This window comes from Podarcis raffonei, chromosome 5, assembly GCF_027172205.1.
Source record: "Podarcis raffonei isolate rPodRaf1 chromosome 5, rPodRaf1.pri, whole genome shotgun sequence".
Taxonomy (NCBI): domain Eukaryota; kingdom Metazoa; phylum Chordata; class Lepidosauria; order Squamata; family Lacertidae; genus Podarcis; species Podarcis raffonei.
The window spans coordinates 27,213,052-28,366,484 of record NC_070606.1 but is presented as its reverse complement, the minus strand read 5'-3'; the positions used below and the strand labels follow the sequence as shown (position 1 = coordinate 28,366,484).

At 42.9% G+C, this 1,153,433-nt stretch overlaps 11 protein-coding genes, 5 long non-coding RNA genes and 1 pseudogene across 54 annotated transcripts; 9 read left to right on the top strand and 8 right to left on the bottom strand.

Moving 5' to 3' along the window:
* Positions 1-36,450: 36,450 nt before the first annotated feature.
* TMEM26 (transmembrane protein 26) lies at positions 36,451-58,756 on the top strand. The gene is made up of 6 exons (XM_053388355.1): positions 36,451-36,841; positions 42,754-42,832; positions 50,274-50,366; positions 53,341-53,561; positions 55,869-55,945; positions 57,215-58,756. Exons 1-6 carry the CDS (start codon positions 36,651-36,653, stop codon positions 57,631-57,633), a joined length of 1,080 nt encoding a protein of 359 aa, XP_053244330.1. The 5' UTR covers positions 36,451-36,650; the 3' UTR covers positions 57,634-58,756.
* A 102,890-nt stretch (positions 58,757-161,646) lies between these two features.
* On the top strand, positions 161,647-229,271 carry RHOBTB1 (Rho related BTB domain containing 1). 6 transcript variants are annotated; one of them, XM_053388349.1, is made up of 11 exons: positions 161,647-161,862; positions 170,613-170,708; positions 187,153-187,354; positions 188,986-189,089; positions 208,446-208,631; positions 211,402-212,378; positions 214,328-214,446; positions 223,497-223,647; positions 224,359-224,447; positions 225,553-225,658; positions 227,828-229,271. In XM_053388349.1, the coding sequence occupies exons 3-11, from the start codon at positions 187,163-187,165 to the stop codon at positions 227,995-227,997; spliced, it is 2,094 nt and encodes a 697-aa protein (XP_053244324.1). In that variant the 5' UTR covers positions 161,647-161,862; positions 170,613-170,708; positions 187,153-187,162; the 3' UTR covers positions 227,998-229,271. The 6 variants fall into 6 exon arrangements, with proteins under 6 accessions (XP_053244324.1, XP_053244327.1, XP_053244328.1 ...); XM_053388352.1 differs by lacking the exons at positions 161,647-161,862; positions 170,613-170,708 and adding an exon at positions 175,364-175,384; XM_053388348.1 differs by lacking the exons at positions 161,647-161,862; positions 170,613-170,708 and adding an exon at positions 175,552-175,864.
* Positions 229,272-235,171: 5,900 nt separating this feature from the next.
* LOC128413876 (uncharacterized) lies at positions 235,172-237,711 on the bottom strand. The gene is made up of 2 exons (XR_008330503.1): positions 237,181-237,711; positions 235,172-237,131 (listed from the first exon to the last, which is right to left on the bottom strand). It is a non-coding gene; the product is annotated as an uncharacterized LOC128413876 (long non-coding RNA).
* An 870-nt stretch (positions 237,712-238,581) lies between these two features.
* On the bottom strand, positions 238,582-251,243 carry CDK1 (cyclin dependent kinase 1). 2 transcript variants are annotated; one of them, XM_053388347.1, is made up of 8 exons: positions 251,125-251,243; positions 248,586-248,643; positions 246,719-246,875; positions 244,302-244,425; positions 242,599-242,769; positions 240,997-241,160; positions 240,160-240,301; positions 238,582-238,922 (listed from the first exon to the last, which is right to left on the bottom strand). In XM_053388347.1, the coding sequence occupies exons 2-8, from the start codon at positions 248,620-248,622 to the stop codon at positions 238,806-238,808; spliced, it is 912 nt and encodes a 303-aa protein (XP_053244322.1). In that variant the 5' UTR covers positions 248,623-248,643; positions 251,125-251,243; the 3' UTR covers positions 238,582-238,805. The 2 variants fall into 2 exon arrangements, with proteins under 2 accessions (XP_053244322.1, XP_053244321.1); XM_053388346.1 differs by having other exon boundaries at positions 251,055-251,227.
* Positions 251,244-265,878: 14,635 nt separating this feature from the next.
* On the top strand, positions 265,879-649,430 carry ANK3 (ankyrin 3). 14 transcript variants are annotated; one of them, XM_053388308.1, is made up of 50 exons: positions 437,397-438,062; positions 510,200-510,301; positions 511,043-511,141; positions 512,178-512,276; positions 517,061-517,117; positions 517,317-517,415; positions 518,199-518,384; positions 519,703-519,726; positions 521,108-521,206; positions 524,867-524,965; positions 532,932-533,030; positions 535,911-536,108; positions 537,637-537,735; positions 538,706-538,804; positions 540,613-540,711; positions 542,043-542,240; positions 542,447-542,545; positions 543,445-543,543; positions 548,735-548,932; positions 554,256-554,354; positions 562,145-562,243; positions 562,370-562,468; positions 564,212-564,307; positions 566,116-566,188; positions 566,382-566,444; positions 578,012-578,135; positions 582,513-582,615; positions 588,512-588,618; positions 597,190-597,222; positions 599,834-600,058; positions 605,760-605,914; positions 610,815-611,026; positions 612,118-612,325; positions 613,004-613,100; positions 613,881-614,109; positions 615,005-615,130; positions 616,598-616,720; positions 617,168-617,194; positions 619,885-619,966; positions 623,524-631,236; positions 631,891-631,965; positions 634,415-634,546; positions 635,406-635,549; positions 638,397-638,487; positions 639,613-639,991; positions 641,472-641,582; positions 644,571-644,654; positions 644,804-644,863; positions 647,105-647,190; positions 647,837-649,430. In XM_053388308.1, the coding sequence occupies exons 1-49, from the start codon at positions 437,949-437,951 to the stop codon at positions 647,171-647,173; spliced, it is 13,404 nt and encodes a 4,467-aa protein (XP_053244283.1). In that variant the 5' UTR covers positions 437,397-437,948; the 3' UTR covers positions 647,174-647,190; positions 647,837-649,430. The 14 variants fall into 14 exon arrangements, with proteins under 14 accessions (XP_053244285.1, XP_053244286.1, XP_053244293.1 ...); XM_053388310.1 differs by lacking the exons at positions 437,397-438,062; positions 517,061-517,117; positions 566,382-566,444 and adding exons at positions 265,879-266,127; positions 289,661-289,699; XM_053388311.1 differs by lacking the exons at positions 437,397-438,062; positions 517,061-517,117; positions 519,703-519,726; positions 566,382-566,444 and adding exons at positions 265,879-266,127; positions 289,661-289,699.
* Positions 389,787-392,990, bottom strand: LOC128413873 (uncharacterized). The gene is made up of 2 exons (XR_008330502.1): positions 392,650-392,990; positions 389,787-390,538 (listed from the first exon to the last, which is right to left on the bottom strand). It is a non-coding gene; the product is annotated as an uncharacterized LOC128413873 (long non-coding RNA).
* Positions 411,573-413,051, top strand: LOC128414938 (heterochromatin protein 1-binding protein 3-like; annotated as a pseudogene).
* LOC128413868 (CD2 antigen cytoplasmic tail-binding protein 2-like) lies at positions 432,094-433,491 on the top strand. The gene has a single exon (XM_053388341.1). It carries the CDS (start codon positions 432,219-432,221, stop codon positions 433,266-433,268), a length of 1,050 nt encoding a protein of 349 aa, XP_053244316.1. The 5' UTR covers positions 432,094-432,218; the 3' UTR covers positions 433,269-433,491.
* Positions 595,415-657,108, bottom strand: LOC128413871 (uncharacterized). 2 transcript variants are annotated; one of them, XR_008330500.1, is made up of 3 exons: positions 657,003-657,108; positions 652,598-652,668; positions 595,415-595,698 (listed from the first exon to the last, which is right to left on the bottom strand). It is a non-coding gene; the product is annotated as an uncharacterized LOC128413871 (long non-coding RNA). The 2 variants fall into 2 exon arrangements; XR_008330499.1 differs by lacking the exon at positions 595,415-595,698 and adding an exon at positions 633,192-633,226.
* On the bottom strand, positions 614,520-619,232 carry LOC128413872 (uncharacterized). The gene is made up of 2 exons (XR_008330501.1): positions 617,083-619,232; positions 614,520-614,689 (listed from the first exon to the last, which is right to left on the bottom strand). It is a non-coding gene; the product is annotated as an uncharacterized LOC128413872 (long non-coding RNA).
* Positions 647,973-650,789, bottom strand: LOC128413870 (uncharacterized). The gene is made up of 2 exons (XR_008330498.1): positions 649,559-650,789; positions 647,973-648,138 (listed from the first exon to the last, which is right to left on the bottom strand). It is a non-coding gene; the product is annotated as an uncharacterized LOC128413870 (long non-coding RNA).
* A 3,926-nt stretch (positions 657,109-661,034) lies between the features above and the next one.
* CCDC6 (coiled-coil domain containing 6) lies at positions 661,035-696,250 on the top strand. Its single transcript, XM_053388337.1, has 9 exons — positions 661,035-661,351; positions 678,647-678,796; positions 681,389-681,517; positions 685,586-685,689; positions 687,868-688,028; positions 692,162-692,318; positions 693,458-693,558; positions 694,113-694,237; positions 695,858-696,250. Exons 1-9 carry the CDS (start codon positions 661,070-661,072, stop codon positions 696,035-696,037), a joined length of 1,389 nt encoding a protein of 462 aa, XP_053244312.1. The 5' UTR covers positions 661,035-661,069; the 3' UTR covers positions 696,038-696,250.
* Positions 680,409-734,721, top strand: SLC16A9 (solute carrier family 16 member 9). Of its 8 annotated transcripts, none has more exons than XM_053388328.1 (10): positions 716,930-717,403; positions 717,900-717,974; positions 718,694-718,775; positions 719,262-719,366; positions 723,042-723,104; positions 724,061-724,289; positions 730,522-730,665; positions 731,102-731,197; positions 732,144-733,055; positions 733,543-734,721. In XM_053388328.1, the coding sequence occupies exons 6-10, from the start codon at positions 724,094-724,096 to the stop codon at positions 733,725-733,727; spliced, it is 1,533 nt and encodes a 510-aa protein (XP_053244303.1). In that variant the 5' UTR covers positions 716,930-717,403; positions 717,900-717,974; positions 718,694-718,775; positions 719,262-719,366; positions 723,042-723,104; positions 724,061-724,093; the 3' UTR covers positions 733,728-734,721. The 8 variants fall into 8 exon arrangements, with proteins under 8 accessions (XP_053244309.1, XP_053244303.1, XP_053244305.1 ...); XM_053388330.1 differs by having other exon boundaries at positions 719,207-719,366; XM_053388332.1 differs by lacking the exon at positions 718,694-718,775.
* A 160-nt stretch (positions 734,722-734,881) lies between these two features.
* On the top strand, positions 734,882-752,819 carry LOC128413869 (protein FAM13A-like). 5 transcript variants are annotated; one of them, XR_008330497.1, is made up of 8 exons: positions 734,882-735,079; positions 739,706-739,820; positions 742,189-742,348; positions 744,066-744,275; positions 746,501-746,687; positions 748,522-748,660; positions 749,440-749,555; positions 751,777-752,819. XR_008330497.1 is itself a non-coding variant. In XM_053388342.1 (7 exons), exons 2-7 carry the CDS (start codon positions 739,791-739,793, stop codon positions 749,503-749,505), a joined length of 792 nt encoding a protein of 263 aa, XP_053244317.1. In that variant the 5' UTR covers positions 734,882-735,079; positions 739,706-739,790; the 3' UTR covers positions 749,506-749,788. The 5 variants fall into 5 exon arrangements, 3 of the variants coding, with proteins under 3 accessions (XP_053244317.1, XP_053244318.1, XP_053244319.1); XR_008330496.1 differs by having other exon boundaries at positions 749,440-749,629; XM_053388342.1 differs by lacking the exon at positions 751,777-752,819 and having other exon boundaries at positions 749,440-749,788.
* Positions 752,820-780,768: 27,949 nt separating this feature from the next.
* Positions 780,769-855,687, top strand: FAM13C (family with sequence similarity 13 member C). Of its 5 annotated transcripts, none has more exons than XM_053388327.1 (15): positions 780,769-781,180; positions 807,404-807,460; positions 809,977-810,157; positions 815,800-815,921; positions 817,208-817,271; positions 828,842-828,995; positions 833,495-833,705; positions 836,185-836,323; positions 836,953-837,034; positions 838,708-838,910; positions 845,076-845,171; positions 846,683-846,882; positions 847,423-847,524; positions 848,481-849,933; positions 852,543-855,687. In XM_053388327.1, the coding sequence occupies exons 3-14, from the start codon at positions 810,083-810,085 to the stop codon at positions 848,602-848,604; spliced, it is 1,572 nt and encodes a 523-aa protein (XP_053244302.1). In that variant the 5' UTR covers positions 780,769-781,180; positions 807,404-807,460; positions 809,977-810,082; the 3' UTR covers positions 848,605-849,933; positions 852,543-855,687. The 5 variants fall into 5 exon arrangements, with proteins under 5 accessions (XP_053244302.1, XP_053244299.1, XP_053244298.1 ...); XM_053388324.1 differs by lacking the exon at positions 780,769-781,180 and adding an exon at positions 795,028-795,405; XM_053388323.1 differs by lacking the exon at positions 780,769-781,180 and adding an exon at positions 799,298-799,391 and having other exon boundaries at positions 853,690-855,687.
* A 484-nt stretch (positions 855,688-856,171) lies between these two features.
* On the bottom strand, positions 856,172-937,378 carry PHYHIPL (phytanoyl-CoA 2-hydroxylase interacting protein like). Of its 3 annotated transcripts, none has more exons than XM_053388338.1 (6): positions 937,313-937,378; positions 936,104-936,185; positions 868,530-868,726; positions 860,419-860,593; positions 858,856-858,973; positions 856,172-856,815 (listed from the first exon to the last, which is right to left on the bottom strand). In XM_053388338.1, the coding sequence occupies exons 1-6, from the start codon at positions 937,361-937,363 to the stop codon at positions 856,281-856,283; spliced, it is 1,158 nt and encodes a 385-aa protein (XP_053244313.1). In that variant the 5' UTR covers positions 937,364-937,378; the 3' UTR covers positions 856,172-856,280. The 3 variants fall into 3 exon arrangements, with proteins under 3 accessions (XP_053244313.1, XP_053244315.1, XP_053244314.1); XM_053388340.1 differs by lacking the exon at positions 937,313-937,378 and adding an exon at positions 936,750-936,870; XM_053388339.1 differs by lacking the exons at positions 936,104-936,185; positions 937,313-937,378 and adding an exon at positions 904,447-904,911.
* A 104,500-nt stretch (positions 937,379-1,041,878) lies between these two features.
* BICC1 (BicC family RNA binding protein 1) lies at positions 1,041,879-1,153,031 on the bottom strand. 2 transcript variants are annotated; one of them, XM_053388305.1, is made up of 21 exons: positions 1,152,446-1,153,031; positions 1,117,561-1,117,607; positions 1,107,320-1,107,389; positions 1,073,468-1,073,547; positions 1,070,147-1,070,305; positions 1,069,485-1,069,538; positions 1,068,745-1,068,939; positions 1,067,358-1,067,609; positions 1,064,677-1,064,808; positions 1,061,224-1,061,410; positions 1,060,533-1,060,691; positions 1,059,709-1,059,905; positions 1,057,455-1,057,596; positions 1,056,273-1,056,429; positions 1,055,095-1,055,260; positions 1,054,279-1,054,318; positions 1,052,796-1,052,950; positions 1,049,770-1,049,926; positions 1,048,932-1,049,092; positions 1,045,569-1,045,668; positions 1,041,879-1,045,343 (listed from the first exon to the last, which is right to left on the bottom strand). In XM_053388305.1, exons 1-21 carry the CDS (start codon positions 1,153,014-1,153,016, stop codon positions 1,045,213-1,045,215), a joined length of 3,312 nt encoding a protein of 1,103 aa, XP_053244280.1. In that variant the 5' UTR covers positions 1,153,017-1,153,031; the 3' UTR covers positions 1,041,879-1,045,212. The 2 variants fall into 2 exon arrangements, with proteins under 2 accessions (XP_053244280.1, XP_053244281.1); XM_053388306.1 differs by lacking the exons at positions 1,041,879-1,045,343; positions 1,048,932-1,049,092 and having other exon boundaries at positions 1,045,581-1,045,668.
* Positions 1,153,032-1,153,433: the final 402 nt, after the last annotated feature.

Sequence of the window (1,153,433 nt, the reverse complement as noted above, 5' to 3'; positions counted from 1 at the left end):
CACCTTTGACTGGACTTAACTGTCCAGGAATCCTTTACCTTACCTATACCAGCTTCCCATGTTCCTAATTTTATTGTAATACATAGTTTGGTGATGCTGAACACTTTTGTGGAACATGACTTGTCATCCTTCCAATCTTACAGCAACCCATTCAAAGCTTCAGCCTTTCAACAACAGCCCTGTTGGCTACGCTTTATTCTGTTTTTAACTAGCTATTAAGAGAACTTGCTTGCCTTGTGCGATTAAAATGTAGTTTAAACAATGCTGTGATAGCCAATTGTTTTCAGCATGGTTACTATTATTGTGTGTCAAGCAAATGCTTCTCCAACAATAACTCACAATTATGTGGCCAGAAGCAAAAATCGTATGCCATTGTAATCTTTCCAGGCCATTAAGCAGTGTGATACGGATCTGCCTATCTCTTGATAGGATAAGTAAATAAATTTCTCTAAAAGTGTGAGTATGAGACACCCTCCTTCGTTTTTCATAGGTATGTGTGTAAGATCAGCAGAGAATGATTTACCCCAAACGTAAATAGGAAACTGTTCAGTCATGACGAGATATTTCCTAAAGGAATATTTTTTCTATCTCATCTTCTATTTGTGAGTATAATTCAGGAACGGAATTTCACAGCCTATCTTCTATAATGGATTATATCATTAGTTTTACAGCGAGACCTGTTGATTCTGATGGGATATATGTGGCATCATTCCAATGATTTTTAATAACAATATTGAAAAGGATGTCACTTCTCAACGTGCAAATATAATTTAGCTATATAGGTACAGGAGTCATATTAAGTTTTACATTATTCAGATATTTTTAGTAGCTGCTTCTGAACATAGCAGGTCGATATTCTCTCTCTCTCTCTCTCTCTCTCTCTCTCTCTCTCTCTCTCACACACACACACACACACACACACACACACACACTTTTGCATTTTAGACAGGAGCAACAACCCAGTACTTCATGCATTTAGTTAACTGAGGTACATAACATACATTTAAAGCTCCACCTCCCGCAGAGTATCCTGGGAATTGTATTTGAAAAACTGGGAATTGTAGCTCTGTGACACGCACAGTTCCAAGGATACTGGGGCAGGGAGCAATGTGCTTTAAATGCACATTGTGTACACAGCCTTAGTTTCTCACTTTTCCGGTTTTCAGAACACCTTGCTAAATGAAACCTGAGTTGATGTCCCAGCCCCTGTTGATGCATGCAGACAAGTTCCAGCTATAAATAGACAAAGGATGGTGGCTGTTTTGTTTTGTTAACTTTGTCAGTGGTGAAGTTTAGTGGTTTATGTTATGATTTATTTATTTTTTGTTCTTATCATTTGTTCTTGTTTTAATTGTGATATTTTTGTAACCCACCCTGCAACCATTTGGTGAAATGACGGCTTTCGTTTTTGCGGAACGTGAACCTAATTCAAGCTGGATATTTCAAAGGCAGCAAAGAACAGCTCCTAATCCTACAATGCACCTGTTTGTTGTAATAATAATAATATTTTTTTTATTTATATCCCGCCGTCCCCAGCCAAAGCCAGGCTCAGATTATGATTATTGTATAGATTATGAATGCTTCACAAGAATCCCAAATGATCAAACACTACTTTGCATGTGAATCCGGATCAAGTGGGATGTTGAAGCTGCTGTTATAAGAGGTAGCCTTTGCATCCATGCAATGAGATAAGGCAGTGCAGATCACACAGTCTTCATACACATGTCTGTGTACTTGCTGCAAAGCAGAGGCGCCAGGTTCTTTAAAAAATTGGGGCTGGCCTAATGCAACGTCACACGGTGTCGTGTCTTCTGAATATTGAGGAGGCCCGGCTCCTTCAAAAAATATATTTCGGGCACCTGAAACTGCCTCAGTCCCTAGGAATCGGTGCCTATACAGTGGTACGTCGGGTTACATATGCTTCAGGTTACATACGCTTCAGGTTACATACGCTTCAGGTTACAGACTTCGCTAACCCAGAAATAGTACCTCGGGTTAAGAACTTTGCTTCAGGATGAGAACAGAAATTGTGCTCCGGCGGCGCAGCAGCAGCAGGAGGCCCCATTAGCTAAAGTGGTGCTTCAGGTTAAGAACGGACCTCCGGAACGAATTAAGTACTTAACCCAAGGTACCACTGTACTGCAAACAGGTTTTACCAATTCTAATAAGTCCTTTGCATTCATGCAATTATGGGCATTGATTTCACTGATCTCATTCCAAATGAGTGTCATATGAAAATAAATTTGTACAAAGTGAGACTGCAGCATCCCTAACTTGGGTGTCACTTGACGACATTGCTTCTCAAATTCAGGAATAAGCATGCCATGCATCTCCTTTAATGTTGCCACTGTGGCACTGTCTGTTTTATACAAGAGACAGATACTCTTCTACAGCAAGAAAGATGGCATCAGGCATGTTTCCTGAAATTCCAATTAAACTGAGTACATGAAGTATTTCATCTGCTGATGAAACTGGTGTAGCATAGCAGCTAAGAGACTATGAAGTCAGGAAGTCTTTGATTTGAATCTCACCTCTGCCAGGAACTCATTACCCAGTCTTAAACAAACCTTTCTAGCGCTGTTCAGAACCACACAGTACTAATTATGTGAGGGAGGAAAGCAGGAGCACTCAAGCCCACATCTTCCCTAACATTGTCTATGCTGCTCGTTCCCAAATGTTCCTCTCCACAGATGACCTGAAAATGGCGGACCACATGGTGATTTCTCTGCCTGTTAGCGGTGCTAGATGCTGTATGATTTCAAATTGTATTTCCATTGCTGCTTTCATTTCTTATATATTGTGTTTTATTCTAGGCCGCACAATCTAATGCCATAACAGACTCTTCAAGTGTTCCTATTTTCCACAGACAGTTCCGGATTTACAGAAGCCATCCTGGTTTCTGATTCGATCCCAGAATATCCTGCTTTTCCTTAGGACGTCCCTATTTAGATCAGAGAAATGTTTGAGGGGATGAAGTTCTGTGACACCCCCCCCCAAGCCAAGGAAGTAAGTAACTATACAGTGGTACCTTGGATTAAGTACTTAATTTGTTCCGGAGGTCCGTTCTTAACCTGAAACTGTTCTTAACCTGAGGTACCACTTTAGCTAATGGGGCCTCCCACTGCCGCCACGCTGCTGCCACCAGGTTTGTATTCTCATCCTGAAGCAAAGTTCTTAACCCGAGGTACTATTTCTGGGTTAGCGGAGTCTGTAACCTGAAGCGTCTGTAACCTGAGGTACCACTGTACAACCTTTAGAAGACATCTGAAGGCAGCCCTGTATAGGGAATGAGACACTTGGAGGGTCTAAGGTGATGGGCAGTTAAAGAGCTGGTTTCTAATTGAATAACAAATACTGGAGATTTGTAATTATTATTTATTATTATTTATTGAATTTATATACGGCCCTATACCCTGAGGTCTCAGGGTGGTTCACATAAAAGATCAACATAAAAACCACAATGTGTCAGTGAGGGAACTTCTCTGACATCATTGTGTGATTATATACACACAATGTATATAATCAAAATAAAAACAACCCAATAACACAAAAAGAGCCACGTTTTAAAAGGGCAGAGGATGTCAAACAGATCAACCAAAGGCCTGGTTAAAAAGGAACATTTTTGCCTAGTGCCTAAAGGTGTACAATGAAGGCACCAGGCAAACTTCCCTGGGGAGAGCATTCCACAGACGTGGAGCCACTGCAGAAAAGGCCGGACTTCTCAAGGAGGTTTTTGTGGGAACTGTGCTGGTAGGACAAATTGGAAGAAGGCAGGTAGATAGGACAGGTCCTAATAATAATAATTAATAATAATAATAATAATAATAATTACTTATACTCCGCCCATCTGACCGGGCCTTCCCTGCCACTCTGGGCGGCTCCCAACAGAATATTAAAAACACGACAAAATATCAAACATTAAAAACAGGGTTGCCTTCAGATGTTTTCTAAAAGTCAGGGTATTGGTTAAGAACGGTAGTCTCATAATCTGGGGAACCAGGTTCGCATCTCCGCTCCTCCACATGCAGCTGCTGGGTGACCTTGGGCCAGTCACACTTCTCTCAGCCCCACTCACCTCACAGAGTGTATGTTGTGGGGGAGGAAGGGAAAGGAGAATGTTAGCCGCTTTGAGACTCCTGAAGGGGAGTGAAAGGCGGGATATGAAATCCAAACTCTTCTTCTAGTTGTTTATTCCCTTGATATCTAGTGTGAAGGCATTCCACATGGCGGGCGCCACTACCAAGAAGGCCCTCTGCCTGGTTTTGCCCTAAGCAGCATCAGACCTCCCCCATCCAAGCAACAACACATGCCTGACAGCTCTATGGGAATACTATGGGGATGGACGATAGCTCAATGGTAGAGGTTCAGTCCCTGGTATCTCCAGGTAGGGCTTGGATAAACCCGTGTGGAACCTTGGAGAGCCATTGCCAGTCTGAGTGAACCAGACACAGGAAAGCTTTGGAATCCCAGATGTTGCTGAACTACAGCTCCCATCAGCCTCTGCAAGCATGGCCAATGGCCAGGGATGATGGAAGTCATAGTTCAGGATTCACTGTTAGTTGCCAAAGCTTATGGGTAAATTTGAACAGCAGAGCAGGATTCCCACGATCTCTCAGCTTATTTCCCCATTTGTAAGATACAGTACCGGCATGGGTACGGATAAAAGGCAGAAAGTGTTTCATGTGTTGAAAACTGCTTCCCAAGCATGAAACTTCATAAATTTCCACGGAATCAGGAGTATCTGAGTCATTACAGAATGAATCAGAACTACTTACCAAGATCGTGTGACCAAATCTGCTTAAAAATCAGAACTGCTAGCACAGTGTGCTTTTTGAAACAAAAAGAGAAAGGAGACTGTGGAAATGCAGATGGAAGAGAATTTAATCATGGCGAGTTGTTCCTACAAATGAGGCAGCGTACTAAAACTATTATTTAATGACCTCTCTCCTTAAGAAACATGTCGTATTAAATTTTTTACAGGAACTTAATAAACCTAATTGCAATTGATTTCAGTGGTCTTTGTATGCTCGACTATGCAGGATTGCAGCCATCGTGGTTAAGAAATACAACGCCAGCTAGGAAGAAAACATCAGTCACGTTGAATTGTAAATGCTATTCAAAAGTCAATGAATTCTGAAACATTAAAGTGAAATATTTATGCCCATATAAACTTCTGAAGGGGAACAATACACTTGCTGTGAGAAGAGCAACCAAAGGCTGATGGGGGATTAATTTTTCCTCCCAATTACCTGCTTCCTATAGATTTTTAATGTATTCTGCGTCAGACACCAGGTTCAATACAATATAATTCTCGACAGACTATGTAATAGGCTCTCATTTGTGTGCCAGAACCTTCTCATCAGGATTAACTGCCACAGAAGGAAAGAAACAGCACCCAACACCAGAATCACCTAGGGGGGCATAAATCTATTTAAAAATGTTGCATAGGCTTAGCAACAAGTATATGGTGTGCATTTTTTTTTTAAAAAAGAGAGCTTTGCTCAAATATATCTTATTTATTTATTTATTTATTTAGAAATGTTTAAATCACCTTTCCAGAAGAATAGACAACATTATAATCAAAATCTTTAAAAACCTCCTTTGGTAAGATCAGACTAAAACCAAAGCTCGGTGCCGTGTAAAACACAGCCAGCTAATTAGAGCCTGGCAAAATCTTGGGCTGAAAATTAGGAAAGGAGAGAACCAGTTTGATTTCCTAGGGTTAGGAGTTCTGCAGGATGGGGGCTACAACAAAGAAGACTCTGCTGTATATTTTATTGATTCCAACCAAGGGACAAGACTTTAATATGAGGTGGCAAATACAGAAGGAAGTACAGCCATCGTGTCTGATATGGGGACAACCACACATACATGCATCACGCCGTACCTGGAAGTGACCCGAAAATGTCACAAAAATATCACAAAGGAGTGGGATGGGGGATGGGGCAGGAGATGGAATGGGGTGTTTGCAGGCTTTTTCAATAGTTGTTCCAATTACAGTGATACCTCGGGTTAAGTACTTAATTTGTTCCGGAGGTCCGTTCTTAACCTGAAACTGTTCTTAACCTAAAGCACCACTTTAGCTAATGGGGCCTCCTGCTGCTGCTGTCCCACTGCCGCACGATTTCTGTTCTCATCCTGAAGCAAAGTTCTTAACCCGAGGTACTGTTTCTGGGTTAGCGGAGTCTGTAACCTGAAGTGTATGTAACCTGAAGCGTATGTAACCTGAGGTACCACTGTATACGCGATTTCACGCAGGTGCACAACGGCCCAGAATGCAACCCCGGACATATGGGGAGTTGCCTTTATTCACAAAGGCACCTTACCCATTCTGCTTGCAGCATCTCCTCTGCACTCTGCCCCTGATCAGGTGCTGAATGGATCTGTCCCTTAAGGGAGTGTTGATCTGATGGGATCAGCCTCTCTTACAGCTAGGTTCTTGTTCTGAAAAAGCATAAGAAAGAACTTCCACCTGTCAGGCTTACAGTCGCTATGTGTCTACCTTATGGAAAACCATTCTCTATTTGAAGGACTGCCTGGTCCAAGTTTAGTTTAAAGATAAAGACTCATAAGCAGAGAGGTTAAGAGCCTTAAAGTTTTTATCAACATTTAGCAGCTGGATTGCAGATTGAGCAAGCGCACAGGTCACCTGGTCACAGTCTTCCCCACTATGATGAGATGTGTTGTTTTTCTCTCTAAATTGCGGCAGATATTTCTAAACTTGCATCTATACACTTGGAAATTTTGAGCAAATGTGTCCTCTTTTGGGGCCAGGAACCTGGGACTCAGCTACATTAGTCAAAATGCAGTGTTATAAATGCGTTATAACACTGTGGCACCAGATGGCGCTATAGAGCTGAAATGGCAACCCAATGATATTTTCAATTGTGAGCTTCACAGCGTTTTTTTTGCAGGGCGTTTTCAGAGCATTTTTAATAGCTGTGTAGCTCTAGCCCTGGAGTCCTCATTTCTGTATGTAGCTACCATGTGTGATGAGTCCCACACTTGCCATCTGGCATATTTTCCAGGGTAGTGAAGCATTCCTCAGCTATGCACTGGATTCAACCACCTAGGCTGGTCAACTGGAGCTTCCAAGTCTTCCTGTCTGGCTTGGGGGTCTGCCTGAACAACAAAGTTTTTCTTGCTTCTGCTGTGTTTTGGTGTCAAGGCTTTGCTCCTCAGCCCTGACACCCTGGTACTACTCCTGACTGCCAGCCCCCTGCTCCTCCCTTGACACCAGAGACAGCGTTGTTTGTTTATTTGCATACTGCAAATGGCAAAATAGGCTTCCGGGCAGTTTACAAAGTATAAAAACCAGTTACGCAGACATATAAGCATTAATGCGACATATTTCCCATTAAAACGCAAGCACCCATAATTACAACACACAATAAAGTAATCCCATTAAAACGGCACAGCAATTAAAACTGGAGACTCAAGTCAAGAGATAAAAGGAATGTCCCTTTGGTAGTAGTAAAATAATAATGTGTATTAATTGCCGTATTTTTCGCTCTATAAGACGCACCAGACCACGAAGACGCACCTAGTTTTCGGAGGAGGAAAACAAGAAAAAAAAGTATTCTGAATCTCAGAAGCCAGAACAGCAAGAGGGATCGCTGCGCAGTGAAAGCAGCAATCCCTCTTGTTGTTCTGGCTTCTGGGATAGCTGCACAGCCTACATTCACTCCATAAGATGCACACACATTTCCCCTTACTTTTTAGGAGGGAAAAAGTGAGTCTTATAGAGCAAAAAATACGGTAATTTATATAAAGCTTAACACAAAACAGGCTTCTAAGTGGTTTACAAAGTATAAAAACCTCTTACATAGACATTGGAATATAAACATCCATAACTAAAACACAAACACACAAACAATCCAATTAAAAAATTAAACTATAAACACCCATAATTAAAATGCACAATAAAAGAATCCTATAAAACTAAACGCCTGCCAACCTAGCAGTTCGAAAGCACCCCCGGGTGCAAGTAGATAAATAGGGACCGCTTACTGGCGGGAAGGTAAACGGCGTTTCCGTGTGCTGTGCTGGCTCGCCAGATGCAGCTTTGTCACGCTGGCCACGTGACCCGGAAGTGTCTTCGGACAGCGCTGGCCCCTGGCCTCTTAAGTGAGATGGGCGCACAACCCCAGAGTCTGTCAAGACTGGCCCGTACGGGCAGGGGTACCTTTACCTTTACCTTTATAAAACTAAAAGAGCAATTAAAAGAGGCGAGTCGGGTTGAGAATTTAAGGGAATGCCTGTGCAAACAGGTGCATCTTCAAAAGCCAGTAGGCACCTTGCTTCGCTTTGCTCTTGGCAAATGGACCCCCCGCGCTGCATGGAAATGTATTTCAAATATGAGGGAAGCTTCAAAAGCAGTTTGCGATATGGCATCAGGGATCTGCCATTCAAAAGGGTCAGAGGAAGATTGCAAGCCTTTGAATAGCTCTTTGGATCCATTGAAGGCATCCGAAGGCAGCCCTGTATAGGGAAGCTTTTTAAGGTTTGTTGTTTTATTATGTTTTTATATATGTTGGAAGCTGCCCAGAGTGGCTGGGGCAACCCAGTCAGATGGGTGGGATACAAATTATTATTATTATTATTATTATTATTATTATTACTGAGCTACAAGCCTAATTTTTGCAAGTTTATTAAAACTTTCAAAATGGAAAGCCCAGCTTATGAATCAGACATGCAATTATACACTCCAGATCTTATGGAGATCGTTTGTATTCTCTTTGTTTAAATTTGGACAAGAAACATTACACCACTAAAACAATTTTATATACAGTACTCAGAAGAGGCTGGTTTCCTGAGTGATTCACCAGCACATGATATCTTAGTGAATCATGGCCCACTGTGATAGAAGAATAGAAACTGCTGAGGGATACTTTCACCCTGTTTAGCTTTTGAATTTTCCAAAAAAAGAGAGCCATTCTCCTCTCTTCTCCTGAAATGTTCCAGAGCAAGTTATCTTTGGGATCAAAAGAAGTTGGCCGACGGAATTACAAGAGAATTTTGTATTAAACAGAACTACCAGACCTCATTTCTCTTGCAATAAACTGAGCAAGAGACAGCGTTCATAATTGAACTGCATTTTTGGATACTTTACTTTTCCTATAAAAGGCAAAATAGTATAGTGTCCAAGGCAAGGATTTTGAAAACTATTTAGTACCTGCTGTTCTGGCTTGGAATATTATGTGGGAGGGGGGACCAGATAAATTAACATGAAGATCCCAGAATAGCCAGTTCTTAATAGGCAAGTGCATATTTTGAAAAATGTGTCGTAGATATTTTTCAAAAGATTCAGTTTGGACATGCAGAACTTCAGTGCCATAGGGAGCTCTAGGCAAATACAGGCTGCATTGTGCTATTCAAACCTGGGGAAAGCTCTTAAGATACAATGGTGGTACACTCATAGGACATTGCATCACACATCACTGAAGAGAGTTCCATGCGCACATTGGGACCCCGCAGAACTTTGGAATGGGCAGACCATTTCTGGATCTGAAAATGTCCAGTATTGCACCAACAAATTAATGTTTTCTCGTTTTCATTGGTGGCACCCTAATGCTCTTTCAGAGTCTGAGTCAGGATTCAATGCCACAGTCAAACTAATGAAACTGCCCAAGTTTGAAAACCAGCAGAGTGATAAAGAAATACAGTGGTACCTCGGGTTAAGTACTTAATTCGTTCCGGAGGTCCTTTCTTAACCTGAAACACCATTTTAGCTAATGGGGCCTCCCGCTGCCGCCACACCGCCGAACCATGATTTCTGTTCTTATCCTGAAGCAAAGTTCTTAACCTGAAGCACTATTTCTGGGTTAGTGGAGTCTGTAACCTGAAGCGTATGTACCCTGAAGCGTATGTAACCCGAGGTACCACTGTATTCAGTAACAACAAAGCCAGCTCAGGTGATACAAATGGGCAACTCAAATGGTCCTTGCCCAGTGCTGAAAAGAGATCAGGCTTGGCAACAGCTGAGCTGCCCGAAAAATTCTACACATGTAAATTTCAACATGTGGGAGTAACTTCTGAGTTTGCTGTTGGTTTATAGTATTAGAACAGAAGAAGAGCCTTGTGGATCAGGCCAATGGCCCATCTAGTCCACCATCCTCTTCTCATAGTGACCAACCAGATGCCTGTAGGAGCCAAGTGCAAGAGAATGCTCCTCACCTGTGGTTTTCAGTTGCCCCAACTGTCCAGGCTGAGCATCACAGGGGTTGCTAACCTGTTGGCCTCCATATGCCGCCAGCTACAACTCCCACCAGGCCAAGCCAGCGTGGACAATGGTCAGGTAAAGGTAAAGGTAAAGGTACCCCTGCCCGTTCGGGCCAGTCTTGCCAGACTCTAGGGTTGTGCGCTCATCTCACTCTATAGGCCGGGAGCCAGCGCTGTCCACAGACACTTCCGGGTCACATGGCCAGCGTGACAAGCTGCATCTGGCGAGCCAGCGCAGCACACGGAACGCCGTTTACCTTCCCGCTGGTAAGCGGTCCCTATTTATCTACTTGCACCTGGAGGTGCTTTCGAACTGCTAGGTTGGCAGTCACTGGGACCGAACGACGGGAGCTCACCCAGTCGTGGGGATTCGAACTGCCGACCTTTTGATCGGCAAGTCCTAGGTGCTGAGGCTTTTACCCGCAGTGCCACCCGCGTCCCTAGGACAATGGTCAGAGGTTATGGAAATTGTAGTTCAGCAACAGCTAGAGAACCACAGGTTAGCCACCCTGGTAAATAGGTTCCGTTGAAGATGCTGTAACTATCAAGCAGGGTTGTTTTTTAATCTCACTTGGTGAGATGTATTCATGTTTATTGGACTCAAGTTGTAGGGCTAATGTTTCGAAAAGCAGATATAAGGCTAAGCTCCGGTGTGGCGATGTTCCTTCTGAATTATTTGGAAGAGGACTTTCAAGGGGCTATTATTGTTGCCAAATCTTTTAGCTGCTGTGAAAAACTGCATTATCTCATCATGGGGAAGATGGTTCAGTTCAGTTCTAGATATCGCTGAGATGGATAAAGCGACAGATGAAGTGCGATGAAGGAATGGCTTAGGAGGAACCATGAAACTTGCTGGAAAATGCCTTCTATTTATTCTGTAGTGGAATATTCAATGTAATAACGCAAGACCAGAATGCGTTTGGTGGGGGCAAATGCATTATGATAATAAAATACTTTTTCTCATTTTTTAAAAAAGTGGTTGTCTGAGCACAAATCACAGCCATAAAATTTAGCAAACCACCACCCTCAAGTGAAAAAGAGATTTAATAGTAATTGCAGAGGATTTAAAAGATGCTGAAGCTAATAGTTAATTTATATTACACATGGTTTCTTTGCTGTTTGATTGTATCCTGAAGTGAGGAATAAAACACATAGCTCAGAATCTATAATTAAGAACTACATCTGACAAGATTATTTCTCCTACTGACAAATAAATGTCATTTTTTAAAAAGAGTGTTAGAGGGGAAAATGATAAAAACAGGCACAGGGGCAAAAAAAAATTGGTTCTCTGAAGAACACAGAGAGGTCTTTATAAGTACTTACAATAAGCATTTACACTGTTGAGCTGGCATGCAGATCAAAAGACTGACAGTTTTAATTCATGTTTCCATGCTGCACACACAATGGCATGTACAAGCCAATCTGGATGGCTTTCAGCAAATAATTGATGGTAGGGAAAACTGAGATGTTAAAAATCATTAGCACACAACTCAACTCTTAGGAGAACGCACAGCACGACAAATATTCCGATTCGGCTGACATTCTTTCACTCCATGTCTTTTCACATCCACATATTGGTTTACTAAAAAAGAGAATAATGTCACGAATATTTAACTGTATCATAAGATTAGGCACTTCAATTTGTATGTGAAATAGCAAACGGTGTTCAAAGAATGGGAAAGGACAACACGAAAGAAGCCAGATGCTGGGATATGCTTCTGCTCCTGGCAATGTACATGTTGATGGAGAATTGTTGGCATTGTAAACACAGCATTTGAGTCTAGAATCATTGGAGACGACTTGTTTTTTCCTGTGTAGTCCACATCCATTCTAGATCAAGTGCCTTTGGGGAGGGGCAAATTTTCAAGGGTTGCATTTTCAGCTGGTTGAATTTTTGAAATAGCCTGCATTACCCTGCCATGCGTCCATTTGAGAACAGATAGAAACAGCGGCAGGCCATCCTGGCAATGGTGTGTGTGTGGCAAGTGTGTGTGTGTGTGTGTGTGTGTGTGTGTAATATCCACACCAGACCCATGAAGTTGTGGGTGGGTGAATACTGAGATCGGAATCACCACTTCCTTCTTCTTTCACCTGGGGCACGTGCAGGCCCAAGACATTTTCCTGACTGAGATACAGGACAAGAAGGCATCATCACCCCCATATACAGAAGCCGACTGGACCGGCAGCTGAAGCTTACCTCACTGCTGGTGGCAGGCAGTGTTATGTACTGAAGTTCTCACCCTGGGCCAGCAGGGGGCTACTGTAGGTAGTTCAGGTCCACATATGCAAATAAGGGATCGAAAGTGACGTTCAGTGATTGGATAGTTACAGAAAATGGTTGCTGTTGCATTCTAGTGGAGCTCTATATAAGCAGGCTGGCTGAACCCTTCAGTTCAGTTCTGTTCTGGCCTGTGAATAAACCAGAGCTGTTTGAAGAATCGCTGTGTCGTCTGATATGTTCACCCACAACTTAACAGGCAGAATCTCCCACCAGGCCCAAGTGGCGCGATGGGTCAGTGTGCCTAGCTGTTAACCAGAAGATTGGTGGTTCGAACCCACTCAGGGACAACTGTGGGCAGGATTCCTGCATTGCAGGGCATTGGACTAGATGACCCCCAGAGTCCCTCCCAAATCCCACAATTCTATGAAAGGCAGCAGGGGAACGTAGGGGAGGCAGGGCTGACCACATGGACATACGCAGCTCTGTTCTCCTTGCCACTACTTCCAAGCCCGCCCCTCAGCATCAGATGCCTGGGGCAAATCCCTCACTGCTTTGACTAGGAATTAAGTGCAAAGCCGGTCCTAATTACGGGACCTGATGGGTGCCGTGCAGAGATTTAGCCTGTGTGCCTCAGCCTAGCTTTATATTATATTATTAATATATCCGTTATACTGTTTTATCACCCTTCTTCCCAAAGAAAACCAAGGGAGCAAACAGCAAAACTGTGAGAACAGTAGAAGGACTTTGAAAACATTTAAAGAAAATCAAATATACCCACAGCTTAGTAATTTCAAGGTTTCCAGGAGAAATATATTTTAGCCATCATCAAATGCCCAGGTGAACAGGAAGGCTTTCAAATTCTCACTCAGCGTGAACAATGAAAGGAACAGATGCATTCTACCATAGTTCTACTCTACACCAACACAATCAGATTAGGATAATGTTATGTGGCAATCCCACCCCTGAGAAATTTTACTAGTCTTCTTGATATTCTTCTTGATCCATGTGAAAGTTCTCAGGGGTTTTGCCTGATGGGAACCTCCACATTCACTTTCAACAATTATTTTTAGATACATTTTGGCGACAGGGTTTTGGAGGAGGCCATGAGGAGCCATGCTTACAATAATTATTTGGGGTATCATCTGCACTCTCCACATCTGCGGGGGGAGACTTTGGTCCATAGTGGCTCTCTATCCCTACATACACACAAGTGATGGAGATGACAGTCAACGTAGCCAGATAGTTACCTACCTGATGCTGATGTGCTGGTATTATTAAAGAAAAAGGAAAAACTTTGCCAGGAATGCATCCTACAGTTCTGAACTGGGACCACTATGTGTGGTTTTGTCTTTAAAAGTACTGGAAATCTTCCTGAATTTCTGTCCTGGCTTGAAAGTTGCAAGTTCCAACTGAAGCACCCATGTTCTTGTCATTCTTCCTCTCAGCTTCCCAACTTTCTTTCTTTACTTTCTTTGCTTTTCTTCCTTTGCTGCAGTAAACCCATTCCCTCCTCTGCTGCTGGATCTCGCTGGAGGAATTCCCCCGCCGTGACTGTGGCTTGGGAGTCCTCTGCTGGCCATGATATGCCTCTGTGCTCTGCTGCAGATTGCCGTTTTGGGTGTGCACGAAAACACTCTAGAATGAGGGGATCTGCTTTCCCCTCTTTTTAAAAATCATTTTATTCTGTTCAGTGTAGCCATCTTAGGTTGCCAAAGAAGAATAAAACACAGGAAGTCCTTTTCTGGTGTGTTAAGGACCACATTTCTGTTCAGAGGCACACACAAATGCACCCAGACAAATCAGGGCATTCATCTTTCCTTAAAGAGATATGCATCTCCCTCTCTATACCTCACTTTAAGGTAAAGGGACCCCTGACCATTAGGTCCAGTCATGACCTTCTCTGGGGTTGCGGCACTCATCTCGCTTTATTGGCCGAAGGAGCCGGCGTACAGCTTCCGGGTCACGTGGCCAGCATGACTAAGCCGCTTCTGGCGAACCAGAGCAGCGCACAGAAACGCCGTTTACCTTCCCGCCAGAGCGGGACCTATTTATCTACTTGCACTTTGACGTGCTTTTGAACTGCTAGGTTGGCAGGAGCAGGGACCGAGCAACTGGAGCTCACCCAGTCACGGGGATTCGAACCGCCGACCTTCTGATCGGCAAGTCCTAGGCTCTGTGGTTTAACCCACAGCGCCACCCGCATCCCTATACCTCACTTTAGTCTTTACTTATTTTCACTATTTTAATTTCTGGCCAGTTTTGATTTCTCCCCACAAGGGACTGAAGGTTGTGTACAATAAACACATTTCATTTTGGCAACAACTTTTGTGGTGAAGAGTTGCTGCTCTCTTGAGCCGAGCCAAGCCAAAATTTGAATCTGAACCTTCTACATCTCAACCTCAGCATACTAGGCTGTTGTCAGACTCCAAGTCCCATCAGCCCCAGGCAGTGTGGCCAATGGTCAGGGATGATGGGAGATGTAGTGGAGCAACATCTGGAGAGTCACAGGTTCCCCATCATGAACATAACATTTGAATGAAAGCAAAGCTCCACTGAGCTACTGCAGGGCTTTGTCCTGGGCCCATTGCTGTTCAGCGTCTTCACACGGGTGAAGGAATGACCCGTGAATACAGATGACACCAAACTTGGAGGAGTGGCTAATGCCGCTGGAGGAGGGGGCAGAGCATGAGGTGGGCAGCCTGTTTTATGCCACAGAGAGGGTCAGAAACAATGTTTGGAGTCGCTTGGAATCTGAGGCTGCAGCAGTAGAAGGAACAGGATCTTTGGGGCTGTGAATGCTCTGCACTCTCTCGCTTTAAGCACAGATTGTATCTATGCATAAATAAACCATATATCATAAAAACACAACAGTCTCCACAATGCCTCATTGTTCCAAAAGGAAACACAGACCATGGTAAACACACCTGGTAACCCTGGAATCTCACACCCTCGGAGACTGGGATGTCATGTAACAGAGGCGACTTCTGGCCACAATATGTAATTGTACAATTGTACAACATTACCTTCATAACAACCTGGGTTGTATCCAGTGCTAGCCCTACTCAGAGCAGACGGATTGAAAATAATGTACCGTATTTTTCGTCCCATAGGACGCTCCGTCCCATAGGACGCACCTAGTTTTTTGGGGGGGAAATAAAGGAAATTTCCCCCCCTTTATTTCCTCCCCAAAACCAGGTCGGGGAACAGCCGGATGGCGGCGCTGTGCCTCCCCGCTGTCCCCCGAGCTTGTGGGGCTGGCCGATGTCTGCCCAAAGCACAGGGCGCTCTGCTTCAGCGCGCCCTGCGCTCCGTGCAGCAGGCTGTGGATGTCTGCCCCATGCGCGGGGCACTCCGCTTCAGGGCTTCTTGCGCGCCGGGCAGCAGGCTGCTATCCGCAGCCTGGGGAGCCCTGCGGGAACTCCCGCCGGCTCCCCAGGCTTGCTGATAGCTTCCTGAAGCCTGGAGAGCGAGAGGGGTCGGTGCGCACCGACCCCTCTCACTCTCCAAACTTCAGCGAAAGCCTGTATTCACCCCATAGGACACACACAGATTTCCCCTTCATTTTTGGAGGGGGAAAAGTGCGTCTTATAGGGCGAAAAATACGGTACATGACTAATTTGAATCCATTAATTTTAAAATTGTGAGTGAATCATCGTTGGATACAACCCCGTTTCCTCTGCACCTCCACCTCCCCTTCTTTCTTTAATGGTTTTATGTAAACTTCCGGAAGACTCTGTCAGCTGAGATTATGATTCACTACTACATAGCTCAAAAGTTCATTCTTTAATCCTGAGATGCCACACTGAATCTATTCCGTCATGTCTGCTCTTCGCTCGCTCTGTCTCAGTCAGAATCATCCCATTGTTCTCCACAGCTCTCATCTGGTAGCCAGTGAGAAATGGACAGAATAATTTCCTCTTTTGGCTTGTCTAAACAGTGCTCAGAGCCCACAGTCTGGCCTGAAAGGAAGTTTACAGAGGGAAGTGTTGGTGACGCATTTGAGTGATGGCAAAAGGGAAAGGGCTGCAGCATCCTGTTCTTCTGTGACCCTCACTCATAGTGATAGAAACATTTCAATTCCAGCTTCTGTTTTTATTGATCCAATGTGAAATTACAATGCCGCTGTAATTGGATTGGCCCAAAGTGAATATTTGTATTTGGGTTTCCCTACTCAGACTCTAGGATTTTACCCAATGCATCTCACTGGATCTCCTGACAAATCTAGACAGATTCCAAATCTATTTCACCCTAATGGTACTATCTCACAAGCACAATGTCACCTTGGAATTTCTCATTATTGTGTTCTTGTCACTTTCTTTTCCTGTTTCTATACACTGTTTCTTTTAGAACCAATCAGCCCAGCCCAGTGTACTCTGTGCTATTTAGATAATGTTGGGCATATGAAGTAGAGAAATTATAATGATTATTGGGCTTAGTAGGTTGATGAAAATGTATCAGTTTCAGCATCTCAACTTTAAAAGGATTGCTTGATCCAATTCCTTCAGACGTTTGTCATAGATGCAGAAATACTTCAGTCAGGGTAAGTGTTTCATTGCGTTCTCTACATCTTTTGCAGACATTCCTTTCTTTCTGAAGGAACTTGATGTATCATTTTTTAAAATGCGATACAATACAGACAATTCTGCATCTGAGGGAATGTTTCTACAGGGGACGTGAACTGAAATTGTGCAAAAATCAACAGCAAAGATTTTTCTTGCTCAGGGACACATATTCTAGCTCTACAGTTATGTTGGTGGGTGATAAATTAATCATATTCACAAAGAAAAAAGAGGTCAGACCTTTTCCTGTTAGAAAGAGTCCCAAGCTAGTTCACTGTAAAAAGGAAAGATAAAAAATGTACCTATGTGATGCTGCAGGCTGTGTGATATTCTTTCTTTTTAAAAAGTGGTCCATGTTTTTTAATTTTACCCTATGAAATGAGAAATGGTGACCAGACACAGCTGGTTTTGTTATTACTGTTATTAATGGTTTATTGTGCAAAAACAATTCTTTCCCTGCACCCTTTCTCTGGCTCACATAACTGACACTTAGCTTAACACAATAAATATCAACTTAAGAAAAGGGGTTTCAAAGCAAATCCACTAGCGATGAGTTTGGTGGTCTGAAACACCCATGTATTAATTAATTTGGGACAGGGGGAAGGGGACCAGATTAGCCAAGGCCAATGGAATCATAACTGATTTAATGAGCCATTTGGAGTTTCGCTGTAATGCTTGTGTATATTTAGATACGCATGACTAAATATTTGAGACAAACATATGCTGCTGGCAGTATCAACCAGGTAGGAGGTACTAAGAGATTACCTAAGATGATGGCTGCAAGATGTTCAAAATACCATCTCTTTGCAGATAAGCTAAACATTTGTAGCAGCACCTAGGCTTGCCAATGATGACCTAAGAAAAGCCTCCTGGACCAGGCCAGCATCCAGTTCAGCATCCTGTTCTCACAGTGGCCAACCAGATGCCTATAGGGAGCCTGAAGGCAGGATCTGGGGGGAAGAGCTCTCTTCCTGACCTGCAATTCCCAGCATTGGACGTTCAGAGACATACAGCTTCTGACAGTGGAAGCAGAACCTAGACATATGGTGGCTAGTAGCCACTGATAGCATCTACCCCAATTAATTTCCCTAATCCTCTTTAAAGGCATCCGAGCTGGTGGCAAACACTTCCTCTTGCATGAGCGAACATCATAGCTTACCTGTGTACTGTGTGAAGACATACTCCCCCCCTTTTTTCTTTTTGGCAAAAAGTACATAACTATAGGAAGTGAGAGATTTTACTTTCTTGGACTCCATGATCACTGCAGATGGTGACAGCAGTCACGAAATTAAAAGACGCCTGCTCCTTGGGAGAAAAGGGATGACATCAAGCAGAGACATCACCTTGCCAACAAAGGTCTGTATAGTTAAAGCTATGGTTTTCCCAGTAGTGATGTATGGAAGTGAGAGCTGGACCATAAAGAAGGCTGATCACCGAAGAATTGATGCTTTTGGATTATGGTGGTGGAGGAGACTCTTGAGAGTCCCATGGACTGCAAGAAGATCAAACCTATCCATTCTTATGGAAATCAGCCCTGAGTGCTCACTGGAAGGACAGATCCTGAATACTTTGGCCACCTCATGAGAAGAGAAGACTCCCTGGAAAAGACCCTGATCATTTACACTTGTTGTTTTCTGAACCTTCTCCAGCTCTAAAATAACCTTGCTGAAGTGAGGTGACAAAGAACTGTACACATGCAGTTGTATCATAGATTTGTGTCCTGGCCTTATGAAATCTGTAGTTTTATTTTCCAATTCCTTACCACAGGGTGGAATGCAGGCCAATGGAGGTGGCAAGGAGAGAGAGAAAATTGATTCTAGGTCTGTTTAGAATTATTTTATATTTCTAAGAAGAAGATGCTGAGCCTATGCTTTGACAAGCATATGTCTTATGGAACTATTTGGATGTATCAAGTTTTTGTTTTTGTACCTGTTTTGAAGAAGTTCTAATTAGTAAACTTCAGATAATATTTATGGGTCTGGACAATGTTTTATTCCAAGACGAGTAAGTTTTTATGCATCCAACTGCTTCAAACTGCACAATACCTGCAATATAACTACCCTAAGCTATTTTGTATGATCAGCAAACTTGATAAGAACGTACTTAGGGTGAACTCTGAGGCCTTCTCCACTACCATTCCTACTTGTGGTAGGGGAGGCACAGGACACAGTCTCTTCAATGCTGCAAAGATGGGTGCAGGAGGTGTCTAGGACTCAAGTGCCAAGGAAGAGCAAGGGCTGCTGGGTCAGCTGTAGTAGCTCATCCAAGCAAGGAAGCAAGCAAAAGAAAATCAACCAAGAACAGAAGAACAGCCTGGACCTGAATGGATATGCACACCTCCTGACTCACCCCATTGTTGTGGCATTGTCAAACTGACCTCTTTCCCCCTCTCTTTCCTCTGCACTCCCTTTCCTCCTTGTAAGTCTGGTCTTTGTATCTTGTAAGCCTAAGGGCAGGACCCCTCTCTTAAAAAGAGAGAAAAGAAGAAAAAAAGCCTCTGATGGGAGATTTTGGAAACAACATTTGTCGGAAAGGATGGATTAAAACCCTTAAAAAAAACCACCCACCACCCTCATATATCTTCTTTATATAAAAGGTTTTGATCGTATTGAATTCATCGCTCCCAGGTCTTTGCTACCGTGCAATACTTCACAGAAAATGGAGAGTTCCATTCTGTGAGGGAAGGCCTTGGGCACTGTGATAAAGTGGATCGAAGATGACAGGTAAACAATTTCCTTTATATATATATATAAAACTTTTGTTAATGAAGGGCCTGCTTCATTCCCTATTTCAGTTAACAGGATGGTGGTTGTATTCAGCAGAGAATTATATCAGACATTTAATGAAAGGCTCAAATACAGCAGGGCTGTTTTGCACTAAAGAAAGCAATATGATAAAGTTCTGTGGGAACACCTGGGGGGTGACTCGGTTTGAAACTCTCCTTTGTGTTCAGGGAATTGGTCCCAGGGCACATATGCGAGTGTTCTTGACACAGCAGTGAGCCTTGACCAATTGCCAGAACTGCTTGTGCCAAAGTTAGAAATTTGGACACTTGGTGCATCTTTCGAAACGAGATGTTGTTGGATTCCAACTTCCATCAACCCAAGCCAGCAAGGACAATTGCCAAGGATGAGGGAAGAGGGAGTTTAGCAATATTTGGAGGACCACAGGGTTTCCCACCCTTATTAGAAAGTATGAGCAGATGTTGGTGTAGGAGAGAGACTGTGTGTGTGAGAGAGAAACCACCAGTTTGAGGCCAGGTACAAAGGAATGAGGGAGTGCAGAGCATCTCTCATTATACCATTTCACATTCTGAGTGCAGCACCTAAGTGTGTAGTTCCTCTGTAGTTTGGCCACACAGGCTCTGTAGAGTTTGTAGCTAAGCTCCAGAAGGAAAAGGGAAATGGTGGGAGCAGAGCAAGCTGCTTTCCTGCACAGCTCCTTCATTCTGATCCGGAGCTTCAGCCCTACTGGGCTCTGTCCAGGTAGCAGAATGTTCAGAATCAAAAGCTGGTAACTCTTCGTTTTCTGGTAATTGTTAAATGCACAGCCAAGCACTGTTTTGTATCGGAGAGTGCCTGGAAGCCCCACCTAGAGCACTCTGCTCTTGCCAGACCTCCAGGACTGACCTGAAGTACATGCTCCTTGGACTGATTTGTAAATAGGGAAAAAATAGTAGAACAATCCATTTTCTATTATTTCAGCCTTATAACCTCCTGAACCTGCCAAATATAGGCCATGCTTGCATTCCAGAGTGATATGACATTATTGTTGTTGTTGTTGTTGTTGTTGTTGTTGTTGTTGTTGTTGTTGCTGCTGCTGCTGCTGCTGCTGCTGCTGCTATGTACTGAAGTTCTCACCCTGGGCCAGCAGGGGGATACTGTAGATAGTTTTCACTCAGGTCCGCTTTTTCAAATAAGGAATTGAAAGTGACGTTCAGTGATTGGATAATTACAGAAAGTTGTTACTGTTGCTTTGTAGTTGAGCTCTATATAAGTAGGTTGGCTGAACCCATCAGCCCAGTTCTGTTCTGGCCTGTGAATAAACAAGAGCTGTTTGAAGAATCGCTGTGTCGTCTCATATGTTCACCCACAACTTAACACTATTTATTTTTAACAGCAGTTAAGGGATACAGGCAGGATGTGTTTGCACACCTGAAAAACACCAACAGCCCAATCCTGTGCACGCTTACATGCACCTACCACCATTGTTTTCTGTAGTCCTAGACCTGCATAACTTTGCAGGCTGTTGGCGAGTGTCTGAAGTTATTCCAGCTAGGCTTGGTGGCCGTGTATACTTAAATACAGTGGCTTTTGTCCTGGCAAAGTATAGCCAGCGTTGGTTAAACTGTGCTCATTGGAAACTAACCATAAAAAAAATATACAATCTGCAGGCTACCTTTTTAGGCTACTGTTCATAGACTGTCTTTTGTTGTTGTTGTTATATTTTGATAATGAAGTGAGGCAAAGTCTCAAAGTCTAAAACTGCCACATTATTCAATGGCTACCCTCTCATGAAATGTTCAAGGCGGTTTAGAAACATGAAACTGACCAGCTTTCCTCATGAACAGTCTCTCACAGACGATTGCACCATACTGGAGAACACCATTTTCCAGGGCCCCTCTTTTTGAGCCTTCAGAACAGTCCAAACTTTTTACAATAGGATCTCAAGCGCCAGTTCACTCCCTAAATGCCATTCCCATGTCCACAAAGACCTTATCAAGATGAACTCTGCATATACCTGGCCCCCAGCCAAGCATTTCAGTGGTTAGCTGCTTACAGAATGCAGCAGTTCATTAGCCTGGTCAGGAGCCAGTGATATGCATTAGTCATCCAGAAACATCTGCTCAGCTTTGCAGATGCATCATAATCCCTCTCTGTCTCTAAAACATGTTGCAAGGAGCATCGCAACCTCAGTTCTGAGCTCTTGCTTAGCCTAAGGCTCAGGACCGAAGCAAGCAAATTTGTCCAGTGCATCAGACCATATTTTAGTGAGCCTTCTGGATTTCTCAATGTCTGTGTCTGCCACCACTATGAATGAAAGGATGCCCTTTCTCTTGTTTCCGACGTTTCTGAGCACAATTCAAAGTGTTGGTGCTGACCTTTAAAGCCCTAAACGGCCTCAGTCCAGTATATCTGAAGGAGCATCTCCACCCCCATTGTTCAGCCTGGACACTGACATCCAGCACCGAGGGCCTTCTGGAGGTTCCCTCACTGCGAGAAGCCAAGTTACAGGGAACCAGGCAGAGGGCCTTCTCGGTAGTGTCACCCGCCCTGTGGTCCCACCAGATGTCAAAGAGAAGAACAACTACCAGACTTTTAGAAGACATCTGAAGGCAGCCCTGTTTAGGGAAGCTTTTAATATTTGATGCATTACTGTACAGAGGTACCTCGGGTTACATATGCTTCAGGTTACATACGCTTCAGGTTAAAGACTCCGTTAACCCAGAAATAGTACCTCGGGTTAAGAACTTTGCTTCAGGATGAGAACAGAAATCGTGCGGCGGTGGCGCGGCAGCAGTGGGAGGCCCCACTAGCTAAAGTGGTGCTTCAGGTTAAGAATAGTTTCAGGTTAAGAACGGACCTCCAGAACGAATTAAGTACGTAACCAGAGGTACCACTGCATTTTAATATTTTGTTGGAAGCCGCCCAGAGTGGCTGGGGAAGCCCAGCCAGATGGGTGGGGTATAAATAATAAATTGTCGTTGTTGTTTGGATGAAAATGGCCCTCAACACATCAAGCTCCACCCTTCCCTAGCTCTATACCCAGCTCCATCAAGTGGACCTTACAAAAAACCTGAGGGAAAAAGACCCACATGCCCCTCCCCACCCACTGTAAAACATGCATTAAATAAGCAGAAACTTGCTGCCGTTTCATAACCCCCCCCCAAACCAGCTGCCTGCTGTGGCTGCCTCACTTTGCCTAATGTTATGGCCCGGCCGTAAGGAGATGGAGCATTAGACTATTCCAAGAAACAAAGCAGCTAAGAGAACAGTCCCAAGTTTCAATTGTACTAATGCTTAGCATTTATATATACTACACTTAACAGTGTTCAGAGCACTTTGGGGGGGGGGGACTCAAAACTTGGCTTTACAGAGTTGTTGAGCTTGTATTACTCTCATGTTTGAATCAGGGATTGAATTTTTAGGCCTCTTTGTGAAGTGCAAATGTGAAAGTCATAAAATAATTTCTGTCGCGGTTTGCTGAAAGCACACATTTCTTCACTTTATCAAATCCTCTGATTCCATTTCATTAAGCAGACATTCTGTACTTGATGTGTTACTTGAGGAAGCTATTAATGGCTCTCTCACTGCTCGGTGTTACACAAGCTACCTCTTCTTTAAAGATTGCTGAGCATCTCCCGGTCCTAAGCATTAACTGGTCCATGCATCATTCGTATGAGGTTCACCTGCCTCCAGTCTAAGCTTCTGATGAAATAATATAATTTCAATGAAACGTCTTGTAATTGTCTTATGTGCTGTAATTTGAAGGCATGTGTACTGTAATGGAAAAAGCCATGTGTTGTATGCTAGTATTACATAAGCACTCAATGAATCATTTGAAGAATCAAATTTGTGTGTGTGTGTGTGTGTGTGTAGGAAGAAACTCTTTAGCACGGTGGCTACCTCTGAGGTATTATCATACACTGAAGTGCATCACGGATGGCAATAACGTGTCTGTTTTTATATCACACCATAATAGAAGAACAGAACTGAGGAAGTAGGTTAGGCAGAAATAATGTTATCCGTGGGAACAGGTTTAGTTCAAGCTTTCGTTTGGCTCACATGGGGTTAAGTTAAAAGCTGGGATTCTTGTGCAAATGAGATTAAATAAAAATAGCAGCAGTTTGTGAAAATTATCCCCTTCCTTTGTGGGTGTGAGTAAGTTTGAAACGGGGGTGAAAATGTCCACACATTCTGGAAATGAAATAAATTGACACAGTTTAGCCAGGGTGAAATGGGAACACCCTCAAACTTAGTGTGGGGACAGGGTTAAGCAGGAGGGGAATTTGATATAGGTAGGCCAACGACAAAGTGAAAGGCAAAGCATGTGAGTTTGGTTGGAATTCGCTGTTGACACTGCTTTCAGTCCCCTAATGAAACATAATTGATTATTCCCTCCATATTTGCATTATGGTTTCTTTGCCCCGGAATGAATGGAGTGGAATACTGTGGCGACAACCTAACTGACATAAATAATTACATAAATTGCATAAGAGACATAATTTCACCACAAGATGAATAACACAGTTTTTGGTCTAAGATGAACTGTAGTGGAATAGAAGTGGTGCTGCGTGCAAAGAGAAAAGGGCAGAACAGAAAACGATGCCTTCCTACATTCCTCCTCAGAAGTATCATTCATTGTATATATGTTGCATACAAAATATTCAGCGCTTCCCTTGGTTCGAAAAGAAATTGCAAATTTTAAAGTTCTTACGGTAACGCACTGAGGATATTAGTTTCGATATAATAACTTTTCCAAACAATGACATCATTGGTAACTTTTCTAGAAAGTACGGAGACACCTGGCCTCCTGTTTCTGCCTTTCATGGCAGTTTTCAAGCTTCCCCCCCTTTCGTTATGTTGCCTCATAAACATTCGTTTTTCTTGGGTAAATTGCTGTCATTCCATATGTGTTTGTTTTTGGAGTGAATAGCTGAGAGAGAGAGAGAGAGAGAGAGAGAGAGAGAGAGAGAGAGAGAGAGAAAGACTTTGGGCAATTTAAGTTCTGAAGAAATTTGACTTCCTGATGGAGTCCACGTTTTGAAGGACCACTGCTATTCCGATGAATCCTTTGGGGGAAGCCTGAGGCTGTGAAGCTGCACTCAGAGGCACACTTATTTGAGAGCTGAGCATTCAGTTCAGGTGGGGCTTGCTCGCAAGTAAATGAGGCAGAGGTTGGTGCTGTGGGGGTGGGGGCTTCAGATCATAGCTGTCAACTTTTCCCTTTTCTTGCAAGGAATCCTATTCAAAATAAGGGAAATTCCCTTTAAACAAAGGGAAACATTGACAGCTATGCTCCAGATAGGCTGCTCTGAGATTGCTGCAGAAATGTGGAGAACCACATTTGAGATTGGAAGAATGAGAAACTGAGAAAAAGGAAACAGACTGATCCTTCCATCTGCATTGCTTGACAATACGAACTGCTTTGCAGTGGGATAGATTGCCAAAACCACTGGTGGTTGGTTTTTAAGCTGGTTCAAAGCGCTCACACTGCACATCACTGCCAGCTTGGCTGCACTGCTGCAAAGACCAAAAGCAAATAAGCAGATTTTTTTTTGGGGGGGGTGTTTTTTAACATTTTCGTAAAATAATATTCACTTCCGACTAGTTCATACATTGTCTGGATTCCTATATAACTGAAGTCTGAAGAAAGGAATCCTTGAATAGGGAATAATAGCCATTGACAGCCAGTGCATTAGTATAATTTATGCATTCATAAAAACTTATAATAGACACTTATTTCTAAAAAGTAATGGTAATAATGGAGCAAGTCAGCTCTTTGTCACTCCTAATAAATCACTTTTCTCAGATTCACAACATTCAATTTTTGTTCTGGCTATTTGAGGCATAGCGATTCTTTGGCAGAAGTTTCACAAGTCCACTAATCATGGGCATCTCCTAATTGCAAAGTCCTAGAAATCATTCTATCTCCACTACTTTATGGTAATTTGTAAAGCATTAGTCATAATGCTTCGATTTTATTTCTAAAAGCTACTTTCCCCTGCAGTGACCACGATCTAATTAAGAATTTTAACTAGAGATGAAGAATGCCAGGAAGCTGCTAATTTGGTACTCTAAGGTTGAGAATCATATTACCACTTCCCAGGAAGTTCTGTTGGACTCAATTACTTGCTTCTGAGTAGACATGTATAAGACTGCACTGTGACAGTGCAATCCTACTTAGAAGCCTCTTTCTTCTAATGGGCTAAGGCTGCAATCCTAGACACACATACCTAAAGAATGAGCGCATTTGGACTCAATGGGACTTACTTCTGAGTAGATGTGCACTGAGGTATAATATTATTTTCTAATATTTGTGTTTAGGATTGCATAATCCTTTGCAATCCTTCTTTGCATAGAAGTTTCCCCCCTCCCCTTAATGGCATTAAAAGCACATTTGAGCTCATTAAAAGTATCCATCTCATATGGATGGCTTGTTAACTGATTCCGGGTAGATCACTACGACAGATGCAGATTATTGCCTTGAAGAATTATAAAAGCTTCATTGGTTCTTAGGCCCATTCCACTAATACTGTATCTCCTTCAGCTATTTCTTGTAACTATTAAGCTTTCATTTACAATTAAACAGTAAGCTCATGCCTAATTTTAGGACGTTCTCCAAATAGTACAGAGATGAGGATCAACATTGTAGGCCGAATCAATGAGAACACATTATTTCCATGCTCTTTTCCTCAGTTTGTGGTCTCTGGAGCCTCCACACTCCATGCATCCTTTGCAGCGCATGAAATTAGCTGAAGCTGAGTCCCTGTCGTGAAAGAAGGCTAATGGAGAAATCTTGTCTGCCAATTAGAACTGGCAAAGAAGATGCATATTATGGAATCTGAACCATTTAAAAGGAAGCGCTACCAAATGTCATTGGTTTAATTTGTTCAATTAATCAATTTAAGCTTAGTTTAGTTCTGTTGCAAGGGGAGGCAATTTTAATTAGTGAGGATGAGAGCTAAAGGCATGCTTATTTATTTTGGGGGACACTTTTGTCCTGGTGGGTGGGTGTCACAGGGACAAACTACACACGGCACTTTTATTTTGGAGATGAATCAGCCATGGGCCCCTGATTCAGAACATCCTGGTTGGGACTCTGTGCTGATTTTCAGCTGAAGATTGCCCCTTGCTGGCTCCTGTTTGGCCCACAGTGTGTGTTTCTACGTTTAGGGGCCAAATGGAAGACAGGAGGTGGGCTATTTTCAGCAGAAAGCAGGCACAAGCTCCTGCTAGAGAAGGGAAGTATATTTCTGATCAGGGCTCCAAGACTGTTTTTTTCATGAGAATAAAAGCAGCCAAGCTAAGCATGCTTTTTAAGAAGCACGAATAATGCGACATATAGTTGGACATGCTAAAAAATAAAAATTGGTATTTCATTTGAGCAGTTGAAACTGGCAAAGCCCTCTGCAGGTATGCTCAGAAGACCAATGTGTTCAGTGGGGCCTCTAATACGTATTGCGGTCCAACAGAGCACCCCTAAGGGAGGCCGCAGAGGAGCTGAGTGGTGAATCTACTGCAGCATCTAAGCCCTGTTGGCTCTGGTTGGCCAGGGCAGAAAAGGAGGTGGGTTATGAGCCCCTTCCACTATGCCAGCTATAAGCTGGTATAGCAGAGGACTCTGAGGATCAAGATCCATGGAGAATCTGCTGGGCTTTGGAACCAGTGGGTCTGAACCTTCCAGCACCCCATCTCAACAACACCTTCTTTGGGTTTCCCCCCATCTGCTACTGCCTAGGAGGAGCTGGGGTCTCTCTGGTGTGGTGGAGCCCCCTTAACAGCAGTGCTTCCCTCTGCCACTGGGGACACCAAAACACCATCAGAACCTTCACCAGTCATCAACATTCGGTGGGTTGCATTCCACGTTACCTCATTTTTAAACATTTTTAGCAAAAAGGCACAGCGAGGTTTTCGTAATACATATATAAAATCAGTAGCATAGTGGGCCACAGGTTTGAGGCAGGACACCTCTGGTTTAAATGTCACCAGAAGCCTCTATCTCTAACATGACAATAAAAATGTTGAGCTACCCTTACTAATTTCAGAGATAATATGATCCCAGCACTTGGAACATTAAAAAACGTGCTATATTCTAAGTCCTAAGCATTGTTCTTGTTATAAGAATAGTAATGGCTCAGGGGAGGAATTGCGGGGAGGAGAGACACCTAAACTGAGTCTCTGGCTGAAGACGTTTGCCAATGCTGCAGCTATTTTCTCCCTGTCCTAGAGGATGGAGATAAGGGCTATTGTGTATACAATTGCAGGAAGAAGGCTCAAACATTAAGCACGTCGTGTTTGGATTATTTACCATGACCTTTCTGGCTATGAATCCTGACTAGCCTCATTCCAGCCTCTTTGATTTGTACCCCTTTCACTGACATTTAGAAAGTGGTGTCAGATAAGACCCAAAACACTGTGTACCCCCAAACACTTCCCTGAGCAGGGAGATATAACAGGGGAAGTGTGAGCTGGGTTTGGTTTCCTTTTCAGGAGGGAGAGCACTGGAGCACTTGTCATGTTTTTTGGAACATGTGCTCTGTGTACACATATATAAGTCAAATCTAAGATGTGTGCCTCTCAGGCAGTAGATCTGCTACCCAACATCCTCAGCCCCACTGCCACAAGGTCCTCCAGCCTCATCCGGCTTTCAGACTCAGCATTTCTTACACCCCCTTGCCCATAAAGTTCCAGGGTGGGTTGCAACAATTTCAAAATTTGCTTCTGTTGACATCTGTCTGTCTCAAGAGACAATGGAGTATGCCTCTGGGGGTGAAGTCAAAGCGCCCCCACCCCACGTTGTTTTTTCTGCATTAGCAGCTCTGAAGTGACATCTTTGGGGAGCAAGCCAGGGCAGTGGGTAAAACAAATCACAAAACCTCCTCAGAGTTCCAGCAGCTAAGTAAGCCATATTTCAGATTCTGTTAGAGGACAAAGTGGGCTCCACAAGAAACAGGGCCTTCTTAGTTGCTGCCCCAGATCTGTGCAATGCCTGTTTCTTTGGCCGGTCATACTTCTTCGCAATAGAGGAAGGCCATTTAATAAGGATTTTACTAGCCTGTAACCACAGTGCTTCTGTAATTTTTTTTTACAAATAGCTCTGTCGCTAATGAAACGTCCCCATAATGCAGTATTAATGTATAATTTTACAGACAGAAAGGCATTTGTGAAATGTGCTAATACGTTGCTCCAAAATCTGTGCTCATTTATTGTATCTATCCACTAGCAAAGCAGAAAGCCCATCAACTGTGGAAATGCCAGCATAATCTTTAACTCTGACATATAAATGGAGCAACATAAACAAATGATAAATAATAGATAAATGTTATAATCGCTTATAATACAGTTTCTTTCAGTTCCCTCACTCTAATCATTGCCGTTCTGGGAAGCTGGCAGGTTTTATACTCTGCCCTTTCATTTTGTACATGACATCTACCGAATTACTATTTTATCTCAGGCAAAATACGTAGAAGACAAATAAAGGCAGGAGGAAAGGTTACAGGGAATCAAGGCAAGATTGAAATACATGGGCAAACAAGCTACAGAGATACAGATCAGATTCAAAAACTGTTTCCCTGACACCGTCCACCAACACAGCAATAGCAATATGTCAAAGTTTTTTGGTTTGTTTTTTTTTGGTACCCGATATTTCTCACAGTATCAAATTTGTTTTGTATGGTAAGTTAGATGCCGGTTTCATTTCTCTTTCTTTCACACCTAGTCCTTTCTATGGCATTGATTTATATCTCCAGTTCCTTAAAGTGTTCATTCTGCACTCAAAAATAGGCAACTAATACTTCCAGCATCATGCATATGCAGGACTGATATTGGAGGAAGAACTCTTGCCCACTGGGACATAGCATTTAGTTTTATTGATATGCACGCTGTGTCTCCCTATCATATTATTTTTAAAGGGACACACCTCTCTCAAGGAATTTGAAGTTCTAAATTGGAAATTATGCAGCAAAATGAATTTATTTCTCTCTTCCTCCTCTCTTTTCCCATAACTGATTTATCTCCTTGGTAACAAAGCAAATATTCTTATAGTAAACGTTTTTTGGGTTGTTGGGGTTTTTTTTTTTTGTAAAAAACAACAACCCATGGAAGTAATTTTGATGTTATCATTCCATCAAATTCTAGTATTCGTCTGTCTCAGAGGAAATTGGATGCTTCCTGAAATGACACATAATTCAATAATGGTAATTAGGCACCTCTTTCCTTACCTCAGAATTAGCAATCGCTTTAGATAATTAATTGTTTCATGATTTGCTTTACCTTATGCCTCTTTTTATGCCTCCCTCCCTTCCCTCCCCCTCCCCTTTTTATGAAGATTACCCGCTCTGGGATCCCACAGCTAATTCTCCCCTGGTCTCCTCGCTGGCCCAAATAGGACTAATTTAGCCAGCTAGCCCTGGTGATCATCTAATGTTTATTGGATGGATTTCCCTCCTAAATTGATTTTTGAATTCTGAATTTATTTTTATTCACATTTTATACTGTATTTTATGCTGATTTTTGTTGCATCAATTAAGTGTTTTAAATTTGTTGTTAGCCGCCCTGAGCCTGGTTTTCTGAACTGAAAAGGGCGGGGTATAAATAAAAAATTATTTAAACTTATTATTATTATTATTATTATTCCATCGAGGAAGCACAATTTATTTGCTCATCACAAGAACATTTGGATCCCACTCTTCCCTCAAGGAGCTTAGGGATTGTTGAAGGACAAAGGAAGGTCCCATCAGTCTTCACTTGGCGTCCCCTCAAAAGGAAAAGCTGAACGTGAGACTGAAACAATATGTAAACTGGAACACAGAAAACATTCAAAATTTGCACTTGTCTCGAGTTTTGCAATGCAAAAACTGAAATTGACTGATTCACCCATCCCTATGCTACCAATAGTGGGAGGCGGTGATGTCATATGCTCCGGCATTTATTTATTTAAACAAACTTTCCCCACATATAAAGAGCAAGCATGTTATCGGAAAGGCTAAACTGGAATCCTTCTCCCCAATATGGTAGTTTTCTACACTGAGGGAAAATTGCTTGTATGGGCGAGCTTTCACCTATAATATTCCCACCTGGTGCAGTCCAGAAACAGGTTTATCACCGTATCTTTGTGTGTATGAATGAGGCCATAATCATGACTAACCTTGTCTGGTTTGCTCCCATGATATTTAAGAGTACAGTGGTACCTCGGGTTAAGTACTTAATTCATTCCGGAGGTCCGTTCTTAACCTGAAACTGTTCTTAACCTGAAGCACCACTTTAGCTAATGGGGCCTCCTGCTGCCGCCGCGCTGCCAAAGCACGATTTCTGTTCTCATCCTGAAGCAAAGTTCTTAACCTGAAGCACTATTTCTGGTTTAGCGGAGTCTGTAACCTGAAGCGTATGTAACCCGAGGTAACACCGTACAGCATCCAAAGGTGTTTTTCTCCTTAATGTGCTATATAACTGCCAGTAACTGGGGGAAACTAGTGTGCCACATTAATACATTTGTTGAAATATTTTCAATATGCTGGTTGTTGGGGCTGTCTTTTTTTTAAAAAAATGCACACAGTTATTTCCATTGTATTCAGTCACTGGAAGCAAAGTGAACCAAAGGTCAGTTCCAAGCAGTATCCTGTATCCCAGATGTCCTGTGTGAGGAAGTGCATAGGATACAGGATTTGTGGGCTGTCGGTGTTGCAACTGATTATTTACAGGCTCACAATAGAGATTTCAAAAGTAATCGGCATATATAACGGTCTTGGATGGACTCATAGCAATTGTAGCATCTGCGATCAGCATGGATAAGAGACATGGCCTTATCAGTACTGATCACACTGAGCTCATAGTGAACCAATTCAACATTGCATCTCAACGTGAGCAGCAATAAGCTGCAGAATCATGCGGTTGTCTTTTGCCGCAACTACATTTGCTTGTCCTTGACTCTTAGAATCACAGGACCCTGAGGAGCATCGAGTCCAACCCCCTGAAATGCAGGAATATGCAGCTGTCCCATAAGAGGATTGAACCTGCAGACTTGCCATTGCATGTCGAGATCCCCCAAGCCACCCCTAAATAATTCACAATTCACACATAATTTTTGTTTAAGGTTTTTGGCATAATTTTGGCCACAACTTTATTAAAATACATAAATGTGAGTGGTTACTTAGGCATTGGTTATGACTATCTGTCCCCCACGCCCAGGGACAGAACTGACTTCCGGATTCCAGCGAAAGCCAGTAAGGGAAAACAATATTGGGGAGAGCATGGAGCCGGGCACCAGACCCTCATCCCCCCCCCCTGCATGCTCCTGGGGACTTGTGCGGCCCTAAGCCCCATTCAGGGGTATGGACGAAAGAATGGCAAGCCCCTGGATTCCTTTAACGGAATTCCCTTTCCGCAGCAGCATTGGAGGGGCAGGCACCGCCAATCCTTACCCCTCCACCAACCAATTTTTTAACCAGTGCCTAACCACAACCTTACAAGTTGTGACGATTTGCTACGCAGTAGGCAAAAACCAAATGGCACCAGCCAATCAGCCAAATTGACAAAATTCCTACCAGGCCCCTGCCCCAAAAGCAAATGACCTGATGGCAGGCATATCAAGGTCAACGCAATAGCCATAGATTGATCCGATGCATGCAGCAAAAGAGCCCAGTCAGTGCTGCGTGGCTTGATTTTATAACCTTTGGTCCGTCCCCCTAAATGGCAACACCAAAATTTGCCCAGAAACCCAACTGCCCATACTAACCCGCCCAGCAACAGAGGGGTGTCCTGTCAGACCCCACCGCAACACGTGCTCTCTATGAAAGAGAACACGCTTTATCAGCACCACACTCTAACCAACTGAGCTATCCGGGCTGTCATGCTCACTGTTGGTTTTCATGTAAGACCGCAAGAAGAAGAAGAAGAAGAGAGTTTGTATTTGATATCCCGCTTTATCAAAGCAGCTAACGTTCTCCTTTCCCTTCCTAAAGGTAAAGGTACCCCTGCCCGTACGGGCCAGTCTTGACAGACTCTGGGGTTGTGCGCCCATCTCACTTAAGAGGCCAGGGGCCAGCGCTGTCCGGAGACACCCCACAACAAACACTCTGTGAGGTGAATGAGGCTGAGAGACTTCAGAGAAGTGTGACTGGCCCAAGGTCACCCAGCAGCTGCATGTGGAGGAGCGGGGACGCGAACCCAGTTCACCAGATTACAAGACTACCGCTCTTAACCACTACACCACACTGGCTCTCACCACACTGGCCTGCAAGGGGCAGGCTGGTGGCTGCAGGTGCCACTGAGAGGCCTAAGTGGCAGTGTGTGCTGTGGATGAGGCTGTGTCACGATTTGCGTCCTGCTGTCTATCTGACCCATTTCTACATGGCCTGGGAGAGAAGGACTGCCACTGTCATTGACTTCAGCTACTCCTGCTGCTTCAAGCTTTCAGAATCTATTTCCTATGTAGCGTTGGTACAAATGCTTTTGTTTCTCTAAAATACAAGGGGTGGGATTCAACTGAGTTGCTGCACGTGCAGAATGAGGTTTGCTCATGCAGCAAGATTCTCTCCCCCCCCCCGCCGCTGCCACTTCCACCACCCTCAAGAGATGTCTCTCCAGATTTCATGGGAAGCCTGTTTAAAGGCTCCTCATCAAATTGTATTTGCAACCATGTGTGTTGTAGGTTTATGAATTCAATCACATTCTGATGTGAGTTGCACTTTGAGAGAAAGCATCTTAGCACCGTCAGGTTACATGCTGTGCATCCCTCCCCCCTCTCTGCATCCATTTCTTCCCCTTCTATTTGCCAGGAGGTGATGGGACCAGTGGCCATGATCTTCGTTTTTTTGATGTTGAGCTTCAAACCATATTTTGCGCTCTCCTCTTTCACCCTCATTAAAAGGTTCTTTAATTCCTCCTCAGTTTCTACCATCAAGGTTGTGTCATCTGCATATCTGAGGTTGTTGATATTTCTTCCGGCAATCTTAATTCCGGCTAGGGATTCATTCAGCCCAGCCTTTCGCATGATGAATTCTTAACCACTTATAATTTATTTTATCCTAAATAAACATCCATATATGCATTTTGGTACTTTGTATTGCTTTGTTTCGAGCAAACCACATTGCGCGAAACCCAAAGGACAGCTGCATTCTTATCTGTACATTAGCCGAGGATCTGTGGATTAGGTCAGCTCAAAAATCAGCAAAGATCTGGTGCCTCAAGCATCCCCGCTCTTGGCACTTTCTGATTCTGGTGAGCATCCGCTGGAAAAAGGGCCAGCCAGCTGGAAGCTCAGCGGTGACCCTTGCTGTTCCTGAGTAACTCACCTGAGGACTGTTGAAATGCCCAGAACAAGCCAAACAAATATATATTAATGTTTGTTCCACTTGCATTCTATGGGGAAGAAATCTGAGAGTGAAAAAGAAAAAGAAGTTAGCAGACTGACAAACGAACAGCGTGTTCTAGCGGTCATGGAAAACGAGGCCACAATTAAAGGAGATTAGAGGCGAAGGAAACAGAGCAGCAGCGTCTTATTGCAATAAGTGTTTGCTGCAAAATTCCTCTCAAGTGGCTTATGACATATTGAGCATCGGGAATGGGAACAGCCCCCCGACCTATAATGCTGAGGCTCCTTCATCAGATAGTTCATGTTGAGCCAATCGAGTTGATGAACGTGCCTCTCAAACTAGCAAATATAAATGACTTATGGGGATAATATTTCAATATGTAATGACACAATTACTGTGAGGATTCTTTGAAGAACCAGCTTATTAAATATTAAATATCAAAGCTGTAAATTATTGTAGCAGCTTTATATAACTAAATTAAATTCAAACAAAACCTAATTTTCTTAATCATTGACTGTAATCCTCCAGGAACATATGTTATTAACTCGGCTGCAAATGGCAGAGAAACGGTAGGACTTCAAACAAGTTATTTGATATTAAAATTTAATCCTCAGGAAAAAAACTTCCAACACTGATGTCCCCCTCCACCACCTGCAGTGGGTACTTAAGCCAGCGTTTCCCAGACTTTACACAGCCATGGTACACACCCCAAAATTTAATCTAGAGGCACATGGGAGAGGCTTGTTGTGGAGTCTGAAAGAGGAAGAATTCTCTGTCCTCAGAGGAGCCCACATCCTGTGTTTCTGTATGAATCCCTCCCAAGGATGGCCCCAAATAATTTGTGGCAAGGGCACTCCCTTTCCATGCACAGACCATTTCACACACAAAAGCTTATCAGTCTGGCAGATGAATCTGACTGGAGCTGCGGCAACAAAACAGTACCCATGGATGGGAAGGTGGGAAGTCGAAGGATTCGGAGAAATCTCTACATGTGGTTATGTATTTGGTAATGTGATAACTTGTAAAATCAAATAAAATTTATTTCAAAAAAGAAAAAGAAAAAAGATTAAGCTATCAAGGATAGATCCAAGCTTAAAGCACAGTAGTGGTAAAGAAAAAACCACTCCAGTTGCCCAAGAGATAAAATTGCTCATCTTAGGTTCAAAGGTTCTAATGCTCCAGAATTGTCAGCAACCAGCTCTAATCACTTGCCATTGCCATGCTTTTGATCGTGCTGGCCCTATACTATCGTCTGGTTTCCACAGATATGCACAGATCACATGGTTTCTCCTGAGAACCCATAGATTAATCTGTGAAGTGACTCCACTGGAAAGCAGTGTATTTGAGGCAATTGGAAAGATTCATGGGATCCATTATACACCTACAGTAAGTCCCACAAACTGATGCAGTGGCTATAAAGTAATGGGCAGGCATGTGTGAATTGGCCCAAAGTAGTGTACTGCCTAGAATGGTAGCCTTGGCTATGTGAAAAATTGCTTAAAAGTTACACGGCACCTTGAAGACTAACACATTTGTTATGGCAGCAGCTTTCATGGACCGGAATCCATCTGAGATGTGTAGAATGCTCTCCTAAGATGCCGCAAGAGTCTTTGTTGCACACCCATACGTACTGGCAAACATATGATAATATTCCATGCAGGTGATGAATTGGACTCTAGTTCACAAAAGTTTATGCCCTAATCATTTGTTAGTCTGTAAGGAGCCCCAATACTTTGTTCTCTTTGCTGACACAGAGTAATACAGTTATCCTTCTGGAAATTGTTAGCCGTAGAGGTGACTGCATTGCGCAAGGCAACACCCTACCTCTTATCCCAAAATCTATCTCATAGGCTTGTTGTGAGAATAAAATTCATCTCTGAGGATTGCGTTTAGCTAAATCTTACTCAGAGAAGACCCACTGAAATTAATGGACCGAAGTTAGTTGTGCCCATTAACTTCAGTGGTCTTACTCTGAAGTGGGATATGACCCTGAGATACTTGGGGGAAAGGGAGAATGCAAATATAACAGATACATTTGTTATCAATAAATGAATGAAATCCTGCATCTACAAGTAGGGCTGGCAGGTAGGCTCCTCCATTAAGATCTATTAAGATCCATTAAGAGGACCAGTCTTTTAAAATAAGACCTCCTGGGTAACGGATAGGCAATTTTTCTCGCTTCTTCTCTCTGTTGAACTCAAGAGCAATTGGCAAAATGTGGTGCTGCTATAAAGGCAGCAGAAAAGATAGCCCATTTATAAATAATAAAATGCACATTTGTGGCCAGGTTCCTGGTGAAGTTAGCCAGCCACAGTTCCTGAGAGGTCCGTCTCTCCGGGTCCTGCATTAACACTGCAAATCTTGCCGTCTGGTTTTGATTCCCTCCCCCCCCCTTCTCTCAGAGAGTTTTCAGGAAGTCTGGGGGAGGGACAAGGCTGTTTCTTTTTGTTATAATGGGCCCCTTTGTGGAGATGGAACAAGAGGAAAGTTCTGCCCGTCACATAGAGCATCCAGTGTGACTCTCCCCCTTTTGCTACTCCCAGGCACCAAGGTCCCTTTTGGTGCTGGAGGAGAGGAGGAGGAGGCGGGGAAAGAGAGGGAAGCTCAACTCAGGATGGAACTGCTGGTGCTGCTCAATGCCCTGGCGACTCGACTGCTTTTTGCCTTGCACTCTCTGCTTGGAGTCTGGAGAGTGACCAAAGTTATGGAGGAGCCCAAGTACTGGCTGCTGGCATTGCTCAATCTCCCGCTCTGCATAGAAACAGTGCTCACACTCAAGTTTAAGCAAGGCAGAGGCTACAAATGGTAAGCAATTCTCTCCTGGTCTCTCTCTGCCTGCCTGCCTGTTTCTTTACATCTGCTTCCTATCAGCATCTATGAACCGGGCTCTTATTAGAGCTTACAGCCTTTGTCTTTTGCAACAGTTTATCGTCCCCTCCCCCAAACTCCATCCCCAGCCCTCCAGCTTGTCCCATTCTAGTTCAGTAGAGTTTCCTTCCTTCTTTCCTTCTGTTCTCTTTCTCTCTTTCTCTTCTTTTGAATAAGGTTTTTCTGAATCAAACTTTCTCCTGGAAATGCAACGGAAATGCTGCAGCACTTTCTGACTCAGGTTCAGAAGCACTTGCTTGTCTTTATTGCTGGTTGGGAAGGCTAAGCAACTAAGGGGACACCGCAGCTATTTGCATTTCGCCACAGAGAGCAAGAAGGGTGGCAGATCAGGATGACACAAAGCGTGAGGCAGAGGAGAAGCACCAATGCCTGTGCTGCAGGGGGACGGGGGGGGGGGGGGCTTGCAGAAGAAGCAACAAGTCCAGCAAAAAAAAAGTGTGTGCAGACAGAAGGCTTGAGTTCATTTGAGCAATAGCTTATCAGGTGGCAAGTTTATATGGGGGGTCAAAATTTTAGCAACACAGTGGATTTGTAGAATTCAGTATAAATCAGACTGTGGCTAAAATGATCCCCTCCTCCTGCTATGACATATGACTGGTATTGATCCACAGTTCCCATAGGAGTTGATTTCTTTATGTATTATAAGACACTGTGCCCCGTTGCAACAAAGGCAAGTGAGAGCCAATGGGGAAATGTAGAGTCAGCAAAATCAAGAAACGTACGGATTGCCTCCCCAGCGTTCTGTGCAACTCCAGACTTTTTCAACCAAGACACTTCCCTTGCTTTGGAAATCGTGAAGTGATTAAACTGAAGAGTCGCCTTAGTGTACACTTTGCTTGGAGCACTGTGGAGGATCCAGTGCAATTGCACCGAGCATCCTCTGTTCATTTCACAACTCAGAAAATGCAAGGAAGGCAGTCTTTCCAAAGAAGCAATTATTTGGCAATGCTGCGTAGTCTAGAGAAACGGTTACATGCATTACGACATGTATGGAATGGAACTTCCAGCAGCAGATCCTTTCAGGCAGTTTAACGAACGATGGCATGGTTAAAAGAGAAAAAGGCAGTAAGATTTGTTAACAAATCTGGGCTCAGCCAAACCACACACCTAAAGCTAGCTTGTTGCAAACTGCTAACACTGTAGCAGCCTACCTTTGTGAAGGCTGGTTCTTCTTTCTTACCATGGTGAAAGGTATGGCAACTTTGCCCTCCTCTAACTTTACTGGATTTCATCTAGCAGGTCATAAGCCACAACAAGCTCCAATCTGACCTAATGGGAAATCACACAATCACCAGTTGCTTTGTTTATGGAAATACACGTATAAATAAGCAAAAGACGGAGAGGGGCCCATTTCACACAAGCTTCCCCATCTCTTGATTTCTCAACCACAAACTATGGCTTATTTAAACATCTCCATGATTTCTTGAGGCAAGCCAATATGAGAATACTACCTTTGGGTAAGGTTGCAAGAGAAATCTGGTTCACATTTAGAGCCAAATCTATCGAATTTCTACTTTCTGAAAGAAGATGAGAACTGAAACATAGCCATCCTTTAAAATTCACAATCATCTGTATTTTGTGATGCAGCTCTACAATGTTTCACAAAATGTGCCTATTCGTGGGAAATGTACATTAAAATGAACATATTAATGAACACAATATACAAAAATGAATTATTATTATTAAAATTCACTTGTAAAAATGTGCATGTTAGTTAAAACAGCTCACAAAATGTTTTTATTAGTAGAAATTCACAATATAGTACTGAAGAACTTTCGTAAGGATTTCATGCAGAAATACAGTGGTACCTCGGGTTAAGTACTTAATTCGTTCCGGAGGTCCGTTCTTAACCTGAAACTGTTCTTAACCCAAAGCACTACTTTAGCTAATGGGGCCTCCTGCTGCTGCCGCGCCACCGGAGCCTGATTTCTGTTCTCATCCTGAAGCAAAGTTGTTAACCTGAAGCACTTTTTCTGGGTTAGCGGAGTCTGTAACCTGAAGCGTATGTAACCTGAAGCGTATGTAACCTGAGGTACCACTGTATGGAGAACTGAATTTCAGATTGGAAAAAAATGAGAAATGGATAGAACTACAATGGACAGATTCTTCCATCCCTACTTGGAGGTTTTCTTTTTTGACTATGTGATTCCTAGTCCAGTTTGCTTTTTTCCTAAGCAAAGTTTTTTGTTTTCTCATTCACGCCAAAGGGGAAAACCTAGGGGTTGTGAGCCCATTAAACTGTCCTTTTTCAAGCCACAGTGAAATGTGTACAGAAGTACTTGCCAGTGATGCACATGTCATGTCATCAGCTGATGCTTTGGCTCTCTGACTTCATTCCCCAAAAGAGTTTCCTATTACTTGGGTGTATCTTTGGAAACTAGCCCTGTGTTGGTTTATCAAATCCGCATGACAGACAATTGTTTGTCTGATAGAACATGCAGATCTCTCTGTCTGCTTCTGTGCACCCACAATATGGTCCTGTGATGAATTTAAGCAGAGGTGAGGAGCTGGATTGCTACTTGTGATGAGGCAGTCCCAGCCCTGAAGGCTTCACCTTCAAACTTTATGGGTCTTCTGCAGACCCTTTGCAGGGTCCAAGGAGGAAACTCCTATGGGGAAGGGGAAGTTTCTGCACGGTTTTTATTATGCCAAGTTACCATTCCTATGAGCTGGGTATGCATATCGAAGGCACAAATCTCTTTGCTCACAAAAGAAAAAAGGAGACTTTCCAGTGCTGTAATTTATGCTCATTAGTGTACAGATTTTCTGCAGTTTAATCTTGAAAATATTCAGGGGTGGCCTTGAGAATCTCGGCCTACCACCCAACTCAGAAAAATCTGGAATGGCACTGCAGGACGATATCAAGGAGCTGCCTGAGCTCCTGGCAATCGTAGGCAGGATTTGGCAAGAGAACATGACTCCCAAACAGAGAAAGAGAGCAGAGTCCGTCTTGGGGATAAGGGTACGTGAGCTTCATTACCTAAGAACCCCAAAATCTGGGATCCCCTTGAAACTGGTGCCAAAGTTTTGTAATTGTTTTGTAGCAAAAACACCGCTATTTGTAGCACCCCACATGTGTTTTACCTTTACCTTTACCATACCATAGACATGCAGGCCAACTGGAGCCCATGAAACTGTCCTTCTTCAAGCCAGTTGGCCTGCATGTCTATGGTATGGTAAAAGTAAAGGTAAAGGTAAAGGTAAGGCCAACTGGCCTAGGCCAACAAGAGGCTTGTGACCCTCACCTCTTCCCTAGTGAGCCCCACCTGGGAAGTTAGTTCTTGCCTGCCTTAGCTTCCTAGAGCATACCTCCCACTGCTCCCTCTGCCTCAGAGCCCAACTTGTTCTGGCCTGAAACCAGTGGCTGTCAGTCCTGGCAGACCACAACTACAACGTCCTGAAAAAGAAAGGTTTGAGGAAAACCCTGCTGTCTCTAAGAAACTGGAGAACAAGAGACAGCAGATGGGTGTAACCCCCAATCCAACAGTCTTTCTGAGAATGCCTTTTAAAGAATCTGCCATATAAATGAATGGGTACCATTCACTCATATGGGGGAAAAATAACATGCTGCACCTCAGGTACTATTTTGCTCGCAACAAAACCAGCCTGTTACAACTGAAAAGGATGCAGTATCCCTCTTTACTCTGGGTCTTCCCTCTGACATACGGGCCCCCCTCCGCATGCAGCATCACGACTGACCTTTCGCTAATTGCAAATAAAGATATATGCCTTTCTTATTACTTAACGAAAAGGCTGGAGAGATGGTGATGAATTAGTTCTTAATGACAGACACTGCGAGGAAAGAATATAGTGCGGCTGGCCAAGAATGTTTTCTCAAGATGTCTTCTTTTGAAGAGATAGCTTGAGCCAAAGTCAGTTGGCTGAAGACAACTTCATTAGATCAGCATCAGTCCCTGGCCAGCTGGAAGAATTTTTCATACACTGAAATCCTAGTGGGGAAGCCGTCATCCAGTGCAGAGTGAGTTCCCCGCCACAATTGCTTCTCAGCTTGGACACCTGCTTTATATTGCAGCAATCAGATGGAAACAAGTTGCATGGCTTCCTTATTGAAAGGCTGGAGAGAAAATCCATTCGTAGGAACAATGATATAGTAAGTGATCAAAAAGAAAGAAGAAGAAGAAGAGGAGGAGGAGGAGTTTGGATTTGATATCCTGCTTTATCACTACCCGAAGGAGTCTCAAAGCGGCTAACATTCTCCTTTCCTTTCCTCCCCCATAACAAACACTCTGTGAGGTGAGTGAGGCTGAGAGACTTCAAAGAAGTGTGACTAGCCCAAGGTCACCCAGCAGCTGCATGTGGAGGAGTAGAGACGCGAACCCGGTTCCCCAGATTACGAGTCTACCGCTCTTAACCACTACACCAATTTGGAAGTTTAGAAAAAGAGCAGTAGCCTTGATCATGATAGCAAACATAGTACAGCGGTACCTAGATTTACAACCATAATCCATTCCGGAGGTCTGTTTGTAAACCAAAACAGGTTGTAACCCAAGGCGCGCTTCCACCAATGGGGCCTCCGGAAAAAAATTTGTTCGTTAAAATAAATAAAAATAATGGGTTGTAATAAAAAAAAAAGGTTGTAAACCGGGACACGCACTTCCACGTTTGACATGTTTGTAATCCAAAACGTATGCAAACCAAGATGTATGCAAACCAAGGTACCACTGTATTTTATTATTTAAGCTACCTATATACTGCTGAATTACTGTAGTTTCTAAGCAGTGGTAGAGAAGTAGCATAAAGAACTTACAGTGTTGGCAGTTCAGTTTGACTGGGACTTTTCCTTCATGTATGCTAAATTGAAGATATTTTGCATATGCTGATTCAAGGCTATTTATTATGCTTCCAAAATTTGGCTGAAAAGGTTTAGTAAGGGCTGGGGTGGTGGCAGAGGGCATGGACAATGGAGGTATTATACCACAGAGAGCGGGTCTGGCTGACTTGTGGGAGCAAGGGCTAGTTCATTCATTCATAAACTTTTTCTAAAAGACTGCGTACATCCAAACATTCAAATTGCATGGCTTCCCCAGAGAATCTTGGGAACTGTAATTTACCCATCACAATTTCCAGCACCCTTAACAAACTACAGTTCCCATATGTCCGGGGGACAGGACGCGAGGGGAGAGTCGTGTGCTTTAAATGTACAGTCAGTACATAGCCTAAGGCCAGGGCAGCTCATATAGTAAATGTAAATCGAACTTGGAAAAGCATTGGGTAAACCATCAGTGCTAAAGATTATATCAGAGCAGTTAAACCCAAAATAAAACCACATCCCAAGAAAAGATTGAACCAGAAGTGCATACCAGAATTATTGTCACAGGTTTCCTGTCATATTTCTGTGTGTCAGATGATCAGTGTGGGTTGCTCTGTGGCAATACCAGTGATCCCTTTCCAATGAAAAAGAAACTCAAGTTGGTTCTGTATTCCTGGAACTCCTCACTGCTCAGAAAAGTGGGGGTAAGCAGAGCAATAATGTGTTATTGTTGTTGTTGTTGTTTTATGAGCCTCAGAATTGCTGCTGTTGTTGTTGTCTGAAGATGCAGCCCCAGCCACCACTTCAAAAAGTAGGGGAGTATTCGGCATACAAAACCCTCCTGAAAATCAGAGTTTCAACAAATATTTATGGGGGGGGGTTAATATCATTGAGTATCGTTCAAAACAGAATGGAATCCCCCTGTTTCTTTTTCTTCCACATGGCGTCACATAATATTTATCCAACCCATCACTTCATTGTTTTGACAGAAGAAAATGATAGACTGTGCAATTCTGGCTAAGCTTGGTAAATCCAGTTTCTTTTTATTCCTTCCCAGGTTTTCCCCAGCAATATTCATCTACCTGATTAGCATAGTGCCTTCACTGTGGCTTCTGGAGCTTCATTTTGGGAGTCAGGTATTGTTCTTTCCTACAGCATATGATGACGATGGGTGGGTGTACAGGCTGGGCTGGTGAGCCAAGCTGCTTCAGGCAGCTAAATTTGGGCACCATTAAAGGGTGTGATTTGGATTTTCTACCTGAGGTATTGAAACGTCAGCCCCCCAACACAGAACACTTGTATTTATATATTTATATACCCAACAAATAGCTGCGCTCGGCAAGAGGGGGCGTCATGCAGATACCATCTTACCGGGAAGTCCATTTTGGGATCAGGCCTTTACTGTGGTGGCCCCTGTTGTTTCAAATTGCCTCCCATGATGACACATCAGACTCAGGCCATCTCTGTTGTCCTTTTTGGCATCTCTTGAAGACTTTCCTCATTCAACAAGCCTTGTAGGAAGCAATTAATAAGTGAAGCGAATAAATAAATAATTTATTGATACACCGTTAAGAAACCCCATAATAAATCATGCAAATAATTAAGCTTGGATTCAGTAATACAGCCAAATAGGACTCAACAATCCTATATGCCAGTGATGGGGATCCCATAATCCAGAAGTTCACATCTGCAGGGCAATAGGTTCCCCACTTACCTGGAAGTTAAGTCCCATTGATCTGCATAGGGGTTACTTTGACTGAGCAGACATTCACAGGATTGCACTGTAAGTGATGCAAAGTAAGAGAAATTGTGCAACTGGCTCATGTTGCATTTCTTACACAGGCAACAAAAGCCAGCTTTTATTAGTTTTATTACAGAATCTGGATTACAGAATTTTTCATTTTTCATCTATTATACGCAATCATAGTTATAAGATGAAGCTATACGTGTAGCAAAGGGGAAATTTTAAATATTCTAATAGCTTGCTAGTCTTATAGGCAGTGCATGAGAAGAAACAACTTCAGTCCCTGGTTGCAGGAGTTAACCTCCTGCTGCATGTGGAATCAATTAAGAGGGTTACCAACCCAGAAAGACATCTGTGCATAAGTGTTATGATGTCACTGAAATCACAGTCCGTCTCTTGGTAGTATGTTAGACATCACTGAGAGATTTTCATGCACTATCACTACTTAGAATCCCATTAAACATTGCAATTTGTGCTCCATTTACATTTCTCCTTTTCTTGCTTTATTACACATGACCGACTACGATTATATTAATGTCATTTTCCTTGCTCATTGCCACGGCTCATTTACACTTGACATTCAGTACTTCAGTAAATCGCAGTATACACAGTTGCGTGGCATTATATCAATGTTCGGACCAGTACATCAAGGTCACACAAACAGGAAAATTCAAGCACAACCTAATGACTGTTGATTCAGAAATAAGCTCCACAGTGTGGAATGAGGCTTATTCCTAGGCAAGTGTGCACAGAATTGCAGTCTAACAGAACAAACGTATGTACACTTACTGGGGAGTAAGTTCTATAGAACTCAATGGGACTTATGTCCAGCTTGTGTACACACAATGCCTTTAAAACACATTTCAAGCCCATGGCTTCTTCCAAAGACTCCCTACAACAGTAGTTTACTCTTTGCAAAGCTACAATTCTGAGCAGTCTAAACAAACTGCAGATCCCAGGATTCTTTGGAGGACGTTGCATGCTTTAAATGTATGGTGTGTACACAGCCATGCTTCTGTATAAATATCCATCGGGTTATGCTGTAAGTCATGCATGACTGAATGATATATTATAAAGCACTATTTTAGCATATACAGTGGTACCTCGGGTTACATACGCTTCAGGTTACATACGCTTCAGGTTACAGACTCCGCAAACCCAGAAAAAGTGCTTCAGGTTAAGAACTTTGCTTCAGGATGAGAACAGAAATCGTGCTCTGGCGGCGCGGCAGCAGCAGGAGGCCCCATTAGCTAAAGTGGTGCTTCAGGTTAAGAACAGTTTCAGGTTAAGTACGGACCTCCAGAACAAATTAAGTACTTAACCTGAGGTACCACTGTATTATATATTACAGTTTGTCCAGAGACCCGAAGAACACATGTAGAGAGTTGTTCAACTCTGTCCACAGGAGATCTACAGCAGAGGCAGATTTAGGGAAGTGCGGCCTAGGGGGTGCTGCAGGGCGTTGCAACTATGACGTAATAAATTGAGCGGAAAGGAAGGCAAGAGGTGGGAGAGGGAGCCACCGACTTTTGGCCTCGCACAGGGAGCTGCTGAAATTTGAAATACCGAAGTCGGACCCTGTCTACAGTCATATCACAGGCATGGTTCCTTTGAAACCTGTCCTGATGCATTCAACAGCATTTAGTTCCAAATAGGTGTGCTTAGAATCGCAGACCTAGCGATATAATATATTTCTTTATGGAATGTTTTCAAGTTCAGCTGGTCTTCTCTTTTGTAAATTGTTCAGGAACCTAACATGATTAAGAAACTTGAGGAATTAAGAAATATGTTAATTCAGCAAACCTGAAGTGCATGCATCAACTGACTTCTATGAATATGTGATGTAATGAATAGCTGCCTATAGGTTGAACAGAAGAAAACAGCCAGCTATCAAAGGCATCTGAGCAAGCATCTTGTGGTCCAAGGATGGGGACAGGCCAGATGTGCCTGCAGCTAGATTTCATCCAGCCCTTTGGTGACCTCCATCGATCAGCTGTTCAGTGGGGAGCGCCAAGGTCCAGCGATCTACTCCCAAACTCCTCTTCTTCTTCTTCTTCTTCTTCTTCTTCTTCTTCTTCTTCTTCTTCTTCTTCTGATGCATGGTTAATTTACCCAAGCCTGTTCTGAATGAAATTCTGAATTATTGTCCAGTATCTCTTATACTTAATTTTAATTTCCTGTACACCCCTCTGATATGTTATAAAGACATAGGATGCTGCAGATTTTAAAAAAAGTTTTTTACAAACTTGGTTTTTTCTGGAGAAAATGGAAGGTGAAACTTGAGTGGAGGTACTAAGAATTAAACTTATGCCTCTGTTTCCATGGGAAATAGCTTTGTTTGTGTGATTTTATATGGGTATGTGATTGTGTATGAGTCTGTGTGCATCTTAAGGATGTATGATTGTGCATAGGTCTGCTGACCCCTGAAAGTTGTCCCACCATGACAATGCAGTTGTTGACCTGAAAAGAGTTACCCACCACTGTTCTAGACATTAGTGCCCAGCCTTCACGAATGTGTAACCTTCAAGATCCCACTGATCAAAATCAGGATGCTTGTTTTTTGATCCTGAGGTCTCACAGGAGGTAACTGACTCGTGCAAGAGCACAAGCCCAAAAGATGAGCATCTTCTGGTCAGTTGTCACGAGCCAGCTGTCTTATGCCAGAACACTGGACTACAAAATGGGACATTCCAGGATCCAATCAGAAGCTGGGATGGCTTCTTTAATTCCAGGATGTGCTGCTCAATTTAGGACAGTTGAGGGGTATGCAACTGGGCTGCTTTTGGTACATATGGGCCACCAGTTATCAAAGTCAATAGAGCAAGCATCTTCTAAGACATCAGGCACCTATTGAGTAACATCTTTGGAAATCAAGGCAAAAATACAGTATTGTAATAGCATGCAATATTGCATGGTTGTTATTCTTGGACACTTTTCATGCTACTTTCCCCTACAAAGCCTTCTGGAAATGTATGCAGTAAAGGGGCCAAAATTGGCCAGAAAATGCTACACCTGTTGGAAAGGAAAAACAGAATTCTGTACAACACATATTAGTGGAAGCTTATATATATATATATATATATATATATATATATATATATATATATATATCCAGATTCTGAAAGTCTCCAGTGATGCCAGATGTTAGAAACAGGCTAAACAGAGTGTTGGGTATGGCAGTTATAGAAAAATTTACAGCTTATTGATTTCAGAAAAGTTGGAAGAATTGCTGAATCTTTCCCAGGTAAAATGGTCTTCATTTGTTTTTGATAAGGGCTTGGTTTTTCATGCATTACTGCAGGTGAGGGGGGAGTTTGGTTTATTGTAAAAATTGTGGTTTGGGATATTTCCATTGTGCATGCAAAGTCCATTTATTGCACGTTTAAAAATTCATCTGTCATATTATTAATAATAAAAAAGAAAAGGCCACGTTTTTATAACCTCATGAATGAATCAAGTCGACTGCATAACTGGGAGAGAGCAAGAGAGATGAATAATAAGCATCTCATTTCAATAAAATAAAGCAGTTACTTTAAGTTCTCTTCAAGTATAGAAGGCTCTCCCATGTTGGAGTGGGTCTGTGCTGGCGAGGCTGCAGGTTTGAGCTAGCCCCATGCCACACACAACTATTCTTGTACATAGAGGTTTCTCTTCAGATGTTCCCACTCAGCACAGGAACTTCCTGGGGCAGGCTAACTTGGCAGCACAACCTCACTCCTTCTATCTACGAGAATTCTCCTCCCTGAGTAACATCTGAAGAGGGCCAAACAGTTCAGTATTATCTTGCAGTGCACTTTGTTAATGGTAGCCAGGCTTGCACACCACACTAACCCAAACCATGGTTTAACATCAACATGTGAGTGTGCGGACTCCGAAAGATGAATCTGCAACCTCTTTGGTCCTTTTTTTGCTGCCACGTTGCGCTGAGCAAAGCCATGGTTTTGCAGGCTATCCAAATGGGACTTGTGGTTAAGCTCTCTCCTCAGCAGCAGTTGGCAGGGCTGAGCAGGATGGTTAGTAAGGCGAGAGTTAACCATATCTTCAGATGACACAGTGAGGCAAAAATTGGCTCAGCTCAGTGTGACACAGCAGTCAAAAGGCCAGAGAGGAGCAAAGTGGTTGCAAACCTCTCCCAGAGCCCACATGCTTACACATTCTCTATAAGCTGAGATTCACTTAGGGTGATGTGCAAACCAGGCCATTATGTACACAGCTGCGATTATATATATATATATAATCTCACATTGTAAAACATGTTCCAAGCAGTAACTAGAAATTATAGGACTGCTTTGTTTCTGGTAAAGCAATTGCAGTCTTGACATCATTCCAAGTGTTTCGTTGCATAGCCATGGGAGAACTGCATGGCATTAAATGTGTGTGTATGTGTGCAAGTAAGATGCAGGTTTTTTTAAACAGCCAGATTGCATCAATAGGTTTTTAAGAATGCAAATCCGCACCAATGGGGAATTTTCTTCCAAGGCGAACACTAGCTTTAGAGGAGGAATTTTCCTCACGACTGTAACAGGAGATGAATTGGTTAATTTCTTTCTTCATGTTTGTTCTGATGCTGTTAATTGTCAGGTTTTTTTTCCTTTTTAAAAATGTACTTTAAATGCAAAGACACATTTAATGCCATAACTAGTTTGAGGTCCACAATGACTACAACTTTCCTACAAAAGGCAGTTCCAGAGAACCGGAGACTCCTTCCAACAACACAATTGACACTCGTTATCTCTGGAGTTTACAAGCAAAGCAAATATAAAAGATGTATTGTAATTCCCTCTTGACATGAGAATCTGCACTGAAATTGCAGCTTACCTTTGACCCTGTCGTAGCAGAAAATCTCAGTCTGCTGGCAGCAGTTCTAAATATATACGGAAATAAAGGGGATATTAAATTAAATGTTGCTTTGTTAAAAACATAACCATGGCACATTTTTGAGGATACAAGGAGAGACCTTCATGCCTCAAAATGCCTGTTTTGACTTGAAAACGAAGTCTGAGTGCAGAGAGAGAGAGAGAGAAATCAAATAATCTTCTTCCTGAAACAAGATCAAAATGTCTACATGGTCAGGTGTACTTTCACAAACCTGTTTGAAGCTGATCAGCAGATGCAGGTCTCAAAGTATTTGAGAATCACAGAATCACATTCAATCAGAGATTAGATAGATAGATAGATAGATAGATAGATAGATAGATAGATATAGATAGATAGAGGCAGGCAGGCAGGCAGGCAGAGAGACAGAGAGACAGACAGGCAGATGGGAGAGTACATTTGCTCAACCCAAGGTGGTATAGCAGGTTTCATGCCTGCCCAATCCTAGTCCCTGGCTCTCCTTAAAGCCTTGGCTGTTATCATGGGTGCCAATTTGAATAAAATATTGTGGGGGGTGGGGGAGGTAAGCCCTGCCCCGCATAATCAATCACAAGACATGGCACATGCACACCATTTGAATGGCAATGTCCATCAACTTTGGGGGAGGGACCCCTCAAATATTTTATGGGGGTGGGGCTGAAGGGACCTCAGCCCCTAGGAGTTGGCTCCTATGTCTGAGAGGATTCACAGTCTTTTAATATACAAAATATGGGGCCCCCAGTGCCCTAACTTCACTCATCCATTGCGTTCAGTTTACAATCTAATCTGTGTTTAGTAAAGTGGTGTGAGGTACACCTGTGAGTAGCTGAATGAAATTTCAGTTTCCAGCTGAAAGCCAATGGATACTTTGGTCAAATAAAACAACTCAGTATGCAGCATTCAGAGGGTTCATAATGCTGTACATATATTACTTCATTAATCTTTACAACCACCTTGTAAATTTGATCAGTGTTTATTATCCCGTTATTGCAGATGAGGAGTTGAGACTGAGGCTTGCTTAAGGTTATCCTAATGAATCTATGGCAGAAGGGAGATCTGAACCGGAAACTTCTTGGTCACAACTTAACAGCCCAAAGTTCTGCACATTTATTCAGAAGCAAAGGCCTCCAATACTCAATGGGTCTTGCTTCTAGAAAAGTGTGCAGAGGGTTGCAGCCTAAGTCTCTCAGCTTTTGACATCTGCCTTACTTCCGAAGCATACTGCATGCAAATGTGAAAGGGTGAGAGAGATAAGAGACATACTTCTGCTCTTCCTTGGAAGAAATGTGAGAGGAACAAAATATTCTGTTGCTTGCAACTCAGTCAAAAATTCCAGAATGAGCTTCTTATTGGCCTGAAATGAGAGATTGTTAGGAAGATAGGTTATAATAATAATAATTTATTATTTCTACCCCGCCCATCTGGCTCGGTTTCTCCAGCCACTCTTTAAAAAACCTCATCCAGTTTTCCACTTTAGATGTTTTTAATGGTCTCCCCCAGTTAAATAATGAACAAGTCAATGAGAGTCAAATTCAGTTTTCAACCACACATCCTTTTTCTGGTACAGAAGGATTGCTGCCCTACATTCAAATGATTTTCACTGTTTACCTCTGTTGCCTTCCCTCACAATCTTTATGCAATAAAAATATTGTTTGTCAGTTGCTGTTCTGAAGATATTCACAGGGGCCCTTCTTACATCATGTGTGTGCCAAATGAGCTCCTTCCTGCCTGCAATCTGAGAAGCCTGGAGGGAGGAGAAGCTTATGCTGTGGCTCCTCCCACCCCAGTGTGGATCATTTCAAAACTGGGACAATGCTGGCACATGGACTCTTTACACATGTTCTGGAGTTTCTCGTGTTACCTGAACAGTGTAGGAGGGTCCACACATTACAGCAGTGTTAAGCAATATGGGTTATTTTAATTAATGTCTATACAGAATTAGAGACTGATTTATCCCCTGAACTGAATTTTTATTGCAGGCTTGCCATAATGAATCGGATATGCGGCCATTCACTCCAAAATATGAACCCGCTTATCAAAGCAAGGTCATAGATGGTCCCATAATAGGAACGGTAAGCAGGGTCTCATGAAATGACAGCATCTACTTAATTCTTGAAATGTTGGCGTCTGAACTAACTTGAATTCTACTACTGCAAATTGTGTTGTATTATCAGTTGTGAGGTCTTCTAAGACACCTACTTTTAAAAGAGTGTCCTTAAGTTGTGCAATGACGCTGTGGCAGATAATGTCACACAAATGCAATATCTCAAGGGTTTAGTATTACAAGAATGAGCCAAACCTGCCCTTGAAGTCACATGCTCACCCTCTGGTACGGTCCTAAAGAGACCAAGCTTCCACTTCTTTTTAGATTAATCACAGTCTATAGTGATTCAACTGTGGTTAATCTGAACTCCGCTTAGTGAAAACAAACCAGCTTCATAAACAATGGTTTGAAGTATGCTTATTTCCACTAATTATTGTTATAGTACTGTTGTTGTTGTTGTTGTTGTTGATGATGATGATAATAATAATAATAATAATAATAATAATAATAATAATAATAATATACTGCCTTATATGCAGGTCTCAGGGTAAAAATCAGAATATAATTACAGAACAAGAATTTTGTCCTCTATGCCATTATAATACCAAATGCCTGCACAGTTTGTTATGCTCATGGCATTTGGTGCCTTGGGTGGAAATGGTCTAGGGCAGGCATGGCCAAACTTGGCCCTCCAGATGTTTTGGACTACAATTCCCACCATCCCTGACCACTGGTCCTGTTAGCTAGGGATGATGGGAGTTGTAGTCCCAAAACAGCTGGAGGGCCAAGTTTGGCCATGCCTGGTCTAGGGTTTCCCCCCTTCAACATTTGTGGCAATAACAATACAGCTTCCTCTCATTATTAATCCATTTCTAGGTTTAGCAAATTACTTCCTTGGCATTATCAAGGCACTATCTATAATATGTATTATAAAATGGAATAAAGTGTGTATCAAAGGTGGCTAGGCTGGGTCTTATATCTGTCCTTATATCCCTCTTTAGCCAAGATGATTGTAATTAGAAATGGCTTCTTTGCCCCCCTCCCTTCCCCCAGCATAAAGAAGTAAATTCTTTACTTTGTGGTGAGGTGAAAGCAATCAAATATCTCTTTCCATTCAAGTCATATTACAGAATGAGTAATGCCGAAAGCATTTGGTCCAGAAAACTGGGTCATTTCAAGGATCTGTGAACCACAAACCTCTGGCACCAAGTCAAGAAGTGCTGCCAGGATGCATATACCTTTATAACCCTCAAATGTCCACAAATGCAGTGAATGAGCCAAAAGTGGCTAGGAGCAGATTCTGCCCCTGCACACTAAAAAGCATGTTTCCTATGTGTATCTTCCTATGTGTATCTTCCTATGTGGGAGTGGCCAATGAACTGGAAGCGGCTGCCAAGAACACATAACACCGGTCTTGAAAGACCTACATTGGCTCCCAGTACGTTTCCGAGCACAATTCAAAGTGTTGGTGCTGACCTTTAAAGCCCTAAACAGCCTCAGTCCAGTATACCTGAAGGAGCGTCTCCACCCCCATCGTTCTGCCCGGACACTGAGGTCCAGCACCGAGGGCCTTCTGGTGGTTCCCTCGCTGCGAGAAGCCAAGTTACAGGGAACCAGGCAGAGGGCCTTCTCAGTAGTGGCACCCACCCTGTGGAACGCCCTCCCACCAGATGTCAAAGAGAAAAACAACTACCAGACTTTTAGAAGACATCTGAAGGCAGCCCTGTTTAGGGAAGCTTTTAATGTTTAACAGATTATTGTATTTTAATATTTTGTTGGAAGCTGCCCAGAGTGGCTGAGGAAACCCAGCCAGATGGGCAGGGTCTAAATAATAATAATAATAATAATAATAATAATAATAATTATTATTATTATTATTATTATTTAGGCAGAGCTCCACACGATCAGGAACCCTGAAAAAGCAGGATTAGGAATATAGGAAGCTGCTTTGTACTAAGGCAGGTCACTGGTCCTTGGGAAGATAGGAGCTGTAGTCCTAAAATTTCTGGAGGGCTACTCTTAGTGATGGAGCAAATGTCAAGTTCTATTCCTGGGATTTCAGCATCACTGAGAAAGACCCCCAAACTGAGACCTTAAGCAGCCATTCTTGGTCAGAGCAGATGATACTGGGGTAGCTGGGCCTATGGACTCAGTACAAGGCACCTTCGTGCACTGTCAGACTTCATGAAACCAATCCATTCAGATTGTCATGAGGCCAGGGCGACATGAACTGACCTCATCTTCCACACCTGCCATGCACTGAACAGTCATGTGAATTGGCCTCTAGTGGCAGAACACCGCCAAGCTTCCTTTGGGTAGCTTTTGCTGAGTGTTCAGATGAGTCCAACATATTGGGTTTTTTAGAAGTACTGAAAACCATCGGTCCTGCTTCAGGTATAGGGATGAGGAAGAAATCTGATCCAGTTCACATTTAAAGGCAAACCTGCCTAATTGGCACAATATTGGAAATGAAACACAGCCGTCCTTCAAAATTTGCACTTCATCGAATTTTGCAAGTTCCTGAGCCAAGTAATTTGTACATACTCCCCAAGGAACCCAGGGTGGCAAAAAGACTCACAATTTACAAACAGAAATATTCTAAATGAGTTAAAACTTTCTAAAAGCAATTACGGTTGAAAACATTCTTAAAGCAGTTACAACCAAAAACCTTGTTCCATCCAGTGATATCAGGGTTAGTTGTGCATCTAAATGCATCTATTAATAAAAATAGCATATTAAAGGCATCATTATTTGGGGAAATTTCTTTACAAAAATGTATATTTTAGGCAAAATTGCATACAAAAGTATGTATTCACACTAAAATACTGGTATTTGGGGGGAGGATTTAAAATGTGGAGATGTGGAGAATTGTAATTAAGATTGGACTAATGAGAAATGGAGAGAGACGGGAATTGACCGAATCACGCATCCCTACTCCTGTATCTGTTCATATTTCCCACAGTTCCTGTGTTGATTCTTGTTTTTATGGCTCTTTGCAACAGGCCATAGAATTTGTCAACACAATCTCCGCTGTGTGTGAGTCAGTTTGGATGCTTGGTCTCCACCAGACCTTTCTACTGCTGCTTATCATTGGGAGATGGCTTCTTCCCATTGGGGGTGAAATCACCCGGGACCAGTTGTCGCAGCTCCTTCTTATGTTTGTGGGTACTGCAGCAGACATACTTGAATTCACAAGTGAGACCATGGAAATTGAGAACGTGAGGTAGGTAATTTGCTAGAACACCCATTATTTTGGAGGCCTTGGTCGTGTCAGTCCCTGAAGAACTTCACCAGAAAAGTCTAGATGTTCTTCAGATAAATAGGAAGATGCAATTTTTGTCCAAGTAGGATTGTGAATTTAAGAACTGCAGTGTTCTGTATCACTTTGCAAATGAAAGGCATCCAGCTAAATAACAATAAAAGAAAGTTAGGCATTCCTGAGTTCTACTGAACAGCAGTGCTACAAAAGCTAATCTCAACTGACTTGTTCCTTTGCTTTCAATGGGATTTAGCTGTAGCTCATTTACTGCGGTGTGAGATTTCAGAGGCAATGCCTACATTACTAGGTGAATGGAGTGATAGCACAGATAGTGTATTTCTCTATCTCGCTGCCCATTTACCTATGTTAGACTAATGCAACATCTGCATTACATAGAGATTCAGTCATTAGCTTCTGATCGGTACCTGCAGACAGCAGAAGTGGGAATGAGGGAATACTGTAGCACACAACAATGACATCTGCAAAGGGTAATGGAACAAACTTGTTTCCTGTTGATTAAATATGAATGGCTCTTAGACACGGCGTCTTTCTGCCTTTTTCAGCAGTACTGCTTCTAAGCAAAATGTCTCATTCCAGAATTGCTGAATTACAATGGTTTACAGCATTCCGGATTCAGCAAATATCTGAAATTAGGCAAATGGAAACGTTCACATGTGAATGCTGTCAATCCCAGAGAAATGTTACAAAGATAAGGAATCTCAGGGGTGCACCCATCTTAGACAGTGAATGTTGATAGCCACCTACTGTCAGCACTCACTCACGGATTTCCCAAAGCAGGAATCAATTTTTAGGCATACACAAAATATATTTGGGTTTGGCAATATTTGCATGCAGTAATTCTCCTGATTTTGAACATTCACTGTAACATGCATAATAGTACTTCCAAGCAGTAATCAGCTGCTACATCATTGTCTAATGCGTAGGCTGGCTCAAGGACACATTCAAGACAAGGAGAGTTTGGGGTACTAGTTAAAAACATTATTTCACAGTTGGGTATTTGATACTATGTATTTGAAACTGCTGCTAGTATCTAAGATAGCTACAGAACTAATTTAATTGCTGTTATATCATTGTTTCATTTGTTATTTGATTGTTGTCTCTATTGTCCTTTTGGTTTTGCACTTCATTGCATTTTTGTTGCTTGATAAAAGGGGAGGGGTGCAAATATTTTAATAAATTGCAACAGACACTACATGTGCCTCTAGGACTGAGATGTCCCAGTGTAAGGGGAAATGCAAAACAGAGCAGCTCCCAAGAGTTGCTGATAGCTCAATCCTATGCAAGTCTATTCAGAAGCAAGCCCTGTTTAATTCAACGAAACTTACTTCTGAGCAGACATGCATAGGAGTCTGCTATAAGAGACCATTAGGGGAATTATACCTTTGTTCAGGAATCCCAGGCCATGACCTATATAGAACATGCTTTGTCCCCTGCACATACCACTGACTGCCTTATCACCACCTCACAAGTTCCCCATATCCAATTAGTTTCTGAGCTATATTTTCGCTTTGCACTAGGCAGGAGGATACAGGCCAGAAGCTGGATGCTGCACATAGGATATTATTTGGTCATTCCTCATCCTGAGATTCTGAGTACAAGTGTCTGGGAGACATTACTGTAACCATGCCAGAATGCCATAATAAATTCACAAATGCCAATCAAACTCTTGGGCTGCAGTTTTGCTAATGGGTCCTGCCAACACACACGGAAGCTTGGATTTATTTATTTTTTAAAAAACCTTAATTGGATGTCTTGTTTTCAGGCTGGATTGTTTTATAGTATGTTTTGGTTAATAACTGGGAAAATTGGGTCTTTGGTCTTGTAAAATGTCCTTAACATTATTTCTATACCTGGATTGGATTCCATGAATTTTCACACTACAGTGGTACCTCGGGTTACAGACCCTTCAGGTTACAGACGCTTCAGGTTACAGACTCTGCTAACCCAGAAATAGTACCTCAGGTTAAGAACTTTGCTTCAGGGTGAGAACAGAAATTGTGCGGCGGTGGCGCAGCGGCAGCAGGAGGCCCCATTAGTTAAAGTGGTGCTTCAGGTTAAGAACAGTTTCAGGTTAAGAATGGACCTCCAGAATGAATTAAGTTCTTAACCTGAGGTACCACTGTATTGAGGGGTCCTAAGAAGTTCCCAGCCCCCTGAGCTGGACTTGGTTGCATTTTAATATGATGGCATTCCATATACTTTGGAGGGATTGCTTTTTAAGTATATGTCGTTCATTTTTGTTAATTTTAGGACCAACCGCGCTGTCGTGTATGCAATCCTAGCCGTATGGACTTGGAGCATGCTGCAGTTCCCCCTGGATCTTGCGGGTGAGGGACAGTAACAAATTCCAAGGATTTAACTCAAGAGTTTATGGAGGGGGTTATCCTACATGCCACTAAATAAAGAAAAAACCCTCTCCATTGAAACCTTGATTAGCAAGGACTAACTTCCCCCACCAGAAGCTTATGCCACTCTGACTTCCTTAAACGTAACATAAGCCAATGGGAACAACTGCCTTCTTGTCTCGTGAAAAGTTCTGGGTTGCTGGCATCTGTCTAAAGCCCTTTACAAGAAGCAGTCACTTAGCTGAGATGGCAAAGTTCACATGTGGCACTAAAGTGGATTTCTGCAGATCCCAGAAGTAGTCTCTACACTGGCATTCACATGTGAAATGTAACATGGGAGTGAAAGCATACCTGCAGTTCTACACTGTAGATAGCAAATCACAGAAATTGCCACACCTGAGATCATAAACTGCTGGCTCCTGTAAATAAATAAAATAAAATAAATAAATTTTATTTATATCCCGCACTCCCCAGCCAAAGCCGGGCTCAGGGCGGCTAACAACAATAAAATAATACAACATTCTAAAATCATTTCATTATAAAATTAATTCAAATCAAATTGATGGCAACCATTGGGCTAGAGTTCTGTGAAGATTGCCAAAGGAGGGAGTCAGGCTGTGCCCTGGCCAAAGGCCTGGTGGAACAGCTCTGTCTTCCAGGCCCTGTGGAAAGATGTCAAGTCCCGCAGGGCCCTAGTCTCTTGTAAAAGAGTGCTCCACCAGATCGAAGCCACAGTCGAAAAAGCCCTGGCTCTAGTTGAGACCAGCCTAACCTCTCTGTGGCCTGGGACCTTCAAGATGTTTTTGTTTGAAGACCGCAAGTTCCTCTGTGGGACATACCAGGAGAGGCAGTCCCGTAGGTCCCGTATGTAATCTTACTTCTATGAATGAAAGCTTTGGATGCAGGAGAAATTCAATTCAGCTCTCATTTAAAGGTGAACCAACCTAATTCACACTTCCAAAACAATACACTAGTTGAAACTCTGCCACCCTTAAAAATTCACACTTCTCTGAATTTTCCAATCAGTTCTCCAGTTTTGAAAAATAATAATAATATATTAGTGAAAACAAAACACAAAAAATCATTTTATTAGGTAACCTAGCTTTGCAAAAAATGTGTATATTAAGCAAAATTGCATACAAGCTTAGTCAGAAAATTTGCATGAAAATGCCAGTGAACGATCATGAGGACTTCATATGATGCTTCACTTGATGTTACTATAATAATAACAATGGTCTTCCTTGTTTGTAGTGCAACATGTTGGCTGCGGTCGCCCAGGCTCCTCAAAGAGGGTCTTCAGTTTGCTTCTTTGCAGATACAGTGCAGACCTATGGAACATTGGCATCAGCTTGTTCATTCAAGATGGCCCTTTCCTCGTGGTGCGCTTGATACTGATGGGCTATTTCCAAGTCATTAACCAGATGCTGGTCTTTTTCACAGCTAAGAATATCTTAATTGTGATGCTGCAACTATACCGTCTAATAGTGTTATCGTTAGACTTCCACGCCTCCCTTCGGAATCGGCCAAACAGCCGGAAAGGAGGAGTTGGCTGTTGCCCATGTGAGCCCAACACTATCAGCCTTCCACCCAGCAACTGTGATACCGATGAAAGGGAGCGTCCTTCAGTTGCTCTGGAGGATTCTTCATCAGTCACCGTTGACGGCCTGTGAGCTCAGATCTCCTTTTCATGATGTTCAGTCATTTCCTCCCTTGGCTACATAGAAAGGGGACTGGCATATCAGAGGCAGTCTGATATATTTCCTGTCCGCTTCAAGATGAATATTTGATTCTCGGAAGCAAGAGGAAGTGTTGGAGCAGCAAACTTGCTTGAATGGAAATGTTGCAATCCTACTGATTTAAGTAGGCAGGCACTAAATCCACAGTATATTTATTTAATGGGATTTAAATAGAGGTAGTTTTTCAGAACTTAAAGAAAATGTGATGCGTTGGAGTACTTAGCTATTGACTCTTAAAGACACTGAGCTATCAGAATATTTGCCTATAGTATGGTAGAGAAACTATTTACCTCTCTGGGGAACCACTTCAACTGTGACAACGGCATGCAAGTGTTTATGAATGAAATAATACATCCCTTCCGCTCATCTGATGTAAAAACATTATACAGTCAATGAATGCAAGAACTGTTTTAGTATTATGCCTCTCATGACTAGATCGATAATAATGGTGGTGTTTACCCCATGTAGGAATGTGAAAAGAGCATGCAGTTCTTTCTTTCAGATACAGCCAAGCAAGACATTTTCCCCAAAATCTTGCTCAGCATTTCATCAACATTATGCCTGGCTTAACCCCACAGCAAATTCACTTCCTTGAAGGATTTTATAGCAGTTGTTTTATACAAAGGTACCGGTACTTGTCCTTTTCGCAATATCAGGTCATTTTAGGAGACCACCAATCTGTGATAGCTTTTACCTTCTCAATATGGTTCCAACTGCTGGGCAATCAATAAGAGTCAATTATTTTTTATGGACAGTCTGCATGAAAACTGATGATAGAAACGCCAAATGTTGAAGTTATCTAGTGCATATCTGGTTCTCTGTGAGCATTGTGTGAATTTCCCTCAGGATCTGATCAACAAATGAAATTGTGAAAAGTTGTTTTCACATATCCTCAGACTCTGAAAAGAAATGCTGAATTAGCAAATGGATTATATGAATGAAGTGGGGTGGAATATTCAGTACTGTAATCACTGTTGTAAAGGTTGCATGCTTACATATTTTTATTTTTTGATAAATGTTTGCAAAGAAAAAAATAAATAAATGTCCAGATAACACAGACATTTCCCCCTGCTCAAGGTACTCCCAAATCCACATTTGTCTAGATATTGTGAAGTGGGGGAGGGGGGCTTGCAAAGGGCCATCGGCCGATAGAAGAGAGTGATGTTTCGCTTCACCCATGCTGGGTTATTGTTTTTTGCAAAGCCCCTTCCACAGCTGAGTTTGCTTCTGGTTTGGTGCCACAGGTTCCCCATCTCTGCTATACAGGATGGTTGTAAAAAATGACATTTTGTGCTGAGTCATGTTAGGCTTATTTGAGTGAGATTCTGGAATTGCTTCCTTCCAGTCAGCCGCCTCAGAGGGAAGGTAGCTCTGTGGTGTATCTGGAATTATTAACAACAGCAATTTTGAGGGTTGCATTTCCTCTAGATAATGCTATCCCACTTGGCTTGAATTGACTTCTTTACCTAGTACACGACCTAAAATTATATCTCCAGCTTTGCTCATATAAAAACGGCAGTGTTTGTCATTACTTCTGCTCTTTACCTAACAAGGAACCTGTGTTTTTCACTTAAGGAAAGGCTGGAGACAGAGTAACTGCTGGATTTTTACATTTACAAAAATGGTGTGTGTGTGTGTCAGCCACTGAGTGCTTCTTGGAGCCTAAAAGTAAATCCTTTGTGGTTTAAAAGCAGACCAGCTTCCATGTTAAGTTAGAAAAATAAAGAACAACACTATTGCAAAGGTTTGCTGAGATGATTGTTTAAAACACTTTGAACATTCAAACAGAAAAGGTGTATTAAAACACATTTATCCTGATTCTCACCATGTTGGTATCAGTGGCTTACAACAATAAAGTAGACAATATGCAAAATTTAAAACATAAATTAAACCCCCATAATTTAAAACCTCAAGACTTTTTAACTTTTTTTTTTATAAAGTGAAACATCTGAGAAGCATTTGGAGTGCAATGGCCTCCTGAAATAAACAAGTTTTGACCAGGTGTTTGAAACTCTGTGGGGACTAAGTATATAGGTATGCTGCTAAGATTCCTACATGCACAGGAAAAAACCATGCTGCTGTTTCTTCCCAGTCATGAAGGCAATGGTCATGAGATGGTTAATGCTTGGGCATTCTCATTTTCAATATACTTTGGAGCCAAGGGGAACCTGGGGGACTTTAAAGGGCTAGCATGCAACGAACACAATGAAGTGGCTGCTTCTGATATTTTATCCTCTGGCTCAAAAAAGACAGCGCTCTTAAGCCTTTAAATTTTTTGACTATGGTATAATGTCTGCTTTTTAGCTCTTTTTTGTTTGTTAAGAATTCCATAGAGCTAGTATGCAGAAGAGATTTGGCAATAATTTTTAACACTTTCCCACAGATCTTTTGTGAATAAAGCACAGATACTTCTGTTTACTACCCTACAAACCACATTATTAGCCCATTTCATACACAGGTCCACACAATAAGTAGCACATGGCCAGAACTGGACTTGGGGCATTCTAGTGCAAATATAAAATTGCCTTTAAGTCAATGTTTTTGTTTAAACACAGGACAAATTTGGACTGTAAATTTGCTCTACAGAAATGAATGTGGAAAGATTTCATGTTCATGAAATACTGAGGACTCAAGAGAAACTGCATAAAATGGTCTGGAATGCAAAAAATGAACTCTGGGACCTGGGGCTAACTGGCCTAGGCCAACTGGTAAGGTAAAGGTACCCCTGACCATTGCGGCCGACTCTGGGGTTGTGAGCTCATCTCGCTCTATAGGCCGAGGGAGCCGGCATTTGTCCACAGACAGCTTCCCGGTCATGTGGCCAGCAGGACTAAGCCACTTCTGGTGAACCAGAGCAGTGCACAGAAACGCCGTTTACCTTCCCGCTGGAGAAGTATCTATTTATCTACTTGCAGTTTGACGTGCTTTCGAACTGCTAGGTTGGCAGGAGCAGGGACCAAGCAATGGGAGCTCACCCCGTTGCGGGGATTTGAACCACCGCCTTCTGATTGGCAAGCCCTAGGCTCTGTGGTTTAGACCACAGCGCCACCCGTGTCCCTTAGGCCAACTGGTAGGACGTCCCTATTTCCATCGGATAAATGTTGGAGGGTTTGGAATTATGTGACCCCCAAGCCAAGAAGTTAAGTAACTATACAGCCTTTAGAAGATATCTGAAGGCAGCCCTGTATAGGGAAGTTTTAAAATGTTCAGTGTTTTATTATATTTTTATCTATGTTAAAAGCCACCCAGTGCAGCTGGGGCAACCCATTGGGATGGGTGGGGTATAATAATAATAATAATAATAATAATAATAATAATAATAATAATAAATAATAATAGAATAGTATGTCCCTATTTTCATTGGAGAAATGTCGGAGGATATGGGAGTGTACTGACATCTCAGAGCCCTCTATAGTCACATAAAGCACCACATGTGAGTAATGCTAGGCCCTTGCATTTCACAGGCTGGTATCCTAAAACCTTTTACTCCTTACATAACCAACTTCTGCCAAAAGTAACACTTTGAAAACTGAGGGGATTGAGGTGGGATTAAGCTGTCCTTTTCCTTGAACATGCACACTTGGTATTCCTGCATGCACACACCCAACATGACCTTTCCTTTGGGACGATTTCATAACACTCTGCCGAGGGCTTAAAGTAATATTTCAATGGAAAGCACAAGAATCAATAAAGCCTTTGGTTTTGCCTCACTTAAAAATAGTCTTGATGGAGGAAGCATGTATGAAAGGTTGCAGTTAAGGGGGTGATTGTCTTCCAAGCTGCCTTTTTCTGACACGGCTGTAAGATTAGCTGCTGCGTCTCTGCAGATCTGCTCAGAGATAGCTTGTGTTTTTACAGCATAGTTTGTACAAAAGAGGACCTAATGCATGCTGCAAGCTGCAGCTTCAGAAAGGACAGACAGAACCACAGGCGCAAGTAAATATGCTGTGACTCAATGGAAAATCCTAAACATCTCATATTTAATTGAGAAAAGTTACTGGAAGGGACAAGGTGGTAGGGAGGTTGGCGTGGAGCAAATGCACCAGTGGACCCAATCCCGCACTCCTGTTAGTGCATTTGCACCACACCTGCCTGCCCACCACCTTGCCCCTCCTAGTAAGCAGCACTCAATGGACAGAAAGGCAAGATTTATTAATAAATACACCGAGCAGCTTGAAGACTTCCTTTTCTGTTTCATCAGCCATTCAAGTGCAAAATTAGGAGGCAATACACTTGACAAGCCCACACACATATTGGAAGAGGGAGAGGGGGAGGCTGCCCTGAGTAAAAGGTGCCATGGGCTAGCCTGTAGCTATATGCCAGAAAGTTACTGTGTATGTATGTTGTGTGAATTTTTATCCCCCTAGTCAACATGAAATGAGCCGTTACTATGGCAATTTTTGACATTATAAGGTGGTTGTGTTACAGTGCAGTACATCCATAAAAGAAAGCTACGCTCCCAGTCCTGTCAAGTTATCCTCTGCAGCTAAGGTGCTACATGGTCTTAGAAAAAAGCAAGGTGTTGGTATAGGAATTTGTGCGGTCATAAAGGCAGGCTGGGTAAAGCAAAGGTGCTGTGGCTTCCACAGGTCACAATTTAATCAAAGAGCTGTTTCAATGTCACACTGTTAATATGTCAACTTGTGATTTTGGAAAGCATATTTACATTTCGCCAGTTGCTCCAGACAGGCCCCCTTCAGCTATTGCAGCTTCCCCAGTGTTTGATGTGGGGTGGATACCACCGCAGAATTAGCTTCATTTCACATTTTCTCGGGGGAACTGAATAGCTCACTATCCAGTCAAACCAGAGTAGTTGGGTTCAAGTCACTTTAATTGGGATTGTTTTTGATGAATCAATAAGCAAGTTGCAACTTGACACTGGCCCTGGATCTCACAACATTGTGTGGCTACTGTGGCATCTATACTATACATATCAACTGGTTCAACAGCATTTCCTCTTTCTAGGGAACTCTGGGAATTGTAGTTCCACTATGAGAATTCTCTGTTATCTTTGCCAGACCATGATTCTTTCAGAGGAGGCCTGAAGGCAAATGAGCTTCCATATGAAACCAAATAATTTCATCAAGTAGATAAACTGCAGGTGCAGAATATATTGCTTTCCAATAGTTATTTATTGGATTACAACTCCCATTGTCACTGACCATTGGCCATACTGGCTGTTGGCTAATAAGAGCTGGAATCCAACAACATTTGAAGGCCACAGGTTCCTCATCTCTGAAATAAACACTTTCAGTAACTAAATCAAACTACGTTTTGACAGAAGAGTCCATTTCTTTCTTTGTTGAATGTTGGTGTGTGTGTTTCCACTTTCCACTGTAGGCTTGCCAGTTTCCATCAGATGCTGTGGCAGTAGCATTTTCATTTGCAGGTAGTAATTTTTTGCCTCTATGCTGTAAAAAGCTTTACCTTCTGATTTTTGTAGATCAATCTGCAGTTAAAGGCACAAGAACAGGCTCAACTGTGGTGTTTTTTTCTGGTCAGTTGGCAATCCTGGTTATCTGTGAGATATATTCTTCCTAAAAACACGCTGTGAAGAAAATGTTTTTCGGAGAGGAAAGCTCTGTGAAGTAGCAAGTCCAGACAGTAATAAAATTATATTTCCTAAAACTCAGGGGGAAGGTGGATCCTTTGAAATGATAACAAAGAAAATAACTACGCTCGAGTTCAAAAGGATTCTTTGAAATAGACCCAATGGCTTTGAAATACTCACAGAACTAGAGGTTAAAAAGGGTAGAAATAGGTATCAAAAGGAAATTGATGTAGTCAAATATTTTGGTGGACTGGGAAATAAAGCAGTAATTGTGCAGCTTGGTTAAAAAGAACAAGCATACAATAACTAAACATGCAACATCTAAAGCTGTGGAAAGCAAGGATTTCGAAAGCATGCAGTTACATTGACAAAGGTTACTGACATACCGTACTAAGTTAACAAAACAGCTACAAAGAAAGAGTTTTGGATGATCAGGGAATTCTGGGAACTCAAACTGTGAGAATTTATACCTGAGATTTTATTTTATTTTTTAAAAAAAGTTTCATAAATTAATTTAGTAGTTTTAGTCCTTTCTATCTTTGATGTGCTAGACTGAGGGAAGTCATTTTTATTGTAGTTTAGTGTATATTTTAGCTTTAATATGGTGTTCACCACTTGGGGGGCCTTTGAGCCAAACGGGGATATCACCACCACCAGGAACAACGAAGCACTTTCTACAGAAGTCCTTGTTCAAGGGCTTGCAGTCATGAAAATGTAGAGGACGCACCTGCCAGGGAACTAGACCATAACTTTAGTTCTCTTAGGTAAGAACAGAAGACGCTCAGGAAACTCCTGACTCTGCCCAGGTACAACTAAGCCCACTGCCATCTAGTGGCTAATCTATATAGTTACACTATCCACATACTAAGTAAGCAGAAGACACAAGAGATGGGGAGCCTGTGGCCCTCCCAATATTGGGGACAACCACTTCCTGACCACCTGCTGTGCTGGCTGGGAGGGCCACAGGTCCCTCTTGAATCTCTTAGCTAATTTGTCCCAAATAGAAATAGTTAAAATTACTTTATTTACTGCTCGTTAGTCGCTTGTTACCCAAACGTCTTCAAGTTACATACAACACTTTTAAAAACATAAACACAAATACATCATACCATTTTAAAAATGTACAAAACACCTATCATTTATATATAAATATACTAGGGGCTGCCACCTATCAACTCCACCAACCCCTTTGCCAACCTCCCTTTCTTCACATCCATTCCCTCACAGATCCCCTCACAGCTCACCCAAACCTGCTGCCTCTCCTCACAGCTTACCCCAGACACCTCCCCTCACAGCTCAGCTGAAGCCCCACCTGCATTTCAAGGAGGGGTATACATGTCAGAGAGCAGTTTGGCAAACCGTTCTCTGAAGTGCCCCCCATTAAGCAGCTTACTTGGGCTACCTGCCCCCCCCACTGTTTGCTTGCTTGCCCGCATTTCTGTCATCACACTGTCGTTGGTGAGGCCTCCTATTGGCAGCCACATGAACTACAGCATGATGATAGCCTTACATTTTTCGTAATATAGGAAGATATTATTCAGGTTGCATAATTAAAGCTGATGTGGAAGTGTTGAACAACAAACACACTTCCCCCTAAGAGTGGACTATTTGAAGAACAGCTTTTTGAAGAAGTGACGGGGAAATTGTAAGTGCAATTTATCACACAACTGCTCGATGCAGCAGCATCTAACATCTCCATTAACAAATCAGATAGATTGCTCAATAGATGGCATTGTCTAATCTCCCTGCAAAAAAGTCAGGATGAGTGCTCAATAAACAGGTCATTTGGAAGCAACATTTGGCTACAATCCTGTAAGTACTGACCTAGAAGTACGTGTCATTAAACTGAACAGGACTTATTTCTGAGTGGACAAGTGTAGAGTTACATTGCTGTGGTGCAATTCTATGCATTTTTACTCAGAAGTGGAGCCGACTTCGTTCAACAGTGTTTACTCCCAGGTTATTGTGCACAGGCTTGCAGCTTTACAATGCATATGCAATAAAATAATAACAAAAAAAAATTATTTAACAGATGAAAGGCAATAATCCATCAGCAAAGGCAACACATTTACCATGCCATGCACAGAGTAATCTGAGCCTATTACTTTTGAAATGGAAAAATATGGTTTGCTGTACCAAAAATTGGTTTGCTTTACACCAGGGGTGGGGAGGAATACACAGCTGGCTGTCAATCATGCTTCCATCCATAGTGCCTCCTCTATTTAGATGTAATAGCCTAAAATGATCCCTGTGTCTTATATAAGTCCTTTTTATTAAGCTATGCTTTCCCACATCAACCTCTCATTGTGGAGTTTGGATGAATTGTCCATCTGCGTAGAGCCTTCAGGCTCCTTGCCAAGCCTCATCATCACTGCCAATAGCTTGGAAAACATTTTGTCTTCTTTTGGATTTTAAAAATCATCTTCACAGTAGGCTGAAGAATCAAGAGAAATAGATATTGCAAGTAGCTTTTCTGACCTCTGTGGCTCTAGGGAAACAGCAGCCGGGGTACTGACTAGATGGATTATTAATGGAGGGACTCTCCATTTCATAATGGACTGCTGTGGATTGCAACCAGGTTTTTGGGTCATACTTTCCTTCACCTCAAAAAATTACAGCAATGCTAGTCTAAATTACCTGAATTAAGGAGTGATATTAACTTGGGATTATGTTCTCACTGTGCACCAGCACACTTGCTGGTTCATACTAAGCCACAGTTTGGCCTAACATTCCATGTGAATGAGGCCACTCTAGCCATAGTATGTTATTTATCAATTCACAGTAGAGTGTTTCTTGCAAGTCACTATAGCCATAGTACTGAAATATGAGTGGTACTCATACTCAGCTGATCTTCCATCATTGTCCCCCACACTTAGTCTAAGAATACTTGCAGCTCATTTGGAGATGGTAGCTACAAACCCAGAAGTGATACAGGAAACACCTCATTGATGAGGGTGGTATGAATGTCCTCTACCTCCCCACTCCAGTCCACCCTTGGAGTAATAGTTAACACACCTATTTGATGTTAGCCGCTCTGAGCCCAGCTTCGGCTGGGGAGGGTGGGATATAAATAAAATTTTTTATTATTATTATTATTATTATTATTATTATTACTACTACTACTACTAGCTGAGGAGGTGGGATATTAAAGAAGAGAGTGAGCGCTGCTGGTTGAAAAGGTTGGAAGCAGAGGCAAAATAACAGCATGCAAAGAAAATTTAAAAATTCCTTCCAGTAGCACCTTAGAGACCAACTAAGTTTGTTATTAGGGATGCGGGTGGCACTGTGGGTTAAACCACAGAGCCTAGGACTTGCCAATCAGATGGTCGGTGGTTCGAATCCCTGCTACGGGGTGAGCTCCCGTTGCTCGGTCCCTGCTCCTGCCAACCTAGCAGTTCGAAAGCAAGTCAAAGTGCAAGTAGATAAATAGGTACCGCTCCGGTGGGAAGGTCAATGACGTTTCCATGTGTTGCTCTGGTTCACCAGAAGCGGCTTAGTCATGGTGGCCACATGACCCGGAAGCTGTACGCTGGCTCCCTCAGCCAATAAAGCGAGATGAGCGCCGCAATCCCACAGTCGGCCATGACTGGACCTAATGGTCAGGGGTCCCTTTACCTTTTTAAGTTTGTTATTGGTATGAGCTTTTGTGTGCATGCACACTTCTTCAGATACTTCTGAATAAGTGTGCATGCACACGAAAGCTCATACCAGTAACAAAGTTAGTTGGTCTCTAAGGTGCTACTGGAAGGAATTTTTTTATTTTGTTTCGACTACGGCAGACCAACACGGCTACCTACCTGTAACTAGCATGCAAAGAGTGAGGAAGAATGATGAAATTGAGTGAACAAGGGAAGAGAAGTAATGACAGCAGGTGGGTGTAATTCACATCTAGGAAAGGTAAGTGCGTAGGGATGTGGAATTGAGAAATTGCCTTCTACCAACCTCCTCTGAACAGAGAACTTCAGAGCATTCCTCTGCTGGACTAGGGGGGATGAAGGCATTCCTACCAGATTTCCCGTGTCACCACTGAGTCAGTTCTGTCACATTGCTCCCGTTTTCTCTCTGTGCTTGAGAGCTTTTATTCATTTATTGTTCCTTTGACTCCTCCCCTTTCACAAATAAATACCTTGCCATTACAAAGGGCTGAAACAACATTGCAGGTGGTTTCGTAAAACGGCTGGTGTCTCCATTCCACCTCCGTTCACACACATAGACTGATCCTGCCTGTATGGCTTTCACTTAGCAGTAGTCATGACGGGGACTCACCCAGCTGATGTCTGGTGCTTCCAGATAGTCACCCACCAAAGCCAAAGCAGTTTGTTCCAGTAAACCAAGACCTGGAAGCACCATAATTCTTAAAGATATGGCACTTAATCATACACTTCAGGGATTGGAAATACCAACTCAAGATGGGATATTAGGTGGAATTTCTGCATGAGGGAGCCATGCATGTTTAACTTGAGTCATCTAGTCGGCATTAGTATTGTGACCCTATTTAATTAATTCATGTACACAGACTTTCTTCAGAGAATCTCAGAGCTATTATTTTTTTAAAATGGCAAAGTTATTTCACCTCTATCACTGATACAATCTGAGCAGAGACATTTCCACAAAGAAAATGGGAAAAAGAAAGATGCAGGAAACCTCAAAAAACACATTTTGTGACCAGCTGCTGCAACATCAGGTCATGCTATTTAACTGAACAGTATTTTACTCTCCTAAAAAAGACATTGCTGGACACTGGGAATATGAATTAATAGCTAGTGTGACTCCATTTACTTCATTGTGATAGAATTCATTTTACTTTGCAACATAGCAAGGAGGGGGTGGAATTCTACAGAACGGTTTAGTACATTCTTATTCTCAGATATTATTTTATTTTGGATCACATTGTGTTAAATGATGAAAGAGTACAGCAGGTACAAATGTCAATTAAGGAATCTAAGCAGGGCCAGATTAACTATTATGCTGAACCTCAAAGAGCATTGCGCCAGCCCTGTTGGGATTCTGAATTTTTATATTTACAGTTCTATTAGAAAGTGGGCCTCTTTTGCTCTCTGCGCTCTGCAGCTCAGAACCTGTGGATGTTGCCATAGCTACCTGACAGTGGAACAGTGGCCAGTGCAAGCCTTGGATATTTTTGTACTTGTAAGAAAAAGTCATGTGTGTTGCACACACTTAGATACTAGTCCAAAACGTGGAAATGGAGGTAGGAAAATGGCAAACTTTCTGGAACAAATGTGTTAATCAAACTGCGCTGCTTGAATTCCCTCCCCCTTAATTTTGATGAGCTTCTTGTCAGACCACAGCTATATGTGCTGAAAAATAATTTTCTGAAACCGTTTAACAAAATTTTATTTAAAGGGGGAGGCTGACATTACACCTGAATGGCCACCCTTATGGGATTTTGTAACCAATAGCAATATCTGGGCAACGGAGGTACTTTTTGTATCTGCGTAAGATTTTGCAACTCCAATGTTTAATCCATGAGTTGCACCTAACCTAGGCTTGCAAAATCGTGGCCCAGTAAACTGAGCACAGAGCAATGCAAGGCACTGATAAACCTATAGATTTTGCTTCACAAACCAGAGGTCATCAAGCACATGACATGCCCATTGAATGCATTAAACCTTGCTTAATTGAAGCAGACCCTCCAAGTGTTCCTGTTTTCCAGGGACAGTCCTGGACTTACAGAAGCCACTCTAGTTTCTGATTTGATCCCAGAATGACCCACTTTTCTTTAGGACATCCCTATTTTATCGAAGAAATGTTGGAGGGTATGGAGGTATGCAACACCTGAGCCAAGGAGATAAGTATACAGCCTGTAGAAGGCATCCCTGTATAAGGAAGTTTTTGTTAATGCTTAATGTCTTGTTATGCTTTTATATATGTTGGAAGCTGCCTACAGTGGCTGGGGAAAACTCAGTCAGGTGGGTGGGATATTATTATTATTATTATTATTATTATTATTATTATTCATCGGAAAAATGTTGGAGGGGATGTGAGGCCCTTTTAAAGGTTTTGTTTGCTTAATGTAATATGAAGAAGCTTACTGAGCAAACGTGTAATTTTAAAGGCCCTTTTCTTATGTAAGTAATTAAGTTTATACAATTTATTGGGGGGGGGAGAAGAGCCAAACTCCGACCCACCCTGAGGCTGTGCCTGTGCGAACACTTCCACCTCTGCTCTCCACAGGAGCTGGCCTGTACAGATTCCTGCTCTCGCTCTCCATGACCCACCCTGTGCCCCCACAAAAACTCTCTCTCAAATGCCTCCTCCTAGACCCACACCACCCTCTGCCCATGTCATGTGATAGCTTGCTCCTGCTCTACTCCTCCAATGGACTACAAACTTCTACTCATCCTCTCTCACTCTCCTCCTCCACCCGGTCACTGGAGCTCCCCTCCAGACCCTATTTTCAAGAGATAATTCCGGATTTACAGAAGCTGTCCCAGTTTCTGATTCAATCCCGGAACATCGTGCTTTTCATCGGAGAAATGTTGGAGGATCTGTTGAAGGGTGGCATAACATGGTGATGAGCTGAGACACAGGTCTTCCTGTCTTCAGAGTCTTCAGATGCAGGAGGTTTCTGGTTTCTGATGGAAGCAGATGTCTGGACAGCAGGTAAAATCTAATGTTATGGCTCCACTGATTTTGGAGGTGTCCATTAATGTAAGAGAGGGTGTGTGAGAGAGATATTTGTTGAGTCACCAATTCAGCAGCAGCTACTCCTGTACACCCCCCAAATGTGTTTCAAGGTTGGCGGGGGGAACCATACAGAATGGCATGGAAAGTCTCCCCATTTCTTACATTAGCAGAGGCCTTCGCTAGATCAAAAGCTGTTCTGCAAATGGGACGTCAGCATTAGATTTGCAAATTGCACTATATGCATGTTTTAATTGTTCCTGTTGTTATAAAATTGAGATAGATGACACTGCAAAGCATTATGAACTTCAGCAGCGCTTTTAGATTTTAGAAAGTGTGTTAATTAAGCAGACGTTAAGTATTGCACATATGAATATTATTCTCAGCCAAATTTAGCTATATATATATATATATATATATATATATATATATATATATATATATATATAAAATTACACAGCATGCTGAGTGGGCCCTTCTGCTCAGTGCCAGATTTATGTATAGGCTAAGTAGGCTGAAGCCTAGGGCCTCTAAATCTAGGGGGCCTCCCCAGCAGGCAACGTCCCCTCTCCCAAAATTGCAAACCCAAGACTTCATGCGAGGGCAGGGCAATTTGGGCCTCTAAATCTAGGGGGCTTTAAGACCATAAGAAGGGAGAGCAGGGGCCTTGAAGTTCCCAACAGCTGTTAATCAAGCAAGCAAGCCCACAGGTCACCTTTGTCACAGTCAGGACGCCTATGTCCTGGCCAGGCCTGCACCCAATCTTGTTTTTGTACAATCTTCTTTGTTCTCAGTAACCAAAATTATATTATCAACATATACAAGCAGAAAAGTTGTTTTCCTTCATTTGCAAGGAATCGTACAAAACAAAGTGGCACTAATAAAGAAAAGTTACAGGGTGGCAACAGAAAGCAAACTAAGAATGCTTTTGCAGCTCATCAGAACTATCCAGCAATATCAAGTTATAGGAAAACTGGTGCTATTAACAGTAATCCTTCTAGTTGCTTAAATGATTTGGCAACTTCCATGAGCATGACGTCTTATGCTAATTCCCCCACAAAGAGTTAAATGATAACTCATCAGAGGCAGCTACAGTTGCAAATGGAAATAAAATATCTGTGAAAGGAAAGGAAGAGGAGCAGGTTTGCTCAACTGTGTTGCAGGTAGAAATACCAGTACTGTTTGTAATGAAGTGAGAGCAGTCGTTGCTAGAATTAAAATTAAGAAAGTTTTGAGAATTTACATGCTAGATTAAAATTGATTAATTCATTGAGAAGGGGACTGCAATCTCCTCCTTTATTTCCACACTGTGGCTGCAGACCAAATCACATGAGAGGAGATCTATGAGATTCAGGGGAGGGTCATATGACTTGTCAATCCCAGCAGGTATATAAGAGGACGACCTGGCCTACCCAGGCCTATATTTTCCTACTACTTCTAAGCATTATTTTTTTTAATGTCTCAGGTTTCAATCTTTGGCAGAGGATAATGACCTACAACAGCTGCAACCCACCTGGGGACAGGTTCTCCTGGTGTTTCTTGTGGAAAAATGTCTCTCCGGGTGTCCCTATTTTCCAGGGACAGCCCTGGATTTACAGACGCCGTGATTTGATCCCAGAATGTCCCACTTTTCCTTAACACGTCCCTATTTTAATCAGGGAAATGTTGGACAGTATGGTAGGATAGTCCTACTTTCATCAAATAAATGTTGGAGGATAATTGATTGTGTTTGTGAGTGTGTGTTTTTTTAATGCTGTTTACAAAAGCAGGCTTTTATCTTCAAGGAGTGTGGGACACTTCTAACAGCTCAGTGTAGGCCTGGGATCAGATCTGCAGAGGACAGGGTGGCCAAGGAGGTTTTGGGGCACAGAAAATCCAGTTGATGGATATGGGCACTTCTAATGGCTCCCCACCCACCCCCTCTTCGCAGGGGTGCTTTCGTAGGGCCATTCCCAGGCAAAGGGAGCCCACCACCTGGAAAAGAACATTAGCAGCCCATATGTAATTTGTCGTGAAACTGAAGCCTTGCTCAGCCATAGAAATTTTGGTCAATATTTGTTAAAGTTTATTACTTGATAAAGAAGGAGGGGTGTTGAGGAAGAGATGGCCATCTGCCATTGTTATAGGATATCATTGCAAGAAAGCACCCAGTTTTATATCATAAACATATGGTACTGACAGCATTTCTGTTTCTCTGGAACTCTCTTCCCGGTTTTTAATAGACCCCCTGCTGGATTAGACTAATACACTTTCTTACCATTCTGTCACATGAGCTGTTGCACATATCTGTTAGTTGGCTTAACAACGGCAAAACTTTGCTTAAACAATAAATGGAGAGTCTCACGAGGCAGCCGCAGGAATGCAGTTTCTGCAGTTTATTTGTGTCCTGGGTTTTTAAAAAATCTCCACAGGCTTTATCTACATTTTCTGTGCAGAAAATAAGCATGGCATCCAAATGTGATATGACTAGAAAGTCGAATTATCAAATAAAGCCAAAATGAATTTGTTCAGTGGTTCAGTATGTCCGTCACTTCCAGATGCCAGCATCAAATGGTGATTTGCAGGTTATGAGATATCATGTTCATATGACCTTACATCTCTTCAAACACAATAGTCACAAAATTCAGCTGCAAGTCATCATAAGAGCGTTCAGTTGAGCCCCCAACCCAGGAAATGCATTTTTGTTAAAAAAAAAATATTGATAAGTTCTCAGTTATACACTCATATCATTTTCCATCCTTATACAGTAGTTCTTTTGGACTTCCCATCTAGCATTCCATGACAGTTCTTTGTATATCTTAATTAGCTGCATATACAATAATACCTTCACCATATTTTCCACCTTCCAATACCATTTGTATTGTCAACTGCTGGCCAAGAAGTAACCCCTACCTGGAATTTATATTTAAGATCATTAATTTTTTTTGGGGGGGGTAAATATTCCCCTAAATACTCCCACTCACTCCTTGTCCATTTACCGTCTACATTTCTTATTTTAGAAGTCATACTTGCAAGCTCAGCATATTCGATTAGTTTATTTAACCATTGTTCTTTCCCTGGGATCTCTTTTTGTTTCCAGTACCTTGCGTACACTATCCTTGCAGCTGTTGTTGCATAGAAGAATAAATTATGGGCTTTTTTTGGTAACTTATTTCCAATTATGCCAAGAAGGAATGCTTCTGGTCTCTTGAGAAATGTAAATTTAAAGATTTATTTTTTTAACTCCTTGTACACCATTTCTCAAAATTCCTTTCTTCAATTACATCTCCACCATAAGTGAATAAATGTACCCTCAGCTTCTAGACCAGGCATAGGCAAACTCCGGCCCTCCAGATGTTTGGGACTACAATTCCCATCATCCCTAGCTAACAGGACCAGTGGTCAGGGATGATGGGAATTGTAGTCCCAAACATCTGGAGGGCCGGAGTTTGCCTATGCCAGTTCTAGACATTTCCAAAAGATTTTTGAGTCTTTTCTATACATTTTGGCCAATTTGACTGGTGTCAAATAAATACCATAGGTATTGCATTTTTAGAGCATTTTCTCTTATTTGATATCCAGCAGAGAAACTCGTTGTTTGGTTCCATAGTTTTTCCCACTTGTCAATTTCAATATTATATCCAGTGTTGATGGCCCACTTAATCATTGCTTCCTTTGTAAGTTCAATAGCTTTTTTATTGGTTCCCCAAATCCCCTTTTCAAATTCTGAACCTTCTTGAATCAATCCCAATGCAATGCATTTTTATGGTTGCACCTTCCACATGACTCCCCAGTATTGCACACTGCCGTAGATTCACCCCAAACACTGAAGTGCATGCCAGGCTTTCCCAGTCATTTGGAGGAGCCCCTAAAGCGTGTGCATGTATATAGGCGCCTTCATACTGATGCCACATGTGCAGACTTCACGGTGTGCTGCTGGCATGCATGAGGCATAGCTAGCAGGCATGATCCTGCTGCCCCTCAATTCTCCATGAATGCATAAGGATGTTTGGGTGGACAGTCCTCAAGGGACTCCACTCTGGATTTGTGTAGGGTTTACTCCTTAACCTTTTCTTTTCCTGAAGATATCCCACAAGGCATCAGAGGTTTAGGATCGGAGTTTACCTTCTCCTAGACAGGCTACTTTCCCAAGTTGACAAGTCCAATCTGCCCCTCACTTCCCTCTACAGCATGTTCAGAAACCGCCTTCTTGACTGCTGGACCCACTATTGCTCTCGTCTGCTCAACCTACTGGAGCCTGTCTTCTCATGCAGGGGAAGTCCCTAACTCACCAAGGGTTTGAGACCCATCAACTACTCTCACCTGGCTTAGCCAGCCAGTCAAAGCCATTCTGGGAGTGTAGCCATTGTTGCATGCTGGCAACTTCTAGGGGTCACAGGTGAGAGCTGAGTGCAGGGGGCAGGGACCAAAGGTGGACAAACTACCCCAGAGGGAGCAAGCTGTGTCCCCCACCAGAGGTACTACCCTTCCCCTAACACCACATACACACCAAAATAAAATACAATATATAAAAGAAGCAATACAAATAAACTTTAAAATCAGTATGAACATAGGCTGCAATAATACATGGGCTGTATTTGAACTTAGGTCCCATTAAAATCAATCACTTAAGTTAAAAATAATTAATCAACGGAAGCTAAGTGCAACTATTCTAGTCTTGATCCAACCTAACATACAGGTGTACGATGTGGCTACATTTGCAACATTGTTATGTTTTCCTATGACTTACTCAGTGAATGACTGCACATAATTGTCCAGAATAAAAGGTGACAGCTAGATTTGGCATTACAAGATTGGGCCAAAACAAAACCATTTCGCAATCAGTCTTGCCAATGAATATTTTACGTTTCCACACAACTGGTGTTTGTTTTTTGTTCAAGCTGAATTTCACCTCAAAATGCTGGAGCACAGTACAAATGTTATTGATGGATGTGGCTCTCTTAGGTCATGTTCTCCCGAATGCATGAAATAGTTATGTACCTTTTCTCTCAAGCACTGAAATGTAATCCGTGGCACGGGCATAACTGTGCTCTTACAGAGGGAGTAGTGGAGACAACCGAGGCAATGCACACACTCTCTTTTCTGATGCAGCCAATAATCAAGATGTAACCATGGAAAAGCCAAATAAGGGACATTTCAGTGGCTCAGGGAGTTTGGCTACATTGTGGAATTAATTCCCAATGGATCTCTTTAAAGCTATGTAACTTGTTAACAGGAGGATTCAATGATGTGATTCAATAAAGCTTGCAATAGGTCACATTTGCACTTCTTAGAACAGAACTTTTATTGAATTACCCAGATCCATATTCCAGTCAGGCAAAAGCACTGGAGAGGAAGAAGAAGAGTTTGGATTTGATATCCCACTTTATCACTACCCGAAGGAGTCTCAAAGTAGCTAACATTCTCCTTCCCTTCCTCCCCCACAATAAACACTCTGTGAGGTGAGTGGGGCTGAGAGACTTCAAAGAAGTGTGATTAGCCCAAGGTCACCCAGCAGCTGCATGTGGAGGAGCAGAGACGCGAACCCAGTTCACCAGATTACGAGTCCACTGCTCTTAACCACTGCAATGCAGAGCTGACTCAGTAGGGTATGTGGCCTAGGAAAGGGAGGGGGTCGTCTGGGTAGAGTTCCAAGGGCCAGAGAGAGAGAGAGCACCCAGGATACAAACCATACCTTCCAACATGCTGAGATGAAGAACTGAGATGCATGTTTTCTGGGGCCCTGTGCGAATCACATAACCAGTGTAAGAGCGTGGTCTCCCCCAAAAGCAGGATCCCAGGAGATCCCAGTGCCCCAAAACATGAGTTTTAGGGTGCTCTGCTCTCACATGAAAAAAGGGATGTCCCAGAACAGTTGAATATCACACACACACATTATATTGCTATAGCTATATGAAGCCTTAGCCCCCTTCTAATTCCTTGAATAGCCAAACTAGCTTCCTGGTGAGGTGACTGGCCATTAAGGGGAACAAAGGAAGTGGCTCTGAGCGAGTTGGCAAATGGGTGGGGACCTTCCCTCAGCTCGTGGGTAGTTAGAAGGACAAAGGCAGAGTTTAGAGGAGAGAGTTGGGAGTGATGTAAGAAGCTGGAAGAAAAGTTGAGGGCTGGGAAGCAGGCAGAGAGAGGCATGATTGACCTCTGTTTGAAGCCAAGGCTGCAGATAGGAGAAGCAAAGTCCTCTTGGGGGGTTAATGCTGTGAAACCCTTCATTGTAGGCTCAGGTTGTATATATGTGCAGATAAACCATATATCATAAAGACACCACAGTCTCCAATGTGCCTCATTTCGAAGTATAGCTGAAACCTGGGTAAGTGCCTGGAGCCCCTGGCTTCTCGCACCGCTCAGACATTGGCATGGCGTGCAACAATATGAGTAGACTATGCTTCCTGGAACTATTCTGAATGCAAGCTGATTTTCCCTGTGTATTTATTTCGTTCACAGTCCTATTTGCTCCAAAGAAAACTACGTTTTGGACTTTAAGAGAATATTCAGTTAGAGTCTTCCGTGTGTCACAGCATTTAGTCCTTTCAACACTTCTTAAAAGCAAGGAATAAAAATGATCCCCAAAGGACCTATTGAAATTTCTCAACTCTCTGGGCATGCATTATGCATTCACCAAATTTGCTGCCGGTGTTGTAAGTTTGAAACTCTCCCGCTGGTTTTCATTACAGCTGCATAGCCTCCGATTTGAACAGCAGTAGACAATTGCTCTGCAGAGCCTCCATATGTGTGTGTGTGTGTGTGTGTGTCTGTGTGTGTGTGTGTCTGTGTGTGTGTGCGTGTGTGCATGTATCCTTGTTTCTTATCACATCAACTTTCAGCTGGGGTTACTTCAAAGTAAATTCCTGGTTCCTTCAGATTTCCTCCACTTATCATTTTAACAATTAGCCAAATGCATTTCCTCCCACAAAGAGGAGCCATTTGCATATTAAAAGGTCGGTGCGCAGGTTAAAGTTATTTAACTATGAAAGAGATGATAATTTTGCAATCTTCCTGGCATCCAGATAAAGCACAAAAATTACCTCTGGGTTTTTAATTTACACATTTGCCAGTGCACAATGAAAAGCATTCTAGGAGAATGGATAAAGCATTATAATGAACTTTCAATTAGAATGAGGCATGTATTTACTGAGAATCGTTGTGTTTATCACATCCATTTATGACAAATTGGGAAAACTTCATTCTGAATTTCCAGCAATTTCTAAACATGGAATAACCACTCTGGACCCTCGCTCCTCCACAGAGCTACCCTCCTGGCACTGCCATCACTTACCTGGGTGTGGATGGGCAGCTGCAAGGTCAGGATTGCACAGGTGGATCAACAGGACCACCAGCCACATTCCAGTCCTCCCACCTGTGCAACTGGACCTCTTCCAGCTCTACCAAACCCTTTGGGAGGTGGGGTGACCAAAAGTGGACACAGTATTCCAACTGTGGCCTCACCATAGATTTGTATAATGGCATTATGATACTGGCAGTCTTATTTTCAACCCGCTTCCCGATAATCCCTAACATGTAATTTGCCTTTTCCGCATCTGCCACACACAGAGTCAACATTGTTACAGAGCTGTCCATCATGCCTACAAAATCTCATTCATGGTCAGCCATTGCCTGCTCATACCCACCCCCATTAGAGTATATGTGAAACTGGGGTTGTTTTGTCAACACCGTGAACTGCATTTGCCATGTTAGTGCCCAGCATAGGAGCCAACTCCTAGGGGTGAGGTAGGCTTATGTGTGCTCTGCCATTGCACACGATGACCCGGAATGTAACCCCTACACAAATTGGTTGTTGCCTGTACTGAAACAAATTCCTGGTGGTTTGAATTCCAAGTGCGAGTCTTTTGCACCAATATCAAGTTGGTGGATCTCAGGATTCCATTGCAGACACTTATGGGCAGCAGCACCGATCTTGAAGTGATACAGTGCCTTTGCCATGTGTTTATTTTCATTCCCCAACCCCCACCGTCATCGCCATTATTCACTTGTAGAGCTTTGTGTTAATGTGATTGGAAAATCACGGCTGCATTCAGAAGCTTTGCTTGTAATTTTCCATTCCATTTCGGTCTCTCCATGTACAAGCAATTTTATAACCTGGCTGTGCATTAATTCCTGCCAAGGTTTTTATATAGTTCCAGGGGGGGAAATGGAAGCTGGCAATCTTCCTTTGCAGTATCTTTCATTATTTATATTCATAGACAGCAATTGTTATGATCAGAGATGTACTCAGCGAGACCTTCGGTGTTCTAGCTACTTTCCTGCTTTTGCAAAGGGGAGAAGTTTCTGGGAAGCCACAGGGAATATGCTGTTTTATGTGCTTAAATTTTGTCACATGCACCCCGGTGCATCTCCGCACAAACCTATTTTGCTTTCAGGGGAGAACAGTACAAGATAAATAACCTCAGGCCATAATAAATTGCATTGCCTTGTCTTCCAGGTGGTGGGACAACCACCTTTGGGCAGTAGTTGGGAGAACTGTAAAACAATTGACACTGAGGTGCATCCTGCCCATGTATTCCTTCTACCGTCATTAAGTTCCTAGAGAGACAGGAATCAATTTAAGTCAACAGAATGACAGTTGAATGGTGTGATGCATATTTGTGGATCCAGTTGAAGGCAGGTTTTCTGTAGCAAAGGTAGAACAACTCACCCCCCCTTTCTCCCAACACTGGGGAAATTCCTGAGAGACGCTGCAAATTAAAACTCATGGGACTCCCTCTTCCTGGCTTGTGAAATCAGAATGTTGTGATCTGTGTAATTTGAGTTCCATGCCCTCATCTCTTAGCTGCCTCTTTAAAATGGCAACATAGTAAACTTTCTATTCCTTTTTTAAAATTCCCATTCCCTGCTGAAGTTTTCTTTATAGGCACAAGACAGGATGTCTTGCACACCAAATTCTGGAAGGCAGGATAGAACTCTAACGATAAAAAAATGTTGGATTTGTCCACAATGAGGGCTGTTTCAGAATGCCCTCCCTGGAGAGTAACAGTTGTAGTCTGAGAACTATAATCAAACATGAACAAAATATTCACAACCATCTGAAATTCACCAACGCACCCAGTTTTGCATTTGGAGTTCTGAATTTGAAATGCTGAATTTGCATTTTGAATGTAAAGCTTTCCCTCAAGACGCCAAAGTGCTGAAGTAGGGCTTGACAGCATGTGAAACCATATGTGAAATTTCATGTGTGGTCAAAGAGTTAATGCAGTTGCACGTTGATCAAATTCCATCAGATATTAAAGGACATTGCATGCAAACTCTCAGATTTTGATGAATACTAAATAACAAATTTAAAATTATCAGCTGCTAAATATGCAGTACCAGACTTGAATAGCATGGGGTATCAAGTATTGTGGCAATCTGGAGAACATTAGACAACAAAGTTTTCAGAGACCTTTTGGGAGCAAATTTGTTCCAGTTGTAGAAAGCAACATGTATAACGAAATGAGTGACAACATGAAGAAAAGTCACCCTTTGAAATATACCCAAAGTATGAAGGTGTTGATATCTTGGTGGATTTATCCTTTTCGGGGGGAGCATTCCCTGTTGGCCAACTTTCTGAAGGCTCCAGGTGTGTGCCAAAGTAAAAGCAGGCATGAGCATCCTTCTCTCTCTCCCTCTCTCTCTGTCTTTCTCTCTCTCACACACATACCTGATTGGGAAACAAATGGTTCAACAGTAGGGAAGAGGGGTCTGTAGAAGTAGTGCATGCACCCAAATTGTAGTTGGTTTCCCTCACCATTCCAGTCCTTGATCAATGTGCTCCTAGATGTGGACCTTTCCAGCTAGGGAGCTGCTCAGAGTCTTCTGGAAGATCTGGGTTCTTGTTTCCCCCACCCACCTACTTTCACTATAACTTCATATCTACTTTCCCCAGCTGAATAGATCCACTAAAACAATAGCCATGAAGCATGAGAAATGTATGTATGTATGTATGTATGTATGAACAGAGAAGTACTGACATGCTGAAACATTGGATGTCTTGAGGCAGGTTTTCTATTTGATTTATGAAACCATTTGAATAACTGAAATAGAATCACTTTCAGTACAGGGATGAAGATCTCTTAGTCTGTGGGATGGGGTGGATAGGCTAAAGGAATCTATCACTTATCACATTCCTATTACATAACAGGTCGCAACATTTAGGATGAATTAGCAATTTTCCAGTCTCCACGTTTAAGTCAACAATTTTATATTGTAAAAAACCCAACAACCACTTTTCTGCTTTCTGGATTTCTCCATATCCAGTCCAATACTAACAACCACAAGATGGCACTGATGTCTGTTGACTTCAGCAATTGTAGCTCTCTCGCTTAAGTTGTTTGGCTCTACTCCTGCTATCACAAAATGAAAAGAAATATATTACTTCAGTAACTTGCTACACTGATTTGAACTCTCTTTTATTTGCTTGCATCTTTTACTTTGTGACAATATTATCTCCAATTTTTAATAAGGTAATTATGGTAAGGAAACATTGATTCTCTTGTTTTTGGTATGTGCCTGTACATTTTTGGGTGTCCGCGCACAGCACATTAATAACTTAACGATAGACCTATGGAATGATGTTGAAACCTGAAGAATAGCAATGCTAGCAACTCATAATAACTGAGTTTTCCTATCCCCAGAATCCCTACTATCCCCACAAATCTTCCAAAAAGGCAAAACAGGGACATTGTTTTAACAGGAATCACTATCAGAAAATTGAATCTGCCCTGGTCAATAAGGACAGTTTGTACAGACTGTGGGATAACCAGTCTCATATAACCAACATGCTTAAGTCTAATTGATGCATGAAGGAGTTAATACCATAGAGTAAGCTGCCCTGCTATGCTTAGCTATGTCACTTCCCCTTACACTGGGAGGAAATAGGTATTGAAGCCTATTGCTTTCTCTAGTCTACATGAGACGCCCAGAGTGTGAAAAGGTTTGAGCTGGTTGCTTTAGCTCAACCACTCTTGAGTTCCTATAAGTAATAAACCAGGAATTTTACCACATTACTGCCTGTGCAACTTTTCTGAAGCACATGTAGCTGACCTTCAAAGAGTTTGGTAAATAAACCAATTTTTAACTTACCAAACATGTCTTTTCCTATGCTGGGGGAAGAGGGAAATTTTGGTACTCGTTTAGGTTGGCATATTTTAAAGGTCTAACAACCTATATTTCCACACATTACTATGCTGCACATTTTGTGACTTTAAATCTCTGTTGGGGTTCTCTCACCAAAGAGTACTTGCCCCAAATTTGCCCCAATACTGACCACTCAGTGTGAGACACAGGTAGAGAATCTAGCTGGGGGAGAGAGAGAGAGAGAGAGAGAGAGAGAGAGAGAGAGAGAGAGAGAGAGAGAGAGAGAGAGATTGAGAGAGAGAGGAGATGCTTAGGTTGCAGTTTATATGACATTATATTCCCGAGGATGGAGGTGGGAGAATGAGCTGCTTGTAAATTATGCTTAATACTGCTGAGTATTTTTGCAGAATAAACATTTACTGTGTAATAACTGGTTGGCTGGGGATTTGTTGAGTTATCTGCACGGTTGGTGGAAAGGAATGGAAGAAGCTTGACTGATTGGGACAGGAGCAATTGTCTTTTCAGTATCCACATCTAAATTGCGCCCACTCCTAAGCTGAGGCTCAGCTGGCCCCCACTTTTGCTATCTTTCACCAGATGGTAAAGGCATTTGTATTCTGGCAGACCTGTGTTTTACTGGGGAGTTAATGTTTTTGATATGATGATTCTGGCTCTGTTTTATTCTGTATTGTTTTAATGGAATGTTATTGTATTCTGTAGCTAGCTTTAATTGTTCCAAACTACCCTGACTGATGTGCATGCATTAGTCGGACATGATATAAATCCGACAAGATCAACTATAAATTTCCATCGCCTTCCAGCTTCCAAGAGTAAAAGCAATTGGTAGTATAGCAACAAAATGCATTATTATTAAGGGATTGTTTGAAATCTCTTTTGCAACACAAAACTCTGTGTAAAGAAAAGAACTGAAAGAATTAATTTTTTTCCTATAATGCAACCTCTCCTGCTTTGATTGCAATATTAATCCTTTGAAAATGATTCTCTTTTTACATGCACTTCAGCAGCTGGGGCAATAATAAAAAAGGCCAGTGAAAAAGAGAGAAGAAGATCTATTTCCACTCCACACAAGCAAGCAAGCAAAAAATTGTCACAAAAATTGTTCTACCCCCATATTGTACAGCTACAAGCCTACCTTTATTCACTTGGGAAATAGCATGTTTTATACTAGTTAATGGATTATGAATTCTTTCAACCACATTCTTCAAATGATTATTCAATGGCTCGCATGAAATGGGTTGCAAAATAAGCATCATTCCTTTTGTCACAGTGGGGGAAACATCCATTTAGTGAGCAGACTGGGGGAAGCTACTATTAATGTACAAATATATACAAACAAAGGGGAAAGAACCATAGCTGAGTGGCAGAGCACTTCTTTTCTATTCAAAGAATCCCAAGTTTGATCACTGACGCCTCCAGTTAAAACAGTCAGGTAGCCAGTGATGTGAAATAGCCTTTGCACAAAAACCAGGAAGGCTGCTGCCAGCCAGAACAAGTAGTACAGGGCTAAATGGGCTTGCTTTCCATTTTTTTTTTTGCCCCTTTAAACCTGTCACTGGGTGCTAATGATTGCTCATTCCTCCTGCTGACCGTGGTCCACTGCCTATTCCAGCTGATGACCCTCCCGCTGTATACATCACCATTAGTATCAGTTTCCTTTGTAGGGTGGTAAAAGCAAACCCATGGATAAAAACATGTGTTTCCTCTTTCTCTCTGGCAGGGAATGAGCTGAGAAAGGAAACAGTGGTGGCGGCAGCACCGGAAATCTCTGAACTTATCTGGCCAAAGAATTCTTGACATAGAGAGCGTTCTCTCTCTCTCTCTGCAAAAATATAGATACACCGCTTTAATTTTCACTGATAAGTTGGAAAGCAACTTACAGAACCCACTGACCAAACAGGCAGATTTAAGTACTGGACAGTTTTATTGTTCTTTAAAAGAGAATAGTTGGCTTTTCCATAGATTACTGAAACATGGCAGCCAATTTTTCTTACAGTTTAGGTACAGATGGTTTTAATATCAAGGCATTAACACTCTGCTTCTCTAATTGAAACGACATAGACTCTTACATCATGTAGAAAATGCCATAAACCCCAAGCAGTAAATCTAAGCCAAAGCATTTAATTCAAAATAGCTGGAATACTACTTTTGGAAATTACTCTTCAAAAATCCACAGGCATTAGCGAGGCTCATAATTTCCCAGAAGGTCTCCCGATTATGGATTTGTTGCTTTCAGAAACTGTTAAAACTACAAGGTAGAACAGTCCACCGCACTGCAAACTTTCAACACTCTGAGTAGTCAGAGTATTCTTGGGGTATTGAGATGAACATACAGAGTCTACTCGCGGAGAGCTGGCAATGTCAGCCTTGCTTTTACACTGTAAGTGTGTGTGTGGGGGGTAGGTTTCACCGAGGAATGTCAATGGAGGCAGAGAACTATATCCAGTGTTCTCTGTCCACTAGCTCAAGGGCTATTGTGTTGGTTAGTTAGTTTTGATGTTGAACTGCAGGATCCAATGCAACAGTCAATGCAACAGTTGCACTCGTGGAAACTTGTGCAACACATGTGGGTTTTGTGTTTTTTTGCCCCAGAGCTTTCATCACGAAAACTTGTTCTTTAGTGCTCAATTGAAGCAAATGTCAATCTGGGTTTTTCAAGTGTTGCCACTTGCTCCAATTGAGCTTTTAAGAGTGAGTTTTCTCAGGGAAGCTACCAGAACAAAATAAAAAGGAAATAACACAGAAAAGGTAAATGTGAATAAGCCCTTTGTGCTACCCTGATACAACCCAGAGTCTTGAGCCCACCCCACTTTTCATACAGCTTTCCGCTGAAGCACCTGAGTCTCTGGTTCTCTGGTAACCACAACAAAAACTCTTACATCTGAAGGGCTGTCACACAGAAGGAGGTTTGTGCCCTGTTGCTTCATGGAACAGGACTAGAACCCCTGGGTGGAAGTTGCAAGGAATCTGGTATCATTGAAACATTTGGATAAATTTCCAAATAGTAAGAACTGTTTAGCAGTGGAAGAGATTGCCTAGGTCTTCTTCACTGGAGTTATTTAAGCAGAGGGTGGATGGCCATGTCAGGAATGCTGGAGCTGCAAGATTCCTTGAAGAGGCCACTGAGATAAACACAGCCTTCATCCATGCCTTCTTTCAGGTCAGCAATTAGAAATCACAGGAGTGGCTTGATCAGTGCATTCACAAGAAAACTTCACGATCCCTGCTGGATCAGAATCAGAATCCATCCCAGTGTCCAGTTTCTAACATTGGCTGGCCAGATGCTTCTGGAAAGCTCACAAGCAGGGCACAAGGGCAACATTGCTGTCTTCCCTCTTTTGCTGTCACACAGCAATTTCAGAACTGTTGACTTCAAAAGAAGGGGACTGGACAAGAAAGAGGAGGTTGAAAAGGAAAAGAGGAAGGGAACAATTATGTGAAGCAGAATTAATAAGAACTTGTCTCCTCTCATATGACCGTGATGACATCTGACCTTCACTTGCTCAGAGAAGGCTTTCACACCATTGGCTTACTAAGCTGGAATTCTCCAGAAAACTCTGATTCTCTCATCTTAGCTGTCTTAATACTATTTTGCACTGCACAACCTTTGGTCCACCAAGCTAAGCACAGGCAACCAGTCGCATCCCATTGCCCTTTTTACCTTTTGCTGACTGTCTGGGTCACAGGGGTTGTCAACGTCTTTCAGTCCAGAGTGAAAACTTACTCCCACTCTTCAACATCAAAATCACACTCTTTAGAGTAGGGGTGAGGAACCTGTGGCTCTTCCAGATGTTGCTCGACTCTGTCCCTACCTTAGGTATGTGTGTTCTTTAATGCACAGTGATGGGAGCTTGGTGGCCCACTTCCAAGAGTTCCATCACTTACTGCCTTCTATGACTTGGTCTTCTTTGATTATTCCAAATCATCCAAGACATTTTGAAACCATCCATGACATCCCTAGACTTCAAAGGAGAGGAAATATTTTGTTGGTGATTGGTAGGTATTCCTACTACATCTGCTAACATCTTGTGACCCTCCTCCCATTTTAAAGCAATTTTCTTAACTTCTGTGTCTTCGGACACAGTCTCTACAGAAAAACAGGATTATTCAAGTCATTTTGACACCTGTCAGTATCTAATGATCAGTGGGTGCTGTCATGGACTGATTGGACACAGAGGAATGGTAGGATGAACTAGCTGGGGAATCACCAGGGGGAAAAGACCCAGAGCCCAGAGATTGGTGGTGGGATGACAACGCATGGGCAAAGAAAGAAGACTGGGAAGAGGCGTTGTCGGAAGCTGAAGGGGTATTAGGGCTTAGTGCGTTGGGGGAGTCTGCGGCAGAGAGAAGTCCAGAATCAGAAGCTGAAGCTGGCGAGTGGGAGGTCAAGAGGCTGAGATGAGTCAAGCTGGTGAAGAGTCACATGTGGCTCCCCCTCCTGCTGAGACAAGCTCCCCTCCCCCTCTGTCTCCCAGAACCAGAAGCGGGCTGAAATGGGTGGAGCAGTGACAGGCTGCATGTAGGTAGCAGTCTCCAATTGCTTGGGGAAAGCACTGGAGAGGAGGGGACTTAGACAGCTATGGGGAGGCAGGAACTTTCAGTCTCAGCAACTGATTTCATGGAGGAAGACCCATTGGGAACAAGCTGCTGTGCTCTTTAGGTCTGACACTACGGAGACTGTGTTTTTGCTTTGGACTGTGTGTTTCCTGACCGGCATGCTCTGTGACAGATACAGCCTGTCAGTGGTGTATCCAGCCTTTTGGGAACCAGTCCTCCTTAGCATTTCCTTACCTTCGAAAGCAGGCTCATCCACTTAAGCTTTCTTGGGTCTACGCTCCCAGCATTCCTTGTAACAGGAAGCAGGAAGAGATAGCTGATAGCTTAGACAGAAGCTTGTTTCCAACCTATCTGCTTGTGCTTCAAGCACGGTTAAAAAAAATGTCACCCCTTGTCTTGTCCTGCTTTGACCTTCCCTGACCCTCTAATAACTCCTGTCATTTGCTCTGACTCTTACGCAATTACACCTGCTATAAACTTATTTGCTTTTAATGGTCTTTGTTGCCATTTTAGGTTTTCCTTATGGTGTTCTCTGATTCAGCATCCTCTCTGCCATTATTTGGTTTGTGATGCCTGATCCCTGAAGTAAGTCAATTCTTGAAGAGATAAATGGCTTAAGTCTTTGTGATCTGTCCCCCTGCCCTCTGCCGTCTTTCATCACCATCCTTATCACTGTCACATTGACATGCTGTAGTTTTATATTTGGCATGTGACAAATGATTTTCTCGGGAAAATAACAACCTGTCATATCCTCTAAGATACCAGCAGTAAATCTTTGTGTGGACACCTGCAGATTGAAAGACTGTCATTTAGCCATTCATTCTTCCACCTTTGCACCACACTTATGGATTCTTTCAAGACAATGCTGGAAATTTATATTGAAGTTGACTGACGAGCAAACCTGATGACACCAAAGATGTAATTTCCCAGCTGTCTCCACCCACACCCCACCCCGAATTTTTGAGATTAAGTCGATTTTTGATACTGAGAATGAATGAACTCGAATTGATTGGCTGGGGGGCAGAGAGGAAAGGGGTGGGAAACAGTGGTGGGTTTTATGGCACAAGGAAGAATTTGGCTATTGTCCCAAAATGCACTGAAAGTTCCACTGGTTGTCATGACCAGTTCCAGATACGAAGGGGGGGGGGAGCTTTCAGTGACTTAGTTTATGGGGAAGGGTCCATAGGAGGGGCATAGTGCTTGCAAACTAAGAGGTTGCCCTTAGGATGGACTGATCTTTCTATTTCTGATTTGTGTCCATTCATATGTCTAGTCCATTCCTGTATCATCTCCCTTTTTTAAAAAAAGGGGGGGACAACCACACATGCACACCTGAAAATTTACATTTAAAAAACTCCACAAAATCTGCATTTTTACATGGACTTCTTTTACCCTTCCTCCTTGCCACGCCCTCACTCTGGACACTTTGAGTCATGTAAAATGTAGTCATTTCTAATGTGGCTATTGCAGTAAAGTGGGGGGGGGGTTGGGCGGGGGGGGCGCTACTGCCACTGATAGAGATCCTTGCCAAGGGCACAAGAACCTAGGTACACCTCTACATACCATAGTTCCTTTTCTGACTGCAAGGGTTTCTAAGGTAGGATCTCACATGCCCAACATGGCATCCATCTAGGTCTAAGCTGGCTAGGCCCCATGCCAAATGAGGACCAAGTATTCTTAGACCTTGGCATTTGCCTGACCCTGCTGGCCTCTGGCACCAGCCATACTGGTTGTGGTGAAATGTGGAGCCGAAAGGATGGACCAAAAGGCACAGAGGATTTTATTCAGGCCACTTTTCCCCACTTGCAGATGTGCTGGGTAGAAAATGGCTCCTCTGGAGTCACTTTCTGGAAACTAAGTTAAAATTAACTTTGGAAAGAATAATGTATGCTTTGAGTCGTCTTAAATGTGTAGTTAACATGTAGCTCTCTGGCTATAGTGGGTTTGTTTCTTTTTTCCTTTTTTCCAATACATATCTTTCAGCTATATTGAAGTTGCAAATGCAAATTCCAGCACTCGGAGACATTATGTGGATTTGTCACACTCCCTGGAGGGCTGAAGGCCTATAAAGCAATGAGTGAAGAAAAGAATGTGAAATTAGAGTCTCTCTTTATGACATTTTACATGTAGCCGCATAAAATAAACTTCCATTCTGCCTTCTGATAGTCATTCTCACGGGGCCTGACTACAGAAGCGTTTTATACATGTGCCCTGGAAAATGCTTTCTCTGTACTACGTTAATAGATATTCATCTCTCCATGATAGGCTTTAAAATTTAATTTTATGGCCCAGCATATCCCTAAAGCTCTGTTGGTAATGCTTCCTTCTTCATGTCATTCATACTCACAACAAACCTCTGAGTCTGTGAGTCTTTTTGCAGATGGCTATCCAGTGAGACCAAAACAGTTTAAAAAATAATAGTAGCAGTTAATACTTGGACTATACTGTGGTCCAATCTAGCTTTTGCCAGAATGCTTGAATATACCAATATGCCTGATACAGTTTTCAAAGAGTTTAATTTCATACACACATATGCTTATTCAAACATTAGGGAGAAATTTGATTGCTAAGTGCCCATTTTGTTTGGTTTTTCAGACTAAGGATGCAGTTCCAACCCCATTTACCTAGGGTCCAATGGCTAGCACCCTTGACATCACTAATGCACCTCACCTAACTCTGTTATGGTAATGTTCCTAAAATACTGGTTTGGTTAATGGTAAGAAAATGGATGAAAGTGAGTTGAATCATGTTGTTTATAGTAGGGCTTTAGATCCAGTGGAGGGGAAATTGGCTGCCCTTAGTTCATAGACACTTCTGTGAATGGAATGACTCTTTCCACTCACAGAAGGGTACAGCAGGATACAAGGCTATATGCACAAAATAATAAATTCTATTTCAGATGAATTTGTTTAAAAGGAGGAGCATCTGCCTGATATGCTCAAGGAGTAAGGTAAGACTGTGTGTTGGGACACCTCCATGGCACAGAAACTTATTTGTTGGTCTGTACACGAGTTGCAGACCAGAATTATGCTGTGGGTGAAGGCCGTCCTGTGAATTCCCTCAGCATCTGACATTGCCCTGAGTCATAGTGACTCTGACTGTATGTCTAGAATTCCATGTGTAGAGGCTTACTGCGTCTCAAGGTCAACAGTTCATGCATGCAATGGGAAATCCCACGAATGTGTGGAACATCTCCTTTCTAATACAAGAGAAGTAGAAGCCCCTGCATGCTCAGGGCTCCATCAGCAACCATCTGTCTAACTGCTGAGGCACATGCTCCACTGAATTCAAAGGGACCTGTTCATTGCCCACACATAAGCAAAGCTGATATTACATTTCCTTGAAAGCCGTTCTACTGGTCCTGATCTATACCAAAGGAAATGAAGCAGTTGGCTGCTTCTGCTCATGCATATACCGTATTTTTCCGTGTATAAGACTAGGTTTTTTCCTTTAAAAATAATGTCCAAAATTTGGGGGCATCTTATACCCGGATAGTTCTCTCTCCATTTTCTTAATTCGGAGTCCCCAAAAATAGGGGGCGTCTTATACATGGGGGCGTCTTATAGATGAAAAAATATGGTGTATCGTACACGTGCCTAGCCACCCAATAAATAGCTGGCATTCTCAGTTCTGACAGCATTGATCACTTGTTGGGAAGAGATGGGGAGCCCTGAATCCAACCTTTTCCCTTTCCTGTGAAGGATGGAGAGGAAAGAGGGCTAGAATGGTTTGTCCTGGGCAGGGACTGAAGCCACCGAAGTTGGAAGCTCTAACCACATTCAATTCCTAATGCAATGGGTTCAGAGCGGCATCACAGGGAGTGGAGTGCACAGCCCATTCCAACCCCCCAGCCCCATGCATTGTGCAATTCAGCAGGGAATGTGTGCTTACAAGCCGACTTCTGCATGCACATCATCCCTGCTGGGTTGAGCTGACTGTCTTGAGTAGGATGCCTGCAGAGTAAATTACCTGAGGATTACATGAAAGAATTTGGGCAAACTGGCTGGCTAGGCAGAAATCAGTGCAGCATGCTGAATGTCTGCATAGAATTAATAGTTTCCTCTCTCTTTTTTCCTAATGGATCATTCATTTCTCTGACATATCCAATGCGAAAACCCTTTATATTTTTACATCAGGAGAGTATTCTGAGTTAGCTGCATTTTGTTTGTGTCAAACTAATCTCATTCTAGGAACAGTTTTCAGAGCTTGCTATCTGAAAGGGCATCCTTAGAAAGAAATCACAGTAAGTCCTGGTTAATTCTTAATTTATATAATCATTTTTTAAAGTATAAAATGGCATGATGTTACATAATGCACTTGATCACCTGGTAGTAATCTCAGCTCCAGGTGTTCCTGGATGAGGCAGATTATCTAGATCAGAGGTAATCAACCTTTTTATACCTACCACCCACTAATGCATCTTTCTTGATGGTAAAATTTCCTTACCGCCCACCAGTGCTCGATGGAAGGAGGATTCAGCTTGTGTTGTAGAACCCCCTACCGCCCACCTAGAATCCTGAAATGCCCACTAGTGGCTGGTAGGGACCAGGTTGTCAACCCCTGATCTAGATTCATTATGTAGAAACATTTCAATCCAGCTTCAGGTCTAGTTATGGTTTGGTTACCTTCCCACTTGGAGAGGGAAATTGAGGCAGGCAAGGTGGAGATATTGTGGTTCTTTGGAGAGGAAGTCTGTAGGAGGGAAAGACTGATGCAGAAAGAAGGATGTTGGAAAAGGAAGCGAGCAGGAGTAGATGACTACCTAACAAATGCACATTTGCATGAGTGCACAAAGTGAATCCCTTAGAAAATGGCCCAGAATCCTTTGTAAGGTGCAGGGATTCCATAGCAGGCACTCAAATGTTCACTGGCACAGGTGCCATTCCTTGAAGGTCAAAAACTTGCATATAACAGGTTTAAGGCACCTGATGTCATTCTGTCTCTGAACCTAAATCTGCAACTATTGCCTTAGAAAATATGCATTTCTAAATGCATTTGGTCCTAACACAGTCATTTTACTACTTTTTGAAACAGTGCAAAGCCTGGAGGACAACTGCCTTCTGATTCACACAGATCGGGCCAGTTTGCATTAGTATTTGCAAATAATGAATCCGTTAAGCATCCCAAATCACAGTTAGAGAACTGAGGACATGCCTGAAAATGCACCATTCTGCAGTTGCGCATAGCAAGGGAAAATCAGTAGCGGACAGAGAATCTGCTTTTCAAGGACATTTGTCCTGCATTTCTGATCTTCTCATTGCGACAAGCTTCCAAGGAAGCTCAATCTATCCTGGAACACATTCTCTACTTCAGAGTGTTCTCTGAATACTGTTGTAGCTGTTCATTGGTGTCTTTGTAGCAAGATTGCACCTGCTTACAGATAACATATTTTTCTTCTCTTATTTTGCTCTTTAATCTCTTCCTTTCAAACTACACTGGAGCTTTTCTTAAATTGCAAGCACAACAGTGCCCCCAGACTGTGGAAAAACATTTCAGCAAGTGCATACAACAACAATAACAACAAAATGTTCTGATTTTTTTTTTAAAAAAAAATCTGTCTGCCTAGATGGTGAGTAATATTGTGCAAAACTGTGTCTTGTGCCAATTCGAAGGAAATCCATTCAAAATGCCACTCCTGTAGCTATGTCCTTTTCAGCAGTCTAAATTTATCATAAACATAATCTGCTTCTTTTGACAATAATGTTCCCAGCTGGAATATTGTTGTTAGGTGGAACACTGAAACGTTTCTGAGAAACTAACAGTTTGACATGCCTAATAAAATTATCTCTTCCTAACCAGAGAGTTAAAAAAGTGTAGGGACAGAAACTCTCAGTTTAGGAACCGACAGTAGGTGATTCCTTTTCCTAAAGAATTACTAAGGGCCAGCTGAGGTGGCTCAATTGGTACAGCATGAGACTCTTAATCTCAGGCTCCTGAGACCCACATTGGGCAAAAGACTCCTGTATTGGAGGGGTTGGACTAGATGACCCTCGAGGACCCTTCCATTTCTACAAGTCTATGGTTTTATTATTCTAAGACATAGCTGTGTTCACACTCTCGTTTCCCATGCTCTTCCTGCTTTTCTGGTGTGGGGTATTTAATCCATGTTCACATGACGTTATAAAAAATGCACATGTATCCTGAACATTGTTTCTCAAACTGGCTTCACACTGATCGGAGTCCTTCAGCCTTTCCTAACTCATCTCTAGCCAAAATGTGAATACTATTGCACAGGGTAAAATAATATCTGCTCCATTGACCTCCCTGCCCCCACCTGATGTGCACACAAACAGAAAAGAATTTGACACTAATGAAGCCATGCTGATGTGAAAAGCTGGGGGAGGGCAGGGAACCACAAGACTGCTCTCTAAGTCCAGAGTGTAAGATCTGCAAAGTAGTGGGGTATTTTTACAGTGGTGAAGGGTTCCTGATTGCATGGAGAGCTGCCTATGCGTATACATTTGGAAATGCATTGGTTTGTTTCAGAAAGTGACACGAATTCCTGAGGGTTGAGGGGGCAAAGACTGTCAGCACAATGTTGTTTGTCTTCTACTTACATGCACTGAGGCTGCATAAATCAAATGCCTGGAAAGGATTCCAGGAGTGATAGAAATGTATTTTTTCCAGCATACAGCTAGAGGTGGGTTGGGGGTGGGAATGATTCTACAACTTTGCAGCAAATGCCAGCTGCGAAAAGTGCTACTTGGCTATCCTGCTCGTGACATCTCTAATATTATGTCTGCCTGCATCCCAAGACCGAGTGTCCTCTCAGGCTGGTGCAGGGCTGCTCTTTGGGTACTTAATTGCTAGAGTCAAGCGTACATAGGTGCATTTTGAGAAATGTCCACATTGGGACACCACCAGCACTTTAAACTGTGTCTGGAAATGAACTGGAAGTCACAGGAGTTATTTCAGCATGTCACCTACTCTGAGTAGGCTGACCCTGGTCACCAAACTCTAGGCCATAGATGTCACATGCAACAATCCAGTTGTGATGTCTCTTCTCTCTCTCTTGGCGATCACTTGTGGACGAGTAAGATAGTCTTCTGTGAACGCAGTTTTAGCGGTGTGTCCATAAATGACTGTGGAGGCCCATTCTGGATCCGCACATCCTTCCACAGTGAGGACATAGGTTTTGTGGTGTAGTGGTTAAGATCGGTAGTCTCGTAATCTGGGGAACCGGGTTCATGCAGCTGCTGGGTGACCTTGGGCCAGTCACACTTCTCTCAGCCCCACTCACCTCACAGAGTGTATGTTGTGGGGGAGGAAGGGAAAGGAGAATGTTAGCCGCTTTGAGACTCCTGAAGGGGAGTGGAAGGCGGAATATCAAATCCAAACTCTTCTTCTTCTTCTTCTTCTTCTTCCAGGTGGGAGTTGATCACAATGAGGATTTGCCAAATGTGCCTTCCTCTTAACTCGTTTCTCCCTTTCGTCCTGAATTCATGCTTCTTTAAAATCCATGACGCCTTTAGTAGAAGCTATTCTCCAGTTGTAGAACTCGCAAGCCAGTGTTTCCCAATTATTGGTATTTTATGCTACATTTTTTTTAGAGTGTCTTTAAACCTCTTTTGTTGTCCAACGGTATTTCACTTTCCATTCTTAAGTTGGGAACAGAGTAGTTGCTTTGGAAGACAATAATCAGGCATCCGAACAATATGACCAGGCCAACAAAGTTGATGTTGAAGAATCATTGCTTTGACACTGGTGATCTTTGCTGCTTCCAGTACACTGACATTTGTTCTCCTGTCTTCCCAAGAGATATGTCAAGGTTTTTGGAGACACTGTGATGTAGCTATGTCACATGTGTCAAATACCAGAAATTGCATGATTACAGTGTGCACTCTTCACTCTCCTCATTCCATGCAGCTGGGGCAGGTCCACACTGAAAAGTGTTTTTGCCACCATCATGTCTAGCCTAGTATATGATTTGTAAAAATGTCTGATTCTGTTTAGAGGAAACAAGAGGCTTTAAAAGTATTTCCTTGTCGGGATCATAAAATAAGTGTGTCAGTGGTTCACCTCTACTTAGCACATAGAACAAAAACTGCCTTTTGAGGATCAGAAAAGTAGCCCAGATGGGTTGCCATTTTAATCTGACTGGTTGAAAGTGGCTTTGTCCCATTTAGCTATTACGGTGGTGCTATTCTCCTACTGCTAGGCAGTGCTTTTTTCCCTAGGAAAATAGGTGTCAGTACTCAACATGAAGTTTTTACAGTAAGTGCCACGTTTTTTAACAACAGCAAAAAGAGGTGTCGTACTGGGTACCAGTGAGTGCCCCCTGAAGAAAAAGCACAGCTGCTACGCCAGCTGACACATCAAATCATGTTACAATCTGTCTTTGGGATAGAAAGTGTATACCTTAAACTTGTCTTAGAGGAATGAATCTCACACTAAAAGGTAATGATATTCTTCATCATAAGAGGCACAAGGATTTCAGAGTTTGAAAAGGAGGTGCACTCATTGGCTAGGGCAGATGCTTGTTTGAAGCCGAGTAAAATGCTTCCCGTTTAAGGATGAATGCGCCTTTAACACTGACAAACAGAAATTGACAAATGTTTCCTGGGGTCTTGTGTCCAGTTCCAAAAGCACCATTATTACTGAGTCACAAGACATATGCACTTGACTATGACCATATAAACAGTCAAGAGATTATTGCAACTCATTCATCTCGGGGCAAATGTTTTCTTGTGGCTGTCACATTTTTTGTCTCCTTTCTTGTACTCCCTGGCTATGAATTGAATTTGCAAGAAATATATGTGTGTATCTATTTCATGCTCCTAAAATATAGTCAATTACATGGTCTTTTCACAGGAGTAAATAATAAACTTGATCAGCCAGGAATATTCATTCTCCCATTTATGAAACATTTCATCTGTTTCTATTCAAGAGCAGACAAAATAGTAGAAAAGCCTTCGCAAATTGGTAACAATTAAGTTGTGGCCTCCAACACAGCTTTAGAAGAAGAAATCTGCTTTCCCTACCACCTCTTCATTTGAAGTTTGATCGTTTCAGGAATGAGAAACAATTTCAATAAATTCTTTCCAGCATGAGAATTATCTGCATTGAAAAGATTACTTGTTTGACTTTCAGCTGAATTACAGCTCTTAAAACAAGACCCCCTGGGGATAACGGACAGCTGATTTAATTTTTAATCAGCATTTAAAAGCCTTTTTATTCTTGTAAGTTGAGCCCATTTTCATTAATTTGAATAACAAGCACCTCCAAACTGCAAAAGGTCTTTAAACATTTGGAAGCACACACAAGCCTCAGGATTGGGGAGGCACAGACGTCCTTTTCACTGTTTGTCACTATAATGTCACACAGAAAGATCAGCTGTCTCATCAGTGCTTAGTAATTTACACACACGGCTTCCATCAAGAATATTTTTTTGAAGAAAAACCTTTTTATTGAAAGCCCAATAAGGAATACAAATATACAAATATAGCACTGTCAACATAAATACATGTAATGGCATTTGTAGCAATATCATTGCAAGCCCAGCTACAGTGGTACCTCTGGTTAAGAACTTAATTCGTTCCGGAGATCCGTTCTTAACCTGAAACCGTTCTTAACCTGAGGTACCACTTTAGCTAATGGGGCCTCCCGCTGCGGCCACGCTGCTGCCACACGATTTCTGTTCTCATCCTGCGGTAAAGTTCTTAACACGAGGTACTACTTCTGGGTTAGCAGAGTCTGTAACCCAAGATGTTTGTAACCCGAGGTACCACTGTAGGCTACCTAACCTAGAAGAGAGACGTTTATATAGAAATAATGTGGTAAAATCTCAAACTGGAATTTCAACGTCATGAAAATTTCAAGAGCCAAAAGTAAGAATATGGTGGAAGGTGTCCATAGTCTACAATGTTTGTAAATATAATAAAGAAAGATTGCAAAGAAAGATTCAGAAACCCTACACCTTTATGAACTGTATTTGGTGTGGTGTGTTAGCATTAGGGTGTAGTTAAGTTGATACAAGGTCGTTTCTAGAAACATCTATGCCACTATATCTGAATAATTTGGGACAAATTACTATGCGGACGCGAATGGTGCTGTGGGTTAAACCACAGAGCCTAGGGCTTGCCGATCAGAAGGTCGGCAGTTCGAATCCCCGCGACAGAGTGAGCTCCCATTGCTCAGTCCCAGCTCCAGCCAACCTAGCAGTTTGAAAGCACATCAAAGTGCAAGTAGATAAATAGGTACCGCTCTGGCGGGAAGGTAAACGGTGTTTCCGTGAACTGCTCTGGTTCGCCGGAAGCAGCTTAGTCATGCTGGCCACATGGCTGTATGCCAGCTCCTTCGGCCAGTAAAGCGAGATGAGCGCCGCAACCCCAGAGTCGGCCATGACTGGACCTAATGGTCCCTTTACTTTTACCTTACTATGCCTCATGGCATGCAGCTTATTTTGCACATCTGGTTTTATATTAATATACCTAGATTCTGACTTCTCATAGTTTATGTGGATTCCCACTGAAGCTCCATAACTATATAACAACTTCTTCTTCTTCTTCTCCTCCTCCTCCTCCTCCTCCTCTAATTCCCCTATAAGATCTTGCATTATAGGTGCATTATTGTCTGCATGCAGTTTTTAAAGGTGCTCACTGCCCTCCACCATAAAACACTGGTTTTCATGTTATTTCTTAGCACCATAGACAAGGGCTCTAGAGCAGGCATAGGCAAACTCGGCCCTCCAGATGTTTTTGGCCTACAATTCTCATGATCCCTAGCTAGCAGGACCAGTGGTCAGGGATGATGGGAATTGTAGTCTCAAAACACCTGGAGGGCTGAGTTTGCCTATGCCTGCTCTAGAGAGAAGGGGTAGAGCAACCAGGAAAGCAGTTCTGCCTTGTCCCATGAAGTTGCATCCAAGGAATTTGTTCAGCCCCATTGCCTTTGAAGACTGCCATAGTTGAGATATTCCCCTACAAAACTTACTTCCCATTTGAGAAAACCCAATAATTTATGCAAGAACTGCCATTCCAAACAATCAACTGCTTTCTGGCAATCTACTGTGACCAGTGTTAGAGTTTGATTGTTTGTTTTTTCCTATGATGATAAATAACATGAAGAAAATGATCAACCTGGGGTGAAGCCTACCTGATCTGTGTCTACAATGGATGGAACAATTTGATTTAGCCTGGGAATCAAAATGAATATAGATAACTTTTGATCTTGACTGAGAAGAGAAATTTGGTGATATGATCCCAATTTCTATGATTTCCAACCAAGCTTCAGAGGGTCTTAATAATTAGCTATTAACTTCAATGGGTCTACTCTGAGTATCTTAGATACAACTAGAAGTACTGTGATGTGAAACCAGCAGCATATTGCATGGATTAGTCCACTTTCCCAGTAAATGAGGAAATAACTTTAAAACTTTTATATATATATATATATATATATATATATATATATATCTCACTGAAGCCACATGGGCCTGGTATTTTATTGTCAGTCAGCTTAGTGATTGCCTGCTTGATTTCATCTCCAGGGATTCCTGATTAAGAAACTCTTTGTTCATCAGTTAGAAATAGCTAAGGCACTGAGATATTCCTGTGTTTCCCCCTCTGTTGGATTTTTAGATTGATAATAACGATCAACAAGCATTTTAAAAATGATTTTCAAGCTTTTTTGTTATAGTGCCATTCATCTTATGCTTAGTATATTTTATTTATGTTTTAAAGCATTTACTAGTAACTTGAATTTTTATGTCCATACTCATAGAATTTTCACTTCAAAGATAAACTGAATTTAGCAATCCTTTTGGTTCCCATAGCTTCCAGTTCATTCCCCTTAATATTCAGCTTTTTACATATTTTCCATCAGGGGTCACCAACCTGCGGCCCACAGAGGTTGTTTGACCAGCTCACGAACCACCCCTGAACCGAGCTGCCAACTTGCGCGCTGCGATAAACCGGCGCAGTGCGGTACGGGGACTCGCTTCTGTGGCGCCGGAAATCACAGGTGCATATTTCAGCGGTTGAACGTACAAGTTTATGGCCATGCTGTAGTGTAGTGCTTATGCGACTGTGAATAAAAGGTGGTTGGGCTCACTGTTTTGGGGTTTGGGGGGGGAAGAAGTGGCAAAACTGATTTCCAATAAGTGCCCCCCCTTTATTTCTATAACAAGTCCTTGAGTCTATACTCTGAATGGTGACACCAGGGACCTAGAAGGTGCAGGGCTTGTCAGTCCAGCACCTGCACAGTCTCATCAGGGCTGACCTTAAAGCAATTGGAGTAATTGGGCCTAATTGGGCCAAATTGGGCCCAGCGGGCCACTCCTAAGGGGGCCCCTGCACCAGGGCAATCTAGATGGATTTTGTTTATATCTATAAGATTTTGCAGACTTTGGCTGTGAACTGGGGCCCTACCAAAAAAAAAAAATTCAAGTTGCACCCCACTGCTTCAAATTGGGCCCCACTGGCTAGCCCTGAGTCTCATAATTGCTGGGCCTGAGTTGCCCTGCCCTTGCATCAAGTCTTGGGTTTACAATTTTGGGAGAGGGGAGACTGCGGCACTGGGGAGCGGGCAGGCTGGTGAGGCCCCCTAGATTTAGAAGCCTGAGTTGCCCTACTCTCACATGAAGTCTTGGGTTTGCAATTTTGGAAGCTGGGGAGCAGGACAGCTGGCGAGGCCCCCTAGATTTAGAGGCCCTAGGGTTCAGCCGACTTAGCCCATACATAAATCCAGCACTGCTCTTGAGTATGACTGAGTTGGACATTACCCTATATCGGTATCAGTGAATGTCCAAAATTTGGCAAATGTTGATATTCATGTGTCACTGAGGACCATCTCAGAAAATTAACATGAAAGTCTATCTCTATCCTCAGTTCTAGTGGGTGAATATAAAGTTCAACACACACACACACACACACACACACACACACACACACACTTCAGTGGATGTGTGTGAGAGGGAAGGGATTGTGTGCCTAGGCTGTAAATGTATAGCCCCCCACTACTAATGCAGAATGTGCAGCTACCAGGCTTGGCCTGGGGGCAAATCAGCATTGAGACTGTAAGCACCAGATATGATCCACTGTCCCTCACATATTCAGTAAATGATGGTTCATGGATGGGATGTGTTTCATGTGCACATAGCTATGGCGGTCTGCTGACTGCAATTCTCATCATTCACTGGGATCCCAAGTGGGAACGCTTATGTTTCAGGACATTTATGTAGTTCGCCAAGGAGTGTTCACATTCACTGAATTTTTGAAATTCACTGTAATATATATTCAATATTATGATAACGCATGTTTATGTAAAATCATTAAAGGTAAAGGTATAGGTACCCCTGCCCGTACGGGCCAGTCTTGCCAGACTCTAGGGTTGTGAGCTCATCTCACTCTATAGGCCGGGAGCCAGCGCTGTCCGCAGACACTTCCGGGTCACGTGGCCAGTGTGACAAGCTGCATCTGGCGAGCCAGCGCAGCACACGGAACACCGTTTACCTTCCCGCTGGTAAGCGGTCCCTATTTATCTACTTGCACCTGGAGGTGCTTTCGAACTGCTAGGTTGGCAGGCGCTGGGACCGAACAACGGGAGCGCACCCCACCACGGGGATTCGAACCTCCGACCATGCAATCGGCAAGTCCTAGGCGCTGAGGTTTTACCCACAGCACCACCCGCATCCACAATGTAAAATCATTATAAGACCATAAAGGGAAAGACGCAATTTGAGATTCATGCTTTTCAGTCCAGGATATGGATGCAATTAAGTCAAAGTTACACTAATGATTTATATTCGGGTAGGTAGCCATGTTGGTCTGACGCAGTTGAAATATCTATAAAAATAAAAAAAAATGTCCAGTAGCACCTTAGAGACCAACTATTTGTTCTTGATATAAGCTTTCGTGTGCATTCACACTTCTTCAGATACACTGAAACAGAAATCACCAGACTGTTTATATGTCACTCATCTGACTGGGTTGCGGCAGACAGTCTGGGTGGTTTCCAACAAATTAAAACATCAAACACAGTAAAGCACCAAACATTTAAAACTTCCCTATAGCCTGTCCCATTAAGGATAGTGGAAGATATCTAATCACATGTTTGCAACTCCTTTTGAAATCAAGAAGACTTACATTGTCACCCTATACCTTCCAGCTTGGAAGGAAGTCCCACTGAATTCACTCCCAGGTATGTGGATCAAGGACTTTGTTGACTCTCGCCCAATTGTGTTACTTAGTATAATGCTTGACAGAGTCTTCTCAACTATTAACTTATTCAGCACATTGCAATGAAATGATTAAATGCATTCTACACATCAATTTTCAGGAATCTTTGATCTTTTCTCAAATTAAAGTCAGGAACTGAACTGACAATATACTGTGAGCTGTTTTGAAATGAAGAGTAAACTCTATCCCCTAACACCCCCACACACAACAACCCACCAACAGCCTGTTTTAAATTAAAACAAGAACTAGTTTTCCCAGGACATGTGATCTTTAATTTATAAAGGTCGTGACTTTCTTATCAGGTGACATTAATGGGATCATTGACCTGTATCAAAAGGGGTAGGAAAAAATCCTGCACATGCTTGTATTTGGTGAAGCCAATAGACTTCTACCGTATCTTACCCCAGAGACGACACTAGCTTGGTTTAGCCTTAATATCTATAGGCAGCCTGATAAAAGGAAATGTTTGATGTTGCTCCCAGAATGGAATGATGTTTCAATTACTGTAATAATAGCTTTAAGCAATTTAAGCTAGTTCTGAAGCTCTACATATTTTTAAACATCTTATAAGCTCCAGCCAAGAGGCTCTGACCATGCCAAGCGGTGAGACCAGTTTCCCAGGCTCTTTAGAAATCGTCTGGATGACTTATAATTTTGCGGCATATATAAATATATGAGTATTTACATAATTGTTTTGTTCTTTTTCTGGCCTCCCTGGGAATATGATGGAAGGGCAGTATAAAAATACTTACAATACATAATAAACAATTACAACCCAGTGGCAAACTCTGGTTGTGATGGCTGCAAGTCGTCTGCTGTCTTTGCGATCTACAAATCACGATAACTGCAGCAGGAGAGGGCTGTTGCCCCGTGCCCTCTTTGTGGGTTTCCCGGTGGTATCTAGTTGGCCACTATGGGGAAAGGACCCTGGACAGGGGCGGAGAACTTCCAACCCATGGGCCAAACTTAGCCCAGCAGGCCTCCCCATTTGGGCTTGGAGTATAGGCCAAGCCACAGCCGCCTGCCCTACACCTGACACCAAACATGACATCAGGTGTGCAGCAGGTAAGGGCAGGGCCTCAAAAGAACAACTGGGAGCTCAACGTGAGCTCCCAATTGTTCCTTTGCTAGTGCAAAGCACTCCCCTATGCCCCATCAGCTGCTGAGCAGTGGGAGCACAGCTTGCTCTAGGAGGGGGAAGTGCTCCTCCCTCCCAGTGCAGTGTGAGGCTATTTCAAAGCCCTTTTGCAAGATCTCCCATGCTGCCCTTTGAGCCTTCAGGTTTTAGGGGTTTAAAGAGCAGCATGGGCTTGTTTGCAAATGGGCCTTCAAACAGCCCACACTTCACTCTGAAATCTCTGCACTTTCTCCCTATGTCCAATCTAGGTTCTGATCTACTGCTGGCAAATAATTCCCCCAGGGTTAGGCTTTCTGCTGAACCCAAACCTAGGATTTTCAGTTATTATTATTTTTAATGTGTGGGATGGGAGAAAGTCAAAAATAAGAGTCAAAGATAGTAGGGGCATACAATAGCCTATCTGGGTTGAGCACAACTCCTGTTTTCCCCCTTTGCCTTTGATTTGTTTTGTCCCTACAGAAGGAAGTTATAAAAGTCAGATGCTTAGTAAATGATTTAGCTATATGGGGTTGTCAGTGCAATTCTGGATGTTCCGTTCGCTAAGGTAATTTCAGTAATAGTCAGCTGAATTCCAAGCTATGAAGCACAGAAAGAAGTGATTCAGATAACCCAAAATCTGGTAACAGATTAAACAGAACTTTTTTTTTATGAGGGCAGCACTTTTGTTTCAGTAACAAACTAATTGCCTCCCAGCACCGCTTTGGCACATTGTCAAGAACAGGAGAGGGTAATGGTTAGATGGAGAACTGGATGCTTAAGCGAGGCAAGCAAAGTCCAGGCAATAGAGCAAAGATCCTGGTGAAAGCGGAAAAGAAGATCCAGGGCCTGTTTGTGCATAGAAAGTCTGATGTCTGTGAAGCCTTTTAAAGAGTCTTTACGCCAGAAGATTAGCAGGTAGGCCAAAGTGGATGTCTGACTAATGGCTCCAGGATAACTGCTGGTACTAAATATACCCTAAAACATCTCAAAGAATTAATAGCTGCTGCCACCTACTGCCACCTACATAGATCAGCAGGATGAGAGAGAGAGGACTGGGGTGCTGGGTAATAACTGTAAAAGCCTCCAATCTTTGCCCACCCATCTCCCCAAGAGAGTTAACCATACACTTTTGTCATAGTTGTGCGTTGAGATACGCTTAGTCAGAATCTACCCAGATTGGAACGCACTGGCTTAATGAACCAAAAGTTAGGGTTTTCGACAAATAACAAAGAAAAAAGTTCATAGCAAAGGTCTATCAAATCCAACATCTTGTTTCCCACAGTGGACAACTAGAAGCCTGTGGGAAGTCCGCTTATAATAAATAGCCTTCTCCTGCTGTTGTTCCCCAGCACCTGGGGCATGGAGGTAGTACAGTGGTACCTCGGGTTACAGATGCTTCAGGTTACAGATGCTTCAGGTTACAGACTCCGCTAACCCAGAAACAGTAACTTGGGTTAAGAACTTTGCTTCAGGATGAGAACAGAAATCGCGTGGCAGCAGCAGGAGGCCCCATTAGCTAAAGTGGTACCTCAGGTTAAGAACAGTTTCAGGTTAAGAACGGACCTCCAGAACGAATTAAGTTCTTAACCCGAGGGACCACTGTATATGGCCATTATACTATACAATGTATTGATTTTGGTTTCTCATTTTCCCAATGTTATGTTTGGTTCTCCACTTCTCCACATCAGATTGTGATTTTTTTTATTATTATTATAAAAAGTCCTTATGAAAACTCTTCAGTGTTTGAGTGCAAATTTCTCCTAATAAACACATTGTTGCAAAGCAATTTCTTTGCATATAATAAAATTGCAAGGCTGTCATCATGCTGCAGTTTGTGATGACAAAAGAGCAAGCGGCTAGCCCAGGCAAGTAGGCAGGCAGAGAAGTAGGCAGGTTGGCAGTGCGGGCAGGTAGGCGAGGGGGCAGAGCGAGCTGACAGGGTTGGTAAGCAGGACCAAGAGTGAGTAGGTGCAGTGAGAGACCTGCAAAGGACAGACTGGGACAGTTCCTCAGCAAATCAGCAGCTGCCCTTCCCCTGCTGATGGAGGCGGGGGACAAAGGGAAGAGAGTCTCCCCTTTCTCCCATAATGCTGCTGCTGCAATCATTACATCTGCTTTGGGAAGGAGAGGTGGTAGGGTGGCCTCTGAGGAGCGGTGGTGGTGGACTTGGAACCCTTGGAACTGAACTCTCATATAAGATGTGATTGCACCATACCAGAAAAAGAAGAACTCCAGGTATTATGACAGAGGATAGCTCAGTTGGTAGAGCATGAAACTCTTAATCTCAGGGTTATAGGTTTGAGCCCCATTTTGAGCAAAAGATTTCTGCATTGCAGGGGGTTAGACCAGATGATTCCCCTGATCCCTTATAACTCCATAACTCTATGATTCTGTGTTGGGATATGATATTGCACTTTAAAGAGCAGTCACTCTGCGTTGGGCAAGGGGCACTGCAATCTCCAGGGCACGCCTGGAAAATCACCCTACATAAAGGAACATTCAGAACATAGGAGCTCATCAGAAATAATGTTCACCACATCGGTGGTTTCCTCCCACATATTTCCCACCCTTCCTTGGAAGTGCTTCAAAACCCTGTGAATAAAGATCAAGCTATGCATATGCATTGTGCTCTTCAATGTTTTTTGGAAGCAAAATGCAGTTAAGTACACCATTTGATGATTTGCAAAGAGTTAGTTCACTTTTGCAGTGAAATCTAAAACTCCAAAGAGTGGTTTTTGCTGTTGTTGAGAAAGACAAATTCATTGTTCCGTAATGCAAAATGGGGTTGTGGGTTGGGAGAGATTGTATTCCCACCCACCCTGCAAAGAGCAACAGTACAGATGGCCCCTGTTCTGTTATTTTTGTCCCAGCAGGAAGGCCGTGGTGTTCTTCAGAGTTCAGGCAGTTATTTTTGGCAGTGTGGTGTTATGAAAATGAATGAATGACATCATTGTTTCACCTGCATTCTGCAGCCAGTTTCTTCTGTCATTATACACTTAAAATCGGCAGCAGGGAGGGGGAAAAAAACTAATTTCCAATTAGACTCCTCTTTCCTATGAATAGCTTTTGGGTTAAGATTTCAAAGGGCATCACTGTCTCCTTCCTTTGTTTCTGGCAGACAATGGTAATAATAAGGTGGTTTCTTAGATACCATCTTGCAATATATATCACTCTGTATTTAAACTGGTAAGAAACAAGTCACAGATGTGTCAAATGGAAAACGTGACGCCTTGCCCTTTGAATCACAGCCAGTCCACACACCAGAGGCAGGTTTAGGGAAGCACAAACCGGTTCCCCCACACTGGGTGCCGAGCCTAGGGGGCGCTGCAGGGCGCCACAACTATGATGTAGTGAATTTAGCAGAACAGCGGGCGAGAGGTGTGGGGGGATTTGTGGCCTCGCACAGGGCACCACTGAAATGTTAAAGACCAAACTTTGCCCCTGCGCATAGGCAGGAGAATGGTGAGGTAACAGCTGCTCCTGGATCATATGATATCAGGCTATATGCAGGAGATCATGTGTTTGAATATTTGACAACCTCCCTGCACATTGAAAAGTTGGCACATTCTGGAGAACACTAACCTGGGATCCTTTTTCATGTTGGGAGCTATCTATTTATTTGTTCAATTTATATGTTGCCCTTTATCAAAAGATCCGAGGGCAGCATTAAAAACACATTACATTATCAATGATTTAGAAATATAACAAAAATATAGTAAAAAAGCATACTGACAGACAGCCTAATAATAAAATAATCATTGTGATAACAGACTTCTCCCCAAACTTACAGTCCATAGATTATTTAACAGCCAAAGGCCTGGGAAAAGAGGAATGTTTTTGCCAGGCACCTAAAGACGTGTAATGAAGGTGCCAGGTGAGCGTCTCTGTGGACAGCATCCTATGCACAGCCAAGAAGCCAAAGAAATATTTGCAGGCTTGTTATGAAGTTTATGAAGGGCTTAGCAACGAGTAGTTCTCTGCCTGTTTGAGAAAGATCAAAACAGTGTCAGAAAGTGGAAAGCACTTTTAAAGCATATTTTAAAATTTACCCTGCCTTTTTCACCTTAGCAAAAAGCACTTAATACTGCTCCCAAATTATTATAATTATTTTTTTAAAAAAAAACAACATACCTGCACATGATGGTTGGACAGTGTTCTGATGGTTGGACAGTGTTCTCGAAGCTACAAACATGAGTCTGTCCAAACTGCGGGAGGCAGTGAAAGACAGAGGTGCCTGGCGTGCTCTGGTCCATGCGGTCACGAAGAGTCGGACACGACTAAACGACTAAACAACAACAACAACACCTGCACATAGAAAAGCAAACCCCCCTCCATCTCAATAAAACAATAGCTAAAACAGCAGCAAGTTTTTAAATACAGAAAAACAAAGAGGAGGCGGGGGGGGGGACATAAGTGGGTTTCAGAACAGGAATCAGCCATATATCTGCTGGGGCCCTGGCAGCTGCCTAAGAATGCCACGTTCCGAAGCCACTCCTTGTTGCAAATTCACCTTTATAACAATGGTGCTCATTCTTCTTCAATAGTTAAATGTGATTACTCTTTAAAAACCCCTCAAGTACTTTACAACAACCTGTAAACATCCACTGAGGAAATCATATATTATGTTTTGCTTTCAGGCAAATGGGGTTGTCCTGTTCATAAACATCATAGGAACATGTTGAATACACCCTTCCTGAACTTCTGAATAGAGCTATGAGCTTTAATTGTTAACCAGCTTATGCTTGAGCTGATTAATAAGCAGAGACCAATTCTAATCACTAAGGGCAAATTTTGACTCATGGCATGGGGCCGTGTGATAGCAGCATATGTGTTGAGGCTACCTGCTGGGCTACTGCAATAGAGAATGTGGGAGGGGGGAACATCAATACTGAGGTTACGGTAATATGCAAATTTATGCAGATTTAATAGATTAACATAATCAGCTAATTTTTAATAAGTCAGTCATGAATCCTATTGAATGGGATCATTAAGTCACCTGTAAAAGGTTTCAACTTTTTTTTAAAAAAAGAAATCCTTTCTTTTATTTACCTCCCTCCCTCCCCACAAACAAACAAGCAAGCAAACCTCGAAGCATTACCACTCTCCTCTTTCTCTGCCTACATTTCCTCACTGTGACAAAATATGCTTTGGCACTTAAATATCTCTGGAAACACCTTTACCTGTAATTATCTCTGGATGCTCGCCTTTGATACAAAGAGCATATTCTAGGAGAGAGAGTGTTGCCTGATCTTCTGGAAACAAGGTACAGATCAGACTTCAAGCTATTCCATTAAGTGTGGAGCTGCAGCTTCTGCATCACCTAACACAGATCTGATGGGTGGCTGGTACCCCTGTCTGGCCAAGGCTCCTTTCATACAGAAGTTGGCAGACTTTGGACGTGATGCCTACTTTGTCTTTTACTACAACCTCAAGGTCCACTGCTCAGAGTCAAGTGCAAAATAGTGGAGTCAATGGGGGACTACGACCATTAGCCATACACATTATATGGAGAGCCAGTATGATGAGGCCATTAGTGTCAGACTATAACCACTTAATCTATTTTGGAAATACTACGGCCTTGGCCCCATTTTGTAATTGTGGGCCTTGTATATATGTTCGCCCTTGTCGGATTTCATTTTCATTTTACTAGCCCTGCCTTCCAGTCCTGAGATAATGTTGAAGGTATTCTTTGCTTACATTTGGAGAAAAAAGAACCCTTTTCGTAATATCCCTTAATAGCCTGTATATGAGATGCTCTTAAAACCATTTAAAGCAGGAACAGATGTTTACAGAAAACGTCTGATTACAGCCCAAAGGAAACAAAGACCCATATCATTAAAGGATTGGCTGAGAGGGGAGGAGGGGAAAAAATAAACAATAGCTGCCAGGAATAAACAAGGTGCAGATGGAAGGAAAGCATAACTCTTGGGGATTCTCATCACTTCTATTTTTGCTTTCCTTCTATATGTACTGTGAAGTGTATTTGCACACTGAAATGCAGATACACCCCACAGCAGGTTCACACCATGGCTTGGAGTGCTATTGGGGTTCTCTGAGGCTTGAATGAGCAACCTTCTGGGCCAAGGCTCAAAAATCATCTAGTGAGGCATTTGGAGCTGTGCTCATCAGGCCTGGAAGGCGAGAGGGATGTGAAGCATCAATCCCTGTGATTGGCAAGCAGCTTGGCTAAGCCTGGAAAACCAGAAGAATGACTGATCTTCTGCTCTTTCTGCTCTGACATCTGCCTACTTGCACTTTGGTTTCTCTCTCAAGCCTTGCATTCAAGTATCAGGCAGGGGCCCTGGCTTGGGACACCCCAACCCAGATTCAAATATACACCCCCTATCCTGGTTCCTGACACATGTGCCCAGTAGAGTGTTGTAAAAAAGTGAGCTGGCATTAAATCACACCGTCCAAAGTTGGAGTTAATGCTTTATTAGCAAAAACATGGTCTCCATAGACTTGGCTGAGTGTCAGGCCTAATGGGCACAGCAACTCATCCCTGGTAGGTCTTGCCCCATGGATCAGTTGCTGATACTGAAAGTCTCCACCTCCCCACAGCTGTCTAAATCCCCTCCTTTCCAGGGCTTTCCACTCACTGTTGTCCAACCACCACTCTGAGCTTTCTTCTCCTGGTGGTTCCCCAGCTAGTTCCTCTGTGTCCAACCAGCCCATGGCAGGTGTGGGGGTGAGTCTTGAGCTCACAGTCTTCCCTCAGAGACACACATACCCTCTGCTACAGGGTATGTAAAGGAATACCCTGTGGGACATGCCAGGACCGCCTCTCCTGGTATGTCCCACAGAGGAACTTACGGTCTTCAAACAAAAACATCCTGAAGGTCCCAGGCCACAGAGAGGTTAGGCTGGCCTCAACCAGAGCCAGGGCTTTTTTGGCTGTGGCTCCGATCTGGTGGAACACTCTGTCACAAGAGACTAGGGCCCTGCGGGACTTGACATCTTTCCGCAGGGCCTGCAAGACAGAGCTGTTCCACCAGGCCTTTGGCCAGGGCACAGCCTGACTCCCTCCTTTGGCAATCCTCACAGAACTCTAGCCCAATGGTTGCCATTAATCTGATTTGAATTAATATTATAATGAAATGATTTTAGAATGTTGTATCATTTTATTATTGTTAGCCGCTCTGAGCCCGGCTTTGGCTGGGGAGTGCGGGATATAAATAAAATTATTATTATTATTATTATTATTATTATTATTATTATTATTATTATTATTATGAGATTGAGTGCAGCCACTGCTCCTCTTATGACTGGGTGAGTGGGATTTGTGTTGAGTGTTTTACAGCCCTCTATCAGTTCAGTTCTGTGTAAGCTGTCCTCGGAGCTGATCGTGCTTATCATTTGTCCAATAAAGCAACCATTTTGCTGTTCACCAGGCATCTGCTGTGGTGCCTAGTTAAGGGGAAGGTGTGCAACTGCATGAGGGACCCACTTAAGAATAGTACAGACCCTACATGTAGATCATGGAGTGTGTATGGTGGCATCAGACTTGAGCACAGTCAATGTGATATTGGATTCAAGTTGCAGTGGGATCTGCAAAACCAAGTACTATTCAGCTGTGTCTATTTGCTTTCATTAACAAAAGGGGGAAATAGCGTCTGCATTGTAGCCTGCATTATCATTTCCTTGCTGCAAGGTTGTAATTTTTCTGCCAGCGAGGTCATTTGAAATTTAGCAGATGCAAATGTAGACCTCATAAAAGGAAGCACATATTTGCACACTGTTTACCTCTTGGTTACTTACAGGGTTCATAAGCTCATGTGAAAGAGCACTGCAAGGGAAATCAAACTCATTTTCCCCCCTCTCTGTGACTTCAATAGGGATCAGAGCAATCCATTTCATGCCAATTTTGTTTGCAGGGGAGAAGAAACGATTGCTCAGATTAAATATGACAGTAACTATTAATACATTAGGGTTTTAATTAGAGGTTTGCAATTCCATATTTTTCCTTGTTTGGAAACAAAGAACGTAAGTGGTTTTCAGACAGAGGCAGATAACACCTGTTTTGATGTATTGGACTGCAATCCTATACCCACTTACCTGGGAATAACCCATTCAACTCAAGACTTAGATCCAACAGCACTTTATGTTAAGTGCATGGCTTGTGTTTACATTTTTTTAAAAGGGGGAGGGCTGAGGGGGTGGTCCAGATTGAGGTGTGTTTGGGGTGGAGAAAAGGTTAATCTTTTCTAAAAGACAAGGGTCCTAATGCATTTCAGGAAACTATCAAAGGAAATGTTTCAAGCTCCTTTATTTTTTAAACTGCTTGGGATGAGTTTTCTACTACAGCTCACCTAAGCAGAAGCATTATTATTATTATTATTATTATTATTATTATTATTATTATTATTATTATTATTTAAAAAACCATTTCTCTTGTCAAGATTTTTTTTCAAAATGCATTGGGAATCATCTCTATTTGTGCAACTGTCTTTTTAGTTCTTGTAGTTTTTTGACAGCTGCCATTGATCCTCTCCTTTTGTGCTTAATCCTCTCCTCGCCAGGCCAAGTCCTGATGGAAATCCTCTGCTCTCAAGCTGCTATTTGCACAGGGAGAAATGCAACTAGTGACACCAATAAGAGCTCCCCACCTGGGCAAATAGCAGCTGTCGGGAGGAGGGGGATTTCATCTAGAGTATGGTATAAGGGAAAGGGCTAATCTCCCATCCACTCCCAGCACAGTCCTGACTGGATTGCCCCCTCTCAATCCATTGTTTGTTAGTTTGTTTGAAATTAAAGATGCAAGTGCAAACCATGCATTTAATTTAATATGTAGTTTGCTCTCATTCATATCCAGCTACAGGTAGGTAGATGTGTTGGTCTGCTGTAGTCAAAACAAAGTACAAAAAATTCCTTCTAGTAGCACCTTAGAGACCAGATATCTGAAGAAGTGTGCATGCACACAAAAGCACATACCAAGAACAAACTTAGTTGGTCTCTAAGGTGCTACTGGAAGGAATTTTTTACTTTGTTTCATTTCCAGCATCTAAGTCCTTTGAGACCGAATCTAGAAGAAGGCCAGCCATCAATACACCTGGAACTATCCTCATTGCATGGAATAGCAAGAACTAGCTAGACTAACTACTACTACCTAGCTGGGTCCCACTCTATCTGTTGGTTTGTGGGTGTGCAGATGAGTTATCTTGCCTTTGTTGTTGCTGTTTAGTCGTGTCCGACTCTTCGTGACCCCATGGACCAGAGCACGCCAGGCACTCCTGTCTTCCACTGCCTCCCGCAGCTTGGTCAAACTCATGTTCGTAGCTTCGAGAACACTGTCCAACCATCTCTCTTTTTTTTATAAATTATTTTTATTCAATTTTTCCAATACAAAATTTATACAAATCATACATCTTTTTTATATCCATTCTCTTTTTGAGTTCTCTTAACTTGCCTGATACTCCTTCCCTTCTTAATTTCTTACACATTTCTAAAGCCTTTCTTCAATTATTTTTATAAATTAATTCTTAGTTTTACTCATATTCTAACATTTCTTGTTACAGAGCTTCATTAAAGCTTACAAACATTATTTGATTATCACTTAATTTATGCATATATTCTGTAAACTTTCCCCAATCTTCTATAAATCTCTGATCTCGTCGATTTCGGATCCTTCCAGTCAGTCTATCGAGTTCTGCATAGTCCATCATCTTCATTCTCCATTCGTCTAGTGTAGGCAACTCCTCTTGCTTCCATTTCTGAGCCATCAGTATTCTTGCTGCAGTCACTGCATATAAAAATAACTTCTTTTCTTTCTTATTAATCTCATTCCCTGTAATACCAAGTAAAAACGCTTCTGGTTTCTTAACAAAGGTGTACTTAAACATTTTCTTCAATTCATTATATATCATTTCCCAAAAGCTTTTTACTTTCTTACACTCCCACCACATATGATAGAATGTACCCTCTTTTTCTTTACATTTCCAACATTTGTTACATCCTTTATACATCCTTGCTAACTTCACTGGTGTTACATACCATCGATACATCATTTTCATCACATTTTCTTTTATTGCTGTACATGCAGTGAATCTTAAACCTTCTTTCCATAATTTTTCCCAATCCTCCATTTGTATATTATATCCAAAATCTTTGGCCCAGTCAATCATAACCGATTTTATCTCTTCGTCCTTTGTGTGCCACTCTAGTAATATCTTGTACATTTTAGCCAACACTTTAAAATCACAATTTATTATTTCTTTCTGAAATTTCGACTCTTTATCCTCAAAGCCTCTTAATCTTAAATCTTTTTTGAACATTTCATTGATTTGAAAATAATGCAGCCAATCATTAACATATTCCTTAACTACCTCAAACGGCTTCAAATTCCATTTGCCTTCCATTTTTGTTATTAGATTCTGATAAGTTGTCCATCCCCCTTTCATATTGATTTTTTTCACACTCAACGACTCTAATGGTGATAACCAATACGGAGTTTTGGCTTCCAACAAGTTTTTATACTTTCCCCAAACCTCTATCAGAGACTTTCTTATGATGTGGTTTTCAAAACTTTTATGTACTCACTTTTTGTCATACCATAAATAAGCATGCCACCCAAATCTGTTATCAAATCCTTCTAAGTCTAATAAATCAGTATTTTCTAATTTCATCCATTCCTTCAACCAGCAGAGGCAAGATGCTTCATAATATAATTTCAGGTCTGGCAGGGCGAAGCCTCCTCTCTCTTTCGCATCTGTCAATAGCTTAAACTTTATTCTCGGCTTCTTACCCTGCCATATAAACCTTGAAATTTCTCTTTGCCAATTTTTAAAAATAGCTGCCCCCCTGATTACTGGAACGGTTTGGAATAAAAATAGCATCTTAGGTAGCACATTCATTTTTATTATTGCAATTCTTCCCCAGAATGAGAATTTCATTCTTCCCCACACCTCTAAATCTTTTTTAATCTTACTCCAGGTTGGTATGTAGTTGTTCTGATACAAATCAATACTTCTGGGGGTTAACCAAACTCCTAAATATTTAACCTTCTTAACCACTTCTATTTCTAGTTGTTGCTGCATATTTTTACTAATCATTTTTGTCTTTTTCTTATTCAAAATAAATCCCGCTAATTGGCCAAACTGCTCTATTTCATTCAGAACTTCTGTTACAGTGTTTGTCGAATTTTCCAGAGTTAGTACCAAGTCATCAGCAAAGGCCTTAACCTTATATTGTTTACTTCCTACTGTTATCCCTTTTATCTGTTCATTACCTCTTATTGCTCTTAAAAAGACTTCCAGGACCGTGATAAATAACAATGGTGAAAGCGGACACCCCTGTCTTGTACCTTTGGTTATTTTTATATTTTCTGTTACCACATTGTTCACTATTAATTTTGCTCTTTGGTCTCTATATATTGCACTAATACCATTCATAAATCCTTGTCCAATATCCATCATCTCAAAGTTTTTTAACATAAATTCCCAAGAAATATTATCAAAGGCCTTTTCCGCATCCACAAATATCAACATAGCTTGCTTGTCATTCCTGGCATTCAAATACTCCAAAATATTAATTACATTCCTAATATTATCTTTCATTTGTCTGCCAGGAAGAAAACCTGCTTGATCTTCATGTATCAAACCCTTCAACACCTTTTTCATCCTATTTGCTAATATGTTAGCAAACAGTTTATAATCATTATTTAGAAGCGAGATCGGCCTATAATTCTTAACTTGAGATAAATCTGAGTCTTGTTTGGGTATTAAAGTAATATATGCTTCTTTCCAAGTGTCTGGTATTTCTTTTTTTGTTAATATTTCATTCATTACTTCTCTCAGTGGTACAACTAGGATGTCCTTCATTTCTTTATAATATCTTGCACTAAATCCATCCGGCCCTGGAGTCTTTCCACTTTTCAATTCTCTGATTGCATTTCTTATTTCTTCTATTTCTATCCTCTCATTTAGTTTACTTTTCTCTTTCGTCGGAATCTTCTGCACCCCTTCTCTTTTAAATATTTTTCTGTTTTCTTTAAATTATCTTTCTTCTTCTTCTTATATAGTTGTCTATAAAAGTCCACAAATCCTTTCCTTATTCCTTTCGGATCTTCAATCTCTTTATCTTCAACCACAATCCTATGTACTGTATTTTGTTCTTTCCTTTTTTTAATCTGCCACGCTAATAATTTCCCTGATTTATTTGCATATTCAAAGTTCTTTTGTCTCATCCTTTTGATGTTCCATTCCGCTTCCTTGTTTATTATCATAGAGAATTGCGCTTGTAATGTCTTTATATTAAGTTTCAATTTTTTATCGTTAGGTCTGTCAATAAGTTTCTTCTCGTTTTCCATAATTTGTTTTAGGATTTCTTTTTTCCCTTTTTCTCTGTAATTGTTTTTGATTGCATTCCGTTGTATGAAAAAGCCTCTCATAACTGCTTTGCCAGCGTCCCAAACTATACTTGTTTTTGTTCCTTGATTCATGTTGTTTATAAAATAGTCCCTCAAATGTTTTTGCGCATTCCCTACTATTTTTTGATCATCAAAAAGATTTTCATTTATTCTCCACCGAAAAGATTTTTCTTCAAATCCTTTTAAGGTACATTTTATTGGGTTGTGGTCCGAAAGCACCTTAGGTTGTATTTCGATCTTTAAAATTCTTGTCGTAAGATCATTTGTTATCCAAATTTGAACGATTCTTGACATTGATTGATTTGCTTCTGATTGATAGGTAAACTGCTTTTCCAATGGGTGTTTCAATCTCCAAATATCAATTAAATTGCAGTTTTCTACCATCGAGAAGAAAGTCTTTGGTAATTTCCCTTCTTCACTGTCCAACCATCTCATTCTCTGTCATCCCCTTCTCCTTGTGCCCTCAATCTTTCCCAACATCAGGGTCTTTTCCAGGGAGTCTTCTCTTCTCATGATGTGGCCAAAGTATTGGAGCCTCAGCTTCAGGACTTGTCCTTCCAGTGAGCACTCAGGGCTGATTTCCTTCAGAATGGAGAGGTTTGATCTTCTTGCAGTCCATGGGACTCTCAAGAGTCTCCTCCAGCACTCTCCTCCCTTCCTGCACAACACGACCCACCAAGACTAGTATCAGCCAATGGCTGTGTATTGCCACACACAAGAACTTCATAAACTTCCTGTGCGTACTTCCTGGAATTGCAGGAATAAGGGATTATCAATTCACTCAGCAGGCCGTGACACATGCTGCCTTCGATTTAGTGGGTTTCGAATGGGTACATGCCTGCCTTGTTGGTTGATTGGTTTTCTACAATTTACATGCCACTTAATTGCAATAGTTTCTAAGCAGAGTACAAGGAACTAAAGGCAATGAAGATGAAATTTGGCTAAAGCCATAAAATCAGAATTCAGTTGAAATACCTGATGATTTTTTAAAAAGCTATTGAGTAGGTGCCAGAAGCTCAACAGGCAGCAGAGACCTGTCTGACTTCAACTGAATTTGGGCAGGATTCCCCCATCCAGGGAAAATCGGCTCATAACTGCGGTGAGGAAGAAGTTTCTATGTAACATGGCATAATTTAACCTTGCTGTTTCTGTTTGGCCTATCAATAGTTTAATGGTTTCTCACATATAGACATATGTGGACAGTATCTATCTAACTATTGCTGGTGTTATCTCCATATGTTTCCTGATCGTTTCCATTCACAAATTAATGAGCCAGCTAACTGCCTGTCAAGTAGCCATCTGCCTCCAGGGCTATTGTCTGTCTGGAGCATCAAAGATGACCGAAATTATTTTAAAGTATTTTGCAATGGTGAAACTGAATATACTAACCCACCTCATAGCTTTGTTGTGTGACACTGACAAGCGAATACGTAAGTGGAAAATGTTCTCCAGCTTATTATCCACAGCAGTGGCATGGTAAACTGCTGCTGTGGCTTTATGATTTTCCTAAATAGATTGCTAAACGTTGGATTGCAATCCATACACTGTGGTTCAATCTAAACCCCGCTTCTTGTAATTTGAATTGGTTGGTTCGGATCCTACCCTCTGGCGCAACGATGAAACCATTCAGTCAGAAGCCATTAATGTACTCTACAACATCCCACTGATCAAAACTGGGGTTCTTGAGGAAGCCAGCTGATTCGCATGAGAGCACAGGACCAAAAAAAAAACACCAAAAAAAGCAAGTGTGTTTTGGTCTGGCACTCTGGCATGAGCCAGTTGACTTGCACCAGAGCGCTGGGCAAAAATGGCTTCCTCTAATGTCCTACTCAAATCAGGGCACTTGAGCAGTATGCATTAAAAGCTCATTGAGTCCAATCCAATTCCTGCCACAAAATTTGACTTGGATCCTGAGAAGTTAACTTAAGGAAGTTCATAGAAGGTGAGTTTCCCATCTCTGCACCCCATCCCACATTGTGCAGGAGGCTCCCCAACTGTTCTATAAGATGTTTTTCAAGGGCTGCAGGTATCTGTAGGTACTAGGAAAGTAGGGAAAACTTCCCTTCAGTGAACCGCCTTGTTAATCTATTTTAGGATCCAAACCCTATTTTAGGATTCCATGGAGGGAAAAGTGCAGTGCCAGTGTGTAGGGCATTGCATGTGACAATTCCAAAGGCATGGATTTCCCCATCTGAACCGCCTCTCCTCATATGAACCAGCCTGGCCCCTGCAATCATCACTTGAGGCCCTTCTTCGTGTGCCTCCTCTGTGAGAGGTCCATAGGGCGGTAACATGAGAACAGGCCTTTTCTGTGGTGGCTCCCCAGTTTGTGGAATGCTTTCCCAGGGAGGCTTCCCTGGCACCTTTGTTACATATCTTTAGGTGCCAGGCAAAAACATTCCTTTTCTCCTAAGCCTTTGGCTAATTAAACAATCTATGAACTTTTAAAGATGGGACGCGGGTGGCGCTGTGGGTAAAACCTCAGTGTCTAGGACTTGCCGATCGCATGGTCGGTGGTTCGAATCCCTGCGGCGGGGTGAGCTCCCGTCGTTCGGTCCCAGCTCCTGCCCACCTAGCAGTTTGAAAGCACAATTAAGTGCAAGTAGATAAATAGGTACCGCTTTCTAGCGGGAAGGTAAACGGCGTTCCGTGTGCTGCTCTGGTGCCGGTTCGCCGGAGCAGCTTCGTCACGCTGGCCACGTGACCCGGAAGTGTCTGCGGACAGCGCTGGCTCCCTGCCTCTAGAGTGAGATGAGCGCACAACCCTAGAGTCTGTCAAGACTGGCTCGTACGGGCAGGGGTACCTTTACCTTTACCTTTATGGCCTTTTAAACTGGGGTGGCTGTGTATTGTTTTTGTTTGTTATTATGGTATACATTTTGGTGTTTTTATATTGTACACTGCCCTGTGATTCTCAGATGAAGGGTGGTCCAGAACTTTAATAAAATAAACAAACAATTTGGGGGGGTGCATGTACGCAAGGGGTGCATTTGCAAGGAAGCATGAACACCTAACAAAATTCAGACAGGTTTCCACATATTATCCTGCATGATATTTAGAAGGGTCCCCCCCCCCCTTCCCGGCTGAAATAACCATTTTGCTGACCATTTCACAGGCTCATCTTTACAAAGGTGTTAAATCAATGGGCATTCTTCTTAAACTGGGGAAAATATAGCAGGCATTGAGCAAGTGTAAAACTCAGCCCAGCTTGTATTCTCTCACAGAGGGCTTTTATGGATGTTTAGAAAATCAGCCACTCGCCAAAATAAATGGGGCCATCAGATTTAATAGCTGTTGTTTGTCTACCTATGATCCATTAAAAAGCAGAGCAACTTTCAAACTCCAGGGACTCCATAAGGATTCTAGTTTTTCTAAAACCCATTTCCAGAGTTTACACTGAGTGCTTTTGCTTATTGTGTTGCTCTTTCGTGTCCACTGCCAAGCAACTGTATGGAACAAATTAGTCCTTAGAAGACAGTTTATGGAGAAGCCACAAATGGCCGTGATTTCCCCGGGGGTGAAAATATTTTGTGTTGAATGAAATACAAAATCAATGTAAATATTGGACTGAATTCTCTGGGGGAAGTTAGCAATTGTGATGTATTCCTCCCGCTTCCCCCCATTCTATTGCTCCAAAGATAATAGGAAGATTTTCCATTAAAATGCTGCTCTATGAATATGCCTTACCCACGGGACTGTGGCAAATATAGCTTTTATACTCAGGAGAACCTGACACCTATACAGAGGTGTGAACTGGCAGTACCGATAAGGCTGCTGGAGTTCATTGGAAAATGCACACACACACACATGCATGCACACACACAAAATTTGGAGCTACAATTGGGCCTGGGTGAGTACCCAGGTGGTAATTTATATGGCTTTCACAAACATAGAACTGGAGTATTTGGGGGGGGGCAGCAGCTTCAGGCAAAATAGCAAGCAGAGGAGGGGGCCAAAGCTTCTTTGCAGCAAGGAAGTGTTAGGCAATGCAGAGGTAGCACCATGCCATTTTGTACATACAACAGAACTGCTAAAACTTTTTCTGCCCTATATCTCTTCATGCTGCAGGTGAGGTGTTGTATGTGAGAAGGCACATAAAATGCTCTGTCATGGGGGGAAGGTAAGGCTGAATTTATAACTGGGACTCAAAACACAATTGAAAAGGTTCTCATCTGGTGGTGGTGGGGAAGACAATAGAGAAGGTGCCCGGCAAACCTCTATGGGAAGGCTATTCCTCCAAGGCTGATGAGCCACCACCAAAAAGCCATTGCTGTTTGCTTCACATCTGTTAATAGGTGATGATCACGGGGTCCTGGTTGGTTCATATGGGGAGAGGTGGTTCATATGGGGAAATCCATGCCTTTGTCACATACACACTGGCACTGCACTTTTTCCTCTAGGGAAAGTGCTCATATTTGAAACGGCTGTCAGAATCATGGGTTTGGATCCTTATAGTAGCCGTGTACTTTCACATGCCCATTATCAGTTCATCTCATTCTGGAGAATGATGAAAAGCAGGGGAGTAAAGATGCTCACACACCAATTCTCTCAGCTGGTTCGTGGCAGTGCTTTGTCCATTTTTAATCTGGCCTTTCTTTTTATCTTGAAAGGGTTGACGGTCTCCTTTTGAACATTTCTCCCAATAAAAGTCTAAATGTCACAGAGGAAAGGAAGGTTTTTGATGGGCTTAACGATGGCAGGCTACCTACTGTCCAGAAAAGAAATGGGGGTGTGGGGGATGAGGAACCTGGTTCAAGTCCAAGGCACAAAGAACTCTGCACAAATGCATGGCTTTTCATGACTTGGGGAGCCGAACATTATCATAATTGCTTGCTAATTGTGTTTAGTTTTTTGTTTTAACTCGCCACCACATCTGTCATGGCCTGGTTGGACACAGCTTTGGGAACCACTGAGGGAAGAAGGCTAAGAGCCCCGGATTGGTGGTAAGACAACATTCAGTGGTCAGAAGGAAGAAGAATGGGAAGAAGAGGTGTCGGAAGCTGAAGATGGAACAGGGCTTAGTGAGCTGGGAGAGCCTGTGGCAGAGAGAAATCCGGAATCAGAGGCAGAAGCTGAAGCAGGCAAGTGGGAGCATGGGGGGGGGGGGCCAAGAGGCAGAGATGGGTCAGGCTGGTGAAGACTCACGGGTCTCCCCCACCTGCTGTGATAAGCTCCCCTCTCCCCTCCCCGTCTCCCAGAAACAGAAGAGGCATGAAAAGAGCAGAGGAAAGGTTGGTTGTTTGCAGGTGTAGTCTCCAATTGCTTGGAAAAGCCCTGAGGATGTATACGGCTTTGGGGAGGCAGGGACTTTCAGTCCCGGCAACAGATTCATGGAGCAAGACCTACCAGGTATGAGCTGTTGTGCTCATTAGGCCTGACACTTAGTCTGATCTGTAGCGATTGTGTTTTTGCTCATAAAGAGTTAACTCCAACTTTGAACTGTGTGATTACTGGCTGGCTCCTGTGACAGCCAAACACATGTACAGTGGTACCTCAGGTTACATACGCTTCAGGTTACAGACTCTGCTAACCCAGAAATAGTGCTTCAGGTTAAGAACTTTGCTTCAGGATGAGAATAGAAATCATGCTCTGGCAGTGCGGCGGCAGCAGGAGGCCCCATTAGCTAAAGTGGTGCTTCAGGTTAAGAACAGTTTCAGGTTAAGTACAGACCTCCAGAACGAATTAAGTACTTAACCTGAGGTACTACTGTATAGCCCTCTTTTGCACACTCCTGCTCAATTTGAAAAGTTTGGGGGGGTGTAATTGGCAGGGACAGTGCATGCAGAGACTTTGGGGGTCAGGTTGACATGTGTGACCTTGTGCATGGTGTGCGATGTATCCTGTTTGGGAACAGTGCCTGAGCAAGGCTATTTTAAAGGGAAAATACTTCACCTGCTGATTTCTGCCTGTAATGCAGCAGTTCACAGTGCCTCTATTCATAAACATGGTGGCAACCTTGATTTATTTAACTCATCATCTCAGTGTGTTCTTTCTTTCTTTCTCTCTCTTTTTCTAAAAAGGGAAATGTACGCGTTCCCCACCCCCCAAGCAAAATCCTTGAAATTTATTAACTGCTATTTAGAACTCTAATGCAAATGGTTCGCACCGGATGCAAAGATGTCGTATTTACATTTAACATCTTGAATAAATAACTTGAATAAAACTGCTGATCTCTTCAAATTAAAACTGCTGTGAACACACACCAAAAACGGATAAATAATTCATTAGGGCTGCTCTAGCGAAAGATATTTTCAAAGAACTTAACAAAGACAAGGATGGTTATTTCCTTTTCCTTGCACATAAATATTTGTGGATGGGGTGGGATGAAGGATGCTTCCTCAAATCAGCTGATTTGCAAACCTGCTCCTGGGACCACACTAGATGTGGCAGCCAATCAGTATGTAAGAGCCAGTGCAGTGCAGTGCAGTGCAGTGGTTAGAGTGTTGGGCTAGTAGTCCCTTGGAGACACGGGTTCGAATCCCTGTTTAGCCATGAAGGTCACTGGGTGCCCTTGAGCCAGTCACAGTCCCTCAACCTGGTCTACCTCACCTGGGATAGAATTACAGCATTGTTTAGAACACGAGGAAACAGTAGCACTTTTTTGTGCCCGGCTTGGAGGCATAATTCAGCAATAAAAAGGGGGGCAACAATACCACTTTTGTATATATTGAACAGGACAGGAACCAAGACTGGGTAGACGCTTAATTAATTAAATCTCTGATTGGGGCAATCACACAGAATGCAGGTGTGGCACTGAGGTTTGAGAGTGAAAAAGAACAGGAAGATGAGGAATCCAGAACTCTCTCTCACATACCTGCCCCCAGCTTAGCTCCTCATTCCATCCCGCAAGGCTGATTTCCCTTCAACCATGTTCTGATACCATGTGCCCATCTGAGAGAAAAGTCTTTTGGGGGAGGAGCTGAAGGAAGTTAGGTGGTAAGAAGAGAATTGGACTCTTCATTCATGTGCCCATTTTGCTCTTCAAACTGGACCCTCATCCACTGCTTTCAGTGCGGCTGCAGCAGATCCTAGGTTTAAGCGCATGGATCTGTTGCTGTTATATCTACAGTACTTTGGCCTTTTGTAGGAGGGAGGAAAGTGACGACCTGTTGATTTTTTAAAAAAGACAGAATTGGCTCTAAGCCCCACTGAATGCAAAGGCCTAACATTGGAGTTCATAAAATGTGGTTCAGTAACCAGCCATGGGCACCTGAGCATGCACAGAGCATGATTCTCTTCTGACAGGAACCTGAATTTTAAGAAAGGATGAATTACCTTTAAGCGATGTACTCAGATAAAGTTCTTCTCCCTCTCTCTCCCTTTTAAAAAACCTTACAGAAAATAGAAAAGTAGGATGTCAAATTTCCTTATCCTCCTGTTCTAGTAATTGATCAGGGCAGGTGAAATTCTATCATGGCCAGTAAAATTCCTGCCTTTCTGGTAAGGGGTGGCAGAGGCTAGAGGAGATAATGTGATGTTCCCACAGCTGACTACTCAGTCATCTTTCCAGCATCCACTGTTGGACCTGCAGGATATTCCCTGAGTTATACCACCTTTACCATTGGGGGTCAGTAGGTCTGCAATATGTCAGCTGATCTACCAGTTTTCATGGTTTTCTGGGAGGCTGGCATGCAGAAGTGGTCATATGACTGTTTTTCCACATGTGCTGTTTCCAGTTGAACCTGTGCTCTACACTGGGTTCCCACATTTTCATCTGAATTTGAGCTGAGCCATAATGTGCTAAATGTTGGTTGAATGGCAAGCTGGGTTCCAGGGTCTGAAGGCATTCAAGTCCAGTGCCCCCACCTTGCTAAAGGTAAGCAGACTGGGCCTGGGGTGTGCTTGGATGATATACTGCTCAAGACCCACATGCATGGAAGAAAGGCAGGATATGCATGCAAAAAAGTTAAAATAAATATGTATAGTGAACATAGGAAGGTGCCTAATACAGAGCCAGACCATTGGTCCATCTATTCTAGCTGAATATTGTCTACACTGACTGGCAGAGTAGCTCTCCAGGGTTTCAGACATGGGTCTCTCCCAATCTTACCTGGGGATGCTGAGGAGTGAACCTGGGACCTTCTGCCTGCTCAGCAGATGCTTTAACCACTGAGTTTACGACATCCAAACATTGACTGATTCACTCAACCCATATTCCCCACAACATACCAGTTTGCTCAGTTCCTTTCCACTAAAAGAGTGCCGGCCCTATTGTTAGGCAGAATGGGGGCACATGACTTGGGCAACTGATCCGAGGATATCATGAAAGGGCAGCAAATGGTTAGTTCTTAAATGAACTGTTGCTGCATTTTTGCTTCCAGAGATAAATAGTTGAGGGATTTTTAGCCTAGGGAGCCCAAACATATTGACCAGCCTTGGGTACATTCCACGTTGACCAGCAGGGATGGGAGCGGCACAATTTGATGTTCTGCCTTGGGCAGCAAAATGTCTTGAACCAGCCCTGCTGCTGAATCTGCAAGTGTGTGTGTGTGGTGACACAGTATTGAGGAGGCAAACATTCTGCATGTACTCAAATGCAGGCAATCCTTTATTATTTCACATTTTTCCAACCACTAAAAATGTGCTAAGCCCCGGAGAATCCTTAATGCAGGTAATGCATGGAAGCAATAAGTGTCTGAACACTAATAGGCTCAGATTAAGTCTTGTTGATTGGGCTTCAGCCCCTCAAGGAATCAATTCAAGAAACAGGATAAGAACAGAGTAGCGGAAACGAAGGCTATGGCTGATGCTGTGACTTTCTCCTTAATCAGCACCTTACAAAATGATTCCCCCACCCCACTCTGATCTACAGTGTTCTTTGCAGGAACCTGTATGGCAGCATCTGAAACTACAGCATTTTGCTGGCTCTATTTGCTGTTCAAGTCACCCAAGGGAGCTAAGTAAACACGCACATCAATTACAGTGGAAATTGACCTTAGTAGCAAAAGAAAACATGCAAGAAACTCCAAGCTACCTTGAAAGCAATAAGGAGAGCGTTGCTTGCGGAAGACACAAAGCAGCAGCCAGAAATATATTAATCTTTGCAAAGATTAAATGACACTGGCTGGTGCCAGGAATTTTTAACTGGCAACCTGGCAACCCTTTTACTGCAAGTGCTCTTAGCGTAGTCACTTGGATGTTTGTGTGTGCATTTCAGGGAAACTGCTCAGGATTCTGTAGCTTGGGGAGTGCAGTTTAGGTTCCCATACAAGTATCACAGCACACAACAACCAAACCTGGTGTCAGCATGCAGCGTCCTTGAGCAACAGCCAGGGCTTTAGCACAGTACTCCAGAAAGACACACTGCTGATGCCTGTCATAACCCCCTTTTTAAAAAAAAGTGGTCAGGAAGCAACTGCTTAGATTTCCCACAATCCCCTGGGGGAAATGCTACATCAGCATACCACTCAACCACCCTATGTTAAGTGAGACATCCTGGAATTACAAAAGCCAATCTTGGCTTCTGATTGGATCCTGGAATGTCCTGTTTTTTGGTCTGGTGCGAGTCAGCCAGGTCATTCCAGAGCGCATGAAAGCTACTCATTTTTGGTCTTGTGTTCTCACACATAGGTGTGAGAGCTCAGGACCAACAAAGGATTGTCCCGATTTTGGTCCCCAGTATGATGGAGGGTATGCGTCTCCACCCCCATCGTTCTGCCTGGACACTGAGGTCCAGTGCAGAGGGCCTTCTGGCGGTTCCCTCGCTGCAAGAAGTCAAGTTACAGGGAACCAGGCAGAGGGCCTTCTCGGTAGTGTCACCCGCCCTGAGGAACGCCCTCCCACCAGATATCAAATCTGAAGGCACCCCTGTTTAGGGAAGTTTTTAATGTTTAATAGACTATTATATTTTAATATTTTGTTGGAAGCTGCCCAGAATGGCTGGGGAAACCCAGCCAGATGGGCGGGGTATAAATAATAAATTATAACTATAATTAATTATAATTATAATTATGCATTAGAGGCGTTATTTGAAATTATGGCCACTCCTGAGCCTAGCTGACTGCCACTGCCACCTTGGAAGCTGACTGTCACTGCTAGAGAAGGCAGAGGGAGCCCATTAGAGAAGCACCACGCCATACATGTAGTCCAAGGCAGGAGATGGGTATATAGATGGAAACGAGCACAGCCATTTGTAGTGCAAATGAGGGGCCACAAATGAGGGCTGCAATGTTTCCTTTCTGAACGTGAACTGCATGCAGATATGCAAACACATCTAGTCTGTGTGCATGTCTCCTGGTCCAGCAAGGGAACCTCAGTGCAGATTGAGGGCACAGAAAACTCATATCTTTAGGAACCCTCCGTGTTGATAAATGAGTTGTTAGGATGGATTTAAAATGCAAAATTTGCCTAGAGCTCCTAGAACATAAAATGACAACAGTACATTAAAGGCAGGCATTAATATTACTATAATATCTGCATATATGACAATTCAATTTCACCAAATAAATTATTCAGTACTTTTTCTTTTTGCTTAAGTATCATATACTACCAGAGGCATCCAGTCCATAGGAAATGTTTTTGTGGCCATTTAGATTCTTTTTACAAGACAATGTATTTTTTTTTCAACAAAAGTTTTTTTTTAAAAAAAAAAGTGTGATGGGGTTGGGGCAGAGAGGAGAGACCGGGACAATGCAGAGGACTACAGTGTGTCTGCTGAGCTTCTTTAAAAATGATATACCGTACTCAGGGCTGACAGCTATCACTGCCACTGCTTCTGTGCTTCTAATATCAACCCATCTGTCTTGGAAGAAAAAAAATAGTGACTGAAACTTTTCCCGATTCATTAATCACAGTGCCGACAAACAGCTTTGCCTGTTTGATTTCTGTCTGCCAGGCCAGTGTTTAAGGCACTAGAGCACAGCTACTAAAATAATGAGCAAACATTACTTAATTCAGAGCTAAGCTACATGTGCCCTGGGAGGACTCTGATCTTTCAGTGCTGGTGTTTTGTTTTAAAGGGAAATTGAGGCTACAGAGGCTGCAGATCTGATCACAGCAATGACACTTTGGGAGTGCTTTGCATTATTATTATTATTATTATTATTATTATTATTATTATTATTACTGCTGCAGGTTGTTTTTATGATCCCCTCCTGCCGCTAATGATGGGACAAGGGGGTTGCTGTGGGTTAAACAACAGAACCTAGGGTTGCCAATCAGAAGGTCGGCAGTTCGAATCCCCGCGACAGGGCGATCTCCCGTTGCTCGGTCCCTGCTCCTGCCAACCTAGCAGTTCAAAAACATGTCAAAGTGCAAGTAGATAAATAGGTACCGCTCCAGCGGGAAGGTAAATGGCGTTTGCGTGCACTGCTCTGCTTCGACAGAAGCTGCTTTGTCATGCTGGCCACATGACCCAGAAAAACTGTCTGCAGACAAAACGCTAGCTCCCTCGGCCTGTAAAGTGAGATGAGCACCACAACCCCAGAGTCGTTCGCGACTGGACTTAACTGTCAGGGGTCCCTTTACCTTTACCTGCCGCTAATATCCATTTCTTTTCCACCTGTGGCAGGGGAAGTATGGAAACTGGGATCCATCTTTGATCTCCTGGTGCACAGTTTACCCTTCCCTTACAGTACAACCCTATGCATACCTACTCAGAAGTAAGCAGGATTCAGAATAAGGACAGCAATGTCAGAACTGGCAACTCAGGATTTTGAAAGGAAGATGAGCAAGTGAGTCAGTAGGTGGCACTCTCCCATCTAGCTTGATATTTATCGACCTAAAGTTATGAGAAAGGACTTATTTCACAGAATGGCATCTTGCAACTGGTTGTCCTTTATATAAGATAAAGTGGCTGCACTTTATTTCTCAGTGTCTCACTTCTGTGGAGTGTAATAGATGTTCCTTACTTCAAGCATCCAAATTCCATAGCTCCTTATTTTTCAAATGTTGACCTGTGTCGGTCCAGATATAGTAATATAATATTGGGGAGGATTTCAGTGGGAAAGGCAAGGGAACATTTTCAAAAGTACTTCCTCGTGGTGCGTGATAAATGCATGCACCATGTAGCATGAACCAATGCTCACATTTATTGAGAGGTAAGTTCCATTGTGTTTGCTGTTGTCTACTTTCTAGGCCCTGCATCATGATGGCTCTATGTGGCTGATAGGTGGGCAGTCTTGCCAACCTGTCAAAGCTGCCCTGTGGGATTGGGGGGGAGGGAGAATCAGTATTCCCTACAGGGAATGCACTGGCAAAGCAGCACCCTGCAGGACTGAACTCTCTGCTCACCAGCTGACAAGAGGAGAGTTCAATCCTACTCTCTTCAGAGGCCTGCTTTACCCCACATGGATGAAGCGTGAATAAAAATACTGAAAATAACATACAGAAATGTACCATATTAGGGAAAATTTGCATTGTAAAAAATGTGTATATTAAGCAAAAATTGTGGGTGTGTGTATGTAAAGCATGAGACTCTTAAATCTCAGGTTTCTGGGTTCAAACCCCACATTGGGCAAAAGGTTCCTGCATTGTAGAGTTAGAAGGGACATCATGGTGAAATTTGCACTAAAACACTGGTGGATTTTTCACGAGGACACTCTTTTTTTAAAAAATGCAAACTGAAGTGGAAATGCGGAGAACGAAACTTAAGATGGGGAAAAATGAGAAAATCAGGGTAACTGAAACTGACAGATTCCTCCATCCCTACCTTAGAGCAACCTCCCTCTCAGAATCACAGAATCGTAATGTTGGAAGGGACCCTGAGGGTCATCTAGTCCAACCCCCTGCAATGCAATGAATCTCAGTTAGATCATACATGACGGATGGCCATCCAACCTCTGCTTAAAAACCTCCAAGAAGAAATGGACCTCTGATGGCAAACCTGGACCCCCTTCTTTGAGGAATTTACAATCTGAATGTTGGTGGCAGGGAAGGCCACAGAGGAATGAATGGGAAGGGAGAGACACATCTAGCATAGACTATGAGAGAACCCAATGAATAGTCTGGGAACGACAGACAATTTGGTAGTGCTGAAGCTAAGTGAGTGTGGCTCTGATACACGGCACCTTTTGGCACTGTGCTTGTCTGTCTCAATCTGAAAATGCTATATGATCATTTTTTAAAAAAAGAAAAATCTATCCAAAAATCTATTCTTCCCCTTCCATGGCCTACTTACAAACTACCAGTTCTTTAAAGAGACCAGCTACTGCTTCCAAAGCCAGCAATTCATTTGTGCACATTTACTTGACAGACTATAATCTGCGGCAGGAAAAGGAAACCCCACGCTTACTTGCTAATCTTTAAAAGCATTGTATTATATCTAAAACTGAGGGCTGGGTGGGGTGGGGAGACTCACATCGTTTGGAAGCAAAATGCAAAGAATGCCAGGATTTTCTCTAACTACACTAGCACAGGCTAAGGAGCATCTAATCTGGGGGGAGGGGGAGAGAGAGAAATTGCTTGCTTAAGGGCCAGCTACGTGTTCAGAAACATGTTCCTTCTACATTGGTAAATATCAAAGCTAAAGCAATGCTTCCACACTATCCTTTAAGTTGGAAAGCAGCTTTGCCATTTATAACACCACATGGCATTCCCCTGCGGCCCCTGATTGGGTGATATTTTAGACTCTGAAGGAAAGATTTCTAGGTTAATAACTGCAGTGCTGCTGTATTATGCTGGCTGGCAGAAAGCCATTCACTACGTAAACTGCACTGAACCCTGTTTGAATGAGCTGGTGCTTTCTCATCCTTCCTTTGGGGTACGATTACCAGCTGATTCATTAACACCCAAAGCCTCCAGACTAATACAATATAGCCACTGAAAGTATAAAGGGTGATAGTTAAGAGAGCAAAGAGTTCAACAGTGGGATTAATCAGGATAATGTCTGGGTGTGTACGTCGGGGCGCTTGCGTATGGGCATCATTCTGGTGGGCAACTTGTTCTGCAAAAAGAAGGGGTCAGGGAATCTTTTTCCTAGGAAGGGCTGTTGAGCCATGGGGAAAGTCATGGGGTGCACCAGTGATGGTGGGTGGACCATGGGGGGGGGAATCCTGATGAAAATGGAAACAGGAATGGAAATTGTCCATGCTTGCTTATCCATCCCATGCCCAGAACGGAAATCAATCCAGCGGATGCAATCAATATTGGCTGCTTCTGTTGCTTTTAGTCCGCAAATGATATGTAATTGATTGTGTTTACCTGTGCCCCCCCCACACACATCGGCATTGCTTAGAAATGAACGGAGTGCAATAATGACGACATAATTATGTAAGTTACATAGGTTATGCGATTTCACCACAGTGGATGATAAGGCAAGCAATGTAGTGTTTGGCGGAAGGTGTACTGTAGCAGAATGGAGACAGCGCTGTATGCGAGAAAAACAGAGCAGAACAGAAAACAATACCTTTTCACATCCCTAGTTGAGCAAGAATTGATGGGTCTAGAGCCAAAAGTGGGCAGAGTTCCTGGCACTGCAGGATTAAATAGCTCCTTCTTTCTCTGTACCACCCCATCACTTCTTTATCTGTCTAGCGCTCTCTCACACAAACACACAAAAATCTGGGAATTTGGGAATTTCTGGGAGAGGTGCATAGTTGCTTGCAAAAGGGCATTACTAAGCACATTACTTGATGTTGTGTTGTATGTGTAGCTTTTGACTTACCCTAATTAGAGAAGCAGGAACAGGACCATCATAGCACACTTGTGAAGAGATTCACTTTAAAGTCTTTCCCTCCCACAATATGGTCTCAACAATAACAACAAAGCCCTCCCTAAAGCTACTATTTCGCTCAGAAGGGCTGCTCTCATTCTTGCCATCACAACTTCCCCCCAGAACCAAATAGCAGCTCTGAAGAGGGGGGATTTTTTTTACCAGGAGTGTATCATAGGAAGAAAGGGTTAAGCATCCACTCCTTGCATGCCATGGTCCTGACCCTGATTACACACACACAATGATTATTTAGAGCAGGCATCCCCAAACTCGGTCCTCCAGATGTTTTGGGACTACCATCATCCCTAGATAACAGGATCAGTGGTCAGGGATGATGGGAACTGTAGTCCCGAAACATCTGGAAGGCTGAGTTTGGGGGTGCCTGATTTAGAGTAAAGCTTCAAGGATCTGAAAAAATGATCCCATTACCATTAGCATTACCAGGTTTTTCGGATGCCACTTTTCCATGGTACACCCTGCTCAAAGCAGCTCATGGCATCTGAAAAATGTACAAAACAAAATGTAACATTTCATCATAAATGCACCAATGAAGACTTGACAAAATGTAAATGGTTGTTCAAGCATTGACCAAAACACCTCTTATTAGTAAATATATACTAAGACTTAAAAATCCACCAAATGTACATATATTATGGTCTAATAGAAATTCAAAGGACACAATGCATTTGATAATTCTGCCCTTTAATGTAGAATTTATTACCATTTGAGATAAAGCATGCTCCAACCACCTATTCTTTCAGGTGCATGCTTAAGACCTTTGTATTCACCCAAGGCTTTCTGATTGGCATTTTTAAACTACCGCCTATTGATTGACTTCTAGTGTACTCCTATTTTAACTGTTTTTTTCTTGGTGTAGATTTTATACTTATTTTTTGGTTTGTGTACATGGCTCTCTTATAAGGTGAATGGTTTATGCATCTTTTTTAAATCAAGCAATAAATGATCAATAAAATAAACACAAGAGTTTGCTCCTACTGAATGCTTCTGTTTTCCACACAATTCTCCAGGTGCTCTGCTTCATGCCGTTCCCCCTTTTGATTGCTGACATGAATGTTAAAATGAGTATTTAAGCGGTTTATTTTTCCTTGGATGAAGAGAGGTGTTTCCTCCATCACCACTGCCTCCCTCCTGGCCAGCAAAGATGTATCTATTTCCTGGAATAAATGCGAAAATGCATGCAACCGAAACCTGCATACATTGAATTCTTTTGTACACAATAGCTAAGTAAGTGATCATAAAGTGCCCTCAAGGAGGAAATAAAATGATATCAGGGCTGTAAGATGATGATGAAAATATTGTTGCTTTGCTAAAAAAAACAAAAACAAAAAACCCCACACCTGATTCGTCAGTGAGGCATTTAATTTAATGTGTCACATTCTTTTTCCTTTTCTATTCCAAGGCTGTGCTTATTTCATACGACTATAATCTTATTGCTTTGGTGCGGATGCTGGCTTCTCGCAAATAGTTTGGCAATTTGAAAATGGGGGCATTTAATTTTTAAAAGAAGTGTTTCTATTTCTTTATTACATTAAAAATATCTTATTCACCTTTCAGCTAAAGCAGCTTACAGTTAAAGGTATGATTATGATAATAGTACAATTGTAAAAGGGAAAATGATAAGTATGACAACCGCTTCTGATCCCTGGTGGTTAACAACACAGACTGTGTTCCAGGCATTTCCCTACACAAGGAAGATACTGAAGGAACTCAGGGGCCCATCTGTCTGTCTGTCTGTCTGTCTGTCTGTCTGTCTGTCTCTCTCTCTCTCTCTCTCTCTCTCTCTCTCTCTCTCTCACACACACACACACACACACACACACCAGCACATAGCATTATACCAAGTGTCTTTTTTCTAGGAAAAAATGTGCCTGTACACACCAGGTTCATGACGATCTGCCGCCCTTTTCACAGGATGCGCATCGTGGGACCACTCAAAATGTCTGCTGCCCAGCAAGCCAGGCAGACAGGCACCCACTCTGTCCTGTCCTCTCACATTTGCCTGGCCACACTGTGCCTGCACTGCCACCCGGCCACACACACGCAGGCTCGTGAAGGTCGCACCCACCTCTCCCTGTGCCCCAGGCTCCTTCTTTCCCCCTCCTTCCCCGCCCACTGACTAAAGGATGGGAAGGCAGTGAACACGCGCAACACCAAGGCACCTGCACAGTGGAGGCCTCCGAAGCCTTGCCTTGTTGCTGGCATCACAAGATTTGGGGTGAGGAGAGGAAAGGTGCTGGTATTGTGTATCACCAGGAAAAAGCACTGGTTATGCTCAATATATCAGGATCAGATGACAGTCATAGCAGAGTAAGATGGCTGCATTCTTGACTTCCTGTGTGCATATATGTCATAAACCGTAGCAAAACTTGAAAGCCTCATTATCACCTCTTTCACTTGCCAGGATGATCTGCCCATTAATTTGGTGCTCCAGCCGATGACATTGTAGCTTCTGCTCTGGAAAAAAAAGTCCCAGAGATGCACTCCTCCAAATGCCCCCCTCCACTAGACTACTGCTGATGAGAAGCATTTTTCTCAAAGAATTGTCTTGCCCCCCCCCACACACACACAAGAGGGAGAGAGAGAGAGCGCTGTTGCTGCCTCATCTCTTCCCAAGTGACTGTCACTTATAACAAGTTCATTACTTAATTTCCCTCCTGGAAAGGAACCAAAATGCAAGCAGCTCCCTCAGTGGTGAAAAGGCTGTTCATGCACTAGGAATATTATTGGTACTCTTTCCCGCTCCTTTCCCCATCCCTGAATCCCCTGCATTAATAGCTACATGGTGGACAGAGGGCTTACGCTGGATGCAGCACTTTTGTCCCCCACAAGATGCTAGCATACATCAAGCTTCTAGGGTTAGTGGGAAGAATGAATGCCTGTTTAGAATACACAGTTTCTTGAAAAGCAACCAACTGGAAATAAGTTGCAAATATGTTTCTGGTGCAGTAAAGCTAGCCAAAAAAATTAAAATAAATACATTACATACATAATATGAGGGGAGGGAATATATACCTAAAGGAATGTTGAAGAGTCAGTTACAAAAGAAAGAATAATTTGATATAAGAGGTTTCCTCCGCCTAATAATTAGGCTCGCCACTGAACAAGAATCAATCCACATTACCAGGGCTACTCCTTTTCAGATTTAACAAAACTACATTGGGACTGGTTTTTAAACCCGTTTTGCCATTCATAGTCTTTTAATATTTCGGAATAACCTATTTCCTCCTTGACTACTCCTTTCAGACCAATTTTACCATCTCAAAAACTAGAAAAAATTATTCAGTAGCTAAATTCTCTCTCTCTCTCTCTCTCTCTCTCTCTGTGTGTGTGTGTGTGTGTGTGTGTAACTATGTAAAAGCAAAGTTGAAGCCTCAAAAGAGACCATTTTGATGCCCGGAGAATTTACTAATATGTGGTTGTATGCAGCCTGTTCCTAAGGATGGTATTCAACAAACACGTCCCATCAGTGCAAGGATTTCTGCTTGCACAATGGGGCTTTCCCCTCTCCTCTCCTCTCCTCTCCTCCCCCTCCCCAAATTTCCATTGTACAAGTAGTACCCCTTTCGTTGATGGAACATTTACATGGCACTACATTGGATACAACCCAAAGCCAATCCCATTCAGTAGACTCCTTCCCACCAAGTATGCAGCTGTAAAGGCTTGGTGCAGACATAACATTGTCAATCTCCTATCCACGTTTCAGGGATAAGAATATGTTACAAGTTCTTGCAGCCCTCTCTCATGTTTGTGGGATCTACTTTACTAGAACCTAGGATCCACCAAATGCAAAAGTATGCCTCTAGGGCAGTGTTTCTCAACCTTGGGTCCTCAGATGTTGTTGGACTACAACTCCCATCATCCCTGAGCTCTGGCCTTGCTAGCTAGGGATGATGGGAGTTGTAGGCCAAAAACATCTGGGGACCCAAGGTTGAGAAAGGCTGCTCTAGGGGATGGGCACAGAATTAAATAGCAGGTTGCCTCTGAGCATATGCTCGCCCAGGATTTTGCTTTCAGTACCATTACGGATCTCACAGTCCTTTCGCAAACATATGATCCCGCTCCCATGTTTCCCTCATTCCAGCTGCCTAATTTAATTGGGAAAGGGGGGACATTCCTCTTGCTGTTTTTTAAATGGTTAAATTAGAAACAGTTGCCCGCTGAATGCAAATCAGCCAGAGATTTCCCTATAGATCCTGTTCTGGCTTCTGCCCACACCTGGTCAAGTGACTAGAATGTCAACAAACCACCTATATTCTACGTTAGCCCCACTGAAATCCATGGCATTCTCTCCCCATGGAAGTTCTTTGAGGTCTTCTGATTAACTTTAGGATTAAAGCACTAAACCTTTGGAATTTTAGCCTATATTCTTAGACCATTCTCTTGCTTCAGATTGAAATAATGCATTGCTTCGTCAATAAAAAAGGAAGTGAATCTAACCACCTATAAACGTGCGCTGTAGAATTTAGCAACAAAAGGAGCTTGAAGTCTCTGCTGGGTATGTTTCTCTCCTCATTGTAGGCTTCCTTCTAGCCCCCCACTGAGTTAGGCAGTGTTTCGGAGGCAAATGGTCCTCTGAAGTTTTATTTTCACTTTACAAAGCTAAATTGGGACTTGTTCCCAGTTTGGTGGTTTCAAGTGTAGGAAATAAAACATGAAAGCAGCCTTTCTCCTTCTGAAGTAGTGAAGCAGGCAGTTAACTGTGTTGGAGCAGCATCATAGCTCTTTTTTCTTTGAAGTTTATTCTTCAGCTAAATGATGCTCTTTGTGGGTGGCTGAATCTAAGAGGAAAATGCCAACCTGAGCCTCCCCTACCAGAATGTTTCATGCTGTAAAATGATTGGGGTTCCAGTACTCATAACACTGTGGCTGTGCTACCACCAGCCCTATTCTCGGGACTTTGAGACTCCCAAGAGCTTAATGTATTGATTTATCCATCACATTGAGAATCCTGTCTTTATTTAGGGCAACGTGCTTTGTATTGTCCCATCCTATGATGGATTGCTCCTGCTGAAGGTGAGTCTCTTCCCTACAGACCCATGGCCTTGATGAAACAGGTCTACGGCCTCCGCTCAACAGTGGATTTAGCATAATGGATAACCCAACCCTACATCTCCCTTGATATATGAAACCCAAGAGGTAATAGATTATGTCAACGATGTGAAATCCTCTTTGAAATTGTAACTCAGCATTTCTGGAGCTGGGGGGTGGGGAGGATACAGTAGGATAACCTTCTGCAGTTATTTATTTATTTATTTATTTATTTATTTATTTATTTGATCATATCAACTTGTTTTGAAAAACATGCTTTATCTACAAATGATAGAAATTATTATACAGGGCTGTCCTAGACTTGGTACTATTCTCATATCTCCACTGAGAAAATGCATACAGTCCAACATTTCTCCAATGGAAATAGGGAGGTCCTATTCAATAATAATAATGAAATAATAATAATAATAGCCCCAGGCACTCTGGGTGGCTTCCAACATATATAACGACATAATAAAACATTTTAAAACTTCCCTATACAGGGCTGCCTTTAGATGTGTTTTAAAGGTTGTATAGTTACTTATCTCCTTGGCTCGGGGGTTGCATAACTCCATCCCCTCCAACATTTCTCTGATGAAAATAGGGACGTCCTAAGGAAAAGCAGGACATTCTGGGATCAAATCAGAAACCGGGAATCAGAAACTGTAAATCAGGGACTGTCCCTGGAAAATAGGGACACTTGGAGGGCCTAGTAAATGGATTTATCTTTCTTTTCTCTCTCTCTCTTTTTTAAGGGCGAGGGGAGTTACTGTTTGTATATCTGGGGTTTCTATGCGGTTTCATATTACATGTGGTTATTCTTCAGGAGCACCTGCTTTTTGCACATATGCATTTGTTCTGCATCAGTTTGTTGTTATAAACAAATGGCCTTATATACTAGGTATGCAGGAACTGCCAAAAGCACAAATTCATTGCTTTGGTCATGGCGGGAGGTGGACTTTTCATCTTGTGCTGATGTCATTTGGTTGTATCCATCTAAGCCACACTAGGAGAAGACCCACTAAAATCAATGGGCCTACTATGGCTTATAGTTGAATACAACTCAACATCATAGTTATTGAGAGATATGTCAAGTCAGATGAGATTCACGTACCTCTTTTCATCAATTACGGTATCCAATATGGATCCACAGCAGATATAAATGCAATGTTCCAAATTCTGTCATCTATTAAACAGTATTATGATAATACTCAGTTCCTGACAATGAATTATAACAATTCATTATACTAGAATAACAAATGCCAGGACATAAAAAGTAGCTACAATAAATGCTGTCGGGTTTTGTGGCTGTTTACAGTTTAATCTTGACTATATCCAGGGGGTGAGAGTTGGGACTTTAAACCATACTGAATCTCTTGCCTTCTGACCAGATCAATTACATTAATTGCATGTGTGTATTTTCCTTCTTGGAAGGGGGAAGAACTGTACAGCGGTTGAAGCTGGCAAACTTACAGAAATAATAATAAAAAAGCCTAGATGAAGAATCTAGGGACATTAAAGCCTTGTTTATGTCAAAGCTTGTGGTTTATGTCATTTTAACTGCTGCAGCTACATTCAAAGAATTCTGGGAGCTGTAGTCTGGTGAGGAACTGAGAATTACTGTAGAATTATAGAACTGCAGAGTTGCAAGGGACTGCGACGGTCATCTACATCCTTTTTCTTCCTTAAAGGTAAAGGTACCCCTGCCCGTACGGGCCAGTCTTGACAGACTCTGGGGTTGTGCGCCCATCTCACTCAAGAGGCCGGGGGCCAGCGCTGTCCGGAGACACTTCCAGGTCACGTGGCCAGCGTGACATCGCTGCTCTGGCGAGCCAGAGCCGCACACGGAAACGCTGTTTACCTTCCCGCTGGTAAGCGGTCCCTATTTATCTACTTGCACCCGGGGGTGCTTTCGAACTGCTAGGTTGGCAGGCGCTGGGACCGAATGACGGGAGCGCACCCCACCGCAGGGATTCGAACCGCCGACCTTTCGATCAGCAAGCCCTAGGCGCTGAGGCTTTTACTCACAGCGCCACCCGCGTCCCTTTTTCTTCCTTACTGACCTACAATTACAGGAGCTTCCACGGAAGAGGGAACAGCTGTTTAGTGAGTTTAAATGTTGTATGCAGTATGATATGCTGATGAGGTAATGTTGGAAATGGTTGGAGAGATATTTTTTTTAAGAACCCTTTTGTTCAAGGTGGGAAAATTCCTTAGAAGAACAATTATAAAGCTATACCTTTTTGGCAGTGGGAGGTGTATTTTTTAATTTTATGTTGTTTTTGTTTGGGAAAGTAAACCCTCATTAAGAAACTAAGCAACAAACAAAAATTAATAACAGAAACTTGATTCCACACATCCCTCTTGGATTATGACATAAAGCAATGTACATAGTTCTATTGATTGTCGCAATATTTCAATCTCTTGTTGACCTGTTTCGCTGAGATACATCTTTCCACCTTTCTCCCTGTGCATAAGGTGACTAGCTATATCAGTCCTATGGAGCCGCCTCCTCCCTTGTCCTGAAACACCGCAAGGAGGTGGTACTTGATAGCCTTCTCTTTAAAATACAGTACAACCCTTAATTATCCTCTTTCTAACGCTGCTAATGTCTCCCCACAACAGAGCGCCATGTAGTAGTCCTCTATAACAAGCGCTTCCAGTCAATGCAATGCATTTGCCAACCAAAAATAAAGCAGTCACTGTGAGAGGGCTGTCTGTGAAAGAGGCAAAAATATATATCTAAATATAGCAAAATAAATCAATTACACAGACTGGTCCCCTGCACTTAGAATGCAGAATTTCCGTGATATCACGAAGACTCCTAACCTATTTATTTTATCTCGTCTGGGCAGTCCATGACCTCCATACACACTGCCCAGACTTGCGCCCCAGGGAGGCCACTTGGGTGCTGCTACTTTATCCCCGGAGCCACGCTCAATTGTCTCTTGAGACAGATGGATGCCAACCAACCAACGTTTATATTCCACCTTTCCTCCAAAGACCTCGAGGTAACATGTATGAAGGAGGCTACCCATCTCCCACTAGTATTCACATCTGTTTGTTCCTTCAGTGTGCAGCTGGGTCTCTAGCCTCTTTATATTTGGGCTACTTTTTCTTCTCTTCTGAGCAGACTCATCTCCAGGGTTATCCTACATCAGTGGTGGGATATTTCTGGCCTAAGGGCTGAATTGGCCCACCAGGTCATTTTTGAGCTAACCAAATGCACCTTTCCTGGACCTGATTTTATATAGGACGTTGGGCATGGATACTGTTATGTACTGAGCTGAATCCTAGAACCATAGGATCCAGATTGCAGCAGTCTGATTGGTCCACAGGAACCACCCAATCCAGCTCCAGGTGGAAGTGAATCAGTGACCTGATTGGCCTGCAAGAGCAGCCAATCAGACTGCTGAATGAAGTGAATCAGCAACCTGATTGGCCTGCAGGAGCAGCCAATCAGGCTTCTAGAGGAAGTGAATCCGCAACCTGATTGGCCTACAGGAGCAGCCCGGAATTAGCCAATCACGCAGGGCCCATTGTGTAAATAATGTATCGTATTTTTCGTTCTATAGGACACACCCGACTAAACGGAGCCCCTTCCTTTTCTCCTGCCACTTCGCTGAAGGGGCACTGCGCAGAGAGGGGGAGAATTTTTTTTCTTGTTCTCCCCCTCTAAAACAAGGTGCTTTCAGTGTGTTCAAGGTGCGTTCAGTCGCCTTCAGTGAAGGCAACCCGAAGCCTCGGGAGCGCAGTGGGAGTTCCCGCTGAGCTCTGGAGGCTTCGGGTTCCTTTCAACCTGCTCTTTGGGGCTGGCGGGGGGAAGCGCTGCTTTCCCCCACAGCCAGCCTCAAAGACCAGGTCAGGGAGCAGCGCAAAGGCTGTTGCTTTATTTAGACTGTTGCTGTATGTAGGTTTTATTTGTTTTTTATCTTATATTTGGGAAATGTACATCCATGTTTTTTCCCTTTAATTTTTTTTGAGGGGCCCAAGAGAGTAGGGCCCTAAGCTATAGCTTGTTTAGCTTATACGTAAATCCAGCACTGCCTATCACTAAAAGTGTTCATATATACTAGGGAGAGAGAGCTAGAGAAAGAGAAAAACCCAGATGATTATCAATGGGCTATAGGTAAAGGTAAAGGGACCCCTGACCATTAGGTCCAGTCGTGGCCGACTCTGGGGTTGCGGCGCTCATTTCGCTTTATTGGCCTCCCAGAAATCCTGGGAGAAATGCTTTTCTGAGTTTGTGCCCCGGGAGATGCTTAACTTCCTGCCCTCAATAATTGCACGAAGACATGCAGGCTTTCATGTACCTTAGCAGCAAATCCCTTTTCAAGGCTGTGCTATTTCTCTGCATTGTTTTTTTTTTTGGGGGGGGGGTTATAAAAAAAAACCCTGGTGCCTTATGTCCAAACAGTACTGTTTGTCTTGCATGTGCTCTATGGTTGCCCCCTTTATCTTGCTTTCCTTATCACCTGATAAAAGTCCATTGATGCGGTATGTGCTTTTTGCATACCTAAGTGCTGAGATTCTATCAAAGCATCACATTTCTAGAAAAGAAGGTTTATTGCCCAGTACAAGTTGCCATTGAAAAGAGCATCTCATGATCTTGTTCCCTCTCCTGTCCCCCACGATATTGACCTACCATGTGTTCCCCCACCCCATTTTGCAGCAGCCAATGGCATGGAGGGAGGGTAGTCTGGAAATACACTATGTGATGATGTCATGTCAGGTGGTTTATTAGTACAAGAGCGGATTAGGGGCTTTAAGCATCCACTCCATTTCTGTGGGTTGGGTAACATCCTGTTCTGCTCTAACTTCTTGGCACAAAGTTTATGAGATTTATAAATGCACGTAAGCCGTTCTTAAATCACCCATCTCTAGCTCAGCAAAGGCATTTTGTTACAAAGAGAGCCTCTACATATAGATTTCATAATTGATCAATTGATTGTAGGGCGGATCAATCAGGACCTATGTTGTATTAAGCAACGACAATGGAGGTTAAAACACTGCTATCAGTGAAAGATGTAAAAGATGGCTTGCAAAGGATATGCCAGCAAGATGCTCTCCATTGCCAGAGATGAGAGTGGAGGCAGTGATGCATGTTGCGAGGACCAGATCTCCCCACTGTCACCTACAGCTTACCCTTGGATAGTGCAATGTAGACCAATCAGTTTCAGGGCACGTTTTACCTTTACTGTAACAGTGTCCCATGAAAGAAAGTAAATATGGGGAAAAACCATCAGAGGGAAAACTTAATCTATGCCTGACAGGGATATAAAAAGGCAGCAATTTCCTTTCTAGCCTGTCTTCGTAACAATCAGTGCTGTTCCCATTCTGCTGTAGTTTGGTTTCCACCAAATACAACATTATTCATCTTGCTGTTCGCTATCCAACGTCATTTACATAATTATTTACCTAGGTTGCATAAATTATGAATTTAACATGATTAATTGCATAATTATTTCCACGCCACCATTCATTTCAGTGCAAAGACCATCCATTTCAGTAAAAAGGAAATGCATTTTTAATTGGCCTTTGGAGTAATCAGTTACATATCATTCATAGATTAGCGGTGGTGGGGAACAGCTGGATTGATTTGTTTCAGACACGGGATTGGCAACTTCTGCTTTTGTTTTCATTGGAATTCTGTGACATCATTAGACATCATTCCCTGGTGACCCCCATCACTCAAAATCAAGCCTCCTCTTACCTGCAAAGACCCATCCTGGGTTCCCTTTTTTGGTCACAGAGTGCCATGGAATGTTGGGAAACAGCATTTTGATAGGTTTGCAACAGCTCATTTTCTGTTCTGTTACATGCTGGAGTAGCTTGTGCAGTCTGAATGAATTACTAATTACTGCTCCATTTCCTTCTCATTATCTGCTCTACTGTTCTTCAGATCAAGTGAAGATCAAGGCCTCCCTTGCTTCCTGTTATTGGAAAACATTTGCACCAAATCAGGCCTTATTTTTTGCCTGCTCACCTACTGCTCCTTCAGAAGGATGGCTCTTTGTATTTGTTGTGATTCTTTTCAGATGTTTGTATTGTATAACTATATTTGTTTTATTAGGTTGGTTAGCTTTTAAACTAAAAAAAAATAGTGCTTTTAGTGGAAAGATGATTAGTCTTCAAAAGAAACAAAAATTAGAGGGTGAAAACAGCAAGAATTGCCTCTGCATTTGCCAGTTATACTGTTATCACAGCAGAACTTAGAATAGTATGTCTATGGCTTAATGTACACTAGGGTTGATCATGCTATTAAAAGAAGAAAAACTGGCAGCAATGTTATTTTATTTGGCACTGAGAATATATTGTTAGATTTGTATAGAGATCTTTCCCCTTGTACACTGAGTGTGAATTCCTGTTATTTTTCTCATTGTTGCTAAAAGGTGAATGCCATTGCATGCATGTCCACATACTCATCTATTTCAAAGGACTTCATCCCCCACCCTGCCATCTATGCTCAATTCCACCCAGGAACTTTGCAGTCCTACTGAGATGTCAAATGCTTCCTGTCTTTTGGGTTGAAGAGACAGATTGATAGTTCAATAGGAAGAGAGGCTTAAGCCAGTATAAAAGAAATTAGATGCCGAAGGGCTTAGTTTTCTTCATCTTCAGAAAAGGCATTGAATCACTCGCGTTATCTCGATAAAAGCTTCAGGAGTGACACCAAGTCAGTGATGTGGGACTTGCAAGCCGAAGATCAGCAAGTGATTCCCAGCTTCTGTTGTCATTGTGACAGATCCCCTTACTGCAATGGAAGCCAATGGGGGTTCCTCCAAATGTGGCCAACCCCCCATCAGCCCCAGATAGCATGGTGGCTGCTGGGGATGTTGGGAGCCCCAGTCCAACAGCCCCTAGAAAGCACCATGTTGGCTACCTCTGCAAATGATCTTCTGGATCCAAACGGAGGTTACCAAGACTGGCAGGAGCCTCAAGACAACTATGTGCTGTGAAATCTTTCTTCGTGTTTTAATCCATGCCATAGGTGAATGAGAACCCGTTGCAGGGCTATGAACCTGAATTATTTTGATGAGGACTCTGGACTTCAGGGTTACCTTCCTTTGCAGTTCATCTCAGAAACCCTCCAGGTTAATGCCATGCTTCCATGCTGTGATAAAGCATTGCTTTGGCTACTGCAATACACCTTGCATGGAGATGCTTCTGAAGGCATCCAGCATTTCAGCTGCTGCAGAAGGCTGACACTCACCTCCCAACCGATTGGGTCCAAACAGAACATTGCTCTGGCATTGCTCCATTTCTCCTGGCTCCCACTTTTTGCTCTCAGGCCCAACTGCCAAGTTGCTCTTTAAACCCTGCGCCAGCCCAGGTCCTCCTCACCTTTGTGGCATGTACCTTGCTTGTGTGAGCACCCTCCTCTCCACAAGTACAGAAAGCTTGGCACAAACTGTTGTTTCATTTTGGCACCAAGCAAAAACTTCCTTTGTTTGCTCAAGCCTTCTTAACCTGGTATTGCTGAAAGTATGTAGCCCACTTTGAAGCTTTTAAGGATTTGTGGTTTTAATTACGGTTATTTTTTACTGGCTCTCGTGGGTAATGGATATCTGCTGTGCGATTGTTATAACATTAATCATGGTTTTGTGGGGATTTGTAATAGTATTTTACCCTGCCCCGAGATGAGCTCTGATGAAGGGTTCTTTAGATTTAGTCAGTAACTGTGTAAATAAATAAATATATATATTTATGCAGAGTGTCTACCATCATATGAAAGAAGCCCTTCTCCGGGTCTGGTCAATAACTCAGCTAAAATAGCTAATAGCTTTTTGTTTTGTTTTGTTTTGTTTTGCTTTGCTTTGTTTTGTTTGCATGCCATATTTCTACCCTCTGGAAATTCTCCGGAGAGTTTACAAAATTAAGATCTAGAACCATTAAAATGAAGGTATGCAAATAAAACAAACATGTAATCTAAAATAGATTAAAATCAGTAACAGAGGATGAAATGAATACAGAAATCTATTTACATTATTACATATATTTCCCACAGTTGTGGTTCCCAGGTCACCCGTGCTGGCACAGACCAGACCCAGACTTCCTTCGCTTGCTTATTTATTTATTTATTTGGGTATTTATAAACTGCCAACTCGTGTGTAAAAAGATTAGACTTAAAGAGACACAGCTCAGTTGCAGCTCCCCAAGGTTTCTAAGCCCTATCTGGCAATGCCAGGAGCTAACCTTGGGACTTCCTACATGCCAAATGTGCTCTTCCACTGAGTCTTAGCCGCTATTATTATTATTATTATTATTATTATTATTATTATTAAAATTTGTATACTGCCCTTCATCAAAAGACTATAGGGCAGGTCACACAAAAAAGAACACAAAATGTGTAACAGAAACAAATAACACCCTTCCCACAAACACATTTGAAAGGCCATAGATTAATTGATCAATCCAAGGCCTGGTTATAGAGAGACGCTTTTGCCTGATACCTAAAGATATGTAACTAAGGCGCCTGGCGAGCCTCCCTGAGGAGAGCATTCCATGAAAGGAGTCACCACAGACATATAGAAGATTGCTTATAGTGAGTGATTATTAGCTGGAAAGCAGCTCGTGTATTAAATCTTCCCAAACTTCCCCAAAACAAGAAAGCAGCTATATGCTGAAACCATGCCTGAGGAGTATTCTTTAGTAAAACATGATTAAATATACAGAGGTACCTCGGGTTAAGAACTTAATTCGTTCTGGAGGTCCATTCTTAACCTGAAACTGTTCTTAACCTGAGGTACCACTTTAGCTAATGCTGCCGCCGCACGATTTCTCATTCTGAAGCAAAGTTCTTAACCCGAGGTACTATTTCTGGGTTAGCGGAGTCTGTAACCTGAAGTGTCTGTAACCTGAAGCGTCTGTAACCCGAGGTACCACTGTACTGAAGATGAAAAGGTCAAACTAAATGTTTGGGTCACACCACCATGCAATGCTGGCAACAATAACACATTTATTTTTGCTACTATTTAAATTGCTCATTTTTCACCTCTGGATCTGGTGCCATTCCTATACCAATGGAGTTTTGCTTTCCCCACCCATAATAGAGCACCAAGCTCTTTATTTACAGCATGTATAATATTTGAAATGCTTTAAGGCTACTTTAGCATTTCAAATGCTGCTGGGGTTTATATCGTAATGCTCCATTTATGCATACAAAATACAAGGAGGATTTCTGGATGATTAACAAAGAACATATACTTAATGGCATTACTGCTGCAAGGAAGTCCAGGCTTTCAGGAATTAACTATGAATTTACGGAGCTGGATATCACAAGAAGGAATACCTCAGTAAGCAGTGACAGTGTGGTATGCATATTAAGAGACCGGCATGATTCTTTGCTAACATTGTGGAAAGACATTTATGAAGGCACTAAAGGAAAAAAACAGTTTTCCCAGCCACTCACTCTAAGAATAATGAAGCAGGGCAAAATTAATGTTACAATTCCTGAAAGTCAATTTCAAACTGTGGGTTAATATAATGCTGAATCCCACAGAGGGAATAACTCTCTCAAGTGTGCTCAGCAATGTTCTTAAGAAATCCTGCATTTCCATAAACCAATAAAATTAAGCTACCTTGCTCAGCTACCATTCAGAGTAGGAAACCACGGAAATATTGTTAATGCAGGAGGAGATCTGCCTCAGGGGCTCCAAGATTAATGCTCCCCCTTGACAGACTGCCACAGGATTTGTTTAACCATAAACTCAGTCAATTAGAGGTAAGGTGGCTATAATTTAAGGGAAACCTTATCTTCTTTCAGTGTTCTTCAACTGCCAGTTAATTAAGCCAGAAATTCCTAAATTGTGTGACAATTTTGTCGGAGAGAAAGGTTTGGGAGAGAGAGTCCTACTCTCCATAGCAGAGTTAGCACAGTGCTAAACACCTTAGTCCAGAATTCCGAGACTTTAGCACTGTTCCACCACATGTCCCTTTAGGTGCCTACAACTGGCAGCCCCTCCAGCATATGGGTGAACTGCATGGCTGTTTAAGTGAAAGCTGTCATCGTGTTCAGCCATGGACCACTTTCAATGAGAGCTATTTTCTCTGGGCTGACTGTGATCTATAATGTGTCTGGGGCCATATCCCCTTCCATTCCTCTTCTGCAAGGGGAGTGCAATTGAATTCCCACCAGTGTCTCTATAGATGGAGCCAAATGAGATATTGATTAAAACTTTGTGTAGCAGAGAAACTGAGCCCATTGTATGTGTTATTGTCCCTTGATTATTTCCTCCAACAAAGTCAGCTGTCTAGTAGCAGCTTTTTTTTTTACTGTGTTCCAAATAGAAGGGACCTCAATTGGCATCCTAAAAACCATGGAAGTTGTTCAGTATCTAAACATATCTCAATGTCATCTATACACAAGGGTTTACCAACTTTCAAACAGTCCATCAAAGAATATTATTGGCAAGATCTCCACGTGGCTATTTTGTAGGACTTATTTCTGAATAGCAGGTTGTACTGCAGTGGTATAAAGGACATCTCTGATGCTAAGTGCACCACCCACTTTATCTAAATTCTAAACGTTCTCAGGGAAAATGTGTTCTCCAACCAATGCAAGGAATGGAACTTGTGCTTCCAAAAAGGAAGAACACTTAATGGGGTGCCCTCTATGTCTACATTCTCCATTTGTACCCATTGTTCACACTTATTCCATTTTTATGAAAGATATACAGTGGTACAAACACTTCGGGTTACAGACTCTGCTAACCTGGAAGTAGTACTTCGGGTTAAGAACTTTACCTCAGGATGAGAACAGTAATCATGCAGTGGCGGCAGAAGGAGGCCCCATTAGCTAAAGTGGTACCTCAGGTTAAGAACGGTTTCAGATTAAGAATAGACCTCTGGAACAAATTAAGTCCATAACCAGAGGTACCACTGTAATATGATACAGCTGGCAAGCATTGTAATAGTAAGATTTGGGGGTGGGGGACACCCCCCCCAGCCACCACCCAATGAACTTGTATATATCAAATACTTTTGATTCTTAGTCTGGCAGATTTAAAAATAAACCTGTTTAATTTTTTTTCTGCCAGAGGGTAAGATGGCCTATAAATAAATATTTTAAAGCAACATGTTTGCAAAATATTTATGCTGGCTTTTCAGAATTCTAATCACTGCTGCCAGAATGCATTTATTCAAATGAGTCACTGCATATACCACAGAGATGGAACTATGATTCAGGCATTATGTGAAATCAGAATTTAAGCAGGGCCAGGTGTGGTTAGTCCTATACATGGCATTCAGTGGGGCTTACCCCCAAGGAAGTGAGTACAGGATTGCAGCCTAACAATGCAGCCTAACCACCAAGGGTGGCCCAGGACGTTTTGCCACTGTAGGCAAAATGCCCCCAGACTCCACCCCCTAGTTATAAGCCCCTCCCTTCCCCTGCTATTCTGCCCATGCTGCCACCTTGTCTGTGGCTGCGCTCACACTATCCCCACAATGCAACAGCAAGGGCGCAGTGTGAGCAGTGAGGGCAAGGGCTCTGCAGTGTGGTTGCACAGACAAAGCCAGGGTGGGACTGCCAGTGGTGCAGCGGTGGGGAAGGGATCTGCCGCCTGAGGCAAATTGCTTCACCTCACCTCATGGAAGTGCTGGCCTTGCTAACCACATCTATTCAGGAAAAAAGTCCTTCTCTAAAAAAAAAAAAGGTAGCAGGTGGGCGGGTATTGATGACTCGCAGGCTCTCCTAGCCATTTTGTGTTTTTGTTTGCCATGGCTGTGAGAGGATGGGGTTCTTTTCTTCTTTCATTATGAGGCTTTGTTATTCTTCCACATCTCATTTGTATTGTGTGTAGCAGTAGCATCTGCGACAACAGAATGGAACACCCACAACTTCAGTGAATGAGGACAGCATGCTCTTTCAGGCTGCTGACAATGTCTGCATTTCTATTTTGGGTGCTGCTTTAAAAAGTCCTGCGCAAGTCTGATACAGATATTTTGCCTTCCTCCTCCTACCTGCAACTGACCTGAAACAATTATCATAGCGTTGGCGTTTCTGTGAAGCTGAAAATGGGTGGTGTATAGCATCATAACGTTCAGCACCTTGCAGTTTGGATGGTATGATGACATAAAAAGATACCACCCACTCCATGCATTAACTCTAGTTGGCTGAGAAACTGTTGATGGAAAATAACGCTGTCACTGCCCAGCAGTAGAAGCAAGAAAGATAGAAGTTAACTGATCCAGGTGGCATCATGGAACAAGGGTGGAATATCTGGATGCAGGAACTGGCATCTGAAAGATGCAGCAAGACTTTTTGAAAGTGTTGGTACCAAGAGAGTGTGAGGTACCAGCTGGGCTATACTTCAAACATAAACATTTCTTAGGTTGATAATGTAGGTAAGTGATTCTACACATGACCGGGGGGTGGGGACAGGAGAGAGAGAGAAGGAGAAAGAAGCATTGGAATAGTGTTGTGTTTACATCTAAAGCCTGCCCACTCCTTTTTGACTCAGACCACAAAATAGATGGGCTATGTAGCACACATCACTGTCATGGATGCAAAGGAATACTGGGAAGAACCAGCTGGGGAACCACCAAGAGAAGAAGGCTCAGAGCCCGGGGAGTGGTGGTGGGACAACGATGAGTGGTCAGAGGGAAAAGATTGGAATGAAGAGGTGTCAGAATCTGAGGAGGTAAGGGCTTAGTGAGCTGGGGAGCCTGTGTCAGAGGGAAGTCCAGGATCAGAGGCAGAAGCTGAAGCAGGAGGGTGGGAGAAGAGAGACCAAGATGAGTCCGGCTGGTGAAGAGTCACAGGTGTCTTCCCCTCCTACTGTTACAAGCTCCTCTCCCCACTTGTCTCCCAGAACCAGAAGAGGCATGAAAAGGGTGGAGAGATTGGTGATACACAGACACAGTCCCCAATTGCCTGGAGGGGTAGGGAACCCCTGGAGAAGTGGAAATTTAGACAACTGTGGGGAGGTGGGGACATTCAGTCTCAGCCACTGCTTCATGGGGGCAAGACCTATCGGAGATGAGTTGCTGTGCTCATTAGGCCTGACACTCCTGTGTTGATTTTGTTTTTGCTAATAAAGAGTTGACTCCAACTTGCACAGTGTGATTTACTGCTGGCTCGCTCTTGACAATCGCTCACAGAACCTGGATCACACATTAAGCCTAAGGGCAGCAGCTTGATATTAAAAGTAGTTTAGGTTGTAAGCAATGTAAAGCTAGACTATTGCAATGCATTCTAGGTAATGTAGGGATGGAGGTCATGAAGCTAAACCAAAAAGGGGGGAGCTGAACTAGTGGACAAAAGGAAGCTAGGATATTAAATTCAGTTTAGAGAGGTGTCTTGAATTCTTGGCATATTGTAACCCCCCACCCAATAAGAGCACAGAGTATTCAGCATGGTTATGAATGCAGCCGGTGCCTTCAATGCAGTAAAACAAGAAATCCATGTGACTGAAACAAAGCAGATTAAGAATGGCATACTAAACAGGCCTCTCAAAAGGAAACAAGCAAAGTTGTTCAACGGCCTTAAATAATTAAAAAGCAAAAGTAGAAGCAGGGCAGTGGTGCTGGGAAACATGTGCTGTGCAATGAACCAGAGGACTGGCTTCATGGTTTTAAAACTCAGCTCACTGATCCTGTAGAGATGAGTATCAGGCAGCACTCCCTGTGCAAAAGGAAGATGCTGATTGAGAAGGCAGGGTAATGCCTGAGTGCCAGTCTCTGGAGAGCCATGTAAAATTTAGACAGAATTAATAAAAGGGAAAGGAAGGATTGGAAAAATCATGAGAACAAACAATTAACTGTGTCTTTGCAATCCCCTCCGCAACATGCACATTAATTGAAAGAAAAGGAAAAAAATCCTGATAGTTACATCTCCCCTCTTTTGAGGGTGTGTGTGTATTTCTAGAACTTTTTATTTAGGGCTATCCATCAATTAAAGGTAGATAATGGATTGTTACAGATTCTTTAACTAACGAGTTTTTTTAAAACAAACAAACTAGAGTTAAGTGTTGAATGTCTAGGAGGCATCAAATATTAAATCTCAAAAGCATTCAAATGCTACATTCTACTGCATGTCTGCTATTACAGTCAAATAAAGAATGCCATTGCATGTCAACTATAAATTGTCAAGACTGGAAATGTTGGAATCAAATAACATTGACATGTGTGTGTATGTGTGTGTTATTCAATGACTATTTGGCAAATATTTAAGAACATCATCACAACATTTGATGTCCAGGTTTGCAGATAATAATTTTGGAGAACAAATTAATGTCAGCTGTAACTTGGAACAGGGGTTTGGTTTTTTTAATTGTAAACTTCTGTTTTAATAGCACAACTTATTTTCTTTTGAACTCCCCGAGATATCTGAAGCTTTGTGGGAGGTTTCATTTAAATGCTTCTCTCTTGGCTCAGTATTCAATTACATGCTGAGAAGGACTGTGTTCGTGATTAACAATTTAATGTAAACTATATCACAGGAGAGGTGCATTGGGCAATCTTCATAAATAATTTACTACACATGGCAATTGTGCATCTGAGAGTCACCACCAGCTACTTATGAATGGAAAAGGACATAGAACTGGCCAAACCACAAGCAGTGGTATCGTGGGTTTAGCTCTTAAAGCAGTGATCAGTTTGCAAAGGCTTTAACTCTGAGGTATCTGCAGCCTAAATGAATATCATTTTATTCATTCATTTTAGAGAGGTATATTCTGTCGTTCAATGCATTCCCAACGTGGATTAAAAAAATAATCAAAATTACAATAATAAAAGCAAATTAAATCTAAACAAGGAAAAGTTATCAGCAATAAAACCGAAAGAAAGCAAAAGAAAATCAATGAGCAGAGATAAAGCAGAACAGATTTTAAAGCCTGAGAAGGCAAAAGGACCTGGTGCTGAAATAACCCCAAAGCAGATGCAAGATGAATGCTCCTTAGGGAGAGCACATCATAGTTGAGGCACCACCACTGAGAAGGCTATAAAAGCTATCCCATCATGCCTTAGGTCAAGCACATGGCATGGGAACAGTCTCCTCAATACATGTCTACTCTTCTCTTTCATTCTGCAAAAACAGCATGTTCTCTATGGTGGGTAGCCCTCATTGTTCTCAGGGTTATTGATGCTACTATGCCATGTGGTGCCATCACAGATGCTCATAATTAAGTCACAATTTGCCATGGCCAATAAGATTAAGTAGCAGCAGGGCTTTTTTTTTCCAGCCGGAACTCAGTTCTGGCACCTCTCAGTTGGGTTTTGGCACCTCTCAGGTGGGCACCATTGCCATTCTAAGAGAACACGGGAGCTGTTCCTGGTGAGTTCTGGCACCTCTTTTTCTAGAAAAGTAGCGCTGAGTAGCAGTGTGCAGAAATGTGGCTGGGGACAGGAAGGACGAAGAGGAAAATGTTACTTGGAGAAGATACTTGAAAAACAACGGCCAAGTGAATAGTTGGTGGCTTAGTGAGTATTTGTCTCAGACACATCACATGCACAACTTTTGTCTAAAATTGAAAGTCCTAGTGATATCACTGATTCATAACCAGAAACAGAAAGATCATGAGCATTGCTACTAAGGAGGTCCTTTTCTTCTTCAGCCACACCTGAATTGTCCTACGTGATACTATCTGCCACTTATCTACTTCATCTCCCATGATGCAGCAACTGGTTTTAGACTCCGCCACACAATCCCAGTTCTCTTTTCCAAGAATCTGACTCCCGGCTGATAACATGGCATTTAAGGACACACCCTTATTTCTATATCAGGGCTGTGACAATGAACGAAGGGCAGGGAAAGGGAGGCTGGCTAGTGAGTGAGAAGCCCTATTAATGTGTTTTTACGATAAGTTTTGTTTACATGGGTCAGGTGTGTCAAGTGTTATCTCCTTGGAACCGGTCTGTTCTGCTAGTAAGCCTTTGCTGTCTCAGGTTTGCAAAAGTCACAAGCACAGATTGATTGTTGGCTTTTAGCTGCAGTGATTTATCACCTTGAACAATAGCGCTATGCTATTTGAGCTGAGCTGACACCCCTTTCCCCCTCAAATGTCATAAGAAGTCTATTCCCAGCTATAGGGAAATGTACACAGGGGATAAGATTGCCATTTCCCCCTCACCTTGGACCAATTTTTATACCCTTAGAAGTTAATCAGAGATACTGCATCTCCAGGCCAGAAAGAACTTCACCAGCTTAATGTTTGCTCCATTAAAAGGCACAGGAAAGAAAGCAGTGAAAGGCGGTAACTCCAGTAAGAGAGCACAGAGGTAAAAAAATAAATAAATTCAATTATCATCAATTTACTTTCTCATGCTTCTTCCTTTTCTTCGCTAGGTGAAGACAAAAACTGAATGTAGTATGGTTTGTTTGTGATATGAAAACAATATGGGGAAGCGAATAGTAAGATTGCCAAAGGACTGGGCAGGGCAGGGGGTGCCTGGCTTGACCCTGCTATTATTCCTTTAATAGCAGTTTGATCAGCAGGTGAAGCTTTTCACAGCATGGAGATAAGCATTATCCCCTGCTAATAGCTGTAGATCAAGTAGCTTTTAAAGGCACAAGAGCCAAGGCAAGTAGCTTTGCCCCACTCTTCCAACTTAGAAAACAACCTAGCATTGCACGAGAACTTCAGTGCTATGCTTGCGGCTGGAGAAGGTACCCCACAGTGACTGTGATCTCCCCCCCTTTTTTTATTAAAAATTGAAGTTTACAAAATGATACAGGAATGGGAGCTACATCACTCATCACTAATAACGTATTAAAGGTAAAGGGACCCCGACCATTAGGTCCAGTCGCGGATGACTCTGGGGTTGCGACGTTCATCTCGCTTTACTGGCCGAGGGAGCCAGCGTACAGCTTCCAGGTCATGTGGCCAGCATGATTAAGCCGCTTCTGGCGAACCAGAGCAGTGCACAGAAACACCGTTTACCTTCCTGCTGGAGCGGTACCTATTTATCTACTTGCACTTTGTGCTTTTGAACTGCTAGGTTGGCAGGAACTGGGACCGAGTGACAGGAGCTCACCCCATTGTGGGGATCTAACTGCCGACCTTCTGATCAGCAAGTCCTAGGCTCTGTGGTTTAACCCACAGCGCCACCCACGTATATTAGGTAATAACAAAAGGTGCTTGTGGTACTCATAAAAAGACCTTCCTGGACCCAGAAGTCATAAAATTGTAGAGTTGGAAGGGACACCGAGAGACATCTAGTCCAACCCCCTGCAATGTATGCAGGAATCTCAACTAAAGCACCCATGACAGATTGACCATCCAACCTCTGCTTAAAAACCTCCAAGGAAGGAGAGTCTACCACCTTCCGAGGGAGTCTATTCCACTGTTAAACAGCTCTTACTGTCAGAAAGTTTCTCCCGAATGTTTAGTTGGAATCTCCTTTCTTGTAACTTTGAACCATTGGTTCAAGTCCTACCCTCTGGAGTAGGAGAAAACAAGCCTGCTCCAGCTTCCCTGTGACAGCCCTTTAGATATTTGGAGATGGCTATCATATCTCCTCTCAGTATCCTCTTATCCTGGATAAATATACCTAACTCCCACAACTGCTCCTCATAAGGCTTGGTTTCCAGACCCTTGTTCATTTTGGTTGCCCTCCTCTGCATACATTCAAGGCTTCTTTAACTGTGGCACCCAGAATTGGACACAGTATTCCAGATGTGGTCTGACCAAGGCAGAACAGAGTGTTACTTCCCTTAATCAGGACACTATAGTGTTGTATCACAAGAGCAACAACAGTTCCCTTCCCCAAGCTCTGGGAGGAAGACCTCTCATTGCCTATAGACAGCCACCTAATCTTAAACAACTCCTCACCCACAATAATGCAGCAAGCAGACTTAACAGGGACACTGGTACCAGAGCCTGCAATAAACCCAGATGCCAACTTTGCTGCCACATACACCCAGACAACACCATCACTGGTCTCAACAACATCAAACATACCATCTCAGGCCTATTTAATTGCTCATCTTCTAACATTGTGTAAGCCAGTCCATGACTTGCCTTTTGAAAAACAGGGTGTCTGGTGTACTTTGCTGATTGGAAACTACTGCTGCGGTCTATTAAGGCAACCCCCGCTGCCCAGCTGTAGGCGCAGGAGGGGAAATACTCAGCTCCAGCCCTAGCCAGCTCCACTCCTGGCCAGAAGAGGGATGGCAGTGGCAGAGGGTTTCCTTCCCCTTGAAGAGGCTGAGCTGTTTGCAGCTGCACCTACGTCCTCATAAGGAGCAATATCTGTGAAGCGCAATAAAACGAGGTATGACTGCACTGAGGTAGTTGGACCAATGGTCTGACTCAGAATAAGGCAGCTTCCTATATTTCTACACTGAAACTCTTATGTGAGTGTGCTCTGGCAGTCAGACCATGCCAAATAAGTTCCAGAGTTGCACATATGATGTGTCACACCGTGTGGTTATTTCTTCCTTCATTTCTTCATTTTTGAGCATTGAAAGAAGATGCCAGTATGAAATGCTATTACATACTATTCCCATCCCCACCTAATTCCCAGCTGAATCAATTAACAGAATAACTTTCAGCAGAGCGCTTGATAGTGCAGGCACATAACTTCAAAAAGAAAATGTCCGCAAGCAGAACTCTTGCAATGGGTGTCAGCAACATTATTATATTCTCTACCCATAAACAACTTTCAGAAAATCTCTCTTAAAATGACCCGATTTCAATACAGAAGCAGCGTGAGACTGGGAGAGGAAATTACCCTCAGTGTTGACCCTAGACATCCCCACTGCCCTAGAAGCTCTGCTCCCAAAGTAAATCATTTTGCCAGCAGTTCTTTGCCTAAGCACTCACGGTGCCCTCTTCTCGCTGACAACTCCAGCCCAGAAGGCCTGTTGGAGCTGAGGTCTTCCTTGTCCCCTTGGAATTGACAGTTGTATAAGCAAACTAGACTCCTTTAACTGAAGAGGAATATCTCACTGATACTGCAACTCCATTTAAGGCTCTGTTTGCAGTTGACTGTTGCTGAAACAACAATTAAACCTTGCTCCCCTAAATTTCTAGCTTGAGCTCCCTACAGATGCTAGCTACATCCTGAATTTCAGCCTTGCACTGCTTTACCAGGATCTGGACCTTGACTCTCTGTAGAAACCTGTATTTCCTTCTTCTTTTCTCACCTAACTCTGCTCTGCTAGACCCTGAAATCTGGCCATGAAATCCTCCCCGCTCAGAACCCTCTCAGTGTTGTGACCATTATTAGAACAAGAACAGTGGGAAACTGTGGCATGCCTAAGTAGTGGAAGGCAGAAGAGAACTCAGAAAAGGTTCCCACAGTCATGATGTGAACCCAGTTTCTTCCCAGGCTCACAACCTCAATGCCAGGTATACATACGTCAGTGAATTGATTTCTAGTTCAGCAATCAGTCTTGCCCTCTGTGTTTCCATACATTTTTTTAAAAGAACTGCTTCACCCTTCACCTTACTAAGAAAAAAAAGGAAGTTTTTTTAAAAAATAATAATGCAGAAGTACTCTGAGGGTGGAGAGAGACTTCTTGGTAACATTTCCAATGCCAGTCAATACCAGATGACTCAAAACTGGGGAAGAAATTCACACCTCCTGAAACAAGACTCAAAGTAAAACACAGCTATCCTTGATAGTCACACTTATCCCAATTTTGTGATATGGTTCTCCTAACCAAAAAAAAAAAGTGTAAAGAAGTGTGCGTATTAGATGGTAGTTTGCATAAAAATGCATATACTGATGAAATTTAACACAGAGAAGTGCATTATATTGGGGAAAATAGCTTGCAAAACTGTATATATTCGGTGAAATGCAAGTTGATAATGTTGACAAATAGTTGCATGCCCTTTTTAACAGCTGGGGGGAATCAAAAAATTGATGTGGAAAGATGGTGAACTGTACAGTGGTACCTCGGGTTACATACGCTTCAGGTTACATACGCTTCAGGTTGCAGACTCCACTAACCCAGAAATAGTACCTTGGGTTAAGAACTTTGCCTCAGGATGAGAACAGAAATCGTGCTCCAGCAGTGCGGCAGCAGCAGGAGGCCCCATCAGCTAAAGTGGTACCTCAGGTTAAGAACAGTTTCAGGTTAAGAACGGATCTCCGGAACGAATTAAGTACTTAACCCGAGGTACTACTGTACTTAAGACTGGATCAATGAGAAACTGAAAGTGAAATTGGCGGCTGATGCATCCATCCCTAACCAAGGCCAGATGCCTAAGTTGAAGGACAGGGTGCTCCCCACCCCCACTCCCAATTCCATGTGCAGAAGCTAACCAAGCTGGCAGCTGGCTCTTTTAACACTAGCAATTCACAATGTCCTCCACTGCACCTGAACGCAGCAGGCTAGCTTAAGGGATGGAGGTCAAACGTCACCCTTCTAACACTTCACTGTTACTCTTTACTCTGCCCATCCCCCAATATTTGCTGCTTGAAGCAGCTGCCCACTCTGCCTAATGGTAGGGCCATCATTAAGTTACCCAGCTTCTGCTCCAAATATATATATGAGCTTAACCCCTCACAAGTGGCTCTCTGCGTGTGCCACTTTTCTAAATAAGTTAGCATCTGTCTTCCCGCTAAGGCAGACTTCTGAGGTCAAGGATGAAATTGCATTTGAACTTGAGTCTTACAGGCTCATAGCTCGTCCAGTCAGCTACTACAGCAGTGTCCAATTCGGGGGCATCTGCATACTTCATGATCGTGATTCCCAGACAGCACCAATCCGCCAACAAATGTTTATTTCCTTCTTAGCTAGTTTCCTTGAAAATCTAATTTTACTCCACCCAGTGAACAAAGACAGAATGAATGAACAAGTGAAAACCGCCTGTAAGAAGATTAGACAGCATCAAGGAATCCTATTTATAGTCAGTTTCCTTCAAGGAGACTTACCTATTATCAAATCTGGGAAGGTATGTTCACAAGACATGGCAGAAGACAAGAAAGCAGTCTCTACCAACTGAATAACATTTCCCCATTTCTGAGCGAGGGTGGTAAGAAAGACAGATGCCTTAATAGTGGTTAAGCATGCTGTGTGAGAAGAAAGAAGAGATGGCAAAAGACTTGTTTCATCCATAATTACACAGACTGGCTTGTTCTGGCCAGCTGCCTTAGGCATGGTGAGCTCAGCTTGCCAGGCTAAGAACAGTGTCACATTCAATATCCTTTAGTATTTGTTCTAAGTCATGAATGGGCTGAGTGCCTAGATATACAACAGGGCTGAAGCAATTTAAAGAAGTTTGCAGCAGCATATAGTGTGTGCTTGAAATAAGAGAACGTAAAAGGGTTTGAGCATTTTCATTTCTTTGTAATGGAGACACACTCATTTTAAATCATATATATATATATATATATATATATATATATATATATATATATATATAGTGCTCCCTACTTCAGGGACATTGTTATAGTGTTATGGCTCGATACCTCCCCAAGAGTAACTCACGCAGAGCATAGTGGGATTTACTTCTGAATAAACATGCATAGGATTGCACTGTGAATTTTCCTTTTTGGTCTTCACTGGAGATTTAACAGTACCTTTTCCGATATCCATTTATTTACGAAAACACAATTCACAATCCTGTTGCAGGAGACAGCACTCATGCAGACAACATTAATCTGTGAAGCAGTGTCAGTTATCCCACAGCTAATAACATGCCCCAAATTTCATGACTGCCTGCATGTCAACTGCAAAAATCAGACCTGTCTCTCTAGATACATTACATGTTGCTATACTGCTTTCTTTTTCTCCCACACTCAAAGACACACATAAAAACTGATACACCACTCATTTAAGCTCCCGCACTGCAGGTAGGTGGGTCTTGGCTGACAGTACCTGCCAAAACATCAGGGCCTATTGAGAAACATGCTCAAGCTGTGAGCTAAACAAAAGACTACTGAAACAGGTTACTTCCTCAGTTGACACTGCAAGGTAGCATTCTTATTACAATATATTAGCAGAGTGATACTGAAGCCACTTCTCCCTCGTTTCCTCCCACACTTCTCTTCCGCTGATAGCAAACTCAGTTCTCTGATCCTTCCACATCTATAATGGTACCACTCATGCACAAGAGGCAGACACCAGCCCCTAAGCCGTGAAGACCCCTAAACAGCCAATAACAACTGAGCATGCTCAGTGGGAATGGAATGATTATAAACAGCTGGAGAGGGGAAACAGACACGGGATGGGGGGATGGGGGGATGGGGAACTTGCAGCCCTGCCGATGCTACAACTCCCATCATCCTTGACAGCTGGCTATGCTGGCTGGGGCTGATGTAAGCTGGACTGCCAACATCTGGACTGCCACAGGCTCCCATCTATGTCCAATACTAGTATTGGAGCTGATGCAGTTAGCTGATGCAGGACTTTTTCTAGTCCTAGGCTAGATACTTGCTTTTTAAATATAGTCATATCTCGTGTTACATTTGCTTCGCGTTGCGGCTTTTCAGGTTACGAACGCGGTTTTCAGGTTTACTTCTGGGTTCGCTGCACGCGCAGAAACAATCTGCACACTTTGCGCATGTGCAGAAGTGCTCTGTTGCACATGCGCAGTGGCGGCGCTCTACTTACGGGCTTTTCAGGGTGCAAACAGCAGCCCGAAACAGATTGCGTTCGTAAGTAGAGGCACCACTGTAGATGATACCCAGAAAGCTGAGTATCCATAGGATGGATCATATTCACTCCACATATTTAAAGAACTTGGTTTCTCCCAAAGAATCCTGAGAACTGTAGTCTACCCCTTACAGAGCTAGAATTTCCAGCACCCTTAACACACTACCATTCCTAGGATTTGTGTGTGCTTTAAATGTGTTGTGTGGATGTGACCTTAGAGACTCTGTTGAAGCAGGTGGCTCACTTGGAGCTCTCCATGGTGCTGCTTTGCCACATTGTTTTCTGTGGAGTTCTTGTCAAGGTCACAGCTGAACAATTTGCTGATTGAACAGGCCTGGCCACAGCAGTCTATGTGAACTGAGTGTGCAGGCTTAAACACTATCCTGAATCCTCTGCAACACACAAGAGCCCTTAGCAGAATGGCAGGTGTTCCTTGGCAAACAAGCTCATGTAGAATAGGTATCCTGAACATCTGAAAGCTTCCTTTCTGCATAGTTCATTGCATCTGGGCTACCATCTTGGAGGGGTTCTGGCTCAAATATTTGGCGCTTGTTATGCTGAAGGGCCATCTACAGCTAGTGTTTTAAAACAACAATACATTCTTGTGGCTGAAACAAAGTGTGCCTCTGGTTCTCTGGGGAGATAGAAAGTATGAACTAATATAGAAGCAGGCATCAAATTAAGGGGGAGAGCTTCAGCTCTTGGCCGGTCAAGTAAATAAATCATTTTCAGTGGCAGTCCTACTTTATAGTCAGCATTTAATCTTCTTTTCTCTTCTCGGTTGGTTGGAATATTTGGTGGTGTGTTTGTAAAAAAAGGAACCTTGATGCAACATTTCTAGAAAATGAAACTGCTTCAACTTTAAAAGGGGATTACTCATATTTACAGAAGGTAAAGCTAGCAATGGCTACTAGTCCCAATGGCTGTATACAATCAGAGGGAGCAACACCAGTTGCTGGAGGTGGATGGTGGGAGGAGAGCCATAATCTGACACTCCAACCACTACATCATGCTGACTTTGCACTGTTTTCCAAGACCAATAAATATTGTCTGGGCTTTGGAGTTAGCAATTATATCTGGTCACCACCAATTCGTCCTCACCTACAAGTCCTCTGGCATATGTAGAGAATTTAGGGGTGGAACTATGTCACTTTGTGCTGGGCTCTGGAGACATATAGAAGAAGTGTGAGGGATTCCTGCTGCTTCTCAGTGCCTCTAGTGAAGGGTTTTCCAAACTTGGGTCCAGCTGTTTTTGGACTACAGCTCCCATCGTCCCTATCCAGCAGGACCACTGGTCAGGGATGAAGGGAACTGTAGTCCAAAAACAGCTGGAGACCCAGATTTGGGAAACCCTGCTTTAGTGCCTGGTACGAAGTAAAACTAATCCCTTCCATGACTTATTCCTTCAGACACCTGCTTATCTTCCTGTTGTGGCCTGTCCAGGTGCATTAGGTAGGACAGGCGTGTAGAATCAGTGTTCCTTCAGATGTTGCTGGGCTGCATTCCCAGCAGCCCCAGTCTGTGTGGCCAAAACTCAGAGGATATGATAATCAAACAACTTCAGGAGATAAGAGATAGTTACCCTAGGACGGCTTCCTCCCTCTTGGAGGAAACAATAATTGTGGTGTTTCAGATACAGTGCTGAACAGAAATCTGGGTTCAAATCCCATGAAGCAATTTGGGAGGCCTTATAACAATCAGTGCTTCTCAATCTAACACACAATATTGTGAACATAATGGAATGCTATTCCTAAGACCCTGCTGTCCTGCGTTCACTGGGATAAAAGGAAATGAGAATATAGCTCTTAATTATGTCAGTCATGTATGTCACATAAAGTACACTGTTGTTGGGGATTTTTTAAACCAATGGTAGATGTGGAGACTCATTAAACATTAATATAGGCCTGTGGTTTAAAGTGCAGAGTGCAAGCTAATTAGCTGGTTGTTATCTCTTGCTGTTTACAATGAAATCCAGCAATCTTAAAAAATCTAGGACCATGACAAGGTCTTGTTTTTGCCATCTAAGTTGACACAAAGATAACCCTGCATTGTTACCTGTCTGCCTGGAATTGCCCAATGTATTATGATAATTAGGGACATGTTTTTAGCAAACACATGAGACTTTCAACTTAGTGTCATCAGTTGGGCAAATATATTACTGGGATCACAATCAAGTTAATAGGACTACTTAGGTAAATGTTTGCGAAGTGCTCAAGTATGCCTTTTCATACAGACTTTGCCAAACTGAAACTCAGACAGCAATTAACTAGTTACCTGGGAATATGACCGACTAAACTCAGTGGGACTTACCTCTGGGTAGACATATATATTAAGGTTACCAGACACCCCCGTTTCCTGGGGACAGTCCCTGGATTTACAAATCAGTCCCCATACAAAATCCATTGAAGTTGAAAAGTGTTCCCGGATTCATTGAAAAAAAATCTGGTAACCTTAATATATTTGATTGCACTGCTGACCTGCCATTCATGGTATCTTTATTTACATGGGTGTAGTTTTTTGTTAGGGGGGCAGAGCTTTTGTTGGGGGGGGGCAGAACCACAGTTAGCTATGTATTGTTATTGATTTTTGTTGATTTAGTGGGGGCATGATTATTTGCTTGCTGACAGACCATAAAGTGTAACAGGCCACAAGTAATGTAGTAGGGTGCCTGGAGATGTAAGAAGCCCAAGTTACAACCCATATTCACTTTATGAAGCTTGTGGATTATCTTGAGCCAGTCACTCTATATTAGCCTGACCTAGTTCGCAGGGTTCTTATGAGGCTAAAAGCGCAATTCTAAACACTTTTGAGAAAGGATGTAACATACATGTAACTAGTGAGTGCCAGGGTTTGTTTCTTTGTCCTACACTACCATGTCTATGATAAAGAACCCAGGGTCTCAACTATAGTGCTATGCGAATAAGGGTGGATTCTGTTCTCAGCCCTGTGAAGTACGTCAGGCTGAGAGTCAGTGACTAGTCCAAAGTCACATGCTGAGTTTCATGGCTGAATGGGGATTTGAACCCTGCTCCCCCACGTCCTATCCCAGCACAATAAGTACTATACCACATTGACTCTTAGGATTCGACTATAAATTGGCTTTTCCTGGAAGTCCCCACTGCAGCCCAGATCTCAGAAATCATGTTTTTACATTTGAAATATTAGATTCTTCCGATTTTATCACAAGTTTTGGCATATATTGTGCTTAGACTGCCCCAAAACAATTACTCTCATGATGACTCTCTGAGCAAATAACCTTGTTGCATTCCCCTCCATAAAAGTGAATTACTGGCCTTCTTTGTTTGCTCTAGGCTTACCTTTAAGCTGCTTTTAAATGGGCAAGATGGCCTTTCTCGTGACAGCCTTGTGATGTCAGAGGTCTAGGAAGTTCCGTAAAGGTGGCACATTGCACGTTCAATAACCTTGCATTCCTGTTGGTTTTAATGGGTATTAGACACAGCAATAAAGCATGTCCCAGTCTTTGCAAGGGCACCAGACACCTAAATAATGTGTATCTGAGTCCCACTTGGAAGTAGGGAAGGGAGAGTAGTTCAAATCAATTAAAGACAAACTTATCAAATTTGTACCTTCCAAAACAATATGAGAAATGGAACACAGCCATCCTTTGAAATTAGCATTTTTCTGAATTTACCAATGCAGTTCCCCAGGCAAGTAATGTGTACAAAAATGCACATACTAAGGAGAAAATGTCTACAAAAATGCGCCTATTAGTAAAAATAGCATACAAAAATGTGTTATACTATTAAAAAATGCCTTGCAAAAATGTGTATATTGGACAAATTTACATGCAAAAACATGTATATTAGAAGAAATTCACACTAAAATGCTGACAAATTTTCGCAAGCACTTAAAAATAATAACAATAACAAACTGATGTGGAAATATGGTTGGTACAATGTGAAACCAAAATTGATAGATTTGCCCAGCCTTACTTGGAAGTAAGTTGGAGATACTTCCAGTTAATCTGGTTTAGGGTGGCTAAATGTGTCCCCCACCAGAGGTACTACCCCTCGCCCTAACATCCCAAAGAATTTGCCATTTACTTCATTCTGTCTAACGATAGGGCTGCCCCTGCCTGAAGACTGTTCTGGAGAGAACAGCCTCTGTTGCATGTCTGTTAAGTGGTTGCTAAAGGAAAGGCAACTTGCCAAGAAAAAGACGATAACAATGCATGATGCTGCAATTGTTTGGCACACATACTCTCTGAGCTGATGGATTATTTAGCCTACAAGATCCCTTTCAACTCTCTATCACTGAACTCAGTAGGGTAGTGGTTTTCAACCAGTGTGTCATGGCACCCTGGGGTGCCTTGAATAGTGGTCAGGGGTGCCATGGGCAACACTGGCCTCTGTCCCTGTTTCCTTTCCTCCTCTGATGCCCTCTTGCATCTCTGCCTCCCAAAGGCTTGCACAGCTGTTTGTTGCAGCAGCCCTGGCTACAAGCTCCTCAAGCAAATGGTGCTTCTGGGGCTGACCAGGGGGTGATGGTTGCCAGGAGCTGAAATGGCCTTGGAGTAAGCAAGCAAACAGGCAGGCGAGGGAGCCCAGCCAGCCAGTCTGCCAGCCCTTGCTGTTGGGAATGGACAGACAAGTCCCAGGCCCCTGTGGGGCAGTGTGAGGAGACACCTCTCTTTGGGGGTGGGGGACAGCTTAGAGACCAGGCCAGGAGAACTCCCAAGGTGAGGAGAGAGGAGAGGAGGCTGAGGGAACACTCCACAAGGGAGGGTGTTTGAAAAAGAGTGAGAGGCTGCCAGCTCTGCAGGCAAGGGGTGACATAACTGGGCTCTGAGCCCCACAGGGGTGCCGCAGAAAGAAGGTCAAGGGAGCCGTGGACACAAAAAGGTTGAAAACCTCTGCAGTAGGGTTTTCACATATATAATACAAACACACAGGAATGAGTTACATATCCCCTGCCACAGCTAACTCAGCGTGTTCCTTTTATAGTAAAAGAACTATAGGGTTACTGGCCCTTCTCCATGCATTTATGGCTCATAGAACTATAGCTGCCACCAAGCAGGGGAAATCCTCCTCAATTTATGAATGGTAAAGTTGCCAGCTTTGTTGTGGCTGTTTTGGCCTTGCTCCGTTACTTTTAAATACTGGCTGGCTTTGCAGACATTCGGGAGGCGGCGCTTTCCTCCTCACCTTGATCTCCATCCTAAAAGGACACTGTCACCTGCTAAACTCTCACACTGATGTGACAAGTGAGAAACCCAAAGCAAAGGCTGGCACCTTGTCTGGGATGGAGAAAGGAAAGTCAGGAGGAAAGCTCATAGCTCTCTGCAGTCCAACCTTGTGCTCAGTTACAACGAAGAAAGTCTGTCTGAATTCACCTGGGCTTACCTGCAAGTAACTGTGTCTAGGAGGGGCGGGGCCTTAATTTGGACAATTGATTGCTCTTCACGCCTGCGAATAACTCCGGCATGTCCTTATGCATGTTGATATATAGGTATTGATATAAAGGTCCGTATAGTTAAAGCCAAGGTTTTTCCAGTAGTGATGTACGGAAGAAAGAGCTGGACCATAAAGAAGGCTGATCGCCGAAGAATTGATGCTTTAGAATTCTGGTGCTGGAGGAGACTCCCATGGACTGCAAGAAGATCAGCATCCATTCTTAAGGAAATCAGCCCTGAGTGCTCACTGGAAGGACAGATACTGAAGCTGAGGCTCCAATACTTTGGCCACCTCATGAGAAGAGAAGACTCCCTGGAAAAGACCCTGATGTTGGGAAAGATGGAGGGCACAAGGAGAAGGGGACGACAGAGGACGAGATGGTTGGACAGTGTTCTGGAAGCTGCGAACATAAGTTCGACCAAACTGCGGGAGGCAGTGGAAGACAGGAGTGCCTGGCGTGCTCTGGTCCAGGGGGTCACGAAGAGTCGGACACGACTAAACGACTAAACAACAACAATTATAGGTATAGTTGGGGGCGGGGGAGAGATAGACAAAAGTGGCCTTATGACATTATTAAAACCCAAGAAGAAGAAGAAGAGAGGAGGAAATTCATTCACTTCGGGCCCTGCGCAGGATACAGCCCATAATCCTCCTCCTCCTCCTCCTCAAGAAGAGCATCCTCTCCTCCTCTCTCCTTCCCCCGCCCGCCTCACGGCCTCGGTCACGTGACCTGTGGCGGCTCCTGTGCGGCTTGTCCCAGCCAGGGGAAGGACAGGCTGGGCGGGGTGTGGCGCTCTGGAGCAGCCAGCCGGGAGGGCGCGAGCCGGAGAGGAGGCGAGGGAGAAGAAGGAGGGAAGAAGCTCGGCGCTCGCGAGAGGCGGACTAGGTTGAGCCAGCGCTGCCCGCGCGCAGGTTCGAAAGGCGCCGCGGGGGGCGAGTCGCGGCGCCCCCCCCTCTGGAGCGCGCGGCTTGCGCCCCTCTCGGAGAAGTCTCTCCTCCTGTCAGGTGAGGCGCGCGCGGGTCACCCGGAGAAGGCGGCGAGGAGCGAAGGGGGAAGCGGGGAGCTGCGAGGGAGGGGCCAGGGAGGCTGGTGGGTCTCTGGAGGGAAAAAGAGATTTAATTCGGAACCGTGGCAACCTTCTTCAAGCCAGTCCGTTTCCCCTTTCTTGACTTGGAGAAATATCGTACAGTGTCTAAGCACGCTGAAGCACTTGCATGGTATTAAGCACAGAACAGCATTGATGTTTATACACAGTGTATATAAGCTGTGCAGTTAGTATGCATTACTCAAACTACTGCCTCGGCAGATATACAGCAACTAAAGGAGACTGTGCAACTTGCCACAAGAAAGTTTTCGCCATTAGTTTTATACCCACTTCTCCCATTGGTGAGAAATCTACCAATTTACAGTGCAACGCTGCACGTGTCTGCTCTGAGGTAAGTGTGCATGGTTACAGGCAGGGCTTTTTATCAGTCTGAGCTCAGTTTCTGCACCTCTCAGGTGGGCACCATTGCCATTAGAAGAGAACAAGGGAAGCGTTCATGGTGAGTTCTGGCACCTTTTTTCTAGAAGAATAGCACTGGTTACAGTAGTTTACCTGTAGTTTATCCCCTCACAGTTGCACTTTCCGAGCAACCCTTAACAAACTACAATGCCTAGGGACTGAGGTAAAGAATGTGATTCACGTGTGCTTTAATGGTATAATGTGGACACAGCTTTGGTTTCCTTTGGGAGCAAGAGCACTCTGCAGACCTTGCATCACTTCTATTTTATTTAGCATATTTACATTCCAACAACGGGCAACAAAACCACAAAGCCTGCATCCCAGAGAGTAACAGTGTGGATCCCTGCACCCCGTTCCAGATTCTAAGCTGGTTAACTTGGAAGTCCTTTTGCCCCTCTCAAAATTCAGAACTGCCAACTACTTCCTTTTCTTACACCTGTTTGCAGAGCAATGGTCTTAGACTCGATGCTGCAGGTATATTGGCCATTCAGAAGACCAAACAAACATCTAGTGTCCTAAATGCCAGCTCCCACTGAGGAAAATAGCCTCTCATCTGTGGCTATTAATAAGCAGTCAGCAGAAGGAAGGAAGGAAGAATGGTCACCAAGTAGCTGTAACAATGTTCTTTGATAGCAACAAAGTACAGTAACATTACTCATTAATTTTTGGTCTTTCCCACAGCAATGCTTACGGTATATGGCTAGTTAGGGAAGATGTTAAAGCTGCTTCCCACTTAACAGATTAATTTCTAAAGAACTACATCTGCATATTTGCCCCTGAAAGTCCTCCATGAGTGATGTCAGCTGTGATGAACAAGCACTCTGCACGTGTCCTGAGACATATTTTAAATGACTTCTGTGTCTATTCCAGGAGCCATCCCTGATGTTGTATAGTGATTCCAGAACTATGGCCTTGTGAGCACCACACAAATCACACATTGTTCTGCTCTTTTGTTTTTCTTTTCAAGGCTGGTAACTCGTATTCTGCAAAACCAGCTTCAGCACTCCCACACCAGTAAGATTTTGCTTTCCTTTATGTAGTATCTTGTAAAGTGGGCACAAATCTAGCCAAAGTAAAACACACTTAAGCTCCATTGATTTGCTTAGGCTCAATTCTCTTCCATTGTATTAACTCTGGCTGGATGGTGCCCAGTATTTCCAAAGTGTCTTGGAAGCTGCTAAGGGAAAACAAGTATAATGAATTACGTGTTATGCATTATGTGAATTATGTTTTATGTGACCTCTCCAATAGCTAACTCATGGGATGCTTACAATACAGAATAAAACCACAGCTGCAAGTGAATACATACTGATAGGACATTTATGTCCTGACTCAATCCGTATTTATTTGCAAGTAAGGGCTCATCCACACGTCTGTTTGCACTGCAGTTTCTAGGCACGGGTCCAAGTGTTCTTTTGTCCCACTGCTTTCCCTTGGGAAAAGAAACACCAATCAGGTTTTCTGCTCGAACCAGTGCCTGGAAGTTACGAACATGTGCCTAGAAATTGCAACACAGACAGAAGTGCGGTTGAACCCTACAACACACAGGGTTTTTACTCCCATGTAAGATTGCAACCTTAAATCATACATGAAATTAAATCCCATTGAATTTAGTGGGCATTTCTTCTCAGTAAGTGTACATAAGAAGATAACGTTGCAAGTGTGCATAGGCAACCTTTTTTAAATAAGCAACAAAAACACACCCACACACCTTGCAATCCAACCCTATACATTTCCACTCAGAAGTAAATCCAGCAGAGTTCAGTGAGGCTTGCTACTACTAGCTGTGCAAACGTGTATAGGATTGCAACTTGATGGTCTAAAACTGGATACAGAGAAGTAAACAACGAACAAACTGGAAAGAACAAAGGTATGAGTAAATTGATAAGTGTAAGAAGTGAAGTTGATCTGAAAACTAAGACTAAAAACTTCCCCAAACCTCATTCCTTAAGCAGACCATGATCCAGGAGTCCTTATTAATTACTTCATTGCAATGGTGTTTAAAAAGGAAAAAAGAATGGCACACTGAGCCTACCAGTAAATGTAATAATCTAAGCATACCTATCTAGGTTCATTGAGTCAAGGGGTTGCATTTAACAAACTTTATTCACAGTAGACCCATTGCAATTCATCACCATGACTAAGTTGGATCCATTCATATAATGAGTCTGTTCTGAATAAAAGTTGAATACAACCCAGTGAAATGTTCTCCTATATTTGGGCAGTTGAGCATTTATTTTTTATTTTTTAAAATCCTATTTATTCCCATTGGAATATGCTTAATTTTGGCTGGAATGTGCCGTAAGGGTTTTTTTGTTTTGTTTTGTTTTGATATTACATTCTTGCATTGTATTTGCAAGCATTTCTGATGAAATGTTTGAAGTATGGTCAGGGTTGCAGTTTTAAACTGGTGTGCTTACTGGAAAGTGAAGAAGAAACAGGTTCAGTGAATTGTAGGTTTCATCGTTAGGCTGACTGTAGACCTTTGACAAAGACAGCAAACTTCTATACATAAATGGCATGATACATAATGTATAGAATTGCCTTTGCTATGAGATGATTGGTTACTATCAAGTTGTATGTTACACCCAGCACTGCTGCTTTCTAGAACATTGCACACTGAATCCAAGTTTTGTTACTGATTGTGAATCATTTATGCATTTTTAATAATTTAGATAAAAGTTCTTTATGTCCATTTTATGACGTAGCTGCAACGAAAAGATGGGATGCTTGCAACATGGCCATTTTTGTCTGATAAAAATTGAAATGGAAGAAGCAAGATACAACCTTGCACTTTTTTCTACTTTCATTAATCATTTAGAGCTCTCATAATGGAAATTTGATACACCACTTCCATGGAACACCAGGGACTTATATGCTTATATTATAGGAGAGAATGAATCCATAGACACTGGAAAGGGCCTTAAATTTTTTCAACCTGCCAGAGTCTTCTTGAGAGAGCTGGCCTCTCTTTGAATAATGCTCAGAGAAAGCAATTTTCACAGCTTTACTCAGGCAGTTGCTTTCCTTGTTTAAGCAGAAGCTTAATGACTTTGGGATCCATTAAGCATGTTTCATAACATATTTTCTAAATGTTTCCTGCTACAAACTTATTGCCTTGACCACGTTTTGAATACTTGGATAATAGTAAGGGTGAATTTTGAATTTGTTTTGGGTAGGCTGATTTTACATTTCTTTTAAAAAAATGTAAAAAAAAGTGAGATATCTTTGGAAACATTGTAATTCTGAATAAATTAGGGGATTTTCAAAATGTCATTTTCATCAAGTTATTGATTGTGCTTTCCTCTCTCATTAAATGAGCTTTGACTCCTGCTGTGAACTAGCATATATGTACCTTTGCAGTTTTTTAGAGTGGCTGCAGTTCATGCCATTCCGGTTGATGACCATGCATGTTGTGCCATTGGAAAGCAGCAAGAATAGAAAGTAGCAGCTCTCCCTGCTAGTCCATTTCCCAAGCCACTCTGCTGTAATAAGCACAGTTATTGATTGAGAAGCTAGGATGGAGGAGCAGAGGCAGCATATCCTCCATTGTTTCATTGGACTTTCCTTCCCTCCTGTGCTCTTCTATCAGTCTCCTCCATGTATTTCTGCACTGATCTCCTTCAGCTTCTCAGACAGAGCTTCTCCATGGGGCAGTGGGTGCTACAGTCTCCGTGGGTGGAAGTTATGATGCTTCTCTGCAACCATTACTTGTTAAAATTGTTTTCTTTCTAACAGGAATGATGGGCTGCAATTACTTCAGTAGAAGCCAAGCTTAGGAGCTGAGATGTGGCTTCAAACCCAATGCTCAGGAAATAAGAAAAGATAGCAGTTTGGCATTTGAGTTTGGAGATAGCTGAGAGATTTGAGATGGGAGTATGTTGGACTGGGAGCAGCCTGCAGGGTGCCCTTCCTGTTGCTTTGTGGAAACTGAAGCAGGGTTGGCAATTATATTGCTTGCTTTCAATAGTTTGTTCGCTTCTAATAGGGTTGATTGTTGGCATCCGTCTGTCTTGAGTCAATGGAGTGCGCCCTTGGTGGTGAAGACAAACTTCTGAGTTAACAGCACCAAAGTGACCTCCATGGGGAGGAAGCCTGAGCAGTGTATATGGAGATGTTGGGCTGTCCAGACAACAGGACCACCCTCTCAGCCTCACTGATGTGATCCAATGGAAAGCTGAGCAATACGTTTGGCACCAGCTTGGCTGCAGGAGTTGCTGGAAGGAAGTGTAAAAGGTGCCATCCAACCATCTTAGGGACTCCACTCTGGATATGTGTGTAGGGTATACTCCATAGCCTTTTCTTCTCCCAAAGATATCCTGCAAGGCAGTGGAGGTGCAGGGTGGGGGACCAAAGGTAGACAAACTACCCCAGAAGGAGCAGGTCAGAAAGGAGGAACTCTCTTGTCCAAAATCCTCCAGAAGTGAGAACATTTTTTTAGTCAGAGGTTCGGAAGCTCAACTACAGAGATTCTAGTTGAGGCTGGCTGTGGAGGTCCACCAGGTGAATGAGCAGCTAACAAGCTTGGACTGTGGGTTATTCTAGTCAGTAGCTGCTAATCTGCTTTATGTGTCCTGGAGCTTGCCAGCAGAGATGGGAATAAAAGGCTAAAGGAGTCGCTTCAGTGCTGGAAAACTGCAAAGGAGAGAGTGCAGCAGGAAATGCAACAGTGGCAGCATGCACTGGAAGTGAGTGGGCCAGAATAAGACTAGTTGAAACCTATTTATTAGATGCCTTACAGTATGCCATAAATAAAGTAACCTGCAAACCTATTAAGGCCTTACTAGGTAGGATTTAGGGACGCGGGTGGCGCTGTGGGTTAAACCACAGAGCCTAGGGCTTGCCGATCAGAAGGTCGGTGGTTCGAATCGCCGCGATGGGGTGAGCTCCCATTGCTCGGTCCCTGCTCCTGCCAACCTAGTAGTTCAAAAGCACGTCAAAATGCAAGTAGATAAATAGGTACCGCTCCAGCGGGAAGGTAAACGGCGTTTCCATGCGCTGCTCTGGTTCGCCAGAAGCGGCTTAGTCATGCTGGCCCCATGACCCGGAAGCTGTACGCCAGCTCCCTCAGCCAATAAAGCGAGATGAGCGCTGCAACCCCAGAGTCAGCCATGACTGGACCTAATGGTCAGGGATCCCTTTACCTTTACCTTTAGGTAGGATTTGGTCCCTATAGCTGGAGTACCCCTGAGATAGGACCCTATGGTTGGAGTAGTTGAGGAGCCTACATGTAATGGAACCAAAGGGTTACGAAGGATAGCTGTCCTGAGTATAAGCAGCCGTGATGATGAAGAGAATGAGAAGCTACTGAGAGCTATCTTGAGTGGATGAGGCTTGGTGGTCTGGCAGAATATACCCCACCCCCCGCCCATTGATGCAGCAATGAAACTGCTAGCACATTTGCAAAGCTAGGCAGGGTCCTGCATGGTTTCAAACTCAATGGGGGGACAGCATGTTGATATTCCTGCATTGCAGAGGATTGGACTAGATAACTCTTGGAGTCTCTTCCAGCTCTGCAGTTCTGTGGTTCTATGACCTCTGGATAAAGACTGTTCAAGGCCTTATATCAGCACTCTAGTCCAGAGCATGAGTCAGAGAGGGCCAATGATGTGGGCTTTCTGTAAAATTCTGAAAAGGATTTTATTCATATGCAAATAAAGGTAGTAATTTGCATGTTTATTTCACTTGAATTCAGTAAACAGAGCTAAAAGCTTTGAAATTGCCAAGCTTGGTATTGTATTCACAATTGGCTGTCATTCGTAGTTACCGAAGAACTTAGGAAATGGACAAATTTCCGCTGGGGTGCAGGGAAAAAAACCTTGGAAAAAGTTCTGCTCCACATCACTGGAGTGGGTCAGTTTAAAGTGCATAGCCTACAGTAGCGCACCAGTCAAACTTATGCTGGTATACGGTTCTTGAGTGTGCCCATTCACTGTTTCCACTGTGCAGAGTCCCCTCCACAGTGTGATGCACTTATGAAGGGAGGCACAACTGTGCAGATGAAAGGGAAACGAAACATAAAGAAACAGGGACTAATGGGGTTAAATAAAGGGAAATGCTCTGGACACAGCCTTAGGAAAACAAGTCATTTAGTTAATGACTGATTACTGGAGAGCAGCTGAGTGGTTGTGGGGGTGGGTGGGTTTGTGTTAGGCTTCCTGAGAAGAAGGTATCTTAAAACATGTGATTTGATCTCTTGAAAGCAAATGGAGAGAAGCTGAGAGCCGAACTGCTAATATATAGATTAAGAGCAAGGCAAAGCATAGTTTATGGGGCATGGTGGCCACATGGGCATTGACTTGGTATTAGGGGTCAGATCAGGATAAGCGATAGCAATTTGTGGGGAAATCCTTTGCATAATGGAGGTATGCTTATTAAAGCTCTGCAACTACATTCCCGACCACTTTGAAAAAGGGAAGCAAAGGGAACAATTCGCAGGATGAGATTCCCACACTGTGTGTTCTACGGATAGTGCAGAGATAAGGGAGCTGCACAGTCAATAATACTTGACATTTATATAGTGGCTTTAGAGTGTTTAGAGAACTTCGTACACTATATTAGTGATGTTACTGTCAGTTTCCTTCCTAGTATGTCTATTATTTTTGCATATTTATACTATCATCTTCCCAAGCAGCTCAGGGCAGCCTACACAGTTCCCTTCCCCTTTCTATCTTCACAACAATTCTGTTGCATGGATAAGGCTGAGAGAGTGGCAGGTGGGAAGGTCACCCAGTAAGAATTGTAGCTGAGGATGGATCAGGCCCCAGATTTTCCAATTGCCAAAGAAGCAAAATTTGAAATACAATCATTTGTTGTTGTTTAGTCGTTTAGTCGTGTCCGACTCTTCGTGACCCCATGGACCAGAGAACGCCAGGCACCTCTGTCCTCCACTGCCTCCCGCAGTTTGGTCAAACTCATGCTGGTAACCTCGAAAACACTATCCAACCATCTCGTCCTCTGTCGCCCCCTTCTCCTTGTGCCCTCCATCTTTCCCAACATCAGGGTCTTCTCCAGGGAGTCTTCTCTTCTCATGAGGTGGCCAAAGTACTGGAGCCTCAGCTTCACAATCTGTCCTTCCAGTGAGCACTCAGGGCTGATTTCCTTCAGAATGGAGAGGTTTGATCTTCTTGCAGCCCATGGGACTCTCAAGAGTCTCCTCCAGCACCATACCTCAGGTTAAATGTGCTTCAGGTTGAGCGTTTTCAGGTTATGCTTCGCGGCGACCCAGAAGTAACGGAGCACGTTACTTCTGGGTTTCGCCACTCGTGCATGCGCAGATGCTCAAAATGACGCCACACACATTCACAGAAGCGGCAAGTTGCGACACGTCCAGACACGCAGTCATGGGTTGCGTTTGCTTCAGGATGCTAACGGGGCTCCGGAACGGATCCCGTTCGCATCCTGAGGTACCACTGTGTGTTGCATTATATAATATGGAATGCCCTATTAATATGGGGCAGCAGGGCTAAGCAACTTTACAATGTGCATGTAAACTATATAAATGCAAAATGTTATTTTTGTTCTTGTCTGTTGGAATGCATATCCCACTCTTCAGCTGTAAAAAGCTTCCAGAACAACCTACAAATATTGATGAGGAGATGGTCATTGAAAACCTAAGTTGATGGTCCAGCTTCAAACTAATTTTCTGGAAAACCCAAATGCATTCACAAGTAGTATTCCCAGGCTGAGGTGTTTGCCTCTCATTGCTAGCTCCACTATGTGTCCTCCAGATTGTTTTGCTCAACAGCAAGAAATATTGATGTTGGTCAGCTTTGCAATTACACCCAATCATTATGTTTGGGTTGTTTCCAGTGATACTATACAGACACAATAGGGAGGTAGATTTGTGAGAAGTGCAAGGAAGCAATGGATCAAGTGTGTGAAGTCCATCTATCTATTGGGTTAACTTGCCACACATTTTGATACACACTTACTTCTAACGGGAATAGCCAGACTTCAAAGGAAATAAACCCCAGAGATACAAACTTGACCAGTTAAGAAAGCACGAGGTTGAGACAGAGCAGATATTGACTCCTACCAAAGAGCATGTGATGGTGGCAGGTTGGAGGTTAGTAAATGATTGGTGAGTCATTCTAGATAATTGTAGACAGCAGGTGGTAAGAACTTTCAGAGTTCTTTCTATCCCAAATAGCTGATTCCTAAATGGTGGTTTGGGGCAATGTAGCATAGTCCTAAATAAAAACAAATCCGCTCACATTGTGTAAAACACCATGTTTTTTCCCCCCACAGGGAAGATAAGGAAACGTGTGAACAGTTGTCTCTAAGAAAGGATTTCTTTCTGACTGAGCTCTTACAATGGCTATGAACACCCTTTTTCTCTCGGTGGTGAGTAGAAATTCATTCCTGGAAAATGTTTGCCACAGAAGCGGTGATAGATGAAAGTGCTTCACTAAAGCCATCCTTCATCTAACTATTTCTAGAACATGCCATCTGCAATATAAAATAACCTTTTTCTTGAAAAAGGCTCATTCACACGTGGACCACATTGTGGGACTAGACAGCACTTGTTTCCCTCTTATGGAAAACCACACACAGAGAGAGTCATAAAGGCACACATTAAATTTTATGAATAAAGTTGGTTTTATTTATCCTGGAGAATATTTTAAATTACCTCTTCTATGCATTTTCCTGAAAGGGAAATTGTATGTGTATATGCATATATAGCAATGTTGATCACAAGCTAAAATGCAGGTACTGAATGTATTTTGTGCAAACTCTTCACTCTGTATCAAGGTGTAGCTCATACATTTTGTTTGCTGAACTATAGTTACTGAAGTTATGTAGGCTTGCATATCTTATCAAAATTGGTTTCCTCTTTTGCAGCAATAAAGGAGGAGGATGCCAGTTGGGGAAAGGGGAATGTAGTGCTGTGGGGGTGAATTGAAAGATCACTCAAGGATTCCTTACTCCCAACTATTTGATTCTAGTGTAAGGCAGGGGCTGGGGAAGAAGAGGACTGCTAAACTACCCAAACTATAGTTTAGCTCAGTGTAGCGCAGTACCAAAACAGCCAGGAAGAGCAAATCAGCCACAATATCCTCTCTCAGAGTCTGCAAATTCATGCATGCATGCCAAGGGGATAGTCACATGCCACAGCTAATTGTCCTGATCCAAATGCAGACCAAAATCTGAATTAATTTTACAGACATCCAGAGGACATCTAGAAAATTAAGCTGGTTATTTCCAGAGAGGGCAGAGTGAAGTAGAGTACTAATTTCTAGCAGTGATGGTTATTTCATCCACCTTTAACTCTCTGCAGTCAACTTCTGTCTTTCATGTAAGTGATACAGATGTGACCAGCAATCTTTTTAACCTTTCTTCATGATATTTGTTCTCCTAATTTGGGGGCTACCATTGCAACTCTCTTGCAAAACCATCCTTTTTCTTTTCAAAGATGTGTACCATTCACACAGAAGGCACCCTTTGGGGAGAGCTGTTGATTGTGGATTAAAAGTTTTTAATGTTTGATGTTTTACTGTGGTTTTATAATTTGTTGGAAGTGTCCCAGAGTGAGTGGGCCAACCCAACCAGGCAAATGAATGAATGAATCACCAGCCTCTATTTTTCTGCCTTTCCCAAGTAGGCTCACCAAAGCACTGGAATGGCTCTGTCTGAAGTTAGCCACAGTTTCCAGTATTCACAAGAGGAGTCATGAAAATATGCTTGTGTGTATGCCTTTAACTAAACATGATGGGGGAAACCCTGAGCCTAGGGGTGTTGCTAGCTGCTTAATGAACTTAGGACACAGGTCTATGTCTATGAGATAAACTGACATGTGTGAATTTCTATGCATAAATGATCTATTGGGGAAAGCATAGCGGATGGCTAAGGTTTCACTAACACTGACCTTTGTCGTATACCCAGCTGGCTTGGGGGTCAAAGTTCAAACCATGCTTTTTAAGTTTAAAAAATGGGGAGGGGCAAGGTATTCTGGCCCATCATAAAATCGCTGGGCTACCCAGGAATAATGTCTCTGGACAGACCTCTAATGAATGTCAGGGATTCAACACATGTTTCAAAACTGCTTTACTATTCTTTGTAACCTGTTTTTCAGCTACAACTGTATTCATGTGTGTGTGTTGCTTAAAAAAGCAATTATAGATCCCCATAAATATATTTTAATTATCAAAGCAATAAACACAATTATAAATATTAAATAATGAGCTGGGGGGGACCTAGTGGATCAGGACTGCTGATTGTTAAATACACTCTAGCTGCATCATTCAGTGTCAGTGAAGACTAGATAAATGTTTTCTTTTCTTTTTGGTAATGTTCAAGTCACCGTTTCAAGTTTAAAAATTGTGGATCTAAATGTTATGGCAGCCATTGTCTGAGGTGCTGAACTGACTAAAATGCAAATGGCCTTTGCGTGAGGCACTGAAAATACAACTGGGGGACTTTTACTTCACTGCCTCTATCGTTGCTCTCAAAGTAAATTGCATTTGACAAGGCTCTTTCTCAAAGATTAGCAGTGGTTAGATTAAGCTGTCCTTGATTTTACCATTTAATCCGGCACTGTTGTTTTGGTATCGTGAAGAGAACAAGACAACGGACAGCTCTTTTCCTGTTCTCTGAACTACATTAGCAGTCCTAAGACCATATCAGCTACTCAGACAGGATCCTGCAGTGAGACTCCATCACTTAAGGCTTTTGGATAAAAGTGGCACTCCAGTGATGCATTCTGGACACTGATTCATGCCCAAGAGCAGAGCTGTTCACATGTCCTACCAGAAGCCTACAATTCTTTGCCCAGGATGAGTTGAATTCTGCAACCTGTGTAAATTAGGCAAGTTGTGTAAATGCACGTAGTAGTTCTACAGTGACTGTTTTGTGTGACATACTTGGCTTTTGCTAGTTATAAGGAAGGACAAGGAGTTAGGATGGGTGCACCCCAGCTATTCAGCTGCTCCTCTGGCTTTATGAGAATTTCACAAGGCATGGTTTACTTTCAAGGGTGTGTTTACAGCTGCAAGGGCTCAAAATATATGGCATATCCAGGAGGCTGCCCATGAAGTTGTCTATCAAAGTGACAAAGGAAAAGCAGTAGCTCAAGGCAGCATTCTCCTGTCCTTAGCAGTGTTATGAAGCTTATACAAGTTTAACAGAAATGGAAGCATTGGATATAATCTGGAAAATGCTCCAAGCAACATAAACACTACTCAGTACTCCAACCTCTTATTTAATCCTTTTAGGAATTTCAGGGTCCCCTTTCCTTGACATCCAGGATTTCTATGTATTGCTCAGATTAGTTGCACTCACTCTGCAGCTTGTCTAATACTTAAATGTTCGGTCTCTTTATAGCAAATCAACAAATTTCAAATGAAATTTAAGAGCACAGTAGTACCTCAGGTTATATACGCTTCACGTTCCAGACTTCGCTAACCCAGAAATATTACCTTGGGTTAAGAACTTTGCTTCAGGATGAGAACAGAAATCGTGCTCCTGCGGCGTGGCGGCAGCGGGAGGCCCCATTAGCTAAAGTGGTGCTTCAGGTTAAGAGCAGTTTCAGGTTAAGAACGGACCTCCGGAACGAATTAAGAACTTAACCTGAGGTACCACTGTACAGTCTGTACTAAATGGGTTACCAAACATGAAGGGCTGGAGAGATACCAACCCCCTTATTTCTTTCACTATATTAACAAGCAGGTATGAATATACAATCGCAAGGATTAGGAGGTTTGACTGTGCGCACATCCTGCATCTCATTCATTCAGCCCTCTCTTTCTTGGCCAAGTGTAAGTTCAGTGCCCTGAACTTTATTGCCTTACTCATTATTAACCCTACTGGTTTTGAAGTGACTACTCATGCACATGTGTTTACCTGATATATACCAAGATTTATCTTGGCATAGAGATGGAGTGATGGGGTGAAGTTTCCCCTGCTGCATTTCTTCCTGTTTGGTTTGTGCGAAAACAGGCATGATATGTGGACCTCCAGCTGTTGTTTGAAGTAGAAGTTCCATGGTTGGGGGGTGATGGAAGTTGGAGTAGTTAATCTGGTCTGTGACCGTTTAATAAAATTTGATTTGATTTGAAGTTGGAGTCAACAACAAGAGATGGGCAGTGGTTCATCATTCATGTGTTAACAGCACAAGAGTCTAGATAGAAAAAGTGATGTACTCTTATAATTTCAGCTAACATTTGGGGAAGTTGCATATATGTCATAAATTATAGTTGTGTTGTTAATATGTTCAATCTCTGTTGCCCACGCTTTGTTTTTAAGTGTAAAGAGACTTCTTCCTTTAGCATGCATGTCTCTTGCACAGATCAACTGTGAGCTAACACCACAAGCCTAGTTTGTGAAATCCACCGTCTGATGTGGAATGAAAGAGGTGATTCTGCAAGGGCAAATTACTACCTCTCAGCCAAACTACAGTATACTTTTTAAGGCACATGCAAGAGATACAGACACAAGTCTCCTGTTTTGTTTTAAGGAATGGCATGGGATGCTTACCCCCTTACTCCTCTAGCTACTTTCCTGCTCAAAATCGCCCTATAAGCTGCTTTTGTCTCAATAAAAAACTTATATAGTGTTGGGCAGTCTAGCTGTGAGTAGCTTCCAGTCCCCTTTCGTTTAATTTTAAAAAGGCTTTTCATTGGTGGTCTTGATTCACTACATTTTATCTTAGAACATTGTGCATATTTATGTACTTAAACAATGTATATGCCGCTTAGCTACACTTGTCTCTAAGCAGATGTAAAGGCAGTATGTGACAAATGTGTTTGCAAGCATGGGCATAATGCAGGCATGCCCACCAGGGAGCCAGGTGTGACTGCAGCTCCTCCCTGAGTGTACAGATGGTGATAAATGCAGGTTTTCCTGTGTACTGTGTGCTGCCTCTCCACACGACGGTGACTGAGGTGAGTTTCTTCTTCGTTCGGGGTTGGGATGCTACAAGGGAGCCGAATGCCTTTGAGGTGGGTCCTGAGATGGCGACTCCGTGAGATCTGCTCGCGCGGTGCAGATCTAAGGCTCTCTTGCAATTTCTGCCGATGGGGGCGGTGAGTAAACAGAGCGACCCGGACTGTGCATACACAGTGTTGGCGCTGGCTCGCTGTGTCTGTGTTGGGCGCTGGCAGGCGCCTCAGTCCCCGCCTCCTTACGCAGAGCCACCCGGCCCCGTTTTCATGAATGAAATCCAATCGGCCGAGTATAAATAGACCCGAAGGCTGCCGACGTCACCATGAGAGCGGCTCCTACCGCTGCTCCGGAGCTCGGCTCTTTTGCATTGCACTCCAGATTCACCCTGAATCCCGAGGGAGGGAGGGAGGGAGGGAGGAGCGGGTCTAGCCGGAGAGAGCGCATCGGCTGCAGCTGCAGGAACGGGGCGAAGGACAGCTCCAGCGCCATGCTGCCTTTGTGCAAAGTTGGCGGGCGGCTCTCTGGCATTGCGCGCCCCGCGTAAGGAGCGGCTGCTGCTGCCGCCGGGGGCCGCCGCCGTTGCTCAGCCGCGGAGGCTGCAAGGCACCAGTCCCTGCCGGGTAAGGCGCCGTGTTCCGCCGCCGCCGCGCGTGATCGTGCCCAAGTTTTGCGCGCGCTGCATCCCAGCATCACACCCCCTTCCTCCCGCGTCTGTCCGCTCGCTCGCGTGTTTGCCGACCACACGTGCAAGGTACCCTCTCCCAAAGTGTTATATGGCAGAAAGTTAGCGTGGTAGGACATTAAGTCTGACGGGGGCAGTAACAGCGGGGTTGCCCCAAGGGATCTCAGGCCTTTGACCCAGAGAGCTGGTGTCAGTCCATAACAGGCGGATCGCTCCCACACCGGTGGTCTCCCGTGATTTGCTGACCGGACACTATTCCCAGGTTGGCACGGTTGACCGGCGGGAGGGAGGGGATGCTCATCTCGGAAGTATTGGCCGCAGAACCTAAAGACATCATAACTTGCCCCCTTTTGTCCGTGCAAATGCTCACTGGCCTGCCCTAGCCTTTGCTGTGTCTGTGGCGTCTGTTGTGGGTTGCTGTGACAACAGCCAGGGGGCTACCATGAGAGGGCTTGCAATGGACACATTAGGGGGCGTACAAGTTCAAGCCAGCAACCAATGGTTGCTTCTTGTTGTCTGAAGAAGAAGCCCACCATATATATTATTATATGTCCAGTGTGTGTGTGTGTCATGGGGAAAGCAAGTCTGCTGAATGTTTGAATGAGCGGGAGAAACACAGGTTGCAACCCAGCCAAGCCATTTATTTCAGTTGCAAGACAGCAGGTGTGCCACTAATAGGAATAGTCTTAAGAAGTCCTGAACTTTGGCTGCATCATGCTTATGATATTTATACTGTAATAAACATTTTAATAGAACGATTGGGTTCCTCCTCCTCCTTTCTCTGCCCCTATTCCTTTTTGCTTGGAGCTCGTGGTTTCCAGCAGCCCCAGCATCCCTGTCAAAGCAGAAAAGGCAAGGCAAGCAGTTCGAGCCAGTCCTTTTGACCGACTTGGCTGCTGCTGGCCATAACGCAAACCATGCGGCTGAAAAGCTGGCTTTGCACATCTGTTCGCACGGAACCGTGAAGTTCTGCATATGGTCACAGCGAGAGCTGGCAGGCGATGCCAGAATATTCTCAGCAACTGACAGTAGCTCACCCGCCGTTTGTTTTCTGTTCCTGGACGTTCTCTTGAACAGCAGCCAAGCATGTAGTGCCTAGCAAACTGGCGGCATTAAATAAATGCTAAGTTGTGCTGGAGCTATTTTTTAAAAATAAGAGAAGATGGAAAACACGTATGTGGCTCATTCAACCTGTCATATGTATTTTTGGAACCCGGCCAGTGGGCTTTACAATGGTTCACTTAATTAATCATTGCTAAGTCAGAAGTTTGCGAAAGACGGTTCTCCATACCTATCATGCTTCCTTTGCCCTCTTCAAGAAAATATGTTTTGCTTACACCTGAAATTACCTTTTAAATTATCGTTTTGTTTTAATGAGCAAAGCTCTTCTAAATGTTTTGTGAGCAAGAAAGCAAACAAATAAGACTTCTTTAAAACATTATTTCCTTTTTAGTGTTGTTTTGCATGCATTAGTGGTATCTATACAGTGACTAATCTGCAGTTCTCCAAAGGCCTGAGGAGTTTGTGCTTCTGGACTACTTTTGGATAGTTGATAGCTGGGATCAGTTGAAGCACATTGTTATCTAGGAGACATTTTTTTCAGTGGATTGGGAAGAAAATCAATCATTAATAAAAGCTAGATACTGAAATCCACACTCAGGAGAATAGTTTTCATCATCTCTCAGGAAACTTTGAACACACTGTTGCTACAGTTTGATTAAAATCCATATATGAATTTGGCTTAAGTTTACAATGTTTGCACTAATATCCCACTGCCTGCTCTTAGGCCTTTATCACATGGAAGCTTTATTTGACAATGAATAGTTTGGCATCATTCTAACAAGAAGAAGGATTAGTAAGGCAATAATTAAGTCCCATCATCCCTACATCTATTAATATATAGAATAAAGCAACATATTAATATACAAATGGAAGGAATGTGGGGTTTGGAAACATCCAACAAGGCTGTTTATTTAATTACTTGGTAAAGTCCTTTTGCGTTAAAATATGGCAGCCATAAAAGTTGATTCAAATACCAGTAAGTAATATTTTCTTGTTGTGAAGGAGAGAGATAACGCATCTATAAAGAATTATATCTGATATCATTTTCGCAGAGTGATGGGAACAACTTCCCTCCTAATGATACAGTGGCACTTGCTGCAGTCCAGCAACAGTAATGTAAGTGATGTACAAATGTAAAGGAGAGGAGGGCTTAGGAACATAGTTTCACTTACCTCAGTATTGTCTACACTAGCCTCCTCCAACCTGGTACCCTCCAGATGTTGGTCTGCAACTTCCATCATCACTGGCCATGCTGGCTGGGGCTGATGGAGGTCAACATCTGGAGGGTGTCTGGGTGGGGAAGGCTGGTCTGTACCGATGAAATGTGGCTCTCCAAGGTTTCAGGCAGAGAAACTTTTCTAGCCCGGACTGCAGTTGTCAGGAATTGAATCTAGCATCTTCTTCATGCAACGCAGATAAACCAGCATTGAGCTAAAGCCTTCCTCTTGTTGTAATGGTGGAAGAGGTGCAATGATACACTGACATTGTTGCTGTCATTTGCGTTTATTATAGCGTACGGTGCTTTCAGCAGAAGTGCTCCCATGGTGGTAAGCACTTTTTTAAAAAATAAAGAAAAGTGTATTCCAGTGCTAGGGAGCACTAGGGAGCTCACATCTTCAAACAAAAAGCAGCGAGTCTAGAAATTGTGAGCTGCAGTGTAGAAAGGAAAGGAAAACCTTGCCCTGCTTTTTGTTTAAGAGGCTACTGAAGCATTCTTGAGCTGAATGCTTAAACAAATTTCCTGCCATATACTAATGTAAAAACCATGAAAACATGCTCTTAGTCTGTATAGACACTGAGAGATCATGTTTTGTCATCAGTGATGACACAAAACTGACATTGATGTCATAGGCACTATTCAATAGATGGCTGTTGCAGGCATAAACCTCGGCCAGGGGATGTTAGAATCTTAGTAGGTATATTTCAAAATATGAAAATGCCACCAGAAAACTGGTTCGACAGTGATGAAAGTACAACAGGGGAAAAAGCCATACATGTGTATATTGTGCACACAACAAGAAGAGGACAATAGCGTATCCACAGCTCAGAAAATGCATCAGCTGTATGAGCCTAAGAAGAAGAATATTGGTGTATGCTTTCATATCTTTAATTTATACTGTATGCCAGAGTGTTTGTACAAGCAAGCTGTCAGTGACCTCAATGGCAGTGAGGGCTGTTTAAGAATGTTTACATTGGACAGTTGAGTTGATTCATATGGGAAAAGAATTCTTTACAACGGGGGCCATCCTGCAGGGGGACTAAGAAACAGATTGGGGTGGGATTCATAGTGAAGAGACAAGCACAAAAAACACCATTTCAGTATGACTTTTTCTCCTTTGTTGTGCTTTATAGTGCTGTTGCTTCAAGCTTTGTTAAAGTTACCATTTATACATGAAGCACCATTAATATGCATGGCACATTGCAGAGTAACATATTTTACTATGTACGATCCTTCTCTCTCTCCCCTACCCCACCCCCAGGAGCTTATATTATATATTTTGTCAACATCAGAGTCAAGGGAAAAGAGGAGAAGAGGAAAACAAGGGCAATCGGGGATAAATGTGAGCAAATGAAATTTCATTTGATTATGCTTCATTTTGATTGGGGTTTGGTCCAAGGCATCACAAAAAAGGTGCTTTTGTTTCTTTCCTAATCTGCTGGTGTGGCATTTGGCCACACAAATGGACCACCGAGCTTTATCCTATCCTACATCCATTGCAGTGCAACTAGAGGCAATGCTTTGAGAGAGTTGCTGCAGCATACAGTGCAAGGCAACTAGAGCTGGGCACTCTGCTGGCCTCCAAAAGCAAGGAGAAAACCATGCTGCCAGAGCTGCCAGCCAACTAGCATCAGGGCCTTAGAATGAGGTGCAAGAGGCCATTGGAAGCCTCAATTAAACACTTTCCCTTTTGCCATGCAGGGCTTAATGGCTTCATGCACCAGTACCAAAGAACAACATTAATTGCTTCAGCAAAGCAGAAAGTATCATTACCCAAGAAGAAAATAAAGGTCCGTTGATGATGGTGCTGGGAACCTGATTCTATGCTGAGCACAGAATGCTGCAAGTATTACACTGTTGCATCTGCATTAGCAAATGGTAGTGCATAAGTCTCACAAAACAGCTGGTGGAAAGTGAGCTTGCCAGTGTCTCTTGTGCCAACTGCCAAGCCCAGGAGGAGCACAGGCAGAAAGACAGGCTCGCTCAGACATGGCATAATGTGGGTTTTCTGCACACAGTTTTGTATTGTGAAATGTTTTGATTTGGAAAACTAGAAGCATTACAGTGTGAAATGTGATTTCCTACAACAATTTTCAGATGTTTTCAGTGTAAACACTGCACATCAGCTGCATGCTAAATAAACCAACTCAGCATTGACTGTTGATTGTTGTGTCAACATGCTTTGGTTCTAATCTTACTTGCACTGCAGAAACTGGTAATTTCAAGGCAAGATCCAGGATTTGTACTAGGGAAGGAATTCCCCTTTTATTTTCACATTGCTTTATGATACAATGGGAACCTAATAATTGTATTGTTTAGATCAGATTGAAGTGTATGTAGTCCAGCATTCTGTTTCTAGCAGAAGGCAGCCAGGTATTTTTGAAAGTTCAAAAGCAGGACATGAAGATCATAGAATTGTAGAGTTGGATGGGACACCAAGGGTCATATAGTTCAGCCCCTGCCATGCAGGGATCACAGTTAAAGAATCCATGAAAAGGGGCACTTAACCTCTGTTTAAAAACCTCTAATAAAGGAGAGTCCACCTCCTTCCAGTGTAGTTCATTCCACTGTCAAACAGCTCTTACTGTCAGAAAGATCTTCCTAACATTCACATGGAATCTCCTATCTTATAATTTGAATCAGTTGGGTTTTGATTGTAGCTATTGCCTCTGAAAGGCTGTCTGCTATGGATAATATTGTTGTGGACCATATTTATGCACCTTTTTGTTGAGGTGATACCCTAAAACATTTCTTTCCAAGCACTAAATAGTATGATTTTGTAGATGATACAGGCTGCTAGCCCATGTAACACAAGAGGTAATATTTCAGCTAGAGCAACTCTATCAGTAAAGCAGCATGTGTTTGTATATTAACTTCTGCTTCTAAAGTTGAATTTAAAGGGGTAATGATCTCATAGGATTCTTAAACAAAATGTGCATCAGCTCAGATACTGCCCTGGTTTAGACAACTGTGAACAAGGTCTGGCATGCTCATTCCTGCTATCCTCTGCATGTGGAGGCTAAGGGTGAAAGCTTCCACTTTTGATTAAACTATGCCTTCCTGTTACATATAAGATCAAGGAACTGTGGTGTGTTCTTCTTGATTAACAAAGTACAATTTCGGAGTTAAAATATGCCAAAGTTTGTACATGACTGTAGCTTAGAAGAAGGGAAAAGAACAGAACAAATGATTGCACTCCCTGCCCTCCTATTCTTCCAAGATTTGAGTTTTTCAAGGCCAGCACCATATCAAGGTGACAAGAGCAGACATTCAGGGATCCAGAATGTGTGAGTATATTGCTTTTGAATTTTAGTGATCATGCCCTCTACCTCTTGGGCCTTAACGGCAAAGGCACCAGCAAATGCTACAGATCAAAAAGAAACAACTCTGCTATCACAAGACGGAAGGAGCATGTAAAACTGGTCTTTGGAAGGGGATGAAGTCCAGAATTACCAAGAACAACCTATTCTGCCATTCTTATTTAGCTGCTCTCAAATAAGTAGCATTTTTTGTCCCAGCAACAGAATAGGACCTTTGGGTCGGACCTTTGGTCAAGTAGCTGAACTTGTCCTTTGCCTCCTGAAATCCAATTTGTTTGATGTAACAGCAGCAGCAGCACAGTTTCTCTGTCAAGCAAATAATTTTAACATGAGTGTGGTTGTCATCTTTTTTGACTTCAATTTTTAGTAGTTATCTTGAAATGGAACTCTAGCATACCTGAAGAAAAGAAAAGGGGGGAGAGGAAAGGCAATAACAGATCCTAGTGTGATACAGTCAGTTTTAGAAAACAAAGTGCTATGCATCGAAGGAAATGAATAACTGCAAGTTATTCTGTTGCAGCTCATGGACAGCCAGTGCTTTTGACTTCTAGAAGTTTTATCTCTATGTCCTTGACCATCTGCATTCTTTCTACCATTCTCCTTTTATCTGCCCCAGCAGATGCCGCCTTCTTCTCGGAAACTAACCAGTTGTACTTTGTATTGCCTTTCTTCACCAGAGTAACCTTATAGGTTCTGACTATGACACCGTATCTTTCTACCTGGTGAATTTTTTAAAAGCTCAGTTGTTTGACCACATCTGCACTGCTTTTTCAGCATAGTCTTCGGCTATAGTTACGAATCCCAGTTTCAATGATTTATTTTCCTTTCTTGTCATTCTCTTGCTCCTACAAGCTGCGTAGTATTGTATGCTTCTGTGGTGGGTACAGAGGTCAGGGGCAGGTGTGTAAGGGTGTGGGTGTCCAGGAGTTATTTTTCATACTTGGGATGCGTCTAGATGGGTGGGGGATTTTTTACACCTACTTTTATTCACCTGAGTTGCCACTCTTCTACCCATTCAACCCTCTCCAGTCCAAAAAGAAATGTTAGCAATTATCTTTTTGATTTCAACAACTTGTAAAAAATAAAAGGAAAAGAACTTGTGTTGTTATTCATATGCCACTGTCCCCTATAATGACTCATCCATTATTTTGCCCCAGGACTGGAGGGAACACAACCCTGTTGCTGTTCTTAGATCTTTCATTAGCGTTTGACACTATCAACCATGGTATCCTCTTCTGCAGTCTACAGGATATGGCCACCAGGGACACTGTTCTCCATTGGTCCCAATCTTATCTCTGGGGGCAGTTCTAGAAGGTAGCATTGGATGAGTGTTTCTTGACCCCCTAGCTCTTGAGCTATGGAGTGCCACCAGTGTTTGAAATTTGCCAAGCACAACTTGTACTTGGCTATCGGCCACTTGCTACCAAGAGAAGATGCCTGGGCTCCAGGATGGCACCTGACATCTCCACCATCTGGAGGTTACATGCCTGGGGATCCTTGGATCTTGCCTGTTTTCAGTATCTGTGGTATTTTATCTGCATAATCAGAACACATTTCAGGAACCAAAAGGTTGTATTGAAAAATATGACTTTATAGCTGTCTGTCCCCAAAATGGCAACTAGACATTCCATAATCCTAGTTTAAGGAGCCATTTGGTGCCTAGCTTCTATATCTGAGTTTCTAACACTTGTATGTCACAGAGCCTGTGGTTTAAACCACCGAGCCTTTTGGGCTTGCAGATCGGAAGGTCAGCAGTTCAAATTCGTGTGATGGGGTGAGCCCCCTTTGCTCTGTCCCAGCTTCTACCAACCTAGCAGTCTGAAAGCATACCAGTGCAAGTAGATAAATAGGTATAGCTGTGTCAGGAAGGTAAACTGTGTTTCCGTGTGCTCTGGCTTCCGTGTCCTGTTGCCCCAGAAGTGGTTTATTCATGGTGGCCACATGACCTGGAAAGCTGTCCAGAGACAAATGCCGGCTCCCTCGGCCTGAAACGAGATGAGTGCCGCAACCCCATAGTCACCTTTGACTGGACTTAACTGTCCAGGGGCCCTTTACCTTACCTTTGTATTTACTGTCTTCAGCATATGTTTGTTCTTCAGATACCAAACACTTGTACATTTAGTACATACATTTTAATTTTATCTGATTACAAAATAGTTTTATCTGAGGCTTAAATTAGAAACAGTCATGGTTGTTGATGTATTGTAGCTGTCTGTGACACTACAAGTCGAAGTCCCTTAACTTGTTTAGTCTTCCCCCAGCTTCCCTCCTCTAGTCTACTTCTAGTCATTCTGTTGACTATGCTTTTATGCTCCCTGTGGCCATAAAGTTGTCTATGAATTGCTCCCGTTGTGGTTTTCCTAATGCTCTAGCTTCCTACATGCATAGAGCAGCATGACCAGTTAATGTAATGATGTTTCTCCACTCTAGACTGGTAATAAATATACTGTAAGTCAGATCCCCCTGTAATTAGCCTTCACATTTCAATGCGTGAACTTTTGCTTAGGTAATATTTAGTTTTTACATTACCTATGTCTCAAGAGCTGTGTCAACTGAAACAAAAGTAAAATTAACACTAGTTACAGTCCATTCATTATTAAAACATCTCTTATTGCACTTTACAAAGTATAATTGATTGGACAGAACAAATATTGAACAGCAGAACAGCACTTAAAACTACTGGAAGAATGCTTTTAATGCTCATTCTATAGCTATGAAAGGGGGGGGGGACTGTAGTTATGCAGCACGCATAAAGGCGAAATTGCTCGCCGCTGTAATTATACCTGTTCCTTAATTCTGAAATTGCTTTTCTGTGTAGAAAAATACAGTGCAACGATAAAAGATTTAATTAAGTTTTGACAGCTATTGAACATTTCCAGGAAGGCTTCTGTTTAAACAGAAAAATCTTAGGGTTCCCTCACCTGCAAACTGTGGTGGTTGTTTGGCTCTGTCCTTCATATATACTAGGCGAAATTGTCAGGTTAGGGGGTCCTCATTTGTTTCTGGTGAGTCTTTATTCTCCCTGCCACTTCCGGACACTAGAGTTGGATCCCTTCAGCATGTCATTTGCAGACTGGTGAACAAACATGTTCATAAAGGCCCAGGAAACTCATGTCTTGGACCCTGGTACATTTTTATGCCAACACATGTGGCTGGGGGGAGGAGGGAGGAGGAGTATTGCTGAATTACCCCTCCCCACACCAAAGAAAAATAGATGAAGAGATTTGGTGGAGAAAACAAGGGGCGTTTCAAGACTTGACTGTCAGATTATTCAGTGCTACCCTCCCCACCCAAATGAATACAATAGAAAATGTAGGGTGACTGGAAAGCAAAAGTGAATTAATTCCCTTACAAGCCATTCACACTGAAATGTATTCGTATGCTAGACAATGTGGGCTTGCAGGTTCACTGATATCTTCAATTGAATGATTATCCATTTTTCTTATGGGAAACTCAATAATGCTTTGCCCAAGAGGATGCAGAAGCAGGGTAATGTTTGTGGACTTAGTTCCAGTTTTCTTGTGCTGTTCTGTGGAAGGTCTGGTGTTGTTTGCATTCATAAGGGAACCTTTGGACCCAGCACCCAAGTGATGATCTGCAAAACACAGTTCTTCACTTTTGTGTGGAACTTCATCACCAATTTTCTCCTCCAAACTTGGGGCGGTGGGAAGGAAATGCAAAACCAGTACGTTTCCGAGCACAATTCAAAGTGTTGGTGCTGACCTTTAAAGCCCTAAACGGCCTCGGTCCAGTATATCTGAAGGAGCGTCTCCACCCCCATCGTTCTACCCGGACACTGAGGTCCAGCACCGAGGGCCTTCTGGCAGTTCCCTCACTGCGAGAAGCCAAGTTACAGGGAACCAGGCAGAGGGCCTTCTCGGTAGTGGCGCCCTCCCTGTGGAACGCCCTCCCACCAGATGTCAAAGAGAACAACTACCAGACTTTTAGAAGACATCTGAAGGCAGCCCTGTTTAGGGAAGCTTTTAATGTTTGATGTATCACAGTATTTTAATATTATTTTGGAAGCTGCCCAGAGTGGCTGGAGAAGCCCAGCCAGATGGGCGGGGTATAAATAATAAATTATTATTATTATTATTATTATAAAACATGAACTTGTGCTTTCTGTAGCAAATTGTTAAAACAAAACAACCCCAAAATTTTATCAACACTGCTTGGAAATGAGATAACAAGTTTTACACATCCTTGTGAGAGTACACTCTTAATTTAGACATTAATCTGGTTGATCTTGAAACTTTTGCCTCTAAATCGTTCGCATTGTTGTTGAGGTTGGTTTTCATTCAGAATTAAAAAGATAGAGCAGGGCAAAGATTTATGGAATCCTCTGTGCACAGTATAATAGGATAATAAAGTTGACACGAGTCAGAATAAAATATGGGTTCCTCTAGCTTTGCTTGTAAAGCAGTGCATTCCTATTTTACTTGTTAACAGGTATTATTTTTTCAGCCAGGTTTTATGCTCCCAAAAGCACAAGTGGATCTTTTAAGAACAAGCTTACAATTTGTATCCAAATGTTGATGGGTCAAGATGCTGCCAAAATGCTTTATGCAACAGTAATTTGTGCCATTTTTAATGCTGGTAGTCTTCGCAGCATAACATTGAGGAACCTTTTCTTAAGCACATGAATATGCACGCTGGTGACCAATGATTAGATGCAGGTGAATGGCCTGCCCAGTGAATGGCCAATGTATGTTCAAGGGTGAGCATTTAAGATCAAAAGTGGTGCTCTTATTATAATGGGCCAAGTTTGTTCATTACTTGTGTCAGTTTGTAGGACACTCAAGAAATCTGTTCGGCTAATTTCCTTAGAATTAACCTGGGTATGACTCCAGAATGTAAAGTATTGTTTCTTAACTGTTCAGGGGTCCTTTACTTTTTCCTTATGATTTGTAATAGTTTCGCTTCTGTAAACTATTTATTTTGGAAAGGATTTTTTTTGTCTGCTCTTTATGTGTTTGGGCACCTCTTAAGATACCGTAAAAAATTAATTGTATGATGATTCCTGAGATCAAGGGGCAGGTTTTTGTCTGTTTGAATACAGTTGGATGCCATTTTGAATCAAGATGGCAGACTGAACCTTTCAAAATGCCAGTGATTTTAACCACTGGTTTCTAAACTGCACTGATGCTTTTGTTTATTAGAATTCCAAGGCAATGGCAGGTTCGAGGCTACTGGTTTTTCAGAAAGTAATACAAGCTGGTTGTTGTTGTTGTTTTAAATGTATTTCCCTTTCATGTTTGCTGTGAGGGAATAGCAGTGAGCACTCATGCTAATGTGATGGAGCTGTGTCACACTTTGTGGGCAAAGGCTAAAGCAACTGCTGTCTGGTCCTGTTGGCAATCCTAGCTGCACCATGCTTTATCTCCTTTAAGCAAGTTTATGTTTATAGAAAACCAAGCAGAAAATAAGGAAGGCAGGCATTCAAGGTCAAAAGAACTGCCTGGATTTTATGAACTGTGTGGAGTTTATAAATCAGCCTTGGCAGCAGTATAGTTTAGTCTGAACTTCAATCCTTGCCTTTGAGCAAGTAAAGGGGAAAAAAGTAGAACTCTCTTTAAATAATAGGGTTTCCTACTGTTAGAAACTGGCTTTATTGTCTTTTTACAGTCTCCGGTACATGGATGCTGACATGGACTACGAAAGACCTAACGTTGAAACCATCAAGTGTGTGGTTGTTGGTGACAATGCAGTGGGGAAGACTCGCTTAATTTGTGCAAGAGCATGTAACACCACCCTAACGCAGTATCAGCTGCTAGCAACTCACGTTCCTACAGTCTGGGCAATTGATCAGTATCGAGTCTGCCAAGAGGTATGTACTGTCCACTTTATCAAGTTGTGCAATCATGTACAAGGAAGTTTGCCTTGGCATCAACCAGTTATTGGCTTTAAGTGTTGCTGCTTTGTAACAGTCAGTGGAGTTGTGTGTTTTGAATGCATGGTGTTCAGGAGAGAGAAATGGACCAAGTAGACTGGTCTTCCGTCAGTGCTGACAGAACCTTTTTTGAAATCATTGGACCATTCTGTTCAAAAGCGACAGCTCTATATGGTTGTTGTCTGAAATATCTGTGTTGTGTTTGAATACATACATCCTTTTAGAGATTATTTATCCTGTCTCCTTTGTTTTAAAGGTATAATTTTTTGTAAATATCTTAGCCTCTCCTGAACAGACAACTAAGCTTTCCTGTGATGTTTAAACAGAGGAAAACCTATGTCTTACACACATTGTGGATAATACATGGAATCTTTCCTGTAGTTCATTTTTAAAAGGGTTGATGTCCATTCAGTTTCAGGACCCTGTTGAATTGGGAATATCTCAGCACCCTGTTTTGATTCACAGACACCCAAACCCCTCTCTTTCTGGCTTCTGGTCTTGGTGACTGAGCAAGGCTGATATACCCTCCACATAGCAGTGTGACAGAAGAAATTTCAGCAGGTGCAGCAGGTCCTGTAATAGACCTTTGAGAATGAGAAAGGCTATGCTTGTTGGATTTCATTTTCAGTGCAACTTTAATAAAAAAAGTTCAGGAACTTTGCTGCATCTGGTGGCTCTAGCTGACAGTGTTCTTAATAAAACCTGTGCCAAAGTTGAAAGCTGCTCACCTTTCAGCTCACCATGTGCATTCACAATTGACCCCCAAATCAGGTTTCAGTGCTGCAGAGCTTCACAGTGACTTGTTTCTCATATCACAAACTGTAGTTTGATGTGGGCTGGTGCATGTTGCTTAAAATATCATGCATTGTTCCTCCTCTGCTCCTTTCTTCAGTGTGCCAGGGAGGAAACAGAATTAGAATCTGGTTTGCCATTCAATGCAAATCAGTACTTGTGGTTTGTTTGTTTCATTACAAATACTCACAGTTTGTTAGGAGAAGAAAAAAGAGAGAGAGAGAGAGATGAACAACGCCGGTGCGTAAGAATCCAAATTAATTAAAGTTAAGTCCCAGTGATATATCTATTTAAAAGTTTTCTAAACTGCCCTTCACCTAAAGGTTCCAGGGCAGGTTACAACAATCATTACCTTATATTATATGGGACCTTATGACAGGTAAAATTTTTAAAAAAATAATTAATTAAGAGAGAACATAAATGGCTATATTTAGACATTATGCCAAACAATGTATTGTATGAACCATAGTTTATAATCCAGGCCACGTTTTGAATTTTATGAATGTGTAACACTGTGGTTTAGCACCTTCTGTCTTTCCATCCTCTCAGTAGTCACCTTCATAAATTCACTCTGGGCCTTCAAAACTTAACTTCTGGTTCTGGTTCAGAAATCAGAAATCATGCCAGAACATAATCAAGCCTCTGTAACCATGATTTGGCACAATTTCTGAAGTAAGCCTTTGACCATGTCCCAGAGCATACTGATATATTAGGACTTTCTTTAGGGAATTGTATCTGCAGCAAGCTTTTAACTGATGGAAATGTACCTATTTCAGGTTCTTGAACGTTCCCGGGATGTTGTTGATGAAGTGAGTGTTTCTCTCAGGCTCTGGGACACATTTGGCGATCATCACAAAGATAGGCGCTTTGCTTATGGAAGGTAAGTGGGAGTTAGCCCAAATTTTCATTTGCAAGTCAAGTAAAACCTAGTGGGAAAAGAATTGCAGCTTTGAAGTGTGAAATGTGAGGTATTAAATTTATCAAGAGTGTTCACATTCCTCTTTCTTTCAAAGAACAGCATCTATCAGAAGGGTTATGAATATATACATCTTTGAAGGCAATATAGCTTATCTATGTAGTTTATCAGTGCCATAAAGTTTTGAGCAAAAGTCTTGAAACATTTTGCATTTCAAAGACCATTTGCAAAAATGTAAAAAAACCACACCCCTGAAGTGTTCTCAATTGCTTGACTGGCCATGATGAAAGGTAATCAATTCACTTATTGCTAAAATAGCTGCCAGGTGTGTTAAAGAATACAATACAAATGCTTATGATTCTGCACAGGGAGAAATCTTCCACAACTACAACTGCTGTACAAGCATATGATGTGAAATTTGACTAACACAGATTCTCCTTCATATTTGAGTGTAGCGTGACTCTGTTTTCTCCAGGCTATTCATGAGTGTCCAGTTCTGATAGGCATGTTGGTGTGAATGAAGGAAATGCTTTTTGTCCTCGAGTCCTAAATTTATTGGCCTAAGCACAGTTTGACCAGGGTTAGAGTAATAATTGCTTAAAATGCATGTAGAATTGTAACCTGATTGAAGTCCATTAAAGACTTACTTCCTATTTTGTTGATTTAAATGTAACTAGAGGAAACAGGTTGTGTTACCTGAATATCAAATATCCTTTCATCAGCATTACAGACCACTGGCCGGGATCCAGAAAGCTACTTTAAGCATAACCCTAAAGCTTTGGGTATCAGAAGTAGTTTTGTATGCCTACCTGTAGCACCGGTGGGGGTGGGGTGCTGATGAAGAGCTACAAGCCCAAACCCCATTGGCTATGCAGAACCAGTTGTGTGGTTCTTGCAATTCTGGGATTTTTCATCTAAGCTCACCTTTCAGTTGCTGATAATAAGTTTGCATTGGCCTTTTTTGTTTAGTACTGGTGGCTTAGTACATTGCAACTTGGGTGATGTCTGCATGGGCAGTATTTTAGTAGTTTAATACAGTCTATAGTGGTGGTAGTATTTTACTCTGTTAGTCCAGTCATATGGGAGGAGACAGATGTAACATTTTTACAGTTCTTCATCCACAGTAGGAATTTGATTTCACAGTTTCCTTGATACAGGTTTTTAGACTTGCCCTTTCCCTTATGCCTAAGGCAAGGTATCCCCCTTAGATATGAAATATATAGGACATTTCATGCATGTATACTCATATATGTTCATCCTTCAATTTACACATTCTGTCAGCAGTTTATAAACACTGTGAAGGATTGAGAGAAGGGAAGATATGTTAGCAACACCATAAGCATTAGCCAAAAGACATCTGGCTTTCTCTCAGCAGGCTTACAGAACTAAGAATAAACCGTGTCACAAAAATGCACATGCATTTTCAAGGCATGGGCAGTTATTTCAGACTACTTCCATCACACTTAAAATGTAATAGCTTCAGTGTCTCTCGCCCAGCAATTGTATACTGGGTAGGAGAGAAAAAGAACCAGGAATGAAGGCAGCCTCGTATATTATGGCTCTCCCACGTGGAAGCTGCAGAAATGGCTTTTATGAGTCAGTCATAATATTTGCAAGCCTCTTAACTGTGTGCACATCTCTGGTTGTATGGCAAATCCCCATGCACAAAACTGCATGTTTCTGATAGAAGCTGGTATCAAAACCTATCACACCATCAGGCAGAAGCATGTGATCAAAAGTTCACAAACATTAGAGCCCCTAAATGGGGGCTGTAATGTATGGGTGACCCTCAGAAGTTATCACAGAAAGCAGGGCTGTAGGACAATGAAAAGCAACAGGAACAAGTAGCAAAAGCAATGGGAGGGATAAGGAGATGTGTTGCATCAGGCTGGGAGGGAAGCTTATGCAAACATAGAAGAGGTTTGCTGTGCCATTCCTTGATTTGGACGCTTTGGCCATCCCTGCTGCTTTATATCATTCTTCTTTGAATTCACTCTCCTGATGCAGAGAGCTTTGTGAGAGGTGACTAGTGCCTTAACTGCTTGTTTTTGAAAGGCAATCAAAGCCCTAATTAAAGCATACAATTTAAATTCTTTCTATATTTCAGTATTGCACTTGAATACACTGTTCAAAGATTGCAAAATATATAATGCATTTTTCAAAGTCACAAAATACTAATTTACTTAGGTGCTAGCAAGTTTAAAATTAAGTGGTTCCTGTGTTTACTCTTCGTCTCCCTGCTTGCTGTGTCCTTAGGTCAACATACACTCTGTCACTGAGCAGATTAGTATAGATTAAGAGGGTAAAATCAGGCATGTTCCAGTTTTGGGGGAGAGAAGGTGTAGGATGACATATTTTATGCCCACTCCTACAAAGGTTATGCATATTTTATTCAGGAATAGTTATGTGAGGGTCAGAGCAATCCAAACAAGGGACTGGGGATGTAATCTCATGGACTGGAACCGGCTGGGGAACCCAAAAGGGAAGAAGGCTCAGAGACCAGGGACTGGGGATGGGACAACGGAGAGGGAGAAGACTAGGAGGGGAAGGTGTTGGAAGCTGAAGATTTAACAGGGCTTAGTGAGCTGAGAGAGTCTGTGGCAGAGACAAGGCTAGGATCAGATGCAGGAGCTGAAGCAAAAGAGTGGGGTGAGAGGGGCCAAGAGGCAGAGATGAGTCAAGTTGGTGAAGGGTGACAGGTGTTTCCAGTTCCTGCTGTGAACAAGCTCTGCTCCCCTCTTGTCTCCCAGAACCAGAAAAGGCTTGAAAAGAGTAGAGTAGAGATCAGTGACGCAGAAGTGCAGTCTACTGGGGAAAAACCATGGAGAGGAGGGGACTTAGCCAGCTGTGGGGAGATGGGCGCTGTGGCGATCACACAGGGTCCCCGGACATTTGACGGTCTATTGATCCCTGTGCCACCACTATGATTGCTTCTCCGCTGCCACCAACCCGTTTCTCTCGGGTACACACAGAGTCCAGACAGTTGTTAACATTAAATCAAATAAGCAAGTTTATTTTATAAGCATTAACAAGGTTATGGTTTCAGATAATTTTTTTGTCAGTTTCTTAATCTTAGTTTCTTTACTGACCTATACCTTCCTAATAACTTCTAACTGATTATCCCAACTGTCTATCTGACTCCTCCTAACAGTTTCTCTCACTCTCTCACATCAAAACTAGACCAACCCACAGACTTATCCTCCCTCTTCCATCTCCATCTCCCAAATGACTTCCCAACAACTCCAACTCTAACTCTAACTCCTCCCCTTGGGTTCCCACTGGCCAATCACTTAACACTCATTTAACCCTTTCCTTATGACCCACCTAGGAGGGCAAACGCCACAGGGACCTTCAGTCTCTGCAACTGCTTCATGAGGGCAAGACCTACCGGAGATGAGTTGCTGTGCTCATTAGGCCTGACACTACTGTGTTGATCGTGTTTTTCCTAATAGTTAACTCCAGCTTGCACAGTGTGATTTACTGCTGGCTAACCCACGACAGCTGCATCCAAAACACTGCTGAATCCAAAAATCTGCTGGCCTGGCCAGAAGGTGGGCAAGCGGGGAGTTTTTGTGTTTTTTCTGTACCAGCTCCTGGCTGCTACAACAGAAGGTTAGAACAGTTTTGGATCTGTTAGATTCATGGCTGACTCAGCTACCCACCTCCCAACTATTTTGGGGTGCAATGTCTGTGGCTGCTCACAGCTGTACTTGTCCACTGTCCATGATTTGGGTGCAGAATTGCCCACCTAATCTTCCCGCCACCATCCCCAGCAGCACTGACTGAGGCTTAGAATTGTGCTGTAAAAGTTATTTCCTTATGGAAAATGTTGGTAAAATTGACTTACCTCAATGTTGAAAAGCAATAATGAACTTTTCTTAATCTTAATCAAGGGTTTTTCATAGCTGCCAAGCTGTGACATTCAAAATCAAACATGCCTGCATCTTTTTTCCAGTGGGGATAAAAGTAGCTGGGTAGAGATTTTCAGCAATAAAACAGCACAAGGATAAAGGGTTAAGAAGCTCCCCCCCCCCCTTTCTTGTTTTGCTGGTCTTCTGCTTCATCATGTAGCCTCAGTGTATGTAAGAGGGAAAATGGTCTGGAAAAAGAGTTGCATAACAGCACATAACATGTGCTTTCATCCTTGAGATCACTTAACGTGGAATGGCTAGTGCAAAGCACTCCCTAACAATGATGTTAAACTACCAGAGGAATAGTAAAATCGTGGATTTTCCCACACTTTATAATGGTATTTATGGGTGAAATGGGGGTTTTGGTCTGCATCTGTGATTATGAGTTTGTAATGTTGACTCTTCCCACCCCCCCACCCCCCACTGGCTGCTGAGTTAAATAGCATGGAGGACAGATTTTGGACTTTATGGTACTTCCTCTTCCATTTGTGCAAAACACCTCTCTCTGATACACGTATATGCACATACATACATACTCTTCTCTCCCTGCAACCTATTACTTTGTGTTTTCTCCTCTTCTGTTTTAATTTTGTGCCGTGCAGAACTGATCTGGTGTCTTGGTACTATTTGAGGGTTATATTTTCCATTCGGTTTCTGATCAAACCATGTTCTAGCATGCTCATCATCATGAATTCACGTTCAATTTATTTCCATTCTGCTTGACTGAGGCTTTGTTACAGTAGACATGCATGAGGTATGGGAAAGGTTCCTGGCCTCACTAATTGTCAGGCATAATATAAGAAGGTTATAAAAATTGTTCAAACTATAGATCATAACACAAATATAAGAAGTCATGCTCATCTTTTTAGGACTGCCTCTCTCCATAAGAACCTATCCAGACCCTTATATCATACTCTGAGTCGTTCTTCTTGTGCCTCCTCCATGAGAGGTCAGGAGGGTGGCAAAATGAGAATGGGCCTTTTCTGCAGTGGTACCCTTCATTCTATCTACACCTTTAAAAGGTAAAGGTAAAGGTACCCCTGCCCGTACGGGCCAGTCTTGACAGACTCTGGGGTTGTGCGCCCATCTCACTTAAGAGGCCAGGGGCCAGCGCTGTCCGGAGACACTTCCGGGTCACGTGGCCAGCGTGACAAAGCTGCATCTGGCGAGCCAGCGCAGCACACGGAAACGCCGTTTACCTTCCCGCCAGTAAGCGGTCCCTATTTATCTACTTGCACCTGGGGGTGCTTTCGAACTGCTAGGTTGGCAGGCGCTGGGACCGAGCAACGGGAGCGCACCCCGCCGCGGGGATTCGAACCGCTGACCTTTCGATCGGCAAGCCCTAGGCGCTGAGGCTTTTACCCACAGCGCCACCCGCATCCCACCTTTAGGTGCCAGGCAAAAACATTCCTCTCCAACCAGGCCTTTGGGTAATTAATATCCAATACGCCTTTAAACGCATTGTGGGAGAAGGGGTGGTGGTTATTAAGTATTATGTGTTTTTAATCTTACATTTTTGTGTAGTGAACTACCCGGAGATCTACAGATCTTTAATTAATTAAAAATAAAAATAAAAGATGCTAATCTGCCACTGCAGCCTCTAAGTTCGATATCACATGACATTTAGCAGAGGCATGCTGGTAAAACATGGTATATTATGTGCATTTATTCATCACAACAAAATAGAGAGGAATAAATTATGGAATTTCAGTTTATATATCATCATAATACTTAATAGTATGGGGAGGGGGAGGACAAGTGTAGGCTGTCACTTGAGTATGAAAGTAGAGGGATATTCTTGTATTTTAATCTGTAAGGGTTGGGACACGTGTTTTGTGTGTAACTTCCCTTCTAAATAATATGCATTATTTGTGTGAACAAGCTGGGCATAAGGCTTTGACCTCCCCCTTCCCTTTTTCATTTCTTTAAGGCTTTTGGCTCAGAACAATAAAGAATTACATCAAATTGTCAAAAATAATTAGACTAGTAAGATTTATTGGCAGGTGCCACAGAATAGTCTGTGTGCCTGGTATTGTTTTAATATTTGCTTGTTTGTTTTAGTTTTTAGTATTTTAGATGTGTACAGTGGTACCTCGGGTTAAGAACTTAATTTGTTCTGGAGGTCTGTTCTTAATCTGAAACTGTTCTTAACCTGAAGCACCACTTTAGCTAATGGGGCCTCCTGCTGCCGCTGCGCCAGCGCTGCACAATTTCTGTCCTCATCCTGAAGCAAAGTTCTTAACCTGAGGTAATATTTCTGGGTTAGCGGAGTCTGTGACCTGAAGCGTATGTAACACGAGGTACCACTGCACATGTTTATATAACATATACTAATAATATAATATAATAATATGTTATATACCAGTAACGTTAGTTTATATACTGATAATCATGATTATAAATAAATGCATACTTAGAGGGAGTTTAGTTTTGTTAAACTACTTTTACTTGATTAGTGGATTCAATTTCATTCTATTTTAAAGGACTGTTTCAATGCTTTGCTGCATATCTGTTCCATTTTGTTAATGGAGCATATAGAGTAGTCTTTAGAATGTGACGTGCTCTTTGTAGTGATATGAAGCTCTTGAAATTCAGAGAGGCTGGGTGTGCTCTCATCTGGCATCTTGCCTGTTCTGAACCTGGAATCAGGCATATAGAAGATAGGCTTTATCTCTGTGTAGTGAAGTCATGTACCTAGGTCACATCTACCACACTATCCATTGAAAGTACTTTTAAAAGGCATGGCTCCCCCCCCAAATAATAATAAGAATAATAATGGGAACTATAGTTTGTTAAGGGTGCTGGCCTCCGGGCTATAATTCTCAACACCCTTAAGAATCCTAAGATTTTGCGGGGGAAGCCATAAGTGTTAAAGTGATACATGAATGTGGCTTATTGGGTTTTTAGCTATTTAGACTTCAGCTTCAAGAGCCTATCACAATCACTGGCATAAGAAAAGTTCCTCCTTTTCTCTGGTGCACTGCCTGCTTCAAAGACTCAGCTGTGGGAGTTTCCTCTCTTGGCACTGCAAGGGTTTCTCGACAAGTGATTTGTTGATGCAGTTGCCCATTTACGGAATTGTGTAGCAGAACTCAAAGAAGGACCACCGTTGACTCAATTTTAATTCATGCCTTTCTAGGAAAGTATATACAGATTAAAGCATTTATTGCTTCTAAGTATCATATATATTTTTTTATGGAAAGTTCGGATTTGGAGAAGGCTGCTTAGGTGTCATTATGCTAGGCTTAATGCATGCATCCCTTTTTATGCTTTACCTAGTATTCTTGCTAATATTATTCTGAAATGTGCAGTGCTAATTTTTTTTATATCAGGAAAGCTCTTTTCAATCTCCAAGGAAGTATTATAGCAAAACCTTGTGCAGATGAACTTCAAAATAAAAATAAAAATGTATTGAGCTGCATTCTGTACCTCTGAGTTAGTCGTCCAGTTTTCAGTGGGTACCTCTTGAACAGTAGAATGACAAGCAACCACAGCGTGTGACTTACAGAAGGAAGATGGAAACACATTGCAGGCAACAGCAGCATGTGAGAATGAACTGGAGCAACGGTCAGCTTTGAGTTTTTATTCAAAATCAGGGATAGGGGAGGGAAATGGTAAGTTTTACTTACGTGAAGATTACTAATGTTTTCTGTGGGTGCAACTTGATGGTGTGTTCATTTCCTTTGTTGCATTTAAAGACAAATGGGAAGAGTATATTTTCTGATGAAAATTTCTAGTTAGGACTGCTTCACACATCACTTTTTTCCTATATGGAGATAACCATAAAGAAAAGAGCAGATCATATCACTTGAGAGTTTTTGTAGCAAATACGCTGATGGAGTAAGACAAATGGTGTGGTTTTGGTGAAAATAACAGTACTCTGCAGCTCAATACTAGTTAATATGCTCTTCAGTATACAGGGCTACCTCAGAAAAAAATGTTAGTTGTGAAGCAGCCCATGGTTAGTACAGAAATTAAGTATTCTCATCTTCTAGAGCTGTCATTGAACAATATAAGTTGAAAATGACCTGTTTCCCTCAAGAGCTGCTGCTGTTTTTCGTACTGACTTCAACTGAAATCTCATGTTACGCAAGTTCTTTGGGGGGAAAACCAAACACCTCTGCATGCTCCTCACTATCAAAATCTGAATATATATTTCAGGGTGTTTTGACAGTTTCGCACATAACACCTCTACTTAAGAAGCCTCACTGCTCTCGGTAAAGTATAGAATTGATTTTTCTTTCCTGCTCCCATCCAGGCTGGTGCATGGTCTTGCCATGCCTTTGTTGGATGTCTTTTTGGCCCCTCATATTGTAGTCTACTCCTTGCATTGCAGTCCCATTTGTTGTGAGAGTGCACTCATAGGCTGTAACTGTGGGCACCATGATAAACCATTGTTTATCATGATGGGGAAAAACCTGCAGCAAACCTTGGGGTCAAATGTTTCCCCTTTCCCACTCCTCCTTGGAGTGCAGCCATGAGGAGGAGTTTGGAAGCTTTCACTTCTGTTTTTGATTAACCACAGTTTTAGCATTACATTTACCCCCTAAACTGTGGTTAGCCTTAACTGTGGTTTGAAACAAGCTTCATAACCCATTATTTGACATTTACTTCTTTCATAGAAACCACAATTAAGATTAATCACAGTTTGTCAGATTCTGGTGAGATAACAAGCTACGGTTAATTTTTAAAAAATGGAAATGACAGCTTCCAAGCTACTCCTTATGAACACACCAGAGAGTAACAGGGATCACATAACCCCAAGGCTAGCTGTGGCACATTCCTGTCACAGTAAACAATGGCCTGAACGCAGCCATAGTCATTCATTTTCAGATCATTTGGTTATGCCTCCCAGTCACTTATGAACTTCATCTTCATATGGTGGCTGCTGCTACATTTTACTGAAACTTTTAATATTGTGAAGACACTGCCTTGCTTACAAGCTATCTGTGCAAGCCTTTTTGGTTCTCTCTTCCCCAGCACTGAAATGTGTGCATGAATGCTGTTTGCATTTATTAATGGGGAAAATTGTGCCTCGGTTAACTCATTTGTAAAAGCAGATTTTCTCCATCATAAACAATATAATGGAGTTGACAGATAGTTGGTCCGGCTTTTTTTCAGAGCTATGCTGATCAAATACTTAAGCTTCATTAGGCATATCCATACTACAGCTTCCCCCAAAGCATGCTGGGAACGGTATCTTGGCAAGGGTGCTAAGAATTCTCTGCTGGAGATCCTTAGTCATTTCCTCGCCCCAAAGAACTGTATTTCCCTGGTGAGAGAGAACGACTGTTAAATATTAGATATTGTAATGGTGGTTTTGGCCTAGGCTAAATTATGCAGGAGAGCGGCCATAGATCAGTGGTATAAAACATCATTTGCATGTCGAAAGTCAAGCCCCGGCATTCCCACCAAAGGGAACCCAGGCAACCAGCCCTTGCGGTCTGTAACATTTGTACTGTTTATAATGGTGTTATATGTTTTATTGTATACATACATTGCTGTCTACCACCCCAACATATTGCAGTATATAAATACTTTTATGAATATAGAAACATAGGAAGCTGCCACATACCAGGCCAGGTCATTTGTGGATGTAGCTCTGTGCTATCATCACTGACTGTTTGCAGCTTCCCAGGGTTTCAAGTAGGAGTCTTTTCCAGCCCTACCTGGTGACACCAGGGATTATCTGGGGACCTTTTGAGTATGAAGCATGTGTTCTGCCACTGATCTATGGATGTTCCCTGGGACAAATCCTTACTTCTGTAAGGTAGAGCAGGCAGCGCTGGACATGACTGACCAACATTAACTTTATCCCTGGGCCACTGAGGAATTTACATGTTTACTGCAGCAGGCAACCAAAGTGTGAGGGGGAGATGTACACCTCCAGAAATGCAGGGTGCTGCAGCTAATCTGATTGGACAAGTTTTTAGGGGTGGCATACCTCCACATATTGCATGTTTTACTGCAACGGACACCTACCAGAAGCTGCTGCACCCCCTGTGTTGTTTGTTGTGCCTCTGAGTCAGAGAAGCTTCAGCTGGGATTTCCACCTTCCCACCCCAAGTATTTGGTCATAATAATAGGCTATACATGGGGAAAGGAGAAATGCAGCAGTAATGTGCAGAGTTGCACTAAGCCTTTCTCTTTAGCAGTTGCACAATGAGATAAATATTAACAGCGAAGAGGGTGTTTGCTCCAGAATAGGTAATAGGATGAGTTCCAGAGTAGGCGATACAGCCTCTATGACCCCTCCCCTTCTTTCTCTAGTACTCTCTTTCCTACCAAAGGGAAAAAATGCACTCCATGATGTAACAAGACAAGTTGTGCTATCAAAATTGTTTAAAAGCAAGCAGTCTGATGCACCATTGCACAGTACAACCTGGTTGCATAATTGAGGCTTCTGGTTATGGATTTGGTTGTCCTTGTTACAAAATTTGGATTTGAAATCCGTTGGGGTTGGCAATAATTAATCTCTATCAGTACTGAAAGTGCAGTGTACCTTGCCTTACTAGAAATACAAATACTGAAGGTCAGGTGATACTATACGCAGCATAAAATAACATTAGAGTGCTGTAGTCAGCTGGGTCAAGTGTCCCTGCAATCTTAAGGTTATGTATGGAATAGGTTTTGCTGTGTTAAACTATTGTGCAGCCTGATTCTATGTGTGTTTACTGGAAATGCCATTGAGTTCCATGAGACTTCAAGTGAATGTGCAAAGGACTGGGGCTTTAGTACCATTTTGACAGCACAAAACAACCCCTGAAATTTCAGTCTTGTGTGGTTTTGACCTGATAAATTTATAGTCCAGATTTCCTCAGCTGAAATGCTTGGCCCTTTGAGGAGAGTGGTTCATGCAGGGGGGCGGGGAATGAGAAGTTAGCTGATACCAACACCATTTAAATGACATTTATACCACTTTAACAGTCATATAGCTTCCTTCAAAGAATTGTGGGGACTGTAGTTGACCACTCAAAGAACTACAATTCTCAGCAACCTTAGCAGGCTACAGTTCCCAGGATTCTTTGGGGAAAACAATGTGTTTTAAATACAGTTGTACCTCAGGTTAAGTACTTAATTCGTTCCGGAGGTCTGTACTTAACCTGAAACTGTTCTTAACCTGAAGCACCACTTTAGCTAATAGGGCCTCCCGCTGCTGCTGTGCCGCCGGAGCCTGATTTCTGTTCTCATCCTGAAGCAAAGTTCTTAACCTGAAGCACTATTTCTGGGTTAGCAGAGTATATAACCTGAAGCGTATGTAACCTGAGGTACCACTGTATATTTTGTGGATGTGGTTTGTGTCTCCTTAACCCTTCTACAGCAGCACAATTTTATTTATAATTATGAGGATGGAAACATATCTGTATTGCAGGGATAACTTAAGATTTCAGGCCTAAGTAGGCAGCGCATTACAAATGTCTGGTGAATTTCTACCTCCTGTAAGGGGTCTTGGTGGAGAGAAGACACCAAGCAGGTGAGAATTCGAAACTTAAAAGGTTTGAGATTCAGTTAGGTAGCCGTGTTGGTCTGACGCAATCAAAACATATAAGAAAATTCAGATACCTGAAGAAGTGTGCATGCACATGAAAGCTTATACCAAGAACAAATTTAGTTGGTCTCTAAGGTACTACTGGACAATTGTTTTTAATTTTTTATGTGTTTTAAAAGGTTTGAGTTACACTCATATGAATTAAGCTGTCATATAGTCCTGGCGAATATAAAATGCTTGAAATGCAAGCAACTGATAGCAAATGTTAGCATAGGTTAAGCCCCAAGTAAGTGGTGCAGTTTCTTCCAACTGTGTTTCTACAAACTGTGGGATAGTTTTAGTGAGGTGCCCAGAGAAGAAGATCTGACTCTGAAGTAGCCTCCCAAAAGCATAAGGGAAATGAATGTGTTTGCCACAAACTCTTGAAGCCTTAGATTAGCAGTACCCGGAGGTCCAGCGGTCCGCCAACCCCGTGGCCAGAGGGGAAAAACAATTCCAGAGACTTCTTGGTCAGAGAAAAGAGATTTATTGAGATCTGCGCAGAGGCAGCCAGTGGAGTCCTCTCCAAAGACTGGCTACGCCCAATTTCACATTTGCAAACTTTCTTATACCTTGAAAACACCCTTCCCTCCCCCAAGCTTCCCCAAAACCTTCTCCAATCAGCTGGCAAGTTTTAGCTTACTCCCTAATATGGCATATGGCTAGCTAAGCCCCCTCCCTCCCTTGTTTGTGTGCTCCTTGTCTCTTGCGTTTCTGCAGCTCCCTGCTAGCCGGCAGAAAGAGGAAGTAGCTCCCAGCTTGCAATTGCGGTTTTTTGCTAGCTGCTTAACCACAACTGCAGAAGTTAGCTTAGGTGCAGATAGTATTGAGATTAACCCTTTCAATTCCCTCCTCTTCTTTTGGACAACCTATCTCCTAGGTTCGTCCTGGTCTCTTGGGTTTATAATCCTGGGGGAGAACAATAAGGGCCATGATATTTTTATTTTTTTTGCATCACACCTTGTAAGCATTGCACCAAGCAGGGTATACAGAGGCAAAGAAGCAGAAGGATTAACAGCGGCCCTGCTAATAATACCACAATATGCCTGAGCCAACTGCCATGAGGCAGCCAGGAATATAACCAACGCCATAGATCACCTCCTGTAGTTTTCAGCGGGTTCCTGGCTATCATTGTTTCCATGTGATCAATGGTGGCTGAAATGCTGACATTATTATCTGGGACATATCTATTTTATTGCTGAAGGGCCCACTGATACTCGTGCTCTATCAGCTGCCTTGCTTCTTGGGAGGTTGTGTCCCACCTCTCCAAGGAGGAGCCTATTATCTTAACCAATTTTCCCACCTGTCCTTGTGGATGCTCAATACTCTCATGATTTCTTCCCAACACACTGTATCCGAAAGGGGCTTCTCCCTCTACATATATTAACATACACCCACAGGAATATATATCCACCCTTGCAGAGGCCTGACACACGGAGTGACCATATCAAAGAGTTCTGGCCCCAATATCAAAAGTCCTGGCGGTGCCTTAAAATTTGCTGGGGAAAAAAGTCTCTACGTTGGGGACGCTGCCCGCGGGCGTCCCTCCCATCCACTTGTCCAGTCGTCTGGCGCTCTTCTGGAGATGGTTAGCTTCAGAGGATCATCAGGATTTGGTGTAACTGTCCAGTCTAAAATAGCCTTCTTCACTTAAGTGTGGTGGACCCAAGGGGTGAGGTCAGCAACTTCAACAGCAGTGGGCCTGGGTCCACCTGTTAGAAAAAGAGAAAATCTCGGGAGAATGACTGCACATAATTATCAAACTGCACATTTTGACTAGCATGGGGGGTTATTGCAAAACTGAGTGGACAAAGGCTGGTCCATTGTCAGATCCTATTGACCTAGGTAGCCCATAGCGGGGAATGATCTCCCTAAGCAGGCACCTGGTTACTTCAAATGCCTTTTCAGTTCTGGTAGGCCAGGCTTCAACCCATCCTGTATACGTGCAGATCGCCACGAACAGGTAGCGGTATGGTCCACAGCGGGGCAATTCAGTGAAACCCACAACAAGGTCTTCCATGGGTGCAGTTCCCCTATGCTGAATCCCCGGGGGAGCTAAGGGTCCGGTTCTGGGATTATTCTTTTGACACAGCAGGCATTTCCTGGAGATCTGGGCTGCCAGTTGATAAAGGTGGGCTATGTAGAAGCACTGCTTCAGCTGTCTGGTTGTGGCATCTGGTCCCATGTGGGTGGACTCATGGTATCTCTGAGTAATCTGCCGAGAAAGGGACTCTGGAATCCATATTCTGTCATCATGAATAAGGTACCATCCTTCTTTGGACATGGTCAGCCCCTGGGCATCTGCAGTGTCCCTCTCCTTTTGGTGTATATTGGCTTATCAGCGGTGTTCAAGATCCTTCCAGGGACCAGTGCTCCAATAACTGACGCGGGAGCTGGTTCCCGGGCTGCTTCCTTGGCCACTCTGTCTGCTAGTCGGTTTCCTCTGGCCACTTCTCCTAGTCCAGTTTTGTGTCCATAACAATGGATAACTGCCACTGCCTTGGGCTCCCATACAGCATCCAGAAGGTTCAATAAGGCTTGTGGGTGGGCCACCTGGTTTCCTCTGGAGGTAAGCAAACCTCTTTCCTTCCATAAGGCTCCATGGGCATGTAAAGTCAGAAAGGCATACTTAGAGTATAAATGTTTATCTTCTGTCCCTTTGCTAGGGTCAGGGCTCTGGTGAGCGCTGTTATTTATGCCAGCCGGGCCGACGTTCCAGGCGGGAGTGGCTGCACTTCGATCACTTGGTCTTCCAAGGCTACCACTGCATAGCCTGCCTTCCGCTGTCCAGCCTTAACAAAGCTGCTTCCATCCACAAACCATGAAGGCCAATGGGGGTTTGCCTCCTCTTTGAGGTCAGGCCTGCTAAAATATTCTTCATCCATTACTTCAATGCAATCGTGCATCTGCTCCTCACCTTCTCCTACTGTCAACAGGGTAGCTGGGTTGAGGGCGGTGGTGACCTGAAACTTCAAACGCGGATGCAGCAGTAACATCTGGCACTTTCTCATCTTCGCTTAGGAGAGAAAATAGGTACCCTTCATGTCAAGCAGAGCTGGGGCTGCATGCGGGGTCACACAAATGGTGTCTTGGCCAAAAGTAAATTTGTCTGCTTTGTTCAGTAGGGTGGCTACTGCCACAACTGCTCTCATGCACGGCGGTAAGCCTTGTTCTGTAGGCGTCAGGCGCTCAGATAGGTATGCCACTGGCTGTTGCCAGCTTCCCAATTTTTGGCACAAAACCCCTTTCGCTGTCCCTTGGTCCTCATCCACAAATAGAGTAAAGGGTTTCTCAGGGTTTGGGATGCCAAGCGCTGGGGCTTGCTGTAGTGCCCTCTTCAAATCCACGAAGGCTTGCTGTTGTTCTGTGCCTCAAACAAAGGGGTCTCTCTCAGTTCCTCTGGTTGACTCATGTAGAGGCTTGGCAATGATGCTGTAATTAAATATCCATATCCTACAAAATCCTGCAGACCCCAGAAAGCCACGGAGTTCTTTGGTTCTGGTATCAGGATAATAGCCTGCTTCCTTTCTTCACTGGTAACAAAGGGGTCTTCCACTGTGATTGGCATTGCCTCAAGATCCTATGTTGGAGCAGTCGCTCTAGATGCACCCACACTCCTTCAGTCGCCCTTCGTGGGATGGGATACTTATTTACTGCAACAGGATTGGCAAATGGCTTGGGCTTCACAATTATTGGTGGGATATTCTTTGCCATTCCTGGGGGGTTGCCTTCAGCCCATACCGTGGGGTTCACTTGTTCCAGAATACTGGCGGGGATGGGTCCCTCCTCTTCTTTTACCATCATGAGGCGCCAGTACTCTCTCAAGGGTGCCTCCACAACCAGTTCCCCAAGTGACATAGTGGACAATGTGGCTTCTCCCGATGGCTTAAAAGTAATTTGGGCTTGCAACTTTACCAACAAATCTCTTCCTAATAATAGAATAGGGCATTCTCTCTCTTCCAGTGCCCTTCCTGTCGGCAGATGGCGCACTGATTCCTCCCCAGGCGGCTTCGCCCTCCTCCCCGGGCACTTCCTCTTTCCTGAGGGGTGGGTGTGGTAGCCTGTAATGCCATCAACTTCCTTGTTTGATACTTCTCCTTTTTTCTCTGGGCCTCCTCATCTCTCTGATTGTAAGTGATTTGAGCTATTTCCAACATCTATTCCAGCCCATGGCCGATGCACCCCTCAGGCTTCTGGATTTTTTCTTTTGGCGAATATCGGACGCTGCCTGAGCTACAAAGGCAGCCTTTATAATGGGGCGTTGGCAATATCATCTGGGTTCTCCTCAAAGGTAGGGTTCTAATTTCTCCAATTGCACACATCAGCACTTGAAAAAGGCACATGTTGGACTGTATAAGTGCATGGTGGTGCTTCCCCACCCTGTCCTGGGGGGCTGGTGGGTCATACACTCTGCGTAGAGGCATCATTGCAGTCCCACCCTTTTTCTGTGCCTTATGGGACTTATGGAGGGACGCCCTGGTTGCTGCTTCTATTCATTCCTTCTGCCATTTCTTCCCTTGTGTTGGGGAACATCCTGCTGCTGCCAACAAATGGGAACTAACATCCACTTCTTTCGCATAGGGTTGTACATACTGTTGCAATCTCAATTGTCTGATACTGTGTCCACATTTTTCCTTTCTTTGCTAACTCAATTAGTCCCTTCATAAACTCCTCATCATCCTCTTCCTCTTTGCTCTCTAATTCATCAACCTTGGAGGGTTCAGGCTGAGGGCCGGCTCCTCCCTGGTCCTGGGGCCCTGGGCCTGGGGGATTCGCTAGAGGGGCAGCTGGTGGAGCATAGGGTGGCGGCGGTTTAATGACTTTCCCCTCTTCTCCTTCCTCTCCTTCCGGCTCTGATATCACCGGGGGCTTTTCTGACTTCCCTGCCGGTTGGACTGCACAAATTGTATTTTGTGGGGCGTCGCCTCGGCAGGCTTTCAGCCACGGTGGATTATTTTCTACATTGATTTTCCAGGTAGAAATATAAGGGATCTGGTCTGGGTGGACGTTCAAGATATTTTGATATAGTGGGTTGATTAGTTGCAAATTAAATCTGCCCTCCGAGGGCCAATTAGTTCCTTGGGTGGGCCAATCAACCTCACATAATGTCCTCATCCTCTCTCTTCTCAATTTGAACCCAATCATCATGCTTCGTAGCTGCTTTCCAGTTGGTTAAAAAACATTTCAGAGGACTACGTTAGCTTGCCCCAGACCCCATTTTTTTTCAGATACTCCGCTCCTAACCAGGCTTAAGATCCTTTCACACACCAACCACTACAGACTGTGACTTGGCGAACTCGCGTTGCTAAGAAATGCACAGCCCTGCAATCGCTCGGCCAAGGGGACGCTAAGCCCCGGCCCACACTTGACAATTCAGCCACTGGAGTATCTGACATGCAACATACAAAACACACCCCAATATAATTCCAACATGCAACACACAAAACACACCAAAATAATTTTCCCTCTGTTTCCCCTTTCCCCAACCTTACTGGCGGCACTCTACTGCTCACAGCCAGACCCTTTCCTGGCGGCACTCTACTGCTCACGGCCAGGGGAAGCTGATCAGGCTTCCTACCACGCCCTTTCCCTTGGGCTTACCTGTTCCGCTGCGGACCCCTCCTTCGGCCGTCCTCTTTTCTCTCCCGACTGGGTGTCTCGGCTCAGGCACAGCGTGGCGATCTCCCCCTACGAACTGGCAGGGTGCGCGCTGGAGATTGCGAGCGCTGGTCCTGGTTGCTCACCCGGTCGAGTCTGGCCCCTCGGTCCACCTTTCGTGGGGTGGGGACCCATCCCGGACGAGCCCCCAAAATGAAGCCTTAGATTAGCAGTACCCGGAGGTCCAGCGGTCCGCCAACCCCGTGGCCAGAGGGGAAAAACAATTCCAGAGACTTCTTGGTCAGAGAAAAGAGATTTATTGAGATCTGCGCAGAGGCAGCCAGTGGAGTCCTCTCCAAAGACTGGCTACGCCCAATTTCACATTTGCAAACTTTCTTATACCTTGAAAACACCCTTCCCTCCCCCAAGCTTCCCCAAAACCTTCTCCAATCAGCTGGCAAGTTTTAGCTTACTCCCTAATATGGCATATGGCTAGCTAAGCCCCCTCCCTCCCTTGTTTGTGTGCTCCTTGTCTCTTGCGTTTCTGCAGCTCCCTGCTAGCCGGCAGAAAGAGGAAGTAGCTCCCAGCTTGCAATTGCGGTTTTTTGCTAGCTGCTTAACCACAACTGCAGAAGTTAGCTTAGGTGCAGATAGTATTGAGATTAACCCTTTCACTCTTATATTAAAGCCCTCTGCTCTATGGGTTTGCAGTCATTTATATAACGCACACATGCACCTGTCTACTAATAACATAGACATACAGCACTATCTGCATTGCATTCTATTGCAGATTATTTTTAGGTATTGTTAAGAAGTGCTAGATAGAGCTGCTGTGTCCTCTGTGAAATGAGGAGAGCAGCAGTATGGAACAGGTAGATCATTAATGATTTAGAAGGCAAATGTTGGTATTCATACAGGTCTCGCTCTGTTAATTGCCCAAATGTGGAGGCACAACAAATAGGTGCTAAATTAAAGTTTAATAGAAATTAATTGGAATGGAATGGTTTGCATTTTTTAGTTTTTTTTATTGGTTCACCATTGCTGCTGTTACTCATGTTTGCAGGAATCTTGTAAGAGCATTTCCGCTTTCTAGCACTGTTATACTTGATACTTTACCTATTACGGTTTTGCAGTTACTATCCATGACTGAGAATTATGAACTGATCCCTTAATTTCCTTAATTATTTTGGTACCTGTTTCAGGAAAAGTGTTCAATCATATGTTTTGTATGTGTGTGTGTGTGTGTGTGTGTTTAAAAAAACATGCTTATATTGCCTGGAACACAACCCTAATTATGATATACCTACACACACACACACACACTATAATTACCATATCACTTGCTTCTAAAGATCTATTCCTTCTCTGTCTTATGTAGCACAGCTCTTTTTTGCAATAGCTATTTTTATTTAAAAGCTTCAGTGTGCAAAAATGTTAACAGGGCATCTGCATAATTCCACCTTTCTGTCAGTGTTTATTTCCACACGTTGAAGAAGTGATTGGCCTTGGTGAACTTAGCACTGGGTAAAAACAAGATTAAAAATAAATAAATCTAAAAAAAAAAAATCATAGTCTATAACATTCAGTGCACTGGGGCTGACTGTTGCCAGCTTAAAGAAACTTCATTCTTTTCCCAGCTTGAGGAAGCTAAGGGCACATCTTGTAAATAAAAATGCACATATGCAAGTGTTGTTGTTTTTAAAGTGCACACCTAAATATGTATGAATGAGACAAAAAAAATTGGAAATGCAGGCATCCTACAGGTATCCTCAACAGAGAGCCAGATACCTCCCTGTTGCATTTACACATGGTGGCAAACCTGGTATTTTTACTATATTCTGTGTGAAATGGTCCAGTCTGAGAGGCACTCTTGACTAATCTCTGTGTCGTGTTACCTTACATGTTCCTATTAAGAAATGGCTGGACAGCCACCTAACCTTTCTCTACAAATTAGAGTTTGGCATGTTGTGATGGAAGCAAAATGGCAGCCCATTCCCATCTGTAGTTGCTGTTGTAGAATTTTGGCAATGGCTCTTACTCACTGAAGATGACACCTGTCAGGGGATGAGGAGGGTTCTCTGGTGTCTTGGGGGTTGTGGAAGAAAGTAGGATTTTAACAAATAATTTGAATGAGTATGAAGTGTTCTCTAGGAACCTGGTTTTGAGACACCTAAGAGAAATGCTTTGCATGGAATATAGGGTGTTTTTTTTGTTTTCCTTTTCCTTTTTACACACAGAGGATGCGATATAATTTTCATTTAAGCCAATGCCTGTTTATTCCAGGTCCGATGTTGTTGTCCTGTGTTTTTCCATTGCTAACCCTAACTCCCTGAATCATGTGAAAACCATGTGGTATCAAGAAATCAAGCATTTCTGTCCTCGCACACCTGTTATTCTGGTTGGTTGCCAACTGGATCTTCGATATGCTGATCTGGAAGCTGTAAACCGAGCCAGAAGGCCATTAGCAAGGTAAAGTTGGCTTCAATATTCAGTAGGAGAAATCGATGTTTCCAATTGACAATATTAGTATGCATCTCAGCTTCTGGGGAGTATGTAGTCTTCTGCCTCCTAAATCAGGAGTGGCTCACCTTTTTCTTATAAAGGCCCATTGGCTAATGGCAAAAGGCAGTCAGGAGCCAGAGCTAGTGGTGAGTGGAGCCACAACCAAAAGGGGGCAGTGCTTGCAGGATTGCATAGCTTCAGGTGGGCAGCCTGCCCCCCCCCCCCAGATATTGTTGGACTACATCTCTCTTCAGCCCAGCCAGCAGGGTCCAGTAGTCAAGGATGATGGGAGTTGTAGTCTAACAACATCAGGTTGCCCACTGCTGCTAAAATCCTTTTATCTGTCAGTGCCACCACATCTTTTCTCTTACATGTGTGCAGGCACAAAGAGGAAGCAATTCTCAGAACAGTGGTGTGGACAGTAAGAGCTGGATGATGATGAGGGCTATGCAAGCTTAGGCCTACAGATTCTCTGCCCCTGTCCTAACAGTATATATCAGAGATGGGGAATCTTTGGCTCTCCAGGTGTTCTGGGACTCCAACTCACATCAGTCCCAGCCAGCACGGCCAGTGGTCAGAGGTCATGGAAGTTGTAGTCCAGCAACATCTGGAGGGCCACTGGTTCACCATCCCCATATATGACACGTTGCTTTCTACTGTGTCAGGTTGTTGGTTCATCTAACACTGTACTCTCTGTTCCACCTGACAGTGAATCTCCAAGATCTTAAGGAGAAGTCTTAACCAGTCCTGCAACCTAGTACCCTATAACTGTTTGGATTGAACCAAATGACTCTAAAGCATATTCTCTGCTGCTGAGGTCCAGGTTTCACGCACACAAAAACCTGGCCCAACAATTGCAGCCAATTGCTTGATTTGGTGCCAGATGCGTACTTCTGATTTTCAAGTGCAATTGCTTTCTGTTTCTAAAAAAAGTTTATTTTGTGTCAGATTGACCCAGAAAGCCCATGTTCTTGTTGCGTGGAACAGTGTTCAAAATAATAAGAGCCTTGTTGGATCAGAATGGAGTTCAAGCACCTTGCTTCAAGTAATAGCTAGAAAGATGCTCATTGATAAAGGCAATAGCCCTCTTCCTTTATATCCAGAGCTACGTTGTCCCTGAATGTGGAGGTTCCCTTTGGATATGCCTCATTGGTAAAGCTTGCCATCCTGAACTTGCCTAAACCCTTTTAAAAGCCACTGAAGCTAACAGAAATGGTCATGTGATACAGAAATGAATTCCATAAAGATAAAAACATAAGAGTTGGAAGGGACCCCATGGATCATCTAGTCTAACCCTCTGCAATGCAGGAATATGCACCCATACGGGGATCAAACCCATGACCCTTGGCATTATCAGCACCATGCTCTAACCAACTGAGCTAACTGGCAAGGTTAACCTTGCATTGTGTGCATCTATAATACTTGATGCAAAGGAATCTTGACCCTTAGCTGAGGATGGTAGGTGCTGTTACAGCATATTTTCTATAACCAGTTATTGTTCGAATAATGCTATTGTTACCTGAATAACAACACACAATTCAAATCAATGGAAAAATGAAATACTGATCCATATACCTGCATGTTATTAAGATTGTAATGTTTGTTAACTTAAATATTTTTAAATGTTTTAAACAGAAAAGTTAAATCCAGCTTGCCCTGAGGCTATTATTGTGGATCAGTAATTCAAGAGCACCTTTAGTATCACACAGTGGGCTCAAAATCCACCTAAGGAGGGGGTAGGCAATGATTGTGGAAAGAAAAGAAGTGCAGGCTGAGCTTATAACCATGAAATTCCAGGCACTGCTTTGGAGGGATAGTTAAAGATGCCGGAATAGACTGAAACGGAATCCTGCTAGGACAGAAACATTGTGGGTCAGTGGTTCCCAGGTCCAAGATTCAAATACTTTGTTCTAGATGGGGCTGTTCTTTCTTGGAAGGTACTTAGTTTTGGAGTGCTCTTGGAACCATCTTTGTCCATGGAGGCCTAGGTGCATCCACAGCATCCTTTTCTGAACAAAGATAGCCTCTGTGGCTCACCTCACATTTAGACTACTATAATGCCCTCTATGTGGGGCTTCCCTTATGACTGGTCCAGAGGCTGCATCTGGTGCAGAATATTGTGACCTGGGTGGTAATTGGTGCACTTTACCTGGCACACATCACGTTGTTGGTGAGGGGACCTGCAGTGTATCAGCCACTGAGGCAGTTTTAGTGTCTTGTTACTCACATATAAAGCCCTAAATAACTCTGGACCAGAGTCACCTGACAGGCCGACTTCCCCTTCATTGCCCAGTAAGGGCATTAAGATCACCAAGTCGATAATCTTTACAACACAGCCTGATGATTATCAGCTTAGGGTGACATGAAGATGGTCTTTTCCACTTGTAGGAGCAGTGTTGTGGAATGCACTTCCTGCTGAAATACAAGAGGCCCCATCTGTACTGGAATTCCACCAACCATTCCATTGACCAAAGTCTCCTCTTTTATTTGCTATGGGATTGTTTTATTGTATTTTTTTAATTATGTACTTTAGCAGTGTTGTGCAATTTCATAAAGTGCTTTAAAACCATCAGGGAATTAAGTGATATATTATTATTATTATTATTATTATTATTATTATTATTATTATTACAACTACTATTACCCATGCATAGGTGTATTTCAATGAGATATGGAAGCCATATCCAGCTCTCATGAGCTACTTGTTTGTTTGTTTGTTTGTTTGTTTACTTCACAGGCCTATCAAACGGGGAGACATCTTGCCACCAGAAAGAGGCAGAGAGGTTGCCAAGGAGCTTGGGATACCATATTACGAAACCAGTGTATTTGACCAGTTTGGCGTCAAGGATGTGTTTGATAATGCCATTAGAGCTGCCCTGATCTCCAGGAGACATCTACAGTTCTGGAAATCGCATTTGAAGAAAGTTCAGAAGCCTTTGCTTCAAGCTCCATTTCTACCTCCAAAGGCACCTCCTCCGGTTATCAAAATCCCAGAGTGTCCCATCACCAGTATCAATGAAGCCGGATACTTATTGGACAATCCATTGTGTGCAGATGTCATGTTTATCCTCCAGGAAGATACTCACATTTTTGCTCACAAGATCTACCTAGCTACCTCCTCTTCAAAGTTTTATGACCTTTTTTTAATGGAATGTGAAGAAACCCCAGACTTATCTGAAACTCCTTGCAATAAAGAAAGGGCCAGTAGAAGCTTTATGGCCAGAAAATGCAGCCTTGAAACAGATGACAGTAGTGAGATGGCAACCTTAAAATCTTCGAATGCCAAACTCACGTCATTAGCAGTTGGTGGTAACCCTTTAACAAGGTTAGAGCTTGAAGCAGGGGAAGCCAGTTGCCTGAAGCAAGCGCCAACATTTTTGGGCAAAGGCTTTGTTAGCATGCATAGAGAAACGCAAGTCAACCCTGTTTCAAAGAGGACTTGTGCTGTAACAGTGGTCAAGACAGATGCTTCTATTCAGCCTGGGCCTTTTAAAACTGTTCTGCAGTTTTTGTACACAGGGCAGCTGGATGAAAATGAGAAGGATCTTACCAGAGTAGCTCAGATTGCTGAGATATTGGAAGTGTTTGACCTGCGGATGATGGTGGAAAACATTACGAATAAGGAAGCCTTCATGAACCAGGAAATTACAAAGGCTTTCCATGTCAGAAAAGCTAACAGGATAAAAGAATGCCTCTCTAAAGAAACATTTTCTGGTGAGAATACATGAATACATCCTCATTATCCCTTTGAATTAATCCACAAAAGTCATCCAATCAATAGTTCCATATATAAAGCAATATAAACACTCAAGTAGGAGTCATTGGTCCAGTTCCAACATCATAAAGCCTACCAGGGACAGCAGCTCTATGTAAAGATGGAAGAGAAATTTGATCCAAAATGCAGTTAAAGCCAAATCTTCCAAATCTGCACTTTCTGTAACAATATGCAAACCAAAACAAAGCTATCCTTCAAAATTCAAACTTCTCCAAGTTTTGTGATGCAGTTCTCCAATTAGTGTTTACAAAAACGCATATACTGGGGGAAATGAAGTTATTAGTGAAACTATGGTGCAAAAATGCATTCTATTGGGGATAATTGCTTGCAAAAAATTGCATATTGGTCAAAACTGCATATAAAATTACATTAGGAGAGATTTGTGGTAAAATCCTGGTGAATTTTCATGAGGATTTAAAAGTAAAGTAAAATATCAAATTGCGCTAATATGTGGGGGAAATCATTCTATCCCTAGCTCTATGATACAGGCCCATGCAGGATGCAACATATTAGCTGTTTCCTGGTAGGGGTTTGTGTGAGCATGCCAGCTTAAAAAAAAATAAAATGCTTCTACTGCCTTGATGGAAATCATTGCCAGGAAGTATGCTGGCTGATATATCACCTTCCTCCATATGGTTGGGGCTACAGGTCCATGCTATGTGGAGAATTACAGAGTGTCTGAACCAGAGGCCATTGTGGTACAACAGGAAGTAATTAGAAGTGAATCTTGGATGTCCATACACATGATAGATGGCCTTGTGCAAATGTCTGTCAGCTGCAGTTCTGTGCCTGTTAAATGATAATATTAATGACCTCTCAGATGAGGGAGTGAAGTAAGGGTCGTTGGCGCCACATTCAGCTAGCCCATTCCACTAGCAAAAGGTAGTGCAAGGACTCCCACTAGTTCAGGCAGAGGCAAACTCGGCCCTCCAGTTGTTTTGGGACTACAACTCCCAACATCCCTAGCTAACAGGACCAGTGGTCAGGGATGATGGGAGTTGTAGTCCCAAAGCATCAGGAGGGCCGAGTTTGCCTATGCCTGCACTAGAGCAACAGGGCTCCCCCCCCCCAATCTCAGGGTGTGGCTCTTAAATCAGTTTAATTTAATGTAGTCAAAACCATTAGTCTGCACAAGAAAAAGTAGAAATAACTAAAGTTCCATAGCAAAGATTTGGCTGCCTAGTTCAAATCAATACGAACCTGAGTCTAGGAATTAAAGTTGCTTATGTACATCCTGTTTCATCCTTATGCAGGCAGACTGATTCATTAATATTTTTCTCTATAGCCCATTCCTAAGAACTAACATAACCAGGAATCAAGAACCTAAGAAGCAACCTTACACGGAGTCAAAGCATTACTCTATTTATATCAGAAACTGTGTGCACTGATTGGCAGGAGCTCTCCAGGGTTTCAGACAGAGATCTTTGGTCAGCCCTAAGTGGGAATGTTCAGTATCTTGGAAAGAATGTGCACCACCAACCACTGAGCTTAATTCTGAGACATGCATCCTCTTGGGTGAATTGCATGAAGTGGAATATTGTCAGATGCTGGGTGCTGCCTGTGTTCACACAAGCAAACGACTCGTGTCTGAGTGGACGAGTTTAAACTGCTTCCATTTGTGTATATGAAGCCTTCAGAGGCCAGACTTCCAAAAAGTGAAGAGTGCAAAGCTGTTCCTCCTCTGCAGGCCCAGGTTTTAATGGTCATCTGTGTCTCACTTAGAAATAATTATTATGTGCCCTTTTGGATGCATTTGCAGTAATATCCATGAGAGAGTGAGCTGTGTAACGCCCTCCTCCAGTTTCTGTAACGCCCTCCTCCAGTTGTATTTGGCTCCAAGCACTTTCCACCATAGGTTATGGTTCTGTTTCTCTGATCCCATTGGCAGATGTGACGTTTAAGCTGGAAGATGGAAACATTAATGCTCACAAGCCACTACTGATCTGTAGCTGTGAATGGATGTCTGCAATGTTTGGAGGATCGTTCATTGAAAGCTCAAACACTGAGGTACTTGTTCTCTTTGGTGTGTAGCCTCAATAATGTGCCATAAGCTTTACCCTTTGGGTTGATAAATTGCAGTGGTTTAAACAAAGGGGACATTTTGCTGGAGTTTGTCATCACTAGCCCAGAGAGAATTTTCAAAATGTTTTAGGTTCTAAGTGACTCCTTTATCAATAAATTTCAGTTGTTATGATAATTTCTCTCTCTCTCGTTTCCTAAATTTGAATTTTAAAGTAAATTAAATGTTGGTGTCCCTGTACTGTTGTTGTGTATAAGAAGATCGTTTTAGATGAACTTTGGTGGGAGGAACTAGAAGAACAGGAAAACTCTTCAAGCCACTTTTCTGGGGGGTCACAGATAGAAGTGCCCTGGATGAAATTTGGTCTCCTGGCAGTATTGTCTGGCTTCCTGATTTTTAACCCAAAGAGTGTGATCGGCATTTCTGGCAATAGGATTTTCCAGCAGGCCTTCTCTGGAGAATAGGAGTTTTGCCCCTCCTTCCCTGACTCTGTTATCAAAGCAGACATTCTGAAAGTCTCAATTGCTAGGCAGCACATTATATCTTCAAATGGAATCATTGTGACATCTTGGACAGGTTCTAAATCTAGGCTACAAAATAAATGCATGTTGTATCATTCATGAAAATCACACCTAAACAATAGCTTTTCCTCTGCCAAGTACACACCCGCAGGGGCCTGATCTTATTGGAAACATAATTAAATATCAAGCAAACTGCCTCATTTAGAGGAGGGTCTCTTTCCATCCATATGTTAATCCCATCCCTTCTGGGTTATTTTAGGTATTTGTCTGCAACCCCAGAGTCGTCCGCAACTGGACCTAATGGTCAGGGGTCTCTTTACCTTTATACCACCTTTCAATGTGGTTTGCATCATAAAACAAATTAAAATAATGAAATACAAATTCAACAGTGTAACAATTCAGTCAAAAAACCATCAGTGAAATTATTTTTTAAAAACAGCAGCAGTAATAGAATTACGCATAAAAGCCCAGCGCAGCCTCAAATTAATTACCGTACTTTTCTGTGGGTTTTTTTTTACTAAAAAAAAAGTTAAATGGGGGGGGTAGTCTTATGCACGGGGGCAATCTCCCCCCATTTTCTTAATTTTGAGTTCCCAAAAAATAGGGGGTGTCTTATATATGGGGGCGTGTTATACACAGAAAAATACGGTACTTAAAAGTAGATGTAAACAACCAGAGGCCATTAAAAAAAACAATCAATGAAAGAGCCAAGTTTACTTCCTGTGGGAGGAAGCTCCATAATGGTGGGGCCACCACTGAGAAGCCCTGTCTCTTACACCCAGCCCAGCAACCTAGCAGACCTTACTGGCAGGCTGACAAGCAAGCCCATCTTAAGAATCAGGCAGGCTCAGATCAGTGCAGATGGTCCTTCAAATAACCTAGCCATAAGCTATTTAGGGCTTGAAAGGAAACAAAACTTGAAACTGTGCTCAAAGGAGCACTGACAACCAGTGTTGTTGGCACCTGTCTGTCTCAAGAGACAATGGAGTGTGCCTCGGGAGGTGAAGCCAAGCAGCTGCTTTAGCAGCATTGAAGTGACCTCCTCAAGGTCAGGTCCTGGGCTGCCCATATGATAAGAGACACACACACCCTTGGCATCGCTGATATGGTCCGAAGCAAAGCAAAGCAATACGTAGGGTTTACTCCTTAACCCTCTCTTCTCCCAAAGATATCCCACAAGGCAGCAGAGGTTTAGGGTCAGTTTTTCTTCTCCTAGATGGGCTGCCTTCCCAGAGTGACAAGCCCCATCTGCCCCTTGCTTCCCTCTACAGCATGGGCAGAAACGGCCACCGCAACTGCATGCTGGGATAACTCGGTCAGTGGAGCATAAGAGTCTTAACCTCAGGGTCCCAGGTTCAAGACCCACCCTTGGCAAAAAAAAAATTCCTGCATTGCAGTTGGTTGGACTAGATGACCCTTGTGGTCCCTTCCAGGTCTACAGATTCTATGATTCTGTGCTACAGAGCAAATGCCGCAGAGCAGTTTTGTGATAAAGTTGCCTTCGGTATGGCGCTGGCCAGACCTTAACCAGAATTCTAAATAAAAACCTACTACAGTCTTAAATTATTATTTTTTAAAGAAGATCCTTGAGACACCTCCATTCTTAAAGTGAAGAATACTCATTATCTGCACTGCTATGAAGTATCATCTGGAATGCTAAAGTGCTAGTGGCAACATGGAAAGAGACTATCGTATTTATGCTTTTAAATAAGAAGGGCAGATCAGCTCATCCCAGCCTGATTAGTTTTTGTTAAAACTCAGATGCTTGGGACAGCTTCCTAATTATTTATCACATTTTAACGATAGCAGCTTTGCTTTCTGCTTGAGTATTGAGGGAAGCATCCACATCAAGGGAAAATGATACCCCTTAGCAATGCTGTGGCTTAGCTTTCTTTCTCTTTCTCTTCTTTTTTTTCCCTTTTTTGTATTTAATATTCTGGAAGTCTGTGTTCTACTTTAAATTTTTTCTCATTACTTTTAAAACAGCAGTAAGCATAATTCCCTCCCCAGAGGCACGCTCAGCAGGTGGCTCATTAAAAATACATACCTTGATTTTTTAGTAAGCAGCTCTCCTGCAACAAGAACATATATTCATTTTCTACAATCTGCTTCCTAATTATAAACCCTAATAGCTCGTGTTCTTCTTGGTAACCTTAAAATATTAATTGCAAAGACTTGGATTTCTGAAGCACATAAAGCACCGCAACTGAGATCTTTAAGTTCAAAAGTACAAGCGCAGCCATGGAAATGTACCGGAAAGTAGTTGGTTCCAAGATGTGTATTGCACGTAGAGACTGAGGCAATTTGACATAAATATAATGAGCTGCTTCTAATTTATTTATTGTTTTGAAATTCTGCAGGGAGAACAGGTTATTTGCAGCAATAACTCATGCATTCACACTTAGTCCTTGCAACAGACACCGACGAAAATATCTCCAGTTTTCAAATTTAATCCACCTAAATCTAAGCCTCTGTGAGAGATGGTGGGTCTTTGCCCTCCCCTAGTGGCAGCTAGAAACTGCGCTTGTCTTTTTAGAACAGTGGATTCCAAACGTTACTATTATTATTTTGCAACTGAGCTTGAATGGATTCTGCATTTATTTAACATCATATTAGCTAAATTTTCCTGGAGGAAAACAAAGTGACAGTTGCTGCACTTTTTGCAGTAGTTACTTTCACTAGCCAACCCCCAAGAACAGCTCCTGCTCAAAATGCCTCTGGAACACCTGTGGGTTGCTTTCATAGGTATATTGTGTGGCTTTGGAGATTGGCTAGTATTAGTTTGCCTCCTGTTCAGTGCCTAGCTGTTAGCTCCACTCCCTGTCAAGAAATCCACCAGCTTCCATTTGGCAGCAATGCCTCCAGCGTTTAGTTTAAGGTGGCTCGGGGTTTCCCTAAGGCGTGCTGAATATAGTTGCACTTAACTGAGGATGTCCAAAGTGGGAAGGGGAGCTCCACCCTAACTTTTAATGTTCCTAGGACTGGATCTGGGGCCTCGGCTATACAGCGTCAAATAAAACGTTGAACTGTGCTTTAAGTGCAATATACAATGTGACAGTAGATGGCGATGGTGAGCCTTATGGAAAATTCAATGTATTTTTAAAAAAAGAATTTTCAGAATGGTTTTTCTATGTGTGTAGATTTCACCCAGGTTTGAGGGTGCTCTTGGCAAAGTACCCTATTTGGACCTCCTTCCATCCATGTGGGTTGGCCCGCTTGAGATTCATGGAGAACTTATTTCACACTATGGCACAGTTGTGGGCTTTTCTTGTTTCGTTTTTAGCTGTAGGAGATGGCAAAGCTTCTGAGAGCCATGTTGTTGTTTTCCCTGGCACCCATCATCCCACCTATTCAATCCCCACTCTGATGTAGTACCAGTTCACTGTGGGGAAAACACAATGGTGGCCACTAAAGAGAAATCTTCCAGGGTGAAAGCTTTGAAGAGGCAAGTTTCCGTGAGGTGTACCCTGTTGGTGCCGTGACAGGAACCCAAGGTTGCTTCATGCTGACACTAGATTTGCATGTGCCTGTCAAGGACATGAGGCAAAATGGCAACCCATCCCCTTGCAGTCAGAATAATGCTGAAGACTGTAGCCTATACCTTGATTATTTATAATAATAATAATAATAATTTATTATTTATACCCCGCCCATCTGGCTGGGCCTCCCCAGCCACTCTGGGCGGCTTCCATAGAAACCAAAAATACAGTAAAATATCACACGTTAAAAACTTCCCTGAACAGGGCTGCCTTAAGATGTCTTCTGAATGTCAGGTAGTTGTTTATCGCTTTGACATCTGCTGGAAGGGCGTTCCACAGGGCGGGCGCCACTACCGAGAAGGCCCTCTGCCTGGTTCCCTGTAGCTTTGCTTCTCGCAGTGAGGGAACCGCCAGAAGGCCCTCGGCGCTGGACCTCAGCGTCTGGGCAGAATGATGGGGGTGGAGACGCTCCTTCAGGTATACTGGACCGAGGCCGTTTAGGGCTTTAAAGGTCAGCACCAACACTTTGAATTGTGCTCGGAAACGTACTGGGAGCTTTCAAGACCGGTGTTATATGGTCTCGGCGGCCGCCCCCAGTCACCAGTCTAGCTGCCGCATTCTGGATTAGTTGTAGTTTCCGAGTCACCTTCAAAGGTAGCCCCACGTAGAGCGCATTGCAGTAGTCCAAGCGGGAGATAACCAGAGCATGCACCACTCTGGCGAGACAGTCCGCAGGCAGATAGGGTCTCAGCCTACGTACCAGATGGAGCTGGTAAACAGCTGCCCTGGACACAGATTTGACCTGTGCCTCCATGGACAGCTGTGAGTCCAAAATGACTCCCAGGCTGCGCACCTGGTCCTTCAGGGGCACAGTTACCCCATTCAGGACCAGGGAATCCTCCACACCTGCCCGCCTCCTGTCCCCCCAAAACAGTACTTCTGCCTTGTCAGGATTCAACCTCAATCTGTTAGCCGCCATCCATCCTCCAACCGCCTCCAGACACTCACACAGGACCTTCACCGCCCTCACTGGTTCTGATTTAAAAGAGAGGTAGAGCTGGGTATCATAATACAGTGGAGCTGTATTATATTATTTCTTGGGAGGGTGTTGCTTCTTTATAGCCGCTCACCTATAAAGGAAGCATGTACTTAACTCCTCCCTTTTCTTTTCAATTGAAAAAACAAAACAAAAAACAGTCAAAGCTTGCAAGTATAGATGTGGAAGAAATTTAATTGAGTTCACATTTAAAGGCAAATCTACCAAATTCACACTTTGGAAACACATTTAAAGGCAAATCTACCAAATTCACACTTTGGAAACAATACACAAACCAGGAAACAGCCATCTTTTGAAATTTGCACTTCTCTGAATGTTACAGCGCAGTTGTGCAGCCAACTAATGTTTACAAAAAATGTACTTACTGAGGTAAAGTGTGCATACAAATGCATACATTTATGAAAAAATAACATACAAAAATGCATTATATAAGGCAGCATTGCCTTCCAAAAATGTGTACATTGTACAAAATTGGATATTAAAAATTGTGTATATTAGGAGAGATTTGCACTAAAATGCTGATGAATTATTGGGCAGAGCTTTTTAATTTTTTAAAATCACAATCTGATATGAAGAACTGAACTTAAGTTTGGAAACTGGAAGAAACTGAAACTGACAGATTCCCTACTTGCGAGTCAAGACTTCCTTCTTTGGCAGTATTTGTTTTGGCCATGTAATTCTGGATATGCCTCTCTTCTTGTACAACACTGGAATAGAGAGCAGCAATACATACTGATGAAATGGGAGGACGCTAACGAGAAGTAGTTGGCACAACTCTCACACTGAAATTTGAAGAAGGTTGCTTCCTATTCCTCACTCTTTCTTTCTGAGTCTCACAGAGTTTACAGGGTGGGTGAGGAAGAGACTAGATGACTCTTCCCTGAAAACTGTTTGCATGCACAAAAAAGGCTGAAGTACAGGGAAAGTATTTGAATATTTTTTTTTAAATGTGGCCTTAGGAATTACATTTTTAATTACATTTAGCTGCGAAGGTAAGACAAAATAACCAGAGTTAATCAGGTTTTGCTAGGCCTTTTGGGTTGCAATGAAAGTTTTATCTACTTCCTGAGGATACAATTTGAAATTAATCCTGTGATGAACATAGGGTTTATTCTGATTCTTCAGAAATTTGTGCTCTTTGACATTCAGGGCCATTTAACATGCTATAGAAAAGGTGGAGGCTGGGATTGACCACATCTTGATGATGATGTTTAAAGCCTATTTTTCTGTCAGAAAGTATATAGTAATTGTCCCTCAGCAGTGCAACATCTGTTTAAGGGAGCTGTTGGTCTTGGTCTTTGTAGCTCAGTCCTTTAACCACACATTAGTAGGACCACTCCCTCTCACATTTGATCATGCCCTCTCTTTTTTTTTGAGGAAAACTGTAATAATGAAAAGTACCTCTGTCTGCTATGAGGAACAGTTGAGGGAATGGGGTAGGTTTAGCCTGGTAAAGAGGAGACTGAGAGGAGATATGATAGCCATCTTCAAATATCTAAAGGGCTGTCACGTGGAGGATGGAACAAGCTTGTTTTCTCCTGCTCCAGAGGCTAGGATCCAAACCAAATGATTCGAGTTACAAGGAAGGAGATTCTGACATCAGGAAGAACTTTCTAATGCTCAGAGCTGTTCAACAGTGGAATGCAGTCCCTCATAAGGGGATGGACTCTCCTTCCTTGGGTGTTTTTAAGCAGAGGTTAGATGGCCATCTGTCATGGATGATCTAGTTGAGATTCCTGCATTGCAGGCAGTTGTACTGGATGACCCCCAAGGTCCCTTCTGACTCTACAATTATCCAGCCGGGAGAGCTTTCCCATCACCGTGGGCAAGGGCAACTTGCTTTCCTCACATTTTCACGAAAATGTGTGCATTTGAATCCCAAGTGGCTTAGTTGGTAGGAAGGGGTAGGAGATGGAGAACAGTCCCTTAAGAATGTCACTAAGTCATTCCAAAATACAATTCCAAATGGAACAAACATTTTTAAAAAATCAATAATGGCAGGATATGAGGGAGAAAGGAAGAATGGGAAGGTATGTCAAAGAAAACAGCAACAGTGCTGATGAACCAATGCAAGCGCTTCTCTTAGTGAGTAGGAGGTCTCTGTGAGCTGTGAGGGATACCCAGGTATCTCGTGAATGGTGCCTTTGTGCGGTCAAGGAGGATGACAGATATTCAAGGGTACCATGTTGCCTATTTGTCAAGTTCAGCCACGAGGAGCAGCTGGATAGGCTCGATCAGTTGGGACAGACCCACATATTATCTTTAAACAACAACAACACACCCTTTTTAAAGCCCCAAACATATATTTCAGAGCATGTGCTGCACTACCTTTCTGTAATTTAACGAGACCTGTTGGAGTTCTGTGAGGAATTTAATGAATGAATTAGAGAGTGCTCTGAGGCTTCCTTTCTTTATGTAGGGGCAGGTAATTCCAGTGTGCTTCAGTGTTGTGCTATGGTAGGATGACTCAGTTTGTCCTAGTGCAGAGGGGCATGACAACACTCTGCTTTTTAAAAGAGATCTCCAGATGCACTTATGCACGGCTGGTGTTCTGGCCATTCTTTCTTCCAGACCTGGAGTATGTCTCCAAGTTTAATTCAGAAAAATTGATGTGTCTCAAGTATCGGAAGTTTGGAAAACACTGCTATATTTATACCGTTGGGGGAGCAGGTTGGCCTCTTTCTGCATTACTGCCAAAGGGCTCTCATCCCATAGCCATAATCACTTTTTATTTGGGAAAGAAAGTTGTTGGAAGCGCTAAGGGAGTGTTTGTAGCAGCAAACACGGAGTTACTGAAAGCAATTGTCCTAGGAAAGGTAATACTGTAAGGTGCTGAAAAATAATCAGCAGCCCAGAGAGCACCTCTGAATTATTTTTAGCTGCTCGGTGTTTATATTAAGAACAAGAATGAGCTAATGCAGAGGCAAAGTCCAAAAATGACAATGTGAAGTGCCCTTGACATTGTATATATTGTGCCTATTATTTTTCTTCACCTGATATATGTAGGGTTTTTTCCCCCTTCAGGAGTTCGGCTCATGATGGATGTACATTCATCCTTGCTTGTGCGTGCATGTGTGCATGCACAAACACATGTGCATGATCAAGCTGAAGTTAAGGACTTTTAAGTTCCTTGATTTTGTTGGGGAAGATTTTGTTGTCCATGGCTTAACCTGCAGCTCTCTGTGGAGAGCCTTCATCCTAAGGGGTCAATCTATGCCAACTTGGTCCTTTACAAGACATTAGCAAAACAGCCGCCCAGAATGGAAACAGTGCATCTGTGGTGCACAAATAGTTCACTATCTAATTTGAACTACCCCATCTGCAAGGGCATTCCCACTTGATACGTTGCTGTGCAAAACAGATGGTGATGACCTGCTGAAAATAAAATGTCCGCTGTTCTTTTTTAGTTTAACAACACAGAAGCTGAGCAGTGCTTTTATTTGGCTAACTACGAGGGGGTTCATTTGTTTTACTATAAGGGCCTCTTACAGATCTCCAAGTGTCCCTGTTTTCCAGGGACAGTCCCAGATATAGAAGCCGTCTTGGTTTCTGATTTGACCCCAGGAAGTCACATTTTTCCTTAGGACATCCCTATTTTCATTGGAGAAATGTTGGAGGGTATGGAGTTATGTGACCCCCTTGAGCTAAGGAGATAAGTAACCATACAACCTCTAGAAGACATCTGAAGGCAGCCCTGCACAGGGGTTTTGTTATGTTTAATGTTTTTTTATGTTTTTATATAAGTTGGAAGCTGCCCAGAGTTGCTGGGGCAGCCCAGTCAGATGAGCAGGGTATAAATAATAAAATTATTCTGCAACAAGACGTTCTTATTTTCAACCTCTTTCTCTGGTTTTATAAAAGCATTGCAGAGTTGCATTTGGGGGAAAATAGCAACAGCCATGTGGCCCAAGTGTTTTATCCTTGAGTAGATCATCTCCCAGCTCTGAGTATATTAAAAATACCTTCCCCCCACCCCTCAGGTTGTTCTTCGCAATATAAACAAGACTTCCATGCAAGCAGTTCTGGATTATCTGTACACCAAGCAGCTATCATCCAGTCAGGAGTTGGATATGCTTGAATTAATTGCACTGGCAAACAGATTTTGCCTCCCACACTTGGTTGCGCTTGCAGGTAAGGTTTCTCTCTCTTTACAGGTGTCGCCTTCAGCTTCCTGCCAATGATGTTGAAATTGTCAGCTGTTGTTTTTCCCCACGATCTTTGGGCAAAAACAGACACACAGTGTTTCTTCCTAAAATCAAACTGCAGTACATATTTTCAGTTAGAAAAACATAATTGCTTCCTCCACTCTTTTTCTGTGCTGAGTTAATTTAGCCCACATTCTTGTGTATGCTTAAGCTACTAAACACAAATAAGTGTCTGCAATTCATAATGCCCATTAGGCAACTTGATTACTCTTAATTGAAAGAGCATGAACACTAAAGTTTCCATTGCAAATTCCTGTTTTGAGGGTCTAATAATGGAGCTTGGGCAATTTTAAATTAATCCAGTTCAAGCAAGTATTGCATAAAAGAGCAGTCCAAGTTACTTTTACTGCTCTAATCTGATGGTTAATTATTTTGTTAGTGATATGATGATAGTTAATTCCAATAATTGCTTATTTCCTCCCCCTCCCCCCCGCCCTCCAATTGTTTCAAAGAGAAGTGGCTGGAAGCAAGATTATTCCATGACTTTAAAAAAAGAAATCTATGTCAGCCCAAATAGTAGTATTGTTTTTCCTTGGGCAGTCTTGCAATGGATGAAAGGCAGTTGAAACAGGGGCTGGAGGGAGCTAGATTTATGCTGCACAGTAAACTGGTTTGTGTTTCTCTTCAACCCCAACAGAGCAGCATGCTGTGCAGGAGCTTACCAAAACATCAGTGAGTGGTGTTAGCATAGATGGAGATGTGCTGTACGATTTGGAAATAGCCCAGGTTAGTATAATATCTGTGGTCACATGGGGGGAGGGGAGTAACTTCCTGATGATGAATGTATAATGCTTGGAAGGTTGCTGTTTCCCAAGGATCAAAAGAGTATTTCAATTTTTAGAAAGCCTCTGTGAAGATAACCATGGTTACTGGGAATTGATACCTTCCCACCAACCTGCTATTTCTTTAGAAAAGTCAGTACATCATCTTAGGAAACACATGTTCCCAAACCTGTGTTTGCTGAGATAATGCAGGGGTGGGGCATCCATAGGAGAGAATGAGAGTGGTACTTAACTCTTTCCCTGCCCACTGATTCACCCCTACAAATGCACACTCATGCATTTCCCTCTCTCCCAAAAGTTGGTCTTAATTCTGGTCTTGGGAGACCAGCAAACACTGAATAAATACCACAGGGTTCCTGGCGATCTGCTGCCTCAATACTTTATTTACATTGACAAGCTGGAATCATAAGAATCTGCCTTAACACTGAGTCATGGTATCATAGAATTGTGGAGTTGGAAGGCGCTGCATCACACCGTTTATTCATGTAAAGATTATGGTCTAACTAAGACCCCAGGATCCTTTTCACAGGTGCTGCTGTCAAGCCAGATGTCCCACATTCTATAGTTGTGCATCTGATTGTTCCTACCTAAGTGTGGAACCTTACATTCTACAGTCAGGTCATTGGTACATCTAGCTCAGTAAGGCCTACTCTGTCTGGCACTGATCAGGATTTCAGACCAGGGTCTCTCCCAGTCTTACCTGAAGATGCCTGAGACATTTTGCATGCAAGGCAGATGTTCTGTCACTCAACTTCAGCCCTTCCCCAGCAGCTTTTTCAATTAATTTCTGATTGTGAATCCATCTGCAACCCTGACTCAAAGTAGTCAGCTCTGCTCTGGGTCCCAACTTTTGGGAGGGTGCTGTTGCACTTTTGGTTTTCAGCCCTGCTGGTTCCATAGTACTGTATCTGTGGCTTTGTCAGTTTTTGTCAGGTGCCGCTGTGATGTCTCAATCCCTGAGTAATTCTCCCTTGTCTTTAACTTCAGAATTGTTCCACATACTGACTGTTAACCCTACAGAATATAAATTCGGTTCTCTTCTTTTCCAGTTCCACAATGCTAACCAGCTGGCGGCTTGGTGCTTGCACTATATCTGCACCAACTACAACAGTGTTTGTTCCAAATTCCGAAAGGAAATCAAAACTAAATCTCCTGGTAAGGCCGTTTAGCAAGCTTTCTCCGCCTTTTCTTCCAATCTTTGTACATCTGCCTTCTCTCTATTCTAAAGCTGGGGAGGAGGGGGGGCTACAAATCAAGTAAATTTACATGCTCATACATGCATTTTTGCATTGTTTCATTTGGCTCCCAAGACCCAGGTTTTCATTGAGCTTTTGGCAAGGTTTGGGATGGCAGAGAACAATGGAAAGGGAAGGGAGTCTCCATGGTGTTGCCATCTAACTATCCAGACACAGGACACCTTGAAATCTTCCAGTGCAGTGGGAAGCAGCAGGAGCAACCTCAGCATCTCATGCCCATTCATTTTCATCCTCTTCCCCCACACCTTTAACATGAAATCCTTCTCACCACATTAGGTGAGAGAGGGACCAAGCATAAAGGCCAGGAGGCAACAGGCAGGAGGAGCTGCATCTACCATCTCTCTCCCTGCATCAGGAGCCATGCCCAGAGTTCTGTTTACCTGTATTAGGCATGCTGCTGCCGTGTGTGATCCTTTGGTTTTAAGATAATCTAGGCTGGTTGAATTGACCAAAGTTTGAATTCAAGTCAGAAGGTTGCAAAAGTGAATGACGGCAGGAAGTGAATCGGAGGTGAAGTTTGTCAGAGATGGAACAGAGGTTTAAGAAAGGGCAGACAAGCATATATTAATTTGGGGATGTGTTTACAATTAGTTAAACTGTGGCCTGAAATCCCAAACTTTTGTTACTTGATGGTCTTTGTGGCTTTCACAAAAGACATTATGGATATGGCTTCAGAAGACAACCCTACTTGTCAGGGGTCAGCAAACTTTTTCAGCAGGGGGCCGGTCCACTGTCTCTCAGACCTTGTGGGTTTTTTTGGGGGGGGAATGAATGAATTCCTATGCCCCACAAATAACCCAGAGATGCATTTTAAATAAAAGGACACATTCTACTCATGTAAAAACACAAGGCTGGCCCCACAAATAACCCAGAGGTGCATTTTAAATAAAAGGACACATTTTACTCATGTAAAAACACGCTGATTCCCAGACCGTCCGCGGGCCAGATTTAGAAGGTGATTGGGCCGGATATGGCCCCCGGGCCTTAGTTTGCCTACCCATTTACTAGAGATTGAGATGCATGTGAATTTCATTGATAGCATTGCTCTCCTCCCCATGTAGTAGTAGTTACATGAGAATAATATTGCTTTCTGCTTAGCCTAGCCTATGGATTTGAAAGGAGTTGGTTTTGCTCCATTAGCTTGAGGGGGGGGGGAATATTGATATGCACTGGATTTGTTTTGAACTTCCTCTTTTTTATTTGATCATTAATACTTTGCATTATAAATATTGATAGTACTGTTTAAACATCAGGCAACCTGCCTAGAAGCTTATTCAGTGTGGCAGCAGAATTATACCTGGCCATCATTCCCTGATGGGTGGCTGCCTCTGGAACCATCTCACTTCCACTTACTGGATATAACATCAAAGCAGTATATGCATGCATAGGCTCAATAATCCCTTATATTTATTGCTAATATCTGGGGTTATAGACCACAGGTTGACATTAGATTCTTCCCACGTCACTTGTATCATGGGTTATTTTTTGCTGCACTGCTAAAATTCACCGTTTTCTTTTTTTAAAAATCAGACTTGTCTCACAATTTGTCTGACATCAGAACAGAGCTATTATGTATTGCTGTTGTATGTATACTTCTTTTATTTCTGCAGCATCTCTTATCATTGCAGAGTTCGAATTTATATTTTTAAGCTATTGTATTCTAGCATTTTATGTTGTTTTGTAAATACAGTTTGCAAATACCTATTTTTTCAGTTTCCCTATTATCTGAAAATGCAAAACTAGAGAGAGGAGAGCTTAGTTCTCCATCACAGATTTGGAATTACACATATTACCATATTACCAGAACTAGAAACATGACATATTTATTTGAAAAATGAAGCCTGAGATTCTCCTGGATTTTTGCACAAGATTTCAGGTTCTGGTATGTAGAAGTAACAGTCCTGGATATACTACTGGGTTGTATCCAACATAGCTCTAAGTAACTACTTTTCTTAACTGTCTTGATGCCATAGAAACTAATTTCTAACTATTAGCAGAATTAAAATGTTGTCCTAGTTACAGAATTCATTACTTATTTGGGGACTTCTTTGTTTTTTGTTTAATACAGATAATCAGGAATATTTCGAGAGGCACCGCTGGCCTCCTGTGTGGTACCTTAAGGAAGAAGATCATTTCCAGCGTATTAAAAAGGAAAGAGAAAAGGAAGACATTGCACTGAATAAACATCATTCAAAACGAAAGTGGTGCTTCTGGAATTCCTCCACAGTTGTTGTCTGAGAAAAGGAGAGGCAAACCTATCAATAGAGTGGCTTGGAGAACATTTCTTTAGAGGAAGTCTTATCATGAAGGAGAGCACCTCAGTCCACTGAGAACCATTCTTGTACCAGATGCCATTGAAGTAAATGGGGGTTCATTTCAATGGTGCTTCCACAGACGTTTCTGGTGGGTTGTGCAGAAGATGTTTGGGGCACTTGTTTTTATTCCACCTGTGTGCATTTATCATCTCTAAGGTCAACAAGCACAAGCTCACCTGAAGTGGGTGTGAAACTGCTCCTTAAAATGTCAAACGTTTGTATTTTTGTTTGTTTATAAGCTAAAATACTGTATAAAATCAGTATTGCTTTTCTTTTTCTTTCTTTTTTTATACAAACCGACAACAAACCCCAGCAATTAATATTTCAATCTCCAAAGTGGACAGTATTTTTATACAGTTGTGTATGTATGTGAAGGTCTTTATTTCAGCATTGTTCTTTCACAGACCACAGTTATTGTGGAACTCTTTGATTTAGACTATGTTTCTTTTGTTTCTCCTCTTGCAAGTACAATGAAATATGATGAACATCTCTGACAAACCTCCCTGGCTTAAATTGCCATCCTAGCAACAAACCAACTCTTGCTAGGCAACTGCCCCCCCCCAACTTCTTTCCAAACCCTATGTATTCACAACAATTAGATCCTTATTCTTTCTGAAGTAATGGGATGTAACATGATCCAGTGACAACAAAGTTATACAGAATTTATATCTTTTTTTTCTCCAGCTGAAGAATATGAAGTGTAATTTACCTTTTCAACTGCACCCGATGTATTCCCAGTATTTGCCATTTAAGGACAGAATGCAACAGCCGTGTGAAATTTAATACTTCCTCTTTTATGTGTTCCATGGCTTTCAATGTCTTTATTTTCAAAAGGACCATTTTAAAATAATTAGAAGACCTCATTACACTTATGTCTTTATCCACTGCAGATTTCCTAGGGACCTAAACCTAAAGGCAGTAAGACTTTTAGTTAATTACTTGGTTTGTTTCTTTATAGATGGCTACGCCTTTTAAAGAAATATCTGTATATTTAAAACTGTTTGCTTGCTTGTTGAATATCCACATGTTAAGTAAGGGCTGTGGAGATAAGTTGATCCCTTCTGTTATATTCATATAGGAGCGACCCACCCACCTATTCACTGTCAGTGGTTTTCTGGCCCAAATAATCTCCGAGCACCGAAACAGACATGATGGCAGCATGGGCAAACTGCTTGCCTCTGTAAGATGTTCCAAGTGCATCAATGCGCTTTGAGCTGGACCATCCAGGTGTAGAGTTCGCACCCCAGAGGTCTGTGGTGGATACACCACAACTGTGCCACCTGTAACAAAAGAAGGGTTTTTGCAGGCACCACCAGTCAGGCTTATTACCCATGGCTGCTGTCATGTCAGTAAGGTGTACAAGTATGTCTTGCCTTTTTAAATATGCTGCAAAAGATATCCCAGGAAAAGCTCCCTTTCCCCCCTAGAAATTTTTATTAAAAGTTTTCACAATACAATAAAATTATATCTAGAACTAATGAAGTAAAAAATGAGAGAGAGAAAAGAGAAACGACAAAAGTTTTTTGTTTTAATAATGCATGCACAGCCCCACACCAAGCTTACAACGCTTTTCTGCATCAAGTCTTAATATTTTTGCAGTAAACTAGATAATTCCTTTCCAAAAGAGCCAGTGTAGTATAATGGGTGATGTGCTGGACTTAGGAGGCTTGAGGTCAAATCCCTGTTCAGCTGTGAAGCTTACTTCTATGACCTTGCAGCCATCTCTCTCTCTCTCTTTCTCAGCCTAACCTACCTTACAGAGTTGCTGCGGGGATAAAATGCAACATGCACTCCATCTGGATGCATAGCAACTGGATAGCTCAGTTGGTGAGAGCGTGGTGCTGATAACGCCAAGGTTGCAGGTTTGATCCCCGTACAGGACAGCTGCATGTTCCTGCATTGCAGGGGGCTGGACTACATGATCCTCAGGGTCCCTTTCAACTAAACAATCCTATGATTCTATTATCTCTGTCCTCTGAGCTACTTGGGGGAAGGATAGCATAAGAGCTTTTAAAGACTGCCTTTCAAGCAACTGATTCCTCTTCCCACCTGCCTTGGTTTATGCACCTAAACGATGGACTCCTAAAATTGTTTTCCACTCACACCAGTTTTGGTTTGAAGCCTGGCCCATCACTTTCCTTCCCTTATCTTTGGCAATGGCCCCACTGGCAGTGATGCTAATGTTCAATAGTAAATGCACTACTATATATTATACGGTGGGATTTCATTTTGTGTGTGAAGTGTTTGTGACCTAGCCTAGACGTTACTTTGGTGCCCCAGCTGTTTCCAGCCATGTGGAAGAGCAGCATGCTGGGAGTTTCCTAACCCCCACATTGGCCACCAATTAATATGGAGAATTAGGGAGGGAAATAAATATTTAGGAGGCGAGTATTGCAGACTGGAGGCGAGTGAACACTATGAGCAAGCAGAGTGGATGGAGGTGGCATCTTAGCATTCCCTGAACTTTGCCACAGAAGGTAGGTGTGGTTAGAGCTATGAGCATTGTGCTTAGGTCAGGGGTGGGGTGGGAGCAGTGGCAGAAGCTTTAGAGGAAAAAGAAAGAGTCGCCTATTCCTGCTATACGTATAGTTCTCCAGTCAAGCTTATCAACTGCCTTTTCTTGGTTTCCTTTGTTCTCTCCTGCAGGTGCCTCAACATGCCCTTTGGAAGAGCTATCCCATTTTCTGTTCCTACTAACCCAACCCTGAGTCCAAACCAGGTTGCTAAGGACAGGAAAAGTGGCAAAGCCCACCCAACTTTCCAAAATAATCCAGGTTCTGGGTGATAGATGAAGGTAGAACCTCTGGCGAGGACAGTAAGAAATATGTTTCAGTGTAGAAATTAAAAGACCAGCTCCATTTACCCAAAAGGAATATCGTTGCACTCTGATAAAGGGCTATGAAGCAAAAAATGACTGCAAGCTGGATGGTATAAACTGATGGTCAGCAGTAGTGTTCATCATTAGCAAAACCAATTTTGGCTCGAATTTCATGTGAAAGGAGCAGACCTGTTATTTTAAGCTTGGGTCCGTGAGGGCCTCCTTTGTAAAGCAAAAGGAGTACCCTAACTGCAACCAGTTGTATCCAATATTAGGTAGTGATGGGGGTGGGGGGGAGGTCTTATGGAGAGAGAGAAGGGACAAAGTACACAGGAGGCACAAAGTGAGAGAGCTTAGCTTCCTTTACCTGTGAAGCAGTTGATACTTGCTATATGCATGGGTTGGGGGCAGATCATGATTTAGTCAAATGGGTCTGTGCCATTCTGTGTAGATTGAGCCTGAATTATATTAGGTTATATGTTTTGATAAGTATTACTATTACTAAAGTTTTACAAAACCAAAGCTTCTCTATGATTGTAATCTTGCCAAACTGACATGGACGTGCATAAATGAACCAGGGGTATATGCAATAATAACCAGCTGTATTAGTTATCAGCTACTGTAACCAAGTGGCTGGTTCATTTGGTTTAATTCTGCCTTTGGCCTTTAATCTTGGTGGGGGGTTCTTTGTGTTTTATTTTGCAAAAAACAAACAAAAAAACAACCTCAATAAAAAAAATTGTTTAGCTATAAATGCTTCCTGATTATTTGGTCTGGTTTAAACCCGTTACAATGAATCTTTTACCTTTAAGATGCTTTTTTCCATCCAAAATATATAGCCAGAAAGTATTGCATATTGAATGTTTCAGGTTGGGTTTATTCTTAACAGGTCAGGGAAGAAGAACACCAACAAGCTAGAGTTTGCACATAGTCCTTTTCATTCAGAACCGGTGAAATTAACTGCTCCACTGCTGTTCCCTATATAATTTTTCTCTCCACCAACACCAGTCCCTTTGTGTTCAGGGAACCTCTGAGTCCTTGAAGCTTTATTGAGAGAAGACAGACTCAGCCTGAAGTTTTGCTCTGACTGTAGAGTTCTACAGTCTCCCAGCCTGGCTTTCACAACAGTGTGGGGTGGTTGTTTTTTACCCCTGTACTTTGCTAGAATGGTTATGCCCTCCTCTTCACTGCCATCATTCCAGGACCTAACAATTTCACCCTTACATGGCAATGGTAGGATCCCTCCTGTTCCCTACATATTCTACATTTGGTGAGCAGGCAGAGGAGCAAGACCACACTAGCCTGCTTTAAATCTACTCTTAGGTGAGATGAGGTTCTATCTACTGGTTTCACATTTGACCACGTGCATGGAAACAAGCGGGGACTGGTAGGAGCAATCCTCTTTCTCTTGGGTGTATTTGCTCTGTGCACAAAATGCAGAAAAGCGGTACAAAATTTTGTCCACGTTAACACTTGACACACAAAAACACACACACAAACTCTGCTTGACTGTGATGTGGCAGAATTGCAGCGCAGCATGATGCAGAACATTGCAAGATTATGCATACTGATGGAGAAAAGGAAAAGGCAGCTTTTCTTGGTATAAAAATGCAAACCCATGGCTTTCCATGCTCCCTCGGATTTTAAAACAGCTGCGTGTGGTTTTTATAGACTGTGCGTACACATGCATGGGCAGATACAAAGTGGAAAAAGCAACAAGAACCATCCTCCATTTTGGATAAGCGGACAAATTTCACTCCTAGTAGCAGACAGGTTTGTTGCAGTTTTATAACGTACTATGTATTTGTCTCTAAAGTGTTTGTTTTTTTACTGACATTCTCCAAACATCATGCAGGAACTCCCATTAAAAAATAGCAGCCATATAGCAGCAATTTTTCTATTTTTACAGCTAGGCTTTTAAATTGCCAAAGTTAATCTTCCTTACATTTCAAGCCATAAAGGAAGTCGCCAAAAGATGTGTTTAAAAATGCCTTTTTGGGGAGAAAAAGGTGAATTCGCTCGCTTCTTTCTAACAGCCATTATTTTATGAACACATAGAAACTTGTCCAATACTAATTGAATGGGTTTCTTTTTAAGTGTCTCAGCAACAGAAGTGTTTGCAATTTCCTTCACCATGGAGGACAAGCAAGCTCCCACTCTTCTTCGGAAGTGCTGCCAAGCTCTCAATCACTTTAACAAGTGAATGAACATACAAATGCTGCCTGAGTTAGGTGTTTTATCATGATGATGTGCTTCTGCTTGGTGTCCGCCTAGTGCTGATGGGTTTCTGCAAGTTCTTAACCACTCTTGCCACCACCCAGCACTAGGGCAACATGATGGTTTCTGAGTCTGCTTGGTTGTCTTTGATTATTAAAGCACTGATCTGCTAAGGACCTTGAGCAACGAGAACAATTTATTTTGTTTTCTAAACAGTGAGGTAACCAGTATCAAATTCCTTGGCAAACTTGTCGATGATGCTCCAGTTAAATGTTCCAACATGAAGCACGAAAGAAAAAGGAATGAATTTCACCAAAGCAGATAGGAAACAACGTGAAGGAAGCATATTGCAGTGAGTGCATAAAGGCTTTTATTGTGGGTGCAATAGCATCATAGCTACTAAAAACAAGTATATCTTCTATCTTGTATATCTCACACACACACACACACACACACACACACACACACACACACACACACAAGAAAACCAGTTAGCTATTTTTTTTGCTTTTGCAAAAGTGTGGTTGTGCTGTTGTCACCATGTGACTACACCAGAATGAAGCAGCAGTAAAGATTTGGGTGGGTGGGAATAGCAAAAAGGTGTTGGGAGGCTTGCTTTGCCTTCCCCTAAACTACTGCTCTCATATGTGCTGAATGCTATCTAGTCAGCCACCAGCCTGGTTGGAGTCAGTACATGGAAGGATGGGAAGATGAATTTTGTCCTTCCTCTTGGGGCAGCCCCAACTCTGGTGTCATTTGGCATATTCATTGCATACACAGTACATATACTTCATTTTGGGAACTGACCTACAGCTCCTGCTTATGGCTCTTCCTGCTTTTACCTTGGCTAGGATTCAGTCACTTGCCCCCAAGGTCTTCAAAGCTGCTCTCTCAATAGGGAGCTATGTCACCATACAACCTCCAGCCTTTCCATTGGAGCTGTTCAAGCAATAGGATAAGCTGGTTGTTCAGAACCATATTTATCTAGATTCAGATACTAAAGAATACAGTGGTACCTCGGGTTAAGTACTTAATTCGTTTCGGAGGTCCGTTCCTAACCTGAAACTGTTCTTAACCTGAAGCACCACTTTAGCTAATGGGGCTTCCTGCTGCTGCCGCGCTGCCGGAGCACGATTTCTGTTCTCATCCTGAAGCAAAGTTCTTAACCTGAAGCACTATTTCTGGGTTAGCGGAGTCTGTAACCTGAAGTGTATGTAACCTGAAGCGTATGTAACCTGAGGTACCACTGTACAGTGGACACTTGGGTTGTGAACATGATCCATGTGGGATGCACATTCGCATTCCGCAGCGTTCGCAACCCGCGACTGCGCACACACGGGTTGCTATTCGGCGCTTCTGCGTTTGCGTGACCGCCGAAACCCGGAAGTAACCCGTTACGGTACTTCCGGGTTTTGGCAGTCCGCAACCGGAAAAAAAAACACAACCTGAAGCGGCTGTAACCCGAGGTATGGCTGTACTTTTTACACCTGTCAGATCATTGCTTGCAGTATGGTATATAGCTGCAGCTACAAACATTGTGGCAGTGGGTAGGTACCTAGCGTGTTCTCTGTCAACATTTCACTGACTGGGTGATTTTGTCACTTTTTCTAATCGGTAGAGATGCTTTGTAAAACCTTGCCACACATACATATTATTTGCCACAAGTAAACATTGGGTTCTTGCGGCATGCTCTGTGGCACCAAGCTTTACTAACACACTCTATAAAACTGAGCAACGTAAGACACACTTGAGATACTGAAATGAATAGCTGTAAGAAGGGTTAAAGCCTTTGCATGCACAGTAGAAGTGGCATATCGGTACCAAAGCACTAGCCATGTCCTAATCCAGCCAGGAGTGTGTGTGTGTGTGTGTGTGTGTGTGTGTGTGTGTGTACACAAAAAAAGCAAACAGAGCAACTGACCTAGATTGCGCACCTGTAAACCTGCAGTGAGACAAGCAGCATCTGCTGAGTTTTATGCCTGCTGCATAGATACTGGTGTCCTTGACCTCCTTTGCACCTTATAACCATGTCAAAAGTAAAAAAACACACACCAACCAATGGTTTGGGTTAGGCTTTTTGTTTTATTAGGTTGAGCATTGTTTTGTGAGGATTAACTCTTGCAGCTCCTCTCCTTTTTAGAAGAAAAAAACCACAACTCTGTGTATGTCATATTATGCACAAGCCAGATTTTATTGCATAAGCAAATCTTTCCCCTCTTTCTTTTTTAAAGTGAAATCCTGAATTCCCTCTGAGGATTTCCTTCTCTAAGCTGTAGCAGCTAATGAGGATTATACAGAGCGACACTTATTACTCTTGTTCCTCTGCCTAAGTAGGCCCCTCCAAGCTGGGGGGAAAGGCTTATTGTCTCAAATGTGCTGATCTGGGAATATATGCGCGCGCGCACTATCAGGAAGAAAATGTCAGGCAATATAAAAAGTGTTTGGTCACGACCAGCTACAGATCCCTTCTGAGCTTAAATAAGGCTGTCTGCTCCAACATTTACAGGCCTTAAAATGGTCGCCTCTGTTCACATCACAAAGCTGGTCACTATCCTATCCTTAACCAGGTGCACCAACTCTAGGGGGAAGAGGTGTCTTAGGACCCCTCAATATTTGTTTGAAGGTGGCCCAGCCCCACCAATGTTGAGGGGGCCCATCAGGGAAGGCTGCACTGGCCTTGCATGGTATGGGGAGACATGTGTGACATTGTGTGTGCGATGACACACATGCAAGACATGTACTGCCCCATCTTGGGGGCAAACCGGTGCCTCTGTCCTTACTCAAGTGTCAAGGAAGGAGAAAGTGCACCCACTGCTTTGGCCAGGCCCTGCCAGGTCTGCTTCAGCAATGTAGACCGCCGCCCCCTTACAATTAAACAGATATATTTTAATTACCACACCATGTTTTATGGATTTGGTTTTTAAAAAAGAATCAAACTCTCTCTTTTTCTCTGACCCTCAGGGTCACACAAGATGAGGAACAAGTTGTCTCATTAAAACACGCTTGCGAAGTGACTTTTAAAGGCAATGTACCAGTGCCGATCACCTGATGGTTGCTGAGACACATTGCCTTTGCAATAATTCTGCTCAGAGCCACGAGTTTTGACGTCCCACTGAAAGTGGTTTCCAATGCAAACAGACTTCAAATTCATGGCAACCAAGCATTTGCCTGCATCTGAAGACAGCAAATGGGCTTGGCTTGTGGGAAACAGGTCAAATCAGGACCTTTGCTAGGCCTAACTAGACCTGTTGGAGGTGCCCCACCCTTCTTAAACATAAATGTTACCAGGGTTTGTTACTGCCATATAGCCATGCGTGAAATTAGTAGCACATAAACACTTAGTTCCCAACCAAGTTACTTCAGCAAGCATAGTTTTAACCAGGACTGAGGCAGCAACTCTAAACAAAAGTTTATGTCTTCTTGCTAGCCAAGAGAACACAGCAAACTGCTACTTCCAGTTCCTTGGGGCTGAGCTCCCTACACAGTTCGCCAGATTGGGTCTACTCTGCCTTAGGCACCAAACTCTCCTGGTACAATTCCAAGTAGACGTATAAACTGAGCCAGCAGCCTTACCAAATTACAAGTTCCAGAAATTCAGACATTAAAATAACACCTAATCTGAGACAAAGCCAGCTCATGTTTGCCATTTAGGCATACATGCTATTAAACTACCCGTTTCGTATGGAAAAATTGATCGCCGTTGGACAGATATTCCTCCACCCCCTGCCAGAATCAATGTTTAGATACTGCAGTGGCATCTTGTGGTCAAGGACAATATGACACCCCAACCAAAGATATTAATAGTTATGCTTTACAATTCTAACTCGTTTGTTGACCTGCAACATATAATTCTCCATTTGTAACTGTTTAAATGCAGCAGTTGCATGTAAGGTTACCACCTTCTCTCTTCTGTAGTTAAGCGCAACGTGGCAGGCTGATGTTCAGCAGATGCTGCTTTGCCTAGCAGCAATGCAGAATGCTACTCCTCCAGTGATTAAGAGCAGGCATAGGCAAACTTGGCTCTTTTGATGTTTTGGGACTACAACTCCCACCATCCCTAGCTAACAGGACTAGTGGTTAGGGATGATGGGAGTTGTAGGCCCAAAAACATCTGGAGGAACGAGTTTGCCTATGCCTGATCAAGAGACTGGAGCATCAAATGTACCAACAGTGATCTCAGTTCCCCAAGTCCCAGCGCTTGAATAGCCCAAACACCACTCACACATGAAGGCCATCTGCCAAGACCCATAAGCCTTCAGTTTTGGCATTCTTCGTTCTGCAAGAATCTAAATAGGAACAGCCATACCTGTAACCAGCATCCCTGGTTGCCTCCTGGCGGCAGGAAGAGACGTTCGTTCACCGTTTTAAAAAAAGAAATTGGGAGTTCCTCTGTAGATGATGTGAGAAATTAACTAACCCACATAATAAATGGGAAGTTGCTGGGCGGGCGGGAATCAGAGAAGAGACTGGGAAGAGAAGAAACCCCTGCCATGCTCAAGTCGAACTGACCAATGGCTAAACCAAACCAGGTCTACCAAGAAGTCCCATACATTTCATAATCCTGGGTAAGTAGCTTGGCTGCAATCCTACATCTGTAACAGCAGCACTGTTGTAGCTCTAGATAATTTCATCTCACACAAGAGATGAAAAGCATACATTACTAGCAGGTCTTTCCCCCCCCCCCCAGCCGGAACTCAATTCCGGCACCTCCCAGGTGTGTGTCATTGCCATTACAAGAGAAGGGAGGAATTTGTGGCGAGTTCCAGCACCTTTCTCTAGAAAAACAGCACTAATTACTAGCAAAATGCTCGCCATTATGACAGAGAGGACGTGTGATGGGCTGCATCTATGTGCTCTGTGCATACCGCATTCGCTATGCCTATCATTGAGGGGCAGGCTACACCCACAGGGCGACTGCGCATCCTCCCCCCCATTACACAACGCCTACTTCCAACCCATGTAAGCAAATTGTTGGATTTCACAGCTAGGTGGGGTAGGGGCTGCAACCATTTAAGTTCTCTCCAACCATGCGGGGGGGGGGGGGATCAAGCCTCTCCCTGTCTAGTTAGCAGTTTCTTTTATCCATCGGATTGTATCCAATGGTACCCGCCCCATCTGCTAATCTAGTGAAGGCCCCCATCAGTGTGACAGCAGCCTTATTGCCCCTTCCCCACATCTTCAGAGTATTGAGGAAGCCTTCGGTGTGGGGAGTAGTGCTGGGGGTGGGGGTTGGGAAGGGGGGGGGGGGAGAGAGATGAATCTCTTAAAATAGCCGCAATCCCTTTCACAAAATCCCTATCAAAACTCAGATACGTAATTTCTTTTTTTGGCAACTACCGTGCAAATTTGATGCCTTTAGTTATGTTGGGAGGTTGATGCTGAAGAACTGGGACCTCCTCTGCTCCCATGCAAGATTTAAAGTTTTATTATTATTATTAATTATTATTATTTATATATAATATTGGGCTTCACTGAGCAGTGTACAGCTTTATTGAAAGTGAATAGGTTAATATTTACAATTAAAGGAAGATTCAAACCAAAGCACTCTATAGACAGGGCTACAGTTTTAGAATAGGACAAGACAGACACATATAAAAACAGGGATATCAATAAACTTCGACAGTGGGGGGGGGGGGGGAAATACCACGAGTTTCAGTATTTCTGCTTCAACCACATTCAGGTTGTTTCAGGGGCAGTTAGCATTTCTTGATCCGATTGGCTGGTAGTTTGGATTTGTCCAAGTCATCAAAGTAAGGATGATTCAGAGCCACACGGCCAGAAATCCTTTTTGCTGGATCATAGGTCAACATTTTCTGCAAGTGGAAACAAAGGCAGGTTACACGCTGGCCTCTTGCTATGCAGGGGAGCCTAGAGAGTCCTCAGAACCAGACTTTCCACGATGAATCTCAGACCAAAATGTACAGTATTCCAGTTTCTCTTCTTTTAGAAGTATTAGACACTAGGCCAAGACCTTTAGGGTGGGAAAAGATGTGCTCTCACCTGTCCCTAGCTTAATACCATCACTTCCTTCCCAACGTCAACACTTAGGCTGCTGACCTGAGCCCCAGTTCATATATTATTATTCTATGGCGCACTCTTCACATGCCCCTTCTATCTGCTACACAGGTGACCTAACCTATGAAATAGACACTCAAATGTGCTCATGTCCAACCCACCCAACGCTTCTCCCCTCTTCGTTTTCTGGAGGAGAGATGGCATGAATTGGGCATCCATGCCTTATAAAAGCGACAGAGTGATGCAACATGTAATGTAACCCACCACAGCCTGCTAACTTTGCCCAATAAACCTCCGCAGGTTCTCCAGCGAGAATGGAATCATCCTGTGACAATTTGGTAACTGTTACAAACCAGGAGTGAGGATGGGGTGGAGAGGGGACTTTTATAAAACCCAGTGTGGATATGCAGACAAGAGGGCGAAAGACTCCTCTGTCACTGCGCTAGAATTCAGGGTCACCCCTATGAAACTGATGCGGCAGTTGTTTCAGGACAGATGAACAAAAAAGACCCCCAAGTGCTTCTCCACACAATTATATTTACGGCATTCTCATCCTATACGATTGCAGCCATGGTCACGGTTTCAGATGGCTTTTGGGGGGCAGATTAGATATCTCTATGAGCTTGTTTATCATCAGTAGCGGTCAGCCATGGTAGTCGAGTAGAACCTCCATGTTCAGAGGCAGCACACCTATAAATAGCAGCTGGAGAAGCAACAGCTGGGGAGGGCTTTTGGCTTTGCACCCTGCTTCCAAAGGTGTGCAGATGGGCACCAGTGGCAAGTACAATGCTGGACTGTGTCGGCCTTTGTTCCAAGGCAGTAGACCTCTCTGTCTTGTATTTTTTAGATGCACAAAACCCCAATAACATTAAACAGCTTATCTGCATACATCTGGATACACTGAACTCTATGCAGGCTTATGCACAGGGGAAACAAAATTATTTCAGTAAGGTACAACACTGTCTATGTTGCATCAGAATGATTTTTTTAAAAAAAATGATACACAAGTTTTATGAGAGTGAAACGGTCGCTTACCAAAAGCAGGTCTAGTCCATCCTCATTCAGGTTTTTCACCAGAGAGGCCAGACTGCTCGGTTTCCACTTGGGGAAAGTGTTCTTGTAATCCTGCAAGGATTCTACTTCCGGCCACACGTCATTGTTGGGCGTCCCCAAAGCTCTACAAGGAAAACAGTCAAAAGTGGGTTCATTAAGCAGCCTTGGCAAATCTGCTCGAATGGATTCAGCCAAACACTTCTTGGAGTGTTACCTACTGAAAGATTCCTGCAGTGATGCTTCAGAATCCAACATAACCGAGACACAAGTTATGCAGCTTTGTGTTGGAACTCTCGGCTTTTAAATATATGTGCGTCAATAAGACTGTACTGCCAAAATGGGAGGGAGGGGGAAAGAGAGAGAGAGATCTGCATTGTGTTTTTGAACCACAAAGAAGGCTATGCAAGAGAAAATAACAGCAATTGCCAGAGAAATAGTTGACAAGACTCTGCTGCAATGCCCTCACCTGACAATAATATCCGAACACCTCCCAGTCTTATTTATGATATCCTATACACATTGTTCATAGGATCCGGCTATCAAGGTTGCACTCCCAAGTATACTTACCAATAGTAAGTCAGTCTCTTTGAAGTAAGTGGGACGTGCTTCAAAGCAAATATAGCGAGGACTGTACTTGGTTTCAAATTAGAACAACTGGTTTAGCAGTTTGCCGTTATGACACCGGAAAACCACAGGCCTCAATTGCACCATAATAATTTTTTTAAAAAAATAAATTCACACAATATCAGACCGATGGGATACAACATTTCCGCGGAAGGAAAACAAGACCACAAACTTTTCTCATTTTAAGTTAGATACCTGAAGATCCTGAACAGCTGATCAATTTCTGAATCTCCACGGAAGAGTGCTTGCTTGGTTGCCATTTCAGCAAATATTGTCGCTATGCTCCATATATCGACAGGTGTGGAGTAACGTGCAGAACCTAGCAGCACTTCTGGAGCTCTGTACCACAGAGTTACTACCTAGCACAAGAATAGTGGGCATTAGAAGGGTTTTTTTTTTCATTAAAAAACCCCCGTCAACTGGGGGGGGGGAGGATTTAACGTGTTTTGGAACAATTATGCATGAATTACTGCACTCAGCCACACTGTCCAGCATACGACATTTCTGGAATCAGCACGCCAGTTTCTGAAGTCGTTTTTTAAAGAAAAAGAAAAAAAGCTGCAGTTTTCTAGTTCCTATTTTGTAGGCGAATATACTCAAGGAAAGGGACACGGGTGGCGCTGTGGGTTAAACAACAGAGCCTAGGGCTTGCCGATCAGAAGGTCGGCGGTTCAAATCCTCACGACAAGGTGAGCTCCTGTTGCTCGGTCCCTGCTCCTGCCAACCTAGCAGTTCGAAAGCACGTCAGTGCAAGTAGATAAATAGGTACCGCTCCAGCGGGAAGGTAAACGGCGTTTCCGTGCGCTGCTCTGGTTCGCCAGAAGCGGCTTAGTCATGCTGGCCACATGACCCGAAAGCTGTTGGCCAGCTCCCTCGGCCAATAAAGCGAGATGAGCGCCGCAACACCAGAGTCGGTGACGACTGGACCTAATGGTCAGGGGTCCCTTTACCTTTATACGCAAGGAAGTTCACGTATTAATTGTTTGAGGTGAATTCTTGCCCCGATTGTCTGTCCTTTCTTCCATGCTCAACCTCATTTCATCTGCATAGCTATCATGTAAAAGGAGGTCACACAGACCAACAGCATCCAGTTCAAAGCTCCTCCATGAGCTCCCTGGTTTTTTATTAAGTCCACTACTTCCTTACATCTTAAAAGCCCCAACTGCCATGGGGAAGTGCAGCAAGGCACCCCACGACTGCGGGAAGGTGTGGTGAGTCCTTCCTCTGCTGCGAGGATACCCACAGAGCCCTCCACTTCCACAGGGGGGCGCAGTGGGGTCCTCTGCTGCCGCAGGGAGGCCTGGCGAGGTCATCCACCACCGTGAATAGGTGCAGTGAGGCCCTCTGCCACTGCAGATACATGTCATGATATATTGAGATATCATAATGTTTAGTTGGTGATATATTGTGATATTGAACACCAGACGTCACCCAGCCCTAGACAGACCTGGGCCTGATTCAACAGGGCTCTTCTTAATAGAATGAAGCAACCTCCTTAATAAGCAACATTAAATGGGGAAAAAACTTGCTAGCCTCAGTGTAGGAATTATTTTTTCCATATATTTTTTAAAATTAATTATCCAAAGGTATTTCAAGGCATTTATCATCATATACAGTTTCTTCTTCTTCTTGACATCCCACCCCATCTTTCCTGATGTTGTTATTTTACTGCTTTTTATTAGCTGTCTTATAACACAAATGCTTTTATTGCCTAAACCCCAAATCATTGGTTCTTTCAATCCACAGCTTATACCTTTTAGTGTAGGATTTAGCGCAGAGAGATCCACAGTCCCTTACCTCATGGGTGTAGACCCGCACAGGGATGCCGAAAGCTCGAGCCAGGCCAAAGTCGGCCAGTTTAATTACTCCGTTGTCATCGATCAACAAGTTCTGAGGCTTCAGGTCTCTGTGCAGAATTCTCCTCGAGTGACAGAACACAATACCTTGCAAGATTTGGTACAAGTAACTCTGAAAGAATATTAAAACAGAATTGGCATTGGAAGACAGCATGTTCAGAAGGGCATGCACTTCACCTCTTGTCTGCCCAAAGGAGAAGGGCAAGACGGGACAGGTGTGGTAAAAATAGGTATTACAAAACCTTCCATCCTTTACAGCGGTTCCCACCCTGTGGGTCCCCAGATGTTGTTGGACTACAACTCCCATCATCCCTGAGCTCTGGCCTTCCTAGCTAGGGGTGATGGGAGTTGTAGTTCAACAACATCTGGGGACCCACAGGTTGAGAAAGGCTGCTTTAGAAGAATGGAGCCACTTACACTAGGTTCCTAGCGGTCTGCAATCCAGGCTATGCGAGTCCAATCACATACACCTCCTTTGCGAAATGCATCCCTCGCTCCCCTTGTCCACTATCAAGCTTTAGCTTGCAAGCTTTTCGGGGCTCAGGACCTATCTTCGCTGATGTTACGAGAAAGGAGGACTCCAACAAAACAACAAGTAGACCTTTCCTGACAGTAGGAGCTCTTTGACAGTGGAGGGGCAGTGGGCTCTCCTTCTCCTTGGAGGTTTTTAAGCAGAGGCTGGGGGGCCATCTGTCGTGGATGCTTTAGTTGAGATTCCTGCATTGCAGGGGGTTGGACTAGATGACCCCTGGGGACCCTTCCAACTCTACAGTTCTGTGAAATCAAAACATCATGCACACTGATGGCACTAACTAAAACAAAAGACAAATGAATGGTGACAAGCAGATCCACACGCGCTTAACTTCAATATGATGTTGCAGTGGCACCTCCACATCATTTACTAGGATGATTTTATAGGTCAAATGGCTAGAAAAGCTGCTTCTTACAAAGGGTCGGCTTCAAAATTCAGTAAGCCACCTAAAAGACCATTCCAGTGGTACCTTGGTTCTCGAACTTAATCCATTCCGGGAGTCCGTTCAACTCCCAAAACCATTCGAAAACCGAGGTGCAGCTTCGGATCGGCTGCAGGAGCTTCCTGCACTCAGTCGAAAGCCGTGCCGGACGTTCGGCTTCCAAAAAAAGTTTGCAAACCAAAACACTTACTTCTGGGTTTGCAGCGTTCGGGAGCCGATTTGTTAGGGAGCCAAGCCGTTCGAGAACCAAGGTACTGCCCTGTTTTGCTTCTAGAACAGTGATTTAGCACAAGGGGAATAACCTTTAAGATGTGAACCGGAGAACACAAAAGCCCTGCTATACCTGTGGTCCTCAACACAGGCTTCAGAATTGCCTGTTGGCTACCACGTGGGCCACCAATTCTTACGCCAGGCTGCTGCAGCTGTTTGCTGCAGAACAATTCACAGCAGTCATTTTCAAACTTTGTTCCTAGATATCCTCACGGCGCTTTGGGATCTTACAAAAGGATCCTGGATGGCAAGGACTGTGAAGATGGAGAAGCATTGGCCAAACACAACTTGCCTACTCTTTCCAATTCACCTCAAGAGTCTCTGGCAGACAGATCAACGTGGACGGGGTTTCGTGGGCAGGTAGGGCAAAAGCTACCCGTCTGCAGTATCGTTTCCTTACCTTAACAAGCATACGATCTAGGTACTGCCCAGATGGGATGGAGTCCAAGTATTTCTTGAGATCCATAGAAAGAAATTCAAATATCAGGTAAAGTCTTGAGTCTTGCATAAGCACATCCTGAAGACTGAAAAGAATTTTCCTTTTATTAAGAAAGACAAAACAGCTCAAACCTTTTCACCAAGCATACAATGTGGGTTTGTTATATGCAGCACTAAGGCCCCTTCATCTAACTGGACGAACATCCCATAGTTTATTATACTTCTATCTAATCAGCCATCGTAACATGCCGAGCTAAGGTTTCTGCAGGTTCACAGCATATACATGCCTATGTGAAAGCTGGTAATTACACATGCTGCCGGATCCATTAAGCTTATAGCTATAAATCTCATGAAGATGACGGATGACTGAGAATTATAAATTAATGTGAAACAGACAGGCCTAAATGAAACTAGCTTAATACACTTACTTATTTAAGCATATGTTCACCAGGGTGCATATAGTTGTTTCAAAGGTGGACATTTAGGCACTCAACCCAGTATAGTGTTCTGCTTAGTACTATCAGCCCTTGTTTCTGTAGTGGGGTGGGAGAGCTGAGAAAAATGCCAATATATTTCACATCTGGCAACCAACGTTCTGCTTTGGTTTCAGGTAGTACATGAATAAGGTAAAGGTAAAGGGACCCCTGACCATTAGGTCCAGTCGTGGCAGACTCTGGGGTTGCGGCACTCATCTCGCTTTATTGGCTGAGGGAGCTGGCGTACAGCTTCTGGGTCATGTGGCCAGCATGACTAAGCTGCTTCTGGCGAACCAGAGCAGCGCACGGAAACGCCGTTTACCTTTCCACCAGAGCGGTACCTATTTATCCACTTGCACTTTGATGTGCTTTTGAACTGGCAGGTTGGCAGGAGCTGGGGCCGAGCAATGGGAGTTCACCCCGTTACGGGGATTCGAACTGCCAACCATCTGATCGGAAAGCCCTAGGCTCTGGGGTTTAACCCAGAGCACCACCCACATCTACATGGGTAGATGAGTCTAAAAAGCCCAGGACACAAATTTTCACAGCCCTCTAGCTGCTATTGTGACTCATTTACCAGAAATAATGTATTTAGCATTAACTTTGGAGGTGTATACTTGATTCTGACCAAACTAAGCCTCCAGGAGCAAAATATACATCCATATGAACATGCTCCACCACCCAAAAAAAGATTTGTAGAGTTGGAAGAATTCCTTCACTGCTTAGAAAAGTTAAATTCAGAAGAGCTTTGGATTTAAACTAAGTGTATGATTTTCTGAGCAACAAATTTAATCTTATTCAAGCCAGATACGCATTAAATTTAACCAAAATTTTGGGCAGATCTCCAAGTTAGGCTTTAGGCGTAACACCCACTCAAGTTACCTTCTCATAATTAAACTACCTTAATTCCTGGTGGTGGTTCAACAGAGAAGCTCTACCAAGTTAAGTCAAAATAACTAGGCCCTCTGAAGGAGCCTTCCTTGAGAAAGTCTGAGTCTGTTATTAAAAGTATGATGAAATAACCAAGGATGTAAAAAAAATGAGCATGGTCCAGCCAGACTTAAGCATCTTTCAGTCCCACTGATCTTAAAGGCATTTAAGCATATGCTGAACTCTCCCACTGAAAGACAAGGACTTGGAAACGCTTCACATTCAATTGTTTAGTAAGCGTTTGCTTTTGGTACCACACAGGCCACCTTGCATGCTACAAGAAACCTGCAGAATATATGCAAACTCTCCACATGCATAAGATTGTTTGTAAACTCTAATTACATTTAGTGTCTATAGAGGGCAACTACCGGTAAGTATCCAGCCTACCTAAAGAAACACGAATCATATGTATGTAGAACAGAACAAGCGCAGGACACATCTAAGCACTTTTGCTGGGGAACTTAATTCCAGGTTTGTTCAGTGGGGCTTACCATCAGCCACTTTTGCACAGGACACAACCCTAAACGCAGCACTTGCTTTGTGTCTGTCTGTTGGGCAGGGGACGCGGGGGACATGAGAAAAGCTGGAAAGGACCAGCCCTTATGTGTCTTAAAAACCAATAGTGGACAGCAAGCTGCTCTGCTCAACCCGCCCTCCCTCCAGTGGAGTCACGGCTGTATAGCCAGCACTCCTGCCGGGGTGATTACAACCAGGCTGGCCCATTCTAACATGCAGCAACGCAGCCAGAAAGAGGTCAGGTGAGCATCATAGCCCAATCATGCCGTCAGCTGCTGCTTAACTCATCACCAACCGGACCCCTCAGGGTCCCTTCCAGCTCCAATTCCCTCATCATCACACATGAAAGACACCCTCACATTTATAGGTGTAATTCGGCAGACTCATTGGGTGCCAAAAAAAGGGACGAAAACCCCATTTTATAGCTGAAACCCAGGTTATACAGGTGTAGACATACCAGACTATGTTGGGGTGACGTAGCTCTTTTAATAAGGAAATCTCTCTGATTGCAGTGCTGGGAACACCTTCTTCGTCGTTCTCTAACCGGATTTTCTTCATGGCCACCACTTGGCCTGTAGCTTTGTGTTTGCCTTTATACACAACACCATAAGTGCCTAATGGGGGGAAAGCTCCAGTTTAATCCTCTGGACACAGACACCAGGTTTGCACAATACATTAAACCAGAGCTTGGCAACCTGAGGCCCATGGCCGGTTTCATGGATAGGCGAGGGGAACCTGTGGGATTTTTTTCATGGAGCGGGCGCCATTTTTCCCCACCGACATTTCCCCCCCTCTCCCTCACCGTGCTGGAACTTCCTCCCTCCTCCCAGTGTAGCAAATCACCAGCCAATCACCTGCTAAGGTTTGAGGCCCTGGCCAATGGGCGAACGGCTGCTGCACATGGCCGAGAGGAGGAAGGGGGCTGGGCTGAGTGCATTTCCAGCAGCCCCTCGTCAGAGCAAGCGCGGCTCCTGTGCCTTCCCTTGCAAGCAGCCGAGGCTGTCAGTGGAGGAACGAGTCGCCTGAAAGCAGTCCTTTTGGGCTGCTCGTTCCTCCTCCGACGCTGCTGCCACCAGCCTCTGCCTCTTGGCAGCACCCTAGGTACGCAGGAGGACGGGAGGGGCTGGGGGAGAGAGAAGCCCCCTCCGCCGTGTGCGGATGCGTGCGCACACACACATGCACTACGGCCCACCAGGAGGTTTGTGGTGCGGTGAACCGGCCCACCCCCCAAAAAGCTTGCTGACCCCTGCATTAAGCCAACCCAAATGTGTGAACTCCCACTGAGCTAGCAGTGTCTTCTGCAGTGTTAGAAACTCAGGTATGTAATCTAATTGCCAAATGGCACCTTAAACCTGGGTTATGGTCGCCACAAAGGAATGTATTATTATTTTATTCATTTCCTTTTTATACCACTTTAGATTTTAAAGAACCAATCTCAAAGCGGTTTGCAACACACTAAAACATCAAATAAAACAATCCAGAATAAAATCAATTCAAGCTTCAAGGATCCTTCTCCAAGTGACATTTTGCTTCCCCCAGTCACCAACCTGGCTTCCAGAGGTCTCCACGTGATCGCAATTGGACCCACGCCGGTCAAAAAGCGTGCCTTGCTGATTCTGGTCTTCTGAATCTGGGTAGTGGTTGAGCTCTCTCTTCAACAACCACACTGTAGCCAAGTTTTATTACTAGCTATGACTTGTGGTTTCCAAGGAGAGGTCAAGCACAAGGTTTAGGTGATGCCCTTAGCCTGGCTTAGCTCAGCATGCCATGGGAGTAAAGGAGCATAGCTCCTCGCTGGGAGCCCACACTGCCCCACTAAGATCACCATGTTGTGACAACCAGGGCATAGGCTTAATATGATACAAAGCCTTTTAGCCCAAAGATGGAAGCACGTTGCCCTGAGCAAGCATCTATGTCCTATTTGGGCATTCAGTTTACAAGTGCATGTGCAACAACCGAGGGAAAGTGGTGAGGTGCTCAGTGAGGTGGGGCTGATAATTTTCCAGGGTTTATTTCTCCACACAAAATTTCCCGTTTCATAAATTCACTAGTAGCAATGAATGGGTGCCAACTGCAAATACAATTTGAGGGAAGCAGTTTCGGAATCACAATTCAAGCTTTTCAGTGATTATCCCTAGGCAGGTATGTGGGTTAGCACACCATGCAGTTCTTTGGGGTGCTACATTTTATTAGTGAGTGGGGGACTCTCACGACCCATGTAAGTGCCATCAATGACTCTGACTCAATGAGACTTGCTTCCAAGTATATAGATGCCTTCTTTGCAAGAAAAAGAAATATTATGTAATAGATCAAATGTTACCTACCTTCACCAATCTTTTCTATTTTCGTGTAGTCGTCCATTATTCCTCAATATGAAAAGGCCTGAAACAGAACAAGGAGAGTCAAGCAGCTGTAGTGACAGTTGCATCCCTGCATTTATTTATTTTTTCAAAGAGAAGGGTTTCCAAAGCCACTTTGGTGTGTTTTCAGGGGCACTTAGATCTTTTCCTTCCTGTAGTAATTCAGCCAGCTGTAATTAAGCTAAAGCAAAGGTATTTTGCCGTATTACTGCCATCCTGCAAAAGAAGTCAACGAGAAGGCACCCTTCCCTTTCGTTCCAGTTAATGTGACCTATAGCAGTTCAAGTCTGGGTTGAAAAGGCTAAGAATTTGCAGAGAAAGGGCAAGTAAAGGTTTAACCAAAAGCTGCCCTGGAGACACAAGCAGCCATAGAGAGGGCCCACATAAGTGTCAGAATCAAAGGGGCAAGGCAGAAGTCATTGAAAGCAAGCTCTGGAGTTTTAGTGCCACCATTAAGAAAGCCCTGTCTCTTGTGCATGCCAGCCTAACATATCTTAAAAGCAGGCACTCAAGAAGAGCACTCAGGTAGGATAGAAGATAACTAAGTCCCAAGCAACTTAGTGTTTTAAAGATTAAGACCAGCACATTGATCTGGGTCTAGAAGCAAACGGGTAGCTACTCCAACCAGTGGAAAACTTGAGTTATGTAGATCTTCTGGCTCCCACCAACATTTGGGCTGCAACATTCTGTATCAGCTGTAGCTTCCAGACAATTTTCAGATGCAGTTCCTCATAAAATGCAGCAGTCTAATTTGCAAGTCACCAAGGCCAGGTCTGATCATTGATCTAAACAGGGGCTGCATGAGATACAAGCTGGAGCTTGTGAAAACACTCCTGGCCACTACAGCTACCTGTGTCTGACCGTGACAAATCCAGGAGCACCCCCCCCCCGCAAAGCTGCACATCTGGTTCCTCAGGTGGAGTTCTACCACATCCACCATCATCATCATTATTTTATTTGTATGTCGCCTTTCCATAGTTAAAACCATGCTCAAAGCAGCTTATAACATGAGAAGATTTACATAATTACAAAAGTAGTCCCAAACAAGAAATAAAAATAAAACTTTTAAAAGAGCACAACCAAATATCAGTGAACAGCAACAAGAACCCAAGTGACACCCTGATCCAGGAATCTGATCAGCAGCCTCAGCTTTTGTAGCTGGAGTCAGCCAGGGCACCGCCTTCTCAGGCCAAGTGGAGAAAGGCCTGCAAATCACAGCCAAAATGGTCTGTGGCCTCGGCTTTTGCAGCTGGAGTCAGCCAGGACCCCTTTCTTGGGTGCGAAAGAGATAGAGCTGCATGTCATCTGCCTATGGATGACACATTGGGGATAAGATGGAATCCTCGTAAGCCAAAGGTAGTAAGGCAGAACAGAAATCACCTAGTGCTACCAAAGATACTGACCATCTCAGAAGAAGAGAACCATTGTAGCATTGTGTCCCCACCTCCCTAAACAAAAGCCAATCAAGGATGCCATGATTAATGGTATCAAAGGACACTGAGAAGTCCTAAAGGATTTTTTTTGGGGGGGGGGTTGCACTTCCACTTTCCAGTCCCAGACAAAAGTTATTCACCAGGGCAATCATTGGGAGTATATATAGTTTTAGGTTGGCAAGATACATATAGAAAGAATGAGAGACAGTAGTTTGCACTTTCATTTATTTGCTAGGTGTTCGCCAAGTGGGAGAGACCTATTAAGTTATTGCACAAGCTGTAAAGTGACATCTGCTTAAATTCATTCCAGAAAACTCCTTTCCGTGCCTATGATCCTGAGAATAGTCAAGCCAACAGAAGCTGCAGGCTGAAAAGGCTCACAAGTGCTGCACTCACTGTATGTCTGCTTGCTCATACAGGAGGCCACATGCTAAGGCCAGGAGAGTCAAGTGCAGATTTACAAAGGCCAAGGAGAAAGAGGTCTTGGGCATTAGGTAAGCACATGGGGGAGAGATAAGAACAAACCTCTAGCTGTCTCCCCTCCAACTCACCAGATAGACTAGATTTTTAACCCGCTATACCCAGATCAGAGAGAAAGAAGAGTTCAGAAATACTCTAGCTAGCCTGTCCCCCCACCCGCCCTACCTACAGAGGTTGCTCAAAAGTAATCCCCAGTGGGTGGTAAGTTTGCAGCCTTCAGAATAAAAACTTTTTATTTTTTTAAAAAAGAGGAAGTGAGTTAAGGGATGCAGTTTGGGGAAAACGCAACATTTCTTCTGTGGTTTTTTTAAAAAGCTCTCCCACTCATCCAGGCAAAAGTGTTGAGCAGTGAAGGGAGAATGCACAGGAACACAAGAGTTGCACATTTATTTTAAAAAGTGGGGTTTTATGCGCTCCCCCTACCCCTGCCCTTTATCCTCCCGGCAGCCTCCTGCCCTGGTTTATCCCAGCCACCGGTCTCTATCTCCCGCCCCCCACGTCCCCCTTGCAGCCCCCTTACCCTCTCCGCCCGGGCCAGCCCCACTGCTTCCAGCCGTTCCCCTCGCCTCCCTGCGAAAACAAGGACGCACCTTCCGAAGAACCGGCGGAGGAAGCGGAGGCGGCGGCTTAGCGGCGCCTGCTTAAGAGAGGCCGAGCGCAGACGGATTCAAATCGACCGCGCTGAGCCGACTCCCAACGCGCCAATGGGGCCGCGCCGCTGCTTTCAAAAGGGCCAATCGGAGGGCAGGCGCCAAAGCCGGGCAGAAGAGCGGCCCCGTTGCCACGCAGCGGGCGGGCGCAGCAACCAGAGCGGAAGGGTTCTGCGGAGCGTGCTCTCCTCCACCCGCCGCCGCCTGTTATTGCCAAGGAATTCGAACGTGGGCGGGTTTAATTGGTGTTTGGCGTTTTAGGTTTGCCTTTTCGGCTGGAAGAGCCTTTCTGGAACAAGCTGTGTTTTTGTTTTTGCAGAGGACTTCTTCCGCAATTCGGGAGTTCGCCTGCTCCTCCCGTCTTAAACGGGTCTCCCCGATGCACCTACAACTGCACTCCACGACAGGCGCAAATTCATTAGTGAAGTTCTCCTGTTGCTTGGGAAAGCTTCACCTGCTGAATTTCTGCCTGCGCAACGTTAAAGCCACATGGATTCATAGAATTGTAAAGTTGGAAGGGATTCTGAGGGTCATGTAGTCCAGGCTTCCTCAACCTCGGCCCTCCAGATGTTTTTTTGGCCTACAATTCCCATGATCCCTAGCTAGCCGGACCAGTGGTCAGGGATGATGGGAATTGTAGTCCAAAGAGACAGCTGGAGACCCAAGTTTTGGAAACCCTCTTAGAAGACAAGCCTTGGGTCAGTGAGGCCATATGAAAGTGTGGGCTCCAGGAGAGAAGTTTGCAGCTGCAGGGTGGGCAGATTAACATTCTTCCTCCCTGAAGGGGAAACCTGTTGCAGAATAATTTTGTATATCAAGGAGATAGGCCAATTGGTTTGTAGGATTCTTCCTTTTTAACACATCAGGATTTTTTAAAATAAATAAATATTGATTTACACATTGTGCTTCGGGGGTAAGTATCAGCAGGATGTGGGAAGATCCAGTTGTGGACCAGTTGAAGGCTGAGTGCCTGCCAGCAGTAGTGCACCTGCAGGATTAATTAACAATGGCAGTCCAGGTATATTGACCTAGCTTAGCAGGTGGGAGGAATTTAAATCTCAGGCCAGCCAGCATATAGCCACTATAGGTTCTAAGACAACTAAATCTCCCGAATGGGATCTGCCACAGAATCCAAAAGAGCTATTGCATTGGGCAAAACAGCCCTGCCTGCAAATAACATCCCCAGAGAAGGAAAATACCGTAGTGTGGTTATTCTGCACAAGAAAATTGAACATTTTGGATCCCTATGAGGGACAGGCAGGAAGGTGCATGTTAGCTCACCCCTCTGAGGACAAAACTGGCTTTAAGCACCATAACATGCAGTGATGAGGGTGGCAGAGACTTACCTTCAGCAGATGGGCAGGCTGTTCTTTTTCCTTTACAGTTTTTCTGAGTCTGCAGTTGCAGGGTTAGGCGTGCTGTGACTGAAAATTAACATCTGCCAGTTTTACTCCCCTTTATGGATAACATGAGATACGGAGCTTAGTGGATGCATGTAAAAAAAACCATTCTGTTCTCTGAAATCAAGGTCAAGCCCCATGGCTCATAAACTTTCAAGTCAAATCCTTTTGCTGAATATGGATGTCTTTGTAACACACCGTGCAAATGGTTATAAGAGTGAAGTCCGCTTGGGTCAAATGATGAGTGACTCGACATGAAGCTGATGAGACTTTGCCTTTGATTTTGAGCCTCTGGGGAAGTGTGCAGGTGAAGCTGTTAACCACCTTCTGGGGCCAAAAACAGTATGGCTATGCAACGATGCAATCAGGTCACATGCTGCTTGGCCACATGTCATGGGCATCTGGCTCTCTTCACAGGTAGGTTTGATCTTGGGTCATATGAATTCTCCCCTGTCCACTACTCTAGTAAGTCGCAACTTCTTCTGCAGATGAGCCCCAGTCCTTCTCAGGGCCCATGGTCTAATTTATCACGTTGGCACTGTACGGTTCCTCCAAGAAGCTCGTGGCAGCATAAATGGGGTTAACACATTTTGCCTTCACAACAATCCTTAGACCAAAGTTCTCCAGAAAACTTCATCACCACACCACACTGGCTTTCCAAAAACACTCTGGTCGTTTGCTGCACACTCTCTTACCTACCATATATCTTCACAAACAACAAAGAAAGTTGTCAGCTCTACATACCACTGAGAACTAGTGCTGTTCTGAAAAATGCATTCTTAATTCCTCAGGGTACCCCTCCCACTTGTTCAGAGTGGTTCGGACACTAGAACATGAGACTCTTAATCTCAAGGTCGTGGGTTCAAGCATTGTAGTGGGTTGAATTAGGGTTGGATGGTCTGCCCAGGCCGTGAAGGAGGAGCTATTTTGGCAGCAGAATCTTGCTGCCAATTGGTCTGGAAAAAGTCAATGAGACTGCTTTGCCTGTTCTGGGCAACCTTTGAGATCAGGATTATAGGCAGCATTTGGCGGAATAAGTTCATGACTTCCACTTTTGCAATGGGACTTTCCATCCTCTCTTCCAACCCTGCACTGTCCCCGAATCAGGGTTTGGGGGAACCCGTACAAAGGATTTTGGGGGATCACAGGTGGAAGAGAGGGAGGAAAGTCTCATTGTGGTCCACTCATGCAATTATTTAATTGAATATTACCCTATGTCTGCATGTTGAGCTGCTTTTAAAAGCACAGCTACAATGGCCACTTGAAAACACTACTTGGGCAGAAGGTGGAATCTTTTAAAATCATAGGCCACCCACAACTAGTAGCATTTGGTGGGGGGAGTCACTTAGCATATCTCCCAATCCTGACATCATTGTGGCTTACAAGAAGGTAGAGGAGGAAGGAGGTGAGGTTGATGTGGTGTGAACACACTGGCATGAGCACCAGTGTGTTTGCACTGTGCCAACCTTACTCAACCCTGCCAGCACCAGCCATGTCAGTAGTGGGAGGTCATGTAAGTGCCAGGACCTTACGTGTGCTAGCTGCAACCCAACATGGAAAGCCTATGCATAATCTTACTAAATCTAGTTGGTTTAATAGCAGTATTAGGCTAGCAAGATCTTGTGAGATCTTCCTGAAATCTCACAAGCTCTCATGAGCTCTGTAAGATCTTGCAAGAGCTCAGTGAGATCTCACAAGATCTCCCCCAAATCTGCCATTGTTGCTGCCAGGCACAACTGCACAATCCACCCGGTGCCCCTAGGTTGTCCAGAGTTGTCAACCTTTTTTTGGGGGGGACACCCCAAAGTTGTTGCCTTTTTTTAAGGAAATAGTTGTTTACCTTTAGAACAGGAAGACCCAGCCTGGGCAGGCCAGGGAGGCTTGGACGGTGGTGAAATTCTCAGCATGCTGTACTCTGAAAGAAAATTATATGAAAATGATGTACCGGTGGTATTTGACTCCTAGTAAGCTTGCAAAAATGTATAAGACAACTGCAAATATCTGCTGGAAATGTAAGCAAAAGGAAGGCACCTTCTATCACATGTGGTGGACCTGTAAGGTTCTAAAAGCATTCTGGGAATTTTTTTGCTCCATAAGATGCACTTTTTTCCTCCTAAAAAGTAAGGGGAAATGTCTGTGATAAGGGACTCTAGTGATAAAGGAGGCTGCCTGGGAGCGGGGAGGTAAAGACAGCGAACTTGCAAGCAGAGGAGACAGAAAGATGAAAGCAATGAGGAGAGAAATTAGAAGAAAAGGAGGAGCAAAAAACTGCTCCAGCTAAGGAAAAGACACTGAGGCAAACAAGAGGGAAGGGGTGTTGAAACAAAGCCCCTGAACAGCTGATCGGCAAGGGATCGGGAGGGAGATAAGGGACTCTAGAGATAAAGGAGGTTGCCTGGGACGGGGGAGGCAAAAGCACATGGATCCTCAGGATTCTTGCATTGGGTCACCCCAAATTCACCATCAGATCACATAGCATGTCATTGGCTACAGCCTGCACCAAAAAACCCACAAACCGCATCCACTATTTCGTGGGGCCTCAATGGCTCAAAAACGTGGTTACAAAGCACAGATCCACAAGCCGATGGCCTGCCCAGGCCTTTTTGGACAACAGTTCCCATCATCCCTGACCACTGGTCCTGCTAGATCATAAAGTCCGAAAGCAGCTGGAGACAGAGGTCTGGGAAACACTGTACTAGAAAAAGACATTTTTCAGAAGTCTGTCCTGCTGACTGTCTTTCTAAAACGAACTGCATGGAGTTATTGCCTCTGTGTAGTTTCGCTTTATTTAAGGAACATAGGCTATATATCTGCACATCCATCCATTTGTCAGCTCTGCAATTTTAATAATTAATTTGTTCATTTTATTATTTTCAGTTGCACTGTAAGCAGGGGCTGCACATCCCGTTTCAGCGCTTCAGGCAAAACAGAAAATACTGTCATTCCCTGCCCTGCTGCTGTCATACCTATTGCTGCTGGCACTGCTTCTCTGCCCACCCTGCTGCTTCTGCAATTTTTGGCGAGATCTTGCCCAATTTGGGTGTGATTTCGGATACAATTTTGGCCGATACCGGCAACAAATCTGCACCAGTGGAGGGGCACCTGTAGAGCTGCCATTTGGGGGGCTTCTGCCACCTGAGACAGTTGCCTCAGGTTGCCTAATGACAGAGCCGGCCCTGCCTACAAGTTTGTACATGTTAAAACAGTTTAATCCTGCAATCCTATATATGCCTGTTCAGAGTCCCATTTTGTACAGCAGGTCTTACATTGAGTGAAATGGAGATAAAATTGAAACCTAAAGTACTTAAGCGTATTTTAATAATGCTGGAATCACAGAAATGCTCTTTTAAGGCAGCGAACAGTCGACGAAATCACAGCTTCGTTGGATTTCATCTGTAATAGACTTGAGGAAAGTTGGCGGGGGTGGAATGTTATTGGTGGCTATTCTGACAGTTGCCCATTAGAGGGCAGAGCTGACAAACGGATGGATGTGCAGATATATAGCCTATGTTCCATGCAGTTCGTTTTAGAATGACAGTCAGCAGGACAGACTTCTGAAAAATGTCTTTTTCTAGAACAGTGTTTCCCAAACTTGTGTCTCCAGCTGCTTTTGGACTTTTTGATCTAGCAGGACCAGTGGTCAGGGATGATGGGAACTGTGGTCCAAAAACAGCTGGAGACACAAGTTTGGGAAACACTGGTTAGAGCAAGAATGGGGAATGTGTGGCCTCTCAGAGGTTGTTGGGCCACAACTCCCATTGCTTCTAACCATTGGCTATGTTGGCTATGCAAGTTACATACGCTTCAGGTTACATGCGCTTCAGGTTACAGACTCCGCTAACCCAGAAATAGTGCTTCAGGTTAAGAACTTTGCTTCAGGATGAGAACAGAAATCGTGCTCAGGCGGCACGGCGGCAGCGGGAGGCCCCATTAGCTAAAGTGCTGCTTCAGGTTAAGAACAGTTTCAGGTTAAGTACGGACCTCCGGAACGAATTAAGTCCTTAACCTGAGGTACCACTGTACTAAGCTTGGATCCTAGAACAATAGGCAAGTAGGATCCTAGAATGCAACAACTGATTGGCTTGCAGGAAAAGTCCAATCAGGCTCCAGAAGGAAGTTAATTAGCCTATTAGGCTGGTAGGATCGTAGAATGCAACAACTGATTGGCTTGCAGGAAAAGACCAATCAGGCTCCAGGAGGGAAGCAGAATCAGCCAATCAGACAGGACTCATTGTGTAAATAATGTATATAAAAGCCTGAGGTTTGGGGGGCAATTCAATCACTGTTTTACAAGCTGCAATAAAGAGCATGAAATCACTACAGGAATCCGAGTATATTTCACTTTTGTTTTTCAGATGGACAGCCTGCAGCAAGGTGGAAGAGCACAGACTTGAAATGCATAGAGTTCTAGGCTCAGCCCTCCTTGCAGAGGGTAGTTTGTCTGCCTTTGGTCTCTACCCTGCACTCAGCTCTCACCTGTGGCTCCTAGAAGTTGTTGGCATGCAACAGCGGCCACATCCCCGGGAACAGCTTCTACGTGCCACATAAACCAGCTGAGTGTAGCTGATGAGTCTCAAGCCCTTGGTGAGTTAGGGAGGTCTTTTGCATGTGCAGACAGGCTCCGTCTGACTGAGCAGAGATGGGAAGCACACAGCTACTTTATTAGTTCTGCTGGGATACCAGCTCCATTTGGTTCCTCCTCTCTCCCTGAGCAACTTTCCATTAAAGCTGGTCATTTTAAGAACTTTGCAACTCTAAAAGTGGGTGCCTGTTTTCCTTTTCCCTCCCCATTCTCCCCCCCCCCTTTCGTGCCATGCTTGTTACTGAACTTAAATAAATAATGTAAATTGACACAGGATTATCGTGGCTCCTACCACCCCACCCAAAGAAACCTGGGAATTGTAGATTTGAGAGAACGCTGAGGAATCTTGGCAATTTTTAATGGCTTTGCAAAAGTACGATACTTAGGATTTCATGGTTAGGTAGCCAAATGTGTTTAAAACTTGTTTAAATATTTCATGTAGACATGCTCCTTGGTGGTCTTTTCTCTAGGCCAAACACACCCTGGTGGTACCTCCTTTTCTGGTAGGATTTGCTTTCTAGTCCCCTTCTTACTGCATTCCTCTGAATGGCTACAATGCTGTAGCATGCATGTTTGTTTCTAGTCGGACTGTCCCCCTGCCCCATTATAGTGTAGGCCTTGTATCATGGATAAGAACCCATCAGTGTAGCCGTAACAAGTGTGTTTTATTTTCTGACCAGTAGGCAGCTGCAAGAGTCAATGTAGTCTTGTCTTTAAAATTCATATTATATTCCCCTGCAGCAATGGCATCTCTGTAATAGAACATAGAAAGTATATTCTGTCCTTTACATAATGATGAAGCTAAACCAAAGCTCACTCATCTGAGAATATGAATTAGGTGATTTAAATCAGAACTATGTGTTCATTATAGTTCATACAGCAGAGGACACGGAAACCATTTCTAGTAAGATTGCCAACGGATTGGGGTGTAGCCTGGCTACACGTTTATTTGTTTAGTTCGCTTTCTGGACATCTGCCTGAAAAAAAGTGTGCTGGTTTTTGCACATCGCCTTTAGTTATTTTTAAAAAGTGCCAGACACCCGAGTTAACTATATGAATATATAGCTTTGCTCTGCCCCAGATCTCTCCATTGAACCCACCCCAAACCACTGGGCTCTCCCTCCAAACCAGCCAAAAGCAAAAATCCCCATGGTCTCTGCACTCAGAGGGCTCTCCTCAAGAGGTACTTTTCTTTTTATGGCTTTAAAGAACTGGCAACTCTAATGCTTGGGATCTTCAAAAATTGCATCTTGAAAATTAAAAGTTGAAGGAGTTACTGTGTCATAATGGAAATATATAATTCCATAAACGAGGAAACCCATAATTTTCATTGCTACATAGCTAGGCAGGCCATTTCCTCCTCCTCTGATAGGAGCACTACAAAACACTGAAGAAATAGTACATTACTTAAGCATAGTTCCAGTCTAACATTTTTCATCATGCTCTGTACATAACTCACCCCAGTCAGTGCATTCTTCTAAGTCAGTCATAGGCAAACTCGGCCCTCCAGATGTTTTGGGACTACAACTCCCATCATCCCTAGCTAGCAGGCCCAGTGGTCAGGGATGATGGGAATTATAGTCCCAAAACATCTGGAGGGCCGAGTTTGCCTATGCCTGTTCTAAGTATAACTGGCTACTGATTTTTAACAGGGACCACCATCCTTTGAGCTCAGCGAGGGCTGGGTGGCCAGAAAAATTGGCTCCACACACTAACTTTGTCCAGACCAACGGCCAGGGCCAGGTGTAGCGGCAGGAGATCCAGGTGACCACCTGGAATGTGAGATTTGCGGAGGTGCTTAGCATTCAAGTATCCACTCAGCAAATCGAACAAACCAGAGAGAGAAAGGGGTCGCTTGCCAACCCGATCTATACCACACATTTAAAGCACATTCAATGCACATTTAAAGTGCATAGCACCCCCCCCACACACCCCCAAAAGAATCCTGGGAACTGCGGTTTGTTCAAGGTACTTGGAATTGTAGCTCTGGGAGAGGCAAACTACAGTTTCTGGGATTATTGTGAGAAGTCATGTGGTTTAAATGTTTGTTGGGTGTGTTTTAAATGTGCAATGTGGATCTCTCTATTTCTGTTTTTCAGGAGCTTGAAGTGACCTTACCTTGGAATCCAAGCAAGTGGAGGTGGCGGCTGGTATACATAAAAAGGGGAGCCCCTAGACTTGGAAGCTTTTCCGGGGGGGGGGGATCCCTCTGCATCTGAACAGCCAGTTAAATAGAATGGTTCTTAATTTAACTCCGTTCACTAAATTAGAGATTCTGGTGGAACAGTTCCAGGTGTCACATAACTGCTTTTTGTGTATTGTGTGCTGCATTTTGACAAGTAGCCAAGTAATACCAGGACAAAGAAGCAGGGAGAGAGAGATGGAACAATTTATTGTTAATGGTTGAAAAGTAAATGGAGATAAAAGGATGGAAGCTAGCCAAATGAAGCAACTCTAAATTAGTCACTGATATCATTTGTAGACTGTTATAATTACATAGGGCATTTAGCAGTAATTCTTGAAACAGAGCTGAATGATCTTTGCTACTTTTTTATTTTCTATTTTCTCTTATCTGCGTGTAACTCAGCCCTGCTTGGTGTAGCTGTAACCTGGAAACCTGAACCTGTTTAAACAGATACAATTATGCTGTGCTGCGCTGTATGCCGATATTACCTGACGACGGCAACACCGTGCTTAATCCTGCACACGCGCTGTCTCCATATGGAGATGTTAACTGGGAGGATGCAGTACATGACGAGCTCGTTGTTAGAGCTGCCAGTGCTCTGCGCTAATAAAAACACGGGTTCTCTGATGCATATAAATTATGCAAATTCAAAACATTTATTTATTCAGCTATCCCTTTATATAACACAATCCTACATGAATGGCACTTTGCAAAGAACAAGACTGGCAGATCCCTGCCCCTCGAGGAGCTTGCAATCTAGACATACAGAGGTTGGCTAAATGGGAAGGATATGCAGTTATTTCAATTACACATAATTTAGCTTACAGTATGGTAGTGGGGGGCCAGGGCAATGCTCTAGAGGCAACCTGGAAAAGGTGGGCTTTGAGGGGAGGGGCTTGAAGGAATGGACGGAAGTATTTGGCTGAGGCATTCAGGGATGCAAGAAGAGCTCTGCTGGATCAGGCCATTGGCCCATCTAGTGCAGGTTCTCACAGGAGCCAACCAAACGCCTATAGGAAGCCCACAAGCAGTGGCCCCTTGAGCGCAACAGCTCCCCCCTTCCCCCCCCCAGCATAGGAATGCAGAGACATATTTCCTCCCACACTAGAGGAAGTACATACCTATTGTGGCTCCAGTCATTGACAGCCTTATTAACCATAATTTGTCTAGAAACTATTTTACAGCCAAACAAGTGGATGGCCATGACCATACTTTGAGGGCATGGGTTCCCTCCCTGTAGTTCGTGTGGCCTGTCTTTGTAAGGGACATGCCTAAAATGGTGAAGGACCCCTGACAGTTAAGTCCAGTCACAAACGACTCTGGGGTTGCGGCGCTCATCTTGCTTTACTGGCCAAGGGAGCCGATGTTTGTCCGCAGTTTTTCCGGGTCATGCGGCCAGCATGACTAAGCTGCTTCTGGCAAACCGGAGCAGCACACAGAAACGCCGTTTACCTTCCTGCCAGAGCGGTACCTATTTATCTCCTTGCACTTTGATGTGCTTTCAAACTGCTAGGTTGGCAGGAGCAAGGACTGAGGAACAGGAGCTCACCCTGTTGTGGGGATTTGAACCACTGACCTTCTGATTGGCAAGCCCTAGGCTCAGTGGTTTAGACCACAGTGCCACCCATGTCCCTTTAAGGGACATGCCTAGTCTATAACAAAAGCTCCCTTCCCCTCGCTGAGTGTGACTCCTTCCATATCTCAGTGGGAACCTTCATCTTGCCTGTGTCCTAGCTGCTATCCTGAGTTGATTTTCTACCATTCGCAAATACTACTATTGAAGCTTTCCTGACTTCTGCGGCTTCCTGATGTTAGGGCAGCCCCACTGCAAGGTTTCCTCACATGGTGAAGCTTTTTCCCAAACCTACAGGATGCTACACTTAACTGTTCATAAAATGGTCTCTCTTCAAGGACCAGCATCTCATAATGCTACAGACTGAAGCTATATACCATGTTGCTGTTTTTAGGTTCAGTGAGCATCCAGCTCAGAAGTTTGGCCACACACTTGGCTGTTTTCATCTCCACCCACTTCTCTCTCTCTCTCTCTCTCTCTCTCTCTCTCTCTCTAACACACCCACCCACCCACCCACCCACAGAAGCGAAGAACAGAGATGCCATGCTGCAAATAAGAACGGTATGTAGATTTTGCAGGGAGAGGCCGAATCAACGCAGTCCCTTGGGGTGTGTTTCTTCATTGCGCAAGTAAGGACACAACAAAAGGCACCACAGCAAACTAGGAAACATTCAAGCAGCTCATGTTTTCAGATGCAAAGGTTTTGAGTAAGTTGCCCTGGAAACATGCTCATCTGTGACAGTGGATAGAGAGCTGATGGCATCAGCACAACATCATGGACAATTCCAGTGGACCACATCTGTCCCCCTGTGTTGCTTGAATGGCATAGCATCACTAGGAAAGGCCGTTGCCACACTTCAGGCACATGTCCAGGAGGCACCATCTAAGACAGGGGGAGGCAACCTAAGGCCCATGGGCTGGATGCGGCCCAGTTGCCTTCTAAATCTGGCCTGTGGACGGTCCGGGAATCAGCGTGTTTTTACATGAATAGAATGTGTCCTTTTATTTAAAATGCATCTCTGGGTTGTTTGTGGGGCATAGGAATTTGTTCATCCCCCCCAAAAAAATATAGTTTGGCCCACTACATGGTCTGAGGGACGGTGGACCAGCTGAAAATGGTTGCTGACCTCTGATCTAAGAAGAAGCTCCTAAGTGAACAGAGTTGCCAGCACTTTCATTGGCCCTGCACCTGTGTCTATAACAGCAGTCGACATGCAGAAATTTGGCAGATGATACTTTTATTGTCTAGAGATAAATTGATGCGGAAATAATCAACTGCTACATTTCTGTGTGTCAGGCTGCTGCTAAGAGGACAAGAACAGGACAGAAACAATTAAAAAGTTGGCAACCCTTTGGTCAGGAGTCAAGACCATCTAATTTCACCAGGCTCTGGGATCATTTCATGTTTGTACCATGTTATTAGTGTTGCTCTGATGGTTTTTAAACTCTCAGTTCTTTTGTGCTTCTTGAGATACGACCATATTCTGTTATTACAGTCTTACATTTGGCCCTGATTTTAATGTTGTATTTTTATACTGCTGTGAACCCACACTGGAACTTTCTGATTAAGAGTGGATAAGGGTCCAATGGTAAAATGATTATTAATAATATAATTACTTTATATAGTTTTCTTTATATGCCGGTTAGGGGCTCATGTGGTCAAAAAGTGAGATATCAATAAATATACCCCTCCCTGCCAGCTGCTTTTCTCTGGCAAACATCCTGGCTGTGAGTAGGAGATTGCACAGATAAAGGCAGGTCTGCAGGGGGGATGGGTTAAGTACCCACTCATTTTCCACTGTAAAATTCCCCCTGCACCAAACTTATGTCTGCTGGAAAACATCTAGACCTCTCTCTCTTTTCCTCATTAAGAGGGACTTTCCTGGATCATTGTTTCAGACAGATCTATCTTGGCCTTGTTTTATTAGCCCGTAGAGAACAGTAGGAGGACAGTCTTAAGGAAGTGCTGAGCAGTCACACATAATCGTTTCCTGGATCTCCTTGCCAGGAATAATCAGAATCCTTGGGAAACCTGCGTATTTGCTAAGTTTTGAATTCTATACCTTGCTTTCTGGCTAAGCTATGATATGGGGTGCAACCCACCAAGAGCAGAAAATGCAGCCAGCAAATCCAGTTGATCTGGCACAAGCAAGACAGAGATTGGATCGATTGTATTATGCTGGTCATATCTTTTGCTTCATTAGCTCTGAGGCTGACTCAGAAAATGGCAGAATCAGACAGTGTGGACATATCTTCCTGTTGATCTCCAGGTGTAGAACACTGATAAAGGCTTGGAACAAATGTCTCAGTACAGTGGTACCTTGGGTTACAGACGCTTCAGGTTAGAGACTCACCTAATCCAGAAATAGTACTGCGGGGTAAGAACTGTGCTTCAGGATGAGAACAGAAATTGTGCGGCAGCGGCAGGCCCCATTAGCTAAAGTGGTACCTCAGGTTAACAACAGTTTCAGGTTAACAAGAGACCTCCAGAACGAATTAAGCTCTTAACCCGAGGTACCACTGTATAATAATACTTCATCTCCACTTTCATTCTGTAGATCTACATTATGCCAGCTGCTACATATCACAACAACGGCTTCTGTTTTTTCTTTTAAAAAAACCCCCAACAAGGGTGACTATGGTAACTAGGCAGGTAATCTGACCTTTGTTAGTATTATAAACAAAGAGTGCCTGCACTTGAAAGAAATTCTAGAGTAGTAATAAAATTGAAATCGGATATGCTTCCTTGGGAGCAAGTACCACTTAGCTCAGTGCTAAATGTGTGCTCTAGTGTGGTGTAGTGGTTAGAGTATAGGACTGAGACCTGGGGAATCAGGGTTCAAATCCCCACTCACCGTGAAACTTGCTGGGTGACCTTAACTTACCTCACAGGGTTGTTGTGGGTACTGAGAAGTTGAAGAAGCTTGTACGCCATATTGAGCTCCTTGGAGGAAAAGGTGGGATATAAATACAATTAATAAATAAAATAAATTAGCAATAAAAGGTGCATGTTTGCAATCAGACTGGCTTTCAGCCCCACTGCATCCATTTCATTCAGTCATCGCCTGTGAATTACTATCCTCTCACTTCACACATTTGATGAAGTAGACTATAGTCCACAGAAGCCGATACCATATTAAATCTGTTAAGTATTTAAGGTGCCACAAGACTCTTTGCATTTGCGGCAAGAAAGCAAAAACTACTGGCAATTTTCGCCAGTGAGTTTGCGCAGAATTGCAATTGTATACTCCATGGTGTCAAGAGACTACATTTTATGTAGTAGTAACATGAAAGGTTGGAGAAAATCTGCTGATACAGGTTTGGTCAAACAGCTGCTAACACTGATCTAAAATACTTCTACTTGGAAGAGCAATTTGTTCAAACAAGACATTATTCCAAGTCAGGAAAGTATGCTTGCAGCTTGATTGGCCAATACTTCCTCAGAAACCCAAGTCTAGCTGAGTTGGGGCTTACTCGCAAACACATGTTTTGCGTACAGGATTGTACATGTGACTCTGGAAATAAATCCAAATGTAAACATGTTTAAGGGACATAGGCAGGGTCAGGAAGAATGAGGTTTGGTGAGCACACCCCCCAATTTTCCTTACCCCCCCCTTTGCCCCATTGCTGGACCCCTGAGGAAAATATGCTGTTCACTACTCCCTCCACCCAGCATATAACTAAACCATAACATAAGGTCCGTATAGTTAAAGCTATGGTTTTCCCAGTAGTGATGTATGGAAGTGAGAGCTGGACCATAAAGAAGGCTGATCGCCGAAGAATTAATGCTTTTGAATTATGGTGCTGGAGGAGACTCTTGAGAGTCCCATGGGCTGCAAGAAGATTAAACCTATCCATTCTTAAGGAAATCAGCCCTGAGTGCTCACTGGAAGGACAGATCCTGAAGCTGAGGCTCCAATACTTTGGCCACCTCATGAGAAGAGAAGACTCCCTGGAAAAGGGCACAAGGAGAAGGGGACAACAGAGACGAGATGATTGGACAGTGTTCACGAAGCTACCAGCATGAGTTTGACCAAACTGTGGGAGGCAGTGGAAGACAGGAGTGCCTGGCGTGCTCTGGTCCATGGGGTCACAAAGAGTCGGACACGACTAAACAACTAAACAACAACAAACATAACAAAATTGACCTTTACCATATGGATGGTCAGCTTGAATCATAAACTAGGAATTAAAAGAAAACTGCTGTCTTAGCATGCTGACTTGAAAATTAACTCTACCTCTCCCCCAAGTCAAGAGGGCTGGTGTAAGAAAATATGTTTAGGCTAGACGTGTTAATGTGAACAATTCCTTATTTCTTTTCCCAGAAATCTAACATGTGGGACCAGGGGTGCCAGCATGAATAAAAGATTGGAGGGGCCCAGGTGAGCCTCACCTGGCATAATCAATCACATGATGCGGCTCATGCACACCATTTGAATGGCAATGCCTGTCAACTCAAGTATTTTAGGGGGGGCAAAGGGACCTCGGCCCCTGGGAGTTGGCTCCTAGGCATAGGACAAAAGCCTCCTTCTTTTCTTGAAATTCACTTTATGCCCCTGGATCTCTCTGCCTCTGCCCCCCCCCCCGGACCCGGCGCGGGTACTTTTGAGGTGGACCTTTGACAGGATGAAACTGAACCCAGACCACCTATCCCAGAGAAGGGGTTGGTGGTGCCTTGCATCCACGGGCTCCTCCGCGCTCTTGTGCCAAAGCCAAAGAATCCTCCCCTTCGAGAGCGCTCCGCGCGCCGGCTGCCAGCCCACCTGGGCGAACCCTTCACCTGGGCGCCGCGCGTGGCGTGGCGAGGCCGGGCCCCGCCTCCCGGTCTCTCCGGAGTGGGAGAGGGCGGGGCCAACGAGTTGGGAACTTGCGGCGGGTCTCTCCGCCCGCCCCCCCCCGCCCGCCTTCCCAGGCTCCTGCCTTAACCTGTTGGCGGCCCCTCAGGGGAGAGAGCGAGAGAGCGGCGCGCGCGCTGAGGTAACCCGGCAGCGCGCTTGGAGAACTTCCTCGAGCGAAGTTGCGCGCAGCCCGTGAGGGAGCTCGGCCGAACTGGGCTCCTGCTCGCCTCGCCTTTGCTCCGCGGGATAAAGAGGTGTGTCTGGGCGAGAGAGAGCGCGAGCCTTGCAACATGGCCTCCTCCTCCTTCTCTCCCTCCGCCTCCGCCGCCTTTTCTCCAGGCGGGGATGCCCGAGAACTGGACCAGGTGAGCCACCGGTCGGCCCTTTCCCCCTCTCTCCCCTCCACCCTCCTGTTTCTTCGTGAACTTTCCCTCTTCTGAGTCTCGCTCTCTCTCTGTTTCTTGCACCCTTCCGGGAAGAAAAGCTGAAGCGCAGTGACCTTTCCCTGCTGCGCTCAGAGGAGCCGGGGGTTGACTCGAGGCGTTGGTCACACCTGAGGCGAGCGCGCTTCGGGCTACAAGCCTGTCGGGAGCCGCGCGGAAGCCCACGAGGCTTGCTTCTGAGGAGAGACGGGACTGCCGCGTGTGAGGCGGTTCGCGCCCTCATCCCGGGACCGAGTCCCGCCGTTCGCGGCGGCGGGTCCTGCTTCCCATTGAGGAAGCAGCGTGAGGAGGGAAGCGGGTTCTCAGGTTTCCCCTACATGAAAAAAATCCTGTCCTGCTGCGAGCTTGAAGGGTTTGAAGCAAGGAAACAAGCGAGGACTGGGATAGGATTATTTGTTTATCCCCACCTTTTCCTCTGAGTGACTCCAGGCGGTTTACAGACAAAAAGAAGAACCAGCTAAAAACATAAAAAAGTCATTTTTTAAAAAAGCAGTTCACCATTGATAGAATTAAAGCTATATAAAATCTAGGTTTGGCTTAGCCTTAGCAGGGACTACTTTCTTTTAATTAGTATCCATGTGCTTCACAAATAAAATTAAGAGCAAGAGTTAATGGCTTAACTGACAATAGATCCAAATCTATGAGTGGTATTAAACTAAGTTTTACTCAGAGTAAGCCCATTAATGAACATGGCTAAGTGAAGTCTGTTAATTTCAACAGGTCTATTGTGAGTAATACTCAACTGTGTTAAGTGATCCAAATTCTTAAGAGTGTGTATTCTGGAAGTGTCTTGCTGGGGCATCCTAAAGTCCATTCAATCCAGTGTTTGTTTGTTTTGGAGCAGGTTCTCTTCACTGTTAAGCAGATGCTAGGCTACCTACCAGAAATAGGCTGGAGGTCCACATTGGCGGTCTATATTCTGTCAATCTCTGTGTTAGAAGTTTCGTTCACTTTATAACATAATAGTGGGTGTAGTTCTCTTTGAACCTGCTGGCTCTGTGTCAAATGCAATCACACCTGTAGCTTCAGGTAAGCCTTGTCAACAGCATCTCTTGCCTGGGAGGTAAAGACACTACTAACAGAAGAGAGCTTGGTGGCAAATCCAATAAGAACGTTTTTGAAAGGAAAATACTTTGATCTCAGTTGGACATGCTTGCAAATAAAGTTGCATATGATGGGACTGAGAAACTCTCATTGCAGTCTTGCTTGCGCTTGCAGTGTGCTTGAATGCATAAGGAAGCTGAAATGTTAGTGAAGGGGTTTAGTAAATACAACAGGGATTTAACTTTGAATGTTGTTCCGTAATTTGTGTGGAATGTGGTCCATGTTCTGTGGACCATGGTCATAATATCAGAGGGCCTGTTAATGCTTCTGAGTGTTGTTTGACTGTCCCGACTGAGTTAAAATCTGGAGGCAAACTCTGAAGACTGGGTTAGCACGCCTGTCAAGTGACTTTCCCATGTTGTGCCTCGAACCGAATCAGTTTCAGCTTTCAGGCAAGTCTTTCTGTTTAAGCTGAGAACATCCCTTGCACATTTTAGCACCCACAGTTGAATCTTTGGGACAAGAGCGGGGATATCTTTCCTTTTAGTGAGGTGAACCTCACGCACAAACCGCTTTGTGTGTGGCCTGGATATATTCCCATAGCTTTTGACCTGGACTTGAAGGGACCATCTTGCAAAAATACAGTGTAATAGAGGCATCCTTTGAATTAACGTCAAACAGAATGATAATGACGCCAGTTTTTAATATGTGGCATAGATGTGCACCAAGTGGGAAAATCCACTTCTTGGGAATTAGCAGTGAATAAATTTAAAGCTAAATGGACAAGATTTCTTGCACTGGTATTGGAAGCTCACTAGTTTGAACTGTGTTTTGTATTACTATTCCAAAGAAACCAGTCACCCTGCCGGTGTGCGGACTGCTCTTCTTTTTGTGGGTATTGCTTGTGTATAACAAATTACTTAATACCTGGTGAAAGAATATAACAATGTTTTTGTTTCCAAGATGTACTTCTCCTTCCTCTTCACTTCAGGTTTGCTATCAAACTTTATGGTGCGGGTTGAGTCCATTATTCTACCTGGTATAAACAATGCATTTTTCTGGAATTAATCACAACTTTCCTTGAATTCTGATTAAAGCTGCTCCTCACCTCCATCCTTGGTGCCAAAAGTTGGTTTATATCTACTTTTAATAATTGTGGCGTGTATATTTCAGAAAAGTAATCAATAACAGTATTTAAGATACTGTTAAGGTTTTAAATATCAACAAGCCCATCTTTGTTTTTCTCTTTCTCCACAAGAAATCATTGTTGCCTGAAAGAAATTGGAACAACATCTTTTCACTATGTATCTTGTTTTACTGTTTTTATACTATCTGCTATACAGAAAAGTGTCAACAGTCTTAAAACACATTAATCAATTGCAAGTCTGAGCCTCAATTACAGCGGAACCTCTGGTTACGTACTTAATTCGTTCCGGAGGTCCGTTCTTAACCTGAAACTGTTCTTAACCTGAAGCACCACTTTAGCTAATGGGGCCTCCTGCTGCCGCTGTGCCACAGGAGCACGATTTCTGTTCTTATCCTGAAGCAAAGTTCTTAACCCGAGGTATTATTTCTGGCTTAGCGGAGTCTGAAACCTGAAGCGTATGTAACCCAAGGCACCACTGTACTACAAATGAGAAGCCCTTCCAGAATGGTGGTGAGGCATATGTCAGAAGCGGGGATGACATTTCCTCATACAATTTGACACGAAGCTAATAAATACCCACAAAATACTTCTATTTGTCAAAGGCTGCAATGTTATAGGGTCATAGGAATGAGTTTTCTGTCTGGCTTTAGTTTTTCCATTGGCATGATTTGTCTCATTTTACTGGATCTTTTTGAAGCTATCAGTTCTTCAGGTGTTTAGGGTTGTACCCCAATGCTTCACTCTCTGCTCTGTTCTTAGTGGTGTAAGTTAATTTGTGGGCATTGGCTGTGTGAGTATGCTCCTTTCACTCTTTGGTTGCTGATGGTTTTTCCTACAACGTCCCTCCTGTCATCACGGTACATTTGACAGATATACTGACCAGCAAATCAGATGCTCACATAGCAGTATGCCTTGCCCTGCCCAATGTTTCATGCAGGTGTCTGCCTCATTCTTACAAAGAAGCAAAATCAGTTTTTCCTTTTAATGTTGAACAGCTGCTTCATGGAGAAGTGGGCTAGTGGCTTCATCAAGTTCTAGCCTATCAGTTGAAACAATAGGTTTCAACTGAGCTCTGAGGTAGAAGGTCATACAAATGACCAAAATAGTATGAAAGCACAATGGCTTCAACCCTAACATTGCATACCTCTGGATCTAACTTACTCACTATTCCCCTTCAATGATTTATTGATTTTTTAAAAATGATAATTTGTATAAAAAAAATTCCAAGTGGTATGCAGCATATTAAAAGTAGAACAAAGTATAAAATACCAAAGAAAATGCACAAGTCTGAAGTGCATACAAAATGAGAATGAAAGGCAATGTTGTTACTCCTCAAAGACTTGTCTGAATAAATGTTTTTAACAATAACAAAAAAGGGGGGGAAAACACATCACATGCCACACATGTCAGAAGGGAGTATGCGCCATAATGTGGGTGCCATCACAGTGAATGTGCTGTTCCAAGTAGTTGTCCAATGAACCTTGGAGGTGAGTGGCACCAGCAGGAAGGCCTTTACCAGTGACCTCAGTGACTGAATAGGATGTGTGGAAGAAGGCAGTTTCTTAAACAGGCAGGCTCTAAGTTGTTTAAAACTTTGTATACAAATGACAAAATATTGAGCTTTGTTTGGTAGCAAATTGTCAACCAGTTATGCCTTTAGTGAAACAATGTACCAGTTTGGATGATATTTGTGAAGTTTAATCCCCAAGCCCTACACATGGACTTGGGGGGTTGACCATGCCTCCACCACCTACTTGGGGATGACCCATCCCATCAAGGTGACCTTCACACATAGAATCCTTTGTGTGTAGGTCAAAGTCAGATGTCAGACTCCTGGATTGCATAATGTTGGTCCATGTACATGGAACTGTACATACATAGGCTCCATTTGGATGCGGTACCCTGGTATAGATGGTAGAGGCAGGTGAGCATGCTAGCTTTACATATAAGGTTGGAGCAGAGTTCTGAAGTATTGTGCAAACCCAACTGATGTATGGATATGTTACTATTACAATAGCTGATGGCCCCAGTAATGCAAAGGATCTATCACTGGCCTATAACAATGCAAAAATTTTCACATGAGGCTTAAAATGGCTCGCCATTGTAAAAGAATATATTGTAATGCAGCACATTTTTATTTCTCCTCTGCAGTCTATACCAGGTTGACAAAAATGTTTGTTGCAAATAATGCTTTTTAAGAGTTGCGTGAAGCCATTGTCCAGGAAATTTCTACCTATCCTTTGCCACCTTATGCTTACATAACTCAGTTTTTCTTCAGCTATCATTGATATACCACTGTCTTTTGGTCTAGTGTGCGCTGAAACCCATTCAATATATCTTAAGGTTCATTTTGCATAAGGCCTCATTTTATTAGGTTGTTCTATTGGTAGACAAGCTACTGTTGAATAGTTCCTGCTTTTTGAACTGTTCTGTAATTACACGATTTGGGTCTCAAGGGTAAGACACAAAATATAATGTACTTATACACTGCTTGTGGTGCTAAACAAAACCTTTCCCATTAAGAAGAAGAAAGAAAAGATTTGGATATGTGATAAAGCATATTGTGTTGGCTTGTTGCCCAGAAGCTCTAGGGTGTCTTCCAGTTGAAATTGTAAGATTAGCTTCAAATTCAATCAGCGACAAATGAATTTTACTTTCAGTTTCTTTGCGAAGTTTTTTAATAGCTATAACATCCCATGTGTATGGGGTGGGGTAGTTGCAGCCATTTGCTAATGTATAAATTAATTGCATCAGTCTTACAGGAGCATATCCAAGTACCTCATTGCAGTAGCAGAAGTTAGCATGATTCCCACTAATGCAATGGGGCATTCTCCCTCACTTCTCCTCCTGTGTGTTGCCCATGACCTCCCCAAATCTGCTGGGGGAAAGGGGTTGGGAAAACCCCCAGACACTGGCAGAGGAAGAGGAGTGCGGGGAGAGCTCACCGCCCTCAGCAGTGCAATCCCGGTGGGGTGCCATCTCAGCTGCCCCCCCCCCGCACTGGGTGCCATGCCCCCGCAGGTGGCGTGCCCTGCCCCCAGGACATGCACCATGCCCCTGTGGGTGGCACACCAGCCCCGCTCCCGCCTGCTCTCTGCCCCCCCCCGGTGCCGGAGCATGAAGCTCCGCCATGGCTCCCAGCATAGCATGTCGTGGTGGGGAGGGCAATGGTAGATTATTCTGTCAGGGAAGCAGAAATGCTTGCACTGATGGAACTGTTCTCTTACAGAACACAGTGCAACTCAATGAAAGGAAAATCATAGCATTGGTGTATAAAGCGAAGTGGTCAAGGAGCATTTAATTACGGTAAATAGCAGCTAAGCCAGCAGGTGTGGGAAGAACACAGATTTGGTGCTGTATACATGGAAGGCAAAATCCACCTCTCTAGTATTGAGCATTCTAGTAAAGCTCTATTTTCTCTTACATTATAATAGTTCTCTTTAAACATGTGCATCAGTAAGTAAGTAGTGGTTGCACACACATCCTGGGAGCCTGTGAGTTTAAATGTGGCTATTGATACAATGGACGTCTTAGAAACTTGGCTAAATCCAAATGGCATTGGCAGAATGACAGTGGAGCCCTATAATACCAGTAGTACAGGAACAGCAGTGTGGTTGTGTTTGAAGAACAATTTGTGGTGTAAGGACACAAATAGTATGATGCATTTTGAATAGGATCTATTTGTCTTGTAGAAATTAGTGGGGAAGCTCCTGTCTGTTGGAATACATTGCTGGAGCCACTGAATCAAAGTACCTGCTACTCTTTATTATCTAAATGACATATAAATTGGTAAAGCTTCCAAGATAAGCAACTTAACAAGGGATCAGGATTTTGATCCTCTCACTTCAAAAGTCCCAAGACTACAAGAACCCAGTCATAGCTGTGTAATTTGAAAAATCCATTTAAGACACTGAACAAAATGGTTCCTGGTCGGAGTATATCCAGTTAAATCAATGAGTCTATTCTAAGTGTGAGTTAGTTGTATATTACCCATTTACACATCTGCAATTTTCATCATAGCACCTACTACTCCATTTGAGTGAATTCTTGTGTGTAGCTTGGGCTTATAACTCCACCTTTTAAAATAATTGGTTTTCACTTAAAAAACACCCAGCCACCATACATTCAAAAATACAAGTTACATTTTTGGAACATTTCATAAAAGCAACTCCAGGAAAAGAGCACTTAAACTTTCATGTTCCCTAGATCAGTGTTTCTTCATCATCATAATTTTCTTTGTATGCCACCTTCACACAGTTAAAACAATGCTCAAGGCGGCTTACAATATGAAAATATTTATATAATTACAAACATAGCAGTCATAAAAATAAAACACATCAAAAACTACATAACCAAACTGAACATTTCCCACATAAAAAGATACAAAAAATTAATATCAATAACAGCAGCAAAAACTCCCAACAAAACTTCCCCCAAAATACCCCATTCCCTGCAGTCCTTAGGAAGCCTGTCAGGCCCCACCCTAGACCAGGTGGAGAGAGGCAGGAGCAGGACCATCAGGCTCTCAGCCTTTTTCTGACTGTGACCCCCTTCCAACCTTGTTTCCTTCCTGTGCCCCCCCCCCATGGACATAGCCAAGGGGGGCAGGGGGGCAGCTGCCACTCCATAAGTAAAAACCAATACATAACTGCCCCAAGCCACTCTGGACAGTTTTCCCCAGCCACTCTGAGCGGCTTACAACATATATAAAACCACAACAAAACACCAAACATTAAGAAACAGAATGTCCTATACAGGCAACAAACAAACCAATACAGTGATACCTCGGGTTAAGTACTTAATTCGTTCTGGAGGTCCGTATTTAACCTGAAACTGTTCTTAACCTGAAGCACCACTTTAGCTAATGGGGCCTCCTGCTGCTGCCGCGCCGCCGGAGCCCGATTTCTGTTCTCATCCTGAAGCAAAGTTCTTAACCTGAAGCACTATTTCTGGGTTAGCGGAGTCTGTAACCTGAAGCGTATGTAACCTGAAGCATATGTAACCCGAGGTACCACTGTAAATCAATAGAAACCAATAATAACAATAATAAGAGTTTACACTTATACCCAAATTAAAATAACCACCAACCCCAACTAAACATTTAACCAACCCCAACCCAACAAAAACAAACCAGAGGAACCAAAAGTAGAACCATTTGAAACGTTGTAAAGCATTTTTGGCAGTTGCCCCAACCCAAGAGTTGTTTCAGTAATGTCCCTCTGGCCTCCCAGGAGCCTCTTTTATCTGTTCAAGGTGAGTCTGGGCCCCACCCCCTAGGCCAGGTGGAAATAGGCCTTGCAGCAGTGAGGGGTCTTCCTTTCAGTGCTCACAGCAGCAGCAATATCCCTCCAGCCTCCTAGGAGCCTTTTAGGTGCGGGTAAATTCTGCACCTAGACTAGGATTATTTTCCCTTGCACTTGGTGGGGGCGGTTGCCCATGGAGAAACTTGCAAATATGCAGCCGTCCCCCTTGTAGATGCAAATCATACAGTCCATGGAAAGCTGCACCATATGATTCTGCAACATGTATAAGTTACATAGGTTGGGTTTTGGAACAAATCAATTGAGAGATCAAGGGTGAATGCGTTGGTAGAAACATGAGATGATAAGCGTGGACTGCTTTAGGGTGTAGAGGAGAGTTTTAAAAACAACATTACCAAACTTAGAAAACAAAATCATATAACATAAACAGTCCTTATGTACAGATAACCACTAGTACACACTATTAATTGGTAATACTGGCATTACCAAAGACTTGAAGTTTGCATAGGATGGGGTCCTTTGAATCCTGCTAAATGAGTTAAACTGGGAGCATATCTGAGTGAAACCCCCCCCCCCGGACCATCTAAACCAGAATTCAAGATTTGACCCTCACATTGCTTCTCCAGTGGCAATGGACATGAGTGAAACTCTCCTGTAGGAATAACACCTTGTATGCATTACTGAGCATGGATATGAGGAAACGGAAAGCCATATTCATGTGGTAGGTATGTGTTAGAGTAAGCCAATTCTGGGTTTGGCTGATATGGTCATTGTACACTCCATAAATTCAATTTGTGCCTCAGCTGGAAGTGGTAAGATGCCTCTGGCCGTGAGTTCGCATCAGCGATGGCATGTTTTTGTTGTTTGTTTTCTTAACATTTTGAAAACTTTGATGAAACTTGATTTTATTTTAAAGGAACAAAGTAATGCCAAGAGTCTTGTGTGACCATGATAAAAAGGAGAGTTGGGCAGGGGCAGGGGAGATAAACCATACCTTCCTGTTTTAAAGGCCTGTACAATTCATTGATTAAATAAAGATGATGCACAATCTTTTTTAAAGAAAGCCTGAAAGCATGAGCTAAAATAAGAATTAGGAGGTTATTAAATTATTTTCAACTAAGTAATGTTATGCTTCTGTAATTTTCTTAATTAACAGGAGAATCAAAGCAATTCCCTCTTTCAAGATACACACAGTTTTGCATTTTAAGTGTATGCAGAACATTTTTCCTCCTTAATTTTTGAAAGATATCTTTTGCTCCGGTCTACTGTGTCTTTAGAGTCAAATCTTGAATGACTTTACTAGGGAGATTCAAGAGAGAATATACAACCACTTGTTTTGCTAAGGGAGGGCATATCAATTTTGCATTTTTAGCTAGAGACCCCCTTTAGATTTGGTGAGGCAGGTTGAGTGTTGCAGCTAAGGCTAATTGAAAACAGATGAGGGAGAGGCACAGCACATTTTTTAGGACCCAACAAGTGGCTGCACAACTTTGCTTGCTGTGCCTTGGGAGCTAAGCTTTGCTATGAAGGGAGCTGCTGAACTTAGTGCCAATGTGCATGTAGACAAGAGAGTGAGCAAACTGAGGTAGAGCCTGAAGAGGCTTAAAATGTGCTGTTTAGAGTTTTATTGCTGTTTAGAGTTTTATTATGCTGTTTAGAGTTTTATTATAGTCACAGTTTTGCTTTTTAATCTGGGATGATGCAATAAGAAATAGAGGTGCACACTTGTACAGATCTCCCCATCCATAATTTTGCCCCAAGCGATTCCCAGACTTAAGGCTGATTCATATAGCAAGGTGGTGATGAAATAAGGCAGCCACAAAGCAACTGGTTTGGTAGCCAGCATAAGAATCGTGGAAGTTACTAGCAATATATTCTGGGGAGGTTGGGTAACGTTCACTATAGCTTTCTGTATCTTAACACAAAGGCACATAATGAACTGTGAAAACCACTGTAGCTAACACAATGGCAGCATGTATTACCCCTCCCCTTGCTTATTGCCAAAACTGCCCTGTGTGGTAGAAAGATGATGTATGGCTCAAAGTGAACATGGGTCTTCACAGTTCTAGCTTGGCAGTCAATAACTACTGCACCACGTCAGCTCTAATTCCAGAAGTAGGGTATCCTGTAGTTCAGTCCATATCTCTTAGTATTGTGTATAACTATTGAAGCACCATTAGCAAGGCTCCTCATATCTTAACCTTGGGATATTATCTGGGAATTCCACAAATTACCCTTTGTTTTGCAAATTTAATGAACACATTGCATGCCCTTAGGGCTAGAATATCTTTATACATTAAGCAGACTTATTTAATGTGCATTAAAATTTACGGGCTGCCTTTTTTCTTTTCTTTTTTTGCCACAGAGGCCTTCGAAGTGGCTGACAGTTTCAATAGTAATAAAACAGCTCATTAAAAGCAATTTACAGAAACACGAACGCAACAGCAGTAATTGTATTTCGTTTGCAGAAGAGAAGACCCAGCCTTCTGAAGGTCTCATTGAACAAGAAGGTGGTCTCCTAAAGATCATGTAAAAGCTATTGATGGAACAGTCTACCTTGGGAGGTTGTGGACTCTCCTTCCTTGGAGGTTTTTAAGCAGAGGTTGGATGGCCATCTGTCATGGATGCTTTAGCTGGGATTTCTGCATTGCAGGGAGTTGGAGTAGATGACCCTTAGGGTCTCTTCCAGCTCTGCATTTCTATGGTTCTCTGGAAAAGCCCTGTTTTTCTAGTAGAGGATAACTTTGCCTCAGGCAGTATCTCGTCAGTACGATATTAACTTGCAGAGTATAGCTGTTCCACATTCTCTGCAGCCTGCACAAGGCAGTCTTCAGGAGCAGTCTCCTGTGGAGTGTTACAGTAGTCAAACTGAGAAGTAACCAGAGGAAACATGTTAATGGAAAGTAGTCTCCTCCCTTAAGTATGCATATGGTGCACCATATTTATGCATCTAATGTATATTCATGTGGCCGAGTTTATTCAATAGACATTTTAAGAGTCAGCAGGTCAGGGGTGTGTCCTTTTTAACCTCCATTCGCAGCAGCTCTTTAGAACATTTGACCTTAGTTACTTGAACTAAAGTCAATCGAAGCACTAATAGGAAACGAAGGGAAGTCACATGGCTTCCTGGCAGACAAAGTAAACTTGGGACACCTGCGGCTGTTGTCATCTCATCGCTTGCTCACCACTTCAAGTGCATAGATGAATTTGGCGCTCGAGCATGACAGCCATGAAAAGCTTTCTGTCTGAAAGACATAGATAATGGATTGGAAAAATGTTTAGTATTGGATGACTAGAGGTGTCCCCCCCCCCATTTGCTCTGGTATTATCTAAGATTATGACTTTCCTTTTGTTCTTGCTATGGCACCTGCTGCTGATGTAAGTACAATAATCTCGGCTGCACTGTTCGCTAGGTGCTTTGATCAGAGCATATGTCATGAATTACTGTAAAAGGTACTGGAGGTTTGGATTGAAAAGTATTGAAGGTTTTACACTACTGGAAACCGAAACCTCTTTTTTTGTTTTTTAAACTTGCTGTTTTTATTCATAAAATTTCAAGAACACCTCTACATATTTGGTACAATAGGTCATCAGTATTATAATAATTTCAAAGTAAGTTACCCTGTATTGGATTTTCCTGTGCCAGAATAGGTGTGTGTTTGAGCATGCTTTTGTCTGTTGTTCAGAATGGTTTGCTAGTATATGAGATGCAAATATCCACAGAGCTAACTATGCTTAAAATAAGGTAGGCTCGTACGGTCTGCTGTGTTTTAGTAACGGCTCCATTGTTATCTGGTTAGATTTAGAAATGCAGTAAGCCAAATGGCCCATGAAAACGAAATCCTTTACTGCTAAATGGAGAGGAAACAAATGCATTTTGAAACTTACAATCCTGTGTGTATCTACTCAGATGTAAGTCCCATTGTGTTCAGTGAAACTTATTCCTGGTAAATCTATGGCAGCTCTTGTCAAAAGCAGTGAAGCCAGGCAATTTTAGACCCTGGATTTAATGGTCTTAGATGTCTTGTGTGTGTGTGTTCTGTTGTGAAGCACACAATTAACATTTCTCCCACCCCCCCATCTTCAAACAATTTCATGCTTTACAACTGCTTCTACAGCCTTGATATATTAGAAGAAAAAAAGTGTTTATAAACCCTGAAAAAAGGAGCACTCTGAGCACATGCACTTTTGCATTTTAAACTCTGATCATACCATCATTATAACTACAAGAATAAAATTGAGTGTGTTTGCTGCCCTAATGTTGGTGCCCTGCTGCACATATTCCCTGAGTTGGTGAGGTTTGTTTGATAGCAACAAGAAACTAACCTTTTAATGTAATCAACCCAGTCTTGTGGAATACTGCCATTGTTGTTTATACCCCTCCCATCTGACTGAGTTGCCCCAGCCACTCTGGGCGGCTTCCAACACATATAAAAACACAATAAAACATCAAACATTAAAAGCTTCCCTCTACCAATAGAGATTCGGCATAGACCTTCTGTTTCAACTTCTAAATTCCTGCTGAAGATTTTTCTACTCCATCAGACTCCTGCAGGCAATGAAGACAATATCTTTCCATAATAATTAGCTGATTTCTGGTTTTAAAGTTTTATATGCTTTCATGTAAAACTGTTGTAAACCATTCTGGGTTTTTTTTAATGAATAGTGGTATATAAATACGTGTAATAAATAATAAACAAATACACTTTGAACAAGCACCATTTTGCTGTAAAAACAAGATGATTTAATATTTTAAAGTTTTTTTAAAAAATACAAAGAGCATCTGTAACCATGTACACGCTTGGCTGGCTATAACATCTTTTTAAAATGAGAAGAAAGGATGCTGTGGTGATCAGCATCAGCCGCAGATGTCTCCCTCCATGTCCATAATGGCCCAAGTGTTGGCCAAAAATGGTTCCTCTCTTCCTTCCTTTTTTACAGTTTGCAGAGTGTTTCGGGGAGTACTGAAGCACCCATGAAACTTGGAGGGGAAGGGGAAAGAGAATTTTCTCCAAAATATTTGGAGAATGGATAGGGCGAAGCCTGACATTTACTTTAACCATGCAAGGTTGCAGAGGGATTTTTTTCCTTTTCCTTTCAAAACAAATGCCCGGCGCCACTCAAAAGCAGTACAAAGCCCTCTCTGTCTCCATAGCTGCCACTTCCTAATGGGTATGGAGTGACGCAATGCAATGTGACGTGTTCCTGCCATGCCACCCCAGGAAGTGTCTATCGGCTGCTTCCCACTGGCCCATATTCTAACAGTGGTTTTAGAACAACACAACATGATGTTTTAAAGTTGAATGAAAGAGAATAGAACCCTCTACCACCACATATACTGAAGGTAAGCAGTGTCCCTGTCCAAATATTTAAGAGAAAACTATTTCCTCTGCTCCCTGTGAGAGTTAGCAAGAATGTTGCATCCTGTTTTTGCATGTGTGATACTTTGTGAAAACAGAGGTGGATTTCGGCCTAGCATTGGTAAAAAGGACCTGTCTGGGTGGGTGAACAAAATTTCCTTCAGACCAGTGGCGTAGCGTGGGTTGTCAGCACCCGGGGCAAGGCAAGTAATTTGCGCCCCCTAACCCGTGGATTTTAGCACTCGAGTGCGAGCGCGCCCCCCCAGATGTTGCGGCCGGTGCGGCCGGCCCCCCCTGCACCCCCCCCACTACGCCACTGGGGCTGGGGGCGAGCGAAGGAGCCAAGGATCCCCCCAAAGGCTCAGCAGGAATTTATTAAATTTATTATTTGCAGAGGCCCCGCGGGCCGAGGCAGCCGAAGCCCCCTCCCCTCGGGCGCCTCCCCGCCCCCTCCTCTCCTTGGGCTGTAGGTGGAGCCCGCGCTCCGAGGCGCTCCAGATCCGGGCTCGGTGAGCGCCTCTCCTCCTCCCGGCCGGGTCCGGGGGCTTCCAGCCGCGCTCCGTCCTCGCCCCCCCCCCACCGCAGCTGAGACTTGCGCTGAGAGCTGGAGCCAGCAGCGCCCCCTTTCTCCGGGAGACCCTCGCCCGCCCGCCGGCTTCGTCTCGGAGGGTTTTGGGGAGGGCAGGGCGCATCGAGGCCCCTCGGAGCACTCCTCCCTTCCAGTCAGCAGAAGCAGCCGTCGCCTGTGGCTGGGCCGAGGGGATGGCGGCGGCGGGGTGCGGAGGCTGCCCGTGCCTGGCCAGGCGTCGGTGGCGGCGGTGGCGCTGCTGCAGCCGCTGCTCCTCCTGCGAGCAGTGAGTGGAGCGCAGCCGCAGCGGCAGCGGGGGGCGCGCGCGCTAGGGCGCAAGGCTGGCGGTGGCGGCGGGGAGCCCGGCGGAGGAAGGAACTTGTCCCTTCCCTCTGGACTCGCGCCCCCCCAGATGTTGCGCCCGGTGCGGCCGGCACCCCTGGCACCCCCCACGCTACGCCACTGCTTCAGACTGAATGCAAAGCGAGGAGAAGAAAAGAGGTTGCTGGCTTGGTGGCCTGACCTGACAAGCTAGGCCATCCTAAATAAAACCTGACAACTCCCACTGGCTCCTGCCAAAGGGCATTATAGCCACAGACAGTCCTTACCTTAAAAATGCACTGTGAGGGGAACACGCCAGTGTAGCTAACCACTGTACCTCACAAACCCTGCTTTTTTGTTAACCAATACTTGTCTGTAAGAGCTTTTTGAAAATTAGCTACAGAAGACACCACAGAATTCTATCTTAAATGCATACCCTCCAACATTTCATCAATAATAATAATAATAATAATTTCATTATTTATACCCTGCCTATCTGTTTGGGTTGCCCCAGCCACTCTGGGTGGCTTCCATCACACATAAAAATATACAACAAATTAAACATTAAAAAAACTTCCCTACACAAGGCTGCCTTCAGATGTCTTCTAACGGTTCTGTAGGGAAAATAGGGATGTCCCAGGATCCAGTCAGGGACTGGGACAGCTTCTGTAAACCTTGGACTGTTAATGGAAAATAGGGACACTTGATCTGTAAATGTGAGCTTTCTCTTCTGTGTAAGTTGCTGTAAACTCACTTGCTCTCTGAACACTTCAAGCAGTGTGATATTGGGGTGGACCAGTGAGGAAGTGCAGAAGCAGAGGGCCATCATGAAAGAACGAAGAGGGCAACATGATGAAAGCTCACTGCCAAAAATAATCAGTTCTTCTACCCTTCCTTCCATATGCTGATCAGCTGTTTTGTTCGTAGCCTTCGACCTTCTTTGCTCCTTTCAACTCTGTGGTAGCTGTCATTCAATATGCTATCTCTCACCAAAAGCTGAAGAGAAGCAGAGCTTTGTATTAATTGCTCCACACACATGCAGCTGAAGTGAAGGTGGCTCAACCATTTTCCACTGTAAAGAACAATAAGTCCAATCTCCCAGGGCAGAAACCTAACGTTGCCCAATCCCCTTTGTCCCTGAATTCCTCCCTAAAGTTTTTGGGGAATCTGGGCTAGCTTCTTCTGGATCGGTTTGCACAGGGTGTAGATGATGCACCCCAGAGGATCAGATTTGATGATTTGACTGCTAGTTGCTGATTCCCATTCTACTTAAGCTCCACCCCATCAATATTAATTGAAGTAACCTGTCTGAGAACTATAGTAGTGCAATATGTGTAAAATATCAGTAGATGGTGCTGTAGTCCTTTACATATTTGTACAAAAGCACAACAGAAAAAAAAAATGGGATCCTTGTATTTTTCCACCCTTCTGGCTTCTTGAGCACTGCTGAATATTTGCCATCAGATTCTTCAAATTTAATCTGCATCCTGCTTTCTTTCTGTGTGTGCATGAACCGAGGTGAAAAAAACTGGTGGAGGTGATTAACATTGACAAGCCCCCCCCCCTTTTTTCAAATGGCTTCTGTGTCCCTAATCCTCAGAAATTGTAGAAGATAATATAGGAATAAGCACTATATCATGGGTTTTCAAAGGCTATCAGTGGGTTTTCTGAAGACTAAGTGCACTTCTCTAATTTCTAAATGTATGCATACATGCCAGTTACTTTCAATCTCATACTGGGAAAGGGAAAAAACCCTGAGGTGGAGTACATTTTTGCAAAAACTCTTGAAAGTTTAAAACATCTGAGAGATATTGGCATAAAAACTGCACAATGCATTCAAGACCAGCATATCCAGATTGGGCAAGTATAGGTTAGGGGAGATTTTGTGGCTCATTAGAGAACTCCACCACCAACTTCTTGGATGCGTAGATTTTTAAAACATAGCTTTAATTTAAAATGCAAGTGAGCAGGTAACAAAATGCATAGGCCCAGCAGCAAAAGGTCTTGGCTTAAATGGTCTTGGGTTTAAATGTCAGGTGCACTCCGGCCATTTACACAAGCAACATTAGGCTAAACATGCTTGTTTAATAAGCTCGGATATGAAATAGAAGAAGATGCCTTCACCCCAGTATGGTTCCGTTTATCACATACATAGCCCAACAAGACAACAACAAGAATCTGCTAGCAGCATACGAATCAATATGGCTAACCTGACCCAAAAATTCAACCCCCCTGCCACAAACAAATCTAACTAAAGCCAACCAAAGCCAACCCAACCACCCCTAGGCCACCCCTGCCTCTCTCACCACCAAGGAAATATAACAAGTGAATAGAAAGTACCACAAGTGACACTGACACAAAGCCCCACACATACACGAAGTAGAAGAATAGTGGCATTACCACCCTATCCCACCCCATGCACCCTCTCCACCCTCCCCCTCTTTTCTTCCCAACCTAATACTGCGTGCAACACCAATGTCTCACAACATATGAAACTGATCTGTAGAAAACACAACTTGGAAAAACAGACAATGAACATATTTTTGTAAACTAAGAAATCTTTAATTATTTTTTTTTAAAAGCAGGGATATGCACAAGTATCACGTGGGAACTCCTTCGAAGCCACTTCACTCCTCCCTTCATGTGAGCAGCTGAAGAAGCCAGCTTTGATTTATGGCTTCATATCCTGGCTTGTTCAGCTGCTCATGCTGGCTTCGCATTACGTGCAAGGATGTCCTCAGAGTTGGCTGGACTAAGCAGCTTCAGCCCAACTTGCACTCTTACTAGGCTAGTGATCCTTCTCATGGAAGGAGGGAGTGCAATGCATAGCTTTCATATCCATCATGCACATAATGTTTGTGAGGTGGGCACTCCACGTGAAGGCCCAGTTTGCATACGTACTACTCCCAAAAGGTGGGGTTTGTTTCTTAAAGGGGAATTTGTATGAATTTTGTAAATGCATGGGCCTCCATGTCACATTTATCAGTGTGTGTCTGCTTCTTCACCACACAGAGAGTATTGTGAGCTGGCTTTGGTATGTTCAAACCTATGCTCTGTATGCCTGCTTTGCTCACTCATTAATGTTATTAGTGTATATTTAGTTTTGCACAGTGAAAGCTCCTAAGGGTTTGTGCTTCACTCATGTTTCAAAATATGCGACAGATGCACAGTGAAGTGAACTTCCAGTTGCTCCCCACAGCTTCTGGAAACTCCTTTCCCTGGGCCATGCCATAGGATGTGTGCCTCAGTTTAACATAGTTCTGGTGGTTACAATCTGTCTGTTGCTCCTTTAGCTACATTTTTAAAAAGTTCTCGGTTTATGGAGACATCAGTTGTAAATTTGCATTGGTTCATTCATTCACTCAGCTATCCATTCTTATAGCTAGAGATTATCACTACCCTGCAAAGTAAGTGGCAGGCCTAGATGTGGGTGTGCTTCAGTCTGAAGTTTGTGCCTTGATATCTGAACTTGGAGCAACATGGAGAAATGTGGCTATGGAGTTTGAATGTTCTGATTTAGCTTTACATTTCATACGAATGAGGATAAACCACTAGCAGATTTCTCTTCTCTCTGGCTGCATGGGAAAGTCAGGAGGCAGTTCACTGTGCAGCAGTGTCACAAGACCACATCGTTTGCCTCGTGGATTGAAATTTCACCCTGATAGGTAAAATCATAGGAGGTGACGAGATGCCACAAACTGTATCTCATCCCTCTTGTTTAAGCTCCAGAACAGATGATTTAGATTGAAACTCTTTACCTGTGAATTAAAAGGTGACTTCTGGCAACTCCATAATCTAAACTGAAAGTGTTGCATACACCCTGTAACATCAAAAAGAGAGGGAAGGAGGAAGAGAGGGAGGGAGCCTTCCTGTCATAGGCATTTGAATGCCTCTGGGAAGTGCAGCTGGTACCAGATTTCCTATCCTTGCCCAGAGGAACATATCAAAGTCATACCAATGTGACTACAGTAGATAAACCAACAAGGGGGTTAGGATGAAGAAGACAAATACGTTTTATTTCATTTCCTTTTCGCAGCGAGTCTGCTCTGGAGGTTTCCTCATTGTAGTCAGTTCAGATGGTGCCTGTTCCTTTCCAGGGTTGAGATCTGGCTGGGAAATGGTTCTTCAAGTTTGAAGTGGAAGGTGGTTTTAATCACGGAGCTGATCTACCTGCCCACCTATACTGAGAATAGTTTTGCGCTTTTCAGAAAAGTTTCCTTTTCATAATGGATTGTTAAGTGTGCATGTGGCACTTCTAAAAATGAGAAAGGGAGGGAGCTATCCTAAAGCTTGAGAGAGCGGAAAGGGCAAGAGAGTGACAAGGCCAGCATAAGATTCTCTGTATGTCTGGCGCATGCATAGACCCTGACAACAGTACAGCTTACTTGGTTTAGTCGCCTTGCCACGAAAGAGCTAATTTTCACATTATTTTGTTTTGTTGACATATATATTTCTGTAGGTCACTTTGTTGTTCATCAATGTTATAAATGGCAGGTGATTTTTGCCTCTGACCAGTAATGTGGATGATGCCTTAACACTGTCCACCTCTCTATTTTGCAAAATTGCCTTAAATGCCAATTTTCTTTGCATTTCATTTGCCTTAAGGTTGGCCAAAGGCCTGAAGCATCACACAGCTTTTGAGTTGAGAAACAGAAAACGTTTTGAATTTAGGCATATGAATATTTTCCGGTTGTCTTTCATTTTAGTTTCCCATAGAGCTCAGAATGCAGCACTTCATAGAAATTTTGGGAAATACAGAATTCATTCCACTGTGCTAAGTTGTTATGCCTGTCTGTGTTCAATCAAAACATAAGAACTCTGGTTTAATATAGCAGTAAGATATTTTTTCTGTTTGTTTTTATTTTACATAAAAGTGGTACTTAGCATTCCAGTGACTTTGCTTTTTGTGGTTGTTTACTTCAGAAATTGGGATTTGTATAAAGCAAATGTGTACATTCAGTTGTCAATTTTTTTAATCTTTTATAAATGATACATGAAATATTTTGGTCTCCAGACATCCTCTCTTTAACTTCTTGTTGCCATGGTCACTCATTAGTATTCCATGGAGGCCTGGTTGCCATGGAAAAATGTGTAGTTGTACAGTGTTTCCATGGTTACTCTCCACCATTATGTACCTTTGGTATATCAACTAGCAGATCTGTTTGGGTAAGCCTGAAATATTACAGAAGTATTTAAAGCTACTGGTAATTCAGATCTCATGCCCAATCTGCAGCTTGAATATTTATCTGTAGAAGGGCAATGGAGCCATTTTGGACTGCAAATGCCATATTAAAATGAATGCTTTTGAGAAATTATTTCACAGCTGCGACTCAGCCTGTATTTTTTGTGCAGGTTTGAATTCATATGCTGAAGAATTTTCACACGTTTTGCAGGAATACCACATTTTGGACCCCTTTTGAGTGTATTTAAGCTATTTCATGTGTGGATTGTGTGAAGTGTTCATTCATGAAATCGGATAGAAATCGGAGAAGCCACCTGGTGACTCGTTGCTTTTTGCAGGTTTCACAATAAAAGTGCACAGACCTTCTTTATTCAATCAGCCAGTCCCATAATCCTGAGGGGTGGAGGAGGGTGAGCAGCTTTTACCTGAAGATTCATTCAGAGATGCTGTGGGGAACAGCTCTCCCTACCTCACATGGTTATTTATCAGGAACATCAACAATTCTAGAAGTGGATTTAGAGCAGCATGACTGGTCCTCCCCCACTGGGTGCCAAATTGAATGGGGCACCTCAGGGTGTCACAACTGTGGCGTAGTGCACAGTCAGAATGGAAGGAGAGAGGCGGGGGTCACCAAATTTTCACCTTGCATAGGAGCTACTGAAATTTCAAAGACCAAAGTCTGCCCCTGCGAATTCTCTACTGAAACTTTTTCAGTTTGACACAGATAACCTTCTGAGGGCCACACGCCCATGGGGTGAGGTGGGGGGAAGTGGATGGAACAAGAGATGTGATTCACACCTTTTGCATACTGGGCTACATTCCAAGCATGCAAAAGCCAGCCAGCCCTCTTCGTCCGCCATTCAGGCATGCAAGAGTTTGAGGGCACATTTCAGCCAGGCAGAGCACTAAAGGAGGGTACAGAGCAGGGCTGGTGATGGGTGTGGGATGGGGAGGATGGACATAGCCTGGAGAGTTGGCCTGGCCTGGGAGAGTTCCCTGGGCCAGATAGAGAGGACCGGAGGGCCACATTCAGTCTCCGGGCCTGCAGTTCCTCACCCCTGATATAGGTGGTCAACTGTTGAACCTCTATACACCTTTTCAACCATTATATAAGAAAGCTGTACCTGCCAAAATTCCTTCATCTATAAAACTGTTAAAAGTATAGGAGACCTAATATTGAAACGGTGGGCAGCGTCTTATATAAACAACTCAGTGGGCCTATGTACATGCTCTGCATGGTAGAGGCACCCTTTTTTTAAGTGAAAAGTTTTGTAGCTGTTGATCAGTGCTGCTATCTTTATGATGGGGTGTATACAAGGAAACTCTTCTAACCAAATATTGTTGAGTATATGTTTTTGCAATTGAGCCATGAAAGTATTCAAGGGCAGTTTGGTTAACTTCTTCCTTGATAAAGGGAATAGATGCTCCCTGCTTCCTAAACATAGGGCACCCTTGCAGGTGAGGCCTTCCCACATGACCAACAAGTACAGAATCATAGAATTGGAAGAGACCCTGAGTGTCTTCTAGTTCAACTCCCTACAATACAGGAAACTCAACACATCGTTCCCCATCCAATTTGAAACCATGCTGGACCCTGCTTAGCTCCAGATGTGCTAGCAGTTTTATTGCTGGACCACTCTGCCATAGCTTCAAAGATTGCCAGGTGGGCATGGGAATGGCTGGTACCCATGAGTACCCCCCAAAACAGCAGTGATTAGGGATTTGCTGGTACCACCTGTGAGCTGGTTATCAAACTGTTAGTTATAGACCTGCATATTGCAAAGTAAGAATTGCTTCCAGGTAATTGTAAAGCTGTACAAAAACTGGTACTCCTCCCCTTTCTTTTGAACCACAAATTACTAGTGTGGCTGCAAAGAGTTGCCTCCAGTATGCTCAGGATTGCTTGTACTTGGCCTCTCATCATTTGTGTCATTTGGGAGTAGCGGTGACTAAATAGGCTTGATTAGCATTTATACAGGAATAATCTATTACTTCCTCACAATTAGTTTTTCGTCTTGACTGATGGTTCTCTTTATGAAGAGAGAATGTAAATGACTGTTCTGTTTGAACGTTTGTGAAATTTAAAATACGACATTTCAAGCTTTGTGTTAATTTGGAGGCTGGGGTGTCCATTGAGTAACATTCCTATTAAGAAAAAAAACATATGAAAAGACCAAAGATGACAATTGAGATCTTAGGGAGTCATGCATTACTCCTGCTTTGAGTTAAGGCACAGAACATACAGGCCAGTCTTGCAGCTTGCAACTCTGCAGGGGCAAGTAGCAACTGCTCCCTGTGAGCACATGATTGGGCCAACATGGGGGTGATGGAAATACAAAAACTGCACATGCAGGCTTCATCAAGCTGCTGTATTCCAGTAGCGGTACATGGTGGGTGCATCCTGGAGAGAATCTCTTTCTCTTTCATAGCCTTAAAGAGCTAATAGTCTTTTAAAGTTGGGAGGAAAAGTGGCGCTTCCTTGTACAGCCTCATGGTCTAAGGCTGGAGAAAATAGTGGCACGAGTGAGTCTTTCTTGAACTAGACAACTGATCCTGAATTCATTTGTAGGGCTAAAATTAAGTGGGGAAATTATTGGGGAAAGCATTGCAGAACCATGGCTTGTTCCTGCTGAAAACGGCTTCATAAGCAGCCCACAACCACCACTACCCCTACCAAAGAGTCTCCTACACTGTGGGTCTATGACATCACAAAGGGCCAGTTATTCAAAGCTGAGTTGGCCACAGCTCTTACAGCCAGTCCTTGCCTGTGGCTGAGACTGAGGGGCAGAGGACCAGATCTTTGTTAATTAATTTCTCCTATATGTGGCTGTTGTGACATCCTCAGACCATGATGCTGGCACTTCCCATGGTGAGTGGCATTTTGAGTATATAAAACTACCTTATACTTAGGTCACATGATTGATCTGCCCTGGCAGCAGTAATTCAGGGCTTTCAGTGTGGAAGCTTAGGACCTTATCCATATAACGCATGTATACTCTCCTGCTGACTTGCATTTTCTACCACCCACTTTAACCTCCCTCTCATTATAGTCAACACTTTTCAACTCCCCTTTCCCTATTTTAGTTATCAGGATTGGTAGAAGGATGCTTGTAGACCTGGAATTGCTTCATCAAGTGGATAATTTAACATCTCAGATGGCTTCCAGGAAATACGTTTTCACTGATATGTTTCAACTAGAGCAAAAAAACCTTGTTGCATCTGTAGGAAAGATGGTAGCCGTGGTGGGTTTTGGGAAGGGCAGGGGGAGAGAAAGTAGGGATGTGGCAGAGTGAGGGGGCAGTGAGATCAGGGGAGCCCCAGGGTTGTGGCAGGAGCCCCACAGGTGTGCACACACCTCCAGGACCACTGTCGCCAACCTGGAGTTCCCATCATTGCTGCCACCTAACCCAACCCCACCCCTATCTTGATGAGTGCAGTGTGGTCGCTACTTGGAGGATGCCGTAGCCTCTGCCACAGCCATGACCCACCATTGGAAGTGAATTGTAGTCAGAGACCAAAGCAAGTCTCGTGTGTTAAAGATGTGCAGGCATGGGGTATCCTGTGAACTTGCATGAGCCAATGAAGGAAATGAAAGAGAGCTGCACTGGTTTGAGTAAGACCACTTCCCATTTTCCCAGTGATTCTCCAAAGTCTTGGGAAGAGGTTTTGCCTACATCTTCTGTATATTATTCTTATCTGCACTTTCAATATCAAGACTTCATTTTTCATGTTTCTTGGTAGTTTGGGAGTCTTCCTTCCTTCCTTCCTTCGCTGCAAAAAAAGTTGAATGAGTTCTGAATCCATTTTTGCCTTTCAGTAATATATGCTACAGGTTGCAGTTTTGTGGTGCACTAGCACTTAAAGGAAAAGTTGGCTAGTCATTTGCAGTAACTTGTCTGTACCATACTGAAAGCCTGGGAAAGTAAAAAGGGGGATGAAGGTTCCTATTTTCCAGCAGGTATGTAAGAGGGGAAATCCATCTTAGCCTTTCTACTACTGGATCCTACTGGGTCCATCTTGGGACATGTATTTTACATGTAAGGTATCAATGTAGTTCATACAGAAACTTATAAGTTGACAGGAGCTGAGGAGGATCCAGCTCAAGATGATGATGGCGGTGATGATTAATTTATTACAATTTATTTAATTTATTATGAATTAATTTGCTATCTTCATGCCTTGTACAGTGGTACCTCGGGTTACATACGCTTCAGGTTATATATGCTTCAGGTTACAGACTCTGCTAACCCAGAAATAGTGCTTCAGGTTAAGAACTTTGCTTCAGGATGAGAACAGAAACTGTGCTCCGGCGGCCCGGCAGCAGCAGGAGGCCCCATTAGCTAAAGTGGTGCTTCAGGTTAAGTATAGTTTCAGGTTAAGAACAGACCTCCGGAACGAATTAAGTGCTTAACCTGAGGTACCACTGTATATGTGTTTGCTTAGGGCTTCATTAGATACTTTTTCCTGCTTGTTGCTATTTTCCATGTTAAACTGCATTTTTCTTTAGAAGCAAGATGTCTGTTGACTTAAGTTTGTCTGCATTCTTTAAAAGTTCTATTTGTTTATTTTTAGGTTTATCACAGGCACCATCCTCCTCAAAGCTCTCGAAAGGTAGGCAAAAAATAAAAAGGAAAATATGCTTGTTACTGTTCTCTTTTAAGTGACTGTTTTTTCTCTGCATTCACATCTGAGTAGTATAGGTCGTGTTGTTGTTAAGTTGTTTAGTCATTTAGTCTTTGTGACCCCATGGACCAGAGCACACCAAGCACTCCTGTCGTCCACTGCCTCCCGCAGTTTGGTCAACACCTGCCAGATGACCACAGAGTACGTTGTGTGTAGAGATGATTGGATGGAGTATCAAAACATGTTAAAGCAACTTTTATATTCTTGAAACATTGGAATGATCATATTCTGCTTCTCTATTTGACAACAGTGTAATATGCTCTTTAAGTGTAGAATGAAAAAAAAAATTCCCTTCCTTATATAGGACATGATCCAGGCAAAATAAAGCACGACTTGGGCCACAGATCTCAACTGAATAAAGTTATGAGCAAGTTTTCCATTGAAATTCAGTGGGACTAAAATGTGTTTTTAAAGAACTGTGTCCATTGTGTTGTACTTGTCATTTCCCACAACCCAAGGACATTGCAGTGTTTGTGGGAGGAATAAAAAAAGAACAAGGTTCAGGCTACTTCTTGGTTGAGGGAAGGGGTAGAATGGCCAATAATACTGGTTTCTAACAAATAAATTTGACTCCCAGGCTGATGTGCCTTATTTGGGGCCTCCTGGCTGGAGAATATTGCTGAGCCACTACCCTTTGACTCAGTGGTTCAGTAGGGGACTCATCGTCTTATCTCTCCAGACATGCAGAAATTAAAGACTGCAAAATAAGGCAAGGGGCCTTTAACCAGCCAGCCAGCATCTCCAGGGAGGAGAAGTCTACCACACTCCATGTGTGGTTGGCCTGTGTAAGGTGTCAGTTGGCTTTAGCTCCCTGCAGAGAAAACATTTTCTGTTCCTCACTTAGCAGGGCCCCTTGGGCCTATCTGCTCTCTGCTTTGACAGGACACTCCCTACATCCCATGCAAGGCTTAAGCTGCCATGGAACTGGAAGGTCCTTATATTGAATGACTGCCTTCAATTACGGAATTGTTTCCATGGCTCGGATGGGGTACCTGAGGCCCTTCCAATATTGTTGGCCTGCTAATCCCACCACCCCCAACCATTAGCCATGCTAGGGATTTAGCATCCCAAAAGATCTGGAGGACCACAGGTTCCTCATAACCAATTTAAAAGAATAGGTCTTAAAATGTTGCTTCAGAAGAGAAGTGTTGTAGCTGATCAGAAAGAGTCCAACATGTTGACCTTTCATGGGCACTGCATCAAAATGGCTAATGCCTGAGGAGAATATCAGTGATGCTCTGCTGTGTTTCTGCTTGAGATCCCACAAGTGCAGTTGATGCTCATGATGCTTCCATCCGAGAAGAAAGAAGTATACTTTCATCCATCCTTTCAGTCATCTTGGTCTTTAAACCTGTGGGAATCTTCAGTGTATTGAGTTCTGATTTATTAACATGGTGTGTGTGTGTGTGTGTGTGTGTGTGTGTGTGTGTGTATTAAAAACTGATTGAAAACTATCAGCAGGGATCAGTGTCATGCTTTTTAATAATCTTTTGAAATCCTGGCAAGACAAATTTCCTTGTTTTGCATTCAACAGCATGCAAATGAGACTTCTATAAGAGATAAAAATCATTATTTGAAAAGAGGTGTTTTTTAAAAAAGAAGAAGATAAGGCTTGGTATTGCTTTGCATGTTTTGTAGAACTTAGTAAATACGGTAGATAATTAAAATCACAATGGAAGATGTGCACTGGGATGGAAAATGAATAATGTTAAGGTTGCCAGATTGTCTTTTTCTTCAGACTTTCTCTTCTGCTGCAGATAAACCAATTACAATGATTTAAGAAAAAAGTGATCAACAGGTGGCCTGTGGGCCAGCTCTGCTCCAATGTAATTTTACCTGGTCCTTAGAGGCATTGCCAAATTTTAATCAAGTTGTAGCAAGACATGATGTGGTTTAGCCATAGCATCAGGGCTGAATTTAGATGAAGAGAGGCCCTAGGCTACTCCACTTGTGAGGCCCCTCCCCTTCCCCCACCCTCATGACTAGAAGAAAATGGAAGAGTGTTATAAACAAAATTGAGTGAAGCCAAGGATGATGATGGGTATTTAAAATTCTGCAATTCTCAATTTCTCCTGTAAAGGACATAAGATGTTATTGTTAAATACCATGGTGATTTATAAAAATGCATAAAATTAACACGGAAAAACTTGTGCAATAACAATTTTGTAAACCTTTTGTGGTATAAGCATTAATTTTTAGGAAAATGAAGTTGTAATGTTATTCTTTAAAAAACCACACACCTTGAGTTTACAAATTATATTGCCTGGGAAGTGTAAATAATATGACCATGATTACCTGACAGTGTGGCACTTTTAGAATCTACATTATGTTGTCATTAAAAAGTCAGTTTTAAAATACATATTAAGAAGTAAACTACAACCATCAAATACAGCAAGGCTAAAATGTTTCTTCCCCCCCCCAGCCTGTCTCATAGCAAAATCATCCAAAACTTCATCAAAATTTGTTTGTCTAAGTTTGTCACTTTCAGTGTACAGAATGCTCAGTGCGGACAACCTTTCTTTAGACATTGTGGCCCTTAATTCATTTTTAATTCCTTTGAGTCTTGAAAAACTCCTCTCTCCTGAGTAGTTAGTGACCATAAGGCTAAGAAAATGGCGATCTCCCACACGATCGGACTCCAGCTGTTCCGATAATTCAGGGCTGATATTGGGGTAATTAGCCCTGGCAGCCTCCCCAGGGCAGGGGAGGACTGTCTCGATGACCCACGGTTTGCCCCAGATTGCCGATGTGGCAGATGGCAGGGGCACTGGGTCACGGAGCAAAGGACGGATTGATACTGCTGCGATGCCACCCCATAGCCGGACACATCTTTGGGAAAATATAAAGTTTTGAAAAACAAACAGACACGCTCTGAACTGACAAAGCTGGGGAAAAACCTGCAGTATGTACAGTCTCTGGTGTAAAAGATCAAACTTCAAAGAGATCCTCATCATGATGTTTGGAATCTGGAGGGGCTTGGTATGTTTTTTCTTCTTCTAACATTAACAATTTGTATTGCATGCCAAGCCTCATTAAGAACCTAAATTGCTCTTCAAAAAGTGAGTACAGATGGACTTTTATATATAATTGGGACCTATTCACAGCCGCTTTTAAGATTTGAAATGCCTGTTAAAGACGAAAACAAAACAAAATGGCGTATACCCACTACACACTTATGGAATATCTGAAATACCTCCCTGATTAAGAGAAGCAGGAGCTAACTGTTGGTTGGTCATAAAGACTGGAAACAATATTATATATACAACTGTTTGCAAAAAGAAGTTTTTTATTATGAGCGACAGAAAGGCCTAAATGGATGTCTGGCAGCCCCTCTCTAGGGCCCGGAGGGGGGACTGGTTGGATTCCAGAGGCCAATTGATTGACAACTGTCTGATATATGGCTACATTGCAAACAGTCTGTTTAAGAATAAATCAACAAGGAGTTTTAGAAGGAGGTTTCTCTCTGTTTCTTTGATAACAGCTGGACGGGAAAGATTAACGATTTGGGAGCTGCCAAAATAACAATTCTCAAAGAAATAGCTGCAAGATTGCTTCCACATTAGGAAAGGCCATATGAATTTTGTCCTTGTATATAATTTGATAAAGGTCTGTATGAGACAGAGAATGCTCTGCTGTAGGCCTATGGCTTTGTGTCACGTACAGGTGAAAGTGCAAAAGTTCATCAATAAGTTTCAGGTCAATATCTTTTGGGTATGCTTCCATCAACTGTTGAACACCTTGCTTAATTTCTTGCTTAGATGCTGTCAAATTAGAAAGAATAGCAAACAATTGTGCAACATCACTGTACACAGTACTACTTCTTTTTAAATCGGCTTCAAGTGCATCTAATATAGGAATAAAGGATTTTATCCTAAACCTGACTCTTGAAGAAAGTGCATCTAAGACATCAGGTGCACTTCTGTCATTTCTTTGCCGTTCCCTCCCTCTTTGTCTCCTTGTTTTGTAGTTGACATTTGGCAAGGTGGCTTTTGCTTGTTTCTCAAGCTCATCAAAATCATCTCTAGTTTTCTTTAAAAAATCCAGAAGTGAACTGTACAAACTTGCACAAGAACTCAATAACAGGTCTGATTTATGAAGGGCTTTGCTGACCTTGTGAAAATGACTAGCACACGGGTCCAAAAATGCAGCATAAACACAGATTCCGGTTCTTCCATTTTCTGCAAAAGATTGTTAGCTTGGTGCCTGGTCTCCCCCTTCCCATTAATGTCAGAGTGAGGATGAGGTCCAGTTACCAACCTGCAGCCTGGCCTCCTGCCTTCTACAGGTAGTTCCGAGGATCCCTTCCCACTGCTGCCTTCCCTGATCCCAAAGGCCTCTCTCTGCCTGTGGGAAATCTGCAGTGCATGCTGCAGGCACCAAAAGGCTCTGTTGATGTATGTGAAAGATAGTGTGAAAGATAGAGTTCTCTGCCTGGGAGGGGTGAGGCCAGTGCCAGTCACATGTGCTTGCCTTGCTCTGTTCAAGCCAAGGAGGAGGGAAGGAATGGAAGCGATTTGGGAGAGCTTGCCTGCCTAGTCTATCTGCCCCAGCCGGCCCCCCACTCACACTCTCCCATTGATTAAAGTGCAGCATGTACCACTACTGACCTGACCCTTGAGCTGGGGAAGGCTGTGCAACTGGTTGTTGACTCTGGGCCAGCGGCTCTGGATTATGAGATGGAAAGTTCTGGGGTGTGAGGATACTCAACAGCCCAGCTCGTCAGGGCAAAGGTCCCTGCAGGTCTCTGTGGTTAGAAGAAGAAGGAAGTTCCAGCCAAATACAGGAGCAAAACTGCGGTCAGTAGACTACAATCATTATTGTTCCACAGTAGATCTCCACACAGAGTAAGAACCCCGAACATGGGTTACAAGCTCTTTGAAGACCTTCTGTCCCTACCCAGAATACATTTCCAGAACCATCATTGATACATCACTGATATATCATTATGATGTCACAAGGCAGGAGAAGAGTCGTGAGGTTATCCAAGTTCATCACTTGCCCCAGTTATCAGATCAAGTTCCTAACACCTTAAGTAAAAAATAAAGGTAAAGGGACCCCTGACCATTAGGTCCAGTCATGACCGACTCTGGGGTTGCGGTGCTCATCTCTCACTTTATTGGCCGAGGGAGCCGGCGTACAGCTTCTGGGTCATGTGGCCAGCATGACTAAGCCGCTTCTGGCGAACGAGAGCAGCGCACGGAAACGCCTTTTACCTTCCCGCCGGAGCGGTACCTATTTATCTACTTGCACTTTGACGTGCTTTCGAACTGCTAGGTGGGCAGGAGCAGGGACCAAGCAACAGGAGCTCACCCCGTTGCAGGGATTCGCAGGAGCTGGGATCAAGCAACGGGAGCTCACCCCGTCACGGGGATTCACCTTAAGTACCCACCACCTAAATTACAATAAAACTATCTATGCATATCTTTGCCTTCTGGCCTTCCTGAGGATGGGCTGTGGGAACACCTTGCCTCAGGAAACCCATCAATGGATGTTCATTGTTCCCTCAAGGGAGGGGTTCTCTGTACTTGACTGTATATCCCAAGGATTATGGAGGAGGGTGGTATCCAAGTTGAGTACATGACTTCTCGCTTAGAGGATTATGGAGGAAGGTGATGTCCAAGTCTGCCTTTCCTTTTGAAGCAACATGTCATTGAAATGGAAGAATTGGTTATAGCATCGATTTTATGTGATTTCCAAAGGTTAGTAGTCCATCAGCACGGTCAAGTACAAAGGTATACAATTTTGACACTTTCTTGCAACAATGCAACAAGTTTTGCCAATAGAAACCAGAAGGGATACAATTTGCAAGCCTTCTCCATTAACAGTGCAAAGGCTTATTATCCCGGGGTTTTGAGGGAGGAGAGTTGTTGAGAGGTGACAAAAATGATTTCCAATAAGTGCCCCCCTTTATTTCCCCCCTTTATTTCCATAACAAGTTCTTGAGTCTGTACTTTGAATAGTGACACCAGGGACCTAGAAGTGGCAGTGCTTGTCAGCCCAGCCCCTGCACAGTCTCATCAGGGCTGGCCTTAAGGCAGTTGGAGCAATTGGACCAAATTGGGCCCTGCAGGCTGCTCCTAAGGGGGCCCCTGCACCAGGGCAATCTAGATGGATTGTATTTATCTCTAAGATTCCAAATTGGGCCCCATTGGCTAGCCCTGTATCTCATAGTTGCTGAGCCTGAGTTGCCCTGCCCTCACTTGAAGTCTTGGGTTTGCAATTTTAGGAGAGGGGAGACTGCAGCGCTGGAGTGGGGAGTGGGCAGGCTGGTGAGGCCCCCTAGATTTAGAGGCCCTAGGCTTCAGCCTACTTAGTCTATACATAAATCCGGTCCTGCATAGCATCAAGTTGAAAGGGAAAGAAAAATATTTATAAACTATTAAAAAGGGATATATTGTATACTTTAATGTCACAGCTCTTTTGATTTTGTATTCAGCACTGTATATAAATGTATTTTTATAATAATGCTGTGTTTGAATGCAAGGGGCCAACTCTGCATTCAAGGCACTTGACCACTTGTGGGGGTTCAGTTTGCATGGCAAAATAGACCTTTGGCTTCTTGCAATACTGAATGGAGATCAGCAAATTTAACCATTCCACATTTAGGATTTTTGGGGACTGTATTTTGAAACAACAACAACAAAAGCATAATAGCTTATGGCAAGAGTAGCTAACCTGTGTCATTCCAAATAATGTACCATCATCCTTCAACTCCCATCATCCTGAGAGCTAAAATTCAACAACGTATAGAGGGGCACAGGTTCCCCAACCCTGACTTAAAGTAACCTGTAATTTAAGTTGTAGAAAACACCGTTCACACAGTTCAAGCTGGATGCATGGAGGGGGAAGCCCAAGTATGTCTACTGTTCCTGCTCCTGGATTTCACATGTTGAACGTCTCTGAATTTGGATTGGGTGACATAACAGACAACCATGGTTTGGTGCTATGGGAACAAGCCTGGGCAAGGATCAAACCTAAATGCTCTCTTCCTGTTTCCTTCTCCAAGATCATGGGTTCAAGCTAGCAATGGGAAGCATCTGCTTGCTGGTTTAACTACAGTTTATTGTCATGTCTGGACTGAAGCAACCTGTGGATAGTTTGAGCCCATGGCTTTTTGAAACAAGCCAAGATAATAAACCACCAAATTCAAGCAGTTTCATTAATGTTATGCTAAACTATGGATTAGCACTGTGTCCCATACAGTTCAATTAAATATGCTCCTCAGTGCATGTTCAATAGTGAGTGCAATACTCTAACTGAAATTATGTGCACACTTACTTGGCACATAAATTCAAGTCCACATAAATTCAAGTGGATTTGTTTTCCAGTAAACATGCATAGGACTTGCATTTGACTTGAAGTAGCGCTGATGCTAGAATTGCAGCCTTGCATTGAACTCCTCCATCTGCAAATTGTAGTTGTCTGATTCCTGACAATATTCTGATATGTCTTTCCTCGCTTACACCAGCAGCAGTCATGTGTCCTGACATCACTGGTAAGTTGAACTGCCCATTTGTTGAGGTGGAGAAAGGAATTTGATACAGGGCTGCCATTTTCATCCTAATTTGTTCCATGTATTTTTGTAACCTGCACTTCTCCCCCACAATGAAGGCAATTAGTAACACTGGAAACTTATTTGTATTTTTCACACCATTCTTTCTAATGGTATCATGCTTTTATACTCCTGTTGAATTGCTGGTTTTATTTGTACTGTCATTTTTTGTTTTAATTGTGTGTTGTAATTTTTACTGTCAGCCACCCTGTGGATCTGTGAATGGAAAGTTGGGGTAGGAATCCTCTGAACTACTGCAGCCTTGTTTTCCCTGTATCCGCTTCCACTGTTTATGAAACAGCTGTTTCACAAAACAGCTCCTGAATTCTAAGCATTGTTCCCCACCCCACACACAAATGGCTTCATCTATGCAGCAGAAATGATTAATCCTGTTCTGGAAAGGCCATGCCGGCTGGGCTTTTCTCCAGACATCCATTATGTAATCACTTTCTTATACAGTTTTCTGTTAGTTGCAAGGGGGGTGAAGTAAATGGTTTTCAGCTCAGGCACTGAGACTTAAATGAAACAGTGAGCTGAGGACAAGGAGAGCATTCCCAGTCCTAGGTGTGCCCATTGCAATCAGCACAATCCAGAAGTTGTTCAGCAGAAAATTTTAGAATACCAGACACTTCCAAGATTCTAGTCAATATTACCCTTAGCTATTCAATGGTACAAGGAGTAGTTGTGCCTCTGCTCAAACCTCTTTGCCACACCTTTCTCTGAGCTTGCACAATGGGGAAGTTGATTTACGAAAATATGTGTCATGCAGGCTAGAACAGTGGTTCCCAACCCTTTCCCCCATGGACTACTTGGAAATTGCTGAGGGTCTAGTTCTAGTTAATCCAGAGCACTTTTGTCTCTAGTTCTGGCCATTGATGGCTCTGGCGCCCTCCGCCACCAGGATTGTGACCCTTCAGTAGAAAAAGATTTCCCTCCTTTGCCCTGGAGGAGCAGTCTTTGCAATTTGAATGTGTTCATGCCATGGTTTTCCCTCACCACTGATGCACCATTGTGTTGGTGAGTGTGCTTGCCTAGGAAGTGGTTTAGCATCTTGCATGAGGAAAACTGAAAGTCTCTTTTATCCATCAAAGAGGGAAGCCCAACGCTGGAATCTTTGTTAGGACCTTTTTGGCCTGAAGGACAATATGTGGAAAGCTGTCAGTATATAAAAGTTTTTTCAGAGCCGTGCCTGCATGTTTTCATAGCTGCATGGATTTGGAGGTTAAACTGCCTAGTTCTGCAGCATCACATCCCTTTGTATGCACTTACAATGAATCAGCAGAATTGTCCCCAAATACTAATTCCAAAGACTGTTTTGTTTTATCAAGAACTCATTAACAAATGTAAATATTATATCTCCGTTTCAGCTCATCTGTATGTTCACTGAATAAAGTCATTTGCTAAAGTAAACTCTTTTAAACTTTTAAAGTTCCACATTACACACTCTGGATTATTCTAATTGGTCTCCTGGCCATTTTCATTTTCATTCCTGCCCACCTATTGCAATTTATTATAATCTACTCAAGTCATTTCCCCAGTGCATGTTGAGCTTTCTCTCCAGATGTCGGCAAATGATCTGCACAGGTTGCATATATTAAAAGTTCCTAGTGATCACAGCTTATTCAAAACCATTGTGTGTGTGTGTGTGTGTGTGTGTGTGTGTGTACAATAGCCTTCATGGAGCCCAAAATTTTCATGCTGCCAACTGCTGGATTTCACTTCCACTCATTTTAAACCTGATGGTTTCTTTGTTGGAGAAAAGCAATTGCACACCTCACAGGAAAAATGTGTTCAGTTAATTAAAATCTTAGTATTCCTGCCCGGCATCATGCAGTATAAAATGTCAGAATGGAGACTAGAAAGATCTGCAACAACCCCCAATATGGTCCAGAAGGCAACACCCTGATTGAAGACTTGGATCCAGCTCAACACAGGCATGCTTTCTGAAGAGAGGTTGCAGTCAATCATACATTTCATGTCTGGTAAAATTTTAAACAGTAATTCTACAGGTGCAAACCTGTGATATTGGGTTGATCTTTTGCCCTAACTTTGCAGTGCAAGCTTTAACTATGTAGCCTTGTAAGAGGCATCACTGTTACTGCTAGCATCCAGCATTGATATTTGTAGGATGCCAGTGGACAACTCCCTGCTCTTAGCTGTTATTGCCAAACATTGCTAGTTGGAGGTGCTTCCTGTGTTGTGGAAGGTGGTCTCCCCCCCTCTCCCCATGGGTTCTCTCTACTCTATTCTTCCTCTGCAGAATCTACAACTCTTTCCTAAAATTCTCTTGAGATGCACATCTGCCCTAAATGAACTATAAACCCTGAACGAAGCTCTTCCTACAGGGAAGGTGTTACTCCTTTCTCTCTTCTGACATGCATAGCTTGTGTGGGGAAAATCCTGATGGTTGCCTACTGCTGGTCTCAGTGCTGGAGCTAGCATGACAGTACCCTTCAGAGCTAGCATGACAGTACCCTTTAGAGAGCCACTGAAACCTAATACGACATGGAGGGCAAAAACATGCAATTCTGCTTCTCTGCAGTGTTTTCCTAGAAGGACTGCAGAATTTCCAAAATATAATAATATAATAATAAGCTCTTCTGGATGTGATCAAATGCTTATTTAGTTCAGTATTCAGACTGGTCAAGCATATGCCTACAAGCAAGGCATGATGGTGATAGCGGTCTCTTGTTCATGTTCCCCACAGGATAAGATCTACTGGTAGTTTTATCCTCAGTGAATTTTTCTAATCCCACTTTAAAGCTGTGCAAGCTGATGGCTATTACTGAAAATTGTGGAAGTGAATCCCATAAGACTCACTTGATATCACGCATTATCCTGCTTCTTGCCACTTTTAAGGGACTCTAGTCCTCTATATCAATATTCACATCCATGAACATTTGTATTATGTAGTGGGTGGACATAGCAGACGACACAGAGATTTCTCCAAGTACAGTGGTACCTCGGGTTACATACGCTTCAGGTTAGAGACTCCGCTAACCCAGAAATATTACCTCGGGTTAAGAACTTTGCTTCAGGATGAGAACAGAAATCGTGCTCCGGCAGTGCGGCAGCAGTGGGAGGCCCCATTAGCTAAAGTGGTGCTTCAGGTTAAGAACAGTTTCGGGTTAAGAATGGACCTCTGGAACGAATTAAGTACTTAACCCAAGGTACCACTGTAGTTCTTTATAAGTAAGCTGGAACTGAACGGAACAGCAAACAGCTCAGCCGGCCTGCTTTTATAGGCAGCCCTCTGTCAACACTGTAACAACAACAGCCCAGGGTTTCCTGCCTAAATTAACTTGCGTGGACCTGAGTGAAAACTATATACACAATACCCCCTGGTAGCCAGGGTGAGAACTTCAACACATAACAATTTGTATGACCAACCACAAATTAAAATGTAAGTGAACGCACAGAGAGAATTATATCAAATACATCAAGTGTGTGGCTGCTCCATTCATGATCATAGGTTCATTCTAGAGATGGATAACCAGTATGGGTTAATTAGTACATCCAGAGCCATTAATCTCTGGAATATTCCTTCTTTAAGTGTAATATTTTTTTAACCTAAGAGCCATTCCAGTTTACTTTCATTCTGCAATAATGAATCTTAAATTGTAACTGGATATCATAGCCAAACAAATAGAGGCAGGAAACAGCTAGCAATTTGCAAAATAAAACTGTATACTGTTTCCAGAACATGAACTTTTTAAAGGCATCCCATGGAATACCATTCCTCTAATGTTTTCCATTATCCTCCTAAGCATAGCCATTAGTGTTGAAGGCCACTGATGATCATCTTTCCTTGAAGCAAGCTAAGATGCACTGCCAAATATCTAATGCAGAAATTGCACATTGGATAATGTGCTGGGAATTTCCCTGCAAGAAAACTAGAGGATATGATTGCTGAGTTGGAAAGTTCTTTCTGTATTCATTGAAAGGTTACTCTTCTTTGGTTTTTGGAAATGCGGAGAGAAGCTGCAGTCTAATGGTTTACATTTCTTGATAGTCACTAATGCTGTCCACGGTAATCTAACAAATGAGCTACTGGGTTAAAACCAATGCATTCTAATTACTGCCCTGGTGTTTGTACAAGAGGTTCTTTGGACAAACAGTGCATCCTAATGTTAAAACTGCTGCTATAGGCAGTATTTCCTTTTGCAGGGGAGCATTCAGTCACAGTCCTCTTCCTGTAATCTGACATCCAAACCAGGAGTATTTGTATCAGGTGGTAAACTGTTTCTAAAGAACCAGTCTAGAATACTGAAAATAAGACAGACAAAATTCCCTAAGACTTCAGTAGGAGGACTGAGCATGAATTTTAGAGGGCTTATTGAAATGAATGGGACTGAATTTGACTGGATTAGAGCAATTGTTCACTATTTTTCATATTGCAGTTGATAAATGCATGGCTTTTTTGACCATTCACTTACAGGAGTATATATGGTTTTATGCTGTAGCTCCAAATGATCACAAAAATTGGTGGTAATTGGTGGAATTTAGTAAAAAAAAATATGTTCATGATACTTGCTAACTAGGTTGAAAGTTGTCTTGATTGAATTTGTTTAAAAAGGCAGAGTGATTTGAAAATATAAGTGCTTTCAGGAATTCATTGCTTGCTGTTGCTGTATTAAGTGTCAGTTTCCACATCTGTAACTTTGTGAAGATGTGAAAATCTGGAAATACTCACGCTTGCGATTTTGCAAAACCAACATCACCCTGATGCCTGTCCCCTTTCAAATATTGCCACCGGATGGATGGATAGAAGCATGCAAAGAAACACTAGAGCAGGGGTCACCAATATTTTTGGTCTAGTTGGCCTATTTTTAAATTTCAGAGAATGCTGGGGGCGATAGTCACAAAATGGCTGCCATGGCTGCTGTGGCATAACACAAAATGGCTGCTGTGGGGAGCATGGCATAACACAAATTAGACAATTGCCTCTGACAACCTTATGCTTACCATGGGCACTCATCTATGCCCTTTTGGTCCTGTTTATGGAGATCACACACAAAGGAGGAGGGAGGGAGAGAGGCTGATGTTATTGCTGTCTAATAACAGGGAGCATTCCTCGGCACCAGGAGGAAGAATATACAAGATAACCACACCGTTCTCTTTTCTTGGAAATTGCTCAGAAGGTACCTCCACATATTGCCCCATAACTTTCATTCTAGGAGGGCTAGAGACTTACTGAAAAAAGAAAGTGAAATCTTAGAGTCTGGGGCACCTGCCAGGGGCTTCCCCTGGAAGCCTTCACAGGCGCCATGCAGGCACAAAGGTTGACAAACCCTGCAGGCATCATTGTAGCAATCTGAGCCAGAAGTTGCCTTCTGTTTGATCATATGGATTGAACTAACAGGTATAAAAAGTGAAGTACCAAATTTGGCAGTTGCATGAAAATTGCTGGAAAATAAATGTATAGCATTTGATAATTTCTGTGACGGAGCTGTGCAATTGCAAGAAACCTGGAAAGAATGTTGATGTGGCTAACTTTAAGGGCCCATTAAAAGGCTCACCCCTCACATACCTGAAAATAAAATGAAAATTCATTTTAGATAAAGCACTGCTTAAGGTACTTGCTGTATCATCAGCTGTGGTGAGCTGGACTCTGCCAACACTTGGACCTGGACTATCCTGACAATTTTGATTTGGCACAGAAAAGTTTAAAACTGTTCACAAGCAAGTATTGGTCCAAATACAATATACAACAGAAATAAGTATCCGTTAGTGAAAGGTGGGGTCAAGGTCACCACATCTTAATGTCTGTGCCTGACAATATTAGGGCTACTCTAGGGTTTCCAGCTGGCTTGTTATATAATGAAGTATATATCTTGGCCACTTTCTTAATGCAGTGTTTACTCAAGGATTTTGAGAGGGCACAAGAATTGATAATGGCAAAAATCAGAAAGATCTAAAGGAAAGGGAGAATGAGGGGAGTTTGTTTTTACTTTAAACCATTCTGCAAAGTGGGTGGTAGGCAACTAACTTTTACTCAGAGTAGACCCATTGAAATCAATGAACATGACTAAGTTTGGTCCATTAATTTCGGAGTAAAACGTAAATTGGATACCCCCTCTTGCATTGCGTTATAGGCAATGGTATTTTCCTGTTAATGTGCATAAAAGCCATAGTTTGTTTGGAGTAGATTTAAGCAAACAAGATGAGTGCACCATATTGGAACAGGAATATTGGCCTTATGCACAAAGGGAAAATGTTTAGTTAATCTGTGCTATATAGCTCAGTGACTGACTTGTGTCTAAATTTTTGGCAATGGAACTCATTCCTTCTTTTTAAGTCACTCAAGTGAGGCTATGGGCTATTTCTTAAGTTGCTTGCTTTGCAAACCAAGGAATATGCCTGAGAATCATTTCCATGACTGAATACATGGAAAAACAAAAACAAAATGCCTTGTGTGAATTCCTAATAGAATGACTGAGTGGTGGGCAAGGACCAAGAAGGCCTGGGATGAAATCCCCACTTGGCCATGAAGATAACTGGCAGATCTTAGGCAATTATCTCTGTCTAGCCTGGCTTTCAGGAGTGTAGTGAGGATAAATGAGACAGGTTGTTGTTGTTTTTAAAATCAAGTTCAGATAAATGATTTTGAAGATCTTGTTTTCCCCAAACATCATCTAAATGATGAACATGGGATCAAATGGGACTACACTGCTAGCAGCCAAAGCCCTATGGAATTCTATCTGCCCAACTGTGCAGAGGACAGCCTTATGCTTGAAAGAACCCTCTGCTTGGAAGATTGTTCAATCCAAGTCTAGTTTAAAGATAAGGAATCATAAGTAGAGAGAGAAGGAATATTGAAGTTGCCCAGGGTCAGTCAGTAAGGAGAACAAAGCAGGCACACAGATTAGCTGGTCACAGTCTTCCCCAGTCTGGTGAGATGTATTGCATTTCTATTTAAATAACAGCAAGCACTCCAAAATTTGCATTTATACATGTAAATTAATATATTAAAATTTTATGCAAATTTCTGTCACCTTTCTTTGGTGATAAGTACCTGTGCCAAAATCCTACATCCACTGTGTAAACATAGAAGGAATAGATTTTTTTTTTAGTTCAAGCCATTTCTGCCCCAAATTGTCTGTTTTAGGAACTCCAAGCTGGCTATTATCTTCGGTGGCTGGTATTCATGACACAGTGAGTTAGCCTGGATAGTGAAGTTGGTTAGAGTGTGGTGCTAATAATGCCAAGTTTGCAGGTTTGAACCCTGCATGGGACAGCTGCCTATTCCTGCATTGCAGGGGGTTGGACTAGATGATCCTCAGGGTCCCTTTCAAACTCTACAATTATATGATTCTACATATATACAGTACCGTATATGCTACAAGCCATGATTCCACCAGGAAAGGAGACCAAAGGTTAAAACCCTACCTTACAGCTTGTTGTGTCCACATTTGCTTTCTGACATGTTTTACTGATTAAGAGTTACAATTTAATTTGGGGTGTGTGAGAAAAATAAAAACCTGGAACTTCATAGAATCTGTTGGAAAAGCTAAATAACTGTGCCCAACTCCCTGAAGCCACACATAAGTTTCTAAGTACAACATAACAACAACAACAACAACAACAACAACAACAACAACAACAACAACAACAACTTTATTATTTATATCCCGCCGATCTGGCTGGGTTTCCTCAGCCACGCTGGGTGGTTTACGGCACATATAAAAATATAGTAAAACATCAAATATCAAAAACTTCCCTATACAGAGAAGTTTGAGTGAAACAAACCTGTGCAACATTGCATTAGACCAAGCAGTCTCTTTCAGCTTGCTTAATTGTTATTGGCACCTGCCCATGAATCAATGAGTCAAATATTTTTACACTCTTTTAGCTGAATTTAGTTTCTACTCAATGCCAGCCAGACAGGCATGGAGACTGGATTCTTCTCTCTCCCTGCAAAAACCAATTGCGGTATAAATTGTAGGTGGTGTGAAGGGGCACAGTTTACTAAATTGGGATTGGGTGGCAAGATTCACAGGCTTGTGCTTGAATAGATTCAAAATATAATTTTGAAAAGGCAATGTACACACACACACACACGTTATACTTGCTACTTATGCCTCATGATAATTTTAGCAATGCTGCGAACAAATGACTTTTACTCCATTAATAACTGAGGTTATGCCTACGTAGTCATTCTGTTGAAAAACATGTCAGTTAATTAAAATAAGAAGACTAAAAAGGTTGGCTGATGAAAGCTGAGCAGAAGAAACCTTATCAGACATGTACTTTTGCCAGTCTTTCAGATCTTTTGTTGAATCATCAATTCAATTAAAATGAGTGAGGTTGAATTCCTAAACCCACTTACCTGGAAGGAAGTCCCACTGAACTTCGTGGGATTCTGAGTAAAAATACATATAATGGGGTTGCAGGGTGGAGAAGTATGAGTTATTTTCATATGTTAGCAAATATAAGAATTAAGTTTTGGAATGCCAGTGAAAATTTAGATGTAGAAAAAAATATAGTGTGTGCAATATATCTATACTAGTGGTGAGTGCTTGATGTTGCCCAGGAATATGTAGAAACCCCAAAATGTTGTGTTTTTAAAATGGATAGTGTTTGGGTTTTTTCCCCTTTTTAGTTTGGATCAGTCATGCCAAAAATCAGGCAAAGTTATGCCAAAGTCACATTTTGATCTACCATCTTGATTCAAAATGGTTCCCAGCACCCAAACATTACCAAGGACCCTCACACCCACCTTCATGCCAAACTTGGTGATCAATAGGTGGCCAAGCCTATGCCTGTGTCAAAAAATGGGCAGTCAGAATAGCAGCCCAGTAGCCCAACACTGAAAGAAACTTCTGCCCCACACCTTGGGGACCCTTGTTCCAAATTTGGCAATGATATCTAGGGAGGCAGCTTGTACCTATAAAGAACTTTTCAAAATATATAGTAGATATGAATGAATGAAGTAAATAAGTCAATATTCTTTTGCTGGTGCAAAAAGAAAACTTATTTATTACATGGGTTTCTCTCCCCTTCGTGCCACCTTTTCAGGGAGCTCATTAAAGCAAACGAGAGACCTTGTCCCCAGTCAGGGTTAAATGAATAGCACACAGCAGCAGATTACATATGACACAGGTGCCAGCAGAAACCATTCAAACTGCAAAAAGGAGCCCCCTGTAAGTACAGAGTGTCCTAAGTGTTCTCCAAATCAGCTACTTCCGTGGATTCCAGCGTCTACTACGAAGCTGCTCTTCACCAACTGGGCATGACAGCCTCATTAGCTTTTTGTCACCAAAAGTGACTTGTTGCTGGTTCTTCTTCTTGAAATTCTCCCTTTCCACTCCACATGGGCTCCATGCCTCCTTCCTTTTCCTTGCATGTGTTTATAAATAGAACTGTCCTGGTAGACTTCATTTGGCCTACCCTGTTGTCCTCTTATGCGAGTTATTTTTTGATCTAAAAATAGAACTCTGCTAGTAGATCTGCATCGCCGGGATTCTGAAAGTTCACATATAAACTGGGCAGCAATTAAGCAATGTGTTAGAAAACCGTATGGCTGACATTTCTGCTCGCAGTCTTCACATTTTGATGCTGCACAGCCTCTGATATAATAACTGTTAAAGAGTTGCACGTCAAAACACTTCTTAAAATTTATCAACGAATAACCAAAAATATCTCAGAAGCAAGAAACTTCACATGTAGATCTTAGTAGAGATAGAAGCTTTGAGGAATCCTGAATTAATTTTTTTATTTATTGAATTTATATCCTACCCTTTCTCCCAAAGGAGCCTAGCATGCCAGAACTTAAAGAGAAAATAATAATAATAATAATAATAATAATAATAATAATAATTCATAGCGGAGTTCAGAGTAATTGTAATCAGTTTCCTATAATGATTCCTAATCCAATGAATTGTTTCTTTTATAAAAAGCAATGTAGCATCATTGCTTTCTATTGGGAAAAAGAGAGGAAGGCAGGCAAAAGTCAACTGTACTTTCTTTTTGCACCCCACACTCAACCATCAACTAGCCTGCAGGAAGTGTCCCAAGGACTTTAAAGTATGTTAATATTGTGTTATGGTGGTAAGCTGCCTTGGAAGGGTCTGTATTCTGAATGCAGGATATAAATAATTGTAATAAATGAACAAGGTGTCTGCATATAAAATTCCCACTCCAGAAATCATTGTAAATGTTTATAGGGTTCTTGGAGTCTTAAAACAAGCCCCAATGTGTGATGGAAGATCACTGTGCATTTATTAAGTAATTCTTTTGCAAGGGCTAGGGCCACTTCACACACTTATTGGGTCCTAAAAAGGTAAAGGGACCCCCCCTGACTGTTAAATCCAGTCACAGACGACTCTGGGGTTGTGGCGCTCATCTCGCTTTACTGGCCGAGGGAGCCAATGTTTGTCCATCAGACAGTTTTTCTGGGTCATGCGGGCAGCATGACTAATCCACTTCTGGCAAAACCAGAGCAGTGCACAGAAATGCTGTTTACCTTCCCACCGGAGCAGTACCTATTTATCTGCTTGCACTTTATGTACTTCTGAATTGCTAGGTTGGCAGGAGCAGGGACCGAGCAACGGGAGCTCACCCCGTCGCGGGGATTCGAACCGCCGACCATCTAATCGGCAAGCCCTAGGCTCTGTGGTTTAGACCACAGCGCCACCCGTGTCCCTCTGTTGGATCCTACTTACCTGAAATATATTTAAAGTTACGCTGAGACGCTACCAGAGCCCTCTCACTCCCTTCCCAAAGCAAGGATGGAAGGGGGAAATAAGTAAAGAAATGTAGAGCAGAGAGTGTTGGGTTTCCTTGGCTCTCCATTTATTTATTTATTTATTCATCCCCCCCAACACCACGTAAGGTTGCAATCGCGTAAGTAAAGCAAACACAATTTGTGGGCTTGCTGTACTTGTACACAGCGTGTGTTTGTAAATGTGTTGTGTTCTATCCACACTTTACATTTTTAGATGTACACATCTAAGATCTTTTAAGGCTACACCCAAAGTGTGAAGTGGCCTCCCAGGTTGTTCACAGCAGCGTAATTAGAATATATGCGTTCGATGAGGTCGTAGCTTTATTTATAAGTGTTTTCTCCAAATCAGCCAGCAGAGAGCACTTTCTTTTGCAACATATCATCTAAGCAAGGATGCAAATCTAGGGAAAGTACTAGGGTTTTGTTTTGATTTTTTTTCCAGCCTAAAAAAGGAAAACATAACAACTGGTTTTGCATATTTCTGTACAAGCACCTCTATCATAAAACCCTGCTGTCTAAGGTTTAGTTCTCACCAAGGTAGTCAAACCTTTATTTGGGCTGCACTATTTCAGGCTGCAATTGGGGGCTTATGGAATTGAATGTTTCCACACACACAAAAATATGAATTCAATACACACAGAAAACTAGAGGAAGGATAGGCATGACCCTTTTGTCTGACATCAGGTTCTCTATTTACAGGGACTAATTTTATTTCATTTTTAGAAGTATTCAGTCACTTGAGTCTCCACCTGCAATCTGTTCAGGTTCAGGTTTATTACCTTGATAAAAACTAGATCTAATTGTTCCCTCAATTGTCAGCAGTGTTTCAGATTACAGATCTCTCTTCAATTTGCCCTCCATTTTAGGAAAATATTCACATTACTTGGCTTCCGGTATTTAGCAAAAATAGATGTTTCTGTAACCTACTTAGAGTCAGAAACTGCCCATGTGCCATTTGATTGTGCTTTATTTATTTAAATAAATAAATAAATAAATCATTATTCATAGAGACCCAATGTTTAATAATCTAGTAAGTACTATAGGAGTATGCAAGGAAGAAGATTTCAGAAGCAAGAATGCAATGGTATTATCAATTACCACCTCTGTTTTATTTATTTTTTTACAAATATATATGAGGAAGAAACAGAATGGGAGAAAATGATGGTTCATTACAGAACAACATGTAGGTCTGGTTTGCACATAACAATACAGTGGTACCTCAGGTTAAGTACTTAATTCGTTCCAGAGGTCTGTACTTAACCTGAAACTGTTCTTAACCTGAAGCACCACTTTAGCTAATGGGGCCTCCTGCTGCTGCTGTGCCGCCGGAGCCCGGTTTCTGTTCTCATCCAGAAGCAAAGTTCTTAACCTGAAGCACTATTTCTGGGTTAGCGGAGTCTGTAACCTGAAGCGTCTGTAACCTGAAGCATCTGTAACCTGAGGTACCACTGTAAGCAAATGATGGTTTGGCACAAGTGTGTGTGTGCTCAGGTTCCCGTAAAGCTGATCACAGCTGATTTGCCTCTCCATTGGTCCTGTTGCTATGAGCTAAGCTATGGTTTGACTTAGCATGCCGTCTGAACTTGGGCTTGTGTTTGGACTCGATTCAGTCAAATCATGAGCTGTTAACCAAGAACAAACCTTTGTTACAATTTGTGGTTTCTCTGGAGTGAGGCAAACTACAAGCCTGGGTTTGGATGACATGCCAAGTCAAACCCATGGTTTATCTCACAACAGCATAGCAATAGCTGGATTGGAAGAGGATCAAAGCCGTCATGATCTCCTCTCTGGAGACCTACATATTAAGACAAGGTTTAACTTAGTGTTATGTAGCAAATCTGGATCATACAGAACAACATTACACTGACTCAGTTTGGGTGGAATGATAAACCATAGTTAGTGGTTTACTGCGAACACACTTTTTTGCACTGTTTGTCTCCTCCCCACTAGCACATGCGGAAAACAAGCCATGAGCCATTGCTTAGCAGTATTTCCATATCAAGGATTGTGTTTTTCTTACTCCAACAAGCCAAGTGAGTAAGTAAACCAAGACCAAAGCAAAACAAACCATGGTCATAATGCTCCGATCATAATTCTGAGCCAGGGAATCATGGTTTGTTTCTTCCCTGTGTGAGCAGGGAGGAGACAAACAGACCAGAAAAAATTGATCAGGGTAAAACCATGGACAAACCAGCTCATTAGCATCTTTGCATCCCACCCCAGATGCGTGTTCAAATAGCACTCCCCTATTCCTTACCACATATTATTTTCATGTGGCTGCTCCCCACACCTCAATGGGTGATGCTGTAGATCTCCAAAAGCTTTGGGGGCTTCCAGAAGGTGCTGCTAGAAGGGGGAGCTGAAAAGCCTGTAATTGAGCAGAGCACCTTTAGTATATAAGGGATTTAAAGCTATTTCTGTATATAAGGGATTTAAAGATAATTCTTAAATTTTCATTGCATCAAAAGCCAATGTGCTGGGTAAGTGTATATCTTTTACCCAACCCATTTTGAATGTTTTTATTAAAGATTTCTTTAACAGTGTAGGGGTCTAGAAGTGACAGAATGGTGTCTCCATCTACTCCCCCCCCCCCTGTTTGTGTGAGACCTGTACATATCTAGCCAAAACATTTTGCTGAGTAGGTCAGCAGTGTGTGGAAATTTGATCCAGAAACCCTCCACGGACTTTGGAGATACCACAACTCAAGGCATGTAGCACTTTCTCTGTGAGACCTACATCAGAGAAGGGAGGGGGGAAGGGAAGAGAAGAAATTGTCTATCAATCTTCTGTCATGAGTACATGCTGGCATGGGACTGGCTTAGGAGATACAAATAATTGCAAATCTCTGTTTTATGGAAGTAGTTGGCGCTTTTATGTGATAAATAATTGAAAGGGTAATCAATCTTCATGTTAATATAAGTAATTTGAAGTGTGCCTAAAGGAGCAGGGCTGGATAACTATGAGGAGAATTGAACATTAATTCAGCAGGACTGTCTAGTGCATGTAATCATATATGTGTGTGTGTACACACACACACACACACACACACACACAATGTTTTAAATGTTCCTGGTGGTAGTGATTATTGAGAACCAGCCACCTGATCTCTCTCTCTCTCTCTCTCTCTCTCTCTCTCTCTCTCTCTCTCTCATCTCTTGGAGGCTTCCTTATCTGGTTTGTGCGTTCCCCAGTACATTCAACACATGGGCTGGTGCTGTGCGCTCTCGGGAATCGGAGCAATTTATGCTCAGTTTCTCCGTCTGCAAGGCACAGCAAATCATCTGCTGGTGAAAGCTTCTGAGACCTGTCAGCAATCTGCAGCTGATTTCTGTGCGTTTAGAGGCTGGGGAGGCACCGTGGATGGAACAAGCTACCAAATCTTGCCGAGATCTTACCCCAGGGGTAACAGTCAGTGCAGAACAACAAAAGGAAGGGGAGCGCTGCTTTTTCACTGGAATAGTAGCTTATCTGAACTCCCAGCTCTGTAACTGAAGGGGTGGGGAGAGCTGGGGAAATCGCGAGCAAGGCTCTGAGTAGCAGTTCCAGCTTCTACAGGAGTAGCAGTGGCTGTGTTTAAACAGCACTTATTCTGTTACTTGCCTGAGAAACGTCAGCAGATGGACTTTGGTTTCAATGCTCTGATATTTCCAGGGACTCTGGATGTTGGAATACAAGTAGCGGTCTATAGATTGTGTATTTTACTTGCTGAAAAATGAGTGAAGAAGCAAAGGAGAAGAATGCAAAACATACTCACAGGAAAAAGAAAGGCAAAAAGGTAAACTCCAAGGAAGGTTTCGGCACCTTTTATTCTCGGTTATAAGGTTTTCTTTCCTTTTTTTTCACGTGGGTTCAAAAAGGGGTTTGATTCTGGGGTCTTTTAATTTAGGAAACCAAGAAGATGCTAGAACGAGGATGCTTTTGTTTTTGCTGGGTGCTGATGGGCGTGTTCCCTTCCTGGAAACAGAATGTTGTAACACAATTGCTTTATGTTCTTCAAATATCTGAGCATTCTGAAACAAATTGCTTACTGCATGATTAAACAATGTGGCTTTTTGATATACTACAGCAATCTTTTAAGTCCACACCCAGTGAGTAAACAAACATCCCCATGAAAGCTCAAAAGAAACTCTGCCTGTCAACAGTGTGTGCTTGCTAATAGATGTTGTTGCGAACATTTTAAGTTCTGAATAAATGTGTGTGTGTGTGTTTGTGTAAATCATATAAAACCTTTTCAGGCAACACCTTGGCTAGTATAGTAGCTGTTTTTACATTCTGTAGCTGAATGAATGGTGATGAAATTTAACTTTGGTTCAGAAAACTGCTTTTGTCATGTGTTGTTGTTTCTTTATTATAGAGAACTACACAGGTGGTTCTTAGATGGATTTGCCAGAATGTTTTTTGTTGTGCGGAATAATACGGATCCTTCAAAATTGGCTCTTGTTGTTGCTGTTGTTACTTGCACTGGCTTGCAAAAATAAGATGCTGAGCATTTAAAAAATAGTGATCTTGGTTATTTCTGGTGGGAGTAGCTGAAATTCTCAAGTCTTTGCCAGTTCATGCCATTTAAATATGTGGGATTAGTTAGGAGTAAGCAGCTGTGAAAAATTGCAGTGACTATGTGTTCCCTTCAGTTTGTTGGTCTCTTACTCCCTTCCTAAATACATTTATTTGGAGGTAGGCTCCAGTTCCAGTGAAATCTACTTGTGAATAAAAATGCCTAAGAGTGTGATTATAAACATGCTTGCTCTCTAAATTGAGTTCCACTGAGTTCAGTGGTAATTGCTTCCATGAAAGTATTGCAGCCTTAGACTGTGGTGCATAAATCAGCTGGACTAGGTAACTTGGGATATTGAGGTTTAACTGATCCACAGGTTGGACTGTCTGTGTAGCAAATTGGGGAAGAGAAATATATAAATATTTGAAAGGTGGTTTGTAGCATTTTAGAAGGAAGTCGAGCACATTCCTCTCCCCATAATCTATTTTTGTGTCTGCTCTTTGCAAATATATTCTGGATTTTGCTTATGGGGGGGGGGAATGCTCTAGAGAGCATTGGAACGGGTAATCTCTGTTGCATGTAGCATATGAAATGCTTCTGCCTGGCACTGTTTTCTCACCAGGGTAGGAAATACAACTCACTGTGGAGTTGGTTTTTTGAAAGATAAATGTTTTTAATAAAAGAGAGTATTTGTCCTGTGTTTACAGCTATACAGTTATTGTTGTTGTAAGTCAAGTGGCATAGAATAGTAAGTGTGAAAATCCCTGTATTTAGATGAAAAGTCTTCAAACCCTGAGTAACTAAGTCAGTGATGATCCTATGCACATTTACTTGGGAGTAAGTCCCACTGAGCACAGTGGGATTTACATTCAAGGAAGCATCCTCAGCATTAGGCTGTTTGGATTGGCTTCAACCCATTCTTCCTGCAGTAGATGTGACCTAATTGCTAAAACCCAATTCTCCTAGGAAATATGGGTACAAATCGCCACATTCATGTCCATCTTTCAATATGTTTTGTTTAGTGGGAAACTGATGGTTACTGTTATGTCCTCCTCAAGAGAAGAAGAATTTTGGTGCACACTTGCTGTTTGTGGTTTGGGGAAGTGACTGAAATGTCACATATGGATTTCTGGAGCTTCACAGCACAAAAACCACAAAGCGTTACGGTATACATGTTTTGTGTCATTCGTGACATTATTTTCCTTCCACAGTCTCGTTCGGAGATTGCAATGTCATCATGGTGTCCTATCCCAGCCTTCCCCAAACGGGTGCTTTTCAGATGCTTTGGGCTTTAACTCCTATCAACCCCAGCAAGTATGGCTAATGGTGAGACATCATGGGAGTTGTAGTCCAAAACATTGGAGGGCACCAGGTTGGGGAAGACTGTCCTATACCAATACCAGTACTGAGGCACATAGAATGGTGTCCTTAGCGACTTGTTTCCACCATTGCAATTCTTGCTCCTATCCTATCCCCTCAAAGGTCCACTATGGTTGAAGCCCCTTCAAAGGTGGTTGTGATTTTTTTTTTTTGAGAGGTGGGGGCAAATGTTACATAGCTAGTAATAATTATGATAGGATCTTGTGAGCATATTTATATTTGGGGGTACCTGCTACTGTTACCTGCTAATATATTTGTAATCATGCTACAGTGGATCTAAGCAACAGAGTGGAATGTATAATTATGAATCCATTACTCCTATAGGGAGTCTCCTCTATTTTCAAATGGATTAGAGAGCTTCATAATATTGCATTTTGCTCTCATGCCTCATCTTGTTACATGATAGAGCGGAATGGATCTGTCGCAGAAAGTCATACTCATGATATGTCTGGGCTGCTATCAGAGTGATATTAGAGAACCGGATTAATCCCTTATTTCAAAGACTAACCATTAACCTTCATAGCATGCAAGGAATTACCCCTTCATATTGCAAGACTTCCACCATTATCCCTGTTGACTTTGCTGTTTTTCAGTCTTGGAATACATTGGATGATGAGGGCTGATGACTGACAGTTCGAAGCACTTACTTTAATGAACTGAAAGAATCCTCCAAGAAAATTTTGGAAAGTAAATTAAGGAGCCAACTTTTTATATAAAACGGCACTGTAGATGTGCCCTAACCTGATGCCGTAAATGGAGAATCAAGCAGAACCCAGAACAACTTAATAGCATCTTTTCCTGTGGTTTGTTTACGCATGGAGATATGATACACACATGATATATTTGGCACATCCTGTGTGCTTCCTAATCTTACGCCAGAGTTTCAAAGAAGAGAATGCAAGAGTTAGTCTGTTTTAAATTTACTCAGCAGCTCTCAAGCTAGTTTTAGATTTTACAAAAGGGTAGCGGAAGCAGGAGTCTATTGAGTTCATTTTGTCATGATCTGGCTGTATCAGGATACAAGTCTTACCTGCTCAATACATTTAGGAATGGGCTGTCTTTTTTGGAGACTAGTTAACAAAATTCAAACTCTGGTTAGTACAAGATTAACCCCAGGCTTCAAAGTTCTGGCAAGATGTATGCTTGATTAGGCAGGATTGGAGAAAAAGCCCAGAGTCTTGTCGGAACCAGGAGAAGCCGCTTGGCAGAGATGGGCTCATACATTATGACATGTGTACAATGCCAAGGTTGGTGAGGTGCATGGACAGGTCTGGAGTTGTACTTCATGACAAGAACACTGGAGCAGAAGATCTACTTTCAGAAGATAAGACATGGATTATGGGATGTAGGATGGACATGGTAAGTGCTTGCCAGGCCTCTTGAAGATCCCTGAGATGAGGTTTTAAAACACAAGAATTGCCAGTGAAGAAATGAACATGGCAAGGCACAGTTTCCTTCACAAAGCAGGGCAGGCTGTGGTCAAAGAAACGGAAACACAACCCCAGCAGGGCATGCAGACCAAGAAGCAGCTTGTATTTTCCCAAGCCCCATTTTAAACTATCAAACCAGGCTGTTCTGAAATGGGTATGGACACCTCTGCCCCTGCAGCTTGCCTGAGGGCAAGACCAACCCTTCTGATGCAAATGGGAGTTCATTGCTGGAAAAGCATGAGTTAAAAGTAAAAGGTAAAGGACCCCTGGACGGTTAAGTCCCATCAAAGGCAGCTGTGGGGTGCGGCGTTCATCTCGCTTCAGGCCAAGGGAGCCAGCATTTGTCCGCAGACAGCTTTCTGGGTCATGTGGCCAGCATGACTAAACTGCTTCTGGTGCAACGGGGCACCGTGACAAGAGCACACAGAAGCACCATTTCCTGTTTACCTTCCTGCCACATACTCGTGTTGGTATGCTTTCAGACTGCTAGGTTGTCAGGAGCTGGAACAGAGCAACGGGAGCTAACCCTGTCACATGGATTCGAACCGCCAACCTTCCGACTGGCAACCCCAAGAGGCTCAGTGGTTTAGATCACAGTGCCGTCCGCTCCCTTACAGAAAAGCATGAGCACCTTCCCAAACATTTAAAAGTAAAGCTAAAACAATGAAATCCATTAATATTCAATGTTTTAAATTTTGACTCTGAAAATTAGATCGAAAATGCAAAATCCATAAGGCTTTCTGATCAAAAGATTTGTTTTGTTTTTTTTATTGCTGAGAAAGAAATTAGGCACTATAAGTCTTGGACCAGAAAAATGCTCATCTTGTGGTAAAGCTGTTCCAGGAAATTGCCTCTTCAGGTGGGAAATGCCAGGACTGAATGCTGCATTCCCTTAGAAAACTAGATATGTGTCGCAGTGTTAGAATTCAGGTATAGAAGCCAAGTGCAAAATGGCTCCTTAAACCAGGGTTACATGCGTTGAAATGGAATAATGCCTAGTTGCCATTTTTGGGCCAGTTACCTCAAAAGTCTTATTTTCATTATGACTTTTTGGTTCCTGAGATTCATTCTGATAAAATCTAACAGATAGAATACTACAGGATGTGTTGCTAGTGTGTGAAAACAAGCAAGGATCCCTAGGCATGCACCTCCAGATGGTGGAGACATCAGCCGCCATCCTGGCGCCCAGGCATCATCACTTGGTTGCAAGTGGCCGAGAGCCAGGTGCAAAATATGCTTGGTGCCTGGCAAATTTCAAACGCTCTGTGTGTGTGCGCGCATGGAAAGAGTCTATCCTAGTCTATGTCTAGCTTCAGCCTCAGAATTCTTAGAAGGAAGAATCTGGTTAGTTTGAGTACAAGGTTGTAATCTTCAGGACATTAGGGTTACGGCTATTTACGCATTTGCAAATGTGAACATATGGGATGGAGCAGCAAGACTGAGCAGGCCGCACCCTGTTCTTGCTTCACCTCTGTACTCTTCTGTACTGTGTGAAATTCAGCACATGCACTCATTCCTTAAACACTTCTCAAATACATGATCCTTGTTCCTTAAAATGGTGTATGTGTATGGTGTATGTGCAAGATCTTGCATATTGGCCATGCATACATTGGAATCAACATGTATTTACACACTTATGCCAGTATGTCATGGTGAAGCATAAAGACACAGAGATGATAGAAGCCGACTCTCTCCACCACCCATTTGAGATATGTACAGTGTCAAATATTTCAGTAGTCCACTGCTGTTCCATTGACTTAAGTGGGAACTATGCTGGACTAAATAAAGGGTTGCAGCTTAAACATATATGTAATTTTTCTGCTTGAAAAGGTAAGTGGCCTTTTAATAATTTCAAAAATGCCTACTGAGTAAAACTGTTTGTTCCTGGCATTCATCAAATACAAAATATTCTACTTGGTTCTTTTTGGCTTGCAATCCTGCTGAGTAACTCTTCCTTTGAGCTGAAAGGTAATCAGATACTGTTGGATGAAATTGTATGAGAATTCTTCATATGATTGCACTATATAAAATAATTCCTTGCAAATAACTGTGGTACAGATGTTGGAATCGCATCTGAAAGCTGTGAAATGAGTGGAAAGGGTGGCTGTCTTTGGAGTTCTTTGCATATGCAAATTAATTTCTCTTCTCTCCCTTCTTCTGTGAAATTAGTGTGATGTAAAGAAGTATGAGTTTAAAATGTAGATCTGAGAAGCAGTGTGTTTCAAATATCTCCACTATGTCCGTGCATCACAAATTTGAGCAATACAAAGATAACGATGTGTCAGAAAAATAACATGATGCTTGTAGTGTTGCAGTAACATTGATGTACATGAAAGGGAGGCAGTGGTCTTGAGTATTAAGAACATTAGAGCCTGCTGGATGAGGCCAATGGCCCATCTAGTCCCTCCATTAATTGGAGGATGTGGTGGCAAAGGAGGCAGGTCGCACATAAGGACTAGCGGGTGGTGACTAGGTGTTTTTATTTTGTGGTGGGGAGGGAAGAAAAGCAATGGCTGAGGACCTTGGATCTGTTGAGTTTTACCTGCCAGCTCCTTATGTGGCCTTAGGCAAGCTGCATTCCCTTGAGATAGTTGACACTATCCTTGTGCATACTTTACAATGACTGCATATATAATTGGGGGCAGGGTTGAGGCCATTCCTCTCTCACACACACACCCTGCCCATGTTCCACATAACTTCTGGAAGAGCCTCCACACACAGTTTGTCCCTTACAAAGGGAAATCTGCATGCATACAGGCTCCTCCATAAGTGTCTGGAGACGGTTGATGGATGGATGGCGGCTAACAGATTGAGGTTGAATCCTGATAAGACAGAAGTAATGTTTTGGGGGGACAGGAGGCGCGCAGGTGTGGAGGATTCCCTGGTCCTGAATGGGGTAACTGTGCCCCTGAAGGACCAATTGCGCAACCTGGGAGTCATTTTGGATTCGCAGCTGTCCATGGAGGCTCTATCTGGTACGCAGGCTGAGACCCTATCTGCCCGCAGACTGTCTCACCAGAGTGGTGCATGCTCTAGTTATCTCCTGCTTGGAATACTGCAATGCACTCTAATTGGGGCTACCTTTGAAGGTGACCCGGAAACTACAACTAATCCAGAATGTGGCAGCTAGACTGGTGACTGGGAGCGGCCGCTGAGACCACATAACACCAGTCTTGAAATACCTATATCAGCTCCCAGTATGTTTCCGAGCACAATTCAAAGTGTTGGTGCTTTAAAGCCCTAAACAGCCTCGGTCCTGTATACCTGAAGGAGTGTCTCCACCCCCATCATTCCGCCCGGAAACTGAGGTCCAGCACCAAGGGCCTTCTGGCGGTTCCCTCACTGTGAGAAGTGAAGTTACAGGAAAACAGGCAGAGGGCCTTCTCGGTAGTGGCACCTACCCTGTGGAACGCCCTCCCACCAGATGTCAAAGGCAAAAACAACTACCAGACTTTTAGAAGACATCTGGAGGCAGCCCTGTTTAGGGAAGCTTTTACTATCTGAAGGACCATTGTATTTTAATATTTTGTTGGAAGCCGCCCAGAGTGGCTGGGGAAACCCAGCCAGATGGGCGCGGGATATAGATAATAAATTATATTATTATTATTATTATTATTATTATTATTATTATTATTATTATTATTATTATTATACTGGGTGGGGACGGATTGAGAGTATGGACAGTGGGGTGTGATCTTGCGCTTCTCTTTTATGCATTCATTGACAGGTGGGCAGAGGTCTATGACCTGCTCTTCTCTAGCAGTCTTCATCTCTGTTCTTGGCAACAGCCCCTTCCACCATACTGGGAGTTGGCTTTCTGCAAGGTCTGTTAGTGCCAAGCTAGCATTCTCTAGCTCCTCTGGAGTGATGAGGCATCTTGCTGTTGCACATGAATGTGCAAAAGTGCTTAAACACTTGAATGCCACTGGGTAATGTTTCAAGCCTGAGAGCAGTTAAAATGTTCTTTTCAAGTGGAATTTAGCTGAAAGGTGCGTTATTAAGCTTCCTTAAGTAGAAAGTTGGGGCTCAGTAGCTGGAGATTTTCTGCTTCTAAACTCTTGCCTGGGCTCTTCCTGTTGCCATACCCCACCCCGGTTCCATTCACAAAGCTGCCTGATATACAGGGAATTGGGCACTAGAGATACAGCATCACAAGCCTAACAAAATTTATGAATTAGTTAGCGACCAATGTAAGGATGCAAGGCTTGGAGTGTTCAAATATTACCATTGGTTGCAGGCAATGTGTGTTTTTGTGTAGTTATTCCATAAAATTTATGCATCACTTGATTGTTAAAAGCACACACACCCTCAAAGCGGGTCACAAACAGATAAAACCATAAAATTAAGAAAACCTTATAGCTGTGCTTTAAAACATACAAAAGTTAAAATATTAATACTGATTAAAATTACCTCAACTTTCTAAGCATCTGGTCAGACTTGTCTAACCAAGGATGCTTTTAGCAGGTGCCGAAAAGAGTACAGTGAAAGGCGCCTGCTTTATCTCAACAGGCAGGGAGTTCCAAAGTTTAGGTGCTGCCACACTAAACGATCAAGTTATTACAAATGCAGAATGGGTGTTATGTGGCACCTGCAAGTAGTGCAAGTTCCGCTGATTGTAGTGGTTGCGTGGGCACATATCTGATGTAAGGCGATCTTGTAAGTAAACTGGTCCCAAGTTGTTAAGGACTTTGTATACTAAGAGTAACACCTTGAACTTGCTCCAGTAACAAATCGGCAGCCAATGCAATCTCTGAGCCCATGAGGCAAGGTGTGGCAACTGCCTCAGGCGGCAGGATCCACAGGGGCAGCAGATCCTGTTGTAGATCTTCTTTCCCCCTTGTTCTTGACATAGATCTGCACTCACCCCTTCTTCCCTGGCAGAGAGAGAGGTGCCATTTTGTGGTTCACCTCAGGAGCCAAAATTTCTTGGGCCTGCCCTTCTCTGAACACAGGTGTTATATGCTGGCAAGGCCTCCCTCCTGCCAGCAGCGGTGCTGCAGCTTTAGGATCGAGCACAAGGGAAGCCCCACACAGAGCACATTGCAGTAATCCAGTCTTGAAGGAACCAACACATAAAGTACTGTGGCAGGGCTTTCCCAGATCAAGAATGGCTGTAGCTGTCAAGCCAGTTGCAGTTGGTAAAAGGCACTTCTAGCCACTGAGGCTACCTGAGACTCTAGAGACAGAGTTGGATCCAGAAGCATCCAGAAACTCAAACCTGCTGGCAGTGCAACCCTTATCCAGAGAAGGCAACTGAGCAATTTCTCAGACGTGGGAGCTACTCACCCACAGTGCCTCCTTCTTGCCAGCATTCAAGCTCGGCTTGCTTTACCTCATCAATTTCACCACTGTGTCCGGGCAGTGGTCCAGAGACAGCACAGCCTCTCCTGATTCAGATGTCATCAGGATATAATGATGTTGGTAGATACGGGAAGCAGAAGAGGCTGGCAAAAATGTCGGCTGGAGAAGCCCCTCATTTAAATATGGGGAAGACGGTAAATTTTGAATTAAGTGTGATGCATGTAGTTATTTCAGACCTGAGTGAGCATCCTAGCCAAGCCTAGACACACTAATGAATTCAGTAAGGAAGTCTTGTCACAGAAGTCTTTGCTTTTCATGGTTTCTTAGCTGGCTGTCTATTTCATATGTTTATGATTATTTATGCGTTGTCCTGCTTTAGATAATTCTCTTGTTTGTGTTTGAAAGTGTTGATGAAAATGAAGACAATGAGTGTGGACTAGTAATCCAGGAATGTATTCTGTGCTACAAAAGGCTTACACAGATTTCTTCTACCTGGTCTTACTGCGGGAATGCTTAGAGAAAGGGCATGCAGGGTAATGAGCCAAGACCCCAATCCCTGCACCAGAGATGGGGAATTTGTGGTCCTCCAGAGATTGCTGAACTACAGTTCCCATCATCCTTATCTACTGGCTAGCTGGGGCTGATGGGAACTGGAGTCCAACAACATATTGAGGACGTCAGGTTCCTCATACCGTCCTACACAGCTGTGAGCAAAAGAAGAGATGAAAGATAAGCAGGAGCAATGGAACTGGCAAACATTTGTAAATTGAAAGAAGGAACTTAAGATTGGAATGCTCAGGAGAAAGAAGTGAGTGAAGGGAGAAGCTGAATAGGTAAGCTAAGCAGCAGATTAAAGAGGTTGAATGGGAAACAGGAGGACTGAGAAGGAGGGTATTGCAAGAACTAGGATATGAAAGAATTAAAACATTGCCTAGAATTTTTGTAGCCAAAGAATGCAACTTAGACAAAGCTGAACATGGCAAGAATATGGTGTTTCATTAGGCCTTTTTAAAAATAAGGATGTCAATTTGTATTTATTTGCCCTGTGGCTGTTTTTTATTGCCTTTAAAATAGTTGTTCTGATTCGTTTTGTTTTTTAAAATATGTTCATCCATGGTCTATTGTTCATACACACGCACATTACATATCCACTTTGAGTACATGCTGATATTGAAAAGCCAGGTTTAAATAAGGGTTAGAGCAAAAAAGCAAAATTATGCAGGAAAATCTAACGACAAAGAGAAAATAGCAGAAGGTGGTGCTGGGCAGACAAACAGTTTTAGAAACCTTAATTTAAGAGAATGGCATGAGAGCCAAGAAGACTCAGCATGAAAACATCCTGAAAGGTGAGAGAGAGAATGAAGTGAAAGATCACTGGAAGAAAGTTGCAGATAATCTTTCTATAGGAAACTGCTATAACTGGTTTTTAAAAATAACTTTTTATTGAGTTTTATACACAAGGATCATAGGCATAATAAATGATACAAATAAATAGACCAACCAAGCCTTCTGATGTCATTTGTATATCACAGAAATGGCACAACAAATTTGTAGTAATACCTACAACACATGGTTCATTATTAGTGGTCAGTGTATAAGTTCTTGGTTTAAACAAAAAAGGGAAAACAGGATAGAACACAGTTAATAGATAACATTCAACATTGCATAGCTAAATGCCTAATCAGGAGTTCTTGTGGTAGTGCCTAGTGTTGGTATATTGATGAACGTGGGAGGAGGGTCAAAGTGTAGAAAATAATTTTATGTTTAAATTTAAATTTAGATCAGCCAGATTGAGACAAATGCTGATGGGGGGATTGTTCATTTTCTGGAAGACTGGCATATGTTATTAAATTAAACCACACCGCAGAAAACCATCTTTCTGTCCATGTGTCAACCATAGTTTATTTGTTAATCTCTCAAGGAGGGCTTTCTCCCAAACTGTTTTGTACCAATTGCCTATTGTGCCAAAAAGGTCTTTCCAGTCACAATAAATTGCTTGTTAATTATTTTTTTATGTAAATCCAGATTGTTGTCCTGAAATATATTTAATAAAGCTAATTCTGGTTCAACTTTGAATTGTTTTGTTATTTTATTAATTTCTTGGAATATCAAATTCCAGAAAGGCTGGAGTTTTGTACATTCCCACCACATGTGGAGAAATGTACCAGGTGTAGAACAGCCCCTCCAACAACATGGTGAGTTGACAGGATGGATCATTGCCAGCTTCTTAGGGGTTAGGTACCACCTACATATGAGTTTTAGGGTTAATACTCTACTGCTTGCCAAAATAAAGGGTTTTTGGTCCCTATTCTCTATTGTCCCTATTCCAATGGGGTTTCTATTCCACTGACCTGGGTCAAGTTCACAACCAAAATTGCATTCCCACTGATGTTTAATAGGGTCATCTGAATCCACTGATGCACTAAGTAGAATTTTATAGATTGTGCATGTTATATCTGGACCTTGTCCTTCTGTGGATATTACAAGTCTTTCAAATGGGGCTAATGGTTGTAGGGCTGCCTTACTGGTAATTGGGTTAGCCAAGAAAGTGTGGATTTGCTGAAGTAGCAGCCAAAGAGTTTGTTATTTTCCTAGTTTAGTCCATATTTCTTGGTGTGATAGTGGTGTATTTCTGTTATATAAGTCACATAACCAGTATGGATCTTTTGCCCTCCATCCAGTCACAACAAATTGTTGTGGAGTGTGAAACAAACCCTGGCTTAAGGCTGACTGGAAAAAAACCATGGTAAGTCAGGAACCCTGGTTTATCGTGACATGTGAGTGCACCTGCTCAGATAGTACTGTACAGTCCAATATTTTGGAAGGAAAACTGAGAAGATAGACAGTAGTTACGTCATAGTTGTGTCTAGACAACTTGTGAGTTTTGCGTGTTTTTATTTTTCAAGGACGAGGAGAATGATGTGGCTGGCTTGAATGAAGGAGAAGTAGAGGCAGAAGATAGAGGTTAAAGATATAAAAGAAGATAAAGGGGTAGAATCATGAGAATTCAAAAAAGGAGAGAAAATCAATCTCTTTTTACTGAAATGATAGCAGCTGTAATATATTTCCCAGCATGTTGCGTTTGAAGTAGCATTTGACCGGCCTTCCTCCTCCCAATGAATCAGATGAACGAGCATTTACACTTGGCATAGTTCAATATTAGGTACTCTAAATGAGTCAAACAGCTAGATATGTATTGCTGGCTTAGGATATCCTCAAAAAATCTGCAAAGGAGCAAATCCTAGAAATGATCAATATTTCAATTACTGCAATCCAGTATATGTTGCGTAAATTGTGCATGTGCTCTATTCCGTTTCATCTTTATGACTTCCCCTTTGATTTATGCCTTTAGCCTGGCGTGTATCAATCTACGTAATCAGTTATTAGCAATATATATTTTTTTTAAACGTAATAAACAACAGCAAAAGACACAGTGCTCCAAGCTGTTTGCCAGATATGCTGAACTCCAAAAAGATCATTTTGTTTTTTGTCCTCAATTCACTTCCTAATATGTGTCTGCTCCTCCATTACTAACGCTGATAGCAAAGAGGTTTTGACCCATCAGGTTGTGCGGTGAGTCAGATTCCTTTTCTGTATCGCCCCCTGGTGTTCAATAGAGCTCTCATTCAGCCTTCTCTCTTTCCATCACACCTTTCAAAGTTGTTATCACTATGTCATTACTAGTACATTCCTTGGTGATATATTGTTGAGACAGTAAACATTTTATTGAGACTTTGGGTGAAAGAAGTGGACCTCAACACCAAGTGATGTTTTTTTTGGTAACTGGTGTGTGAGAAGCCTTAAGACCTGCAGATTGAACGGAAAGTTTGAAATGAACAGCAGAGGTTGTTGTTGTTGTTGTTTAGTCGTTTAGTCGTGTCCGACTCTTCGTGACCCCATGGACCAGAGCACGCCAGGCACCTCTGTCCTCCACTATCTCCCGCAGATTGAACGGAAGACCTGCAGATTGAACGGAAAGTTTGAAATGAACAGCAGAGGTTAATGATGCTTAATAATGTTCACAAGCTCTCATTGACAGTCAGCTTTTGAATGAGTGGGTGAAGGGAAAGAAGTTGCTCCCTCTCAACGCTTGTTCCATTCATGTTTGCTGCAAAATGTAGCGCTCTTCTGTACTTGGCCCCAATTCTCAACTATTTTGGGAGAGCCAAGAAAAATAATGGAGGTTAGATAGCCTTGTTAGAGGACCACCTCATATGTTGCACCTACAGCATGCTCCATATGATGTGCGGCAAAAATGTACCACTTAGAACCTGCATGTTTAAAATGGTTGCTTGTTCAAGCACACACTGTAGGAAGCTCCCAGTATGCTGGCAGGAGCTGCATCTGGTACCCATTTTGGGAGACTGGAGTAGCCAGACCCAACTTAACTATGGCTAAGTGATACATCAGCTGACCGTGGCAACAATTTAAAGCTGTTTTTGAATATTGTCAGATATGGTTAGCCTAACCACGGTCAACACTAGTGCAGATAATGTTGAGTGATAAAGGTGTGTGAATTTACTGTGCAGAGGAAAGGAGAGATGAAGGAGCAGACATTGCAATCCATTCCTAGTTAAGAGAGCCTCACATGTTACATATGCACCGGATCCTGTTCTCACCAAAAGAACAAGCCTTCTGCTTGCCTGTATATACAGTCATAGAATTGTAGAGTATGCATATGATTTTAGCAGCTTTTTATAGAATTTCCCTTCGCAGACCTCCCTTTTCCTTCTTTGAAACTAAAATGCTGTAAGCTTCATGAATTCCAGGTTCCAATTGACCGAGGAAATCCACAGATGCCACCATTCACCTATGAATATATAGATCAGTGATTCTCTGTGTTTCTCTCTCTCTCTCTGACCACATAAATTTCTGGGATCTTCAGAAGGCCAGTTCAACTTCGTGTGTGTGTTGAACAAATCAAAGCACATATACAACTCATATTTTAAGAACTTTTTTTCTCTATTTAGCATCATCACAAAACAATGCCATACATTCATACCTTGGAAGTTGAACAGCTTAGTTCGCAAACGTTTTGGCTTCCGAACGTTGCAAACCCAGAAGTGATTGTTCTGGTTTGCAAACGTTTTTTGGAAGCTGAACGTCCGACAGGGCTTCCATGGCTTCTGATTGGCTGCAGGACCTTCCTGCAGCCAATCAGAAGCCACGCTTTGGTTTTTGAACATTTTGGAAGTCAAATGGACTTCTTGAACGGATTCCGTTTGACTTCCAAGGTACGACTGTATTGTGATAACTTTGGGCTCTAACCCAGGAGCTTGTTAGCTTGTTTGAATCTGTTGAAGTACAGGGAATAAAATAAGTTGCCTGGCCTGAATATATTAAATGCCTTAATTATTATCAGTATCATAGTACAGAACTTGTGCAACAAAGCCGATACTGTCTCTCTTCATAATATTTCATCTGTCTCCTTTTTTCTGTTTGAAAGTAAGGCCGCACATAGGAATAATAAAAAAAAATCCATCATACCCAAGGCACCACAATGGATTTTTGTTTTAGTTTACAAGTCAAAACAACACATTTTTCATGGGTTGATACCAGAATCACTGGGAAAGGGAAGGGGGGGGGGGAAGGAAGAAACCTGGTTTTAGTTTTTAATATCCTCTTTAGCTTGTGATAAGAAAGATGCATGAAGAGGAGGGAACACATCTTTCAGACTGAGTATGCTAATCCATCAACTGAGAGATGCAGGATTATCATATTAAAGGACATTGGAAAAGGAGCAAGGTATAAAAATAATGTATTTGCCTAAATTCAGAATTAATCTGTTTTTCCTTCTTGCTGACAGAATCTGTGCGAAGTGTGGCAGAATCTTAGCGGGAGTGAACCAGTAGGAGGATATATAAATTACTATATTCAAGTCTGTACTGTATTCAAGTTACAGACTTGTTGGGTAGCCATTCCCTGTTCCCAAGGAATCCTGGTAAATGTAGTTCTTTAAGCGGGGAAGGTCTGCATCTCTAGCAAAGAATTCTCAGCACCCTCATCAAACTTAAGCTGAGGGTTCTTTGGGGAACACCAAATGACAGCTTTTGTTGTTGTTTAGTCGTTTAGTCGTGTCCGACTCTTCATGACCCCATGGACCAGAGCACGCCAGGCACCTCTGTCCTCCACTACCTCCCGCAGTTTGGTCAAACTCATGCTGGTAACCTCGAAAACACTATCCAACCATCTCGTCGTCTGTCGCCCCCTTCTCCTTGTGCCCTCCATCTTTCCCAGCATCAGTGTCTTCTCCAGGGAGTCTTCTCTTCTCATGAGGTGGCCAAAGTACTGGAGCCTCAGCTTCACGATCTGTCCTTCCAGTGAGCACTCAGGGCTGATTTCCTTAAGAATGGATGCATTTGATCTTCTTGCAGTCCATGGGACTCTCAAGAGTCTTCTCCAGCACCATAATTCAAAAGCATCAATTCTTCGGCGATCAGCCTTCTTTATGGTCCAGCTCTCACTTCCATACATCACTACTGGGAAAACCATGGCTTAACTATACGGACCTTTGTTGGCAAGGTGACGTCTCTACTTCTCAAGATGTTGTCTAGGCCTGTCATTGCCCTTCTCCCAAGAAGCAGGCGTCTTTTAATTTCGTGGCTGCTGTCACCATCTGCAGTGATCATGGAGCCCAAGAAAGTAAAATCTCTCACTGCCTCCATTTCGTCCCCTTCTATTTGCCAGGAGGTGATGGGACCAGTGGCCATGATCTTTGTTTTTTTGATGTTGAGCTTCAGACCATATTTTGCGCTCTCCTCTTTCACCCTCATTAAAAGGTTCTTTAATTCCTCCTCACTTTCTGCCATCAAGGTTGTGTCGTCTGCATATCTGAGGTTGTTGATATTTCTTCCGGCAATCTTAATTCCAGCTTGGGATTCATCCAGCCCAGCCTTTCACATGATGAATTCTGCATATAAATTAAATAAGCAGGGAGACAAAATACAGCCTTGTCGTACTCCTTTCCCAATTTTGAACCAATCAGTTGTTCCATATCCAGTTCTAACTGTAGCTTCTTGTCCCACATAGAGATTTCTCAGGAGACAGATGAGGTGATCAGGCACTCCCATTTCTTTAAGAACTTGCCATAGTTTGCTGTGGTCGACACAGTCAAAGGCTTTTGCATAGTCAATGAAGCAGAAGTAGATGTTTTTCTGGAACTCTCTAGCTTTCTCCATAATCCAGTGCATGTTTGCAATTTGGTCTCTGGTTCCTCTGCCCCTTTGAAATCCAGCTTGCACTTCTGGGAGTTCTCGATCCACATACTGCTTGAGCCTTCCTTGTAGAATTTTAAGCATAACCTTGGTAGCGTGTGAAATGAGTGCAATTGTGCGGTAGTTGGAGCATTCTTTGGCACTGCCCTTATTTGGGATTGGGATGTAGACTGATCTTCTCCAATCTTCTGGCCACTGCTGAGTTTTCCAAATTTGCTGGCATATTGAGTGTAGCACCTTAACAGCATCATCTTTTAAAATTTTAAATAGTTCAGCTGGAATACCATCACTTCCACTGGCCTTGTTATTTGCAGTGCTTTCTAAGGCCCATTTGACTTCACTTTCCAGGATGTCTGGCTCAAGGTCAGCAACCACACTACCTGGGGTGTACGAGACATCCATATCTTTCTGGTATTCCTTTGTGTATTCTTGCCACCTCTTCTTGATGTCTTCTGCTTCTGTTAGGTCCTTACCACTTTTGTCCTTTATTATGGTAATCTTTGTACGAAATGTTCCTTTCATATCTCCAATTTTCTTGAACAGATCTCTGGTTCTTCCCATTCTGTTGTTTTCCTCTATTTGATTGCATTGCTCGTTTAAGAAGGCCTTCTTGTCTCTCCTTGCTATTCTTTGGAAATCTGCATTCAATTTTCTGTATCTTTCACTATCTCCCTCGCATTTTGCTTGCCTTCTCTCCTCCGCTATTTGTAAGGCCTCGTTGGACAGCCACTTTGCTTTCTTGCATTTCCTTTTCATTGGGATGGTTTTCATTGCTGCCTCCTGTACAATGTTACGAGCCTCCATCCATAGTTCTTCAGGCACTCTGTCCAGCAAATCTAAATCCTTAAACCTGTTCCTCACTTCCACTGTGTATTCATAAGGGATTTGACTTAGATTGTATCTTACCGGCCCAGTGGTTTTTCCTACTTTCTTCAGTTTAAGCTTGAATTTTGCTATAAGAAGCTGATGATCTGAGCCACAGTCAGCTCCAGGTCTTGTTTTTGCTGACTGTATAGAGCTTCTCCATCTTTGGCTGCAGAGAATATAATCAATCTGATTTCGATGCTGCCCATTTGGTGATGTCCATGTGTAGAGTCGTCTCTTGTGTTGTTGGAAAAGCGTGTTTGTGATGACCAGCTTGTTCTCTTGACAGAACTCTATTAGCCTTTGCCCTGCTTCGTTTTGATCTCCAAGGCCAAACTTGCCAGTTGTTCCTTTTATCTCTTGACTTCCTACTTTAGCATTCCAATCCCCTATAATGAGAAGAACATCCTTCTTTGGTGTCACTTCTATAAGGTGTTGTAAGTCTTCATAGAATTGGTCAATTTCAGTTTCTTCAGCACCAGTAGTTGGTGCATAAACTTGGATTACTGTGATGTTAAAAGGTCTGCCTTGGATTCGTATCGAGATCATTCTATCATTTTTGAGATTGCATCCCAGTACAGCTTTCGCCACTCTTTTGTTGACTATGAGGGCCACTCCATTTCTTTAACGGGTTTCTTGCCCACAGTAGTAGATGTGATGGTCACCCGAGCTGAATTCGCCCATTCCCGTCCATTTTAGTTTACGGATGCCCAGGACGTCAATATTTATTCTTGCCATCTCATTTTTGACCACCTCCAACTTACCCAGGTTCATGGTTCTTACATTCCAGGTTCCTATGCAATATTTTTCTTTACAGCATTGGACTTTCCTTTCGCTTCCAGGCATATCCGCAACTGAGCATCCTTTCGGCTTTGGCCCAGCCGCTTCATCAGCTCTGGATCTACTTGTACTTGCCCTCCGCTCTTCCCCAGTAGCATGTTGGACGCCTTCCGACCTGAGGGGCTCATCTTCCAGCGTCATAACTTTTATATGCCTGTTGTCTTTGTCCGTGGAGTTTTCTTGGCAAGGATACTGGAGTGGCTTGCCGGTTCCTCCTCCAGGTGGATCACGTTTGGTCAAAACTCTCCACTATGACTTGTTCATCTTGTGTGCCCTACTCGGCGTAGTTCATAGCTTCTCTGAGTTCTTCAAGCCCCTTCGCCACGGCAAGGCAGTGATCCATGAAGGGGAAATGACAGCTAAAATGATATAAAATAGGTATAGGGTCTTAGCAAAAAACAGAACAAAATACCATTGTTTGGTTTCCTTTTTGGGAGTAGACAGTGTTTTTTCCCTCTAAAAATATGTTTAGGGGTGCTCTCATTTTCCTACTCATATTTAAATACTGCCCCTCAGTGAGGCCAAACTTAGATTCACAAAATGTTTAGGGGTATGCGTACCCCCTGCATACCCCCAGGGGAAAAAAGCACTGGAAGTAGGGATTAGCAAATTGAGTGCCCACCCTACTCTACTGACAGCGGTATCACAGAACTCCTCCTGCCTTTGGCTGTATGGGATTTTTCATTTCTGTTTTTCTTTCTTTTTTTTACCATCGCTACCTATGTCCCTCTTTTTTTCATTCAAGCCACATGCTCCTCTTCAGTCCTTGTATACTACACACCCACATACCCACATATACACATCATGTGTCTAAAACCTAGCCACCTGCACATAAAAACAGTTGTCAAACCAAAAAGGTGCAAAGACATTCAAGTGGAAAATGGGCTGTGTTAAGTCAAAATTGCTGATTTTTAGGGCATCTGCTGTTTTAAGTGTTCCCAGTCACAAAGGGGTAAATACCATTAATTAGCATAAATATCCCGCTTATTTAATCCTAGTAAAAGAATTGTGTTTTGAAATGCCGTCTAGGTAAAGTCAGTGGATGACCTAGTTAAAAATGTATATATAAAGCCATCTGCATAAGAGAGGGCTTAGTTTCATGGGTGGGGGGGAATGCGTTATTGCAATGAATACAATCAGTAATGTAAGTTAGGTAAAGGTAAAGGGACCCCTGACTGTTAGGTCCAGTCGTGGACAACTCTGGGGTTGCGGCGCTCATCTCGGGAGTATCAGCGTTAGTAATGGAGGAGCCGGCGTACAGCTTCCAGGTCATGTGGCCAGCATGACTAAGCTGCTTCTGGCGAACCAGAGCAGCGCATGGAAACGCCGTTTACCTTTCCACCAGAGCGGTACCTATTTATCTACTTGCACTTTGACGTGTTTTCGAACTGCTAGGTTGGCAGGAGCAGGGACCGAGCAACGGGAGCTCACCCCATCGTGGGGATTCGAACCGCCAACCTTCTGATCGGCAAGCTCTAGGCTCTGTGGTTTAACCCACAGCACCACCCACATCCCAATATCAAAATCTTACAAGAATCTTCAAAATATTCTGCATTAATTAACTCTGTTTTGGTTAGGGCTTAGAATTCTGCCTTATACCGTCAACAATGATGTATAGTGGTTCTGTAGGGTTTCAGACAGGAGTCTTTTGTTGGCCTACATGGAGATGTTCAGCATCAAATCTTGGGGTCTTTTGCATGTGAAACACATCCTGTACCACTGAGATGTGATTTGTCCCCTTGGAAGGTGTACTATATGCTCTTTCCTTAGCACAGAATTACATGCTATGTTCATCACAGCGCTGCTGCCAAAAACAAACCCTCCCATCTTAAATTCTCCTTCCTCTCTCCTGTAATGTTAGAAATGTTTATGTTGTGACATCACCTTGTTTCTCCAGCCCTGTTCCACATCTTTGGTTGCTCCTGGCAAAGGTGGGGAAATTACCCAGGCAAGCGGGGCTAAGGAATATGGGGCACCAGCACAAATACTGAATGCTGGGCTGCTGTTTTTCACAGCAGCACCATGTCAGCCATAATGTGTAGTTCTTTTAGGGTGGTTCCAGATGTTGAATGTTATTTTGGCTTTTGGTTATCTGTGCTGTATTACAGTTCACCCCAGCTGGTTCCCCACTATGCATGTACACAGCCATTGTGTTGGACTAGCTGTTGCCTGAGTTCTGCAGTTTGCCTTGATCTTACAAGGAACCACCCCACCCTTCAAACTCTCAAGTTGCATTTTCGTTTTAACTTCTAATGAGTTGCTAATCAGCTGCGTGCTGTCATCTTCCTGGCTTTTTCATGGAAGAAAGCCCTTTAGCTCTGAAAATGAGTTGCAGTCACTCAAGATATCAGAGAAATTTTACAAAGGGCTTCAAGAAATATCTAGGGGCTGTGTAGGTTGTTTTGAGGTTTATTGTTTCCTGCTGACATCCAACAAAGCTGTCGTCTTCTAATTGCAATGCGAAGACTTAGGCAATAACAGGAAAGATGCAATATCTCTCCACTTGGCAAAAAATGCCAAATGGGTCCAAGGGGAAAGATAGCCAGTGCCAGATGACTTAGCAGTTTCTACATTTCGTGCTAAGAGCTTTATCAGGGATATGTTGGCTCCAGGCGGGGTGCAGGGCTTGTTCCACATCATTTGCTGCAACCTTAAGAGGTAGAAGACTATAAATGTACAGAAGAAGAGCCTGCTGGACCAGGACCAGGTTCAGGTTCCATCAAGTCCAGCATTATGTTTCCAACAGTGGCTAGCCAGTGGTTTCCAGGAAGCCATAAAAACCTGCTCTTCTCACTTATTCTTCCTGAGCCAGTTGCTTGCTGTGGTCTGGAAGCTAGTTGTGTGGTCTGGAAGCTAGTGTTCATCTGATCTCTCCCAGGGTGATAGAAAGGTTACTGTTGCTCTCCCGGTGCCAAAACAGTATGTACTGTCATGCAGCTGGGGTAACATAATTTATGCAGGGTGCAAATTGCTGCTGCTCTCTTGCTCTTCTGTTATGCAGAATTGCCCCTGCCCCCTAAGTGCTCGGAATGCCTGGCACTTGATAGTGAACCTGACCAGTGGGCTTATGAATCATAGAATCATAGAGTTGGAAGAGACCACAAGGGCCATCGAGTCCAACCCCCTGCCAAGCAGGAAACACCATCAGAGCACTCCTGACATATGGTTGTCAAGCCAAAAATGAAGAGCTCCAAAAATGTGTCACATTAAAACTGACTACTTCAGGGGTTGGTAGGGGTGGGGGTTAGTGGTATTGCAATAGGGGGGTGCGCTCCAGGTGCCATGTCTGTGGGGGTGATAAAACGGCACCCCGCAGGGGCTCGCAGTGGCGTGAGCAGCCATCGCGCCACCGCAGCCGCATGTGGAGGATGCTCCGTTCGTGGCTGCAGCCATGAGCAAAGGATTCCGGCACCGTCCATATGGTGCTGGAGCGGCGCCACTGGCAAACTGCTAAGTACAGCGCATGTGTGGCATTGCTACATACGGTGTATGCATCGTACATAGCAACGCCGCACATGTGCCTTAGGTAGCAACGCCCCGCCCCAGGTGTCACGATGCCTTCATTTGCCCCTGGTGGGGTGGGTGGGGGTGAGAGAGAAAGGGACGCTCTTTTGAATGGAGTTTAAAAATTTGACCAGATAAAATAGCAACCCCAGCTCCAAAATGCAAAGGTGTTTCTTTTTCGCTGTGAAAGGAGCTTTGGAGTACAAGACTGATGATGCTACTTAGGGCTAGCACTTCATGCCTGTCTGCTTCTCACCTGCTCAACCTTTATGTTTAGAAATAGTCAGAAAATCCTCGGGAAATCTTACAGCTCAGTTAAACATGGGGCACAAAACATGACTTTGGAACCACAGCTCAGTTTCACACATTTCGGATTTGCATGTTAACATTTAAACATCCATTTCCCCCCAACTTAAACATTGATGTTTTGAAGCGTAGCTAGTTTTCAGAGCTCAAATTCTTCAAACCTCGGTTCTTTATTTGGGAGTAGAAATTAATCTGTAGGGGTACAGGTTCTCCATCCCTGGTCTAATTGACCGTTTTTCTCCTGGCCATGAGCAGTTGGTTTTCTTCATAATACCTGGAGAAGATGCTTCTTGTATGGGGCCTGCTGATGTGAAGAAAAATATACAATTGGCATTTTGCCCATTCTTGCTTCTCTTCTAAAAGTGCTCAGAGTTGTTATTTATCCATTGTTGCTCTCAGTTGTGCGTTGCATTTTCCTCTACATCTTTAGTAGTCTGATCATTGTTTTCCACTAAGTACGGTCAGGTGCTCTGAGCCTTGTCAAGGAGACATAGATTTGCTATTTGCATACTTGGTTTTGATTGGTGCGCCCCCCTCCCCTCGTTTTCTGGCAAATTAGGATGTAGTCTAGAATAGTCTGCAGTAGACTGGGTAAGCTAGTTGGGTATGGCTGCCAGCAAACCAGAAAAACAAAAACAGTCCAGCTGTTCTTATGTCTCTGGTGCAGCTGCCAGTATTTTTGTTTTGTTTGAAAGGCAGAATTCTTGTTTGAAAGGCAATTGCCAGACATGTTTGAGGAAGAGTCAGCAGCAGCTTTTCAACACAGTGTGTGTGCAACTGTGCATTGCCGTACGCTAAGGATTGCACAGTGCGTGGGTGTGCCCAGGCTTCCTCCATAACTATCACCTGCTCCCTGGCTGCAAATGCTTTCTTGGGCTGAGTGAGGTAATAGGAGTGTCGGCAGAGCAGTGTAGCAGATCTGTGGTTGAGTGGGTTGCTTTTAGATCCGCTTCTCTGTGCCTCCCCTTCACCCTGTGCTAAAATACAAGCACAGGCTCAGTCCACTGTCTCTGCCAGCAATACCCACAAGAGCAGACAACAAACTTTTGCAATGGCTTCACACCTGGTTGAGTCTACCAGGCTCAACCCCCTGACCTTTCTTGGGGTGTTGCTCATCACCCTATTCAGGTATCAGCCTTTTTAAAATCAAAAGTTGGTAGGCCTTATTATTGAGTCTCAGCAGATGGCTGCTTAGCATGTATTACACCTGGCACAAAGCCAAGCAAAATTATTGTGTTCCTCCATCATTTGTTTTCTAGCTCTCTCTCCTTAAAGCTCGACAAAGCATGAATCCCTCTCTTCTTCCTGCACTGGCTTCTGTTGCCAAACAGCAAATGTTTGGAGCTGTGTTCATGGCAGGAAGATTCCAATCTTGTGCAATGTAAGCTGGAAGACTAAACCCTCTTATTACAGAAAACAATAAGAAATTTATTTTTTTAAGTGGGCATGAAATACACTTATTTTTGTTTTGTTTTGTTATTTTAGAAAAACAGGTTCTGGCCTGACGTTTTTCAAACTAAGGCAATTTTTTTACAGAGGATATTATCAAGATGAAATAACAAATGGAGCAAAAAACCTTGGGAAGTGATCCAGGCTGTCATTCACTGGAGATATTGAAGCAGAGGCTGAACAGCCACCTGTTGTGGATGCCATCCTTGCATCCTGTGTTGTTGGACCTCGATTGAGCAGGGACTAGGATTCTTCCAACTCTAAAATACAATGGGTGGAAATTCAGCATAGTGCTAAGTGGAGTGTGGGCAGAGGAAACAAGAACCGCTAGTGCAATGAGACTCTCCCACCCTCTCCTATGCCCCCCTACCCTGTGCAGACCCTAAACTTGTTCTGAGCTTTCATATAACCCTCCAACACATCTGATTCAGATGGAAGGAAGATAAAGTGCTTTGCAGTTCTGCTCTTTCCTGCCTTTATTAGCTTTGGGTGATAGCTATTCTACTCAATGAGCTTTATCCTATGAAATGCCGTGAAATTCCATCTTGGTTTTTCTATACTATAGGCAAATGTGTGTGTCTGTGCATGTGTGTAGAATTAGGTATACCTTGGAAAGCACCTTCGCCAATATGTTTGTTTCCATTTCTCCCAATCAGTCCCATCTCTCTCTCCCCCCTCCCCACTTTGGTATGATTGACAAGTATGTGGAGTGAAGTCTCTTCAACATTAGCACCCATCTTGTGGAATGCTGTTTCTTGGGTGATTCGTTTGGCACCTTCCCTACTATCGTAGGATGCTGAAAATGTTTCTGGTTTTAAAATAATTTCCCCATCAAATAAGCTGTATGGTTGATTGTGTTTTAGCTGTTACTGTGTACGCTGTTTTTAAACCGAGTGACTTTATAGTTTAGAGATTTAGAATGGTTAGTGTCAGGCTTTTTAATACTGTATTTTATAAAGAATTGTATTTTCATTATTGTATAGCTAACCTTATACCTCCTCCATTACAACTTTCCTACCAACCCCCACCCCCCACGCTTGTCTCTTTGCTAACTGGGTTATCCCTTACTGCAATATCTGTAACACATGTTTTGAAGGAAGGCAACCCACAGTGGCATGCTGAAGAAGAAGAAGAAGTGGGAAGTGTTGTAAATAGCTGGAAACTTACTTGGCACAAATCTCCGCGAATAAGAATTCATCAATGCGATGTCTAATGAGAATGCAGAAAATAGTGCATCCTTACATATGACCTGAGAGAGTTCAAAATAATTCAGACTATCTGAAATTCAAATAGACAGGAACACAGCTACAAAATCATAAAGTGGTACGAGCTGAAAGAAGGGCAAAGCAAATTTAGGTAATGATTCAGTATTCAAGGTGGCACAGGAGAGTTTGTTTCCATATATATACACACACACCTTCATCAAGTTTGGAGCCCTGTTTGCAGTGTAGCCAATGAAATGCCCATTGTTTGTCCTGTGGTAACTGATATTAAAAGGCATAGGGACACTCAAATTTCAATAAGCTGCTGTGGTAAACACACTGGCTGCATTCAGATGGCACTTTATTTCCCCCCTGATGTTTCCTTACTTGTTAATTTTCTCATTTAACCTGATGTTTCACACGACGTAAAAGCCAGTTTTGGAAATCTAGTGGAAGTTTAGTGCTCATTTCCGGGGGGGCGATGACTCATTTGCAACCTCCTTAATCTGGAAAATCATAGGAGTTTTGCACCATCATTCCATTGCTGCACAAATGATGAAATTTGGGGCTGTATCATAGCATATTTTTTCTTTATTGTCACTTAACTGTATATCAACCAAAAAAAATCCACAATTCCATAATGCAACAGATGCTGCAGTGTAAAAGGTGTGTTAGAAATTGGGACAAAAGTGCTAGCATTATCACCAGTAAAACTAACACAATAAACCCGACGTCTCAACACAGCCGTTGATAGATCTATCCTTGATGAATTTCTCTAAGCTACTTTAAAAAGCCACCTAAACCAGTGGCTGCCAGTACTTCCCTTAGTTAATTATGAGTTCTGCAAAGAAATAACATTTTTTTGTGCGTGTCCCAAATCTGCCTCACACCATGTTCCTTGGGTGACAGATTTTGGGGGGCATGGGGAGAATTTGACTTTCTCTGCACAGTACTTACTTTTATAAACCTCTGTTACGTCCCTTCCTCTTGGTCACCTTGTAGGAAAACAGCTTCGACCCCTTGATCATTGTGGTTGCTAGTTTCTGGTTCTTCAGAAATGTGGCAGCCAAAGCTGTGTGCAGTTTTTCTAATGTGGCCACACCCTAGCTTTTTATAGAGGCATTGTGATACTGACTCTTAACCTCTGGGATGGAATTTGTCTTCATTCTCAACTGCATGCATATAGAATTGACATTTTTCACTGACCGATCCTGCCTAGTCACAGAAAGTTCAGGCCCCTTCTGTATTTATGTGAAGTTCGGATTTTGATGTTTTAAAAATATACCCAGTGTAAAATAATCGCTCTGTAGTAATCTCTGTGTTAGAGGGAGCTGTGTTGTTCTTGGTTGTTACTGTTGGCAAAGGTTGGTTTGACTTCCTGTATTTCCCACATCAGTTTGTGTGCTGATCATCTGCCCAGGATCACTGTCTTTACAGAAAACTCTGGGACATATTTTATTTAGTGTGTTCAGTTGGCTCCCATGGGGCCCTGGCCAGATCAGTTGGGCTGTTTGCCCTTTCCCTATATGAACTGAGATATGGCCTAGCACACAACCTGTGGCTGACCATTGCTGCCTATAATATCAGCTAAGGTCAGTTGACTGACTGTTGGGAGGTTTCTTCATGACACAAACATTCAAGGAGCCTCAGGGTTACATAGAACACAGTTTGAAAATCACCAATCTGTGGGGTTTGTGGATGCAACGTTGATGAGTGTTAAACTTGCATAGTTCTCTTCCTTTTTGTCTAGAATGATCCACATTGTTGCTGTTCTTTGACCAGCATGCTGATCTAGAATAACTTTCAGAATTTCATCATTAAGTTAAGTCACATTAATTATGTTATCTGGAAGCATGAATCACGAAGTCTGATTCACACTGTGCTGTACATTGCTTTAGTCATTTCACAGAAATGACTACCACATGGTATGAAAAATATGTTGCCTTATTGCTTTCCAGTTTTCTGCAAGTATTCCAATCAGTGTTAAGATGATCCATTTTCTACTGTTTAGTGCTGACTTATGTTGGACCCTGCCCCCCCCCCGCAATGCAAGATGGATTAGTTTTTCAATCAGTTGCAAATGAGGGGTGTGCATCATCACCTCTCAGTTGCATGCTGTGCATCGACCTAATATTATATATGACATCTCAAGAAACCTTTCACTAACTTTTTTTTTATCATGAAGAATATTTGGGACGCCCTCACTGCTCTCATTGTGAAGACTGCTGTAATCACATTTATAGTTGTGTTATAAATGTGCTGTAAGTCGCTGAAAGATGTTCAGGTATTAAGTGGTTAACTAACTAACTAACTAACTAACTAACTAACTAACTAACTAACTAAAAAAAGTGTTGGTGTGGTCCTGTTTTGTGCGTGCAAGATCCATTAAAATATCCTGCCTTTAGTTTGTGCTTAATGTTGTTGCGCAAAGTCCAAAAGATCATTTTCAGATACAGTGGTACCTTGGTTGTTGAACGGCTTAGTTGTCGAACAAATCGGCTCCTGAACACCGCAAACCTGAAAGTGAGTGTTCTGGTTTGCAAACGTTTTTTGCAAACTGACTGTCTGATGTGGCTTCTGCAGCTTCCGATTGAGTGCAGGAAGCTCCTGCAGCCAATCAGAAGCTGCACCTTGGTTTTCGAACCATTCCGGATGTCAAATGGACTCCCGGAATGGATTAAGTTTGAGAACCAAGGTACCACTGTATTGGGGCAGGTAAAATTACACCTCTCTGTGCCTGTGCAGCAATGTTTAATTAGGCATATCTGTTTGGATGAGAAAGCCAATTATTCTAGCAAAGTCAGACACACATTCATGTTGACTTTATTCTAAACTCAGTACTCAAATTACAGGAGCTGGCAAGAGGGTGTGTGGTTTTCACTGCCTCTGCTCCATTGTTCTCCATTCCTACTTACCTCCCCAGGATCTCTCCACAATGTGCCTCTGTGCCATGTAGCAATGATCTGACATTCGTTGGCTGGGGTAAAAAGTGCTCTGAACTCTACTGAATTCAAGGCAAATGCGAGTTCTGCCTTTTGACCAAGCATTGTGTGTGATAAAGCATATCCAAGAGAGCATTTTTCTCTATATGAACCTCTTGCCATCTCACCAGCAGGTCTTATCTTATTTTCCACCTTTGGAAGCTTTAGTGTGATGTGGTGAGTTCTTTCCCCGAGGAAATCTACCTTTGCCTACATTTAGAAAAGTTTCATTGTTGTTTGATTATTTGATGTTTCTATAGGTGTTGGTGTATTGCACTTTTCTTTTGGTACTGCTGCTCACTATTTTGATTTCTGGAGTATAACGAGATAGAAATACTTAAGTAACAGACCTGCGGGTATAAGGCAGTACAGTGGAACCTTGACTTATGTACGGCTCTACTTACTTACGATTCCAGTTACGACCTTCAGTAGGTGCTTCGACTTATGAACTTTCCTCTAGATATGAACAGAAGCCTTGCCAGCAGCCCAGAGCTCACCCAGTCGGCTGTGGGGCAGCGCTGGGGCCTCAGCTGCCAGGGAGAGGCCTCCGGTTTGCCGGAGCTCACCCTGCCTGCTGCGGAGCAGCGCTGAGACCTCTGATGCTGGGGAGAGTGCCTCCATCCCACCCCCCAAGCTGTGGAAGAGGTGCCACCTGCAAGAGGCACAGCAGGGCGCACTGCAGCCCCAAACCCCACCAAGGAACTAACCTGAGGAAGTCCAGAGAAGAACCTGGCCTGACAAGAAAAAAAAGTGACCCTAGCTGAAGTGAATCAGCTCTTTACTGACCCTTGCCCCACCCCCAACTTGTAGCAGGTAAGCCCACCCACCCTCAGTGCACGTAAGAAAAAAAAAATGTTATTTTTTTTCATCTACAATACTATCTTATTTATTTTATAGTACAGTCATACCTCTGGTTACAGACTCTTCAGGTTGTGCTTTTTTGGGTTATGGACCGCCAAAACCTGGAAGTATTGGAACAGGTTACTTCCAGGTTTCGGTGGTCGCACATGTGCAGAAGCGTTAAATTGTGCTTTGCGCATGTGCAGAAGCGCTGAACCACAACCCATGCATGCGCAGACGCGCCGCTGCGGGTTGCGAACGTGCATCCTGCACGGATCGCGTTCGCAACCTGAGCGTCCACTGTACATTGATTATTTCCTTCATTTTATGGATCTTTGGTCTCGTTAGACAGTAAAATCTGTGTTAAATTGCTGTTTTAGGGGCTGTTTTTCATTGTCTAGAATGGATCAATTCACTTTTCCATTACTTTCTATGGAAAAGTGCACCTCTACTTATGTACGTTTCTGGTTATGACCGGACCCTTGGAACAGATAATGATTGTAAGTAGAGGTTCCACTGCATCTAAATTCAATTGATAATAATAAATGAAGTTATTGAGAATAAAATGGCTGCATTGATAACAAAATGAAGTTTTGCTCTCAGGCAAGCAGATGCCTTTCATGTCTCGTGAACATGATATGAAAACTTAGAATATGGAATGAGTTCAGCGGATGGCTCATCCGGAAAAGGATTTAAATATCTGACTTAATTCCAACACTTCCGCCGCTTCAGACAAGTGAGATGTTGCATTGCAGAGAAAGCAAAGTTAGCAAAAGGCAACAGCTGTGCTCCATAACTTTTACTGAACTCGTACATCATTACTTTTTTTGCACACACACTCATACAAAGCCTGGTGCATAGATTCATGTTATTGCATTAAGTGCTGGTTATGGTTTTCATGCCCTGTATTCATTAGATTTATAGCTGTGGTATGTTTACATTGGGACTGAGGGGGGGAAAGATATTTTCTTTCTAGTCTGCCTAGTTGTATTTATAATTCATTTCTGTAGAAGTAAATGCACCTCAGTCATGTATTAAAGAGCAGGATTCATTTATAAGGCACTCGAATGCCTGTCTTCCTTATGATGGTCGTTGTGATCAAGCTTTAGCATAGTTTCTCTACAGGAGTTGTGACTACTCTTAAGTAAATTACTGGAAGTGTTAGGTTCGTCATGAGTGGCACTAATGTTTTTTTGTGTTCTGAGGTGCCATTTAAAGCTAAGCTGAAGCCTCTGCTCCTCCACCGAGCGCTTAGCCTCCATTGTGTTCGGTTTCTCTGCATTATTTATCACAAGATAGGCTACCAGCACAGCCATTTTGTACTGCTGTGAGAGAGCTTGCTGAGAGAATATTCGTCTTAATGCTCATCCTGGCATTGGATCACACAGCTGAATGAACACGGCTTTAATTGTTTGGATTAATTTTAGTGAAGAGGGGTATGAGAGGATACTTTTTTGGGGGTGGGGGGAAAAGGCTTTGAAAGCTGACAGAAACATTGGTCCTGACATTCCTCCTTCTGTAGCTAATTGTGCATAGGCTCTCTCTGCAGGTTCAGGTGAACATGTGGACCAGGCTGATGGGCATAATCATGCTCCCCCCTCAATGTATCCATTTCTATAAGCAAAATGATATAATATACATCGAAAATGACCGATGTGGACAGTTCTCAAACGTCTGTGTGAATAATGACTGTATAAACAAGAGGTGCCATGCAGTTTCTGGGTCTTTCAGAAATTGTATTAAGTACTTAAGTATTGTAGTACTTAAGTGCAACAAAGATGCTCCTTGAATAATTAAATGGCTAACAATTCTAGAATCCCCTGTGTTGAGATGAATGGAAGTAATGTGGCACAGATACCTGATTTTGAATTAACACTTCTGTTGAAAAATAATTGGTATCTGTATTTGGAGATTGCACTGCAAACTTGTTTGTACATTGATGACAACTAGATCAGGAAAACATGGATACGAAACAAAGCAGAAGGTCAAGTGCAGGCAGAAGGAGAAAGGGCCAAAAGTAGAGCAGGGAAGGAGGGGCCTCTTTTCAAGCTACCGTATTTTTCGCTCCATAAGATGCACTTTTTCCCTCCTAAAAAGTAAGGGGAAATGTGTGCACGTCTTATGGAGTGAATGCAGGGGGGAGGCAGGCAGGAAAAGCCCCCAAGAGCCACACACAAGCTCTGTGCGGCTCTTGTGGGCTTTTCCCCAGGAGGGAGAAGGGACTGACGCCGCAGCTCCTGTGGGCGGCTCCTGTGGGCTTTTGCGGGAGGTGGGGGAATTGCCATAGAGGCTGCACGCGGCTATGGCAGAAGCCAAGACAGCGAGCGGGATGGATCCTGCTTGCTGTCTTGGCTTCTTTGCTCTTTGGGGCTGGGGTGACGGGACCCGGGCTTCCCCTGGCAGCCCCGAGAAGCTCTGGGAGAAGCGGACAGGCTGCATGCAGCCTGTCCGCTGCTCTTTGGGGCTGAGGGGGGGAATTATATTTTTTTCTTGATTTCCCCCTCTAAAAACTAGGTACTATGGTCATGTGCACCTTATGGAGCGAAAAATACGGTAATTGGGTGGAAGCAATTTAGATTGGGTTGAAAAGGGAATGGGCCCCTGGAAATGGAAATGCTGTCCTCAAAATCCTCCTTCAAAGGTGACTGCTGCTGGAGAGTTGCCATGTCAAAGCAGATGTGCTGCTTTTCTTCTGCTGGGCTCCTGCTGGGCTCTTCCCCCTTGCAGTGAGTTCCTTCTAGAACAGGGGTGCCCAAACTTTTTTCAAAGAGGGCCAGATTTGATGAAGTGAACATGTGTGAGAGCTGACCAAAGTTGTTTTTAAGGATTTAATTGTTGGACTTTTTTTTTTTTTACAATTTTACCCCAAAGTTATTTAGCTTTTTTTAGGATTGAAATTGCTGAGTTTTTTTTAGGATTTTACCTCAGGACATATACTGCCACGGGGGCTGGATTAAGCCCCCGAAACAGACTTTGGACATGCCTGTTCTAGAACTTGAGCTCCCTTTGCTCCTCCACCGCTTACCTCTATTTCCACTCCACCTCTCCTCACCCAGCATTTCATTATTTCTCCTACAATTCAGTATGTTGGACCCATAAGGAAACAACCCATTTACAATTTACCACGTGGGTTATTTCTGTGGTTAGCGCCGGGTACATTACAAGTTGTATTGCCTGCATCTCATTCTTGGTTTCTCTGAATTTTGTCTTTAGTTGTTGAGGTCTTAATTTGTTTCTTCTGCCTCCCAGGTGAGGGAGTTCAGAATGTGGGGCAGATCCATTTTATAACAGTAAAAAACTAATTTCCTTAAACGATTTTGTATTCAGTATGAGCAACACAGTGGTTATCCATTTGCTAAATATGCATACCATCACAGTTTTTGTGTGTGTGTTTGCTGATAGTTTATTTGAAATTATCACATTTTTACCATGGCATATTTTAGTCTCTCCCTTCTTCCCCTACGTAAGCCCCTTAGCCTCTTTTACAGTTACATTTTCATTTCTGCCAATTATCTCTCTGCTCACATTATAGTTGGGGGTGTCTGCTAGGCACATGAGTAAGGATCAAAATGTAAATACAGCAGCCTTGTGTCATGCTATTGGATTGGTAAGGTTTCTGTTTATGCTTTGTGCCTCCCATATCACATGGCTTTGGAATCTGGTGAAAAGCTCCAGGAATTTCTTCCAAATCAGTTCACAGTTAGTGTTTTTGTGTCGTTTGTTCTCTTCTTATGAGCAGGTTGATCATTAATTTCCCCAGTATTGGTTTATCTAAGTGGAATGATATTTTTAAAAATGCACAGCCTTCATTTCTAATGCCATTGCCCTTCTGAGTTGCTTATTATAGGATAGACGGGGGAAGCCCGGTGTGTCTGACTTCTGCCTGAACAGGAGGCAGGAGGGAAAATGACCCAAGATCTTGTGACCAGGAAGCCAAGTTCATTGAGGCATGCATGATGACAGAATGATTCCAAGATTAGGGCACTGAGAGAGCCTCATCTGATGGAGGCATGATAGGAACTGGGAAGTAGGAAAAGGAATTTAGTGCCTTAGAAAACAACTTCAACAAATAAAGGGGGGGGACTGTTCTTTTGCAAATCAGCAAAGCCAACATCAGTCAGTGGTCAGCAAGGAATTTTAACAGCCTTGTTTTGAGTTGAGCAAGAGTTGAAGGGCCAACTATGTGAACCTGTGCAAATGGCTGATCAGTGTGTAGATCGTGTATACAGGAGTGTGAGTACGTATGTTAGGGTTTGCGCTAGTTGGCCCATTCTCTACACATTTGAGGTGGCACCTACATAGGGGCTTAATGACCTTAAGCTCCACATTTATGATATATATCATCATTTTTTGTGGAGTCTGCAGTGTGCATTTGGAGCCCGTGTGCATCGGGGTATACACATGCAGATCCCTGTGCAGGGATCACCTCAAGAGCATCAGTGGCAAGAGGGTGGAAGAAGCAGGTACAATCTTGATCTGCTGCCTACAGTGTGCCCCAAGATATAGGCAAATGACTGTTTAACCCCTTCAGAGTGCAGCAAAATAACAGGGTTGCAGGCAGAATTCTGCCAACACCTTTTGGGCATTTAATTCACTCACTTTCTTGTTTCAGCCAAGATGGAAACAAATGGGTATGAGCAGATGAGTCAAACAGAGATGGAATTATACCAACACATTTCTTGCTGCTCACACCAGATTTGTGTATGTGAGATGCCTTCTGTCTTTTGTCTCAACTTGCATAGGTGAGGTGACCAAGGTGCATAACTTATTCCTAGCTGAGGTGCTTTAGAAGCTTGGTTTAGCACTCTTAGTTTTGCATGAAGCGTTTGTGAAAATAGGAACTCTGGATGGTCTCCACCAGAGGCACCTACCTGCCATGCTCAAAATGCATTGAAACAAAGTGGGGCTATTATGGTTTATGTGGTGTGGGCATGCAGGTAAAATTCATTGTCCTGCAGTTAGATGCAACTTTGGTCTGTAAGTGTACTGCTTCAAAAGAGCACCGAGCATGCCCATTACTGAGGAGACAATGCTTTGTTATAGTCCTCCAATGAAGAACTATCAGTTTAAAATTGGACATTTGAACATATTGTGTCATGTGTTCCTCTAGTAAACCAAGGTTATTAAAAGAAATTGCACATGAAGTGATGTTATGTACTGATTTTTCATGTTGGTTTGGTCTGGATCTTCTTTTCCTGATAACCATGGTGTCATTTGCATCCTGCATTTTCTGGACTTTTTGGTTTTCCATCTTAATCAATATCAATTATGAAAATTGAACATGCCTTGGCAGAACCCCAGCAACATTATTCTGGTACACTAAGCTCAGTGGTGAAATGTTTTGCCAGTACTTAGCGTATTACATTTCTGTACACTTTCATCCTCTGTGATTGTGTTCCATGCATGCTTCATTAACTTAAGTAGCTTGACTTCTGAGCTGGACTTCCTTCCTTCCTTCCTTCCTTCCTTCCTTCCTTCCTTCCTTCCTTCCTTCCTTGTCTGTCTTTCAGTATGTTTCCACTACTTACCCTGTACAAATGAATCTTGATGCAGTTTACAAAGGTAGAAATGAAAACACATCAAAATCATTTCAATTAAAAACTCCCAAATATTTCAGTTATCAACAATAGTATATGGCAGTAAGATTAATGCTACTGGTTAAGCAAAGCATTTGCATCCACCTTGGGGAAGAAATGTCTTGCCAGTCACACAATCACACGCATTACTGCCATTGACTTCAGCATTGCCCCTTGCAAGGCAAGCAAATAAGCAAAAAAGTGTGATAGGAGGTTAATAAGTTGTGAAAAACTATAAATTGATCAGAGCATGCTCCATAAATGCAGTGGTGGTGGAGGAGGATTTCTGCAATCAGTTACTTGGTACAGTACTTTCAAAGTGGGCTCTTCAAGATTTCTGACACTAATATGCTACACCCAACTCTTCATGTTCAAGGGCTCTTTCAACATAAACTTACCTACCCATGAAAACTGGTACATTGCAGAAACTTCTGGATAGAGAATGGATGCACCAGCTGTTTCTAGTCTGTGACACATTTGTTCAGTCATAAACTGCTTTATGCATACCACTGAGAATTCTTTTTTGTTAGACAGTAAGTAAGTAAAAAAAGTATGTTCTATCTTATGTCTGCATTAGTCTGTAAATCATTTTTTTTTAATCTGCAGGGACATAAATACTCGCATGTATTTAAATGCACATTTTTGAATGTGTTTCTTCCTCTGAATTTACATTTCTAAAGGCATCTCTCTCAAAAGATGTATTTCTAAACACATTTTGATATGTATTTTTAACTGGGAACTACATCACAAAATTCAGAGAAGTGCCGAAATCCAAAAGATAGCTAATTTCTAATCCTTGCATGAGTTGAGGATGTACAGACTAGGGCAGTTTGTAATAGAATCCACAAAGGTCACATTCCTCAAGCATTCCCACTTCTGGGGCATGTTGCATGGGTGGAGCAAGGGCCAGACTTGATGGGCCTCATTGTTGCTATATGTGAGGGAGATTGGAAGCAGTAGGCAACTCTAAGAGAGTCAATAAGCTTATTCTAAGAGTCTGCCAGTTCATTGAAAAGCCCCTGATAAGCATGCAAGGAACCCCAGTATTTCACATTTTGAAAGCCATTCATCTAAATCAACCTTCCCCAACTTGGTGCCCTCCAAATATTTAGACTAACTCCTGTCAGCTCAGTCAGCACTCCCTACTGTCTTTATGAGTGCCTGGCGTGCTCTGGTCCATGGGGTCACGAAGAGTCGGACACGACTAAACGACTAAACAACAACAACAACTGTCTTTATGTAGCCTTTTGAGTATTATTATATATATATTCCACTCCTCTTTGCAAAAGAATTTTGGATCTTGTGGTTAAATACAGTGATACTATATTTGCTGACACAATGTCAATGAAATGTTCCTCCAATATTTATATCCCTATAGTTTACGTAATGACTGATTGCTCTCATTGTCTACAGGAAAAAATAGTTTTTACTATTGTGCTCCTCCTTGTAATTTAACTGTCAGTGCTTAGACAGGTGCATATGATCTTGAAGAGAAAGTGCGAAATCCAGTTTAAGTAGAATGTAGTAAAGTTGAAAAACAATTTTCTTAACCTAAGGTGAAATATGAGAGTTGAGCAAAGAACAGTGCAGACTGCAGATGCTGTCTGTCTGTTTATGGAATTTTACACACAGACAGGACTTAAATAAAGGAAGGAACTCCCATTTAGAGACTGTTTATGAGCACCAAATGCTTACACTAGGAAAGGCATGTTTGTGTACAAAGGGAGAGACCCTGGGAGAGGATCTGTCCCCTTTTCTTTCATATGGAAAGATTCGGAGGAGTTTGGGTGGGGACTGGCTGAGAGAGTACCTCTCTGTTTGTCTCTTCTTTTCTTCTAAAACAAGTGTGGGGAACATTTGGTCCCCCTCAGGCAATCAATCTGCTTAACACTTTACAAGGTAACATATAAACTGTATTAAAAACAGAAGAATTTTCTATCTTTGCATGATTATTGTTGAGCTGATTGCGATGTCAAGCCCAGACTAAAAGGGAAACTGAGCAAGGGGAGGGAGCTGTGTACAAACTTAAATAAAAGTTACCCTGTCTCCTTTTTCTGTTCATAAGCAAAGTACAAAATGTGTCTATGCCCACACCATTGTACTGCAAACCGCAAAGCTGATGAGCACAAAAACACTTGATCTAACACATTTTGAAGTGTTTATACATTTGGCTAACAGCACTCCCACCATCTCGCATTTCTGCTTTGCTTCTCCACTTTCAGAGTCTTCCGAGTCACATCAATTCCACTCTTTCTGTTAACACATCTCAAAAATTGCTCTTTATTCGCTTCATGGGTTGATCACCTGCAATACACTTGGGTGTAGTTCAGCTTAACAATGACCCATATCTAGAAGCATTACAGCATTTATATTTTGAAGGATGCTGCCTTGGTGGTTAAGCAACAACCCAAGCTTTTGCTCTTCACCTGCCAAAGTAAAAATGATGCTTCACTGCAAAGGTAAGATGCCAAGACAGAAAGTTGGTAAGCATCATGTATAGAAGTGTAATGGCAATGGAAAACTGATGATTTGGGTAAGGAGAAGAATTAGTTTTCCTCTACCACTGTTCTTCTCAATTTTGGGTCCTTGTTTACACTGGAACACCCCTTGCAGAACTCTTAGAATCTGTTAATTAAAATTACAGAAACTAAAGAATGGAGATACTGATTTTTTTTCATGTAAAGCCAGGTTCCCTTAAATCATGTGAAAATTATGTGCAAGCAAGATACCCACATTTATAGGCTTTCTTCATAGCTGTAAACATAAGGTTATCCCATGTTCTCCTCAAAACAGCCAAATGAATTTGGTTTGACTGGGAGTGATTGGTTTGCCCAAAGCTAACAACTGAGAGCAGAAGTAGACATTGTAGTCAACATGGAAGTGCCTCTTGAAAAGGAGAGCATTCCTGTTTCAAATTATCACTATAACCTTTAGACATTCTTATTGTATTTCCCTGTTGGTGCCAGCCAGTGATTTGGAGAGTGAACATGGAAAGTCATGGTGTTATGCCATGGCATAGATTAATGTGCGCAAAGGTTATAGTGGAGAACTTGCCATGAAGCTGCCATTTTCAGGCAAGTGTTCAGTATAATATTTACTTGTTCCCCGGATCTCCACAGTTAAAGATGGATTTGAACCCATGTCTCCCTGGTCCACTTCCATCAGTCTGTCTCCTGCTACGACGGACTAACTTTCTATTGTTTACATAGACTTACAAACATTATTTTGGCTGCCAAGTATTGAGGCGTGGTAGTAGACGCCTATGACAGAACTTGGATTATGGGGGTGGGAGATTAATAAAACCTTGATAAAGATAAGGGAACACAACGAGGGCTGATCTGGTACATATTGAAGGTTCCATCTCCTGCCCCCCGAGATCCCTTCCCCCAGTTTCTAAACCATTAGCATCTGTGTGCTGGTAATGATGACATCTAACATATGGACACTTATGGCTCCATTCAGGATTCACACTTTTGATGCAGCAAGGATTAATCCAGGATCGTTAAGTTGATTTCTGCTGATGGGGGTGAAATGGTGAGCTTTTACTGGAACTGGTGTGTGCAGCTCTTTCGGGAAGGGGGAAATTCCACACAAGTTTGATGGAATTAATCTCCTTTCCTCTTTCTGGTTTTGATCCAGGCTGCAGACAGCTGCAGAGATAAAAGAGACCCAGGCAACCAAGTTCATGAGCGAGCAGGCAACAGGAATGGGGTTACTGCACAGTCAAGAGATCAGAGCAGAGGCAGCATGACTTCAGGGCTTAAAATCTGTTTCTTTTCAGTACTGGTTCTCACCGTGGTGCAGCTGCTGGGTGTGTTTGTGTATGAGAGAGAGACAGAGAGAACCAAAACTGGATTGCTGAGTTTCATGTATAGATAGGATTCAACAACAGATGAAGAGTCCTACCCTATTAGTCAAGGTCTGTGGGCTGAATCCCCTCTGGCAGAGAGGTCCATTTTAGGAAGGGATCAGAGATGTCCTCTTCTATTCCTCCTCCAACAGGTTGTTGGATGATGGTTGAGGGTCACAAGATACAGTTACTTACACTTCCCATAGTAAGTGAGGAAGACAAGTTCAAAAGGTTTTTGAAATGATTCTTTAAAATGGGAGGGAAACTGTGGTGATCCATCTTTAATTATTCGTCATGGTGGCTGGGGATGACTGAAGTTTCGCCACCTCTGTTTGAAAAACAACCCCTGAGGGATCCATAAGTTATTTCCCTTATGGTGCAGTTTCTCGCAAATTAAGAGATTGTGGAACATTTCCCTCTTATGTATCCGTTGAGTCCTGATAAAAAATGAAGAGCAGCCTTGCAGGAAGGAGGAGCCGATGACAATCTTTTTTCTTCTTCTTTTAAGATATCAATTCAATTTCACTTTCTTTTTCCCAGCCAGAGCTGAAACAGTTTTAATTTGGAAGACAAAGTTCTGGCTTTATCACCTTAATTGTTTCTGCATTACTTCGGCTGCTTTTAACCCAATTAAAATGGAGATTGTGTCTATTCACTGTGCACGAGCCTTCAATACTTGTTTGAATAAGCAATTAGACTGGAAGAAATAATGGGCTGCACAGTAAAATGTCTTGGGCAGGCTTCTTTCAGTTTCCTGGTCATGAGGTATCTTGTGTTCTCTGTCGGGGTTCGTGGGCGTGAAGAGGACTGCCTCAGATCATTCTGTGTTTCTCAGGGCAAGATAAATGCTTCTTCTGCCTTACAGAATGCTTGTTTGGGTGCTCACAACTCAAATTTCCTTCATCATCATGGCTCATGCTTGTACAACAGGCTTCCTCAAACTCGGCCCTCCAGATGTTTTTGGCCTACAGCTCCCAAAATCCCTAGCTAGCAGGACCAGTGGTCAGGGATGGTGGGAATTGTAGTCTCAAAACATCTGGAGGGCCGAGTTTGAGGAAGCCTGCTGTACAACTTATGACCTATGAAACAGAATTCAGCCCATTGACCATGTTGAATGGCCCACAAGAGGGCTCAATAAACCTCTTATTCTTGCTTTCTGTCTAGGATGCCAAAATTTGGACATTTTAAACAATTTTAAGCCACAATGAGCAGGCCTGTTTTACCCTAAATTTGGAGGCTGCGTGTGAATCACTAGGACAGTTCCTTTACTTCTCCAGCTCTTCCTGGTCACATGTATCTTGTAGAGAATTGGTCAGTTTAGCCCAATGTTGTCTCCTTAAACTGGCAGCACTTTTTAAAGGTGCCAGGCTAGCATCTTTCCCAATATCCTTTTTAAACTGGAAATGCTGGGCACCTCGTGCGTGCTCTGCCGCTGACTTATGAGCCTCACCTTTCACTCCTGTTCAACAGTGTTTGGAGAAACCTACCAATTTTCTTAGGTTGCACTTGTTGCTGAATCCTTAGAGCAGGCCTAACTGGTGGTCAAGCAAGCCAAGGGAAGCGCACGAATCTTCCTGCTTGTCTATGACTACATAAGCAGGTGGGTTGTCCAGTATCTGTCAGGCAGTAATACTGCCTCGTTGCATTCAGCTTAGGAGGTCACATGTTGTGCAGGGCAGCCATAGAATGTCATCCTTTGCTGACTTCATTGCTCTCTGCAGCAATATCCTCCCAGCTTTCACTAGCCTGTTGTTTCTGGTGTGGAAGTAACTGGCATCTAATACCACATTGGGGACTCCTTGAGCATTCCTGACTGGAAATGGCTATGCCTCCGGTCCTCATTTAAGTCCTTCTTCCTAGGATTCCCAGTGCTGCTCCCTATCTGATTGTCCCCAGGTAAAGTACCTCACGGTGCTCTCAGCTTCATTTGTCTTCTGCGGGGGTGGGGTGGGGTGGGTGGGATGATGACACTTGGAAAGGTGAAAGTTACCAGTTTGCTACCCCACACTTTCAAATCCCCTTCTTGTGGAAACTACAACAAAGTATTTAAATAGCTTTGGTGTCAATAGGTTGCACCTCACAGATCAATTTTTAAGGCTGTTGCTGAGAGGCAAATGAGAAGCATCAGTAAGTAAGGAGAATGCTTAATTACATATGGGAAATATAAAGTTCTGCTGTTTTTACAGATACACTTATTCAGGGGGAAAAATGTTTTTATTTGCAAGCATGCTCTTTAGACTCGTTTCCTGCTTGACAGCAGTTGATTAGTGGCCTTTGGCAAGTTTCTACCAAAGTTCTTCAGTTGGGGCTGAAAGAAACAGTTTGGCCTTTAAAATGCAACCACTGAAAGAGGATGAACTCTGAATCTTGCAGCTGACTGGCAGGAACCAGCCCTGGGGGCTGCATGTTCATGCTGTTGTTTTAAAGAACCAATTCTGTTTTACAAACAACTAGCAGTGCCTCTCTGGGTGACTGGATGCTTCCCTCTGCTCATCTCGTATATTTGTGAATAAATGGACATTGCAAGCAACACTGGTTTCCAGTGCTCTCTTCTTAAGAAGGAGACGACTCTGCTGAAAGGGATTCCCCAATTCCTGAATTTTGTGCTGCTTTAGGAAGAGTGAAATGTATATGTGTGGGAGCCTCCACTAGCTGTAGATGAAAGAAGGCATTCCTAGCAGCTTCTTCAACCTGTTTCTTTCTCCTCCTCCTCTCCTCTCCTTTCTTTTCTTGTTACAACAAAAATGGGTCACGGATGTGTGTGTGTAAAATACTGAACACATTATTTTACAATACAACCCATTTCTCAGAGAGCAGTTCTAGGCTCAGGGGTGCTCCCAGATCCTCTGGCTGATCAGATGGGGCCACAGAAACCTCATCAGTCAGAAGCAGGCTCTTCCTCTTCTACTCAAGCTCATGGCCATTCTTACCACCATCACATCCATCATCTCCATCTTGTTTGGATTCAGTTTCAGTTTATTGTCCCTTGGCCATTTGATGTTGAACACAGATGCGGAATCAAGATAGCTGCTTATTTTTGTGTTTGTGTGTGTTTTATTTTAAATGTGTAGGGCTGTGTACCTTCTGCATATTGTTGGCACCCAGCACCAAAGCTATGGATGATTCCTCCCTGTGACTTCATATAGATCAGGGATGGGAAGCTTGTAGCCCTCAAGATGTTCCTGGACTCCCAACTCAGCATCATTCCTGAACTTTGGCCATGCTGGCTGGGGCTGATGGGAGCTGATTGTGCAAGTTGGACATTTCACTTATGTGAAATCTAGATGTGATGAAAAAATTGCTGCAAGGCTGACTCTTTATACTTTCATTGGTCCTTTGTCTTATTTTCAAACCAAAAGTATAACTGACCTGGCAAACTCATCGTTAGAGACACAGAAATGCATTATTCATGGAAGAAGAACTAGAGTCATCCTTAACTTTAACACATATTGGCAGCTCATTACAAATGGCTTGTAAGCTTAAGTTCTCTCTGTTGTTTTCCAGCTGAGCAAATGTTTGTACATTGCATCATCCTCTTCCTGTATCCATTAGAAAGATGCAGTTCTTATAGTTGCACTGTGTGTTCCTGTGGCTGAGTTTGTACATAGTACAGCGTAGCATGCCAAATTGTATCTATCTGATGGCATTCCCCACTTACATTTTATGCATATTTGTGGGTGATATGAAGTTCAAAGAATAGGACTACATGAGTGAGAGGATGGAAGATGCTAAGGTTGCTAGGCACAGTGGTATAACATGGAGGACGGTGTCCGCTGGATCAGTTGCCCTTGGTGCAAAATTGTTAGGGGGTGCAAAATTTCAACACCCAGTGCTGCCTCAATACAGCTGTGTGCTCCCATCGCTGGGCTCCGTTGAAAACGGCTTCTCCATGGGAACCAGGAAGTGACCTCTCCAGGCAATGGAACGACTTATTTTCTTATCTCTGTGATTGCGATCTCCTGGGTGATGTGAACACCATTAGGCAGTTGAATGCACATGTGCACTCCGTCCATTTTCCTCCCACCCACACATCCCTTCACGCAGCCCCAGGTGCTGGCAAACCATGCTATGCCGCTGGCTAGGCAGGTATGCAGGTGACAAGTTATCTAGCTATGGAGGAATTAAATAGTAAAGTCAGGTGGGCCGTGTTGAGAACATATACAACAGTTATGACTCAGGCGATAAATTTGCCAGTTGCTGCTGGACTCTGTTAGATATGTCTTGCCACCTGGCTAGGTTTTTGTTCTTGTTTCAATTTCAGATACACTTTCTAATTGTTTGTTTGGTGATGATTTGAACAAAGCAAATTAACCCTATGCACATGCTTGGTCATTATTATATCTAGCCTCAATAATTTCATAGAATGATGAACGACACCTGAGAACATGAAATAGAATGCTCCAGTAAGGCATCATCTACCAGGCTGTCCCCTGATATATTGCAAGATTTCAGCAAGATTTCTTGCAAGATTGTAGCTGCCACTTCTGTTCCCCCGGTGATGGGGCAGGCAGTGTGCAGGTGGGTGCACTGTTTATTGGAGTTCCATCGCTTGAGACGGTTGCCTCAGCTTGCCTCATGGACAGCCTGGCCCTGGTAGGCTGCGTTTTGCGCTAGCTGCACTTTCTGGACCATCTTCAAGTGTAGCCCTTGAGCACAATTACAGTAGTTGAGATGGGAGGCTGCCAGAGTGTGCATCATTATGGCCAGTCTATCCCAATAGACACAGTGGTAGCACAATCCTTCATCGGTAGAAGATCGTAAGGTTCAGTATTTGGCATTTCCAGCTAAAACGATCCAAGGTAGTAGGTTTGGGTAAGAAGACCTTGCCACCAGTTTGTGTAGTAGTCAGTATATTCAGTTTCCAATGATTAAGTACAAAGTAATCAATTCAGTTGCTGTACCATTGATGAGTGGCAGATGAACACACGAGCTGGCTGTTAAATAATGTGTTGGAGCTGATAGATACATTTTTGCCTGGTGATGTGCTTGTGATGGCTCATCATGCAAGCATTGTGTGAGATGCATGTGTGGGAACCAACTCTGATCAGAATGCAACTATCCAGCCTGGCCTCAGCATTTCAGCTGAGACACTGCTCTTAAGTGAAGCACTGTGGCTGTTTCCTGAATCTTGCAAATTATGCTCCTGTTCGTGCAACCTTAAGTGACATTTGCTGTTAAATTTTAGGGAACTTGAAACATCTGATTGCTCATCAAGCTCATTAAAGTGGTTACATGTATCTGCTCTCATTATTTGCCAAGTACTTGATATTTACACTTAATAGTCTTCCAGCTTTGGAGAAAGGCACGTATTGTCTGATGAACTCATCAGCTGTTTCTCTCCCTTCCCTGATCCCACTACCGTATCAATTTAATTCCAATATTTCCTTCTTTCCTTGGTTTCTTTCTCTTCAAAAGCTATTGCTTCTTGCCTCCCTTCTGTTCCTGAAGGCTTATTTTCCTGAGTCAACCTTTTGTTTAAACGGCAGTGCTGTCAGTTTATAAAATGAAAAAAATATGACTTGGTAGTTCCACTAACTTCTAAAATCTTTAGTAAACTTCTGGGCTCTCTTCCCAAAATGGATACATTTGTTTTAATAGCACCTCTACACTAAGTAGGTGGCATACTTAAGACAATTTGTGCTTTCAAATGATCCAGTTTTAGTAATTTGAATCTTAAAGGATTGGTACCAATATTAGCAAACTGATATATCTATCATGTTGATGATTAGATGATAGTTTATTTGGGGTTTTGGATGAACACTTGCTCTAGCACTTCCTTGTTCAGAATAAGTGACAGGAAATGTATTTGGCAGAGGAAGCAATAAACATTCCATGAGTATTTACAGGCATATATCAGATTGCTCTAAGAAGAGGCAGAGTTGGATGATTTCAGTTACAAGCACACCAAGTTTTCTTTTGTTTTAAAACATGGAAAATCATGCCCGCGGTTACTGAAAATGAATTTCATAGTTCTTTTAAGATCTGAATTCAGTAGCAGGCAGCATTCAGTTGTTTTCTGATACAGAAAATATTAACTACAGAAATTTAAATAAAATCCAGAGTTAGATCATGGGGAGAGAAGGACAATTTATATGATTAATTTTTAAAAATTAGGTCTTAGTGACTGCAGAGCATGTTACTGCTAATAGCTCCAGCTTTAACTTCAGCTCACAGTAGGGCATCATGAAATATTTAAACAGAGATTTCCCTCCTGAATCTGTTGGTGTTTCAGGATGAATATTCTTAAATATTCTTAAAAACGATAAGATATAACATTTACAAAGAACTGGTTTGCAATAAATATTTCATATGTATATATCTATAAAAGGAACCTTTCCACCATTAATAGCCTTATATACACTGTGCATATCAGACACATTCTCTAAGGAGGGAAGGCCCACTGAGCTTGCAAGGCTGTGCCACCAACCCACTGCCCCCCCCCGTGAGTCATAAATCATTTCAGGGAAACTGGAACTTATCCTCTTTCTAATTTGGGGGCTTAGAAACAAATTCTGTATAATATACAGTCCTCTTCAGAGCTAGATTTTTTTATGCTGAAACAGGAGGGCTCCGCCTTGCCCCAGACCCTGTTTCTAGAAAGGACCTACCAGGCATGTCCAACAGGTAGATCGTGATATGCTGGTAGATCACTGGACATCTGCGGTAGATCACTGGCCTCCCCCAAAGAAGCTGAACAACTGTGGCTCCCCTAAAAAAAGCTCGACATTTTACCTCCTCCCTGAAAAAACTCAACAACTTTGACCTGAACCCCCAAAAGGGGGTAGATCACTGCCACTTTTTAACTCTGTGAGTAGATCGCAGTCCCTTGGGAGTTGGCCACCCCTCCTACTCCAATGCATCTGAGAAATGCTCAAGCAAATGCACTCAACCCTCTCATGGGAAAGGGCTAAGCTTCCTGAAGAATGCTGCCTGTGGCCAAGGAGCGCAGCCTGGCCGGGAGGGGTATGAAATGTGAGCAGGCGAAAGAAAGAGGCTCAGGATCCAGGCAGGTGAGGTCCGAGGAGGATGGAGGAGGAAGAAGGCGGCAGGTGGAGGGAGGGGGGAGTGAGAACTCTATCTGGAAGTGGAGCAACCGACGTATAGGGGAGTACTCTAGTCCCCCTATTCTGCTGACTGCATGCCACTGCAACAGGTTAAGTTTAGTGGTGGGTGGGATTACCAAAGACATTTTTTCTGGGAACCCTTTCCCCTTTCCACCTCTTATCAAGTTACCTGTACTTCCTTGCTAGTAAGCTTATCTTAGGTTTAAGCTGTAAATCTCATTTAAAATAGCCAACTTGCTTTCCAGATTATTTGTGGATTCACTAAAAGTTTAGCAGCCACTTAAGGCTCCTTATCGGGTGGCGCTGTGGGTTAAACCACAGAGCCTAGGACTTGCTGATCAGAAGGTCGGCGGTTCAAATTCCCGCGACGGGGTGAGCTCCCGTTGCTCCGTCCCAGCTCCTGCCCACCTAGCAGTTCAAAAGTGCATCAAAGTGCAAGTAGATAAATAGGTACCGCTCCGGTGGGTAGGTAAACGGCGTTTCCGTGCGCTGGTCTGGTTCACAAGAAGTGGCTTAGTCATGCTGGCCCCATGACCCAGAAGCTGTACGCCGGCTTCCTCGGCCAATAAAGCGAGATGAGCGCCTCAACTCCAGAGTCGGCCACAACTGGACCTAATGGTCAGGGGCCCCTTTACCTTTACCTAAGGCTCCTTACGTAACTCCCCATGAGGGATTTCTTCTTGGGTCCCGTCCCACCACCCCACTGTCTGTGATCCTCTGCTCTCACTTGCTGACCTAATTCCCTCCATCCTTAATATAAATTGAATCACAGTGTCATTTTGGAATTATTATTCAAAGGAGACTCTGAAGCGGGAAGACGCTGTACCCAGACCATTTGAATAGCCATCAAATAAAACGTGACTGATGTGAACTTAGCAGAAAATGCTCACTTAATCATTTGCATTACCATACCGCTTAATAAGTGCCCATACTTGATTACATTTTCTATGTCTACTGTAATTTTTTTAAAAAAATAATTTAGCTTAGTACGATAAATATGGCAATGATTATTTTCCAGTTCTAAATGCCAGCATAACAGAAGTTAGCTGGAATGGTAATGGTATAAGAAACGTTACAACTGTTTTAACAAGACCTGTTTAATTGAGCTAAACTGATGGGTCTGAAATATACAACACAGTATGAACATTTGTTACTGTCTCATTTCTGCAAAGTGTAACATGTCATCTGGGTGAAGCAAGGAAAGAGGAAGGGTTTGGATTTGGAAGTGGGGGACTAGACTGCAATCAGTATTAGGCAAGTTGGGCAAGACTTGAGTTCAAATCCCTTTGCTATGAAGCTATCTGGGACACCCACGATTTTTCGATTGACTCACCTAGGATCCAGGACAAACCTCTGCTTTTCAGAAATTACCCCGGATGTCAATTCTGCCTTTGAAATCCCAGTAATGTCTGTGAGAACTTGGATGTATGGCAGCCCTAGCTAAATGAGTGACCATCAGTTTGCTGCTATTAATAAGCCTAATTTAGCTCCTATGTTTTTGCACAGCACAGATAAAATTTTAGCAACTCCACAAGGTGGAGAAATTATGCTATTATTATGGAGATAGTATTGTTTAGTCACTAATTCCATAAATAAAGGTTGCAGTTTGGACTGCTCTGGGAGTTTGCTTTTGCACTACGATTACTGTTCCTCTTTAAGACAATGAAGACTAAATATGTTGTGACAGTTATTCTATAAGACATGCACAGCATGGTGTTAGCTCAAAGACCTTTGAACGAACAAGCTAAAAAGCACTCTTTCCTAAACCAGAATCCCACAGCATAGCCTGAACCGAAAAAGAGATTTGCTTGTTTTGCTAATGCCACCACCCCTTTCTGGATGAAGGAATCAAGTGATGTGTCTAAATATAATATACCTTTTGCTGAAGAGGACTTCAAGGATTGCTATGAATTTATTCCATCCAGATTTGATCCACACTTCATTCCAGAATGTGATGTGCTTTCTGAAAAGGCCTGCTTTTATCAAAGAGTTTAGAAGGCTGGATGAATCGCTGAATCATCTGTAAGAGGCCCCGTGCAATCTGGCTGCACATGCTGTGTCTTTTTAACAAGAGGGACACAGAGAGCATGTGAGGTGTTTGCATTTATAGGCAAAAGACGAAGAGAGGAGTGCACTTCGCAAGGCCGTAGAGATGGGAAGTCAGTCTGAATTGATCAATACTGAGATTAAGGAGCAGAGGCAGTATGAGAGTAACTTGGAAAAGAGAGCCTCTACGTGTAACGCTCAAGCAGCCATTTTGGGGGGGGGGAGAAGTAGGTAAATTCACTTCTCTTCTTATTGCAAAAGCAGCACAAAGCGAAGACCAGGAAACACCAGGCAGGTTATTAAAAGACAATCCAAAACCACACACAAAAAAGGGGTATAGGGATTTCTCCACATATATTAATAGATCCACAATATTAGAGATGTTTGTTTTATTAAAAGATCTCTGAAATGTTCACAATCAGGGCTGTTGGCTGTTACATGACATACACAGATGATACAATAAGTGACCACAGCAGGGAAAATTCTAAACTCCCCCCTTAAAACTGCATGATTTGCAAATACAATATAAACCCCAACAATTTATGGGACAGTGATTAGTTTCAAACCGGATTCAGGAGCAGATGTCACAGCTATCTTAGAGGAGACCTATAGAGAATGCTATTCTTTTAGCTCGGTTGCTAGAACATGAGATTCTTAATCTCAGGGTTGCGGGTTCAAGCCCCACGTTGGGCAAAATGATTCCTGCATTGCAGGGGTTGAACTAGATGACGCCCGTGGTCCCTTCCTCAACCCTATAAGTAAACAGTCTCAACCTGAATAAAGAAGGTTGTTCTCCATAGTCCAGGAGGCAACAGGTAGCATTAGGCACTTGGCAAACCAGAAACCATGTAAAGCCAGTTTGAATTATTGTGAATGTGATAAGTGAATACCTCCTCAGTCATGGAATTTCTTGCTACCAAGTTTTAATTACCGTATTTTTCGCTCTATAGCACGCACCCGACCATAACACGCATGTAGTTTTTAGAGGAGGAAAACAAGAAAAAAATATTCTAAACGAAACAGTGGATGTATGATTTTTGTGGTTCATGCTGTGGCCACAGACATGTGATCTGACAGTGAGTTTGGAGTAGCCCAATGCAAAAATCCTGAGGATCCATGTGGATCCGTGCTTTGTAACCATGCTTTAAGTGGGGAGGGAAGGAAAAGCACTCAAGGGACAAGGAGCATGCGTGGGGTGGGTGGAGAAGGATGCTGCTAATAATGCAGAAGAGGGGTTTAAGGGGAGAAGAAGCACGCGTGGGGTGGGTGGAGAAGGATGCTGCTAATAATGAAGAAGAGGGGTATAAGGGGAGAAGGCTCCTCTCCTCTCCCGCTTTGCTCCTTTAAAGCAAGCAGGCTCTGCTTTTCTCCCTCCTCCCCACTCATCCCTGGCTTAGCGAGCTGAAAAACTTTGCTGCTATTTAGCGAGCTGAGTGGGGAGGAGAGAGGGACAGAGAGCTTGCTTGCTTTAAAGGAACCAACCGGACAGGAGCTGCTTACACTCGTGTAAGCGGCTCCTCTCCTCTCCCGCTTTGCTCCTTTAAAGAAGCAGGCTATCTGTCCCTCTCTCCTCCCCACTCAGCGGCTCTTCTCCCGCTTTGCTGTTTCAAAGCGAGCCACAGAGGAGGGAAGGAAGGGGAACCATGGATCCTCTGCTCACGACTGCAGCAGATCCCCCCCGCCACCTGTAGGCATTCCCTCCATAACACGCACAGACAATTCCCCTTACTTTCTAGGAGGAAAAAAGTGAGTGTTATGGTGCAAAAAATACGGTACATTGGTTTTTATGGATTTATGCTTAATTTAGCCTTGCTTAATTTTGTTTCATTCTCATCACATTTGTTGTACTATCTGCCTTGCTTTCCTAGTGCGATGACTAATGCTATGCAATAAATACAGATTGACCTTGCAATTGATAAGAATAATGAAACTCAAGCAGCTGAACGTATGGAGGGTGAGGTAATCTGCTATTGGGCAATGCAGTTAGACATCTACACCTGAAGATGGATGTCAGAGCTTATGTACAGTGCAAACTTCCACTGTTTGCCCAGAGTCTGACAAGAAGCTTCATTAGGTTTGACTAGTGGCCCAAAAGGATGTGAAACTTGAAGCAGTCTTGCAGTATATATTATGGTTAGATAGGCTTAATAATTCTTAATGTTTACTTTGCTGAATGTGGACAAATTACTGAACTTGATAGAGCAGGCATAAACAAACTCGGCCCTCCAGATGTTTTGGGACTACAATTCCCACAATCCCTGACCACTGGTCCTGTTAACTAGGGATGATGGGAGTTGTAGTCCCAAAACATCTGGAGGGCTGAGTTTGCCTATGCCTGTGATAGAGTAATAGCCAAAGGACACATTATAATTTTAGCATATTGATACTTGTTCTCAAATGAGGACAGAAAGATGCAAGCTGCAATGGAAATCTTGAGGAAGGATGACCTTAATAGCAGCTACAAGGTACAGCCAAATACCAGTCAAAAAGACCTATCCCAGCCTTAGACAGCATGCTTCCTTCAAAGTGGCCTTAATTTACAAAGCTTCTTCAGGTGGTAAATTAGCTAGAAGGGATTATGAGCATTCCCACAGGAGGCAGGAAACACAACATCTAGAGACAGGCTAGGTTTTGGAAACTTGATGGTGAAAAGACATGGCTGTCCCCTGATACCATATAAAGAAGGAATAAAACATTCGGATTATTTTCTGTCAAGATTACAAGCAGAGAGTTTTTAACTAGAATCAGCAATTTCTTCCTGTTCCCGTGAAGGAACAACCAGTAGGTGTGGAAACGGCACCTGAGAACTCATTTAATCAGACCATTCCAGAGTTAGCTGAACTGACATTGATGTCAGTAATCACATCGTTGCCCATTCTGCCTGAGTCATTCAGAAAGTGTTGTGATTTGGAGATGTGACTATTCAGTTAATGTCAAGTTATTAGTGGTATTGAAATAATTGTTTATTTTAAACCAAAAGTGGTGCTTGGAGAGCTGTGAAGGGATAATTAATAGAATGGTTAGTCACCAAGTGACTTGACTATCATGGTTGTTGCTAGTTTGGATTTAGTATGGCACATCCTTTGGCTGCAGTATTCTTGTTTCTTTTTTGGACAGTGAAGAATGTGGCTACCGTCCTGACTGGTGTGCTGTTGGTTTTTTTAAGCCTTGGGTAACTCCCAGTGTATACTGTCATTTGCTCTTTGAATGTGATGGACTACTTGCTCTGGACTCCTTTCTTTCTTTCTTTCTTTCTTTCTTTCTTTCTTTCTTTCTTTCTTTCTTAGAAACCATTGTATTCTCCCCTTTCTCTAAAAGGAGCTAAGAGCAGCACATAAAATCTCCATTTTGCTCTCACAACAGGCTTGTGAAAGAGCTTAGGTTGAAAGGTGGTGAATGACCCAAGGTCGTCCAGTGAGCTTTACGATGTGCACCTCTGAATCTTTTTTTCAAACAAACTAGGATTGCATTGTACTGCCTTATGCCTTCCTATAAACATAGCATTTAGTGCATGCCCAGCATAGCCATTGCATAAGTGAAATGTCCAGTGTTGTTTCCTTAATTTTCTTCCTTTCTATTTAATATGTTCCTTTTTTAGCTACTCTGGTAGATAAGGAAAACCATGCTTCCTTTTCTGTTTAGCACAGCACACAACAACTTTCCAATTATCTTGGTGGCATGGCTCCAGAAAAAAGGAACAGATTTTTCTCTCTAAAAAGGGCTTTCCTAGTCTAAATTGTTGTTTTTGTTGTACTGAACTAGTCATTAGGGAAGAAGTCAGGCTCTATTTTTAGCTTTTTTTAAGCTTTAAACTTGGCTTCCATAGCTTATGAGCGATCTGCCTTCCTTTTTGGAGGAGGAAATGTCATAAGTGAGGCCTTTGGGTTGAAGTCGCATTTCCTGTCTTGCTGTGGATGAATAAGTATTCGTGGATTCACCAAAGGCAGAGTATGGGATGAAATGCATGTTTCATCTGCAGCCTTTCTGGACGTGACACAGAGCAAGTCTGAATGGAGATGCTTTAATACAGCTGTTTCAGATATTTCAGTTTGGCTGTTCCCGTCCAAGTGGAGTACAGCTGTTCTATGACTTCATTCTCATAAGCCGTTTGAAATATGTGACAACTATCAGCAAGAACAGCCTCAAATAACCCTGGAGGTCCTTTTCACGCTGCATAGAGAACTAGCCTCCCCATTCCCTTTGAAGTAGACATTGGGGGGGGATGTATTTCATTTAAATGAATTACTGTTGTCAGGAGTCAGGCCATGCCTGGCATTGCAGAATGACTAATCCTGCTAGAAGTAAACAAGGCTAGGGATGAAGTGATGCAGGACAGCTGGTCCTTGGGTTCTGATGTCCTAATGCAGTTCCTATCCCTACCTATAAATCTGCAAGTGCCATTAAAGGGGCAAATGGCCAGGAGGAAAGGCAGAGGCTAACTGGAATAAGTGGGAGGAGTGGAGGCGATGCGCCTCCAATTTCCTTAGCAGCAACAAGACCTGGAAGTGGTGGCATGGACCACAGTAGGGATTGGGCACTCAGCCAAAGCCTGTTGCAGCATTTCGGACACTCATTCCTCCATCTGGGGTCTGGTGTTGCATCCTGGAGAACACATCTGTGTGAAAAATGTTCATTGTGTAGTTTAGACACTAGGTGTCACTGGACTTAGTTGGATCTGGGAGGAAACAGGATTTTCCCGTTGCTGTTCTGTTCTAATCAGGGAGACATATTAAGAGTTCTCATCCTTATTTCTGACTCATATGTCCTTTAAGCCTTCCATGACAATACCTGCATGCTAGAGGGGATAGAAAAGTAGGAGGTGGGATTTGGGCACAACTGGTGACAGGGACTCAGTACTGTACTTAAGCATCCTTTGATTTTAGTTTCAAACACTTTCTGTGCAGATCGGATAATGAATGGCTTGGAGACAGATTTCTTCCTGTTCAAGCTGGCAGTAAAATTGTCTTCGTTCCAAGGGGTGGGGTGGGGGGGTTCAGAGTAGGTTAACATTACTTGGATCCTTGCAGCCTGCAGGGACTTGAAACCCGGGCTTACCTTCTTCCATCATCTCTTTTTCCAGCTTATTGGCAGAATAGGAGAAAGGCTCTTGGCTTGCCAGCAGCTCCTCCTGCAGATGAAGGGAAGTTATCAGCACTGTCACCAGCTGTGAAACAGGAGACATGGTTTTCAACAAGAGTGCTGCTGATGTGCCTGAAAATAGATCCAGAGCTTTCCCCCAAAGTGTCCAGAACTGCACTTTGAAACACTCAGTTGAGACTGTGGTTGGTACTAATTTCAGCCCCCGGGGAATTGCAGAACATAAAATGTTGAAGAACTCTTAATTCTAGCTGTGGTGTCTAATATGTTGATAACTGAAAACATATTATAATAAAGGGACATTTATGTTTTGTTTTCCTTTAGGAGGAAGCCGAAAGGTTCTCAGTGCCTGATTTACAGCAAAAAACAAACAAACCCCACAACACATGTACAAAAAGCCTTTGTCTTCCCTATGCAGACCAAACTGCTCTGCTTAAATTTAACAGATGAAGGAGGGATGTGTGCTATTATAAAGGGAATGCAAGGCAACCAGCTGCAAGTGGGAAATTATTACAGCCTACATGTAACCACTTGGCAAGCAGGTCGTATGTATTGTCTTGCCAAGAAGCAAGGATAACCTTGCTACGCTTCTGCACCTTAGGGAAAACCCAGGAAGTCATTGGAGCACTAAGACTTTCCCCACCTCTTGGCAAGGCAATTCAGCTGACCAGTTTATGAAGTGGTCACATGCACATCATAGTAAGTTACCATGTGATAAATAGTTGTTGGTATTTATCACTCAGCATACGAAACTCCCATTGTTCTAGGCACGTTTTGCGACGAGGAATTTAATTAGCGTGACCAGTTTATGAGCTCTGGGCACAGTACTGCACCTAAGATTTCAGATTAAAACTGCAGAGTGGAAGGAAAGGAGGACATTTTTCTGCCTCCCCACTTCCAGCCACTCTTTGAAGACTGGAGAAGAGACCCTCATAAGAACATTAGGGGCAGGCAAGGGAAGCATGACTTTGTTTTTTGCACTCTTCAGATGATGACTAGGCTATGTGAAAAATGAATATAAGATTTTAGCTGCAGTTCATTCATTTTCAGCTTTGTATTCTTGTTATTAAAAAAAGTGCACCTAGATATTCTGTTGTTGTGCCCATAACCTAGGTTTAAGGTGCCATTTAGCTCCTAGCTTTCATACCTCAGTTTCTAATACTGTTATCACTCCGTTCATCTTGTGGCTATGGTACTTCGATTCTATATGGTTTTTATCTAGGACAGGGAACCAGATGATGATGATGATGGACTACCACTGTCATAAGCCTTGACTATTGGCCATACTGACTGGGCTGATGGGAGAAGGAGTCTTAACAACATCTGGATTGCTGCAATTTCCCCATCCCTGGTTTACGGGATGCATTTAGGTCATTGCAGAACTGCAAATGCATAACACACGCCAGAGGTGGAGGTCCTCTTCTTCAGTTGATGAGGCTGAGGACTCCAAACCAGGAGGGGAAGGCCATGCAGGGCCAACCCCAGAAATGAGCCTGTGGAGCCAGTGCCTCTCTAGGCAGAGAATGTGGCTCTACCATCCTTGGAATTTCGAGGACTACATTGCAGAAGACCTAGTGAGAGCAGAGGCTCCACCACTTTGTCGCAGTAGGAGACTGACTACAAAATGTTATGGTACTAAGGGTGAGGAGCCCAGAGGGTCTGGGTAGGCCCAAGGATTGAGGGAGCCCCACTGCAAAACCTGTCTCTTCAACTAAGGTGTGCAGTTGAAAAGAATTATGGGGAGGGGGCAGGAGAACAGTCTGATCTTCTGGTTTCTAGCCCAAAAACAAGACACAAACCAAAATCTGAAGAGGTGCTGGCCATTGTACTTTAGATTAATAATTTGCTTGTCAGGAAAATACTTTGGGTGGTTCAGATGGCTAAACATTTTGCAAATATTGTACTCTAAGTGGTTTTGATAGGTGTGCAATTCTGTCTGCCTAAAGAGAGACATAGAACTGCTGTGCCCATGAAGGAGGGATATGCCCTAACATTTCCTAATTGGTTCAGCCTGCATTCTGATTTCCTCCCTACAGCATTTCAGCCTAAGGGTAAGACAGCGATTTTGGATTCCAGCTATGACTGTGCTCCTTGAACAACTACTTTGAAGTAGTTGTAGTGAGCTCCAGATGAATTATGTGAGAATAATAACCCAGAAATAAATGGTTTGAGGCTTGAAACCTAAGCAGATTGCACAGGAGAAAAAGAGTATGGTTTTTTCACATTATCCAAAGCAAGCTACTACCCATTGGAACCATCGTTTGATGGGGGCATATTGTTTAATAGTGCAGTGCTGGGAGTGAAGCCATTCTTTTCCTCATGTCATGTTGGGTATAGCTGTATCATCCTTCCTCAGGACCAGGGTTACAATAACAATTTCCCTTTTATATGTGGAAGTTTCATATTCTATACTGGGATGGGGAACTGGGTCTGCCCCCCCCACCAGAGCCAACTTTGACAGGTGGTTCAGTCCACTGCCCTGTAAATCACCTGCTGTCATAATGACACCAGATGATCAATACTTATTAAAGACCAGCCCCAAGGCAGCATGGAACATGATAGCTGGTGCTGATGGGAGTTCTACTCTGAAACATCTGGATAGCAGCATATTGGGATAGGCTGTAGTATTGGATGCATACTCTGTACATGTTGACTGTACTCTTCTTTCTGGATCATCATCAAGGCAAAAGCAGCTGCATTGCATGAAGTACATGTGTTTGTTCATGAGGCATTCTCTTGGTTTATATAACTGAACAGTCTGCAACAGTTTATAAATAAATGGATTCCCTATACATTGGTTTTGGTTGTGGTTGTTGCTTCCTAATATTTCACTTTGTATATTCTCATGGGAATGATTTCACTTTTGATCTCTTCAGTAATGCTTGTGATGATTTGCCTGTTTCCCAATTCATCATCTGGTTTGCCACTAATACAAGTTTGGTCATGAATGATCCAGCTAAAATTTCTTAAATACCATTGATTTCAGTGGGAGAGAATTAAGAACAAGTTTTATTTGAACGTTTATTCATCCATTCGCTTCTCCATACTGTGAGGAAAGCAGTGGAGAGGTGAGGAAAGAGTGCACAGCCCTTTGACCTTCTTCCAACTCAATTGCAACAAGTATGACTTTGGGTTAGACACTGCATTGCTTAAAGCTGTATCTTGTACGTCCATTGGATCAAATCTCAACATGCTCACTGACAACAGCTCCTGTGATACCAGTAAAAGAGAGGATTGTTTTTGATGGGATGGGTGCTGCTATATAGATTTGCTGCCCATATATGGGTTATTTAAAATGTCTGTGGTCCTAACTAACCATTATTGGAATCAGTGTCTCATTGTTTCTGCAATAATTCTAGTTATTCAGTGAGTGATTTGTTTTGTTTGCAGTGGTTGGTTTATAGCTCTTTAATACAGTATGGAACAAGATAAATTTGTGTAGAACAAGTGGAAGTTCAGTAATGTTTGTGAAAAGCTTTTTCTCATAGTGTACATTTGAGGGCTTGGAGAGAGGAGGAAGGCTGGTCTGAAGCCCTGTATGTTTCTAATAGATAACCAGAAATTAGATTGCCATCTTTGCCATCCCAGGATCTCCAGCAGGATTAGTACCACAATACCCCGTTTTTTCTTTCCTGCAGAAAATAATAAAGGTGTTCACATGTAATGTTCAATGAGTGTACAGTCTGTGTACCTATGTATGTACAATAGTTGAGCTGTCCAAATGAATAAGTGCACACAATTTCACACAAACACTTGTACATGTGTATACAGAGCTTGTACCTGTGTTCGGTGTAACCTATGAATAAGCCTGTTGACTCCTGGATTCCCAGATGCTGGTCAACACATTTTGAGAGGAAAAGGTTCCAGCTTCCTTCTCCCTGCAACATGATTGGTGCTGAGAGGAGCTGAGCAATGTAGACTTTCCAGTGTGACATCACTGAGAGCTGCAGTTGTGCACTCTTGTCTTCCTTGGCTGCTTCACATATTTTCGTTTTCATCAGCCAAATAAAGGTAATCAGTATTTTAATGCATATCTATAAACTGAGCCTTACAGCTGAGATTGCTGCTTGCCTGTCCAGGGCACTGATATCTGCCCTAAGATGGCATCCATATACAGTGGTACCTCAGTTTACGAACTTAATCCGTTCTGGAAGTCCGTTCTTAAACCGAAACCATTCTTAAACTGAGGTGTGCTTTCCCTAATGAGGCCTCCTACCGCTGGTGCCCTTCCACCCTTCAGATTCAGTTCTTAGACCGAGGTAAATTTCGCAAACTACTTCTGGTTTTGTGGAGTTTGTAAAATGAATCGTTCGTAAACAGGACTGTTCTTAAACCGAGGTACCACTGTACTGTACTTTGTGTGAGCTTGAAAATGCTATATAAATTGCATTAGAAACATAAAATTGTGGGCTCTTGGTGTATTGTAAATGATTATGGGTTGCAGTTGACTCCATAATGAATCAAGAGTATTTCTTATGACTGTGGGTGCAACTAGACCAGATAGTAGGGGATCTGTGATTAGGAAGTTGCCTTACACCAAGTCGCAACACTGGTTAGTCTAGGTTTTCAGACTAGGATCTTCCCAGCTTTGCATTGAGATGCCAGGAATTGAACCTAGGGCCTCCTACATGCACGTAGTTCTCTGCCACTGATATATAGAATCAGTTGGAAGAGACACTGCGGGTAATCTAGTTCGACCCCCTGCAATGCAGGAATCTCAGCAAAAGCATCCATGACAGATGGCCATACAACCTCTGCTTACAAACCTTCAAGGAAGGAGAGTCCATCACCTTCCAAGTGAGTCCATTCCACTGTCAAACAGCTCTTGTTGCCAGAAAGTTCTTCCTGATGTTTAGTTGAAATCTCCTTTCTTGTAACTTGAATCCATTAGTTCAGGTCCTAGCATCCAGAGCAGGAGAAAACAAGCTTGCTCCATCTTCCCTGTGACAGCCTTGTAATTTGAAGATGGCTGCCATACCTCCTCTCAGATATGGGCTTTCCCCTAAGTCAGGTGCTGTGGTGCTGCAGAGGGAGGGTTAACCTTTTCCCATTCTGCTGTTCTGTGCTGAACCCCACCCCCACCCCATTGCAATTCATGTCGGGGTTTTCCAACCAGGGCAAATAGCAGGTGGGGGTGTGGAGGTTGGATTTGGATTGGGAAAATGTGACTGTGTTTGCTAAGACACCTCTCTTGTGCCCAAAACTTCCTGTATATACAGTGGTACCTTTGGTTACGAACTTAATTCATTCCAGAAATCCGTTCATAACCTGAAAACATTCTTAACCTGAGGTACCACTTTAGCCAATGGGGCCTCACACTGGCACACGATTTCTGTTCTCACCCTGAGGTAAAGTTCTTAACCCGAGGTACTACTTCTGGGTTAGCGGAGTCTGTAACCCGGAGTGTTTGTAACCTGAGGTGTTTGTAACCCGAGGTACCACTGTATTGGATGTTCACTGTGCGCATTGAGTGCACATAGGTATCCCTCAGTAAAAAAACACACCATCATCCAATATGCCATTTATGCAAGCTCAGTGTGCATTTATGTAGTTCTCTCTGTAATTAATATTATTATTTAACTGTACTCCTGATGGGTTTTTTAAACATCATCATGGGACCCCTGTTTTGTTAACTAATTCAGTGTTCAAAACATAGTAGCTAACCTTGTTTCCACCCTACAACAAGCCGTCTTGTATTTTAATCATAAGTCTTATTTTCAACAACCTTCTATATTTTGGACCATCAGTGCTGAACAAGATTTCAACCAAAGTAATTAAATATGGTAAATATGCATTTTGGCCTGGCCCATAAAATGCCTAGATGTTTATAGAAATCTATGTTGCTGGATTCCAGCCCTCCTTCAGCATGTTCACCAGAAAGTTCCATGCATAAAATGGTTTGTTCAGAAATAAGCCCTTTAATCCATATTTTCTTAGGTTGCTAATTATAACTTACTTAAAATAGCTGTGTACTAGAATGGAAACCAACGTATTTGACACTTTATCTCATAGATGTACAATACAAGTTGCACTTTTAAAATGCTATTTCCATCTTTGCTTAAAACATGAAATGCCTGGGATATGAAAATAGCACTTTTGTGGTAATGTGTACACTGAATAGCTCAGTTACTGCTTCTCGGATGTAGCTAAATAATGTATATTTGTTTAAAATAGCTGGAGTAGATTGTATGATTTTTCTGTTTATTCCTACTGGGTTTTCTGTGTGTGTTTGTGTGTGTGGTTTATAAACAGAAATACTGAGTGATCTGAGATATAAAATAAAATGTAATAATTGACAAAACAGAAACTGCCATTTCGCTGTCCATTTATTTGCTGAGTGCTTAATGGGAAAGATCCAGTTCCTAATTTATTTTCATTCTTTGTAACTGATGTGTCCCGGCGGACCCCTTGCATTTCAGTCAGTGTGAAGAGTGTTGTGATAGCTTCATGACACAGAAGTAATCTCTAATACTCTCCACCCTCTTTTTTTTTTTACAGGTTTCCTTCCACTGTTTTTTCCTTCTTTAATTTATAATAAAACACACCATCTTGCTAGAGCTGATGCTTAGATCTGAGAAAGGGGCTGGAATGGATCTCATTCCCCTTTCCCAGAAATTCCATTGGGGCAGAGTGTGTGCTTGTTTCACGAGTCGAGAGCAGTGGGTGGGGCAGGACTGGGTAGGTGGGGAGCAAGAAGCGAGTAGAAAGCCGAAATGTGTGCGGTGGGGTTTACTGCTGCTATTTGTGGCTTCCTGTGAGCAGGCAGTTGCCTAGGAGATTGCTGGCACAATCCCAGCATCTACTTGCACCATGTTAGACTCTGAAGAGAAGGCTGCAACAGATCTAGTGACAATCATTATAAGCTTCCTGAGAAAACACCCCGAGGGCTTTAAAAAGGTTTATATTTCCGCCACCTGTTTCATTGTAACATCTGCTGTTCAATAAACAGAACCGGATATATATATATATATATATATATATATCCCAATAAATGTGTCTTTCCTTATTTTGTTTTCCTAGGGTTAGGCCAGTCTGGATCCATTAAAAACAGCAAGGTTATTTATTCCCTTCTCAGCAACCTTGCAATCCTCCTTTGAGTCAAAGCTAATTAGCCATGATCGTAAAGAGCTTAGTGAACTGTGGTGATTAACTAGCTCAAACCTTTTTCTCCCCCCTCCCTCCTTCTTTTGTAGGTAAGTGAATGTGGCATTGGCCACCCCTGACTTCACTTAATCGCTTTCTCATTGCTGATGCCCAGTTATGGAATAAAAACAATAAGTCACTAGGGAAAACTTGACATGCAGGTATTGTGGATACACCTGGAGTATATATATTCTGAGGAAGATGGTAAGTGCCTGTTTTCCGTCTTGGCCTTACTTAGCCTATGACCTCTTCTGAGGGTCTGAATTTGTTGTTGACACCTATCAACGCCCTCCTGGTAATGAGCTCTGTTTCTCTCTGCTGAAAGGGAGGTAAAAATGAGAACCGCTTTGCTAGATGGCTAGCTATTGATTTTTCTACAGATCCTTCCCAGATTACAAGGTTTCACTGGCCAGGAACCCACTGATAGGTGTCAGCATTTTGCTTCAAATTTCAGTAATTTATTATAGAAACAAGTTCGAAAAGTCCTAAGCAAAGTCTTATTAAGAAAGTATTTTGAAACTAGGAGTGGGGGGTGCTATGCAAGAAGAGCTCAAAACTAGGCCTTGGTCAAAATGAGATAATTTTCAGTTTAATGATTGGACGTGGCCAGCATTGCTGTTAAATACAAAAGAAAGTGAATTGTGGTACTTTCCTCTTTTTCTGACTACATAGCTCAGTGAAGTTTAACAAAATGGTTTTTTTTAAGCTTTATGTTAAAAATTGCATCATAGAAACTGACTTGTTTTCTGTATTTATCCAGTACATAAATATGAATTAAACACTCTGACTTTATAATACTGCTACCCCTAAGTAATTATAGACACCAGTATCTATACATTCTATGTTTCCTCTTTATAATAACATCACACACCTAATGTACTATGTGTGAACTTTTACCATTTTATTCATCTTGGAGACATCATTAACGTATATGTTTGATACCTATTTAAATTTATCCATATAGGCTGTTCAACTATCTGAATTTGGTCTTGCATGCGCTGTTAATGCATTTTCCTCCAGCGATTTGACGGCATCTTTTCTTTACTTCTCTTCTCCGCGGTAGTTAGAATGTTTTCCCTGAAACCAAAATTAGCATTAAGATTCATGTAAATCTCAGTGGTTTCACCAGAACTTTAAAAGTAACTTTAGAATGGTTTCATGTATGCCAGGATTCATATTAATTTCACTTCCAAGGCAAAAGCTAGTGAACAGTCTTCAGAAGTGAACTTGACCTGAAGCAGATACATAATAAGCATTTAACAGCAAAGCTAACATCAGCCTTAAAATTCATGTCAATCTAAAATAGTGTTTGGAGTAGCCCTTCAGGTTTCTCAGATTGGGGAACTTGACCCTGACGGTCGTGGATGATGATGATGATGAACTGTGCAAAATGAGGGAATAATACAATTTAATCTGACTTGAGTGGAAGTCTTGCAGCCTTGTAGTTTGAGAGTAGAAAGATCTGTGCTTCTAAACTGCGGCTAAAAAGTGAAGAGCTGATTTATAAAGTAGTATTTCTGACTATATCTTATAAAACAAATACTGTTTTTTGGTTCTTGCAGTATAAAGTCACCCGAGGGGTTGTATTGTCAGAAACATTGTGCTAGTTAACGCATCCCAGCACATTTTCTGATGATGCAGTTCTTGGCTTGGAGAGAGCCAAGCTGTCTTGTCTGACCACAATGAAAGGAGAACATGATTTATGTTCACCTGCAATACTTCCATGGCTTGTCTTTCAGCTGAGTGCGAGCCTCAGTGTATCTGGAGAAATGTTTCAGAAATTTTGGTACTAACCTGTTCATAATGTTGCCAATTTGTAGTATAGCTCAAAACTTTTTTTTTTAAAAAAGGTACAATTTAATATGAAAACAATATCGTTTCCCAAGGATGCTCCGTGACAAGTTTGACTCTGAGACTTGATCAAGAGTTAGTTTGTGGAAATTCATGGATATGATACATTTGAAAAAAGAAAATATTGACTAGGGTCCAAGGAGCTCTTAAAATGTGCCCATGGGCTTGGGCATGCCCAGCGAGGGTCCCCCCTCATTTTTCCCTTGCTCAGCTGAGCTCCAAAGGATCTTTGGAAATGATGCTCAGTTTCATAAATAGTTTGCATTGTGACATGTTGAAGGGTCTGCTATTCAAGAAAGCGCCCCACCTTCCCTTGTGTGTATGGAAGTAGTTGTGGTTCATTGTATCCTGGTCATCACTGATATGATGCCCATAGTTAGGAAGAGAGTCATTCAGTTTTCCTCCTCCAATATAGATATATTCATCCATGTCATTTCATGATGAAGAAACCTAGGAATGAAATTAGAGTCTAAGCGGACTGAAACTGTTTGCCACACCATAAACACAGTTTTATCTCTCTAAATAAGGTGTTGGAAAACTTGTAGTCCTCTAGATGTTGTTGGATTAAAGCTCTCTGGATATTGGCCATGCTGGCTAGGACTACTGGGAGATGGGACGCTCCCCAACTCTGCTCTGAACTATGTGGAATTTTAAACTTGCACCCATTTCCTTTCTCATTACAGTGTCAGGAAGTGCTTGCTTGATGGCAGCCTTTGGCTTCATTCTGATTTCTGTTTTCATTTTGCACTTTAGGGCTTAAGCTGTGGCTTTGGTCTGAAATAATGCCATATTTGGAGGGAGGTTGGGAATAATTGTTCTGTCTTCCTGACAGCAGAACTACAGCCATTGTAGCATTTCATTCACAGTGGGGAAACCACCGCTATCAAAGCACGCATGCAAGCATTTCCCTGGAATCAGAAGATAAAATCTTCTCATTCATTCATAGTTATGGCTGGTTTGGAATATCTGCTTAGGTTTTTGCTGAGGGTTTGTCCAGAGTGGATGTGGGCATCGCTGGCTCCCAGGAACTTCATCTGCATCCTTGTGCTAGAGATAGTCCCAGATCATAGAATCATACAGTTGGTAGAGATCCCAGGGGTCAACTAGTCCAACCCCCTGCAGTGCAGGAACCACTGTTGATTGTGGCAAATCCAGTTGCTTAGTCTGGGCTGTTTTTTTATCAGCTTGGTTTTCATTTGGAGGGAGGAAAATATGGCCAATTAGCTATATCAGTTTGAGAAAATTAACACATTATTTCAAATACATCAACAAACTCTGAACGTTATCATGGCTGGTGACTTTAACAAACCTAAGTATATTCAAGGTTTGCGAGGCAATCCTTTTGCATAGGTTTTCAGAATTTGCATAGGTTTTCAGAATTCTTTTCAAACCCATGCTGTGAAATTATTTATCTCCCACTACTCTAATGTAACTTTGCTCTTTTTTTAAAAAATGTAGAGGTACTCTTGTAGTACCTTTGTAGTACCTTTTGAAATCTCCCCCCCCCCCACATACACAAACCAGATGACCCTTTTAATTTTCTAAATTAGTCTGTGGATGATCGAAACAGCCCACACAATGTTCTATCAGGAATTGTGCATAGGAATTCCTTTGTGACAGTCATCCACGCTTCTCCTTTCCATGTACATATTGTCATGAAATGCTCAGTTTGGGGTTGGTTGCCAAAATTAGGCACCCAGTTCTTAACTTGGTGCAGATCTCCCTTTCCTGCCAATAAATATGTTTATTACGCCTTGAATATCTGTGCACATGGTGTATGGCTAATTCTGCACCTAGCTGTTTGTAATTGCGTCAGGAGTTCATTGGGACTAAGGGTGCTTCCATATGGGTGTTTATTGTGGGCAAGCGATCCTCATGCACAAAAGTTTGGGTTGTAGGGTTTTGTTTTTGCAGTGTCCACATGACATCATCCATCAAAACTGTTGCCAGTATCCCCCCCACCTCCCTTAATTTAATCTGGGTTTATCCTTTCTTGGGGAAATCTCCTCCTCTAAAAATAAATAAATCAATAATCAACAACCATTTTGCAGAATCTGGAAGTTGCCTGCAATGAGCATTCAAATGAACTGGGGAGCAAAATTATGAAGGAAGTGTTGACAATGAGTCAATATAAAAGCTATGCATTAAAAAACAATAACGCCTTGGCAGAAAGGCATCACATTTTCAAACTGGAAAATTGTTTTAATGCAAACTCCAGTCTGGAGCTTTGATCCTAGAACTTCCATAACTTAGAAGATAGCAGTGGAGGGGGAAAAATACATTGCCTCAAAAGTGCCAGGGAAGAACATGTAGCTTGTGTGCCCTAGACACTTCTGGCATCCAACTTGAGCACAGGACTGTAGCCACAGTGCCTGCTTTTCTAGAAGGGCACTTTCCTGCTTGCTAGCAGCATCCACCAAAGCAACATCGGGCTGCAGCCAAATATTTGGCTGGTTGTGTAAAATCAATGAAGAGACCAAAGCTTAGCTTGCCTTTGAACTTCATAGCCACTCTCCTGTCTCATTTTTCTCCCAACTTCACATCTTCCTCTGGCCTTCTCTTCACCTCATCTCTTTGGACTTCACCCAATGCTTTGAAGCTTCCAACAATCCTGCTTCCATTAGTTTGCTACCTGCTGAAGCTCTGCCCTGCATAATAGACCCTGCCCTGCTTCTTATTTGCCGTGGTGCCGTCAGGGTAGGACTTGGGGGCAGAAATCTGAGAGTCCACGTGGCAGAATGAGCAGGATGGCCTCCAAATGCAGCTAGGCTGACTTATCCTGCATATCGAGGAAAGAAATATACAGTACATTTCCTTCTAAGGAGATCCTCCCTGCTGCCACAAAAGACCATTAAGTGCAGAGTTCAAAATTACCTAAGTGCACCACTGCTTATTTCCCCTTTGCCTGCTCTCCCTCCTCCAGGATCTTTGCAACTCAGTGATAGCAAGCTTTTACCTGCCCTTCTCCCAATCCCTGCCAGAGTGTTCACAGCTACGAAAACAGAAGGGCTTGGGCGGATGTCAAAGAGAGAGAGAAATGGCATTTTCTTTACTTCACTTCCCTCTCCTTTTGCGCAATTTGCTTTTCTCCGTAGAATGGAAGTTGTAGGGTCAAGCTCTCACAACTTGGCGCACATTCAAAACAGCTTTCCAGTTTGGAAATTCACCGCTCTTTGTGCCTCACCAGGGCTTTTTAATTAGCATGCCTTTCATGCTAATGCATTATAACACTTCTATCATCTTACTTGATTTCCCCCCTTCATTATAGTGCATTTGCAAGGCATTCATTTAATTAGCTTAATTGTAGGCTGCAACAATTTTTCTCCCACTTCCTTCTGCGAGGAGGTTCCCCATTTCATACCCTTAACAACTTCCCCCCTGCAACAAGGATGAAGTCTGGTAACGTGGCTTGTTCGTTTTCTAAAGTTGGCAAAATTAAAGTTGGAGACCTTTACAGTTTAACATGTACACTTATGTGGAAATTTGAGTACATTATCAGCATAGCTTTTAGCAGTGGATCTTATATTGGTGAAAAATATACAAATGGAGAAGGAGCCTGTTAAGGAATGCAGCTAATGGGTTAATTCTCCATGAGTCAGCAGAGATGACTCATCCCCCACAATGCACTTGCAGGCATCTTGTGACACTCTTATCTGGGCAGATTTGAAAAGTAACTTTGTGTATAAAAGGGCTCAGGTTACAGAATATTGTGTGGATCGTGAATTGTTGAAGACTTTCTGTCGGAACAGGGATACATGTGAAGAATTTTGTGAAGAGATTGTCTGAGGAAGAAGTTGGAACTTAAATCAGGACTTGGCTGTGGCCTTTAACCCAGCAAGGACTTTGAAGCAAAGAGCCTTCTCTGGGCTCAGAGAGAGAAGACTATTGTAACATCTGCAAATAGTCTGCATATGTATGTTGCGTTTGGCCTAGTACAGACAACTCCGCTAAATGGCTGTTTTCTGTGGTAAGCGTAATCGCTTCAACGGAGCTTCCGCAGCATATACACCCAACAACCCCAACAAGAGCCCTCCTGGAGCAGGCCAAAAGTCTATCCAACCCAGCATCCTGTTCTCATGGTGGCCAAGCAGATGCCAATTAGAAGCCTCCAGGCAGGACTTGAATGAGTGAAGCAGTGTTCTCCCCACTTACGATTCCCAGAAAGAGCTATTCTCTGACAGTAGAGGTAGCACACACAAATAAGTGTTATGGCTAGTAACCATTGATAGCCTTGTCTCCCATTAATTTGTCTTTTTAAATCATCCAAATCAGGGGCCATTGGTACACCTTATGGGAGCAGGTCCCACAGTTTAACTGTGAGCTGTGTGGAGTACTTCCTTATGTTGTAAGCCAAAAATGGCTTATTTTCTGAGTTTATTCCAATAAAACTCAGAGACGAGGAGTTAGGAGTCCATTATTGTTTATTGCTAGGCAATAGGGTACAGTCAAATTGTTTTGCAAAACTGCAACCCCGCCCAGGGGTCCAGGCAGTGGTATTTATAACATTTCAAACAAAGGATTTCAATTTTCACCGATCATGTACATCATTACCTCATTTCATGTTTAATACACATGTGCAATAAGCATTGGTAACTAAGCTTTGAATTTCACCGTGATGTGTTACATTGTGTTAGTATGCATGTTGGGAACCTGTGTTACGCGTAGCCATTTGCACCATGTATCATCTTATGTTCTAGTTTATGAGCTGTATCTTTGGGATTCACATATTAGCTGTACAGTGGTACCTCAGGTTAAGTACTTAATTCATTCCGGAGGTCCGTTCTTAACCTGAAACTGTTCTTAACCTGAAGCACCACTTTAGCTAATGGGGTCTCCTGCTGCTGCCATGCCGCCGGAGCACAATTTCTGTTCTCATCCTGAAGCAAAGTTCTTAACCTGAAGCACTATTTCTGGGTTAGCGGAGTGTGTAACCTGAAGCGTATGTAACCTGAAGCGTATGTAACCTGAGGTACCTCTGTACTTCTGCCCCAGTGGGGGTGGCAACTTGCAAAATCATCAGTTTCATAAAGCAACATGTTACCATAACTTCTGTATTAGAAGCACGCTTAAGAATTTATAGGGGTTCACATTATCACATTCATTATGGCCCTTTCGGCCACCACCACATTCCCCCCTTTCAAGCTAAAAGGTGCAAGATTACTCGCACCATTCAGCTTGACCCTTAGGTAACTCATTCAGCTAGACCCTCAGGTAACTCACTTTGACCCTCCTGGGGCAGTTGGTGGTATTGCAAAAGTAACTGCTTTGGGGCTATGTTTTGGGGCTATATTGGAAAGGATTTATATACAGATTGTCACCTAAGTTTGGTACAGGGTTGGCACCATTTCATTTAGCCAATAATACCAGTGCCAGTCCCCCTACTAACATCCAAAAATGTATATAATTGCTATTGCCCTATTTGAATGGGGGCACTAATAATAAGGGAGTGTTTTTAGATGTGGAGGTTAAGGTTGAAGAATCCTCAAGCTTCCCCTTCTGCGTAGAGCAAACCAGCTTCCAGAGTGTGGTTGCAGCAGAGGGCCGTTGTCTCATTGCCTGTGGCTAGGCTCTGTTTCTAGGTTGAGCCTGACGCAGGGGTCCTGTTGGTACAAAGTCAATTCTAAGTCAGAGTCTTAGTCACATGTCCTGGTGCCTACAGACCAAACAACCAAACCACATTAATGTATTGCTCCAGTTTGTAAAAATGCTAGGGGACCATGTTCTTGAGCATGTTCACCCCAGTGCCCACCCCCCCCAGCCTCCAATAGCAGATTCTTTTTTCCCTTTTTCTTTTTGTCTCAAATTGAAATGTAACTGTTCATATAAGAAAAGCCCAGCAGCAGCTGCTTGCAAAATATGATGGCTTACAGCATACTTGACATTGTGCCATATTCTGATGAGCCTTGATACATATGCCATAAAAAACAAAAAATATTGCATTATTAAATAGGTAATTGGAGCCATTATCTCTTAGGTGCTGTCAGTCAGTGGCTAGTTGCAAACCATTAGTTCTAGAAATTACAGTGTTTTGATATACGCCCATGGAATTTTCTAGGCAAATATCTTAGAGAAGCCCTTTGTCTTGTTTATTTTTCACTACAGATTACTGTGCTGAGCAGCATAAACAACTGCAGGCACCTCCATCTTTCCCTTCTAGTTATGCAGAATGCATTGCCGCTATGTGCAATCATTAGAACCAGTGGTTGACAAGAATGGAAGAAACAGATAGCTTCATTCTCTGCACAAAAGCAAAGATAAAAAGCCAGTTCAAGCCTGGACTTTTTACTGTCACGAGTCTTTTTCTTTTATTATCACGGTGACCGAGTAAGGCACACTCAGTTCAAGCCTTCAGAGATCTATCTGCTTTACAGCCAGACAGAGAAGCTCTTGACATTTTTTCATCTCTTTCACTGCCAGGAGCAAAACATGGCATTTACCCCAAGAGTTCTCAAACCATTATATTTAGCCCTTCCTATTGCAATAAAAGCATTTGGGGTTCCTGGCAAATTAGACAAAACAAACATGAACAGGTTGTTCGGCCCTAGGGATGTGCATATCACATGCACATGCACATACACAGAAGGATGGATGTTAGGGAGGAACTCATGTGAGGAACTCTGTTTTAGTTAAAGGCTTGCAGAGAAAAACCTTCACCCCAGCACTCTAGCTTGGACACTCCACCCTCTGGCATTGCCATCATTAGGAAGAGCAGTGAGATGTCTGGCCTTTTGTCCCAATTGTAAGGCACTGGGGTTGGGGAGTAAAACACTCCCCGCTCCCAGCAACTGAGGAGGGGCGGGTTACATTGTAGGAGTATTTTATTTGGTCCCTATAATGGGCTGTCATAACCATTGTGCTCTTGCTGAGAGAAGCCTGCATGACCCTTCAAGCCAGGCTAAGGGGGAAGGGATGTCCTGAGGCTGTGTCCTTAATTTAGACTACCATAAATAACTCTTGTGCAAAGCCCTGACCCTTCGAGGCTTGAAAAACACACCTTAATCGTTTGTAGTCAGGCTGTGAATGAGTTGAGTTGCAATGCGATTCTGCATCCATGTTTCTAACGCCTTCCAACTACTCCACTTTTGTGCATGTATAATTTTGGTGCTGTTTCTAATACCCTTTCCCTCTCCACCTCTTCGTGAGCTGGCGGCGGGGAATGAGCCTCTTAACGAAACTTAGCTGTACCTCTGTTGAAACACCTGGTACACATTTGTGTTTGGAGGTTTCATCCATCATACAGGCAGGTCACTGCTCCCTGTTGTGCAGTCTCTTATTCCTCCCCCTCCTCTGTGCACAATGGTGATGCAAATACCCAGAATGCCTGTCATTAAACTTTTAGGGCTCCCTGCCCAGAACAATATATGTGCACGTCTCCATGACTGGCTAAGTCAAGGAAATTCCTCAATGCCGCCAACGTCTTCTCAAAGCCCTTCCTGACCCTTTTCTCCTCCTACATGTCCCTGAGCTACAGGGGTCATTGGCTGGTCTACCTGTCTCTTTCTAGCAGAGTGAGTGGCGTTAAGACACGTTCTGTGTGGTATCACACAGAACGTGGCATGTAGTTCTTTCCTTGGAATGACCAGTTTGGGGAGTTCCATCATATATCTTTATTCTTGTCAACAATCACTGAGACTTGGGCATCTTTTGTGATCCTTTCCCTTCAACCCTCCGCTATTAATATAGTGGCATTTTGTAGGGCTGTTGTGAGAATAAAAGTGGAGGGCAGACAGTGTGTAGGAATAGTAGACAAGAACCTAAGCACTTTTGCAGAGTGGTTTATATGACAGTGCATTATGTACATTCTTATTTGGAATTGCTCCTGTTTTTCACAGTCCATCTACTGTGAAATGCCCGACAAAAAATAGCATGAACTCCAGTCACCTACTCAGTGTACCAATTAATGCGATGGACTCACATCATTACACACCCCTGTATCATTGTTAAAGTTAAGCTAGAAAGGCTCTAACTTTGAATTTGTTCTTCATTCCTCCCCTTTTGTAAACTGACTGAAGTTTTCATTTTGGATTAAAACATCATTTCCTGCAGCATGTGCATTAAGTAATGATTCAGTAGATGCAGATAATTTTGGAGTAAAATCTTGTGGCTTTGCCCAATTTTGGCCAACACTGCTGTGTAGCATAGAAAAATGGTCTGCAAATAGGTAAGATTTAAATAGACTGAGTTCCCCACAATGCTTCACGTTTATGAAATAAGATGCATTTTCTTTTTTTCTTTATTTTACACCCCACCCCTCCTTTTGAGCATCTTGGTTTAATTTGGAGAGTGGTTATGGGGTTTGCAAATGAATTTGACACACATAAAACTTGACAAGCAAAAAAAAGCAGGGGGTGACCCTTTGCTTTCTGTGGTATCTAAATCTATCCGAAGTAACATCCTATCTCACCGCCAAGTGCTGCCATCTCTGATTAACTCTTCTTTGGTTGTGCATTTGGGTAACCTCACTGTGTAGCTGAATCAATAACAGCAATTCAATCTGCTGATGCCATATTTTCCAGACTATAAAAATTTCCCCTAAACCCCTGGGGAGGGGTAAAGTAGCTCCTGAAGGTGACCTAACCCTGATCTTTCCTCATTTAAGTCCATGTATATGTTTACCACATGTGTGTCCCACCCGCCTTTAAAGGGTGGAGTCTATTGGATTTTCCCTCATTTTGCTTAATCGTAGTTCAGTGATGGAGCACGTGTTTTGCATGTAGAAGTTCTCAAGTTCTCGAGTTTCAATCCTTGGCATTTCCAGTTAGCAAATGCTCAGGGAAGAGGGATCTGAGTGATCCTCTGTTTGAACCCTTGGAGAGCCACTGGCACCTGGAGTAGTCAGTTTTTAGTTAGAAGGACTGGTATGAGACTCAACCATGTGGACGCAGGCTTTAGAGTCAAACTTGGGTTTCCCAAACTTCGATCATCAGCTGTTTTGGACTACAACTCCCACCATCCCTGACTGCTGGTCCTTGTAGTTAGGGATGATGGGAGTTGTAGTACAAAAACAGCTGGTGACCCAATTTGGGAAACCCTGCTTTAGACTATGGATTGGCCAAATAGATAAACAAATCACCCAGCACACATCATTCTTGTCCAAGAGTCACAGTTTCTCTTCTACTTTTTTCTAATTTTCAGTGTTTTCAGACTCTGCTGATACTGGTGCATAGGATGATTTGAGGGTATTTCTATACAGCTTGATAAGCATACACATGAATAACCCGGGGTGGGGTGGGAAACACTGCATTTACAGTACTTGGGAGTCCTATGCTATGCAGGCTTACTCAGGATCAAGTCTAATTCGGTTGAACTGGACTTTCATGTAGGCGTGTATTTGGATTACAAGCTTGCTCATAACCAGAAGTCGTCAACAAACTGAATTCGTGCCAGCTGATGTATTGTCACTTGTTGTACTTCTGATAAGCTGGGTTTGGTTGAATGTTGCACATGGTGCTTTAATTTTTTTTTGAAACAGTTGTCTTTAAATGGCTTGGGCTTCTCTTTTTAGGAAAAATAATAATCAATTTATTCTGTGGCAACTATTGCACCTTGTGTTATGTGTTGTTGTCTTTAAAACTAAACATGGACACATATTTTTATTTAGCTATTTTTAAAGCCTCTGTGTGACAAGAGAGTAATAAATGAAAATAAATCCAGAGCAGGAGTGTATGTGTGTGCGCGCGCGCATGCTCATGTGCACAAAGGAAATCAGACATTTCTGAATTCATTCCCATTTCTGACATTGTTAGACAAAAATTACAGCTCTTATCTATGCTGTGTAACCATGGCTACCATGTGATTACTTTCAGCAGAGAATTATGTACGAGTATAGGAGACAGTGGCCTTGTTTCAGCCTAGACCATATGCATTTGGCTGATAACTATGTTAATTGACTGCAATCCTTATCAAGGTTGCACATTGGGGTCTTTTAAATAGGCCGAGATTTAAATCTCTACGTCGTTTCCCATCCTTATATGGAACAAACATTGCTGCTTTTTGCTTAAATTGTACATTGTACATTATACAGTCAAATGAGACGTGTGTATACATGGACATGCGCCTTCCAATCAAGCACACCATTTCCCATATTTATAAGAGCAGAAGTGTTTGTTGTCAGAAACACAGTGTTGCACTGGAAGAAGCAGCTGTGTGTCAATCCCACAACCGTCCATAATGTGCAGCTCAACTTACTAGGTGTCACAGAACCACATATCGCTGCCACCTACTGTAGAACACAGAGCCAATAACTGGCTCATCTTCCATAGCAAGGATCACCACCACTTGCAAACATGTTTGCAGGGAGGAAGGGGTTAAGGTCAGTGCCTGGTAGTGGCAGCAAGGAGCCATTCTGAACAGCACTTCAACTGACTGGGTCCCATGAAATTATGTGCATGTACCAGCTTTGAGGCTCAGTGCTCTTCTTAATTATACCTCCTTTGGAGTGGTCATTGTGATAGCAAGGGCTGGGAGTGCTGGCCGTTCGTTAGAACCAAAAGAGAAACTAAGACCTTTAATTTGTCAATTGGACAACATCCATAGAAGCCATTTTGAGCAAATGGCAAGAAGCCCAAGTATAATGGATGTTGCACTGGGAGAGCTGAGAAGCCACCTTCTGTAAACCTGACTCTGAAAGCCTGCATTTCATGAATCTGGATCATTAAATGCAGCCTAGTTGCATATGAGCATGGCTATTTTGCTTTAGAGTTTTATTTTCACTTGTTTGTTGCGTATGTAATCTATCTATCTATCATCTATCTCCATCTCTGTTCCTCACCCTCAGTCATTTTTTTCCTGGCACTTTAAGACCCCACCAATTTTGGCAGCAGCAAAAGTGGAGGAAAGATAGACCTAATGATTTTTTTTTGGGGGGGTGAACCTCAGCAGCCTGATGGGATGTAAATCCCATCAGCCGCCCCCCCTTATAGTAGACTGAAGCAATATGTAAATAAAACATTACACCTGCCAGCCAATTTGTTATTTCAAAGCAAATACCAATAAAAAGAAAACATAAAGATCATTGGCAATTCTGTTTGATACATGATGTGTTTTGTTTCTCTGACAATGCTCAACTGTAAAAGTGGCCCAAATATTCAAAAATCATTTGTACCTGAGCGTATTGGATTGTGGCAGTGCATAAAAGAAAAACTGTGTCCAATTTAGTGCCTGTTCTGTGTAAAACTAACAAACACTACACCATCAGAATTGTTGAACCTGATGGAAGAAACTAACTAAATAAATAAATAAATAGTTGAACCTGTTGGTCCAACCCCCGCCTCAAGCCCCATATTCTACAGTTGGAGGGGGGATGTGCTAAGCGTGCTTGAGGTGTTCTGCTTCTGTGGATTTCAATACAAACTGACCTGTACCTCCCAGTTTTGGCAAATAAAACACTGGGTTGAAAAAGAAAGAAAGAAACGAGATAAGGTCCGGGGACAGGATGAGAAAGTTGGTTCAGAACAGAAAAGTTAGAGAGATGTTTTAGAATGTGAAAAGGGGAAGTTGGCCATCTTAATGAGATTTAAGAGGAAACGTTTCTGAGCACAATTCAAAGTGTTGGTGCTGACCTTTAAAGCCCTAAACGGCCTCGGCCCAGTATACCTGAACGAGCGTCTCCATCTCCATCGTTTTGCCTGGAGACTGAGGTTCAGCACCGAGGGCCTTCTGGTGGTTCCCTTGCTGCGAGAAGCCAAGTTACAGGGAACCAGGCAGAGGGCCTGCTTGGTAGTGGCACCCACCCTGTGGAACGCCCTCCCACCAGATGTCAAAGAGAAAAATAACTACCAAACTTTTAGAAGACATCTGAAGGCAGCCCTGTTTAGGGAAGCTTTTAATGTTTAATAGGTTATTGTGTTTTGGTGTTCTGTTGGGGGCCGCCCAGAGTGGCTGGGGAGGCCCAACCAGATGGGCAGGGTATAAATAATAAATTATTGTTATTGTTATTATTACTTCAGGAAAGCGAACAATTTGTAGGAGGGCAGAATTAGACTAGATGAAGAGAATGTAAAGAAAATATAGAAAGCTGCAAGTCCAGCTTTATAATTGGAAGAAGTATTTTGTGAATTGCCGAGTCAGAATTGGGGAACTGCATGGTTTGGCAGTGGCCCAGGGCTCAGAAGTGCTTCTTGCCACCCTCACCACCATCACTGCTGCTTGTTGCTATCACTCTGAACAGTCACTCACCTTGTAAAATGTTTATCCAGAGGTAGTGGCACTTCTTATGGAAGCTGAGGTGACACTTAGCTCCATTCTGTGGTGGGTGGCAACATCCCCCCAAGATGCAATTGTCTGATGTCATCACACATGGCATCTTGTGGTCTCTACCCTTGCAGCCATCCACTGTAAAATGAACCAGCTTGGTTCCCCTAGTAACCATATATGTGTCACCACATATTCACAGGAAAGAGAGGGTTCAGGGGAGTGACAGGCAATGGCATGGTGACTCTGATGCAGCACTTGGCACTGGACCAAGTTGGCAGAGGACCTATCAGTGGCACCAGGCCAAGGACCCACTAAAGACTGTCACTGGCCCTAATAGATTTTATTTGTTGAATAGTAATCTCGATTTAAAGGCTGATTCAGCATTCCACACTAATAATAAAAGGGTCCAGAAGGAACAGTAGGCCCTGTGGCACATTAATACAATTTCAGAACGGCCATCAGACAACTCGATGATGAATGTTTGGGAAATGATTACAGAATTGCTCTATATGCAGATAATGTTCCCCACTGCCCAGACAGCCTGAGGCAAGTATATTAATTAAATTAATGGAAATGTTGGAAGAGTACAGTAGTTGGTTATGAAGTTAACACAAGAAAGTTGGGCATAATCCAATATTATCAATAAAGAGAGGAAACAATATACAATGAAAAGTGAAAATACATTAAATACCCATATAACAACATTTCAGGAGATATGAACAATTTGGTTAAATGTAACCATTTGGTTAAATATTTGATTAGATATGCTGCTATGCAGAATAGCAAAAAGTTTCTATGAAAGGTCTACATTAAAGATCTCATGGATGGAAAATTCTTCATGGTGGGAACAAACGTTTTGAACAAATGCTTGCTTTTTACTTCACAATGACAGTTAAGATCCCACAAGAAATCTAGGACATCATTAACTGTTTTTTCCAGAACAATATGATTCCTGGAATTAAATAATGAATTATGCAACAACAACAAAATACTAATGAAGTAAGGCTAGCTAGCAGTTCAAAATCAAATTAAATATTCATGGCGTTATATTGACTTCTGTCTGCATGTGGTGGGTAGCAAAGGCTGTTAAGTCATGCTGGGCTACTGAACAGAAGGCCCTATAGCAAAATAAGAGGGGCAGACAGAGGAGCAATGTCAAACTTAATTTAATACAAAATGCCAGATTAAGTAATATGAGATAAAGATAGCAATAATCAAGGTCCCACCAGAGTCTCCTTTGTCTATGTGGTTTTGTATCATCAAGCCTTTCTGATGGCTCAAACAGTTATTAATGTTGATAGGAAAGAGCAAATGCAATCAGAGTTTGTGATTTGCATTTGTTAACCCCCCGACTTTTAACAAATTAAGCAATAATATACAAACCCTTTCTCTAGCCTCATTGCCGCCTCCCCAAGTAGCACATTTTCAATATTTACTAGTCCGGAATTTTGTAGCAAAAGTGTCAGTAATTTGCCTGTGCTTGGGGGTGGGAGAGATCTTGCCAACATGGAAAATCTGGTGTGTTTTTTTAAATGATCATATCACAGGAACATTGGAAACTGCCTTCCACTGAGTCAGTTCATTGGTCTATCTAGCTCAATATTTATTTACAACAGTGGTATGAAACTTGTGGTCCTTCAAATGCTGCTGCACTCCTTCTTCCACCAACCTCCAGCAGGATGACTGGTGGTCTGGAATGATGTGAGTTAGAATCCAGCAACACCTGGAGAGCCACAGGTTGTCTACCTCTAGTCTACAGTTTGCAGCGACTGGCAGTGGCTCTATGGGGTTTTAGAACAGGGGTCTTTCCCAGCCTACCCAGAGATGTCAGAGATGAACCTGGACCTTGTGCTACACCTCTGAGTGCTACACCTTTCCCATTTCTCTGTGTCTATGCAGCATAGTAATGATAAATCCCAAAGAAAATTAAGCAATTACTTGCAGGTGGCAATATCTATTGGGTAAGGGAATTATGTCGGGCAGATCTATCAATAAACGTTAGGGTTGCAGTTGAAATGTGGCAGGATTGTTTTAACCAAATCTTGTTCAAATTGCATTACATGCCAGCGAGAATTAAGGAAATTATATAGTGCTTCTTTCATGGAGATGTTAAAGATGTGATGCATATTAAATGGGGGTTTTGTGTGTGTGTCATATTTGGTGTTAATGTAAAACCATGCACACTTTTTTTGTTTGAGACATTGTGAATAGTTAAGATATTGTGGGTGATATACTTTGTCCTACACCACAGGCTCTGTTTCTAAATGAGAAGTAGAAATAGAAGTAGGTAATTTATTAGTGCTTGCTGAAATGATACAGCAAAGTACCAGAAGTGTTCTTTTGAAAGAAAAAAAACAGTATCTGTGGAAAAATGGTGTGGGAAGGTGTGGAATGTTATGATTATGTGTAAATTAACTTCCCTGTTTAAGGCAAGATCTGCCAGTGTTATTGCCAGGGCTACATTTTTAAAGGCCTGGGGGAAAACACACTCATGTGAAAATGTGGACATGCAGTTATTGTCAGTATTGTTAAGTAAATAACATTTATGCATTACAGGCACAGTGGGGTTGTTTGTTGTCTATTTGTACATTTAGATTGTTTTTACTACCTAAAGTGGGGTGGGGGTGAAAATGTGATGGCTGCTTGGGTAGTATTGCTTTGTGCTTCCTGTAGAATGCTGCATTCTGGTTCCTGCTTGGAGATGCCTGCAGTTGCTGAACATTGCCAGCAGGAGAAGTTGGTCATGTGATCAACTGGAAGGGTAGGGCAGTGAAGAGATTTACAAAGCAGGAGGAGGTCTCTCACTGTGTGTGTGTATACACATGCAGGGCTTGGGAACAAGGGCTTCTCCCTCCTGCCATTGCTGTCAGACAACCCCATATCTAAAAAGATGGGTTGCCACTTACAGAAGAACATCCTTGACTTAGACTGCAACCCTAGCCACACATTCCTGAGAGTAAGTCCTGTTGAGTACACAGATCATATGGTTGTGCTGTATATCCTTAAGCCTTGAACAGATACATGCTTCCAGTTTCAACTAGCATTCACAGCCTCCAGGGCAATTATTTCCACTTGTTTTAAAAACCATGGAAGTGTAACATCCTAGAGCCCAATTCTATGCCAGATCCTGGTTTTCTTTGCACTGTAAAACTGGGAAAGTTTGCTTGAGATGAATAAGAAAACATAATTGGGAGAGCAATAACAATATTGTCAGGTCTCATTTAGTAGACCAGTGATCACTGAGTCTTCTAAGGGGCTGATAAACCACAGCCCAATTGCTATCAATTGTAATACAGTGACACGTGGACTCGGTTACATAAAATGTGTGATTTTGCATTGTTCAGCTGACATAGTGTCTGTGAACTCTTAAAGACTTGGGTTTCTCATAAACTGCCTAATTAGTATTTAAATTACACCCCAAGAACTCCTCTGCTTTAGCTTGAACCTTGTATTTAAACTTTTTACTGAAATGGGGCCTTTTATGTTTGTTAGTACACAAATAGATTTCTAATTAGCCAGCACTGGAAACAGTGGGAAAGATGGTTTATTACCAGGGATGGTTTGAGGATAACATTCTCTTTTAGATAGGGGGAGGTCGCTTTGATTTTCCATGACTTTGTGCAATATCACTTCTCTTCACTTTTCTTCTTTTTAAAAAATTACTTCATCAGATTCCTGTTTGTACTTGCCAGTTGGCCTTTAATCAAACAGCAGCGGTCACAAGTATGAATGATAGGCAAATCAATATTGTTGTGACCTACAACCTGTGCCATTAAATGTTTCCCATGCTTCAAACTCGGCATTGTCTTTTGATGGGGGAAGTCCAAGGACACAGCATTTCCTCTCAACTAATCCTCAAAAGCCTGGGATTTCCTTCACTGAAATATTGTGGGGTACGAGAACTCTACCTTGCTAGAGTAGGTAGTTATGTACAAGGTAAACAATTCAAATATTTGCTACTGTTCCATACTGGTTCTGGAGAAGCACTTGTAACAGGCCTCAGGATGTCAAATGCAGTGTCTGCAGGACCAAGGAGAGCTCCCAGTCCTGCTTCAACTAGAACCATTGCTCAGCTGAGTGCTTAAGCACCAGAACAGATCTGATGCCTTACCCTTTCTCCTCAGCTGTGTGCTGGAAGGGACCTGTTCACTTAAACTTTCCATAGCCTTTAGGATGTGTTTTCACCACCCCAGAAGGCAGGACTGGACCTACCGTTAGCAGACTAAGCTGCTTCAGGCAAATGCTTTTGGATGTCATGGAATGGTAAGAAGTTATTGTTTGTTCATTATTGTTTTTTGTCAAGGAGAGGGATTTTCTACACAAGGTGACAAAATAACCTAGTCAGCTGTGGACACCATGCTGCTTGACTTGGAATGGGGTGCCGTTTGCTGCTCCACCTTAGGCAGGAAAATGGTTTGGCTTGGGAACATGCAAGTGACATTTATTGAGTTATTTCCACAACGGCTCTGCACCTGATAGGTCTCAGTTCGTGTGTGTGTGTGTGTGTGTGTGTGTGATATCTATCTATCTATCATCTATCATCTATCCACTGCCCCTCTCCTTCAGCATAAAGTGACCTCTGGGTAGCTAACAAATCATTACTGACCTCAACAGCAGAATAATGTTCTGCAGAACATCCTCTTCCTTTGGACAATGTTGCTATTTCTCAGAGTGCACGTGGGGCAGCTTAAGCAATATGGGGTGTCTGAGAAAGCTTCATCAGACTCATTCTGCTGTCTACATTTGGGGAATCTGAAGCCTTCTTCAGAAACAGATAGTAATGGTTTCTTGCAAATATTCCACCTACCTCATATTCAGGGTATAGTTATATTGAGGATAAAATATCTTGTAATAATAGGAATGTTGTGTTCGGAAGATTTCTTTCCAGCAGTGAATAGTTTGAAACCTGTCAGGCCTTGAGCATCTAACACTCCTGTCAGCTCAAGGTAAGTTGAGTGGAAGGAAAATGTGTTAATAACCCCTTTCCGGAATATGATTTAAATATCTTTATGTACGTATATTCCCCACATGAAATATGACAGAACCATTGCACTTGTTCAGTACTAATGTGACAGAGAAGAAAAAGCAATGAAGACATCTTAGCAAATGTTGGCTACTCAGATGCATTCTGATATCATTGTAACATAATAATTGCTTAGTGCACTCTAGTTAAATCATGGTTGAAATGTTTCAGACACAATGTTCTTGCAAAAAGTACATGTTGTTGTCTTTATGTGCCTTAAGTGCCTTTAAAAAATAGGGAGTCATTACAGCAACAGGATACAGACCAGATGCAACAGAAATCCTGGAGAATTCTCTGTAGAGCCATCATTCTCTTTTTGACATACTGGCAGCAGCCGAATGTTATTAACTTATTCACATGGGAGGCCACTGACCTCTCCACACCTGGCTGTAACATCTATTCTTCATGAGAAACGCCAAATAACAGTTTGCAAAGAGATGCTTGGGAGTGCATAGACAATACCTGCTGAAATCCCAGTAGATTTCCAGTAGTTAGGAGAACCTCAGTGCCCAGGCTAAGCTCCCTTATGTCTCCCCTGTAAGTAGAAGAAGTAGATTTGTTTTGAGAAATACAGTGGAACCTCGACTTACATGCACCTTGTCTCGCAGATGTTCCAAGTTGCGTCCGCGGCAAACCCGGAAGTAAACACTGGGTTTGCCGCAATTCGCGCATGCGCAGCAGTGGCTTCTGCCATCTGTGCATGTGCAGAAGCGCGCTGCCACCGAATACGCACGCACACAAGACACCTCTTCTAGCATCCTGTTTTGACCAGCTGACAGACCTCCGGAATGGATTATGTCTGTAAATAGAGGTTCCACTGTAGTACAAGTTGTATAATCTGCAAAATAAGAGAAATTCAAATTTTAGGATGCAGCTATTCTTGTCATGGAACTTGGGTCACCCTGGTAGAAATTGTGTGTGTGTTATAAGAATGATACTTATGAAGGGCAGGGGGGAATGACCCGAGGTGGTGGCAGAAGTGAGGTGAAGAGCAGCAATGCAACTTTACTGGAAACATTTTATTGGGAAAGGAAGGGTGGGACAGAAAGGAAATGAAGCTAATTCCTGAAATATTTTGCAATTTTATTTAAATGAACCTCAAATATTTCACTGTGTTGTGCAATGTATTGATCCATGAAGATGAAAATATACATTGAACAAACTTGCAGATGAGAAAGAGCACCAGACACCATCCTGCTTGTACATTTGTTTTTGTCTTAAAATATGCCTTTAAAACACAATCAAAGAGAAAACACTTAATTCCTCATTTCATCTAGGATCCACAGCTCCCCATTTTTTATTGTGAAATGAACCTGACTTTTTTTTAAAAAAAAGCAGGCTGATAAAGTATGGCTGCACTTAGATGGATTTTAGATGTTGACAACCTTATATATCACTTCAATTTTCACATGTCTCCTCAATGTAGCGCCTTTTCTTCTTGCAATTTTTTCCACCTTGACATCTGGTGTTTTTTAACATTATTTTCATTTTTAATGCTTTCAAACAACTCCGTATGTGAAAATGTTAATAAGCAGGCTTGTGAGAGGGCAGTACCACCTCAACTAGTGAACATGCCAATACTGTAAATTGTTATGGCTGTTCTATGGGGTTACACAAAATTAGCTGGTAGACTGGGGTGGTAGAATTCTATACGACCACCTGAGACCACAAGTGGGGAAATGCCATATTTTGAATTCTCCTTTTCCCAGCTCAAAACAATACCCTATGTGGTAACACATCAGAATGAAACTGCCTCTTTGATGGTCTAGCAAGAGCAGGAAAAGATTTCCATCCCAGATACGTTCTAAATGGTGCTACATTCCAGTATTCTGCATATTCTTTCTTCAATATGCACAATTTACAGAATAGTATTTCTTTAACCTGAATAGCAGAATGGAAGGTGATCCAGTTCTTTAAAACCAGAAGTGCTTTGCCAGATAATTGTGTTTTGTATAGTCAGAGAGGTGCAGCTTCTGAAGGTTTTGTGGTTACCACTTTTGTTTGGCACTTCCTTTTCTCAAAAACAAAAACCTTTTTATATTGAATCCAGTAACGCCATGAGCTACTGTTGCTCTGTAGTGCTTAATTCTTTCCAGGGCCTTATTCTGTCATGCCAGTATTAAACATTTTGAGTCGCTTTGTCTAATGTGCCAGATCTATGCTTTACAGTAAGCCTCTAAAGAGTTTCACTGAGTTTATTATGGCATCTAGGGATGCTATATCTAGGATCCCCAAATCCCCACAATGCAATTTGCATATTATGAATATAAAATGCTATACTAATCAACTGATCTCATCCACCACATTAGCCTAGCTAAATGTATAACAGCCTGAATTATTTTTGCCAGCAATAAAAACAAATGAGTCGAAAATGCCCCCCCTTCTCTGAGTGTATGCTCAACATTCTTTCTAAAAATGAGACTTTTCCAACCAGTTGCCCAAAGGTTGTGGGTTGCCAAGGGCAGCTGTTGAATTTCTACATCCCTCTCCTTCTAGGCCACTGACCTCCTCTCTTCATTGACTCTGGGAATAGATAATTTGCTCCCATCACAGCTGGCTGGGATAGGGGAAGCTTTCCATGTGAGAAAGAGGCCTGAGGACATTGAGGGGGTAAAGCATGGCCCTTTATCCAAATGACTGAATGCCTTGGAGGAAAATGTTAATATTCTGCAGAAGCTGATAAAGTTAAACAAGCAAGAGCAAGTCATTCCAATGCAGGCTTCTGGGAGGAAATGCGCAGATTGGTATCTTTAGATCCTACGGATCCCTGAACTTAGTTCATTATCATTCTTTGTTAGAAAAGAAACCAAAAACTCACCAAGCTACTCCAAGTGTTAATTAGATGTGGTTTACTAGAGCAGATTCCTAATTTTAGGATTACTCCCATGTGTTAACATGATCAAAACAGAACAAGAAGAGGATGCTTAGACTAGCATATGCAATACTTACCAGTTTCAGAAGGATGTACAATTAGCTTCCTCTGGTAGGAGGTCTGGCCTGTCATGGTTATAACCTACAGGTGGCCTCCCAGATAGCCAAATAGTTGAGAACTTAAGTAAAGATGAATTTTCCCCACCTCGAAACTACTTTGCACTCCTGAAAGAAGAAAGAGAACCAATACCTCTGGTGATGGAATGGGCGGGCATATATTATTGGCTGCACTCTCAGCTCACAAAGATGGAGAATACTGTAAGCAAGAGGCGCCTAAGTGTCTCAAAAGCCACTGGTTTCTCTTGACAAGAAACCAGAGCACACTGAACCAGGCTGGGGCAAGCCTTGGGTGCTCTAGGCAACCCTATTATGACTCAAGGCTGCTGTTGTCATCAGTTAATGTGGGAGCAGGAGAGGCTGCTTTCCATTTGTCGTCCCTATTATGACAAAAGCAAGAGAGTGGCTGACCTTGTGCCTCTAGGGATTGCCTCTTGCTTATTGCCTCCTTGTTCTCTTTCAAGGATCCAAGCTCAGGCAAATGGAAAAAGAAATCTTGATCTTTCCTTAATAATTACTGCTCTTCGATTCGTGCTGTGTGAAAGTGTCTCTGTCATGATTCATATTGTTGCCACTCTCTGTAAACCTAATTGATCATTGGTAATTGCCTTAGATCAGGTTAGACCATTTAACTTAATGTTGTCTTCTAGGGGCTGCTGTGCTTGCTTGCACTGCTCACCACCCATGCCTGCCTGCACCCACACCAGCCCTTCAGCCATCTCTCCCCAACCCCCATAGCTCATCCCAAAGATGCTCACATCTCACCCCAGACCCTAGTAACTTGCCCAACTCCCTTCCCCATCCCCTCACAGCTTGCCCCCAACCCCTTCCCTCATCCCCACACAGCTCACCGCAACCCCTCTATAACTTGCCCAACCCCTCTTTCTCCCTTCCCCAAGAAACCTGGTCCAAAATAACACTAGTACACATGTATTGTCTGTGCCACTAGGCAGTCAATAATATTATTCTGAGATGCATCCTTTTAAAATGATAGAGATGCAACTGGACTGGCAAAGTTGTTACAAGGCCTAAGCTCTTCCAAAAGTAGCTCACAGATACAATATTTTGATGAGCCGTTATGTGTTAGATAGTCCTCAGGGGCAGAAAATGACCACATGGCTTATTATAATGTGTATTTATTTTTTAATATGTGCTGTTGCCTTAAGACACACTTTTTGCTAACTTGTGCTGTCGTTGACCAAGATGCAAATTGACTAGATGCTACAATATGCTTTGTAGTTTTGCGAGATGGGGATAAAAATAACACATTAAAAATTGTGAGACCTCAATTAAAATAACACATGGAGAGGATGTTAAAGTAATGTGAAGCACATTATTGCATGCATGTTGAGAATATGCCCTCCTATCAGCATCACTGGTGTCAACAGCCAGCTAGAGTGAGCTCCCTAACGAGAGGTTTCTAATTATTCTCTTCCCACCCCCTTGACTTAGATATCAAATTAAATGTGCTTTATGTTCTATATCGTGCACTATTATGCTTTAAAATGCTTAGATCTGAACAACAAGCTGAATGATGGATCCTAGCAGTGACTTCTACAACTCGCTAATTTGACAGTGAACCACAGGCACTGACGGACAAATGACTGTCAGAAGTGGCAGTAGTGGGATGCGGATGCTCCGCAGCAGGCGGCAGGATAGCATAAGACTGCAGGGATGGCTTCAAAGGTTGTGGGATCAGGCATTTGCCAGTGCCCCAAATCAAGCAAAGGGCCCAGTGCCCCCCACTCTGTGCTGCCATCTTCTTCTTTGGCAATCACTTGTAGCCAAGTAAGATTGTCCTCCATGAATGTGGTCTTAATGGCGTGTCTGTAAGTGACTGTGGAGGCCAATGCTGGATCCACACATCCTTTCACAGTGGGGATATAGGTTTCTGGGTAGGAGTTGATCATGGTGAGGATTTACCAAACGTGCCTTCCTCTTAGCAAGTTTCTCCCTTTCTTCCTGAGTTTGTGCTTCTTCAAAGTCCATGACACCTTTGGTGGAGGCTATTCTCCAATTGAAGCACTTACCTTTGAAAGGGCATCCCACAATGTCAGAGGCAGAATGAGAGAATTCTCAGTTTGTACATCCCACCTCACTGACGGGACCCCACTGAGAACTTTCACGAGGGCCCCCCAAAAATCTGAGTTTCAATATTGACTAAATCACAACTGTGGTGGTGGAAAGGCCTCTCACAGAAAAGGGTTCCAGTGGCAAGCTCTGTTAAATCTGTATGAATATGGTGGGATGTGAAGAATGAGGCTGTTTCACTTAAAGGTTCTGTTCACTATTCACTTAGATGCGGCTTAGGAGCACTTTTGCATTGACATTGGTGATTATCATGATGAGTCACAGAAAAACAGCAATCCTTAAATGAGAGAGAGGTGGCCTTCACATATAATTTGATATATATGTTTCCAGTTTTTCCAGTGATGCCTAATCAGTAGCATTAATCAATAGCTTGATTCATCCCAAATAGCACACATCACGCTAGTGGACATGTGGGCGGCTTTTGGGAAATGAAAGTGTCAGGTGCAAGTTTACTTAGCTGAGTTATTCTGTCTTGTAGGTAAATATCTCGTTCTTACTGGGTTTCATCTAAGCAGACCGAACAGAAGCTAATTTTGAACTCCTGCCACCATCTTAAAGCTTTGACCATGATTTGAGAAATTGATCTCATCATTCCCTTAACACGGGGATGAGAAACGTGTGGCTATTCATATGTTGCTGGTCCCCCAACTACACCTAAGCAAGATGAGAATGCCTTGAAGGAAACAGGGAAGTTCTGAAACCACCGGATAGCTCAGTTGGTTAGAGCATGGTGCTGATAAATACCATGGTCACAGGTTCAATTCCCATGTGGGACAGCTGCATATTCCTGCATTGTAGGGAGTTAAACTAGATGATCCTCAGGGGTCTTCCAACTCTACAATCCTGTGATTCTATTAAACACCATAATGAACTCTGAAGCTTTTGTGACCGATACCATATTTAAAGGTTTTAACAGCCACAATGCTGAACCATAGTTTTCCACTAGCCATAGTCTACATCTGCTAATTGTTTTAAATTAGTATTTTCTTCCAGCTGTCTGTGTCACCAGCATTTTTGGCCAAAAGAGTGAAGTTCAGGCAGGTCCATCAAAGGCAGTCATACCACAGACCATGATCTCAGACCCTCAAAGGTCACATGACACCAATCTGGTGCCTCTGGATGAAATGAGTCTCCTAGAGCCACTGCCCTCTCTCACTTTGAGCAGATTGTCACTCAGGAAAGTTCCTCGCATCTTCCTCTGTGCCCACCAGACTACACCTTTCAACCTGATACTTTACCTTTACCCTGCTTTTCTTTGACTTTCAGCCTTTTCCCTTCAGTCTACTTATCTACCCCTAGCCCAAGGTTTTTGCCGGCCCATGAACCTGGATACCTGAAACCTAAAAAGAGTTCAATGAGAGATTTCATCCACATAGGTTATTTTAATTTGTGAGGGGAGCAGAAGTGGTGTGTGGGATGATCTGTTTCTCCCCTCTCATCTTGCTAATGAAGCTCACAAAAGTGACCTTGGAACTGGCCCCTGAGGGATGCCACTTATTTTGTGTATTTTAACACAATCCATGATTTATGATCCCTTTTCTGGTGTCTCATCAGGGGGGGCTGAATGCTTAAGCTGCTTGAATTTCAGCATAGAGAGTCTGTTCAAATGCTGCTGTCAAGCTTGATTTTCTCAAAGCTTCACCTCATGACCCCTTGGCATTTCAGGGAGACATTTTGTGATAGCATAAATGGGCTCCAATAGGCATGTGTCAGAAGCTTCTGGGTGGGGTCTGTGGGGTTCATTCTAAGGACCGTTAGACCAGAGGGATAAACACACGCTGTTCTCCACCACAGTTTTAATTGCTGAGTTGTTTTGTTGCATTTTTAAATGGATTTAATAATGATGATGCCGACCACCACGACATTTTAATGGGATTGTTTATGGGGCTTCAAATTCTAATGTTTGTGCAGTTGATTTTTGTAAATCACTCTGAAGCCTATTTTGGCATTCAGCAGTGTATACATAATATCTGCTCATATACTCCTTAACTAGGCATTATTTTTATTTATTAAATTTACACATCGCCTAACAGAAGATGCCTTTAGATTGTAAACTGGGTCCCAGGTGAGCTTCCCTGGGGAGAACATTCCAAAGCCTGGGATGACATTGGCCACCACTCAGCACTGGCTATTTCTTGTCTCACTACCCTTAACATTGCACTATAAGCTCCAGGAGACTGGGCAGTATCTCACCTTCAGGGTTCTTGAAGGACACTGGTCATGTTACTTGTTTGCAACTTCCAGAACTGCCAGTGTCTCGGGATTCTTCATCATGGCTCCAGTGTAAGTCAGCAGTTTCCCCTGCCCTAGTTTCCTTCATTTTCAGGGGTATGTTGAGGCACATCCATCAACTGCTGTTGTAGCTGGAGATTAAGCACTGAAACAAGATGTGCTACCTATTGAAATGTGGAGGTTTTGGTTTCCTTGGTAACAGCTACATTAAAAAACAAACCCCAATAACAACAACAACAACAGGTCTGATGGTTACTTGTATTTTTTTTCCCCTCCCCACCCAAAATTAGTAACAGAGCCACACAGTTTGGAAACAGTTGTCATACATAATATCTTTCTGCAAAAAAAAAAACCTATTATACCTTAAGGTTGTCAAAACTGGATGAAAATAAATCTCTTGGTTGTGTAACAGTGCCTAACACCGCAGCTCTGAAATGTGAAAATACACGCACTTTAGGCAATTCTTCCCTCTCACTAGCTTTCCCCTTCCACTTCATTCTCAGTGATGGCTCTTCCCTGTGAAAACAGAAACCGTAGGGCTCTAAGATACACTTTGTGATAGATTCCATTTGTCTGGCGACTATGAGCTAGTGTTAATAAGAGAAGACGGAAAAGCTAAAGCCCCCAGGGCAATCTGCAGAAGAAAAAGTGAATTAAGGTTAAGGGAGAAATGTGTCATCCTCAATATTAGCTGTCCTTCAGCTGATCGTCCATTGAATTTGTGTTGTATATACACGCACACGCACACACAAAAATATGCTTTTAATTTTAGGCCTGCTTTGCTTTTTAAAAGAAATTGAGAGTACTAACTAGAAATACAGAACTCAGATGCTAATATAATTCCTTTACACTGCACAGGAAGAGATATGTTGCATTATTACTGCAATTTCCACTGTCTGGGGAGAAGCAATGCCAGGAGTTAAAGGTGTGAAAAGCTTACTGCTCCTTACAGAAGAGGGAAAATGGTAGAGTTTGAACACTAGCCATTTCCCCATTTTGCTTCTTTAGACTTTATTAATTACACTAGAAAAACGACAGTTTAGAAGCATGCTTAGAAGAAGGACCTTTACACTGCAGGATGTTGGCAGGTGTGCTCTTAAAGATTTCAGGCGCACACCCATAGGACAAAAATTTGCATAAAGCGTGTGCATTCTAATTGATGTGTATATATGCAAATTTAGAAATAATTACTGGAATGGAAAAAACTGGGTGCTAGTTAAGTCTCAGCTGGTGATTTAAATGGAAATAAGGTGAAAAGGCTTCCGTACTATGCCCTGATCCTTCCATTGTGGAGGAAAGTACCACTTCAATGGAGCTTCCTTCTGAGTTAACAGCCTCTCACCAAGGACGCTAAGTGAGTTTTTGTAAGGAGAGGGAGAAACATAGGGCCAGTGGCAAGCATTGGAGCAAAGGGAGACTATGACACTTCAGCCTTTCAGAAGGTAGTTGAACAGGTATATGAACAGGTGGTGCAGGTCTGAGATGGGTAGCTGCGGGGCAAGTAGATGTTGCTGCTCAGCCATTTAGTGCAGATCTTGAACTTGTCTTCCTCATTCTCCCTCTGGGTGATGGCATGCCTCCAGATAACATTCACCCAGCAACACCAAATGTGTATGTTCAGTCTTCACCAGCAAGGCGTCCTCACAGCCAAGGCAATGTTGTTGCTGCCCAAGCACGCCATGATACCACCTGGGAACATTTGCATCCCCCTTGTAAGCAGTTCTGCCCCTGCCGTCCATCTGGGTAAACTCATTCTCTCACCTGCCCACTAGAATTAATTGGCAGAGCTGCTAACTTGCTCCCATAATCAACAGTTTAAAGCCTCAAATGCCATTGGGAAATTACTGTTTCGGGTTCCTGGGTCATTGTAATTGCCTGGAGAGGCAGCCATTTCCCACATACAGTGCCCCTGGGAACAAGGAGTTTCCAAGAGGCATTTGGACCAGGGTGGAGGAACCAGTTCACAGGATGCGGCCCAGTGCCTTTGTAGCCTTCTCCCTTCCCACTTCCACTCTTCCTTCCTCCCACATAGCTGAAGTGTGGGGTGATGGCACTCACACATCCTCACACCTCCTACATCTGCCGGGTGGACTTGGAGCAGAGAAACATTGGGCCAATGGACTAACAATACCCCTGGTGTGTATCTTGTGTCCCCATGGGGCTGCCAGTGGAGTTGAGGCCAGAGCACCCAGCAGCAGAAGTGAAAAGCAGGCACTGTCTTCCTTGCAAACTTTGTGCAGCATTTTACCATTTCCCGTAGGGATGAATGCCAGCTCATTTACTCTTTCCCACACAACTAAGTGCAGGTCTTCTCAAGCAGGTTAATGGTGCCAGAATAGCCCCATTCTTTGCTCCATTTGTTGTCCTTGCCAGAGTGTGATGGGGCATTGGAAACTGGCTGTTGCATAGAAAGAAAGCTGTCACTGACTCTCAATGCTTTTTTATGGGCAAGCAAAAAGTAGTTGTATATGTTAGTTTTAATAGAAGCAAGGCCCAGATGGTAACTGTGAATAGCAATACTGTATGATCAAGAATAGGTGTCCTATTGTGACAGCAGTCACGAAATTAAAAGACACCTGCTCCTTGGGAGAAAGGCGATGGCAAACCTAGACAGCATCTTAAAAAGCAGAGACATCACCTTACCAACAAAGGTCCATATAGTTAAAGCCATGGTTTCCCCAGTAGTGATGTATGGAAGTGAGAGCTGGACCATAAAGAAGGCTGATCGTCGAAGAATTGATGTTTTTGAATTATGGTGCTGGAGGAGACTCTTGAGAGTCCCATGGACTGCAAGAAGATCAAACGTATCCATTCTTAAGGAAATCAGCCCTGAGTGCTCACTGGAAGGACAGATCCTGAAGCTGAGGCTCAAATACTTTGGCCACCTCATGAGAAGAGAAGACTCCCTGGAAAAGACCCTGATGTTGGGAAAGAGAGAAGGGGACGACAGAGGATGAGATGGTTGGACAGTGTTCTCGAAGCTACAAACATGAGTCTGACCAAACTGCGGGAGGCAGTGGAAGACAGGAGTGCCTGGTGTGCTCTGGTCCATGGGGTCACGAAGAATCGGACACGACTAAACAACTAAACAACAACAACATGATCAAGAATATTCATGGCTGAATCTGTCTCATTTGCTCTCTCATTTAAAATCTGCTAATCTTCGAAAAACAATAATATATAAACTGGGATGGTATATCCTTTTCCATTAAAATTGTTAGATGACTAAATGTTCATAGCGTTTCTTAATTATGTCCTACCAGTTTCACTGACATATTTCGGTTGCATTTGTGAATCTTTGGTTCAGGGCATTTTTACTCATGTTGCATGTTCTGCTCCCATTCATATGCCAACAAATCCGGCAGTCATAATAGAACTTCTGGGCTACATTCTACTGCATCTTTTCCCCTTCAACTTTTAGAATGAGGATGTGAATCCCACTCCCCTATGCCACTGTTTGGGAGCTGGGGAGGGGGGAGAAGGTGCTGCTGCTTGTTATTCTCACTTAGGCAACACACAAAAATGGCAGGCATGTTGACCAAAAGGTAACAAGGAAATGGCCTGCACTGCTGCCATTACAATGATGTCACTGTGTGGAAGGCTGTAGGGCAACTGTAGCCTATTAAATCAGCCAGGAGGAAATCCAGTGGAAGAAAAGGGCAAAAGGAAGGGAAAGGGTGTCTGGAGGACAGACATGAATTGTAGTGACAGGGAGGCTGTGCCTTCATACATATGTACCTGCAGCAGTAAGCAAAACCAAACCAAATAAAGAAACGAATGAAAATCCTGCTCTGTTTTTTTTCCTAAGTGAGGTTTAGGACATAGGAAATACAAAATCTTGCCTTGTTGAGGCAATATATTCTCATAGATCTGGCTATTTTCCTCTGTGGATCAAATTGTTTCTTTGCAGCAACTATTGAAATGTGTTGCCCTAAACATTCAAGAACCTTGCTGGTTCAGACCGAAGACCCACCTAGTCTGTTCACATACTAGCCAACAAGATACCTATGGGAAGTCTACACGCAGGGCATCTCTCCCACTCATGTTCCCTGATGGGGTCATGATGCTTATAATACTGGAGGCAATACAGACATCATGACTCATAGCCATTGAAAGACTTGCCCTCCATGAATTAATCCTCTTTTAAAACCACCTGATTTGGTGGCCATCCTATCCAAGAGGATGCTGTGCTAGACAGACCTTTGGGCAAGGCTCTTCTTCTGTTCACTGTAGGTATCTACTTAGGTTTCCTCCCCAGCATTGGACTTTTGCACTCTAACATGTTGCTGGAGTGTTTAGCATTAGAGGTCTGCATGGCCAATGTGGCTGTGCCTTGCAAACCGAAAGCTGTAGTGAGTAACAGAAAAGAAACTGCATGTGGTTCTCTAGTGACAAACTTTTCTTTACCACTTGGAAGTTTTCTTCTCTTACCTCTTCTCTAGGTTCACAGAACCACAGGTACACATGGGGAGCAATAGTAGTATTTCGCTTGTCGGTTCACATGATCACTTGATATGGAGATATTGACTGACCCTACAATCTTTTAGGACTGCTCTCTGTTTGGTACTGCATTCACTTGATACTAATGAGGACACTATCTGTAGCCATCTGTTTCACACATCCTAACCATTGTTTAGTGGATTTAAGGAAAAATAAATCTGATTATTTTAACAGTGCAAATTTTCTCTGTTGGTATGAACAGCTGGGTGTGTGTGCAGGAAATCACAATTCTATGCTGTCAAGCTCTGTGCTACAGCTACAACTCCATTACCACAAAACACAGTAAAAATATATGCCAAAAATGCAATGCAATTTGAATTCTCAAGACTATAGAGTTACCTGCCAGAATTGGTTACATCCGCTTTCCGGTTGTAGATTCTGTGCTGCTAAAGAGACATATTTTAAATAAGTCAGTGGATCTGCGCCAAAATTAATTCTGAAGGTATTCTAGCACCTGCTTGATTGATTTGCTGCAGAAACCATGCTACAGTTTCGCAGATCTCTGTCTCCTCGTCTCATAGCAGGAGTGAATGTGAGAAGAGTGGCACCACAGACGATGACACCATCAATGACGACTGTCTAGCAAACTGAATTTCTTTTAAAATAATTGTCAGATTGAATTCTTTGGGAGCCTACACTTGCTAGACAGAGATTCTGTGGGAGCCGCAATTGTCAGATATATTTTCGGGCAAGCCCACGCTTGACAAATCATGTTGCTAAGGAACATAGGAACAAAGGAAGCAGCCTTGTACCAAATCAGACTATTGGCCCATCCAGCTCAGTATTGTCCATGCTAATTGGTAGGGATACTACCCAACCCTACCTGGAGATCCCAAGGATTGAACCTGGGACCTTTGCTTATAAAGCACATACTCAGGCACTGAGCTCTGTGGTCTTTTTCCTCAGGGAAAAGACCAGCAGTTGGCCGATACTGTGTCAAGGCTAGCTAGCCAACAGGAGCTGCTTGTGCAGTTTCTAGAGCTCTGTTGTTGTTGTTGTTTACTTAAATTTCTATACTGCCCTTCATCTGAGGATCACAGGGCGGTTTACCATATAGCAGATGACAATGATGATTCTCTCTCTCTGCTGCCACATGACAACTCTCTGAGCCCAGTGAGAGTAAAAACAACAACAACAACAACATGGCAAAAGTGGAGCATCATTGCAGGCATTTTCTGTTTTACTCATCTGACTACTGCCTCGCTTCCACAAATCTGTTTGCTTTTAAATGCAGCATATCTGAACAGGTATAATATTTTACAGATATAAATATTAAAGCCTCGTGTACTGAAGATTTCCACCTTTTTATAGACCGTCTCTGTTCCTTTATCGGCTACCTGACAGGCAGTGATCAGCAAGTGAAACCTTCCTTATCATCGCATCTATATTGCAAGGAGGTTTGACAAGGTGTTTTGCAGCTGTTACACAGCTGTAAGAGAGATACAGAGCCTCAGCCCATTTCTCATTTTCTGATGTACTCTATCTAGGGGCTTCCATGTCTGAAATTAAGAAACTTGCGGTGATTTTTACATCCAGAAGCGGGAGGTGAACAGTGACTAGTTTTTCACCATTGCTCTTCATGTTTGTAGGGAGGAATGCAAGCCAGTCTTTCTGAGATCATAGCAGTGCAAGTGAGGGCTCTCATTTTTGTATTGCTCCCTTGTGCGCATTTTTTTAAAAAGCCTCTTTGCATGTGGAAAATTAGCATACCCGGGAAAGGACTAAGCTTAAAAGCTTTCTGATGTACACCATATGGGAGAACAGGGAGCATTAAAAAAACCAACCACAATGCAACCTTCACCTGCAGTCTGGAGTGGTGCATTCTAATAAAGGCCCTACCATGTGATTTTGCTGGATGTGCCACTCAGTTCTTCGAATGTGATTTCCCCCCAGAGGGATTCTTGAATGGAGTGATCTCACAGCTGGGGACTTTAGAAGTGCCACGCATCAGATTGAAAGGAGACAAATTGGAGAGGCACTGGCAATCTAGAAATAAAAGGCAAGTCAGAGGAGCTGGTTCCAGCTTAATTGCAATGTGCCTTCCAGGGTTGTTTTTGTTTTATTTTATCTTGCTGTGAGGACCATTCCCACTACCAGCTGTGTAGGACTTTGCATGGACTTGTAAATCTGAAAGGGGTTGCTTGGCAAAACAAAGAGAAAAACTCTGAAATACATGCACCTGAAAGGGCTTGCAAGATCATAAGAAGCTTCCTTATACTGTCAGAGAATCTGCTCACCTAGTTTAGTTTATCAGCGCTCACTGGCCTTGGCTTCCCCAGGTTTCAGACAAGAAATATTCCCAGTGCTACCTGGAGGTGCTGAGAATTGAATCTGGGACATTCTGTATGTAGAGATTGTGCTCTGCCCCCGAGCTACAGCCCTTGTGCTTGTGTCCAAGAAGAGGCATTAGAATAGCCACTTCAGACACATGCATTTCTTTTTCTTATAAATCTGACGTGATGTCAGACCTAAGAAAGAGAATCTTAATGTTAATCCAAATACTGTAATTGATGGTGTCATTCTTTTCCAGAAAAATCCACCTACGCATGAAAAATGTATCGTTACCCAGGTGTTCACATCTTCGTAGGATTCTCAAGTCTAAATGTATTATTGCTGTCTTCAGTGATTCACAGGCATCCTTTTCTTTAAGGGAAAAAAAACCTCAACAGAGTGACGGAACTGATTAATTTTGCTGAGGAGAGGGGGGAGTGCAGGCAACACAAATAGTTTAATAAAATTGATAGATGTGACATTTGGGCACAATCCTTTTGCTATTGTCACCTAATTTCCTATTAGGATGTACAGGTTAAATGCTTAATTTTGTTTGAGGGAGAAAAATAACCTTAGGTGTTTTCCAAAAACTAGCTATGAGAAGGATTACCAAGGGGGAAACTGTTTTATTAATATTATGTGCTGGGAGAGCATATAGAAAGGGTTTACTGTGGATTTATTGGGGTGACTTCATCCTAATCCATTCTAAAGCTCAAAGGAGAATGGCTTCAGGGAGTGAGAGCAAAGTTTGCTTCATCCTGCCCTCTTAATAGCAACATGGTTTGTTTAGATAGAACCAGTGCTTTTTCTTTCTTTCTAAAAACAGTGTTTAGGAGTACTCTCATTTGGACTCAATAAAATCACCATTTTATAGTTCAAATTGGGAGAAATAAATACAATAAATGGACAAAAGTACAAAGATTCACAAAATGTTTAGGGGTATGTGTACCCCTGCATCCCCCTAGGGGGGAAAAGCACTGGATGGAACACTTTGACTTTCACGTTCTGGAGAGTGCAGTTGAAGCCTGGCAGGGGCTGGCTTTCAGAGGGAGTCATTTAGCAGCAGCACCAGGCTCCAGGTAGTAAGTAATTCTGTTCTTCAGCACCTGGGAGAGCTCCTAGTGTGAGACAAGGTCCATGCTTACTACATCCCCAAGCAAGGCAGAAAGACTGTCGAAGCACCATTACTTAAGCAAAGTTTGAGAGAATTTAAAGGCACAGTACTCTGGCTCTGTGGCACTACTAAATGACTTGATATATGACCTCTGCTGTCCGTAAGATAGCAAGCAGCCTTGGGTAGTTTGGAACCTGAACATTTTCCCCCTCTTCCTCCTCAAATATATCACCCAAATAAGTCACCCAGCTTACTGTAGGTCCTGAGGATTTATGGGCTGAGAATGGTCCTGGGCAAAGCACACTGACTTCACATTATCACTGGGAGGAGCTGTTATCAGAGGATTCTAGGAAATGGGTGACAATAGGCCCTTCTAGGCATTTATATGATGTAGTAGTAGTTATTAAATTTTCTATACCATCCTTCATTTGAAGATCACAGAGCGGTTTACAATATAAAAACCCAAAAATACATCCCACAATAACAACTATTTTACTTTTAAAAGACAACTGAAGGCAGCCCTCTTTAGGGAAGTTTTTAATGTCTAATGCTGTATTGTTTTTAATATTCAGTTGGAAGCCGCCCAGAGTGGCTGGGGAAACCCAGCCAGATGGGCGGGGTATAAATAATGAATTATTATTATTATTATTATTATTATTATTATTATTATTATTACAAACGAAAACAATAACCCTCACACACCATGCTCTCTCTCCACACAGTTGTCCTATGGCTGAAAAAGATTCCATCCCCTGTGTTAGATATTTAATTTGTGCTGATCACATTTAGCCCCCTGTTTTTTGAAAACTTTATAGAAAGTATGTTCACCACGAATAAGTAATCTTGCATTGTGCTTGTGGCAGTGCAGCTTCACCCTGAATCAGTTGGGAAAGAGAAGAAGTATTTGGGTGAAGGGGGGGAGAGAGAAGTGGATCATGCATATATAAAATACATGGGTGCTACATGTACTGTACAGACAGGTGAGACAATGGAGGTGTGTCGGGTGTGCAAAAAATGGGTTCTCAGTTTAGTCTGTGTGAATTTGCTCCTGTGAGCATATGGATGATGACCAAAGTAGTCAGAATCGCCTCAAACAAAAATTGTTAAATGACAAATGGTGAAAAAATGTAAATATTCTTTTAGGACAGTGAAAGCATATGCAAAATAAACACGGCAAAATAAACAACCCCTGCCCAACCGAAGTCAACCATACCATTTAATTTAGGCTGGCTGCCAATCATAAAGGAATTGATTTGTTGGGATTTCCCAAGGAATGCATTGCTGCATATCTATTAGACAGGCTTGTCTTTGTCAGATGTGAGAAGAACGGTTGCCAGTTAACCAGAAGCAAGCTTAAGGGTTATGGAGAGCTCTTTAATTTGTCTGACTGAATTGCTTAAGATACCTAGAGAAAGATTTAGATATTGCATGCCTGAGAGGTGCCTGAGTGGTAACAGAGGTTCCCAAATGTCAGAATACATGCGTGATCTTAAAAACCTTTTCCCATCAAGCCTTCAACTTAACCCTATAGTTCTCATCCACAACTGTAGCTCAGCTTGCACACAAGAAATTGCATTTGCTCACGGCCATCCTTCATTATCTATTTTCTTTCCCTTCTGCCTCTTTCCTTTGATTCCACCACCGTCAGCATTTAGATTGAAAGCTCTTTGGGTTGCCTTTAAAGCGCCGTGTGCAATATGCAAATGATGAATAATTATTTGGCACACAACTTTTGATGCCAAATGTAAATTAAATGTAAGTAAGTAAATGTAAGCCTTCTGAGACTGTTTTAAACACACACACACACAGAGAGAGAGAGAGAGAGAGAGAGAGAGAGAGAGAGAGAGAGAGATGCTTAGTGCACCTTGTTAAATAATGTTGCCGTCACTCATCACTGGTAATCCTTGTGGGACCCTGTCATCATGCAGTGTGAACTAAATGCTATTGGCAAATACTGTGCACCAAATAGTGGTAATAAGATCTGTACGGTATCTATACTGAGGTGCGGGGAGTCATAAGTAGCACTAGAATCCAACTAAAAATTCACAAGCATTTGAAATTCAGTGTATCAGGGTGGGTGTCATGAGCAGGCCAGCAATAAGTCACAAGGTTGGCAGTGAAGTTAACTCTTTAATCAAAGAAACAAAACAGCTCAGGCCTAACGAGCCCAGCAGCTCTTCCCAGTAGACCTTACCCCAGTGAGGCAGTTGCGATGACTGAAGGTCTCCACCTTCCCACAGTTCTCTAAACCTCCTTCTCTCCAAACAATATGAGACTCGGCTGCCTTGTCTGTTTGCTCCACCCTCTTCATACCTCTGTGGGTTCTGGGAGACGAGGGGAGCTGGTTGCAGCAGGAGAGGAGACTCCCTGGATTCTTTTGCAGCCTGCCTCTTCTCTGCTTCCTGGCCCCCTGCCTCCCCTGCTTCTGAGTCTGGACTATTCTCTAATACAGCTTCTTCCTGCTAACTAAGCCCTGTTACCTCTTCAGCTTCTGACACCTCCTCCTCCCAGTCAGCTGCCTCTGATCACGCATCATCGTCTATCTGTCCCCAGTCCCTGGGTTCTGAGCCTTCTTCTCCTGGGAGTTCCCTTGAGAGTTCCCCAGCTGGTTCCTCCCACCACTCCTCTGTATCCAGCCAGTCCATGGCATCGTCTTACCATACAATTTTCAAATATAGCTCTTTGAATCTGAATTCAGACTTTGAATATGATTCTTGCCTCGCCCACTCACTACCATCAGTTAAAATGTGTAGGCTTATTGGCATCTATATTTTGATTTTGGCGAAGGTCAACACGCAGTCTTACAAGTTGTCAAGTGTTGAATATTAAATACCATTAAAGGCCACAGCATGTCATCAGGTACTCTCAAGGGTCAGCTTCTAATTACTGAAGTGATTGATAGATGATTGGATGTCAAATGCAGATAACAAATGTTTTGAGAAACATTTGAATGTTTAGTAAATGCTCGTCTCAAAAATGTACAACACCAAAGCTTGCAGAAAAGCATTTTGAGAAGGGTTCTTGGAAGTGAATTTTTGTTTGTTTGTTCTTGCATATTAAGTAATTGCAATAGTGTGAAAACACTTCCAAAAGGGGTGCTGAAATTTTTGAAAAGCCGAATGAGGATCCAGCAAAAAAACAAATAAAACCATCATGTTTTCAGAAGCCTTAGGTTCAAACTAACAAAATAGCCACACAGCTCTAATTATGTGCAGCTACGTTTCTTTGTGGAGGAAGGAAGGAAATTTAATCCATTTAGAAAGGCTGCAAATACAGCCGTTGTGCCAAAGGCTTGATGCAGTGCACTGAGCCAGCCCTTGTCAATTTTGGCTCTTAGTGCCAGGCATCTAGTTGTCTCTCTAGTGGCTTTCTTTGTGAAGATAACTGGTCCAAGAGGAGAGGATGTAACCAGCAGCAACCACCCCTTGAGGATGCTGCCAGGCAGAGGCTGATGATAGAAGCCATTTTGTACACAGCTGCTTTCATGTGTGTTAATAGTTCCCTATATGCCTTTTGTACTGCTGCTTTTTTTTTTTTGTCTGTGTGTATGTCTGATGCTTCGCCGTCTCTCCAGCATTAATGGAAAGAAGCTAAAGTTGTTAATCGGGATCTCGAGCAGACACTGAAGCACTTAATTGAACTGAATCCCTTTTGCTCATTGTTGTCAAAGCTTTTGGTTTCGAGAACCCCTTTGCTTCATTTCACCCACACAGATTTGATCTGGAAACCCTGCAGAGTGTTTCGAAATCACATCTTGTAAGCTGTGTTTGATAGCAAATCTGCCTTTCTAAATTTGATAGGATTTTAAAAGCATGTGCTTTGCTGAGTGAGGATAGTTTACTGAATAGTTCCCTAAACTCCTAAAGCAGCTCAAATGAATCGTAAACATAGTTGGAGATCTGCAAATGACAGATATGGGGTGCAGATCTTTGATTATTAGATGACAAGAAGGATCACACTAGTTTCTATTATAGGGTAGTTTAATTTCAGGACTGAAATGATTAATGAAACATAAAATACTGAAATATCAAAGCAGTTCTTTTTTGTCAGTCTTTTCCTGCTGAATCTCACATTTTTGAGCTTCAATAACCTTTTTGGAAAAGGAAGTGTTTACTTATAGCATTAGACAACACAAATTTGTTGTAGTTGATGATATAATATGGATATTTCTTTTAATGCATTTGACCATAATGTATACATTTTGTTTATTTTCACAATGCTTCTTAAAAATCTCTTCCTGTCCCTTGCTTTTGCAGTAATAGCTTGCGTCTCACTGGGTTTCTTGCTTTCTTTTTCATGTGATTTTACTTTGTGCGTAAAATAGTGGATTCATTTTGTTTTCTGTCTTACACAAGCTGATAGTTGTATATGTGTGAGCTGTGGCTGTTCACTAAACAAGCATTTTGGTATAAAGCCAGTGCTAAAATACAATCTCAGTGCTTTTAAAATACAACTCTGTTTTTGTAGCTTTAGATGAAGAAATCAGACAGGAAGACCTACAAAAAAATCTCTGTTAGTTCAAGCCCTGGATGTAAGTTGCTGTTTACGGTTTAAATACACCTTAAAACAAAACCATTTTGAGAAGTAAGGCAATTTTGCCACCTAGTGGCTATTTAGACGCATGCCAACAAAGCATGAACCTACTTGGTAGTATGGAAAGTATTTTTTTCTGTAATAAAACCTTAAGGTTCTGTGCTTTTAGAACAGCTAATTCTGTGCATGTCTACTCAGAAGTAGGTCCCATTGAGTTAAATGTGTCTTATTCCCAGGTGAGGGTGAATAGGATTGCAGTTTATAGCACATACTCATATGAGATATTCTATGAAAATATAGATACCATTCAAAATGTAATGTTACCCTGTCACTGCAGAATTGCCCCACAATTCAGTGATATAATTGCAACTCACACCAATAGCGTTATTTAAAAGCTGTTTCATTGCTTGTCGAAGTGTCATGTTTTGCCTATAGAAAAATACATCACATCTAGTTTTTGGAGGAGGAAAACAAGAAAAAAAATATTCTGAATCTCAAAAGCCAGAACAGCAAGAGGGGTCGCTGCGCAGTGAAAGCAGCAATCCCTCTTGCTGTTCTGGCTTCTGGGATAGCTGCACAGCCTGCATTTGCTCCATAAGATGCACACACATTGTCCCTTACTTTTTAGGAGTGAAAAAGTGAGCCTTATAGAGCAAAAAATACGGTACTTCCATATTGTGAGAAGAAGCTGCATCCATTCAGGAGTAAGAAGGGCCTCAGATGATGACCATAGGGTCTGGGTCGGTTCATACAGGAAGAGGCGATTCTTGAGGTATTGTGGTTTGAGCATGTCTGACAAGAAATGAGGAGACCCATATTTACATTTCCACGCAGCCACAGTGCAATCCTGGGCTAATCACTATATTTTAGCCTAACAGTAACCCACCTCACAGGGTGCTTGTGAAGGAGGCTCTTCTCTGTTGCCCTCCTCTCAGAGGTTAGATGGGTGGTGACTTGAGAAAGGGCTTTCTTGGTTGTGAAAACTCATGTATAGGATTCAGTTCTCAGAGGGGCTCACCTACGCACCAAGGGTTTTATCCAGTGGGTTTTACTCAGAATAGACCCATTGAAATTTACAGGCATGGCTAACTTAGGTTACTTAATTCCAGCAGCTCTACTTTGAGTAGAACTTAGTTCTTCAGTGGGAAGCTTTCAATTCCCAATGGAAATGAATGAGAGTTGTGGTCGTGGTCTTCCCCCTTCTTGCTGAATTATGTGCCCCCCAACCCCCAGAGAGGAGACTTATTTTTTAAAAAACACACACAAAAAACACAAAACCATACATGGAAACATTAAAAGAAACTCGGCTTGTCACTTTTTGCTTACTGCTTTAAAGTGGTAAAGAAGCATGTTCATAAAATCCAAGTCTTGATGCCACAATGTGTGGAAGCCGTAGTTAAAAATGGGGAGGGAGCCTGGGAGGTTTTGCAGAATAAAACCCCCGGATGACCTCCTGTATGGGAGTAACTGAAGTAGAGTGGCACTGTAGCAGTGTAAAGTGCGAATACAGAGACCAGTGATAAACATATTTGGTGTTAACCGGGGACTCTCATCGGTTCAGGATGACAGAACGGAGAAAGAGTTCTTAAAGCATTTTCTCACATGATGCTTAAACAGCTGAAATCAGTCCGTATTGTGAGCAGCAGATTTACATTGGCTGCAACGTACATTAAATTTCTTCTCACCCATTTCCCATTCCACATTAACAACTCAGGCATAACACAAGCCAGTATGTGAGAAGCTTAGAGGTGCATTTTAAGCTTCATGTGTGAAAAATGCCTGAAGGGTTTTTCGGGTTGGTTTCCCCCCCCCCCCCTTTCTTGCAGATATGAACTACCAGCATAGAGCAAGTGCCAGAATGACAAATTGAATTCTTGGATGAATTAGCCAGGGTATTTCCAAGAGGGAAGTATTCATACTGTAATGCCTCATTTGTGTGTGTGTGGGGGGGGGAACTGTCTTGAGTTTGGGCAGCAAGAAACACAGGGCCGCTGCTCAAACTGGGCAGGTCTGTGTCACGTTCTCCCCCTCTGTAACTTACCATGCGTCTTTCCCCATCTCTTGACATCATTTCTGTGGTGCAGTTTTGCTGCTCCCATTAGACAGTGATGCGCAATGGGAGCAAAGGTAGCAGAATGATATTATGACACAGGGTAAGTGGTGCTACATGGTATGGAAAGGGAAAATTCCCTACCAGGGTGCTATTTTTGATGACAGCCTCATGCAGTGTCAAGCCCATGTCATGAAAAGTGGGAATTGGTGCAAAGAGGAACTGGGGTTGCTGGAATGGAAAGGAAAACTGCATTGGAGTTGGAGGGAAAACTGCTGATTGTTTGGAAGCAGGTGGCTGCCGACCAAAGTATTGTGTAGACTGTAGAGTATTGTGGGTCCCATGGCGCTGACTAGGGTGGGGCTGATAAGATCTGCTGGAAGAGGATCCGGAGGCTGATGGCGAGGGGAGCATGAATAGAGAGTTGGGGTGGCCTTTGTTCCACTATTGCCAGACACCACAGAAGGGGATGGAGAACCATGTGAGCCAGTTCCTACCCCACCTCTGGAGAGTAAGGTCCCTGGCAATCAGTGGGGTGACAGATGTCGCAGCCAGATCCCTGCCTGGGCTACCCTCTCTGCCAGCCAGCTAGCCAGAGCACAGAAGGAGATGCATATGGCGGCTTCCTCTCATCCCAAGATGGATGCCATTTTGATTGAGGCGATCAATGCATGCTTAGTTAGTTGTGGCCATCCGGAAGTATATCATCTATAAGTACCCTTCACTGGAGCTGGAGAGGAGGAACTACCTCCTCAAGAAGGCCCTTAAGAGTGAGCTAGAGCGAGGGGTCATTCAGCAGGTGAAAGGAAAAGGAGTCCCTCAAAGCTTTGTGGTGGCCCCGAATGGAGGGGAAACGGCCCCCAAATCCAGGGACCAGAAACGGAGCTCTTCTTCAGCATCCAGCCCAGAGCAGCAGGCGAAGCTGAAAGACATCCTCCTGTTGACCTTCACCCACCTCTACGAGCTGAAGGACACATCCTCCAGCTTGATCAAGAAACAGGTTTTTCCAGTATTACCCAAAGCTGAAGGTGGACATCAGACCCCAGTTGCCGAAGAACGCTCTGCAGAGAAGGGTTGGTTGGAGCAGAGGGAAAGGAGCTTCTGGAACTTTCCAGCTGAAGAGTAAGGTCCCCTTGAGAGCCAAAGAAGTGGGCAGCCTAGCGCCAGGGGTAGCTGAGCCAGAGGTGGATGGAGACTTGGAGGGACTGACTCAGTTTGTGCTTCTTGCCTGGGATAAGAACTGTGTGAATTATCTGTCCTTTAAAAGTAGAGTGGGAGAGGTGTGTCAACTGTTGGGACGACGTCTTAGTTATCACCTAGTCATGACATCTGTTGTAGACTTACTGTACAAATCCTGTATCCTGGGGTTGTTGGTTTTTTAGCTAATGCTGTGAGCATGCACTGATTTCTTAAATAAAGTTTTTGGATTTCCTTGAGCTGGGAGTCCAAGTACTGCCTCTGGGGAGGGGGTTGGCAATCCAGAGCAAAGAGATTCTCTGCACCACAGTTCCCACTGTACCTCATTCCCAAAAGGAAACACTGGCTCTGGGGTGAGCACCTGGAACCCGTGGAATCTCACACCGCTCAAATATTGGGGGTGGCATGCAAGAATGTCATAGTTAGAAAGCAAGAAATGTGTGATTACAGATATATCTGCCTGCCTGCCTGTATATTTAGCCACAACATCAACCAAAGGCAATTTATTTAGTAAATAAAGGAAAAATCTTATATTTTGTTGCTCTAATAAATGAGGGCAGTGATTTTTAGCATGGTGTAAATGATACATGCATCACTTTAATCTGATGCTTAATGTTTTAGTTTATTAAATATGCCCAGTGTAAATAACAACTCCCGTGCTTATCGCTTTTCATTTCTGAAAAGCAGTTGAGGCACTTCTGTGTCATTACTGAATTATAGATTGCCTTGAAAAATGTTGTGCCTGAATTAAGTCTAACATAAGTATGCAGTTTTCTCAGGTTAATTTTGAGTTGCCCCAAATTTAAATGGCTCCTATGCATGTCAACAGGGTGATTTGGGGTAGTCGGCTTGCTCCTAACATCATTCTTTGCATGTCAAAGTCAGCTATCTTAGCTGGATGTCAGAGCAGGGCATGTGTGGTCTCCATCTCAGGGTCCTTGAAGACAGACATGGAGACTGTATGAATCATGATCACTGTGTTGGCAAGTTGTACCGCAACAACCATCTGAATTTAGTGGAGCCATGAATGGAAATCAGATTAACTGGTACATTTAAATGATTCTGCGTGAGTCCAATAGACATTAAAGGGCAATCGGTAGGTGTGCAGGAGCAATATGGATAGGGTTTATGCAGCCTGTGTGTGTGTGTGTGTGTGTGTGAGAGAGAGAGAGAGAGAGAGAGAGAGAGAGAGAGAGGAGTTCCACCACCCACAGCATGGTGGTCAGCTTCTGGTATGAGATAAAAGTATTGCAAACTTCTCAGAACCAGGGACTGGGTCACTATCAGGGTCAACGTTTAAGTAAATAGGAAGTCACCCCAGAAGCCAAAACAACAACTGTCAATTTCAAGACAGGAAAGTCATCAAATATGAGGTGATTGGTTAGAAGGGTGTCAGAAGGGAGAATCAGAAGGGATGAAACTCTTCCAAGACACTTGGAGGTTATTTAAAATCACAGTAATGGACAACGGCAGTGCTATTTTTCTAGAAAAAGAGGTGCCGGAACTCACCATGAACGCCTCCCTTGTTTTCTTGTAATGGCAATGGTGCCCACATGAGAGGTGCTGGAACTGAGTTCTGGTGAGTTCTGGCTGAAAAAAGCCCTGGTCAAGGGGGTAAAGTAAGCATGGAGGACAGGCCTATCAATGGCTATTGGTCATGATGATGCAATGGTACTTCCTGGTTCAGAGGAAGCATGCGCTGAATAACTGGGTTTTCAAGCCCTGCTTAGGAACTCCCCAGGAGCATTGGAGAGCCCCTGCTGTATTACACGGACTGTTAGTCTGATCCATTTCAGCTCTTTTTATGTTGTTCATAATAGGCACTCTTAAATCATGGTACACAGAATGGGAGAAGTAGGAACAGAGCGGCTATTACTGTTCTCATGCATGGCTGCCCAACCTATGAAACTGCCATAACGCCAGCAAACCCTGCCTGATTTCCCTGCTGCATTGGTTATATTAATCCTTTTATCTCATAGTTTGCATTTAGGCATACTGGACAATAAAATAAAGGAACCATGGTAGTCTTAAGCTATTTGGGCCAGTTGTCCTTCCATGTTGTCGAGAGAAATGAGAGAATAAAGAGCACCAGTAACTTAGCACACATCTCATTCACTCTGGGCATCAGTCAGAATTGATTGCAATGATTTGCCTTGCATTAAAAAAATGTGATTTGTTAAACTAAGGCAGGTCATTACAGTCCATTGTAAATTAGTTGTATTGTAGACACATGCTATTATATTGCAAACATTAAAGCAAAACCAGACGTCTTCATCTGCCCCACCTGCAATAAAACATATTTCCTGTATCAACCTCTACAGCCACAGCAGGCGCTGTAACTCTCCAGTGGCTTAACCCCAGAAGGCACACTTCCCTTGTCTCCTGAGACAGATGGATGCCAATGACAACAACCAAAAAGAAGTGAAATATACATCTAAAACCTTGGAAGATATACACCTGGAGAGAAGCAGTTTTAAATAAACAAGTGACGTGCTTTTGTTCTAAATACTAGGAGAGCTTGCTCCTATTATAAAAACAAGAAGTTCTTATTCAAACTGGCTTTGTTAGCCACAGGCAATAATAAATTATCAAATAACAGAGCAGTCAAAATCAACGCTCCATCAGGCTGGTTGGGACTTGGGTGGAGCGGAAGTGCTCCTTCACCTGCCCAGCTCCACCAGTCTCAGCTGGCAGCTGGAAGCACATCTGGGAAAGAGTGCTCCAGTGCACCTGCCCAAACAGTGGGTGGGTAGAAGCCAGTGGAACCCCTCACCCCATGAAACAGGGCATTTTGGAAGCAGAAACTCAGGCCCCTGAGAGCTGGTGAGGCAAAGGAACTCCCTCCCCCTGCTCCATCCCCAACCCTGCCCTGGCCAATGTGATGCTGCAATGGGACTCAGCTATACAGCTGCAAATAAAACGTTTTAAATGTGTTGCGAAGTGCAATATACAAATGCAGCACTAGATGGCGAAAGTGAGCTATGCAAAATTCAATGTATTTTCCAAAAGCATTTTCACAGCATTTTTTATATGTGTGTAGATTCCACCTTGGTCACACTGCTTCATCAAGCCTCAATGCTGCTGGCCAGAGGTTAGGATTGCAGCCTAAGTCAGTTAGAAGAGTCATGACTGCTGCAAGTGTTCATCCACGATAGTCAAATAGTAAGGAATATATCATTCCCCGCCTGACCTCAAGATGTACCATGTTCTTATTTCTGTCCCGTGAACTTCCTCCATCTGGAGACAGAGGAGCATCTCTCCCCACTGCATGCCACTGAAACCTCCATATCGTCTCACTTCCCAAACTCCATCTAAATATGTTAATTGGTTGAGTTTCCAATTTATTTCAGGCTGAGGGAAGGGAGTAACATTTGTCAAGGGATGTATGATATTCTTGCCACACTGTGGAAATTCCTGTAAACTAACACAGCATAATAATACTAATAACAGCAGCCCATAGTCCCAGATGCTGCTTCACATGCATCCAGTCTTTAGCTAAGAACCACTTTTGTTGGTGCTTAGTACAGAGACTTGGGCTCTAGAGATTCCTTTTATGTTCCGCATGAAGATTTTGCAGTATTACACATGAAGGAGCTTCTAAGCCAACATCCATATTTAATGCAACACGTCTGTTTTTTTAATTGTGTTTAGCTTTCTTTGTCTAGTCTTAACCACATTGGGAGGTTGTCCCTCGCATGTGCCTGGTAAGCAATTTATTTCACGACTCTCACAGTGCTGCCCGACAGTATTTATAGGTAACAATCAATCACTTTTCAACAGGCAAGTCCCCACTGTGATGATATAATACAGCTCCATGTCACATAGACCAATCAGATCAGAACCTCTGGAGGTTTTGAGGCGCAGAGGAGAAAGTATTGCCAGCAATACTCAGTGGAAGAAGGCCAGAAAAAAACTCAGTTTCTGCATATTTTGCCCTGCAAGATGATGATTATTATTATTTAAAATAACAAAATGCGCTATAGAATTTTATGGCTATGTAACGATTTGACGATGGCTCTGACTGTTGTGTGGAAGCAGTTCGTACCAAGACAATTATTTTATTTTATTTTTATATTTCTTAGACATGGGCACAGTCCATCTTTCTTCAGAAGCTTTATGAACAGAGCAGGAGTAGTCTTTCCTGTGCCCCCGGCTTGGGTTTATTCCAAAATGAGTACCCAGCACTGCATTAGAGCTTGGATATGTGTTATATTTGCCAGAGGGATGTTGCCACAAAGGGAATCTCTATGGACATCCACCATAAGTTTTAGAAGCACCTTTTAAAAAAAATTCTCTTGATTGCCTTACTCAGAAAGGCCACAAGATGGTAGTGCTCCAAATTTTCTTGAGAATACAGAGTGTGAAATTCAGTGAATCATTTCAGAAGTGTCTCTTCAGCTGCTGGATGAGATGAGAAGGAAAGAAAACATAGCTTGGCATCTTGTTCAAAATGCTCCTTTTTTCTTTTTTAATTCTGTGCAGTGGGGTTGCTTTGCCGTCAAGGCTGCTCCTCACACTGATGAGACAGTAGCAACTGACTAGTTTACTTACATGTAAGAGGATACTCACAATTGCTAACGAATGTCTCCTGCATATTGAAGCAAAGAGCAAATATACACAACTACTTGGCATTTCAGAAGGTTATTTTCTAAGTCACAATCATACTGGATTATCGTGCTCAGACCTTAATGAGCCATTTATCTATCTTCTTCTCCAAAGCAACACTTCAAACCCATAACGTCCAAGGAAACCCCTCTTCCCACTTCTACAGTCAGGGGCGTCTTGCCCATAGAGGCAAGTGGCACGGAGCCCCAGGGCGCCAAGTTCTGGAGGGCGCCAGGGAAGAGGCGGAGGCTGGACGTGGCACCTCCCAGCATCAGCTTGCTGCCCTCGCCCGCCTCCGCCATGCCACGCGGAAGCAGTGTGCGCCCGAAGCCTTCACCTGCCGTGGCCTCGGCGGCACAGGTGCCAAGGAAGAGGCAGAGGCTGGGTGCAGCACAGCACCTCCCAGCATCAGCTCCTCGCCCTCACCCGCCTCGCTGAAACAGCGCCGCGCCCAGAGCCTCCACCTCTTCCCTGCCGGAGGAACCTCCCTCCAGCCGCTGCCCGCCTCCTCCAGCCCTGCAAAGCTGCCAGCAGCACCCTAAAATGGTCAGCAACTCTGGGAAATGGGAAGGGGGGGGATGCCGGAGGGATTTTTGCACCACGGCGCTGGATATACTTAAGACAGCCCTGTCTACAGTTCTGTAAGGACCCTTCCAGATGTTTGGAGAGAACATATGGCTTTGTATATGTTCCATAAGATCCTGCTGAAATCCTGCAACTTTATATTGCAACTCTTCTGGGTTTATTACTTTTCCCCCTCTTGGTTCTAGTTGTGCAAGCAAGCCCCTCCAGGTAGCAATAATGTGATAGTAATGGGGAAGCATCGCAGAACAAATGAAGTAGAGTGGTTTGTGGACGGTCCATTATATAGGTCCTAATGTATTGTGTTCTTGTGTTGGTGACATGCTGTAGAATGCACCCTCAAAAAATGAAATGAAAGAAAACCCTCACCAGTCTGCAGAAGCCCTCAGTGTTTTGACTGGTGTTTATATGGCGGCTTTGTACTATGTTACCTCTGGCAGTACACAGTGATTTTAACAGTTCTTTGGTTGTGCTCTTTTTACACCATACAGCCACTGAGGCTACAGTTTGAAGTGGAAGACTGGCACCGAGGGGAGGGGTTCTTTAGTTGTATTTCCCTTCATACTGTTTTTTCCCCTGCTGAATCTCACATAAAAAACCCAGCTGGTTTTACCCCCTCTGTGGCAGACCCTCCAAGTGTCCCTATTTTCCAGGGGCAGTCCTGGATTTACAGAAGCCGTCCCAATTTCTGATTTGATCCCAGAATGTCCCGCTTTTCCTTAGGACATCCCTATTTTCATCAGGGAAATGTTGGAGGGTATGGAGTTATCCAACCCCCGAGCCACGGAGATAAGTAACTATACAACCTTTAGAAGACATCTGAAGGCAGCCCTGTATAGAGAAGATTTTAATGATTACTATTTTATTATAATTTTTTGTATGTTGAAAGCTGGCTGGGGCAACCCAGGCATATGGATGGGGTATTATTATTATTATCATTATTATTAATAATAGGACGTTCCTATTTTCATTGGAGAAATGTTGAAGGGTATGCTGTGGAACTACACACTGTGTGGTTCTGCCCACTGCACTAACTTATGCAGTCGACAAACTTGAAACACACGGCTCCAGAGAAAAAGCTCAGCTGAGATCTTCTCTGTGGCATGGTACATTTTGGGACCAGGTGCCTTGATCATGAGGGATTCCTTCATGCAGTCAACCAACCCTGGTAAAAGAATAAGTGCTTAAAAGTTTGCCCTCCTCCAAAGGGTGTTGGTGAATAGGGACTGATCGTTTTAACAGGCAATCAAAATGAATGGTCAAAATTTGTGTTGTGCATTTGCCATTAAGGATTCAGTTAAAGTGTACTCTGTGCCATGCCTACTGCTTGGAAAGAAGGTTAGAAATACCTTCCAGACCCCAAGAGTGGGGAAAGGCTATATAGCTCAGTGGCAGAGTGTCTGCTTTGCATGCCGAAGGTCGCTGGTTCAATCCCCAGCATCTCTAGGTAGGGCTGCTACGAACCCTGAGGAGCTGCTACCAGTTAGTTTAGACCAGTGTCTCCCAAACTTGGGTCTTCATCTTTTTTGGACTACAATTCCCATCATCCCTGACCACTGGTCTTGCTAGCTATGGGTGATGGGAGTTGTAGTAAAAACAACAACTGGAGACCCAAGTTTGGGAAACACTGGTGTAGACAGTGCTGAGCTAGATTGACCAATGGTCTGACTCTGCACAAGGCAGCTTCCTGTGATCCTAAGTAACTGGATAAATCCTGTGGATTCTGGCAGGGCCTTTTCTCTCACCACCCCATATATGAAAATCTCCCCCTTGCTGAAATACGAGAGCCTTCATTTCATCAGCATTGTTATTCCACTGAAAACACATCTGTTTAGTCAAGCATTCCCCTTAATTTGAACTTCCTAATCTAATTGTTTTAATTTTTCTTGTAACTGTTTTAATTGTTATGCTTTTTAATTGCCCTGTGGGGGATTTTTTTGGTAAATTTTAATTAAGGGTATTTTTATTGTTTCGATGGAAGCGTTGCATTACCAACTTTAATTTTGTGTCGATTTTATAATTGTACATGCCATTTTGGCATGTAAGCATTATATAAATTGATAAATTATGGCAGTGATGCACACATACCTTTGATTCTAGCCTCATACACATACAACATCTATGGAATTTTCCCCAAGAAGTGCCCTGTGTAAATCAAAAACTTGCTTCCAATATTTTGATCAGATACAAAAAGGTATCTTCTTGCTATTCTATGCATTAAATAGCCTAGAATTTAGTTGTCTTCCAGGTGAAGTGTTTGGGTGTAACTGAAACACACATTTCACCATGCAGTGTTGCTACAATAAAAGACAAAAAACGCTGCCAATTTGCCTCCTTTTTTGCTTTTTTCTGCATTTGACTGCCACTCAGGCTGGGAGCTTAAGCTCCCAGAGGCACTGGCAGTGTTGCTAAGAGCAGAATTACATATCGCACAATTGCACCAGGGCCCCAGTGCTGATTCCATCTTCTGAGATCTGATTTGTATGTAAATACTCAGCAATCACCTCCAGGAAGAGAGAGATGGGAGGCTTCTTTTCATCAGAATCTTTTGAAGCATCCTCACTATGGAGTTTAGCTGCACTGGGGTTTCCGGCCAGAAACTGGATTGGATTGGAAATGGTTTGCCTTAAAGATGAAGATTATTTGCACAGCTGGATTCATTCCCCTCTCCCAGTTTTCTTCTGTAACTAATTAAAATTATAATGAGGCTTAGACTCTTTAAAATACCAGTAGCATCATCCTGACCTCTAGATGCTGAATATTGCAGTGTGGCTTGTATGTTTGAGAGGGAATTATGCCCATATAAATCTCAACATGCTCCATTTAAAATTGCAAAAAGATTTCGGCGAAGTCATCTCCCATTTCTGAAGTCTCTGCCGGATGTGATCTTTCTTTCCCAACACCCTGACCAGGCATGCATAACCTGTGACTTTCCAAACCAAATGCAGCCTACCAGCCGTGTAAGGGGACCCTGCAGCAGATCAGTAAGACACCTGGTTTTGCTGCCTGGGACAGCAAACACAAGGTGGGGTTGTCAAGTTTCTGTCAGATTACAATGGATGACTAATAGGTTGTGTTCATCCTGGTAGGGTAACAAGTTGTGCATGGCTATTCAAAGCTCCCTCTTTTGAAAGCATGCTAGTGACCGATACATGCACCATCATAACAGGGCTGTAGCTTGGGGGTGGTGAGGTGGGCTCCCTTCAGGGGCACAGATGGGAGGAGTGGCACAAAATTGGCTAATAAATATGTCTATAAATAAAAATATTGATCATTGCCTCATAAGAAAAGGTTTTAAATAGAGCGTGAATTGAATGGGGGGGGGTTGGAGGAGAGGCGGAAAGAAGAGCTAATTTATCAGTGGCTAGGGGGCGCAATCTGGACAGTTCTGCCGGGGGCACAAGATCACCCAGCTATGGCTCTGCATCATAATGGGTCAAAGAAGCAATGCCATCTCTGTCTCCAGGTGCATTTCATGCACAAAAATGCATTGTATCAGCCTCAGGCGGGAGCTCCTTGTCACCAGAGGCTAAACTGCCAAACATCAAGCGTGAAGACCCCCAGTGCTTGCCCCTTGTTCACAAAGTTTCTTCTCCCCTTGAAGAACATAGGAACCATCTGCTCCCCACACTGCTTGCTAAAACAGGAAGATGGCTTAGTTTTGCTTGTGGTGGTGGTGGTGGAGGAGAATGTGTTGGCACAGTGATCTATCATAGGACAAACCTTTTCCCTCTCTTCTTCTCTCTTTTGCTCATCATGCCTGTTGCAAAGAGGAGAGCTTTGGAGCAAGGAAAGAAAGGTTCTTCCCCAACATCCCTGCCATATATCCACCAACTCAAACCACTTTTAGAAAACCAGCAACAGGAGCTGTCCTTAAACACATAGGTTTTGGGTAGTGCTGGAGTGTGACAAAAATTCTGCCTTTATCCAAGTGGTACCACAGAACTGCTTATTCTTGTATTAAGGGAGAATTTTATATGCCAAATCTAGTTTTAAATAAATATCAAGATTTGGGGTAATTCAGCAGAAAGAAGAGAAAACTAAAGAAAATTGCAACAGACATTTAACTCTCACAGTGCCATTAAACGTCAAAATAATGTGCGCCATCAAATTGAATAGTCACTTCTGCTTAGTGGTATCTATAAATGCGTTTGAAAGATGATAGTGCATCCAGAAATATTTCATTTTCTGTTTGTGTTCCACAATCATCTTTGGAAAGCAAAATGTTCTGCAGTTTTATATTTGAATATTGATGATATGTGGTTTAATAGTTAGCCACTTTGAGTACCCTTGTGTGCGTGCAGGAACATATAAATTCATGCACCACATACATACTGGAGTCACCAACATAGTGCTTGGGGTTGCAGTGGTTCCTCTAGTTCTCTTGACACCCACAAAATATCTGAGACTTCCCCACCTCCCATTGCCCCCTTAGTCATGATGTAGCTCCCTTTTTCTCCCTTGAAAAGTACATAGGGCTGAAGGACAGAAGTGGCCAATGGGGGCAATGATCAAAAGACTCACCTAAAAACTCAAATGTGCCGATGCACCTAGAAAGGGTAGCAAACCTTTTATATGTATACGTTGGCAATAAGGTTAATGTGCATAACAGCTGACCATTGTACACTTTCACCTTGCCTCATGGAGAATGTGCTTGTAATCTGTCCATATAGAGGGAATTGGAGCTTTGTCAGGGTCAAATCCAGAAGTGAGAATTCTGGAGCTGATATTGAATGCAAGGGGGACTGAAGCTGTATACAGAATCATCGAAATACCTTTACATATTTATACACCGAAAAGGGCTGTGTTCATTACTTTCCAGGTGAACATAAATGTGTCTGGCCTAACCATCCCGCTTCGTTTCCTGTCCTACTGGCTGTGTTCCTAGCAAACCCAGGCCTAACCTGGGAAGAGGTGCCTAGTGGGAGGCAAGCTACCCTGGCAGATGATGTCTTGGCAAGCATCCCTTGTGGTATGCAGGGGGATGTAGGAAATGCTCATTATCACAGTCTGTGGGGCAGTGGCAAAGCCTTACAGACACAAGAGCACACCTTTAGGAGTGAGGGACATTTTTCAGCTGTATTCCCTTTGGGGCATAACAGTGGAGGGCACATGCCAGGGGTGGGCAGAGCAGTGATTGTAGATTTCGTGTTTGTTCAGCTAATTTCTACACAGACTCACACACTTCTCTCTCCTCTCCCTCCATTCATGCGAGATGCATTAGCAAAGTTTAAGGACCACATCCCTGCTGAGCAAAAGGGCTAAGAACAGGTCTGAAACAGAACCAGATAAGAGTTGGTTGAGAAGGCTGCATTTGTCCTCCAGACAGGATATTCTTCATCCCTGGCCTAGACAATACACCTGTAACACACACAGGGATTCCTCTGCAGGCAAATCAATTTAGAAAGGGTGTCTTGGTGGTGGGGCTTTACAAACAACTGCTAGAATAACACAGGGAGTAAAATTCCTCACCTCACCTCAAAGCAATTCACCTTGCTTAAGACTGGTAGCCAAGATGATGTTAACTTTTTCTCTATTTGGACTAAATACATGAGAAGAGAAGACTCCCTGGAAAAGACCCTGATGTTGAGAAAGATTGAGGCCACAAGGAGAAGGGGACGACAGAGGATGAGATGGTTGGACAGTGTTCTCGAAGCTACCAACATGAGTTTGACCAAACTGCGGGAGGCAGTGGAAGTCAGGAATGCCTGGCGTGCTCTGGTCCATGGGGTCACAAAGAGTTGGACACGACTAAATGACTAAACAATAAAAAAACATTAATTTGAAATCTGGGTGTTGTTTTTCCCCTGTTAGCTGTTGGGCTGGGTAGAAACAGAGCTTGTCCAAAAAGAAAAAGAAGGAGTGAAAGAAAGACATTTCTAAAGGGTAAGCAATAAACCTTGGCCTTTGTTCAACACTGAGCACACAGAGGTTTTCCGGCAACAAATCTCTCAGTGACTGAGCATCCAATCATTCTGAGTCACCTCTAAAGAGAGACTTACTGTAGATTGCTGTGTTGTGTTAATACTTTTCTGTATGTTGCTTCAGAAGGACAGTAGCAGCATATGATTTCCCCTACCCACCCCTAAAAAAAGTGAGAAAGGAAAGACTAAGTAGACCTTAACAGAAAAGCTCTCTCTCTCCCTCTGTGTGTGTGTGTGTGTTGTGTTGTTGCAGAGCCTTGCCTCTCACAGTGAATGACATAATTTTGTTCTTAGCTGTTCTGTAAACTGCTTCTGGTTTTTCAATAGCTTCCTTGGCCTCAGGAAAATTATTCCACATGGGGTCCAGAGCATTGAGAAAACTGATGGTGTGATTATGGAGTTGTGGGTATGATAATCTCTGTGTTGTATCATTAGTTTTTGTTTAGTTTCACCTGTTCTGTACTCACCTAAAAATAAAATTCTGTTCATGGTCAATCCAAATTCTGCACCAATATCAGCTGAATCCTGTAGCCTCTATGGAGTGTGCCTGTTCATGTAGTTTCTTTTATTTTGTACTGTTTCTTCTCATGTGCCGGAGTGGGGGAGAGAGACACACAGAACTGCATTCACTCTGTGAACTGAAGCAGGATTATTAGCAGGGGTGTCGTAAGAACAAATGGGAAAAAATACCTTGCCAATGACAGTACAAGCCACAGGAAAGCTCTCCTGAACATGCTCAGTCAGTAGAGCATTAGACACTTAATCTCAAGGTCATGGGTTCAAGCCCCACGTTGGGCCAAAGGGGGTTGGACTAGATCACCCTCATGGTCCTGTCAAAATCTACACTTCTATGATTCTCTTAGCCCCTCTGAAATGAATGGGAGCTGCAAAAGAGGCCAAGTTTTAGAACCCTGCCCACCCAGAGCTTTGCCCTGCCATTGCTTATGTGTGCTTCCTTCCCAATGAAGAGCATGGGAGATATTTCCATCAGATTCCCTGTGTATGGTTGAATGTGCAGATCATCTCTGTCAAAATCTAACAGCAGCTCCATATGCATTTAGACTTATGAAAAAGACAAGTAGGCACATAGTCAATCTTTGGAGAGTGTGGAGGTGTTGCATGGGGAGGACCATTGCTTGGCCACATTGCTCCTGCACCAACTTTCAGTGCATGGGGGGGGTCATGTAAAATCCACCCTCCCAATTGCTTATTTCCATTAAAAGTGAAGCTCTACCAGATTTTGATTTGCAATTTTACAGGCTTTGGGGGGGGGGCAGAGGGGCTGTCTAATGTTCTTTTGGGCTGTGGTCTGGTGGTTTGGCATCCCAGGGTCTGAATTATTATACCCACTTATACAGGAATTACCCCATAGGAGAAAAAATGTATATTTGCTTTGGAAATTACCTTTTGTTTTAATTAAACATTGTAAGAGATGGTTTTAAGCTGTGCCTCACTTTAAGTGATCGACTTAACAAGCTCTCCAAGGCACTTTTTGAAAAGTTTACTATTTAAGTGTGAATTCTCAGGTGTCCTGTCTCTCCCCCCCCCCCCCACCTCTGCGCTAGTTGGCAGCTTATCCCTGCACTCCTGTCAAGTTCCAGGTCCCTTGCCAGGAATGTGTGCTGCTTGATTTGAGAGTCCTTGGGAAAGCCAACCTCTCCCTCCACTCCTCTGCCCCCGCTACCTAGGTCAGCCTGACAGCCAGCCAGCAATAGTGGCTTTCCAGGAAATACACAGCATGCCAGAATCTGGGATGCTGTGGACGTATACCTATGACTAGAAGGAGAACATAGGTAGGATGAGGCCACTCAGATCCGCATCCATGCATGTTTCAAAAGGCTCCCTTCCTCCCACACAGTTGCCAACTTTTCAACTGAACTCTGTAGCCTGTCAAACAGTTCTGTCAATTTGTTCCAACCATGGCTCATAACAAGATAAAAGAAGAGAGATGTGCATTTCATTGTCCCAGGAATAATCAGCTGCACACCCATATTTTTTGTTTGACCACGCACTTGAAATCCTTCCATTCTATATACAGTTATTCCTCTCCCATTACTGTGCATCTTGATTTATGCTGCTTTAGATCTAACTTGGATGGGTGATTCCTTTCAATGTGAGTGCTTGAATTCCTCAGAATTTTAAAGGGGTTCCCATCCTGTTAAATAAATCTTAGGCTGTAATCCTATACCTAGGAGTGAGACCCATTGAATGTTGTGGGGCTTACTTCAGAGGAGATATGTGCATCATTGTGTGGTCAGTCATTTAATTATGTAAGCATATTAATGGAAATAGGAGGGTGGATTTTACATGACTGTCTTAAACTTGCATACAAATAAGACAGTTTCCTTCAAGAAGAAGAAAATGCATTATTTATTTGCTTTTTGCCAATGTATGTGCCATCTTTTAAAAAGCATTTTTTCCTATGTCAAAGGAGAGCACGTATCTCGTCTAAGAAGGCACCTGCTCTGATTTAAGAAGTGTTCTGATTTAAAATAATAATTATTTTTAAATCTGTTACCCCAAATTAATCAGAGCTCCCTTTGAATCAATCAAAGTGTTTCATCAATTTCAGCAGGGATTTCACACACACGTTAATCGCATATTTGCAACCATAAAAGGTGGAAAGCTGTTTTTTGAAAACAAAGTTGAAATTCACATAGCATTGAATTCCAAATGGACTTTTTGATCAGAGTTGGTGACAAACTGGATTGCTCTGCTCAAAAATGTTAACTTTTGAAGTTATATATGAAAAGTATTGAATATAAGGCACAGCCTTCAAGGTCAGTAGAGGACTCCAGAAAATTTGAAACTAATTCTTCTTATACAAAACAGCATCTTGCTATAATGGAAGGTAGAGAGAGTAATGCATAAAATTTGTCCTCAGAAAGGAAAACTAGATTGTGATGACAGGATCTAAGATGGAAAAGACCTATTAGGTCATCTTTTCTATTGCTCTGACAAGGGAGGATTGTTCTGTTCAGTGCATTTTTGAGTGTTTTAGCCAGTTCACTTCCAAATGTCTCAAGCAATGAGCTGTTCCTTGCAATACAATGCTTAAATGCAAAGCTACCATGAGAGGAAAAAGCTCTTCAATGTTCTTGAGTGCCATGAGGCAAAACCAAAATTAAAATCTTATTAAACCACATTCATTTTCTGGTCCTTACTCAAACATTCTTCTAACATCCATATACAGTGGTACCTCAGGTTAAGAACTTAATAATAATAATAATAATAATAAATTCGTTCTGGAGGTCTGTTCTTAACCTGAAACTGTTCTTAACCTGAGGTACCACTTTAGCTAATGGGGCCTCCTGCTGCCGCTGCGCCACCACTGCGCAATTTCTGTTCTCATCCTGAAGCAAAGTTCTTAACCCAAGGTACTATTTCTGGGTTAGTGGAGTCTGTAACCTGAAGCGTCTGTAACCTGAAGTGTCTGTGACCTGAGGTACCACTGTATTGCAGTTAAATCTTATAAGAAATCTTATTTTACATTCCTAAGATCTGATATTTTTATATGCAAATCAAATTGCCATAGCCGGATGTGCTTCAAAACCTGAGCGACTACAGCATAAACAGATTGGGTTGCCCTCCTAGATCCATCTTCAAGAGGAACAGCAGGACCTCAGTGTAGGAAAATGATTGCTTTTTTCTGCAAAGTACAGAAGGCAAAAGTGAAGAGGAATATATATGTGTGGCAGAGCTGAAAAGAATACCCACAGCCACAAATATATGCATTATTTTAAAACATCACCTTATCTTCTCATTTCACCATTTAATTTTGAAAGTGATTCCCCCCCCCAAAAAAAAAAAACTTTGAGTTTGGGCTTTGGAACATTTGTCTGTGTTTTGAAGTTCAAGTTCTTAAGGACCTCTTGGCACCCCCCCCCCCCTTTTGGTTACTTGTTGGTTTCTTCTTATGAATATTTTGGCAGGCATTAAATATAAACTCTCATAAGCCATGGGCTGTCAGTGATGAAATAGAATGTCGTCAATAAATGCTTTTGTCGAATGCTATCACCTGCCTACCTCCCAGTGCTGTCAGATCAGATCTCAAATGCCATTGTGTGTCATCTATCCAATAGCAATTATCAAAATATCAAGCACTGGAACTTGATGACTGTAAGATATTGATATAGAACTAACCATGAAACCCTTTGAAGGTGATCCTGGCTGTGTGGCAGCCTCTCTCTAGTTATATAGCCTTTCCATGTGAGAAGAGATGCTGACTGCTGTGTGAAATACTCACCCAAATTCTCAGTATTCAGGTGGACGGACCATGTAGACACTGATCCAGCTATGCAGGAGCTAGTTATGGAAAAGCAGATCCTGAACTTCTAGGTGTGCTTTGTGGCAAATATTTGAATATTGAGATGATACCTTGGTGGGGATATTTCGCATCCATATTTTCAAAGGAGGTTTGGGGAGGGGTGTGTGAAATTGATTTATTTCAGCTCTGAGGCACAGTTCTTCTATCCACATTCATCATGCAGCATTATCAGAGTTCTAACAAAATAGGTAATCTACTTTCATCAGTAGATGGTCCACACTATCGCGCATTGATTATTTAAAATGTTTAGGATCATCAAGTAACATTATAGGTACTCCTTGGGGCATCTCCTTGGAACTGAAATGGTACACGTGGTCTTTAATGGATGCCTTCCGTAAACTAGCTGTACTACTTGGGATGGCCGTAAATCACATTTCGTTGGCATACTGAACATTTAATGGGCAGAAATGACTAGCAGGATCACGGCGTCAGTTTGTACGTGTTTATTGCAGACAGGAGAACAAATCTGTACAAGTTCAGCTGGCATGCAATGAATGAAAAAGTCTAAGCTGGAATGAACTCTTCACATTGAGCTGAATGTAAGCTGAGTGTCCTACTTTAGCATGTCCTCTAAAGATAAGGAATTAGGCACCATTTTCTGCAGTAGCAACAGGATGCTGTTTCTGGCTGGGAGAAGGGGTTGTTAGATGCATCGCAGTTACTTGCATAGGTCTCTCCAAACTGAAATGCTATAGAACCTGATTCCATATGACATGGTGCAAGACCCTGATCTTGTCAAGCAGCTCCTGTTGTAATTAAGTTTTGATGGAAGGTCCTCTTGAGTATTGGGACATCAGCCCTTCTATGCTATAAATTTATGAAAAAGGGGGTGAAAAGGCATCATGCTTCCAGATGTCTTGCCCAAGCAACACACTCCTTAAATGAGCAGCTACATCAAGCCCTTGAATGGGGCGACATGCTAGAATTTGCTGGGCACATTAATATTGTCAATACATTGTATTTCATCTGGTATTTTTAGGCTTTGCCTCCCTTTGCTTTGTGTCTTGCCCAGGCTTTTGTTTGTTTTCTAAATTTGTATCCCATCTTATTTCTGAAGGCAGCTAATTTCTATTTGAGAGGATATGGGGGGGAATCCCTCCAAAATCCACTAAAATAGCAGGTGGAAACAGGAGTAAAAGCAGCCAAGAAAAATTCTAATTTGAGGAGGAAAGAGGCCAAAACTATAAAAGGAACTGGACACTATTAAAAAGCTTTCAAGAACAGATCAGAAGTGGCAATGCCAGGTGACAGACTCCCCCTCCCTCAGGTGCCAGTCTAGCTTGTAAGGTCTCTAAGGAAGAATTTCAGGCTCTTCCTTCTCTCTTCCACACAAGAGGGAATGTCTCATTGAGATCATATTTGTTGTGTCACATGCATGCATCATCTAAAAATAAAAACAATGCTTTTCCTTACAGAATTGTTATTTTCCTTATGCAGATTTGTGTAGCTTGTGCTCTTGCCTTCAGAGATGAGGTGGGTGGCAATTGGAGACTGGGCTTTTTCTGACGTAAAGAGATCTCCTCCATTTTCCTCCTCAACAGCATTCTGCTTCCATGAATGCTGTTTTTCACCAACCATGCTTGATTTTACCTTACTTTTATTTTTATTTTTAGCTGCTTTAGTTTTTATGTTGTTTGATTTTCATATTGATTCTTAAGTGCTTTTATTGTATTTTTCACAGCCTTGGATTCTGACTTAATTTGAGAAGTGGGGTAGCCATTCTAGAAATACAGTGGTACCTCAGGTTAAGTACTTAATTTGTTCCAGAGGTCTGTACTTAACCTGAAACTGTTCTTAACCTGAAGCACCACTTTAGCTAATGGGGCCTCCTGCTGCTGCCGCACCGCCGGAGCATGATTTCTGTTCACATCCTGAAGCAAAGTTCTTAACCTGAAGCACTATTTCTGGGTTAGCGGAGTCTGTAACTTGAAGTGTATGTAACCTGAAGCGTATGTAACCCGAGATACCACTGTAAATGAATTTGCCCCATGTCACAACCTTCATACGCAGAACCACAGCTTTGTGTAAATGATTATTTAATCCAGAATAACTACCTATACTATACCTATACCTATACCTATACTATTCCTACATTGTTGAGGTAGGGTCATCTGTTATACTCTACACTAATCATAAATTACTAGAATTGCCCAGTGTTGTAGCATTTACTCACTGTATCATGATGAGTTTGGTATCTCCACTCCCATAATAAGCATGCACTGAAAAAGCTTTTTTTTTCATTTTAAAAAAGTCTATTCTTACAATCACATCATGAGGGAAACACATCAGTGGAACACACATGCATCCCCATAGTTACAAATTGGGGGATGGGAGTAATCAGGGAGGAAGTAACAGGGAAGTGCCATTGGTACCCAATGAGGTGAGTCATCACTGCTGTGCCAACCTTGTTTCCACATCAGTATACTTACATATTTTAATGCCCTGTGTTTAAAAACAACACTGCTCCCTTTAACTAGAATAGAGAACAGTTTGGACTTGAACCTTTCTCCTTGATGACTTTGCATCATGCTTGCAGGGAAGGGGTGGGTGGTTCAGGTTTTTTTTAAAAAAGTGAGAGCACACTACAAAAAAAAAAATCACCCCTCACTTTTAGCCTGAAATGGTACAGCCTATTATGTCAGCTCAAGATTCTACTCAAATGAGCAGATGAGCTGGTAGAAATGTTTTGTGGGCTCAGCTTACAAGGCTGCACCTAAGAATCCTTTTCTTGGGAAAGATGAATATGTAGTCAGCAAGTGTACTGTGCACAAAATTATTTCAGGAGAGATTGCTAAGTGCTTGGGAGCCTTACCCTAGAACTGCTTTCAGAATGGACTGAGCATCCTTCAGAGGACTCATCACTGTCTCAAAAGCAGCACTCCCTGACCTTGAAGCATGATTGGAGCTTGTATGAAGAACCACTGTGGTAGTGACTTTGTGCCTGATTTACAGCACTGTGATGCAATTGTTTGCATATATCTTCCTTAGCTGCATTTTGTATGCTTCTGTTGTCTGGAGCTTAGACACCATCATCGTAGCTGACGGGGGAGGCTGCTACATTTGATTTTGGGATTTTTTTGGCTGCTGTCCCTGGCTCCTGCGTCATACCCAGATCCATTTGCCTTGGGTAGATTGACTTACTGATACTATTGCAGATAGAAGGATTCTCATACAGTGTTACTGTTTTCTGTTTATTGCTCATGAATAACAAATTGTACATGTTCCTGAATAAGTGACATGAACGTGGGCAAAAGATCGGTTGAGCTGAACCACAAGTAAATAGGAAGCACTGTCATGACTGATGTATACACAAAGGGCAGAAAAGAACTGCCTGGATCAAAGCAAAATTCTGTCTACTCCAGAAGCCTTGTCTTAACTCTGGCCAGACAGCTGCCTCTGGAACCTCACAAGCAGGACATGAAGAGTCCTAGGATCCAGTTTATTTATATAAAAAAAATTGGTATTTTGGGGTATTCTAATGTCACTTTATGTGTGTAAATTTAATGAAATTTCCCTCTACAAATGCATGTATTTGTTTGCCACTATTCCAGCCTGTTTAATAAATAAACTGGGCCTGCAAAACTTGTAGCCCGCCAAGCTGAACGCAGCCCCACAGACACAGGTATCCAGCTGCGAATATAAAAGAACAGGTGGTTCATGAAGCTGAATTTCGCTTAGTGGGTCACAAGCTGAGTGGACCTAGAACGGAACCATGACTTGCATAGACTTAAATGTCACCATTAATTTTGTACTGGAATTTGTAAGAACTCCGAAGTTTTGAATATTTAAAGCAAAATAAAAATAAAGTGCTTTCTATCTAACATCTTACATCCTTACATTCATTCATTCATTCATTCAAACAAACAAACATATACATACATAATTTTATTTGTATGCCGCCTTTCCACAGTTAAAACTGTGCTCAAGGCAGCTTACAACAACACATCAAAAATAGTCATAAACAATAAATAAGGGGACCCGGATGTTGATTGCCTCGCCGCGGTGGTTTGAGAGTTGGGCAGCGGGGGCTGCGTGAGGACTCAGAGCCATAATGTTAAAACCAAGGTGACCTTTGAGGACCAAGGTGATGAGAATGAGGAGGAAATGAACTTGCCAAAAAAGAAACTGGTGGAACCTGCAGTTGGAGGACCAGGCAGCCGCTTTAAGGGCAAGCACTCATTGGACAGTGAAGAGGAGGATGACGAGGAGGAAGGGCGAGGCAGCAAATATGACATCCTTGCATCAGATGATGTAGAAGGGCAGGAATCTGCAACTATTGACTATGAAGATGGGGTCCGGATCACTCCATTCAATTTGCAGGAGGAGATGGAAGAAGGCCATTTTGATTCAGAAGGCAACTACTTCTTGAAGAAAGAGGCGGTGATTCGGGATAACTGGTTGGACAACATAGATTGGGTCAGGATAAAGGAGCAGCGTCCTGGTCAGAAGAAGCCGCTGCTAGATTCTGCCGATGAAGACGAGGAAGAGGATCTTGAAGTGGGACGGGCACCTTTGGACAAGAAGGCGCTGCTGGAAGGGATGGTGGCCTTGGTGCTGCCTGGCGAGACGGTGGCCAGGGCCATCCAGAGGCTGGGAGACAAGGGCAGGCCCAAAAACAGCGGGCGTCAGCGGACGCCCTGGAGCCGCCTCAAGGCAGAGGAAGCAGAGCCAGCCGAGGAAGGAGAGCCCCAGAAGCCCGGGTCGCCAGAATGGAAAGAGCAGCTGGAGCGCCTCTCGGGGCTGGCTGACCAAATGGTGGCGCGAGGCGTGTATGAGATCTACCAGGAGACTCGGGAGAAGCTGGCACTGAGGCTCCGGGCGCTGGAGCAACCTCCTGCAGCAGTATCCGCAGCCGAACCAGAGCTCGATATGTTTGCTGAGGATATTGATGAAGCGAAACTGGGGGAGAAGACACCAGCGGTGGGAAGTGAGGAGCAAAAGCAGGGCGATGACGATGCTCTCTCCGAGGTCATGTGGGAATACAAATGGGAGAACACAAACACGTCCAAACTCTATGGCCCCTTTAGCAGCTCCCAGATGCAGGACTGGGTATCCCAAGGCTATTTCCCTGATGGGGTTTACTGCCGGAAGGTGGAGAATTCCGAGGGCCAGTTCTACAATTCCAAGCGCATTGATTTTGACCTCTACACGTGATTGGAACCCGCCTCCTGCCCCACAGAGCACAAGAGATGCAACTCAACACAGTGGAGGACTGAAAGAACTTGCCGGACTTTAGGGGGTGGGGGCCAGGGGAGGAGAGGCGTGTGTGTGTTTGTGTGCGTGTGTTTGCAGAGGGAAAGAGGGAGAGGTTTGATTTGCCGTCTCATTCTGAGGTTGCTTCGCATTTTGCGAGAAATAAAAAGAGTCAACCTTAAAACAAAAACAAAAATAAACAATAAATAAAACATTCAAAAATACACAACCAAACTGAACAATTTCCACCTAAATCACAACAAGATCTAAAATAAAGATACACAAAAAAACCACACCCCACAGCAACAACCACCCTCAAAACACCCCAGCCCAAGTGTCTGTTCAGCAGCCTCCATTTTTGTCGCTGGAGTTAGCCAAAGCCACACCCTCGCAGTCCTTGCAGGTAGAAAAGGCCTGCAAGGCAGGGAGCAGTCCTTCCAGGACTCACAGCCAGTATGGTCTCTCGAGTGTAATAATTAGGTCAGAGAAGCTGCTTTCCATTCTGTTTTTGTCAGAGTGGGCGTAGAGCTGCATAGCACAAATTCATTATTTACACATCTTACCTGTCTTGGAAGTGATGCAAGAGCAAACTTCAGACATTTCTGGAATGTCGGCTGCAATAATAATATGCAGTTGTTAAAGGGTGTCCCATTTTGATTCTTTACCCCATCCTCACTAATAAATATTAATGATGTGAAGTACAATAAGAACAAAGTTGCGGTAGTTCTTTTCTATAAAAATACATGTCACCCATGAGGTGTACACTTCCTAAGAAGAAGTGCAAGAAATTCATGTTTACAAAGACTTGTATCATACAGGGTTGTTCATTGGGAATCTGCCCTGGAGCCAGAAGCAGTATATTAAGTGTACCTAGAGTGTACATAGTGGTGCCCAGTGCCTTCCATCAGCTTTGGCTGATGGCCCAGCTGTGCCCTTATCTGGACCGGGATAGCCCAACTTCTCTCATCTAAACTCTGGTAGCCTCTAGATTAGATTACTGCAACATGTTATACAGTGGTACCTCGGGTTAAGAACTTAATTCATTCCAGAGGTCTGTTCTTAACCGGAAACTGTTCTTAACCTGAAGCACCACTTTAGCTAATGGGGCCTCCCGCTGCTGCCGCGCCGCCGGGGCATGATTTCTGTTCTCATCCTGAAGCAAAGTTCTTAACCCGAGGTACTATTTCTGGGTTTGCAGAGTCTGCAACCTGAAGCGTCTGTAACTTGGAGCGTCTGTAACCTGAGGTACCACTGTACATGGGGCTGCCTCTGAAGACAGTTCAGAAACTTCAACTGGTACAGAATGCAGCAGCCAGGCTGCCCACTGGGGCAGGATTTTGTTGGCAGCTGTCTGTCTTGAAAGACAATGGGGTGCCCTTATGACGTACCCACCACACAACTGAATAATGTACCACACTCTCTGGTGGGGAGGGGGGCACCCACCACCCATCCATAAATTTTAAGAGGCAAGCCTTTGTTCCTCATTCTGAGGTGAGGAGGCAGACAGGCAGGGATGGGGGATCCTCTTTTAAAACCCTTCTTTCTCCTTCCTGGGTTTTATCCCAGGTCATGAAAAGTTTACAGTGAGCTTGAAGGACGAAGAAGTTGAGGAACTGTTGCTCATCCAGCTGAGGTGGAACTGAGATTTTGACATGGTCCACTGAGCATGAGGAAGGCAAGGTTATGCACCATTAAAGTCACATATAACTTATAGAACAGTACTTCTTAACCGTGTGTGTGTGTGTGTGTGTGTGTCATGGACCCCCTTTTTTTGCAAGATTTTATTGCACTGGGATTTTTTGTGTGTGGTCAGTTCACAGACTCCCTGAAGCCCATGCATGGATCACAGGTTAAGAACCCTCTGTTCTAGAGATTCCTTTTTGGCTTGTTATTTGGGCGAAATGCTATTGCTTTATCAGGATCCATTTATATTACATTTATAAAACTTTATGAGAGTTATATCTTAGAAATAAAATATGATCTCACTGGAATATGATATGTTATAACATGATGCTGTGTGTGATTAGAATACTGTATGTGAAGCACCTTTCTTTTATTTAACAAATACAGTGGTACCTCGGGTTACATACGCTTCAGGTTACATACACTTCAGGTTACAGACTCTGCTAACCCAGAAATAGTACCTCGGGTTAAGAACTTTGCTTCAGGGTGAGAACAGAAATTTTACTCCGGCGGCGCAGCAGCAGCGGGAGGCCCCATTAGCTAAAGTGGTGCTTCAGGTTAAGAACAGTTTCAGGTTAAGAACGGACCTCCGGAATGAATTAAGTTACTTAACCGGAGGTACCACTGTAGAGGGAATTTCCCGAGCCAGATTTCCATCTCCCTCTCATGAATCATTAAACTTGGCAGAAAAAAAATCACCGGCTCCCTCAGCCTGAAAGCGAGATAAGCACTGCACCCCAAAGTCGCCTTTGACTGGACTTAACCGTCCAGAGGTCATTTACCTTACCTTTCTTACAAAGGTATCACATGGTATTTTATTATGTTATTCTACATAATTATGTAGTTTATATATAGCTTAATATTTACTGCTTGTAATGTTCTGTGATCCTTGCTGTTAGGTGTCCTGTCCTAGATCTGATAAGCCAGTAAAGATCAAATTCTGCCAAGCTCTGTTCAACACGCTACACTTGGTTCCAATTCTGTCTCCTCCCATGAAGTGCCATATTTTATCCTGGCTCTCCCAGCCCTTGGTCTGTCTTTGGGACCCATCTTGGAGCAGAGTGGAGCAGGGGACAGACACAGATATGTTTAAAATCAAACGCTGGGTACCCTAACAAGCCCTAAGGAGAAAGGAAGAGTGTGAGAACTCTGTGAGACCATACAGACCTGTGGGGCACTTGTAAGGTTCTGTGAAGGTGATAGGGAGGACCCCAGAGAAGCCAAAAACCTTTGACAAACCAAGGATGGGCACCATTGGCCTTCAGCACCACCAGTCAACACCAGACAGAGAAAGGCATATGGCTTGCCTGCATTGTGCTGGTTAGGGAAGGATAAAGAAGTGGGTCAGCACTCTACTTCTTCTGCCAATCAAGATGTGTAGAGGGAAATAATAATCTGGGAAGAAGGTCAAGGAGGAGTGTAGCTTCTGCCTCTGCGAGGCTTGGGGGTGGGGCAACACACACATAATTCCTCTAGTAACCCCAAGGGAAATCTCTGCTTGAGGCCTTTGTCACAGACCCCGGGATTCCAGAACTGTATTTAGAGCAAGGAGATGTGATCACAGTGCCCCTTAAAAAGGCTGCTACTTCTATTTCTATTTGACAAGTTGGTTCCTTCCTTGTCTGGTTTCTCTATAGCACTGCTATTGTAAACAATAATGCTAGTGTCTGTGTATGTGAGCAAACACAAACGCTCACTCACAGAAACACACACACACACATATAAATACATTCTGTTGATACATACACAGTATGGTCTCCCTCTCTCTATATATATATTTGATATATGCATAATTTTAGATGCCAACAGATACAGAAAGACATGTGGTACAAATTGTCTTGATCTCCTTTGAGCCCATGCTAGTGGAAAATGCCCCCTGCAGGTCTTTTTATACTGATGCTATTTTACCTCCCCTAATGAATATTCAAAAGCTGCAGTCACTGAGGACTCAGGTGGCAAAAATAGCAAGGTGATCGAAGCAAGCCCTTCCATAAAAGCCTACGTCTACATTGCTCAGTGCAAGGAAATAGGGTTTGTTACACAGATTCCTGGCTGTGCAGGGGGGTGGGTTCTATTTTCCCCCTTTCGATCATGTAAAAGAAAATTGCCAGAAAATTTCCTATGAATTAGAGGCCTGTTTCGTGCGCTCGCATGATCACATCTCCCCCCTCCCCCCTCCCAAGATGTGTTGTAATAAGCATGTGTTTAGAAAAGAAAGGAAGAATAAGACAACAGTGCTTTCTGTAATCCTTGCAGCAAGATCGAACATTCAGCATAAAGGGCATGCTGTTAAGATATAGCAATGCATGCATTGTTTTCTACATAATGCAGTCAGGGTCTCTATGGTAAAATGAAGGGGGGAGGAGAAATATATTTTGTATTTTTTTATTTTTGTCACCATCAGCAGTTAATCTAAAGTGGGAGCTGCTCCATTTCATTGTGGGTTAAGTGGCTCACCATGCAGAATTAAGTGAGGGAGTATAAATCATAGCCGCTGTTTTTGAGGGGTGGATTTCTAAAATGCATGTGAGGATTTTTGAAAAAAAACACTGATCCGACAGGAGTTGTTGCTTTGGAGTGTTTGTAAGAGGAAGCCATCATTTCCAGCATACCCCCTTCAGTGGAATCACTTAGACACTTCCAGCTGGTGGTGGGGGATGCAGCCATAATACAGCTTTCTCTGTCCCAGCTGTCTTTCTCGTTACGTTAAATGCATTAGGATGGCTGCACTGTTTTGCCGAGCTTCAGGTACAGAAAGGTACTGGAAGAGATGTTGCAAGCATGAATTTGTGTAGCATCTGCCAGCTTCATCAAGACCTTTGAATTGTGAATGTCTTCCTGGCTCCAGCCACAGCTTTTCTTCCAGGCATTGCTTGTGATGAGAGCTGGTTAAAGGTGCCTGAGGATATCACCTTATATACCAGGAAGGATTGTTGCAAAGGGTGTTCTTAATGCATTATGGCTCACGCAGCATCACAGCTCAAGAAAAACAGAGATTTAGAGCTTAACGCCGAAGAAGAAAATGAGAAAAAGAGGAAACATAGGAAAAGATCCAAGGATCGGAAGAAAAAGGTACATTTATTTGTAACAGCAATTTCTTTACATGGATTCCTTTGTTTTACTTTGACATCTCACACTGCAGTGAGAGCAGAGATGTGGTACGCTTGTAACTTGGTGACTGTGGATAATTGTTAAGGCTGTGAAATGTCATTGCAAGCCAAAACTTGCGGTGGGTGGGGGTGGGGGTCGCTTTGAAAGGCAAATGTTTCTTTTTTAAAGTCAGAGATTCTAGATTTGTTGCAGTGACCAGCGCAGGTGGTGTGCATTCTCTCCACCCCACCCCACCCCCGGCAGATTATCACATTGTCTTGAGATGTGAGCTTGTTTTATTTCAGTGCAATGGAAGTCAGTTTAAGAAATGGCAGTTTTGCAGGTTAAACAATTAGCATCTGCGTAGTTCTCACGTGAGGATAAATAGTTGGTTTGTGATCTGTTGGTAAGAAATCTGTGCAGAAATTCTGCTGGGACTCTCTCACATGTTCGCCTTTGAAATAATCCATTAATTTCAACAGAAGTCACTGAATGTGCTGCTGCAGTATGTGTTTTTTATCTTGACGGCCTATTTTATGGGGAAATAACGCCTAAATCAACTGTTGTTATAAACTTTCTTTTGTTAGGTTGAAATATTGGCGTGAGATTACTGAGCCCTGTTCCAACATCCCCTCCCCCAGTTGTGTTGTAATTACCCTGGATGCAGAGGTACTTGGGGTAAACTGAGTCCTGGGCATGCCAATCTAGTGTGTACTAGCCCTTGCTAAATTTTGACTGAAGTCAGCTGGCTTCCCCCAACATAAGACTTGAAACACAATAGTGGAAAATAAGAGCAGAACCCTAAATGAAGATGCTGTGTGGGCTTGCCCTTTAAGAGGACACCTTACGCACCAGAAAAGGGCCCTGTGGTGGTTTCTTGGTGCTTAATAGCTGTGAATATTCTTTAAGGAAAAGAAACAGAAGCTGCTCAGATGCCTATAGTCTGAACACAGGAATGAGGTTATGTTGCATTTTCATGTCCCTTTGTGATATTCCCTAAGGGACGCATAATCTAATGGGCTCTGAGCACTGATGCATGTGTTTCCTTAAAGGACACATTGTAAATTCCTTCTGTGCATATGCGCCTCTGTGGCTTGGGTGGCAGCTTCTCATTTCCTCAGCTTTCTTCCTCCCCACCCCCTTCTCTTTTCACTGCAAAAAGCAGTGCTGAGTGTAATGAGAGAGAAAAGGCACTAAGGAGCCTTCTGATACAGTAAGACCGTTAGAAGGTTGTATATAGATGGCTGCAGCAAAGTGTGTACTGCAGCATGTAGGTTTATGGGTATTTCTCCCATTTAAAGGGGCATGAGCAGGCTTTCTGTTAAATTACTGCTCTTGTCTCCTTTTCTGCATAGATGAAACTAGGGGAACAAAATGCAGCCCGAAGGGTTGATTTCCTGGCTTTTCCACTTGAAAAGCAAGGATGATTTAGATGTTCATGATCCCCACCCCCAAACTTTATTTTATGCTTTACAAATGAAACCAGGGTCTTTATCCGTCCCGCCCCAAACACTCGCAGGAATGCAGTCTTCAAAAAGGGTCACCCCTCAACATGCGTCTTTCTCTCTGTGTGTGCGTGCGTGCGTTTTTGGAGTCAGAGTTGAAATTCATAGCCTCCCATTAACTTTCTTACAAGGGAGCTGGGTATTTTCTTTCAAGTAGGCTTGGGTTTAACAATAGCAAGTGTGTGGTGCCTTTGTGATTATTCATGTTGTCATATGAGCAGAATATAGAAGTGGAGGAGGCAGGGGGTGACCATGCCAATAAGTGCCTCTTGATTCAGTGGTTTAGACAATTGCTATGTCGACAGAAATGCTTTATTGTTTATACAGCATGATGTCTTAGAAGGGACATCTCCTAGCAACCAGGGTGGGACATGGCCAATTTTTTTTTAAAAAAATGCAGTCATCATAAATGCCATGGATTTTCTTTCAGGATTGTGTTATGGGAGAAAGGTTTCAGAGTAGTGAACCTGCCCTTTGGGCAATATTTATTTTCTCTTGGTGTATGCTACAGACATGCTGAATTTATTTAAGAAGAGAGAGAGAGAGAGAGAGAGAGAGAGAGAGAGAGAGAAGGAAAGAACCTGGGGGTTAACTTTGGTGCATTTGCAGATCCAACCAGGGTGCATTTTGACTGTAGCAACAACCATTCTGACCTTCCTTTGTGTAGCACGGAATCCATGTCTCATCTCTCTGTTCATTAAGGTGGTGGTTTAGTTTCTTTTTAATTAGCAACCCCCCTTTTTTCTCTGTGAATTGTGAGTCACTGCAGATAAGACCCACCAGCAATGCTGATGCTCAAAGGCTAACCCTTTACCTGAACCGTATTAGAAAAAACCCTCTGGGAGGCTTCCAGTCATATTAAAACACTGGTGATGGTTAGAATCCCTGGGCAATTGAGGCAACAGAGATTTAGCCATGTGATGGTTTCAGTTTGCAGAACTGAACACAGCCTGTTAATAACAGCACCAGACAGACATGATTCCCATCTAATATTAGGACTGCAGTCTTAGGAAGCAGTTTCACCCTCTTTGTATTTTAAGTCTTTCTTCTTCAATTCCCACCCAGGTTGGCTATGAAAATGCCACCAGGCCACCTAACTCTTTTCAGATAAACTAGTAAAGTTGAAACCAGTGAGACTTCAGTTAAGTGCTTTAGGAAAGAGTGTTGCTTATTCCCACCTCCCCAGTTCAGGTGTACAAAAGAGTCAGTGAATCAGGCCTGTGTTATGTAATACCCCTGTCTCCATTGCCTGTCTCTGAATGGACCGCACAAGATGTCATCTTCTGCAACATTTGACAGATGAGAACAGGGATGCTGCTGCATACACCCAGGGGGAGGAGCCCAAGGGGCAAGGCCTTGTAGATTGGTGGGTGGAGCCTGGGTGCAGCTAGGTCTCACAAGGGTGATGCAAGTGCCATGTTATCATTAAGATTTATATATGCGAACAGCTGAAGGGGAGAGCATTCTAATCCATTTTAGTAACCAGAGCTTAACCAAAGGTATGGATTTGGGTGAGTGTGGAACTGGGAAGTATCAATAAGGAAGACAATATTAACAGTTCCCTCTCACCACTTTGTAACCCAAAGACGAGTTACAAAGATGGCAGGAGAGACACTGTGAGGTGGCTTCTCATATGACCACAATCCTCATAATCTGCAGCAGAAAATAACCTACAGGGCATGTAACTGGTTGGGGGAGAGGGAGCTTGCAAATCTTCCCTTTCTTTGTAAACAACAAGTGCCATCATTTAAATGGAAGTCTAGCATGTGATAAGGCAAGGGAGAAAGGGGGTGATGGGCAGGAAGGGAAGTCTGAACCCTGATTTGAGTAAAACCCTGTTGAAATGGGGCTGGAACATGCCCAGCCTTTTTGAATGCATTTTAACCTCCTCGCTTTCCTATACTCAACCCATCTCTGTGTACAAGCATAACTGAGACAGCAACTCTCCAGGGATGTGAGTTGACTGAATAGTATGTATGTATGGATGGGTGGGGACAAGGCCAGCACATTCGTGGGGAAAGCCAATACCTGTGAAGTGGCTGTGACAAATTGGTAGCCCTGGTCCCCCTCGTTGCTCACCTCACGGCCCACAGGCTCTGCTGCCACCACCACCAACCCACCCACCTGGCAAGGCTCCTGCAGAGCTCTCCTCCTTCTCACTGGGGAAAGGCCAAGGGGGTCTATCCAAGGCGCTCTCCCAGCTGTCTCACCCAGAATGAGGCAGGCTGGAGGGGAAACTATTGCCACTAGTAACGCGACAAACCAAAAGCAGAGGATGAGGGGCCAGGAGGGGAGGTGGGGATGGCAGTGCTAGCAGCATTTATTGGGAGATGACGGAGGAGAGAGGGAGGGGCGGCAGGAGCAGTGGGGGAGAGGAAGAGGAGGCGGCTTGGGGGTGGTGCCAGCCCTTATGTGGGTGACTGGTAGGAGGAAATTGGGGGCGGGAATAAAATATTATTTGCCATCGGATTAAAGTAATAAGATCCATGTGGGCTTGTCTTTTGGCTGCATTTCAAGGCATTGTGGGCCAGTTCAAGAGACTGGGGTATCCAAATCAGAAAAGCCAAGCGATTTTTTTCTTGTCTGCTAGTTGTCCTAGGATACATTCCTCTAGGAAACTATATCACCCAAGTCTCTGTGAAATGAATGGAAACATCTCCCATTCATCTCAGTGGTTCTGCCATATCAGAGAACTTCCTGGTTGGTTGTGCCCCAGGGATCAGCACTGTCTTGTCTCTAATTCTGCTACACTCCATTGGTGCTCAAAATTTAGGATGCCTTAGGTAGCTGCCATATACTGCCTAATCAAAGGCCCACCTGTGCTAGAAAGAGATTAAAACCATAGAGTCATAGAATGGTAGAGTTGGAAAGGACCCTGAGGATCATCTGGTACAACCCCCCCTGCAACGCAGGAATATGCAATTGCCCCATACAAGGATGGAACTTGCAACCGTGGCGTTAGGAGCACCATGCTCTAACCAACTGAAATAATATTTCATATTTGCACCTCCGGAGAATCCCAAATCTAAGCGCAAGTTTAATATAGCATGTGTGCCTGAACAGGCAGAGAGTCTAATGTGCAGGCTGGACACCTGTTGTGGAAGGTGAGGTGGGGAGACACCAATTCAAACTGGTCAAGTCGTTGGCCATGTTGCGTGTCACACTAAATGATAGCTTAGCCGGATGTGCATGAGCTGGAGTGGGCATGCTCTCCCAGCTCCATCCTCCTGGCCAGAGGGGAGGGAGAAGCACACAGACTCCTTATGTGATGTGCTTCTTGTTCACATCACACTAAAATCATACGTTAGCACGATGTGCAGTTGTGGCCACTTTGCTGCAGCCTCACCTGTATCTCACACGGTTTTAAGGAACAGTAAGCAAAGAGCTGCAAAATGTTATAACAACTCTATGGAAGTGGTGATGGTGATAGCGAGTAATAATTAAAATATGCTGGCAGCTCAGGGGTGGCTAAAGAAATTCTCCTCACTTCCCATCCCAGAATACTGTATACCAATATTTAGGGGCACATCCTGCTCTCAGCTTCATGAGCAGTGTGAAGAGTTCAAATATTAAAAAAGGGTAAGATGATATCCTTGAACATTTTTGTTAAATGGCACCTTAAAGAGGAAGTATTATTTGTATGCCTTTTTTCTGTCTTGCGCTAGTTTATGCACAAGGCTACGGAAACTAGGTTTAATTTCCCATGTGCCTAAGGCGTAGAATAGATTTGTTAATTTCAGTGCAAAAGATTCTATTAAAGATAGAAGGGCTTTTTATGCTGGGTGTGGTCCAGTTGATTATAATTTTTTGGTTAAATTTGGTTAATTTTGGGTATAGGGCAGTATATAAATTCAATGAATAAGAATAAGTCTTGTTTGCAGACAGCTATGTGTGATTTTGAGACATTATTTTTCTGCTGACTGCTTGGAAGCCAAAATTCCAAAGTCAAAAAGTTGTCTTCTTGCTCAGGTTTTTTTTTTTTTAATGTAACCATTTTATAATCTCCTTGAAAGCTATTGCCCCACTTCTGCTGCACTAAAGGGTCATATGTAACCTATTTCAATGACTGAACACACACACACACACACACACACACACACACACTCTTCCATATAGAAAAAATAGAGGTCAGGCTTTCTGTGTGCTAGAAGTGGTACAGACCAGTCCCAGGTTTACCACCAAGATCCATATCTTGGTGGCGCTGTGGTCTAAACCACAGAGCCTAGGGCTTGCCGATCAGATGGTCGGTGGTTCGAATCCCCGCGACGGGTTGAGCTCCAGTTGCTCTCCCTCTGCTCCTGCCAACCTAGCAGTTCGGAAGCACATCAAAGTGCAAGTAGATAACTAGGTACCACTCCAGCGGGAAGGTAAACAGTGTTTCCATGTGCTGCTCTGGTTCGCCAGAAGCAGCTTAGTCATGCTGGCCACATGAAGCTGTACGCCGGCTCCCTCGGCCTATAGAGCGAGATGAGCGCCGCAACCCCAGAGTCGTTCTCAATTGGACCTAATGGTCAGGGGTCCCTTTACCTTTACAGTCCCTTTCCATAACAGTTTTCTATGTGCTGCAGGCTTTCTTTTGTGCTAGAAGTGGTACAGACCAGTCCCGGGTTTACCACCAAGATCCGTATCTCTAACAACTATATGATGAAAATTTGCTCTACATGTAATACGGGCATAAAGCCCTCAGAAGTTTAAATTACAGCTGCGCACTCCTAAACGAAGTCTTTGCTTCATGTTTTTCAACCAAGAACACAAGCTGTTCCATTAGTTATGAATTCTCCCCCCCCATTTATATCATACATAGTAGTAGTAGTAGTAGTAATTTATAATTTATACCCCGCCCATCTGGCTGAGTTTCCTCAGCCACTCTGGGCGGCTTACTTACTCAGCTTTCTGCGAGCTGTTTCCCACACTACAGAATTAGCTAGTTCCCATGCTGCTATATCACGCCCCTCAAAATTCGAAGTACTGTAGTCCAAAGACACAGAATCACAGAATAGTAGAGTTGGAAGGCACCTCAAGTATCATCTAGTCCAACCCCCTGCAATGCAGGAAGCTCAACAAAAGTATCTTTGATAGATGGCCATCCAATCTCTGCTTAAAAACCTACAATGAAGGAGCACCCACTACCTTCTGAGGGAGCCCATTCCACTCTCTCCCAAACTCCAGGTGTTTAGTTGGAATCTCCTTCCTTGTAATTTGAAGCCATTGGTTTGGATCCTGCCCTCTGGAGCAGGAGAAAACAAGCATGCTCCATCTTCCCCTGTGACATCCCTTTAGATATTTGAAGACGGCTACCCTATCAGCCTCCTCTTATTCAGGCTAAACATATTCAACTCCCTCAGCCATTCCTCATAAGGCTTTGTTTCCAGACTCTTGATCATCTTGGTTGCCCTCCTCTGCACATGTTCCAGCTTGTCAAGATATTCTTAAATTGTGGTACCCAGAACTGGACACAGGACTCCAGGTGGGGTCTGATCAAGGCAGAATAGAGCAGGATTATGACATCCTTTGATCTGGACACTATGCTTCTCTGTTGATGCAGCCTAGAAGAGCATTACTTGTTTTCAGAATTTGATGCCTTGGTAATTTTGTACTATTAAAAAAGCTAGTGTTCGATACTCTTGGTGACTGGCCAACATTCTTTGGCTGGACTCTCATCCCCATTCACTAATGTTTATACCGTTAAAAGCATCAAGTTCTAGCTTGATCAGGTGGTTGTTAAATAGAAAAGCTGGTATAAAATTTACAGACTTGATGCTTTACTATGAAGTACTCATGGTTTTGATATTTTTTATGGAAATAATATGAGCAATAACGTTTGGCCGTTTGAAGATGTAAGTGAGGGATTCCTTGGCCGGGGCTGTTGTTTTTAACAGGGCCTTTTAAATAGATACTCTTTGGTCTATTTTGAATGTTGTATGTTATTAGCTATGGACAGTTCCCAATCCAGCAAGGCCAGGTCCTGAAGCACAGATAGTGCTAGATCATTATTTTATTTTATTTAAAAAACAATGGAGTATATATTTTGCTACAATTCTTCTTTTAATGTTGCATATGGTAATCTCCAACTTTCTTCCAGTACTTAAAAAAAACACCCACCCACCCTGAAAGTCACCTTTTGTTTCTCTCATTATTTCTTGATCTTCTTTCCTTCTGTAATTATTGCCCTAATTCTCTTGTACCTTTCAATCTTCAAGTACTTGAATGCAGGTACTTCTTACTTGATATGCCAATTTTATTTTGCTCTCCCTAGCCCATTTTCAATGTGGGTGGGGGTTTTTTTTGTCATTCCGCTGAATCTGCACTTACTCATATTTTCAATTATCTCTCACTAAATTGTGTGGCCAATTTTCTGTACTTCTTTTCCATGATATATCTTCAGCTTCTGACACAACTATTGTTTTGTTCTTTTCTCTGTGTTACATTCACTGGGGTTCTGTGGACAAGTCCTTTCTTGGTTCCTGAGGGCTCCTTTTCTTTTATGCGAGACATACACCATTTTTGATATCTAAAAATAATTATCTCCCCTCCCCCCTTATGCCTCCTTCTATGGCAAAGAGATGGGGCTATATCCTGCCCTTCCAGTCACTGAAGGCCCATTGGTCCAACTGAATGAAAGCAGGATGGAGGCATTTTTCATAAAAATTCCCCCTTTCTTGTCCTGGCTCCCATCCTCAGACAAAAGACTTGGACTCTTGATTTGGGAAATTCCAGCAGTTTTATTGAGGAAGTCAGCATGCATTCCTGCCCCATCTTACTTTGCATCACAGGCATTTTGGGTTACAACCCTCCATGCCACCTTTTATGCAGTTCCAGAGGATACCCTGACTCTCTGGAGCAGATGGAAGTACAAATGGCTGCAGAAGGAATGGAGAACCAGCCACATTGCCCTCTTCCTCCTCCCATTCATGGAAGCTTCTTCTGGGTCAAAGAGTCCTCTGGGAGCAGAAGGGACAATACTGGATACAAGCCATGAGTTTATTCATTTATTCTTTCCCAGCTTGACTATGTAGTCCTCCAACATACTGGAGAGTTTGCACAAAGTTCTGCTCGGTTGAGACAACAGTAAAAGGCACTCAAAAGTACAGTGGTGTGCAAACGTTTGAATACCCAGGGAGGTCTGGGTCCTGTATATGGAATAATCCCATTTTACCTCACCACAAACCTGTGAGGTCGACTAGGCAGACAGAAAGCAACTGGCCCTCTGAGCATCATGGCTGAGTGAGGACGTGAGCCCAGACATGCCTAGTCTAGTAACACCCACTACATTGTATTGGTACAATTATAACTTGGGGGTGACCCAAAGGCAACCGCAGTGGTTATATAAATGTGGAGTAGGTAATTGTTTTGGAGGAGGATGTGAAGAGCAGGCCATTTTGCTGCTCTTACAAGCAAGATGCGACTGAATTAGCACTTTGCTTCCTTGGCACCTTTGGGAAGAAAGACAACGCAGATGACATCTTTCTGCCAAAACTGGAAGATGGCAAAGCCAGGACTGTCTACCACATTAATTAGAAACTGCTCTCATTTCCTTATGGTTCAAGGCAGATCTTTGGTATCTGATCTCTGCTTCCTAAACTCAGTTGCATAGGAGAATTACTCATATGCTGCATGTTAAGATATTTGTGTCTGTTCAGAAATAGATTGGGGGTGGCGAGTTTGGGAGGGAAGGATATATTCATGTTATTATCCTGTATTTCATTTCCTTCTAAAAAAATTTTTTACCACCGTCTTGTTCACAACCCTTGGCATATTTCTTTAAATAGTCATTTGTTTTCAAAATGGTAATAATGGAGACCCACATGTTAAATATTAATTAATTAATTAATTAATTAAATCAATTTATATCCCCCTCCCCCCCCCACACACCCCAGCAAGCATTTTCAGAACTAAGCCAAAAGCTTCCTTTGATAAAATAGAGCCTCAGATAATGATTGCAGGGTCTGGGTTGGTTCATATGGGGAAAACCAATGGTATTGCAGTCCTGAGCTGTTCCAGCACTTTGAATTGGGCCCAGAAACTAATTGGCAACCTGTGCAGTCGGGTCAGGGTTGGTGTTATATGCTCAAACTGCCTTGCCCTAGTGAGCAACCTGTCTGCTGAATTCTGCTCTGGCTTGTTTCTGAACCATTTTCAGGGGCAGCCCACATATAATGTGTCGCAGTAATCTAACCTAGAGGTCACCAGAGCACGGATGGCAGAATTTAGGCAATCCCTGACCAGACAAGGGAGCAGCTGGGCCACCAGCTGAGCTGATGGAAGGCCCTCCATGCTACCAAGGCCAATTGAGCTTCCAGTGACAACAATGGATGCAGGAGTACCCCAAGCCACATACCTGCTTCTTCAGAGGGAGTGTAACCCCATCGAGAGTAGGCAATCTCTCACCCATCCGCTACTATCATTCATTATTTCTGAGATGCTAATGATAGTTAATATTTATACTGTGATTTTTTCTTCTTCTAAATACCCAACTTCCTTAGCATTCTTTATCTAAATAAACTTTGCAACAACACTCCATGGTAGGCTAAATGGTGTAGCTGAGTGGCGCTGGAGAGGAAGGCAGGCTGTCCCCTAACACACATCCAAGCAAGGTGTTTGTGACTCCACCCACACCACCTGGCATTTGAGCGGCAGCAGGATTGCTCCACTGAGATGATGATGATGATTCATTTATTATTATTATTTCTACCCCGCCCATCTGGCTGCGTTTCCCCAGCCACTCTGGGCAGCTTCCAACAAAAGATTAAAAATATATTAAAACATCCGTCATTAAACTTCCCTAAACAGGGCTGCCTTCAGATGTCTTCTAAGTGTCAGATAGTTTATTTCTTTGAGAGTCTTTTTTGCGATTCGGAGCAATCACAGATGCAGTAACACTATTGATGAAGAGCTTCTCTTCATCCTAGTCACAGTGACAAAATCACATGGCCAATCGAGTTTGGTTACGTGACAGAATCACATGAGGTCAAATGCAGCGGCGTAGCTAGCTGCTCAGGTGCCGGGTGCGGCGCGTGTGTCCTGCAGCCGGGTGCGGGGTGAGGCGTGCTGCGTGAAGCCTCTCCACCATCTCCCCTTCAGCTGTAGGGCGGTTGAGAGAGAGGTGGAGGGCAGACTCAAGTCCCACACGGCCATTTCAGGCAGTGCAATGCCTGCAGGCGCCAAAGCCACCATGTCACTCCCAGGAGAGATGTGTTTCAGGCACGCTGCAGGCCCCGTGGTAAGTGCCAGCCCCTGTGGTGTGGCACCCAGTGCCAGCTGCGTTTCGTTACATTTGTTGACTGAACTAAAAAGTTCCGTGAGCCCAATTTTTAAAAAACTCATATTTTTGTAATTTTGTCACACACACCCCTCAGTGATGACACCCGGGGTGGCTCGCACCCCCTTTCCTCCGCCACTGGGCAAATGAAATGACTTCAGAGTGAGTTTAGTGCCTATTCAGCTTATGAGCTTCCCGTAAGCATGTGGTTGGCCACTGTGAGAACAGGACTATGGTCTAGATGTGTCTTTGGCCTGATCCAGAAAAGTTCTTCTTATGTTCTTTGCATTCTTCCAGATCGGGAAGCACTGCCTTTGTTCTGAATCGGATTCTGCTTTGCCTCAGTGGTATCATCACATTGCCAAACCAAATTGGCTTTGGGATTATGCCACTTGGAAGAAGGTGATCTGTTGTTGAAAGGAAGCAGGGAGTTGCGGCTGTGGACAGGAGGAAAACCGTAAGAAATGGATACACTCTGTGGGCCTTTCAGGAAACTTTTCAGGAAGCTGTCCTCTAATCCATTTTCTGTCATTAAAATGTTTGCTGGAGATCATTTAGCCCATCCCTGCAGATAGAGCATGAAAGACAACAACTTGCCCACAGTCACCTAGTGATTTCATAGCTGAGCTGAGATTTGAACCTTGGGATTTGAACTGTTGAGATTTGCGCTCACAGTTTATACTCTTAGCCGCTACAATATGTCAGCTCTTTTTTGAAGCGTCTGCATTGACTTCTTCTTAAGTTCAGCCATGACTAACATTGCAAATGACGTATGGCAGCCCATGTCATCCTGCCACTGTGTTGCATCTGTTGAAAATCACTCCCAGCTCAATGTATGGACTCATTTTGTTAAGGTTCCCATGCTACAATGTAACTTTTCATGTGATTGACCTTCCAGTTCACCAACACTTTTCGATAACCAGACGTTTAGCCCTCTCAACAATATGCTGCATTCATTCCACCCACACAAATTTAACGTTAAGGGTTTTCTTTTCTTTTTTAAAGCCCCTCCAAACCCTCAGGGGGAAAGCCCCATACCCCAAGAGCTGCACTGTGTGATGATGGACCCCTTTCTATGACTGCCACCTACCAAGGTCAAATTGCAAAAGTAGTATGTCAATATGTTGAAAGTTGGCAACTGAGTCTTGATTGTTGTCTGACCTACATGGTGCATTGGCTGTTATAAAGCTCTTTTATAAAAATCAGTAATATTTTATTCGTAGATGCTAACTTATGCTTACGTGTGTGATTATCACTGGGTTGTATTTAACACAGTGTTTCCCAAACTTGGGTCTCCAGCTGTTTTGGACTACAATTCCCATCATCCCTGACCACTGGGATGATGACAGCTGGAGACCCAAGTTTGGGAAACACATGGTAATACTTCCATCAAGAGAGGGAATTCATTTTTTTGTGCTTCCCACTACCCCTGCTGCATTCCAATCCCTAAATTTGCTCTGAAGGGTTCCTTAGCCCTCTTCAAAAAGTTTTGAAGTTTGACATTTCTTGTTTCTACACTAACCTATGAATGCATGTTGTGAATAAACCAATATACATTTAGGCCAATTGCATTCTGGAACTCTTGGCTCATAGTGAATGTATGAAAGTTGAACCATGCTGGGGAGAAGGGTTGTGGCACCTTAAGGACTAGCAATTATGGCATAAGACCAACAATTATGGCAATTATTTATTATGGCCTACATTTTCATACACCAGAGTCCATTTCATCCGTTACAAACTCTTTTGCTGTGCGTACAACAAAAGCTCTGAAAGTTAAGTCGTTCCTTTAGTTCTGAATAAATATACTAAAAATGCAAGTTAAAAGATAAGCTAGAAAATTCTTTCCTTTGTACACTTTTTCAAACTTAGCAAAGAAAACCTCTTCAAGGAGAATTTATGGATGTGCTGAATATGTTACAGTCCAAGGTTTTCCTGCCATGATTTAATCAAAAACAACCAGGACTTTGAAGCTGTGAAAATAAAAATTATGATAACTGAAGATTGCTGTTCCGCTATCGGTAGATGAAAAGATAAAACAGTAGTTGAGAGAAGAGATTTCCTATGACAGTGCGAATGCAATCAAAGCATCTATATAGGACAGTCCTCCATAGGGAGGAACACATTTTTCTATTGAATGCTGAAATATGTTGCTTTCAGCCTTATGAGGAATGGTTGACAGATTTGGGTATGGTAGCCTGGTAAAGTGGAGACTGGGAGGAGATAGGATAGCTATGTTCAAATATGTAAAGGACTGTCACATGAAGGATGGAGCAAGTTTGTTTTCTTCCTGTTCCGGAGACTAGGACCCGCGTTACAAAAAATGTGATTCTGACTAAACATCAGGAAGAACTTTCTGACAGTAAGAGCTGTTTGACAGTGGAACAGACTCCCACAAGGGCTTTACCAGGTATCTTCCTTTGCACTGCTAGACTCTTGGTTTTTGGACTGCCTCCCAAATTACAGATTTTAACTTGTTTGCTGCCTGCTTGACTTAGCCTTGCTGCAGGTTGCAACTCCCTCTCCCAGACTTGAGCACCTGGCAGCACTGAATTCAGGAGTTAAAAAGTTGAAAGCATGAAACTGATAGGCTGGAAAGCCAAATGGCCTGCAGTGAAAGGGAGAGCAAGCAGCGGCAGAGCATATGCCCGTGATGGCCAGGGCGCACTCCCGAGGGGGGCAGGGCACAGAGGGTGCCCTCTCAGGCATGGGATGGCCGCTCAGGTGCACAGAGCGGGGGGCATGGCCTCCAGCCGGGAATGGAGCAAGCTGCCCATGGGGTGGAGGAAGCCGCCGATGGCCAACGTTCAGTGCACTGCCCACCCCCGACTCCCAAGCCTCCCCCAACCTGTCAAAACGAAGGGAAAAGGGGGGAATGCTTCTGGCAAAGTGGCGCAGCTCCCCCCGTCCCCCGATGGCTCAGGGTGGACTTGGGAGTCACTGGCAGGCAGTGTGCCAAATGTCACCCCCTCAACGAAGACACCTGGGGTGGTCCGCCCCCACCGCACCCCCTTCCTCCGCCTCTGAGAGCAAGAAACAGAAGCAGGACCTTGAAGCAAAGACTATGGCAGAATTTCAGAGGGAACCCAGAGGCTCATCCCTGTGACTTGTGATAATGTGTTATACAAATAGCATACACAATAACTTAAAAGCACAATAACTTTCTCAGGAAACAAAATTCAGATTTCTTATAGCAGGAATGCCTTCCTCTCCACAGCATTTTTACAACATTTCCTCATCACTTAAGGAATGTCAAAGGCAGGAGTGCTGTGTGCCTTAGTGCTAATTTTGCAGGGCATGCAGCAGCTTCTGGGCTCCTTGTTAACGCAGAATTCCAGAGGGTAGCCTCAGAAGTAATAACTGCGGGGGAAGATTTCAAAAAGGTCTCAAATTGTTGGCTGTAAGGGGAGCATCTGGCAGGCCCCTTAGTAATAAGGGATGTTTTGTCATATTTTTCATTTGTTCCTTTAATTTCATTGGAGCCTTATGTACCTTGTGAATGGCAAATAAGGATGGAAATCTTAGTCAATCTCAGCTAAAATGAAAGGTTTGTGGAATATGGCAGAAGCCAATAAGTAAAGGATATAAGATATAATATTAGCTAGACCTTGGAAGGAGCTGGAGTGAGTAGAGACTTGCATGCACTTCAGTCAAAGTCCCACTTTCTCTCTCCATCTTTGTAATACCTGCAGACAATAACACAAAACAGAAAGTGGAGCCTTGCCATTGGTCAAAACATCAGATTATACAAGGGCTTAGTTCCTTAACTAATCTTATATAGGGCCTATACCAAGCATCCCCAAACTCTGCCCTCTAGCTGTTTTGGGACTACAACTCCCATCATCCCTAGCTAACAGGACCAGTGGTCAGGGATGATGGGAGTTGTAGTCCCAAACATCTTGAAAGCTGACTTTGCCTATGCCTGATTTAGCATATGCAGATCTGCCATAAAGCAATAAAAATATTGATGCAGGTTTCCACACTTAGATTGGTATACCCTCGTTTTTGATCATGGATATGCAACATAGTACAATAAACAGTTTTACAAGGTTTGGTTTTGTTTGCAATGTTTGTCATGGGCCCCGTGGTGCCATTCAGAATGGGGCAGGAATGGCAGGGTCTGTCAGAGGAAGAGGACCCCAATGTTGGGAGCAAAGAAAGTTCAGGTAGTGATGCGGGGGGGGGAGGCGGGCGGGTCCTGCACTGCTGTTGCCAGAAGTCCCAGCAGGGGAGGGGAATTGGCTGAGCAATCGGCAGAGTTGGCTGAGATGAAGGCAGAGTCAGAGATTAAGACTCAGGTCCTGTTGTCATGGTCTCACTATATTAACCAGTGTGAAGAGACCCAGCAGCACACACTCCCCTTCCCTGCAAGATGTGCTCACTTGCAAGTACAACCTTCTCTCTTCGGATAAGAACTGCATGGCTCACTGATTCCCCCCCCCCCACCATTATTTAAAAACAGAGTGGGAGGGGCATGTCAGGTGTTGGGACATCTTGACTTATGCCTAGAACTATGCTTATGAACTGTTGAACTGTGTCTCCTGTACTTACGAGTTGATGCTCAGACCATGTGCAATAAAAGCTTTGGGATTTTCCAAGCCAAGAGTCTTTCATCTGTGGGTGGGAGCTGTTTTGTTTTTGTTTTTAAACAATTTTTAAACTGTTCTTTGCTGTTTTTTATTGCATGGAAGGTGATTAATTTAATTGTATGGAAGGTGATTGATTGATTGATTAATTAACAACAACAAGAATAGTACTTAATACTGAAGTACCTGGACATATAGTTCCACATGGTTTTTGAGGAGTTGCTTCACTCTCCCTGATGTACACAGACCGTTTGTGAAAATGTTGGATGTGGTTTTCTTTGTTTTTGTTTTTAAATCAGATGTCCAGTTTTGGAATCGTAATGCATTTGACTTGGCAACAGTGAAGTGAACAATATTTCAGAGTAATTTCCTACAATTCAGGTTGATGACCTCTGCCTCCTGTTATTCTACTTGAAGCTAGATTTGAGAGATTCTGGTAATCTCCCCTATTCCGGAGGTCCAATTAGGAATAACCATTGAGCAGATACAATAAATTCAGCTTGAAAGGCCACATGCACAATCTGCCTTGGGTCAAAAACCCAAGAGAGGCTGTGTCTAAACAAGCCTTTCTATAAAAGCTTTTCAGATGGTACATTGTGCTTCAAACAGTTGTCAGACTCCAAAAAGGTACTTGCCTCCCTCCTCCCCATATGCCCCCAGCACTTTTAAGTGCATAAGTGGCTAATCAAAGCAGATGATGCATTTAAAAAAAAAGGATGTGAAAGGATGTGAGGATAAGTATACCTGAAAGCCACTCTCAACAACAACAAAAATGGCCCCACTGATCAAAGAGTAACATTTTCAGTAACACAGGTTTTGGTCGATGAGTTTCAGAAGTTAATTTAGGGTTTTACATCAAAATAAACAACCATGTCAAAATTAGGGCTAGACACAGAGTTACTATTTCAGGTTCTCGTTTTGTTTACCTCGTTGCACAAATTCATATGATATGAACATTACTTATTGCTTGGCCAGAATTTATGCAGAATCACAAGATTCATAAATCTATTCTTGATTTTAAGTTGAATTAAACAAAGAAGAATGTACCTGTACCAAGGGCAATAATGGTGGCACAAGGCAGGTAACAGAATTTATTTTGGTGCAAACAAAAACATCAAAAGCAAGCATTCATAAGCTGTGGAGGTAGGCGAAAATACTAAGGAGAGTGGAGAGTTAAATACTAAGGAGAGTGGAGAGTTGAATCCTGACAAGACAGAAGTACTGTTTTTGGGGGACAGGAGGCGGGCAGGTGTGGAGGATTCCCTGGTCCTGAATGGGGTAACTGTGCCCCTGAAGGACTAGGTGCACAGCCTGGGAGTCATTTTGGACTCACAGCTGTCCATGGAGACACAGGTCAAATCTGTGTCCAGGGCAGCTGTTTACCAGCTCCATCTGGTATGTAGGCTGAGACCCTATCTGCCTACGGACTGCCTCGCCAGAGTGGTGCATGCTCTGGTTATCTCCTGCTTGGGACTACTGCAATGCACTCTAAGTGGGGCTACCTTTGAAGGTGACCCGGAAACTACAACTAATCCAGAATGCGGCAGCTAGACTGGTGACTGGGAGTGGCTGCCGAGACCATATAACACCGGTCTTGAAAGACCTACATTGGCTCCCAGTACGTTTCCAAGCACAATTCCCACCAGATGTCAAAGAGAACAACAACTACCAGACTTTTAGAAGACATCTGAAGGCAGCCCTGTTTAGGGAAGCTTTTAATGTTTGATGTATTAATTAGAGTATTTTAATATTTTTTTTGGAAGCCGCCCAGAGTGGCTGGGGAAGTCCAGCCAGATGGGCGGGGTACAGTGGCGTAGCGTGGGTTGTCAGCACCCGGGGCAAGGCAAGTAATTTGCGCCCCCTAACCCGTGGATTTTAGCACTTGAGTGCGAGCGCCCCCCCCCCGATGTTGCGCCCCGTGCGGCCACCCCCTGCACCCCCCCCACGCTACACCACTGGGGCTGGGGGCAAGCGAAGGAGCCAAGGACCCCCCAAAAGGCTCAGCAGGAATTTATTAAATTTATTATTTGCGGAGCCCCCGCGGGCCGAGGCAGCCGAAGCCCCCTCCCCTCGGGCGCCTCCCCGCCCCCTCCTCTCCTTGGGCTGGAGGTGGAGTCCGCGCTCCGAGGCGCTCCAGATCCGGGCTTGGCAAGCGCCTCTCCTCCTCCTGGCCAGGTCCGGGGGCTTCCAGCCGCGCTCCGTCCTCGCCCGCCCCCCCCCCCTGCAGCTGAGACTTGCGCTGAGAGCCGGAGCCAGCGGCGCCCCCTTCCGCCGGGAGACTCTCGCCCGCCCGCCGGCTTCCTCTCGGAGGGTTTTGGGGAGCGCAGGGCGCGGCGAGGCCCCTCGGAGCTCTCCTCCCTCCCAGTCGGCAGAAGCAGCCGCTGCCTGTGGCTGGGCCGAGGGGATGGTGTCGGCGTTGGGGTGCGGAGGCTGCCCATGCCCGGCCAGGCGTCGGTGGCGGCGTCGGCGCTGCTGCAGCGGCTGCTCCTCCTGCGAGCAGTGAGTGGAGCGCAGCCGCAGCGGCGGCGGGGGGCACGCGTGCGCTAGGGCGCAAGGCTGGCGGTGGCGGCGGGGAGCCCGGCGGAGGAAGGAACTTGTCCCTTCCCTCTCGTGCCCCCCCAGATGTTGCGCCCGGTGCGGCCGGCACCCCTGGCACCCCCCACGCTACGCCACTGGCGGGGTATAAATAATAAATTATTATTATTATTATAACTGTACCTTCTAAATGCGCCATCATCTCAAGCTGAATGAGGGGACCCAACGCAACATACTGACATCACACATGTGATGTCATGCAATGTCACGAGGAGCCAAGGGGCAGAGTCGAATGACCTCTGAACATTGAGGGGGGCTGGCCTCCTAAAAAAACCCCACAAATGGGGGCTCCAAAACTGCCTCGGCCCCTAGGAGCTGGTGCGTATGGTACCTTATAAGACAAAGCTTTCCAGCCACCTTATCCCAGCACGAAATGCATGTGTGTTCCTGCCTGAATGTCTGGTGTGTGTGAATGTATAGATGCTGGTGTCACTGCATGAGTTTCATTATCCCAACTTCAGTGTGTAACAGCATCTTACATTGATGCCCCTGCCATTTCAGATCATGCTACCGTATCTTTGGCTACGCAGTTAACGAATGGGGCCAAAATCTCTGGTTCATCGTATCTAAATACTGTACAGTCATACCTCAGGTTGAATGTGCTTTGGGGTGAGCGCATTCGAGTTATGCTCCACGGCAACCCGGAAGTAATGGAGCGCGTTACTTCCGGGTTTCGCTGCTTGCGCATGCGCAGACGCTCAAAATGGCATCATGCACAGAAGCGGCGAAAAGCGACGCGTGCGTGTGCAGACGTGCCGTCGCTGGTTACGTTTGCTTCTAGATGCGAACGGGGCTCCGGAACGGATCCCGTTCGCATCTAGAGGTACCACTGTACTTTACTTTTGAATGATTAAAATTCTGAAAGACACATGGGGGCTGGACTTACGGAATATTCTGAAAAAAATTAGGATGCAACTTCTTAACGAGATATTGAATGGGAATCATGTAAGGCCTTTGGTGCAGTTTCAGAAATATTTTTAAATATATATATTACATTTATATACTACCTCTATCTTTGAAGGATCCTCACAACAACTCTGTGAGTAGGATGTAAGAGATAGTGACTGGCCCAAGGTCACTCAGTGACCTTCATGGCTGAGTGAGGATTCAAACCCTGCCTTCCCAGGTCATAGTCCAACACTTTAACCATTACACCACACTTCCAGATTACTCCAAAATACATGGGCTGCAGCTCTTTTTGTTTGTTTGTTTGCATTAGGTTCTCCTGCAGCAAAAGGAAATTCTTGTAAAAGTATTAAAATTAAGAATGTCATTAAGCTTTGGAAAGTGCCGATGCCAGATGATATAAGGAATGCACAAACTTTATAAATGGCTATTGCACCTTTGTAAAATAGATGTTCAGGAGCTTAATGAGCTGTGGAATAGGGAATGAGGATGTGCTGTACAGGTGGGCATGTCCAGTGGTATATTCATTTTGGTCTGAAGTTCTTGTCCCTGTAAATTTTGTACTAGCAAAATCTTCGATATTTGCAGATTTTCAGGTACTTTTAAACTGCATTACTATAATGTGGAGATTAGTGGCAGGACAACAAATGTGGGTGTTGCGAGCCATTGAACCTGCCAAGAAACTTTCACTCAGAGCCTGGAAGAATAAATACCTACTTGTCCATTACACAATGCTCTGAGGACTTGACCGGCATTGAACATATTTTGTTATAAATGCCAAGCTAATATGGATACTTATTGGGGCATCTGGAGGGCTTATATCAACTTAGATGTATAATTATACAGAGATGTACTGATTGCTATTGTATTCTCAATGACAGAGCTGACAGAGTAAGAAAAAATTGTCCATTTTTAATCTATTTCCCACCCCACTCCCTTGGTTTAATTTGACCTTTAAGAAAACATATAAGAAGGATGGGCACAGAGCCATTTGTGAATAAGTGAGAATTATTTCTGAACTATTGGAATAATTTATATGGAACCCATCCAGCTTCAAATGTGGCATCCAACAACTTTTCCATGACATCCCCCCCCCCGCCCCGTTAGGCTACAGCTTGCTAGGTGGCATTTTTCTGATTGGGAAGCTTTCTAGCATTTTATTATTATTATTTTAAAAAACCTAATTCAGTTTGCAGCCAGTTCTACTGCACATTTACATTTGTGTTATATTTAGACTGATTTAATAATGGCTAGTTACTTGGCAAGTGCAATATCCATGTCTTACTTTTAAAAGAGAAACATCTGATTCCGTGCCCAATCTTTGTAATTCCCTAGTAACAGTGTGCTATAAAGAAAAGTGAGATTGCGCAACAGAGATGCATTAGTGGAGAATAGCCCTATTCAGCCTCCACTGACACAAGCCAGCTTCCAATGAGAAATAAACCAATTTCAGATGTTTCAAGAAGTACCAGCAAGTGCCCAGTGCTACTGCTTTTTGCACTTCCATTTTGATATGCAACTGCTAGCCTGTAATGGGGGAGGCAAAGCAGGTTTAGATTCTCTATGCATTTCCCATGAGGAGAGCACAAAAAACCCCAGAACTATGAGACCCACTCACCCACCCACATACCTGTCAGCAGTTCTGTTAATGTCTGACATCATCCACATTGAAGACTTCAAAGACTACTGAGATCTGTATCTATATATAGAAAAGCCAGTGCCTTCCCTTTCATCTCCCACACTCCTGGCATTCCATCACATCCTAGCATATTCTGACCAAAACAACAGAGCCTGGGGTCAAAACAATGCAGATATGGGCTCGCTTGCTTTTGATTGGGGTCCAAGGATTGATGTAAATAGGCTGGGACTCAGCTAGCATGGTGATAGTGGGACTCTGCCCCTCCCTCTTCCCTATAAGTGAACAGCTGTTCTTAACTATGCTTTTCAGAAGTGTTTTGTGGAGGGAGCAGAATCTGTCCGTCTTCCTAATTCTGGGTGGTCTGGCCTCCTCTGACAGTGTCCCTGTCAGAGTCCAATGTGTATCTGTAGGCAAAACACAAAGACATTGACATGAAAGCCTACAAGATATAGACCCTCCCTCCACAAACATTCCACTTAGTGTAAGAAACTTTGGGTTGTTGTTGTTTTTTAGTTGCACCATTCTTCTGCATTCTAAATGAACTTCAGGCATTTGTTCAATGGGTACTTTCCCTTCTTGCATTTTTCTTCTGAGATTATGACTCCCACAATAGGTTTAGGTTGCAATTATGGTGGCAGGGGTGTTTCTAGGTGAGGTTCCATGAGGTATCTAATTATCCCAGGTGTTCCTGGGTGGGTTATGAATCTGAGGAAGTTGAATTGGGGGCTGTTCTAGATTAATGAGTTGTACATTAGTTTTGAGAATCAAACAAGTTAAAAAATACTTTATCTAGAAATGGTTGGAGTAACTGAAGGGTTCTTTGGATGGGAAGTTAGTTGAATGGCATTCTGTGACATTTACATCCTAAAATTGCATCTAATACACATAATTTAGCACAGGCATAGGCAAAGTCAGCCCTCCAGATGTTTTTGGACTACAGTTCCCATCATCCCTTGCTAACAGGACCAGTGGTCAGAGATGATGGGAGTTGTAGTCCCAAAACATCTGGAAAGCCGACTTTGCCTATGCCTGATTTAGCATATGCAAATCTGTGGCTCTGGGTTTGTGCCCCAATTTCCACAGAGGAGCATATGAGCTAAGAACCTGACTTCCCAAAAGTCCAGCTGTCAGGTGTACAACTTTGCTCTCTTTGGCTGAACTGGGCTGCTGCATTATTAGGGACTTTAGGATGTAAAAACCTATGTGGAGGGAGACACAAGACATTAATCTATGGTGAAGGTACTAGTCTCGTGTTGCACTGCTGGTCCTGTGCCTCATTTCTGCCTGTCTTTTCCTCTTGTGGGACTTTCTCTCTTTCTATTTTAATTTGAAGTCCTGTGTTTAAGGCTGAATACTGTATGTGTGATATTGACACCTGGGCTACCTGGGGTTGTAAATAAGGATGTGCAAGAAACCACAGTGAGGACCCATGCCTCTGGCATCAAGGATAGTCTCTGGGCCAGAAAATATGTATGCTTCCTAGCTAAAATGAGGCCCCTGTTTTTCTTATTTTAGAAATGCAGCAGTGTTTACTGCTCCTTACAGTATCAAGCGGCAGATTATAGAACTATTCAGTCATGGGCTCTCTTGACCTTCTGTTGTTCCTAATGAACAACCTGTTGTTGATGTTAGCACAGTAAACATTGCATTTATCTTGCTCAATTGCCTTTCGATTGCATGGCTATGGGAGATTATTTTGCACTGGCAGAATGTAGCCTTAATGGATAACCTGCTGGTTGATGGAGAGGAATTAAAAGTTGCCCAGGCTCAATGCTAACATGACTATTCTAGTCAAAAAATTACAACTTTGTTTCTCTTTCCCCCACCCCCACCACACACTTAGAGTAACCAAATATATATTCAAAGAATCATAGAATCTTAGAGCTGGAAGAGACCCAAGGGTCATCTAGTCCAACCCCCCCACAAAGCAGGAATCTCGGCTAAAGCAGCCATGACAGATGGCCATCCAACCTCTGCTTAAAAGCCTCCATGGAAAGAGAGTCCACCACCTCTTGTGGGAGTCTCTGTTCCACTGCCAAACAGCTCTTATTGTCGGAAAGTTTTTCTGAATGTTTAGTTGGAATCTCCTCTCTTGAAACTTGAAGCCTTCGATTCGAGTCCTACCCTCCAGAGCAGGAGAAAACAAGCATGTTCCCTTTAAAAGAATTAGATTCAGCTTCAGTTTTAAACCACACATTTTCTGCCTTGCTATGGACGCATACAAATAATACTCTTTGAAGCAGCCTAACTTCCTTGTGGGTGCCCAAATTAACAGAACCAAGCCACAGGATTCATATCAATCTAATTCTAGTTGCTTGCTTGCAGTCACACTCAATTCAAGGTGCTACAGTGGCCCAGTATATTTTAGGGCAAGGGTAGCCCGTGCAGTAACCACCACATATTTTGGGCTATGATACAACTTATTAGAGCTAAGCCACGCAAAATGTGTGAGGTTTGCAATTGGGACTCCTGTCGTTTACATTTTTTACCTTGACAGTTGCTTTGGGGAGCAAAGAGTGTTTAAGAGCAGCAGTGCTGTTATGTGTATATTTCTACGCCCATAGAATGATATAATTAAGTTGGAAGGGACCCTGAGGATCCTGTAGTCCAACCCTCTGCAATTCAGGAATGTGCAGCTATCCCATATGGGGATCAAACCTGCAACCTTGGTGTTATCAGCACCCCGCTCTAACCAACTGAGCTACCCATAGCATAATAATTTCCCCTGGAGCTACTGTTAACTCTGCAAATGGAAAACATACAGCTGCCTGCATTCTGTTACTCAAAATACTGGTTTTATTATGTTATTTGATTCGTAAGGCGAGTCACAAAAATAACAATAAAGCAGCTTGATGGAAGCATAAGAAATTATTGCCTCTCAGGGTTGTTGTGATAATTAAATGAAAATTAGTATAACCACCTGTGACAACTGGAGTTCATTGGAGGAAAAGGTGGACTATAAGTACAACCAGTCAATCCAGGTGCCCTGGCACCTTCTCATCCAACACAGGCCAACCCTCCTAGCCTGGGAATCTGTAATACATGGTGAGGTCACTGTTTTTGCACCTGACTGAAATCAATCAAGCAGGACTTGAGGATTTAACCAAGCTGTTTATTGCAAACAGTCATGGGAGGGGTTTTAGCCTTAAACGCAAGGTGTACTTTATTTTATTTTTTAAAGATGAATGCTTGCTTTATTGTTGGCTGCTAATTCAATTTAAGAAATTTAGAACATTTTTATATATTATTGTCATATACTTGGAAATTACGTATCTGTTCACATTAAGTCTGCCATACTATGAGCTTGCTTATTAGATAGCTAATCTGACTGAACTCAGCGGAACTTGCATATGAGTAAACCAATCTGACTCCCTGTGACAACTAATTCTGATAAATGTTGCAGGTCTTAGTTCATAATGCATTTGGCAACTCAAACATGCACCCATTTCTATATCCCTGCTCTAGTTTGCCTTGTATACTACTACTATAACCCTGTTTCCTTAAATAAATTCTTGTGCAGAACTACAATCCCTTGTGTTTAAATACCTTTTCCATGTGGAGCAGCAGCAGCATAAATAATTTATCCTTCATTCCTGCCTTCATTCAATTTAGAATTCACTTGTGTGCGTGGCGTGATCATGCTTCCTGAATCTCTGTGTGCAGAACTCGTATTCAAGTGTGTAAGAGAGGAAATCCATGGGTGAAAAATGCAGCACGGCCTATTTAGGTTTCAAAATAATTCTTATAGCTGGGGGGATGGGGATGGGATGGAGGATATAATTATTTCCTGGTGCCACCATTCCCACCCCCCTCCTCCAAACTTAGAAATGAATACGGCAATAGTCTGTTGCAGTAATAATCATATTTATTATTTATACAGCACTTCAGTGCCTAGGCACTGTAAAGTAATTAATGTGCAACACACCAGTCATGGATGATAAAATGTGATTGTGCTTCAGCACCAAAAATGCCCAAAGTCTCATGGCACTAACATTTTCTTTCTCTAATGTTGAATGCACCATGGCTTTAATCTTTTCATAAGATTCTTAAAGTGAGATACGTTAAGAGACTAAGGTAGCTGAAATACCATTTAAAACCAGGGTTATCCCACCCGCCCCCTCCTTGCGTCTCCTTTCTTTTCCTCTCCCCGTCCCCACCACTGAAGAGAGAAACCCAACACAATCATTATGCGCAGGGTGTAATCTATGAACAAATGACATGGTGGAATTAATGAACAATTAACTATGATCATATGTTATAAGCAGCCCTGATTAGAATCAACACCCATGCCTGCATTTACAAAATATCTCTCTTAATTCTCACTTGCACTGCCGTTTGGCTTCAGCACAGTCCTAATTCCTTTTTCGGCCTATAACCATACAGTCATTTCCTCAGAGGTAAGGCTTATATCATTTAGTTTTCATAGCAACCAGACAAAGAACCGTTCTGTCCTATTACCAGTTACATGGATGCCCACGTGAGCACAGGCATAGCTATCAATGCCAAACCGGAAATTATTGTTTTTCGTCCCTCTCGACCATCTTATTAATTTTAAAGCCTTTGTATCTCCTGTTTTGCCAATTGATGTATAAATTAGAGTATCTAAAAGAAACAGATTCGGGAGAATATTCACATGCAATGGTTGCTTGATTTGAGGGGGAGGGAACTGGAGAGGGGAGGGGAGCCTTTGTTACAGCGTACGCTATGCAGCACAAAATAAAATTACTGTGTTCTGTAATTTACTGCTTTATTAAACCAGACAAGCATAAAGTGAACCATAGCAATCCCATCTGGATTCTCAGTGGGTTCCCAGTTTACTACATTTTCAGTCTCTTTCTGTTAATATATGTTAAGTTTAAGTCATGAGTTCTTTTAAAACTGCACATTGAATGTAGTTTTGGAAATGAAAGCAAGGGTGGTGTTTTATTGTGGTTTTTGTTTGTGGAGCAGAAAATTCCTTGCTTTTATTTAAAGGGAGCATCGCCTGACCTATCATAATGTCATTGGGAACACACAAGGAGGGGTCTAAGAAGCTGCAGTGCAGCAGTAGCAGCAGCCAGTGGTAGAAATTTTGCATGATCCACAGCCATTTCCTTCACCCCCCATCCTCTTCAGCACCCTGATCACACTGAAAAGTGAAACAAAAGAAATGTTTCCATGCATGTAGCTAACCAGGAGCATTGTGGCAGAAGCTTCTTAGCATTTTTATCACATTGCTTGGCATCCTGCAGTGGAAAAGATGTGAAGCTATAGGAAATTGCAGTGCAATAGCGATATACACAAAGAGCTTCCATTTTGAAACAGTTTCTGGATCTCCCTTTCCCCGCCCCCCGCCCTGGTTTTAAGTCTAATACACACAAATTCCTTTGTTTTGCATGGGTTGTGAGGTGCAGAGCATTTTAAAAGTCAGATAATCTTTATTTAAGACCAGCGTTCGAAACTCCCATTGTTCTAGGCGCATTTTGCAACAGGGAATTTCATTAGCGTAAGCAGTCTCTCAGCTCAGGGCACAGTACTGCGCCTAAGATTTTAGATTAAAACTGCAGAGTGGAAGGAAAGGAGGACCTTTTTCTACCTCCCCACTTTCAGCCACTATCTTAAGACTGGAGAAGAGACACTCATAAGAATATTAGGGGAGCAGGCAGGTGAAGCGTGGCTTTTTTTTTTTTTTTGCAGTCTTCAGATGAGGACTAGAACCTGTGAAAAATGAATACTGTACAGTATAAGATTTTAGCTGCAGTTCATTCATTTTCAGCTTTGTATTCTTGTTATTTTTTTAAAAAACAAAAAACTGTGCCTGGGCATTCAATTGTTGCGCTTGTAAGCTAGGTTTAAGGTTCCATTTAGCTCCTAGCTTTCATGTCTCCGTTTCTAACACTGTTTAAGACACAGCATTGATATATAAACAATTGGGCTGCAAACCCAGGCACACCTGGGCTACTTAAACCCAGTTGATATTTTGTGGGGATGAGCGGTATATTTCATAATAGCTGGCTGTCTTGAAAGTCCATTTTTGGAGTACAGGATTTTGAAATAAAAATGAATCAAATAATAGTCAAGGGAAGAAAGGACATGAGAAGATGGGGTGGGAGCTAGAATAGGAATTTACGAGAAGGGGGTAATCCCGTGGAATGTGTTGAAGACGGAAAGCTAGAGGGAAAAGAGACTGAGAATGGAGGAGGACTGGGAGGGGAGAGTGGGCAAAGAGAAGAGGTGTTTATTCTCCATATTTGCAGTGGTGCTGCAGTGGTGGGGCTTTGGGGCAGAAATCCAGCACCTAACTTAGCAGAAGGAGCAGGAGAAGCCCTCAAATACAGCCAAGCTGCCTTAAATCACCTTGAAGTAAATGGCATAGTACACATTTCCATCTAAAAAGGGTTGCCCCCCTCCCTTGGCCTTGTAAGACCTTTAAGTCCAGAGTCTAACGTTACATCATTGCACCACCTGAGCGGAGGAAGACTGAAGTTCACATATTGATTGGAAATAGCCAGCCGTATCTTTGGCCACAGGCCTTGCAGCGTCTTGTAAGGCAACTAGTCTGTGTGAAGACAGACAGCTAAATTTAAAGCCAATCTTTTCTAAATTAAGGCTTTAGTTTCAAAGGAGAGGCGCAGAATTCTAAAGGCATTAGTCTAATGCTTTCTGCTGAAAAGCAGAACGGATGTATTGACTTTTGGAATTGTCCCACTTAGTTGCCGGAATGAACCGACGGACGGACTTGGATTGTTGGCGGTCTCCTTTTTGTTAACCGAATATGCATTGGGAGTAGGCAAGGCATTGATGGTGGGGTTAATTGAGTGAACCTAGCAAGAGAACTCATTGACTTCAAACTAATAAAGAGAAGCAGCCAGGAATGCTACTTGAAACGTATCAAAAAGGGGCACAATTCTCTGAATTATTTAGAACACTGTTTTCTAATCATCTGATGCCTAGGACACACCAGTTAATTAGAGCTGGGAGCATGCTTCATGCTTGCACACAAAAGCTTTACTTTTTGAATACTTAAGAGTAAGAATGACCCATCCTCAGAGGAAACAGAGGTGGCTTAGTATTACATGCAAATGGGTCACTAAGCTATACCATGGCCAAAGGTGAACAAAGAGGAGGTAGTGGCTGCTTTACTTCTCCTCCAGTTCTTTTGCTGCTGGCACACTTAGCCATGGTTTGGCTCACCATGTTGCCAGAACTAAGGCTCATGGTTTGTATCGCTACAGGCAACCATGAGCTGTAACTAAGTTCTCTGTGCTATTGGCTTATAGCTTGTTGTTTGTGGATTGCAAACCATGAGCCTGCACTGGGACAACACACTATCCAAACAGAGTCTTCGTTATTGCTTGAGTTACTGTTCTAGATCTGTCTCTGCCAACCAGTGGAATTATCTATCCAAGACATGGTGTCCTCCTCATCTGCACCAATGGAGGCTGATTGGAAGAAGAAGAATAGGGTCACCACAGATAGCAGCCTCCTCTGCAAGTGGTTATTTTATTATTTAATTTATTTCTCACAGCACACTAGGAATTTGAGATTTATTGCTTTTGAGGTTATGGTATATATGGGGATGTGGTGCACTTAATACTAGCACTTGTCTTGCAAGTTCTTATGCTGTTTGACAGGTGCATTGAATCTAGAATCTAGGCCATATAATGGCTAAAGTTACATTCGATATCAATAACACCAAATACAGGAAACGTGCTCCTGAGAATCCCCGCAAGCACGGTGGCATGGTGTGCCTTGTTCCCCCTCCCCCCTTCCTCTCTGCTTGTGGCATATTATGAGAGCGAATATATTGAGGTTTGGGGATCTGCCAACCCTCAAACCTGAAACTTCCTCATCAACTGCAGGGAGCTACCTTGCAGTGAGCCACTCAAGACTCCAGAAGGGAAGGGTCAGTATTGTACTCCCAGATCCTAGTATGGCTCCACCACCCCATGCCAAATGGCAGTAGTCTGTTGGTTCACCTGGCTCCAAAATCAAATTGTGCAGCCTGGTTCTAAATGTGTCCAGTTCACAACAGGTGTGTTTGTTTTTTACCTGGGCAATGATGAACACCTAGTGTGGTCTTTCCTTGGCGGCCAGCCCTCTTATCTAGTGACCTCCCACCCATGTCTTCCAGCTTATTCTTCTGCTAGCTTTCTCCTGTATCCTTGTTACTGACTCCTACTAATGAGCACTTGTGATAGACTCTGGCTCCAGATTGACACCCTTGTGCTCCATCAGTATGCTCTTGTCTTAAGTTCTGCCTACTTCCCTCTGTGGGATATGCACCATTATTCAATTCCAATCTCTGGTCATATTCCTGCTAGGAATTGTATTTTCAGCCCTTGACTGCTTATATCAGGGTTTTCCCCAAACTTGGGTCTCCAGCAGTTTTTGGACTACAACTCCCATCACCCCTACCTAGCAGGACCAGCGCTCAGTGCTCCAAAAACAGCTGGAGACCCAAGTTTGGGGAAACACTGGTTTACATCCTAGTGTTTTCTTGTAGGTTCCTGCCTAGGGAAGGAATGGAGCATGGTGGCTTTGTGATTCTGCAGCTGCCAAAAATCACCACCTGGTTGTGTGAACTGGTCCCCAATGACATGTTTTTTGATCCAGCTACAGAAGATACTGTATCACATCTGTTTGGTCAACATGATTATCACATTTTAAAAGCTGCCTGTATTTTTTAAAAAGCATGTTGCATATTCATCTTTGCAGTGGCTTTGACACTGCTAGTATTATGACTCATTCTTTATCTACAGTAGATTAAGAGTTCTGTCATTTTGTGATCAACCACCCTTCTGCATTTCCCTTTAAAAGGCAATAGTTAATTTATAATGCCATGCCTTTCTCACCGTCGTGATGGTTATGCTGCTGATTGCTACTTTTTAACCATTTTTTTTAAAAAAATCAACTTAAGTGCATCAAATGGCCAAGTTTTGTAAAATGAGACAATTTTATCATTTTCTTTGTTGTCATACAAAGAAGGTTTCAACCTGTGTAATATAGGTGGCTGCATTAGGAGCAGCTCTTGATTTTTGGACATGATAGTTATTCTGAGTGAGAATGTGCATAAACATTATTAATTATTGCACCCAGCTGCACAAAGACTTGGAGAATGTGGACAGTGTGAGTAGGGAATTTTGTAAATTGCCCAGTCAACGTGCTTAGTCTCCAGGTGGAGAATGTGCAGATTGAGACAAGACAGTTGGGTGGTAAGCAAAGGAGTCAGCCAATGCATGCATTCTCCTGTTGAGACCTATGTCTATTTCTTGGGCAGCGTGCAAAACAAAGTTGGTGGATATGGTTCTTTATAAGGGCAACATGCAAAACATCTGCTATCAGATTGCATTGTTGGACATCAGTTGGCAATTATTTATATCAGATGATGGACCTTTTTATCTCAAGGGCTATGGCAACAAGAGAGAAGAAACTATCACATTAGGAGGGACTGGAGTTAGTGGGAGCTGGCTGGCTGGCTGAAGAGAAAGACCCTCATGAGCCTAGGCTGCAGGCTCTTAGCTCCCCATTCCTGAGCTACATTAACCAATCTATATGTAATATTTACCGCTTGTGCTGCCCACATTTCTTTGTGTGAATGTGCATCATCACTAGTGTCCAGTCAATTCATAATAACCCAAACAGATAGTGAAAAGGATGACGACAATTGGTTAAGAAATTTCCTTGGGTGTGTGCAGATTTAACACTCCCAGTTGTTTAAACAAACTATTGTGGTTATGGGATTGTGTACTCCTTTACCCAGCACTCTCATTTCTGGAGAGGGAATTCCTATCATTAGCTAATTAAGCATTATGTTGACTGTTCCTGAATCCTCTTGATTAGGTTACTTGGATTATTTTCAGTTGATGTGTTATTTGGTTTTACTTGAAGCTACTTACATTTGATTCGGCATAGGGCAGCTCCCTATTTTCCTAAATGAGATTTGAAAACAGCCTGAAACCCTAGTTTTGAATCCTGGTTAAGAAAGAGATAGTTAACACTGCAGCCAGTGTATCTCTTAACCATGGTTAAAAGCTTGTTAGTATGATTTCATGTTTCAGAAAGGACTGCAGCACCCACAGTGCTTAGAGCCCCACACCCCTCTTCTTTAAAAGCAAGATGCAGGCATATCTACAATGGTTTAGGCAATGCTAAGCGAAAGAACCAGTGTGAATCAGAGCAGGAAGAGGGATGGAAGAAGCAGCCATCGTCTGTTTTATCACTTTGACAGTTGCTTTCTTCTCAAAGAAGCCAGCAGATTCCTGTATTTGTGCTTGCTGACTGCACTCAACATATGTTTTGGGTTCAGTTGCTGTTCAACCTCTAGCCATCTGTGCAACATGACCTATAAGGATGATTTATGGTCACTTTAACATCCCAGAATCCAAAGTGGCAGATTGACAGCTAGGCTGGAGCCAAGCCTTGCAAGTAGGCCTTTAAGCTTAAAAGATGGAGAGACCTCCCTCTAGTTGATAAATACTTAGCCTTGAAGAAAAACAAGTACATCGGTTTGAAGAATTTCACCAACTGCAATATGTTGTGTTTGAAAGAGAATCAAATCAGATTTTAATGTTGAGATAGTGGTATGTATCCGACAAAGTTGTCTCATAAGGTGTCCCACTTGCCCAATGGTACTTCCTTTCCCCACCCTACATGCCACCTACACTTCCCCAATCTGCTCTAGAGGGTTTAGGGAAAACTCTAAACAAATTGTGGGGTGCATGGGGAGAAAAGAGGGAGGGGAAGTTCCACTGCACAAGCGGAATTCCTTGTAGGAGTGCGCTTGTGGTTATGATACAAATTTGTTGGATACAACCGCTTTATTGATTGATAAAACACATACTGGACAGTGGATTGATTCTCCCTTTTGGAAAAATGCCCAAGTTATCTGAGCCTTGAGTTGAAATTAGAAGTTTCAAGTTAAAATTCAAGCTACCATTTTAACGGATGTACTTTTTTAAAAAGGGATTTGTTTGTTTAATTACTAACATTATATGTGACTCTACCTCTAAGGAGTTCAGCCACATGCATGGGAATTTCAGGGGTCACCAACATCTATATTCTCAAAGGCCACCCCATTTTCTAGACAAATGATCCAAAGGCCAGGAGTGTGTTGTTTAAGTGGGAAATATTTTTCTCCCTTTTCCTTAACTGTAAAATGGGGATAACCGCTGTGTTATCCCACAACAGAAACTCACACATACGTACAAAATATATCATTATTTATTTATTTTCTACAAAATATAGCCATCTACTGTTCAGTGATATTTGGCTTCCCCTGGTGCCAAAGAAGCAGTGCTTTGGTGCACATGATTTGACAGGAGGCTGAACAGGTTTTAAATCTAAGCAAGGTAGGCATGGCTTTACTGGGCAGCTACAAATTGCATTTGCAGCTTTAGCATGGGCAGAGGGCCAGTGGAAGCCATGTGGTCTTCAAAGCAGAAAGCACAGCAAATCATTCTTTCGGTTTCAGGTAAATGTCAACCTTAATTATAGGTGCTCTACAAGTGGAAATTTAAATGCATGGGAAGTGGCTGCGACGTGCCCAAGATTTCACCTCCCATGCCTTGTCTCTTCTTTCAGAAATCAACACCTTGTTGGGGGGAGGGGATATATATTTGTGTTTTGTCTTTTATCGTCTCAGTGTGATTACTTTATTGTTTCAGGGTTTCACCCATAAATCGCGGTCTGTGTGTTTTGGGCTGTGGATAGGGATTTCTCCAATCATTAAACAATACACAATAGATTCAGTATTAGTTTCCAGCTGATGATGAGGTAGTGCGACTGGAGAGATTGTCATCAAGTGGAGGCTCTGGCACTTGGTAGTACACAAAAAGGGCCCAGTTCTGTTCTGCACACCTGTGCTATTCACACTGAAGTTCCTTGGTGTTGTGTGTGTAAGCTGCAGTTGTTTCTTAAGCAAAGGCTATCATTTTTTCATTGAAATGGATGCGGAAATAGGGAGAGGCATAAACCCCCAGTTTTTCCGTCGTGCTGAATCTTCAGGTGGCTGTTCTGTATGGGTTTGATTTGAGCCTTTCACTAAGCATGTGCTTGGAGTTTATGTCATAGCATGCAACATTTTATAGCAATGAATGGTGGCGTATAATTCCATAGTACATTATTGCAATACTGTATTATCTGCATTGCTTTTAATGGTTTTTATACTACTACTACTACTACTACTACTACTACTACTACTACTACTAATCAATTCATTATTAACCACATTCTAAACCACTGTCTCAAGGCAAGTGGACATATCCTGGCTTCAGATTGCGTTTAAGTAGGAGAGACTCTAAGGGCAATCCCAGGTTCAGACAACATGTTAAGTTGAACTTTGGCTTGGCTGCCATGTCATGACGCCCAGGGTGGAGCAAGCTGACTGCAGTCTCCTTCTCAAAACCAGCCAATTTGCACTAAGCCATGGTTTGACATGGTGGGATTTGGGAATGCAGCCACCGAGACCATGCATGAAAACTGCCCTTAAAAGTCTTCCTTCTTTTTCATTCATTTCCAAATTTTACATTATATCAAAGGAAGCTCCACAACAACCTTCCTTGGGCTTGCTCATGCTGAGAGTTAGTGAATTGCCAAAAACCATAAGGGGAATTTAATAAATGCATGGAATTTGAACCCAGGTTTCCCCCAGTCAAGCTTAGTATCCTGTCCACTGTGCCATGCTGAACGAATGTTTAAATTTGAATGAGTGCATTGAACTTCACCTATTGTGCAGCTTGTTTGATAGCACCCAATCACTGTTTGCAGAATGCAGAGTTCCATGTGCATTGACTTCTCAGGAGCAAAGATGAGACAGACCGTTGACATTGCCACATGGGCAAAGAACTGTCAGCATACTTCACAGGGCCTCCAGAGAGCCATTCGTTGCATACATTGAAGTAAAATGAACCATTGGTGCCAAACAATTTTTAAACATGCATATAATGTTATGCGTTAAGAAAATAGCACAGTAGAATTAATTTGTAGCCAGTTTTTCTGTTTGATTTAAAGGACTTGGTGGAGAAGGCTAGAATCTGGGTCAGGGAATCCCATCAATTTGCAAAACTGAAGCAAAGGCTTTGTGCAGAGTATTACGTTACTTATACTATATTTGTATGAGGCTGCCCAGTAACATGGCACAAAATGATAAAATACATTAAAAGTAAAATAACTCAAAATAACAATAGAATAAAATCATAATATATATTCTAAAATGGTGTTATATAAGGGTACTGCATTGAATGTAAATTCTTATTAGTCTTTGTACATAGTTTGTTTGAAACAGAAAATATTATTTTGCATTATATTAAGTACTGATGTGGAATGGTGTTTGCTTCTTTTCTGCTTAAGGTTTTTGAGCAGTGATATTTGGAGGTATCCCTGCTATTTAGCTGATATTCTATAGGTTTGTTTTCCCCTTGTACATTTTGTTCCTTTTCCTCACATCTCTCACCATCCCCTTTCTCTAAATTTATGGCAAATTTCAGAATGCAGGGTCCTTGCGGCAGGGACCTGAACTCTTTCACTTTGCAAGCACCATACATTGATGGCGCTCCCTCTTCCTCTCTGTGCGTACATATACAAGAATGACATTATGGCAATGCATCATATGGCTATGAGTTTGTGAATGGCAGAGAGGCAGAAAAAAGTAATGTTTTGACCCTATCTCAATTTTGACAATTGGGGAGGAAGGTGAAGTGACAAGATGTGGATGTGAACAAAGGCCATATACTTCGGCTTCCCTTTAGCTGGGGATGATATGAGGGCTAACAAGTTGATCCAGAGCCATTGCAGGAAATACGGGTTTTGAGGAGAAGGCAGTATTTTATACACATTTTGCACACTTGCTCCAATATTTCATATTTTAGGCACAAACTTATACTGTTCTTGCATATCTTTTCTTTGGACAGGCACACCAAGTATGACATAATGTATGAGACACAATGAACTAGTGGGATGTTCCTTCTTTTTCTGCAGAACAGCCTGTGATATCACTGAAGTGAATAATTCTATATTTGGCTGAGAGATATGTCAACTGCAAATCTCATAAACACAGCAGATGCCCTTCCTGGCTGACTGCCAGCAGTGCATCTGGGGACTTATTTACTAGTTATTGCCAGATTTGGTGGAGCAAAGGAGAAAATACATCCTTGCTGTCCCTTATTTTGTACATCTTTCTTAAAGTGTTGACCTGCATTTTTAGCCTCTGGGACTTCCCTGCCATTAATGACAGTGGGAGATTCTATACATCAATATAATTCTGGCTTTAGATTTTGTTCCTCATCGTGTGAAAATAATTTGAAACCAGCTTCTGGATGGTCCATGCTTGCTTGCTTGGATATTTAAACATGCTATTTTTAAAAACAACTTAATTCCACTCTTTCTTACACCCACACTGTATGGATTTAAAAAAGAAGACGTAGTAATTAGGGTTCTGCTGAGTTATATGTGGGTTGGTGTCCATAGCGGGTGGGATTTATCTCCTATAAAAAGAGAAGAGTGTTGATTCTGAACCTCTTGTCCTGAATTCATCTCACGCATACCATTTTACACATTACAGTTTTTGGTGAACCGTGTTTTAAACTGTGAATGCAGCAAACATGCATTTCCAAATGCAAGCCTTGTATTAGGATGCTCATGAGAAAGTTAAGGTTGGCTGCAGTTCCAAGTTCAATGTATGCTCAGCTGAAAACCTGGGTTTGTCCCCGTATAATGTGTGCAATTGGCCTTTCATTCCCAGGGAGAGAACTGTCAAGTGGCTCCTGGATGTGCTCTGTGGGGTGAAATACCCCCTAAAAGTCTTGCTTGGGGTCATTGGTCATTCTCTTTTGGCCATGAGAAGGAAAAAGTGCAGATATTGAAACTAGCTGCCCTTGGAGTAATTCCAGGGTCGGGCTAGTTGCTTTACTGTGGGGGTCATGGGAATTTCTGGGCACCCTGTCCAGTGGTCCTTCCTTTGAAACCTTGCTTCAGGAGTGCATCCAACACATGCCTCCAACTCCACAATGCATCTGTATATCTGGGACCCTGGCAGAGAGAGTGAAGGAAAGCAATGCTATCATCACTCTGCTGAGAAGCTAACTCTGTCAGGCTTCTCCTGTACCTTAGCAGAAGCCATTTCATGTGACTACAGCAGAGGGCCGAAAAGATGGGAAGCAGAGCCTCTCCACTGGCTCTGCTGAGAGACCAGCAACATCTGGCTCCTCCTATCCTTGAACTGTTTGCATGCCAACCTGTAGCTAAGAACCAGTACCTGAACTTGCTTTTTTCTTCTTCCTCCCTCACCATTCATTTTCCTTTTCTGTCTTGTCTTTTAGACAGTTAGCCAGAGGGGCAAGGCCTGTCTTATTATTGATCTTTCTAAGCTGCTCTAGGAGCCTTTTCTTTGGGCTGAAGAGCTGAGTAAAAGCCTTCAAATCAATAACATCCTGTCAGTGCTACACCACTTCCCATCTGTAGCACCATGTCAGTATTAGAAGTATGGCTTACTCTGCGTTTTTAGTGGGGCAGAGTGCGGGGCAGAGCCTTATCAGCTTTTCTGGTGATTGGCGAGTATCCCCTGCCATGCTGGTGGCTTCCTCCTCTTTCCACACATCATGTATGGGATATTCTTTCCCCCTCCAAGATGATGCACAGAATCAGCACTTTTTTTTAAAGATGATGAAGTTCCCAAACCTGAACTTTCCATTCTGTGCTTAAGGCAGTGGTACTAATTTGTCCCCTCTTTTCCTCCATTGCATGTTGTGTTGATACTATGTAAAACGTAAGCATTTGGCTTATGAGCCAATTAATTCTTTTGCCATCTGCGCCAGCGATAACTATGATACAAATTCTGTCTTTGTGCCTCCCGAGTGGATGTGTAATATTTTGTTAATGAAATAGAATATTGTTACAACAAACATGGGGTGAATTATAAGAAGTGTGTGTCACCGTTGCCTTTCAGGCCTGTAGACTAGAGGGCCTTTGGACACTGGAGCCAGAGCCTGAGCTCACCGCTTGCCAAGCCTGGGCTGAATCCACCCAGGCTCTCCCTGGCCACCTATTTGTCTTGATGAGACATCTGTCACGACACTGGCAGCTTCCATTGTGATTGCTGTCATTCACTCACAGCATTTGCCCTGTGCATGGGCAGCAGAATGCAAAATGGCGGGCACAATGGGTACTGTGGACAATGCCATTTTTCATTGCACACAGTAGTTCCATTGTACAAAAGCATGGAAGGGGCCACAGTGCTCAGCTGAACTTTCAGGCTTCTCATCGATGAAAGATGAAGGCCAAAGAAGACACGGATGATATCGGTGCTGTAGGTGGCACAGGCAGCAAGGTTTATGATGCTCTTGGCCAGGAATTTGACAGTCCTGGTTGCCTGGCCAGTGGTAAGGCCCACTCTCCCACCTACCTGTTGTGTGCTGCACTCATGTCTGCTCTCCAGCTCAGTAGACCAGAGGTGGAACCTCAACCCGAGGCATGGAGTGATGTGAGTGTACTATTATGTGCACTAAGATGGTGCAGGCTGATAGCTTTGGACTTGGCTTTTGGCACAGTTGCACAGAAGGCTGAAGCAAGAGATCTGAGAAACTGAGCAGGGAAGAATTCTCGCCAAGATCAACCCTGCTGGTGAGATTTCTATGGTAGCTTTAGCCTGTGCCCAACTAGAACACAACAGCGTATCCTCCAAACAGCATTCCCACTAACGTAGCTGACAGTACTTGTTTTACTGTGTTCCAATGACATCTGATGACATAGAAGGACTACGAGTGCTTTGAGGTGACAAGGGGTAGAGCAGGCATAGGCAAACTCCGGCCCTCCAGATGTTTGGGACTACAATTCGCATCATCCCTCGCCACTGGTCCTGTTAGCTAGGGATGATGGGAATTGTAGTCCAAAACATCTGGAGGGCCGGAGTTTGCCTATGCTTGGGGTAGAGTGCAAGGTAGCAAGTTATTCTGCTAAATGTAGTTCATTATGTGGCGTACTTGAAGGAAGCAATAGGGACCAAATTATGGGAGAGCATGTAAATCAGTACTGTCACCATGGAATAATAACAAATAACAAAAAAATAAAGGCAACCACCCTCATTAAGCAAGGGACATATGCAGATGGAAGCAGCTCCTGCACACAGATGACCTTGATGATTTGGGAAATACACATGTAGTCTAGACACAGCAGTCCATGTAGACGTGTGTCTTAATTGCACCACATGTTGTGATATATAGAGTGCACATTTTCATGCCCACTGTGATGCAGATGGAAATGTTCATTCCTATGATGATCCTGTTTGGCTTGACACGAGTACGGCCATTTGTGAGCCAGAAGTGAATTCCTAATGGATATGTGTCTGGACCTTGACTGCCACACAGACAGAGTAAATGTGGGTGTTCTGTCTGTCTGGCCTGCTTTTCACACCTAGGATTCTGAATTTAAATGTGACTTAGGTTTTTTATCTAGGGAAGGTGCAGCTATTCAGCCTCCGTGCAAAGCTTTAACTGGCCTTGGGCCCTAGAGGCAGATCCTGTTACCAGAAGTAGGATGCTTTCGGTTTTAAAAGGGGTGGAACTAGTAGTTCTCCTTTCTGCTTGCTGCACCCGAAGGCTGTTTAAGGGGCTTTGCTGGAGTGCTCCAACTTGGGGTGGTGATGTGGAAGCCATGTGGTCAGCAGGGTCAGCTTGGACTTTATGAAATGGCCTGGACAGAGGAGATATTTGAACTACGTGTGATAGTTCCATCATCTCCACAAAGCACAGAAAGGTATTTATTTAAATATTCTTTTATTTTGCTATTTTCTTGCAGGATCTTACCGCTTCTTTTCTGCAACAAAGCACTTTTACTTCATAAGGATGTTATGGCATGCTTTCAGCTGCCTAAACTGCTTGGTTATGTGCCTTCTTGAAAAGTACACCTGTTTTTAAGATTTTGAAACCAATGTTGCCTATCTTCCTAGGCTGCTGCTGGTGATAATAAAGAAGCAGTTAAGCCCCTGCATGGGCTTGGATTAAGCGTTTTAAGTCAAACACTGCATCTGGCGCTGTTAAGGCAGTAAAAAAAGAATTGGTCCTGAAAATCCATAACCATCTCAAAGAGCTGTAAAGGGCTGCAGGCGTATTGTTGAACATAATTTACTGTATTGGGGTCATTGCTAGTGCAAGTGTGGAAAACTTGTTTGGAAGAGATGGCAAGCTTGGGAACCATATTGCAACTTTTCTTGAGATACCACTTATTCCAAAGTGTTTCTCTTGTGCTGTGATACCCCTCAAACCTGTCAGCTCTTGTTATTTGAGTCTTCAAAATGATGACAGTTGAAAACAATGTTGTGATTCAGTTTACTTCTGGTTTTAATATTTTGCAGTCACACAGTCCAGGGGTTGGTGGAAGGTAAACTAGGGTCTGCTGGTATGTTTCTGGGTGATTTACAACAAAGGGTGTGGTTTTTAAAATCCAAGTTGTTGAACTAGTCAACAACACAAAAAGCAGGCATCTTTCCCCCATACCTGCTGAAGCAAAGATATCTCACGGAGTAACCCGGAATGGACTTCTGTTCATTTCTGGTTCCCAAACCAAATTCCTAGACTCAGAATGTGTTCAGAGTCACCCCAGTCTTTAAATCTTACTGTGTGTATTTGGCTCTGGTTCATAGATCTTGGGGTTCTGCTAAACCATGTGGAACTGATAAGCCTGAATTCTGTCACTTCTGAGGTACCGTATTTTTCGCTCTATAAGACGCACCAGACAACAAGATGCACCTAGTTTTTGGAGGAGGAAAACAAGAAAAAAATATATTCTGAATCTCAGAAGCCAGAACAGCAAGAGGGATCGCCACGCAGTGAAAGCAGCAATCCCTCTTGCTGTTCTGGCTTCTGGGATAGCTGTGCAGCCTGCATTCGCTCCATAAGACGCACACACATTTCCCCTTACTTTTTAGGAGGGAAAAAGTGAGTCATAGAGCAAAAAATACAGTAGTTGGTCATGTCTGTTTGCCACCATGAAGGTTAGAACAGCGTCTTGCTTCATATAGTGGGTTCTGCTTCCAGAGTCCCCAGTGCAAGGCCCTATGGTTCTTTGCAGAGTTTTGTCTTCCTAAACTCAGCCAATTGACAGCTTACTGATAGAAGACTGCACTTTAAAAGTTATAGGGATGATCCCATGAGCTACAAGAACGGAATGTTTTGAGCTATAACCTGGAGAGGTTTGCTGAATTTCCTTCAGTACGTTTCTGTCACAAATGGCTTTGCAGAATGTTAGATACATAGTTCCAGAATGACAGGTCCATGCCAGAGATAGAATTAACTATATAGCAGTGACATAATCAGATCCTTCAGAATGAGATCTCTGAATTCCACAAAGTTGATAGTGCATTGAGATCTAGACTCAGTTGACAATGGTTTAGGTGCCTAGCAATCTATATGGAAACATACAAGAGAGATAAATATATAACTATGAAGCACACTGGCTGTCTTCCCCATTGGTTTCACTCGTGTGTGTGTGTGTGTGTGTGTGTGTGTGTGTTGTCGTTGTTATGGTGATGAATTTCCATGTCTCAGTTGAAAAATGCATCATCCATTTCAGCAGCAAAATAACAAAGCTAAAGCAGTTGAGAGAGCATTAGACTGAAAATCTATTTTGACCCTAAGATTTTTTACATGCTGTGCTCCTGAATTTAGAGGAGCGGCCATAGAGCCAATGCTTTCCACACAGACGTACTGGGTTCAATCCTTGGCATCTCCAGGTAGGACTGGGAAAGACCCTATTTGAAAAGATGGAGAGCTATTGTTCCGTGTAAATTGCACAGAGCTAGATAGACCTGGTATGTTCTGAAGTCTGCCCAGCAGGCTCTCCCCATGCTAATGGGGTATCTGTCCCATCCCCACCAACATTCCAGGCCGTGCTTACAATCCTCATGGCAACCATCAGTTCCTGAGCCCTAACCCCAGTGCTCTTGAATGCTCTTAACTATATGTCTATATTCTCCATGTGTCTATATGCTCCGTTCATTCACATGCAACAGCCTGTTGATTTAAAAGCCAAGGTGGTGACTGACCTTTTGATTAAAGATGCACTCCATAGTGTTCATGCACAGCAGTGCCATCAGGGTGGGACTTATGGATAGATGTCCAGGGCTCCATTCAGCAGAATGGGGAATAGGGCCCCCAAATGCAGCAGAGCTGGCTTACTGCGTTTTGAAGTAAGTGAAGTACAGTAATACATCTAAAGGCTGGGGGTGGGGAAAGACCGTTAAGTGTTGCGTTTAAAGTGACCTAAATGCATCACTGCTCCTATGCATGCAAGATGCATCTACTCTCCTTTTGATGATATAACTTATAGGAAGCATATGAAATCAGAGGTCAAAATTAGGAACAGATTTACTAAGGACAATGCAGCTTTTTACTCTGTAAATAGGAGTATTTGAAGCATTGGTGGTCAACAAAAGAGGTTTAAAGACTGTCTGAAGGCAAATTTTAAAAAATGTAGTGTTGGGAAACACTTGCCTGTGAACGCTCCAACTGGAGAACAACTTTTACCAAAGGTGTCATGGGCTTTGAAGACTCTCGAACTTAGGAAGCAGGGGAGAAACATGTTAAGAGGAAGGCACACTTGGCAAATCCACACCGTGATCAACTCCCACCTGGAAACCAATGTCCCCATTGTGGAAGGACGTGTGGATCCAAAATTAGCCTCCACCGTCACTTATGGACTCACTGTTAAAACCGTGTTTATGTAAGACAATCTTACTTGGCTATGAGTGATCGCCAAAGAAGAAGAAGATTTGAAGCTGAAGATTTCAGGCTGCTGTGCTGGTTGCAGGAGGCTGGGCTAGCACTGGTGCAGCAGATTAATTTATAGGGGTTTCCTCCAGGACTGGGCTGGCATCAGAGATTTCCATGACCCACAATCCAACAGGGGGCCTACTGTCAAACTCCAGGGCCTCCCGACCACTGCTTCCTGTTAACTCACCCTCTCCAGGGAAGCAATAAATGCTTCATGCCTTGTCCTCTCTCTTTCCAAGAGAGGGGGTACCAGTTGGACACACACAGAGAGAGGCAAGTGAATGGGGACAGCAACAATGGCAGGGTGAAGGGGGGCCCCACTGAGAGCATCTTGTCTAAGCACTCCCACTCACCACAAATAAAAATATGCAACTGGCAGTGGCTTCCTCATTGTGTGTGGAGGATGTAGGAGCTTCAAATTATGCGATGGCTTCAGTTTTCTGGCCATAGTTCTGTTTCAGAGTTTGCATGCATCAAAATCCCAGGTTTAACACCAGCACCTCCAGTTAAAAGCATGTGAGGTGGCATTAGTGGAAGAGACTTTAGAAAGTGTAAGAATTTGGCTTCTACACCACCTGTTCTCACCTGTTACCCAGGTGAGGAAACACCTTTCAAATAAAACATGGATCCAGTAGAATTACAGCAAGCACCAGCAAATCCAGTTAGGGACCTGGATTATTAACTGTTGCAATAGGACATCCTTGCCAACCAGTTGCTCAGCAGCTCCAGACTGCCCAGAGACAGATCAGAATGAAGCTTATATAGTAACAGCAAACAAAGAGTCATAAAACATCAAACATTCTTCTACATACATCAGTAAAGGTTACAGTAGGTCAAGGGATATAAAGAGACATGACCCCACATTGGTATCAACTTCCTTGGCGTGTTCTAAAACATGCAGTCTCGGCTTACAACTCACTGGACAGTTGTGGGCTGCTGACATTCCTTTCCCATATCTGTCCCTGGAACCTCTCAAGGAGATGCCGGTGCTAACTCACAACAGACATAAGAAAACATCCTGCCATTTGTGCCATTTTCAGGGTCAGATAGGAGAGATGGAGTGCATCATAGGAGGGAGGCATAGAAGTCACAAAATGTAGGCGCTCGTGAATCATTCATGAATGCATTCTAGCCAAAGGTTAAATGCAATTAATATTGAAACTTTTTATAATTAAAAAACTATACCCTGGGTCTCTAATTCTTACATCAAAGGGCTACTGTTAGAGCATATCCCACTGAACTAGACCATCTTCCCCAACCTGGTGACTCCAGATGTTTTAGACTATAACTCCATTCAGCTCCAGGCGGCACAACTACTAGGAGAAAACTGAACTTAGATGGACCAGTGGTCTGATCTGTATAGGACAGCTTCATTTAAAAAAAACACAACCCCTGTATTTGTGTTACCTGAAAAGGCCCTGCGTCAGAAGAAGGCCGAATCAGAACTTGTTTTAATCATATCACAAAAGTTATGAACAAGGACTTCATGTTATTTAGCATTGGGTGACCAATATATGCTAATAAATGAAAACTGGAAAGGACTTAGGCTTGCTCACATCCATTATCCTAGTAGACTCGTCCTTTTTCTGTGCTTTATCCATTCTTTCGCAGTTCAGTGACTTTTTTTATATACAATTGCTGCTGATGCTTTTTTGAAGCATAGAGCCACATGATGGGCTAAATAAAACACAACCACAAAAGAAGCAGATTCCCCCCACAATATCATTGTTCACACAAAAAATGCAAAACAACAGCACATTTATATGGTTATTAGTTAATGTTCTTCTGCAATGTTATGAAGCTAGTGAGATCAGAGCACCAAAACAATGGTGTGTGTTTTTTAATCCACTTTATTTTTAAATGCTTTATTTCTAGACTTTTCTTTCTTTTCAAAAACCTCCTTTACTCTGCGCACAATCCAACGGGTACCATGAGCCTGAAAGACTGAAATCGCACTCTCCTTTTTGACTTTTGGGGGTGGTGTTGGCAAGGACTACTGGTTCAAAATGCAAATGGGAGTGACGGGGAGGGAGAGGGGGAGAGAAGATAATCATGACTAATCAAAATCTCATCTGCTAACATGCTTTTAATATTTGGATGTTGTAAATAAATAGGCTTTTGGTTATCACTGCAGCTCACTAGGACTCAAGGCCAACCCTATCATTGGGCAAAGTGAAGCCACTGCCTCAGGCAGCAGACTCTGGTGGTGGCAGCAGAAGAGGAAGTGGCAGAAAGCTGTTAGAGGACATAGCTCTATGTTCCACTTCTAGTCTGCTGTTCCCAAGAGCAGATTACAAACCCACCACCAGTCTTGAAGTCAGTTCAACTACCAGTCTCATAAACTTCTAGACATTGAATGAGAGGGGAGCACCATTTTGCCCTTCCATTTAGGCAGGGGGCGGGGGATGACTTGGATTTACAAGGCAATGGAAGAGATGGAAGTGCTCAGCTTCTATGTAGGGGCCAGTCTTCAATATATGACAGGTCTGGATGTTGCAGCCTGGCTGTAGACTCCATGGATAAAATGCATACTCTTTGAGTGCCTTTTGGCATAAGCCAGCTCCAAGGCCCACGAAAGTTGGCCAAAATGAAAAGGGGGAAAGTCTGGTGAATAATCGCAACTGGCACACATCAAGCACTAGATGAGAAGCATTAAATCTCCAGGTCCTCCCAGTGCTCACACAGACGTTGCCAACACGACACAGCTGCACACTGCAAGAGCAGGTGAAAACTAAAATGTGACGAAGTGGCTGATTCCTCATGCATAATACATCCCTCCCAGAGGCATTTGTGCACCTGCTCTTCATTTAGCTTCTTGTTGCTAACATTTTAAAAGCTTACTGAGGCAGGTACCAGAAAGCGGATGGTCCCAGGGCTCGCTCACACCTTTTGTTGCATTGTACCTTTGCGAAACCTGGAGGCGTACCTCATCATTTTTCTTTTTACTTTTCGTTTTTGAATTTATTTATCTTTTGAAGATTACATTTTAATATTGTATTAATATAATACATATTCAGCAATACATATTCAACAGGGCAAACTGCATAATGAACTTACAGAATAAGATAAAGTGTATAATAATACAGAACAAAAATGGGCCGTCGTTTTCATGATGGACTGTGCCTGTGAAATGAAAATCATTATTTAAGACAGTGAAGGGAAACCTGTGGCCCTCCAGATATTATTGGACTCCGGCTCCCATCACCCCCATGTGTTGGCTGTGCTCATCCAAGGTTGATGGAATTTGGAGCCCTTTAACAACAGGTGAGACACTAGTTACCTACCCCTGATTTAAAATGTTGGTAAATGGCAAACCTAGCCTTTTTTTCTTTTCCTTTTTCTTTTTTTTTTTTGAAGCGGGCCACATAATAACAAAAAATATGGATCATTTCAAAACAGGTTGGGGGCTGCAGATGTGTGTGTCTTGCTGTGCACTTGCACTGAAAGTTAAGAATGCTTAATCAACAATATAGAAATGGAACTTTCACCCTTAACAGGACTGTTGCAGTCCTTGAATATCTCTGGTCATATTGCACAGCACATGCCTAGCTGTGCACCAGCCCCTGTTAAAAATTATAAAGGCAAGCCTATTTTTCTTGTTCCTCTTTCAGATGTGCAGGCTGGCCATTTGACCATCTCGAACACATAGACCTAATAAATGGAGTTTCAGATCACTGATGTGCATTGTACATGAAATTGCTTATTTGTGCAGAAGCTTGTGTGACAAGATGCTTCCCTGCCACCCCTTCCATATGTTACTGCCACTCATAGCCCTGCTTTCTGTATGGGATGGCATTGAATACACTCACGTGTGAGCATGCCACTCGCATGTGAGCGTGTGCGCGCACACACACACACACGGAACAGAAAATGGCAGATATTAGCAGTAACCCTTTGCACATGCAACTGTATTCAACTATACTCAAAGAAGCCACTTTAGAGTTAGGGCATGTCCACTGAGATTTTTCTTCTTCTTTGAACAGCAAACCCCCTGTTCAAACTGCTTTTGAACTACTCTTCAGTTTCAAAAGTGGTTTGGCATTGCAATTTGGGAAATGCAGACTCAAAGCCCTTTTGGACATGTAGAATGATCTTCTTGGTACCTGAGACTCGTACCTGAGTACGGCAATTTCTTTTTAAGGTTCTTTGTATTGAATCTCTCACATGTTTTACCATTTTTTTACCACACTCTGTTCCTATTAAGAATGGTAAACCATGGTGTGTTGACAGATACAGAAACTAGGATTTGTATTTCAGTAAATATTGTTTTCATTTACCATTTTGTTTTTAATTGAACATCATGGTTGTTTTGTCTTGCTGTTTGTTTGGCATGCATTCCCAGGAGACCTAGAATGACAAGGTTTGCCAACTCAGATTTGCACCATCTGAGCAGGATAAACATTCAACAGCTATAAGCATCACTCTCATTATCCACCCACCCCTTTTTTGGTGCAACTGTTGTGACCCTAGTCCAAAGTACATATGACATTAAATGTACCTTTGCATCCAAGGGACAGGTTGTTGTTTTTTAATGGCAATTGCATCCACAATTATGCCAATCATGTAAATAAAATGGAGGCTGCAGGGGGCAGGAGAGAGAGACCCAGGTGCGCCGTCTTGAGCCTCCTTGGAAGAAAGGCAGGATATGCATGTAGAAAATAAAAATAAATAACATAAGCTGATGGGAAGTAGAGAAGGACAGGGCTCCTGAAAAGCTTTTCCTGCCCAGCATGTCAATTGACACCTGCCAGAATTCCCTCTTCTGTACGATTGTAAAGGGCAGCGGTGGAGGAAGCCACTTGGGTGACTGGGGCAGCGCGCCTGTTGAGAGGCAGGGCATACCGTGGGGCCTCCGGAGTCTGCCTGCCTCCTCCCACTCAGCCGCCCTACAGCTGAGGGGGGATGCAGCAGGCAGACAGATTCGGCAGTGTGGCGCTTGCACCCGCCCAAGCCACTGTTTCTTTGTTTTTATAAAATTTTTATTAGTTTTTCAACATATAATATAAGACAATACAAACAACAAACACTGACAAACAAACATATAAACATGTATAATTTCATAAAATTTTTTTTATCATATACCCAATTTCAACGACTTCCCCATGCCTCCCTTTTCTGCATCCCTGTTTTAAACTTTTTTCAGCAACCCCTGGTCCGAACACTGTTTGTCTCCCAGGAGAGACGTGTGGCTCAACCACATTGCAGGCCCCGCAGTGAGTGCCACCCGGCATTTTGTCACCCCCCTCAGTGGTGACACCCGGGGTGGTCCGCACCCACCGCATACCCCTTCCTCCACCCCTGGTAAAGGGATAGGAACGCTCCCCTCTCTTGCATCTCTCACCCTCCTAATGATGAATCATACATTTCAGCTGTTGTGGGGAGGACATGAAATCACATGAGTAAGGTCACTCGGTGGCCTATGAGCTTTTTCCTGGCAAGCAGTCCAAGATCACTTTTACTTTATTTAAGCTTGTACAAATACCCTACCCCCACCCCCGCGCTCTGAAATCCCTGCCTTTTGTGCTCTCTGGAACTCGGAGCTACTTCATACAAGGCTAGGCATCCTGCAGCATAATTTGTCACAGCCTGCTGCAGGGATGCAGGCAAAAGTTCTGACCTTGCTCCCTGCCTCTGGCAGTAGCTCTCTATCTTTTTCTCCCTCTCTTTGCTCCTACACAGCCCCAAGAAGGTGGGAGAAGGGGGTGCAATGAGCTCTGTTCCTTCCCTAATTTCTCTCTCCCTTTCTTAGTTGCTCATTTAGCTTGAGAGAGGTTTGCTTTCCCAGATGTGTGGGTGATGCTGCAGAAGCTTGTATGGTACACAGAAGGGAACACTGCAGCGAGTAATAGCTCTTCAGGGTGTGCCTTTGTTTGTACTGAGCCATCAGCCATTGCAGTAGGGGCCGAGGAGGAGGAGGAGGCTGTTTTACTTGTGTGCTGCTGGCAAAACGTGGGCCTTGGCTGGAATGCAAGTCATCCAGCTGTCCTCTGCTCCTGGCAGGATGTCAGAAACACTAGCCATTGATGTGTGGAGGGATCGCCGCCTGCTTTTATGCTGGTTCAAGAAACCACTAGATGGCCCCCAGACAGCGCTTGGCCTTTGCTATAGCACACCTATTGTTCTGTTCATCCAGCAGGCTTTCTGGAGGGGGGGAATGCTTTGGTTATAGAGGTGGGGATGGAGCTGAGAAGGACTGTTGGGGCAGGGCTTCCCCCTGTGGCAGGATCTCCTCTTGGCAACTGATTCCCACACTCCTCTTATGAACTTCTAGCTGCTACTCTGGCAGAGCCCCAGCTGCTCTTCCCACTCAACTGGAGTTAAAGAGCCACATGGTGGTTGCTTGGTTTGCTTGGGAGAAGGTAGCCTTAAATAAGGGTATATAAATACATTAAATAAAGGGTTTCCTTAGGACCCCAGGATATTCTGGAGCTAGATTGCAATCCTTTGGAAACTGTGTTGAAATCCTGGGGTGCCCCCAACTGTGATTCACAAACCTCTAATAGATCCTCCAAGTGTCTCTATTTTCCAAGGACTGTCCTGGATTTACAGACGGAGCCCCTGGTTTCTGATTTGGTCCTGGAATGTCCTGCTTTTCCTTAGGACGTCCCAATTTTCATCAGAGAATTGTTGGCTGGCTGGGCGACCCCCAAGCCAAGGAGACAAGTAACTATACAACCTTTAGAAGACATCTGAAGGCAGTCTGTATAGGCAAGCCAGTCAGATGCTTGTGGTATTATTATTATTATGGAATAGGCCATCCCTATTTTCATCAGAGAAATGTTGGAGTGTATGCTCTTAGGCTCCTCCAAGTTGTCCATGAGACCTTAACGAAAATAGTGAGCACAGGGGGAACGCAGAGTGGCTGGAGATTTCTGTGGCAGACAGGTTCCACCATAGATGGGTGATTTTCAGAGCTCCAGGGTTCTCAGTCAGAGATGTAGTGCTGCAATGAAAAATGATGAAGTTGATAATGTTTGGGCACTAGCAGTGATTTTAATTTTTCTCGCTGAGAGTTAGCATTATGTGACATTATAGTTTTCATAATACCAGTTGCTTCCTTGAACTGCATCAGACAGGCACACAGGCGGTGGCCTTTATTGTGGAGGCTCCAGAATGTCAAAGATATTCCTGTGGAGGCAGGATAAATTTAGGGCTTTTTTTGTATACTGTTGCTTCTGTGGGGATACTTTGAGGTAGACGGTAATTATTGTTAATTCTGTATCTTCTGGCTAAAGGTCTCAGGTACTCAGAGGGATTAATGAATATCCTTACTCTTTTGTCTGTCTGTCTTTCTCTCTTTCTTTTAACATGAGCAAGAACATGTTTGGTGCTGCTCTAAACTATTTCTCTTCCTTCCCTCCCTCATCTCCTTAACCCTACAGGAAATACAGTATTTATCTGACAATAGTCTGTCTAAATCATTTGGCTTCAGCATTCCTCCCTCCTAATTGGCTTTTGTAGCTTTTTCAGGAATTATGGTATCAGATCACTTTTCCAAGATGCTGATCCTGTGATTCTCAGCCAGTGATCCTGGTTATGTAAGAGATTTTCTCAGCTTGCAGTTTTCTTACCACAACATCTCCTGACATCTTCAAAGAGTAGAGGCCTTCAGTAAGCTGAAAATCTGTTTCCTTCTGACCTCTCTTCTCTCTATCCTCCCTCCCACCAGCCTTGTGTGTATATATGTGCCTATCAATTCAGAATGGCATTTCATGCAGCTGACAAAGTGGACTCTGATCCCCACAATAACTTATGCCCTAATAAGTTTGTTAGGTGCCACACTTTTGTTGTTTCTTATTATTTTGGTATCTCCTGCATTCTACGTTGCCTGCTGATCTGAATGAACTTTGGGCTTCTCCACATAGAAGCCTTATTCAACTGTTAATCCACTTTTCACCATTCAGAATAGACTGGAGTAGCCCATTCTCCCACATATATTTAAATATGCATATGAAGGGCACTTTTGGTTTTTCTCATTCATACAAGTAGGTGTTCTCTTTTGTGTTTGTTGCCACATTATTCTGTTATGCTGAATAAGGTGGCTGTGTTTGCACCTTGGGGTAGTTTTCCCCCCCCTCCCCAGCCCAGGAAGTGTGGAAGAACTCAAAGTCAGTTAGTTTCAAACTGTCAGCTCACACTTTTCAGATTGCTGTGCAGTATTTGGTTTGCATGATATCTATCTATCCATCTATGTATCTATCATCATCTATATATAGCACAGGAGTGCACAGGAAATAGTTACATGCATTGAGAGGAAAGGATTGAAAGCATTGAGGAAGTAATGCATGTGGAAAGGGAAGTAGTAGCAGAAAGTGGTGATTGATTCACCCGACTCCCAAACAATGAAAGAAAACATCTGTGCCCCTGATAGGAGTGGTTTGGAGCCCAAATTCCCACAACTTACTTTTGCTTTATATCAGAAATGAGGTGGCTGGGTGTTGAATTGAGGGTTATGATAGAGGGGTGAGCAGGCAAATCATGGATGGGAGCAGAGGCCTGCCACTGTTTGAGGGATCAGGATTAGTCACCATCACCAAATGCATTTCCAAACCAGGCAGTTGTGCTGGACTTAGGGGCAGAAGTCCGGGGCCCCAAATGCATCAGGGTTCACATACTACATGTTGAAATAAGCTATATATATATATAATACAGATTACCATACAGTTCCAGCCCCACCTATAAGAACATGGGATCAAGAGTATTCAACTACCTAACTGTACCACTAAAACCAGGTGTGAAATCAATGCTGAAAGCTTGCACTGCTGCTTCTTAAAGGTAAAGGTAAAGGGACCCCTGACCATTAGGTCCAGTCATGGCCGACTCTGGGGTTGCGGCGCTCATCTCGCTTTATTGGCCGAAGGAGCCAGCATACAGCTTCCGAGTCATGTGGCCAGCATGACTAAGCCACTTCTGGTGAACCAGAGCAGCGCACGGAAACGCCGTTTACCTTCCTGCTGGTATTTATCTACTTGCACTTTGTGCTTTTGAACTGCTAGGTTGGCAGGAGCAGGGACCGAGCAACGGGAGCTCACCCCGTCGCAGGGATTTGAACTGCCGACCTTCCGATTGGCAAACCCTAGGCTCAGTGGTTTAGCCCACAGCACCACCCACGTCCTGCTGCTTCTTACTAAGCTCTAAAAACCACTACGAACTAGCCCTTGAGGGAAATGTAGGATTGAAGTGGTTCAGGAGGGAGCTTGTCTGGATTCTCAGGCATGAATGAGCAAGCAAATGGTGCCAATACCAGAAAAACTTGGCTAGCATGGAAGCAGCCGTGCATTGGGGGAAAGATGTTCCTCTGGTCACCTGGCCATATGGCGGCTTTGGGCATCCTAATGAGAGGCAGCTAAGAATGCATGCATGAGTTACGCTGCAACTTGGCCCTCTTCCAGATGTCAGGTGTGTGAGCTCCACGTGCATTGAGAACTCCCCTATTTCACAATGAGTTGCTAAACAGAGGCTGTGCAGTTGCTCATTTTAAGGCTTTCACTTGGACTGTGTTTTACTGTAAACTGCACTGGTATCTTCTCATGCCTTTTGAAATATGGTATACAAATTGTTGGTAAAGATGGTATAGAAAATTAGCAAGCAATAAATCCCCCGAGGCACCCCTTGATTTTATATTCGGGTAAATCCAATATGAACGCTTTCTGCCCAAGTTGCTGCAAGCCTCTCAAGTAAGTCTTCTTGGTGTTTATTTCCCTTCCGTAATGGATAATGTATGCAGCTTTCCTGATTACCTAGTTCATAAGCCTTGGAGCACTCTTTAATTCCCTCCTCAAGGGTTTGAAGAAATGCAGTCACAGGCACAAATGAGCTAGACTGTTTGAGTAATGGTTGCCATTTGAGTAATGATTCCCCGTTGTTATGACAAAATTGAGCATCGTTTGAGATGTAGAGCTGATTGTGAGGTTTCTAATTATCTCATGACCTTATAGCTCTGCTTCTGCAGAGATCAAAAGAATCCAAGAATACAACTTGGAGGCAAAGTCATAATTAAGGATTGAGGGAGAGTTGGTGACAGCGCCAAAGCAATGGAATTGCAAACCCACGTGATCACATCTAGGATTGCTGATAGGCCCAATGCAAGCCTCCATACGTATATTTTATTTTTTTAAAAAAAACCACATGTGGCAGCTGCTTCACTATCATGTCCAACCACTATTTGTGAGTTTGTTTATGAGTACTTCCAAATTAGTTGGTCTCCACTTTCCTTCCTACTAGGAGAGCATTTCAAGGGAGCCCAGTTTTGAGGTAGAATTTGACTGTCATAACATTGAGGCCACTACCACTCCCTGTCCCCAATATGCACTGAAGGACACCTTGATATTATTAAAAAATAATGCATAGACATGGTGGGCCTTTTGTGATAGCAGCAGGTAAAACCTTCCCAAAATTTGTCAGGAAGAACTGTCAAGCCTCACAGCTTCTCAGGAATTCCCAAAGTACTAAGATTTCACTGTATTTTAGATTGAAATTGTAGGTTTTGATATAAAAGAAGTTTCAGTCAATGCATTTTACCGAAATTCCAAAAGTCTGTCACATCAAATTGGATACCATTTTCCCTGTATCAATATGGTGATATAGCACAAGACCACTTACAGTTAACAGTGCCGCCTAATGACAACTTGACATGCCTTTGACTTCATAATATCTATTTTCCAAAAATGCATCGCATTGTTTCCAGCTGCTGTTGCCTGCCTTGTTTTCCAAACATAGTGAGCAGCCACTGTTCATGTTGTGTCCCTGCAACTCTGCTTTAAAGCAGCAACAGAAATGATGAGTCAACTGTATCGTAGAGACCTTCTGAAACCATGGTCACAGCTTAGGGATGAAGGAGGATCTATATGGGGAATTAGCATACTGCACGTAGGTAAAAGTTTGCATCCATTGCTCTGCCTGCATGTTTTTCTGGCCCTTTCCACCACTGGCATGAAGTTGCCCAGCAAGGAATGAAGCCCACAGCCTGAAAAACAGGTCCCTAACCCCTTGACCAGTGTATTATAAGAACGTTTGCCATGGTCATCTTAAATCAGTCATAATAACCATGCGAATGTCATCAACGGAGGTAAAAAAACAACAGAGTAAGAGCATTTGTGCCTTGAATGCATATCGCAGTGAGCAGCGCATTGCCCCATTTCATCACTTACAGTAGACACCTAGAAGTATAAAAGGTAAAGGTACCCCTGACCATTAGGTCCAGTCATGGCCAACTCTGGGGTTGCGGTGCTCATCTCGCTTTATTGGCCGAGGGAGCCGGCGTACAGCTTCCGGGTCATGTGGCCAGCATGACTAAGCTGCTTCTGGCGAACCAGAGCAGCGCACGGAAATGCCGTTTACCTTCCCACCGGAGTGGTACCTATTTATCTACTTGCACTTTGATGTGCTTTCGAACTGCTAGGTTGGCAGGAGCAGGGACCGAGCCACGGGAGGTCACCCCATCGCAGGGATTCGAACCGCCGACCTTCTGATCGGCAAGTCCTAGGCTCTGTGGTTTAACCCACAGTGCCACCCGCGTCCCTACCTAGAAGTATAGATGCTCCTTAAAAATGAGGGGAAGGTAGCTTCTCCACGCTCTCTATTCCCTCTTCAAATGGCATCTCTGGAAACTACCAGCAGCATAATAAAGAGAACATTTCTTTCCCCACCCTCCTTTTATTGTCTGATTCCCTCTGTGCTCTAATTTATGTATGCACGCTGTCATGTTTCATTCCATCCCGACCTAAAGAAATCATAAATTGTCCCAATTAATGCAAGGTTCAACATAACAGTGGGTGGAACGAGTCAGGTATAGTAAATAAGGAAGAAGAAGTACAATAGTAAATAAGGATGGGAAAGTAGTAGTACAGGCTTTTCTGTGCAGCTTCTCCCCCTGCTAGAATGAAAACGCTCCTGGGAATTATTATCGTAATGCCACCTCAACAGCTGCCAGAGACCATGAGTAAACTTTGGAGCAACTGACAGGGAGGACGAAGCTGTTTTTAAATGCCTTGGCCATGACAGAGGAAGAGGGCTTCCCTGTTAGCAGCTGCCTCCTACTATAATTTCTAATTACATCTCTTATACAATGACAGAGGAAGGCAAAAGGCGCCTGAAGAATTTCCCCAAGAGGCCCTGGTCCATTACATTTGGGGACATAGAGCACTGCTTTCTACTGAGTTAGACCACTGCTGTCTACACTGACTGGCAACAGCTGTCCAGGGTTTCAGGTGGGGCAAATTCCCAGTTCTACCTGAAGATGCTCGGGGTTGAGGCTGGGGCCGTCTGCATACTGGGTGTGCAGGTACGGTCCTTCCCCAAAGGAGAAACTTAGGTGTTAACCCAGCACTTGGTAACAGCTGTGGGTTTTCTTTGCATGGCTCTCCAAAGCAGAAATGCGACTGACTGCTTTAGGCTTGTTGGCATTTTGTGCACGCTTTGGTTTTGATAGACACTGAATCCTTTAGTTTGGCAGCTCCTACTCTGGAACTCCCTGCTCATTGACTTTAGACAGGCGCACACCTTTGCTGTTCTCTTTTTGGCACCTGTTAATTTTTTGTTGTTGTTGAAGCAAGGCTACCCAGAATGTAAAGTTGACAGGCATTTTAATCTGCAATTTTAGTTTGCAGTGCATATTTTTAACACACATACAAGAGATGAACATATATATGAAATTACTTAACCTTGACCTTTATTATCTTTGTGTGTGTTTGTTTGTAAATTGCTTAGAGGTTTTATTTACAATTAAATAGCATGCAAAATATGTTAAATAAGAATAAATAAATAAGCAGCTGGTTAGCGGGTTGTTTGGTTGTTTGTTTAAGCATGCACATAAGAAAAAGAGCAGCCTTCTCTGGTGCTTGAAAAGGGTGAGTGGAAAATCCCTGATTTGTTGCCCCTGAAAAACAGGCCAAACCAGTCTCCTTTTCAGAAGGAAGCAGCTGATAAGCAGAACCACAAATGCTTGTTTCAGGAAGGATTCCAACCTACCAACAGTGTTCTTCGAACCAGCTGATTTGGTGGCTATTTTTGGTATTCTACATATCACAGTTACACATTCAGGGAATGGCTGGAGATTACAACTGTGGCACAGCAGCCAGGAATCCCAGGCTAACTCTCCTTTGCTAGCCTTCCAATCCTCTTGCTTGTCTTTCTGCAGTTTAAAAATAGTTAAGGAAGTCTAACAAGTGACCAAGCTTAGTTGCTTTGTAAAAAAAAATCGGCACTTCCTGCTTGGTGGCTATTTTTAGCTGTAATGCAGTGTCCAAAGTGTTAACTAATTGAGTCATCATATTTCATATTTGGCCACAGAAAATGGCAGTGGAAGAGGGAGAATGCTTCCTGGACCAAGTAAGCCTTTGCGGATGCTGTAACAAGAGTGACTTTTGATTTATACGTACTCGTAAGCTAATAATGTTTTGCTTTGTTTTAGTTAGCAGGAGTAGAACTTTTAACGTTCAGGGCAGTTATCTATTTGCAGATAAATGTTCACATGTCTCTAGTGGCTTAATTTTGTTGACTGTGTTCGGTTTCATCTGTAAGCTGAATGATGCAAGATCGTTTTCCACTGTGATCGAAATGGTGTGTTCAGGATGCTGCATAAAGGGATTCTGGAAGAATTAAAACATGGGATGTTTTGTGTCAAGAGGCCTAGAATAGCTTGGGTGAATATTATTTTATAACGCTTTTGATTTTGTGACATTTTACCAGGTAAATTCTAGCAAGGTCTTAATATATCAAACGGCCATACCTGGCTGAATTGAAACATATGTTATTGGAAAGGGAGCTAAAAGTGCTGATGCTGCAGATACGAAATCAAATCAAAAATCCTGAAAACGTGTGGTGCAATTTATCCTATGACCTCAGAGGTGGTGCTTAGGTGGACAGGATTTCTCGTCGGAACATTAGTTCGCAAGATTAGGTCACAATCCTGTAAACCACATTATGCAGTATTTGAGCAATTAATTGGGGAGGGATCGTGGAGGGATATAATGGATTTTTCTGTAGAACAGCAATAGTTGCAAAAATCAATTGCTCTAGTGAAGGTTGTTATTCCTCAGGTATTGCTGGTAAAAGGAGAATAAATTCCTCCTGAAGGTCAGCAGTATTTACATGATGAATTGTGGTGATGAAAATAATTCGGAAGGAATAATACAACCATATTGTCTTGCACAGCCTTGTTTAAATGCCAATGAACTTGGATGGGTACTCATGCATACATTTGTGTGGGTGGCTATGTGTAGTTAGGTGGTTTTTTGTGCGTGTATATATCTCTGTATGTATATAACATGCACACACACACACACATAAATGCATCAATACACAGATACACACACTGCATTTAAGCTGGGGTGGGGGGACAATATCAGCTCAGATAAATCATGATATGTGATCTTATTGTATCTGAAATAATTTTTGTAAGCATATTTTCAAAAGCAGCTTTAGTTGCTGGATTACCCACAGATTAATTTACGGTGCAGAACAGCTGGCGACAATAACACAAGGGGCAGCAGAGCTTGTGAAAGTCAATGCAGAGTTCCCTGCATCAGTTGCACAAAGAGATATGGGCACCTCCCTGGGGGTGGAGTTTTCACAAACTGTTTCCTCCCCTGTCCTGATCCTTCAACTTCAGGCTACTGTGTTTCAGGTTGTATTATAGCAACATACCCTCCAACACCTGACCAAAGAAAATTAGGATGTGTACGCATTAGTAATGTCTGTTAGTTCCCATGCTAAGGCTTTTCTCTGCCTGCTAGACATTGATTGTGCTCATTTCCTGGGCGCAATAGCCCGACTTCGCAAGCTGCAGCAGGGTGTGCTGAGGACTGCAACCGTTTCCTAAGAATGTGTAACCAAGCGTTCAACCTTACAATAGGTCAGGTTGTACTTTTAATAGAACAGCTTTAATCCAAACCCACTCAGCAACATACACCAGCTAGAGAGGAGGTGTTTTGGGGGGGGGAGGGGAGACAGAATGGAAGCAGTGTGGAGACGTGTGTGCCCTTCCATGTACATTCACAGAGTCAAGATGCACCCCCCCCATCCAGATTTTTAACTTTCAGGAAGACCTGAGGAAGAGGGTACATCTTTCACACATGCACTTTCTAATACAACCCTTTGAGTGTTACCCCAGAAGGCAAAATAGGGGCCATGAGACACCAGGAAGAGACAGAAACCAGAACTGTTCCTAGAGGCAATTGGAGTACAGTGGTACCTCGGGTTACAGAGGCTTCAGGTTGCAGACGCTTCAGGTTCCAGACTCCGCTAACCCAGAAATAGTACCTCAGGTTCAGAACTTTGCTTCAGGATGAGAACAGAAATCGTGCTCTGGCGGCAGTGGGAGGCCCCATTAGCTAAAGTGGTGCTTCAGGTTAAGAACAGTTTCAGGTTAAGAACGGACCTCCGGAACGAATTAAGTTCTTAACCTGAGGTACCACTGTGTGTGTAACTATTGGTGCAGGGCTCCTGGAGGGCAAGCCAGAACACTGAAAGGAGGACCATTGTTCATGATCGAAACCCAGTTTGCAACAATCAGGCTTAGCTGAAGTTCAGAGCTACAGTTGCAACGTCCCAAGTCTTTTCTAGCCAGTTGTGGCTGGTGCCAGCTGCGTTCTTGAATATATTGTTGATTGGGTCCCCGTTGCTTGGAATGCATTGTGGCGAAATCGTTGCATTCACTAGCGTATGTAGCTTTTAAAAAGCGTACACGGACCCATGCAGTTTAGGTCTGTTGATGCTGGCTATTAGCCAGGAGAGCCAAGTGGCATCTCCATTCTTAAGAGGCAGTATGGTTCTTGGTGTTGGGTGCTGAGAATAAGCAGCAGGAGGTGACCTTAACCTTTATGCCCTTCTAGTGAACTTGCAGAGGCACTTGGCAGACTTTTGTTGGAAACACAATGCTTGGCTGATCCAGCAAGGAGAGAAATAATTTCTTTAATCCATGCACTGTCAAGAAGGCAGAGGGAATTTGTTTTAAAGGCTGAAGCAAAGAACATATTTTGAACTTAAAGACATAGGGCTAAAATACAGAGTGGTGCTGTTTCAGCATTGCTTATGTTCGCTATATTTAAGTTTAGGCTGTTGGTTTTCAAGCATACTTCTTAAAAGTATACTTGAAAATATAAAAGTATACTTTTCTTAATACATTAACCTAGTGTACTTCATAAAAGTATACTTTTCTTAAGGCGTTAACCCAGGTTCTCAGTAGCTGTGCAGAACATGAGCCATGCACAAGAAATGTGAAAAAGGTTTGTGTGCATATTTTGACCCCAAAAGAAAAGCTTTTACGCCAGCTTTCATGGGATAGATCATGTTGCATACTCAGAAAGTCTCAGTAGCCGGCATATCTCTCTTTTAAAGCCTGTGTTGTAGATTGTTTGTGCAGCCAAACTACACTTGGTGGAATGTGTACAGATGAACTAGGTTGAAGCTGAAATTGTTCTGCCCTAAAGCAGAGGCTTTGGAAGTGTGCTGACCCACTGCACACTGTTCATGGGCATTAATGCAATTGTGGTGTTTTGTTAGAGGCTGAGCAGGAGCTAGATGGGCTGTCAGTGCGTGTAGAGATGGCTTGAACAGAGGACGCAAATATGCGATGTGAATTACACTATGGCTGGGAGCAATTCCGAAAGGGTATAGTAATTGCTTGCTTCTCTAATACTGATGTTGCTCATTAGACGGACTGTTTCTTGATTTGTTATAAAGCTAAAACTTTCAGAAGGCGTTGAACAGAAACAGCATCTAGTCCACAGACTTTGCTGAACTGCTGTGTGGGTCATTCAGAGACAGCGTTGTTCAGAAGCGTTAACATGATGTAGGCTGGTCTTTGTGTATTTGTAAGGGGATTTGTTAGGAAATGGCTTACTATATGGGTAGGTTTGGGGCAGCTCAGTTATAGAGACTATTTCTTAAATAATTGAGTTTGGAATTAATTGTTTTTATTTAGGTGGTGGTGTTTTAAAATGTGAAGGACATGGTATACTGTATTGCTTGATCAATTGGGGGGGGGATACTTTGACCCCAGTCAAAATTTACTGGAATGAAAAAGAGATTTCTCCCACCTAAAAATTGCAAAGCACTTTATACATTGGGAAAGTTTCACAGCAATTAGAAATAAACTCGCAGAGTTGGCAGCATGACTTTTACCATGATTGTGACATGTCCTGGGTTCAATTCTTAGGCATATTCGTCCTTCGGGGAAGGTTTAGGCATCTTGAGAGTCAGTGTGGGAGTAGTAGTTAGTTACATAGAATGTGGGACTCTGCCTTACACTGAGTCAGATTGTTGTTTGATCCAGCCTGGTAATATCTGCTCTGATTGGCATCAGGTCTCCAAGGTCTTAAGCAGGTCCCCTACACACCAGCCCTCCCGCTATCCTTTGGAGACACTAGGCGTTGATTGCACTAGGACTGTGCGCACCCAAGTCTTGTTCTTTACCACTGAGCTGTGGAATTTTGGACTTGATAAGTGCATCGGATTTGAAGCAGGAAGATTTGCTTCAAACACCCGTGAAGCTGTCTCAGTGACCTTGGGCATGTCACCATCATTCAGTTTGACTTTCCTCATGAAGATAGTTGTCAGGATAAACTGAAACAGCTCCCACATAATTCCCTTGGATCCTTTGGAGGAAAGATAGAATATAAGCACAATTAAGGGTCCCTCCAGACTGTCAGCATTTTGTGGGAGGGGAAATGTTCCTCTTCCACCAGGCCTTTGGCTGATTGACGTACGATGCCCTTTAAATGTGTGTGGGGGGGAGTGTTATTGGTTTGGTTTTGTTCTTCTTTTTATTATGTATTTGTGTTTCTTATATTGTGATTTTATGTTGTGAACTGTCCTGAGATCTACAGATGAAGGGCGGTATATAAATATTATTATTATTATTATTATTATTATTATTATTATTATTATTATTATTATTATTCCAGTGCATGCTAGAGCTTCAGGTTTGCTCAATTAAAGTGGATTGAAGTGCTCTGTTGCCCTAGCGCAACAAATAAACTTAAACTTGAAATAAACTTAAACTTGAAAAGTGAGGGGTGAACAAATGATTAATCAGACACATATAAACACCATGCAAGCAAATCAGGATGAATGCTCATTCCATTATAACTGCCCCGCAAACAAAGTGTGTGTTCTTATACAGCCCAAACAGTATCACCCATGAACTAGAGGTGAGGTATCAGCAAGCATGGTGGAACCCCAAGGTTTGCGGAAGTACAAAAAATTCAGGAGGGGTGAAAATAAGGGGGGGACCCCCAGTGAGAACTGTGCATGCTCAGTGCCTGCAGAATTCTGTTTGTTGCATGGTGTGTGTGGAAGGATGGGTGGAAGAGGCAATGAAACAATATCCTAGCGGAGGGCAGAAACATTCCACATTGCAATTTTTCTTTCTTTCTTCTTTCTTTCTTTCTTTCTTGGCCAGTCCCATTTGTGTCACGTTCCTCCTCTCACCCCAATATATTTTTTACAGAAAGAACACATCCTATTTAACCTTTTGAACTGGTAAAGGACAGGGTACTGTGGAATAACAGAATAAGAATAAAGGAAGAATAATACCCCTCCCCACTGGAGTGTGTAATGGGGTCATGATCAGGCAGTGATCTCCATTACAAGCAAGACCCCTTTTCTATCTGTGAAATGTTAGTGAGTGTGTCTTATGTCCTCACTTGATGGGATGAAGACAGGGATTGTGAACTTCAGTATTGCACCCTGGCATATGCTGGAACTGTCAGGAAAAAGGATCAAAACTATGAGCATTGCTTAACATAGAAACAGACCACTGCTTTTTAAGACTGGGCTGTAGTAGTAAATAATTATTTCCAGGGAAGAAACCTGTCTTCTAGAATTTGTTGAGTTCAGATCTGTGTGACTAGCAACAACTAAAAATGTTGAGGTTAATCCAAAAATGGATCCAGGGTTAAAGAGCATAAAATAGATAAGAAGTAGGAACTCTGATTGGAAATACGTTTTCAGGATGTTGTCTGAATATTCGCTTGTTGCAGCTTTAAATATTCAATGCTTATTGGAGGGAGCAAGAGGTTTGATGTGGTTCAGAAGTTTGCTTGACTAGACTGTAGAACACTTCCTGCTCACACCCCTCCATGCCCCAAGCAGCCTGTGATTTAGTCAAGTAGGACATGAGATGGAGATGTTTAAATCTACACATTATTCAGAAATGTCCCTGTTGATCTGTGCGGAACTGAACTGGCAATAACAGCAATGCAAACAGTGGCTTATAAAATGACAGTAAACATTGGCTTGAAACTATTTCTGGTTTCTCTTAGGACAGCCTTTGAAGAAATGAGGAATCACTCTTGGAAGCAGTTTGTTTCATCCATAGTGCGGAGATTAGACTTTTATATGTAAAGAGTTTTGGGGCTGAGTTTGCTAAAAAGCCTTTGAAGCAGATTATCAGATATATTGATGGACAGAGCAACTTCAGATGGCCAGAGCAGATTAGTCCAGCAGGTTAGTCCAGCAGTGACTAACTGCTCAATAATGCCCAAGTGAACAGGTGGGTCATAGTCTGGCACTGGGATACCAATAAGAGTGCCAGGGGAAGCTGTTTCAGAGTCACAGTGCCACCACAGAGAAGGCCGTATATCATGCACTTACCCCAGTGGTGGGATGAGGCAGACCTCCCCATCCACTGGCCAACGGCAGATCTAATGGCATGGGTGGGCAGATACAGGGGAAGGCATTCCTTGAAAAAACATTATTATTATTTGTTTAATACTGGCAAACATAAAGCACATTTGATTACCAGAACTTAAGTTCCTTATTGCTACTTCTTTCAACGTTTTAGGAAAAATGTCACCGCCTTCTTTACTTTGAGTACATCTGAGGGCATTGTTCAGCCTTCCTAATTCCAATGAGTAACTCTTTTTACTGGTTATCTTATAGAGGGAACAATGGCATTGAAATGAGTTTTATCATTCTGACTTACAGCAATTTGCAGAGAACAGAGTGACATTCCATTTAAAAGTCTATTAATTGATTCAGCTGAAAATCATTGTGTCACATTTTGAAGTTGTGACTTTTGAATATGTCACTATGTCAGTTCCGGCCTGTGCACAATCATTAAAAGTTATGGCAAAAGTCTTCATTTGTTATTTTGATGATTGGTTTCTGTTGATATGACTCATTTATGAGCAAAACCTATAAGCGATAGTTTTGTTAGTTTGTTTTAAAGGTCTATAGAACCTAAAGAGGGAGAGTTTTTGCCTTTGGTTTGAGGATTTGTTCTAAAGATGCATTGTATTTTAGCACTAGCCTGGTAGCAAGTGAACAGGTTGGCGGGAGGAGGAATTGAGTGCAGTGGCGGAGGAAGAGGAGTGCGGGGGGAGTGCATCATCCCTGGCAGCGCAATCCCAATGGGGTGCTATTGCAGCTGCTCCCCTACCCACGCTGGGCGCCATGCCCCCGCAGGCAGCGTGCCACACCCCCAGGGTGCCCGCCACACCCCTGTGGGTGGTGCGCCACGCCCCCAGGACACGCTCCAGCCCTGGCCCCGCCTGCTCACGCCCCCCCCCGGTGCCAGAGCATGAAGCTCCGCCACTGATTGAGAGCTTTTTGTGTTCTCTTGCACCATCATGGAAGTTCAGTAGGCTGTGGCAGAAGAGGCAGAACTCTCCACCCCTTCTCTGGCAGCCCCCAGCAGTCTAGTAAATATTGCACAGGGTGGCCACCTTTTCCTCTTACAAAGCTGTTCTTAAAGCATAAAAAGGTAAAGGTAAAGGCACCCCTGACCATTAGGTCCAGTCGTGGCCGACTCTGGGGTTGCGGCGCTCATCTCACTTTATTGGATGAGGGAGTCTGCGTACAGCTTCCGGGTCATGACTAAGCCGCTTCTGGCGAACCAGAGCAGCGCACGGAAACACCGTTTACCTTCCCGCCGGAGCGGTACCTATTTATCTACTTGCACTTTGACGTGCTTTCGAACTGCTAGGTTGGCAGGAGCAGAGACCGAGCAACGGGAGCTCACCCCGTCACGGGGATTTGAACCGCCAACCTTCTGATCGGCAAGTCCTAGGCTCTGTGATTTAACCCACAGCACCACTCGTGTCCCTTCTTAAAGCATATTAACTTCAAAAATGGATATGAATCAAAACTATATTTGATTTGGTGATTACCCGACAGTTTAGCCCCTTCCCACTGTTAATCTGAAGAAGAAACACATAATTGACTTGGGGTTTCGCAAAGCGACACGACCAAATAAAAGGTCGACCTCCTTTTATCATTCTATATTTGTTTCCCAGCTGAAGATGGGCAAGGGTGGGGAGGCAATAGCTGATCATATTTGAGTTCCTCAAATATTAGATTGTATTGCTACCTACACACAGCTGCCAACTTGGATATGTTGTGTTAATTTATCTTCTCTGCAAAAAATAAAAAAAAATTTAAAAAGTGGAGGAAGGTGTGCTGAGCATCATCTCAACTAAAACTCTGATAGTTAGAGAAACAAAAGCAGTGCACACAGTACCCAAAACGAGATGGTTCTTTGATTCAAAGATTGCTGGTGCGACATGGAAAGCAATGGCATGTACCTGCTAGGTGTGGTTTCTGAGTTAAAATGTTGTTGATGTGGCATGAGACCTGAGAAGGCAGTGTATGGAATAGATTTTAAGTAATTTTGGCACAATTTTTTGAAATTTTATTTGGAAAGAAAAGGATTAAAGTCACATCTATTTTATATGAATGTGTCCCTGCCCAACAAGGTTGGTTTTCAGTTTGTTTGTTTTTTTAAAGGGGAAACAAAAATCTGTTCAAACAGCACAGGGTATATACAAACTGGCAAGAAATTTAAGGAACTCCCAAAAGTAGCAGAAAACAATGCTTTGGTTTTTCTTTCTTTGTGTCATCAGAAAACAGTATTTTAATGTCATTTTATAGTTAACTGTTCCGTGCAAAAAGAATTATCAGGGCCTCTGCTGTAGAAATGAAATCATATAGCAATGGCCAGGTTGAATAACAGACTATGGAGGTAAAATGTTGGTAATAAAATCCTCTGCCTCTGATTTTGGTTTTTGGTTTTTGCTTTTGTACCTCCCAGTGAGTGAATCAGCAGATGGTGAGAATGGTTTTGAATTTGTTTATTAAGCTGGTTTTATTAGCCTCTGTGTTATGGCTGGTTTTATGACTTTTTATATTTTTTAGCACGGTATGATGGCTTTTGTAATTAGCTTGCTATTGTTGTTCCTGCATTTTAATATTGTATGCAAGCTACCTTAGGAGGACAGTTGCAGCTTATAGATCTTTTAAATAAAATAATAAATACAGTATAACAGTTTAAACAAATTCAGGAAAATAAGGATTCCACTTACTGCCTCCCAAGTATAGGACTGCAATGACCCAACTACCTCAAAATGTTAATCTATAACACACACACACACACACACAGAGAGAGAGAGAGAGAGAGAGAGAGAGAGAGAGAGAGAGAGAGATGCAAACACCTGCTCTCAGTTTTAGGTTGCCAACATTTTGATGTTATTGATGCTATTTTTCTTTTTTAGTTCATTTCAGGATAGAAAGGCAATAATCTGGGTTACAAAATTTGTCCAGAAAAAGCAGCATGGTGCCTTCCAGATGTTTGGAACTGCAATTCCCACCAGCCCCTGTGTGCCCACTGAGTGGGTTTCATGGGAACTGTTGTCCAAAACATCTGGAGGAGTTTCAAGGCTTTGCCCCCAGAAGAAGGTAAATTAATTCTGGGCAACTGCTCTGCCTGCCTCCACCCCAATTTGCATGCCTCTAGCAGGGATCAAATACTATGTTTAATTCTGTTCTACACATTCCCCAAGCGTCTTGATAGGTTTCTACTTTTCTTGTTTTCAAGTTGTCGCCTTGGGTTTTGTTCCCAGAAGGAACTAAAGGGGTGTGGATTGTTTTGCTTCTGTCCAGTAGTACATCCCATTCAAGTCTGTTCTAGAACACTCCATTATATACCAGATGGGATGGGAGGCCAGCCCAGCCAGTTCTCTTCAGCATTTGGAAAGCCAAATCCATTTGCTACCAAGAAAGTTTGTCAAGACGTAAAATCTTGGATCAACTGGTAGATGGGAATCCTGTGTTGAGCTTGATTGCCCCTTGTCAAAATAGCTCACTAAAGAAGATAATTTACATTTTTATTTTCGCTGAGTGACAAATTTGGCAAGATCTAAGACCCCCCAAAAAAGAGCATAAATTTGGGGGCATAAATTTGCTGAAGTAGACAGAAGCAATGTGCTCTTCCAAGCAGGGCCGACCCGAGACATTTTGGCACCTGAGGCAAACCACAAAATGGTGCCTCCGCCCTGCTAGGGAGGAAGGGGTGAGTGAATATCTGCATCAGGAACAAGGGAGGGATGTAAAGATCTACGTTGGGAACAAAGCTGAAAAGAGACTAGCAGTACCTACTATCTGCTGCCCCTGTGGATCCCACTACCCAAGGTGGTCATAGAATCAAAGAAGTGTAGAGTTGGAATGGACCACAAGGGTCATCTAGTCCAACCCCCTGCAATGCAACGTGGGGCTCAAACCCGCGACCTGGACTGCACCACTTCAATCTGTGGGAGAAGGATCACATTTTTGAATGCTTCTCTACATTAAGACTCTCAGCTAAACAGAAAATGAGCACCACAAGGAAAGTGTTAGTCCATGCGCTTGTTTATAGAGAGCTGTTTTGTTTGTCTTTCGTTTGTTTTCAAGTGGTATCAGACTCTACAAGTGGAGAAAGTGGTACAGTCCCTTCTACCAGCTCATTCTGCTGTGTGTTTAGCAGACCCTTTCTGCTTTTGGCTCTGCTAGATTTGGGTTAGTTTCTTCTCTGTTGAGAATGTACATAATCTACAGCTTTTGTGTACAAAGATTTCTTCCATGCTGTACATAGCAAGACCAGGAGAGACTTCAAACAGAAGTTCATCACTTCAAAATAGGGTTGCTACCTCCATTCCATGAAAAACGTTAGTATCCTTCTGTTGGGAGACAAGCCAGAATGTGTTCTGTTCAAGAACAATGAGAACCCACTAGAGGTTTCTCTGCACAACAAATGTTTACGGTGGAGTAGGGAAGCCAAACAACAATCTAATGCTCTTTTAATAAACCCATGCTATGACAGTAATGTTAAATACCACAAAAACATTCAAAATAACATGAAAATAGTATAAATACTGTTTTTGTAGTGGTGTAGGGCCATAGTTTTCCAACTGTGTTCCCAGGAATCCTTTGAGGGTGTTTGGTTTTTTTTTTTTAAAGAGGATCAAGCGGTATATAGTTTTTAAAAAAATAAATAAACTCTGGGTGTCCTGCAGAGCTTGGCATGTGGATCTCAGTGAGAAGATCCATAATCTCAGATACGTTTTTCCCAAATACTCTTTAAATGCCACTTTCCAATTCTCCTCTGCTTCTGTGGCATTTTGTGTGTACGTCACATTCAGTTTGCATAAGGCAACAGAGGCCCTACAGACGAAGCACATTCTTTCTCTCAGAGAATTCTGGATGCTGCAGTTTACCCCTCACAGACGTAACGGTTCCCGGCAACCCTTAACAAACCACAGCACTTTGAGAGAATGAATGTACTTTGGATGAGCTTTAACGGTATGGTGAATACTGAGCCCTAGAGTCAACCTTCAGGTGCACCTCTCACACCCCCAAAAGAAGGTTCCCAAGCAGGCAAGCAGCTGTGGAGAGGATTCTCTGAGGAAGTTTGAAAGTTACGTGGTGTATGAGATGAAGCGTATTTGCCTTAGACAGGAAGAGTTGGGCTCAAAGCCCTTGTCAGAGCCTTGAGTCACCTTGGACATTATTCAGCGGCATATAAATATTGTTATATAAAAATGAATCAAGCTTTATTACAATAGCATAAAATACAACTTTTTTTAATTTAAAAGAATCCAGTTAGCTATCTAACATCTCACAGGATAACAGTGTCCCCATGTATGTCACACTAGACACAAGACAACCACACACATATCTCTGTGTGTGTGTGTGTGTGTGAGGGTTAGTCCAAGAAATTTTGCTACCAGAGGCAGGGGGCAACATAGGTTGCCCTCCCTTCCATGGACGGAAGCCAGTTTCTCCATGTGCTTAATCAGAGTTGAACTATTGGCGTTTTACTTTGCATGTTTACACATAGCCGGATCCCACCATTAGGCAGAATGAAGCAGCTACCTCAGGTGGCAAATCCTGAGGTGTGCACAGTAACAATAAGGTGTTGGAGCTGCATCTGCTATGCACTTTGTAAGCTCTCCTGCTCGCCTCAGGGGCACCGTAGGATTCTGTCCAACACTGAACCAAGATTCACTTACCAGTCTGGTGATGGAAAGAAGAAGTGCCAACTTATCTTCTGCCTCAGGCAGCAAAATGTCTTGGGCTGGCCCCTGAAAACACACTATATTAAAAAAAACCACAGCTGGAATGTTTATGCTGTACAGTGGTACCTCAGGTTAAGTACTTAATTTGTTCCGGAGGTCCGTTCTTAACCTGAAACTGTTCTTAACCTGAAGCACCACTTTAGCTAATGGGGCCTGCTGCCGTGCCGCTGGAGCAAGATTTCTGTTCTTATCCTGAAGCAAAGTTCTTAACCTGAAGCACTATTTCTGGGTTAGCGGAATCTGTAACCTGAAGCATATGTAACCCGAGGTACCACTGTATCTGAATTAAGTAAAGATAATTATCTTCAGCTTATACCAATCATTATTAGATGTGAAAAAGGTACAGTGTTAAACCATCAGTCACCTTATGTGTGAGCATACCATACAGACTGTAGCTTCTTCTCTGACCATTTCCAATTTGCCATTATCTGCACTGCAGCTACAGGAACTCCATAATTAATGTAAAAAGGGAATATGAGATCATATTCAATGCATGGCTAAGCAAGGCTAAGCACATTGAAAGCTGCAGTTTCAGGGAAAGGCAACGTTGAACATCTACAGTGCAGCCAGTTTTGATCAGTGTCCCAGCCCCATTATTTGCTCAATATTTGACTGGTCAGAAGACACCCATTTTCCTTTTCTTTGTACAGTGGCAATTAAAAGAACACAATCGACCACTTAGAAATGTTGACACTTGAAAAGAAAGGGTGTTGTGTTTTATTTCCTCTGAAAAACTGCTCTAATAGCAACCTAAAGTGTTCTGTCTGTATGGGACCAACCATTCAAACAATTTGAAAATCGCAGAACGTGCAAAAAGGCTATAACAGCATGCCAAGAATAATTATCCACTTGAGAGAGAGAATCTCTCTCTTTGGGATTTTACACTGCTGACTTCCACCTTCATTTTCTAGGTGAACTTTACTTTCAGTGTATGTTATTCCCCAACCCCCAACTCAAATAATGCAATCTCCAGTTTATAAGAAGTCTTATGAGCCACCTGGGAAGAGCTGTAAAAATCAAAGCATTGATAACTAATCACAAAGGATCAAGTGCTTGGTTTCTGGACCTTTATGGAATCTGGCTCCAAGAAATGGCAGCAGCTCTTGGTTAGTAATGGCAGAGGAAGCAGGCTGTTGTGAAATTCATATTGCAGGCAAAAGATCCAAGATGGAGGTAGAAGTCTGAGAGCAGGAGGTGGGCTACATCAAAACAGAGCAGGACAAGAACAAGCTGCACCAGCAGGCATGGGAAGCAAGCAAGGAAATAGTCCAGCAGCCAGGTAACTGGCAGTGGACAGCCGTTTTTGCCCCCTTCCCACATGTGCTTTACCATTAGGCTGTTAGTAAGGGCAGTTTTTGTCTCTTGATGGTCATGTGCATCTCATGTGCATCCTGGTCCTGGGGCAACAGGGCATGATAGATGAGCATCCTTGGGTACTGTGTTCCCCCTGCTGTCGAAAGCATACCAGTTAATGATGGAAGACTCCAGATCCTCCAAGTGTCCCTTTTTCCAGGGACAGTCCCAGATTTACAGAAGCCGTCCCGGTTCCTGACTTGATCCCAGAATGTCCTGCTTTTCCTTAGGACGTCCCTATTTTCATCAGAGAAATGTTGGAGGGTATGGAGTCATCTGAAGGCAGCCCTGTATAGGGAAGTTTTATTATGTTTTTATATATGTTGGAAGCCACACAGAGTAGCTGAAGTATAAATATAATAACAGTAACTATAATAGTTGTTGTTGTTGTTGTTATTGAATGGGACACCTCTATTTTCATTGGAGAAAGGTTGGAAGATATGAGACTCTTATCAGTAAATAAATGTTTTGATGCTGGCAGGGCCTGAGAGCTTGAACCACAAGTTGCTGCATAATCTTGAATTTATAATTCAGAGGTATGTGTGTATGAATGAATGAACGAATGAATAAATATGGTAGCCCTGTGGGACAACATGGAACAAACAAGTTTTGCCTTGGGTGTTCAGCCTTAAGGGTTTCCAAACATCAGAAGATTGAAAGGCGTTGGCCATAGTCCAGCATGAACTTGTCGTTCAGGAAACCTACTGAAATTTGCAGAAATGAATTATCCAAGAGTACAATAGTTCAATTTCATGTTTCAATTAGGTTTCTGCAAGTGATAACTTGATAACCATGACAAAACTTGTGTGCAGCATAATCCTATGCATGCTTACTCAGAGGTAAGTCCACTAACTTCCGTGAGACTTACTTCACAGAACAGGGCTTAGCCAAAATAGGACCTTCCAGGTGTTGTGGACTACAATTCCAGTAATCCCTGTCCACCGACCATGCTTTCTGGGGCTGATGAGAGTTGTAGTCCAAAACATCTGGAAGGCCCATGTTGCCCACCCCTTTCTTAGAAAGTATGTATGCAACCTTACAAAATCAAAAGCCAAGACTCCCTCTTTTTGTTTTTGTTTCTATTTTAATCATTTGTTCCTAATGAGAAAGAAATGTTAGCAATGCACTCAGTGAAAAAGCCAAGAATCCCCATCGAACTTCCCACACTCCGTGCCACAACCTTTAATTTTAAAACTCCTGCACTTGAAAATGTCATGGCGGCAGTGGTGGCGGTGGCAGGGTGTGTGTATGTGTATGTCTTTTATTCAAAGTAAAAGCAACACACAAGTGGGAAGCTGGTAACCATTACACAAGGGCAAGGCGACCTTTTAAAAAACAGGGAAAATAAATTCAGACTTTAACTAGGGGTAGCCAACTTGTTAGGGATGTTGTGCTCTTATTAGTTACATGGCTGAGGTAATTGTGATGGCTTCTCACATCAGGGTTGTTTGAAAAGTTGGACTTGCCAAAAACTCCACAAGCAGTGGAGGGGTAAAAATGCAATGACTTTGAAAGGCTGCCCATGTTAAGTCTCTGTTTTATAATTAGTTTGGATCCCACTATCTCTGAGGAGTGGGTTTTATCAACAGCATTCCTCTGCCTGAACCATCCCTCCCCTCTCTGGCCAGAAACTGCTGAAAACTGCTGATGGAGATTTTTTTTTTTTGTAACCCACCTGCTGACTATGCCAAACCGGCAACTTGTTAACACTGCGACAGAAAAAGGTCCCTGAGATCCTTGATAATCCTGATAAAATGCTGGCTTTCTATATACGTGCCCATGTGCCTGGTTGTTTGAAAGAGCTTTAGCATTACCTGCCTCCTGTGATAACATGCATTGTTCACAGCAGTTAGCAAGTGTTGGGGGTGATTCAGGTTGCTCGTTTTGCAATTTCAGAAATAAGGGCCACTTTGGGTGGGGACAGCATGTGGTTGAGTGAAGGAGGCAGTGAAGGCTGGTTCATTTGAGTAAATGAGTCATTGCCCTATCAGCCAGCCTCCCTCCTCACATATATCAAGTCCTGGAGGTGTTCCTGGCCACCAGCTTCCTCTTCCTTAGTCTCAGTGTTGCCCTGCTAATATTCAGCAGGATGGGGACAGAACTAGAACTCATTGGCTCTGCCTGTCACTGCCTCTAGCGCCACCTACTGCTGACCTCCCTACCTGCCAATGGGCACCAGCCACCATTGGAAAGAAAGGACATCCAGATTATTCAAGCCAGGGCAGAATCTGGAGGAATATTGCATGACAGAGTCAAAGCTAGGATAATACTTGGAGAGAAAGGTTAGGAGCCAGGGTGGAATTTTTTGGGAGTGGGGGAAGCTGGGGACACCCCTGCACAAAACCTGATAGCTTGTGGACAGAAGCTGCCAGAATGTGGCAGGTGCCTTGGCAGCAGAATCTAGAGCTCACATGCTTTTTAGACCCCTGGTAATGGTTACTTGATAGAATAAAGTCTTATGAGGGAGCAGTTGGCTACTTGAGAAGTCTAGAAGTGAGAGGCCAGCTTCACAATCAGCCAAATTGTTTTTGCTTGTAGTTCTTTCCCAGCAGGGGGAACCTGTGATGTCAAAGTCTCTGCATGAAATCCAGCCCTGAAACCCCAAATAGCTAATAGTCATATGCGGCTTGTGTAGCGATAATAGTGATTGCTGGGTAATTGTGCTGGCACTGGGCAAAAGTCACTGAAAGACATCTCCTTTCTGTCAAGGAACCAAAGGTGATTTATAGCTTAAAAGCAATCACAGAGCTGTATCCAGGTGTTGTGCCTGATCTGAAAATAGCTGGCATAGGGAGCATGGAGGAACACATGCCTATCCTGCCCTCATAGTCCCTAACCTTCCAGTGTTGAGTATGGAAGGTTTGTAGGGGGCTATCTGCATGGGTTCACTTGAACATGAATTGAAGCCGAGCAAACATGGATAGTGCACCCCTGCAGACCTTTCCTGCTCATCATCGGATGGTCAGGAAGAGACCGGTGTACATATGGGGGTGTTGTGGGGTGAGGTTGGCATACAAAGCCCAGTGCCTCCTATATGAGTTTATATCTCCTGTTCAAGCATAATGCCTGAACAGGTCTTAAGAGAAATGATTTTTTTAAAATGGTATTTAATTTTACGGTCTCATTTTACTTTGTGTAAATGTGTGAGTGTTTTGAGGGCTGCTGTTCTGTGGGAAATTGAATTGGGAAAGGAATGAGCCTTTTACAAATCTACAGGGAGCAGAGAGGAGATATAACTAGTAAATATGAATATATATTTTTTAAAGTTATATTGCACTGCGTGTTTACCAAGATGCATAGTTAATTGTACATAATTTATGGACTTTCAAAAAATCCACTAAGAACTCATGCTGATTGCTTTCGCTCCAAGTGCTTCCATTTCTGAGCTAACAAGGGTATGGAGGGAATTTTGCATTATCGTCCATTTGCAGTGGAATCCTTAGACATCCCTTTTCATACCCAGGCTACCTTAATCACACTTGTTCACTCTTTACTTTCTCAGACTAATGCAGATATGCATACCTAACTTTTCCATGTCCACACATTAAGGCATGCTGTGACCTCAAGCCAAACAGACTGTTTTGGTAGATTTCTTCTCTAGAGAAGGAATAGCCAAACTGGTGCCTTTCAGATGTTGGTGGACTGCAATTTCCATCATCTCTAGATGTTGGTTATGCTGTCTGGGACTGATGGGAGATGGAGTCCATCAGAATGCCAGTACTAAGGCTGGAGTGTGTACAATTTATACAGTATGCACAATTCTATATCACAGACTTTTATATAACAAAAGTATTTCACATAGATAGCAAGCTGAGCAGTTAATAATAATAAAACTTGTTATATATATATATATATATATATATATATATATATATATATATATGCAAGCATTACTAATGTGCGTTGGGAATGCCATCATGTGCAACATGCAATTGGGCTGGATCTGATCTATACTGATGCCATCTGACAAGGCGGGATTTTTTAATTATTAAAAAATACTGGCTTAAGAAAAAATATTGTAAATAAAATATATTATTGAATTGGCGAATGCGAATTATCCTCGTGCAGAATGTAGATTATTTTGGTTCAGTGTGTGAATGTTTCCAGTTATAAAGCACAAAGTGCAATTGATATGTCAGCTTCACTTAGTTTGTGCCTTGTGTTCAGGATTTTAAATGTCTTATTTCCTCTTTTTCTTCTCTTGCAGTCTGACACCAATGCAAGTTACCTACGAGCTGCCCGGGCGGGCAACTTAGAAAAGGCTCTTGACTACTTAAAAAGTGGAGTGGACATCAACATCTGCAATCAGGTTGTATAAGTATTTGATTAACAAGTGTTTTGGTTTGAATTCTTACTCGTTTACATTTGCACCTACTTCAGCTGTCATTTGGTATAGTCCTAAAGTTTAAGCAAATGGAACTATGTGGATCATTACATCATCATAATTATTCTTTCAACTTACATAAGCACTGTACAAAGTGTAAATAGGTTCCTGCCAAAATGGCTCACGAACTAATATATGCAGAACAGAAGGGAGAAAGGATGGAAGTAGAAAGGAAAAAACAAAGTGAGATAAGTCAACAATGCTATTCTGTTCATGTCTACTTTAGAAGTAAGACCTACTAAGTCCACTGGGGCTTAACTCTCATGTAAGTGAGGAACTGCACATAGGAGTACAGCTTTGCATTAAGTTCTGATTTCATGAAAGAAAAAGCTCTAACATTCAAGGAAGTAAGTCTAGCTGAAGTCTGGCTCTTGCTTAATACTGCCGCATCAGGGCACATCATACTGTGCAAAAAAGAGGTGGTTGTAATTGTATTGTTAGAATCGATTTGTAGCATGTTCCAACTACAAGGTAGCTTACCACTTTGAAATATGTATTGCTTCATAGAAGCAATTAATTAGAAAATGGGTTTGAGAATAGCTTTCTTTATTTCCTTTCCACAAGCTCTCATCGTGTCGGAATGTGACCTTTTAGGCCTCTTGACATATTGCGTGTTGTTCTGGGCACCCTGCACCAACCTTTCCCATTCCTTTTTGTTTTTATCAGAATGGGTTGAACGCTCTCCATCTCGCCTCCAAAGAAGGCCACGTAGAAGTTGTTTCAGAACTGATACAGAGAGGTGCCAATGTGGATGCAGCAACAAAGGTCTGTTAGCTGATATCTAAGTGTCCTGCTGTTTTCCTACACAGATTCCTCACTCACAAAGTGTTGGCCAATTGAATGCAGACAATAAGGCCTTAAAGGTCAGGAGCTGTAGAGGAAGGTGTGATGTAATTTTTTGTGTGTGAAATCTCCTGTCATACAGATGACAAATATATAGGCAAATTCCCGTCAGGGAATGAGTCGTCCTTCAATTACCGGCCCACTTTCTATATAGTCAGTGATTAGGGTTGGATAGATACATCCTTGGTAGAAAAAACACTTAGCATGCCAAAGGCATTGTTCTCTCAATCTGCAAATTCAAGTGGTGAGTGCTGACTCTGGCCACTGAGGGAGGAAAATGACTTATTGTTCTAATTGACTGATCCCTAAGGTTTGCATAAGTTTTTTTTTTACATCTTTTTTTTTTAAAAAAATCTTTCCACTTTGGTGATGTGGTTCTTGGTCCAAAAAATTATTCACTCCTGGATAATGCTGATCATATGGAAAAGTGAACATATATATTTTACTTTTCATAGCAGCACAAAGGAAGAAGGAATTATGGAAAGTTTGACTTGTTGTACAATGATCTATAATTCTGTCTTTCGCATAATCCAACTTTTGCATCTCAGTATGGGAATTATGTCAATGAAATCCAAATAAAACCATTCAGATTAGCTGCAGTCTCGTAATGCATATTTCAAGTAGCCCTCATAACTCTACAGGTTTTTCCAAGCACCGATGATTTAGCTTGTAATATTTAAATTATTGTATTTATAATATCTTAAGCCATTTTTTCTTGATATGTATTAAAATGATTTAACTCTAAAACAGTTGGGTAGTATGATGAGTTATGAACTGCAGCAGCCTAAATTTCTAATGGGGACACTGCCAAAATAATTTGCAAGACCCCAGTAATATCCCTGGTCATCGAACACAGAGCCTGTTACTCAATTGACAAGTTCAGCCATGTCTTCCTGCTGCATATGCTACTGGACTTCATTAGGCATGTTTCACATTCCGTCCCCTTATCTCATTTCAGAAAGGAAACACAGCTCTGCACATAGCATCTCTGGCTGGGCAAACCGAAGTGGTGAAAGTGCTGGTTACGAGCGGGGCCAATGTCAATGCACAATCACAGGTAAAATTGCTTTGCTTAGGGCTCAAAGGCTGATGTGGGTTTACATGCAGTCTGTCTTTTTTCTCCTTTCCTTCCCTTACCTTCCCTTTCCTTTCCTTCTTTCTTTCCTTCCTTCCTTCCTTCCTTCCTTCCTTTCTTCCTTCCTTCCTTCCTTCCTTCCTTCCTTCCTTCCTTCCTTCCTTCCTTTTTTTCTTTTTTTGGAACCCCCCCCATGATAACATTAATCTTTTATGTCTGATAGCTTTCCAAGAATTAACATTTGGAATAAATTATTGGGCAGAGTGATTTGCACAAACTCAGTCCTTGTAATGAAACTTGTGCCCTTTTCAGACGTTGCCTCCATCCATGTTGTACCTAAGGAGAAGTCAGGAGTGGGTCATGTCCTTGTGCACGACCTCCCCATATCTCCTCACAGAAATGCAACATCTCTCCTGAACTTGAAAGATTAAACCCTGACTTATTTTCATGGCAAGAGGAATAGGAGAAGGCATGGGTGTGGCAGATTGAGCCCAGGCCTGCTCCCAATCACTCTCCAGGAACAATCTGAACCACTTTGTGTTGACTTCCAGGTTGACATATAGTGATAGGCCCAAGATCTCCCAATGAGCTCCTTGGCTGTGGGGAGAGTTGAACCTGGGTCTACCCAGTCCTAGGCTGACATTCTAACTATTAAAGCAACACCAGCTTTCTAGCATAACTGTCCAAACACAGGTGAGAAGTTGTGGGGAAATAATAATTGGAAAACGGAACCCCTGCTCTCTTTCTCTTTGTGCTGCTGAAATGTTGAGAGAAGAGAGTACTTTGGGTTCAGGTCTACTTCAGGCTCTTAAGAAAGCAGTGCTCAACTAATGCTGTCTTTCTCCTCCAAAATTCAGTCTCTGTTGCCTAGGAGGAATAAAGTCCCTTCTCAAAGTGCATTTCCATCAACTTTCTGTACAGTTAACCAATGAGATGAATGCTGGTCACCGTGTGTTTCTGTGTATAAAAGGTCCAGTGACACAGAGCACAGCCATACATTTCACCTTCTTGCTTAAGGTGTGCCCTCCAGCATCATCCAAACTGCATTGCTACATGGCTGGAATGGCTGATGATAAAAGGAGAACAGGGGAGGATCCCTGGGCTTGCATTGTGAAAGGGCTTGTGGTTCACAGTTCCTTTGCAATGTTAGTGAAAATGCCAAACTGAAATCCCCCTTGAAATAAAGCCTGCCATAGTAAATGTGCTTATCCTGCCATAATGAAATAAGAATCCTATCTCCACCCAATGTTTTGATGGCAGGCTTGTGAAAAGGAAGGTTTAAAATAATGTGTTTTGAAATAATGTTTCTTCTGCACTGCTTTAGTACTCTGTAACTTATATGTACACACACACACCTTCCGTTTTATATTCCTTATACGGATAGGATGAAAAGATTCTGAATTGCCCAAGGTCAATTTGACCTTTTTTTGTTTGCAGAGTTTGGAGCATGGGGTGATTCCTGGGATGGGGCTTGCATGTTCCCTCAGAATGGGTCAATCATACTTCGCCATGACTGTTTCCTCCACATGTGGAGAGCAGGGCGTGGAGAGGCTCCACCCATAAGGCAAGATGAGGGAACTGCCTCAGGCAGTGAAGTCCACAGAGTCAGCAGGTCCTGATGTAGATCTTCACTCACCCCTTCTCCTCTGGCAGGGAGGGTGGGGGGGATGCCATTTTGTGGTTCATCTTGGGCCAGCCCTATTCCATGGGAGTGCTGAGTTCCCATGCCACGCTGGCCTGCACGCTGTGTGCTTTTGCTGTAATTAGGTGTACCATGAGGCACCAGGTTTCCAGCGCTACAGCTCACAGTGTCCTGTTCTTTCCCAGGACCCCATTCACCATGCCTCTCTCAACAGTGCTATCTGGACAGAAGTCCTTAGCCTCGCTCAGTAGAACGAGGATGGCCACCAAATGTAGCATGTCACGAAGTTATTAAATACACGTTGCCACCTAAAGAGCATCCCTGCCCCCAATTTGGTCCAGAGGCTTAAACACTTCTTAACCTCCCAACTGGGTACTCCTCTTTGCGCTATGAGTAGCTTTCCTACCATAGACCTGGGTAGGAGCAGGCTGCTGCATATATCAAGCTAAGTAACAGAAGGGCTATCAATGTGAATGGCCTGGTGAAGGGTTAGCCAACATGGTGCCCTCCAGATGTTGGTGGGCTGCAGCTCCCGTCATCCCTGAGCATGGGCCATGCTGGCTGGGGATGATGGGAGTTGGAGTCCAAGAACATCTTGAGGGCCCCACTTTGGCTACCCCTGGTCTGGTTCGTTTCAACATGTCCAACATGGGGCAGTATGGGAAAAGAAGGCAAGGTTTGTAGTGTCAATAATTTCTATTGTGCCTTCTGGCCTGAACCAGGAGCTCTTCCTACATTTGAGTAGGACCCTGGTAGAGACACATGCCCGACTGGCATGTTCTCTCCCTCCTGGTCATTCATTCAACAGCTTCAAAACCTTTCTTCAGCCCGAACACCACAGCGACCGATGCCAACAGACACCGGCACACTTAGGGATCCACAGAGTCAGTTTACATGACAGACCTCAGCAATTTAGCATTTTGGCTAATCTACTTTGTTTACATATCAACACACACCGAGTACTGCATCATGGCTCCCTCTCTCTCTAGCATCACACAGCAGAGAGAAAAAGAACAAAGGACAATAGTCCCACTTCACGGAACACTGTAACACAAACATCCTGCCTCCGTCACTTCCCACTCTGTGGAGTCAAAACATACACCGTCATGTGATAGACAACAATCCTATGACTGCAATCATGGAGCAAGAATTCTAACAGCCCACAAGGTAGTTAATAAAATAAAAATAGACATTAACCCATGAACTAAACCAGACCCTGCACTCATCATCTGAGGCCCCTCTTTGCATGCCTCCTCTGTGAAAGATCTAGAAGGTGGCAACACAAGAAAGGGCCTTTTCTGCAGTGGCTCCCCGCTTGTGGAATGCTCTCCCTAGGGAGGATCATCTGGCGCCTTTGTTACATATTTTTAGGCGCCAGGCAAAAACATTCCTCTTCTCCCAGGCCTTTAGCTAATTAAACAATCTATGGCCTTTGAGGTTGTGGGAGGGGTTATGTTTTTGTTGGTTACTATGGTCTGTATTTTTGTTTTTATTGTAAATTGCCCTGTGATCTTCAGATGGAAGGTGGTATAGAAATGTGATAAATAATGATGATGTGATAATTCCGTGTTCCAAACCACATTAAAACTGCTTGTTACTATGTTATGCATTCTTCCATTGTTATGTTGCAAACTGCCCTGTGTTCCTTGGATGAAGGCTGGTATAGAAATACAATTAATAATAATAGTAATATTTAAACATCTCAACAGCCTAAAAGATATTATAAAATTAACAAGATAGTATTAACACAGAGATAAAGCCTACCAACGCTACAGGTCTTCTGACTGCAAAGTCTTGACCAAACATCTCTCGTTTCTAACATTTTATTTTATTTTTAGCTGAGGGGAAACCTAAATAACCCACTCAAGCAGAGATTATTTTCATTGGTTGTGGGAGATTTTTTCTTTCTTTCTTTTTTAATGGCTGAAGTTACATTGGCAAAGAACGCAATTCTGTGACATTTCTATTTAAAATGCGCCTTTGGATTTGCCCAGTTCTTTTTTCCAGTTGGACACCACGTTCAATTTTGCCAGCTGTCATCCAGCTGACTAGGAACAGCTGAAGACCTCCTGCCCATCTGGCTAACTGGAAACCTATGTTGAGTTTTCAAAATGATCCTGGAGCATGTCAGCTGATAACTGGGCAGCACATTGCCTTATGGAGAGCAGGAGGAGCCTGTTTGTAGGAAACAAACACTCCTTCCTCCACAGAGGAAGAAGTTCCGCTGGGGCTTCCTCTCCTTTAGATGATGAGCCCTTATGACTCACAACACTCTTTTCCACGGGGCCATTTCATACATTTCAAATAATGCAGTTTGCACATGTGATGAACAACTTTGGGGCGTACTCTCAATGGCAATCCCAGGTCTCCCTCTGTGTAATGTGTACAACAGCCCTATAGCTAGGACTAATCTACAGATTAGCAATCTAATCTAATTGCAATGCCAGTTGTTTCACACTCCTTTGGGAAGCATAGTCTGTGGACCATTTACTGAAGTCAGCAGAGAGGGATGAGAAGAATCGTAAGCGTTATTTCCTGAAGCTGACCTTGCATTTCCAAGGCATTGACTCTTTCCCCCAGAACTCAGTAGCTGGGCCAAGGTTGCTGAGTCAGCATTGGCGACATGGAGGAGTATACAGGAAGCCTTCACAAAACAAAATAATGCTTTTAAATATAGATCTGGTTTGGATGTAGCACTAAATAGACGAACAGCTACCTGTTTGGGGTGCTGTAGCTCGGAATGTCCTGCAAGGAGCAGAGGCTTGAACCAGATGACCTAAAAGCCCTCTGTCCAACTCTATGATAAACTGTGTCTTAGTGTTAAATACATAAACCTTAGGTTTGTGCACCTGCCCCACTTCCTCTCCTTCTCTGGAGTAGCCTCAAGAAGGAGATTAGAAGTTTTTACTTCTGTTTTAATTAACCACAGTTTATCACTATGTCCAAACTTAAAACTGTGGTTAATCTTAACTACAGTTTAGGGAAATAAGCTAGCTTTTAAAACTAGGGTTTGAAGTTGACTTGTCTCAGTTCACTATACGTAGGACTAACCATATGTTGTCTGAATGACAACTGTGCTTCTCCTGTTGACCTGCTATTTATTTATAATACCACTTTACCACAGATAACACTCCCTGAAAGTAAAAAAGGCAGCACAACAGGAAAGAAGTTTTTCACACTGGTGAGCATTCAGAAATGTGATCCATCACCTGCAGCCTGAACTGGTACAATCTTTTCTGCCAAATCAGGACTCTGCCATCCCATTCTGTTGCATGTCTAACTATGCCTAGATGATTCTAAGTAAGAGGACTACAATGATCACTTGATCAAAACTTTAGGTTTCCAAGGAAAAGTTATACTATTATGTTTTTCTTTTTCAGAATGGCTTCACACCATTATATATGGCAGCCCAAGAAAATCATCTGGAAGTGGTTAAGTTTCTTCTTGATAATGGGGCAAGCCAGAGCCTTGCCACAGAGGTAAATGTTCATTTTATGCTGTCTTTGCCAAAGCGTTAAATATATTGCAATGTGGAAGTACAACATAGCACCACTCCTTCATATGAAATAAATGAAAACATTAGAGGTGTGCACAAACCCCAGGAGAAATTAGCCACATTGGAAGCTCTTGTCTGGTGCAGTACCAGAGACATCCACAGATAATCCATAATCAAAACATAATTACCAGTATAAAGTCAGCATTGATGTTTAAGAATGCAAAGAACCAGAGCTTAACATATCAGCAAATGAAATTTAGCAATAGCAGGAACTAAAGCTCATTCAAATCAGTTGGAGTCTCCAAGCTATTTTCAAGGGCAGATCCACAGTGCATTACAGTAATCCATCTGAGATGCAACTAATGCAGGGGCAAGTCTGAGCTTTCAGGGAATAGGCCCAGCTGGCACACTTTCTCCATGTGTGCAAAAGTAATCCTGGCTACAGTCACTACCTGAGTACCTAAGAACAAGGTTGGGTCGAGGAGTATTCCCAAGTATTGATTTATTTATTCTTAAAGGGGAATGCAGCCCTGTCCAGAACAGGCTGCCATCTTGTCCCTGGGCTGTTAGGCCTCCTAAGAATCAGCATCTCTTTCTTGTATGAACTTTATTTCAGTTTGTTCCCTCTCAGCCAGCCCATCACTGATGCCAAACACCCATGTTAGTTTACACATAGCTTTGCCTATTAAGTACAAAACAACAACAATGCAGCGTTGAATTGGGTTCCTTAAAGACATGTCTGCTAATTATTGTTGTTGTCCGGTAGGATGGATTCACGCCATTGGCCGTAGCTCTTCAACAGGGCCATGACCAGGTGGTTTCCTTGTTGCTTGAAAATGACACGAAGGGGAAAGTCCGTCTTCCTGCTCTCCACATTGCTGCACGCAAGGACGACACCAAGGCAGCTGCATTGTTGCTGCAGAATGACCACAATGCAGATGTGGAGTCCAAGGTTAGTAACAGTTCTTGTTTTTTCCTGAGGAAAAAGAAGAAGAAGAAGAAGAAACAACAACAGATTGAGTGATGCATATAGTATCTCTGCTTCTCTGTGTTAACAAATTGAGAGTAGCCTAAGTCTTTTCTAGGTTTTACTGCTGCAGTTTCATTTAGCACCGTTGCAAGTTGGACCTGCACCACATGCGATTTACCAAGGCAATGTTAGCCCAGCAGCCATGACTGTTTTATCAACTCTGGGAACGCAACAGAACCAAGAGATTTATCAGAACCAAGAGATTTATCAAGTGTTATAGCAGGCCACCATGATCAAATGACAGGCTTTTTGGCTTGGTGGATCACAAGGGGCAAAGGCCTACTTTTCATTCCATACTTTTTCTTGTGAAGGGGGAAGAAACATGTTGGTCTATATCTGAGCCAAATGCTAGTATCTGCAACTGTGATAGAATAATTAAATGGCAAATTGGTTGTTACTGATGTTCTGGGTTCTGTTTCTTGATCACACTGGAGCTTAGATCAGAGTGTGGCAGAAAGACTGAACTCAGAGAAGGACTTTGATGTATATCATTCACTGCAGTATGGAAGCAATAACTGTGTTTAGTTTTCTTCTTTAAAGGTCGGCAGAGGCTGCATCCGGACAATCAAACCATGCTTTAATAAGCCTTCAGATATGCATTAGCTCTGTGCACCCACCCACAGACTCTTCACTGCTGCTTCGTTTCTCCTGTTGCACAAGTGGAAAGGCGAGTCAGGAAGTCACAATTAATTATAGCTTCCTGTTTTGTGCAAACTGGGAAACTGTGGTTAATGGCTTCTGCAAAAGCTTTCAGGACATGGAGCTACAGTTTACAATTGGCTTAAAAATCCTACCTTGTTTGGATGCTGTTAAATAATTTCCAGGTGTGGAGGGGAATCTATAGAATCTGCAGATTCCCATTTAGTTTCCATGCTCCTGCAGAAGGAGGAGCAAAGTGGAAGTGAAGTTGCTGCATGGGCAGTTGCATGGAGCTCATGCATATCTGAGCTTATTAAGCCAGGATTTGATCATGCAAACCAGGTCATAGACTTGAAGGCTGACATGGAAAAAGCGGGGTTTCTGAATCTCTGTTTTTACCATGGGGGGAAACGACAAAACCTCATTCATGTTTGGGGGGGGGAATAGCCTACCATTCAGCCTCGCTTTCCTTCTGTGCCTATTTGTGCTTTCATTGTCGTGTCCACACAGCAGTCACAAAGCTTTCTGCATCCATTATCACCGGTAGAGAACTAACCGTTCATTTTCTCCCCCTTCTTTGCTTCCAAATGTGTTAACCTAGATGATGGTGAATAGAACAACTGAGGTATATATGAAAATATATTATATATCTATAAATATATAAATATATGTGCATCATCACTTTCCCACAATGTAGAGCTGCTGCTGCTGCGTCATTCCTTCCTTCTCTTCTCTGCATTGCCTTCTTAGAGGAGTAGAGACCTGCTTTAGATTCAACAAAAAGTGGCATGTGCTAGAGCAGAATGTAGTTTTAGTTATTTACCAGGGCTTTCTGCAGCTGAAACGAGCGTTCATAAAGGCGTACAAGCAAGCTTCCTTTGGAACTAATTGTCACAGCCGAAAAGGGTAATTTTGCGCAAGAGGAAAGCGCCCGGGTTTCCAATGCCATATAAAATGTGTGTGGTTGTTTTTTTAATCAGCTGTGTCAAGAGCTGCAGACATCCCTGACACACTTTTGCATCCAGGACTTAGTTCCTTTAGGCTCTTGCATGACACTTTACTGTCAGTGTCAACAAAAAGGGTGGGGGGGTAGGAGGAAGGTGCTGGTTCTTCTGGGCAATTCAGAAATGTGTAAACACTTTTCAAGTTGAGGCAGTGACAGCTAGCATGGCTAAAGAGGCTTGCTGATGGTTTTAGAAATGTGTCAAGTTCCTTCTGAGATTCCACACATTGCGGGGACTGGTTGAATTGCTGCATGTTTTAGCACTGTTTCAAGAAGAGAAAATTTTTATTATTATTATTATTATTATTATTAAAAAATGTCTAAAATATGAAAACAAGTCACTGAAACTATCTGGTTGGCTAGACGCTTTCTAATTAGAGTTGGGGATCTCATAATATTAACCCAGTTTGATTGCTCACAGTGGGGGGGTTGATCTTTTATAGAAGGAGCCCTCTTTTTCTTTTTTTAAGTCACATTAATCTCTTTTTAAAATGGACTTTGATGTTGTTTTAATTTGCATCTGCTTTGAATTTATGAAGTCTATTCAGCAATTATTATCAAGTGACTTCATCTGAATTTCTGCAAGAAAGCTCTGTGATGTTAAAGTTGCAAGAATAAGAAGATACTGATAACAAGTAGATATTTCCCATGAGAAACTGATTTACCAATTAAGTGAAGGATAATATTTACATTTTCATTAACTTACTTCGATAGATTCTTTTTATAATAGCTAGACATCTTATCCTGCTCTTATTCTCCCAGAATAGGCATAGTAATTTCTTTCCCTTCTACTGAGTATATTTTTATTCATTGTCTTCAAACAAGCCATAAAGTAGTACTGAACATTAAAATAGAATGTCTACTGTGTCCCTGGACTACATTCTGCTGATTAGACTCTGCCTGGGCTGCAAGACATCCATTTTAGGAGCTGGTGGAAGACCTATGGGAAAAAAATATTTATATCTTGCTGTGTGTTGTTGTTGTTGTTGTTTGTTTATTTCAGAGCGGCTTCACTCCTCTGCATATTGCTGCCCACTATGGAAATATTAACGTAGCTACGCTGCTTCTAAATCGTGGTGCTGCTGTGGATTTTACTGCAAGGGTATGTATTGATCCGTACGAATTTCACTTAAACGTGACTCCTAAATTTGATTTGATTTGATTTATAGTATTTCTATGGCGCTTTTCATTCAAATGAATTCCAAAGTGGTTTGCAAACAATAAACATAACATAATGAAACATAGTAGAACATCGCAGAAACAGCATAACTCTCATAAAATAATTTCCCTTGTTTTTAATCTTTTATTTCTTATTCACGACTACTTTTGTTATGTTGTAGTTATAAGCCACCTTGAGCATGGTTTGAGCTGTGGAACAGCAACATACAAATAAAATTACGTACGTATGCATACCTTCCAACATTTCCCCAATGAAAATAGGGACATCCTATTCAATAATAATAATAATAATAATAATAATAATAATAATAATAATAATTTACTATTTATGTCTTGCCCATCTCACTGGGTGACCCCAGCCACTCTGGACAGCTTTTAACATATATAAAAACACAATAAAGCATTAAACATAAAAAAAACCCCTTCCCTATATAGGGCTGCCTTCAGACTGCTCAGGGGTTGGGTAACTCCATAACCTCCAATATTTCTCTAGTGAAAATAAGGATGTCCTAAGGAAAAGTGGGACATTCCGGGATCAAATCAGAAACTGGGACTAAGTCTGTAAATCCGGGCTTGTCCCTGGAAAATAGGGACACTTGGAGGGTGTGATGTATGTATGATGGGCAGTTAGGTGGGGTGGGAAATGGTCTCACTCCTCATCCCCCCAATTCAGCTGCAGGTTTAAAGATAAAAAAGGGATCTCAAGATTTGCAGCTTGGCAGCCTCAACAGCCATCAACAACACAGTGGATGGCACTGAAAAGAAACAGTATTTTCCTGCAGAAGTAATTTTTTTGTAGTTTGATTTCAGATGTCTTGTGCAAGCAAGATTTGCACATCCTTCTTTTTCTTTTATGGCCTTTTAATTCTAAGGATCACTTCTTTGTCTCCCACACTCCCAATCCTAAGGAAAGGTAGTTAAGAGAGTCTCCCTGTTACAGGCTGGGTGATCTTGAGAATATAAATTTTCTCCTTTTTTTGCCAGCAGGAGTGTTCACCAGCAGAAACACAAATTAGGTTCCCATTTGATCATTCCGTCTTGCTGACATGGCTACAGCCTGAGGACTAGATTGGGGTTTTTTTGTCTTTTGTCGGTGGGTGGGGTGGGTGGGTTATTGTTTCACATTGGTAACAAGATCATCAAAGTGAGTTGTCAAATAAAAATGAAGTTCAGGTGCTTCTTCTTGGAAGACAAAAGGATTGTGAAAGTGTGGCTCGTTTGACAGCACCGTCCTTAGAAACACGAAGATCAGGCCTGGCTGCAGGAGGCAAACTCCACTTCTGCTGGTCAGCATGATAAATAGGGAAGACTAATAGTATTCCCGTATTGCAGAGATGCAGTTCTGAAGCCAATTAGTGAGTTCATGGCAGAGGCCGGATCTGATCCAGGTACTGCTCTTTGCAACGGTGCCTTACCAGCTCACAAGAAGCTTGCTATTAGCAAAATGTACCTGATACCTTTTATTGATCTCGCGTCTTAGAGTTGTATCTGGCTGGTCAAGGCAATGGATTTGAGGATGATTTATTTATTTATACCACCACCAGTGTACATGTCACTGTACGGAATAAAAGCATCACGCAGAAGATCAGACCTTGCCCCAAGAAGCTTACAGTCTAAATTTCACTTTTGACGGTGCATAGGCAATGATGGGGGAAAGCAAAGTAGTGAGGGAGCATTCCCCCCCCCCATATGTCTTTTCTGGCTCAACGGCTATGATTTCTGAGCAAATGGAGCAATAGGGTTTTCCATCCTTGTCTCTTTTATTACAGCATCATGTGTCTGTGGGAGTATGTATTCGCTTATCCTTTCTGGCATGCCAGAGCTTTGTTGTCACCCTGATATTCACTGCATTTATCTTTTGCTTCTGTTTTTGTTGTGAATCTCCTTGGAAATAATTTGTATCCTGAAGGGCAGCATATAAATGAGACTAATAAATTACTGAGCGAGGCAACTCACAGCATGGCACACTGCTGCAGGCATTGCTGGTGGCCCCAGCACCTGTGACGGCATTTGTTGGCATCTGGTTCATTCCTGGTGCACCAATCACACAACAGATAAAATGATGGTTAACATGTAGATGGCCTCGCTCATTCAGCAAGGTATCATTTTTATCCAGACGGCTTTTGGTCGCTTCCCCATAGCACCACGTAGAAACCATAACTCAAAGCTTATCTTCACTGTAGTATTGTGCCTGTTCTTCCCATTCAGAAAAACTAAATCAGTATGTTTATTTGTTCTATGTGCACATTTGGGCACTCGCATCGGGCATCGAGAAGCACTTTTAGCATAGGAAATTCAGCAGGATGCAAAAAGCATCTAGCTGGATCTTGGATCTTTGTGCATGAGTGAGCCTGTTACGTAATTGTCCTGAATGTGCAGCACATTTGCATATGGTTGTCTTGCTAAACAGAAACTCAAAGCTTGAAGATAAAGGGTTAGATCCAAACTAATGAGGAACGGAATTTCACTCTTGAGGTGCTTCCTTGGGCAGAAGGAGAAGAAAGGCGATTTATTTATTTTCCTCCTTCCCTTGCTAGCCCCCTGAAAAAGCTGCTCTGGAGGTTCTGAACCCTTCAGAACAATGTAGGATCTGGTGCAGGGGGCTGCATTAGGAAGGAGAGTTGGCAAAAATTGCCTCCACCCACCCACCCAAACATCTTCCATCTGAGTCCCTTCTGTGAACGGAAGGACTCTTTCTGCTTATGGAAGTATATGTCTTGATCCAACTCATATATTTTTTAATTATGCACAAACATTTCCAGTCTCTTCTCAGGGGGTTCCTCCCATGAGGCAAGGTAAGAAAGCTGCCTCAAGTGATAGATTTTGCAAGCACATAAAGGTGGCTCAGAGAGAACAGCAGAGGGAGGCAGAGAGATGCTGGCCCATTTTGTATTTGCCGTATTTTTTGCTCTATAAGACTCACTTTCCCCCCCCTAAAAAGTAAGGGGAAATGTGTGTGCATCTTATGGTGCAAATGCAGGCTGTGCAGCTATCCCACATCGCTGTGCAGTGAAAGCAGCGATCCCTCTTGCTGTTCTGGCTTCTGGGATTCAGAATATTTTTTTTCTTGTTTTCCTCCTCCAAAAACTAGGTGCATCTTATGGTCTGGTGCGTCTTATAGAGCGAAAAATATGATATTTATTAGATTTCTATCCTGTCTTTCTTCCTTCATGGGACTCAAGGTGGCATACGTACGTAGAGCATCCAAGCATTCCCGTCCAGCCACCTCCCACTAGTAACCGCCTCTTCCCCCTCAGCCACCCTGTCCATTTGTGACATCACAGGAAGTTTGTAGCCCACGGCAACTGCTTAGGGGTGCATCTGCACAGCCTCCCATCCAGGTACTGGAAAGGGGAATGTCATGAACGTTGCTTTCGTGTAGCCCTGAAAAATTGTGTATGGTGTGTGTGTGTGTGTGAGAGAGAGAGAGAGAGAGAGAGAGAGATTTTCAACCCAGTGCCTGAGTTCTAGTTGTATACAAATAAATACCTTGGGAATCAGAGTGTGTGGAACAGGGTCAGTCAAAAGAAAATATAAATGCTTCTTAAAATCTAACTTGGTTTTCTTCTGTTTCCTTTTACAGAATGATATCACTCCATTACATGTAGCATCAAAGAGAGGGAATACCAACATGGTTAAGCTGCTGCTTGACAGAGGAGCAAAAATTGATGCCAAAACAAGGGTAAGACCGTCTACAAATTACCGTGTTACCCGTTATTACCCTATATGTAAATTGGGCGTGGCTCACTGAAATGGATATTAACTTTTGAGTTCTTTGATAGATTTATATCCCACAATCCAAAACTCTTAGGCACTTACAGCAGATGGCAATGTAAAACTATTATAAAAATTACAATGCAAACTTTTAAAAGGAACAAAATAAATGAGGGATCAGTCAACAGACCTTATCTAATAATGATAGAACCTCAAGCAGACTAAGCCCCTAATAAGAAGGATTTATAATAATAAAAAACCAATGAAGATCAGGAGCAATTCAGCCACTGGAGCTTGCTGGGCAGAAAACTATCTGCAGTGGGGCCACACAAGAGTATGGACTGTGAATCACATGGTAACCAACAGAGATGCAAGTTAAATTTCGCCTGGTTCACATTTTAATTTGAAACTACCTGCTTTGTGCTTCCCAAACTGAAGTGCAGCTATTTTTTTGAAACCCATCTCTCCAAATTTTATGATGCAGTTCTGTAACAAACAAATACACAGAAAAATATATATGTTCGGGGGAAGTGTGCACAAAAATTGGTATATTAGTGAAGCTATCATAGAAAAAAATGCATCTTATTACAGAAAGTTTATTACAGAAAATGCTTTTTTTTTTTTGCTGCATGCTAGCAAAGAAAAAAGCTGTTGAGGAGCTAACTGAGAAACTCCATTAGCTGCTGGAACCAGCACAAGATAATGATATGATCCGCAGTACTGAAAGCATCTCATATTTGACAGGCTAGTAGAATTAGCAAGCAGAGTTGAGAAACATTCCCCCTGTTGATCTTCAGACATAGATCTTCCACCAGGGCCGCTAAAGCTGTCTCCATCCCATACTCATCCCAGAAAAAAAACTGAAAAATGTCAGTGAAAGATATGGTCTCAGATTCTGTCTCCTGTTGAGATCTTGATCCACGGTAACCCCTTCCCTCTTCCTGCAGGGTGTGCTCTGATACCAGAACATGTGGAGACTGGCTGAATAGCTACACCCTTTCCCTTTCCCTGTCTGTTTACACATCCCTGAGCCAAGCATTGTCTAGGTCTGCCTCCCCAAATTGTAAAGCTGATTTTGGATCTCATATGAGGATTGGTCTTTTCTTTATGATACATGAAGGGAACCTTTTGTTTCAATATGCAGCAGCTGGCAAGTGATGTAAGAGCTAAATGCATAACAAATGCAATGGCCAATAAATGGAGTCCATTGCTGTGTCAATTTCCCTGCATTGGCAGCTGTTGGAGAAGTCTGTCGATGACAAATTTCACTGTTTGGTTTGTTCAGAGCGCTCTCGAGTGAAAAACGCTGCTGCCTCTGCTGCTGCTTCATATAACCCATGCCCTCTGAACATCACCTCTCTTATCATGTCTCCCCTTTCTCTGTCTTCCAGAATGGATTTCACCAAATAAAACATACTTAGTGAAGTTGATTAAATTAGCTGGAGTTAGCTTGGCTGCCTTGATACTAGGCTTGCCGACGTGAATTTGTGTTTGTCACAGGCAGCAAGCACATTTTACCCGGGATTAGCAGTAAGCGCTTGTAATCTTCAATCTACTGCGGTACAGCCGAACTGAAAGGCCAGTTCTTGGATCTGCAGAGGGGAAAACATGCTGCATGTACAGTTTCAGGCTGGCTGGTGCTTTTACAGTAACCACAATGGAATATATAAAACTAAACTGTCCCATACCCCAAGGACTGTACATTCTCGTTTGACCTTCCTTCCCCAGCTTCTGTGGTCACATAGGACAGACTCTGCCCTCTATGCTGGTGACCTGGAGAGAGGCAGGTTGCTGAGCATGCATCGTGCAGGAGCCTCCCCAATATTGGTCATCACTTGGCACAGTGGAAACATGCCTGGTTGAGAGCCTGTGAAGTGAGATGGGGAGGGCTCCATAGAATACCATAGCCTGGTGGTAGGGCACATGCAAAAGGTCTCAGGTTCAGCCCTTGGCATCTTCAGTAGGGCTGGAAATAGATTCCTGTCTCAGACACCAGAGAGCCGCTGCCAGTCAATGGTTTGACTCAGTATAAAGGCAGCTCTCCTATGTTTCCATGCCTATGGGTGTCATATATTCAGGGCTGCTTGTGATCACCTCTGTATGAATGGGCGTGAGTAGATCATGCCCACCACCACCACACACACACATGAATGAGAAAGTTTTGTCTCCCACACCTTTGAGGCGTTTAGGTCAGGTCTAAACTTTATGGCCAACACATGTCCATCGCCAAAAGGAGCAGCCCTGTTTCGCCTCCTATTCTTTCTCTCTCTCTCCTGGTAAGTTTCAGCAATGCAAAGCACATGTTCTCATATCATTGCACTGTTGAGTTTCCCCACCCTGCAGCTGTCAGCCAGTGAAGTGGAGCAGCCAAATACTTCACACAATTATATTTGCATTACTTAATATTACAGGGAAGAAAGGAGGAAGAGTTAGCAGGACCACAGGTTTTATTGGCGGAGCGATGATGTGTTGTTCTCGTCTTGTAGTCCAACTAGTAAACTTACATGATGCCTATGTAGAGATGATATAAAAATTTGCTCCAGTTAAATGTTAATATTGGCATCTTTTCAAATTTGGAGAGTTGAATTGCAATATTAAATTCCAACTTTGTCATCCTCTGACCTAACACCGCGTAGTCTATGGTTGGGTTCCATGTTTCTCGGAGAAATTCTCTACTGGCATATGAAAAATGGACATTTTTTGCAGTGAAGTTTAAATGTATTTACTTGTTTCTGAACCTATTTTTAGAAATGTGAAAACCCACATTTTTCACATTTAAATAAGCATTGCCTTCGGAGGAAGTAGGAGCAAATAGGAAACTATTTTAGCCTTAAAAATGCTATAGGTACCACAATAAATCCCCTGGCTATATTATAACTTTGGGGAGAGAGTATATTACCTCACATCCATTGTGGTGAATTTCTCTGAGGACAACTCTCGAGGTTCAGCACCAGTGTAGAAATGTGAACCCCAAGCAGCAGCAGGGTGTGTGTACAAAAGGCTGTTACTCAAATGCTACATTAAAGCATGATTCCTATTCTTTCTCCTACTGGCCTTGCATGTCAGAAGGCCCTGTGGAAGGTTAGATAAAACAGATGATGCAGTTAATCTGCTATTGATGCATGTTTAGGGAGTTCTTAATCTGCCGAATGTCATAATCGTTTGTAAAGGTTTTCCCAGAGCCTTTCCAGGAGCATTGTATCAGAGGATGGATGTATCCTAATGTGTGCAATGTATTTTATGCTTCACGTCCTCTTACAGTTTGTCTGCCCAGAAAATAAACATTCTTGGAAACCCCTTGTTTCAAATACAGAGCAGCTCTGATGAATGTGCAGTGGCTTGCTTTAACCCTTTTTGTCTCCCCACCCAACCCATGGGCATTTAAAACAAGCACTGATCCACACATCATATTTAATCCTGTAGTTAGCTTTGTTTTGTTTTCTTGCTTTGTTATTTGGGTAGGAAGCATTTGTTGGTTAAGCAGAAGCAGTGCTGTTTTTCTAGGTACCAGAGCTCATCGTGAACACCTCCCTTGTTCTGTAATAATGGAAATGGCGCCCACCTAAGAGGTGCTGGAACTGAGTTCCTGTGAGTTCCTACTGAAAAAAAACCTGAGCAGGAGTATAAATTTGCTGAAATCTTTTATTGCCTTTTAGAGGTGGTTGGGTAGCTAGGTGTGGGGAGAGAGGAAGACAGAGAGAATTGCAGGTCAGCTTTTCTCCCTCTGACAGATGTCGGTATTACTTTGGAAAACCCTAACCAACTCAGACAATTGCCTTGTTCAGTGAGGAAGAAGTGTTGCTGTTCTGTCTTTCATGCAGTTTTATGAATGTCAGGATCTTGTTATTTAAAGGCTCTTATTTAATATCATATGCATTTTATGGTGTTTGATGCTGACAGAATCATCCCCAGTAAAAAATTCCTGGCTCTGCCAACAGAGCTTTTCTGTGGACTCTCTTGTTTGTGAATAAAATGTAGTTTTTTGCTGCAATCTATACTTTAAAACTACCTGTAGCTCAACACCTGCTGGCTGTTCCACATGTCAGAAAGGCTGAAGCCAGACTGTGGAAGGGGAAAGTATTTCACTGCTATCTTGATTAGCAAAACAAGAGAAGTGTGCCTGACTCTGAGCTTTTTCAGCTGTTACTTGGGGTAACAGGACTTCAGCATCTTCTTTCACTGTGAGGAAGGTAATGGGTGAATCCTGGCCCTTATCTTTCAGTCCATCTCGTGAAGAATGTTCCTTCCAGAAACTGCTCAAACTCAGGCTTCACCTGGCAAGTGACATATGATGCGTGGAGGCGGAACCTCTCCGCAGTTGTAGAATGTCTGCGTGTGCTTAATAATAATAATAATAATAATAATTTATTTGTACCCCGCCCTACCCGGCCGGAGCCGGGCTCAGGGCGGCTAACATCATAAAACTAACACAGTATACAAAGAACATAAGAACATAAAAAACAGGCAATCAATTAGTTAAAATACATCTTAAAATTAGTTCAGAGCAAATTAAAATCTGGACAGATAGCGGTCCATGGGTAAAATTGAGAGTGGTTAATATTCTCCAGGGTCAGCTGTTATCACTGGTCTTATAAAGGACCTGTGAGGGGGTTAGGAGGCCTCTTTAATGCTTGTTACTTTACAGAAAGCAAAGAATCAGACTGAACTCCGATCAAAGGCTTGGTGGAACAGCTCCAACCTGCAGGCCCTGCAGAAAGATGTCAAATCCCACAGGGCCCTGGTCTCCTATGAGAGAGTGTTCCACCAGGCTGGGGCCACGGCCGAAAAGGCCCTGGTTCTGTTCAAGGCCAGTCTAATCTCCCGGGGGCCTGGGATCTTCAGGGTGTTATTATTTTCAGACCTTAAGATCCTCCGTGGGGCATACTAGGAGAGGCGGTCCCGTAGGTACGAGGGTCCTAGGCCATATAGGGCTTTAAAGGTTAAAACCAGCACCTTAAACTGATCCTGTACTCCACCGGGAGCCAGTGAAGCTGGTATAGCACTGGATGAATGTGCTCCCACGGTGAGGACCCATGAGGAGTCTTGCCGCGGCATTCTGCAGCCGCTGGAGTTTCTGGGTCAGTTTCAAGGGCAGCCCCATGTAGAGTGAGTTACAATAATCAAGCCTGGAGGTGACCGTCGCCTGGATCACAGTGGTGAGATCAGGGTGAGAGAGATAAGGGTCCAACTGCTTAGCTCGGCGGAGATGAAAAAATGCCGCCTTTGTTGTGGCTGGGGAGGTCCTCTTGGCAGTCCTGCCACAGCCTGTGGTTCGAGGGGAAGTAGCATGTGAGAGGTTCTTCTCTGTGGTGGCTCTCAGGTGGTGGAATGATCTCCCTTACAAGAGCAAAAAGAAATAATAGTGTGCTCTGCTTTCTGTCCCCACTAAGGCAAAAATGGGGCTGAGGGCTGGGGATTGTGCCTTCCTTGCAACTTTCTGCTGAAGGAGACCTGCCTCTTAGAACTCAAAGTTCACAAGGAGTTATGTTGGTTTGCAGCACCAGATTAGGGGCAGTGCCGACAGTTCCCCTGCACAGGGAGTTGAGCCAAGGGGGCACAAAATTGAGAAGGTCCATAATTGGGAAGATCCATTTGGGGGCACCAAGTTTTGGCCTTGCACAGAAGACTGTGGTACAAACCTTTACCAAAGTCCACCTTGTTTTGTTTGCTGTCTGCAAATGGCATTTCAACTAAATTATGAAATTCCAAAGATGTGGTCTTGGTTTACCCATGTGCCCCATACCATATTTTCTGATAAAGCCAGCTCAGATCCAGAATTAACTTGTTGTCAAATAATCTGATAATCTAAAGTTTTCACAGAGGCATTTTGGGCATGATTGTGGCTTCAGGTCAGTCCTAAGAATAAGAATTAAAAAAAGTTAATAGAGGATGCAATCTCAGTGAACAAGATGAACAATTAGGAAGGAATGACACTGTGATTTCCAACCTAAAAGATGTTTCCCCAATGTACCACAACAGATTTAATATGAGCACACTATGTGCTCAGAGTGCATCAACGCCTTTTTGAACGCACAACCGTAAAGTGCTTGGAAAGAAGGTGATTGACATTGTGTAAATAAATAAGAGGGATAAAGTGGCACCTAAATTACATGTTACACAGATCTTGTTTATAGCTGCTGGGTTGCTGGCATTCTTGAATATCATTTTCTCCTCATTGTTATAGCAGTGGGGCTTTAATTCTGTTCTGGTGGGTACTTAAATGGTTTTAAAATCTTGCGTCAATCCTTTCACACACAGGATTTGTTTGGATGATCATTTTGTAAACTGCTTTGAGGGTTTTTCCTACATTCAGGCGGTATATAAATTTTTATGAAATAAAAAAATAAATAATCATATTTCAGCTTAGTAGACCGAGATGTAGATGAGCCATTTCCTAGCACTCACATGCCCTTAGCTCCTCCACTTGTAATGTGACCAATCCAAAGGAGGAGGTCTTTAAGAAACCATAGTTTCCTATTTTCTCCGAACTTAGGAAACTATGGTTACCAGCTTTGGAACAAGCCAGGGTATTTTACCAACAGCAAACCACAGCAAGCATATATCTTAGCTTTCACTGAACCTGGTAACCGTAACTTCCCAGTTTTAATGAAATGGGAAGCGATGGTTAATTGGATTTCTCATGCTGCCAAGGGAGGAATAAAGAGGCTGCATGTGAAGGTGAATAAATTTGCTTATTAAGCTGAGATATGGTCATACAGACCGGAGCACTGAATCTCTGGGTGCAATAAGAGACTAGATTTTAAGTTTTGTTTGTTGACTGAACGTATTGCGCAAACATTGAACAATACAATGGGGAAACACGGCATTCAGTTTTATGAGCAAAACCCAGGCAAATAGGTAAAATCTGCCTTAGCCTATATATTTACGAAGTGAAACAGTGTAAGCACGCTAGGTCACAATCTGCCTGAGTCATCCTAACTAAATTGACATTAGCTGACACCCCGGCCTACAGGAACAATGTGAGAAGTGCCAAGGAAGCAAAGATGTGAATAAATGTGAGGTAAATCTGATATGGATAGGTAGCTGCCTTAATGGCACTTGAAATGGCTGCGTACAGCACAGCACATTTATGTGTGCCCCTGCACGTAAGAGACACGGAGAGAAAGACTCTGTTCTGTGAATTCTGTGAACCTCAGAATTACAATTTATCAAGATTTTCAGTGTGATCGCTGTTGTGTTGATTTGGAACATGGTGTTGTTGTTTTTTGGTCAAACTATGTTTATTAATTGGCTCACCAGGACATCTGTTTTCAACTCAACTGTTTGTGAATAACCTCTGCTAATGATGCACTATTTACACCCTATGTACTTTTTTTGGCATTTTTTTTCCTCCTGGTCTTGCTGTTTATTCTACCTGTGTGGCAGCAGCGGGGACAGGGAGGGGGGAAGAATGCGTCTGATGAATTGGACTATGGTCCACAAAACCTTGCAAATCAATGTCACTACTATGTTGGCAGGGGTGGCCAAGTAGGCAGGGTGCCATTGCAGTGCTGGGAAGGAGGTGGTGATGTCAGGGTGCTATGGAGCCCAGCCTCAACCTCACCAGTATTAACCCACCCTGGAAGGTGGCAGTGCCCCCCACCCCCTGCCAAGAGGTGCTACCCCATCAGATCAATTGCTACTGTTTGCTAGTCTTCAAGGTACCACAAGGCTCTCTGCGTTTCTTGCCTGGGACAGACTAACCTGGCTACTTCTCTGGAAATAGTACAGTTGTGTGTGGAATGGAAATAAGCAACAGTGCTTTTCTGTGTCCTTCTCCATTACGGAGGAAATACATTGAAAATGTAACATAAATTGGTGAAGATTTCCTCCAACCCCCTTTGGGGGTATCCCAGAACAGTTTAAATGTGCTGGCTTGCATCCTTCATTCATGCCCCTCCAAAATAATGTGTTGTGACTTCCTTATTCAACAGGACGGGCTGACACCTCTCCACTGCGGGGCACGAAGTGGCCACGAACAGGTTGTGCGGATGCTGCTCGACCGAGGTGCCCCAATCCTTTCGAAAACAAAGGTAATGTGGAGCTTGGGATTTGGAGAATGATAGATGGTCTGACTCAGCAGGAAGGAGTTTCCTAGCTTCCTAACTGTGCAGCTAGTTCCACTTGCTGAAGAGACATTTGTGCTTGAGTCTGGTAAACAGACCCCCTACCCACCTCCCCAATCCAAGTGGCTTGTTGGACTGGCTTTGAAAAGAGCAGCGGTGCTTTCAAAAGCAGCTTGTGCTGTGGAATTGGGTACCAACAGTGCAAAGACAGAGAAAATCTCAAGTCCCCGGGCATGTCTACGGTAGCTCTTTGAATCTCAGCCTCAGGTTGCACCCATTCTCTTTCCTGCTCATCCCTCTCAAGTCTGCATTTTCCCACAGGTACAGGCAGGCCATTTTCATAAGTAATTTTTATTAACGAGGCTTTACATTTCCTGTGCCTGTAAATAATAAATGAACATCTGCATTGACTGGACTATGCATTTGAACTTTTAAAATGGCACTACCCTGTTTTCCGTACTGCACTGACGTTCAGTAGTGGAACCTTCTGATCTTAAATGAATCCATAGCTCACTTCTGAAAGCACCTGTTGGTCTTTAGTCCCCATTGCTTCATATATGCTGTTGGTTCGGGTACCCTTCTGGGGAGTTTAATCTTCACTTTATGGCATGAGTGAATTGCTATGAATTTTTCTTGACAAGTCAATTTCTTGAATCCGAAGGTGCAAGACCTTGTGCCCTTCACCTTTTCCAAAGCCCCCTTAAGGTTGAAAAACAGCTTTTCCTAGTATTCAATCCCCGGTTGAGCTTCCCAACCTAGGGGGGAAAGGGGGCCCAGCATTTCTGAATTTGAAGTTGCATTTTTGTGCGAGGGCTGTGAAAATTAGCTGGCCTATAAAAGAGATTATATAACTCTCCAGCAAAGTGACTCCTCCGCTATAATACAGATGCACCTGCTCTCCTACAGAGGGAAACTCAAGCTTCACATTAAAGATAAATGTAAAAAAACAGAAACAAACCACCAACACGAAGTTCTGCTGTCGGAAGCCCCCTTCATCTCTGTCATTTTCTCTCTCTGATATGTTAATTTTGACTAGGTTTGTGTGGAAAACTGGAAGGCAGAAGATCTTGAGAATGGCATTAATGAGCCATTTCCCATGGCACAGAGCTATGGTGTGTTTTATACAGAGAGAGGGAGAGGGAGACAGAGAGACCCAACCAGCACTGGTTCATTTGTTTTTCTAATAATTTTAAAAATCTTTTTATCTAAAAAAAGGATGAATCTTGCAAAACGAGGTCAGCTTTCTTTCTTGATTTTCAAATAAGCATATGGAAATTATTGAAAATCTAATAGCTGAAACTCAAGTTCTCATACGCACCAGGGGAGGAACCAAACATGTTCTTAGCGTATAGCACTTCACATGGCAGGTGAGGGCTCTCATGACTGAATACTCCCCTATGTCAACCAAAAACTGGATATAAAGGGAGAAGCTTCTGTTCTTGTTTTCTCCCTTGCATGCTCATTTTCTGTGCATAGGAATGTTTTTGTATGGAGTGATGTAAGCCTCCACCTGCAGTCTGAAGTGGTATAGCCCAGACACAGATTTACCTCCTCACCTGCTGTTTGTGAGAGTTGATTGATTAAAACTATATCCATCCATTCTGCTATAGAGCTCAAGGCTGCATAACTGGTTCTCCCCATTTTATTCTCACAAAAATCCTGAGAGGTAAGTTAAACTGGAAGACAGCAACCGAGTCCCATGGCTTTATGGGAATTTGGACCTGAGCCTATCCAGACCTACTCCTGACACTCTGAATGATCACACCACATTGGCTCTCACCCAAGGGTCACCCAACTAGGCTTGAACAGATGTTGTGTTTCACTTATGAGTTATAATAAATGATGCACAGCAGAATAAACTCATGGAAATGAGGAATTTATCTGTGCATTGTTTTGTCTACTCACTTTAACTGCACTAGAGCTTGCACAATTAAGATGCCACTTTTCTGGGGGTCCACCAGCAACACGTGTCAATTCACTGCCTTCACTTCATGGATGAGGGGCAGGTGGGGCTGGTCAACCTGGAAGGGGAGCCCATCTAAGAGAAGGAAAACACTGGTCCTAAACCTCTGCTGCCTTGTGGCTATGCTCGTTTGTGAGAAAGGCTTCAGGAGTAAACCCTGAGGGAAAATCCACACCTGGCTGCTTTGTGAGATATCTTCAGGAGAAGAAAAGGCTATGGAGTAAACACCTCACAAATCCAGAGTGGAGTCCCTCGGGCAGTTGGATGGCACCTTGTGTGCCTCCTGCAGCCAAGCTGGTGCCAAACGTATTGCTCTGTTATCCTTTGGGCCACATCAGCGAGGCCAGGGGGGTGGGGTCTTGGCCTCTGGGTAGGCTAGTCTTGCGCCCCAGAGATGAGGTGCACTTCATTGTCTCTCAAGAGAAGACCGGATGCCAACAACAACCTCGTGGATGCCTTTATCTGCAACTTGAAGGTTTTGCTTTGAGGGGGTATAATTTTCTATGGCAGGGCACTGATTTCCTTACTACAGTTAGTGAATTGGGGGAGGTGTTGCCTGCTCTGCCCTCATGTTGTGAAAAGGGCTTGGATGGAGCGTTAAAGTGGTTCTACCACTCCTTTCCCTCTCCCCTTACTTTTTATTGGCCTTCCCCCGGGTTACTTTTAGATTCCCATGGAATTCTTGCTTGGTTCAGGTGCAGTAGCAGCAGAGTTGAAATGTCTGTCTGCTTCCTCATTTACGTTATCCTTAGAAGTCCCCCTATAAATTCCGAAAGCTTGTAAAGCTAGCTGGTAGCAACACTCCTCTGTCAGAAGTGGCCTCCTTGTTTTAAAGTTGTGCATCTTATTATTCTGCTCTTCTCCACCTGCTTTTCTTTTCCCAGAATGGCTTGTCTCCATTGCACATGGCGACGCAAGGGGACCACCTCAACTGTGTCCAGCTTCTCATTGAGCACAATGTGCCTGTGGATGATGTCACTAACGACTATCTGACAGCGCTGCATGTTGCCGCCCACTGTGGCCACTACAAAGTTGCGAAAGTTTTGTTGGACAAGAAAGCTAATCCTAATGCCAAAGCACTGGTGAGTACGCACAGCAGGCTAACTATTTGTCACTAGCATATATATATGTATCTCAGCATGTTTATGCTTGGTATTTGGGAGTCTCAAATTATTCAGGGGGAACAGCTGCCATTGCTCACAGGGCTCAAGAAAATAGGTTTTAGCAGTGCTTTTTTCTTGGGGTGCGCAGGGGTACGCAAGCCCCTAAACATTTTGTGAATCTTTGTACTTTTGTCCATTTACTGTATTTATTTTTCCCGATTTGAACAATAAAATCGTGGTTTTCTTGATTCAAAATGAGAGTACCCCTAAACATATTTTTTTTAGAAAAAAGCACTGTGTTTTAGTATGAAGTTCTCATGAATGTGTTTCTTGTGCCATTAATGCATATCTTGTGTCTGTATTATGTTAGGCAAAAGAAAATGGAATAAAGTCTTTCTGTATCAATACTACTGAAAATTTAATCAGGGTGCGTGTATGCGCGCACACATTTTTTTACGGCTTGGTATCAGTTGGAAACAAAAGGGTAAATTATGCAGTCTTTAACTGCCATCAGCAATCAGTGTGGGAGAAATTCAGATTATATCTTTGGAAACAGATTCAGATCACTGGCCTTTCAAATGGTGGAAGGGAAGGGGGGGAAGGATGTTTGGGGTTCAAAATGTTTCTGATGTCTGCAAAGCAAGTATTAAACTGGGAAATAAACACAAGACTGCACATGGATTAGAGGGAGATGCGTTGGTTATAATGACTTCCGCAAATGACAAACAATTTCCCCAAAATATATGTCTCTTCTATAAGCATATCCCCCCCCCCCCATTCTTTGGAAACAGCACAGGTCTCCACACAACCCTTCCCCCTTAGCAACTCACATTGAAAGATCTCAGGTTTCAGGAAAAGGGGAAATGCTTGGTTCTGGTTCTGTTCTGTTTTCTCTCTCTTCGTGATATTTACCCTGAATGATAACAGTAATAAAAAAAAAGTGAAAGAATTCAACTCAAGTATGGCAATGAACTGAACTGCCTGTTTTGACTCAACTAGAAGAGGCAGTAGCCCTGACCATATGTTATGAAAGCATATGGTATCTTTTACTCCTGTTGGAAAGGTAGCTGATGCTGATGAGATTGGAGGCCCAATTCTGTCAGCTGTTTTTAAAATAATCCTATGATGCCACTTTGATATGTATACAGGTTGTCATCAACATTCAAGCAGATGCTGTGAATAGGACTGTACCTTTGATGTTCAGGATAGCTTGTTTTCTTGCTTCTTCTCGCTGCTTCACTCACAATGAAATGGCAGCTTAGCTTTGCACTTTACTGTATGTGCAAATACTATTTATCCCCCCAAAGCATACTAGTCATTAGCATTTCATCCAGCAAAATCCTCTCTCTCTCTCTATATATATATATATATGAAACAAAAATTAGCAGCCATGGAATATCACAAGGGGATGGGAAGCATAGTGCAGTGCATATAATTCAGAGAAGAAGTGTTTTGTCAATAACATTTGTCTAGCTGTCTGTGAAAAGTCCTTTTCTCAATTTTACAGAATGGTTTCACACCTCTCCACATTGCCTGCAAAAAGAACAGAATTAAAGTGATGGAACTTTTGCTGAAACATGGAGCATCTATCCAAGCTGTCACTGAGGTAAGGTATCTTTGACTGCACATGCTGTTATGTTTTCCATAAACAAGCAAGTCCATTGACTTAAGAGCTGAGAACAGGAGGAAGATTCGAAATCAAAGCAGGGACCCCTTTCCTACTGTTTCAGTTGAGGTTTCCATATGCTAATTGTTTCTAAACTTCTCTGCTGTAAGGGAATCCTTTCCACACTTCCTTATATGCTGAAAAACCCACATAGTGTGTCTCTGTGGAATCCCACATTGCAGAGGGATTCTGTGTTCTTAGGTGTATAACTAAGTTGAGATGTGGTGATCTTTGGCCTACTGAACTAATAAGTGTCCCTAGATTCAGGCCTAGATCAAGGGGTGTGAGGGGAGGGGCATATGTCTTGAGCAGCAGATATTTTTGGGGTGGCAATAGCCTCCTGCATGGGAGAGAGGTATGCTAGGGCCACAACACATGCTTGGTGACTTCTTCCATTCTGGCCAGGTTCCACTTACTGGAAGACCCATCATTCCTGACCATTGGCTATGCAGGCTGGAACTGGTGGAAGTATCCAACAACATTTGGAGGGCCACAGATTTCCCGCCCTGATTTACATTACAGGCTTTAGATAGCACAATGTTCCTTCAATGCTTCAGTGATTGTCAGAAATGTCAATCTAAAACGTTGCTGTGAGAGCAAGTGTGGTGTAGCAATTAAAGCAGCCTTTCCCAACCTTGGGTTCTCAGATGTCGTTGGACTACCACTCCCACCATCCCTGATTACTGCCCCTACTGGCTATGGATGATGGGAGTTGTAGTCCAAGAACATCTGGGAAGCCAAGGTTGAGAATAGCAAGCTTTGTGCAGAATAGGCATCCTTTTATAGCTGCCATGTACAACTCACAATTCACCTTCACTGCCAAGGTCCAGGCAACTCTTTTTCGTTGTAGCTCATTCTATGCCGCTAACCTCAAACCTCGGTCATTTTTCTTCTTCTTTCCATTTTCTAGTCGGGTCTGACTCCGATCCATGTTGCTGCCTTCATGGGACATGTAAATATTGTTTCACAGCTGATGCATCATGGAGCATCGCCCAACACAACCAATGTGGTGAGCACCAATGTTCATTTGTTTCATTATCAGCCAAGGAGAATATCTGACTTATTCACACCATCCTCATACCTTTTTCTAGTCTAGAGTGTGAGCCGCTGCTTCTGTTCCCCACAGCAGTGCTATTTTTCTAGAAAAAGAGGTGCCAGAACTCACCATGAACACCTCCCTTGTTCTCTTATAATGGCAACGGTGCCCATCTGAGAGGTCCCGGAACTGAGTTCTGTCGAGTTCTGGATGAAAAAAAATCCTGCCCCACAGTATTTGTTTATCCCTGTCAAGCCACATGGGCTGTTCACTCCTCGCATTTCTGTACTGGACATATCAAAGAGTAAAGTGACCAAACTTTCATTGAGATTCTTGTTGTTTTTCGGGATATGCCCTGCAAACTTGGCCCTATCACGTGGGGCCAAACTTCATATGTGCCTATCCCTTGGGCGATGTTTTATTGAACTATTGTATCTCTCATTTACTGCCAATGCTCTGATGAATGTGAACAACAACAACAACAACAACAACAGCTTTGCATTCCCCCTTCTCTGTGTTAGGAGGATAGCTTAAAGGCTTGTTGAAGAGTCACCCCCCTCTCTGTTCTTACTCAAATTTGTTTTCATCTTTATCTCCTTCTTTGCACTGGAAAGAGCAGGAGTTCATTTATTATTGCTCAGTGTTTGATTTCTGAAAAGTGCACTTGACTCCTTGAATGCCATAACCCCAGAAGACCAGGGCCTTTTCCCAATTTGAGGCAGGCGCTGCTGAGATTGCTAGCAGATTGCAGCAGATTGTCAGGACATATTGCCTGTTTCTGGCCACAGCCGCCCTGGAGTACCTCCGTGCACCCAGAGGCTTTGTGGAAGAGTGGGGGTTTTGTGTGTGTGTGTGTTTTATAAATGGAGCTGTTCTAGATGCATTTGTGCCAAAGTGACAGAAGCAGGCTTCAAAAAGCACACGCATACACAATAACACTTTTCTTCTTCTTCTTCTTTTACTACAGTTTGGCACTGGCTGTTCTTTGCAAAGTCTGATGCATGAGAGGCGAGGCTTTGCTGCAGTAGAGCATTGGCGTGGCAGTTTGCTCTATAAAACCATCTTAAATTATAGACGCCCATGCAGCACCATCTGTGCTATAAAAAATGCTTGCTTTTAAAAGAGTCAGTGGATTGCAAAAGGTTTAGAAAGGCGCTTCCTTCCTTCAAATCAAAGTTTTTGCTGTTCTTGTTGTTTCCCTGGCGACACCTCTTTCGGTGAAAGCTCGTGAAGCTCTGCAGCTCTTTATATTATTATTATTGATTTATTTTCAACTGCCCAGCAAAGTGATTCCCTGCTTACAGCAAAATCTAGGGCCACTGGAATATAACAGCAGAAAGTCACACAAAAGAATAAAAATGTTCGTATCTTCTGCATACATGATCAGTCTTGGCATAATTGTACATGTTTCACCAACTGTGAATGGTCATTTAACACAGTGTTGTGTTTACATTGCCGATGTAGCTTTGCATTTTTAAAGGGGCATTATTTCCTTTAACACAGAACAAAACACTCGTGTGCTTTAACAGCTGGAAAATCAATGGCTGGAATAAATTACTTTGGTGGGGCCAGAGCTGGAGGTCAAATATTGATTGGGTTTTGCATTCTGCTCCCAGTCAGCCCCTTGAAAGTATTCATGTGCTGATGGTTTATGAGTAGAATGTAAAGCTTTTTTTTTCATTTGTTGATTAAAATATTTCTGTTTGCTTTTTACCTTATGGGATGGGTTATTATTATTATTACTAGCCTTTGACTCTCTGGCATTAATTTTCCATTCATAGCGGGGAGAGACAGCACTCCATATGGCTGCCAGAGCTGGCCAGTCGGAAGTTGTTCGATATTTAGTCCAGAATGGAGCTCAGGTAGAAGCTAAAGCCAAGGTAAGCGGACTATTTCTCTACTTGATGTGCACTGCAAGAGTCATGTGCTTGATTCTCCAAAGCAAGGCATGGTGTCACCATTGAGCAGAAGGTCAGCTTCAGTAGAATTGGTACAATACATGTTTACCCTAATTTACAACAGTGAGGTCTTGGTGCAGGCTACATGGGCCTGTTCTGGTTGGGGTGCCAGCCTGCAGAGCACTGGGCAAAGTCTGAAGAGGGCAAATCTGGAGCAGGAATGAACCAGCAGCCAAGTTAACAGTAGGAGGTCAAAGTTGGACTCTGCAGCAACTGGGAGAGCTCCCAGGGAAAGCAGATGTTGCGCTGACAACATCAGGAAGGTTGCCTCCAGGTTTGAGGGCCTCAGCAACGTGCCCTCTGATAGGTCTCCTCCTCTCCCGGCCTCTTGAGCGAGATGAGCGCGCAACCCTAGAGTCGGTCACGACTGGCCCGTACGGGCGGGGGTACCTTTACCTTTTATGTATAGCCCATCTGTCTGCCAAAGGTGGTGCATGCTGTTCTCTCCTTCCCCCATTTCAACATCACAGCAACAGTGATTGACCTAAGTGAGATTCATGCCAAAGTGGGGATTTGAACCTTGGTCTCCCACATCCTAGTCCTAACACTCACACCACTACAGTGGCTCTCTAGCACAGTGATCACCTTGGAACCTCCATTTTCATTTCTCACAATGCCCTGGGGTGTCTCTCGAGGTTCCAGGGCAGGCATCATAACAGTGGTGGGTGGGACCTTCTGAGGTGCTGGAATCTTAGCAGTCTTCACATTCTGATCCTCCTGGCTGGCCTTAGGATGGCCTGACTTGGGGAATGTAGCCATCCTGGACAGCTCTGCTGACCTGTGTATCTATAGGCACCTTCTGCCTTAGAATTAGTGTCTCTAAATACTGGGTCATTTCCATATGTTCAACTGCCTTGTGTGCCTCAAATGAGGCAGGAAGGTGGAGTGTTAATAATGTGTGTCTTAATATTGAAAGCATGCCTGCATACGTATATTTTGCAGGTTTCATAACACAGCCTTTTCCAACCTTAGACGGTTCCAGTCCTAAATTCCATGGCCTATGGTCAGGGATGATACACATTGTAGCCCAACAACCTCTAGAAGGCCACCAGTTGGGAAAGACTGGTTTAACATGTTCAAGAACTGTGTCGCGTTTGATATAATGCACATACCACATTCCGCATAGGGTCTCTACAGGATACAAGCTGACTGTACAGATACTGCCACTGGTCACTATGAAAGTCGTTTACTAGTAATACGTATGTGCAAGTGTTGAACTCCCTGTATGTGGCTCCTTTTTCCTTTGTGTTTAGGATGACCAAACACCGCTGCACATCTCTGCGCGACTGGGAAAAGCTGACATAGTGCAGCAGCTGTTACAGCAAGGAGCGTCTCCCAACGCCCCTACAACTTCAGGGTATACACCGTTGCACCTTTCAGCACGGGAAGGACATGAAGATGTAGCATCAGTCCTTATGGATCACGGCGCATCCTTAAGCATAACTACCAAGGTAAGGGAACTTTACGTGTCACCATCTAATAAAATTGGCTATTGTCGAACGTCATGGCCAGTGCCATCTTCTCTTCTGCCCTTGCATAGAACCACAGCCCTGCAAATGTATCTGGTATAGATCAGCCGAGTGTGCAAATGCCCTGTCTGGGAGGGGAAAGGCCCTGAGGTAAAAGGGAATTGCTGATGGAAATGCTTCTCTTACAGAAAGGATTTACTCCTCTACATGTGGCAGCCAAGTACGGCAAAATTGAAGTAGCCAACCTCTTACTTCAGAAGAATGCATCTCCAGATGCTGCTGGAAAGGTGAGGCAGGCAAGAGTTACTCCCTGCTTCTGCAGAATATACCCAGTCCTGATCTTCCCATGGTTAGCCAATACTGACTATCAGTAGCAGGAACAGCAGCAGATATTTCTTGGATATTTGCAACTTTCCTATGCATCTCTGAGTTATTGTAGCATCAGTCTTGGATTCTCCCTGAGCCGGAGTGGTGGTTTCTAGATGGTTTCCCCTCCCCCCCAAAAAAAAAAATCTACCCAGGCCACCATATAATATGGTGGCCTGGGTCCAGTTTCTACTAGGGGTTACATCAGTGGTTGTGCACAGAATGTTTAAAACATTTACATGGAATTAGAATTCTGCAACCCATTCGAGACAAGCTTTCATGGACTGCACAACTTCAGAATACATGCATTGGAGTGGGTTCAATTGCATGGCTGAACACTTTCCCAGCTTAAAAATACTTCCTACACAGAGAAAACCATCAGATCAAAGGGGAGGCCAAACTATAGAAGCATTCTCTTTGATGGGCTAGTCTTAAAGATTTCAGAGCATTCAAATTTACACACACACACCCCAACCCCACTTCTGAAGTGATAAAGTCCATGAAGGCTTGTAACATATAATGGAATGGGTACTTTGATGCTCAAGAAGCATGGGAGTGTACTGTGAATATATATTTCTCATGCCTGGTATGTTTGGGAGGCCAGGAGTGCAGTGAAGAGGGAGAATACCCACCTACAAATCAAGTAGTTTGTGTCGTACTGTCTTCTTTGTTGTCATTTATCATTTCAAAACCTTAGTTTAGTTCCACAGTAGTCTCACCAAACCTAGATTAACCTAATTCTCCAGTTTTCTTTTTCTTTTTCTTTTTTAATGTATGGTGGTTTTCTAACAATGCCTGTTTGTTCTGCACGTATTTTTAGAGTGGTTTAACTCCACTGCATGTCGCGGCACATTACGATAATCAGAAAGTGGCACTGCTTCTCTTGGACCAGGGAGCCTCACCTCACGCCTCTGCAAAGGTACCCGTGCTTGCTCTGTGGGATGAAGGATCAGATAGTTAGCTTTTATGCAGCCATTCCACAGCATCCGTTACACGTTCCTTCCTTTCGACAAATTGCCATGTACCTTACTAACTCTGATCAGGAACAGTCTACACACTTCCAGATGCAGAAGTTGTTAGAAAAATATTTAAATATTTGACAGTGGCATAAGGGACTTTGCTGAAAACATTCTCCTCTGTTGGTCACACTCATAATGAGAAGATCATATGGGTGTTGCCTAAAATCCTCCATTAAGGAGAGGGAAGGATAGATATCCCCATTATGTATCTCCCTAACTTGGGTTTGAAACTTGTAATCTTCCATTCAGTTCAGACTTCAGCTCAAAATACACCCCATAAACTTCTAACCAGTAATAATAATGTCACAAACACAAACTAAATTGAAATCCTCTTTTTTCCACGGCAGCTGTACAAAATGAGACTGCCACATCCACATAAGTACGAAAGCTTTGTGAAATAACTGGGTTGTATTTCACTAACTTTTACACGGTGTAGATCCAATGCAGTTAATCGACCTAGTTTAGTCAAGCTCATTAATTTCAATGGGTCTGTTCTGTGTAAAATATGGTGGCGTACAGCCCACCATGTCCTAGAGATTAGGCCTGATGAGCCTTTCTGAGAATGGCTTCGCACAAATATGGGTGCCATTGCTTGGTGTATCAGGTGTCCCAGGGAACATCTTTATATCTCCATTGTACCTCAGCAAAGAGACCTTCCTCTTCTCTGGTTAAAGCACAGATGAGGAATCTGTACCTTTCCAGATGTTTCAACAGTTCTCATCCACCCCTACTATTGACCATGCTAGCCAGACTTGACAGGAGTTAGAGACCAACATTTGGAAGACTACAAGTTTCCCTTGTTGGTTTAAAGGGACATTAATATATTAACCTAACTGGGAATCCCAGAAGTCTAATGGTGATGGAGAGGAAGAGTACTTGAGGGAGTCTTAGCCCTGATCCTGAGCTGGAGATTATTTTAACTCACAAAGTCAGGGAAGTCCCACTTTATTGTAGACTCTGGTTCTCCCTGAATTATTCCTTCCTGCAAGGAGGAGAACATGAGGGAAGTATGAAAAGAATGTGACAATACCCAAGGCCCCAATTCCTGATCTTTTCTACTTCCTGCCACCCAGTTTCCTAGTTGAGGGCAAAATGTCACCTGAACAGGCTGCTTTTCTGCATATATTTTGTTTATCCTTAATCCTTTTGTCGGGAGAAAGGGACGTTAAGCTGATGAAAAATGAGGTAAGATCCTTGCATGATTGTTGTCTTTTTCACCAGCATCTATGTGGCATCATAAATGTGTGTGGACTGCCTAGAAATTGAAAACAAACAAACAATGCATACCATTTTAGAGCAAACCTGGCAAAATGTTGTTAAGGATTTCTGTGCATGGTATAGTTTGGGAGATCGGTACTTTTTAAAAAATCAGATCACATAAAGTGATAATTGGAGTCAGGAAATCGCCTATGTGACTGCCTCCCAGCATCTCTGTTTTTCATATTTTTCTCATGCTCTCCAATGTGTGTTTACTTGGAAGTGTTTGACTGGGCTTACTCCCCCTAATGGGCACAGGATTGTAGTCTTAGTCTGATCACAACCCAAGAAAAGGCAACACCATTTTGATTAAAGATGTGCCGTATACTTTAGAAACCCCACTGAAATGTTTTGTTTGAGAATTCTCATGGCTCTCTAAGGCAGGTCAGACTGAAAAATGATCAGGTGGTAGCAAAAGGCTTTTCTGAAAGGTGCTGGTTAAGCTTTGGAGAATCTGATAGGGAAGACTAGGGCTGCCTCCAAGCTGGGGGTGCAGACAAAGTGTCCTTAGCATGGTGCCCTCGCATGTCCTTACTAGGTACAAAATCAGGTAAGTGCTACAAAGAACAGGAAGCTGCAAGGGAGGAAGCTGGTGCTTTAATTCCCAGTGTAGTGTTGCTCAGTCTGGGGCACTGGGGAATTGTTAAGATGATGGCTCATTCAGCCACTCACTGCAGCAGCCTCACAGTCCCTGCAGCAATGAGTGGGTGGCAACGGAGAAAAATTATGAAAATGGTCCACTTACCCAAGTGCACTGAACTGGCTGGCTGGGCCCCTTGCAGAATTTTTTTCCCTTGTTGCTCAGCACCAAGAAGTCAACTGGGCAGCTGCAATGAAGGAGGGTGGGAGAGAACTTTCGCTTTAATCCCTCCGGTACTCATCAGAGCAAGGCTGTGTCAGGGACATTGGGGGGGGGTTAAAAATAAAAATGACAGCTCGCTCCTTTGCCGCAGCTGCTCTTGGTGTTGGGTGGGAAGGGGCTATGCTGCTGCTTGTGTTTTTTAAAGGGGCACAACCAGTCCGGTACACGGGCAATGGTGATGGGACTTGCTAGGGTCTCAGTCCCCTGGCGTTTGCCTGGAGATGCCATGTGCTGACATCGGACCTAGGAAAGACAATTGTGATCAGTACTCAAGCAGTCTTCATAGGCTCCAGAGCCATGATTTCTATACATGTGGACCTAGCAAGCCAGCCTTAGAACCTGATAGTGCAGAAAGGCTGGATGGTGCTGTGGTTAGGAATGTTGAACTGGGGCCCATATCCAAATCCCCACCTAAGTATGAAGCTCATACAAGGCCATAGGGGTCTTTCTACACCAGGGATGGGAAACCTGTGTCCCTCTCCCCATGTGCCTTTAGATTTCTGACTGCCGTTAGCCAGTCTGGCCAATAACCAGGGATGATGAGAGTTGGGAGTCCAACATGGGTCAAAGGTTTCCCACTTTGTTCTACAGAGATGCATTCATTTACAATGCATGTGTTTAGGGGTTTTTGACCCTCCTGGACAAATGCCGGCAAGGCTGCTTTGTAAAGTGATGGGTTGCAGGGTAATGCAAAAATGAGTGATTAAGAATGCAGGGTAAAACAGTAACCAAACTGTACTCATTTGCCCATCAGATTTAAAAGGAAATAGGGTGGGTATATAAATTCTTCCATCTCTGGAACGGAGCTCTGCACTTTCCAAGATGTATTTTAAAACGACGAAAAATTGCATTAAAAAACCAAAACCCCTTTGGACTGCCTGCCAGTGGGTGATTAAATGCATAGATGTCAGATCCTCTTGCATGAGCAGAGACGAAAGAGATCATGGAGGGAAATCATAGTATAAGCTGTGGGTCAGTTATTATGCATTGGAAAGGCAGGGCAAGTCAAATTCATGCAGAAAGCCCGAAGCATCAGCGGGGCCTTGTTGTATGGGAAATACGCCTTTGCCGTGCCTTGGGAAATAAATTGGGCTGGCTTCCAAATCTTTAGCATTGCGGTGCAATGATATGAAATAAGCACACTCTTTATATAGGGGACAGGATGCTGACCTAGTTTGATGCTGAAAGCAGCTAAGCAGAGGAAGAAGAGAGTGCCTCCTTCCCTAGGAGCAGGGGCTGCCCTTGCACCCAGTGGCTCTCTGAAACCCAAAATGATAACATTACAGGCTTGAAAGAGAACCAGAAATTATAGATTGGGTCACTGGAGTCACTCGTCTCTTACCAAATGGGTTAGCAGCTGCCACTTTGGCGTTTTAGTGCCTGCCAAGAGGCTTCCTGGAACAAGACATGTTTCAACACGTGAGCCATAGAAGTGAACCAAACCGAGCATCGTCACTTTTGGGATTAATAATTGCCTCCCTGCTCCCCCACTGCCTGAGGCTGCATGTTGTGCAGTCAGATGAGAAATTACATGGGGATGGCAGATGACTTCCTATTAGACATTAAGTCTGATAAGAAAATGTGCAATCGCTGTCATTGAAATGGACTCCCTTAACAGGGCTTTACTCTCTTTGTCACTCTCGCTGGTTTGCCTCTCTCTTTCTCCTCTTTAACCATTTCTTCTCGCTTGATCCATTAAAACAATATTGCCGAAATGCCATTCAGGCAGCCATCAAACTAATAGCCACATGAGTCGCATGCCGGTCTTTTCATCTACCCGAGAACCGCTAAACACACACCTGTCTTATGCTTACACCACATGCATTTGTTTACTTAGAAGGTGCCAGAAGGTGCCATGTTGCTATGAAATGCCCATCAGCTTACCTTGGGTGCCTTTCCTTTCAAACTGTCCCTTATTACTCATACATATACCTTACCGGTACTCTCTTGTTTTTCCTCTTCTTACCTCAACAACCTGTTTCAGAAGCAAAACTTCAAACTAGAAATAGTTTCTGATATTGTTTTCCTGTTGATTAAATTAAGCCTTTCTTGTAGTGTGTGTATGTGTACCCTTGTGAATGTAGTCAAATAAGCTGCAGGATAGAACTGCTTTAAACAATTTTGGGGGAAAAACAGAAAGTGAAGACCCTTCAGGATAAACTGTGGACTTCTGGAAGGCCTGTACTATAGGCCATCCTCACACATCATTCTTTCCCTTACAAGCAACCATAAGCCTGCCCTCAAGCTTGGACATGGGTTCATATCTATCCACTCTCTGATAGACTCCGGCCTTCAGGGACATAATCTAGACAGCATGAGACCCTAGCTCTCCACCTCATTGCACCAGTTGAGCAGCATGAGGAAGTGGGGCTTTCCATTATGTTGCTGAGGTGGTCTTGTGGTAGCGGCCCCCCACTAACCTTCTCAAGGGTTGTGTTTCGGTCTCTCCTAATATTGCCAGTAGTCTGTACCTTCTAGTCCACATCTTTGGGCCTCGTTGATCATACTAGGCCAACTCTTCTGCCTCCATGTAGTTGTGGGATCAGGTTCCTACCTTCAGATTTCATTTTGCAAGGGCGGCTTGGTAGGAAAGAGATGAGAACAAACCTCATGTTATGTACCCTTGAGGATTCCTCATTACCTGAGCTGACTGGAATAATAAGAATATCAGTAAATAGCTGTTTTATGGGATTCTGCAAGTGATATGTTACCATATCAATGAAATAAATATTATTTAATGCTTCATTTACATGAGAGGATTTTTTTTGTAAAAAAGGAAGAAAACCTTTTATCCTAGTCTCTGTGAGCATATTATGCAAGAAATCCTAAAGGTTGGTCATATGAAATAGAGGTGTTTTTTATATAAAAAATTCAAAATACAAGCAGTCATGAGACTTGAGGGAAAGTTAGTATTCCTAGTATTTTATGAATGAGCTGATGACCCAAATATTTTGGTTTTTTTGCACTGGCAGAATGGTTACACACCACTTCACATAGCTTCCAAGAAGAACCAGATGGATATAGCAACCACGTTACTGGAATACGGTGCCGATGCGAATGCTGTGACCAGGCAGGGCATTGCTCCTGTGCATCTTGCCTCCCAGGAGGGCCATGTGGACATGGTGTCATTGCTTCTCACCAGAAATGCTAATGTGAATCTTAGCAACAAGGTATGTTTTCTTCTTTGTGTGCTCTAGTTTCCCAGACTTGGGTCTCCAGCTCTTTTTGGACTTACGATTCCCATCAGCCCTTGCTAGCAGGACCAGTGGTCAGGGATGATGGGAATTGTAGTCTAAAAGCAGCTGGTTGGGGGAACACTGCTGGGTGGGGGGAATGCAGGAGATGTTGCCAGATTCCCAAGTTCCCATTGGTCCCAGCCAGCATAGCCAATGGTTATTATGGGTGATGAGAGCTCCAATCCGGTAACATCTGAGGAGGACATGGACGACTTACAAATATGGAGTGTATGTGACAGGAAACCTCTATTAAATATGATTGTGTGGGGCAAATGGCAACTCACTACTCCTTAGGCAGCTCTATATACAACATATATAGGTGCCTCCTCTTCAAAGAAATCAGGAAGCAATACAGGAACCCTTGGCACAGAGCTTTCCCCTATTCTGCTATCACTACTGTGGATCAACTTGGTTTCTGATTGTGGTGCAAGTCCAGAAAATGAAGCCCAAAAGTGCAGTTGGCATATTTCATTTGCACAAGAAGAGAATTATCTGCAAATTGTCCCCACTTTGTTCCCTTGCTTACTTACCTGTCCATGCAAGCACTGGCTTTGACTTCCTGGAGGCTTGTAAGGAGTATGCGCAAGTGCTGTCTCTGCTGCAGTGTGTTTTAAAGCATTCTGTTTGTGCACCTGCAGAACAGTGCTCAGTTCAACCACCCAGGCAGCGCACTGAATAGAGAAGTCATTTCTGGCTTAGCCAGACCCTGAATGACTTTGAAAATCTATTTGTGTTTCTTCTCTCTGCACTTCTCCCAGTGGTGTTTTAAATACATGATGCGAATCTAACCTCAATTTTCCTGTTGTCTATCCAGAAGATATTGTCTATTGGGCAGTATACATTCTGACAACTTTTGAAGAGGGGAAACCCCTTTTGCTAGGGTTTGTGATTGGAGAGGGATGATGTTGTACGGTACCACCCAAAAAAGTATATTACTGTGTTTGGCATCAATACTATCTCAAGTATTTATTTATTGGCAATATTTATGTATTCATTTATACAGTACTTAATGCAAAAACAGACTTTTACAAACTTTGAACTATAACCATCCATAATTAAAATGCACAATAAAACAATCCAACTAAAACTTTTTTAAAAAACCATCCATAATTCAATTATGCAATAAAATAGCACGGCATTTAAAACAGGAAGCTCAGGTTGAGTGATCAAAGGAATGCCTGTGTAAACAGGTGCAACTTCAAAAGCCAGCATAATGTATCTTGCCCAGTCGACAGTACCCACTGGATAGTTAACAATAAAAGCTGAAAACCATTAAAAAAAACAATCTACAACAGCTCTGAAAATTTAACAGATCAAGGTCAATCACAGTACAAAACTGAATGAATAAAACGAGCAACAGCAAAACTTAAATTGGCACAGGAGAGCTAGAAACATTAGAGATCTTAAAATTATCTCAGAATGCCTGGGAAAGAGAAAATTTATTCACCTGGCACATCTTCCTGGCTACCGTTGGCTTCGGATGTTGCAAAGGAGCATGTGCGGGGTCCAGTGGGCACGGGAACGCCCGGCAGGGTTCTTGTTCGTTTTTTTCATTTTATTTCCCACGGTTTTTGGCGCTCTACAGAAATGCAGGAACCGTTAAAGGGCTGGGGCTCTTGCCAAGCGATCTAGGCGAGACAGGTCCAGGAGCCATGAGAGAACAAAATGTTGGTAATGCAAGTAGACAGAAGGGAGTCAGCCCATATTCAGCTTCTGCATATCCAGCTGGCCCTGCCTACCTACCCCAACTTCCCCTGAACCTTCTACTGGGGTTTCTCTCCTTCTTCCAGCCACCTCCCACTAGTAACTGCCTCTTCCCCCTCAGCCACCCTGTCCATTTGTGACATCACAGGAAGTTTGTAGCCCACGGCAACTGCTTAGGGACGCATCTGCACAGCCTCCCATCCTGGTACTGGAAAGGGGAATGTCATGAACGTTACTTAGATGTATTTAGAAATACCTTGATTCAGAAGTAGAAGATGGCTTGCTTAAGCTCTGCTGTCCCGTTCATTGCTGCTTTCGGGGAAAGCCTCGTCAGCTTGTAACATCCATGAAAGGCAAACACAGATACGGTGAGGGGAATGGCCCTCATTCAACAGTTATCATCCAGCCATCTCCACTGGCCAGCCTGCCAACCTCCGCTGGCTTCCACCCATGAATATCCAGTGGTTCATTCGCCCAGAGCTTGGAGGGCAGCCTACACCGCTATCTGAACATGCAATTCCCAGGCATACCATGTCTGGTGGGTGACCTATGTCCACACTCACCATTCATACTTACCCTGGTATCAACCCACAAATATCCACACAGCTTTTGTCAATGGCCTTCTGAAGGTGAATTTCAACCAGCTTACGTGCACAAACTTCAGCCCCCTTCAGCCCTGCGGCATCCCAGGCTTCCACATGCTAATCACAGCTTCTGCCAGCTCCATTCCCAGCTTCCAACCATGGATATCTGCCACTTTCAACCGCAGTCCTGCTCAGCAGGTACACTTGCCTTCTCGTTGCTCCACAGCATCTCATTGATGGATGATGGCCTCTTTCCATTTGCCACTTCGCCTCCATGTGGAAGGAGACCACCAAATACTGAATAACACAGCTGTTGTCCACCATGTCCTCTTCAAGCTTTTGCCTTGGGCTTTCCCCTTGGGCTGCTTTTGTATATCCACTGAGCTTCCATGTGCTTATGTGACATCACAGGATGTCCTCAGCCAATAACAGCAGCTGGAGAGGCATCATCATCATCACCTCCTCAGGCCTCACAATGGTGGGTGCAGCTCAGCAGCCATTTCCCTTTTGCTTGTTTGCTATGTACAGCTCACTCCGTATCTGTAATGACACCAGAGAAAGGCATGCCATAAATCCACCTTCCTATTTTGATTCTCTGGCGCCCTATCTGCATAACCTAGCAATCCCAAAATATAGATGTGCTTTTACTCTCGCAAGGTTGAATGTACTGCCCTTGGCTGTACTTGAGGGACGATTCCAAGAGATTCCACACGAAAAATGCTTATGTCCCTGTGGAGATGGCAGCACCGAATCGGTAGTGCATGCCCTTCTGGCTTGCACTCTTTATAAAGACTTGAGGAATGAGATTATCACCCCTCTTTTGTTGTCCATTCTGGGTCGCCCAACCACTGCCACAGTGTTCTTTCTCTTGGCAGATCAAGATGAGCAGGTGACAGCAAAGGTTGCAGGGTTTTTAGCTGGGGCAATCAGAATCAGATCCACTATTTGACTGTGTTTTATATAATCTGTGTTTTATATAATCGACTTTTTATTTATGTTCTGTGTATATTGCAATGTTCTTTTGTTGCTATGGCCTATGGCTGACTCAAATAAAGTTTGGTTTCATTCACTTGGCACCGAAAAGGCCATAGGTGTACTTCTTGGGGAGGAGGTACAAACAGGAACAGCGTCAGAGCTTGCTAGACCTGCATTGTCTTTCTTCACTGCCTATTCATGCAATGCTTCAGCCTTAATGTGCTCCCTGTTCCATTATTATTCCAACTAGGTAGCATTCTTGGTCAGATTCTTGGAGCATTTCCACACAGAAGTTTGTCATGTGCTCATATATTGCTAACTACACATTGAAGTTTTCCACTGCATCCATCCTCATACAAACACCTTTCCCATATTATTTTCCTATTTAATCTGGATTTATGGTTTCCATGAAAAATCCAGTGAGTTAAAAAAAAAAGTGTGCAGAAAAGGTAAATCCAAATTAAATTTGGGGGGAATTGTGCAATTTCAATGCCAACAGTGATATGTGGATGCTGTGCAAAATGAGCAGCAGCAAATTCACAATGAAACCGCCTTGTGGAGATTGCCTGCTATTTGATAAAGCTACTGAGTATATTATGTTGCCATGAATATTCATCAAGTTTGGTGGCCTGTGTGTTTATTTCACATTTCTTGGAAAGTTTGCCCTGACTTAATTAAAAGCAAAGAGGAAAGGGTGGGTGTTGTGACACAACTTTTGAAATATCAGGCTGTGTGCATGTATTGTGTTTCTATAGATGTTTGTATATGTTTGCGTAAAAAGCTTAGGTTGAGTACATTTCAAATCAACATGTCAAAACTCGGGGAAGGGAAGGCCTCACTTTCGCCTGAACAAAATTGGGATGTTTTAATTTCTAACCAGCTTGAATTGGCAGCAAGTCTAATTCAGAAAACCATGTTAAGGTGTGAGCTGCCTGGACGCTGTTCAGTTTAACAGGAGGGACTTGGGTCTATGAGAAAAGAACTTTGTCAACAAATTTACTGCTTAAGTCCACATCTTAAATCATCTGTCACTTTCTGCTCTGTCATACACACTTTCAGCAAAGCTCAGCAAGTCCACAGTGGGGTAGCAGAGAGACACAAAGTACCAGATCTTAAAAGTGACCAACACTGCTGAGTTGATGAGGGAACAAATCTAATCCCTGAACATTCAAAAAGCACTTTCCTATATGCTAGGTTGTGGCTAGCTGCAAGACTCTGGACATGAATTGCAATGCTCTTGACTAGCCTCCTACATAACAGGTTAAATGGTGAGAAGAAATAAACTATGAGGTTTTTAATGATGGACTAGCAGTGTGTTATAGTGCATTTTATTCCAATGGTACGCAAAAATAACATTCCATTTATGAAATAACGGTGACTGGTACACTGATGCGAGTCTGCGCATTTGTTACCGTAACCTGTAATGGGGCATGTTTAATACAGTGGAACCTCAGTTTTCAAATGTAATCCATTCCGGAAGACTGTTTGAGTTCTGAAATGTTCAAAAACCAAAAACTCAATACAATAGGGAAACTCAAAACGGAAGCTGCACAGCATGTTTGACTTCCGAAAAGTGTTTGAAAACCAAAGCAGGCAGTTCCGGGTTTCCGGTGTTCCAGTTCTGAAACATTCGTCAACGGAGACGTTTGAAAACCAAGGTTCCATCTACTGTCAAGTGTTGGCAAATCACAGGGACATTTTCTGCTAAGCCAAGCATCCCCAAACTCAGCCCTCCAGATGTTTTGGGACTACAATTCCCATCATCCCTGACCACTGGTCCTGTTAGCTAGAGATGATGGGATCTGGAGGGCCGAGTTTGGGGATGCCTGTGCTAAGCGCAGGGAGAGACCAAAAGTCTTGTTGCACATCAGAATTTGATTGCAGGGGGTTGAACTAGATGATCCTCGTGGTCCCTTGCAACTCTGCAGTCCTATGATTCTGTGATGCCAAGTGTCCCTTCTGTAAGAAACTAATTTGCCGTGTCTGATTTACAGAGTGGCCTGACTCCACTCCACCTGGCTGCACAAGAAGACCGAGTCAACGTGGCCGAGGTCCTCGTTAACCAAGGTGCTGTTGTGGATGCACCCACCAAGGTATGCTTTCTTTGAGATGCCAGGTCTTTAAATACTCCTATAGGAGAAGAAAATGAATGAAAACAAAGTGATTGGCCTGCAACAGATACCTCTCATCTCCCCCCCCCCAAAAAAAATAATCAATTTTGGAGTCTCCCCCCCCATAAAATTTTATTGAAGCTTTTTATTAAAGCTAATAGAAAGAAAACTGAGAAAGAAAGATAAAAAACCTCTCTCAGAGTTAGATCTTTATCCTTGTCTCACACAAAAGGGGTGGAAACAGGAGCATAGTGTGGGCACATGATTTTGAGGGCACCCCTATGGAGGGATCTCCGTCCCACCCCGCATGCTGCTAGGGGTCTCTGGGCCCTGGGGCCCAGTCTTGCCTTGCCACTGCACCCATGGCCCCCTCACTGAATGACCACCAGCTGAATGTTAGGGGGGATGCACCCACCAAGGGCCTGGGCTTCCCCTCTGCACAGGTGGGCAGGCAGCACAGTGTGGCCCCGTGAGCCCTCCATCCTCCACGCCTGTCCTGCAGCATCAGTGAGGGGTGGGTTGGTGCTGCAAATTTTGTCCACCCTCCCCACACACCTGTGAGTGTACTCACATACCCCAGGTGCCGGCAAAGGATGCAACGCCCCTCCCTGCTCTCACATGGGAGCTTCCCTTTCTTCTGCCACCCACTCACCCTGAGAGATCTTCCCTTCCCCGACTCTCACACAGGGCCCTTCATTAACCACCTGTCACCTTCATGTGCATACAATCCCTTCAGTGACCCAGAGTAGAGGACACCAAATGAAATAATAATGAAGTAAAAGAAACAGAAATAGAATTGAAGCAAGGGGGGAAAGGAGGAGAAGGAAACAGGAAGATAAAGTTCAGATGCGCCACCAGCATCATGATCAGTTCTCACGACACATCCCAGGAATAAACCTTGCGTCTCCCTTTTGTTAATTCTCACGCCATCCTGCAAGGGTTTTTCTCTTCCTTTTTCTGTTGAAGAAGCAAAAAATGTGTCTTGCCAGATGCTGAGTAGCTGGCTAGACAGACTGGCCATTTGCGGGGAGCAGCATGTGTGGTCTCACAGCCCTGCTGTTTAGAGAGGGACCAGGGACCTGTCTCCTGGCATTTTAGCAGACAGCAGCACCAGACCTGGCTAGGCTGACATTTTAATGAAAGAGTTGTCAGACTCTTGACTACGGCCGGGGGGGGGGGGGAATGCACGCTACAGTAATAATTACCTGCCCTTGTACTCTTATCAAAGGTTAGGAAGCCAATTATTGACTCATAAAACTCAATGACATTGCTATTAGCCTGCAGTAGCAAAATTCATGGATGCGGGAAGAGAGAGAGAGAGAGAGAACAAAAATAACTTAGCTATGCCAGTTAACTTCATGTTTAGCCACAAGTAAGTTGTCATGGTCCATTTTGGGATGAGAACTATCTTGGGTCAACCCTCCCCCTCTTTTGTGATGTATGTAGGATGAAGCCTGTAATTGGTTTAATAGGTGGGGAAATTGGCTAAGGTAGACATCATACATTCACTTTAATAACAGCAAGCCTGCCTTCTGAATAAGTGGGAGATAGGACTGAGCCATAAAGCCATATTTGGTTGTTGGGTTGTATTTTGGTGGGGATAGATTTCGAGCTTTGAGGCAGCAAACTAAGGTCACATTTGTGGGTTTGTAAAGGTTATTTTCATTCTGGAGTCATAAGTGGCATTTGGAGAGCAATATAAAATATTAAAGGCCACCTTTCCTTCTAGGAATCACCAGCAATTTTTGCTGTAGTGGTCATTTAGCCCGCATTTCCTTCAATATTTCAAAAAGGTTGAGGCATTGGTAATATGAAAATATTTTTTAAATTTATAGATTAATTGATCATACTTCATTTTAAAATCCCCTGAAGGTGGATTAAAAGTTTTAGTCTGGTTTGTAGATTCTTTTTATATTGTTGCATTTTTATTTTTATTTTAGAATTTAGTGATTGTGTTATTCTTTGATATCTATCATTTTACACCACTTTGGGTGTCGTTTTTGCAAGAACCACATGAATAAATAAACAAAGCCCCTTAATGGCATTTCTGTTTTCTGGTAGGTTCTGTGCAGAACCTTGATGGCCAAGGAATTTGTCTGATCAGGCTTCCTGAAACAGGAACTTGGCAAAGCTCCCCTCCCCTCCCCTCCCCTCTCCTCTCCTCTCCTCCCTCCCTCCTTTTCTGCACTCTATGTGTTCAGTAAAACACATAAAGGAAGGGCAGCTATTTCAGGTTTATGGTCTCTGACACCAGAAGCGTCTGTAGCTTAATTAGAGGCTTGGATGACACTGTTTGCTTGTTTAGTGCTCATATTTGGGCCTTAGTATCTGACTGCAGCAGCAAAAACAGCTTGAGGATCAAGCTACAGAGCAAGCAATATCATATCTCAAGTTGTTTGGATTTTTGATTCTTTCTCAAAGTATAGGACACTGCTGAAATACCTTGTGCTATTTTTATGGCATGCTTTTGTGCAACACTGGTGTTTATTTTTCCATAGAATTTTGGAACTGTTTGTTTGGGGTGGAATGAAGCAATGAAGACTTAGAATCTTTTACTGGTGTTGCCTCTGTGCAGCCAGTTTAACAAACTGGAAATGCTGATAAGCGTCTGCCAGAGAATTAGAATAGTCAGAGTTGCTTGGGGACAAGTGATAATTAAATCTATCCTGTGTTTGCAGCCTAGACGTGTTGATAGGCACATGCAATGTTCTGTTGTCTAGGCCAATTTCATTTATGGCTCTTGAACTTAGCTGCAGGTAGATCATGGGACCATGAAAGTAGAAATGGTTTGAATAACTTTTAAAAAGCAAATAGCAGGTATTGGGCCCATATACACATCAGGACTGAAGTGTCTTTAATGGTTTGCACCCATTGGTGGCCCAAATTCAAACTGGGGGTCTGGTACCTGCTATTTGCATTGGAATAAAAAACCTATTGTCCTCCAGATGTTGCAGGACTACAGATCCCCTCATCTCGGCCCATTGCCCATGCTGGCTGGGGCTAATGGGAGTTGGGGTGCAACAACATCTGTAGGGCACTATGTTGTTTCTCCCTGCTTTAAAGAATACTGACTAAGCATACTCAAAACATAATGGGTGGGGTGCGGGGAGAGAATTGCCCAAGCTACTACATACTCTTCTTTGGCTGTGTAAGCGGGGGAAATCTGCCAGCTGGCATCCTCCTCAAGAACTTCACAGGGTGCACATCTGCTTTAAGGAAATCAAGAAATTAGTTTAAACAGAAGTGCCTCTTGAACGTAAAGCAATTTGGCAACAAAGTACATGTAGTCAAAGGCTATCTTCTTTACTTCTCTACCGACCGAGCAGGCAGCCTGGGAATTGGCTGTTTATCTTACTGTTTTGACACAGTATAACAATTGCGGATGCCGGTCTGTTTGGTAGACTTTTGATTACTCTGCATTAACTTCATCCTAGAACATCCATGGAGTATAGACTATATTGTCAGCATTCATTAGCTTATGTTTTCCTGATGGCCATTCTGCATCAGATGGCTTCTGATGCAGGATGACACGGTTGTGGCCACGAGGAAGCTTTGGAATATATCTTCTAAGGTAGCCCTCTGCTGCTTCAGCCTTTAGCAGAAGGGTCAGAGTTCAGAACAGGACTGCATAGCTTTGCTCTTCAGTTAGCAGGTGCCAGTTTTGGTCTCAGGGAGGCAACCTGAACCCCTGAAGGAGAGATGAAGTTGTGCTGCCTCCTTCTGTTCTTCAATGAGCCTACCTCTTTGCCTTTTAATTATGAGTAATACGTAGAGTGTTTTTTATGTTATAATTTAATTTTGTGAACTGCCCTGAGATCTACAGATGAACAGATCTACAAATTTAATAAATGATAACAACAACAACAACAACCATACTTCAGTCTTTAGACCAGTGTTTCCCAAACTTTTGCTTGCTGAAGCGCATTCGAATTAAAATTGAGGTGTGCTTCACTCTTACGCCCCAAAATGTTCCCTTTTATAATGTGCTAAGAGAAAGCACTGCTCACCTTTTCCAAAGTACACACACATGCACACTGAAATATCCATTTCAAAGCAGGGATTTAGGGAGCCACAGGCACAATGCAGAAAACCATGAGGATAAATTGCACAGGGCTTTAGCGAAACGGACTGAAACTACAGCATTACGCTGATATTTATTTTTGATAAATAGCATTTGGTGATCCAGAATTAAGGTGTGATTATGAAGGTTTGTATATTTGATGCACCTCCCTGCTTTGGAAAATAAACAGTTCCACTGACCTTCTTGTGAACTGTCTCAGACATGCATTCTGAGTTCAACTCCACTAAGTAAGCAAGTTTCTTAAGAAAGGAAAGATTAATGTTATCTTGATGCAGGCTGATGAGGCAGGAAGAGATAATGGCTTTTAAGGATAATCTGCTGGTGCCTGTCACCATTAAAGCTCCTGGGGATATCCAAACAGACTCCTTGCCAAAACAGTTAACAATCTTGATTATATCAAGATAAACTTAAGCAGAGAACAAAGAGGTGGAAGCTATAGCATTGGTGAATAACAGCATAAACTCCTTATCTTTTATTGTAAATTTTATCCCTGTTTGTTTGTGGGGAAGAGAAGCTTAAACTCCAATCATAAACATCCCCCTCCTGCCCCTGGTTTCCAATGCATAACTAATTGTGTAATAACTGGAGTACCACAAAGGGGAAGCAAAGGCTCATGTACTGTAGTCCTAGCTAGGTTCAGTGCCAGGTTGGTCTCACTCCTCAGTGCCTCCTTCTCCTCTGCCTTCAACTCTATGTGCACACTGGCTAATCAGACATAGTTCAGCCCTCTTTGTAGGCCTCTGCATGTCCAACAGCCTTGTGCTGGTATGTAGCTTTTAATAGACCCATCCACACTGCAGTGAGATCAGCATTCAAACTGCACTGTCCCTGCCGTCTGGCAACAGTTTTGTTCTGTGCAAAGTCCTTCCCACACAGCCATGACTTACAGTCCCTGGCTGCTACTGCTGCTGCTGCTAGGAAAGCAGGAATCTGCTTACTGTCGGAAGAAAGAGAGTTGAGCTTTGCACATGACAGCAACAGTCCGAAGACTGGTTCACACATAAATCACTTAATGACTGCATCATGACGCAGTGTCCTGGGTATGTATAGGAGCAATGACAGACCTCCGGCCGCCACATGGATCTTTCAGAGAGTGTGTAGGAACTTTCTGTGTTGCACCTGAAAAAGCAACATGAATCTCTCATAAGATCTGTCCATCCTTCTTGGGTGTTCAGCACAAAATGGGAGTTCACATGCCCCAAATACACTGACCAGAAAAATCCAGGGGGTGGAGGAGAACAAGGGCAGAGGAGCTGGGCCCCATGCAACATGAGTACACGGATTCTGCAGTACCCCTTGTTAGCGCAGCCCCCACCCACTCCTGTTGTTGATTAAAGGTGATCAGTAATCACCTTTAAGCTTGTTCTCTTGCCACATCCTAGAGCTACCGTCTACCATTTCTACTCCAGTGCACCCGTTTTCACAGCTGTAAGGGTCAGGCTACCTGCTATATGCAACAACCTTCTTCTAAATGAGAAACAACCTTGGGAGGCTACAGTTTTCAGCAATCAAAGAAGACAATTTTCTCACTGCTCCCCTCTACTTTTCCTCCAAAGGGAACCCTATTTCTGATTCTACAAGTGCATCTGGTGTCTTGTTGGTATAAATAATAAATTATTATTATTATTATTGGAAACTTTTAATGTTTAATAGACTATTGTATTTTAATATTCTGTTAAAAGCCGCCCAGAGTGGCTGGGGAAACCCAGCCAGATGGGCGGGGTATAAATAATAAATTATTTATTTATTTATTTATTTATTTATTTATTTATTTATTTCAGCGGGGCATAGTGGAAGGAAGGCAGTTTCAAGTAGTAATTTTTTGAGTAGTAAAATGGCTGGCAGGGAAAGGTTTCATTACAACACAGACACACCCTGCTGCTATTCCTTCCCTGCCTGCTTTTCATTTTTTTAAAAATGCATAAACAGTTGGGGTTTTGTTACACATACTTGTGTGCAATATTGATGGGATGAATACCTGGACAGAAGACTGTAACCTTGTACCCAGCCATATCACAGAGTAGATCATTCAGATCCTTGTGGTGTGCAGTAATGGTAGTATTGACTGTTCAGAAAAGTAGTAGTCTGTTTTTTACAGTCAGTTAGTGTGATACTACTGTTTTATAGTGTTCAGAAGACCCACACTAAGAATTCAGGGTCGCACTTTGGTGGTTGACATCAGACCTACCCATTATTATATGAAAGCCCTGTCCTTGCTTCTCACATTTGTTCTATCCTTCCTCCAAAGACCTCAGGGTTTTGAGCATGGGCCTCCCTGTATGAAGTCCTGAAGTCTACCTGATACACAACACTGTGAGTGAGCGAGGTGGGATCTGTGAGAGTGCACAGCAAGCCTTTCTTTGTTGTGGCTCCTCACCTATTGAAGGCACAGCTCTGGGAGATCTGCCAAATGTCTTGATTTCACTCATTCCTATGTCCCATTAAAATGGTTAGCTTTCAGGAAACATTCTTTTTGACAGTTTCAGATCTCGATTATTATAATGGATATATTAATCGGTCTTAATGAGTTCTTATGACTCCTGCTGCTTTTTTTGTTTTTTTCTTGTCTTAACGAAATGTTATTTTAACCTCCGTGCTTTATTGATTTGTATGTTGCATTGAATTTTGGTTTCAGTTTTAAATTGGCAGGCATCTCAAAAACGATTATGTGTACATGTCTTGCTGGACAGTTGGCAATGTATGAAGGTGAAAGCAAAAGCAAAATGCTTTAAAAAACAACAACTTCAAAATGAAAAAACAAAACAAGGCAGACTCTGGCTTTTCTTCATGTGCCACTCCTTTTCATTATGAAAGGCAAATGTCTAGCTGTGTAGGAAGAAATGAAAACAAATTAAAGGCATAAGCCCATCAAACATGGGTGTAGCCAGGATTTATGGGGGGGGAGGCAGAACCTCAGTTAAGCATTTTTATTGATTTACTTGATTTGGCTTCCCCTGCCTCCCACCCCCCGCTTGCCTCTGTACATGTCATCAAGAACCCTGTGATGTTCATATTTTCTCTCTCCAGTTAAGGAGGCTTCCATAAGTGTATTACTTGGATCAGGAACTGTGGGCATCAAGTGAATACACACAGGAATCAGTCTTTCTTCATTCCATTGCTTTCAGTGGTATTTGCATTCAAATGTCCATCTATATTCTGGCGCAATTTGTGGGAAAATACCTTTTTAAAGGACCAAAAAAGTTTTAAAATACATTTTGTTTTGTCTTGGGTTTTTTAAAAAAACAATTTTAAGTGTATTTTCCAGTTTCTCAAAAATACTTATAGCAAACAATCCCGATATACCACCCCAATAAACATTCCATGCATATATGATTTAAATGATAGAATCAAACATTAAGCACGTTTTTACAACAGTTTAGTGTTGATTAGAGCAGTTCAGCGTCTTCTATTCTCAGTCTTGTCCCAGAGTGAGCTGTGGGTACTTGGTGGCGAGGGGAGATCATTGTTCTTTCCTGTGTCTTGAATAAGTGTCAACCATAGTTTCAAAATTGTCTTGGGTCTTTGTGTTCCTTAGTGCTCTGTGTTAGTTTCTCCACAAGAGCTGTGTTCTATAGTCTTTCTCACCTTGCCTCTAGAGCTGGATTGGGGATGGGAATCTTTTACATTTTCAAAACACCTATTAATTCCTCTTTCTGCCTCCCTGTTTCTTTTGTGTGTGTTTTTCTTCCAGATGGGGTATACACCATTACATGTTGGCTGCCATTATGGAAACATAAAGATAGTTAATTTTCTTCTGCAGCAGTTTGCAAAAGTTAATGCCAAAACGAAGGTGAGATTCCACTCTTCTCTCATACCCTTCCCTCCCACCCCTTTGTTTCCTTCCTTGGTTGTGTGTGCGAATGGAGTCTCCAGCGCCGTTCTTTGTGGGCTTTTTTCTGCTTTGTCTCCTATTTAGAATGGCTACACCCCTCTGCACCAAGCAGCTCAACAGGGACACACCCATATAATCAACGTCCTGCTCCAGAATGGCGCATCACCCAATGAACTCACTGTGGTAAGAGAGATGTAAAAGAGATTACACTTGGCTTTTCTAGTCTATTCATCGTTTCCCTTTGGCAGCTGCTGCTGCTCTGCTTTTTGAGGAATTATATTGGTTTTATAGAAGCGCAGTGAGGGCGGAAATGGGAATAGAATGGTACGGGGCACAGTAATTCTATATCTCAGCTAGGAGCAGTGGAATAACAGATAAAGCCCTACTGGAGCGTTATCTGGCAGGGACATTCCTTCATGTTTTGCTCCACCAGCTCTACACCAGCATAGCTGAGAGGGTCCATGGTAGACCCTGACCCTCCCTTGTATTCAGAGAAAGCAACCTTTAGCTTTTGAGAACCAGTGTGGTGTAGTGGTTAAGAGCGGTAGACTCGTAATCTGGTGAACCGGGTTCGCTTTTGCGCTCCTCCACTTGCAGCTGCTGGGTGACCTTGGGCTAGTCACACTTCTCTGAAGTCTCTCAGCCTCACTCATCTCACTGAGTGTTTGTTGTGGGGGGGGGAGGGAAAGAAGATCGTAGCCACTTTGAGACTCCTTAAGGTAGTGATAAAGCGGGATATCAAATCCAAACTCTTCCTCTTCTTCTTAGCTGTGCAACCCCACACAAATTCATATATAATGCTCATAAGCACCAAGAGGTTTTCTCTGCAACTTCAGGCCCATGAAGTTTCTGGCCTTCATAAAATAAAGGTGGTCACCAGGGAATCCTGTTGCACATTGCATGATTACAAGCATGCATTGGTTCTTTGCACTTTGCGTTTTCTGCCAGGGACCCAGGAGTGAACTACTGGGGTAGCCAAGGCAAACACAGTCACTACATAAAGTGGCCCTCAGTCATTATGCTCCTTGCCGAATCTCCGTGATGAAAGTGTGGTGTCTGGTGAAACCCGGGCATATGTATGCTACAAGCAGAAACTCATTCAGCAATAATTCATTCTTCCCAGGGAACTCTGGACATTGTAGTTTTGTGTAGGGGCCTGGGAGTTTTCAGTCCTCTCACCAGGCAGCCAGGATTCTTTGGTAGGAAGCTGTGACACTGTAGTGTAGATAGAGCCCCAGGAGACTCCTGAAAAAGAATGTTTTGTTCATAACTGCCTTCTGCGTCACATTAAGGCTGTGTTTGCATTCCTGTTTACTGGGCACTTGCAGCATTTTTAGTGCTGGGTTTTTAATCATTGTTGACACAACATTATCCAAAATGCATATATACCCTGTACTTTGTTATTAAATATTATCGTTTCATGCTTCCCCCCCCCCAAAAAAAACCACACCTTTGCATAGGGTAAATACATCCCTGCCCCTGTCAACGCCCCCTGGTGGGTACACAAACAGTAACAAATCGGACACTAAAAGCTATCCTGATGTGAACAGCTTGGGGAGGGGGAAGAACTGTGAAATGCATGGCTGGGGAGAGAAACATCTTCCCTGTACTCTAAGAATTGCATCCAGAGTGTCCCTTGGCTCTGCAGTTTGAATTTGCCACCTACTTACTGAGTTACTTGTATGTAACAGTTGCAAATTAAGCATTGAGTTTACTTTGAGAACCAAACTGTCTGCAGTTCCAGCTAAATCTGAGCAGTGGACCATTTGCTTTGTGGGAAGCACAAGTTTTTCGTTTGCCTCTTCTTCCAGTGGATTTCACAACTGGTTTTAGACAGTTTGCTGAGCATAAGCTAACTGCACTTCTGGTTATCCCTTAAGCTCCTATTAACATGAATCTTTTTGATGAACATTTCATTTTGTTTAGAATGGGAACACTGCCCTTGCCATTGCCAAACGACTTGGCTACATTTCAGTCGTTGACACGCTAAAGGTGGTAACAGAAGAGACCATGACAATGATTGTGAGTATGGATATGTTTTCAACAGTGAATGTCATGTCAGGTTTTTAATTCTTCTTTTACAGAGATATATTTGACTTAGTGTAGTCAGAGTGTATACAGCTGCTCAACTTAGAACAGGGCTGGGCAACTTGTCTTCAGAGTTATTTGATGCAGTGGCTGTCCTAGCACTGAAACTCCCTCCAGCCATCTCCCTAAGAAGATAAAGTTTCAAGGACTTACTTTTATTGAACTATGTTTGAAATAGGAACAGCAAAACTTTCCAATGGGGTGTTTCCATTGTTGAGCAAGTTGCCTGTCCCTGATTTAGGTATCACTATGTAGGGATGGGATTCTATCACATACTGGCAAATTCAGGTTGCACAATTAAAGCTGGTGGGTGCTCTTGTGCAAGAAACCCCTAAATCAGGATATTTATTTATTTATTTATTTATTTATTTATTTATTTATTTATTTATTTTTCCATATGAAAAGTGATGGGGGAAATGTACTGGAACATGTGGGGTAAAAATTGCTTGATGCAACATTGTGCTACAAATCTCAGCCAAATCAGAATGAGTTCTTAATAACTAGCCAATGTAGTCTAACCTGTCCACAAATGTTAAGGAATCTGTAGTTAAAACTCACTTCAGATTGGTAGATAACATGTAGTGTTGTGTAAATGAATGGAAGCTGAAATTTATCACTGGAGGGTTTTTTGTTTTTGTATTTATTTACTGTATCTAGGTGCCACACCTGTGGATTTTTTTAGCTGAGTAATAATTAGTGAGGGAACAGCTGTGGGAGTGAAAAATCACCCAGACCACCCAGGGAAAGATAAATTAATGTTTGCTGTTGAGTATTTTTAACCAGTTCAAAGTAAGTGTTTGGCAACTGGAAAACTGCTGCTGAGAGAAGCTGGAGCTTTTCTTTTTTAACCCCCACAGTTTATCATGCAAAAAGCAAAAGTGCTGTGTTACAATAAAGGCATTTGAGCCAAAACTCACACTGCAGGCAGCAATTCAATATTTCCCCTGTTATTATTATTGTTTGTTATTTCTATTTACATGTTTCGTATACCACCCAATAACCGATATTGGTTAAGCTGTGCAGTTAACGGTAAGATTAAAACCATAGAAAGTGAATCACCAAACACAAAATAAAGCTAAAGTACAGTAATATTTTCAAACCATTGGGGACAATTTCTCTGTTTTATATTGAAAGTTTGTTTACACATCTCCATGACGCCAATAATTTAAATACGAAAGCCTTATTACAGCTTCTGCGGTTTTATTTGTCCCACCCCTGCAAAGCACTAGTGTAATAACTAAGACAACAGAGCCTCATTTAAAATGCCTCTTCATCCTTCAACTCAGAAAAGCAAACCATATGTCTTGCCCCCAGTACATAGCTGAAATATCTTGGATAAAGATACTAGTCCACCTTACAACATTGTTGTAAGAATTGCTAGCACAGTGAGTGCTGGATGGAATGAGTTCTAGATGGAAGCTGAATATTGCAAGGGGGTTTTTGAGCTATTGCAAATGGGGCATTGGTAACTGGGTTTTTAAAAATCAGACTTATTTTGCAAAGGGAAAATCAGAATTGAAAGAGGGGAATATGGGCTATTATTTCGGTGCCAGTGGTGTTCTATGGATACTGCAAACAAAAACTGGGCACCCATCCCATGTGGAAGTATCCAATATATGCGTAAAGTGCTGAGCTTTTGGGGGTGGGCATTTTAAAAATATTAAATATTATTGAAATTGTCATTTCTTGTGAAGATTACTGGTAGTTTTAGTCTGTAATGATGTTTCTTTGTCTTTCATCAGACTGTCACAGAAAAGCATAAAATGAATGTACCGGAAACAATGAATGAAGTTTTGGACATGTCCGATGATGAGGGTATGTATAATGGAGCTGCTTCTTATTTCTCAGCACAAATGTATGTTAAAACATTGTTGTTATTCAATCATTTTTGCGGGGAGGGGCAGGGGACTTAAAATTATAGCATTCAATTGTTTTGTTGAAATCGGGTATGTTTCCCACCCCAGCCGTTTATAATTGACCTAACGTTTTGTTCGCTTAAATTGTGCAGTTCGTAAAGCGAATGCCCCTGAAATTCTCAGTGATGGTGAATATATTTCAGATGTTGAAGAAGGTATTTCTTACTTTTTTTGTACTGCAGTGGGCTCTGCTCTTCAGCATTTCCATTTTCTATTCTAACTTGACAAATCAAAGCTGCATATACACTATCATTTTGCAGAGCTTTTGCATAGCTGGTGAAAACCCAACAACATAGACTGACCTCTTCCTGTCAGTAGTCTGTTTCTATTTGTGTTGTGTTTACTGTTCGCGTTTGCACAGTAGACTAAGCTACATTTTAGCACAACATGGATCAACAGGAGCATTTAACAGTTGGCCTTCAACCTCCGCTCTTCTCCTCCTCGAAAGCTTTTGCCCCCACTTTTAGTTTACAGTTTGTTGTGTCATCTGGTGCAACAAACTGTGGTTTGGTTTGATTGATTGATTCAACGTATTACATTTCTATACCGCTTTTCATTCAAATGAATCCCAAAGCGGCTTACAAACAATAAATAACAATAACATGACAGAACATAATAAAGCCAGGGCCCTTTTCCAGCTGGAATTCACCAGTTCCAGCACCTCTCAGGTGGGAGTCATTGCCATTATGAGAGAACAAGGGAGGCGTTCATGGTGCGTTTCAGTACCTCTTTTTCTAGAAAAATAGCACTGAATAGAACATCACAAATACAGCGTAAATCATATAAAAGAATGGTTGTGCATCAATACAGCATTTATAATCTATAAAACAATATTGACAACCTTAAAGTAGCAGTCATAAGATAAACTTAAACTATAAAGTTAAACTTATCTTAAACCATAAGATAAACTAAAAAAATTCCTTCCAGTAGCACCTTAGAAACCAACTAAGTTTTTTATTGGTATGAGCTTTCGTGTGCATGCACACTTTGGAAGGAATTTTTTTATTTTGTTTCAACTACGGCAGACCAACACGGCTACCTACCTGTAATAAGATAAACTGTTCAGTTCAGTGTTAGGGTCACATTACCTATGGGTAATTTCAAACAAGCTGATTTCAGATCTTTTCTTTCTTTCTTTCTCTCTGAAGCTGGCTTGTTGAAATGAACTGTAGTTAGTGTTAATTACAGTGCTTGGTTTAGATGATATGGAAACCTGGAGAAAAGTAAAAGCTTCTATGCTCCTTTCAAGTACACAGGAGGAGGAGTTAGGAGTACCTGAACCCAAGGCTCGCTACAGCTTGTGTATGTCACACTAAACCATAATTTAGAGGTGTGTACAAACACAACCACTTCTGAGTGTACGGAGATTATATCTTAAGCTTGAATTTAACACTTTTGTCACATGCTAGATGTGGGTGGGGCCAGTTCCGGGAGAGGGAAGAGTCCCTTTTCTGATATAACAATGGTTGGGAACACATTGACTGTTAGGATGCAAGGAACTGCCTTCAAAGATACAAGGAGCTACCTTCTAATACCATGTCAGAATATTGGTCTGCTTCATCTGTGATGGTTGTCTTTGGCCACAGCCATTCAGCATGTCAAGCAGAATCTTTTCCCCAGACCCTCTTCCCAAGAACCTTTTTCCTGCCTCAGGAGGTGGTGGGTTCTACTTCAGTAGAGAACCTGAGCAGTCATCTGCCAGATTCTGTATGTAGATCCGGTATTGAACAGGGGCCCTCAAAGCCCCTGTTCTTTCCAAATCTGTAATTCCTCCTGATTCTACCTAGAGATGTCAGCATTTGAATCTGGGACCTCCTGCATTCCAAATGTATGCTGTGCCAATGAGCCGTGGCAATTTTCTCCAGACAGATCACACTGTACTTGCTTCAGAGGGTGGATCCGAAAAGACAACTGCACTGTGATTGTAGGCTTCCTTAGTCAAAAGCCCTGATTGTACATGGTCATGTATATGCAGCTGACTTTGCTTTCACTAACTTTCCTTATTAATTCTGTAAGCAACAATTGGCTCCTTCATGCACATTATACTTTTCATGATTACTGCAATTACTGAGGATAACCCTCTGATTTTGTCCGGATTTATTTCTTCACTTTTTAAATCAAATTGTCATTAATAACCTTCTTGGGGTACTCTCTTTTGCTACTGCTGCTTTTTATTTTTTTTAAAAAAAGTTTGCATATTATAATGTGAAACAAACTGATGAGTGTGGTAGATATGAAAGTATTGCAGAAGGAGGAAAAATACAAATGTCTGTCAGCAGGGGCTATATGGGAATATAGATTTGGTGCCTGCTGTCAACAATACGGCAGGTTCTGGAAATACAGGTTTAAAAGGCTGATGATATATGGCCTGAAACAAAAGAGCTTTCATTGCTGCTTTTAAAGGGGGAGGTAGTGTATTGATGTATATTGTTACAAACATATCTCTCTCTTATAAAAAGATGTCCTTCTCTATGTCCTGTTTTGTAATTAGCAATAGACCAGAGGTGCTTGGTAAATTGATAATTTCACTGCTGTTTATTTACATCCTTGTAATGTACTTTGAGTCACATATACTTGCATGGTGGAAGAAGCAGGTTGATTTGGGGTTTTGGAGTGATGGATGGATACTGCTTAGGGACTAGTAATTACCCGCCCATGTTCTTGCTTTCACCCTCCTACATTATCTTCTCAGTCTGAAGATTTTTAAATAAGACTGTTATAAAGATTCGGCTTCTGCTGTTCTCCTCTCCAAAGGAAGCATACCATGCAAAGTCTTGCCTGAGCTTCCAACCGCTTGAGGAAGGTGGAAGGCAAAATAGTGTTTTCATTACATTTTATTAGGTGCCTTGAATGTGATGCTTTGTGAAGCTTAACATTGTTTATATATTCCAATACATTACGTAGCAAATGCCTGAGCTCTGAGTAATTATTGCACTGATGGTGTTTGCTACTGCACAGTGTTGAGGCACACAACTTAAAAGCCCACACATTGCCCACATTCTAAGGAACTAATGTCCTAATTTCAATGTACTAAACAACTGTGGAGCAGTAGCAACCATTGCTGCCTTCCTGCTGCTCTCTCTGGTGGGCAATAAGGATTAGGACCCCTTCAGTGGGGTCCCCTTCAAGAATGCTACACACACACCCCCAACGTAGCAATGCTTACTTATCTGCCTCAAAGAGACCTAGGACTGCAACTAAATCAGGAAAATAACAATCCTTCTTTACAGGTAGCATTTTTAATATCCAGCATGTTTTAGATATGTTGCATTCCTCAGTACAACTCCATGAAAGGATAGATAATGTCAAGAGAAGAGAGAATGGTTGACAGGTGGCTTGCTGAAGTTGTTCTGTGTTGCTGCAGAAATATCAGTCACTGGTTTCTGCTGCTGCATTTCCACAGGTGATGGTGGAGTTGAGTGGTGGGACAGGATGTTATTGTGAGAGTCCCCATAGTTTTCCCTACTGGGGCAGAAACCCAAAACCCTGTGTCTGCAGACATATCATTGTAGATGTGCTGGAGACAAAGGTAGAGAAGATCTTATACATTTGCCATTGGTTCTTATGGGTTGTTAGGAAATCCACTAGGTGTCCTATGGCGACTTTCCTACTTAATAAGTAAGTTGATCCATGAAATTCCACGATCTTAGAAAATGTCCTGTGGAATTTGCTTGTTCAAGGGGATCATATGAGGAACACAGCCGCATGGCCCTAATATATTGCACTGCACACTACACTGTATTTCCACACAAGCCAACTTAAAATCTTAAGCACATGTGTTCAGAGGCAAGAGGCAATGATCTTCTTAAAATGGCTTATCTTTTACCCTTATCCTCTGTCAGAAGTCAACAATCAGGAGTTTGGGCTGAAGGTTCTGCTAAGGAATGGATGTATACATTGCTGTTTTCTGATCTGCAGTTTTTCCTGAGTCCTCTTCCTCATTCCCTTACTTGTCCCATGTCCCATCCCAATACTCCTTTATCAGTACACTGGTACCTTGGTTTAAGAACAGCTTAGTTTATGAACAACTTGGATTAAGAATGCTGCAAACCTGGAAGTAGGTGTTTTGGTTTTTGAACTTTGCCTTGGAATAAGAACATGTTTTGCTTCCTGTTGAGTGTGTTCCATTTGTAAATTGAGTCACCCGTTGCTATGGGAAAGCACACCTTGGTTTAAGAACGCTTTGGTATAAGAACAGACTTCCAGAACGGATTAAGTTTGTGAACCAAGGTACCACTGTACCTGCCTTTCAACAAGCTTTGTGTACTCGTATACGTTGTAAACCACCTAGACAATGGACACCATTAGGTGGTCATATCATATATGATTCTGCCTATGCATCTCAGACCAATTCTCCAGTTCTACATGCTCAGTGATAGTTGTGATATAGAACTAAATGGGCTCATGCAGTGAGTTCACATAGCATCCACAGGCACAAATCCCTTTGCTTAAAAAAATGTGTGGCTGCGTGAGTGTTTCACCCAGTGTTGATTATGAGGTATACAAATAAAGCAGCTACAACAAATGCACTCAAAAATACACAGCTTTTAGACAATGTTATTTGAATATATCCAAAATAGATGACATCACGGGAAACCGCTACCTCAGGAGAGCGGGGAAAATTCTTAGGGACAACTCACACCCTGGCCAGCACTTCTTTAGTCTCCTACCTTCGAGCAGGAGATACAGAAGTATAGTCAGCCACACCAACAGGTTAAAGAACAGTTTTTATCCGTGGGCTGTTGGGCTGCTGAATGGGAAAAAATAGTGGTGTAATTGACTTCCGACAAGCACACGGAGTGTGAACAAGACTGAGTGTATGGGGGGGGGGCTAGTTTAATTTCACTGCACACAGGTGGTGTAGTAACAATAAAGGTTTATTATTATTAGAATCTTGAGAACACAAGAAGAATCTGCTGAATCAGGTCAATGGCCCGTCTAGTCCTTCATGTTATCGCAGCAACAAACCAGGTGCCTGTGGGAAGCACACAAGCAGGACACAATTCCTAGCAACTGTGATTCCTAGCAACTGGTATTCAGAGGCAAACTGCCTTGAGTCTGGCAGTGGAGGTAGGGCATAGCTTTCATGGCTAGTATCTGTGGGTAGCCATGTTCACCATGAACCTTGTCTCCTACTTCTTCCACAGATGAAATGTGAAATGACATCCATGCTCAGGAGTTCATGTAATTCCTTCGGTTTTGGTAGTGTGTTTGTTGACGTTCAGAAGACATAGTCATTCTGGGTTGTAGCCAACCAAGTCTCCCCATTAGCACAATGACTTCTGCTTGTGTAGTGGAATTTGCCTTCCCTCTCTTCCCGCTACATGCACCCCAGATTTGTTGGGGAAGGGGTGTTCCCCTAATCCTTTGGAGCAGATTTGGGGTTGGGGAATAAAAAAAGGGAGGAGCAAGCAGGAGCACTTGTGCTAATGGGACAGTTTCATTGGACACAACCCACTGCTAGTGCATTCACAAACAACACACTACCAAAACAGAAAAGCCCCTGTGGTAAATATTAGGAGATATCCCATCTCCTTCCCCAAGCATTTAACACTTCATCAGGTTCATACTAACAGCTGAACTGCAAACAGGAGGTGAAACTTCTTCACATTTAGGAAACAGGAAACAATTTACAGATTAATCCCTTAAGCAGACTGGTTTGTTTACTTGTTTAATTCCAGTCAATCATCCTTCCTTTCTGCATTCAGATCCAACCATGTTAAGAAAAGACCTTTGTTTTAAATAAGCCTCGGGATCTTTAACAGGTTCTTTTTTCTTTCTTTTTTTTGCCAAGTATTGCAACAGTATTTAGCAAAGCTTTTCATAGCCCAAAATGTCCCACATTTGTTAACTGTCCAGTAGGTTGAAGCAAGAAACACAGTGGGTGTGCACAAGTATACAGGTGTGTACTTAATTTTAGGTTGCAACTTGTCAAGGTGTTATTATTCAAAGTATTTGAATAATTTCAGAGTAGATCTGTTGAAATTAATGAGCCTAACTCGGTCATATTCATTAATTTCATTGGATCTCCCCTGAATTACTTGAATACCACGCAGTGGCTGATTTGTGTTTTTTCTCTGTCCTTCCTCACTTTTGAGTCTCATGCAGAGGGAGGAAATGTGCAAATCTCCACCATGAAAATGCAGCTTCTGTGCCTTGTGTTGGAGAAACCCCAACACACCCACACCCACACTGAAAGTGTGGAGAGAGGAGCATGTGAAGCAGACCTGTGGGATCACAGCCCAATTCTTCCCTTTCTATTTTTAACTCTGCTCTGGGCAGCATAATTTTGTGTTTCCAGGTGGGGTGGGGGGCACACAAATGAGCATTGCCCTAATTGTGTTTTCTTCCCTTCCTTGGCTCCTCCAGTTCTGTTCCACGAGTACTTGCAGAAGAGGAGAAAAGGGATTAGAACACATAATTCCTGCTGCACCCACACAGAAGCACAGAAGCAGAGAGCAGCATCTTGTTCATTTCTCATTATTCTTCTGTGTGGAGCAGTGAGCTGCATGGGCGCAGCCAAGAGGGGCAGGGAGGAGCAGTTGTCCCCCCTAACTCAATAAAAATCAATAAAATACACAGCAAACTGAGGTTCTGCCTCCCCCAACAAAAGGCCTGCCCCCCCAACCCAAAATCCTGGCTATGCCCATGGTGAGCCCATGGGGAGATGTGTTCAGGGAGGACTGAGCTCCCATACCTTGAAAACAGCCCAATGTAATTGCTAATATTGACTTTGCTTTCTACAGATTCTTTAACCTCATTTCTGTGCTCATTTCTTCCCGGCTGAACAAGGGGGTTGGAGGCACTCCAGGTATACAAGGCTGAGGCCATTTAGCGCAAGCAAGACCCCTCCCTTGTCCCCTCCTCACAACAATCCAGTGAAGTAGGTCAGCTAAGAGATAGCAGCTAGTTCCAGCACATCTCTCTTGAGCTCATTGGCTGAGCTTCATGAGAGTTGAAGAGCCAATAAGATGTATTGCATTTTCAAATGAACTTCATTCAGCATCCCATCTAGATTCCAGACGTCCCAGATGTTTCATGTAACACTTCATGGGGAAAGAATTTAAGTATTGCATTTGTTAGCGAGGTGCACTATGCAATTCCTTGGCTGAACCTGCCATGCCACCACGGCACACCTTCCGGAGGCTTCCGTCCCGCTGACAGATTGGTGTTCTCTCCCTTTTTATTGCTGCGTGAAATGGGAAAGGTGCCGGTGTTAATGATTGACGAGGACCAGCCCTAGTAACCGGCCTCCTGTCTCGCCAGAAACGCAACTCTTGTGCGCGCGCAGAGTTGGGGGTGGGTGGGGTGTGTTGCCTCTCTTACAACCTCCGTTGGCAATCAGGGTGTAAACACATAGTCGTCTTTGTTTCTCACGTTGGAGAGTCACCGGACTCCTGGTTTCAGGAGACAAAAGCGACCCTTTCCATTCTCCCTACCTGAAGACAGCTGGAAAGAAATGCTGCTGGGTTCGTTTCCTCCGAGCCTAAAGCTCAGATCCGCCTCCACCTCTTCCTTAAGCTGCTTTCCCTTCTCGTCCCTGTCTAACAGCAAAGTTATTTACTAACACAGTTTTAGCAAAGCACCGTCCTCCTCCTTCCCTTCCACATAATGTGCTTTTGCCTGATTTCTGGCTGCCCCAGTGCCTGCATGTTTAACCGAGACCGGTTAGTATCAAATTACAGGGAGTGGGGGGGGGGGGGAGAACCTGACACCCAAACTGCGCGCTTATTTACATACAAATAACTCAAGCGCTTGTCTGTATGTCACCATTCAGTCATCTTGTTAGACTAGGCTTGCCAGAGGAGTTTTCAATCCTATCAGAAGACACTGTAGATTGCGTGGTGTATGTTTCTTTTTAAGGAGATCTTTACCTCCAACAGCAGCTGTCAATTCCTGCGGCTTTAAACTTTTGTTTCGTTGCACATTTGGAAGAAAATTCGGGTGGTTTTGGGGTTTTTTTGTTTTTTTTGCGAGGTTCGAGAGGACAAAGGCGCACATTTCGTAAAATGCAGGCGCTGGAAGAGATCAAGATGTTAAGAAGAGCCCAGCTGGTGTGTGGAAAGTGAATATGACCCACAGAGATTAGGCTCTTATACTGGTTTGGAGATTAACTATAAATCGCTGCTTAAGGACTAATAGGACTAATAGGAATTCTTGGAAACATCAAGAGGCAGGCAGGAAAAAAAAGTTTTATAGACCAGGCGGGTGAAAATGGCTTTCCAAAACAGTAAGACTTTTCTACCTTAGTATTTACTGCGGTGTTCATTCCCCCCACCCCGATTTTGTGTACTCTTGTGAAAATATCTTGACAAGACTTCTAAGCTTTTACAAAACTGTTTCTTAAAATAATTGCTCTGTTGCCAGGTTGCAGGGAGAAAGTCGATCTGTTATTTGGTCAATTGCAAGGCAGCAGAGAGCTTGAAGGGGGTATTTTTAGAACTGATTTGTGGCTTTAAAGTGGGGCCTCGTTTGTGGTTTGCTTTTTAACATTACCCCCCCCCAGGCCAAGGGAATAGTTAACCTAAACTCCGCATAATCATTGGGGTGGGGGGGGTGCAGATACTGCTTCAGGAATGCTCTGTGAAATGCTTATTTTCAGTTGTGCAACTTTTAGGAAATACAAATATTTATCCAAAGGGAGGACAAGGGATAATTTTTTTGCATTTAGAATTGAGCTGCTGTACTGTAAATTGAAAAGGGAGTTGGAAAGGGAACCCGAAAACCTCAAGGGGCAGTTTTATAATATATTTTCCACTATTGGAATGTAGGTCTGACAGTGACATAATGGGGTGAAGGTGAATGAAGTTGGTGGGAGTGCGTTGCTGTTCCTTAACCCTCCCATTGCTGCACTGCTTTACTTTTGAATTCAAGGGCCAGCTTTTGTTACCTGCAGTATTGTGATAAAAGTTTTATCAAAACAACAAGGAGAGTTGCTGTTAAATACTACTGATGCTTTACTTATACGAGTACAGAGTTGTCAAAGTAGCTCTTATCTAAGCTTGTGTTAATGCAGCACGTGTTTTATTATTGATTCAAGTATTATACAGGTTTTATATTTTCATTTTTTGAGTTAAACTATTGAAGGGATTACTATGCCCCTATACCCATGATAAAACACATGCGGGATGTGAAATGGTTACATCTAAACCTAGAGGACTCAGTTTACAAGGAAGAACTGTGAAATATTAACATATGTTTTCATATTTTCCAGACACTGTCTATTAGGTTTTCCCCTCAAACTTTTAAAAACACACTCAGGCCCACATTTAAGCTTATATTGCCTCCAAAGCCTCCCAATCCATCACCAGCTATCTCTTTGGCAAAAACTCAGAAATGTCACACTCTGCTCTCTGTATGCCACTGGCTTCTTTACATGAATGTTTAATAGACTGGGGGCATTGCACTGGAAGAGGGAACTAGTAGAGTTCATACACACATCCCCTGCACCTGTTGAAGGAAGTTGTGGAGGGAGCTGTGGGTCTGACTGGGCAAATCCTGCTGGTGCACATCACTGCTCCATCGCCTAAAGTCTGCACATTCAGATTTCACTAGAAAGAATTATACTTGCCTTCTGAAACACCATGCACTGCTCCTTCATGTGAGGAGGAACCTTGTATACATTGGTGTGTGAGTAGAATTCCTTCTGATGTAGTTTGAATGCACAGAGTGTAACAGCACCCCCACCACTTTTCTTGGAAGCAGGAAATGCCCATGTATTCCTTATCTCTTTGTAGGCACTATGACCCTCCAGCTGTTGTTGGGCTACAGGTCCCATCGTCCCTGACCATTGGCTATGCTGGCTAGGATTGATGGGTTTCAGCAACATCTAGAGGGCCACAGGTTTCTCAGCCACATTCTGTGGTTAGCACAGCAAAGCAGTGATTGCAAAATTGGACCTCCACAGCTGGAAGGAAAGTGACTTTGGCTCTGCATGTTGCAAGATCATCTCCTTCCCAGAAATTCTGTGGCATGGAGACCATTTGAAATTTATCTTACTGGGAAAGGTGTTCTCTTAATTCATCCTTAATAAGAGATGTGTTTGTAGTCATGTGATGCTTTTATTGCTTGTTATATTTTCATTTTATACATGGATCCCTCTCCCCCACTATTTTAAAATATGAAGTCTTTCTTAAACCCCTTAAGCCTTGACTTACCTGTACCTCCACAGGTTAAATTCAAGTTGAATATTGCATTTCCTAATCCTGAACTGAAAATTCTGTTGGCTGTTCTGAAACAAGTGCCAATTCTCCCAATGTTTTTAAATCATCCATGCTGTTTTTGCAAGAAGGACTTTCATATGCCAAGTAAGACTAGGGCGCAGTACCATTAATCTCTTAAACATGGTTACACAGAGGAGTGGGCTGATGAGAAGGCGCATTAACTCCCTCCACGCACAGGCTTTAGCCGTGTTGGTATTGAGCACAACCAGGATCTGAATCTGGTTTCAGAACCCTGGTTAATGGAGAACTCTGGTTAACCTTAGTTATGCTTAAAGGCAATGCTGATATGCTTTAAAGCTTGTGAGGAGAAGGGGGAGGGCGGGAGGAACAAGCAGGTGGTCTCACACCTTGCTCCCTTAGCCATGGTTAAAGATGGGCTGCACTGTGCTGTGGTCTTTATACAGTCTAGAGACCACAACCCCCATAATATAGTGCTAATGGGAGCACAGCAGGCATGTGTTAAGAGACATATACCCTTTTAAATAAAGAATAATACTGAATGAAACATCACTGGAATTCCCTGAAATTTAGTTGATGGGTCAAATTCAGGAACTGGAACCGCAAAGTGGGAGCATTTGAATAGCCACAGGTTTGGTCTTTGGCTTCTTTCCCATTACATTCCCATCTGTCTAATACAGATTGTGTGTCTACTGGGCGGGCAATATTTCTGTCTTAGTCAGGGCTTTGCAAGCTGCTGACAACAGATAAATGGCCAATTGTCAGAATAGTCAAGTTGTAGCAGCAGACCTGGGCCAGAATCTGCTCCACCCTTATCTTTACAATAATGAAGACCACCCCACCCTACCCTACCCCCACATAATTCAGCTATAAAGCTGATAAAAGTATCAATGTGAGTAGCAAATGAATGTTTTTGAACCAAAAGGGTGAAATGTGCAGCTTTTGTAGGTGGGTAGGGGAGGGATATATGAGAAGTTTTGTTCAAAAAGGCTTTAGATTAGGGATCAGCAACTGGATGTCATTAGGCTGAATCCAGCCCTTTGAGGGACTTCTTGCTTGTTTTGCCTCGGATGCCAACTTAGAAAGGTGAAAGAGTAATATAGAGGGAGTGGAATCTTTAGTAATGGGATGAGCCAGCGGGCCATTTCAGAGGGGTGGGGTTGTCACCTTAGTCCTCCCACGAAATCCGTTTTTTTGAGCACAGGGTGTTAACATGCTAAGGAATGCCTTTCATTCAAGTTACTTCTGTCTGTCTGAGGCTGTTAGAGTGATTGGACTAGCATCACACCTGATATAACCTGCTAAACTACTGGATTTACAGGGATAAATGTCATTCTTTGTGCTTATACATATATTAACACCTTAAAGGGTTTTTCTTTCTCTCCTTTTTTTTAAAAAAAAGTTGTGCAGATAACATATAGTTGGCATTTATAATACAGGGGATGCACTGAGTTCACTTTCTAGCAACCTTACTGAAGGACAGCAGGCATTTCCTTTGGCTGTGTGTAGCTTCTGATTTCAGCCTGCTTTTGTGCTGGCAGGTGAAGATGCAATGACAGGAGACACGGACAAGTATCTTGGGCCGCAGGATCTAAAAGAACTGGGAGATGATTCTCTGCCTGCAGAAGGATACATGGGCTTCAGCCTAGGAGCCCGATCTGCCAGGTATTCAGCATGTTCTTCACATATTCAATATAATATATACACCCATGCAGTGCATTTTATCACTGGAGAAATGAAGCAGAGTTCCATAATTTGGCTGCCTGATTACTCTGTCATTCAAACATGCATCTGTTACTTAGTTTCATGCTTCTCTCTGCCCTCTGTGATGGCTTTGTTATGGCAATAGTTGAAAGCAGATTAATTCTTCATGTTTTCTTCTTCTTCTGGTATCTGCTCATGCTCTAGATATGTCAGAAGTGCTCCTTTGGAAACAGCTGGAAGCCTCTATCTATGAGCCAGACCATTTAGTCCACAACGAACGTGTAGCCAAGAAGAGTAGGGGGGAGGCTTTTGTTCAATAATTTGAGTATAATACTTACTGACACTAATTTTCTTTCAAGAATGAAAATGACATAGATTCATGCCAGAAAAAAATGAAAGATGGTTGTTTGGCTAATCCAATTACTTCACTTTCCCAAAAGGTGCAGATGGAGAATAATAATAAAAAAGTTTAAATCTGTTTGCAATTGTTTGCATTGCTAATTGCTGTCTTAAATCCTTTGCAGTGTTTTGTTACCAAAGGAACAAGCAGTTTTCTTGCAAGGGAGTAAAATAGGTCACAGTTTTTTTCATGAGTGATTGCTATCTTTGCACTTCGAGACATTCAGTCATTCATATTATTGGGAATTTCTGGTTCAGATATCTGGCCTTGCCTAGCATCTAAAACAAACAAGGCACCACAAGCAACTCAAGAGATTATTTTCATGGTTGTGGATTAGCAGCCTGTTTACTGACAGTTGAATTATTTTGAAGCTAATAATTAAACCTCACAAGCCTGAGCCCTGAGGACTTTTTCCTATAGCTTAATGATCTGTTGTAAAAAGTTCTTCCATTGTCTAACAGGGAGTGGCACCTCCCACAAGGTAAAACTTGGATGTTTGCATCTTTCAGTCTTGATTGTTGTGACTGCATTGAGTACAGAAGCATGCACCCTAATTTTGCATTGTATTCTCTTGCTTTGTCTATAAAACCTCTTTGGTCATTTAATCAACTTCTTTTTGAATTATATGTGAAGAATAGCCGTTAAACAGTACTATGTTGACTTTTAGTCATCTGTGTTTAGTTGCCCAAATAACATAGAATTCAGTTGATTAAGCTACTTACGTGTGTACTTATTCTGTGAACTGTATACTGTGGTTTTAACAAATAGACTCTTAGTAGTATTCTACTAAGTAGTACCTAGTGAATCAGTGACAGCTCCGCAGACCCACATATCGGTCAGATATTAATGGGATGTTAGCACATCATAGTAACTGTTTCCTAGAGATCGGAAATCCTGAGTGTACTTTGCTCATCTTTGACTCCTCGATAAAACCTTAAAAAGTCGCATACTTCTGATTTAACAGTACCATTATTTCTCACTATGTAGCTCATGTTTACATCTGCAATATATTACATGTGTGTTACACTCAGATGAAGCGAACTGATATCCAAACGCATCTATGCACTGCAGACCCCAGATTGACTTTACTAGGTTAGATGTGCTTAAGTGTGTTAAAGATTGGATATGTTTTTTTAAAGAAACAAAACCAAAACATTCCATATCAAACAATGGCATTGAAATTCATTACTTTTTAGGGAACTTTCCACATCAGCTTAATCTGCCACAGAACCTCTGTACATCGCAGATGATTCCAGATCATGTTCTAGAATGCACGCTTCCTTGCATACCTGCCACCCCACATGAAGAAGTGTCTTACTCTGGAATAAAAACAAGCAAACCAACCACCCACCCCTGTCGCCATTGTGCATTGCAAAGGAACATACCAGGGTGTGCAATTTGTCCAGCTAGCCCATCTTTCTGCCTGACAGGCAGTGGCTTGCTAGCATCTCATGAAGAGGTCTTTCTTATTGCCAGCTGTTGTCTTTTAACTTAAGATGCCGAAGTTTCAACCTTGTGTCTTCCTGCATGCAAAGCTTGTGCTCTAATGCTGACCTACAGCATCTCCCAATAGTAAGGGGGAGGGTTGGGGAGGGGAATGTGTTCCACCAAAGCCTCTCAGCCATTGCTGATCTTCTTAATGAGGAAAAGAACTGGAGGGGACCTGGGATCCCCTAGAATACAGTTTGAAAGCCACTGCCACCCTTTAACTATAGCCAAACACCCGCGTAGATTTCTGAGTGTAACATAACAGAACAAACCACATTGAATGTCTTAAGTCATCCAGCCATGGCATTGTGCTTTTTCCACTGTCTGATTCTTTGCTTTCTATCTCTCCTTGTTTCCCCCTCCCTGTACATTTCTTTAAAAATAGTCCTAAGGTCAGGTAAGAAAGCATGGCACCCTTGTGACATTTCTCAGCTTTTGCCATTCATCATTTATTTATTTTTACTCAGCACTGTGATGTGATGTGACTTTTTCTGTTGTGTCCCATGTTAGATCATATTTTGGTTACTGCCAACGTAATATATGACCTGATTTCATTGAATACATGTTTTGAAGGGGGAGAAAAGATGATGGGGGAGGGAAAGATGAATGTTTTTAAAGACCCAGGGCCCAGGTTGAAGTTGGTGGAGCTGAGCACCAGGATAAACGTTCTAAATGCAATATATACTGGGGTGGAATCTTGGGGGGAAATTATTAAGAAGTGCAAAGTGCATGTCGTAAGTTGTTAAAGGTATATACTGTTGTTAAAAAAAACCTAGTTTAAAAGCATTTTTGTTTTGCTGGATGCAATTATTTTCTTTGACATTTTTCTTTCTTTTCAGTTGCAATAGTAAGCATGTCTGAATGCTGGCATGTTTTCTAACATATGCTCCATGTAGCTTCCAGGGTTAATGTGCGTGACACATAGACTCAACATTTTCCTGGGTCTCAGTATATTCAAATTGTTTTCCTCTAAACTCCCAGAGAAGGAACGAAGGCAGGAAATGATCTAGATCAGTATTCATTTAGCAGATTTCAAGTGTTCAAAGTTCTTCCCGTACTTTATTTTAGTAATACTCAGAACAGCCTTGTAAATTAATCCAGTACCATTATCTCAATACTGCTGATGGGGACGCCCAAGGCTGAGAGAATGATGCCTTGACTAAAGCCATTTAGATCGTTTGTAACGAAGCATGAGAGACCAGTGCTAAATCCAGTGCATTTCTTCTGTGCTTTTTGTGTAATGTTTTTATGGCCAACCTAACTTACAGTGAGTCAGCCAGAAGAGGCAGCCACAAGCAAACTGTGGGGCTAGGATGAGCTTTCTTCTCTGCCTCAAAATGAACTGTGCAGAATGCCCACCTCTCAAATAATAACCATTCATATAGAGTGTTGATTTCCTTTTTCTAGATCACCGTAATTTGTGCACCATTGGAAACTGCTGTCATTTTTGTGGAGAATCAGTACAGACTGATCTCTGCATCTATAAGAAGTTTCTGTGCCTGTAATATAGCTCCTTGCTGGAGGGAGATTTAACAAGCCCAGCTTTTCTTATTACTGCATCCTTGCAGTGGTAGAACTCACAGGTTCCAGAGATATCCCAGGTGCATGGTGATCAAAAGCAGAGGAACCCCTTCAGGCTAGGGGCTGTCAGTTCCTGAGATGGATTGGTTTTGTTCTAAGCTGTAATACACTTTAAAGGAGGCCAATTTAGGGATAAGATGAGCCTTCTACTCCAGATGTAAATTTTAGAGGGCAAAAGTCGCTGACAACAGTGGCAGCAGCACACTAGTGCAATCAGTACACTGGATTTATCTACCCTTTGATAATGAGGTCTCTTAATTAACAGAGGGGAGGGAAATAATGCATTTGTGTGAAACTGGGCTAGCTAGAAAAGTCAGAGGTCCTAGGCCATACCATCATAAATCCCTCATAGAAACCAGCAGCATTTTAGAAAGTCTCTGTTCATGCTAATCACACTTACTAGGGAGTCACATTGAACTCAGTCACTCTTTGAGTAAACATGCTTTGGATTGCACTCCACATTTCCTGAATATATTTTTACTACATTTATCTAAAATCCAACTATATGTTATCCTGATTTTAAGTGAATCAGTGCAATCCCTTGTCTGTCTACTAATAAGAAAATTCAACTGTGTTCAGTGGGGCTTACTTTCAGGTAATTGTGTTCAGGATTGCAGCCAATGGGTTGGATACCAATATTCCTTTATTATGACAAAAGTAGTGGCTGGAACTTTTTGGATCCAACACATTAGAGGAAAACCTCTTAAAAATCGTGGTACAATTCCTAGCATACTTTAAAATTCTGCTTCATCAATCATATTCTGTTTTATTATCTTTCACTTGTTCCCTGGAAGTTGCATGCATTAATTTTTCTTTTGTTCATCTCATTGTCATCTTCATACTCTGTGGTAAATTGTAAATACAAGCAGCCTCCGCTCCTTCAGTTCGGATAGGTCCTACACTTTGAACAGAAGTTCTTTCGCCCGGGACAGCATGATGATCGAAGAACTCTTGGTGCCCTCAAAGGATCCGGTGAGGTTTTTTAATTGATTCTGTGGTTTAGAGCATTTTATAGAAATAAATGTTTTACCATGCAGCTTAGCCTCTCCTGATAGAACATACATTATTTATGTTACAGTATTGGGGTTCTGAAAGTTTTTTATTTATCAATTCTTTCGGTCAATCAAAGCTGAAATTTTAATCATAGAATCAAGCATCAATCGGTCAATCATACCAAGTAACCCATTGGAATTTACAGCCCTGGTAATGGTACTTTCTCCATCAATACTGATATTATTGCCCTGTGTTTCAGAACAGTAGAAAAGAATGTAGAATTAATGCGAAGTCACAAGAGCTTTTCTGAATTAACACAGAGTATGTGGTTTATTGGCAAAAGAAGATGGTTTCTTTTCAAAATCTGTAAACCATATATTGGGTATAATTGAATATGGTAGGGTTAGAGATAAATTTAACTTGAGAAACAGTGTCTGAACGCTATTTTTATATTGCTGAAATCTACAGGGCAAAATCAGTGTGGCTGCAATAAATTCGAGAATGGTTATTCAAGCTACATATAATTGCAGTTGTTTGCCAGTTTGGGAGAATTTCAATAAATAACAGCGTTTTCTTTCTCTGATAAGTTAGTATTTTTAAAGGAAGTTGGAGTTAGCTTTTGCTTTATATCACAAAAGACCACAAAGCAAGGATGACTGACATATTAGTAAATGTGTTTGATCTATCAGAGTAGGGCAGTATCTGGATTTTGCATGCAATACAATAAGATTATTTTACATTGAATAGCCAATTTCTCTTTGGGAGAAAGGCATGTCCAATAATAGGCAAGGCTTCTTATTTGTGTTAAATTGCTTTACAATGGCCATCCAGGTAATTATCTTCTTCAAGATATACCACTGAGGTTATGTGTTCTTCTTAAACTGGTTTTCTTGGAACATTTTTCTTGTTACAAGAGACAAAAACTTAGGATAGAAGGCAACAACTGTCTCTGTCTGAGATGAGTCTGTAGTAGTGACACCTGCATGTAGCCAAAACCTGATTGTCTAACTAGCATTGTGATATCACCAGATGATCTCCAATTGGCTTGGATTATGTAGTTGCCTTTGTCCAGCCCCTAGTGCCAAGCATTACTGAAAAGCCCAGAGAGCTGTCCAGTCGGTGCATGGGGAGAAGTATGTCAAAGATGCAGGGTGCTGCCCACCCCGAGAGTCACACCAAACTAGGAACTGAGAAGGATGTTGCTGCAGCAGTGGCTGGGATCTGGAGCACACAACAGTTCATGGTTCCTTCTTCTGAGTAGGGTGCAGTGATAGAACGCCACATGCTGTTGGGTAGGCATTTTCCAGCCTGAGCTTTAGTCTGGATCCATGACTGTTTTTGCTGCTGGTGTCTCAGGGGGGTGATTGGAGAGAGGTTTGGCATGAGAGGGGAGGGTGAACAGGCAGAATAGGTCACCCAATTTTGCAGACTCCCCCGGTGGCACATCTTCTAAGATGATCTCTGGGAGTTGTACCTGTTCTCTTGGTCTCCATATGTGTTAGGTCTGGGGTGGGGCTCCTCTTCCTCTGATGGTAATGATTGCAAACATTCTTAACAATAGGGTTTGGGGAAACTATTTCGGTCTCCTACCCAAAGTCCAATTTACTTCCTTTTATAAACCTACCATTTACTGTTCTGCTGCAAATTTTACGACCTCCAGGTTTCTCTCTCCTTCCTTATTGTCTCCCACTATTAAATTGTTAGCAGAGTTTGGTCTTTTTATTTAAAAAACAAAACACCTGTGCATGCTGCTCAGTTTTGAGAGGCTGCAGGTGAAACATTTTTGGAGTGTTCATTCCTTTTCAGGCTATATTCTACGGACAACTGCATGAATATGCCAGTGTATTTCTTTTGATTAAAAGAAGTTTCACCCAGACAGTCAGAATATATAGCAGCTGGATATCCAATTCTCATGCTGTAGAATAGGGTGTGTCTTTACAGATTGCTGTTTTCTGCAGGGAATATGAAAGAGTCCTTAATTCCCTAATGAAAGGGCTTTAAGAGAAGTGGCATTCATTAAAAGTTTAAATGTAGCATTCTTGTGCAGTGACCTGGATAGCAATATTTTGGTATTCCTGTCGTGCTTAGCAGGCTTGTGTGCCCACAGTGGCTTTCAGTATGCTTGAATTGCTATTCCTGACTTCCCTGATTTTGGCAGGAGTGGCAAATCTTAATTTTAACCCTCTTGTGAAGTGTATCATATTACCTGTAATCTGCTGACATGGGGGTCAAGTCAACCACAAATAAGCCTTAGTTTAAAACAACAGCAATAACAACAACAAGAAGAGATGTGTTTGGCAATGGTTCCAGTTTAATGTGAAATAGGAAAACGCATTTAGGATTGTTTACAGCAGAGCTTTCCAAACTTTTCATGTTGGTGGCACACTTTTAAGACATGCATCATTTTACAACACCGCCATTCAGTTTTACTAGCAAACCGGAGGTTAAACTAACCCCTTTCCAGCCCCGGGAGGAGCCCGGGGAGCTTTCACGTGACACAACTGCACACTGCAGCTGACACACTAACATGTTGTGACACGCAGTTTGGAAAGCTCTAGTTTACAGCTAAAGGTATACAGGGAAGGTCTGTAATAGTCCTCCGTGTTGATTTCTCAAAGCTTCCCTCCTTCAGCTAAAAATCTCCAGTATTTATTCATTTTTTGAAATAGAAAATACAGTAGAACCTTGGGTTACATACGCTTCAGGTTACATATGCTTCAGGTTACAGGCTCCACTAACCCAGAAATAGTACCTCGGGTTAAGAACTTTGTTTCAGGATGGGAACAGAAATCGTGTGGCAGTGGCACGGCAGCAGTGGGAGGCCCCATTAGCTAAAGTGGTGCTTCAGGCTAAGAACAGTTTCAGGTTAAGAACGGACCTCTGGAACGAATTAAGTGCGTAACCAGAGGTACCACTGTACTGAATACATAACACTTCTTACCTAAACTGCTGCATGAACACACAATTGTTAATGAGGTATTTAATAAGAGATTTCAGCCAGTTACTGAAAGGTCATTTTTTCATTTTTCAAATCCACTTTAATTGGACTCAGACACCCACTGTGCTTTTTTAGTTTTAGTTTTAGATAAACACACACACACACACTGAGGGCACTTGGGCAAGCTAGAATTCAATAGAACTACACTCCCTGTGCTATAGGAAGATATGTGGAATATGAACTGCCCTAGATAGGAACATACAAAGCTGCCCTCCACTCAGACCATTGGTCCATCTAGCTCAGCATTAGCTACCAGGGTTTCCCAAACATTGGTCTACAACTAGAACTCCCATCTTACTAGCCATCAGGACCAGTAGTCAGGGATGATGGGAAGTGTAGTCCAAAAACAGCTGGAGACCAATGTTTGGGAAACCTGGCACTGACTGGCAGTGACTCACTAGCATTTCAGACAGGCTTTCCCAGTCCTGCCTCGAGATGTCAGGGATTGAACCTGGGACTTTCTGTGTGCAAACTCTGACACTGAGCTATGGCTCTTCCTACAACAATGTAAGAATACAGTACTAAAATTAGTTTTGAGTCCATCTTCGGCATATGACTGAAGAAACTGTTTTCATAAAGACCTTCCTTGGAAATATATTACAGCTTTTTTAATGGCTTTTGGTGAGCTATGAAAACATTTTTATCTTGCCAAGCCATTAGTCTGGGTTGAATTTCAGTTCCCCTGCCTTTGAGTGGCTTTAGCTTTCTGTTACTACTTTTGATTATTTTATTGCATTGCATTGCATTTTATTGTTAAGATTAGAAGATGCCTTTGGTGTGGGCTGAAAGGTGGGTTGTTGTTATTCTTTTCAGATAAACAGAATAGTTATTTAAAAGTGAAACGCTAAAAAGCAGGAGAAACGTAGAAGCAGGAATATTTGGCGCATTCGTTTTTTTATCTCGAAAACTCATCTTTGCAAAGGAAGGGAGAGAGCACTTTCCTAATCTGCCACTGGCTTCATCACCTTGGCTGCTCATCCCCATGCATAGCACATAGAGATGGAACTGATAAATTATTCCTGACATGGGAACCTGAAAATTATTTTTGAAACAGTCTGTGAGCTGGGAGGCTGGTTAATAATAGACGCAAGAAGGTTTCATGTAAGTCAGGCTACAGTGGCTATCTTTATTCATGCTTTAAATATAGTCAGAAAACAATTTATTTTAAATTTCCGCTGTAGTTTGGAATGGGGTATTATGCTACTGCCAGAGAGGCTACTGGTATTTTTTGGCTACCCTGACACTTTGTTTCTCAGGATTCTTGAGCTGGTTTGTCTGCTTTTGAGCACTAACAGACATTGAGGTTATGTGAGGCTTGAGGTGGTTTAACATTAGAATATATGGAAACAATATGTAGTTGTCTCTGTAACTCAGTCCCTTCTGAAAGCTACACTGTCTCCAAACTCACTATTCTTTGGGTACCATTTAATTGTTTGCCAGCAATTTCAGCGTATGCAGTTAAAGTGGATTTGGGACTCTGGCATGACAAGTCAGCTTCCCCATCCCTTCTCCAAAATGGAACTTCTGGGGTAGGGAAAATGAAAGGAAAACTTGCTGGAAAGTGTGAGATAACGGTGGTGCCAGGTGATATCATATAACCTCTGTTACCAATGCTCAATAAAAAGCAACATCGTATGACCTCTGTACAAATTTTGTGGGGGGGGGACTAGATAAATGCTCAGTAAACAAGAAGAGCTCATAGATTCTAGCTGGCATGCAATATGACACAAAGAAGGAAAAAACAGCTCATTTAAATTGCCCTTTTAAAATTGCTCTTTTGTCTTGCTTGCTTGTTTTATGGTGACTGCTCAAAGCCATTTCTGTTATCGCTCTGCAGGCCCACCTGCCCCTTCGCCAGTCTGGATCAAGTCTGGTGCAGGGCAGTAGAATTCTAGTTGCTTGTCTGCCCATCCCTCAACATTTGACATATGTAAAATAGGAAATACATGCATAGAGGGAGTGATCCAAGCACTGTCTCAAGGTACATGATGCAGTTTTACTGGTGAAGCTGCCTGGACAGTAGGCTGCTTGGAAGCCATAGATCAGCACTGCGTTTAGGTTCTCCTGCACAGGATGCTGAGCTGAGGTGGCGCAAAATAATAATAAACAAAAAATGATTTATTGGGGGCCCCAAATTTGTCCTCGCTCAAGACGCCCTATTACCAAAGCCCTTCCCTGCACGAGATATAAGTAAGCCACTTTAAGGATCAGAAAGGTATAAATATTCCATGGGCAAAATATATAGCCCTGGTGGTGTGCACACAATCTCCTCCATTCCACCCCTGGTTTTGAGGGACGAGGATCGGATCACACTTTATCAAGTGCATGTACCATTTCAATGGGACGCAGGTGGGGCCTGAATCCACAGCCACAATATTGAATAAACCCAGTTTGTCTAGAGTTGTCAATGTGTATTCTGTGTTTAGTGCAGAGATTGTTACTGGGATCCCCATTGAGATGCCATGGATAACATACTTGCTTATCGTTCTTTCAAATCACTGTTCCCTCTGAGCTCATTTTGTTGCATAGTGGTCAAGAGTGTCAATCTAGGACTGGGGAGATGCAGGTTCAAATCTCCAGTCAACCCCGAAAGTGACCTAGAATAAAATAAGGTGATAGACCAAGGCAGGATATAACTGTAATAAATAAACAAAATGGGCACTACCATGAGCTAGGCTGCTATGTCCTACATAAACAAGGTTTGTAAAGTAATTAAAGTGATTGGTGTGTGTGGGTGAGAGAGAGAGAGAATGATTGCCGGTGTTGTAAGTGCTAATAAAAGGTCGATTTTATTTCTCAGTTGTGATATACCACAGGAAATGCTTGACTTTTTTCTCTCTGCTGGGTTAATATTTCTTCTCTTTCATCTCTTTGAAGCACCTGACGTTTCCAAGAGAATTTGACTCTGATTCGCTCAGGCACTATAGTTGGGCCGCAGACACCTTGGACAATGTCAATCTTGTCTCCAGCCCCATCCATTCTGGGTGAGTTACCTGAAGGATTTCTCTCATGTCATTATATATGAAACGAAGCAATAGTTGGGGGGTGGACGGGAAATAGCCCTGGTGAAATTTCTATTTCTGTTTTCCCCAAAGCCAGGGACTTGAGTGTAAGCATCATCGGAACAACAACCAACCACACCAATGCATGCTATGTTTTAAAGTTACAGGGTTGCACTTGGGCAAAAAAACTCTATAAAAGCATGGATAAATTAATAGGAAAAATAGTGTTACTTACTTTGCCATTCCGGAAATATAAAAACATTTCTTTTAACATTTCTGATTTGGCTTGTTGAACTGCAGTTCTCTTCTGCAGGGCTTGCTGTGGGAAAGGGGTTTGGGAAAAGTCCCAGTGCATCTTTGGGTCCCACCCAATGTATGCTGGTTATTTCTAATTTATGTGGAGGCTGTGGAGCGGTTCTCTTTAAGAAAACAGAGTAGAACTTAGCCCTTACTATTTTGTCAGATTCCATCTAATCTGTTTTCAGTTGGTCAAACCATATGTGTGGCACATTTACATATGAAAAGCAAGGTGCATTTAATACCAGGGCAAATAAATGCTTGTAATGAATGACAGTGGGTGCAATCCAGAGAAATACTGTGCCCAGTTAATGTTCGAGTTACCTAGATTTCAGTCAAGCCTTTTAAAATCAGAATTAACTTGTTTAGAATTGCCCAGAGAGTTGCAAAGTTCATTACATCAAAACCATGAATAAATTTAACAAATGTTAATAAACCTCTCTCTGTCTTTTAAAAAGGTTATTTGTAAATGTTTAGATTTAGTTAGTATAATTGCAGTGTGTCTCATTTCCCCTTCCATTCAGAAACATTGAAGAATGTAGTTGTTATAATAATAAACAACAAACATTACATAAAAATGAACGTAGAAGAAAAACCAAAAAGCAGAGAGCAGAGAGGCACAAGTCATTGTTTTAGCGGCTTACACAGCAATGTTTAAGTCTTAAGTTCTGTACTATATTAGCATTTGTTTTTCTCTAGAATTCATGTCTATAGTGCACAAATAAGAATAAGCGAACAGTATGAACTCATGGAGCCCATCAGTGGCAGGATGTAAATAATGGAAGGATCAGTTTTGAAATGCCCACAAAGGATATTTCCTTTTAAAAAATGATAAAAATACAAATACAGCATATTTGTGTTTTATAATACTACAGCTGGAAGGGGAAAAAACCACTCAAAGTGAGCAATTGTACATACTTCTTCGTGAACTTTCCTTTGTTTTTATTATCAGCATTTCATTTTAGCCCAGATGACAAACTTTAAATCAGTGTATTCCAATAGAATAAAATATATTGGTCTACGAAACCTCAACACACTTCTGTTTTATTTAAGTTTGTGGAGGTGGAGAGAGTCCCCAACAGAAAATACATTCAAAATACGATCACAGTATTGTGGGTGACATTCAAATTCTTAGCTGACACACCCTGTAGCCTATTAAAATAGATAGCATGCAATTGCATTTGAATGACTGCAGCTCATGTTACCCTTGCAAGTGAGGGAGATGCTTCAAAGAGGTGTTGACTCCTTCTACTTGAAGCTTTAAAGGTTAACTAGGAAACATGCAGATTCGTTAAAACACCACCAAATTCTCAAAAATGTAGATTCTGGGAAATTACAGGAATTGGGAATTGGGGGAGATGTGGCAATAAGCAAATTCATGAAAGGGGTATTGCTGTTTCTTCACAATGGAAGACTTTATATATAATGTCATAATTTCTAACTTTGATAAACTGTTAACAGGTCTTAATTACCCATCTCCTTGCTGCAAATTGAAGCTACTGTGTTACCTAGACACATCACAGGCCACTATAGCAAATTTGGCTGCCATTGCAGGCCCTTTCACAATCACCCTACCCAGAATGCCAGGAAACACACACACATACAGTGGTACCTGGGTTCTCAAACTTTACTGTTCCGGAAGTCTGTTCCACAACCAAAGCATTCTAAAACCAAGGCATGCTTTCCCATAGAAAGTAATGCAAATCAGATTAATCCGTTCCAGGCTTTTAAAAACAACCCCTAAAACAGCAATTTAACATGAATTTTGCTATCTAACGAGACCAATGATCCATAAAATGAAAGCAATAATCAATGTACTGTACTATAAAATAAATAAGGCAGTATTGTAGATGATAAAAATTAAAATATTTTTTTTCCCTTACCTGCACTGATAGTCACTGTTAGGATGGGGGGCTTTTATCCATTTCCACAGGCACACAGTCAATGAATCAGTAGCTGAACTGGGTTCCACACAGTCACAAAAACAAATTAACTGAAAAAGCCTCAAAATCAAAAACGCAAAATAAATAGCAAAAACAAAAGCACCAAACTTAATCCGTTCTGGAAGTCCGTTTGACTTCTAAAATGTTCAAAAACCAAGGTGCAGCTTCTCATTGATGCAGGCGAAACCAGAAACAACAGGCAGCAGCCACACTGGAAGTTCGACTTCCAAAAAACATTTGAAAACCGGAACACTTACTTCCAGGTTTTCGGCGTTTGGGTACCAAGGCGTTTGAGAACCAAGGTACCACTGTACATGGTCCTTCCTAGAGCAAGGCAGCAGGGGATGATGTGGAGAGCTTCCCAGGTGGGCAGGAGGCAGTGAGACCGGCCTCTGGGGGCACCAATTTGTGACCCTCCACTTGAGGTACTTGCCTCATTCTGCCTAATGGAAGGCCCCTAATTGTTCTCACATGCCCCACTGATTTCAGTGGGTCTACTCTCAGCATGACTGAATTTGAATCCAACCCATTGGATTTACTCAATGAGGATATTTATGCAGAGTGCAGGTGAACATATCCTGAATCAACTGATATATGACTACATCTTTTACCCAGGCATGCAGCAACTTGGCTCCTCCCTTCGTGGTGGGAACAAAGAATATTTCCCTTGCCTCTGCATACTTGGCAGAATATTTAGAGGTTGTTTGACCCCCTTGAGTTCTGAGTATGTAGATCTGATATGACCAATCTTTACTCCGCAGGTCAATTGTGTGCTGTAATCTAAGCATAAAAATAACAAATTTACCGTATTTTTCGCACGATTGGACGCAATGGTCCATAGGACGCACCTAGATTTGGGGGGGGGGAAATAAAGGGAAAAAAATTTATCCCCCCCCCGCCAGGCGCGGGGCTGGGGCGGGGGAAGCCTGAGCTTCCCCCTCCCCCAGAACGGGACCCAGAGCCATGCCGAAGCTGCGCGCAGCTTTGGCATTGCTCTGGGAGCTTGCGGGGCTGGGGGAGGAGGAAGCCCTCCGCCAGCCTCCAAACCATGTTGGGAGACAGCGGGATGGCGCGCTGCGCCTCTCCCGCTATCTCCCGAGTTTGCGGGGCTGGCGACGGGGAGGAGCCAGCTTCTCCCCCCCGCCAGCCTTCTAGCCAAGTCGGGGGACAGCAGGAAGGGCGCACTGCGCCTCTCCCGCTGTCCCCCGAGTTTGCAGGGCTGGCGACGGGGAGGAGCCGGCTTCTCCCCCCCGCCAGCCTTCTAGCCAGGTCGGGGGACAGCGGGAAGGGCGCGCTGCGCCTCTCCCGCTGTCCCCCGAGTTTGCAGGGCTGGCGACGGGGAGGAGCAGGCTTCTCCCCCCGCCAGCCTTCTAGCCAAGTCGGGGGACAGTGGGAAGGGCGCGCTGCGCCTCTCCCGCTGTCCCCCGAGTTTGCAGGGCTGGCGACGGGGAGGAGCCGGCTTCTCCCCGTCACCAGCCTTCTAGCCAAGTCGGGGGACAGTGGGAAGGGCGCGCTGCGCCTCTCCCGCTGTCCCCCGAGTTTGCAGGGCTGGCGACGGGGAGGAGCCGGCTTCTCCCCGTCGCCAGCCTTCTAGCCAAGTCGGGGGACAGCGGGAAGGGCGCGCTGCGCCTCTCCCGCTGTCCCCCGAGTTTGCAGGGCTGGCGACGGGGAGGAGCAGGCTTCTCCCCCCGCCAGCCTTCTAGCCAAGTCGGGGGACAGCGGGAAGGGCGCGCTGTGCCTCTCCCGCTGTCCCCCGAGTTTGCAGGGCTGGCGACGGGGAGGAGCAGGCTTCTCCCCCCGCCAGCCTTCTAGCCAAGTCGGGGGACAGCGGGAAGGGCGCGCTGTGCCTCTCCCTCTGTCCCCCGAGTTTGCAGGGCTGGCGACGGGGAGGAGCAGGCTTCTCCCCCCGCCAGCCTTCTAGCCAAGTCGGGGGACAGCGGGAAGGGCGCGCTGTGCCTCTCCCGCTGTCCCCCGAGTTTGCGGGGCTGGCGACGGGGAGGAGCCAGCTTCTCCCCCCCACCCCCCGCCAGCCTTCTAGCCAAGTCGGGGGACAGCGGGAAGGGCGCGCTGCGCTTCTCCCGCTCTCCCCCGAGTTTGCAGGGCTGGCGACGGGGAGGAGCAGGCTTCTCCCCCCGCCAGCCTTCTAGCCAAGTCGGGGGACAGCGGGAAGGGCGCGCTGTGCCTCTCCCGCTGTCCCCGGAGTTTGCAGGGCTGGCGACGGGGAGGAGCAGGCTTCTCCCCCCCGCCAGCCTTCTAGCCAAGTCGGGGGACAGCGGGAAGGGCGCGCTGCGCCTCTCCCGCTGTCCCCCGAGTTTGCAGGGCTGGCGACAGGGAGGAGCAGGCTTCTCCCCCCGCCAGCCTTCTAGCCAAGTCGGGGGACAGCGGGAAGGGCGCGCTGTGCGTCTCCCTCTGTCCCCCGAGTTTGCAGGGCTGGCGACGGGGAGGAGCAGGCTTCTCCCCCCGCCAGCCTTCTAGCCAAGTCGGGGGACAGCGGGAAGGGCGCGCTGTGCCTCTCCCGCTGTCTCGCGAGTTTGCGGGGCTGGCGACGGGGAGGAGCCAGCTTCTCCCCCCCACCCCCCCGCCAGCCTTCTAGCCAAGTCGGGGGACAGCGGGAAGGGCGCGCTGTGCCTCTCCCGCTGTCCCCCGTGTTTGCAGGGCTGGCGACGGGGAGGAGCAGGCTTCTCCCCCCGCCAGCCTTCTAGCCAAGTCGGGGGACAGCGGGAAGGGCGCGCTGTGCCTCTCCCGCTGTCCCCCGAGTTTGCAGGGCTGGCGACGGGGAGGAGCAGGCTTCTCCCCCCGCCAGCCTTCTAGCCAAGTCGGGGGACAGCGGGAAGGGCGCGCTGTGCCTCTCCCGCTGTCCCCCGAGTTTGCAGGGCTGGCGACGGGGAGGAGCAGGCTTCTCCCCCCGCCAGCCTTCTAGCCAAGTCGGGGGACAGCGGGATGGCGCGCTGCGCCTCTCCCGCTGTCTCCCGAGTTTGCGGGGCTGGCGACGGGGAGGAGCCAGCTTCTCCCCCCCACCCCCCGCCAGCCTTCTAGCCAAGTCGGGGGACAGCGGGAAGGGCGCGCTGCGCTTCTCCCGCTCTCCCCCGAGTTTGCAGGGCTGGCGACGGGGAGGAGCAGGCTTCTCCCCCCGCCAGCCTTCTAGCCAAGTCGGGGGACAGCGGGAAGGGCGTGCTGTGCCTCTCCCGCTGTCCCCCGAGTTTGCAGGGCTGGGGACGGGGAGGAGCAGGCTTCTCCCCCCCGCCAGCCTTCTAGCCAAGTCGGGGGACAGCGGGAAGGGCGCGCTGTGCCTCTCCCGCTGTCCCCCGAGTTTGCAGGGCTGGCGACGGGGAGGAGCAGGCTTCTCCCCCCGCCAGCCTTCTAGCCAAGTCGGGGGACAGCGGGAAGGGCGCGCTGTGCCTCTCCCTCTGTCCCCCGAGTTTGCAGGGCTGGCAACGGGGAGGAGCAGGCTTCTCCCCCCGCCAGCCTTCTAGCCAAGTCGGGGGACAGCGGGAAGGGCGCGCTGTGCCTCTCCCGCTGTCCCCCGAGTTTGCAGGGCTGGCGACGGGGAGGAGCAGGCTTCTCCCCCCGCCAGCCTTCTAGCCAAGTCGGGGGACAGCGGGATGGCGCGCTGCGCCTCTCCCGCTGTCTCCCGAGTTTGCGGGGCTGGCGACGGGGAGGAGCCAGCTTCTCCCCCCCACCCCCCGCCAGCCTTCTAGCCAAGTCGGGGGACAGCGGGAAGGGCGCGCTGCGCTTCTCCCGCTCTCCCCCGAGTTTGCAGGGCTGGCGACGGGGAGGAGCAGGCTTCTCCCCCCGCCAGCCTTCTAGCCAAGTCGGGGGACAGCGGGAAGGGCGTGCTGTGCCTCTCCCGCTGTCCCCCGAGTTTGCAGGGCTGGCGACGGGGAGGAGCAGGCTTCTCCCCCCCGCCAGCCTTCTAGCCAAGTCGGGGGACAGCGGGTAGGGCGCGCTGCGCCTCTCCCGCTGTCCCCCGAGTTTGCAGGGCTGGCGACGGGGAGGAGCAGGCTTCTCCCCCCGCCAGCCTTCTAGCCAAGTCGGGGGACAGCGGGAAGGGCGCGCTGTGCCTCTCCCTCTGTCCCCCGAGTTTGCAGGGCTGGCGACGGGGAGGAGCAGGCTTCTCCCCCCGCCAGCCTTCTAGCCAAGTCGGGGGACAGCGGGATGGCGCGCTGCGCCTCTCCCGCTGTCTCGCGAGTTTGCGGGGCTGGCGACGGGGAGGAGCCAGCTTCTCCCCCCCACCCCCCCGCCAGCCTTCTAGCCAAGTCGGGGGACAGCGGGAAGGGCGCGCTGTGCCTCTCCCGCTGTCCCCCGAGTTTGCAGGGCTGGCGACGGGGAGGAGCAGGCTTCTCCCCCCGCCAGCCTTCTAGCCAAGTCGGGGGACAGCGGGATGGCGGCGTTCCGCCTCCCCGCTCTCCCCCGAGCTTGTGGGGCTGGCGGTGGGGCTCTCCTGAAGCCTGCATTCGCACCATAGGACACACACACATTTCCCCTTCATTTTTGGAGGGGGAAAAGTGCGTCCTATAGTGCGAAAAATACGGTACATCATTACCAATTCACATCATCATTATTATGATTTACATTATTATCTTGGTCTTCCCTTAAGGCGCTAAGAAAAAACCTACCCTTCTATCCTCCCAACAGCCATACAGGAGAAGGGTAGGCTGGGAGATAGCAGTTGGTTACAAGATCCCCATGTGAGCTTTCCACTAGGAGATGCCATCCCATTTCCTTGTTGCATGCTGAATTTACCCAGTTCACAAAAATGTGTCATGGGCACTCTGCTTGGGCCATTTTGCTTAATTCCACCTCTGCCCCAGATATTCACAACCTACAGAAAAGTAAAATAGCAACACACAAGTGTTAGTACTAAAAGGCAAATGCCTTGAAACATTCAGCTTTCTGGCATGTAATATGTACTCTTGAAATTATTATTTTTTACTATTTTTAAAAAGTAGACCTAACTGCTCTAGTAATGACAGAAGAATTAGAAAGGTTAGGTCTAAAATTATCAATACACAATTGCTCCTTTATTACATTACATTCTAATATCCACAATATTTGGGAAATGTGATGTTGAGCTTCTGACACATGATCAAGACCAGCTTTATTGATTAACTGAAAACCAGCTGCCGTATTCTGGCACAACAGTGGCTTTCCCCCATGCCTGCTAACATAAGTCCCAGGTCCTCTGCTTGTCTACATCCCCAGTTTGTGGTAGGCGGAGAGAGACCAAGTCTGTTTTGTCGGGCATGGAGCCAGCACTGATAGTATGCTGGAAGCAGCATGAGTGCAGTGCTCTGCTGCAGGAGCCAATCAGCAGCACCAATTTGCTCCCAGGGGGAGGGGCCAGGGACTGGGCCAGAAAGCGAACTTTCTCTCTGTTGTTTGCTCCCAGGCATAAATTGGAGGCTTGGCTTGTGGCTTCAACAATACTATCACTGACTTTCCACCCTGCCCTCCCTCAAATCTGGGCATCCGTTTGCTGTGTGGCTGGGAAGGGATTTTACCTAGGCACCCCAGTTCAGCTCTGCATTACATTGCAGGGTTTTTGCCTTCCTCCCAGCAACTTTCCTTGTGCTCCATTCTTTCGACATTTGTCACAACTAACAATTGGAGCTGCATGAGGAATTGAGCCGGACCCAAGCAAGCATTAGCAGAGGTGGATATGTTGCTGTCCCAGTGTGTGATCCCCTTAAGGTGTGTTGAGGTGTCACCAGAAGAGCTTAGCCCCAAATTGTGAAGAGGGGAGGCGGGACTGTTATGGCTGCTACGCTTCAGGTTGGTTGATGGAGCCACATTATCCATTCATACCATGGTGGGCCTGCTAGTTATGCAACTCCCGTCAAGGTGTTCCTGCTAATCAGGCTGGGAAGGTGACACTGGCCAGCAATGAGGCTGCTCAATGAAAGGATTCTGCTCACTGTCACACCAGACTCTGTTTGCTGTAGCCAATCAAGTGGTGGCGAGTTATCCCCATTGCAGCCTACATATTGTTACTCAGTCGTGCATCCTAATGGTGCTGCGTCCACCATCCTGTTTTCTTAAAAGGTGTGCATTACCTTTGCTGGCACAATTACTAATTAGAATACTTGCTTTTATACATACTAAGTGGTGTTGGCCCTCTTTGGAAAATATTTAAAATTCAATTAAATGCATATTTTATATTACAGAACACGCACGTTTTCCCTGCTCTGATCAAACTGAAAAGCTTTGCTTTTGTTATTATTTTGCCTTTGCTTATGATCGACATTTTCTGTTGCTGGCTTCTAATTATCTCACATTAATTTTTTTCCAATTTGCTTTCTAAATTATTTTGCAGCTATTCCTCTCCACTCCCCCAGTATGATTCAAGGTGATGACACTGTCTGTGACTCCTTGTTTTGCTTCTATATATGTTTATTTATTTATTTTCTCCACAGTTGAAATGTGCCTAGATGGTTTTTAGTGCATCTGATTTCCCAGCCCTTTCTACCTTTTATTGTAGACATCCCACTTCTTTGTTTGTTTGTTTGTTTGTGTAGTTTTTAGCGGTTGTCCTGTAGCTCACGTCATTTACCTGGCAATAATTTAGATGATCATCAACTACTAATTATGTTCTTACAGACTGTGCATGATGTGCTCAAAAACATAATGGATAGTAATGTGTAAACTAGTGCGGGGGGAAGAGTAGAGTTTTATCGGCAGGTGAGTTTGGACAAAATATTTAGAAGCAGCATTTTTAAAGGACAAGAAACACTGGTTGAATTTGCCACTGATGTACCGCAGGAGAGTACCATGGCACATTAGTTGTATTCACAGGGTGGGCAAACTGTAGAATCTGCAGGTGGCTGGGCAGCAATATTGCTGAATCAAATCTGCTCATGTTAGATTAGTGCCATCCTGGATTTTGTTGGTCTGAGTAGAGCAGTGTTCTTCAACCTTGGGTTCCTAGATGTTGTCGGAAATTTCGTTTGAGGATGCACTGCTCATAGCGAGTGATGCCCAATGGGCCTTGCCCATGCCCTGAGCGAATTATATATTACTTATTTATTTCACACACACACACACACACACACACCGCTTGATTGTAAAAACAACAACCTCAAAGCGGTTTATGAAGGGAACAAAGCAATAAAATTATCAGTTAAAATAATAGTTAAAAACAACTTTTTAAAACATCCAAAAATAAAATGAAATTGGGAATAAACTAAAAACAGGTTAGCAATGAACTGAAAACAGATTAATTAGGTGTGTGCTGAATTGAATATACCCCAGAACCCTCTGGAATTCATGGCAGATGACTGAGGGCTTCCTCAGCAGACAGATCAATGGAAAAAGAATTCCCAGAAGGCATTAAGTTTGAAAAACACTGGTCTAAAGAGTGAATTGTATCAGTGACTCCTGCAGTGCTGTCTACTGAAACAAGTAGGACACATGTCCCACTGTCACACCTAGCCCCGGACAGGGCACTGGAAATTAATTACATTTGTTGTGCCTGTCTATATTTGGACCTGTAGGACAGGACAGCGGAATATCTGACATTTCATATGTCCCCCACAGATGATGGTAAAATTGGCAGAAAAATCTAGGTTTAGTAGCACCTCATATCCCCCATAGTTGGGCTTGCATATCTCCTGTTGTTTGAAAAAAACCAGGAAGGATGGTCTTATCCATGCACTGTGCATCTCCATGACTTGTCAGCATTTTGTGGCATGAGCCCAATAAAAAGACAGTGGCTTGGCATCAGACTGAATTAATTGAATGTAGCTCCTGTTGAAATCACTACTTAAGCTCCATTGATTTTAATGGGAATTAAGTTCAACTAACTTAATCTGGATCCAGCTCATTCCCTAAAATGTGTAGTAGCATTTTCATGTCACTATGATGAAATCACCATGAATAGTTTACATCCTTATTTAATTGAACCATTGTTAGGCAATTATATCCCAAAAATGGAACTGTGATTTACAGGGCAATCTTATACACATCTATTCAAGTCCCATCAAATTCAGTGTCTGTAAAAGATTGCATCTTTAATGCCAATTTACTAAGCAGGATCTTAAACACCTGCTTGAAGATGGTTTAAGATTCTGGTTAATAAAGTGAAAATAAAGCATGGTTCCCTATTTTGCATGTAATCTAACTGTGGTTCTGTTAAAAGAGAATGTAAACACAGAGAAAGGGAGAGGTGAAGAGGGAGTGTGTCATCCTGTTGCTGATATCCAGCTGCTAAAGAAAATTAGATTTTTTTTTACCAGAGCCATTTTGTGAATCTGCCCCTTCGTGTTTAATTCTGTGCTTTAAAGACCTAGAAAATCTCAGTAGTAGAACAATGGGTTTGCAGAAACAAAATAAGTAGCTATCATAATACTGAGCAGTTCTGTTGTGCTCTTGGAAAGAAACACAGGATGTTTGCAGCAGGCTGTCTAATGGTGCCATGTAGCCAATTAGTGCATGAATAATACACTAATATTTTCATAATAGTAGATGAAGACACAGTTAACCCTAGTAGTTTGGACTTTGACACTGTATTCAACAAAGAAGTTTTGACCAAATGTTTGTCTTGCTAGTAAAATAGTAGAACTTCATGCATATGGTCATTCTAAGAATTACTGTCATACCTTCTGCTAGGAAGGTGTGTATTCACACAAGCCTATGTTGCGTCTATTCAAAAGTAAGCCATCAAGTTCAGTGAGACTTATTCCCAGGTTAGTGGATATACAACATTTACTTGAGAATAAATCCCATTGAACAAAGTGTGACTTACTTCTGAGTAGACATTCTGAGGATTCTGCTGATGTCCACTTCCTTAGCACAAGGTACAAGGGTATTTATCAGTTGACATGTATAGGAATGTTGTTGTGTTGTTTTTTTATTTTACGTGATCTTCTTTCTCATTGGTTTCATTTTAGTCAACATTTGTGCTCATACTTCTTTTTTAAACTACCTGATGACACTTTCTTTCTGTCTTTTTTCTCCTGCAGTTTTCTGGTTAGTTTTATGGTTGATGCACGCGGGGGTTCAATGAGGGGCAGCCGTCATCATGGCATGAGGATTATTATTCCACCGCGTAAATGCACAGCTCCCACTCGCATCACCTGCCGCTTGGTAAAGAGGCACAAACTGGCCAGCCCTCCACCAATGGTTGAAGGAGAAGGATTGGCTAGTAGACTGGTAGAAATGGGGCCTTCTGGAGCACAATTTTTAGGGTGAGTTGTTCTGTGAATCGTATTATTGGCTGCCATTTTGCATCTATAGTTTTGCTTTCCTTTACCATATGGATCTATGTTGTTGGGTCTTTAAAAATTGAAATAACTTGAGGATTGGAGGTAGGCTTCCACTCCTTTTGCTAGGTAAGCATAGGACTGTAATTTTATCTTAGGTCAAATTCTCTATGGTATCATGAATAATTTTTCCTATGGTATATGTTATGTTTAAGGGGTGAGTGGGGGTGACCCAAAACCTTCTCTCTTATTCTTGATTCATGCAGATATGTATACAAAGGCAGGATGTTGGGAGCACTGCTGAATTACATGCCCAGCACCCAGTGATTATGGAATGCCATTGATTTCTAAAGGAGTACTCTGTACAAACTATCCTCTCATCCTCGAGAGCTGCAAACATTTACCAAGAGAAGAATGTGCAGCTGAATGTGAATTATGTAGCAGCTACTCTGAGCCGTATACTAACACAAATGCCAACAGCAGACTTTTTCTTTTCCAAAGCTAACATTAGGGGAAACAATCCACTATGATATGGGAGTACATAAATTTATATATGATGATAAATTTTGTTCATTACCATACATGGTCCCCAGTAGAAAGTTCTGTCGGGAATGACAGTTTGTTCCTAATTTCCCCTCTTGTTTTTCTTCCTGCTGCATGGATGTTATTCAGTAAACTGCACCTTCCTACCAATCCTCCCCCTCTAAATGAGGGTGAGAGCATGGTTAGCCGAATCCTGCAGCTTGGGCCTCAAGGAACAAAATTTATTGGGTAGGATGTTTCTAAGAAAAGATATCAAATGTCTACAGTTCTTTTCTTTTCTTTTTATTTAATTCCTTTTTGTTCTGACTTGCTTTTTTTGTTTTGTGTTTTGGTCATTCCCATTTTTTAATTTTTTATTTTTTGGTTCACAACAACAACAAAAGCTTTCAGCTGATTAACCGTCACTGAAAGAAAAAATCATAGTGGCTTGATTTTATTCTAGCACTGCTCCTGTAATTGATCTTGTGCTTCTAGGCATGTGGAATTCACTGCAAGCATTTCTGCTTTCATAACTTCTGTGCTTTTTTCCTATGTTTTAACCAATTTTGACTGTTTCAGCTGCATTGACTACACCTTTTAAAAAGCACTACAGCGACACCACACACATGGTCCTGTTTTAGTTCTGTTGGTAGAGAAGGTATTTGCATGGTTTTGGAGCCAGCTTATGGCACAAATAAATAGCTTTGCCAAATTTGGACCGACAAGGAAGTATTTGTAAAACAGGAGTGGTTAAATATAAGCTTAAGACAGTGGTGTTCAAACTGTCTCCTGCAGGACCCTGGGATTTTATCACAATAAGAAGATCAGTAATGATGGCCAGGCATTCCTAAAAATACGAGTTCATCTATCACTGACCTTCCCCAACATTGTGCAACAATGTGTAAACTCAGCTCGTGTGAGGCAGTAACAAGGTCTTAACATATCAGTTACAGCATGTAAGAGGGGATCTTACAATGTGCCATAGAACCACCCCTAATATCCTGAGCTTCCATAGCAGATAAAGTTATGTTTTCTTGAGAGTGGGGAGTCCATCTCCCTTGCCATCTGCTACGGACTTAAAAGGAAATTCAAAAAACACATTCCTAGAAATTTTACCTGCATCTGAAGTCTGTGATGTTTAATGTAGAATGTTATTCTGAATTCTGTGTTCAGCACATTCCCAAGGGCCCTATGAATGGCCTGAGAACATCTGAGGCCATAGCATTATTGAAGCTGGGGAAAGTTTCCAGGGGGTTGCAAGATATAAGTATAATTAATATATGCCAAAATCTTCATGTGCTTGAGTACTCACAATAGATACTCATTCTTTACCTTTAACTCTGGGCCAAACTAGACACAATCGTGCTCATGCAAATAGCAGTTGCTGGTGATTGTTGTTTTTATATAAAAATAAATACTTAAGCACCCTGATGGGCGGGAGGTAGATCCAGATCATCAGCACAGTGGGGGAAAATATTTTTACCTCTTTGCCTCCATTGTGGTCTCAACAGGATTGTTACTCCTGCACAGCTGCTATTTGCAATGGGAGGAAACTCCCAGTTGCATGATAAACATCACTTCTATTTTAGCTCTTTGCTTTCAGACAACTGTAGCTCATCACTTGTGGGACTCACTTTAGAATATTAAGAAGCATGAAAAGTCTGCCTAAACACTAAGAACTTAGAATTTGATCTCCTAATTCCCCATCCCGCCAGTTGTCTATGGCCCAAATGTATAGGTGGGTGACTGATTGCTTGGTTCATGATGTACTCAGAGAGTGCCTATGCACTGAGAATGCCACTAACTCTCTGTATGTATCTTGAAATGCCCAGGTGTGACAGTTTGGCCACCCCTGTGACCAAAGTTCTGTCTTGTTCAATAAAATTCAGTAAATGATCTGGTTGAATAAGATTGGTGAAAATGTTAACTCTTCTAAAACTGAATTATATTTCAGGTTTGAAAACAAAGTATGAATTTTGTGTATATCTATTTACAATTATTAGAAAACTGTGATATTCATATTTAAAATCTTGGGAAGATTTGACTATTTTGACTGCCTGCCTTCAGAGGTTGTGAGGTTCTAGCGTAGCATGTTGTTCCAAGTCCTGTGTTCAATACCTGTCTAATACCTTCTCTGTGAGTATTGTTTATGTTCATGCACAAAACTGTGTGCGTCTTATACAGAGAGACAGTATCTGACATATTCGCCTGCAAAGATTGTATTCATAGGATAGTTTTCAATGGGCTTAAACATTTTCTGTTTTGCAAGGCCTGCACAAACATTAGGCAAACAAGTGGAACTGCTATCATCCATCTCTTGTTGAGATGATAGAACCAATAACCAAATGCAACACTAGAATATTTGGCGCTTCACAAAAATAAACCCACAATCTGTCAGAAACGGAGCACTTTTTCATCCCATTGGGGTGATTTAAACAATGGCTTAATGCACCCATTGAAATCAATGAGATGTAAAAGTGATTAGCTGGGTCATACCCTAAATTGCCTTTAAAAAATACTGCTATTACTGTTTCTGATTCTCCCTTGTAAAAGAAAAAAGTGTAACAGCTGAAGAAAGTCTCAGCTAGTACCGCTGCTACTCTTTGATGTTTATGCAGAATGGTGAGGTGTTCTCTCTCTCTAGATATATATGAGCAGAGCTAAGTACAACCTCTGTGGGAAATTAATGATACTGTCTGTTTAAATGTCTTAAGGCTGCATAATCCATAACTGCTCGTGTTTCTCTGATGGAATACTTCAAAGGCTTTCCTTGCCCATGAGTAAAGATTTCCATTCTATTAAAAAAAGAAAAAAAGGCGCGGAAAACAACCTGTTCGTTTATTACACTGGCCACTTAATTATGCTCTTGTAATCTTTGGTTGAAGGCACACAGTCAGGTAACACTAGATGTATTATTTAAATAGGGGGTGCAAATGGATCCGACCACCTACCCAAGATAAATACAGCTACATGAGATCATGGTTCTATCAGAGGCCTACACAACTTTTTACCCACCAAGCTGAGCACAGCTCACCAGATATGTATGGCTGACCATCAGAGGCTGAATAAATCTCTCTTTCTGTTGTTAACATGGAGGCAGGTAGGAGGGATTGCAAGCCCTTCACCACAAATATGTGTGTTTGGTTTTAAAAGGTCAGAGGTTGTGCAGGCCTGTTCTGCTGAATTCATCAGCCAAGAGCTAGGCTACCGATTAGCTAGCTGTTTGAATTGGTGCCCATTGTGAAAGTGTGGAAGACAGAGAGACCAACATAGGCCAGAGCCAGCGACAGATGGAGCAAACTAATTCTACTTTTGTAGAATTATACTAAGTTCTACAAACTTACGCCAGGGAGAAGGAAGTGGACAGGCAGCCCCAGCCCCTGGACTGATTCTAAGTAAGAAGGACCAAAATATTTCCTCAAATCCTCCAGGTTAAGTTGTTGAGCCAATCTTTTCTACATTCATAGACTAATACCACTAGGTTTTTTTTGACATATGAGAAAGATCACGTCAAGCCATTCTGACATGCAGATGCTCCCGTAAGTGACTAAAACTGCTACAGTTTTGTCCCCATACAATCAATATTTACCAGGGGCTTTAGTATATGTAGTGCTTGAAAAGAAACACATGCTCACACAAATGGCGCTGGAGGAAAATAGGAGTCACAATACAGGTTCTCATAGCCCAGTCTTCTGCAGGCTTATTCCCCACTGAACTCCTCGTGCATTGGATTGTGCTGCATGTTATTTTATAAAATTAGACTGTATATATTTTCAGTTGCATTAATTCTTTGTATGAAAGATTTCATTGGATCAAAATGTACACTTTCCATTAAAGTCAATGTAAATATGGCATGCCAGCAAAATGAACTTATGTTTGCTTTTTTGTTTTATATCTGATTGTGTCTCTTCTACACCTTAGAATCAAGTTGGTCTTTGCCTATGCTGGTGCATCGCCCGTTGATAATTATTAAAGGGCTGTGTGTATTCTGTGATTCTCTGCAAGGGCAGAAAAGTAGAGACTATAGTACTGGGCGCCAAATTCAACTTCCTGAGACTTTCAGTGCTCTCCCTGGTTGTTGTTTTTTAATGTCTAGTCTTTATGACTGTGCAAATGGACTTGAAATTGCATGGGTAATTAAGATTGCCCAGTGGTAAGAGGATGGAGCTTCAGTGCTTTTTTAGATCTTTCTACATCTGTACCTCCTTACTCCTCCCAAGATTAAAACATATTTAAAGTTATTTAGTGTATTTAAATATATTTAAATCAGGCAAAGTGAGCAAAACTTGCAAATCCACAATATATATTGGCTGGGAAAATGAGCTTTTCTTTACAATATATTTGAAAAATTTGGTGCAAATTGACAGTTCTCTTCTCCCCTCCCCCCCATTTTCTTTATTTTAAGTCAAAGCTCCCACACAGCCCTAAGTAAACAGCACTGAATATGCACAGAGTTGTTCAAGCACAAGAAAAGCAATATTCAATTTTTAAAAGTAAGTTTGCAACTGGGTGGAGAGCATCAGGTGAAGTCTCTAAACAAAGTGTTGATAAAGAAGATTTCCAGCAATCAGGGTCCTGTGCATCAGTGCCCTGGCATTGCTTCTTACTTCTTCCTGTGACTAGCAGCAGCAGAATAAATTGTACAGACTCAAATAAGTTGTCCAGATTGGCTTAGGTTGCATATTAATGCTGGTTGAAAGAATTCAGCTTTTCTAGACACAGAACATGGGTTACTTTGACACAGCCAAATGTTTATGTGTGTTAAGCGCCGAGTACACACAGCCCTGAGTAAATAGCATTATGTATGCATAGCCAAGTGCAGGATCTAAGCTTGCCTGCTGAAACCCTTTCTTTTTATTTGCTTATATGCATTTTTGTAACTTGTTTTTGTTGTCTGTGTAAATTGATGTATGTCAGCACTCCTGTGCGTGCTTATCTAAGTGTGTAATTGGAGTGGATTATTAAAAACAAAAACAAACAAACAAAAAACCTTGCAATTTGAATTGGAAAGGGTTTTGCAGCTTTGCCAGTTATTAACCATTTCCCCCCATGAGCGCACTTGTAGCTGTGTGACAGACAACTCTTGAGTAAGGGAGCAGCACTTAGTAAACTGAAAAAATGCATGTACAATATGAATTGCTTCTTCTTCTTTTATTTGGTGTAGTCCTGTCATAGTGGAAATCCCTCATTTTGGATCGATGCGAGGAAAGGAAAGAGAACTGATTGTGCTTCGAAGTGAAAACGGTGAAACGTGGAAGGAACATCAGTATGACAGCAGGCATGAAAACCTCACTGAAATACTGAACGGGATGAATGAAGGTATATATGCACTGTTACTGTTTTGGCCTGGGCAAATAGCAAGTAGAAACATGTGTTGGGTTTGTTTTTGAATGATTAAAGGTGAATTAGGCGGTGACTATACAAATAGCATTACCACAGTGCCATGTGGCATGGATATAATACCATATATGTTGTTATGCTTGCCAGCAGAAAGATACACAACCATCCAATCAAAGAACCTATTTGCAGTTAAGAAATATATTTCAGTATCCCAATTATTTGTTACAGAAGTGAATTAATGATGCTCATTTAACGTTCCAAGATGGCGGCGCGTTCATATGCTGCGGCTCTGAGCCCCCAATACCTCACCTACTCACGCACAAGACTGATGCCTCATTGGTAGAGGAACTGAGCATCTTCTTTGCTCAGGGTGCAGTTGGTTGGGTTTTATCTTCTAGGGATAATTACCCTATCAAACCTTCACCTCTTCCCCAAATCATTCTGAGCCAAGAGTCCTGGCCCAGAGATGACTTGTTAGTGAGAAGATCTTGCCCCTCTATTGGGGAGGCTAGTATGGGGTCTGGGATTCCCACTATTGAAGGGCTAGGGAAGAATGGCGGTGGGGCTAAATATCACTATCGGCGAAGGGTTTTGAGATGCAGTGATGCTCAAACCCCTTCCAGTCTACGCCCCGTCCCAAGAGACAAGGGTAGGGCGAGTAGGGATCACCCACCTCCGTCATTGGTGTTGTGCAATGCCAGGTCCATAGGCAATAAAACCGCCACCATGCGTGACTTTTGTCTCGCAGGGGATTGACCTGGCTTGCGTGACAGAGACCTGGGTACGGGAAGGCGAAGTAATCTCCCTAAATGAGATAACACCTTCAGGTTTCTCTGTCCTCCATCAATCGCGGACTGTGGGTCGGGGGGGGGAGGAGCAGCGTTGTTGATCCGGGACGATTGCTTTTTCAGGGCTCTGCCACCACCGGCGATCTCCAGCATTGAATGTGTTGGTGTCGTGTGGGGCACCAAGGAGAACTTGGCTGTCTGGCTGGTGTACTGACCACCTGGTGCACCGGCAGCCACCCTGTCAGACCTGCTGGAGGTGGTGGCAGGCTGGACCTTGGAGTTCCCAAACCTATTGGTTTTGGGAGACTTCAACGTCCATGCCAATGCCGCCCCCTCCTCACAGGCTCTGGACCTAGTGACTTCCATGGCAACACTGGGGCTCTCCCAGTTTGTTATGGGTCCGACCCATCAAGCAGGCCACACGCTGGATTTGATCTTTGGTGCTGGCATGGATGTGATCATGCTCCCCCCATGGAAGTGCCATGGTCTGATCACTACGCTCTGAAAGCCAAGATTGACTTCCCGCTCCTCCCCTGCTTGGGTGGCCAGCCTATTTGGGCTCACCCGCGAAGACTGATGGATCCTGATCGATTCCGTCTGGCCTTGAGGGACCCTGCTCCTCCTGGCGACTCATTAGAGACCTTGTCGAGGACTGGAATAAGCGGCTCTTGGCGGCCATCGATGAGAATGCGCCCAAGAGCCCTCTGCGACCCCGTCGAAACCGGGTCCCTTGGTTTTCCGAGGAGCTCCGGAAAATGAAGTGGGATCTCAGACAGCTAGAGCGAGTATGGCGATGGACTTGTGACGGAGCTTCAAGAACACCTTATGGGACGCTTATTAAAGCCTATGAGATGGCTATGAAAGCTGCTAAGAAATCTCACTTCGCAGCTTCCATTGCATCCGCTAGCTCTCACCCGGCACAACTTTTTAGAATAATTAGGTCAATAACGTCCTTAGGAGGACAACCAAATTTAGGCACAAATTCGACCACAGCTGTGAGGCATTTGCGAGATTTTTTTGCGGAGAAAGTCCTGTTGCTCCGCCATGACCTCCCTGCCAATTTAGATACAGTGATAGAACTGGAGGCCCCTCGACTGTCTTCGGGTCCAGTGTTAGAACATTTTGATCAGATACTCCCTGCAGATGTGGATAGACTCCTCCAAGCTGGTAGGCCCACCACCTGCCTCCTCGATCCGTGCCCGTCTTGGCTGATTAGGGCGTGCCCAGATATCGCGTGGACCCCTCTGGTTGAAATTATCAATTTGTCCCTTAACACAGGGACATTCCCAGGGGAGCTGAAGGAAGCAATGGTGTGTCCGCTCTTAAAGAAAACTTCACTAGATCCTTTAGATCTATCCAATTACCGCCCAGTTTCAAATCTCCCATATCTGGGTAAGGTAATTGAGAGAGCAGTTGCTGAACAGCTTGGTAGGTTTCTGGAGGAAACATCGGTTTTAAATCCATTTCAGTCCGGATTCCGTCCTGGTTTTGGAACGGCTCTGGTCGCCCTAACAGATGATCTCCGCAGATGACTGGATTGAGGTGGGTCGGGACTGCTGATTCTCTTAGATTTGTCAGCAGCATTTGACATGGTCTATTATGATCTTTTGGACCACCGCCTCGCCAATGTGGGGATACAGGGCATCGCCCATAAATGGCTGTGCTCTTTTATCTCTGGTCAGGGACAGAGGGTGGCACTAGGGAGGGAGTTGTCGTCGCGCCACCCCCTAGTGTGTGGAGTGCCACAGTGCGCAATCCTCTCCCCGATGCTTTTTAACATCTTTATGCGCCCCCTAACCAGATTATCCGGAGCTTTGGGCTGGGTTGTCACCAATATCGGGAGCTTTGGGCTGGGTTGTCACCAATATGCTGATGACACTCAGCTCTATCTGCTGATGGATGGCCATACCGACTCAATCCCTGCCACACTGAGCAGATGTTTGGAAGCTGTGGCTGGATGGTTTCGTGGGAGCCGATTGAAATTAAATCCTTCAAAGACAGAGGTCCTCTGGCTGGGTCGGGATGGTATGGGGATGAGGGACCAACTCCCTTCTCTTGTGGGGGCCCAATTAGTGCCATTGCCTTCCGTTAAGAGTTTATCCTTGACGCCTCCCTTTCCATGGAGGCGCAAGTTACAACAACAGCCAAGGCGACATTTTTCCACCTTCGCCGCATCAAACAGTTGGTCCCTTACCTTTTCCGCCCCGACCTGGCCACAGTGATCCATGCGATGGTCACCTCCAGGCTTGACTACTGTAATTCGCTCTACGCAGGGCTGCCCTTGAAGCTGTCCCAGAAAATCTAGCGGGTGCAGAATGCTGCAGCAAGGCTCCTCACAGGGTCTCTGCCATGGGAGCATATTCACCCAGTGCTTTTCCAGCTGCATTGGCTCCCAGTGGAGTACAGGGTCAGATTTAAGGTGCTGGTTTTGACTTTTAAAGCCCTTCACGGCCTAGGACCCTCGTACCTACGGGACCGCCTCTCCTGGTATGCCTCACGGAGGACCTTAAGGTCCACATATAGCAACACCCTAGAGGTCCCGAGCCCTAAGGAAGTTAGATTAGCCTCAACCAGAGCCAGGGCCTTCTCAACACTGGCCCCGGCCTGTGGAATGCTCTGTCTCTTGAGATCTGATCTGATCTCTTTCCGCAGGGCCTGTAAGACAGAGTTGTTCCACCTGGCCTTTGGCTCAGAATCAGTTTGATTCCCTCCCCCTCTTTCCTTTTCCTTTCTCCTCCTATGAAGAGATTGCACCCTAATTGTTTTAATGTTGTATCTTAATCTTTTAAATTGTATTTTTATCAACTTGTTTTTATTATTGGTTGTTAGCCGCCCTGAGCCCGGTCTTGGCTGGGGAGGGCAGGGTATAAATAAAAATTTATTATTATTATTATTATTATTATTATTATTAAAAAACTATTACTGTAGGTACCACTGCATAATTTCTCTAACTTCTAGTTTTTGTTTGAATATCCATTATTTCCCCTCTTGCTGCTATTTCTGTTTATGCCAGGGTTAGAAAATGTTCACAAGTATTCAGTTGGAAAATTTGTGTTCACCTGAATTGCTGCCCGTGGCAGTAAGCAGGAACATGCTAAGTCAGACATTGCTTCCTCCATGTAATTGTGAGTGTAGGAAAGGCAGAGAAACTGACAAATGTTTGAAGAATCAGCCCTATGTGGTATGGCATGGAAGCAGCATACCTAAGTGATGCCATCTTGGTTGACTTATAGGAGTGGTCAGGGTATATTATGACTTATTTGTTATCTAACTCAGTGGTGAGATAAATTAAACCATCCATTCAGTGTATCTTTTCCCTTTTATGACGGAATAATTATGACGGAATGAAAGCAGCACCATCTACTGGCAAAGCTAGATATTAGAACCAAAACGTAATTTGTAGACGTGTAAAAATGGAACCAGCCTTTAAAAGTGGAACATATAACCCAGAAATGTTGCACATTGAATGGTGAGATATTCATTTATTAAATGCATAAATAATATTTTTTATATTCATCTGGTATTTCCTCAGTTCAGACCACCATGAGCTAATCTACCCAACTGAGTTATGAGATACTTTTCATCTCCCAATAAACCAAAACCCCAAACAAAAAAAGGTTGGATGCAGATTCACGTTTTGTTCCTTTCATTAATACACCTTTCTGTCATGAGGTTGATTTTAAAGGTGATTACTTAGCCCTTTATCAGATCAAAATGAAATAGCCATATTGAACCAGAAAGGGGTAAATAAGAGTAAAAAAATAGTATCTTTCATGTGGTCCAATCAGTATTCACAGTGCAGTCTGTGCATTACTGAGTTACACCAAATTCCTATTCAGGCTGGGTATTCAAATCCAACAAAACTGATGTTAAGTCTAGCTTGCCGTTACAGATTTTTTTCAGCCTTGAAATGGAACAGGAAGAGGTTCTTCCAGAAAACATTACATTGAGGACAGCATATGCGTTAGTATTCAAAGCAACCCAAAGACTTTCCTGGACAAGGCTGAAACTCTCTTTAAAAGCCCACTCACAATACCTGAGCAGTAATATTTATAAATATTTATAAACATTTCTGATTTTCCCTTGCATAGAATTGGACAGCGCAGAGGAACTTGAGAAGAAGCGTATCTGCAGAATTGTCACGAAGGACTTTCCTCAGTACTTTGCTGTGGTTTCACGAATCAAGCAAGAAAGCAACCAGATTGGTCCAGAGGGTGGCATTCTGAGCAGCACAACTGTGCCTCGAGTCCAGGCTTCCTTCCCTGAAGGAGCATTAACTAAGCGGATACGAGTGGGCCTGCAGGTAATAAGATGAGCCTTTCTTTGCATTTTTGAAAACCAGGTTTAATGGGGCTGGATCAGATGATGTACCTCCCTAGATCTGGCCTAACAGGTTGAGGGAAATGAGTGCCTGCAGTTTCAGCCTGCCCACCATTCCTTCATGTATACTCAAGGATAGATTATGCAAATGCTGTCTATATGCCTATAGTTCAACATACATACACACACAGACAATTCCTGATATAATGAGGAAATCAACCACATTTCTTACCTCCATGCATTGAACCTTACTTGTGTAGGCAGCATGTGCGAATGGCAGAGGTGGGACAGTGAGCAGAGGACCTGCCCACATGCTCGCCTCGACACAGTACACCACTTCCTAAGAGGTGTACTGTCCAATCTGGCCTGTTAATAAAAGGAGCAGCTCTTCTCCCTCCTGCATGGCAAACTGTAGTTGCCAAAATGCCCACTTCTGTGCAACTTGTTAAAAGCTTACCTATCCTGCCCACCTTAGCATTTGGTCATCCCAATGAACCTTATTCAGACCTGTAGTATAAGCATCTGCTAAGCAGGGAACAGTGGCACTCTGGATGAAATCCAGATTTTGACACAAATCCACCTACATACAGCAGATATTTTCACTTTGCAGTTGTTGGATTTTAGTTAGGTCCCCCTTTTCAGTGAACCAGATGACATTGTTGAAATTGATAAGAATACCAAAAAGAAGAAGAAAGGGGTTGTATTCAGCTAACTTTGAGTAGACCTATTGAAAACAATGGCTGTAACAAATTTAGGTTCATTAATTCAATAGGTCTTCGCTGAGTAAAAGTTGAATACAACCCGAAGTTTGGGACTTGTTGAATTTTACAGAACTCTGTAATGGAATTTTACCCTAAAATCCTAGATTTGTGTAGCATTTATGGTGTATACCAGCAACAGAAATTTTACAGAAGAATAACATCTAGGTAAAGTATGGTACTACTGGAAGGGATTTTTTTATTTTGTTTCGATTATGGCAGACCAACATGGCTACCTACCTGTAACTATAAATTGCATGTTTGAGAATCTTATATCCCATGACTTTAGAATCTCTTTTTCCTATATTGAAAATAGGCTCAACCAGTTCCAGATGAAACAGTCAAGAAAATCCTTGGTAACAAAGCAACATTCAGCCCCATTGTCACTGTGGAACCAAGAAGAAGAAAATTCCATAAGCCAATCACCATGACAATTCCTGTGCCACCCCCATCAGGGGAAGGGATAACCAATGGATACAAAGGAGACACGACACCCAGCCTTCGGCTACTGTGTAGCATAACAGGTTAGGCAAAGGCATAAGGAAGGGAATCCCCATTTATTCAACATATATTTTCTAAATTGGGCAAACTTTTCCTCTTCCTCTCTCTCAAGAGTTGCATTTCCCCCAGGAGCATCTCCTTGGTACTGCATATCGCATATGGAATCAGCCCAAGCCAGCAGTGTGTGGGGTCACCACCTTCCCCTCTTTTTGTCATGCCGCCTTTTCTCCACACACACACACCCAACACCCCTTTCTCTCTCCTTAACTGCCCCCCTTCTTGTCCAGGGGACTGCTGGGGTGGAGACAGATGGCTTTGGCCAAAGTCCAGAATTGACGGTTTTGCAGGGAGCTTTTGTAATTAGACACAAGGGTTGCGGTGTTGACCTAGCGCCACTGGTTGCCCATCCCTCTGCAATCCTGCAGAGGTGAGGACCAGCTCTCCCCAGTTCTGCCCTGCCCTTCTGCAATCCAAGCACTATATTGCCCACCTTAAATATTACAGACCTTTCATGTCCTTCCCTCTGGAAAGGAATCCATTCCATGTGATCACCACATTATATGGGTGTTTCAGAAACTTCCCACACCAATTATTAGGTACAAATAAAACTAAGATAAAGTGCAAACCTAAAGCACTATTTCAGATCTATGTAAAAATTCAGATCCCTTTAAACAAGTGTGACTTCATCTTTTATTTCCTAGGAGGTACTTCACCAGCTCAGTGGGAAGACATCACAGGAACCACTCCACTGACTTTTGTAAATGATTGTGTCTCTTTCACAACCAACGTTTCAGCCAGGTACAGTAAAAGCAAATGAAACACAAATAATTATACTTTATTAAGGCTTACAGGTTGTATTATGAAGATCAGAATAACTTGAGTGATACACACTAGAATAACTAGCTCAATAGCAGGACTTTTTTGACTGATGGGAGAGGAGAGGAGCAAAAACAGATTCATAACTAGGGATGTTTACAAAAAAAAAAAAAATCCTCCCATCTGAATTTCTCCTCAGATTTTGGTGTTCCTAATCAAATCTTGTTGTTTTTAACAGAGTGGCACCAGTGCCTTAGTAATCCGCCATTCTTCCAATATTGATATCTAGATATTATACAGAGGAGCAGTTTCCACAACATTCAGTTCCTTCTGCTCACTGAGATATGTTTTTTCCACACACGTCACCAATGTGCAGAAATGCTTGTTTGCCAAGGAGGTGGCAGATATGGCCTCCAAGGTGTGCACCACAGCCGTCAGCAGTGGAGATTTCCCTTTTCCTAGATTACAGAAAACCAACACAGCACATTATGAGCAGACCAGAAAAAGTTATAAATATTGTATTGAACCTGTCTATAACATGCTTTTTGTCTGACAGTTCTCAGATCAGCCACCTCCAAGTTTTGCCAGAAATAATTTATAAGTATATATAATAAAAAGTAAGTTAGAAAACCCAGGAATGTGAAATGTGACTTGGTTCTGTTAGCTGGAGAGGTAGTTCAAACCACAGTAAAGTTATGGTGGGAAATCACCATTGTATGAAGATGGACTGATTGGTCTTTACATCTATGTATGTGCACCCAGATTTTGGCTAGCAGACTGCCATCAAGTTCACGAAACTGTCGGGTTGGCCACGCAGCTTTATAGGGAATTAATATGTGTTCCCTACATGGCCAAGTTTGTCATTTTTGCCAAAATGAATGATGCGGTGGAATCCAATCTGCGCTGCTTCTGCATGACAGATGATAAAGTCGACAAAACTTTGGAGCAGCAAGAAAACTTTGAAGAAGTTGCAAGAAGTAAAGATATTGAGGTATACCATCATTCAACAGTAAAGGCCTATTATATATCTACAGGCTTTGTGGGTGCTTTTAAAATATATTTCTTTCTAAAAGTTACAGTTCATATTCTAATAAAGAATAAATTGTGTCTATAAACCTGTCAATACAGTAAACATCACTGTGTTTATCAGTTAGCTTGGCCAATTCAGATATTTCAGGCACTTTAAAAGCAGTCTATTACAGCTGTCAAGACAGTTACAAATTTCCTGCGTCTCTAAACAAATTCAAGATTGCATTGTCGGTAAAGTATCAAGAGACATCAAAACAATGACTGTCGTCAGTTTAATTTTTCTACACCTGAGTCCAATAAGCTTGAGCATAGATGCCTAAGGATGGATATAATATGCCCAGTCTTGCTAAACAAATGCTTCCAATACATGAATCTATCTGTTAAAAATGATTTATTTAATTTGAATGGAGTAAGATGCTAGTGTAATTCAGCTGATGTCTTCCAGAACCGGGGCATTGCTTACCCCCTTTCTTCCTGGTAGACCTAGGCATGACGGACAAGTAGTGGAATGTGTGAACTTACTTTCACATTGTCCATGAGTCCTTTTATCAGCTGGGGGGGGGGGGAGAGAGAAAGAAAAAAGAAGTAAAGAACTGAGCTTTGCATAGCTAAAATTGCCAGCTGGCTGTTGAAGGGTCAGTTTAGAAATAAATAGCTGTAGTCTTGACTGTGACCTTCCCCCCACACCAAAGAACATACCACACATCTCTTCCTATTGAAAATACTGCAGTGAAGCCATGTTGAAAGGCAACTTTAACTGTGGGTTTAAATAGTAATTTAACAGTTGGGATGCTTACTGTTTATTGCAATAGTTCGGCACAGAAATATATCTAACAGATTTATTGTTGACCCAACAGGTTTTGGAAGGAAAGCCTATTTATGTGGATTGCTACGGGAATCTAGCCCCTTTGACAAAAGGAGGACAGCAGCTTGTATTTAATTTTTATGCTTTCAAAGAAAATAGACTGCCATTTTCTATCAAGGTAAAAGTAAAACCGCACTGGAGCAGTCACAATGAGAAAACTGTTCCTGCGTGATGACAAACCTTGTGTGTTTGTGTGTGTTTTTCAAAGCCTCTGTTTGTCTGTGGTGTTTGGAAAAGGTGCGCCATCCACTTCACCTGTGCAACGGCATATTGCTACCACGAGATGTGAGCCCCCATCCCACCAATTGGGAATGGCAGGTTTGAGGCCTGCTTAAGGTACACTGAGGAAATTAGGTTGCTAGCAGAAAGGAGCTCCAGGGCTCTGGGATGAACTTCAAGATGATGGGCTTCGGTTTACCTCCTTGCTAGTATTTAGAAAGCTTTGTACCACTTATTAAGCGAAGTTTAAAAGGCCAATCTGCTTCTTTACAAAAATATATATTTTATGGACTGCTACTCAACTGCATTTTAATTTTACTTCTGAGTTGTGATTTTGTTAGGATTTTAAATGTGTTTGTAAAGCCCCTTAAATGGTTGGAGGTACAAGTTGGCAGTTCTTTAAAAGAAGCATTTAAATAACCACAACATCCATGTGCAAAAAAGTTACCATGTTAGCCAGGTTGCCAGTGTTCACATTATACCTTCAGAATGCCATCTCCAAAACAGGAGAAAATGCAGCCACCAAGTGGCTTGTGTTGTTGCCTTGTTGATTTAGTTTAAGCACTTTAATTTGTTTCTAGACAAAAATGGGAGGTTTTTTCTTTCTGGCCTTAAGTCTAGGTTGCCAGAAAGACCACTTTCTTCCATATTGATGGATGGATGGATTTAGTTTGTTCATATGCCACCTTTTCACATAATTATGATCATCCATAATTATGATCTTACCACCCCCACCCATGAAGCTTAATTAGGTGGTGACCAGGGAAAGGTCCGTATTACCACTTGGCAATTAGTTGGCAATTGAATAAGATATTGCATGTCTGGGCTGTCAATTATTTATGTTTTTATTTAATTTAATATATTTCCTTTTTGCTACTATCAATTGGCTCAGTTTGACTTTGTGGTTTTACTGGATTTTATTGCAGAAGTTTTCTTTTTAAAAATTTTAAGTCACCGGTCTTATTATGATGGAAAGGCAGGATGGCTATAAATGCTTTAGATAATTAAATGCAATCTCAAACTTTGGCCAGCTTCTTATTAGTCTTATTAAACTGTCCTTGGAATAATGCAGACACCTTGTAATTGCTTTAGCTTTGTGTTTGTAACACCCTGTGGTAGAAATAATGTGGAGGATTAATGTGTAGGACAGATGAGAATTAATGTTTGGAGATCCTGTTTCAGCACAAGGCATTTGATTTGATAATTATCAGGTGCCTTCCCATTGTATGGTTCAAGGAACTTAGATTTTGGGGTTTCTTTGCGTGTTTTGTTTTTAAATTAGAGCTAATAGCTAAATTATATTTAATGGAACCCAAAGGACTGTAAACATTTCAAACCAGTGTGTGAACATTTTATATATATATAGATTAGAGACACCAGCCAAGAACCTTGTGGTCGCTTATCATTTCTGAAAGAACCAAAGACTACAAAGGGTCTGCCGCAAACAGCTGTTTGCAATTTGAATATCACCTTGCCAGCACACAAAAAGGTACGATCACTAAGGCTAGTTTAATTTCTTTCTTTTTTTCTTTTTGCTGATTGTAATGAACCACTAGTAATGCGAATGCTTTGCAATCTGATTAAGCCTGTTTTATGTCTTAATGTTTTCATGTATGCAGAAAGCTTTTTGAGACTTGTTACTGTGGTGCTGCGTTTCTGCAATTTTTGATTACCGGGTCCTCCGTTTACAATTCATGCTTCAGCTTACAGTTCATATACTTTATGCTTTTAGTAATGTCATGTGTTGATTTGCATTTGATGTAAAGTTTTGTTTGTTAATTTATATTCTGTTGACATTTTGGGTTTGTTTTGCCTTTTATAAATTAGCTTGCATTTTTTGTGCTCCCTTACTTGGTCCTTTTCATATCCTGATATTCTTTTCCCTGCTGTCCATTATAATATTCCTTGTCTCTGCAATGCATCTTGGGACCAAAAGGAAACAGAGTCAGATCAAGATGATGAGGTAATATAAACACTGTCTTTTATTTTACTTTTTATTATAATCAGAATTCTTATCCATTAAAGATATATGGTATCACAAAAAAGATTTACTAAACCAAATAAATGAAGCCAATAACATGTGCTTGGAACAATATGAACCTAGCCTCTGTCCCTCTGTCCTCACTCTTCACTAGACTTAGATATACTATGTCTTCTGCTTTGCACACAGCAAAGCACCTTTTATCAATCATGGGGAGCTCCTGCATGCTTGCTTCACACAGAGACCCCAACATTCTGCCCTCTCCTCTTTGTGGGAATAGCTTGTACACCCAGAGAGAAACAGAACACTGGATGCACGCATGAGGTTTTGAAGGAGATCCCTTGATTATACCCATTGCTATTCATCTAGGTGAGGAGCAGCAGAGAAGCTATTTTCCTTCCACTTCCTTAGTTCCAGCTAGACAGTATTTTTAATCCTCTTTAATACAGCTAACCACACTGCCTTGCCTGTCCATCCCTCCTCCCAATACCCAATAGGCAACTGAGACCCAGCAAATCCTTTGCTCGGGTATCCCAGGCCTAGTGGTCCTGCAATAATTACCTTTAGAAGAATGGCTCCTGACTGGAAGCTGCAAGCCACTTGCTCCCTTGGAGGAAGCAGATGGATCAGCACCATGGGATTCATGGTTTCTGACTGTTGTCTCTGTGAAATTTATGACTCTCTTGTTCACTGGGAGACACGGTGTAAAGGAAGATGAAAGCATGATTCAGGCAAGGTTAAGCACTAATCTCAGTGGGGGGAAGTTAAGCTTGTGTTCTGTTCTCCCACTGAAATCAATAGGACCTTAAAATGTGATTGAGCTTAGCAGGACAGCATCTTTAGATATTATAACAGCCCATGGGGATTGGTCGTCTAAACAAAAAACCCAAAAGTACTTTTTGACTTGTCCTATTTTCTTACCAAACTAAATATATATCTTTAAAAACACCCCACTATTAGCATCTAGAAACTTTACTAAAAATAGATCTACAACCCGTATAGAGATTTTTGAAGCAAGTTGTAATCTGTTAGTGATTGTAACCTGCTTTCTAATCTGCATCCCTGCATTTGTGCATATTTATAAAAATCCCAGTCCATTCCTCTTTTCATTTATTTATCTTTGTCCTTTATGTAGTTCCTTTAAAGTAGGTGTACATTGTGATATATGTGCTTTTGCAACAAATTGATTTTTGAAGAACTTATTTGGCTGGCCTAAGTTACAGCTGTAGTGATATTCTACATGTCTAACTGTAGCCTTGTGTGTGCCAAAAATGATTACTAAAATGCTAGCTATATGATATGGGGGATTTACAATGATGGTGCTTTGTAATACAAAAATTAAGGCTTAGCAACTCACAAAGGTTCCTTAAAGAAACAGGTGTGTGATATCTGGCCATGTTTTACCTGTTCTCGAAATTACTAACAATGTTTTTGGTGTTACATTTTGCCAACATTCATCTTAATACCATGTGTCTTTAAAATCTGTGTCTTTCACTTTAAGAATGGATAGATCTCTTTCACGACACAAGGCCTGTTAGAGTACTGTTTTTTCTTTCTTTCCAGGATTCCACCTGGGGTGATATTAGGAGCAGGCCTTGGGCTCATGCTGCATCCCACAGCCTTCCCCAGCTTCCCTCAATGTGAACAGACAACAGCTAGTGAATGGGAGATCCTATGTTTGTTCTAACAAAGGATCTCTGAGCCTGTGAGGCAGAGCTCACTTGTCTTATAAGGTCAGGTAGATCCCATGATCATACAAAACATGAACCCTCATGCCCTTCAGTCTGTGAGAAGGGAGTAAATGGGTGTGCCCAAAGCCTGCTCCAAGAGGTTGAATCCTAGATTTGGATAGCACCTGATTAGGCCTCAAGATGTTTGTTCTCTCCAAATAAGCTCAAGAAGCTTTAGCAATGAAATGAGAACTTTGTAAATCTATTCTTCAAAGACAACACACATCTCATAGTTACAAGACTTGAATGTTGGTAAAATGTAATTTCAGGTGCAGGCTTGGTAGAAATAAGGGATTGGGGGGCAGGTTGGAATTTGAGTCTGTGAGCAGGGATAACTTTAAAAACATAGAAGTGGATTGGGCTGTAACTTGAACTTAGCTTACTTTATTATTTCATTCTTAAAATTATACCACTTGATTATAAATAAAAACCTCAAAGCAGTTTATATATGAATGAATGAGGCCTTCGTAGAAAGGGGAGTGTGTGTAGGGGAAGTGTGACAAAAATATACTCATTCACTTTCATGGCATGACTTTGCTGTGGAAGAAATGGGGTGAAATCCATTCTCAGCTATTTAAGCGCATTGGTTGCCCTGTCTTTGAGACTGATCTGCTTTATAGGGTGATAGGCTAAAATGCTATGCTGAAGAAGTGCAAGTCACTGCTCCACTCTCCATATAAGTTCATAGCACACTTTAGTTGCAAATATTCTTCTCCAAGGTACAATTAGTTCTCCTGAAGATCTAAAAATATGTAAGGGTATGTGTGTGTTATCTTCCCATTTAAACAAAAACGAACAAGAATTATTGGTATATTCTGTCTGCCACTTTGGACAATATTTTGAAAAGTGGAATGTTAATTCATTAATTAAAAGAAAGAAACCTGCTCTAGACAGCAGCAACTTTATGTTAAAGGTACCAAACAGAAGTATGCTTTGTTACAGACCGAGAAAACGGACCGGCGACAGAACTTTGTGTCCCTTGCTTTACGTAAGCGCTACAGCTATCTGACTGAGCCTGGAATGAGTGAGTTTCTTAACAAACCTACTAATGCTGTAAACTGATCTTTCACAAGAAGAGACATTTTTTCTATAAATGTCATGTTTTGGTGTCATTGGAAAATGCCTGATTTAACAAGCAAAAGTCTCCATTTATCCAAGAACCCTTTGGAGTGCAGATAACTTGGGAAATTCAGGCTAATAAACCATAGTTTGTCTCTTGAAATATCCATGGACTAAAAGGATCATTAGGGTGAACTCACTAATCAGTACTTCTATAGCAAAAGAAGACAGGCTATTCTACCTTTAAAAAGATGAGGTGGTTAAATCATAGTAAGTTTTATGGAGTTAGTAACATATTGACCAGCAAAACACAGATCAAAAACACTTTTGAAGAGAATGTAGAAGAGAATTACACACTTAAGAGTTCACTGTTCACTGTAGTAGTTTGCACTACCAAACAGATGAGCTGTTTTTAAAATGTTCTTTATATGTTTGTTTGTTTGTTTGTTTGTTTGTTTGTTGCATTCCCCCCCCCCCAAATGAGCCTCACACATTTAGGGAATGTCCAGCAACATTCCTGCAGATGATTTCAGCGATCAAGTTGTGTGGTCCCTGAGGAACCCTGCACCTAAGTTGTTCAGGGCTTTGTAAATTCATCCAAGGACCTTGAACCTGGCTTGTTAGTAGATGGGCACTAACATGGCTGTAGCAGAGAGCCAAACTATACATTAGAAATGCATTTTTAAAAATGTGCTGAATCTTTATTTTAAAGGAAAAACAGCTGGGTGGAACCTCAGTCAGAATCAGGGCCCAGTATTGATTTTTCTTCTCAGAATTGTCCCTTGGTGGCTGTTTACCTGCAAAGATGTTGTCTGCAGTAAATAGCAACTTTGGGAGCAAATAGGGAATATGATCCTGACTGGGACTCAGCATGTTTTCCATCAGCCACCATCCCGACAGGTAGGTTTTTAACTTGTCATGTTGATCCAGAGTTAGCATGTGTGTGTTGTAAATGTAAATACAAATAAAGTAGCACCAATGTACAAAATTTTCAAACTACTACTCACTGTACAGTAGAAAAATGTATACATAATTTTCCACTGTACAATGGACAGCTCTTAGAGAAGCTGGTCTACCAATGCTTACTCTTTACTGGATAGAACCAGTTGATTATTTTGAACATAATTATTGTTTGCCTTAAAAAAAAACTGACAAAAGTTTGTTTGAAATAATATCAGAGTAATGTCAGACGAAGCTGCGCTGAGAAGGTATTTTTGTTTCCATGCTAGTTCCTAGTGAAGAGATTGTACCTTAATGTGCTTCTGTGTTTTACCATTTAAGCATTCGTGACAAAAGAACTCTGCCATGGGTCATAACATTACCAGTGGTGGCCCTTGCAAATCAGAGGAGCAGGCAAGTGCCGCTCCCCTTGCCTCCCCTCTTTACTTCAAAGACTATGTGAGCCAGCTTCTCCATAATGACACCCATTTGCATGGAGTCCCTTACAGGAAGGGTTGAGGGAAGAAAAACTGCACAACTGGCTGTTGGTGTAAAGGCATTAGCTGAAGACACTTTGAAGTGCCCAGCATCTTTAAGCAGCTCCAGGGCCTCACCTGCGTCTGCCAAGTTCCCCAGCTGGTGGCTTGCCTGCTGGCAGTGGCTGGGAAGGCACCTGCCATTGTGCATTCCCCAGTGCTCTCAAGCGTCCAATGTAGTGTCACTCCAGGGGATCTAGGAAAATTAAATGGCATTTGGTTTTTCAGATGTAGCCAGCTACTGCCATCAAAGGAAGCCCACAGCTGGGAAAGCAAACAAGTGTGTGTGTGTGTGTGTGTGTGTTGGGGGAAGAGCTGCCTCAATACACCCTGCCTGGAGCTGCTTTAACATGCAGCTGGCTTTGAAGATAGAGAAGGAAAATCCTTCCGCTATTCCTCTGAGAAGGCCACCACTAGTAACTTAAAAGACTGGAGTGCTGAAAGTCATTACTATATTAAGAGACACTGGTGATGTTAATCTCAAATTACAGCTTCCTAGAGTTGACATTCCCAGTTAAGTATTTACTTAGCTATTTTTAAATATATATCCCATCTTTTTTTGAAAATAGTCTCCAGGCAGCTTGCAAGTTCCACATTATAAAAACACATTATAAAACAGATAATAATAATAATAATAAAATCTTCAAAAATGTAAACAGCACATTAAGACCAGCAGCCAATATTCTAACAATTTCCATTAGTATTGACACTTTCTATGGGCAGACAAGATGGACTCAACTGGCACCTGAAGACAGTGAAGACAACATCAGATGACTCTGACTGGCAGGGGTGCAATATGGTAACCATGGTGCTACCACAGAAAAGTCCCTCTCTTTGGAAGCCCCCTGTTAATTTTGTGATAGGGAAGGTTGAGCTTGCTTTCCTTGAACTGCTAGGAAAACTGTCTTCAAAAGGTACCAAGACACTACACCTTGTAGAAAAAGTGTACTCTTCTTTTTAAATGCCTCCTGTGGAAAGATTTTTGAACATTTGTCTATCTTGCATAGTACACCATGCAAACTGTTTTATTCCATGTGCTTGTTTTTGACATGATAAACCATGCATGAATAAAATTTAAAGTTTGGTTGCTTTGCTTGCTCACGTTTTTTCATTAATCGTATTTCCCATTTTTTATGTATGACAAATGCTTCTTAAAGTCATTTCATGTGAAGCTTTTTATCTTTTAAGTTTTACCAAGTAAAAGGAATATCGCATGAAAAAGCCAACAAATGCAAAAAGCTTTTTTCCCCCTTTTTGGTTCTTTTAATCCTTGAGTCAGAAAAGGTCTTGCTCTTATTGGCTTTGTGAGAGTGAAGCATATACAAAATGTGCATGGGAGAGAGAGAAAGTTTTGACTTTATTCCCGTTGCTTCACAGTTTGCACATCAATTGCCTGTCACCTTAAAGGTATTTTGGGTTCTGCATGAAATAGTTCGGAGTGGTTTTCAAAGCAGACTTTAGCTACTCAATGTCATTTGCACAAGTTTACACCGTTTTGTGTTAACGAAACTGCTATACAGTAAATATAAAATGTATTAATGAAACTGCAAAGGATATAATGATAGAAATTTTCCAGAGGACAATTTTGATACTTGCACAAAGCAAAGACATACTGATAACAGGCAAAATGGAGCTGAGATACTTAATATCTTAACTTTAGCACATCAGAAAGTCAATAGGAAGTAAGAGAAGAATTTTTGGTTGTGGCTATTACTTTGGACCATAATGGACTTCCTTCTATGTGTTTTCTGTTCTTTCATTGTTTGCAGACTCGGTTGCCTTGTGCTTTCCTGTCTTTCATTTCATGTTGGTTTCTTTCTTTCTTTTTTTAATTTTGGATCATCCATAATTATGTGACTCATTCCTATTTTTCCCTACCTGTTTAGCTGTTGATTTTACCTACTTCATTCTAATTCATACAAACAGTTGTACTTGCTTTTTTTGTAATATTACAACGTTTACTGACCAATTTTCTTCTCTGGTCTCTCTGTTTTTCAATCATTTTTGTTGATTTTTACGTTTGATTATTTTGGTTTAACAATTTAAGAAACAGTTGAACGAAGTGCAGGAGCAACAAGATCCCTACCTGCTACCTATTCATACAAGCCATTCTTTTCAGCAAGACCGTATCAGTCTTGGACAACAGCACCAATTACTGTGCCTGGGCATTCCAAATCAGGCTTCACTTCTCTATCAAGCTCTTCCTCTAACACTCCAACAGCTTCTCCATTAAAATCAATATGGTCCGTTTCTTCTGCTTCACCAATCAAATCCACATTAGGAGCCTCCACTACGTCTTCAATTAAATCTGTTAGCGATGTAGCTTCTCCAATTAGATCATTTCGGACAATCTCCTCTCCAATAAAAACCGTGGTCTCACAGCCTCCATATAATATCCAAGTCTCTTCTGGTTCTTTCGTCAGAGCACCCACAGTAACAGAAGCCACTAGTTTGAAAGGGCTGGCATCCGCATTCCCCTCTCGGACATCTCCAGTGACTACAGCTGGGTCTCTTTTGGAGAGATCATCCATTACCATGACGCCTCCAGCATCCCCCAAATCGAACATTAACATGTACTCTTCAAGTTTGCCATTTAAGTCAATCATCACATCAGCATCACCACTTTTATCTTCACCTTTAAAGTCAGTGGTGTCTCCTGCTAAGTCAGCAGTTGATGCTGTTTCACCATCTAAGGTCACGATGGCTTCATCCCTCACTTCCCCTGTGAAACACACAGTCGGGCATACAGAGGTAGCCATGGTTAACGGATCCATGTCACCTTTGAAATATCCGTCCCCTGCCAATTTAATCAATGGAGCTAAAGCCACAGCCACATTTCAAGACAAGATCACTGCAGCAACCAGTTCTGCAAGTTGTGCTGTTAACGCAGCAACTGATACTGTTGAGAAAATGTTTCCAACCACTACTGCAACCCCATTTTCTCCACTCAGGTCGCATGTGTCTTCAACTCCATCAGCCTTTCAGTCAATAAGAACTACTCCTGCAGGTGTATTGTACACATCTCTTGGGTCAATATCAGCAACTACCTCGTCAGTAACTTCATCAACTATCACAGTCCCAGTATATTCTGTAGTCAATGTTTTGTCTGAACCAGCACTAAAGAAGCTCCCAGAGTCATCTTCCCTTACCAAATCGGCAGCTGCGTTGCTATCGCCTATTAAAACATTGACTACAGAGACACGCACACAGCCTCACTTTAACCGAACCTCATCTCCTATAAAATCATCCTTGTTTTTAGCACCCTCTGCTCTTAAGTTGTCCGTACCATCTTCTTTATCTTCTAGTCAGGAGATGTTAAAAGATGTGGCTGAGATGAAAGAGGACCTAATAAGAATGACAGCGATATTGCAGACAGATGTAATGGAGGACAAGGAATTCCAGCCAGAACTAACAAAGGAGGGTAGAATAGATGATGAAGAACCTTTTAAAATTGTTGAGAAAGTAAAAGAGGACTTAGTAAAAGTTAGTGAGATACTGAAAAAAGATGTGTGTTTAGAAAAGAAAGCATCAACCAAGCTATCAAAAAATGATAAAGGACACTCTTCTGAGGATGAATGGGTAGAGTTCAGTGCAGATGAGATTGATGAAGCAAGACGGCAAGGCATGACATATCCTCCTATAACTATTCCTGAAAAGGTGCAAATTAAAGCGAAGGCTGTATCTGAAAAGGATTATAACTTGACTAAAGTCATTGATTATTTGACGAATGACATTGGTAGTAGTTCTCTGGCAAGTCTGAAGTACAAGTTTGAAGAGGGGAAAAGAGAAGGTGAAGAGAGACAAAAGAGAGTTTTAAAACCAGCCATTGCATTGCAAGAACACAAACTTAAAATGCCTCCAGCCTCCATGAGGCCTTCTACTTCAGAAAAAGAGTTGTGTAAAATTGCAGATTCCTTTTTTGGAACTGATACTATTTTGGAGTCTCCTGATGACTTTTCCCAACATGACCAAGACAAAAGTCCTTTGTCTGACAGTGGCTTTGAAACAAGAAGCGAGAAAACTCCTTCAGCACCACAAAGCGCCGAGAGCACAGGGCCGAAACCGCTTTTCCATGATGTACCCATCCCTCCGGTCATTACAGAGACAAGAACTGAGGTGGTTCACGTGATCCGTAGCTATGAACCTTCATCAGAAGAAGTTCCTGAACCTCAAGCAGAAGAGCCGCCATCAACAAAAACGGCACCTACTTTTATGGAACTGGAACCCAGGCCAAACGGAGGGTCTATCAAAGAAAAAATGAAAGCCTTTCAAATAAAAGCCAGTAATGAAGATGAAGACCACAAATGTGTTCTTGGTAAAGGTGTCCGTGTAAAAGAAGAAACTCATATAACTACCACTACCAGAATGGTTTACCATAAGCCTCCGTGCACTGAGAGTTCTTCAGAAAGAATTGAAGAAACCATGTCTGTTCATGATATAATGAAAGCTTTTCAGTCAGGACGCGATCCTTCCAAAGAGTTGGCAGGTCTGTTTGAACATAAGTCTTCGGTAACACCAGATGTTAGCAAGTCTACTGAAATTTCACCACAACATACAGAGAAGGACAGCAAAATGAAACCCAAACTGGAGCGTATAATAGAGGTCCATATCGAAAAAGGTAATGAGGCTGAACCTACTGAAGTCATTATTAGAGAAACCAAAAAGCACCCAGAGAAAGAAATGTATGTTTATCAGAAAGACTTACCTCGAGGTGATTTGGAAAAACATGATGCTCCTCCTTGTTCAGATGAACAAGGTCAGCAAGAAGAAGAAGAACTGACAGCAGAAGAGTCCCTACCTTCTTATCTGGAGTCTTCTAGAGTAAATACTCCCGTGTCTCAGGAAGAAGACAGTCGCCCTAGTTCTGCCCAACTTATGTCTGATGACTCGTACAAAACACTGAAGCTTCTGAGTCAGCACTCAGTAGAGTACCATGACGATGAGTTGTCAGAACTAAGAGGGGAGTCTTACAGGTTTGCTGAGAAAATGCTGCTCTCAGAAAAGCTAGATGTGTCTCACTCTGATACTGAGGAGTCAGTTACTGACCATGTTCTACCCCTTAGCTCAGACTTTCAGGGGCATGATAAACGATGCAGAGAAAAAATAGCCACAGCCCCCCCAAAAGAAATCCTCACCAAAATCTCTAAAGATATATCAGAAAATGGTGTAGGTAAAATGTCTAAAGATGATCATTATGATAAAGTGACAGTGTTACATTATACCGGAGATGTTAGTAGCCCAAAGCACGCAATGTGGATGCGCTTTACTGAGAACAGATTAGACAGAGGTAGAGAAAAGTTGATGTATGAAGACAGGGTGGACAGGACTGTTAAGGAGGCAGAAGAAAAACTGACAGAAGTATCACAGTTCTTCCGGGACAAAACAGAGAAACTGAATGATGAACTGCAATCTCCAGAGAAAAAGCAGCAGAAAAGGAATGGGAAAGAAGCACACTCTGGCCATAGTTCAACCAGCAGCAGCCCCGAAAAGGTGACGATTTCTGAGGTGCAGAGTTCAAAGGATGACTGGACTAGAGGAGGACCCTTTGGCCATTGTGGGAAGAGCTTCCCAAAAGCTGACGAAAGAAAAGCAGCTAGTTTGCCTAGCAGTCCCGAGAGAAGGGCCCTTACACAACAGACCGAGGACTGTAAGCAGCTGATGGAGCAGAAAGGAACAGCTCAGAAGAGTAGGACACCCGAGGCTTCGCCAACCGGATTCCAGCTGAAGCAATCCAAACTCAGTTCTATTAGGCTGAAGTTTGAACAGAGCATAGGCTCAAAGAATAAGGACCTACATCATGATGATAAGAAGCAGGACACTCAATCTAAAATCCCAGTGAAAAAAATGCAAGAGAGCAAGCTCCCAGTCTATCAGTTTTATGCAAGAGAAAAGCATGCAAAAGAGGTAGACCTTGCAGATGGGAGTATAACATTACAGAGGGAATCTCCTGCTAGCAAATTAAAAGATGGTGCCCAGGGTAAAGGCAAAGTGATGGAAGATGCTGCTGCTTCAGATGTACTCAGACACAGAAATGAAATGCCAAGTAAGAATGTTCCAGAAGGCTTTGCAGAGCAGAAGCTGAAAGGTTTGGCGTACAGTACGAGCTCAGATACTGCATCAGCCAAGGGGCATTGGGATAAAAAGGTCTATAGGACATGGGAAAGCCCTGGAACATTTGCCCATAACACACAAAAAGAAAAACTGTCCCATGTGCTTGTTCAGGATGCAGTAAAAGACAATCACATTGACCACCCTGAGACTAAAGATCTGGGCAGAGCCAGTGAATTCATCACTGTGACAGAGCATGAGCACAAGGTATCAACGAGTGGGTCCCATTCAAAGGAGGTGAAGGAAGTGACTGTAAAATCTCCATCCAAAAAGGTCCTTTATAGAGAATATTTTGTCAGAGAAGGAGAGGCCCCCAGTGAAGTGATGGATAAAACCTCAAAGAAAAAAGAACCATTGACTGCATCCCACATTCCAGTCAGAATTTCAGAAGAAAAACGAATGTTATCAGCTAGCATTCCCGATGGAGTTCATGAACAGCTAAAACATGCAGCACATGAACTGTCAGCTAAAGTGTCCCATGCTAGTGTGGCAAAGGAAAAAACTGAGAGGAATTTTGATTATACAGAGCATGTTAAAAATAAGTATTCAGAATTTTGTCAGTTTAGCAGTAAGCACATCAAATTAAGTCCTCCTATGGAGGATGCTGAGCTATCCCTTAGTAAATCACCTGATTCTTTAGAAAATAGCCCAGGAAAGGAGTCTCCCTCAAGGGACTTTGACTCTATTCATAGTGATAACTTGGCAAAATCAGCCCCTTTAGCAACAGCTGAGGGAACAAAAGAGATAAAAACCTTACCTGTTTATGTCAGTTTTGTTCAAGTAGGGAGGCAATATGAAAGGGAGGTGCAACAAGGAAATATTAAAAAAATTGTAAGTCAGGAAAGTAAGACGGTACAAGAGACAAGGGGGGGCTTTTACACCACAAGGCAGCAGAAACAGCTTCCTTCTCCACAAGGCAGTCCAGAAGATGACACATTAGAGCAGGTGTCCTTTATAGATAGTTCTGGGAAAAGTCCATTAACACCTGAAACTCCTAGCTCAGAGGAAGTGAGTTACGAGTTTACATCTAAAACGCCTGATTCACTAATTGCTTATATACCAGGCAAACCCAGTCCTATCCCTGAGGTTTCTGAGGAGTCTGAAGAGGAAGCAGAGGCTAAGTCAACCTCTGTAAAACAGGCCATTGTTGAGCCACCAAAAATTGACAGAGTGCTGCCCAGTAGCTTAGACAGAGATTCTAATAAAAGGCCCAAAGGGAACCGGGTTGCGTACATTGAGTTCCCTCCTCCTCCTCCGCTAGATGCCGATCAGACAGAATCAGAAAAGCAGCGCCACTCCTCTGAGAGTGAAATGGAGATGATAGAAGTAAACCTACGGGATGAACATGACAAATGTCAGCTGGCTGAACCACTCATAAGAGTACAGCCACCTTCTCCTGGGCCACCAGGAGAAGATCTTAGTGACTCCAGCGATGATGAATCCCTGTATCAGCCTGTTCCCATTAAAAGATACATGTTTAAATTGAATGACGTTGAAGATGGCCAGAAGGAAGGCTCCAAGCATAAATTGCCTGCGAAAAGAGAGAATGGGAAACCTAATGATTTTGATCTTAGCCTTGATTCTCCCCAGAATGATATTGCGCAAAATGGGAACAATGACCAGTCTGTCACTGAGTGTTCCATAGCAACCACGGCAGAATTTTCCCATGATACAGATGCAACTGAAATTGACTCTCTTGATGGGTATGATCTACAAGATGAAGATGATGGCTTAACCGAGAGTGATTCCAAACTTGCAGGCCCAGCAGTGGAAATCAAAAAAGACATATGGGCTACAGAAGGCATTTTGAAACAGACTGATCGGTGTTTTAGCCAAAGTAAGCTGGAGGTTATTGAGGAGGAAGAAAAAGTTGGTACTGAAGAAAACAAACTTTTATCAAAATGTCCAGCAGCTGAAAAAAGTGCCGATAAGACTGAACAAAAATCAGGGGCACAGTTTTTCACTTTGGAAGGCAGGCACCCTGACAGGACTGTGTTTCCTGATTCATATTTCAGTTACAAAGTAGATGAAGAGTTTGCAACCCCTTTTAAGACAGTAGCTACTAAAAGCCTAGATTTTGACCCTTGGTCCAATAACCGTGGTGATGATGAAGTGTTTGAGTCCAAATCGAGGGATGACGAGGCTAAGCCTTTTGGCCTTGCTGTAGAAGACAGATCTCAAGCGACAACCCCTGATACGACTCCAGCCAGAACTCCAACTGATGAAAGTACACCAACTAGTGAGCCCAATCCCTTCCCGTTTCACGAAGGGAAGATGTTTGAGATGACTCGCAGTGGCGCAATTGACATGAGCAAGAGGGATTTTGTTGAAGAAAGACTCCAATTTTTTCAGATTGGTGAGCATACTTCTGAAGGGAAGTCAGGGGACAAGGGGGAAGGGGATAAAAATAAAGTCACTGCCATCACACAGCTGCAGTCAGGGGACAAAGCTGTAGGAAAAAACGTAGAGGGAGAAGTAGAAACACCAACAGTTGAATGTAAGCTCATCACCCAGGCCAGTGGAGATTGTACGGAAGCAACACCCAGTAGTAACTCCCTGGAGAAACCATCGACCACTGTTAATGCTTCTAAAGTTGATCCCAAATTGCGCACACCTATTAAAATGGGAATTTCTGCTTCCGCCATGACGCTGAAGAAAGATGTCTCTGGAGAAGTGACAGATAAGCTAGAGGCTGTGACGCCAGGTATTCAGGGGTTAGAATATGAAGCCATAGAGGAGGTTGCAAGCCAGTCAAGTGGTAGGGAAGCAGAAAAGCATGATTTCCAAAAAGATAATTTTAATAACAACAACAATTTGGACCCATCCGTTTTACCTAACGATAGCGTTACCTGTAAAGTAGTGCTAAATGAACATTTTGAGCCTAAGTGTCCCACACAGAAAGCTACTCAATTGAAAAACACTTCAGGAAATGATACAGGTGCAACACAAGGACACTGTAAACCAAAAGTACACGGAGAACAGCAGAAGTCATCAGAGCCAGTAGGGAATAGAGCGAGATCAAAACTTCCCATAAAGGCTACCTCAGCAAAAGAAGCTATCCCACATAGCAGTAGCCAAGCCTGCAGAGTGAGTAAAGTCAGACAGGATAGTAAACTTGACAAAAGGAAACAAAACAGCTCTTTCCCACATGTAGAAGTAAGGTCTAAGATTCCTGTAAAAAATACACAAAGGCACAACTTAGCCATAGCTAGAAAGACACCAGCAGTTCAAAACCAAGAGCAGCTAGAGAGAAGCAAAGCCAAACCGCTTCCTTCTAAATTACCATTAAAGGTAAGATCTACCACCAGCACCTCTACCACCACCACCGCTGCAGCAGCAACAGTTAAAGTAAAGCAGAGTCAGCTTAGGGAGGTATGTAAACATTCTATTGAATATTTTAAGGGAATTAGTGGAGAGGCTTTAAAGCTTGTGGACCGCCTGTCTGATGAAGACAAAAAGTTGCAGTCAGAGGTGTCCGATGACGATGAAGAAGAAGACAGTACGTCAAGAAACACGTCCCTGTCCGAAGCCACTCAAGTTTTCCAGCCTTCCATTACATCGAAGCCCGCTAGAGATATGAGAACAGAGGCAGCATCTTTAAAATCAAAGATTGAAAAGTCCGACAGTGAGAGGAGGAGGAGTAAGAGGACTGGTGAGAATGGAGGGAGTCAGGTTTCTGGAGCTCTCGTGGCTCACCTCGTGGAGATCAAGCCTAGTTTGTAAAACTTTCAACTTGTTGATCCTAGTGCATGAACTGTTGTGATTGCCTGTGAAGTGACTTACTGTAGTTCTCATTCTGTCATTGTCATCTGTATGTGCTGTCTTTTATACTCTTCTTTCTTCCTTTAAGTGAAGCCTATACTATAGACAGCTAGTGAAGCATGCTAAATACATTCATGTAATAGTTTAGGTCTTAGAAGACTTCATTTTGTGACAGCAAAAAAAACACACCCCTCATTTTGTCAAACAGAGAAAACATTTTTTTTTTCTTTAAGTACTGGTGGACTATTTTCCACCACCCCACCAGTAGTTAAAGCACTGTTGAACAGTTGAGTAGATAGATTGTTGGCATGTTTGGTTTCATTTACACAATTAACATCATGTAGTTTGACACTCGGCCTTCTAAAGGTGGCATTTTTTTTCAAATCTGTGACAAAAATATATTTATTTATTGTAGGTTTTAGGGCACTCAGTCATTTTAGCAATTGCTCTGAGCACCAGTTAACATAGTACAATGTATTAAAATGCTGTTAGTGCTAAGAATTATTTCACAGCACCTTTTTAATCAATAAATTATAAATCACAGGTCCACAGAGTCCATGTGAACGGACAGATATAAGGATGGCAATAGTGGCCGATCACCTGGGACTTAGTTGGACAGGTAAGATTTTATTTTGTGGTGATGATATTGCAACTAGCAATTCCTTTTGATACCCAGCTGAGGGTGTGTATGTGTGTGTGTTAGAGTACAGTTTAGTCCTCAGGGCATCTTTTGTCTTCAGAAAAAGAGGGATACAGTAGACAAGCGAGATTGCAAGAGGTCTTTATGAAATGTGCTTTAGTAGTACCGTATTTTTCACCCTATAGGATGCACCGTCCCATAAGGCGCACCTAGTTTTTTGGGGGGGAAATAAAGGGGGAAAAATTATTTCCCCCCCAGGGGAGGCCCGCCCGAGCTTCCCCCGACCCCAGCCCCCAAACAGGCAGCTCTCTGCAAGCCGTGGGAGCCCAGCGCTGGCTCCCGCTGCTTGCTGAGAGGTCCGCGAAGCCTGGACACGCTGAGCTCAGCGCGCACAGGCTTCAGCATGCAGGCAACTCTCCGCAAGCAGCGGGAGCGCTCCCGCTGCTTGCGGAGAGGTCCGCGAAGCCTGGATGCGCTGATCTCAGCGCGCGCAGGCTTCAGCATGCAGGCAACTCTCCGCAAGCAGCGGGAGCGCTCCCGCTGCTTGCGGAGAGGTCCGCGAAGCCTGGACGCGCTGATCTCAGCGCGCGCAGGCTTCAGCATGCAGGCAACTCTCCGCAAGCAGCAGGAGCGCTCCCGCTGCTTGCGGAGAGGTCCGCGAAGCCTGGAGAGCGAGAGGGGTCGGTGTGCACCGACCCCTCTCGCTCTCCAGGCTTCACCGAAAGCCTGCATTCGCCCCATAGGACGCACACACATTTCCCCTTCATTTTTGGAGGGGAAAAAGTGCGTCCTATAGGGCGAAAAATACGGTACTTATATTATAAAATTTCCATAAACACGGTTTATGGAAGGCAATCTTACTTGGCTATGAGTGATCACCAAAGAAGAAGAAGAAGAAGAAGAAGAAGAAGAAGAAGAAGAAGAAGAAGAATATAAAACTGGTGTTTATAAAGCATTTGTGACATATGTATCCCATCATTTCTTCAGGGAGCTAAGTCTGATGTGTCAGCCACACAACCACCCTGTGCAATCAGTTAACATGATAGTAACCTGGTCAGGACACCCCTAGCGAGCTTCATAGCATTAGGTGGCCAAGCAGGAAACTTAGTCTTGAGACCATCACATGTTGCATGGGTTTTTTGTTCACAATTTTGTTACCTCATTATCTCTAGAATCCACACAGGCCTCGGATATGGTAGGGTGGGTAGAGATTAACATGGTTTATTCTTCCTCATCTGTCCTGTAGAAATGTAAGAAATAAATACTTTTGAAGTAGCACAAAGGCCCTTTTGATACAGACCTCTCTCCAAAGCAAAGCCAGCGAGTTAGACTTCTCTTCATTCTCACCAACTAGTATTGTAATATAGGCACTAAAAGTTGTGTGGCTGCCAGAAAGGATCTTGACTGCACATGGGGCATCCAGGGCCATGAGAGGCATTGGTGGCCGCCATGCTGCCTTGGCAATAAGGCAGCTGACCAGTCCGGCTCAGTCCCCTTCCTGCTCCTCAAGGAGCAGGCAGATCTCCTCACATGCCCCTCTTGTCCATTGTTGACAAAAGAATGGAGCTCTCATTGCTGCCTTCTCCTGCTTCCTCCTACATACCCCAGGCATGTCAGAAATATTTTATAGCTTTGTATACCATATTTGACAGTTTGGATTCAAAGTATTCTGTATGAAAATGGAAGATACCTGTTTGCACTTTGAAGACTCTTTGTGTGTCTGCTTTGGCCATTTTCCCTCTCTCTGACTGCAGTTCTCTTGCTACATCATATACCTTTCCAGAGATTTATCTGAGTCTTCAGGGTAACTTACAACATGAGGAGGTGAAGACAAGAAAGCCCTGGTGCCTGCATAAAACACCAGCTGCAGTTCTTTGAGTTGAAGCCAATGTGTTGCTATGCCACATAGTAATTGTGAGGTTATCAGTGATTGTCTACCTGACTGGAAGCCTGATTTAGTCCTATTAGAACAGACTTCCTCAGCCTGCTGCTGATGTTTTGGAACACAACTCCCATCATCCCTGACAGTTGGCCATGCTGGCTAGGGTTGCTGAGAGGTGTAGTCCGAAAAACCTAGAGAGCAACAGGTTGGAGAAGGCTATATTTAGACACAGCAGGAAACTTGGGAAACTGTGCAACCTCTTGACCTCCCTTGGGTGGGGTAAGTGGAGGAATATATAAATGCCGTCTGTAGAACTGGTGAAGGAAGGATACAGCCCAAAGCTCTACAAACAGTGGTTTCAGACAGCAGGATGAAATGATACCTGCTTTCTCAGAGGACTTTCTGCTTTCCGATTTCTATGACATGTTACACTGAAAAGGCAGAAATCTGAACCAAACTTGGTTTTTCCATGTGTGACCTGCTGAACAAAGTTTTCAAAATAAACTTTGTTATCTCTCTCTTCCCTCCATTTTCCCCATGTTATAGAACTGGCAAGAGAGCTGAATTTTTCTGTTGATGAAATTAATCAAATCCGGGTAGAAAACCCAAACTCTTTGATTGCTCAGAGCTTCATGTTGTTAAAGAAATGGGTGACCAGAGATGGGAAAAATGCTACAAGTAAGTTTCATAATTATTATTGTTTTAAGTATGTAGAAGTCCATATTTTGCTGAACTTTATACACAGACTAGACCCATCACTTAATGACTGTACCCTCAACCAGTATGTGAGAATAAAATGCCACAGATCAAAGACTATAGATATAATTTTCAACTCATACATTCATTCATACATTTCAATTCATGCATTCAGCTGTGGGTCATCAAGTTTTGGGAAGTCAAGGAATAAGGAATCTGCATGGATCTGTCTGGATAGGCTTAAAACAACACAATCTCACAGTCCTCACAGTGAGAACATATGAACAGATGAAACTGCCTTATATTGAGTCAGACTATTGATCCTTCTAGTCCAGCATTGCCAACTGTAACTGGCAGCAGCTCACCATAAGTCTTTCTAGCCCTAAGTAGAGAGCTGGGACCTTCTGTGTGCAAACCATGTGTTCCCCTACTGAGCCATAGCCCTTTCCCAAAGTAGTTCCATGCACATACAATGCACTGAGGAGAATGCTGCCCACTGTTTTAGAGATTGTGATAAGGTATGGCTATGGGAGGTACTGCATGGCAATAGAATTATTCCATTTTTACAGTAGCATGCACTTATACACAGAGTATTGACGAAGAGCTGATTTGTGCTTTATAGGCACTCTACGACACCAGTATTCGCTATGGTAGATACATGAAGTGTGAAGGTGAGACACATGTCTCTAAACACTTGGGAACGTGCACTGGAAAGTAGAGACTGGTTGATTGAATCTACTGCATGCATAATGTTACTGTTGCGACCACTGGCCATACTCATAGACAGTTACAAATTTCAGTTCTGAAATACTTTTCATCTATTTTGTTCTTCCTTCCACAGCTGATGCCTTAACCTCTATATTGACAAAAATCAATCGGATTGACATTGTAACTTTGTTGGAAGGACCAATATTTGATTATGGAAACATTTCAGGCACCAGAAGCTTTGCAGATGAAAATAATGTTTTCCATGATCCTGTTGATGGTAACTGAATTTGCTTCATTTTGACCAATATTTATCCACACAGAAAGGTCTTTTCATCTAATAACATAAACTATGCAAGATGATACTGTTTCAAATAAAATATATATTTATTTATCTCAAATATTAAAAAAATCAGGGTATGTATCAATGAACACTTCAGAGTTGTTTGGCTCTATTAACGTAATTTGAACTCAGTCTAAAATTACTGTGAAATTGTTCCCTTTGGTAAAATTACAACTGCTTATTGTTTCTTTACATTCTAAAATTACCCTAATGGGATAATGAAATTCTGGTACTCTAATCAATGCCCAGATTTATGCTGAGATTTAACTTCAATTTTTGTTCTTCAACTGTAAAGGCTTTTATTGAGCAGATAGATATATAAATGAATCTGTACTACTGATCAGGTGCTAAAAACTAATTCTGACATTGAAGATACATTAAGCTGCTTTCCAAATATTTCCTTTTTTGTTTTGTTTTGTAAGCTAAGTTCTTCTAAACACTATGAAAGTCTCCCTTTTTCTTGTATTTTATTCAAACACATGCTGTTTTTGCTGCCTTCTGCAAGGATTTTCTGGCTGTGTGCAGCGCTTATGAGCTTAATTCATCCCCAAGCAACATTCTTCACCGCATTGCAGAAATTAAAATTCTGTGGACATTTTAAGAAGTTTTCTCTTGAAATGTTGCTTGTGCCTTTTAATCAGAGACAAGTATCTTTTCTACAAAGAGAATGTGCTTCTCTGTGTTGCTGTCTATCCTTCCTCTCCTCTGAACCTTCCTCAAGCTTCTTGTCCTCACCAAGACCAGACTACCTTTTAACTTTCTCTCAGTTGATTCAGTTGCAGAACTCGGAGACATTAGTGCACATTGCTCTCCAGGCAGCACAATGTAATGCTGATCTCTCTCCCCATCCCAGCCTTTCATCAGCTCATCAACTTAATATTTACCTCTGAGAATATGGTTTACAGTTCACTGTCATTTCATTTGTCTATGTTCAAGTCTAACTGCCAGAGCAGGGATGGTCAACCTCTGTATTCCTGGGGGCTGCTCCATTCACCAGCTGCTACTCTGGGCTTTGGGAGTACTTTTCACAGAACCAAGCAGACCTCATTATGGATAATCAAGCTTCATAGCAAAGCTAGCAGTAAGGGCTCTATAGGTATGGAGCATTCACGTTCGGGTGGCAAAAGATCATTAATTGCTGGGTGGAGGAAGTAATGTCCTTCCAGAAAGATTCTGTCATGAGGCTGATTGGTAGCTTGCTTTTGCCTTTTCAGGATGCTCTTAATATAGCTATACACTAAATTCTACATGCAATATCCTTTGGGCAATTGTTTGTACCACACATTTATTAAAATTGGGGAGGTACTTCAGGGCTGATAAGGCTCACAGGTCTCTAGCGGGTCATCCCTGTTCTGGATAATTATTGTTCTCTCTTTTTTGTTGCTTATGTTTTTCTTTTCTCTCTTTATTCAATCAGTGTTTCTGATTGTACCCATGTCACCAAGATCGCCTCAGTCTCCAAGATCACCAAGATCTCCTTATTCATCACAATCCTCTCATCTCTGTAGTTTTACTGTTCCCGAAATTTATATCTAGATCCTCCCTACCCTGTAGTTTTTGTTTTAGATTTTGCCTCTACAGTCTCTGAGAATATGCTATACTTTTTTGTCCTCTTTAAGGTTCATTTCCATATTTCTAACAAATGCGTTATCATGATGCAGTGATTAAAGTTGAAGTATCTACAGATGATATTTCACATTTGTAATGGTATAAAGCCAAGTAGTTTTATCTTTTGGAAACTGGATGATAAAAATGTACACCAATTTTTAAGAAAACCTGGCTGTCTTGCTTTATAACATAATTCATTACATTTAAACTTTTTGAGTAAATCCAAATACAAGCAGAAAAGTTATTTTGCCACAAAATACCACTCTTGATATAAAAAGACAGCAAGCAGCAATCCAGATTCAGTCCATTTGCTATTGAGAAGAGAAATATAATACTACTGAAATTACTGGAAAACCAGTAATTGAAAAATTGCAACCATGTGTGCTGTAGACCAATAGTAATAAGCTGTGCTGTATTAGCCATTTCATCTACTTTGGTTTTGTTGCATTCTTTAAGGATGTTACATTCATTATTACATTCCTAATTAAAGTGTTGTTACCATTTCATACATTTTCCACATTTTACATAATTAACTGGCCACTCTGCATGCTTGATTATATGTCACTCCATACTTCATTGCAATCAGTCCAAATGTGCTGTCTTCCATAGGTTATCCCACCATCCAAGTGGAACTGGAAACTCCCACTGGGTTGCGCTTCGTGCCACCCACCCCTTCCCAGCAAGATGATTTCTTTAGCGATTTCTCTAGCATAGAGTCACCCCTTAGAACTCCCAGTAGACTGAGTGACGTGTTAGTAACTCCACAGGGAAACATAGATGATACAGCAGCAGAACCTCCAGTGGTGACTGAAGAAGACACTTCACTGGAAGACGGCAAACACGATTTCTCAGTGCCTAGAGAAGGAGCATCTAAAGATGTAGGCCAGATCCAATTGGATGAAATGGACTTTAATGATTACCCACGCTATCTTGGTAGTTATGCCGAGGTACCAAAACAAAAGCTAAGCCAAGAGACTAGTCCAACTTTAGTGAGAACTGAGCAGCAGGAGAGAGAAAAGTCTGGTACTGATGAGATGACGGAAGAAAAGCTTAAATCTCTGTTTGAAGACATTCACCTTGACGAAGTAGTTGAGTCTGAGGAGATGACAGAAGAAAAAGTCTTGTCTATTCTTAAGTATGTGCAGCAGGCAGAACAGGAACTGTCTTCAATTACAGGTTGGCAGAGTGAGGCCTCCAGCGTCAATGTGGAGCCGCCAACACCAGGACGCAGAATAAGCGGTGAATTGCTGGATCGACTAGATGACAGGTATGAAAGTGCTCAACTAACCAAGTGTTCTCATTTTGAAAACACATGACACTTTTTTCCAAACCCATGGTCATTGTATTTCTAGATGAAGTACCTATATAATGCTTATGTAAGTTTATAAGGCACCAATATTCTCACGGCAAATTTACAATATGGCATTTAAAACAGTGAACTCCCAAACACTATTAAGATTGGGGGGGAGGGGGAATGCACAATAAAATCAAGCTCAGAACAGAATGGGCAGCAGGAAATACATAACCCTAGTTACCAAAGGAACAGAAGAATATTTGACCACTTTTCCAATTTCAAAAAAAGTAAAGTAAAAGTTGTACAAGCCTCCTGGAGAGAGGATGGGTATTCTGAAGTCCCAGAGCAGTGACAAAAAACCTGACCCTGCTCTTTTTGCATTTGCATTGGATGCTAATGCAAAATCCAAAGGTGATTATACTTTTAGGAGGGTCTTGTTAGCTGATCTCAATACTCTGGGTAGGGAGGGAAATATGGGGATATGCTTCCTGAAATAAGCTAGGGCTAAAACATCAAAACCAGTACTGGTAAAATGCTAATTAGCCATACTGGCATGTGGATATATGAATCTTCCTTATGCTATTAACAATCAAGCACACTGTTGGCAGCTACCATCCAAGGTCTTGGGGGCAAATGCTTTTCCTACACCTGCTTACTGAAATCCTTTTAAGAGGAATTGTAAGTGACTAAACCTGGGACATTTTGCATGCCAAATTTATTGCAGAGCTATACTCCCTCCCACTGTACTTAATGGAAAGCTCTAGTCTGAATTGTGTGTTAAGCACACACACAACCTTTATTTCCTTTGTTCCTTTATTGCTCTTTGTTTGAGAAACCAAAACAGCAGAGCTTCTTTTGCCTTCAGATCATCATCAAATTTTCTCTGAGCCATAGAAGCTCATTGGTAGATATTGAGTCTTTGGTGCATATTCTCATTCTCAGCCTAACCGGCCTCACAGGTTTTTTGTGAAGAAAATATTTAGCCACATATGTCACCCTGAACTCCTTGGAGGAGGAAGGGGGGGACAGAAGTACAACACATAAATTAACACTTATCTGTTTTCTAGTGCTTGATCATTTTTCCTTTGTCTCTTGTAGCCCTGACCAGTGTAGAGATTCTATTACCTCATATCTCAAAGGAGAAGCAGGAAAGTTGGAAACCAATGGAAGCTACTCAGAATCTACAACAGAAGCAAAGACTAAGCCTTTCGTTCAGGAGTCTGCAAAGAGCCTAGGAAAACAGAGCGACAAGGAAACTGTGAAACCAAAAACGCAAAGTTCTCTCCGAACTGAGCAGCAAACCATCTCATTATCGTCGCATCAGAAATCTTTGCAAGAGGCAAGCAAGCCAGCAGTCGATACACCTAAAACCTCTGTGCCTGTCAGCATGAAAAAGACGAGCTGGAATACTTCCGATGACAGCAAGCTGAGACCAAAAGCCCAGGAAGAGGAAGGAGCAACATCGTCCGAACAAAAGGTATAAATGCCATCCGCCTTACTTTGTGTGGCAGTTTTCATTCTTAATTCAGCTAAAGCATTGTGAATATAGAATGAACTTCCCTCTGTGGCTTCCCTTTTATATTTCTCCCCAAAAACTTCCCAGCTAGGGCCAACCATGCAGTGCTGAAACTTCAGTTTAAAGAGCAACAGAGTTTAGTGATCTCCCCTCTCTTACGCAAACGCCATCCCTCTCATCAGCCACTTTAAAAGCCTCGCTTAAACCCAGGTTTAAGCTTTCCTTGAAATGAAAGCAGAAAAGCAGGATTGTGGTGAGGGAGCAGGAAGAAATGATGGGGGTGATTTTGAGCCTGCTCAAAAAACTGCAAATTCTCAGATTCTGAGAATCTGGCATTTGCCCCCAAATGAGTTAAAAAAACACAACTCTCAATAAATCTTTCTGAACCAAGAAATGCGTGTGCATGCTGCTCACTGTTGGCAGTGGAGAGCAGCATGCAGCTACTGAAAGTTAGGTCAATGAAGGAAGCTCTGTGATGGAGTCAAGGCTCTTGCTCAGCCCCAAACCTATTTTGGAGTCTGGTCAAGGGACCCCAGAGGTCTAGTGCCCCATCAGGAGAACCCTCTAGACATGAAGTCAGCACCCCATGAGTCCTGCTGGCCACCCAGGTCCATAGACTCAGCATAAGAGAGGACTCTGAGGAGTACATAAAGGACTAGGGTTGTGGTGCCAAGCTCTCCAGGATCCTCTTGCCGGTCAGCTGAGACAGCCACGGGAGCAGATGGAAGGCAAAAAAATTAAAATGCTCTTTACTCTCTTCTCTACCCTCTGTCGCAAGTTCCTTGTGGGCTTCTACTTAGAATCATAGAATTATTTCTGCTAATATTCTTCAGTCTTTTTGCCTTTTTTATTGCTTCTGCAAACCGTGGTTTGCAAATGAGGAGCCAACCACAAGAGCCTTCCCATGCCCTTCCTCCTTCCCTGTAGCCCTGAACATTCCTAAACAAGAGTCTGCACTTAACCAGAATTTGAAACCCTGGTCTTGTGCCCAACCCCTGATATACAATCAATGGTTTGCTGATGTAATATAAAACCACACTTGAGATCAACAAGGGACAAGAGGGGGAAATGTGCACCAGAAGTGGGAAGGGAGTACATGTTCCCAAGGGTGTGCCTCCCTGTCAGTAAACTATGGTTTGCATGTAGCCTGCCAAGCATTTATGGCTATGCCAGGCTATACCTGTACAAAACTGTGGTGTATTTTGAAGTATTTTTAAGGTAGCTCTGCATGCAGAATGCCTACCTCACTCGTGGACATGGCAAAATGCTCCTAACTGAAATATTACCTACCCTGAAAACAAGATTGCAGACATTCCCCCCTATGGTATTTTTCAGGATGAACTAATGTTGGGTATAACCATTTTCCCCCTCTATTCCTGCTCAGATTCATGTTTGTCTTTTAAATGAGCTGGTAAAATGTACTAAAAACTGCATTTATCAGGAGTATAGTGAGAGTGACAGTGACAGTGACATTGAGATTCAGAGTGATTCAAGCTCAGATGAAGAACAGAGAATCACTACAAGGGTTTATCGGCGACGTTTGATTCTGAAGGTATCGCATGACTGTAGTTCCCACTGGCATGGAGTTGGGTCTTGGACTGCAGTACTAATAGTGTTCACATTATACTCCTTCTCTTGGTGTGGTATGTATTTCATAACTGATGGCTGCCCCTTGTATAATCTTAAGACTTGTGGTGGAAAACAACCAAATTGCACGATGGGTATCCTTTGGTAATCCCACTGTGTGCAGCATGACTTTGCCTCTATAGGTGCACTTTGACTAAATATACACAAATGCCACTCAGTATAGTGAAATTATAAACTGGATCAACAGCAGTTTTGCAAATATGACCATTATAGATTGGCTAGTAACAATTGTGAAAGATATATTAATTCTGATTTTGAAGCTAAATGTTGGAAGATTTGGGACAGATAAAAGAAAGTACTTCACACAGCTATGGAATTCCTCCCACAGGAGGTAGCGGTGGCAGTAAGTTGGATGGCTTCAAAAGAGGATTGAACAAATTCATAGAGGACAAAGCTATTGATGGCTACTAGTCATGATGGGTATTCTCTGCCTCCACAGTCTGAGGTAGTATTGCATATGAATAACACTTGCTGGAAAGCACAGGGAGAGCGCTCTTGTGCTCTGATCCCACTTGTGGGTTTCCTACAGGGATCTGGTTGGTTACTGTGAGAACAAGATGTTGGGCTGTTGGCCTGATCTAGCAGGATCCTATGTTCTTGCAGTTTTTGTTTTTAATAGCATTCTTCTGAACAGTCTAAATCAGGGGTGATTAGCCTTTTTCAACCCAAGGATGGTATTCCCCGTTGGCCAAGAAACACTCTGGGGGCTGTATGCTAGTGGCAGATGTGACCCCACACTCTTGCACATCCACAAACCACACACATGTACAAGACCCACAGCCCCCCTCCATGAGCTGATCCATACAATCAGCGGTACGGGAAAGGTTATCCCTACTACCTCAACTGATGAACAATTGGCTGGTTTAGGCTGCTGTCTGCAATAAGTTATAGTTCTGTTTTTTAAAAAAACCTTTTATGTAATTTTTATTATTTTGAGCAATCCTGGGCTCCCTTGCGGAGAAGAGTAGGTTATAAATGTGAAAAATAAATAGATGACTAGCTAGGGAGTTCTTTACATTACTATCTATCGGATGGGCTGATACCTACTTTAATTACATAATATGTCTAGCTTAGGTTTATTCCCCCGTTTTGCCACCACTGGCAAAATTTCTGGGTTCTTGGAGGGAGGCAGAAAAATATTCATGGCCCCCCAACATCTTTCTCCTCTTCTCTTTGCTCCTCAGTAATTTATGCAATTCATGCACATTCTTGACTAACACTTAAATATCTATCCGAAAGAGAGTGGCTACTAGTCATGATGGGTATTCTCTGCCTCCACAGTCTGAGGTAGTCTGTAGAGTGTCTGTCTGCTCCTACCAGGCACTTGGCAGTGATGCAGAGGGCTAGACTTCAGGGCCAAAATCAAAGGCACTGCAGCACAGCACCTGCCCACCCTATAGAGTCCGAAATGACAGGCTAACAGGCCTGGTGTCAGCAGCTGGGCCAGCACAGGCATGCCACGTCACCGCAACATCTTTCTATTTTTAAAAAAAGATGCTCACTTTATTCTGTTTACTGTAAAATATATTATCACTTTCTACAGCAAAATTGTGCTTATTCATAAATAAGCATTGTTGTGGGGAGGGTGAGGAATGTTAGTTTTGTGCTTCACAACTGAGCCAACACACATGGCCATCTAAAGAGGGAAGTGTAGGGTAAGACCATGAAGCCCAGGGCCTGAGATTACCTAGCTACACTACCGGTGGAGCCAGTTGCCTGGGAAAGTTCATGCCGTGAGAAATTAGTTCATCTAAAAGGGAAGAAGACACAATAAGAGTCAGTCAGAAAGACCTCCATGGGTTGCAGGGCTCTTTCGCTTTCTTCTTCTAAGAGCAGCTCCCTAGGATGCAGAGATTCAGCTTCTGAACATGTGGTCTGCTTCCTAGGGGCTGTTCCACTTCAGAATGCATGTGTTGGACAGTTATCTCATGGCTGGTTGGTTGGTTTTTGTTGTTGTTGTTTAAAAAAACCCTCTCTGAATGTTTAAAGTTAGCATATCAGAGAAAATGATTTTACCCTAAACTGCTTTCCCATTTTGTTCCAGCTTTTCATAACAGTTAAGATTCAAACGCAAAGAGTAGTCAAGCATGATAACAGCAACTGCAGTATTAAGTGATATAGTCAAGATGAACTATTTCTGCATGCCAGAATTGACTTTTTAAACACACTAATTTGTTTGCTTCTGTAATTTATTACCTGGCCATCAATGACTAATCAGCATTTCTGGTATGACTTATAAAAAAACCCTATAGTGTAAGGGAAGGCCTATTCAAAATGTGAAGTTAAAAAGAATCATGGGGGTAAATGGAACCTTAGTTTTTGTCTGCTGGAATAGTCAGCAAGAAAGGAAAACCATTATTTTTTTTGGGGGGGGGAATCCTCTGAGTAGAAGTAAACACCATGCTACTACAAATATTCTATCGGCGCAAGTATTTCAGCTTACCAAACAGAATGAAACACCCCTACATATTGTTCTGAGGGTTCTCCTGACTCCCGCAAGCAAATTTTGCGGGGTGCTGGGGGAAGGACTGAAAGCCCTGTTGCACAAGCTAAAGCCCTTGCACAGGGCTTCCACTGATGGGGTTTGTTGGATAAATCCCACCCATTTTTGGGGGGTTCCTTCATAGCATGGCACGGATCAAGATAGGCCTGTGCATGTACACAGAGTACTTCCACTACAGGCAAACTCTCCTTCCAATGACAGCCCATCACAGATGGCTTCTGTCTAAGTTTAAGAAGACTTTTAAAATGTGACATTACCATGTGGACATCAGTAGCTGCTGTTTCTGACAAGTAAAATCCAACATGGCATGATTTTATTGCTCGGAGTGGTGTTGAATAGCCAATATTTGGGAATATGGGTAACTGGCTAATATTGTAACACATTCTTTAGGGTGAGGAGGCAAAAAACATTCCTGGTGAATCTGTTACAGAAGAACAGTTTACTGATGAAGAAGGCAACCTCGTCACCCGAAAAGTAATCCCACCTTGCATTTTCATTCTTCTCTCCCTCTCCCTCTCCCTCTGCCTCTCTCTGTTGACTCTTTTTACATTAGCTTTGTCCTTTCAGAGTCGGGTGGAAAAAGTATCGATTTTTGTTTTTTTTTCCATATTGCTTCCCTACAGGTTACCCGGAAAGTGTTAAGGCGTGTTGTTATCCCACATGAGAAAAAACCTGGTGACATGGTAACCAGCGTGTGTGTGCAGGAATAGCAAATAAGGGCTGTTCTCTAAATGCTAAATATTGCTTGCAGTTTAACTTTAAAGCAATGCAAAGCAAGAGTGCCTGTGCTTTTGACAAGCTGTGCATTTGAACTCAGACAAGGCGAGGTCTCACAAATAGTGTGTTGTGTGCTCTTCGGTTTTTCATTCAGTGCCTTCAGATTCTTGAGAGAAATGTATTTCATTTTGATATTCTAGTAGGAAACGTTAGCATTAGGAGTGGTTTTTAATACAGCCATTTGAAATGGCGGAGTCTGAGCCTGAACACACTTTGCCATTCCCATCTCCTACTACCTCCTCCAGTTTCTTTTACTAGCTTGACAGAGGATGACACACAGCAAACTGGGGGGGGGGCTAACTTTGTGGTCTTTTGCTGTAAAAGAGCTTTCTGTGGCACAGGCTGGAATCCTGTGGAAACCTACCTGGGAGTAGTCCCCACCTCCAGTGGACATAGTAGGGTGTGACTTCCCAGGAAACGTTATGCTAGGATTGCACTGCAGGTAGCTATGGGTGCAAGCATGAAACAAGAACCAGCGATGGGGAGCCTGAAGCCCTCTAGTTTCTGAACTATAGCTGCCCTCAATCCTGACCACTATCCACAATGCCCGATACTGATGGAAGTCGAAAGCTATCAGGGAGGTTTCTTATCCTTGACGTTTGGATTACAGACTAAAACAATGCCAGATTTGTGGAGGGATTTTGTTTTGGTTTTTTACTTTTTAGCACCAAGCGATTATTCTTCTTCTAAATTTTCCCCTATTAAGGTCCAAATTGAAGTCAGCTTTTCTAATGATCTTTGAATTCCTATTTTTAAAAAAGGCCCTAGGGAAAGTCTTGATTAATCACCTGTCTTTTAACCAATTAATGAATTACATTTAAGGTAAGTTTGCACAATACCCAGACTTAAGCATTTGTCCTTTTTGAGAAGTTGAAAGAAGATACCATGCTATTTAATAAACAAAAGGTATTGCTTATCCTAAAAAGGGAAGGTTGCTTTCTTTTAAAAAAAGAAAAGGCTAAAGCCATTCTCAAATACAGCAACACCCCAGAAGCAAAACAGCATCAAAAAATAAACAAGTGTGCCCTTAATTCACAGACTGCCCCCCCCCATTAAAACTGGCCAGCACAAGTTAATGACCTAACCTAATGGTTTACTTGGTTACCCTGTCAAAAGCACAACTTTCTTCTAACAAAATGTTTTGATGCTGCCAATCCTTTGCCAGTAGGGCTATGTTCTATCTGCAGGCAAAAGTTGGTTTGCCAATTTAAAAGGAAAAAATGTGAGAAAAATGTATTTCTACATCAGGAGAATGGAATACTCTCAATGAATTAATTTTTTAAAAAAACAGGGAGAATGACAGGCATTAATGAGGAGGAAATGGGATTGTCTAAATATGGTTTTCCTTGTCCAACTGAGTATCAGGTTCAGCATCATGGAACACCTTTATGTAGTTAGACGGGAGAGTAGGCTGAGACCATCACTTGCATCTCACAATTTTCAGAAAAAGCAACTTGTGAAAACTCTGGTTCTTCTGTATTAGACCTATGCTTTTTAGAGACCACATTTTTTCATTAATACCAATGAGCTTTCATTCCTTCAACAGTACTATGCATCTTTGGTTATTGTCTTTCAGTGGCAAAAGACAGGAGATCTGCACTGTGTGTCAGCTTTTAGATTTTGTTGCAGATGCGTTTCGCTTTAGCAAATACTTTTACTGGCTTTCCTCTTCCTCCCTTTCATGACATTTTCTCCATTACTAATCTACTTCAGTTGAAGCTGAGCTGTTATGAACTCTCTTAAGAGCAGTGAGCTTTGTTTCCAAAGGATCTGCTAACTTGGGGTGCCCAGAAAGGGAAATCTGGGAATCTGGCTTTTCAAGAGGGGTGAAACATTCAAAATTCAAAATTGCATTAAGGGAAGTAGACCTGTGATATTTCCTGATCATCACTGAACTGCGGCAGTATCCCAGTCTAGCATACAATTCATAACATTGTAAGGCTATGTTTCCTGTACTCAGATGGTACTGAAAGCTTGTGTTTTTGCAGCTTAGTAGACTGGCTACAGAGCTGTGGTTTGTGTGTCTTTGAAGTGCTCAGATTTAATAGCTTCTTACTTGTCCCATTCCAGCTGCATGGGACCTGCTAGAAATCAGTTTGATAGCAACCTCGGCATCTGATTTCTGAATGTATACCTTTTCATTAAAGCAGGGAGAAGGTTATAAGATGAAGACGAAGAAGGAAGTCCGGCATGTGGAGAAGACGACGTATTCATAACATACAAACAGCAAATGGTCAGTTTGCTACACAGACATTCTACTCTTAATACTCTGAGCAAAAATGGAGTCTTAGGAAGCAATAAAGAGGCACGCCAGCAACAATGGCATATGTTAAGAGAGTTTCAGATTCAATACAGGCACAGACTGGGACAAAAATCTCTACTTAAAAGGCTTGCTGAAAAAGGAAAGTATTTGCTAGCCAACGGAAATACACTAGAAATGGTGCCTATCTTTTAAATTGTGGGAGTACCAAAAGGGTAGGTGCCACCACAGTAATGGTCTGATTCCTGTATTGTATGGAACAGAACTTTTGATCAGATGGTACCTGAAGGAGGCCCTCTCTTGCAGAGCATATTGATAATTTATGAATAAAAGGAGTGTGATGATCTTTCAAGTACCATAACTTTAATGTGATTATGCCAAGTTATCAAATGTTGCACCAGCACGCCCCTTTCTAAACAAAGACATGCTTAGGGTGGCCTGTGCAGGCCAACACCACAAAAACATACACTTAAGCCGCTATTGCAAAGATTATGTCATTACTGCTTATGCCAAAGGAATCTTTAGGACTGAAATATTAGGTGCTTTTGAAAGGTAGATTTCTGATATTGGTACTGTTTTTTTCTTCTTCTTCCCTCACCCCTCTCCCTTCTGTCTCAAGACTGTGTACGCTTTTACTGCCAGTATTCTAGAGAGAAACTCAAGGAAATGGGGGAAAAAATCAACAGGAATTTTCAAGTCACTGATAAAGCGTGTGTGTGTGTGTGTTTGCTGCTTCCACACATTAACCGCATGGATTTTATGCGACGAACAAAACAAATTTAATTTAGCATGAGCCAGTTCTACAAGAGCATGGAAATTCACTTTCATTCACAGCATTGGAGAGTGTGCAATGGAGAACGATGCAGTGTATATACAAGATTCCCACACTGGAACAGCTTCGTTGAAGCAATTTGATGTCATCTGAAAAAAGGAATTCCTGTAGGATGAGGGGATGTAACGACACTGAAAAAATGGTTTAAACCACAGAAAGACACTAAAATTTACTAAAATCCACAACAGCTCGCCTTATTTTTCTTGGACCCAAACTGTCAGGGTAATAAAATACTCTTTCGTTTTTTTCTCTTTTTTTAAGGAAAAAAATAACTAACATCAATAGTTTCACTGTAAATAAATAACACTGTATAAATTCTAAGGAGAAGTAGAATAAATGTTGATAATTCTTAGCTCACAAACGGAATATTGCATTCATGTTGAACAGAAATCAGTGTCTCAAACGGCTACACCTGCAGGGGTATTCTGGGTGTATCTTCACAGATTCTTGTATATTTAGCAATTATAATGTTTGTATATGCAAAACGCTAGCTTGATTTTAAAAAAATCTTTAAAATCTGCTGCAAATTTAATGATTCCTAAAATGAGGAATTCTGTAGTTCTGTGAAAAAAACATTTTTTTTTCTTCAGAGTACTAATATTTTGATGCATGCGATTCACCTTATTTTGATGAAATCTTTTCCAGTTTTGCAAACACTAGGCCGCAATGTGACAAATAAAACTCTGGGGGGTGCAATCAACCAAGCACAGCTGCTAAGGCCCCTCCCACCCCCCGGGCATTTAAATGGGGCTTGCAGTGGGCTCCAGCACAACCGCCACTGAAAACGAAGGCTGGTTACACAGCAGCAGTGCTTGGCGGAGTGTGCCCTTTACCTGTAAACACAAAGCCCTTCATCTAATATTTGTTGCTGTTGCCAATTTTTTCAATGGAAACGACCTGAAATTTAAAGAAACCATAACATATACAGTAGTTGCATTATAGGGAGGGGGGTGCTATCTGTTCTTGCTTTATACTGGGGGAATATGCTTGCAGCTTTTAGAAGTGGGTTGGTGCTCTTGTCAGCACAAGTTTGGGATATTTAAAAAAAAAAAGAAATGAAGAGAAATTCTTAGCTAACAGACTGGCAGCACGCTGTAAAAATATTACTGTATTGTGTACTGGCTCTAAGATGTAGAATCTTTAAGTAAGCCAATCATCTGTAATCATTCTAGCAGTGTAATATTAGGTTGCTAAGGCTGCTGTGTTTTAAAGGGCATTTTTATTTGGGTTTTTGGTGAAATACTTTAATTTGTTAATTATCTTCATATGAAAACAGGTTTCATTGATAATAGCTCTAATTAAATATGTATGAAGAAAACACAAACACTGGATGATCTAGTTGATTATTTAAGCATAAAATAAATTGTGTTAAAACTCTTCACTTATATGTATATTGTGGTATTTATTCATACTCCTGTGGAAATGGTGGGAGTGGCACATGTTGAAAATGTGGTTACAAAGAGAGACTGTATGCCCAAGTTTTCCTGCTCCCAAGCGGCATTGCCCTACCTTCTCTTCTCTGGGTCTCTCCCATCTCTTTGCCTTCATGCCTCCTCTGCCTGCTGCATTGTTTCACATCTTCCCTCAAACTCCTGCCACCTCTTCTCTTTCTCTGATATTGGCTTCTTCTCATTTTGTAAGCCTCCAAGCTTCTTCTGATCCAGCTTCTGTCTCCTTAAGCTCTTCTTCTTCCACACCTTCTTTCCCAGACTTACTGCTTGCATTCCTCCTTGACTTCATCACCTTCCCTCCATACACTGCTTGCTTCCATGTCATCCCTTTAACTCAGGGTCTCACCCCTGCTTCCCATCTTTCATTCCTGTGCAGTGAATGCTACTGGCTACTGATGTCAGGTTGGGCTGCTGATGTCATAGTGGCTCGCCTTATGATGGAACCTGTCTCCTGCCTTCAGTAGCAAAGCAATGAAGAGAAGACATGGGCAAACTCCCTTGCAGAAAAGTGGAAGATTATAGTAGCAGATTGAAAATGATGCATGAAGAACATCAACCATCAATTCTTTGTGGAGTGCATTTCACTAGATGCACTGGAAGAATAGGTATTTTGCCTTTCACTCACATGTGGAACACTTTCAGATACAAGTGGTGTTTCTTGTACCATTTCTAATAAGAACCATTACTCCAGGTTATGCACCAGCCATATGTTGGATAGGCAAATAAACAAATGTGCAAATAAAACATCCTCACAGGGCTTCTCTAAGTGCTTGGCTCACAGCTTCCGCTTCCTCCACTCTGTCCATCATTGTCCTCCTACTTCTGAGGGGAGTGTTGATCCCTTATGTCTTTTAATCAGTGTTCAGATTCTTAGCTCATCCTTGGGGTACTCCAGAACAGTCATTATGATGATAAATATCCTCATATTACATTGATTTGGAACTTAAAACTCCAGAAGAATTTTAAAAAAAATGCTGCACAACTTTGGGCTTCCAACCAGCAACTTGTAGCTTGCAATCAACACAGATAAGAGTCCGAAAATAGAACAGAAGGCAAATGATCAATGCTCATTTAGTACGACTGAGCCATTTGCAACTTTTCAGTGACAAAAGGACTATTTTCCACAGCACGTAAGTGTGTAGTACCACCACTGGATTGCAATCATAAATACTTAAATTCTGTTAACATAGTAGCATACTGTTATCTCTCTTTAAAAGTATTAATTCTATTCATGGATTAATTCTACTCATGAATATTCATCACTTGTTCTCTAGATTTAATTAGTACACGAGGACATGTGAACTATCTCTGTTGCACATGTGAACGATCTCTGTTGAAAAGTATCATTTCTGAGCTGAACTACACTAAATATCACTTTAGTTATTTATACAATAAAAAGCATTTGTTTCATCTCCCCACATATAAAAAATTGTCCATTTATTTTTGTAGGTAACTTGGGTGGCAATAGTGCACTAGTCTGGAACTAGTCAAGACAGCAGGCATGTAGCAAAATCATGTCTCCCCCAGAGAGTTTATGGCTGTGTACACATTACCAGCTTAAGATGCAGCTAGGCCTTTCTTTTTATCAATTTAGATCAGATATAGTTTGTGGGAAAATGCATCAAAACACAGTATTTCATAGGAAATGACAGGATAGATATAGATTATAGCTAATGTTGTGTGTACACCTTCCCAAACTAGCAATGGGAGTTCATTGGATGCAGTGCTTTTCTTCTAGAAAAAAGGTGCTGGTACTACATACCCTTGAGAACTCCCAGAAAAAAGCACTGACTGGATGCAGAGTAAACAAAGAGGGTGTACACAGCATAATACAACAAAGCATACAATGTAACATCAGTGCACTACAAGTCATCATAAAGGGCAGCCCAAGTGGAATGTGGTGGAGATCACCACAGCACCCAGAAATTGTGACATGGGTTTCACAGTAGCATACATTACCAGGGCACAGAGGACAAGAAAATGTCAGGATGCTATTTTTGGTGGCAGCTAAACATCTCCAAACATGACTAGTTCCAGTCCTGGTCCCTATAGCAAAGAGGGTAATATAGCTGCAATGAATCACAGGTTGGTGGTGGTTGTTTTTTTAAGCTGTATAATAATGCTAATTGGTCATACTTTCTTCAGCGTTTCCCCATGTCTGGAGTTCTTTTGCAAGGTGTGTATTTTGTACAAAAGTCAAAGAAAGAGCAATCAAGAAAGTGTTGGCTGTTGGCAACAAAAACACTTGGAAAACTGTAAGAAAATTATCCCCAAACATCTTGGTGCTACAATTGAAAGGTAAATTGCAGCGACATAAAATTACTCTAGCAATCTCCAAATCCACACTGTACATCTATAAAGACTGACTGAAGATGCTTTCCTAACAAGTGCTGTGAGCACTGAGAGTTCTGAGCATTTATGTGGAAATACTTTTATAAAGGCAATCTCTAACACTAAAATTAATATATGTCTCCACCAGGATTTAGTTATTTTTGCTGCGGGGCATGGAAATTATTATGTTCTATATGTTGCAGAATCAAAAAGCACCTCAGCCCAGCTTACACTTCAAATGCAAGAAATGCCCACTTACTAGCTTTCTCCAAACCTGCTTTAAATGTGGCCAGTACATATGGTTTGCGACTTTCCCTTTTAACAAGTGAAATAACATGTTACATATTGCCAGAGCCATCCAGGTACTGTATACAATACAAACACTAGAATCAAACAATTCAAACCATTCCACAAACTCTCTGCTCAAGAATATACTTTCCTGATACTGTGCCAATGTACATCAGCATTCATTATAACAAACTAAAATATTACTGGGGGAAATGCCTCCTACAGTCCTCGCATCCCACTCCTGGGACACAGTCAAGAATGCTAGAGAAGGTTCAGTGGACCTGCCTACGTGCCTTTTATGTTACAATCAACCAGCATGCCTAGCCAGATAAAGAACAAGCAACAGCAATGGAGGTTATTCAAGGCCTACAGCATATCCCAGTCATTTCAACAGCAGTGCTAGGATCCTCACAGGTATTACAATCAGCCAGAGCAGCAACATCTAAGCTTATCCCTCCAGCAATGAAGAGTTACATACCTTGCTCTTATGTGACACAACAAGGGGAGAAGGCAGACGTCTTGCTGATTGTCGGTGTTGCTTCAGCTTCTCTGTAAAAGATACAGGAATCAATATGACTATGACAGTACAATGAGTGGCAGAATTTTGCTCCTAGTGAAAAAGAAATCTATCATGTCTATTGGAACCTTCATGCATTTCTTTTATAAAAGCAAGTTTCTATCACTCCTTGTGGGGGGGTTCCCACCTTTTGGGGAGAGGGTTATTGTGCTTTAAACAGCTACATGGCAGGCAGAAATTCAGCAGGTGAATGGTTTTTCATGTCTGCAACTTTATGTTGAGAAGCATACCCTGCTGGATTTCCACCTATTGCGTAACAGTTGAAAATACAGGCACCTTGCAAGAAAGAAAAAGGGGCTTCATAATAAAGAGAAAATACTTTTTTCTATTTTTTTGATTTTATTGTTTTATTCACATAATGTACATTCTTTACAACAGACAACTCCAAAATAAAATCATATATAGCAAAACCATAAGTCTCATGTTTTCATTTACACTGATCTCTTCTCCGATATCTTTACTTGATATTTCTTGCTGCTTTCTGCTTTCCTTATTTTAATTCCTTATTTTAAGTCTCTTAAATCCTATGCCAATCTTTAACAATTTCAATTAATGCCTTCACCTCCCTCCCCCACAACCCAGTACTTCCCTCCACCTGTGTGGGATCTTCTTTGCCTACTATTATTTTTGTTATTGTTGCATTACTCTATTTGTTATTCCATCCTTAGTATATTATCCTATCTCCTTGCACCTTTTAAACTTTTGCATATTAATTTTTAAGCTCCAGCACCGGCCATTTTCATGTTTTCCTTAACACATTCCCACTCTTTATTAATTTTTTGATTAGAGCAGACTCTGATTGATGCTGTTAATTTTGCAATCTCCGCGAATTCGAGAAGTTTGGTTCTCCATTCTAATAATTCTGGTATTTTATCAGTTTTCCAATTTTTCGCCACTACGATTCTGGTTGCCGTGGTTGCGTAAAGGAATACATTCCTTTTATCCTTGGGGATGTCACTCAATACTAAACCCAGCAAAAATGCCTCTGGTTTTTTAGAGATTGAACTCCTAAATATCTTTTTAAGCTCTTACTGTATCATAATCCAGAATTGTTTCACCACTTTGCACCCCCACCATATATGGTACATCGTCCCCACCTCTGTTTTGCATCTCCAACAGAGATTTGATTGTTTTTTGTACATCTTTGATAGTTTTACTAGGGTGAGGTACCAGCGGTAAAACATCTTCATTATGTTTTCCTTAATCAAATAGCACACTATACAATTTATATCAGTTTTCCATAGTCTTTCCCATCTGTCTAAGTGAATTGTCTGGCCCAGCTCTTGTGACCATTTTATCATTGGTTCTTTTATTACCTCATCTTTCAGTTCCCATTCAAGGAGCAAGCTGTATATTTTCGATATTATTTTCCTATTTTGTTGCAGAAGTTCACGTTGCAATTTTGATGTTTTCTGTTCAAATCCTATTTTTTTTATCTTGGTTGAAGATATGCAATACCTGGTGATATTGTAGTCAGCTGTTACAATGGTTCTTAACCTTTTCATAAGGTCTTATTTTTACCTCGCCGTGCTCTTTTATTTGTAACTGTTGATATGTTGGCCAGCCCTTCCGCATATTTACTCTTTTAAGAGAAAATATTTTTAAAAGGTGAAAAATCAATTGCTCAGAAAGCAAGATGCTTTAATCAATAATACAGCTAGTGGTCTAGAAGTAGAACTCCACTCTTCAAAAGACTCTTGTCCTGTTTTACGAAACTGAGTAATTACCCTTGCCCAACTGTAAGGTTCTATATCAAATGAAGTTCTATGGCTGCACCTATTCCCCCTTCCACTCCCTGGCCAGTAAATAAATAAAGCAGGAAAAAAATAACTGCAGGAAATACTAGATTTCAGGTTTCAAGCTGTTACTTCCTCTCCTCTCCCCAAAACATATTCCCTTTTTAAATGCATTATTTAAATACTAGCTTTTACCTAGCATAGTGCAAGTATCTTCTTGTAAGGCACTCAATAGCACAATCCTAAGCATGTTTACTCAGAAGCAGTGCTTTTTTCTCGGGGGATGCATACCCCTAAACATTTTGTGAATCTAAGTTTGGTCTCATTGAGGGGCAGTATTTCAATATGAGTAGGAAAATGAGAGCACCGCTAAACATTTTCTTAGGGGGAAAAAACACTGCTCAGAAGTAAGTCCTATTGAGTTCAGCGGGGCTGACTCCTAGGACAGTAGGTATAGCATTGCAGCCCACATCTTCCTCTCAAGTTCCACTGCAGGGCAAAATGCAGGCTATGGTTTCCGTATCTCAGGTAACAGGCCACAATTTCCTCCAAACCACTTAAGAGCATAGCTTCCAAATGCTGCTGACATTTTGGTTCCTATTTTTCTGCCTTCTTTAAATTCATTCATTGAGGAGCAAGCTTATTGATGCAGCATGTATTTTTCCTGAGTCATTTGAATACTGAAAATTGAAAATGCTAGCATTTACAAGGAAAATGGGGCCTGCTGTCTGCTTTCCCAAAACCATAATGCCATCTGTAGTGTACTCTTTACAGCTACAGTCAGAGGGGAAAGGGGGGGGGGTCTTTCAGTGATTGGAGCAGAGACTCTTAAGGAGAAAAAGGCATTTAAAAAGCTTCTTAAATGAGTCTATAATGCAAATGTAAAACCTACTGTAGCTGCAATATACATTCCAAGTTCTCTTCTTTATTATCTCCTGCAGTATCAAAATTCACATGTGGCAAGGACAGAGGCTCTAAGCTGATTATAGATGCATGTGTGGAAATACTCATAAGTTAGACTGTCCTCCAGATGTAACCTACCGCCCTCCAGATGTTGAACTACCATCATTCCTCACAACTGGTCATGCTGAATGAAGTTTCTGAAAGTTGACTGAGAACACTCAATACATTTAAAACATGTTCCCCACCACCACAAAGAATCATGGGAACTGTGGGTTGTTTAGAGTGCTGAGGACTGTAGCTCTATGAGAAGTAAACTACAGCTCCCAGGATTCATTTGGGCAGGGGGATGTGCTTGAAATGCATGGGGTGTCAGCAGCCAAGATTCTTCACAATCATTAAACCAGTGATGGCCAAACTTGGCCCTCCCGCTGTTTTGGGACTACAACTCCCATCATCCCTAGCTAACAGGACCAGTGGTCGGGGATGATGTCCCAAAATAGCTGGAGGGCCAAATTTGGCCATCACTGCATTAAACACACACCAGTATAGTATTCAATGCCTCACAGTGCAATCCTGTGTCTGCTCAGAAGCAAGTACCGCTGAATGCAACAGGCCTCGCTCACAAGTAAGGGTAAGTAAGACTGCAGCCTCAGTCAGTATACACCAGCTCAAGGAGGTCTCCTTGTCACTGCCCCAGAAATATAACAAGGTTTGTCTGCTTATGAATCAAAATGCCAAAGTTAAAAGGGGGAAGGGCTGATCCTGTGCTTGGTTACTTGGAAGCTAGTCCTGCTATGTTCAATGAGGCTTAAAGGTAAAGGTACCCCTGACCGTTAGGTCCAGTTGCGGACAACTCTGGGGTTGCACGCTCATCTCGCTCTATAGGCCGAGGGAGCTGACGTTTGTCCGCAGACAGCTTCCAGGTCATGTGGCCAGCATGACTAAGCCGCTCCTGGCGAACCAGAGCAGCACATGGAAACACCGTTTACCTTCCTGCCAGAGCGGTACCTATTTATCTATTTGCACTTTGACGTGCTTTCGAACTGCTAGGTGGGCAGGAGCTGGGACCGAACAACGGGACCTCACCCCATCGTATGGATTCAAACCGGCGACCTACTGATCAGCAAGCCCTAGGCTCTGTGGTTTAGACCACAGCGCCACCCACGTCCCTCAATGAGGCTTACTTGGGCATAAGTGTGCACAGGAAGTCTAATTTCTTATCCTTAGGAGGATGAAGCAGGGCAACTACATGACAGAATATGCCATTAGAGAACTATTAAATGAGGATTAAATGAGAAGACCTTTGTGGAGCAGGACAAACAAATAACTATTATGGAAAGAGATAATTAAATCCCGCATACACCACCATTACAAGAATTACTACTTTTGCTGAAAGCCAGAGCAGCTGCATAAATAATTGAATAACTACCAATTACGTGGGCTTTGTGAACAGGTGACTTGGGGAGCACAATGAACCAGCTTGCAAAGACCAAATTTTCATTTTGAGAAAGCAGGCGTTGTGGGACATTTTAGGGAGCCTAGAAGCGACATTGCCATTTTAAGGCTGGCACAAAGTAAAGTCAGCCAAGTGCTCCTTCACACAACAGTTTTTGTCACATTGCTCCCTCCCACAATATGCCAGAGAACATAAGATTAGTTATCTGTACCTTTTCAGTTTCAACATTATGCAGCTGTTTAACACTTTCCTAAGATGCCTCACAGTGTTAAAATATGACAAGCAAACAACAGCAACATCTTACAAAAACTATCACACTATACCATCACACTGATTGTGTAGCCTTATTGGGAAACCCATTCCTTCAATTGTGACCTCATGCTGATGCTGGCCACCTAAAGAAGAGAAAAACTGGCCAAAATGCCCTATCACAGTTGTCACCACTTTCATGAGAAATGTGTGTTTTGTACCCTTAACAAGTGTTTCTTTTTGTCTTATTTTGCCCTTCCCTCAAATTCAAGTGATACCTCTAATCAGGCAGGCAAGCATCACCATATACCAAAACTTCTTAGGATGTGGGATGACTATCCTATAATTTCAGCTGTGTGTGTCTGTGCCATGTCCATCTGAAGCCCACCTGTTATTTCTTTCTTAAATGGGAGACACTCTTGTTAGCCATCACCATGTGGGGATAAGGAAACATCAAAAGCCAGCTTGAGAATTCCCATGGAGAAGAATGGAAAATAAAAACTAAAGCATTGACTCCTGCACATGCCTAATCATATATTTTATCCCACTAATAGGGCGTACAGAGATACTTGTATGCACCAAAGCACAAAATATTTCACCCATATGTATGGCCGTTCTTACATAAAGGCATCTGCATGGAGCACCAACTGCATCACAAGTTATTTTATCAACATGGTGAGAGGACACACCTTTCTTTCCTTCCATGGAAACAGGATCTTTTGCTCAGGCAACCATCTCAAGTGGTATGTGATGATAAAAAAAACGAAGTTCATTTGAACAGAAAGTTGGATCCTCTTCCTCCCTTTGAAATAACAGCAAAGGTCACAGAGCACAACAACCATGCCTTCCATTTGAATATGGGGGGGGGGGAATTGTTTAGACACTTCCCAAGACTGCTCATATATGTGAAATGTACAGTGGGCTGCTTGTGTATGCTATTCCAGCACCTGACTTCTCCTATTTCTTATTAACTATTTATGTCCTTAAGAAGGAGCAGCAAGGAGTCTCTTCAACAGTCAGCACCCTACTCCCAGGAGAGAACACCCAACTGGCTCGCATAAGCCTACCTTCATGTTTCCCCAGGCTTCTTTGAAAGGGCAGGATACAAATTTCACAACTAAAATGTTACAGTAATGGCATGATCAGCAATCACAATTGTGTGCATGTGCTTAAGTTAAATAACAGCCCAAGTGTTGGGGTGGAATTTTCATAAGTACCACAGTAAGTGGGGAAGAGAGATTTATAAAAGCTCAGTCAGTAGAGCACAAAGGGTTTAATCTCAGGGTCATGGGTTCAAGCCCCACATTGGGTTAAAGATTCCTGCATTGCAGGAGGTTGGACTAGATAATCCTTGTAGGAGCTTCCAACTCTACAATTCTATGATATTCTTCCCTATTCATGATTTCTATCAAAATTGCCCCATTCACTGTATGTAGCAATTAGCATTAGACATTGGTGCCAATTGTAACATTTTTTTTCTACTGCAAATTGCCATCTCCACAGCTGAAATTTAACTTTTTAAAACCCACATGTTCACTAATAATGCCATTTAGTGGAACACATAGTTAGCCCCTTAATAATATAGTAACTGAAACGAAGCCAACATGATGCTGCAGCAGACACATAGGGCTGCTACAGAAAACAGCAGCCTCATGCCTCTTGCTCATCTTTCTCAAGTAACACTAAGATCTCTCAACATTCAACAATAATTCATCAGACGGTTGAGTTTCTTTACCCCTCCTGCTCTATTTCACTGGATGCCATCTGCAGGTTTAGAGAACCTTGCATCACTATTATGTCATATCACACATACAGCATCCCCTTAGATCAGGGGCCAAGCTTTCTAGGTTCATGGTTAAACTGAGATCCAAAAGAATTAAACTGAGCCTTGAAAAGCACATAGAGCTGAAAGAAGAAGTGGGAAAGGGTGTCGCTCTTCCAACTTCCTCCTTCAGCTCTGTACATTTCAAGAGAAAAAACACCACCCTCGCCATCTTACAACTGAGGGAGCAGTGAGTGGGGACTTGGGGTCGGCTGAGATGTTTCAAGGGCATCAGGAGAAGACCTCAAAGATGCCACTATGCCTATGGGCACCATGTTACCAGCCCTTGCCCCAGATGTAAGACTGGGGACAATCTAGCTGTAATTTAAGAGTACCACCAGGGGAAAATAAAGTTATTTGCACCATAGCAGAACCCTGTGTGCAGCAACCAAAAGATAAATAAATAGCGGTACAAAAAACAAAAGCCAGTGCTCAAGGAGTTTAGCATTGAACTAAGTGGAAGGAATGCTGCAAGATCTGAGTTTCCACACTGGCTCTTTCATATAACCTACTACCACACCTACTCTGCAGAACTTTGGCCAAGATAACAACCTCGTTCTCCCTTACATCTAGAAAGGATTGAGATGTTATCAAGTCATAGCATTACAAAACAAATTGAACTTAAGAAAAAACAAGTCCACAATGCTGCTTAGATTTGGTGAATCTAAATTTGGGTCAGGTTACAAGTAAGAAGGCAGGACTCCACAGTCACTTACAGACTAATTGTTAAAACCATGTTTATAGAAGACAATCTTACTCGGCTATGAGTGATCGCCAAAGACTAAGCCTTTCAAATGAGCAAATGTAGGCATGCCTAATTCTGCCAAGGCTTGCATTCTATGCTGGATTTGTTTTTTTTTTCAAAACCAAAAATGGGGGAGCCTAATCTGGGATTGGGATCTTGAAGAAAAGAAGGCATGACTTTCAGGCTACTATGAGACCCCTTTTTAGATGTTTCTTTCATAACCGAATCCTGTCGTAAAACTCAAGCACAGCAGTAGACTAGCAGTGGGCTCTTATGCAAAGTTTACTCAGAAGATTCACTGTGTTCAATGAGGCCATGTGTGCATTTATGTGGGAAAAACCAGAGAACTCATTGAAACATGCCTCCACTGTAAACATGAGCGGGGACTGCGTTGTAGAGAAGGCAGGGCTGAAAGCAAGTTTTGCTGAAGAGTGTATCCCATCCGATATCAATGAAACAAATAACTGCCGTCTGTGGGCAGCCTTGTATAGTAGGGAAGTTTTTAATGTTTGATGCCTTCCTGTGTTTTAATTTGTTGGAAGCCACCCAGAATGGCTGGGGTAACCCAGTCAGAAAGGCGGCTTATAAAGTAGTAGTAGTAGTAGTAGTAGTAGTAGTAGTAATAGTGCATTCATTTTGCCATAGCGGCCTGCAAGTATTCTCCCTCACATGGGACCCCACCCATTTCCACTGCTTACTCTTGACAAAGCAGGCTCTTATGTGTCAAAAGTGCCATCTGAAATAAAACTTGGGTATGTTGCCATGGGCTTTTGCTTTAGTCGTGAGGTAACTTTACAACCCATAGGTCACGCAACCCGTGGCAGGGCAGTTACCCCGAAGTACCTGCTTGTACACAAGGCCTTAGAGCGCCTAGCAAGGCAACGCCGCGCACCTTCCCCTCAGAAGCCAGTCCAACCGGGGGTGGGTGGTGGTGGGCGACTTACTTTCTCATATATATAACTCGGGCTGCAAGTTCTGGTGGGCCTGAAGGCCGCGCCGCCCGAAGCTCACCTGAGGCAGCAGCGGCGGCGCTGCTTTACCTAGAGACTATTGACGACGCCTTTCTTTTTTTTGGCGTGCAGATTGCGGTTCCGCCCAGGGAGGCGGCGGCGGCGGCGCTGTCTCCGCCCAGGCAGCCATGGAAATTGGCTGTATCCGTTGCAGTATCCCTAGGCCGCGGTCGGCGTCGCTGTGGGCCCGCCGGGGGAAGCGAGCAGCTCCCTTCTTGGAGCCGAGCGAGAGCGGCATATTCGGCGCGGACGGAGCGTGCGCCAGCCTCTCGTCGCTTGCTCGGCCCAGGCGGTGAGCTTCGGCCGCCGACCCCGCCTCCGTGCCTCGCAGCAGCAGCAGCAGCAGCACAGCCGCGGCAGCCCGAGAGGCGGGCAGACGAGCAGGAAGGCGCGCTGAGGTGTGTGCAACAGCAGCAGCAGCAGCAGGAGCCGCCGCCTCCCCAGAGCCGGGCATGGCCGACAGCGCCAGCGAGAGCGACACGGACGGCGCGGGGGGCAGCGGCGGCGGTCCGGGGGTGTCTCTGCCCGGCTGCCCGGCGGGGCCTGGCTCCTCGGGGGGCAGCAAAGCGGGCGGCATCGTGATCTCGCCGTTCCGGCTGGAGGAACTGACGAACCGCCTGGCGTCGCTGCAGCAGGAGAACAAGGTGCTCAAGATCGAGCTGGAGACCTACAAGCTCAAGTGCAAAGCGCTGCAGGAGGAGAACCGCGACCTACGCAAGGCCAGCGTCACCATCGTGAGTGCGGGAGGGCCGGGCAGGGCGTTACGGGAGCAAGCGCCGCTCGCCTCTTCACCTGGGAGTTGGTGGAGGGGAGGCGCCGGCCGGGCCCGCCTCAGGTGGGGCTTGGGAGGGCCTCGCCTTGGGAGGGCTCCGGGTGGTAGCGCTGGCGAGGCGGCGGGAGAAGGTGGAGGCCCAGCTGGGAGGGCTTTCCCGCGCCTCCGTCCCCTTTTCTCGCCTGCGCGCTTTTCCCCACGCGCGAGCTGCTGCTTTTCGCCCTGGCAGACAGCTCGATCCTGCGCCTACTCCAAAGTAGGTCCTGCCGAGTTGAGTGCGCGCAGGATTGCATCTCCGAATCTGAGCCGGGCCTTCTCAGTATTGGGTCCTGGGCAGCAGCCACGCCAATGGGCCCCTGGAGGCAGCCGACTTTATTTTCGTTTTGCTCGCCACATGTTTTGGAGAGGGAATGGGCTCCCTTCTTCTCTGCTCCTCCTGCTGCCGCCATGCACGTCTATTGCACACAGTTGTTGTTGTGTCGTCGTCGCCGCCTTCTGTTGGAATGGCTGGGTTGTGATTTTTTGTATTCGCACCTGAGCGGAAGGATGGCGTTGGAGATGGTGGCTGCCCGAAGCGTGGTTCGGAATGAACAGGGTGCCCCATGTAAGTTGCAGCGTTAGAATCTCAGATATATAAGCTAAGTGCCAAAAGGCTCCTTAAACCAGGGTTGCCATCACTAAAACGGATAGCCCTAGTTGCCGTTTTGGGGCCAGGTAGCCCTAAAGCCAAATTTCTCAATATGGCTTTTTGGTTGCTGAAATTCATTCTGATTGTGCAGATAAAATGTAACGGGTAGAACTCGTGTGTGAAAGGAGTCAAGATCCTAGGATTCCCAGGCATGCAGCTCCAGATGATGGAGACATCAAAATGCACCTGACGAATTTCGAATGCTGGCAAGTTGGTGAGAGCAATGAAAAGCAAGGAAGGCATTATGTGTGGGTACAGCGAGGAATAGAAGTGTGGAGCTAGATGAATGGTGGACTTCAAATATTGCACACCTTTATACATGATCTTTCTATAGTTTTTATAAATTCCTTTTCTGTGCTTTGGACTAGATACCCATTGGGCTAGATGTCCATTCTATTACTCTATTCTGTACCCCACTTGTTTCTTCCAAGGAGCTCTAAGTGGTATACAAGTAACTCCCATTTGCACAGGCATTGTGTTCTAGGTCATTGGCATGTCAGTGGTCACACATAAACGCATTCTGCCCCCCTCCAGGCCTGAAAGCTGCATGTATGTTGGCCATCAGTTGGACATGTGCAAAATGGTTGCCACCTGTACATGGTTCTCTCACCCCAATCCCCACAACAACCCTGTGAGATAGATTAGAGTGAGAGGCAGTGAGTGAGTAGCCCAATGCCACCCGGTGAGCTTCATGGCCACAGTGGGGATTTGAACCCTGGTCTTCTGGGTCCCAGTCTGACATTCTAACCACTCATCCACAGTGGCTCATTTTATATAGCAAAGCCAGATCTAGGGTGACTCAGAAAAACAGGGCATAGAGCAGTCACAAAACATACCAGTGGGATCAAGTTTTATTCTTTATTCTCTCTCGGATCACTGAATGGTTGCCATTCACTTGTAATATGGGGGGAAATAAAATGCTGCACTGAGAGGAAAGCCATGGCAAAAAAAGGTGCCATATGGTACTGCATAGGTCTGCTATGTACTTACATTCTGTGGCAGAATTGCTGGAACCACCTTCATTGGTTTTGTGTGAGGTTGCAGTCAAAAGTCTAGTTACTGTGTTGCCAAAGCCCTGTTCAAACCTAACATTTGAATGCTTCCATTGAGTCACATCAGTCCTGTTATTGCTGCGCAAATGGTTCATTGGATCCAACAATGACATTACATTGGGGCAATGCTAGATATGGTTTTCCTTTCTCTAATCAAAGAGAATCAAACCTACAGTATTTGTGTGGGACCAAATATATAATGTCTAAATCAGAATGGGCACTTTCAGAGATTTGAAGTAGAATTGCCTGTCTAAAATGGCTTTGGTTCTTGGAAAGAAATTAATCAGTCTTAGCAAAATTCCATGGTTTATGGTAGATTCAGGATTACAGCCTCTGTAAGCAGAGTTGCTTCAGAGATCATGAAAATTAGCCATAGCCTTTCTTTTGAAATTTGACTTTGTATGTAGTTTGTACGGTGTGCCAAGGTGAAAACTGTACTTGAGTGCCTCCAGGTGACATCTAACGGGATTTTAGTTGTCCAAAATAGTTTGACAAATAGGCTGCTATGATGTTTATTTTACATTACTAAGCACAGTCCTGATGAAGACGCATGGGAGCTGACACAACACAAGTACTGGTGCAAGGCTGGGCTTTTAATATGCAGGGCTTCAATAATGAATATTAGGTACTGTGGCAAAATACACTAGCTTAGTTTTGTGAGCATCTATAAGTCAAGCCAAATATATACTGAACACAATATCTGTTGTTTGTTGTAGACACAAGCTGTTCACAAACATATTGTGTGACATTGACAATAGTGGTATGTTCTAAGGGACCAGACTACATAGGGGAACCAGTTATGTAGCATAACTGGTCTAGTTCATTGTGGAATAGACATTCCTAGGCAATCACTGACTTTCATCAGCTAGGTAAAATACTGTCTCTTTAGTTGAAGTTGCTGATTAGTTTGCTTTATTCAGTTCTTAAGTTTGAATACTTATTTGAGAACTGACTATCATACTGGAACATTTCACTCATTTTGAATCTATTCTGATAATAGAAAACCTTTGGCTTAAGGGTTTACTCTAAAGCATAGTAGTAGCATTCTACATGGCTCTGAAATTTTGAAAACTTTGTGAGTTTGTCTTTTTGACATCCAGCTTATCCTATAAATCAAGAGGCAATCTTGTGGAATCTATAGAAGTTTGGCTTCCTGTGTATTTCTTGGAGAATAGTGACCAAACTGTTAGGAAGGAGTCCCTGGTGGATACTAGAACTAGACACAAGATACTCTTTGAACAAATGAATATTCTTCTTTGATGCCAGTAAAATGAACAAATGATTTTTTGCTCCCTAGTACAGTGGTACCTCGGGTTAAGTACTTAATTCGTTCCGGAGATTCGGTCTTAACCTGAAGCACCACTTTAGCTAATGGGGCCTCCTGCTGCCGCACGATTTCTGTTGTCATCCTGAAGCAAAGTTCTTAACCCGAGGTACTATTTCTGGCTTAGCGGAGTCTGTAACCTGAAGCATATGTAACCCGAGGTACCACTGTAATTCTAAGAAGAATGAGTCTGAAAGGGATACCTCTCCCCAGCAAGCTCCCTATATCAGGATGTAATCTCCTGCCATAGGGAACCTGTGTAGATGCTCTCTGCTTATCTGGTAGGCTCCCCCAAAGTCTGGGTGAAATTTTGTTTACAAAGTGCTGTGAAAGTGACCACATTTAATGGAGTTAATGAATGCTTATTTGTCTGGATAGCCCTTTCAAAATAAATGATAACAGCTTGATAAGTGTCTTGATAAGTATCTTGATGATGATACGCATTAACTTCCACAGGATGCTGAATTAAATCTCCTTTTTTACTAACAGAGAAAGTCTTCCAATCTATGACTTCTCAAGTTTGATATTAACTGGTATGTTCATTCAAATAGTTTATGTTTAATGAGGCTTGATTGGGTCACCTGATCTGGATTCACATGGGGGAAAAGAGTAATAAGCAAGTGATAAAGACTCATTTCTTCACTTGTTTTTATCATGATGAAACAAGTCTCTTTATATGTTGTGGATATACTTGGGATAATTTAAAGTTCAGTATTGGTATATATTATGTTAGGAGGCAGAAACTTCTGGGGAAAATGCCAAAATTATTTGCAATGTGACTAGAGGAGCTTATTGATGCTGATTTCAGTGAATGGCCTCAGATGCAAATCTTCACATTAAAGATGTGTACTTTATGTAAACTAAGGCCTTAGATGTGTGCAAGTTCAAAGGGGTTACCTTGATAATAAACAATTACAATTGGCAATACTTTCTTTAAGAGTAAATATTGCATTCACCAGAGGTTTATATATAAATGGTTTTATATGTAATACAGAAATACAGAAGTACAGATAGTTCTGAAAAGCTTACTGAAGAATATAGAAGGGTACAGCATTTCTATAGCAAGTTGTTGGCAGTCGGCCTTTTAATAGCTTTCAAAAATATCTGTAAAATGAACACTTAAATAGTTTTTGATTGTCATTGCAAGGGCTGTTTAGATACTGAAAATCAAGCTAGATACATAATGGGCAACATGAAAAGTAGTGTTAAATCAGTTGTGCGTCACAACTGAAGTGTTAATGTGCAAGCAGTAAAGGATTGAGTGAATGCATAAAAAAGAATAGGATGTTAATATAAGAACTACTTTATACCATTTTTTGCTGTCAGTACCGTTGGGGCTTAAAGATGCTTCCTCTTTCAGTACAGCTTTTTTCTGTTTCTTTTTGGTGGCAATGTTTTAAAACGTTTAAAATGTTTTAAAAACGTAGCTGTGTATAGTTCACATTTCTTTTTGCTGTAAGATTTGAACATAATTATGAAACCAGTGGAATTTATTTGTTAATGTGAAAAGAGCTGAAACTTTTTAAATGTTTGTTAAGCCGAAACAAATATTTCACTAACTTTTTGTGCTAAAGACGGCTTCCACTATTAAGTATTCAGATGCATCCAGGAATGTAGAGAAGAATAGTTTTTTAAAAAATAATATTTGAAATTTGATAGTAGAAGAGAGTTGCCCAAACTTCTGAAAGCTGAGGCAGTCCCCCCTATCCCACAATTAAAACTGACGGCATTCTTCTCTTGTTTACATAACTAAAAACAAAGCTCTTTGGATGTGTAAGAACTATCTGCCCTCGGAGGAGCTTTACCCCTGTGTTTCTGAGTTGCTGTTCTGAGTGTGCCTCCTCTGAGGGTAGTTCTGCTGCATCTCTCTCTGTGGGGTCATTTAATGATCAAATTGCATCAAATGCTGAGGCTGCTTTGGGAGGCTCTAAGGACAAACAGTGGATCTTACTGACATGCAGGTGGCAGTCTCCTGTAGGTGGATCCTTTTTGCTTGTGAAAGGTTACTTTTGATTGCATCTTAGCTGTTCTCTTGCGGCTCACTGGTGTGCCCAAATAGCAGAGATTTATGGGGGTAGCTGTGCTGGATTTAGGAGGGGAGCTTGAATTTAGGATGGGTACACATTACCTCTATTGCTTGTATACTGTAGGATAGGTAGAGCAGAATCCATCGTTGTTGTTGTTGTTGTAGTTGTTGTTGTTGTTGTTGTTGTTGTTGTTGTTAGTTCACCTTCTCCACACTGCCAGGATGAGTAGCATCTCATTGTGCATTGGATTCCAAGGATGATATCATCAATATACAGTGGGAAATTTTACTGCATGTATCAAGTGTTGGAGCCCAAGTTAGAAATTATTATTTATTTGTATGATGTGTTAACAGTGTACTTAGTGTTTTTAGAAGTCCAAAGATGCCTTAAAATTTATAGTGTATTGATCTGTTTCTTACTGGAAATAGAAATCGTGGCCACAGCAAAGAACTATTCATCCATACTTGTTTCTTGAATTGCACCCTCTCAAAACACATTCCTCCACCCTCACACCAATTCTACATGGCAAACCTGTTTTAAAGGGGAAGTTTTAAAAAGTAGCTTGTGCTGTGGCAATGCGGGTGAGGTAACAATCTAATTACTTTTTTAAAGAAAACCCACCAGGTTAGTACAAGCATTTGGGTGTGCCACAGTAGTTCTTTGGACTTCAGCCCATTTGTGTGATTTTTTTTGATTATTTAATATTAATATGGAATAAGATTTCCCTTAAAGTTACTGGTCCCCCCCCCCAATGATATTTTGACATAGCTTTATACAAATAAATATAGTATTAAACAAAGACAATTTCAACTTACTCTGCAGAGGGAGCAGTGACTACGCCAACTTTTGCTGGGCAAGTGGGGTGTGTGAGTACACAGTGATGCACCTTTAATTATTTTTATTTAATTGCCAATCTATTCCGTACATCCTAGGGAGCAAAAATTCACTTACTATCTAGCACTTCCACCGTGTTCCTTTCTAATAGGAAGCAAAATTCTGCACAAGGTCCTTTCTACCTTTTGGGGGGATTGTCACATCAATTTATGCAGATTTCTGGTGATGAGTCAATAAAGGTACAGAAGGCTCCTGCAGGTGAGATACCCAGAACTAGGACAGTACTGTTGATACAGACTGGACAAAGAGTTGTAAAATGTCTTTGCGGTCAGAGGTGTGCAGTACAGCAATGGAAAATAATCTAAAATGGCAAGTCCTGGCAAGAAGTTGGAATATGTGTTTTTGGTTTGTGTTAACGATTACAACTCGGACCTTAAAGCAAAGCTGTTATTAAACTAGGTTCTTGGTGGAAATCAATAATATGGCATTCTTTTGTTCTGATGTTTAGTTTCATTTTCTTTATTATTTTCTTTAGACTCCTTGATTAGATTTCTTATGCAGGATGTTAGTTTTGATCCTCCTGCATATGAGTATGTACATGTTTAGTTTTTGCTTCCTCCTAATAAGTGTTACAATAAGATGCTTACCGTTCTAGATTTTCTGCTTTCTGAGAAAGGAGGCCTACGGTTGTCTCTTGAGAGTGTGGCAGAAGAGATGGCTATGAATGTTAAGGCACTCCATCTTTTTCTTAGTTAATGAAACTGGCAACTCTTTGGGCAACTCATCCTAAGTAAACTCCGTGATGAAATTGTTAAATGTTTTTGGTTTTGCATGTTCTGGTGAAACAGCCAAAGCTGGGCATGACCATTTCTAGCCGCAGAAGAAGAGATCTGGTGAAAAGTTGGAATCCTGGAGTACTCCCAGACTATGAATCTGTTCCTTCAAGCCCTCACAGAAGAGTTTGCTCCCCTAATTCCTGGACTTGGAAGGCATCCACCCACAGAACCTCCACCTTGTCAGCTTTCAGCCTGTTTAATTGGCCCCGATCCAGCCCCTTACTGCTTCCAGACACAAGTTCAACACCTGCATAGCACCTCCAGATAAAATGGAGAGATAAAACTGAGTGCCAGCAGCATAAAGATTCTGTGCTCCCAACTCCACATATGATGGCACCCAACTATTTCATATAGATGTTGAATAACATATAAAACAGAATGGATCCTTGTGAAGACCCCAAGCTGAAAAGCTATGGAGCCAAGTAACTTTCTCTAGATGCTCTGAAATAATAGCAACTTTCAGCAAATTGAAGGACGTAGTTAAATCTTTTTTCCTCTCTTCATTGACATTTTTTCATTTTCCTTCTCCTTCTCTCTCTTTGTTGTTGTTGCTTATTCAAATTTATTCTGTTAGACAAAAAAAAGCAAAGGTAGCCTTCTTTCCCTTTCTGTTTCATGATACTCTATTGCTGACTGCACGGCATTATTTGCTGACTACATGGCATTATTTTAATAATTGTATACTCCATCCATAGAGCAAAACAGAGTGGAATTTCAGAGAGAACCTGGAAGAATGCCAAAGTGTAAGGGGTGGGAGTGACTCAACAGAACAGTTAAACAAATATGGTAATTTGTAACTGTGTTCTTATTTATACTTCCCACATGTAGTGGAACTATAACTGCTCTCTGCTTGCTGCTAGACACAGAATAGAAATGTTAATTATTAAAGCTGATGAATATCTTGCAACTTAAGAGTGAAGATTGTGCATCTCTTACCTGTAGTTATGCATATTCTATAGCCTTCTAAGTTGAATTGAAACTTGCTTCTTTTCTCTGGGAAACTGAAAAGAACAGCCATGCTTGGACAATGTTAGGCAAGGCAAAAGGTATGTGGCAAAGTTCAAATGATCCAGTTAATTAAAAGTGTCAGTATAGTCAAGTCACAAAGGGAAAGAGTCTTTAATAAAATGGAACCATTTATATATATGAAGAGATCACCACAGGAGGGGAGACATGAGAGTGAAATGAAAATATTCCAAGGCTACACTCCAAAGAGTCTGTTTAGGTGCACCACAGGGCTTCTGTGTTTTTCTCCATCTCCGTTGCCTGCCAGTCCATTACTCGGACCAAATCAAAGCTTTGGTATTAACCTTAAAGTCCTGAACAGGCCAAGTTACCTGAAGGATTGTTTCCTCTTAGACATAAGTTTCTGGATCCTAAGATCATCTTCAGAGACCCTTCTCTTGGTGCCCAGCCTGTTAACCACACCATGGTTGTTTTGCCATGCTTTTTAAGTATTTAGAATCTTCTGGTGCTTTTTAATGCTGTTTTTATATAGTTGCAGATTGTGGCTACAATTTTTATTGTGATTATATGTTTGGCCTTGTATTAATTTTTGTATGGCTTTTAAATTGTCTTGTTCGCCGCCCAGAGAATTATTGGATCAGTAATCTGTTGATCCAGAGAATCAACAGAGAAATAAATCTTCCATGTCATATCACAAACTGTTTTCAAAACTTGCCTGCAATGGAGCTGGGGTGCACTTGTGAAACCAGGCTGGGCACACAGGGTTACTAAACCTGTGAAAGTGATTTTTTTTCTTTCCAAACCAGGAGCTATGGCTAATTATGGTTTATCCAAACAAGCCAGGATCAGAAATGGTGGTTTGATCTTGGCTTGTTTGGACAAACCATAGCAAAAGCTAATCAGACTTTAACCTCTTTAAAATGGAACCAGATGCGTCCCATGTTTTTCTCACCACCATGCTAAAGAATGAGAAGGGAGTGCACAAGCACAAGGTTCATTCATACAGAACTATGATATAGTGCTGTGTCGAAAGGCAACCTTATGTAATTCACAGTTTGTAAAAATTAAATGCAGGCAGGCTGCATTGCAAAGCGAGGCAAATGCGTCTACAAAGCTAGTAAGGGAAACCAGTGTTACTCCAACAGATTGAGCTTCATTGAAGGCTTCAAATCAGTATGAATTTCTTCCATTGGAAAAATACAAGGTAATAAATGCATCACATGATTTGGATTTAGACATCAGACACCCAAAATGAAGCATTGTGAAAAGGAAATGATAGAAACTACTTTTGTGACTTCACAGACAATTTTTTCTAAGCACAGTGTTCAAAGTTTATTCCGATGGATAGCATGACCAATATGCTAGAATCAAGTTGCAAGTTTCTCCAACTTGTTTGCACACCCTATTTTTCTGTATTTTGTAATACAAATTAGCTCCAGTTTCAGCCAGTGGATGCCAGCTATTCTGCCAAACCTGTTTCAAGTATGAGTGTGTACTATTCTAGAGCACACTTGGGTCATCTATGGTTCCATGCACCAGTGTAGTTTTTCCTGTACCCTACTGAAGCAAGGAGCTCTGAGAAGTACAATGAGGGAGAGGAAACCTCTATTGGTTGCCTAACTATGTCACACAGCCAGTCACACAGGTCCTCTTTCTTTTTTCTAAGCACGCTACAACTCCTCTCTCCATTTTCCATTTGTGTCACTGTTCTGCATTATAAAGGCATAACTTTCTCCAAAAAGCACAACTTTCTTCATCTTGTTTTTCCAGTTGTGCATGTTTTGTACATCCTTAAGAAGCTTAGTATAGTCAATATTTATAGGACCAGCTCCTTATAAGACGAAAGAGTATTGAAAGCTCATGGTACTGATCTGCTTATTTACAAATGTGCACATACAAATGGATAAAACACACAAACATACTCAGTTAGAGTCACAGTTGCTGCCCCCTTTGCCTCTCTAAAATTATCACAATCATCCAGCCAGCCAGCTCTAGGCTGCTTCTGTTCTGCAAACTTTGTGAAAAGAAGAAGAAAACAATTGTGCCAAACTAAAACTGGATTGAGTTCTCACCAGAGCAGTATAATAATAATAATAATAATTTTTTATTTATACCCCGCCCTCCCCAGCCAAGGCCGGGCTCAGAGCGGCTTACAAGCAATAATAAAAACAAGATGAATGATTACAACTTAAAAACAAAAATAAAATACAACATTAAAATAATGGAACATTAAAATATTAAAATGTAGCCTCATCGCAGGAGGAGAAGGAAAATAAAAAAGAAAGGGAGGGAGGGAATCAAATTGGCTCCAAGCCACGGGGTTGACTGTGGTTAAAAAAGTGAAATACCTGGGTATAAATATGACAGCTAAGAATGTGAACCTATTTAAAGACAATTATGAAAAAACTTGGACAGAAGTGAAAAAAGATTTGGAGATTTGGTCAAATTTGAAGCTTTCCTTGTTAGGTCGAATCGCAGTTATAAAAATGAATGTATTGCCAAGAATGTTGTTCTTGTTTCAAGCATTACAGATAATGGATAAAATGGATTGTTTCAAGAAGTGGCAGAAAGACATATCTAAATTTGTCTGGCAGGGCAAGAAGCCCAGAATAAAATTTAAGATATTAACGGATTCAAAGGAAAGAGGGGGGTTTGCCCTGCCAGACTTTAAACTGTACTATGAAGCGGCAGCTTTCTGCTGGCTAAAAGATTGGCTGCTTCTTGAAAATACAGACATTTTGGATTTGGAAGGTTTTAACAATATTTTTGGGTGGCATGCATATTTGTGGTATGACAAGGTTAAAGCACATAAAAGCTTTAAAAACCATATTGTCAGAAAAGCACTATTAAATGTTTGGGTCAGATATAAAGATTTGCTGGAAAACAAAACCCCAAGGTGGCTGTCGCCAATGGAAGCTAAGGCAGTTAAAAAGCTAAATATGGAGTCGAAGTGGCCAAGATATTGGGAAATTCTGGAAAAGGAAGGGGACAAACTGAGATTGCAGAGTTTTGAGAAATTAAAAGAGAAGGTGAGAGATTGGTTGCACTATCACCAAATAAATGAAGTGTTTAAATTGGACAGTAAAATTGGCTTCCAGGTGGAAAAATCAAAATTGGAGACTGAATTGTTAGAATCCAGTACTAAGAATCTGTCAAAAATGTACAATTTGCTGCTGAAATGGAATACACAAGATGAAACGGTTAAATCAACTATGATTAAATGGGCTCAGGACATTGGTCATAATATTTTGTTTGCTGACTGGGAAAAGTTGTGGACCACCGGGATGAAATTCACGGCATGTAATGCCTTAAGAGAAAATATTACGAAAATGATTTATAGGTGGTACATAACCCCAGTCAAGCTTGCAAAGATTTACCATTTGCCTGATAATAAATGTTGGAAATGTAAAGAAAAGGAAGGTACATTTTTTCACCTTTGGTGGACGTGCCCGAAGATTAAGGCATTCTGGGAAATGATCTATAATGAACTTAAAAAGGTATTTAAATATACCTTCACTAAGAAACCAGAGGCCTTTCTCTTGGGCATTGTCGGCCAAGGGGTGTTAAAGACGGATATAACTTTCTTTATGTATGCTACAACAGCAGCTAGAATACTCATTGCAAAGTACTGGAAGACACAGGATCTACCCACACTGGAAGAATGGCAGATGAAGGTGATGGACTACATGGGCTTGGCAGAAATGACGAGCAGAATCCGAAACCAGGGAAGAGAAGCAGCGGAAGAAGAATGGAAAAAGTTTAAGGACTATCTAAAGAAATACTACAAAATTAATGAAAGTTAGAATGATGTTGGACTGGAAAGTAAATGGTTACTATTAGCAATGGTTAAGACAAGGAGAATAAGGAAGATTAGCTTAAATTTAAAGTAAAATAAGGGAAGATTTGCTGAGTAATTGATTAGAATTTGGAATACAGAAAAGGGAGGCATGAGGAAGTCGAGGAAGAAAGGTTTAAGAAATTAGGATATGAAATGATACTTGTTTTTTTTTGTTTTGTTTCTGTTATTGTTTGTTTATGTATGTGTCGTTGTTATGTTTTGTTTGTGTGGCTATAAAAACTGTTTAATAAAAATATTAAAAAAAAAAAACAAATTGGCTCCAAGCCAAAGGCCAGACGGAACAACTCTGTCTTACAGGCCCTGCAGAAAGAAATCAGATCCTGCAGGGCCCTGGTCTCATGAGGCAGGGCGTTCCACCAGGCCGGAGCCAGAGTTGAAAAGGCCCTGGCTCTGGTTGAGGCCAATCTAACTTCCTTAGGGCCTGGGACCACTAGAGTGTTGTTATTTATGGACCTTGAGGCTCTCCGTGGGGCATACCAGGAGAGGCGGTCCCGTAGGTACGAGGGTCCTAGGCCGTGAAGGGCTTTAAAGGTCAAAAGCAGCACCTTAAATCTGACCCTGTACTCCACTGGGAGCCAGTGCAGCTTGAAAAGCACTGGGTGAATATGCTGCCATGGCAGAGACCCCGTGAGGAGCCTCGCTGCAGCATTCTGTACCCGCTGGAGTTTCTGGGACAGCTTCAAGGGCAGCCCCGCGTAGAGCGAATTACAGTAGTCAAGCCTGGAGATGACCATCACATGGATCACTGTGGCCAGGTCGGGGCGGGAAAGGTAAGGGACCAACTGCTTGATGCGGCGAAGGTGGAAAAATGTCGCCTTGGCTGTTGCTGTAACTTGCGCCTCCATGGAAAGGGAGGCGTCAAGGATTACACCCAAACTCTTAACGGAAGGCAATGGCACTAATTGGGCCCCCGCAAGAGAAGGGAGTTGGTCCCTCATCCCCATGCCATCCCGACCTAGCCATAGGACCTCTGTCTTCGAAGGATTTAGTTTCAATCGGCTCCCACGAAACCATCCAGCCACAGCTTCCAAGCATCTGGTCAGTGTGTTTGGGGCCGAGTCGGTGTGGCCATCCATCAGCAGATAGAGCTGAGTGTCAACAGCATATTGGTGACAGCCCAGCCCAAAGCTCCGGATAATCTGGGCAAGGGGGCGCATAAAGATGTTAAAAAGCATCGGGGAGAGTCACATCAATGCCTGGAACAACCTAATGATCCATTAATGCCATGTTCAAAGCTCACCAAGCACAGGGTGGATGTCATAGTAGGCCAGCAAACTTTACAACCCAGTAATAATTTTTGAAACCGCATTTTATATTCCCACTGCCACAAGACACACACAGGCTATAATCTGAAAACGAAAAACTGCAGTTAGGTGAATATGGAAGCGGCTCCTTCCATTCTCCCCCTTGGCATCTGTGCCAAGCACCATAGTCTGATAGATTTGTGTGTGGCATTAATTGGGATTTTAAAAATTGCTCTATTCCAAAGCCTGAGGTCTGATTTGAAACAAGATTAAAATATTGTAAACCTACATACATCTGCAGCTGAAATCTTAAGAGCCAGTTGAAAAGCTAGTTTTATAGTCTCTATAAAATAATTTCTATGATATGGGTGATTATTTGATTTTGTTTTAAATCCTTTTTTAGCTGTATCTTGCATGGTACAATAAATGTGGATTTGGAGGGCATTTTCTGCTTTTGTCTCCTCAGTGGTTCCCATTTTGCATATTGAGATTGGGAGAGAACTGATATCCAAAACCATTTTATCATTTTCATCTCGAAATGGTAATGTGTCATATGTGTCAGTAAACAAGTCTTCTCTTTTTTTTTATTAAAAAAAAATAGCAACATGGCGCCAGTGGCAGGCAAAGCTTCATTGCCTTTCTACTGCCTCAGGCCAAGTAGCATTGCAAATTATGTTTGGCGGTTCAGTAAACCAGTCCAATTGAAGTTTGTATGAAACTGTAGGTAGAGACGTTTTTTAGTAATATATTTTATTAGGTTTTTAAAAATTTGTTTTTTACAAAATAACAAAAGCCAGCAAGGGAGAAAAACATGAGTTGGGAGGATGGTGTCTAGATCAATAGCAAAATATCCATGAATGGGTGCCTGTCCATAACCATGTGGGTAAGGGTGTAAAAGTAATAAGTTCAGTTTATATGTTGAATGCTGTAAGGCAAAGTGGCTAACCTGGGGCATTCACATTTTATTGGACCACAATTCCAATCATCCCTGACTACTGGCTACAGTTTTTAAGCATAAGAAACAGATTGTTCCATTAACATAATGATAACAGTTGCACATGTAATCATGGGTTGTGAATTACCAGTGGCAACAACAATGGATCTCATAAGCCTTGACTGAGCAGCCAATGCACACTCACCACCACATGGGTAGTGCCCACAAAATGGTTACATGAAGCATATAATTGCTGTTATTTCATGCAGTTGTGTCAACCACAATGATGGCATCTGCCTCTTGGTGTCATCTGTGGTGAGCCCTACCACTTTCGAGCCTGCCTTTCTTGACATCCCTAGCAAGCTATCTAGACTCAGTCTGTGGTTTGATTGACTATAGTCCTAGGTCTACTAGGAAGATAATGTCTTTTGGGATGTTCACACCCTCATGGGTTGTTGAGCTTCTATCTGCTGTGTATTTTGGAAAGTGGTTTGTCTGTCCATCTGTCCTCTATAGGTTTGACTATCTCTTGAGATATCATTGTCAGACTTAGTAGAATAGTTCCCAAGGTGCGGGCAGTGGTCTTTGTTGCCATTTGGATGCCGGACAGCATTTTGAATCATTATGTGAGTCTGCAACCACACTTTGGCATGGCTGTTCCCATTTTCTGGGCTAGGTTCAGCTGCCTCTTGTGAGATACTGTTGCCAAACTTGGCACAAAATTTCCTGAAGTAAAGATGGGGGTCTTATCTGCCATTTGGGCACTGAGCACCACTTTGAATCAAGATGAGAGAACAAAACATTGCTTTGACGTGACTTCACCCGATTTTTGGCATGATGAGTCCAAACTCACAAATTACCGTATTTTTTGCACCATAACACTCACTTTTTTCCTCCTAAAAAGTAAGGGGAAATGTCTGTGCGTGTTATGAAGGGAATGCCTACGGGTGGCATGCCTACGGATTTTCCTCCTCTAAAAACTGCGTGCGTGTTATGGTCGGGTGCGTGTTATAGAGCGAAAAATACGGTACACTATCCATTTAAAAATCACAATCTTTTTGGTTTTCAAAAAGCACGACATATAAGCAGCCAATGCCACCTTATTATTATTTTATTATAAAACTTCTCTGGCTTTTACATCACGTGTTTAGAACACATGTAGGCGCCATTAGGTCACCAGTGTCCATGCCTCGTTTTGATTTATTATAATAAAAAGATATCTCAAGCTCGAAATTCTGTTTATGTGTTGGAGAATGGTGACTCACTGTCCTTCATTTGTTTAGTACATATCTTAGCAATGTCAAATAGCCTTGAAAACAAAACAAAAAATGCTACTTCTATATTTTTAGGCAAGGATTTTTTCTTTCTGCAGTGTAAAGCAGAAATGTCGTCATCCCCCCCCCCCACCTTCACAATTTGCAGGGGGGAGGTTTGGAAAAATAATGTTATTCTAATGTGACAGGAAAAAGCTGTAGTTACTTGTTCTCATTTGCAGTGATATTCAACCTCAAAAACTTGAATTCAAGGTTTTGCTTTCCTCTGTTTGCCAATTTAAATGTTTTTAGAAAATGAGAAATTTACTTGTTGTGAAAGAGAAGAAGCTAAGCTTGGATTTCACAACTAGCCAGTCACCTAATGGATTTTTATTTCATTTCTCCTACCCTCTAAAAATAGAACTCACTTTTCTGTTCACTACTGTCGGTGTTGGAGAGGGGCGCGGGTGGCGCTGTGGTCTAAACCACTGAGCCTAGGGCTTGCCAATCGGAAGGTTGGCCGTTTGAATCCCCGCGACAGGGTGAGCTCCCGTTGCTCGGTCCCAGCTCCTGCCAACCTAGCAGTTCGAAAGGACGTCAAAGTGCAAGTAGAATCATAAATAGAAATGATTCAAAATATTTTGCTAGAATATCAATAAACCATGGGGGCTGTGAACACATGTAGATTGGTGGCACAGTCCTATCCAATTATACTTGGAAATAAGCCCATCTCTGTTAGATGAATGTGCATAGAATTGCAGCCATACTTCGTCTTTTTGCTGGCCTGGGGTCACTGCACATTTTGCAACAACCCCAGTGTCGCCCCACTCTTGTGCTTGCTGCTGTTGTTGAATAGCGAATTACTAATTGCCCTGTTTCTTTTTATATATCTTTTGTTCAATTTCCTGCTCTGAGAAATTGTGTGATAACTGTTAAGTATTGCTAAGTGAGACCAAGTGTTTAGGTGTTCTACTGGATTACTAAAGGTTTTTGTCTTGTCTTATTTGCAGTAGCATTCGCATTACATTTTGAACTTCAGTATTTTCTCTCTCTCCAGATACCTTTGTGCATTGTTGTGTCAGTTTCTCAGATAGGGAACCGGTATGAATCAGATGGTGGATCTTCCCCAAGAGCACACATAAATCCTGCAGTAGACTGGAAGCACAAATGAAAGCTGAAGTCTCTAGAGGCCCAATCCAGTTCTGTAAACACAAAGCAAACCTTCCCCTTGCTCTTTCTGAGCTCTTTGAATCCTAATGCAAGTGTTACTGCTTCGGGCTGTGAAAATTTGCAATTGTGTTTAAAACATGCACACTGGGGCCTTTATTTCTAGTGTAATTTCTGAAATTTCATTATGTACTGTAGAAGTTGACTATACATAAAAAACAGGTATTCCTATTAATATGTTGCACTTGTTGTTTCTCCTTGCTTTTTTTGAGCCAGCTGCTGATAAATGTGGACCAAAGAATTGAGGTTTTAAAATCTTGGCACTTGTATCGTGTGTGGTGTGCGTCCTGTATAAAGATGATGAAGGATCTCTGACTCCTCAAGTAGTCAAGAGACCCACTGTCACTTCATCACATCCCCCAGTCCTTTTATATACATGGCTTTATTGTCTATTAAAATCACCTTTACTCTCCTAAGGGCTTGCATTTTGTGATGGCTAAAAATATTCGCACTCTGGTTTGGTCATTGCACAGCATTGGCTAAAACTTGTGCGTACAGATCTGCTTTGCTTTTTATAGGAAAGCCCACTGTCTATTTGGGAACTTAAGAAAACAAACAAAGCTGACCACACCCAGGAATCTATTAAATGTATGCATAACTCGCTTGGGTTAGTTTATATAGCCCAATCACCATCAGTCCACACAGAGCTAGGCACTGTTTGTCCATTGGTGCGGCAATGTGTGCGTTACTTCTTGCTGTTCTGTGGCTCTCTGGATAAGCATTTGGGTAATGTGGGTTTTGGGCAGGGGTACCTTTACTTTTACTAATGTGGGTTTTATGGGTAGCACTGCTGTTTCGCATCTCTTTGAATCTGATGAAAGTGGGGGCAGAGCAATTGCATTTTTCTCTTGGTGCCCAGTGCCTTTCTAGGCTAAGTGGCAAAAGGAAGGACTGAGCAGAGAAACATTTAGGGTACAATCCAGTTCATTGCTGGTGACTGGATCATTGCATCTTGTGGTTTCTGGTTTTATTTTTTTAAAACAAAAAACACAACAGACATGTTTCTCTTACAGCAAGCAAGGGCAGAGCAAGAAGAGGAATTTATCAGTAATACTCTGTTTAAGAAGATTCAAGCTTTGCAGAAGGAGAAGGAGACACTTGCAGTGAACTATGAAAAGGAGGAAGAATTTCTCACTAATGAGCTTTCAAGGAAGCTGATGCAGGTATGTAATGTTTCAGCTTGACTTTTTAGACCCAAAAAACCCACCAGATGATTCAGCTGAGGCACTCTTACGAAAGTCATAGCTTCAAAAATTGTGGGTGGTATTCAACTAAATAATTGCACTTGTGTAAGGACTGACATTGGCACAACAGGACATCTCGCCCTCCCTCTGTGTATGCTCTGCACCATCACCAGATCTGCTCCTGAGAGTTGAAGGAACATCCAGAACATATTTAGGGGGCATGTGGGGGGGGGGGGAGAAAGGTGCAGACTGTTCCATTGCACAAGGAGAAATCCTTGTAATGATGGAAATAGAGAACATTGAATAAAACCCTGTAGTTTGAAATCTTTAAATGGGAAATGATATGTAACTGAGAAAGACCTCTTAGGTAAGCATGCATAGGATTGGGCTATAAACTAATAAATGAGCTTAGTTGTGCGTGTTTAGCCAGAAGTAAGTCTCACCAAGTTCAGTAGTGCTTACCAGAGAATAAATGTGCATAGGATAGCAACTTAACTTTGCAACTTGAGGAGGGTATGGAATAATAGGGTCAGTGAGGGATATGGCCTGGGTAGGGACATGGCTTAGGGGGTGACAAGGACTACATAGAGGCACAAAAACCACATACTCCAACCCCCACAAGCCTGAAGTTTCCCAGTCCTGGTTTAAAATCACCATAAACCAGTCTCTAAAGCCAGCATGTGACGGCAAAGGTGAAATGAACACGTGGGCACAATCTTGTTCTCAGCTAAATCAACCATGGCTTAAGCTGGAATTGTTTTATCTGAACTGACCCACATGTTCCTTCTTTGACTCTATCATGAAAGAGAATACGTGTGAGCTAGGGATGTTGCATGTTCTGAACGTTGTGTTCTTGTACCATTTCCTTCAATGCTTTTGCTTTAAAACATTAAAGATTAAACTCCTTTCCTCCCAGGCATAAGAACAGCCATGCTATATCAGATCAACAGCTCCAAGGCATTTTGTTCTCAAGATGGCAAATCAGTTGCCTGGGGACATGAGACTGATGGCCTTCTCCCTTTTGCCACTATGAAAATTGCTGTGAGGAATTCTGGAATTCTAAGCTACAGGATTCCTAAACCTGTAAACACAGAACCCTCATTTTGAAGTGCTGCAAATTGTGTCGTTTTCGCATTAATTTGCTTAATTTACAGCATCTCAGAAGATTTTCGAAATCTTTCTCAAGGTGGTGGTCTCTTTGTGTCCTACTTTTCATGGCATGATCACTCAAGCAGATTTCCAATGTCTCTGATTGCTACTACATCATTCCATTGCAAAAACAGTTAACAAAGCAGCTGTCTCATAACGCCTGCACACATGCATTGTTAAACTTTTGCCTTTCACTGTGTAGGGACTTAGACTTGTGTATTCAAAGAGGCATCTGGAAAAAGCTTCCAGAAGGATTTTTTCAGCACACTGTAAATACAAAAGCTAACAGCCAGTGTGAGAGCTATAGATCTCCTGTTAGCAGCTTGGCAAGAATTCCCCACATCAGCATGATTTGCTTTGTTGTAAGAAACACACTGATGTATCAGCTTTTTAGTTTTAGTGTAGGAAGGTATTGATTTTAAATACTCTTCAAACCTGACAGCTTAATTTAAAAGTAAAGTATGCTTTCACATGCAAGAGGAACATTTACTTAGACCCACCTCCAGCGAGAACATATTTTTTACAGTAGCATGTCATGACACACTATGCTAGCCTGGGCTGTAAAATGCCTGGATGTTGCTTTTAGTAATACTGTGTACTTATTTATTGGCCGTGTAAAGGCACTTTGTTCAATTAGGTTTATGTAGCACAGTAATTGGTTCCGTAGATAATGTGTTGCAGAAGCACAGTGAGGGGGGAAATACCCTATTAGCAGACATCTTGGAATAGACTGTACTTGTCAGAAGAAAAGCTTTTAGAGGGAGACTGATGATGTAGAGCAAAACTTTAATAGACCCCTGCCTGTTTGGTTAGGTACTCAGTGGGTCAGAGTGGATTGGTTAGGTGTTTCTCTGTGCTCTTAAAAGTCGTTGAGTTACAAGAGAGCTGAAGTCTGTCCCATTCTTCCCAGACTGCAAAAAGTTAGCTAGCTCTTTTGTGTCCTTAACGTTATGTAGAAGCTTTTTCCAGTTCAGCTGATCGTTTGAGACTTCATAAACTATTGAGTGCTGGGGAATAGATTCTGGTGCTGAGCGCACTTCCATTACCCTCTCCTTCCTCCTGTCACACACCAGCTTTAATTGTTGCTTTCCTAACATTATGCTATCCCTTCAGCAATCCCTTCAACAAATACATTGCTACATTTAGTGCCTTGTCACTTACCCCAATTCTTAGGAGCCCCAACAGAAATTTCCTATTAATTATAATGATGAAGCTATCCTTTCAAAATGCAATACAATGTTACTTGCTTTATTTCTTAACCATAATTTACAGATCCTTAATGTTTCACATTTTAGGAACAGTCTCTTATTCAATTTCAGAGTCTTGTTGTTTTTAAGCCGTATAAATTAAATGATGCTTATAAGTGCTTTGTAGCTCTTCAAATGCTTATGTCTTGGCTTTCAATATCTCTTCCAATCACAGCTACAGCATGAAAAGGCTGAACTCGAGCAGCATTTAGAACAGGAGCAGGAATTCCAAGTGAACAAATTGATGAAGAAAATTAAAAAACTGGAAAATGATACCATTTCAAAGCAGCTAACTCTGGAGCAGGTAAACGCTATATTACCTATATTTAGGTTTGCCATATGTCAGGAAATTTCCTGAGATGTCCTGGTTTTCGGGTGTAAAAACAGCGTCGGGGGGGGGATTTTATCGAATCAGCAAAATGTCAGGGAAAAGCCAGGTGTATGGCAACACGATGGAAAAAGCAGCAGAAACAGCTCCAAAAGCTTAAAATCACTATTTTGGGAGGAGCTCAACAATATGGGTTTGTTCCCAAAAAAAGCTCAGCAACTTTGTGGGTGTCAGGAATTTTACTTTTTGAAATATAGCAACCCTACCCATATTGTATTGCACTTGTGCCTGTGAATTCTTTGAGGCTGACTGAGCTCTGGTAAAAATGTTGGGCATTAAACACTTTTGTGTTGCACCCCATCAAATAGTAATAAACAGGGACAATAAGAAGAATATCTCATACATCTTATTGCATCAAGGTTAATTGAAGTAAAAGAAATGGCCTCTAGGTGGCAGTTGTTGCCTAATTCAAGTGCAATTGTTTATCTTCCAATGATTTGCTGGTTTACTGCAGGTTTTTAGGATGAGTTAAGATCTTCCTGTCTACCCTGCCTTTTGTTGTCTTCAATGTCCATTACAGATATAGCGTTACTGGAGTTGGTCATGTGTGATGGTCTTTGTGTGTTTTTTCCCTTATTTTAACTGCAATTTAAATTGGGAAGGAGACATTAACACAAGTGTGTTAACTTGTGTTAACTTTGCGTTGTAAGCCAGTTTGTATCCATTTCACCCAAAAAACAGGTTAAAATGTAGCAAAAACAAACACTATTGCAAAGGATTTCTGTAGAATAATAGCAATACACACAGACCTCTGTATAAGAAATCATACCGAGAGTCTAAAACTTGTTTATGTGATGACAACCACATTCTGTTTTAAATTTAAAATGGTTCTGTCATTTAACCTTAAAGTAAGGTCATTGTGTGTGGTGCATTTAGCATATTTTTTGCTGACTTCTTTTAGGTTGTGTTCTGTTTTTAAACCGAAAGCAACTCTCCACTGAGAACTAATTTTATGTGAACTTTAGTAGCTGGGAGTTGTAACAAAGAGAGGTTTGTTCCAATGGTTCACATTCTAGAATGATTCCTGGTAAATGATACATATTGGCCCAGTTAGCATGCAATGCTAAACCATGGTTATCCTTATATGCAAAAGCTGGAACAAACCCCCCACACAACTCAGACTCATTCACTTCACTCCCTTCCATCTCCTCTTCCCATGCTGACTTAAGAGGAGGACTGTGACATTCTTTACTCTCACTTTCACAGAATCCTGACTTACTGTTGCACAGGAACCAGAGACCATGACTTATAACAACTTCTGGTTAGTTTCAAAGCAAATCAAATTCAAACCAGAGGTTAGGAAGTGGATTTGCCAAGAGTTATAAACCACAATCTCTGGTTCATATGCAACAAGTCGGATTCAGTGAAAGTGAACATCATGTGACTTGCAGTTCCACACTCTGTGAGTTAATTTTCAAATAACTTTGAGGTGCTGAACAGCTTCCATTGATCTAGAAAACAGCAACACACAAGCTGCTTATGTGGAAATTGTAAATGCATTGCCTTCCAAATTTTTTCCAGCATGGCATGCTGAAGTAGCAATTCTGTGCACAAAGGGAGTGTGCAGGTATATTTTGTTTTTATTGACTAGTCTGCTGCTGCAGTTTGACTGGTCCCCTGTGGTGTAGGAAACGAACAACAACCGGATTAGCACGCATGGAAATAGAAACCTTTGATAGAAGTGAGAGCCATGATCATTCCAAAAATATTCTCTACAGATTTATAACGCTGACAGCCATAGTTGAACAAATGTCAGGTATGTTAGTATTTGTCTTTAGATGTGGAAAAAATTGATTAAGCCTATTAGCCACATACTGCAGGTTCTAACATTGCCATTTAATTTCTGGGATTAATCCAAAGGCTTTATAAGAGTGCTCTGTGGCATGCTCCCTAATGGAATCTGCATCCCTTTGCAGTAGCACAAGGTGCATTTACATTCCTACCATTCAGCCTGGCTGTAGAGCCATCAGTGTGCGTGATATGCCCAATGGATGTGCAGAACTCGAGCCAGGTATCTAAAATAGCTCCTCTCTGTGGACAATAACCTGTGGTCCTTCTCCAAGCCCACAACCTTAGTTCCCCCAGCTTCTAAACCAAGCTGTGCAATTCATTAAAGCACGTAGCTTGCACTTGCGGCTTCCAAAAGTGTAGTTGTGAAGGGCTGTCTGGATCAGAATTATGGAAGAGGACTGCTGCAGTCTCCGTACCGCCTGCCCAGTTGTAGATTATGTAGATCACAGTGTAGGGGGGAAAGGTGAACACCACTTGTCATGATACCAGTACTGATCCATCCCCACATGCAAGTGTCCAGCCAAGGTTTCTGCTGTTAGTGTGGATGGAGCAGGAAGGGGTCAGAGGTTGACCCAGCACCTGCACCTTGGCAGCACTGTGACCCAAGAAGCTGAAGCACCCTGCTTTTGGGGTGTTTCCTTTTCCCAGGAATCACCTGCCAAGGAGAGCTGGGAGCACCTATATACTGTTGCAGAAAAGAAGGGTCCTCCTTGATGTGTCTTCATAGTTCACTGGCAATCACTACAGTCCCTTCCTTCCCTCCTTCTGTGTGCCATCAGTTTCATGACCATGTTTTTGTTTCCCTCAGCACAGTTGGCAAATCTTTAGACATCTACTTGACAAGCAGATGCAGGCTTTTCAGCAGTCACTTTGAGTGAAAAACTGGTGCTTATTTGAGGTGTCTGGCAACGCTCGTAACATCTAGCAGAGGTTTGAGCCCTACCTGCCAGTGATCTTCAAGAGGCTGTTGAGCTAGTGGGCTTTGGAGTAAATTCTTTTCACACTAGAGGAAGATTTGTGCTTGGGAGTAAAAATATGGAGCTGGTTTATGTTCTGGTTCTATCATGAACATTCAGTGTAGCTGAAATACAAGTTTCCATATATGTTTTTTTTAAAATACCAGTAACCTGTGAAAGCTACAGTCCCATGATGTGATTGGAAGTAATGTGATACAGCATTGGTCTTCAACTGGTGCGTTGGGACGCACTACTGGGTCATGGCTTGATCTATGATGGATCACAATACTATATATGGTAAAAAATTAAGAAATTGTCCCCAAGTTCAAATTTGGGTTACATGTAAGTCCTAGATCTGAAAACACTGAATACTACTGGGATACAGCAGCCTTGCTAAAACTAAGCCTGTCTAGATCTGGTTAGTTGAATGGCAGATTTCCTGGGATCCCAGTGTACAAAGCCTTGATGGGATCTAAATGAAATAGATAAAATAGAGCAAGACTACTATTTTGTTTTTGTTTCATTTTAGGAGTAAGATTCAGTAAGTATTTGGCATTATAGTCTCAAGCCCAATGGACTTTATCTCACAGTTTGTATGGGACCATTCAGCCTTGCAAAGGGAGGGGAGAGTGTTTTCGGCTTTCGAGGGTGGGTGAAATCAGATGGTGTGGGCTTACTTTTAAAGTTGTGGAGACATGGGGCTGCCTTTTCCTATTTTTTTAACATAAAGGAAAAGCTTTGTCACCACTTCAAATGGCAGCTTGCTGCCCTCAGCAGCCCTGTAGAATCCCTTTGAAATTTGTGACAGTCTGACCCCTGGGAACAAAGGTACATCATGGTCAATGGGGACACGCTTTTCCCAGCAAGAATGCTTCTTGGAAATGATGCTTTTTTATGATGGAATATTCTTCCTCAGATTTCAAAGGTATGTCACTAGGCTACCCCTTGGTGTAAAGCACTGTACAGTTCATTTTCTGTAATTTTCATTTTCTGCAGTGAATGGTACCAGAGCAGTTAATCATTAGGAAATCAGAATACAAAATCATTCAGATGGTAGTTTTAATGGAATTACATTCACATTTAGGCTGTTACTCGTCTATCGTGTAGGACTGCTTCCTTTTTAAGGTGGGTGGGTTATTATTTTTTAATAGATGTGGTTTATGACAAGGGTAAGTAAAGGCCATCTAAAACTGCAGTTTCAAGCTCTCTCTTTTTATCCACAATTTCTTTTTCCTAGCTAAGACGTGAGAAGATAGATCTTGAAAACACCCTAGAACAAGAACAAGAAGCACTAGTGAATCGTCTCTGGAAGAGAATGGATAAACTTGAGGCAGAAAAACGGTCTGTCATGGCTTTCTTTCTGCAGCTTCCCCCTCCCCCAATTGTGTGATAAAACTCGAATATCTCACAATACCTTTTAGAGAAAAGAAAGCTATTTAAGTAGCAATATAGTAATTAAAATAGGAAAGCTACATTTTTTGCATGCATTGATGCAAATAGTGTTTGATTGAAGATAAAAACCCTCTTCGGGCATCTGTCTGAACATACCAGGGTTAATTAAAATTACGTAAGGGGTAGAACTATGCACACAAGCCTGCTCCCAATGATGTGTGGCCTCCTCTCTGCCCTTAGCGCTGTGTGTTTGAACTAAGTGCTCTTTGAAGCCTCTGCAGCCCTCATACTTGTGGACCTTGGGAGTGAGGCTTGCTTGCGCAGTCTGCCCCTCAACAAACTTTGAACGTTCACATGTTCAGGCCAATGCTTGAGAAGGACTATAGAGAAGGTTGCTGAGTCATGCAGTAAGGAGCAGAGCGGATTGCTTGTTGGTGCTTATTCACCGGTAGTCATCCTCTGTGTCCTGTGACGAGCTTCGGCTTAATGTTACGAAACTCACTTGAAAACAAAAACATTAATATTCATGTAACAATCCTGACTAGTCTGGCTCTTCATAGGAACTGACATTTTACAGCATTCGGGGGATTTCACAGAACTAGTCAAGTCTTTGAGGCTATGAATATTTGTGATGGTGCTGTTGTTAATCTAGTTAATGAAGAGGTTAGAGTGTGATCTCTCTTGGCCTTGTGACAGTTTATTTGATCTTTCAGATCACATTGGGCTGAAAATGCTTTTTTATGGCCTGGCTATGTTATGTAGCATGTCATGTGTTCTTTTGCTCCAGTTTGCTTCAAATGTTGTTGTTTTTTAAGCATGGAGTTCTCAGTGCTAGCTGTGTAGTCAAATTGTACCCATCTGATTTAATGGATGGATTTTTTCTTAAAATACAAAATGAGCAAGAAATTGCTTTTCATATGAGTGATATGTAAAAGGGACTTTAAAACAACTTTTTGAATACATTAATGTTGACTTGTCCATTAAGAGTGCGTGAAGACACTAGGTGAATGAAAACGATAGTTTTCAAAGTGGTAACTTAAATAAAGTATTCATCTAGCCATGTTGTAATCTGATTATTTGAATTACCGTCACATGTATTGGAGGAAATTCAACTAATCCCCTAAATCCTACCACAGATTTCTGATCAGGTGTGAAAGCGTTTTTTAAAAATAAAATAAATAAAACAAAGCTTATAACTTGGCATAAGATACCACCTCAGCAAGTATTGACTACAAGACTGAGGGTATGGCTGGTAATTGCAATATATTTACCATCCATCATGTATCAGGAAATACGTTATTCAGATTTAGTGTCTGCCGTGTACTAACTAGGTGGCCTTGGGCATTTGCCGTCCTTGTCTTTCAGCTACAGACCTCCATTCTGCAATATGATAGTGATAACAATAATTAGATTAAGTATCAGAAGCACCTTGAACATTCTGAAACGCTAGAAAAAAAATTGGTAGTGATGACTACTACATCAGTTGTAGCAGCGATGTGGACCCTGACATCTTAAATATATCATTAAAACTTCACTCTTCTCCCATCAGCTTTGTTGCATTTATAGGATCAATGCTGAGTGGTATTTTTACTTTTTGCACAGAGCCAGAAAGGGGGGAATAAAAGTTCAGTCAGGTTTTTAAACCATTGTTAAAACTAACCTATACTGAAGTCTTTAAACCTATTAGAGATTCTGTAGAATTTGTCTGTGGCCTTCTCTATTGTCTGTTAATGGAAGAATACTAAAATGTGATGGCTCGTTTCCTTACATTTCTGTAAGGAAGTTTTAATACTGTATTTGCAGTTTGTTGAATTGGCAAAGCAAAGACTCCACATTAGGTAAAAGTATGGGCTGGCAAAACATGGTTTGTCATTAATTCCCCATTCCCTCAATGCTTTAGACAACTCCCATGATCCCTGGTTGAAGCTGAATGGTTCACGGTGGCCCATGCAGTGAACAACACACCATGTTAATTTTTCAGGAAATGAGTTTACCAGAAAGAATGCTGATAATTTCAAACCACCTTGCTGTTTATCTGTTGGTGTAATATTACAAAGAATTGAAGCAGAATGTACCAGTTGGCATGTTTGATGTCAGAAGATAAAATCTCATTTATCTTGATTTCAGAATTCTGCAGGAGAAATTAGACCAGCCTGTTTCTGCTCCTCCATCTCCAAGGGACATATCAATGGAGATAGACTCTCCAGAGAATATGATGCGGCATATCAGGTTTCTAAAGAATGAAGTAGAGAGGTTAAAGAAACAACTCAGAGCTGCACAGTTACAGCGTAAGTCCTGTTTGCCTTGGCTGTGTGGTCTTACTCTTAATGCTGAGGTGTGCTTTTCATGAACTGTCTCCTTTTCAAGTTGAAATTAATAACTCAAGGACCAAGTCAAAAATACAGTAATTCGTTTGTAGTATGCTAAACCATTTCCTTTTGTTCCACGTGGGTAGCTGAACAAATTTTAGTTGGACAGATCCTTTGGGCAGAACTGAAACAATTTTGTTACAAAGTTACATGTGATCTTATACATTTGAATATCTTTGCTAAAATGCAATCATACTGCTTTGCTTTGCCTTCAGTAAATATACAGTAGACCGCTAGTTTGATTGCTATGCTATAGTGAAAACATATTGGACAGTATCCAGTGAAATATACACCCCATTTGCACCCTAAATCTGTTCTGGGGGTTCCCCAACCCTCTGGTGACAAGGAGAAATTCCATTGTTCAAGCAGAAATTCTTGTGCTGGCAGAAGCACTTTAGTTGAACACCACCCTTAGGTTCTTCCAGAATCGGCCCTACCATTTTGCAGCGTGAGGCACCCTCAGTGCTGGGGGGAGGGGTAGAAAGCAGCTTCCTCTTGAGTTATTTATTTGATTTCGTTTATTAATCACTTCCCATCAAATAGCTCAAAGGGATTTCATAATGAAAAGGTGGGGGAGGAATAATGGAAACAGTTTAAAACTATTTTATATATACTGTACAAACAAAAACATTTCCATGTGTAAAAAGTTAAAACAATTTCAGCTGCCAGTCTGTTCAGAGTCATTAGGTGGAGTGGGGTATGCCCAGTTTTGTCCTTCAGCCAGCAAGCTGTTTGGGCCATCCTTGGGTCCTGCAACTGCCTAGGAGCGTAATCTAAGATCTCTGGTAATGCAACCCACATGCCTTTTGCTCTACATCATCATAGCCTTCAAGGAACAAGTGTGGACATCTTATGGAGAAACACTGTCTTGTGCATTTCATGTGCACACATGGTGACTAATAGTCCATAAATAACAATAAATAAGTGACCTATTGTGTAGAATTGCTATTCCCACCCACCAGAACAACAGGCAGTTCATTGCTTTTGACAGAGCCTTGAATTTTATTTTGTATTGGCCTCATCCTTGCGATATCTGAATTTAAACAAATAGCTGTTTTTTAAAGTGAGATTTAACTGTGTGTGTCTGTGGGTTTGGGGTTGTTTTTTTAAGGGCGATATCCATTGTTGGTCATAGTTGGAATAGACCTACTGAAATCAGTGGACTTAAAGTATAAACTCTAAGTATGACTTTGTTGGATATCACCCTCTGAATCTGATACCCAGAAGAATGTTTTTATTATTATTACTCCCAATTTTGGTTTCTCATCTGCATTTTGTGAGGGGAACAGAGACTTAAGTGTACACGAATGAAGGCTTATATCAGTTTTATTGTGTTTAGAGATGGGATTGGGGCGGAGGCTAAAATTTGCCCAGGACCTTATCTCAGATTTAATATGAACAATAGTTTAATGTTCTTATTTCCTTTGGGTGGAGTGGGGAAGAACTGTGCAAACAGTTGCCAGTTCTCACTGCTCTTGGATGCCTGTGTAGTCATCTTAATGAATGTGATACCCCTGTTTTGTCCTTTAATTCTTACTCTCATATTTTTAATTTAAAATCTAATAAAGCACTTCGGAATAGCAGTGGATTTTTTTCAGCTTCGCTTTCTGGGGAATAATGTTTTGAATAATATATTCTTACCATTTGGAGGAGAAAGTATGTTGCATACTGAGACCTTGTATGCAAGTTCAGAAAATTAATATTCTTCATCCCTTAAAGGAGATGACATTAATCTCTCTGTACTTGTCGGTCTCTTCTGTGCATTGCCTTTACTTTACTGTGCTTAAAAGTGGGAACAAGGGCTCTGAGTAATAGCTGTGTGCAAATGCTGGCCTGATTTATTGCCACGAGGGTGGATCTTGGTTTTGCTCTTCACCTTCTGAACATTCCGTTCTTGTCCTTGAGTGACCTGATGAACAAGTGAAGCTCTGCGTGCGTGGAGGTGGTTGATTTATCATTGCATATGCCACCAAAAGCAATCATAAAAAGATCCTAACTAACAGAGGAGCTGCAAAAAGTACAGGAGGTCTTTGGAAGCTGCTGTAATTTCAGAATGGTCCAAATGACGTAGGAGAGAGTTCTGTTGTACCCTTGACCTGTTTTGGGCAATTGATGGGCCACCATGAGAACAAACTACGATTTGCCTTGAGTGGCTTTTCTCAAGGTGTGAGACTGAGGAAGAGGGAAGCTCTCCCAAGTGAGAGCTGTGAGAATTCACTTCTTTGTATGTGGATTGAAAATTAAAGATCTCATGGAGGGCTATATATACACAATATTGTGCTTTATTTTATTATTTTATTTCTCTTCCTTTTCTCTTTCCCTCGTTTATTTTTCTTTTTATGTTGTTATTTTGACTAGTGTTTTTATTTATCATATGTTGAAAATTCTTAATAAAATGGATTTATAAGAACAAACTGTCATTGACCTGACCAATAGGGCTCTTCTTATCTCTGTCATCAAATTTCAGCTGGGACTTTTAATTCTACTGGAATGCCTTCTTGCATTTCCTTTCTGGCTCAGGAGCCTTTTCTCTGGGGTTCCTCCCCACAACATTGTTGCCCCATACCTCCTCTCAATGTGGCACGGGTCTTCTGATCTTGTTTCCGCATCATGGTGGTAATATGCAATGGGGGCCATTTATGCAGTCAAACAGAGCCAGTGGGGCATAGTCCTCATGGTTTTTAACATTTATACACAGCCTTTCCATAAAAGATGCCCCTAGGATTGTACTGGACAGTAGAGGCTTCATCATGAAACTTGCTGGGTGGGCCTTGGGCCATTCAGTGTATTTGAAGCTAACCTTTCGCACAGTTATTATTAGTTTATTATTTATTAAATTTGTATACCGCCCTTCATCCAAACATCCCAAGGCGGTTCACAACAGAAAAAAATAAAAAACGAGAATACAAAATACATAAAAGAACAAAAACAGACAAAACCAATAGCCCCCCTCTTTTTCAGTGAGTATACTTTGAGGACAACCAACTTTGGATACAGCCCAGCCTATCCAGGATGCTGGTGGTCCCTCTTACCTCCCCATAAGACACAGCAGCGTCACTAATATTGTTAGCAGTGAACCAGAATTAAGGGTTGGGGGGATGCTTATGTGCTGGTGAGGATAATGATGATTTCCCCCTTTCATGTCTCTATAACACACCACAACATCTTGCTAGTTATTTTTTAATAATTTAATGATTTTAAATATTAGGCACTATTACTAGCAACGAACCAAATTTCTGGTATAGGGAGGAGGGGTCAAACCATCAACTACTTAGTTACTAACCGTCTACTCTTTTTGTGAAAATAAATTGGGTGAAATCCCAGGGAGATGGGAGAGGGAGTCAACAAATGCAAATAGATAAATCATGCCTTGTGCACTTGGGGATTTCTGTAAGTGTGAAAGGGTTTCAAGGTTTTAAATTATCCTTTTAAAAGGGTAATACATTTTAAATGACGTCTCGCTCCAAACAGTTTTTCTCATTAATGTAGTAATGGCAAACCACTGCTGTCCAGCAGGCAGCTCTCTCTCCAAAATTAAAGCTTCTGGCTGAATGCCTGGTTCTAATTTCATCACTTCTTCAAAGTGGAGAGTCTTTCTGTACTGCTGCTTGAAAATGGAGCAACAGATCTAGTTCAGACTACCATTTTAACCCAGAATGGGAAGCCTTTGGCCCTCCAGATGTTGTTGGATTCCAGCTCCCATTAGACCTAGCTAGTATGGCCCATGGTCAGCGATGGTGGGAGTTGTAGTCCATAACATCTGGAGGACCACAGGTTCCTATCATTGACCTAACCCATCATTTAATGCTTGCAAATAAGCTTGCATGACCAAAAAGACCAAAAACTTCCATTTTCCCTTTACAATAAACTCTGCATCTCTGCTACGTATGAACTTGTCAAATGGGGGTCAGATTGGATCAAATCAATCCACATTCTCATCACTTGGAAAAGGCAAGATCTGAACTCTAAACATCAACCTGTATTTGACTATGCCTCCAGAACAAAACGTGAGTTTAGTAATAAAAAGGCTGATCAAATTTTTGATTCTTCAGATTCAGAGAAGATGGCACAGTATTTGGAGGAAGAACGCCACATGAGAGAAGAGAACTTAAGGCTCCAAAGAAAATTACAGAGAGAGATGGAGCGAAGAGAAGCCTTGTGCAGACAGCTGTCAGAAAGTGAATCGAGTTTGGAAATGGATGATGAGAGGTTTGTGTTGCCCGTATATTTAGGTGCTGCAGTAAGAAATCAAAAGCAGTCTAAAAACCAGGTTTCTAAAAATGGTACTGCCATAAAAATGACATCCCTTGTCAAGTTTCCCCCCTCTATCATGTATTGGACACTGTCCCTTATGTCCCATATTATTACGCTGTGCATTTCCCTCCACGTCAGCCGACCTGGTGGAGCTGGGGAGGGAAGAGACACAGCATAATGATACTGGGAGACAAGGTAAGTTGTAATTAGCTGTAGGGGGGAGCGTTGTGACACAAGTCTGATGTTTTGGGCAGCTGTCCAGTTTAGGGATAACTTAGCAAATGATATATATAAAATCAAAGTAACAGTCGAGCCATTCAGGCCAGAGCATAACAAGATTTGAGCTTCTAAAAACTGACCACTCTTCTCAGTTACTTTTGAGTAGTGACTTCATGGTGCACCTCCTGGCAACCAGGTCATTTGTGAATTAAGCTAGTCTGTGTTGAGGACTGCCGAAAGGAAGGAGCACACACTAGATCTGTTATGGCTGGCACCCGGTCAGATAAATCCAAGTCCCTTCTGCATTTGGTCACTGCACTGGCTTCAACTGATACGCATAAATTTGCTTATGAACAATTTCTCGGAAAGAAAGCAAACACACATAAGCACACTGCGGTAGAGCTTTCCTTGCTTTGTCATTGAAGGGAGGCCTTGTCTTTCTGGAAATGGTGCTTGCCACCATTAGTTCTTGCGTCGGTACTTTTGTAAAATAAATGACTACTTTAAAAACCTTTTAAAACTAGTTGGTCGCCAACCTAGACGGCTTTATTTAGAAGAGGATTAGAGAAACTCATTTAGGATAAGGCTATCCATGGCTACTAGCCCCAATGGCTATGCTCCACCTCCACGGTCAGAGATAATAAAACTTTCCAGTTGCTGGAAACCATAGGAAGGGAGTGTACTCCTGCGTTCACGTTAGTTCACCAATGATTTAACTAAACATTGCAGCCTTGCTAACTACTGATGCTGCTCTAGTATCTTCCAGTATTTGTCTCATGGTACACAGGACATATGCTGGAGGGGAACCTAAAAATAAAACTTAAGCAATAGTTCTTGGAAAGAGGAAACTCATCCGTGTTTATCTCTTAAAATAGATATTTTAATGAGATGTCTGCACAAGGATTAAGACCACGCACTGTGTCCAGTCCAATTCCATATACACCTTCACCAAGTTCTAGCAGACCTATATCACCTGGTAAATATATGCACCGCTTTCTTCTTTATTTTTAAATGTATTGTGATAATATTTATATTTATCTAATCTTTCTTTTTACAAAAGCATTCAGCGGAAACTTGTGATGTGTCCTGAATTCCGTCAGAGCTTTTGTGTGTAATTAGCCAGTAAATGGGATTGAAGCATTTTTAATGCATGGACGTATTGGAATGCATACTTTTTTACTAAATTTGTTTGTAAGTTTTGTCCTTTTTTCTTCATTTTAAATAACCCTTCAGTGTAGCTTAGGAAGCCCAGCTGTTGGTGGTGAGAAGCAGATGTGCAGGACCCAACTGTGTGACAAATATGGTGCTAAGTGCTTGGAATGGGGCAGGCTAGAAATTAAAATAACTCAGTCATATCTTGCTTTGTCAATTCCACTAAGCATAATAATTGTGCAAACAGGTGTTCAAAGGCAGTTTGCTCAGGTTAGGAGATAATGCCTGTTGCTTTCTTTTTTATAAGGTGCTGGGTGTCTTGGTAACTGAGCACATTAGCATTTGTAAACCTACACCGTCCCGCTTTCATTATTTTAGGTCTCTCGTATGCAAGTCACACAGTTGGCTTTACTCCCCCAACTCCACACACCAGAGCCGGCGTGTCTTATTATAACAACCCAGGCCTTCATGTGCAGCATATGGGACCATCCCATGGTATTACAGTGAGTATTTAAGAACTGAACTTCATATCTCTTGCACATTTTTTGGGGGGGAGGGGGAATATACATTCTATGCTGGTTCCATTTAAGTGTCTTCAACCAGACCACCATTCATTCCATGCTTCCATTTTTGCACTAGCTAAAACATTTAGATTTTTGCTCCAGTATAAAGAATAGTGCATGCCTTCCTCCCTCACTTCCAAAATCAGTAATGACTGTGACCTATAGATGGCTGTGTTGCTGCAAGATAGCGTGGCTCAGATTTGGGGGCAGGATGACCTCCCTCCCTCCATCAGTGCCTTTCATGCACCAGTTCAGCTGCTATGGTTTCCTATAACTTTCAGCTTATTAACTGCTTTCTACTTAAATAAAAAGTTTTTTTAAAAGAAGAGGAGAACTAGTACCAGGAGCAGCAAGTGTTAGAAATGAAAGTGGTGGAAGAAAGAAGCTTGGCTACATTGAGGATCAGAGCAGTGATACGATGAAAGCCATTCCTGCTCCCCAAGAGAGAATGCTGCTTTTCACATCTTTCACCACCTTGACAGATGAATCATCCCATATTTTTCCAGGATTAGGTGTGCTTGTAGATATCCTACAAGTCATTCAGTCATTGTGTACTTTCACCCATTTTCTGCCAAATAGACTAGAAAGATTAGACCTCTTTGTTAAGACCGCCAGCTGTCTGAGTGTATTCTGGTCTGAAAAGCCAGGCAGCCTCAGAGCTGGCCCAACATACTTACTTATTGGCTCCGAGTCTGCAAGGCCCACCAATGCTCAGTCTTTCTTCTAATAAAAACCTGGGAAGCCCACTTCGTATTGGGTTCCTCGACAAGCAAATCGTCCATCCCTTGCAGTTCTTTCCATTTTGGACAATAGTTTTCAAGCTTTTGATTCCATTCTTAGTTCCATTCTGTTTCCTCAGTTTTCCTAGAAAACATTTCGTAGACTCATAGTATTATAGAGTTGGGAGGGACCCCAAGGGTCATCTAGCCCAGCCCTCCACAATGCAATTGTGGAGCGATGATGATAATGATGATTCACTGCTCAGCCACAAAGGGAGAAGGGTAGCAACAGTAACTGTACCTGTTGACTCACTCCTGCACAAAACTCTGGTAAAGGGCTCCATAGGCCTTTCACCGAATGCAAACAGTAATAAAGGCTTTGTGAGAGTTGAGAGCAGTGACGGGTATAAGGGGAGAATCCTTGATAGAGCCTCTGTTGCTGATCAGTCTTGAGGGGCAGGTTTTGAAACAGCCCTCTCCCTGAGTATCATCTGGAGAAAAAGTGGTCCAAGTATTGGATGGAGTGAGGTCAGGAGCTATGATGGGAAGCCTTGGAGTCCTTGACCTCTGATTGCTTATATCTGTAACAGTTTCTCTTTAACATTAAAACAAAAATACAGTTAACATTGGGGCACGTTATACGACAGCAGTATCCTGCTAAGAGGACAGAGGGCTATGTACAAAAGGCCAGCTTGAGACCCATAGGTTAGCTTTTTCCCTGTTTGAATTTCCCCACCAGGAATGATTTTGAGTTTAAGTGTGTCAAAAGGCAAGAGTGTCCCTGTCTTGTAACATGAGTCTATGCTAGTCAAAACTTTGGCTCTGTTGTTTTCTTTCACAGAGACCATCACCCCGAAGAAGCAACAGCCCTGACAAATTCAAGCGTCCCACTCCTCCTCCTTCTCCCAATACACAGACCCCACTGCAGCCTGCCCCTCCACCTCCGCCACCCCCTGTGCAGCCTGCAGTCCAGTCGCCAGCCACTTTTCAACATTCAATGCATCCTTCTTCTCAGCCTTAGTGCATGTGCTCAGCAAATCTGTATTCCGAGTTGGACTCATAACACAGAGCAGTTTACTACAAGCCAAAGGCTTACAATGGTATATTTGGATTTGACTTATTTGCACTGAAGTTTTTGAGGCTTCACTGTTTAATTGTGTTGTACAAGTTTGTCCAAGGTTCAAATGTTAGCACATCTCCTACATGGAAATCCCTTCTGTGCCAAGGGGGTGGGGGAAACATGAAACCTGCATGTAGATAATCACATGAATACATGTGGTGGTTTTCATGGTGGGTTGTTTTTTTTTAAACATGGATGTGCTTTCCACGTAGGAAGCGTGCTATATTTGAAGTTGCCGTAAAACGCAGCCAGTGTTGTGGATCTGCAACACTAAATTTAAAATAAAATAAAAATTCCATCAGTGTTTTACTTGAACTTACATGTCTGTCCATCCTCTGGCTGGAACATTTGCTACTTTGTTTGGTATTATGGCATTGCTTTGCTGAGCTCCCAAAGCTTAAATATATATTTTTTTCTTTCACCCCAGGCTTCTAGGTTTGTAAAATAAAAGGGACAGCTTTTTATATTTTTTCATGACAACTTGCATATAAAATTACAGGCACGAGCTGTATGTTACGAACTCCTAAATATTATAGTGTGTTTCAAGCATATAAAGTAAATCAGCACTACAGTTCAGTAATAAAAAGATACAGCTTTTAGTGCAAAAGTGAAAGTCTGACACCTTAATGCCCAAACTCACTTTTTTTTTAAATTTTATCCCTTAATTTTCTGATACAGCAGCAAACATACATTGACAAATCCATACCTTTTCTCCAGTGTGTGGTACAGTCTGAAGTACAATGTGGGAAGCCTGACTTGTCAGAGTATATAGAATGTATTGATCCATGGACCTTAAAAGTTGATTGTTTCATTTCTCATTCATGTTGACCTGTAAAACTGTCCGTACTGTTGTTTTCATCACAATGATCTTCTGTAAGTGTGGTTCTGCCAACAAGATCCTTGTGGCTGATTAAAGTGTGCTCTCCAATTTCTGCTTTAGAAAAGCAATTTGTATTAAAAAGGCTGATTTCCCCCCCCTCCCTTGTTTAAAATATATTGTGTGACACCCCCCTCCTGAATGTTTGAACCAATATTTTAAGCATTCAAAGAAAAATCAGAAGAAAATATGATTGAAGGTGCACATTATAGCAGCATATAGGTGTAACAGCCGAAAATGTTGTATTGCTTGGTAGAAAAGGAACAGATTGCAGAGAAAAGTTAGATGACAATAGCAAATGCATATTTAGCAGCATAAGCCGGTACAATGTATAAAGAAATGTATTCTGAAATACATTCTTTCCATTCATTTAGCACAAATAAATTGTTTGGTTTCACTTTGCAGTGTAACAAAGTGTCACTTTTTCCCCCTCGATAGGGCACCTATCTACTTACGCAGGTGCTTTTTTTTTGGTGCTCCTGCTCAACAGCTTTTACATAATGGGGATTAATTTTTTAAAAAGCAACAACAACAAAAATCAAGCCTGAATTTGCACAGCTCTTACATGGAATTCCCCTTAAGCCACCATCAAACCACAGATCAGGCCATTTCGACGGCACAAAATATGAATCCAAAAATAACCACGTGGTGTTGAAAAACTCTTGGCTGCAGCTTGTGGTAAGGAGGGAGCTTGACCACAGATCCCAGTTTGGATGACCTGCTGCACCAAACCTTGGGTTAGCTTCCCACAGCTTAACGGGGGAAAGGACTAGGGAGGAGGAAAGCAGCTGAAAGCACCTCTCCAGGAGCCCGCAAATTTATGTGGTCTCCCCAAATCAAGATTTGGCTCACCACACCATGTGAACCAGCTCTCTCTGTTTTGGTTGCTTCTCTTGAGCAGCCATAGAGCCAGGTGGAAGCCTGGTTCCTTGTGAACCAGAATTGGCAAATGAGCCATAGAAGTGCAACTCTAACCAATTCCATGAAATTCTCCCCTCCATGTTCAACCTTGATTAAGTGGTATTTTGGCACAGGTACAAGCCACAGTCAAAAGGGGTTCTCCTTTACCCGGGATCTTGGAGTGCAACTTGAAATGTGTTCCACATCCTGGGTGGGTAGTCAAAAGTGACATTTCACCTGACTAGAAATTGTCCATGTTAGTCACCATTATTGCTTTTGATTATCCATATAACAAATAGAAAATGCATTTATTCCTTAAAAGTAATAACTTGTGTCTATCGCGGGCTGCTTAACATCTAATTCTGCTCCAACATTTTCTCCTTGTGTAGTTTTGTTTTGTGTGTGTTTCGACAAATGATGTTATGTTGGTTGTAACTTAGAAAGCAACAGTGGAACATAGATGGACAACGGTTGAGGTTCTGTTGTGGTGCTTAAAAGCCAAAACAGTGCAATTTAACTTGAATTTGGGAAAGCTGTCTAAAACTGAAGTCCTGTATTCCAGTTTGAGCATCAATTATGTGTGCTGTGATGAATCCTCCCCCATTTGTCTTCCGATACTCATTAGCTGAAAACCAAGTAAAAGATAGAGTGATATGCATTCTTATTCAAATAAGTATTGGCAGATTTGTGCAGCTAAGAATTTGTACCTCAACTTTTATACAGTCATCTGTAGGCTAGAGAAGCTCATTCAGACTAGGACTCCCATTCTATCAAGGGATTCTTTTTTCTTGTCTTACAAACTAGAACAAGGCATCTTGTTGAATTGTTGTTGACTCCTTATACTTCTGACATCACCACACTACCTTTCTCAGAGTTGCAAAGCCACAGCTATCAGCTGCTGCTCAGTTTCCTCTCTGATGTAGCAGTCACTCTGTGCTGTAGACACTTCTTCACTTGTTCTAATTTCCTGTTTCAACTTGCTAGACTAACCAGCCACCCTTACTTTTAAGAAGAAGAAAAATGCTGCTACAGTGAATGTCATCTGGTTATCTCACCAGCAGACTTGTTTGCATAGCATGAGCAGAGCTGAGAGGCAGATAATCCAAAATGCATTGTTATGGTAGTTTGCTTGACATTTTATGGAAACAGCTATGTGGATTAAGATGTAATCTGTGGAACCTCATTTTCTTTCCCAGCGTTGCTACTAGAAGTGATTGGATACTGTTTCTAAAACACATTTCAAGTGAGAAAAACCCTCCCTGAACATTTTTTTACCATTCTCAAGAAGGTAAAACATAGCTGATTGTGTAGGGCTTAGTGGTTATTTTTGTATCCACTGTATTGTTTGTATTCCTCCCTTGCACAGAGTTTGGAATGAGGGTGGTATGCTAGATTGTTAACGGCCTAGCTGTTAATCTGTATATGTAAAATTGAGTTCCTAGAATGAAAAGCGACACAGAAGAAGAAGAAGAAGAAGAAGAAGAAGAAGAAGAAGAAGAGAAGAAGTAGTAGTTTGAAGGGATGCTGCTCAGTTCTCAATGGCTTTGGTCACTAGGGGGCAGTGAGCATCATCATCATATGGTCCTCCAGATGCTGGACTCTTGATCCCATCAGTCCCAGTGAGCAGGAATGATGGGAGTTGTACTCCAACATCTGGAGGACCATAGGTTCCCCATCCCTGTTCTGTGCAAAGAGTAGCCATTGCACTGGAGGCAGCAGAAGGGGGCTGGGGCAAACATGGAGATTATTTGCAGTGCTGTGAGGCATCTAGAAGAGCTGGAGTGAATCCCAACCTTCCATTCCTGTGCTTGAAATCTCAACATACCTTTCGCTAGTAGCAAGAATACTTGGTGTTCGTTATTCTGTTAGTGGTCAGGAAGCTTCATAGACAGGACTGTGAGGTAGATCAGTATTCTTAAAAGTGAGGCTGGTTAGCCATTTTATTCCAAGGGCTGCACTCGCTATTGGTCAGCCTTGCACGCTTGTAGACATGCAAGAAGAGGTGACGAAGCAGTCGTGGCAGCATACTGGAGCAGGCACCTCTCTTGGACCCTTGGGAATGGAATGCGGAACTAGATGTGCACTGGTCGTCTCCTGCAAGGCAGTTCCTTGTTGGCTGTTTGTCAGAGATGGAATTTGTAGTCTTATATAAAAGTGGGGACACATCATGGGAGCAACTCGGCTACAAGTGCCTGCACGCTCAGCCTTCTAAAGGAGATGCAAAGCACTGCATGACATACAGGTAAAAAGTACAGCTAAGCCCTTTACCCTTAAATGAAAGATTCACACACCTTTATTGCCAGTTCCTTTTGCCAGTAGCCTTAACGCAACATATCTCAGCCTAATGTAAGAGGATACATTTCTTTCTGTTTAAACAGAGACAGTTTTAGCAGACTTTAATGAGCTGTAGCTGTCATACCAGCTTTATTTAAATGAATGTATAATTCTGTTTGCTTCCTTCCAAAACAAGCAGAAGCCATGACAACATATTAAAGTATCAAGTCAAATTCCTCAACCTATTAAGTAATTCACTAGGATTATTTCCTGGTATTCGGGGGGAGGGGGCTGTTTTTGTTTTTTTCTAAATCACAGACTAGTTTAATGCTTAATTCCTGGAGTGTAAATAAGGATTTTAAATCTGTTGAAGAAAACTTCCCCTTGTGCTGTGAATTTGGACTTCAGCCAGATGCATATTTTTTGTTGCTTATACACTTAAATCACATGGAACAGAGTTTTTGGGTTTCTACCATTTCAGACTGCAAATAACATGGAGGATTTTTATTTTTTTAAAAAGCACCTGCCATTGGAAATTGCATGTCTGCAAATTTTTTATAATCCAACTTTCAAGTGACAGTTTTGTTTGCCAATAATCTGTGGCGCACTCTCACACAAAGCAAGGCACACACACGTATCCTAACTGACCCCTAATGGACCTGCCCGTGCTGTTTGAATCCCCATGCGCCATGAGGCTCACTGGGTGATCTTAGGCCAGTCACACACTCTCAGCCTAACCTACCTCACAGAGAGATTGAGAGGCTAAAAAGGATTGCTCAAGAGGAGTCTGTACCTTCTGAGCCACACCTTATCTGAATAACCCATTCCGGGCTTCAATTTACTGGCCATGGCACTGGTGGCGTGACAGCGTTCCCATGCCCGTGATAAAGTCTGGTGTCCGCTCCTGGCAAATCCCAGGGTCTGTGGTCCTCAGAGAGCCTACTGTGGCTGTAGCCAGCTTCCCTTTCTTGAGAGTGGAGGAATACATATTTTAGAGCCCAGCACTGTGACGTAGCCAATCCCCATCTTCATTACCTCGTAATGCTGCTCTCCCCATATTTCCCCAGAGGCATTCCAGAAAAATCAAGATGGTTGCAACAGGAGGCTGAGCTCCTGCTCAGCACTAGAGACTGCCGACATTTTCTCCTTTGCGGCCCAGTAAATATTTTTGTGGAGTGATAGGAGGGCACCTATAGGTGGTATTTAACACTGGTTAAACTGGCCAAAATGCATAGAACAATTTTTTTGGAAATGTAAGGAAAAGGAAGGTACTTTTTACCATATGTGGTGGACATGTAAAGAGGTAAAAGCTTTCTGGAAAATGATATATAATGAGTTAAAAGAAAATGTCTAAAAACACTTTTGCTTAAAAACCAGAAGCATTTTTTATTGGGTATAGTGGGGAGGCAAGATAAAAAATTGTTCTTATATGCAACAACTGTGGCAAGAATTTTGTTAGGCCAAAGATGGAAACAACAGGAGTTACCAACAAAAGAAGAGTGGCAGATGAAGCTGATGGACTTTGCAGAACTGGCGAAACTGACAGGAAGAATCCGGAGCCAGCAAGACCAAGCATTCCCAAAGGACTAGAACAAATTTATATGCAATTAACAGCATTAGCAGGGTTCTCTGAAGATTTGTAAGATGAAATTGCTGCCTATTCAGGTTGAGTAATATAATATTTTATGTAATGATACAACAAGGATAGGAAACAAAGCAGAATGTAAAGATGTAAAGTTTAATTTTGTAAACCATCAAATGGGAGGGAGAAAAGTCGTTAGGCTCGTTTAGCCAAAGAGACAAAATAAGAGGGTACGATGTTATGAAATGTGATTATATGTAAAACCAATAAAAATCAAAATAAATTGAGAGAGGAGGGCACCTTGACCAGGGCCTCTTCAAACCTGGGGCAGTCCTGTGCTGCGCTGAAGACTCGAAAGCAGTTGTATCTGAGAATCTGCACCCATCTCAGCCAAATTAGCTGATGTTTATCTGTGCCTCTGGCTTAAAAATATAGCCTGGGAAATGTCCAGTAAGATGAAAGTGTGTGTGTACTTGTTCATGTTGCCTCTTGTACAGCCGGAGGGCATGGGACGTATCAACAAAAACTAGTGTGAACCAGCTTCAGGGTTTCTTCCGTGAGATTTTGTATATAGAAATACTAACCAGATTGTGATGCCAGTAAAAGTAAGGAGTTAAACTACCTTTCATGTGGCTATTAATTTAGATGGGTAACAGAGAAGCACAAACCTGGTCAAAATGACTTATGTTGTGAGGGTGACGTGCTGTGCTGCTGCCATTGCTGCTGAATTATTTTTTTAATTGGATTTCGTTTCCATTCCAAGGTGGGTCAGAACACTGATCTTCAACTGGTGGATTGGTACCTAAAAGCAGGCCACAGCCTAATTGCAGCTTAGGTCACAGCAGGAGCACTACCACCGTATAAATACATTTTTAAAAATGTATTTCTACGGTTGCAGTGCTGCTGTTGTCAATTAAGAAATGATAGCTAAATGCATGTTTGAGTTAAATTTGGGTCCCAGATCTGAAAAGGCTAAAGGCTGCTGGTTTGCAACAGTGTAAGAATAGAAAATTAAAATCAGTTGGAACAATGCAGAGAGGGGGCCAAGCTACACACAGGCTTCTTTCTCTCTTAACAGTGCAGTCCTACACTGCTTTTATTTGGAAGGAAGGCCCATTAAAGAAAATTAGGTTTTCTCCCTGTTAAGTGACTTAAATATTGCTGTTAAAAAGTTGGTCAGCCACAATCATATGTAAAGGTAGGTTGACTTCCAGTATCAGAATGTACAACACCTCTTGGAAATCAATTTTGCCGTTTCCTATTACTTAAAGGACAGGAGGAAGAGACATGGAAGGTCATTTTATAATTATGGGAAGTATAAGCTTGACATACTGTTGCTTTGATGCGGTGTTCCAATTTGGAATAATTGGAAAAGGGAATCTTGCAAAATTCCAGAAGTGGAAATCATGGTTGCACTCACAACCACCCTCTTAATTATTGTTGGATTATTGTAATCCCACATTTAGGCTGCAGGCCATTGCAGAAAATAATTCTATGAAGTCTGTACAGGAGTATAAGAAGAGGAATTGGGAAATGACCCAATAACCTGCTAGGCCATACTCTCTCCTCCTGTTACGCTTTTGGCGAGCCAGTAAATTTAGTTTCTAGTTAATTGCGTTTTGTCAAAGCTAATTCAGAAAGCACAATCAAAAGAATCAGGTTTCTTATGATGCTCCTTATGAACTTCTTTCAGAACAGAATATTGTAACTTTAGACGCAATAGATCTTCTTTACAAATAAATAAATAAATAAAAATCCAACCATCTGACAGTCTTGATGTTATGAACTAGCAGGACACCAAGGAAGAGGATCCCAGCAAAGGGGTGCAGCTATAATTGGTACACACCATGACAAGCTGAAGATGGGGAAGAGGAGGCTGGGGACTTAGGAGGTACTCAATGGGCATCAGAGGATGTTTGCGGGAGCCAGGAGAAAGTGGACACATCACCAAAACTGGAGATGCCCCCTTCTCCACGAACACAAAAAGCAATGAGCAATTGTGAACAGCAGGAAGTGCACTTTAGGAGACTTGAAGCAGGCAAGAGAACACAGCCCAGCTTACTAGCTTGATTAAGCTCACCGCAGGTAATCACATGCTTCATTAAGGGGAGAGAGACAGCTACTCAGCTGGAGCACGCTAAGGTGCATCAAATAAGATTGGGAGGAATAAAAAGAGAAGCAAGGGAGAGACTCTTGTGTCTGCTCAGCTTTGACCATTGATGTACCCTCTCTTGACTGTTTCGGGAACTCCACCAGACTGTGATTTCAATGCTAACCTTAGGATTCTAACCCTGGATCATCTTCAGAGACAGGAACCTGGCCTTACGGTTTGACTTTGAACCTTTCTCATTGCATTGGAACTTAACTTGTATCTGACTATGGGATTGCCTGATTCCTCTCTAGTGTTGCCCTCGAGACTTTGGTCAACAGAACTTTCTGCTTAGTGCAAGCAGTGAAGTCAGAGTACGCCAGCATTCAGGACACTTGATTGGTTTTTGTGTGTGCCAGCCATGGTTCTGAAGGTGCAGGAACTCTGCTCTTGAGGGTATGCTTGCAATGATGATATAATTAATCTCTTGTCACTTTTGAATGTAATATACAGTGAGGAGATGTACCTGATACCTGCCCCCCCCCCAGCTAGATGACCCTTGGGGTTCCTTCCAGCTCTGTGAATCTATGTTCTCTATCCAAAGCCAAACTTGTTTTTTATACATACTTTCCTTTGATGTTCCATGGGTGTGCTGATATCTTGAGAGGCCCATAGTATGGAGTGAAGACACATGAGCCCATCATCAAGCCAAAGTTAAGCAGGCCTGGGTCTGGTCAGTGCCTACCAGGGAACTCCATGTACGTTCCTTTGGTATCCATGATGGAATGCTGGTGGTTGTGATGAAAGACTCCCTATATAGTAAGGCCCTGAACAAAGCGACAAGCCTAGACATATGAGTGTCCTCAGTCTCTATAGATACAAAAAACCAATATCAGTCTTCTCCAACTTCGTGGGCTGCAGATGCCTACCATCAGCCACAGCCAGTAGTACAAAATAATTGGAGCATACCAGGTTGGAGAAAGTGGATCTACATCATTCCACATTCAAATGTTGCCTCCCCCTCCCCCTGATTCAGCAAATAGTTAATAAAGGCACATGAAGCCATCTGATTGGAGATTTTAATCCCCCCCCCCTTGGAGAATGTCCCCACACACTTATTTGAAATAAATGGGAAAACCCAATTCCTTTGTTCTTTGTGTGGGCAGCAAATGTGGCCAGCTTCCGTTCACTTATCTGCAAGCTGTTTTGGACCACTTTTTTGTTTTGCCTATTTTTGACTTCCATATATGTAAAGCTTAGCTAGTTGATTTTGTTTTCTTTTCATTCTTGCAATTCCCCACTTCTGAATTACTTTATGCTTGGTTCTTGGATAAATGTATTTAATTGGACTCTGGAGGTGATTTGAGTTATTTGGCATAACCTAGGTTGGCTTTGCACCCATCCCTTCTTAGACCTCTAGCTTGGTTTTGTGGAGTTTAGAGAAAGATCTGTAAAATGTCCTCCAGAAATGAAAGCTGTAAGCCTGAGCTGTCTGTGCTCAGGACACTGAGTGCATAGTATACCTTTAAAGCATATTTGAAACACATTCTTTCCCTCAAAGAATTCTGGGCACTGTAGTTTACCCCTCACAGAGTTCCATGTCTGGAGAATAAACAAGTTGCAACCCATTGCTCACCTTGAAAGCATCTAATGAAACACTGGTATTTGGGAGTGGTTTTTTTTTTGGTAACCAGAAAATTGTTAAGAGCCCTGCTGGATCGGACCAGAGGCCTAGCATATGGGAACTATGTTCCCATAGTGGCCAACCAGATGTCTATAGGAAGCCTGCAGGCTTGAAGCAGTAAATTTAATTATATATCTGTCATTATTTAAAATCTAAAATTCTCTAAATCAGCAAAATTAATCTGTGTGCAAATTCAGTACTTGTTTGTGCAAAAGCATATGGTTACTTTGATGCAAACGTCACATACAGATCACGCACTGTCATCCATGTATTTTGGACTTTTGTCAGGGCAACTTAAAATCTAGTACTGGGCATCAGTTCTGGCATCTTTGTTTTGTTTCACTTGCCACAGTAATGAATTACCGTATTTTTCGCTCTATAACACGCACCCGACCATAACACGCACGTAGTTTTTAGAGGAGGAAAATCCGTAGGCATGCCACCCGTAGGCATTCCCTCCATAACACGCACAGACATTTCCCCTTACTTTTTAGGAGTAAAAAAGTGAGTGTTATGGTGCAAAAAATACGGTATTTGCCTTTTAAAATAATTAAGGTTCATTTTTCATAATATAATGCACATTTTGTTCTCTTCATGACAGCAGTGAAGTCTCTTTGTGCTTACATATCCTCCTTCTATTTGCTTTTAAAAATTATTCTTAGTGATTGAATAAAATACCAGGAATCACAAGACAAAGAAACCAGTAGAAGAACACTTCAGTCTCCCAGGACATTCTATACAAGATCTCAAAGTGGCTGTCTTATTACAAAAGAATTTCAGAAATAGACTGAACAAAAAAATTTTTTCCTTCCAGTAGCACCTTAAAGACCAACTAAGTTAGTTCTTGGTATGAGCTTTCGTGTGCATGCACACTTCTTCAGATACACTTGAAACAGAAGTTGCCAGATCCCTCTATATAGTGAGAAGGTGGGGAGGGGTATTACTCAGAAGGGTGATGGGAATGGGTGATTGGCAGATAGCTGTGATGAGCCTGTTGACGACTCTTAACGACTGCAATAGGTCTTACAGGAAAAAGCAAGGGGTGAGAAGGTGAAAAATGGCTTTGTCATGTATAATGAGATAAGAATCCAATGTCTTTGTTCAGACCAGGTCTCTCCATGGTTTTAAGTTTGGTTTTAAGTTTTAAGTTACCTTTCTGTAACTAGAAATAGACTGGTTACAGGTAGGTAGCCGTGTTGGTCTGCTGTAGTCTAAGGTGCTACTGGAAGGAATTTTTTAATTTTGTTTAGAAATAGACTGGAAAGTGAAGTTGCTGAATTGCAACTTATTACCAAACTTAAAACCATGGAGAGACCTGGTCTGAATAGAGACATTGGATTCTTATCTCATTATACATTATAAAGTTATTTTTAGCCATCTCACTCCTTGCTTTTTCCTGTAAGACCAATTGCAGTCATTAAGTGGTCAACAGGTTTACCACACTTATCAGCCAATCACCCATTCCCACCACCCTTCTGAATAATACCCCTCCCCACCCTCTCACTATATATAAGGGTCTGGTGACTTCTGTTTCAGTGTACAGTCACACCTCGGGTTGAATGTGCTTCAGGTTGAGCGTTTTCAAGTTACGCTCCGCAGCAACCCAGAAGTAACGGAGTGCGTTACATCCAGGTTTCGCCGTTCACGCATGCGCAGACGCTCAAAATGACATAATGCGCATGCGCGGAAGCGGCAAAATGCAACCCGCCCACACACAGACGCATCTTACATTCTATTCAGGATGTGAACGGGGCTCCAGAACGGATCCCATTTGCATCCCGAGGTACCACTGTATCTGAAGAAGTATGCATGCACACGAAAGCTCATACCAATAACTAACTTGGTTGGTCTCTCAGGTGCTACTGGAAGGATTTTTAAATTTTTATTTTTTTATTTTATTTTGTTTTGACTATGGCAGACCAACATGGCTACCTATCCATGAATAAAATACAGTTTACCTTAGCATATCTATTTATGTTCTGCTAATAAAAGAAAATGAAGTTAAAATGCCTTAGATATCTACTTTGTTCCCCTTACATTTAACTTGATAGATACTTTTATCTGGGAGCAATTTAGCTTAATATATTGAACTGCTAATGATTTCAAATTCTACCTGTACCCCGCCCTTTTTATTTGTCTAACTTACGGCTGCATTACGATCCAATTTCCTGCATAGATATAAATTCTGCAGAGTAAAATGCACACACCTTGCAAGTGCATTTTGTCACACATAGCAATGAACATGTGTCTATGTTACCGTATTTACTGATGGGTGGAAATTCCTGACTAGCAAGCACATTTCTGTAGATTGTACATCTGGAAAATGTATGGCATGAGCTCACTTTCGTTTAAGAGGGTATCAGTGTAAGGGGGGGGGACTATTTACAGGGTAAGTGCATTAAAGTGGTTCAGCAGTTTATGACTCCAGCTAAATTGCCCAAATATAGTCAGGATATGAAAAAGCTGTGTTTATCTGAAGAAATGTAAACGTAAGAACGCTCTATTTTAAACACTGTTGGATTGTAAGTAAACTTCTCAGAGAGTGGGAAATTGTCTTATTCCTAACTGAAGCCAGAGAGATACATTGTGTTGGGTTTTAGTTGACAGTCTGCCAGTTAGCAATTATGCTGTTGCTGGAGAAATGACATGTAACTTGGAAGGTTTCAAGTTGTGACAGTTGGCTGTAGAATTCGGGTTTTAAACGGTTCAGTGGACTTTAAAACACCAGACTGTTAAATATCAGAATTATTGTGTTGTTGTTTTTTGGTGGACATTCCATTCAAACTTATTATAGGCCAGCGAGGTTTCAGAATTCTAGAGGGAAACTGTTCTATTGCACTCGGTTTTGCTCAGACAAGCACCTACTCCAATCAGTTAATGAATCCACAAACTCAAAAGTTTGGCAGAAAGAGAAATCCAGTTGGCAATTTCTACTAGCCAATAAACATATTCGCCTGCCCATAGGGGTATCTGCACCCCAAAAAGTGTCAATCCACCCCCACCCCACCTGCCAAACATGACACATAAGTGGCTCATGTAAATGTAAACAAGCTTTAATAATGAACTGAGAAAAAACTGTAAGAGAATAACATAATGTCTGAGAGAAACTAAACATCTAGAGACAAGTCAGAGACAAGAAAACAAGAAGTGCCAGTTGGTCTCTCTCAACTGACATTCTTAATGGAACAAGCACTGAAGGGAAGGGCTGATTCCAGAGGGGTGGAAAACAACACACTGCACAAACCCCGCCCACCAGATACCAAGCACTCTATTATTCAAATTAGGCCCCAATGTTTTTCATACAGGGTTGTTGTTTAGTTGTTTAGTCGTGTCCGACTCTTTGTGACCCCATGGACCAGAGCACGCCAGGCACTTCTGTCTTCCACTGCCTCCCGCATACAGGAATACAGGGAGAACCCCTTAAATAGGCCTAGGTACCACAGTCTTTTGTCCCTACCATCTGAGTTCATTGATCTCTTACCTCAGGGCATGTCATCAGATAACCCTGCAATAATAATAATAATAATAATTTATTATTTATACCCCGCCCATCTGGCTGAGTTTCCCCAGCCACTCTGGGCGGCTCCCAATCAGTGTTAAAAACAGTACAGCGTTACATATTAAAAACTTCCCTGAACAGGGCTGCCTTAAGATGTCTTCTGAATGACAGGTAATTATTTATCTCTTTGACATCTGATGGGAGGGCGTTCCACAGGGCGGGCGCCACTACCGAGAAGGCCCTCTGTCTGGTTCCCTGTAGCCTCACTTCTCGCAATGAGGGAACCGTCAGAAGGCCCTCGGCGCTGGATCTCAGTGTCCGGGCTGAACGATGGGGGTGGAGACGCTCCTTCAGGTATACAGGACCAAGGCCGTTTAGGGCTTTAAAGGTCAGCACCAACACTTTGAATCGTGCTCGGAAACGTACTGGGAGCCAATGCAGATCTCTCAGAACCGGTGTTATGTGGTCCCGGCGGCCACTCCCAGTCACCAGTCTAGCTGCCGCATTCTGGATTAATTGCAGTTTCCGGGTCACCTTCAAAGGTAGCCCCACGTAGAGCGCGTTGCAGTAGTCCAAGCGTGAGATAACTAGAGCAAGTGACCCCCTACATAGACCAGACCTACATTGTGTGCTACTCATGAGGAGACCAGACCTAAATAGGCATAACAAATTAACTAAATCAGCATACTAGATTTGAGCTAAAGAGCTCCTTTTATTTTCCAATCTGCTGTGTCCATTTGTCCTCTCCCCTACTTTTACAAATCCTTACTAAAACCCCATATGTCAAATGTTAAGGTTCACATAATCCCCCACTTGCCTGGTTCTCTTGGTTCACGCTACAGGAATATAGGATTGGGGTTGATAGAGAAAAGCAGGCTCCTCTGATCTGAGTTGGCTGCTCTGATCTCAGTTATCATACATATTTTTGATGAAGAGCTGAAAGTTCTATTGTCAATCATTGACCAATGAAATATACTCAGAGTCGCAAAGTGATTTCATGCTCTTTATTCAGCTCATAGTGGTGAGGAGGAATGAATGAATGTCCCCTCAAAGTATCTGCTTTATATACATTATTTACACAATGGGCTGCACATGATTGGCTAATTCTGGAATTCTACTGTAAGCCAATCAGCTTGTGGATTCACTTCTATCTGGAGCATGATTGGGTGGTTCCTGCCAACCAATCATACTGCTGCCTTGTTCTAGGACCAATCAGACTGCTGCATTCTGAATCCTATTGTTCTAGGACCAATCAGACTGCTGCCTTTTGGATCCTATTGTTCTAGGACCAATCACACTGCTGCAGTTTGGATCCTATTCAACTCAGTACATAACAACCAAGAAAACTCAATATGTTCCTGGGTCTTGTACGCTGGAATATAAAATTACTTGTTTCTTCCTAATTGCTCTGGGCGCTCTGTATTTTTACACTCAATTTAATTAACACTCCCCTCTTCATTCTTTACCTTATCCTTCATCTTAACCCTTATCCTTCATCTTAACAAATAAACCCTGCAAACCACTTTTAGAAATTAGATTTTCACCCACACTGAATAAACAAAATGTGTCTTGTCTTGTTTCTTTTTTTACGAGTAGTATATTTTTTTAAAGTAAAAAATTGAAATCCAGAAAAAAGGCATAAAGTTTTAATAACACAAACCTACAATATCAAAATTAAAATGAGCATGTTTAGCCCCAGGAATTAAAAACAGCCTAATTTTTAAAAGCAATAAACTCTGGGCATATTTGCACTATGTTAAGCAGAAAGGAGTGGCACACTCCACAACCACAAACAACTTTTATTGTAATGTGGAAAGCCTATTTTCATTTACAGTGGTACCTCGGCTCTCAAACTTAATCCACTCCGGAAGCCCATTCGAAAACCAAAACATTCCAAAACCAAGGCATGCTTTCCCATAGAAAGTAATGCAAAACGGATTAATCCATTCCAGACTTTTAAAAATAACCCCTAAAACAGCAATTTAACATGAATTTTACTATCTAATGAGACCATTGATCCATAAAACGAAAGCAATAATCAATGTACTGTACTATAAAATAAACAAGACAGTATTGTAGATGATAATAATTAAAATTATTATTTTTTTCTTACTTGCACTGATGATGGTCATTGTTTGGATGGGGGGGGGGCTTTTATCCATTTCTGCAGTCACACAATCAATCAGTAGCTGAACTGGGTTCCACACAGCCACAAAAACTATTTAACCGAAAAAGCCTCAAAAACAAAAACGCAAAATAAAGAGCAAAAACAAAAGCGCCAAACTTAATCCATTCCAGAAGTCTGTTTGACTTCTGAAATGCTTGAAAAACAAGGCACAACTTCTGATTGGTGCAGGCGCCCCGGAAACAATAGGCGACAGCTGCATCGGATGTTCGGCTTCAAAAAAAACGTTCGAAAACCGGAACACTTACTTCCAGGTTTTCGCCGTTTGGGAACCAAGGTGTTTGAGTACCAAGGTACCACTGTACTATCTTATCTTACCTTCAAGCTGGCACACCGTTAAAAAAGGTTTAAAATCTAAAGCCATATAGTGTAAGGGAACACTGTCAAACAACCTCCAGTTAAAAGAGGGCCAGAGTTGTGTAGTGGACAGAGTATCTGCGTTGTTGTATAACGGAGACCTGTGTTCAAATCCCCAAACATTAAATTTAGTTGGTGACCTTGGACTAATCGCTCACTCTCAGCCTGAGCTGACTCACAGGAATAGTGCTGACTGAGAATAAAAGGGGGTGGGAGCTCTTTAGAGAAAGGGATTGTTTAAATAAAATAAAAATGAATGAAAATGTGTATTATACTCTAAGCTTGCTTTCTAGAATATGTGCCTTGCTTACAGAAGCGCAAGAGAGAGGTGGACCCTGCTCATAAGAGTTGATGATTCTGTTGTGGGTGGGAGGAGCTGGGGTAGACAGGAGTCCCATAGAAGAAGCCCTGATGAAACAAACATGTGAATTGCTGAAGTGTGGTTTTTGTTCCAAGCTGGATAAATTTGCTTGTGAATAAATAGATGGTCTAGTTAACAGTGGTCTCTCATGAGGCATTGCCTATAGGAGGCATTAGATCTGATTTCTCTTTGTCTCTGACTCTCTCTGGGAAGAGATTGCACTGCCAGTTTTCATTACCGCTGCTGAGTAACTTAACCCATTTCTAAATCCCACTGAAGTAAACATGCTATGTATTTTCATTTGAACCCTGCATTCGAGACTTAAAGTGTGCAGCTGTGTGTGATAGCGACTATTTTGTTTTTTGTAGAAGTGCCATTTACTGGGATTTTCATTTCATTAGCTTAAAAGCTAGAGAAGGGCTAGGGCAGGGGTAGGCAACCTAAGGCCCGGGGGCTGGATGTGGCCCAATCGCTTTCTAAATCCGGCCCACGGATGGTCCGGGAATCAAGTGTGTTTTTACATGAGAAGAATGTGTCCTTTTATTTAAAATGCACCTCTGGGTTATTTGTGGGGCCTGCCTGGTGTTTTTACATGAGTAGAATGTGTGCTTTTATTTAAAATGCACCTCTGGGTTATTTGTGGGACATAAGAATTTGTTCATTCCCCCCCCCCAAAAAAAATATATAGTCCGGCCCCCCATATGGTCTGAGGGATGGTGGACAGCTGAAAAAGGTTGCTGACCCCTGGGCTAGGTGCTACCTCCCAAACATTTGCTAGAGATAGGCAAATGGGCGGCACAATTCAGTTACCCTGATGTGGTGTTCAGACAAATGAATTTTGTTTTATTTTTTCCTCGTTTGACTTCTTGTACTCGGATTCATAAGACCAAGTACAAAATATATTCACTTTATGTCAAGCATGGATGACGCGTATCTGTATGTATCTTGGTGTGTGCAGTCTGTTGTCCCCCTTCCACCAAGCTTATACGAATACCTAACAAAAATGTTAAAAACCATTTTCAGTGCATGAATTTCATTTACTATAACAAGGCTTTTCCAAAAATGACTTAAGCTATCCCTTCACATTTCACCAATTTAGGGCACATCCACACTATACATTTAAAGCACATTCAATGTGTTGGTTGATGGAACCACTGTTTATTGGTGAAGCAGTGTTACATATCTTTGTTTGTTTGTAAAAGATGTATATATTTTTTTCTTTTGCGTAATTTTGCTATTTGTCTGTTTTGTTTTGTTTTCTTCTTTGATTTTTTCCTAAATGTTCTTTGTGTGTAGGTGTTGATTTTTAAACCTAAAAAGATTAATATTTTTAAAAAGCACATTCAATGCACATTTAAAGTACATGACAGCTTGCCCTAAAGAAGAATCCTAATACAGTGGTACCTCAGGTTACATATGCTTCAGGTTACATACGCTTCAGGTTACAGACTCCGCTAACCCAGAAATAGTGCTTCAGTTAAGAACTTTGCTTAAGGATGGGAACAGAAATCGTGCTCTGGCGGCATGGCAGCTGCAGGAGGCCCCATTAGCTAAAGTGGTGCTTCAGGTTAAGAACAGTTTCAGGTTAAGAACGGACCTCCAGAACAAATTAAGTACTTAACCTGAGGTACCACAGTAAACTGTAGTTTGTTAAGGATGGAAATGGTAGCTCTGTGAAGGGTGGCGGTAGAAGAGGAGAATGAAGACCCATGATAAAGTACGCAATTTCGAGAGAATCATTCAGTCTGTCCCCCCAGGTTCACTCTCTGCCCTCAGTCTTGGCTGCTCCATAGAATCATACAATTGTAGAGTTGGATGGAAGCTCAAGGGTCATCTAGTCCAACAGCCTGTAATCTCAGCTAAAGGATCCATGACAGGTGGCCATCCAGCCTCTGCTTAAAAACCTCCAAGGAAGGAGAGTCCACAACCTCCTGAGGGAGACCATTCCACTGTCAAACAGCTCTTACTGTCAGAAGTCCTCCCCCCCCCCATGTTTAGTTGGAATCTCCTTTCTTGTAACTTGAAGCCGTTGGTTTGAGTCTCCAGAGCAGGAGAAAACAAGCCTGTTCCACTTTCAGTTCAGCTGTTCAGGTGCCAGTCTGAGCCTTGAAAAGCACATAGAGCTGAGAGAGGAAGTGGGGGAAATTGCTGCTCCTTTCACTTCCTCCTGCAGCTCCATTTACTCTTCAAGCAGGGGGCAGGGGGGGGAGGTGATCACCCTTGCCACTCTATGACTCAGGGGACAGTGAGTGGGAAGTGAGATGCAAAAGATTAATGGGTACCAAGGGAGGTCCTCATGGAAACCATTGTGCCCACATTGATGACCTCTGAAGTATATCATGCTTTGTTCCAGGAGTACTAAAGTGTGCTTACTTTAACTACAAACATGGCATGATTCTGGCCAAGCCAAGCCTTTATAAGGCTAATTGGTTTCAGCATGTGATAACATTTTTTTAAAAAGTATACCCACCTTTCCTTATAAAAGGTAAACATGACTTGTATGCCAGAATCAAACAGTAATGCAACAGAGCAGCAGATCAAGAGATAACAGATAAGACCAGCAATAACACTTAATTAAAAATCCATGTTTTTAATTTTAAAACCCTCCCAATACACTGTTGTACTCAGGATGATAAGGTTAAGCCAATCCTTTCTAAACAGGAAGGTTTAAACACCATGACTAATGCTCTTCCTCACGAGTTTCAACACCTGGGTGAGCAACAGAAAAGGTCCTCTCCCTTTTTTCCATCAAACACAAGTTTGGAACTTAGTTGACTACCTTAATCTGCAGGCAGCCTCAGGTCATAAGAAGCATGTGCTTAAGGCTACAATCCTATACACACTTTTATTTTATTTTTTACAAGTAAACAGTGAACACTCTCAGGATCGTTAACAATAAAATTTAAACCCATAAAGATTAAACAAGCCAAACAGAATAAAACAACAGCAGTGTAAATCTAACTAAACAAAACCAACTGCAGCAAAGCATTAATACAGTAAATTGAAAGCCTTATGATTAATATGCCTGATGAAATAAAGATGTGCTGACCTGGTGCCAGGTGAGTCTTATCAGTGGGAAGGGAGGAACAACATCCCAGGAGGAGTGTTTCCACTTGGCTGCCTCTGGAAGCCTAGCAAGTTGCTGCAGGAGAGGGACTCTGAGCAACATCACGAGGCAGAGGGGTTTCCAGGACCAAGGTAAAACTGACAAAGCTCCCTTGCTATTGTTACTATTGCCAGGAGGTATAATCTGGTTGATGCGATCATGTTATATTTATAGTACTGAAATGCTGTCTTTGTGTATGGTTGCTATTATGTTGCACTGTAATGAAATTGGTTGATGTGGGAACGTGTTTTAGTTGGCTTGCAAGGAGCCAACCACCTTTTGCAGAGAGACATGTGGAGGTGAAGGGCTGCTTTTGTGGTATGAACACGTGGGGGCCCTGCATTGTTATGTCATCTCAAGCAGCAGCAGGGGCCCCTCCAAGGTTAAGGTTGTGTTTTGTGCTCAAGGGCACAGCCCAGGCCCTTCCCCAAGAGCACTCCTTCCTCTTGTCCACAAAGGCAAAATTCCCCGGGGCGCACACACTAATGAAATGTGGTGCACTCCCATTGCTGCCTTGAGAAGTGGTGCGTGCACAACATTAGTCACAATCCATGTCTACCCCGTATCTACTCTTTTGTTCCTTATGAAATACTGTGTCCCCCAAAACAACTTTGATCCAAATTGAGAAACAGAATGACCTAGCAGCACTTTAAGCTAATGTGTACATAGCAATAAATGCAAGCTTAAATGTTAGGAAACCTGGTCTTTACTGCCCTAATCGCCCACTTCAGTAACTATCTTAGAAAATGATGTGAACAGAAAAGTGTCTGGGAAATTCCCTCATATCCAGGCTTTTGTATGTTCCTGGTATTAGAAGGAATGGTAAGAGGGAAAGGACCTAACCCTGCTTTGCTTAAATATGGAGGAAGGAAATAGTTATCTTGCTTTTATCTATTTTAGGGGTTCTTATATACTATGTGTGATCCTTTAATCCTTTGCCAAGTCCTCTTATTTCCTGGTGTACGAACAATGGAGTGATCCAGGGTGTGTAGCTCATCCAACGAACTTTTATTGCCCCACTTTTAACAATACACAAAGTTAACAGGGAGATTTCGTTGGAATGCAAGAGACTTGAGAAGCACCTCTATGGCCGCTTTCTGCATGCGAGAAGCAGAAAGGTATAGGTTTGAGTCTGGGATGCGAGATTAGGCACCTTTAGGAAGCTTGGAGTGAAGTGTGTGCACGGTGTCAAACGTAGAACATAAAAGCAAGCGTATAGAAATGCTGCAATGTCTTGCCTTGACAATTGTTTTTGCAAAGCCAGCACTCTTCAGCTGCTATACCTCCATTGTGTCAGAGAAAGCTGCTCCCAGATTAAAGGACAAAGCAGATAACTCTCTTTGTGTGTGTTTTAAACCAAGGCAACTCACTCTGCTCCACCTAGCATTAGAAGCATCAGCATAAAGAGATTCACCCCAAACTTGACCCGCGCAAAAGAAAGCCAACCGAAGAAAAATCAAGCCTGTCGTTACCAAGGTGTGTGCAAGGCTTTGAGGTGGAGACGTGCGCCGAAGTTTTTGGAGGTGTTTAAGAAAACGCATAACCTTTTTTCCCCCGACGGGGAGTTTTTAAAAAGTGACTTTTTCGGTTCGGGTCTCCGCCCGTGAACGCTTGAAAAGGCACTGGCTGCTGCCTATGTCTGTGTGTGTTAGCTTCACCCCTCGCTGACCCCGCGGCGCGCGACGGAGAAGCCGCGGGGGACGCAGGGAGGGAGGTGGGCGAGGGGGCTTCCCGCCGCCACCACCACCTCCTCCCGGGGGCAGGAAGACCGCCGACTTCGGCACCCAGCAGCAGCCTCCGCTTTGACGGCGGCATTTCCCGCCTCGCTGCCTCGAAAAGGCGCCGCCTGCTGCCCATCCCCGCCCCTCTCTCTTCTTGCAGGGTCAGCCAGCCAGAGGTTTATGGGGACAGACGGAGGCGCCTCAGCCGCCTTCTCTCTCTCTCTCTCTCCGGCGGCGGCTGCAGCCCGAGCCTCTGCAGCGCCGCCTTTTTCCTCAGCAGAAAGGAAAACACACACAACACGCACACGCCCCACACGCTCGCTTAGTTGCAACCGGTTTGTACCGGCCGCCGGCTCTGGCTGCCTCCACACGGCAGCGCCTCCCCGCCTCCCCGCCGGAGGATGAAAGGAGCCCCGGAGGGCGGCGGGGGAGAAAGAGAGCTCGGCGCTGGAAGGCGGCCCGCGCGCCCACCGGCCGGCCGGCTAGCTGCCTCCCCCTCTCCCTCCAGCAGCCTCTCTCGGCCTGAGGGCGCAAATAAATAGAGGGCCGCCCCCCGCCCTGGGGGTGGGTGGGATCCCTGTCGCCGCAGAGCGAGCCTTCCTTGCTTGCCACCCCCCCCGGGACGGCGGCAGGTAAATAGAGGGGTGGGTGGGGCGACAGAGGGAGAGCCCCGTGGGAATATTTGGGGGGCTGGGGGTGGTTGGGGGGTTGCTGTGTCACACTGGGGGCTGGGGCGGGAGGGGCAGAAACTTTAGCAGCAGCAGGGAGGTGGGGGGAATTAAAATATTAAAAAAAGACTGCCTGGACTAGGGATGTGGTGCAAAGGGGAGCCGGCCTGGAGACTGCAGCAGTGTCGTGGGCTGCAGACGCGGGGAGGTTTCTGCAAGCCCTGATTGAGCCGCTTGCTGTGCTTTTTAAGCGAGCAAGTCGACCCCCGCCCCAAAACAACGAGCAAGCGCAGGTCGCCGCCAAGAGAGCACATAGCTTTTGCTCAGGTTGCTTCTGCAGGTTGCAGATCTTCTCCCCGTGCACTCTCCCCGCTCCCTACCCTTGGACGTAGTGGGATTTGCTGCTGAGCAAGCATGCGATTGGACTATGATGTTAATTAACTTCTTCTCTTTTTTGCAGTAATGCTATGGCAGGGCAGCGAAAGCTTCATTTCCTGGTTGTCTGCACCGGGGGATTCTAGCCAGCTTTCGTGAGGTTAACTTGCTGATATTTGTCCTTTCTTAGGCTTCTCTCTCTCTCTCTCTCTCTCTCTCTCTCTCTCTCTCTCTCCCTCCCCCCCCCCACTGTACGGAGCTTAATACTAAAAACTCATGCAGGCTGTTTCAGCTTGTTATCCCGCAAACCTCCCATGTGCGTTGATGGCCATTGTATAAACAAGCAGGAATAGAAGATGCTGGGCTCTTAAAATTCCTCAAGTTCCGGTTAGAACTGTATGTTGTGGACAATCAGCGCACTATTCCCAAGTTAATTTTGCCCCTGCACACTGTACCCACTGTCATCTGGAAGAAGCATGCTTGTTTTATGTTATGTGAACGCAAGGTGTTTCCTGTGGTTAATGAGCTACAACTGTCAAAGGTGGTTGTCCCACCAGTGACACATAAGGGAAAAAGCTGCATATGTTCTGGGAGAAGGAAATGTTAACACTGTTAAATAGGCTACTTTTGGAGTTTGGGTCTCAGGCTGGTGCTAAGGAGTCCTATTGATGGTTTAAGCAACTTTAAATATAATTTCGATAGAACACTTAATACATTACTGCCACGTTATCTTATTTGCCCTTGCAAGACTCTTGCTCTTTTCACTGATGGAAGACCTAAGAGGTAGTTCCCCTTCAGTCATCTGCTGAGTGCCAGGATTTGAATCCAGAGTGCAGAGTCCAAATTTCTTTCCAATAAATTCCTTTTCTTTGGTCATAGTTCCAAGATAAACTGCAAGCTCATCCCTTAAACGAGAACGTCAAAGTGCCTTAAGGACAACAAGGTGTTCCTTTATTTAAAGGTACTTTAATTTCCACATAGGTTTATCGTGTCCCCTCTTTTTAAAATTTCATTCTGGAAACTTAATTAAGTGTATTGTTAACATTCAAGCATGAGGATATCACTGTGTTTAAGCCTATCCTCAGCTTGCCTCAAGATACCCTGAGAGTTAAAGGGTATAAATGTGTTGAGGCTGAAGTGCATGTTGTCTTATGACAGCCTGGAGTTCAGTGTGTGTCTCTGGAAGTTAAGATTATTTTGAAGCTTCATTTTATAAAGCCAGTTGTATGTCTGAGGAGGTTTTTCTACTTCACAACTTAGTGTTAAAATACTAGAACTGGTTCCCCCCCTATTAAAAATAACCCCCTCCCATGTTTCTTATTGGTTTGCCCCCTGATGGCACTCCAGTATTCTTGAAGGCCGTAGGATGATTTCGGTTTTTGTTGTTGTCAGCTGTGGACTAAGTAAGGAGACAGTCTTCCTGTTTTTGTTGTTTTTTTGTTGTCAGTTGTGGATTAAGTAAGAAGGAAGGATTGGAAACATCAGGAAGCAGATATGCCAGATACTTAAGGCTGCATTGCTAAAGTTAGCTGACTTGCTGTGACCGCTTCTGGTAAGTTAAAGCCTTTTCTTTAATTATCCTTGCATTTTCCACATTTTCCTCTGCTTGTGTGCCACCCTTTCTCCAAGATGCTCAGGGTAGGATATGCAGGATTATCTAATTTTATCCTCCCAACAACGCGCGCTCTCTCTCTCTCTCTCTGTGTGTGTGTGTGTGTGTGTGTGTGTGAGAGAGAGAGAGGGATGGATGGATGGGTGGATATCCAGTGAGTTTCATGACCAAGTGTATCTTTGAACCCAGTTCTCATGTGTACTTGACTAAAACTCTATCCTATAACAAGGCAGAAATTCAGCTACAACCAACTAGTGGTTCGCAGAATTCTTACAAAGAATGTTGGACTATGTGAACCTTGGGTCTCCTCCAACAAAACACTTCTTACGTTAAGCAAGAATGCATGCTCAGGATCACTTAGTGCAGATTAGTTGTGCTTTAACTGTTCAGAGGTCTTGATTATTCAGTTCTGCTGTGCAAATTGAAAGCACTTTAGTGGGCCATGGGGAATCTACTTTTAAAACCAAACAGTAGACCAAGCAACACTATAGTTGGTAACTCCTGCACAATATTATATTGGTTGTCATTGTCTTTTTTCAGTCTGTGTGCATGGTGAGCTGCATAGCGTTGCCTTGATCTGACTTCTAGATAAGTGCCGAAACATGTTAAAATAAGACTGCTTCCCTCAGTTAACCATTGTTACCTAAACAAACACAACTAAATCAATGCAAACATTTAGTGGTTATTTTCTAAAAGTATTTTCAGCTGTTTAATGTCAGGTGTCATGAAAGCTCAGTACAACTTCCCCTCAGTCTTATTAGTGCAATTCCATGTAGCATTGCATTCTTTCTATGCTACTGTTTATCAATTTGACAGGTTTTTTTTGGGGGGGGGGAAAGACACTTGGCAAAAAGTTATTGTGAGTGAACAGAAATGTCTGAAAACAGGAACAATAATTCTTGTGCTTTGCTTCTCTGCACAAAGTGTTGAAGTGGAAATAATTAGTTTCTGTTTAACCAAGAGCGTGATAGGATTGTAGGCTATTGAGAACAGTGCTTTCTAGAGTGTTGGGCAAGAGATGTTAAATTTGTTAACCACAAACGGAAAACAGATTTTATCTGGAAACCAGGTAACGTAAAGGAAGTTCACTTATTAGTGATCTCTGAGAATGTGTATTGTTTGTCATAAGCAGCTCTGAAGTGGTTTGGGGATACTGTGAGGTAATAAATAGTTTAGATCTGTGTATCATCTAAGAGGAAGTTTGCCGTATGGGTAAGTAGGAGAACAACCCTATAAAACCCTGCATCCCTTCTTTAAAATAAGAACCCAGTTGCATGCACTTACTGAAATGGAGACGAGACTCTGAAAGGAGCCGACATGGATTGTGGCATGTAAGATTACAACTTTCAGATGTTAGACTTTGTAACTAAGATGTCAGCTGGCAGCTTGATTCAAGAAGCCATTGGAAATGCTTCTTGCTATTTAGCAATCCAGTGATGTGCTTTTTATTTATTTAAACAGTAAGCTCATTTCCTCCTCCTGGTTATATTTTTCTTCTATGACAGTTCAGAAGCCATGAAATGTGAATTGGGAATACATTTTTATTTTATGAAATATAGCCTTTGGTAGGTAGACAAGGGCCCTAATCCAGTGAGTGTGAATGTTTTAAGTTGCACTGAAACTAATGGCACAAGTTAGTCACAGCTATCTGGTATCCAACACTTTCACTGGGACTTACCTGAGTAAGTTCCTTTAATCATTAGGACTTACTTCCTGAGGGGATAGGTAGAATCAAGTTGCATGCCAAAACCTAACTTTAGTAGAAACAGGGCCAAGTGTAGAGGAGTTAAATATTTTGTTTACAGCTTTCTGATTACCAAAGAAATAAGACAACTGAATGAAAGCTTTAAAAGAGAACAGAGAAATCCATGGAAATTGATGGATATGACTAATGTGAGTCCATTAATTTCAGTGTGCCTACTGTGACTAGAAATTGACTGGATGCAACCCTATTTTTTCAGTAGCAATGGTTAGAAATATTGAATGGTCAGCAATTGCGAAGGCAATAATGCTATGAGTAAAACGCCACCAATGGCTAACATAAAATTTTCAAATGTTATAATATTAACTTTTGGTCATTTGTATTTTAGTAACCATGAACTCTTGTACACTTCTCAAGTCTGGTATGAGGTTCTTTTGATCCTTAGCCTTCTACCCTCTTAGCCCCACTGCATACCAGTACAAATGTAAACATTGGTGCAGATCATGGCACCTCACACCTGTGGTCTCTTGAACTACTGCAATGTGCTCTATGTGGGGCTACCTTTGAAGGTGACCTGGAAACTACAACTAATCCATAATGCGGCAGCTAGACTGGTGACTGGGAGCGGCCGCTGAGACCACATAACACCAGTCTTGAAAGACCTACATTGGCTCCCAGTACATTTCCAAGCACAATTCAAAGTGTTGGTGCTGACATTTAAAGCCCTAAATGGCCTCTGTCCAGTATACCTGAAAGAGCGTCTCCACCCCCATTGTTCTACCCGGACACTGAGGTCCAGTGCTGAGGGCCTTCTGGCGGTTCCCTCGCTGCGAGAAGCCAAGTTACAGGGAACTAGGTGGAGGGCCTTCTCGGTAGTGGCACCCGCCCTGTGGAACACCCTCCCACCAGATGTCAAGGAGAACAATAGCTACCAGACTTTTAGAAGACATCTGAAGACAGCCCTGTTTAGGGAAGCTTTTTATGTTTGGACTACTGTATTTTAATATTTTGTTGGAAGCCACCCAGAGTGGCTGGGGAAACCCAGCCAGATGGGCAGGGTATAAATAATAAATTATTTATTATTTATTATGTAGGTTGGCAGACCTCTAGCAACTTTTTGTGGGGATGCCTCTTGCCCCCAACCCCATGCATCAAGCTGTTTTTGGATGGGATATTTGTTTTTTTGGGGAGCTGCTATATTTGCTTATTTATTTTGTTTGCAAAGAGAAGTGTATAAAAACAACCTCTACTTCTCATAAAATAGCTAGGATAGTATGGTGGCTAAAAGTGTGATCTGGGAAGATCCAGTCTTGCCTCTTATAGCTACAGACTAACTTGAAAGGCTTCAGGCAACTCACTGTTTCCTCAGTCTCAGCAACCCAGACTGCAATATGGGGTTATACTGGCCTATTTTACAATTGGAAGGGTTCCTGAGATAAGTGTACATGAAGTGAACATGTGGGATCCATTACATAAATGTTGTTTGTTGGGCATAATTATGTAATATTCAGTTCCAAACATTGGGTTTAAAGGTCAATATCTATCTTATCTATAGGGGGGTAAAATGATTATACATTAAGGACAAGTCATTGCCAGGCAATAAATAAAATCAACCATCACCTTAGAGTTCTGTAAATCATTATAAAATATTGCAAGTTTCAAAGCTTACTTGCATTGACCTCCTTTATACTTTCCTTCGGTCCAAGGCTGCTGTCAAGAGCTTGAGTGATGGTAGGAGTTGGGTCATGATTTTTCTTTCTGTCTGCTTGTTCCAGAGAATAGGATCTTTTGAAATTGGTATGAAAGTGTATAAAAATCAACCTCATACCAGAATTTCCTATTTCCATGTTCATTTCCGCCACTTGGTACAGTAAGAGTTGCTTTGGTTACATGTACCTGATATTTCTCTGCAGGTTGAATTGCCAAATACACAAAAACAGCATGTTCTAGAAGACTGAATGACAAGATTCTATTCTGTAAGTAATATACTTTCCCCTTTTAATAAGTACTTTGCAACTTTGTAATATTTATACAGAAGGCCTTCCTTCCTTCCTTCCCTCCTTCCTTCCTTCCTGGATTTTCTTTTAACTTGAAATTCATGATGCAATTGATATTTCTATGTCCTTCCCATTATAATTCTGACTATCCTTTCTTTTACAAAAAAATAATCATTATTTGTAATACTTATTTGCATCCTCATGCTTTTTGACATTTGGATATACTGTATTCAGTTTCTGTAGAAACGAAGATTTAGCTAAATCCTCTGGCTTGGGAACCAAAACCTCTGATTGTTTTCTGGTTAATTACTTTATATTACACAACATGACTTCAACTATCTTTGGGAATTCAGATTGTGCTCACATGAGGCTCCCGTGTCGTCCTATACATGGTACATAGTCTCAGAATAGTCAACCCTATCCGGCTATTGTGGCATCCTTATGCCTTCAAAGCAAGCAAACGTGTTCCTTTCTGCCTCCTTGCAAAACAAACATTTCTCCAAACTTTGTTTCCACAATGTGAGGCCAGCAGCAAGTTGCAAGTGCTCTTAATAGGAGCTTCTGACCAGCCATGATGTTGAGGTCAGTTGTTAAAACACCATAGACAAATATTTCATTCAATGAAGCTGAACTGGCTCCCAGGTCATTGTTATATCAATTCTAATACCATAGTACCCAGTCCTAGGCAATCTGAACACCACCTGTTAGCAGGATGAGACTTCCAGGTTTTTTAAGACACTTGGGGAATGTTGCAAACTTTCAGATCTTTGTATGTTTACAATGAGCTCTTCATGGGGTTTAGGCAACTGGGTAAACTAAGAGCCAGTTCACATAGTATGTATTTCCCAGTGGAAGAATCTGTCTCCAATTCCCTTGGTGCTCTGTGTTCCTTCTTATCAACTCTGTTTTCTATTTCTTTGCATTCTTTTATATAGAGCTGCTTCTGACCCTTGAATTTATCCTGGAAAATGGTGTTCCAGAAGTCACCAGATGGTGGATGGGGCTGGATGATTGTACTGGTGTCCTTCTTTACCCAGTTCTTGTGCTATGGATCTCCATTAGCTGTTGGAGTTCTCTATCTAGAATGGCTGGATCTATTTGGAGAAGGAAAAGGAAAGACTGCATGGGTTGGCTCCCTTGCAAGTGGAGTTGGACTACTTGCAAGTAAGTCTTTTAGATAAAGCATATGATTTAAAATGAAGTGTTTACTTATTAAATGCTTTTAAAATGCATATACGTTATCTTTAAATTTCTGGCCTGAAAGAAATGAATTCTTTTAAGAATAGTTCCTTGCATATATTAGAATAAGAATATAAAGAAAGAAAATGTCATTTGACTGTCGTCAAGTTGAAAACATGCAACTTTTGAGAAATTGCAAATAACTAAAGTAAATTGGTATGATGGCTTGGAGTAAGGATTGACCTCTAATGAAAATTAGGTAAACATATTCTCTTTCCTGATAACATGCTCTGGATTGTGTGGTTTTACCCAGAAGCTAGTCCCCAGCACTGAATTCAATTGAATTTATTCATAGTAATTGTTCTTAAGATTGCAAGCTTAGCAGACAGTAGGAAAGCCAATGTAGATGTTGCTGAAGCCAGCTTGTGTGAGCAGTGTAATAATATTTGACGTAGGAAGATGGAAGATTGCAGCAGCTATTTTCAGGGCTAGAAAACCTGAAATATGCAATTTTTCAAATAATAGAAATAGCTACTGCAGTCTTATACACTTATCTGCTTCAGGTGTTAGTTGAAACATGAAACAAGAAATAGAAAACCTTCAGAAGTGAAACATCTGCACCAGCTTTTAATGCAAATAGAAAGTCCAGTTTTGTAAGCTCACCACAACCCAAAGGAGCTATGTTTATTTTGGAAATAGTTCAAATGGTGGGTGCCATCCAGAGAATGTTGGGCATATGTCTGATCTTTTGAAATGATTTTTCAGTGTTTGCGGTATTTTTAAATACTGCACAATTCAGTGGAGGGACAAGGTTCTGTGAAAAGTGAAAATTTATTACCCTGGTCACTGAAAAGTTCAGTAAGGAAGCAGACACTGTTTTCAACCTGCAGAGCTTTCTCTTGATTTTTTTTAAGCAAAAAACTTGAATTTGTAATATGATAATTGTAGGCTGTAAGCTGGACTCTAATCCTTTGAGCTCTCAAAGTCATGCTGTGAAACTAATTTTCTTAAATATAAGAAGTTGATGAACCAGCTTTTATACAATTCCACATGATATCTTCGCACATAACAGTGAGTGTTGTAATTTAGAAAGACCCACTATTTATTGGGCATCTCAATTTAAACTGTGGCTTCCAGTTGTAGTTCTGAGGCAAGCTGCTTGCCTTACACAGGCAGAGCTTTCCAAACTGTGTGTTGCGGCACGTTAGTGTGCCGACTGCAGTGTGTAGCGCAAATCTCCCCACATTCCTCCCAGGTCTGGAAGGGGGTTAGTTTAACCTCCAGTTTGCTAGTAAAACTGAATTACAAAATGATTCATGTCTAAAAAGTGGGTCACCAACATGAAAGTTTGGAAAACTCTGGTGTAAAGTGTTGATTTGGATGTCGTGGCAAGATGAATAAAATATGTACCTTCTGCAAACCACACAGGCTTTAAAAACTGTTCTTGGTCCTTATAGTAGACTGGGGCAGCATGGCTGGCAGGGACCAAATTTGTTGCAGAAAGTCCCACACAACCATATCCCTCTCTTCTCCAGTACAATCTCCAGTTTAATACTGGGATTTAGTGTTTGCCTTTATATCCTGTCTTTCCTATTAAGAGCTCAAGGTGGTACATGGAGTTCTGTCCTCTCCTCTTTCATCCTCACTACAGCTCTGCAAGGTAGATGAGAAAGAGTAACTGGCCTAAGGACTCCATGGCTAAATGAGGCTTTGAAACTATGTCTCCCCAGTCCTAGCCTGGTACTCTGTATCACCAACACCACATCACTCTGCCTCTCAGGGATTCAACCTAAGACAGGATTTTGCCCATAAAATATGATTTTAAAGATTATTTTTTTATGTGGTGATGAAGTTTGGATCAAAATATTTATCACCAGTGCTTATGAAGAAAAACACATTGCCCTTGAAAAGTGATTTGCTGGATTTCAAGGAGTGGGTCATAAGGACATCATATTTAAGCTTTAGAAATGGCATTGCCAGCTGCAGGAGGGAAGGCTATCCTGTTTCCCTCTCCATGGCAACCAAGGCTCTTTGGAGGTGCCTCATCAACCAAAGCAAGGAAGATGTATGGCAAAACATCCAGCCTAATTTCCCAAGCCGTAAACTCTCGTAAGCCCCCTGCTAGTGAAAAAAAAAATCCCACTTGATTTCTTTTCTTACAGTACAGTGAGTTTTAGGCAGGTGTCAGCAACCTTTTTCAGCCGTGGGCCGGTCCACCGTCCCTCAGACCATGTGGTGGGCCAGACTATATTTTGAAAAAATAATAATAAATGAATTCTATGCCCCACAAATAACCCAGAGATGCATTTTAAATAAAAGGACACATTCTACTCATGTAAGAACACGCTGATTCCTGTCCATGGGCCAAATTTAGAAGGTAATTGGGCCGTATCCGGTCCCTGGTTGCCTACCCCTGGTTTTAGGTAATTCTTAGTGAAATAGAGCCTCATTTATTGAATGCTCCCTGTGCTCTTCTAAATGTTAGGTGTGCAAGGGATAACTAATTTGGATAACCAAGAGCTGGTTACTGAGATTTCTTCTTTTTTTGTCATTATAGCTGTAGACAATAAATGTATTGGTTTTGTGTAAATGAACATTTATTATTTTAAATATTATGGGGTGAAAACCTTCATATTTTTGCAAGTCCTCTCATGAATATTTTTTCCCATTGATTTAAATGGTACCAAAGTGTGCCTAATTTAGTTTGGATCCAGCCCATTGTGTTTATTTTTTAAAAGCAAATGCAGTTTTTCTCTCTTCCTTGGCCTATGTGCTGTGTTATCACTGTTTATATACCTATAATTATTATCTATATTTTAGATGTAATGCTCATGAACATTCAAGTGAAAGCATGAAGCTTTTGCCCTTGAATTCTGACATCTACATTGGTGAGATCTAAATCTACCATCAATTTCTCCTGTACCTTTAGGGCTTGGTGGCAAATAGTTTTACGGAGTATTATTGGAAGAAATACCAAGAAAAAAGTTTTTACCATTAACCATGGCTTTAATGCCTCCCTAAATATCTGGAAATTCAACACTTTAGCTGTGTGTCTGCTGCCAAAAATGGAGCCCCGTGTTTGGCTCTCATTTCATAAAACTAAACAAAATTTATACCTATGTCCTCAAATTTCCCCATGCCTTCTGCCAGCAGCCACCAATAAGGGAACAGGGAAGGGAACATAATGACATGGAAATGTCTACCAGACATTGCAGAGGCAGAGGACAGCTGCTGCTAAACCACAGAGCTTCCATCATTGGCAGCAGCTTCTAGTTTAGCATAACTTCTACTTCGGTCCTTAAAAGTGCATATTATCTTGGTTACTATGCCCCATTTCCCCAAGCAAACTAGAAGAGCATATAGCTAGAGATGGCTTACAGTTCCCCTCCATTTGCCAGAATATTGAAGATGCTATGGCAGAGTCAACAGCTGCTAGCATTCTGGTGGTTGCAGCACTATGGAAAGCTCCAAGTGAGCAGCTGTGCTCTGGCAAAAACTGGAGGTGGAGTGGGGTCTTTTGAGTCCATCTGTCCCATTCATCCAGCCCATGGTTCTGCTCTCCTGCTGGAAGAATGCATGTTTTTAAAGGGCCAATTCCCTGTCCAGAAGGAGTGCTTCCTTCTGCATTGACTCCCCAGGTAAAGCGGGCTTATGGGGAAGATGTCTACAAGCATCCTGGTTCAGGTTCTGCAGCCTCCTGACCACCAGGCTCAGGCTTAGCCTGTGAACCCTGGTCTCGTGTTAGAGATTCATCAGGCTCATCCCCCCTCTGACCAGAGCTTGAGTGCAGGACGGTAAAGCACTTGTACATTTTGTCATCTGCATGCACTTCTGTAGGTCCAGGCTTAGGTTTCCTGCCTATGACTGCATGCACTGCCAGGTCAGACATGCTTACCATGCTAAGAATGCTCTTTGATACCTTGTCTATTTCTTACTAAATAACTTGCACTAATACAATCCCATTGCTGGTATGTGGTTGCAGTTTGCAACTAACTCACTCATTGTTGTAACAATGTAGCACACCACTTAATTCATGACAGCTCATTAAGATATAGTGGCAAATTAGTCTATTCTGAAGTCTTCCATAGTACTCCCATTTTTGTGACATGCTATAAAATTTGCTGTGTAAGTAGACCACTTTAGAGTTAAGCCTTTTTTAAACCAGCTCAGCGAAAAAACTTAATACATTATGCCAGCCTCTTAGCAAGAAATAACTGTTTTCCTGCACATTGCCTGGCACACTGGTAGTTTCTATTGATAGTTTCTACATTTAGTTTCTTTAAGGGTCCCTATCAGCTTCATTTGAATGAAGAGTTGTGGAAGACTACAGAATCCTGACTTGGAAGCAGGGACCTGTTGTCTTGTACAGTTCCTTGCTGCATCAGTACAACTCTTCTGTTAATACTCTGTTAATATTATCTTCTATTTAAAAGAATTTCTAAAAAGAATTTCCAAAAAAGTTGAAGATTTTTTGGGGAAGGTGTTTATCTGCCTGGCTATTGTGAGAATAGAGTGCTGGACTAGATGGGTTTTAGACCTGATTCAGCAGAGCTCTTCTTAGGTTCTTGAGTGATGCTCAAGGTTTACTGAAATAGCAGAAGAATGTCGTAATGATAGAGAGGTTTAGTTTCTGGATTTCTTGTGATACGCCATTTTACCTTTGCCATTAGATCAAACATCCACTGGGGTAAGCACTGCCAGCATAGAACTGTGCATCTATTTTGCTTACTTGGTCAAGCGAAATCATTAAGAACAACTTTCTTTCCAGTTGAAATCCTAGCCATGCTTGCTTAGAAGCAATTTGATGGAAATATTTATGCTTATGTTTCCTGCCCCCCTTTTAAGATTACAGTGTTTTGTCTCATCAGTTATGTATGCCGCTGATCAAATATCATGTCTGCTTCCAAGTCCCTACTTTGAGTCTAGGAGTGTAGGAAGTTGCCTTATAAGTCAGAACAATTGGTCCATCTAGTGTCTACACTTGACTGACAGCAGCTGTGCATGGCTCTAGGCAGGTGGCTTTGCTAGCCCTAACTTAAGATGCTAGGGATTGAATCTAGGATCTTGGGACCTTTTGCATGTAAAATATGTGTTCTACAATATCTGGCAAACATCTGGAAAGATTTGTAGGGAAAAATACTGTAGGAAGCTTGCAGGCAATATGTATTTTTGTGTCTGCACCTGTTAGTGCTGTTGTATATTCTATATTTTGATTATGTTCTTTTGGGGTTAAACAACTATTTTATGCCTCTGAAATGTGAGCTTTGAGGGCTCTTTTAGTAGCCAACCCAGAAGCAGGAGAAGTAATAAAGGACATTGTTGCTAGATAAAACGGATTTGGCTGCAACACACCTTAGAGAGTGGCACAGTGGGAGCTTGTCTCACATAAAGCTGCTCCCCTGTAAAACTAGTTGCATACAAAGTTAACAGTTCTTGATCAAACATATTTTCAGGATGGGTGTCCTGACTGGAGAGAGGGGGTTACCTAGTGAAACCTCAGGATTTCAGGCAGGACTCGGGTAGCAACCCCTTATCCTGCACAAGGTCACAAGGCCGGGGGAAAGAGGTTCGGTTTTTCAGAAATCCCCTTGCATAATTTGCACTGTGAATGCTTTGGGGACAGTAATGCATTTCTGCCTGTTTTTAAGTTTAACATGTTAAGTGTGTAAATATATGTGTAAGCCCTCATGATCCATACAGAGGAGATTGAAGTCCAAAGGATATAGGTAAAATATATTCTTAAAGACTAAATTTGTGCTTTTTCAAGTGTAGCTGTACAATACTCTTTGTTATAAAACTGCTTAATTTGTCACCAAGCTCGAGGAAATCCAGCAACGGGTATACTAGGTGGGAGCACTAACCGTGGCACACTGTAGATGGACGGGAGGGGCAAGGACCACAGAATTATTTCAAACTCTAGTTGGGCAGAGATCATGTGGGGAAGCAGATGTTGGTGAAAGAGTAGGTAGCCTCATTGACTCTTGGAGCCATAACTGGACCACCATTTCCTGGTTCAGCCAAGACATAAACAACTGATTGGAAACAGAGAGGTGATCTCAGTTCCCCATGCGTCATGGATCTTTTAAAAATAGATGCCTTCTTTCATATTGAGAGCAATTCTGCTAAGGGGAGAAATCTCTTTAGCGCTTGCTTATGGAACATTCTTTTCTTTTCTGTTCTTTCCTTTTCACAATTCACTCCTCTTGTTCTTAACTAGGTCCTATTTGCAGTTCATGTGTATCTGCTTTTGGAGCAAGACCTGTAACAATCTTCAGTGGCTTTATGGTTGCTGGGGGTTTGATGATGAGCAGCATTGCACCCAATATCTACTTCCTGTTTTTTTCCTATGGAATTGTTGTTGGTAAGAATCACGAGAGATTATTTTTGAACAACCCCTAAAATAAAAAGGGGGTTGGAAGGGGTTGTGTGTCTCGATTTCAAAATTAAAATGTAAAATCTCCCTTTTATTAGTAGCAGCAAAGAATTATTATTATTATATTTCTATACCACTTAATATATAAAAAAATAACTAAGCGGCATACAAAAAACTGAAGCAACAGCAGACAACTTAATTCTTGTGCAGTTTTGATGAATTCAAAAAAGGCTTATAGGCAGCTTCCTCACGAGCCTTCTTCAGGTGAATGGAAGAAGCGTGTAGCATTGGGGGCGCTCTGTGAGTTTCACTTTCGAAATGGCTCTTTCTGTGCTGTTTTAATTTAATGAATCAAAACTGAACCATTAGCAGTGTTAATAACAAGAGTGCTCGATTCTTTGTGATTAATGCTTTGCCTTTTTAGGACTCGGGTGTGGCTTATTGTACACAGCAACAGTAACCATCACATGTCAGTATTTTGAAAAACGCAGAGGCCTTGCACTTGGTCTAATTTCAACAGGTATGGTTTTTATCTCTATTTTGAATTACCTTATACTGGTTTAGGACTTAGTTATGGTTTCATTAGCTGTGATTATTGCATCTTAAGTCTCATAGAAAAGTGAACTGTTTTGAATTTGGTTTGCAAACCATGGTTTGCATCTATAGTTGGTAAGCATTGTATTTATTGTAAAATATGTGTTCTGCAATATCTGGCAAACTCATCATAGCGAAGGAGACTGTGCCCAGGGGACCTGTGTGCTTTCTTAGTCTGCTGTCTAGATCAGACATCCCCAACCTTTGGCTCTCCAGATGTTTTGGACTACAATTCCCATCATCCCTGACCACTGGTCCTGTTAGCTAGAGATGATGGGAGTTGTAGGCCAAAACATCTGGAGGGCCACAGGCTGGGGATGCCTGGTTTGGATGTTAACAGTTGATGGGCCACTTCCAAGACCCATATTCTCTTACAAGTCTTTTACCTGTAAATAAAATTTTGAGTCAGACAATCTATAAAATAGAGAACTGGTACTTGTAGACATATAGCCATCCTAACATGGTTGTTTATTTATTTAAACATATCTGTTGCCTTTACAAAGAAAATTTATGCCCATAGTGATGTCCAATACAATTATCAGTAGTTCATCTATTATTTTAACTATTTAACTTTGCCAAGCACACCCACCTTGGTAATTGCAGCCCTTCAGCCATGGCATGACAGCCCACAGAGAAGCTTGATAAATTTCCTGTTTTTGCTTGCCTGCCTGGGAGTTCTCAAGTTCCTGCCAGGCCACAGTATGGGCTGGAGTTCTTTGTTCAGCTTGATGAAGAGGCCTGAACTGTGTTACGAACACAGGATTTATTATCCAGTTTCATAAATCACACGTTCAGTCAGTGGATTGTGTGGAGCATTGAAGTTGTAGGATATTTTATGAACTCATTTATATGTTTCCATTCTCTCCTTTCAGGATCAAGCGTTGGGGTTTTTATATATGCAGCATTACAGAGGGAGCTAATTGAACTGTATGGATTAGATGGGTGTCTGCTTATTGTTGGTGCATTGTCTCTAAATATATTAGCGTGTGGGAGTCTGATGAGACCTTTGCAGTCGTGTGGTTCTGCCTTACCAGAGAAACCAATCCTCGAGAAGGTTCCAGATCAATACCTCATGTATAATGAAAGAGAAAAGAACGCTTATGAAGAAAATGTACTTGAAAAAGCCAGCAGTGAAGGAAATGGTGTGAACCAAACATCCTGTGGTGACTGCAAGCAGGAGTCAGCAATAACTAAGAACAATCTATTAACAATAACACCACACGAGAGAGAGACTTACAGACGGAAAGTTGCAGAACGGACCTATTTCTGTAAACAGCTTGCCAAGAAAAAATGGCAGTTATATTTAGACTACTGGGGGGAAACGCTGGGACTTTTTAAAAACAAAGTATTTTCATCACTTTTTATTGCCATCTTCTTCTTTGACATTGGCGGCTTTCCTCCTTCATTGCTCATGGAAGACATTGCAAGAAGTTCCAATATTGGTGAAGATGACACTGTCATTCCTCTCATTTCTGTCATAGGCATCATGACTGCCATTGGGAAACTTGTTCTAGGAATACTGGCCGATTTTGAATGGATTAATACCTTATATCTATATGTCCTGACTTTGATATTGACTTCGGTGGCACTAGTATTGATTCCGTTTGCCCAAAATTACATCACACTGGCAATACTTTCAGGGGTTTTGGGTTTTCTGACAGGCAATTGGTCTATTTTTCCATATGTTACAACAAAAACTGTAGGAATCGAAAAATTAACACATGCATATGGCATACTGATGTTCTTTGCTGGACTTGGAAACAGTCTTGGACCACCAATTGTAGGTAAGGCTGTGTTTTAACAGGCATATATAAGTATTCTGAGGTACTTTACAGCAGTTTGTCTGCTCTCAATTTCTACCTGTTCAGTACTCAATTTCATAACTTCACTCATGTCTCCATGATGCAGCAGCCTGTTTGGCAGAACAGTAACCATAACTATGGTTTGTAGGTTCAGACACAATAGCAAACTACTGCAAATTGTGGTCCCCAAAGCAGCCTCAAACTGTGGATTAATGTCCTGGTTTGACAGCCCCTTGTAAGCCACAGCTTGGCTAGTCTCATGTGGCACGTGAATGCTGACAGTGTGTTGCTTCATTTGCTTGTGCAGAATATTTATTTTATAATTACAATGTTGTTTTCGGGGAAATGCAGCAAGTATTCTTCCTTTTACTTTTTAACTGCCTGGCTGAGAGTTAGTCGGTTGCTTTATTTATCTGTTCTGCAAAAGCTACTTCTGACAGCTTCTCTTTTTGTTGTTGTTGCTTTTCAGGTTGGTTTTATGACTGGACAAAGTCTTACGACATAGCATTCTACTTCAGCGGACTTTGTGTTCTGTTTGGAGGGCTGCTTCTGTTGGTGGCAGCGCTGCCATGTTGGAACACCATGAACGGTAGCAATCAAGCTGAAAAGCCACTTCCAAATATTTACTCCTACAAAGTTGCTTCCAGTGTGTAGGTGACAAGTGCGGAACAGTTGCTCCTCTTTTTATACTGCACAGCAAGATATTTTTAGTAATTTCCTCACTTATTTATGAGGCTAAAAAACCCCACAAAAATACATTTTTATACTACTTTGAAATGCTTTTAGCCAGCGCCTCTTGCCCGGACGGTGCACCCATTGCTGGGTGTGGCAGATGAAGCTCCGTTTTAGCACAAGGGGCCTTTTGCTGTTGCCAGCAGTGCTGGAAACCATAGGAGTGGATGGGGCTATTGAGCTCATATCCTGCTTGTGGGGTTCCTGTAGGCATCTGATGGACCGCTGTGAGAACAGGATGCTTGATTAAATGGGCTACTGGCCTGATCCAGTAGGTTCTTATGTTCTTCACAATCGGAAAGCCCTGCTTGTGCCTATACAGCTGCATTACAGCCTAAGGGCATTAATGTGTGTTCTTGAGCTCTAATGTACATGTCGAGCTCCTGTTGCAAGGGCTTGTTCACACACAGATCCTTTGTGTATACATGAAAGTGCACAAAGGTATCTGATACGCAGCCAGCAATGTTCTCCTGTGACTTCTTTTTTCTGACACGTAGTATATACTACAGTTTCACAAGTTAAATATTTTTCCAATGGAACAAAGTGTATTTTGAACCGACCTCTTGCTTTTGCTTGTCTTTGGCAAAAGACGGCACATTGCTTCTCTCTTCAGAAATCTCGATAACTATGTAGTGAAAGACCTTTAAGACAATCGGACCATTATCACCATGAATGTAATACGAATTTGAAGTGCTTGCTTCTTTGGTAAGGTAAATGCTTTCTGTTATACAATCTCATGTGTTGCCACAAGCAGGATTTGGGTCACATTACTTGTGAAGTGAACAGTATGGCATGAATTGCACTTCTAAATGCCACTGAAGATGCTGCTGTCCAAATATTTCACATTTCACTTCTCCAGAAAATGTGTTAAACCAAAATCTGTGAAACCAAGGAATAAATATAAGTTCTGAAACAACCACATGATTTTGAAATAGTTTCACCCTGTGTCAAAATTCCATTTTAGCAAAACTTGAAGGTTACTTTATTTTTTATTTTTTTTAAAAAACCCAACCCAAAACAAAACTATAGGCTCTTAAGTTTCAGGAATTTCACTTTTAAATGATCAGATGTTTTATGGTTGCAATTGACAAGCAATCAGCCAATAGTTTTCCCTATATAGGCTTGATAGAAACAACTGGTGCTGGCATACAGTATCAACTTCTTTGTAGACTGTTTCTGTTTATTGTCATTCAGCTCTTTATGCGAAGCACAACAAAATGGAAAATTTTGCAACATGGGGGGAAAACAACAACCTCAAAGAAGTTTACAAAAAGGTAATACAATTAAATTATTGATAAGAAGAATTGACCACAATAATTTAAGGATTTCCAGAAGTTAAAGTAACAATAAACTAAAAACAGATTAAAACTCTCACCATCTTTCTAATTATCTGGGTAGGCTTGTCTAAACAAAAATGTTTTTAGCAGGTGCCAAAAACAGTACAGTGAAGGTGTCTGCCTGGTATAGGCTAGATGTTCCGAAGTGTAGATGCTGCCACACTAAAAGACTGAGTTCTTACAAAGGGGGAAAGGGTTCTTACGTGGCACCCATAACAGTGCTAGTCCACTGACTGAAGTGGTTGAATATGATTTCGTAGTTACACTGCTCCCATGTTTTTACCGGCTTCATACACTAATGGTAACACCCTGAACTTGGCCTAGTAGCAAATTGGCAACCAGTGAAAATATCTGAGGACATGTCTTGTATACCGACAAGGCCTCAACTCTTGTCAGCAATCGTGCTGCAGCACTCTAACTGCAGCTTCTAGATCGAGCACAAGGGAAGCCCCACATAGGGTATTTTTCAAATAAAACTTTCCAAAAGACACATTTTCTTATCAATGATAAAATCAAGAGGGAAGAGGATAATTTCTGACTCAGAAACGGTTATGTGATTCAGTTCTTGGTGCATCAGCATCTCAAGTAGTTCAGAGATCCCAGATGGTCCTCCTTTTTAAAAAAAAATGTTTGCTTTGTCACACAAAAAAGCGAAGTAAAAACTGAGACTGTCCTCCATTTATGCAATTTATTCAGTAGAGGGCACCACTCAGCAGAGCAGAGGTTGTAAATACAGGACTGACATACAAGTGTTAAAAGCGGACCATCATAGTATATAAAGTGACATAAGACCAGTGCCGGATTTATGTATAAGCTAAACAAGCTATAGTTTAGGGCCCCACTCTCTTGGGGGGGCCCCCAAAATGTAAAGGAAAAAAACCTGGATGTACATTTCCAAAATATAAGAGATCATGGTTGAGTCTGTCCTCATTTTGCTGCTGCATTGCACTGATCTAAGCAATGACTTGGCATAGCACAAGGGTGCTGAAACATTTCCAGCCTGAGGATCCTGTTCCTTTCTGATCAACCTTCCAAGGATCACATGCCAGTGGTGAGCAGAAAAGCGAGTGGAGCCATGGATGTAATTTTTGCCTTTGTACAGAAGGCTGGTTTCTACACAAGCACATGCACCCCTTGCTATCTTCCATGCAGACAAGCAAGAAGCATTATCAGAGTTAAGGACACATTTGAGGTGTGAATCAGGGCCAGCAAAGATTATGGTTGGGGAGAATCATGAGAGGCCCAGAAGGCCATGTTTTCAAGTACTATGTGCAGAAAGAATTCAGTTCAGAGAACGCCTGGTGATTCATCTCCATCTTGTGGCTCAAAGGAGAAGTGAATGAAATTGCAATTTTATTTTTTGCTATTTTACCCCGCTTATGAGTAGCGCACTATACTCATACCATTTTAACAGCCACGGCTCCTACCCCCACCCCAAAGAATCGTGATAACTGTAGTTTGTTTGAGGTGCTGATTTTTATTATTATTATTATTATTATTATTATTGGGTTTTAAAAAATTGAACTTTAAGAAAAGACAACAACAAAAAGAAATATAGTCAAGTAAGTCATACTAAACCCCAAAGAAACAAAGCAATAGTTTTATGCAGGAGGGGTGTATGTAGCCGGTGGTCCAGTAACACAAATAGATCTGTATATGGTATCCACATATCTTAAAATCTTCCACTTGTGCTTGTTGAAGGTCATCTCATAAGCTGGGAGTTGTTGTCATCTCATAAGGGTGCTGGGAGTTGTTAGAAGACCCTCCTCACAGAGCTACAATTCCCAGCACCCTTGGCAAATGACAGTTCCCAGGATTACTGGGGAGATTTTGCTGTTAAAGCGGTATAAGAGTGCTTTAAATGTGTTGGTGTCTGTTTACAAGTCAAAAGTCAGTCCTCCGATCAACTGTAGCAACATCACTCTGGCAATATCAGTAGCCGCATTGGAATCTCCCAGAGAGGGTTTGTTTTTAATGAGAGGCAGTTAATTCTGAGCCTCTCAAGACAAAGAGAACTTTCCTCCGCCTTCTGGAAGGAAAGCCTTCAGCTGCCTGCCTGCTTCCTTGCGGCCTGCGGCAGTGAGCTTCGCTACACCTTGTAAGGCACAAACCCTTTGTGGTGTATGGCAGCAGGGGCTGCTGCTCAGGCTTGCTACTCCCAGGGTCTGTTGGGTGGGGCCTGCCTTAGTCACAAGGAGTCACAAAATGGTGGCAGAGCTCGGCACGGCTGACAAAATGCTGACGTTCTCGCCTCACATCTAATCCACCTTTGGAAATGGCTCAGTTCTCCCTCTCTTTTTTGACACCGTGATTTCCTGTCTTGTGATATTGTGACTTAGCCTCCCCATTTTAGGCAGAATTTGGAAGTCCATAAGCAATTAAATGAAAAAAACAAGGCTTTTTATCTTTTTCTGTTCCTGCCCCCACATATCTCTCAAGGTGGCCATCTGTGATTTCTTCTCCCGTTCTTTCCCAAACTCGGCTTGTACCTAGTCCGCCGCCTCCCCCCCAGCCCTTTTGTGTTCACTTTCTCCTTCCATAATTGCATTTCCTCTCTTATACTCTTCATTTCTATTCCAAGTTCGTTTATTTACTAAATATAACAATATGGCTGCTGCAGTTACTAAAGAGAGAGAGAGAGAAACCGTTCTTCTCATTTCAGCATCTCCTCTGGCCCCCTCTCCCCTCAGTTGGAGGGGAGGCCTTCCTTCCCTCTTCTAAACTTAGCTTTTCTGCCAACCACCTTTGCTCAACATGCAAGAGGTTGCCGGCGCTTCCTTTGCTCCGACCAAAAGGCTGCGAGGCACTGAGGCCTGCTTGGAAGTGGCTCAAGGCCCCCATTTGAGCAGCACGGCTGTATATCACACAATCCTCTTGAAAGCCTCAGTTTGCCATGTGGCATGAAGGGCTGCTTCTCAACAAACGCAGGCCCGAATATGTCTTGGGCCTGTGGAACTATTAGTGCAGTTGTTTGGATACTAGCCGCTGTGCATGTTTTATGTGTTCACTTTTACAGGAAGCAAAAGGAGATTTAACACTGGACAAGGCAATCCTAAACCCTGGCAGAGTGGCAGATGGACTGCTGTGTCCCAAACCCTAACGCTCACACCACTGAGGGCGGAAGGTGGAGTGGCTCCCCCCACAAAATTAGACCCCTTTGAGGATCTGCAGGGTTTTGGATCCAGCGACTCCAAAGAGACTCCAAAACAGACTGTTTTACAGCTGGTAGGAGAGCTACCAGTGATAGCTTCCAGTTCCCTCCGTGCTGGCAAAGTCCAGCAGATGGTCTCCTCAGCCTTATAATAATCCCCTCTAGAAACACGGATAAAAGGGTTAGGATTGCACTGTTACGATTACATCTCTTTTATGAGTTTTGTATGCATTGTGCAGCCATGTCAAAATGCACACACCTCATAGCTATTAAGCCCTTCCTGTTAGGTGGTATCAGTGTTAAGAAAAGATTTGTGAGAGATTGAGGTTCTATGGGAAAATATATTTCTGGCACCCAGCCTCCTATCTGGAGTGGATGTTGCCAGCCTTTTCTACCTGTGGGCACTTCTGGAGATTTAAGAAATGTCATGGGCCCCACGCACACACCACAACCTGTTATATTGGCTACAACAGAATTCTTCTTTCAAGCCTGATTTCAGTGGGGCAAAGGGACCGCAATGGCACCGGGGAAGGCCTTTGTGTGCACATGTGAACCTGCAGTCACTGGATTGGAAACCCCTGGTTCAGGGAATGCAATGGTGGTGACCTCATAGCATTAAAAGTGACAAAAGTTCTGCAACAGAAAAAGCAACCTGTATAAATCATGCACGTAGCGCAAATGTGCATTAGTTGTCCCATTTAAAAAATATTTTCTGCTAGCCATAGCATAGAACAATATTTTCTGCACAAAACCACATTCACACCTGAATTCTGCAAACAACATACCGGTAAATGACGCACATAAAGCATGTGTTTGTATATTTTTCTATTTGCATAATTTAGTCTGCTTCCACTAGCCATGGTGAGGAGAATGCGTGGCACAGAAATGGTAAATCCTGGCAACTGGGAATCGCCCCAAGCCCCAGTATTTCACCAGACATTGCCTATTCACTTTTGCAGTCCCACCCCCTCTGAATAAGAGCTAGAATATTACCAAGAAGAAAGGTGGGATCCTCACAATTCGGCACACTATTTTGAACGCTATGACTCTCTAGTTTTCATCTGTAAGCAATGGTATCTCCTGGGTAAGAAGTGGTCAGGGTTGGCAGGAAGGAATAATTGGCAGCTCTGCTAGTTACTTCCCCGTGGAATGCAAAAGTTGAATGTCAAGCAGGCTGTGAGCATGTCGGAAGTTATTCTGTGCTGCTGCTGTGTGTGTGTGTTAGGCACTATGGTAACACCATTGGCTCTGACACCTCAGTAACTTTTTGTAGCTACAGAGCTGACTGAGTAAAAATTATTGTTAGAGGAGGAAAAATAAACTAGATTATTTAATTTAGATCAGGCTAGATTAAAGTAAGAATCTGCATGTAACGATAAATTTATTTTAATGTATTGAATGGTTGCATGCAGAGTTGCTGAGAAGATGACATGGACTGACCAAGGAACATGACATTCTGACATTCGGCACAGTGGAGCTTGATTGATCAGGCTTAACATGGGAACAGGTGCCTCCATTTCGATCTGTGTAAGTGGAATGTTACTAGCTAATTGTTTCTAACTGGTGACTGCTCTACATCTGAAAAAGCAAAAGAGGTCTTTATTTTATCTCTGAAGATTAAAAAAATGCAGAGACTGCCAGAATCAGAAATAACATTCCTTAATATTTGAAGGAGACAAAGGTTGTTTTTACAAATCATGAACTTGCACTATCAATTCAATCAGTGTTCTTGTTTTTTCTCCTGACTGCATTTTATTTTTCAACACCCTGATTGATTGCAAGCATATTTACTTGGAAGCAAGCCCCATTGATTTCAGTATGATTTGCTCTAAAAACAAACAAACAAAAAACTAGTAAAACACAGTCGTTGAGATTCACATTTAATACTGCATTACAATGAATTCTGCACTACCTGGCTTAGGATGGCATGTGGGAGCTGAGGCTGGTGTTCGTAATTCAAATGTAAAAGGTCAAAGATGGATGTTCCAAGTTTTATTGCAATTATTCAGTGCTCAGTGGAGAGATTACATTGCAATTTCCCTGGCTCCCTTGAAAACAGGAGTATTTGTCAACAAGGGGTGGTAATCAACTAAATTTTACTCCGAGCAGACCATTGAAATCAATGGACCTAACTTAGGTTAATTAATTGTCGTGGGTAAAACATGAGTAAAACTTTCTTGACTACCACCCCTGTTTTGGGAACTGCAAATTAGTTAGTTTCACCTATAAATGCAAGCTTAACCAAGTTCTCACCCCCTTCCTAGTTAGATTAGGCCAAAGGCCCATCTAGTCCAGTATTCTGTTCTCATGGTGCCAACCAGATGCTGATGGAAAACACACAAGCAAGATTTGACTGCAACAGTATTCTCTTGACTTGGGATTCCCAGAACCTGGTATTCAGAGGCATACTGCCTCCATCACTGGAGATCACACATAGCTATAATGGCTAGTGGCTACTGATAGCCCACCCTTTCTTGAAAATCATGAAATTTAGAATTGCAGCAGCTATTATTTTCCTGACATAGCTGGTACAGTTTGACTCTTCATTCTGTTTAGAGCAGAGTAAATCACAATTAAATCAGTGGGATTCACTCCAAAGTAAAGGTACATCAGATTGCAGTCTTAAGGCCGTCCATTTCTAGCAGGAATTATATCTGCATATTTTTGTCATGGCAACAGAAGTAAACAACCCAGCAGAGCGCATAATTTTACTCCGTTCCGCTGTTATAAATCTGTAGAGCAAGAAGTGTATTATGTAAATGACACTAGAGTATTTTGACCTGAAAAGAAGATACAAATAGATGTTTTAAATTTATCAACATTATAAATACTAGCTAATAAGTAAAAGATCAAGATGTATTAAATTCAGTGTGAGATCTGCAATGATGATTCATGCATGATATTTAACTTACATCTCAGCTACTCACTTTTAGGTAATCTGTGATTTTATCTTTTTTAAATAGCCCCTACTTGTGGCTTTTGGGAAAATTACAAAAAAGTTTGAATTGTATTTCCTTCCTTCCTTCCTTCCTTGGAAGAGATCATATTCAAAGTCAATAATCCATTATTTATGCAGAAGTTACTTTGTGCATTAGGAAGACTAGCCTTTGCTGAAAACCTGCATCATGAAGAATGGATTGTTTGACTATTTTAGTTTATAATGCAGCTGCAATTTTCTAAAACATGTAATAAATAAAAATATTAAAATGTTTGGATATTATTATTATTTTTAAAAAAATACTTAGTAAAGTTGAGGCATCTGTAAAACTGCCAGTCCTATGTGCAACTGCTGGGTATTTTGAAGGTGTTTGAGCATTCTATCAGGCTATAACAGAACTGCAGATCCACCCTCTCAGTTTGGCTGAGGAACCAGAAACCCTTTTCTTGAACTCTGTCTCTTCAACTGGTCATTGCAAGAACCTCACAACTAAAGACTAATGTCTGTGTCTCCTTTCCCCCCTTCTCCCTCCCAATCCCTTTTCCTTTTGTGTCATGTCTTTGAGAAGTCAAGAAATTTGGCATGGTTAGATAAAATCTTAGTCTAATCACTTGAATTTTGATACAGTGGTGGTATACAGAACAAACCAATAACTAGAAAAACCAAAGCTTGGAATTATTTGGACGGGAATCTTTTTTATGACTCAAGTTGCTTTAAAGGGCAATAATGGGAGCAGTGGGAACCTCTGATTTTGCTCTGCTGGCAGAACCAAATTTCCATTGCCAATTTGAGATTCCCCCCCCGCTCCCAATAGTTTGTATGAATACAATACATTTTTAACCCCATCCCCACAAAAAACTTTCCAAGCTCATTAGATCTCTTCTGCTCTTTCAATTTCTTTTGCATCAATGGTGCAAAGAGGCCTCAAGAAGATGTTGCATTTCTTTCTGTTTGCAGCAGTCGTTATCCTCTGTAGAAATTAAGTACTGTCGAAATAAAGTTGGACCACAACCTCAGAGAACTTTTGGCATCCCTCTTGACTACTTTGCCCAAGAGGAAACTCAATGTCCTGTTCCTTCCGTTGTCAAGTACTTGGTGGAATATTTAGAAGAGTTTGGTAAGTTCATTATCTTTAGCTGAACTTTGTAAGAATTTCTTTTGTTCCTTTCAATAAAAATGCTGAGCTCAGCACTGAATTTCTGTGGCTTCCTGATCTGGTTAGGAAGCAGCATTTGAAGTAGGGATTTCATATGGCCTGTGGCTCTGTCCAGAACAATTATGACATCATTGATCCTGTGCTCTGCTTCAGGCCTCTGATGTGGGCATCTGGTGAAGTGTCTATGATGTCATCAATCCTGGGTATGCCCAAAGGCACTTTCTGGGTTCTGAAATAGAGGGTGACATCCAATATTAGTCATACTCTGCTTAGATCCATTAAAATCAAAAGACTTAAGTCAATTTTTTCATTGGTGAATCCCAACTCTTTCCCTACCATTGACACATCTTTAAAGAAAATGTTTGGAGAAATTTTTGCAAAGCTACCTTCTTTTCCTAGGGGAATGAGAAAAAGAAAAATCTCAGAAATTTCCCCATAAGACTGTCTTCTGAGAATTTTTGTCTCAACCCATTTTTGGGGTGGGTGGGTGAGAGAGAACACAAAATCTGTTCTTGGTAACAGACACCTGCCTTACCTCTAGTCATATATTCTTTGCAAATAACCACTTGTAAAACAATAAAGCAGAAGTTAAGTACCATATTTTTCGCCCTATAGGACGCACCGGCCCATAGGACGCACCTAGTTTTTTTGGGGGGAAATCAAGGAAAAAATTTTTATTCCTCCCCCAGGTTTCCGCAGCCATCCCCAAGCTAGAAGAGGGAGACGGAGCGCTCCGTCTCCCTCTTCTGCCTTCAGGGACAGCCTCTCTAGCCTCCGTGGGGCAGCGGCTTGCCCCGCTGTCCCCCGAGCTTGTGGGGCTGGCGATGGGGAGAAGCAAGCTTGCTTCTCTCCCCCCCCGCCAGCCTCCAGACCAGATCTGGGAATAGCGGGGTGGCAGCGCTGCGCCTCCCCACTGTCCCCCGAGCTTGTGGGCTGTAGGCTGCTGCCCACAAGCCTTGCGAGCCCGCGGGACCTCCCGCTGGGCTTCCAAGACTTGCAGATAGCTTCCTGAAGCCTGGAGAGCGAGAGGGGTTGGTGCGCACTGACCCCTCTCGCTCTCCAGGCTTCAGCGAAAGCCTGCATTCGCCCCATAGGACGCACACACATTTCCCCTTCATTTTTGGAGGGGGAAAAGTGCGTCCTATAGGGCGAAAAATATGGTATATCAATAAATGATTTTCATGTAGGTAACCTGAAGGAATAGTTATGCAAATTTGTTAGATACAGAGCTAAGAACCATTTTAGAACTGACACCAGGCCTCCCATTGATTTTGACAGATCAGGACTGTGTATTTATTCACTACTATTCATAATGTTCATACACTGAAATGATAGATTTATCTTATTTCTATGGGGGGAAGTGTTTTAGTGCCATGTACTTCTCATATTACTTAAAGAAAATGTTTTCTTGCTTACAAAGATGCTGATTAACTACCAGGTTGTTTAGTTTTGTTGCCATGACAAAAGCATACCCAGAAACTATTCCTACCATACATGAACAAATTTAGAGATGCGGTCATGCATCTGAGACAGTATGTGAGGAAGCAGGTGTTCTCCCCCCCCTACTTTTTTGGGGTATTTTTTCAAATCCTAGTGTTCCCACAACCCCCTCCTTCTGCATGGATGTTAGTATGAAAACAAATTTGCTGTTACTATAGGATGCTGCCTATTTCAATAGGTCTGAATCACAAAGGCCTATTTCGGATCAGTGGCTCAGTGACCAAAATCAAAGCGCTGAAGGAGAAGTATGACCAAGGAGAAGAGGTGGATCTTGTTAACGAAGGAGATGCCAATTCCATTGCCAGCCTGCTTAAACTCTTCCTGAATGAGCTCCCAGTCGCTGTTATCCCTGACTATCTGTGCGCCAATATTTTAGATACTTTTGAAGGTAAAACAATTACATATTTTTGTTCAAGTGGGCATGTTGCCACATCTTGGAAAGATATACGTGCAAAGGGTCTTGATCAGGGAGAGGGTTGAAATGGTTGATACATATATTTTGGTCTATTCTGTAATTAGAAGCCAGTTTGTCAAACATGACAAACGTCAAACACAAATGAAGGCGTTTGACCTTGAGCATAAGAGGTGCTGAACAAACTCAGAGAATGGTGAACACTACATGGATCTGCTCAAGATTGCATAATGGTTTGTGGCCATTGGTATCAATTTGTGTACACTGACTTGCTGTCACCCTCTTCATCGAGCTTTAAAATTCTTTATCTATATTCTCTTGTGTTCCCCCTTCTTACCCTTTTCACTTCTTCTGTGCTTCTCAAACTCACATGTTAATTAACTGCAGGTTGCTCTGCTCTCATCTATATCACTACATATGCCTGGAAAGGTTTTTCCGTCTCTGCTCATCAGACCACATTCCTCTTTTCCAATAACCCTCAAGACAAACTTTGTTTAGCAAAATCTTTTTGGTACCTCCTAACACCATTTTGGGGCTGATCTACTTATGCAGAGAAATCATGCAACTTCCTGGAACCTAGTTCAGACTGCAAGTGAGGATTGCATGTTTACATGCTTTCCTAGGTTGAAAAAAGCCCCAAACAAAACCAAACCCCTAACCCTCTCTGCTTGTGTGGTGATGTCAAGAAGGAGGGTTCTAGCTTTCTCCTTGCTGAGGACTCCTCCCCCCAACAAATAGGGGAGCATCTCCTACCAGCAGTTTGAAGTGGTGCAACTCCCAGAAGGCCATTTCCTGTGAAATGTCTCTATGTGCAGATTGGCCGTCATTTGTTTCTCTCCTACCCACTGACTGTCTCCGTGTCCATTCCTGCTATTCATGATCATTGATCATAAACATTTGTCCTTTCTCAGTTTTGTCGGTGTAACACAGAGTTGGGTTTGCGTGTTACTAAGAAGTTGCAGTGCTGGAAGCCGAGGTTGTTTGTACACCTTCTGCTTGCACTTTCTACATAATGTGCAAAAGGGGAATGTACATGTCTCTCCCATGGGGAGAATTTCAAGAGCATATGATGTTCATACACTAAGGTCACCAGATGTATTTCAATGAATCCAGGGACACTATAAATAAATAAATAAAAAATTTTATATAATAAAAAAGGAAAAAAGTTATTTTTTTAAAAAAAGAAGTAATATCTTCTCATCTGTGGTCTCCTCTGGGTCCTGGCCTTTCTTGAAGCACTAGCTGTGCTTTCCCCCTTCCTCCCTCCCTCTCCCACCTTGCACTGCGATCCCCTATAGTCTTACCCAGGAGTAAGCATTAGCAGAAACCCCCTCCTCCTGCTTCTGCCCTGCCCGCCTGTCTGGCCATCTTCTGCACAGGCATCGTCCGGTGGCTGCCTTGGTACGCCCAATCAGCGTGTCCCGGAGCAGAGCGAACGGGAGGAGGCGCGCTTGGGTTGGATCAGCTCATCTCCTGCTCGCCTCTCATCCGCGATGGCCAACAACGAGCTGGCCAACAAGCTGAGCTGCCGCTTGCAAGTCGAGGAGCACAATGGTGAAGCCAAGCAGCAGCCGCAGCTGCCCAAGCACCACCCGGAGGCTGAGCTGGAGCCCAAGCCGATGGCCTTGGGCAGCGGTGCTGACGGCGAGCTGAGCGCCAAGTTGCAGTGGCGCACCGAACTCAAGGACCCTGCACAGCTCTCGCCTGGTGGCGGCACCCAGCACTGTGTCTTCAGTCCCTACACCTAGTCCCCATATGATATGTCTTGTGCGCAGCACATCATATGGGGACTTCCAGTGAGGCAAGATGGCAGGCGCCTCCTGAAGCCAGCCAGAGCCAACTGCGCTACCAGGCTGGCTCCGGGCTGCTGAGACTGCCACTGCCACGTTTCCCGGGGACATAAGATGAAATCCGGGGACATTCCGGGGATGGAATTTGTCCGGGGACAAATTTGCAAATCCGGGGACTGTCCCCGGGAAACGGGGACGTCTGGTAACCCTATCATGCACCTCACTGTTGCACAGGACGTCACTCATGTTTATGCTGTCATTGCTTCTCTGCCACCCATCTGGGCAGTGACCATCTTACCTCAGTACAAAACACCTTGCACATGCTTGGTACTCAGTAAGTATGAAACACTAGCAATAATAACTACAACTTATGCTAACCTTAGTTAATGATTAACATTTAATCCTTCACAGATAATAAAAACGACATGGCAGACTGCCCAGGATGCACCCTAAGAAGGCTATTAAGCAGCCTACCAAAAGCCCACTATAGCCTTTTCCATTTCCTTATTAGATTTCTGGTCAAAGTGGCAGCACATAGCGATGAGAACCACATGACAATGGAGAACCTTGCCATTGTTTTTGGCCCCACCCTTTTCCGGTAAGATGTTGTTATGACTGCTGTATAATATGTAAATTCCCTTTTCCTGTGGTATAACTTTCCTGGCAACATTCCTTTAGTCTGCAGGTGGGGGCTTGGATGTTCCCTCTACAGAAGCCCTCAACCTTTCTTGGATATGTTATGTCTAGATATACATGCAAGAGAGAAGGGTTCTGGCCTAGTTGAGAGATTAATTTTCCATTTACAAGGAGTTGTTCCCACGTGGGAGCTTTCAAGCTTATTTCACTGCCTGAAGTGGGATAGTTCAGGAAACGGTTTACGCAAATGATTTTGCTGGTTGTGTATCCTGGTCCCGAGGGTAACATGCTTAAACTGACTTAAAATGCAAGTGTCCTCTGAGTTTCCATGTGCCTTGGAATTTACAAGTTTGTAAGTAATGGCAGAATTACCTTGTAATTCTGTTTGTAAGTAATGGCAGTTTGTTCGCCATGTTCAGTCTTGGAGCTCCTCCAGATGTGCTTTTCATTGTGCGTTCATGATGATGTGTGTTCATGATGGTATCAGGGCTGTTATACACAATTCTCCTTTAAATACTGTTTTCTCTTGCAGAAATTTTAGGACAGATGTTTTAGGACTGCTTTTGTTTTCATGCATTAGTGCATGTCCCATAACTTCTAACTGAAATCCTGTAACTTTCCATACCACAAATGTTCTGGTTTATTTATTTATTTTGTCCCGCAGTTGTCATGCTATAGTGCAAGTGTCCCTCTAAATGACCATAGTATTGAGGAAGCATTGTGGAACCACTGACAAAGTAGAATTATGTGTGGCTGGTGCATTCCACCACTAATGCTGCAGTCCAATGACATGGTGTAGAATACATCTGCAGAAAATAAAAGAAAGACACACATGGAGGAGACCTTGGTCCAACTACAATCAGAGTTACCAAACTGCAATTACTTTGAAAGTGGCTTCCTTGACATTGCTGGTGCATTTCCCCCTCTGTGGCTATCTGTTCTCCCAGCCTGTCTGCTGGGGACCTTGACTGCATTAAATTATCACTTAATTATAGTGAGTGACAATTTAATATTCAGCTTCAGAATTTATATGGGCCTGAGAGGATGCACAGCATTAGACTATGAAGTATGCCACCGTTTTACAACCCTCTTTTGATGTACCATAACTTATATAGCCTTCATAATTACACCAATAATCGCTTTATTGAATTAACAGCAGGACCAAACACCCAAATATTTTTAATGTCTGGATTAAACAGAAACTTACTGTTTACAGTGTCATTAAAAATGAATGAATCTCTTCCCCACCACCACAACATTTTCATTTTCCATTAGAGAACAACAGCATCATTGGCCATGTTATATATAATGCGCACGCTGTGTGCATGCTGTGAGCTTTCAGTTTCTTGCAATATTTGGATGACTTTAGCATGGAGTTACCAGATTTTATCCAGATATTTTAATAACAGTTTTATTATACATACAAATAACTATTGCCAAAGCAGGATAGTAAGCACAATTCCTAACAATAATTCAGGTTAGAAGTATGCTACATCAAATATGTACTGACTTGTTAAAAGCAAGCGCAGAAAAGGCTTCTTTCTTTTTCTCTCCCTCTCCTTATGGCAAGTTCAGCAAAAATTGTCGCTGATCACACACACACACGAGCTGTCTACAACATGCACATTTATCTTTTCATTTCCTCCTTTTATAAAACATAACGGCAAGCACTTAAAACATTTATGTTCTGTAAGTTCCTTTCTAATGACCACCAGACTGGGTGGTTGATGATTCATAGGGCTAGAGTATGAGGACCATTAAACTGATGGCATTCCATTTTCTTTTTTCCTTTTCAGAATTCCTTGCAGCCCCTCAGCTCATAAAAAACAAGCAGTATGCAATGGCATTCTCCTATATATTCTTCAGCACCATGAGGAGATATTTGTGGTCTGCCCTGACACTCATTTCTCACTGACAGAGGCAGGTGACCCCCAGGTAAGGAGCTATTAAGGGAGACTGAGTCAACAGATAATTTCTCATTAACTCCTAGGTATGTATTTTTCTCAACTACACTGTGAAGTCACCCCATGGTCAATGCTTGGTTTATCAGTAGCACATCGAGTGCAGATGGGAAACTTGGTTTTTAAATGATAATTTCCCCTGCCAAAGAATACAAATGATCAGCTTTAAAGAGAATGTTGTTTAAACTGAAGGCGCTAATAAATTGTTCCAGGGCAAGTGAGTTTAAAGCTATTTTTTTGTCAAGTTTCATGTAAGGGTCTTAAATATAGTGCACTTTATAATTATGATATATCTGGTTTAATAATGGAATGATATATATTATGTTGTAATTACATAATCAGTAAATATGAAAAACTATATATTGTGTGTTGGGGAAAAGCTTTTAAAAACTAGGGGAAAGGGTTCCAGCCTTGTCTTTTTATTGACAAGCTGGTTTTCTAGGTGTAAAGATGTTTTTAGGAGAAGTGGCCTTTCAAACATAGAGTCAAGAGACAATTTCACCATTTGATAAGCTGTTTGTGTGAACTTGGCTGCAATGCAGTTTAGATTCTGGGGGTTAATGACAGAGGACATATATGCCTCTAATATATGGTGAAGGGGGTTGAAAATGACCTTTTGATCTCTCTTGCACAGTTATAAATCTATTATAAAGAATAGGTTATTAACAGTTTTCAACATAACATCACTCTGCTCCTTCCCCCTTATTTCCGCCTCACCATCCCATTCCAATCATTTGTACGCTTCCCCCACAGATTCTCTCCCCTGCCCCATTGTCCCAAGAGCTGACACAACAGACAGAGGAAATCCATCATCCATAATGTATGCGGCAAGCAACCTAAGTCTGGCTGGCCCCTTCCCTCCACATGGTGTCAGTATTGCGTTTTGGAATCTCACTGTTCCACTTGGTGGCAACTGGCTCGATTTTAACCTGCAGTTTTCAAGGTCTTTTTTTTACAGTTTGCCCCTTCTTCTGTTCACATGCACAGCAATGTCATCATGACTGATTTATAACAACTCAAAGGATCCCTTTGGATAAACAGATGTTTGGGGACATAGGTGTGCAAATTTATATCCTTAATTAAAACACTGAGATGCAAAGAACATTCCCTCCGCCGGTCCTGTAATGGGTGGGGGAGCTGTGAGACTCTGCAAGGGTTTCCTCTCAAGCAAAGGCCCTTTCGAAGCCTCACCACTGGACAGGAAGAGCCTGGCAAACTCCACAAGGACTTCCAGAATGCCTCTCTCTTGCTGAGAGGGAGTCATTCTGGAGAGCTTTGCCGCTGCCCCTAGGGATGGGGAGGAATAGCAGCAATCAAAATAGGTGGTGAATCAATTCCTACTCTACCTCCTATTTCCAACCATATGTGATTCTTTCTTAGTAGCATCTATAACTTTGGCCCACTCATTGATTTGACACTTGAAATGACTTTTAAAACAAACAGTTGAATGTGCATAGGCAGTATCATATGCCAAAGGCACAAATCCTGTTGCTAACAAAAGTGTCTGACCTCTGTTGATAATATTACTATAGCTATTGTGTGTGTGTGTGACAACAAACGGCTCTTCTCCTTTTTTCTGAAGAATGGATTCAAGGCTGGGCCTTTGGATGTTGATAAATCTTGCCCCATCCCTTTGAAAACTCTTTGGGGATGACTCTCAATTCCCTGACATGTTTTCGGTTATAGGATGATTACTGCCATGCTCTGTCAGTAAAATGTTACTAGCTGCACTTTGCCCCTTGTTTCTGGAAGGCTAATGCTGTAGGCTGTAGTGTGCTTCTCTCTCTCTAGATGCTGCTGTTTGCCATCTGTCTCTCGTTTGTTCCAAGAGGACAAATTACTCTAGGTTCTGTGCTAATCCAAAGCAATAGGCAGTAACATTTCTACTCCCCTCCACAAAATCTCTCCAGCCATCCAGACGATGCACAATTGGAAATAATTTCCACTGATAATACCTTCGGAGTTTAGGAAAATTATTTCACAAAGCGAAGCAAACAAAGCTGGGGTGAATTTCCGCTGTGACTCCACAAGAAATGGCATTATATCCCTGTTGTCTTTATTTCTCAGTGTTCTGAAAGCACCTAGGAATTAAGTGCTCTTGTGTATGTGAGAAAGGGGAAGTTGAGTGCAGCTTCACATGTATGTGCACGCTTAAGTGTCTGGAGACAGAGCTCTGCAGAGAATGACACATTGCAGGCACATTTTGCTACTGGTCAACACCCCCCCAAGAAACCTTGGGTGATGGCTGTGGGCTGGGCCAGCAAATGTGAAACTCTGGGTCATTTCCTCTGCTGTTTTCTACCCCATTGCTTTTCACTTGCTTACCTCTCCCCCCACACACTTCTTTCCTTTGACCCATTCCCATTTTTCCAAAGATTCCATTAATCCACCCCCACTCCTACTTGCTAACAGAAGATATAAGCTGCCTCCCACAGGGTCAGGCTTTTCCGCCACCCTATTGACTTCAGATGTGCCCAACACAAGCAGAAGCTTTGCCTCTGGTGGAAACTGTCTCCATTTAATGGGAGAGGCCAGCTATTGAACTAGAAACCTGAAAGCTGTATTTTCCGCTGAGGCTTCTCTTGCCCCTAGAATAGAGGCTGCAGTTGGTGTGGATCAGATTCTGACAGCGAAAGGTCAGCACAGCTGAACCATGCCTGTCCACACCACCTTTCCCTTCCATCTTCTACTGTTTTCAAGCGATTCTCTTTTCTCCTATCTGATTTCACACACGCACCCATGTTTATCTATCCAGTGGGTGTCATGTTAATTTTATGCCCTGGGTGCCAGATTCCTTTAGGCTCCCCCTGCAGACACCCACACACTCTTTTCTTGTTCCAAAGTATGGAGCCGTATTTGGAAGAACACAAGAAGCCAGATATGGAGGCAGCCAAAATTAATTTCTCCCTTCCCCTCCTGCACTGCCAATCTCTGGGAACAAAATGAATAGCTTTGACTTAGAATCTTTTTCACTGGTCAGGTTGAGTGGGACCTTCTAAAAATAACAATATGTTCTATTTTCCTGCTGCTGTAACTCTACTGCACAAATATCTTTTATCAACACAGTTAATATTTGCATATTTCTCTTAGGAAATATAACAAGGAGTCTGCCAAGTCCATCGAGCAAAGGGAATATTTTCTGAATTCAGCTGCTTGATCTGTTTTTTATAATCATTATTTGTGCTTCAAGTCTGACCTTCACATCCCTCAACATGAAATCCATGTCAGTAAAGTCCCTGTTATTTGATCTTACATTTACAGTCCATAGGGTGCTGCCTTTGCACAGAGCAGTGCTAGACATTGCAAAATAAACAAACAACCACCAAAAACCCAACAGCACTGCCCCCCCCCCCCCGCTGAGTTTTCCTCTTCCTCTCTTTTGGATTTGGCCTGCCTCATTCTGGATATTGTTGTTCTGAGTTTTCTCTGCCCCTGATAGTCCTGTAGATATCGGGACATGTGGTAAATGGGAGCAGATGTTATAGAGCGGGGCAGGGGAGGAGGAACTTGGCAGGGGGCTGCTCTTTTTGGCAGTAGCAGCTCTGTATTTTGTAACATCTAGGTACAAACACACACTGCTTCCACTTGGCTTGGTCCCATGAGGCTGTTTTATGTGTGTGGATACTGCAGCCTCCCACACAAAGCCAGTGGCACAAGTCTTTCTCAGGTGACTTCAGTCTCAGTGGTACAGATAAGTATCAGCTTGGGGACAGGATACCTAGCAGTCCACCTTCCTCTTTACAATATACCTCTGGTTGGTCGCTCAGATCTTCCAAGGGGGCCTTTCTGATGAGAAAAATGATGGGATGCAATTTTATAGCATCTTGCAAGCAGGCCTTTTTGGTAGTGGCACCACTCTCTGGAACATAAACCATGTGATGTTCATGAGGTAGCAATACCTTCTGAAGACCCATCAATTTATGCAGGCTTTCTCTGGCCTGTAAGCTTCATTGCACTGCTCCATTTTACTGATGTATTCTTTGCTTTTATTGATGTGGGGTTTTTTTTGTATTTTGGTTAACTGTTGTAATATAGATCTTTTAATGATCTTAACTGTTTCATGTGAGCTGTTTAGAAACGTCACTCATTAACTGGCACATAGATATTATAAATAAAAATGAATGAAAGAATAATATGGGCTGAAATATTTGTGGACTGTTTAAGTGTGTGTGTGTGTAAATATTCTCTGGGAGAGGTAGAATTCGCCAGGAGTTTGGGTGAGGGCAAACAATAAATTTCTCAGAAAACTTTCTCCTGAGAAATCTTGGCTCACATAATCTTGAATGAACCTCCGTTGTTAGTTCATATAGGTGAACTCCATATTTGTATATGCAGCCTTTGTGTGTATATGTGCCCAGTTTTGATGGAAATATAGAACTACACTCTATCTATCTATCTATCTATCTATCTCCATACCTTGGTGGAAGTGCAGGGATCAGTGCCTGAATTTTCCCTCTACCCTTTTTACTGTCCAGTTCTTCCACATGCCATATACCCTCTTTAATAGCTAAGGAGGCCCTGAGTATCTGCTGTGGAATCCTTGCACATAGCAAAGCCAGTGTGTACACTCAGGACATGTGGGTCACTGACCAGGCCCATTTGGGCCTCACCATTTTCCTGCACGAAGTGACCCCATGCTGTAGGGATCACCTAGCACTCGGCCACAGATGTCCATTAGAAGAGACCAGTAATGGGTAAGCAAGCTCTTTCGAAGGGAATCTTCTCTGCCGTTTGTGGAATGCCTAATCAGGAACCACAGGGCTCCGGCAATCTAGTAAGCACTGCAATAGGATGTATTTATGTGGGTATTTACCATGAATTCTGCGATATGTTTAAAAAATGAATATGTAACAGATATTGCTAATAGTTCCACTTGCCAAGCCCTTCTGATGTTGCTGACCCAGACTGAAAGCCACAGCAGTCATTTTGTCAGATATCGGAGAAAGAACCTAAGCGTCTTCTGGTTGCTAAGGCAACGCAAGAGTACAGTCCTCTCTCTTTTATCTCCTTTAGCAAATTTCGTTCTTTTAGCTTCAAGACTAGCCTAAGTAGATCAAAAGTAGTCTCTTCATTATGTACCACCGAGATAGCTGCTTCTAAGGCAAATGAACTGTTAAGTTGAAGTGCGTTGCAACCTGAAATACATTTTGTTTTGTTTTGTTTGGAGGAAGGCCATTGACTCGGGAGTGACTTGCTGGAGGAGATAAGATTAAGCCAAAGCAGAGAAATTTCAAAGCACATTACAAGGATAATCTCCATTTGCAAAATATTTCAAAAGGGCAAAAGAATTAACATTTCTTAAAAACACCCCTCCACTCAGTGCTGAAAAACATTCCTTCGTCTACACATATTCAGTGCTTGTACACAGTTTGGAATAGTGTGTGTGTGTGTGTGTGTGTGTGTGTGTGAGAGAGAGAGAGAGAGAGAGAGAGAGAGATTTGTTATACTGCATTTCCTTCGAATTCTCAGAATGTTTCAGATAGGAAGAGCTGTTTGACAGTGGAACGGTCTCCCTTCTTCCTCGGAGGTTTTTAAGCAGAGGTTGGATGGCCATCTTCTATGGATGCTTTGGCAGATATTCCTGCATTGCAGGAGGTTAGACTAGATGGCCCTTGGGTCCCTCCCAACTCTACAATTCTATAATTCTATTTCCCTAGCTAACAGGACCAGAGGTCAGGGATGATGGGAATTATAGTCCCAAAACAGCTGGAGGGCCAAGTCTGGCCATTGCTGCTATAGACAAAGCTCTCTGTTTACATCCAGTGCCCAGCTATGTGTTTACTAGTCTCCTGCCAGCAAGCAAGACCACATGCACATCAATGTAATATAGAGTTACAGTTGTGTGTAAGAACTGAATGTAAGAACAGATGCTTCATGATCTGTGGCCGCGTTAGACCACATGTATAACACATACATAAACAATGCATTGTTTAAAGAATTAGGCAGCTAGAATGTGTTCTAGAAACCATTTATCCCATTTGACATGGGAATGCTGAGACTGAAGTTTCAATTCTAGCCCCACTTAATAGGATTAAATCCCATTGACTTCAAATGGACATCTGAATAGACCTTGTTAACATTATGATATGACTTGCCCAAGTACACAGTGTCTCATTGCACAATTTCCTCCTCACTTCTCATCTTGCACTCACCAGAATAGGAGAGTAAAAGCTTCTGCTTTCAGTTTTAGTCTAACCACCAGTGATGGCTGAACTTGAGGAACTGTGGTTTGCTTAGAGTTCTAGGGATGGGTAACCTGTAGCCCTCCAAATATTGCTGGAATCCAACTTCCATTAGCCCCAGCCAGCATGACCAATAGGCAAGGAGTATGGAAGCTGTAATTCAACAACATCTGGAGGGCCACAAAATCACTAGTTTTAACTTTGCTTTGAGAACAAGCTAGGATATGGAACCATAGTTTGATCCAGGATTGTTTAAACAAGCCACAGTTCCCTAAGTTTGGGTGCCACAAGGAACTGTGAAACAGATGTGTCAGGGAACTGCCATCGGAACTAGAGGAGGAGGCGAGGCCCCACAACGATGCTGGAGAGGGGCCAAGCAGGGAGAGAGGCAGGTCTCCTGTTGGGGAAGAAAATCAGCGCAGCACCAGGGATAGAGGGGGGCCAATGGGGGAAGCAGAGAGCAGGCTCCGGGACTCTTCACTGGACACCAGCGGGGAGAGCACAGGTCCTCCACTACCCACGCCCTCCCTGCGCAGAAGACTTCCGCGCAGGGAGAGTAGGAGGAGACTGGGCGTCAAACAACTTTTATGTTGGAAAAGGTTTAAGAAATGCCCACTGACGGATTCTGCCAGCGACTGAACAGCCACGGAGTGGATGGCTGTCCAGCGAGAAATGGTTTAACCAGCCAACCTAGTCCAGAGCAGCGGCTATTTACGCACAAGCAACCCCTAAAGCCATTACAAGATGCTTCCATTTTCCTCTGGCACATGAGAAGAAGGGGGGAATTAATTTTTCAGGGACTCCTTTCCTTCCACATAGACATGAATTAACCCACCAATGATATAAATGAATAAGGGAGCTTGAAGCAAGTTCATTTTATTTTCTGTGGTAGTTTCTAGGAGCAGAGGGAATGCAAATTGTTTCAGATTATTCCTTTGCTCCAGAGAGTCGGCATGGTGTGATTAGAGTATTGGACAAGGAATGGAGAGAACTGGCTATGAAGCTCTCGCTTGCTGACCTTGAGCCACTCAACATCTCTCCACCAAAATGATGCATGGAGTGCTGTGAAGGACAGGAAAAGCCATGGATACCGTCTTGAGTGCCTTAGAATAAGGGTAATTACATAATTCATCTTTCATATAAAACCTACATATATGCTGTTTAAATTCTGATGTAACATTTTGTACATTGGCTATTTGAATGAGTTGAGGCTGCTCATGTGCCCCTTTTCACTCCAAAGTTTTGTTTTGGGGGTTGTTTAATTGTATCAGAGCTTTGGAATCAAAGAAAGAAAGAAAGAAAGAAAGTTAAATTGAACAACGGAGAAAACTAGCTTGAAATGCTTTCTGAAACATTCAGAGTATCACTTTAGGAGGCCTTCATTTGTGTGAAAATCTATTAGTGGAGTTTGAGGAAAGTTCAGGAGAGTGGGCTACAATGGACAATTTTTCTTCAGTGTTACACAGCGTGGAACAACCTGCTTGGACCGCCAAAACCAGCTTCAACCAGTTCCAACCAGTCTAGACCGGTTCCAACCAGCTTGGACCGGTTCAGACCGTCTGGACCTGTTCCAACTAGTCTAGACCAGTTCCAACCTGATGACCGCCAAAACCAGCTTCAACCAGTTCAAACCGGCTTGGACTACTTCAAACCGGTCTGGACCGGCTTCGACCGGTACAAACTGGTCTGAACCAGTTCCAACCAGTCTACACCGGTTCCAACCAGTTTGGACCGGTTCCAACCAGCTTGGACTGGTTCCAACCGGTCTAAACTGGTTCAAACCAGTCTAGACTGGTTTCAACCGGTGTTGACCGATTCAAAGTGGCTTCAACCGGTTCCAACCGGTCTAGACCGGTTCCAACCAGCTTGGACCGGTTCAAACCGGCTTCAACCGGTTCCAACCGGTCTAGACCGGTTCCAACCAGCTTGGACCAGTTCCAACCAGTCTAGACTGGTTCCAACCAGCTTGAACCGGTTCCAACCAGCTTGGACTGGTTCCAACGGTTCAAACTGGCTTCAACCGGTTCAAACTGGCTTGGACTGGTTCAAACCGGTCTGGACCGGTTCCAACTGGCTTTGACAGGTTCAAACCGGTCTGAACCAGTTCCAACCAGTCTAGACCGGTTCCAACCAGCTTGGACCAGTTCCAACCAGCTTGGACCTGTTCCAACTGGTCAACACAGGTTCCAACCAGCTTGGACCAGTTCAAACTGGTCAAGACTAGTACTGACTGACTTGGTCCGGTTTCTACCAGTCTCAACCTATTCCAACTGGCTTGGACTGGTTCAAACCAGCTATGACCGGTTCCTACTGGTCTAGACTGGTTCAAACCGGCTTGGACTGGTTTAAACCTGTCTGTACCAGTTCAAACTGGCTTCAACCGGTTCAAACCGGTTTGGACTGGTTCCAACCGGTGTAGACTGATTCCAACCAGGTTCAACCAGTTCAGACCATCTATACCTGTTCCAATTAGTCTAGACTGGTTCCACCCTGCTTGGACCGGTTCCAACTGGCTTGGACTGGTTCAAACCAGCTATGACCGGTTCCTACTGATCTAGACTGGTTCAAACTGGCTTGGACCGGTTTAAACCTGTCTGTACCACTTCAAACTGGCTTCAACTGGTTCAAACCGGTTTGGACTGGTTCCAACCGGTGTAGACCAATTCCAACCGGGTTCAACCAGCTCCAACTGGTCTAGACGGGTTCCAACCAGCTTGGACCAGTTCAAAACAGCTTGGACTGGTTCACACCGTCTGGACCTGTTCCAACTAGTCTAGACCGGTTCCAACCTGCTTGGACCGCCAAAACCAGCTTAGACCGGTTCCAACTGGCTTTGACTGGTTCCAACTGGTGTAGACCGATTCAAACTGGCTTCAACTGGTTCAAACCGGTCTGGACTGGTTCCAGCTGGTCTGGACCGGTTCCAACCAGCTTGGACCAGTTCCAAACAGCATGGACCGGTTTCAACCGGTCTAAACCGGTTCAAACTCGCTGCAACCGGTTCAAACTGGTCTAGACTGGTTCCAACCTGTCTATACCGATTCAAACCCCCTTCAACCTGTTCAAACCGGTCTGGACCGGTTCAAACCGGTCTAGACAGGTTCCAACCAGCTTGGAGCCGTTCAGAAGGGTCTAGACCAGTACCGACCATCTTGGTCCGGTTTCTACCAGTCTCAACCTGTTCCAACTGGCTTGGACTGGTTCAAACCAGCTATGACTGGTTGCTACTGGTCTAGACTGGTTCAAACCGGCTTGGACCGGTTGAAACCTGTCTGTACCTGTTCAAACTAGCTTCAACCAGTTACAACCAGCTTGGAGCGGTTCCAACCGGTCTAGACCGGTTCCAACAAGCTTGGAGTGGTTCCAACAGGTCTAAACCGGTTCAAACCGGCTTCATCCTAGTGATATTCAATGCAAATGTATTTTAAGTCTGAGTCTAGGTAGCCATTGTGGCGCCCTTCAGATTCTGTTGGACTCCACTCCCATCAGTCTCAGATAGCATGGCCAGTGGAGAGGGTTGATAGGAGTCCAACAGCAACTGGTGAAATTAAATGCATGAGCCACTGCATTCAAGAAAGACCACTCACCCTGTTTTTGTCCACTTTCAGTGCTCGAGCTCATTTGCTTTTCTTCAGGGAATTAGTTAAACTCGTAGAACCATTATCACCTCACTAACAAATTGCTCAGTAGCCTTCTTAATTGAACAGCACCACAGTTCATTGGCATGCACTGCGCCTCTTTGTTGGAGCCATGGTGTAACTCTGCAGAAAGGATCATCATTAGCCTTGGGTTTAGCATTTGACTAGCCCACCCAACGAGCTCCCAGTCAACAAACTTAAGAACAGTATCTTTAGATCAAATAGTTTAACCACTCTTCATTTCAAAAGGAGAAGGTAAGGTCTGTGTGAACATGTGTGTATGACAGGGAGCTGTGGAGTTTGGTCAGAGGATAGTAATATATGAAAAAAGAGAATGAATGCAGAAAGGGCACCTCTAATATAAATAATCCATTCATTTTCATGGGCATTGATGTTAGTAAATAAGTATTCCTTGAGATGGACCAGGCAGGCATTTCATAATTATGACCTGTTGAGATCTGAGGGTTCCCCCCCCCCGCCCTTTGCAATCAAGTGGCATATAAATTTTATGAATAAATGTATAAATAAAATTGCTGGTTGTTGTAATCCAGCTCAGCTATTTGTGTCTGTAAATACTGCCGCATTTAACTATGGGCAAGGCTGCAGCCTTCCTTTGTTTTCAACTTTTTGATCCATTCCATTTTAAGACAGAAATGGTAGATGAGAGCTATTTTTCATGTACTTATCTCTCCCTTCAAGTTAATCCGCTGTTACTAGTCCTGAGCCCTTTGGTTTCCATAGAAACTGCCGCAGCCTCCAACTGTGCAGCCCTCAGAGACTTAATTGCATTCCAAGTTTCATAAACTTTCTATTAACCTTCGCCTGGCAGACACATGCGTGTTGCAAGATAATGAGCTGAATTAATAGTCCAATATGATGGATTTGATTTTTCCCTCAACAGCAACCGGCCCCTCAAATATCCTTTTTTTGGGGGGGGTGTCAATGAATATTATCTGTAAAAACTGCTGTGCCGCCATTGCTGATGTTTTGCTTGCTATTTGCAAAATGTCAGGCATAAATGAAAACAATCCCATCGGCATTCAGAAAATGGCCTCCAGTTGGCTACTAGTCCCCCCCCTCCCGCTTTTAAAATACGCTGCTGCGGCTAGAATTTCTGACACAGGCTGCATGCATACCATACATTTAAGGCACACTTCTCCCCCCCCAAAAAAAAAATTCTGGGAACTGTAGTTTATCCCTCACAGAGTTACATTTTCCAGCACTTAACAAACGACAGTTCCCAAGATTCTTTGGTGGAAGTCATGATTTAAGTATATGGTGTGTACAGAGCTGTATTCTTAAGGCAAACCTCTGCTATACACTTATGGCTTCAAGGAAACCTAAGAAAGATAAGTCTAAAAAAAAATGTCTATGAAGAGATTAGAGATGTATAACAGATTTCTCAGCTCCCTAACAAATCTAAACATTTAAGGTTTCCTCATGGGGAACCACAGTTTAGGTATGTTGTACAGATAGAGAGCATCTTTTTCCAGGCCATCCCTGCCCCAATTTCTGACTGTGGTAGAACTTCCAAGGAGGCCCTTTCTGCCAGTCTTAACACCCTGATTCAGAAAGTTACCTGGTCAATGATTCTCTTTGAGAAGTGAAGGAGTGTGTAAATACCTCCTGCAAAGGAGATAGCATAGGAATTTTTGGAGTTAGCAAATATGAGGCAGCCATGCAGGGAAGATCTATCACCGACAACCTCTCCTTTTTTAGATTTAAGTTTTCACCCAACACTGCCCACACAATTTCAAAGCTGTTTCCTGAAACCATGTAGAATAGAAACTTGGAGACAGAAGATTTACAGGCTGTCAAATTCCACACCAGTTTGAATGGTTTGTCCTGAAACTCAAAGATGAAAACTGTTTGTGAGTTCCTCCCACCACCCCTGCATTAAGAGCACCTGCTTTGAGAGGGTCCAATGTGACATAGAAAAGCAGCACAGGGGAGTGCTCAACCCTTGCCCTCTCCCCCCCTGCAATTCCCTCCCCCAATTTCCTGATTATTTGCAAGGAACTCTGTGAAGTCTATGGATCAGCTAGGTAAAGGGACCCCTGACCATTAGGTCCAGTCATGGACGACTCTGGGGTTGTGGCGCTCATCTCGCTTTATTGGCCGAGGGAGCCGGCATACAGCTTCCAGGTCATGTGGCCAGCATGACTAAGCCACTTCTGGTGAACCAGAGCAGTGCACGGAAACACCGTTTACCTTCCTGCTGGAGCGGTACCTATTTATCTACTTGCACTGCGTGCTTTTGAACTGCTAGGTTGGCAGGAGCTGGGACCGAGCAACGGGAGCTCACCATCGCAGGGATTCGAACTACCAACCTTCTGATCGGCAAGCCCTAGGCTCTGTGGTTTAACCCACAGCGCCACCCACGTCCTTATGGATCAGCTGGGGAAGCGGAAATTAGAGGGCAGCAGGAGAAAGGTTTAGCATCCCTTTTAATGCACGCACGCACAGCTTCTCTGTTCTAAACTCCCCGACAATCATTTTCCCTTGCTGAACTGGCTGTCAGGATTGTGGTATACACATTAGTCATCCCAATATGTTTTGAATGCATTTGGCTGGGACAATTAAACAGAACACAGACACCAGAAACATTGATCCATCTACAAAGCAGGCATCTGCTCACACCTAACGTAGATGCAAATTTTGTACCTGCTTCAGATACTTCTTCAGAAACTGGCTGGCTGTTTCTTTTCAGTGTAGATGGAGAAATGCAAACTGGGCCACTAAGCTGTTTTACACCACTTGTTGCACATCATTAGAGATGGGTGTTTTTTTTAACTAACTAACGAACGAACTAACTAACTAACTAACTAACACCCATGATTTCTTCATGCCCAGCAAGACCACATATGAACGTTTGAGTCCCCGAACATTCAACCTTGTGACCTGAACAAGACAGTCTTGTTACTTTTGGCTGTTCTCAAGATGACCTATTGCATAAAACCAGCTTATGTCAAGGCGCATTTGTGTTTTTCCCCTTATACAGTAATTCTCAAGAGGCAAGGAGTCTAGTTCCCACAGTCCCTCCATCAAAGCCAAAGAAAAGAAAAAATAATTTTGGTTAGATAAGGAAAGATATAAATAGAAATAGGTTTAGTTTTTTTGCCCACCTCCTCTGCGCCCTGTTAGAAGTTATTTTCCTGGTTACTCCATGAGGCAAAGCATTCTGCTGATCACTGTCAGGATTAAATTCTTCAAAGATGGGCACAAACTAAAAATACTACACTCTACTGTTTTTCATTAAAGGCACACACTTAAAGAATCTCTTCTACTTAATGCACTATAGAACAGAGAAGATGAAAGTGAACATTAGGGCCTTTCTCTTTTCTTCTTGAAAAGCACATCAATACTCTTAGCTGAAGACTGTGGGAAATTCTCAGCTCCAGTCATTGGAATGTGAACTATTCCACGGGCCCTCCAATTTTAATGTTAGCTAGCGGCACCATCCATGCTGGAATATCTGCAGTTCATCTTCCTGGTTTCTGTATAAATTTACAGAAGTATACACATTCTCCAAAAATGCATATTATCTTCACAAAAGGGTACCGTCAGGTGGAGGGCAGGGGCAGAACAACAGGACCTTCAAAGGTCTGCCAGTGGCTATTAGCCAGGGGTGGGAAATCACATGTGACCTGTTGGTGGAGTGAATGGCAAAAGAAAGCAGGGCAATGGGCACTTGAGCTTTAATTTAGCTTAGTTAGTTAGAGCACGGTGCTGATAATACCAAGGTTGCAGGTTCGATCCCCTTATGGGACAGCTGCATATTCATGCATTGCAGAGGGTTGGACTAGATGATCCTTAGGGTCCCTTCCAAGTCTACAGTTCTATGCTCTATGAAGCAGGGCTAGTGAGGGAGATGGCCTTGGGAGACAGGGTGTAGCCTGGGTGATGGGGGTGGCCAGACAGAAGGCTGTATTCGATCCAAACCTGAGGTTCCCTACCCCTTTCATCGATGCGGGTGGTGCTGTGGTCTAAACCACTGAGCTTCCTGGGCTTGCCAATCAGAAGGTCAGCGGTTCGAATCTCCACGACAGAGTAAGCTCCCATTGCTCTGTCCCAGCTCCTGCCAACTTAGCAGTTCGAAAGCATGCCAGTGCAAGTAGATAAATAGGTGACAGGAAGGTAAGCGGTGTTTCTGTGCACTCTGGCTTCCATCATGGTGTTCTGTTGCACCAGAAGAGGTTTAGCCATGCTGGCCACATGACCTGGACAAACGCCAGCTCCCTCAGCCTGAAAGCGAGATGAGCGCCGCAACCCCAGAGTCGCCTTTGACTGGACTTAACCATCCAGGGGTTCTTTACCTTTTACCTTTTTTACCTATACCTCTGCATTTTGCTGATGCTGAGGAAAAGAAATAATAACTGAAGCAGAAAACGCACACACAATCAAAGCCAATGTTTTTTGTTGTTGTAGAACCTGAGTAGTATTACAATTGCAAGTCCTTTTTTTTGGAAAAAGCATCCCATAAACCCAACCCTAATCATAGCATGCTATCAGTTCCAGGTAGGAATTACTTGATGTGTGAAGCAGCCTTAATGACTCGACCTCTTCATTACTAGACCTGCTTGTTGGAATGTCGCACTGGGAAAACGGTTCCATTTAAAGTTCTAAGTGTGCTGAAAACACGAGGATAATTTTAATCAAACCCGAGGAGCTATTGGAGAGGGCCAAACACTTCAGACGGCTGAGCAGCAATACCACAAGGTTTCTTAGGGATCTGATGAACTGCAATTGGTGACTTGTGCTCCAGCAATGCTTGATTGCATTTGGAGGAGCAGTATCAAAACTATTAAGTGTAAAATAAAATTACTGCAGGCTCTCATCTATAACGCCTTAATAAAGGCATATGACTTGGATACAAGGGTTTTCTGGCTTTTGAAATTAAATGCTATTAATGATTGCTAACGTGGTGTTATGCACCCCATGAAGTTAATGAGCATAATTTAGAAGATAACTGAAGTGTCACCGGAAAGCTCCAAGGTGATCGGGGGTGGGGGTGGGGAAGAATGGGGACTTGAAAAATATGCCAGATGAACAGAGGAGATATTAAAGGCTTCATTTTCATGCTTCTCAAGCAACCCACTCTAGAACAGGATATCAATGCACACAGTTGATGTGTATGAGCATCATAACGTTTCTCTAGTATCCATGATGGATGCAGCAGATGCAGATGGAAATCTGGATTCTCTCATCCAGGGGAACTAGTTGCATGGCGCAAAGCATTACTACAGCCAGGGATGAGAAAATATGGCCAGTTTCTCATTTTTCCAGCGTTCAGTTCAGTTCTCTGTATTTCATCATCATATATATATATGGTTGTCATGAAAACCCACCAGCATTTTAATGCGGATTTCTCCTAATAAACACATTTTGCACGTGCTTTTGTCCACTATACAGTTTCCCCAATACAGTGCATTTTGACATGTTAGCTTTTCCAATATATATGCAGTTTAATGCACATTTTACCCTAGTAAATGCATTTTTGGCACATACTGATTTCCTGGTTTAATCGCATTGCAAAACTGGGTGGTGTGCACTTTTCAAAGTATAACTGTGTTTTGCTTTGCATATTGCTTCAGAAAGTGTGAACTAGTTAGGTCAACTTTAAATTTGAATACAAATTTCTCTCGACATTCCTAATGCAGCTGATCGAAACCACTTTCTTTTAGCTGTTTTGCCCTGGATGCCTCAGTGTCATCATGGATAAAATCAGTGCTTAGAAAGTTCATTAAAAAAAGGAATTGGTTACAGTTACAATTACAATTACAGTTCACCCCCTCCAAAAATGAACTAATTTTCTTCCAGTTCAATTCACAATTAATTCATGTGGTCCTCAGCATACCGCCCCCTCCACCAGTTTTCAGAATTTTACAATCTGCTCTGCTAAAGTATAAAATATGCTCATGAAGACTAAGAAACCATCAAAACAGACACACAGTTTAAAGTGAACAATTGTTTTATTTTTCCCAACAGTTATGATAGTTTTTCAGATAAGTAAGAATTGTAACTAGAATGGTCACAATCACACATAAAGTGCAATGAATTCCATAATGTATGTGTGTGTGTGTGTGTGTGTGTGTGTGTGAGAGAGAGAGAGAGAGAGAGAGAGAATTAAAACTGAATTGAATTAAGAATCACCCAGAGTTGCACTGCAAAGAAACAATTCATGTTCAGTTCATACAGGAATTGTAGGAACTACTTTCAGGTGTAATTCTGAGATTTTTGAATTAGTTAAGTGAACTAGTTAATCCAAATTAGTTCATGGCAAGCGATGTATAAAACTCAGAATTTTTTTCTACTAAAGCTACCGGTACTCTTTTCTGCTTCTTTGATTATTAATGCAGACAATTTCTCCTCATAGTCTTCTGATCATGAACCTTCAGTTGGTTTTGTAGAATTCTCTTTCATATTCCTTTCACATCTCGCTATGTCTTGTCCTTTGTTAGCCTTTAGTATTGTCAAAATCCATCTTTTTCCATTTTGACTGCTAGGATGATTGCCTGGGCTCCGATAATTTTTCACCTTCATTACTGTAATATTTTACTTTCGGAGCATCCTGCCTCAAACTTTAATCTCTGTTCCGAATGCTGCTGCTCGGGTAATTCATTCCACTTGTCATCTTGATCATGCAGCACCTCTTTATCATCCTATACTTTATCTCCCAGTTCCTTTCCCCCATGCATTTTAAACTGTGTTTATACCTTTTAAAATTCTTTGTGGCCTGGTTCTTCCATTTTTGCCCAAGTCCATATTCATCAGCTTTGCTATTCCGAGTCTTGGCTTCCTTGTTTTCCATCAACATGGTCTGAATTTTCTGGGCACAGCAGAGGCAGATTGAGGGGAGTGTGCCCTCTTCAGTTGCACTGGGCCTCAGGGGCACCACTGGGGACTCCGAACAATGTTTTAGAAGAGGCCGCACAGGGCAGCACTGAGATTTGAGATCCCAAGATCTGCCACTGTCCCAATATTACTTTGTCAGACACAATGGATCTGGTCCAAGGAGGCATTGCCCCACCAACCTCAGCCTGCCCTCACCTCTGCCTGTCTACTTTCTTACTTACAACCAATTCAGAGGGTGGCACTGTCTGTCAGCTTCCTCCTCTGTAGTCTCAGTGTTGCTGATTTGGGACATGTCAGGAATTTTCCTGACGTATGGCAAGGCTAGGCTCTTAAACCTTCTACACAACTTCCTTGCAGGCTAATACCAAACATCCAGCTGAAAGTAAGCATGACCAAGGGGCATGTGGGGAAGCAACAGTTTGGGAAAACCAAGGAGGTTTAAGTGGAGGGAGGAACACCCTGGATCAACTGAGCCGATCTGATCCATGGGAATAATTTCCTCTCTGCCACAAATATGACAGTCAGCTGAACCGCTGGGATAAATTAAAAAACCATCTACAGGGCTTCTCCATAAGAAATTGTTCTTGGTCAGCTTTCTGTAAAGCTTGCAACAACACATGATTTGAGATAGGCATTCTGTTCTAAGGAAACACTGTGACCCAGCCAATTTAGCTTCCAACGCTATAATATGTGGGTTTGTTTTTCTTGGACCAGTCTCTCCAACGCTCAGTTCATACTACCTTATTAAACTCACTGCCCTTACAGTATCAGTGGTGAAATAAGGATCTCGGGTGAACATGCTGACCTGCCAAATTTAAGAGCTAGAAAATCTCTCAGCATTGAGTTGTCTTTTCCAACCAGTGTGGTTTTGTGCCAAGTAGCGTCCAACGAGATCATTCTGTGATGTAGTTGTGTGTAACTGCAACAATGAAAGAAATATCACCCTTTGCTAACAGGAAGTCAAAGGCAGAAGGAAATTGCTACCACATGTGTAGCATTAGTGCCCTCAAAGCTACGGCATTTGATTCCCACCCCCCTACCCTGTTAAAAAAAAGCAAATCTTGTCTTGTTGAGTTGGCTTTTGGCAAGTCCAAGCATAGTAAAGTATATCTCATGTTTTGTTAACACCACAGCATTGCACCTGGTCACCTGAGGAATGTTCCTGGTGGGTTTGGCGCAGAATGTAAGGAATTCTAACAAACACCCACAAAAGTAGGTGGAAAATGAGCACCAAAACGAAAAAGACAAATTCAGGCCTTATGAGGGGAGTTACTGAATGGCCAACTTGTTTTGATTTCCTGGTCCCATTTGTTTATTAATTTTATTTGCAATTTATGGACGTATGCTCTCTGGGTGACTTTCAAAATAAATGCAACAATTAAAGTTAAATAATAATAATAAAAAGGAATTAATTCAATTTTTTAAAACTAAGAGGACCAGAGTGTAAGACACATTTAAAAGCACTAGGTGAACAAAGAGGTCTTCACCTGGTGCCGAAAAAGATGACATGGTGCTAGACAAACTGCTCTGGGAAGGTTCTTTGCATATCTAGGCTGCCACTACCAAAAAAGCCCCTCTTCCTCGTGGTAACCTTGTTGTAATATACAGTTACTGACTTACACTTGCATGCACAAAATGGTTAACCTGAGCCCTGAGCTCACATTATCAGAGTAGGTGTGGCTTAGCAGTCTCTCTGTGCTTCTTGGAACAAGCAAGAAGTCATGCGGCTATGGCTCTCTGCAAGTGAACTGAATCTCTCTAAATGGAGATTCTACAGCCTGCATCTTTGCTAGCCCAAAGACTGCACGATTCTTTTGGTAAGGAACCCCCCCATTTAAACCCGTTTGGAACTTTTTTCTTCTTCATTTTTACTGCCATCAGATGGAGATATATATGCTGTAACTTCTGGAAAAACTGTGAGTAAAATATTCAATAATTTGCAAAACTAAGTGTGATTTAGTCTAGCCTAAGTATTTTTGTAGGGAATGTTAGTTTAAAGGTAGATGAGGGCAGATGCAAAATCTAACCAAGTTTTAATGTGCTTGGACCAATCACCATTGTACTAACTCCTCTACGGGGGAGTAAGCATCTCTCTTCCATAGCATACAGACATTCAACAGTAGGGCTGTCTGTCAAGACCAAATCCATGCAGAGCATGTAGAGAACATAGGCTGCATACACACTATACAGTGGTACCTTGGGTTACAGACACTTCAGGTTACAGACTCCACTAACCCAGAAATAGTACCTCGGGTTAAGAACTTTGCTTCAGGATGAGAACAGAAATCGTGCGGCGGTGGCAGTGGGAGGCCTCATTAGCTAAAGTGGTACCTCAGGTTAAGAACAGATTCAGGTTAAGAACGGACCTCCAGAACGAACTAAGTTCTTAACCCAAGGTATTAGTGTACTTTTAAAGCACACTCAAAGCACATTTGCCCCCTCAAAGAATTCATGGCACTGTTGTTTGTTAAGTATAGCTGGGAATTGCAAACAGTACCCAGAATTCTCTGGGGGAATGAATGTGCTTTCAATGCGCCTTAAAGGTATATAGCGGATACACAATCATAGATGGCTGGTTCATATGTAATGCTAGAATATAGAATATAGCCCTAGATGCATAAACTAGCATAAGCCTGAGCAAAGTCAGAGGCTTCTAAGTTCCTTCTCCCTTGTGTGTGGGCTGGAGGAGGATTTCTGCAACGTTTTGTCCTTCCCTCACCCCCCAAAAATCTTGGCTTAGTCTTGCCTACAAATCAGAGCTTGTGGTTTAAAGCAAACTCTGGTCAGTTTCTTTAAAAAACCAACTTCAAGGCATGCATTATGAAGCTGGTTTGTTGAACTAGCCAGTGTTTGTTTTAAACCACAAGCTCTGGTGTGTGATGCTATGCCAGAATTCTTTGAAAGTGAAACTAAATGCTGCATAACTCCTTCTCCTGCTGTGTGCCCTCTTTTTCTTCCAGCATCCTCCTCCCCACCCCCGGATCCTTGTCCACCATTACTGATCTTTTCATTGTGGAATCTCTCAGGAATTTCCAAGGAAACATGGTGTTTGCTTGGTTACATTTTGGAAAATACTGATTTACATTACCTCAATAATCCTCCCCCAAACCCTGCCAGGTAGGTCAATATTATATTTTTACCTATGTACAATATTACAAAGTCAGAGAGAGAGACCTATGCTGCTTGATTTCATGTGTGGAATGAGGTCTGGACTCCAGCTAGTGTGAAAAGTAGAACCATAGACCCATAGTCCCTAGTCCCTCCCTGAAGTTTTGTCTTCGTTGATTGATGACAGGTCACTGTCCTTTTCAAAGAAACCAAGTGGAACTCTGAGGAAAGGAAAGAGAAAACATATTCCAGGAGAGTTGCGAAGGCGTGTGGTTATCTGTGTAGTTTTTTGCTGAATTGTGGAATTTTTTTCAAAGATAAAATTTTAATTTTCTAGAGGTCCTTGGCCTGGACTGTAACACTGATAGTCTTATCTCATTATGCTACACTGCACCAGCTCTCAAATGTATACAGTGGTACCTCGGGTTAAATACGCTTCAGGTTAAATACGCTTCAGGTTACAGACTCCGCTAACCCAGAAATAGTGCTTCAGGTTAAGAATTTTGCTTCAGGATAAGAACAGAAATCGTGCTCCGGCGGCGTAGCGGCAGTGGGATGCCCCATTAGCCAAAGTGGTGCTTCAGGTTAAGAACAGTTTCAGGTTAAGAACAGACCTCCAGAACGAATTAAGTACTTAACCTGAGGTACCACTGTACATTATAAGCACATCCATGAATAAGGTAGTCATACTAAACAAATGCCCTAAATATTTACTAATTAGAACCCCCTCCACTTACAAAAATTGTGTGATTTTTACAAGTCAGAACCATAAACCTTAGTACTGAGGCAGTAGTATTTTCCAGCAGAAACGCTGCAGTGTTTAGCTCCATGTACTGCTTGATTTTCTTAAAATTTGTGCACTGCTTAACCATCAAAGCCTCTACATGGTTTACACAGAACATGAAACGTACATCAAAATTAGCAGCAAAAGTCAGATGTGAAAAACAAGTTGACCAAAAATATTTTCTTTATTTGTTACATTTATACGCCACCATTATCTTCCAAGGATCAAGGTGGTCTCCATGGTTTTCCTGCTCCCCATTTCATCCTCACAACAACCCTGTGAGGTAGGCTAGGTTGAGAGCTAGTGAGCTTCATGGCTGAGGGGGGATTCAGACCCCCCTGGTCTCCCAGGCCATAGTTCAGAATTCTAACCATTACACTACACTGGCTTCCAAATACAGTGGTACCTCAGGTTAAGTACTTAATTCGTTCCGGAGGTCCGTACTTAACCTGAAACTGTTCTTAACCTGAAGCACCACTTTAGCTAATGGGGCCTCCTGCTGCCGCCGTGCCACCGGAGCATGATTTCTGTTCTCATCCTGAAGCAAAGTTCTTAACCTAAAGCACTGTTTCTGGGTTAGCAGAGTCTGTAACCTGAAGCATAGGTAACCTGAAGCGTATGTAACCTGAGGTACCACTGTATAAAGAAAACCAGTAGACTCTATATATCTCATTGAAGTCAAATGGACTTAAGCAGATTTAACGGTGTACACCAGAGCTTTCCAAACTTTTCTTGTTGGTGACACACTTTTGGATCATTTTGCAGCACACTAATTCAGTTTTATTAGCAAACCAGCAGGCTGCCCACTCCCTTTCCAACCCTGGGAGGAACATCAGGACCGTTTGTGCGACACACCTACACACTGCAGCCAACACTAACGTGATGCGATGCACACAGTTTGGAAAGCTCTGGTGTACAAACTTGCAGCTGGAAGCTAATATTCTGCCTTGTAAGGGTCTTTGGGGGACAGGGGCAGATTGCAGTTTCTAGTCGAACAGTTTCTAGCGTGCTGTAGCTTTGTATAAAACTGGTAATATTCTCAGATGTTTTTTTAAAATGAAAATATTATTCTAAGACACTTTCAAATGTCACATATTTGAAATCATCATAATCACCATTCCAGGCAACTTTCCTTCATAAAGATGGAATCATTTTCTTGGTGAGAAAAATCTGGTTGATGTTTAAATCGGAGGCATAACTTTCTCCTGTCGCCATCTGTCATTTTGCATCTACCTGTTCCCTAAGTGCGTTTCTGGCTCACTCGTTCTTTCTTCGTGACTAACCTCACATGCCTCTGTTGCACTCATACATTTTGCAAGAGCAGCAGGGTTTTCCTAACTGCGAAGACATGGAATGTGCTGTGGAATTAAGTGCCGTATTAGACCAATGGCAAGATGTTAGGAAGGAGTATGGAAATGTGATCCAGACAGGGATGACTCCTTGCATAATAATGGTGTGTGATGGTTCCCAGAGCAAACCTCCTTTACAGTGGTACCTTGGGTTACAGACACTTCAGGTTACAGACGCTTCAGGTTACAGACTTCGCTAACCCAGAAATAGTACCTTGGGTTAAGAACTTTGCTTCAGGATGAGAACAGAAATTGCATGGCGGCAGCGGGAGGCCCCATTAGCTAAAGTGATACCTCAGGTTAAGAACAGTTTCAGGTTAAGAACGGACCTCCAGAACGAATTAAGTTCTTAACCCAAGGTACCACTGTATTGAACATCACGCCAGTGAGGTTTAGCAGAGGGTGGGAGGTGCTTCAGAGAGTGATTTGCCAAACTGCTCTCTGAAGCGCTCCCCTCCATTAAACATTGATGGGGTGGCATTAACCAGATGGGGCCAGCAGTAAGCAGGGTCACCCCCTCTCCCAATGAGATCAGACCCCAGCCTCGTAAAGTGGCACAGGGCTGGCGCCGCTCCAGTGGTGCAGACTGGGCTGGAGCGCAGTAGGCTTCTTTCGCCCTCTGCGCCCCGGGCGTCATTAAAGCACGCTCTGCCACTGCCCTTATGTGCTTGTTTTCTGGGTGCAGGGTAATTTCTAAATGGAGAGTTTTCTGCCGTTTGATGTGGTTCAGTCCATTTTTCCATCGCCTTCTGTTCCACATGCATTTTCAGTCTGTGAATCAGTTTTTCACACACTGGCTAGGGATTCAACTTGCAACTATTGCGAGTGCAGCTGGGGATTTCCTATTGTTGGCAAGGGCAGGACTTGTGCATAAATTCTCTGCCTTCTACAGCCAACAATTAGACTCCCTTGCACATATTGTTCTCTGAAATGCAGCCAAATCTTTTTGGAAGCAAGGTGTAATTTGCGCAGCAGCAATTTTAAAATTCTAGATACGTTTTTTTCTATTAGTAGAGTTATAGCCTTATGAGCCATAATGTATGGGCCTTAATTCAGAACACTAATACCCTAATCTAGCATATTGGTATGGACACAGGAACAAAATGCCAATGCATACAAAGATCTCCCCTGCTGTAAGGTCTTCCCTGTTCATTTTGATGAAGTTGGCAGCTGTGTGTGTATTATGCTTCGGCTGCGTGGAACTGATGCTTCTGTTGAAGTAAACAGGGACACCAACAGCCATGGGGGAACTTTGTGTGCATATCACTGGAGCTGCAAAGCTTTGGCTAGGAATTCAGAACTGAAGTGGAAGCAACACAATTCCAAGGGTATCCTTCAGCCCCAATTGATTGCAGTGGATCTTACTTCCAAGTAGGAAGCGCTGCTAATATTTTTTTTCCTGGCAGGGCCCTTGTGCCTTTAACAGCTGCACAACAACCAGAAAATCAACTGGTGAGCCATTTCACAACAAGCAGATGCAGCAGTTGGAATAAGCTACAGCGGATAGAATGCTGCTTGCAGATCTGGGCTATTGATGAGAACGAGCAAATCTCAGTTTCTAGGGGGGGAAATGCCAAGGTTGAAATAGGTTTGGAGACCCCACCACAACTCTCTTCGCACATAAATTCAAAATGTGGAAAGTGGGCCAGGGGGCTGGGGGACCAGACCACCTTTGCTATCCCTGTCCCCAGTGTTGTGCTGCCTGGGACTATCGTAGTCAGCAACACCTCCCGCCCCAAATATCCATGCAATTGGCACAATACTTGAAAGGGGTGTCCTCACCTGTACAACTGCATGTGCTTAGGCTATCCATTCAAATAGGACTCGGAGCACAGGGCATGAGGGGTGGGGCCAATGGCCTGTGTGACTTTGGTCCCCTGCCCCCTACAGACATTGGAGGGGGAAGGCTACCTAACACTTGCTCAGAGAGATTTTCATCTAGTCTTATGCCATATGCTCCAGGGTTGAGCCTTAGCATTGGAAAGCACATGCCAGAGCAGAGTCTTGGTGAGCCCCAGCACATTTTAAGCTCCGACAGCCTCTGGGGCTTAGGAAAGAAAGTTACCAATGTGCTAAAGTAACTAGGTCAGACAGGGCCTAGGAAAAGCAAATGCATAAGCCAGTCAGTCATTTAATATTTATGCACTGCAGAGCCTAATCTGTGAGCATGAATCATCTGGGCACATACATACTTGAAAGAACTCAACTGCTTACATCTATTAAACAGAAAATCACCAATAAATATATAGCCAAATTATAAGAGGTATCGAATGCTAACAACCCGAGGGTCACGAGCAATGTGTTAGGAAACCAAAAAGCTACAGAGCTTGTCTTTCCCATTCCAGAAAACATGACAGCAATCATGGTGGGTGGGGGTGGGCAGCAGTAAGCTTGAGCAACCTGTTTCCAAAGAACTTCACTTTAATGACAAGAGGTGGGGATATTTCCAGCTGGACACACCACAGAAAGCCAAACTATGGTTTACTGAGGATGCACAAATGTGCTGGTTCCCTGAGAGCAGCGGCTCACAGCTGCTTTGCTCCTCTTGGTCCTTTTAACACAGCATGACGCAGCAGCTACACCAAGCTGTGTAATTCAAACTGGGATTGTGGTTAAGGTCTCTTCTCCTCACAGTGACCTGTAGTCAAAGTTTTTTGCTATCCTGGGCTTGGACAACACTTTAAGTCAAACCTTGGCTCAGCTGCCATGTCACAGTAAAAGGATTGGGTAAGAGCTCTCTGGGAACAAGCACAAGGGTTGTGTTCCTGCCCACCCCACATTGACGGAGTGTGGATTAGCCCGCCCTGCCTTGTTACGCCCCATTATGCTCCCGTTTCACCCTCTTCCGGGTCCAAAACGACCCATGTGTTGGCAGTTGTTCATCAATTGAATGTGCTCAAATTGGTCACAGCCTGTAACGGAAATGCAAAAGACCTTTGTATTATGAGGAGTTAGTGGTGTACAGCAATAGCTCCTCTCATGCTGAGACCTTTTTGGGGTCTGGGACACTTTAGCCAGCCGCATTTCTTTTCTTATCTAGACAGCATCTTAAAAAGCAGAGACATCACCTTGCCAACAAAGGTCCATATAGTTAAAGCTATGGTTTTCCCAGTAGTGATGTATGGAAGTGAGAGCTGGACCATAAAGAAGGCTGATCGCCGAAGAATTGATGCTTTTAAATTCTGGTGCTGGAGGAGACTCTTGAGAGTCCCATGGACTGCAAGAAGATCAAATCTCTCCATTCTTAAGGAAATCAGCCCTGAGTGCTCACTGGAAGGACAGATCCTGAAGCCGAGACTCCAATACTTTGGCCACCTCATGAGAAGAGAAGACTCCCTGGAGAAGACACATGCTGGGAAAGATGGAGGGCATAAGGAGAAGGGGACGACAGAGGACGAGATGCTTGGATAGTGTTCTCAAAGCTACCAGCATGAGTTCGACCAAACTGCGGGAGGCAGTGGAAGACAGGAGTGCCTGGCGTGCTCTGGTCCATGGGGTCACGAAGAGTCTGACACAACTAAACGACTCAACAACAACAACATTTCTTATCTTGCAATTGAATGCCTGCAGATAAGGTGGCTAATTTCTTATCTATCACTTTGTCATGGGTAGATCTTCAGAGAGCCCCAAGTCAAAGGGGCACTGGTGTACATTCCAGGAAGAATGTACAACAACAGTAGGCTTGAACACAGCTACAAGCTGTCTCTCCTAATACACAAGGGTTTGTGTGAAATAGTGCATAATTGTTCTTTATACTGTATACATAGTTACTCAGACAAGTGTACAGCTCAACAATTGTGTATATGGGTCCACAGATTGTAAGGCTGCTGCTCTCTTACCATACCCCTTCCCCCAAACTGCTACACTATTCTGTAAAGTCACTTAAAATGAAGTGGAATAAAATGAGGGAAAAGACAAGAGGGAAAAAAGAAAACCACATATATTTTCACTGGAGTTCATGGAAGTTGGCTGCCCTTTTCTATTTGAATGGCAAGTAGAACTGAGCACCCAATATCCACAGGCACCTTTGAAACCTTTAGGTTTAATTACTTGACTAAATTTTACTTCCCTTTCCCTTTTGATGCATGATAAGACCTGCATAGGAACTAATTGACTCATAGATCCCAATGCAGGTGTGATGGTGATTTAAAAGGGCCCATTTGCAATGATGGTCTGGATGCTAATTAAACCCTCAGAAGTTCTGTGAACTTCCATTTTCCTGCTGTCAAGGTTAAAAAACTGAAATATGGAAAGTACGTTCGACAAATGAGAATCATTACATTTTTCTCATTTGCTGTGCTTGAATTAAACTTTCTAACCCTTCAGGTTTAGAGGTTTAATAGTTAGCTTTTTTTATCCATGGTGTGCTTTGCTACCCAATCCTATCAGGAGGAAACATAAATTGACCCTTCCAGGTACGTAGTGGTTTTAGCAGTAATTAAGGGCAAAACCACTGGAATATGGCAGACCTATCTGAAAAGTGTTAGTTTGGGAAAAGGAAAAATAGTAGATACAGACAAAAGAATTCCCTGGATGCTTAGATCCAGGTTTGGGACAACTACTTTTTGGTGAGAGAACTCCAGCAGAGATTTAAAATCACAAAGCATGCAGCAAAGTAAAGGGTGGAAATATAGGCTGTCAGATCTTTAAAAATATCCCCTTCTAAATTGCGTCCCCACTTCCTATAGCATAGAGAGACACCACATATTTGCTAAGTTAAAAATGGTTTACTTACAAATTCTTCAAAGGTCGGAACCATGTGCTTTTCCATACAGCAACAATAAAAGCCAGGCAGTATAACTTAGATTTCAAAATGGTAATCAGGGGTGCCAACTTGGATAAATATTGTGGGGGCCCAGGTAATCCCTGTCCCACATAACCAATCACATTATGCAGTGCACACACAACATTTGAATGAGAATGCCCATCAATTTTGTGGGGGCTGAAGCCCCTGCGGCACTTATGAATTGGCTCCTATGATGGTAAGAATTTCTAAATAATTTATATAGAAACACAAAGATGGTTTGCTTAAGCTATACAGTCTAAGGATAGAGCATCTAGCTTAGGCCTCCTTGCTGGTAGGGTTCACATGGTGGAAGAGAGAACAAAGAGTTTGGTAACCCTTTCTCCCAAGGTGAGAGGGTGTGACCAAATTAAGCCTGGCAGGACAGCTTACTCTATGGTCTTAACCCCTTCATACATTAATTAGAGTTAAGCATGTTGGTTATACAAGGCTGGATATACCCCACAAAAATGGACCCTTGTTGCATGATAGCCTCTCGTGCTCTGCTGTCAGTAAGTTAAGTAGCTCCTCTCTAGTGGCTACCTAGAGTGCGCCCTCTCTGTTTTGTTCCCCTCTGGGTCTTGGGGCAGTTTTCTCATATTCCCAAACATCATTGCAGTTAACTTTACCTCAGGCCTTCACTATAGTTACACCCTTCCCATTTAATGGATTCTTTAATGGCTTTGCAGTTTCGTCGCAGCCTGCAGGTGTTAAAAAAGAAAAGAAAAAAGAATTGCATTCTCAATAAATCAAGAGGAAGGCATCTTTATTTGATGTGCCGAGTCTCATTTGTGGATGCACGTCTCCAGACTGTATTAATGTCTGCACATTCTTTAATCCCACCCCTCCTTTTGGCTGGACCTTCTCACACTTCACTACTGATTCTAATCTATTTCTGTCTTAGTTTGATTTGAAGCAAGTCAAAATCCATCAGAAGAAGAAGAAGAAGAAATGGAATGAGAAGGGCTATCACAAATGTTTTAACTGCTAATAAATGCCCAGAGGAGTTGTACACCTATTATGTTTTACCTCTCGATCGCTGTACCAATAAAGCTCATACCTCGATAGTGGGGAAGGGGAGGGAAACTGTAGCCCTTCAGATGCTGTTGAACTATAACTCCCATCAGCCCCAACCAGCATAGACAATGGTTCAGGGATGATGGGAATTTTAGTCCAGCAACTTCTGGGGGAAGGCATATGTTCTCCATCCATGCTCTTCCAGTAACTAACTACCTAAGCCTACAGTCCTAAATTCCCAATCTTTGGGAATAAACCTGGGTGAAATAACCGAGTAAACATGGAAAGGTTGAGGCTTTGTGGTAGAGCTGAAGACATTCTCCTGCCTGAAGCAAGGATGGTGGCACCCCATTAAAAGCAGAGAAGCTGACCGGATTGGCAGTTGAATCTTCTCTGACTACTGGAAATAGGACAGCACCCCCCACAAAGTCAGTAGGCTACTTTATGGTACAGGGTTGGCCCTGTGGCACACGCAGCTCTAGTCTCCAACACCTTACTGATACCCCCTGAGCCCCAGCTACAAAATCTGTGGCTCAAAACTGCCACCTCACCTTGTGCCATGGTAGGGCTTCTCTTATCCCAGAAAGTGGCTGCAGCAGGCCTACAGCATAGCATAGAGACACATAGAAATGATCTCACAATCGGAGCCAAACTTTGTTATGGGGCAAGTAGTCAATATAGTCTGCATTAGGGATGGGGGAGAAATTTGATTCAGTTTGCATTTAAAAGTGAGTTTCCATGACAATATGAAGACTGAAATGCAACCACACTTCAAAATTCACACTTAACCTGAATTTTGTGGTGCATTTTTCTAACCAAGCAATGTTTACAAAAATACACATAAAAATGAATATGCTACTTAAAATAACATGCAAAAATGCAATTTATTAAGAGAAATTGTTTGCAAGGAATGTGTACACTAGTTAAAAATGTATATAAAATGTGTTTATTTGGAGAAATTCACAGTGTAATGCTGAATAATTTTCATGATACTCTTTCCCCCCCATGATACTCTTAAAAAAGAACAACCCACAAATTGCTGCAGCGTGGGGAGAAGTGGGAAGTAATGTGGAAATTTAAGATTGGAAAATGAAAAAGTTAAGAGAACTGAAACTGACAATTCCTTCCATTCGTAGTCTGTATTCCTTAAGGGGCAGACAACAAGCTAAAGAACCTCCTATTTTAATAAGAGAAATATTTCTCTTAAGATTGTGGTGATGAATTTTTTCTTTTTGAACATCTTTGATATATTTTCCAGGGGCATGACTATAGCTTGGTGATATAGCAGATGGTTGGCCTGAAGAGCGTCTCAGGTTCAGTCCATGGTACCCCAATTTAAAATGAAGTAGCAGAACTGGGAAATACCTTTGCTGGCTGAGAGCATGGATGCCAGAAAAAGACACAGTAGAGAGCACTGGGCTAGACCAGGGGTGAGGAACCATGTCACACCACATGCTGCTGAACTGCAACTCCCATCATCCCTGGCCATTGGGCATGCTTGCTGGGGCTGATGGGAATTGCAGTTCAGAAATGGCAGGTCCCTCAACCCTGGTCTAGACAGACCAGTGACCTACTTTGGTATAAGGCTGGTTCTTATTTTGTTGTGAGTCTGAGTCCTTTTCAGGCATTACGTCTAGGTGTTATTTAAACATGTGGGGGGCAGTGGGAGTGAGTTCACTATCTCAGCCCCCTTGTTGCTAACCCTTCCAACTTGTGGTAGGTGAACGTCTGCAGTGGGGAGCCCCAATTTCCCATGGTTCTAAAATGCATGGGGAGCATCCATAGGCACAAAAGCTTCCCTGCAGCAGAAATTCATCTTTCTCAGTTTGAAAGGTGACAGAAATGTCAATAGGGATGTTGTTGGTAGACATATTCCCTCTGCTCCTCTCATACTTCTAGCCTGAAGTATTACTTCTGTTATACTGATTTCCATAAATGTTTCTCTCCCTGAGTTAGGTCTTAAAGGTAAGCATCACGTGATGATTAGTGAGGCAGCAAATGAATGTCAGTGGCTCTCTGGGCGTGGAATTATTTCCTCAATAGGTACCATATTTTTCGCTCTATAACACGCACCCGACCATAACACGCACGTAGTTTTTAGAGGAGGAAAGTCCGTAGGCATGCCACCCATAGGCATTTCCTCCATAACACGCACAGACATTTCCCCTTACTTTCTAGGAGGAAAAAAGTGAGTGTTATGGTGCAAAAAATACGGTAATTGGTTTGCAGAGTTTGGTGCATGTGTCTGAGATCTTCACTCCGTCTCTCTCTCTCTCTCTCTCTCTCTCTCTCTCTCTCTCTCTGCGTGTGTATGTGTGTAAAAAGAACACAATATTTGTCACTTAAACCTTACAAGAAGGACAGGTTACATATTGCAATCAGTTAGTCATTTCCCCACTACAGAGATGGTTAGAGCTGATAAGGTACTGCACATAATATGCTGGATGTGGGTTCGAATGTTGACAACACTGTGCTATCTCAAGCACTGGTGTGTCTTCAGAACAGCTTCTTAGGATGTGCCACATATCCATTTCTTTTGGCTGCCAAAACCCATTATCAATTTCACTTAACATCTCTTTTTTTTTTAATGTATTTTTATTAAAGATTTTCTTGGTTTACGAAAGTATGTGCAATCTTTCTCCTCCCCACCCTCCTGCCCCAGTAACATGTTTAACAGTTCAGTTTCATTAACATCTCTTTTTGAAACTTTTCCTTGCAAGGCACTGACATGACCAGCCACCAGGTGGAACGCTTTGAAAAGCATATGAAAGGCGGTTGGAGGTTGAAGAAATTGTATCCTGGATCAATTGCTCTTTTTCAGCAGTGCCGTTTGCTGTTATTAAACTCTCAGCATCTCATTTGTCTGCTCTGGATAACCACGCTGAGAAGCATGTTCATGACCCTGGTGATGAGAGCTGATATGGCTGTCTTCATATCTCTTCATTTTAAGCCCAGAAAAACAAACACACTTGATAACTTTTCTGCCTCGACAGCAGCCCTGTGAAGCAAATTTATGCACAGTGCACTTCTGATGTCTTTTTTTTTTTTTTTGGAAGGGAGTAGCCATCATGAAAAGGATTAGCAAATGTTAAGGAGAAGGCTCTGAGAAAGCTGCCGCCTTTCCTCACCAATTACTGTAGTTCAAAAGGCAACTCAAAATCGGCACTGCCAAAGATGCCGTCCACAAGTTGGAGCTGCAAATTTATTTAATCTGCAAATCTGTTTGTTGGAGAGCAATTTGTGTGTGCATGTGTGTTTGTGGGGAAAATATAGGATGCTTCTTGACAGTAACAACAAATCTATACATTTGATGCTAAAGATAAATTTGTGGAAATTGTAATGAATAGATAAAACCTTTATTTTTAAAAAATAAAATGTTTTTACTGAGTTTTTCTTGGGTACAATTTGCAGATGAAACCTTTATTGATAGAGAAGCTACCTCATTATATATATTACTCATGAATTGTTAAAACTGCTGTCAATAGCAGGCTTTTTAAAAAAACAACAACGGTTTGTTGTATTTGCTGGGTCTTTATAACAGTCCTTCCTTTCTGATATTCGTATGCTATGCTGTAACCTAAAATTCTCTGAGGGGCTTACAGTGAATAAAGAAAAACAACAACTGTAATACAAAACATAAACCATTAAAAGGGAAAGAGCTAGATAAATAGAACAAAACAGAATTTGCTGCACCACTGCCACAATTAAAAACTGTGTGTGTGTGTGTGTGTGTGTGTGTGTGTGTGTGTGTGTGTGTGTGTTTAAGGTTCCAGACCACTTAAGCTATTTAAAAGGCCTGGATGAACAGAACTATCTTTACATGGGATGAAAAAAGATCACAAAGATGGTGCTGGGTGAGCCTTTTTTAGAAGGCTACTCCGCAACCAGGGTGCTACTACTGAAAAGGCTTTGGTGGTTACTTCACTTTGTGGTCACTTCATTCACCGTGGAGCAAGCAGGACATCGAAGAGATCCAGGTTGGATATATATGGGAGAAGATGATATTTGGGTTATGCACCAAAAGGTGGCCTATATCGTTACATATAAATGAATTTCTAATTCAGATGAATCCCAGACCATGGTTTGGAGACACAGAATTGCCATGTATGAGGAGAGGAGAAGACAAAAGTCAAACCATGATTTGGTGTTGCATCTGAATCAGCTTACTATTGCACCTGATGTCTGGCCTAAATATCCATGTGTGCACAAGTATACCTGTTACTCATTTTGAACCTTTTAAAAACCCCTTAAAGATAGCTTTTAAAAGATCCTTTACCCCTACCCTTTAAATCCATCTTCGGCTCTAGTGATAGCAAATGGGGGGGGGGGAGATGTGGAGAGAAGAAAAGCATTGGAAGAGACAGTTTAGCTATAAAACTAATCTAAGGCTGTGTGATCATTAGCAGCTTAAGACTCAGGCCATTTCCCTACATGGCATTTCAAGTCATATTTGCATGTTGCTGCACAAACCAGAGAGCGAGGTGGGATGTCCTATGCACATTACCTGTTTGTTTCCCTGGCACCTGTACCTGCCTCTATTCGTTAAGCTGTGATTGCACATGCAAAACAGCTGCCTCACAGGAACACACCTCAGCTGAACTGTGAAGTGATTGTGGCTTATTGTTTTCAAACTGGATGGGAGCTGGTTGGAGGGGAAATGCATCAAACTGCAGTATTCCTCAAGAACTACGGGATATGGATGGTGGCTAATAAACATCGTGTGGACACAGGTTCAGACATCGGGAGCGGAAGGAAGCCTACTGGAGCCAGAGGAAAAGGTAATGCTTACACAGCGTTGTTAATTCATCTATGAAATGTTATGGGTATTAAAACCAGGCCCTCTCCAGCTAATTCAACATAACTGGGGCCATGGGTGTAGCTAAGGAGGGGTGGCTGCCTCCTTAAATCAATAAAATTCAATAAAAATACATAGCAAACTGAGGTTCTGCCCCCCAAACAAAAGGCCTGCCCCCCTAGCAAAAATCCTGGCTATGCTCATGACTGGGGCAGTTTTGTGCTTAAATGTGGCAGTAGCAGTTCCATGTGTTTATTTTAGCTTTCAGACCCAAGCTGGCACACTGTGTATTTCATTGAAATGTCTTGTGTTGAGGTCCTTCTTGAGGTAATTGGATGCTGAAATGAATCCTCCCCCTCCCCCCGTCGAATCTGGTGTTTCTTCTCTAGCTTAAATTCACCCACTTCTTGAGTCCTTTCCCCTCAGTTCTTTTTGTTTTACTTTGTCTTCCTTCTACCATAGGCTCTTAACTGCCATTTTCACTGAAAATTCCTCTCAAGTTCCATCTTCCTTTGTTCACAGCCTGGCCTCCCATTGGTCAGGGCAAAGATGCCATGACATCATCACCCTGACCAGGTCATTCCTCTGATGTTGCTCCTTTTTTGCCTGTGAGAGTTGTGATGAAGCAGAGTGTGTTCAGCTAAAGAACTGACACAGTTGAGGGTGGAGTGGAAAGTTAGGTGCTTTCCCCCTTGCTTCTCTTTCTTTTGTTAACCCAAGAACTGAATAATGTTTTCCCTCATAAAATGTGACATTAAGGGTTCTGTTGCTCTTTTTAAAGGCATTTAAATAATTCACAATGGTGTATCTCCACAGCGCTGGAAACGTTGTTAACAAGTGTCTCTCTAGAGAGTCACGGTTCTGCTTTGAAATTCTCACTCCATGTGAGAAAGGGAGAGTTCAGAACTTCTTGGCACCGTAGAAACTGTATTACGCTGGCATATTATCATTTATTCATATAGCATAATCTATGTACATGGTGCTTTGGAAAGAACAGGCACGTGAGCGTTTTATTTTACTGGATATTGAATATTGGAACATAAGCATTGTGATTTTCAGTATGCGCAATATGGAAACAATATGTTCCAAAATTTGTATTTGAAAACGTGTTTGAGAACATGGGCACATGCAACAGGCAATTCCCAGTTAACCATGAACTCCCTGTGGCATTATATGAAAATACTTGTTTTCCCCAAAGCCGTATTGATCTGAAGCCTCTTAAATCAAAGGACTAGACTCTGGTGTAGCTGATTTGTTGTTTGAGGTACATTCTTGCTTTAGGACCATAGTTTTCAAACTTTGTTTTGAAGGAACCTGGGGTACCTCAGAAGCTGATCAGCAGTTCCTCGATGAGATCACCATAATGGCAGACTTTATTATTATTAATTGATATTTTATATATATATATATATATATATATATATATATATATATATATATATTTTCAAGGGACGCGGGTGGCACTGTGGGTTAAACCTCAGAGCCTAGGACTTGCCGATCAGAAGGTCAGTGGTTCGAATCCCCATTGCTCGGTCCCTGCTCCTGCCAACCTAGCAGTTCGAAAGCACGTCAAAGTGCAAGTAGATAAATAGGTACTGCTCCGACGGGAAGGTAAACTGCGCTTCCGTGCGCTGCTCTGGTTTGCCAGAAGTGGCTTAGTCATGCTGGCCACATGACCCAGAAGCTGAAGCTCCTTCGGCCAATAAAGTGAGATGAGCGCTGCAACCCCAGAGTCGGTCACGACTGGACCTAATGGCCAGGGGTCCCTTTTAACTTTTATATATATTCATATATTTCTCTGCAATACAGTCCACTGCTTGGAAAGTCCAAAACAGCCAGGATTGAAGGGGAGGGGGAATGCTATTAAAAATTGGAAAAGATCTGGCACAACACTGCCCCAACAGTAATGCAGACATGCAGGTGCAAAACCACATTTTGCACTAGTGTGGACAAGACCCATGTGAGCATCTACCTCTTGATACAGTACAGATACAGGTTAAGCTGCACCTTTAATTACATCCTGTGGTGATAGCCTCCTTCCTGTTTTGTTGAAATCTCTGCTTTGCGTAGAAAAGTGGATTTGAATTTTATAGAACGTGTGACCTCTTGACTTAGTTTGTCCTGAAGTTTGACATCTTGCTTACTGCTTACTGGAGGTTTCTCTCTACTTTTCAACTGTGCTTTTAATCTGAAGATGATTTGCTCATCACAGGTTGATGAGGCACTCATGCGTCTTCTTCTGTACAGCAATATCACCGTATCAATAAAGACAGTTATGTTTTGTCTGAGTGCCAGCCTCTGTGTCTGCCTTTCTTAAGCAGGGAACCTGGTAGCCACAAAATGGACAACCTGAAAAACCTTAGACCATAAGTGTATGTATCCCTATGCCTTTTGGATAATTAGATTCTAACTTCTATTACTTTGAACTGGAGTGATGTGTGATCCCTGGAGACTATGCTATTTAATGTAACCTGGTAGAGGCATTTTATATTTTTTTTATTGGTTAATATTGCTATCACATAGCAAGTGAGTTAAAAGACAGGTGTGCCAATTTAGTTTGGAACTGGGTTGGATATGCAACCATTTCTGCACTGTGACATTTGCTCGTGAGGCCACTGTGTCTAGCTGTGTCTCTTCTTGGGGTTGCACAGCTGACTTGTGGGGCTATTTGTTATGTCTCACTGTTTCAAATAAGGTCAAGATCCGGAATTAAGAGGATTGAAATGTCTTAGAGTAGTCAGTCCCATCCTGAATGCAGAAATACAACCGAAATTACCTACCCTTAGGGATGCAATCCTATCCTACTTGGGGTTAAGCCCCATTGAAATAAATGGAGCTTATTTTGAGGTAAATGCACATGGGATCAAACCACTGTTGGGACCCACCCATTTGCCGTGACCCACAGAGCACCTGCCTTTGGTCTACACTTCACCAGGAGGCTCATCTGGCTATTTCCTGAAATTTGAAGGCTTGATTAGCTACAACACTTGCTGGATTCAGGGCCAGAGAGGTCTGGCACCCACAAACTCATAACACTCTCCCTTTGTCTCCCTCTGAGACTCGGGCCCAAAGGCAATTTTGTGTTTCCAACTTCTTTCTTTCCTTTTTATAAATGACTTTCCTTCAAAAGATCTGAAGAGGCAGGGAAGCTATGCCAGTACCTTTGAGACATCAATCACATATGGTGGGAGAAAATGATACTTTGCAGATCACTGAAATTTAATAGAACAATTTGTATCGGCCTACCCGTCTGTGTGCCATCATTCTAGCTCTGAGCAGCATCTATGAGCTAACAGAACCACATGTTGCAACTCTCTGTGAGTTGCCATCCTGGCCTGCCTGCCTTCCTTCCTTCCTTCCTTCCTTCCTTCCTTCCTTCCTTCCTTCCTTCCATCCATCTAGGAATCCTTATAGATTAGTGTCAGAGGGCCCAAACAGATGTAGTATTAAATATGCAAATACATAAAATGTACCCGACTCTGTCTGAGCACGTGGGAGGGCCACTCTGAGCCAGAGTACATATGCATAATTTTTGAGGGCCACCCCCGCCCCCGGGTCTGCACCCAGCCCACCACTGTGGTGACCAGGAGGTTCCTCACAAGTGGATGGGCCAAAAAAATGCCCTCTTCTTTTTTGACACATAGTTTGAAGGATGTACCACTTAAGAGCTCCAAACATGCTTGGCTAAGGAACTTCCATGAGGCATCTGGCTCCTGGCCACTACTGGGAACAAAATCCTGGACTAGATATGCCAGTGATCTGATCCAGCGAGGCAAATCTTCTAACACACAAGACCTGGGCAGCTACTCAACCTTCCCAGGTGCTTCTGGCAGTCACTGTTGTAAGAGAACTGTGTTCCTCTCTCCCTCCCTCCCTCTCTCTCTCTCTCTCTCTCTCTCTCTCTCTCTCTGATTAAAAATCTTTTGGTTCCTAAATGTATTTTGACTAAAGAAATATGAGCTAGTCTTGCTTGGTAGCGCACCATGCTTTCATGTTGTGAATAATTGATGATCATTGGGTCTGTTTATTGGTCTTGGGGGTATTGCTTGGGTGATTGATCGCTGCTTCGCACACAGCCTTTACATAATTTGGCAAGTACACCTTGCTCTAGAAAATAATAAATGTGCCAGAGGATGGAAGTTATCCCTCCCACCTCTCCACACATTTAACAGCAACGGCCATATTTTCTGTTGCATCTTGGGTTCGATAAAAATAGGATGCTGCTCACTGGAATGGCTTGAACTTGTGCTTGCAGTTCACCTTATAACGGGGCCATGGGCTGATTTGCAACAAGGCGGATTAGTCCCAATTGGTTTTATGGGCAAGCTGGCACCTCTGGCTTTGACAAGGTATTTATCTTGCAGAAGGATCTTTGGGTCTAAGAGAAAACAATGCTGTTTCACACATTCTGTGGAAGTGAACCATGGGGTTTGCCCGCTCAGTGTATACTTGGCAGGGATTTGCAGCCAGTCTCAGCACTCTGCCAGGAGTCGCTGGAGTTGGGAAGCTTTGGCTCTCTACGCAGCTGACCATGTGGTGGACCAAATATATATATATATAAAATGCAGTTTGGAGCATCTTACTGGGCTCCTTACTGGTCCTACCAGTAAGTCATTGGGCCCTCCAAACCTGGAAGGGCTATTGAAAGCTTCCTGTTTGGACCCGGTGATCACCGCCTTCCTCCTTATGTTAGGGAAGGACCATACTCTAGTAGGTAGAGCAACTGCTTGAATAAATTGTCCCAGGTACAATCCTTGGTGTCTCTAGGTATGGCTGGGAGAGACTCCCACCTAAGGAGCCACTGCCAGTGTAGGCAAGGCCAAGGTAGATGGACCAATGGTCTGGGTCGGTATAAGACCACTTCCTGTATCCCTCCCTTCCTCTGTTGTCTCCATGCTCCTGCTGTATCAAGCCCCAGGCCCATCTAGTCTAGCATCCTGTTTTGACTGTGGCCAACCAAACGCCTGCGGGAAGCTTACAACCAGGGCAAGTGGGTCAGTGCTCTCCTAGTTTGCAATTCCCAGGTTGCAATTCCCTTGGTGTCTCCAGATATGGCTGGAGAGGCTCCTGGCTGAAACCCTAGGGAGCTGTTGTCTGCTTAGGGTGCTGGGAATTGTAGCTCTGTGGGAATTGGGGGCGGGGGGGGGGGGGAAGAAGCTACAGGGGCCATTTCAGAAGTGGGGAAGGGATGGCCCATGAAGCACATTGTGCATTCAAGAGGCAGAGAGGTGGTGGCAAAATGATGACGAAAGAAGGCATTTTAAATTTGGTTAAAATTAGGAAAGAATTGAAAGGGTACTACTGTTAAGTGGGCCTTTGAAAGTGTGACATGCTGTATGGACATTCCTGGAGGAGGGCTGATTCATCAAGCTCCAGAGGCTTGTTCTTAGATGCAGTCAAGGTTAAAGTGTCTAACAGCAATGCATTTCAAGAGCATTTATTTGCAATCATAGTTAAATACAGTGTTCCACACTGCAGATTGTTGTTCTTGTCTTTTGCATATTTGATCCTTATTCATGTTTTTGAAAACTGCTTATATTTTTCCTCCTAATATATAAAAATTGTCTAAATCAATAAAACAAATTCCTCTTCTTTCTTCCTTTTCCCCAGCCTCTCCACACTACCCCCCCAAAAAAAATGTATTTAGGCTTCCTTGTGTGGTTTTTTTGTACTAAAAAAAAACTTACCGTGCATCAATTTTGCTGTCTTCCCACCCTGAAAAATATTCCCAAAGCTTTTTATAAAATATACTGATACCTCCCTTCTTGTTTCTTAGTGACCCTGTTATGGCTTCAATCCTATTGGCACTCAATCAGCATAATTTGCTATTAGAGTGAATGATGGCAACAACTATTGTGAGGTTAGCTGCATGGAACAAGCACATTTCCCAGCTATATCTTTTTTTGAAACAAAGGGATATATGGTTTGCCCATGCTTGCCTAGTATAGAGTCCCATTTGATTTGTAGCAATATTCAACCTGCATGCAGAACCGTTGAGTTGAGAGAGAGAGAGATAGCTGTGGGGCACAATCACATACTGTATAGGGTTTGAAATATACAGTATGGAGGACTGGGAATTACATGGATGATCCCACCTGCCCTCCCTAAATGAGTGGAGGGCTGTTGGAAATTCTGGCTGTAACTCATAGTTGCATTGCCAGGGTGACTCAGCAATGAATGGCCCCTTCAACATGATGGAAGCACATTTAACAGTCTGACTCACTTGGTGTGTTCTGCACCTCTAAGCCATTTTGTCCTAAAGTAGAACTCTTAAAACCATCCAAGTACTATGTCAAACTCAGACAGTGAGTTAACAGTGATGGAACTGGGAGCTGCTAATCTTGGTCCAATATAGGTCTTCCACTTCCTCTTTCAGAACAGTGTAAAATGTTTTCTGCTTGCTTATCCTATACAGATTTGGAGTGCAAAGAGATTTGAACAGCTATTAATGCCTAACCGGCATTTGGTTCAAAGCGCAGGTCTTGAAGGAACGGTGCTGTCACAACTTGTGAGTCATTTATTTGAGTCATCCAGTTCTACTACTTTTTGGTGGCTGTCTTATTTTTCTGGCACACATGGATACAGCCTGTTCTCCTAAGAATAATTGTTAATTCTGCCTTTCATTAAGAGTTTTTTCTTTCTTGATAGCATTACAATCATGTATAGGGATCAAAAGTAGGCTGTTTTTTGCTCACCATCTTTATTGATATTCTGCTTCTGAGTGGAGCTTGGCAGAGAATAACCTGGGGTTATGTTTTGTTTTCGGCCTCCTCCTTAAATATTCCCAGTTACCTTGCAGGATCAGACTGCAGTTTGCTTGTTCATTTATTTAAAAATAAATGCACTTTTGCACAATTTGGATTTAATAGAACTGTGCAAAATCTGTAATGATAAAACAAATTGGGGTCGCTTAATGGTCTGAGTAGGGACGCAGGTGGCGCTGTGGGTTAAACCACAGAGCCTAGGACTTGCCGATCAGAAGGTCGGTGGTTCAAATCCCCGCGACGGGGTGAGCTCCCATTGCTCAGTCCCTGCTCCTGCCAACCTAGCAGTTCAAAAGCACATCAAAGTGCAAGTAGATAAATGGGTACCGCTCCGGCGGGAAGGTAAACGGCGTTTCCGTGTGCTGCTCTGGTTCTCCAGAAGTGGCTTAATCATGCTAGCAACATGACCCGGAAGCTGTACGCCGGCTCCCTCGGCCAATAAAGCGAGATGAGCGCCGCAACCCCAGAGTCGGTCCCGACTGGACCTAATGGTCAGGGGTCCCTTTACCTTTACCTAATGATCTGAGTGGGATGTGTGCTGAACTCTCTGTAAATTAAGGCTCTCTTCTATCCTTCTCCAAATGACATCAACTTCATATTAAACCACCTTGGGATCTGATTATGTTACTGAGGGCCCAGCCACACTTTCCTATAAGTCCATACCTCTTTGGCCCATTTTCAATTTGGTCCAGGGCTGGGTGTTCGTACTTGGGATTTTTGCCTAAGCTTTTACTTGAGGAAGATCTGTGAAAGCCCATGTTTTCCCAGCTGTGGCAGAGAGTAGGAGAAACAGCGAGTCAGAGAATCGAGAAGGGATTACGTTCACATAGCTGGACCTGCATGGATCTTTAAAACAAATGAGGGCAAAATCGAAAGAAACAATGAACAGCGAAGGCAGCAGACGTGTTTTGCGCATATATCATGTGATCAGTCGGGTCAGCAATGCTAAGGACCAGAAGAGCTCTGCTCAGAAGTTGGAAAGACAACTGGAAAATGATCCTTGAGGGGAGGCAAGGAAAGAAGGTGAAGAGGTGGACTGCCCCAGAATGCAACTCCCGGGAAAAGTATGAGGAATCCCATTTAAGAGCTGTTTTCAGAGCAGTTTAGGAAGTGGAGCAAATCTCTCTCTGGGTTTCCCCTGGATTTCATAAAACTTGATTTAATGGTTAACCAGAGCAAGCAGAGAGAGAAAGCTGTTGGACCCGGGATAAGCGATCAATTCAGAATATGGGGGTAACATGTGTCCAACAAAAGGCAGCCACACCACCCCTTTGTTTAGGTGTAATGTTTGTCTTCACCTTTAAATTGCTATGTTTCTGTCTTGCGTTATTGCATTACAGTGAATGCATTTATGTAAGATGTGCTGAAGAAACAGGCCAATTCAGCCATACCCAAGCATGGAGATATCAATACTTACTGATCCGGCAGTGTTTGGGGCAGCGGGGACTGTTCTGTGCCCAAAAGGCCACCCTACCTATAGAATCCTCAGCTTTTTCAGCAGGACATGATGTGCCAAAGGTTGTGTGTGCCTCCTTATATTGAAGTGAATAAGAAAGCCTGCTGGCACAATACTCCACATAGAGAAAAATGAAGAGCTGGGTTATTTTTAGTGAGCTGCCTTTTGTCTTGGTTGTTCTAGATTCTTGCTTATGTATGCCTCTAGGTCATGCTCTGCTGAGAACCTGCTTTTGGTGAAATAGAATTTCCTCCTCCTGACACTTGCAAGGAAAAAATACATATATTAAAGGGGATGCATGATCAAAGCTTTTTTCCTGAACTGCTAAATGACCAAGTGTCTTGAGGTAAAATGTGTCCTCATTCTGTGAAATGTGTGGTAGAAAGCTACTTGGGCAGCAAAATTGAGCACACATAGAAAAGGGACGCAGAGACAGGCATGCTGAATGGAGAGATGGAGAGTTAAGACTGACCGGTGAGGTGGCCAGGTTTGCTGAGGGTACTGAATTGTTCAGGGTTGTGAAAACAAGAGAGAGATTGTGAAGAGCTTTTAAAGGACCTTTCCCAACTGAGTGAACGGGCAGCAAAATGGCAAATGCAAGTGTAAAGTAATGCATTTCCGGGTGAAAAACCTTAAATTTCAAATGATGGCTATGCTCTGCCTCCACAGTTCAGAGGAAGTAATGCTTCTGAATGTTGTTTTGTTCAGGACCTGCTTGCGGGGATCCCACAGGCATCTGGTTGGCCACTGTGAGAACAGGATGCTGGACTAGATGGGCCGCTGGCCTGATCCAGCAGGCTCTTCTTATGTCCATAAAGCGAAGCCCACTTGAGAGAAAAAACAACAGACCACTGCTGACATCTTTAAATGTGTATGCATTCATACTGAACTCAGTATGTGAACAGGGACACCCCAGATACCCCTGGGTGGTGGATATTACCTCAGTGTCTGACTGTGACATGGAGCAGGAGACTCACTAAGGGACCTACCACTTGACATGGGTGTGTGGTAGTGGAGAGGACACTTTCCTTCATCTACCCTGTCCATAGCCACCATGAATTGGCTAAGGGGGACAGGTGCAGAACTATAACCTGGTTCATAGCACAATCCCAGGCTTGTTCACTCAGATGTAAATCCCACTGTATTCAGTGGTACGCAACACAGTTAAGTTTGTTTAAGATTGTGGAGGCAAACTACAAAGCTGCCTTATATAGCATAATGTCAGGTCATTGGCACAGACCAGTGTGGGGAACCTTTGGCACTCCAGATGTTACTGAACTACAAGTCCCATCAGTCCCAGCAAGCATGGCCAGTGGCTAGGGATGATGATAGTTCAGCAACACCCGGAGGGCCAGAGGTTCCCCACACCTGGTCTATGTAGTCCAGGATTGTCTTCTCCAGCCTTACCATGTTGTGCCCTCCAAATGTTTGGGACTGAAACTTCCATCACCCTCAGCCAGGGTCCCAAAGTCAGCAGCTCTCCATAAACTCAAGCAAGACCCTTCCCTCTTCTGCAACCTGGGATTCTTTTAACTGATGATGCTGGAGATAGAGCTCAAGACTTTGTAGATGCAAGTCATGAACTTAAACCCTGCACCGGGGGCACTTTTCTTCTTTCTCATTTGGTGGAGACACCGAACACGTCACTCTTGTGTTCCTTTCCCTTTTACCAAGTCAGAGATTTCAAATGCAAAATGCCAAAGTGCAACAAGGTTTCTGCTTAAAAAACTAAACCATAATGCTTCGTGTGCTTTTCTCTGTGGGTTATTTTTTTTTAAACCCTTAAATCCTGGTTAGTCATTTCTATGCTAAAACTCTTATCTCCTACTCTGCACCTTTACAGCATCTTACATCATTGTTAATATTTCTCCTTTGAGGTTTTAGTCAGTGCTGTTAGCACTATGTATAAATATGAGTAACCCTTCCAAAAAAAAAGTGAAGTGAGAAGAACTGCAGATTTGTTCGCAAACCTTATTTGCAAACAGGAAGCGAGGCCCATGGCCATTCTGGAGAATTATAAGGCAGTGAAACCCAAACAAGTAATATTCTCAGCAGAGCTGAAAGCATTCATCACTTAATCTGTGGAATCTGTTCATTAATCATAGATTTTAAGCTCTGGAATTTCTCATCAGAAGAACCCTCTCTGCAAAGTCTTGTAAACAACTTGTGCACATTAAACCATAACCCTGCCCATGTAGTCAACAGAAACAAGTAATTATTATTGAGTAAATAGCCTCATAAGATCAAAGGCAATGAAGCTTCATTGTACTAATTATTAAATTGTTAAATGCATACATTAAGTTACAGCCACAACTTCCTTGTGAGACAGAAGAAGAACCTCCTTCTCTGATTCAGGTTAAAGGTTTGCTTAGGACAGGTGTTTGGAACCTTTGGCCCTTCAGATGTTGCTGTGAACTACAACTCCCATGTCCCAGCAAGCATGGCTAGTTGCAAGAATGATGGGAGTTGCAGTTCAGCCTCTCCCCCCTCTTAAATGTGAATGCAACCTGGATCAAAAACACCAGACAGCCAACCTAACAGCTGCCAAAGAATTATAACAAATAACCATAACCACCGCCTATTCATTATTGACTTCAAAATTCTTTTAAGTAGTGAATGGCAGGTTGTAGAGACTATCATCATCTGATTTCCCCCCAAAGCAATTTATGATTTGTTTAAGAACCATTGGCATTAACGCTCTCCATTGTTTTTGTCCATTGGAGTGTTTTACTCCAAAAGACAGTGAACTTTAAGAGATTTGCATCAGTGAACATTGGGGGTCTGTTTTCCTTTTTATCTTGTTCATTTGGGGTGCTTTCCCCATTTTTTTCTTGCACTCCCATAGTTTGGGAGCCAAGATTGTAGAGGTGTGTGTGTGTCGTAAGCAAATACTTTTTAGTTTACTAGTCAGCAGTCTCAGCTTTGGCTTCTCCTTGCATATCATTCCTTCAACTGTAGTCACCTTGATTTATAAAAAAACTTATTTCCCCAGAAATAATATTCATGTATGCTACAGAACAGAATGTAAACCCTAGCGGTCACTAGGACAATGTGGGAGGCAGTTCAGTAGAAGTAATCTGGGCTCTGTGAAAAATAACATAAAAATAAATGCCCTGCAATCAGGGGCATATGAAGTGGGGGGCGGAAGGGGCGGGCTGCCACGGGTGCCACTTGGGTGTGTGTGACAAGATGGCCCCTGCCTCCCCCCAGCTGTAGAGTGACCAAGGGTGCGCACAGTCATAATGGGCGCCACTCATGTGGCATCCATATGGGCTGCTGCTCTTGCGCGCCGTCCATACGGGCATCTGTCCGGGATGCCTCTTGCACGGCAACCGTATGGGCTGCCGCTCGTGAGCAGCGGCCCATACGGAGTGCGCACGCGTGGCAGCCTATACGGTTGCCGTGCGTGTGTCACCGGGCGGTTTGCCCCGCCCCTCGGCGTCCCACCTCGGTTCCGGAGAGGGTTCTTCCACTACTGCCTGCAATCGCTGTGAATCATGCTTTGAAGGACTGGCATCAAATGCCACAAGCAACCAAGCAGAGATGCTCAGTTTTCCTGTGCACCAAGGAATGTGGATTTCTCTAGTATTCACTGTGCTGCCTATGCACCAGCTGAGCAAACATTTTATTCCCCCAGATTACAAATATCATTATTCTGTTGCTAGGACTGAATACTCCACTGGCTTCGGACAAATATTCCTTACAAGTGTATGTGGCGGCTTTATCACATAGCACAGACATGGTGTACAAAACAGACCTGCATTGATTTTCATCCTTGAATATTGTTGAGGTAAAATGTTTTCTTCCCCCCTTGGTTTTTTTGAAGGGCAAGCTATTCAGGGGGTGGGTGGGTTGCCAAACAGTGAAATTTCTCTCTCACACTGCCCAAGTGTTCACAGGCATTTATAGCCTCTGGTTTCCCTTACGATTATTGCTTTAGTGCCATTTGTGTTTACCTGGGATTTTGTCTTCTGTAAGTGATCCCAACTTATCAGGAAATGTAAATGGAATGTGATGACATCACTGTGGCACAAAACCTATCAACACTGAGAGCAAGCAAAGCCAATCCTTTGGACTGGTGATGGGAAGAAAGGCCACTCTGAGCCAGAGCAGAGAGGTGAGAGTTTTGTGTCCTCCTGGGCCTGCACCCTTGGTGGCAGCCAAGCTTCCAACCCCTAGGTACGCCCCTGCCTGTCCTACCTACATTTCAGATTATTTATTCTTGGGGAGGGAGATCAGGATATAGACAGATTATTCTCTGCAGGTGCACATGGTGTTCTATATTTAGTGCAGCAACCTCTGTTTCCCCAAACACCAATTCTTCTTCTCCTTCTTCCCCTGTGAAAGATCAAGTGTATGGAGAAGGCAGAATCAGGATTCAATATGACCTTCTGTTGAAATTCATTTGGTTAGTTTGCTACTCAGCTTTGGTCAGACCACACCTGGAGTCCTGCGTCCAGTTTTGGGGGCCACATTTTAAGAAGGATATTGACAAGCTTGAATTGTGTGCAGAGGATGACGACCAAGATGATGGAGGGTCTGGAAACCAAGCCTTATGAGGAACGATGGAAGGAGCTGGGTATATTCTGCTTGGAAGAGAGGAGACTTAAGGGGAGATATAATTGCCAGGGCCATCTTAAGCATATCCGGCGCCTTGATGCAAAGCTCCCTCCGGTGCCCCCCACCGGTTTCCCATAGGTTTTTTTAGGGAGGACGGTGCTGCCAGCGGGGCTAGAGAAGGAGGGCAGCAGCTGGAGGGTCGCTCCTCCGGCACTGAAGAGGCGGAGGCGGAACGCAACACCTCCCAGCTCAGCTGGCCACTTTGTGGTGGCCATGGCAGACGGAGGCCCTGGGCGTGGTGCTGCTTCAGCGTGGCATGGCGAGGGTAGCCTCTGCCTCTTCCCTGGCGCCCTCCAGAACTTGCCGCCCCGCTCCACTAGCCTCTATGGGTAAGATGCCCCTGATGATCGCCATCTTCAAATATCTTCAAATGTCACATGGAAGATGGAGAAAGCTTGTTTTCTCCTGCTCTGGAGAATAGGACTCAATCCAATGGCGTCAAGTTACAAGAAAAGAGATTCCGACTAAACAAAGAACTTTCTGATAGAGCTGTTTGACAGTGGAATGGACTCTCAGGAGCTGGTGGTTTTTAAGAAGAGGTTGGATGACTCTCTGTCTTGCATGCTTTAGTTGAGATTCCTGCCATCCAGGGGGTTGGACTAGATGATCCTCGGGGTCTTTTCCAACTATACAATGTTATGATTCTCTCTCACCACATGTGTAAACACACACAGAGAAGCAACTTCACCTCTTGAATCGCCATAATTGCAATGGTGAGCGCGCTTCCTCCTCCTCCTAATTCTCCAAGCGGCGCGGGATATTTTTCTCGCTCTGTCTCTCGGGAGGCGTCGCGCTGCCGAGCAGAACCTGCGAAAGGGAATCTCCGAAGATGACTCATCCTGGCGGCAGGGAGGAAAGGGAGCCCAGCCTGATCCTCGCACCTACCGCAGGGACCGACAAGTGTGGCGAGAGGCTCGCGCCAAAAGCCTGGGATCGAGGTGCGCGCGCGGACTGCTCCCTCCTCTCCCCGCCCCCCACCCCAGTTCCCCAAGACGCGCGCAAGGGCGCGTTCCTCGCCTAGTCCTTGTTTCCGTACCTTCATTCAGCGCAGCAGCAGTGCCTGATGGGCGTTGTGGTTTCCAGCAAGGCTGACACGCAGAAATCCCAGGGGGTCCTCGGATGGTGAGCATGTGCAGAAGAGGCCAGGATACAGCCTTGTGTACGCCGAGCTAGCCGGCGCGCGCGCCCGCCCGCAGGATAATCTCGCCTTCGCCGTGCCATGCCTCTGCATGGGTTGCAGCCGCTGAGAAGGATCCGAGGAGGAGGCGGAAAAGGAGCCTGCCCGCCTTTCTGATCAGCCCCTCCGATGTTTTCTTGCTTCTGCTTCAGCATCCAGGACCATTCCTTCAGCAGCTCGGCTCTGCCAGAGTAAGTGTGCCTGCTTTCAGTGGCTGCCCCCCGGCTGCCTACCCCCCCATGATGAATGGCAACGGTATGCTTCTTGGCCAATGGATACGTTGCTCAAACCCTTTGCATGGAAGGCAGGTAGGAAAGGGGGGGGGGACATGTCCCCTCCAGTAGTCATCATTAAATTACGAGCCGGCCGAATTGCAACACAATAAGCGAGCAACCTCTCTCTACGTGCAGGGAGTAGTTAACTGTTTACCAACTGGACGCGCCTGGCAACCTCTAGTACGGGTGTCAGCGTTGGTGCAGATGGCGGGGGGGTTCCTGCTTTGGATTCGCACGGTTCTGCAGAGAGGAGTTTTATGCCTAGGGCACGCCTCGAGAGAAAAGAGGGTGACGATCCAGCTGGTTGTAAATCGGGGCGAGCCAGTACGTGAGGGTTAGGAGAGCACATGAGCTCTGTAGCAAGTGACGGCAGGAGCGGGGAGGTGGGGGGGGGGAACCACCCCATAAAGCATGTTTTCAGGGAAAACCGCTGAATTCCTGCAGATTTGGCAAAATCCGCCCTCCCCACCCCTCGCCTTGTTGGGAGTTAATGCACAATGTGGGGGGGGGAATGCATGCATTTATTTTATTAATGACCCCAGATTTTATTTTATTAAAAAACCCTTGATGCTGTTTTCCTTCAAGGCGTCATTTTCATATCTGAATATTGCTGAGTTTATTGCGAGCTGCAGTTGTGGATCCCTAGAGCATGTGCCATGCCTGGAATATTGTGGTCTATTTTTGCATCACGCCCCCCCCCCCGCTGTTATATTTTTGGAGCTAGGAAACATGAGGGTTCAGCAAGGCCAGGAGCAGGGAAACAATTTATGGATTTGTTTATGTGTGGAGTACAGTTTTCCATTGTGGAAATGGTGGGAATGCAACAAAATACATTAAACACATGCATAAAGGTGCGTTTTCGAGACTAAAGTACTGCAGGAGAGATTATATGTATTGTTTCATTAGCAATAAGCAGTGCTGCCAGCAGGTGCTTCTGAAAAGTGGGAGTGCTACAAGGCCTGCACATTGTGCCAGGTCAGGCCCTTACCCCATTGCCCCTCAACTCCACCCACACCAAGCTCCTCCCACTTGCCCTATCCAAGGTCTACCTGTGCACACCTGTTAGTGACATTAGGTAAATGCATAGACATATCCAGGCTTTATTTGGGGTGGGGTTTATGTTAGGAGGGGGACAGAACTGAGTTACCTGCAACACAAATGGTCAATGGGGGGGGCAGCTGCCCTCTGCCCCTCCTGGCTATGCCCATGGATAAATGGAACCTGAACCAGTTCACTTCTGAATAACAGATGCTGGGGAGAAATGGGTTTCCCAGGTATTTGAGGGCGCTGCTGGACACATCAGATGGGGGGTTAGTGAACAGGGTATTTTTGTGGGTTGGGGCAGGATGGCAAATCAGATTGTAATTACAATGGTGGCCAAGTGGAAGTTAGCTCCCCCCCATTTTAATCACCTCCCCCGCTTCTATTTACCTTGCAGGGGGAGAGACCTTTCATATGTGACATGTATGCTTCCCCCCAGCAAATAAGGTGTTGGTGGTGTTGGATATAAATCCGGGAAAATGTGTTTGTGAGGGTTGGGTGGAGGGTTTAAATCTTCTCCTCACAGCAGAATTGACCCTAGTATGATTCCCCCCTTCTCCTGTAGGTAGGGGCTTTAATTTTTGTTATTTTTAAAGGTGGGAAATCCTGTTGACCTATAGATTGCCCTCTGCATGGTGCAGAATCACAGAATTGTAGAGTTGGAAGGGACCACAAGCATCATCTAGTCCAACCCCCTGCAATGCAGGAATCTTTTGCCTATTGTGGGGCTCAAACACATAATCCTGAGATTTAGAGCCTTATAGTGTACCAGCTGCCTGAGAGAGTTTCTCAAAGCATATGTTACTTCTAGACTTGCTGATACGCCATGCTACAACCTTCCAACCCATCCACCAATTTTCCAGTGAACAAAAGGAGAACAGTGGTACCTCTGGATATGGTTGCATATCCTTTGGGTTACGCACGCGGCAAACCCGGAAGTATTTTTCCAGGGTTCCGCCATGTGCGCTTGCGCAGAAGTGCTCTATGCGCCGCGCTCATGCGCAGAATGGGCACCTCCGGTTGCGAATTCCTTGGGATCTGACCGGAGCTCCAGAATGGATTCCGTGCACCACCGGAGGTACCACTGTACCAGTTTTGGAAACTTTGGAAAACAAAGGTTGCACTGCCTCAGATGGCTCTTAAGAAGATTAGAAAACCTCAGAGAGGAAGGATCCATCAAGGGCTACTAGCCTTTGGAAACTCCATTTTCAGAGACATTGTATCTCCGACCCAAGCACTAAAGCCAAGCAGTTACTACTTTGTATCCTCCCATTTGCTGACACACCTCCTATTTGCTTTTAATTGCTTCCCCTCTAAAAAAAAAAATTACGTTTCAAAGTTCACAAGGCTCAGAAGGAGAAATAAATTCAGGCATCTTCAGAAAGCAATTCTGTAGCAGCTGAAGATGTAGGACACCTCCAAACAGGGCCAGCCCAACTGTTAGACAGAGGGAACAGACACTCTGGGGCAGCCCCTGGCTGTTCCTTCTGACCACCACCACTCTACCCGTTATAGAGCAGTGCTTGCTGCAGCTGGCAATGGGGTGGTAGTTGGTTGTTTGTAGCTTCGTGCAGCACCACGTCTTGGAGTGGCCTGGTTTCCTGGTGTTTTAGTTTTCATTGAAAATCGGCTAGAGCGGAGAAGCTTCCCCTGTATGCCAATTTCCCCAATTACATTGCCTGCCCACCCCCCACCCCCGAGCTGCCGTTGGCTCTGCTATGGGACATACTTGCATAGTTGTGCGCTTTTCCCAGGGGCAAAATAATGGCAGCTTTTAGGGGGCTACCACGGATCAAGAAAACTGGCAGAGGGGAAAGGATCAAACTCTCGCAAGTGCCATTGGCCTGAATACTTAAAACTCAGTCTCTGGTGTCTTGTGCTATTCGGCCTTAAATGGTAGGTGCCTCAGAGTGGCAGAACCTGAAAAAGACTAAAGCAAAATAATAAGTAGGTAAATGACAGTCACTTAGTTTGCATACATGTGTGCTGACCGTAAATGATTATTTTTTTTATTTGTCCTTAATTTTTTTGTATGTCCTTGGCAGACTTCCCCTCCCCCTGGCTGTAATATAGTGGTTCTGCTTTCTGGGTTTTCTGTAAATCAACCAGCGTGTAATTCTATATTCTATAATGCTATCCTCCAGGGTAGGAAACCTTCCCCCCACCTGAGGGTGACATGTGGTGGTTCATGGATAGTTGGGGGGGCATTTGTCCCCCCCCCACCTCTCTGACACACATTATTTCTCTCTTCCGGTCAGTCTGGGGATGCACTTTATAAAGGGAGGGTAGCGTGATGAATTGGTTTAACTACCTTGCTCTGCTGGCTGATGCAGGGAGGCTTCAACCGCCCCCATGCCACCCCCCACTCCCTGCACCTCCCCTAATCTGCTCTGCAAGATCAGGGGAACCCCAAGAACAGTGTGTGTGTGTGTGTGGGGGGGAATTGTTCTCCCAGATATGTAGAAATGCTTGTGCACTGACAGAACAATCTCCATAGGGCTGTGTTGGATTCCATCTTGTGCCTCTCAAGAGGAGATGTGTAAAGAGTTTCCTGTGAGCGAGCGCATTGGTGGTTGGCATAGGTAGGCCCCATTTCCTCCTGCCGATTTGGGTGGTAGGGGAGGACAGGCCTGCACCCTTTTGTGGCTCCCGTCTCTGCTCTTGTAGATGTGGCGGCCATTTTGTGACTGGCGCCCACAGAGCTTTCCTCAACATTCCATATTTGGCCTGAAAAGGTTGGCGACCCTTCATGACTTAAAAAGCACAATCCATCGCTACATGGGCAGAGAACGGCAAATAACACAATGGGGGCACGTTTTTCTCACTCCCCGGCTAGCTCTTGTCATGCACAAGGACATGAGGTAATCATAATAGCTGTGCCCAGTGGCTTACCAGAAGCCATGGGCAGCAGAACATGAGCACAACAGCCATCTGATCCCAAGTGACTAGTATTCAAAGGCACACTGCCTTAGAATCATGACTGTTATATAGCCATGATGACTAGTAGTCACATAGCCTTATGCGCCATGAACATGCAGTGCTGACTGTCTTACTGAATGGGATCCCTGTGCTGACTTTTTAGTTTTGGAGACTCTTGGGCCTCTCCCTCATTTAAGTTCCATGGCAGTCAGGACACTTAACTGCCTGGATCATTCCTAGAATTTTTGTGAATATATTAACTGCTTGCTTTTACCCTTCAAAGGCTGGATATAAAATAGCGTTCTCTTTTTTTCCTTGTAGGATGTATAAAGTGTCATAGCTCATTTTTTTGAATTACCCACTATGGGTACTCAGCTTCTTCCTTGCGGGTTTTTACTCATTCATACCTCTGCTTTGTTTTTGGCAGTGTTGTGGGGGCATTTTGTAGGCTGGCGACTCATAACAGGTCAAAAAACAATTCCAAATAGCCCCGAAACGACATAGTTACAACACAGACAGTTGAAAGCCCTGCAGATGTCTTGTCATGCAAATGATTGTCATGTCTTGTCCATAGTGTGCTGTTGACAACCAGAGACCATGCAGTTACACAGTAAAAATATTTGGGCAGTCTTCTATTTTATTCCATATTAATTTTAGGTGTTATTGAGAAATAATCACCCAATATTGCTCAGTTTCAAATTCTATGTAAAAATGGAATTCAGTGAGGTAGAAATCCCTCCCTAAAAAACACATTGCAATTGTACAAGCATTCACCCTTCTTTTCCTTTTTTTTGTTGTTTTGTTCTGTTGCTGCTTCTGGCTCTTGCTGGTTTGGTGCAATTTGTCCCCCATGGCTGCTGCCTTGCCCTCCTCCTCAGATTGGTCCCATGGGTGTCTCCAGCCAATCAGGTACCATGTAGTGAAAAGGATGACATCACAATCCTGTGTAGCCCATTACTTTTGACTTAAGTAACAAGGCCACTGAGGACAAGCAATGTGAGGGCAATGCCAAGTGAGCAAGTTTACATTCTCAGAAGTAGTAACAACAGCAACAATAATTACTGGAAAATTGCTGGGGAAAGGGGAGCTAGGTTCTATGGGAGTGGAAAAGGGGGAACTTACTTGAAATGTCTATGGCAAAATGTGAGTGGTTCTGGTTGAGCAGTAAGCTCTAATCCTTACATTGTAGTTTCATGGCATATTTCAAAACTTTCCAGACTGTGGGGCCTTGAAGAAGTTTATATAAAGCTATTTTCCCGCTGATATTTTGGTTCCTGCACTGGCTAAAGGTTCTGAGTGAAGAAGACCACAGTGTTACATGTATTTTATAATGACAATTCTATCTCTCAGTGTGCAGCAATCTCAAGTTCTTATAAACCCGTACGTCAATTCATCAGTAGTGTGGCCAACATGGCAACAGGATTTTGAAAACATATTTCCTTGGCATGTACATTAGCACAGCCCTGAAATTGCCCAGCCTAATATAGTGCTTAATGCCCTTCACTGTGCCATTTTCAGGAAGTCTTAAAGTTGTGAGGTGTGCTTCATTTGTGCAAAAGATCTTGTCTCAGGTCTTCTGGGCTCTGATGCCTGCCTGCCACTGTTGCTGGTATCCCTTGCTACGTAGATACCAGTTGCCTGATAGTATTAGGTCTTCTCTCTACTGCAGCAGAGATTCTGTTGGAAAGCCAATACCTGGTTCCCCACTACTAATGCAAAAGCTGTTCCCCTTTTTTTACACCTAAGGTCACTTAGAACTCAGCACATGCTACCCTTGGGGATGCTTCAGATCACGGCAATGCCGTGGTGCGTTTGCTACATTCCCAGCTGCAATGTATATAAATATGCAATATTCCTAGAAGGATGATGATTAGCAGCATGCTGAGAGTTCCCCCATGTGAGTCACCATCAGCTGCATGATGATAGCAATCCGTTTGATAAAGACTTCCAAGCAAAACGCTGTGACCAGACTGTTGACGAGGACAGACTATATAGTCTGGTGCTATTAACCTAGTGCTCAAAAGCCTGCAGAGGCTGCCTATACACTACTGAGCCGGGTTCGAGGTTCTTGTATTAATTTACAAGGCCCATAATGATTTGGACCCAGGATACCTCAAGGACTGCCCCTTCACTGAGGTCTTTGGGGGAGTAACAGTTAGTGGTCCCCCCCATAGATTGTATGCTCAGCTCATATACACCAGGAGATGTGTGTTTAGTACTGTGGGCCCAATTCCAGTCGAGCTCAGACAAGCCCCTTCTCTACTGCGCCTCAGGCACCTATTGAAGGCTTCTTTTTAATTTTAGCAGGCATTTTTGTTGAAGTTTGATTTTATAGTTTGAACTGATTTTTATTTTTTTGTATTTTGTCTTTGTAAACTGCTTAAAAACGATTGTAGTTAAGCTGTATATAAATTGTTTAAATAAAATAAAATAAAAATGTTAGAGCTGTGGTAGAGAGCTAATTAGGGAGGTTGTTTTTAGTGGTGATCTCATGGGCAGAATAACAAGAGTGCTGCCTCTTGTTGGCGATACCTGATGACCCACTTTGCTCCCAGAGCAACTGATATTTCCTCCCCTGGTGTAAGGCTTCAGTGAGAGGAGGAAGGGACAAGTGCAGAGCAGGGGACACTGTGTTTGAATCCCTGTTTGAAATGTTGCTCAGATTCGGCGTTAAGAGTCCAAGTGGTGCCAAGGGAGCTACAAGCTGTAGTCACCGCCTTAAGCATTGTTTGGCTGCCAACACAGATATACAACAGTAAACTGGGCATGTGCAGACATATTGAGTAAAAACTGATCTATCTTTAAGTATAAATCTATGTTCCTAAAGGAGTGGAACCAGCAGTGGGTCTGTCAGAACCAGGCCATTTTTGTCTCCGTGAGAAAAAGCTAGATTTCCATAGGGACAGAAAACTTGCATTGCTATACACCAAGCCCCAGCCCAACAGCTGCTGTGACCAAAAGGATATATGCATGTGTAGCGAATGATAATATTTCTATCGATCTACCTCATAATGCAATCTGAGCTCCAGTACTGGAAGAAGAAAGCAGAAAATTAATTACTAGTCTGCATAATGGCAAGGCCCGAGGGAGGACTTTTTACTCAGCAACATTTTTTAAAAAATTGACTCCGGGTGGTTGGTTCGTATTTTTGTGGTTTTTTCAAATTTTTGGATCAAACTGGCTAATTTCTATCAGTTTGGCTTACATGTGATTCACACACAGTAGTTCACATGGTTTGTATTCTGCAATTTTAAATCATAGAATTGTATTGTGCATGCTGCAGTCTTAAATCAATAGAATTGAGCCCAACATGGGGCTCGAACCCACGACGCTGAGATTAAGAGTCTCATGATCTACTGACTGAGCTATCTTGGCTTCTAAATACATATTTCTGACTACGGCTGAGCTGTTTTGTGATTTGAAGGTCACTTAAGCAGCCAAAGGGATGTGGGTGGTGCTGTGGGTTAAACCACAGAGCCTAGGACTTGCCGATCAGAATGTCGGCGGTTCGAATCCCCACGACGGGGTGAGCTCCCATTGCTTGGTCCCTGCTCCTGCCAACCTAGCAGTTCAAAAGCACGTCAAAACGCAAGTAGATAAATAGGTACCGCTCCAGCGGGAAGGTAAACGGCGTTTCCGTGCACTGCTCTGGTTCACCAGAAGCGGCTTAGTCATGCTGTCCACATGACCCGGAAGCTGTAGGCTGGCTCCCTCGGCCAATAAAGCGAGATGAGCGCCGCAACCCCAGAGTTGGTTATGACTGGACCTAATGGTCAGGAGTCCCTTTACCTTTTTAAGCAGCCAAAGCAGTCACCACTACCACAGATAGCCTTGAAGTTTGCCAAAGTACAACAAAATTTTTTGAATTCGCCCTTCCAATTAGTCCCATGAAGACTGAGCATGCTCAGTGCCACCAAAATACAGACTGACTATTGGATGAGGTTGGCGGTGAGGACACAGAGAAACACAGGGAGGGGAATTGAATGGAGGCGGCCTCAAATATGTTTCCAATTCTAATTCAAACAAGCGAAAAGTCTCACAGCCCACACTGAGATGTGGTTTTGCTTGCTTTCTACTATATGAACCAAACGTCATGTCCTTAGCGTTGATGGTTAGATAACAAAATTGTCTACCAGTGGCGTGTCTTGGGCCACGAATTTGCTGCATTTCATTTTCCAGGTAGAAAACACCTGGAATTTTGGAATACGCCTCATGTAATTTCTAGTAATAAAAGGATGTCCTGGATCATGTAAGAACATAAGGAGAGCCCAGACAGACCAGTGCGAAGGCTCTATCTAGTCCAACATCCTCTTTCTCACAGTGGCCAACTAGTGCCCTGGGGAAGCCCGCCAGCTGTGCATTAAGGAAATAGCCTACTACCGCTGTTGTTCCCTAGTGGGTGTGCTGGCACCGAACCTTGTGGTTCTATGTGCCCCCCCTCAATGACTGGCAACCATTTAGAGATTTATTGTCAATGAATTTGTCTAATCCCCATTTTAAAGCCATCTAAGCTACTGGCTGCCACCAGGTCTGGTGCGACAGCAAATTGCATAAATTAATTATGTTCTGTGTAAAGGTATACCTCTTTTTATCTGTCCCAGATCTCCTGCTAATCAGTTTAATAGGATGTTCCTGGGTTCTTTTCTTATGAGACACTTTCTCCATGCTAGGCATAATTTTATAATTTCTACCATGTGCCTTTCTGCCCTCTGTTGCTTCCCCTGTAAAAAAACATAACCCCCCCCCAACACGTAATTATTCTGTTATTTATTTGTTGGGCATTCCACGACTCCATACAGTGTTAAAAGGTAAAAGGTAAAGGTACCCCTGCCTGTATGGGCCAGTCTTGACAGACTCTAGGGTTGTGCGCCCATCTCACTCAAGAGGCCGGGGGCCAGCGCTGTCTGGAGACACTTCCGGGTCACGTGGCCAGCGTGACAAGCTGCATCTGGCGAGCCAGCGCAGCACACGGAAACGCCGTTTACCTTCCCGCCAGTAAGTGGTCCCTATTTATCTACTTGCACCCGGGGGTGCTTTCAAACTGCTAGGTTGGCAGGCGCTGGGACCAAGCAACGGGAGCGCACCCCGCCGCGGGGATTCGAACCGCCGACCTTTCGATCGGCAAGCCCTAGGCGCTGAGGCTTTTACCCACAGCGCCACCTGCATCCCTCCATACGGTGTTAATGTATCCTAAATAAACGTTCCAATAACAGGAAGGGGGGGAGGCAGAATAGTTTTGGGGTGATATGAGGTTGAGTGAGTATCTCCTCATCAACAGCTAACACTAGCAACTTCTGGAGAGAGATGGAGAGTTGGGTATATCAAGCTCTTCTCAACAAAGAATGGTTGCAGAGTATAAATACTACCATTGCACCAAAGAAGGCAGATGCTGTAAATAGTGGAGGTCAACCACATTGCAGACTGTTTCTTAAATCAGGAATAGGCCCTGCTCCACTGACAGCAAACTGGAAATATAAACGCAAAATAATTGTGAAATATAAAGGCAAGAGAGAGAGAGAGTGCAGCATTTGTGCAGACTTGGCAATCCAGCGGAGACAGGTTGATTTAAACTGATAGCCACGCAAACCTTCGATATGCTTTACTGCCTCCTTCTACTAGAACTGCACAAAGGAATGTCCTTATTTTGCCGGCACTGTTGCTCGTGTTAAATATTTATCTTGTATTTCTCCCATAGGATTCTGGGGATGTTTAGTTTCGGAGACCTTTCTAACTGTCAGGTTTTTAAATTGAAGTAGTTCCGAAAGCTCTCTCAGTCTACTTTATTTTCAGTTCATTGAAAACCACACTGGAAGTATTCCTTATTGGTATTAAACATTCTTAATGCCGTTTTTTGAATCAGAAAAATTTGCTGGGGCACCCAGTGTGGCCTTTTCCTGTTTGAATATAAATGGGACTTCCAGAAGGCCAGGATTACAATAATAAAGTGTTTGATAGTGTGCAGAGCAACTTCCCATTATGACTGACTAATCGCATCTAGCCCTTAAATATTTGGGCTTGGGGGTGATGGCGGCTGCCATTGCTTCTAACTCAGTGGAAATGTCTACTAGGCAGGCATGAGAATGCTGAAGTGAAAATTATTTATGCATTTTTGTGTTCTTGCGCGTTTGCCATTATTTTCTTTTGGGTTTCCACGTGAAAAGTTCCTACAGGACCGGGACAATCCCAAACTCCATAGACCAGACGTGAGGAACCTTTGGGTCTCCAGGTGTTGCTGAATGACAGCTCCCATTATCCCTAGCCATTGTTTTTTTTTTATAATAAATTTTTTATTAAGATTTTACAAAACAAAAGATTCATCATTTCAAAATGTATCATTTCCATAAATAAGATTCATATAAAAAGCAAAAACAGTATAAAAACAAAAATATATAGCAGAAAATAAAGAAAAATAGAAAAAAGAAAAGTGGAAAACCCTTTTTCTTAAATTTCCAAAGTTCCATACCCCTCTGTCTTGACCTCCTCACATCCCCCTTTTTTGTGTTCCTCTTTATTCCAATCCAATTCAGCAAATTCAAAACCTTATTTAAGCCATACTTAATTTTACATTCTTCTAATTATTATGTCTTTATTTTTAATCCATTTCTCCTCTTATATACTATGACATAATAATGTTCTGTTCATAACCCCCTATCCTTTTTAACATTCTTCTTTTAAATCACCTTTAACCAAGTCACACAAACCCTGTTACCTTCACTTCCCACATCATATTAACACTCCAAGATTTTACAATATTTCTGTAGATAGTCCTTAAACTTTTTCCAGTCCTGTTCAATCAAATCTTCTCCCTGATCACGGATTCTGCCCGTCATTTCAGCCATCTCCATGTAGTCGATCACTTGCGTCTGCCATTCCTCCACGGTGGGTAAATCTTGTGTCTTCCAATACTTGGCGAGAAGTATTCTTGCTGCTGTTGTTGCATACATAAAAAATGTTCTGTCCTTCTTTGGCACCCATTGGCCAACTATGCCCAAAAGAAAGGCCTCTGGTTTCTTAGGAAAGGTACTTTTGAATACCTTCTTGAGTTCATTATATATCATCTCCCAGTAAGCCTTGACCCTTGGGCATGTCCACCAAAGGTGAAAGAATGTTCCCTCAGCTTCTTTACATTTCCAACACTTGTTGTCCGGCAGGTGATAAATTTTTGCAAGCTTGACTGGGGTCATGTACCACCTATAAATCATTTTCATAATATTCTCCTTTAAGGCAATGCATGCCGTAAACTTCATACCGGTGGTCCACAACTGCTCCCAGTCAGCAAACATAATGTTATGACCTAAATCCTGCGCCCATTTAATCATTGCTGATTTAACCGTTTCATCCTGCGTGTTCCATTTCAACAGCAAGTTATACATTTTTGACAGAATCTTAGTTTTTGGTTCTAACAGTTCTATTTCCAATTTTGATTTCTCCACCTGGAAGCCAATTTTTTTGTCCAAATTATAGGCCTCTCTTATTTGATAATAATGAAGCCAATCTCGCACTTTGTCTTTTAGTTTTTCAAAACTCTGCAGTTTCAATCTGTTGCCTTCTTGTTCCAGAATTTCCCATTATCCCTAGCCATTGGCCATGCTTGCTAGGGTGGATGGAAATTTCACAATAGCAGTGGGTTTGTACAGCACAAAGCTGAAGTAATTCCCTCCCAAGAGAAACTCCTGAGAGGCATAGGATTAGGTGCTGGACCTTCTTACAGTCCTCCTATGGGTAAGGAGTGCAGGCACAGGATAAAATTGGTGTGATTGTTTTATACAGGCTTTATTTAGAGCGTATGAAAATGAGCATCTGTATTTATCAGAACAGCGTTTGTGACCTAACCTGTCTGGTCTTGTGACTGCAATAAAGACTGATTGATTATGACCTAAGAATGAACATATTAGCTACTTGAAAAAGACCCAAGTAGAAGAAATCCAATAATTATTTTATATCCATTTTCAAGGTGTGGCGAGGATACAGAGTCTGTACATGAAGACCAAACAGCCAGTTCCCTTCACAGGTATCTTGCTATTGTGTTTTATAAAAGGAAATAAAATGCAGCAAGCAGATCTCTTTTTAAATTTATCTTAGGGATTTTTCAAGAACCACTTTCTTAGGAATTGCAAACAAAGCATAAATTATTACCAGACAACAACTCCATAGCTGACCGGAGACTTAAACAGAGGCCTAAACACAATTCTATAAATGTAGGGCAACAATGGTGATAAACTTTATGATAAATACTGGGTTCAGTACCCCCTTACCTCAGCCCATTATTATCCACTAAATGCTGCACAATGTGAGGCAAATTTTCAGATTTTAGCTTGGGCCAAAAATACCCTGAGGAATTTTGCCTAGAATAAAACTTTGCCTAGAACCTGTGAAATCTCTGCGTTTAGTTTCATATGTTTTTAGTAAAAACCTCTGCAAATGAACCTCTGCAAACCTTAGGAGTTATCAGATAATACTGGGTCAAGAAGAGAGAGAAACAATATTACGTTCAGATGTTTTGTATGAAAGTAGAATTAGATGCGAAAGAAAGGTATTTGTGAGGACAGGCTATGCTTGCCAGGTTCACAAATTATTACAGGAAGTTCTTTTGGAATTATCCAGTATTTCCCTGAAAATGGCTCAAGGACACATGATGTTAAACTGTTAATGCTGAGACGGTCGTATCCTGGTCAGTTGCTGGGATGGGAGACTGCTTAAGGGCCACATGCAAGACGACGTGAGTCTTCTGTAATAGTAGTGGTCTGTGCTTTCCCCTCAAAAAACAAAATGTTTAGGGGTACTCTCATTTTGACTCAAGATAATCACCATTTTATAGTTCAAATCGGGAAAAATAAATACACCAAATGGACAAAAGTACAGAGATTCACAAAATGTTTAGGGGTGTGCGTACCTCTGCATCCCCGCAGAAAAAAGCACTAGTAGTGGTATATAAGTTTTGTAAATATCTGTACAGTTTATCTCCCATTAAGCAAAAGCTGGTAAAGTCTTGGGGCCTGCTAGGTCTTGAGAAAACCTCTTCTTTTGTAGTCTCAGGCAGATGACAAAACCAAGAGATTTATCACGTATTTGGTGGGACACGCTACATGTTTAGTGTGCTGTGGTTAACAGCCCGAGGCCCTAGAACCGTGTGTGGCCCTTACTCTAACTATTTGCAACCCCCAGCTTCGTTTCTAAAGTCCTCTCTTTGTGATCAGTTCCAGAGGCGGTTTTAGGGTAGCATGGCCAGTGCGGTTACACTGGGAGCCACAACAATGCCATATAATGGAACATGAGAAGTGGGGGTGGGGCAAAGTTTAGTGTCACACAGGGCGCCACAGAAATTTGAGAGCCCAAAGTCCACCACTGTCAGTTCAGACATTTTCCCCCAGTAGTCTGCTAAGTGAGGAGGGGAGATGGAGAGAGATAGAAGGGGTTGGTAGAAAGCCAGTGAGAGAGAAGGATGACCTCACCCACAGTTCACATGTGGCTCTAGACAGATTGCCCCTCCACAAAAAGGAAGGGAAAAGTCCAATTTGCTCACCCCTAAGTTAAAAGCAGAAGGGACGCGGGTGGCGCTGTGGGTTAAACCACAGAGCCTAGGACTTGCCAATCAGAAGGTCGGCGGTTTGAATCTCCGCTATGGGGTGAGCTCCTGTTGCTCGGTCCCTGCTCCTGCCAACCTAGCAGTTCGAAAGCACATCAAAGTGCAAGTAAATAAATAGGTACCACTCTGGTGGGAAGGTAAACAGCGTTTTTATGCGCTGCTCTGGTTCGCCAGAAGCGGCTTAGTCATGCTGGCCACATGACCTGGAAGCTGTCTGTGGACAAATGCCGGCTAGAGCAAGATGAGCGTGCAACCCTAGAGTCGTCTGCAACTGGACCTAACGGTCAGGGGTACCTTTACCTTTAAGTTAAAAGCAGCACAGCTGAAGTATATGCTTGAAATGCAAAGGCCACAGAATCAGTTCCTAGCATCTCCAGCTAAAAGGCTCCAACAGCAAGTGGTGGGGGAGGCCGTCTGCCTGAGACCCTGGAAAGCTGTTGCTAATCATGTTAGACAGACGGTAGTACTGGACCACATGCATGAGCTGTCAGACCTAATACAGAAACATAGAATTGTAGAGTCGGAAGGGACCATGCGGGTCATCTAGTCCAACCCCCTGCAATGCAGGAATATTTTGCCCGATGTGGGGCTCGAATCCACAACTCTGAGATTAAGAGTTTTAGGCTTTACCAACTGAGCTATCCCAGCATAGGAACAACCTGGTATAAAGCAGCTTCTAAAGTATTAGAGGCCTAAAGTATGGCCTGATTAAGCAAACGCAACCATCTCACTTTTCAGCAATATTTTTTGTAGTTTTAAAAATGTTACATTTGTACGTAGCTCTGCCCTGGAATGTTAATTAAATAGGAGAAAAGGGGGGAGAAGCGGGGGGTCTAAACAAAAGTAATCTAAAAATAAACTGTGAGCATGATGTCTTGAGCATTACATTTCTTGCTCACCCGTCACGGTGCCTTTTAAAATTTGCTTTTATTTTCTTCTAGAGATGAAAACAAGGAAAACCACCCAGACAAAGCTATAGTCTTAGAGGAAAACCAGGCAGTGTTCCAAGATACCCAGACACCCTGTGATGGCACATTGAGGGTTGGAATGGGGAACTTAAAATCCAGAAAGCCCACATCCATTTCAAAACCAGAAAATGGGAAAAACCGTGAAGAAAGTCAGGTAATAATAAGCTCTCCTATTTGCGCTATAACTGTATGACGATAGAAGAAATGCCATTTAAATGCAAAGTGGCGGCATTTTTAATCATTTGGGCAACTGGCTTCCACTGGTTATCAGGGTCGTGTACGTAAGCGATAGGGCCACCAGCCCCATTTCAGCTCAACCCACAGCTCATCTGGGAGATAGACTGGAGTCGCTGCACCTCTACAGAATGTGCGACAAAATAGCCCAGCCCAGCCCAGCCCATGTAGCTCTAGGCTTCCCAGCTGTGTGATTGGTCACAGCCCTTTCCTGTCTCCCTATAATATTTCCCCTTCCTCTAAGCAGGTTTGTCTGTGCCATAGATTGGGCGATGTGCATCTACGGTGGACATGTGTCCTACTTTATAGAGGACAGTTGTCCACCTGAAGGCCAGGTGAAAGGAAAAGTTCAAAGTCTTACCCAAGTCCAGCTTGGAGAAGTTGCTTTTCGAAATTTAATGTTTGGATATCAGACTGAGCAGGCACACAGGCAGCAGGCACCCCCCACCATTGAAATTATATTATTTATTTCTAAATTTGCATGCACACAAGCAAATTAGCACGCACACAAATTTGATGCAAATAAGCTGTCTCCTTGGTCCTCTTTTTTTTGGTAATGCAAATGGCTGCCCTGTTTCAGACTCTGCTGTCCCTCATCTGCTCTGACTTCGCTTACTAAAGGCTTACTAAAGGCTGCCTGGAACTGTCCCTTGGCCGCCCTTAATCCTTAGTTAGATGTTTTCCCCCGACCACCTAATTGTCTGTGGCCCAATCCTGCAGATACCCAGATTTTGCTCCTGTCTTCCCCAGGGATATTGAGCTCCATCTCCCCCCAATCTGTGTGATTGGGCAATCCCGTGCACACCTACCAGGGAGTAACTCTCATGGAACTCAATGATATTTTCAAGTAACACGAGTTGGATTGAGGTGCATAATATTTCCACTATCATTAAGACCAACTCCAAGGAAGGGCAGTGCAAGGTCAGTTCAAGGACAATAAATTGTCCTGGGCTTTTACTAGCAGTGCGAAGCATTCAAGTCAGGATGGTGGCCCTTTGGTGGATGCATTGGGTGCCAACTTTTTTGGGCGTGTGTGTGTGTGAATTGTTTGTACCCATTTATGGGACCTTTATGTCAAGCTAGGATTACTCCTACATATGACTAGGGAGCGATGGGATCGGATGAAGCCCTGAGCTGGTGGGGTTGCTGGCAAGGCCTTAAGATGTCTCAAGCTGGTGGGGCTAGAATTGTGAATCGGGGGTTTTTCTTTAGTCCTTCATGGTCTGGGAGGTTTGGCAATTGGCATGTGTGTGTTCTGCATCTAGTTTGCTATGCAGCTCAAGTGTGGAGAGTGCTGTTGTACTTTGTGGGTTTCTTATAGGCTTCTCACTTGGTTGGCCATTGTGAGAATAGGATGTTGGAAGACATTAACCTTTTATCTGATCCAGCAGGGCTTTTCTTATGTTCTTAAATGCATTGTACCTTCACGATATTTTGTCACAGTGCTATATTGAAAACCAGCTCTTCACCAGAGTTGATGTTCCATCTTGGTATTTTTTTTAATGGTTCAGATTAGTATAGTCGTTAATGGCAAATGCTACAATATATTTTCATGGAACTGAGATAGGATTACTCCAGCACAGAGTACACACTACCTATTACGGTTGATCTGCAATAGCAATCAAACATGTTTTTAATTTATTAATTTAATTTATATATCGCCTTTCCACAAGCAAAAAGTGCCCAGGGTGGCTAGCAAAAATGAAACAGACCCAAAGAAAACAAGCATGGTAAATATATATCCTAACAAAACCAGAGCAGATAAAAACAAGCCAATGAATTAGTAGCTAATCAAAACCAGCAAAATCTTCTATTAGCTTGATCAGTTTCCTTTGTACAGACTCTCACTTCAGATGGATCTCCTTTGTGTGCAGGCTCCTTTTGTTCTCAGATCCCTCTTGGGCCAACAGAGCTTCCTCTTCCATGGAAGTATAAGGGCAAGCCCTTTATCATGTGCGAGATGTGCTCTTAAAAAACCCTATGTCTGCATGGATTCACTTAAGACTACAGTATTTCTATTTGAAGTCTGCTGGATGAAAAGCAACCGTGGAATTTGTAGGATGAAACTGAGGTGTTAGAAGGCAATGCGTATCGTCCTCCAATTGCACATGTATCATATGCATGAATATAAATATGGATAACGAAATGATTCACTCTTAGATCCTTAATTGGCACAGAGATGAACTTCTAAAATGATACTAAACTCCTTGGTTTAAAAAGGAGAGCAAAACAGAATTTGTTAATTTTTGTCCTAATTGCTAGGATGGAGCGCTAAGAAAGTACAGATCTTCAAAGGTGAAGATACTAAGAACCTCTGTTTGAAAGAATATACATAGTTTGATTTAATTTAGGTGGCTGGTGGCTTCCAAACCCTGAACAACTCAACATTTAGGATATGTTTTTAATCATGTGAGGCTGCGGTCCTATTCCCACTTACTTGGGGGCAAGCTCAGTGAGCTCAGTGAGACTTACTTTGAGTAGACGTGTAAGAGATAGCTCTGTAAGTCAGAGGATTAAGGAAAGGACAGGTAACCTCACTGTAAGGAGGTTTAGAAAGTCTGAAAGGCACATGAAGAAGGGCTTCAGATTATGATCTCAGGTTCCAAGTAGGTTCATACGGAGAGCATTGGTGCTTGAGGTATTGTGGTCCTGAGCCATTTAAGGCTTTATAATTATTATTATTATTTATAATTCAAAACTTTGAATTGGGCCCGAAAACTAATTGATAGCCAAGGCAGTTGGATCAAAATCTGTATCTGTACTCAGTGTATTGCATTCTACCAAATTGAGATTATTATGAGATATATATGACGCAAACAGCTATATCGGGACCATAACTATATAAAATAATAAAGTCTACTCCCAGTCACACCGCTCCATTATTCATTGGATGAATGCAGTGTGTGTGCATAAGATAACATCTGAATTGGGGAAATCTGTGTTTTGTGTCAATCAGTGCGTCTGATTTCCTTCAGCCTTGGACTTCGACTATAGAATTTTCTAATACTGGACTTAAGGGATGCACAAAACCCCATGAAGCAGCTATGCTAGCACGTCCCTGGGAGTCATGGTTGATCTGCAGCTTGCACGTTACCCAAGCAATTCCATTGATTAGTCATATTGATTAACACTTTCAGCCCGACAAATAAAAGATCAGCTATGGACGGAGGGGTGAAAGTCAAGCACTCACCTCTTTATTTCAAGGGCATGCTATTTGGCATGCAGCGTTAAACCCTTTTAAGTGGGAACCGTTGCAGGCTGGAGTACAATTGATTTGATGTGAATGTGAGCTCGGGAACAAAGATCGTTGCAACTTTGATGTGCTTCACGGTTTATTTTGTCTGGGTCAGTGAATTTGGCAATTTGTAGTGTAAGCACTTCAGGGCAGGGACCAGTCTGTTGGCTGCTGTGTAGAACACCATGGAAGCTGATCATGTGAAGGACAATTTAAATATGTAAATAAATAGCAACAGTTGCTTAGTGTGGTAGGCCTGAGATGCAGGAGTCCCTGAGAAATCATCACATGCCATATGAACGGCTAGGGCGGGGACAACGACTTCCCTCCAGAAATAGAGCCTTGGGAGGTATCCTTTCTTAATCCTTACTGTTAGACTAATGTATTGGGCTGTACTGGCTCCCAGCCTCTAAGCACAACAGCTATCTCTAGCTAATTTCCTGTCTACAACAATAAAATATGTTCTCCTGAATTAAAAGAAAAATACGCAGTGGGAAGCAATCGAGCGTTAAGATCTGGTCTCTGATCAAACAAATCCTGGCTTGTGAAGGAAAGAAAACTGCTGTGATCTATGGTTTCTCCAAACCTCATGGGTGTGTGTTTGTAAGATCCACAAAATAATGTTGCAGTACAGTATCTTGCTTTCTGACAGTGTGTTGCTAAGAGGCCTTGCCATGAGACTGTCTCCTTTGTGTGCTGCCTCAGAAAGTCAGAGGCTTCGTTATCACCAACAGTGGTACAGGTATATATATCACTTCAGACTGGCAGACCCTCAAAGTGTCCCCATTTTCTAGGGACAGTCCTGGATTTACAGAAGCTGACCCAGTTTCTGCTGTTATCTCAGAATGTCCTGCTTTTCCTTAGGACGTCCTTTTTTTTCATTGGAGAAATGTTGGAGGGTATGGAATAGAAGTGGGGCTCACATGATAATATGCTCCGATAATAATAAACAAGCAAGCAAGCAAACAATTAGAATAGTTGATAATAGAGAGAATATTATGAAAATGATATACAGGTGGTACATGACTCCAGTCAAGCTTGCAAAAATCTATCATTTGCCCGATAACAAATGTTGGAAATGTAAAGAAACTGAAGGTACATTCTTTCACCTTTGGTGGACGTGCCCAAGGATTAAGGCTTTCTGGGAGATGATATATAATGAAATGAAAAAGGTATTTAAATATACCTTTCTGAAGAAACCAGAGGCCTTTCTCCTGGGCATTGTCGGCCAATTGGTGCCAAAGAAGGATAGAACTTTCTTTATGTATGCCACGACAGCAGCAAGAATACTTATTGCAAAGTATTGGAAGACTCAAGATCTACCCACCCTGGAAGAATGGCAGATGAAGGTGATGGACTACATGGAATTGGCAGAAATGACCGGCAGAATCCGAGACCAGGGAGAAGAGTCGGTGGAAGAAGATTGGAAGAAATTTAAAGACTACTTACAGAAATATTGTAAAATTAATGAATGTTAGAATGATGTTGGATGAAAAGTTATGTGGTTTTTAGCTATAATGCTATAAGGAGTATGAAAAAAAAAGGACTATTAAAAGACAAAAATTTAATGTTACATTATTTTAAGATTAAAGATTAGGATAAACAAAGAGGGGAAGGATTTGCTGAACTAACAAATTGAACTGGAATACAAAAAGGGAGGTGTGAGGAGGTCCGGGAATTAAGCAAATGAAAGAAAGTGATGGAAAGATGGAATTGTTTTTTATCTATTTTTACTTTGTATTCTTCTTTTTTCTTTTTTCATTTTGTAAAATTCTAATAAATATCTTTTTTTTTAAAAAAAGGTGTGCTCACGTCCTATGGAGCAACAGTGAGGTCCAACAGGTGCGGCCAGCACCCTATCATGTACATTTTCACACATATAACGGGGTTCTGTAGCAGATGAGTCAATGTGGGAAGGACACCTTCAAGATGAAGAGTGTTAAAAAAAGCAACAACAATTCATTACAATATAGGTAGCCTGAAACAGAAGCTGGGTGGCTTCAGACAAAATCTCCTTTAAAATGAGAAAGTGACAGAGAGTTACAATAATAGCACTGATACTGCATGTAGGTGTGTCTTGGGGACTCTTCCGCACCCCACCTGTCCTCATTACAATCTTTGCATCAGGTTGCTGCCATTGCATCGAGACAACGTTTAGCACAGTCCCTTCTTGGGCCCCTCATTTCTCCTCCCCTTCTCCAGATGAGCTTTGATTACACACTTACATCCCCCCCCACCTCCCAAAATAGACAGCTGACACCAGTCCGGCCACTGTTTACTTGAGTGGGTTGCATTTGTCGATTTGTTTGCTTGCTTGTTTATTGCAGGAGATGGGAAATGCATTGCCGTGGCTCTCCGACTGTCAGAGGAAAACGGGCACGCCGGCTAATGATTACACCGAGAACGTGGCATTCAGATACCAGGAAACCGTCATCAAGTTTCAACCCAGGTATTCTCTTCCAAGTAAACAAATCTTGTTCACTTCTGTTTAACTCTAAATCAGGGCGGACACCTGCACTTCTCTGTTTGCAAGCTGGCATAACTTGTTATCCACTCAGTCAGACATAGCCAGCCAGCCATGGTTGGTGCTCCCCTGGGTGCCTAACACTTTTTTCCAGTCTCAGATAGGCAGCAAAAACCGATTTATTGAGCCCCCTGTGGGCTAACCCATACATGGCTGCCGGATCATAAATTTTGCAGGTCTGCTCCCATCAGAAACAAGGTTTTGGAAAAAGAAAAAACACAGCTGAAAGATGAAATTCTATGCTAAGATAACCCAAGTTCTTTGTTTAGAAAACCCGAATTCAGCAACTTTGAAATTATGCTCCATTATTTTCACTCATAGAAGCTAATTGAAAGCATTTACTTCTGTGGTAAAAGTAAGCACAGTCAGTGCAGCTGATAGGCACTTTGCTAATGAAAACAAATGTGTTATTTTTGCTCAGTTTGCTAATAAAAACAAATGTGTTATTTTTGCTCAGTTCTTTGTATTCTTACTAACCATTACAAACAACTGCTTTTGCTCAAGTGGGAATTGATCTCACACTTATTTGGATAACTATCTTACGATTCCACCACCTTGTCAAAATTGATAACTATTTAAAAGACGAATTGGATCGAGTTTCAATTTTTTCAAGACATTCTAAGGTTCAAACCAGTCTCTGTGCCATTCACACAAGTACCAGTTGTGTGAATCTTTCTTTTTTTCTTTCTTGGTCTAACTAGTGCACACAAGACCAACTATCTGGGTTGGGACCCTGGCACAGGAAGATTAAGGTGGTTTATCCATTTGCTACGGTACCAGTCTAGATCAAGGGCCCCACAACTGCTATTTGAAATGTGGGGAAATCCTCCTAATGGTGTCAGTGGAAACTTTCTACTCAGTGCTGACAAGCAGGCAGCAGGGGTCTGATCTGGATTGGGAATGCCACACGGAGCTCTCTGCGTGCTTTTTACGCTAAAAAGTCACTCGCTTAATTGCCATGAGTGTGTGGTTCATGTCTAGTTTGGGCCTTAGAAAAAAGGGAAACTAGGTGACATTCTTAACAGTGCCACAGTGGGTTCTCCTCCTGCAGTGTGTCGCTTTGTGACACATGCAAGCACACAAAAAGATACATGTGTAAGCTGAATCGGCTCTCCATCTTGCCCCAGTCCTTGTTCTTGAGGTGGGCAGTCCACCTTTAAAAGCACTTCAAAGTGGCACCTACAATTACCCTCCCAATTTTCATGTTGCAGGACAGATCAGAGTGCATTCATTTCACCAAAGGATGGCACTGAACATTTCCAGAACTTCAGTGAGGTAAGTTGATCAGTGACCTTAAAAGCCTGCTATAGGATGCTGTGGGCATCTTTGTTTAAGGAAGCAAAAGAGACAAAGGGCCGCTTTGCACTTGCATGTCCCCCATGCATCCCTTTATGACTGTATGGATAATCTGTTAGAGACGAGTGATGGGAAGCACCTTTGCCAGAGATCCTGGAGAGCTGCTTTCATATGTCGATAAGAATGGGCTAGATAGACAAATAGTTTTACTTGGCATAATGCAGCTCTCTCTCTCTCTCTTATTTATTTATTGTTGTGGTTGTTATTTATAACTTAACCTTCACCTGTACAAATAAAAGGGCAGGTACAGAACATAAAAAAGTAACAACCAAAGTATACAAGAGACAACAAAGCCTTATACTATGCACCATCAAAACAAGCAAACAGCTTAAAAATAGCAGGGAAGGCTAAACCATCACCAGCGCAAAAACTTTAAAAGTCCTGGGCAAACGAATATAAGTATTAACCTGGGGCCAACATGGTAACAATGTCAGTGCTAGTTATGTGCATCAGAGGAGGGTGTTCCACAGAGAAGCAGTAGCGACTGGTGGGGCAGTGTGGCTACCAGTCTGCTGCTGTCCTGGCTACCCAACACCACAGGCCACTGTTGCTTACCGAGAGGAAGAAGGGAGAGGGATGAGGCACTGGCAGCTTGTTGTGGTGCGACAGGTGGTGGTGGAGCCAGTCCAACACTCCTGGGACTGGTGCCAGGCTCTTCACACCCTGCTCCTTCCCTCTTGGTAGGTGGCTGTGGCCTGCAGTGCTAGGAAGCCAGGAGAACAAGACTCTCTTCTCCATCACCAGGTAGCAAGCCATCTCCAAGCATCCTCTGAAGAACTCAGAGACATGAGCAGGCTGATATAGGGAGAGCCACACTTCCAGGCGTTTGGTTCCCAGATAGCAGTTCAAATGGTCAGATTCAGTGAGCTTGGTTCATGCTTTCATTGCATGCATGTATGAATCGGCCTAATTTATTTGAAGGCATTTGCTTCAAAACACTTAATTCTGGAGTACATGCGGTGGTCCTGAAAGGAGGCAGGAGTTCTGCTTTCTGATCTGAATGTACATGTACTTAGTAAAGAGTAAAGGCCATCATTGACAGCAATGTTTTTCTTACATGCATTGAAACATTCCAGAGATTTGCATCATAGCTGCTTTCTCCCTTAGCCTAGTGATCGGTGTCCGTACAAATTATTTTGTTTTGTGCTGCTTATATGTTAGTCAGCTACAAAGGCTGATCAGTAAAGGGAGGGTCAAAAAGAGCCACTTCCTCTTCATCTGGCAGTCACAGTGGATAGTAATTGGCTAGTAGAATGCTCTTCTTACTCTTGTGAGCCAGCCCTGTATTAAGCTCAGCGAGTAAGCAGAAAGCTTGGTGGCAAGTGTGGCAATTGGTTAGCAGTTAAGAAGGTGGCACTGCTGCCTTGAAGAAATTGGGGAGAAACTTTGGGCTCATCCATACTTCCGCTTGTCCTGTGCTGAGAAATATGGATCTGAGCGTTTTCCTGCTTGTCCCATGCTTTCCGAGCAGTTTTGTGTTTGCCCCACAACTTCCCCCTGGAAAAAACACTCTTTACTGCTGAATTGGAACAAATGGCAATCCGTGGAACCACCCAATTGCTATTTGGTCTGATTCAGTAGTAACCACGGGTTTCTCCAGGCGAAAGTGGCAGGCTAAAGAGAGGTGCGGACAAGCCCTTCTTTGCACTCCTGTAACTTGGTTGCCCTTGTGCTTTTTTGAATTACATGTGGTTCAAAATTAGTCCTGGGATGGCCTCCTTTTGTGAAATTACGCACCATACAAACCATGTGTTATGCGTTGCCATGCCACCTACCTTGTGACACGCATGCAGATAAATTAGCTGCCACTACTTGTTTATGGTTCTGGTTTGGTTCTATTCTGAAAACTGAGATGCCTTTGAAAATCAGAAGCATTTGTAAGCTCAGAGCATTGTAAAGGTACAAGGGCAAGATTGCTCAAGGTAGACGAGAGACCTTGTTAAGCTGAGGGGAGGACGTGCAGATGTTATGTGCTGATAATAACAGAGCGTAGAAGAACAAAAGAGGCAAAACTATAATGAGAGAAAATCAAGACTGGTGACTAGCAAAATAGTAGGATCAAAATGTGTTGCTGAAGAGTAAATCTGAGAAGCTTTTTAAAATATAATGATAAGATTGCCTACTGGATCAGGCAGTGGGAAACATATTAGGCCAAGAGGATATAATTGAGCGAATTTATGCTCTGATGATCATAACAGTGTACTACTGTTGCCCTGGGCAAGACAACCATCGTGAAGGAGGTTGACTAAAGGCATATTTGCACCAGATTCAGCATTGTGGCAAGCATGCATAATAAAATAGGAGTGATCTGGCACAACAGAACCCTGCTCTAGATTTGCCCTGCCTGTAATGCAGTTGTGGGCGCAGAACCACTATGGGCCAAAGCAGCACTTCTCAAACTTCTTTTGCATAGGACACACCACCTTCCCCCCACCTTTTGGTTCCCCCCTTCAAAAAAGCATATAGGTAACTCATATTTTAAAAGGGTACTCTCTAGTGCAAAGAATGTGAAAAAATAAAATACCCACCCCCCCTTCAGCACTGACTTCAAAACTAACACCAAACCAGGTATGTATTATGAAAATTATGTGGCCTTCCCAGGCCATGCTACATTGAAGGGCCCCCTTAACTGGTACATTTTTTAAAAAGGAATAATTAGTAGAATGCACTAGCACCGTATTATGAAAATCACTGGCCCTAGGCCAGGACCTTAATGCTAGTTTGATAGTCTGACTTTAACCATCATCATCATCATCATCATCATCATCATCATCATCATCAAAATAAATCAAGTTCAGGACCAAGTATAAATATCCTTAGCTGTCCCCAACCTTTCCATTGAGCCCCTAAATGGAGCTTGTTGACCACCAGGGATATACTTAGAGAAGCTTTGGGCTCAAAAGTTTGGGGTATATAGACTGCAGGTGCATCTCTACCCTCAAAAGCCTCTGCTTTAAATGGAGAGGTCCCTGTGGCACCACAGTACATCCCCTACCCTAGACATTGAGCTTGAGCAGAAAAATCCAAATCATGCACCATGGTAACTTAAATTCAGTGCCAAGAAAATCTTTATAGTTCTGCAACTTGTATAACACATGCAGCATTCTGGGCTTGCTGGTATTTCTCAGCACCAAATAAAAATGTATTTCATGTTGTGAGAAATCGGCAAATGCAAAACAAACGTTCAGTTATCAACCTTAGAAATTGTGGGGAAAGGGCAGATTCATAGATGCCTATATTTCTTTAAGGGTACAGCAAAACCGGGTGGTAAGGAAATTCAGAAACACTCCACTTTTATGCTTGTGTTGTAATATGTGTAGCTTAATGGTAGTGGATAAAGTTGTAGTCTAGGTTATGAGCACAGAAGCATGGAATGCAAAATTGAATTAATGAAACACTTCTTTAAAAAAATAGCACACTTGCTTGGTTTATATACTTCATGGGGGCAAAGCATTATCCAAGAGTATTGAAATCCATCTTGTAACAGCTAGAAGTCTTATTCTTTCTCCCTTCTCTAACATCTGGTGTTTTGCCAGGCAGCGTCCACCCACTTTCAAGCTATCTTAAGGGCCGGAAACATCCGTTTTAAAAAAAGAAGTGAAAGCTTATGATTTCTTACTGCTTGCGTCTGTACCCAGCACAAGTCCTGTGCTTAGGTGGTGTAATTGCAGAATACATCCTGCCTTGACAATGATGCTTCTGCACCCAGTTCCGCAGACTCTCGCAATATTGCTTTGCAAGCACTTAAATGGAACAAAGAGTTTCGGATGAAATATAAGTCAAAATGATGCCTTTGAAAAGAGCGTGATTGCTGCCACAGTTCTGCTTGTGAATCATATTCTGACGTGCATTAAGTGAACGAGTTGCCTTCAAGAGCCCACTCTTGCAATTTAGTATACTGCGGAGCCTTTCCCTGCTTTATTTGGATCCGCCTTTCCGTTTGGTCTGTTGTTTACTGGGATCAGTAGTTGAAGTCCAGAAATGTTATAGTCTAAATGAGCTGTCTGCTAGACAGAAGAATCACGTGGAGTGGCTTAGACTGGAGACAAGGTGCAGCTCATTAAGCCATCGATAGCAATCCAAGCTTTGTAGGCCAAGTGCACAAATAATTCAGATGAGTAGCTTCACACAGTTGCACCAAGAATGTAGGGCCAGGGATGTAGTGGTAAATTTGGAAGTGTAAGCCCTCATCCTGACAGCCCACATAGCCACACCCCCAAAGAGCATCTGAAAGCAGTGTTGATCTCTGTGGATTTGTTGGCAGTCAAGAGCGTAACAAATGCCTCATTCTCTGACGTCCTCTATGCTAATCTGTCACAACGAAAGTCAGAAGCTGAAGGTCTTGTTATCCACTCAGTCGCTTGCAAGAGCAAGGAGGGCCTGTCAGTTACCCTCAGCTCTCTGACAGATGACATAATTCCTACTGCTGTGTTTGTGTGGAGAAAGTCCTGGAGCTGTGCTTTGCTGTGTCCATCCTCCTCCACGCTGCCCATGCATCGTTTGTTGGTTTGTGTACAACAAGCCGTTAGGTGGCTTGGAAACTGTGGTCGTTTAAAAAATGGACTATATGGAGGTCTGGCAAGGGGCTTGGATAGCTGAGTAAAGGGTGCAGTCCCAACCATGTTTGCTTGGAAGTCAATCCCACTGAATTCAAAGGAGCTTACTCTCAGGTAAAAGGGGTTGGGATTGCAGCCCAAGTTGCATATACAGTCATACCTTGGTTTTCAAACAGCTTAGTTCTCGAATGTTTTGGCTCCCGAACACCGCAAACCCAGAAGTGACTGTTCCGGTTTGCGAACTATTTTTGGAAGCCGAAAGTCCGATGGGGCTTCTGCGGCTTCTGATTGGTTGCAGGAGCTTCCTGCAGCCAATCAGAAGCTGTGCTTTGGTTTCTGAGCATTTTGGAAGTCAAACGGACTTTTGGATGGAACGGATTCCGTTCGACTTCAAAGGTGCAACTGTATACTTGGAGAGCTCTGCATATTTCTTACAGGCTTGGTGTGTGGTCTAAAAACCTTAGAAGAGTCACATCCCTACCTACGGAAGCCAGTTCCCAAGTTCAGGATGGGCCAATAAGTCCATGCCACTTTTCCACGTGTTCATTCCTGTCTCTTCTTTTTCATTTCCACCTTAACCTGTTGAGTTTTAAATAAAGACGTGTGCCCAAATTTGTATTTCATATGTGAATTTATGTGCGTTTTCTCTCAAAATGCACATCTTAGAACTTCTGTCCTTTTTGTATTCTGTGGGTCGAGATTCATGTTGGAAAAACCAGGAAGTGTGGAAAGCTGGCAGCTAACAAAGTTCCAGCTTGTGTGTTAGTCTGGGAGGTGTGGATCAGGTTGGTTCATACCAGAATTCAACAAAGATCAGATTCTTCAAGCATCCCTCTCCAAAGGTCCTCCGTACACGAATATATTCTAGCAAAGGAGTGTGTGTGGGTGAGGGAGACCTATGGCCTTCCACGTGTTGCTAAACTAGAGTTCCTATCATTCCTTTACATTGCCCCCTCTGGGCCTGATGGGAGTTGAGAGTCCCAACATCATCTGAAGGGCCAGAGTTTCTCTACCAGTATTGCAGTGTGATCAAAAGACACAACCCAGGCTGGGTCTTCGAAAGCAAAGGGGCAGGGCTACGGAGATGGATATCAGTTCAATTTAGAAAGCCCCCCCCCCCAATAAGTTCTGTTGGGGGAAAATAAGGTGGTTCTGTGTTAGGAGATGCACTGCCCCTCCAGAGGTCCTTGCAATAAACAGGTTCTTCATCGCCCATCAGCAAGAGGGACATTTCTTTAGTAAATAAGGAAAAATAGCTATAGCCCTTATGCCATGCCCGAATAAAGCAATTTCTGCATAGCTGGTTCAGCAGTGGCCTGTAACAAACAAAACACGAGTCTCTTTGTGTTTCACTGCTGTTGGTTTGTTCTGCGCACAAAGGAAATGGCTGACTGGAAATGGCAGTGTGTTTTCTCCCCCTCCTTTTCCCATCTTAACAGATGTTGACAGTTTCCTTGTTTATCGCATATAAAAACCATAGCAATTTCTTTCTGGATAAATAGAGGTAGGCAAAGATGTGTTCTCTTTGATGTCTCTCCCCCCCCCGCACTCCCAACAACCAACCCCTAAATAGACTCTGAATCTACCACCTTCCTTCTTTTGAAATGTTGCTTTCCTTGAAAGGATGCTGTGTGTGTGTGTGTGTGTGTGTGTGTGTGTGTGTGTGTGTTTAAAGTAAAGCCTAGTGTTTAATAAAAGCCTAGTGACTAGTAATAGAAATGGCCCTTTCATTGTTACGTATTTCATTGTATTAAAAAAACCCCATTTGATTAAACTTGGCTTTCTGAGGTCCTTCCAAAGACTTCTGTATTCAGCCTACATAGAAAGAGTCAGTGTGAGGCCAGTTTGAGCCTGGAAGGGAGATATATTATTATTATTAATTTATTTAGCACCATATATGCAAATGAGCAGGTGTGACAGCTCCCTTTCCAAAGAGGCCTGCTATCTAAAACAGACACATGGAAACAACACTGTGCAAATGAGAGAAGAACATGTTGTCTTTTCTATTACATGCCCTCTTGCTTAGGTCACATGCACACTATATTTTATTTTACTCATCACAGAGCTGCAATCCCCAGCACCCTTAACTGACTACAGTTCCCAAGATTCTTTGGGGGGCAGCAGAAGTCACGTGCCTTAAATGTGTTTTACATGTATGGTGTGGATGTGACCTTAGTTGCAGAAAGATATAGGGAGTAGGAGGTTGACCCAAAGGCTTCCTTGAAATGGTGGGTTTTGAGGATGGTTTAAAGGAAATAAGAAAGCTGGTAACACAGAGGCATTCTGGGAGGCCATTCCAGACATAAGAGGCAGCGAGGGAAAATGGGTGGAGCCATTTCAGGAAGCAGGAGACATTTGGAAGCCATGAGTGGTAGTGATGAATGAGTGAAAGGAGGTGTCAAAGCTAGGGATGGGTGACAAATTCAATTCAGTTCACATTTAAAGGTGAGCGTACCTAATTCACATTTCCCAAAACAATAGGACAACAAAAATACAGTCATTCTTTGACATCCACCCTCCTCCGAATTTTGCAGTGCGCTTCTCCCACCAAGCAATATGCTCAAAAATGCATCCCTTCGTTTTTTGGAGTGTACGTAGAAATGGATATATTGTTGAAAATACTGCAGAGGACATTATATTAAGAAAACTGCTGTCAATATATGAATTGCACACAAACGTATTTATATTAGGAGACACCCACACTAAAGGGCTGACGAATTTTCCTGAGGACCGCAAACTGAGGTGGAAATGTGGAGAACCTAATTTAAGATTTGAAAAATATATATATCCAGAAACCAAAAGAAACAATTTTTTTAAGACCTGCAATCTTAAGCGCACATATTGGCTGTGGGATATTGGCTGAATGCTGTGGGACCTGCTTCTGAACAAACACACGTAGTAGGACTGTGCTGTAAGAGTCATAAAGAAAGCAGAATTTTGCTACAAGTGACTTTCCCCCTCCATAGTGCTGCAGTGAGGGGAAGAGTTGTACCTGGTAGATTTTTGTCTTGTGCACAGCTCCTTAAACGTAGTTCCCCTCAAGGTCTGGAGCAATTTTTATCAGCGAATCAGGGCAGGAGGAGGAATGATATGTCTTGCCAATGGCTGCAAGTGATTGATATTGAAGCTTCGGGTTGAGAGGCGCCATTCCTCTGAATACCGTTTTCTAGGAAATAGCAGAAGAATGCAATTGTGGCCATGCTATGCTTGATGGCTTCCCAAAGGCATCTGATGTTCTGCTGTGGGAAATGCCATGCTAGACTGAAGAGGCCTTTAGTTGATCCAGCAAGACTCTTCTTACGTTCTTAATGCTGTTGTGGCTCAGGCATATGAAGTAAATGTGTACATTAGGAGAATGGCTTATTTTCCAGGGGTTCACCTTTGGAACAGCTTTCCTCCACCTTTCGATAGCACTTCATTGGCCCATCCCTCTGAAAAGAGGAAACAGTAAGAAATGGGAGATTTCAGACTTGATGGTTTGCAGTTATTTATATTGGTTCTCTATGCCAAGTTGCTATCAAGGCCATGTTTAAAAATATATTTTTAAAAAATATATTTTTATTTCAAATCCCTCAACGGTAGCTGGAAATCTGCTGGAAACCTCATGCCTGCAACAGATGGGGAAAATATATATTTAGAGCTGATTTAATTTTTCTAAAAATGAGTATATTACAGCATCGGCATTGCTAAAAACAGCACTGACCACCCAGTTTTTAACACATTAGTCTGCTTGGGCAGTTTTGTACCATAGTTAGTAAAGAGTGCCAGCTGTTAATTATGGAACAAATATATATATGTAGGATCATTCTAAATTGAGGAGTGTATTTTCCTCTTGATGAAGGAGTTAATTGCTTCTGTCTGGTCAGCCAAATGAGAGAGATATTTCAGACATATCCTGCTTATTCTCTTGATGCCTCCCAGGGCAGTGATGTACAAACTGTTCTGGGGAGCTCTATGGTTTGTAAGAAGTTTAGCGGGGATTTCCAATGGGAAGATCAGCAGAGAAACATCCCAGAAAGACTGCTCCATCAATCCCCATTTAAACATCCTCACTTGTAGTATTATGACTGCAGGACTGCCCTTGCTGGTTTCTCTACACATCACCCATTGGAGGGGAGAAATCTGAAGTGGTGTGCATTCTCTATATGGGTGGGTTCCTTGCATGACTTAGAACTCTGCACTATATGGGTTCAAAGTCACATAGGAAGCAACGCTCCCCAAAAACAGATGGTGCTGGAGAGAGGTTAGGGGTCAGTGACCACAACCCCAGTTACCAACCAATCCCCTTTTCTGGGTGCCCTCATCACCAGAAGTTAGTTTGGAGGGTGGGGAGGGGAAAGGGCATTTTTGGCTTCCCACAGAAACCCAACTAGTGCCTAAATTAATACTATTTATATTCCAGATGGCAGGTTTTTTTCTCCTTCACCTAAGCATTTTTATATGCCTGTTGTCTTTGTCCATGGAGTTTTCTTGGCAGGGATACTGGAGTGGCTTGCCGGTTCCTGCTCCAAGTGGATCACATTTGGTCAAAACTCTCCACTATGACCTGTCCATCTTGGGTGGCCCTGCACGGCATAGCTTCTCTGAGTTATTCAAGCCCTTTCACCACAGCAAGGCTGTGATCCATGAAGAAGCATTTTAGGTTATGCTGTGGATTTACCCTCTGTAGATTGTGTTGCGTTGCTTCAAATTTTGCTGCTGGGTTGTTAGTTATTTTACAGCACTGCACCCTGCCCTGGAAACAATGCCCTCCCTGCCTGATGAAAGGCAACATAGAAGTTCTTGAAACAAAATGAATTAAATCATTTAACCCTCCTATGAGCCAAAAGCCACCCTATATCTCTGGATGAGGGAAGTTCTAATGCTGAATGTTCTGGCCTTGCCTTCTTCCCGTCTGCCTCTGCTGGATGGGTGACGGTGCAATGTCTTTTTGTGTAGAATGTAGTTTGGTTTGTTCAGTTCTTCCCGGTGCAGAGAAGGGGCACAAGTTATTTGCCTGAGGAGGAGAAGGAGATATTTGCAGGACAAGTGGTTCATGCAGAAACCCAGAAGCTAAACTCCTGTGAGGGTGTGCATTTGTCACTCTTGCACACTCTAAAAGTTAAACCTTTTTCTCTCCCCCCCCCCGCAAGAGGAATATATGAAGTGTCTCTTCCAGCTTTGATTCAGAAAACACCTGGCAGTTATCAGAAGTCTGAGAAACATTGGTGTAGGGTAGGGATGGATGAATCTTATCAATGTTGGTTTCTCTTGGTTTCTCATTTTTCCATTCTTAAATCCAGTTCTCCACATTTCTCCAGCAATTTGCATTAAAAAAAGAATCATGAAAATTTACCGGTGCTTTAGTGTGAATTTCTCCTAATAAACACATTTTAATGCAATTTTCATTAATATAACACGTCTCTGCAAACATTTTTCACTAACAACACATTTCTGCACATTTTCACTAAAATCTGCATTTTCATATATACTTTGTCCAAATACATACATTTTTGCACACACTGTTTAGTGATAGAACTGTATCACAAAATTCTGAGAAGTGTGAATTTCTAAGGATACCTGGGTTTCGGTTCACATAAGGGTCAGGAAATGCAGATTAGGTGATTTCTCATTATAATGCAAACAAAATTGAACTCTAGCTGAGGGTATATTTGCATACAGTGTAAGAGGTTCTAGGTTCAGATAAAGATATTGCTGGACTGAGCTCCTGTATCCCTCTCCCTGGGCTCTGCAGTTTAAGAGCCATTGTGGTATACTGGTTAGATTGCTGGATGAGGGCCTTGGGAGACAAGGGTTCAAGCCCCCACTCAGCTGTGAAGCTCCCTGGGTGACCTTGGGTCAGTCACTGTCTTTCAGCTTAACTTTTCTGATAGGGTTGTTGTGAGTGTAAAATCGGGAAGCCAAGAACTGTGGTTGCTACCTTGAGCTCTGTAAAGGAGAGTTGGGGTATGAATGCAAATCAATCAATCAATCAATCAATCAATCAAATTAAAATCAAATGTAAGCTGTAGAAATATGAGGTCACACATTTTGGGAGCCATGCTCGTTTATGCCTTAGCGTTGACAAGCTCTTCTTATTTTGCTTTATCTTGGATTGTTACCTGCTCAGAGGGTATGAACTCTTTTGCATTCTACCCTGTATTTGGGGGTGGGGGAGAAATTGTACTTTCATGGCCTACACACGGACTTTCGTCACCTCCTCGGTCCATGAATGATTAGGGCTGTGGGAATGCTTGCATCCCAGCAAGATGCTTGTGTCAGATTATGCGGCTAGAATATTGCACTCTGTATTCAAGCCTGGGAATGAGAAATGGATCAAGCGTGAAACAGGAGTTGGAGGAGCTGCTAAGAGATAAAGAGCCTTTGCCGTCATTGATTTGTTTGCGGCGAATGACAAAGATCTGTTAATTTTGCCCTGGCGCAGGATGGGAAATGAAAAGCCAACCCTCTGCTCAAAAAAGAAAAAGGGGAAAAAAAGAGGAGTCTAGAAATGTAACCCTTTACTTTCTGCAATGTATTGCAAAATATGCTATGGGGGGATTTTATTCTCCTCCTTTTTTATGAATGGGAAAGGGGGAGGGGCTTAATGCCACCAGGCCCTGCAATCAGCACAACCTGTGAAATCCTTACATGGCATTTTTTGCTCCGAGAGCAAAGCCTCCAGCTTCTCAGACTGGCTTTCAGGAACAAATCTTTTCTTCTTTTTTGCTGATGAGATGATCTTTCCCTTGTGTCATAAATAATCCAGAACAGTTAAATAGATGGAGGAAACGAAGGCGCATAAGGAGTATGGCATGTCTAAGCAGTTAATTCACTTTCTCTGAGCTGTGAGGAGGAGCAGCCTTTCCTGCAGACAGCCCCAAGGAGCTGAAGGCTTGATCCTTGCCATTCCCTCGCTCTCCATCTATCCCAATGTTCTGTTTTTGCCTGCAGAATTCTTTGCTGAAGCTGCAAGCCCTTGAAACTGACCTCTGCTCTGCATTTCTGCCGAACCAGGAAGAAACACCACAGCTGCCGGCTTCAAAAGACCCAGTCGCTTCATCGATCCCAACCAGCAGTGTGCAAGTTGATGGGGAGAGTTGTGGAGGTAAGAGAAGGTCTTTGTTAATGGGCTGTCCTTGTTTCTGATTATAGAGGCAATCAGTGGCATACATCTTGACCTAATAAATTGCAGCCCCCCCTTCAAACAGCACAGAGGGCTGAGGCATAATTTGGGGTTACAAGTGTTATTTATTATTATTATTATTGATTGAATAAAAGTTAATACAGTCATACACACACACATGTGACTGTGAGAGGAGAAATGAAGGAAAGCCAAATGCCATTTTGTGTGTTTTGATTCATATAAATACTGATTACTTTGGGGAAGAGCACTGTCTTAAATTTGGCCAGTTTCTTCATTTTCACACAAAATTGGTTTTTGTAGGTTTCCAGCCATTTCACTTCTGATTATGTTCTACTGTTAGGATTGTGCTAACATGTTCTCTTTTTCAGTGACTGTTAGTCTGTTGCCTGTCCAACACACACACTTGCACACTTTTGCCAGGCCATTGTTGATTTCCCCATTCTGTTATTGATTGCAGATTGATTGCCTGAGCAGAGCAAGTGGAAGACTTAAAAGCCACACATTAATTTTCATCACCAATGACTTGCTCATCAAACACACTCTTTTTTTGTGTGCATCCTTTTTTTTGTTCATTCCTCCCCTTTCTTCTCTCGCTCAAAATCAACTGTTGGAAATAAATGGATTTGAAGCTTGGGATTCTTTTCTGTCAATTCAGAGCTTGTAATCACGCAGATGGCATGAGATGGATTCCTGGGTTCAGGCAGAAGGCAAATCACTGTGCATGAAAGTGGGTCATAGTTAGCAAGACCAGCATAGCAAGCAGATGAGTTATAGGCAAGCTTAAAATCTGCAGGCCGTGTGTGGTCTCCATTAAGGCAAATGGGTCAGTATTACATGGCCTAATCCCAAGGTAATTTTTATAGATAAATAAAGTAACTGTAGCAAAAGAGCTTATTTCAAAAGCTTTTTATTCTCGGTCATTTTGCAAAGGCTAACCCATCTCTTTCTAAGAATCTCTCAAATTAGTTTGGCAGTTCTACCTTTTGAGATGCATTTCACATCCTTAAAAGCCACTGGTGCAAAAACTCTATAGCTCTCAAGGGCTAGAGAGATCCTCATTAGATGTGCCCCAATTAAGGCAAAGAAAGGAAGATGTATCCAGCTGCTTCCGTCAGCATCCTCTATTTTGTCTTGGTTTAAGATATATAAAAGAGACCCAAGCCACTCTGCTTTTAAAATTGCTGAGTAGATCAATTTGAGGTGAAAGAAAGAAGCCACTGTCCTCCATGCTCAAGGTCGGCCTTCCTCTGATATGGCAAAATTCAGTCCACACACCAGGCATAGCCAATGTAATGCTGCCCAGATGTTGGACTATAGCTCTAACTATTGGCCATGCTGACTGGGGATGATGGGAGTTGTAGTTCAACAACATTTGGAGGGTAGGCTGTTGGCTGCTCCAGCACACACACATTCAAAAGCAGCCAATGCACATCTCCCCTGAATTCGTTCTCTCGTGTCCATGAGGATCATTGTTCCAGGGCTAGTACATTTGTAAGTTATTCTTAAGTTGCACTGGAACTGGAAGGATTTTATTTTCTACCTGGCCACCCGCAACTTCCCTGCACTTCCCTCTTTTGAGAATTGTGGACTTCTCTTGTTCATGAGCTAGGAGGCACAGATCTCACTGGAAAAGCTTTGCATCAAAGTTCAGGATATATAAAATAAAGGAAAATAACCTTAATCTTGATCTTTGTATATTTGGAGCATAACAAAATGGCTTGTGGCCATTGTGCTGAGGGAGTTGATTTCACCCCAAGCGTTTGTTTGCCAATTGAAGCAAACTTAGGGCCGAGCCATTAAATCAGTTAAGAAAAGCCATGTGAATATACAAAAGTGAGGGTACAATATTTGTCATAAGAAGCCAACTCCTCCCTTTGCCCCAATTTGATTAGCCTTGCCTTAATACAGAGCTGCACAGCTTGCAAATGATCTTGTTGTTCAGTTACCAGTCACGTATGCTTGGTTTCGCTTCCAGCCTGGTTCTGCAATAACAGGGCGGTTGTCAGACTCGCCGGCAGGTCATTGTGTGTGGCTGGCAGGGTGAATTCAACCATGTGGGGAGCCTGTTGTGGAAGACCTGCTTTCTCTGTACATGTTCTGATCACAAACCTATTTGAAGAAGCAGATTCATGGCTGGAGCATATGATAAGCTTCCATAAAATATTACCTGTGTTGACTGACTCTGTGGGGCAACTGCTTTTCTCCCACCCTACAGAGTGGTTTAAAGTGGTTGCCATGCAGCATCTACATTGTGTACAGCTCACAGCAACTATTCTGCAGTTACATAATTCCCAGATCTTTCAGCCAAAGGTCTGGCTGAAAGTCTGCTTCATGCTGGATTGCAACTCCCAACATGGCTGATGGGAGTTGGAACTCCACAACCTCTGGAGGGCCACAGGTTAGCCACAAGTGGATTGTAACTCCACAATCACATGTGCTGGCGAAACTCAACACCCCTTTCTTGGGACTGCAGAAACAGGAGAGGTGTCCCATTCTGGCTTATCTGGTGAGCTGCCTTTGGCTGCAGAGGATTAGAAGCTGAGCAGGCAAAATAAAAGTTCTTACCTGAGAATGCATGTAAAGCAGAGCACAGCACACAATGCAGCAAGGTTGCCTTGTCAGACAAATGAGTGTCTGTCTGTGGACCCTCTTCTGGACCGAACCCTGCACAGGTGCAAAGGTACTACTGGGTAGGAAACTGCAATGCTGCTTACACTGTGGTTCCTTGCTGAACTTGGGCGTTCAAATGTATTGAAGCACATACGTGTGCATAACCACAGTGCTATCAGCTTTGTGTGTGTCGAAAGGGGGGTTGATTCCAAGTACCCTCTTTTTCCTTCTCCCTCTCCCTCTCCACCTTTGAATGACCAAACTGAAATGTGGAGCACCTGTTTGGTGGAGAGAATAGCAATAATCTCTGGATTCAGGCCTCCATGATGTGTTGTTCTGTAATGTCAATATTGTGTCCCTGTTATTTCCTATGCATAGTGTACAAACTGCTCCTACAGGTTTTAGCTCACTTATCTCTCGTCTCAGGTGTATGGATCTGTTTATGATTAAACACACAAGCATAGTTTCCCAGGAAAATACATATGCACCCCAAGTGTCAAAGTGCCGGTTCACCCCGTACTCCATCTTTTAAAGACCAGCTAGAATGTTAACAATAGGCAGTCTTTATTTGAAAAGGGAAAACTTGCCCTTTCGTTTTAATGTAAATATAAAATCTATCTTGGGTGGATTGTGTGAGTGGTGATTGATCCATGATCATAAATTATAGAAGCTGTCAGTCAATACAGTTTAGAAGTCAGGGGAAAGAAAACTAGGTCAGATTCGCTCCTCATGATGTCTGCCAGAATGCAGCACTATTCATTAATGTGTATTTTTCCCCCTTTAAAGAGATTTATTAGAAGCTCGCAAGCTCTTTAATCCTTATATATATAGAGAGAGCGCGCGAGTTTGTTTTGTTGTTTGCCACTATGGCCTACTGGGAGGAAGGGTGCAATAAAAATCTAATAAATACTACTACTACTAAATACATGTATTGCAAATGCCATCTATTTAGCCTAATAAATTGTTTTGATCCAGCTGTTTTAACTTTAGATAAAAATTAGGCTTTGCGTGCTCTGAAAGAAACTGATAGGGGTAAAAAGGTCCCCCCCCATTTTATTATTACATGGCTCATTTGTTTGATGTTTTGTAATATTTTGAAAAGAGTCATACAACCCATTTTAAAGTAGGGTTGCCCTCTTTTTCCAGGACATGTCCTCCTTTTCATGGGTAGTCATCATAGCGATCCCTAGTTAAAAGAAGAAGTCGGCAAATGTGCCCTCTTTTTTGCTCTTCAAAATTGGGCAACCCTACTTTAGAGGTTCTTTGATGGATGTAAGCAATCCCATTCGTCTCTTTACAGGGAGCTACTTAGGCCCAAGGACTGCCTAATATAGCTAGCATATAACCTTTTTAGCGTCGTGTCAGGATTCACGAACACATAGTATTTTAAGAGTGCGAGAAAACGATTATCTCAGGAAGTGTAATAGAAAGATTTATTCACTTATGCCTTACTGCTGCTAGTAAGTTTCATTCATGTCAACCCTGACTCCAGTCCACTGAGGGATGGCCGTTCCTCAGTCTCTTTAGCCAAGCAGCATCTTTGCATGCAACTGGCAATTTATTCTTCCAATATTCACCATGTGGCCTTGCCCTAAGCATGTTAACTCAGAATTAGATACCACTAGGTTCCTTAGGACTTCCTTCCGGTAAGTTTGTTAGGATGTCAGTTTTAAAGTTTTTCTTTTAAACTATTTTTGATGCGCACAACCTTCTCTTGGTATATGCTTACATCCCTTTTCCGCTATGTCCTGTCACAACTTTCTCCAGGGAGCACTGGAGGCTCTTTTAACGTGTGCAGCTAATGAGCTTTGCCCTTCTAAATGCCTGTTAAATTCATCTTGTCATTGCAGAGCCTGCACAAGTCTACAAAGAGGGCCAGGCAGATGCAGACAATGGACATGAAGACCACCATTCCTTAGGGACCAGCAGGCTGCTGTATCACATTACTGATGGAGATAATCCTCTGCTGTCTCCTCGCTGCTCTATTTTTAGCCAAAGCCAGAGATTTAATTTAGACCCTGAATCAGCTCCTTCTCCACCAAGTGCTCAACTGTTCATGATGTAAGCTAAGACATGGTTTATTTCCCAGGGCTGCCTCTGCGTGGCCATTAATGTTTCTCTCTAATATATATCTGATGCTTTCCTCCCACCTATTAAATAGCAAACACCAAACGATGATGATGTGGGGATAGCTCAGTTGGTAGAGCATGGGACTCTTAATATCAGGGTTGTGGGTTCGAGCCCCACCTTGGGCAAAAGATTCTTGCATTGCAGGGGGTTGTACTAGATGACCCACGTGGTCTCTGCCAACTCTACGATATGATAACCCTTCCCAGAGTGAAACAACTGGAAACTTCCTCCAAATAACCCTGGGAATTGTAGTTTGGTATAGGTGGTGAGAATTTTGTTAGCCCCCTTCTCACAGAACCTCAATTCCCAGTGTTCTCTGGGGAAAGGTAATAACTTAAGCAGGTCTAGGTTTGGAGTATGGCTAGCCCCCCAAATGCTCAGCTACAGTGCAATTACTCTGTGTGCGCACACACGCACACTGCTGAGATATGTTTTGAACGGCTGATAACAGCCATTTATTTAAAGATAAAATAGACAAGCTTAATTGTGCTACGAGCATAACCTTGGCTAATAATAATAATAATAATAATAATAATAATAATAATATGCAGTGCTTTTTTCTGGGGGGACGCACACCCCTAAACATTTTGTGTATCTAAGTTTGGCCTCATTGAGGGGCAGTATTTCAATATGAGTAGGAAAATGAGAGTACCCCTAAACATTTTTTAAAAGAAAAAAAAGCACGGATAATACGTAGTATATTTGCATAATACTTTCAAGTGTCCCAAGTGCTTCATATACATTATCTAGGTGAAATCTTTATAATAACCCTATAATGGAAGTCAGTGTTGTTACTTTCGATCCATGGTAGGCAGGCTATTGCAGAGTAAAAGGATACATCACGGAGCAGGTTGAATAGAAGCACCAGAACTGTGGGGCTGAGGCAGAGGTTCATGGTAAGAGAACAGAGATGTTATAAAATGTGTTCCTATTTTTATCTGTTATTTGGTGAGTATGCAAGAAGCATGCAGTGCAAATGAGCTTGGCCTAGGATGCAAAAGGGAGAGCTGGGTTCTCTCAAGAGGAAGTGAAATAATAATATCGGGAGAAGTAGTGTTCTTTTTTAATTAAAAAAACAAACACTTAAAAAAATATTAAATATACATTGGTGCCCCTTAAATACTCTGTCCCTCTGCCAATCTAATCTGAGAATAGCACTGCCACATGTCTGAGCAGTCCCTTTAAAAATCTTAGGTGCTTTCAGATACTGCTGGAGAGCCCTGGACTGATCACTTGTTCCCCTTCCTGGGGCATCCCATCGTTCTAGCCAACTGAGGGCCAATGCTGGATCAAGTGGAGATCATCCTTCTGTCTTATGCTCTGTCTTCTTCCTCTTCACTTTCCTGATTCTTCAGTGCAGGGATGGGGGGACCTGCTGCCCTCCAAATCCCCATCTTCCTCAGCCAGCATGGCCATGTTAGAATTACTGATCCATGATTGCAGTCATGGGATTTTTTTCTATCTCATAACAGTGTATGTTTTGACTCCACAAAGTGGGAAGTGACGGAGACAGGATGTTTGAAGTTCCGTGAAGTGGAACTATTGTCCTATGTTCTTTATCTTTGCTGTCTTTTGCTCGAGAGAGAGGGAGTCATGTTGCAGTGCTCTGTGTGTGTTTATATGTAAATAAAGTAGATCAGCCAAAATGCTGAGTTGCTGAGGTCTGTCACGCGAACTGCGCAGACTCTGCGGATCCCTAAGTGTGCTGGTGTCTGTTGGCATTGGTCGCTTTGATGTTCAGGCTGAAGAAAGCTTTTGAAGGTCCTGAATGAACGACCAGGAGGGGGAAAACATGCCAGTCAGGCATGTGACTCTACCAGGGTCCTACTCGAGTGTAGGACGAGCTCCTAACAGGCCAATGGTCAGGGACGATGAGAGTAACCTCTCATCAGTAACCTCTGGAAGGTCACAGGTTCCCATCCCCACTGTATTCCTTTCTTCTGTCCCAGCACAGACACACATAGAAAGAGGTTTCCAACTCCAGCCCCTGTTTTGCTAACCACACCCTTGAACAGTATAGAAATCATGGTGCCAGGTGGACTTCTGGGATTTAAAGCAGACCTGCCCAACTGGTGAATGGGGTTGTCAACTGTCATAGCCTCTGTGGCTATGTGTCTTTATCAGCAGCTTGATGTGTAGACATTAGCAGGTGACTGTCCTCATTTCCATGAAAAGCTTCACTTCCTGCTTTCAGCAGATTCCACAGCTTTTCAAGGAACAAGCAGGCCAGACCAGGCCATACCATTCCTCCGTTTCTCCTTGTCTCTGTTATTATCCCTCCCGCATCACCCTCCTTCATGGTCTAACCCCCCCACCTCCACCAGAGTCCCATCACTCCATTGCAGTTGTAGACCTAATCCTGCAAAGCAATTTCACATTTAGTTCATTTTCGTAACTTCTATCTTTGTAGGCCAAGAAGTTCTTCCAGAGGTAGCTGTGATGACTGCAAAGAGCCGCAGACGATAGCACAACTCACAAAGCACCTGCAAAGTCTTAAGAGGAAAATCAGGAAATATGAAGAAAAGTTTGAGCAAGAGAAGAATTATCGGGTGAGAAACCACACATGTTTCTGTGGTGTTTGGTGAGGTGGATGAGACTGCATTTGACTTGCTGGGTCACAGTGTTCATGTGCCTGGATTAAATTATGTTTCTTTCTTATTGTTTCCTGGGTCCAAAACAGATGCAAATCTGCTTTACTAGTATTTATGTTGGTGAGAGACATGGCAGTCACTAGTGTTGATGGCTGCAAGTGACCTCATAACTACAAGTGACCTCATAAAGGTCTGGGCTAATTAAGCAATGATGTCACAAATACTCAGGTGCTGTTTATCAGATACACTTGCCACGTTAAGCAAAAAGAGCCAGTAGTCACCTGGGCACTAGCAAGGTTAGGGAGCAGCAATGTGCAGTCTTATTATAGAGGCTGGTGAAAGGGCAGGTAAGTCATTTTTGCCATTTAGACTCTAGTGGGGTTTGGATGCCATCAATGTATAACAGAGTTTGGCAGTCAAGTTACTTTTGACCCAGCCTGGACCACAATCCAGATGTCAGCTGGAACATTATATATTCTGGGTTAATAAATGCAGAATGTATGGGGGCAACTTTGCCATTAATAATGTATGAATAACAACAGCCACAGTCTAACCATCTGGTTTCCCCCTTGTTCTTTCCTGTCCAGCCTTCTCACGCTGACAAAATATCGAATCCCGAAGTAATGAAATGGATGAACGACTTGGCCAAAAGTCGGAAACAGCTTAAAGGTGCACACAACTATTAGCTGCAGTCTGTAGGATAGGTCATTTCTCTTTCACCAATAAATCTGGTGGAAGACACAGGGGAAGTAATGTCTCACTAGTGCTTGAAGGAGGGTCAAATTCAGCTAGATGCTGAAAGTCCGATATTTAATATTGTCTTGAACCTTACCAGAAAAGCACCTAATTTCCTAACAGCAGGAGTGGACAGTTGTTGGACTTTAGTTCCCATAATCCCCCACCAGCATGGACAAAGGTCAGGGATGATGGGAGTTGTAGTCCTGCAACATCTGGGAGAGGTGCACAGGACTGCTATAGAATACACAAAACTGGTTTTACCCAAGTCTTAACAGCCATCACCTCCCTGAAAGCATCCTAGGAACTGTAGCAATACCCCAGCCCCACTACCCTAGTCCTCAGGTTTCTCTAGGGAGAAGGCTGTTGGGTTAAGCTTGTGTAAACTGGCAGTGTAGATTTGCCCTGTAAAGTGCAGTCTGCCAGGAGCTGTTCCTGTGGAAGCCTCAATGAAATGAATGGGGCTTGAATGGAAATCAGGCTTGCTAGATTCCATCCCTTTTCCTGTAATTTTAAATAGCAGCGTCATTGATCTCCCTCAGTGCCACAGAGTGCAACACTAATGAAGTTAATGCTGAGCTAATAGCTTCATTACACTGATACCTTTTACACACTCATAGTTAAGTGATGCGTTTGATCCTGTGTTACCAAACTGCTTAAAACACTTAATTTCCCCCCATTCTGTTAAGTTGTGAGTGTCGGATATTCCCTTGAGTGTGAGTTTCTTAGGCTTCCATTATAAGCTGTATCCCAACCAGAAGGAAATCACGTCCACTTCATATTTTTTCAATTAACAATGAGGGTTATGCTGCATGATGAGACAGATGAGGTTGGCTTTTTTGGTTTTTTGCAAAATGCAAAGTGGAATAAATCAGGACAAGTAACCTAATCATCGTACAGTGGTACCTCGGGTTACAGATGCTTCAGGTTACATACGCTTCAGGTTACAGACTCTGCTAACCCAGAAATAGTACCTCGGGTTAAGAACTTTGCTTCAGGATGAGAACAGAAATCGTGCTCTGGTGGCGCGGCAGCAGCAGGAGGCCCCATTAGCTAAAGTGGTGCTTCAGGTTAAGAACAGTTTCAGGTTAAGAATGGACCTCCGGAATAAATTAAGTACTTAACCTGAGGTACCACTGTATTACCATTATTATGAAGGCATGTGCAAAGTTGAGAATGGCCACAGCAGGTGGAATTCAGATGCAGATCTTCCTGTGGGAATCTGGAGTGATTTAAGTCTGTTTTAGTCTACTGATGTCGATGCATCAGAGGCGTGTCGCAAGGGCAGGATGTGGGAGCAAGGATCCAGGGCCACACTCAGAAGCAGAATGAGGATCCCCAAATGCAGTAAGCAAAGGGTTAGCCATTGTGAGAACAGGATGCTGGACTTTGATCTTATTCGGCAGGGATCTTTTTAGGTTCTTAAAACCAGGGGTTTTAACACACGTTTTGTGAGCTACCATATATGGATGGGGGATTGCATTTAACTCTGTGGGTCACCAGCTCAGTGTGGTGATGGTGTGTGTGTGTGTGTGCACATTTTGTGGTGGCAGAAGGAATGTGTTGCAAGTGGTTGCTCATTCGTATCCTGGGAATTTTCCTCCCAGAGCTGAAACTCAAACTGTCAGAAGAACAAAGCTGCCCCCTCAAAGCAACTCAAAGGAACCTTCATCAGGAGAGCTCCAAAGAGACTGTGAAGCAGGACACAGCAGGAGCTCCCCCGAGCCCCTCCGTAGAAGAAACCATGGATGCCGTGATGAAACGACTGAACGAGAAGCGGCAGCAGCTGCATATCCCCGAGAACGTTAAGGTAACACGGCTCTTGTACGGTATTTCTATTTGTGCAGCCTCGAGCCACGTTCAGCTCCTGAACTGTTGGGCCTGTTTGTCATGTGCTGAGCCACCAAAAAGGCAGTGGCAGTTTCTATGCATTGCTGTCCCACCCCTTCAGGGTAGCTCCACGTTTTGCCACCAACAGTTTAGAAGAGTTAAATGAAACAGTTTAGTAGATTTATACGAAAACTGCAGGGGGAGATACGTCCCTCCTTTACAAATAATGTCTTTAGGAAGTCCTGGATGGACAAAGAAGTGATAGGCTGTTCAGAGAAAATGTGCAGTTCCTGGTCAGTATGTTTCATGAAACTTCCACTAGGAATGAGAGGAAGATGCTGCCTGAGCAGCTTAGGCAAGATAAAAACAAAACAGTCCTGTATTTGCAGGACTACAGTCTATAGAACATAACACAAAAGGAAAAGGCAACAAGGAGGGATGAGCAAAACAAGTCAGCTTAGACATCCATTATTAAGAATACAGAGTAGTTCTTGTAATGGCCACCTGTAGGAATGTAAACAATTCAAGAAGAGGAGGAGCCAGTTGGAGCTGGTCTCTCAGCTGAACAGCCGTGCCCACCATCTCCCTCCTGCAGCCTGATAGATTGGCTGCTATTGGGTGACAATTGAGAAGAGAGGGCATCTTGATGGATCTAGTCTCTCAGCCAAACTGATGGAGTGTCCCTTCTTCCCACCTCTTGCTCTGGTGGAATGGCTGCTAGATGTCAGTTGACAGAGGGAAGACCATGATGGGTCTCGTTTATATGTCAGCAACTTAATTAGGAAGCATGTGTCTTAAGACTTTAGGCCTTGTGTGTGTTGTTCGTAAGCTCTCTGGTCTTAGACAAATGATACAGGCAAAAATAACAGGCTCATTTCAGAGATAGTGTCCCATTGAAATCAGTGGGACAAGGACATCTCTGTTTTGCTGGACTGGGCACAACGTCTTCAAAACAAGGGATGAGGGCTGTTTTAATTGTTTATGATGGCCATGTGGAGACCGTCATAAAGCAGTGGCCCACTTAGGAACTCCAGGGCACCGGACTCAAGGCTTATCAATGTGTCATCAGCTGTATAAAGCATTTGCACAGGAAGATGCTTCTCCGTGGTCTTTGTGTGGATGCTCCCATGTTTAAATCAGCCCCAAGGGTTTTTAAAAAGACATTTTTGTGTCCTGCCTTATGTCCAAGGTGGTATCCAATGATCATGATTTTTAGGCAGTAACTACATGACCCTCAGTTTAAGCTAATCTGCTTGTCCCCACTCCTCCACATGCAGCTGCTGGGTGACCTTGGGCCAGTCACACTTCTCTGAAGTCTCTCAGCCCCACTCACCTCGCAGAGTGTTTGTTGTAGGGAAGGAAGGGAAATGAGATTGTTAGCTGCTTTGAGACTCCTTAGGGTAGTGATAAAGCTGGATATCAAATCCAAACTCCTCTTCTTCTTGTTGTTGTTTGTGGTCTGATAGGCAATCTGACCTAGAAAGGGAATGCAGCATCATAGCACCAGTGGAGATCAGCTTTGTTTTTAAGTTAACTTACTCAGTTGTGAGAACTTCTCTGCAATGTGAACCTTTTCCATCTCAGCCTGACTTGTCTGGCTCAGTTGCTTACCAGCATAACCTAGGCTGTTGTTATTATACATCAGATCTATCCCAAATAAAAGATCTATCATCCACGGTTTAATCGTGGATGTGGGGGCCAATCTGGCATGTGTTACTGAGACCTGAGTGGGTGAGCTACATGGAGTTAGTCTTTGTCCAGTGTAGGTGTCATTATGATGCACAGGGATTCATTCTCTCCCAAAAGTGGTGGTGATGGACACTTGGATGGTTAGAAAAGAGAATTTGACAAATTCCTGGAGGACAAGTTGAAGAAGTGCATTGCAATATTCGGAGAAGTGTCAGTTTCAAACAGTGGATGAGTTTTGGATCGTGTATTGTTTCAGAATCTACCAAATTTGGTAGGTTCACCTTTGAAATGGAGAACTGAATCAAATTTCACTTCCATCCTTACAGCGATTGTAGGAGATGCTTTGTCACTCTTGCAGTGCTGTGATGTAAAATTGATTTATTGTTGTGGTGGTTTGATTTTTTCCGGATTGTTATATTTTATTACGTAACATATATTTTTTATGATTTTCCCTGCTCTGGGATTGATTTTAATGAAGAGTGGATTATAAACCACCCATATAAATCAGTACATAAATCCAAAAACAACCCTTAGCGGCTTTTGCTCTGCTTGCTTATCACCCCCACCCCCTGCCCTGCTCCCTGGCCACAATTTAATTCGGCTACTTAAAATTATACCAAGAAATCATGAGCTCTGTCAGAAGCATATATATGAAAGCTGCTTTATCCCTGTTAATCCTCAGAAGTTTAAAACAAATTGCAAAACTTTTCAGGCAGCTGTAACTGGCCTAGGATTAGTTAAATGTGTGCACTCACATGGCACCTGCAAAATAAGATTGGGGAGTGGATGTTTTTTTCATCTCTGCCCAGTCCTGTAAGCTGCTGCCTGAGAAGATGTTGCACGAGAGCCAGGGCTGATACCAGGAGAGAACTTTGTCCCCTTTGCCTGAATTTCAGTGCAGACAGCCTGCGGCATATACAAACAAGGTTGAAGTTACTCCACTCTAGCAAGGATGGAGGATCTCTTATGGTCAGGAAGCATAGTACCTCTGGTGGGAAACACGTTGTGCTCCTTCTGGGGTAGTTTGTCTACCTTTGGTCCCCACCCTGCAGTGGGGACCCAAGTTAAGAGTCAAGTACAATAAGGCTGTAAGCTGAGATTACTTGAAACAATTTATGGGAGATTGATAGTAAAGAAAATCAAATGCATTTGTATTCCCCCCCCCCAGGATGATAATTAAACTAAATTTGATGAGCATCAGCTTTGGGGCTTGTTTTCAGAGAGCCTTCCAGGTTAACCCAATCTAATTAGGTACATGCCTGCATGAAGACGGATCGAAAGGCCCACAGTGCTTTCTGAATCAGAGAGAAAACTCAAAGAATAGGATATCAAATGACACTTGTTGGTGCTGGAGGGAGCGAGGAACCTTTGACTGATTCATCAAAACAACTCTGTAAGCTTTATCACTTTGAAATATAGCCACTTTCTAAGGGGTCTTCAAGGCTTTGTGCATAAATCAGAAACTTGCAGATGGTTATACAGCACAGAAAGAAGAGGACCTAATCTAGCTAAGGTTTGTTGGGGCTAATGTTACAGTTACAAGCTGTGCTGAGTACACGGAATAAGTCAGTTGGAAGTACAGGCAACCCCCGATTTGCACGGGGTTCCATTCCGAGTCACTGCACGCTTGTTTGAAAACTCATTCAATTGAAACACCCCATTCTGCCCTGCCCACCCCTCTTCTGCCCTTTTAGTGATGTCTTTTATGACATTTCCGGGTTTGGCGATGTGCGCATGTGTGCAGTTGTGCATATATTGGTCACGCCTAAAAGTCACATTTCTTTCACTGAGACTTGGACAAGCTGAGGTCAAACTGTAATTATTCCACGTGTATTGTGTTTTGGTACAACTTCTGCCTGCGCAAGTCCATGTACATATTGGAGAGGCATGGATTTCTTTTAGACTGGAATATAATGCATCTTTTCATGTTCCTTCTTGCTTTTCCTACATGTAATTTATAAATGGAAGTGGAGAGAATGGATTGAAATCTTCTGCCTATTGATTAGCTAGTTTTATGTGTGCAACCTGATGGGTGCTTAAAACCTGGCGAAGGGAGGACTGACTTTCCTGATTCTGTGTAGATGTTTTCTAGTTAAAGTGTTTCAGAACAGGGGATTTATGCGTGGGAAAAGAGAAAGTACAATAAAGCAAAAGAAACTGGTGTCTTTACGGATGGACAAGCTTCTTTCTGTGCATGCTCATGCAGGAGAAATTAGGTGTCTCCCAGCATATGCTAAGGTGGACCTGCATATATCAATGGTTCAGGAACTGCACACACTCTGGACATGTATTTCCTGGGGCTGAATTGCCACCTTGAGCAGTAGGTACTGTAGACTTGGTTCCCGTGGCTGGCTTTGGAGCTATGTATGCTATGCACTACAGCTTTAACAGCAGAAATAGCCACTTACCTTTGTGGATCTGTGGGGCTGGCCCCTTTGCTGCCTTAGCGTGGCTGCGCCATAGGCAGTGGTGGCCTGCCAGAGGGGGTGTGGTTTCATCCTCATGCAGAGGAACAGTGGGGCTTCCTTTCTGGTTGTGCAGTGACGCTGCATGCAGTTAAAGCTACTGGTCTTGTTGCATGTGCCTCTGCATCAGGGCTGAAGAGGCTAATGATGCAAATATTTACTTCCTGCTTTCTCATACATCAATTGAACTGGACTAAAAAGAAAGTCTGTCTCCCTTGCCCTCTCCTTTGGTCTGCCCTCAGCTGATTTGCTTGAGGATAGCTCAGTGAGAGAACACATGTCTTGTCTGAGAAGGTCCCAGGTCTGCAGTTCAAGGATTGCAGGTTGGAGAAACGTCCTGTCTGGGGCCTTGGATATTACTGTATAAGGATTCAGTATAAGGGAGTTTCATACATTCATTTCTAGATCTGCTCAGTTTTTCTTCCTCTCAGCCCCCATTTCCAGTACCCTGACTATTGCATGTTTTCCCACGCATCATATCCTTAAGGATTTGCTTCTTGGTTTTCCATTTATCCTACAGCAAAGTTCATATCTTACTTAAGGTGGGATTCACCCAACACACCATGTTAGTGGAAGTCCTGGGCAATGGGGCTATCTCATTGCACCTGTCCCCTTCAGTTGGCTCGGGGTTGGTGTTGGGGGGTGATCCCCCAGAACAGCACTGGGGAGGGAGAGGGGGGAGAGTTTATCTGGCTGCAATGCTTGAACTGGTGGGATGTTTGCAGTAGAGGGGTTTTTAAGTCTACACTTGGTCTTTGATTACGCTGGGCTTTTGTGTCTGTGTAGTCGCTGCCCTGGATGTATAGATCTTATATATTGTGGAAATGGAGGATTACACCATAACTGAAGGTTGCAAATGTGGATTGGCAAATCAGTCTATTTCTGGTCTGTGTCACTAATCAAACACATTTCTGATGTTCTTCATTTTTTAAATCTGCACTCGAATTCGCATTTAGCTACATGTTTAAATCATTTAGTTGCAATGTATTTTTTCTTCAAAATATGCATGTTTAAACATGTTTTGTTACTGTTTTTGAGCCACTGGAACATCCGGTTTAAAAATCTGGTGGACAACTTAAGTTTCAATCTGCATCTTTGTCTGTGAGGTTCAGATCAGGTCAGGTCAAATGAGGATTCTCAGATACTGAATTACTCAAGCTTCTCCAGTTACCAGTGCCTTTAAACTTTCCCAGAATGGGACGTCTGTCAAAATGACCTTCGAGCCAAACCTACTTGTACTGCTTCTCATTGTAACTGTCCATAATGTGGTTTCTAGAACTGCATAGTTGGTGCCTCGGCATTTTCACTAGACCTTCCATAAGAATGGACAATCTTAAGGATATGACATGAATAAAATCCTTTCAGCCACCAGGAGCAGGCAAAAATGTATGACTTCTTTCAGTGTAATTACCTCATTTTGTCTTGGCTTGAGTCCTTCTTTCCTATTATTTTGAGGCAGAAATTAATTGTGGTGCTAAGACTAAATAATGTCAAAGGAGAGGTTGGTAAATATCTGGACAGTCTGCGGCTTGACAATCCTTATGTTGACTGACAGTCAACAGCAAGTCACTAAACCAAGCACCCAGCGCCATAACAGTGCCAGTATTTTGAGACAATGGATCATGCAGTTGTCAGGGGCAAGGAGTGTACAGAGACAGTAGCAATTTTGATCTCAGCACTTCTGACCATCCTCTTTGGCAGGACTGCTGGAGTTCAACTTCTACACAAACGTGGTGCTCCAGTGAAATTGTAGCCAACCAGGAATTTACTTCCTCGTTTTTAAATCCCTATTGCAAAAAAAAAAAAGCAGTGAATTTGTGTTGTTGTTTTTAAAGCCAGAGTCACACTTTCCTCCTGCTACTGTTTATGCTAAAGAAACATAAAGCAGTGTATAAATTAGGACCAACAACGCTTCTTCTTTGGCACCCAGCACAATACAGACATATTGTTTCGCCAGAGTCAATATGGTGTTGCTTCTTATTTCTTTTCAGGGAAACAAGCAAGATAGGAGTCTGATGAAGCCCCTTTATGATAGATACAGAATTATCAAGCAGCTTCTGTCGACGCCAACTTTGATCACAACCATTGTAAGTCCAAAGGAGATTGCGGAAATAAATCTGCCCAAACTTTTGCCTTTTTAAAGGCTCCATTCATATGAAGCATTTTGCTCACTAGGGAATCCTTCTCACGGAATGTGTTGAGGGAATAGTACAACCAAGGGAACTGCAAAATAGCCTTCCCAAGAATGGAATAGCAGCTGTTGAGAATGCTCAGTACAGTGTTTATTTAGGCTCCATCTTCCCTCTCTGTATAATGATTGTTGTTGCTGTTTTAAAAAATAAATTTACTGTTTTACAGTTTTAATTAACCCTGCAGGTTGACAATACATCCAGGACTACTGCTGGAAACCAATGTTACGCTGGTGTTTTCCACGCAGTGCTGGATTTACGTATAAGCTAAACAAGCTATAGCTTAGGGCCCCACTCTCTTGGGGCCCTCAAAAAAATTAAAGGAAAAAACCCTGTATTAATTGTATTTCAGTTCAGCAATTACTTTGATAAAATACATATTTTGTTATGTACAAATGGCTTTTGATACCTATTAGGTCCATAAATTACCATATAGCATATATTCAACACGAAAAACAGTGACAATTTGTTGTTGACAAAGGACAGCTGGACATATAAAGGGCTCCATTACCTTCAGTAGCCTAGGGCCTCATCAAACCTAAATCCGGCCCTGTTTCCACAGCAGACTAATAACCCTTGGAAGTTAAATATGTCCATACATATATCTGTAAATCCCTGGGAGCAACATCTGGGGGACACAACTGATATGTGCACACTTTATTTCCACACTTGGTGCACGACACTGGTCTTCACACCGGTGTTTCCCACAGGAATCCTGATGTGTCCTGCCCTTCCTTTCCCACATTCCTGGGTATCCCCATCTTTTGGATTAGGGAAGTTGCATCCCAGGCAGATTTGAGTCCCCGGGTTCTCTTCTTTTAAAAAGTAACCACTGTGTCTAGCTCAAACTTTGAAATACAAAGCTTGTACAGTACTGGGAAACAATGACCATCCTTTGGGAAGCTGTCTTTTATGAGAGTGAAGTAATCCAGATTGTTTGTTGCTGCCCCATTAAGGGTGTGCCTCACTTTCTTTTCTGTGGCAATCTGCTTACATGAGTAAGGCTGCAAACACAAGCATTATTCCCAAGAAATAACATGCATTGGACTCAGCAGTTTTACTTGTTTAGGACTGGGCTTCAAGGCTAGCTCCATGGAAATGGTTCTGAAGGAAAACTAGATCCCCAAAATTGCAGTTTCTTACATTCATGTTAAGAGGCGGTGTCACACAAAGCTAATTCCCTTGTGGAAATGACCATGTGAATTCCTGATTAAGAGTGTGTAGCTTATGTCCTGAGGAGATTCTGTCAGTCACATTTTCTTAGCATTATTTTTTAACCATGGTTAATCTCATGCAATTTCTATTCAACTTTTTCAGTAGTTATTTCTGGTGCAGATCTATTTTATGTTTCCTTTCCACCAATGTGCATGCAGGTAATTAATTTGATAACCCTCGTTCTGTGTTACAAGCAGGAGGAGGAAGATTCTGATGAAGATCATTCCCAGAGCAGCTATGAATTGTCCTCTGCCATGTCCCTCCATTTGCCTTCTGACGAACATCTCTGTCATTCAGATGAGGAGAATGAGCCTGCCTTTGTGTCACCCCTGGATGAAAAGAAAGCAGTCAAACAGCCTGCCCTGTCAATGTCCAACTTGCACGAGGCCACAATGTGAGGACTGACTTTTGTTTCTTAAACTGGACAAAATAGCATGGTTGTTCCTTAGGGGGGATACGGTTTCTGACAAGATGTAGAAGTGTGGGGAACAAAAAGCGCAAATCTCCCCGTCATCTCTTCGCATTGTGCTTTGAAGTGATCCTAAGCCATCTGTTCACATGCCTAATGTAACAGAGGATATATTTATTTGTTTCATGCCTGTGCTAATAGGCTTTTTACGGCATCAACAATAACCCACAGCTGCAGTAAATATGTATTGGAAATTGACCTAATGTAGTACAACTTTTCCTACTTGCCTAATAATAATAATAATAATAATTAGTGTAAAACATTACTGTAAATCACTCTGTGTCTTGTCAGAACGTTCAATATCTATTGGAATTAATTAGTAAAATGCATGTCGTTTGAGAACATCCTGTCCTAGGCATGGGCTGAAAGAGGAGCACCTGTTGAAGCTGCATGCATATTCCTGAGCCCAAATCTGTCACCTGTCTGTCACGTTCAGTGTTTTCAGATACAATTCTCCTTTTGCAGGCCCGTACTGCTGGAACATCTCCGAGAAACGAGAGCTGATAAGAAAAGGCTAAGGAAAATGTTACGAGAATTTGAGGATCAGTTCTTTAAGCAAACAGGAAGGTAAGGCAACTACATTCATGCTTGGTCTCTGTACCCCTTCTGTATGTCGCTGCTGACCTAGACAGTCACAGATCCTGAAGAGTAAGTTGTCTACAGATCTCTGAGTGAGCCTTTCCCCTGTAGTACTAAAATCCTGAGAATTTTCCTCTGGTGACTACACAAACCAAGATTTGCCAAGGATTTCTGATTTTGCCATAGCAAAGGTACCCTTCTTTTCCTAGGAATTGAAATTGGCAGGCACACATCATGCTCACAACTCTCTGCCCTCCACCACAAAAAAGTTTATTACTGAGGTGTATAAGAATAAGAGGTATCTTCCTGCAGGAGAACTTCCTCCCTATGTGCCTATGATTGGAAAGAGACAAGTCCAGAGGAGCCATTTATGCAGAGATATAATGGGCAGCCACCTCTGTCTGTCTGTCTGTCTGTCTATGTGTGTTGGGTTTAATTGAGTTGAACCAGCATACTGGCAGTTTTAAGTTTGCCACAATGTACACTTTTGGGGATTACTCTCCTGCTCATTCCATGGGAGTATTTGTTGGCCATTTGTAGATGAGAACAGTACCTATGATTTGTTAAAAAGATCACATATTAGAATAGCTCACATACAGAGCAGACCCAATGGTCTTCAACATGTTAACAAACATATTAACGTGTGTGAGTGCAGGGGTGTCCCACAGTCTCTGAACCCCACTGCTGCAAGCAAGCACATAGCCTAACCTTGTGTACAGTTCTCTCCAACATTCACTTGCCTCTTCTTTGGAAGAAGACTGTCTGGATGTGGTTTTTTAAAAATCAATTCCTAAAAACATATCTGCGCTATATTTTCTTTCCCCTTGTTATATGTGGAAACCTATAATTAAGGAAACAAACACAAAAGTCATATTTGAGCCAGAAGTGCTCTGTGAACGCTTGCTCCTTTTAAGCCCCAGCATTCAAATTTTACCACTTTACAGGACTCCCCAAAAGGAGGACCGCATCCCCATGGCAGAGGAGTACTTGGAATACAAGCACATCAAAGCCAAGCTGAGGCTGCTGGAGGTCCTCATCAGCAAGCACGATGTCTCCAAAACCATCTGAAGTCCAGTGGTTTGCAATAGTAAAACTCCTTGGTCTGGGAAAAGGAGAGAGTGAGAGAGAGGATTGCACAGGTCTGGCTCTTCCTGCACAATGGCTTTGACACCTTGAAATTCTGATGCACTTTATTTATGTTCTACCGCTGCAGGTGAGCAAGAGAGTGAGAGAAAGGGGTGTGAGAATGCAGGAAGGAGGAGTGATTGAATGGGAGGGCTAACACTTACCTGCGAGTTGTCTCTTGTTTCTGGAGCTGTTTTTTCACTCGGACAAGTTTCCCCTCGCTTTAGCCAAAAGGAGGTAATCATATATGCACATTCAGGAAGCCGGGTTGGCGGAACTTCCTGTTTCACTTCAAAGCTCCACTGCGACGTGTTTCCAGGCAGATGGTGCTAATTCAACAGCACTCAAAGGTATGGAAGGGCAGTGCAATCATCCAAACAGGCTCACCCAGGTTTTTATTTTGTCTCTTTCCACTTGGGCAGCATAGGACTAGAGAAAAAGAGAGGCATGTCAAAGTCTCTTGAGCTGCCCATCAGGTAAACTTGGAACATGATTCTAGGTAGGCAATTCTCCTAAACCTACTCAGTCAGCATTATGAAGTGTCCTCCGCAATCTGATAGGCCTTTTTTATTTGTGATATTCCAGTGTGTAGCCTGGACAGCTTTTGTATCCTAGGATTCACTGGGAGGGCCAGAATGAAAACCATCCCTAATCTTGGGAGGAGAGATGCACTAGTTAAGAACCTCTTTTCTGCTTGCTGGGCTAGGTAAAAAAGTACAGGTCACAGCGAAACTGTAGTTTTCCATCTTGGTTGAGGACAGTGACGGAAGGAAAACCAGCACACCCCTGCAGATAAAAACTTGACCAACAACCCCCAGGAATGTGAGCAGCTGTATTTTCTGGTTCAGTGTGCTCTAGAGGACCCTGTTTGCTGAAACACAACCATCAGTCAAAAATCTTACTTTCTCCGTAGATCAAATACCTGTGCAGGAGGGGACATTTTTGAGAATTTAATGGGCACCCAAGATGCAAGTCTTCATCCGTCCTGCATTTAGGGGGTTCCTGATCCTCTTGTTTCCCCTCCAATATTTAACAGATAAGGACCATCTAAATCCACCAGTTTGGCAGAGACACTTCTCACTTGATGTGTATGACACCCCTCCTGAAGTGGCGGAGATAGGGTGGAAGTGCAGGGCAAGATAGCTCCTGCAGGATAAAGAGAGACTAAAGGATGGCTCTGATATAGGCAGCAACCTATGTTTGTGGAATGTGCACAGATTGGACTGCATGGAAAGCTCCACTGGCTCCTGCATCGTTCAGGCTGTATTTAGGGTAGGTAGAAATTCTACTTTTCAGGTGCAGGAAACGTGGGAAGAATTATGGCACAAAGGAAGAGCCTCAGATACCTAGTTCAGATACCAAATTGGCAGGCAGAATTTTGGAGAGTGGTTCACACTTGGGGGGATGGGGGTATTATGGGTTTGAGGCAGGAACAGGAGGTGATGTGGTCTGAATCAAGGGTAGCCAGCACAGATCTTCCAGATGTTTTGGAGTACAGTTCCCACCTGTTAGCCGTGCTGGCTGGGGCTGATGGGAGTTGGAGTCCAAAAGATATATAGGGCACCATGTTGGATGCATGAGACAGCACCCAGATGTTGTGGGTAGGTGGAATCCTGTGGCAGAATAGAAATATGCAGAGCTTGTCTGAGCTGTTGTTTGTGAGTGAGTGCTGTAATTCCACGCAAGCAGCAAAAAAAAAACACCCCTGCATAACATATGGAACTGGGCATAGAATTCCATTTCCTGACAACGGCAGCTTTTTATCTCCTTAATATTTTTGGTAAAAATAGGAAGGAGGCTCCTAGCTCTTGGTTTGCAAAGGCATGCTTGTGAAAGTGTGTGTGGGCAACACTTAGTGAAATGTCAGAAGGCAGCATGGTAACTACATAGGATTTGCAGTGGTGTGACTTCAGGGCCTTTAACGGCTTTTCCGTCACCGTGACTAAATTAAAAACAGAAGAAAGAGTCACGGATAAATTATGACTATTTGCGTAATGCACACAGCTTGTAGAATTCTGCATTTCTTGGTGAAGAACTTGGCTTGCCCATTTTCACTGCAATACCATAGCCTGCCCATTTCCCCCACCCAGCAGAGGCCCGTGTGAATGGCAGCTATTCCTTCTGGATCCCCAGCTCTGTGAAGTTTAAAGAGGCTGTCTTCTCCACACAACGCAAGGGGTATTCAGATCACCATGCGGTTCCTGCCATGCTGGCACATCAAGGCAAGAGTGGCTTTGCTGAGGCTGAGGCAACCTTTCCTGTGCTGGAAAGCTGGGGAGAGCAAGCTAGCAGAGCTTCATTGTTCTGGGGAAAAAACCAGGGTCTTCTGGTTCTAAATATGCTTATTGGAAGAAGCTAACTCTAGCAGGAACCTAACTTAGGCTTTGGACGATGGGCCCAGCTTCCTGAATTTGCATAGCACTCATTGATTTTGGCTGAGTGAGAGGAAAACCCCAATAAGGCATGCAATACCTGCTTAACCAGGGAAGACAAGATTTCTCTTTGAAGTGCACTGTGTAGAAAGTTGCTGAACGAGAGAAGAAAAACAGGGGAAGGAGGAGGGTTATTGTTCCTCATTTGACCCTCTCCTCTTTTTCCACTACCCAGTCATTATTTCTGGCTGTATGGAGCCGGCTTCAAGTATAGCTGCCTCTCTGCTATCATTGGCAGGTGCCCCGTTCAAGCAGAGGGGCTGCAGTGGAAGCTGTACAGCCCTCAAGACAGCTTTGGGGGTGGGGGCCTAAGGGTGTGTGTATGTATGTGAAGCTTGCCGCTTCCCATTGGCCCCAAAGCCAAGACTCAGGGAGAGGACCCCCCACCTCATGCTCCCAGAAACTGTGAAGGAACAATTCCTAAGTTTAAAGGATCCTCCAAGTGGGGTGTCAGATTAGGCTTGGAGCTCCCTCCTTCTCCATAAACGCACCCGCCACCTGCCTCTGCTCACATTATCCCTTCCTTCTGCCCCTCACCCAAAGCCACTCTTGCTGGGGTCTTAATTTTTTTCTTCACGCTCCCCCCCAATTGGAGAGACCCACCACAGGCCTACCCCTGGATGTATTTTGGTGCCTAGCCTGTTCGTGTGCAGGTGATACCCACACACTCTCACCCATTTACTAATAGGAGTGATGGCATAATTGCATGTATTTTACTAGGTGGATGCCATCTAGATTTGTAAGTGCAATGAAATATCGCTGGTGTGTGTGTGTGTGGTGGAAGGGAAGGAGTCAGCAGCCATATTGCACATGCCCATTTGCCATTTTAGGTACAATTCCAAAAACAATGATGTTTGCAATGTCCACTTGGATCATTAGACCTGTGCCTTATGAGCTGGCAGTTTCTAGATAATTATATTCATGGCCATTTATAACCACTGGTTGCAGAACAATTGAAACAAAAAGATAAAACGACAGACAGCTGGGCTTCCAGACCCAACTCTCTTGTCAATAATGCTTGGTTTAGATAAATGGGTTTTGGTGGGCAGAGCACATCTGTGAGACACGGCGAAGCCCACTTTCCCTACCCACTTGTGCTTGTCTTGTACAGAGTCAGACCATTAGTCCATCTAGCTGAGCATTGTTTACTGGCAGGGTCTTTTCAGGGATGGTTCTCTCCCATCCCTACGTAGAGATGTCAGGGATTGAACCAGCGACCTTTTGCATGCAAAGCAGATGTTCTGTCACTGAACCATGGCCTTTCATGTGGCTTTCTACAGTTGTATGACTTTTTTAAAAATAAAAACCTCCCTCTCTCATTGCTCATTGGGAGGAAAGTTACAGTAGGTTCAGGACTGGAATGTCTGCCTCCCCCAAATTCAGGGGACATTGGATCCTGTAGATCCAGCACCTTGTCCATCCTACTCTGGACTCTGTTTGTCTTCTCAGATGTTGCAGGTCTGATCATGGAGAACTGCCAGCTGCTGACCTTTCAAGGCAGATCTCTCTCTCACCCTCATGAGAGGGAGATGGAACAAATCCTGTGGCGCCAGGGACAGCCTCCCAGGAGCTATAAAATTCACACCTAGAGAAATCTAAAAAGCAAACAAACCATCAGTTTTAAAAAGTAAGAGAGGTGGAGTGTTGTGCTGATGACAGGTGGCTTTTTTATCCCTTAGCTCATGGCAAAGGAGTCGGCCAATTAATTTTTCCAGGCTTCATCTCTGGCATGAGCACTGGAATGCAAAACACCAGGGAGGTCCTGCATGAAAATAGCTATCAGGAGCAGGACTCCTCTGTGCATTGCCTGCCAGTCTAATTTTTCTTTAATAGTTACAAGTTTTCGTGAGCGTGTCTCGTTGTTGTTGCCTTCATTCACTCATTATTCAACTACTCCAAAGCAAAACATCAGAGTGGATCTTAAGACACAGTTATGATGATCCAAGCTGGTTACAGGTACTTTTAAGTTTCGGAGTTTATCCATTTTGGCAAAGTCACGCAGTCTTGCCCATTGCATTTGGCTCTAGTGTTGCTGCTTGCGCCCCCGTTATCCCATTCCTAGAGCCTTTTGCTTTCTTGAGGAACCTTGATTACAGTGTGCACTGAGAAACTAAAGCTTGTGGCACTCAGACTTAAATTGCAGTCCTTGAGATGGGATAGATTAAGGTCTTTGGGTAATGTTAGCAGAGTGTTTTCTAGAGTTCCTGTTTTTGCCAGTGCTGCTACACAAGCTACCACACCACCACCAGCAGCAGCACCTGCTGTTATTGAGCCCAAGCGCTGCTGCAGGCCAAGGACAGTGGCTACCGGCTGCCTAAACAGCAGCTGTGCTCTCCAGTAGTTGTGATATTGCGCATAGATTCAAGGGATGCTTGGGTTTTCTTTGGAAGCTTACTGGGGTTTTGCCAGAACAAGGCCAGTAGTGCTAGACTAGCAGTTCCGAAAGCTTTATCCGTCATGATAATCTCCCTTACAAAGTGCACCCAGAATTCACGGTGTTGCAAATGGGGAGTAATAAGATCAGCAGGGCTGGTGACTGTGATACAAAACTGACTGTTTCCATGCCGAAACCCTTATTAAGTTACTCTGATTGCAGTTCTGGTGATCTTCCAGAAGCTTTAGAAGCAGGTGTGTGTTGGATGTCGCTGGAGCCAGGAAAAGGTTATTCGTCACTTGAGCCCTTAACTCATAGAGCGAGGTAAAATAGCTTAAGAAAATGCTGAAGCAGAACAAAGAGGTAAAAAATAATAATTTTGAAAAGTCTCAGCTATTTGGTGGGGTGCGGGGCTACGAAATATGGCGTATATAAGGGAGAAAGAACTTAAACAGGAAAGAGTGGCTATTTAAAAAATGACCAGGCAATGTAAAGCTGCTCCATCCTTTTAAGCAGAAATTGCTTAAAAGACACCGGTTGATAGAAACCGAAATAAAGCAAAGTGAAGCAAAGTTATTAATGGCACATGCCAATTTTTATTTCTGTAGCACTTTTCCTTAGCCCAGTGCTATAATTTGTTTTGCTTTTTCCTGACAACCAAAGCTTGTTTGAAAGCATGCACTTTGTAGGACCTTAATATTTCCTGTGTGATGATTGCCAAGATAGTTTATTAAAAATAGTGACAATAGTTTATTGCATTATGATATTTTGGATAGATCAATGTATGCAGATTATTTAATCTAAGTGTCATGGTGATGAACTGAAGGAGGCTGGGCTTCTTTTCTGGTTTACTGTGATAGATTATAAACGTGGATATATTCCCCCACCCCTACCCCCTGGTCTTGCCGTTAAAAAAGGAACACGCCTTTATAAACGGAGGTAAATTTGCAATAGGTCACGCCTGAGTGGCACATGAATTCCATGGGAGAGGGACAGTCGGCGAGTTTGCACCGCTCACTGGCAAACGCAGGTTTCGGTGGCAAAGAAGAGCTCCAGGTAGAGATATATGTACTGTCTTTAGTCTTGTTTTGTCATTTTGTACCAATGACAAGAAAACCAGGGGCATAATCCTTAGTCTTCCAGCACTGCTTCTGTAAAGTTGGGGGATCCCTGGGTAAACTGTATGTGAGGTCATTGTGTACTGCCCCTCGTGTGGGGCTGAGCTTAACCGTGTGGTCCTGTCCTTGAGTGCGGGGCTTTATTTTCACAAATAGCCAGCACGGGGTTGGGGTACAATCTAGGTCAGTACTGTGCAGTTAAGGTTGTGTGCTGCTTGGCCTGGGAGGCTGAGCAGGGAGAGGCCTCCATCAATGCCTCTAGGGGAACCGCCTCCTTGCGAACAGAGCTGAAGACAATAGATTGTACCTCAGCTCTTTTTGCTATAGTAATAAAAGAAGCTGTTGATTTCATGAAGCCTATTTAGCCACAAAACTTGTTTTTTTATTTATTTCTGCTGTATGTAACGTTGAAGCATGGTTTTTAAAAGAGAAAAACAAAACAAAAAAAGAACTTTCAAAAAAACATTTGTGGGATCATGTCACACTGCTTATATACCTAAGTGGAATTTTTAAATTTATTTTTTAAAAAAAGAATGATGTAATGTTTCAGTGTAATTGGCTTGATCATTTATATAACTTTTATGAATCAGAATGGTCTCCTTCATAAATCTGTTTTAATTAAAAGTCATGTCAGAGCAACAGGAACAGATACACAAGAATTTGAAGTTTACAAACTACATCTTTGATAAGGGAAAAATGGTTTCATGACATATGTATACAGTTGCTATTAAAATGTATCTATATATTCTATATGATTGTATAATATTTTATACAACAGTACAAATAAAATATTTTTCTATTTATTATGTTGAAACACAGGTGGGTTTTTTCCCTGCTTGTTAGCTAATATAAATAACATAAATAACACTGTCAAACAACACATTGGAAGTGCTGACATTTTTTTTCCTAGGCTGCAAGAGTTAAATCATGCTGCAATTACACCCTTTCATGCTGTTTGGAGATATCTCAGTTAAGTTGTTCAGTAGATTAAAATGAATACATATTTAAAACACCATTTAGAAGCCAGTAGTTTTTTTTTTATTTCGCTAAAGCTTGTTTATATAGATTTGTTACATTTGGCAATATGAAGGAGGAGGAGGAGGAGAGAAAAATAATAAGAAAATGGAACACCAATTGCAGCATCTAGATATATAAATGGTTGCTAGAAAGAAAAAACCCAAGATTCCTAACAGTTGAAAAGCACTGGTGGACCAAGAAGGTAAGGAATATACTAAGGGCAGAACTACATGCTTCACTGGGTACAGCGCTGCCGCCAATGACATCATGCCCAGGTTGGATGGTCCTTTTCCCCGACGTTTGGGCACACTTACCTGCGTTGCAATTTGCCATCATGTTAAGTGCTGCTCACCACCGGTAGCCAACGATTTTTGAATGTGGACAGGAGGCTACAGAAACATGAGGACAACACAACGTGGGGTGAGTGTGCCTGCCCTAAATATTACAGTGGGGAGGGGGAAATGTGGACACCGGGTGCCATGGTGGTGGTGGAGCTGCTGCTCTGTGCCAGCTGCATTGTTAAGTTCTGCTTGAAGAAGACTATTGAGGAATTTGATCACTGGTGTTCACTCTTGGTAAGAGCGGCTTTATGCATGCGTCTGATGAGAACGGATGGCAATGGGGAATAGGCCACAGAGAAGGCTCCTAAGGAAGAGTTGGGGGGGGGGGACCACTGAATTAACGTCCAACACTGATGTTACACGTCTTGCAGCTGGGATCTTTCTTAGCGTTGGCCGTCGACAAGCTCATGAGCTGGTGGCCTGTGATTTCCGCAACGGTGCCGAGGGAGAGATCCACAGGGTCAGTGTAAATCACTTCCAAGATTACATCCTGCGCGTGGTGGTAGATCATCGCCCCGTCTTCTTCAGTGCAGATCAGGAATTTGTTATCCTGCAAGTTCAGCTGAGGGAGGCGCTGCTTACAGAACTCGTCTCCCGGTGACCCGGCGGGTGCGAGGACGAGGATGACATAGTGGTAGGCCGTGTACATGCAGTAGAAGTCCCCAAAGTACAAGTTAGTATTTGGGTTGAAAAGTTTTTCCGCCGCTATCTCAAACCTGTATCTTCCATAGGGCGAATCCTGCGGGGGCTTCCCGGTGTTGAATTCGGTGTTGCAGCTGAAGAAGATGCCCTCCAGCTTCCCGCTGATGGGAGAGCCGTGGCTCCCGCTGTTATCCTTGACCGAAGGCTGCAGAGCGCTCCCGTGCTGCTCTCTAGAAATGAAGGAAGGGTAATGGTTTATATTTACAGGGGCATCAGTGAGTGAGACGTTAGGAACTTAAAGCCACTTCCTTGACCCAAGACAGCTTCTTTAAGAAAGACCCCTAGTCTATCTATCTCGGTAGCAGTTGCTCTCCAGGGTTTCAGACCAGGAACCTTTCCTTTGTTTGATCGAAACAAGCAGCCAAGGTGAACCACTGTATTTACACACCTTCTGCCACCCATAAAAGCATATACCCCTTTCCCATTAGGAAAACAAGCTACATAAGTGTGTAGGCACAGATCTCACATTCTAGCTTTTTAAAATGGCACCAGCAATTGTGCTTTTGGTGGACAAAACCTCTGAGACTTGCTTTCAGGTAGGGCCAGTCATGCATTGCTTCTGTTGGGCTAAGTGTAGAGAACTGATTTCAAGTCTGGGAAAATTAGAACTCAGAATTGACAGATTTGCCCCAGACTAATGGCAACAGAATGCTAAGGGTCTGTTGGGACTGGAATAGAGTATCCAGAAAGAGGGCATGGCTGGCTGGAACACTGAATGTGGGAATTCCATGCTGCAATCTTGTTGCGGCAGGCAGCAGCAACCATCTCCCTGATTCTGCAGCACAGATTTTTTTCATGTGGGGCCAATTCCTAAGACTTGCTACAGAGATGCGTACAGAATGTGGCACATTTGGGGGGGGGGAGGGTCAATCATTTGAAACAAAACTAATTATTCATGCAAGGGCAGAGAGTTATTGACTTCACCATTTCTATGCTACTACACTTTTAAGTGCAGCCACAAGGCAAACGATAAATGTTTATCTTCCTGACAGTGCCACCTTTCTGTTTTCCTAAAACAAGACTGAAAAGAAAGTGTATTCAAAATAAGATTAAGCTGCTGCAGATGAGCTAAACATCAAAACCACCATCAGTAAATAAAATCCATCCTCCTGGAAATTGAAAAGGGCCAGGTAACCATTCTTGAACGGCAGTACAGTGACATCCAGTGGCCAGTTAAGCTAATTGTAGACCATTTTCCCCCCACAGGCCTGGATATATTACAGAACGTTTATACTACACTGATTCAAGTACATTAGAACAGAATAATTAGTCTTGTTCACACATCATGGTAAGTTAGCAAGCTATGGTTTACCATGAGTGAGCAATTGTGCTCATGCAGCCTGCTAAAATTGTGCCCTACTCCTCCTTTTCCCTAGTTCCAAACAAACTGTGAAAGGAAGCCAAAGTTTGTTGCTGGTCTGTTTTGGAGATAAACAAGCTATGAGTGCTGGTTAGCACATAACACAACTTCAACTTGTTTTGCTTCTGCCTGGCTTGGGAAAGGGAGCAACAGCAGGGCAGGAGTTTAGCAGGGAGAAGCAACACGTTTTGCTCACTGATGGCAAGTCATAGTTTGGCTTACTGACCTACTTGCTAATTATCTGAGGAAATGGAAGAAGCTGAATCCTGTCTCTTTTCTCAAGTAGGTGACCAATGACAGTGGAGACAATCTGCACTTCCAGCCCTGAAAATTGTATACACAGTTGCCCAGTTGCATATGGGATTCTCAGTTGAGCAGCTATAGAATTCTATTGCTCCCTCTAATGCCAGCCAGCCCCACTGAGAAGCAATATGGTATCTGTATTCTCTTATGAGTCACAAGGTTTGCAGAAGTATATGTATATATTTTTAAAGAGAGGTGCACAGTACAATGTTTGTTACAATTCCCATGCATCCTTTTGTACTCTAACTGAATTGCAACAATGACAAATTATGAATAAATGACTGTATTTGGGAGTTTTTAAAAGTCTTGTTTTATGCATGTTATTTTATAAAGCTGTCACCCACCTGAAGCTCTCAGAGGTGGCACAGATTATACAAACAAGTACCTGGCTACTAACTTCACCATGTATAACACGTATTGGTAGCCAATGCTGATCAATAAAGAAGCTTACACATAGGCAGCTTTCTTGTTACATACACAGTGGAGAAAACCTTGTCCTCAGCTCCATGCAGAGATATTTGCCTTTGACAAGTCATGGTTCTCTTACCTGATGTAGTCAAAGTATTCCTTGTGCTGGTTCCGATAAAACACAGAAAATTTAAGCATGCGCCCTGCAATCACTTCTGCCTTTTCCAAAAGCTGTGTTAAGTGGACCTTTGAATAATCTGTGAATAAAAAACAGTCTGCTAGTGGGAAGCAACACACAATGTTTTCCAAAGTCCACATGGGGATGCTCTACGCTTTGGGGTGAGACAGAGGTCAGTGGGGACCCTGGAGCGACGATCACGTTGGAAGTTCTCCAGCTCTCATTCTACCCTTAGAGAACATTCGAAACACGATTCTTTCACTCAAAGAACCTGGGCAATGTAGTTACAATTCCCAGAAGCCCTTAATGAACTGCAGGGCCCAGAATTTATTTGGGAGAAAGAATGTGTTCAGACAGCCACTCACACATTTTTCACATTTTTCATCCATCCACCTGTAGATCTCAGGGCAGTTCACAAGATAAAAGATACACACACACACACACACACACACACACACACACACACACACACGCCCCATAATAAAAACAAGAACAAGACCAAACCAATAACTCTGGCTTCCTCCTCCGACAAACACATAGGATGTTAATTATCCAAAGGCTTGGTTGAAGAATGTTTTCACCTGGTGCCTAAAGGTGTATAATCAAGGCACCAGGCAAACCTCCCTGGGGAGAGCATTCCACAGATGGGGAGCAACCGCAGAGAAGGCCTGGTCTCGGGTTGCCACCCTCCAGAATTCTTGTGGAGGAGGCACATGAAGGGTGTCAGATGCTGATTTCAGGGTCTGAGCATACTTTTTTTTCTACCTAAAAACACAGGGTGGACTTCAACATCACACTGTTACGAATGTTCCACTGGTGCAAATGCTTCATTCAGCTTGGCAGATGGGACGATTCCCCCCCTTTCCTCCTGCTGAGGGTTGTCCTGGGGCTTCTCCCAACCCCCCAGGGACAATTTCGGGGTGCACAGAGGTGCAAAGGAAAGGAGATGGGGAGAAGCACCATTGCTCACGTAGAAGTCCTTGCACAGGGCTTCTGGCAACGGGGCTCATAAGGTGAACCCCACCCATAAGGGATTAGCTCCAGACTAACACGCTAATAAGAGCTCCCACCCAAACCCACTAATTAACACAAAGCACACTAACCTCTGAGCTTTCAAAGTGTTTTAGTTCCGAGTGAAAAGCAGAAATAACAATGTGACGTTATTTCTGCTCACAGCAACAGGAGAAGGAAATATATGATTAATATTACAGCAATCGGGGTAGGCCCACAAAAGGCTAATGTTGGTGCCTTCACACAGAATGGAATTGCCAAAAGCAAAATAGCCTGGAAGGATGTGTGCATTGTAAAAAAAGAACCACTCAATTAATGGCAAGTCTGTAAAACAGTTATCTGTTGCAAACAGAAATGAGTTACTGTAAGTCACATATCTTGAAGATGCTTCTTTTCTATGGGTGATATGCAACTAAGACATCCTCAGAGCAAACCCAGTGAAATAAATGGACATACGGTACATTACTTAAGCCCATGACTCCATGAGCTGGATCTTCATAGCAAAGAGCTCACCTCCTGTACAAAATTCTATGATTTCGCTCCATTCTGAAACCATGTAATCACCATCAACTTGCTTCGATGCAGTCTGCACGGCAACGGTGTACTCAGTTCTTGGACTCAGGAACCAATGTCCACGGACAGTCATGGGCAGGGGAACAGCCTTTGCCACTAGTTTTGTGGGTACATCCTAATTGGGCAGACAAAATGGGGAGATCAGGTGCATGCGGAAACAGCAATAGCAACAATGATCATTCTCATCTCAAGTGCCTAACACAGCTAGTCACTGTACAATGATTTAAAACGTTTATTGTTAGGGGTTGATGAAAAAACAGCCCATTTAAATACAGCATATTGTCTCTCAGAACAGGAATTTCTAAATGCATTTTATATTGTCTTTGAGCCAAGTGCAGTGCTGGAGCATTTGGCAAATGCACAAAATCTATGGATAACTATGTACAAATCCATGCATTAGTCAGGTAGGTCTAAATTAGATTTGTATTGAAATATGAAAAATACCCATCTCTTCAAGCATTCCCCCATACAAACTAAATAAATTTTTAAAGTTCTGTTGGTGCCTAGGCTGCCATGTTAAATATATGAGCCTTCCTTTTTTATGCTCTCTAGTTGAAATCCTGCTTTCCTATCTTGCATTAGTCACCCCAATAAAATCAACTGAATGGTTGACTTTGGGCAATGCAAAGTATTTGGCTAGGAATCCTTCTAATACAGCAATTGCTTTCTGATGAAACTGGAATTACATTAAGGCAGAGCAAGCAGCATTATCTGCTATTATGCTAAAGCAGTGTGCATAGTTCACAAAGTTTAATTTGCATTTTGAACACATGCACCTGCAAAAGAGGAAAAGAGAGAGAGAGAGAAATTCAACCCTATTACCCTTCTCATAGAACAGAATCTGGGTTAACATGGCTTTCCTCCTCTGGAACAACAGGCTGGAATACTCTAATTCTGACCATTATGTGCCTGGCATCCCTTACCCCCAAAGCACTAAAAGCTCTCACTGCAAAATTAAGGAATTGGCCAACGGACCCAAGCCTTTCATTTATGCACATTAGCTTCAGTGAGAAAGCTTTGCGAATTTGCCGTGAAAAACAAAGCACATCAGTTCTGAAATCTAAAGAGGTAAAAGCAAGGGAATAAAAATAAAGGGCACAAGGAATGATTTGCAAAGCAAACTGCACTTGCTAGCAAGGAAAAGGTAGCAATATGAGATGGAGCGTTAGGATGTCTTGGGTCCATATAGTTCAGGAGGAACACACAACAACAAAAATATAAGTTCCAGCCTACATGAACAGTAAGACTCCCTAGACTGCAGCAGGAGGATCAAGCTTGAGGATTCCCTCACAAAAAGAAATTCCTGCACATAGAAAGTGAGCAAGTCAGGTTCTAGCCAAGCCTTCTCCCTAACATGCTAGTCTTCTACATACAAAGAGGTGATTTTTAAGCTTTATCTATCTAAATATTGAGGAGAATATTCAAAACATGATATTTACCCCACTCTCGGTCTGAAGTACAGTTCAGAGCCAGTTTTACCATGTAATAGGCACATGTTGTTGTTGTTGTTTAGTCGTTTAGTCGTGTCCGACTCTTCGTGACCCCATGGACCAGAGCACGCCAGGCACCTCTGCCCTCCACTGCCTCCCGCAGTTTGGTCAAACTCATGCTGGTAACCTTGAAAACACTATCCAACCATCTCGTCCTCTGTCGCCCCCTTCTCCTTGTGCCCTCCATCTTTCCCAGCATCAGTGTCTTCTCCAGGGAGTCTTCTCTTCTCATGAGGTGGCCAAAGTACTGGAGCCTCAGCTTCACGATCTGTCCTTCCAGTGAGCACTCAGGGCTGATTTCCTTAAGAATGGATGCATTTGATCTTCTTGCAGTCCATGGGACTCTCAAGAGTCTTCTCCAGCACCATAATTCAAAAGCATCAATTCTTCGGCGATCAGCCTTCTTTATGGTCCAGCTCTCACTTCCATACATCACTACTGGGAAAACCATGGCTTTAACTATACGGACCTTTGTTGGCAAGGTGACGTCTCTACTTCTCAAGATGCTGTCTAGGCCTGTCATTGCCCTTCTCCCAAGAAGCAGGCGTCTTTTAATTTCGTGGCTGCTGTCACCATCTGCAGTGATCATGGAGCCCAAGAAAGTAAAATCTCTCACTGCCTCCATTTCTTCCCCTTCTATTTGCCAGGAGGTGATGGGACCAGTGGCCATGAGCTTCGTTTTTTTGATGTTGAGCCTCAGACCATATTTTGCGCTCTCCTCTTTCACCCTCATTAAAAGGTTCTTTAATTCCTCCTCACTTTCTGCCATCAAGGTTGTGTCATCTGCATATCTGAGGTTGTTGATATTTCTTCCGGCAATCTTAATTCCAGCTTGGGATTCATCCAGCCCAGCCTTTCGCATGATGTATTCTGCATATAAATTAAATAAGCAGGGAGATAAAATACAGCCTTGTCGTACTCCTTTCCCAATTTTGAACCAATCAGTTGTTCCATATCCAGTTCTAACTGTAGCTTCTTGTCCCACATAGAGATTTCTCAGGAGACAGATGAGGTGATCAGGCACTCCCATTTCTTTAAGAACTTGCCATAGTTTGCTGTGGTCGACACAGTCAAAGGCTTTTGCATAGTCAATGAAGCAGAAGTAGATGTCTTTCTGGAACTCTCTAGCTTTCTCCATAATCCAGCGCATGTTTGCAATTTGGTCTCTGGTTCCTCTGCCTCTTCTAAATCCAGCTTGCACTTCTGGGAGTTCTCGATCCACATACTGTTTGAGCCTTCCTTGTAGAATTTTAAGCATAACCTTGCTAGCGTGTGAAATGAGTGCAATTGTGCGGTAGTTGGAACATTCTTTGGCACTGCCCTTCTTTGGGATAATAGGCACATACAATCTGTTAACTATTTGCAATAGGAAGGACCCATTTTTGTGCCCCAAGTCAAGTGCCTAAAGCCCTTGCAATGCCAATAAAATGTTGTCACTCAGTATGTTGTGTCTGTGTGTAATAACTACTGGTACACCCTTCCCATTTGTTTGCATGTTCAGGACATTTGTTTTCTCATCGGTACAGTGGTATCTCGGGTTACATACGCTTCAGGTTACATACGCTTCAGGTTACAGACTCCGCTAACCCAGAAATAGTACCTCGGGTTAAGAACTTTGCTTCAGGATGAGAACAGAAATCATGCTCCGGCGGCAATGCGGCAGCGGAAGGCCCCATTAGCTAAAGTGGTGCTTCAGGTTAAGAACAGTTTCAGGTTAAGAACGGACCTCCGGAACGAATTAAGTACTTAACCCGGAGGTACCACTGTACTAATGTAACTGTACATTTGTACAGTTTATAGTTTGTAACTCACCTGGAGTTACTTTGGTAAAAAAAGCGGCCAATAAATTTAATAAAATAATAACGAGCAACTATTTAGGTCCCACAGCAAAAATGACACCGTTTCCCCACAGCTCTGAAATGACCAGTCTCAAATTGACAGTGCCCGCCCCCCCCCCAGCACAAGCTCAGCTTTCACAATAAATATAGCAATTCAACATTGCTTGATGACAGGTATACATCACTCCTCTATGTATAGTGCCACCACCCATTAATGGGCCTGTACATAAGATTTTTTATCCATTGGGCAGGATTGGCAGAGAGAATCAGAAGCTACAGAGTTCCATGTTACTGCATAGAAACAAGAGAGGCAAGTTGCTGAACCAACATAATAGCCAAAGTGAAAAATGTAGAGGATGGCTCCAGAAGCCGAAGCAAGGGAAAGGTCCATGTGAGCCTGCCCACACCTATGGCATGCTGGGAGATGAAAGTAACCAATGCTGCTGAGAAATTCACCAGCTGGGCCTGCTCCTGCGCCTTTAACAACTGCGAAACATGCAGAAATAAGTTGGGGTGATTGTAGAACAGTGTTTCCCGAACTTGGGGACTACAATTCCCATCATCCCTTGCTAGCTAGGGATGATGGGAGTTGTAGTCCAAAAACAGCTGGAGACCCAAGTTTGGGAAACACTCTTGTAGAGCAGGGGAACCAACAGCCATCCAGCACCAAAGCTAAGCTAGAACTAGACCCAGGATAGGATGAGTTGGGGTACTGTACCAATATCGCCTAAGTAATGTGTCTCTTAAGGTGCTGTCTGGACTTAACAGCAGCCATTTCTGGGCATTTTGGAAAATGAGTGAGCATAGAAAGTTCTTCACGCAACACATCAAAGCAAAAGGTTATTTGTTAATTACATCTTAATTCAAACCAGATTCCATTCACTCCACCAAGAACTCTATTACGCTCAGCAAAAAAAGAAGAAAAAGATGGAATGTGCTATTGATGAATAGCATCACTCTCATATTTCACACAGTTATGCAAGATGCACCTTCAACCCATATAGAAAGAATATCAGCATGCCTATCAAGTTCCTCTCTCGGCTTAATTATGCTTAGCCTTCAAAAAGAGGTTCAAATGCTGTTGCATCTTCACAAGAGACCCAACGTCAAAGAAACCGCATTCTCCTTTCCATTCTGTAATAATCCAAATATTTTTATCATCTAAACACAGGAAGTTTTCCACTCCATAATTCTAATACAGCGCAAGTGCGCACAGATAGAACTCTCTTTTTATCTGAATATCAAACGATACAAACAATTTATTATGTCTCTTTATCCAGGCAGATAAATAACACCCAGTGACGTGCAGCAAAGGGCTTCAGTTTGTACGCAACTGAAGTGTGGGGGAAATGGTCCTGTTTGAAAGGAGAGTACAGTGTGCAGGGGAGTGCAATTTCAGATTTTAAGAAAGAGAGCAAAGAGATTACAGTAGCTGGGCAACAGTCACGATAATGATCAAAGATTAGGCTTCTGGGTATCATCAAGCCTTGGCTATATTCAAGACTATCCTGTGCGTATGTTCATCCTATGCAAGGACTGAACTCTCCGGAATTCTATGCGGTGGTTTGTTTTTGAAATTACTTTGCACAAAACCATCTCCTTAAGTCATTCTGTTCACAAAATGCCTTGTAACTCTGCCCCATATTGTTTATTGCAAAATCGATGTAAGTGACTTTGACTTTTCTCTCTCTCGAAAAATCGCTTCACAATTGATTGTGCAACTTAGGTTCTACTAATGCTAATCATTCTTGGCTGCCATCTCCACAGGTAGTATTTGTCCCCCGGGGTCTTGTGGCATCTTCTTGGCAAAACATTTTCTTTTTATTCACCTTACACTTCTCTCTACATTTCTGATTTTTATATTTCCCCTTTGTCATTATGCAGAATTTATTTTGAGTAGAACCTAGTTGGTAATGAACTATCTATTAGGTAATTAAATATTTGTAATGTCTGAAGTGTTCAAAGTTTTGTGAGCTGCAACCCCCCCCCTTTTTATACATTTGCAATTTTGTTTTGAAAGAAAGTCCTCATGAAAAATTGCCTCTAAATTTCTCCTAAATATGTACTTCTTGGCATGTGAGTTTGCCTAACATGCATTATTTTGCAAAGCAACTTCCCCTAATGATGTACCTTTTTATGCATACTTTAGTATATGCTTTTTTGTATACATTACAGGTGAACCACACTGCAAAATTCAGAAATGTGAAATTTCCAAAAGATGGCTGTGTTTTGGTTTGTGTACAGTGGTACCTCGGGTTACATACGCTTCAAGTTACATACGCTTCAGGTTACAGACTCCGCTAACCCAGAAATAGTGCACTAGAAGGATGTTTATAGGTTTACACTACTTGTTGTGACACACCAAGCTGATCACAGATCATTTGTCAGGTACCTGCCCACCCCTCAACTGGCAGGCAGCACAAGCAGTTGTTATATGGAGGTCTTGGTGGCTTGCCTATTGCATCTGTTAGGTTACATTTAACTTGAATAATCTGCTACATACTTATAGATATTATATTAAAATGTATTGTAGACATTATAACTTTGTACCCAAACTTTTCCTTCATGCAAATTCTGCTAAGCCCATCAAGCCTATTAATTAAGGATCTTCTAGCTCCTTATCTTCTAGTCCAGGCAGGGATCTTCCAAAGTCTTTTTTAAAAATAAATAAATCAGTTCAATCTGTTATAATTGCCAGCGGTACCAATAGTTGCTGCTATTTAACCTCCGCTTTCCTATGGGATAAGTTTGTCAGCTGAAGTATTTAGCTTCCCATTCATCTCTCTCTCTTGTTCTCCTTGCCTCTTAATGTCTTCTATGGTCCTTTCTTCTGCTACTGCCCTTCACCCTCTATGTTTTCCAATACACCCCAATGTTATTTTTTAACCTCCCCTCAGATTCCTGCCAGGTTTTCTAATTGTCAGGGCACAACATTTTATCCCGAAGCGTTACAACTCTCCTTTTCATTTCCTTCCACTTTTGCATTTGATTAAATTTCTCTGCAGGGGGCAAACCTCAAAAAGATACCATAATATTGATGTGTTTGAAATCATCCTTCTGATCCATGGGGCAATGGGCATATAAGCTGATACGTTTTCCCAAACAGGCATACTTGAATGTGCCTATAGGGCCTTCAGCCTCGCCAGTTACTAGGAGTTTCAGAAGGCTTTTGGAGAGAGTTTTGCAGGCATTTTGCGCTGCAGAATCAGTGTGCCTGGTTAATATTTTCTGCACGACTGGTACTTCAGCACGACCCTGTCATGTTTTGTGTTTAAATTTGTCTTCATGATTTTAAAACGCCGCAACTATCCTCAAGCCTATGGAGAGGTGGGAAAGAGGAGATCCATACCATAAATTTAAAGCAAAGCCAACAGACATGACTTCCCACAAAGAATCCTGGGACCTGTCATTTCCCTCTCACAGGGCTACAATTCCCAGTACCCTTAAACTACAGTTCCCAACATTTTCAGGGTGTGTGTCATGTGGTTCAAAATGTGCACTGGATGTGCTTTAAATGCATGGTGTGGGTATGATGTCAATACATATAAGGCACCTGGTTTAAGGAACTCACCATGACCCAGAGGTTTGTGGGGCTCCAGTTTGCTCATGCGTTGTGGTCAAACCCCAAACTACTAGAACAGGGCCAATAATTTTCAGAGCATATGTTTGGACACAGTCTTAGTAGCCTTAGGGTAGATCAGCTACATTGTTTTATAATAACCATTGATCTGATCCTATTACCCCCGTAGCACCAAACATTGATTTCTTTTGTCCCCCACCCCCCAGTGCTACTCACCCAGAAATGTTTTATTTCTTCTGCGAGACCTAAATGATTATTTCTGTTGCAACACCTTTTCAGTTCTTCAAAAGTACCTCACAGGGTGAACTATTCTCATTCTAGTATTAAACTGCTTTTCTTTTTAATTGACACCTTTTGCCCCACCACAAAGCATAATGTGGTGTAGAACTGATGAAAAGGACACAACTGATGAGAAGAACTGATGTCCAGGCAAAAATCAATAACCAAGTTGATGTACTTGGCAATTCAATACGTACACAAAAAAACAAACAAAAAAAACTGGTGTGAGGTATCTTTTAAGCTACTGCTTTTATAACATCGGGGAAACCATTTTGCAGGTTTTCCCCCTCAGCCATGCCTTCTGGAGTAAGTAGGCCACATATCTTGGTCAAAATACTTGAACAATAGAGTTTAAAGAAACACCACAAGGATCACATCACAACTTAAGATGGTTCACGTGTATATACTGTTTTCCCTACTTCTTCTCCATATGATCTCTCATATGTTTGGAATCACAAGGAGAAAGGTTGGTGTGAACCAGGTTTATGTTTGAAATGAGGGCTGTATGCAAATGACCTCTTAAAATTCTCCACCTTGTTTGAGGAGAAAGAAATCTGGGCAGTGCGGGTGGGTGGGGGAAATGACATTTCGCTGATGGGAACAGAAATTATCCATCAGTTTCTTGGGGGTAGATCTCACCATTAGGACTGGAAAAAAAACACTCAACTGGAGTTAAAACACGGACTCAATGGAAGCCTTTTATTTGGCAAATTCACCACTTAAGAGATTAAGATCACCACCTCCTCCCTTTCAAGTGTCACAATCAAAAAGCATTTCAGTGACCTGAAAAGCATGTAGAACTTTGCAGTTACTCGAAGCACATTCCGCTGCTGTACTTTCTGTTTGACAAAAACAAAAACATACCTTGTGCTTAAATTTGTTGGAATTCTTGTTCTCTTTCTTATTTAGATCAATGAAGTAGTGAGTGATGCGTTCCTTAGACTTGGAATCCATGTCCCACGAAATCTTGAAGGAATCACAGGTGATGTTGCTGATTTTGATGTTGTGTGGAACAGGAAGCTCCTCCATCTCTGCAATTCCACTGTCTTGCGATTTGTTCCCTGTACAGGAGGGAAGAGAGAATAAAGAATCTCTGTCATCGAGAGTGGCGTTGGAGATTGATTGCCCCTTCTAATTTTCCTGGAAAACAAGAGGGAATTGTTTTCTTCATTAATGGTGCAGGATTAGGGGGTGTGTGTGTGTGGCTGTTTTAAGAAGCCAAAATGCTGGGCAAGACCAGGGGGTGGAGCCAAGCCAGAACCTGTCATGTCACACAGGCAGAGGAGAAATGGGAAGGTGAGAATTTGGAGATTTTTGGATCTCAAGACCTGGTCCATACATGCCATACTCTGAGGTAGAAGAATAGAGATTGCTCGATTCTGGGGTCCACGCAAGGAGGGGTTTCTGTTGCATGGGCAAATCTGGACACAATGCTTCTTATTTCTTTAACTAACTTGTTGTTGATATGATTTAAACAATAAAAACTGAGCATCCTGATCTGGGGAGACAAATAAATAAATGACACAGTTGCCATCTGAGGCCTTAACTGCTACAGCAGGCCTCCTCAACCTCGGCCCTCCAGATGTTTTTGGCCTGCAAATCCCATGATCCCTAGCTAGCAGGACCAGTGGTCAGGGATGATGGGAATTGTAGTCTCAAAACATCTGGAGGGCCGAGGTTGAGGAAGCCTGTGCTACAGTCTACTCTGCTGCAGGAGTGGAGAAAGCCTGAGTGATTACCTGACAGAACAACATTTTACTCTTTTGTACCAGTACTAGGCACCTGCCAACTGTACACAAGAGATAGTGCATAGGTGCTGCATAGATGCAGAGCCTATAACCGGACTGGGGAACCTGTGGCCCTCCAAACGTTGTTGGACTCCCAGTTGCCATCATGGCCAAGGGGTCAGGGATGATGGGATGTCCAACAGCACACCCATAAGCAGTGCCTGCCCACAAACGCAAATGGGATTAATCCACGTGACTCATTGCTCATCAGCATTAGTTAAGACTGCAGTCTGGTTCACAGGAAAGTCAGGCTGAGCTAATGTGAGTTTTTTCTTTTCTTTTTACTATCCTGAGAGACATATGAAGTAATTAATGTCAGAGAGAATTGTTGCTGTTCCAGAAATGATTGCTTTGCTAATTTAATCGCTAATGCCAGCCACTATTCCAGTCCACTGGAATATTTTACTTACACACACACACACACACACACACTCACAATTTAATTAAGCTTCAATGCACATTTTAGACATGGGTGCTAAGAAGGCCTTAATGCAGGAATGGAAATGTCTGCTAGCATTTATAAGCAGCAGCAATAAACAGTAACATCACTTTTATTGCACAGCCCAGTCAGAGCTTGTGGCCTGCTCTGTGCAAATGGTACAAGATGTTTTGGAGATTTCTTTATTTAGCTTCTATAGAAGAACTAAGCACTTACATTTGGTTCAGCATCCCGCTTCCCACAACAGTAACCAAATGCAAGGAGGGTTTGATGACAATGGCGCTTCTCTGTTGTTTGTTCATCTCCTTCAACTTAGTCAGAGACAAACGGCCTATGAACCTGGAGGATGAAAGCTATCTGTCAGCTAATTACCAAGTAGAACCTCCAGGTGCAGAGGCAGTCTACCTCTGAACAGAACAAAAAAGGCCTTTTGGCTTTAAAACCTGCTTTGTCTAATTGCCTTTTAAAGGTGTCTAATCTCTTATGTCTTGGGAGAAAAGCAATGACAAACCTAAACAGCATCTTAAAAAGCAGAGACATCACCTTGCCAACAAAGGTCCGTATAGTTAAAGCTATGGTTTTCCCAGTAGTGATGTATGGAAGTGAGAGCTGGACCATAAAGAAGGCTGATCGCCAAAGAATTGATGCTTTTGAATTATGGTGCTGGAGGAGACTCTTGAGAGTCCCATGGACTGCAAGAAGATCAAACCTATCCATTCTGAAGGAAATCAGCCCTGAGTGCTCACTGGAAGGACAGATCCTGAAGCTGAGGCTCCAGTACTTTGGCCACCTCATGAGAAGAGAAGACTGCCTGGAAAAGACCTTGATGTTGGGAAAGATAGAGGGCACAAGGAGAAGGGGACAACAGAGGACAATATGGTTGGACAGTGTTCTCGAAGCTACCAGCATGAGTTTGACTAAACTGTGGGAGGCAATGGAAGACAGGAGTGCGGTGCGTGCTCTGGTCCATGGGGTCGCAAAGAGTCGGACACGACTAAACGACTAAACAACAACAATCTCTTATTTACAGTACAGTTGCACATTTAACTAATGTGATTTCAACCTTGAAGTTGAAACTGTGCAAATTAAATGCACGCAAGGAAATGCTATGTCCTGGACCTGGGGACTCCTATGTGTGAAGCACATGCTCCACAACTTCAAGAAGTTCCCATGGCTTGGATTTGAGCAGCTGTTGATGAAGCCTGGGTGGCAGAGTTGCAACTACTATATCATGGGTGGGGGAACCTGCCCGCTCAGGCATTGAAGGGCTACAGCTCCCATCAGGTCTAAACACGGGTCATTTGGGCTGATGGGAGTTGGGAGCCCAGCAATTGGCGACCTGGGAGAGGGTTTCAACAGCAAAAGGCAAGGTGTTCTGACTGAAAGACACTTTAAGTGCTTTTCTGGCATAAAAGCAGAAATTAAAAGTGTGTGTGTGTGTGTGTGTGTGTGTGTGTGAAATCAGGATGGGAGGACTCTGAAACTCGCCACCCTTCTCTCAAAAACTAAAGCCCCGAACCACCACCAATACTTGGAAATTGCCTCACTTTTATTTCTTGTACGAGGGACGTTTTTGTATGCTGCACCACAGCACACATAATTTCAGTGGCAGGTTTGTTTTTGGGTGTTTGTTTTGGCTCTGCTCCCTAGGACAGCAAAGTGCCTTGGATCAATCAGCCTATCAGTATGCAAATTACTGCACTATCCATCTCTTGTTAATGCAATTTCCTCCCACCCCCCTCCTTCGTGCCAAACACAACATACCATCTTTTTTAATAAGAAAAACCCGATTCTGGGCTTCTACAAATGTGTGCCTAGCAATCCTTCTCCTCCTGTCACCTTCGGTCACCACTCTGGGTGTATTTACAGTTGCACTGCGTTTCCACAGAGCACCCTGTCAGATTTCTGCAGTTCGCGCAGGAGAGGGAGGAGCCAAGTGCCCACTGACATCCCACTGCCAAGGGAGAAGTGTCTGTACTAAAATTAGGCCTTCTCTCCCGCATAGCAGCTCTTTCCTGCAGTGGTGCCACCAGCAAGTGCGAAAGCAGGCAGGGCTATGTGATGTTTACCAGCTTCATGCTGCATGAGACGGTGGGGAGGTGCAAAATGACACTGCAGAAGGGGAAAAGGCAGAGAATGAGAAAGGGGTGTGTGAAAAAGACACCACACCAGGAAACCAAGAATGTGAGGAGAAAGAGATAAAGCAAAGGGGCAAGGAGAAAGCTGAACTAAAACATTTGCAGTTGATGGAAAGCTCCTGCTGAATGCAGACTCCGGACTCTAGCCAAATGGCCGTGGCTCTCATTCCACAATTTAATGCCCAAGTCTCCTACAGTTTCTCCTTGAGTTGATGCAGGAGCTTGTGCTGTTAACAGATGCATTACAGGCAAGAAGTCAACAGGTGTGGTTCTCACCAGCAAAGGGGGGCAGTAAGGAAGGGCCGCACCACCTTGCATGCCTGCATATTGCGCAGCATCGCCCCTCCAAAAGGGAGAAAAAAATTGCCTCGGAAAGAGATGGCAAACCATGTTATGCAAACCAAGCAAGAGGTGTTCCGGCTCTGGACAGGATGATTCAGAGTTTTTGGATGAAAAAGCCTGACTCAACGACAGCAGCTGGCTTCCTTCATTTATTTGTAAATAACCAAAGAGCTTCTCTAAGTTGCTGGGACACGTTTTGGCATTTTACAGCAATTCCAGCAGAAAATGCCTGTGACTGTAATAAGCCCAACACTTGGACCCAACAGTCAAGGCAGTGAGGTGGGTAGTAAAATGCAGCGGTCATCTCTGTTTGTGGAATGCACGTCCTAGGCCCCGAAAAAGGCTCTCGCTTCTGCATCACATTGCCAAAGACCGGGACCACACAAATTCAAAAGAGATGAGAGAACATGTAGAAAGCAGGAGTCAGGATAGCTCAGTTGGTTAGAGCGTGGTGCTGATAATGCCAAGGTTGCAGGTTCAATCCCCTTATGGGACAACCGCATATTCTTGCATTGCAGGGGGTTGGTCGAGATGACCTCAGGGTCCCTTCCAAGTCATCAATTCTGTGATTCTACCTTTAAACTGCATCACAGAGTGATGAGGGCTAGTCACTTTTATCTTTAAAATGACACGTGCACTGGGTCACTGGACATGCCCAGGAACGGACTGCCTCCGTCAGGCATGGAGGCTAAGCAGCGAGAGGAGAAGCAAGGTGGAGAGGAGACAAATCAAGGCTTTCTTGGCACTGCATTGTGTTCAGTTCCCTGGTTGCTCATCATTTCATCCCCTCAATGGGCTGGCTTCTTATCATCAATGGTGTGGCTCTCCAGATGTTGCTGGACTTCAGTTACAGCTATCACTGAACATAGGCCTTGCTGACTGGAGTTGAAACAAAAATTTTTTTTTCCTTCCAGTAGCACCTTAAAGACCAACTAAGTTAGTTCTTGGTATGAGCTTTCGTGTGCATGCACACTTCTTCAGCAGTTTGTTTTTTCAACATCACGGTATATCGCCACACCCCAATGTTTGGCTGGTGATATACCACAATGTTGAAAAGCTGATATTTCCCAGCCTGGTCTCTGTGTATCTGAAGAAGTGTGCATGCACACGAAAGCTCATACCAAGAACTAACTTAGTTGGTCTTTAAGGTGCTACTGGAAGGGAAAAAAAATTTTGTTTTGACTATGGCAGACCAACATGGCTACCTATCTGTAACTGACTGGAGTTGATGAGACTTGGAGCCCCAAGTACCCTATCCTTGCCCTCCCCTCCCCCCAAGCATGTTTGTCTGTACAAAGGAACATTTGGTTTCCCACCCCTACCATAAACACAAAGGGGAGGGATCCTGGCCAGTGATAGTGCCCCATTGCTCTTACTTTATGTTAAGAATGCAAGAATTGTGTTGGTTAGATCAGCCTTGGAAGCTCACAGAGCATGGCAGATATAAACATTCTCCATTGTTTGTCCCTCTGCATATTGCAATCAAGAGGTATACAACTTTGGTTGATGTGAGCAAATTCTTCCAGTTCCACCTCATTATGCATTAGATTCCAACATGATTGTCTCCTGGCCAGAATGAATAATTTTGGAATGTTGATAATGTATTTTGCATACAAGGAGAGGAAAAAATATGACGACCCAGCTTCCTTAGAAGACAAGATTCTTATTCTTCTAAGCAACATTTTCAGGTAAAATGTGGGCCTTAAAAAACACACACATCTTTATTTTTCTTTCTGCTCTGGGGCACTCCAGCAGGACCAAAAATTAAATTAAATTAAATTAAATTAAATTAAATTAAATACAACACACAGAGACCAGGCTGGGAAATATCAGCTTTTCAACATTGTGGTATATCACCAGCCAAACATTGGGGTGTGGAGATATACCGTGATGTTGAAAAAACAAGCTGCGTTGGCCTCAGCCTACGAGGCCCTGGGTGAAATTGCCATAGCTCTCACTGCGGGAGCTGAAGCGCTTTCACCCCAGCGCCTAGTGGGCTGGGACAATGTAGCTTGTTTGAGCGGCTCACAGAATCATCCCGGTGCTCCCCCTGCTTGCGTGGGAGCCAGCGCCAGGTTGGGGGGTCCTTTAACTGCTTGGCTGAAGGGAGTGGCAACCTCACACTCCTTAGCCAAGCAGTTTAAAGATAAAGAGGGAGGAACAAGTTGTATTGGCACCTTGCTGATTTAGCTTTTTTTCTCCCTCTGCGCAGTATGAGGGCAGAGTGGGATGGCGGTTTCACTCAGCGATATATCGCTGATGGAACTGCCACCGCTCCTGAGTCCCTCTGCTAGCAACACTCACCGGAGGAAGTCGCTAGCAGAGGGACTCAGGAGCGGTGGCCGTTTCATCGGCGATATATCACCGTGTGAAACCACCATCCCACTCTGCCCTCATACCGCTTCTGGGCGATATATTGATGTATCACCCAGGCCTAGCACACCCAGCTTCCCTACAGGACAGGCGCCCTTGAATATTTGTTTTATGTTGCCTTTCTTAAAGTTCTGGAAATTATATAGCCCCCCCCCATAAAAACACTGGCAGATTTCAATTGTGGCAGCCAGAGGTTTAACAGCCAGCCCACTTGTGGGAACCCAATTTTTAGCGTACTGTACTTCAGTGGGTGGCTTGTGAAAGATGTTGAACATGTGTCGGTCCAGGAGCAGCTCTTGATTAATGCCAATTGTCCAAATTATGGAGGAACACACCACAAATCATGCCAGAGATGGAGGGTCGTCCATGGCAGGGACACACTCCTAGGTTGCACCCGCTCTGCCTTTCAAGTTGGCAGACATGGGCTTGTGCGGCACAGGGGGATGCAGTGAACTCCCTAGACCCCACTGGGGAGCATTGCCAGGATTTTTGCCTCATAAATCCTGGCTTTCCCCTGCCTGAACCTCCTTGCTGTCCGCGGAGGGCAGTTAGGAGGGACCACCACTGACTCATGACGTAGCCGGAAACCCTAGTGCAACTTCTACTGTTCTACTCTCTAACAGTTAAACTTGTACGCTACCTCTTGCACGACCACTTGCACTAAACCAGCCCTCAAAATGTCTCGTGCTGATGTTACACTGGATCTCACTTGTGGATTCAGACATAGTGCCCTGCTACTGCCAGGAAACACTTTAAAGGTAAAGGGACCCCTGACCATTAGGTCCAGTCGTGGCCGACTCTGGGGTTGCAGCGCTCATCTCGCTTTACTGGCCGAGGGAGCCGGCGTACAGTTTCCGGGTCATGTGGCCAGCATGACTAAGCCACTTCTGGCGAACCAGAGCAGTGCACGGAAACGCCGTTTAACACCTTAAGCACCGGTAATTAATAGCTGCCATTGACATACCGATTTCTGGTTCAGGCAGGCAAGTACAACACTTGATCACACAATAGCTTGTTCACTTGCTGCCGAACATTCAAACTGCCTCCATTAAGTCACATTGTGTGTTTCTTCAGGTGACCTCTGAGTCTCTGTATGAGAGAGTAATTTCTGCCTTTTCAGTCCCTCTGCACCATTCAGAAGTGTGCAAGAGCCTTTTATATTCCCTGCTATTCATCTTTTTTCCTCAAGCAAAAAGCTACTACCTTATAAGCCTTTAATTCACAAGAAAGGTGATTCAAGCCGGGGAGCTGAAAATCTAAGCCACATTCTTCTTCTTCTTTGAGCTCTGGACTAACCTTTCTTTCTTTCTTATTTCTTTTTTACAAGTTAAGGTAAAAAATACCCTCAAGGAGCCTTACAATAAAATGAAATATTAATGTCCATGAAATAAAATATCAATGGATGTAATCAATAATGAACACCAAGGCCCAGTGTACTAAAAACAGTACCGAGGTGCAGCAGAAATAAAATAAAATATTGATAAATATGAAATATCAACAAAATCCAGCAAATACACAATGGTCCAAAAAGACTAAAATATAGTACCCAACTACAGCCAAAAACCATCAGCAGATGGGCTGTCAGCATTTCACACAACATTCCCAATGTGAAGACTGCAAGAACTGAAACCCTCATAATGTATTTATTTATAAAACAATATTTGTATACCTCCAGCAATAAAAATAAAAGCAGTTACACACACACACACACACACACACACACGTGCATACAATAAAAACATAAAAAATTATATCAGAGATCATCCTCTATTAAAGGAAAATATTTGCTTACCATAACTGCCTGCACAAGTACAATGGTAGTTTTGTTGCTTTATTTTGAATTCTTTTTCTTAACACTGAATTTGACTTTTTTGCGCTGAGCTAAAACTAATCCTAGGGTTGAATTCTGAACCCATCAAAACTGCATGCAGAAAAGGTTTGAGGGACATTTGTATATCCTTTTACTGAAAACTACCCACTTGACATGGACATTAAAACACATGCATCTCTGGGTTTCATTTTCACGCTTACATTTTCCCTCTTTTCCCTCAGCCCTTTCAATTGCATATACTACGATGCACTTTGCACCTTAGTTCAACAGAATTTACCGTCAGGTTACCAGCTCACAACTATCGGCATATGTGGACAGGTAGGCTGCTAAAAGTTTGTTGACCAATGTTCACAAGTGCATTTCCTCAGTTACATATTGATTTGTAAACTCAGCATTTTTGGCCAGCGGTGGCTTAATATGGGGTGGAGGACAGTGAGAGGGGATGCCCATGGGCCAGAAAGTTCACTTGCAGCCAGGACATACTCTTATCAATCAATTATAAATCCCTACTAACCTCTTTGGCCAGACTTTGATAGGCAATCATGCCAAAAGCAGCTCTCTTCAAAATGGGGTGTAGAGGTGCCACATATGTGAAGTATTATGATGGCAACCTCTATCAGGGAGCCCTTAACAGCAGCGTCCCTTAACAGCAGCAGTGTGGGCTGGTAACCCGAGGGTAAATTCTGTTGAACCTGCTTAGGGGGCAAGCCTAAACAGAAAGGTTTTATAGGCATCCTGGGCAGCCACAAGTCAACTACTCTGCCTGATTGCCAAGAAGCTTCCTTATTTAGTCTCCCTGTTGTTTTCTTGCTTGGTGAGAGCTGCAGGCTGGCACAGAGATTGTAGCGCTTCTTAACATCCTGGGGCGTGCTGCAGGTTTGCTCAATTTGCCCAAGACTACAATTCCTCAAGGACCACCTCTCCCCATATGAACTGTCCTGAACCCTGCGGTCATCATCCGAGACCCTTCTTTATGTGCCTCCTCTACAAGAGGTCTGGAGGGTGGCAATGCAAGATTGGGCCTTTTCTGTGGTGGCTCTCTGTTTCTGGAATGGTCTCCCCAGGGAGGCATTCCTGGTGCTTTTATTACATATTTTTAGGCACTAGGTGAAAACATTCCTCTTCTCCCAAGCCTTTGGCTAATTAAACAACCTACGGCCTTTTAAATGTGTTTGTGGGATGAGCATTGATTTATTGCCACTCTGTTATGTATTTTGTGTTTTCAACTTTGTATTTTCATGATGCAAACTGCCGTGTGATCTTTGGATGAAAGGCAGTGTATAAATTTAATAAATAATAATAAAACAAATAATAATAGTAGTAATAATAATAATAATTTCCAGGCCAAATTCTGTGAAGTTTGGCATGGGAGGTTCTTTTCCTCCTATACTCAGGAGTGCCAATTTCTAGGAAAGTGCTTAAGGGAAAAATACCACCAACACTCTACAGAAGAAACTGTTTAAATGTTGCGCTAATTTTAAACATAGTAAAAATAAATAGCTCCTTTGGTCATGTGCAAGGATGCCAGGTGGGGAACAGGACATTTACCTCAGGCCTACAGATTTTTAATGTGTCAAGTGTACGTCTGAGCCAACTATAGTGATGAAAGCTGTGAACAATTGTTGCTCTTTTCTCCCCACCAACGTCCCCAGCACATGTCTGATTCACAAATGGCTAATTGTATAATTAACTTATTATCCATATGAGCAGTGACTAAAAAAGAGTCACAGTTGTCGAACGCTATGTTAGCACAACATGAACTAGCACACTCCCACTCTTCATTACTGCCTTTCTTCCAGAACAAACACTCAAAGGCAAGCGAAATTATTTTAATTGCAAAATAGGGTGAAAGAACAACCTTTTCAAAAGGACACGTTATAGAGCTGAACTTCTACTCTCACTTTTTCACTTTAAAAAATGAAAAACTAAAATAAAAATTCCCTTTCAGTCTTCAGGTAGCCAATCAGGTACTTCTGAGAAGTATGCCACGCTCCTTGCTGTTTGCCCCCAGAAATAGAGGTATGTTGTCTCAGATCTTGGATTTGCTATCATAGATGACAAATTTGTTAGCAGTTCATTGGCCCATCCTCCATGAATTTGTCTAATCTCTTTTTAAAGCCTGCTAAGCACTGTATTGGTTGGATATCCGATGTTGCCTCTGGTGATCTGGTGGCAAAAGGCGTTGCAACAACATTTTTGTGTGTGGACGAGGCAAGTTTTTCAGAACTGTTGAGGCAGTTTACTCTGCAGCGTTCCTAGCTATTTCGTCAGGGGCTGTGCCAATTTATGGAACTGAAAGATGGATTGAGCCATCAACCCAATGGCCCCTAGGCACTTGCTTCCCAGGCTTCCTCTGGCTTACAGAGGGAATTGTGGGCGATAAAAGAGCAGCAGCAGCTGGAACATGAGAAGCTTGTGGCCAAATTTTATTACCACAAAACAACCATCTAAACCTTGGTGATGGGACCAATGAAGAGACCTTTTCTCATCAGAAGAAATTCAGTGTAGTACTATCGATAACATTCTGTCAACACTTAGCATTTTAGCTTGCCAGACTGAACAATCCCCATTCACTTGCATTTCTCAGCATCTCTGAATAATTTCTATGCAGTACGAACGGTGCAGAAAAGCAGATCTTATTTTGACATCTCCCAAGTTTGAATGTATTACATTAGAGCACTTTAAAAACAAATTAATTCACCATCAATGACATAGTTAAAAACTGCATTTTCTCTAATGCCTCATTAAAATGATAAAATATCCTACCATGGATGCTTACAGAATCTTCTCAGAGTCTGCAAAATGCAATCTCTTAGCTATCGTAATTTTGCTCGGTTTTCCAGAAAGGTCCCTTTGCAAACTGCAACAGCAAATTGATTTGTCAAATACATTTCACAAGGTTCTTTGTCAGGGGCTTTCTCCCAGAATCTTATGAAACCCACCAAAGCGATTGATGGTTTTCACCACTTGATATGCTTCACAAATATTAGACCCTTTGTCCAGAGTCTTGCTATCCAAACATAGATCTGGTGAAAGGTTCCCCATTTGAATACTTGTGAAGCTATTTTGCTTCCCGCAAGTTTTGAAGCTCAACATATGGGATACATAGGAGAGCCATTAGTTCCCATAGGGAAGGGAAAAAACAGCTTCAGGGATGAAATCAGAAAGGTGGAGGCTAATGGTCACCCCTGCAGATCATTCACCATCACCCCTTCTGTTTCAGCAACATTTATGCTGGCTGCCCAAGGAAGAGAAAAGCCCTCCTGGCTAGTCAGAAAACTGGGGCCCTCCTGAGTGGCAGACCAAACCCTTAAAAAAGCAAAAAACCAGCAAACACTCTCCGATGGGTTTCTATTTTCAAGGTGATACTTGAGGGTCCCCAATTCTTTTTTGAGTCTGATGCTTGGCTATTGCCAGCTGTGACCAGAAAAGAAAAGTTCAGATTCTCACAACGTTAAATTTTGTTCTTGTGCAGTATCATGGAAGCAGTCAGCCTAGGAAATATCTAGGAGGCAGAACCATTAATGGGCAGCACGTCAACTGGTGTTGGAGAGCCTCAGAATATCAGGTGCCAAGTGCAACTAAGAGGGGAAGGGCCATAATTTGTATGTCTTGCTTGCTAATGCTTGGCGGCATCTGAATGACCACTGCTGAAAACAAAAGGCTGATATATCTTGGTCTAATCCACCAAGGCAAAGCAATCAAGTTCTTTTGCTCTCAGACTTATCCGGTTCTCTGCCGGAGGATCTGTGCTACTTGCCATAGAGGATACAGTGGTTGTAACAATAGGCTGCAGGGCTTGCTGTCTTGCCAGCCATCTCCTTTTAGCACATCAAGAGAATGTAGTCATCCATACTCAACAGGTCCTCAACCAAGCAGGAATCAGAGCCCTCCAGACAAAAGGAAACAAGTGAAACCCGTTCTGAAACCCTGAGGCTATGAGATAGGTCAAGCTGATGAAGGAAAACTACGATCTGCTTGATTAAAGTTTGCTTTTGGAGAAAATAGCATCAACAAGGCTAGCCACACTCAAAATACAGAAAGCCTGCAGAGACAACATTGGGGGAAAGCCCAGGCACAGGGGAAAGCAATGAAGGACTAATTGCAACAATAATTTATAATGTTGGAAAGTCCTTACTCAAGTGTTGTTCTTGCTTTAAAACTGGTACAGTGGTACCTTGGGTTACAGACAATTCAGGTTACAGACTCCGCTAACCCAGAAATAGTACCTCGGGTTAAGAACTTTGCTTCAGGATGAGAACAGAAATCGTGCTCCGGTGGTGCAGCGGCAGCGGGAGGCCCCATTAGCTAAAGTGGTACCTCAGGTTAAGAACAGTTTCAGGTTAAGAATGGACCTCCGGAATGAATTAAGTTCTTAACGCGAGGTACCACTGTGCATTTGAAGATTATGGACACATAGGAGATATTTGGAAATTTCCAAGTGTTCATAATTTCAGACAAATATGAAATTGTTAAGATCATCTTGTTTCAAGCTTTCCACCTCAAAGCGGATTTGCGATTTATATGGCATCCATATTTACCACACCAGTGTTTTGCGGGGGAATACAGTGAAGGATGAAGGGGAAACACAGTGACCTGTGTCAGGAAACTGCAGCAAACCATGATTTTTGATGTGCACCCACCTCAACTCAGTATACAGTGGTACCTCAGGTTACAGACACTTCAGGTTACAGACTCCACTAACCCAGAAATAGTACCTCGGGTTAAGAACATTGCTTCAGGATGAGAACAGAAATCACGCGGCGGTGGTGCGGTGGCAGTGGGAGGCCCCATTAGCTAAAGTAGTTAGAACAGTTTCAGGTTAAGAATGGACCTCCAGAACGAATTAAGTTCTTAACCCGAGGTACCACTGTATTTGGAAACGAGTGTTTCCCCTTCGCCTTCTGCAGGTTGCCCACAGAAAACACAGGTTATCTCTGGCTAAGAAGTGTTGCACAAAGTAGGATTCAAGCCTCAGAAACCCCAAATCCAGCACTAGGAGGAAGTGAACTCTTTAAGGCTAGGAGTGGGGAGTCTTCTTCCTTTGAAGAGCCTCTGAACCACAAGAATAGTCAGTCAGGGGTCCAACTAACAGTTAGCTGAACCAGAGCCAAAAGTGTGTGTGTTGTGGGGTGTGTGTGTGCAGCATTTATTGCAGGACTGCATTGCTCTTTCTCTCTGTGTCATAGCATCTCTTCTCCACCTCTTGTGTACAACACACTACTATAAGCAGAAGAGATTCCCGGAGGGGTGGATCGGAGAGCAAAAGTGGGAATCCTTCAGCATCCAGTGATACCAAATGCCACCTTAAATTAGACCATGGGCCAAATGTGGTCCTTTGTCCACAGATTCCCCATCCTAGCTCTAATGCAGCGAACAACTCAATCTTCTGGAAGCTTTTCTGCTCTCCAGAAAGCCTTGCTCTCTCCGAGCCAAACCGTTTACCTTTCGCCATTTTATGAAATGCCAAAGAACAAACATTGTTCGCACATTTGAGTGCAAGATTATACCCTTAAAAAGTCAAAAGAATAAGCACAAGCTGCCAGCTCTACTAAGATCAAAGGGGCCACCAAAAGATTAATGTTTTATGCTCCTGTTCACAGGCTTCTCTCTCTTCTGCCATAGCCAGAGCTAAATTTCAAGTTAAATTGTCTAATCAATTCTAAAGCAGTTGTGATCATCACAACTGCAGCTGAAGCAAAATCTCAGCAAACAAAGTGTTTTCCACGTACTTTATTATTCTCTTTATCGTTTCATTACCATCAATACACAGTGCATAGGGAAGAGAAGGCAATACATTTCTGTCAGATATTCAAAGCTTTGTCAGAGGTAACAATACTGTACCAGGAAGAAAATAGAATTGAACTAAAAGAGCAAAACATGCCTGAAAGGTCATTTGTGCTTTCTTAATTTTCTTCAGCCTTGTTTTGTTTTTTAGGGTGGGCAAATATAGCAAATATGGCAAGCACCTCCAAAAGTGACTTGGGGAGCCTTATACCATGTACAATATATTCAATGTGAATCAGCCACAAGAGACAGCCATTTTAGGTTGAATTAGCAGAAGTGTCATGTTCTCAAGAAGAAAAAACTTATTTACACACTATGCAGAATCACAGACTGAAATATTAGAATTGGTCACTGCATCACTTTGAACTGCAAGTGGGGAATCTTATAAACACACACCTCCCTACATATAGTAAATTAGTACATCAGGTTTAGCTTACTCCACACAAACAGGGAGCATTGAGCACTGGAGTGAAATGCACACGAGAGAACATCCACACTATAAATATAAACCATTTTAAAACTAGTTTAAATGCCCGGACTTCCTCAAAACAATTTGGAGAACTACCATTCTGGTAGTTGTGTTCTGCCTGTCAAACTATGAATCATTGACTGGCATAGGATGAGTTTCAAACTGGTTTAAAGCTGTAATGTGTAGACATATTAAGAGATGCAAAGTCCTATGATTCTGAACAAAGATGGAGGGCAATGTCATAGGACTTCTGCTCCACCAACCCAATTTTGAAAGTCTCATGATGAGGGCATGTCCTGTGGAGAGTGCCAACAAGCTATGCGACATTCTGAATCATGAGTGTGACCTTCACATTCCTGTACATATGTGGATATGCATGTGACCATACGCCAGCCTATATCAGAAAGGGGTGCTATTAAATCAGTTACTCTGCCTAAGGGGTGGAAATTATTTTTCCAGTCAACATGGCCATTGAATTTCAGCTCCTTGAAAAACAGCAGGACATCTGCTACTGATGCCACTCTGTTTTCACAGAGTGCCTGTGCAGAATTGTGACTGCCAAAATGGGTTTTCCAAGCACGCCCTTATTTCTCAAGGCAAAAACACCTGCAAGAAAATACCTACAAGATAAGAGGACACTGCAGTTTGGGAGCAAGCAAGGCAGGAAAAAAACCCCGACATAATATCGCTCAAGATGGATATAAGAGCTCTAACAGTGTGAATATTTAAAGTCCTACGGATTGTACCCCAAAGCATATTAAAATTTTCAGAAACAATACTGTTGCAGCTATAGGCATTTGCTGATCAGTCTAGGATTTGCGCAAACAAATGAAATGTATGCTGATGTATACTGCATATCAACAGCAAGATTCTTTTCTAGATTGTTTTAACGGGAAGAAGTTACCAGTTCTCCACGTTAAATAGGAATACACTTCCATGGTTTTACTGTGGCTAGAGAACTTGGAAAAGATGGGAGGGATAAATCTCACCCTTAGAACAAAAAAAGGCATCCCAGTACCCCAAGTGGCGAATGGTTAGCGGGTGGTACCATTTCAAGATGGAGTTGGGAACCAAATATCCAGAAAGTTCCCCCTCCCCCATAAAACTACCATACTAGGGAGAAGGTTCTAGGCTAACCTTTTCCTCAATATGCTATTTGCAGGGGGAGGAAGCATTTTTTTGCTTGTTTTATGTATGGAAACATTCAGGCCCTCCCCCCATCTTGAATAGCCCAGCCCAGAGAAAGATAACCTCCCTTGGGGTTTCTGTCCAAATCTTTTAGCTCTCTTTAGGGGCCAGTGATTGGCTTTGGACTTATTTAGTGTTGCTTAAGTGCCACCTTGATCACCACCTCCACATGAGGTGAACTTTCAACAGAGACGATGGCCTGGAAATGCAACCACTGCCAAAACATCAACCCCACCCCCACCCCCAAGCTAGAATAGATCATTCTTCTTGCATAATAGTGGAATCTCACGGTTGGACAAGGTCATTCTCTAGATGGATTTCTGCTTGAAAGGGCATGAGTGACTAATGGACCTGCAGTGTTCTTTAAATGCCAATACCGATTGTCTCTAGCTTCCCATTAGTTTCTCCAGCCATGAAAATTCATAGCACTTTCAAAGAAGCACTCTGTGGGGGTTGAGAGAATAAAATAGCCGGGCTGCAGGCCACACTGACTGGGAGAAAGATATCCCATTCAAGAAGAATGATAATTAGTTGTAGCTATTATCCGGAAAAGTAAAACACTGTAAACCAGAAGTGATTTAATCTGGGACTCAAACAGAAGAGCGGTTTTCAAATTACCTACCTACAAGAACCCTTATTCCCACATCTATTTGCTTGTTAGGGAACCCATGTGAATCTGCCAAGGAATGCCTTTACCAGCCTTCACCAAGCTGGTACCTTCCTGATGTTTTAAAGTACATCTTCCATCAGCCCCAGTCAGCATCCTAAACATAGGAAAGGCACAAGTTTGGCAAAGTCTTGCCTATATACTGCTGTTATTCTGGGTTCTATGGTACAGTCGATGGTTGGACAGTGTTCTCGAAGCTACAAAGATGAGTCTGACCAAACTGCGGGAGGCAGTGGAAGACAGGAGTGCCTGGTGTGCTCTGATCCATGGGGTCATGAAGAGTCGGACACGACTAAACGACTAAACAACAACAACATGGTACAGTCAGGGCACTGGCCAGGCCTACTGAGCCTCGCCCGTATGAACTGAAGGCCAAAATAGATGGGATTCTATTTATTACTTTAGCCCTGGCAATGCTTGCTTTTAAAATAAATAAGTAAATAGCCAGTGGGGCACAGAGAGAACCGAGACTAGGATTGTGACGTGGGATAATGGGGAGGTGCTGCCATGGTTGTAACCAGAACCCTGTCTTCTCTAATCTTCTTATTCACAGTGGGAAGCAAGCAAGCAAGCAAGCAAGCATACCAGGGTTAAATATGCAAATAATGTCACACCTTGCTTGCTTGACAGTGAGTCTACACACCAGAGTGTGCGCACACACTCTCTCTCTCCTCCATGTCTGCTTTACAGGAAAGATCAATAGTATCTGGTAAGCTTGTTCGCCATTGCTGATTGGCTCGCTTGAACGGCCTGCTGATAAACTCATGAGGGTTTACTGGGTTCCTGGGAAAGAGTTTGACAAGCTTTCTTCTTCTTCTTCTTCTTCTTCTTCTTCTTCTTCTTCTTCTTCTTTGGCGATCACTTGTAGCCAAGTAAGATTGTCTTCCATAAACACAGTTTTAACAATGAGTCCATAAGTGACTGTGGAGGCCAATTCTGGATCCACATGTCCTTCCACAGTGGGGACATTGGTTTCCGGGTGGGAGTTGATCACGGTGTGGATTTGCCAAGCGTGCCTTTCTCTTAGCATGTTTCTCCCTTGCTTGCTGAGTTCGAGTGTCTTCAAAGCCCTTGACACCTTTGGTAAAGGCTGTTCTCCAACTGGCGTGCTCGCAGGTCAGTGTTTAAAGCATATAAAGTGTTTAAAGCAGTATAAATCAGTGCTCTATAAAGCACTGTTTTATAGGGAGATAGAAGCAAACCAGATACTTAGACTGACTTAGTCAGTCCCTCTCCACAGAGAATCCTGGGAGCTGGAGTTCTGCTGCGAGAGGGGCCTGAGGAATCTCTAACAAAATTCCTAGAAATTTCACCAATTAGGATTACTTCACAGGAAGCCATGTCAGTTCAGCTGGTAAAAATCCAAATGTGAAGTCCACCTGCATTTCAGCTTCCATTTCAAGCTCCTGCATCAACTTACCTTGCTCTAAAGATCTGGCTCTTGCTCCATAAGTGCTAAGTATCAAATTTTGGAAATTGACAAAAATGAGAGTGGCAAAAGGATATAAAGGATTTGTACTTGCAACCTGCAATCATTGGTGCCAACACAGAGAGTCCTGAGCCTCTTCCTTGTACCACCAGCAAATGCTCTTTAATTATAGTACCTGTCCTTTGGCAGCAGGGCAACCCACCTCTTTATTACTGCTACACCTACCTGCAAAGTGTTAGACCGACTCTGGACGCATGGTAGATCTATTCATTCATAGGTATTTTACATTTCAATGAGTATCATATAACAGATCAAGATAAAAAAAATTCTCACAATGATCAAGGTTTTAAATACCCAAGAGACTAAGCATCCTGGGACATGTGGACGCAAAGGAAGGAAGAAAAAAGTATACTGGCCACAAAAGCAGAGGAAGAAATGGGTGAGGTGAAAGGCAAATGCTTTGTAAGCAGTACAAGATGAAGACTACCTCAGAATCTGCACTGCAGATATTCTCCAAGATGCACACAGCATATTTGTTGTCAGATGGTTCCAAGTTCTTCATGCCTGGCAAACTCTTACCGCATAAATCATGTTTCTCAACTTTTTTCAAAAGCAGCAAGTCTGCACCATAAATAACACATTGCTGCTCAGTTTGCCACGGAGACTTGTGTCCCTCAAGATTTAGAGGTCTGAGTTCTTCCCTTTGAAATAATATTTCCTCTGCTTCACAAAAACATAAACTTGCCTGAACTGCCTTTAAGAATCCTGGCTTTCACATATTCTCTTTTTCTTGTGGCATATAAAGAAATATACAGAAGAGGAAACTTGACTGAAGAATATCAAGGACAACCTTGCAGGAAACTCACTCCGATTTATTTGGAAGCAAGTCTTGTTGACTTCGAAAGAAACTCGCTTCCAAACTAGGGCACATGTACACAGCCAGAGCAAACTGGATTTGAACTAGTTTAACTGTCATGGCAGAAACTGTGGAAACCGTATTTTTGTGCCCACAATTTTCAACCAGGAGCCCTGGCCCACTCAGAGGACTACAGTTCCCATGATTCTTTTAATTCCTTTCTTCTTTTCTTTTATATGAGTCCTAAATATTTTTCTCGTCTAATCTGATTTTGATTACGATAAGCTAATGCCCTGTGCAGAGGCTGAAGAGGTTGCCTGTGATGCTTATACAGTTTATTGTTTGCTGCTTTTTTCTTGTATTTAATTAGTTAAATGTTGCACAGATTTTAACTGTCTCATTAACAATGTTGTTTTACTGAATTGCTTGCTTTTTTAGCAGCTGTGGGAGGACGGATGATCCTGAGAAGCAGCTTGGAAATTGTTTAAGTCGGGGTGGGGAAGCTGTGGACCTCCAGATATCGCTTGACCACAGCTCCTGACCATTGACCATGCTCTCTGGGGCTGATGGGAGTTGTGAGTCTAACAACATCTGGAGGGTCACAGGTTAGCAACCCCCGGTTTAAATAAATACACTGAAGCCATTTTACTAAATATAAATATATAAATACAGTGGTACCTCGGGTTACGAACTTAATTCGTTCTGGAGGTCCATTCTTAACCTGAAACCGTTCTTAACCTGAGGCATGCTTTCGCTAGTGCGGCCTCCCGCCGCCGCGCGATTTTCGTTCTCATCCTGGGGCAAAGTTCTCAACCTGAGATACTACTTCCAGGTTAGCAGAGTTTGTAACCCGAAGTGTTTGTAACCCGAAGTGTTTGTAACCTGAGGTATCACTGTACTAGGCTGTCTCTGTTTCCTGCTTGCTACCCCTCCCACTCTCCACAAATCAACCCCTCTTTCTACTCCATTAAACTTCCAAGTGGGACACTGATATATTCCCCTTCATTTCTCCCAATGCCCCCCTCCCTAGTCCTCTGTAGCTCAGCAAATGCCTCCTTCAACACTATCGATTTCCATTTGCTCCTTCCTCAATTCTTACTCCTCTTCAACTTAATTCCCTCTTTGCCAGAGCCCCAAAATTCTCTCCCTCACAAACACTTCATTCCCATCTCCCCTATTCCCGTCATTCCTCCAAATGTCAAATTTACTCCCACCCAATTCTACATGCCCCTTCCCTAGTTCCTCCTTTCTCCTCCCTGCTGGAAGCAGAGAACTAAAACTGCCGCACACACAGAGTTGCTTCTTGCCCCACACCAAGGCCTTCCCTTAAACTTCCCAAGCCATTTACCACAGACACGAGCCCCCTCCTTTTCCTTCCTGACCCCTTTTCCTTTTCCCACCCCTGCCTTTAGACTCTTGGGAAACAACCAACAAAAACAGCGTGATGACAGACTAGCGCAACTATAGTATAGGCAGATGTAGCATCTCTGAGAGTGGACAGCCTAAGCTGAGTTTCACAGAGCACTCACAGGATTGCAGAAGCAAGCAGGACATAATTCTGAACAGTTCTTCTGTAAAGGTCTGTAAGAAGCTCCTCTTGACTTTGAAGCTGCAAGGAGCTCCTTAAAAGATCTGGAGGTTCAAACTGTAAGTGGTAACGCTCCACTTTTCCTTTGCGGTCAGGATGAGGATAGGGAGTGACAGGGGTGGGGGTGGGGAGCAGACCACAGTACTCCTAGGCAGGAAATGTTATCCTTTTTTGCAGAAACATGCAAGAATTTGTGGACAAGTTTTTTGCGTTTTGGTAGTGAAAAGGAGGATGAGAAATGAGAAGGATTCATGAATCGATGACAGAAGGAAAGGAAACAAGAAGGAGATAAGACAAGCCTGATCAGGATAGGCTTCTGCCAGATTTGCAGCACAATCCTAGGCACATCTACTCAGGTCCCGGTGAGTTCAATGAGACTTACTCCCAGGTCGGCAGCCTAAAGAAGTTAAGCGTAGTCCAATCTCATTTGCAAGGCCAGAGCTCTCTGAGCTCTAGCAAGGCAGACTCAATTTCTGCTTCAATACCATTTGGGAGGTGAGGAGAATAGAATGGAACTAAATAGTTGCAGGGGCAAGAGACACAATTGCCACTCTGGAGTTTTACATCATGAGCAGTTATGGGGCAAGAGTAGTTAATAGTTACCCCCTGTAAGCACACACAAACAAGCCACACCATCAGTCACTTGGGGAAGTAAACACTTGGAGCAGTGAAACTTTGGGGGCTCTTGAATCTATGCAAACCCGTCTTTAGAATTCCAGATCTGCAAATACAGACAACACAGTGAATGAATTTATGCACTTGACATGGGTCAAAGGAGTGAAGATAATTGGCACTTTCTCTCATTTTCTAGAATGTTTTCCTAAAATGTAACTCAGAAAAAAGGGGGGAAAGATCTGGTTCTGCGAGGTTATGTACTATCTGGAATATGGCTGGTTACCAAACCTATTACCAACCGCTACGACGTGGCAAGCTAGTTTGACACACTCCTTTGCTCTATATATATCTTGGGAGAACAGTGGGAGGAAGATGTGCAAGAGCTATCTGCTGACATTTATATGATGAAAAATGACTTCAATTTAAGAAAAATGAAGACTGGAGAAGATCAAGTGAAGTGAAGCTGATATTTAAAAGATGACTACTAGGTGACATTATACCAAGTTTAAAAAAGAAAAAGCACACACAAAAATGTCCTATATATACACCACGCAAGCCTCCTTGTGATAATTGTATCAAGAAGGAATTCTGGAACTCAAAGGACTAAAGCCGGAAATTCTGGGCATAGGGCAGAAAAGGGGAACACTCCTGAGCATGTAAAAGAGGGGAGGTACATTGATTTTACTCTGCCTCTTGACCTTGGCATAATACAGGCAGCTACACACAAATATTCACCAAATGGAGGCTGCCTCCATCAGGCAAGCTGCTCAAAGTTGAAGCAGAGAGTCTGCCATGCTGCTGCAAAACCACCTATTCATGAGTAGTGCCCCCTCCCCGATGACCTAGCAGCAACCAGTTCCAAAGACTCAATGCAGCAGCCAGATATTGCAATGAAACCAAGAATCCTTGGGCATAAATCCTAAATTAGACAGGAGCAACAAGAACCAGAGTCTATAGACAAGAGATTCACTGGATGAACAAGTGATCCTCACATTGGATGCAAAGCTTCCTAAGATGATGGCAGAATGCCAGTTTTCTACATAGATGCAGACAAGACATTTTTCTCTAGAGAAATACTTATTAACAATATCCGATTGAGTATCTGAATATGCAAATGGGCTGCTAGATCAATGGGCGTGATCCTAGTAAGCAGCTGCAAACGACTACCAACTCCTTTGCAGCACTATTGCATTGTGTAAAATGTGCAAAAATTAAGGTGGATGCTCAGCAGATACAGAAACCGAAGTGAATTTTTCAGTCCATTACTGGAAGAGCAACAACTATTCACCCATTCCAACCTACCTAATAAACACCTCCAAAACAATAAGTGAACTTGTCTTAGTTAAACTTAAATCCCATTGAAATGAGTGCAATTGAAAACATGACTATTTCTCCCCTGTTGATTCCAATTGGAATCAAGTTTACCAACATTTTTTCTGGATTCTAACTAATGTGGATTCTACAGTACAGTAGCCTTTAAAGGCCAAACCATAGAACAAGCACTCACCTGGAACAAGTATGTCTACAGACAAGATAAACATTTGTAATCTTGAAAATAATTGGTCTTTCCCCCTCGCCCCTTTCCAAGTATTGATATACTGTCAATTATGGACAGATATATGCATGGGCAAGGAAGGATTTTTCTGGGCTATCATTTTTTGCCGATTTGTTTATAAGGCTGTTTTAAAAAGGGAGGGTGTCTGTGAATGGGTCTCGCCTGAATATAGCTGCTGGAGCAAAAGATCAATGCATCTAACACATAATCCACGCAACATATGCAAAACCACACAGTCCATACTTAGCATTAAAAGGACAGCTACAGAGAAAGACAATGGCATCTATAAAAAGCTTAGCACAATGTTATTTTGGGTTCTGCATTCTCATTTAAGGCTGAATGTGTTGATGCAATATCAAATTAATGCTCAGCCTAGCAGGACTGTATTATCTCTCTGCAGCATAAGTCACAGTGACTAGATCGATTTTTTGGGGGGTCTCCAATTACTCCTGTATAAATGGGATGTGTCAAAAAGCCACTGCACATTTTTTAAAAGTGGAGGCCAATTTAGGCATCAGAAATCTACACTTATTTCATAGTGAATTCTGTATTGCAAATATAGAAATAAATTCCATTCAACGTAAGAACAGCCAGACTGGGTCAGGACTGCATCCAGGGTCCAATAATGTCCTGATGATTTAAGAACACAAGCAGAGGATGCTTTGAGTCCTATGTATACACTGAGGGAATACAGAAGAAGCATAAACAAAAGGAGCCTTGTGGCACCCTATAAAGACCAACAAACTTTAATGTGGCATAAGCAGAGTTTCAGGTACATAAATAAATTGTAGAAAGAAGAAGAAACCACAGGGAAGTGAAATGCAGAAAAATACAGGCAAAAGTAAGCTCCCCGCCTTCTGGAAGCCCAGGTGATGATATTACTTGGGGCAAATTCAGCTTCCTGAGAATTTAAGGGCCAAAGCACATGTGATAGCAGAGATTTGTGAATGCATCTCCAGGTCTAATCCTGCCCCTAAGCAATGTGAATTAACAGATCCCAATACAGAGCACACAAGGAGAGACAAAATGAAAAGGGTAGCATGTTTGCATGTGCAGCAGAAAGGGGTAGCAATGTTCAGTCCTAAAACTACAGATGGGAGAGGGTCACATTTGAATGCTTAAAACTCTCGCACACTTTGCTGCATGTACAGACCTAGCACAACAAAGAACTGGCTGAGCAGGATCCCACCCACCCCATCATAATACGATTGCTCCTCCGGACAACTTATTTATTGCCCCTTCATCCTGATTGGCTTGTCGAAACCTTAGGCAGAGGTTAGATTGTATCTGGTCTTTATTGAACATTTGTTCTGATTTTTTTGTGTGTGGGAAGGTTATACGGCAATGAGCATCCGTCCTGCATTTGCACTGATTTGCTTGCAGTTTTTTTGCACATCTTCCCATTAATCATTTACCCCATGTATTTGATGCATTTCCCTGTTACTTTCCAAACCACAAAAAAATCTAATATTTTAAGAAGTGGATTTAATAGCACATTTTTCCACTGCAATTGTGGAAACCAAAAGTTCTGGTATGTACTTGAATCTCTTTCGTGAAATACTGAAACCTTGAAGACATTCAAAGAGAGCATCAACAAAGTGGCAGAGCCCCACTTACAATCTGAAGTGGTACATTCCAATCTCTCTCCTGAAGATTTTACCACCTTTTTTTACTGCAAGTACAGAACAGAACACATTCAGCAGAAGAGAAGTGAATAACCTTCCTAGTATGACCAGGCAGAGCTTGAAGAGTGCCAGGGAGGCACTGCAGAGTCACAAGGGAAGGGATGGTTCCTGTGACAGAGGAGCGAGGCAAAAGAAGGGCAAGCCATCATCAGGGAGGGATACTAAAGAAGTCCAGTGAAGAAAGAGGCCATTGTGCACAGAGTCCCTTCACTGTATCTACAAGCTATAACTTTGCATCCATCTCCTTGCAACAAGATACACTATTATAGCCAGGTCTGCACTATGGGGCAGCTGGTTCCAGCTGCTGCAGTGTTTGCTCACAAATAATAATAATAATAATAATAATAATAATAATAATAATTTATTTGTACCCCGCCCATCTGACTGGGTCTCCCCAGCCACTCTGGGCGGCTTCCAACAAAGATCTGGTCTCCTCCTCCTTTCGGCACTCTTGTATTAGAAATCCTTGTTGCTTGGTTCATTTGATGGAGTTCTCCCGGGTCAACCACACTGTGCAAAAACTATTTGGCCAACCTCTTTCACTCAAGACCGTGATTTTGAACGTATGAGGCAGGTCTACATAAAGATGCATGATGTCCATGCTCCCCTCCCAAATACTTCTCCCATTGTGGATTTTAGCTGGGTCAGGAGGCAGAGGCCCCACAGCACTGTCAGCCTACCTTATCAATACAAGGCCAAAGAGCTGAGTACCTGTACAATTTTTGGAGGCGTATCAAGTCTATAAGAAATCAGGGCCAAAATACATGTGGTACTGTGTCTTTCAGTGTGATTCAACTTAAATCACAAAAGAAAAAAGAAAAGTGGAGTCTATGAACAGTCCCAACATCTTCAACAGGGTGCAAGGAAGAGATTGCGAAGAGGGCTGACTGCTGTTCCAGGTGGAGCTCCTTCATCATGCCTTGAATCTGTTTATAACAGGGATGGGGCAAATGTTGCCGTTCCTATCTGCCCCTCGGCACTACGCCTATGCCCCATCTGCTCTCCAGCCCTGCTTTGCATCCTCCTTGAGTGCTTTTGCCTGGCTGGAATGCATTATTCGACTCGGATAATGCTTGTTGCTTGCCAGGAGGGAGCAAAGAGGAGGGTGTCCAAGTGTGAAGAAACTAGCTTACTGGACAAACACAAAACTTAGTTTCTCTGCCCACTTTTGCCTCTAGCCCCACACAGCACTGGAATGTGGCCCCCAAAAGGCTGCCTAAAATGGAATGTGGCCCTGAGGGTGAAAAGGGTTCCCTTATCCCTCGTTCATACCTTGGTCTGCTTTCCTTTGCTTTTCTTCAGCCACCTCTTTTCTGAAACCCAGTTCTTATTCCAAATTCCACCTGGCCTAGCTTACCTCTTCTCTGCCATACCCTGGTTTCCATGTCTTGCCTGCTGGGGCCTGGTCTAGCTATGACATCCAATCCCGACAGGTGAGCAGCTTTTAAGATTCAACCCTAATTAGTATGGAAATTTACTTTTCTTAGGAAAGGCATAGTCCAATTATCAAATAATAGCAAAATGTTAAAAGAGAGCATTGAGATTAGACAACGTTCTTCATCTGAAAAAAACAAGAGGTCAGAAAGATGGAGTTTCAATATATATTACTTGGGAATATTCTAGCAAGACATAACCCACCCACTCCCAATTTGAGGGACAATGGTCAAGGTTCGCCAATGTTTTCAGCATATTTTTTAAAAGTCTGATTATTGTTTTCTAAACCACCTGCGCAAAACAGTACCTGCATTCAAGCATGGACAGAGGCAAGAACACTTTGTGATAACAATAAAACTAAAATTGATTAATGACTCAGCTACAACCCCACAATGGAAATTGATTCCATTAGCAACACCACAATGTGTTATAACCAGCTGAAAGAAATATTTTTAAGGTCAGACAAGGGATGTGACAATGCACACATAGCATCAAAGCTTTCACAGGGAAACTTTGGTTAAGGCTCTCTTTTCTCTCTTTTACAACTGGAAACTTTTGACACTACTAAAAGGGCATTATATTTGGTTCCATCACTGAAACATAAAATGAAAGATATAAATCACCACACAGTCAGAATTCATGATGGTGGTCGTGATGGGATGTGGTCCAGATGAATAAAATCCAGCTTTGTGCACCACACAGTTTCATAGGTGGTTATATACATATAGGTAGTTGGTGTCCCATAGTAACGAGGGGTACAGACTATTAAGTCCCCAAATCAGATCTTACCTCTGCTATTAGTACACTAGAAAATCTCAGAGAACTCAATACTGCTCAGTATCAGTCCAAACCAATTTTATCCCCAATGTGAACATAAATCATTAGCTCTGATGTTAGTAATGTACTAGATATGTTTGAAATTATCCAGGCACCAGGCGCATTTTGCACCTAACTATCAGCCACTTGTGACCAAGTGCAGGTGCCTGGGCAGCAGGACGGGGCCTAACATTTTAACCATCTGGAGGTGCATGCCTGAGGATACTTGGATCTTGGCTGTTTTCACACAGGCAGCATTCATGGATCACCACAAAGCTCCTGACAGAGCACATCCCATACGCCTTATCAAGAATGCTTAAAATGGAATTGGCGTTCCAAATATAGCTCATACAAACTTTTCGTTACCTAGTTCTACCTTAATCTGCTGGGGCAAACTTCAGTTAAAGTTGCTGATTATTTACTGTATCTATAGCTTACCTCATCCTTCTTCCAAGGAATCCAGAGCAATGCATGTGGGGTTGCTCTGCTTTATGGTAGCAACCCATGAGGCAAGTTAAGCAGAGAGACAGTGACAGGCCCAGTGCTACCCAGTGAAGGTCCTGACTGTCTGGGGATGTTAACCAAAGAATCTCTGGCCCTAGAGCAACATGCAATGAATTCCCATTCATTTGGGTTCTCTTTCAGAGATAGTCCCTTCCCATTTAGCTGCACAGGGCTGTTGTGGTTATCCAGGACCGGTTCCAAAGTAGGGAAATGGATGTGCAGAAGAAAAGTTCATGCAAAACTGGAGCTTTGCTTTCCAAGTGGTTTGTCTCTGTGGTAGCAAAAACAGGTAACAAAGCCACAACTGCACGCACAAGTTCTTTTTCCTGTTGACATGTATGCAGATTTTGGCTTCACTTCCTCCCCCTGCATTGCTACTTCTTCTTAAATAGGTAGCCTAGTGCATCTAGCAAAAAAGAAAAGAAAAGGAAGACAGGGACAGAGAAAAGGACACACGATGCCCTCACTGAAGCCTATTTTCAAGGAAACTGCAGATGGACATTAATGGCAAAGGGGGCAGAGAAATTGAGAGGAACAAGCGAAGGAGAAGAAAAATTACTCTGGATATGAAAAGCGAAGGCGAATTAATGAGGTAGGAAAAACCCAACAGCTGCGAGATTGTTCAAAGGAATAGAGAGGACATAGCAAGCCAAGACTATTAATGAGGAGAACCAGAAACCAGAAAGGGTGAGTGGCGACAAACTGTCAAGGTCAGAGAGGCAGGCTACAACAGGAAAGAGTTAAAAACAGGCATCTGTTGCACACCAAGACCTTTCCTAGGTACTGCCTTGTTTTGAAAGTGGCAAATAGCTACAGAAAGTGCCATCATGAATAAATAATAATAATAATAATAATAATAATAATTTATTATTTATACCCCGCCCATCTGGCTGGGCCTCCCCAGCCACTCTGGGCGGCTTCCATAAAAACCAAAAATACAGTAAAATATCACACGTTAAAAACTTCCCTGAACAGGGAAAGTAACAAAACTCCAGAGATTCCATTCTGCAGCTAAGAGTTTCAGAAGCCAAGCATATACCCTGTCCCTTTGGACCACCCTGAGCCTATGCCAACTGGATTCACTGGTTGTCCCCAAGCTCTCATTTTTAACTATGGGACAAACATGTGACAAGACTTGGTTGAATTCACAGGCTACTCCATAAATGTGTTTTATTTCCAGTTAACATGAGGTGAGTGATAGGCAAAAGACTTGTTGAAATGCGTGCAATTATGGAGAAGGTTTGCAACTCAGTGGTAAAAGTGCCTTCTTTTGTGCGTGAAATGTCCCAGATTCAATTTCCGACATCTTCAGGTAGGACTGGAAGAAACTCCCGCTTGAAACCCTGGAGAAGCGTTGCTAGTCATTGTAGACAGTGCTGTGTTAGATGATGAGGATGAACAGTAATAATAGCCTGCTCTTCATTGAATATTTCCTATCGCAGTGTGTGGAGCAATGTAATAAAAATAAACAGAGACAAATCAAAGCATCTGGACCAATGCAGCATCCTAATGAGCACAGTCCACTCAATACATGTTGTAAGGGTTGTACAGCACTTGACAACCCCTAATTTTGCTACTGGAAACCATCTGGAAGATGGACCATACCAGTGTTCGAAACTGGCCAGGCACCAGGTGCCTTTTGCACCTCGCCAATGGCCACTTGTGACCAAGTGAAGATGCCTAGGCGCCAGGATGGTGCCTGACATCTCTACCATCTGGAGGTGCATACCTGGGGATAGTTGGATCTTGACCGTTTTTATACACTAGGCACACATACTGTACAATTCTGTTAGATTTCAAATGCACAATCAGAACAAATTTCAGGAACCAAAAAGTTGTGCTTAAAAATATGGCTTTTGAGCAGCTAGGCATTCCGTTTTGGTGAGGATAACCCTGATGTAAGGAGCCATTTGGCACCTAACATATATACCTGAGTTTCTAACACTGGACCCTACATGGATGGACGGACCTAAGTTAGGCACAGGTCTGAAGGTTATAAAGCTGAAAAAGGCAGCCTCAAGTTGTACCGGTCTCTCACAGAAAATACAACAAAATAACCCACCTTATGAATAAATTGATCATAATAAGCAGTTGAAGTCTGACATAGATTGAGGGATTTGTGGTTCTTCCCCCCCCCATATATATTTTTTGTAAAAGGTCCTCTCAGTCAAACGATTGGTCGCCCTCCTTCCTGCCACAATGTCTTGCTTGTTGTGGGAACACTGGCACATGGGAGTGAACAAAAGACCATGGCAAATTTAAGGGATTCAAGCAGGGACAGGTGTTCAGCGAGGTACCCCAGATGCAGGGGATAGATACAAATGCAATTAAAGGCTTGATTAATGATCCAGAAGAGTGAGAACATATACTGGTGAATTCACCAATGATGTTAAATGAGAACTGGTAGTCGCAATGAGCAGATGACTGGGTATTTCCTACAAATGTTTTTTTTTTAAAAAAACCCACACCTCTCAAAGAGGTAGAAGAATGAATGCTGAACCATTCAGAAATGGTCTAACAGAAACACACACAATGGAAAGGGAAGACACAGAAAAAACTGCCTGTTAGGAAATAGCATGACTTTCACCCCCCCATGCTTTCCTTGTGAAACTGTAGTGAATTATTCTTTCATAGTTTGAGTACTCCATTTATAAAGAAAGCTCCACTGGGAGACTGGGTGCTAAGCAGAGACAGTCCTCAGCGGACTGTATTCAAGTGCCTAATGAAGAATACTTCTGGACACAATTTGATGCAACATTGGAGCTGAGATAGGACATCCTAATGATTACTCTGCTTCCCAGCTAATTGTGGCCTCAGAAGCAGCTGTCTGCATGAAATGCAATAATACAATGTATGTTAAGGCAAACTGGATAAACAGCACAAAGGCATATAATACCATCCATGCCATTAGAAAGCAAACAACAAATAGAGCTTTTTTTTAAAGGAAGGGATACAGTACTGCTCAAGGAAGAGTGATAGAAATTGCCTGGGGCAGGAGACAAAACTGATGCTCAAGAAAAATTAGAATACACATTATTACATATCACACACACACACAACTGTCCATGTGGTGGACAGACAATTAGAAACACTTGAAGGATATAAGCAAAAGAATTAAGAAGGGGCGGTATTAGTAAAGTCAAAGGGAACGTGGCAATTTTAGAATGTGAGAAGTAGGGACAAAGAAGAATATTCTGAATTACTGTTCTGGAAAGATGTTGCTACTAAGCTACATGAAAGCATGGAGTGGACCTCTTCCTCTAGAGCTTCACATCTCTTACCTAGGTACCATTTGTACCCTCTCCACACAGTGCCCAGTTAATGGAATTCACTTCCCTAAGATGTCAGACAGCCACAAGTTTAGATGGCATTGAAGAGGGAACAGACTTGTTTGTCCTCCTTGATTTTGCCTATCTACTGCTATTAGTCATGTAGCTAAATGGAGCCTGCATGTTCAGACACAGTATACCTCCTGACTACCAGGCGGGTAGCAGCATCTGGGGAACTGCTATACCTTCAGGCCCTGCTTGTGGGCTCTCTTGGAAGTATGGGGGAGGGTCACTGTGGGAAATCCAAATGCTGGACTAGATAAGCCCATGTTGTTCTGTTGCAGCAGGACTCAAATTAAGCACTGGTTTTCAGATTAAGTTTAAAAGCTGTGCTTACACAGGAGCTAGACACGTGTGTGTGTGTGTGTGTGTGTAATTCCATATGGCAATCACAACCTTAACACTGTTCTTTTATTTTCTATGAACATTAAAAATGTTGATGATGCACCAGAAATGTGATTGTGCCATTTCAGGATGTGCCTATTATGAATTTTAAGAAAAGATGACACTAGAGTTATTTATGCCTGTGGAAAAGAGTGATTAGGAGACTGAACAGATTTTGTGCCTTCATGATATGACAAGTTGCAGTCTGGATCCCCTTTTGCAAAGTGTGTAATGCTATTTATTAATATTAATATTTTAATATCACTTTCTCAATTCACATTTTATTTTGCTTAAAGATCATATTATATTGTTCCACCACCTCCACAATTATTTAACTGTAAGTCAGATCCGGGTAATTGAAGACAGACAAATAGGCATGGGCACTTATTCAGGAATATGCATTTCAACATGACACAACAAACAAAATGTTTAAGCAGATACAAAATAACCAGAGGATATTGAAAATGAATGAATATTTATAGTTTGCATACATCTAAATACCTATAAATTGGGCTTTGGGGTGGTAAAATGGAATGAAAATATTTTAGATTAGATCCACCAAGACAACAAAGAATATCCATTGTTAACCTGCATAAACAGCAGCAAGAGAAAAATGACTGGGAATTGTCTTCTTTCTCCCCCCGGTCCACCCCCATTTCACTGCTTCCCTGTGCGACTATGTTACCAATAAATTGGTTACAAAAGAGGGAAGATATTGTGAGCATACCAACTACAATGTGGGATGAGAAAAAAATATACAGTATTGCTTTATTTTTCCATGGGAAAATTTCCATTTCCTAAGTTCATTGATAACAATGAATGGATGCCAGTTGTAAACACAGTACTAAACAATCTTGGCAGTTACAAAGTGTTTAGCTCCATTTACTAAACACAAGTAAAATAAAAATGCTACATTAGATCACTAGAAGACCCTCAGGAATGATAGAATGAGATGCATAGTATTCAGTGATGTGAGGTTTTTTTGGGGGGGGGATCGAATTGGAAACATGTCCAGTGCATTCCTGAGGGTCTTCTAGTGAGATCACTAGAAGACCCTCAGGAATGCACTGGACATGTTTCCAATTCGATCCCCCCCCCCAAAAAACCCTCACATCACTGAATACTATGCATCTCATTCTATCATCAAGGTGAATAGGGAACTCCATCTGCACATTCAGTCGCCACAGCAACAAGGGAGCGCTGAATTAGTTTTTAAAAGGCTATTGCATTCCCTATTACAACTTACAATTTGCAGAGAGGATCTGCTGAAAACACTCTAGAAGTAGACTTGATTGGATGATCTAGGATTGCTCTTAAATAGCGACCCCAGCTTTATGGAACAACTTGAACAGGGAGGTCAGTTTGAGCAGATACCTGCAGGCCTTTAAGTGCTATTGCAAAATGTTTCTATCATCATCATCATCATCATCATCATCATCAAAGAATGCCCTTTCCCAGGCTGCCACACCCCCCCCCCAAGCTTGTGAGGGTGATAGAACTACCAAGAGGCCCCTCTCTGCTGCTCTGTAAGGTCTGTAGGGAAGGAGGCAGCTTTTCAGATATTTGAAGCCTCTGACATTTACACTGGTGTGAGCACTCTAAGTTAAGTCTCAACATGAGCTGTGGACCAGCACAGCTATCTTAAAACAGGAGTTTGTATTTTTTAAAAGAAGGTTGAAAAATGTTATAATTTCTATGGACTGATTTTTCACTGCATCTGTTTATTGATTTTGGCACTTAATAAATATTTCATTTTTATTTAATTTGATTAATATGGATGTGGACCACCTGAAGAACGTTTTGATAGGAAAATGGAGTCCTAGTCTATATCTACAGAAAGAGTTTGTGTGTGTCTGGAATAACAGAATTTCTTTTCGTCTGGAATTTATTAGTATTTTAGATTCTCGGTTCAGCCTTCAGGGTGGCAACATGGTTGGAAAAGTGAAAAATGGAAATTAAATGCATGTCACATCATAAATGTATTGTTGTTATCAACAGGTAGACTATTTTATCTCAAACTTCTAATATTAGGATTCTGACACCTCACATTTGCTATACATTGGGTCTAGAAGGTAACCAAGCAAGCAACTTTTCAAATCAAATCAACTTTCAAATGAGACTGTAGAAGAACTGAGTTGTTTTATATTTATAGAGCTAACATCTCCACTACATAGCGGTAGGTTAAAATACTGCTGAATATAATGTTCGTTATTCTGTGTGTTCCTTTATCCTTTTCACATTTTGATGCACATCATTGTCAGTGGGCATCGTTAAGTGCTTGTCTGATTAGATTCACCTTCAGCAAGTTAAAAGAAAGCCAATTCCAAACACCTGTTTTCTCAACAAGAAAACAAAACAGTAACATGGGCTGCAATAGTGTACTTAGCGATTTCAGTGAGGTTCGCACACATCAAATGGGTGAAAGTCTACAGCCATAAAATGAAAACATTAGTCAGTTTAAACCATCGGTCAGCTGGGGAAGAGTTGAACACCCAGTGATTTCAAAGAGACGAGAACTGCAAACATCATATTCAAGTCTCCCTTACAATTGCTGCTGTGAAATAGCCATTCATTTCAGTGGAGTTTTCACAGGAGCCCTGCCCATGAGCCATCAAAATGCTCATTGTACAGCAACACTGCTTGATAGATTGCACCCCATGATGCTTTAGAAGAGATGCTACTTCGTTTTTTATGGTGTTGCACTTAGAAGCAACTAATTATATGCTGCTCTCCTGGAAAGTTGGGTACATTTATCCCATTTTGTCTTTCCATGTAGGCATTCCTGAGTCTTAAGTGCCACCTGTTGGAAGCAAAGTATGTTTCAAATGCACTTACCCACATCAGGTTCTGCACACTAGTGGTAAAATTTTTATGCACAAAGCCTGCACACGTTTCTGCCTGCCTGTAAAATTTGGAATAATGCCCTGCCTCAAAAGGCATTGGGATTAATGAGCCTTACACTGGTGGAGTTCCAGTCATCAGAGTTTAGTATGTATGAGGATTAGCTAGGCACGAAATCTATTGTGGGGAGGAACCGGCATTTCCCTAATCTTTTTTTTTGAGCCAGCTTTTCTTTTTCTTAAAGATCAGGAGGAAACAAAATCACACTAAAAAGTGTAACCCTGCTTCATTGTACACAACAATTAATTAAGACTATTCTGAATCAATTAGCAGACTGCTACAATTAACTTTGCAAGCTTCACTACACTTTGAGAACTACACGAGCCTTCCATTTACCCCCATCTCAAAATATCTGCCGCTACCAAACACAGCTATGACTAATATATATACTGGTCACGTTTGTGGCTTGTCATGGTTTATTGTGAATAAGCAGTGTGCTGATGAATGCTGCCTAATCTCTCTCACTTCACCCCTCCCTCTGAAGCAAATAGAAGATACAAACTAGGAAGCCACAATTAAGCTTGGCTTCCTGTGACATCCCAACCCAGGATCCTTGACAAGCCAGAGGTTCATAAGTGAACAACAAACCATGGTTTGAAACTGAATTAAAACTGACTATGGCTTCTTGGTCTGTTTTCCACCCACATCTGAGGAACAGCAAAGTGGGAATGATGCACCAGTGTCCGGCTTGTTCACAATAAACTATGGTAAACCAGCAACCCTGGCTTATTGGGAAGCACGAATGCATCCACTGTTAAATATTTTGTGGAAATGACATAGTTAAATCAATTTATGGAAATTATGCTACTGTATCTATTAAATGAAAGCTAGTATTGCTTTGTTGCTGCCCACACCAACACAGGAACATTTCCCTTAACACGGGTTTTAATGCCATTGTACTTGTAACCAAAAATATAATCCTTGAAATCTGCATGGCAATTGTGGGAACTCAAGTAGAAATGGAAAAGGCTCATTAAACTCACACTCCTGAACACAATGTTAAAACTAAAACTTGACAAATATTCAGCTTCAGAATGGTTGTCTGGTACTAAAATGGCCCATTATCACAAAGCTTTTAGGGTATATAGCAAATTTGTTGTGCTACTTGATTTGCAGCCCTGAACCAACTTTACAATACTTCAACTGGCACAAATGGGACTACTCAATAATAACTTGCTTGTAGATTGCAGGTGCATACTCCAAAATAATATGTGTAGACAGAAGAAATATAACATTAAACCACCAAATGTTCAGCGTACTAAAACCTTGTGGTATAGTTCACTGTCATATAAGCCATATTTTTTTCTACTTTTAAGCTAGGAGATACTATTTAAAATAATTTTAAGTTGTTTTGAATTACTAGATGTTGAACAATATAAGGTAGGCAAATGAATACAAAATTAAATTGTGTCTTGTAAATTAACTCTAGGGTATTACTTTCTGAACACAGGTTATTCTGCTGTTTAGCACAGTGCTTCTTCAACGAAGTGAGACATAATTGTATAGAATTAATATTAAACACACTCCTAATTGCTAGTCTTCAGTGTGGTACATCAGTATGTAAATTGGTTGTTCCCCGTTCTTTATTACACAGCCTTACAAATGCCTGTGTTTCTGCAGCTCAAACAACCCTTTTGCACTCTGCCTAACAAATTAAGTTTTGTTATTAGTTTTAACCATGCCACTTAGCAGAATATGCATTAACAAGCCAACACTGTCACGTTCCCTTGCTTTTAAGATTTTCTCGCTATGTCTACTCCCATATTCCCTCTGTATCAAAATTTGTAACTGCTAGAGTACAGAACAAAGGATTTAACATTAGCACACAAAATCTCTTGCATCAGTCTCGAATTCTGCATTAGATCAGACCCCACCAAGCGAACTTCCGCCACAGTCCAGAGAAGAGGCTGCAACTGTCCATGGTGCTGAAACATACAAACCTCCTTTTCTCTTTTCCTTTACCAAACCCCGTACTACCGCCACAAAGCCAGGCGTTTTTGCACCCCTCAAGCGGCATTTATATTGAATTACTACATGTGACAAGTTTCTTCATTAGTAAAATAAATAAGAGAGAGCTAAGCACATGCGACCCCTCACTCCCCACTCTAAATAATAATTCAGGACGTCACAATCGGATTCGTGCCTGGAGTTCGAGATCATGGCTTCGCAAGAAGTGATCATCCCAACCGGACTCGGAGTGGCTGTGCGCGTGAAAATGCATGCCTAAACACGCGTTTCTCAGAACCAAAAATGTTAATTAACGTTTGAATGCAGCTCCTCCTCCTTTCCAATTCTCGAAACAGGCAAGCGCTCTGCAAGGCGCAGAACTACCCCCCCGCACCTTATAGAGGGGTTTCCCTCTATAACGCTGCGACCCCTCCTTTAAAAAAACCCAAAAAACTGTTCTTTTGTTCTCAAATGCCAGGGATGGAGGGGGACATTTTACACCTAACCCCGCGCAAGATTGGATTTGGGGGGGGGCTGACTGGAGGGGGTAGATGGGGTGGCAACAAAGAGCCATACGCGCGGGGGGGTTAATTTTGTATTAGCAAGCCCGGTGGAGGTGGGGCGAGGCGGTGGCAGCAAGAGCACGGGCCGCTTTGAGCTGAGCTGAGCTCCCCCTACCTCCCCCCTCCCCCCCAAGCCCCGGCACCTTCCACTCACCGTCCCTATCGCAGAGCTGGATGGCCTCCAAGCTGAGGTTCTTGATGACATCCTCGCAGGGGCTGCTCGGGCTGCTCATATGGTGATCTAGGCGAGGCACCTCCATTGTTTCCCGCGCCCCCCACCCACACACTTCTTGCCTTTCGGGTTTATCGCTCTTTTCCCCCCTTCCCTTTTTTCCCCTTTGAAACAGGGGGCTGTCAGGGGTGGGGAGGAAAAGCGAGCGCTGGAAGGAAGGGGGGGGGCGCGCACGCTTTGCGATCAGCGGCGACGGCAGCAGCTCCTCTCTCCTGGTGCGCCGTCTCCCTCCCTCCCCGTCTGTCTCCGTCTCTCCAGGCTGGCTGCGAAACTGCTGGGTGCAGCAGGGGCGCGCGCGCGGGCGCGCACTCTCCTTTCCCCCTTCCCTCCCCGGGACTGGCTGGCAGGCGGGCGGCGGGCGCGGATTGGAAGGCAGGCGCGCGCGGCGGACGGGGGGGGGGGGGAGCGGGAGCCGGCTGCCTGTCCCTGCAATGGAGCCGAGAGCAAGGGAGGGGAGGGGGGAGGGAGAGACGCGGCTCGCGCTCGGCACGCCTGAGTCTGGTGGAGCGAGGGGGGGGGTTAAAGCTGGCCCTTTAAAGGGGCCGCGCGCCACTCTTGCTGAGTCAAGGCTGGCGCTTGCACCGACACCATCTCTCTCTCCCACCCCTCCCTACCCCGGTGTATGTAACGCAATGCACTGCGTTGCCTGCAGGCAGTTTTCTCCCTCCCAGTGGAGGAAGGGGGAGCTGCGGCGGCGGCCGCCTCAAGTCTCCCCGTCGCTCCTTATGTAATGGGTTTATCAGGGAATTAAAAGCAGCAGCAGCAGCTGCAAATAAGGTTCTAATTCCCCCAATGCGCGAGCGCGCAGTTCCCGCCTTCTTCTGCGCCCAAGCAACGCTGCTCTTGGCTTGAAGGGCCGCTTGGCTCCTCCCCTTCAGTTATTTAGGCAAGCCAGTTCCTGGGGGGGGGGTGCGGGGGAGGACAATGGGCCGCTGCGCGTTTCGAATTATGTTCCCTAACGCTTGGTTAGCAATGAGAAACCTAGACAGCATCTTAATACGCAGAGACATCACCTTGCCAACAAAGGTCCTTATAGTTAAAGCCATGGTTTTCCCAGTAGTGATGTACGGAAGTGAGTGCTGAACCATAAAGAAGGCTGATCGCCGAAGAATTGATGCTTTTGAATTATGGTGCTGGAGGAGACTCTTGAGAGTCCCATGGACTGCAAGAAGATCAAACCTCTCCATTCTTAAGGAAATCAGCCCTGAGTGCTCACTGGAAGGACAGATCGTGAAGCTGAGGCTCCAATACTTTGGCCACCTCATGAGAAGAGAAGACTCCCTGGAAAAGACCCTGATGTTGGGAAAGATGGAGGGCACAAGGAGAAGGGGACGACAGAGGATGAGGTGGTTGGACCGTGTTCTCGAAGCTACCAACATGAGTTTGACCAAACTGCGGGAGGCAGTGGAGGACAGAGGTGCCTGGCGTGCTCTGGTTCATGGGGTCACGAAGAGTCGGACACAACTAAACGACTAAACAACAACAACGACACTTGGTTAGGGAAAGCGTGCTGCCTTAAATAGCATTGTAGTTGTTCAACGTCAGCAATTCATCCTAGGTTTGGATAGGTATGTTGCTTTGATGTGACTGTAGCGTGACTACGGAATTGATTTTCTTTTTGAAACGTATCAAAAATAAAGCCATATGCCGAAATGAAAACAAGACTTGAGACCTTGCTGACAGGGAAAAAAAATGTCACTGGTATTTGGAAGAATGATCTGCACGCATTCCTTTTCTTATTTATAACCGCTTTGTTCCCCAGAGAATCTGATGCTTTGGCCTGGACTTGCTCTGTAGTCTCTCAAGGGCCACTTGCCAAGTGTCACCTTCACCTCCTCCCTTTCTGCCACATTTTATACTCGAGGACAAATCGCTTGAAGCCAGCTCACATATTACAAACTTCCTAGGGTCCTCTTTTTGGCAGATTGCCTGTCCAAGCCAAGTTCGAAGAACCCTAGAAAGGGAGACCCTCAAAGTTGCCCATTGACAATAAGCACCTGACAGGACAACAGACACAACAGCTACATTGTTATATTGAGAGGGATTGTGACTCTATTTAAATGGCAGTAATTGTTTCCAAGTGTGCATCACTATGTACAAGTTAGCACTTGCAGGATTTATACAGATCTGCTTTTCTTTTGTCCTCTCATTTGGTGATGTGTAAGTGCCCATCCTACTACCCTGCAACCTTTTCTTCTGCCCCACTCTTTACGAGAGAGAAAGCAACAGAATTTCAGTAAGTAATGAAATTCCATGGGGAAGAACTTCCCTCTGCATGGCTGTGAAGACAAGTGCCTCCATGCATACTGATCACTTGATGGCTTTAATGTGCATCAGTTATTTTCAAAATGTGAAATAGCCTTCATGGTGCTTCCATGAGGAGCTAGCCAAAGGTCTGTAGGAATACAGTCACATGACAGAAATAATGTCTGATCTGACATCACACAAACATAGGCACTCTGCTCACACAAATAGCTACCAGGAAGCAGCTGTAGTATCTGGTGTTGTTACTGGCCAGATGTTGCCTTCCTCATAAGGCTGCATTCTGTACTTCTAGGCTGCCTAGATGCTTCCATGTAGAAAACCTTCTCCCAAGCCTTTGGCTAAATAAACCATCTATATGTGGGGAGGGGTATTGTTTTGTTATTATGTATTTTTTTGCATTTTTATACTGCAAACCGCCCTGTGATCCTTGGATGAAGGGTGGTATATAAATTTAATTAATAATCATAACAGAAAAAGTAGCAGACCTGTGAATCAGTCCTGAGGAAAAAAAAGATACTGAGCGATGCATTATAAAGTTAAGTCCAAAGAAGTGTCATTTCACTCCAGTGCAAAAAGAAAAAGCCAAGATACAGAAAACTAAAGAAAACCCCCAGAGGCAATTTAATGACCTATCCAAGAAACGTTGCAAAATGGCAACAAATGCATCCGTTTCAAATCATAAGAGTGTATGACTGACTGATTTTCATATAATAAGCTAGTTTCCAGTGGTGTAGTCTATATATCTGGAGGCCACCATTGATGGTGGGTCATCGCCAACAGGCCAGCTCCAGCAGGGAAACCCCAAGTGGAAGTTCCCTTTTGGGTTGGTCCTTAGGGGTCTGGTGAAGGTGTGAAGGGACTACTCATAGGTGATTGGTTGTGGATGGGCTTGCTCCTAGCCTGGAGAAACAAGGGTGTGTAAGAGGGTTAGCTACACTTCTAAGTGTTAAGGGGGGTGCTGGGGGCCATGTCTGTGCTGAGAACATTAGTGCAGATCATGAATGCATATCAGTATTTTGCAATTTTATATTGTATTGATTGATTGATTGATTGATTGGTTGGTTGTACTCTTTTTATCTTTCTTTTGGGTTAATATGCTGTTCACTGCTTTGGGGTTGCCTTTGGACAGTATATAAACAAACCCTAGCACGGCATAATGTGTTTCACTTGTTTTATAACTGTATATTATTATATTGCTGTAGCCCTCCCTGAGATCATATGGTAAAGGGTGGCTAATAAATCCTGTTTTTTTAAAAAAAAAACGACCCAAAGCAACACATAGCATGTTATATACAGAAAGTTGGAAAATAAACTGTAAAGAGATGCTGAGGCAATTCTTCTGTTCTTTTGTTGAAAACACAGCTTCATGTCTGCTCTGACCCACCCACTCACCCACCTTGGTTTGCTTTTGGGTGCAAATTGCTGATAGAATTTCATGAATGTCAATGAGGCTGGAAGAACAAGAGGAAAAGGTATAGAGAGCCACCACCAGAGAAATCCGACCGGAATTTACATTCACACGGCTGCTGAACATATTTCAGCTTTTGTCCCGATTAAAAGCCAATAAATACAGATTAAAGATGACAAATTCTACTGTGCTACATTGGCTTAGTGGGGTGATAACAGGATACGAGGATTTTCACCTCTAGGTCAGTGGTTTAAATACTGATCAGGGCTCAGTTGTGCCTAGAAGTGGCTACCAGCTGTCCAGCGAACACTTCTGAAATGAGTTGGTCTCGGTCCATTTCCTAGCAAATAGCAATTCACTTTCCAATAAACACATTTGGTGCCTTTTTTGCTAGCAGTTCCTCCCCAAGGACTGGAACCAGCTTGGTGAGTTTTTGTTTTAAAAATGAACATTTTTTATCTTGCTCAGTATACCTTTTGCTGACACCACCATAGAGGCTTCAGATGAAAATATTGTTTCATGCTCATCGCTTCACCAAGAGGTACAAAGCTTGGGAGGCAGCCTTTTATACAAGGATCCTTGTGAGGAGACAGTACTGGAGAGATTCATGGCACCTTTGTGATACGTTTATTTACAAATATTCCATGAGGGATACCCAGACAAATGGTGTTAGCCTTTACATCAGTTAGATGATTCTCAGAGTCTCTACAATTCTATTGTTCTAAGTCCAACCCTCTGCAATGCAGGAATATGCCACTGTCCCATATGGGGATTGAACCTGCAACCTTGGTATTATCAGCACCATGCTCTAACTAACTGAGCTATCCAGGCATCTAGGAAGCAAATTGGCTTCTTGTCAAGACAGCTACAAATCTCAGATATTCTTCACTTTCTCCTTCCCTGGATATGCCAATGCTGCAAAACCCAGCAAACTGTTTTGTTCCTTCCTACACAGATGGGTGTGTCCAATAACGACTAGCCACCAGCCATCAAATACTGCCCTTCAGTAAAGTAATCAAAGCAGTGAAAAGTCTACAAACATTGCCACCTCTTTATCTGACACAGTGCAACATAACTCCCATAACACCACATGGTTTTACTGAATTGTACTAGGGCTCGGATTCTGACTGAATGCCAGTAGCAATTCATTGGGTTCTGGGGGGACTATCAAGACGGAAAGCAAAAATGTCCAACACGCTAAAAGCTAGAGCTGGAGAAGGGATAACAGGGATCACATTTCCAGGAATGCTTCTAAGTGCCACCCATTTAAGAAAAGGAGGCAGAGAGGGGTTCTTTCTTGTTGTTCCCTTCTTTATCTCCCCCCAGATTTTTGAATCACAAAACAAATTTGGAAAAGAGTAAACTGGAGTGAAAACTACAAGCCCTGTGAGTGAAAGGAAGGATGGGTCACAGACAAGGTGCAACAATGAGCTACAGCCTATAATAATAATTTATTATTTATACCCTGCCCATCTGGCTGGGTTTCACCAGCCACTCTGGGCTGCTTCCAACAGAATATTAAAATGCAATGATCTATTAAACATTAAAAGCTTCCCTAAACAAGGCTGCCTTCTAAAAGTCTGGTAGTTGTTTTTCTCTTTGACATCTGGTGGGAGGGCGTTGCAGAGGGCAGGTGCCACTACCGAGAAGGCCCTCTGCCTGGTTCCCTGTAACTTGGCTTCTCGCAGTGAGGGAACCACCGGAAGGCCCTTGGTGCTGGACCTCAGTGTCTGGGTACAGCGATGGGGGTGGAGACGCTCCTTCAGGTATACTGGACTGAGGCCATTTAGGGCTTTAAAGGTCAACACCAACATTTTGAATTGTGCTTGGAAATGTACTGGGAGCCAATGTAGGTCTTTCAAGACCGGTGTTATGTGGTCTCGGCGGCTGCTCCCAGTCACCAGTCTAGCTGCCGCATTCTGGATTAGTTGTAGTTTCCAGGTCACCTTCAAAGGTAGCCCCACATAGAGCACATTGCAGTAGTTCAAGAGACCACAGGTGCCATGATCTGCACCAATGTTTACATTTGTACTGGTATGCAGTGGGGCTAAGAAGGTAGAAGGCTAAGGATCAAAAGAACCTCATACCAGACTTGAGAAGTGTACAAGAGGTCATGGTTACTAAATGGTTACTAAATGACCAAAAGTTAATATTATAACATTTGAACTTCCCCTCCCATTTTCCATGATGTATTTAATTTATCCTTCTTGCTGCACCCCATCTTTTTCTCTCTTATTTAATCACCATACAACAATCATCACTACTTTAATCAATAGCTGCTCAGAGTTGCCTAACATACCAATCCAGATGCTAAACTAAGAAACAAATATTTTATTTGAGTATTTATATCCTGACGTAGTGTAAAGACACAACTCAGAAATGCTGATTTCATTAAAACAACATAAAACAATTACAAAAAAACCCCTCAACTACTGTGAACAGTTTAAAACATATTCAGAAATGCCAAAACAAGTAGTCTTAAAAACCCAGTCTCAGGTCCAAGCAGTTATCATACACTTTTGAATTGACTTGTGCTTGCAGTATCTGGGTTACAAACTAAAATATAGTATTGTTACAGGTTTGGTGGGGTCAGTCTGAATGATAGCTATGGTTCCCTTCCAGGCTTGTGATCTTGTATCCAGTGAGGTTTAGAATCTAGTAAAGGAGGCTGCTGAACCTGCCAGACAAGTTTATTTGTAAGATAATAGCCTTAGCTGACCAGTTAAGTACTGCTATTTACATGTCCAAAGAGGTTGTTCTGTTGCCATAGAAATAAATAGGCAGGCCTCTTCCCAGCTCACCTGGAAAGCAAGAGGCTGGTGTGTGCATGTGGCTTGGGACTTCCCTGGAAACCTAAAGGGAAAGCAGATCTGTTGGGATGTTAATGCTGTGAGCCCTCCATCCAATGCTCAGCTTGCACTGTGCAAACCCCCCCCCCCCGATGTATCCTAAGGACACCACAGTCTCCACTGACCTTCATTCCAAGGAAACCAAACCCTGGGTAAGTTTTGGAACCCCTGGCATGTCTTGCCATTCAGAGACTGAGGTGTGTGTATCAGTGTTCATAAACTTGGAGCAATTTAAAGTGGACCATGCCATACAGCACTGGAAAAGTGTATATTTTTTTTTATTACTGGGGAGATTTCCCCCATGAGCAAGAGTCACACACTTGAGAAATCTGTTATGGTGTTATGCTCTGCAGACTCATATTTCAGACGCTAATAGCCTGCGTTAATTAAATTCCCAGGCTCTTAATTGGCATTTAAGATTATAGTCCTGCTCCTAGTTTTGCACAGCTAAATCCCCAGCATTTTAAACTGGGACTTTACCTGTGTGCATAACCACTCAGCAGCAAGAAGGCCTTTTCAAATGCAGTCACTTTTCTAAGGAGCCATGATTATAACCAGCCAGATGGCACCTGTGCCATCCATAATGTTCTGGCAGAGCTGTCATTTCCTAGCAGCTTTAAACCGCCGTGCTGTATTGCTGGAAAACGGCTATTCTTGTCCCTGGAAGTAGGACCACCGCACCTAATCGTAGTGTGGACAGGAGTTACGCCAGGGCAGATCTGCACACCTTGTGACCAGTCAAGCCAAACTGAGCCCACCAGCTGTGTTTTGATAGCAACCCGCTCCTTCCCCCGCTCGTTTTAGCAGTCCCAGAGATGGCAATCAGGACAGTTTATCAACCTCCTGGCAGATTATTGTGCTAGTGTGGCAGACTGTGTTTGGTTTGGTGGGGCGCAAGTTCTGCAGGCCTGAACTAGTGCTTGTCATCTTTTGGACAATGCCTGCTGTGGAAGTTCCTTTTCCATCTACCCACATCATTTTATATCTCCACCTTTCAACAAACATGTACTTGTTTGCAGAATACTCAGTCCAGTGCTATTGCATATCACTGGAAATATGTAAAGATACAGTACACACACACACACACACGGATATGCCCCTATGCACAGCTAGCCCTGCCCCTTCTATTCTACCACAACAGGGATGGATGCTGCTATTGACTAAGGTAAGTAAAATGCCAGCAATTGACAGTGATGTTCTGCTGGTAAGACCCTGGGGTTGCATAGCTGGCAAAGGAAATGGTCCAATGTGCCATCGTTTCAAGCCACAAACCACACGGTTCTGTCCCAGTTGAATTTATATGCAGCTGAAAGTATTGTATAATGCTCTCTTTCTAACAGGGAATAGCTGTCTGAGATACGGTCTTATGTATGCTAAAAATAATAAAACTGAAACCTCAGCATGTAATCAAAACATATCTCCCTTGATAAATTGTACCTGACAGTGATTAGCAAAAATGACATGTTATATAATGGGAAGACTGTCAGAGGAAGAGTGGTGTTCAAGTCTACAAAGGCTTGCCATCCATAACAACCACCTGATCGGTTTTCCATACTTTCATAATCAGATACAAGTGTATTTACATACATTGCAAGCGTGGGCCTGTTGTCACGTTTAATTTTCATACATACATGCAAAAATATAATGTATGCATATGCTTAACTTTTTTTTTGCAGCTCAACATATCCAGTGGCTGCTTGCACCAAGGGCCCTGGAACTCTCCACTGCACACACACACAAAAGCAAATGTCTGTTTGCTATTGTATCATCTGAAGTAGAGAATACCTAGCTGTGGTACTTTGCAGTGCAGCACTGAGTAGGGAAAGCAGCATTTCAAGTCTTAGGCATCCTTTCTAAAGATATTTTCGACCCAGCTCTAAGTCTGCATATCAAAGTTGTGGACAGAGCCTGGGGCAAAGACCAACAACAAGCCAAGTCTCCTTGTTGTTTAAAGCAGAGAACAAGACTAATCCAGGCACTTTTGTACGTGTCAGCCCTTATCACATGACATCCTATGACCCTAGTGTGCTTCAGCAGGCCCTTTTTTGCTGATCTGGTTGGTTAATCTGTAATCCCTTTCCTTTCCTTTGATTAATATTTCGAGGGTGGAACACATGTTGAAGCAGAATCCCTGCCTGTTATCAGTCAGGCCACAGATTCCGGACCTGCTGTGGGCTTATTTCTTAGTAAAGTGTGACTTCCCAGAGAAAATTGGGTAGCCATTCTGTGCTTTTTAAGGAATAGGTGCTTCAAAGAGAGGAGTTGCAACATAATCAGCTTAGAGGAGCTTCAGGTAATGTGAGGAAAGAGTTTCTGGTATTGAACGTGGAACATTCTGGAGGTTCCTTCATCTTGTGCCAATGACCAAACAGAGCTTTTACGTAAAAATTATTGTAGGCAAAATTCTATTTTATTCACTGTACTCTTTTAGAGAGTCTGACTCCTTTCACAATCTCTTGCTCATAATCCAGCTCACAGGATCATTTGTGTACATTGACTGTGATATCTAAATCCACATATATGTGTTGCTCACCCAAACCACAGATCTGCTTTTCATCCTGGGGAGGAAAAGTTTTAAGACGTGATAACATGGACAAGTGGGAGCAACTGCAGGGAAAGCTGAAGGTGAATTCTTATGTTTATGCATGGTATGTGGAAATAGGAGTGTTTGCAGAAGTCCCATTGAAATGAATGGAAGTTAAGCAACAGCATAGCTTCAATAGATTCTTATGAAGGAAGAGTTTACCTTCAGTGCATTGTGTCCATAATTTATCCTCTGTTTATAAATATGTTAAGGAAAAACAGGATTAAACTTTTTTTATAGGATGCTGCTGGGTGCCTATCCTTGAATGGGTGGACCAACATTTTTAATTACTATTGTTGTTCTGGTCTATTCAATTGCATTTTGATTCAAGCCAACTTGAACTGTTATTTACCTTAGGACATACTGTGGTTATGTGGAAACATTATTGAATGCTTTGCTAGATATAGTAACTGGATTCCATTCATCTTCTAGCTCCTTACACTGGAAGGGGGGGACAGAGCTAGGCTTACCTTTCTTCTGTTACGCTTAGTTCCATTTTACAACACATTGACTTATAGAAAGAAATGAATCTGAATGGCAAGTCTTTCTTAAGGTGGCAAGTATTTCTGAACTAGATGACAGGCCTGCCAAGCTGAAGGTGGCAATTGAACTGCAACCCATTTGTTAAAACTAAAAGCTTTTTTGAAAAATCGTGTTGATCAATATGTCAGAGCTCAAAAGACAGTTTTGTTCTAGAGGAGAAAGACGCTGCTTTAAAGCCATTTGTATCAGATTTTGCAGAAAGAGCAGCGGAGGAGGAGGAGGGGAAAAAGAGGAACTGGCTGTTTACATTTAGCTAATAAGAAGCCTCTTGGGACGTATGATGTCTTGCTAAAAATAGGTCTACTGAGATTACTACTGCCAGCACATTACACATATCCTAGCCTGGCTGCACTGGATTTCAATTCAAAGCCCTGGTTTTGACCTATAAAGGCCTAAATGGCTCAGGGCTGCAATACTTCAAGGACCACCTCTTCCCATATGATCTGGCCCGGATCCTGCAATCATTGTGTTCCTCCTTCATGAGAGGTCTGGGCATGAGAAAGGGCATTTTCTGCAGTGGCTCCCTGTATGCAGAATGTTCCCCTAGGCAGTCTCTCTTAACTTCTTCTATCTTTAGGTGCCAAGCGAATACATTTCTCTATAACCGGATCTTTGGATAATTACCATTCTATCATGTTTTAAATGTGTTAGTGGGAGAGAGGTGGTTTGTTTTTAAAATTATAATAATAATATGTACTTTGTGTTCTCATTTTGTATTTTTATGTTTTGAACCACATTGTGATCTTTGGATGAAGGGCGGTATGCAAATTTAATAAATAAAACCAAATGAATAATATTTGTTGTGCTTGGGGAAAATACTGGGGGAACAGGTTCTCGGCAGCTAAATGCATAAATGAAAACTAATGCTATGTAAAGCATTGCAGATCCTATAATAACAGTAGCCCCTCAGTTGTGATCCAGGGACCACCATTAAGGTTCCTGAGACCATTAGGAAGTGCAGGGATTTCTTATGAGGTTTCCTAGACTAACGGAGCGATAAGCTTGTAAAGGTTAACCTTTAAGCTGCTTTTCAATTTGCCTCTGCACAGTAGAACAAGTGGCTGTAGAAATTTCAAGGGAGGGAGGGCTGGCTGGTGAATGGAACCAAATGAAGAAAAAACAGATTCCAGTGGAAGAAGCATTTGAACAAAGGAACAGGAAATGTATTGCAAGAAGCCTCCAGAAGAGCTTCTTCCTTCCTGCAAAATATTGGTGAGAAGGAAAGATTATCCATGAGAAATGAAGCAAGTGGACAGAATTAGGCTGTGATAAGGGAAGAACAGTAAAGTAGTCACTTTGCCAAGGATTATTCTACATGATGCCTATTAGCATGAAAAAGTGTGTTTGTCTATGAAGCCAAATAGTGGTACTCAAAATATCATTTATAGAACTGGTGAGTATAATATGAGCTTGCAGGACAACAGGATGTTCACTTGCTCCTTCAAACTAGGTGTACGGAAATGGCTGGCAGACCCAGACATATGTTAAGAATAATTATTTAATTGACACTGAAATGGAAAATGCCTAAATGTGTATTGGTAATTTTGTGGAAATCCACTGCAGTATTCTAAGGAACTTTGAGCTTTAACTGAGTCGATAATTAACTATTGTTGTTTTCTGCTAGCTGACACATGAGTGTTTAACCTTAGATCACATGAGAAGTATTGAATTGCAAATCACCATTTTGAAGGTAGTTGCTTTTAGTCTTTGTTCCCAGAACAGAAGATGTAAATGGAAGATGTAAATGGCTCTCCAGATAAACAGCCTCAGGCAGGATGCAGGGTAGAATGGAGGCTGTAGGGAAGAGAAAAACCTTTGCTTTTAGGTCTGTTGGAATTATGTAATATTTTGTAAGATGCTGAGCTTATGCCTTGGACTGGCATCTTATGGAACTGTTTGGATGTATTTTTGTTGTTTTTGTTACGTTTTGAAGGAAGTTCTGCGAGTAAAGCTTTTTAGCAAACTTATGGGTCCTGACAATGTTTTATTTCCAAAAAGGAGCCAGTTTTTATGCATCCATTTGCTTCAATCTGTGCAATATTAGTATCTGCAGTAATATATTGTCTATATTGGCTACCCAATCTGGGCTAAATACCAGGACTGTATTATGCCTCCTAATGTTGTCCTCATCTTTGTTTAAACCAATTCTAGTTCTATATGTTATACTAGCATTGAATGCCAGTCAATTGACCACTTAGTATGCAATAATATTTGTGGTCAATTAGTCTAGCAAGAATGTCCATAGGGACCACCTGATAGCAAAAGCTAGGACAAAGCCTCCATCGAAACTAGCTCTGAGGGCTTGTTCAATCTCTTTAAAGTTGTTCATAGACACTTATAGTTGCTCAGCAACAGTTAGCTGAAAATAAAGATTATAGAATTCAGAATGCTATTTTTAGCATAACAAGCATTAATTATTTTGGTGGATTTTTGCAATATGCTTATTTCTGTTACAGTTGTACTATACGACCTTTAGCTAAGTGACAAACAATGTTTTGTCTAATCAAATAGTCGACCGATGTGCTGTAATATTTTGCCATAGTGAGAAAGGATCCTATGCACATGAATCAGAGGAGGAAACCCACTGAACACAGAGGGGCTTCTAAGTAAATCTGGCCTTTTTCTATGACCTTTTCAAAGATTTTCTTGCTGGTATGATTGCTGGTTTTCTTTAAGTCCACATTTCTAAGGGGACGTTTAGGACTTTCACTTAAATACAATACTTAGATTGCAACCATTCAGGCAAAGCTCAAGGCTGGAGGTCAACCCCTTGATGCGAAGGTAAGTCTAGTGTTCACCATACAACTATTATACAAAGTATTATACTAAATATATATGTGAATCTGCACAAGCATCCTGCTGTCCTTTGGCACATGAAAATGTGTTCAGAATTGAATACCAACCCCAAGTGAAATTTCCATTTTCAACAGCAAAGGGTTCTTTACAGGATAATCCAGACAGACCCCAGTCGGGCAGTGATGGGGCATGATAGTGTGACAGAGATATGACTGCATCCGCAACCTCATTGTTCACACTGCCTCAAGTGGAAGGCAGGTGGTGGTGGGTGCAGGAATCAAGTCCAATACTGCAATGATGGCAGCGGGACTTGTTAAGTATAATTGTATAATTCACAATAAAATGGAGAATGCTCACGTGTGTTACTGAAGGCTTTAACATGAGGATTTTCCATGGGGCTATATTAAGCTGTTTGAGCTCCTAGATGGGTTGATAATTAACTATTGTTTTCTGATAACTCCAATGTATTTAACTTTAGATCACACAGGAGGCTATTCAATTGCAAATCACCATCTTGAAGGGAGTTGCCTTTGGCATTTTGTCCCCAACCAGTGTGGAAGTAAGATGTGATTATGGAGCATAGCCTCAGGCTGTAATGGAGAAGAGTGAGTGAGTTTTAATCTCAATCCTGTTTAAAGCTATTTCTAAGATGCTGAACCTGTGCTGGACATGCACGTGATCTTATGGAACTGTTTGGATATATCATTTACATAATTTTTTTGTTCTGTTTTGAAGAAAGTTCTGCAAGTAAAGCTTTGCATCAAACTTATGAGCCTCAACCATGTTTTATTCCAAAAGGACCCAGTTTTTATGCATCCAGTCATTTCAAGCTGCTCAATATTAGTATCTGCAGTAATGTTGGTTATCGATCCTTTGGATCCCAGGCCAGCTCACACCACCATCCCCCAAACACCCTTCTACAAGCTACTGCCAGTAGGCATTTTGCTGGCAGTACTGTCTGCCCGTTTAGTGGAATAAGAGCTCTGCACTGGTGAAGTGATGTTGACGCCTTTTCACAGGTGGACTCGAGTGGAGAAGGGACACCTCCGACCTATTGGGGAAAAGAAACACAGCCTGCTACAAAGGCAGTTTGGACTGCAGCCTCAGAGCCTTCTGAATCTGCATCCAAATGGCAACCCATGTTGGAAAGATTTCCCCCAGAATTATAATGTAGAGGCCCCTCAAATACTACATTAATTCCCTTGCATTTGGCTTTCTTCAAGGTCGATTATCCATTCCTCTTGCAAAGAAGCCACTCCGCTCTGGGAAGCCATTAGGAATTTCCAGATTCACACCTGATCTTCCACTCCTAAATTGGAAGTAGATGAACAAGGACCTCATCTATTTTAAGCAAAAGTAATTAAGGACCTTGGCTGTGGCAGCCTCATCTTTATCTGAAACATTTTTTTTTAAAGATGCAGTTAGATAAAATATTAGACAGCGTGTCCTTTGTAACCTAAATTAACGAAATGTTTTAACAGCCAGCTGCTGATAGTGTCAGCAGTGCTGTTATGGCATGATAAGGATTTTCCTGATGTGTGCATGTTTGTGGTGCTGATAAAGGTAGAGGAGGAGAAAGTGGGTATAATTAACATAACACTGAATCATTTTCTACATTTATCTGTCTCTGAAACCCTCTTTGGCAATTCAGAGGAAGAAAAGAAAACCTTTCTATGCAAAGTTCTTCATTTCATTGCACTACAAACTTTCATGTGGTATGGATCATTATTCCTCTAACAATTCCTTCCTGGAGGTAGGAATGGATGAATGTCAGGGATTTTTTTTTCGTTCCGTTTCTCATTTTTTTTAATCTTAAGCTCAGTTCACAACACTTCTGTATCAGCTTGAGATTTTTAATCATGAAAGTTCATCAGCATTTTAGGGTGTTTTGCTCCTAATACATATATTTTTTTCTCTGTAGCGATTTTGCCTAATATAACATTTTGCAACAATTCCCCTGATTAAATGCATTTGTGTATATTGCTTTCAGTAATACTTGCATTTCCACACACCCTTTCCCCTTCATATATGATTTTTTTGTACACTTTTCTATAGTTAGAGAACAGCATCACAAAATTGGGAGAAGTGGGAATTTTGAAGGGCAGTTGCTGTTTGCAGTTAGTGCATTGTTTTGGCAATTTCAGTAGGTTCACTATGATACAGACTTGTCTCTTTTCTACCTGGAGATCCGAATACAGTTAACAGGTAGGCAGTTGTTGCTAGAAGTTTGATTCTGGTTAATGGAAGGGAAAGCCACCAGCAATCCAGGCAGGAGGTAGAGTTTCTTTTACAAGATGCACAAGGTGTTTTGTGTTGGGGTGATGCTCTCCTTGCAAGGAACCCTCTCCCCACATGCCTTAGGCACAGAGAACAGGCCTTGGCCAGCAGAGTACAGACAGTGACAGGGCTCATATGAAGAGGGAAAAAACTGTCCTACATGTTTGTCTCAGGTCCTGGAGGGCTTTAAATGGAAGCAACTTAAACTAGACCAAGAAACTAACAAGCAACCCAGTGCAGTTGCCATAAAATAGGCTCCCCCTCCTCCAAGAATTCAACAAGAAGCAACTCGAAGAAGCATCACAGCAGTCTTCAAGGGGAGCCCCAAAGAGAGTTCATTACTGTAGCCAATCCTAGAATTTACAGAAGGATGAAACAACATCAATTTTCCCCCTCTCCAAAAAGGAGGACAGAGGCATGTTTTGGGGAAGTGTGTCTGGTTCTGCTGCACTGGGTGCTGAGCCTAGAGGATGCCACAGGGCATCACAACTATGGCATAGCGAATTGAGCAGAATAGAAGGTGAGAGGGGAGCTGAATTTTGGTCTTGCACAGGGCAACCCTGAAATTTGAAGGACCAAAGTCTTGCAGATGTGCAGCCTTTATCACAAACCAAGATGGGAAACGGCATTCGTAGTCACTGCTATTTAAGAGCAGAGCAATCTCCAGAAGTATCTAATTGCCAGCAAACCTACTCTAACAGGGCAATTTGTTGAGAACTGAGATTTGCCAATGCCATTACATGTGCTTTGCCCCCTCCACTTATTTCATTTGTTTGCCACGGCTGAACCTTTCCTTAACAAGCTTTTGAGGAACCTCTAAATCTTGGGCTGTAATTAATCAAGATTTTTAATTGGGGCTGTCCCTGGTTGGCCAGTACTCTGCACAAGACAGCATTGCTGCAAACCATGTATGTTTGACATCCCTGGATACAGTCAATGGGTTTAATATGATATTCTCTGTCAGTAAAGGATTTATTGTTATTTAACCAAGGGAATGTTTTTCATCTCCATTAAGTAGTCTCAAAATATCTCCTAGATCAATATAATTTCCTGCCGAATTAAATAATCAGTTAAAAGTGAGGCTGTTAATTGACTTTAAAAAAATACTCCAAAACCTTCCATCAGCCAGCCAACTCGTAATTACCCATGGAAGATTTCCGGGTACACACATGTGCAAGAGCATGCAAAGGAAATAGTAGAGTTCTACTGCTTAGTGAATGCATTAAGGTTCAGTAACATACAAATTACAGTACGGCCTTTAGTTAGTGCATTACCCTTTTGCCCCAGGTACCTTATTAAGCTACTTATTTCTGCGAATTTGGGTGCCATTTCCCAGGTGAAAGCAATTGTCTGGATGAAGCAAATGTCAACTGATTTAATTAGCCAGAAAAAGTTAGTTGACCGCTTTAACAGAACCCACCCCCTCCCCACACATACACATAGGATGCAACCTCACAAGAACATGCAATTGGCAATTGTAAAGGCTTTGAGGTGTAGCTTTATCAATTACAGTTCACTGGTCACTAATATGTGAAAGCTCTCAATTAGACCCAATTAATTAAACAGCAGGCTCTTTGTTCGTTGTGAAACTGACATTAAGACCTTTTCCAAGAGCCCGACTTGGGTTTCTAAGTGTGAATGCTGTGGGTAGCTACTTCATGAAGTTAAACACTTCACAGAAATATATTATTACCAAAAGCTATACATTACCCTGTGTAAAAAGACTTGAATGATAGCTTACCTTGGGCACAATCAGACTAAAGTGTTTTTAAGCTCTGCTACTTTCAGTGTCCATGCTTAACTCTTTGCCCAAAATAAATCATGTTCCTACACCACCCATGTAACATCTGTAAGAAACAGCTGCATAATTTAGTCAAAGGATGTGGTTCCTTAAAGACATTACATAGAATCATAGAATCATAGAATCATAGAATCATAGAGTTGGAAGAGACCACAAGGGCCATCGAGTCCAACCCCCTGCCAAGCAGGAAACACCATCAGAGCACTCCTGACATATGGTTGTCAAGCCTCTGCTTAAAGACCTCCAAAGAAGGAGACTCCACCACACTCCTTGGCAGCAAATTCCACTGTCGAACAGCTCTTACTGTCAGGAAGTTCTTCCTAATGTTTAGGTGGAATCTTCTTTCTTGTAGTTTGTATCCATTGCTCCGTGTCCGCTTCTCTGGAGCAGCAGAAAACAACCTTTCTCCCTCCTCTATGTGACATCCTTTTATATATTTGAACATGGCTATCATATCACCCCTTAACCTCCTCTTCTCCAGGCTAAACATGCCCAGCTCCCTTAGCCGTTCCTCATAAGGCATCGTTTCCAGGCCTTTGACCATTTTGGTTGCCCTCCTCTGGACACGTTCCAGTTTGTCAATGTCCTTCTTGAACTGTGGTGCCCAGAACTGGACACAGTACTCCAGGTGAGGTCTGACCAGAGCAGAATACAGTGGCACTATTACTTCCCTTGATCTAGATGCTATACTCCTATTGATGCAGCCCAGAATTGCATTGGCTTTTTTAGCTGCCGCGTCACACTGTTGGCTCATGTCAAGTTTGTGGTCAACCAAGACTCCTAGATCCTTTTCACATGTAGTGCTCTCAAGCCAGGTGTCACCCATCTTGTATTTGTGCCTCTCATTTTTTTTGCCCAAGTGCAATACTTTACATTTCTCCCTGTTAAAATTCATCTTGTTTGTTTTGGCCCAGTTCTCTAATCTGTCAAGGTCGTTTTGAAGTGTGTTCCTGTCCTCTGGGGTGTTAGCCACCCCTCCCAGTTTGGTGTCATCTGCAAATTTGATCAGGATGCCCTTGAGTCCATCATCCAAGTCGTTGATAAAGATGTTGAATAAGACCGGGCCCAAGACAGAACCCTGTGGCACCCCACTAGTCACTCTTCTCCAGGATGAAGAGGAACCATTGATGAGCACCCTTTGGGTTCGGTCAGTCAGCCAGCTACAAATCCACTGAGTGGTAGCATAGTCAAGACCGCATTTTACCAGCTTCTTTACAAGAATATCATGGGGCACCTTGTCAAATGCCTTGCTGAAATCAAGGTAGGCTACATCCACTGCGTTCCCTTCATCTACCAGGCTTGTAATTCTGTCAAAAAACGAGATCAGGTTAGTCTGACATGACTTATTTTTCAGAAATCCATGCTGACTATTGGTGATCACAGCATTCCTTTCCAGGTGCTCACAGACTGTTTGCTTAATGATCTGCTCCAGAATCTTCCCTGGTATTGATGTCAGACTGACTGGGCGGTAATTATTTGGGTCCTCTCTTTTCCCCTTTTTGAAAATAGGGACAACATTTGCCCTCCTCCAGTCTGCCGGGACTTCGCCTGTTCTCCAGGAATTCTCAAAGATGACTGCCAGTGGTTCTGAAATCACATCTGCCAGTTCTTTTAATACTCTTGGATGCAGTTCATCTGGCCCTGGAGACTTGAATACATCTAGACTAGCCAAGTATTCTTGTACTATCTCCTTAGTTATTCTGGGCTGTGTTTCCTCTGCTGAATCATTTGCTCCAAATTCTTCAGGTCGGGCATTGTTTTCTTTATCGGAGAAGACTGAGGCAAAGAAGGCATTGAGGAGTTCAGCCCTTTCTGTGTCCCCTGTTTGCATTTCACCATCTTCTCCTCTGAGTGACCCCACTGTTTCTTTGTTCTTCCTTTTGCTACGAACATACCCATAAAAGCCTTTTTTGTTGCTTTTAACCTCTCTAGCAAGCCTGAGTTCATTCTGTGCTTTAGCTTTTCTGACTTTGTGTCTACACGTGCTGGCTATTTGTTTGAATTCCTCTTTGGTGGTTTCCCCCCTTTTCCATTTTTTGTACACATCCTTTTTTAATCTTAACTCAGTTAAAAGTTCTTTAGATAGCCACCCTGGCTTCTTTAGGCACCTTCCATGTTTCCGTCTCATTGGTATTGCCTGAAGTTGTGCTTTTACTATCTCCCTCTTAACAAACTCCCAGCCATCATGAACTCCCTTTCCTTTTAGTATTACTGTCCATGGGATCTCACCCAGCACTTCCCTAAGTTTTATGAAGTCGGCTTTCTTAAAGTCGAGAAATTGAGTCCTAGTATGCTTGGCTGCTCCTTTCCGCTGTATAGTAAACTTCAGAAGAGCATGATCACTCGCGCCTAATGATCCTTCCACTTCTACCCCACTAACCAGGTCATCAACATTGGTTAGGACCAGATCTAAAATGGCTGTTCCTCTTGTAGCTTCTCCCACTTTCTGGACAATGAAGTTGTCTGCAAGGCCAGTGAGGAATCTGTTTGACCTTATGCTCTTGGCTGAGTTTGACATCCAACAAATATCCGGGTAATTGAAGTCCCCCATTACTACTATCTCCCTTCCTTTTGCATGCTTGGCCATCTGTTCCAGGAAGGCATCATCTATGTCCTCCGTTTGGCTTGGGGATCTATAGTAAACTCCCACAATGAGGTCACTGTTATTCTTCTCTCCCTTAATTTTGACCCAAATGCTCTCACTTTGGCTTTGAGGTTCTAAATCTTGGATCTCTTCACAGGTATACACATCCCTGACATATAACGCCACTCCTCCTCCTTTCTTGTCTGGTCTGTTTCTCTGAAATAGATTGTATCCCTCCATTATTACATTCCAATCGTGGGACTTATCCCACCAGGTTTCAGTGATGCCTATTATGTCATATTTAGTTTGCTGTACCAAGAGCTCAAGCTCATCTTGTTTATTTCCCATACTTTGCGCATTAGTGTACAGACATTGAAGTCCATTAATCATTCCCCCGTGTCTCTTATTTAAGGATTTTTTCCTCCCACCACTAGGTCTGCGTGCTGTTTGCTCCATTCGGTCTATGACATTTGGATGATCATCTTCATCAATTGATAGACTCCTACCTTCAGGAGCACTGTCTCCCTCCCCCACATTAGTCAGTTTAAAGCCCTCCTGATGAGGTTTCTGAGATTTTTTGCAAAAACATTCCTACCAACCGTTGTGAGGTGCAGCCCATCGCTTGCCAGAAGTCCATCTTCAAGAAACTGCATTCCGTGATCTAAGAATCCAAACCGTTCCTGTTTACACCATTTGCGAAGCCAGTTGTTCACTTCCACTATTTTTCCCTCTCTCCCTGGGCCACGTCGTTCAACTGGGAGGACAGATGAGATGACAATTTGTGCATTTAATTGCTTCAATTTCCTGCCCAGAGCCTCGTAATCTCTTTTGATCTTCTGGAGGCTATTGCTTGCAGTGTCATTGGTTCCCACATGAACCAAGAGGAAGGGGTATTTGTCAGTGGGTTTTATGATTCCTTGCAGTCGTTCAGTTACATCTTGGATCTTAGCCCCGGGGAGACAGCACACTTCCCGAGACATCTTGTCAGGCCCACAGATCACTGCTTCTGTTCCCCTCAGTAGGGAATCCCCTATCACCACTACACGCCTCCTCTTAGGTCTGGTCGGGGTTCTTCCGTGAGCTGTCCGTTCCAAGGTCGCCTGCACATTCCCTGAAGACTGCCTTTGCTGCTCGTCTTCATATACCTGATCGACTGTAATGAGGGAGAGATCCTCAAATGGAGTCTGCTCTTCGTCTTCCATGCTAGGGGAAAGGACCTCAAAGCGATTGCGTATTTCTAAACAATCAGAGCGAACCCTGGGCCTCCTACTTCTTTGAGTCACGTTTCTCCATATATCTGGCTCCTGTGTTGGTGAACTAGCCTCCTTCTCAGGGGAGTCCCCTGTCTCCTCCTTGGTGGAGACGGTGTGCTCTGTTGCTTCCAAGAAGAGCTCCAGCTCTCTAATTCTTTGGAGCGTAGCTACACGTTCCTCCAGTTGCTGGACTTTGTCTTTTAAGAGGGCAATCAACATGCAATTGCTGCAGGTAAAGCTGCCTGCAACCTTTGGCAAGATGGCAAACATTGCGCAGGAACCACAGGCGACTGCAGCTGTTCCCTCACCCTCCATCTTGAGAAGGTGTCGTTGGGGGTGACTACAGCGGTCCTCCATCATAAAAAGCGTGAAGACAGGACAAATAAATCCCCCCAAATAAACCTATATCTCCCCCAACAAACGTTTGAGACTAGCTCCCCTAAATCTAAAAGATGGATCAAACTGCTCCTCCCACAGCTAATCCCCTACCTCAACAGAAGCCCTGCCCCCTCTGACCTTTGCACAGAGAAAGCAGCTAATCAGCCACAAGAAACTCACACAAGAAAACCCTTTTTGTTCCTTCTTCAGCCGCTGCCCTACAGTCACACCTCAGGTTGAAGTAGCTTCAAGTTAAGTATTTTTGGGTTGCGCTTCGCAGCGACCCGGAAGTAATGGAGCGCATCACTTCCGGGTTTCGCTGCTCGTGCATGCGCAGATGCTCAAAATGATGTCACGTGCATGCGTGGAAGTGGCAAAACGCGACCTGCACACGTGCAGACGCGTCTTACGTTTACTTCAGGATGTGAATGGGGCTCTGGAACGGATCCCGTTCGTATCCAGAGGTACCACTGTACTAAAGGGACTAGAAATGGAGGAAATTGCTCCCACATCATTCTGGTAACTGAGGCATCAGTTCTGAGTGGTATTGAGAGATGACCGACAGGCAAGAGGTGAAACACCACCACAAACCTATTTTTGATGACAGGAGAGACAGACGGCAGTTCCACACCACACAAGGTAGCAGGTGCAAAATATCAAATCATTAACACTACTTTTCTCTTTAATTCTGTATAAGGACACAAGCCCATCAAACTGACAATGAGTGGCACTTGCCAGTATATTGCTGCATTTCAACAACACACGTTGCATTTGAATGACCATTTTAAAAATGCCTTGATTCTATTTTCAGAAATTAATGTCGACATCTGACCACTCTTCTGCACTACTCATCAATATTAATAATGAATCCTAAGCCAACAATCAGTTTCCAGCCGTCACAGTAAATTTCTAGCCCCGGGCATTTGAGAAAGATCTGCCAATTGTAACCACCAAATTACAGGGTTGACGATTATGCAAATTACACTGTTCTTGCTTATGTAATGTGACATTATGTAACAGCAAGTCTGGGTGAAGTGAACAAGTTGAGCTCCAAAACAAAGGATCAGGACATCCTTTCACAGTTTTGTGCCACCTCTTGTAAAACCCTTCCACCGGTGGGTCACTGTTTACGTCACAAGCTGGTGAAGTCCATAAATACATTAATAGCAGCAATAAAACGATCTTTCCATAAAAATGCAAACGAACAAATACAAGATTGGAAAACAAGTGGTGTGCAAAATGAATTCCAGATAAATGATTAATTATTTCTCTTTGCCCGGGAAATTGTTAATATTGATGAGTTCATTTACAGCACGGATGTTTGCAAAATGCAAAGTGCACAGATATTTGCAAAGTGCATCTTAAATCCTGTATATAATGTTATATGGGGCATGATTCCAGTGGGAGAAGATTTGCTGAGGGAGATTGCTCTGCTGCTCAGTCATCTGAGCTCCTAGCGGCTTAAAGGGGGTGACAGTTTGGAGGAGGACGATTCAGACAGCAGGAGTTCATGCTGTGCACAACTTGTTCCTTAACAGGGCAACCCTAGACATAACTGCTGAGAAGTAAGCTTCACAGATACGTGGGTTTAGAAATGCAATCCAAATGTCTGATAAAAAGGATCGGGTGAAAAAATGCAAGAAGTATATTTACTTAGGAGTAAGTCCCATTGAGTTCATGTCTGAGAGCCATTTCCCCCCACAAATCACAGGCAGAGGTAAGAATATATCATGTCTCATGGACATAGCCAGGGGGCAGAACCTCATATTTGTATTGATTTGTATTGATTTAGGGGGGCAATTGCCCCCGCCCTCCCCCTTAGCTATGCCCATGTCACGTCCCTACAGGACAGCATTTGTCTGGGTGGGTTAGAAAATGTGAAGGCTAAAGCATGTACTACACTTTTTAAATTGCCACTTCAAATGGAGTTAATTTATCCTAAGAAAACTGGCTGTATATCCTGGGAGGAATCCCTTATTCAAAACTGCCACAGAATATATCCAAGTGAACTTTTAGACCTTGCTCAGACTTTCCTACTCACACATATGAGACGAAGAAACAGAGACCGGGGGTGAGGTGGGGGCAGAGATCTTTGCCAACCCGACTCCCCTAGATGGAATTTGAAATAGCAAGCCTGTCTCTCGAACTGCATTCAAACTGCTTTCGGCAGTGACCTGATGATGCACAGGCAGGCAGCAGTGAGATTGTCAGTGCTAACTTCACACACACACACACACACAGAGAGAGAGAGAGAGAGAGAGAGAGAGAGAGAGAGAGAGAGAGAGAGAGAATACACACGGGAGGCAGTCTGAAGATAGAAAGCAGATGAAGGTCACATCTCCAAAAGGAAAAATAAAAAAGAGAACATCTGTGCTTCTGTAGCAGTAAGGTGCAACATGAGACTGGACATATTTGGGAGTTGTCTTTGGTACAGCTCAAGCAGTCGGATGTGCATGCATGTGGGACCAGAGTGCAACCTGGAGAAATCCAGCATATGTGTTCCTCATGGACCCCCAAACAGGTAATGAGACATTTTGTACAGCTCACTGGGTCTTATTGAAACAGGTAGTGTACGAAAGTGTAGAGACGGGTCAGTCTGTGGAGAAAGAGGCTGAATAATTGCTAATAAGGCAGGTAGAAGTTCTCCAGATTCTGGCATGCTAAAACTACCACAACATGAAAGCAGGACTCTTGCAGCAAACATATGCACACTGCACACAGATGCACACATGAACACCTCCCGGGACATTAAAATAACTCGGTACCCTAATTAAAACAAAACAAGTTATTCATCTAAAGGTGTAATATTTGCTGCTGCAAAGCTTATAAAACACAATGCGTAGAATAAACATTGCTATGAATACTGTGCAACTTCACAACTTAATTTCAAAACAGTTGCTACACTGGGCTCAGAGGTGGATTCTGCTGCACTGGGCACTGGGCCTAGGGGGCGCCACAGGGCATTGCAACTATGATGTGGTGAACTGAGCAGAATGCTAGGTGAGAAGTGGAGCAAGCCTCACACGGGGAACTGCTGAATTTTGAAAAACCAAAGCCATCCCCTGCTAGGTTTCAATTTTCTACTGGTGTTCCTCTAGACTATTTCACTTCATGAACCTGTTAATGGAATACTTTATTTTCTCTCTCACTGTCATTAATCACAGTGAAGTCCATCAATGGCTATCAGCCATTACAGCTGAATGGAGCTGCCATGTTCAGATACATCCAAGTGCAAGTTGCTACAGACAAACAAGGGAAGGCTGTTGTCTTGGCCACAACCCTTCACAGAGGCATCTGCCTGGTCACTGTTGGAAACCAAAGGTTGGGGCAGGAGTATTTTAATTCTGATCCAGCAAGGCTTTCAGTCCAAATACCTACGTATGTGACGAAAATCAAAGTCCCAGTCATCCCCTTACTGTTTCTGCCGAGGGGGAATGCCAGATCAGAGGAGTCACTAATAGTACTTTCCTACTCTCTGGAAATCTTATAGCCCTGAAGTGCCTCAGTTTCCAAATCAGGGAGGTGGTTGTGGTTGTGATTATTTTATTAGAAGCTACACACCTCAGCTGAAAGCTCTTACTGGTTCAACTTGTTGTCAATAGTTTCCCCATTCAGGAGTAGTCAATAGGATACCAACCAGTTGTAGTTAGACTACAACTCCCATCAGTTCCAGGCAGTCAGCCTTTCAGCTGAAAGTGCCTATTGGTTCAACTTATCAATAGCTTAGGGATGCAGGTGGCGCTGTGGGTTAAACCACAGAGCCCAGGACTTGCTGATCAGAAGGTCAGTGATGGGGTGAGCTCCCGTTACTCGGTCTCTGCTCCTGCCAACCTAGCAGTTTGAGAGCACATCAAAGTACAAGTAGATAAATAGGTACCACTCCGGCGGGAAGGTAAACAGCGTTTCCGTGTGCTGCTCTGGTTTGCCAGAAGCGGCTTAGTCATGCTGGCCACATGACCCGGAAGCTGTACGCTCGGCCACTAAAGCAAGATGAGCGCCGCAACCCCAGAGTCAGTCATGACTGGACCTAATGGTGAGGGGTCCCTTTACCTTTACCTTTATCAATAGCTTCCCCTTTTGCCATACGTGAGGCAGCAGAATGTAAACTAAGACACAAGCATTCATGCATACTCATATGTTCACCACACAGACTCGGCATGATTCCCCAAGACTGTGTCAAACTTTTTAATGAACTCCAACACCCTTTTATTTGCTTTTCCTAAGCACATCCCTGATCACTTCTGTTTGTATTTCTGAAAACTCTTATGTAAACTGCCAAGGAAATCATTTTGAATAGTAATGAAACTCTTACTTCCAAAGCTTGCTACCCCATGCCCATCCCATGAATTCTCTTGTAGCACTCTTTCTGCTTTTGCTCACTGTACTGTTTTCCACCTTGAGCAATAAGTTGGCTATCCAGATCTCTATTCATTCTGACATTCAGGTACTTAAGCCTAAGGCTCAAACATCTTTAGAAAGGTTGTGCAAGGTGATAATTTCTACTTTTGAAGACTGAAGCCTAGGCAGACAGCAAACTCTTATTTGTATGCTGCCACCTGAATACAAAACACCCATTTTTTAAAAAAATAATAATATTAATTTATTGCTTGCATAATGATGATCTGTCAGATTTTTACCCACCCAGTGTTTGATGGATGGCTCTTGAAATTAGAAGAAGAGGAAGCTTTGGTGTGAATTGTTTTTTAAACGTCAGGATAGAAAAGCTTTCTAGATACAATAGAGAATTTTCACTGTTATGTTTACATTAGAAGAATAGGAGAATAGGTGTGTTAATAGCAGCAGTGGGCAGCATGGTATGGTGGCATTGCTCACCCAACCTCCAGTCAGTCGTGTCTCTGCTGCTTAGTGGGAGATAGAGGGAGAGGGCTGAGGCAGTGTAAACACACAGAGCCAATGTGCTGCTCCCACTGGTGTTTATGGTTATTTCTTTGTACATGGAGGGGGTCATGCTTACTGAACACAATGTGTTCCCTGAAAGGCATTCATTAGGTGACTGTTCACATAATAAGTCCACAATTTCCACTGATTCCTATGGGGAAAATTCTAATGCATTCCCAACCACGGAGTTTTGTCCCACCCCACCCCCAAAAACAAACCCCACCCAGGAAATGCTGAAAAAAATGCTCCGATTTGTCTCATTGCTCCCCCTCCTTCCCTCTGTTTGTTCCTCAGCCAACCAGCAAAAGGCAAACAAGTAAAAAAAAAAAAAGCCTTTTGTTTGGATATCTGAATCCTCAGTGTGAATAGGGAGGTTTGGGTACTAATTCTTCATGCTTGGATAAGTGAATTTTCACCTAGTGAACATTCATAAAGTGATACCTAAGTGTATACACTACACAGTAGCTTTTGTTTATTAAAAAAAACCCTTACATTTCCTTTGTACTGCAACATAGCACCCAAACTGAGCTGTGTGACATGACACCCATGTTGTTCTGGTTAACTGAAAGCACAGTCAAGATGGTCTCTCAGCCACTTAGAAATACTCAATCTTTTTATAGTCTCAAAAACAAAGAAAGAAAGATAAAAAGCTGAGCCTCCTTGGACCACTATATGCAAGACTAGTGAGCTCCTTTTGGCTTGATGGGTCAAAAGCCCTGCAGGCCTTTTGAGGCAGCAGTAGAGCAGTGTGGTGCTACCTTTAGGAAACCTAAACGTACTTTATTCTGCTCCAAGGACTATATTTCATTGAACTCTCTAAAACATGTAGTAACAAGTATTCACCTGCAGTTTTTCTTTTACTCTTTTTTATTTTATTTTTAAAAAACACACGACAGGAAGGAAGGCATCCAGGCATAAAATACCCACAGCAAAACTGTACAGTTCCCACTATAGCAGTTTGTCTTAGCTGACTCAAGCCCAAAAATCAAATAAAAATGTTCCAAATAAATGCTTTGATACAGCACAAGTCTTTGAAAAGAGGTTAGGTTCACGTTCTTGAGGCGGGAGGAAACTTAGTCCGAGGTGATTATTTTGTAGTGTAATGTTTTAGGAGGACCTGAAGCTATGGTATCATAGAATCATAGAGTTGCAAGGGACCATGAAGGTCATCTAGTCCAACCCTCTGCAATGCAGGAATCTTTCCCCCAATGTGAGACTTGAACCTATGACCCTGAGATTATGAGTGCCACGCTCTACCAACTGAGCTATCCCATAGTAGCATTGATGCTAAGGGTGTTGTTGTTTAGTCGTTTAGTCATGTCCGACTCTTCGTGACCCCATGGACCAGAGCACGCCAGGCACTCCTGTCTTCCACTGCCTCCCGCAGTTTGGTCAGACTCATGTTTGTAGCTTCGAGAACACTGTCCAACCATCTCGTCCTCTGTCGTCCCCTTCTCCTTGTGCCCTCAATCTTTCCCAACATCAGGGTCTTTTCCAGGGAGTCTTCTCTTCTCATGAGGTGGCCAAAGTATTGGAGCCTCAGCTTCATGATCTGTCCTTCCAGTGAGCACTCAGGGCTGATTTCCTTAAGAATGGATACGTTTGATGCTAAGGGTAGAACTACATATTACACCAGGGATAGTTAACTCTGTTACTCTCCAGATGTTTGACTCCAGCTCCCATCAACCCAACACTGGTCAGGTATGATGGGAGTTGTAGTCCCTCGCCATCTGGAGGGCCTCAGGGTTCACCGCCTCGGCATTACAATGAACATGGGACTAGTGACACAAATGGCCATCCCTATCAAGTTCTCCACCTTCTCCTCTGTAACATTTTGGAACATCCACCACACCTGACATCATCACCTGTGTTTCTTCACCCAACTCACTGCTACCTACCAATAGGAAAACATACCATGTAATGATGTAACAACATGGTGTAAGTGCACCTAAATACAGTGGTACCTCGGATTAAGTACTTAATTCATTCCGGAGGTCCGTTCTTAACCTGAAACTGTTCTTAACCTGAAGCACCACTTTAGCTAACGGGGCCTCCTGCTGCTGCTGCGCCGCCGGAGCACAATTTCTGTTCTCATCCTGAAGCAAAGTTCTTAACCTGAAGCACTATTTCTGGGTTAGCGGAGTCTGTAACCTGAAGCGTATGTAACCTGAAGCATATGTAACCCGAGGTACCACCAATGTATTATGAGGGAGAGGCAAGAACATTTGCTACGGGACATTCTGTTTCAGCAATGTGAAGTTCTATATGAAGCAAGTGTGGTCAATGCCTGTATCAGAGACTATGGGGAATTCCATGAATGCCACCCAGAGCTACACAAGGAGAAGCTGGATGTAAGCTGAAGAGTATCTAAGCTAGAAAGTTCTAAAGATTACACACACTGCAAATATGATTTATTTATTCACACTTGGAATTTATGGTGCGTATTCTCAAGCTTATTTTGAATGTTCAGCCAGACTGCAATATTACTGGGCAATCAACCCGACATAAAGCTAAAGTTCCCAATGCAAGCCTAGGTATTTCTACTGGCATCAGAGTCTGAAGTCCTACCAAAATTTGTCATCGTCTGAATGAGAAATAATTTATGAGCTGGGGAAGAAAAATTCACACAAATTCATGTACAAGCATGTGCACGTCTCTGTGTAGCGTTTAATTAAACTAAGCAATGAGTTACCATGGTCACACAGCAGTTTCAAATGCACTGCAGTTCAATTAGCTAATCTTAAAACGTTAACACATAGAAAAGAGAGAGTTGGGCACAATTTATCAGATTCCTCTGAACAAGCTTAATTGAAACGAACCGGAGATCTACAGCTGTACTCTGACGCAACTCCTGTTCAAATTGAAGTGGCTTACACAGGTGAGATTCCCAATAAGTTGTTTCCCTTATTAGAAGCAAACGTCCTCACTTTGCCTGCCAAGCCTGTAATTAATTTTACATCTTGGTCTCAAGATGCTTTCTAGCACAGAGCAAGAATGATAAATCCAGAAATGCTGAATGAAAGTTTTAATGATCATTAGGGCTGTATCTGCAGAGAATTATCAGCAGCCATGAGCAAAGACGATGAGAGCACCAGAAGAAACTTGGAGGATCAGAATAAGGTCCCATCTGTCTAGCACCCCACTCTAAGCAGTAGCCAACCAGATAACAACATCACCAGGAAGCCCACAACCAAGAAATGAAGACAACAGTTCTCCACTACAAGTGGCATTCAAGGGTATACTGGCTCTCAACCTAAGTGGTACCATCTTCAAAATGTTCTCCGGAATCCATGAGGACTAGGGTTTAAACAAAATAAAACTGAGATACTCCAGACTGTCAGTATTTTGCAGGAGGGTTTCAAGCACATAACAGGAACTTTGTGCAATTAAAGTGGATTTAAAGTACTCTTTCACCGCAGTGCAAACAAAATCCACTTTAAAAAAAGAAACTGGCCTTTTGCAGCTTGGAAAGTGACCGGGAAAGGCATGGAAAAGTGTGGAATGAATGAATGATTAACGGATGACATATAAACATCTCCAGAGCAAATCAAGATGAATAGCCATTGCCATATAACCACCCCATAAACAAAGCGCAACAAATACACAATGAAGACTGGATATAATCTAACCTGCAGATAAACTTTGTACAAGCACATCAGGCTGAATGCTCAATAAATAGGTTGTCTGGAGGAGCTCGATATTTAGCACCACATAATGAATCTGTTAATCACTAGAATAAGCCAATTCTTTATATGAAAGTATTCATTACTACAACATAGTGCTACCTTTTCTTACACTCTTCTCGCTCCCTCATTTTCCTTCATCTCAGATCCCATACACAAGCTTTTAAGCTCATCTCAACCTTTATGCATCCCTCTGCTAGTCTGTGACCTAGAAGGAATTACATTTCTAGAAACAAATCTGATCGTTTCCCCAATTTATACATTCGTAATGAAAATTTAATGACTTGGGTTTTGTGCATTACTCCAGTGCATATTCAGTAATTATAATACATCTATTTGTGTTCATAAAATTATCGTTCCACTGCTATAAATGATTTTTAAAAATATACAGCATCTGCATAAGACAAATTCTCAAACCAGGTTTAGAACAAAGATTATAGCACACTACAAGGAGGCATTAGTCTTCAGTTATCGAAGTGGGGGATAAAATACTCTGGTATCTTTCGTCTTATAAGTAGCAAGGAATCTGGTGGCATGACTCAGTCCTCCATCTGAGCCTGTGCCTAAGGGATACAAGGTAGAGAACCTGTCAAACTAACACCAACCTCTTAGACATGTAAAGGGTAACACAGTCTCCTGCAATGTGGTGCCATTCAGAAGGTTTGGCCTCCAGCCCCCATTACCCCCAGTCGACAGCCATGGTGGTTGATGGGAGTGGGGCACCAGGTTGAAGAAAGCTGGGATAACCTGTCATAATAACAAAGACGAGCCATGCTGGATTAGACCAATGTTCCTATGGGAAACTCACAAGCAAGACATGAAGGCAACAGCCCTCTACTGTTGCTGTTCCTGGCATCTGGCACCACAGAAGCACACCGTCTCTGAACCTAGAGGTTGCCATCATTCATTCAAGACAGCACAAGAGTCTCTTGAGCAGCGATAGGCTACATCAAGTCATGTGACAAAGCCAGAATCCCTATAAAAAGCTTCCAGGGCGGGCTTGCCCTTTGCTTGTTGCCTACCACCATTACTGGCTGAAAACTGGTCTCTCTCCCTAGACCTTGCTCCACTGAGTTAGCAGGAACTGAATCCAACGTGGTTAACTACCACGTGCCACACCTTAGAACATACCTCTCAGGAATCTAGGCTCTATGTTCAAAAACTATGTGATCCATAGTCGACCAGGATGCTTGGATTAAAGCCCACTTAGCCCTAATTTATTTCAAGGGAAATTGGCTCCAGACTCAATGCTCTGACCGCTGGCTGTAGATCAAGCTGCCCATAGCCTGTCATATTGCTGATTACACTGTTATCCATGCCCCGCAACAACCATTAGTCAAGTCACTGGAGGTCACCAATAATAATAAAAAAGTTTAAAAAGTAGCGCTGGAGTATAATAATAAAAAACCCTATGGAGAACTAAATGCAAAGTAATTTAAATGTACAAAAGCTGACCCACATTAGTGGCTGGAAATTAATTCTTCAGACACTTGAATTTCACACGCAGAAAATGAAAGGTCCTCGAGTTAATAATATAACTAAATACTGCAAAATGTTCCATATTACAATTACTGCGTAAGTGCTAGCCCGTTTTTCATGTTGCAACACATCAGTGGCCACCCAGGACTTGTCTGAAAAGAAATAAAAGCTCCTTGAAATGCTTGAGTCTGATAATATAATTTCTCAGAGCTGGTGCAGGGTAGTGGCTAAGAGCATGTGCTATGAGCCCGGGCGTTCCTTCATTCCAAAACCATCTCAGTCACACATTTACTAAGCCTGTAATCGTAAGCACGCTTACCAGTCCCATTGAACTCAAAGGGGACAGGTCTGAGTAGACCTGCAGAGGATTGCACTGCGATTTAAAATTAAGAAATAATAAAAATGCTGTATAATGCATAAAGTGATCCTCCCACCAGGCTGCATGAATTCAGAGTGCTGGGGGCAGGCAGAAGATCACACAGCTCCTCCATATTAAAAATAAAAAGTATCTTTGTACATAGAAGACTAATATTTCGTGGTGGAGACCAGGCCAAAATCCATCTCCATAACATTCTACTCTTGAATGGTATAAATCTCCACCTGCAGTCAGAGGTGGTATATAGAAGTGGCAGTGGTGGAGGGAAGCAAGAATAAGACCTTGAGAATAATGTGAACGTTGCAATAAAGAGGCCACTATATATTTCTTCATAACACAAATAATTCCACACCCCCCCACAACCCCCCAAGAAACAAGAGACAGTTTGTGTTTGTCAAGCTTACTCATTCCATTGAAGCAAGTTCTCTCCCTATCTCCTAGAGCAGCTGGAGAAGTTGATGGACTGAGATTCAGAGAATATCCCTCCTGTTGAAAAAAGAAGACACACTTGATGTGCTCATGCTCTTTTAAAGGTGCAGTTTTAAAGTAATGAGTCAGACTCTGATCTGGAAGACAGGTCCAAATGACTGCAATTGTCCATTTCAAATAAATTCAGTATTGTTTACTTAACCGAATATTCACAATCACATTGCGTTACAAGCAACAGGGAGCGGGTGGGATGCAAGCCGTTTCCAGCAGTACAATTTTGAGAACATAATTATATAATCAAAAGGCATGATCCTCCCCAGAATGTCACGACGAAGACAACCGTGGTCCTGTTGCCACATTTCTTTTGCCACTTTTAATTTCCCCATCTCTTTGTATCTAATAAGCATACTATGCTCATTTACTTGCAGTGAAAAGTCCCAAGCAAACACTGTGGGATGGACTTATAAAATAAGCATGCATAGGAAAAAGCTACCAAAGAAATTGCCACTGGCTTCAATCTTGGATCTCTATCATCATGGCTGCCCTTTTGCTAGGAATCCCTCAGTTCTTCTCATTTTCCTGACACTCATTCCTTGCCCCCCCCAGGCCACAGGAACTTACGCATTGGCTTATCTGCAGCTGTTTGGCCCCTGCTTAAGCAACCACTCTTCCTTGCTCCCGGTGGCGATGCCTTTCCCCAGAGCTCTGTGTCATCCTAGCTGGCTGAGTTCTCTGTAGCCCACTTTCCTCCCTCCGGGCGGGAGGGGGGGGAAACCATGGGTGGAGCAGAGATGAGGAAAAAAAACCCTGGTTGGCTCTCATCATGGGGAGTCACCAGTGATAAACCAATCCAAAGTCAGGCCATGCCAGAGAGAAGACACTTTTAGGACAGCTGAAGTAATCGCCATGAAACCAAAGGTCAATTCAGTCTAGCTCTTGTATATTGACTAAAAGATTTTTAACCCACCTTTTGGTTCAGAACGTTGCAAGAAAAATTGACAATTAAAACTATATATACTTCATATGTTAAATGGCTCACCCAATCTACATAGCAAAAATGCTGATCATTATGAGGGGAGGAGTGCGCAGTATGGCCCTTCCATAGGTTTTCCCAACCTCCAAAGTAGTCTCCCCCCTTCTATTGGCATATTTCTATTTGCATATAGGATTAATAACTTAAATACCTCCTGCCACCTGCTCTTCCTCCTGCTCACGTCCTCAGTGTATGTTCTCATGCCCAGTCCCTGGTAATGCAACTGAACATCTTTAGGCTGTAACCCCTATTTTGCATCCTCTTCCAGCTATGATGCTGTCTTCATTAATATTATAAAGATTAAAGGGCCTTTGTTATGGTTCTTTGGCACACAGATTCAGCTGACTCTCTGTGCCACTGCACACATTGAACTGCATGAGAATAAACACTGGCTTGTCCAATAGACTTTCTCTTTCTGGACGAAATTCTCAGACTTTCCCTGTCCAACGGAGAGAGTGTTGTCTGTCTGACCTACTTGTTTTATTTTGCAACTCAGATTGCCATAGAGATCCACCGGTATAATACACTGAAGCTTTACACAATTGTATCCCAAGTCTAACCAGCATCCATGCAGCCCAGTAATGCCAAGAGGATTTGATCCCATCTCTTCCAGATCAGAAATAAGAGTTCTTTCCAAGGCTTGCAATCTTAGATCCCTTAGACAGAAATGCAGAACAGGGCAGTTCTGTATTTGTCTACTCAAAAGTTAAGCTCCAATGAGTTGAATGGGAATTATTCCCTGGTAAATGCACACAGGATTGCAATCTTAATTTCTAAAACGGCCAGCGCTGATTTCAGAACACAGTAGAAGATGCAACAACAGCAGAAGATGGTCACCTATGCTCTGGTCAGTCGCATCACTGGTGCTTACAAGGAGGTGGGGCAAGGTGTGGCCAGTGATAAGATAAAGACACTCTGCCCATGGCCAGAGGTACTCTTACGATTTTACACATTGCTCCAGGTTCTACATATCTTACATATTCTACATATCCTATATATTTCAGGTTACCTTTTCAATCAGCTTCTATGGCTACCGAGTGGCTGAATTTGAGTCCCTGGCTTGATTTGAGTTTCTGGAAGTCACCTATGAAAATAACGTTAGTTGCTGCTGTATTGCTACTAGTGCTTTCACTTGGAGAGAGAAATCTCCTTGACTTGCAAAAGGATTCCCTCTTGATGAGTCTACCTTCAACAGTCATTTGCCAAAGGCTGAAAGACAGACACATGGGGTTGCTGTTGTGGGTTTTTTTAAATTAACACGACTAAAGGATTTTGTTTTTCTTCTTAAAACACACACACAGGGACAGAATTTTATTCAAATTAGAATGTGTATTCTGTAGGCTCCAATCCTGCTTTTCAGTGATAAGCAGCATGCACAACTATAACAAAAAGTAACAGAAAAACCACAATAGTGGCGAAGGACAAGCCATCGCCCCCTGACAGGCAACATGCTCCATCAAATTTCAAACGTCTGAAATATTCACAGCTTTGCTGTATGGCACAAACAAGTCACCTAAGCTGCGTCTCATTCCTGCACTCCATTATGTTTGGTGGTGACTTTCACTACTCTCACCGAGATCTGTAAACACCACCACCCTGTCATAGAGTTAAGAACTTCAGAACATATTATAATCAAGAATAGAAATAGCCACGTCCCAAGGTTATGTCACATCACAACATGATCCCAAGAAACAGAAGCCAAGGTGTGGACTGGGACAACGCAGGCGCCAGCTGGCTCAGTGGCAGAGCACACACTTTGTGCGCTAAAGATCCCAGGCAGTGGCAGACCTACATTTTGGGGACCCTGAAGCTCCAACTGTTATGAGGGCCCCTTCGCAACTAGCAATGAAATCTGGGTAACCACTGTTATTTTCTTCAATGGGGTTGTTTACAACAACCTTTACAACACCTATGCTACTGTTGAAATATAGGTAAAGGTAAAGGGTCCCCTGACCATTAGGTCCAGTCGTGACCGACTCTGGGGTTGCGACGCTCATCTCGCTTTATTGGCCGAGGGAGCCGGCGTACAGCTTCCGGGTCATGTGGCCAGCATGACTAAGCCGCTTCTGGCAAAACCAGAGCAGCGCACGGAAACACCGTTTACCTTCCCGCCGGAGCAGTACCTATTTATCTACTTGCACTTTGATGTGCTTTCCAACTGCTAGGTGGGCAGGAGCAGGGACCGAGCAATGGGAGCTCACCCCGTCGTGGGGATTCGAACCGCCAACCTTCTGATCAGCAAGTCCTAGGCTCTGTGGTTTAACCCACAGCGCCACAAAAAATCAATTTGAGTCACGCAAATTGTGTCTACTAGACCCATTTTTTTAAAGCAATTGGACTATAGGTGATTTTGGGGCCCCTGCAGGATTAAGGCCCCTGAAACTTAAGCTTCATTAGTTTCACAGTAGATCCACCCCTGGGCCCAGGTTCAACCCCTGACATCTCCAGTAGCATTGGGAAAAGTTTCCTACCTGAAGCCCTGGAGAAGTACTGCCAGTCAGTATAGACATTACCAAGCTCAATCTTCAGGTACAACTGGGGAAATCTTCTGTCCAAAAGCCACCAATCACTTTAGTGGAAAATGCTATGCTAAACTGACCAATGGTCTGACTTGGTCTGAGGCAACTCCATATATTTTCAAAATAAGCAATATCCAAATTGGGGTATTGGCATCCTACTCTGCTCCCTGTCCTGAACCATGGGTGCAAGTCCTGCTGGCATACACAATTCCACAGTAGATGGTAATGAGTACTCCAGCAGGCTAAAAAGTCCAAAGTCCAGTCAGGCCAGGTCTCTGCCTCTGCAGCTGTTCCAGAAGTTGGGGCACTTGGAGGTCAATCCTGCACAAGCACAGTCCTGACAAGCTCCTGTGTCCAACCAACACAGAAGTTGAGCCAGACCCAACTCCTTAGCTCTGCCTCCCTTTTGTGCCTTGCATGCTGATTGCAGCATCTGGGCTTGACGAGGCATGTGGCCCTCATCTGTTCCAAGCCTACTCCAGCGGAGGAATCACAATCCTCCTCCCAGAGCTAGCAAGTCCCACCTGGCCAGCTAGAGGGCTGGACTGTGGACCCTTGCCTGCCTCAGCCACCTGGAGCACCCCACCCACTGCTTCTTACGCCTCACAGCCTGTCGTGTTTGAGGAGACAGGGGCCCCTCTGGCTCTGGTGATGGACCCTGCTGCTCTGGATCCTTTGCACTGACCCTTCTCCATTACTCTATGAATATTTTCTAAACCAACCTCTTCTTCTCCATCCCCAGCTTGCCCCAGTGTCCCAGTCACGGCTGAACCCCTTGCTGGGATCCTCTTCCTCCTCCCCACTGCCCAGCCAGTACATGACACTCCCAAGGAGCTCAGGGAGGCAAACATGGAATTTGTCCAATGCGACCTTCACAATCACGTTTAGCAGACTAGGCAAAGAAATAACTGCCTTCCTGGTTCAGACCAGAGGTCCCATCTAGTCTCATATTCTGTTTCCTAAACAACAGCCGGGTGGATGTTTGTGGAGGCACAAAGGCAGAGGATGAAGATGACAACAATCCCTTCACCTGTCCCAAGCATACGAGACACTGAGCTTTACTGCCTCCAAACTTGGAAGTCCCATTGAACTATCATGGCCCAATAGTAATCGGTAGAGCTATAAGTTAGTAACCAGTGGCCCTCCAGTCGTCCTACCAGGCCCATCAAGCGTGGCCAATCATCCAGGATGATAAGAGCCAAGGAACCTGAAGGGCTACAACAGTGTTTTTCAACCTGTGGGTCCCCAGATGTTGTTGGACTACAACTCCCATCATTCCTAGCCAGCATGACCAGTGGTCAGGGATGATGGGAGTTGTAGTCCAACAACATCTGGGGACCCACAGGTTGAGAACCGCTGGGCTACAGGCTTCCCACCCCTGCTTAAAGGTCTCCTGAATTCGAGACCATCACCACATCCTCTGGTAAGGACTACTGAAGAAGCTGCCCTCCAATGAGGTAAACCACTGATCCATCCAGACCAGAAATGCCTACACTGACTGGCCTGCAGGCTTTCAAAGGAGGTTTTTCTCAGCCCTGCCTGGAAATGCCAGAGAGTGAACCTAGACCTTCTACAAGCAGTGCAGATGCTCTATCACTAAGCTATGTCCCTTCTCCAAATCTCTTTGGTGTCTCCACGTTCAGGCTGCAAAGCTTGGATTTTGTGTTGAACATGTGGCCCAACCTCCATGTGGGATGCAGAGGTCCCTCGTGCCTTCCAGGTGCCGATGCCCTTGCTCCTCTGGAAAAGCCTACAGCTCTCTAACCTTGAGCTGAGTTGGAAAACCGCTCAAGCTGAATCTTGGCTTCAACCCCTGCAGCCGGCATAATGCTGATGTTAATTATAACGACAAGCCCATTAGCATTCATTCCCCGAGTTAAGAGAAGCAACACTTAAGACGGGCCGAGTCCCGCCACGGAGCCACACCTCCAAGCCAACTGCTGCCACCGGAAAAGCACACAGGAAAGGAAGCGCAAACGTTCTGTGGATTTTGAACGCATCCAGTTTGCACAAGGTAATGATTGTCTGCTCATACATGCTCAGCAAGTTAACGACATCTGGCCTACTTGGGTTTAAAAATGCCTATGGGAATCAAAGTAAGGCAGGCAAGGAAGCAAGCAAGGACAGGTTGGATTTTATATATTTTGGGACCTGAAGTCCCCCAAAGTGGTGCACAACATTTAAAATAATAAAGAATACAAACATGCAGCAGCAACAACAATGCAAAACGTATTAGCAGCACTGGCCTCTACATGACTCATTGCAGTTGGCATGGAAAGATGGGGTGCAAAGGCTCTTTGCCAGGCTGTAAGAGGCAGAGTAAGCTAGCGAATGCCAAAATATGGTCTGCCATCCCTTACTGTTTCTAGAAGGAGAATGGTATATGATGCAATAATATATATTTTTTAGAACAAAGGTTTGGAGAAAAGCCTCCAGAAGTGATGTTACTCCCCTCCATCTACCACTCCCCTACAATTTCCTCTTCCTTTCAGGTTTGTATAAAAGCATTTCTCTCTTTCTTTTTCCAGAAAATAGGGATTGATGTTGCTCTATCATGACCCAGTCACTAGCTGTTATTTAGAAGGGACTCCCAGAGAGTCGTACGTAGTCTTTCATCCCAAAGTCCATGGGCCAAGCACTCTTCCAGCCAGCTCTACCGTCTCCTCTAAGCAGATTGATGATGCCACAGTAGTGTTTGCAGCCCCAGAAGCGGCAGCTAAATTGCTTCAAGGGGACCTATTACCAAGTGAAGAGCAAATACATACATCAAAGCCTTGTGCCTTGAAGTCATCTTTCGTTAGGTTTGAACAATCATTCATGCACAGGTCCGCAGAACTACTTCTAGTAGTTCCTTTCAAATTCCACGCATACTTCCTAGTTGGAGTGCTGCATGCGTGCTTGAGAACCTCTATAAACCAGGTGCTTCTCCATATTGTCTTCCATGTTTGGTAGTCTGACTGTCCTCCTCCTCCTCCTCCCAAACTGATTCATTGGCCAGCAGAGGTATTATCAGAAAGAGGAGAGGAAGCAGAAAGTAATAGGCTGAGTTTCAAGAACTTGTGACTTTTCATCCGGGAGAAAGCGCCCTCCCCAAATTCTTATGCAGCGTAGGAAATGAGTTATGGAAACCATAGCAAGGTTAACCAAGGACAGAGACTTGGCACATCAACAGCCTGAACATCAAATGCTTCCTCACAACTCTTTGCATGATTGCAGCAATGACCTGATTCAGTAGCAATATGGTGAGGAGCAGGTGGAGGCACACACAAGCCCTCCTGGTAATGTAAACTCTGCTACTCTTCAAACTGGCATGAAAGATTGGATGTCAGAACCAAGTCCAGTTATTCTGAGCTGCAAACAAGCTAGGTCTTTCATTTCCTAAGAGACCCTGGCAATAACCTTGGAGTCCTTTGGAGTTCATAAGAATAATTTTAAAAAGCATTATTGTCTCTGTAGAGCTGAAGCCCTCCCCTGTGTCCACATAACTGATCAGTCAGTCTTAGTCCCCACTTCTTTGTCTCAGATTATAATGAATCAAGGACAGTATTTCTTAGGGATAGGGAACGGCTAAATGGAAAAGGAGACAGTTACACAATGAAACAAAGAAATGTAAATGTTTAGACCACGCTAGACCAGTCATGCAATGAAAGGGCCCCTCTGCCATTTGGGAGGCAGAGCTTCTAGTCAGAAGCAGCTTTTGTTTTTTATTTTTGCCATCAGTCTAGTCCAGCAAGCTTTAGCTCGTCAGTATTAAATGCCAACAATCATCAGATACAGGCAAAACCTATAACTGCAATGGCACCCTGGGGAAAGCTGCATTTGTTAAATTTCTGCCTGTTGTGTTGTTATTGAAGGCATAGGTCCCTATAACAAAAAAGCAATGTTTAAAATAGAGCACACTTCAACAATGGCTACTTTAAAATAAGTAGCCCATTGAAAGCTCTTCCAAGAACCAGTGGTGCTTGAGTTATGGGAGTCTCCTCTTTTCAGTCCATTTTTTGAGTCTTCTGAAAAATGAGGCCAATGGGGAGAGAGTGACAGGTCCAAGGTGGTTTCCTGGCCTGGGCAGAATCAGCCCTGACCAATGCCCATTCCTTATTACTTACTAGAGGTTGGAGGAAGGCAGCAGAGAATGACTCATTGAGATGAGGCGGCCTTGGATGCTGCTGCAGGTATGGTGTGCTAAGTATGGTGGGACCAAGAGACAACAGAGGGAAGGGATTATAACTTCCATTAGACACCATATATGTGGCAGTATCATGGTGTTCTTAAAGTCTGAGGCCAGGGCCAGATCTACCTTCTGACAGAGAAAAGCAACCACCTTAGACAGCAGGTGTTGCAGGGCAATGGCTGTTCCTGCTGCCCTCAGCTGTGGTGGAGGATGCTACACCGTTGTCAGTACTGAAGTAAGATTCAACTGACCAGTCCTATCAGCTTCTGCAGATGGAATGTGCAAGTTCTGCCTATGTGTCATCTTATCCTTCGTTTCAAGCAACAGAATATCCTATAATGAACCTGTCTGAGGCCTCTCCAACCTGGATAGGACTTTCTCCACCTTTGATGAGTAGCATGAGTAGGCGACGGGGACATAAGGAGCTTTGTGGGACTGGTTGCACCCCAATCACATCAGCAAGTAAAAAAAGGTAAAGGACCCCTGGATGCCTAAGTCCAGTCAAAGGGGGTGGCACTCATCTCACTTTAGGCCAGTGGTTCTCAACCTGTGGGTCCCTTAATGTTGTTGGACTACAACTCCCATCATCCCTGAGCTCTGGCCTTGCTAGCTAGGGGTGATGGGAGTTGAAGTTCAACACCATCTGGGGGCCCACAGGTTGAGAAAGGCTGCTTTAGGCCGAGGGAGCCTGCATTTGTTCACAGACAGCTTTCTGGGTCATGACTAAACCGCTTATGGTGCAACGGAACGCCGTGATGGAAACCAGAGCGCACGAAAACACCATTTACCTTCCCACCATAGCGGTACCTATTTATCTACTTGTACTGGCATGCTTTTGAATGGCTAGGTTGGCAGAAGCTAGGACAGAGCAATGGGAGCTCACCTCATCACAGGGATTCGAACCGCCAACCTTCCAATCAGCAAGCCCAAGAGGCTCAGTGGTTTAGACCACAGTGACACCCGCACAAAGCAGAAGCACAAAGGCCTTAAATGCTTGGCTTTGCAAGTAATCCTTTAAAAACAGATTAATTGAGAGGATGTCTTAGATTAATTATTTTATTTTATTGTTTTTTTTAAGGATTAATGCAGGACACTCAGTGGCAGTCCTCTTAATTAATCCATTTTTAAAAGGATTAATTGTGATTTGGCTGTGGAATGGGAGGGTCTCCCATTGCTAGTACTGAGCCAATTTTATTTCTTTGTCCAGCCTGAATATACCAAGCACTTGCCAATCTGAAATGTATATATAGCTTTGACCCTTTGCCACATCCTGCTAGTCTTATTGACACTCTTTCGGCTTCCCTCTTGCCCAAGAGTAAATTCCTACATTCCCTTAAAATTTCTCTTAAGATACAATTTCAGCAGCAGCGGTAAAGTTTCAAGTTTAAATATCCGAAGAAGGATTTTCCTACCCTCATTCCAACAGCAGGTTAACAATCCTTGCATCATTGAGAGTTGCTCTTTCCATATTGTAAAACTCTTTTGCTTTGCTTCCATAGGGACTGATGTGCCTTTCCCTTTACAGATTCAAAGAGCAGAGCTGTAGAACCCTATTGCAGAACATGCATAAAGCTTGCTTCCTGGCCTTCTTTTCCTCCAGCTGCGTTGCTCAGGACTGCTTCAAGGGTGCCCTGACCTTTTCTCACTCTAAATGACCTGCAGAACCACTCTCCTCATATTAAGAAACCAGAACACTCCCTGGAGGCCTCAGCCTTTGCAGATTTGGTGGCGCACACCCTCCACGATAGCAATGGCTCTAGGCCACACAATTCAAGTTCAATCTGTACAGCAACCTGCCACACAGAGGACAGCTCCTCCTTTATCATCATGGCATGGATGCCTAAACAAGGCACACTTTCAATTTCTGTGATGGCAGGTATTATACATACGAGGGGTGGGCAATTGTGGCCTCAGGGTGAGGGCCACATCTCGCCCTAATTTCAGAAGACCCCTCCAAGCAATCTGGTCAGACCTCTGGCAAGAGTGAACTGTCCCTTGCCCAATAGTCTGCCAGGAAGAGAGAAAGAGGATGAGAGAGAGGGAAAGGGGTTGTCAGAAAGTGAGGTCAGCTGTTATGGACCTGGAGCAATTGCCAGCTATAGGCTATGCATTCTTGGTGCGTACAATGTATGTTAAGTTACTTTGGAGTGGAAGATTTGAAGGGTGAGATATGTGCTTATTAATGACTTGTTTATTAATAAAATGTTTGCCGATTTTGGAGATAACAAAACACTAAATTACACTGGAAAACTGTACTGAATACAAAGGTTTCCAAAAGAAACTTGGAAGCTCTGTCCTTTCAGGTCAGCACAAATCTCTAAATTGTACAGCAGCTTTCAGATGAAAGGGTAGTTTCCCCACTCTCTCTCTCATATGAAAAATACAGTTTGGAAAATTCTTCTCCCTATTTTTTTTCTGATATAGAATTAGAATGCACCCTGATTTAAGAAAACACGCACACATTCCTTTTGAATTAGCCAAGCGCATGCATATTAAAACCTCGCTTCTGTCGTGAAGACACGAACAAAACTGTCTACAGAAATCTTTTGGACAATGGTGGCCTTCATTCAGCCTTTCTTGTTTTGGAATACCAATTGGGCTCTGGCGTTTTAAAGTCAACTAGGATTTCCAACTGGCCTTTTATGCTTTGATGTTCAAATAAGTCGGTCCAAGAAATGCAGACAAAGATACAAACAACAAAGTTCTCTAAATGGGTTACATAAGGCATTCAGAACAGACCCAATTCATTTCCGTTCAGGAGTGCTGCTGAGTTAAAAAGAATGCGCTCAGCAAGTTGCGACAATCTGAAAAAAAGAGAAGATATTGTATGAAGGGAGAACTAGTTATATAACTTGCGGGCTGAGAAATGAAATAAACATCTCACCCCATCCCTCTAACTGAAGCTCTCCAAAATCACTTGTTTTAAAGATGCTCTAATATGTGAATTTTTCACAAGCGCAGCCCTTCAATTCTTTTGCTGAGGACCTTTGACAAAAGTATTGACTTGTACTCTGTTAAGCATTGCAGGTTGCTCCTGACCAGCTCATGGCCAGCAAATGAGTTGCTGGTAGTCATATACAGTATTGATAAATGTGCCAGCGTGGCATGGGCGCCAGAACAAATGCTTGCTATGGGAAGAAGAAGACAAAGAAGTCGTCAATTGTCTGTACCAGTGGGTACTGTGGCAAAAAAATAAAATAAAAGCCCGGGCACACATCTGTCTGTCCCCCAATGCTGACCCCAGATCTGCTAACTGAGAATGCTTCTGGTTAAGAAGGTTTCTAGGTCAGAACTGACCTGGGTTAAGGAACTTCTACTGAAGTCTGGCCTTCAGAAATTGTGATTGTGTAGGTCTCTAAGCACAACACACCTCTCCGTCACATATAGAGACTCAGGTCAAATCCACACTGTACATTTCAAGCACTTTTCTATCATAATCATGGCTTCCTGCAAAGAATCCTGGGAACTGTCATTTGTTACAGTTGCTGGGAATTGTAGCTCTCTGCAGGAGCAAACAGCTCTCAGCATCCTTAACAAATTAGAGCTCCCAGGATTCTTTGGAAGAAGCCATGGCTGTTAAAGTGGCATAAGAATGCTTTAAAATGTATGGTGCAGATGTGATCTCACTTTTTTGTTTCCTATAAGGGGTGGATGGGATGCTAAGCACTAGCCTGGTGAGTATGGCTTCTGGCTGCATAGGCCACTCGTAACTTATGCTGGCCTGGATTAAATACAAGAGAGTCCCACCACATGGTGTTTCCCTTCTGGCGGTTCCCTCATTGCGAGAAGCAAAGCTACAGGGAACCAGGCAGAGGGCCTTCTCGGTAGTGGCGCCCGCCCTGTGGAATGCCCTTCCAGCAGATGTCAAAGAGATAAACAACTACCTGACATTCAGAAGACATCTTAAGGCAGCCCTGTTCAGGGAAGTTTTTAACGTGTGATATTTTACTGTATTTTTGGTTTTTATGGAAGCCGCCCAGAGTGGCTGGGGAGGCCCAGCCAGATGGGCGGGGTATAAATAATAAATTATTATTATTATTATTATTATTATTATTATTATTATTATTATTATTATTATTTAAATGCAGGAAAGAGGAGGAACGCTTTTGTGAATTAATTACATCTCACAACTCTCTTTTCTCCCCCATTTGGTATTAATTTTCTCCCCTAAGCACTACATAAAGTGTGTGTTAAATACCAGGAAGCCATTTTCTCCTGGAAATCCAGGAGGACATTTTGAGATCCTTCTGGGGAGAAAAATACAAACAACCTCAGGGTTTGGTTGGTTGTTTTTTTTAATGTTGTTGTTAAGCTTCAGCTGATGTCGAATTCCACTGCAGCCACAGCTGTCTAATCACCAGCTCAAGAGAGCTTTTGACTGCAGCTGGCAAACTAGATATTCTCAGATCGACAGAAGCCCTCTGTCTGTTTCACAGCCATAATTTAAAAATCATTTCTCAAGCCGTCATCTTACAAAACCCACTTTAAAATAAACAAGTAGAGATCTTCCCTCGAAAGTGTGTGTTTGAAGGGTGTAGAATTAAATTCTTTGCCATCACCATTGTTGATATAAGTCACACTGATTGTTTATATTCCAAAGCCAGCCATTTTCAATATCTGGTTCAACAAACGTGCCATTGATGGTGGGGGATATTAGAAATGGTCAATAAATTCTGATCTCTTCTACCTTGCTATTAGTAGTTTTGAGATCCATAAAAATAAATAAATAATAATAATACAATTTTAAATAAATAGAACATCACAGAATCCCAAGTGTTGTGAAGACAACAGAAAGATGGCCAACTTTGGTATTAGAGTGGATAATGCTTTCTACTGAAAAGCTGATTTCTAGATATAATAGTTTATATATAACAATTAGTTTAGCATCCAGAGTCACCCTAGAAACATGCCACAAATGGGAGACCTAGAAACCCTTTGCATAGTTGCAGTTTATTAGCATAATGGGTTCTCAAATATAGCTACGGTGGGAAAATGTACATACACCATAATGCTTCCCAATGGTAAAAATTAATCAATGGACTTTTTGCAATCTGGCATCCATCGATAGCATATCAACAACAACACAATGCGAGTTTTTCTCCAACCCAGGGATGCAACCTTGTCTTCAACAAAAGTCAATCATAAACATTTTTACCTTTCTTCTGTGTAGTCCTACGCATGATATACAAGCTCTTCTTGCACAAATTATGAACACCAAGTGGTCTAGGGAAGGGGTGACTGGGAAAGAGTAAGATTGTTCCCTGTTCAAACTCCTCCTTTTTTTTTTGTTCCTGACATATTATGACAATTGGATGTGCCCAATTTTTTTTTGTATCAGCTCTGTTACTTATCTGTACTTGTACTCAACATCCCATAAAACATTTGCTCCTTTTTATGACACCATCGGTCTACATGCCTACATGCTTTCTAAGCGAAGTCTCTACCCTCGTGGAGATTACAGTGAATGTGAGGGCGGTGAATAGAAACAAATTTAGTACCTCAGCTTGGTTATACAGCAGCATGAATTTCGAGGCAGATAGTATGATCAATGGCTATTAGCCACAATAAATAACAACAACAACAACAATTTATTTATTTATACCCCAGCCACTCTGGCCGGCTTCCAACAGAATATTAAAATACAATAGTCTATTAAACATTAAAAGCTTTGCTAAACAGGGCTGCCTTCAGATGTCTTCTAAAAGTCTGGTAATTGTTTTTGTCTTTGACATCTGGTGGGAGGGCGTTCCACAGGGTGGGTGCCACTACCGAGAAGGCCCTCTGCCTGGTTCCCTGTAACTTGGCTTCTCGCAGTGAGGGAACTGCCAGAAGGCCCTCAGCACTGGACCTCAGTGTCCGGGTAGAATGATGGGGGTGGAGACGCTCCTTCAGGTATACTGGACCAAGGCCGTTTAGGGCTTTAAAGTTCAGCACGAACACTTTGAATTGTGCTCGGAAACGTACTGGGAGCCAATGTAGGTCTTTCAAGACCAGTGTTATGTGGTCTCGGCAGCCGCTCCCAGTCACCAGTCTAGCTGCTGCATTCTGGATTAGTTGTAGTTTCCAGGTCACCTTCAAAGGTAGCCCCACATAGAGCACATTGCAGTAGTCCAAGCGGGAGATAACTAGAGCATGCACCACTCTGGCGAGACAGTCCGCGGGCAGGTAGGGTCTCAGCCTGTGTACCAGATGGAGCTGGTAAACAGCTGCCCCAGACACAGAATTGACCTGCGCCTCCATGGACAGCTGTGAGTCCAAAATGACTCCCAGGCTGCGCACCTGGTCCTTCAGGGGTACAGTTACCCCATTCAGGACCAGGGAGTCCTCCACACCCACCCGCCTCCTGTCCCCCCCAAACAGTACTTCTGTCTTGTCAGGATTCAACAATGGCTATGTCAGATGTTGTAGACCTCAAAATACCAGTTGCTGGGGAAAACATGGAAAAATTATGTTGCCGTCATGTCCTCCCATAGCCTGTAGTTTGCCACAGTGAGAATGGGATGCTAGACTAGAGAGACCTTTGGTCTGACCCAGCCGGGCTTTTCTCATGTTCTTACTTTATGAAATCCCCTTTCAAAGCTGTTCAAATTGGGGACCATCGCTACTTCCTGTGGTAGCAAATTTCACTGGTTTCATATGCACTGTGCAAAGAAGGATTTCTTCTCGCTTGTCTGGACTCCAAACCCAATATGATTCTTGAGAGGTGAACTGAAGCCAAGCTTCTTGGTTTTGTGCTGTGTAACAATCCTTGAAAATGATGGAAATGTGGCAGCTTTGCACCAATAGGATTCTATGGCACCCAGCAAAACCTGATGATATTCTGCTGTCTCCCCAGCATGAGGTGGCGGTGCTCTCATTAATCTTCTTACATACATCTTTTTTTTGTGTGTGAACTACACCTACAAGAACTACAAGACGCAGCTGCCTCAGCAAGAGCTCTTTTGCTGGACTTAAAAAAAACATGCAGTCACACACAGGCCTACCTTATTGCTGTCTAACAACCTGTCAGTCTGAGCTCAGTGCATCTCTCACTTCCTTACATTTGAACGGCACATTTCCAAGGCTTTGGATGTTGAATTTGGGCACATTTGCCTGCAGTCTCCGGGGGTATAAGCCATGAGTCACTGAATCGAGTGCTTAGAAAGTGGAAAGACCTGAGCAATAAGAGGAAATAAATCAAGCAGCATTGAAAATGACACCTAGAGGACATCCTCTCAGGTGTTCCTTTGAAATTCAGTGTGAAAAATCTCTATTTAAAAACATTAAGTAGGAAGGAAAGCTAATGTTCCAATCGAAAACCCAAAATCCACACAAACTTTTTGCAGTTCCAGCAACATGGAAGTTAGCAAGATAGACCTACATTATGAATGCAACTCAAGACATGATAGATAGATAGATAGATGATAGATAGATAGATAGATAGATAGATAGATAGATAGATAGATAGACATATAGATAGTATATATCCTGTATGGAACTCAACAGCCTCCCATCATTTTTGCCTTCTCAGGTCCAGCCTTAGGAAAGTGGGGGCAGAGGAAACAGAGTATAACTCTTTCTCTCCGCTGGAGTCAACAAGAGCTTTTCTTGAAATGCAAATAGCAGCTTCAGAGGGGGGATTTTGGGTGGGACCCAGTTACTAGGTAGTAAATTCCATTGAATGTATGTAAATATGGAAAGTAAAATATTGAGTACATATGGAAAGCATGGCTCACCTAGTGGTGCAACAATAAAATTGATAGCACATTTGCAAAGCTAAGCAGGATCTGGTATGGTTTCAAATTGGATGAGGGCTCATATGTTGAGATTCCTGTATTGCAGAGGTTTGCACTAGATGACCCTTGGGGTCCCTTCCAACTCTACAATACTATGATGATGCAGCCAAACTAATAAATAAAAATGAAGGATATATGCGATTTCCTTCATCTTGTTTTCCCCCCAAATAAGGATGTGCAGGAGTAAAATGGACATGGGGAGGAAATGGGTGGCACAGACTTGCTGATTAAGGTTCAGACATTACAAATAAATGTGAAAGGTAGAACAGCAAATGATCTAAAGCCACTCTCAATATCTATTAACCCCCCCAAAAAAACCACACACTCATAGGTTAAAAAGGAATGTGACACACCCTTCTTTTATTATTTATTACACTGCCCTTCCTTCAAAATGGCTTCCATATGGTTTCCAGGAAGTAGAGGAAATGGCAGAATGTGTGACTTCAGATTATTCTCTAGCCTGCAGGTCAGCAAAAAAACACAGACACACCACTTGGCAATACAGCCTCTCAAAATGACATCTCAAAATCCCCCCACCTATTTGAGGGCAGAGAAATTAGGGGGGGGCATTTCACCAAATTTCTCCAGGGGAGCTGAGCAATTTTTCATCAGCTTCTTGGACATGGAGCTCGCTATTGAAAGGGACAGTAGCACAGTTCCTTGCCTCCCTCTGGCTTGTTTGCAGATGCTGCCAGGGCGCTGTGTGGATGAAGATAGCAAATGGCAGCCAACACATTTTTAAAAAAATTAAAAAATGGTGGGAAATATTTGGAGAAAATTCTGCACAGTGGAGCTTTGTTTGATTTCTATTATTTTCGTTAGAACAAAGCTTTGACATTTCACATTGGGATGAGGAACTGGATTTGGCTGACAGCCAGATCCCGGATGCCCCCATCCCCGATGGCTCACTCTGACAGGTGGGCAGGATTTGCCCTGGGAAACTGATGTCATTGCCATAAGGTACTGACTTCAAGTTCTACTTTCCACAGAGGTCAGCTGGGCTTCATAGCACAGCCAATCTCAGGGAGGTTGCTCTCAACACCAGTTGGTGGTGGCAGCAGACCTCCCATTGCCAGTGAACAACCAGAAGCACACTTCAAGGCCAAGTTGGGACCCACATTGCACCTAATTAGGCCTAATTAAGCTCATGAGCTGGAGGTTCACCATTCTAGCACTGCATGGTGCCAGACAACAACAACCAACTTGAAAAAAATTGCAAACATTATACACATATGGCAAGAGGGAAAAAAGAGAAAGTAGGAGTTAATAATACAAAAAAGAAAAGAGGATAAGGATTAAAAGATTATGGCAGACATGGAGGTATTTGATTGATCTGAATCCTAGACGTATTACATTTCCAAAGCTATCGTTATTGTGTTCTCGTTGCTAGTTATACCCCTTACATAATATTAGTTGCCAAATAAACCAGAGAGGTTAAAAATATAGCTGTATATTTTACTCCATTTCATTCATTTTTAAAATTTGCATACCACAGTTCACAGTTTGCATACCACAGTACCGGTTCACAGCATAAAAACACAAAATGCACAATAAAAGCAATAACAAATTAAGCCAGGGATGATGTGATTTGTGGTCTAGCAACACTGAGAGTGCAACATGTTCCCAATCTCTTCACCTTTCTCTGGTACACTGCCTTCCCTCCTACTCCCCAGACCCAAAGCTCAAGCACTTTGGACAATTTAACCCATTAAACAAAGATTCCGGCCTAGCTCAGACTTCTTCTCTTCTACCTGAGCCATGTTAGTTTGTGCTTGGTGCTCCAGAGACTTGGGTTTACTCGCCCCTTCTCAAAACCTATGGCATCGCCAAACATTTAGTCATACACCCATACATGTCGGGATGCGGGTGGCGCTGTGAGTTAAACCACAGAGCCTAGGACTTGCCGATCAGAAGGTCGGTGTTTCGAATCCCCACGACGGGGTGAGCTCCTGTTGCTCGGTCCCTGCTCCTGCCAACCTAGCAGTTCAAAAGCACGTCAAAGTGCAAGTAGATAAATAGGTAACGCTCTGGCGGGAAGGTAAACGGCATTTCTGTGCGCTGCTCTGATTCGCCAGAAGCGGCTTAGTCATGCTGGCCACATGACCCGGAAGCCGTACGCCGGCTCCCTCGGCCAATAAAGCGAGATGAGCACCACAACCCGAGAGTCGGCCACGACTGCACCTAATGGTCAGGGGTCCCTTTACCTTTACACCCATACATAGCTGTCAACGTTTCCTTTTTTAAAAGGGAAATTCCCTTATTCCGAATAGGATTCCTCACAAGAAAAGGGAAAAGTTGACAGCTATGCACCCATAAAAAGAAGTTCCATTGGCTCCAATGGAACCAAGCTGGAGTAAGTTATTTCTATGGCTTGCTGTCCCTGGACTCAGGAGGAGAACTGTTCTAATGAACAAACTTGGACAGACTCCCACTATACTCACAGTGGGACACAGGAGGCGCCCAGAAGCTGCAGCCAAAGTCTCCTTTATTTGCTGTTGTCTCCTTAATCCACAAAGGCAATGTTGCTGTGTTGGTTTTGCTTCCCTAGCCAACCGCAGTGAACTTGCGCTGCTCCTTTTCAGTGGCACAAATGCAGATTTTGTTTCTGCAAAACTCCCAGGCTTCAATTTGTGATGGGAGTTCAAAAGTTCAACAATTAAAAGAGTTTCAGCAGGCAAGAGAAGAAGGAGCAACTGAGTGAATCAGACACTCAGAATGGGAAACAGTACATTCACAATTCGCAAACATGGAAAATACAGGGTTTTGTTTTTAGAAAACCAAAGGCAAGGACAAAGAATAACACAAAGCATTTACATAGTGCTTCATTCCAGGAGTATTCAGAGTGTTTCACATATATTAGCTCACTAATTCCTACCATGGTTGCCTCAACCTTTAAAGGATTCTCACACATGCCTTCTAACTGAAGGGCATTGGGATTAAACCCGAACTTTGCTGGATCACATGTGCTGTGAGGTCAAACAAAACCCTACCCCCTCATTACTTTCTGAAACTACCTCGCAGGTAGGAACAGTAATAAGAGCACAAGAAGAGCCTGCAGGATCAGGCCAATGGGCAATCTAGTCCATCATCCTGTTACTACAGTGGCCAACCAGCAAATGAATAAATGGAGATGTCAGATATGGAGCAAGTCAATGTGGTCTGTCATTGTGTACTCAGATAGCAGCTGCCCACAACAGGGGATTTTGCTAGCTCTGATAGATACTTGCAGTGCTGGCCCAAGACATTTTGGCACCTGAGGCAGACTCCAAAATGGCACCCTCCCTGCCAGGCATAGGAGCCAACTCCTATGGGCCGAGCTCCCTTTGGCTGCCCCCCAATAAAATATTTGAAGGGGCTGCCACTCCCAAAGTTGATGGGTATTGCCATTCAAATGGTGTAGGTGAGCCCCATCATGCAATCAGTTATGTGGGGCGGGGCTTGCCTAGCCTCTCCTCCCCCAGTATTTTATTCAAGCTGGCATCCCTGTTGTCAGGGGAGGGGTGAGGGACGATCTACATGAGGAACGAGGGAGAAAAGAAAGAGTCACACCAGGATCTGCTGCCTCTGAGAAACCTGCCACCTGAGGTGGTCGCCTCACCTTGCCTCATGTGTGGGCTGGGGCCCAGGAAACCTGAGGCCCTTCAAATGGAGAAAGATCCTGGGATATTCTGCCTTCAAAGCATGTATTCTACCACTGGACTACATAATGGCATAATGGCAACACTGTGATAGGTAGGTACAGAAGGATGTGTCAGTTTTGGTTCTCTCAATTTCAAAACCATAAATTCAGTTCTCTGCATTTCTGCAGCAATTTGTGAACTTAAAAAAAAAAATCTTCATGAAAATTCATCAGCATATTTTTGCGAATTTCACTTGTTAAAACACATTTTCTGACTAATGTACACTTTTTTTACAAACAATTTCCCACAAAATAATGTATTGTTGCATGCCATTTTCACTAATATATTGACTTCTATGCATATTTCCCCCATATATATCCATTTTTGTGAACACTGTTTGGTTGGAGAATTGCATCACAAAATTCAGTCAAGTGTGACTTTTGGCTGTGTTTCAGTTTGAATGCAGTTTCAGAAAGCGCAACTCTGATGGATTTGGCTTTAAATGCAAACTGAGTAGAATTTCTTCCACATCCCTAATGACAGATAATCTCCCTCTGCATATTTTTTTTAAGACCACAAGCAGCAAGGGAGGGAGGCATTTGCTGTGGACAATTCAGAAAGTCATCCTTTAGCTGTGAAAAATAATTACAACCATGACTCAATGTTGTTGCAAGAGAATGCAAAGGAAGCCACATAAAAGCAAAGCTAAAATAATGGGGAAACCTGAAATATTTTAGAAGAATCCCAACTACTCAAGAAAAGTCATGGAAGGTGAATCCAAAAAGGAATCACGCCCAACCAAACACAACATTTTGCTATCAAATTTAGGAAAGAGAAGCCTCCCTGAAGGAATATTATCAACTCACTGCAGTTTCAATGTGTAAATGTCAAGGAAAGCTTATTTTAGATAAAATAAAATGATCCTCTGCACTAAAGAAAGGTCATGGCAATATTTTTGAAAAAGGTTACATGGATCTACTTCATAGGTAAAATAGACATCAGTGTCAGCCTTTCCACTGACCTTAAAGGGAATCAAACTCAGGCTGCAATTTAGGAGGAGTCGAATCTTCCTACCACACCCACTTTATTACTTTTGTACCACAAGATATTATATGCTGAGTAGGGCGGTACACACAAACAACTGGTTCATCTAAAGTGAAAAAATGTGCCCTACAATTAGACATGGGATGGTGACCCACATCAGACAGCTGATTTTGGACTACCATTAGAGAGAGAAGTAAGCTGTCAATTATTTACAATATTATTAGATTTTTATTTCAACTGCGGCAATGTCGGGGACTGGGCAGAGGAGGAATGGTGGAGACCACCTCCCCATCCTGACCCTTCCAGGGAAGAGGAGGAAGAAGGCAGTATAGATTTACAACAGGGGTTTGAGGGAGGTCGCAGCTCAGAGGCAGATGAGGGGAAAATAATGGGAGAGCCAGAACAATCCCGGCTGACACGTTGACATTAGAAAGCATTCCAGACCCCCCATCTCCCAAACCTGACGAGCCTTAAAAGTTGGAGAGCAAAGAGTTCAAAGACAGAGGGCACCTAGCAGCACTCACAGAGGAGGTGATGAAAATGACGAATGAGGAAGTGGGAGAGATGGGCGGGTGGAGATTCACTTGGGACAACACCATTATCCAAGAGGCTGGGTTCTATAGCCTCTCTCTGTAAAGACTGAAATAATAAAGGGCGGTAGGAAACTTTTCCTTGTCTTTATACTTTCCTAGGCAATCAGCTGGGAGCCACTGACAGCATCCTGACAGGCACCATTTTAATTTTCTGCCCCTGACACATAAACACCCTGGGTTGCCTCACACAGGGAAGCATTTTTAATCAGCAAAGGGATTTTTAAATTAGTGTGGGTATGAATTAAGGACACACTTGAGTTCATGCACACATGTGTGCGTGTGCAGGTTCTACATGGAAAGCTGCTCCTGTTCCATGGCCCCAAGCCATCTCCCTAGGTTGGCAGAAATGCCGTCAACCTACCTCATTTGATGTGGCAGAGAGTGACAGCATCAATAAAAGGTCTTCCTAGAACACCACAGTGTGCGTGGCACAGCTACTGCATTGTCACCTGTGTGTCACATCCTGCATTTCCCCCTGACGTAACAATGCTTCCAGGATGAGGCTGTGGTTGAACATGGAAATCAAATGTAAGGAAAACAATTTTCAGTGGCCCCATCAGGTATGCTGCGCTTGGATTAGACCACACAGATTTGCTTTGAAACATTCACAATGTCTCGTGGAAGCTTACTGTAATAATTCAGTAATAACTGAACCCACCCTATTCCAAGGATAACATTATGTCATGACTAACCTAAAGGGACTGGTCACTAATGTCTCAATAGATTTTCCAGAGTAAGACACAGTGAGCTAAAAATGGTCTGAAATCTAGCTGCCTGGAGGGGTTTCTTCAGTTCCCATGACTACACAAGATTACAGAAAGCACTGAGACCTGGCGTATCCAATTCATTCTACATGAGCCAGTGAACAGCAATTAGATGCTAAACGTTGCTGACTCGACCCACACAGGAGGCTGGACTTGCACCAAAGTCTTCTAGGCACCAGACTTCATTTATTTCAGGCACTGATATCCCGCCTCTGCCCAGCTCAAGGAAGCTTACAACAAAGATTAAAACCTCCAGACAACAACAAAAACCAGGACAAAATACAAACACCAAGCACCCCCATGAAATTATAAGGAATGTAATATTCATAGCAGCAGAAGCAAAACCTCATTACAGGGGCAGAAGATTCCATTTTGCTGCTTGAGATGTCAAGTTCTGAACCTGGGGGGTTTTTTTACATGCAAAGCATGTATTCTACCACTGAATTACAGCACCACACCCTATTGGAGGAAGGGCCATAGTTCAGTGTTAGCATTTCAGCTTCACAGCAGAGGGTCCCTGGTTCAATCTTCATCATCTCATGGTAAGGCTGAGAATGTCCCTGGTCTGGACCTGCTGTGAATCAGTGTACCGTAGGTGATACTGAGCTGGATAGACCGCAATTGGCCTGACTCAGTATAAGGCAGATTCCTATTTTCCAATGTACTTCCCCTGCATACAAAGACAGGCTCCGGTGGATTAAGCAGACAAGAACAATAGTGGGACCAATGGTCAAGGAGGTGGTTTTCTCACGTTGTAAAGGGAACTGAAGGGAAGACGGGGCTCATCAACCTGGGAAGGCAGCCCATCTAGGAGAAGGAAAACTCTGGTCCTAAACTTCCTCTGCTTTGGAAGAGAATGCTCTCTCGGTGAGGTTCACCTGGCACCTTCATTATATGTCCGATATCCTTTTAAAGTGCTTTGGGGGAGCTATTGGGTTTTCATTTTGATTATGTATTTTGTGGTTTTATATTCTGATTTTATTCTGTGAACCACCCTGAGACCTGCAGGTATAGGACAGCACAGTGGTACCTCGAGTTACAGACGCTTCAGGTTACAGACACTTCAGGTTACAGACTCCACTAACCCAGAAATAGTACCTCGGGTTAAGAACTTTGCTTCAGGATGAGAACAGAAATTGGGTGGCAGCAGCGGGAGGCCCCATTAGCTAAAGTGGTACCTCAGGTTAAGAACAGTTTCAGGTTAAGAACGGATCTCCAGAACAAATTGAGTTATTAACCCTAGGTACCACTGTATACTACTACTACTACTAATAATAATAATAATAATAAAGATATCTTCAGGAGAAGAAAAGGCTAAGGAGTAAGCCTTACACAAATCCGGAGTGGCATCACTCAGACAGTTGGATGGCACCTTCTTCCAGCAACCCCTGCAACTAAGCTTGTGCCCAACGTATTGTACTGCTTTCCTTTGGTCCACACCAGCGAGGCTGAGAGGGGGGCGAGTCTTGTCATCTAGGCAGCCCAGGACCTCCAAACACACTGCCCAGGGGAGGTCACTTCAGCAGCAGTTTGACTTTGCCCCTGAAGGTGCACTCCATTGTCTCTCGAGACAGACGGATAAAATGTTCCAATGTACAAATCTTATGGGGTTTAGTTGCACAACTATAGGAGTTACATTTTCGTGGGACTGCTTTATTGCAAAAGAGTTGTGCTAAGAACAAAAAGGAGGAATATATAATTTGTTACATTAAGATTGCTGAAACTTCGAGCAGCTAAGAAGGAATGTGTAATGACCAAGGATGCTGCCCCTGAGCTTGGCTAGCCCATTTGCACCTTTCACAGCTCTTCTTTGTTCTCCCTCATTAATCCCAAATGACTCTCCATTTTAGACACGGCCCTTTATGTCGATCAGTAACCATGGAGAACATTTGACTTTCAGTTCTCATCTTTGTACCCAGGCAGAAAGAAATTTCAAAGGGTTTCTTTTTTAATTTTTTAAACGATAATATTTAAGTTTCCTGGTCTTTAAGAGGGGTTCCAAGTGGCTACGTACCATTTATCATTGGATAAAGCAAATGTCACCTCACCAAGCAGTCAGTGGTGCAGAAAATCAGCTTCACAATAGGACAAAAAGATAAATGCAAGGCCGGTATCACTATAAAGCAATCAAATGCATGACCCATATGACGTGCAGGCCAACAACACATTTTCTCAGGTACAGAAAAGACGAATTTTACAGTAACATTATGATTTTGCCTCCTGCACCCGCTGTAATTTATCTGAATATTGCATCACTCATTTAGCAATATTAGTGTCTTAATTTTGATGAGAAGCTCAGAACCTATGCAGAGCATAAAATCCAGTTAAGCCCCATTAAGACCTTTTGATAATGTGAGAAGATTTCTAGTGTGCACTTAACTCACTTGCAGGAAATGGATAGGAGCAAAATACGCTTAATCTTGGATGGATTGTGCCTATCATCTCTCTTGTTCTGATTTCACTAAAAGATCTTTTCAAAAACTCTGCAGCTCAACAAGGACTGTGCAGGTTCTGTCCTTCATGAAGAACTTCTGCTCAAAACAAGTCATGATTCAATCTAAGTCCACATTTGATTATAGTTCCTTAGAAAATATTTGAGGGCAACTGAGACTTTAAAAAAAAGGGAAGAAGAGGCATAGGCCAGGCTGGGGAACCAGATGTTGCTAGACTCCACCTCCCATCAGCCCTTGGCAGCATGGGCAATAGTAAGGAATGATGGGAGTTGAAGTTCAGCCAGCGGCGGAGCTTAATGCTGTGTCACCGAGGGGCAGAGAGCAGGTGGGGGCAGGGCTGGCACGCATCCCAGGGGCATGGTGCGTGTCCTGGGAGCATGGCACACTGCCTGCAGGGGCGTGGGGCCCAGTGTGGGGCAGCCACAATGGCACCCCACCAGGATTGTGCTGCCGGGGGCGCTGCATTCCCCTCGCACTCATCTTCCTCCGCCACTGGTGGTGGCACTGTTACAGCCCCTGGGCAGCAGTTCTTGCTGTATCCTGGTGTCAAGGGAGACAATTGCTGTCATACCTTCCCTGTGCTGGGTCCCTCTCTGATTTGGAGTCCAAGTGGCTCTCAGCTATGACTTGTATTTGGGAACTACAGAATCAGGGCAACAAGCAAACAAACAGCCCAGCTATCCCAAATCCTTGTAATAAATAACACACACCTAATACAAATTTATGCCCTTTTATTTTCTGCACAGCATTGTAGAACACACACATTGCCCTAGCCATTTCTTAGCGACTGGTTTTACACACCATACAGTTTCTGAAAAGTCGTTAATGACATTTTACCTCTCTGGCTAAGCTGCCATCTGAGAATTTTTTATCAGGTGAATTTCAGGCTGAAAAGCCACTGGAATATGTGGGAAATGCCTTGGGGATTAGAGGACAATTGAATGAAAAAAAGAGAAACATTTGACAGAGACTTTGCCATTAATTGCTTCCGCTCTAATCAAACGACTCTTGCAGTTCTCTTCATTTCTAAGGGGAGGAGGAAGGAGAAGGAGCCGCTCAATAGGAGAAGTTGTGTGAATGCCAGAAACGTTCCTAATAAGGCTGGTCTTGAGTCATTGTCAACATGAAACCAGGGGTGAGAATGTTTTATAACCCAAGCTTTTTGCTGGCAGAGAACTTCAATGATTGCTGCTCATTTCATCAGGACACTGAACGATGCCTCGTTCCTTTGCAATTACAAGAGGGCAAGAAGAAAACAGGCAATTCCTCTATGCATTTTCCCTCACCCTAGAGCTCACCCTACTTCCCTGAACAACCTTGTAGCATGGGATATGTGATGTTTATTTACAAAGATCCAACAGTGCATTTGGAGAGCAAACAGACTCCTAAAGCAGGCAGCAACAGCTGCTAATCCTGCGTCAGATTCCAGCAAAACAACAGTTGCAGTCCCCTGGGCAATTTTTTTTTTGGGGGGGGGGTTATGAGGGCAATTACTTCGGGCCTCACAGATGGAGGAGAGCACATCAACACTTAGCAGAGCAGTACACTCCAACTTGGAAAAAGAAGGAAAGGGAGTTCAAATTACCATTCAGTCAGTGTACCTCTCAGAGTCTTAAAAAGGTCATGTGAGCCACCTGAAGGCACATCTCAATAGCAGCTGACTCCAGCTGAATCTCCAGCTCCTGGACAAAATCTCTCTCTGCCCTAATTCAAACTGCTACAGCATGGGTAGGCAAACTAAAATCTAAATCCAGCCTGCGGACGGTCCGGGAATCAGCGTGTTTTTACATGAGTAGAATGTGTGCTTTTATTTAAAATGCAGCTCTGGGTTATTTTTGGGGCATAGGAATTCATTCATCGCCCCCCAAAAATATAGTCTGGCCCCCCACAAGGTTTGAGGGACAATGGACTGGCCCCTTGCTGAAAAAGTTTGCTGACCCCTGTGCTACAGTGTTTCCCTGTCCTTTGTCCTCATCTTCTGATGGGCACAATAATTCCAAAGCCCAGAGTTTCCTAGCCATTAAGTTCTCATAGTGTGGCCTCAGGTACCAAGTTAAGCAAAATAATAGGGACAGGCCCATTTACCATAAGCCAAATCTGTTACGATAATCTTGGGTGGTTTGTGGATAGCTTTGCACTGATTTTATCACGGCACTCCCAAATGAATTCAATTGCTTTCCTATTAAATTACCCAAGCTTTTATGAAGGACTCCAAATGAAAAGAATGAGCAATATCACCACTGAAGTAGGGATGTCTCCTTTGCTGGCCCAATTTAAATGAATCAGGCTGCAATCCTGTGAACATTTGCATGGGAATAAGCCCCACTGTTTCTGAATATACATGTATGCGATTTCACTGCTGGCCTTTCACATGGGCACAAAACCCTTTCATGCCCTGAACTTTTGCTTGAATAAAAGCAAAACCGAATAATATTTATATATTCTACCTCTCATGTTACCTTATTTTTAAAAGTAAAATGTGGATTGGCTCTCCCTTTATCTGCCACAGTCGCCACAGGAAAATGATAGGCTGCCCAGTATCATTGTGCTTGAGATTTGGGTTCTTCTTACTTCAATACTGTAAAACATTTGCCTTAAAGCCCCTAGAAATATTTGCCCTTATTACAAATTGTTGGAAATTTAGCTGGAATCACACGCATGGTGTTTGCTTGCCTTTCATAAACCAGCCTGCAGTTTCTATATAAAAATGAATACGCTCTCTCTTTCTTTTATGTTGTTACAGTGCTGTATTGAAGAGAATTATTTATTATTATTATTAATTCATTTTATTTGTTAGTCTATTCCCCCAAGCTTTGCATTTATTTACTTTACAGTTATATAATTACCTCTAACATACACCTCAATGCACTAATGATGATCTATATTTTCTATTACTGTATCCTCTATTAGCTCTTTGAGAAGGGAATGTGTGGTAGCCCCCAGAAAGTCATAATCCATTTTGCTAATTTTTATGCCAAATGCATCTAAAAAGGGGGAAAGCTATATAATTCAAGGATGAAGGCTTCCTATGCTTCCCCCCCTTTTTAAAAAAAGCATCTTAAAATCCTATTAATCCCTGCTTTCATTAGTAAGAGAAGCATATGGTTCTTTCAAGCCCTTATGGCTGAAAAGTGGAGCTTGATAGGCAAGGTTGAAGCATGCCCAAAATATCCACTGCAGACAGAAATGTATGGTTGTTTCTCAAGTTTTGCTTTCCACAACTGTTGCCCCATCTACCATATGCATTTAAAGGAGTATATTTCCCATTTAGACAGCCATGGTTTCCTCCAAAGAATTATGGGAGATGTAGCTGGTTAAGGATGCCGAGAGATGTTAGGAGACCCCTATTTCCCCACACAGAACTACATTTCTCAGAGTGGCTTAACAGTCAATCCCTCTTCCCAGGGAACTCTGATTTCAAAAGGACTGAGCGTTTGATGGCAGAATTTGGCTCCTGGTTTCAGACTCAGATGAATGGTTGGCAAATCAGTCCCAATCTGTCTTTGTATGAAAAGGAGCTCATATTCTCCTCCACCCAGCCTGCAATAAAGCAAACCTCTTTGTGTGGAACGCCACGCAAGGAGACTGCTGGGGCTGTCCAAGACCAAACTATAGTTTTGCAGAGCGAGTGGGTGCGCCAGAAGGAAGCAGGTGGTGGAGAGTCGGTAACAACAAGTTTGTGGACTGTATGTTGTAGATCCACCAGCCAATGTTGGATCCACTGGAAATCATAACCATCTGCTGCTTGTTTCGATGGCTTCCTTGAAATCAGATACTGGAATCCAGCTTCTTAAATATGGGGCTATACATCACAATGTTAGAACTTGTTATTTACCCTTGGTGACCTTACGAGGGGAAGCGTGTTGCATTAATGACTCTAGTGAGCTCAGTAAGGTAAAGGTAAAGGGACCCCTGACCATTAGGTCCAGTCATAGCTGACTCTGGGGTTGTGGCGCTCATCTCGCTTTATTGGCTGAGGGAGCCGGCGTACAGTTTCCGGGTCATGTGGCCAGCATGACTAAGCTGCTTCTGGCGAACCAGAGCAGTGCACGGAAACACCGTTTACCTTCCCGCCGGAGCAGTCCCTATTTATCTACTTGCACTTTGACGTGCTTTTGAACTGCTAGGTTGGCAGGAGCAGGGACCGAGCAACGGGAGCTAACACCATCGCGGGGATTCGAACCGCTGACCTTCTGTTGGCAAGTCCTAGGCTCTGTGGTTTAACCCAAAGCGCCACCTGTGCCCCATGTGAGCTCAGTAGGAACAGTGTAAAAAGTTCTGGAGAGTCTTAAAAGAAATTTGCACCAAAAAAGTCTATGAAGAATATGGAAGGTGAAACTTGAGTGGAGTTGCTAACAAATTTTATATACAGTGCGCCTGCAACTTACACTCACTTTACATGCACAATTACAACCTTAAATGGGGAGGAGGAGATAAATGGGAGAGCAGGGTAAACTTGCCCATCCCTACTCTCCTTGTTTATTTTCCCTGCACCTACACACCCAGTGGGTTTCCCTTCTTTAAGGGGCTCTGAGGAAGTCGCAGGAGGGCCCTGGTGGTGCACAAGGAGGTACAGGGTCTCTGGGAGTATCCCATGGCCTTCTTGCAACCTTCCTAGAGCCTGAAAAGCAGTAAGAGTGAATTCTGGGGGTTCCTGACTTTGTGTGATATTGCCTTTGGGCTCAGACTCCCGGAACTGAACCCTCATGTAAGTGGCGGGCCAGCTGTATTTCTGTTTCCATGGGAGATAGCTGTGTGTGTCTTTGTGTGTCTGTCTGCGTGAGGATTTGTATAATATAGTTGGTTCTCTGTAGATATCAGCCCCTTAATGCGTTGAGCACATTCAATCTATCTTTTGCATGTAAGGAGGGGGAAAACGTGTTGTTCTGACTTTCCAATCTACCTTGTGTTAAACACTTTGGGAGCCAACTCTGGCAATGTATACGAAACTCAAGGGGGGGGGGGAATATGAGACCCTGGATAACTAGGGGCTCCTTTTTGCCAGGGGAGAAATTCCAGCGCAAACCATTGCCTTTATACTGGTTACACAGGCATTCACTGCAAAGATACAATGATCCAAGAATAGTGAGCTGAGTGATGTCTGAGTATAACATCTTGGGTGTCACTAGCTGGCTTCATGATTGATGATATGAGCCCTGGATCATGAGCTATTGAAAATCCCTATGATTTCTCTTGTAAACAATCCCTCACTGTGAGAAATTTTTAAAACACCACTATCCTTAAAAAGGGGGGGGGGGCAGAGGTGAGCAGGAAATAATATAGTTTCTCTCTTTTTTATATGCACTCAGATATGGATGGGAATATGAGGGAGCTGCCATTGCTTGGGATCAATAAAGCATAGATTATTTCCCATACTCTGGTATCTTGTTGATTACAGGCATTTTCAGTGCAAAGGAGGGACCCTTTCATCCACACATAATAATGCAGCATTGATTGCAGATCAATGCAAAATTATATAACACACTGGACTTGGCTTTGTGCATCAGTCATTCCCTAAAAGCATTTCTGTTCCAACCTCTCAGCAAGAGAAAATGCATTTTGTGTTCTCAGGCATGGCTCCAGGGGAATTAAACACACACTACATGTTCAGGAGAGGGTTTTTATATCCTGAGAAACAACATCACAGGGGAAATATCCCGTCAGATGCCCATAGCAGGTCTTGCTGATATTGAGAAGGCTTGACAGGATGGCCCCTCAACTCAGCCTCTCAGGGATATAGTGACTGTAAGAGACAGGTGTGTTTTACAAACCTCTGTATGACTTGCATGACTGTCCCCCAAGACATTTTGCTATCTGTGGCAAAATACGGCCCTGATTCCTTGTAAGCTTACCAGAAGTTCCTCCATGAGAAAGTATACAAGGGCGTGAGAACTTCTCTGAAAGGCAGCTTGGCTTCCCACTCCTGATCTTCCCCTGCAATGTCCAGCCATAAGTGAGTGTGAGGGTTGAGTGTGTTTCGTGGCACACTCTTAGCTCATGCTTGTGTCTTGTGTGAGCAAAGTGTGTGCCTTGGACTATCTCCCAGAATCGTCTGACAAGTGTTCCTTCAAATACAAGTTGTACAAGGAAAAATAAAGGGTTGCATCAGTGTTAAGCCAAAGTCACCTATTGGTATGTTTGTTCTGCTAGCAAAATGTTTTGTGTCAGCTGAGCATTGTTGTGCAAGAGAATGCATAAGCAGGTGGGTTGTAACTTTGGTGTGCAATAGATTGGACAATTTGTTCTGCAACAAGTTTCTGCTAGCACAACAGTTGCTGTGAAATATTAATGCTCTCCTGTCGACTGGTGCAACAGCCATGTAGGCTGGAAAAGGTTTCCCACCCCTGCTTTATGAGAACCTAATGGAAGAGTCTTTGAGGCCCAAGAGCAGTGGTGCAGTTAGAGATTCTCCCTTCTTTAAAAGGCAATAGGCACATCTTCTCTGTCAGGAGTAAGCTGGCAGTAAATTGTACCATGCAAGTTGGGCTTATCTCTTTATTAGCAAAAACATCATCTGCACAGTCTTGGTGGAGTGTCAAGCCTAGTAAGAACAGCAGCTCAACTCCCGTAGGTCTAGCCCCATGAATCAGTTGTTGAGACTAAAAGTCCCTGCCTCCTCACAGTCCCCTCCTCTCCTGGGTTTTTCCCAAGCAATCAGAGACTGCACCTGCATGAAGCCAACCTTTCCTCTGCCCTTTTCATGCCTCTTCTGGTTCTGGGAGACAAGAGGGAAGGGGAGCTTGTTGCAGCAGCAGGAGACACCTATGACTCTTCACAAGCCTGACTCGTGTCTGCCACTTGGCCTCCCTCATCCCACTCTCCTATTTCAGCTCCTGCATCTGATCCCAGACTTCTCTCTGCCACAGACTATCCCAGCTCACTAAGCCCTATTGCCTCTTCAGCTTCCAACCTCCTTTTCCTAGTCTTCTCCCTCTGACCACTCATTGTTGTCCCACTACCACTCCCCAGCCTCTGAGCCTTCTTCCCTTGGGGGTTCCCCAGCCAGTTCTTCCCACCATTCCTCTGTGTCCAACCAGTCCCTGCCATCCACATGCTGCATTTTAGGACTCTCTTGTTCATTTCGCTGAGTAGGGCTCTGGATATCTGCTCCTAAAACCCTGCACTGGGTGGCAGGAAGATTATGGAATTTCAGAGGTAAAGAATCTCAGATCTTAAGGCCCAACCCCCTGGCAATAGGTCAGATATGTAAAAACACTTTAGTGAAAACAGCAATGAATTTCCTGAGGCAGAAAATTTGGCATGATAAAATAAATTGACTTGCTATGTGACGGCATGCCTTGCTGAACTCATTAAAAAACACCAGTAAGAAAGATATTGACAGCTTATGCAACATTTATAAGGCTGCCTACAAGAAAAGCTTTAAAGCAGAGCATCAGATGCAATTTGCATTGTTGTGGGTTTTTTAATAAAAAAAATAGCATGCATATGAAAATACAATTATTCAAGGCAAGCCTCATAAGAAAATATATATATAAGATATCATGGATTACATATAAAAAACAGGCTGATGGTGTACTTGAATAGGCTTCAGTCAGAAAACATGCATTTGCCTTTTAACTTTCTAGGGAAAACTAGTGAGCATTCAAGCATGCTTTTTCCTGTGACATCGATTAAGCTTTCTGCTCACATTCTTCAAAGCAACCTATTGCTCTGGACTCATCCACGATATTGAAAGTACAGTAATTAAAGGTGTAGAAAGTACAATAGTCAGACATTGATTTCAGCAGGACAAAGAGATCTGATAGCTGAGAATCGGAAGCTCTTTTCTAGCAAGAATGACCAACATTTGGGGTTTGGGGGAGAGGAGGGGGAAGTACGGAGGAATTAAGTTTCAACTTCATTGTGTGCATTCTTTTATAATTGCACTTAATCCAACAGCACACACTCAACATACAGAACAGAAGCACTGCTTGGACAAGAACCAACATTATAAGGATGAACCAATACCATCAGTGCACTGAAAACTATGGTGGGAAACCAAGGGAGAAACTACAGGAAAAATATCACACAAATGGCTATCAGTTCTTTTAGTTGCTTACTGTGTCTCATTATATGACCTTGTTAAAGTGAAATTTCCAGTTTCAAATGTGTGGACAGCGGCAACAGAGCACCTCACCGCTTCTAATCTAAACCCAATTGGCTAGCAACGTTAAATAGTGAATAATAGATCGCCTCTCATTTGTTCCAAGGAACTGAGTCTGTTTGGTTCCTAACAAAGCAATAAGTCATGTGGTGGCGACATTCTTTCCTAGGCAGTTCACCAACATTATGAAGATATTCTAAAGAAATTCTAAAGCGCCCTGCAAACAAGGCAGAAAAACAGAAGCAACTTTCACAGGGAAGAAAAGTGTTGAGGACATGTGTTGACACAGCACGGACGTGTTGTGAGGCTTTTACAGTTTGAAATGCCAGCTGCATCTCATTCTTTGGGTAAGGTGGTCTCTGCCAGCCCAGATGCATCCAGAATATTTGCTTCACATTTATGTCATTCTGTAAAAGGGCAAAATATGCTGGTAGAAGGAAACATTCCATTCCTTGGAAAATCTGCCTGATGTGGCTTGTCCACTAAAAAAACCCCCTATTCATAGTAGTTTCCCAGAACTTTCCCACTGTATGTTGGGCCATCACACTCATAAATATGACTAATTCTTTCTAAAGAAGAAGAGAGAAGAAGAGTTTGGATTTGATATCCCACTTTATCACTACCCAAAGGAGTCTCAAAGCGGCTAACATTCTCCATTCCCTTCCCTGCCCCACAACAAACACTGTGAGGTGAGTGAGGCTGAAAGACTTCAGAGAAGTGTGACTAGCCCAAGGTCACCCAGCAGCTGCATGTGGAGGAGAGGGGAAGCGAACCCGGTTCACCAGATTACGAGACTACTGTTCTTAACCACTACACCACACTGGCTCTCATGTTATTGTTACCCCCCTCAAACACATATCCAGCAATACCAACTTGGGAGCTCTAGTGCCAATTAGAGGTTGTGTGTGTTTTTTTTTTAAAAAAATCCATAAACTTAGAAAGCCAGATAGACAAATTGGTGACCTCCCCCACACCCCACAAAAAAAACCCAGCACCATGACGTAGCAAAGTCCCACAGAGACGTCTGCTGCTGCACCAGGGACCAAGCAAGGACACCAAGAGAGAGTCCATGTTTTCAGCTGCAGACCTAGTGATTATCAGCTCTTAAGGGATGGGTACTGAATCCAGCAAAGTTGCCTTCTACCTGTTATTTCTGGATTAGAGGTCTCTGTGTATTGTTGTGAGCAGATAGGCTTGTGAGCCTGTATGCATAAGGGTTTAAACCAATTCTTGAAGCTTATATCTCGCTATGGGTGAGTCATCTGTGGGAAGCGTTTCCCCGGGATGCAGAAAACTCAGAACGAAACCATGTGAAAACGAAATCGGCAAAGAGAAGGAGAAAGAAAAGTGACGGAGGAATAGCAATCTATCACAGGCAAGTGCATTGAAGAATGAAGCTCTGTAGGCAGCCTGTCATGTTGGGATAATGCTCCTCCAAACAGAACCGGAAAGGAAAGACTGGCTGGTAAAAAATTGCTCTGCACTTCATCAATAAATGTGAGCATTTATGTTCGAAGATGGGATTAAACCACAATTAGCTGAAAGTTAACACCATCTGTCCTTAAAAATCTTCTCCTACTGAATTGTTTACACAACATGTCAATATGGCGAGAGAATTACTCATCCCTAAAAGAAATGCTTCATCCCCCCAAAAAAAATCTGCATGGAGGGACTGGAGCTCAGAGCACTTAAAGTCCCAGTTTCATTCCCCCAGTGGCATCTCCAGTTTAAAAGGATCACACAGTGAGTGATGCCAAAGGCCCTCTGCCCTAGAGCATGGGGAATCCTCTGTGCAGATCAACAAACTGCCTCACCTGGCAGCAGGCAGCCTCTTACGATCAGTTACTGGCTCTGCACATCTTCCAGACTTGGTTCCCTTGCTGCCATCCATCTAGTGGGCTGTACTTAGGCCCTGTCTGTGCTATGCATTTAAAGCAGTATCACACCACTTTAATCTGCTGTGGCTTCCCCCAAAGAATCCTGGGAAATTTAGTTTGTTAGGGGTGCCGAGAATTCCCTTCACAGAGCGACAATTCTCAAAGTGGTTTAACAGTCCACCCCTTTTCCCATGGAACTCTGGGAATCGTAGCTCTGTGAGGGGGACAGGACTCTCCTATCAACTCTCAGAACACTTAATAAATTACATTTCCCAGGATTCTTTGCAGGGAGCTATGACTGTTTAAAGTGTACGGTGATGCTTTTAAATGTATAGTGCAGCTAGCTGTGCAAAAAACCTGTCCTCCGATTCCCTCAATAAGTTTTCTTCTCCTGCCAAGGAGGTTTGCATCTTTTCTGCCTCTTCCTTGTGGCACTTTTGGGTTTTAAAAAATGTACCGTATTTTTCGCTCTATAACACGCACCCGACCATAACACGCACATAGTTTTTAGAGGAGGAAAATCCGTAGGCATGCCACCCGTAGGCATTCCCTCCATAACACGCACAGACATTTCCCCTTACTTTCTAGGAGGAAAAATGTGAGTGTTATGGTGCAAAAAATACGGTATTTCTTTATAATTTTGGTGGGTGCAGGGTGAAACATACCTTACTGTTGTGATGCAACTGTGGTTGTTTTTTCTTCCCATTAAATAGTTCCTTAACACAGCAGCCTTCCCAGGTCCTGTGCTTTTTCCCGATTTAAAAATCCCTATGGGAAATATAGAGATAGGGGAAGAAATGTGATTTGGTTCACTTTCAAAGGGGAACAGGCCTAATTTGCAATTAGAAATGCAGCAATTGTTCAAAACTGGCACTTCTCTGAACTTTGCAATGCACTTCTCCAGCCAAGTAACTCACATTAAGATGTTGGTGAATTTTCATGAGGACTTTTACAAAAAGAAATATGGAAAAATGAGAAACTGAGAGACCAAAATTGACATATTCACTCATCCAAAGGGAAATGTCACCTTATGACATCTTCCCCTGAGATTTAAGGGACAAGGGAGACTGGTTACTGAGTAGCTGAAACTGGTGGGATCACTTGTTATATTTTTATGGGAAATTGTTCCATTTACCTTTAAAAACAAAACAAAAAAAAACCCTGGACCGATTCCTTTAAAAATCAAGCTTCCCATTTTAAGCAATGAACAGCTGTCAGGTGCACAGTAGCTAGCCCCTCAACCTCCCCATGAGAATTTCACCAAAGTTTCTGCTCTCCTTTCATAATTTTCTGGTGCAATTTATTTTCTCATACCTGAAGGAGAAGAGGGGGAAATGCAGGATAAATCTTTGAAGCTGCACTAATTGCACTGGATTGTATAGGTGGTGATACTCAACTGTCACGGGAGACAACTAGATCACGGATTGCATAGGTGGTGATCAAAAGGTTCTCTATTTGGCTATACCTCCCTGTCAGCTATAACGTGATCAGCTGTAGCGCCTGCATATTCAATAGTTCACCATTCCTTTGCCCAGAAGCATGAGATTGTACTGTTCCGTGTAGCGTATGCATGTTACATGTCGGACAGAAACCTTATCACACCCCTACATCGCACAAGAAGGAATAAATCATCTCCTGAGTTATGGGAGAAGATTGCTACAACTACATTATTTATCCATGACATGATCCAGCTGATAGAGCCCCACTAGCTTCAGTGGTAGAGATTTAAGCGCATGCTCCATTTCCTCACCGAAAGCGATTGGCACTGATAAGAGCTTCCCACACAGTAAACATAAAATTAAGGTTGCAATGCAAGCCACAACCTTCTCCACAGCTAAGATGAGTTTACGTGGTGCATTGGGGTGCATTTGGGGTCCCTACAGCCCTGGAGTCCCACCGATGGGCAGCAACACTCTCTGTGCAGCATTTCCATGAAATGTTCTAAGCCACCATCTGGAATGGGGTTGGCGAGCACCATTTCCATCCGGCGAGAAAGAAGGACAGTCCGGGAGTAAGTCTTCAGACGAAGGCTATTCTGAGCAGTGTCTCCTGGCAGCCCAGTCCATTAAAGAGAGCTACATTTGCTGGATCAAGAAGCACAGATGCAAATCTGATGTTCATTCAAGTGTGGATGCCATCTATCCCATTCAAATGTGCATCCATATTCTACTGACACATAGAAAACGTTTTCAAAAGTGCAACCAGAGTTGGATCAGGGTGAAAATATGTTATGTCTGCTATGGACTTTCACTAGTATGCTGAATAAGAAATCCCTTTTCTTCTCCTCCCAATCTCTTTCTCCATTCCTGCCTGTTCCTGTCTTCCAACTTCCCTGCATCTCACACAGGGAAGCCCAGCTCTCCTTGGATCCAGCCAGATCTCTTCCCAAGCTTACGCCCCCATTCACAACAGGAACACTGAAATCCCTCCAGAAAACATCTCTCTTGATTCTGGACACCCTGAGACTTTGTCATCAGCAGGTCAGACATAACACAGACACACACCCCATCTCTCCAACCCTCCTCTCTTACTTCTCATAACACACAACACCACACTCACTTTTGACTAAACAAAACACAGCCTAATTTTTTAAACGGCTTTCAACGCTTTCCAAATTGATTCCAGATTTGTACGTTAAGAAATAGCTTTATTTGGCTTGTTTCATTGCCAAGAGGCACTTTTTAATATAAACTCATTACTTCTAGAAGTTCAAATGATTTTGCCTTATTTCTGAGAAAATTTGCGAAGTTAATGTTCCATAACTCAGGGTGGAAATGGTGCAATTAAGCCCCACTAACAAATATCACTGGGGAAAGGTAGCTTGGTTTTTGCAGATATGCGATTGCAGGCTTTCTGGCTAATCACTTAGTTTAACAGCCTGACCCTTAAATTACTCTACCAGGACAAACCGCAGTGAAGAGTGTTGCAGGACGAGCTGTAAGGCTGGGCCAGATTTCCACCCCCTCCTCATTCTGCAGAACAATACGGGCACGGGACAGACATAGATATGAAGCTGCGACAGATTGGAAAGAGACAGATCAGCCCATCCCTAAGTAGAACTGCTGCTTTTAAAAAGGTAAGTTCTTCAATCAATGTATAGCAGGGCTCTGCATGTTCCTTCATATAAGACCTGAATCAGCCCAAATTCAGCCATTCACATTCTCAGAGGCATATTCCAAAAGTTTTTTCTCTGGGTAGAACCAGGCTTTTCTATGTACATTGAAAAGCCATAGCAGGGGCTGGACAGAAACTTTTTTTGCTTTGAAGTTGAAAGATGAGCCATTGCCTTGCTGCCTACGGTAACATGGCAAGCAAATTAATCAGGGAACCATTGGGGATATTGTAAAATCTTTCAGGTGGAGGGGTTCCTGATCCCAAGTGCCAATTCACATTGGCAGCATATGTGAGCACGATGACCCATTTTTAGCAGCCATGCCTGAGCAGCATAGCATGAGGAAACGGTACCTATTACCAGTGTTTGCTTTACCTGAGATTGCTTTTCCGCACATGCCATGGGAACAACCCATGAGAAAGATTTTAGAGCATCTGAAGAAGCCCTCAGTTCCCTTAGGAAAATGTGGGCCAAATGAAATCCTTGAACATCCCTAGTACTATAGTCAAGAGGACTACTCAAACTCCGGCAAACTCCTAGTAAAATCAGGGGCTATGTGTCATTACACTTCCAGGAAGGTAAACAACTATAATTCATTGTTTCAGATGACAAGATAAATAAATGGCAAATGAAAGCAATGTTTAAACATGTAATAAGCTGCTTGAAGAAAAACATTCTGAAAACGTTCTCCATTCAGACTTGTTTGAAGAAAGATCCATCTGTGCAAAAAGTAATTCAAAAACAGCTACAAAGAAAGAGCCTGGAAAAGATGCTGTTTGCAAGCGCTTGGTCCAGATAGACACAAACTCACCTGCTCACTCCATTGCCCTGAACACTGACGGCATCATTCCTGAAAGCTCAGGACGTTGTCACTCTTCATAATAAAATCTGAGGGCTGAAAGCTGTTTCCAAAGGAATAGTCCCTGACTTCAAAGTGTCACTGATTTTGCCCTCTGTGACACAGCAGCAGAGTTGCTGGAGATGAAAAGGCACCTTTGTTCAGCCCTCTGTTTGCGCAAGACAGCTCAGAAATGGCAGAGCTCTTCAATGATAGTTTTAAATTACTCACCTATCAGTTCTCCCTTCCTCTATCTCTCCAACCCCCCGCCCGCCACAAAAAAAACAAAACCTCCCATCACAGCAATGCTGAAACCTGTGGACTTTCCATCTAAACAAAGATTGCTCTATTTCTCTTTAATGTTGCTGTCTACCCCACTGTACCTGGAAGCATGCATTCTCACTGTATTTTGCTCTGTTTCTCTTTCAGGAGCTTCCATGTGATCACAATCGGGGGCTTACAGGGCCGAATGGTTGGCTTGGAACCCAGTGAAGATCACATGCACGGGCTGACAGTGTGATCTAGTGCTTCCCCATGGGGTCACACATATGGTTTTGATTTGCTCATGGAACGTCACACACAGAGACACAACACACTTCTGTGATTGCAAAAATTATGTTGCAAAGTAACTCATTTGGCTTTGGGTACTTTGCACCTTGATCTGGGGGAGTAGGAAACACTATTTGTTGCTCTGCTTCAGGCAAGCTTACCTGCTAAATTTCTGTGAAGCCAACAGGGCCAATGCTTGATTTTAAATTTTCTCATACAATACCAACTTTCAAAGGGATAGGGAAAAAATGTTGACTTTCAGTCTGCTCATAGACAGTTAACATTTCCTGAAAACATACTCAGAAGCTTCTTCCTTACTTGAGAAACTCCAAAAGGGAGTGGGGAAAGAGATAAACATATCCCCAAGTCTCCTTTCCCCTCCATGATTATTTCATGTCTTAGCAGCCTCCCTACCCCCAAAATCGGACTGATTAGATTGTTTTCAAAAAGATTTTGTGTTGAATGGCCAAAAATTCCTTCCCTGCCAGATTTGCTGGAGCCACAGAGAGCGTGCTTGCATGAATTCATCAAGAAAGATGAATATGCATTCAGGTCAAAACATTCCTTGATCATCTTTGCTCCTTTGACCTTTCCCGACATGTGCTCACAAAAGGTGGCTTGAGGGGAAAGAGAAAACAAACTCGAGTGTTTCTGCAGAGAATTAGAAGGAATTCCCCTGAATATGAATATTTGGAGCCATGATTACTCCCCTTCTTTCCCCACCTTTTCATTTCATCCTGTTCACATGTTCAGGAAGGCTGGGTAATCAAGCAATAATCAACTAACCCCTAGGTTATTCCACTGTTATACAAAAGGGCCATTCAGTGTGGAAGCAGCAAATGAAAAGAGTCTGCTGATATATTACAGGGAGCTAGCACAGAAGTACGAAGAACCACTGAAGCAGTCTGCACTTAAATTTAACATCCCTATTTGCAAACTTCCAGACAGTGCTCTTTTTCTAGAAAAAGAGGTGCTGGAACTCACCACTAATGCCTCCCTTAGTCTCTTATAATGAGAGGTGCCGAAACTGAGTTCCAGTAAGTTCCGGCTGAAAAAAAGCCCTGCTATTGCAAAACTTCAAGGGGCGGGGGAGAAAGTGGTGAAGTTCATATCTCTGTGGGAGTGTTGTTGTGGGATAATTACCTAATGTAGAATTTTGTTATGCGACTTCAAAACAGTGCATTCAGGCCGAAAGAGTGAGCCAACAATCAGGGCCGGCCCACCCATGAGGCAAAGTGAGATGACTGCCTCAGGTGGCAAGATCACAGGGACAGCTGATCCAGACTTCAAGGAATGCATTGCCTGCTGCTGCGGTGGCAGCAGTGGTGCGTGGCTTGGAGGCTGGATCTGCTGCACTCTACAATTCTAACTCTGAAGAAGGCAAATGTTCTGCAGGTGCTGCTTCCAACATCATAAGGTTGCAGTTACGGAGGACACCACTCTTTTTAGAATGTCTATATGTGATGGAAGATGGGACATAATTAACGGCAGGGTGTTGCAGGTGGGATTCAGGCCTCAAACCAAAATCTTGTATGTTTCAGGCACTTGTATGGCACCCTAAGTGGCAAGGTTGGGTGTGTGGAGGTGGTAGCACCCTGGACAGTTCCACTGAACAAGACTCTGGAGCAGGGGATTAGGAACCTCTGGCCCTGTAGGGGTGGTTGGACTCTAACCCCCATCAATCCACCCTGCAGGATCAGTAGTCTGGGACAGTGTTTCTCAACCTTGGGTCCCCAGGTGTTGTTATACTACAAGTCCTATCATCCCTAGCTAGCAGGGCCAGTAGTCAGGGATGATGGGAGCTGTAGTCCAAAAACATCTGGAGGGTCACTAATTCCCCACTCCTGCTTTAAAAGCTGAGTCACCAGGGATACAGGTAGTAAAAACGTTGTATGATTTGAAGGTAATGGAGGCAAATGATTTCCTGCCACAAAGAATGCCAAAATATAAAAGCAGAGAGAGAGATTAAAGGCATGTAAAAAAAGATAGCAACTTCCTTTGATGTAATTATATGAATTTGGAGTGCTTTTTTTTAAATGGGAGCTTTATAGGAAGCATTCTACCTATGTCATAGGAAATTAAATGTTTTCTCAAAAGGATTCCAGTTTTACAATGTCAACGGCAGCATTTTTAGAGCACTTCTGGGCTGCCAAAGCTTTTCACATACATTATCTCTGTTACCTTCACAAAGCTTCGTGAAATATGTCAGTGTTCTTTGGCCTATATTGCAGGCAGTAGTTGCAACTGAGGACATTATAGCTACTCCTTATTTATTTATCTTGTTTTATCTGTTTGCTACTTAGTTCGTTATATACCGCCTTTCCTCCCAGAGGAAGAAGCAAATGACAAGCAAGGAAACAATGAAAACATTTAAAAAGCAATTCCAATAAGGATGCATACTGGGAAATATCTTTAAAAGGCTTGTTGAAAGAGGAAGGTCTTAAGTAGGTGCTGAAAAGACAACAGAGGCAGCACATGTCTAATATTCTAGGGGAAAGGATTCCAAAGGTTAGGTGCCACAACACTAAAGGCTCAATTGCTGTGTTGTGTGGAAAGGACCTCCTGATAAAGATGGCATCTGCAGGAGGTACTTACCTACAGAACACAGAGATTGATGGGGTAAACAAGGGATGAGATGATCTTTCAGGTATCCTACTGCCAAGCTGTATATACCCAAACCAGCACCTTGAACTTAGCCCAGTAGCTGGTTGGCAGCCGGGGGTGTTATAAGCAAGGAAACAACCCAAGATGGGATGAAATCCAAGCTTTAGTGCATATGTTTTGTTGCCCCTTCATACATCTGAATCCATCGTGGAAGAGAATTGCCTTAACCGCCATGAGTACACAGCTATCCTTACATAAGGCAAGGTGAATGAATTAGTATAAATATCTAAACATGAGCAATAGTGCGTTCTAAGCACATTGAAATAGCACCAGTCAAAAGAAATCCAGAGAGAATTATCTGTTTCCCCAGGCCCTGCCTACGAACGAAGGCCGGGCAAGGGAGGAGCAGGGAGAGAGACATTTCATATTGTAGGTGCCAGATGATGTAGGTAAATTAGTCTGGAGAACAATATACTTCAATTTCAGACAAAGACAGGAACCATCTGGTAAGCATTTCTTTCAGTGCCTTTCCATACTCTGGGGATATGCAATTTGAATGCATTTGATAGAGAGCGGCCTGAAAATTTCTAATAAAAGGCGAGATTCTTTTATGTCAAGTAAGACAAAGACATCTACAGCACCATCGTATGTAGGGAGTCTGAATAAATTTGTTGCTGCAGCCAGACATGTGGAAAAGTAGCTGCTCTTGTACGCATTACAAGGTGCTTGTTCCAATTTAATTGCGGTGATTTTGCGGTTGTATTGACACTCTTCTTTTCAGGTCTAATCTGACTGTGTTGGGAGTGGGTCACAAACCTCCTACGATTAGATTTTGAATTCCTTTCTTCTGCTCCGCAAAGAATTGTGGCACTCGCTGCCATCCTTTTGCTGTTTCTTGCCCTCTTGATCCCACTTGCGCTACAACTGACTGATCTACCAATTTACTAGATGACTTCATGCATCTGAAAAGGTGGGCTCTAGCCCCCCAAAAGCTTAGCCCATGACTTTAACACTGTACAACCCTATGCACCTTTACAATGGAGTGGGCCACACTGAATTTAAATGGGATTTCCATCTGAATAAACAGGCATAGGCCTGGGCTGCATGAGTGAGCCGTGAATCAGAAAACCTGCCATTTAAACCTCACCTTGATCCTTAATTCAGTAGTTGGCTTTTGTCAAGACATCTGAAAAATGTCAGTAATATTGGCCTACCTTGCAGCTGATATTACAGGGCTGTGGTAAAGAATAGGTATGAGATGACTGAACTGTGCTTTACAAGGAATGTTAAATATGGTTGCTGCAGATAATTATTACAGTTATAGTACAGTTTCCAATATTGGGTCTGTGTCCCCATCATAGGAAGGTTTGCAAATAGCGATTATGTGAAAAATTGAATTTAGGCTGCAAGCTAATATCCACTTACCAGTGGAATAAGTCCCACTGAGCCCAATGGGGCTTTGTTCTGGGTAGATATGTACAGAATGTAAGCATTTTATCTCACTCTGTAGGCAAAAAGCCCCCCTGCCTTATAGCAGTTCACAAAGATAATATAGTTCCTAGTTTCAGGATTAAAGTCTAAAAGGCAAGACCACAAGGAAAAGAGTGGTGGGGAGGGAGGAGGCGAAAAGCAAGCTTGGGCATCAGTTCTTAAAAGGAGCATTTGTCCCAATTGATCTGTGGGACAGATATACGGCAATGGACATTCATCCACATTTGCTTGCAAGGATGTGTCGGCATCTTCCGGTTAAGTCATTCATTCATCTCACACTTCTCAGTGCATTTCCTCCTCACTTTCCAAACTGCAAAAAGGCTGAATCTTTTTCAGTGGATTTCTTGCACTGGAACAACAGAGCCCTTTAATTAGGGTTGCCATATTTCAAGAAGTGAAAATCCGGACACAAAAGTTGTTGAGGGGGAGCAAAGTAGGGTTTGTGTGTGTGTGTGTGTGTGTGTGTGTGTTTTTGTTTGCTAACTCTCCAAATAATAATATTGAAGTTTTAAAGCTATTCCCCCATATTTTTACAGAAATTTGCCAAAAATTCAATACTTCTTATATGGGCTGCCATACGCCTGAAAGGACAAATCCCAGCTATGTCCGGATAATTGGCAGCCAGCCCAACTTTAATCCACTTGAACAGTGCAAAATGGTCCAAGCCTGCGCTTGAATTCGTCCTGCAGAACAGTGTCCATCTCCAGGAACCTGCAGTTCTGTTTTCCCCATGCTCAGGCCCAAAAGTTCTATTCACTGATAATAGAATCATAGAGTTGGAAGAGACCACAAGGGCCATCGAGTCCAACCCCCTGCCAAGCAGGAAACACCATCAGAGCACTCCTGACATATGGTTGTCAAGCCTCTGCTTAAAGACCTCCAAAGAAGGAGACTCCACCACACTCCTTGGCAGCAAATTCCACTGTCAAACAGCTCTTACTGTCAGGAAGTTCTTCCTAATGTTTAGGTGGAATCTTCTTTCTTGTAGTTTGGATCCATTGCTCCATGTCCCCTTCTCTGGAGCAGCAGCAAACAACCTTTCTCCCTCCTCTATGTGACATCCTTTTATATATTTGAACATGGCTATCATATCACCCCTTAACCTCCTCTTCTCCAGGCTAAACATGCCCAGCTCCCTTAGCCGTTCCTCATAAGGCATCGTTTCCAGGCCTTTGACCATTTTGGTTGCCCTCCTCTGGACACATTCCAGTTTGTCAGTGTCCTTCTTGAACTGTGGTGCCCAGAACTGGACACAGTACTCCAGGTGAGGTCTGACCAGAGCAGAATACAGTGGCACTATTACTTCCCTTGATCTAGATGCTATACTCCTATTGATGCAGCCCAGAATTGCATTGGCTTTTTTAGCTGCCGCGTCACACTGTTGGCTCATGTCAAGTTTGTGGTCAACCAAGACTCCTAGATTCTTTTCACATGTACTGCTCTCAAGCCAGGTGTCACCCATCTTGTATTTGTGCCTCTCATTTTTTTTGCCCAAGTGCAATACTTTACATTTCTCCCTGTTAAAATTCATCTTGTTTGTTTTGGCCCAGTTCTCTAATCTGTCAAGGTCGTTTTGAAGTGTGATCCTGTCCTCTGGGGTGTTAGCCACTCCTCCCAGTTTGGTGTCATCTGCAAATTTGATCAGGATGCCCTTGAGTCCATCATCCAAGTCATTGATAAAGATGTTGAATAAGACCGGGCCCAAGACAGAACCCTGTGGCTCCCCACTAGTCACTCTTCTCCAGGATGAAGAGGAACCATTGATGAGCACCCTTTGGGTTCGGTCAGTCAGCCAGTTACAAATCCACTGAGTGGTAGCATAGTCAAGACCGCATTTTACCAGCTTCTTTACAAGAATATCATGGGGCACCTTGTCAAATGCCTTGCCGAAATCAAGGTAGGCTACATCCACTGTGTTCCCTTCATCTACCAGGCTTGTAATTCTGTCAAAAAACGAGATCAGGTTAGTCTGACATGACTTATTTTTCAGAAATCCATGCTGACTATTAGTGATCACAGCATTCCTTTCTAGGTGCTCACAGACTGTTTGCTTAATGATCTGCTCCAGAATCTTCCCTGGTATTGATGTCAGACTGACTGGGCGGTAATTATTTGGGTCCTCTCTTGCCCTCCTCCAGTCTGCCAGGACTTCGCCTGTTCTCCAGGAATTCTCAAAGATGACTGCCAGTGGTTCTGAGATCACATCTGCCAGTTCTTTTAATACTCTTGGATGCAGTTCATCTGGCCCTGGAGACTTGAATACATCTAAACTAGCCAAGTATTATTGTACTATCTCCTTAGTTATTCTGGGCTGTGTTTCCTCTGCTGAATCATTTGCTCCAAATTCTTCAGGTCGGGCATTGTTTTCTTTATCGGAGAAGACTGAGGCAAAGAAGGCATTGAGGAGTTCAGCCCTTTCTGTGTCCCCTGTTTGCATTCCACCATCTTCTCCTCTGAGTGATCCCACTGTTTCTTTGTTCTTCCTTTTGCTATGAACATACCCATAAAAGCCTTTTTTGTTGCTTTTAACGTCTCTAGCAAGCCTGAGTTCATTCTGTGCTTTAGCTTTTCTGACTTTGTGTCTACACATGCTGGCTATTTGTTTGAATTCCTCTTTGGTGGTTTCCCCCCTTTTCCATTTTTTGTACACATCCTTTTTAAATCTTAACTCAGTTAAAAGTTCTTTAGATAGCCACCCTGGCTTCTTTAGGTACCTTCCATGTTTCCGTCTCATTGGTATTGCCTGAAGTTGTGCTTTTACTATCTCCCTCTTAACAAACTCCCAGCCATCATGAACTCCCTTTCCTTTTAGTACTATTGTCCATGGGATCTCACCCAGCACTTCCCTAAGTTTTATGAAGTCGGCTTTCTTAAAGTCAAGAAATTGAGTCCTAGTATGCTTGGCTGCTCCTTTCCGCTGTATAGTAAACTTCAGAAGAGCACGATCACTTGCGCCTAATGATCCTTCCACTTCTACCCCACTAACCAGGTCATCAACATTGGTTAGGACCAGATCTAAAATGGCTGTTCCTCTTGTTGCTTCTCCCACTTTCTGGACAATGAAGTTGTCTGCAAGGCCAGTGAGGAATCTGTTTGACCTTATGCTCTTGGCTGAGTTTGACATCCAACAAATATCCGGGTAATTGAAGTCCCCCATTACTACTATCTCCCTTCCTTTTGCATGCTTGGCCATCTGTTCCAGGAAGGCATCATCTATGTCCTCCGTTTGGCTTGGGGATCTATAGTAAACTCCCACAATGAGGTCACTGTTATTCTTCTCTCCCTTAATTTTGACCCAAATGCTCTCACTTTGGCTTTGAGGTTCTAAATCTTGGATCTCTTCACAGGTATACACATCCCTGACATATAACGCCACTCCTCCTCCTTTCTTGTCTGGTCTGTTTCTCTGAAATAGATTGTATCCCTCCATTATTACATTCCAATCGTGGGACTTATCCCGCCAAGTTTCAGTGATGCCTATTATGTCATATTTAGTTTGATCACCGGACTGCAGTGGCTTCTTCAGCAATGATGAAAACTGCAAACTGGCAAAAGCATTCCATAACATACATCGAAAAGCAATGCCTGTAGGTCTTGTTTAAAGGCCAAGGCTGAAAATGGGGGAGGGGAAGCATATGCTGTTGATTCCAAGCAGGAAATGATAATGGAATGTATCTCATGTTGCTCTGAATTCTGAAATCTAAGCTTCTGTGCCAAAAGAAATTAAGAATGCAGGATAAAGCAACAACAACAACAGCATTATATTGCAACAACATCCTGGAACTGAGAGACTGAAGTTTGCTCATAGACATATAATGGTCCTCCTGGGATCTTCCCTCTGTAACTGTATCTTCTGCTCTGAGAACAATTTACAGTTAGTTAGCAGTTCAGTAATCTTAGGCTGAACAGACATTTCTGAAAAGTCTCAGGAGGAAGCTGTGGGCAAAAACTGTCACTGCAGGCTGCTTCAAAGTAGGCTAAGTTTTAGCATCAATATAGAGTTTTGGGGTGGGGCCAAGATTCCCCTAAATTCCTGGAACCAGGAAAGAGTTAGAATTTAACCAAGCCCCCTTAAATCCCAGGATGCAGCAGGGATTGAGGCTGATGTAGCCAAGCCAGCCTGAGAATGGCTGAGTCATCAAGCAAACAATGGAATATGCGCCATTAGCAGAGACTCTGCACCCAACAGGTGGGGCATCTCTCCTGCGCTGGTTAGAAGAGTTGTGTTTCAGAATGGCAGTTGGGGATAATGAAAGCAGGAGGAAAAATGGATCTGCAGTGTGCAACCAGCAGCAAGCTGAAAAGGAGAGGGTCAGAGCACTATGGGGGCTGACAGTGGGAATCCAAGATGGCAGCCATGTGAAAAGCGCATCCCCTCCAACATTTCTCCGATGGAAATAGGGTTGTCCTATTCCATACCTTCCAACATTTCTCCAATGAAAATAGGGACATCCTACCATACCCTCCAACATTTCTCCAATGAAAATAGGGCCATCCTATTCCATACCTTCCAACATTTCTCAAATGAAAATAGGGACATCCTATGGAAAAGAGGGACATTCCAGGATCAAATCAGAAACTGGGACGGCTTCTCTAAATCTGGGACTGTCCCTGGAAAATAGGGACGCTTGGAGGGGCTGGAAACGGGACCCCCTTGACATGTAATGCCGGAAGTCCTTCCATCATGGGCTCAGGTTTTATATGTGTGTAAATAAACCACATATCATAAAGACACCACAGTCTCCACTGTGCCTTATTTCCAAAAGGAACCCCGAAACCTGGGTAAGCACCCAGACCCCTGGAATCTCGCACCACTCAGAGACTGGGGTGGTGTGTAACAATACTTATGAACAATGAGAGGTGCATAAATGATTGCATCTCAGATCCCCACAGATCACCTGCTGCTCAAATCTAGGAGCAAGAGTTCCTCTGAAATCACCACCCTAGTTTCTGTCTAGATTTTGGAGTTCTAGGTCAGCTTGTTTCCACACCAGTACTGAAGAAGATATCAGGACCTGCTTCTGTTGACTGTTTGCTCTTCCCTACAGGTTCATCTTCCACCAACTGCCCTGTGGGAAAGATCTTTGGCAAGCAAGGGCAGTATGAGAAGTGTAACCAGGGCCTGGTCCTCCTAGACTACATTCTGGTCCCCATGGAGCCATTTACTACCAACTGTGTGTGGAAAGGATGCTGGTGTCTTTTGATATGTTGCTATTGCGGTATTAAATAATGTATTTTGATGTTACTTGGAAGGATTTGTATCATGAAAGGAGGAACGTCAATAAATGAAACCATAAAATAAATCAGGAAACCTCCATAGCTTCATTTGTGAACAAACCCAGGACGAAAGTACACGGCTGAAAGGGGAGTTATGTAACAGCCTGAGGCATGGAAGTTCATCCATAAATTAATTATGGTTTGCAGCAAAAGCCCGGTCAATGACGAAGCAATAAACCAGGGGTTGATGGCACTTGTAAGAGTTAAACTTCAGAAATGGAAGCAGCCTGCACATTTTTCTTTACACAGAACTCGCTGAAGTGTTTGCCGCCTCATGAGTATAGCCTTTTTTTAAAGAGTAATATTTTCCCATCTTAAAGTGCCTTCAAGTGTTTAGTGCATTCTAGTGCTTAGAACGAGAGCCATTGTACACCACTCATCTGTGTTCCATAACAATAAGCACTTTTATTTTTTGGCAAGGAACACATTGCGAAAGGTGAGAAGGAAGGGGTAAGATTTGCTGTATTATATAAGGTACATGCCCTTACATAGCCCAGCTCTTCTGCAAAGTTGAAAAATGTAAAACTTAGTCCTCTCTGACTCTGCTGTCTTGTGTTTTAACCATCTCACATTAGACTCCATTCCAGGCATGTGAGCCTATCAGGACTTTGCAAGGAATCTTTGTTCTACCCTGGGAGTCAGTTCCTGAAGCATCCCAAGGACTGGGCTTTGTCCTCTCTGAGTGTGCAGCGTTGGCCAGGATCACACAGAGAGGCTCTGTGATTCACCGGTTGCCTCAACAACACGACCACATGCGGTTGCATGGAGAAACCTATTCATCCAACTGGAAATCCCATGCAGTCTCAGTTGGGTTGTTGGCATGCTGGCCAGCAGCCCATCGAACTTCCAACGTCCAATGCATGGGTACCACATTTTGCACAAACCAACCCACAGAGGACTGGCTAGATGTGTGACAGGTGTGAAGGTTATCGTCCTTTAAAATTTGCACTTAACAGCCCTGGTGCTCCAAAATCACACACAGGCCAATTTAGCACAATCTCTTTCCAGGGTACAAAACGTTGAGAGATGGATCAATGTGCTTTGGATATCGCACAGGTGCCCTACCACGTTCCTTCTACCTAGCTTCCTCTTCCTTTTTTATCATCTCTCCTTCTTTTGAAGTTCATGTGAAAGGATTGTTTGGATTAGGAAGAGAAAGAGTCGGGGGAGAAGCAATCTCTGCAGCAGAGCTTCTAGGGATCGTGTGCCTTGGTAAACTTTGAGCTATTGTCTTTCTTGAGAGATTTCCCAAAACCAATTATGAGACAGTTTCTTTTAAAAGGGTAACAGAAAGATGATAAGAAGATAAGTGCAGCCTTGCAGGCCAAGGGCCTATCTAGTCTAGTCCACAAGCAATGGCTGCAATAGCCCTCTCTTTGAGAGTATTACTTCCAGAGTATTAGATCTAGATGTCACTTACTGACTCAATTGTTAAAACTGTGTTTATGGAAGACAATCTTACTCGGCTACGAGTGATCGCAGGAGGAGCAGGAGAAGAACAAGATAAATGTGGTTTGCAGAGCACCAGTGGTCTGCATGCTGCATTCAGGAAGTCCACGGCATATCTGTGAAGAATGTTGGCAATATATAGTCTATGGAATTCGTTTTTTAAAAAATAATTTTTATTGAATGATTTTATATGGAATTCAAATTGTAATGCAATGAAATACAATACGGTGTAAGAAAGAAAAGAAGCAACAAGAATAAATGAAAAAATTCATACTGCGATAGCTGATTAGAATTAGCACAAACAGGCAAAAAAGTCATTAAGAGCTCATCCATAATTCCATTTGCCTGCTGGGAAAACCCAAGGTTTAGCACTTTACTAGAACAAATAGATTTTGTCCTGATTTAGCACTCAAGGCTGGGTTTTCCGGGGGAAAGCAGTGGAGCAGGAGCAAAGGCAAAACCGCATTCTAAATCCGCATTTTTGTAATGACCGTAGCCCAGTTTCCTCTCTCTCAGCTCTTCCTTTCCCCAGGCAGAATGCTCTGGCTCTCCAAGCCCACCCCTATGTTTGTAGCTTTCAAGTGTGTCACAGGAGAAGGAAAACAGACGCCACACACATATATGGAGGGCTTGGAACAGACACATGGAAAATGTTCAGCTGGAGCCACAGTGAAGCTTCTTTAGAATGCCTTAACAACTCCCTTCTATATGCTTCAAACCCTAGGGGTTCCTATGATGCTCTCATTTGTAATATAAGGAGCCCACAGCACTGTTCAACAGCAATCATGCCTGACCAATCCCATAAAGCCCAGAATTGTCATCACTGTATGCATTGCTATGGCAACTATCTACATTTCAGCTAAAGCCTTTGAGTGCCTAACTATTGCTCAAGCTACAGAGTTCCCCATTTTTATTTTTGTTTTTTAAAAAGGAGCCAAACTCAACCTTGGCAGGGTATGAGGTGGCTAGAGGAAGGGCAGATGGAGAAATGTTCTCCACTCTTTTCCTTCTGCTCATTATCTGGGCTCAGAACTGCCAGTCTGCTCAAGCTGCCGGCTGTTCATTGGCAGTGGCAGGGGGAATTTTATCCCCCCCCTTTCAGGTGAAAAAGCTTGCAGAGGGTGAGTTTGAGCTTGCAGTGCCCAGAGATGGTGCCCCACCTGTTCTGTCTCAGAGGCTTGTATTGATAAGTTCAGTTAAAAGCTAGCAAACAAAAAATACTTCAGGCAGGAAGAAACGGTATCCTATATCATCAGGGATGGCAAAGATGTTACTTGAAGCTGATGGGAGCTGGGAGTCCAAAAACATCTGTAAATTTTCAGGTTACCTCTGTCTTATAGGATACTTGATGTTGAGATTCCTGATTTAGTGCTCTAGGGTGCATTTACAGCAAAGGTGTGGGCAGAGGGTGAAGTCTTGCCTACATACATTTATAAAACCACACAGTGGCTTATCAAAGTGTAAAGCTCAATCACTGACTCAACAGTATGCTATAGCAAAGAGAGTGACAGTCCTAGGCTTGGGCAAATCATTCTTTTTCAGCCTAACCTACCTCACAAGGTTGTTGTGCAGATAAAATAGGGAGGAAAACCATGTCTGTCATCCTTGCAGGAAGAATGATAACCTTGGGCCTTATGGTAGTATCACCATCAAGATCTCTCAGGCAAAGACAGATCTCGTAATTACTGTACTTCCCTGCAGGACAACGGGAATCTTTCTGATAAGAATGACAGATGATATATCTCATGGAATCATTTCATATGCCTTAGGTTGTGGATACGATTTAGAATGTACACACTTACTTTTTACATTTCACAATACTTAAATCTGTGTATTTTTTCTGTGTGTGTCACAGAACCCCCCCCCCAAATGCTATAATTTTCAGTAGTTCAGAATTTAATATGTGTTCTAACAAAGTTTTGGAGGCCAGGAAAATACTCTGTGAGGCAAGAAGGTAAAAAAAAGTCTGAAGAAGAATATTCTGGTGTTAGTTGCAAAATTCAGGACTCATTGGACAGGGGAAAAATAGGTATTGTGCCTTTTAACAGTTAAACATAAAAAAGAGGACAGGGCTGTGCAAGGAGGGGGTGGGAAAGGGGGAAGCTGATTCATTTCATGTTGATGGGAGAGTGGAGACAGTCCAGGGCCAGCTGCCAAAACTGTAGGCTGGGAGAGCACTCAAGAGTCGCTCCACAGGGAACAGCCTGAAAAGGTAGTGTCTGTTTCTGATGCTGGAGCATCCATCACATGGTGCAGTGCTGTTGTTGCATAAGATGCTATGGTCACTGGGGTGCCTCGTGGTTCCAAAATAATCTGGGTACCTGCCTCTCTCTATTACAGATTGTACCAGGTCCACACCATGGCTTTCTCCTTTCTAACAGGAAATTCTAATTGGCTAGTTTGCTAGCTGTTGAGGCCTATCTTTGATCTTAGCACCATGGGATGACTTTGCTAAGATTGGAGGTAGACGTGTCCCTGAGTATGGGCCTTAAGCTTCATGTCACCTCATGTCATACAGTGCCAGGTGACTGACAATTGGGTGGCTGTGCCTATCTGTCAAAAATGGTCCACAGGGGGTGGGCCAGTTCTGGGTCTAGTCTTCTGGCTGGATCCACATCCCCACCCTTGTTCTAGAGAGAAGATGGCCTCCTGTCTGAAATCCTGGTGAGCCAGTCAGCTGGACCAGTGGTCTGCCTCAGCCTAAGGCAACTTCACTGTGAACAGTGATATAGAAAGGCCAGCTGTCTCTTGGGGCCAAAGCAAGCCTAGGTGTCTAAAATGGGGCAGAGCAGAGCCTTCTCTTCAGTGGCACCGAGCTGATGGGCAAGGTCAGCTTAGCTATTCTATTTACACCTATTTTGCCCCCCGGATCCCAACCACAACAGCACTTGCTTGATCAAAACAGTTCCAGGTATGTATACGGCATACACAGGCTTCCTTGAGTGTATCATTTTTTTGTCCAAGGCAGCGCTACCTTTGAACAATTAATCCAGGAACTTTGGAAACATTCTCTCCCATCACTAGTGGACACCATGGTGAGCCAGGTTCACGCCTGAGCCGCTTATTGGTAGGAGAGCCAGGCAGTGGGAGAAAACAGACCCGGCCTGCAGTGGAAAAAGGAAAGAAGAATATGTGGGGAAGGTATGCGTATAGGTGGTGAAGAAGCGCCAAAGCTGGAGACATTTGGAAGCTCGAAGGAAAGGATGGTGCCTACTGAGGTGGTGTAGCCTGCAACACTTTCACCAATAAAGTAACTTCTGGTAAGATCTGCACAGGTGTGATTCCTTCACTGGAACCACATGATGTAGAGCTCATCCCTGCCCCACCAAGCCCTGCAGAAAGGTAATCTAAGAGTAGCAGAACTGTAGATCCACTTCCAAACATGATTTGAACCCTTCTCTCCCAGCTCTGAGTCTAGTCTCCTTCAAGAACCACCGACCAAAGGCTTGGACCCATCCCAGCTTTCCCTTTTCTGCAGAAGGTCCAAGAGCTCCCTGCTCCAATTCAAGGCCCTGCCACTCCTCTTGCTCCACCGCTATCTGGCAATTTCCAAGCACAACCCTCATTAGCGAGGAGCATGACACAGAAGTGGTGGCTTTCGGGCACATCACGCTGCCACCATTGAGCTGTGCAGAAAAAAGGCAGCTGTGCATATGAACTCTCTAGATTCACCTTGATCATTTTGCCCAACGCTGCAGCGTATAAGGAGCTGAGCTACTGAGATTCCTCTTCCCGGCAAATTCAGTTCAGCAAAAGCTTTCATGTTCAGTACAGTGCATCGTCTCCTGGGAGCTTCCTTTAACAACACTTATAAATGAGAAAACAAGATAACTTTAGACTGCACAGCTGCGGGGGTGGAAAATGGGAGGGGGGGAGTGTGAATCCATCCATTTGCTCAAAAGGCCACCAAAATCTAATGCATTGCTCTAATAAGATTGGAAGGTGTGGGATTGATTCAACTTTTCACCCCTTCCCCAAACTGTTAAGAGACACGTCCCCAAATTTTGCAGCTCAGTGTCTGCTGGAAAAAGTGGTTCTTTCAGTGAAATTAGAAGGGAGAAGAATCTGAGGGGGGCAGGGGACTCCTACAGAATATATCCAAAGGGCTACTATTTTTTTTAAAGGGGGAAAAGTTTTTTTTATTGCTAGGCCACATTCGCACAATACATTTAAAACACTCTGTGGTACCACTTCAGTCAGTCATGGCTTCCCCCTAAGAATTCTGGGAGATTGTAACTCTCTCAGAAAGTTACAATCCTCAACGTGGTTTAATGGTCTATATTTATGCACAGGAAACTCTGAGAATTGTAGCTCTATGACCTACAGCTTTCAATGTACACACCAGCGGCACTAGGTATATGGGACGGAGGGGGCTTAAGCTCCCCCAATATTGAGGGGGGCTGCCACCCCCTGCTGTCACTGGGCACCTCTGAGCACCCCAACCTCAACCTCTGCCCTGCAGCCCAGGAGCCAGGCTGCAGCTAGGACAAGTGAAGCAACGATCACCCACGCTTGTCCCAGCCTCTGCTGAGTTTTGACTCTGTAAAAAAGAACTTTGGGTGCTGGGTGGGACCTGGTGTGCAGGCAGTGGATTCTGGGCTACTTGTCAGCATGTTTAAACCCTGTCTTCACTGGTGCACTGTCTGTAGACTTGTAAATAAATGCAAATGTTACAAAACCCCAGTACTGTATGCCTCATGCCACCTCCTTCCAGAGGAAACCAGACCTGGATAAGCTCTGCAGCCCTGGAGCTGCTCAGAGAAGTGGAGGGAGAATAACAATATTGCAGAAGCCTCTTAGGACTGGGCTCTTGGATTATTATTAATATTGGCAAGGTACAGGCGGCTTTCAAAAGAACAATGCTCTAATGTTTGTGAACTCATTAAAAAATCCATCTGCTGGGTGGCTTCTGCAGATCAGAGAGAGCAGAATCAATAGGCACACACACAAAAAATAGAACTTAAGAACAGGAAACACAATTTGAGTTGAGTTCTGCTTTTCAATGTGGGAATTGTTTCAAAAAGCTCATTTACAAATATATATATGGCTGCGGTGAGCAGGCTTTTGCAGTAGGTGCACACACACACATTTTTCAAAGGACTTGTGGGGATCAAATTGTGTCTGACGAAAAACACAACATAAAACATCTTGTGCCTGTGGCTTCGTCATGCTGGCCACATGACCCAGAAGCTGTCTGTGGACAAACGCCAGCTCCCTCGGCCCGTAAAGCGAGATGAGCACCGCAACCCCCGAGTTGTTCATGACTGGACTTAACGGTCAGGGGTCCCTTTACCTTTACCCCTCTCTGTATGGGCTCTGCCACACTTTCACTCATGCCATGCCTGGAAAGCATGGATCTGGGCCATTTTCCCACTTGACCCACACTTTCTAGGCATGGCTCTGAGCAGCTTTCCTCTTGCCCCACTCCTTTCCAAGGGAAAACCCACTCTTTGGCAGTACATTGGAACAAACTGCAATCCAGGGGAAATCTGGAGTGATCGTTTGCTCCAACTGAGTGCTAAAGAGCAGTTTTCCCCAGGTGAAAGCAGCGGGACAACAGGAAGTGTGGACAGGGACAAATAAAAGAGGACACCTTCACCCTGGTATTGCTCCCCATTATTATACACACAGCCCTACAAGACAACAACAAGAACCCACCAACAGCATCCAAACTGATATGACTCACTTGACCCAAAAACCTCTCCTTTCACATGCATGCAAACAAGCCTTGCTGCAGTCAGCGGAAGCTAACCAACCAGGCCCAGACCCCCGCCCCCCAAACCTCTCTCAATACCAATGAAAACTAAGACAGTAAAGGAATAGAAAGAGAACCTACCCACGTGACACTGACACAAAACCTCACACACACACTATGCAAAAGAAAGAAATTTTATTACCCACCTTCCCTCCTTCCCCACTCCCCCTCCCCTGCCCTTATACCGAAATAAAAGTCTCACATTGAATATGACTGATGTGTAGAAAGGACTTTATGAGGTGAAAATAGAGATGGTGTATGTACCTTGTAAAACCCCACTCCCCATCTTAATACAGTCATACCTCAGAAGTTGAATAGAATCCGTTCCGGAAGGCTATTCAACTTCCAAAACGTTCGGGAACCAAGGCATGGTCCTGCAGGCAATCGGAAGCTGCCGAAGCTGTGTCGGACATTCAGATTCCAAAGAACGTTCACAAACCAGAACAAACACTTCCAGGTTTGCTGCATTCAGGAACCAAAATGTTTGTCTCACAAGGTGTTTGACTTCCGAGGTACGACTGTATCTTAATAAAAATATTTTTTTAAAAGAGGAAATGTGGATAAGGCCTTTCTCTCACATGGCCTGAGGGAAGATTGGAAGCTGTCGCCTCTGCTTTTACTCACCAGAATTATCCATCCATGCTATGATTAAGGTATGCTTAGTTCAAACCAGCCAGGATCGATCCATGGTGTGTGTGCCTGGCTTCTTCACTAACCTTAGTTTACTAACCCTGGTTCAGGCTTAGGCTGTGTATACCCTACTCTTTTCTCTGGCTCCACTGGGCCCCCACCACTGCAGATTGTAGCAGTATCTACAATCCATATCTGGTCGTTTCTTGAGAAAGGCTGCTGTTTGATGTGTTTTCTCTCAAACCAGCTTCCCTCCGATTTAAAAATGTCAGCTACACTCACTTTGCAGTTGAGCTGAGGTGTGTACACTTGAGATGTCATGGTGTACGTGTAGACGACAACTTCATGAATGAGTTCAGGGCGTTGCAGGCATGGGAAAATCAAATAGGTGATGTGCAGGGCTTTTTTCCAGCCAGAACTTGCCGGAACCCAGACCCGACATCTCTTAGATGGGCACCATTGCCGTTATAAGAGAACAAGAGAGGCATTCATGGTGAGTTCTGGCACCCTTTTTTCTTGATAAGTAGTGCTGGTAATGTGCATCAGGCAAAGCCATCCCTGCCCCCTCTCGGGTGTGTACAGCAATGTGCAAAAGCCCCTAGAAATGGGCTGGGGGGCCAAATCGACCTTGTTGCATTTTAAGCCATTAATAGCCTTTATATGAATTTCTGGTTAGTTCATAAATGGAAACAGATGTTTCTGATCTCCTCACAGCTGCGCCAGAGAAGGAGGGCAGGCACATGAGCTTTGAGGCTGCTTCAAGCTCATTCACGTAAAGCTTAGCAACTGTTTTGGGTTCCATCTGAATTAGTTTGAACCAGCCCATTGAGCTTCTGTCATTTGGAGATACCGTATTCAATTTGGTGTGTTGATTTTTCTCATTGTCAGAAACACTTCTAACTGGGGGCTGCCATCCAGTGGTACTGCTGGTGGTTTGTGGAAGACTTATGAGATGCAGTGCTCCCTGAATTCAGTAACAGCTTACGACAAACATGAAAAGTGTTGTGGCAATCACGGTTCTATTCCACACACACACACACACACACACACACACACACACACACACTGTTAGCTTTACAGAATGGTACAGTGCGGCACTGTTTCACTAGCTGTGAAAACAGCTGTTATTGCAGAACCATCTTCCCATGATCCATCATGAAAATTGTACGAAGGTTGGGTGGGAGAACTTACTGTTGCGTAGAAGAGGAGATTCGGTATGGCACAGCTGGGGTCTGAGCACAGCGACCACCCACCGCAGCATGAACTATGAGGCTTCCTCTGTTACTTCTTAATAGATATTGGAAATCAATAAAATAAAACCCTCCCACTAAAATTAGGACTGATTAAATACTATGGCAACAGTATGGGATCAACAGCCGTTACTGCATTTGAACAATAAGGCAAATGGGGCTTAAATGGGTCCAGGGTTATTTATTGCTCCTTGTTCAAAAGTGCTGCATGGACCAAGTCCTTCTTCACAGCTTGCTATGGGCGTATGCCATGATGCAAGGACTGGAAGAGACTGGCCGTTTATGCCTCTGCACTGTAGCATTAGCAATGTTTTTGTTTTCTAGCCTGACCTTTGACATGTCTTTTAAGTGCATGTAGGTCAGGGGTAGGCAACCTAAGGCCCAGGGGCCAGATGTGGCCCAATCGCCTTCTCAACCCATGGACAGTCCAGGAATCAGCATGTTTTTACATGAGTAGAATGTGTGCTTTCATTTAAAATGCATCTCTGGCAAGACAATAATCCCCACTTACACCACAAAGAACTCATAACCCACCTACTTTCAGCAACCAGAAGCATCATAGCCAGACACTGGAGAGACCTGTCAGGAGTAAGCATGGACCAATGGTACCAAATAGTATGGGAAACAGCCTTATTAGAAAAATTATCCAATAAACTGAAACTGACACGTGGACAAATAGAAGAAGACACCTTCACCCCGGTATGGCTCCCCTTTATCACATACACAGCCCAACAAGACAACGACAAAAACCCACCAACAGCATACAAATCAATATGGCTAACCTGATCCAAAACACACACACCCCACTCACACATGAAAACAAAGACCACCACAGCCAACCTCAAATGAACAACCACACCCTAGCCATAGGAATTCGTTCATTGCCCCTACCCCAATATATAGTCCGGGCCACCACATGGTCTGACTGGACCGGTGGACCGGCCCATGGCTGAAAAAGGTTGCTGACCCCTGATGTAGGTAGTCGCAACACAGGCCTTGTACTTTGCAGCAATAACATTGCTTAGAGTTTGGGGTGGGGGAGGAAGTAGGCTGTATGCAAGATCCCTTTAACTCCTGGATCCAGGAAGTGTTAAAATATAACCAGGCTGTGTTGAGGTGATCGCCTGGGCGATGGGCCATTCAGAGAACAAACAAAAGCAGGCTTTGTGAGAGATGGCAAGTGGCTGGGGCCCCTCCTTCAACTCAGAGATAGCTAGAAGAACTAAGCTTGAGTTGAGAGTTGAGAGTGAAGGGATGTGACCTAGAAATAAAGCAGAAAGCTGGAGAGAGAGGCAGAGCAATGTTTGATTTCTGTTTTAACCCAAGGTTGTGGCGATGGGAGAAACAAGACTCTCTGAATCACAGAATCATCAAGTTGGAAGGGAGCTCAAGGGTCATGCTGTCCAATCACCTGTAATGCAGGAATCTCAACTAAAGCATCCATGACAGACGGCCTTCAGACGGAATCAGTTTATTCAGAAACAGGTTAAAGTGGGAGTTCTTAAATATCTCCGAGAAGAGGTTTTGACTGGAACACGTACTGTGCTTTTTTTTAGAGTAACCTTCAAGCTATAACCCGCACTGAGTGTGTTTAAATAAACTTCCAGTTTTGTTTACAAAATGCTTCATTGTTACTTTGATCCTCTGGTTGAAGGATAAGTGGCCACAGGTTTCCTCTTCAAATTATTAATAATCCTTGCTGCTGGATATTAGAAAATGCTCCCACATGCAGATAATATCAAACCTCTCAAGTGTTACTGACAGGGTGTGTCTAGATATTCCAGTACCCAAATCTGGTCACATTACCTCACTCCCATCTTTATTGAGGGAGGTTGCCACACACACCAACACACTACCTGTGGGTTTTGTATGACACAGATTCATGTGTTAATCCCTTTGCAGATGTATTAGGGAGTAAGCCTCATGGAACAATGTGGGATTTCAAATAATATATGCCCAAACAGGATATAGTAAGAGCTGGGGAGCAGGTGGCGCTGTGGTCTAAACCGCCCTGTGGTCTAAACTGCCCTGTGGAACGCCCTCCCATCAGATGTCAAAGCGATAAACATCTACCCGACATTCAGAAGACATCTGAAGGCAGCCCTGTTCAGGGAAGTTTTTAATATGTGACATTTTAGTGTATCTTTCATCTTTGTTGGAAGCCACCCAGAGTGGCTGGGGAAACCCAGCCAGATGGGCGAGGTACAAATAATAAATTATTATTATTATTATTATTATTGCTGATCAGAAGGTTGGCAGTTCAAATCCATGCGATGAGGTGAACTCCCATTGCTCTGTCCCAGCTCCTGCCAACCTAGCAGTTCGAAAGCACACCAGTGCAAGTAGATAAATAGGTACCACTGTGGCGGGAAGGTAAAGGGCATTTCTGTGCACCCTGGCTTCCATCACGGTGCTGGCCACATGACCCAGAAAGCTGTCTGTGGACAAATGCCAGCTCCCTCAGCCTGAAAACGAGATGAGCGCCACTCCCCATGGTTGCCATGGTTTCTATGGAAGCCACCCAGAGTGGCTGGGGAAACCCAGCCAGATGGGCGGGGTACAAATAATAAATTATTATTATTATTATTGCCTTTGACTGGGCTTAACCGTCCAGGAGTCCTTTACCTTTTACCTTTATAGTAAGAGTTGTTCAACAGTGGAACAGATTCCCACAAGAGGTGGTGGACTCTCCTTCCTCAGAGATTTTAAAGCAGAGGTTAGATGGCATCAGGGCCAGAATAATAATTGGGCAATATGAAATCCAATGCAATAGTTGTGCTAGCTGCCAGATGCCTCCAGGCACCCCCTTTTCCTTTCAGTTTCTCACGTGGCTCTATAAATTTGGAGCAAATAGTGCTTTTGCCAAAAATTATTCCTGTCCCCAAATTTCCTGCTTGCAGAATCTGGAGTAGCTCAACCATTACAAACAGCCACTGCAAGTGTTTACAGAAGATTCCTCCCCGTGCTTTCAGGGCATATTAGAAGACTCATATTTTCACACACAATTATTGGTGAATAGGGCAGAAGATTGATTAACTCAATTAGGGAGTAGTTAATGGATGGGCTAGTCTGGTTTCTCTTTGCTTCAGTTGTGTATGGTGAAAATTCTTGGCAGCACAGGGGATATTAACAGAGACGCAATGTTCAGCCAGGCCCCACTCCAGCTGTAGTTGTGCGCAATTAGTGCATAGCTAATGACGGCTCTAGAGGTGGATACGTGGATTCCTGTTTGCAGCAAAAGATGTACCTAGATTCTAGGCAGTTCAACTGGCCCCACATAAGCAGTGCACTATGGATACACATCCAGACACTTGCAAAGTCTGCAGAGTTCTGCCAAACTCTGATCTTTTGCTGCCTATTGTAAGCTTTAAATCATGGGTAGGCAAACTAAGGACCAGGGGCCGGATTCGGCCCAATCGCCTTCTAAATCCGGCCCACGGATGGTCCGGGAATCAGTGAGTTTTTACATGAGTAGAATGTGTCCTTTTATTTAAAACACATCTCTGGATTATTTGTGGGGCCTGCCTGGTGTTTTTACATGAGTAGAGAAAGAGAGAGCTCTTTGAAAATGTGCATCAATCTATTTGGTTTTCTATTAAGGGAGGGGCGTTCTTTCTTTTCCATAGTTACTGCAATTTTAATTTTAAAACCATATATATGAAGGAGGAGGCAGAGGAGAGAGATCCACAGTGCTTCATTTATAGAAAACGACAACTATTTAAATAGCTTCTACCTTTGCCCAGAAGCATATAACCTCCTCTCCCTTTATAGGTTTTTTCCCCTGTGTTTCATCAGCACATCTCAGCATTGATTGCAATCTATAGACTGCAAGGTCTAGATTAAGAGTCACGTGACATTTAGCCTCTGGGCAATGCATTCAGCCATTATCGGTTGTCCATCCAAGCAAAGAGAAGCCTTCCTGTGTTACCAGGAGCCTTTGGGAATACGTTAGCCTTGAATCTCGCCTCTGAAATGCTGGAAAAAATAAATAAATAAGGTGCCACCCCTTTTTTTTGTGTCTGTGCAGATGGAAGTTCTGCATCGAGCAAGAGCAGCTTAAAGGGGAGACTCTTTATGAGTCAAATGAATTGGTAAAGCTCCTTAGCCTAAAACTCCAAATGAATAATAAAAAGTCTAGCTTCGTCACTAACATATGAGCCAGAAATTGGGAGGTTTTCATATAGCAGGAGACATCAACCACATCCAATGATTTCATACCACGAGTGCTTCATAAGGTAAGCTAGAAATCAGAAGAGCAGGGGCTGCCCTGTTCATTTTGAGTATGAAAATATTTCATGCAAAGAAATATTGGGGGGGGGTGAGGGTGGGATGATGACAACTGACAGGTGCACTTATACAAAACAAAATCAGGTGTCCTATTGAAAATTCTTGCTCTTTGTTTAAATTATTGATTTATTGATTTATTGTTTTTGTACTACACTCCCCATAGTGCCCCAGGTTTACATTTAAAATGAAGCTCCTCCTCCACTTGAGCCAGCAGACTTGCTAAAGTTGTAGCCACAACAAGCTGAGAAAGGTTCCAGTTTCAAGTGGGAAACTGGAATCCTCCTGGTCAGCAGACCTTCTCATGAATGAGCACCCGAGTAAGAGTCCTGCTTATTTGTATTATGCTTCTCTAACAGCCTTCCTCAACCTGGTGCCCTCCAGATGTTTTGAACTACAACTCCCATGATGCACAACCCCACTGGCTATTCTTGCTGGGGCTTATGGGACACATAGTCCAAAAACTGTGGAGGGCACCATGTTGGGGGAGGATTTTCTGTCAGTTTTAATACTAGTTTAACTACCATTCCTTTCTCCACAGAATCCTGGGAATTGTAGTTCAGTGAGCCTGTTAGAAATTCCTAGCAACTGCTGCACTCCTTTACAGAACTACAGTTCCCAAGGTCCACCCCCCCGGGGAACAGCAAATAATTATTAACACCGTTTGTCTGTGGTGCACATATGCCTCAAGAAGAAAAAGCCATGGGGATTTTCCTCTAGCAAATTCAACAGCACAGTCTCTTCTTACAGCTACATTTCTCAGTTTTCCTAATGACATAATTAATGTGTGATAAATGTTGAGAAAGTCGGGGAGGGGGGAAGGCAGGCAAGTAGCTTTGAAAATAGTTCCGACCTTGATTTTGGGAATCACGTTTGGGATGATTCAAGGCCCTTTTACTTCCATCTGTCGTTCACAGCAGTGACCACAAAAAAATAAATAGAAGTGCTTTGACGGCGCGAGTTGCTGCTTCTCCTTGGCCCAGTCCCACAAGTAACCTTCAGAAAAGGGAGATTGCACAGAATAAAGGGGGTCACAGAAGATGCTCCTATGTTTTGCCCAGTATCACTAGTGGTAACCAGGGGAAGGAGACCCAAGCAGCACCTTGGGATCTAAGGTCTACAGCTGTTCTCCAAGCCTATAGCATCATCTCAGGCCAGCCTAAGAGCTACAGCTTCGAGGAGGAAATGGCTGGTTCTGCACAACATGGAGTCTCTGTGCTGTAAGGATGGGGAGAACTAAGAGGTATCAGCCACAGGAGCTTCCATTAATTTCCCCCTCAGCCCTGAGCCAGTTTCAACCGGATAATAATAATAACAACCAATGAAATACATCAGAGGCAGCCTGAACCAGCTGTGGGAAAGTGAGGCGCCATTTTGAATAAGGCTACCTACCTCCCCAACCTGTCAGGGATGACAACTGATAGCCAATTGTTTGGACTTATTTAAGTCAGCTAGAAAAGAGAGAGAATGATGGGCTCATGGTGACCAGCTGGGTGACTGATGGAGCCCAGCTCTGCTACAAAGAAATCTTCTCCTTGCAGATATTTGGAGTGATGGCAACACCCACTTCTGACGGATCCGTCGAGAAAATGTTGGGAAATGTGCATCTGTGTTTATTTTTGTAACATGATAGCTTTCTATAAAGGCCCTTTCTAGACAGCCTGCAAGACTTTCACCATGGAAACCAGTAGGCTTGGCAATTTATTTTTGTAGCTGTTAAAAGATCTGCATCACCCAGGCTCTGAATTTTTATACTGATTCAGCTGGAAATTGAGCAGCAAGAGGAATAAAAATTCCCTCCCTTTGTGCATTCAACTAAAACTATCCATGCCGTGACATTTTGTTCAACCTTAGTATTATTTCCCCATACATGTCACCTCTCCCCTTATGGATGACACAGTCAAGTTGTTACCTTTTGCATTTATTTATAAGCAAAGAAAAGAAAATGGAGAGGCTTTCATCTTCTTGGCAACCGCATCCTCTGACCTGGTTTCTCCTATATGTTAGGATGCATAGAATGGTCAAGGACTGTATATGCTGCTGAAGTGCCCAAAATGCAGGGTGTAGAAACAGCCACAGAAGTCACGCCACCCTGGGAATCTCAGCATTTTTAAAAGGAGCAAGTTTCCAGTCCCTACGGTCATGAAGATACACTTTAAAATGCACAGGAAATACTTCCTGGAATCTCAGAAGCTTGAAGGGGAGGCTGAAATAGAGTTTCAGGTCAGACACAGAATGTCAACACTCTGCACAGCTCCTCATCCCTCCATACAGCTGGCAAAATCAGAGATTGTGGATTGGATGCAAACTGCAGAAATGTTCAGAATTCATTATACAAAATAAGACAGATTACCGAATTTTCATAATTTACATCAGACGCAGAATTCAGCTTTCCTTGCTGAATTGCCAATGTAACAAATTTATTATTATCATCAGTTTTGCACATGGCCCAAAGCATGGTGTCTTTATCGATACGCTTTTCTCTTATTTGCCTTGCGTACTCAAAGTGTCTACTCAACAGACAAGGATACTGCTTTGTGCATGTTCAGATGCATTCTTTCATATACCCTGGAGTGTTGGGGAAAGGACTCAGGGATTATAGTTAGGCTTTACTCACTGGCTGTTCTTCCTCACAAGAAACAGAATCATCAGCATTCAAAGAAGACAGTGAGAGAATGCTTCTAAATCCTCCCAAACCAAAAGATTTTTTTTTTCTCCACCCGGTCATTCGTTGGGTTTGTTATGCTCCCAATAAGCAGCTTTTGTGGTCATTACGGGTCCCTACTGTGCTCTGAAATTTACTCATCCAGATAAGCTGTTTACTGCATCCTGAATGCCATAACCTTCTCCCATGACCTTAATCATTCTAATGAACAGTCTATGTTGGAAAGGGAGTCATTTTTGCAGTCTTTTAGGCTTGGCTGCAACCAAACATACCTGCAAAAAGCCTTTCAAAGGGGTCCCACCCTCTTAATTTATCTGCACCCTTTACAGTTTGGTTCCTAACGGGAACTCCACGCTCAGTTCACGCCTTTGAGTCCAGCTCCAAAACGTTGCCATCTGGATTCTTAGAGCTCAGGAGAGGGGGACCTGAGGTCACAAACCTGAAACATGCTCTTAACCTTTCATGTTAAGATGGGATATTGCTCTTAAAAAAGAAAAAAAAACCGAGTGCAAGCACTTTGGAGGTGCTAAGGCATCATTTGTTGTTGTTCCTCTGCCTGCCTGCCTGCCTGCCTTCCTGCCTCCCCTGCTCTTCTGAAGCAACAGAGATGCCAGGCTAGCAGATCTGCAGCAGTGAATTAAATGTACTGACACGGTAATAATACACAGTGCAGATGAACCTGCAAGAGCCAGCCTCCACTTCTGCAGTGCTGCGATGAATGGGCTCCTTGTGACTTTCACAGAGCAGCCACTGCAGCACAAGAAAACAGAGAGGTGTGTTGCTTGCCAAAAGCTGATTAACAAGCAAATAGAATATAGATGGACATGGGGATGCAAAAAGAGAGGTGGGGTAACACTGGGTGAAGGATGCTCCCCCAAACCTTTAGTTTAACTGCTGAGCAGGACAGAGAGAATGCATAGCACCCTATGGCTTCTTAAAGACTAATGTAATTGTTGTGGAGAGATGAGCTTTCGTAGACGTGATGATAATCATGTACACCGATTTCCCTCACCCCTTCTGGGCCTTCAGCATCTCCTGGCAATGAGAAATGTGCCGGCCTTTTAAGACGCCGTGGATTCTTCACTGCCTTTGTTAAGACACACCAAGATTAAGGCTCTCTTTTGCAATAAGCCACAGAAAAGTGATTGTGCAGTCAGCAAAGAGAGGGTTAAGATTCCTTTCTCTTCTTGCTGTAACCCGCTCTCCTCCGAACAGGACCTGACAGCGAGTAGGTGTGAGTTTGCATTTCCCCTTCAAGCTGAAATTTAATCCCACGAAACATTAATATCTCTGGAACCAGCAATGGCGGTGGGGAGATTTGCAAAGAAATGTTTGCTGACTCATGAAAGCTGGTAGATCTTGTTCTCTTGGAGGAATAATAAGAGCTGGCTTCCCAATGCCTGCATGTTATATGGTGGGATGGGACGAATGAACACATCAGGTTCTGAGGCCTTCTCAAAACAGTCAAATTGGAGTTGCAAATGAAATGCTTTGGCCAGATTTATGCTGGAAAGTTATATGGTGATCATTTCCTCTTCCCGGGGAAATGTAAAGAGTTGAGCTCTGTGAGGTGGAAGAAGCCAGGGGGCTCATAACACAGAAATTCACAACACCTCACCAAACTCCAGTTCTGAAGATTATTCAGAGAGAAAAACAGGAAAGGTATAAAAGCTACATCTTTGTGCAGCTGTGCTGTTTGTTGCTATAATTGAAGTTACTGGGTAGGAACGTCTAAGTCACAGAGCAGGAAGGCAGGATCGAACTATGGGCCTCCACATATAAGTAGACATAGCCAAGGTTGTTTCAGGAATGGCTGCTCTAGGGCAGGCCAGCATGGTTTGTGACTCACTGAGCCAAATGCAGACAAGCAGCCAAATACATGGGTGTTTCTGGTGATTGACAAGCCACACTATTTTGGCACTGCCCAGCAGGCAATAAACGTTGGGGCTTGACTGTGCAAGGCTAACATAAGGAAATAAGGTAAAAGACGCCTGCTTCTGGGGAGAAAAGCAATGACAAACCTAGACAGCATCCTAAAAAGCAGAGACATCACCTTGCCAACAAAGGTCCATATAGTTAAAGCTATGGTTTTCCCAGTAGTGATGTATGGAAGTGAGAGCTGGACCATAAAGAAGGTTGATCACCGAAGAATTGATGCTTTTGAATTATGGTGCTGGAGGAGACTCTTGAGAGTCCCATGGACTGCAAGAAGATCAAACCTATCCATTCTTAAGGAAATCAGCCCTGAGTGCTCATTGGAAGGACAGATCCTGAAGCTGAGGCTCCAATACTTTGGCCACCTCATGAGAAGAGAAGACTCCCTGGAAAAGACCCTGATGTTGGGAAAGACTGAGGGAACAAGGAGAAGGGGACGACAGAGGACAAGATGGTTGGACAATGTTCTCGAAGCTACAAACATGAGTCTGACCAAACTGCAGGAGGCAGTGGAAGACAGGAGTGCCTGGCGTGCTCTGGTCCATGGGGTCACGAAGAGTCGGACACAACTAAACAACAACATACAACACTATGCAAAGCTTGGCTAGTCACAACCCATGCAGACCTGCTTATCATCCATAAATAGCCCTTGTTTATATGGATACCAAATGCAAGGGTTGTTTTGGATGTAAACTCTTGTGCTGACCCGTAACCCTTATGCTGTAGTGTTCTTGTAGCACATTGTAAAATCCACCATCTAGTCCAACCCCCTGCCTTACAGGAATATGCAGCTGTCCCAGACGGGGCTTGAACCTGCAACCTTGGCATTATCAGCACCATGCTCTAGCCAGCTGAGCTATCCAGCTGATCAATATGCCAAGGTCACTCACCTGAGATAAAACTGGCAAATCTAGTGCCTTGACTAAGCAAGGGCTCTCCCTTTTCTCTCTCGCTTGCAGTGCTGAACATGTTAATCACTGCCGAGACTTAAATAACCTAAGGGAATATCATCCCAGAATTATGTATTCCATTAACAAGCCTTCTACTTTAAGTCTGTATGCAATATTCAGAAGTAACAGAGTGAGAACTTCTCTCCTGATTTGATTCTCCATCTTTCAGACTCAGCAGGTTGAGAATTTGGAGGGTGCCCATTTTAAAAAGGAAAGATTCTGGATGAGATTCACTGAAAAATTGACATCTCTGAGGGAGCCGTGCCTGTGCCACTCAATACCAGCTAAAAATGTCAATGTCCCTATTCAATCTGCAGCTGTGTGTATTTACTGATGTAATTGAAAGTCCAGCCAAACCAAAAAAGAAAAGAAAAGAAGAATAAGAATAAGTAAGAGTCAATGTTTTTTCAGTTTTGGTTTATGACACGCAGGGGCATTTAATTTCAAACACAAATACTTGTTTGTTTTGGGGGACATGCCTACCACTGTGAAAATGTATTAATTCTTTATGAACAATCCAGATTTGGAATCAGATCTGCTTAGTCCCTAAGAGGGCTATTGACACCCTTGTTTTCTGCACAGGCATCCTATAGAGAGGCCCATCTAAGCTGAGCAAGATTCCGGAGGCAAAATGTGCCTTTATATGCAAGCTGAAGCAAAATTTGTCACTGACATGATAAAGGGGAGTTAACATTTCCTTTTGTTGACCCCAGCATCAGCAAGGGTGCATATGCACAGTTGCCTATCAGGCTGTAAGAAGCAGTCTGGTCAGCCAAAAGTTTGTCTGGACACAAGCTGTCTCCAGATTACCAGCATTTTCCAGAGGGCATCAAGTGTATACCAGAAATTTAGGTTTGCAAAATTAATGTGGATTATATCACTCTGCTGCCCTGACATAATTCCTTCCACTCAAAAATAAAATAAAAAATAGACTGTTTGCAGTTAGGAAAGTGACAGGAAAATGCACTGCGAAGTGTGATATTTACAAATGATTAGCAGGAAGATGCGGAAACAATCATGATGAATGCTTGTTGCCCTCTAACCTCCCTGCTGACAAATCAGGACAAATGTTCAATAAAGACCAGCCAAAGGACCTGCACTCTCTGCATAGAATCGGAGGGTTGGAAGTGTTGAATAGTGGAAAAGACGGACAAAGGACACGGCTCTGTTGGATTCACAGCTCTTTGTTGCAGCAGTTAGAACTGCTCCTGGAATCAGACTGACTGCAACCTAGCTGGCTGCTTTATATAATACTAAGTAACTTGAAACAGTAACAACTCACAACTAGCTAACCAATCAGGAGAGACAGTTTTCAATCCATTTACATACTGGTGGCCCTGAGTGAGAACTGCCACTAATCTTAATATATAACAGGAAGGGACCCCAAGAGTCATCTAGCTCAACCTCCTGCAATTCAGGAGTCCCAACTAAAGCATTCATGACAGATAGCAATCCAACCTCTGCTTAAAAACCTCCAATGAAGGAGAGTCCACCAGTTCCCAAGGGAGACCGTTCCACTGTCTAACAGCTCTTACTGTCTCTTTCTGATGCTGGAATCTCTTTTCTTGTAACTTGAAGCCCATGGTTTGAGTCCTACCACAGCTGTCATCATTAGCCAGTGGTGACACATCAGAGAGAATCCTCATTTCAGCACCACCACCATTTTGCAATTTAATGCCCAGTTCACTTTATGCCTTTGTGTGTTGAACACCCGAAGAAAGCTCATATGCTGGTTGTTTGTGTGCACTGAGCAAAGGGCAGCTGTTTATTTAGCACACCCCTACTATTTCCCCACTGTAACACATTACCAGCCTGACTCGCTGGATGGATAACAGCACTGCACCTGAACTCTGATCCCGTGTGCTATTTAACGCCATGAAGTTTAAAGGTAAATGTTCGACAGTGGGAGGTTCATGCTTCGAATACTTCTTGCGGAATGAAAGTCTGCCCAAAAGTTAATTGACTCTACAAATCATCTGTAGCTCAGTGATTAACAGGCACTAACTAACAACATCAGAACAGCAAGGCAAAGGAGGCATTGGAGCTTCAAGGCGGCCTAGGGATGGATGAAGAATTAGACTGATTTTAATTATCTATGCAAATTGCACTTGACATCTAGAAATCCAGAAGGCTGAAAGCAAAAATGTGAACTCAATATATCATTCCATTAATCAAATAGGTTAAGCCCGGTGTCTTGAGTGATTAATTAGAGCCAGTGCCTGGTTTCTTTTTAAGCGACCATGGGCAGATGTAGAAACCCACTGAGGGCATGGCCTTGGTTGTGTGATGTTTATCTGCAGGAATCTCCCTGGTTGCACAGCTCCATTTGCAATGAGGGGTTCTGGGCTGGGCAGACCGAAAACTCACTCCTGGAATTGCCTTCTTGCTTTTTGAAAAAGTAAGGGTTGACCAAGACCAAAATAATGGACATCCAGAGTCCTCAACAACGGCCCAGGCTTTGTGGAGATAAAGGCTTAGAACTGGGAACACACAAAATCGGGCCTCAGCAACTTGCAAGCCAACGCACCACTTCATGGGTCCAAATTAATCTCTTTTTGTTTTTGTTTTTGTTTTACTGCAAAAACCAGGGAATTGCCATGCATCTGGTAACCCACAATACATAGCTGATAGGCTGCACTGGTCACAAATCATATTGTCCATTCATAATCAATGGGATTCCCTTGTAGTCATGAAACACAATTTTTGCAGATACCAGAACAGAGAGACTTGTAGCACCTTAAAGGTAAAAGTAAAGGGACCCCTGACCGTTAGGTCCAGTTGTGGCTGACTCTGGGGTTGCGGTGCTCATCTCGCTTTACTGGCCGAGGGAGCCGGCGTACAGCTTCCGGGTCATGTGGCCAGCATGACTAAGCCGCTTCTGGCGAACCAGAGCAGAGCACGGAAACGCCATTTACCTTCCCGCTGGAGTGGTACCTATTTATCTACTTGCACTTTGACGTGCTTTCCAACTGCTAGGTTGGCAGGAGCAGGGACCGAGCAACGGGAGCTCACCCCGTCGTGGGGATTTGAACCGCCAACCTTCTGATCGGCAAGTCCTAGACTCTGTGGTTTAACCCACAGTGCCACCCACGTCCCACCTTACAAGCTATCATATAAGACAGATAGGTTTCTGTGTCTGCCATAATCTTTTGTGGACTAGACCACACTTCAGATAAATTCATGGCTTTGTATGTATGTATGTATGTATGTATGTATGTATGTATACTCAAACCTGGATACATTTGCTAGTCTTTAAAGTGTCAAGATTGTTGCTTTTCTTCACAGCAGAGGAAGAAAGTCTGCCCCTCTGGATTTCTGTGTAAAGAGCACAATAATGTGTTTTCTACAGCCCTGGTCAGAAATTTGTGCAAGGATCAAGGGGGTATGTGGTGTGTGTATTTGTCATTTATCTCCCTCTCCCAAAAGACCTGCCAAGAAGGCCTCATTGCCATAGCTACCACACCCCTGTTGACACTCTCCTTCTTGTGTGTGTGTGTGGCAGGAAGGGAGAAGTAGAGACATGTGATGCAATTGCCTAGCAACAAGTAGAAGGCAGAGGCCTGGAGAGAGATGCAAGGAGTTTGAGGCTCAGAGGGCCGCCATCTCCCCTCCCCATTGTCTGAAACATTGTCACAACCCGAGTTGGCAACCTGTAATTTTATTTTATTTTAAAATCTTTCTTATTAGAGATTTTTTTAAAAAAAAAATTCAAATGACTTCAAGGCATGTGTGCTAATTTGAGCAGACAGCACTCCCACAACATTGGTGAAGGCCCCCTTTATGTCAGTTACAACATAAAGCACAATTTAGGATAACTGCAGATAACTAATTTTTTTAAATCAATAAGGAAAACTAATATTTCCCCCTGTTTTCTCACTGTACAATAGATTTCACCCAGTTGTGTACACACAGATAAAGTCAAATTGCTGTTACTGTCATTAGGCAGGGTAGAAATATTTGCAGCAAGTAGATGAATGGAAAAATAAAATTGATTCAAATAACTGGAGTCCTGGAACATTGTCCTTTCATTTATCTCCAGGGTCCTAGGACCCACTGATGAATATGCGGGTTTTCTATACTCTTCCTGTATAGTACAACCTGCCTTTAAAATTGGCACACTTTGCCACTGACCTCACTGGGGGCAGGATTACACACGATCCTGAAGTTCAACCCACATAATTAAAATATGTATGCATGCGTTTAAATTGCTGGTGTTTGCATTGTTCTTTGTAAACTGCTGTGAGCTTTTCTGTTGAGTAAGTGATAAATAGTGGTACCTCGGGTTACATACGCTTCAGGTTACAGACTCCGCTAACCCAGAAATAGTACCTCGGGTTAAGAACTTTGCTTCAGGATGAGAACAGAAATCGCACGGTGGCAGCAGTGGGAGGCCCCGTCAGCTAAAGTGGTGCTTCAGGTTAAGAACAGTTTCAGGTTAAGAACGGACCTCCAGAACAAATTAAGTTCTTAACCCGAGGTTCCACTGTATAGATTTTGTGAAATAAAATAACATTATTTATTACATTTATATACTCCCTTTTTTCTTCCAAGGAGCTCAAGGAGGTTGTCCTCCTCCCCGCTGCCTCCTCACAAGAACCTTGTGAGGTAGGTTAGGCTAATAGATGGTGACTGACCCAAGGTCACCCAATGAACTTCAAACCCTGGTTTCACAGGTCATGGTCCAACACTATAACAATTATGCCACACTGATCAAGCAAGGCAGCTCTACACGTACATCTACAGGCACATTTAGGATGCAGAGTAGATTTGTATCTTGATGCACATTTAGTCCCCCCCCCCCCTGAGTTTAAGGGATGCATCTATTGACATGGATGAGGCTGACTAGTAGAGATCTAGTCCAGGCAGGGGGACAGGGTGGGGAGGTGGTAGGAATTGTGGAGTATAAAACTTGCGAGTCCTGGGTTCAAATCCCCACTCAGCCATGAACTTTATTCACCAGGGAATAAGGTTGTTAGGAGGGTTTTTTTGAGGGAGCAGTAAGGCTATATGACTGACCTCCCTTCCCCTTCTACTTCCTGGATCCAGCACAGATTCAATGGCTGGACTAGCCAGGCTAGCTTCCTAGAGAGGTAATGGTCCTCTAAGTATGAGCCATTAAGACAACAAAGGAAGTGGCTTTGTGCCAGATAATGAATGGGCGGGTCCCCCTCCCTCAACTCGCTGGTACTTAGAAAGACAAAGCCAGTGTTAGGAGTTGAGCTATGTGAGCTTGAAGCTAGCAGCTGAGAGAGCTATGCCTGATTTCTGTTGGAAACCAGGGCTATGAAATAAGATAAAATTGGGGGAAGGGGGTTTGAGCTCCTTGAAGGAAAGTTGGGCTATAAATGAAATAAAAATGAACAAATTATAAGTTCAGGTAAATTGGCGGGAAGTCAAAGTTCTCAAGCATATAGAATATGAGTTGCTAACAATTTATCGGCCCATTGGCACATTCTGAAATTTGTGCAATTGCTGAAGCCACATTCTCTCCCCCCACAAAAAAATCCCCCCACACAATGGGAGCCACCATTTTAATTCTCTACAGTGACCCAGAGTGGCACTAGAGTGGAGTGGAATCTGGACATATAAAAAAAATGCTGTGAAAATGCTTTTTTTAAAAAAAAATGTTTTAAAATATATATATTGAATTTGCCGTAAACTCACAATCGCCATCTGGTGTCATGTTTGTATAATGTACTTAAAAGCCCAGGGAAACTGTAAGAAGCTTAAATGGTACTCACTGAGGTGCCAGAAAGGGGTGGGGCAGGCATCAGCAGTGGGTCCTTCTAGACCCCCAGAAGCTGCCTAAGGATGCTGGGTGCTGATGCCAGCCCTACCTCTGCCCCTGGAAAAAGTTTCTTCGTGGCAAAGAGAGGTGTACACTTATTACGCAGAATGGTTGGCATCCACTGTTGCTCATGGGTGTCAGTCCATCAGTCCCCAGGCAAACACGATCGGTCTCTTAAATGCCATCATTCTAGATTCAGTAGCCCTGTTTGCTGCAGATCACAAGTCCATAGTCTTGTTCTACAATGCTGTAGAAAGTCAGTACATATAGCTTCCTTTCCTTTTGTGGGATATGACGAAGATGTAGCTGAAACGCTAGGCTAATGAGCCTCACGGACTATCATGGAGTCACATTGTTAGTGAATGTGCCAGAGTGGTGCATGCTCTAGTTGTCTCTCGCTTGGACTTCTGCAATGCGCTCTACGTGGGGCAACCTTTGAAGGTGACCCAGAAACTACAACTAATCCAGAATGTGGCAGCTAGACTGGTGACTGGGAGCAGCTGCTGAGACCACAGAACAACGCTCTTGAAAGACCTACATTGGCTCCCAGTATGTTTCCAAGCACAATTCAAAGTGTTGGTGCTGACCTTTAAAACCCTAAACAGCCTCGGTCCAGTATACTGAAAGGAGTGTCTCCACCCCCATTGTTCTGCCCGGACACTGAAATCCAGTGCTGAGGGCCTTCTGGCAGTTCCCTCACTGCAAGAAGCCAAGTTACAGGGAACCAGGCAGAGGGCCTTCTCGGTAGTGGCACCCACCCTGTGGAACGCCCTCCCACCAGATCTCAAAGATAAAAGCAACTACCAGACTTTTAGAAGACATCTGAAGGCAGCCCTGTTTAGGGAAGCTTTTAATGTTTGATGGACTATTGTATTTTAATATTTTGTTGGAAGCCGCCCAGAGTGGCTGGGGAAACCCAGACAGATGGGCGGGGTATGTGTGTATGTATGTATGTATGTATGTATGCATGTATGTATGTATGTATGAATAAGCAAGCAAGCAAGCAAGCAAGCAAGCAAGCAAATAATATATATCAGTGATATCTCAGCATAATGCAGGAAGTGAATTTTCAAGGGAGATCTTCTTTCTGTAGAGTAGGGGAAAGGGAGAGGTAGCAATGCTCAATCATTGCTTTTCTCCTGTTGCAGACCAGCTTAATGCATTGCTTCTCTGAATATGACATGGTACTAACGACTTGCAGCCCAGAATCTGAATGTACCAACAGCAGCAGTGTACCTAAACTCAAGGCACTGTGTTAAGCTTTTCTCTTATCACCTGTGTTCTTGGCTGCCTTCAGCACAGTGGCTCTTGGAAGCCTTCCTCACTAGTCCCCTGTATCTCCAAGTACACAGTTTTTGCTAAACTTTCTGTGAGGTTTTACCCTCAACCAAACCACCCTTCCCTTCCCGTCCAAGGGTTCCATAGATCAGCAAAATCCTATTACCCTCTTCCTGCTCCTCAGCAGTTAGGGTTGTTATGAATAATGTGTGACAGCACAGCTAATGGCTTGGTGGCCATCAGTGCCTTCATTTTGCCCTGAGGGCAACTTCCCACTATTTTGCCCTGTGACGGTGCCACGGCTAACAATTGTGGCCTATTTGCTCACAGATTTGCACATGTTAAATTGCACAATGGCAAAAAGCCATTGGTTTGGGTCCTACCCTCCCGAGCGAGAGAAAACAAGCTTTCTCCATCTTCCCTGCAACAGCCCTTTAGAAATTTGAAGATGGCTATCATCTCTCCTCTCTGTCTCCTCTTATCCAGGATAAACATACCCAACTCCCTCAACCGTTCCTCACAAGGCTTGGTTTCCAGACCCTTGATCATCTTGGTCACCCTCCTCTGCAAGCGTTCCAGCTTGTTAATCTGCTTTAAATTGTGGTGCCCAAAACAGGACACAGGACTCCAGGTGCGGTCTGACCAAAGCAAAACAGAGCTATTACTTCCCTTGATCTGGACGCTATACTTTTTTTGACGCAGTCTAGAACAGCACATACATCATTGCTGCTCTAAAGTGACCTTTGCAAATCTGCCAATCAACTATAGTGGCGTATTCAGTCCCCAAAGGCTGCATGTAGTATTGCCGAAAAGGGAAACAGCTTTTCCTGGCGCTTTGGCAAACCCAAGGAAAGAAGCAGCTTTCAAGAGGTTGCAGTCCCTTAAAAAAAAAAAAGATGCTGAAGAGGGGGAAAATACCTTCCAGCGAAGTATCTCAGACATTTCAGATATGCTTTGCAAGGAGCCCATGACATCTCTCTCAAAAATGCGATAGATAGATAGATATATTAGAAATCTGAGTCATCCTAACGGGCTTTGATAGGCCTCACTGAACAGGCAGACTGACCAGAGAGGTTAGGTTTTGTCACATCCTGAATATGATGCTAGCTTGCCATCTGCTGGTATATTGTAGCAACTGCAAGAATCAATTTCTCCAATTTCACAATGCAGATATGTGCAAGGATACGCAGCAACACAGAGAAGAGTTGGTGTGGTCTGATGTGTGTGTTCTAGTGTGCGCGCTGCATGGCACACACAACTTTGCCCACCACTCTTCACCTGCCTTCATCATTGGCCACCTGGGTCAGCTGCCTCAGTCTGCCTAGTGGCAGGGCCGGCTCTGTCTCTTTCACATCATGAAAGCTTTGCTCTCTGGTTCGCTGGAGGTAAATTACTTGCCACAGGCCATTCTGAAGAGTGGTTGCTAGGGCTGCATTTTACAATACTGTTTAGGTGGAACTGAAGTCTCTCTTCAAACAAATGAGTTATTATGATCACATATAAAATGCCTAAGATGATGGTTGGCTTAAGAAATAGCTATGGTATTTGGGCAGAAAGGCACATTTCACAGATGTTTTTAAAATTCTTGGTGAGTCTACAAATGGAAGCCTTCTTACTTACGGTTCAATATTCCCTTCCTCAAGATCCACGGATCTTGTACTGTGCATTTTATCCGTATCTAGCTATCAATGCAGTTGCTTTGTTTTCTGTTCTTCACTTGCCGCCCTTGGTTATTTTGAAATAGATATCCCAGGAAGTTATACAGCAAAGAGAGATGTAGTGGAGACCTTGAAAATGTCATAAGTGATTTTGCAGAATTTCTAAGCTGCTTTCCAGCCTACACATTTTGTTGCTGTTGTTCCATTTCCTTTCTGGAAAGCGTAGAAATAGAAGCACATTTGCTTGACCTCCCAATTATTTCGGATGTCAGCTTGACTAGAATTGATAGCTAATCCCTAATAGTTTGTTTTGCAAACTTCCTCCGTCAAAAAGAAATGCTTTGAAAGAGTTGAACATTTTGTGCAGTGTAATCTATTGGGGGAAAGAGGAAGTCAAATGAATTTAAACCACATCTCAATGATAAAGGGATGCCTGGTGAATTTAGCTTAGCAGCACAGCATATTCCAAATAACAACATGCATTTCTCAAAAGGAGGAAATTTAATTCCCCACACTAAAATGCTATTATAATCCCTTCTGCACTTAATACTATTCTGGCTCCTCTCGAATCCTGTCACCCAGACCAGAAGTAGCCAACATACTGCTCTTCAGAAATTGTTGGATTTGCAACACCTGCACAATGTGACCTTCCAAGCTGACCACTATTTCCATACATTGAAACACATGCACCTACCCATCCACTGTTGATAGTTTACAAGGCCTTCTGTAATAATGGTATTGATGGGGGGGGGACACACACCAGGAAGTGGTGTGGGGGTTAAGCAGTTGGCAGACCACAATGCGTGGTGGTGAAAAGCATTTGGCATTTTGGTGTGAGAGGTCACAAACTGCAAATTTCTAACAGGAGGGTCTGGTCCACAGCTGCATGTTGAATATTTTCATCTGTGGACCAGCCCCTAAATGAGGACTTTCCAGCTTGCGACCCACCAAGCCAAAATGCCTGACACCACTTTACATTGTGGCTTGCCAGTTGCTTGACAAGTCCAAGAAATATTTATTTAGTTCTATTTCTCCTTAAATACACATTTTTCATATGCATTTTAGTCAAATATATGCATTTTTTTTTTGCAAGTAATTTCCTTTAATGCAATGATTCATTTTACACAGTTTTAACTGATTTTTAACTGACACCTTTCTCTGGTATATTAATTTTTGCGACAACCACCTCATCTACTCATTTAGCATTAATTTTTTTAAAAAATGGAGAGCTGTGTTGTAAAATTCAGAGAAGTGAGAAGCATGAAGGCTAGCAGCATTTTGTTTTGCAGACTTGTCAATTAGGTAGTTTTGCATTCAGATGCAAACTTGATGAATTCCCCACCCATAGTATCACGAAAGAAATAAACCAACAAACCTAGGGGTGGGCATTTTAGAATTTAGGGAAAGCGAAACTAGCGTTTTACACCAGAAGCAGAAATTGCTGAGCCCACCCCCAAGTGGAAATTGCACTGATCGCTGCATAGTTTTTTTTGGGGGGGGGGATGTGCCTTTATCTAAGTGATGAGCCAAAGCTCAGTCTTCGCAGAGTCAATATGAGGTTGGAAGAAAGGCACATTGCCAGGCACCAGAGGAGGAAAAAGCACAGCTACAGTAGACATCCATTTTGTTGTAGGAGGCATAATAGACCTTTTCAGGTTTTATTGTTATTTTTGGAGAAAGCGGAGCGCGGGGGCTTGGGGAGTGCAAGGATGTGGTGGTGAAACTTCAAACAGGAAGCAAACGATGTACTGAAAAAGTCACATTTTAATTGTATAAATATGAAATAACATGAGCATAACAAAGGAACGGCGTCTGCATCCAAGAGAAATAAAAGAGCAGGCTTCGGCCATGGAAAAACCCAGGATTGCTGACATAAGACCTGATTCAGCTGAGCCCTTAGAAATTTAGAACTTTTGAGGGCTTGTTTACATCACGGAGACCCTTAGCCTGTATTCCCCCCTCTCAACCCAAGCAAGGAATCCCAATGTGATCCAGCCACATATCCATCTTGGAGTCACTCCCAGGTCACCTGCTTCTCTAGGAAACCACAAACTCTGTCCCAGAGATAAGAGCCCCTCTATCACACACACAATCCCTTAATGGGGAGCAAACAAAAAATGAGACTCAAGAGTACCTAGTAGATAATTGCTGTTGACATGTACATACCAGTGTTCAAAACTCCCATTGTTCCAGGAGCATTTTGCGATAGGGAATTTCATTAGTGTGAGCTGCTTCTGAGCTCTGGGTACAGTACTGCGCCTAAGATTTCAGATTAAAACTGAAGAGTAGAAGGAAAGGAGGACCTTTTTCTGCCTCCCCACTTCCAACTACTCTCTGAAGGCTGGAGAAGAGACCCTCTTAAGATTATTAGGGGATGGGTGGGCAGGGGAAGGACTAGGCCATGTGAAAAATGAACGTAAGATTTTAGCTGCAGTTCATTCATTTTCAGCTTTGTTTTCTTGTTATAAAAAAGTCCACCTAGATATTCCGTTATTGCGCCCATAACCTAGGCTTAAGGCATAGCTGTCAACTTACAGATTTGAAAATAAGGGACCAGCAGCCTCGAAAATAAGGGATCAGCAGCCAAAATAAGGGATTTTCCGGGTACAGGTATGTTCAACTTCTGAGCCCCTCTGAGCCAAAGGCAGAAAGCCCAGCCAGCAGCCAAATGAAGCCTCATCAATAAGGGACAGCAGCGGGACATGGCGCTGGGATAAGGGACTGTCCCGCCAAATAAGGGACACTTGACAATTATGGCTTAAGGTGACATTTAGCTCCTAGTTTTCATATCTCAGTTTCTAACACTGGTACATCCATACATCCTTTTATTTGCAAGCCACCTTTCCATGGTTAAAACCATGCTCAAGGTAGCTTGCAACATGAAAAAACACACCAAACACAAGAGCCTTTTCACAGACACTCCCCAATTTTTTTTGAGCATCAGCAGAACTGTGAAACACAGCCCCCTCCTTTATGCAAACCAAGAAGTGATATTCGCAGGAACGGATATTCAGCAAAGAACCATTGTGGCTTCCTTCTAGGATCCCTTGTGTACTAGCCTGGTTCCCCCTTTCTGTTTGGTGAGGCTGTCAGGACACCTTGGGGGACATGAGTTATCACTTTGGCACCACGTAGGATTAACAGAGAGCCAGGACACCATGTTGGGAGAGGTAAAACATTATTTTCTGGCTTGCCACCTACTTTTTGCATGTAAAGCTAACACAACAGGGCGCTGCTAGAGATGCAAAAAGGACTCTGGAAACCAAATAGCCCTGATTACACACCTAGTTGCACTGATTCAGTGTCCCTAGAGCCAGCCTTGTTTGGGTTTGTTCATAGTTTAATTTTGATTTTTGCTTGTTCTCTAGCTCCAGGAAGCTCCAGCATGCAAGTTAAAGTATTGCTCTTCTTAGCAAAGTCAGAAAGCTGAACAAAAGTAAATCTACACTGGAACAAGTTCAAGGGGAAGGATGCTCTTAAGAGATGCAATTTTCTGTAGAAGGATCCAGCCCCCCCTTTTTTGCAATATATCGCAACATATCATTACTCTGGTTTTATCCTCTTCCATTTGGCAAAGGCTCACCCCTTTCCCCTTCTCCGTTCCTCACAGAGCAAAAGAAGAAGAAGCCAAATGTGGCTCCATTTCAAATAGTTTCAAACCGTGCCAGCAGCAATAATAAATAACTGAGGAGTCTCACAATTGATTTTGCTTACCCAAAACTTCGAAAGAATTCTTTTAAAAAGAAAAACACACACACACTAAACGGTCCCAAACCCTCAAGGATGGCACCAGGAAATATGCATTTTTCGGGGTCTCCTCTTGCAGTAAAATAAATAGAATGATAGGAGAGGGAGGTAGCCACATAGAAAGGTACTGGTAAGCATTTCAGATAAACTTGTGGTGTTTTTTTAGGGCAGCTGGAAATAAAGGATTCAGATACATGATAGATATTATTGATGTCGCCACTATGCATAGTGCTTTACAATGTAATAGCATGGCAAAATTATAGTCAGTGGTGACTGGGACTGGCAGAGCAGCAGCCAGGAAGACCAATGGTATATAATTGTTTCATTTTGTATTTTTATGCTGCATGATCTCTGGATGCAGGTTGGTATACAGAAAGAAAGAAAGAAAGAAAGAAAGAAAGAAAGAAAGAAAGAAAGAAAGAAAACATGGTGCTCTTAGGCAATGCCAATGCCATCTCTTTCTTTTCAAGCAGGTCTAAAAACCTTATCCTTTTCAATGGAAATAACAGTGGTATCTCGGGTTAAGAACTTAATTCGTTCTGGAGGTCCATTCTTAACCTGAAGCACCACTTTAGCTAATGGGGCCTCCTGCTGCCGCTGTGCCACTGCACGATTTCTGTTCTCATCCTGAAGCAAAGTTCTTAACCCGAGGTACTGGGTTAGCGGAGTCTGTAACCTGAAGCGTCTGTAACCTGAAGCGCCTGTAACCCGAGGTACCACTGTAATTGAGTCTGGTCTGATTGGAAACGAAGACACTGATACCCCATACCTTTCAGCATTGCTTATATATTTCAAAATATGTGCACCCCTTTTCTTTATAAACTCTAACACAATGAAATGATAAAACGTGTAACAAACACAATGCCAAGCTGTCCAGATGACTAAAATCGAAGTCATACATTAAAATCAAAGGGTGGGATAAGGCAATTCAGTATAACAACAAGGAGGCAGAACTGTCGCCCACACTAAAATCTCAGCAAGATTTAAGGGTTTTAGAAGCTTTCAGGCTGGGGGAGTCAAACCTCTCTGGGAAGGAATTTCCGTAGCGTGGGTTCTGCAGTAGAGAACAATTGCAAGTTCTCCAAGTCAGAGGTTAGCATGTATACCACAAGTCCTTCTACAACATGGTGGGCAGACTTCACGCTTGCAGGATCCTATTATTATTATTATTATTATTATTATTATTATTATTATTGCCTCAAGTTCCATCAACCGGGACAGATGCAAAAAAGTTACATTTAAAATAATTTCCTGGGCTCAGATTTTGTTAATTCTGGGTATCAGAACTGGACAGAAGTTATAGCCCTTCCACATAAAAATCCACTCCTGGTTACTGTGTTTTCTTCATTTCATCAGTATCATGTGTGTGTGAGACAGATTTTGTTAAACAATTAGGAGCCAGAAATCCTTGTCAATCTACTGCAATTCACCTAGAGAGCTATCAGTAGACCCAGATCTACCCTGTGTCCATTTCTGTTCTAAATCGCCAATCCTCATTGGCCTGTTGTGAGTATTCTGCCAATCATAGGATTTTTTTATCTTAAATTTCAAAAAGCCATTAGCAGTTCCCACATCCTTGTTTCATGCACACGCTCTCTGCCACACTGAACTGAAACATTTGCTTATACACAGTATCTTCCGCAAAGGTCTACAGGGCCAAAGATAACACAAAATATTCTCCTCCCAAAGCCTTGCAAATGGCTAAGGCTGACAGAAAGCAGATCGAGAATTTAGAAAGTGGCTTTTAAAGTAACCCTGTATTTTCAAATGGACACTTATAAAGAAATTCATCTAGGCACTTGGGAAATACTGAAGGGTAAAACCACCCCACAGTCAAGTGCTTGGCTAACCGTCATAAAGCTTTAAGCCTTCAGGAGTTATGACTTGGTAAAACTGCATTTGTATCTCTGTTTGATTCTGCATTTAAATGCTGGCAGTCCAACACTGGAACTGCATCCAACGTTAGGAACCCACACAGAGAGCTGAGCAAAACAGAAGTGATGGCAAGACCAGAAAATAAATGTCAGGAAAACACAGCAATTAAAAATACCGCTGCAGCCATATACCAAAGAACGAGTGAAGCAAACAGAGGAGCATTTCCTTCCAAAATGAGGGTGGTAGGCTGTTACCTCCCACTACGACGTTGCCCAATACTCTTCTGCCCCCCACCCTCCACTGTTAGCCCTGATTCATGTCTCCAATTCTCATTCCCGCCCTTTACAAATACTGTTTAGGAGCCCACTGTCTTGGCTTGGGAAACAGCCCAACACTGATGGATAGACCAGCCTAGGTGGGCCAGCCTCAGCAAACTGATTTGGTGCTTCCTCTGAATTGTTAAAAATGAGAAAAAGTGAGCCAAGTAGCCGGGCCCAGCCCTGAAGGAAGGAGTGGCGGGCTAAGGTTTAGGAGAAGGAAGAAAAGGCTCCCACACAATTTGGTACATCCTTGGAATAGCAATGGGTCCAAGATAACTGTGCTAGATGAGTTAAGGGGCAAATTGTTGAGAGCTAAACCTGCCTTTTCCATACCCTGCAAGTGTCCTGGAAAAACTAGAACATCCGGTTTTTTCTCACACAATTTCATGCTGTTATTTTCCTCTAAGAAAGCATTGTTTTGGGTTTGTGATCTTGCGCAGCACCCCAAAATGCATTATTTGGGCATCATTCCTGAAAAAACCCACATTTTTGGGGGGGTGGGAGCACAGGACAAAATTGCACAAGATCACGACACCCAAAATGGCCACCATCCTTCTGAAAGAAAAAAGAAACAAATATGGCATCCTGGTGTTTGCCTTTGGTGCGCTTTCCATTATTTGGAGTGTTGATATACTTGGCATCACAGTCTGCTCATCTGCCATATATATAAGCATCTGTCCTCACAAAGTGCTGTAGGACAGGAAGCCAGTCTGTAGTTAGTGAGCTTGGCGTCAACAAGGCCTACTCTAAGTAGCAAAGCCTGCATGGTGGAAGGAAGGTGACATTCAAGTAGGCCATTCTAAGCACTCCGTGTGAGGAAACCATGGATGCATAGACTGGCTCAAAGAGGGGTTAAAAGACGGTTTCCACAAACTCCTCACCCTTCTGTGGGTGAAGCAAGGATTTTAGTCTGCCTTAGTGAAGTGGAAAAGTACACAAAGGAATGGATATTAACACAAATGACAAGGACTCATGTGGTCCTAGAGGACTCGGAGAAAATGGTGCCAGAACTCCACACCTAATTGACATATACCCAACCCTACTGCTCTGCCAACCCTCATAAAAGATACTGCTCCACTGAATCACCAGTGCTTGGGGTGAAGAGAGACACCATCACCCCCAAGAGATGTTGCAGTTCTTTCCTCTGCCCTTGCAGTGAGAGAACCATTTGCTAGTTCAACTGGTGGTTGTATCCCTTCCCTGCTAAATACACTGCCCACACCTAAGCCTTCATTTTCTCTTCCTCCACTTAGAGAAAATCAACAAAGTGCCATGTAGAGGCTCAACTACTTTCTTTCATATTCTGGATCAGGCTTACCTCAAGATGCTCTGTGTTCCAGTCTGCTGCAAAGCAGGTAATAGTTTCTCCTTTGGTAGAGGGTAGACTCCACAAGAAAGGAAGAAGTGGTTTAGCTTCCACTTGACCCAACCACCCAGCTGTCAGCTATTAAAATTAACCTTCCTTCCCCAGCTGAAGGAAGATGAGGAGGCAACAGGGGATCCTGAGCAGGCAGGCAGGCGAAGACCAAACTGACAGCTGAATTCAATTCACTGGCTTTCACACTTGTCTTTTCAGGTGTGCTTGTAGACTAGTGAAGGGCCTTGTGGTGAGTCCTCTTTATGTATCTTTCTTTACACTTGACTAGGCCCAAGACGTTTTGAAGCCTGGGGGTAAGGCCAAGATGATGCTCCCCTCCTCCTTCTACGTAATATGGAAAGCTGACTGGATGAGCGACTGGATATTACTTAAATGCTGGCAACAGGAGAGTGTCTTCGATCACACCTGAGGGCAGCTAGCTAATTATGGAGGAACAGCAGAGGTCACATGACACACCCTTCCACAGAAGGCTGCAGGTTGGGTGAGGAAACACATTCCCCCGATTTGTTGAAGTCACCACATTCTTCCTTCTGGTGAAGACAGCCCTGGTACTAGTCTAGAACAGGGTTTCTCAAACTTGGGTCACCACCTTTTTTTGGACTACACTTCCCATCAACCCTGACTGCTGGTCTAGCTGGCTAGGGATGATGGGAGCTGTAGTCCAAAAACAGCTTGGGAAATCCTGGTCTAGGAGGATTCCAGACTATACAGGAAAGCCACAGCAAAGGCAACTCCAGCCCCAGGAAGCAAACAACGAACCTTATAGCCAGGAAGGAAGCAGAAATGGTGGGGTGGAAAGACAAAACAGCGCTAAGCAGGACAGAAGCTGGCAGGAAACCAAAAGCCACAACTCATCACAAGGGCCATAGCAGCAGATGAGAATTTAAACAGAAACTTTGCTGGCCATTGGAGCCATGCCAGATGGGAACTCTAATGCTTTTTTGTGTGGCTCTGCTCAAGGGCAATGCATTTTAAAGAGTTTAAGCACTTTTCTGCCTGATGGATAAATTCTCCTTTTCCATATGGGCAGAACTCTGTTTTATAAATTTGTAAGTATGAAGACAGCAAATAGGCTTTCACTACCTGCATTGCATAGAAAGGTGGGGAGGGGAGGGAAAGCCCTATGGCTCATCCATAGCTGTCAACGTTTTCCTTTTTTAAAGGGAAATTCCCTTATTCTGAGTAGGATTCCTCACAAGAAAAGGGAAAAGTTTACAGCTATGGGCTCATCCCATTTTCAATATTAAGTTTTGCTTTGTATTGCAACTACAAATGGGAAGGAGAAGACCAAAATTCAATGTGCAGAAATGTTTGCCATGTGTCAGCAGCTGAAATGAACCAGAATTTTGTTGTGGGTGCTAAAGGGGCAAATGAAGGATCTAAAGGCGCTTCCAAACTAGATGTTTAATCTGGAATAGACACTACCGTTTGGTTTTAAGGGGCACATGCATGTTGTTTCTACTGCTGTTGTTTTTGTGACTACAGAAAATCCAAGCTCTTTCTAGGCATGCTTGCATTCATTGCTTGAGGCAGGGATCACACTCTGCCTAGCAGTGAGGCAGGTCTATGCAGAGGTGACTTGCCCAACACCCAGTGGTTGCAATGTTCAACAGAGAAGTTCCAAGCTTGACTGAGTAGCATCAGAAAAGGTGTGTTGTGGGGTGCGGGAAAGTGATGGGGGTCAGCTGACATCATCATAATTATTATTATTATGGCAAAGCAAGAAATTCACTGTCTTTGGTAGAGATGCCCTTGGCTCTCCTTCCCAGTCCATTCTGAATGTCCAAACAGATAGTCCAGATTGCTGTTAGTGTATAGATCATATGGTGACAAACACAGAAATAAGTAATATTATGGTTGCTAGACTTACTTGGCTTCACTTATAAGAAAAACATACAGAGCTGCAACTGCAGAAAGGGAAATAAAAGAATTGGAGGTTATGTATATGGATTTCAAGCAAGAATGTAGTTCAGTGCCTCACGATATCTTAGGGGAAGTAATATATTAGGTTGGCTTGGAAAGAAGCACAAGCAAACAGTTCCAGAGAAACCCCACCCCAAAAAACCAATTTGCAGAAAGAAGGTCATGATAAACAAATAATTACAGATAAGCAACTTCGTATGTCTCACTTATTTTAAAAATATGTTCCCCGCATTGCCAGTACACACAACTCTTGTTAAGTCCTCTTTAATCCTCCGAAGATGAAGCTGGATCCTGTGTTAATGATTAAGCAGAGGCAAACTTTAGCAGAAAGAATGTTAAATTCCAGGAGTAAAGTTTAGGAAAACATTTGGGTTCAGTTTTCCACAACTAGAAGAAGAGTTTTGGATTTGATATCCCGCTTTATCACTACCCTAAGGAGTCTCAAAGTGGCTAACAATCTCCTTTCCCTTCCTCCCCCACAACAAACACTCTGTGAGGTGAGTGAGGCTGAGAGACTTCAGAGAAGTGTGACTAGCCCAAGGTCACCCAGCAGCTGCATGTGGAGGAGTGGAGATGCGAACTAGCTACATGCTAGTCGACAGGCCTTTTGGAGTTGCTTTATTCGCAGCGTCTTCCTTACACAAGGTAACTATCAGACATGTACCAATGCCACAGCATTTTCCTGAGTGCAGCTAATCTTGGCAGTGTTACGATTTGTCCAGGATAAGATGATAGTGTGAAGCCCCGTTGACTAACGTTGAGCTACAGTACAATAATGAGAGAATTAAAATAATTAGATGGGCCAGTAGGTTGTCCTTTGCTATTGAAGGATTGGCCAACCCAATATGGGAAATCCATAGCTGCTGCCACCCAACATCTCTCCCTGCCCAGACTCCATTATTTCCCTGGTAACATGGCAGCCAGTGAATTTGAAGTAGTGCGAGAGGACACGGAATGCAGTTGTGTCATGTCAATCAATCATTTCTTTTGCTAAGAACACTGAGGAAACCTGAAGTACGGTACTTAACCCCTAAAGTTGTTGGTTGCTTAAGTGAACTTTTAGGGACTAGAAATACAATCGATGAGGTTTTCATGATTTTCTGGATGTCTCTCATACATACCAAAATACAATAACTTTCACAAAAAGCAAGAGTCCATAAGGAAAAAAGAAACGACCACCGAACGCATCTCATTTTCTTAACCTTAAAACTACTTCTTAGATGGATTAAGTTCAGGAAAAATATATAGATCACTTCACATTTATTTCTTTCAGTCAGTTTGCCCATGCAAATATTTAGCATCATTTATTCAGTATGGAATTTTCGGTCGTTTCTGTGATTGATGAATTCAAGGAAATAGATATTTCTGTTCCTTAGTTACTTTTCAGAATGTTCTGGTTAATTCTCTTGCCAGTTTTCCTGAGCCAGGAGGCAGCGAGTGAGCTGTGTTGGATGCTGGATGCCGGGGTTTGTTTTTCATGCCCACGAATGAGCAGGATACCACAACTCCACCCTGTAACTATTTCAAGGCCTGACATTGTTCTTCAAGCGGGACATCTTATTTGTCAAAGGGGTTGTCATCCCCTCCCCCTTCACCCTTCTATTCTCATTGCACAGGGAGACCCTGGCTAACAGCTTTGAGATTGCTACAGAGGTGTGTGTGTGTGTGTGTGTGTGTGTGTGTGTGTGTGTGTGTGTGTAAGCATGCCTAATTATTACCGGGCCCTCATCAAATTCACTGCTCAAAGTTTTGTACACCTGGCTAAGCATCAACTTACAGAAGGCAAGGGAAAGCCAAGGATGGGTTCTAACATTTGTTGCTAAGAGGACCAGCAACATGCAAACATTTATTTTAAATACTGAAAGTATGGGGGCCATTTTGCACTCCAAACCAGTAGCACTGCTGGTGCATCCTCAATAATGAGCTGCAATAATTTCTCCATTATGCTTCATTCCATTTCCCCTCCCGCCAGGTTTTCCATTCTCCCTTTCCCCAATAGTCAGCTCATTCTGTGGCCAATGAACATGCTCAGTCATCACTGGATTGTTTTGGACATTCTCCCCTTATTTTCTAAAGTATTTTGTTCTTTTGCAAACCTTGGAGTTCACTTAAACTTGCTGATACCTCCATCCAATCCATTGCTGATGCTGTTTTTGGCTTCATAAGAATCTACATTTATTTCCAAACTCTGGAAATAGAGGGAATGATGAGGTGGTAGAAAAGATTGCACCACTTCAGGCTATAGGTGGGGCATTCTGATTTTAATCTCTTCTCTGCATTAAATAAATGTCTTGCAGACAGAAAACCAGACCAGCTGTTGCTGTTTTTATCCTCTTTTACAGTGTGTGTGTTTTTAACATGGAGGATTGAATATGTAAACATCTACCTGCACTTTGAAGCAGTTCAGTCCATTAATCTGGAAATGCTATCCTATTGTATTCTACCATGAGATAGTTAAACATGAAGGGTAGTCTGGAGATATTATTAAGAAACAAACAATAAATAAAAATCAACTTCTGACTTTAGACTATGCCAGCATCTTCTCTTGGAAATATGAAAATGACAATGGTCATATCTGTTTCTGTCAAGTGGGCGTCCTTTCAAAATATAGGTCTTGATCTGGAGAGATTTTGCAGCTTTATCTCCCTAAGCTTTTCAAGCAACCATTAAACTGAAAAGCAACATGAGTTCCTGGCATTGTCTATGGGAGATTATATTCTCCTCTGCTCCAAATAACTGGTGACCTCTGAAGCCTCAAGACGCCACAGCGAGGCAAAGGAGATCACAGGGAGAAGCGACGGTAAGTGGTGATGAAAACAGCTGGTGGTGAGGTTAGGAGAGACATCTGAGGAGGGATGATCAAAATGACTGTTCTGAGCTCCCAGCTGCATGCAAGGGCACCAGAGAAACAAAAACACATTGGCAATGTTGACAGGAAGGGCAGAGGTTGGGGGAGCAGCTGGCAATGCAACGACTGGTGGTAAAATTGGAGACACAAGCCACTGGAGGAAAATGTGTTTTTTTTTAATGGTCCACATACAAAGTAGGCCACCCTCATTCTCGCTTTTGCTCTGTGCTGTGGGTGGAATCCCAGAAGAATCCGAGCCTTCCGATTTGAATATGGGGCCTACTGGCCCTTATAAAATGCCTAGGTCCTCTGCATTCCCTCATTTTAGGAGCTCATTGATGCAAAAGGCCACAGAGCTATCCCCCTGCTTCTCTACCCTTCCTGCTCCATGTCTTTGTCAGCTCTCTGTGGACCAAACTAGGTGTGTGTTGCAGGAGTCCAGGGAAAGTAGCGCTGAGGAAGCACAGCATTTAATCCTTCCTTCCTGATTTTTTTTTTACTACAATCTCAATTGCCTCACTAAAGCTGCTGGGGTTTTTTTTAAGTCCTCATGAAAATCCAGCAGTCTTTTGGTGTGGGTTTCTCCTCATATAAACCATTTTCTGTGCAATTTTGCCTAATATACACATTTTTGCAATGCAATTTCCTCAATATAATGCATTTTCATATTTTATTTTCTCCAAAAGATTGCATACCTTTTTTTGGTACACGTTGTTGTTGTTGTTGGTGGTGGTGGTGGTGTTTGGTTGTGTCCAACTCTTCGTGACCCCATGGACCAGAGCACGCTAGGCACTCCTGTCTTCCACTGCCTCCCGCAGTTTGGTCAGACTCATGTTTGTAGCTATCCAGCCATCTCGTCCTCTGTCGTCCCCTTCTCCTTGTGCCCTCAATCTTTCCCAACATCAGGGTCTTTTCCAGGGAGTCTTCTCTTCTCATGAGGTGGCCAAAGTATGGGTGCCTCAGCTTCACGATCTGTCCTTCCAGTGAGCACTCAGAGTTGATTTCCTTAAGGATGGAGAGGTTTGATCTTCTTGCAGTCCATGGGACTCTCAAGAGTCTCCTCCAGAACCACAATTCAAAAGCATCAATTCATTACTTGGCTAAATAACTGCATTGCAAAATTCAGACAAGCTTGAATTTCAAAGGCTGTCTGTATTTTGTTTCACACATTTTTTTAGGAAAGTGTGGATTAGTTAGGTTCACCTTTAAATGTGAACTGATTCAGATTTCTCCCCCATCCTTAACAATGGATGAAGGTTTTGTGCACCTATTGCTAACTAGACAGGGAATGGCATGCACCAAATGGAAGCTGCTGCATGCATGATTTCTCTCTGCATGGGATTGCATGTTCTTGTCCTTTGGCCTGGAGCCAATCTGATTCCGTCCCTCTCTTTCTTTTTTCTTTTCCTTCTCCTCCTGCGATGAGGCTACATTTTAATATTTTAATGTTTCAATATTTTAATGTTGTATTTTAATTTTGTTTTTAAGTTGTAATCATTCAACTTGTTTTATTATTTCTTGTAAGCCGCTCTGAGCCCGGCCTTGGCTGGGGAGGGTGGGGTATAAATAAAAATTATTATTATTATTATTATTATTATTATTATTATTATTATTATTATTATTATGTCTTCTTCTGCAGGGCAAAGAAATACAATGTACTTTTCAGTCGCAAGTTTCTTAAAAGCAGAGGACAATAAAACAGAGGAATAGGAACAAGAATAATAAAAGCACTGACAATCCCAGTGAGAAAAACCTAGCAGGAGAAATGAAAATAGCACCTGCCAGCTGTTGGTGAGAGGGAGCCGAGGATTTAAAGCCTGACTCCCTTTTCCCCACTAGGCAGCCAAATGGCATGATTTCAGATTGTCCAAGATGATGACCCACATGCATAAAACGAATCAAGGCCCAGGGTTACAACTTTGCACCTAGTTAAAGTGGCCTAAATCCCATTGTAGTCCATGGGAGTTAAGCAGCCTCACCGTGTGCAGGACTAAATTCAACAAAAATGCACACCCATTACTATTCTTGCACTTAGTAACTAGGCTTCGTGAGTTTCATTCGTTTGCAAGCATTTTAAAATAGCCCCCTGTGAGTCATAGTTCTGAAATGCCAATTATGTCTAAATAATCGCGTTACCTAAAGTGTTGTTGAACTCTTCCATCATAATGGGCCTATTATTCAGCTCCTTGTTATCAGTACAAAGGCAACTGATTGCATTTCTGCTACAGTGGGTGGCTGGAGACACGGGGGATTTGATAAGGAAAGAATTTTACATTCATGTTTTGGAAGCTTTCTGGAAAAGTCGAGCAATGTCAAATAACCAATAATGGAGGCACAGCTGAGGAAACTCTGACAATTGTCCATGACCTTCACCTCTACTTATTAATTGCTTCAAGTGCTTGCTCTATCACTGATGGTTTGTGTGTGCTTACCTGCTAACTCTACATTTTTGGGCCACCACCAAACAAGAGATGTGGATTCCTCGAACTGATTCAATGGTAGGATTCTGGTGGCACTTGAGAGGGAGGAGCTTAGGACCCACATGCTGCAGGTTTGATCTGCAGAATTTCCAATTAACAAGGCCTCTGATAGCAGGGCTTGGAAAGACCTGGGCCTAAGATCTTGAGGAACCACTGCCGGGCCTCAGGTGAGGCAACACACTGTGGGTGGAAATGCATGGAGTTCTCACTTCAGACACTACACTGGAAGAGCATATCGTCTTCAGTGTCTTTTTTTCCTTTTCTGCTCTGTAACCTTCAAAGGTGACCTTAAGGAATTGCACCAGAGGAAGGATGCGCAGCAACAGACCCTCCAACATTTATCTGATGAAAACAGGGACATCCTAGAACAAATTATTATTATTATTATTATTATTATTATTATTATTATTATTCCTCACCCACTCTGCACAGTTTCCAACACATATAAAAACATAATAAAACATTAAACATTATAAAGCTTCCCTATACAGGGCTGCCTTCAGATGTCTTCCAAAGGTTGTATATTTACTTATATCCTTGGCTCAGGGGTTGCATACCTCCAACATTTCTCTGATGAAAATAGGGACTTCCTAAGTAAAAGCGGGACATTCCAGGATCAAATCAGAAACTAGGACGGCTTCTGTAAATCCGGAACTGTCCCTGGAAAATAGGGACACTTGGAAAGCCTGCAACAGGTGCTGGGTTTCCCTGGGCTGAAAAAGCCTGAGGTAAAATTGTCTCCAATAGCACCAATTGTCTACTTTGGAAAGAGGACAGTGGTGGGAAGGATGAATTAATTCTGGCCTCGCTACGTCATCCACTCCGCTACCATATTTACACTGCCAATCGGACAGATCGTCAGCACAGTTGAGGACAATTTCGAAATCTTCTGGATCAGGAACGTCTTCGCTGGCTCACTCATCCTTCTGTTCGACTTGAAACGCAGAGGTTTATTTTAGCTTCCTGAACTAAATTTGTTTTGAAAGACTGACAAGAAAGGCCCAGCCTGGGGTATAAGTTTCACCAGTAAAAAAAAATATTAAAAAAATTCCTCCTGCTTTGCTTGTTGTCCCCCTTCTGTGCTGGTTGCTATGGAAACAGCAGGATGTGGGGCCAAAGTCCTCCGCTGCACTTTCTTGGCCCATTCCTCGGTGCCGTGCCCTCACCTCGCAGCCAAGGCTGGCTTTTGCCGTTCACTCACTTCCTTTCACCCTCCCCTCAAGCAGAGTCGGTGGTCTCTTTCCAAGGACTTCACATGGTTATGATTTTCAAAAAATAAAAAATAAAATTAACAAAATGCTTCTATAACAACGTTATTAAATCACTCTAAAACCGTTATGGCTTGTGGCTCACTTGCGATTTCCCTAGAGCACCACCGAAGGGCGACTGGTGATTTTACACATGGAAAACTTTCAACATGAGAGAAGGAGCCGGTCAAGAGCAGTCAACTTTTCCAACACGTTGGACACTCCAAGATCTCTAAATAAAGGGGCCGACTTTCAGACATAGAGACTGCAGCATGTTGTTTTGTGTTCCCCACTTCCCAGAGATGCCTTTTATGAGGCCAGTTTCCTAGGGAGGAAAGAGGCTCGTTCCATTTTTAAAATATCTGCTTATTTTCAAATATGCAAGTTCAGCAGATGGGTTAGTATGGCTGCTTGCACACCACATACCATATTTTCCCGTGTATAAGACACCCCCATGTATAAGACGCCCCCTATTCTGGGGGAATCCAAATTAAGAAAACACCCCTCAGCACTACCTGTGAATAAGACGAGCCCCAATTTTAAACCTCCTGTTTTGGTAAAACAAAAACAAAAAACCCTAGTCTTATACACGGAAAAATATGGTATTCAAAGCACACACGCTCTTCAAAGAATCCCAGGAGCTGTCGCTTGTTAAGGGTATTGTAGTTCTGTGTGGGTAAACTACAGTTCACAGGATTCTTTTTTTGGGGGGTGGGGGTGATGTGCTTCAAATGTATGGTATGCATACTAGGGCAGACACAAGGAGAGGCAGGCAGTAGAAATGTTAATGCAGCATCAACCGAAAGCAACAACATGAGGTCTTAGAGATCCCTAGGGCTGCTTCTTGTCAGCCAGTGACAAAAGTCAAGTTTCCTAAATCATCTTTCCTCACAGGAGCTCATGGTTTCACCACTCCCTATTTTATCCTCACAACAATTCTGTGAGGTAGGCTAAGCTGAGAGACAGTGACCGGCCCAAGCTCGACCTTGGAACAATAAATGGATAATAGGCTTGTATTGGATTGTAACGTTAAAGAAATAATAGGCTTGGGATCAGTAATTCACATTCGATTCAGGGTTCATGAGTAGGTAATCTAATTATATCAATGTCCTGACTTCACACATCAATAAAGGATAAATATTAGACAAGCTTAGCTGTTTAGAAATGTTAACATAAATCTATGAAGCACACACCCCAGTCTCTCTCTCCCCTCTGATAATGATATAAAGAAGGAATGGGTGTAAAGATAATGCTGTTTGGAAAGGAAAGGTTAAAATTGCTGGCGTTGATTCCTAGAGAGAAGAGATGGGAAACAGAGAAATGGATAGGGCACAAGACTATTGCCGAACGGCTTAGCTCAGAGCAACTGTGCAATGGGGAATCTGCCCCTGATTACATCTTGAAGTTGTTCCATCGTAGTGGTGGTAGGGAGATGATTATTATTTTTTATTTGTGATTTGTTTGGAAAAAAGAATGACTGGAATACTTGTAAATTTGGAATCTTTGCGATTCTGTTACAAAAACTGTGCAGAAGCGTTATCCAAAACTGCTCCCTTATGTAACAACAGCAAGGTTCTTATATACCAAATATTGGAAAAATAACTAATAGAGGTATGTGAAAATAAGCTGCACATGTGGCATTCTGGGCAATACATTGTGTTAGAACTAAAGCACAAATGTTATCAGTTCAATGAAAGCTGCCAGTTGCTTATTATCTCCTGGAACAAGGATGTGCATTGATGTATATGTTGCATCCAACTATCTCTTTAGAGGACTTGCTAGAAGAGATGTATATATTAAATACATTATTCATACCTATGTGTTAAACATTGATAAGCCCTAAGTATTTCACAGCACGGAGTAATGGCTTCAGATGTTTCTCGTTTCCCTGCAGTGCATTAAAACAAGCCAAAATACCTTTGAGACGAAGCTAGCGTGGGAAGGGAACTAGTAAAGATTTCAAGGCAGATGTGCCAGCATCCAGTTGTGAAACACTTTTGAACAATGTTTGGAGGGTAATTAAATTCCCCAGTAAAATGCTGAGTGCAGGTTGGTGGGGTTTTTTTGTTTGGTATGTGTCCATCCCCAAATTCCTGGTTTATTTCTTTTGGGCATGCTTCTTTATTAATTGGATCTTTCACAGTTTGAATGAAATAATCAGGTCAGGAAGACAGAAGCTTTTATCAACCACATTCCAAGGGTTTGAAATGTCCCAGGCTTAACAAGCTGTGATCTGCAGCTATACATATATTAAGAGGGAAAGCTCTTTGAAACACATCTTGCTACATGAAAACATGAGAGGGGTCAATTTCCAGATAATGTTGGCATATATTATTAGTCCTGCTCAACTTGCGACTAGCCCAAGCTTTACACAGTCCACCAACCATGGACCTAGTCCCACAAGGGGCTTGATAAACATTTTGCTGACTGCCAATGGCTATAAAAATAGATGGGTGGTTCTGCCAACCAGAATACATGTATAATCAGCTGTGTTTAGCTTGATGGGTGACATGGTAGAGAATCTTCCAGACCCATCCATTGCCTGAACAGCAGAACTAGCAGCCTGGAAATTCATAAGGAAAGGAAAACATAGATCTACGATCAGTCAGATGAGTTCTGAATTTTTCACCACCTGCATTTGAGGTTCTGCCCCACTGGCTTTGTTGCTCTCACTTTCTAATCAAATTAAAGAGCTGAGTGAGCCACCGCTTATCACTATGGTACCTGACGTGTCAAATCCTTATAGAACAATCCCTACACATGTTTACCCAGAAGTAAACCCTACTACAGTGGTACCTCGGGCTACATACGCTTCAGGTTACATACGCTTCAGGTTACAGACTCTGCTAACCCAGAAATAGTACCTCAGGTTAAGAACTTTGCTTCAGGATGAGAACAGAAATCATGCAGCGGCAGTGCAGCGGCAGCAGGAGGTCCCATTAGCTAAAGTGGTGCTTCAGGTTAAGAACAGTTTCAGGTTAAGAATGGACCTCTGGAACCAATTAAGTACTTAACCCGAGGTACCACTGTATGTTCAATGGGGTTCACTCTGTAATAAGTGTGTTTAAGATAGCAGTGTTCAGGGCGCCATTTGTATACGTGGGACAGCAAAAAGGCAGGGGTATGAAAAGTTCTTAATGTCTGCACCCAAAAGTCTTGGACTTGGGCATTGTTTAGAAGCATTCAGCTGCTGGTTTTCCCATTGGGACTCAGGATTCAGTTGACTGAAACTGGAAAAAAACAAACCACTATCATGTTTTGCTGACGTTGGCTGTGTATGCACCGTACAATTAAAGCACAACTCCCAAAGAATCATGGGAACTGTAGTCTGTTAAGGGTGCTGGGAATGTAGTTGTAGGGGCAAAGTTCTCAGGATTACTGTTCCCAAGATTCTTTGAGGAAAATCATGTGCTTTCCAAGAATGGTGTGTTGCTTTTGTTACCTCTTCCAAGCCTTTGAAATTGGGGAAAGCTATAAATTGGAATAAATTCTGTGCTTTTGCATATCACCGATTAATCTTATGAAGGCTTGCACAGGAGGACTTTCTGGTGCATTCTGCCCCAACTGTTATAATTGCACTCTGGCGTCTGAAGACCTCAATGAATCATCTGGGATGTTTATAAGTACTGCAACTCTGCAAGGATATTTCAATTTAGAGAGGTCTGTGGTGGGGGAGGATTTTCAAACGTGAGCCCTAAGACAAAATCTGTTTCCGCTCCTGAAAAAGCAATGCATGTTGTTGTTTATACTGTGAACAGGCCTATCACTGTGAATGGGCAAATTGATGAATGGCTGGAAACTTTTAACACAACCTTAATGTTGTATAATGACTGGGGATGTTTCCTAATGGTCTTTAACCTCTTTTTCTATAGTATTAAAAAGATGCAAAGAGAGGGTTGTAATTTAAGCATTTGCTTCGGGCTGAAACCTTCCCTGTATCCCGTGGAGAGCTTCTTATTAGAAGTAGTGGTGAGGAGAACTGCCCCTGACAAGCTCTAAAAACTTTGGAAAATAGCTTAGCTTAGCTTATCCTGTGTCCTGAACACATTATTTTCTGAAAAAACTAACATCAAATATGTAATTTGATCTCCTTTTACAAGCTGCCCTTGAATAGTTGATGATACCTATCCAGAACATACAATATAGTTAATACCTATTTATATTAAATTGCATGTGGCATATACATTCCAAGTAGCTGAATGAATGGATTAAGCATTACAAGTTTTACTGAGAGCTTGTAGCGCAGATGTGGTGGAAGAAAAGGATAGATATGTAAATACAAGCCCTGTGATTTGTGCCCCAATGGAAACCACACTCTAGTTTGCTATAGATCATACTAGCATGTACAAAACCAGTCAATGCACCTTCAGTCATGGTTTCCCTGCCGTGAGAATGGAGTCACACATTTCCCAAAATAACATTTAGCAGATTGTTCTGTTTTCAATAACTGGAGTGGCAACAATTTGATAGAGAAACTTCTGGAACTTTGTCAATGGAGGAAAACTGTAAAATTTGTTTACAGTCCTGCTTTTTTGAAGGAATGACTTCTCAAAGCTTTACTCAAGTCTTAGCTGAAATGAAGACAGGATCAGCAATGAACCAGCAGGAACAACAAGCCCTCACCAGTGGTCTGCACTTGTTCTGACCATAGCAGCTATCTGCCTACTTTGGGAGCAAAACTGGGTTCAGGAGCACTTCCAACCTTTGAACTGGCTTGAACTTCCAACAAGAGTGATTCCCCATCATAACAAGGTGTGTGTTTAATCTCAAGATCAGCATCAGTGCTGACAAAAAGCACCTGGCTTGTCTAGATTGAGTCTTAGCTTGCTAGAGTCAAGCGAAGCAGAATGGCAACATTGGCAACTGTTCTCTGTGGAAATATGTTGTCTGCTTTTAGGTACCTGCCTGCTTCCAATGAGTTTTGGATGCCAAGATGGGAAACCCCCAACACCTGTTGGGATTCCATCTTTTAAAGATACAGGGGCTCTGTCCATCTTTGCATCTGTAAATCCCAGTGAAAGGATTTAAAATAGCAGTTCTTAGGGATAGAGAATCAATACCAGCAGCCCCCCCCCGCCCACTAGTTAGCACTGCAGCTGGAGTGACAGAGCCTTGTAAAGTTACTGTGCGGCACATTTTCAAACACTGACGGAATTCATCTGGTTCATGATTTTTCTGAAGATTCCAGTTGCATTACTCTGACAAGAATGTCCTCTTGGGGATCAGTGAGAGATTCTTTAAAACACAGCGCAGGGTTTGCTGTCCCAAGATATGACTCAGATACAGAAATGTTATGTTAATAACCTGATGAAAACAGCAGATTTTGAGACATTGTGCTTCAACTATTTGCACTCTCGTTATTTAAACATACAATGAGCAACCTCTGATCTGAGAACATTAGACATTCTCTATTGATTTAATTCTTTGATTTAAAAACCTTTCTAAACTGTTTAATATTTAAAAATCTCATAAGTTCTTGGCACGTAGAAAATACAACAGAAAAACAATAAAAGAGTGCCATAACAGAGCCAACATTAAAAACAGCTAAGCAGTATTAGAAAATTAAAGTAAAAAACCCCCCAAAACATTTACATGACATTAGTTGCTTAGATCTGAGCAATATGATCAGCAGACTCACATGACACAACTCTTACTGGATTGTACTACTTTAGACAGCAAATGAGGGACTGAACTCTACATAAAAGAAACCCTGTACATATAGAAAATTAGATCTCCATGGGCTAAAACCTTTCTCCCTAATATGCTAGGTGGAAAGATTGATATGAGGGGAGGGCATTCAAATATATTAGATCCCTCACCTGAAGATATCTGTACCTACTGAATTTATATAAATTACAAACCTACTAAAATTTAGACATTATTGGTGCCGGATTAACGGGGTTCAGCATCTTACTAAGATTCAAGAACTGAAAGCATTCGACAAAACTAGCAATATTATAGAAATGTTTCACTCTCTTAGAAAGTGGCCACAGAAACAGAGTGATAAACTCGAGACAAACACATATCCTCATGACTTCAGCATGTATCACCCCCATACGGAACTCTGCCAATTTACACCAAAGATTGCCTGAGATTGCAATCCTATGCACAGCTACTTTGGAGCAAATCACATCTAAGGTAAACTTGCAACAGTATCTGACTGCTTGTTGTTTTGTCCAACTGGTGGATATGCTCCTCCTCCTCTGATCTTGGGTACATCTCCTTTACCCCATCAATGCTTATTTAACACGCACTGTGCTAACTGGCCAGTCATCAAAGGCAGTGCTGCACACCACCTACCATGGCATTTCTGTGTCCTCCTTGCTGGCCAGCACTTCCATCTGCTACCACAGCAGGGAAGTGGAAGAACCCTGGCTTAGTCTCGCATCACCTTCTGTGGAGACACTCTGCCATCTGCTGTCGCCTGCAAAACCACACTAGCAATCTCCGTGTTAAACATCTGCAATTGTTTTAAAGTAACGAAGTATTTGCTGTCACATTGGCTCACAGTTATAATGGGGCCGGAGAAACTTAGCAACTTGGAGAGGAGGTCAAAAAGGCTTTCCATATCGGCTGTAAAAGTTTATTTATAGATCTGAAAGGAATTTGCTTCCCAGATATTCTCTGAATACTCAAACGTTTAGCAAATATTTGATACCTGTATTTGAAATCCAATTAGGTTTGATTCCAGTGGGTCCCTCCCCCCCTCCATCTTTGATATTCTGCAGTATTTGATAGCTGACTATTTTGGTTCAGCTCGGAAAAGATTTGGAAAATACGAGTTACAGTGGTACCTTGGGTTAAGTACTTAATTCGTTCCGGAGGTCTGTTCTTAACCTGAAACTGTTCTTAACCTGAAGCACCACTTTAGCTAATGGGGCCTCCTGCTGCCGCTGCACCGCTGCCACACGATTTCTGTTCTCATCCTGAAGCAAAGTTCTTAACTCAAGGTACTATTTCTGGATTAGAGGAGTCTGTAACCTGAAGCATATGTAACCTGAAGCATATGGAACCCAAGGTACCACTGTACTTTCTCACATATACAAACAGAAAGAAAAAACACTCATTTCCCAAGCCAAAATGTGGCATCTTTAGGACTGCAATGGGGCCTGAACACCTCTCCCAACTTCCCACAATTCTTGAAACTCCTCCTCTTTCCCCAGATGTTTCCTTACAGTAGCATTGTTCCTAGGAATGCTAAAACCACAATACCTTAAGCCCCATGGGACTCTGGGAAATGGAAGTCCCCAGGGTACCCAAGTACTTAGAATTGTGATAGCATTCAAATACAGTGGTACCTCGGGTTACATACGCTTCAGGTTACAGACTCCGCTAACCCAGAAATAGTACCTCGGGTTAAGAAGTTTGCTTCAGGATGAGAACAGAAATCATGCTCCGGCGGTGAGGCGGCAGCAGGAGGCCCCATTAGCTAAAGTGGTGCCTCAGGTTAAGAACAGTTTCAGGTTAAGAACGGAGCTCCGGAACGAATTAAGTACTTAACCCAAGGTAACACTGTACTGTGAATCATAAAACATACTGATAGCTCATGAAATGTTGTATTTGCTGGTCAGACATCTTGCTGGCTCCAGTTCTACATTCCGAAGCCTACTGAACTAGCTAGCCATTAACTCCTACTTCAGCACTGGTGGTGAAGTGGAATTCCCCACATCTGAGGCAGCAGATCAGCTGAGGACAGGACCTGCGGCAAGAGAGGGAACAGGTGCCTCTGAAGAAACAGCTTGGGCTGCTGCTTGAGGCAGTCACCTCACTTTCTCCAAATGCCACCTTCAATCCACTCAGCAGGATTGCTCAGCCATAAAACTAATTCACAAAAATTCAAATATTCATTCTGAAGGAGGAGAGCACCAGTGGATACAAGCTTAGCAGAAGCTTGATGTTCCCACCTCTTTCCTGGGTGGGTGTTCCGAATTTGCTGGTGTCTGAGGCCTGCACAGATCATACCATGTATAGTTGCAACTTGTGCTCTACTTGTAGATGTGTGAAATAATTTCAGAGTTTGTGCGCTCGCGCTCTCTCTCTCTCTCTCTCTCTCTCTCTCTCACACACACACACACACACAGAGAGAGACACACACACAGAGTAATATTAAGAGTGTGGTGTTCCCAGAGGAAAATTGGTCCTCAAAAGGCTGCCCTGAACTGTTCACCCCTTGGTGAAGAGGGAGTAAAACAGGAGTGAAAACCATAGACAAGTGAGTCAAAGTTTCAGAGAGGTGTGCAGGTAGCTCCAGCAGCCAAAAAGCCTAACGGCACTACATGTGTCCTTTGCAGTGTGCAAAAGTTACTAGCTTCGAGTTGTTCACACGCAGAACAGGCTCCTGCTAAGCGCTCCTTTTGTATTGCTTGCAGATTTGGAAACCTTCCATGTTTGTCACTTTAAATGAAGACCAGGCAGCGCTCTTATTTGTGTAAGTATAAAAGTCCACAAGACTATGCGTGGTTCCAAAAGCTGTTCTGGGCCTTTAACATTCAAAAGGTTGGAGACAGGATATGATGAAGAAATGATTAAACAAAAACGGGACAATCTGCAGCCAATTTCCACAAAGGAGAACCATGATTCAACAGTTGCATCAAGGATCCTGGCTTTTATGTGTACCAGATGCACAGAGGCTCTTCCCAGTGTGCAGTTATTGCTGCTCGGCAGGAATCCTGTGCCACAGGAACTTTACCCTTTCTGTCACCTGGGTGACTTAGGGGCTTCCGGCTCTCACTAGGACAAAAATCTGAGAGGCACCCTAAGCTGTGAAGAAAGCGTTTTGGGAAGAGAAGAGATTCTACTTCTCTTAAACTGCAAGATTATAAATAATCTACACCATTTGCCTTCCTCTCTGTCCGGATTTGTACCGTTTCCACCTTCAGCTTCCTCTGGATAGTTTATTCAGCTGATGGGTTTGCTACAGCAGAGACAAAAGGGCAGAGGCAGCTCTTGGAAACAGCGGATTTTAAATAATTTCAAAAAAAGTAAACAAAAATTATTCTATCTATCCCCCTAAATGCCTGATAGACGCTAAGGAAAACTGGGGTGCTATTACACACTTAACAACTAGAAACTACTCCCCTCCTCTCATATAAACAATATCTTAGAAGCCCCATACAGAAAACCAACTCTCCCAGGATTCATCTCCTCAGCCTCGGGTTGGCTCAGTGGTGCTACTAGGACCAGCTAGTGCAGGTCCAGGCACCCATGCAGGCCAGGGCACCACAGCTGAGGGGGGTCTTTATTTTTCTTTAAGTGCAGCAAAAGCATCCTGCTTTCTCCAGTAGCAAAGCTCTCAGGTGAGTCTTTAGGCTCAGCACTGTTTCTTGGGACTCCCATGCAACTATACAACATTGCAGATTGTATGTGGGTTTCCGCAGCTGGCTGTCAGGGACCGTGCTGAAGAGGGCTGCACAGATGAGGAATGGTGGGAACCTCCCCCTCCCCCTGATCAGGATCCTGAATCTTCCCAGGAGCAGTGGGACAGTATAGATTTGGAACAGTGGTTTGCAGAGGGACATACCTCAGAAGACAAAAGTTGGGAAGAACTGGGTGGTGAACAGCTAGGAGAAAAATGAACCAGGAGAGAGAGAGTTAACAAACTCCGATTCACTGGAAACCATCCAGCTGATCAGTCCAAGGTCATGGAGATTAGATAAGGTAGCTGAACAGAAGGAACAGTGGTTGCGAGATCAGGTTGCAAGACGAGGGAGTGACTTGGGGGGGGGAGTGGGTGTAAACCTTAATTGGGAGCACCTTTACTCCAAGAATGGACTCTTTGTTTTTTCGCTGGGATCATTAAAATCTCTTCAAATGGTAAGAGGCTATTTTTGCTTTGTTCTGCTTATCCACGGCCAAAGGGAGGGAGGAAGCTGCTTCCCTGAAGCCGGACATTGGCTTACAAATAAAAGTCTAGCCAGGCACACATCCGCAACAGTACAAAACTCTCAGCATGCTGGCTGCTGCTCTGTTGGCACTTCTTGACATGTTGTGGCGTTCACATGGGCGTCCCAGCAAGTGATGCTGAACAGGAAGATGACACGAGAACGCCATACTTGCTGGACATTTTAACTACACAGCATTTAAAGAAAAAGGCTCCTTCAGCCACTTTGCACAGGTAAGGAGAGCAGCCCCCTTGGTCCTTTGCAAGGAAGAAGAGGAGCTACCAAGAGTGGCAGGGTTTGGCACAGCAGGCACCTGCTCTGGAATTGCTCGAGCCCTCATATTTGTTATTTGTTTGCCCATTTTTTAATCCCACTCTTCTTCCAAGGAGCTCAAGGCAGGATGCATGGCTCCCGTGCCCCTATTGTTTCTGCACAATCACCTTGTGACAAAGGCCACCCAGATGAAGGGAAAATGCAACACACAAACAAATGCAAGATCTCCTTCAAACATCAAAATGGCAGAATGGAAATGGGAGTGCATGTTCATGAGAGTAGGCTGCACTTCCAAGGATGAGCCCCAGCTCCTATTTTCCAGGGAGACAGGAAAGTCCCAACACACAATGGAAAGTGACGTCGTCGCTGAAAACCAAGAGCTTGGTATAAAATGTCTTCTACACTTCAAGGACAGACCCCAGCTCAAACTCAGCACCTGTGTTTGAGAACAGGAAGGATGTAAAAGAAAACACGATGTGATCTGGTGTGCTCGAAGCCAGAGACAATGAACCCAATGGAATGAAAGTTTGTATGAATATTTAGGACAATGTACATCATTTCATGTTAATCCTCAGCTTGAAACTCTGTACCCGTTATCCAAAGGGCAAGGAGCAAATGAGGCCTCTGAAGCTCTTTACTAGTACAAAACAGTTTCATTCGATTATTTTCCGTCTTTTCCATCTGCGAGTTTCTTGGAGGTTGCAACAGCCCTTGGCGCACGCTGAGCAATTTCCATCACAATTTATTCAAGCTTTGCCTAAATATCGCCTGGGACCGTTTAACATCTCTGCCAAGTCAGTGTTTTCAGGCCCCAGTCATGAGAAAGAGGACTGCTAACACAGGCAACTCCACAGAGTAACGCTAAAAAGCTCCACATCTTATGTTGTGAAATTGTTTCAGTTCCTGAAACCAAAAGCATGTTTGAAATATATGCAGTTTGACCATGAGGTATTCGGGAAATAACATTTCTAAAAATTATTCACATTGGGTGTAGCCTTTCCCAGGGCTGTTGGAAAGAATTGTGTTCTGCAGATCTACTGAATTCCTTCCCATTATTTAAAAGCATGATCTTACATTGCAATATCTCTCTTGTCTCCCTCACACACCCCTACTTGAAAATGGGGACTGGTGTGGTACCAAAACGTAAAGTAGAATTGTGTCTGGAATGTATTGTTCCAAATTTCATTCTAAAACATCAGAGTTATCGCATCCAAGAAACTGCCCTTCTTCTAAATCGAAGCCAAAATTTAAACCAAGGGCCTCAGTTTATTTCGACAAAAAGCTTTAAGAAGCTGCATTTTCGTTACCGTTCCTTGAGGATGCTGGAAAAAGCAATGTCATTGTTTGTGAATGATCCCGAAATGTGTAGATGGATTTGAACGGCCTCAGGTCTTTCTTGTTATGGCTGTATGGTAAAAATGACATGAAACGTGGAATTCAAGGAGTAGAAACCAGCTACCCCAGTTTGGGGAAAAAGCCATTGTGAGCCGGTCCCAGACCAAAGCTCAGTCTCAGTTCACAATGGCTGGCTCCAGTGCCAGCCCTCCTTGCCTTTCCCCCCTGTTGCCAGTCCTGTGTTTTCTCAAAGTCTCCCCCGGTGAACAGAGACAAAATGACAGAGCTGGCTCATGTGATGGCCTTTGTCAGCTGCCTCAGCCTCATCAGTAAGACCTCCTTCTACCTGGATGCTTCTGAGAACATTTAAGACCTCCTGGCATTTTTCTGTTTCCATTATGTAACTTTGATAAGCATATACAAAGCACAACAGCCTGACAGTGATTTATGTGTTTCTGTTTACCTTTTACTTTGTGTTTTGAACTCTTGGTAAGCACATAAAATTTCCTTGCCTCCAAGAGCTTCCCATTAACTTCATTTAGGGTGTGTGTGTATAGTGGGGAGACATTCAAAGCCTTGCTATTAAGGCAGAGATGGGGAACGTGCTCCCCCCAGACATTGCTGGGCTACAACTCCCAATGGCTGGGAATGTTGGGAGTTAGTTTCTCACCTCTGTATTAAGCTTTGCAGTAAAGATTCTAATGGAAGCCCCATCGCTGTGGGATGCAAGAATGGATTCAGGGTGAGGCTTTTTGAAGAGTTCCTTCCAAGCCTTCACTTCTTCACAAAAAGAGCAATGATTCCACAATATCTATTTCACTACTCTTCCACAATAACTATTTCACTACTCTTGCTTTTAGCATAATATCACTTCTGAAGTGTTCTGCCATCCCTTGCTACAGCTGTAATTTATTTCTAGTCTATTCCCAATTTGGACCTCCTTGTTCTTCTATACTCACCCTATGAGGCCCGTTCATCATTATATTTTCTTCCAATGAAGTTCCTTTTTTTAGTTTTCATGTCGCCTGCAGCACTTTTGGGGCAACTATCACTGATAACTTTTTAAGAGCTTCACTGCACCTTGGCAGTTCCCCTTTATCTATGCATTTTGCTCTCCACAGAACATTATCTGTTAACTGCTGAAATCCACCATCGTGATGTGAGTTCCCTTTGTTCCTGTACTGACACGTTCCTTCCTTTTCAGAGAGCAAGTGCTACTGACATTCACAATTCTATGCTGTTCTGAAACTACCTCAGAAAAAGCAGCTTGAGAAGTCAACGAAAATGAAGACAGGTTCACTCACAAACCTATGTGCACCTGCTTATTCTTCACTGCAGGTTTTACGTCCTTTTTTAATCCAGATTTTGAGGATTTTAAATTTATTTCTATAAATCTTTTCTGGTTAGTACTCTGATTTACAAGATGGTCAGGAACAGTTGGCAAATTGGTTACAGTTCCACCAAGCAGGATGCAAGGACACCCCTTTCAACTTATTTCCAGAGTTTGCTTTGATGTTTGAACATACAGTATGCACTTGTTAGGATTCTCAAAGCCTAAAACATTATGCAGAAAGCTCCAAGCAGTTCAGCTTAAAAAATAGCTGCACAAAACCATCCTTGCCGAGGGAGAGAAAGCTAATCAGCAAGAGGGCCAAGAATATCCAAAGCAGATTATCTCACATGCAACATTGGAAAACATTGGTGTTTCATAAAAATGCATCAATGCAAATGTGCACAAACCAGGACAGCCTAATTTCTCAAGAGAGCCAAAACATTTCTCTAGCAATAATTCCTAAGCAAGAGACCACAGAGTGAGCTCCATAAGACAATGGAAACAGTGTGTGTTAAGAAGACTCTGTGCATAGTGCAGGCTTGAAGTCTCCAAGTAGGAAGACAGAAGCATCAGCTCTAAGCTGAGATAAAAGGTAAAGGTAAAGGTACCCCTGCCCATACGGGCCAGTCTTGACAGACTCTAGGGTTGTGCGCCCATTTCACTCTATAGGCCGGGGGCCAGCGCTGTCCGCAGACACTTCCGGGTCACGTGGCCAGCATGACAAGCTGCATCTGGCGAGCCAGCGCAGCACACGGAACGCCGTTTACCTTCCCGCTAGTAAGCGGTCCCTATTTATCTACTTGCACCCGGGGGTGCTTTCGAACTGCTAGGTTGGCAGGCGCTGGGACCGAGCAACGGGAGCGCACTCCTCTGCGGGGATTCGAACCGCCGACCTTTCGATCGGCAAGTCCTAGGTGCTGAGGCTTTAACCCACAGCGCCACCCGCGTCCCTTTGATGGTTACAGAATGTATTAGCTTCACTGGATCCAGTATTTTCTTTATAATGCAGTATTTCTCAAAGGCTGATTCATTTGCAGTGCTGTGGGAGCCTCTTCCTCTTAATGCAGCCGTAGCCTGTTCCAGAAATGTACGTGTGAAGACACCATATGGGTAAAATCAATGACGTGACTTAAAAGACAGACAATATGGGGTGAAACCATGCAAATCAGCCTGGCCAATGTGGTTCTACCAGAGCACAACAAGAGGAAATGGTTCCCATACCACTGTGGTAAAATGAAAACTGACCCTTAAGAGGGATACATATGCAGTCAGAAGGAGACTGTCTTATAATGCTTTTATTACACGTTGAAGCTCTTGCCATCCCATGACTGCAGAATGGGGGCTGGGCTGGAAGACACAAGGAGAGGATCCATCACAACTACAGAAAGCCACAAGGACAAATGTGGAGAACTCTATGTGTGACTACGGTTCCCCATGCATTTTATTTAGGGGAAATGTTTATGCTCCATAATAAAAAGCTGCCTGAGATAGGCATGGGCAAGTTTGCCCATGTTTTTCTCTGGCTAAAACAGCCTCAAAGTCTCTAGCTCTTTTTCTTGTGGAAATAACAAGAAAAACAATGCAAGTGCTTAAAAAATAATAATCAATTGCTCAGCAAGAAACAAGTAGCTCCAAATCACTGGGTACACATAAACTTCCATTTTAATTTGATTAAAAACAATATTTTTATTCAATAACTCTAAACATCAAACATAATGTTACAAACAGACTTGGCTGTTTTGCATCATATCCAAAGCATCCGTAGACCCACTCCTCAGCATAAAATCTCTGGTTATGGGCCTTAGTAGTGGATATTAAACATGAATGCTTCCCCATTTCAAAGGTTGCCTACTGAAAGTTAGCCCACTGGGTCTGAGACTGGTTTGAACTCTGCTCCCATGGCAACGGAATAATTGACAGGGGGGACAGGGTGCATTTGGACCATGTGATCCCTCGAACAGCACTCTAAAGCACTGTGTTCTCAGTGTGTACCACACACAGTTTCTGAACATATAGATTGCACCCGTAAGGGACAGTAGCTCATGGGTATTCTGCATTTGCAACCTTTCCCCCACAAAGTGTAAAGAAAAAGAAGGATGAGGTGACTATTACTCACATGATGTGCCCCTTCACTTCAGAAGCACGATCAGCATTCTTTAGTAACTGTGCCTGTTGACAATACTCAGTTTAGGTTAGTCCTCACAGGGCCTAGCATTATTGAGAAGATAACAAGCATGTATTTGCTCTGACTTTGGGAGCAACCATTCCATGTTAAGAGAACACGAAATCACCTCTGGAATAAATCTGTGTAAAAGACGACAGACTACATTTCATAGGCAGTGTAACAAGGGGGTTATATAAATTTATTCTTTCATGTAACATTTGATTAGTTTGGAAAATTCCCATTTTTGAACGTTTAATTCCATCTTTCATTTATTTATTCTTTAAAAAAAATTCACTAAAAAGGACCCCTTCCCTCCCCAAATACAATCTGTATCTGCTCTATATTTACAGATAACTGGTCGCTATAAAGGCACAAAATTTAAAACTAACGTTTCAATATCTTTTTGTGCATAATACAATATTGACAATACTGAACATTGCATTGCCATATATCCCTTTTGTGGAATCAAAAGGAGTGAGAAAGTTGTTCTTCCAGTGTGGAATTTGTGTGTGTATGTGTTGTGAGTGTGTAGCCCTATCGTTCTTATATCTGGGAAAATCTTCACTTCAGCATAGACCACAGCAGCTTAATTGCATCTTCCAGGTATAATACTGTCATTACACACATGGCATTTAAGTACAAACTGGAAAAAATATGCACAGATCTGTGGGGGGGGGGACGAATGCCTAATAAGGCGAGTGGTGGGAGGGTGCAATGGCAGCCGAAAGAGACTGGCAGATAGGTGCTCATCCTAGTCTGAATTAACTCTGGCACAGATTAAACCAAGTTAGTTTTAAATTTTGGTAAAATCATTTCCATGGACAAGCCAAATTCATGAACTACTAAGTGCTTAATTCTACACATGAGGAGACTCATACCAAAGGGCATATTCATGATTAAGAAGATAGTTTCTTTTAAGTATCAGGATCTCTATATTACAGTGTGAACAGAAGTATGTGTTAAGTTTTGAGGCAGGACTAGCTGATTTCCAGGATAATACATAAGGCAACACACAGAAAAAGGCAACTACAGTTGAACATGCACTAATCTGGCCCGTGCTTTTTCAAACACTGGAGAAAGATCAGTAGCTATCTGAGTTGCAGTGAGAGGCTGATTAGCTATATAGCCATCACTGGATATGGTTAGAATGAATGCCGGTGGGTAACAGATTACAACTGCGTTATCTACCATTAAAGGTTTCCTTTGTGTGTGTTTGTGTGTTTTTCTTTGCCGCAGAAAACCATTATCCACAGAAAGTGTCAAAACTATTTCTCACCCCTGTTTTGCATATATAAAAAAAACAGCTACGGTAATTGGTTAAATCTAATGCCTTCGTTAAGAGTGGTTTGCAACCACCTTAAAGGGTTTGTACATTGTACATAAATAAGAAATTACAGTACAAGTAAGTTCACAATTTTTTCTATGGGAATGTTTTTCTTCTTTCGATAAATTCATGTTTGGAAACATTGTATTGCATCGCCGAGAGGCACTTCATCCTATCCTTCACTTCATAAATTTATACCTAGTCATTTGCAAAAAGACAGAAATAGTATAACCAGATTTCTTGACCTTTCACAGTATAAGAACACAACTGTTAGCTCTATCCATGCACAACACAGACTCTTTCTGGTGACAGTCAGTATGGATTTTTGGAAATAGCTCATCTCAAAACTCCATAGCTGACAATCACAAATTTAAATCAACCAATAAAACAGATGTCATTGCAGCTATTTGATTTATGTTGATCTATTGCTGAATGAAGAGTCAATGTAAGCAATATTCTTGAAATAAATGCAACAGTGCTGTCTTGTCAAATGAAATTAATGCTCTCCTTAAACGAACAATTGCCCAGAGTTCTGGCATGATGAACTGCCTTCCATCCTCTACCAAAAACTTTTTAGGAGATCCGTTTAATTTCTTATGCACTGTAAAGTGTACAGATTCTAAAAAATAAGACGTTTCCTATAAATAAAGTGTCCTTTAGTGGCAGTATATACTAAAATAGTCCTTTGCTTTGAGACGACCATTAAAATCAGTTTTAGCATTACAGGCAGCAGCTAAATAGGGATAACTGATGGCAATAAGGTTCATTTTGGTCTTTCATTGCATCTTTTACAGTGCACAAGATTAACTGTAAGGATTCTTCAAATGCCTCCCAAAAGCGAAAAGAAGGTTGAGTCCAACGCTAAGAGACCTGATTGTTGACGACTTCTCTACAGTTGTTTAAGGGGGGAAAATAACCAACATTTGATTTGCTAGTATGATTTATGGCATAAGAATTTCATCTAATGTGGGAACATACCTGGCAAATGTTGATAAGTGCCAATACAATATTTTTTCCCCATGGAAATTGAAGAGGAAAACAATAAAATTTCCACAGGACAAGCAATCAGAACACGTAAAGTGCAGAAAGACCTCAATTAATCATTAAGCAGTACCAGAAATACCTTCTTGATAAAAACCACATGCTATGCCCCTCTGGCATCCCAGCCCTTCACTCTCCGTTCAAATAAGTAAAAAAAAAATTTCAGTGCATACAATATAGTTATTATAAGTAATAAAATACTAAACAAAGAACCCTATATTATCATTATTGCAAATTCTGTCCAATCTACATGAGTAAAACATAATCCACATTTGGTGTTCAGAAAGAGACAAGTGTTCTCTTCCTTTTTTTGGCACAGGTATTTGTGCAGAAGGCTTTGGTCCTTGGTACCTAAATTCCCAAAGTGCAGGGGGTTGTGTGCAGTGATGGCTGTCCACAGGATTGCCATGTCCATTTGTGCAGTCAACTGTGAGAGCCTCGACTTACTGCTACCAGCGGCCGCTCACACTAGCAATGTCCGAATGAAATTGACGCGGCAGCCTTCCACTAGCGCCGCCTTCCAGGAACGAGGCACGGACATTGGAGGGGTCAAACAGTTTTCTTCGGTTTTTATTCAGTTCTGTGCATAGGAGGGGAGGGGGCAGGGAAAGAAAAGGGCTCATTAAAAAAATATCAGCTAAATAGGGATTAATTTTAAACAGTTGTTTTTTTTTGGTAAACAAATGCAGATTAAATCCATGCACATCAAGGAGGGTGAGATGTATTCTTGAGAGGTGACAACTCAAGCAAGCAAGGTAGCCAGGAAAAACAAAGGACTCTTATATGCACAAACAGTTTTGTTTACCTGAAATTGCAAGCAGCATTTTCCTTCGTGCACCAAAAGTAGTAATTCCGAGCTCTTTCAGATCCTGATCTGTGAGAGTGAGGAACGTCTGAAGATCAATCTGGAGAAAATACAGAATGTATACCTTAGTAATTCAAGATACAGAAGTCTCACAGTAAAGATTCAAAATGCATACTAAAGGGAACGGCATAGATAACTTCCCTGAAGAACTTTATTTTTATCATCCAAAGAGAAAACTGAGCAAGTACAGCATAGGGTAATCCTATGCTATGCCTACTCAGAAGTTAACCCCATCAAGTGCAATAGCACTCACTCCTAGGTAATTACACATATATAGTGAAAGTATGATTTACAACCATGAAGAAGAAAAGATTATAGAAATGCCACATTGCCAAAGTTTTTCTTCACAGAGGAGCAAGTGTAAAGGGTGCTTTATATGTACCCATAGTGCCCAAGCACTGTTTGTGTGCTATAACCACTATGCAAGTGGATCAGTTTCTGTTTACGTCTAGTGCAGGGAAGCAAGCATGGTGCACTCCAGATGATGTGGACCACAACTCCAGTCATTCCTGATCATTGACCATGTTGGCTACGGTTGATAGGAGTGGTGGTGCAAAACATCTGGAAGGAACCACAATGGCTACCCTCTGTTCTAGCGTCATGGGAGCAACCACAGAGGAGATGGGAACAGTACTATTAGAAGTGTGTGTAGGTCAAGACCTCAATGATGAGAAACGGGCTAAGAGCTGAACAACCTCAACACCCTTTCTACCCTATCCATACATTCCTAGATTGAGAAAATAAACCAACAAATGGGATGTAGCTGAGCAAGGAAACACTCTGTCTGAATTCAAGCCTACCTGCTGATCAGCAATGGTGCTGCTGGACTGGATGGATTTGTCCATCCAATTTCATAGCATCCTTTCAGAAATTTCCTTTAATGCAATGCTAAATCCTTAAGATGGCAATGTAATGCATCTGTGCCTGATTTCTGTAACTAAATAATGCACTGTCTGTTTTACAGGAGTTTCGATGCAAGCTTTAAATGAACTCTTGCTCAATTCTAGTTTGTTAATGAGGGAGTGAAATCTCCGCTTACCCAAATTCTGTCTTACATGCATTAAAAATGCCTGTCCTAGAAAAACAAAACAAAACAATAGCCTGGTTCACACAGCACAGTAAGTCAGTGTACAACTTACAGTGTCCATGTGAACATGCTGGCTCCTGGAGAGGAACAGGTATCCTCTTTGCTTCTCGATGGGCTTCTTTGATTAGTGCAGCTCAGCAGCTTAGCTTAGTGTGTTGCCTGGGATCAGTTAAGACTTCTCCTCTTTAACCAGGATTTGTAAAGCAAGCTTTGTCCTGTGGTTGCAGGTAGTAGTTAAGAATGCAAATCCCTAACTATGAGCTCAGTTTCCAAAATGCCAGGTTAGCTGCTGTGCTGCACCAAGCTAAAAAGCCTGGGAGGAGGAAAGCAGCTACAATCTCCATCTTGGGAGCTAACACATCGGTGCTAAGAAATTATCTGAAAGTGTTACGTGCTGCTGAATTGTTCATGTAAATAATGACGGGGTGAAAAGCAAGTTTCCAAGGGCATTCACATATCCAGCATCCTGAACACACATACGTGTGTATTCTCAAAGACATGTGAATTTCAGAATTTTCAGATGGTAAGCCATCAGATCTATACCACCAGATGGCATACCTCTTTGCAAGAGTCTACTACAAAAATAAGAAAGAAGGCCAGTAGCAATATTGAGTAGATGAGGGCAGGCTGGTAGACAGATGGCACAATTATATTCTAGTTTAACAAGCCAGGAGAGGCTCAAGATTTGGATGCTCACATGCAGCCCCTTGGCTCCTGCTTCACTTATTTTGTGTGAGTGGGGAAACAAGCCAGAAATACACAGTTAACCATAGTTTATTATGTGCAAACTAAGAACTGTGGTTAATGAATTCCAAACAAGCCAGAATCATATGTCAAGTTTAAGTCACTGTTTCATATCCAGGCTTCTATGGAAGCCACTGACCACAGTTTCTCAGTTTGCATGTAACAGGAAGCTATGGTTAACTGCAGCTTCCTAGTTTGTTCCCCTGCTTTCATGAAGGGAGTGGAGGGGCAAAGCATGAGCAAAGCAGCTCACAAATATCCTGGTTTTAGTAAGGCAGAATTTGGTATATGAATGTGGCCAATGTACCTGAGCTAAAGATGGCCCACTCTTTTTGTAATTCAGTTGGCAGAAGACAATCCCCACAGGATTAGGTACTGCTACTCCTGGGTACACTTGATAACATCATAGTTTCTGAGTACAATTCAAAGTGGTGGTGCTGACCTTAAAAGCCCTAAACACCCTCAGCCCTGTATACCTGAAGGAGCGTCTCCACCCCCATCGTTCAACCTGGGCACTGAGATCAAGCACAGAGGGCCTTCTGGTGGTTCCCTCACTGTGAGAAATGAAGCTACCAGGAACCAGGCAGAGGGGATTTCTTGGTAGTAGCAGCCACCCTGTGGAACACCCTCCCATCAGATGTCAAGGAGATAAGTAACTATATAACCTTTAGAAGGCATCTGAAGGCAGTCCAGTATAGGGTTTGATGTTTTATTATGTTATTATATATGTGTTGGAAGCCGCCCAGAGTGACTGGGACAACCCAGTCAGATGGGTGGGACACAAATAAATCATCATCATCATCAATATATCCTGCCTTTCCTTTCAAAGGAGACCAGTGGCTTTGCTGAGTTTTTGTGTAAGCCATGCCACAAAATACCAGATTTGTGTCCAGGCAATCAAAGTTTTGCTCCAATGAAAGCTGAATTCTGTGCCTTGTTCAAACTATGCATAGGGATAAAAGCTTACATTTTTCAATAACCATCACTGATAGGCAGCATGGTCAGTGTTCCAGGATCACAAGACCTGTAGTCCAACATGTTAGCTACCCATGCTTTAGTATGTTGAGCTGGGAAGCAAGCAGCACTATGCTGCAGTAGAGGCAATGGCCTGATAACAACAGGCAGGGCCAGAGGCTCTCCTGTTTCTTATGTAGATGTGCCACAAGCCACTGACGCACGGTGTCACTCATGAAGCACTCATACAGCAAGCTGGATGCCAATGCACTACAGAGCATGCGTCCACATATGCTTGCAAACACTGGAAACCAGAGTTGCTTCTCTCAGCACAGTGCTTTGAAAACACTTGAGGTTTGAAGCTAGCTATTCCTACATTCAAGGAATGAATATGTGGTCTTCACAGAATAGTAAATGAAAGCGCAGCAGATGGTAGCAATTGAGCGATTTAGTTTGGAAAGTAATCAAAACACTCTAGCAGGAACAACAACAAAAAAATGCCTTTTCCAGACACTGACCTCTTGTTGCTGGAATATGTCTGTGTATTTGCCCAAACCCAGTTTGCTGAACAGCTCAGGCAGGTCAGATCCCTTAAATAGGCTGTTCAAGTTACAGCCATTGCTTCCTGTCAGCGAGGAGATGCAGTCCATGTAATTGCTGCTGCTGAGATAATGTTCAGCTGGAAGTTCAGAGAGGAAGTACCTTTGAGTTTCCAAACAGTTTGCATTTCACTTTTAAAAGATATCCCACTGAACTACTTAAACTGTGCATAAGCCGCTGTGACAGGTAGACTTTAAACCCCAGCCCACCCATAGGCAAATGATCAAGCCGTAATATTTTCACTGAAGTGCTACGAAAGAAAGTCAAAGATTGAAACTACATGTGGGGCTGCTCCTGAATAGGACAGCCTTGTGTTAAGTCCCCCCCCCCTTTGATTTGTGTGTTTCAACTTACACAGCATCCTAAATGCCTGACACTGCGCATTCGCTCATGATAGCAGCAGCAGCCAATCAATCAATCAATCAATCAATCAATCAATCAATCAATCAATGATGTGGTGTTGGAAATATGGCAACACTCAATATGGTGACATCAGGCTATGAAGTTGATCCACACATTACAGAGTTAAAGGGAAGACCCATGATTCAGGGCAGCCTTTTTCAGCAACCTGTCCCCACCGCCACACACCCAGTTTCTAACTCTGTCCTAGGATTTTAACACTTGCAATTAACAGGATGAACTAAATAACCAACTTTGCTTCCGCTAGACTCGGGACAAAATTTTAGCCAAGCCAATGATAGTGCATGATAGAAGTCATGCTCAAGTTAAAAAAGAAAGAAAGCAGAAAATCATTACTTGATTTGTTTTGTTTCCTTTTAGGGCTGCCAATGGAAGAAACAAAGTCGCCAGGGGCTGCTGGGCCAATGCCATTGTGATCTCTCCAGTTATCAGAGTCGCTACCACTTCCTAGATGTTCCCGGCTGTTGGATCGTGAGAGAGACATTGATGAACCCTGCAAGAAAGAGAAGAAGGAATAAGCATAACCTGAAAACTGGGAGAAGGCTCCTTATAAACCTTAAATAATGGTCACCCTGAAATGACTTTTTTCTTTTCTTTTACAGGAGAGCACCCCTGTAGGGGAGCCACCCTAGGAAGGTGAGCAAGTAGAATAGGCCAAGATAAAGAGAGGAGGAGGAGAAAAAAGAGAGAATTGTTTAATCCCATTTCTCACTAGTGGAACAGAATGACATATTTCTCTATATTTCCAAGTTCTAAAAAATAAAATTCCACTATACAGAATGATTCCACATCAAGAAGAAGTGTAAACTATCAACCTCTGAAAGGTGATAGATGAGCATTTTTTGACATGGAAGAACACCCAGGCCTGAAGGGGTGAAGTTCAGCAAGGACTGCACTAGGATATATTGTTGAGTACTTACTTCGGGCTCTGGGGTCTTATTAAATACTTGCAACCAACAGGATTCTGTACTCACTGGCATATATGGAGGACACACTACCTTACTCAGCTCAGGGCCTCAATACCTTAAGGACCATCTCTCCTCATACAAACTGACCTGGACCCTGTGTGCTTGTTATCTGAGGCCCTTCCCTATGTCCTGCCTCCCTGAGAGCTTTGGAGGGTGACAACACAAGAATGGGTCTTTTTTGTGGTGGCTCCCCATCTGTGGAATGCTCTCCCCAGAGAGGCTTGCCTGGCACTTTCATTACATGCCTTTAGGCGCCAGGTGAAAACATCCCTCTTTACTCGGGCATTCAGCCATAGTTGGTTAAATGTGTGGGTGGGTGCAAGTCCTAGGGGCTGTTATGATTATTTTATTATCATGCTGTGTGTTATGTTTTTGTTATTATGCTGCATAAATTATTATGCTGCCCTGGGATCTTTGGATAAAGGGTGGTATATAAATCGAATAAATAAAAAAAGCAACCACAGTTATGCAATAAACCAAGGTTGTGCCACCTAGGCATTCATTTTGGCAGTAGCTAATCACTGAAGCACACATCAATCACCAACATGGTTGTAATATGTTTGGCACCCTTTTCAATGCTACTCTTCCTTTTTATTGGGCTTGCTCCCATTTTTTGTAAGAGACATCTCCATAACTTTGGTTTTAGGGAAAGAAACTCATGACCCGTATCACAAGTAAACCTGTGAAGCTCTTTTTAAAAAAGAAAATGGCACCATCCTAATGCAACAGTGCCTTCACAGGGCCAGTCTTTAACTATGACCTGGAATGCTCCTCACCACACTGAGATTGTCATGTGATCCACTGGAGACTTTGTGACCACACCCACATGTTCCCAGAGTTCACTGGTTAACTCCTGGGCTAATAATTTTGGAATCAATGATGTAAGGTACCGTGACAGAAGTGCTTTCTAATACCAATGGAAGTTCTGAAAACAGCCCAGTATAAGCAGGAAAACAAAGGGATCCATGGTTTTTATTTTGCCCACATGTCTCAAGCAAAGCAAAACAATGAGTGGCGGAGTCTCTGAAGAAATAGTTTACAGAGCAAGGAACCCAGGCTGTGGTTTGCTTCTGGGCTACAGCCAAGTGACTCAGAGACAGAAAACATTTTTAGTTTCCTAATAAACTCCTGTGAAAAAGGGAGACAAGTAAAATGGCTGAAAGATAATGTGAAACACACGAGTCAACATTTATCTGCTAAAAGTATATACAGTACGAGGAACAGCGTGGCCAAACTAAACCTGTTCCTAAGGGAAATCCATTTTTATCATTTACATCCTATTCATAAGTTGTGAAGATGGTTCACAAAAAAGCCTGTATCTCATTTAATGCAATGTTTTGACTTTGCAAAAGAGAAAGCACAGTTTCTGCCATGAGTGTTTTCCACCTATCAGTTAGACAACTGAACAGTAGACTTTCCACCCTGCCACTGTTAACACTGTCATGGGGGAATCCCTTGCACCCCACTCCCCAGAAAATTCAAATGGCAGCAAAACCCATATACATTTGGTGTTGGTAAAGATCTGGCATCATATCTAAAGAGATGCTCCTTTATAAAGTTGAGTGTTTTGCAGTGTTACCACAATGAAAATTTGCTGTAGGAGGAGCTCAATGCCGAAGACCTTGAAATGTTGAGCAGGGGAGCTGCATGACTACTCTTGCTTTCTCATCCCTCCTTGTCAACCAAGAGTACCACAGCTCTGCTACCAGGAAGCCACAGTAGATCATGACACTGCAATCCCCTCTCCATCTAGAAGCCACTGCAAAATGATTCCCTGTGGGAATCTGTATTGCACTTGCCATGTAACTTAACCTCGTGGCATGAACCATGTCCATGTGGGGGTCCAGTTGCCAACAGGCAGAATCTCTCCCCCCCCCTGGCTTTTTCCACTTTAGATTTCATAGGCCTTGAACCTTCAGTAATTATCTCATGTGTCTTATTGTGAAAGCCACAAAGACAAGTTTTAAGTCCTTGTGAAGCCTGCAATTAGTTGCGGCTGCATTCTAGAAAACAGGCCATTATGATTATTCATTCAAGCTAGAAATGAAAATACTTTTGCTTTGCAGACACTTGTACAAAAAAACACAGGTGATCACCACCGACTACACTGGGGAATCTGCCACAGAGCTACAGCCTTGGATTGATCCCGTGTGACTATTTTTACTCTTTTAACATCCACAGGACCACATTTCTCTAGTTCTTTGCTTGTGGTACAGCCTATGCTGAACCTGTTTTTAAAACCCAATAAAATTAACAGAGACTCCATAAATCAATGAAGAGTTGCACCTTCTTAAGACCCTTGGAGCTTCAAATTCGCTGCAAATCGGTACATATGTTCAAAGTTCAGGTGAGTTTCTTGCATGCATAGTAAAACTCATTTGCAGTTTTGCATACCTCATAAGTTGTCGACATGGACGGTTTATAAGACACGTGGTTAGCTCTTCTCAATTCCTTGATTGTTTCAGCTGGCATTGATTTGGAGAAGCCAAGCCCACTCCAGGTGTTTGTCGGTGTCCTCACCTCCGTAACAACTGGCTTCTTTAACATAGCTTAAAGAAAACAAAAGACAGCATACCCTTAAGCATGAACCCTGTACGTTTTTGGATAAAAATGGCATCTTTCGGCCAAAACAGGTTGCTCTTAACCTTTGCTTCCCTCCACGTATACTGAGATGGTGTGATGACCTCCAATCTTGTAGGGGCTTACGATTCTGTATGTGTGAGGAGAAACCATGGCGCTCCAAGAACACATACAAGCTAAGTATCTTAGATATAATAATGTGTGCTGCAGGCATTTGTACATACATGCATGCACATCTCATTCCTTATAGAGAAGTTCTGGCATATATGGCAGAAGAAAGAGGGAGGCTATTTGGAAAAGAGAAATGGAGAACTGAGGTGAGTCCCAAGACCTTCATGATGGAACGCTGTGTTGCTAATAATAATAATAATAATAATAATAATAATTTTTTATTATACCCCGCCCATCTGGCTGGGTTTCCCCAGCCACTCTGGGCGGCTTCCAACAGAATATTAAAAACAATACAGCGTGAGACATTAAAAATATCCCTAAATAGAGCCGCCTTCAGTTGTCTTTTAAAAGTAAAATAGTTGCTTATTGCCTTGACATCTGCTGGGAGGGCATTCAACAAGGCAGGTGCCACTACCAAGAAGGCCCTCTCCCTGGTTCCCTGTAACTTCACTTCTCGCAGCGAGGGAACCGCCAGAAGGCCCTTGGCGCTGGACCTCAGTGTCCAGGCTGGATGACAGGAGTGGAGACACTCCTTCAGGTATACAGGACCGAGGTCCACTTGCCAATGACTTCCGTGATCCTTCCACATATATTTTATATGGGGATTAGCCAGATGTGCATATTAATGTATGCACGCAGCACCCATTCCAACTGCGGTCACTTATGCTTAGAAATATGGAAGGCATTGAACCCCCAACACTTTCCCCCTGTGTTTACAGGATGCGCAGCCGGTTGGCAATCCCCTCCATCCAAAAGGGGACACATGCTAATCATGATTATACAAGAGGAAAATGGTGCAGTAGCAGCTGAGGCCTGTGTTTCTTGAAAACAAAGTTCCCGATGAAACATGAGTATGTATCCTTTCCAACCACCTGCCCCAAGACAAGTTTATTGTGGACCAAGAAGTTTCAAGTTTACAGTGTTCTCCCACACTGTAACAGCAGAACCAGAGTTTTTATACACAGAGAAGTTTGGATTGCAAAACATGTTGTCTACGATACAGCTTCTTGATTTGAGCAACCAACCCAGCCAAATCTCAGGGCAGCAGGGGATGGAAGCATGAACCCTTTCATTGCTCAGCTACCAAACAGATATATAGGCTGCAAGTCACAGTTGTCCCACATACCTTTGGTTGCTAATAGCTTCTTCTGTTCATAGTCAAATGCCTAAAAATGAAACACACAGAAGGCAGCTTAATCACTGCTCTCACTAAATGTCATGCCAGTACTCTGCTCTCCAAGCCACAAAGATTTTGATCACGGTCCATAAGTTTGTCTAGGGGGAACACTAAGCACTGAACAACAATGTGCCAGCAAGTCCAATTAACTTTTGATATACTTAAAACTTTCACTTAAAACCAGCTAATTAGGGCTGTAAATAGCTTTGTAGTTATTCCTAAACCTTCACCCAATCTACTATTTTCAAATGCAGCCTCTTTTTCCAAGGTATTCGGAGTTTGGTTCTCTGATCTAAAAACTGCTTCTTCACCATGTGATTACTGCTGCAGGAGCACTGAAAAATTTCTGCATGCCGAGTTTTGCTTTGGTCACCAAGTTCCATCACCAAGTTACCACAGTATGAGCTCTAACCCCCTTGGGGTAGATTGGCTGCCTGCTTTTTCTTGCCATATCCATAATGGGACATCTTTTTGCAATTATGGACCAGGCATATGTAGACTGGCACATGCAGAATCCTTCTTAGGGTGGAATTTTAATTGTGTGCATTTTAAGAAGGCTCTCTCTCTCTCTCTCTCTCTCTCTCTCTCTCTCTCTCTCTCACACACACACACACACACACAGAGAGAGAGAGAGAGAGAGAGAGAGAGAGAGAGAGAGAGAGAGAGAGAGATAAGGGCTGAAGGAGCCAGAGTAATTGGAGTCCAGATCTGGCCACTTCCTGGTTTTCACCACAATTTGGGCTTAAGCTACCACATGCTCAGTACCTGCATATTCACATATGACGACTGTGGGGCAAGGCGCGCTCTTTCAGAATTCTGCTGGGCTGCTGCCGCCCTCTCAGCTGCTCGTTCACTTCCAGGAGCCTTTTTATCAGCCACTGGGTTCTCTGAACCACTCAGCTCAGAATCTGAAAGCAGCCTCTCTGCGGTGCTGTAAAGATGAGAGGGGTTTCTTTCAGGGAGCAGGATTTGCTTTTAAAGTGCTCAGAGATCTTAACAGCATTTGTTTTGTTCTCAGTTAAAGCAACAGGAAAAGAAAACATTTTTGAAGGACAAGACAGATTAGATACTCATCTTTAAGCACTGGAATGCAAATAATAACTTTGTACAGAATTTAAAGCTTGCTTTTTCAGAGGTGACGCAGCAAGCAGTCTGCTAATGTTGGCTTTAGCTTCCACGGCCACCAGTATTATTTGCATTAACTTCCCAAAAAACTCAATTCAAAGTGTGAATAAGAGAGTTTGGCTCACTCGTTTCCCAAGAGAGCATCTTTGGAGGTATGTAGATCTAAGAGTGCATGAATATGTTCCTTGTGGCCCATGTGTCACAGACCAAGGATTAGTGGAAAAGGCTATTTAAGTGTGGGCCAACTTATTGGTGTGTACTGATCTGGTCACATTGCTCCCTACATTTAAGCAAAGGGAGGAATATAACCCACATCCAATTGAGAAGTCGCAACTACATCACTATGACAATATTAAAAAGCCTGCCTTAAAAGTTACTGAAGAGTTGTCTTGAGGAAAGTATGCTGTGAACCCCACACATTTCTTTTGGAGAGCTAGTGTGGTGGGTATGAGACTGACCTGTAAATCACAAAATTCCCTGCTGAAATCTCACCACTCACTATGTAGCCTTGCGCAAGCCTTGTTTTCTCAGCCCTAGGGAATCTCTACTGCAATAGGGGGATGGTAACATTGAGAGACTCTCTGTTAAGTATTAGCATGCAGGTAGCACTTCAATGAAGCAAAACATGTCAAACATGGGTCATCAAGAGATCACCATGTCCATATGAATTCTGAGAAGCTTTCTTACTTCAGGGCAGAGCCTTAACTCCAGAGTAAGACCGTTATTAATGGCAGAGCTACCTGCCCTTCGCCAGAACATGTAAAATATGTTACGGCCTCCCTGTACTTTATAAAGTCATATTTATGAATGTGACATACTGTAAGTGAGAGTTTTTGGTGCCTTGCAACAGTTCTACTGTTTGCCTCTTTGCACAGGATTGCTTGGAGGAACTCATCATTTGCTTGAGATCACTGGCATTGGCTGAATGTGAAGGACTTCTTGGCATGCCCACCTCCACAAAGGCATCATTGCAACCTATGAAGAACAAAGAGCTGTATATTATGTATCTGTCAGGAATGATTTAAAGCTAGCACAAATCTGGTCACTATAGGAACTGATTCGATAGCCACCAAGATCCTTCTATAGTATTGATTCCGCTGAAGATTTGGGCATTTCAATTTATTATGAAGGATATTTGCAGCTTTCCAAAAAAATAGTTAAACACAGTCACTATGTGCAGCAGAATTTTGTAATAAAAACACAAAGCATGCTCATGTATCATTTGTATAGGGAAAGAATGATTCACATTTTCTTGGTGCAGAATTTCTGTTACCAAACTTTTCAGCAAAGCACTACACAGAGACCTATAGCAGCCATATACACATTTGAAGGTGTAATATTAGAAGATATGTGAACCATACTACACCTCTATCATTCATCATACCATGAAACTAAGAAATTGAATTTTACAGTGCAATATAAAAACCTCGATTTGAGCAGTTTTACTGGTCTGGCTCATATGTAATATAAAAGCATGGCTTGCTGTTTGAAGTGAAAGCTGCCGTGAATCTTGAGCTCATATATTCCCTTCTTTCCCATTTTGCCTGAGTTCAGGAAACTGCAGGTTAGAATAAACTGGGGACAGGAGATTTAAAACTCCTCCCTTTCCAACTAAGGGGAGGGAAAGCATGCAAGCCCAAGGCTCATTTCTATAATGAAGCACGGCTTGTTTTATTCCAAGCCAAGCTACTGACGAACTCATGTGTAAGATGAGTGACAATGGATTTAACGGCAACCCTTGGCCAGCTATTTGAACTTGAGCATCTCTTCAATATTTAGCATGACAACGACTTGGGAATCCTGCTGAAACTGGCAGCTCCTTCTTAATTTCTTCCTATCTGCTTAGTCGCTTAGCTTGCCGTTTACTCAGCTGGTGTTTGGAATGATTCATCACCAATTAAAATACAAGCTTATCCCAAATCTCTCAGGAGGAGAGGTAACCCTGCCCATCTGAGAGGATAAGGCAACCTGAGAAAGCACAAATGCTTATTTGATTATACCTTCGCCAGCATTTGCCTTGGTGGTCACTTGTTCGGAGGCACTATGACTATTTGTCTGCCTGGATGGATCGCTGTGGTTTGGACCCAACACATTTTCACCGAGTGATGCAGCAGTTAGTGCAGTATATTTCATAGCTGAGGTCTGGAATAGTCGCAAGAATGTTTAGTCATAATCTTAAACTATAAAACATTTTATTGAAAAAGATCCACTGAGAACAACAAAAAAGAGCACTTTACACTTAAGCATTTACACTAGCAAAAGTCCTTTGATGAATGGCAAGAGGGGTGCCCATACAGAGCAGGGCCTGTCATGAAAGAGATGCCCGGGTGGAGATGAGAAAACCTAATGGCACGTTTCACACAACACAGAAAAGTAACCATAGTTTGAAACAAAACAAAACCCCTGTGGTTTAATGGGAAAAAGCTCTGTGCTACTGCATGCTGCTGAAATCCTGGGTGCTGCACTCCTCCCCTGCTGCTGCCGGGAAACAGGCCATGGTCTGGCTTATCGTGTCATCCAAACTTGGGTCATGGTTTCTTTCCCCCAAACAAACCACAAGCATTAGGCCAGGAACAAACCTTGGCTTCCAATTCATGTTTTGGAGAGAAATAAATGATGAAACCAGGTTCAGATGACACAACAAGCCAGAGCACAGCTTGATTCCCAGCAAGAGAGGAGCAAAGCACCCGTGATTTTGGCTGCACGCGCTAGAATTCTGTCCATTCACATTAAACCACAGTTTATTTTAACTATGGTTTAAAGTGAAATGCAAACCAGGACAATGTCAGGAACAGGGGATTTGGCTCGCAAGCAATGTCACAAGGAGCAGAACTTTAGCAACTCTCCTAGAAGGGAATGGCAATACAATATGTACACTCAAGGACACCACTAGAGTCATCCCCTGTTTACCCAGATGCCTTTCCCAGCAAATAGCACACCCACTCTTTTCCCAAGATCAAGCATAGTTTAACTGAATGGAATATTTATGTCTGACCCTAATCCACAGAAGATTATTATCAGAAATTAGCCCTGAGTGCTCACTGGAAGGACAGATCGTGAAGCTGAGGCTCCAATACTTTGGCCACCTCATGAGAAGAGAAGACTCCCTGGAAAAGACCCTGATGTTGGGAAAGATTGAGGGCACAAGGAGAAGGGGACGACAGAGGACGAGATGGTCGGACAGTGTTCTCAAAGCTACGAACATGAGTTTGACCAAACTGCGGGAGGCAGTGGAAGACAGGAGTGCCTGGTGTGCTCTGGTCCATGGGGTCACGAAGAGTCGGACACGACTAAACGACTAAACAACAACAATCCACAGAAGACTTTTGTCATGCCCCACAGAAGCCATCCACTGATGCACTCTTCCAATACTGTGAGTTCAGATTGTCACTGTTGAAAATTATCTTTGTGCCAAAGTGATTGAACACAAAATTGCTTGGTTGGTTGCTTTCTATTGACATTAGTGAGACCTTTAGCTGGCTTGAACTGATTTCAAATGGGACTTAAAATACAACCAACTCTGTGGCTGCATCTGGATGCTATGTTAAACTATGGTTTAACAAGTGAAAAAGCCTTGGTCTCATATGCTCCTCCTTCTCTTCTCCTTCAGTACAGTAATGAGGAGATCAGAAGTGTTCATTTTCATTTAAATGCAACTCAGCTTTATGTCCAAATCCTGAAAAACTGTGGTTAGTCTAAACTATTATTTATTGAAACAAGCCAACATCAAACCATGGTATATGAAGTTGACTGGTTTCAGCAAATCATCCTTATAACTAACCACAGTTTGTCTGGGTTGGTACATGCAACTAAACTGTGTTTAAATAAAAATGAAACCTAAAGCTTCCAACCCCTTTCTGGCAGCTTCACTGTAGGAGGAGAGGGAGCACACAGACCCCAGACTTACTTCCAGCCTGTAAATAGTAAAAAGGTGCCCACCTCAGATTGGTCCCACCTGTACAGAGGGAGATAGATAAATTAATGTTTGACCACAATCTCCACATTTACCTGCTGTGTTACAGTTTATAACCATTAGATTGACAAAGTGCCCTAATTAATCAAGGCAGGAGATTTTTTATGCTCTGCTTGCTGTTTTAACGTAAGATTTTAACATAAGGTTTTTATTGTCTAAATGATAATTTACTTAGATATATTTTCAGCATGCATTGACTGCATAATCCTAAGTATATTTACTTAGTTCAATGGCATACTCTCAACGAAGAATGCTTAGGATTGTAGCCTAAGTCGATTTACCTTTACATGACCATTTAGAGAAGCTGAGCTTTTCTTGTTTTCCGCTTGCATGCCATTGACATGAATATCGACAGGGGTCAAGCCAGGAGGGGGAGATGGCGTGTTCTGGCTATAGTTTGGCACTCCTGATAGAAGAATACTGGTCAAAGTGGCTTGGGCAGTAGATGGCATCATCAGGTGGGGAATAGCAGAGAAGCCTGAAAGAAAATGTAACAACTTCTAGATCAGTAACATTTCTCAATTGCAGTCATGCACAAAATCTTAATTAAATAGAGCAGCAATTACAGACAGCCAGGCAATTGCTCCACTACAGCTTTTTCTCAACTGCCGGCATCTCTCTATGGCACCGTCCTACTACTTGAAATGTCAATGACTGAATCTGGAACATTCTGCAAAGGAAGTGCTCTATCCTAGGATACTCCACTGTAAAGAAGGTCATTACAACGAAGAGACTTAAACTTGATCACATCACTTTAATGCTATAAACGAGAGCTTTCCAAACTGTGACGCGACACGTTAGTGTGTTGGCTGCAGTGTGTAGGTGTGTTGTGCGAACGCTCCCCACGCTCCTCCTAGGGCTGGAAATGGGTTAGCTTAACCTCCGGTTTGCTAGCAAAACTGAATTACTGTGTCGTAAAATGATGCATGTCTAAAAAGTGTGTCAACAACATGAAAAGTTGGGAAAGCTCTGCCATAAACCTTTGTGGAACTTGGGAGTTCTTTATAATTTGGATCCCATGCTTCTTTCTAAAAACATTTTTTACCGTTCACTATGCAAAAGTTCAAGGTTTTTTTTTTAAATCAAACAAATGAGACCTACTAACCTGTAGCACTTGTATTGGCAATTGAAGATGCCCACAATGTTGGGCTGGGCGTGCCTGAACTAGGACTCTGCAAAGGACTAACAGAACTATTGAGAGCATTTAGGAGAGAATTTGGTGTGGTGGACGTGCTGACAGACAAGGCTGTTGGACCAAGGAGGCCTACAAAGTAAAAAAGCAAGACAGGTAACTTACCCCTCACACGCCTGCACAGAATTAATGAAACAATGCTTTAAAAAAATAAATCAAATTCTTCAAATTAATTTTGCTTTAATATCACATTGGAGGACTGACATTTTCAAAGAGGAGTCCACATAAACCTATACTTCCCATGATAGCTACTTCCCCCTTCAGTGATGCTGGGGCTACCTGGACATGGGGCACTGTACTTCCCTCTCTCTTTAAACTCTAGTGCTGCAAGGTCAACAACACCCTTTGGAAACTGGTCACCAATGGACTTGTACTTTAATCAGAAATCCCATTGACACCCAACTCTGTCCTATCCTTGTCTCTTAGCCCAGCTGTTCCTTCATTGCCAACAGCATTACCCCAAAGCCGTTATTTCACATCCCACCCTCAATATCTTCCATTACCCCTCTTCAGTTAAATACATGGTTAAAACACACAGCTTGTCCCACAACCCAACTCATAGTGTGAAGTTTTGGAGTGCAGTAAAGTACTGTAGACTTCTTACCGAGTCCAGTAAGTCCTAGCCCAGCCGAGGACAGGATATCCAAACCAGGACATGAGAGGCCAACAGGACACGAGACTGTGGATGGGCTTGTTGCCATGGGGACTCCACTGCTTTCAAGGCCCAGGAGACATTTTCGTGCCTCGTACATGTTTAAGGCATTTCGCTCAACACTTTTCACAATTACAGACTGTAAGGAGAAAACATGCAAGCAAGGAAATGCAATGAAATGTTCCAAGGGATTCTGATAACTGGCAACATTTAGAGAAATTTGTTTATAAACCCACTCTCGAGCCAAACTCATCCTCTGGTATTAATAGAAAGATGGCAGTTAGGTCTGCAAAACTTGTAGGGATTACTTAACATTTTGCCTTTTTCTAAAGGAAGAACTGTGGAACACAGGGATGGTACAACGAGGCCTGTTTATTTTCTCCCTTACAAGATAAAACACAATTATTTAAATAATGTGTATGTTTTATCATCTTTCAAAACGGGACAAGTGTTTATGTAAAAAATTCATTTCTCCTGCAACTACTTAGAATTACACTAAATAGTTCTGGTATCAAATCTACATTTTTACATACACAGGAAAAGTGAGATCCTGTCAGCCTTAATGGAGTCCACAACTTCCAGCATCCTCTTTTCTGCCCAATCTTCGATCACAGAGCAAGGTTTGCCAACAACCAAAATGCTGCTTGTACCTGAGCTAAAATCTTCCTTCCATCCATTTTAGGATGGAAACCGTGTATGCTACTGATTATTCTCCCTCTCAAGTTCATGCCTTTTGAGCCCCTATATCCTGCATCCACCCCCACTCCCAGCCTCGTGAACTCAGGCTGTTTCCCCTCCATAAGCTAACAATGTTACATGTGTAATGTGTCAGTGTAGTTAATGCAAACCAAGGTTCACTCACAACCAGAAATTCTGCATAGCCCTGCTCAAAGTTTCCAATTCTGGTCACATAACTTATGATTGCACATATTGAAAACAATTTATCCTTTGGTACTTCTACTTGTCTCTGAAGAGGGAGGGAGGCAGTTACCAACATGAATTAAATCTACAATCTACAGGAGACCTGGAGATCAATTGATGTAAACAACATATTTTGCCAGTTTGAACTGAATATGTGCATGGTGAATGCAACTGCTACACTACAGGCTCAGATCCTTATTAACTTTGCCATGTCATTACTTCCAGAAGCTCTGGTTAAGGAAAACCAAATTCTGGCCATGTGGTGGGGAGCTCAAGGAATTATTCCATCATTTAATCTTCCAACCCAGACTGCATTGCAATGGGCACTAGTTGTGGAACAGCATTCTTACATCAAGTACAATCAGCCTGAAATTTTAGTAAAAATGTCCGCTATATGGAGTTTTTACAAACACCTGACAATTCTTCCCTTGCTTGGGTTTCTATATTTGTGTTGCTTATATCTCTAAAACAACATAAGAATGAACTAGAAACCTCATGTTCAGAACTCCCATTGTTCTAGGCGTATTTTGTGACAGGAGCTCTGGGTGCAGTACTGTGCCTAAGATTTCAGATTAAAACTGCAGAGTGGAAGGAAAGGGGGACCTTTTTCTGCCTCCCCACTTCCAGTTACTCTCTGAAGACTGGATAAGACACCCTCTTAAGAATATTAGGGGGCGGGGGGGGGGCAAGGAAGGACTAGATCAGGGGCCAGCAAACTTTTTCAACTGGGGTCCGGCCCATTGTTCCTCAGAACTTGTGGGGGGCGGGACTATATTTTGAAACCAACCAACCAAACAAAACAAATTCCTATGCACCCCAAATAATCCAGATATGCATTTCAAATAAAAGCACACATTCTACTCATGTAAAAACATGCTGATTCCTGGACCATCCGTGGGCCGGATTTAGAAGGTGATTGGGCCGGATCCGGGCCCTGGGCCTTAGTTTGCCTACCCATGGACTAGATCATGTGAAAAATGAACTTAATATTTTAGCTGAAATTCATTCATTTTCAGCTTTGTATTCTTGTTATAAAAAAGTGTGCCTAGACATTCCGTTGTTGCGCCCATAACCTAGGCTTAAGGTGCCATTTACCCCTAGCTTTCATATCTCAGTTTCTAACACTGCTCATGTTCATTGGAAGCCTTTATTATTAAAGCTTTACTGCAGTACCAGGAATATAACGAAGAGGGTTTTAATTGTTCACAAATAACAAACCAAATAAAGATAGTCTGATAAAGCCAGTTCAAATAAGGTAAAGGTAAAGGGACCCCTGACCATTGGGCCCAGTCGTTGCCGACTCTGGGGTTGTGGCGCTCATCTCGCTTTATTGACCGAGGGAGCCAGCGTACAGCTTCCGGGTCATGTGGCCAGCATGACTAAGCCGCTTCTGGCGAACCAGAGCAGCGCACAGAAACGCCGCTTACCTTCCCGCCAGAGTGGTAACTATTTATCTACTTGCACTTTGACGTGCTTTCGAATTGCTAGGCTGGCAGGAGCAGGGACCGAGCAACGGGAGCTCACCCCGTCGCAGGGATTCAAACCGCCGACCTTCTGATCGGCAAGTCCTAGGCTCTGTGATTTAACCCACATCACCACCTGCGTCCCAGTTCAAATAAAGCCAGCTACAAATTAGTTAATAGTCTAAGTTAAAATCAAGGTAATAGGATGGATATTACCCAGTGGTGATTCGAGACGGATGTTGCCCTGTTTAGTGCTTTCTCCTATAAAATCGTGAAAGAGATATATTTTCTCCTCTTCCCATTATTTCACAAATCTGTATGCAAATGTTGTGCAGGCCTTGCAACCCGTTTAGGAATTTGTTATACTTATTTCCTGCTTTATATCCAAAGGCGCTTAAGGCAGCGCACATAACCCCACCCCTCATTTTTTCCCCATCCTTAAAACCCTGTGAAATAGGTTAGGCTGAGAGACAGGGACTTGCCCAGGGTCACTCATTGAGTTTCACGGCTGAGTGAAGTATCAAGTTGGAAGATACTACTGAAAAATATGAACAGGCCCAATGGGGCACATTCTGGGTTCTAAGCATAGACAACAGAGGTCAATGCCTTGCTTGCCTCTCACCAGAGCCCATCATCACAAGGGCTCTTTGGTGGAGACATTGCAATAGATGGGGAACCATGTCCTGCTTAGCTTCTGGTTTCCCAAGTGCCACTGAGTAAGCCCTCTTGCTTGTGCACTCTAGAGCTGGGTCTGAGTATGCATGGACAGTTAAAGGGGATAGAGTTTCCATAACATTCCTGGTTTATTAGAAGCACTGGCTTCTCAGAGCTAAATGCATTAGATTATCTTTTTTAAAGAGTGCAAACTGGCTGCAGAGGTGCTCTGTGAATGCAGGAAATAATTCTCAATAAAAAGCAGGTCTTGTTTTCAGTTGCTTTACATCCATTGACTGAACAGCTAGTTTGGTTTATTTCTGGGCTGCAGAAGGAAGGCTACAGAAAGGGAATGTTTTCTACCAACCTTGCTTGGCTGCTTTGGCTTTGGCTTAATACTAATGAAGACGTCTAGCTGTTCCATTAGCTGAGTTATAAAGTGTGGTTCTACATCAATTTCTTCCTTCATATCAAACATCAGCACAAGAGGAAGGCAGCCCTGAAAGATTAAACACAAAACCCAATATCAACAGGCAAGCAGAGCATTATCCTACAAGTGCCTACTCAAAAGTAAGTGCCACTGAAATTGGAGGGGCTTACTCCTATGTAAGGAGGTACAGGATTGCAGCACCAGTCCATTTTCACAAGTGATTCTTAAAATTGGTTCACACATTTCCTGCGTTTGCAAATGAATGAAAAAGAAAACACAAGAACCTAAAAACTAAGACATATTTAATTTTGCAATGAAGCTTTCTTATTTAACACCAGAAGCCACTGAGAGAGGGTATTTGGGAAGTAGTGTTGTCACCCAACTATATTTCTTCCTCTCATTAAATGCAGGTGAGACGGCGGGGGTTAAGGAACCACTGTCTGAGACTGGTAATGGACTGGATGATGGCCAGTTTCAGTTAGTAATCTACTTACCATGTTCTACACAAACTAGGAAAGGGTGCATGGAACTCATCTGGCCAGACATTTGCACTGGCTTCTTGTCAATTACTAAGCTCAATTCAAAATGCTGTTTTTAATGGTTTGATCTCCCCAGTTCTAGGGATTCTCCTCAGAAACCTTTCTTTGCATCTCTGCCCCCAATATCTGAGGTGAGCTGGGGAGACACTTATGTCTGCAGCAGCACTCAGATTCTAGAGCTCCTTTCACTGCAAAAGGCTTGCCTAGCGCTGAGCCGACTGAAGGTATTTTTTATTCATGAAGGCCTTTTAAGGCATCCCATTTTATACTGCTTTAAACCGGCTTTTTGTCCTTTGGATGCGTTGCCTTCTTCTAGCTTGTTGCATCATCATCATCATCATTATTATTATTATTTTATAAAACCTGAACTGTCTGAAGAAAGATAAATAAAATTAATAAGCATGACATGCTTGTAAAAAATCATCCTTGTACTTTATCTGCTCATCATTGTTCACTATATTTAAAAATACAAAAAAAAACCTCTGCTGCTCTTCTGAGCATTAAAAAGGGGCTTTTTAATTTAAGCTTTCTGTCATTCTTACATAGAAACTAATCAGTATCCCTTATGGTGTTCCCTATGAGCATTTCTTAAAAAGGATAGTTCTAGATTAAATTTCTTCCGCCACATTGAATACTACTAGTTGGATAGTCAACTTTAACAACATATTATAGATAACTTACCATCCCATTATAAGTGCACTCCCTTGAAGCATTGAAAGAAAGAATGGTTATGTTAGTTCTTGTCAACTGGATGTGTGTGTTACAAATCTGCTAACTTGAATTCTCACTATTGCTGTTTTACGTAAAGGGACCCCTGACCATTCGGTCTAGTCGTGACCGACTCAAGGGTTCTGGCGCTCATCTCGTTTTATTGGCCGAGGGAGCCGGCGTACAGCTTCCGGGTCATGTGGCCAGCATGACTAAGCCGCTTCTGGTAAACCAGAGCAGTGCACAGAAAAGCCGTTTACCTTCCCGCCAGAGCGGTACCTATTTATCTACTTGCACTTTGACGTGCTTTCGAACTGCTAGGTGGGCAGGAGCAGGGACTGAGCAACGGGAGCTCACCCCGTCACGGGGATTCGAACCGCCAACCTTCTGATCAGCAAGTCCTAGGTTCTGTGGTTTAACCCACAGCGCCACCCTATTGCTGTTTTAGGCTATGGGAATTCAAAAATCAATTCCCTGTACTTATAATTCTCAAATTCCAAAACCCATAGTTCATGAAATCCAAGTAAACAGTTTTTGGGCTGGAACTCAAATGTCACTGATTTGAGCTACTAACGCTAGAATTTCCCACCAGATCTTTGCAAACCTTTGTGCTGAGGTATTTGCATGTTTAAATTACTTAGAAAACAGACCAACATTGGCTTCTTGTTAGTAACTCATTGGTTAAATCATGCATAATTTAATTGAAGAGTCTCTTAACCCTATTGAACTGATTATGTTTGTGTACACCTAAGAAGGTAGCCTGTGAATGGGACACACTTGTGTTTGGAAACACATATATAAATCATAATATGCTCAATGCCAAGTTCTCGCTGAGGTGGCAAACCTGGTTTTGGCTCACATGACTGATTGCTACTCCATGCACAAAAATCCCTCTGCAAGAGGAAACTAGAAGTGAAGTAGGGAGAATTAAACCCAGGGCTTTTTTCCAGCCAGAACTCAGTTCCGGCACCTCTCAGGTGGACACCATTGCCATTGTTAGGGAACAAGGGAGGTGTTCATGGTGAGTTCCAGCACCTCTTTTTCTAGAAAAACAGCACTGGTTAAACCCAAACCTTGTTTTTAACATTCCAGTTTTTTATATTTTCCTTTTGTATGGAGGAGCATTCAAATCACACAAATCCACATCAGCCTGAAGCGAGACAGTCTAGACACAGATTTACCACTCCAGAGAGAACTGGGAACCCCTGGTCTTGCAGATCTGGAAACAGCAGCTGATCCCTATTGACCGCATAACTGCTGACAAACCTACAGCCTTATCATTCATTTGAGTACCAGTGAATTGCCCTGTGATTGCAGTGTGTTGTTGTTGCTGCTGCTGCTTGACAATTTCCAAAGTTTTAATGTACATACCATGAGGTACTGTCTGGCAAGGCAGACTGACTCAATAGTGCCCTGGAGGTAGACTGTGGATTTCTTCTGTGGGTTGCTGGGATCGGGGAAATGGATCTGAGCACCAGTTCTCTGCATTATATGCTTGATGTTGCTGCCGTTCCGACCCATCATAAAGAGATGATGCTGAGCTGCTATATCCAGCTGTGTGCTCACGGGGATTGCAGAAGCCAGGCTACCAGCCAGGTGTTCCAAGAGCATAGCTGTTCCTTCCTATTTAAAAGAAGTTTGAGAAAAGTTTATATCAGGTTACTCCCCATATATTCTGCATACAGAAAGGGAGACTTATCTCAATTAAAGCAAAGGGATTAATATGCAGCCTTGTGTATCCAGTGCTGTAATATATATATTCTATTTTGTTCAATCCATACTAGATTATCTCCTCCCCAACACACAGTCAGTCTCATAAGGCTGCTATATTTTGTGTGAGGATAAAATGGGAGTAAATCCTACGTAAATACCCTGAAAACGGCATTAAGCAAGGGTAGATTACAAGTGCAGTAGAGACAACTTAAAATTCAGGGAGTGGCAATTTGTACTTGACCACAACGGATTGGGTTTCTAAATTAAGGAAGTAGCAGCTTCCTTAAAAAGTCTGATTGTCTGGTATTAAAAATGAATGGAATAGGTGAAAGATGCATCTGCATGACATCTATGGACAGACACAGGAAATCACTTATGTTGGAATGCATAACAAATTCTCTAAGAGATCCGTCCTTTTAGTACTCCACAATATTCCAAACTGGATAAATTAGGTGAACATACCACATGTGGCACAGAGATCACGACTAGCCGCCTGTCACCAGGCCTGCCATGCATGTCTGTCATTAGACTCAATATGTCCACACATGCAATCCAACGTGGCTTTTCCCAAAATGCTACAATTGCTACCTAGCAAGATCAGGACTAAGGGCCACAGTCTATGAGGCCTAAGCACATTGGAATGCATGGTCAGTGCACAGAGGTAAACCATGTCCTTCTGCTAGACGGCGGCTGTCCTCTCAACTCAAACACATATTGATCTTACCCACCTAGCCTGATGTGTGAAACAGGCTCAAGTTTCAGTCTCTAAACATATGCAGGTAACACGTGGAACTCCTATCTGTACTAGGATACTGCAGGGTTATGACCTGAAGAATAGCGCAAACTGCAGTTTCCATTATGCATATGCACACCATTGAAAGAAGGCTATGTTAAACAATTCACTCCTTTCTCTTGGGCAGAAACAGGCAGTTTCCCTTACTGACTGGGACTGTCAGCCACACAAATCCAAGCAAAGCAACAAGAACAGATACTACATCCAACTGTGCCTTCAGTACAACCACAGTAGTATCAGCTAAGGTGTTACCTTCACAGAACTAGCGTTATTCTGAGATCCTCTGATGATGACTGTAGCCCCATATGTCCGAGAACGCTGTTTAAAGGATACTGAAATATTATATGTCTGCGATATATGCTGAATTGTAGGAGAATTGGGATCAGGGATTGGTTGAAGGATTCCAGCTATAGGTAATTCAAACATCAGCACCAATGGGAGCAGCTCCTGGAACAGCGATTAGAAACAAAAGAACAGCAAAAGTTCAACACAAGGAAGAACTTATCTGGCCTATCATGAAGGTATATATTCAAAATTCTAAGTCAAGCAGCCTTAAATGTTATTTTATGCTGCCCACCATCTTACATTGCACAATCTCTATCAGAAAGCATCAAATTATCATATTTCACCTCTATTTGGCAGTGGAACAGGTAGATATGATACCAGAAACATAGGGTGAATATTAAAATCTACAAACTGTTGCATCTTCTGGGACTTTAATCCACAGAATGTGTCCATAACTTTGTCAGTACAGCAAATAAAAATAGGCTGAACACAAGTGGTTTGAAAGGAAGTCTGTAAATATCTGCTACAACTAGTATATCCTCAGAACTACACAGTTCTGCAGCATCACCAAAGTAGACAGCAGCCAGGGTGGTTTTCTACTTTCTGGGTCAAGTGAACTATATAAAAAACTTATTTCAAGGACATGAGGAAAGAGCCAGGAGGGCTCAATGGAAGGCACTAATTAGGTACCAGCATCTGATAATTACCCGTATTCTAACTCTGGCCGACTCAACTCCGGCTGGTTGTCCTGCAATTGACACCTGTGGAAGTATGAACGTAAGATTGAAATTGTAACAATGAATTCTACCATTGTGATTCACGGTTATGCATCTGTTGGTTATCCTTGATGCTTAAAACATAATTGGAAGTTCTGATTTCTTACTACCCTCCCCCACAGCAACATTTTTTAAACTATGCAAGGTTCCTATTAGATATGTAATCAAAGTTAATTCAAGAAGTGCTTAAATGTTATTTTAAAATAATGTAACAAAACAGACTGGACCACACGAGGTGCTATTTCAAAGACAGCCATTGCATTTGTAATAAAAAATCAATTAATACTTTCTGATCACTTCAGCAAGTGATTTGTTTGGCTGAGGAAACTTTTAAGAATCATTGCTTCAAGTTTCTCTCTATACTCATTCATGCCCAAGGACATAAACAAAGCCACCCTTATTCAGCGGCAAGTGGAAGACAGTCACCTTAGGCAGAAGAGGCTTGGGAGTAGGACAGAAAGGTGTCTGGGGTGGGGGAATGTCTTTTGTCTCAATGAGCAAAACGTCTTGAGATGCCAGTGACATGAACAAAGCCCTGACTCATATGTATGGATATTACGACTCAACGCAGCGGATGAAAAATATATACTCACTTGATTGCTTTTTTCTGCTTGGTTATTTCTATTAGAATCTGGAAAGTGGATGTGGCACCCCGTTTCCTCCATCACCCTTTTAATGTTATTTCCTCCTTTTCCAATCACATGAGAATGCTCTGTATGGGACACATCCATCTTCAGAGTGACTCGATTACTCTGCAGGGGGGAAAGGTCAGAAGTTTATTTTATTGCATTCTTCCAATGCAGGATATATATATTAAAGTTGCCTTTGTCCCACACTTTATGAAAAACCTGAACGGAAGCTTAAATGGAACAGTTTTCATTTTCAAATCTGAGTACTATTCTACTGTTGACATTTCAGAGCCATTAAAAAAAGGCCACATATTTTTGCCCTGTAATTTAACAAGTGAAGCACTGTGGAGTAGGTGAAAATTGTTTCGATACAGAACGCATAAGGTTCTGAATACAAATGGTGGATTAATGAAACTTCCTCCCTCCAAGAGGAGATCACAAATTGGTAAATGAAGGTTACTTGCTCAAGAAAAACCCCTATATTCTTCTGTATTTGTTATCACATGGTTAAGTACTTGTGAGACATCTGTCGACCAGGAATTGGGGAATCTGTGGCCCTCCTGATGTTGCTGGACCTCCAACTCCCATCAGCCCCAATAAGCATGGCTCAATGGTGAGAGTGGTCAACCTCTGGAGGGTCATAGCTACCCTATCCCTAGACAGATCTTAGAATGTTCCAGCAAGGCTGTTCTTATGTTCTCAACCCTTCAATGGAGCTGCTTCCCTTGCCTCTCTCCCAGCCTAAAACTGAGTAGTTGAGCAGGTGAGAGTCCTCTTTATCTACTAACTTTCTGTGAACCTGCCTGCTCTTAAAGCCACAGGAGCAGAGAAGGGCGAAGAAGGGGGAAGCAGTAATCCTACGCCTCACAGTTCCCATGAATCTAAGTATTTCCCTTCCTTCATTAAAGGAAGATGCCATATGATCCATTCAGCCAAAACAACCTGCTCTCCACAATTCTTAAATGCTTGAGATTTGCCTTTGGGCAAATATTAGGGCTGTAAATTATATTGAAATTGCTGGCACACCCAAGGGTTAAGGCAAATGGATGACGTTATAAATACAAACCAAGAAAAAAAACCTCACACAGGAGTAATGACAATTTTTTATGATGTGCCTCAAGGACAATTACCTTGCATTTTACTCTGGCATTTATTAAGCCTCTGACCAGTATTTGCAATAAATACTACTAGTACTACTACTAACACTACTACTACTACTACTACTACTACTACTACTACTACTAAGCAATAGGTAAATAAAGGTTTAGAACAAGGACTACGCCTCGGCTGACTCATGCTGGGAGTGACTGCTAAAATCTGGGGCAAACAGAGAATGATTGTGGACTTCTAATGGAACACCAAGGTTACATTGCTGAGGAGCGTTCTTGCTGTATTATGTTATGCTAAGCTCAGGAGGCTTGCCTAGTGCCATCTTTATGTATGTTTAGGTGACATGCAAAAACTTTCTTCCGTAACCAGGCCTTTGACATTTAGCTATCTGTGGCCTTTAGAAGTGGGTGGGATGCTGTTAATGGATTTATCTTTCCTCTTGGTTTTAAGGTATCTATGTGGGGTTTATTGTCTGTTTGGTTGGTTGTAAGTGACTTTGGGTTGCCCTGGACAAGATAAAGTGACTAACAAATTTAGAGGAGGAGGAGGAGCTGCCAAATCATAGTTTGGCAATAATGCATAAGGATGAAGGCTCCCAGAAAAAAAGCCTCATCACTACTACACTCTTCTCTGGTTGTTTTGCTGCTGCACTGTTGAAAGCTAAGCTATGTCTGCCTTAGCATGCCGTATAAACCTTTGCTGGGTTTAACTCTCCAGAGTATGTCGTGAATTATAACCATGGTTTGTTCTGTGGTTTACAGCTTGTGGTTTATCCAGGAGAGCTAAGCCAGGTTCAGATGACACATTAAGCAGCCAAACTAATTAAGCTAAACCACTGAGCCTAGGGCTTGCCAATTGAAAGGTTGGTGGTTCGAATCCGCATGATGGGGTGAGCTCCCGTTGTTCGGTCCCAGCTCCTGCCAACCTAGCAGTTTGAAAGCACACAGTGCAAGTAGATAAATAGATACTGCTCTGGCAGGAAGGTAAACAGTGTTTCCGTGCGCTGCTCTGGTTTAGTCATGCTGCCCACATGACCCAGAAAAACTGCAGAAGCAGACAAACGCTGGTTCCCTCGACCTTTAAAGTTAGATGACCCAGAGTCGTCCGTGACTGGACTTAATTGTCAGGGGTCCCTTTACCTTTACCTTTATGTCTTAACTCTTAGCATGCCGCAGCAGCTAAAAAAAACCAGGGAGGAGGAAAGTGGTCGCAATATCCTCCCCCGCAGCCAGCATATTTTGCACTACACCATGGTATTGCTTAGTATGATGTATAAGCAAAACTATTTTGCCTGCTTAAAAGCATTTGCAGAAAACAAATGGGCTGCTGTTGCTGCTCATTCAGCAAGCAGCACACCAGCGTTACATGTCTATTTACTTCTCTCAGCCACAGCCATATTTAAGTGGTTTAAAGGGCTCTACTTTGCTGGGCTAAATCCAAAGAGAAGCTTCAGGGCTAACCTCACGGGTCATGTACTGCCCTAAGCGTCTCTGCAAACTCTTGCACAGCTTTTCCAAATGCTACATTGAAAATGCAGTTTTCTTTTTGTGATAATTACACAATACATAATTTAACATTTTAACAAATATTTCTCATGACCTTTAATGCCCACTCTGTGACCAAGTACAGATAGTGTGCCCATGGCAAGTAATTTTTACCCCACCCATTAAAACAACTGCATTAGCACATCTGCATGACTTGACAGCTCTTAGGGGGATTTTCCATGAAATTGTAACCAAATGGGATGTAGAGCTCAAATTTAGTTGCTGCAGCGCAGACAGCGGCTTGTGCCAAAGCAGCTTTTTTCTTTTGGTAAGGATTCCATGGGATCAGGCTGCTCATGAATTAAAAAAGAAAACTGTCCAGTTACAAAACCCCCAAGTTCTTAAAAAAATAAAAATACTCCAGAGTTCCTGTTGGATGCTGTCATTGACTCATTTTGCAGCATGCAAAGTTGTACTAGTTGAGATTACTTGAAAGCAGATCAAATTTAAAGATGGAAATAATCACTGGCTGTTTTAAGCCATGTAAATGTTAAATTTCAGTGAAAATGTTTGCTTTTTAATGTAACCTAAGAAGGTTCAGGAACGCTAAGTGCTGGTGCACTGCTGAGTCTCAGAAATCAAGAACTTGGAATTCCAAGCCCAAGGGCTGGTTAATTGATTTTCATCTTACTTTTGTGTCCAAAACAGACATGATCTTCTCTTTAGCTTCTTTGACATTTTCCTTTTTCCCGGAGACTTTAATATGAGGATCTTGAAAAGAAAAACCAAAGAGAAATATTACTTTGGTAAATGGGCTATGCAAACCATCCAACAAATTACCCATTCTTTCTACTACAAGCCAACACAAGCCCTTAAGTCACGCTTCCCTGTTCATATGCATTAATTTATGTAAGATACACTATGCTCGCACAGTATAGACACAGCTGTATACGTCTTTCTCTAGAGAATTGTGCAAAAGCTCCCGTAGCTTTTAAATTAATTTGGTTGCTTATGGCCATGCAAGTGTGCTTTCAGTGCTTTCAAACTGAATCGACTGCAGAATGTGCCAGCCAGTTAGGGTTACATATTAACACTTTGGGAATGTAAAACTCTCCACTGCCAAGTGCAACAGGTTCAGTCTGTATCACAGAAACAGGCAAGATAGGCCCTATGAAGCAGTGGTGTTGCATCATTTGCCAGTGTCTGGGGCATGGAGGGTTAACAGAAACCACTGTGCCACCCCAGCCCTTACCGCTGACGCTGCTGGGTGGGTGGGTTCACGGAGCTCATGCACCAGCCCAGCCCTCACCACCTGCCCGTCCATGCAGGGAGGAGCCCAGCTGGCCGATGAAGCCCTTGACAGGCGCCTCCTCAACTCAGGGTGGGCGAACATTCAGCGACAGGATTGGAGCCAGGCCAGACCCTAGTGCCCAGAGACCCCCGTCAGCAGGCAGGGTGGAATGGAGATCCTTGCATGGGGGTGCCTGATTCATGCCCCCTAAATTCATGCACCCGGGGCTATGGCCACCCACCACACTACGCCCAACATGAAGATGTGAAATTATTTTCCTGAAGAAGCCCAAGAGTAAATCACAGTTAGTAACTACAAAAGTTATCCGTCTACTTTTCTTTCTCTTTACTAGTCTTCCTGTCCTTCTCACATTTCTGGCCACCCTAGTTCTCACCCTAGTTGCCTGGAGGCAATTCCTACTTGACACAGGCAACCAGCAAATTACTGTATTGGCCAGAATATAAGCCGCACCTTTATAATGGGGGGGGGAGAGGAAAAATACCTGAATATAAGCCCCTCCATTCCTTGCTGTGCTCCTGGCTGCATACTGGGTGCGTGTGCGGTGGGGGGGGGGAGCCACGCTGTGTTGCTGATGACCTTTCCCCTTCCTTGCTCTCTCCCTTCTCGGCCTTGGGGGAGAGGATGGGGAACTACACTGGGGGGGGGGAGGCACCGCTTTGCCACGCTACTGGCGCTGTTTGCCCCACTCTCCTGGCTGCATACCGTAAGGTTGTGAATATAAGCCATGCTTTCATGGTCGGAATTTGGGGGGGGAAACTGAGCCTTATATTCAGGCCAATATGGTAGTTTTCACAAGGCTGCTCATGGCATGTCAACATAAAAGCTTTCATCACTTCATAGCTATGCCAAGTCCCATGGAAATAAATGGAAATAAAATGTTTAATTCTCACTGGTTACAACAGGGGTAGGGCTGGGGTGCCAATCTTGACTGTGGTGAAATAGGTCAATAATGTCTTTGTGAAGGATGACCACTTGCCTTGAAAAGGTCAATACAACACACACTTCATTTAGAAGTAAACATCCTCTGCCCAGCACAGTAACTACATTGAGAAAACTGATTATGGTGGTACCTCGGGTTACATACGCTTCAGATTACAGACTCCGCTAACCCAGAAATAGTACCTTGGGTTAAGAACTTTGCTTCAGGATGAGAACAGAAATCGTGCTCTGGCAGCGCGGCAGCAGCAGGAGGCCCCATTAGCTACAGTGGTGCTTCAGGTTAAGAAGAGTTTCAGGTTAAGAACGGACCTCCGGAACGAATTAAGTACGTAACCAGAGGTACCACTGTAACTTCATAGTTACGAAGAATGTTTTGTTTTGTTTAATATTATTTAAGTAAGAATTGTAACTCTTTAGCCTTTCCCTATGGCTCTAGGACTGAAAGAGAACAAGAACTGTACTATTCAGTTTCCTGAATATCATTTACGTACAAACACCTATATCACACAAAGGTTTTCTATATACCTTGCTTGCAACAGCTTAGAATTTTGCTATTAGGAAAGTTAATTTCTCCCCTCACCTAAAAATTAGCTTAACATCCTTTTTTTTTTCATATTTTTCCCCAACTAGAAAATGATTGAGGCACTTTTTTAAAACTGTAAATATATTGCATTTTTTTAAAAAAAAATGTACACATCTACCAGGGTCTCTTGAGGAAATGCAGAAAATGCTGGCATAAAGCTAATAAGAGTCATAATTTATTTTAACAGGCATAACAGGAAAAATAGGTAGAAGCTTTAAATCATCAGTATTCCTGGATGAAACCTCGGTTTGTTTCTACTTAAAAAATACTTGTCATGTTCAATCTTTTAGATATTATTCCAAACATGTTTACATCATGATTTGGGCCATGTGTGTAGAGAATCTTATTTGTATAGGTAATATATACATACATAATTTTATCTGTATGCTGTCTTTCCATAGTTAAAACCATGCTCAAGGCAGCTTACAACATAAGAAAGTCATGCTACACCGAGAGGAAAAAATTCCCTAAATATGGTAATATAAATTATACACACTACCTATTATGGCACATTATGGTCACACTCCCCAGCTATGGATGTCAGTTCACATCAAGCAATGCATATCTTACACCACCATGACCATGGAAAATTAATTGCCCTTACAACGTTAACAAGTACTGACTAATTGACTTTTTTTTAAGCTTTCTTGGCAGTTCCTTATCAAGACAAATTGTCAAACAACACAGTAACAGAGTGAAAGCAAATGCCCACTTACTAGAATTGCTTCTTTAGACAAAAGTTCTCCCAACATAATTTTTGTCTTTTCAAAGAGATGTAGAACTAACAGAAATATGTAGCTGCTGCTATAACGCAGAAGGACAGCTCCATCTGGTGTTTTTATACATTATCAGCCCAGCTATTCCCATAAATGTAAGTTACATTCTGATTTGAACTCAATAGGCTGGCAGCCTGGTGCTAAATATTGCTACTGAATCAACATGTTTTTGAGAGACATGGCGCTGCTACAGTCCATTCTCCTGGAGCAGAATGCAAGGTAATGTGAAACAACCTGTTTGGAAACAAGGGTCACGCAGGAGGAAAAGAGGACAGGAACAGTCGAGTGTGCAATGAGAAATCTCATGCACAGACAGAACATTTTGCTTAGCACTCTGCTAAACAGAATCTGCTATGTGGTATATTGGTGTAAATAAATGTGACATCAAATGTAACAAGAATAATAAAGTTTAGTGTTGTGTTGAAACCTGGCCTCCAGTTTCTTCCCCTCTGAAAGAGGTTTCCGATTTCCTCATTCTCAGAGCACTTTAGAGTTTTAATTTCAGTGGGCGTAAGGTTGAGCAAGGTATGGCTGTGAGGATTGTCATGAGGCGCTTGAGCCCTTCAAAATTTACCACTACTGAAATCCATCCCAAAACACAGTACAGTGGTACCTCGGGTTACAGACGCTTCAGGTTACATACGCTTCAGGTTACAGACTCTGCTAACCCAGAAATATTACCTCGGGTTAAGAACTTTGCTTCAGGATGAGAACAGAAATTGCACAGTGGCGGCACAGCGGCAGCAGGAGGCCCCATTAGCTAAAGTGGTACCTCAGGTTAAGAACAGTTTCATGCTAAGAACAGAACTCCAGAACGAATTAAGTTCTTAACCCGAGGTACCACTGTCATGCCAAAGGAAAATAGGGTGGTATGATCATTCTAACTGGGTTAATACTTTTGATCACCTTATTTGTTGTGGGTGATGAATTTTTCTGACATTTTCCCTTTATTGTTACAATCTGCCCACTCTGGGCACAGACAAGCTTAGAATCTAAGCCTTAGGTAGCTACGTGGTGATGACAATGTGGCAGATCCTCTGGAGCCCTTGTGCAAGAGAAGGGTTGCAGAATACACCTGCAATAAAACACCAGTCTGGAGTGGTGCTTCATAGCAAAACACAGCTCAAGATAATGTAGGTTGAGTGGAACTAAACTTGATATTGAACTCCAGAGGCTAGTTAAAGCTTGCAGGAGGGGGAAGGAAGATAGAGTTAGGGTGCAATTAAATTCTCTCTCAGCAATAAGAAGCTTGTGGGGGGGCAGAAACAGGCCAACTACAGGGCATTTTCTTTTACAAAGAGCATCAGACGACACTGATTTTTTGCCTAGCAAAGAATGGGCAGCAGCTGTAATCACTGATATCTACAGCCAAGTTGTTATCAATGTTTATGATTAAAAGCCACCATTAACAAGTATAGGTGTTCAAGGAGGATGCTTCTATGGAGAAAAATCAGATCCATAAAGAAGAGCTGGTTTCAACTTACTTGCCTGTAGTTTCAACAGGATGGCAAGAAAGCCATTTATCCAATTTGTGCACCCTTTAGCAGAAAATGTTTGTTTTGTGATCATAACTACAACACACAAATACCCCTCAACTTCTTATCAGAGTTTATTGTGCTTTTTACGAAGCATTCCATTAGAAACATTCAGTTCTGTTTCTAAAGGATTTTGGCAAGTGCTGCAACCAGCTAGCAGCCAAATACCTTAACATCTTTGTTCCCAGAGGTTTATTACTTTTTGGCTCAATAAGTTTAAGACTGTCCAGTAAATGCAGATGACAAGAACTGCTGCAGCAATTACGTTAGTTGCCCCAAGGCATGAAAACAAAACTTCTTCCACACAAAGATATATTAGCGTTAAAAACAGTTTATTGGAGGGAGGAACACACAAAGGTCTTGAATTGTCCCTGTTGTGGTCACAACAGGGAAAGCAATATTTGAGTGTTTAAGAGTGTAGCACAAATACCCTTCTTCAGCAACTTTAACTTTGGATTTAACAGAGTAATTTCAAATGTTGCTTCCTTTGCACTCTCATGGAAAAATAGGCCATATCCATTGAAAATATAACAAGGTAATCTTTTGAAGTGGCAAAATCTGTAACTTTTAGACCTGACACAGGTCATGCAAAGAGATAAGAGATACTCTGTTGAACACTTGAAGTTTACAAGGTACACATACCTCTGGATTTTTGCTGAGTCCCTAGATTTTAATAAACAAGTGAAATTCCATTATAGACTCCACAGTTTAAAACAATATTTTTTGCAATAATGGTGCACCCTGCTTACTGGAATTTAAGAGGCTGGCAAACTCCTCAAGGTTGAAGCTGCATAGTATTCAATAAGTTTAGTGGATCAAGGATTCGTGCAGGACTCTATGACCATATAACCCCTTATCAGACATGCTTTAGCTTAATTATTAGTAGGCAATTTTAAACTTTTATTTACAACTTTAAAATTGTGATAAACCAATATGGCAGGGGCATATCAAGTCAGCTTCCTTCACAAGTAAACAAAATCTTAAAAGTGTTATCTTTTGTATTTCTTTATGCTTAGATTATGTGCCATCTTGAAAGGCAGGGCTGATGTTTTTTGACCTTTATTGGGAGAACATCATCCTGTTTTTCATTTGATACTGCTTAAAAAGCACTTATATTAAAGAGATCCTGATTTGCATGAGCACAATGGATGCCAAATTATTATAGCTAAACATTTCCAATAACATTCCTCAGTATGAGCCAGCCCTTAGTGGAGGAGGTGAGGGTGCCAGAAGGAATCAATATGGGAATACAAATCATGCATTTAAAAGAATGTGAGATTTAGTTGCTTCCTTGTTCATATGTTTATCTCCCCTCCCATCAGAATTTGGTAACCATGTGAGCTAGTAAGTTTAAAAACACAAGGTCTTCAGAACTCGTGTGTGTGTGTGTAGGCTACATCAAAAGGGACTCTGAAGTGCAATGCCCATGTACAATACAATGGTACCTCGGGTTATGAACTTAATTCGTTCTGGAGGTCCGTACTTAACCCGAAACTGTTCTTAACCTGAGGCACACTTTCGCTAATGGGGCCTCCTGCTACTGCCGCACCACCAGCATGCGATTTCCATTCTCATCCTCGGGCAAAGTTTGCAACCCGAGGTACTACTTCCAGGTTAGCGGAGTTTGTAACCCAAGGTACCACTGTATAAGGGAAGTAACAGAGTACAGAACGTGACAATACATTATTTAAAAAAGTAGCAGACAAATATTTAATTGCAAAAGCTGCAACAGTCCAAGCTGGCACACAAGTATAGGAAGCAAATGTTACAAATCAATACAACATATGATTCAGTTCCAGAATTCACTTATGGTATACTGCATTAGCATTACAAACACACTTGGTCAAAATGGAATCAAGCAGTTAAGTTACATTTGTTGCTAGGACTACAACTGGCAAAGTGGCTTATTTAACGCCTTGGGGAAATCACTTCCAAGCAAAGCACATGTGCTTCAGATCAAGAATGTCAGAAACAAGGCCTTTGGCCAGACCCTGTGCAGCACAGGTCAACACTTTAGTCCCTTAGTTTCTTTTAGTGTGCTCCTCTCTCCCACGTTCCTGGCAGTTCTACAGCATTAGGTAGAGTCCTAGCCAGGCCTTCCCCCACTGGCCTGCAAGGAAAGTAGAATTTGGCACACCTGATACTTACACCTGAATATCTGCTCATCATACAGAGCAGCACTATCCACTGAATGCTTTGGTTCTCCACACATTTTCATCTGGAATACCTACTAGATTAATGCATTGTGCAACATGCAAGTTTTATTAAATATTATTTGTGACATCTAAAAAATGATATTTTACATTGCTTGGAATATTTCTTTTGCGTTCAGTAATACTGATTATTTGTTTAAAGGCAAGATAGCTTAGGATAGCATTGTACCACTGATCTATGACTGGTTATTAAAGCTGCACTTCCTATGTTGGTTTGTCCCCTCCTTCCTTAAGTTATACATGGCTTCTCCATACATACAATATTTTATAGATTTAACAGAATACACATTAACATATGACTCTAGAATTCTGCACCATATCCAAGTGCCAGCTATAGATTGTTCAGATGACTTGCATATAATCTGTATTACTATTTGAGTGAAACGGCAATTGCTTGCCACATGGGGGAGTGTGTGTGTGTGTGTGTGTGTGTGTGTGTGTGTAAGTAAACATACACACATATACAGAAGAGAAGAATGACTACTAGTCCAGATGTACTGGGCCTTGCTATACAATGATTAATTTAAACTTCCAATTTGCCTTGAAGCTTTTTTTGCAACAGAGTGTCAAGAACTTTAAGTTTATATTATTTGTTCTTGAAAGTATGTGCTACCAAGTGCAACTGTACATTAAGAAGCCAAAGGACACAACTGATGCCAAGACACTCAATTTGTGGGTGTTGGCAAGAAGTACAGTGGTACCTCGGGTTAAATACTTAATTCGTTCTGGAGGTCCATTCTTAACCTGAAACTGTTCTTAACCTGAAGCACCACTTTAGCTAATGGGGCCTCCTGCTGCCGCCGCGCCGCCAGAACACGATTTCTGTTCTCATCCTGAAGCAAAGTTCTTAACCTGAAGCACTATTTCTGGGTTAGCGGAGTCTAACCTGAAGCGTATGTAACCTGAAGCGTATGTAACCCAAGGTACCACTGTATATCAAAATAATTTTTGCACACAGAGCTGCATTATGCATACATTTGTGGGTTTTTTTTTAAAAAAAAAAATCTCATTTTGTGTGCTTAACAGCAGAAACACTCCCCACAATTGGTTTTCAGAAGCTCCTCACATCCATACACTAAGCATCTGCTAGTTCATTCCCCTCACTAAGTAGTAGAAACAAGTTTTTAACTAAGCATGTCTGCCATTGTACACCCATTGGATGGTGCAAATCAGAGTGACCTCTAGGGTATGGCCATGTTAAGGGCTGAAACTACGCCACCAGCACAGTATCAGGCCGAAGAGGACAAATGACTGCTCTGCAATGAAGATAAAGCATAAGACTCAATCCAAGGGCCATGGGTTCGAGCCTCCCATTGGGCAAAATATTCCCGCATTGCACATGGGCTAGATGACCCTCATTGTTCCTTCCAACTCTACAATTCTATGATACTATAAATATTGCTAATCATGGATTTACAGCTTCATGTTCATGGCTGCAGGACTGGAATACAATTGCATTTTCCCTTCCACTATTTTTAGCATACATTCCATAATAGTCCACTTCATAAGCTGCAAGTGTCTCACAGGTTCCTCTTCATCCACAACTATAGATGGGCAAGTTGCAACTTCTATGGAAAAGGGGTGGACTTGGGAAGATGGAAATGCAGCTAAAGCCATAGATCCTTCAAGGGCAGCCCACTTCCTCGGAATAACCTGATATGGGTGTATTTCTAATATGGAGGCACTAATATAAGCAGCAAACAAGAAACAGATGTGCCATAAAGCAATGAAAAACATCAATATACCATACATGATTTAACTTCCAGTATGACATCCAGCAAATATCCTGGCAAGAAGCTTGGTATTCAGTCTTGTTTTTCATCATGCACACTATACTGAGAGAGTACAATATATTATTTCTACAGCTCAGACTTATACCAAACTGTTCAAGATACTGCTGGACTGTGTTTAAGGGTCATATGGATTTCTATTGGCTGTGCCAGCTTCAAAGCCAGGGATAAAAAGAAACTGGTGGACCCTTTCCTCTCTTAACAGCCACAGACTTGCCACTAGCTGCTAAATGGGTTCCATAATTCATTACATCCATGTGCATTTTCTCTCTTGATTCCAAAGTCCCGTTAAGTGGTTAGATCACTCCCGACTCATCAATTCAACTCCTGTTGGCAGCCCATTCCTTGGTTAGCCTAGTAAACACCCCCATATGCCTCAGGAGGTGTTATCTGCTACTCTACAGTTCTAAATGAAGAAAGGAAACCAACAAAGTTTCATAGGACCTGTTGCTGATGTCATTGCACCCCACATACATTGCCTACTATGCTCTGTTTTGAAAAGGTTGTCACACTTACACAAAGGACAGCCCTCATATTGAACTGCAAAACCACAGGTGATGTGTTGGACTTGGGGCAGGGATATCCAGGCTCAAATCCCATACAGTATTAACCTGCTTTGGATGCAATGCTAAACCAACATATTACGGTATATGTGTTACAGCATCACAAGCATGAGCCTCCTTCTGCAACTTCCCACCCTCTGGTGTGAGGAGATAGGAAACAATAGCTGACGATAATGGTTACATTCAGACACAACAATAGGCCATAATTTATGAATGAACCTTAGACATTCTCCTCCAGCATGGCTTTCAAGGAACTGGAAGCATCTGCTTCCATTTTCAGCTAACCGTAGTTTGCTGTTTTGTCTGAACTGGAACTGTGGTTAGTTTAATTAGATGTATCTAAACAAGCCAGGATCAGTTTGATCTTGGCTTCTTAGAACAAGCCATAGTTTAAATTAACCACAGTGTCCTGATTTAGATGGCATGGCAAACAGAAGAACACTGAAACAGATGCTTCTCATCTCTTCACAGCCTGGATAGCTCGCTTTGTCACAGTGTGGTGCCGATAACACCAAGGTTGCAGGTTTTATCCCTGTATGGAATAGCTGCACATTCCTGTGTTGCGGAGGGTTGGACTAGATGATCCTCAGGGTCCCTTCCAACTCCACAAGTCTATGACTCTATGTTTCAATAAAGAGTCTGAGGCTTATTCATATTGCACTAAATTATAGACTGCTGTTAGGTCTGGATGTGGCCATTATCTTCCAATCTAACTTCCACCATAGGTTTGCTGAAGGAATATAACAGGATAATGCCTCTGAGATAGAATTGTGATAAAAAAATAACTGAACTTTCTTTCCTGAATATTATAACATCAACACATTAATTTCAAAAGTCAGCAAATTCCTTCATCGAAGTTACTCTCCTATAGCCATGAACATGAGCTGATCTTTATTTTAGTATTCATTTTTCCAAAGAAGCTATGTTCCAAGTGGATATAGCAAAATACCCAATAAGAGAAAATCAAAACATAAGCTGAACAATTAATACAAAATTTACTTTAAGTCACTTTGCAACTTACTTTTAGAAAGAGAACAAGGATGCAACTACAAGTGGGGCTTGCAACAAAAACGTTGCGTTGTGTGCTGCTAACTCACTAATAGAGGAAGTCTAGTTCAGGGTTCCACAATCCTATACATTGTGTAGGATTCTATACAATCCTATACATGTAAAGGACTCAATCCCTTTTCCTCCACAGCTTCTGGTTTTCTTTTCCAAATAACATTCATTTTTGGCTCCTAGAGGCTTCAGATCATACTCTGTCCCCATAAATCTGTTTTTTTATCTTGTGAGTTGCCCTCTTTGTGGGGTTTAAAGGGGCTTTGCACTTGTACATACTTTGGGGGTTACTCAAGCTTGCTGATATCTCTCTTCCTGATTCTCAGTGGCCCTCTTTTGGCTCCAGTCCCACTGGCACAGAACCAGCTAATTTCACTATCAGAGGGAATGATAAACAGCAGAAGAACAAGGTAAACTACCAGCCTGAAACCTAGCCGCAAAAGGAAAGTCTTTCACGGGCTCTGTCATTAGGTGACAGGAACAGGAGCTCCACTTGGCAGATGTGAAGAAAGGAAGGTTTTACTTTGTCCCTCTACCAATCTAGGGGCACTCATAGATGAGACATGGAGTGCACCCCCTGAAAAGTTGAAATGATGGGTTTCCCATGGGCACTGGTACTGCCTGACCTCTTGCAGTGTCCAACCAGATGCCCATGAGAAGCCAGTGAGCAGGACCTGAGCACAAGAACTCTCTCTCCTCCTCCTTGTTTCCACCTACTGGTGTCCAGAAGCATACTGCCTCTGACCATTTTCTCTACCTACTTTCTGCATGCCATGCGTAATTTATACATTCCTATAATGTTGCCTCTTACACATTTCTGTCACTTTGCCACTTGCACTTCCTCTAAACTAAGAAGCCCCAAATACTGTAATCTTTCCTCAAAGGGGATCTTCTTTAACCCCTTGGTCATTTGGGTTGGTCTTTTCTGAACCGTCTAAAACAGTACCTATTTTGAGACGAGGCAACCAGAACTGTACACAGCATTCTAAAAGTGGCTGCAACAGAGACTTGTATATATGTTTTTTAAAATGTTTAGTGTTTTATTATGTTTTTATATATGTTAGAAGCAGCCCAGAGTGGCTGGAGCAACCCATTCAGAGGGGCGGGGTATTATTAATAATAATAATACAGTGGTACTTCGGGTTAAGTACTTAATTCGTTCCAGAGGTCCGTTCTTAACCTGAAACTGTTCTTAACCTAAAAGCACCACTTTAGCTAATGGGGCCTCCCACTGCCACCAGAGCACGATTTCTGTTCTCATCCTGAAGCAAAGTTCTTAACTTGAAGCACTATTTCTGGGTTAGCGGAGTCTGTAACCTGAAGCGTATGTAACCTGAGGTACCGCTGTAGTAGTAGTAGTAGTAATAATAATAATAATAATAATAATAATGCAAGTTTTCTTGTGTAAGCTTCCAATAAGACATTCTACAGTGGGTGTGACAAGCTTCCAAGTGAAGCCTTGGACTGATGTGATGCTTATCACTTTTGCCTATGATTTTTGAGAGGGACTGATAAACTAGGGAGATCCCATGCATGAGAGTCCAAGCACAAAACACTGCAAACATGAAAGCATTTTTCAAAACATAAAACAAAAAAATAGCCTTATTTCTCTCACGGACACACATTGTACAATTACGAGGAACACTCTTAACAAAAAGCAGATGTAGCTTCCAACGTAAAGGTCCAAAACATATCGTAAGTCATGTGGCATTCTAAACAATAAACATGTCATTAGCAAAACATGCTCTACAAATCTTGATCTGAGCAAAGATAAATACTAATGGCTTTAATGACACTTTTAAGTCAAATATTTCAGATTTACAAGGGGCACTTAAGAAGCAGCAATTTAAAAATACTGTGATACATGCAGGCTGATTTTAAAACAACAACAACAAGCGAAATATGTGGAAAGCAACTGCTTGGAGCCACAATGACTGGAGTGCAGATTCCTTCTGTTTACCCACAAAGCCAATAATCAAATAAAACCCACATTTAAAAATATGTGTATCCAGGGATTATGCTGCAATCTTGAAATGAGCGACCACCCATTCAAGGGAGGTGGTTCTTGTTTCCAGCAGTTCAGGGTAAACATTAAGTAGAGTCATCCACTGCTGGCAAGTTACAAGTAAAAAAAGAGAGAGAGGAAGAAATATGGGAGATCTGATGCTTCAGAGAGATGACAGAAAACACAAGTCAGCATTACGTATTTGACAGAGAAACAAGACCAATCTAGACAACTTCATCGGGTTTCACTTCCTTGGATATATTGAACACTATTACCCAGTTTAAGGAAGTAGATGGGGGTATTAGTTTAGCTGGGAAGCACATTCCATGATCCAACTCTGTATGTGTGTGTTTTTTAAAAATATGCAGTGACTATGACAATAAGCTCAAACTCATTTTTTTTCTAAAGTCCATACCGATTTAGGAGTTTTTAAAAATAAGTTATCAGGAAGCTTATATTAAAAATCTCATTCCCAAGTATGTTTTTAAAGGTTTCTATAAGTTCACACCTTATAATAAATTTGTGGAGTTTTTTTTAGTTGCTTTCTATTCGAAGTTACAGATAGGTAGCCGTGTTGGTCTGCCATAGTCAAAACAAAAATTTTTTTTCCTTCCAGTAGCACCTTAAAGACCAACTAAGATAGTTCTTGGTATGAGCTTTCGTGTGCATGCACACTTCTTCCTATTCGAAGGAAAGTCATTTTTTTAAAAACGCAGTTGGTAGTTAGCAAATGCAACTGGCATTTCCTTAAGGTAAATTGTTCCAGTAATATTATGAAATATGTTACACAAACATACACACGAAGAAGGAGCATTTATTTCTGCAGTTTTATCTCCCTACCCCTACATGGCATGGTTGTAGGGTTTTATTAATTAAACTAGGCAGCCATTCCTTACCTCCTAGGACATGCACATTCTCTAATGTCTATAGTAGGCCCATAAGCACACCCCACTCCAAATGGTCTTCATTCTAATAGGTGTAGCTGGAGGCCAACTCCTTAAACACCCCCAGAAGACAGTTTATTATGCATCAACAGAATAATCTCAGTTCTGAGAAAGAAGAATTCCTCGAAACCAAAGTGGTTTGTTGTATCAAAAGCAAAGAGCGGAGAAGTGGTCAAAATGGTTCTCCTTTTTGTCTACTTGCGAGGAAATAAGCAACGGGAGTGCAACTGTGCACTACGCTACCAAGTCAGATAACTAAAGAAGGTCCAGAAAATGAAGACTCAGAGGTGCAGCAAAGATCTCATATCTGAGTGCCTACTATATGGACTTTCTGGAAAAGCGTGTTCTCATTAAATGAGAGCACGTGTTGCGGATGGGGCCAGACAAAGCACCTAGGGTAAAAGGCAGGTTGTATTAAGGGGCCGGATCTTGGTTGGTGAATGGTGTTGCTGGGGCAAATTTGATGTTGCCAATTTAGGGGTGGGATCAGTGGTTATTTAAGCAGGGTCCACTGCAGGCTACTTTCTCTTTCGCTGTGGACATCGGATCTAACAGCGAAGGACTGGTTGTATAAAACCTACTTTCTCTTTCCATTTTTCCACCTTTTTAATTGCTTTATTTGTTTTTCTTTTGCATTACTTGCCTTAATTTGTATCCAATTTTCCACCTTTTAATTGCTTTATTTGTTTTCCTTTGCATTATTTGCCTTATTTTGTATCCCTTTCCAATCCCCCCCCCCTAATTGTGGTTCTTCTGTTTTTATTAGTTTCTATTAATTTAATTTTGACCTGCACGTCTTCCCCGGGGCTTTGGGCCCCGTGGGCCGCGGTGGGTGGCCTCGGGGGTGGGCGCCTGACCTTGGCTTTTGCCGGTTAGTTTCCAAGGCCAGAGGGTCGGGCCTTCCTTAAATTAATTTAGGGGCTTATTCACCTCGTTCCCCCCCCCCCACCGGACGTAAGGGGCTTACCTGCATTGTTGGTTCTCCTTGGGTCTTCCCTCGGCGGCGGCCTTCTTCGGGGCCGAGGCGCGCCGGGTGGCGGGGCGGGCCCAGCGGGGGGAACGCCGCGTGGGCGTTTCGCGCTGCCGAGTCGCGCGTGCCGTGCGCGGCGGTTTTGGGCCTTTTGCAGGCCTCATTTTCGGGGCGGCCTGGTCAGGCCTTCCCCCCCCCCTGCTTTCCTGGGGATTGGGGCGTGGAGGCCGAGGAGCCGGCGGGCGGTAGGGCGACTTGCTGGGCCGAGGGGCCTGCACGGTCCTTCCCTTCCCCCCGCACCCGCCGGGCGGTGCCGTCGCGCCGTTGCGCGGCGCGGCTGCCGCGGGATTGTTGGGCTGCGGGCGCTGCTGTAGCGGGCGCCTGGGCCTTGGCCAGCGGTTTGGGGCCTTTAAGGCCTGCTTTCGGCCTAATTCAGGCCTTTCCGAAGGATCTTCCTTACAAAGGGCGGAGAGCCGCCATTTTGGTTCCTGGGCGGGAGCGCCATTTTCCTGCCTCCTCCAGTGCGGCTGGCCCCTAGTGGCCGTTTATAGCACGGCAGCCTGCTTTGGCCCTGTCTACCAACTGCGCCACCTGCTGGTGAGCGCCTTGCTTGCGCCTGTTTGTAATTATTTGATTTGGCTATTCAGGCTACTGATTGTTAATACAAACACCGTTATTTGATTGTTGGGATTGATTTATTAATTTCTCTCCATTGGTAGTAGGTATGGCTCCAAAGAAAAAGGCGGCTCAGAGGCCTGGACCCGCGCCGACAGCAAAGCGACCTATAAAAGGCCCGTCCCAGGCTCTGCGTTCTCCTGAGCCAGGCCAATCGCTGAGGCGCCTCCAATCGATGGTCACTGGTCTGGCTAGTGACCCGGTGGCATTGGCTCGGGTTGAGGCCGAGATGGATGGTTTGATTCAACGCTGCTCAACTCCGACGAATTCTTCTGCAACCCCAGCTCCCCCTGTTGGCGCATCTTCTACGGTGTCATCATCTAGCGAAGATGAAGGGGAAAATTTGTCACCCAGGGGTCTTTCATTTAATACCCAATTAACCCAGTCCCTGGTCTTACCTGTGTCTCAGGCTGCAGTGTCAAGGGTGCGGGGCGGCACCAGGGGTGCGGCTCGGAGGAGAGCGTCGGCACGGATACGTGCAGCACGGAGCACAGTGATGCAGTCTTCAACAGGGGTGAGGTCGGATCCTGGTCATTCACAAGCTGTCTCTTTCCAGTCGGTTTCAGGTGACGTCCAGCAGGGCAATGACTCTGAGTCTTCGGTGGAGGACAGCCTTCCTCCACCTCCGAAAACATCTTCTGGTGGACGCCGTCGCCGCAGAAGGGGTTCCAGGAGACGTGCCAAGAGGAGGCGAAAGGACACCTCATCCTCTTCCTCAGGTACTTCATGTGATAGTTCCAGTAGTGATGACGAAGCTTCCCTTAAGCTTTATTGGGGCTTCGGCGAGTCTTCAGGGCTCCCAAAATGGGCTTGGGAACGAAGGGCAAACTCCCACAGGGCAAAGTACGGGGCGGTGCAGGAGTGTCAGAATGGGATGTTGGTGCCTGATGTAAAGGTTGCCACCAATTCGGCCAGGGATCTTATACCTGGTTCCCACCTGGCTTCCAAGCTGCGGTCTAGGATTCTAGACGGCCGTTACGTTGACATATTCAGCCTTGCCCCTCCGTTGGAAGGTCAGGACCTGCAAGAGAAGGGTTTCGCTACCCCTAAAAAACGGATTGCCTTAGCCAGGGCGGACAAGACATTCGATCGCTGGTTGGATAGCTTCCAGGTTTTTGCCGGAGTGGTGTCAGCAGCTTATCCTAGAAGATCGTTGCATTTATGGGTGTACTTGTCTATTGTCCGATCGGCCTGTACGATGGCTGGAGAGGCTGCTGCGATATCGTATGATGAGAATTTCAGACGCAGGGCTGCTAAGATACCCACAGCTCACTGGGATAGGAAAGATCTAGACGTATGGACCACTTTTGTGGCCCCGCGTATTGACAAGAAGGCAGCTGAACCGCAGAAATTCAAGGCGATCCCAGCTAAGGCGGGCCGTAAGTTGTTTTGCTGGGACTTTAATAAGGGTACTTGCCTGCGCCAATTCTGCAGATTCTCGCACACGTGTGAGAAGTGTTTTGGGAATCATTCGGCATCCACTTGTGCAGGGGGTCGGCGTTCCTTTCGAAAAGGGGGGGGCTCTCAGCAGCCCTCCAAGGCCGCTCCCCAGGCTCCAGCCGCCGGAGCAGCAAAGTAGTGCCTTATGGTCCTTAGCTTTTACCCCGGTTCGGCTACAGCCACTAATTTCCTTATTGCAGACTTATCCGGACCGGGAGTCAGCGTCTTATTTGCGGGATGGTTTTTCTTTGGGCTTCAGGATTCCGGTGATTTCAACCCCGGTTGCCAGGAACCCTACGAATCAAAAGTCAGTTAAGGATATGCCAGAGGTGGCACGAAAGAAAATCGCGAAGGAGTTGGCCTTGGGCCGCATGGCCGGCCCTTTTGCGGTTCCCCCTTTTCCTAAGTTGCACATTTCACCGTTAGGTATAGTACCTAAAAAAGCCCCGGGGGAATTCCGCCTAATTCACAACCTTTCACACCCTAGGGGCACATCAGTAAATGATGTTATTCCCCCGGAGCTTTGTTCGGTGAGGTATGCTTCCCTTGATCAAGCGATCAAGATGGTGCGGAAATTTGGGCCGGGTGCTCTTTTAGCCAAATGCGACATTGAATCTGCATTTCGGCTGCTTCCGATTCATCCAGATGACTTTTGGTTACTAGGCTTCCAGTTTGAGGGTGGATTTTACTTTGATAAGGCCATGCCCATGGGCTGCTCGGTGGCTTGTGCGGCTTTTGAACGTTTTAGTTCCTTTCTGGAATGGGCCTTGCGTGAGAGGACGGGTTTGGGCGGAGTCACGCATTATTTGGATGATTTTTTATTGGCCTCGGCCTGTAATACAGGGAATTGCGTGGTACTTTTACAGGCCTTTGCTTCCTTAACGGAAGAGCTGGGGGTGCCTTTGGCAGTAGAGAAGACGGAGGGTCCTTCCACGCAATTGACCTATTTGGGTATCTTATTGGATACCGTGGCCCAAACGTCGCGTTTACCTGCGGATAAGATACTCGGGCTGAAAGGAGTTATTGAAGACTTGCTCCCTTTGAGGAAGGTTACCTTGCGACAGCTGCAGTCGCTGCTGGGTCACCTGAATTTTGCTTGCAGGGTGGTGGCCCCTGGGCGACCCTTCTGCTCTCGTTTGGCTAGACTCATGTCAGGCTTGAGAGCTCCGAAGCATAGGGTTCGTCTATCGAGTCAGGTGAAGGCCGACTTACGTATTTGGTTGGAATTCTTGGAGGAATTCAACGGGGTGTCTCTGTGGCAGGACACTTTGAACCTCCACAATGATTTTCAGGTGCACTCCGATGCTGCGGGGTCCTTGGGGTTTGGCTTGTTCTGGGATGGTAGGTGGTGTGCTGAGCGCTGGCCTTCTGCTTGGCGCGGGGGAGCCATAACACGGGACCTAACTTTTCTTGAGTTTTTTCCCATTGTAGTGGCCGTACATTTGTGGGTCGAGCATTTCAGGGACCGTCGAGTGTGTTTTTGGTCCGATAACCTGGCGGTGGTGAATGTGCTTGCCAAGCAGTCTTCACGATCTCCAAGGGTATCAGCCCTGTTGCGGGCTTTTGTTTTACATTGTTTGCGTTTTAACATTGTATTTTCTGCTCGTTTTGTTCCTGGCGTGTCTAACGAGATTGCTGATGCTCTGTCCCGTTTTCAGATGGAGCGGTTCAGGTCCCTGGCGCCAGTGGCTCGAGACCTTCCGGAATTTTTCCCGGATCATCTCTGGAACCTTGGCAGCACTTAGTTTTACAGGGAGTAGCTGCATCTCTCGCCCCCTCCACCTTGAGGTCCTATAAGAAGGCTTGGACTGATTTTTTGAAGTTTAACGGGCAGGTGGGGGCGGGGGGAATTGGTAAACCCCATTCTACCACCCAGGTGCTCCGATATTTGGCGCATCTATTTCAGATGCGTCGGGCAGCTAGGACGCTGAGACTTCAGGCAGCCGCAATTTCTTTCTTTAGCAAGGCTATGTTTAATAGGGACCCATGTGGGAAGTTTGTAGTGCGAAGAGCACTTGAGGGCTGGGGGCGGCTTTGTCCTTCCAGACCACCGCCCAGGCGTCCCATCACGTTCCACTTGCTGGACAGGATGCGTGGTAAATTAAGGAGCATCTGTTGGTCTAGGTTTGAGGCGCGGCTATTCTCCGCTGCCTTTTCATTAGCCTTTTTTGGGGCCCTGAGAGTGGGGGAGGTGGTCCTGGAACCTAATCGGAATGGAGGGCCGAGGGGTTTGCTGTTGCAGGACGTGAGTTTGTCTCCCCTGGAACTGCAAGTGATGGTCAGAAGTTCTAAAACTGATCAGCTTGGGAAGGGAGCGGTGATCCGACTCCCGGCAACAGGAAAAAGGGGCCCTTGCCCGGTTAAGGATCTCAATAAATACTTGTTATTACGTCCGCCAGGTGAGGGCCCATTATTTATACATGAGAATGGGCAACCATTGGCACGTCATCAATTTTCTAAGGTATTGCGCAAGGCGATTGCCGCATGCGGCTTGCCAGCTGGTGAGTTTGCTCCGCATTCTTTTCGGATTGGGGCTGCAACGACAGCTGCTCATTGGGGTCTGTCAGCGGAAAGAATTAAGGATCTGGGCCGTTGGAAGTCGGCCGCGTTCAGATGGTATGTACGGAAATGATGTGATTGCGTCTGCTTACGTTTCTTGTTTTCGCCCTAGGTCCAGCCGCTATTCGCATCTGGATTGTGGGGCACAGTATTGTGCATTGGGCTGCTTGCAGAGCTCGTCAGTCTGGAGTGGGCGACGGCCTTGGCCTTCCGATGCATGTGCAGGTGTCCTGGATATCCAGAAGGGGGATGCGGTGGAAGGAACTCCTGCCGCTCATTCAGGGGCGCGTGCTCAAGGAAGGCCCTCCTTCGGCGATTGTGGTGCAGCTGGGGGAAAATGACATAGTTTCCTCTTCTTGTTATGTTCTGCGTGCTGTTATGTTACAGGATTTGGGTGAATTGGCGGCCATGGTGCCGGCAACCAAGTTAATTTGGTCACAGTTGCTTCAACGTCGCAAGTGGCGAGGTAGCCCTTGCCCAGCTGCCACCGAACGGGTGAGGAAGCGGATTAACTCCGCGGTGAGCAAGTGGGTGGTCGATCAGGGTGGGTTCGTGATTCCGCACCCTCTGATCACCTTCAAAACGGTTGGTTACTACAGGATGGATGGGGTTCATCTTTCCTCTGTTGGAAATGATGTATGGCTAAGTTCGGTGGTGGTTAAGTTGAAAGTGTGGTTGGGTTTGTGAGTGGTTGGCGGCGAGCATAGGGCTCGAGTGGCGGTTAGGCATTGGTTCAAATTGGTTGGTGGAGGGGTATGGATTGGCTGTGCCTGCCCCTCCAATGCTGCTGCTGCACGGGAATTCCGTTAAAGGAATTCAGGGGCTTACCATCCTTTCGTCCAAACCCCTGGAATCGGGTTTCGGCCGTGTAAGCCCCTAGGAGCATGCGGGGAGAAGCTGAGGGTCTGTGTCGCAGCTCCAGTTATCCCTGATCTTGTTCCTCCACACTGACTTTCGCTGGAATCCGGAAGTCAGTGCTGTCCCCAAGGCGGGGGGGGACAGATAGTCAGAACCAATGCCTAAGCAACCACTCACATTTTGTATGTTAATAAAGTTGTGGCCAAAATTTATGCCAAAAACCTTAAACAAAAATTCCTGTGTGATGTGTGAGTTATTGGGTTAGGGTGTTTTGGGGGACCTCAGCACGCAACAAGACATTTTTGTTCCAATAGAGGTTTTCCCAGCAGGATAGAAGAGTCTTTACCATTCTGTATGTTTTCAGTTATGTTTTAAATGCATTTGCAGTTTTTGTGGGTTTAACTGTTTTTAATTATCCCCAATGTAAGGTAAAGGTAAAGGGACCCCTGACCATTAGGTCCAGTCGTGGCTGACTCTGGGGTTGTGGCGCTCATCTTGCTTTATTGGCCAAGGGAGCCAGCGTACAGCTTCTGGGTCATGTGGCCAGCATGACTAAGCCGCTTCTGGCGAACCAGAGCAGCGCACGGAAACGCCATTTACCTTCCTGCCGGAGCGGTACCTATTAATCTACTTGCACTTTGATGTGCTTTCAAACTGCTAGGTTGGCAGGAGCAGGGACTGAGAAATGGGAGCTCACCCCGTCGCGGGGATGCGAACCGCTGACCTTCTGATCGATAAGTCCTGATGGGAAGCACCACCCGCTTCCCATCCTCAATGTACATTGCCTTGAAATGGTTGTTTAGAAGGCAATTAATAAATCAATAATAATAATATGATGCTGTTATAGGCTGGTCAAATCAGGGTGATGCAGCTGGAGGGTTTGCCAAGGACCCAGGAGAGGCCTCTAGTGGATGTGGAGGTCTCTGCTAGAATTGGGGTGGCCTGACAGTGAAGATCCTGTTCCTTCAATAGGCCAACAGACCAAATCAGGTGGTGGGGGAGACATATTCTAGTTCTCACAGTTCAAGGCTCAACCTCCGCTCCCTCTCTCTGCCTCCATGCCACACATCAGCTTTCAGATCAACTTGACTCCTCACCAGGGTTGGATTTAGGTTTGATGAGGCCCTAAGCTACTGAAGGTAATGGGGCCCTTTATATGTCCAGCTGTCCTTTGTCAACAACAAATTGTCGCTGTTTTTTGTGTTGAATATATGCTATATGGTAATTTATGGACCTAATAGGTATCTAAAGCCATTTGCACATAACAAAATACTTTGGAAATGTACACCACGTTTCTTTTTTTCCTTTCAATTTTTTGGGGCCCCCCCAAGACCGTGGGGCCCTAAGCGATAGCTTGTTTAGATTATACATAAATCCGGCACTGCTCCTTTCAAATGTATGCAGATACAAGGTTTACTGAATTACAGCACTCAGTAGCATTATCCTAAGTGGACAAATCCTGCTGTTTTCTATAAACAGTCAATATCCAGTTATCAATATGCATGACTTTTATAGTTCTATCATCTGACATCCACACAAAGAGCTTCATTCCTAACAGTCTCTCACCTGCTCAGTTAATAAAAGGCTTAAGTATTTGGAAGAGGACCAAGACAGAGTCTGGCAATGATATCAAATCATGTACCACAATCAAGAAGAGTGACACCAGCAGAAGTAGCATAGAAGCAGCATAGAAGAGGCATCTGAAATATGAAATGCAATACTGCTCAGCATTCAGTGCCATTTTTCATGTGCACGGAACAGTTAAAATCTCTGCTTTATGGGGAGAAACATATGGAAACTATTAGCCTCAGTTATGTGGTCCCAAGTGAAGCAGAGCTCAGTGGTACTCTTTAGAGCCTGTGAGCATGCCAAACGTTAATTTCTCTTATCAACTGCTAAGAAGCCATGCAACCATTTACACAATGTGTTGTAGAACTCACCATGCATGCAGAGAGCTCTGCATTTAGGGAAGGCTGGGCAAGGCAAAGGAAGACACTCTCTAGATCAAACTACACATAGCATGCAGTCATGCTTATTTTTTAATTCCACATGCAAGGGGAAGGTCTAATCGTTGTCAGAATCACAGTATTCAAGGACTGTAGGTTTATTCCTTCTGTCCCCAGCTATGAGCTCCCTCTATTGTGCCCCTTCTCCCGCCCACTATGACTATGAGGCTTGAGGGGGGGAACTTTCCTTTGTTTTAACCCAGCCTCATAGATGTATCAAGCGGGGATTTCAGGGAGATGCAACTGGGGGTCAACAACAGATCACTCTCCCACAAAGTCTGTAATTTAAGGTTGCGGGGGGGGGGATATGGCTGTATGCTACACATTAAGCACAGTGTGTGGTTTGAAAATATCGGTGGGAATCAACCTCCGTTATCACCATCTGATAGCTGACACATGTGGATTAGTGATAAGTCATAAAGACTCTCTTCTGCAAAAAATATTTTTTGTGCATTGGCTAAATAAGGGATGGTTAGGAGAAAGGATGGTCTTGCAGTGGGTTTTTAAAAGAATAAATAAATGCAAGAGTAAGGATTTAATGCAAAACCAAGTATCCAAGCTATAGCCAAACTTCTATAGAAGACCTATATTAATGTTCATACCTATTTTATTCTGCAGTGATCACTGCCCTCGAATGCTAAGGGATGAAGGGCGGACTATAAACACAAACAAATAAATAAGCATATCTCATTTTCTCTCAAGGTATGTTTTCTGAAGGACACATAAATCCTTTTTGGACAAGCATTTAGGCGCCAGGGTAAGTTAATGCATGTAAATAAAAGCTGCTTTCTTTTTTTATGTAAAATTTGTCATAAGTTGTTTTTTATGTTCCTGTACTGTAGCGTGTTCCACATTTCTGTGGTCATGGCTAGTACCCTTATGGTTGCAAGTATATCAGCCCTCCATATGGTTAATCATCTGAATTATTTCATTTATTAGGGGAGAGAAACTGCTAAACTGGAAGATAGGACAAAATACAAAAATAGTCAGAAAACAAGAAACTTCTAAGAATATGATGGGGAGGAAGCTTCGAAGTCAGTGTTAGGAATGAATACTGGAAAACATTGCGTACCGTTTCAGAGCATGACACATTTGAGACTTTTTCCAGTAGCATTACAGTAACTGAAAATGCATCTCTTCCACAAAATTAATGATATACATTCATAGATACTACAGCCTAGGTTATTACCAACAACCCTGAACTTGGAAATACATGCTTGCTCCTTTTGACTTAATACAACCTCTGCTCTCCCAGCTACATGGGCAACTTAGGCATGAGTGGTGCAGATTCCATTTTGCTGCCAATCTGCACTAGCTGAGCTGGCACTACGATATAAGGAACAGCTTCTATACATGACCCTACCCAACCACATGTCCTTTTTTCAAGCGCTATATGTATTGGAGAAGAAAATGCTAAAATAAGCTTTTCTTGTGGCAGACACCATATTCATGGTGTTTCTTCCCAAGGAATCCAACAGATCCGCTCCACTCACTCAATTGAATTAGCTTTAAGCACATTTTTATTATTCCAGGGTTTTGTGTTCAAGGCTACTAGAACCTTTCCATTCTGGCTTTTTCTCTCTCACATTTTTAAATTTTATTTTAACATGTTTCATGACTTAAAATATGTTTGTTGATTTCCATGTTTTCTTACATTGTAAACTACCTCAGACACCTTTTAAATATGGGTTACAACTCTATGAAAACGAGGAAGTCATTGAAATACCTGGACCAAGCATTTGCTGAGAAGTGAACTTTCAAATGGTTTAGTTCAACTCCTATGGGTTGTTTATTACCTTTGAATATTTCAGTTGCAGCATTAGTTGGAAAACTGCATGACAAAGGTCAGAGAGAAATAAAATGTCTGGACAGATTTGTTTGTTTGTTTGTTTAGTATACTCTCATTCATCCGTAGCTCTCAGGGTGGTTCACAACATATGGACTTGAGAAATATGATTATCCGGTAATCCGGGTCACCTAAATATTATTATAATTAAACAATTTATAACCTAACATGTCAAACAATTTCAGGGTGGCGTGCACAATCATTAAAAACCACAATTCCAATTATACTACTTTTAAAACACAAGTGATGGTGATTATGAAGTCAACCTGTGAGACTGACAGTTCATTATGCCATTCACAATGTATACTTGCCACAGCAAACATCTACCATTGCAGCAGCCTTAGAGACACTGATCCTGCAATCCTATGCACATGTTTATGTAAACAAGCCCTGTTGAATTCAGGTGGTTCACTTCCATGCCTAGGATAACACTGTCAACTTCTCAATCATGAAATGTAATACAGCCTGAAGGGTATAGCGATTATTATTTAATTAAGTTAAATTTAGTAGTCCCTTGCTGCACAAAAATGTATCCAAGCAACTTACAATTTTAAAAAACATAAAACCTAAATAAGAGCATACATAATACAAATTAAATCCAGTCGACCCCCAAACAAACAACATCAACAAATTACAGGGATGTGTTCCTTTCCTGCTCCATTGCGAGAGAGACAACGAATAATTGTCACAGCCTGTAATAGTCTTGAGATTGCAGAATTCTTATGAAGAAAGTAACTGTTTGTAGCAATGGAGCACTGAAACAAGGATACCTTTAAAGAGGATTCCTGATTCTGCCAAAGGAGTGGGGTTAATAGGCCATAAAGTCGCTCCCATTTCTATTTCAAAGGCATTGTCTGCTTTTCATTATATTTTCAAAAGAAACCATTCCCACCCCGTGTCCATTCTCTCCTTGCTTGCCTTTTTTGTTGTATCTTACTTGCCCTACCAATCCTATTTTCCCTTCCGGCATAAGTGCAGCTCCACAGGGGCCAGGCCTTCCTTTCACTCCCACTGCTTGAGCTTGGGTACAGACTGTAATGCTCCAAGCTCCTTTACTGGCCAAACCACACTTCTCCAGCCAACATGCAGACACACAAAAATGCAGGTTGTATCAGATCTAGCAAAGCCCATTTATAGAAAAAAGATATATGAGTCATTCCCTTACAAAGAAACATCTGCTTGCGATCATCCTGCTTGGGACTATGGATTTAGTTCCACTTTTTGGCTGACTTTACCAGAGTAGCTCATCCTATGGCTAGTCTTAGGCAAACAGTGAGCGAAAAGGTGTTTGAAAAACAAGATTGCATTGCTTAAAACAAGATTCTGGAGGTTTGAAAACTCTTGTAATTAAAGCACTAGGGTGCTATTCCTTTTTGCTGATGTTAAAAGGCTGTTAAAACCCAAAGTTAAGAGGCAGTTTGGGAAGCAAGAAGTGCTAAGAAGTAGGGCATGGCAGCCTTGAGGCTGAGGCAGTCCCACTTTGGATGCTTAGGATTAATGCCATCTCAGTTAGAAAGGTTATATTCATGTATGAGGAGGTGTGTCACATACCCTGTACAACTGATTCTACGCTTCTGACTGACAGACATGTACACAGTGTAAAGCCTGAGGAAGAACAAGCCCAACAAAAAATACTTGGGCAGGACAGTTTCGTTTGTTTATAAATTTCATGCTGCTTAATACAACAAAAATTTAAGCAAAAATAGAACACTCCCTAAAAATGAAATAAAAACAGAATGAAGGGATGCATCAAAAATACAACTTACCTAGTCTTTAAATGTAAAGGGACTCCTGGCCGTTAGGTCCAGTCACTGACAACTCTGGCGTTGCGGCGCTCATCTTGCTTTACTGGCCGAGGGAGCCGGCGTACAGCTTCCGGGTCATGTGGCCAGCATGACTAAGCCGCTTCTGACGAACCAGAGCAGCACACGGAAACGCCATTTACCTTCCCACCGGAGCGGTACCTATTTAACTACTTGCACTTTGATGTGCTTTCGAACTGCTAGGTTGGCAGGAGCAGGAACTGAGCAATGGGAGCTCACCCCGTCGCGGGGATTCGAACCGCCAACCTTCTGATCGACAAGCCCTAGGCTCTGTGGTTTAGACCACAGCGCCACTTAGTCTTTACCTAGGGGTTAATATTAATCTGCATTTTAAGCACCTTTATTGGGCAGCTTTTCAATAGCAGCCTAGCTAGTAATAAATAAAAATCTTAGAGGGTCTGATATTGACAACATGATATTAAAAAAAACTCTGGCAATTAGTACTGACAGAAAAATTAACCACTAACTTATAGTAACCACTAAACTAAAAATAGCAAAGGGAATTCCATTTTCAGTGGAATGATATACTTTTGTTATGCACCGTGCAAAAGTGCATGTGGTAATGGGAAATGACACACAACTGAAAGAAGACAACTTAATGGTAAAAAAACTCCAATGTAGTCCAACCTCTCATCTTCAGAAAGGGCAGGGCTTTGTTGTTGTTTTTTTAAATCTGAGTGTAGAAAATTATGAAGGAAGAGCAAGCAAAAACAGTATCCTGGAGCCTGTGGATTCCCAAACCAAGCCATGGTTTGTCTTCCCATGATGCTTGAACCTGGCCAATTAAAAATTTAAAAAGAAGGAAACAAAAGCTTCATGTCTCCCCCTTGTGGCCATCCAAGAGGAGAAGCAGGGAGTGCTGGAGCCCAAGGTTGGCCGAGGCTCATTCCTGCCGTAACAAACCATATGCTAAACTGTACGTTAAAACATGGAAACCAAGTTGACACCAAATAAGCAGATTCCAGCCTTTAATACCTGTAAAACAACTTTACAATACCAAACACTATGCTGCTCTTTTAAACATCTGCATACATCATGACTTTAGAGGCCCCTCCCGGCCAACAAGGAATGCACACAATGGAACCACATAACCTTTTCATTGATTCCCCACCCCCTCCTTTGGGCGAGTGGAGGTCCAAACAAGAGCCATGATGGAATGCTGCTTGATACATAATCCTGAAGCAAAGCTGACGGAATAGCTATGAGTAGTTCAGTCGCCATGGGGACCAGTGAGGAAACAACATCTAAATGCCAAGATTCACACATGCACACACGCCTTGGTGAACGGCTATTAAAAAAATAATAAAATACTTTATATCATGGGAACCAAAAACTTAAGAAAACGCTTTAAATAAAACTCTTGCTGACAAAAGCACACAGGCCTCAACAAAGCAACTCATCTCAAATTCCCCTTCCATCAGAGGGTTCTGCCTGACACCAGGGCATACCAAGCAAGAGGACCGAGCTGCTTAGCAAGTAGCTATGGAAACTAAGGGACACATGGTAAGCATGCAGTAAAAGCACAGGAGATAAGACTACAGACGCGCAGTTTAGACTGTTTTCACAGCTGCCGTTGCCTTGTTATATTTCATTTCTGGTCAAAGTAATAAGCAATGCCCTTCCTTTTTAAGGGGCTTGGAAAATATACAGCCTAAACACAAAGGAGGATAAACATTCATAAACACAAAATAATGAGATCATCTCGGATGTAGGGAAACTCAAAACCTGCTTGTTGAGCTCATGTGATATTATCTCACTAGAAGCGTTAGTTCCCATTTAATGTGGGGAGCAGAAAAACTAACTCCTTGGAAGGTTACTCTCCCACAATCTCTACACTACCACACACACACTACCACACACCACACCACATGTTTAGTCTACTAATCTTGAAGGCATTTTTTAAGGAATTGCCTAGGGATCTGGGTACATGAAGATGCGCCCTCTGCCACATGAAGTTGCCCAAACTCTACATTTTTCATTAGAGACCTCTTGAGTTCCTTAGTCACCTGAAGCAAGGCAGGCAATAACTGGGCAGAGACGCCCATATCTGGAACACCCTCACAAGAGAAGCTCACTTGGCACCAAGGTGAAATCTACACACATATAAAAAATGTTCTGAAAATGCTTTTTAAAAATTTTCCATAAGGCTCACCATTGCCATTTAGTGTCACATTGTATATTGTCCTTAAAACAAACTTAAAACATTTTATTTCCAGCTGTATAGCTGAGTCCCTAATTTGATTGCCTCCCCACCCCTTTTGGTCATCAAATACTTTTTCGTGGGTCTGGCTGGTTTTTCCTTCATGTTTCCTAGCTTATTTAAGTTGCTGCTTTACTGCTCTGCTCAACTATACAGACTTGTCATGTCCTGCTGCTTCTGCAATTTATTGCATTTGTTGGATTTCCTTTTTTCCCCTGTTTTAACATTATAAGCCACCCTGGGTTCACCCCCACCCCAAAATGACAGTATAGGAATATCTGAACTAATAAACAAAACACACCAGCTCATTCTTCAGATAGTCTCCATATTAGACAATGTGGACCAGTTTACTGCCACGATTAGACCCAAAATTATCAGACCACCACCTGAAATCTAAGAGTAGTCCAAAATTCTTTCATTATCTGGAAGTCATTCTGAGGGTGGCTGCTATGAGTGGTAACAATTGTGGCATTTTATTTTTATCTGTCTCCCACCCCACCCCACCCCACCCCATGCTAATATGCTACTCTGGAGGACAGATCAAAATCCCATAAATTTGCAGGACACGTGCAAAAAGAATGCTGTCATTTGCAACAGAAATAGTACAGAGTTAAGGATACAAGCAATTAACCTAATGCCTGTGATTTTGTGAGTTCAAATGCCCAACAGGCAATGACTTGAATATTACACCGACCACTCAGTTCCCCACTGCCGATGTCCAAGCTGATCTTCATATGTAGGGTTGACATCTCCTTTGTCTCGCTAAGCATTATCGCAGGACAGTGGAAAACCAAACACAGTATTTGTAAAAGTAAAGCATTTACAAGTATGTATTTTTAAAGCAGGGCATTTTATTAGGAGTGGTTTTTGTTGTTTTCCAAGCTTATCAACAAGGCACTAAACGTAAAGGGACCCTTGACTATTAGGTCCAGTAGCAGATGATTCTGGGGTTGCAGTACTCATCTAGCTTTAGTGGCCGAGGGAGCCGGTGTATAGCTTACGAGTCATGTGGCCAGCATGACTAAGCTGCTTCTGGCGAACCAGAGCAGCGCACGGAAACGCTGTCTGCCTTTCTGCTAGAGTGGTACCTATTTATCTACTTGCACTTTGATGTGCTTTCGAACTGCTAGGTTGTCAGGAGCAGGGACCAAGCAACGGGAGCTCACCCCACTGCAGGGATTCGAACCGCCGACATTCTGATTAGCAAGCCCTAGGCTCTGTGGTTTAACCCACAACACCATCCGCGTCCCTAACAAGGCACTAGGGAGGCTTAAAAAGCAGCCTGACGGTAAGTTGATCTAGTGATGAAAAGCAGCCACAACTGCCTCTAGCAGTCAACCTCACCAACAGTGAAAAATAGGAAACCAATTGTTTAGTAGAAGTGTTATACTTTACTATGCACTTAGTACGACACAGGAAACAACAGAGGAAATTCAAGCCAAAATAAATGAAATGTACAAATTCAAACTAATATTTCAGAGTCTAAAGCAACAGCCTTTAGCTACAGCTAATTATTATTTTTATTTCTATTTCTATTTGCCATGAAGAGCAAAACCCTTTAAATCATTTCCCCATTGGCATGCTTAATGTTCAGACTTGACTTATGCAACCCATCTTCTCACCATTCCTTAAACTGTGAAGACAACTTTGTTAAGAATTACACATGAGATACCGTATTTTTTGCCCTATAGGACACACCGGCCCATAGGACGCACCTAGATTTTCGGGGGGGAAATAAAGGGGGGGATTTTTTTTCCCCGGCGCGGGGCTGGGGCGGGGGAAGCCCGAGCTTCCCCCTCCCTCAGCCCCCAGAACGGGACCCAGAGCGATGCCAAAGCTGCACGCAGCTTCGGCATCGCTCTGGGAGCTTGCGGGGCTGGAGGAGGGGGAAGCCCTCTGCCAGCCTTCTAACCAAGTCGGGGGACAGCAGGAAAGGTGCGCTGCGCCTCCCGCTGTCCCCCGAGTTTGCGGGGCTGGCGACGGGGAGGAGCAGGCTTATCCCCCCCGCCAGCCTTCTAACCAAGTTGGGGGACAGCGGGAAAGGCGCGCTGTGCCTCCCGCTGTCCCCCGAGTTTGCGGGGCTGGCGGTGGGGCTCTCCTGAAGCCTGGAGAGCGAGAGGGGTCGGTGCGCACCGACCCCTCTCACTCTCCAGGCTTCAGCGAAAGCCTGCATTCGCCCCATAGGACGCACACACATTTCCCCTTCATTTTTGGAGGGGAAAAAGTGCGTCCTATAGGGCAAAAAATACGGTAAGTATCACTGGAATATTTTCATTGTGGTTGTATTTAGAGGGGATGGGGTGGAAAGGGAGAAACTGGTAAGTAACATGCCCCTCTCGGGACAGCAAACTTCTGCCTTCCCTAACACACCGCCACGAAATGGATTTTTAAAGTGTTGAGAGTCTTGGCCAAGAGAGGATAAGAAAGTCAATGTGAGGATGTGCATTGGGGAAGATTTTTCTGTTCTGAAGCAAGTTAGGCTGTTAGGGAAATAGTAATCTGACTGGATCTAAGAATGAAAACTGGATTCGAGGCAAGTATGGTTCACAATCATCCCTCCTCCGGTCCATCCAGCTTTGACTATCACACCCCCTGATTTCTATCCAAGGCTGGTGGCACAAACGTTTTCAAATGCAAAGTGGTTTTCATAACACGACGCAACCTGTGTGTTCTGTTCACACACACATATATATTTCCAAACACTACATTATGCTGTGAAGACCATGTTGCAGCATTACCATACTTTCACGTATTTACAGTGTGAGTTCAGTGCCATGAAACATACTGAAAGCAAATTCACTGGTTAAGCCCATCGAGCTATTTCCTTACAAAGAAAAAAAAAGAGAGAGAAAACCCTTCACTTAACTGTGCTCAAGCTGCCAAATTCTTTGGAAAGAATCATTTTACAGAACTGGATTCTGTATATGTTAGTCCCCTAGGTAGACGAAGTCTTTTGACGTTTAGAAATAAAGAATGATCCAACAGAAAGGCTCATGTTAAAAAAAAACAACCTAGAGATAAATAGCATACAATTCTTTAAAATAGATGACTGATTGCAAAAACAACTAAAATTGCTTGTTTTAGAGATTCTCACCCAACTGTCTAACCTTAAGAAAAAGGTATTTACTACAAGAAGTCACTACAAAAAAGACACAAAATAATAAATTGGCTTTAAACTTATGGGTTCTCTCTTAACAGGTGGGAAGGTCTTTATGCAGACATTAACTTTTAAGACGCTTTATAGAATAGCTGATGAACATTACAGGCCTAAAATATCCCCCGCCTGAATTTCAACGACTGAGTCAACATGCAAGCCCAGCACTAGCTGCCCTGTATGTAAAATTCCAAACTATATAATTCCCACAGATGTCACCACTATTCACTTATGCAGCTTATATGTCAATGTCCTTAAAGTGACCCCAGTACGGGACACTCTTCTGTGACATGTGCACATCTGGTTGTTGTTATAAAAGATAAGTGCTGCAATAATTTATTAATGCAATTACCAACTAATCTTTCACTTTCTCATCAAACTGGATGACAATAACGACTTCCCACCAAATGAACATGGAATACAAGAGGCTTCATACGGAAGAATAACAGTAGAAGACCTAACTCGTGTACTCCTTGAAGTCCCTTTTTATAACAATCTTCCAAACAATTACATCCACCCATGGTTAAGATCGCAGAAGGGAAGGTCGTCTCCTGCAAAGACCTGTTTTTTTGTTGTCTGATGTGGAGAGGTACATATCTTTTAGAACATCCCAATTTCTTGCCAAGGCTTTACAGATTCGCATAATAAAAGTTAAAGGGGGAATGGAAAATGATTTATCCACTAAAGGTCAGGGAGCAGAAATGTAAACCACTATTATTATTATTAGTAGTATTATTATTGTTGTGTGTGTAATGGCTGTTCACTAAACTCAATAAACCAAAAAGACTGACAGAAGAACAACAACAGGATGGCCAATTCATACTTCAGTAACCTCCAACTGGACTACTGCAACACTCTCTGGGTGGGAATGCTCTTGAAAAAGAGCCCAGTACTGTCAATTGGTCCAAAACAGTGAATCCAAATAGAGTGCATCACTCCCATTGTCTATAACCTCCATTGGTTTCCTGTTCATTTCCAGGTTCAATCAAGGCGCTGGTCACCTTTAAGCCTCAAATGGACCTTCTACCATAATGTGCTCTCTCATAATGTGCTTTCAACACCTGCTCTAATTGTCCCCAGCTTCTTAGGTTTCACAGGAGGACATGAGGAACAGAGTTTTATCGACTGTGGCAGTGATGTTCAGTGGCAGAGCTTTGCATGCAAAAGATCTAAAGTTTAATCCTTGAGTGCTTTCAGGCAGGGCTGGGATCAACTACCAGAAATGCTGCAAAGCCACTGCCAGTTAGTGCAGCCAATACCAAACTGGATAGACCAGTTGTCTAAAGCAGATCCCTATATTCCAAATGCTTTCCCTAGGGATGCCCACATGGCTTTCAACCCCAAGCGAAGACTCTGATTCCTTTAAAGAAGGGTTTCCCAAACTTGGGTCTCCAGCTGCATTTGGACTACAGTTCCTGCCATCCCTGACCACTGTTCCTGATAGCCAGGGATGATGAGAGTTGTAGTCCAACAACAGCTGGAGACCCAAGTTTGAGAAACCCTATTTTAAAGAAATGCCTTGCAGAAGCTGGACAGAAATTTTGCTATTTTTTTGTTTTTGTTTTACTGCCGATGAACTCAATTTTCTAGCATGATCTGCTGTGACAGTTGATTTTGTTATAGCATTTTATAATGCCATTCTGGTGCTGCTCCAACTGTTTCTATACTGTTAGCTGCTCTGTTATTTGCTAGTGATGAAATGCTGGACATAAGTTTTCAAAATAAAAAAGTCAAAATATGAATGTTGTCTGTGATTTCCCAGATGCTACTGAAAAATCAGACTGAGCCATTTTGTTTTCAACCTAACAAACCTTTTGTATGTATAAAGCAAATAAGCAGCTTGCACATAGGCAATGTTATAGTTTACTCAAATTTGATTTAAAATAAAATAAATAATAATAGTAATAATACTTTGTTCTTGCCCAGTTTCCCCAAAAACATACTGATTAATTTACAGCACATGAAGACATGGAACTACACTGATTTCAAATATGGCATTGATGTTTGCAAAAAAATAAAATAAAATGGGGTAGAGTAACCATTTTTATTCAAGTCTGAACTCATGTTCAGACTTTACAGGACTTTACATCTTTACAGGAAAATATATGGGCTGTATTTCTGCACAACAGAACATTCTCTCCTCCTCCTGCTCACATGCCCCTAAATACACCCTGAGGGACCCCCAATCCTGCAGAGTAGTTTGCGGAGCAGGGGCGGGAATACCACTGCATTCATGCTAATCCCTGCACTAATGCAACTATTTAGTTGAATACTGCCCCATACGTCCTGTCAGTGCAGTGTAATCCCCGAGGTTACTGAATAGGTTGGTGTGCACATCTGTCTGCATTCAACTATAAAAACACGTCTGCAAGCTTGCAGCTGAAAAGACACTACCACTCAGGCCACAGAATAATAGCTGGATTTAAAAATCTGATTCCTGTTCTTGGAAAGTACTGTCTGATCAGGACTAAAAGCTTGCTCATAATGTGGTATTCAATCATGAAGCACTAGCAGGAGCCAGCTATGGCACAATCTTCTGCTTCACTCACCCACACACCCTACTTTCTAGCTTTAAGAGGTTTGGCGTCTTAGATCACTAGAACACAGTAGATAATTCTAATGTTTGATATTACTATGAAAGTATCAACATCTCAGTAGTCACTATAGCATGTTAACAACCTTGAGGTACTACTAAAAAGGTACAGCTTTTCTGTGTATTCAGCTCTCAGGTATTCAACACCTTTGTCAATATCATCACTAGGTGGAGAAGTTAGCAACCAATTTTTACAAACTGATGCTTATAAGTACTAAAATGCCTTGGAGAATTAGGCCATACACATGAAGCTGAATTTGCAGCATTTACAGACTCTAGAATAGGTGCTGGCAAATCTGGAAAGGCAACCAAACAGGTAACAGGCAGAGTACAGTGGTACCTCGCAAGATGAAATTAATTCGTTCTGCGAGTTTTTTCGTCTTGCGAATTTTTCGTCTTGCGAAGCACGGATTCCCTGCGTATTAACAGTTTTAAGAAAAAGGAAACAAACTTGCAAGACGTTTTCGTTTTGTGAAGCAAGCCCATAGGGAAATTCGTCTTGCGAAGCAACTCAAAAAATGAAAAACTCTTTCGTCTTGCGAGTTTTTCGTCTTACGAGGCATTCGTCTTGCGAGGTACCACTGTATACTTTTTAGATACAAGAAATTCAGCACACATTTACATACTTATGTAGATTGGTTTTGTTGTGACTGTCATAGAATGTGCATCCAAACTACCATAATCTTACAAAATATTTTACCTTTCTTTGATTTTGCACCAATCTTCAGCTTGGATGGCCAAGCAATCTGAGTGTTTGTTTCTTCCATAATCTGTTAAAAGGACAACAAAAAATTCAGTTTAAAATACGTTACCCTCTGTACTTTACTGCTGACTGTTGTTTTGAACTGCTAACATGTTACCAAGGAATACCAAGATAATCAGATATTTGAAGATTAACCAAATGTAGCTGTTGCATTCAGGTCTAGTTTACAGATGCCCTTCCATAGGCATCTGGTTGAATACTGTGAGAGCAGGATTAAGTCCTTTGGCCTGATCCAACAGGACTCTTCTTACATTCTTATGTGTGCCTCAGCTGTTTGAATTTGGGAATGCTGACCTAAAAAAAAAATCTAGTTTCCAGTACCATAGTTGCAAGAACATATGACTGTAGTTACAATTAAAGAAATTTCAGGTGCATCCTTTGCTGGGCCATTAGAGCAAAAGCTTTTAAACACATACTCCTAAAAATCCCGTAGTCCGTGTTTATTTCTACTGCCTATATCAATAGAATTCTTTAAAGCCACTATTTCCAGAGCAGGGTGCCATGTGGAAAAAAGGAGAAATGTCAGCCAAGGCTTAGTACACTTTGCTTTGTATGGATTTCAGCTGCCATGGGATAATAAATTGCAGATGGAAGACCATTTCCAAACGAGTAAAATTCTACCATGACACACTTCCTATTCCTGAGAATTCCCAAACCCAGATGTGAAATAAGAAATCCAGTGGAATTAAGTTAGAATGCTAAGTCCTTCAGGCCTCTGTGGGATTTCAGCTGACAGACAAGAGATGGAAGCATGCACAGGTCCTGACTTCCAAAATTTTAAACTGTTTGAAATAAATAGGCTGGCAGAGCAATACTTCCTATCTGCCCAACTGGCATAAATGTGACCTTCTCAGTGGTTACTTCCATGCCAGCTGGGGTCCACACAAAGGTTTTCTAGCAGCATGTTTAGTATATCATATTTGACAACCCCCAAGAAGTTGGGCACCATTTTACGGTGCACTAAAATATGCTGTTAGAGAGGATCTATGTGAGCAGAAACCTTTTACATCAGCAGGCTGGCTAGCCTAAGGCCCTTCACATGGACTCCAGCCACCATCAGTTCCTTTTTTTAAAAAAAGAATATTTATTGAAGTTTCCAATAGTAATACAATAAAAATCAAAAAGAAAAAAGAGAAAAAAATAACAAAAGTACAAAAATAAAAGTAATTAAAAGACACATAAAATTTCCATTACTTATTTTTCATTAACTTATTTCCCAGACCTCCTCATACCTCCCTTTTTTGTATTCCAATTCAAATTGTTAATTCAACAAATCCTTATCAATAAATTTTAACCTATTTCTAATTTTATAGTACTGTATCTTTACATTCTCTCTTTCATCAATTCATTTTTAATTAATCCTTTAATATCTTTTTACCAAAACCACATTAATTCCTTTTTCCAACACCTTATCAACAAAATCCTTAATTAAGACATTTCCCTTAGGTCGATAGAAAATTCCCTTCCACAAATTTCCCAACTCTCCTAAAAGTAAAACCAAAAAGATAAAACAAAAAGACAACTTATATTGTATACACTTTAAATTCCCATTTTTCATTCCACCCATACCCCCTTCCCGGTTTCAGTCCCCAACAAGTCTCAAAGAAAAAGACCATCAACCCGGAGATCTTATATCCGAGGCTCTTAATTCTCTCTCATAGCTCCTCTGCCAGTCTTTTTCATAGTCTTTGATATTAAAAACCAAATTTCGGGGAGACGCCCGCCCAGCAGCATCCACATTCCTTCCAGCCAGGCCTGCATACTTAAAAATAAGGCCTATAGGGTATTCCACATCTTGTTTCATTCTCCTTTCAGTTCCAGATGTCCCCATAGCTCCAACTTCCACCTGAATCAAATTTGTAATCCAAGGATCATATGATCTCCACATAAGAGGGTCTCTCCATCTTTCATTTTCTAATTCAGGCCAGGCTTCCATCTTCAAATATTTGCTTCTCCTTGTTGCCGTCATGTCAGGCCTCAAGTTGCGGCTCACCTTTGGCATCTGCAGGGTTACGGCTCCCCCTTTTTTCTCTTCAAAATCAACATTATTCTCCTTCTCAACTTTCTCTGTTTGTTCAGTTGAATAGAATTCCTGTGCCGAAGTCTTATCAAGTTCATTACTGGTACTAACTCTTGTACCCAAAGTTGTAACATTTGTAGTCAAAACACCTATTTGGCCTTGCAGCTTTCCCAAGAGAAAGAAAGTCCTGTTCAGTTCAGACTGGATTTCCTTTCCGACTGCCATTCTTAAGCGTATCAAGGTCAAAAAACAATTTCTCAGCTGGTTTCTAACGCAATGTCCCAAAGCTCCCTCTAGGGGGATTTAAGTTTCTTTTTACTCCTTTCAGTACAAAACCAAAAGTCCCATACGTTAAATTGTAACAGTCCTTCCTTCTTTTAAACCATAAAATTGTAACAAATGTAGACAGTAAAGACAAAGTCCTCTTTTTGTATCTTGACAGCTAACTTGATAGCTGTCAAATTGTTCAATTGCTCATCAACAGGCTCTCACGGACCACTCCCGGGTCCGGGGGGAAGGATGGTACATAAATTTTCGAATTTAGTTCTTCTCCTGCAGGTTCCTCTGCTTCCAAATAAAATTTCTTATAATCTCAATCAGTAGAATTAAAGTCTTTAACATAAAGTAAGACTCTCCACGACCTTAGTTTGAAGTTCTTTGCTTTAGATTATTTACAGAAAGGGGAGGCAGACTTCCTGGTTGGACCTTCCCCGATCAGTGTCGAATTTATTAATATTTTAAAGATCCAATTTCCGTACTACTCACGGGTTATTATTTCAAAGTCCAAATTGTCCCAGGAAAAAGGCAGCGCTCTCCGGCAACGGCTATGCGGCTTCGCTCCACGGAAGTAGCGGTTGACTCTCAGCACCGCGCCACTTCCCCCTCTTCACTTCGGAGCCCGTTTGTGGGTTCCTTAGCGAGTTGGGGGGCGCTAAAGGTGCCCGCCGAGTCCCATGGTCACAGGCTTCATCCGCCTGTGATTTTAAAAAGGGTCCCCGCTTCGCCGTAGCGGAAAAGACCCATTTCCCGCGGAGCTATTCTCTCCAGTTCAGAGGGAGTCCGCCATTGCCGGTGGCGCCACCCCGGAAGTCCAGCCCCCATCAGTTCCAAGTCAACACGGCCAATGGTCAGGGATGAAAGCAATTGAAATCGGTGTTAGATATTAGCTAGGTACTTTTTGCTACTGGCACGGGTCCAGCTGCAGCCACAACGGGAGATCTCCAGATGCCAGGTTGACAACTGACAGCTCCATCTGGCTGGCCCCTCCAGCTTTCTTAAGCAGGCAAGCAGAAGAGTTTATTCACTGCATTTATATCCCAGTTTCTTCTCCAATGAGTAGATGGTTCACCCCCTTCTCAGGTTAATCCCTACAATAACCCTGTGAGGTAGGTTAAGAGGCTGTGACTGTCCCAAAGTCACCCAGTGAGCTTCACGACTGATCTCCCAGGTCCTAGACTGACATCTAACCAGTATACCACACCGGCTACCTAGAGTACTTCTGCTATGGTACTTCTATAAACTAGGTAGGAAAATAAATATGGGGAAAGCAAAATGTCATCTGGAGAAGGATCTGAAATATTTTCCTTGGTGCTTGAATTTGCTTTATTCTAGATTGTTTTATTTGATGTTTTAAAGTGTTGTAAACTGCTCTGAGATTTTTTTTCTTTAAAATATAAGGCAGTATACTAATGAAATGAAAAGAAATAATAATAAAAACTCCATGGAGGAAAAAATGGCACCTAGATATTCCTTTGTGGCAGCATTCCTTTGTTCCTGAGCTTAAGAGCACATGAGGGAATTACATGGGTAATTTTCAGTGGCTATGAACAAGTTTAAACTTTGAACAAACGTGCATGTGATAAACTCATTTTTAAATACACATCTTCTTCACGGATGCAAATGCAATATCACCACATGCTCTAAAACTGTCTTCACGTTAGTCAGTGGTTGCGTAAGCATGGAACAGCTACTACACTGCCAACATGTTTGCCTACCATTCCCAAACATGTTGAAGATGACACAGTTAGCTGCAAACGAGAACGATGCACTGGGAGAAATGAAATCAGAGCTGAGATTTTCAAAGTTTAAACGGGTATCTTGAAAGGTTTCTAACAAAGAGCCAAGGCTAACACAGGCCCATTTCCAATGCACAGATGGGAGTGGATCACCGTTACTTTGAATCAAGGAACAACAATTCAGTGTTGTACAGAAAGTGGGATAAACTAGATTACTTCATTATTTTTCATCACGTAAAACCTTTGGGTGTACTTAAGTTGGCCAAGATATTCTGTGTTTGACCTTTACAGGATGCAACCTTTTTTAAAAAAAACAACTGGAAGAGTCTGAGGGGAAGTTTAACTCACACTTATGCTCTTGCTTGCAAGTAAGTTGGGAACCTGATCTTGGCTAGCAGGCCTGGAAGTGGTGAGATTTAGAGGTGGTGCAGTGGTTAACAGTGTTGGATTGGACCTGGGAGACCAGTTGCAATGAGCATTTGCACATGAGGATGACAGGTGGAAACATGCAATCCTCCGGACTCGCTGCCAAATCCTATCCCAGGTAATGCTACACAACACCTCTGCAGCAAACTGTTTTGGAAGCCAGGGCAGAGCACATTCCATATAGAAGACTATTTAAGGCAACTACATAAACAGGGTTTAAGCCGGTTGGGTAAGTTACAGAGTTCTCATATCCAAGAGAGCTCCTAATTCATAGTTTTAGTAGCCTGGGTTTGGCACAGTATATTATGAACCAGATTAGCATTTAATTTAGCTCTGAAAGGAGTCATTAGCGGCTCTTGTGAAGCAGCATGTCTGCTCAGCATTCAGCCAGTCAGATTTCCATCCACTACAATCATTTCAACACATTATTTTAAGCAGCTTAAGCTTTATAAACTTAAACAAAACCAAATGATTGCTACTAAACAAAGTGATTCAGACGTCTGGCTTAATCTACATCCCTACATATAAAATCCACTAGAATATCTAGGCAAGTTAGATACAAAGGAGCTTTGCACATTAAAATGATTCCCGAATATCTACTAAAAATGCTGTATATTGTTACGCAGGCCCCAGAAATGAATACACTGAATGATCAGGCTCATGAAAATCCTTGTCAGCCACTACATTGGGGTGTGTGTACATGTGTGTGTGTGTGTGTGTGTGTGAGAGAGAGAGAGAGAGAGAGAGAGAGAGAGAGAGAGAGAGAACACTATTCCTGCTCACTCAATTCATCCTCATTTTTATTGCAGACAGATTGCATGGGCAGACACAGGGCAACATTCAGACATGGGGAATATTGCATTAGCATTCCTGATGAAGCTAGTACTTCTGTCCCATTTCCTAATGTTCCTTTCACACTGAAGCACTGGTGTGTTATGGAACTTTGGCTTTTTGAGCGATATACCAGCATGTCACACTAAAGTTCATTCACACCAGTGGGTGAGGTATGACACAACAACTGCCATTGTACAATGTTGCTACTCCCACACCGTTTCCACACATGCATGTTTCTGTTCCGTCATGAAAACTGCAGGAAAGAACTGGTATGGCACACACATTTCATTACTTTGCTCCAATAGTTTTCTGGATTAAGAGGACAGCAAATGGGTGTTGTTTTTTCTGGGAACAAGTAACATGGAAATGAGCACTGAACATGCATTATATTCTGTTCATCTTCCTGAAGTGGCTCTTACGTCATGTGAAAGCTCAACTCATGTAGAAATTAACAGTTACAAAAGCATCAGAGAAATGGGGGGGGGACCTGCTGTGTGTATGAAGCCACACATAAACACATTTCTTTCTTCATGTGTGTGAATATGCGGCAATTCATGCAACACATTTTCCATGCAACCATGAGACTGACTCTGATGGAGTTTTGTTGTGAAATGGCTCTAGATGGTGCAATCTCCCCAACCTAATTCACTCAATTTCTAATCAGGAAAGCCAACCACTGACCACCAATAGCATAAAAAAAGTTAGAGGAAGCCAATAGGTCAGATCTGAGAATAGGTAACATTATTGAACCAGATTTATATACCACTTTAGCATCAAACCCCCTAAGCAGTTTACATAAAAAAACACTAAAAGTATCAATAAATTAGATGTTAGAAACAAGTTGGCCTTAAATAAAATATCAAAGTAAATGCAGCCTAATTATCGTCCCCCTCCATGAAGGCTTTTTCCCTTGCTCTTGTGGTGTGCTTGAGACATCTGATGCTCTCTGTTATTGCCTGGGAAAATGGACCCTAATCACCCCTATGCTGTGTGAGTGTGTTACATGCTGTGTTAGAAATTCAGATATATAAGCTAGGTACCAAATGGCTTCTTAAACCAGGGTTACCGTCGCCAAAACAAAATTCCTAGTTGCCATTTTTAGGCTAGACAGCTTGATAATTGCATTTTTCAATGTGACTTTTTGGTTCCTGAAATTCATTCTGCTTGTGTAGATAAAATATAGCAGGTAGAATTCTACAGGATGTGTTGCTAGTGTGTGAAATCAGTCAAGATCCAAGGACCCCCAGACATGCACCTCCAGATGGCAGTGGCGTCAGGCACAATCCAGGTGCCCAGGCGCTTGGTCACAAGTGGCTGGTAGCCAGGCGCAAAATGTACCTGGTGCCTGGCAAATTTCGAACACTGGTCACATGATTATCCCCAAATGTGTGGATTGATCTGGAAGGATCCAAACTTGGAATCAGGGGCTTGCTGAAAACCTTTCCATGCCACCAAGATTATACCAGAAATTAAGTAAACAATCTTTCTGTAGTAGCTGATGATCGCCTATATTATTGTTATTTACATTATTATTTTATTGTATATAGTTGTTGCAAACTGCCTTGATTTTTTTATTATATAGCAGTAATTTTTTTATATATAAGTAAACTGAAAATGACTCATTGCTTGCATTAAAGCCAGAAACATTAATGCAATAAGAAAGTTTTTCTTCACACAGCACGTAGCTAAACTGTGGAATTCACTTCCCTGGGAGGCAGTGATGGCCACCAAAACACACAGCATGACACTTACAGAAGTGCCTTGGTATAAAGCAGGGCCTGTGAATACTCATGAAACAAAGCCACAAAATTAGTCAAGACATGGAAGCACTCTAGCATCAAGGTGGCATAGATCAAGATGACTCATCTTCCTGAAAGTCCCAGTTGAATTCATGTTATTGCAAGGGCTGTTTCCACACATGCCACAGCAACAAACCTGGGATGCCCCCCCCCAAGTGTTCTATGTGGCCAGCCACTCAAAGCTCTGGTGCATGTACTTGTATGATACACATCTGCAATATCTGGTTATCATATTCTCATTGTGTTTTTCAGAGCTTTATCTAAGCTTTAAGCCCGCATGATGATGAGAAAATAATGCAGTTATCTGTGAGCATCCATTATTTTTGGCTTCTTGTTATGCTGTCTCCATTTCTCTTGATTCTGAAGTGTCTTTCTCAGACTTACAGGAAACCAAACTGAACAACCACCATCCTCATGAGAAATAAACAAAACTGAGTATGATGCCCCCACTTATTTCTTCATTGCACAACAACCAAAGGCTCCCCCCTCCCTACTTCACAAGTCATCTCTCCAAGCAAGTGCCCCTTGTGAAAGAGTTTCCAGTTTGGGAAACAACAACTGAAGCCACTGTATCATATTTCCTCCTGCTTACTACTTTTCCATTCTGTGCAAATTCTCTCTCCACAAAATTGACTATTTCACAAGAGAAGTTAAACGGACTGAAGGAAACTCTGCAAACAAGACAGCAAGAATGCCACGAGCAACTACCCAAAGAACTGTTCTAAAATTCTTGATGGACATACCCGAGTGCTCCCTTCAAAAACTTTGCCATTTCATAATCTTCAAAATGTAAGCTTCTTGAACAAATTTATATTTTCCCGTAACCCACAGATGAACAGTAAACATTTTTGCCTAGCAATGTCAGCTAACCACAAGCAATGGATCTCTAAAATCTGTTTGAATGTGTTATGTAATATGAGTAGTTTAAAAACCAACATCCATAAACAGAGGCTGACAAGAGTGGATGGAGAGGTTTGTAGTTGGGAGTCTGGAAGAGATGGGTTCAGGACTGAACACTATCAAACTCCCAGGGTGGTCCCAAGGTAATTTTTTTTATCGCTCAGCTTTTATCGCTCAGCAGCTCACCTGTAAAGCTCAACCATCACCACCTACCTCAATGGGCAAAACAACATAGAAGAAATAGGGGACTGCTGTGAAAAATGCTATCTCCTACATCTCTCCTTGCTCACCTACAACATTAACCACGTGTCTTCACACTATCATTATGTTTATCATAAAAAAGGGAAAGGGCTCCTGACAGTTACGTCTAGTTGCTAATGACTCTGGGGTTGCGGCGCTCATCTCGCTTTACTGGCCGAGGGAGCTGACAGTTTTTCCGGGTGATGTGGCCAGCATGACTAAGCCGCTTCTGGCAAAACCAGAGCAGCACACGGAAATGCCGTTTACCTTCCCACCAGAGTGGTACCTATTTATCTACTTGCACTTTGACATGCTTTCGAACTGCTAGGTTGGCAGGAGCTGGGACCGAGCAACAGGAGCTCACCCTGTCCCGGGGATTCGAACCACGACCTTCTGAGCAGCAAGCCCAAGGCTCAGTGGTTTACACCACAGTGCCACCTGCATCCCTATGTTTATCACAGTGATATCCAATAATATAAAACAGGGGAGAAGAAAGTAGATCCTGAGTCTCCTGCCTAAAAGTTTACCTGCTGCACAGCACTGACTGTCCCTGATGTTGGAGACAATGGGATGGATTCAGAGTGTGTTATGTTGGGGGGTTTGGCTGATTTCAATGGAAACTTCATTTTACTCATGACCTGCTTGTCTGCAGTTGACTTCAATGGAACCTAAGTTCAACTAGTTCACTCTGGATTCAGCCCAATGTATCTCAGCTGAACAGAATGGTTCAACTAATGCTCTAGGGTATTTGAGGTTGACCTCAAGTGCATCTGTAACGTGTGAAAATCCTGAAGTTTTATTGGGCTTCCCAAATGTGATCATTGATGCATCACAAAATTGTTGTATATCATTAGTCCAGCCTTATGCAATGTCATGAAATAAGAACAGGGTTCCAAACTTAGTGAAGTGTTAAGGCTGTCCCTGCACTGTATTAGGAAAAGTATGCGTTGAATAACTGAGAAGTAAGTAAACAAACAGCCACAGTACAGCCATAATTTAATATTGCCGTTTCTGTTTTTAACTGTAGATGAATGTTACATACTGAAATAAAAAGTGTAAACTCTGAAAATCTTTTTCTGTAAGCGTGTTTGAAACGTACTATCAGGTGGAGAGAGGCAGTCTCACAAACAATACTCTACAATATAAGAATATAAGACCAACCCCTTTTCATATGAATGGATTGAGGGGGTGGGGCTGTTCTCATGTTAAGCTTTTTGAGAGATCCCCTTTGGAAGAAGGAAAAGGGTGAGTGGAAACCACAAATCATGGCTGACTTGTAAGCCAAGCCAGAGTTTGCGAACCCCAGTACAAATGTTCTTAAACCTACCTACTGCAGAACTGCAACGCTATGCTTTAAAATTAACCCTCAGAATTCCCTTGCCTGTGTGTTAAAGGAAAGAATGCTTTTCAAATACTTCAGAAAACCATACAAGTATAAAAAGATGTAAACCCATTCCCCTTAAATGCAGAAATTACCCCCCCCCCCCGATCATTCATATCAGAGGCCAATTCTAACGTTTAAATACTAGCTTTTAACAGCATCACATTTTGGAAACGACTGAAAGGGCTGACTAATCCTGATCCAGATCTGAAACATGTATTCTCCAACCCAAGATTCCTTGGGTTGAGCTGTGGCCGCCACAGTGAAGGCTTCAGCTAGAAATGACTTCTCTGTTCTCCAAGCAAGGGCAGAAAGGCCAGACTCAGTGTATTTCTACCAGGCTTGGTTAATCCAGTTCCGAATTCCTATTCCTCACTACACCTGAAAACTGCACTGGAGACTAAATGCACAGGCATATGCATACAATAGGTCATAACCAAGTCACATGTCATATGGTCCATGCTCCAGAGATAATTTACCTAAAATATCAATCACCATGCCTTCAATTATAGTGATAAATGTAATATTGTTAGAGAGAGATGATTAAGTGCAGTTTTGCTTACCTTCTGAAAAAAGTCTTCTCCACTTTTGCCTTTTCCTTCAGCAGCAGCTGAAAATAAAATGACACACCATTAAACATATGCAACACCTGTCATGTCATTTTCCTACATGCGTGAATTTTATCTCAGCTTAAGGCAATTCTGGTTATGTCTCTCCTTGGGTGCTTTCACAAAGATACTTAAAGCACTGTTGACCCCGGTTTAACAAGGGTGGCAACCCATCCATCATGAGAATTTCCTTGAAAAAGTTACTAGGGCAGTGCTGCTAAAAATGGGAACCATTTCTGTCTGGAAGCAGAAGAGGTTTTGCACAGCAATTAATCCTGCACATATGCTGGCAACCTCCTTTATGCAAAATATGGTTGGGGAGAAAAGGAGAATGTACCGCAGGATGCTTGGTGGTTAACAAAAACTTTGATTTCTGCCATATTCCCTTGTACTTAACATGGAGGAAATGCCTGATGCACTGTCAATGGGGAAAGATTATTGAAATGGGTGTCATGGTGGGAGAGATCAAGATCCAAAATGCAATTGGATAGTCTCATTTCATAAAGCCAATGGCATAGATACCCCTGTGTACAGTTAGTTCAGCTCATTTTCAACCTTTTTGGATATGGTCATTTAAATTTGAGAAACATGCTTGGTTTCTCTATTACACTAAAACTGGTGCTCTCTAACAGACTCACATGCCTATAGAGATTTGGGCAAGTAGCCTGCATCTCTTCAAGCCCAGGGTGGGAATCCCTAAAGTTACTTAGTATTTGCTCAGTGGTATTTTTCCACTTTTTTTGAACAGCATACCACAATGACTGCAGTGTCGCAGAAGCTGCCTTTCAACTATGGTCCACTCAGTTTCAACTATGGTTTTCTATACAGAGGGCTTTAATTTAATTAACTGAAGCCTAAAACTGTCTAGGGTGCACAAAAATTATAGTATGGTTCTTTGGATCTTAGCCTAGGGCTAGATGTAATCTAATGTTTTACTTTGGCTTTTGCATCTAAAATATGCCAGTCTTTGAACTTCCTTCAATGAGCAAACCAAGTGTGTCTGTACATTTGAAAGTATTCTGTTACACATCACTCACACAGACAGCTTAGCCCCTTTATTTAACCATAAAGATACAGTTTCTGAGATGCTCCTTTTGATCATCTCGTTTTGAAAATGAAATTTACCAAACAATTCCAATATGCTTTATAAAACAGTTGCGGTTACTAACCATTGGTGATTATTTTAATGACAAACTAGGACTAACTAGTTGTTCTTCAGAGTGGGAAAACCAGTTTTTCTAGCAAATGCTATGATAACATTGAAACCCATGGTACATATGCTAAAAAGACAAAGCAGGAAAAGTTCATGATCTCAGGTACCAGTGCCAACTTCAACTTAAAACTCGCTAGGGGATGGAGGAGGCAGGCTAGCATAGCGTTGGACTGAAAATATTTGTGTTTTCTAGACATGAGTTTAGACACTGGAATACCCAGGAACCTCTCAAAGGTTATTGTTGTTCTTCAAAATATACTACCACGCCACACACAACAACCAAGACTAGTAAGATATAATGAATTTTGGCAATAGTTTATCCATGCAGAGGAACATTAACAGCGTTCAGTAGCTACTGAACTGAAGTTTCAGATCTACTGTTGCAGATAGCCATTTAAGAGAGGAGAGTTACGATCCTAAACACAAAAAGAGATTGGAAGAAAGCAGCTCTTTGCTATTTACCAAGCTGAGCATGCAGGGGCAACTGAAAACAGGCAAGTGTTTATTAGCGCTGCCATACGTATGGATTTCCCCGGACATTATTGGGATTTCAAAGGTGGATATGGTGTCTAGGGAGGGTGGGAATTTCCAGAAGGTGGCGGTTTGTTCTGGATCTTTGGCAAGTAAACCCAAAACAACTTTCAGGGTGTCCTGGTTTTTACTTTTTGAAATATGGCAACCCTATAATAATTAATGGAGCCCACCAGTCTCTCTCACACACTGGCACAGTATAGCTTTGAGCTGTCTTCCATTGATTTTATGCACATTTCCAATTTAATTAGAATAAATTTCTGCTGCCTTTAGTCAGAAACACACTGCAACATCCATCACTTACATGTGATTATAACTAAAGATTATAGACATTCCCAACAGAACGATATGCAGGGACTGCCACTCACAACTATATTCTAATCCCTTTGATGCACATTCATGTATCTCTTCATCTATCAAGCTCTTATGCCCTTTTATATTAAAGTTAAACAAATTCCTGGCCTAGCCTAAGCCAACAGTGATCAACTGGCAGTCCTTGGGGTAAATATTGCCCTCCGAACATGAGAATATGGCCTTCCAGGCCCGTTTTGTGTCTGGTCCCTACCAAATATGCCAAACTTTACTGTGGCAAATTGAATTTGTTTTCAAAAGAACTAAGGGATCCATGGAATTAATGGAACCTTAGAGCTGGATGGGATCCTGACGGTCATCTCGCCCAAACCCCTGCAATGCAGGAATCTCAACACAATGTACCCCCATCCAATTTGAAACCATAACAGACCCTGCTTAGCTTTGCAAATGTGCTAGCAGTTTTACTGCTGCACCGTGGAGCTAAGTTAGAGCAGTATTTCATGTTACATCTCTCTGGGTTTTATATGAGATGATCTGGATATACACCCCATAATATAAAGAAACTCTACTTTACTTTGTTCTGCTCATGGCTATGAAGCCTGCACACTGCTAAGGGGTTTGTTTGTGTAAGAAAATATACTTCTGGACCCTTGTCTGGTGAATAGGCTAACCACGAAAATTCAGAAATTGACAACCCCTGGCCTAAGTCTTTACAGCAAGCTATTTTCTCCCACGCACAGACTCCTGCTAACATATGAAATTTAACAGGCCTTGCATTTTTTTCTGTTACAACATTTGTAAAGGCTATCAGGCTTTTCCTAAGAAAGCAGTCTATTGTATATAAATGGCAGGTGTGTTGAAAACTATCTATTTCTATTCAAATATATACGTTAAGCAATTTGTATTTTCAGCTTTACTCTTGCGGCTTCCACAGTTATCATGCAATATTGCATTTCACACACTTCTCATTTTCAGCCAATATGGGGCTGCAAAACGCCTATCCAAAACTAACAGGACAAAGTTGAAACAGGTGTTAACTATTATGGCATCCATGAACTTCAAGGTTTTGTCTACTTAACCATGAGAAAGTACTATTGAAAATCCTTGAGATCAAATTTAAATAAATGATCTTGAAATTCTACTTGAGTGTTATTTCAATTCTAGTCTACTGCAGTGGCTTCTAGTATATTTCAAAGAGTGGAGATTTATGAAGCCAAGTCAAATTTTGTGTAAATTTAGAATTGTTGTAGGTCTTTTGCAAGTGTCATTCATCTTTGGACATGTATTTCTTTCCAAGATTTTTTTCATCTGTATTGACACAAATTGCAGAAGCCACCCAGGGGTCATAGTCCCAACACAGTTAAATTAGCACTTCTGGTATTGAGCCAATATGGCTGCCATTCAAATGACCCCTGGTGGGTAAATAGAGCTTACATTATAGAAATCTGGTACTAGAGTATCTATACTGTATTCCTAGGTTGTATGCAGCTTTTGAATTTATTATTGGACACCTAGGACTTGAGTCACATGACCCGGAAGCTGCACACCGGCTCCCTCGGCCAATAAAGCGAGATGAGCGCCGCAACCCCAGAGTCGGCCACGACTGGACCTAATAGTCAGGGGTCCCTTTACCTTTACCTTAGGACTTGTGTCAATAGTTCCATCTCCCTTTTCTATGCCAGTCACCGGCTTCATTACTAACAAACCTTGATTAAAGCTCTTTGTTGGAGAACAAGCCATGAGCCTGGGTTTGGAGTTAACAGCCTGGATAACTCAGTTGCTTAGAGTGTGCTGCTGGTAATGCTAAGGTTGCCAGTTCAATCCCCGTATGGGGCAGCTGCTTATTCCTGCATTGCAGAGGGTTGGACTAGATCAGGGGTAGTCAACCTTTTTATACCTACCACCCACTAATGCATCTTTCTTGATGGTAAAATTTCCTTACCGCCCACCAATGCTTGATGGAAAGAGGATTCAGCTTGTGCCGTAGAACCCCCTACTGCCCACCTAGAATCCTGAAATGCCCACTAGTGGGTGGTAGGGACCAGGTTGACAACCCCTGGACTAGATGATCCTTCCAACTCTACAATTCTGTGATCTATGATCTACTAAGCCAGCCTGTGGCTTAGCTGCAGACAGTAGAAGCAGAAGAGGACTGAAATGCTCACGATTTCAGCTGTTTTAACTTAACTATAGTTTAAAGTGACATGCAAACCAGGCCACTAGCTCAGCTGACTCATACCAAGGATACATACAAGAATTTTTAATTAGCTGCTAACCAAGTTTTCCATTTTTATTTATTTGAAATTACTAGAAACTAATCACAAAGTGCTGTTGCTATGTAGTGAGTTCTACAGAGCTTCTCTCATTCATCCTCACAGCCTTTGCTACTAAGAAAAAATAGACCAAGAATGGTATTTGGGGCCAGAAGACTCTCAGCAAATTTAGAGAGCAGCCTGGATCTGTACCAAGATATGTGGATTAGTACTAGGGGTATGCAGTGGGTGCATACAAGCCTATAGCTGAATTGGGCCAATTCAGATTTTAAAAAATCAAAATATGGGGCTTATCCAAGTCATAATGGGATCCCTCCATCGTGGGTCTCCAATGCTGAAATTATGACAGCCCTAGGAGGTCTGGAAAGTCTCACTTTGGGAATACAGGCAGCAAGTTAAAACAGCTGTTGTTCAAGCATATCCCCTAGAGTATTGTTTTTGCTTCTTGACTCCCTCCCACCTTGGGCTTGATGGTTTTTCTATTTCAGAATTCTGGAATTGTTGCTACATTAACTTTCTTGCTTTGTTTTCATATGAGCTGCTTTTGTCTATGTTCCTTACACTGCTCTGGGGGCCAAAGACCCAGGATATAAGCAAACTTCTATATAAATCAGCTCATAGTTTCATGGAGGTGTGCATTAGGAGGTGTGCATTAGGAGGTGTGCATTAGGAGAAGTGCAGTGAGTTTAGAAAACTTACTTATGTTATACCCTGGACCTGAGTATCAGATGCCAGCCCTTGAGCATGATACAGGAGTGAAGGAAGGTTTCAGAAGGGTGGGAAATAAATACATTTCTCCTGCAAATCCCAAACACTGCCACAAGCTTCCTGTTCTAGGTGTGGGATACACTGCTACTATTTGTATTATGAGAAAAATAAGTTGAGTTCTTATTGTTAGGACCTGTATTGTCCTTAAATTAGCCATCTTCAATTTATGGCCAGCTGACCGCATTTGAAACTAGCCCCTCCAAAAGCATTCCATGTTCAGTCTTTGAAAAAATAATAATGAATGAGCCTCACTCCATTTTACAAGCAGACGGAGGCTACGTAGCAGCAGCTCAACCAGTACCACAACATGGTAACTTCTACGTAGCTCCAGCTAAACTTATTGTTATGCAACAGTATAGTGCAAATTGGGAAGATGTGCCAAAAGTGGGCCAAAACATGTGTTCAACTATCTTGGCACAAATGTAGCCCTACTGTTTTTAAATCCTGCATATTTTATATACCTGTAAGTCACCTTGAGAAAGATATTAATTTGATAAGTGAATAGAGTTCAGAACTGTGAAACACAACAATACCGGTTCTTAGCTTACATGTAGAGCCATTACAGACAACTAAATGGGACTAGTTGTCTGCATTAAAAAGCTACTTTTCTAAGTGCAATCACATCAACACATCACATCAACAAAATATTGTTTTTGACAGCAAGGAAATGAAGTCATTGTTGAGACAAGATCAAAGCACATAGGAAACTGGTGAACAAAGTTATATTATCACAGCTGCTTGTATACAGATATTTAGAAAAGTGACTTCTCAATTCTTGCTCAAGCATGAATTCCATAGTTTGGAAACAAGCTCCCTGCAGAACTGGGGTTGGGGAAGAGTTATAGTATCCTCTTAGGGGATAGGCAAACACTGCAACATTTTGCTAGAGGTCCTATTTGTTAATAGAGATCATCACACTACATAGGTTTACGAGTGAAGTCTTATAATGAGAACAAATAAGCTGTGAATAAGGTATGAAATGAATCAGTTAAGGTTACTTATTTTATGCATTTGTTATTATCATAATTATGTATACCACACCTAAAATTACTAGGTGGCACACAGGTGTAGTTTTTTTAAAAAATAAACCATATTATTTTTAACTTAAGGAAAGTTAAAGATGGATGTTCCCTGCAAGCACACTATCTAGAATGCAACAGATGCAATGTACAAAACAATAAGAATGCAGCAGGTAAACTCAACTTTCAAATCAAGTCATGTTTGCCTTCTGCTAACATTCTTACTGCTTCATTGTTGGTTGTTTTAATGGACTTGTCTATATATTCTATGTCCACTCAACCCATCTGGTTAAATGCTTGGTGGAATAAAATCATCTTAAAGCGAATGGCAAAACAGGTCAAGGGAGCTACTTGGGGTTGCCACTAAGCATTCCAATGACCCAAACATCCATCCATGGGGGAAGTTTGACTTTTTAATATTGTACCTTTCCTCCAAGGAGGCCAGGATGGTCACGTTTCTCTCCCTGCCACCTACTCCACTTTAACTTCACATAACACTACCACATATATTCACCCTGGGAGGTAAGTGAGGCTGAGAGGGAGAAAATAAGGTAGTTGCCAAGGTGAGCCTAAGATTTGAATCTGGGTTTCCCCAGCCTTGGTTCCACACTCTCAGCAGTATTCCACTATGACTCTACACACTCTTAAAATGAAGCTACAGGCAGGTGTTGGTAGCATAATGGTAGTTCTCAGAGGCAGCCCAAACATTTACAGGGACACTTCTTTTAACACATTAGATTCAGTTTTTGCAGCATTTCATTCTTGCCAAGGTATTCTAAAAACTGAGAAGGCCCAAAGGGATCACGTGCCCAAAGGATTTTCTTATGAAATCAGACAACTCAATCAAGCAACAACCAGCACCAAAATAAATGTGAATGCTTTTGCTTATGAGTTCAGGGCCTTTCTGGAAATCAGAGTGCCAAGTTATGAGAGGATCAGACACAGTTGCTGAAGAATGGTTTAATTTTTTAAGCCTTTCCTCTCCTCTCCACCTTCAGCGGAGTCGTTCCATTTAGCTGAAGCCACGGTTTAGCTTTGGACATCTTTAACTATGGTTTCAAGCTGGCTTGCTTCAAAAGAACAAAATTAGGCACAGTTGGGTGGATTTAACCACAGGTTGCTGTGTCCAGTAAACAAAAACAAATCCTTCGAAACTGCTCTTTTCAGCTATGCAGGAGGAAGAGGATGAGCAAAGTTCTCCTAAGCTCATTCGAGCAATGCTATTGTATAGTTAAGCACCATCACCAAGACAGTGTAAAAGAATTAGTTTCAATTCCACATAAGCTATACAAGAGATACTGCTAAAGTTCCAAGGAGTTTGCATATATGTAAGGATATAACATATTTTTATATTTCCAGGTGACAGCTCACCACTACATATGACTTCCAGAATTGGCTGCAGCATTTACATACAGTTATTAAATTGTGAGAAGTAAGCCAACTCTAAGCCTTTGCTGTGCATTTCCCCCCCAGGAAAATAAGGATCCATAAGATGGGAATGAAAAACATTAATCTTTATATTTTTTCCTAGAGTATTTTTCTATCGCTTATACTGCTACCAAATATGGTGCTTCATTCCCGTGAAGATATCAGATTATCTTTTATATGCATTCCGATTTTCTCCAATGATCAGTTTTGAAGCATTTTTTTAGGAATGGCAGATGTCAAACCTTTAGCTCATCAGTTTCTCATCCCCTGTCACATATTGTTTTCATATGAATTTAGATACTTGTGATAATTGTGGGAGAACTGTCTACCACATCAGTTAAAATAACTAAAACTTGGTCAGGCTAGAGATGCCAAGGCAGGGGTGAGCAATCTTTTCAGGTCTGAAGGCCACATTCCCACTGGGGAATGTATTTGTAACGTCACACATCTGGTCAGCAGAGAGAGTGGGCAAGGACATCCATTTTCTCTTTTCCCTTTTCCTCCTCATCCATTCAAAGTCATTCACACCATCCCTGCCACCCCATCTCCATTTGGGACCTTCATCCTCCTCTAGCACCCACCCAGCCAGCTTGTTCCCTTCCTTCCTTCCTCTCTCCTCAAATCCACTGAGGTAAAGGAGGGACTGTCACCTGCCTCTTCTTCCTCCACCCTGTGGCCAGTTCTTGGCAACAGTAGAAGAGGATGTTCAATGGGTGAGGGAGGGACACACACAGGAAAGCAATCACCTGCCCACATGTTCTCTAAAGTGAGACAGACTCATGTTCTTCCTCATATTTCAGAGACAGAGCTGTCGACTGTATTGAGTCTCAATCTATCATCAAAATTCATTTCTCTCAAAAAGATGGCTGAATGACTTTTTGTCTGTACTGAAAAAGTGAAAGTTTGTGAAAAACTTAACCAATTTTCTTCCATTTTCTCCCCATACAAGAAAAATCAGATATGCAGAGTGTTTAGGGATATTGTGCTCCTCTGGATAAGGAAACTAATTTATTGCTACATATTGCTCAAACTGTGGCAGTGGAATATAAGCTTCCAAAAGTCACAAGTCAGATTTTAGGTCCATCTGCTAACATAATTCTTCCAGGAGGATCTGTTTACCACTGGGATTTGAACAATGTTTGAAAACAAAGCTGGAGTACTGTCAACATACACTGCTGCCAGATTAAATGGTCAAGAATGAGCATGGAACTGCATTTTTCAAATGTATTGCTGCTGACCAGAAAATGACCAATATTAATTTTAACTGTCTAAGCCTTTTGCAGAAAGCTGCCTAAATACCCAGACTGAAGTCTTTCCAGACTTTTATGCATTTCCTAAATATTGCTCTTTGCCTAAATATCTAAAGTTTATGGCCAAGATCCAAAGAACTGCACAACTTGCTCTATGTGATCAATGCCGTTTGGGAGCCATGCTTATCAAGCTGAAGCTTTCGTTGCCACTCAGGTGCAAATTGTTTTTGAAACTGAAGTGCAGGGGTTCACAAAGACTGGAGCTGAAAGGCCAGTGGACAGTGTATCTTTTAGTCTGGAGAGAGGGGTGGTGGCTTGTCCCAGATGTTGTGTGAGGCTTTGGAGAAACCCATAAAACAGTGAGAAGTCTGGCAACATCCAAATGCTTCCAAAGCCCTGCACAGCATCACAGACAAACATCAGAGCGAAGTCTAAAGAAAGGAGGGCAAGGACTCATCCCCAGCAGCGAACACAGAGGCAGCATGACTTTGTGCTACTCTTATGATAATCTCTGAAGTTCAAGGGGACATCAGAGATGAGAGCCCGGCCATTTACCAAGGGTCACTGATACTGATACATCAATTCAGCCCAAACTGGCACAAGAGCCAGCTGTTCAAAAGGGGGAAAATAAAATCCCATTGCGTCTGTCCACACCCCTGGGCAAGCCTAAAGTAGCTTTTTGGATGATAGCCTGTATTAACAAACCATTTACCAATCTGGCCTTAAGTGTAACTAGCCTTAATAATGGAAAAACACAGATTCAAAACTATTGCTCCATATTCAGTCCCTGAGGCTTTGAAGTATGCAAAACAACATTTCTATAGTGCTTTCATGTGCTCAAAGTGCTTCACACAAGTTATCTAGCCATAAACCTTACACATTTACTATTTTTGGTATACACCTAAAGAACAATGCATGAAGTGGCCTTCTAATGATATAAAGGAATAAGCATGGAGTATGGCTAAACGCAATTGGACTTAACATTTTCTTTTGTTTCCAAATTCCCTGTATTCAGAATATCCCCACAATGTAACTGAATATTTATTACTCAGTATGTAAATTGTACATGAATTGATGGAAGAGAAAACAAAGTATCATGCACTCCAAGAAACCTGAAACAAATGAAAAATTAAGCTTGTTTGGAACATTGCCCCCTGACTTCCTCTACAGCAACTCCAAAGCCAAGTAACATTTCATTTCTGCATGAGCAAAAAATACTGAGCAGCAAATGATTAACTGCGAGAACTGTAGTGGATCAAGTCAAGAAAATTAAAATAGCACGAAACCATCATAGGCACATCTGTGTACTTTCCTAGTTCTGCACGTGGCACTGTTCACGTCTTCTACTTTATTTCCCAGTTGAACAAAACATTGAGGTTATTGGCTGATCTCAGATGCAAACACAACACAACACAAGTCCAATTCTGTGCTCGAAACCACAGCATGCTAAAATGGATGCTTGTAGACTGGGGAGGAGCATCTGAGCTAAGGAAACCAACTTATTGGTGGGACTCGGTAGCCAGAGGCTCTCACCAGATCAAGAAATGCATCTGTTGATCCTCTGTGCTGAAGACTAAAAATCACAGCATGACATCAGAAGGGCAACACTCAACACCTGCTATGGACCCTGTCCATAGATTCACCTTTTGCAAGCAAATAGTTTCAGCTACAGCAAGCTGCATAAGAACTGGGACCTGGGAACTAGATATAGATATAAGAAAACCACTACATAAATTGGGAAAAAGTAGATCCTACTTGAACTACACAGTAGAAAGTGCTGCACGCAGCTACCAGCAGATGACAGAGATGTGCACTTTCATTTAAACCATGATGAAAGCAGGCACGCTCACCAAAAAGCAGTGTACGTAACTAAGTACACCTAAGTGTCCCAGAGATGCTCATATACATCCATGCATACTAAAGGTCTAGAGTAAGTTGCATGTTTTTAACAAGGGTCACTTCGGTGCAGTTTGTCAGGCTGAGGGTTTTTTGTGTGTGTGTTTAGCAGCACAACACAGTATCTAGTACTTTCAAACACATCTTACATGCATCATCTTCCCTCGCAGACTGTAAACTTTTCATGGTGTGTCAGATGTTTAGAGGATGAGATAGCATAGCATGTGACTTCAGATGCAGCCAGTCTTAAATTTCCTACTAAATATCCCTCTAGCAAAATACTCTCCATGTGTTTCTGTGCTTTGCTCAAAACCTCCTGCCAAATGGCCTGTTCTTTTTAAGGAGACGTAGGAATTGCACTAATTTGGAAGGAATGTCAGGGACCCAACAGGAAAAGCCAACACTACTTTTTTTACCACCCTGGATATTGCTATACATGCCTGTTGCCAGTGTGCATTCTTTAGACAAATCAGTTAAGTAAAACCAGCTCTGTGCATTTGAATTAAGTGCCCTTCCATATTCATTGCCAGCTGTGTATTTCAATGCCCTCTCTCTTTCAAAAATATGCAGGTGCTAAAGACACTCTCATTTGCAGAGGCAACGAGTAATATTTTTAAAACCAAGACATGAAGAAACTGATAAGGATCCCAATATGAACTTAATTCCATCTGCCCTCCTTTATACTCTCCAAATGCCAAATATCAGCTACTCATCCTAGACAAAGGTCAGCCAGGGACATCAGGGTGCCCAAGGCGGAAAGCCCCTTCTTCACATCAAGCATAATCTACCTGAAAGTTCTCCCAAGCGTCTTACTGAAATTGACAATAGTGACACAAAGCTTTAAGTGATGTGTACATGGGGGAACTCCTACAGTCAATTGTGCCTAAAGGTTAGAACAGAGCAGCACCTACTCTGCCACCCTTAAATGGTCCCCCAGTGTTTGATAGCTGAAGGAGCTGCCTGACCTTGTCCCATAGCAGAGGTATCTATGCACTGGACAAATAAAGGACAGTGGACACAATTAATTGCCACCAAGACAAAACTCTAATTCCTCTGGTCCATACACTCTAATGGGATGGTGAAGGGAACATTGTTTCTTTGACAAGATGGACAGGACAAACCAGTATCTCTAGGGCCAAACTAAATGCAATTAGCTTCCAATGGAGTGAACAGGCATTTTCTTTCCTATGCTAAAGCAGGCACAGGGCCTCTCATTCTTGCTGAGCACCACAACAGAGGGCATCCCATACCCATTTCCATTAGAAAACAAAAACAAAATCCAGTTGCTATTTGTGCAAATGGTGGCACAATTGATATGACCCTGGGTATGCAGAGTTCAGCATCTTGCTAACAAGTAGAATTTTAATCTAATATTCTGTTGTTGGGGCCCTCAATGAAGTTGCTAAAAGTGCAAAAAAGGAAGAAAACTCTAAATCTGACTCAGCTTGCTAGTACTACTGGTCCTTGAAGGATGCACAAGGCCTTTGCCACATAAGGCACAGAAACACCATTATTTTGGGGTTTGTATGTCAAAGCTTACAGTTGAATGGGGCTTGGAAAAGCAACATGGATCTAACGCAGGCAGATGATCCAATATTATATTAGGAGCTGAACTATCTTTAGAAAGGCATGAGAGGCTTAATTGGAAACATCCACAATTTTCTAGATCCTTAGAAAACAGTCAGCATCTCTTCTTCTCAAAAAGCTTGGCACTGGTGGAATTTCCAACAGCTGGAAACAATACCTGTATTGACCATGTTACCAGAAGCATTCCAGCAAAAAGAACACATTTTGGCAATCAATTTACTCTACTTTTTGCGTAGTAAGGTTCCCAGCTCCAAGGCTGCAGGTAGTTTGTCAGGAACAAAAGGAAATGCCCCACTAAAGAACTGAATAAATATGGTTTAAATAAGTAAAGAAATAATGGCTGGTGTAGCTTGCACTATTCAAAAGGGTCATGCTAGCATATTCTCTTCCACTGACTGTCTTTTTCAAAGGAGATTGCCAGCAACGAACAGGTTGGGAGAAAGCTACAGAGGTTGGGGTTCAAGAAAAGCAATAGGCAAGAGAAATGGAAAGCCAGGACTGACAATCTTTTCGGGCCGGTAGGCACATTATAATTTTGACTGCTCTTATTCACAAATAGCTGGGTTCAACTCAAAATGGCTGTCAAGGGCATGACGTGACACAAAATGGGTGCCCACAGCAAATAATAATAACAATAATTTATTATTCATACCCCACTAATCTGGCTGGGTTTCCCCAGCCACTCTGGGTGGCTTCCAACAAAATATTAAAATACAGTAGTCCAAACATTAAAAGCTTCCCTAAACAGGGCTGTCAGATGTCTTCTAAAAGTCTGGTAGTTGTTTTACTCTTTGACATCTGGTGGGAGGGCGTTCCACAGGGCGGGTGCCACTACCAAGAAAGCCCTCTGCCTGGTTCCCTGTAACTTGGCTTCTCGCAGTGAGGGAACCGCCAGAAGGCCCTCGAAGCTGGACCTCAGTGTCTGGGTAGAACAATGGGGGTGGAAACACTCTGCCCAAAGAGGGCAGAGAAAGAGACAAGACAAAAAGGTATGAGAATGCCCACTAATCTATAGAAAAAGGCACGTACATCAGCCACCACCTCTCTTCCACTCTGAATGGAAAGTGAGTGCCCACTTCTGGCATCCAGTGAAGTGAAGCTCAAGGGGGCATGTCTGCTGAAGGAAAGGCTAAGCTAGTAATGGTTTGTTCTTTTTGGCGCTTATGGTTTGTCTGGTGAAAACAAGCCACAAGCTCAGGTTTGAATTCAACGCATGGCTTAGCCAGAACTGGGGAAAGAGCAGTGCAGCTGCAATCTTTCTTCCCTGCACATTCATGCTAAGCCATGGTTTGGATTAGTGTTACATTATTGTTACATTTTTACTGTATGTGTTTTAAATTGAGGCTTTATTCTACCAGTTACAGTGTTACCCAGAATGATTGGCAACCAAATTGGCTGGGTGCCTTTCTGATACAGTTAAGCTGCATCCTAACTGTTTACTGGTTTTCTGTTTATGTTTCCTGTTTTCTTTTCCCAAGCAGAGATAATGTGTAAGTGTGGTGTGAGCTCCCTAACTAAAAAAAGGTCGACAACTCTGGTAAATGCTTAAGACGGCCCTGAGCATGGTACAAATACAGTGGTACCTCGGGTTACAGATGCTTCAGGTTACAGACCCAGAAATAGTACCTTAGGTTAAGAACTTTGCTTCAGGATGAGAACAGAAATCGTGCGCCGGCGGTGCAGCAGCAGCGGGAGGCCCTATTAGCTTAAGTGGTACCTCAGGTTAAGAACAGTTTCAGGTTAAGAACGGACCTCCAGCATGAATTAAGTACTTAAACCGAGGTACCACTGTAACCTAAATAAATATTGCCATGTAATATTCTCCACTGTGATGAAGGAACTCAATGAAGCTATTAAAAATTTCATAAAGTTGGGGGGGGGGGAGGCTTCACTTTTGATTAAGGTTGCTAGCACTACTGATCTTAGAAGGTACACAATGGCTCTGCCCTAGCTGAGCCACATGGAAATGAAAAGGCAAGAAAAACCAAAACAAAATTTCACAGAAACAAAAACAGAAACAACACTGCAACACTGCTCTTTAACTGGCTTGTTCCGCGCTCACTGTCAAATAAATGACAAATGAGTAAACACATGCCAAAAATGTCAAAGGGGATGTGAAATAATGGCATTTAATTTGCTCTTCATCCCTCAAAGCCAAGCAATCAATTGCCAAGGATTTTAAAGTTGGCTTTACACCATTAGGCTGCTTGTAAAATCCCGGATTAGTACTATTCCTAATATCCTGAATTCCATGTAAATTAAGTACAGTGGTACCTCAGGTTGCATATGCTTCAGGTTACAAACTCCGCTAACCCAGAAATAGTACCTCGGGTTAAGAACTTTGCTTCAGGATAAGAACAGAAATCATGCTCCGGCAGTGCGGCGGCAGCAGGAGGCCCCATTAGATAAAGTGGTGCTTCAGGTTAAGAACAGTTTCAGGTTAAGAACGGACCTCCAGAACGAATTAAGTACTTAACCCAAGGTACCACTGTATTGAAAACCTGTTTTAACCATATTTTTGGAATCAATCCTGTTAGAGGAATCTAAATTTGCGTAAGATTTCAAAATTATACACATGTGTGTAACATTCATTTTAAGAATGATATACCCAGCTTTTTAATCCCCAATTTTTATATTTGTATATGGGGCAGAGGTTTTAACACATCAACAACATTTACACACTTTGGAAACTTAGGCATTTTCTCTTTACAGCAAACAGTGGCAGTGAAGTAGTTCAAAATAGTGGAATATTTAACTGCCAGGAAAGGAGTCAAAGGATCTTTACTGACCACTAGTGGCAATCAATTCTATTTTTGACTGCAACTACCAACAAGACAGTGAACTGAATTACTAAATTTAATTCTGTCCCTGCCATTCAGGCCGGAGCTATCTTGTACTTTTCTGTAAATTTCACATGCTGACACCGCAGGAAAGGAGAAGAAATGCAAGAGGTTTTGCATTCACTGAGTGCCGGCAATGCAAGTGTTTTGCCCTGTTATAAATTGCTCAGTTCAAAAGGTGGAACAGCCAAGGTTAATTCCAAAAGATGTTATCTATGCTACTATCCTCAACAGCATTGGCTTCTTCTTTCCTTCATGCATTGCTGGTGGTTCTGCATGTTCTCAAAAACACTTCAACTCTCCCCATCCCCAGCTATTATAAGAAACCAGAAAACTTGGAAGACATTCCAAATAATGAATAATGAATTCTGCTATTTTTCATGTACATGCCACTTTCAATCTTGAGGGCAAGTTAAAACCCGCATCAGTTGTAAGATGGCCATTCTCATCAGAAAAATGATTTTGGCCGGCTCAGTTTTGTATCCATCAAACAATCAAGCTTCTCTTTTCTACCACACTCCAGAAATAAGCATCGCTTGAGGCAATGAAACAACCAGTAGATTACAGCTTACGTGCATTCAAGTTCCATATTAACATAGTTCACATCCTGCATTGTGCAGTTGGTTTCCTTTCAGAGAATCTTAGAGATCACTCAATCTGTGTGCCTCAGTAATTTGAGAGCCTGTAAGGCCAAAGTTGCCAGACACTCCTTGAAGTCAAAGACATCTATGTAAGTGGCAGGCAGTCTTTTCTATTGCATCATGGGGCCAACTGACAGCAGAAATACAGTGTTGTATAACCTTGATGCAGACACTCCCTCTGCCCTGTTCCCTTCCAGTTAAGTCACTGAGCAGCTCAGGGGTCACCACCATTTCCTGTTAGATTTCAATTCCCATACTCCCTGGCCATTGGCCATGCTGCCTTGGGTTACAGGGAGTTAGGAATCCAGAAATATTTGGAAGGCACCATATGGGCGGCCATCCCTGGGCCTAGATTCTCCCACTGTTACCTGATGTAATTCTACGCATACCTAAAAAGAACAAGGTATGATAATGTAGCTTAGCCTCCAAACATGGATTGCAAAACCAAAAGCCAAAATTTGGAGGCAATTCTTGATTGGCAATAACCACACCTTGTTAGATTCAAATGTCTCAGCAAACTATGGTTATAAAATCCAGAAAAGTTAGAAGGGGACTTGCAAGAGAGTTGGGAAGGGTGCCTATGGAATGTTTTTTGTAGGACTGGGAATGTGACGTCTCTTTTTAAGCAGGGCTCAGGGAAAACGAGAGGCACATATGTGTTTACTCACATGCGATTAATACAAACACACAGGTGATACATGCCAAAGATAACCAGCTGGAGCTTCACACTGAGAGGTTATGTGGGCATCTAGAAAAGTCTCTGCGATTACAGTTGTAGCAGTGATATGAAACTTGAAATGAAATGGTAATCAGTAAACCAGTACTACAAATACAGCAGGCAAAATGGGTAACTGGACCACTGTTCGTGCTGCTTCAGATTCCCTCGTGCCCTTTACTTGATCCTAAATGAAGCTAAAATGATGACTGATCATACTTTCTGCAGACTTCCTGTGACTTCATCCTGCAGACGTAGTGAATTTTACCAAGGTGAAGTGTTGCTAAATTTCTACGGGCATATAAAAGGTTAATGTGGCACTTTAAAGGGTTAGATATCAGAGCCAGGTTGACTGAAAAGGAGTTCCAAACTAAAACGCTTAAACCTTAGCACACTTACAAAATGTCAGAAGCATCGGGGGGGGGGGGGGTTATACTGAATTGAAACCAGTGTGAGTGGCTGCAAGTTCCAGAATGAATCTTAAGTTTGGTGGGGTGTGTATGTGGGCAAGTTCCTCAAAAGTGAGCCAAGGCTGCAGCCCTAACCTAGCTAACCTGAAAGTAAGCCCAATGAATTCATTAGGACTGATTTCCAAGCATAGCTAAGTTCAGTGGGCACCTAGCTTTTCCTCAGTCTGAAAACAAGCTACAGTGTTTCCAGAGTGGGCTAAATGAATTAAAAGTAAGAAACTGTACCAAAACCTGTGTTTTGGTTACCAAGATCCCTTGGTTCCAACAAAGAATCCAAAGTGATGAAACAAAGGTGAAGTACCTAGAAAGAGAAGGGCTCCCTGGCTTGTTATCATTTTGTTCTTTTCAAAGGAGGAGCCACCATCATTGGGGGGGGGCGATTATCACCTCTGGCAGCTTAATGGCGGTACCTCCACCTGCCTCGAATACCCTTAGATTTTGCTATGGGAATGTCTAACCCTCACCCCCGCCTCCAATTACTGCACTAGTGTCTATCAGTACATGTAGGGCCCCAGGTTGCCATCAGCCCCAGCTAGCATTTATCAATGGTTAGGGATGATGCAAAACACCCAGAGGACCACAAATTCTCCAAACCCCTGTTCTGCTATTTGGGTCGTGGATATTTATGACTGGTTGCAGAGAGCTTCTGCATGAGAAACAAGAGCCATGTTTCTCTGTCCAGAGCCTTCTGCTGATGTGATCTCTTCTGTATCCTGCTGATGCAATTGCAGTTGTCCAACTGTAACCAATTTAATAGTATCAGTACACTCAAAGAGCAAAAACCAACAGAGCCTTGCAGAAAACAAGCCACTATGGCTGCTGTAACTATGAAAGTAGCCTGGAGAATGAGGATAAATCATTGTACATCAGTAAGAAGGAAAAACACAGGCTGCCTAACAGGCACAGAATTCAGATTCTTGCCGATCTTGAAGTTCCTTCAGAACAAGAGAGCAAGCTTCCAGCTTTTGTGGCTGTGCAGTTGCGTTGGAAGGCAGGTGAGCAATGCCTGTTGAAATCTCAGAAACCAGGAAGAAGGCTGAATTTTGGCTAAGAGAAGGGATTCAGTTCCCTTGACTAGAAAAATCAGAACAATGCCATGGAAGAGAGAGTGCAAACGGCTCAATTTGCATGATTTACATATGTTGCAGAATTCAGACTGTCTAGATACAGACTGCTTCTCACACACATTCCCTCCCGCTTTCCTAGTTTGCATAACCTTCTATGAGGTTCAAATCAGCCAGTGCTAACGGGGAACATACTTGCTAGAATATCTGGCTGAATGAGTCAGGTAACCTCAGACAAATGAAATTTGCAATTCTTGGGAACACATTTCTCAATCTACACACAAGCCACTGTTGCTCATTACTTTGTTTTTAAAGCCCTGGAAACAAACTATAGGCTCCTTAGATAAATTTTCAACAGCATATTCAACAACAGTCCCACCCACTAAAAATGCAAGCTGTCCAATGAAGCATAAACTAACTTTCAGTCTGAAAGGCATACTAAAACATGGTTAACGGAGAATGCTGGATGCATCTTTTCGACTTGCAAACACGGCAAAGCCGGAAATGTACTCTTCCAGGTTTCACCACGTGTGCAAAAGCATTCTGTGTGCTTCGCACATGCGCAGAAGCGGCATGGTGCTCTAGTTGCGGACTTTTCGGGTGCGAATGGTATATTGACTTGAACAAGCCCTACCATCCCCACCTCTGTTCTTCTGTTTCATGCTTAGATTTTTTTACTGACAAGGATCAGTTAGACTTTTCACACTGACTACTAAACTGTGCATTATATATCTCACACAATGCAACTGCAGGCTTGTCAACAGCCAATTGCCTGTTCACTTGTGGAGAGCATAACATTCCAAGGGACCAAAAAAGAAACCTTTACAATAGTTTGGGTGGGTTTTGCTTCACACCAATGAGTGGGCAACCTATAGTCTACAATAGTGTTTCTTCAACTCCCTGTGTCCCCAGGGATTTCTTGAAAAAAGCTGAGAGTCTTGGTGGACCACTTAATGATGTTTCTGTCTATTGTATTAATTGTGATGATTTGTGTTAGATGCTGCATGGTTTTAATTGCATTTAATTGCTTCTGTTATTTCTTATACAATGCATTTCATTATATTACAATTTTAATTCCAAAGAATTAAAATTGTAACATAATAAAAAGTCCAATGTAAGAAAAAAATTAAAATACAATTAAAAGCAATATGAATGTGTAATGTGATGCACGTGCCATCTTCTGTCTTCAACCACAGATCCACAGGCATGCTGCAGACCAACTGAATAAAGCTTGTGGACTATTGGTGGTACACAGATCACAATTTGGGAACCCCTGGTCTACAACATATGGTGGAACACAATACCTAGCAGCCCCAGCCAGCATAAACAATGGTCAGGGATAGTAAGATTTGAGGTCCAACTTAATAATACTCAGGGAAGACCCACTGAAATAAATGAATCTAAGTAAGTCCAGTAATTTCAGCAGGTCTTCCCTGAGCAGAGCTCTGAGTAGGCCAGATGTGACGAGGCCACAGGTTGCCCTCTCCAGTTTTACATAAGTTGCAAATTACACAGGGGCTATCTAATGTTTTTGTGGAGTAGTTTGTAAAGCTGTTCAGTAAGACTACGCAAGCGCTCTTCACACTATGCTAGCATAACCTGGGGGCTCAAACTAAGCAAGAAGGTGAGTGAAATGCTTCAACACAAAGACTGTAACCAACAATGGATTATAGGAGGCTCAATAACTGGATGATCCTTATGGCTCAGGGAATGGATAGGATTTCAGTGACATGCAAGCAGGTCCCAAAAATAAAAGATTGTGCCTTATGAAGTTTTTTGGGGGGGGGATGATACATATACTAAAGTAAATTAATTCAATGCAAGATCTTGGATAATCCTGAAATTGGGAGTGGGGGAAGAGTATGCACCCAAAACAACATAGCTAGAGATAAGAGACCAAACCCCCAAAATGAGAAAAAACAGAAGTTAATGCTAACAAGTTTAATACTATCAGAATGCAAAATTCTGCAGGTGGGCTCATGATGCTTTAGATTATGAAGACTACATGGCTCTTGTTGCTTGGGGTAAACAGAAATCTCAAACTTTCCACACTTACTCATTCTCTCAACTTCTTGCACTCATTAGCCACTTCAAAAAGTACCCACATTTCTCAACTAAGACTAGACAGAGAAAGTCACCCAAAAGGAATTTTCAATTAAATATATATTTATATGTGAATATTCTGATAGGAACAGAGTTCCAACTTTCTGCTACTACAAAGTGCAACATTAACTTTAGATTTAGCTAAACGTCTGTTAGCAACGGCAGCAGTGATAGAACTACTCAGTGTTCTTTCTGCATGACAAATTGAGATAATTGAGATCCATCAGTCACTTCAGAAATCTCATAAATTTCATTTGTCCAGGCTTTTCCTGACCAGTTATTACTGAAGTTATATTTTTTATTTTACTATTTATGGTGTACCTTTTTTATTTTATTGTTTTTATGCTTTATTTTTGTATACCATGTAGATATTTTAAATATTAAGTGGTCCAGAAATGCTTTTTTATTTTAATTGTCAGTTTTACAGAAATAGCAGAGGGAATTATCAATATGCATTTTCAAACTTCATCCTTATGAAGCTAGAAACAGCCAGAAATCATTTGAATGGTGTGATCTAGCAGAAGGCTGGAGATGGCCAGGAAAGAGTGCTTCTTTCTGAAGATCCTTGGTGTATATTTATCAAGTTTAAAATCTGTTGTCCCAACAAGTTGTCCAAAGCAGAGTACAAGATTCAGAATACACAATAAAAAACAAACAGTTAAAATTCAGTATTTCAAAAACAAAACTGTGATAGCAGCAAGTCAAGCTAAGACCCTTAGTGCACCAGTAGGTCTTAATTCAAATTGCATAAGGAAAGGAAGAAGAAAATAGTTTAGTGGGTTTCTGTTCCAAAGCACAGCTCACCTCTAACTGATCTTACCTCAGAAAGGAAAGGGCTGAAGAACACCTACTAAGGCAATTTCTTTATTCACTGTCTCCATAACTTGATACACTTCCATCATTTCTCTTCTAAGCAGAACCCTGTCTAGTCCTATTGTTGTGGGTGAGTTTCTGCTAGAAAGGCTAGAAGATGTGGAGAAGGTGCTTGGACTGGCCAGGGTGTCCATGTAGTAGTAGTAGTAGTAGTAGTGGTGGTGATGATGATGATGATGATGATGATGATGATAATAATAATAATAATAATAATAATAATAATACTTGTCTTTTCTTTAAACCAAAAAGCCCCAAATGCTGCAACATTTTCTCATTGGTGAATTCCTTCATTCCCTTGATAATTTTGGTTGCCCTTCTCTGAACCTTTTCTAACTCTACAATGTTGAGGTGAGCTGACCAGTATTTCTACTTGCAAGCGTACCGTACATGTGTATACTGGTATTATGGTATCAGCAATTTTGTTTTCTATTATAACTCCCCATCTGCGTATCAAGCTTAGGTAGACAAACCAGAAGCATCACACAGATGCTTGTGGTCATTCCACAACAACTGTAGTGTCAAGAGCAGGGGACAGGGCCATGGCACAGTTGGAAGAGGAAATGCACAGAGCAGCCTAGATAAGGCCACTTCATTTCCATGATCCATGGCTGCTTACTGGATCAGAGCCAAATAATTGGGCTGGTGCACCCATCCTGATACCTGCATATATTATTTATATATAAAATATATATCCATAAAATCTTAACACGAATATTTTCCACACTGTGTGACTTCTGTACGCAAGACAGTTTCATGGAGTCCTTATTTAGTCCCCATCTGAGATGTAAATTGCCCTAACATTCCAGCCAGTACACACTATCTTCAGAATATCTCCCAGTGCACTGAACATTTTGCCATAATGTGAAGTGCTTCAGTGCACCATAGTCTGGCGTTGCATTTAATTTGGACCATTTTTATCTTAAGATATCAAGAAGTGAATGAAAGGCAAGAGCTCTAACATAGCTAGTGAGAGGGACAAATGCTTGCCTGTTTTGAAGTTGAGGTTGAAACTAATGCTTTCAGGGAACAAATTTTCTGAAAATGCTTTATAGTTGGGTATATGTATGTGGGTTTTGACCCTGCTGACTGTCATTGTTCCTGCTGTTTCTGTGTTTCCTCCTCCACCACCACCTCTTCTAACTAAGTTTACTAATTCCTGGCAATGGCCACACAGACAATTCTAATCAGGGTTCGTGTACTTAATGTGATGATGTCATGAGATTGCATAACAAATAGTATTTGTCCAACGTCACTAAGGAAATTCAGAGTGAGGAAAGTGCTTTCTAAATGGGCAAAAAAAACCCACCTCCCAAAATAATAATACTTAAGGCCTTTTGCAGCAATTACTCACAAAACAACTGCAAAGCACTGCCAACAGCACTTGGGAACACTCCTCCTGCAGCTCAGCCCTATCTGTACTTATTTTTTTAAGAGGCATATGTTTCAGTTCAATAATGATTCAAACTTTGATTACCAGAAGCTACATTCTGCTTGGAGCTTGAAAGAAACTCTTTGGACGACAGCTGACAGCTTTATGAATACACTGTTATGAACATCCCGGAACAAAATGAACACTGGAATACTATAGCCCTGCCTTTTGACTACTGCAACTTTTAAGAATTGGGGTACTCACTGCATCTACATCAGGGATCCCACCCACATGGCATATTCTCTCCCATCTTTGCCATAATGTCTAGGGTGCTCTTAGGCATTGCAGCAGGGATGGAGAGACAGAGATGCTCTGCAGTTTTCACAATATAGTCATCTGCTACGCATCCAGCTTCCAAGATACTGCCAGGCATTGTCCACACTCTTTCAAGCACATTTTGTACCAGAAGCAGAGAGCAGCTGCACCTTGGAGGCTGCAGCTCTCTGCTGTCTCATAGACCAAGATCTGAAAGCTAATGTCAATAAAGCTTCATGGAAAGAGACAGCTGTTGCAGATACCATGCTTCTCCTTCTCATCCCTGTCCCTTACACCATGTCTAGAGTAGTAGTGGGCAAACTCCACTTCACTCCAATCAAATCAGTTTAGTACTCACACAAGCAGCTTTGGTAAGCATGTGCAATGAGTTCGTTTATATTCTGCAAGTTCTCCCTCAACTCATAAACCTGTGTGTTGATGCTGCTATACAAATATTACACTGGCCTCTTGATGTTGTAGTTTGTGGTCTCACCTGCATCACACCCATCATGCCAGTGATGGCAGAGGGCTGCCTGGAAACTCACCTGCTCCTCTTATCCTAATGGACATATCAGGGAACCAGAGAGATGTTTAGAACTGGAGAGTGAAATATCTACCACATAAACATTACATGAAGACATTGCTCTATGAAAATAGAGCAAATACCCCCCCCCCCACTTTGTCCCGGTGGCCTGGTCTCACAGGGCAGTATTCGACCAAGCTGTTCTCAGATGAGATCTAGAGAAATGGATGAACATGACTAAACCAGGCCCATTAATGTCAATGGGTCTACTCTAAGTAACACCTAGCTGAATATCACCCACAGTTCACGGCAATTCATGGGTTTCCATCAAGGGTAGGGGGTTAACACTGAGGAACCAATGCATATGCATTTACAAAGCAGTTGCCTTTCATCATCTCATCTGCCAAGTTTCTCCTCAGAATCTCATTGAGAGAGGTTTCTTAGGGAAATATTGCTCAATTCATAATGTAGATTAGCAGGACAGGCTAGACAAGTTCATTTACTGGAACAGCTAGTTATGAGTTTTGGCAACATCGGTTATCCAAATCTAGTGTGACACACTGGACAGGAGTATTGGGGATGACTGGGCAAGCTTATGCAGCTTACTTCTTAGGCTGTTGCAAGTAAAACCACGTAGGTGCATCACTCTGAAGTCCTGAAAAGAGTGGCGCACCAAATGTGACAGAAAAAGATAGCTGAAGGACTAAGAGGGAAATCCTGGCTCTATTTCAGGTGTTCATTGACTCCAATCTGACCTACAATGCTTTCCCTGTATATGACAAGATGTTGGTGAATTTATTGTCTGCACAGAAGTATGAGAAGGAAAGGTTTTGAACACAAAAGTCACCAAAATTCATAGAATTAAGCATAAATTGGAACTTACACAGAGAGAAGGGTTTGCAAAACTTGAGTCTCAAGTGGTTCTGGGACTACAACTCCAATTATCCATAGTTAGCAGGACCAGTGGTCAGGGATGGTGGGAATTGTAGTCCAAAAACAGCTGCAGGCCCAAGTTTGGGGAAACTCAGAACTAGAGGAAGGCTTGATTAAAACCTAATCCAATTATCAAATTGCCCTAAACAGCTCTCCTTCAGCTTGCTATTTGTACTGGGGCTATGAAAAATGTTTCAATGAACTTTACCAACACAGTTGTGGAAGTAAGATGAAAGCAAAAAGGGGTGAAGAGGGGGGAAATTGTGTGCATTTCATGACAACTTTCCTACCCACCATTTCAATGTCGATTCTCCTCCATCCACCCTTGGCTATTACATACCAAAATGCAGCTGCAGAAAGAGGAAAGACCTTCCTTTATTTGCATGCATTAATTAAGTAATTAAATGACCATGGTGGTGTACACTTGAGTCTATCTGTGAAAGTGCCCAGCTAGGTGCCATCAAACAAGGAGGATGTGCCTCCTTGCCCTTCCTAGCCAAAAATGAGCCTACTAAGGTCTGAAAGTATGTGGTGTTCAGCCCAAATTGCTGACTACTCCTTTTGACCATGCTTAGTAGTCAGCTGCCTCCCCCACCCCATAGTCTCTTCATCTCATTCCATACAAGCAAGTTAGCAAATCTCTTGGGAAGGTGGTGGGACACTATGCAAATGGCACACACATTTATACAAATTATTCCACCTACAGAGTTTGCATTTTCTTGGCACAGCATACAGATGGTCACCATTTCCCCTTACATAAAGTGAAATATGCAGAATTATGAAGACAGTTTTCTAGCTTGTATAAGGGATAAACACTGGTATGTTTATTCACTAAATAGGCAGGTTTTTAATCAGGCTGTCCACAATGAGCAGTTAACAGGGCATATTTTCCAATGATAGGTAAAGATTGCAATGTAACCAACAGGAATGTGCAAGCCAGCAATACTTAACCAAGGCATTCATGCCAAACCAAGATAGCCTGTTATACTACTAAGGAAACACTGAAATTTGGGAAAGTGGTATTATTACAATAGTTAACAAAGGAATGTAAAAATGTTTTAAAGACTACAACTCCCACAAATCTGTTTCATATATTTATTTTTCTATAGGAAAGCCTAATCAGCAGATTTGGCACATGAAAGCAAAAATAGTAACTGAAGCCTTTCCTGCTATGCACACATGAAACAAAATGTAAACGCTATTAAAAATGTTCCAGTTACTACAGAATCTAGACTGCTAACCTGAAACCTCAGTATTTTGGTTTTCTAAGCAAAGTATTGCAGTGGTTCATTAAAAACCTAGACACAGGGAGGAAGAGGCTTGGATCCTTTTAGTGGTTTATTATTACTAAGAAATATTTATATAGGAAAGAATGAACTTCCTGCATTGCATATCTACCTATTCCAGAAGAGCAAGAACTTGATTCTTATTCAGAACACTGACTTCATTTCAAGTGTTAGGAATGGTTTTACATCTATGACAAACCACTCACGCAACTTTTATCATGACAGTTAATACCACGCAAGTACACAGAGAATTGCAATCCAGCTCTTGCTGCAGATTTTCTAACTGGCAATGTTAATCGCAGCTTTTCACAAAAACACATTCAAGACTGAAAACTCAGCAATGGTCAAAGCCACTTCCACGTCAATATATCAGTAGAGCTTTAAAGATGCATTTTATCTGTAAATCTAAAAACTTTCACATTGCTTCCTTCTTACATAGAGACATCTCCATTACCTGCAAGTTTCTATACCAGGCTTCCCCAACCAGGTGCCCTCCAGAAGTTATTGCCATCATGCTACAAATGCCATCATGCTTGACTATTGGCCATGCTGGCTGAACTTGATGGGAGCTATAGGTCAATAACATCTGGACAGCACCAGGTTGGGGAATGCCGTTTTACACTGTTAAAAGAAGGCATCACTAGTTTAATGCTCTAGGGCACTGCCTGCTATAATTCCTTGAGCTACAATCCATACAGTGGTGAACAATGGCAGAGATTCCAAACTGTGCCACAGTCCCTCCTCATTATTTAATGACTGTGTTGAACTTAAAGGTAAAGGGACTCCTGACCATTAGGTCCAGTCGTGACCGACTCTGGGGTTGCGGTGCTCATCTCGCTTTACTGGCAGAGGGAGCCGATGTTTGTCTGCAGACAGTTTTTCCCGGTGATGTGGCCAGCATGACTAAGCTGCTTCTGGCAAAACCAGAGCAGCGCACGGAAACGCCATTTACCTTCCCAACAGAGCGGTACCAATTTATCTACTTGCACTTTAATGTGCTTTCGAACTGCTAGGTTGTCAGGAGCAGGGACCGAGCAATGGGAGCTCACCCCGTCGCAGGGATTCGAACCGCCGACCTTCTGATCAGCAAGTCCTAGGCTCTGTGGTTTAACCCACAGCGCCACCCACGTTCCTGTGTTGCACTTACTCAGGTATAATTCAACAAGAAAGGGGTTCCTTACATGAACAGACCTCCATCCCTATTAATGTCTAGGATGAAATGCAGATTATAACCGGCTACAATTCTAAATGATGCCATGCAACTTATGTGAATTTAATTTGTGCACATTCCACTTTACTCACTTGGCAAAAAATTTAAAAAACAAATGAAAAGGGAGCAGAAGTCTGCAGAAGACAACTTTGGCAATCCCATCTGCCACTGAACCCAATGTGTTTTCCCTATACAATGAAATGAAATTTATTACGGTCCCAGACCAGATTCAGTTTTCCCTATACACAATTTTGGCTTTAGACTGAAGCCCCGGAATATAACCCACCCCCACACAAGTTGTGGGTATACTATACAATGCATCTCTCTGCCACTTGAAAAAACCCAAGTAAGTAAGGATCTGCATAACAACACTGAAGAAAATTCACCAAATTGACCAACAACTTATAGGAGGATACAAAGAGATTTCTGTATACACGTATTGCAAAAATAACCAAAATGCTATTAAATGTAACATAAGTGCATTGGATGTAAACACTGTAGCACACTGTGTTAGAAATTCACGGAGTTGTATAAATAAAAGAAGTTTACACACACAAAAAGAACCCTCCCCTTAAGAATTCTGAAGCTCAAACACACACAGGGTCAAATTCTGCTTCTCACCATTGAAGCAATACTTGACATGCTTGAGCTTTGCTAAATAAAAAATCTCAAATACAAACTGCCCAATTTTAATATGATCACCTGGGGGTGGGAGATGGGGAGAGAGTATGAATAAAAGTGAACTTGCTGCCAAAGCCTTAAGTTTAAGAGAAAAGAAAGAGTTTTTAAAGCATTTTACGTGTCCCAGCAGTCTTTTTTGATGCTCATTTGCAGGAAACCCTCCCTGGCATGGAGCCTGTCCTGACAACAGGTATTCAAAGTTACCAGCACATCTGCTGAAAGGAAGTTTGAGAATGTCATCTTTAGCCAGAATCTCTGGTTTGCCTTAACTACATTCGCAGCTACTGCTATGAGATTTTTTTTCCAGTAACACAAAGAAAATGTTAGCTTGCTCCCTTTGCAAGGTCCACAGATTTCTGCAGTGGAGGTAAACGGAACTGATACAAGTAGACACAGCGGAATTCTTGCTTTTATGTAACCTTTAGTGCCAATTTTCATGTCTGTAGCTGAGACATCATTATTTTGTTGAATTTAAGTTCTTTGAAAATGATATTGCTACTTTCCATCACTGCCCTTTCTTTATCAGAGCACTGACTTGCCTTCTGCACTGCAGTGAGGATAATATTTTTGCTGCTCTCTCAGCTACCATTTTTTAGTACTGGGGCTATCTCCTTGCACTGAATAAAGAAGCACTGAAATGACTTGCATTTTACAAGGACACTTATTTCTTTCTAAGAGAGAAACATTACACCAGAGTAATGGCCAGGTAAGCAGAAAACTAGAATGTTAAGTAGCATTTTCCTTCCATTTCAGGCCACCAATATGCCACAGATGACTAACACAGATACATATGGGCAGACAGGTTAGTAAAGATTGTTGTACACTACTAACTTTTGTGGGATTTGCAAGGTTGTGTTCCATGCTAGCTCCAAACTATCTATACTGCCTCTTATAAGTATGCCAGGCAAAGTGCAGTAACTTACTACTGCATTTCCCAAAAGCAATTTAGCAGCAAATTGCAGCTGACAAACTCCAAGCTCCACAAACTTTGGGTGAAGTCCTGAAATACCTAGCACTACATTGCCAGCACAATAGTACCCAAACACAGTTGTTCTTCACATTCAGTAACGTATGGGCAAGCACAAAACGGGGCATGGGCTGCATGTCATGTCCAATGGACCCAGCTCAGATTTCTGATGATTGTTTGATCTCCAGCCTTCAATGAAGAAAGGTTATTAGTACACAGAACCTTAAAATCATTGTGTTTTAAAATAGAGTGTTTCTATAAGTACAAAGCAACATTTCCAATGAACACATCACTTGTTTGGGGTCATTCTCATTCAATACTTCTAACAGCAACTCTAGTCTAGAATTAATGCCAATTACTTTCCTGACAGCTTAGAATCTGTAGTGTTTAAGAAGCGATATTCAGATTTATTAAATATCATGCAGCAATTCAAGTCAGTCATGGCCCTCCAAACTCACAAGCTATTTGTAACAGAATCCCTGGAGTCTAAGTGCTGGCCTTGTTCGCATGATGAAAAGGGTGGGCTCCTGGAGACGAGATTGTGGTCACTTTGCTACTCATTCATAATTTTGCTGTTGCAAGCTGAGCTGAGCTGTGGTTTAGCTTGTTGTCAGAACCTAGGCTTATGGTTTAGCACTCTCCAGAGAAACCATGAGCTGTAACCAAGCTTTGTCCTATAGTTTACAGCTCATGGTTTGTTTGGGAGAGATAAGCCATGAATCTGGGTTGGGATGACATGTTAAACAGAACTATGGCTTAGCTCAGTGCTCCCACCCACCAAAAAATAAAAACAAAAAGTGGAGCAAGGTGAGGGAGCAATAGGGAAAGGGGCCTTTTCAGTAGTGGTAGTCTACTTGTGGGACTTTTCTTCAAGGAGACTAACCTGGTGACCGCATCAATGTATTTTAGGGCTTTGGTGTTTGTTTGTTTTTAAAAAGAACCCTCAGGTTTGTAGTATCTGATGCCCTCCCTGCCTCCAGCTACAATTATTAATTGTGTTTTAGAAGCTACTGTAAAATGGACTAGAATTTTTTTACCTGAATGAAGGTACAGACTTAATTTAAAGAATTAGTAAAAATCACTTTCTTGTGGACTGGTTAAATTCCTCTCTGATAATGTTTGTAGAGAAGAACAGTGTGGCTTAGGCACCACCAGTCTGAGAGTGGGTGGAATGCAGGCATGAGATAGAGCATCATTCAATGACCTGTGCAGGTCTTCTCTACAGGTATTACCAAAGTATCAACTATGCTGCTCCAGTACATGCTTCAATTAGGCATCTGTTCCACAGCTGCTGATCAGCTTCATAAGGTGAACAAGGAAGTACTCTTGCCTGAAGCAGCTGAAAAATTAAATACAGCATAAGGACAAAATAAGCAGGGTGCACTGATGGGAAGTTGCATCGCTCCAACTAATCCCTGCTCTCTGTTATGGCTTTTCTGCATACTTTGTATAAGGCAATATATACCCAAGCAGATAAAATCATGCAAGACAGATTAGTGGAAGCAAGCAGAGTCAAGTGGAACTATAAAAAGAGTAGTAAAAATATAAGCAGATCCAGAAGGAGGTACATATTGTGTAAGTTACATTACTTCTTTTTAATATGTATGAAGACAAGTATGACAAGAAAATAAACTAATCTTTTAAAAAAGTGTTTTCTAGCGAACAGAAAGCACATGAGCACCTCCTGTAAATGGGAGACTTCTGTGGGAGAGTGCTGACAATCATCGACCAAATAGTAATTTATCAGTGTGTGCCTGTTGTGACCACTTATTAAATCTGCGTTCCTGAGCCAGGTACATGGATGGGCAAACACCTCCAAAGACAGGTAGCCTTAACTGTCCATCTGCCTAGCAAGAGATAAAATTATGCATACCTCTTGCATGCATGCTCTCTTGCCCAGTGGTAACGTGATTTGGCCAGTGTGGTACAGAGGTTAGGGTGTTCAACTCTCAAACCCCCTCTGAGCTGCAAAGCTTCCTGAGTAACAGTGGGCTAAACACTATGTCTCAGTCTGTGTAAGAACTAAGAGGGGGTCATAATACCTCCTTGAGCTGCTTGGAGGAATTGGGGGGGGGGTTCGAGAGCTAGAATTATATTCCACATCAGGTAAAACCTCATGGCATTATCTGCCATATGTTCCACTACTCAGCTCTGATCAGCTAGCAGTACGATCTCTCACACAAACTTATTTCCAATGATTATACCATGCCTTTAGGGTTTAAGGGCTTCCTCAAATTTTAAAGTTAAATTATAGTCATTACAGTAAATACTGTGATCTCTGCTCAGCTGCATACCAAAAATCCCTCTATCAGCAAAACAAAATATTAACTGCTTAAAGATTAACCTACCCCCAGGAGACTGAATCTAATTTGAAACAAATTCCAAACATTATAGTCAGTCATACTGACTGCTTTTCTACTACCCACAATTCACTGATCTGATGATCAAAAGCTGTGCTATAACCATCTGAATAGAACATTCAGAACTGAACACAGAGGCAACACAGCTACGGGGATATCTTGCAAGAAGTAAACACTACTTCCTATTTTGCGACCGCAAAATAGGGAAAGGGAGTTCTTTAAAATGTGGATCAGCAGCAACATAATTTATTTGTGTGCTGTAGAGACTTAGAAGAGCTACAGAATATTTGGAAAGGTGCGTTGGAGAGTTCAGTCCCGGTGCTCTGCAATTGTGAAGGCATGAAGGAAACAAGTATATAGTGCTCACTTGCAAAGCCTTGATTATAAGTTAGCCACATGAATGTTGCAGAGTGCTGTGCATGTTGCCAGCTTGTTTGTTTTTTAAAATATATTTTATTGAACAATTTTAGCAAACAAATTATCAATCAACATAACCATTTACATTCCCCCCCCCTTCCCTCTCCCCACAAGGACTTCCCTCAGCTCCCCTCCCTGGTTTCTTTACACATACAATCCTCTGCATATTATAAAATTGTACAAATTGTTGCCTTTTCTATCATATATTCAACTGATAACTTTGTGGATGTTTATTCAAAACCTGCCAAGGAGTCTAAATCATTTTGTTGTCTTTTTTAGATAATTTGTTAAAAGGTCCCATTCTTCCTTGAAGTCATGGTTGTCCTTGTTACACAGTTTGTATGTCAACTTATCCAATTCCACATAGCTCATCAATTTATCTTGCCACTACATGTTGCCAGCTTGTTGAACCATTGCAGGAGTTGTAGGCCAACAACGTATGAGGGGAGCAGAGTTTCTCCATCTTTGATCTGCATACATTATAATATGAGCCATGTTATGATCAAAGACCCACCAAACCTAGCCACCCTACACCAAGCATAGACATATAGTGGGATGTTTTAGAAGGGCTTATGTACAGAGTTCATAAAATTATTGTAATCCTGCTTTTCCACTTTAAAAAAATGTTACAGGTGGTTCACAACATAATCAGCATTCTAAACTGCAAAGCAATAAAATGGAGTTATTTGCTTTGATCAAAGGAAAGGTTTCTGGATAATTTCTGATCTCCACCACTAAAGCACAGGGACCATTAAAAGCTCAATTAGGTACACAAATGCTGAGGATTTCCAACTATTTCTAATCTACACATCTGCCTTCATAAGCAGCCCTCGTAAATGTTTTATCAAAAACTGTCTACTTAAGTTTCAGCAAGGGTAACGCAATTCAAAACAGAACAAATTTTTAAGGCAACCCATCATAATAAACAGGCAACAGAAAACACTCGGTTCTCCTCTACACAATGCACTCAAACATTTTCACTTTTGTTAGTAAACTGATGCAGTTAATTTCTAGCCTACCTTCCACATTATAGGAGTTCAACAATACTACGTGAATTGTCTCAGTACTACTGAGTTTTCATTCATGGAACAATGGTTTCCAAACTGCAGAACTCTAGGATACTGCAATCATTTATGGATTCCATGATGAGAAGATAAGTAATGGTGGATATGCTGCCTAAAGCACTCTTTTGTAGACTACTTCCAATCTTTCCCTGCAACCCAAAACCGCAGGAGATTGTGGGTTCATCTTACTGAAAATACGTAAGAAATTGTATGACAGTTATTAATGTCCATGCTATGCATTTCTGCCCCATGATACCTGGTCACACCCTCCCACATTTTCAAGTGCTGGAAAAACATACAAAATCCATTGTAACCAGATACTAAATGGGGTGATATAAAATGAGTATACACACCACAAATTAGGGCACTGTTATAGCACCTACTTAAAAGACTGCAGAAAAAGAAAAAAGACAGCAGCAACAATTTGGACTCAGGGGAACCAAACAGCATCAATGTCCTACAAAGTTACCCAGAATCCTTTGCAACATCAGCCTTATGAAATGGATCCTGGGGAAGTTTGAACTCAAGTAATTTAGAAAGTGAAGGACAAGTTTACTGCTTTATTTGGAACTGTATAAGGAAATAATGTCAGATTATACCAGCTGCAAATATTTTTAAAAGCCTGGCTTTGGATAATTTCCAAAAAGCCTCCTATACTACAGATGTTCATTTTATAGTGTTCAATTTCCTTAATGCTTTCCCTTCTAAAGGGGTTGCCCATAAATTGGTTACAAAATTATCTTACCACTTCGACAGTCACTCACACTATGCAACAGAGTATTCATTTCAGAGTGCAGAATGCATATGTTACCCGTAATTAAGCAGGGCTAATAAGTTGCCTGGAAAACCTACATCTCTGAGATGCTGTGAAGCAGAACTTTGGGCCTGTGTTAATGATTAAGTTTTTTAAAAACAAAACAAAACACATAGAAGCTATTGAGAGTCACTTTGCACCAAGCCCCTAAAAACGCTAATTTCTCGACAAATGTGGACTCCTCAGTTTAGAGAAACAAGCACTTCCAGCCTCTGAAAAACAGCAGAGGCTATAAGCACTGACATCTGTAGAAAGGAGAGTTTATCCACATCTGGGACCTGATGTGTTTGGGAAACAAACGGGAAGGAAAGATGAGAGGAGGGAGGAGAAAACAAAACAGCCAGCGAAGTTTGGAGACAGCGTATTTCAGTGTGTGCTCTGCAAACTATTTCTAGCCTTGCATTTTAGATGGCACATTGGAGTAGGAAGGTTGGGGGGGGGGGAGTGAAGAGACTGAACTTGGAGCATCCCAGAAACACCAAATTACAGCAGCCACTATTCCTAGAATGGAAGAAATGACATCCTGCTTTGAAACAGGGTAAAAATGAAAGCTTTGGCTAGAAATCCACACACAGAAAAGGGTCCATTTCTCCAGCTTTGCTAAAGATCTCAGCGCACTGAGGGTGCCTCTAGCCCCCAATTCTCTCCATGTGTCAAGGCCAGCCCCTTGACTCCTGACAGCCCCCTCTCCATCCTCCCACCACCACCAAAGCTCTGTTAATGAAATATTTTCAATCAAAAGGGGTGAACTGCTCCTCCTGGCCATGCAACACACAAGCCCTTGAAAGCTATCTTCCCAAAAGTCCACAAAGGGAGGAAGAAGTAGACAGACACTGCCAGCAACTTCTAAATGCTGACAGAGGGGGAAGAGGTGCTCCTTAAAACTGGGGGTGGGGTTTTCCCCAATAGCTGGTGCTGAGCACCTTTCCTGCTTTACCCTCACCAGCAATGCCCCTAAGGATCCCACACGGGCACTGGCCTTGAAGATCCCACATGGTGCTGGGACCATTTCTCTGTTAATTTATTAAGGCCATGCTGTATAAAGCAAACTACCTGGGGAATGAACTCTTTTCTGGAGGGATGTGTGGCTTTAAAAAAAAAATGTTTTCCAGTGATGCTGATAATGCCAGGGTTGAAGGTTTGATCCCCATATAGGACAGCTGCACATTCTTGCATTGCAGGGTGCTGGACTAGATGACTCCAGGGTCCCTTCCAATTCTATGGTTCTATGGCCAAGCAGAGAGGAGGATTTCACCACACATTAGGATGCGGAAGTGTGGCAGAATGGGCTATTCTGTCCTCCTCCTTGGAGATACTCCAAGCTGCAGTTTAAGTCCCCAAAAGGAGGGAAGGGAAAACTGGATTGTTGTGTGAAGAATTGGGATTCAATAAAGAATCCCTGAATGGGAAGGGACCCCAAGGGTCATCTAGTCCAGCCCCCTACAATGCAAGCATCTCAACTAGATCCCACAGATTGCATAAGCCAACTATTCTTCCTCCTGCGGGGGGGGGGGAGAACTGTGCCAAGGGAGATGGAAAAAGACAAAAGATCAATGTCTGGATTTCACAAAAAGTTCGTGGAGAAATACGGTACATCAAGTAGTACGGGGCGGGGATGCTTTCCCTACAGCCCAGCAAGGCAAAGGCGCCCCCTTCCTTCCAGGCTGGACACGCAAGCGAGCCCGGGGAGGGGGCTTCCTCACGAGACGCTGGCTGCGTGGTCCTCTCTGCCACGTGGTGAGGAGGACGTTCCCCACCGCGCGTCTAACGGGCAGCGAATAGCGGCGAGGGAGGCAAAGCGGAATGCTCGGGCCAAGTTGCGCAGGCGCCGCGCGGCCGCCCCAGCCGCGGTTCCCTGGAGTCCCTCGGCGTCGCCCGCCCGCCCGCTCGCCTTTCTCTCCCGCCGCGGGCTCCTCACCTTGCAGCATGGCCTCCAGCTTCTTCCTGTCCACGCGGAACCTCTCCTCGCCCCACTCGGGGCTGGCCGAGGGGGCTCGGGCGGGGCCGGCCGCCGAGGAGCCGCCGTCGTCGTCGGGCAGCGGCGAGTCGGCGCTGCGCTCGCTGTTGGAGCCCGGGTCCGAGAGCGGGTAGCCGTGAGGAGGAGCCGCCATCCCCGCGACCCACTCGGCGGCGGCGGAGGACGCTGAGGCGACGGCGGCCGCCCCGCTGCCCTCAGCCTCCTGCCCGCAGCAGCAATAGCAGCAGCCGCCGTCGTCCCCTGTCCGGCCGCCGCCGCCGCGGGAAGCTATTTGGCCCCACAGCCGCCCGCCGCCCGCTTCATCCCAGCCCGCCAGAGCCTCGCTGGTCCCGGCGGCGGCGGCGGTGGCGCCTGCCTCCTCAGCCTCCAGCTCAGGCTCCCCGCCGAGCGCGCGGCTGTCCCTCTTGCTGCTGCAGCCGCTCGCCTTGCACAGCGCTTGTCCCGGGCCGGCTGCAGCTCTGCTGCGCCCCCATCCCGCGCGCAGTCCGCACAGCATCCCCGCCTCCTCCATGGAGCGGCGAGAGGCGCGCGCCGACGGGGAGGGAGGGATATCCGAGGGGAGAAAAGGGGCGGCGCGGCGCGCGAGGGCGGGAGCCGCCGACGAGGGCGCCGCATAAATAGAGCCGGCGGAGGCTGCGCTCGCGCGAGGCGCCAGAGGCTCCGCCCAAAGCTATAAGTAGCGGCCTCCTCGCCCCGCCCTGCTGGGTTTCTGTGGTCCAGACGCTGCTGAGACTTCTCAGAAGTTGGGCCGGGGTGGATTTGGCACTGGGATAGGTTGCTAAGCACTTCCCCCACTCACCCACCCATTCCAGACATTTTCCCACTCAAAATTGCCTCCAGTGAGAAGGAGTGGCTGCAAGAGACACAAATACTGTAGCCTTCCCACAGTAGGTGAAAAAGCAATGGTTATTTTGAGCTGAAAAATCAA

What these genes read in the sequence shown, in the direction of transcription:
- TMEM26 (XM_053388355.1), top strand. Translation starts at nt 36,651, where the DNA reads ATGGAACTGCTGGTGCTGCTCAATGCCCTGGCGACTCGACTGCTTTTT. An exon ending in AGCTTCATTTTGGGAGTCAG is followed by an intron (nt 42,833 to 50,273) that starts GTATTGTTCTTT and finishes TTTTTATTGCAG; the next exon opens with GCTTGCCATAATGAATCGGA. An exon ending in ATGGAAATTGAGAACGTGAG is followed by an intron (nt 53,562 to 55,868) that starts GTAGGTAATTTG and finishes TGTTAATTTTAG; the next exon opens with GACCAACCGCGCTGTCGTGT.
- RHOBTB1 (XM_053388349.1), top strand. Translation starts at nt 187,163, where the DNA reads ATGGATGCTGACATGGACTACGAAAGACCTAACGTTGAAACCATCAAG. An exon ending in CTCTAAAGAAACATTTTCTG is followed by an intron (nt 212,379 to 214,327) that starts GTGAGAATACAT and finishes TCCCATTGGCAG; the next exon opens with ATGTGACGTTTAAGCTGGAA. An exon ending in TTGAAAGCTCAAACACTGAG is followed by an intron (nt 214,447 to 223,496) that starts GTACTTGTTCTC and finishes CCCACCCCTCAG; the next exon opens with GTTGTTCTTCGCAATATAAA.
- CDK1 (XM_053388347.1), bottom strand. Translation starts at nt 248,622, where the DNA reads ATGGACGACTACACGAAAATAGAAAAGATTGGTGAAG. An exon ending in CGTCACCCCAACATAGTCTG is followed by an intron (nt 244,426 to 246,718) that starts GTATGTCTACAC and finishes AATTCTTTTCAG; the next exon opens with TCTTCAGGATGTGCTTATGC. An exon ending in TGCGGGTCTACACCCATGAG is followed by an intron (nt 241,161 to 242,598) that starts GTAAGGGACTGT and finishes TTCTTGTGCTAG; the next exon opens with GTAGTAACTCTGTGGTACAG.
- LOC128413868 (XM_053388341.1), top strand. Translation starts at nt 432,219, where the DNA reads ATGAACTTGCCAAAAAAGAAACTGGTGGAACCTGCAGTTGGAGGACCA.
- ANK3 (XM_053388308.1), top strand. Translation starts at nt 437,949, where the DNA reads ATGGCTCACGCAGCATCACAGCTCAAGAAAAACAGAGATTTAGAGCTT. An exon ending in TATTTCAGATGTTGAAGAAG is followed by an intron (nt 566,445 to 578,011) that starts GTATTTCTTACT and finishes TTGTGCTGGCAG; the next exon opens with GTGAAGATGCAATGACAGGA. An exon ending in ACAACCAACGTTTCAGCCAG is followed by an intron (nt 613,101 to 613,880) that starts GTACAGTAAAAG and finishes ATGTGCACCCAG; the next exon opens with ATTTTGGCTAGCAGACTGCC.
- CCDC6 (XM_053388337.1), top strand. Translation starts at nt 661,070, where the DNA reads ATGGCCGACAGCGCCAGCGAGAGCGACACGGACGGCGCGGGGGGCAGC. An exon ending in TTTCAAGGAAGCTGATGCAG is followed by an intron (nt 678,797 to 681,388) that starts GTATGTAATGTT and finishes TTCCAATCACAG; the next exon opens with CTACAGCATGAAAAGGCTGA. An exon ending in CAGAGCTGCACAGTTACAGC is followed by an intron (nt 688,029 to 692,161) that starts GTAAGTCCTGTT and finishes TTGATTCTTCAG; the next exon opens with ATTCAGAGAAGATGGCACAG.
- SLC16A9 (XM_053388334.1), top strand. Translation starts at nt 724,094, where the DNA reads ATGGTGTTCCAGAAGTCACCAGATGGTGGATGGGGCTGGATGATTGTA. An exon ending in TTCCTATGGAATTGTTGTTG is followed by an intron (nt 730,666 to 731,101) that starts GTAAGAATCACG and finishes TTGCCTTTTTAG; the next exon opens with GACTCGGGTGTGGCTTATTG. An exon ending in TCTTGGACCACCAATTGTAG is followed by an intron (nt 733,056 to 733,542) that starts GTAAGGCTGTGT and finishes GTTGCTTTTCAG; the next exon opens with GTTGGTTTTATGACTGGACA.
- LOC128413869 (XM_053388342.1), top strand. Translation starts at nt 739,791, where the DNA reads ATGGGAACAGGTGCCTCCATTTCGATCTGT. An exon ending in GTGCCTCCATTTCGATCTGT is followed by an intron (nt 739,821 to 742,188) that starts GTAAGTGGAATG and finishes TTCTGTTTGCAG; the next exon opens with CAGTCGTTATCCTCTGTAGA. An exon ending in TATTTTAGATACTTTTGAAG is followed by an intron (nt 744,276 to 746,500) that starts GTAAAACAATTA and finishes AATCCTTCACAG; the next exon opens with ATAATAAAAACGACATGGCA.
- FAM13C (XM_053388323.1), top strand. Translation starts at nt 799,309, where the DNA reads ATGGGCAGAGAACGGCAAATAACACAATGGGGGCACGTTTTTCTCACT. An exon ending in GTCATGCACAAGGACATGAG is followed by an intron (nt 799,392 to 807,403) that starts GTAATCATAATA and finishes TCCATTTTCAAG; the next exon opens with GTGTGGCGAGGATACAGAGT. An exon ending in GTCATCAAGTTTCAACCCAG is followed by an intron (nt 815,922 to 817,207) that starts GTATTCTCTTCC and finishes TTCATGTTGCAG; the next exon opens with GACAGATCAGAGTGCATTCA.
- PHYHIPL (XM_053388338.1), bottom strand. Translation starts at nt 937,363, where the DNA reads ATGAGAACATACACTGAGGACGTGAGCAGGAGGAAGAGCAGGTGGCAG. An exon ending in GGAAGAGCAGGTGGCAGGAG is followed by an intron (nt 936,186 to 937,312) that starts GTATTTAAGTTA and finishes TTTTTTCAACAG; the next exon opens with GAGGGATATTCTCTGAATCT. An exon ending in GAATACTTTGACTACATCAG is followed by an intron (nt 856,816 to 858,855) that starts GTAAGAGAACCA and finishes CTTCATTTCTAG; the next exon opens with AGAGCAGCACGGGAGCGCTC.
- BICC1 (XM_053388305.1), bottom strand. Translation starts at nt 1,153,016, where the DNA reads ATGGAGGAGGCGGGGATGCTGTGCGGACTGCGCGCGGGATGGGGGCGC. An exon ending in TTGCCAGACAGTACCTCATG is followed by an intron (nt 1,064,809 to 1,067,357) that starts GTATGTACATTA and finishes TTAATCTTTCAG; the next exon opens with GGCTGCCTTCCTCTTGTGCT. An exon ending in AGCCAAAGCAGCCAAGCAAG is followed by an intron (nt 1,061,411 to 1,064,676) that starts GTTGGTAGAAAA and finishes TTCTCCTTACAG; the next exon opens with TCTGTAATTGTGAAAAGTGT.